The 1,153,433-nt window shown below is 41.8% G+C and overlaps 5 protein-coding genes and 1 pseudogene across 6 annotated transcripts; 3 read left to right on the top strand and 3 right to left on the bottom strand.

Moving 5' to 3' along the window:
• Nucleotides 1–1,197: 1,197 nt before the first annotated feature.
• On the bottom strand, nt 1,198–111,033 carry LOC124789874 (ER degradation-enhancing alpha-mannosidase-like protein 2). Its single transcript, XM_047257388.1, has 9 exons — nt 110,625–111,033; nt 110,416–110,526; nt 89,704–89,889; nt 83,540–83,783; nt 70,059–70,389; nt 37,143–37,234; nt 30,779–30,943; nt 19,064–19,253; nt 1,198–6,036 (listed from the first exon to the last, which is right to left on the bottom strand). Exons 1-9 carry the CDS (start codon nt 110,738–110,740, stop codon nt 5,093–5,095), a joined length of 2,379 nt encoding a protein of 792 aa, XP_047113344.1. The 5' UTR covers nt 110,741–111,033; the 3' UTR covers nt 1,198–5,092.
• An 88-nt stretch (nt 111,034–111,121) lies between these two features.
• LOC124788235 (translation initiation factor eIF-2B subunit epsilon) lies at nt 111,122–200,413 on the top strand. Its single transcript, XM_047255418.1, has 11 exons — nt 111,122–111,468; nt 111,552–111,676; nt 112,249–112,434; nt 112,518–112,692; nt 138,876–139,120; nt 142,475–142,597; nt 142,679–143,013; nt 183,596–183,799; nt 185,431–185,711; nt 185,819–185,971; nt 200,223–200,413. Exons 1-11 carry the CDS (start codon nt 111,346–111,348, stop codon nt 200,292–200,294), a joined length of 2,022 nt encoding a protein of 673 aa, XP_047111374.1. The 5' UTR covers nt 111,122–111,345; the 3' UTR covers nt 200,295–200,413.
• Nucleotides 200,414–202,693: 2,280 nt separating this feature from the next.
• Nucleotides 202,694–309,049, top strand: LOC124788305 (protein THEM6). Its single transcript, XM_047255536.1, has 3 exons — nt 202,694–202,943; nt 238,793–239,007; nt 308,680–309,049. Exons 1-3 carry the CDS (start codon nt 202,799–202,801, stop codon nt 308,923–308,925), a joined length of 606 nt encoding a protein of 201 aa, XP_047111492.1. The 5' UTR covers nt 202,694–202,798; the 3' UTR covers nt 308,926–309,049.
• An 82,832-nt stretch (nt 309,050–391,881) lies between these two features.
• LOC124787994 (tetraspanin-9) lies at nt 391,882–930,451 on the top strand. 2 transcript variants are annotated; one of them, XM_047255028.1, is made up of 9 exons: nt 391,882–392,067; nt 629,157–629,218; nt 711,626–711,668; nt 807,775–807,847; nt 892,397–892,588; nt 907,421–907,600; nt 907,756–907,864; nt 909,428–909,552; nt 928,744–930,450. In XM_047255028.1, the coding sequence occupies exons 4-9, from the start codon at nt 807,785–807,787 to the stop codon at nt 928,834–928,836; spliced, it is 762 nt and encodes a 253-aa protein (XP_047110984.1). In that variant the 5' UTR covers nt 391,882–392,067; nt 629,157–629,218; nt 711,626–711,668; nt 807,775–807,784; the 3' UTR covers nt 928,837–930,450. The 2 variants fall into 2 exon arrangements, with proteins under 2 accessions (XP_047110984.1, XP_047110985.1); XM_047255029.1 differs by lacking the exon at nt 629,157–629,218 and having other exon boundaries at nt 928,744–930,451.
• LOC124790434 lies at nt 887,373–887,490 on the bottom strand (annotated as a pseudogene).
• A 56,383-nt stretch (nt 930,452–986,834) lies between the features above and the next one.
• LOC124789815 lies at nt 986,835–1,106,168 on the bottom strand. Its single transcript, XM_047257297.1, has 5 exons — nt 1,106,092–1,106,168; nt 1,002,326–1,002,478; nt 993,785–993,922; nt 987,635–987,766; nt 986,835–987,485 (listed from the first exon to the last, which is right to left on the bottom strand). Exons 2-5 carry the CDS (start codon nt 1,002,476–1,002,478, stop codon nt 987,402–987,404), a joined length of 507 nt encoding a protein of 168 aa, XP_047113253.1. The 5' UTR covers nt 1,106,092–1,106,168; the 3' UTR covers nt 986,835–987,401.
• Nucleotides 1,106,169–1,153,433: the final 47,265 nt, after the last annotated feature.

Genomic DNA, 1,153,433 nt, shown 5'->3' with positions numbered 1-1,153,433 from the left:
CTAGAAAGAGTCTGAGCTTTCTCATAACGGGCAAAACAAAATCCAGCACAAGCAAAAGAATTTCTTTGGAACAGTTAAAGTAATTTTAAATTCACTTTTGAAGACTGGGAAGCTTAAACAGATAACAAATGTTCTTACTAAACACAACATGCTCACTACAGCAGAACAAGAAACAAGATTTACATATGAGTACGTCTTTGAATCAGAAGCCTACAAAATTTTCAAATGCAAAGAAGGGAATAATGTCTTACAGCCTTCATTGTCAACTGTAAAATTTTAGTTTTTATAAAAGATTTCCAGTTACCTAATGGTAGAATATCCATGTTCTCCTTCACATGCACAAATAAGGTATAAACAATAGTTAATGTCCATGAACCAAAAAACCAGGCCAATAAATCAAGCAGAGAAGAAACATGATCAAACAGTCCACAGATGTATTGCTGCTTCATAGTGTCCAACAGGCACAAACAAATAAATTTTGTGAAGAACTTGATGAATTTATCACCAAAATCCTAAAGAAACACACTATAATACTGCTCGGAAATTTTAATGTACAATTGGGCTGAAAGAAAAACATTCGGGCGCATTGTTGGGAACTACCCAGCTCACAAAACAATACACAAGAACAGCAAATAATAGAACTTTGCATAGCAACCAGCTTAATAATGAAATCTGCTGCTTTTAAGCATCTCCCCAGAAAACAGAAAATGCGAAGCTCTCCAAGACCCAATTTAAAGGCATTTCAAATAGGTCATGTTGCAACCTAACCGAAGACTCTGAAATATAACAGTGAAAAACTCAAACAAGGAAGCGACTTTAGCGACAAACTGGAAAACAAAAATCCAAAAAATTGGAAACAACTAACAATTTCTTGTTCAAACAGCAAAAGCAAAAAAAACTCTTCACCAACATCAAAAGAGTGCAGTGGAATTTGGAAGGAAATGAAGCAGTCACAAGAAAACAAAATGCATGGCAAAAATAGAATGAAGACAAGAATGTTGGAAACAGGACAAGATTCCTTGAAATGAGGAAAGAGCACCAAAACTGATTAGGAATACTAAGAGAATTTATGATAAAAACCAATTAAAACAAACAGATCATGATTTCAAAATGAAAAATACAACAACTTTCTAAAGTTTTTTTTAAAAAAAAAAAAAAAAAAAAAAAAAAAAAAAAAAAAAAGAAAGAAGACCTGAGCAAATATTCTCCATCAAATCTTTGCTTTAAAGAAAAAATGAGAAAAGAGCAAGTAAAAACCAAGAAAACTGATACATTTTTTCCCAGTATATTGAAAATTTACTCAGTTATAAATGTCGGAAATCAAGATTTAACTTTATGCAAGGAAAAGCTCAGTGCCCAGACTCATATCCCCAATGAAAGGGGAAATCAAAGAAAACATCAGATCTCTCAAAAATAATAAAGCACCTGGGGAGGACTCCATAATTGCAGAATTTTGGAAATATTCAAATAACAAATTTCTCGAAAACCTAACAGAAATTGTCCAAAATATTTGGTTAACAAAAGAGATTTCTGAAGACTGGAAGACTTCCTTGATCTACCCACTGCATAAAGCAGGTGATCAAACTGATGTGAACAGCTATAGAGACATTTGTCTCCTACCAGTTACCTACAAAACCTTTCAAAAGTGCTAAGGTAAAACAGCAACTCGACTCTGAAATTGCTTTGGTGGATATATCAATTGATTTTAGAAAGATCAGATCATGCTCAGAGCTGATTATCAACTTAAAGTCTTTAATAATTTATCTGAAAAGTAGATCTAAAAATTTCTTAATTGCTTTTATGATGACAGGAAAGTCGACGAATCAGCTGATAGGAAGTCACTGTTTGAAATACTCAAACTGTGCATTGATACTAAAACCACAGCTCCAATAAACAGATGCTCACAAACAACAATTCTAAAGTAAAATTTAGAGATGAAATTTCTAGAAGTTTTGAGAAAAAAACTGGAGTGAGGCAGGGAGATAGTCTCTCCTCACTGCTCTTTAATTGTGTTTTAGAAAAAGTCATAATGTAATGGAGAAAGTCATTATCAGAAAGCCAAATCAATGAGGCATCAGATTAAGTTACAAAAAAGACATCTCACAAATAGACTTTTTAGCATTTGTGGATGATCTAGCTAATTTTTTTGACTCAATGAAAACAGCCACTAGACAAATAGAATTGCTTAAAGAACAAACTGAAAAAGCAGGCTTACAAACCTCCTTTGTGGAAATCAAATTTATGGCTAACATTAAGGCAGTCCCAAACATAATGAAAACTAAATATGGAAAATTTGAGAGAACTAACACGTATCTCGGAGAAGTAGCTGAACAAGACATTTTCGAGAAAGAAGCCATTAAACCACGAGTTAATAAAATGAAAGCAGCATACCACTTTACCAAGGATGTATATAATAAGAAGTCAGTATCCATCAATGCTAAACCTTCATACAACTCTATATTAATTCGCCCATAAGCACTTTATGCAGCAGACTGTTTTTAACTCTGAACAAAAAGGCAATGATGGAAGCACTGGAAACCACAGAAAGAAAACTACTTGGGAAAATTTTGGGGCTAGTTAAAGAGAAAACACAACACAGAAGATGTCATAACAGTGAACTTTATGCATACCTTGAAAAAATTGCAGTTGTGGTTAAGAAATTAAGAGTAATTTTCTATGGCAACATACCTGGAACGAATCCCAACAGACTGGCTAAAAGACTGTTTACTTATTTTGGCAAATTAAAAATGGATAACACATTGTGCAAAGAAGTTGGAAGGGACAGGGACGAACTTCAAATTACTCCACAAGATATTGGAGGAACAACTGCCACTCAGACACAAATTACAGGACTCCAAAGGTTTCCATGAAAAATCCAAGAAGAAGACTGTAGTCACTTGGGCAGAAGAAAGAAGAGAGCAACACTGAGAAGTAATGAGAGAATTGTGGATGAAAAGAAAGAAGAGACAGCTGAAATAACTGTAGTCCATAGCAGCTCATACATAAAATAATAATAATAATAATAATAATAATAATAATAATAATAATAATATGAAGGTGACAATGCTGTGTGGCTCCCAGCCTGTTGCAAGCCTGTGATTGGTCTGGTGTGTCAAATTCATAGTTAATTTACTCAGTTTCTCTTTTGTCCTCAGATGACTGAGTAGGTCCTATTACAGACCTTTCCAATACACAGAAATGTGAGGGAGCTCCACATCAGTACCAAGAAAGACCTGTTAGTAGGCTATGGAGGTGGTCTAGAAGAAGAAGAAGAAGAAGAAGAAGAAAAAGAACAACCTGTGTTTAGCAAGACCAGCTTATTCCAGACATTTTCAGATATATTTCCTTAACGTAGTTCATACGGTTTTGGTCTAAATAAGGCAAGTACAGGGATATTATTTATGAAACAGCCAGTGTGGCTCTTCTACAGAATATGTATTACAGCAAAATCTTCTGTGTTCAAATAAGTTATTGATTGTTTTGACACTGCACAAATTTCACTGTCACTTACAGACAATAAGTTTTCAGCAGAGACTTCAGTATTAAACTGCAAACATTGTTAAAGGCTATACATTACTTGAAATTGTATGTTCAAACAGTTACCTTCGGCACAAAGAAATATATGTTGACATTATCAATTAAGCAACTGTCATTGCATCAATTAATTTTATAGGACAATAATTAACAATGTATGTACTATAAGAAAAGCAGCACAATACACACAGCTGTTGAATCAGCCCAAAAATATTTTTCCATGCCTAATGACTCTAAAATAGAAGAAAATTTCAAAAATTATATACGTAGGAAGGATTTATAAGGAAAATAGTAAACGACTAACAGGGGTAAGGTTTCCCTTGGTGATCAGAATTTCATCTGGTCACAGAAATATAATGGCTGTTGCATCCAGTAAGTGAAAGTGGCCACCATGTGCTGAACCTAAAAATGGGAATAATGGAAAAAAATTGCAAGCTTGCTCCATCAGCAAACATGTTTCTGCATTAAAAAGTGCAAAAGTGCAAGCTTTCCCTGTCTGCAAACATGTTTCTGCATTTCCTGCTTCTGCAACAGACCAACAATGTTCCTATTTCTGATATCTAAACAGCTGACACTGAAACTGTAACAGTATTTAGAACAATCAGACCCATATATATATAATGCACAAAAACTGTGATAAACTAAATTACTTATTTCAAGTATGTGTAGTACAAGAGTGAAAATGCAGTGAATACTGACAGTAGCATGCAAACTTCTATGAGACTGTTACTGTCTTTTCAATCATCCCTCATCATATTTCAGGAATTTGCAGCTAGTTAGCCTAACAAATGTTTCAGACTGTACACAAATGACTGTCGATTGTGAGTTACATTACTAGTAAAAATGCTGTAAGGTGAAAGGAATTGCAACTGTAAACAGAGTGATCAGCTGTACCATAGCCACATTAGGTAAACCGATAGTAAACGTAGTAGATGTTCTAATCTGCAGCAATGAAGAAACAGAAGAACAATTAATTCTATTGCCTTACTGTTATCTTTCTGTAAACAGTGATTTCTTACCAATTTCACCATATACCAAACATCCCAACATTCCTTGTACTCACTAGTTTATAATGAAGGTTATGGCATACTTTTCTTTATTGTAGTCATGTTTCAACAATATTGTTCCAGTAATTCCTCGGTCTATATATTTACACAAAATGCAAGAACCTTTATAAGTTCATGAGACTTTTTTATTTCATAGTTCATAACAGAATACTAATATCCTATGTAGGTCAACATTGTCTCAGTCTTACGAGAAAATGCAGTGGTTTATGTACTGTTTACTGACACGTTGTGTGGTCTTCATTTCTAGCCCTTGCTCTTTTCTTCCACTACAAACAAAATGAAACCACCACTGCTTCAGTAAAGTAACTGTACTCATAACAACAAAGATGGTTCACCTTTTCAATGGAAGTGCTAATATTCAGTGGAGCTTGCCTGTTCCACCATGAGAGAGAGAGAGAGAGAGAGAGAGAGAGATAGAGAGAGAATACCAACACTTGCAATCAAACAAGAATGCCTCATCTTATTGCCTAGAATGACACTTAACTTTTAGTTCATTCAGCTCCAAATATTTCACCAGACATAGAAATTCGCTGCACAAATGGTTGTGCTAGACATGAAAGGACCTCATAGTCACTTTCCCAAGAAATATTGCGAGGGTAATTTATTTCTGACCGCAGCCTCTCGAGCAGAATCTGAGGATCAAAGTCACGTTTCGGAGGGACACCTGGCAAAAGAAATTCTTTCAGAGCAGATGAGATATCAGATGAGAATATCTGTTTAACCTCTTTTACTCCATTCCAGGCTGGAACCATTTTAACACCTGCTTTCTCACTATCCACTACTCCCACTGGGCCACTCTGCACTACCTTTTTTGCTTTAGATGTGTCACGGACTGCATAGACATGATCATTATCATCTGCTCTATATTCTGGAACACTGTTATGGTTCTGAGTCGATTTATCTTCTTCAGATGATGAGGAGAATTCCAACCCTCCATTACTACTCATGTTTACAGTTCCTGTAGTTATACTAAAGTTATCAAAATTGTCTTGGTCAGAAATATTTACAGACTCAGAAGAATTATCAGGACTTATGTAAGACTCTGAAGACTTAGTTTCATTACTGTCTACTGTAATGTATTGTGTATCGGCATCATCTGTGATCACACCACCATTACCAGAACTTTGGTTAACTTCATTTAAACTTCCATCTAACACTGTATTAGTAGTGACCTCTTCATCATTTTTTGCCTCTGTCTGTTGATCATCATCAGTGTCAGAATTAGAATCTGTATTCTCTGTTGTAGACTGCTCTGTCTGTTGTGTAGAATTTTCAGCTTTTACATACGACTGATGTTTTTTCCTGAGGTTGCGAATTGTGGAGAGACGTTCACCACGGAAATTTCTGCTGTCTATATTGCTCAGCATCTGGCGGATATCAGATTCTCGATGACCGCTGCAGCAATGTAAAGCACCTGGATCAATAGGGTGAGCCTCTGTGAAGGAAAAAAATATGTTACTTGATTATCAGCAAAACAAAATGATAGAAGCTATTGTCAAGCACTTTTTTTGATGTATGTGGAAACTATTTCAGAGTGGTTACAGACCTACATTAACAAACTGCAGGTGCAAAATAGAGATTGATATCTGAAATTAAAAACTAGAATTACTGTAAATACACATTCTCAATTCTTTGCTCAGATATAGTGACTGATGCACTTAAGTATCAAAAGACTTGTGAAAGATTGATTCTTGTACAATACTGCAAAACCGCAATCTCTCCAATGAAGAGTTATTGTGATGGTCTTGCAATCTTATTCATTTTTCAGGGTATGTATTTCTGAAGAAAATCACAGAATTATCTTCATAAACAAATGATGATGTAATTTGCAATACCATTGCTGTGTAGGCCAAATGATAGTGAGGATGTAATGACACTAATGCTTAAACTTCCATGGAAAAAATTACATAACATGGCTGTTACTGCTATCCTGTGATGCATTTGGTGCCGCATCCTGGGGAGGAATTTGTAAGAGATGCAAAAGTCTTAACTATTTCACATCTTTGTTGTTATTACTCAAAACAGATAACAGGTTCCCATTCAAAACCACGGGCTGTCATCTCATTAATAAACTATCAACACTCTTCCAAAACATTCCATACCGGAAGAAAGCCAATGTGCACTCCGTGTGCATATCGAGGAAGTCATCCAAGATGTGGAAAGGGTCCTTCCGGATGCCATGAAGGGTAGAGGGTGCAGCCAACTGCAGGTGGTGGCTCATGTCGACACTAATGATGTGTGTTGCTATGGATCGGAAGAGATTCTCTCTGGTTTCCGGCGGCTATCTGAGTTGGTGAAGACTGCCAGTCCTGCTAGCAAGATGAAGGTAGAGCTCACCAGTTGCAGCATCATCGACAGGGCAGATTGCGGACCTGTGGTACAGAGCCGAGTGGAGGGTCTGAATCAGAGGCTCAGATGGTTCTACGACTGTGTAAGCTGCAGATTTCTCGACTTGTGCCATAGGGTGGTAGGGTTTCGGGTTCCGCTAAATGGGTCAGGTGTCCACTACACACAGGAGGCAGCTACACAGGTAGGTATAGGTTAGACAGTCTTGGGAAAGATCAAAAAGGGCTCCACGGCAAAGAAACGACAGGAATCGACCATGCAACAGTCGGTATTGTAGTTGTAGCTGTGTTGGAAACGTACCAGAGCTTCAAGTGCTGATAGAAAGCACTGAAGCTGAAATCGTTACAGGAACAGAAAGCTGGCTAAAGCCGGAGATAAATTGTGCCGAAATTTTTACAGAGGTGCAAACTGTGTTCAGAAAGGATAGATTAAATTAAGTAGGTGGTGGTGTGTGTGTGTGTGTGTGTGTGTGTGTGTGTGTGTGTCTGCTGGCAGTAGTTTATCTTGTAGTGAAGTTGAAATAGATAGTGCCTGTGAATTACTATGGGCAGAGGTTATACTCAACAGCTGTACCAAAATTTGGCTCCTTCTACTGACCCCCCCCTCCCCCTCCCCGACTCAGATGATATAATAGCTGAACGGTTCAAAGAAAACTTGAATCTCATTACAAATAAGTACCTCACTCATACAGTTATAATTGGTGGAGACTTCAATCTACCCCCGATTTGTTGGCGAAAATACATGTTCAAAGCCAGTGGTAGACAGAAAACATCTTCCGAAATTGTACTAAATGCTTTCTCTGAGAATTACTTCGAACAATTAGTTCACGAGCCCACACCAATTGCAAATGGTTGCGAAAACACACTTGACCTCTTAGCCACAAATAATCCTGATCTAATAGAGATCGTCATGATGGATACAGTGATTAGTGAACACAAGGTCATTGTAGTGAGGCTCAAAACCATATCAACCAAAACAACTAAAAATAAATGCAAAATATATCTATTTAAAACAGCAGATAAAAATTCACTTGATGCCTTCCTAAGAGTGTCTCCATTCCTTCCAAGCTAATTATGTAAGTGTAGACAACATATGGCTCAAATTCAAAGATACAGTATCGACAGCAGTAGACAGATTCATACCGCATAAGTTAATAAGAGACGGGACTGATCCACCTTGGTATACAAAACACGTCAGAACACTGTTGCAGAAGCAACAAAGAGGCATGCCAAATTCAGAAGAACGCAAAATCCCCAAGGCTGGCTAAGTTTTACAGAAGCTTGAAATTTAGTGTGGACGTCAATGCTTTCCACAATGAAATATTGTCTCAAAATATGGCAGAAAACCCAAAGAGATTCTAGTAGTACGTAAAGTACACCAGTGGCAAAAAAATAGTCAATACCGTCACTGCACGACAGCGATGGAAATGTTACCGATGATGGTGCCACTAAAGCAGAGTTACTACATACAATTTCCCATAATTCCTTCACAAAAGAAGATAAAGTAAATATTCCCAGAATTCGAAACAAGAACAGGTGTTAGCATGAGTGACATAAAAGTAGATATCTTAGGTTTTGCGAAACAACTCAAATCACTTAAGAATGGCAAGTCTTCCAGTCCAGATGGTATACCAATCAGGTTCCTCTCAGAGTATGCAGACACAATAGCACCTTTCTTAGCAATCATATACAACTGCTCCCTTGACGAGAGGTCTGTTCTTAAAGACTGGAAAGTAGCACAGGTCACACCAATATTCAAGAAAGGAAATAGGAGTAATCAATTGAATTACAGAGCCATATCAATGACCTCAATTTGCAGTAGGATTTTGGAGCATATACTGTACTTGAACATTATGAATCGCCTTGAAGAAAATGACATATCGATACATAACCAGCACAGATTCAGAAAATATTGTTCTTGTGCAACACAGCCAGCTCTTTATTCCCATGAAGTAATGAGTGCTGTCGACATCGGATCTCAGATCGATTCCATATTCCTAGATTTCCGGATGGCTTTTGATACCGTTCCTCACAAGCGATTATTAATCAAATTGTGTGCATATGGAGTAGTCTCAGTTGTGTGACTGGATTCAGGGTTTCCTCTCAGAGAGGTAACAGTATGTAGTGATAGATGGTAAATCATCAAGTAGAACAGAAGTGATATCTGGTGTTCTGCAAGGTAGTGTCATAGGCCTTCTGCTGTTCCTGATTTATACAAATGATCTAGGTGATAATCTGAGCAGCCCCCTTAGATTGTTTGCAGATGACACTGTCATTTACCATCTAGTAAAATCATCAGATGATCAATTCCAATTACAAAATGATCTAGAGAGAATTTCTGTATGGTGCGAAAAGTGGCAATTAGCACTAAACAAAGAAAAGTGTGAGGTTATCCACATGGGTACTAAAAGAAATCCGATAAATTTTGGGTATACAATAAATCGCACAAATCTAAGGGCTGTCAATTCGACTAAATACCTAGGAATTACAATTACAAGCAACTTAAATTGGAAAGACCACCCAGATAATATTGTGGGGAAGGCGAAACGAAGACTACACTTTTCTGGCAAAACACTTAGAAGATGCGACAAACACACTAAAGAGACATCGTACATTACACTTGTCTGTCCTCTGCTGGAATACTGCTGCCTGGTATGGGATTCTTACCAGGTAGGATTGACAGAGGACATCGAAAAAGTGCAAAGAAGGGCAGCTCGTTTCATGTTATCGCGCAATGGGGGTGAGAGTGTCACTGATATTATACACGAGTTGGGGTGGCAACCACTGAAACAAAGGCGCTTTTCTTTGCGGTGAGCTCTGTTTGCGAAATTTCAATCACCAACTTTCTCTTCCGAATGCATAAGTATTTTGTTGACACCCACCTACATAGGGGGAAATGATCATAATAATAAAATAAGAGAAATCAGAGCTCGAATGGAAAGATTTAAGTGTTCCTTTTTCCCACGTGCCATTCGAAAGTGGAATGGTACAGTAGTAGTATGAAAATGGTTTGATGAATCCTCTGCCAGGCACTTAAGTGTGAATTGCAGAGTAACCATGTAGATGTAGATGTAGGCGTTTGTACAAACACGGTTGGATTCTCATCAGAAGTCCAAACCATATGTCAAAAGGTAATGCCCAATCTTGTGGCAAGTTAACAGGACTCCTTCCTGCCTCAGTGTCTGGAAGAAAGACTGTCACCACTGAGTAGTTGATGTTAGATATCTACATCGACTGGCATATGGCCCTTTGTCTCAACAGAAAGTCACTGCATGTAAGGGGACATTGTAACTTGCCACTAAAACTATTTTAAATTTTTCTTTGCTTATTGTATTCACCAGCTTGCTGCCCTAAATTCCCGTATTTCTTGTTACCCAGCAGAATATCACATCCTTTTCTACAGATTGTAGGTGAAAAAGCGTGTTCTGGATGGTTTGGCCAGATATACTGAGCAGCATCCATGAAATCAGAATAGATGAGGAATTTATGTGCTCAAATACATATAATTTGCTCCACGTATGTCAAGACAGCGTGTTGCTCACCAATAGAAATGTTAAGCAAATTTGGTAATGGGTTCTTGAGAATATTAGTGGGGCAAACAACAGAGCAGCAAAGGAGACTGCCTTCACTTAGTGTCAACAATAAATTGTCAAATAATTGCAGCACTGCTGTACTCTCTTCAAAAACTTAATTTCATAAATAAATTCTGGCGTACTGTCTCCCTTATATTCCAGAAGATCTAAAGATTACCTGGGACCTCTTGAAAGACCAAAGTAGCAGTCTACACCAGCGACAGTAAGTGTGTTGCTGCACAGATCAGAAATGACACTTTCACTAATGGCCATTCAGAGAATGCCATTACAATGGGATGCAGTGCTGTTGGTGGTAACAGAAAATGTGGTAACACTGGGGATATTGGCTTGAGGGAAACCATATTCACATTCAAACCGGTCTGTCAGTATTTTCAAAAACACAATACTTGAAGCAGCACTCTGAGTCAGAGAGTGGAAATCGTTAAGAGACTGCTTTCAAATGGTATCACAGGCCTTATAAAGATTGAGAGAGACACCAAGAAACTCTTGCTTGCATTGGAAAGCTTCTAGGATATCCCCCCTTAAGCAAGGTCAAGTTATAAACTGTAGAATAGCCCTGAATTCAAAATTTAAGGTAACTTAGGAGTTATATGAAGATGGTATCTGTTCTTTCAGGCATGTCCAAAAGAACAGATACCATCGGTGGCCGTGCAGCTCTCTAGAGTGAAATGATAATTATATCAAGACCCTAAGCTGCCAACAGGCATTGATATACATCAATGTAGTGTGTGGACATTATGTTGGGAATGTGGGTCTCATGGGGAGTGTACTATCCTCTGTGCCGTCGGTGGCTCAGATGGATAGAGTGTCTGCCATGTAAGCAGGAGATCCCGGGTTCGAGTCACAGTCGGAGCACACATTTACAACTGTCCCTGGACATGTCCGAAAGAACAGATACCATCTTCATACAGTTAAGGCTAACCAGCCATTGAACCTCCTTCTGTGCGGATGCACACGCATTGCCCGAACTCTGATTGAACTCGGTAAGATTGTCTGCCACAAGTAACGAGTGCACTATCCTCTGTGCCCTTGGTGGCTCAGATGGATAAAGCATCTGCCATGTAAGCAGGAGATCCCGGGTTCAAGTCCCGGTCGGGGCGCACAGTTTCAACTGTCCCCGTCGATGTATATCAACGCCTGTCGGCAGCTTAGGGTCTTGATTTAATTATCATTTCAATTTAGGAGTTGTCTTGACTCAGAATCCAGGCAAAAATTTATACTGAGATTTTCTTCTATGCAGCTACTAATGACAACACAATGATAATCACTCAGCAAGTCCCTTCCTTTCCTGGTTTCAAGAGGGTATTGGTACTGCATCCCTCCAAGAGTTGGGGAAGTCACCTTCCTTCTCCCAAGTAAGTTGAACAGGATAAAAAGGATTTTTCCATCTGCCACTTTGAAGTGCAACATGCTGCCAGGATCCAAAGACAATGTTCAACCTTGGTCCCACAAAGATATGGGTGCATCGCAAATTTGCTCATTATGGGAATATTGTCTCAAATGCCCCTCTCAGTAACGGCTCTGTGCTGACAGACAGCTGGCAGTAGTGACAAGTCTACAAAAATATTCTGCCATTTTCTGTGCTATGTCTCTCTGGCTGATCTGAAGACAACTATTTCTCATTTCACTAATAGCTGAGCACCTCTAATTTCACCTAGAAATTATCCACACGGTTTACATACTAATGCTGACTTGATGGAATACTTTATAGAGTTCAGGGATTCACAACATGAATCTCATTTTGTTCTTCTTAATAATTCAGTGACATTTGGCTCCAGCTACCCACAATTCTGTGAAGTTCTCTACAGTTCATCAGTGTTCAAACCACTGTGAAGGTGCACCATTCAACAGATAGCAAGCGGCCTTTGTAGATGGCCTACAGAATTAATGCATCAGTGGCTTGGCGGATCATAGTGCCACATTCATAATGTGACAGACCCAATCTTGTATTCTGTCTCAATGCTCAAACATGCACAGTTGGCTATACAGCATTTGGTTAGTCTTGCTGAGCATCAGTTTAATTTCAAAGGCTTCCTTTGGGAAACTACTTTATCTGCAAGTTGTACCTAAATCAGGAGAGCAAACCAATGACGACTTTCCACTGAACAGTGTTAGCAAGGGCTGTAGTGCACTTCGAGAAAGAGTCTGTAAATAATGATTCCATGGTAGCACTGAACTGGGTATCTGTCTCACATTTAGAAGATGTGAGGTTATTGAGATCTGCTTGGACAGATGGGTGGTTTGAAGTGCCCACTTTCCACTTTAGGAGAAGGGGGAAGTGTCCAAGACCTGGATTGAATCCATGTTATGGATTAGAAATGGGGCTGGTGTGCCAGCCAGCCTGGAGACAGTTTTTAGGGCTCATCCACTGAGATAAACACTGGACTGGTTCTCATGTCCCACCCTAAATACACAATTCACAAACACTTTGAAATATGTTATCACATTTGACGATGGACTGTATCTGGTACCAAGCACCATGGGTTTTGAATCCATGCCAGATGGCACGGACCTCGATGACCACCGGAGATCACTGCAGCAGTCGTACCGCAAGCCGTGGCTGAACGCGCTCCTGGCCCTGAGTCTAACATGAGGGTGCCACTGTGGAGCATGTGGTCCCATACCCTGTCGTGTATTTAGTCAGCTGCATCTCACTCAGCGAGGCAGTCTGGTATTTGCATTGATTCAGTTGACGTCTCGCTTACAGACATCGTGTTTACATTGCGTGTGTTTACTTCCCGTTATGAATAGGCGTTGTTTTGATTTTGTGAGGTTGGCTCTTGTGACCCCATGGCTTAGTACTTTGTTGTTGATCTTGGTGTCTTGCTTGGTTGTCTGTTGTCGTGCTTGTCCTTTCATTCCCGTTCGTCAGTCGTTTGTTTGCAGGCCGCTCCCGTTGGTCCCACCGCGTTTTCGTTAGCGGCAGCCCCATGACAGTCCCTGATGCAGTTACAACAGTGTACACTAGATGGAGACAGATGGGGTACACACATTCATCCCAGGGGAGGAGTTGCCTTTGGGACTAGTGATCTCATTGTAATAATAGCATCTATACAAAAATGGTTGGTCCTCTGTGTAAGTGGAGACATACCATACCTGTCGCAATCCCGCACTGACTGGTTAAAGGGCACTAGAATGGATGGAATGTTATTGAAGAGAAGAGGCTTACAATAGCTCTCCCCTTGGGCCACTTTTTAGCAGAATGTCTTAGCATGTGAGGTTTGTTCAAATTTTCACAAAGGTAGAATCAATGTGACAGCTGTCTAGCAATGTCTGTGAGAGCATTTTGGTCTAAACAAGGAACATATTGTCACAATTCACTACTGCAGTGGCTTGTAATCTGATGTATTGGAGGAAAGGTAAGGAATTGTACGAGGGCTATCCACAAAGTACATTACGTTTTGGAATTAAAAATAAATAAAGTATTGGAATTTTTTTTATTATATACAGATGAAAGCCACACTTAAATAGTACTTTTCTACATAGTTGCCATTTAAATTAAGGCACTTATCGTAGTGATGGACGAGCTTGGAAATTCCTTCATCGTAAAATTCGGCCGCCTGCGCCTTCAACCACGTGGTTACCTCTTCTTTTGGGACGGAAAAGGTGTGATTTTTGTGGATTTCCTGGAAAGAGGCACTACAATAAACTCTGCACAACCTCAGAATAGCAATACAAAACAAGGGCAGGGGAAAGTTGGGCTCAAAGATCTTGCTGATTCACAACAACGCCTGGGCCCACACAGCAAATGCCACTCGTGAAGTTCTCAAATCTTTTAAGTGGGAGTTGTTTCCTCATCCGCCGTACAGTCCCGACCTGGCACCGAGCGACTTCCACTTATTCCCAGCAATGAAGAAGTGGTTGGCTATGCAGCGTTTTGATGACGACGCACAGCTTCAAGAAGAGGTAATCATGTGGTTGAAGGTGCAGGCGGCCGAATTTTGCGACGAAGGAATTTCCAAGTTCGTCCATCGCTATGATAAGCGCCTTAATTTAAAGGGCAACTATGTAGAAAAGTACTATTTAAGTGTAGCTTTCATCTGTATATAATAAAAAAATTTTCCAATACTTTATTTATTTTTAATTACAAAACGTAATGTACTTTGTGGATAGCCCTCGTATTTGCCTCTTCCACTGAAATCATTCTTTCCATGCGAGGCACTTACCAAGGGCCCACCAGTATCCTTCCCTAGACCTTCCAGTCAAGATGAAATAATGGCAAAATCTGGGGTATGCATAAGAAATTTCAATATCCGTATCTTCATTAGATGCTTCCTCTTGCGATCTATCAGATGCCAAAAGAAAAACACAATTTGATAGCTTTGACAGTATTCTTTTAGATATGGTATTCTTGTTTAAGTGTTTGCCTTTTGGAAATGGCAGAGCAGTTTGATTTTGTGAAAGAGTGACTATATTTTCTTTGTCATCCTGCGATATGGGTGCAGCAACAATATATTTGCCTCAGAATATGTTGTAAGTAACTTTTAATCTCCTACACTCTTTTATCTGTAATGTAAACTGTGCATCCTATACTCCCTGTAGAGTGGCTACAAGAACAACTTACATATACTGATGTAGCACCATATTCAGTGCCCAACTTGGGAGCTGATAAACTGCATGCTTCACATTAAGCTTGACCTTTACACACTATGATAGTATGCCACATAATTACTTCAAAAGGCTTATAGGATTGGGCATATAAGGATGAACCTTTGGGCTGCAAGGTATTTTGGTCACTTTAAATATAAAAGGTAAGTACAAAAGCAGCTATCTTCTCCAATTCTTTATTCTTCTGTTTCTTAACATCTGTCACTTCAGTTACACCACTTACTTTCCATTCCTGTAGTAGCTGTTTTGTGACAAGAAGTATTACACCCCTGCAGCTGTCTACACCTTTACTACAATTTTAGGAAAGAGAGCAGCTTGGTAGTGATAGCACTCTCTCCAAGCTTTTTTGGATTTAACATATTGTTCACTTGTGTAACTTCCACCGTTTCTACCAGTTGTGTATCATGCTGCACACTCTTGACCAATGTGAGAGAACCTTTAGGACTTTCCAGTGCTTTATGAATATAAAACAGTGGCATATTTTCATAGGTTCCATCACCATTTTTTCTTATGATAAAAGCATTATTCATCAGAGGTTATGGTTGGATAGGATTGTCTGGTATAACTGTCTGCTATGGCTGAGTGTGAATGGGCCAACTAAATTGCAGCAAAGGTTATCAGAATTACTAGACTGAGTGTGAATGGGCCACCTAAATTGCAGCAAACGTTATCAGAATTACTAGGCTCTGAAGAAGTATCACAAACAGCGAGGAAGAATAGTCAATCCCAACAGAACTTAACACTGAGGCTTTCTGCTACAATTTTGTCCCAACCTTGTGATCTGAGTAGTTCAACAACAATGATCCCTGCTGTCTGAGACATATAGTGTTTCACCGTCACACCAAATGGTGGTCTTTGAAGTATGCCCAAAGTTTATGGTGCCAAATGATACTGCTACTATTGACCAGACTTCAGCTCAGAATCCTCAGGTATGCCAAACACATACCCTGCCACAACTCACTGAGAATTTATAGTGACATCTCTGAGAATATAAAAAAATGTCAATTATTAGTCTGTACACATGAGCTCAGTTAAAAATATGCACATATATATACACTCAGAAACTATCATCAATATCTCCAATTTCTTTATACATTAAAAGCTTCTCTGTCCTATTAATGTCCTCTTTCTATGTATTTGTTTGTTCCTCTCTTTCTACTTATATGTTTGTAAGAAAAGAACTGTTCTACACACCACAGCCTGTCTTTTGAGGTACATAGAGATTATTATGTATTCATCCCATACAAGAAATGTTTGTAAAATTTGTACCTCCAGTTTGAAATACCGTGGATGTATAAATGCACTTACATGCCATGGATGTGAAACAAATCTTCCATTGTTCATGCATATGGGTTTAACTTTAACAATATTATAAAAAGGATAGATGCTACTCACCACATAGCGGAGATGCTGAGCCCACATAGGCACAACAAAAAGACTGTCAGAAAATGAGTTTTAAGCCAACAAGGCCTTAAATAGAACAGCCCCCCCCCCCCCCCACACACACACACACCTGCGCACACAAACGCAACTCACACACACGACTGCGGTTTCTGGCTGCTGAGGCCAGTCAGAGACTCGGGTTATGTGTGTGTGTGTGTGTGTGTGTGTGTGTGTGTGTGAGTTGAATTTGTGTGTGTGTGTTTTCTATCTCCAACAAAGACCTTGTTGGCTGAAAGCTCATTTTCTGACAGTCTTTTTGTTGTGCCTGTATGTGACTCAACATCTCCGCTACATTGTGAGTAGCAACTATCCGTTTCATAATACAGGGTGTACATAGAGTCCAGAAACACTTTCAATTATTTATTGCACAAGAACTAAACTTTGTACAGATATCACTCATATCGCATTTTGAAGAGAAACTCTGAAAGTTTTATTTTACAAACATTCGATATGCGAACCATGAGTGATCCATATGATCAATATGGTAATCGGACTTTATGTACGCCCTGTATTGTCACATTCCATCCTGGATTTTGTACTGTTGGGTTAACTTAAATCACGCAATGACACAAGCATAGCAGAAATGAACAGGAGAGCTGCACTACTGAATAGTATGAGATTTAGTATTGCGATCTGGTTTTTGAACAAGTAAGAAAAGCAACAAAAATTAAAAGAAGATGAAGTGATGTTGAGAGAGAAATAAACAAATTTTGGCAATAGGAAGCTATTTTGCTGTCCAATGCATACATAGGCACAGATTCAGTAGCACAGAGTTCACTCTGGATATGGACTCAAAATTCTGCATGATAATATGTACATGACAAAATTACCAGCTTGACAACTATCATCTTTTGTTGTCACTCATTCAATGTGGCAGTCACATGTTACATTTACCACGAAGATCCAGAAATGAGGGTGGTTAGCAGAATATGGATTTAAATGCAGATCCATACAGATGCAATCATGCAGGCTATTAAAGAAGGGAAGTGTCATGTCAACAGCATACTTAACCTACTGTTTTGATAGCTCAGTGCTACAACAACGATACAGAAAGGATTAATGTGGGGTGAAGCACTATCATGTAGTGCAAGTAATCCTTTTGCATCATAATTGTAGCAGCAAACCCAGGTAAACGTCAGAAGCAATTCTCTCTGGAACAGAAGTGCTCCTCAGACTTCAGAAAGAGGACACAGCATGAACACAACCCATTTCAAGAAATCATAGATGTGTACCACAATCACGAGGGTTTTCTGTGCCCAAAATATGTACAATGGGACAATTCACCTAGCGAGACTCATCAAACATGGCTTCACAATTAAATACCAACTTCTGTAAGAGTTATCATCTTCTAGTTACTTTGGAATTCTTTGCAAATGTGAAAATGAAGTTCATTGGCCTGATGAACCAACATCTGCAACAACTGAGATCAGTACTGTTACACATGAAGACATTTGCATATTATGTGCCAGACTGTTGGCTGAGGTATATAGAGTTCATAATTCATGCAGTTTATCAGAGATCCTGGTAGATGTTTTTCTTACAGGTTCCATCTTTTCAGGTCCCCATCTATCTGGTTGTCTTACAGTGCATGAGCAGTCAGTCCTATTGAATATGTTATGCCACGCATGAATTGCTTTGTGTTGAAGCTTCTGTTTAAAACAAGGATGAAAAATTCACACAAAGATTCTATGCTCCCCATGTACTGAAATTACTGAAACTTTGTGGTGCACCCTGCAAGATAGTAGCACAGGTTTTACAAATCAAAACTTGGAGACATTTCTCTCTTGTAGGGGTAGTGTCTGCATATTCTACAATTCTTATGACTAAACCTTAACTATATTTGGGAAATGGTTGTTAAACTGGAATACACAAAACCTGGATCTAAGTTCCATTTCAATGTAGTAACTATACACAGTTGAAGATTGTGCTATGACTCGAAGGCTACTGCCATTAACAAAGGGAAACTAATACAGAATAATTGTGAACCAGCATTGCTTGCAGTAAGGGGAAAGGTTGCTTTCTCTCTGTACTACCACTCCACAATTGTAAGCAATTGCTTTCTTTCATAACACGATACCGAGATTTTCCTCTAAAGTTAATACACATCAGGGAATTTTAATTAATTGTGCAGAGAACCTGCGCTTCAAAATGCTTGGAAATAGTAAAATAAGGATTTTATTGAAGATGGCTGTCACAATAGTATCCTACTGGGATAAGAAGTATGTTACACCACTGACTCTTTAGAAATTACATTAATTCACATTAACCTGCTCAAAACTGCTTTAACTGAAATAGAGCTAATTCATCTTTTTGTACATTCCATTCTGATACTAAGAACATTGATTATGCTTGTGAAATTCATGGCCAATTCCACAACTTAAGGTATTGGCCACTGACAGCCCATACAACACAAACAAATTAAAATACTTACTGCATATGCCATTCCAAACTACAATAATATTAATGAGTGTACCTGTGTTAAAAATGTAACCACCAGCTTCCAGGACACACTCTCCCCAAGCAGTCTGTACAATTGTTCCTTTGTCTCCTCTGTTATGTATGAAATTGTCTGGATCAAAAAGCAAATATAAATACTTGGTGGTTTCTGCAAGGAAAAAAGATTCCATTCTATCCTCCTTGCGGTGGTCTCTTACATCCTTTATCTGCAACATATGTTCATATTGTCTTTCAGCGATAGTAAAAGGTCAAATTATCAGCAAAAAGACAGATCACAGTATAGTCTCATTTCTAAAGTGTCCAGAGATTCTAAAAAATTAAAATGAGACCAAGTTGCAAATGAAGTAAAACTATATTAATAAACAATTGCCTTAGGAAAAATCAGCTGTTTGGAGCACACAGACATAAAAACAAAAATTATTAGTTATTTCAGTAAAAAGTTACACTTTTTACAAAGACAGTGAAGAATAAAATTCAACTACAATTGCAACAAAACAAATATGCGAGGAATAAGAATTACTAGTCTAAGAAGGACACACAAATCAACTACTTCATCAATCTGCACTTTCCGTGAGTTGGGTTCTCATACTTTGTAGCACTCTTAATTTTCTCTACTCACTTCCTCCTTTCTCTCAGTTTCTTCTGAGGAATTCTCAGCTGCCCTTTGCTCTGCACCTACCATGTGAATTCCTGAAGTTGTGATTAACTGCACTGTCATAGTTACAGATCCAACATCCCTAGCGATCATGACGACATTGTGAATGACTATGAGAGAGGCTTCAGTCAAATTTTGGACAATAATGAAGTTGTCAGGGAAACCTCTTGTAAGGCTGGCATTGCCTTGGAGGAGACTTCAAGGAAACTTGATAAATCTCTCCACATTTGCATGTCCACTCTTGACTCCAATGACCATAATCCAGAACTGATTGATGCGAATACGATCCCCATCAAATTCTTTGAGGATTTCCTTTACTGACCTGAACTCTACTACATTTTGGAACTCAGGGGCAATAGTGTGAGCCACATGACGACCAAAGCGATTTAAGGTAGAGAGTCGTGTCAATGCTATGCCTGTCTCTTCTCAGGGTCGGTGCTAATTGCCACTTCTGGATATAAAGATGAAATACCCTTCACAAAGCAATATCACTGGGGCAATTTATCCAGAATTTTGAACATCATACGCTCTAAGGCAGTCTTTCTGGAATGTCAATATATCTTTTTCCAGTACATCACACCAACTCAGAGCTTTTTTGGTGCTATATCTGATGTCCACTGTCTGAGGTTGCAACTGATTTATCTTTTAGTTAAGATCTATTTTGAAGGAACAAACTTCTGGTTTTACAAATTTTGTCATTAACTGTTTGACATTGGGTGTGTTATGGAGTACCTTAGGCAGACAGCGTCCAGGGCTGGAAGGAAAGCCAACATGCACTCAGTATGTCTGCTGGGGGGGGGGGGGGGGGGGGTTCATCCGAGATATGGAGGCAGCCTTGCCTGCGGCTACTGAGTGTGCAGGGTGGGGTTGTCTACAAGTTGTGGCTTACGTCGGCACCAATGACACCTGTCACATGGATTCTGAGGTGTCCTCAGTTCATACAGGTGGCTGGCGGAAGTGGTGCAGGCTGATAGCCTCATGTGGCTCGCAAGCAGAGTTAGCAATTTGCAGCATTGTTCTCGGCGTTGACTGGGGTCCTTTTGTTTGGAGCCCAAGTAGAGGGTCTCAACCGGGGAATTCATAGACTCTGTGACAGTCTTGGCACCACATTTCTAGACCAGCATCATCAATTGGGGATTTGTAGGACTCCCCTTGACAGGTCAGGGTGCACTACACAAAGGAAGCGCTACTCAAGTAGCAGAGTACTTCTGGAATGCATGAGGGTTTCTTACGTTAGACAGTAGTCTGAGGTGCTTTGATGAAAACTCACCAGTCGATATGCAGCAAGGGAAGTCAGATGAAATTCTGAATAAAGACACTTTGATTGTCAAAATGTTATCAGCAAACTGTCAAAGTATTCATAATGAAGCTCCAAAATTTACTGCCCTCCAAGGAAATTCTCACACTCAAATAATTCCTGGGACTGAGAGCTGGCTGAAACCCAAGGTGGAAAGCTCTGAGGTATTTAGCAAATCATGAAATATATATCAGAAAGACAGATTAGAGGCTATAGGTGGGGGAGTGTTCATTGCAGTTGACAAAAAATATTGTCCCTTTGAGGTCGAAGTTGAGTGTGATAGTAAAGTTACCTGGTCATATATAACAGGCTTAGGTGAAAACAAGTTAATTGTTGGGTGTTTTTATTGGCCAACTGATTCTGCTGTGACAGTTGTAGAGTAATTCAAAGAAAGTCTATGGTCAGTAGCAGATAAATACCTGGATCATGCAATACTAGTGGAGGTAACTTTAACCTACAGAGTATAGACTTGGATGTCTAGGGATTCATTGCAGAGGGTACAGACAGGCAAGTCAAGTACTTTTGAACAGTTTTCTGAAAACTGTCTTGAGCAGCTAGCTCAGCAACCCACACACAATGGAAACACCTCAGACCTTAAAACTGCAAACAGACCGGACCTTATTGAGGATGTCATCATAGAAATGAGAATTAGTGATCATGATATTATAACAACTATGACTATGAAAGTTAATAAATCAGTCAAAAAACTTAGGAGAGTGTTTCCGCTAGACAGAGGAGATAAGCAGTTGTTGCATCTCACTTACACAGTGAACTGACATCACTTATTTCCAGATGGAGAAAGAGAAATTATGGGTAAAGTTTAAGCAGACTGTATATTGTGGTCTGGATATTCATGTGCCTAGCAAGTGGATAAAGGATGGAAATGATCCAGTATGGTTTAATAACATAATTCAGAAAATGCTGAAGAAGCAGAGGCAGTTGCACTCTCTGTTCAAAAGGGAATGCAAGAATGATGACTAGCAGAAGTTAATAGAGATTCTTACAACTGTGAAAAGATCTATGCGCAAAGCACACAACAACTACCACCGTCACACCTTAGCAAAAGATCTGGCAGAGAACCCAAGAAAATTCTGGTCCTTTCTAAAATCGCTAAGTAGGTCTAAGGCTGTTCACTCCCTTGTTGACCAGTCGGATGTGGCACGTGAAGACAGCAGAAAGAGAGCTGAAGTTTTAAATTTCACATTCACGGACAGACTCTTATTGGATCACACAGTAATGAAGTTCCGACATACAGAAACAACTTAAAGATCTGAAAGCAAATAAATCACCAGGTCCACATGTAACCCCAGTTCTGTTTTACAAAGAGTACTCTATGGCATAGGCCCATTACCTAGCCTGAATTTATCAGGTATCTCTTCTCCAGACTTTGTGCTGGTCGGAAAAAAGTGCAGGTGACTCCAGTATATAAGAAAGCTAAAAGAATGGACCCACAAAATTATAGACCAATATCCCTAACTGAGGTTTGCTGCAGAATCCTTGAATATATTCTCAGTCTGAATATAAAAAACTTCCTCGAGACTGAGAAGCTTATGTCCACAAATCAGCACGGTTATAGACCACATCACTTGTGTGAAACTCAGCTTGCCCTTTCCTCATGTGATATACTGCAAACAATGGATGAAGGGCAGACAGACAGATTCCATATCTCTAGATTTCTGGAAAGCATATAACACAGTGACCCATTGTAGGCTGTTAATGAAGATACCAGTATATGGAGTAAGTTCACAGATATGTGAGTGACTTGAAGACTTCTTAAGTAACAGAACCCAGTATGTTGTCCTCATTCTTGAATGTTCATCAGAGGCAAGGGTATCATCAGGAGTGCCCCAGGGAAGTGTGATAGGACCGCTGTTCTCTATATACACAAATGATTTGACAGACAGAGTAAGATGCCAAAGTTGAGTGTCTGTAGGAAGATATAAGATGACTTAGACAAAATTTCTAGTTGGTATGATCAATGGCAGCTAGCTCTAAATGTGGATAAATGTAAGTCAATGCAATGAGTAGAAAGAATAAACCTGTAATGTTCGGATAAATTATTACTAGTATCTTGCTTGATACAGTCACGTCATTTAAATACACTATGTGATCAAAAGTATCTGGACACCCCCAAAAACACACATTTTTCACATCAGGTGCATTGTGCTGCCACTTACTGCCAGATACCAGATACTCCATATCAGCGTCCTCAGTAGTCATTCGACACAGAGAGAGAGAGCAGAATGGGGTGCTCTGCAGAGCTCACAGACTGAATGTGGTCAGGTGATTGGGTGTCACTTGTGTCATACACCTGTAAACGAGACTTCCACACTCCTAAACATCCCTAGGTTCAATGTTTCCGATGTGATAGTGAAGTGGAAATGTGATGGGACACATACAGCATAAAAGCGTACAGGTCGACCTCGTCTGCTGACTGACAGAGGCCACCGACAGTTGAAGAGGGTCGTAATATGTAACAGGCGGACATATATCCAGACCATCACACAGGAATTCCAAACTGCATCAGGATCCACTGCAAGTACTATGACAGTTAGGTGGGAGGTGAGAAAACTTTGATTTCATGGTTGAGTGGATGCTCATAAGCCACATCACGCCCATAAATGCCAAACGATGCCTCGCTTGCTGTAAGGAGCTTAAACATTGGACAACTGAGCATTGGAAAAATGTTGTGTGGAGTGATGAATCACGGTGCATAATGTAACGATCCGATGAATCACGGTGCATAATGTAACGATCCGATGACAGGGTGTGGGTATGGGAAATGCCTGGTGAACGTCATCTGCCCCAGCGTGTGTAGTGCCAACAGTAAAATTCGGAGGTGCTTGTGTTATGGTGTGTTCGTGTTTTTCCTGGAGGGGGCTTGCACCCCTTGTTGTTTTGCATGGCACTTTCACAGCACAGGCCTACATTGATGTTTTACGCACCTTCTTGCTTCCCACTGTGATGGCGATTGCATTTTTCAACACGATCAAGGACCTGTTCATAATGCACAGCCTGTGGTGGAGTGGTTATATGACAATAACATCCCTGTAATGGATTGGCCTGCACGGAGTCCTGAGCTGAATCCTACAGAACACCTTTGGGATGTTTTGGAACGCCGTATTCGGGCCAGGCCTCACTGACCAACATCGACACCTCTCGTCAGGGCAGCACTCTGTGGTACAGAAGGCACGCGGTCAACTTCGGTTTATTGGGAGGATTCTAGGAAAGTGTGGTTCATCTGTAAAGCAGACTGCATATAGGACACTGGTACAACCTATTCTTGAGTACTGCTCGAGTGTTTGGGATCTGTACTACATTGGATTGACGGAAGTCATCAAAGCAATTTAAAAGAAGGCTGATAGACCTGTTACTGATAGGTTTGAACAACATGTAAATATTCTTAACCTTTGTACTTCCTTTACACAGTTTTGAACAGCTTTTACTATTTGCCGAGTACAGGCTGACACCATTTTATTTTCCACTCATCAATGGGACAATACTTCTGCAGGAAAACAGATGTGCTTGGAGTATTGTTGAAATCAGCTTGGCAGGAGGGAACATTCCTTAATAGATTATATACAGTACTTGGAAACTGAACAAAGTTACAACCAACGGTAGTAAAACCTGTCCAACATTTTGTTATGGTTGGTCACACACTGTTTCATTTTCTCCCAGTACTACTCTCTTTTTACTGACCTTCAGCAGCTCAATGAAATTTTCAGCCCACCGGTCTAAAATCTGTTCTCCTCTTACAAAATTTCCTTCTTTAACTGTACAGGATAGAGTACATAGTTGAAAGCTTTCTTCAATTCCTGAACTCCCTTGCAGAATTTGCTTACTTCTTGGTCGTTATATCCTTCTTCTTCTAGCTCCATGATCCATTTCTTCTCTAATTCTCGTTTCTTTCTAGTACAAATTCTGTCTCCTCTTTCCTTTTCTTGATGAATTCTTCTGAATTATCTCTTGTTGCCCTGTCTGTCATTTTCTTTCTTGCCTCATTTCTTTCTGCCACTGTCGTTTTAGAATCTTCACCAAACTACCCTGCTCTTTTCACCCTTTCTTCTGTAACTAACACTACTACTGCAGTTTCTTGTGGAACATCTTGCATCATTCTCCACTTCCCTTCAATGTTATCCACAGCCCCACTTTGTTTAGCCTAAATTTCTTCTGCAGTTCTCTTTCATACTTTTCGGATACTCCTTTCTCTTTTAATTTGGAAACATTGTATCTTTGTGGGGCTTTTCTCTTTCCTCTGGATCTAAAGACAGCTATGCTTTATCTGTATTTCACGCTTACCATGTAATGATCCAAGATGAAGTCAGCCCCACTGCAACTATCAATGTCAAGGATGTCAGATGCATGTATCCTGTCAATTACCACATGATCAATTTGATTAAAAGTAGTGCTATCTGGCAAGCACCATGTGGTTTACACAATGTTCTTTTTTTGTAGCTACGTACTCCTCACCAACATTGCATTGCCCATGGAAAAGTCTGTAGCCTTCATCCATTTTCATTTGACATCTCACGCAGACTTACATTTCCTACAGTTCCTCTAAAGGCTTCTTCTTTTCCCACTATTGCACTGAAGTCACGTATCACTATTTTCACATCTTGCCCTGGTATACCTTCTAATTCCTGTTCCAGTAAACTATAAAACTCATCTTTCACTTCGTTTTTATCATCTTCTGTAGGTGCATACACACACATTAGAGCGATGTTGAAGAAGTGGACCACTACTCTCAAAGTGCACACTCTTTCACTTACAGGGTTAAAATTTGTGATTGCTTCTTCATACTTATTGTCTATAAGAAAGCCTGTGCCACCTATTATACCACTGACCCCTCCATTATACCATATTGTACAATCACCACTTCTTATGATACCATCTAATTTCTATCTGATCTCTTGGATTGCTGCTACTCTTATGCGGTATTTCTCCATCTCTTGTTTGAGTCCATGTAGAGCCCCTGGTTTGTTCAAAGTTCTTACATTCCAAGCAGAAAAGTATAAATCATTCTTCCGTTTACCATGTCCTATTCCTTGTATGGGTCATTCATCATTATCATCAGTCCAGCTGTTCCTGTCTGAGTTTTGTGGGATGTACCTGCCTCAAATTCTTCAACTAAACCTTTTGCAGCACTTTTTTAAAAACAAACTGAAGTGAGGTGCATGCTCAAAACCTGGCCCAACCCACTATCCCAAAAACATACAAGCAGACTAAACTCTATCACTACTGTTTAACATGCAGCTACAATATCTGGTAGCCGTTTAGTGAAAAACGGCTGTAGTCTGAACACAGTGTTTCAATTTACTTTTGATTTTTGGGTCTGCATTTTGGCGGCAAATTTACTGTCTGGAATACATATGGTATGAGATTAACAAGGCTGCTAATGTACTAAGAAGATTCGTGTCTCACAGCAGCCAATAGACACAACTGGACCTCTGCCTTTGTCACGGCATCCATCTGCACGTAATCTAGCATCATCAGCTGTTGTCCAGATGTTCCTGCCCTAGGTGCTTGATGCGACTGCCTCAGGATAGGACCTGGTTGCTGGGCCACCCTGCAATCACATGATGCACTCCATGCCTGCACCATAGCAGACTAAAAATAAAAGGAGACTAATTAGAAATACTACTTTTCTTCATTGAATTTGCTAAGCTTCTCAGAGAGAGACTAAAACATTGTTCTCATTCTCTGAAACACATGAGTTTAACTTCTAACACATTGCACATTTGATACACTATCATATATCAATTCACAAATAGAAGAAAGGAAGATTAGGGTTTAGTGGCCTGTTGATAATGAGTTTGTTACAGATGGAGCACTAGTCCAGGCTGCGGAAGGAAATCACCCGTTCCCTGTATAAAAAAGCAGACTGGAATTTGCCTTGCATAATTTATGGGAATCATGTTGTTGTTGTTGTTGTCTTCAGTCCTGAGACTTGTTTGATGGAGCTCTCCATACTACTCTATCCTGTGCAAGTTTCTTCATCTCCCAGTACCTACTGCAACCTACATCCTTCTGAATCTGCTTAGTGTATTCATCTCTTGGTCTCCCTCTACAATTTTTACCCTCCATGCTGCCCTCCAAAGCTAAATTGGTGATACCTTGATGCCTCAGAACATGTCCTACCAACCGATCCCATCTTCTAGTCAAGGTGTGCCACAAACTTCTCTTCTCCCCAATCTTATTCAATACCTCCTCATTAGTTATGTGATCTACCCATCTAATCTTCAGCATTCTTCTGTAGCACCACATTTCGAAAGCTTCTATTCTCTTCTTGTCCAAACTATTTATCGTCCATGTTTCACTTCCATACATGGCTACACTCCATACAAGTACTTTCAGAAACGACTTCCGGACACTTAAATCTGTACTCAATGTTAACAAATATTTCTTCTTCAGAAACACTTTCCTTGCCATTGCCAGTCTACATTTTATATCCTCTCTACTTCGACCATCATCAGTTATTTTGCTCCCCAAATAGCAAAACTCCTTTACTACTTTAAGTGTCTCATTTCCTAATCTAATTCCCTCAGCATCACCTGACTTAATTGAATTACATTCCATTATCCTCGTTTTGCTTTTGTTGATGTTCATCTTATATCCTTTTTTCAAGACACTGTCCTTCCATTCAACTGCTCTTCCATGTCCTTTGCTGTCTCTGACAGAATTACAATGTCATCAGCAAACCTCAAAGTTTTTATTTCTTCTCCATGGATTTTAATACCTACTCCGAATTTTTTTTTGTTTCCTTTACTGCTTGCTCAATATATAGATTGAATAACATCGGGGAGAGGCTACAACCCTGTCTCACTCCATTCCCAACTACTGCTTCTCAACTCTTATAACTGCCGTCTGGTTTCTGTACAAACTGTAAATAGCCTTTCGCTCCCTGTATCTGACCCCTGCCACCTTCAGAATTTGAAAGAGAGTATTCCAATCAACATTGTCGAAAGCTTTCTCTAAGTCTACAAGTGCTAGAAAGGTAGGTTTGCCTTTTCTTAATCTAGCTTCTAAAATAAGTCGTAGGGTCAGTATCGCCTCACGTGTTCCAATATTTCTATGGAATCCAAACTGATCTTCCCCGAAGTCGGCTTCTACTAGTTTTTTCCATTCGTCAGTAAAGTATTCGCGTTAGTATTTTGCAGCCATGACTTATTAAACTGATAGTTCGGTAATTTTCGCATCTGTCAACACCTGCTCTCTTTGGGATTGGAATTACTATATTCTTCTTGAAGTCTGAGGGTATTTCGCCTGTCTCATATATCTTGCTCACCAGATGGTAGAGTTTTGTCAGGACTGGCTCTCCCAAGGCTGTCAGTATTTCTAATGGAATGTTGTCTATTCCCGGGGCCTTGTTTCGACTCAGGTCTTTCAGTGCTCTGTCAAACTCTTCACACAGTATCGTATCACCCATTTCATCTTCATCTACATCCTCTTCCATTTCCATAATATTGTCCTCAAGAACATCGCCCTTGTATAGACCCTCTATATACTCCTTCCACCTTTCTGCTTTCACTTCTTTGCTTAGAACTGGGTTTCCATCTGAGCTCTCGATATTCATACAAGTGGTTCTCTTTTCTCCAAATGTCTCTTTAATTTTCCTGTAGGCAGTATCTATCTTACCCCTAGTGAGATATGCCTCTACACCTTTACATTTGTCGTCTAGCCATACCTGCTTAGCCATTTTGCGCTTCCTGTCAATCTCATTTTTGAGACGTTTGTATTTCTTTTTGCCTGCTTCATTTACTGCATTTTTATATTTTCTCCTTTCATCAATTAAATTAAATATTTCTTCCGTTACCCAAGGACTTCTAGTAGCCCACGTCTTTTTACCTACTTGATCCTCTGCTGCCTTCACTACTTCATCCCTCAAAGCTACCCATTCCTCTTCTACTGTATTTCTTTCCCCCATTCCTGTAAATTGTTCCCTTATGCTCTCCCCGAAACTCTGTACAACCTCTGGTTTGGTCAGTTTATCCAGGTCCCATGTCCTTAAATTCCCACCTTTTTGCAGTTTCTTCAGATTTAATCTACAGTTCATAACCAACAGATTGTGGTCAGAGTCCACATCTGCCCCTGGATATGTTTTACAATTTAAAACCTGGTTCCTAAATCTCTGTTTTACCATAATCTATCTGAAACCTGTCAGTATCTCCAGGCTTCTTCCATGTATACAATCTTCTTTTATGATTCTTGAACCAAGTGTTAGCTATGATTAAGTTGTGCTCTGTACAAAATTCTACCCAGGCTTCCTCTTTCATTTCTTACCCCCCATCCATATTCACCTGCTACGTTTCCTTCACTCCCTTTTCCTACTACCAAATTCCAGTCACCCATGACTATTAAATTTTCATCTCCCTTCACTATCTGAATAATTTCTTTTATTTCATCATACATTTCTTCAATTTCTTTGTCATCTGCAGAGCTAGTTGGCATATAAACTTGTACTACTGTAGTAGGCGTGGGCTTCGTGTCAATCTTGGCCGCAATACTGCGTTCACTATGCTGTTTGTAGTAGCTTACCCGCACTCTTACTTTTTTATTCATTATTAAACCTACTCCAGCATTACCCCTATTTGATTTTGTATTTATAACCCTGTATTTGCCTGATCAAATGTCTTGTTCCTCCTGCCACCGAACTTCACTAATTCCCACTATATCTAACTTTAACTTATCCATTTCCCTTTTTAAATTTTCTAACCTACCTGCCCGATTAAGGGATCTGACATTCTACGCTCCGATCCACAGAACGCCAGTTTTTTTTCTCCTGAAAATGACGTCCTCTTGAGTAGTCCCCGCCCGGAGATCCGAATGGGGGACTATTTTACATCCGGAATATTTTACCCAAGAGGAAGCCATCATCATTTAACCATACAGTAAAGCTTCATGCCCTCGGGAATCATGGAACATCTAAATCTGAATGGCTGAATGGGGATTTGAGCTGCTGTCCTCACAGATATGAATCCAATATCTTAACCATGTGTCACCTTTCTTAGTGTAAGCTCACACAGTATACTAGGAGATAAATATCAATAATATAGGTACCTATCTGGAACGAACACCTCTACAACAGCGACTTAGTGGAACAGATATCCGTAATACAGCAACATGGAACAAAACAATTAATCAACATAGACTTTTAGTAGAATCAAGATAACAGTAACATACAGAATGAACTTACAGATCTATTCTTTCAGTTTATACTGTTGTACCCTTCATATTTTAAGCAGTTTCTTATTAAGAACATACAATACAACATACTGAATGTTATTTAACTTTCATAATTCATCAAACATACGGTACACATTTTCTATGAAGTTAAGCTTCAGTACTATGTATGTTAACACAAACATCTAATTCCCTTTATATGCTTATTTACATTACCTACTTACCACAACCAGAGGAAACACAGCAGAACAGAATTTCCTTTCCCTGAAAAGCATTCTCTTCAACATAACGATTTTTGCACGCAAAAATATATTTTATAAGCAAATAAAAGTAAGTTTACGGTGTATGGGTGGTGATAGGAAACACAGTCATTGCATTCCTCAATCAGAAGAAAGATTGATGAGTTTGTGTGTAAACAAAGCTCAGAAACCACTGTAGTTAGAAACAAGAACTAACTTGTAATGCCTACCAAAACCTCACATCATATGGTTCCACTATGTATTGGAGCCTGTGAATGAATTTTGTGTCAAAGGTGTTCAAGCTATGTCTTGTGATGAGACTGGCACTACCAAATACAAATCTGCAAGTAACATAAGTACCGTAGCATATCCACATGGGGTCCTGGCACTGTGCTGAATGCTCCGAAGGATGTCTTTTCCTACTTCTATCAAATACGGATCACGTGTAGCTCTGTACAAATACATAACTGATTCCACAAGTTCAGGACGCAAAGGGTAACCTTCTCGATTTGTCCCAACCTCCCCCTGAAACATAAGTGAAATTCATTTAATAGTAAACTATCTATATTACAGCATGTTATATATTTTAAAAATTAACAAATGTTGTTAAATGCTGGACATACCAGGTGATCAAAAAGTCAGTATAAATTTGAAAACTGAATAAATCATGGAATAATGTAGATAGAGAGGTACAAATTGACACACATGATTGGAATGACATGGGGTTTTATTAGAACAAAAAAAAAAAAAAAAAAAAAAAATTTTACAAAAGTTCAAAAAATTTCCGACAGATAGCACTTCATCTGATCAGAATAGCAATAATTAGCGTAACAAAGTAAGACAATGATGTTCTTTACAGGAAGTGCTCAATATGTCCACCATCATTCCTCAACAATAGCTGTAGTCGAGGAATAATGTTGTGAACAGCACTGTAAAGCATGTCCGGAGTTATGGTGAGGCAATGGTGTCGGATGTTGTCTTTCAGCATCCCTAGAGATGTCGGTTGATCCCGATACACTTGCGACGTCAGGTAACCCCAAAGCCAATAATCGCACGGACTGAGGTCTGGGGACCTGGGAGGCCAAGTGTGACGAAAGTGGTGGCTGAGTACACGATCATCACCAAATGACGAGCGCAAGAGATCTTTCACGCATCTAGCAATATGGGGTGGTTCTAATAAAACCCCATGTCATTCCAAGCATGTGTGTCAATTTTTACCTCTCTATCTACATTATTCCATGGTTTATAACACTTTCAAACTTATACTGACTTTTTGATCACCAGGTACTCTGCTCATGTAGCAAATTGTCAAAAACATACTTAAAAGACAGGATCAAAGGCATCATTTAACAAAATTATTCTCTGAAAAACATGCTAAAGAAAGTCTACAATTTGTGTCAGTCATCTGAACATTCTCACAGACTACCCACCAATAATACATTATACACTGAGTACTTGATTTTCCTGAGCATTTGATTCTGTAGAAATTATTCACTTCATGGTTATGATTTTTGCAGAATACAGTAACAAGAATATGGTAAATATTATTACATTTTGGCACAGACATTCTCTAAATTGCAGATCAACAAATAACACAAATGTTAAAAAAAATCATGATAACCATTTTCAGATTGTAATTACTATGCACTCACATGATTATACAGGTACAAGGATTATACAGGGTGTTTCTGGAAAATAAGTTGAATAATCAGCAAAGAATAATTACTGAAAGTAAAAGTACAATGTTTAGTATTCTTCAAAATAGCACCCTGGAATGACAATACACTTTTTCTGGCAATTTTGCCAGTTCTGATAGGCTTCCTGGAACATGTTGGAGCGAACCTCCTTCAGACAGCTCATCATGGTGACTTTCAAGGCATCTACCATCCCAAAAAGATGACCCCTTAAGCTTCTCTTCATTTGAGGAAATAAAAAGAAGTATGCTGGTGCCAGATCAGGACTGTATGGTGGCTGGGGCAGTGTTGCCACACCTTGCCTGGCCAGGAACTCAGTAACAATCAAAGTGGTATAAGACAGCATATCATTGTGATGGAGTTACCAGTTTCCACTGATTTCCTTCCTGATGTAAAGCACCAAGTTTTGGAGTCTTTCAAGGACTTTCAAGTACAACTGGCTGTGATAAGTTCGTCCCTGTGACACAAACCCTGAGTGGACAATGCCTTTGGAACAAAAAACAATGATGAACATTGCCTTCACCTGGAATTTCGTCATCCTTGCCCTTTCTGGCTTCAGGAAAGCCTTTGTGTGCCACTCTGCACTCTGTATTTTTGATTTTGGGTCATATTCGAAAACCCATGTTTTATCCCCCGTTATCGCATTATCCAAAAAATTTAGGTAACTTTCTCAACACTCCGAAAGATCACACACATCTGTTAAACGACCAGTCTATTGTTCATCTGCGAGGACCTTTGGAACTATCTTCACACAGATATTCAGCGTGGCCAATTGTTCAGTAAGAATTTCATGAACTACAGTTTTCAGTACGTTATACTGTTTTGCTACAATTTGCACACTGAAGCATCAGCGTTGAGTCCAAAAATTCCTTCACTTTCCATATATTCTTGTCAACATGAGATGTGGACAGGCATCCACACCATTTTTCTATGTCTACATCTGTATCTAAATCAATACTCTGCAATTCATCCAATGGGCGCCTGGTAGAGTGTACCTTTTACCACTACTAGTCATCTCCTTTCCTGTTCCACTTGCAAATAGAATAAAGGAAAAACGATGGTCTACATGCCTCTGTGTAAGCCCTAGTTTCTTGTATATGGTCTTTTCATGGTCCTCATGGTAATTTGCAGGCAACAAAATTGTTCTACAGTTAGAGTCAAATGAAGGTTCTCTAAATTTTCTCAATAGTGTTCCTCGAAAAGAATGTAGCCTTCCCTCCAGGGATTCCCATTTAAATTCCCCAAGCATCTCTGTAACACTGGTGTGTTGTTCAAGCCTACCATTAATAAATATAGCAGCCCACCTCTGAATTACTTCAATGTCTTCCTTTAACCCTGTTCTTGAGTACTCAAAACAGGTCATACTAGGATCCTCTATGCAATCTCTTTTACAGATGACCCACACTTTCCTAGAATTCTCCCAATAAACTGAAGTCGACCATTTGCCTTTCCTACCACAATCATCAAATGCTTGTTCCATTTCACAGCACTTTGCAACATTCCGCTCAGACATTTAATCGATATGACTGTGTCAAGAAGGATACTACTAATGCTGTATCCAAACATTACGGGTTTGTCTTTCTTACTCATTCACATTAACTTACATTTTTCTACATTGAAAGCTAGCTGCCATTCACCACACAAACTAGAAATTTTGTCCAAGTAATCTTGTAGCCACTTCCATAAACTCGTACCTCCTTTAACAGCATGCAATGGGGTACTGTGTCAAATGCTTTCCTGAAGTCTAGAAATATGAAATCTGCCTGTTGCACTTCACCTATAGTTTGCAGTATATCATGTGAGAAAAGGGCAAGTTGAGTTTCACATGAGCAATGCTTTCTAAAACCTTGCTACTTCATGGACATAAGCTTCTTGGCCTGAAGAAAATTTTTTATATTCGAACTGAGAATATGACCACGGATTCTGCAACAAATCAATGTTAGGAATGTTTGTCTGTAATTTTGTGGGTCCATTCTTTTGCCTTTCTTACACACGGGAGTCATCTGCACATTTTTTCAGTCGCTTCAGACTATGAGCTGGGTGAGAGAGTCATGGTAATTACAAGCTAAGTAAGAGGCCAATGTCACAGAGTATTCTTTGAAAAACCGAACTGGGATTCCATCCGGATCTGGTGACCTACTTGTTTTTAACTCTTTCCATTGTTTCTGTATGGCAGGAATGCTTATTACTATGTCATCCATATAGGAGTCTGTCCAATGGTCAAATGACGGTATGTTTGTACAATTCTCCTGTGTGAACGATTTTTTCAATGTTAAATTTAAAGCTTCAGCTTTTGTTTTGGTATCTTCAACTGTCACACCAGACCGGTCAACAAGTGACTGGTTGGAAGCCTTCGAGCCCCTTGGTGATTTTACATAGGGCCAGAATTTTCTTGGTTTCCCTGCCAGGTCTTTTGCTAAAGGATGATGGATGGTAATAGTTGTATGCTTTGCGCATAGATCTTTTCACAGAGGCACGAAACTCTATTAACTTTATCTTGTCATCATTTGCGCATTCTCTTTTGAGCTGAGAGTAAACAGCCTCTGCTTCCTCAGCATTTTCCAAATCTCATTATTAAACCATGGTGAGTCTGTCTAAGTGAAATGCTAATAACTGCTTAACTGCTCTTTCTAGCAGAAACATTCTCCTAGCATTCTCAATTGATTTATCAACTTTCGCAAGCATAGTTGCTACAGCGACATCATGATTTCTATTCCTCATTTCTATATCGATGTTGTCAATACACTCTGCCCCATTTGTAGCTACAAGGTCTACGATATTTCCACTGCATGTGGACTGCTGAACTAGCTGCTCAAGATAGTTTTCAGAAAACTGTGTTCAAAACTAAGTTGCATGACTGTCTGTCTGTACCCCTGCAATGAATCCATAGACATCCCAGTCAATACTCGGTAGGTTAAAGTTGCCTTCAATAGTATTGCATGATCCAGGTATTTATGCGCTACTGACCACTGACTTTCTTTGAATTACTCTACAACTGTCACAATTGAAATGGGTGGCCGGTAAAAACATCCAACAATTAACTTGTTTTCACCTACATCTGTTTTACGTGACCAGATAACTTCACTGTCACACTCAACTTTGATCTCAATAGAGAGAATATTTTTGTCAAATGCAATGAACATTATCCCTCATATGGCCTCTAACCTGTCTTCCCGATATACGTTCCACAACTTGCTAAATATCTCAGAACTTTCCACTTCCGTTCAGCCTCTCGGTACTGAGAATAATTTGAGAGTGAGAACTTTCCTGGAGGGCAGTAAACTCAGGAACTTCGTTACGAATACTTCAACAATTTACTAACGAAATTTTGACAGTCAATGTGTCTTTATCCTGAACATGGTCTGACTTCCCTTGTTGTGCATCAACTGACGAGTCTTCATCAGAGTGCTTCAAACTACTGCCTAGCCTAAAAAAAACCACTACATGCACTTTAGAAGTACTCTGCTACCCAAGCAGCTGCTTCCTATGTGTAGTACACCCCTGCCCTAACAAGGGGAGTTCTACAAATTCCTAACCGATAATGCAGGTCTAGAAATTTGCATCTGAGTCCATCACAGACTCGACAAATCTCCTGCTTGAGACTCCCCAATTTGGCTGCAAACAAAAGGACCCTGAACAACTCTGGGAGCAATGCTGCAAATTTTGAGCTCTCTTTGCACTCCACATGAGGCCAGCAGCATTGACCACTTTTCCACCTGTATGAATTGAGTATGGCCTCAGAATCAATGCCACAGGTGTTGTTGGTGCCGGCGTGAGCCAAAAGTTGCAGACAACTGCACCCTGTGCACTTGAGAGCCACAGGCAAGGCTGCCTCAACATCTCGAATGAGGCCTCCCAGCAGACACAGTGAATGCACATTGGCTTTCTTTCCAGCCCTGAATGCTATCTGACTAAGGGGCTTGACAACACATCTAACATTGGAGCTCCTGATAACTAGTAAACCCTTCCTCCTTACGCCCGCTCAGGCCCTGATGAACAACTAGCCACCTATCCACTCATAGGATGAACGCATGAGGCCAGACAAACAGACTCCATATTGGCTCTCCGCCTTGAGAGACGTAAATGCATTATCCCCTGCCACTCACTCTGCTGAGAAGGCAGATCCACCGAGTTGGGTACGCTAGGAGGTGCCTCAGTAGCAGAGCCTGCGGCAAAACAAGTGACACCTGAGGTGTCCCATGCGACACGCCCGTTTCTCTGCCCACCATTACATGCTGAGGCAGCAGCCTGAAGGTGACTGACATTAGCCAAATGCGTATTCAACTGTTCACAAACTGTGGCCAGTTCCTTCTGCGTCCACTCACAGCATGCACACATCCTACCTATCCTAACAAGACAAACTGAAAATGTAAACTATAAAAGCAGACAAAATCCTAGATATGCAACTTGCTACCCTCCTGGTAAGTCACCAATGGACATTGATGCCTCAATGAGTTATGTACTGGCTGTTTAGAAGAAATGAAAACTGTATTACAAACTGCTCGAATTTACACTTACAAAATGTGAGTTTACATGTCCTAAATGGAAACATGCATGAAATTTGGAGGAAAAGATAATCACTTAACTTGATGACCTGTATATGTGTATACACTGAGAGCTTGAGCCCGACTGTTGTTCGTCATCGGCATCCTCTCTACCCTCCTGTAACATCTTGTGCGATCAGTAAGTCATGTTTTGGGACATCACACCATCCCCAAATGCTTGTTTAAGCATTGTGACGGTCTTTGAGCCTGTTTATCCTAACTTAACACAAAATTTAATGGCATGTTGCTGTTCAGTGAACTGTGGCATTTTGATCTCCCAATGTGTCACTTGAACACAGGTACACACTACAAGGAATCCACACTGGACAATGGCCAGCAGGTACCTGGCAAGGAAAGTGTTGCCTTCCCAAGAGCCTCCACCAGTCACAACACTGTAATCTTCCGGGTTGGCAGGAAACAATCATTCAACTTACTTTCTGGACACACCCAGTACATTATTAGAATTTAAAAAGGCTATACAAATACCTGGGGGATATTGTAAAATTCTGGTGTAAATCCATACTGCTTCCACACCTGGTGATAATTATGTAAGGACTTCATTCCTTTACTAACTTCACCTGGAAAGTACAATAATAGTATAACACCTGAAAAACAACATACACTGATCTTAATGTTGAAAGAACCAGCTTACTTCTTTATGCAACTATCCAGATTGGTTCAGTGACTGGTTTATTATCTTCTTATATGCTAATTGAAGCAAGTCATAGACTGAATTTTTCAATGTTATTGAGAAGGCTTTTTATACACAAAGTAAAAGTGTACTCAACTCACTGTGATACCTTAAAGGGCTCTGGTGTTACTACCAGCATATGGAAAAAAATGAGGATATGATGATAGAAGAGACCGACAATGTCAAACATAACAAATTCAGTTAGGAAGAGCAGACTAGCAGATTATAAAACTACTGAATTTCCAAAACAAATTATTATTTGGAATTCATATGTTGTTTGACACAGGAGACCTAAAGCAAACTGGCTTATTCCCATTCCACAAAGCCACATGATATCACATTTGAGGGACCTTCATATGCCAAACTAAAGTTTTTCAAATATAAAAATGTATGTTATGAATTCAAGAATGTCCTGCAGCAACCTGTTACAAGAACTGGTATACTAACTACTATGGTTGTTTCTTAATGACATTTAATGTATTATTCCCTGCCATGGTCAGGGTGGAGACAAGTGATGAATGAAAATGTTAAACTTCAAAGATATTTCATTTAAAAACTTTTAATAGTCCAAATCAGAATATTTTAACAATCGTCAATCACTAGTTTTAGCTGAGCAATGTTACAGAAATTGGTCATAAAGGGCAAAATAGTGTAAAGCACACTGGCTAATTTAACAACCCAGTTAGTATAATGAAAGCAGTTTCTAGATCGCAAGATTGGGGGAAACACATCATTTACACATCATTTTCAACACAGCACTTGCTTGTGTGCTAAAGTGATCACAGGACAGGAAAAGTTTTGCAACTGATGAGACATTATGTAAGTAATACCAAAAATACTTATATGAACCAGGTATTAAGAAACTTGACATAATGTGTCATTACACCAGTGTAAGTTTATGAAGACAGCAATGAGACACTGCACCCATTTCGACAGTACCGAGACCCTGTAAGCATTCCATTAACTGTTGTATATTTGCCTTCACTTACTTCCTGTTAAATTTGCCAGTGAGTTTTACATTTTTTTCCCCCCTTCACGTGCAATTTTCTGAAACATTTCAAATCTGAAGCTGGCTGACTGCTTAGCCAAACTCTGATCACTGATTGTTAAAATATTGTGAACTGGACTATTAAAGGATTTTAGATAAAAAATACTTAACATTTAAAATTTGTTGCAAATAACATTATTTTTTTCCAAAATACAATTTACTTCACAAATTCAATACTAGAAACAATAAAGTTATGTATAAAGACTTAAAAGTATTTAATTGGATAAAGAAGAAAAGAAAAAAGGTCAAATACTAATGAACAAATGTTGTCAGTACATTGACAGCAGCCAACAAAACTTAAGTTACTAACGGAAAACAATTATGTAAATTGAAGGAGGAGGAGGAGGGGTGGGGGGGGGGGGTGGGGGGGGGGGGAAGGAAAGGAAAGGAAAGGAGCAGACTGTTTGTAGCAGCTGCATCAAGACTTTGAGCAGGTGCAGCAGCAACAATGAGCAAAAATGTATGCTGGACCAGGATTTGAATCCGTGATCTCCTGCTTACGAGGCAGTTGTGTTAACCACTGCACCACCTGGACACATTGTCTACTGCAACTGCGTGGACTATCTCAGCATGCCTCTCAGCCGACCCACATTCCCACCAAGAGCCACCTATATGCAGTCACTATCCATGTCTTCCATGCTCGCTAATTAGCTCGGATGTAATTGTGCATCCACACTGAATGAGGTGGATTCATTGTCCATCGAGGCGAATCAATTATATGAATGGGTGATGTATGTTCTTTCAGGCATGTCTGAAAGAACACACACCATGCAGTCACATAATGAAGAACAGTTTTAGAACAACCTGAAGGGCTTATTGGTGACTAATTCCTTCTAATCTGCCACAGTTATTTAATAATATTACATGATGTAAATTCTATGTAATATTCAGTTTTTGCACATCTCAAAAACAGCAACAAGTTGAATTTGTAATTTTGTTTTCTTTGATAATGCCTGATTATAAAAGCTTGGGAACTGCTTTATATGCAGTAGTATATTGTACTTCACCATTGTATTATTCTGAAAACGAATTTCTAGTTTTTTCCCCCCTTCTTCTTCGTGTTGTCCACATCTTTGCAAGCAACTTCACTATCAATATGTTAATACCTGTATGTTAAATAAACACAAAATCTAAGCATATTAATTCCTATGTAAAATATGTTTTGTATACTGTATTTTCCTGACATTTTTTACTTACATGAGGATCTGCATATTATGTATCTATGGAACAAACAACATACATAATTTAAAATACATTGCCAATGTTTGTATTGAGGGACTATTCATCTTTTTCCAAACATCTCATTCAATTAACAAATGGAAGGAGTAAATATGGCTACTCATTGAATATTTGAGGCACTGAATCATCTAGTTAGTTACTTGTTCGATGTGTCAGATTCATGATACATGTTATAATGTGGAACATTTCAGAGGAACAAATTGTAGAGCTGAGACTTTTCTCAGCCTACAACGAGGTATGTAGAAGCAATGGCTTTAGCCCTGTCCAGCCAGCTGACAAAGAGTGTGTGTCTAAATAAAACTTAATTTACATTTCTGATCAAAGATTCAGACTGCTCCTAAAATTACGAATCTAATGATGTACGTCATGGGTTGCTAAGATTATTAATTCAAAAGTCAATGAAATTAACTGATACATAAATAAAATAAAATCAATTTTCCTCAGCAATCAGAAAGCACAGCGGGCTTGCCTAAACAGAAATACTGTGTTGTTGGGGGGTGGAGTAATTTTCTAGACCACAGAGTAATTATTAATAATAATTTCCAGGATGGGAAAACTCTGTAGAGGTTTCTGAACCATTACTTTGAATTTCAAGCCACAGTTACCTCGAAGTGCAAGGATATCAGACCTAACCACCTACAGACATGGCAACCGTGACAGAATTAGATAATTAGGTTTGTGTAATAGCAGATTTCGCAAAGCAGCTCTGTTTGAAAGTGTGTTCTCACTGGTTTTCTGTTAGTCACTCCTGGCTGAACATTAGTAGTGACTAGGATCATTCCATTCTCCCTTCACACAGTACTGTACACTGTTACTGTGATTTAATAACCTAGTTTAATGAGATAGAGATTTTTAGCTATTGCTACTAGCAACCAAAAGACAGTCATGAAAAGCAACTGAGAAGCCAGGCAGGCAGCCACCTGACAGAGAGGGAGAATGAGCACTCAGCTGGGCCAACAAACCTTCGCCTCCCACTGTTTTCGAGGAAGCAACTCCTGTGTCATGACTGGTTCTATTACCTGCATGGAAGAGGTACAGCGCCTGCCTTCCCTGACTCTCAACAGCCATGGGTGCATCCAGGGCTGACCACATGGCTGTGACCAGCAAACTGAACGACAACAATGTGCTGGCCCATGATGCCACCAACTTTGTGCCACCACCCATGATGCTGCCACCTCTGACATCACAGGCTATGGATCACTGCATGTTATCAATGGCGAATGTGGCGCAAGACCCTTTACTCGGCCAAATGCAGATGTAATCAACAACAAGAATAGTACCATTCTGTAAGCAGCTGTTGCCAGGGGCAATATACATGCTATATCAGGTTAGCAGATGATGAGTACTGACACAAAGTATGAATCTAGAAGCTAACTAACTGTGCTAAATGCAGAGTCAAGGGAGCAATTGTAAAGTTATGTGCTGAATAGAAAGGGGAATTACAGATGCGAAACATGAATTTAGAGACTAAATTTCAAGCAAAAATTTAAAATTGCCAGATTGTTTTAACTGAAAAGTTAGAAGCTGACAGTGAAAGAGTAAGAACTGAGGTAAATTCGAGGTTGGAACAGCATTCAAAATTCTTAGAAACAGTTAGTAATTCATTTGCGGAGGTCATCCAGGTTCACTGTGTCAAAGTATTGATGCAATCAGAAGCTCAGGTCCTAAGACTGAGGATAAAGAGCTAGCTGCCTCACAATGCACTAACAGAGTCAAGGAGACTATCAGAAGTCAACTCATAATAGAGTGCTATCAACAGCAAGTTCATGGGGGTAGATGAAAAATTTATTTCCACACATCTACATCTACATGATTACTCTGCAATTCAAATTTAAGTGCTTGGCAGAGGGTTCATCGAACCACAATCATACTACCTCTCTACCATTCTACTCCCGAACAGCGCGCGGGAAAAACGAACACCTAAACCTTTCTGTTAGAGCTCTGTTTCTCTTATTTTATTTTGTTGGTCATTCTTATCTATGTAGGTTGGGCTCAACAAAATATTTTCACATTTGGAAGAGAAAGCTGGTGACTGAAATTTTGTAAATAGATCTCGCCGCGACGAAAAACGTCTTTGCTTTAATGACTTCAATCCCAACTCGCGTATCATATCTGCCACACTCTCTCCCCTATTACGTGATAATACAAAACGAGCTGCCATTTTTGCACCCTTTCGATGTCCTCCGTCAATTCCACCTGGTAAGGATCCCACACCGCGCAGCAATATTCTAACAGAGGACGAACAAGTGTGGTGTAAGCTGTCTCTTTAGTGGACTTGTTGCATCTTCTAAGTGTCCTGCCAATGAAACGCAACCTTTGGCTCGCCTTCCCCACAGTATTATCTATGTGGTCTTTCCAACTGAAGTTGTTCGTAATTTTTACACCCAGGAACTTAGTTGAATTGACAGCCTTGAGAATTGTACTATTTATCGAGTAATGGAATTCCAACGGATTTCTTTTGGAACTCATGTGGATCACCTCACACTTTTCGTTATTTAGCGTCAACTGCCACCTGCCACACCATACAGCAATCTTTTCTAAATCGCTTTGCAACTGATACTGGTCTTCGGATGACCTTACTAGACGGTAAATTACAGCATCATCTGCGAATAACCTAAGAGAACTGCTCAGATTGTCACCCAGGTCATTGATATAGATCAGGAACAGCAGAGGCCCCAGGACACTTCCCTGGGGAACACCTGATATCACTTCAATTTTACTCGATGATTTGCCGTCTATTACTACGAACTGCGACCTTCCTGACAGGAAATCACGAATCCAGTCGCACAACTGAGACGATAGCCCATAGGCCCGCAGCTTGATTAGAAGTCGCTTGTGAGGAACGGTGTCAAAAGCTTTCCGGAAACCTAGAAATACGGAATCAACTTGAGATCCTCTGTCGATAGCGGCCATTACTTCGTGCGAATAAAGAGCTAGCTGCATTGCACAAGAACGATGTTTTCTGAAACCATGCTGATTACGTATCAATAGATCGTTCCCTTCGAGGTGATTCATAATGTTTGAATACAATATATGCTCCAAAACCCTACTGCAAACCGATGTCAATGATATAGGTCTGTAGTTCGATGGATTACCCCTACTACCCTTCTTAAACACTGGTGTGACCTGCGCAATTTTCCAATCTGTAGGTACAGATCTATCGGTGAGCGAGCGGTTGTATATGATTGCTAAGTAGAGAGCTATTGTATCAGCGTAATCTGAAAGAAACCTAATCGGTATACAATCTGGACCTGAAGACTTGCCTGTATCAAGTGATTTGAGTTGCTTCGCAACCCCTAAGGTATCTACTTCTAAGAAACTCATGCTAGCAGCTGTTCGTGTTTCAAATTCTGGAATATTCCATTCGTCTTCCCTGGTGAAGGAATTTCGGAAAACTGCGTTCAATAACTCCGCTTTAGCGGCACAGTCGTCGGTAACAGTACCATCGGCACTGCGCAGCGAAGGTATTGACTGCGTCTTGCCGCTTGTGTACTTTACACACGACCAGAATTTCATCGGATTTTCTACCAAATTTCGAGACAATGTTTCATTGTGGAACCTATTAAAGGCATCTCGCATTGAAGTCCGTGCCAAATTTCGCACGTCTGTAAATTTTAGCCAATCTTCGGGATTTCGCGTTCTTCTGAACTTCGCATGCTTTTTCCGTTACCTCTGCAACAGCGTTCAGACCTGTTTTGTGTACCATGGGGGAAGAGTTCCATCTCTTACCAATTTATGAGGTATGAATCTCTCAATTGCTGTTGCTACTATATCTTTGAATTTGAGCCACATCTCGTCTACATTTGCATAGTCAGTTCGGAAGGAATGGAGATTGTCTCTTAGGAAGGCTTCTAGTGACACTTTATCCACTTTTTTAAATAAAATTATTTTGTGTTTGTTTCTGGTGGATTTGGAAGAAAAGGTATTGAGCCTAGCTACAACGACCCTGTGATCTTTAATCCCTGTATCGGTCATGATGCTCTCTATTAGCTCTGGATTGTTTGTGGCTAAGAGGCCAAGTGTGTTTTCGCAACCATTTACAATTCGCGTGGGTTCGTGGACTAACTGCTCGAAATAATTTTCGGAGAAAGCATTTAGGACAATCTCGGAAATTTTTTTCTGCCTACCACAGGTTTTGAACAAGTATTTTTGCCAACATATCGAGGGAAGGTTGAAGTACCCACCAACTATAACCATATGAGTGGGGTATTTATTTGTTACAAGACTCAAATTTTCTTTGAACTGTTCAGCAACTATATCATCGGAGTCTGGGGGTCGGTAGAAGGAGCCAATTATTAACTTAGTTCGGCTGTTAAGTATAACCTCCACCCATACCAATTCGCACGGAGTATCCACTTCGACTTCACTACAAGTTAAACAACTACTGACAGATACAAACACTCCACCACCAATTCTGCCTAATCTATCTTTCCTGAACACCGGCTGAGACTGCGTAAAAATTTCTGCAGAACTTATTTCAGGCTTTAGCCAGCTTTCTGTACCTATAACGATTTCAGCTTCTGTGCTTTCTATTAGCACTTGAAGCTCAGGGACTTTCCCAGCACAACTACAACAATTTAAAACTACAATTCCGACTGTTCCTTGATCCAAGCATGTCCTGTATTTGCCATGCACCCTTTGAGATTGCAGCCCACCCCGTACTTTCCCGAGGCCTTCTGACCTAAAAAACCACCCAGTCCACGCCACACAGCCTCTGCTACCAGTGTAGCCGCCAGCTGAGTGTAGTGAACTCCTGACCTATTCAGCGGAATCCGAAACCCCACCACCCTATGGCGCAAGTCAAGGAATCTGCACCCAACACGGTTGCAAAATCGTCTGAGCCTCCGATTCAGACCCTCCACCCGGCTCTGCACCAAATGTCCACAGTCGGTTCTGTCAACAATGCTGCAGATGGTGAGCTCTGCCTTCATCTCATAAGCAAGACCAGCAGCCTTCACCAAATCAGATAGCCGCTGGAATCCAGAGAGAATTTCCTCAGATCCAAAGCGACACACATCATTAGTGCCGACATGTGCCACCACCTGCAGCTGGCTGCACCCTGTACTCTTCATGGCATCCGGAAAGACCCTCTCCACATCAGGAATGACTCCACCCGGAATGCACACTGGATTTCTTCCCCTCCTTAACCGCCATATCCTTAAGGGGCCTCATTACATGCCTAACATTGGAGCTCCCAACTACCAATAAGCCCACCCTCTGTGATTGCCCAGACCTTGAAGGCTGAGAATCATCTTCTGAAACAGGGCAGGCAGCTGCATCTGGCTCAGCCAGAGACAGTACCTGAAACCTGTTTGTCAGACACACCGGGGAGGCTTTCTGATCAGCCTCCGGGGATGTCTTTTGCTGCCTGCCATGCCTTGGAACGACCTCCCAATCAACCACAGGCGAGGGCTCAGCCCCACTGCGGGCAGCAACTGGGGCAACCACAGTGGCAGACCGATCTGGGGACAGACGGGACGAGGTTGAGATGCCCGTGTTACACAAGTCTGGCTCCCCACAGTGGTGCCCATTGGCAACAGCCTCAAGCTGTGCGACCAAAGTCAGTGCCGCCTGCAGCTGTGAGCGAAGGGATGCCAACTCAGCCCTCATCCGAACACAGCAATCACAGTCCCTGTCCATTGTAATCGATGTTGAACAACAGTTACTGAAACACGAGTCCGTGCCTAGATAACGCAAGGGAAACATGCAAAGAATGTATGAACTAACCTGTACAAATGCCTAACGACTGCACTACAATCTGCCTGAATTTACAATTATAGTAACTAAAACTCGAAATTACACCTCCTGTACGAAACTCACGTGCAATTTAAGTAAGAATCTATGAAGTAAACACAGAAAAGAAGCTATATACGTATCTTTCTGCGCTGTTGATGTGCACCAACTTGGAGCTCAGGCCACACTGGTCTCTGAGAGCCTACTGGACAGACTAGTGCCACTGACGTACCAAAACAAAACAAATGCCTAACGACTGCACTACAATCTGCCTGAATTTACAATTACAGTAACTAAAACTCGAAATTACCCCTCCTATACGAAACTCACACGCAATTTAAGTAAGAATCTACGAAGTAAAACACAGAAAAGAAGCTACATATGTATCTTTCTGCGCTGTCGATGTGCACCAACTGGGAGCTCAGGCCACACTGGTCTCTGAGAGCCTACTGGACAGACTAGTGCCACTGACGTACCAAAACAAAACAAATGCCTAACGACTGCACTACAATCTGCCTGAATTTACAATTACAGTAACTAAAACTCGAAATTACCCCTCCTATACGAAACTCACACGCAATTTAAGTAAGAATCTATGAAGTAAAACACAGAAAAGAAGCTATATATGTATCTTTCTGCGCTGTCGATGTGCACCAACTGGGAGCTCAGGCCACAAAAAAAGATTTGCATCATCTCAGTTCCGAGAGTTCCAGAACCTGTACAGAAAATTGGAATATAGATCAACATAAACATCATTTCCTCCCTTTTTATTCCTTATGGAAACCACACACTGTGTGTTGTATCACCATACAGTAAGGTCTTCACAGGTGGTGGTCCAGATTTCTGTACATGCCAGAACCTCTAACACCCAGTAGCACATCCTCTTGCATTGATGCGTACCGGTATTTGTCGTGGCATACTATCCACAAGTTTGCCAAGGCATTGTTGGTCCAGATTGTCCCACTCCTCAACGGTAATTCGGCGTAGACCTCTCAGAGTGTTTGGTGGGTCATGTCGTCCATAAATTGCCCTTTTCAATCTATCCCCTGCATGTTCAATAGGGTTCATGTCTGGAGAACATGCTGACCATTCTAGTCGAGTGATGTCGTTACCCGGAAGGAAGTCATTCACAAGATGTGCACAATGGGGGCACGAACTGTCATCCATGAAGATGAATGCCTTGCCAATATGCTACTGATATGGTTGCACTATCGATTGGAGGATGGCGTTCACAAATCGTATAGCCGTTACTGCGCCTTCCATGACCACCAGTGGCGTACGTTGGCCCCACAAAATGCCACCCCAAAGCAGCAGGGAGCCTCCACCTTGCTGCATTCGCTGGACAGTGTGTCCAAGGTGTTCAGCCTGACTGGGTTGCCTCCAAACACGTCTCCGACGATTGACTGGTTGAAGGCATATGCGACAATCATTGGTGAAGAGAACGTGATACCAATTCTGAATGGTCCATTCGGCATGTTGTTGGGCTCATCTGTACCACGCTGCAGGGTGTCGTGGTTGCAAAGATGGACTTTGCCATGGATGTCGGGAGTGAAGTTGTGCATCATGCAGCCTACTGCACACAGTTTGAGTTGTAGCACAATGACCTGTGGCTGCACTTAAAGCATTATTCAACATGGTGGTGTTGCTGTCAGGTATCCTCCGAGCCATAATCCGTAGGTAGCGGTCATTCACTGCAGTAGTAGCCCTTGGATGGCCTAAGTGAGGCATGTCATTGACAGTTGCTTTCTCTCTGTATCTGCTGCATGCTCTCCTCCATGTCGGAACAACATCATTTTGGTTCACTCGCCTGGACACTTCCCTTGTTGAGAGCCCTTCCTGGTACAAAAGTAACAATGCAGACGCAATCGAACCGTAGTATTGATTGCCTAGGCATGGTTGAACTATGGACAACATGAGCCTGGTGGAACGACTGGAAGTGATCGGCTGTTGGACCCCCTCCGTCTAATAGGTGCTCCTCATGCATGGTTGTTTTAAATCTTTAGGCGGGTTTAGAGACATCTCTGAACCGTCAAAGGGACTGTGTCGGTGACACAATATCCACAGTCAACGTCTATCTTCAGGAGTTCTGAGAACTGGGGTGATGCAAAACTTTTTTTGATGTGTGTATTAAGAAACAGCAAGACTGCCAACAGACCACATTTTAGTAGCTAGATGAGCAGGTAATGGAAACAAGAATGGTAATCTTGGGTCACACAGATCTTTTATGTGAGATTGAGACAAGGGTTAACAGGGCTGAGGGAAGACTTGAAGAGTTCAGAATGGGAGTAACACAGGAAATTGCTATAGCGGAGACATTTGCCTCAAAGTATGAGGTGTTTGGTAATGAATTAGAAAATAAGTTAGTCTGTAAAGTTTTGAACACTACGACATGCTGGAATGTCACAGAACTTGGTGCAGCCCCAGCATGCAAAGTCATTTCCAGCTGTCAGGGAGGCTGCAGCTAGTGGAAGCAGGGAAAGGCAGGGCAGTGTATCAGAAATAACATCGTCTTCCCCTACTCCCCTGCCACCCTCTGTGGTGTACATTATGCCACTGATCACTGTTTTACATCCTTGCAAAACATAGGGAATGCTAATGAAGGCATCTCTGGATGAGCTATTAATGAACCAGTGCAAAGTCAAGGTTATTAACAGAGCCACCATGGGGATAGGAACATGATATCTGCCTAGGATGAAATTAGGGAGGAAGCGCAAGTTCACTGCTGGTGGCATGCTCCACCACAACCTGCAACAGATATTACTGCAACCAGAGGGATAGTTACGATCTCCGAAATAAATACGGAAAAGTAATGCTTACAGGCTTTCACCGAATCAGTGTCTGCCAGACAGCAGCGAACCCGGTTGAACAATGCTTTTGCGAGGTAGGCACACTAGCCAGAATACTCTGTCCAGAGAAACATATGAGAGCTGTTGAATACTGTTTTAAGCAAGAAATCAAGCTCAGATGCACTTACTGCCTGTATTGTCCAAAGAACTCATTACAGCAGGATGCTCTAGACTGGCAAAATGGTGTCACTGAGGGAGAAACACAACCACTAGAACATTCTTAACAGAATTTTGTTTTAAGGTTTTGATCTTTGGACAAGAAATTTAAGATTTTTCTTTTGTAAAATTCAACTTAAGATGTGTACACTCAAAATCCTGGTGTCAGAGATGTTCACTCACAACTGAGCCCACAGAGTTGCCTGTTGCTGGCATTCGTACTAGGAGTTTAAAACAGAAGTTGAATGATTTTACCATAGTAGTTTGCTACCATAATGCTGAAGCAATGACAGCTGGCTGCTGGCTGGCACCTGCCAGTTTCCCAAGGAAGTGCCAAACAGTTGACTGAGATACCTGGAGGCTGTTTTGCCAAAGTAAGCTGAGTGCCAGTTATACAGATAAGAGATCTGCTGGACACCAAACCGGCACCAGCTGCACTTGAAGGAGACATGCTGGCTGCCAGGGAAGCTGCTCCCTCCCCCCCTCCCCCCCAATCGTCTTTGTCCCATGAGAACAACGCCTCCCGTGGCCTTTACTGCCTACTTTCCCTCCTCAGTAATGAAAATGTCAGTGAATGAGATGGGAAGGGAAACTTGCTGGGCAGGGCCAGTGATAACATTGTGACTGATTCTCTTTGACATCCAATGCAGCTAAGTGAATCTAAGTACAGAAAAGTTGAAAAGGGAAGTCTCCAGCCAAGTGATGGAAAATCTATTAACTGAAGTGTCATAAAAGTAATATTCTCTTTTCTTTTCATGAGCATCCTTCAGTGTAAGACAGTGGTACCAAGACCTGATTATAAAGTATTGAGAACAATTTATTCAATCAATAAAACATATTTTTCATTCAATTGTATTAAAATGGGGATTTCTACACGAAGACTGTGGATGAATCCCCCAAAGGAACAAAATTCCAAAACTGAAACTAGGTCTGTCTGAAGAAAATGATTCCTGTGTTGTAGCAAGGTATTTATTTGTCGCTTATTTAGCCTGACCAAATAAACAATAAATAAATAAATACCTTGATACAACACAGAAATCATTTTCTTCAAATTAACCCAGTTTCAATTTTGGAACTGTGTTCCTTCTGGGCGAATCCATCCAGTCCTCTTCTTCACAAATTATCACTATTTTAATACAGATGAATGGAGTATACATTTTACTAATCGAGTGAATTATTTTCAGTTCTTTATAATCAGTTCTTGGTCCAACTATATTATTCCAAAGGACATTTACCAAAAGAAAGAAAAGAAATTCTGTGACACACATCATCAGCAATCTTCTATACTTGAGAATCTAGTACTGGTATCCCTTTAGAACACATTTTTGGCTAGACTCGAAGTTTCGTTACATCGGTAAACAGTTTCAGTCAGTTCAATGGCCATCTTCAGACTTGTAAGGGTTTACAATGAAATGCAGGTAAACACATCAATAACCAAACCAAAACGGTTGTAATATAATTAAGTAGAGTATATAAATTACACAGTAATATCAATGCTGTTAAGTAATTAATGACATTTTTGTGTACAACACATACAAAATATCGTAATTTAAGGAACCTACCCATAATCCCAGAACTTGCAACATTTTAGATGTTGTATGGGGTACTGAGCCTCTCACATAGTGCAAAAAAATGGTGCAGAATCCCACGTGTATGATGATCTTAATATCTAATACATAATATCTATATCTAATATCTATAGCTAATAGATAATAACCATAAGCAATATAACACACCATCCTGCATGACATGGGAACCAGTTGAAATAATCCCACCGACAGAATCAGACAGACTAACTGTCATAGATCATTTAGACCTTAAGTCGTAGTTATTGTCACCAGATGGCAGTATAGTATTGCAATTTGTGTGTGATGTTATACCAACGCATATTCCATTATAAGTTAAATAAAATACACCAATTACCTAAAATCTATTACCCATTAGACTATATGCCATACATAATTTGCTATAAGAAAATGCCATGGGGCAGAGCAGGACTAGTACAAAAATGGATATAAACAAGCCGACATCCAATAATATGTTAAAATATATAAACTGCACAGACTTTTACAGTACAAGATTCAAATTAGTTTTATCAAATTTGTTACATGAAAACGCCATGAGGTCGAGCAATATCAGTGCAATAAGTTCATATAAACAACCTGTCTCTACCAGCCATATAGGCTAGAATACACTTAGTAAATAAGGCATTAGATTTTACAACCAATTTTACAACCAATTTTATGCACCACAAAGTCTACATTACATAAGTGTTACACTAAATTTAGTGTATGGTAACATTATAAAACACAACTTACCTTAAAATTATATTCTCCCATTAGTTTCGAGCAAATTGTGGAGAGTCCCTGATGGACAGCAAGCAGTTTGATATTTACATTATACTTATTTTATTGTGACACAGTAAAAATACCACATTTAAACAACCTGACATCCAGTAAATAGTTGGATAAGATCTTTTAGGAACTACTACATAACAGGACCTACTACATAAACAGGAGAGGTACATGATGATGTGTTATGAAACCAGAAATATATTTCTAAACACGTCTCTACCGGTTTTATGCCGGAAAAACAGTATATGTATCAGTGCTGTATATGCCAGAGGACGCTATGTCAGTACAGCAATAGATACTCTTACTTTTATTCTGTACTACCAAATAGAGTGTTTGAGATCCACGAGTATTACAACCTAGTAGCATGATGTTTACGTTATGTGCATGTTATGCTGTATTTATTTCATGGTAATATTGTAAAAAAACACAACTTCCCTTAAAAATTACACAATCCTATAGAGTTTAAAACAACATGTACAGGCTCCCTGATTGATAGCATCATTATGAGACCAGTAATACAAAGCTTGAGGTCTATGTTACGTAAATGTTACACTGTACTTGTTTCAAGGTGTCACTGTGAAAACAATGATGTTCCTTCAGAACTCTGTTGTCATACTCTTTAGTAAGCATATTTTTGTCATAAGCTACTGACTTACCTTACTTCCAACAGGTATAAGCAAAAGGTACATTTATAAAAGCCATTGTAAGCACATAAAACAGTAATATCATACAAAGTGTACCAGCTTAAGGTTGACTAAGAATACCTGTGAAAAACATGATATATAATTCAAGGTTCAAATGGCTCTAAGCACTATGGCACTTAACATCTGAGGTCATTAGCCCCCTAAAACTTAGAACTACTTAAACCTAACTAACCTAAGGACATCACACACATCCATGGCCGAAGCAGGATTCGAATCTGCGACCGTAGCAGCAGTGCAGTTCCAGACTGAAGTGCCTAGAACAGCTCGGCCACAGCGGCCGGCCATAACTCAAGGTCTATGTTAAAAAAATTCTTAGTAAATATTGAGGTGCTTATTACTATTATCATAATATTGCTTGTTGTCATCAGCAACCCAATATGCTTTGCTTTGAACTGAATGGGGGAGTGTATTTTCAAGGGAAGTTGTGTTTTATAATGTTACCAAGCAATAAATATAATGTAACACATATGTAACATAGACATCAAGCTACGTATTACAGTTCTCGCTACTGGCTGTAATCTTTATGGATCTTACGAGGTGTGATTGGAAAGTTTTAAGAATGGATACGCTACTGTTTAGTGGTTTGGCAGACAGGTACATGGAGGGTGGGGAGTGAGTCATTGCCTTGTCCTGGAATACCCTCTGACAGGAAACTGCGTTTCCTTTATTCAGTTCGTTGTGGCAGCTGTTTGAGTGTGGTCTGTTACAGCTTGTTGCTGGATTCTGTCTGCATGAAAATGGACATAAAAACGGAGCAACGAGTTTGTGTGAAATTTTGTTTTAAAACCAGGAAATCATCTTCCTAGACTTACGAACTATTAAAAACAGCTTTTGAAGATAACTGTACAAGCCAGTCAAATGTTTTTGTCTGGTTCAACAGATTTAAAAATGGCCATGAATCATTAGAAGATGAACCACGGTCTGGCCATCCTCCTACCTCAAAAATGAATGAAAATGTTGTGAAAGTTCATGACTTAGTGCACTCTGATCACAGACTTACAATTAGGGAGATGTCTGATGAACTAAATTTAAGTTTCTATGCAGTTCAGTCAATTTCAACTGAAGATCTGAACATGCGCAGAGTGTCCACAAAATTCATTCCAAAAGTGTTGTCAAGTGACCAGAGACAATACTGACTTGAAGTGTGCCAAGAACTGATTAATCGGACTGAAAATAACCCAGATTTGTTAAACAGGGGAATTACAGGTGACGAATCGTGGGTATATGGATATGATCCTGAAACCAAAGTGCAGTCTTCGCAATGGAACACTCCTGTGGTTCCACAACTGCCATATTCCCCTGATTTGGCCCCTGCAGACTTCTACCTGTTTCATAAACTCAAAAGTTTCACTGAATGGGAAGCGATTTGACTCGATTGAACACATCCAGGCAAACATGGAGAGCTTCCTTAACACACTTCAGGAAAAAAATCTTCCAGGAATGTCTCCAAAAGTGGAAACATCATTGGAGTCTGCGTGTTCAGTCAGAAGAGGACTACTTTGAATGAGATGCATCACAGTACCACCATTGTACAATTACACGCCCATTCTCAAAACTTTCTAATCACACCTCGTAGATACTCTGCCTGATAATACAGAATAAAAGTAAAGTGTCTATTGCTGTAGTGATTTCATCTCCTCTGGCACATAGCCAATAGAGATATGTATATGAGCTACAATACAAGGTTCGCAAGACTTAACCATGTATCTGTTCTGTTGTGTCATGTAATACTGAACGCAGGAGTAATACCTATTATTATTGTCAAAATGTATTCTGGCATACGGCTGATAGAGACAGGTGTTTTAGAAATATATTTCTGTAGGTTCGTAATACGTCTCTTGTAGCTGTCCTGTTCATGAAACATAATGTAGTAGCTCCCATCCATTTAATTACTGGATGTCAAGTTGTTTATATGAACTTATTGCATTGGTACTGCTAAGTCTCATGGAGTTTTCATGTAACAAATTTGATAAAACTAATTTGAATCTTGTACTGTAAGGATCTGTGCAGTTTATATATTTTAAGTATTTTAACATATTATTGGATGTCAGCTTGCTTGTAAATGCATTTTTTATACTAGTACTACTCTATCAGATGGCGTTTTCATATAGCAAATTTTAATAAATGGGCTCTAATATTGCAGCTTAATTATCTGTGCAGCTAATGCTTTAAGTACTTAAGCCTATGTAACAAGTTCCATTATGTTATGTTATCTACTGTTACATATGACACACAGTCTAATGGATACTAATAGATTTTAGGTAATTGGTGTATTTTATTTAACTTATAATGGAATATGCTGTGGTGTAACTTCATATGTTAAATTATTATACTGTACTGCCAGCTGGTGACATTAACATAAGGTCTAAATGATTTGCGGCAGTCAGTTTGCTCTTTTCCATCAGCAGAACAATTCAACTGGTTCCCACATCATGCACAATAGCATGTTGAATCGGTTATGGTTATTATTTCAGAAAGTGAAAGGTTATCTTACAAATGGGATTCTGCAACGCTTTTTGCATTATGTGAGAGGACTCAGTACTCTATACAATGTGTAACATATTGCAAGTTATGGGTAGGTAATGTATGTACAGAATAATGGTGTAATGTTAAAAGTATGTTTACACTGGGATACATGTATCACGACATGTATGAGCGACATGTCAATTTGACATGTCGCGATACATCACCTCATACAAATATTCACGGAACTTGTATGCGGACCCTCGAGTTCATACATATCGTATATACATTTTGTATATCACTTTTTGGCCATATTCGCGACATTTGAAGAACTCGCGCATGCACAGTACTATCATTTCCTGTCGTCTTGTCGCCTGCCGCTTATTTTGTCGCTCATATGCGTAGTACCAGGCTCGCGCGATTGCTAATGCCAACGTCTCACCCACGAATGTCGGCATTAGCATCCGTTGTCAACATTATCACGCGAGGCCGCCGGAATAATAGCAAAAAATTGACATACGTGCCAGATGCATGAAAAAATTATATATTCTATTACATACCCTGATATATATAAAACTTTTACCTTCACTTCTTCGGATAAAACTTGCACAATGGCCTCGCAAACACAAAGAATAATGTTACATATGGCACTTTTTGATATTCTATGCAGATACATTAACGTCGAAAAGGAATCCCTAGTGGCCAAAAAACGCAGTGTTACTGCCAACTAGCCGGCCAGGGTGGCTGAGCGGTTCTAGGCACTACAGTCTGGAACCGCGCGACCGCTACGGTCGCAGGTTCGAATCCTGCCTCGGGCATGGATGTGTGTGATGTCCTTAGGTTAGTTAGGTTTAAGTAGTTCTAAGTTCTAGGGGACTGATGACCTTAGATGTTAAGTCCCATGGTGTTCAGAGCCATTTGAACCATTTTTTGAACTGCCAACTGATCCTCTGGTGGAATCGCTTCCCAAAAGTTTGTGTTGGTTTTGGACACAAGAGGAGCCACAAGAGATAACAAACCGCAGAAATCCTCCATATTCATCCCAACATAATTTCTAAAATATGCGCCATCCTTTAGCGTTAATTCCTGAACGAGCATTGCATAGGTTCCGTGAGCAGCGCATTTGCGAAGAAACTCTCTCTGCCACCATCTACGCTTCCTCCGCCTTTTCTTCCTATCATCTTCCAAAAGAGCAAGTGTACCAGCACATAAAAATGTGAAATCTTCCAAATCTTCGTTGGAAGCCATCGCACAGTGATACAAATCAACCAGTGTAAACACACGCTCATACATGTATGAGGTTGATACTTGTCAACTCATACAAGTCGCGATACATGTCGCAAAGTTGCATATACATGTATCTCATACATGTGCCGATACAAATCGCAGTGTAAACGCACCTTAATGACGACTTTGGATCAGTTCCATAAATTATTATATTCTGTACATGTCATACACAAACATGTGATTAGCTACTTAACAGCACTGATATCACTGTATAAGTTATATACTCTATTTAATTGTATTACAGCATTTTTGGTTTTGACCTGTATTTTATTGTAAACCTTTACAGATCTGAAGATGGCAACTGAACTGTCAAACTGGTTACCTATGCAACAAAACTTGTGATCTAGACAATAAAGTGTTTAAAAAGGCTACTAGACTCTCAAAAGATTAATATTACGACACTTTATATAATACATAACACAACAGAATAGGTAGTCCTATAACGAGGACTATTTGCTGTAAATATTTTGAGTGCTGATATTTGTGTCCTGATGTGTATACAATTTTCCTTCGTGTGTGTACTTTTATCGCTTTTCATACTGCATACACCATGAAAGATTTTGTATCTTTAGTGATGACTGTCTATCTGGTCAGACCCCTTTGTGAGGGTGTTGGGGATCAGAGACTTTTCTCTGACCTCCAACAACACATGCAGTAACAATGACTGCAGCTCTGTCCAGCACCCTGACAAAGAAACAGTAGTGAAAAAAAATTAATTTATGTTTATGATCGCAGATTCAGACTGCTTGTAAAATTATGAATCTAATGATACAGATTGCACTTTGTTCAGATTATTACTTCAGAAGTCAATGAACTTAACTGATGTACACATGATACCAAACCAATTTTCCCCAGCAGTCAGAAACCATCATAGACTTGCCTAAACATGAAACTAGTGTTTCACTGGTAGTAGAGTAATTTTCAGACCACAGATTAATTACTGGCGAAATTCTCCAGAAGCTTACAAGCCACAGCCATTATTCTGAATTTCAAGCAACAGCTACCCTGAGGTGCAAGGATATCAAACCTACTGATCTTCGTGGAATTGGCTTGTTTCAGTCCCCAACTTCAATGCTGGGAGGTCAGGCTATCATGGGCTGGTTACATTGGCCACAAGGTCCTCTTTCCACCCACAGATGCCAACTGCGGTGCGGCATCTGCACTGGCAAAACAGACAAGATATGCTCGCCAATTGATTGCAGTTCTCAGTAGGAGCCACTTCATGAGAGCACTAGTGTGGGTGTCGCTGCCATTTTAAAATCTGTGTGCACGCTTCCTGTACTTGGTAGCAGCCATGAAATGAGGAGCTTGTGTTAGTACTGTCTTTGCTCAGTAATATGTTTGCATTTATTTTGCTCATTGTTCCGGTGTAACATCAAATGCTGGTACGTCGGCCTGGAACGATATGGCAGAGAAGGCTGTGAGACGTCAGCCAATAGAAAGCTGACTAGGATGACAATTACAGGAGTGACACCTATATGAAGAAAACATAAACACTGCTCCAGATAGCCTTGGCTGCACTAGAAGACAAGCCGTGATCCAAATGATTTAGCCGTGATTTGTAATCTATACTAATTGATTGATGGAATTTGTATATATCAAAGAACAGTGATTATTTGCATGTCACCAATTTCTTGCGATATCTCTTAGTAAAAAACCAAAGTTAAGTATTGTCAATCCAGCCCCATTAATAAGATTTGCTTGAATTGTTGTTTAGCTATCCGAGAAACCAGCTTCCTAGACATCCTATATTACACAAGTGGGCAGGCGTCCACACTCCTGATTTCTTAGCGATGGTTCTGATAGCATGTCAGTTGATAGGCAGGGCAAAGCTATTCACGTTTCCACGATACACAGTTTGTGCTGCCCCTACCCGGGCTTCATTCAATCCACCTCTCCTGCTGTTAGCCATTTCCGAATAATTAGCTAGTTTGCACTCCCCCTCCCCCCCCCCCCCTCTCTCCTCCCCCCCCCCCCCCTCTCTCTCTCTCTCTCTCTCTCTCTCTCTCTCTCTCTCTCTCTCTCTCTGTCTCTCTCTCTCTCTCTCTCTCTCTGAAAAAAGGGGTTGGATGAGTTCTTCGTACTTAGCATCAAGGGTTCAGAGATCCCCATTATTTTGCCTTGTCCTGCAGAAAGAAGTTTTCATGTCAGCTATTGCTTCAATTATGTGAGGATTAACTGCAAACAGAATCTCGCATTGTATGTGATTTATGGTCACTATATGTAAATTTTTACCAAGTTTGTCTGTCTTCTGGTCTGTAGCATTCTCTATTGGCTCAAGTCCTGAGCCACTATGGTTGAGTCAGCCAAAGGCTGGTAGGTGAGACTAATTGTTCCAGCTAATAAGTGCAGATACACTATGTGATCAAAAGTATCCGGACACCTGGCTGAAAATTACTTACAAATTTGTGGCACCCTCCATCGGTAATGTTGGAATTCAATATCGTGTTGGCCCACCCTTACTCTTGATGACAGCTTCCAACCTCGCAGGTATAAGCTCAATCAGGTGCTGGAAGGTTTCTTGGGGAATAACAGCCCATTCTTCAAGGAGTGCTGCACTGAGGAGAGGTATCATTGTCGGTCGGTGAAGCCTGCCACGAAGTCGGCGTTCCAAAACATCCCGAACATGTTCTACCAGGTTCAGGTCAGAACTCTGTGCAGGCCAGTCCATTACAGAGATGTTATTGTTGTGTAACCACTCTGCCACTGGCTGTGCATTGCGAACAGGTGGTAGATTGTGTTGAAAGATGCAATCCCTATCCCCGAATTGCTATTCAACAGTGGAAAGCAAGAAGGTGCTTAAAATATCAATGTAGGCCTGTGCTGTGGTAGCGCCACGCAAAACAACAAGGGGTGCAAGCCCCCTCCACGTAAAACATGACCACACCATAACACCGCCGCCTCCGAATTTTTCTGTTGACTACACATGCTGTCAGATGACACACACCAGGCGTTCGCCATACCCACACCCTGCCATCGGACTGCCACATTGTGTACCGTGATTTGTTACTCCACACATTTTTCCACTGTTTAACTGTCCAATGTTTACACTCCTTACACCAAGCGAGGTGTCATTTGGCATTTACCGGCTTGACGTGTGGCTTATGAGCAGCTGCTCGATCGTGAAATCCAAGTTTTCTCTCCTTCCGCCTAACTGTCATAATACTTGCAGTGGATCCTGATGCAGTTTGGAATTCCTGTGTGATGGTCTGGATAGATGTCTGCCTATTACAAATTACGATCCACTTCAACTGTCGGCGGCCTCTGTCAGTCAACAGACGAGGTCAGCCTGTACACTTTTGGCTGTACATGTCCCTTCACGTTTCCACTTCACTATCATATCGGAAACAGTGGACCTATGGATGTTTAGGATTGTGAAAATCTCACATATACACGTATGACAGAAGTGACACCCAATCACCTGACCATGTTAGAAGTCCGTGAGTTCTGCGGAGTGCCTGATTCTGGTCTCTCATGATGTCTAATGACTATTGAGGTCGCTGATATGGAATATCTGGCAGTAGGTGGCAGCACAATGCACCTAATATGAAAAATATGTTTTTGGGGGTGTCCAGATACTTTTTATCACATAGTGTATTTTGATTAATTCCACATCCATCCATTTATGACACTAGTATCGTAAATACCGCCTAAAAAAATCTCTAGACATATTACTATATTAAAGTGTCCCACTGGATTTTTCTATGTGTACATAAAGGCTAATGTCAAGAACTCTTGTAGGTGTTTTGATACAGTTTTCACAGACAGACAGATTACACACACTAACTTCCCTTGGGAATGCAAGACAAGTCACCTGGCTGCCGATACTTGGCGTTGCCTGCAAAGTCGGAGGATATATTTATCTGAAAAATTTTTTCTATGGCACAGGAGGAGTTGTTAAAGAGTAACATCTTTAATTCGCATTGAAAGATATGTCTGCTATCCATCAGATACTTTGTAGATGTATACTTCACCTCTTGCAGTGCCTAAGTTATATTCACTGAAGGTTAATGCATATCTTTTTCCTTCTAGTGTTGTATGTCTACTTGTGAATATCTCTGTCATTCACAAACTCAAAATGGATTGTTGATAACAAATTTCATAAGTGAAGAAATATACTGTGAGGCTGTGATTAATACCTCCACAGTGAATGAAACCATGAAAAATATGTTAACTTACTGACTTCTGTATCCGAAAGTTAGCGATTATTCTTATGACAAAAGTGGTTTTTCCATTTTAAGTTTCCATCATTATGCACACCTAAGGACTTAAAATTTTCTACCTTGTTTATTATTCTTGTTGGTATAGTTGGTTAATAGGTTGTGGGATATCTTGGACAGTACAAAACTGGATGACATGCATCAAATGCATACTGTTGTAATAATAATTCACCAGAGCTGCTTTATACTTCTATTTTACTTACTGCTACTGGTTTCAAGTGGAGACTCATTTTCAAGCTGTGCTTTTTCCAAAGGTTAAAGCTCATTCACCTGTGCGAAACCAGTCAGTCACTTTAACAAAACATTATTTACTATTTTCTCTGTTAACGGCTTTTTGCTCAGCTATAGAACAACGCTTGTACCATCTGCAAACAGAACTAATTTTGCCTGATGATTCAAATAAAATGGCAGATCATTACCATAAAACAAGAATAGTAGTGGGTCAATGATTGAGTCCTATGGGTCTCCCACTATAATACCTCACAACACAGATGATATGGCATCCCTCTTTGTATTACTTGAAAAGCCTAAAATAACTTTCTGCTTTTTTAAAAAAATAAGAATTAAACCAGACAAATATAGAACTATGAAATTCATAAATACCATACATATGTCACAGATTATTCAAACTGGCATTATTTCATCATCTAAAATTTTATTAAGTGTTCAGTAAATGTATAAACAGTTTTCTCATTAGAGTGGTCCTGCTGAAATCCAAAGTGTGATAATGTGGATATAACATTACTACATAGATGGGTGACAACCATGGAGTATGTTAACTTCTAAAAAACTTCAGAACATAATGTAAAGAGTGGCACTGGGCAGTAGTAATTGATATCTGTGAAGTAAGCCATCTTATAGAGAGCCCTAACAACAGCATATTTAAACGTCTGGCAAAACACCCCAAGTTAATGATGCACTGCACAAGTGATTAAGAATATTATATGGCCAATTTTTTTTCTGTCTTGTTAGAGGCATTATTCAATCTGTATGAGCTTTTACTTGTTAGACTCTTGATGATCTTCCTTACTTCAGAAGGGGAGGTGAGATTAATTTAATAAATCTGTACACATATAAACAAGGCAGAGTTCTGAAAGCATTTGTCAAAAGCTAGGAAAATGTTCTCAGATTTGTTTACATGACTACCAATGATTCGATGTCTCAATTGTTTAGTGAGTTATTAACTTTATTATTTGCTTAAAAATCTAACTTACTCAAAATTCTCTCTTACAGTTTTAATTCCATTAAGTCTTAAATACCAATTTTTAATCTGCAGGTACAAATGGACAACTTCTACTAAAGTATTTTCAGCAAAATTACAAACAGTGGAAGGAGTAAAATATAGCAGAGGCACCGACAATGCTTGGTTGAAGGCATATAAGAAAGATTACAGATATTGCTCAACTTTTGGACATTCCTGCATGGCTGCACTGTCTGGCAATGGGTCTTGTTGCTTTATGTACTCACCCAGTATGTCCTATTCACCCCTGACAGAAGTACACTTTATCCTATCAGAGACAGTGCTACCTGTAAAAGCAGTTTTGTCATACATCAACTCTGTTCTAACTTCTCCACAGCAACTGTCTCCCCAAACAAATGGCCGCCACGAAACTGTGGCAAAGAGCAGAGTTGACCACCTACTGGCAGAACACATTGCTATACTAGACTTCAAGGGCTGCCTCAAACTACATACTGTATGTATCCTATACCCCCACATTCTCCTCCTCCTCACTATACCTGGTTCTCGTAACTTCATAGAAGGGAATTGTCTTTACAATACATCCTTTGATCCTGCAATCCTTCCAGCTGCAATCTCTGTTAGTGCTAGTCCAATCCCTTTCTTCATGTCTCCACTTCATTTCATTAATCTTCCTGGGGCCTTTTTCTTCATCTGTTTCATGACCACCACCACCACCACCACTGACACTACCAGCCAACTAACTCACTCCTTCATGTGCTATATGGAATTTCTTCTGCATGCATCACAGAGGGATCGCCAGTGCCCCATTGTTGTCCTGTGTGTTTGCCTCACCCCTTACTGTCAGTCTCCGTTCTCTAAACCACCATTTTACCCTCCCTTGCAGTTTATTCTTCTTATCAACTCCATGCAACACTATCTTTCACCACATGAAGGGCGTCACAGCTAGAGCACTGCAGCCATGTGTGTATGGATTTATTATACTCTGAAAGAGGATATATCTTAAAGCTCAGCAATGTTTTTAATCTTGCTTATGTGCCTGTCAACTGCTCAAAATCTCAACTACACTATGAGTGGGTTACCCTAGATTCTTTCTAACTTGTATTCCACCCAGGACTTTTTAGTATCATATCAAACACATGACAAACATAATTAATTTTTTTTGCTACAAAAAGAGGTGTTGAAACCCACACCGGTGCATTTAAAAAGGTATTTCTTTATTTTTTTTAGGCTGGATAGTTTTCTGATGTGATTTCATGCATGTTGCTCTAGCTCCTGGAGGGCAAGGGTTTCAATATGGGAAATAGAATGCAGGATCCTTTTTCTTTGTGCCTGTCTGCGACGCAACACCTCTATTTGGAGAGTAGCAGTCTATCATATCATCTACAGTGGAACTTCAATTTTATGTTCTCTGATTTTGTGTGTTTCACAATTCTACACCATAAATTCCTAGCCCCTGTGAAAAAGCCATAAGATCAATGCTAAAAATTCTCCAATTTTACATTTCTTCCTAGTAAGGTTTGACTCGATTCTAAGTTCTTAATCGATGTCTCACCTGACTTTCTCTCGTTTTCTTCCAATTACATTTGATGTGACTGGACAAGTTATAAATGGCACAAAAGATGGGTGGTTCACACCACAGGTAGTGGCAGAGTTAAGGGAATATTTTAGGCTGTTATGGAGAGGGCACGCATGAGAGAGAAAATATTTATGTAATCCACGACCGCTGTTGCTTCACCGCACAATTATGATACAACTACTGCTAGGTTGCAGCGTCAATGGAACAACAAGACAGTCGACGCGAAATGTTCTGAACTGAGACAATGCTGGCCCAGCCACCACCTTTCCTTGTGCCCCCTATAACTCAGTCTCATCTTTTTGCATGTACTTCTGATATACTGTATTCAGCAACAATATCAATTGTCAACCTTTTAACTTAAAACACTAAGCCCCAAAGAATATGCTCAGTCATAATCGAGGAAACGTCGCCCATTTCTGGCTAGTGAACTCTTACTGGCTGGCGAATTGTTAAGTCACCCAGTAACTAGCACAGCCACCGCATCACAATAACACATGTAAAATGAGCTCGCCTACTGGAAGTGTGGAGAGGGGGAGAGGCCATTCAATGACAGGAGTGCAGGTAGGGGGTGAAAGCAGTTTTTGAAGGGTTGAAAACATACTTTTCATACAGGTGAAGTGCTATGACAGAGATGTCACCGAGAAATAGAACAAGGGTTTTGCAATAGCACATTTTAAAGACTTTGTTCAAATCTGACACAATACATTTGCAACAACTATATACACTACTCATGTATGTACTTTGCACCTTACACTGTAGATAATAAAGACTGGTTGCTGTGATAGGGGCATGAAGTGAAACCATTGCATCTGAGCTTTCTTTCAAATTTACTTTTTACACTTTTACAGAAATTCACTAAGCCAACTTCTAATAATCTTGTAACGTCAACTGGGAAAGCGAACTCATTTTTTTGTGTTTCTGTTTCTCTCATCAAACCTAAAATAACACTTTAAAAGTGTGAGCATATGAAGTGCAGCTCGTAAAAAAAGCATCAAACAATAACAGCAATGAAACTTCCTGGCAGATTAAAACTGTGTGTCCGACCGAGACTCGAACTCGGGACCTTTGCCTTTCGCGGGCACGTGCTCTACCATCTGAGCTACCGAAGCACGACTCACGCCCGGTACTCACAGCTTTACTTCTGCCAGTATCTCGTCTCCTACCTTCCAAACTTTACAGAAGCTCTCCTGCTCAAACTCTAAAGTTTGGAAGGTAGGAGACGAGATACTGGCAGAAGTAAAGCTGTGAGTACCGGGCGTGAGTCATGCTTCGGCAGCTCAGATGGTAGAGCACTTGCCCGCGAAAGGCAAAGGTCCCGAGTTCGAGTCTCGGTAGGGCACACAGTTTTAATAATCTGCCAGGAAGTTTCATATCAGCGCACACTCCGCTGCAGAGTGAAAATCTCATTCTGGAATAACAGCAATGTTGACTTAGTTTGTCACTAAGCAGATATCCGCATTTATGTATATGCTTTTCCACTAACTCGATGTGTGTTTTTGGTTTAATTCAACATGTTCATCACTTTTTGCTGGATGAGCACAAAGGATGATCTCTCAAAAATGCATATTTGAATGTATAATTTGTGGTTGAGCATTATTACAATTACCTTGTACCCAGACACTATTTTCAATTTTTTGACAAGTTTTTACTTGCTATTACACACCAGTGATTTTTCAATAAGTGATGAAATTCATTACCACAAATTATTGTACAAATATTGTGTTGTACATTTAATTTCCTTCACTCAGACAGATTTTATACAAACTATTGGAGAAGATTGCAATTTTTAATCACATATGCCAACTGCACTTTTTTTTGCTCATATTTTTGGGGGTTTTAACATTTTCTTCAATTCTGTTTCTTCCTCAATTTTCCGTTTTTTAAGGCTGGACTGCACCAAAATGTATAATAAGGGTTTCCCTGTATTGTTATTCCTTACTTGACTTTTCACTGTCATTTTTTGTTACATATTTTTTGGGTATAATACAGTGTGTCTCATAAACAGAATTGTATGTGGAATCTTGGCCTGAATTCACAGGAAAAATTTCCTGGTGTGCCTGTTCCCAATGATTAATGAAGAAATTTCAAGAGACAGGATCTGTGTTACACAAATGAAGCTCTAGAGAACCTAGTGTTTTAAGCGAAAATAAATTGGACAAGATAGGGGAAGCCTTTGAAAGAAGTCTGAGAAAATCTGCACCATTTGACGCTTCAGACTGGTATGTCAAGAGCATCTGAATTGAAACCATACAAAACAAAGGTAACGCACCAACTGAGGAACTCAGATACTGTTGCTCGATGTCACTATTGCACCTGGATTTTACAATTTGTGCACAATGGGGGAAGTTAATCCTGAGGGGATTTTTTTCTGATGAAGTATGGCTGCATTTGTCAGGGTACATAAATTTCCAGTACAATCGACATCGGAGCTCTGAAAATCCTCATGAATTACATCAACAACCTCTGCCTGATGTGAAAACAGGAGTGTGGTGGGGAATTAGTGCAAGACAAATTGCTGGACCAATCTTTTCCCACAAAACAATATAATCTGACAGATATGTGAACAATATACTGCACCCCCTTTTTTTTTTTGAGAACTAACACCTAACGTCACACACCCCCCCCCCCCCCCTCCCCCCATGAACCATGGACCATGGACCTTGCCGTTGGTGGGGAGGCTTGCGTGCCTCAGCGATACAGACAGCCGTACTGTAGGTGCAACCACAACGGAGAGGTATCTGTTGAAAGGCCAGACAAACGTGTGGTACCTGAAGAGGGGCAGCAGCCTTTTCAGTAGTTGCAGGGGCAGCAGTCTGGATGCTTGACTGATCTGGCCTTGTAACATTAACCAAAATGGCCTTGCTGTGCTGGTACTGTGAACAGCTGAAAGCAAGGGGAAACTACAGGTGTTAATTTTTCCCGAGGGCATGCAGTTTTACTGTATGGTTAAATGATGATGGTGTCCTCTTGGGTAAAATATTCCAGAGGTAAAATAGTCCCCCATTCAGATCTCCAGGTGGGGACTACTTAAAAGGATGTCATTATCAGGGGAAAGAAAACTGGCATTCTATGGATCGGAGCGTGGAATGTCAGATCCCTTAATCGGGCAGGTAGGTTAGAAAATTTAAAAAGGGAAATGGATAGGTTAAAGTTAGATATAGTGGAAATTAGTGAAGTTCGGTGGCAGGAGGAACAAAACTTTTGGTCACGTGAATAGAGGGTTATAAATACAATATCCAATAGGGGTACTGCAGGAGTCAGTTTAATAATGAAAAAAAAAAAAAAAAAAAAAAAATAGGAGTGCGGGTAAGTTACTACAAACACCATGGTGAACACATTATTGTGGCCAAGATAGACACGAAGCCCACGCCTACTACAGTAGTACAAGTTTATATGCCAACTAGCTCTGCAGATGACGAAGAAATTGAAGAAATGTATGATGAAATGAGGAAGCCGCCTGGTACAATTTTGCACAGAGCATAACTTAATCATAGCTAACACTTCGTTCAAGAATCATGAAAGAAGGTGGTAAACATGGAAGAAGCCTGGAGATACTAGAAGGTATCAGATAGATTATATAATGGTAAGACAGAGATTTAGGAATCAGGTTTTAAATTGTAAGACATTTCCTGGGGCAGATGTGGACTATGACAGCAAACTATTGGTTATGAACTGATTAAAACTGAAGAAACTGCAAAAAGGTGGGAATTTAAGGAGATGGGACCTGGATAAACTGACTAAACCAAAGGTTGTACAGAGTTTCGGGGAGAGCATAAGGGAACAATTGACAGGAATGGGGGAAAGAAATACAGTAGAAGAAGAATGGGTAGCTTTGAGGGATGAAATAGTGAAGGCAGCAGAGGATCGAGTAGGTAAAAAGATGGGGGCTAGTAGAAATCCTTGGGTAACAAAAGAAATATTGAATTTAATTGTTGAAAGCAGAAAATATAAAAATGCAATAAACAAAGCAGGCAAAAAGGAATACAAATGTCTCAAAAATGAGATCGACAGGAAGTGCAAAATGGCTAAGCAGGGATGGCTAGAGGACAAATGTAAGGATGTAGAGGCTTATGTCACTAGGGGTAAGATAGATACTGTTTACAGGAAAATTAAAGAGCCATTTGGCGAAAACAGAACCACTTGTATGAATATCAAGAGCTCAGATGGAAACCCAGTTCTAAGCAAAGAAGGGAAAGCAGAAAGGTTGAAGTAGTATATAGAGGGTCTATACAAGGGCGACGTTCTTGAGGACAATATTATGGAAATGGAAGAGGATGTAGATGAAGATGAAATGGGAGATATGATACTGCGTGAAGAGTTTGACAGAGCACTGAAAGACCTGAGTCAAAACAAGGCCCCAGGAGTAGACAACATTCCATTAGAACTACTGACAGCCTTGGGAGAGCCAGTCCTGACAAAACTCTACCATCTGGTGAGCAAAATTTATGAGACAGACAAAGTACCCTCAGACTTCAAGAAGAATATAACAATTCCAATCCCAAAGAAAGCAGGTGTTGACAGATGTGAAAATTACCGAACTATCAGCTTAATAAGTCACGGCTGCAAAATACTAATTCGAATTCTTTACTGACAAATGGAAAAACTGGCAGAAGCCGACTTCGGGGGAGAACAGTTTGGATTCCGTAGAAATATTGGAAAATGTGAGGCAATACTGACCCTATGACTAATCTTAGAAAATAGATTAAGGAAAGGCAAACCTACGTTTCTAGCATTTGTAGACTCAGAGAAAGCTTTTGACAATGTTGACTGGAATACTCTCTTTCAAATTCTAAAGGTGGCAGGGGTAAAATACAGGCAGCAAAAGGCTATTTACACTCTGTACAGAAACCAGATGGCAGATATAAGAGTTGAGGTGCATGAAAGGGAAGCAGTGGTTGGGAATGGAGTGAGACAGGGTTGTAGCCTCTCCCCGATATTATTCAATCTGTATATTGAGCAAGCAGTAAAGGAAACAAAAGAAAAATTTGGAGTAGATATTAAAATCCATGGAGAAGAAATAAAAACTTTGAGGTTTGCTGATGACTTTGTAATTCTGTCAGAGACAGCAAAGGACTTGGAAGAGCAGTTGAACGGAATGGACAGTGTCTTGAAAGTAGGATATAAGATGAACATCAACAAAAGCAAAATGAGGATAATGGAATGTAGTCGAATTAAATCGGGTGATGCTGAGGGAATTAGATTAGGAAATGAGACACTTAAAGTAGTAAATCAGTTTTGCTATTTGGGGAGCAAAAAACTGATTATGGTCGAAGTAGAGAGGATATAAAATGTAGACTGGCAATGGCAAGGAAAGTGTTTCTGAAGAAGAGAAATTTGTTAACATCGAATATAGATTTAAGTGTCAGGAAGTTGTTTCTGAAAGTATTTGTATGGAGTGTAGCCATGTATGGAAGTGAAACATGGACGATAAATAGTTCGGACAAGAAGAGAACAGAAGCTTTCGAAATGTGGTGCTACAAAACAATGCTGAAGATTAGATGGGTATATCACATAACTAATGAGGAGGTATTGAACAGAATTGGAGAGAAGAGAGATTTGTGGCACAAATTGACTAGAAGAAGGGATCGGTTGGTAGGACATATTCTGAGGCATCAAGGTATCACCAATTTAGTATTGGAGGGCAGCGTGGAGGGTAAAAATGATAGAGGGAGACCAAGAGATGAATACACTAAGCAGATTCAGGCGGATGTAGGTTGCAGTAGGTACTGGGAAATGAAGAAACTTGCACAGGATAGAGTAGCATGGAGAGCTGCATCAAACCAGTGTCTGGACTGAAGACCAACACAACAAGAACAACAACACCTAATGAAAAGATGTACGGTTATTTCATGCAGGACGATGCAAGACCACACATCGCCAATGCTTCTATGACAGCAATACGAAGTGTTTTTGATGGTAGGATAGTTGACTGGTCTTCTTGTCCTCCAGATCTTAATCAATATGATTTTTGTCTTTGGGGAATGTTAAAAGATAAGGTATATGCAACCAATCCCCACATGCTTGAAGAGTTGGAAGACCGGGTTTGGCTAGTCATTTCCCAGATTTCAGTAGCTAAAATTCATTTGAGTGTTTGCTAAAGTTCCAGGAGAAGTCAGGCTGCTCTAACCACAGAGGGAAAACACTTTGAGCACCTACTAAAAATAAAGGCAACCAGGGGAAGTGTGCACACAGCTGACTAGTGACAACAGAGAGTTGATTTATTCCATGTGTTCTGTAGGTTCATCTGTTTTTATGCACTCAACTCTAAAAAGAGCTTGTGGTTTACATTCACTGTCATCTTTATAATTTGGGCTCAAGGCAAGGGCAACCTCTGCTCTTTCCTCCAGAACCCTAGCTACCTTCGTAGATGTCATGCTCCACATCCCAGATGAGTAAAAAAAGGAGGGGGGGGGGGGGGGAGCTGTCTTCATATCAAATTCACTAACCACCAACAGCACTTCCATTTTGACACGTGCCAACCATTCCAAATTAAAAGATCCACCCCTATAGCCTTGGCTTCCAGGTGTGTCACATCTGCTGTGGACAACAGGACTTAGCCAAATATGCTGATAACCTGGCAAAAGCATTTACAGAGAGATCCAGCTAACCCTCGTTACTTAGAAGAACTCTTCTTGTCACCCAGCCTTTGAGACACTCAATCACAGCCTTCACTCCAGGCTTTGACTGCCTCCACTATGTCCTGAGATAAGGTATAACCTAATATAAATCAAACTCTCAATCACTCAAGAGTAATATTCTGTTGCTCAGCCAAATATGAAATAGTCTATTCCACCCTCCTTATGCCAAGCCTGCTTCCAATCCTGCACCACACGGCTCATTCCTCTGTCAGTGACCCATATGGAAGTATTGTCCTATTTACTAACCCACCATCACCTATTACTGCAGTCCAATCAAACATTTCCTATCCTATAAAACGTAGCTAATCAATCAAACATTTCCTATCCTGTAAAATGTAGCTATCTCATAAAAAGCAGCTATGTTATTACCAACTGTGTTGCTATCACTGTCCAGCTTTCTTAGTGCAAATAACAATGAACAACCTGTCTTTCTGTGGTTAACTGAAATCTTCAACGACCCAGTTGCTGAACATGCTGTATACTACAACACTACTTCAGTACCTGTGCTCTCTTGTTACTCGTCCATCATCGCCTGGTGCCAGCTCATCTGAACTATGTAGATAGGAACTGTCCCAACTGAATATCCTCTGTTCACACAATCTCTCTGATCTAAGGCTTTTCTAGTTCATTTCCACTTCATTACCCTTAATTCAATTTTTCTTTGTCCAAACCTTGTGCTTAACTTTCCTCAGTCCCCGTATTTCACTTTGAAAATAATAACCTCTGTTCTGTGATTTTAGGGCACCAAAACCTAACCCCTACAAAGTCCCACAGCATAACAATGTATGTCCAACACAACTTTGTGGAAATATGCAATCAACTCCCCAAACTGTCCCATCTAGAGTAACTGCAAAATATTGATTAACCTCCGGCCTCTCAGTTCATTACTACTCTTGTTAAAAATTGTTGGGTTTTTGCTTCAATTGTGGACATTTCCTATAGTTTTGTTCTCTTTAATGGACTGTAATTGCAACTATATCTATGGTGAAATCTCTTGGCATGATCTCTAATTACTAGTGTTCAAAACATTCACTGAGTACCAAATTATGCTTGAGTTACAGGACCACACCCACTCCCTAAGTGACAGCCAAACTAGGGGAGATGCTTATTGCTGATGCAGCCCCAACAAATTCTCTCATTAGATGGAAATATGCCACTTACTCAATGATGAGAAAATTACACTCATAACAGAGTGTGCTCTCAAACTGCTCTTGGAAAAAACACGCACACACAAAAATCAACCTACCAATGAGACTGAGCACTCCAGGCCAGTAAGCTTCAAGAGACTGGAAAACAGGCAGTGTCACCTGCCCCTTGGACATTGACACCCAAAGATGCCAGTCATCACGACTCAAATATTTATCAATAGCTGAACGCCCTTCTTGAAACATGCGCATCAACTCTGGTCTCTGCAATAATATAGCTCCCTTTGCAAGATATTCATAATAAGAATCCACTCCAGCACCTATCCCAGCATCTTGTGCAGTCCATTTACCAGTCTGCACATCAATATGATTTCCCACTAGGCCAATTGCAGAGCGATGATTATACAAAGCATGAAGTGCATTCATTGCCACCTGCAACAAACAATGTATACACTACATCAGTGTTAAGATATTCATAATAAGAATCCGCTCCAGCACCTACTATGACATGTTGTAGAATCCCCTTGTCAATCTGTAAATCAAGATGATTCCCCATTATGCCAATTGCACAGAAATGGTTATACAAAGCGTGAAGTGCATTCATTGCCACCTGCAACAAACAATGCACATTATATTAGTGTTACATGGGTAAGGTGCTGCTATACTACAAAAGGTGGTTAGCAGCAATTCATTAATCAGTACACGGCATCAGTCATTCCACGCCAAATTAACACAGGTGTCAATCCAACCACCACCAATTTTCATCATATTTGGTGTGTTCATTGCACATGACAAGAGAATGAAAAATGCCAAATTATAGAATTGCAGCACAAGTACAACCTAAGCAGTGGCCACAAAAAATTAGATAATTTTGTAAAGGCCTGGGAACAAACTTTCAAATAATATGCAATGTGGACATTCAAGCAATTTACACAATTAAGGCCAATGACCTTATTCTTTTGACATTAAATACCTCAAAGCATGTCACCTTCAAAATTCATGAAAAAATATATCTCAGGTTGGGATGATATTTGGCTCAACTTTTGCAACACTAAGATGAGGGGAGGGAGGATTTTATGTCTACCTCTTGCAATGAAGTCTTCTACCGGATTCCATAAATGTTTTAAATTTTTAAGTCAACTTAATCCAATTTCAGTGTTACTAGCAGATTGCTACTTACCATAAAGAAGACAGTTAAGTGTAGACAGATACAATTAAAAAGACACTTACATAATGCTTTGGGCCACAGTCTTCATCAGCAAAAGAGAAACATACCATTCCAGACCAAGCTGCCGGAGTTGTGGTCATGTGTGCATGGGTTTTGCTCGTTTGTGTAAATGCGTGGTGTGTGTCACTCTTTTGCTGATAAAGGCTGTGGCCGAAAGCTTTATGTGAATGTCTTTTAATTTTGTCTGTCTGAAACTTAACATATCTTCTTCAAGGTAAGTAGCAATATATCTTTTCCTACATTGTTGATATTCCTATCTGGAGTTTCCATTGTTTGATTTAGTCTTACTAGTAGATGTGACTCTTCGTAACGAATACCATTGAAGATTTTCAGGTTCAGGACACTAGTTACACATCAATATTTCTTTACAAGATATGTTGGGAACAGCAGTCGACAATAAGTAACAAAATTCGTAATTTTGTTAGGGGTATCCCACCCATGGTAGTACATGTTATTGAAAGTGCATTGATATTGCTAAGAGACTACTAAAGGGTATTTTCAGGTTCTTGATCCTACTTATACCTTAGTACTGCTTTAAAAACTCTCTCTTCAATATAAGTCAAAAACAATTAACAATTTTTTTCAAATTTTTTACGGGTGGGCGCAAAGTACCACTCCCCCACCCCCTCTTGATAACACGTTACTGCATCAAAATTACAAAGTACTGGAAAAGGCGTTAACTATTTAAATGGTAATGTGAAGATGCCAACAAAACATGCATGCAAAGCATGAAAAATAGGTTAAATTTACACAAACGAACAATGACAATGACACTTTCCTTGATGTTGATCTCATCCTCACCGAAGGTCAGCTACACACTTCTGTGCACATGAAACCTACTGACAAACAACAGTACGTACATTTTGACAGTTTCCATCCTTTCTGTGTCAAATGTTCCCTCCCACAGAGCCTTGGCAATTGAGGCAGAAGTATTTGTTGAGATGCAATATACCACCATTCTCACCTCAGCCTTCACTGGATGTAGTTTAAAAGCTGATTTTTGGGCTATCACATTCAATCCTGGTACTGCTGATTCCTCCAAAAAAACAACTTCAGAGCACACCACTGGTCACTCAGTATTATCCTGGTCTGGAATGTATTAATCAGCTACTTTGATAAGGCCATGACTTCCTAAGATCATGTCCTGAAATGAGATCCATTATGGCCGAGATTTTGCTCACTACACCTAGAGTAGCTTTTTGTCGCCCTCCCAATCTCTGCACTATCCCTGTCAGACCCTATGCTCCTTCTGCACCCATCTCCTCACCTTATGGCTCCTACCCTTGTGACTGGCCCCGCTGCAAGATCCGCCTTATGCACCCTCCTTCCACCACCTATTCCAGCCCTGTAACTGGCAAAACATATACTATCAAAGGGATAGTCACCAGCAAAATGACATGTCATATACCACCTGCTATGTATACACTGTTCAGCCTTTTACATCGGCATGACTACCACCCAGTTATCAGTCAGTATGAATGGGCATAGGCAGAAGAGGGCTTATACAGGCAACACACAATATCCTGCTGCAGAGCATGCTATACAACATGACAGCCATGATATCAGTGCCTGTTTCACCACATGCACCATCCGGATTCTTCTCCCAGACACCAGTTTTTCAGAACTCTGCAGTTGGGAACTAGCACTACAAAATGTCCTTGGTTCTCGCCACCCACCCGGCCTTAATTTACGCTAATTCCTCCTGTCTCAGTATTTCTTCACAGTAGCTACTCCTTTCTTCACTCCATTTTAGTGTTCTACATCTTTCATTTTCTGGCTTGTCTATTTTTTGCTGTCCACTCCCATCCCCCCCCCCCCCACCCCCCGCCCACACCTCTTCTGGGTGACTTTTCTGAACTGTACCACTTTTATTTAACATCTACAGTCCTTTTCCTACACCCCTCTTCTGTTCCCTTCAACTCTTCTGCCAGAAGAAAGAGCCACTGACTCCGAAAGCTTGTAAAAGTTAAATCCTTTTGTGTGTGTGTTCCCCTACTGCTGCTCGGTGAGTAGATTTTTCATCTATCCGTTTACATTATATTATCAATAATTGATTATTTTTGGTGAAAAGGATAGACTGCTACTCATCATATAGCGGAGATGCCGAGTCACAAACAGGCACAACAAAATGAGTATTAAACATGTAAGCTTTCGACGACCCCCCCCCCCCCCCCACACACACACACACACACACCTGCGCGCGCAAGCACACACATGAGCGCTGTGACTAGCTGCCGAGGCCAGAGTCTGGCCTCGGCAACAAGAGACAATGGTCATGTGTGTGTGTGTGTGTGTGTGTGTGTGTGTGTGTGTGTGCATGCTTTTTTTTTTGTCTATTTCAGAAGGAGGCCTTCTGGCCAAAAGCTTACATGTTTAGTAGTCATTTTGTTGTGCCTGTCTGTGACTCATTATCTTCGTTATATCATGAGTCCTTTTCATAATACTGTCAGTACACACAGGGTCATGTTTAGGGCAGTCAGGTATGGTAACAAATGAAATATGATCTATTCCACAGGTTTCTGGATACTTATAATATATAACACACAGATGTGGTCTGTGCATTGTTACAGTGATAAAAACTGCAGGATAAAAACATTATTATCTGCAAAATCACATATTACACTGTATCCATTGTCACAAAGTGTCACATTCAGATACTGTAGAAATTCAGATGATTGGATGCAGGAAGCCCTTTTTTTCTTTTTTAATTTGCCTGTTAGATTTTCCAAGATGTCTTTCACAGAAGACAGACACATGTCCACAGTCTGAATGTTATTTGATCAATTCCATTTTTGTCACACTTACATGCAGGGTGAAGGCACTGTGTGACTGGCAACAGATGAGGGAAGTATGTGTGCCCACATAAGCGGTGAACTAGCAGCATATGTCTGAACCAGATTCAGTAAAAGGTGTTATTTTAAGAGTTACGACTGGACATGAGCATTTGTAGTAAAGTTTTGCAAATTTTGAACCCTTGCATGACCAACAGCTTCAGACTAATTTGGATTGCTGAAAAAACTATTGCTTTAACTTAGAAACTTTGCATTCAACTAAGTTATTTGATAGCTGTATCTGTCTGTCATTATTTCACCTACCAGAAAAGGAAAGTTGCTACTCACCATATAGCGGAGATACTGAGTCGCGATATGCACAACAAAAAGATTCACACAATTATAGCTTTAGGCCATTAAGGCCTTTGTCAGCAGTAGACACACACACACACACACACACACACACACACACACACACAACTTGCACACACGTCTGTGGTCTCAGTTCTGTAAGACTGCAGATGTGTGTGTGTGTGTGTGTGTGTGTGTGTGTGTGTGTGTCTACTGCTGACAAAAGCCTTAATGGCCGAAAGCTATAACTGTGTGAATCTTTTTATTGTGCCTATCGCGACTCAGCATCTCCGCTATATGGTGAGTAGCAACTTTCCTTCTCTGGTATTGTTACATTCCATCCTGGGTTTTCCATTGTCTGATTATTTCACCTACATTATATTATAGGCAGTGGATGACAGGATGTGAGACTTTATGCACAGATTTGTGTTAAACATTGGATGAGAGAAGTCTCACTCAGACATACACTGTAGCCCAATACAATGACGTACTGTAAGAGCTTTTCACATCATTACACACTTAATTGCTGTTCACAGTAGACAAAAAAAGCTTGATCTAGAATTATTTTCAAATTACATAACAAATAATTAGGCTTCTGTCTTCACTACAATGATAAAAGACTACATTTTCATTACAGTTCTATACCTTGAGACAAATTAACCATACTCCAAAGCAACTGATGAGACATACTGTTTGGCAATATCAAAGCCACCTCATAGTAGTTTTCATACCAATGACATTATCATTACAAAGTACAGAAGCAATTAGATGTTGAGGAAGATGATATGCAATAACATGGCCTAAAATTTAAGTAAAGGAGAGTGATCTGGTGTTCATAATAAGAAAAATGGACAGACGTAAAGTAAAAATGATACTGTATGAGGTATAGCTGACAATGGTGGAAAGTTTAAAGGGCTTGTGGAGTATAATACAGTAAAATGGAAGAAATGAGTGATTGATAGATAAACAGGGTGTATACGCGGACAAAGAGAAAAAATTCCCGGATTTTCCCCAGATCTCCCTGTTAAAAATACATTTTCTCCCGGGTGAAAATACACTATTGCATGTTAAGTGACAGTATACTTTCCCTCGTAACTGTAAAACTTATCCTTTGATAGGATATGGTTTTATACAGCAGCGTAGAATTTCCCGGCAATTTAGAAAATGATACTCCGGGGGGAAAAAGATCTTTGATGTGCAGCAACATGTACGCTGCATATTTTCGTACTACGAAAGTATAAATTCGAATTCCCCAACAGGAAAAGTTAATGGTTTAAATTAATATACGTAGTGTTGCTACAAGAAAGCAAAGCTTTCGCAAATAATATTTGTCTCAAGATTAATAAGCTACAAGAGAGGCTAAGATTTCACTTATAATGTTCATCTGTTTAGCACATGTTACACTTTAATATACATCACACAAATACGCCAGTAAAATTTTTAATACCGACATAAATCTCTGATCTTCTGGGCTCGAATGTCTTCTAAATAGCTCTTCATCAAAGACTTGATTTTTAAAAGAGACCAAACACTCTGTGGTTTAACAAATCCATCGTACATTCTCGCAAATAGTTCATCTTGCGTAAAAGGAAATTTACTTTGAAAATAACACTTTCCTAACAACAATTCACAATATTTTCCTGTGACCTGTTAGAAATAGATTCATTTCAGCAGTTGTCAGAGAGCGCCAGATAAGAGACGTCATCGCGCTTGCGCAGCTACGGTAATGTAGGAAGCCCATATGTTCGTACGTGTAAAACATTAAAGGAGCTTACATTATGTCATAAAAGAAACAAGACATCAGAGGATACTCCAAGAACGTCAGAATTTTGTGAACCATACCAAAACGCATAGTTCACCTAACAGTGTACATTGGTATGTCCAGATTCTCAATGACGTAGGCCTCGACCAATTACGAAGCTTTTCAGTGCGGTTTCCGGGACATAAATTTTCTTGGAGTACCAGTACTGTATTATCTCATGTTTGGTTCTTTATTATGGCATAATGCCATACGTGCTAGAAGATGAAAATGTGCACCTGAAATGCAGTGAACAGTTTAAAACTAGCCAATAGTGTGGAATAAATTGACTGCCTCAGCAGGACAGCTTAATAAAAGCCAAATCTATATATCAAACCGACAAAAATAACTTCATTGTTCTGTAAGGCGGTTAATGCTTGACTGTCAGAAAGGTGGAAATAAAATAAAATCTGAAACGAGTAGCATAGTTTACCCTTCCATGATTATGTGAATGTATTTTAATTCACTTGATAGTTCCCAGCCACAGAAATCCGTCTTGTTTTCATTTGACGTGAGAATAGTAAATGAAAAGGAAACTGAAAAATCAGTAAATGTAAAAACGGGTCATGTAGAGACTACCCCCCCCCCCCCCTCCCCCCAACTATAATTCAGACTGCTCTTTTCAAAAATAAGTTCATTTTACAGTGCACGTCTTTCTGAAGAGTCTGATACATAAAAGATATATCTTCGAGGATATGTACGACACGTTATTTGGTCTTAAGTGTGCGGTGGGGAGCTACGCATCTTCAAACAACATTGTTATACCATCACTATATTTCGCTCTGTGGAACTCAAACGTGTATATTTTGTAATGGATGCCATCAAACCATTTCAGGACAGTGGAAATTAAAATGTCCTGTAGCGCCTCTCCTGCTCCCAGTCGGCTGGTTTGACATCTGCCCCCCCCCCCCCCTTTTTTTGTAAAAAAAACCCTCTCGCCATTAATACAGGATAGGATTATTTGTAACCAGGAGAACAAGAACTCTTCAGAAAAACTGGACTCATAAAATTAAATATAGGGCACCTAAAACCAGTAAGGACAAGAGACAGGCAAGACAGTACACATTTCTTCAATCCTTAGGTCCTAGCGATTTTTCTCTCTAATCTTGCTACAGTTTCACATGGCGTGCTTTCCTTTCTGTGAAAGGACTATTACCTTATCAAAGTTCGTCAAACGTTTTGCTACATGAAAAATGGAAATGTCGCTGTCTAATACTGAAAAAGCTGTTAATACAAATAGTATCCAAGACTGGTGCGGTTTCTCGAACTGATTATGTCTATTTTGTCACTGTGTGCTGGAGAAAACAAAATAGGCCTTTCTAAATATTTCAGCAATTGTAACACACACAAAATAAGTGAGACTGTTTTAGCAATAATGATCATTTTTATAATACGTCAGAATATAATTCACGAAGTACCAATATGAAATACCTATTTGGCCTACTACAAGCAAAAAGCTTTACGTTAGGAAACAGTTTCACATTTCATTCATATGCTCCAGTTTCTCATGCATGAGACCGAAAAGTAGTAGAACGAAATTTTTGTATAAATTTGAAATCGTCATATTCCTCCATAATTTGTGTGATGTCCCTGTTTCTTCTCCTTCCTTATTCTAACAAACGGTCTTGTCGTCACTAATTCTGTAACTATTCCTACCACTGTCAAAACTCATTCTCCAGTTAATTTCACTAACCCTGCCACAATCATTGGTTAAGTTATCCAGCGATTATTCATACAATGCGTTTTCCGCGCTACTCGCAGAATGGAACTCAAGTGGCTGCTAGCTGGGGACTACAACTGGCCCTGTCTCATGTAGCGATCTGGTCAAAAGATTTCTGTCAAAATTTCGCTTTCTTGGATACACCGAAAAGATAATACGTAATCTTTCTTACCTGTTAGTCGTTTATTTCCACTCTGGTAGTCTGAATCTATGGATTTCGCTAGTAATTATAACAATGCTGAACATTCGCAAACCGAAACAACCACATAAACAAGCAGCACTTGGCATTCACCGGTTCGGCTTTATTCCGCTCAGCTCGTGTAGCCCCGTCCCGTTTTGTCTGCAGGAAAGTTTATTTCTAGATGTGACGATGATTCCCTTGGCAGAGACATCAGGTACACTATCCACACATTCAAAAATCAACTTATAATTCATTCAGAAATCAACTTAGAATGTGTTCAAAAACCAGCAGGGGTGCGTTTCAAAATCATATGAATAATCGATAGACCGATGTGCGCTGGATGCTGGGTGCTTTATGAAACACGTTTTTTTTTTCTTCCTCAAGAATATGAATTTGCCCCTTCCCTCGTAATTGCCACCCAGTTCAGATACCCCAGTTTGCCCTCACTCCCCACTAGATCCGGGCCTGCTGCACATGCGTGAATCTGGCAGCTTGGGCGCCCCAGTAAAATTTTTCCGGGTATCATGTGGTTGGTTGCTGCTACTACTGCTTACACAACCAACAGCCACATTTCTGTAGCCAGAAGCGGGAGAAAGTACTACACATACACGACTCAACTGCGCGTGTGCATGAGCCCACTCGTAACTGATTAAATGAGTCTAATGAAAACAGTTTTGACGTCACGCTCATCGAAGGCAATTTGTTGTTATGAAGCATTGCATAGTCTTCCGAAAGCCTTTGACACATTTTGCTGTTGGCAGACACTTGTACGAGCACTGTGTTATTTTATAGGCCACATTTTCTTTGCAATTTAAGTTTTATTTTAGTTTTTTCTCTTGTTCATGTTTTAATGCTGCAGTATTATTCTGCAGTAGCGGGATACAGTAATATCCTTTGTTAGAGTAACAGTTCTTACCTCTGAAAATTACAAAAATTTAACGGAAAACTAAAACAACGAAAAATTCCAGGATTTTTCCTGAATGAAAACATTCCCAGGTTTTTCCCAGATCTCCCGGTTGTCCCGGGTCGTATACACCCTGATAAATGAACAGGCAAGACAAGCTGATTGTTTTATGTGAAGTGTGAGGTATGATATGGGGTAAAGAAGTCTCTTGGAAAAGTAACAATGTGATGTACTAATCATATTATATAATATATCAATTCTGTTGTATGTTGCAGAAATATATGTCATGAAGAAAAAGGGAAAAAAATAAGGTGTGTGCAAGTGAGATGAAGGTTTAGAGAAATGTGATGGTTCCAAAAACGGTAAAAATGAGATGTTGGTTGATTAAGGAGATACCATATGAGGATCCAATTTAAAAAAGGAGGAGAAAAGTAGAGTAAAACAGTATGGGCATATGAAGAGAGTGGATGAGACATGAATGCCTCTTAAGACGCACATGTTGAGATGAAAGGCAAGAGATACAAATGGCTAAAAAAAACTGAAAGAAAGGACGCAGAAGAGAGAAGATGACTTGGCCAGAGTAACAGTGGAGAGGAAAACTGGAGAATATGAAGAGGTTGTGTTCCAAGATTACAATGGTATTATTCTCTCTATTATGAAAGCTATTAGTTCCCTTACTTCCACAACTACAATAACTTTCTGTAATTATCTTTGCTGTCATTAAAGTACTTGCCTTTATGAAACTTCTTTAGCTAATGAAATTGCTTTTATTCTTCTGAAAATGTCCCTTCATTTTTTCTTTGAAATTTCTCTTTGTGCTTTTTTCCCCATGTTCTGTTGTTTCAGTTCATTTTTTGTTCACAAAACGGTGATTCTCAACAAGTGTTCTGAACACATCTCTGTCCTGTGTCATGCCACCTCCAATGCCAATTCCCTGAAGATCTCTACAGTTTCAAGCAGCCAACAGTTCTTAGATTTTGCTGAGATGAGAAGATGGAGACTTCTTTCAATCAGTATATCATTGTTCAGTATGAGAATGTGACCGAAAAATTTTAATCACCTTTAACTGTACGTGTCAGACATTTTCTCAATATGATGATATAATTCCAGGTATCTACTTTTCATTAAAAATTTCCTTATGTTTTATTTCTGCCAAGATAATACTGAACTCCCAATTTTTAGGTTTGATTGTCAGCACTGTCAAATACGCCAAATGAACTACATCACTAATATGCGTGGATGTCTAAATATACCAAAATCTTTTTTAACATTAGGCATGTTGCTATTTGTAGAATGAAAAAATACATTACCTATAAAAAAGATAGACTCAAAAGTGAAGCAATAAAATAAACACCAATACAAAATAATGACTAGAAGTTTTGTCTGATGAATAGTCAATTTTAAAGCCGCAGTACTGTTGCAAGAAGTTACACACACAAGTTTTCTCAAAAATTTAGTTATAATGCTGGCTGATCGCAGGAAAATGCTGGATCAACCATTTAAAGTTACATTTGCTCCTGTCATTAAAATTTCCTTTTACTACAATTTAGTTACTATTTATTCTACAATAAATTGAATAAATACGGACAGAACAGTTCATGGCTGTACTGTCAGTTCATACTGCCCAATGGGCACAATATTTTGGTGATACGACACATTGCTATATCAGGTGTGCTGACAAAAGAACCGGCAGTACACCCGTGGACTGTTCTATCAACAAACATGCAGGAAGAAACTGAAGAATACTGACTGGAACTGTAAATGAGGATTTCCAACTACAGAACAAAACAAACATTTTGAGTAAAACTGGCCACAACCAACCACAGGGGAAAGTCAATAAATAAATCACAAATGCTAGTTTATCTTATACCATGTTTAAATTACATGCACATATTTTTCCCAAGAGATAGTAGCACATGTATGCTTTGTTGTAGAGGCTGTGGGACATCGCATGGCAGCCAGTGCAAGATGCTGTATGAATGTACATGAGTAAAACAGTGTACAATCATGAGTTTTTGTGGGCTAAAGAACTGTCTGTAGAATAAGGGCATCATGAAATGCATCCTGCGTATGGTGGCTTATCTTCAAAAACTGTGTTCAGTTGGATCTAGGAGTTTAACAAGGAAAGGCAAACACCAGAGTTTGGGAGCATCCGTGTCATCCTGTGACTGTGGCAACTGAACCCACATTGCAATGTGTGGAACAGATCTTTTGTAATGAGCAGGGTGTTACAATCGATGATGTAGTGGGTGCTGTAGACTGTTCACATGGAACTGCTTTCATTGTCACACATAAGCAGTTTAAGTTTCATGAAGTTTGTGCATGGTGGATCCCCTTCAAGTTAACTGAAGAGCACAAAATGAACAGAATGGGTCTTGCAGCACCTTATTCAGTATTCTGAGGAAGGAGAGGACATCACAGCATGGACTGCTGCAGGTAATGAGTCTTGGGTTCACACTTTCAACCAGGATCCAAAATTGTCAACATTTAATCTCAAAAACAAAAAATCGAGACCATTCCATCAGCCCACAAGGTTATGCTCACCCTGTTTTGGGACGTCCAAGGGGTCATACTGATGAAATTCTCGCACCATGGCAAGACTGTGAATTCCATGTCATATTGCACCACTCCACAGGAGCTCCGACAGATCATCTGCCGCAAAATGACCTGGCCTCCTGACAAATGGAGTGATTCTTTTGGATGACATGCCCGCCCTCATGCAGCAAGACAAAAACAGGAGTTGTTTTGAACATTTCATTGGAAATGGCTAGAATATCTGCCCTACAGTCCTGGCTTATCCCACTGACTTTCATCTGTTTGAAACCCTAAAATCTCATTTGCATGACCAACATATTAAAACTGATGATGGCATAGCCAAAGAGGTTACATATTGTGACAGCAGTCAAAAACCTTCTTCCCTGCTGGTTATCAAGGACTTGTAAAGAGACAGAACATGTGTCTGAATGCAGAGGGTCTCTCTGTAGAAAAGGGAAATAAATTTCAGCTAGCGTTGTTACTCGAATCTAAGCCGCACTTTTTTTCCGGTTTTTGTAATCCAAAAAACCGCCTGCGGCTTAGAATCGAGTGCAAAGCAAGCGGGAGTTCTGAAAAATGTTGGTGGGTGCCGCCACAACTAACTTCTGCCGTCGAATATATGTAGCGCCACACAGGCATGCTTTGTAGGCACAAAGATAAATACTGGCACCAAAATCTCTGCGTCAGTAAATAAATTTTAAAAAAGTGGAAGACGAGCCTTTTTCCTCCGCCCAGAGTTTCGACCACTGCATTTTGGTACATTATCCAACAAAGTAAATACAAATTCTGTATTGTTGATCTTCGAATGTAGCAGCATTTCAATGTACTACGAAAATCCGACTGGCAAGACTGTTTGGGATGTTTGTCAATATGGCCAACTCTACGTTCTGAATTTTTTCCTACCTGTGAGAAGAGATGGTTGAATTGTGAATCACATGTGGTATTCTCTTCGCCATAAGATTAATACGAATATAAACATTTTGCCATGTATTGTTTCGTGTTTGAATTGTGAATCACTTGTAGTATTCTCTTCGCCATAAGATTAATACGAATATAAACATTTTGCCATGTATTGTTTCGTGTTTGCTACAATCTCATTTAAATCCTGTCCGCCTAATAAACTACGAAACTAGAGTGAGACAACAGCAAACGTGGAAGAATATACATATCATGTCATGTTTATATTCGTATTATTCTTATGCCTGATAGTGATAGAGTCAGAAATGAAGCACGGCAACTGACTAGATTTTTAAATCTAAGATGACTCTAATTTCTGTGCAGAATGTAATGAACTAAAGAGGCGCCTGCAAAGATTTTGGAACGGAGAAAAATTTTCGCTAAAATTTCGTTCTGAACATCATCTATCATACGCAGTCTGTTATTTGGTTCTTGTTGATCATTATCAAAGAAAGCAGTAGTGTAAGTAACAACAAATGTTTCGCTAATGAGACGACTCCTCTCTATTTTTTATTTGTAAGCGGCGGTAGCGCGCACAAAAGCAAGCCACGCCGCGAGCGGCGACAGGCCGTAAACACGCACTATCAGAATGCGACAAACAATGCATGACACAGTGCAGTAATGCATTTTCAGCTTGGAGTGACGTAAACACCTATAACAAAGAGAACGGCACTTATCAGATCAAAGAAAAATAAGCAATCAATTCAAACCAGACGAAGCACGTGAAAAAGGAAGGATATCCGTATAAATACGGACGGAGCACGTGACGCGTAGCAATGGCTACCTGGTAAACCGTAACTGCTAAGCTTACGACTCGAACCAAACTACTGCAGCTGTATCGTCATTCATTCGATCTAAATTGTGTCTCATATTACAACTAGACGAACTTCGTTTCGATTCGGAAGTGCAACCTAAAACTTTTCTCTCCCCTTGAATTTCGAGTCTCAAATTTCAGGTGCGGCTTAGATTCGGGAAAAATTTTTTTCCTTGATTTCGAGTCTCATTTTTCAGGTGCGGCTTAGATTCGAGTGCAGCTTAGATTCGAGTAAAAGCGGTAGTTATGTTGATTACTATTGCCTCTAGCCTGTTTTGTGACTTATTTATTGACTTACCCTAACATGTAGCAGCAGAGCATACCTCCTCAAACACTGGGTCACCTGTAAGCCTGGAAAGGGTCCCCATTTCAAGAATGAATGTGCCAACTCCAGCAGTACATGTGACACTTGTCTCACCAGGTGGCACTCCATAACGCAGATTCACTGTACCATATGGCATGCCAGTTGCTGTGTCAAAGGCAGCCAATAAGCGACGAGCCATATCCTCAGCCAGGTGCAGTAAAGGTCCATTGCAAGGCCAACCAGGCTCAACAGGAACTCCAGCCCTGAGAAGAAGTGATAGTTATCACAATTACATGTAGAAATACATACTTTCCTTAGTGACCTCCAGAAATAATACTTCACTACATTTACTAGGTGTTCATTGCAAATGTCAGGGGGGCTGACATTTTTAAATGAGCCAGTCAACGCGATTTTACATCCCCAAAACTATTCCTAACTGTTTTCAGATCCTTAAACTGGGACAATTCAGACGGAACATGTGTTAATAAAAAATATCTGGTCTTAGTAATTTTTGCCGATAGTGCAGATAAACTTCAACTGCAAATGGAAATACTTAAAAGAGTAATTTTCAAAGTAGCCCTAAAAATTAACTGTACAATGACTAAGGTAATGTATAATCAAAATACAGAAAAGGAAATATTGCATATTAACAATGAAGGCACAGAAAGAGTTTATGAATTTTTATATTTAGATCAGCTGAAGGCAACAACTGGATGGACAACAAACAATACAAACAGAAAAGTACAAATAGTCTGAATGTTTTAGGTATATTAAATAAAATTCTAAAAACTAAATTTTTGATGTATCTGACCTGGACAATTTACAGTAAGGTTCAGTTCGGTTCGGTTCGGTCCAGTCCAGTCCTAACATGGGCTGACACACACAAACACGCGGCTGATTTCAAAATAGTTCAGATGACGAGTAGTACAGCACATTAGTTGCTGCAGTTACTCTCTCGCAGGCTGTTTCAGTTTCAGATATCCTGTTAGCAGATGTTCATCGGCAGAGTTACACTATTCAAATGTTTGTTGTTGTTGTTGTTGTTGTTGTTGTGGTCTTCAGTCCTGAGACTGGTTTGATGCAGCTCTCCATGCTACTCTATCCTGTGCATGCTTCTTCATCTCCCAGTACTTACTGCAACCTATGTCCTTCTGAATCTGCTTAGTGTATTCATTTCTTGGTCTCCCTCTACGATTTTTACCCTCCACACTGCCCTCCAATGCCAAATTTGTGATCCCTTGATGCCTCAGAATATGTCATACCAACCGGTCCCTACTTCTTGTCAAGTTGTGCCACAAACTTCTCTTCTCCCCAATTCTATTCAATACCTCCTCATTAGTTATGTGATATACCCATCTAATCTTCAGCATTGTCCTGTAGCACCACATTTCGAAAGCTTCTATTCTCTTCTTGTCCGAACTATTTATCGTCCATGTTTCACTTCCATACATGGATACACTCCATACAAATACTTTCAGAAACAACTTCCTGACACTTAAATCTATATTCAATGTTAACAAATTTCTCTTCTTCAGAAACACTTTCTTTGCCATTGCCAGTCTACATTTTATATCCTCTCTACTTCGACCATCATCAGTTATTTTGCTCCCCAAATAGCAAAACTCCTTTACTACTTTAAGTGTCTCATTTCCTAATCTAATTCCCTCAGCATCACCCGACTTAATTCGACTACATTCCATTATCCTCGTTTTGCTTTTGTTGATGTTCATCTTATATCCTTCTTTCAAGACACTGTCCATTCCATTCAACTGCTCTTCCAAGTCCTTTGCTGTCTCTGACAGAATTACAATGTCATCGGCGAACCTCAAAGTTTTTATTTCTTCTCCATAGATTTTAATAACTACTCCGAATTTTTCTTTTGTTTCCTTTACTGCTTGCTCAATATACAGATTGAATAACATCGGGGATAGGCTACAACCCTGTCTCACTCCATTCCCAACCACTGCTTCCCTTTCATGCCCCTCGACCCTTATAACTGCCATCTGGTTTCTGTACAAATTGTAAATAGCCTTTTGCTCTCTGTATTTTACCCCTGCCACCTTTAGAATTTGAAAGAGAGTATTCCAGTCAACATTGTCAAAAGCTTTCTCTAAGTCTACAAATGCTAGAAACGTAGGTTTGCCTTTCCTTAATCTTTCTTCTAGGATAAGTCGTAAGGTCAGTATTGCCACACATGTTCTATTCACATAGAATTGAAAAATCAATTATATATGGATAATTTTTTAAGCATGCAAAGTTATCTGGATGAAATTAAAAGATGAAGAAAAATGGACTGAGCTATCTCAACGATTTGAACAGTACACAATGTTTCCTCACTGAATCACAGCTATCGATGGTAAACAAATCAAAACACAAAATCCAGAACATTCAATTTCCTTGTATTTCACTGTTAGTATTATTGGTGCTGTGTGACTGATTATTGTTTCATATATGAAAATTCACTGAAAAATCTTTTGATGTCCAGCACAGAACAACAGTGTTTTTATTACATTTATGACTCAGTGCCACCTCTATGTGGTGAGTAGCTTTTCATATTGTTGAAAAATCATTGTATCTACCAAAATTATGACCGTTAATGGAAAAACACCATATGGCATTCCCTTACGTGATTGTAGGCAGGGCTTAATTTTGGCCAGAGAAAGCTGGAATGGTTTTCCAGCACCTCCCAGAGATTTTTTTTAAAGTCTCTGGACCAAGTTGGCATTAGAGATTTAAAATAATACATGTGTATTAAATAGCAGCATAATTATTATTTGAACTGCGCCAGCAATGGTGAATGTGACAACAGGTGACCAGTGTGATGCAATGGGCAGGTGTGTGTGTGTGTGTGTGTGTGTGTGTGTGTGTGTGTGTGTGTGTGAGGGCGCGCGTGCGCAGCAACAATTTTAAAACTGGAAAGGAGGGGGGGGGGGGGGGGGGGGGTGTCTGAGAGGTGGCATGGGATTGTGTGGTTGAAGAGGTGCATTCCAACAACTAAAAACTAAAATTTTAGAAGTTAGGCATTGATTGTAGAAAACAGCAGACTTATGAAAAAAGATTGAACTTTCAGCTAAATATGTTGAGTGTACTTTTGGTACAACATGTAGTAAGTGCAGAATACTACACTGCCCAAGAGACATCAGTGTGGATTGTGCTCAACACATCGTAAAAGTGATTACAGTACTTCATAACTGTGTTCGATATAGAGAAGGATTTCTACACAAAGACAACTTGGAAAGATCTATCTCCCCAAAATGGCCTAACCACTTCATAAGCAGACAATATTCTGTCTAAATTAACCCACTACTTTTTCAATGAAGATGGACTCGAATGTACAGATTGTACCCTATGAACAAAAGTACATTTGTTACCAATGAAGTTTTTCTTACCCATATTTTCCCCTTTATCTTGAGTTATTCCCCTCACAGAAGGTGAAAACCAATTCTTCTCACATTCACTATCTAAAGATTTAAATTTTTTTGGTACCCTTCTGATGTCATATTCTATATGGCCTTTCTTTTCTAGTACATCAGTTAGTAGCTCAATGTTAATATCTCGCCTTCAGTTTCACTCATTTTTCTCAACACTCAACAAAGAAAAATAATAGTAACACACGGAAAATGTGTCTGGTCATGATGGAAATACATGGTCAACTGAGCAGCACATGGGCGCCACATACTTTTCTAACCCTGCGGCAAGGCGCGTTCATCTGCGTCTAGAGAATTTTTCCATGAACACTGCATTAATGTCATCAGCATTCATATGGTAAGTTGAAAGTTGAATGATAGATGGCTACATGTGTGATTTGAAAACATGACTTAAGATTTCCATCACTTGAACTTAGCCTAACAAAGTATTGAAGGCTCTGACGTACGGTGGTGAGACATACACGTCTAATACAAAAACCATTCAAAACCGGGGGTTTCCAAGTGAGCAGTGGAGAAATGCACATAGGGAACTATGAGATGAGAGAGGAAAATAAACAATAGGGTGGAGGGGAAGACATAAAAGAAATGCCTGCAATGAAGTGGGCGCGATATGTATCCATATGCAAATGGAAGGTGGATGGACGGAGGAAGTTCTTACTTGGATTTTAGGAGGTTAGAAAAACCCCCACACTACAATCTGAAGGTTGGTGGGTAGACAATGTTAGAAAATGTACAATAAAAAAGTCTATGTGTGGCCTTCACCCAGCAATGGATGCCAAACTGACAATTATATGTATTCCATGAAATGTTAAGGTGGACAGCTAACTTTTCAGTATATCCGACAATAATATCACTTTTCAGTTCAAAACTTTAAAACATACTCCACACTCATTATATCACCATTTAGAGTAGATAATCGATATTCTGCTTATTGCTACACTGTTAGTTTTTAGAACATGGTAAATGCAGTTAAAGTGTGACATGCTTTAGTTGGTAAAGCATGAATAATGTAAATGTTATGGAACAGCATGCTATTATTAGCTGAATTCCTTCCACTTGAATGTCAGTAATAAGGTGTGCCACAGTTGAGAAGCTGGCTTAAACAAATTATGAGTTGTTACTCTCTGTGTTCTGAGAATACTTGCTGGTAGATATGGAGGACTTCACTCTGTTCAAAGTATCTCATTATGTTTCAGTTCCAAACATGTTACAGACTTCAACAAAACACAATATCAATGATATTGGATGTTAGATTTGTGAATCAATTCTGTTGTCCTCCTCACAGACAGGAGGGATCTATGCTATTTTCCAATCACTGTGCTTGGTGTTGTTCCAGGGATTTATAGCATATTATAGTTAAAATGAGAGTTTACTCATATGCAGATTCTGTATAAAATATGACAGAAATCCCATCAGGCTCTGGAGCCTTGTTTAACTTTTGTGATTTCAGCAGTTTCTCGATGCCACTAACACTAATATCTGTTCTATCACTCATCTCTGCAGCAGTGTGAGAAGTTAAGTGGTTCACAGCATCAGTATCTACCTTGGCAAAGGTACATTCAAAACCTGAGTTCAGTATTTCTGATTTTGCTTTGCTACCCTTAATTTCAATTCCCATGTCATCCATGAGCGGCCGGACACTAACTTCAATGTCGCTGACAGCCTTTCAATATAGCCGGAATATTTTTGGATTTTCTGCAAGATCTTTCAATAATACTCTGCTATGATACTCACTGAAGACTCCACATGAGATCTTTCAATAATAATCTGCTAGGGCAGTCACTGAAGACTCCACATATGACCCTATTGACAGCTAGAACAGTTTCATTCAGTGTCTCTCTTTCTATGGCCATATGCTTTGTTTTACCCTGTTACACATAAACAATTGTTTCTCAGAAGGTTGTTTATAGTAATTATATATAGCATGGATCGTCCCTCCAATCATGAACTGTTCTACTAGATACACATATATCCAGTGTCTGCTCCACAATTCTTTTAAACTTAAGTCATATTTCTTCTACATTCTCCTGTCTGGAGATGTGACAACTGCCTCTTATCCAACTTAACACCACAGGAAAAGACTTCCTTACATTTAAATTTATATTAGATGCTAACAAATTGCCCATTTTCATATGTGTGTTTCACGTTATGGTCATTCCGTGTTTTATATACTCTTTACTTCAGCTCTCATCAGTTATTTTGCCACCCAAATGCCACAACTCATTTAGCACTTTTAGTGTGTCATTTCCTAATCTAAAATCCACAGTATCATCTGATTTCATTTGACTATATTCCATTACTATTGGGTGTTTCTTTTTTAGTTCATCTTATAACCTCTTTTCAAGATTATACATTGCAATCAACTCCTCTTTCAAGTTTTTTGCCATTTCTGAGTTACTATGCCTTGGCAAACTTCAAAATTTTAATTTATTCTTCCTGAAATCCAATCCCTTTTACAAATTACACCCTCTCTTACATGATCCCTATTTCATTTCGTGTTGCTAACACTGTACTCGCCTGACCAGAAATTCTATTTTTCATACCACAGCATTTAACTAATTTTCACTATACCTAACATGGACCTATCCATTTTTTCCCAAGTTCCCTAATCTACCTGTTTGGTTAAATTAACCACATTCCATGCTCTGAAATGTAAACTAGCAACTCAATTTATGCAGTTTATTACTGCTGAATGAACAACACACTGTTAACAATAACAACTTCAAAATTATTTTATATCTGCTGTACTACTTACCTATAAGATAGTAAGTGAGCACTTAACAATCCTCCTATAATGCGAATATTGGTTTCAAACACAGATACATTAATATTTGCATCAAAATTGGCATGAGTGGTGACTATGTTCACAACTCGCTGGAATTCTGTGTAGTTTCCCATAACAGCCAATGTATCAAGAGCATCAATCAGTGTCAATGAATAACTGCAACAGTGACACAAAGTTGAGTTTAGTATTAACAAACAACAAAAGAAAACAATTACAAGAATATTTGAAAGTTGCTGACAGATTAAAGCTGAGTACCTGAATGGGGCTCGAACGGCTCGAACATGAGACTTTTTCCTTTCAGGGCTAGTGCTCTAGCAACCCACAACCCACCTGCAAAGCTTCACTTACACCATACCTCTTCTCTAACCTTACAAACATCACAAGAAGTTGTTCTACACACTTTGTGGGGCTAGCACTCTTGGAAAAAAGGACACTTAACAGAATTTTAAGACAAGTGCTGTGCTTGTACCACTGTTGGCTAAAATGGAGTGCAAATCCTAAGATAATCAGTCTTTCCTATCAGCTAGTAAGATGTCATGTTGTTTCTGTGGTAGTCAGAAGACAGGCTAGATGCAGTTCTTCATGCTAGTCTAGCATATAAAAGCCTCTTTATCTCTGCGTAACTACTGCAACCTACATCCTTTTGTACCTGCTTACATTATCAAATTAAAGGTTCCTTGATGTCACAGAATGTGTGCTATCAACAGATTCCTTCTTTTACTCAAGTTGTGCCAAAAATGTTTTTTCTTCTGTTGATCACTCATGTTTCATTTCTGTACTAGGCTACTCCAAACAATTATTTTCTGAAAAGATTACCTAAATTAAGTTTATATGTTATAAACCATTTCTCCTTTTAGAAATGCTTTTCCTGCTATTGCCAGTCTGCATTTTTTATCCTCTGTACTTTGGCCGTCATCAGTTATGCTGCTGCCCAAATACAAGGGAAAAGGGGGGGGGGGACCCTCACCGGCTGCTTTGCATGTCCTATTTCCTAATCTAGTTCCTTTAGCATTATCTGATTTAATTAGAATACATTCCATTATGCTTGTTTTACTTTTCTTGATGCTCATCTTATAGCCTCTTTTCAATACATTATCACATCCATCCAAATGCTCTTCAAAGTCTTAGCCAACCCTGAGAGAACTGCAATTTCATTGTCAGACTTCAGATTTCTTCACCCTGAATTACAGGTAAAATTTGAGGCACACTAGAACGTTTACATAGTTATGGAATTTTTCGCTGCAGGAGGAAACTTTATCAACAGGTAATGCCTTTTTCTGGTTAAAGAAAGCATCACTAATTTTCAGTGCTTGCTTGACAAAAGAATTGCCATGGCCATGTAGTTTATTTAATGACAACTGCTTGTTATCTAGTACTTCCAACTTATCCAGCACTTCCACCCATTCTCCTCCCACTGACAAGCCATCCTCTTACTTAACAGCACAATGATAGCACACTAAGACATAATGCATCTAATTACAGAGCCTCATCACCTTTCTGCCATTGTTGTGTTTTTGTTTTATGTAGTCTTGGATATTTGCAATCTTTTCGTATGGTGTGTATTTTGTTTTTTTGCCTGTACAGTACTGACAGTCAGAATGACAGAAACATTCCGCTATAGTGACTTCTCATCCAGTCCATTGCCTCAATATTGCGTGCAGTTCTGCATCATAATCTGTTAGTACTGTGGGGAGGTAAAACATGAAGTCTTTCAAGGAAAACAATGTAGCAGTGTTGAGTATCACCCTGCTTACATTCAAGAATCTATATAATTATGAAATAGAATTAAAACTGAAGATGAAAAAGTTTTTTTGAGTAAAAGATATTTTTGCTTCTCATCAAGTCATGAAGTTTAAAATCACTCCTGGCCTCTGCAGTCACCAGGGCGACAATTTAATCCATCCCTTGCTCATCTCCATATGGTTCAAGAAAAACTGATAATCACTAAAATTTTGACAACACTCGCTACATACAATTCAGTACTGCCACAGAATTTTACAAGCCACTCAAATAAATAGAAATGAAAAGAAGGAATTGCTAAGGTTTTGTGATCACAGGTCTCACCATCTTAACTAGAAAACTCACACCTGGGGACTTATGAAGCACCTCAGTTTGATCAGATTTGCAGGTACACAGCTACTGCTAACTATCTTATTCTGTGTATTTAATTTCGCCAATCAGTTGTGGCATCATTCCTTGGAGAAATTCAACTTACACAGATACTATTTTCAGATTATAGAACCAAGTAAAATGATTTTTTTTCTGTTGAGAAACTATTCCTATTTCACTGAACAGTATCTGCAGACAAACTTATAAAACTAATATTTCAAGTTGTATTTTATAAGGAGAAGCAAATGAAAATGAGACAGACGGAAACAAGTAAGTAAACTGTTTATTATTTCAAAAGTAATTTCCGTTACTGTTAATACATTTATCCTACTGTGAGAGAAGATGGTCAATATTTTCATGGAAAAACCTTTGCGGCTGCCTATGGAACTGTGATTCTACATCCTTGTCTGAAGCAACTCGACAGCAACGAAAGTCTTTCTTCAGGCCTCAAACATGTGGAAATCGTGTGGAGAGAGACTGGGACCAAATGGAGGATGTTTTAAGGACTTTCCAGCAAAACTTCAGCAGCACAATAAAAACAAGAGGCACATCAGCTCCAGATAAGTCATAATGCCCTTTTTCTTTGATTGCAAGGGCGCACTGCTCACTGACTTCCGGGAACATAGCGTCTCAACTAATGCACGGGGGACACAGACCCTTTGCAAAAACTGAAGAGTGCCACCAAGTCAAAATGCCCACCAATGCCAACATAATTCTGTTGCAGGATAATGCTCATTCACATGCTGTCGAGGTCGTTTCAACAATGCTGCAGAAATTTTGTTATGTCCATGCAGTCGTGATCTCTCACCATGTGATTTCTGTTCTAACTCCACAACACTGTATTTTACTGTGTGAACAGTACACACACGTGGAAGGCAAGGTACAATACAATTAGTAATAACAAGTAGCCAGTGGAGCCTTGCACTCCAACCTATATAGTCATTAGTTCCAACAGAGGGTGCAGCCGGCAGGCTGCACTTACAACTGTTGTCATATTAACAGACTGGATGGCCTCTAGTGGCCAAATCAAGCACAAACTTCACACACAAACTAAGAAGTGGTGCACACACTAATTTGGTACTTACAGCACCCCTCTTCCTTTGTGAAGAAATGAGGACTGAGCTCATATCCATGTCCTCCGTGGTCAACATAGGTTGGTGAGTCATATGATGCACTGCCACAGATGCATAATATCAGAAGTAGTGTGATTATAGACACTACAGTGACTGCCCACCTGTGAGAGGCCACACGGTAGGACAGGTGACGCTGGCACAACTTCAATTTCCATGTCAAAGTACAGCCCCGGGGAAGGAGGTTGCAGTGAAGGCAGCAAAACAGGTGGCACTGGATGGGATGGAGGCAGCGGCAGAACAGGTGGTGCTGGGTGTGTTGAAGGTGGCAGTGGCGGAGGCATCAGCTGTGACAGTGTTGGAGCCAGAGTCCTGCTGTAACCCCCAACAGCTGAAGGGGGCACCTACAGCAGAGGAGACATCGGCAGTGGCGGGAGAGAAGGCGAGGGCACCGATTAGGATGTAGGAGATGGCCAGGTGGACAGAGGACATGGCAATGGTGGAGGCGCACCCCATACGCAGCTGCCCACATGAGATCACAGCTGGTTAAAGTGTCATGACACCCTCTCCTCAGCCATGTGGATGGTGCAGAGGCATCAGCCACAGGTACTCTCGATTACCGCTAGCACAGATTGTGGCCAGCAGCCAAACCTGCGAGCCAAAACAGCTGTACCAGACCGGAAGCATTGCAGCACTGCTGCTAGTGGATGGCCTAGTGTTGGCTGAAGTAGATGTAGCCGAGTCCAGGGTTGACAACCATGCATCAACTCTGCCGGACTCTTATTGCCAACAGCAGTGAACTTATAAGAACCGAGAGGCTGCTCAAGAGCTACTTCCAGTTACACATCCGAGAAACATTTTTTGATATGCGTCTTAAATGTTTGTACTAGTCATTCTGCTGCCCTGTACAAATGAGGGTGGAAAGGAGGTACCACGACACAGTAACACCACTTTTTTTTTAATTTTTTTTTTTTAATTACAAAAGTTGTTCATGTTCCTGAGATATGAACTGGGGGCCATATACTGTAATTAACACACACAGAAGACATTCCATTGCAAAAATTTTTGACAAAGCTGAAATTATTGCCACCGCAGAAGTATGTAGACAAGGCACCACATACAAACTTAGAATAAGCATCCATTACAACAAGCTAATAGAAGTTCAACAAAAATCCCACAAAATCTACATTAATTTGTTCCCAAGGCTGTTGAGGATCAGGCCATGGTGAAAAAGAATCATGGGAAGTTGCCTGATGGGTGGCACTGTGGGCATACTGCAACCACACACACTATTTCCCCATCGATACCTGGGCAAAAAACATGTCTGGCTGCTAATGATTTTGTAGTGACTCACCCTAGTGGTCCACAAGTAATAAGCACATAACCTCACACCACGTGGCAGATGGGACTACAACCCAGGGAGCTGAGGCCTCTGTAGCTAACAGCAGCACTCCACCCCAAAGAGAACAACAATTTTGTAATGCACAATAATTTCTCAAAGTATCAGAAACACAACTCGGAGGTTTGTCTGGCCAACCATGTTGCACAAAAGAAAAAACTTTACTTAAAACATCTAAATGGAAACAAAGTAGTTCCTCTTTATCAAAATCTGGATCCGAATAAATCGGCAAACACTATATGGTGTCGGTATTTGCACTTTATGCTGTAGGTTGAAAATGTATTTTGTAATTGTATTGTGACAGGAAAGGAGCCAACCACTGTATGCAATGTGTGGCTTTGTCCGACCAGAACACCAAAGGTTAAAAAGAGACACCAGTGGTTTGGGATCTGTGATCACGTGGAACTTACACCTGTACAGATTAGATTAGATTAATACTTGTTCCATAGATCATGAATATGACACTTTGTAATGATGTGGAACGTGTCAGGTTAATAAAAGATGTCTGTACAAGATATTACATTACACAAAATGTTGCATGACACTAATGTTTTTTTCCCCCTTAATTTATATCTAAAAATTCAGCCCATGAGTAGAAGGAGTTGTCATCTAGAAATTCTTTTAATTTATTTTTAAGTGTTAGCTGGCTATCTGTCAGGCTTTTGATGCTGTTTAGTAGGTGACCAAAGACTTTTGTGGCAGCATAATTTACCCCTTTCTGCGCCAAAGTCAGATTTAACCCTGCATAGCGAAGATCATCCTTTCTCCTGGTGTTATAGCTATGCACACTGCTATTACTTTTGAACTGGGCTGGATTATGAACAACAAATTTCATAAGTGAATACATATACTGTGAGGATCCCTAGATCCTTAAATAGATGTCTGCAGGATGACTGTGGGTGGGCTCCAGCAATTATTCTGATTACACGTTTTTGAGCAATGAATACTTTTCTACTCAACGATGAATTACCCCAAAATATGATGCCATACGAAAGCAGTGAATGAAAGTAGGCATAGTAAGCTAATTTACTGATTTTCTTATCATCAAAATTTGCAATAACCCTAATAGCATACGTAGCTGAACTCAGACGTTTCAGCAGACCATCTATGTGTTGCTTCCAGTTTAACCTCTCATAAATGGACACACCTAAAAATTTTGAAAATTCTACCTTAGCTACAGACTTCTGTTCAAAGTCTATATTTATTACTGGAGTTGTGCCATTTAGTGTACGGAACTGTATATACTGTGTTTTATCAAAATTTAGAGAGAGTCCATTTGCTGAGAACCACTGAATAATTTTGTGAAAAACATCCTTTACAATTACATCACTTAGTTCTTGGTTTTTGGATGTTATTACTATACTTGTATCATCAGCAAAAAGAACTAACTTTGCATCTTCATCAATGTGGAATGGTAAGTCGTTAATGTATATCAAGAACAGTAAAGGACCCCAGTTTGAGGAGTCAGCTGTTGTTTTGACATTACATGAACCACCTATTTCAACTTTCTGCATTCTTCCAGTTAAGTATGAATTAAACCATTTGTGCACTGCCCCCCTCAAACCATAATGATTTAGCTTATCTAAAAGAATTCCATGATTTACGCCTTTGAGAGATCACAAAAAATACCAATGGGTGATGTCCGGTTATTCAGAGCATTTAATATTTGATCAGTGAAAGCATATATAGCATTTTCTGTTGAAAAGCCTTTCTGAAAACCAAACTGACATTTTGTTACTACTACTCTTGAATACATTACTTTCTCAAAAATTTTTGATAGAGCTGTTAGAAGAGAGATTGGGCAGTAGTTGTTGACATCCGACGTATCCCCCTTTTTACGCAATGGTTTTACAATGGCATATTTCAGTCTATTGGGGCAAAAACACCCTGCTCCAAAGAGCTATTACATACGTGGCTGAGAATCCTACTTATCTGTGGGGAACAAGCTTTATGTACCTTGCTGGAAATGCCATCAATTCCGTAAGAGCTTTTACTTTTCAGTGAGTTTATTATTTTACTGATTTCAGAGGTAGAGGTTGGTGGAATTACAGTTGTTTCAAACTGCACAGTTATGGCCTCTTCTATTAGTAGCCTTGCCTCTTCTAGTGAAGATCTAGATCCTATTTTCTCCACAACATTTAAAAAATGATTATTGAAAATATTTTCAATTTCTGATTGTTTGTTAGTACACTTGTCGTTCAGTTTTATGGCACTAAAGTCTTCCTGTGCTCTTGGTTGCCCTGTTTCCCTTTCAATAATATTCCAAATTGCTTTAATTTTATTATCAGAGTTACTGATCTCAGACATGATACACATGCTTCTGGACTTTTTAATAACTTTTCTTAGTACTGCACAATAGTTTTTATAATATTGAACAATTTCGGGGTCAGTACTCCCTCTTGCTGTTAGATACAGAGAAACATGACATTTTTTGAGAGCATAGAGATCACCAAAGCTTCTTCCCCTATCTGAGAATATGTTTATGAGCAAGGGTGGTGCCAAGGCCACACTGAGATGTGTCTGTCACTAACGTGCTGGCACAGCTGGAAAGTGACTGAACATGGGGGCTGGTGCAGTTCAGATTTCAATTAGAATGCCCACTCACAAGCTGGGGGCACACCTTTTTTTTAAATAATGTATGGAGCAGTTGTGGCGCAATGGCAGTGTCTGGTAGTATGCAATGTTTCCTGAAACTGCCTGTAATTCCTTGATGGACGTGGAATGTTGCAATGTGGCAATAGCATCAATATGCTGGCGCAATGGCTTAATGCCTGCATGACACTTCAAAAGTCAAATAAATAATGGATGGTTGAAAAACTGTGTATTTTCCAAATTATACTTTAACCCTGCAGACTGTAAAATACAAAATGGAGGACGAAGACTCTTCCTTTGTAAAGGCACCGCAGTCTGGAACTGACGCAATAAGTTGCTCTAAAAAGTGTTGAAAAGTAGCTGGCATGCTTGCTATACCAAATGGCAAACCTGGTATTAATAAAGCCCAAATGGGGTATTGATAACTAAAAGATGTTTAGATTCCTCATTGAGTGGCAGCTGTAAATACACCTCTGTCAAGTCAATCTTTGAAAAATAATGGCCCCCTCAATAATTTTGCTAACAGCTTATCAGAGTGCAGAAAAGGATAGGTATCAATGACTGACTGCATTAATAGATTTGTTAAAATTGCCAAAGAGTCTTATTTACCAACAGCTTTTTTGACTATCACCAGTGGTGTTAACCATTCACTGGAAGAAATAGGTCAAATAACATCAAGGGATTGAAGACACTCTGATTCTCCTTTTACTTGATCCCATACAGTTATGGTACCAGGTGGGCCTGGAAAAAATGAGTGGACAGTCTGTTTCATAATAATACGAAGTTGAAATTCTGTTGTACAACTCAGTCCTGGAGAAAATTGAGAGGAAAATTCAGCACAGAGGACATCTTAATTGTTGATCTAGAACTTGATCAGAAACCAAATGCAGTTCATCATTAATAGAGAATACAAACAGTTTAAAAGCACCCAAACCAATAAGATTTTCAGTGTAAGCAATGTCCACAACTACGAATTTTAAAGAATGAACCACAGCCTTATAAGTCACAGGTACAGAAAACTGTCCAAGAATGGGAATCTGTTGTTTGTTATAACTCACCAGCCTCCGTGATACTGGAATCAGAGGTGGAGAACCCAAATCCACATAAGTCTGACAATTCAACAATGTTGCTGCATTCTCAATGGTTTGTTAAACACAGGTACTTCAGTGTATACCTTGCTTTGAGACACTGACACGACTGACACACTGTTCACATCCATGTTCATTTCATTTCCACTCATGTTTCTACAGAAGCAATGTGTTCTTTCTTTCTTTGAGTCATTAGTTTTCTGACTGGTTTGATGCGGCCCGCCATGAATTCCTCTCCTGCACCAAGCTCTTCATCTCAGAGTAGCACTTGCAGCCTCCGTCCTCAATTATTTGCTGAATGTATTCCAATCTCTGCCTTCCTCTATGGTTTTCAACATTTGCAGCTCCCTCTAGTACCATGGAAGTTATTCTCTGATGTCCTTTCATCCTGTTCTTTCTCCTTGTCAATGCTTCCCACATATTCCTACCCTCTCCAATTCTGCACAGAAACTCCTCATTCCTTACCTTATCAGTCCACCTAATTTTCAATATTCATCTGTAGCACCACGTCTCAAATGCTTCGATTCCTTTATGTTCCAGTTTTCCCACAGTCCATGTTTCACTACCATACAATACTATGCTCCAAATGTACATTCTCAGCAATTTCTTCCTCAAATCAAGGCCATGTTTGATACTTTTCATTGATATCCTTTCACCCTGGATTCTAATTACATTCCTGAACCTTCCTTTTATTTCCAACATTGCTTCTTCAGTGTACAAATTGTAGAGTAGTCCCGAAAGACTACAACCCTGGGTTACACCCTTCTTAATCCGAGCGCTTCGTTCTTGGTCATCCACTTTTATTATTCCCTCTTGGCTCTTGTACATATTGTATATTCCCCCCCCCCCCCCCCCCCCCCACCCTATCTCTCTCTCTCTCTGTCTGTCTGTCTGTCTGTCTCTAGCTTACCCCTATTTTTCCCAGAATTTCTTCCACCATTTTACAATGTGGAACGCTTTTTCCAGGCCGACAAATCCTATGAAAGTGTCTTGATTTTTCCCCTTAGTCTTGCTTCCATTTTCAACCACAATGTCAGAATTGCCTCTCTGGTGCCTTTACCTTTCCTAAAGCCAAATTGATCGTCATATAACTTATTCTCAATTTTCTTTTCTATTCTTCTGTAAATCATTCTTGTAGGCAACATGGATGCTTGAGCTGTTATGCTGATTGTGCAATAATTCTTGTACTTGTCAGCTCTTGCAGTCTTTGGAATGGTGTGGATGATGTTTTTCCGAAATTCAGATGGAATGTCCGCAGACTCATACATTCTATATGCCAATATGATTAGTTGTTTGTTGCCACTTCACCCCATGATTTTAGAAATTCTGATGCAATGTTATATACCCCTTCTATTCTTTTAAATCCTGATTCTAATACTGGATCCCCTGTCTCTTCTAAATTGACTCCAGTTTCTTCTTCTATCACATCAGACAAATCTTCCCCCTTATAAAGCCATTCAATGTATTCTTTCCATCTATCCACTACATTTAACAATGGAATTCCCATTGCATTCTTAACATTATCACCCTTGCTTTTAATTTCACCAAAGATTGTTTTAACATTCCTATATGCTGAATCAGTTCTTCCGACAATCATTTCTTTTTCGATTTCTTCACATATTTCATGCAACCATTTTACCTTAGCTTACCTGCACTTCCTATTTATTTCATTCCTCGGCAACATTTTTGCACTTTCTTCTATCATTGATAAACTGAAGTTTCTTCTGTTACCCATGGTTATTTTGCAGTTACCTTCTTTGTATGTTTTTCTTTCCAAATTCTGTGATTCCCTTTTCAGAGATGTCCAGTCCTCTTCAATTGTACTGCCTACTGCGCTAGTCCTTATTGCTGTATCTATATCTTTTGAGAATTTTAAACCTGTCTCATCATTCCTTAGTGCTTTTGTATCCCACTTCTTTGTGTAATGATTCTTCCCGACTAATCTCTTAAGCTTCAGCCTACTCTTCATCACTACTACATTGTGATCTGAGTCTATATCTGCTCCTGGGTACACCTTACAATACACTCTCTGATTTTGGAATCTCCGCCTGACCATGATGTAATCTAACTGAAATCTTTCCATATCATCCCGCCTTTTTCAAGTGTACGGTACCTCCTCCTCTTGTGATTCTTGAACATAGTATTTGCTGTTATTAGCTGAAATTTATTACACAACTCAATTAGTCTTTCTCCTCTCTCATTACTTGTTCCAATCCCAAATTCTCCTGTAACCTTTTCTTCTACTTCTTCCCCTACAACTGCATTCCAGTCCCCCATGACTATTAGATTTTCATCCCCCCTTACGTACTGTTTTACTCTTTTAATATCCTCATATATTTTCTCAATCTCTTCATCTTCAGCCTGAGGCATCTGCATGTATACCTGAACTAACGTTGTCAGTGTTGGTTTGCTGTCGATTCTGATAGGAACAACTCTATTGCTGAACTGTTCACAGTACCACACTCTCGTCCTACCTTCCTATTCATAATGGATCCTACTGCTGCTATGCCATTTTCTGCTGCTGTTGATATAACCCTATACTCATCTGACCAGAAATCCTTGTCTTCTTTCCATTTCACTTCACTGACCCCTACTATATATAGATTGAGCCTTTGCATTTCCCTTTCAGATTTTCTAACTTCCTTACCACATTCTGGCTTCTGACATTGCATGACTCAACTCATAGAACGTTATCCTTTCACTGGTTATTCAAATTTTTTCTCATGGCCACCTCCCCCTCGGCAGTCCCCTTATTACAGCACCAATTACATCTTTCCCAGTGCTTGGGAAACATGGTCCATTTGTGTTGAATGAAGCAGTATGGGCATGAAAGCAGCAGGGCATGAGGATGTTGATGTTGCGACTCAGACTACTATTGTTGTGAACGATGATGACCTATAATATGCTGAGATATCTGTTGGACTGCTGCAATAGCATCTACGTTCCCTTGAGAACTGACTGACGGCTGGGAGGGGTGAGAGGAACTGATTTCTAAAACTTTGTACCAGGCTTCTATCTGACTGGCTGCAGCCCGTGAAACTTCAGATAACTGAGTTATGTTCAATACTTCCATAAGTGTAGGATTCTCACAATGTAGACCTCACTCTCAAACTTCCCTTTTAACTTCCCTATCAGGAACAAAACATACGATTGTATCAAGAACCATTTAACCAGCACAGGATTCCTTAAGAACACTTGTCACAAAATTATGACAACAGCTAAGTCCATGTAGTACTTCTGTGTGTGCCCTGTACAACTGTTTTGGCCACTTTTGGCAGCAGCGAAACTCTACACGAATAGCAATAAAGTGAGTATGTTTACAGTGATAGGTAGAAAGTAACTCACACATCTGATCAAAAGAAAGACTTGAAGGTGGTTGTAAGGGGGCGAGCTGACACAATAACTGATACACATGAGGTAAAATCCATGACAAAAAAAGAGCCTTGCAAAAGTTCACGTCTATTACCCCAAATACCTAGAAATGTTGTTGCAGATATTTTTTGTAAGCATCCCAGTCTTCTGCTGCAATGTCATATGCTGGAAATGGTGATGCAGCAGGTTGTAAGCACTGCCTCCAAAGAAATTATACTGAAAAGACCAATGAGTAAACCGGAACATGTGGAATCAAATACCTTTCTTACCGACAAAAAGTGTTCTAACCCAAGAACACTGTACTTTATTGCTTGAACAGTACAAAAATATGAAAGCAAGGTACAATACAATCAGAAATACACAAGTGGCTGGCAGGGCTTTGTGCTCCAGCATATGTAGTAATTAGTTCCAACAGGGGGTGCAAACAGCAGGCTGCACACGCAAATGCTGTCACTTTAGCAGGCTGAGTGGCCTCTAGTGACCGAATTGAGCACAAACATTCACATGCAAACTATAAGTGGCACATACACTATATTGGTAGTTACAGGATTTACCATACTTTCGGAGTGTCGAAGAAAGACATTCGTGGTCATCAATTTCCTTCGGAGACGAGGTATACACTGGTTACAATTGTGGTTCCACAGACAACTGCGAACATTTTTCCATATTGATTGTCTTGTCTCAAAGTGGGATAAATCTATTAACAGTTACAGCAATCACTTTTGAAATAATAAATACACTCCTGGAAATTGAAATAAGAACACTGTGAATACATTGTCCCAGGAAGGGGAAACTTTATTGACACATTCCAGGGGTCAGATACATCACATGATCACACTGACAGAACCACAGGCACATAGACACAGGCAACAGAGCATGCACAATGTCGGCACTAGTACAGTGTATATCCACCTTTCGCAGCAATGCAGGCTGCTATTCTCCCATGGAGACGATCGTAGAGATGCTGGATGTAGTCCTGTGGAATGGCTTGCCATGCCATTTCCACCTGGCGCCTCAGTTGGACCAGCGTTCGTGCTGGACGTGCGGACCACATGGGACGACGCTTCATCCAGTCCCAAACATGCTCAATGGGGGACAGATCTGGAGATCTTGCTGGCCAGGGTAGTTGACTTACACCTTCTAGAGCACGTTGGGTGGCACGGGATACATGCGGACGTGCATTGTCCTGTTGGAACAGCAAGTTCCCTTGCCGGTCTAGGAATGGTAGAACGATGGGTTCGATGACGGTTTGGATGTACTGTGCACTATTCAGTGTCCCCTCGACGATCACCAGTGGTGTACGGCCAGTGTAGGAGATCGCTCCCCACACCATGATGCCGGGTGTTGGCCCCGTGTGCCTCGGTCGTATGCAGTCCTGATTGTGGCGCTCACCTGCACGGCGCCAAACACGCATACGACCATCATTGGCACCAAGGCAGAAGCGACTCTCATCGCTGAAGACGACACGTCTCCATTCGTCCCTCCATTCACGCCTGTCGCGACACCACTGGAGGCGGGCTGCACAATGTTGGGGTGTGAGTGGAAGACGGCCTAACGGTGTGCGGGACCGTAGCCCAGCTTCATGGAGACGGTTGCGAATGGTCCTCGCCGATACCCCAGGAGCAACAGTGTCCTTAATTTGCTGGGAAGTGGCGGTGCGATCCCCTACGGCACTGCGTAGGATTCTACGGTCTTGGCGTGCATCCGTGCGTTGCTGCGGTCCGGTCCCAGGTCGACGGGCACGTGCACCTTCCGCCGACCACTGGCGACAACATCGATGTACTGTGGAGACCTCACGCCCCACGTGTTGAGCAATTCGGCGGTACGTCCACCCGGCCTCCCGCATGCCCACTATACGCCCTCGCTCAAAGTCCGTCAACTGCACATACGGTTCACGTCCACGCTGTCGCGGCATGCTACCAGTGTTAAAGACTGCGATGGAGCTCCGTATGCCACGGCAAACTGGCTGACACTGACGGCGGCGGTGCACAAATGCTGCGCAGCTAGCGCCATTCGACGGCCAACACCGCGGTTCCTGGTGTGTCCGCTGTGCCGTGCGTGTGATCATTGCTTGTACAGCCCTCTCGCAGTGTCCAGAGCAAGTATGGTGGGTCTGACACACCGGTGTCAATGTGTTCTTTTTTCCATTTCCAGGAGTGTAGTTTTATTTACTTTTTTCCATCTGCCTTGTTTTGATTTGACTGACCCTTACAAATAAAGTTAGCACTTCAACACAAAAATATTTCACAATGTTACATCAAACAACGGAAAATCCAGGATGGAATGTAACAATATCGTGAAAAGGCAAGATGCCACTCACCATACAGCACACGTACCGAGTCGCAGATAGGCACAACAAAAAGACTCTCCCAAACATAGCTCTCGACCAGTAAGGCCTTTGTCAAAATTAGACGACAAACACACACATACACACTCACGCAAAGGCAACTCTTACACACACACGATTGCAGTCTCAGGCAACTGGAGCCACACTGCGAGCTGCAGCACCAGTGCATGGGAATGGCAACTGGGTGGGGGTAGCGAGGAGATGGGCAGTAGGGGTAGGGTTGGCAGACAGTGCCATGCTGTTGAGGAACACACAGGGACGACGTGGAAAGAGGGTGGGGCAGCTATGTGCACTCGGGAGGTTACACGGAGGGCAGTGGAGAGGTGGGGGGGGGGGGGGGGGGGAGGGGGAAGATAACAGAAAAGGAGAGAAGTAAAAAGACTGGGTGCAATGGAGGAATGAGGGCTGTGTAGTGCTGGAATGAGAACAGAGAAGGGGCTGGATGGGAGAGGACAATGACTAACCCGAGGCTGTAGGGTTACGTGAACATAGGATACATTGCAAGGAAAGTTCCCATTTGCACAATTCAGAAAGGCTGGTTATGGTGGGAGGATCCATATGGTACAGGCTGTGAAGCAGTCACTGAAACTAAGGATTTCATGTTTGTCAACGTGCTCAGCAACAGGGTGGTCCACTTGTTTCTTGGCCACAGATTGTTGGTGGCCATTCATGCGGACAGACAGCTTGTTGGTTGTTACACCCACATAGAATCTTGAACAGTGGTTGTAGCTTAGCTTGTAGATCACATGACTGGTTTCACAGGTAGCCCTGCCTTTGATGGGATAGGTGATGTTTGTGACCGGCTGTTACATGTTAAAATGTTACAGCATTTCACTGTCATTAATTGTTCCCTATCTACTCAACAATTTCATATTTACAGGGTGTTTCAAAAATGACCAGTATATTTGAAACGGCAATAAAAACTAAACGAGCAGCGATAGAAATACACCGTTTGTTGCAATATGCTTGGGACAACAGTACATTTTCAGGCGGACAAACTTTCGAAATTACAGTAGTTACAATTTTCAACAACAGATGGCGCTGCAAGTGATGTGAAAGATATAGAAGACAACGCAGTCTGTGGGTGCGCCATTCTGTACGTCGTCTTTCTGCTGTAAGCGTGTGCTGTTCACAACGTGCAAGTGTGCTGTAGACAATATGGTTTATTCCTTAGAACAGAGGATTTTTCTGGTGTTGGAATTCCACAACCTAGAACACAGTGTTGTTGCAACAAGACGAAGTTTTCAACGGAGGTTTAATGTAACCAAAGGACCGAAAAGCGATACAATAAATGATCTGTTTGAAAAATTTCAACGGACTGGGAACGTGACGGATGAACGTGCTGGAAAGGTAGGGCGACCGCGTACGGCAACCACAGAGGGCAACGCGCAGCTAGTGCAGCAGGTGATCCAACAGCGGCCTCGGGTTTCCATTCGCGGAGTTGCAGCTGTGGTCCAAATGACGCCAACGTCCACGTATCGTCTCATGCGCCAGAGTTTACACCTCTATCCATACAAAATTCAAACGCGGCAACCCCTCAGCGCCGCTACCATTGCTGCACGAGAGACATTCGCTAACGATATAGTGCACAGGATTGATGACGGCGATATGCATGTGGGCAGCATTTGGTTTACTGACGAAGCTTATTTTTACCTGGACGGCTTCGTCAATAAACAGAACTGGCGCATATGGGGAACCGAAAAGCCCCATGTTGCAGTCCCATCGTCCCTGCATCCTCAAAAAGTACTGGTCTGGGCCGCCATTTCTTCCAAAGGAATCATTGGCCCATTTTTCAGATCCGAAACGATTACTGCATCACGCTATCTGGACATTCTTCGTGAATTTGTGGCGGTACAAACTGCCTTAGACGACACTGCGAACACCTCGTGGTTTATGCAAGATGGTGCCCGGCCACATCGCACGGCCGACGTCTTTAATTTCCTAAATGAATATTTCGATGATCGTGTGATTGCTTTGGGCTATCCGAAACATACAGGAGGCGGCGTGGATTGGCCTCCCTATTCGCCAGACATGAACCCCTGTGACTTCTTTCTGTGGGGACACTTGAAAGACCAGGTGTACCGCCAGAATCCAGAAACAATTGAACAGCTGAAGCAGTACATCTCATCTGCATGTGAAGCCATTCCGCCAGACACATTGTCAAAGGTTTCGGGTAATTTCATTCAGAGACTACGCCATATTATTGCTACGCATGGTGGATATGTGGAAAATATCGTACTATAGAGTTTCCCAGACCGCAGCGCCATCTGTTGTTGAAAATTGTAACTACTGTAATTTCGAAAGTTTGTCTGCCTGAAAATGTACTGTTGTCCCAAGCATATTGCAACAAACGGTGTATTTCTATCGCTGCTCGTTTAGTTTTTATTGCCGTTTCAAATATACCGGTCATTTTTGAAACACCCTGTACCATGTCTTGCAACATCTTCTGATTCATTCATAATATAAATGTCTATTGTATTAAAAACTTGAGTTATTTAGCTTCACAGATTTATAGAATGGTTTATGTACTAAAAATTGCAATTCTGAGACTTTTCTGAAAGATCACATATAAAATGTGTAAGACAATTTTTTTTTCTGTAGTAGAAGAGTGGAACAGAATATTGCCATGAAAGCAACAGTTAAGTATAAAATGCATACAGATAATGAAAACATTATGACAGGAACTGCATAAACAAAGCAATCGTTATTAAGTCACAATCAATTTCTTTCGTAATAAAGCTCTATGGACAGAAGAGGGTTCAGAGCCACAAACGTAAGAAAAGTGGTACTGCCTATCACTGGAAACGTGTAATGCAGTTCAGTGAGTCTAACTTTACATTTCCTTCAACTAGTCTATAGCATGTATTTATGGATAACACCACAAACACAGAGAAAGTGTGTGTTTCAGAATATTTGTGCAACATGGGAGCCTAAGGGAGATTCTTTGGGTGTAGTGCGATAGTGTACTCCTTTGAAAACTTGGTTGTGGTGACAGGCTGATCTGTAGAGTCTCTGAAGGCATAGGTTGGGCTGGAAGGTGACAATTTGGTTGTGCGTTGGCAAAGCCGTGAATGAAAAATACAAGTCGCAGCAAAGACTGATTTTTAGCGTACTATGTTTGTGCTATATTTAATTAGTTTTTCATAATACAAACTAAAACTGCAAAATAAATTCAGAAAACCTATATTAGATGACTGACAAGTTTGTGGTGAGTATTATGATGCAAATTATGTACAAATATCGGGTCAATGGAGGCGTCCGATCCAACCTGTTGGCTTTGACCCATGACTTAAGGGTGTGTGATGTCATGAAGGCACGGAGTTTAGTTTATAAGTGTGTTGTGTTTGTAGATGTCGTCTTGTTGCGGATGGTGGTGTCCTCTGGTGGTGTGTGTATGGTCCGCATGTTATGTGGTGTATTGGGTTGATTTGGGTGTTGGTGCTTGAAGTGTGCGTTTTTCGGTCGTTACTGTTATAGAAGAATGGAAATTAGTTTCGGTGAGTTAAGAATTAAGTTTTCGTTATGTTTATGCTATTGTGTTGCCATTTGATGTTATTGGTTTGCTGTTTGTAGTGCGGTAAATAGTTTAGTTCAATTTGTCGCTTCTTTTGCTAGGTATGGATATGACTTCTAAGTTTAATGGTGAGAGTCTGCGGGCTGAAATGGGGGATGACATGTTGTCCATCATTAAGTTTCTGCAACTTTCTGGGCTTGTGACGGAGATAGTGAAATGCAGTGTATGCAAGCAGAATATGCGAGTTGGGAATTTGTTTTGGTTGTGTGTTTTCTCTCTCTCTCTCTCTCTCTCTCTCTCTCTCTCTCTCTGTGTGTGTGTGTGTGTGTGTGTGTGTGTGTGTGTGTGTGTGTGTGTGTGTGTGTGTTGGTGGTTGATGTTTTGGTATTGGCACTTGTGGTTGATTTATGTATGTATCTTAGGGGAAGTAATCTATTTCAATTGTTGACTTATATAGGTCAAGGGAAGTGTTAGATTCCAATGTGTCGTAGCTGTGTGTGCTTTGGTATTGTGAGCTGCCGGCGACCTATATAGGTCAAGGGAAGTGTCCAATTCCAATTTTTGTTGTTTTAGATGTTGATTTAGTGGTATTGACAGTTGTGGTGTGTTTATAATTTTTGGAATAGTTTGTTTTTACTTTGTGGTATTGGCAATTGCGGTTGAGCTAATTAGGTTAAGGGAAGTGGCCGATTCCTGGCAATATTGTAAGTGAAGCGGAATTTGGGAATTTTATAGTGTTTTTATGTCATCATTATGTGTGGTTTGGGATCATGGTGTGTGTCTGTTTGTGTTTATATTTAGTTTGTCCCTACCCAGAAACCCCCAAATTTCCGCACTGGTCCCGTTAGTTTGATTATATTTTTGGAGGGAAATGTCTTTGTTGGTTTTATATGTATTTTCGTGTTTGTTGTCGTGTTTGGGTATGTAATGACGTCATAGGTGCCATATTGGAGACGTTGAGAATGATCATTTCTGCCATACTGGTGATGTCATGGGTCAAAGCAGACGGGTGGAATCGGATGCTTCTGTAATCCCCATATATCATACATAAACTATGAAAAATGAAAGGGGGTCCACTACTTTACTTTTGATGATTCTTTAGTGGTTTTGGTATTCATATTATGGTTTTTCGGTGGATTACAGTAGAAGGGAAGATAACTGGTCACATTCTTTGACTGCACAGTTCCCTTTGGATGGAGAAACACAAGCAACCTCACTTACACAGAATGAAGGAAATGCAGGCTTCAAGGAAAGAACAGCTCACTGCTAAATTTAACAAGACTTAATGTGGTCCAAGATGGCCCCCACAAAATAATAATAATAATACTGTAGTAGTAGTAGTAGTAGTTGTAGTAGTAGTACCAAGTGAGTACATCTATCAATCTATTTGAATATCAGGGAAAACATTAGTAAATGTTTCACTAACAATTCTACCATGGAACAAGAGCCAAGGACAAACAAAAAATTAAAAAATAAAATAAAAACAAGGGATAAAGTTATATAATAAATTGCCCAATGAGATGAAAGTGATTACTAAAATACATCTAGGCTACTTAAAAACAACAGCTAAAACATAATGTAATAGTAATGCAAACTACACTGAGATTACTTTTATAATAGCGGTTAATAACAAAATGGGATAACTACAACACCCTGTCAGGTAATAGTTTTTCAAGCAAATGTGCAAAGATCTATAGTTCATAACAGTAATCTCACTTTTAAGCAGGGATGCATACTCAGTTTTTCAAATAGATTGAAGAGAGGGAATGGAAACACACACGTTCATGGACCTGGATTCACCAGCAGGTGTCCATAATGTGTGCAGTGCAAAACCATGTTTTTACCATAAGATCCTTGGGGCAGATTATGTATGATCAAAAAACATTAAACTGCAGAGAGCAACTGAATGAGACAGTGAAGTTGTTAAGACACTAACTTCATGTTAACAAAGACGAAGTTTTGGATAAAGAGGATATTCAATACTAGTTATCGACTTTGACCAGTGACGTAGGAAACAGCGACAAACACTGTAAACAATTTGGCGACTATAACGTGATGTCAGTGGTGATTTTTTCTAATAGGCTACACTACAGATCAGTGTATTAAAACAATCAGGTTTTTTGCTTTCACACTCCTTGGCTTTGCCAACTAATGTTATGTCACTCATCAAAGCTGATGACTGGCATCAAATATTCCTCTTGACCCAGAGTTTCCTCTATCCAAATGATGGAATATGAGATTTTAATGTCTTGTTGACAGTGCTGTTATTAGAGGCAGAGCACAAGCTCGGATTATGAAATTACGGGGAAGGTAAATGGCTATGTTCTCTTCAAAGGAATCATCTGGATGGTCAAACAATGATTGGAAGTTCAGTCCACCCATACTGATTAAGGTTTTCCTTAAGCTTTATATGGTAAATGCTGAGATGGTTCCTTCAGCAAGACCACACCTAAACGTCCTATCCACATTTAATATTCTGTGTGTTTGCATACTGGAACTTTATTGATGACTAATCAAATATTAACACTTATGAAAAGGATAGATTGCTACTTACTGGAAAAAAATTTCATTTGCAGACACATGCAACAAATGACGTGTGCCTTTCTGAAGAAGGCTTTGGTTGAAAGCTCAGCGTGTAACATTCTCTTTGTTGTGCCTGTCTGCAACTCAACATGTCATCTTTATGGTGATTAGCAAACTATCCTTTTTTATAACTATTGATATTCCGACCTAGAATTTCTACAGTTTGAAATCATATATCATTATGAGATGATCTCTGGATGAATGAAAACTTAAATAATAATAAAAATAAATAAATAAAACCACATGGTGACAAACTGAACATCAATTTGGAATAGTGGCCATTTTTCCATGTTTAAGAACTCATCCATATGTCATCCACGAGAGCAGAATAGGTCATCCAGTTAACAATTGATTTCTGCTGATATAGGGTCTACACTGAGACAATAATAAAGTAATTAATATATTGCAATCCTGAACCATCTACAGTTTTTGTAAGTTCCTTTCACGTCCGTTATTTACTTCCATATCAGTAGATTCATTATTCTTAGTGTATTTCTAACTAGTCACCGAGGTACCTAAATAATGGTTCTGTATGGAGTGAACTATCTACAAGCTATGAACCCAGATGAAAGAATGTAACACGAGGACGCAAAACGGTAATTATTTACCTGCCCCATGTGTCCATTCCATCGCAGCTGAGTGGGCGTAGTTCGTCATATGGGTATGCATACCGCAAATAACTGTCATAGGCATGTTGAAACATCTGTCGAACTTCCTCCCTGTATATGTATCATAAAAAAATTCGACGTCGTTACAAATTTAGCGAGTTCTAGATTAAAACACTACTTTTAAAACTTTAATGTTTGCAATCACTAACCGTAAAACTTCCAAATCCTTCTTCTCATATTTCCTCAAGGAAACTACACTATCCGCAGTTAGTAATATTGTGAAACATAAATATATGCCACTCACAATGTACATCACATGTGACATTTTAACAGTATTGGAGATGTTACGGTCCAAACAACCAACACATGTCTCACACGTTAGCACACACTGCTGTAAAGCAATATTTTACTGTACGATGTAGGTAGGAACAACAATCAAGCTACATTGTAATTCAGTAAGTATTGCGAACGCAAATTCAAGAGTTTCTATAATAGCTGTGCGTGGTTTCTGCTAATTGTGTAGAATCGCGTATCTCTTTAGCACAGTGTGACACTCGATGTAAATCACAGGTATATTTTGTTTAATATGATATGACTTTATGTTTTCCTACACGTACTGTACCGCTAAATAACAACTGACATACGAAGTTGGTGCACATTGCAGTTCCAGTCGATCTTTGGGGTCGACTGTCGTATGTTACGCTTCCGTTACTGTAAACATTACGAAGGAAACAGTGTTGACCGGCTGGGCGTGCTATGGATGTGTGTGTTGTTTCTGTTGTACGTAGAAAACATCGTTAAGGTTGTTAAAGCGTGCGTTCATGTTATTGTTGCATACTAATTAATGAATGCTGTATAGTGAAATTGTGATAATACTTGTACTACCAGGAAGGTAGGACTTTTATGTAGAGAAAACACTTTTATGCAAGCATGTCACAGAAGGGCCAGAAGAAGCCTTCAGAGGCATTGAAAAAGGAGGACATACTGCAGGCAGTGTTAATAACGGATGATTTCAGTGCAGCTTTTGAACCGATAACATTTTACAAACCAGCCGTAAGTGTTACCATATGGACTAGCATTAATGTAAATTGACATCTTTTGACAAATTAAAATAATGTTTAACCGTTTCTGTTTAGTCACTCCTACCATTGGTAAATACAACTCTCCTGGATTACACATTGGAGTTCTTAGCACTTGGTGGCGTTCAAGAAGTGATAGTTTTCTGTTGTTCTCATACAGATGAAATAAAAAACCATATAAAGTAAGTAAAAGTTGTGTAATAGTTTTTAAATAATATCACTGGAGAGGTAAGAGCCTACAGATCTGTCAACAAAGATGATGGGTGTCAACACCATTCACTGTAAAATTATATGCTGCAGAGAAAACAATTACATGCACCGAGGTAAAGTGGAGCCTCTGGTCCACTCTCATCCAGTCAGTCCCCATTCCCCCAAGCTTCCTTTACCCTCTGTTCATACACACCTAATTCCAGCGACTCACAAGGAGGGAGCAGCAACTTGTAAATAAAAGAGGGTCAACCCAAGCATCATGAAATTTTGCCTGAAGACGATGAATGTGGCACTTATCTAGTGTATGTCATGGCATTTCAACATTGTCACCTTGCCTTTTCATTGAGTGTAGGGCTTCCCAATATAGGGATGGATATAGAAATCGCTGCAAAGCATTTCCGTAATAGTTCGTTGGACTATTTGAAAATTGAATTTCAGCTGAAAGTAATTTTACATTTATGATCGATATTTGACTGTCACTCATACAAAGTGAATGAAAAATGTATTATGCTTCTTATTGATTACACTCATAAAACTGTTGCAGGAATAGCAAGTGGAATGACAGCCTGTCTCCCATAACTATATCAGTTATAATATCTGAAGGATGTAGATCACTGGGGGATGCAATGAGAGACTTGGATGCAAAAGGAGTAATAAGAAGTGACTTCATTCTCCTTTTTGGTACCACTGTGGCCAATCTCCATTTTCAACAAGCTTTGGAAATACATAGGTACAGCATATTATACAGTTCTAATGTCATTAGGTATCTCCTTCAAAAAAAACAAAAAATTAAAACAGGAAAATGTTGCTTAGGAAGTTTCAGAAGCAAGACAAAGGAGCAGTTATGACATTATTGTATAAAGAAGCCGGTCCAAAGCACAAGTCTCGCTCACGAGAAGATGAAACGGTAATTGCTGTTGATCACACTACCAGCAGAATTGTGTTCCACCAGAAGGTGGGACAGTTAAAAAGGATCAACTTCCCATTGGTAAGAACATGAAAGGCTCATATCCTCAACTTTTATAAAGTTTACAAGGTATCTGATCTTTTATTAATATATGTGTTCTACAGCTGAGAAGTATTACAATACTGGCTTAACAAAGTCACACTGAAAAGGTATGATCAAGTTAGGCATTACAGTCTTCAGTGGCTAGAGTGTGTTATTGGTTCCTCCTCTCCCCCCTCCTCCAGTCTGTGAAATCTTGGGTGTGGCAGTTCAAACTCATTGATTCATTCTGTAATTTCCTCCACAACCTGAAAGTGCCTTGTTGTGCTAGGGAGACAAGGCAGTCTTGTACCTAGAGCCATACATGTTTTTGGGGGGGGGGGGGGGGGAGAAATGTAGAGATATTAGTATTTTGTTACTCAGTTGGTTACAAGTTCTGTAAAGAGTTAGACAATCCATAGTTGGAGGGAACTTGGCAACCGTAAGAGAGGTGAAGGACTTTTCATGTTTTTTGTCTTCAGCACTTTTTGTGAGGTAAGCACTATCAATTTTTGCATTGTGTACCACACAACTTAGAATTTAATTATTAAGTGTTCATAAATTGTAGTTTTGGGTTGTCTAAGAATTTGAGGTTATTCCAATCATATTTGCATATTATTGTAAACATTTATAATGGGGTGAACCGTATAGCAGTGGTTGGAGCTAAAGAGAGCATAAGGGCATTGGTCACTGCCAGTCATCAACATGCATGATCTGCACTTAAGTAGATGCTGCCACATCTGTGTCGTGAGGCCTTGTGTATTGGTGCCCTGGGAGTGGCATGGCATTCTGGAAGCCACTCTAATTTGACCAGCTTCTGCATGACAACAGCTGCTTTGATCATTGCCTCTGTTCCAAAACATTTCTGCTTGACACACAAATGTGGACACTTCCATAAAATCAGCTGGCAGCAGCTAAATTTGAACATCTGCTACACCAGTTGTTATTGTCGAATAGCAGAGTGTCAATGTGGTGTCTGGTGTGTGTTAGAAAGCTCTGTGCTGATGTCACCTGGCCTCAAATCACTGTCACAGCATCAACATCTCAGCTCTCAGGCACTTTGCTGCCTTCATCAAACTATGACATGGGGGTCCAGCCATTCGCATCTCTGTTGAGGTACCAATGTAGGACCCCTTCACTCTGAGTCACTGGGGCAGAACACTGTCTGACATATTCATAGTGGACTGGCCACACAAAACTGGTATGCTATGGACCAGGTAATGCAAGCCTCCCCTTGACACAGTAGCCATAGTGGAGGCGCATCCTCAGTACTCTCACATATGGGGGTGGGTTGGAGATGCCGGGCCTGTGTATTTACCTTACTCGCCATAAATACCAGCAGCTTAGATGTCCAATGATGGTAAAAAAACAGCAATGAACAAGTTCTTGTATCTATGAACTGTCTTCTCCTGCTGCACCTGCATCCATCTTCTGCAGAGTATCGCCACTCACACCCAGCCATCCTAGAAACCCCATTATAATTGATGTCAGATGTGTGTCTTCTCCTCCTACCCCATAGTAATTAGTGTTACAAGAACTGCAGAATATGTCACAGGGTAACAACCTGTAGACAGCAACCACTTCCATGGTTCTATAGTAAGAGACATCCTACACAGCAGTATGTTTAAGTGCCAATTTTAGAGTTTTTTTCATTTTGTGTATGGGGGGGGGGGGGGGACCTGTATGGTTTTTTTTGCTAGTCTTTCTTTGTGCTTTTTATGTTATTTTGGTACACTGCATACTTGTGTTGCTATTAAGTAGCCAGTATTGATAAACAAGTTTTGGCTTAAGATGCAGTTCAGCATGTGATAAATCAAGTGGCTCAGTCCCAACCAGAAATAGGATGACTAAAAAAGAAAGGAGAACAGGTAACGGTCACATCCTTGAGCACCTATCCTTGACACTTAAACTGCTTTGTTGCTCACCCCATTTACGAGGAAATTGGGGAAAGATATGTTTGTGTTTCTTGACTGTTTAGGTACAGCTTTCAGGTTGGGAAATTGGAATAATGAACAATTAATGAGTGTAGCTAAATTGAAGTTAGTTGGAGATGGGAGGGCATGTGTGATGTACCATGAAAAATTAAGAGAAGCAAGGTCATTTGGAGTCTTGAGGGAAGGATTAATAGAGAAATATAGGAGGAAAAATACATCGAGATACTACTGTGAGCAGCGAAGGGGATGTTCTGGAAACATGAGGAATTGGTAGAAAGTTTTGTGGACTGCATTCACAAAATTAATATCTATACATTTGAACTCACTGAGGATGATAGTGCGAATAAGGCCATATTACAGAAGATGAAAAAAGAGCACGTGATCTGTTTTTACCGGGTGTGCTGCCAGAAATGTTATGTAAGGTTTGTAGGGAATTACAAAGACTCTAGGTGAAGCAGTAGAGACTGCAATAGCTCTTCCTGAAATTGATGTGGTCACCAAACAATAGGAAAAGAAAGTATTATTTAATACAGATATCAAATGTTTTAGATGTGGTTGTATTGATCATATGAAGACTAATTTCAGGGAACAGCAGTGTCATGTATGTAAATGTTTTGGACATTCTGAATGGAATTGTATGAACGAAAGTTTGCAGAGGTAGAGGTGGTGGTTACAAGTCAGACCTCATACCCTACCATTAAATGGTGCAGGGGCAATGTGTCCATTTCACAGTGCAGTGTAATGGTAACACAGGTCACTTCTGTGAAGAATCAGTGGCATACTTTTTTCTGCAGTCTCAGAGAGCTGAAACTACACTGCGAGCAGCAACACCAGCGCATGATGGGAGTGGCTGCTGGGTGGGGGTAAGGAGGAGGCTGGGGTGGGGAGGGGGAGGGATAGTATGGTGGCAGTGGCAGACAGTGAAGTGTTGCAGTTTAGACAGAGGACAGGAGAGAAGGTGCGGAGGGGGGAGGGGTAAGTAGCGGAAAGGAGAGAAATAAAAATAAATTAAAAGACTGGGTGTGTCGGTGAAATGATGGTTGTGTAGTGCTGGAATGGGAACAGGGAGGGGGCTGGATGGGTGAGGACAGTGACTAATGAAGGTTGAGGCTAAGAGAGTTATGGGAACGTAGGGTGTACTGCAGGGAAAGTTCCCACCTGCGCAATTCAGAAAAGCTGGTGTTGGTGGGAAGGATCCATATGGCACAGGCTGTGAAGCAGTTATTGAGATGAGGGGTATGATATTTGGCAGCGTGTTCAGCTACAGGGTGGTCCACTTGTTTTTTGGCCACAGTTAGTCGGTGGTTGTTCATGCGAACAGACAGCTTGTTGGTTGTCCTGCCTGCATAGAATGCAGCACAGTGGTTGCAGCTTAGCTTGTAAATCACATGACTGGTTTCACAGGTAGCCCTGCCTTTGATGGGATAGGTGATGTTAGTGACCGGACTGGAGTAGGTGGTGGTAGGAGGCCCCATTGTGGCCGGTTACTGTGCCCCCACTGAGAGAATCTCTGCTCTCGTAGATCAGCTCCTTCAACCTATTACCCGGAACCTGACCTCCTATGTAAAAGATACCAACCATTTCCTCGATCCACTCTCCACAGTTCCTTTCCCTTTACCACATGGTGCCCTGCTCACCACTATTGATGCCACCTCCCTGTACACTAATATTCCTAATGCCCATGACCTTACTGCTATCGAACACTACCTTTCCAGTCGCCCTATGGGTTCCAAACCAACAACCTCCTTTCTAGTCTCCATGATCAACTATATCCTCACCCACAATTACTTCTCCTTTGAAGGCATTACCTACAAACAAATCCACTTTACGACTGTGGGCACCCACATGGCACCATCCTATGCCAACCTGTTCATGGGCCATCTAGAGGAATCCTTCATAAAAACCCAGAATCCTAAACCCCTCACCTGGATCAGATTCATTGATGACATCTTTGCAATCGGGATTGAAGGTGAGGACACCTTATTCACATTACTCCAGAACCTCAACAACTTCTCCCCCATTTGCTTCACCTGGTCTTACTCAACCCAACAAGCCACCTTCCTAGATGTTGACCTCCACCTCAGAGATGACTACATCAGTACTTCCATCCATATCAAACCTACTAACCACCAGCAATACCTCCACTTCGACAGCTGCCACCCATTTCATACCAAAAAGTCCCTTCCGTACAGCCTAGCCACCGGTGGTTGTCGCATCTGAAGTGACAAGCAGTCTCTCTGTAAATATACCGAGGGTCTCACTGAAGCCTTCACTGACCGTAATTACCCTCCGATCCTTGTACAAAAACAAATCTGTCTTGCCTTATCTTTCCAGTCTCCCACCACCTCCCGAAGTCCCACAGTCCGGCCACAGAGAAGCACTCCCCTTGTAACTCAGTACCATCCACGACTGGAGCAACTGAATTACATTGTCCACTAGGGTTTCGATTACTGCTCATCGTGCCCTGAAATGAGAAATGTCCTACCCACTATCCTTCCCACTCCTCCTAACGTGGTATTCCACTGTCCACCGAACCTACACAATATACTCGTCCATCCTTGCACAACCCCTGCTCCCAATCCCTTACCTCATGGCTCATACCCCTGTAATAGACCCAGATGCAAGACCTGTCACATACATCCTCCTACCACCACCTACTCCAGTCTGGTCACTAACATCATCTATCCCATCAAAGGCAGGGCTACCTGTGAAACCAGTCATGTGATTTACAAGCTAAGCTGCAACCACTGTGCTGCATTCTATGTAGGCATGACAACCAACAAGCTGCCTGTCCGCATGAACGGCCACCGACTAACTCTGGCCAAAAAAACAAGTAGACCACCCTGTAGCTGAACACGCTGCCAAACATGATACCCCTCATCTCAATGACTGCTTCACAGCCTGTGCCATATGGATCCTTCCCATCAACACCAGCTTTTCTGAATTATGCAGGTACTAAGGCCTTAATGGCCGAAAACTATGATTGTATGAATGTTTTTATTGTGTCTATTGCGGCTCAACATCTCTGCTATATGGTGAGTTGCAGCTTTCCATCTCTCGTATTGAAAATTAATCTGGCCCACTGTAAGAGCTGTTCTGTCAGTTAACTTTTTCTTTAGTTGAGCCTTTGCCTGAGAATGAATAATTAGAAAACAGTGTATTTCAGTTCTTCAACTGCTTTGTAAATTTCGTGGAGCATGACATCCTGATTTCTCATGCAGTTTAAGTGTTCTGTTTTGAAGAAACTTGTATCCATGTGTGGGTAATACATATGAAAATAGCAGTGTGACCATCATTACTGAGAGACAAATTCTGCTCTTCCATGCAATAAAATGCACTTTTTTTTTTTTACTAGCTGTGCTCAACACCTCATTGTACAGTATTTTGATACCTTCTTTTGTTGGTGCATTACTGTACTGTTTCTCAGTGTGCAATGCATGTTTCCAGGTTATGGTAATGTTGTACAGATTCCAGTCATTTTTATAGCTCGGTTGTGAATGATTGACCCCATCTGAGTAACTGCATCTCTAATATAACCTTTTTCTTTATTATTCTGCCAGAAATTCGGTGCTCTCTCCACATCTCCCTTTCTCCTAGACAGATATTTTTGCCTCTTATGCTTTCAGCAAGTTATCTTCTCATCTCAATAATGCTTCATCATCTGTTATTAACTGCATTTTACCTATTAAGAGGGGTTTGTGCTTTCATTCCTGCTGCAATGTAGTGTCACCTGTGAGCGAGTATTGTACATTACATGGTATTGCACATGCAAAATTCATAATTTTATTAACCAAGACCGTAGTTGGTTCTTTGAATTTCTTGTTCAAGCAGAAACACATACTCGACACTTCTTTTCCTATTCAGTTGCAAGATTTGTGCCCGTATGAGCATGAAATTCACACAGGTTTTTTTGACACTAGTGGTAATGGCTGCCATTGCAGACAAATCATTTCAAGCATTGACTTTAACACTGTGTATAAAGAAGGAAAAGAAAACAAAATGCTGGCCCATGAAATGGTTGAAATTGAAAGACAAATATATCCATGAAAATCTGCTAAAGGAAATATTACTATCAGAACCTAATGATTATATCAGCTTTCTTTGAATGGACAGTTAGACTTGTAATAACTGAGTTACTTCGCCCTCACATTGGAAAAAAGGCATAAATATGCAAAAATTTATTGCGTTCTACTTGGTCATCTAATGACAGTTCATTAAAATATCACATCTTTGGAAGATATACCTTGTCCTGCTTGTATGTTGTGTGTACAGTATTGAGTTTCTTCTTAACCTCTTCCTGCTTAATATATGGCTGGGAAAGAACACCTGTACCATTTTGGTAATTGCTAATACTATTTTGTTTTTAATTCTTGCTTGCGGTTTCCGTGGATGTAGAAACTCAGGGTACAGTGAGATAAATTGTAGTTTTTATTTATTTTATTTATTTATTTATTTATTTTTTTGGTAAATTGTGCAGTGAAACATTAACACAAGCAATGTCTGCCATCGTGTCAGACCTGCTGTCAATCAAACTTTCTCTCAAGCACATCAAACGACACTGTACATGGTCAAATATTTGCAAATGTATTGTAGTAAAGTCTGGCAAACTAATTGTGTATGGAGTACTTTAGCTTCCCAAGCAGAATTTTATGACTGCTGCTGCTGTTGATGGTGATCAAGGGTTTGAAGAGACTAAATATCTAAGGTTTCTATTCAGTCCCAGGATGGAATCTGTGTACCCTGTGTTTCTGCATCTAGAGTTAATTCTGTGTCCAAGTGTGAGGACGTATTCTAAATGTTTTAATAATCTGAGGTGGAAAGTGGGTACCACTCTGATATTAGCTTTGTAAGGGAAACCACCTGAAAACTACATTCACCCTGGCTGGCTCACCAGCCCGTGTCATTAGTCCACAAGACAGATTCTGTCTGGTTCAGGTCACCTACCAAAAACGTGGAACCAGTGAACTAACATGCATAGCAATCTGGACGGGTACAACTTCGTGATTTACACAGTCAAAGACCTCGTCAAGATTACAGAAAATACCAACAGGGTAAATTTTTTCTCTACTCATACCAGAATTGAGTTCATGAGATCACATATTGTCTTATCTGTAGAGAAGCCTTCATGTAAGCTAGAGCCTTTGTTAAAAGGTTTCTACCAGAAAGACTTTTCAGTGTTCTGTTGGAAAATACTTTCTCAAAAATTTTTGAGACCATGGGAAGGAGGGAAATCTATTATAGTGGCCAGTTGTTTATCTCCCCATCTGTGTATTGTTCTTACTACTGCATACGTCGGTCTTTGAGGAAAGACACCTTGTTTCGTTGAGTGGATACAAAAGTAACTCATGCTTGCTGTTACAAGTCGGTGATTTTTGTGATCTCTCTAACAAATGAACTGGCAAAGCTGATGACTGCTGGTAAGAGTATGTATTACTTGTCTATATAAGTTCATTGAATCTGCTTTTGAAGGACCACTTTTTTCCATGCTTTCAGATACTGTTACAAAGAATTTATTGAATTTAGTAGCCGGTAATTTAAATTTCATACCACCTTTGTCACTGCTACTGTCATCTGAGAGGTCAATATTATTTGTCTTGCTGAGTTTATTCATTTCATTCCTAATAAAGCTCTAGACTGTCATTTGAACTGTTTGTGCATAGGACATGGTTTATGCCTTGTTGATGACATGCTGCACATTTTTGCAGTACTGCTTGGTGTGCATTTTTAAGCCTTGATTAGAATTAGTCCTTGTATTAAATAAAGCTCTCTTTTTCTTGTACAATATGTTTAGATCCAAGATGTTAGCCATCTTTTTTCCCCGACTTCCACTGTAAATGTCCCTGGTACAGTGTAAGGGAAATTTGTATTCATCACATTGTAAGAAGATTTTTGGGAACGAATTGAACTTTGCATCTATTGTGTGTCCTTGTTCTTCCCATTTTTCACCCTGTAAGTTCTATCTGACTGGTGTCACTAAATCAGCATTTATAATTGTATGAAAGTTTAACCCTCTGCAATTGCTTAATGAAGTTCGAAAACATTTACTGTTAGGGGCCTATAGACTGTCAGAACTGCTGTCTTGTATATTTCCAAGTCTACTACCAAATTACAGCATCCAGACAGCTGTTTAATGCTGTATTGACTGATGTCTATAACCTGGGACTTTATTTCACTTTTGGGTACAGCGCCACTGTGCCTTACATACATTTGTTCACTTCCTGTGACTTCCAGCTGGTGTTGTGTCATGCATATTATATCTGTAGAAATACCTTTAGGTTTTTCAGTATCCTGTACTGATATGAGAAACCCATGTTTCTTATTAAACAAGTGTCTTATGTTTGGATGGGAAAGTCCAAATGGAATATGAGTGTTAACGTCTTTACTGTCAAAGCTTACATTTTCTCATATCTCATTTATCATTGCAGCTGTGTTTATCTTTGCATGTGAACGAAGTCTTTGATGACAACACTGTTGTATTAAACATTCTCAGACTTCTTACTGCATCAGTTCAGGGTAGAATCTCGAGCTTTTGATGATTACCTTCGTTGCCTTTATCACCCTCAATTTTAAAAAGACACAACTTATTCAGTTCTGCACATCTAGAGATACTATACCAATGATACATGTAACACATGATGAGGAAGTGATAAAAGGGTGGAAACTTAAAAATTCTTAGGGGTCCTTATTGACGAGAATTTAAATTGGAAATAAACACATTTTGGAACTCCTAAAACAGCATAGTTTAGCCACATTTGGGTTTAGAATCACTGCAAATTTTGGGAGAGGCAAATCAGTAAGTTGACTTATTTTGCATATTTTCATTCAATAATGTTATGTGGAACTATGTCCTGGGTAATTCATCTTTAAGAAAGAAAGTCTTAATTGTGCAGAAACATGCTGTAAGAATAATATGTGGTGCTGACTGACGATCATCTGGTAGACATCTATTGAAAGACTTGGGCATTCTGACTACTGCTTCACAGTATTTATTCACTCATGAAATTTGTCATAAGTAATCCACTACAGTTCAAAAGGAACAATGAGGTACAAAATTACAATACCAGAAGGCAAATGACATTCATTACTCCATGTGGAGGTTGTCTTTTTGTCTATAGAGGAGGGGGGGGGGGGTGCACAATGCTGCAACAAACATTTTTATCACTTACCTAATGATATAAAATGTCTGACATACAGTGAAGAAAAATTTGATGAGAAACTGAGAAAATTTCTCCTTGACAACTCCTTCTATTCTGTAGAAGAATTTCTGTTACTGTAATGTGTAAAATATGGTCAGTAGGAATTACTAACTCACAAAAAACAATGACAACTTAGAAATGTTCAGAATGTAACCATACATAGATATTAATTTGTGATGTGAATATAAAATGACTCATACCACATCATTATGATCTGTCATGCAAAATGATCCATGGAACATGTAACTAACTAATATGTGGTGTGTGATCATCCCAGTCTGTTGAATGACTTGTGACATCCTGCACTTACACATTCATTGGAACACTTCAGACCAGGCTTGTTGTATTGCTCAATGAGTGACACAATCTTCACTTTTATGTGAGGAGCATTCTAAGTGATGTCTCTGATGTTATCCTCAATTGAATTGTGCTCCAATCTTGCTCAGAACATCCTCAGTAACCACTACACCATCTCTTTTACCAAGCTCTTTCTCCTGAGAGCCTATATCACAGGTGACATTGCTGAGCCCTGTACTTGCTCTTAAAAAAAAACTAGTTACTGTGTATTCATCACCTCGGAACATCTGTACAAGTTCAGACAATCCCCTCCCATGACTACTCCTTAGCAGAAGGACTATCTTGGTCTTTTTAACCCCCTGATTGCTCCTAACTTTACCTTGCATTTTTTTCCACAATTGTCCATTGTGAAGATTTTTTAAAATCACAATTATGCAGCTTCTGTGGCTTTATTTAATGAAAATGACTGACTTACGATACTGGCAGCAAAACCAAAGATGGTGGTACCACCTGTCAGCTTTGACTCATGATGTCATCAAGATGGTGGACACTGTTATTTCAAACTTACAGAATATGGCAACCGTGTCATCACTCATTACACGTGCGGATAGATTCAAATTATATGAAAAATATTTAATTGCAAAACTAACATGAAACTAGCTGGAGAATTGTGGGAATTTGGGGTTTTGGACAAGGACAAACTAAATATACGACAATCTTAATAATGTAAAAATACCAAAACAAATACTAACACAAAAAAAATCACACAAACAAAATCCTCAGGGGGGGGGGGGGGGGGGGGAGGGGGGCAGAACTGGTATCAGAAATTTCACTTCTTCACTTCACATATGTATCTGAAAGAAGGACATGGCACAACAAAACCTAAACTTAACTAATATTGAAAACCTAACCTCATCAATGTAGGTGGTAAAACAAATTTCATGCTACCTACAATCACAATACACACAGTTTGTTTTGGGTACCTTGTACTATAAAATATAGTTCTACTCTTCACTGTGGTAAGCACCAAGGATACCTGCTGATACCTCCTGGACTGTGAAGATGCTGCTGTGCCGCTTGCACCAAGCCCAGACTCCATTCCCATCACTTTCAATGCTTCTCAGCCCGTCTTAAATGCTAAGTCAGAAGGCATTACTATCATCTCTTTTACATCTTGACCCATGATTTCTTGTGAAAGCGGAAAACCATGATTATGTATTGAAATGTTGCAAGGTGTTATAGTTATTCCCTTTCATTACTATCCACTACTCTAATTAATTGTGTAGTGGGCATTACTTGTGAAGAACATTTTAGATACCTTTTTAAATAAATGTATTTCAGTAATATTTTTCATTTCATATGACCAATTTGTTGTACAATTTTGTCACCTGATACAAAATGCTGTTTTGAGAGTTTTGTTTGTTTTCCCTGCATAAATGTGATTCCAAACTGTGTTGTTCCATGAGTATGCATAGAAATTGTTTGTGAATTATACAATAATGTTTTCCCTGAGAGGTGCAACAAATTAGTAGATATATTCACTTGATGCAGTAAGGATGCTTAGCTTTTTTAACTAGATTTGTACAGTGAACCCAACCACTACTTCCAGTTATTATTCATACAATCCTTTTCTGCAGTTTAAAAACTGTGTCCATGTGTTGCACCTGCGATCCCCATGAAAAAATCCTATAGCTTAGAACTGAATCTACATATTTGTAGTATGTTACCATGAGACATTTGACTGTTGTAAACTTATGCTAGCACCCTGAGAGTACAATATGCTGAAGACATTTTTTTGCTATTATCTTTGTGTGTTCATTCCATGTTAGCTGACAATCAATGTCCACCCCTAAATATTTTGTTTATTACACTATGTATAGATTTATCATGTATGCTTAATGCAACAGAGTTGTTGCCCTTTGATTTTCTGAAATGCATACTACTTTTTTCTTTATGTTTAACATTAATTTATTGCATACTGCCCAGTCTTAAATATCCTTGAGGGTTTTATTTACTTTCTGTAACAGGATTTCTGGTATTTTATCAGTAACTATGATGTTACTGTTATCAGCAAAGAGAACTTTTTCTCCATGTTTTACTCTGTCTGGAAAATCTTTGATATATATTAAGAACAGAGTTGGACTCAATACATTACGCTGAGGAACACTTATATTTTTCTTGTCTGACAGTCTTCTTCATTAAAATTTTACCATCTACAGGCGTGGGAACAATATCCACCTTTTGCACCCTGTTCTCCAAATAATACTGGAACCATTCATTCACTATTCCTCTCACACTAAATGCTGCATTTTCTTATTAATTTAAAGCTGTGTTGTGGGAAACATCATAATTATGCTTGGTGTGCAAGTCATTGAGGGTACTATATATGTTTTAGGAAGATATTTCTGTAGCTTTCCCATGATACCATAGAAATAATCCTTTACAAAATTTGCTAATTCCTCAGGACTTTCTATTATTCTACCCTCTTTTTGGATTTGTGAGGTGTTATACTTGTGTCTGCCTTTTCCAGTTTCTTGTTTTATAACAGCCCACACTACTATATTTTATTTTCTGCATTATGCATTATTTTGTCATTCAATTATTTTTTGCAGCAAGCAGTGCCCTCCCGTATATTTTTATACTTATTATTATAATAGAGGGAAACATTCCACGCGGGAAAAATATATCTCTGCCCAAACTCTTTGTCTTTAAATATGTCTGCTTGTGTCTGTATATGTGTGGATGGATATGTGTGTGTGTGTGTGCGAGTGTATACCCGTCCTTTTTTCCCCCTAAGGTAAGTCTTTCCGCTCCCGAGATTGGAATGACTCCTTACCCTCTCCCTTAAAACCCACTTCCTTTCGTCTTTCCCTCTCCTTCCCTCTTTCCTGATGAGGCAACAGTTCGTTGCGAAAGCTTGAATTTTGTGTGTATGTATGTGTCTGTTTGTGTTTCTATCGACCTGCCAGCGCTTTTGTATGGTAAGTCACATCAAATATATTTATACTTATTATAGTACTCTAGAGACTGCAAAGAACTGAAAAAGTGTCTACGATGACCTTCTAATACCCGCAGATATCCATCCGTTTTCCCTAGCTGCTGCATTGGGAGTGGTTACTTTAGGAAATACATACTCAACAATCAAAGTCAGCTGACACACAATTTCAGCAGTCTAGTGATAGCAAAAAGAATATGTCATCAACACCATCTCTTGCATGACCAATCTAGGTTTCTCAAACCAAGAAGCACTCTGGATAGAACACCATATGATCCTCCACAGACAACACCTCTTATACTGGTGCCTGATCTGAGATTCAGCAACTTTGGTTAATCTCAAACATTCCCCAGAAATTTAACACTCCAAGCAATTAAACCAAATAACTGTAGGAATTTAATTGTTGTCATCATGTCATCCCCCATTGCCACATGCATGAACTCAATTTTCATACCTGCAAGTCACAAAAAATGAAACATAAATGTAAAGTTCGTGCCATAAAGAACATACTCCACTAATAATTCCAAACCTGAAAATGAAACTATCATTCAAAACTGTCAACATCAAAATAACTCGCTAACAAATCACGACAAACTCTTCCAATATTATTCTCAGAAACAGCACTCAAGAAATCCAGTGAATTACAAACAATTTAGAAACATAAACATCTACGTCTACATATTCGTCTACATTGATACTCCACAAGCCAACATACGGTGTGTGGCAGGGGGTACCGTGTGCCACTACTGGGCATTTCCTTTCCTGTCTCACTCACAAATAAAGCAAGGGAAAAATGACTGTCTGTATGTATGCCTCCATATAAGTCCTAGTTTCTCAAATCTTATCTTATGCGCAATGTTGGCAGTGTAAAATCATTCCACAGTCAGCTTCAAATGGCGGTTTTCTAAATTAACATAGTAGTGTTTTTCAAAAAGGACATAGCCTTCCCTCTAGAGATTCCCATATGAATTCAGAAAGCATCTCCTTACGACTTACATGTTGTTGGAACCTACTGGTAACAAATCTAGGAGCCCGCCTGGGGGTTCTTTAGATATCTATCTTGAATCTGACCTGATACGCATCCAAAATGCTTGAGCAGTACTCAAGAATAGGTTGCACCAGTGTCTAAAAGCAGTCTCCTTTACAGGTGAACCACTCTGTCCTAAAATTATTCCAATAAAACGAAGTTGAGCATTTACCTTCCCTACCACAGTTCTCACACACTCATTCCATTTAATATCATTTTGCAATGCTACTCACAGATATTTAAATGACTTGACTGTGTCAAGCAGGACACTAGTAATACTGCAATCAAACATTACAAGTTTGTTCTTTCCACTCATCCACACTCATTCACATCTATCCACATTTAGAGCTAGCTGCCATTCATCACACCAACTAGAAATTTTGACTAAGTCATCTTGTATCTTCCTACATTCACTCAATTTTGACACCTTACTGTACACCACAGCATCATCATCAAACAATCACAGATTTCTGCCCATCCTGTCCACCAAATCATTTATGTGTATAGGAAACAACAGCACTCCTGAGAATATCCTTGTCTCTGATGAACATTAACCATTGAGGACAACGTACTGGGTTCTATTACTTAAGAAGCCTCCGAGCCACTCGCTTATCCATGAACTCATTCCATAAGCTGCTACCTTCATTAACAGCCTGCTATGGGTCACCATATCAAATACTTCCCAGAAATGTAGAAATGTGGAATCTGTTTGTTGCCCTTCATCCATAGTTCGCAGTATATCATTGTTCTAATTTTGCAGGTCCTTTTTTTTACCCTTCTTATATATTGGAATCACCTGTTCTTTTTTCTAGTCCCTTGGGCCTTTTGCTGGGTGAGAGACACATGATAAACACAGGCTAGGTAAGGGGCCAATGCGGTGGAGTACTCTGTAAAACCGAATTTGGATTCCATCCGGATCTGGCGATATATTTGCTTTCAAATCTTTCAGTTGTTTCTCTACGTCAGGGATGCTTATTACCATTTCATACATACGGAAGTCTGTCCAATGGTCAAATGATGGTATACTTGAATGATTCTCCTGGGTGAATGACTTCTTAAACATGTAATTTAAAACTTCGGCCTATGTTTTGTTATCTTCAACTGTCACACTAGACTGGTCAACAAGTGATAGGATGGAAGCCTTGACCCACTTAGTAATTTTACATAGGACCAGAATTTTCTCGGGTTCTCTGCCAGATCTTTTCCTAAGGTATGACAGTGCTAATATCTGTATGCTTCATGCATAGATCTTTCCATGGACACATAAAACTCTATTAACTTTTGCTTGTCATCATTCGCACACTCTCCTTTTGAACCAGGAATGTAACAGCCTCTGCTTCCTGAGCATTTTCCAAATCTCATTGTTAAAGCATGGTGGGTCTTATCCATCCTTAATCCACTCACTAGGCACATAATACTCCAGACCATGATTCACAACCTGCTTAACCTTTGTCCATAATTTCTCTCTGTCCGTCTCACTGGAACTAAGTGATGTCAGTTCACCGCCTAAGTGAGATGCTAGCAACTGCTCTTTCTAACAGGAACACTTTCCTAGCCTTCCTACATGATTTATTAGCCTTTGCAACCATATTTGTTATAATGACATTATGATCACTGTTCCTCGTTTCCATACTGACTTTGTCAATAAGCTCTGGCCTATTTGTAGCTACAAGACGTAAGATATTTCCTTAGTGTGTGGGCTGCTGAGGTAGCTGCTCAAGACAATTTTCAGAAAATGTGTTCAAAAGTATTTAGCATGACTGTCTTGTCTGTACCCCTCACAGTGAATCCATAGACATCCCAGTCAATACTCAGTAGGTTAAAATCGCCTCCAAGTAGAATTGCATGATATGCATATTTCTGAACTACTGACTGTAAACTTTCTGCGAGTGACTCTCGAACTGTCACAGCAGAGTCAGGTTGGTGGTAAAGACATTCAACAATTAACTTATTTTCATCTATATCTGGTATACATGACCAGATAACTTCACTGTCAAACTCATCTTGGACCTCAATGAACACTCCGCCTCCTATAACATCTAATCTGTCTTTCCGATATACGTTCCATGACTCGCTAAATATCTCAGAACTTTCCACCTTAGGTTTCGGCCTGATCTCAGTCCTGAGAATAATTTGAGTGTGAGAGCTTTCCTGGAGGGCCGTAAATTTTGACATTTTACTGATGAAATTTTGATAGTTGATGTGCCTTTGCTTTGAATGCCACCTGACTTCCATTGCTGCATATCGACAGGCAAGTGTTCATCATAACACCTCAAACTACTGCCTAGCCAAAAAAAGTCTAATGTGCACTCCACAAGTACTCTGTTATCTGAGTAACTGCTTCCTTTGTGTAGTGTACCTCTGACCTTTGAAGGGAGTCTACAAAACCCCATACAACAGCGCAGGTCTAGAAATCTGCTGCCACGATCATCACAGAGTCAACAAAGCCTTTGGTTGGGACTCTCCACTCAGCTCCAAACCAAAGGATTCCGATCAACTGTGAGAACAATGGTGCAAATTGTGAGCGCTACTTGCACCCCACACAAGGTCAGCAGACTTCACCACCTCTGTCCGTTGCCTGTACGAACTGAGGATGCCTCAGAACCCAAGCAACAGTTGTCGTTGGTGCTGACGTGAGCCACAACTTGCAGATGACTGCACCCTGCATGCTCGATAGCCACAGGCAAGGCCGCCTCCACATCTCAGATGAGGCCCCCCTGGTAGACACACTGAGTGGACATTGGCTTTCTTTCCAGACCTGAACACTCTCTCCCTAAGGGGCTCCATAACACACCTAACGTTGAACTCCCAATAATTAGTAAACCGCTCCCCCGTATACCTGCTCAGACCCTGCTGAGGAGTGGCACCTGTCCTCTCTCAGGGTGGATGAGTGAGACCAGGCAACTACTCTCCACAATGGCCCTGTGCCTGAAGCGACACGAACGCAGTTACACCCACCCACATTAAAGGCCAGTGTCGCGCATTCCAACATACCCATTGCAAGCACAATCCATTTCAAACACACCACGCTACTGTGATGTCATACAACATAACACATCATGGGTCAAAGCAGGTGGGTGATACCGCAAATGTTGCTTGACCCATACCAGTAGATACTTATACAAAAGAAACTTGGGTATGTGTGTATTAGTGTATTAGCTACTTGTTAAGTTACCAAATATTTCCCTCAAAACATGATGTTTCCTGTATGTGATTTAATTGCCTTGCACTATTGTTGAGACTAAGATCAAGTTAAGTTGCATTAACTACACAATTTTGAAGAAAAGAAATATTTTATTCAAATATTGTAATGAAACCAGTTCCTTTGGATGGAGTCTTTATAGGATCAGTTTGTTGTTCATTCATCTGTCCGTCCGTCTGCCCAACAGTTATGACCCCTTTTTCTCAATAACTGGTTGATGTATCAAGTTGAAATTTATGTCACATGCAAAGGTCTGCTTGGCGTTGTAAAAATTTTAAGCTTCTAAGTCAGTGCAGTCAAAAGTTACAGGCATTCTTTGATACTGGCAAATTCACTCATCAGAACCTGTAGGGTACTTCCTGCTTACCTAGAATCATGAAATTTGGCAAGAAGCGAGGTTTCATAGGACATGCAAAAAACCTGGAAATTGTTAATTTGTAGTTATGGCACTTTTTTTCTTTTTGCAAACTTGCACTGCATTTATAATCCAACAAAAATCTCAGGAACTCCTATAGGAATTTTGATGTAGTTTTTAGTAATAGAAAGATTCACAAGGAAGGTTTGTGTATATAATTTACAAATATTTCATGCAAAAATCGAGCAGTGGAGAAAAGCCAGGATGGAATGTAAAAGTATTATGAAAAGGAAAGTTGCTACTCACCATATAGCAGAGATGCTGAGTCTCAGATAGACACAACAGAAAGACTGTCACAAACAAGCTTTTGGCCAGTAAGGCCTTCGTCAAATGATAGACACACACACACACACACACACACTCACACACACAGCTTCAGTTGCAAGAGACTGCAATCATATGTGTGTTAGCTGCATTTTTGTGTGTGTGTGTGTGTGTGTGTGTGTGTGTGTGTGTGTGTGTGTGTGTGTGTGTGTGTGTGTGGTCTATTTTTGACGAAGGCCATACTGGCCGAAAGCTTATTTGTGACAGTTTTTTATTGTGCCTATCTGCGACTCAGCATCTCTGTTATATGGTGAGTAGCAACTTTACTTTTCATAATAAAAATATTTAATGCTAATTGGTTGAGGTATGATGAAGTGAAGTCCCCTGCCTCTGTGAAAACAATGCCTTTACCATCTAGCAGTGCAAAAGCCACCACGCATTGTATGACAGAGGGAACATTGTAATGTTACTAATTATTTCCTTTCCTGTTCCACTCACAAATAGAGAAAGGGAAAAAACAACTGTTGGTATGCCTCTGTGCAAGCCCTACTTTATCTTATCTTACATTTGTGGTCCTTATGCGAAATGTTTGTGGTAGCAGTAGGAATGTTCTGCAGTAAGTTTCAAATGCCAATCCTCTAAATTTTCTCAATAGTGTTCCTCGAAAAGAACTTCATCTTCCCTTGAGATATTCCCATCTGTGTTGCAGAAGCACCTCCATAATACTTGCTTGTTGATTGAACTTACCAGTAACAAATCTAGCAGTCCACTTTTGAATTGCTTCAAGGTCTTCCTTTAATCCAAACTGGTGGGGATGCCAGACACTAGAGCAGTAACCAGGAATGGGTCGCACTAGTGTTCTGTATGCAGTCTCCTTTACAGATGAACTGCACTTTTCTAAAACTCTCCCAATAATCCTGAGTCAACCATTTTCCTTCAGCACTACAATCAATACATGCAGGTTGCATTTCATATTGCTTTGAAATGTTCGACTAGATATTTAATCGGTCTGACTGTGTCAGGTAGCCATAATACCGACCACCGATCGCACAAAGACAGTAATAGCATTGTAGATCCTTTAAAGTAAAATAATACTAGTAGTTGATGCAGGATTGCCCTTGCATTATTTGTGGAAAGCTCCTGAAATCCCTTAAAATATCCATTGAAGCATTCCACAGAACAATTAGACATTCATGTAACAACAATGTTGATGAACATCTTGTACCTTTGAAGACAACACTGATATGTCATGATTACTTATGTCTTGTCTGTCTCCTTTAAAGTGAAGTGAAACAATTTACAGCATTTTTACATTATCTCATCTCTACCCTGAAAAAGCCATCTTGCATTTTGTGACAAATGTTATTTCTGGCACCACTATAATTTCCGCCCTTCCCCATCTGATTTCCAGTCGGTATACAGGAAGAACAGCAATCAGTTAACTTCTGTATGAGCCTTGATTTCTCTAATTTTCTCATTGCAGTAATTTTGGAATAGAATAGAACAAAGTCATATGACATTTATATACAAACATTTAATTGAAACATTGGTGACTCGTCAATGAATAATTTTATGCCTACATAGCTATACAGCAAAAAAAAGAGACATTGAAAAAAAGCATATGAATGCACCCAGAAGCACATTACAGCATAAAAAGATAAATACGTGTTACATTTCTTCCTGTTTCTTAAAATGTTCCACAGTGGTTGAAATTTTTTCTTGTGAATTATTTTTCATGTTTCTATCTGTTGTTTATAAATATGGACACACATAAAAAGAACACTTACCTCCATAAAAATGGAACTAGTGTATACATGTGGACGCTTAGATGCATAGTTTACATACATACATATTTCATAAGTGTGGATACATAAAAAGAATATACCTTCCTTAAAATAGAACATATGCATACATGTAGGACACAATGTAGGAAAAAAACCAAATTAAATATCTCCTACTTGTGTTCCTCCTTTACAAAATAATCCATACTAGTAACATTTGCTTTTTAAATATTTTTCAATGTTTGGTCCTGTGGGTTCGAGCTTGCAGTCCTTGAACTTTGGCCATATTTTATTGCTAAGATTCAAAGCCATGTAATATGGAGTATTTTCAGATGTCAGTCTGTGGCAAGGTTACATGTAATCTTGTGTATGCCTTGTTTCATAATCATGGGAAAACAATTTCCTTCAAAAAGATGTGGGTTTTTTAGCCCAAAGAGAAGTGTTTCATATGCAAACAGAGAAGGCATTGTCAATAAATCAAGGCTTGCAGATAAAGGATTGCATGATTGCTTATTGTTTGTTCTAGTCATAGCTCAAGTAATTTTTTTCTCTAGTTTGAACACTCCCAGATGGTTTCCTTTTTCAACACTCCCCAGGGGTATTCTTGCTTGTGTTTCCTTCCAACTAGAGCAGGCTGTCTCACCCTTATGTTGTATAACTACCCTCTGTTTTCTATTTTTAAGATAGGACGAGAACCAACTTAAAGATATTTCATGGAAGTCTTAGGAATAACATTTGTGGAATTTGTGGAGCAGCTGCTTATGGTTTACCATAACAAATGCTTTAGTGAGGTCACAGAAGATACCAGAGACTCTCCTTATTTTTGAGGCATTTGCTTTCTTTAGTGATCAGCTCATTAACAGCGTGCACAGTTCTTTGCCCTTTCCTAAATCCAGGTTAAGAATAATGATATGTTTTTGGGTACATTTTTTTAATTGGTTATACACTATTCACTCAAGTATTTTAGAAAAAATTGAAAGTATTGATTCGGGGCAAAAATTTCCTTTCTCCTCTTGTCTGCCCTATTTGTGGATAGGTTAAACTTTTGCATGTTTCAGCCTGTCCGGAAAACAGTCCTCATCAAGTGATTGATGTATTATGTAAGAGAGTTGGGGTGCAATATTATTATGGCTTGCTTTTATTATTTTTGTTGGAATTTCATCCCAGCCCACAGATGTAAGATTTTTAAGGGATTTTATAATGTTAGCCACTTCTTAACAGGTTGTACAAGTTAACTTGAATTCTCCTGGTCTGTGCCACATTATATTGAGGTTTATGTTTGGAGCCAGGAGATAATCAATTTTGTTTGATTCTTCACATATATGTCTGGAGTTTGTAATCATTTCCCCATCAATTGCTAATTTAGGATTAAAAGCTTTGTTTTTCCCAGCATCTACTTCAATGTTAACAATTTGCTATACAGCTTTTGATTTATTTGTGGCATTTGATATACAAGGGTGGTTTGAAAAGTTCTCAGAATAGAATAGAAAAAAAGTACTTACATCACTGAATTTTTTTTATTTTTCAATGTAGTCTCCTTGTAAATTAAAGCACTTGGTCCAATGATGTTTCAATGAGTTGATCCCATCTCAAAAATGAATTTTCTCCAGGCCTGCAAAATAGTTGTCAACTGAGGCTACCAATTCTTCGTCTGAAGTGAATCTTCATCCACCAAGAAAAATTTTCAGTTTTTGGAAGAGGTGGAAGTCTGACAGACCCAAATCAGGTCAATAAGGCAGGTGTGGCAACAATTCATACCTTAGTTCATGTAATTTTGCCATGACGACGGCACTTGTGTGCGGGTACACATTGTCTTGATGGAAGGTGACTTTCTTCCTTGTTAAACCTTGCCTTTTTTCATGTATCATGTATCTTTTGTTGCAATTTGTCCAGGAGGTTAGCATAGTATTCTCCAGTAATTTTTTGCCCAGTGGGGAGATAATCTTTCTTTCTTTGGTGGCGGAGAATCTGCATGTTTCCATTGCTTTGACAGTTGTTTTGTCTCTGGGGTACAGTAGAGCGCACCCAAGTTTCATCTGTAGTCACAAACCAGAGCAAAAAAATCTTGTTCGTTTCTCCTAAAACAGGTCAAACACTGTTCTGATATGTCCATTATCATGTGTTTTTGATCCAGCGTAGAGTCAAAGCACCCATCTTGCAGATAATTTTTTCATTTCTAATTCTTCAGTTACAATGTCATATACCCTTTCAGATGACATCTGGCAAGCGTGAGCAATTTCAGGCTCTTTCAATATGCGATCTTCCATGGCCATTTTCTGCACTTGTGCAATGATTTGTGGAGTAGTGACACATCTTGGCCGACCACTGTGCAGATCATCATCTAAGCTCTCCTGATCAGATTTAAATTCATTTATCCACTTGGCAACAGTTGAATATGAAGGAGCAGAGTACGCAAGTGTATTCTGCAAATTGGCATGCATGTCCTTTGCTTTCATACCTTACTTTACGAAGTACTTAATCACTGCTCAAATCTCGATTTTTTTCCATCTTTGCAAATCACTATGTGGGAACAACAACAGAGCCACATCACTGTTCCAGCTCTCTTCCAAGAGCAGTGATGTGGCATGTGTTTACGGGCAACAGTCCAATTTATATCACGTGAACAACTCATGGAACTAGCACTGACCTCTCGTGATTCCAAGAACTTTTCAAACACCCTCATATATTTACTGTCTGCCATTTGTTTTGCCTCTTTAACTACCCTGGCAAATACTCTTTTGTATTTGTTTGCATACCTGACAAACTCTGCATCACAGTTGATCTTTGCTTCCATATGTAGTTTCCTCTTCCTAATGCTAGAGATCCTGATGCCTTCAGTTATCCATGAGTCCTTTTTACAGTTTTTGTCATGTGCTGTTATAAAGGGGGAGAATTCATTGAAAACACTCATGAATTCTGATAAAAAAGCATTGTAGTGTGTGTTCACTGAATACCGGTTGCTGAACGACCAGAAAGTTTCATTTAGTCTTGAGACAAATGTTTTCACATTTTATTGGCTGAAGTTAGTGACTCGTTTTAGACACAGTTTTATCTAAATTTGACAGTGAAGTAAAAAGAGCTGAATGATCAGATATCCCTGATTCTAAGATGAACATTTCTGTATCGCCATAGTTGATACTGCTCACTATATTATCTATACATGTTGCAGAAGATGCTGTTACTCTAGTGTACTCACTAAAGTTTAATGTTAGACCAGTTGTAGATCGCAAGTCCTTCAGAGAAATGGCAAACCTGTCATCAGCTCTTACCTATCTGTTGAAGTCAGAGCAAGTTATGATATTTTCACATAACTTTTTTACCTGCAACCTACTCAGCAAGGGTTCAGATTCGTCTAGAAATGTACATGCAGCTGAATATAATTAATACACCATATTCCAAAAATTCAATGCAGCAGCTTTCAAATATTAACTCCTTAATCAATCAGTTAAAAGTTTGACTTCAAACCTTAATGAGTCCTCCAGTAGAGTGCATGATCGCCCAAAACCATTTTTTCTACAAAAACTCACTGCTAAATTGTAACCTAAAAGTGAATTTATTAAGCATGTAACTTTTACAGAATTTGTGTTTTCCAGAAATACTTCTAGTTCATGCAACTTGTTCATCATTCCTACTGATAGACCACCTATATTAAGGTGCATTATGAAATTATTATGAACTAAATCAAACAGAGAATCATTCAGTTGGTCATCAAATGTGGCACCTGCATGGGTCTTTAATTCTAATTTGCATTCCGGTGTTATTTTGTTTCTTTTGAACTAAATTCCATTGGAACTGGTCCATTCTGTTCGTTTCCCTGTGAAGGAGCACCCGGCACAATATTAGTTTTATTTCTACTTTTATTGACGAGAGAAATCTCTTTAAGAATATTGCCTATGTTAGACGCATTACCATATTTGTTGATATGCATTCCATGATGCGTAAAACAGTTTCTTTCATAGTTAGTGTTGTATATCACCTTAATAATCACAAAATTGGCGCAGAATCTTTTCTGCTTCAAATTAGTTAGTGCAATTTCTTTGTTAAGGTACGGCCAGGCCGGTAGGTCATACTTTAGGGGCAAAGTTCTTATGATGACACTGGTGAAATGCAAGAACTGCAGCACTGTAAACAGCTTCTTTAATAAAGGCACTAGCTTCATTTCTGAAGACAATATTAGCCCCTCCTATGAGCACAACACAATCGGTCCTTGTGAGATCAGAACATTCTTCGTTAACACTCACCATTCTGCAGTCGAAATTTGCTCCAGGTTTTATGGTGCCAGAAACTTGAACACTGTCGTTCACATTGTTTATCAATAATTCCAGAATATTGCATGCATGACCACCGCAAGTGGACAGAAGTAATATGTTTCCTAAATATTCCTGAAATATACTTTCTTAGAATTTTAACCGTAAATTTCTCCATGATGTGGGCCTTTTCTCCACTACTGTCTGCAACTGGAGTATGATAAACATCTTTATAACACTCTTGTGCTTACTAAACAAACCAGCAATAAATTGCGTCACTCTTTATTTCATCTTTTCTATTAATCCCTGTAATAAGGATCTCAGACTGAGATATAATATACAGAGAAACAGTCAGCTTTTTTTTCTAAAAAAAAAAAGCCTCTACTTTTGTGGATGAATAATGTTTTATGAGGACTCTTCCACGAATCTCAGCCTCGCACCTGCTTTTCCCGCAGTTGCTTTTATGTGTCTCCATTCTCTTTAGTTTGCTACAGGAATGTGAGACGGACAAAATCATTTGAGCTATGGGGGGTTTTCAATAGAAGTGGGTAAAATTGCAAGAAAAATAATACAAAACTAGCTTGCAAGCTATTTTTAAGGAACTGGCACACTCTTCAAACGTACAGGAACTAATTCTCAAGTTCCTTTTGTATTATCTTTCCTCCAGCTTAAATTATTTGTATTGAAACCACAGCATGTCTTGACACTTCCTTTCACCATGGCTCAAATGGCTTGATACATCTCATGACAATGATGATGATGATGATGATATTTGGTCTGTGGGGTGCTCAACTGCATGGTTATCAGCAACCATACAAATTCCCAAGTTTTACACAGTCCAGTCTCGCCTCTGTCGCGAATGATGATGAAACGGTGTGGACAACCAGCCCCGAGTGGAGAAAATCCCTGACCTGCCTGGGAATCGAACCCGGAACCTTATGAGCCAGAGGCAGCAACGCTAGCTGTTATACCACAAGCAGTGGACATACATCTCATCAGACATTACTTCTGAAGTGTTATTACTTTTTAATTGTGTGCATTATTGACTCGTCTCATGAACCTTACAAATATTTAAGGAAATCTTTGATTTTTTGTGCAGTTCCAGCTCCATTGTTAATTACTATGCCAATTGTAATTTTAATTGATAAAATGGGATGTCTGCTAAACATAACACATTCTCTAATTTCTTAACATTTTTATTGTTTTTAATTCTTTCTCTTACCAAATTTACATTGTGTTTTCTAGAATCTCTTGTAAATATTTCCAAATAATGTTGTTTATTCACTATATTCTATCAGGTTACTTAGCTAAATAACTGCCTTCTTTATCTTAGTCTATGTTTTCTTCATTTTTCTCCATTTAGAAAACCAACAATGAGTTTCACATTTTTTCATCTATTTCCTGTAATTTGTTCCACTTTTTTGTTAGATCTATTATTAGGGGTTTTGGTAATGAAGAAGGGACAAAGAGCTTAAACAAATTCACCAACAGTTATCATGCTGCAGAACTGTGATGCATTTATGAACAGCAGAAAATAAAACAAATGGACACTATGGAATAACTGCAAGTTTTATGACCAAAACTTGAAAACTTCATATATCGGTACTTAGTTTCCAAACCTTGGTTCATGAGCCATCACCAACTTTTTGATATTGTTGCTGCCATCATCAAATTTCTATTATTGATAAATTTGACTTCCAATAATGATTTTTGAACTATTTTGTTGCAGTGTGTGTTTCTGACTTTTAAGAAAGAAGCAAAAGTTGTTTGCGTTTGACATTTGCATTATCTACTTTTTAGCCAGAGGGGAAAATTATAATTGGTGACTGGATCATGAGATGACACTATAATTTCTCCTGTAAAGAACCCCTTTTTTTCAGAACCAGATGAATGTAGCACATCTTTTCAGGATACTTAGGGTCAATGCAACCTACCAATACTGGATATTGACTTTGTCCTATAACATGATAGTAATATGGTTTGTGACGTCATATGTGCACAGCCAGGAAGAAAACAACACCAACAATATTTCTTTTGCGTTTGCATAGTGTTTTGGGTTGTGGGTTGCGTTGAGAGGCTGGTTTGTGGTGTAGCCTTGGGTATATGTAAGGTTAGAAAGTGACAGTTTGGTTGTAGGTTGGTTATACCAACGAATATGAATAAAAAATCTTAAGTGTGCTGACATACTTATCTGTACCATAGCCTGAAGTCTAGTTTAGGTTGACGATGTACATTTAGTTGGCACAGTCATATCAAACACTTGAATTGATCTGGTACTCAAGTGTTAAGAAATTATTTTTGTTTCCGCTGCTGATAATGGTGCAGGAATGTTCAAGGAACAATAATATTAGCAGATGCAATAGCAGTGTCACGATGTCAAACTGTGACAACCAGGAAGCCTTCAGTTATATACTTAAGCTTAGTCTACTTACACAGTATTTTATTCAGGACTTGGACATTAAACCTCATAGGCCCAACCAAACGGAAGACAAAAGAGCTACAATGGACTTTTCTGTGTTTACATCTACAAAATGTTTCTTAAATTGTGAGGTGCTTTAAGTGACAGAAAGGAAACCAAATGTATGATTAAAATTGTGCTTATTTGTGTTTGTGTGTATGGGAAAAGGGGGGGGGGGGGGAGACAACGTACACTAGTATAACAAGTACAGGAACTTAACTGCTCATAGTATCCGAAGAACACTTTGGACAAACAATGACCAGAAAATACATAGAATAAATCACTCAGTTGAGTAAAGCATCAAGGATTTCCTCTTCCATCAAACTGGAAAGGCTTACAGAATTAACTTTTTGTTTATTTTTTATTTCAGGAAACGTTTATGGATCATTCACAGGTGGAAGTTCTATATAACCTCCAAGACACACAAATCTGTATTTGCTCTCCTGCAGTCCCACCATTGTTTTCAGACAACTTTGATTTTCAAACACGTGATGACTTTGTACGTGGGTTGCTTATGAATGAAGAGATACTGTCAAGCACAATTTACTACCACAAACTGCAGGGGCCAGAATATGCCTCTCGGGTTAGCAACTGGCACATGTATCAAGCAGTCAGGTATGCAATAAAACTTATTATGTTACAACTATTGTCACATGATTGTTTTGAGTATTTTAAAATTCTTGTGTTTTTATTAAAAATTACTATTTAGCTGAAAGCACATCAACATTCATACAAAATGTAATGGAAATATTACTTTTAGCTTTAGGTAAAAAGAGAAGAGGGGTTTGGAGGTAAAGGAATGATCAGAGATTAAGACTGGCCTTTCAGTACACCCTGGCCAAGGGAAATACAGCAGAATGGTATAATATAAAATTACTAACAAAATCACAACAGAGGACATTTGAAAACTTGGGACAGTAGAAGTAGCTTCATCCTAGATAAAATCTACTTCATCAAAAGGGGTGCAAGCTGTATCAGGATCATTATTATATAGTAGCATATAGTATTCAACTGTTCAACTTTCGTTTTTGCCACAATGACAAGTAAGCTCCCAGTAAGAATGAACAGCTAGTACTCTCTTATCTACACCTATACTCTACAAGCCACCTTATGTTTTGTGGCAGAAGGTACTTCTTATAGCACTTTAATTCCCTCCCTTTTCCTGCTCTACATGTAAATGGTACATGGAAGCTGTTCCTTTTATTTTTCTTGTCACATATTCTTTTCTCATGCTTTTGTGAATTTTCTATTTTCTGTTTATTGTCTTTTCTATTCTTATATTTCTTTATTGTTTCCTTTTTCATGATGTTTCTTCATCCTTTTCTCATTTACATTTCTTTTCTCAGTCTTTCCTTAACATAACACTAACTCATCATTTCCCATCTCTGTTTCTTCCAACATCTTGATCTGCTACTGCTTGTTGCTTTTCTATTTTTACTTGATTGTAATATTACTTCTTTCTGTTGTTTCTGGCAAACATATTTTTTCTTCTTTCCACTTCCTTATGCCATATGTTGTTGTCATTTTTCATTTTCAGTGTGATATCTTTCCTTTTCCCCATGTTGTGGCAACTGGTATTAGATATTATAATTTGTATAGTTTTTCTGGTATTTTGACATCTAATGAAATGAGAAAAAACAATTATTTGTTTTTAATCATTCCATAATTTTGCTTGTAATATTTATATTTGGTGTTGGTGCATATGACAAAGTAACTCTTTTTATGTGTACTCTAGAGTCAGAAAGGAGAATCTTTTCGTCATTTGGCCAAAATTTCTTTTCTGATCATCAGTACCTGTTCACATTTATTTACACTGAAGATGAAAATTTTGATGATTTGCCTTTGTGTTAAAGTGAATTCAGGAAACTGAAACAGTCCCAACGTTGTAAGAAAGGTAAAAGGTCTGACTCATGACTTCATTGGAATTAAGGTTAACAGTTGATGATTGACATGAGTATTTTTACTGAACTAAACTAGTGAGAGATAGTTACATTTCAAATCACCATATTCCAAAGACAGTGCCAGTTATGAACCATGTTCTGTAACAGTGATGTCATCTTTTGAAATAGATGACTGGGATAGACGCAAAATGTAGAAGTATGTGATAAAACGATATAGTGGCAGTTTTATACCTGTTATCTCAAAAGGCCTATGAAGCACCAATGACTTCTGTAAAAATAAACAGTTATTGTTGCAAATTGAGTTGCACACATTTTCAGTATGCAAAATGCAGTTAACATTGAAACAATGGATTACAAGCAGAACCCAGTCCTCCTCCTCCTCCTCCTCCTCCTCCACCTCCACCTCCACCACCACCACAACTGCATCACCATCACAATACTTTTTTGTAGAAATGATTTTTTGAGAAGCCCAGCTTTATTAATGTAATTAATACTGTTCCACAGAGAAATAAAATTACAGAGATAGATTGAAAGGTCGGTGATGTTAAAATGCCAAAACTCTTTAAAAATCTGCGTTATTCTCCATAATAGTCTGTTAACTGAATACTTTTGTGCGGTACCTTGATCTGCACAAAATAGGATACTTTTGAAGTAATACAACATCGTTCACTGTGTTATACTTCCACCAAATCACTTTTTTAAGGCTTCAGTGAAAAAAAGTAGTCACAGAATTATAATCTCTGGAGAACAAACTTTGATAGGCAGCAGTTCATAGTGCAGTTATGTCAGTTTATATTATGATATTATCTATATCAACCACATACCATGACCTGATTGAATAATCATTGCCTTCTTTAGTGTTTGTAAGAGAAATTCTAATATTTTGATTAACCCTCATTCTCTTACTGAAAATAATTTATCCCCATTCTATAGACCACAATGTAGTGCTTGAAAAATTTACATTCATTGTATTTCAACATTTCCAGTGACTACTGGGTAATTCCGTACTATTCAGTTTTGGCTCATGCATTAGCAGTCATGGCACTCGCCTTGCTAGCAGCTTCCTGATACCAACCTTTTTCTTTTTTTTTTCCTTCTGTCGTATAAAATACGTATTTGCTTAAGATGATGTCTTGCTCTTTCATGGAAGTCTACTTGACAGTGATCCAACACACATGTGGGTTCTGTTGACCATCTCTTCAGTTTCTGTATCCACTGAATGTGGCTAGGCATCTAGCAAGACACGAGAATGAAATTAAGTAAAGTGCATTGGACCATCAGATGCAGTTGAACGGCATAACTTTAATACTCTCTCAGGCTTTATTTGTTTGCTTTATGCTGTAGAGGTAGTGGTCAATCTTCACTTGTAATTATCATCATATTACAGATTTTATATTTAATGTTATCAAAGAAAAGTGCATTTATTTACTTCACATATTCTTAAAAATTTCTAATGAAGTAAACAAATTTATCGGAGTATTCGTAAATAAACACAGTGTTACAGATAAAACAAAATATGTGAAATCAACAGAAAATGTGTGGAAGAGCAACAATATCAAAAGGATAGGCTGCCACTCATCACATGGGGGTGGTGCTTAGTGGCAGACAGGCACATTGAAAAGAGACTGCTAGATATTATTAAGAGAGAGTGTGTGTGTGTGTGTGTGTGTGTGTGTGTGTGTGTGGGCGCGCGTGCGCGCGCGCGCGCGCGCTCGCGCACACACATGTGCGCTCTGTTTACATTTACTGAAGGACTTATTCTGATAACTATTGATGTGTGGCAGCCTTTTTTTTTTCAATGTGCCTGTCTGCCACACAACACCTCTTCTTTGTGGTGACTGGCAGTCTATCTTTTCATATTGTTGTTCTATCTTTTCGTATTGTTGTTCTATCTTTTCATATTGTTGTTAATAAAATGTGCAATTTAGAGTCAGTATCATTTCGTCACTGACTTACTAAATGTCCCTCATACTTTCACTTTTATGTTTCTACAAATTAAGGAAAAAAATACTTAGAATAAAACATTTGAAGTAAGTAACAAAAAATTCATATGTACATGTTTTTCCAGCCATGATGTAATTCATCGATGGACGTACCCTCTGGTTCCTGATAGTCCATTCAGTAAACAACAGGAACCTTACATGTTTCTGCGGCACCATGTGTACCGTAAGAAAGATATTACATTAGGCATGTAAGTGTCTGTAACCACTAAATTACGTATTATTAAGTCCAGAATATGTTCATAAACTTGTCAAGGTTATGATGATTACAGGGGCTGCATTCTGGAAGAAGACGTTGTAATAGATGAGAAAACAAATGTAGGAGAAAAAACTTATATTACACAGTCTGTCATTGGTAAAAACTGTACAATTGGGAAGAATGTAGTTATGACCAATGCTTACATTTGGGACAATGTGATTATTGAAGATGGCTGTCTTGTCTCACATTCAGTAGTTGCAAATGATTCAGTATTAAAGAAGGGCTCAAAACTGGAAGAAGGCTGTATACTGGCACCAGGAGTTGTTGTTGAAGAGGAGTCTCATTTTAAAGGTGTAAACCTTGTAGCCAGCGCTGTGGTAGTAAAAGATGATTTTGGACATGATAAAGGTAAGAAAATTGTGAAAGTTTGTTAATTCTGTTCAAAATAGTTTTAACCTTATCTTGCTGCTGAGCTGATACGAGATAATGTAGAATGTATTTCAAGTTCATTGAGACTAGATATATGGTTACTTTTCCAGTTTTACCAAGGCTTTATTTATAATGTAATAGTGTAGAACAATCACAAATTATGTTACCACCAGGTAACAGATGAAGAAGACGTTGCTAACATAGCCATGTGGGAATTTCCACACATGGTGGTTGCAGACAAACAGTCAAGGTGGACCAGCTTGTGAGACAGTGCAGTATGGCCTAGGAAAACATGACAAAGAAATGTTTACCAAACTTTTGATGTCTGATGTTATTGACTGACGGAGAGCAAGCCACTTAACCACAATATTAATACAGTCTGACACAGTAATTCGCTTAAGACATTTTCACAAAACCTCATGAACATAACAGATACTGAAAGTTTGGTAAATGTTCAGTTGTCACATCTTCCCCTCTCTGACTTGCATCGTATTGTGTACTGGACCATGGCAGTAGGTTTAGTCAGCTACTGCTAGTGTACTGCATATTCACAAAGAAATCTACAAAGAGAAAAGAGAGAGAGAAAGCAGCATTATGAATGATAAGAGCTGGTTCAAATTAATATTCTGCAGTATTCAAGTTACTTAGATGTTCTGTGAATTATACAAGGGTCATCCAAAAATCAAGAAAACATAATTGCATGAAAAGCCATATTGGCCACAGATACAGCAATCTTTCAGCTATGTTACCCTCAGTTGCTCAGAGCTTTTATTCTCTGGGCACGGGATTTTTGACCCCAGGTTTCCTGAGCTGGGGACTGGTAAGCATTGCCAGTCCTCTTATCATGGAAGGCTCTGGTCCTGCTTCAGTGACCATCCAGTGGTGTGGCGGTGGAATATTGTGTGCCACAGGAAATGGGAATGTTGACTTAACCACCCTGATTGCGAGCATGGTAAAATCCTCAGTGCAAGGTGAGCTGCTTGCTGATGAGATGCATGGCTCTTGAGGTGGAATGGTCTTTAGTGGGCATCCCCTGAGGAAACTACTGCATCTTTATAATGCTTATTCAGCCAAGCGTGTCTCTGTCTTAGTGGACCATTATTTCCCTAGCTGTTCATGGGACCGAGATTGGCCCCTCAAAATTTTCATACTCTCCCAGCGGAATGGATAGGCCACCCAATCACACAAGAGGTCTCATGCGATGAGCCCTCCAGATTCTGAGTTTCTCCAGTGCAGTTCACTATTTAGTAAGAGAACGCATGCTGCAGGTCAGACTGTGGTTTTGATATTTAAAAGGAGAGAGTAAAGCTAGGAGACCATGTCCCCTTTTTACATTCAAAAGGATTTAGAAGGGATTGCAGGTACATTTAAATCTGTTAAATAGTTGTTCAGCGGGACACTGCTGGTCAAAACCTCAAGTTGGCAACAAGAGACAGATCTGCAGAAAGCCAAAAGCTTTGGGGAATGTGGCACTGAAACCAAGCTGTACACTACATTGAATTACAGCAAAGGTGTTGTGACAAGCAGGGATCTGGTGGACATTCCCAAAGACAAACTTAAAGCTGAAGGTATTGTTGACACTCAAAATATATTGGAAAGGGTGGATGGCGATCTGATCAAGTCAGATTTCTTTGTTCTTACTTTTGACAGCATGACACTAGGCAGGTTTCCTTTGCCCAAGTGTAAGAAGCCACTTGTGGCAAATGTGGTAAGGCTGCCCACGAAGGAGTCTTGTATTCATCTCCTTTGAAGTGTGTGAATTGCACTGGGAATCACCCTGGCTGGAGTAGGAACTGCAGTGTATATCTAGAAGAATTGAAGATACAAGAGTTTCAGACTACAAAGAGCATCCTGTATGGTGAGGACAAAAAGATGTATAAAGCCACTCTGTTCCCTCCCCTCCTCCCCGCAAACACACACACACACACACACACACACACACACACACACACACACACACACACACCCTACCTCCTCTGCTTTGGTTCTTAAACAGCTAGTTCAGGAAACCGAAGTCTCCCCAGGGAGAATATTAGAACTAGAGTCAAAGACAAAGAGTCAGCTGCTGATGGAGAAGGGAAGTAAGCAGTCTGGCAGTGTAGACTTCGCTCTCTCTGAAGTCTCTTATGATTTGACCTCGGAGCGAATAGTCCTTCATGTCAGCCTAGGGCACTCATCTCACACCAAGACTGAGCCTCAACCCCCTGTGGGTTTCCCTTCCTGGTGGAAAGACTGGCTGAAAGTTCTACCCTGATAAAAGGCTCCCATACTACATTGCAACATCAAAGGGTTCAGGACCCATGTGGAGGAACTGAAACTTCTTGCACAGGAATACCCCCTGTGCATGTGTTTTTTCAGGAAACACATTTTAAAGAATCTGATGCTCTGTATTACGGAGCTATACCAACCTGCAAGCAGTTGCAACTGAAGTTCATGTGTGTCATAGGATCACTGTCTGCTTTTAGTATCTACCTCCACAAAATGTGATAGATTTTGATGCTGTAACAGACCTTGTAGAACATGTCCCTTGACCATTTCTCATACAGGAAGACTTTAATGCCCACCATGTATTATGAGGCTTGACCTCTACTTGGCCTTGGTATCAGATTTTGGAGAGCCTCATGACATCTCACAAGCAGAGCATCCTCAGCACAGGCACTCCCACTCATTTCTGCGCTTCTACTTGGTCATCGTCAATTATCAACCTCACTTTCTGCTCTCTGACCATTGTGGACTCTGTTAAGTGAGAAGTCACTGATGATCTTCATTTCAGTGGCCAATTCCCACTCCAGTTTCACCTGCTGGATGGAGCTCTCCCGGAAAGGATGCAGCCATGATGAGTGATAAGCAGAGTTGACCGAACCCTATTCAGCCAGCTGGCTGTGTCTGAACACCGCAACAGTGTCCCGGAGTGAGGGAACTACATCACATGAGTGATCCACCACGCAGCTGACGACTCCATACCAAAGCCCTCAGGTCATCTTTGGAGGCAACCTATGCCTTGGTGGACTGATTAGTGCCATTCAGTAATCCAGGTCAGGCTGTGGCACTGCCATGGCTTAAGTGCTGCCCAGTGGTGGAAGATCTAACAGGCTTTCAAATGTCAAGGGCCAAGGCTCGATACATCATCCAGGAGAGCAAGAGAAGGGCATCACAAGCATACCTGGATTCTATAAATTGTTCCAGTTGTTCTACAAAAGTATGGGAAGCCATTCGGAGGATTTCCAGTAAACACAGTTGTTTCCTGGCAGTAGCGGTGCTGAAACAGAGGTATCTCCAAACAATGTCCAAAGAGATTGTCCAGATATGGCAGAGCATCTTGCAGCAACTACTGCCATTGGCAATGCCAGTCAGGATGCAGCATTTCACCACTAGTGCATGACTGTGGAGAGAGGCCAGTTGGTCTTCAAGTCCAACAATTCTGAGACATACAACTGCCCTTTCTCCATGTGTGCGGTCAATTCTGCAATGTCTGAGGTTCATGATATTGCATCTGGTCACTACCAAATCCAGTACAGCAAACTTTGACATTTGCCAGTGTCAAAGGCAATCCTCCTTAGATATTGTAATTGATGCAGCATGCAGGCCATTTTACCAGCTCATGGAGAGAGGTTGTTTGATACCTCTCCTCAAACCAGGTAAGGACCGAAGATGTCCCTTTAGTTAATGGAGCATCACCTTACTGACCTGCGTAGGGAAGACCCTGGAACAAATTGTTAACTGTTGTCTAGCCTGGATGTTAGAGGCCAGACAACTCCTTAGCTGCTCTCTACATGGATTTGGGAGCTTTTGATACATTGTCAACAGCCTGATCCTGCTAGAGATGGCTATCCAGCTGGCTTTTCTAACCAAACATCACTATATTGGTGTATTCTTTGACACCACTAGGGTGTATGACACAATTTGGAGACACAATATTCTATGGCAGGTCCACCAAAGGGGCTTCCATGGGCACCTCTCCAGCTTTATATGGTCCTTTCTGTCTTAACGACGACAGATACCCAGGGTGGGACTGACTTTTTGAAACCACCTGTACTTTAATATAGGTTAGGGTAGCAGGTATCCCATCCAACGGCCATTCAACCTTGTGGGCCCTTTTTTCCGAGTAATCAATTGAATTCTTTTTAATAATTTTGCATGATGTTCTAGAGCCTTGAAACTGACATTAGCACATATAGCGGTGCTGTAGTGTAGTGGTTAGCGTATGAACCTGAAGTGCGGAACTGCGGGTTCGAATCTCATTAAGTGCTTAATATTTTATTTTTAATTTTTAAATTGTTATCAAAATGACTGATCATCATTTTTATTCAATTAATTGATTTTAATGTAATTATTTTTTTTTAAATTGCTAATCCTGTGTCTCATTATTTTAATCATTGTATTAACTTTTTCATTTGCTCTTTTTTTTCTTCCTACCATTGCTTTCATTTTGAATCATTGTGTGCAAGATTTTAATTATTTTCATGTATTTATCACAGTATTTAAACATTCGAAAATGTTGACATATCAATTAAAAAACAAAAGACAAAATAATCTATTTACATTGGCTGTGCAGTGATGTCAAAAATGTATTTTTTTTGTGTGTGATGCACATTGTTTTGGATGCTAACCTTTGTACAAACATTTAAAACATAAATTCCTGTAACATTATTGACAAAATAACCCAAATGAAGATTTAAGTGAAAGAAGGGAGCAGAATGAGGGATAGAAATAACAAATGCAATAACATAAACAACAATATATAAGACAATCAAATGAAAGAAATTATATCGAAATTCATGCATCAGGTGCACAAAGATTCCAAATAAAAAGAGGATAGGAAGGAAAAATAAGAGTAAATGTAAAATTTAATATGATGATTATAATGAAGTGACAAAGGATTAGAAAATTAAAAAAATGCTTTTATACCAATTAATTGAATAAAAATAATGATCAAAGTCATTTTGATAACTATTTTAAAACAAAAATGAAAATTGCAGAGCACCTAGATTTGAACCTACAAACTTCAACACACAAGGCTCATATGCTAACCACTGTGCTGCAATGCCGCTGTATGAGGTAGTGTAAGGCTTTGCAACATAATGCAAAATTATTAAACTGTTTTTGTCTATTACGTGCAAATGAGGGCCCACCAGTGTGATTGGCTGCAGATTGTTATACCTTGCACCCTGATCTACATCACTGTACAAGTGGTATCAAAAACTCCATCCCATCTCTGGGGACTTCTCCTTGTAAGCTCTTTTTTAGGCTCGGAATTGGTGACAAGCTGTTAGCTTATTTTGAGCAGGGGAATGGGGTTCCTCAGGGCAGTTTTTTACGTGTTACCCTCTTTACTGTAGCCATAAACAGTATTACATCTATGCCGAGGGGTCCTGTACAGTGCTCCTTATTTGCAGATGATTTTATGATTTTTTGTTTCTCCTTCAGTATTGCAACAGTGACTCATCAGTTGCAACGGCCTTCTTATCTGAAGATTATTGACACTGTCCACTATGAGGGGACTAGGCTGGCTAAGGGTGCTTACAAGCCCTGCCCCATACCCAGTCTCTGTGCTGAGGCTAGTGAACTGCCACTTATCATCTGGCTGCAGCTCTTCATTGTACGTGAGGTATGTAAGTTCCTAAGTACTCCAAATTCACTGGCATGCCTTACCATTACTTGTCCAGCTGTGGAACGCCCCTTTACCAATCATCCATACCCAGTCTCTGTGCTGAGGCTAGTGAACTGCCACTTATCATCTGGCTGCAGCTCTTCATTGTACGTGAGGTATGCAAGTTCCTAAGTACTCCAAATTCACTGGCATGCCTTACCATTACTTGTCCAGCTGTGGAACGCCCCTTTACCAATCATCCATGGTCAATGAAGCTGTTTGGAATCGGCGCAAAGGGGGGAACTGGCGTCACTTGGTGTAGAGTAAGTTCAACCCCAAATCCATGATTTTAATCACCTGCCACCCTAGTTACTGCAGATGTCCAATGTGATTTTAGATTTAGTGCTGTACAGGTAAAGTTTTTAATACATTGTGTTATGACATTTTAACTGAGCACCACAACTCTGTACCCATATTTATGGATGGGTCTAAACAGGGGGACTCTGTCGGTTGCTCCGTTGTTCCCCCTGATCGTGTTTTAAGTTCCGATTGTCCGATGAGTTTATTGTATTTGATATGGAATTATACACTGTCTTGCGGGCACTGGAGCAAATGAGATGTGTTATGGGTGCTAAATGCTTTGTCTGTTCAGATTCCATGAGTGCCCTTCACTCTCTACAATACTTGTCCCAGTAGATAAGGTAATCTAGAATATCCAGGACACCCTCCTGCGACTGCAAAGGCTGGGGAAGGAGGTATATTTCTTCTGTGTGCCTGGGCACGTAGGTATCGTGTGGAACAGAAGAGTGGATGTAGTGGTCAAGTAGGCATGTTGAGATCCTCAGTTAATTCAGTGTGCCATCCCCCTGCATGCTATCGCCCACTGTTGAAGTGCAGAGCCATGCATCAGTGGGAAGAAGAGTGGCTGGAAGTGACAGACAGTGAGCTGTGTCTGGTAAAGGCCACATCACCATGGCGTACCTCCTTCCAGCCACACAAGTGGAATGAGGTCTTTCTTACCAGTCTTCTTATAGGCCGCAGCCCCATGGTGCATGGTTTCAAGATCTGTGAGAGGACCCTCCAATGTGTGGTGGTTGTGCCGTACATATCACTGTAAGCTTAATTTCATTAGATTGTGTTTTATTTTCAGACCAGAGTAGCAGATTTGCACTCAAAATAGAGTAACATTCAAACAAATTTGGTGAGAATTTTGAAGGCTTGAGTGACATATCCAGCTTCTTTCCTAAAAATTTTGGGAGGTTTTCTCAATGTGTTAACATGATGAGTGGCTCACGTATTTCCCTGTGCCATTACTTTAGCTCTTCTGTCATTTTACTTATGTTTTAATCCCAAGTATAGCACCTTTTATGATTTCTACCTTGTTTTACAGCATGTGAGGTGGAGTGATTGTGTAGGGCAACAGGAGTGAGAAGGGAGTGAGTGTTATTTTGTAGGTTTCACCCGACTGTGTGATAACCTTTTTACCCATTTTATGCACATTCATTTCTTTTAATATTTGTAGGGGTGCTGATAACCTTGCCATTGAGTGCCTGTGAACTCAAAAAACAATGAGTGCACGCACTTGCACACCCACCCACCCACACACACACACACACACACACACACACACACACACACACACAGCTATTTTTTGACTATTCATCATCAGAACTGAGACAGTGTCATATTGTGGAACCAACTTTTATATTCCTGTGTCAGAGAAGTCTGCTTTAGTCACAATATCATATAACAAGGATTACAATAACTGTGGAAAATGGCTTCTGAGCTCCATAATTATGGAACGACAGTTCTTCACAATGCACTGCCCCACCAGCTCCACGAGCTTGTCACTGCTGATGGACAGTAACCCACGGCCCTCTTCAATGCAGACTCTCTGACAACCTTCAGATAATTGTTTGCACCAGTGATGCACCATTTATGTACACTTTTACACACAATGGTTTGAGGGAGGAACAGTTGCTGGTAAACCTCCTTGTGAGCTCAAATCTCTCTAATTTTACCTTCATGGTGTTTTCACAACATATGCATATGGGGAAGCAATATTTTGCTGGACTCTTCTAGGAATGTATGGCATTGGTACTTTAACAGTAAACCACACAGTGATGCAGACTGCCCTTCTGCAGTGGCTGCCACAGGAGCATACTAAGTGAACCTGTAATGAAATGCATTGCTGTTCTTTGGATTTTATTTGTTTGCTCCATCAGTCTTATATGGTGTGGATCCCAGGCTGATCAGCAACATTCAAATATTGGGTCAAACAAGAGTTTTTTTTAAGCTACCTCTTTTTTGGGTGGACCTTATTTCCTGAGAATCATCCAATGAATCTTGATCGTAAATACATTACATTTGTTTATGTTGTGGGTCTGTTGCCAGTCCCTGCACTGAGTGATCGTCCTTTACAGGTGTTCCTGAATTTTGCTACAATTGTTTATTGTTGCAGGATCATCTGTGTAAAACCTTATGGCACTGGTGCCATTATCCACTAGGTCATGTATATGCAGGATGAACCAGAACTCCACCGACAAACTTTCAGTGCCAGTTGTTTGCTTTCAGTGTTTTGGGAGGAGGTAGTATGGACCAAAACAACAAAAAGTGGCCAGTAAACATGGGCTCTAAAATGTATACCTTAAGAGCTATGAACAAATGTTCAGTAGAAGAGATGTATTTCACAGTAGCAAAGATGAATAAGTGCTCATAGCTCTTGAGTTGTGCATTTAGGCCCCGTGTTTACTAGACATTCTTTCCTTATTTCAGTCCATCCTGTTACCTCCAAAAGTTTATTGGTGGAGTTCTGGTTCACCCTTTATATTGTGAAAAGTGAAGATAGAACAATACTCTCTTGGAATATGATTGAAGTTACTTTTACATCTGAAGATGTTCCCTGTTGAATGACATGCTGTGATCTGTTCACTAGAAACTCTTCAATCCAATCACACAGCTGATTTGATATTTGTTCACTCACACTTGTTCATCAGGTGGCAGTGCAGTACTGTATCAGATGCATTCTGGAAGTCGTGGAACACAGCATCAACCTGGGTGCCGGTATCTACTGCTTTCAGGGTCTTGTGGATGGATAGAGTGATTGTTGTTCTTTTTAATACATGTTGATTCCTACAGGAAAGATTGCTGGTCTTCAGAAATGTCATAATATGTGAGCATAAAAAGTCCAAAATTCTGCAACATACCTGCATCTGTTTGACAACCTTGATTGAAAACAGGAATGACCTGCACTTTTTTCCAATCACTGGGAATGCTTCACTCCTCCAGTCACCTGTGGTACAACGCTGCTAAAACAGGAGCAAGTTCTTTCACATATTACGTGTATAATTGTATTGCTATCCCTCTATTGAGCAATTTCAGTTGCTTTTCTAACCTATGGTCACTTATTTTGATATCTGTTTTCTGATGTTCATGCGGTGACGTAGAGGGGGAACTACAGTGTGATGTTCCTCAGTGAAAAAGTTTTGGAAAAAGAAGTTTAGTGTTTCTGCTTCCACTATATCATCCTCCGTTTTGCTGCTATTATGATCACAGAGTGTCTGAAATAAGTGCAGAGTGTCTGAAATAAGCAGAAATATCTTCCTGCCTTTCTGTTTACAGCTGTATTCAGTATGCTGTAATGGCCATCTGATCACTGTTTTATGATCACTGGTTCCTTGTTCTGCTCTTATTGAGATGTAAGTTTGGGCCTCTTGGTGACAGGAGCTCTGATAAATTACATTTCACCAGTTCATTCTTTGATTAGTTGATGAAGGCAATTTTCGGAAAAGGCATTTAGAAAAATTTCACATGATTCCCTGCCCCTTCTATCCACCTTAATAACTTGAGTCTCCCAGTCTGTAGCTGAATCTCCACCTAATGCTATAACATGACCAGGAAATTTAAGCAAAATATCCTCAGAGTTTCCTCTCGAATGTTCTACCAATACTTCTCCTGAGACAGGGGATCTATAAAAGCAGCTTATGACCATGTTTGAGCCACATTTTAACACATCTTCACCCAAATTACTTTACATTCAGAATTTATGCTGTGCTCACTAGATATTGTATTTTTTATGGTTATAAATATGCGTCCACCACTGGCATTCAGCTTATCTTTGTGATATACATTCCAGTCGGAATTTAGAATTTCATAGCTATTTCAATCTGGTTTTCAGAAAGGTGTCTGTCCCTAGTGCTGTGTGGGTAAGTTACAGTTTATAAGGAAGACTAGTTGTACAAAATTTCTATAGATACCCTTCTCCAGTTTGTCATGAGAGATGCTATGCTCTTTAATTAGTGGGGATAGTAGTACTTCCTGTCTGAAATCAGAATGCATCTTGTCAAACCTGTGTTGGGATTTATATATCCTCAAAGAACCACATGTGCATTCCACACACAGCCCACTACCCTAATAGCCAGTTCATGCATGTAGTGCACATCTGCCCTGTTAAGGGGGTCCTACAATTCTCCATCTTATAGCAGAGGTCGATAAACTGCATCAGATCAGAACAGAATCATCTGAGCCTCAGATTTAAGTGTTTCACTCAGCTCCAAACCACAGGACTGCAACTGGTTCTGGTAATTATGCTGCAAAATGTTATCTCTGCTTCCACCCCATGAGCAAGGCTAGCTGTCTTTGCCAAAACAGTCAGCCACTTTTAGGAACCAAGGGTGGCCTCCAATCCCAGGCAAAAGGTATCATCTGCACCCACATGAGTCATGATTTGCAGTTGGATGCACCCAATGCAGAGCCTGCTCCACATGTCGGACTTGAACCCTCCAGCAAGTATGCAGGGTGGATGCTGCCCATCTTTCCGAACCTGCCCACTCTTCCCCAATGAGCTCCATCGCCCTCCTAACATTGGAGCTCCCAGTAACAAGCAATCCCACCCTCTTTGTTTGATGATGAATTTTGATCAGTGCTACATTTTGTACATTAAGAAACTTTATTACAGGCCAGACCTAACAGTTGGCAGGAGAAAGAATAAAAGAATCACTGTTTTCAGCCACCACTGCAGTGCTGCTGACAACAGTGAAGACTTGTGTAGTCTTCATGTGATTCTGATGTTATATTTTGTCATGCTTGTGCTATAGTAATAGCTAATATGTTTACTTTTTTAAAAAAGTAGGAGAACTTAATTTCTGGATGACTCTCGTAACCCAAAGATTGCAGGGCAATCTTGAGTTTTCAAAAGAAAGTAGGTCTAATGTGTTACAAAAATGTATAACATCAGAAACTTCTTTTAAATTTGCGCTCATGCTCTAGGAGCAGCTTCTTTCTGTAGTAATTAAAATGTCATGCTTCTCAGGGTTGCACCCAGCTATTTCCTAAATTTTGAATAAAAATTGTCAGCAATATTAGCTGTAGACTTCCAGTGTAAGGATTCTGGACTGTTCTGCCAATGACCTTGTCAAAGAAGGGTTAGGAAAGAGGAGAGAGTTTCAGGGCAACTGCTTGCCCTAGAGGTGGGAAACTGCTACTTAAAGGTAGAAGAATCAGCAGTGATCAACAGGATAAGATGAAAGATAAAAGATTCCAGATTTCTCCCCTATTCAGTTCTCTGGAAGGGGTGCCAAGAGGGAGCTAACTATGAGAAAGAGGCTGAATGACCAATAAAAGGATAACACACTACAATTCAAATAGCAGAATATAAGAAGTTTGATTGTGGTAGGAGAGCTAGAAAATGTGAAAAGGGACATTCAAAGTTTCAGTCTAGATAGGTTTCCTAGAGGGCCTCAGTGAAGTGAAATGGAAAGAAGGTAAAGATTTTTGGTTAGAGGAATGTAGGATAATATCATCAACAACAGAAAACTGTGTAATGGGAGTATGATTAATTATGAATAGGTTGGTACGGCAGAAAGTGAGTTACTGTGAACAGTTCAGTGATATTGTTGTTCTCATCATAATCAGCAGCAAACAAATGCCAACAAGAATAGTTCCGGTATACAAACAGATGTCACAGGCAGAAGATGAAGACACAGGGGAAATGAACATGTAGTTGGGTATCAAAGGGAGATGATAATCTAATAATAATAGAGGAATGGAACATGGTAGGAGGAGGAGGACTAAAAGGCAGAGTTATGGGAGAATATGAGCCTGGTAGTAGGAATGAGAGTGGAGAAAGGCTAATTGGGTCCCGCAATAAATTTCATTAGTAACAATGAATACACTGTTCAAAAATCACAAGAGGAGGCAGTACACTTGGAGAAGGCCATAAGATACAGGAAGATCCCATCTGGACTACATCATAGTCAGACAGAGCTTCCAGAATTGTATATTGACTTGTACTGTGTACCAGTGGCAGATATAGACTCCGATCACAATTTAGTTATGACGAAAAGTAGATAGAAAATTAAGATAATCATCAAGAAGACTCAATGTGGAAAGTAATGGGATACTGAGATATTAAGTTATGATGAGATGCATTTGAAGTTCTATGAGGCTGTGTACTATGATAATGAAAACCAAACTAGGTGGTTGGAGAAGAATGGGAATCTCTAAAAAGGGCAAACACAGAATATGCACTGACTGACATAGATAAAAGGAAGGTAAAAGTAAAGAAGTGATTGTTTAAAGAAGTTCAAAATGTTAAAGGGAATTCAGGAATATGGAAATACAAATCATTTAGAAATAAAATGAATAGGAAATGCAGGGAAGCCAAGGCAAAATGATTATAGGAAAAAATGTGAAGAAATCAAAAAAGAAATGATTGTTGGACGGATTGATCCAGCATATAGAAAAGTCAAAACAACATTCATTGGATTTAAAAGTAAGGGCAGTATCATTAAGAATGCAATGTTAAATGCAGAGAGAGCAGATAGGTGGAAAGTGTACATTTAATACCTCTACTAGAGTGAGGACCTGTCAGATGGCATGATTGAGAAAGAACTGGGGTTGATACGGAAGGAGTAGGAGTGTCCTGTGTTAGAGTCAAGACTTCAGCAGAGCTTTGGAAGACTTGTGACCAAATAAGGCAGAAGGAATAGATAATATTTTTTGGCAATTGAAGCCACTGATTGTGGCTGCAGTTGCCAGAGACTGCAGTCATGTGTGTGTGAGTTGCATTTACATGAGAACATGTGTGTGTGTGTGTGTGTGTGTGTGTGTGTGTGTGTGTGTGTTTGTCATCTATTTTGGGTGAAGAAGGTCTTGCTGGCCGAAAGCTTGACAGTCTTTTTGTTGTCCCTATCTGCGACTCAGAATCTCGGCTATATGGTGAATGGCAACTTTCCTTTTCATAATTTTGTTACATTCTACCCTGGATTTTCCATTGTTTAACATTCCTTTGGGATTTCTAAAGTCCTTGGCACAAGTAACAACCAAAAGTCTTAAAGTTAGTGTGCAGAATCTACGAGTCTGTCAACGTACCATCAGACTTTCGGAAAAATATAATCCACACAGTCCCAAAGATAGAAGGGCAGAAAAGTGAGAGAACTGTTGCACAATAATCCAGTTGCTGACTGAAATAATATACAGAAAAATGGCAAAGAAATGTGGGAATCTGTTACATGATTAGCAGTTTGATGTTTGGAAAGAAAAAGGCATGGGAGAGGCACTTTTGACATTGCAGTTGATAATGAAAGCAAGATATAAGAAAAATCAAGAGAACGTTCATAGGATTTACCGAGCTGGAAAAGCATTTTACAATGTAAAATGGTATAATGTGTTCGAAATTGTAAGAAAAATTAGGAGTATGCTGTAGGAAAAGACAGATAATATACAGTATTTACAAGAACCAAGAGGAAACAAACTGCTCAGATTCATGAGGGTGTAAAGCTGGGATGTAGTCTTTCACCCTTGCTGTTCAGTCTGTGCATCAAAGAATCAACAACAACAATAGAAGAAAGATTCAAGAGTGGGATTAAAATTCAGAGTGAAAGAATATCAATGATTAAATTAACTGATGACATTACTATCCTTGGAAAAAGTGAAGAATAATTACAGGACCTGTGGAATGGAATGAACTTTCTAATGAGTAATGCTGTAGATGTTGACCCAGGGCAAAACAAAATGTTTCTTGCTGATTGAATTCCACTATGGAGCCAAGAGGGAGATGGGATAGGGTGCCTGTGTCGGCATGTTGGGAGGTGGGGACAAAGTGTATTTCATAATGGTACCCACTTACAAACAACAACCCAGTGCAGCATGTGCTACGCTTGACCTTAGAACGATGACCAAACAATGGAACCAAGGATTTGTGGCCAGTCAACAAGTGCAGTTTGCTGCTGTACAAATACATATGAATTTTCTTGATCCCATAAATGATTGCTAAAGCCTTTTCCTCATTTTATGAATAGTTGAGTTGCACCACAGCCAATGTTTTGCAGGCAAAGGTGATTGGCCATTTAGAACTATCTGATAACCCATGTGACAAAAACAGCCACAGTTCCATACTGGGATCCATTTGTCGTGAGTGTCGACTGAAGGCCAAGTGTGTTTGACATTAGACATTGTGCCACCTGGACCATCCTTAGATGACAAACATGTTGACGGGTGGCCGACCACATAAATTTGATGTCATTCTTGCACACCTGATTTAGGGGATGTGCAATTTGTGTCACTTGGGGAATAAAACTAACTTAGTGATTTTACCCAAGAACCACTGCAACTGTTGAAGGTTAGTGGGAGTCAGCATGTTAGTGATCAGCTCAGTGTGGTCGCATGTGGGTATGGTTGCTGCGTGATGAAGAATGTGTCCTGGGTGTTTGACGTTGGGGGGTGAAGAAACTGCAATTTTCCACCTGATAGCAAAAACCATTTACCTGGAGCCATTTGAAAAGGAATTTGAAACTCTTGGGGTGTTCTGCATGTGTTGGCCCCATAAAAATCACATTATCCAAGTAAGTAACAGAGTGAAGAATGCCTTGAATCAGTTGTTCTAAATACTTTTTTGGAAAACAGCAGATGCACTAGCAACCATAAACAGTGTGTGATTGTACCTATACAAGCTGAATTGCATATGTTAGACTAGCAACTGACAAGATGCATCAGTGAGGGCAGTTGCAGATATGCTTCCTTTACATCTGTCTGTGGAAAAGTAGTGGCCCATGGCCAGTTCAGTTAACAAATCCTTTGGGTGAGGCATGGGATAGAGATCAGCATTGGACTGGGGATTTATGGTGGACTTAAAATCACTGCAAATGCATTAAGACCCATTAGGTGTTTTAAGGATAACCATAGGTGTCACCCATTTGCTGGTTGAAACCAGAAAAACAACACCTTGGTCCCAAAAACATACAAGTTCCACTTAAACAACCTCTCCAACCACAAACAGTAGTGGGCAAGCTCTATAAAATTTTGGCACTGCTGAAGGTTTCATACGGATGTGAGCAGTAAAATTGCTTGCTCACCTGAGTGCCTTTTCAAAAATCTCTATGTACAAATTACACAGAGCATCAGCATTAGAAAAGGGCACAATTTGAGACACAAAATGACTTAGTCCACTACTTGGAGACCAAAACTGGTAAAGCATCTAAGTGAAAATGTTTGCAGCAGAGCAGTTTAGTGTATGTTCGATGTTTTTGTACTTAGCTGCCAGTAACAGTTCTTCAAGGAGAGGAATGACTTTTCGGCAGAAATATGTGACCTGACACTGGGCTCTTCGCAACTAAGGAGAGCCAAGCTACCAATCACATCCTCATTGATTCATGAGAAGGCAGTGCTGATGTATAGCTGGAATCTTGTAGGCCAACTGGAAAGCATCAGGTCCAACATAAGTTTTCACTGTGGTGGGGAAGCCGTCTGCTCTGCATCCATGATGACATGGGCTGATGTGCTGCCTACATACTGCAGTTGAGTGTACATCAAGTCCTCTGTTTGTTGACACACTGCTGTAAGGCGGCCCCACTTACTGCAGGCCCAACAGTGTGCTCTGCAGTGCAGACTGCTGTTTCTGGAGCACTGGCTGCCATATTCAGGGCGGGAATGGAGTTTCTTTGACTTGAATGAAGCATGTTGCAACGCAGAGGGCTTTTCTGACCTGCCTGATTAACATTACAAAAATGTCACTCCACGCTATGAGAGGGGGGGGGGGGCAGAATGATTGATGTACATAAGTCTCTATGTACTTAGGCATTTCTTGAGACGATGGCAATCCAAAAACTTGTGAACTTGGGTGAGGCATAAGAATCAGAGAAAAAAGATGATGAATTGAAACCATCAATTGATTTCTGTTTGCAATGGTGTCAAATTGTGTTTGATACTTGAAATTCATCAATGAAAGCATGCTGAGCATCAGAAGCAACCTTCAAAAATTTAGTGATTTTAAGCATTTCACCAAGACTGGGATCAGACATGGCCATAACTTTTCCGTGACCTCCCTGTCAGGGGCAAGGTGCACACTCACATCCTGAATCAGTGATTCCACGTATGAAACTTTACAGTTCTGAAACATAAAATTTCACTTACATGTGAGACCCTGCAAGTTGACAGCACATGCTGTGTAAGCCTGTCCATGTTGTTTATGACACTGATTAAACTGTAGCTTAGCTGCAATAAGGTGCGTCTGATGCCTGTAGTATTCAGGAGGAGGAGGAGGAGGAGATTAGTGTTTAACGTCCCGTCGACAACGAGGTCATTAGAGACGGAGCGCAAGCTCGGGTGAGGGAAGGATGGGGAAGGAAATCGGCCGTGCCCTTTCAAAGGAACCATCCCGGCATTTGCCTGAAGCGATTTAGGGAAATCACGGAAAACCTAAATCAGGATGGCCGGAGACGGGATTGAACCGTCGAGAGTGCATAGTTCATTCAGAGACGTATTGTTAGGGTTCAAGTAGAAACATAACTTTTGAACGACTTCATACAAACAACTGCCAGTAGATAAAGAACTCTACTGCTTAGAGGAAATGCTATAAGCAAGAAACTGCAGTTTAAAATACCAGAGATAAACCTTTCAGCTCTATAAGCCTCATCACAGCAGATGAACGGAGCAGGGGCGCAACCATGACCACCGACAGGTATTGTTCCTGCTGTTGAGACAAGAGCTGCAGGAGAGCAGCATGCTGTTGTTGATACTGCTGCTGTTGTTGATACTGCTGCTGTTGTTGTGACAGCAGTTGCTGGTGGAATTCTTCTTGTGCTTAAACTGTTCGGTAATTGTTGGAGCTGTTGTTGCCAAAGTTCTGGAAAATTGGGATCCTTAATAATGTCATCTGGTGTGAATTTGTCACCTAAAACACGTTAGGGTAAGATGTCATGACCATTTTTCTGTCCACTCCCAATACAAATGCTTAATCCATAAACAAAGCTAAGTTCGTCAAGAGCAGATCACTGAATGAAAGCTAATAATGAGAGCAAGAAAGTCAAAGTACAATGCAGGGCAAAATCCAATAAGTAGAAGAGTGTGAATGATGTGTATCTCATGCAAAGACTGTATTAGACTGAAGTACAGCTGACTGCCTGGCCCCCATTGCTGTGGGTGGGTTGGACCGTGTGCATGTCACGCACGCTCTCGGAGGCGATCATCATATGCAGTCTGTAGTGCCTCTGAGTGACTATCGATATTGGCTATTGGTGGGGATATTAAAATCACTCTAAAGAAAACTGTGTGATGATTGTATGGTTGTTTCAAATCTGTAATTTGTATAATTTGTCAATGGTAGGGGCAGAAGCAGTGATAGTGGGTGGATGCACAGAGCAGGTGTTATTTTAGGAATGTTTCAGGAGGACAAGGAATCATGTAATAGATATGATTGTCTGGAAATGTCATTGGCTTAACAAGGATGTTGCGAGGGTTAGGAGGGGGACAGAATGCGACAATGGGTACTTGGGGTGGGAGGTGATATCAGGAGAGAGGATGTCATTTCAAGGCATGATTTAGGATAGACATTTCAGAGTAATCTTTTGTGTCATTCAAGGCCTGGGTAGTATGATTGGCGAGAGGGAAATAAAGTTGACTAATATGACAATGAACAAGGTTTTTAGGCATCTTCCAGGTGGGCATTGGAAGAGTTCATGTTCAAAGGCTGGGTGGTCCTGAGTGGCAAGGGGGAAATGAAGTTGACTAATATGACAATGGAAAAGATTTTTGGGCATCTTTCAGATGGACATTTGGAATAGTTCATATTCAAAGGCTGAGAGCCAATAACTTCATCTTTGAGAACTAGACCAACAAAAGTAACGAGGTCCTTGGATATGGGAGTGACAATGGCCTCAATGAATGCCTTCCCTTATATTGCCTGCACAGAAACGAAATTTCTCAATTCCATATACCTGTAACTTAGTAGATTGGTAGGAGTTCTTTGATCATATATTTGTGGCCTGAACTTAGGCAAAAAATTGCAAAGAACAACTCCTTTACTTTCTTCAGCAAACCAACTCCTTTTACCAGCTGAAAATCATCTGGCCCTTCACTTAATCCTGTCCCTCTTTCCTGGGTGTCTACTCTGTAGACTACATCAGACAAACTAATGAGCAACAATATTTTTACTTTGACATTTGCTACCCATTCCACATCAGATGCTATCATTCATACAGCCTCAGTATCCATTGTCAATCTAACAAGCAGATGCCTTGATACCTTTACCAATAACCTCACTATGTCACCCTTCCACCCATATTTCACTGCTCTTGCTCATAAACAAATCTCCTCTAGCCCTTCAATCAGCATAGCTTCCATTTCAGAAACAACAGAAATCCCACCATTTTTACCAAGTGCCATCTAGACTTGAACCGATTACTCTTTCAGAGTTAAGACTTTCTTAAGTCAAACCCTCAAATGGGTTCATTTCTCCCCTTTAGCTTCCTCGCTACCCATTGTCAGCTTTGTTGACCTCTTAATCTCTGCTGCATACTTGTCAAACTAATCACCTTCCATAGCCCAAAATTCCTACTCCTTCAATGATTTCTACTGTAAAACTTGTCCAATGCATCCAGTGCATCCAATGTTTGGATTAAAAAAGGTGTAAGACAGAGATGTAGTCTTTTGCCTGTACTGTTTAATCTGTACATCGAAGAAGCAATGATGGAAATAAAAGAAAGGTAAACAGTGGAATTAAAATTCAGGGTGAAAGGATATCAGTGTTAAGATCTGCTGATGACAGTGCTATCCTCAGTGGTAGGGAAGAAGAATTACAGGATTTGCTGAACGGAATGAACAGTCTACCGAGTACAGAGTATGATTTGAGCGTAAATTGAAGAAAGATAAAAGTAATGAGAAGTAGCAGAAATGAGAACAGCGAGAAACATAGCATAAGGATTGATGGCCATGAAGTTGATGAAGTTAAGGAATTCTGCTACCTAAATAGCAAAATAACCAATGGCAGATGGAACAAGGAGGATTTCAAAAGCAGACTAGCACTGGCAAAAAGGGCATTCCTTGTCAAGAGAAGTCTGCTAGTATCAAACCTAGGCCTTCATTTGAGGGAGAAATTTCTAAGAGCACAGCATTGTATGGTAGTGAAACATGGACTGTGGGAAAACCAAAACAGAAGAGAATCGAAGCATTTGAGATGTGGTGCTACAGGCAAATGTCGAAAATTGGATGGATTGATAAGGTAAGGAATGATGAGGTTCTCCGCAGAGTTGGAGAGGAAAGGATTATGTCGGAAACACTGACAAGGAGAATGGACAAGATGATAGGACATCTGTTAAGACATCAGGGATTGGAATATATCCAGCAAATAATCGAGGATATAGGTTGCAGGAATACTCTGAATGAGGAGGTTGGCACAGGAGAGGAATTTGTGGTGGGCCGCATCAAACTAGTTGGAAGACTGATGACTCAAAAATAAAGGGAAAAAAAGGATCATTGTGAGACCTTGTCTCTGGTATCATTTAAGTCTCCAAGCATCCTTGTGTACAGGAACACGCATAGCATGCTTTACCGTATTTTTATGTGGCAGATTCTTTGCCAATGGGAGACTGCCCATTTAGTTCAAAATTAGTGTTTCATACAGTAGTATTTACCCATAAACCCCCACCCTCTATTCTTTAAATAATTGAACACTCATGTATAAAATGTAAAATCTCCCAGTGTGGTACAATGAAATAATTTTGCAGATACATTCAGTGGTATATGTGGGTACTGTCGCCAAAATGTGTTGTAAATAGAGCTAGTAGTAAAGAAGTAATACATTAAAACTTCAAGCATAGTGCTGCAGTTTAACCTTATTAACAGTGAAAATGTAGTAAGTGATAAACTTTTTTTCTTTCATCATGTTGTGCAGGGTTCCAGCAAGAAAAAGTTTCGTTAAGGTTTGAAATTACATATAATGTTTGTTAGAAGTTGCTGACTTGTCATTCCTGGATGAATACAGTCTGGTTAATTTGTGTGCCATGAATCATGTTGCTTGAAGACATATACACAGTTTCTAACTGTAATACTTGTCTTTTTATGTCCAATTTTTAATGTGATATTATAGCTATTAATGAGCATATCACAATAGCATTTGAAATTTTAAAGTATGGTTGATAATTGTATGGAATATTAAAAATCACATATTTGTTCCCCCTGGAAGCTATTAGGTAGATTGCTTGCAACTGGAACCATGTTTCAAGTTAACCATTTAGTAATATAGACTTTCAGACAACAAAGAACAGATATTTCAGAAATGCATGCAGTTTCAAAGGAGAAACTGTTAATTCTAGTTCTTTACAGATATCCCTGTTTGGATGATATTACTTTGCTGTGCAAACTTGGGACTGTTCTAACATCAAGTTTATTAAGTGTTAGCTTTCAATGTTTACTAACCAACTGTCAGATTCTCCTGAGAAGAACTGTTTCACAGCCTAATTTTGCAGGCATACTCCAAAATGCTGAAGAATGTTGTCAGAGAGGCCAAAGTTAGATGCACAACATATTAAGATCTCTTTTGTGGGAGAATTAAATTGTTAGTGATGCATCAGAGATGAGCAAAACACTTAATAATCACTTTATGTCAACAGTTAAAAGTTGAATTGAATTTTTTTTTTGTATGAACAAGAATTGAGATCTTTTAAAAGTTGGACATGTAAAAAATTATGTTACATGTTGTTACAGGAAACAAGCAGGGGAGAATTTGAATTACTTGTTTGTTTTCACTCATTTGGGCCATGTGTAAACCACACAGCTTGTGTGTCTGCTGTGCTGAACTGTCATCTGCCACTTCTGGTGTTCTTGGTGAACTTTTGTAGCTGTTTTGTTGTTAGTGCCTTAAGCTTTTCTGGTGGCCCAGTGTTCCTTCATTTTGCTGCTATAATCTATCTTGCATACCTCAGACAATTTCCGGGTCTGACTGTGGTTAGCTTCTGTAAGGAGTATTAGGAACAGTCTGAACTCAATAGCTAAATGATAGTCACTCCTGCTAGTTTCATGTATTGCCTAATATGAATTTCTGTAAGATATTTCTCAATTTGCTTGATCCATGGGAATCCAGTGGCTTTCCCCTTGCTGGCTACTCTGAAGATCTCATAGCACAGCCTATGGGGTATGGGGTCTGTCCTGTACAAGTAGCCATAGAAGGCTGTTTGCCTTCTTCTGATCACATCAGCGAGGTTTTCTTGGTGTTGTTGGAATTCAGTTTATATAGTTGTCTTCTATCTGGTAGGATCCTTGGTACCATCAACTTTCACAGGAATGTTGTTTCTTGTAATCTGAGGATCTTACTGGGGTTGTCTCAGTTAGGGACTGATGGTCTGACTACTCTATTTTGGTGTCTTAGTTTGACATTCATCAATAGATGTTTGGAGAGTTACTGTTTCACTGAGATTGTCTGAGATCCATTCTCTGAAGTACTTTACGGATTTGCTCCCTTGGTAGCAGTAGCTCTCTTTGTTCTAGGGGTGTCTTTAATGTCAGCAATATATTTGGTCTTTCTGACACTGATGAAGATACATGTTTTCTCTGTTATTAAATGCAAGGCTTTGAGCTGCATAGAAGTCTCTTGAATGTTGATTACCAGTAATGGTCAGCAAAAGCCAGGTGTGGGATCCATAGGTTGTCTTCTTTGATCCAATGTTTTCTAATAGAACTGGTCCCTTTCTCAATGATTTTTTCCAGGACACAGTTAAATTATTTACATGATTACCATCTCCTTACCTCATTTCTGCATTGATTGAGAAACTCTGTGGGAGTTGTCATCATATATAGTGGGTAAGACAAGTTTGTAAGCTCAAAGGGGGACATCAAATGATACTACATGTGACCCCCCACCCCCAGCCCCCACCCCCTTGGGTGGGGCGGGGGCAACTTTTAAATCTTAAATGGAAACTCCCATTTTTTATTGCAGATTCGGATTCTCTATAAAAAAGTAATCAAGTTTTGTCTGAAACATTTTTTCAAACTAATGACAGATGGCACTGAAATCGAGAAAAATTAAAATTGGGGAAGTACTCCGATTTATTTAGAATGATCCGAGAAAGATGCATCAAATCAATACAAAATGTGCACCAATTCTTTCAATACGCCAAATTAAGCTATTTTTTTATGTAATGTATCCTACCCGCCACAGTTTTTGATGGAGGAAGTTGGAATGGTATGAAAATCTTGTTAGGGAACTCTTCACAATTGCATTACTCACCTGACTGTGGCACTACCGTGGCCAAACTGCGAACTGTGGCTCAGTATAAAGGTCGGCGCAATGCGATCCGATGTCACTTAACTTTCAAATTGTGAACCGTAAACATTAACTGACGAAAGTAAATTATTCTTTTGCGAAACATGGCTCACTATCTTCGTACAGAGATTGTTGATATAATGTTAATTTTAGGTGAATACCATAACAATTACACTTTGCCTGCACAATTGTATGTGGGTCATTTCCCAAACAGATGACATCCAAGCAAAAACATTATTCGAAATTGCACTCAACAAGCTCGAAATGGGTACGTGCACCGTCCACCTTGTCATCGTGAATACAATGAAAATTACGCTCGTACCCTTACCGTTCTTGCCTGTGTTCAACTGGATCCCGAAATTAGTAGTCGTGCGATTCAGAGACAAACTGGAATACTGAAATCAATTGTTTTGAGGATTTTGAAGGCATATAAATATCATGTGTATCATATCTCACTGACACAGGCATTAACGCCGAAAGATATGCAAATACACATGCATTTCTGCGAATGGGCCTTGGAAATGATAAGAGGTGACAATGTTTTTTATTAGATACATTATGTTCACCAATGAAGCCGCACTCAAAAACAATGGTGAATTACATCATCTTGATTGTCATTATTGGTCCCCTGTTAATCCACACTGGCACAGACACATTGACAATCAATGCAAGTGTTCGTTAATGGTCTGGTGTGGAATCTTAAACGGTTACTTGATAGGACCGTATTTTTTTTTACCGAAATGTTACTGGGGAATCTTATTTACAGCTTCTCTGCGATGATTTGTTGGAGCTAATGGAGGATGTTGATTTAGAAACTAGGCAATGAATGCGGTTCCAACAGGACGGAGCAGCTCCCCATTATGCTAAAAATGTGTGGAACGTTTTAAATGTACGGTATCCTGGTCGGTGGATAGGACGCAGCGGACCAATTCAGTGGCCTCCACATTCACCAGACCTAACATCACCTGATTTTTTTCTTGTGGTGTTATTTAAAAATTATTGTTTATGAAAGACAGCCCACAACCAGAAACAATACGGAGCAATGCATTCGAAGAGCGTGTGCAGCCATACCACGGGATATGATGCTCAAAACTGTGGACAACTTTCCCAGACAATTGACTTTATGCATTGAAGCAAATGGGGATAATTTTGAACAATTTCCTCATGGCTAATTTCATTAATTAAGCACCCCAAATTGTGAGAGGCAAGGGGACTCACACTATTGGAGCACCCCATGGGAACATCATTCTACTACATCCATGTCATTGTTCCTGGGTAATACTAAAAGTACGATACAGTACATATAGTAAAAAAATAGCTTAATTTGGTGTAACGAAAGAATTGGTGCACATTTTTTATCAATTTGATGCATCTATCTCGGATTATTATAAATAAATCAGAGTGCTTCCCCAATTTTACTTTCTTCTCGATTTCAGCACTATCTGTCAATGGTTTAAAAAAATGTTTCACACAGAACTTGATTACTTTTTTATGGAGAATACGAATCTGCAATAAAAATGTGTACTTCCATTTAAGATTTAAAAGTTGCCCTGCCCCACCCAAGGGGGTGCAGGCTGGAGGTCACATGTCATGTAGTATCATTTGATGTCCCTCTTTGAGCTTACAAACTTGTCTTACCCACTATTGTTACCCGATGTATAGTTTTCGAGGTAATCTCATCCTAAACTTCAGATGGACCACCCTGTGTGTGTGTGTGTGTGTGTGTGTGTGTGTGTGTGTGTGTGTGTGTGTGCGTGCGTGCGTGTGTGTGTGTGTGTGAGTACAATTGTGTTCTTTTAGTATACCTGTGAAATGCCTCTTTCTGGTGTAGTCACTTTCCATTCATATTATAAAACATTTATAAAACAACTTTGTAAGAAGAAAGAGAGAGATAATGAAGACATTCTTTTTCCACTTCCCTTGCTAATACAGTTTACAATGGAATTTGTTTTAGAAGAAACAGGTGACTATGTAGACTATGCTATACTTTTTCTGTAAGTTAGAGCAGTGCAGAATTAGACAAGAAGTTCACTAACAGTTTACTTTGTATAAAGCAAATCTGTAGGGGAAAGCTATCCTTTAACATTAACAAACTGAGAATAAATTTGAAACTGAATTGAAGGACTGTTGGAGAAATCAGTGATAGTCTTTAGTGCTAAGTACAAATAGTTTCCATTGGGTAGGAACCATGGACCATGGACCTTGCCGTTGGTGGGGAGGCTTGCGTGCCTCAACGATACAGATAGTCGTACAGTAGGTACAACCACAACGGAGGGGTATCTGTTGAGAGGCCAGACAAACGTGTGGTTCCTGAAGAGGGGCAGCAGCCTTTTCAGTAGTTGCAGGGGCAACAGTCTGGATGATGACTGATCTGGTCCTGTAACACTAACCAAAATGGCCTTGCTGTTCTGGTACTGCAAACGCAGAAAGCAATGGGAAACTACAGTCGTAATTTTTCCTGAGGGCATGCAGCTTTACTGTATGATTAAATGATGATGGCATCCTCTTGGGTAAAATATTCCGGAGGTAAAGTAGTCCCCCATTCGGATCTCCGGGCGGGGACTACTCAAGAGGACGTCGTTATCAGGAGAAAGAAAACTGGTGCTCTACGGATCGGAGCGTGGAATGTCAGATCCCTTAATCGGGCAGGTAGGTTAGAAAATTTAAAAGGGGAAATGGATAGGTTAAAGTTAGATATAGTGGAAATTAGTGAAGTTTGGTGGCAGGAGGAACAAGACTTGTGGTCAGGTGAATACAGGGTTATAAATACAAAATCAAATAGGGGTAATGCAGGAGTAGGTTTAATAATGAATAGGAAAATAGTAGTACAGGTAAGCTACTACAAACAGCATAGTGAATGCATTATTGTGGCCAAGATAGACACGAAGCCCACGCCTACTACAGTAGTACAAGTTTATATGCCAACTAGCTCTGCAGATGATGATAAAATTGATGAAATGTATGATGAGATAAAAGAAATTATTCAGGTAGTGAAGGGAGACAAAAATTTAATAGTCAGTAGGAAAAGGGAGAGAAGGAAACATAGTAGGTGAATATGGATTGGGGCTAAGAAATGAAAGAGGAAGCCGCCTGGTAGAATTTTGTGCAGAGCATAACTTAATCATAGCCAACACTTGGTTCAAGAATCATGAAAAAAGGTTGTATACATGGAAGAACTCTAGAGATACTAAAAGGTATCAGATAGATTATATAATGGTAAGACAGAGATTTAGGAACCAGGTTTTAAATTGTAAGACATATCCAGGGGCAGATGTGGACTCTTGACCACAATCTATTGGTTACGAACTGTTGATTAAAACTGAAGAAACTGTAAAAAGGTGGGAATTTAAGGAGATGGGACCTGGATAAACTGACTAAACCAGAGGTTGTACAGAGTTTCAGGGAGAGCATAAAGGAACAATTGACAGGACTGGGGGAAAGAAATACAGTAGAAGAAGAATGGGTAGCTTTGAGGGATGAAATAGTGAAGGCAGCAGAGGATCAAATAGGTAAAAAGACGAGGGCTAGTAGAAATCCTTGGGTAACAGAAGAAATATTGAATTTAATTGATGAAAGGAGAAAATATAAAAATGCAGTAAATGAAGCAGGCAAAAAGGAATACAAACGTCTCAAAAATGAGATCGACAGGAAGTGCAAAATGGCTAGAGGACAAATGTAAGGATGTAGAGGCTTATCTCACTAGGGGTAAGATAGATACTGCTTACAGGAAAATTAAAGAGACCTTTGGAGAAAGGAGAACCACTTGCATGAATATCAAGAACTTTGATGGAAACCCAGTTCTAAGCAAAGAAGGGAAAGCAGAAAGGTGAAAGGAGTATATAGAGGGTCTATACAAGGGCGACGTACTTGAGGACAATATTATGGAAATGGAAGACGGGGTAGATGAAGATGAAATGGGAGATATGATACTGCATGAAGAGTTTGACAGAGCACTGAAAGACCTGAGTCGAAACAAGGCCCCCGGAGTAGACAACATTCCATCAGAACTACTGACAGCCTTGGGAGAGCCAGTCCGGACAAAACTCTACCATCTGGTGAGCAAGATGTATGAGACAGGCGAAATACCCTCAGACTTCAAGAAGAATATAATAATTCCAATCCCAAAGAAAGCAGGTGTTGACAGATGTGAAAATTACCGAACTATCAGTTTAATAAGCCACAGCTGCATAATACTAATGCGAATTCTTTACAGATGAATGGAAGAACTGATAGAAGCCGACCTCGGGAAGATCAGTTTGGATTCCGTAGAAATGTTGGAACACGTGAGGCAATACTGACCCTACGACTTATCTTAGAAAATAGATTAAGGAAAGGCAAACCAATGTTTCTAGCATTTGTAGACTTGGAGAAAGCTTTTGACAATGTTGATTGGAATACTCTCTTTCAAATTCTGAAGGTGGCAGGGGTAAAATACAGGGGGCGGAAGGCTATTTACGAAAGCAGGTGGCAGTTATAAGAGTCGAGGGGTATTAAAGGGAAGCAGTGGTTGGGAAGGGAGTGAGACAGGGTTGTAGCCTATCCCCGATGTTATTCAATCTGTATATTGATCAAGCAATAAAGGAAACAAAATAAAAGTTCGGAGTAGGTATTAAAATCCATGGAGAAGAAATAAAAACTTTGAGGTTCGCCAATGACATTGTAATTCTGTCAGAGACAGCAAACGCCTTGGAAGAGCAGTTGAACGGAATGGACAGTGTCTTGAAAGTAGGATATAAGATGAACATCAACAAAAGCAAAATGAGGATAATGGAATGTAGTCGAATTAAGTCGGGTGATGCTGAGGGAATTAGATTAGGAAATGAGACACTTAAAGTAGTAAAGGAGATTTGCTATTTGGGGAGCAAAATAACTGATATAAAATGTAGACTGGCAATGGCAAGGAAAGCGTTTCTGAAGAAGAAAAATTTGTTAACATCGAGTATAGATTTGAATGTCAGGAAGTCATTTCTGAAAGTATTTGTATGGAGTGTAGCCATGTATGGAAGTGAAATGTGGACAATAAATAGTTTAGACAAGAAGAGAATAGAAGCTTTCGAAATGTGGTGCTACAGAAGAATGCTGAAGATTAGATGGGTATATCACATAACTAATGAGGAGGTATTGAATAGAATTGGGGAGAAGAGGAGCTTGTGGCACAACTTGACTAGAAGAAGGGATCGGTTGGTAGGACATGTTCTGAGGCATCGAGGGATCACCAATTTAGTATTGGAGGGCAGCGCGGAGGGTAAAAATCGTAGAGGGAGACCAAGAGATGAATACACTAAGCAGATTCAGAAGGATGTAGGCTGCAGTAGGTACTGGGAGATGAAGAAGCTTGGACAGGATAGAGTAACATGGAGAGCTGCATCAAACCAGTCTCAGGACTGAAGACCACAACAACAACAACAACAACAACAACAACAGGTTTGAATTTCATGGTGTCCATTAGAAACATTATGGTAAAAATAATAAATGCCTGTTCATAGTTATGTCACAGTCTGACATGTCTCTTGATGTTTAATTAGTTGCTGATTGTAAAATATTGGAAAGTAGGTTTAACATAGAAAATAAGATGTTTTCAGAATTTCATTATCTATATGTAAGTGTCATTGCTAGTGGAACTCAAGCAGAAAAATAAGTGAAACCATGTCCAATGACCAAAATACTAACTTTCTATATAACTAGTAAAGTGATGCCGACATGATTCCACTGTACAACCAATATTCTTACTTAACTTTGTATGGTGTCTATTAAAGTGACACATGGTGGTTTTCAACTGTTAAAAATGTTTCCAGTGAAAAAAATTCCTCATTAAGACCAAGGAGCAAAATTGATAAGTTTAAGATTGTAATATTTTGCATTTGTATTTTCACACAAGGAGCATTCTACTGACCAAACAGAGAAGCAGGTGGTGCGAGCACCTCATATACTGGTTGTTGCTGTGCAATTCAACAGCTATGGACTGCATTAAGATCTTACTGAATTAATTGGGTTAGGTTGTTTTTTGGGTTTATTAATGGTTCATGAATTAGTTGGAACTCAGAGCAATAAGGAAGCTGCAAATAATTTTCTCTGTCTGAATCTTTAGAGGAATATAAAACAAGCACTGAAATATAAACACAATTTTATTTCAATAAAAAAAAAGAAAGTTTATCATAGATTTGGTTCTGGATGGAGATTTTTAGAATAGGAACTGAGTTGGTGGAACAGCTATGAAGAAAAAACGTCTGACCAGTAAGACAGTAAGAGGTATGTGGAGACAAAAAATAATTCAGAAACTGAGAGAGGAGCTCTAATTCATACATTTGTATTACACTTAGTAATAATATCAGTATTTAAGAATCTGGAGGATAGAAAGCTAGGAAGTTAGCAAATCAACCTGATGGAATAGTTGTTAGTGTTTCACACTGTGAGCACCTGCAAGTAGGAGAGGAAATTGATCATCTGCTAGAAATCTGTTTTGTAATGAAAATTTTGATGTTCATCAATTAAAAGAACACTAATCTACAGGTCTGGGAATTGATACTCAGACAGATGCTATTGCAAAATAGAATGGAATGTAAATGACCTTCAGTATCTGGATGGTTAATAAATGCCTTGTTATAATAAATAGTGATCACCCACCCAGATAGCGGTGCATGTTAATGCGCTGCGTCCGGGGCTTGGAGCTGCACCGGCCATGTATTAAACACACGTGATGGATTAATGACGTGGGTTGGCATACTAGTCAGACTGGATGTAGTTTTTAAGTAGTTTCTCAAATCCAACTAGATGAATACTGGGCTGATACCCAGGTCCTGCCTCAGTTGCGTGATTCATAAACAGTTAGAAAACTTTGCTCAAACACTATACATAGGCAGTTGGGGCACACATGTTCCATCACAAAGGTTAACAGCATGGTGACAGGAAGGGCATCCCACTACCTGTTAAACTGAACATGCCAAATCCATTCCTAACCGTACAGACAGTCAGGACTTTTCCTAGTCACAATATCTTTTTGCATTGAAACTTAATGCTGATTACTTTAAGTCTAATCTCCACTATTACTGTGACAAAAACATGAAAGCTTGTTTTCTTTGTGTATAATGTAACAGATATCTGTTCCAAATTTATTCATTTATAGAGGGAACGGAAACTCCAGGTAGGCATATCAACAATATAGAAAAGGATAGACTGCTATGTACCATAAAAGAGACACGTTAAGTTGCAGTAAAGCACAATTAAAAGACACTTACACAAAGCTTCCAGTCACAGCCTTCATCACTGCCTTCTGCTGATGAAGGCTGTGGCCTTAAGCTTTGTGCAAGCGTCTTTTCGTTGTGCCTGTCTGCAACTTAACATGTCTTCTTTACCATAAGTAGCACTCTTATCTTTTCCTACATTGTTCATTTATAGGCAGACTTCTAATAATCTTTAACAACTGCTTCCACAAGAAAACAGTTTTAGTGCAACACAAATAATACACCAAAAAAGGAGTCAAAATACATCCAAGGAAAAGGAAATTCTGTGAAGTGATTTGGACAAACAGAGAAGTAGACTGACTTTATATTACAAGGAATACTGATCTGTCTTAAGAAAAGTGATTAAAAATTTAAAAAAGGAACACTGTATAAAGTCTGAATTAATAATTCAGATAATAAAATACATCTAATGGGTAAAAGTTAAAAGAGAAATGTAGAAATAACTTAACTATTGTGAGGACTTTGCTACTAAGGAAAACAGCAAAACAATAAATAATAGCAGTCAGCTAGCTGATCTATTTATTAACCCCCCAGTGGCAGTAGCTCAGAAGATTGGCATGGTAGTTTTAAGTGATAAAGCAATAGAAAATACATGCAAGAAGTTGTGCCACATATCTACAGCTAAATCACAATTATTCCTCACTCTACCAAAAAAATTAAGAATGTAATTGCCTCTGTCAAACCCAAAGACACTCATGGAGGTGGTAGTATCTCAAGTAAATCACTGGAATCCTAGTCTTCACATATATGTAATGAATTCAGTCTCATATGCAACACATCACTATTAGAGGGCACATTTCCAGTCTGACTGAAACATGCTATTGTCATATTCCTTCACAAGAAAGGCAGTAAGACAGATACATGCCTGCCATCTCTCCCGATTTAGGTGGGAGAAACCCAATTTTCCACTTTTTTTGCAGACTGTTCTGTTGTTGCTCCTGATTTTTACTAATCATTGTTAGACCCAAGATATCTCAGTTTTAATCAATATATGTATTAAAGTTTATAGAAATGGGTAAGTGACATCACAGGGAAAGACTCGAGTCAGTTTTCTTGTGTTTACACAAAAATAAGCTGTAGCTTTTGTATCATTTATGTCTCCTGTTTCTCCCGATTTTTGAAGCTGAACCTCCTGGTTTTTTTGTTTTTGAAGGTTAGCAGGTACGCAGATATTAATATTTACCAGTCTCACTAATTACCTCCCTCGCAATGGTACTGGAAAAAGATTGAGCATGCAAGAATCATAAGACTCTTCTCTCAAAATAAGATAATTAGTAAGTCTCAAATTGGATTTCAAAAGGGCCTCCCCCCTGATCATGCCATTTTTCCAATTCATAAATTAGATAATATGAAATTTAAATTACAAAATATTGCCAGCTGGTATTTTCTGTGACTTTTCAAAAGGGATTTGATTGTGCAGTTCATAGTACACACTTAGAGAAGCTCAAATGTTATGGTATTACAGACCTTGGTTAAGAAACCCAGGGAATGTACACAATGAATCAGCATCTTCACAATGGAGAATAACCACTACACATGTATCACAGGGATTGATACTGGGCTCTTGTTGTACAGTATATGAATGAATTTCTATCGTATATCTAAGAAGCAGTAATAGTTTTCTCTGCTGATGATGTGAGCATTATAACCTTGCCTAATAATTAAAAAGGTAAATAATTTTTTTTTTAAATTAATAATTTGTCTCTGAAAATGGATGGGCTGCCATTGAACTTACATAAAACACAATATATGGAACCCAGTACCATTGCGCTCCTGATTGCAGCATTACAAATAACGCATGGGGGTAAATCAGTAAATACAGACCTTAAATATCTAACCGTGCAGCTTTTGTGTCTAGGATAATATCAGATATTGTAGACGAAAGTCCCAAAAAGTTGATGTACCTTTTGTTTTATTTGCTAATGTCTTATTGCATGATATTCTGGAATATCTAGTCAATTAGCAAGAAAGTGTTTGTTGCACAGAAGTGTTTAATAAGGATAATATGTGGTGTCCATCCTAGAACCTCTTGCAGAAATTTCTTTAAAAGTTGGGCTTACTGACAACTGCATCACAGTACATTTACTCCATATGGAGTTTGCTGCTTACAATCCGTCACAATTTGAAAACAAGAACATTCTTCTTCTTTTTCTTCTTCTTCCATTGGCACTACATCCCAGGATGGGACTTGGCCTCCTTGATGATTTTCTGCCATTCCTCTCTGGACTTCACTGTAGACCTCCAGTTACAGCAACCAACTCGGGCAGTGTCTACTCCAACCTCATCACTCCATCCCAACCTCGGTCATCCTCTTGCTCTTCCTCCTCCAGGTTCAATGCAGCAGTCTTTCCTTGCAGGATCTGTCTCAGCCCATCTCAATCTACACAACTTTATGAACTTGACCACGTCATCCTCCACATTGCAGTCATAAAGCTCATTATTCCTTCGCCGTCTCCAACTCCCATTTTCACACACAGGTCCAGACATTCTCCTCAGTATACTTCTTTCATGTGATCTCAGTCTACATTCACCCTGTTTTGTAATCATCCATGTTTCTGAACCATACTTATGTACTTGGTGTATCAGAATTTTATAGACTTGGTACTTAGTCTTTCATGATAGGAGCTTGGATATGAAAGGTTGCAGCATTCCAAAATAACATTGATTAGAAACACTTCAGTGGGCCACAATTTCAGTCAAAGTGCTGCCATTTGCTTCTGTCTTTGTGCCCGGATAAGTGAAACATTCCGCTCGCTCAAAAGTCATTCCATTGAGGGTTTTTGTGGGCTCTAAGGGTTGATTTGTACCATCATACATTTACTTGGTCTTTCGTTCATTAATTTTCAAGCCCATCTTTTCTGCCCTCAGTTTTAGAGTTGAGAAGGCATTTTGTAGGTCTCTAAATGTTCCACTCATTAGGTCCAAATCATCTGCATATCCTCCCAACAGTTGTACAGACTTATAGTAGATAGTAACTCTTGTTTGGATACCTGATTCACACACTACTTTTTCGAGTACCAAAGTGAAGAGTAGACAGAAAAGCCCTTCCCATTATCTTAGCCCAGTTTGTGTGGGAAACTGGGGTGATGGCCTAGGTTGCACTCACACAGTATACTTGGGGTGCCTTAGGATGACCTCAGTGAAATGCACCAACCTCTCAGGCACCCGAAATTCTCGCATTGCCTCATAAAGTTTAGCCCTATTTATTGCGTCATATGCAGATTTTAAATCAATGAAAAGATGATGCACACCAACATTAAATTCGTTGGTCTTTTTTACTATTTGCAGGAGAGTGAATATCTGATTCACCCAACTGACTACAAGAACATTAAAAATATAACACTAGTAGGAGAAATAACTTACACTGTCCATAACTAATGTAAACAACAAAATTGGCAGCATCAGTCATAAGATGTTTGAAAACATTAATTACAGCAAATCGATTTCACTCACTGTGTGACCATCTTCAGTGCAAATATTAAAGTCTTGAAGACTCATCTAATAAGAGCATATATTACAACTTCAGCATGTAATAAGAGCATGTATTACAACATAGCAGCTATTGAACAATTTGTTCAAAATTTATTTGTTAGCTGCTATATTCCTGTATATTGATGCCATATTGAAGATGTAATATTTGCACTTGTTACATTAGTCTTCAAGACTAATATTTGCACTGAAGATATCACACAGTGACTGAAATTGATTTTATTTAATGAATGATTCTAAACATCCTACGACTCGTGCTATCAATTTTGTTTTTTACAATACTAATATTGCAGTCATTGAGCACATGGTTCCCAATGGAATCCAACTATCCATAACTCATCTGTATTGTGGCAAAGAAAGGAGTGAGATATTCAGCCATAAAAATCTGTTCTCTCCCATGACATAAAGGCTCTAATAGATCATAAAATTAATTCCAAACACAAAATGAAATTGTATCTACCTGACAAGCTGCTCTATTCTAAGAAACTGTACTGTAATTGTAAAGCTTACTTCATAGTGAGAGGTTGCCATTATGGTGACAGAACATGCAAATAGTTACCTGACTAACTGTGCCTCCTTTCAGTGGGAAATCCAGGATAGAATAATTTTAAAGTTATGAAAAGGATAGATCACTACTCACCACATAGTGGTATGTCGAGTCACAGACAGGAACAACAAAATGATTTCACCATATGGTGAAGAGCAATCTATCCTTTTCATAATATGCCTACTTTCACTCTGTTACCTTATGTAATATTGTATCTTGGAGCATTTCTGTGCCCGGGAAATTTTTATACATTTTATAAATTTGAAGCTATTGTGTTATCTATCAATTAAAGGAGGCATAAAGGTTCTGATGAATCAAAGCAAAAACATGACAGAAATACTTCTTAATGCTTAAAATGTTACAACAATTTTAAACTTCCTCACTAAAATTATATAGTATAGTAATAGTATAAGCAGATAACATTTATGTGTTACTTCAGATACATAGTTGGGTACAGTTTCTGGGCATGCATATTGATAAGAACTAACAATGGAAACCATATACTCCTTTAGGCAGAAAAGTTCCAGGACAGGTTTTTTTTAAAAAATAGAAAATTGCACTTACCAAGTAGTGATCCTATCTCCTTTTGAAGTAGTCCCCTTCCCTATCTATACACAGCTGTTGATGTTTCTGGAGGTCTTGGAAGCAAGCAGGAAAATTTTCAACTGTGATACTTGTAAGCTAATTTATCACAGCCCATTGGACATCTGCGATATCTTGATGAAGCTTTCCTTTCAGTTGCCTTTCCAATTGCATAAACAAGAAAAAATCGAGCGATATGGGACTGCAATAACAGAATGTCTGGCCAGATACTCAGTAACAGATAAAGCAGTACAGGGTCTTGCATTGTCATGCAGCAAGAACCAGCCCTGAGAATGCCACAAATCAGGGCATTTACATCAAATTGCTTGTCACAAACATTTCAAGACCTTGATGTAAAGAGTTTGGTTTACTGACCTGGAGAAACACACTCATGATGAGCTGATCCTTCACTATCAAAGAAGGTGATCGACATTGTCTTTGTTCTTCATGGTTGTCGTTTGATATTTTTTTAGGCTGGTGATCCAGGACTACGCCATTCAGCACTTTGACACTTTGTGTGAGGTTCATGCTAGTAGCACCAATTTTCACCCCCAGCAATAATCCTTCACAGGAATGTGGGATCACATCTAGTTCTACTTAGTAGTTCAACTGACATTCTTTGTCTTTCATCTTTCTTTCTGTTTGTCTGTTAGTGTGCAAGGGCCAAGTTTTGCATTAAGTTTCTATTTCTGTACATACACATATCATTCAAATTGAGTTGTTCTGCTATCGCAAGCACAGTTACTTGATGATCTTCTTGCAATAACTGCCTAATGTGCTCGATGTCTGCATCAGTATGTGCTGTAGACAGGCGACCGGCTCTGTGATTAGCTTACACTGAATCCCTGCCTTCGTGAAATCTTTCGTGTCACTCAAAAACGTGGCTTCCTGAAAGTGCCTCACTTGCATGTGCCTGCTTAATCATTATGTTTTCCTGAGTGTAACACAGAATTTAATGTTCACTCTTTGCACACAACCAGCATCCGTTGTCTCTCCTAAGAAATGTGCCAAGAATCCAAACAGTGTGTTGGTAGCACAGCACTGCCATTTAGTCTGTTTGCACGGAAACATGACCAAGATTATCTCAAGGACATTTTTTTCCTTTTTAATATTACAAACTAAAAAAAAAAAAAAACTGCCCTGGAACTTCTTTGACAAAGGGAGTATGAAAGATAGTACATGTTTCCACATATGATAGTTAATTCTTTGATAAGCTAAGTCCCATAAAATTAGTGTGTTTGTGTATTTCTGTTCTTCAATATAGTACAGAATTGTATAAATAATAAAAATAATTACATGCTGGAAATAATTCCAATTTAGGAACACCAAGCCAATCAATAGATAAATAAAGGAAAGATGCCAGAAGATGATAGTGCTTCATTTCAAATAATTTCAGCTGGAGGTTAAGTAATACAAAAAGAACTTCCAAAATTATTTACTGTCAGTTGTTTCAAAAATGTGAGACAATTGCCTAGGGAGTGTAGATTTTGAGAAAGAGCTGTCTTGATTTCAACAAAACCTGTTCTTGGAGCCTTTGAGAAATCAGGCAGTGCTTCAACCAATGTTAGTATAATACAGAATATGTACATCTATATTGCAGCTTACATTAGACTGTAACGAGATTTTGAGAAATTCAGATTTCAAAGAGGATTAGGGCAATAGAGTCAATAACATTTTGAGTGCTCCAGCACCCCTACATGAAAATTTTCAGATCCTTAAACTGGAAAAATAAAGAGGTTATGTGTTAATGGAATATACTTGACCTTCCTTGATTTTACTGGCAACATTATGTGATTTGCTCCTAGTCCAGATAAACTTCAGCACATCGAAAGTAGATCTGAAATCAAGACTAGAATAAAGTATAATGAAGTTATCAAAAGGAAACTAGTGCAAATTAACAATGAAGTCATAGAACCAGTAGATTAGACTTTCTCTTTAGGGTAGTTGAAAATCTCAACTAGATAGACGTTACAAGAAAGTAGCAGAAAAATAAATGATGTGGAGTGTTTTTGGCAGTCTAAATAGGATTCAACACCAAGCTTCCAATGTGTTTGAAATGGACTTGCAATTTTTTTTTTTTTCATTCTCTGCCCAGAGGGGACACAGCGGGCTGTTTTAGGGCTTGCTATTTGCCCTTATCAGCCATGATGGACTTGTACGATTATTGACAGTTACCTATTTTGGTTTAGGCCTGGAGACATGAAATTTTAATGACAGAACCATTTACTGACTGAGGATTATGCACCAGAAAAATGAGTGGAGGGGGGGGGGGGACCAGACAAATAGATTGGGGAACTACATCACAGTATCATGTGTGAGGAGCATAGTTTTGACATTACTGTATTAATTACCTCAGATTATAGAGTCAAATACTTGTGAAAGTTAAAATTTGATGTTGGTTTGAGTTCACATTATGATCTAACATACAACTGTAGTTTGTCAAAAATGTTGATTGCAGCATATACTCCACTAAAGAATAGAAAAATGTCATTCTATATTGTAAGTAATTTGCAGACTGTTTACAGAATTCAGCTTTATTTGCCTTTGCAGTCCTATTTAGCTATCTAATAAGAATTGGAACATAATATATTTTCTCTACTGTTAGCATGGGAATCATATAATGCAGTTTCTACCTAATAACAGCCAAAAATTTAAAAACATATTTTTTCTGGTGGCTGTAATTATAAATGTGTCTGAGAAACAAGTAATTTAGTATATAGGATAGCCAACTGTGTTCTGTAAATTTCATGGTATAATGAAACCCAGTTTCTACTTAGATAACTTTTTTGTGTAATTTAGACTTATTATGTGCAAAATAAAATAACAGTATACTGTTGCTGACCTCCAGGATAAGCAAAAATGTCTAGAAAACATGGGCTCTAAAATGCACACCTTAGGATCTGTGTGCACTTTGTCATCTTTGCTACTTCAAAACACATTTCTTCTACTGAACAAGTGCTCATAGGTCTTAAGGTATGCATTTAGCTCGTGTTTACTAGACCTTTTTTGTTCTGAATGATCGTTGTGTAATATCCCTGAATATGTACTATTCCTCCTGAATCACCCTCTATAAATAATAGTTTGTTACATTTCACAAATCTGTTAAATTGAATGTACACTGAGAAAATGTTAAAATATAACAATACATACAGAAGACTGAAAATGGGAAAACAATATAGACAAGTGAGGTGCATTAATACATGAATGTTTTGTTTAACCAAAGGAGCATGTTCTGGAAATAAAGAGTAATTTGTAAAATACGTTCTATTGTACTCTTGCGGAATGAGAGAGGCATGTAGGAAAGATTTAGGTGGAGCTGCTCATCGAAGTAAACATTTAGATGGGAAGAACAGACAGTTTCGGAAAATGTCAGTAACTGGGTGAAGTTAGTTTAGATTTTGGGACGTATAATATCATGTTTAAACATTCAAAATCAAATGATAGCTGTAATCAATAGTTTATACATTTCAAGACTTCCAAAGGAATATATTTCTGGCCTATGATAGCCAAGGAGAGGACTTGTGATGAGTCTGCTTGGCAGCTGTCACCTTCACTTCCAGCATACCCAGAAAAGTTAGAACATACTCCTGTTCACTAGATAAATATAAAGATAATGCAGTACTGGACACCTCCAAGTTAGATACAATCAATGGAATGGGGAGAGATAAACATTCTATGTGTAATGTAAGCATTGAGCAATACTAAGAACTTGAATGTAATACCTCAGCTTGTGAGTTTTCTTTCTTCTTCAGAGCAAACAAGCACAAAGCACACACATACACAAACATCTACAGTGTCCTGTCTCTGTGAGCAGGCAGGTAACTTTATTCATTTCACTTTTGCCTATTACATATGTTTTGTTAAATAGTAGTCTGCGGTAGCCCTCACATAAAATAGTACACTTTTTTTTAAGTATACAAATGTATGCAGCTGTTAAAGTGCAGTGGAATTTCCTGGATTTGTTATAACTTCAGGATGGGTAAAACACATACATCACCTAACTTGGTGGTATACTTTTTGAACTTAGTGCAGGAAATTCAAAATATTCTGTGCAACAGTCACAGATAAAAAAAATCGTACCTTTGTTATAGACCTGTATTGCAGAAGGTTGTTATTTTACTTTATTTCTTTTTGTTCACAGTCTCCTAATTTCTTCAATAGAAAAAACTATTATTTTTGTTTAGTGAATTACACTGCTGAAATGAAAATGTTTTCATTTTGGAGAACTCTTTTGTGTTGCACATATATATGACAAGTCTGGACTTGAACCTAGACATCGACTAAATAGCAAGAAATAGTCATCATATGATCAATAACAATAAAAGAAATGATAAAATGTGCAGAGCACAAAATAGCATCGCATATTGAAAATCAGTATATGGTAAAACCTCAATGAATTGCAGTACATGCCTTTACATTATGTAACATTCAAGATACCTCCTATCCAGATCTAAAGCTACACTGTATTGGTTACTGCAAGAGTTTCACAGATCTACAAAGTCCCAGACATGCCCAGTGAATGCTTTGTCAAGTAAGTAGAGTAGAAGCAATGATATGCTATGTTGAAAAGACATCTTGTTAGTTCTTTGAAAAATGTGAATAGGAATTGCCCTGTTGAAACACATCCCTAGAAATGTGCTGAAGGAAAGATATACTTTCGGCTATAAATATGTGTTGCACTACTTTACAACAGCTATTGTTCCCTCTGATACCAATTGGCTTACCATTAATTAAGCTTGGTATACATCTGGTGTAATACTGGATAATGCACTGAGGAGAATGGCATATACCTCTATGACGTATTACATTCTTGGCTAAAAATTGGGTGTGACTCACAGGTAAAGACCAATCTATGTATTGATGGCGCCACCGATTGACAACTATTTGTCATCAGAGGTTAAGAAATAAATGTAAACAACACATCTGAGAAATGCAAGGAAGAAATGGTGGTTGAAGGTGGCACTTGTGTAGCAGTGTTGCAACATTTGGCATGCTCTTGTTGAATAAGGATCCATGATCTATCACTGATATTCTAATAATGATTCGTTTGTTGTCCTGTCCTGACAGCACATTTCATGGACAACATTTTGGGTTGTAATTTACAACAGTTCATGTTGGCTCTATTTTTCACACAGCAAACTGTATTCTTGCAATATTCTTTCAATATTCATAAGTAGATGTAGAAATGTTTTGGTGGTGGATTACCATAAGAGCCAGCCCAAACACATCAGTGTTGCTTGCATTCATTCCCTGTGTTACAACACACATCATTACTGTGATATTGTCCCATATGATTTGCAGTTTGGTAATACGAAATGAAGCGCCCTGCCGAGTGGTGGACTAAGGTTGTGATTGATTGGCACACTTGAAGTAACACTGTTTGTTTATTGGACATGATCTAAGTCGATACAGTTCAGTGACAAAAGTCCACACATGAAATAAAATGAAAATATCCTGCTGTGATGATTGAAGAATACAGCGGAATGACCTTCTGAGGCAATAAATAGCCAATGCCCTTAAGGACGAAGTGCCAGTCGTCAGTAGAGGCTGGGGGCTGTGGAAGTGATGTCTTCCAGAGAGGTGATTACGTGGTAGTGTCTGGGAGCCTGTGAAGGTGTGGGACAGCACTGTCCACAACGACTGCAGCAGCGACAGTCATTGTGGTCTGTAGCTTAGTCTTACAATGTGACCAGCAATCAGTCTGGAGGCCAAAGGTGAACGGGTTGTCAAGGGGCTTAGTGACCAAAGTACCTGCGCAGAGGTGGGATAATGCAGGGCTGTGCCTGGCCTGCAGAGCATGTCTACAGATGTGGTGGCTGAGTATGCAGGAGCTTAGCCCTGTGTATACAACACTACACTCTGCAGTCATAAAGTGCAAGAACATGGCATTGTTCAGACTTTGAAAATCTGCTGCTTGATATTCTTTGGTAGCAATGCAGAATAGTTATCTTCAGTGCAGTGTTTACCAATCCAAGTAGACAACGCTCAATATTCTGTGCTTTTGTGCAGCCCTTTTTATATATGCGCAATATATAGAGGACGCTGTTCAGCTGTGTTCTAGAATGTCAATATATCATCAGAATGAATCTTTCTCTCGGCATAGTATTTTGAAACTTCCTGGCTTATTGCAACTGTGCACTTGGATTGGGACTCCAACAAAGAAACTTACCTTCTATGACAGTGGTCTACCTGGCTGAGCTACCCAGGCATGACTGATGAACTGGCTGTCCTAACACTTTGAGGAGAAAGTATGGTAGGAAAAAAAATCCTAGCCACAAAATACTTGTAGAAACGAACAAAGCTATCAAGGTGGGATAGTTCACTCAGAGTTTTTTAATCAAAAGTAGTATTTGATGGTTGTACAGTTGGATGTCTCCAGATTAGAAAATCCTTTGTTGTTATATGTTTTTACCATCATTACATTTTGTGTCCATTGATATTTAACATTGTTGCAAATTTGTAATTAACCTTTCTAAATTATTCTAATCATGGCAGCTGTACAGGTGGAATTCATGTATGCACTTCTACGAGAACACCTACTTTCTGTTACTATTACTAAATAAATTTCATTGTTACAGTTGTGAAAGTCGAGAAGAAAGGAGAGAAGTCATATGTCATCCAACCGTCATATGATTCTGAGTCTGAAGAGGATGTTAGCAATCTACACGATTCTGGCTTCTACACAAAATCTGATGAAGAAGAATATGATGGTTACAGTGAAGAATCATCAGGGAGTGAGGAAATCTCGTATAGAGCGTCCCCTGTTCCAGATGACACAAGTTGTAAGTGTGTCATATGTATAGTTTTTGTAATAATGGGTTGTTTGCTGTATGTGTATGTATATAATTGCTGAGATTTACTTACCAATGTCATTAAAGTGTCAAAGTTGGTTACTGTGTGTTTTTCTTGTGTGTTTTTTTCCTGCCCCCATATACTGAGAAGTATGAAAAGAAAATTTCTTCTAATAAAGTAAACAGCTGAGATTGTAGGCTTGTTTGGTACCAGCACAATATACATATCTAATGGCAAAATAAAAGCAAAGCAATGTAGATGATTCACAAAATGAGGGTGAACTTCTACTCCCATATGACAGAAGAGCTGTAGTGAAAATGAAGACATTAGGTTTTTGAGACTGAGGGTAACTGGAAACCCACATGGAAAACATACGGCTATGAGGCAACAAAAACTGATTACAGCTTTCTATGCATAAGAATAATAATTGCAATCAATGGCTCTGATATACAATTTCTCTCTGTAAAGTAAAATAGTGTGCTACTCTGTCTCAGCTTAATGCACAACAGATATTTTTAGCAAGAACTTAGCCACTGCAGCTGTTGGTGCATTTTATTCAGAAAGTTAGGCAGAGGTCTGTTAAACTGATGTATAAATAAGAAATTTATATCCAAGCATATTTACTCCCTCTTGAGGGGAAAAAATCATGTGTTCGAAAGGATTTGTGGTATATTTTCGTTGAAAGAAAGAAGATCGGGGTACTTGGCAGTGTGCACTATTTTTACTGTTCTCTAAACAGAATGCTAGTAATTTAAAACAACCATATTCATTAGGCTAAATTGGTAGTGTCAAAGATATGTAAGTGATTTTCTTCTACGACTTTCATTGAATGGTTGATCGACATATAATTCACCCATTCATATTACTTACTGGAGTTTGTTAGGTACACTTTTAAAATTTGTACTGATTACATGTAATAAATATGCCCTGAATTCTATCTACATGCTTGAAACCTACATCAAAATAATGTCACACACACGTACACTACTAAAAATGACACTACTGCACTTTCCTTACAGCCTAAATCTTTCCAGTTGCCTTACTTGGCCAGTGTTTTATCTGAGTCTATTCTGGAGAAAGTTAGGTGATTCTAAAGAATATATCTGAGGATGGGTCTCAGCATATCTCACAAGAAAGGCTGAAACATTTGATTATATGCTTACAACTTCAAACAATCGGTTCTGTAAATTTCATGCTGTACAGTCCTTGTCTAAAGCATTTTCTAAATTAAAAAATCATGTTTCAACCTTCCTTCATAATATAACTATTAAAAAAAAGCCAAGCAGTATGACACCTGACTTTGGAACCATAGTTGAGTTGACTATGCAGTTCCATATGATGTCTTCCCCTATCTTCTGGACATGTGCTGTATGTTTTATGATCTGGGGGGGAAAGAGCAACTCCTACAACTCAATAACACAATTTTATGTCATAATTTTCATATGTTGGCAACTTGAATCTTTCTTTTAGTGTACATTATTCTGGGAATTACATTTTTCATTTGTGTTATGTTAATTATTTCATTAATAAACTTTATAATTAGTATCACTTTTTTATGTGAGACATATACAAATTGCTTGTTTATTTGAATTACTTTTCATGAAACATTTCTTATTTTCAGTGTTCTACAATGAAGTTCTGGATTCACTTACAAGGGGTTTTGATGACAAACTGCACTGTGATAATCTCATCCTTGAAATAAATTCTTCTCGATACGCATATAATGTCACCATGGATGAAGTTAATTATCATGTGGTGCGAGCTGTGTTGAACTTGTCAACAGAGTCTTCAGCTCAGGCTTATCTTACAGAGCTTCAGATGCATTTGAAGTACTTCATGCCCTTGTTTAAAAATTACTTGCGGAATGAGAGTGCACAGAAAGAATGTCTGAAGGCAATGGAGGTAACTCCCATTTTATTCATTCTTATTGTACATGTCATGTATTCTATCATTTTAAAATTAGAAGTATATTTTAAGTGTTATGTAAAATGTTTTCTTTTTCTTATTAGTACACAGCAGGCTGCAGAAGTGAAGTGCTGGAAGTGATTTTAAAAATTCTGAAATGGCTGTATGATGCCGATGTTCTTGATGAAGACATTATATTACAATGGTATAAGTCACCAGATGAAGCATCCACTGTCTCTGATGTTGTTAGGAAGAAAGTAAGTACAATTACATAGTGCTCTAAGCTCTCTCGTACACACTGTTGCTCCTCACATTCACTTAATTTTTCGCTAATTACTAGTGTTGCAAAAGTAGTTTACAGAGAAATTTTGTCTCATTTGTATCATGTGCTACAAATCTCAACTTTTTTTAATACATCCATTTAGTAAATTGTAGTTTAACATTTAAAATGCAGAAAGAGGGACCACAGATGAATATTTTCACCTGTGTGTGAAGCTTTATGTTCATCACTTACAATTCTCTAAATAGTTCTTCTTTGTGTTGGCTTTATTTTTCTTTGAAAACAAATGACATTTGAAATGCCCAGTGTAAGAGGAGGTCTAGATATTGTTCTGTTTGGAGTGTGTGATCTTAGTCATTGTAAAAAATGGAAATTTTCAAATAATATTTTAAATTTAAAATATGGGGTTTTGTGTTTTAACTATACAACAGCACCAACAACTGGTGACCTTGGTATGATCTAAACAAGGCACAGATATTATATGATAGTAAAATAGAACTCTGAAAAGCCTCATGTGTGGTTTTGTCAGGTCAAAGCACAATTCACTTTCACAGGCATAGAGAATGAAGCAACCAAATTCAGTTACTTATTAGAAAGTTAAAGCCCCAGTTTGTCAAAAATAAATGTGATCTCGTGAATAGTGATGATAGCAACAAATATTTGTTAACTAAAGAAGGACTGTGAATGACTTTTAAGGACAGTAACAAGTCAAATTAAGGGAAAAGTTAGCAAATTAGAAATTGCTGATATGAGACCCAGTCAGATGCTTCAGAAAATGAAAGGTTATGGAGCAACAAATGTTTCAGATAAAATTTTAAAGACACTCTGTCTCGGCAAACTTCCTGGTAGTGAACAAAATATTTCCAAAGAAAATGTGGACAAACTAGAACAAATGGCTGACCAGATGACGGACATGCAAAGCACTCAGGAAATTCAGTCAATTTCATTTGAAGTTCCCCTGTGGGGTGTGATTCTTCTATAGCAGTGAAAGATCTTCTGGTAAGGATCAAAGAGTACCAAAACAAAGACCGAAAATCCAGATCTAGGGAACGACATTATCACTCCTGGTGACGTTCTCATAGCAGAGACCACAGCAAGCTGAGATACAATAATCAGGAAAGTACTGCTATTGTTATTTTCATTATGATTCATATTGCAGAGCTGGGAAGTGTATCTGATCTTGCCAATGGAAAAGTGAGGAAAACTCCCATTGGCACACACAGTAGTGGCTGAGTGTTCTGCCACAGTAGTTATACCAGGCCGCCACTATCAGTTCTCTGTGAGAGATAAAACTTTAGGGTTACTTTTCCTGACTTATAGTGGTGCTGATGTTTCCAATATATCAGTGTGTCCCAAGGAGAAAGTTAAAGAGGCAGACTAAAAACTTTATGCTCCAACTGGATCTGAGATTACAACTTACGGAACAAAGTTATTGAGTCTTTATTTAGTTTTAAAGCACACTTTTGAGTGGCCTTTTATTTTAGCCAGCACAACAATAGGTGTAATTGGTGCAGACTTTCTTAATCACTTTGGCTTATTAATAGACTTGAAGAGAAAATTATTAGTTGACAATAATACTCAGTGACGTGGCTGCACTCCAGTGTACAGTTGATTGGTCTGATTCTGTTAGTTCACATGATGCTAGCTGTAAATACTCCGAATTGCATAAAAAATTTCGTGAACTGACAAGAACCACTCTTATGTTGGGAGAAATGAAGCATGATGTTAAACATTGTGCAACACCAGTGATCCTCCAGTGTACTCAAAAGCCTGCAGGTCAGATCCAAAAAACTAAATGTGGCTAAATGAGAATTCCAGTTTCTAATGAATCATTATATAGTTTTCCCTTCTAAATTTCAGTGGGCTAGTCTTCTGCACGTGGTAGAAAAGCCATATGGCCAGTTGAAAGTTTATGGAGACTACTGATCTCTTTTTGACTGCAACCTATCTGACTGCTATCCAGTTCCTCACGTAAACAGTGTAAATTCCATCCTTGTTGGCAAGAAACTATTCTCTAAAGTCAGTCTCCTAAAAGCATATTACCAAATCCCACTACCTGAAAAAGGAATAAGGAAACGAGTGCTGTGATCACACCCTTTGGACTTTATGAATTCAATATCATGCCATTTGGCCTCAGGAATGTACCCAGTACCTCTCAGAAATTTATTAATGAAGTTTTGAGAGATTTAGATTTCTGTTTTCCATATCCTAGATGACACACTGATAGATTTAACTCTACAGAAGAACACACTCAGCATTTAGCTATCCTGTTTGAACAATTGAGCAATGTTGGTTTAAGGACTAATGTTGGCACATATGTGTTTGGAGTTCCAGAAACTTTTTAGTTCATTTGGTTACTCCAGAATGTACCACACCAGGCCCAAACCAGTACAAGTGATAACTAATTTCAAATGCCCAGGGACTGTGTCAAGTTACATCATTTCCTTGGAATACTGAATTTATACTGAAGGCATTTAGAATGTTCTGCAGAACATCAAGCTGTCCTGAATGATTACTTGAAGAACATCAAGAAAAATGACAAAGTAAGCACTCAGTGGACAAAAGATGCAATGAAGGAGTTCAAAAAGTGCAAAATGGTTCTTGAAAATGCAGGCCATTTAACATTCCTGAATGTAAACAATGAACTTGTATTATTTGAAGATACTTCATTTTGCATCTGGTGCTGTGCTGCAACTAAAAGAAGAAGGAATGTGAAAAACAACTGGTTTCCCCTCCAGATTTCTCACCATTCCATTACAAATATTCAGCTTATGATAGAGAACTTGTCAGAATGTATATGGCAGTAAGGTATTTTAAATTCTTTCTTGAAGGGCATTAATTTCCATGTACATTGACCATGCTCCTTCGACACAAGCTTTTAAACAACAAAACAATAGAGCAATTTATATGCATTGCATTTCTTGTTCTTAGCTTTTTTTTTAATGCCAAAACATTCCCTACTTTCTGATATCCCTCGTAGATGCCAAGCATTAGTATGAAGATAGCAGATATTCGTGCGGGTGATGAAGAACTCAAGAAAGTTCGATCTAGTCCTCATACATCATTGAAGTTTAGACAGCATGAAACCCCATAAGATTCTTATGGGGCAATGTGTTGACAAGTAACTTTCATCCTTATTTTCCTTAGGAGTTTAGATACTCAGTATTTCAGCATTGCCACAGCATGATATGGCCTGGTATTAAGTCTTCTGTAAAATTACTCATGCCTTCATTTATTTGGTTAAACATCAAACAAGATATCCAAAAATGAACAAAATAATGCATAACATGCAAAAAGAGCAAAGTAGCTGGACATACTAAATCTGCTGTTGACTAGTTTCCAAGCACAAATGGACAATTTAAGGTGCTACAGATCGATCTGATTGGGGCACTGCCTCCCTCAACGAATTCGTATACTATTTAATGTGCACTGATCTGTTCAGTAAGTAGAAAGAAGTTATTCCATTACGTGATGTTTGAGTAGAAACAGTGACACAAGCATTTTATAACACCTGGATCACTAGATTTGTGGCACCTAACCAAATAGGGACTGACCAAGGAGCAAAGTTCCAGTAGGTGCTGTTCTGTGCATTAGCATAGATTTGTGGTACTACGTGCACACAAACTAAGCCATATCATTCACAATCAAATGGGAAAATGGAGAGATTCCATAGAACATTGAAGACAGCCATTAGGGCATGTGGTAAAAATAAATGGTGTGACTTAATTCCTACTATTCTCCTAGGACTTTGTTGCTGTGTGAGAGAAGAAAGTAAGTAAACAGCTGCTGAGATGCTGTATGGCAGAACTCTAATATTGCCTGGAGATTTCATTGTAATGTCAGAAAACAAACAAGAAATTGATCTTTCGGCAGTCACTTCTCCCTTATGCCAACATATGGATAAACTATGCCCTTCAGAATATTCCCAAAAGGTAAAGGAAATAGCATTTGTTAGTAATAATCTGCATAATATGACTCATGTATTTGTGAGGAATGACAAAGTTAAAGCTAAATTAGTGCATTCCTATAAAGCCCCCTGTGAAGTCCTGGAGCAAAGAAGAAAATATTTCATGTTAAAAGTTAAGGATGTGGCAACTAGCATCTCACTTGATAGAGTGAAACCTGCATTCATCTTTGTGAACTCAAAACGCTGTGGACATTCAGGAAAACCTACAGAGCACTTCACTTTTGAATGAGTTACCCATACCTTCAAGAGTCTCACCAAATTGTTACCTGAAGTGGTCAAGTTGTGAAATTCCCTGCAAAGTACAAGTAATTGACAATGGGAGGGGGGAGTGATGATTGTGTTCACAACCTACAATTCAGTAAATACACTCCTGGAAATTGAAATAAGAACACCGTGAATTCATTGTCCCAGGAAGGGGAAACTTTATTGACACATTCCTGGGGTCAGATACATCACATGATCACACTGACAGAACCACAGGCACAGAGACACAGGCAACAGAGCATGCACAATGTCGGCACTAGTGCAGTGTATATCCACCTTTCGCAGCAATGCAGGCTGCTATTCTCCCATGGAGACGATCGTAGAGTTGCTGGATGTAGTCCTGTGGAACGGCTTGCCATGCCATTTCCACCTGGCGCCTCAGTTGGACCAGCGTTCGTGCTGGACGTGCAGACCGCGTGAGACGACGCTTCATCCAGTCCCAAACATGCTCAATGGGGTACAGATCCGGAGATCTTGCTGGCCAGGGTAGTTGACTTACACCTTCTAGAGCACGTTGGGTGGCACGGGATACATGTGGACGTGCATTGTCCTGTTGGAACAGCAAGTTCCCTTGCCGGTCTAGGAATGGTAGAACGATGGGTTCGATGACGGTTTGGATGTACCGTGCACTATTCAGTGTCCCCTCGGCGATCACCAGTGGTGTACGGCCAGTGTAGGAGATCGCTCCCCACACCATGATGCCGGGTGTTGGCCCTGTGTGCCTTGGTCGTATGCAGTCCTGATTGTGGCGCTCACCTGCACGGCGCCAAACACGCATACGACCATCATTGGCACCAAGGCAGAAGCGACTCTCATCGCTGAAGACGACACGTCTCCATTCGTCCCTCCATTCACGCCTGTCGCGACACCACTGGAGGCGGGCTGCACGATGTTGGGGCGTGAGCGGAAGACGGCCTAACGGTGTGCGGGACCGTAGCCCAGCTTCATGGAGACGGTTGCGAATGGTCCTCGCCGATACCCCAGGAGCAACAGTGTCCCTAATTTGCTGGGAAGTGGCGGTGCGGTCCCCTACGGCACTGCGTAGGATCCTACGGTCTTGGCGTGCATCCGTGCGTCGTGCGGTCCGGTCCCAGGTCGACGGGCACGTGCACCTTCCGCCGACCACTGGCGACAACATCGATGTACTGTGGAGACCTCACGCCCCACGTGTTGAGCAATTCGGCGGTACGTCCACCCGGCCTCCCGCATGCCCACTATACGCCCTCGCTCAAAGTCCGTCAACTGCACATACGGTTCACGTCCACGCTGTCGCGGCATGCTACCAGTGTTAAAGACTGCGATGGAGCTCCGTATGCCACGGCAAACTGGCTGACACTGACGGCGGCGGTGCACAAATGCTGCGCAGCTAGCGCCATTCGACGGTCAACACCGCGGTTCCTGGTGTGTCTGCTGTGCCGTGCGTGTGATCATTGCTTGTACAGCCCTCTCGCAGTGTCCGGAGCAAGTATGGTGGGTCTGACACACCGGTGTCAATGTGTTCTTTTTTCCATTTCCAGGAGTGTAGTTTTTCTTTGTGTTGACTTTCTTTGAAAACAAATGACATTTGAAATGCACAGTGCAAAGGAGGTCTAGAAATCAATTGTTCTGTTTGGAGTGTGTGATCTTTATCTTTGTAAAAAAATGGAAATTTTAACATAATATTTTGTATTTAAAATATAGTGTTTTGTGTTTAATTGTGTAAAAGGACCAACATGCTCACTGGCACTTGAAACACTTGCACTGTTATTTTATCATTCATTTTACTCTCAAGGTATTTAATCTCCGAATGCCACATATTTAATAGAAATTGCAACCATCCTCTAAGCTAAGTGACTTTCTGCTGATGAGACTGTACATGAATTTCAACTATGGCTTAATCAGTTGATTAAAATGCATAAAAACAAAAGAGAATAATAGAGCTTAGCGTCTTACGTTATGTTTTCAATGAAATGCGGAGAAGTCAAATGTCTATTGCTTTTGAATGAATCAGTTCAATTGAAGAACATAGGATTAGGACAGCCTGTTTATTATAAGCAACAAATATGCATTTATAAAGTGATAGGATACCTGTATATCTGATGCTGCCGGCATCCAGAATGAAGAGCACTACTGTTAGGTGTTCCAGAAAAATACAGATATTCACCATATAATATAAAAAATGCCCTATACTTCAGAGTATAATATCAACCACATAATGAGGAAAAGAATAGGAATCACACCAAGTCTATTGCCCTTCCTCACTACCTGATGAATTTTACTGCACAAATAGTCATGGTCATGGAAAATATCAAACAGCAAATTCAGGGAAATATCAAACAATGAATAGATTAACCCTTCTAGCCATTAAAAAAGTGATCAGCAATTACAAAATGAGATTCCATGTGAATTTAGTAATGTTATTAGGACACTGAGTTATAAGAATGGTACACAGAACATCAGCAAGTTTCTCCAGCCACAAAAAACTGTGTTGGATGAATGCTGAATTTCTGTTGGCAGTTCAGTGAATTATGACAAAATTCAGATTCTGGTCCATCCACATATCTTTGGGCTTTGGTGGCCAAGAAATAATTGAAGATAATACATAACAAACAAGATTATTAACCAGAACAATACTTGCATTTATAGAATACGTCTCCTATTTTCACTCTCTTCATTGTGAGTGTTCAATGCTTGGCATTTTGATGCATACCATTAAACTAAATGATGAAACATCTGACTTACAACAATTTTGTGCGTGTTCGTACATATTACTCTTTTCATTGCAGCTTTGATGTATTCCTTGTGAAGTGGCTTAATTTTATATGTGACTGAAGCACTGCTGTATCAGCTACCTCATGTTTAAGACAAGTACCTTTAACTTTAGAGTGTAACTTTGAGAGAGATATTCTTCATGTCTGTAGGAGTAACTAACAGAAGAAGAAATAATAATCTCACAGAAGCATGCCTGAAAACTGATGGAACATTATATTCTCTGTCATGACTTCAGCAATCACACTGCTGGACACTGTCCAGAAGACCTCTCTGGGGCTCAACTGAAGCACTAATGTGTCATTGTGAGCTGCCATCTTGTGTTACAAAATATCACATCATGTAGGAAAAATCAGTTGACTGCCACCTCATCAGGAGGTGGTGGAATAATGTATGGTCACTGTGATAAACCCCCTCTCACTGACCATCAAGGAGCGACCATACAGTAGTGTAGTGTGTTCTTGAAATCTGTTTTTTGTTGCTACTGAAGCCTGAATGAATTACAGAAACATGGTATTGCTTAGAAATTCATTTCAGACACTACTATGAATTAATATTCGATAAGACAGTTTATTTGGACCAAATGATACCATTAACTCCCAATAATGAGTGCAAAATTGAGGGTGCAGCAGCTAATAATTATAAACTCAGTTGCGTATTAAGGCATTAGTAATTTTTTTGAACATTTTGTGGTGTGATATTCAGACATCTGCCCTAGGAAACCTGATGGAAAAATTGATCTCTGAACTTCAACTGTGTTTATTGCTCATTTGCACTCTTACTCGTTTGGCTTGGCACATGAAAGATGTCAGCCATTTATCTCTCTGAAATATGTCAGCCATAGTGATCATTTTCCTCCATAGTGATTATTTTCTTCTTGTCCTGTCCCTTCCTGACTGTCTACCTGTCATGATGGGCTCTCAAGAAAGCTGAATGCTCTCAACTTTTTACACTATTCAACAAGAGAAAATTGACATCATCCAACAGCAGGTCACAATTGTTATGACTATGGAATTATCAAAATTAGTTATAACACTGACACGTCCCAGAATATGCTCCCATGTAATATTATGGAATGAAAGGAAGCGAAGTTGACCAGATTTTTTATTTTTATATAACTTATGCCTGACAAAGTCAATATTGCAAATAGATATTTGTTTAGATATTTCAGTAAGTCTACAGTAAGTTCCTAAATGAATTTATTATTGAGTTAGAATTTAATGCAGTCAGCCTCTTCTATCTGCTCATCATTATATTTTAATTTTTTTTTTTAATGTGATTTAATACAACACTACAGCTATTTCTCACATCCTACTTTCCAAAGCTCCTTTCTTTCCAATCTTCTGTTTGCAAATTCTGCTCTGATTAGCACTTCTGACTCTCTCTGCCCTTGTTGGTTTCATGTATCCTCTTCCTGTACTAGTTGGACTCCACTCCACCATCTTCTTAGGCCATCCGTCCTCACCCAAACAGCATACATTTTGATGCCACCTCCTTTGTTTTGCTTCAGTTGTATCCAGTAAAGTGGTGTCACAGTACATTCTCATATGTATGTCTTCATTTTTATTTTATTCCATAGTGTTAACTTATAGGAACACCTCCAAAATCCCATCTTCATTGACAATAAGTTCTTCTTAATTCTTTCAGTCACTTCTGATCCATAGTTTGCTATACATTCTACAATAGTTTTAAATATCCTATTCTTTGTTTCTGTTTGTGCTCCACAAAGTTCCAATCAGTTGTTTGATTTGTCTAACTTGACAAATGCTGTTCCTAATTTTGCTTTTAATACATCTATCTATGTTAATAGTGACTCCCAAATGTTTATAATAAGAGTCCACAGATCTTACAACTCCAAAATATAATGCCAGGTCTTGATTCACTCATCCAATAACCAAATATTTGGTTTTCTCTAAATTAATCATTAAACCCATTCTTGATATTCTCTGTGCAACTTTCTAACCATGTTTTTCTTGATAGGACATCCCCAACTAGTTATGTATATTATTTGTGATTGATAACATTCACTACCATTATAATAAATTTTATTTTCCAATAAAAGGAAAACACAACCAGGTTTCAGGGCAACAATCCCATCTTCAAGTCCATAGATTGACCATACCAGTAAACTAACAGTAACTAGTTAAATAGTATGGACATCTCATGGATCTGAACATGAGATTGTTGTCATGAAACCTGACTGGGCCTTTTTTTGTTGGAAAATAAGACTTATTGCATCTGTAGCAGATGTTATCAGTAATGAATTTCTAACCGTGTAACTTGTGTAATCCACATACTCCACAAATATGACTTAGTCATCAGCAAAATGCAAAGTGAAGAGCTTGTCATCATTTAGTGACACACTTATATTATGACAGGAACGTTTGCATAATATTAAGTCAGAATTCAAAAATGTTTTAAATAATGATGATGTTGTTGTGCATCCCTGTTGTGACCCTTTGGCCACTGGAATCTCTTCAGATATCTTTCTATATACTTTAATTGTACAAGTTGTACCACTACATAAAGCTGTAACAGCATGTACATAATATAGCTCCTTTCTCTAACACTGCATTCCACAATTTACACATGGAAATGCCATCATAAGGGTTCTTAAAGCCAATGAAAAGCATATGGGTCTCTAAATTCCTGACCACTCTTTTTTTTTTTCATGAGCTGTTTTAGGTAAAATATACTGTATGTGCATGATCATGTGGCACAGAGCCCATTCTGTTCTTCTTTGTAGATGTATTTTTGTCTACGTATAATGTAGTCAGTTATAGATTTTCTCTATGGTGTAGCTTATGTCCATGTAAATTCACTACCAAACCCAACAATGCTTTGCTATTGCCAAATGCGTATGGGAATTGTATCTACATCCTAATCTCCTTCTCCCCACTCTTTCTGTCCTTCACTTACCTCCCACTCCCTGTGTTTATTTTCTACCCCTCCCCTGTCTGTTCATCTCCTGTTCCTCCCCCTCTTTCACCTTTTTGATTGTTGTTGCAACTGAAACCTTGACTGGGAAATGAAGTCAATTAAAATGAATGGGTGAACTGGTTGGGATCATTAATATAAGGGGCACAGGAGAGGCCCCTCCAGCTGCTGGATCTGTGGGGAGAGTAGCTTCAGTGACAGTATCCCTCATAGTTTTAATCTGTGAACAGTTAGGACTGTAGTGTTTCGGATGATTCAGATCTCATAGTAGTATTACAATCGTAACTCGATGTCATTCCAAGCATGTGTGTCAATTTGTACCTCTCTATCTACATTATTCTGTGATTTATTCAGTTTTCAAATTTATACTGACTTTTTGATCACCTGGTGTATACCATATAAAGAGAAACATTGTTAGCAATATCACTTTAAATTTATACACAATAATCTAATAAATGTTCAGACAGATATTAGCTACATATTTTTATTAGCTACATATTTTTAACATATGGTATATAAATACAAGGGCTATCCACAAAGTACATTATGTTTTCGAATTAAAAATAAATAAAGTATTGGAAATTTTTTTTATTATATACTGATGAAAGCCACACTTCAATACTACTTTTCTACATAGTTGCCATTTAAATTAAGGCACTTACCGTAGCGATAGACAAGCTTGGAAATTCCTTTGTCGTAAAATTCGGCCGCCTGCGCCTTCAACCACGTGGTTACCTCTTCTTGAAGCTTTGTGTCGTCATCAAAACGCTGCATAGCCAATCACTTCTTCATTGCTGGGAATAAGTGGAAGTCGCTCGGTGCCAGGTTGGGACTGTACGGCGGATGAGGAAATAACTCCCACTTAAAAGATTTGAGAACTTCACGAGTGGCATTTGCCGTGTGGGCCCGGGCGTTGTTGTGAATCAGCAAGATCTTTGAGCCCAACTTTCCCCTGCGCTTGTTTTGTATTGCCCTTCTGCGGTTGTGCAGAGTTTGGCAATACCTTTGAGAATTTATTGTAGTGCCTCTTTCCAGGAAATCGTATTTCTACTGGGTTACTCATTAACCACGTGGTTGAAGGCGCAGGCGGCTGAATTTTACGACGAAGGAATTTCCAAGCTCGTCCATCGCTACGATAAGTGCCTTAATTTAAATGGCAACTATGTAGAAAAGTAGTATTTAAGTGTGGCTTTCATCTGTATATAATTTTAAAAAATTCCAATAATTTATTTATTTTTAATTTCAAAACGTAATGTACTTTGTGGATAGCCCTCGTATATACCACACAAAAAGGGAAAAATAGTGAGAAAAACTCAAAATATTCCTGACCGATTTACTTAATATTTTTACATGGTACTGTAATCAACATTCAGACATTGTCTACATATTTTTAAAATATATATAGTATATAAAGACCTATATCTAAACAACTATAATATATAAAAATAAGTTGTCATTGAACATTGTTGCCAAAAATCTCAAGTAGTTGTTGATAGACTGACTTCACATTTTTACATGATACCCTAATAAATGTTTGGATGCACACTGGCTACACATTTTAAATATATGTTGTAGATAAAAGTATATATACTATGTAAATGGAAAATGTTTTTAGTAAAGTCTTAAGTTCTTGACCAATTTACTTCAAATTTTTACAAAGTACTCTCATAAACACTCTGACGGACATAGACTACCATATTTTTCAACACATAAGGTATATAAATTCAAAAATTTCTTGACAGATTTACTTCAGATTTGTACATTATACTCTAATAAAAGTCTGGATAGACACAGGCTACATATTTCATTCTGGATAGACACAGGCTACATATTTCATTAATATATGTTTATATAAGTATATGCAACACACAAAGGGAAACATAGTTAACACAAATCTTGAAAAGTTCTCAACCGTTTTACTTTAAATTATTACCCAGTACACTACGAACATGAAGATGGACATAAACTATCTGTTTTTTAAACAACAATATACATATTCTCTGCTATCTCCTTATATGTAATTTTAAACAAAAATTGTATTTACAACAATGCGCTGTTTTGTTTTCTTCATCACAGTCAGTTTCAATGGGACAGCTGTATTTACAGCTTATCGAGTTACGATTGTAATACTACTATGAGATCTGAATCATCTGAAACACTACAGTCTTAACTGTTCACAGATTAAAACTATGAGGGATACTGTCACTGATGCTACTCTCCCCACAGATCCAGCAGCTGGAGGGGTCTCTCCTGTGCCCCTTATATTAATGATCCCAACCAATTCACCCATTCATTTTAAGTGACTTTTCATTTCCCAGTCAAGGTTTCGCTTGCAACAACAATCAAAAAGGTCAAAGTGAGGGAGGAACAGGAAATGAACAGGCAGGGGAGGGGTAGAAAATAATAAAACCCCATGTCATTCCAAACATGTGTGTCAATTTTTACCTCTCTATGTACATTAGTCTGTGGTTTTCAAATTTATACTGACTGTGTATTTATATACCACGTATATTTGTAAGAAAGTAACATATGTCCGTCTGTACATTTAATAGAATATTTTATAAAAATTTTAATTAATTTCAGACTTTTCAAGATATTTTTTAAGACCCTCTTCAATTTATGTTGTGTGTAGATACTTATAAACCATACATATTTCAAAAAATGTTGCCTATTTCCATTTTTATGTTTATTTGAATATCATGTAAAAATTGGAAGTAAATCGGTCAAGAACTTATTGAGATTTTTGGTAACAACATTAAACTACAGTCTGTCTTAGTATAGTAGTTATGAGGTGTGTGAGAAAAGTAATGTGATTGATTTTTTTTATCTACCAAAATTTTTATTTCTTTCAAACAACAATATTATCTCCTTCAAAGTAGTTCAACCTGGCAGCTATACACCAGCGGAATCACTGTTCCCAGTCTTGGTAGCAGTGCTGTAAGCCTTACATGTTGGTCACATTCTGTGGAATGTTCTCCAGAGTCCCAAAATGATGCCCCTTCAAGAAATTTTTCAGTTTCTGGGAAAGAAAAAAGTCACAGGGACTTGGATCAGGTGAATTCATGACACATCATTCACTTGTCTGCAGTGTCTGGTCTCATTCAAGTAACACTTTGCCTGAGCCATTCAGGGACACCTTTGTAATACACTTGATTGACAATTGGTCCTGGAGGAACAAATTCTTCATGTACAATTCCCCTATTGTCCAAAAAGCAAATCGGCATTGTTTTGATCTTTGATTTGATTATTCCAGCTTTTTTCAATAGAGGAGATGTCTCAGTGTGCTACTTCTCACTTTGCCGTTTTGTCTTAGGGTCATATTCAATAAACCAGAATTCATCACCTTTGATCAAATGACTGAACCATTCATTGTCATTGGCAATCCTGTCAAGAGGATCAGTGCACATGTTTCTTCTATTGTCGTTCTGCTCAGTTGTGAGATTTTTTGGCACAGATCTTTCACATGTGCAAAACATCAGTCAGAATGTGATGTATGATGAAAGTGTTTAAGTATAACAAATCACCCATCATCTTTATTGTTAAATATTGGTCTGATCTCACAAGATTATGCACATGTTTGACGTTTTTGTTGGTTTTTGCAGTTGAGGGTCTCCGTGAGCAAGGCTCATGTCAACCTTTTTTTGCGGCCTTCCAAAAATGATTTGTGCCAATGAAAAACTTGTGCTCTCGATAAGGAATCTTCCCCATAGGCCTCTTTCAACACTTGCTAATTCCTTAGGCTTAACACAAAACTTGATAACATAACATTGATCTAAATTCTGCTGTTCCATTTTTGTAATACACAACTTCACTAATGGCACTCGTAAAATGGCTATACGGAGCAGAAACTTGGACTGAGCATATGGAAGGGATGAACATGCCAGTGTACACAAATAAAACAACACAGCGTTACCATATCACTCACAGTGTTGTCAAGTCTCATTACTTTTCTCACACACCTTGTAGATGGATATCTTTCTGCTTTAAATAACCATTTTAAATCCTTAGAAAATATTGCTGGCATACGTCTATATAAGTCGCTTAAAATTCTTTGAAACATATGCTCGGTGGAAACCTCCTACAAGTTGCAAACTGCACATAGTATGTGTAGTAATAGAATATATTTGTTACATTTTTCATTCATGTCATGACCACTGTACACATCACTTCAGTTCATGTCTTCATTCATGAAACAGTATAAATATTGGTGTAATATTGGGTTCCGGTGCAAAACTTATTGAAATTTTTATGAGAATTTACACATTTTGCTGTCTCTTCTATTTTTATATGATGCATTATGTTGCTGTTACAGGTTGAGCCATTTATTGATTGGCTTCTAGAGGCTGATGAAGAGACAAGCAGTGAAGATGAAGATGAAGACTGAACACTTGTAAAATTATAAAACATTACACAAAACCATTTGCTGTATTATTTATAAATCTTTTTCCTATCTGTTATCAAATAAAATTATAAGTACAGTGGTAATGTACTTTTAAATCTTTATTAGACATATTATTCAAAATGAACCACCTTTTGAGTGCATTTTTATTTTGCAATTACTTATTTTGTCTTGAGTTCTGGAGTGGGTTGAGACAATATTCTCCTTTGTTGAAAATGTTCTGCTTACAAATGGTTTTTGAGAAGCATGTCTTTGGATGCTCTTAAAAATGTGTTAATCACTTTCTTATTGTTACTGCGTAAATCAGTCTTGTCTGTAACAGTAAGCTGTAGTATAACCCAGTCAATGAGAACCAAAAAAGATTGAATGGGGGGAATATTTGTGTAGTCACAAATATTTGCACAGTGGTAGGAGAGAGTGCCATGTACAACATACTAAAAATCCCGACCAGTGGAATTTGGGGGGGGGAGGGGTTTAGGAGTGAGGATGGGGAGACGTTTAAAGGTCAATTTGTTATTTTCTTCTTGAATAACTGAAAAACCACAGCATCTAGCAAAAATGTTTCCTGGTATAAAATTATATAAAATTTCCTACAAAAAGGTTCTCTTCATTTTTCCTCTAGGACTAACAGTTTCCACATTGCAGGGGATGAAAAAATTGCAGTTTTTTAAAAATAGTGTGTTAATGGTATAAAATTAATGTTTATTGTCCAATGGATTGGAATAGATTGTATTCTAAGGTGTCATAGGATGGAGGGGCTGGGAATGGAGGTTAGAAGTGTGAGGGAAGGCATTTTGCCAGATCGTGATTGTATACTTCACACCTTCATAGGTCTGCAAACTGAATGGCAAGCTGCTGAGGCCATGCTCTCTCTACCATACTTAATCAAAGAAACTACAATGTGTTTCGCAAAGCTATACCAGTGCTTCTGCAGACACATGCTGGGGGTTGGGAAGCATATATTCCATTAAGGTATTAACATTACATGGAATACAGGTATGAGATAATAATGCAAGAAACACATGTGGGCGTAATCAGCATATACCTCTGCCAACTGTTCCACACTGCTAGAAGGGAATTGATTCATAGTCATCCCATATGGTAGGCAACTTTCCCCAGTACAAGTGCTGCTTGCTTTTCAGTTTACAGGCAGACTACCTCCCCAGCTTCTTCTATCCAGTTCTATTATGTGTGTAAACAAAGTAACTTCACTGAGCTCATGTTTATATAGTGGAGTTATTTTCAGTTTATTAATTCAGCGCTTAATTGCAGTTGTTCAGTCAGCAATTATGTAAGAAGCTCAACAGCTGGATCCACTATGAAGAGCTTGCACCATGTGTAACATGGTGCCAATATGTATCTGACAATGTCAATTTCGATGTCTCCTCTATCAAGGGCTGGAACTGGAATACCTTCCGACATCTGAAGAGGTCCAGGGGCTTAAAGTGACTCCCTCTGCCGCAGAAATAGGTCACCTAAGGTCTTACGGAACTTCAGGTATTTCAGCATAAGTCAAGCAATGCATTACAGCAAATTACTGTTCAAAGTCTGAACTAGAGCAGTCCCTTTTCATCAGACGTATGTACACCCACCTTGCAAGTTATACTGCGGATGTGTACTAAGTTGGTCCACACTCACAAAGGAAGAGTCTCAGATACAATGAAACAATATGGATGAAAACTGGTTGGTATGTAGAGGGGTCAGGTGTGACCTGCACTTTCTTCCAACCAATGGATACAGTTTGTTTTTTTTTTTTTTTTTTGTTAAAATGGGGGGACTAACTCAGTCGCAAATTGGGTATAGAGTCTAACAGGCATTCCATCAGGCCCTCGACCTTTGTTCATCAGTTTTACCGATTTCAGCTATTTCTAAAGGCCATTGACACTAATATCTGTTTCATTAATCTTTGCCAGGGTACTAGGATCAAGTTGGGGCATTACTTCTCGGTTTTCCTTTGTAAAGGAACATTTTTTAAAAGGTTAAGTATTTCTGCATTTTTTTTCTTTGCTATCCTCGATTTCTGTTCCTGCCTCGCCCATGAATGTCGTCTGGACAACAACTTTGATGACCAGTATTTCTTTTGGTTTTGTGAAAGATCTCGAGACAATACCCTGCTTCAGTAGTCACTGAACGCTTCATGCATTTGTCCCTTGATACGCGAACGCGTTTTGTACAGTTTTGTCTGTTTACATTCATTTACTTCGTTTTGCGCCTGTACAGGGCATGTCATTAAAGAATCGTCATTAACAGTTATTGCGCGAGCATTCTTTCGAACACCCGCCATCAACGTCTGCGAAGAAAACGCGTACATGTTTCCCTGGAAATGGAGTCTCTCTACTTTTAAAAGTCTCTGAGCAACCTGCTCCGTCGTCCCCGGGTGAGTGTTTGTTGCCTGATAGGTAGCGTCGGGTTCGCAGTGCAACGGAAGGCGCGCAGCAGGTCGCACGCATCCAGGCATACGCTGCGTGGTGTTGTCAACGGTAGAAGCAATGGCTTGCCTAGCAATCAGTTGTATCCTGCTCATGCTCTATGTACTCTTCGATGTCGGTTATTTCATACGTATTGCCGTCGTCATAGCGTTAGGGAGGCTATTTCAGCGGAAAGTGAAGGTGCTGGAGTCCACATCCACCTACGGTAAGTCAAGAACACTGATATTTGAGACACGACGTTTCAGTAACTATATGCATTTCCAGCGTTTCTGTGTTTCCTAGTTCGTGTAGACGGAATAGGCTTAAAGTTTAATCCAAGAAGAAAACTGGGTTCCTTGAAACATCTGTTCCATACCAGTTCTTGAAATTTATAAATATTACTGGAAAGGCGTTCAATGTTACTTGTGATGACTTTAATTTATTTTCTCCGTTTTTCCACTTCATAAAACTTCTGATACATCTATTTTTAATTATCAGCTATTGATCTATGCATTTTCCGTATTTTGTCGTCACAGAACTTTTCATGTGGTTTTGCGTTCAGTACTACAAAAGCTTGTTCTTCTAGCATGCTAATTAGGTCAGAAAAAATAAACGCTGTCTATTGCAGATTATTAGTCTTTTGGAGGTGCAATAAATACGAAGACGACGTCTTTTATAAAAGTTTACGTTTGAGAATGAAACTAAAACAAATCACGAGTAGGGGAGCGAGACTGACTGGAAGGATACGGTGTAAACTGTTCTGAAAAGGCTCGCTCTAGATTAAATGAGTTCATTACCAGCTTCGCATCATTTTATTTTATTTATTTTTTTTTCTAAATGACGCACAACAGCTCACTGCGGAAAACAAATATTCACGGAATTCTCTGTAGTTGAGACTTTTTATGAAAATGAACCGTGAACACTGAATAGCCTATGAAAGGATATGTGCTGCCAGCACTTATACTTAAACAGATTCGAACAACAATACAACCAGAGTAGAAGAGGTGAAACAAAATGATTAGACAAAGTTTAGTTACGGTAAAAAATATTCATATTTTAGTAAATACAAATCCTCATCTGGATTTCGAAAGAAATCCTTTTTCTGTTTCTTCATTTTCTATCTCACACTTCACAAAACGAAAAAAAAGTAGTGTCCTATGACTGTATTATCAACGAGTCACTGCTGGACTTGGCCAGCTCTTACAGATACCTGGGACTAACAGTTTGTAGGGAAACGGAATGATCACAGACTAAGGTTAATAGGGAGAATACTGGGGAAGTGCAATCAAGTCTACAAATCACTCGTGCGACCAGTTCTAGCATATTGCTCAATTGTGTGAGACCTGCACCAAATAGGACTAACTGGGTACATTGAATGTATACAGGGAAGGGCAGCACGAATGGTCACAGGTTTGTGTGATCTGTGGAAGAGAGTCACAGAGATACAGTCCGCACAGAATACCGTAGCCGGTAGATGGGCAGTCGGCAAGGCACACGTGGGAGAGCAGTAGTGGCGGAGGTTGTGAGCACGCGCTGCAGGGGAAATGCCGTTCTAACTGTAGCCTGGGCTCACATTTTTTGTAAATATTAAATGGGGCCCCTCCAGGCCCACACTTGCTGGTGACAAAAAAGATCTGCTGTCACCCCTGCTTTGGTTAGTATCTAAAAATATTTCCGCTGAAAATGCAACAAAGTAGCGATTTATTTTCACCTGTCGTCCTAACTATTTGTAACTTTCAGAGAAGCATCACGAGTGGCGAATTTTTGCGTAAAACTTACGCATTTTTCTTGTTGCCATATTAAAATTTGCCTCTTTTTGCCAAAACACAGTGGATTTTACACACAATTACCTCACTAAATGTTACGCAAATGCAGTTGCGAGAAAATTCTGAAACAGTGGTTTATTAAGTGAGGGAAACGAAGCTCAGTATCTTATTAAAAAACTCATTTTCATCACATAATGAACCTGTAATGCCTTCACGAATATTGTTCCAAAACCCATAGCATTTCTCGTTTGACCAGCTATCGATGGGCCCTAAAAATTACGTTCGTTCATCAAAAAAAAGTCTGTAGTTAGTGGAATAATGCGGCATATTATGAAGGCTTTTTTGTGGTAAGATCTTATGGGACCAAACTGCTTAGTCATCGGTCCCTAAGCTTACACAATATTTAATTTAGCTTAAGCTAACTAATGCTATGCACTACACACACACACATGCCCGAGGGTGGACTCGAACCTCTGAAGGGGGGAGCCGCGCGTACCGTGACAAGGCGGCGAAGACCACGCGGCGTGAAGTTTTCATAATAATACCGGGTGATCAAAAAGTCAGTATAAATTTGAAAACTTAATAAAGCATGGAATAATGTAGATAGAGAGGTAAAAATTGACACACATGCTTGGAATGACATGGGGTTTTATTAGAACAACAAAAAAAAAGTATTGCTAGACGCGTGAAAGATCTCTCGCGCACGTCCTTTGGTGATGATCGTGTGCTCAGCCGCCATTTTCGTCATGCTTGGCCTCCCAGGTCCCCAGACCTCACTCCGTGCGATTATTGGCTTCGGGGTTACCTGAAGTCGCAAGTGTATCGTGATCGGCCGACATCTCTAGGGATGCTGAAAGACAACATCCGACGCCAATGCTTCACCATAACTCCGGACATGCTTTACAGTGCTGTTCACAACATTATTCCTCGACTACAGCTATTGTTGAGGAATGATGGTGGACATTTTTAGCATTTCCTGTAAAGAACATCATCTTTGCTTTGTCTTACTTTGTTATGGTAATTATTGCTATTCTGATCAGATCAAGCGCCATGTGTCGGACATTTTTTGAACGTTTGTATCTTTTTTGTTCTAATATAACCCCATGTCATTACAAGCAGGTCCATCAATTTGTACCTCTCTATCTACATTATTCCGCGATTTATTCAGTTTTCAAATTTATACTGACTTTTTGATCACCCGGTATATAGCAAAATACTCTCCTTTTTGTGTGCTATCATTTGCCAAAATCTCTCAAACAGTTTATGAAATATGAGGAACATAGTGCATCTTTCACTCTGGCTTTATCGCTGGCGCGGCGCGATCGTAAATGAGTGTGCTACATCACGTGAATTTTCTCGAGATTGTTGACAGAGACCTCCAGTCAAGTCTAAAGAAAAATTCGATATGTTAGCTAAATTTCATATGCAGAAACACATTGTATAATATGTACCACCGTCCGTTGTGGCCGAGCGGTTCTAGGCGCTTCAGTCCGGAACCGCGCTGCTGCTACGGTGGCAGGTTCGAATCCTGCCTTGGGCATGGATTTGTGTGATGTCCTTAGGTTCGTTAGGTTTAAGTAGTTCTAAGTCTAGGGGACTGATGACCTCAGATGCTAAGTCCCATAGTGCTTGGGGCAATTTGAACCATTTTGTAGTATGTACCAAACACAAAATAACAGCGACCGCTACTTTTCATTGCAAACTTTCTCGATTTTTACGCTGTGTCTTACTTCCACATAAATATCACAACAACTATGACCTTTAACGAAATGATGGCTATGTCTTCATGTAGCTGACATACAGCCATAACTAACGCAGAAATGATTTTGTTAACCAAATAATACCTGTAAATTCATTTGAGTAAGACTGCAGGGCGTGCGCCTCTATTCTGCCATCGCAGCGCGTCGCTGATTGGTCAAACGCGGACAAAGAATGTACTGTCAGCCTCCCCTTCCGAACAAACGGCTGAACTCGCCCAGCGCTTCGGACGAAAATTGGTCACTGCTCATCGGCCACTGTATTTTGTTCTCACTTTACATACGGAACTGAATTGAGAGACTCTTGAAGATGGACGTAAATTGTTCAGAGAAAGTCTATTAGCAAAGTTTCAAGAACCGGCTTTATATGATGATTCTAGGAATACACTACAATCCCCTACGTACAGCTCACATATGGATCCTGAGGATAAGATTACAATAACTGCTCTGTGCACAGAGGCATTCAAATAACGATTCTTCCTGCACTCGATGAATGGAACGTAAAGAAACCCTAATAGCTCGTACAATGGGACATACCCTCCGCCATGCATCTCTTGGTGGTTTTCAGAGTACGGATGCAGATGCTGTCCTGCTTTGACAGTGACATTGCGACCCATCAGCCCAAGTGCAATCTCTTGGTGTTCTTTTGTTATTCATGGCCTGTCTGATTTCATGAAATGTTATTGTCGTTTCTGTAAGTATTGAGTCTCATTCTTCCGAATGTACATATCGTAAGTGGTTCGTAATGCTGTGAAGTTGGGAATACTGTGCCAGAAACATGAAAATTTGTTTTCTTACGGTAACAATCTACGTACAGTTGAAATAAGCGACTGACCCTCTGTTAAAATACACTACTGGCCATTAAAATTGCTACACCAAGAAGAAATGTAGATGATGAACGGGTATTCATTGGACAAATATATTATACTAGAACTGACATGTGATTACATTTTCACGCAATTTGGGTGCATAGATCCTGAGAAATCAGTACCCCGTAATAACGGCCTTGACACGCCTGGGCAATGAGTCAAACAGACCTTGGATGGCGTGTACAGGTACAGCTGCCCATGCAGCTTCGACACGATACCACAGTTCATCAAGAGTAGTGACTGGCGTATTGTGACGAGCCAGTTGCTCAGCCACCATTGACCAGACGTTTTCAATTGGTGAGAGATCTGGAGAATGTTCTGGCCAGGGCAGCAGTCTTCTAAGATAAGTCGTAAGGTCAGTATTGCCTCACGTGTTCCAGTATTTCTACGGAATCCAAACTGATCTTCCCCGAGGTCGGCTTCTACTAGTTTTTCCATTCGTCTGTAAAGAATTCGTGTTAGTATTTTGCAGCTGTGGCTTATTAAACTGATTGTTCGGTAATTCTCACATCTGTCAACACCTGCTTTCTTTGGGATTGGAATTATTATACACTCCTGGAAATTGAAATAAGAACACCGTGAATTCATTGTCCCAGGAAGGGGAAACTTTATTGACACAATCCTGGGGTCAGATACATCACATGATCACACTGACAGAACCACAGGCACATAGACACAGGCAACAGAGCATGCACAATGTCGGCACTAGTACAGTGTATATCCACCTTTCGCAGCAATGCAGGCTGCTATTCTCCCATGGAGACGATCGTAGAGATGCTGGATGTAGTCCTGTGGAACGGCTTGCCATGCCATTTCCACCTGGCGCCTCAGTTGGACCAGCGTTCGTGCTGGACGTGCAGACCGCGTGAGACGACGCTTCATCCAGTCCCAAACATGCTCAATGGGGTACAGATCCGGAGATCTTGCTGGCCAGGGTAGTTGACTTACACCTTCTAGAGCACGTTGGGTGGCACGGGATACATGCGGACGTGCATTGTCCTGTTGGAACAGCAAGTTCCCTTGCCGGTCTAGGAATGGTAGAACGATGGGTTCGATGACGGTTTGGATGTACCGTGCACTACTCAGTGTCCCCTCGACGATCACCAGTGGTATACGGCCACTGTAGGAGATCGCTCCCCGCACCATGATGCCGGGTGTTGGCCCTGTGTGCCTCGGTCGTATGCAGTCCTGATTGTGGCGCTCACCTGCACGGCGCCAAACACGCATACGACCATCATTGGCACCAAGGCAGAAGCGACTCTCATCGCTGAAGACGACACGTCTCTATTCGTCCCTCCATTCACGCCTGTCGCGACGCCACTGGAGGTGGGCTGCACGATGTTGGGGCGTGAGCGGAAGACGGCCTAACGGTGTGCGGGACCGTAGCCCAGCTTCATGGAGACGGTTGCGAATGGTCCTCGCCGATACCCCAGGAGCAACAGTGTCCCTAATTTGCTGGGAAGTGGCGGTGCGGTCCCCTACGGCACTGCGTAGGATCCTACGGTCTTGGCGTGCATCCGTGCGTCGCTGCGGTCCGGTCCCAGGTCGACGGGCACGTGCACCTTCCGCCGACCACTGGCGACAACATCGATGTACTGTGGAGACCTCACGCCCCACGTGTTGAGCAATTCGGCGGTACGTCCACCCGGCCTCCCGCATGCCCACTATACGCCCTCGCTCAAAGTCCGTCAACTGCACATACGGTTCACGTCCACGCTGTCGCGGCATGCTACCAGTGTTAAAGACTGCGATGGAGCTCCGTATGCCACGGCAAACTGGCTGACACTGACGGCGGCGGTGCACAAATGCTGCGCAGCTAGCGCCATTCGACGGCCAACACCGCGGTTCCTGGTGTGTCCGCTGTGCCGTGCGTGTGATCATTGCTTGTACAGCCCTCTCGCAGTGTCCAGAGCAAGTATGGTGGGTCTGACACACCGGTGTCAATGTGTTCTTTTTTCCATTTCCAGGAGTGTATTCTTCTTGAAGTCTGAGGGTATTTCGCCTGTTTCATACATCTTGCTCACCAGATGGTACAGTTTTGTCAGGACTGGCTCTCCCAAGGCCGTCAGTAGTTCCAATGGAATGTTGTCTACTCCGGGGGCCTTGTTTCGACTCAGGTCTTTCAGTGCTCTGTCAAACTCTTCACGCAGTATCGTATCTCCCATTTCATCTTCATCTACATCCTCTTCCATTTCCATAATATTGTCCTCAAGTACATCGCCCTTGTATAGACCCTCTATATACTCCTACCACCTGTCTGCTTTCCCTTCTTGGCTTAGAACTGGGTTTCCATCTGAGCTCTTGATGTTCATACAAGTGGTTCTCTTAACTCCAAAGGTCTCTTTAATTTTCCTGTAGGCAGTATCTATCTTACCCCTAGTGAGATAAGCTTCTACATCGTTACATTTGTCCTGTAGCCATCCCTGCTTAGCCATTTTGCACTTCCTGTCGATCTCATTTTTGAGACGTTTGTATTCCTTTTTGCTTGCTTCATTTACTGCATTTTTATATTTTCTCCTTTCATCAATTAAATTCAATATTTCTTCTGTTACCCAAGGATTTCTACTAGCCCTCGTCTTTTTACCTACTTGATCCTCTGCTGCCTTCACTACTTCATCCCTCAAAGCTATCCATTCTTCTTCTACTGTATTTCTTTCCCCCATTCCTGTCAATTGTTCCCTTATGCTCTCCCTGAAACTCTGTACAACCTCTGGTTTATCCAGTTTATCCAGGTCCCATCTCCTTAAATTCCCACCTTTTTGCAGTTTCTTCAGTTTTAATCTACAGGTCATAACCAATAAATTGTGGTCAGAGTCCACATCTGCCCCTGGAAATGTCTTACAGTTTAAAACCTGGTTCCTAAATCTCTGTCTTACCATTATATAATCTATCTGATACCTTTTAGTATCTCCAGGGTTCTTCCATGTATACAACCTTCTATCATGATTCTTAAACCAATGTTAGCTATGATTAAGTTGTGCTCTGTGCAAAATTCTACCAGGCGGCTTCCTCTTTCATTTCTTAGCCCCAATCCATATTCACCTACTACGTTTCCTTCTCTCCCTCTTCCTACACTCGAATTCCAGTCACCCATGACTATTAAATTTTCGTCTCCCTTCACTATCTGAATAATTTCTTTTATTTCATCATACATTTCTTCATTTTCTTCGTCATCTGCAGAGCTAGTTGGCATATAAACTTGTACTACTGTAGTAGGTGTGGGCTTCGTATCTATCTTGGCCACAATAATGCGTTCACTAAGCTGTTTGTAGTAGCTTACCCGCGTTCCTATTTTCCTATTCATTATTAAACCTACTCCTGCATTACCCCTATTTGACTTTGTGTTTATAAACCTGTAGTCACCTGACCAGAAGTCTTGTTCCTCCTGCCACCGAACTTCACTAATTCCCACTATATCTAACTTTAACCTATCCATTTCCCTTTTCAAATTTTCTAACCTACCTGCCCGATTAAGGGACCTGACATTCCACGCTCCGATCCGTAGAATGCCAGTTTTCTTTCTCCTGATAACGACATCCTCTTGAGTAGTCCCCGTCCGGAGATCCGAATGGGGGACTATTTTACCTCCGGAATATTTTACCCAAGAGGACGCCATCATCATTTAATCATACAGTAAAGCTGCATGCCCTCGGGAAAAATTACGGCCGTAGTTTCCCCTTGCTTTTAGCCGTTCGCAGTACCAGCACAGCAAGGCCGTTTTGGTTATTGTTACAAGGCCAGATCAGTCAATCATCCAGACTGTTGCCCTTGCAACTACTGAAAAGGCTGCTGCCCCTCTTCAGGAACCACACGTTTGTCTGGCCTCTCAACAGATACCCCTCCGTTGTGGTTGTACCTACGGTACGGCTATCTTTATCGCTGTGGCACGCAAGCCTCCCCACCAACGGCAAGATCCATGGTTCATGGGGGGTACCGGATAGTATTTCGTTATAAATAGCTGCGCCATTTGAAAAAATGTATGATGTTAGTACTAACACTGCCAGACAGGTCATCAATACATAGCATGAGCAGTAAGAGTCCCAAAACAATTACCTGGGTCATCCATCAATGACTCTGCATCCTCCGTACCAAGAAATTTAATAGTACAGCTACGTCTATGTACATACTCTGGAAGCCACCTTATGGTACACGGCCAAGGGTACTTTGTATCACATATAGTCATTTCCTTCCCTAATCTACCCGCAACAAGAGCGAGGGAGAAACGACTGCCTATATGTCTCCCTACGAGCCCTAAAATCTCTTATCTAATCTAGGTGCACCTTGCAGTGGTGGCAGTGAAATCGTTCTGCATTCACCTTCAAATGCCGATTCTCTAAATTTTCCCAATATTGTTCGTGAAAGGAACGTCGTCTTCCCTCCAGGGATTCCCATTTAAGTTCACGAAGCATCTCCGTAATACTGCTGTGTTGACTGAACATGCCGGTGACAAATGCAGCAGCAGCAGCACGCGTCTGGATTGTTTCTACGTCTTCCTGTAATCCGAGCTAGTGGGGATCCCCAATGTTCGAGCAGTACTCATGAATGAGTCGCAATAGGCGTTCTGCACGTGGTCTCCTTTACAGATGAGCTACTGTTTCCCAAAATTCTCACAATAAACCGGAGTCTACCATTCGCCTTCCCTACTACCACCCTTACGTGCTCCTTCCATTTCATATCACTTTGCTACTTAACGCCTAGCTACTTAATCGACGTGTCAGGCAGCATACTACTAATGCTGTATTCAAACAAAAAGGCATTCTATTTCTTATTCATTTGCGTTAACTTACATTTTCCTACATTTAGAGCAAGCTGACAATCGTCACACCAAATAGAAATTTCGTCTATCTTATATTCTACTACCAACACTCGACGACGAAATCTCCCCTGTCCATTAAATCATTTATGTATGAGGGCGTGCTTGAAAAGCGATGCCTCCGAATTTTTTATACGAAAACTTTTAAAGCCTTTCGAATAAGACAAATCTTATTAACATTCTACATCTTTATTCTTCATGTCTACATACGTGCAGCCCTCAGAGAGCACCAAATCGTTGCGTATAACATGGCAGTGTGTATTGTAACTATGTCGGTTGGTGAGAATCAGCGGGCGAGTTTCAAATTCGAAGTGTGTGTCCACACATGGAGCACTCACTCCTTCAGCATGACACTGGTCTCTCGTTGGGAGAAATATGTTAATCGCCAGGATGACTATCTCGAGAAATAAATACGTAGACATGAACGCTGCGACATCTACAACAGTCCAACACCATCTGCTCACTGTCATCGATCAGCCCCTCCTTACGGTCCCGAGCCGCGCCGGATTAGCCGAGCGGTCAGGGGCGCTTCAGTCATGGACTGTGCGGCTGGTCCCGGCGGAGGTTAGAGTCCTCCCTCGGGCATGGGTGTGTGTGTTCGTACTTAGGATAATTTAGGCCAAGTAGTGTGTAAGCTTGTGTAAGCTTAGGGACTGATGACCTTAGCAGTTAAGTCCCATAAGACTTCACACTAATTTGAACATTACGGTCCCGACTTGGTCGCATCACATTTTCAGATGTTACCAAATCTTAAAGAACATCCTTCGAGGACTTCACTTTGGTAGTGATGAAGCGGTGAAAGCAGCGGTGAGGTTGCGTCTCCGCCAACAAAGTCAAACATTCTACAGTAACGGTTTCAAGACACTGGTCTCTCGTTGGGAGAAATATGTTAATCGCCAGGATGACTATCTCGAGAAATAAATACGTAGACATGAAGAATAGATGCAGAATGTTAATAACGTTTGTTTATTTAAAATGCTTTAAGAGTCTTCACATAAAAATCGGAGGCATTACGTTTCAGTACGCCCACGTATAATGACAATCTGAGCAGCCGTCTTAAGTTATTTGAAGATGATGCTGACGTTTATGGTCTACTAAAGTCATCAGAACATCGAAACCAATTGCAAAACGATTCAGATGAGATATATGTACGGTGCTAAAAGTGGCAATTGAGCCTCGATAAATGAAAAGTGTGACGTCATCCATATGAGTGCTAAAAGGAATCCGCTAAAGTTCATGTTACACGATAAATCAGTCAAATCTAAAGGCAGTAAATTCAACTAAATACCTAGGAATTAAGTTACGAAGAACTTAAACTGGAAAGAAAACATAGAAAATGCTGTTGGGAAAGCGAACCTAAGAATGCTTTTTATTGGCACAACACATAGAAGATACACCAGATCCACTAAAGAGACTGCCTACACTGTGCTTGTCCGTCCGCTGTTGGGGAACTGCTGCACGGCGTGGCATCCTTACCAGACAAGATTAACGGAGTACTTCAAGACAGTTCAAAGAATAGCAGCACGTTTTGTATTATCGAGAAATAGTTGAGAGAGAGTTACTGACGTGATACAAGATTTACGTTGGACATCTTAAAACAGACATTTCTCATTGCGGCGGGATCTTCTCATGAAATCTCGATCACCAGGTTACTTCTCTGAATGCGAAAACATTTTGTTGACACTGACCTACTTAGGGAGAAGTGATCATCATAATAAAGTAATGGAAATCAGAGCTTGCATGGGAAGATACAGGTGTTCATTTTTTCCATGCGCTCTTCGAGGGTGAAATAAAAGAGAATTATTTATGAAGGCAGTTCGATGAACCCTCTGTCAGGCAGTTTTGTATGATTTACAGAATAGCCGCATAGATGTGGATGTAGATCAAAACGAGACAGATGAAAAAAGAGTAAGTAAACTGTTTATTACTTCAAAAGTAATTTCTATAACAGTTAATCCATTTATCCCACTGAGAGACAAGATGGTCAATGCCTTCATGGAAAAATGTTTGTGGCTGCCTATGGATCCATGACTGAACACAGGCATGCCCCTTTGCTACATCTGAACGAAATCACGTACCACAAATGTCTCTCTTCAGGGCCCCAAAAACATGGAAATCGCATGGGGAGATATCAAGATTGTATGGAGGGTGTGTAAGGGCTTGTGCAGCATATCGGAACAATCTGCTAACAAAATGCCCACCCACATGTTGCCAATGTTGTTCCTAGCAGGCTTCAGAAATTTCTCTGGGAAGCCTGTACACATCCTCCACACAGTCCCGATCCCTCCCCATGTGATTTCCACATTTTTGGAGTCCTGAAGTAAGAAACTCACAGCCGTCGATTTGCACGCCAGTAGTAGGGCAAAGAGAGTGTCGCCCCACTTTGCATTGTTGTCAAATTTATTCAAGATGATGGATCCAAGATGGCGGCGATAGATGTGGCATTGACATCATGGCAGGAAGTTCAAATTTTGGCGGGAAAGTAGGTCAATTGGGCTACCTCCACAAAGCTAAACCCTCCCCTCTCCTACCCCTCCACTCCAAGAAAATTACGGGAAGTTCAAATTTTGGCAGGAAAATAGGATAACTGGGCTATCTCAACTAACCTAAGCCATATGACCACCACCTCTTCCTTGGAATTGGCGGGAAAAGGACTTAGTCTATGCCGGATAGGATGGACATAAGTCTTTATTTTGTATGCACTGTTTAAAACAGTTTGAGTTGTCATTGGCAGCAGCTCCATCCAGTGTGTTCACCATGAGGTCTGCAGTCCAGTTGACCTAGTACACAGTACTACAACCAGAGAGCCCTATCGTCCCTCCCATGACGTGATCCAAGATGGCGGTCTGGGGAAAAATGGTGGGAAAAGGACTCGACCTGTGCTGGGCTGCTGGAGAGGAAGGAATGTACTTTTATTTATTATTTCAGTGGGAAGTACAAGCAATTTATTTATTTAGGGATGGATTTCACATAGTATAATTATTATGCTGATACAAAACACTCGCCCTGGCTTGCATGGGATCACGGGAAATAGCCTACAGACCTGCAAACTACTTGTAAGTCACAGAAATAATGCAGTACACTGATATACTGGTGCACAGACACGAAAACAACTTGTAAATTGTCAAAACATTGCATGTAGAACCATCTGCAAACAGACTCACTAATTGTAAACTGTTGAAATAATGCATTACAGTCTCAGACTGCAAACTACTCGTAAATCTCCAAAATAATGCAGTACACTCCTGTACAGACACGAAAACAACCATCAAATTGTCAAAATAATGCATTTATAACGCACTGTTAACAGGCTCACTCATTATAAACTGTCGAAATAATACATTACACAGCCCAGAGACATGTTCACAAAATGATGCAACAGACACATTCACTACATGTAAAAAGTCCAAAATAATGTATGTAAAATACTCTGCAAACACATTTGCAATGCTTAAACAGCTGAAAATAATACAGCGCACAAACACTCACTGCATAAAAAACACTTTTGAACTTTTGTTAAGAAATTGTACCACGATGTATCAGCGAACTGTTCCTTACTGAGGCCCCAAGGTGTGCATGCTGGCACGGTGTGCTCACATCGGTCCTAGCCTCTGGCCATGCACATGTTTACCTAACCACCATTGCTGGCATGATGATGGCCAGTGCCTTTGTACCTGCAGTCCAGTGAAGACCTAATTGCCGAGCGAATCACCATTGGACTTGCAGCTAAAAGGTTGTCAATGTTGTACTGACATCATGGGTCTATGTAAATAAGAGCCAAGTCTCCCTCTGGACGCACTATAGAAATGTTTTGCAATGCTTCCTAGAATAACACAGGATGCATTGTTCCTAGTGATCCTAATGGGACACCCCGTCCCACATGTGAGACGCATCGTGCCATGTGCACGTTTTTATCTGCCCAGTGTGGCTGACACAAAGACGCGAGATGTTTGCATAGCGTAGCTGCAATTTTCGGTGTCCTACAGCTACTGGGCTAGACATGTGCTGACGCCACACTGGCGGATGAGGGAGAGCATTATGCTAGAGATGGCTGGTCTGCTTCAACTTGTCTTTGAATATTTGAACAAAGAATACATCTCTTTACTCAGAATTTTCTGTAGATACTTTGCTCCCATATTGTTTGAACCAGTCTGTAGAGGCTCCTATGTCCCAGCACAAAGAATGTCTTGTTAATGAATGGAGCAATCTGATTGGCTCTTACTGAATTTACCCACCAAACTGCTGCTGGTGTGGAAACACTGTCGGCCATTTTTTTGTGCAGACGACACTTTCAGGAGCAAAACTATTTTGTACAGATTACCTTATTGTGCTGACAGTTAAACCCTACAAAAGTGGTCTACAGATCCTAAGATATGGAAAGACACTTCCTCAATTACACTTCTCTGCTGCTGACGATGGTAGCTTGAATATTTCAGCGTGAAACCAATCTCCACATACTACATCTATGTAGTAATCATACAATTTATATCCTGCGCCATACAAAATCGCCACTTCTGCATCTTGCATATAGCTGTCGACCACCAGACCCTCATACATATACCGTGAAGACAGACAGCATAAGCACCTGCACCGTATATACTCCTCGCAGCACCACTTATTTCCTACAAGGTCGAGCTGTCATCCACCGCAGCCGATGGTCACAAGTCATCCGCCCCTGCACACACACTGGCCTGACGCGTGACCAGACCGCCCTCAGTGGACCAAGGTCACTCTCTGAACTGTTGTACAAAGGCTGGGTCATCTCCCCTTGGCACAAAGGTGTTGCTGATTCTGGCCCCTACCTGCTGGCTTACCTGCTTTCTACACTCTAGACTCTGGGATTACAAGAACTTATGTATTTGCACATGGTTTGCCTGAATATCATACCATATTCGTGATACTTCTCGATATCAAGGACTTAGCAGTATGCTACCGATCACTGGCACACTATAATTCCGAAGATATAGACTGGAAATTATTTTCTAGAAACCCAAAACTTTAGCGAGGTGGAGCGAGCTGTAAACTACTGAGTAACTAGAAACTTATCCGGTGTGCGAAGACGTTTACGTCCAAACTCGGAAGAAATCGAGGAAACTGATATTTCCACTCACAAATAGCGATGTCGGTGAAATAACAGATTCCAAATCATCCTTATAATTTACAAAGTCAACTAAGGCGTTTCTCATGTCTAGAGAACCAGAAAACGTGTCTTCCACCCGTCTTTCACCCGCTAGATGCACACAACACATGCCACAATTGATGTTCTCTCAACTAAATAAAGACTGAAAATGAGCAGAAGCAGTCAACCGGACAATTTACATGGGAGGGCAAAATGGTCCAGCGCAAACACACGTCCATATTGAATGTTCTCAAATTTCCATGGAGAACACATGCGATCATGAAGGCTGCCCAACACATACTGAGTATTAGTTCGCTACTCAGCTGTCTAGACAACGACATGGTTAAGTCAGCTACATTCTTGCATCCCAACAGGCCTCTCCATTTGGACAGCTCCTACTGTTAGCTGGAAACATGAATCATCCCCGCCACAGGCCACCAGCACAGACACGATCGTCCTAGTAAACTGGTCACATACATATTTGATCACTATACTTAAAATTAAATACTACTATTGCAGTCTAATTGGACAGCATTTGACAATGAGCAAAGTACTGGAAATACCACCTGCTGATGGCTGTGGATTTGGAAATAGAAATAACTGTACCATTCTTATGACTTGATATACTTTTTCAAGGAAGAAAAGATCTTTCATTCCCTTTGTGGCTTTCGCAGTATACCATGTCAAATCCATACCTTCCCTTATGATAGAACATAGTCATTTCCTTTGCGCATATGGGACACCACACACACACACACACACTTTATAAGCCTGATGCTCAAGTCGAACCTATCACACACCCTCTACTACTAAGTATAATACTTCACCAATAACTCATTGCTGGTGATACGAAAAAATACTTAGGGATAATCAGCAATGGGTGGACATGTCTCATAAGTTTTTATTGCCAGTGGTATCACAGCGTCTTAGGAAGACAGACATAATGGTCTTACAAGCCGCCAGATGTTAAAAACACGATTGCAACGAATATGATACTGTCACAAGCAGTCTTCGTTCTACAGGTGCTCACAATTACCACTGACGATATGCAAGTTAAAAACTATACAGGCCTTATAAATCGGGGTTGGCATTACCTCTGAATGAAGTGGTTTTTCCACACAAATACCGCGACACTGAATATAGACAGTGATCACCGGAGTGTATATTAACAGACCGAACGTGCAGTTACACGTCACTGATGGTGTAAGCTCGTAATGAAGTCACTGAATTTAGAAAGTGATTTGAGTAAGGAATGCGGTATGAAGCCAGTATTTGCAATTCTCTAATGCCACCGCCATATATTCCTCCAGTATTTGTAACGCTTTCTGTCTCGATGCCACATCAGATTTTCTGCGATAAATCCACTGAGTTATAAGTGATAGTTGGTTGAGAAGGATCACAAACAGCAGATGGTGTGTTGCTTGAGGTCATAAGAAATGTTCACAGGATTTTCAGATCGCAAGTGCTATGCTTGCCAGTAGAAATGCTGCCTAAAACTAAAACTAAACTCCTCCCAAACAGGCCATGAAGGTCCAACAGTATCCACCGGCCACCATGTCATCCTCAGCCCATAGGCGTCACTGGATGCGGATACAGAAATGCAGTCTGCGATTTGGAATTAAATCTTTCCATTCAACCACATACCTGAATTGGATCCTATGGAGAACTCTTTTAATGATTACAGCCAAGAGTGAATCATATTTCCGGCACTCTTATATCTTGAAATGAGTCATCTTTATCGAGTCGGCCGGCCGCGGTGGTCTAGCGGTTCTAGGCGCGCAGTCCGGATCCGCGCGGCTGCTACGGTCGCAGGTTCGAATCCTGCCTCGGGCATGGATGTGTGGGATGTCCTTAGGTTAGTTAGGTTTAAGTAGTTCTAAGTTCTAGGGGACTGATGTCCACAGATGTTAAGTCCCATAGTGCTCAGAGCCATTTGAACCATTTATCGAGTCTATCTGCTGCAGTAAAATTCCAATGTGGTTTTAGGTAGTCCCTAAGCATCTTGCAACTGCCCCTCAAACTCTGATCTTCCATCCCTGCAGCTTTGTGCATGTGATAGTTCGTATTTTAAGTTGGAATTGAGTATAGGTTGGAGAAAGCTATATCCACCACATTCTGCAGTCCATGTAGAAACAGGCTAAGCTGAATTAGTACGACAGGACAATGTTTTGACCATTTGATGGAAATGGGAACATGTTTTTGTAGCTCTGCCAACCATGTATGATGTGTAAGGTGTACCGAAGAAAGACTGCTCCTGCAACACGAGGTAGTATAAAGACAATACGAACAGTTACGGTGGTGTTTCTTATCGGCAAATTAGGAAGACTCAATATCATACAGGTACTGAAGTCTGAAGCAGATCCGCATCCCTCAGGGTCCATTCATGTCTGTCACTCCAACATTCTATCATTGTTATTCTGTACCATCCAACAGAGTAAAATTACATACTATAAAACCTCCGCTAACTTCATCTGATAGAGAACTCGGTAAGATTTTTACCATATCTCCCTCTTCCTGTATATCGAAAACAAATACCGCCTGTGTGCTGGAATCGAGCATATGTGGCGATCCTGTTAAATATACAGGTATTGATCCATAGCACAGACCAGTGTAAAGTTTCATTGCCTGTGCTGTAGGAGGATGACTGTGTCCCACAGTCTATAATGTAAGTCGCAAGAGATGCTCTCTGTGACGAGTTGTCATTGTTTGGAATATTGTTTTTTTTTCTGCTGTAACACGCTTTTTTATACTGCCATATATTTTGTTTTTTCCTGCCACAACTTCGAGGTCTGTTTCACGTTCTAAACTGACATTAACATATTTTGATGCATTACCCCCTCACAGAACACTAGATGTCACCTTGTTCCAACACTTTGGAGAGTGACCTCGGTCCACTGAGTGTGCTCTGGTCATGCATCGGGCCAGTATGTATGCGGGGATGGATTAGCTGTGACCATCGGCTGCAGTGGATGACGGCTCGACCTCACGGGAAATATCTGGTGCTGCGAGGAGTATATATGGTGCAGGTGCTTGTGCTGTCTGCCTTCATGGTATATGTATGAGTGTATGGTGGTCGATAGCTATATGCAAGATGCAGAAGTGGCGATTTTGTATGGCACAGGATATGAATTGTGTGATTACTACATCGATGTGGTATGTGGAGATCGGTTTCACGCTGAAATATTCAAGCTGCTATTGTCAGTGGCAGAGAAGTGTAATTGAGGAAGTGTCTTTCCGTATTTGAGGATCTGTAGACCACTTTGCAGGATTTAACTGTCAATGCAATAAGGCGATCTGTAAAAACTGGTTTTATTGCTGTAAGTCTTGTCTGCACAAAAAAATGGTGGACAGTGTTCCCACACCAGCAGCAGCAGCAGTTTGAGGGGTAAATTCAGTAAGAGCTAATCAGATTGCTCCATTCATTCACAAGACATCCTTTGTGCTGGGACATAGGAGCGTCTACAGACTGGTTTGAACAAGATGGGAGCAAGGTAGCCCAATTGACCTTTTTCCCACCAAAATTTGAACTTCCCACCATGTCGTCGTTGCGACATTGCCACGTCTATCGCCGTCTACAGACTGGTTTGAACAAGATGGGAGCAAGGTAGCCCAATTGACCTTTTTCCCACCAAAATTTGAACTTCCCACCATGTCGTCGTTGCGACAATGCCACGTCTATCGCCGCCATCTTGGATCCGTCATCTTGAATAAATTTGGCAGTAGGGCAACGTGGGGCGTCGCATTCTTTGCCCTACTGCTCACGCCTGGGGTACAATTATCATTCCGTAGGCCACACAAACATTTTTCTATGAAAACACTGACTGACTTTCCGCTCTGTGGGATAAACGTATTAATAGTTATGGCGATTACTTTTGCAATAATAAAGAGTGTACTTACTGTTTTCCATCTGCTTCGTTTTCAAGTCACTGTCCTTTATATGTAGAGGATAAGGGTGGTCGTGCCACACTTCCCAGGGCATTCTTCACAATATCCTTGTTTCTGATTAACACACGTTGTGGAGGACTGCACATGGGTTCTAGTGCTTAAGAAGCCTTCTTACCACTTACTTACACGAGATACATGGGAATCTAAATCAGATGCTTGGACCTTCGTTAACAGTTTGCAATAGGACATCATGTCAAACAGCTTTCGGAAAATCTAGGAATATGGAATTGTGTTGCTCCTCATCCTTGGTTCACAGGCTATGTGAGAGAAGGGCAAGCTGAGTTTCATACGACGATGATTTCTGAATCCGTACTGTTTTGTGTACAGGAGCTTTTCCACCTCAAGGACATTTATTATACTCGAACTTAGAATATGTTCAAGAATTCTGTACCAAATCGATGTTAAGAACATTGATCTGTTATGTTGCAGGTCTGTTCCTTTATTTTTCTTATACACAGCGGTCATCTGCATATTTTTCCAGTCACTTGGGACTTCGAGCTGGGCGAGATATTCGCTATAAATGTAGCCTACGTGAGGGGCCAGTGCCGTAGACTACTCACTGTAAAACCGAATTGGGGTCCAATTACGACTTATTTGTTTTCAATTCTTTCAGTTGCTTATTTTCTTCTCTATGCCTGAGATGCCTATTAGTATGTCCTCCATACGGGAGTCTGTGCTATGGTCAAATGACGATATGTTTGTAAGATTCTTCTGCGTGAATCAGTTCTTAAACGCGAAATTTAAAACTTCAGCTTTCCTTTTGTTATCCGTTATTGCACACCAGGCTGGTCACTGAGTGACTTTGACCCGCTTAGCGATTATATGTAAGACCAGAATTCTCTCCGGTTCTCGGCAAGATCTTCTGCTAAAGTACAACGGAGGATGTTGTCTGCCTGTATTGATCGCTTTACAGACACACGAATTTCTACTAACTTTTGACTGTCGAAATATGCGCGCGATCGCTGGTTCAAGGTATTAGAGTAACTTTAGATAGAGAGATGTATGGGGGACTCTCAAGTGTAAAGACGTGTTGTATCTGATGTGGCTGTATATGTTACTCACTACGGGCAGTAATGATATTTTATTTGCAAGAGACAATAAATTAAGGTAAAGAAAGTGGTTTTGCTACCAATGCAATGCACATATTCGTAAATGATGATTGAGGCAATGTATAGCTCACATTCAGTGATTTTGTAAAGCTAATTGTTAATGTACAAGCAGTTTATTGAGTGTTAATTGTGAGCATTATTAATTTTCAAAGAGTCAAAATACGTCTTTTAAAATTGGTGCCATATTGTCACTTAGCACAGGTCAATACCAGTTCCCAGATCCATGTCGTTTTTGATTAACTGTTTTGCTCAAGAAATTATTGTCTAAGTCATAATCGATTTGATTAAAATGTATGCTAAGCAACAGCCTTGCACAATAGCTGTATGCTAACCATACAATTTAAAGTACTGACAGAGAGCAGTGCAAAGACTGTTACCATTGCGGAGATAAGGGTAAGAAATTTTCTTAATTTAGGGATAGCATTCATTAAGCACAGGGACCATTATTTTCAGACCTTTTTGTTTTGTTGGTTAGTGGACTCATTTTGCACTTGGATTGCAAGTGTTGGACATGGATCTGGAAAATGGTATTGTCTTGTGGTAAGTAACAATGTGGCACTAACTTTAAAACATGTATTTTGACTCTTTGAAAATTAATAATGCTCACAATTAATACACAATAAACTGATTATGCATTAACAAACAATTAGCTTTACAAAATATTGGATGTGAGTGCTATACAGTGTCTCAATCATCATTTATGAAAACGTGCATTCCATTGGTAACAAGACAGCTTTCTTTGCGTTAATTATTTCCAGTATGGTATCTCGCAAATAAAAAATCATTACTGCCCATAGCGAGTAAGCATATAAGCCAGCACACATAGGATATAACCTGCCTTTACACTTGAGAGTCCTCCACACAGCTCTCCATCTAGTCACTCTAACTTATTACACATAACACCTTGAGCCAGCGATCGCTATTGAGCAGCGACGTTACTACTCGATCGACACTACATTTGACCATCTCTGGTTCAATATAAAATTTTCTTAAAAAATTTTACTCTATGTGCATACCTTTCAATTGATTAGACTGTTCATTCCATGAAATACGCCCGGCAATCAATCTTCATTGTTACCGAAGATAGCAATGCCATCGCCTAATCTATCACTGATATCCTTTCACCCTGATTCAATGTATAGTTTAAACAGTAGGGCGAAAGGGTGCATCACTGTCTCACACAATTTTTAATCCGTACACGTCATCCTTGGTCTTCCATTCTTACTATTTCCTCTTGGTTCTTGTGCATATCGTATATTATCAATCTTTCCCCATAGATTACTTCAATTTTTCTGAGAATTTTGGACACCTTGCAGAAATTTACATTGTCTAATGCTACACTATGTGATCAAAAGTATCCGGACATCCCCAAAAACATACATATTTCATATTAGGGGCATTTTGCTGCCACCTACTGCCAGGTACTCCATATCAGCCACCTCAGTAGTCATTAGATGTCGTGAGAGAGCAGACTGTGGAACTCACGGACGTCGAACTTGGTCATGTGATTGGGTGTCACTTGTGTCATACGTCTGTGTGCGAGATTTCCACACTCATAAACATTCCTAGGTCCACTGTTTCCGATGTGATAGTGAAGTGGAACAGTGAAGGGACACGCACAGCACAAAAGTATACAGGCCGACCTCGTCTGTTGACTGACAGAGACCGCCGACAGTTGAAGAGGCTCGTAAAGTGTTAAAGGCAGACATCTGTCCAGACCATCACACAGGAATTCCAAACTGCATCAGGGTCCACTGCAAGTACTACGTCAGTTAGGTGGGAGGTGAGATAACTTGGATTTCATGGTCGAGCGGCTGCTCATAAGCCACACATCGCGCCGGTAAATGTCAAACGACGCCTCGCTTGGTCTAAGGAGCGTAAACATTGGACGATTGAACAGTAGAAAAACGTTGTGTGGACTTACGAGTCACTGTACACAATGTGGCAACCCGATGACAGGGTGTGGCTATGGCGAATGCCTGGTGAACGTCACCTGCCAGTGTGTGTAGCGCCAACAGTAAAAGTCGGAGGCGGTAGTGTTATGGTGTGGTCGTATTTTTCATGGAGAGGGCTTGCTCCCCTTGTTGTTTTGCGTGGCACATTCACAGCACAGGCCTACATTGATGTTTTAAGCACCTTCTTGCTTCCCACTGTTGAAGACCAATTCGAGATGGCGATTGCATCTTTCAACACGATCGAGCACCTGTTCATAGTGCATGGCCCGTGGCGGAGTGGCTACACGACAATAACGTCCCTGTAATGAACTGGCCTGCACAGAGTACTGACCTGAATCTATAGAACACCTTTGGGATGTTTTGGGACGCCGACTTCGTGTCAGGCCTCACCGGCCGACATCGATATCTCTCCTCAGTGCAGCACTCCGCGAAGAATGGGCTGCCATTCCCCAATAAACCTTTCAGCACCTAATTGAATTTATGCCATCGAGAGTGGAAGCTGTCATCAAGGCTGAGGGTGGGCCAACAACATACTGAATTCCAGCTTTACCGATGGAGGGTATCACGAACTTGTAAGTCATTTTCAGCCAGGTGTCCGGATAGTGTATTTCCAGGTCGATAAATCCTGTGAATCTGTCTTGATTGTTCTTAAATCATGCTTTCGTTATCAATAGCAACGTCAGAACTGCCTCTGGTGCCTCTACCTTTCCGAAAGTAATATATATATATATATGGAGATATTTATTCTACACACCGACTTGAATAGTCGCTTGGCATCGACTTCGATTTCTTCCCAAATCACGTCATCAGGCAAGTCCTTCCCGTCTTAGAGGCCTTGAATGTGCTGTTCCCACCTATCCGCTCTCTCCTCTGCGCTTAACAGTGAGATGCCCGTTGCATTCTTAATGTTGATGCTCTTGTTTTTAATTCCACTGAAGGTTGTTTTGACTTTTCCAAAAGCTGAATCACTCCTTCCGATGATCATTTCTTTTTCGATTTCTTTACATTTTTTTTCTGCAGTCATTTTGTCTTGGCTTTCCCGCACTTCGTATTTATTTCATTCCTAAGTGACTCGTACTTCTGTGTTCCTGAATTTCCGTGAATATTTTTGTACTTTCTACGTGACTTGCATTTCTTTGTTTCTGAATTTCCCTGAACATTTTTGTACTCCCTGTATTTCTTCCGTTACTGAAGTTGAAGGTTTCTTCAGTTACTTTCCTTGTGCCTATCTACGCCTAGCTTCTACGATTGTCTTTTTAGAGATGCCCACTCCTCTTCAGCTGAACTGCCTACTTGGTATTAATTATCACGGTAGCCCCAAAGAATTGTAAGCGCATCTAATCATTCCTCAGTACCTCAACATCCCATTTATTTGCACATTCATTCTTCTATACGAGTCTCTTAAACTATAGCGTACTCTTTGCCATTACTAAATTGTGATCCGAATGTGTACCTCCTCCTGGGTACGCTTAACGATCCGGTATGTTATTTTGATATCTTCTCTGACCTTACCGTAATCCAGCTGGAATCTTCCCCTATCTCCAAGTGTTTTGCAAGTATATCACGTCTTGTGATTTTTGAACAGTGTGTCCGCTGCTAATAGCTGAAATTTGTCGCATAACTCAGTTAATCTTTCTCCTCTCGCGATCCTATTACCAAACCCATAGCGTCCCGTAACTATTTCTATTCCTTCTCCTACTAACGCATTCCAATCCCAGTTGATCGTTAGATTTTCACCTAGCTTTACATGTTGAATGCTAAGTTCAGCTTCTTCATATCCTTTCCTATCTCTTCGTCTTCTGCTTGTGACATCGGTATGAATACCTCAACTATTGTTGGTGTTGGTTTGCTGTCGATTCTGATGAGAACAATCCTATGACTGAACTGTTCCCAGCAGCTCACTCTCTGCCCTACCTTCCGATTCATGACGAATTTTACACTTGTTTATAGCACTTTCTGATGCTGTTGATATTACCTGTATTCTTCTGACCAGGAATCCTTGTCTTAGTAGTTTACCAACGGAGAGACCATTATGGGATTTATTTGATTGCAGGTCACGTGTCCTGTGAATACACATTATGTGACTTTAATGTAGTGGTTTCCCTTGCCTTCTGCATTCTCATGTCGTTAATAATAGCTGATTCTTCAACATTTTAGTAGCAATTTCTCACCCTAAGTGTAAGAAAGTGCCCTGAAACTCTGTTCACTCCTCCATCCTCTTTGACAAGGCCGTTGACAAAACGAGGGAGACTCGTTATGTCAGGAGTTTTCGACCGCCAGTACTGATGGTTTTTATTTGAGATTTTAGGAGTGGGTGGTTTCGACCTGTGACTCAGGATGTTTTGCTTGCTAATGAAAGACGCTACACCTATACACCGGATCTAACCCTACCAATTCGAAAGCCATCGTCATAGCTGCAAAATTTCTCCAGTTCTCGCTTGGGTGAATCGCTTCCACGCATCGTTGTAAGGAATAATTTTTACTTTTCTTTCTGTTTCTCTGAAATCTCTGTGTAGCGAGTCGACGTTATGAAAGTCACAGCACAAGTTCGGAATGGCGGAATGGACAATGACTCGGAAGGAAACAGACCACGTCGTTTTCAAAGAAACCATCCGGATGGCTGCTTTATTCCGAATGAAAGTCCAGTCTCAAATCAGAACAGAAGGTACAGCTGAAAGGCACCATTAGACAAGGAACGATATCAAATGGATCACAGTGTCGTTAGATATTCGCGAACAAGATGCTGTATTTCAACGCTTGCTCAGATCTGAATGTGGTTTCAGTGCATAACCTAAAAGTGACTAACCGTAGGCTGAAATTCAAAAAATAACTAGGAAAAGCGGAGTGTTCAAGAAAATGGAATGAAGATACATTACATAATGAGAAGACACATTCGCAATCTAAACCAGGTTTGCTGAAAGGTGAATCTGACTTTACTTCTTCCCATTAGGCTCCAGTGTATTTCACATTGGACCATCTCATTACATCGTTTCTAGAGAAATGGACGGGTTGGTGGGACATGTGCTAAGACGTGTAGACCAAGTTAATCAGACGCTACAGGGGAAAGCTGTATGAGCATAAACTATACAAATGCTGACAGTGAAAACAGAAAAAATGGCAAAATTGTGATGTGTCGTTCATCAGAGACACAATTGTTACCTTCAGCAGTCGAACACGCAATTAATTCGTGCTCGGCGCTATCTGTTGATGGTCGACGGACATTGAAGTGAATGGAACATGAGCTATGGAAATGAGGAATTTTAATACTGCTGACGCTCGTTTCGTTTACAAACGGCGCGCTGTGATATTCCGCTGTCACTTCCACTTATTGTAGAACCTGTTTACGTCTCGGTGTGCACTGAGCGAGACAAGGTCGATTAACGCGGGTAAAAAGAGAGAGAGAAACTCGGAGCAGGTGCGAGTAGGGCTCGCGCTCTCAGTGTTCCGCACAAACTAAATTATGTGGTTATCACCCGCTCTGGGAGATGGCTGATCAGAAGTACAACATATGAAACATGTCTTAGAACAGTAAAGCATCACTTGATGAGCACAATTACAGACTCTCCTCTTGAAGTACAAGTACAACATTTACAAAAGTACAGTTCCATCTGAGACTTGAATAGCACTGGTCTCGTAAGTAGATGACGCTGACAGCTTTAACGAAGCTCACAAACTGGAGGCAGAGCGAGTCCACGCTCGCCTCTGTATAGACCTCCGTGTGACTGCGCTGCACTGTTGAGAGAGAGCGTGTCTTCAGAAACGCCTCCCATCCGTTGTTGCGGATTGCAGCGAGACACCGCTAATGTCTTTGATATTGATGCGCATTGCCGAGTTTGGTGTGGCACAGTGATCTTTGGACAATACCACGTTATGTACGTAGACAGTTCATCCATCCCAGGAATCGAGGATCTCAACGATTTTTGCCTGTTATTGACATTGATTGTGACAAAATACAGGTTCTGAGAATTCCAAGAGCTACGAGAATGTTTTAAGTTTGAAGTCGATTAACAAATTACAAAAAATATTTTTATGAGAATTAATTATAAATTAACATTGTCAAAATTGTTCCATTACTTTTACTGTGAAAGCTTACTTCCAGCCCAAATTCATGGTTGTTAGTCAACGGGAAGTACCCATAGGCTTTGATGAATCAGTCTGTGAGTATAAAAATTTGTGACATTAATAACCGTATCTTATGACTGCATTGACACAGAAGCTTCATTTTTTTTATACTGTAAAGAAACTTTGAGGTTCGCCGATGACATTGTAATTCTGTCAGAGACAGCAAAGGACTTGGAAGAGCAGTTGAACGGAATGGACAGTGTCTTGAAAGGAGGATATAAGATGAACATCAACAAAAGCAAAACGAGGATAATGGAATGTAGTCTAATTAAATCGGATGATGCTGAGGGAATTAGATTAGGAAATGAGACACTTAAAGTAGTAAAGGAGTTTTGCTATTTAGGGAGTAAAATAACCGATGATGGTCGAAGTAGAGAGGATATAAAATGTAGACTGGCAATGGCAAGGAAAGCGTTTCTCAAGAAGAGAAATTTGTTAACATCGAGTATAGATTTAAGTGTCAGGAAGTCGTTTCTGAAAGTATTTGTATGGAGTGTAGCCATGTATGGAAGTGGAACATGGACGATAACTAGTTTGGACAAGAAGAGAATAGAAGCTTTCGAAATGTGGTGGTACTGAAGAATGCTGAAGATAAGGTGGGTAGATCACGTAACTAATGAGGAGGTATTGAATAGGATTGGGGAGAAGAAAAGTTTGTGGCACAACTTGACTAGAAGAAGGGATCGGTTGGTAGGACATGTTTTGAGGCATCAAGGGATCACAAATTTAGCATTGGAGGGCAGCGTGGAGGGTAAAAATCGTAGAGGGAGACCAAGAGATGAATACACTAAGCAGATTCAGAAGGATGTAGGTTGCAGTAGGTATTGGGAGATGAAGAAGCTTGCACAGGATAGAGTAGCATGGAGAGCTGCATCAAACCAGTCTCAGGACTGAAGACCACAACAACAACAAAGAGACAGTAGTCCTTAGTATGTGGCAGAAATGTCAATGCGCTGCATCTATTCGTTCCTGAAAACAAGGGCTTTTAACTGTCAGACAAGCATACAGACAACAAAGTGGTCCTATAAGGGTTCCACCTTTACAGATTGAGGCACAGGACCATAAAAACGACTTGTGGTGCAGTATGAACAGTTTCTTAAGGCAACTGTGATTTTTAAATAGACTGAGGTCCAGGAAGGACAGGAAAGTTCACATAAACATAGGTCTCCAAATGTTTAGTTACGTTATGAGAGTTACAGCTAATAAAAAAATTTTGCTTGAAATTTCAACTTCGCTGATATGAAGCCATCGCAAAACTGTACGAGGCTAAAGTAAATCATGATTTCCATTTATTTTGTTGTTATTGGTCTGGTGAATCAATAAAACATGTCTCAGATTTGCATCTGCAGTAATTTCCAGAACATTCAGAGAAGCAAAGATTTTCATACAAGTAAATTTGTTTACTTTCCATTAAGAATGTAGAAACGTTTATGTCATTGTTGGCAACCGTCAGTGAGTTGTTTCAGTCGTTTCCTAACCTTGAAACGAGTTAGTTTTCTGTATTGTTCAGTGAAAGAACACAATACCAACAGTGTATTTAAGTGAAACCACATAGTAACTGTTGTAGTTTGTAGATTATTTATGAAATAGGGATGCCTTTCAAATTTACTACAGAGGAATACGCCGATATGGTGTTTATTTATGCCAAATGTGATGGTAATGCTACGGTTGCAGTCAACGAATATCGCGTGCAATATCCAGCTCGGAGGATTCGGAATGCACGAACAATTAGCGGAGTATCTCGAATGTTACGGGAGACTGGTTCTCTGCCTAGCGTTCATAATCAGTACGAGCGCTCGATACATGAAGACGATGATGAGGATATTATGTATGCTGTTCAGCGTGCCCGGCTACCAGTACACTACGTATCTCTCAACGATTAGGCATTTCGCAAGCTAAGGTATGATGTACAATAAAGTGCAATAATCTGTATCCGTACCATAAACAAAAAGTGCATGATTTACATCCGAGAGATCCTGTCCTTCGCTTGGAGTTGTGGAACTTGTTAAATACTAATCGGCAGTTACACAAATACATTTTATTTACTGATGAGGCACAGTTTACTCGAGATAGTATACACAATTTACGTAACGAGCTCTTATGGTCTGAAGCATACCCCCATGCAACACTGCAACGCTATTTCCAGCAGCGATGTAGCATAAATGTGTGTGTGGTATAATTTACACACACTTTATTGGACCATTCATTTTCTCATGACCTGTAACTGGCAAGACGTATTTACAATTCCTTCAAGAAGAAATGCTCCGGTTGCTCGAAGATGTTCCACTTGCTACGCGATTGCCATTGTAGTTTCAACATGACGGCGCGCCTCCACATTTCACCAACACCGTTACTACACATTTAAATGAATATTTTCCCCAGAGATGGATTGGTCGTGGTGCTACACGTCTGTAGCCACCCAGATCGGCCGAACTAACGCCAATGGATTTTTGTGTATGGGGATGGATGAAAGAGATAGTTTATGAGGACAAAGTCAATACAAGTGAGGCATTACTTGCTCACATTTTGAATGCAATAGACGAAATTAAGAACAACCCTGTGAAACTGAAACGAGCAACAAAATCTGTTCATACACGTGCAGCCAAATGCATTGAACTCGGTGAAGACATTTTTGAACATTTATTGTGAAACTGTATATACGCTGTACAACTTCCAACTTCCTTAACACAGAGCTTTGTTTTTTACCGTTTACCGTGAATTCACGTGTGCTATGGTATTCACAAAAGCAGACTATCTGACACATTCATACAGTTTCAGTTAACGTTATTACCAGCATTTTTCCAAAATTGGTATCATCTCATCCATTACATCTTTACTTTGTCCATGCAATATCACTGGAATATTCTGCGATGGCGCGTATGATGTAGGCCAGTACCGATCCGCGTCGTGCTGATTAGGACTCCCGTTGCACTTCAGCGAGTCATGGACTGGCTGGGTGCCTTCAACCGACAATAACAGCTCATTGTCCTGCTCCATCAAGCTGACCAGGTGCGCGACTGGATCCCAGGATGTTGCTGCTGTTTCGGGTCCTGACGGTCTGGGACATGTCGCTGTTGCAGACCACGACAGGCTGGAGGACGCATCCGCTGATGAGCAAAGAAGAAGAAAAACCGTTACGAGTGATACTCTTCCGCGGCTTCTTCGTATTCTTCGGATTACAACTTGATAATAAATTCAGTTGGGAGCAACATACTACCGAACTGCTAAAGCGCGTAAACAAGTCTATGTTTGCAATGCGAATGATGTCAGACATAGGAGATATAAATATAAAAAAAACTGGCATATTTTTCTTAGTTTCACTCCATTATGTCATATGGTATCATACTTTGGGGTAACTCCACAAATAGAGAAAAATTTTTTAGAGTACAGAAGCATATAATAAGAGTAATGAGTAGTGTAAATCTAAGAACATCATGTCGAAACCTATTCAAAGAATTGGGCATATTAACCACAGCTTCTCACTATATTTATTCCTTAATGAAGTTTGTTGTAAATAATACATCTCTTTTCCAGCTATCTGCTTAGTACATAGTAACAATACTAGGAATAAGAACAATATACATAAAGATTTAAAATCACTCACTCTTGCCCAGAAAGGAGTTCAGTATTCAGCAACGCATATTTTCAATAAGTTACCAGCAACCATTAGGAGTTTAGTTTCAGACAAGGCACAATTTAAACATAATTTAAAAGAATTTTTGGTGGCCAACTCCTTCTATTCCATCCATGAGTTTCTCAACAAGTGCAGTAGAACATTTTAATGAAAATTTATTATACTTTAATTTTTGACAATACTTGGTTGTAACAGCCAAGCAACTACCTACTGTGTCAATGATGGATGTATGGAAAGCAGATGTAAGTCTTAAGTCTGTACATAGTGGAAGTTTAATTTTAAATCTTGTACATAATCTGACTGTTCTTAACTGAGGATCACTGAAATGAATAATTTACTTTAATTTTTGACAATACTTGATTGTAATAGCCAAGAAACTAGCAAATGTCTGAATGATGGATTTAATGAAAGCAGATGTAAGCATTAAACCTGTAAATATCAGAAGTTTAAATTTAATTCATGTACATAATTTAACTGTTTATTGACTGAGGATCATTAAAATTAATGAAACTCAAGTTTTTCTAATTAAATTTTTGTAATGTGTTTATCTGAGATGTTCCACACCTAGGAGGATTCCCTCTTTTATGGGTCTATGGAATGAATAATTAATCTAATCTTATCTAATCATTCTATTGCTGCTGTGACTGGACGGTGCTGGACGATCTCGATTGGCCTTTCATTCTGAGCGACTGACTGAGGATGCAGAACTACTGGGCCCACCTTATATCCCCGTTGTGATCGGATGCTGCGTTCCTGTTCGCTACTGGTAATGTCAAGCGCCTCTGATGGTATGGTGTTAGGGGGTGCACTTGGGCTTTTCGTCCTGGAGGAGCAGAGTTAGAGTCCCGGAAAGGGCACCGATAATTTTAATTCCCCGCCAATTCCCGGGTGCGTGGTGCGGTGGGATGTCAGTACAGCCTTGGGACAAAGAAATTCCCACCAAAATTCGAAATTCCCGTCAATAAGGTAGGTTGGGGGAGGGGGAGGGTGTGGAGAGGGTTGGAGCCCACGTGCAGGCTGAGAAAAACACGTGATGTCATCCGAAGCAGGGGTCGTCGGGGCTGGGAGTGATTAATTGATCAATTTAATTACTTTGTATACCAATTTGATATCAAAATTGTGCCCTTGCCGCCATCTCCCTGCTACTTCGTCTAACTAACTTTATGTCTGGTGAATGAATTTAAAAAAAATGAGAATATGATTTGAAATACACTCCTGGAAATTGAAATAAGAACACCGTGAATTCATTGTCCCAGGAAGGGGAAACTTTATTGACACATTCCTGGGGTCAGATACATCACATGATCCGACTGACAGAACCACAGGCACATAGACACAGGTAACAGAGCATGCACAATGTCGGCACTAGTACAGTGTATATCCACCTTTCGCAGCAATGCAGGCTGCTATTCTCCCATGGAGACGATCGTAGAGTTGCTGGATGTAGTCCTGTGGAACGGCTTGCCATGCCATTTCCACCTGGCGCCTCAGTTGGACCAGCGTTCGTGCTGGACGTGCAGACCGCGTGAGACGACGCTTCATCCAGTCCCAAACATGCTCAATGGGGGACAGATCCGGAGATCTTGCTGGCCAGGGTAGTTGACGTACACCTTCTAGAGCACGTTGGGTGGCACGGGATACATGCGGACGTGCATTGTCCTGTTGGAACAGCAAGTTCCCTTGCCGGTCTAGGAATGGTAGAACGATGGGTTCGATGACGGTTTGGATGTACCGTGCACTATTCAGTGTCCCCTCGACGATCACAGTGGTGTACGGCCAGTGTAGGAGATCGCTCCCCACACCATGATGCCGGATGTTGGCCCTGTGTGCCTCGGTCGTATGCAGTCCAGATTGTGGCTCTCACCTGCACGGCGCCAAACACGCATACGACCATCATTGGCACCAAGGCAGAAGCGACTCTCATCGCTGAAGACGGCACGTCTCCATTCGTCCCTCCATTCACGCCTGTCGCGACACCACTGGAGGCGGGCTGCACGATGTTGGGGCGTGAGCGGAAGACGGCCTAACGGTGTGCGGGACCGTAGCCCAGCTTCATGGAGACGGTTGAGAATGGTCCTCGCCGATACCCCAGGAGCAACAGTGTCCCTAATTTGCTGGGAAGTGGCGGTGCGGTCCCCTACGGCACTGCGTAGGATCCTACGGTCTTGGCGTGCATCCGTGCGTCGCTGCGGTCCGGTCCCAGGTCGACGGGCACGTGCACCTTCCGCCGACCACTGGCGACAACATCGATGTACTGTGGAGACCTCACGCCCCATGTGTTGAGCAATTCGGCGGTACGTCCACCCGGCCTCCCGCATGCCCGCTATACACCCTCGCTCAAAGTCCGTTAACTGCACATACGGTTCACGTCCACGCTGTCGCGGCATGCTACCAGTGTTAAAGACTGCGATGGAGCTCCGTATGCCACGGCAAACTGGCTGACACTGACGGCGGCGGTGCACAAATGCTGCGCAGCTAGCGCCATTCGACGGCCAACACCGCGGTTCCTGGTGTGTCCGCTGTGCCGTGCCTGTGATCATTGATTGTACAGCCCTCTCGCAGTGTCCGGAGCAAGTATGGTGGGTCTGACACACCGGTGTCAATGTGTTCTTTTTTCCATTTCCAGGAGTGTAGTTTTCGGTGAAATTCCAGTAATGTATCTTGATTGATAATCAGCGACAGTTTTGGTGAAGCGATCCGATGTGTATGGTTTGCCGCGAAATTATTGCCATTGCATGAAATCTTCAGCAACGTCGACGAAATTTGTTTCCCGAGCGAGATTAACACGAAGAAATGTCATTGCGGCAAACCCGCTTTCACGCGATGCTCGTGGTGTTCAGAATTTCCATGCTTCGATTGTCACTACGATCAGTATCATCCAAGGGAATGCACCAATCTTCCTGAAGAATTAACATAAGAATAAACTGTAAGAATTAAGAACTGACATAAGAATGAAATACAACAATATGAGAATTTAAAAAGATTGCAATTTCTGAAAATAAATGTATGATATATATTGTGAAACCCAGTTTTAATTTTACAGTCAACATAACTCACTTGTATCCCCTAGCCGGACGGTGTGGCCGAGCGGTTCTAGCCGCTTCAGTCTGGAACTGCTCGACCGCTACGGTCGCAGGTTCGAATCCTGCTTCGGCCATGGATGTGTGTGATGTCCTTAGGTTAGTTAGGTTTAAGTAGTTCTAGGTTCTAGGGGACTGCTGACCTCATATGTTAAGTCCCATAGTGCTCAGAGCCATTTGAACCATTTTTTGTATCCCCTAACTTAGTAAGAAACATTCGTGTAGAAACCATCTAGGGACATGTGTATATAAATGAAAAAAAAAAATGAATATAGTAATCGGGTTTCGAACACGGGATGCAAAAAGTGAGACACCGCGACGCTAACCACTGTGCATCAGCTGGGTTGAGACTACCACCCTCTAGAAGGCATCTCAGTTACGTCCAAAACTTTGACGATCGTTTTCTCGGAAACGGTCGAGTATCTACAAATAAGCCGAGACACGTGGTCGCTTATTCTGACTCCTACTTAGCGAAGTTCCAGGGAAATCGGGTTACATCACGTGCCGTGTTCTCCTCGTTAGTCGGAGGTATGAAATTTGTCTTTGAAATCCAAACTTGTCCCAAATTGTGGTTCTAACTTAGCCTGTTAAATGAGTAAAATATCTCGTAAACGTTCATCACTCAGGTTGGGTCTGCACTTAAATTTTGTAAATTTCAGCAAAGAAAATGTTTTTTCACACGTGTAGGAAGTTCCAAATGCAGATAACAAACATCATGCAAAGCCTTTGATCTTGGGGTAATTTTCTTCTGGAAGAAAACCGAACAAGGGGTATTAAACTTGTTGTTCGTGGGGTCGGCAGTTTGAGGAGCAATGATTTCCATTTGCAGTGCTGCCCTTACGTCTTCCACTTGGCAAGAAAATGAGTTCCGGAAATTTAGGGTGTCCGTGGAAAAACATCTAACTCTAAGAACCTAGAATAGAATTCTTTCTTCGGATCATCAAGAAATTCCTTTGCAAACAAGAGTGGAAAACTTGAACCATGTTGACCATTCAACGAGTGGCAACTAGCGAAATGTGAGAAATTTCTTCTGTCTGATGTTGTGTTCAAAAAGTATCAGTTTTTGTCTGAAAACTTCAACACGTGTGTTAACGTTGCAAATAGTATTGTACTCCGTTTGAAGTTTTTCATTCAGTTCAATCAAATGGAGAGCAAAATCAGCCAAGAACGCTAGTTGCCTAGCCATTCTTTGTATTACAGGACTTCCAAAGGAGATATTTCAGTCTCTGTTCTCAGAGAAAAGACACTTGACATTATCTCTCACGGTCCGGTTTAACTCCCATCGCGGGCCGGGTGAGGCCGAGTACCGTATTTCGGAGACCCCTGATGCAGATAATATAATCTTGTGAAATGGCATGTATCGGTTCGACACACCCTCTATAACGATTGTGATAAATGTTTCACTAAAAATTTCTTTTAATTCGAGGCATATGCTGTATGTACCCTTCGTACCCTGCTTTTCAAATACACCGATGGAAGAAAAAATCGCAACACCAAGGAGGAGTGCTGCGACAGAAACGAAAGTTAGTAGGCATGGTTCTACATCTGAAAGATGATGTTCGCGCCAGTCACTGTGAGGATTCAAACGCCACATCACTGAATTTGAAGAAGTTCGGGTAATAGGGCTACCAGAAGCTGGATGTTACTTATGCGATATTGCAGAAAGACTTGGCAGGTATGTAGCCACTGTATGTGACTGCTGGCAGCGGTGGTCACGGGAATGTACGGTCGCAACAAGACAGTGCTCCGGATGGCCACGTGTCACTACCGAAAGGGAAGACCTTCGTGCTTTGCTTATTGCTCTGGAGCATCGTACTGCATCTGCAACAGCAATTTGAGCAGCAGTTGGCAACGTGTGACACAAAAAACTGTTACAAATCGTTTAATTCAAAGACAGCTCCAAAGCAGACACCCTGTAGCGTGTATTCCACTGACCCCAAACCAGTGCCATTTGCGACTTCAGTGGTCTCAAGGACAAGGTAGAGATCTTGTGTTTCCTGATGAAAGCTGGTTCTTCCTCGGTGCCAGTGATGGCTGTTTGTTGGTTAGCAGGAGGCCAGTTGAGGGCTTGCAACCAACTTGCCTGTGTGCTAGGCACATTAATCCTATACATGAAGTTATGATCTGGGCCCTGGGATGCGATTTCGTACGAGGAGTTCGTATGAGGGCAGGAACACTATCGTGGTTTGTCTCAGCATATCATCAGTAGGGAAGCCGAGCGAAACCTACTGTACTTCGACGTGAACCAGGCTGCAATTAAAGTCACTGATATACGTTTCGGGAGAAAGTTTTCACACGAAATGAAAGGTTGGAAATTTTGTCCTTAATTAATATACTCTGAAACTTAGGTGAACAAGTATCACTGCCAAGCCCGTGCTAGTCTTAACGCAGTCACTCACTATCCCTTTCACTCACGTTAGCAAGTTTATGGTGTTGCATTTCCCGAAAACGTAAAAGCTACAAAATACGTATTGTTTTTGGTTGAGAATGCTCGCCAAATATTAAGTCTGTCGGTACCTAGTGCAGTCACAGTTTTTAGCCACCGACCTGCTCAATACGCCACGCGGAATTTATGTCTTTTCTCGTCACAAAATTCACTTAAAAATTCCGAAATTTCTACACACACATCGGAATAATTATGCCGTCACTTTACAACACTTTTGATGTATGAAACACTTCTAGATCCGACAACTTATCATTTCCATCGGAACTACTATTACACACGTCCGAACTGTTTCATGGCTAGGCTCTGACTCCTCCCTAGAATACTCAAGTCTTCTCTACCTTCAGAGGAAGGCGCGCGAAGAATATTGCTTTACCATTGGTCAGTTACTCAACAGCCAATAGCAAAACAACACTCTCCCGCGTCAGTCCGCGCTTTTCATCAATAACCAATCGCAAAATAGTAAACCTAACGACTGCACTTTTTACCGACGTAATTATCTAATATGCTGAAGTTTTGTTTTTGCATAAAGTTATTTACTATTGTTACTTACACCTGAATTAACTTTCCCTTTACCATAAACTTACTTTACAAATCTATTCTAAAAAAATTCCTTTTGTCCACATCCATACTTCTTCGAAATGTTCCCACACTAAATCCCACTACATAACTCGTTAAACAATTATCTTCATATTAACCTTAAACCACGCTCACGCATCATTCATACTACTAAAACACATTTATAACATTTTACATACACAAAAAGACATAATAACACTTTATGAAAATACTAGAACAGTTTATGAAAAACATTCTATTACTTTAGTGCACTCTAGTGGGCGGAATCGAAACTAAATCAGTCCCCTATCCAATATTGTCCTCTATCGACTGATACATAAACTACGTGCGCGTCCAGTCTCGCGTCACCATCTGTCACCATCCAGCTCTGAGACACATCTCCCACTTAACCGCCTCTAAGGCAGGATCGGTATACGGCGCTACGCCTCACACTCCAGGGGAGGTTTTCCAACAGGATTACGCTCGCCCATATACCACTGTTGTAACCCAACATGCTCTACAGAGTGCCCTTGCCTTGTCCTGCTCGATCGTCAGATCTGTCTCCAATCGAGCATATGTGGGACATCATCTGACAAAAAGTAGAGCGTCATCCACAACACTAGCGTTAACCGTCTCTCTAGTGGCTGACAAAGTACGACAGGCATGGAACTCTATCCCACAAATGTATTCTCGAAATTTCATTACTTTACGTTAATTATTTGTTGGTGTTGGCGTTTTTTTCCGTCAGGGTATGATCAGGACTAATTATTGGCTATCCTGTTATTCCTAATTCCTCTTACCCCTTTTAGTAAATTCTTACGGTAAGAAGAATCTAAGACATTGGATAGATTTACAAATATGCCTGCGTTGTCCAGTAAGCAACGCTAATGACACGCTGCCCACAGGCATAGTGACGACCCAGGACGTGGACATCTTCCTGCGGTTCATGAACAATGCGCGCTACGTGCGCGAGCTGGACTTCGCGCGCTTCCACTTCTACGACCGCACGGGGCTCTACTCGGAGATCGTGCGGCGCAAGGGCCACGCGCTGCAGGGCGCCACCACGGTGCGCTACCGCCGCATCATGCCGCTGCTCACCGTCTACCGCATCGACACCAAGGTCAGTCATTTACCACCGTCCTATCCAACAAGCTAACACACTAAAATACCTTAGACTAACCTACGACCGACAACTAACGTGGAAACCTCAGCTACTAACCATTCAACAGAAAGCCCACAGCATACTAAAACTACTAACTGGCCAAACATTGGGACTATACTCTTTCACTATCCTTTTTACATACAAATCCCTGATCCATCCCATCCTTTGCTATGCAAATGTTACATGGGTATCCACCTCACCCAAATTTTATAAGTCCCTTCAGATCCTCGAACGCCATGCTTTCCGCGTCCGCCTACCTTCCCCCACAAGGATCCTTTACCAATTCATCTACTTTCCACCTCTGCTCACTCACATTGCCCTGAGTAACCTACACCATCTACAAACTCAACTCCAACAATCATATTGTTCCCCCCTCTCCTCTCCTCTCCCCTCCTCGCCAATCGTAGTGTGCTGCCGCGTCTCCACGCACACATCCCACCAACCCTCCATCTGCACACCTTTCACGTGCTATTCCAAAGAAATTTCAACCCACTCCTGAACCACGAGCTCCGCCCCGACATAAACCCATCCTTCCAACTCTGAAGCCACCCCACCCACTTCACCCCACTCTCTCGAATTCGATCCAAGTGTGCTGACGACTGCGCCATCTCGTTCGGTGGAGGCGTTGTGTGCACAGTGATGCGGCGGCTAAGAAAGCAGACGAAATTCGGGTATTATGAAACACCACTTACTTTTGTAATTATTTCTTCAAATCAAACTCATTATTTGCTCTCCAAAATACTTTACCATAAACATCAAACATGTATTGGAATTTCTCTTAATAAAATTATAACAGCCTACCACCGATTTTTTTAATAGTTGTTCTTCGAGGGTAATATCGAATAATCGGAAAATATGACAAAGCCCTGTAAAAATGGATTTGGGGAAAAACATATTTTATGTACAAAAAATACAATTTTGGGATTACTCTTAATTTAAATACTTTAAAGTATCACTTATCGGCACAGAAAAAAATTTTATTCGATAGCAAATCTGTTGAGTTTATCAACTTAACGTTCTGAAACTATTATTTGTCTATGCCAAAGAGGTGATTCGTTTTACATTCACCTATTTGCATGTCAAAAATCTAATCTTCGTTCTCAGCACCTGTGCGCTCACGGTGGGTTTTTTTGAATACCAAGTATTCCGTATTGTCTGACATGCCATCTTTCACATAACAACAAAAGCAACTGTATCCACTGCCAAAAATCGAGCGATATGTAACGTTCTACTCCTCTTTTGCTTAATAAACTGCATAGTTTTAATCGATTGTTCCATCTTCTTGAAAACTTAACTGCCGGCCGGTGTGACCGAGCGGTTCTAGGCGCTTCAGTTTGGAACCGCGCGACCGCTACGGTCGCAGGTTCGAATCCTGCCTCGGGCACGCGTGTGTGTGATGTCCTTAGGTTAGTTAGGTTTAAGTAGTTCTAAGTTCTAGAGGATTGATGACCTCAGATGTTAAGTCCCATAGAGCTCAAAGCCATATTGTCAAACTAAGAAAACAATATTTCTGCGCCACAGTTCACACGATATTTGGGGACGAACTGGCTCGTTACTGGCCATCACGGGAATATTTTGAAGTAGATCATTCGTCTCCTGTTTGGCAATATCAATCGACGGATGAGAAATCACGATATTCCATATTGCACAACTATTCCATAATACCTGCAGTTCATCCATGTAAGCGGAGCACAGACGAATGTGGAATTATTCCAGCGATGAAATAGGCGTTAAATGTGGAAATACAGTGGTATAAGCGACTTTGATAAAGGGTAGATTGTTATGGCCCGGCACCTGGTAACGATTATCTCGGAACGTCGAAACTGAGCGGCTATTCACTGGCTGCTGTCGTGAGCATCTACGGAAAGTAGTTGAAGGACGGTGAAGCCACGAACTGGCAAGGTGCTGGATGTCTACACGCATCACAGAGAACGTGGAAGTCGGCTGATCGGCCGCTCTCTAATGCAGGATAGGCGGTGATCGGCGACGGATCTGACAACAGAGTAAAGTGCTGGTGCAGGCACAAGTGTTCCGGAGCACACGGTTCAGGGCGCGTTGTTGAACGTGGTGCAACGTGGCTTGTTTTTTAAAACTGCAAGGTAAGCCTAGCAATTGTCACAATAATATCAGGATGACAGTCACTGACAACGTTGATATAATAAGTCCTTGGCATATCTGACACAGAGGTCGTAATCACGAAGTGCCCAGTCATTGTTGTGATATTAATTGAAACAAAATACTACAGAAAGGAATACATCCCACATGTAGGCAGAGTTGAAAGCACCCCACTGCCATTAAATACAAGTCTTCAGAGTGAAGCTTGAAGTAACCAAATTCCATAAAACGGCTTTAATGTCCCTAAACATTGTCTTGCAGTTGCAGCTTGACATCACCATAGTGTTGCAGTTGGGAGCTGAAATGACTGAAGAATCAGTCATTGGTGGAACCAACCACCCTTGCCAGCAGCTAAGTGCAGATCAGCCGAAAATTTTTCTGGGTCTGCAGTGCATTAGCTCAGGCTTTGCGGCAGGCCGGCGAACTCGATATTGATTTTCAGTGTGGAAGTCTGGCAGTTGAGGCTCCCAAATGTCGAGTGATTTCTGATCATACGTTAATTAAAAGAAAACTTCACATTGCCGCATTTTGTGTTTTTTTTTTCTAAACTCAGATTGGCTGGGCTCCAGATGTTCCGAGTGCTGACTGATAAAAATGCTCCTTAGAAAACACCAGTGCTCTTCCTCTAGCTGGTTAAACAATAACGTTCGTCCTTCATCCTCCACAGAAAAAAAGTCGCTTCACTCTCTCTCTTTATCTCGCTCTGAGATCAGTGAGGCGGTTTTCGTCGTTACTGTCCCGTTTCACTTTATAACCTGTAATTTATTTACGTTAGCCAATGCTGCTTGTTCTTAAATTGAGTCATCATTTGTATTTTCAGAGTCAATACATTCAACGGTGTCTCAAGTTTTCAAAGCCGGAAACTGCGGGACCCCAATGCATCTCTGAGATCCTTTTCTCTGGCATCCAGTGCTTCCTGGAGAAACAGCTTTCTACATTTGTGCAAAACAGTGCCTTCTGCTAAAAAGCCAGTCTTTCACTTCACTCCCAGGTTGTAAAATGTTTTTGCCAGGAGTTTACACGAATGCCGGACGTTTGCCACGCCGGACATTTGCCACGCCGGGCATTTGCCACACTTGCCCCTTCGCCAGGTAGCTTGAGTAGCGATCCCTCATGCAAGGGACGCCCTTCCCCGCACTACCTCTGTCCGCTTTCAAACCGCCGTCTCCACATCTTACTCGATACAACCAGTACGTAAGGTGTGGTGTCACCGCCAGACACCACACTTGCTAGGTGGTAGCCTTTAAATCGGCCGCGGTCCGTTAGTATACGTCGGACCCGCGTGTCGCCACTGTCAGTGATTGCAGACCGAGCGCCACCGCACGGCAGGTCTAGAGAGACTTACTAGCACTCGCCCAGTTGTAAAGCCGACTTTGCTAGGAAAGGTTCACTGACAATTACGCTCTCATTTGCCGAGACGATAGTTAGCATAGCCTTCAGCTACGTCATTTGCTACGACCTAGCAAGGCGCCATTACCAGTTAATATTGAGCTTATAAAACATGTACCGTCAAGAGCGATGTACACCACTTATGGATTAAAGTTAAGTATTACATCAACTACGTACTTTATTTGCTACTAAAAATTCCCTTAACTGTTCCAGACCTCACGCCAGTCTGCGTGAGCTTAAAAGCGTGCATTTCGGCCTCCTCTAGCAACACGGTGTTGGCTCTTCTGCCAACACTTCATAAGGGACCTTCTTCTTCGATATCTTGGCCAAATACAGAGCTTCTTTTCCGAAATTGAAATATTTATAACTTTTGGGAAACGAAAGCAATACCGACGATTATGTCAGTATGTAATTAGTTCTGCCAAGTATAAATATAGATTCCTCTTTCTGTACGGTAGCTTCCTTTAACGCTTACTGATTGCGATAGAAACAGTCCATCGGCATGGGAGCAACAAGAAAGGAACGATGAAACGAGAATACGAATGTACGCTAATCATTTCTTTTTGATCACTGCATTTGTGCCTACTTTAATTACTACAATTGTATACCCAAAAGACAATAGGGAAAGAATAAATGGGTTTGTGAATGTCTGAAAAGAAGAACGACATACTCCATATTAATTTACTCTCTAAAAACATTATTTAATAAAGTGTAGTGGGACAATGTTCAATACGTAACTGAAAATACGTTCACTAAATAGAGATAAGAGCATCTATGACTGACATGTCGTCTAAAGCCGACTTACAATTTTAAAATGTTAGAAATAAGGAAATGAAGTAATACAGAATGCTACGCTTGTAACGTACGTTGTTGTTCTACAATGTTTAGCTCTGGTATTTACAGGGTCACAGAGAAAGCATCTTAGGTTCTGGAGGGAAAAGCCGTAATTGTAATCATCTGAACTACAACAGAAACAAGCAGGACAACTTAAGGAAAAATAATGTAAGCACATAATCGACTTTGAAGCAGATAGTTCCTGTGACTTAGTATGGGCAGAGGCTATATTCGACAACCGGAATAAATTAATAACTGGCTCCTTTTTCCGACCCCCTGTCTCAGATGAAACTGTTGCTGAACAGTTCAAAGAAAAGAAAACTTGAGTCTCATCACAAATAGGTACCCTACTCATACATTTCTGGTTGGCAGTTAATTCAATCTACCTTCCGCATGTTGACAAAAATACATTTTCATACCCTATTGTAAATAGAAAACAACTTCCGTAATTGTTCTAAATGCTTTTTTAAAATTATTTTTAACAAGTTGACGAGGCCATTCAAATTGTAAAATAGTCAAAAAATTGAGAGAACCTTCCGTTATCAGAAGCTTCTGCATGAATCTAATTCCATCCACTGCTTACGTCCTCCGGTTTTACAACTGCCAGCACTGCACACATGCTGACGTGAAGTTCTAGAGGACTGATGACCACAGATGTTAAGTCCCATAGTGCTCAGAGCCATTTGAACCAATCTTAAGGCATTTGTCCGGAGTGTAGCTACGTATAGAACTGAAACATGGACGATAAACAGTTTAGACAAGAAGAGAAAAGAGGCTTTTGAAATATGCTACAGAAGAATGCTGAAGATTAGATGGGTAGATCGCATAACTAATGAGGAGATACTGAATATAACTGGAGAGAAAAGAAATTTGTGGCACAATTTGGTTAATGAAGCGATCTATTGTTAGGACACATTCTGGGACATCAAGGGGTCACTAATTTTGTTATTGGAGGAAAGGATGTGTGTTTGTGTGTGGCGGGGGCGGGGGGGGGGGAGAGGGGGGAGGGAACTGTTGTACTGAGAGATAAATACAGTGAGCAGATTCTGAGATTTGTAGTTTAGAGACGAAGAGGCATGCACAGATTAGAGTAGTATGGAGAGCTGCATCGAACCTGACTTCTGGCCGAAGAGCACAACAACGAGACACTGAATGACTCAAATTCTGTTTTTTTTTTTTAACTTTTACGAACTACCATACCTTGTAATTTGGAACAAAGAATCATCGTATTCATTGGTGCATTTGATATGCACGTCTTATTTCGCAAAACACCCATTTTTGGACTCAACATATGTTTTTTTCACCCATTCCTCTTATGTAGTTTTCTGGGCTGCTTCACGATGACTCTCCTGCACCGCCATATGATTTCAGTTCACGCTATATTGAAAACCATGCCTAGAGAAATTTTCCGGTAGCTTGTGGAAACAGCAGCTCACGGCGTAACTCAGTTTCATCCGGCTTGCAACTTGCTTTGGCGGCGCTGTATTTGAGTGTGAAAAAGCTGCTTTGGAACAGTTGGAGAGGTGCAGCCGACTGAAGTAGTCAAGGAAACTAAGTGTTGCCTAGCGCTGCATGCAGTGAATAACGAAATGGTGCTCCAACTTGCTGGAATTGCGTAATTAGTGAGTCTATCAAAAGTACAAGAACGAAGGAGTTAATGAACAGGGACGTTCGTCCCACTAACATAGAGGCTTGAAATCCGGCATTAAGTGCATTGATATGTAGTTGAACTTACGGCTGCCTAGAGTCGAAAACGTTGAGGCAACTGACGGAGTGTCGGTAGGGCCGGCTCTACGACATTCTTCCCCACACGTTATCATTTGCCGCCCCCTCCAAGCAGATGTTGGTTGCCTTTCTCATTCAGTATGTTTTATTCGCGTGTACTAAACATATTTTTCCTATTTATGCTATGCTTCTTGAGTGATATTCATTTTTATGGCCTTTTCGTGTGCCCATGTGATCCTCTGTATGCGCAAGTTGCATGTGCCACATTTTAAGGATTTTATTACTTCCGCTTCTTTGATTACAAACCTATCTGCTGATTGTAATAATAAAGAATTACGCTAGTAAAACTCAAATTTTCAAGTAAAATTCGTATTCTTTTATAATCAAGATACCAAGTAAATAAAAGTAAATAAAATAAACTATTATTCGATCCAGCAGTGGTTCAACTCTTGAAGAGACCATTGAAGCAACAGGCAGAGCATCGCCTATGTTCACAATATTTCTGTTTGGTGAAATAACATACCTGCAAGATTTTCCGAAGCTGGTAGAAGCCGACATACAGTAACAAAAACTTTCAAATCCTTTGCTTGTTTCTCGCTATCCTTCCTCTTGTGTTTTTCCTCGTTATGAAAACGGCAAAAATACAAAGTAACTTCATAAAAGTGCTGGAAAAGCAGATGCAGAACACCATATTTGTATGGAGCAAGAGAACTTTAGATCAACTGAACACTCTGAGCTGGAATCAAATGTTGCCGCAACGTTATTTGGATGTCATTGACGGCTATGGAGAGGAGGAGGGAAGAGCCATACCTGGATAAAGTCGAGATGGCGTTAGAAAATCCCTGACAGCTTGCAGCGTTGTTGCTAGTTTTCAGCTTCAAAGCGCAAAGAGCTGCAGATGAAAACAATAGCCGTGTATAGAGCTGCGACAACACTGTGGCGTTGCCATAGAGGCAATTATAAAATCGCGTTACGTTATTGGTTGAAGCAGGCACGCGGAACTGCCGCGCCCAGCCCACTGCAACTGTCAGGGAGGGATCAACTTGCGCTGTCACAGGCTGAGCGATTCTGCGTCCGTGAACAGTGCATCCGTCAGCAATGAGCACTAGCGAAGCGCTCGGTATTTTGCTGTGTATTTATTAGTGAAAGTGGCATGAGGCTTATAATAGCCAGTCACATGCATTGCACTCACGCCATAGATACACTGGCATGGTTCAAAAATGACTCTGAGCACTATGGGACTTAACATCTAAGGTCATCAGTCCCCTAGAACTTAGAACTACTTAAACCTAGCTAAGCTAAGGACATCACACACATCCGTGCCCGAGGTAGGATTCGAACCTTCGACCGTAGCGGTCGCGCGGTTCCAGACTGAAGCGCCTAGAACAGTTCGGCCACACCGGCGGGCACTGACGTGGAAAACTTATGTACGATAGTAATTTTCGCGTGATGGTCACTGCCGAGTAACATAGCTCGATGAAACTTGGGTCATACACAAGAAGAACTACTCCAGAGCAGTACAGAAGGCAACTGAGAGAAATAAGCAATGAGACGAACGAAAATGACACTTACAGGGTGCGGCGCTTAAATCCGCACAAATTTCAATTTGAATTTCCCGCCGTATAGTACTTCCGCCGGAGGTGGCGACTGGCGTTCTTCAAAGCCATAGGCATCTAGTAAACAGCCAGAACTTCAAAATCGCCGAGATATCACAGACAAGTGCGGAGCGCAACCGAAGAGCTGCGATTACCAAAAGTCGTCGCGTTGGGCGTTCGCCCACTGAAATAATTCCAGTCTTTTGGTACCCGAGATCAACGGTTTACGATATTGTGGCCAAGTATAATGCTTGGCAGAACTGTGGGGAAGGTTCTGCTAACCCGGCGAGGAAACCTCATTCGAGGAAATGCTTGTCACGAACTGCGGCAGTCATCAAAAAAGGCTCATGCGCTGATTTCGGAGGATCCGGGGCAATCGCTGAAGAAAATGGCGTCAGTATTGAATGTCAACGGGCGAACAATGCGTCGGATGGCAGAGGAGGACCACATATGAGCCATTTAGTCCAAAACTGGCTCTCGGATAGCGTTGACATGTTCTGGTCAGAGAAGTTCTGGTCCCCGAATAACCCGGATTTGAACCCCTTCGACTACTACGTTTGGAGCGTAGTCGAAAGAGTTAATAAGACGAGGCACCCTAATGTCGCATCTCTAAGCACCGCTATCGAAGCGACATTCACGAATATGGACAATGCTGTTTTAAAAAGTGCGTGCGATCGCTTCAGGAGAAGATTGGAGGCGGTCATTGCGACTGAATTTTGAATTTAGCCTCACCAGTTTGTGTAGTATTTTTTCTGCTTTGTCTGTCGTTAGCCTTATGTGTTCGTGGAAATTCAATTTTTCATCTATGTGTAGCCCAAGATAGGGCGTAATGCGTGCTCGTTTGATGTTTGCGTCCTCAATTTTAACCGAAGGATTCCTTTGGAGTGATCATTTCAGTAAAGTGTATGTTGTTTTGTTGGTGCTATGCCTACATTCACACCTTTAGATCCACATTCACTCAAATATCAAGCATTCTGCTAACAACTAGCTGAACCTCAAGTTCTAGCTGTCGCTGTGCTCTGGCACAGTTGAAGAAGATCAGATCTGAAAAGTCACGAAGACATCCTGTGGACAATGACTGCTGTTGCTACTGCTTTCGTAGCTCAGGCAAGAATGTCTGCTTCTCCTTATCTGTAAAAATAATAAAACCTACGGATAGCGAAAACAACCACACACAGAATTATAGTAACAGTTAGAGGTGGGCAGAGTAAATACTTATTGGTAATCTTCTTCTTCTCATCTGATTGCTGCTGCAGGTGGCGCTTCATACTGGGTAAAGTACGAACAGCAAAAAGCAGCGCTCTTGCAGTCGAGTTATAAAAGTTAAAATTGCTGGAGGGATGGGGGCCTAGCTTCCACTCAATTGGCTGCTTGCATGATGGCATCGATAAACGCTCCCACGATGAGTGGGTGGGGGCAGATGGATGGTTTATGGAGAGGGGTGGCCTTCACAGGGAGGGACATGATGATGTCATTGATTCCAGTAGCGTTGATGCTGATGTCATCAACTTCAGGAATGCTGATATCAGCTATTTTCCCAAAATTCTCACTGCCTTCTTACTAGCAGCAAGGAGTATGGAATGGAGATGAAAATAGGAAAGACAAAAGTCATGAGAATAAGCGAGAAGGTAGCCCCAGTTAACATATTCCTTAATGGAAGAAAGATAGAACAAGTAAAATCCTTTCTGTACCTGGGAAGTTTAAAGACATGGAGTGGAAGTTGCATAGAAGATACAAGGAGTAGAATGTCTATGGGGAACGGAGCATTTGGAAAGTTGGAGCAGCTGCTAACATATAGTAAAAATTCAATGGAGCGAAGGAAAAGATGAAATAAATGCTACGTGTGGATGGTAATGTTATACAGGAGCGAAACACAGAGAGTTTAAAAGAAAGAAGAAAGATATTTGGAATTTTTTTTAATGTGATTTTGGAGAAGAATGCTTAAGGTGAAGTGGTTTGCCAGACTTAAGATGGAAGAAGTAATGAACAAAATAAGGGAAGAAGAAAAAATCTTGGCTGGGACGTACACTGTGCAGGCATTTTCTGTAACAAAGAGCTGTAAAGGGAAAAGTGGAAGGAATGAGAGGTAGGATGTGAATTGGAATGATGGATGAAATTAGACGAGGATGAAGGAAGATGGTCAGAACAGGACGCAATGGGGAGCCTTGTGTTGAAACCTGTCATAAGACATGTACATTAAAGAAGAAGAAAATATGCCGAAAGTACTGGTTGTAGTCAGGCCACAGGTATAATGTTAATCTTGAAAGATACCACTACTTATACGTAAAGGGATTTTCATTTTCATTTGTATTCATTTTAAAAAATGTTTCATTTGTCCGGATTCAAGCACCTCACCCTCTATATTCAAAGACAATAATTACACTGAAGTCTCCGCGGTTTATGGTGATCCCCTGGACTTTAAAAAACGCAGGACATGATTTTTAACATGATGTGATAATGAGTGATCACCATGGGCAGCAACAGCATGTTCTGCAACGTGCTTCCATGTTACCCACAATGCTTGTAAGGATTTTTCTGTTTTTTATTATTTTTTTATTTTACACGTCTAGTTCCGTAGAACTTAATTGAGGAGCCAATCTCCATGTTCATGGAGCTTGTCAGTACATGAAATTACAACAGAAAAGTAATAATGGATAAAATGAAATGTTTATGAATCCTAAAAAGACGACAAGCTATAAGTATTTATAAATGCAGGCAACAATGCAACACAGGAATTAGCTTAATTCTTCAAGGAACTTCCCGACAGAACAGAAGGAGTGACTATGAGGGAACTTTCTCATTTAGATTTGAAAGCGCGTGGAGTGCTCTTGAAAATTCTTGAAAATGGATGCAGCAGAATACTGCGCGCCTTTCTGCACGAGTCAAGCAGGTGCGATCCAAATGCAGATTGGATCTCTGCCTACTATTAACTGAGTGAAAGCTGATAATTCTTGGGAATAAATTGATATTGTTAACAAGAAAGCCAACGACCTTGCTGTAGTGGCAACACCGGTCCCCGTCAGATCACCAACGTTAAGCGATATCGGGCTGTGCTAGCACTTGGATGGGTGACCATCCAGTCTGCCGAGCGCTGTTGGCAAGCGGAGTGCACCCAGTCCTTGTGAGGCAAGCTGAGGAGTTACTTGATTGAGAAGGAGCGGCTCCGGTCTCGTAAAGTGACATACGGCCGGGAGAGCGGTGTGCTGACCACATGCCCCTCCATATTCGTATCCAGTGACGCCTATGGGCTGAGGATGACCCGGCGGCCGGTCGGTCCCTCCCAAGGTCTGTTCTGATGGAGTTTTTAGTTAATAAGAAACGGCATTAAGGAATATGCCAACATCAGAATACTCAGACTCATAAACAGGGTCAACAAGCGGTTCGCGAATTTGCACCACTTATTGCCCGAACTGCCTGTTTCTGAGCCAAAAATACCCCTCGAGAATGGTAAGAGTTACCCAAAAATACAGTAACATACGTCATAAGCGAATGAAAATAAACAAAGTAGACTACTTTTCGTTTCGAACTTTCTTCAGATACTTTTCTAATAGTAAAAATGGCAGCATTAAGTCTTTGAACGAGATCCTGTACATGGGCTTTCTACGATAGTTTATTATCTATCTGAACTCCTAGAATTAACACTACATGAAGTGTGAAGAAGTTTGCTTGGCGTCAAATACTTAATTGTTTTTTTAGATACAGCACTTGTCATGTAAGTGTGTGTCTTTTACCTCATACATTTCCCAGCAGTCATCAAATGCAAAAGTCGACAGTCAGTCATTATATTAAGGGGACTAGTGCGTGAATACCAGGGGAAACCTTGAAAAAATTATCAGTTTTTCTAAATAGTGTAACTCAAAAAATAAGATTTGCAAGCCCATATAATGCTTACCATCTTTTAATACATATTTTGGGAATATTTTTATGTACGAACCACAGCTTTAGCTCTCACACTTTTTTAAAATTGAGTTTTTTTGTTGCAAGTGAAATAAACCATGCTAATTATATATGTACATCATAGGTAAACATTACTCAAAATACAAACAAAGTAGAAGGTTTCTTAACATTGTTATCTTTAAAGCAGACTATTGGAAAGGTGGTGTTGTCATAAACTGTAATACAAAAAATTTTTAACTATGATTATCAAAAATTTTGCAAACAAATTCATGGTTTTTCTTCAAAAAAGTCACAGGAGTAGTCTACTTTTCAGTTAAGGATGTTTTAAGACAGCATACAAAATTTTAGCTCTGTATCTTAAATAGTTTTTAGCCAAAATGTACCAGAACATGAAATACACTCCTGGAAATGGAAAAAAGAACACATTGACACCGGTGTGTCAGACCCACCATACTTGCTCCGGACACTGCGAGAGGGCTGTACAAGCAATGATCACACGCACGGCACAGCGGACACACCAGGAACCGCGGTGTTGGCCGTCGAATGGCGCTAGCTGCGCAGCATTTGTGCACCGCCGCCGTCAGTGTCAGCCAGTTTGCCATGGCATACGGAGCTCCATCGCAGTCTTTAACACTGGTAGCATGCCGCGACAGCGTGGACGTGAACCGTATGTGCAGTTGACGGACTTTGAGCGAGGGCGTATAGTGGGCATGCGGGAGGCCGGGTGGACGTACCGCCGAATTGCTCAACACGTGGGGCGTGAGGTCTCCACAGTACATCGATGTTGTCGCCAGTGGTCGGCGGAAGGTGCACGTGCCCGTCGACCTGGGACCGGACCGCAGCGACGCACGGATGCACGCCAAGACCGTAGGATCCTACGCAGTGCCGTAGGGGACCGCACCGCCACTTCCCAGCAAATTAGGGACACTGTTGCTCCTGGGGTATCGGCGAGGACCATTCGCAACCGTCTCCATGAAGCTGGGCTACGGTCCCGCACACCGTTAGGCCGTCTTCCGCTCACGCCCCAACATTGTGCAGCCCGCCTCCAGTGGTGTCGCGACAGGCGTGAATGGAGGGACGAATGGAGACGTGTCGTCTTCAGCGATGAGAGTCGCTTCTGCCTTGGTGCCAATGATGGTCGTATGCGTGTTTGGCGCCGTGCAGGTGAGCGCCACAATCAGGACTGCATACGACCGAGGCACACAGGGCCAACACCTGGCATCATGGTGTGGGGAGCGATCTCCTACACTGCCCGTACACCACTGGTGATCGTCGAGGGGACACTGAATAGTGCACGGTACATCCAAACCGTCATCGAACCCATCGTTCTACCATTCCTAGACCGGCAAGGGAACTTGCTGTTCCAACAGGACAATGCACGTCCGCATGTATCCCGTGCCACCCAACGTGCTCTACAAGGTGTAAGTCAACTACCCTGGCCAGCAAGATCTCCGGATCTGTCCCCCATTGAGCATGTTTGGGACTGGATGAAGCGTCGTCTCACGCGGTCTGCACGTCCAGCACGAACGCTGGTCCAACTGAGGCGCCAGGTGGAAATGGCATGGCAAGCCGTTCCACAGGACTACATCCAGCATCTCTACGATCGTCTCCATGGGAGAATAGTAGCCTGCATTGCTGCGAAATGTGGATATACACTGTACTAGTGCCGACATTGTGCATGCTCTGTTGCCTGTGTCTATGTGCCTGTGGTTCTGTCAGTGTGATCATGTGATGTATCTGACACCAGGAATGTGTCAATAAAGTTTCCCCTTCCTGGGACAATGAATTCACGGTGTTCTTATTACAATTTCCAGGAGTGTAATTTAACTTTCGGAAAATTCAAGTTAAAATTAAAACTTGCTTTTTCTATTAAACTTGCATGGCACTAATGCATCTCAGGTCCATATTCACCTTGTTTCCTGTGTTGTTCTTCCTCCCTTTTCTTTTTCACACTTCTTCTTCTTATTCTTGGTTGTTTGGTGGCTTCCAACACTGATTTTTCTACTTCGAAGTGTCTCTTTCTGTCAATGGCTGTTAGAGCTCTATGCATATTTAGTCCACCAGGCGCTCCCATCAGTTCCATAACATTAAGCTTTGACACTGCACAGAACAGCATTTGGAACACCTATTTTCAAAGTATTTAGTCTTATAGAACAGTTTTTGGTATCTGTTCCCATACACATTTGCTGTAACTTTCATTTGGATTTTGAGTCCTACCATGTAAACATTTTTCTAATAATCTTGTGTCACTAAGATCCCTATATATACGTTTTATAACTTCCATTGCAGCAAATGGCTAAGAATGTTTATGGTTGTAGGTCTCACCTTGAGTAACAGCCCTCTGGTAGCCACCCCATGAATCACTGCCAGGTGAGCGGAGTGCATGACATGGGTTGTCATCTGGGAGGACTGATGAAAGAAGGTAGCCCATACTGCCTTTTTATTCCCTCAACATCATTTTTATTTTGTCTTATGGCTTGTCCATAATAATACTGCAACATGTCTATTTCTTCCTCTGTAAGCTGACCACGTTCGCTAATGCACTTACCGTCAGCTAATGTCTTTCTCTTCAAATCACTCTTCAAGTTTCTCAGTTTTGTACCTAAACTTTTAGCCAAATACTGCAACATGTCTATTTCTTTGTCTGTAAGCTGACCACGTTCACTAATGTACTTACTGTCAGCTAATGTCTTTCTCTTCAAATCCCTCTTCAATTTTCTCAGTTTTGTACCTAACCTTTTCTGGACATGTCAATACATACATGTTTTTCAATTTTTGTGTCACATAAGGTTTGGATTGACAAACATTTTGGTACCGTTTCGAGTCTCCATCTCCTAGGTAGAATGTATACACCACACCATATTTCTCCACTGTCCTGTGAAATATCTTCACAACACCTTCAGATTCCATACCTCCAATATAACCACTAAATTAATCAAACATTTATGATTTTCAGTTCCACTATTACAGCCATGACCATACATTCCAAGTCAATGCATTTGCCTTTGTCCAAGGAGGCAGCTATCATTACACCGTTTAGTTAACTATGGCCTCTTCATTGCCGGGATGCATCCAGGGCTGCAGATACATGTATTGCTGTCATTCATGTCTACTCTTTCCTGAACAGCATATTTCGTACTATCATTTGCTACTTCTTCTAAAGTCTGTAGAATAATTTCATTGTATCTGTCAAACCTTGTATGGGATGTAAGTTCAAAGGACCACAGAAAATTTGAATTTGTACACTTCTGTACCCTTTGGCTGTACACCTCATAGCATAAGCAAGTTCAATATTTTTGTTATACACTCCTTGTTTAGTTACGCCACAAGTATAACCACATTCGCTTAAATCACAAAAATTGCAAACAATTTTGATTTTGATGGGCAACTTCTTGTAGCACATATCTCTCAACTACCTTCACACCACTATTGCCATATTATTTACATTGCAAATATTTACTTATTAGCTCAGATAGAGCAGAGTGTTCAACAATAACACAACCTGAATTAATAGTTGGCGTTCTATATTATCAGCATTAATACTGTCAATCCTATTGTCCAAAATATTTCAGTTTTAGCTTCGAAGACTTGGAGTAGCTGAAGCTGATTCAAGTGTTGTATCACGTTGTATTTCAGTATTAGCAGAGTTAATCCGTTTGGTGAACAGATTTCCATAACATTTACGTTGTTTGACACTTCGTTGCAAACAAAATATTCGCGCCAAAACAACACCAATGAATGACTAAACTCTCTGTATAAACAGAAGATAAGCAAATGTAAACTTTCGCAGGTTAGTCAACTTAAGGGACTAAAAAGTCATAAAACGAAACAAATGAGAGCAAAACATTATTTTTAACAGAGCTGACTGTGTGCCATGGGGATGTCTTGCTGTGTGCAGCCACTTTTAAATTCCTCTAATTTTGGTACTTTCTGTGGTCCATTTTCCTGGAAATAAACTTTTACTCGTTCAGAAAACTACAGAGAATTTTTTAAAGACAAAAATTAAAAAATCGATTTTTTGACAGTTATTCACGCACAAGTCCCCTTAAGCATACATCCTGGCCAGAGCCGCACCATAAACTTGAAAATAGTCGCTTGACATAAACTAGTCGTCTGAAAAAATAGATTACAATAGCTTTTAATGGTGTCACGATGCCAGTCTTTAAATACTTTGAAGTTGTGTAGCGATGTCTACAGAAAACAGTTATTCTTTACTTGTTCCAAACTGCAATTCATGTTTATTTCTGGTGATGATTCCCAAGTTCGACGTTGGATCTGTCTACATCAGAGCCGGCCACGGCGTGCCAAACGGCTCGCGTGCTTGGTATGTGAGCCGTTTGGCCTGTCTGCTTTTCTCGACCCTTCTCGTAAGTATTCGGTACTGCGTGACATTTCGTTTAGTATTGCGGTGCGGTATTTTTTGGTCGGCACAACCATCTTCAATTCGGCAGAATCGTGATGTCAGCGCTGTTTACGCCTCGCTATTTGTTCTTTGTATGAAGGGCATTCATAGGTCCACTGGCTGTTTGCACAAAAGGAGGCACTCGAGCGATCTATCGTCATGGGCTTTTAAAACTGAAGGGGAATGACAGAAGAGAGAGGCGAGAATTCTTAACATATATACACTACTGGCCATTAAAATTGCTTCACCAAGAAGAAATGCAGATGATAAACGGGTATTCATTGGACAAATATATTATACTAGAACTGATATCTGATTACATTTTCACGCATTTTGGGTGCATAGAGCCTGAGAAATCAGTACCCAGAACAACCACCTCTGGCGGCCGTAATAACGGTCTTGATACGCCTGGGCATTGAGTCAAACAGAGCTTGGATGACGTGTACAGGTACGCCCATGCAGCTTCAACACGATACCACAGTTCATCAAGAGTAGTGACTGGCGTATTGTGACGAGCCAGTTGCTCGGCCACCATTGACCAGACGTTTTCAATTGTTGAGAGATCTGGAGAATGTGCTGTCCAGGGCAGCAGTCGAACATTTTCTGTATCCAGAAGGGGCCGTACAGGACCTGCAACATGCGGCCGTGCATTATCCTACTGAAATGTAGTGTTTCACAGGGATCGAATGAAGGGTAGAGCCACGGGTCGTAACACATCAGAATTGTAACGTCCACTGTTCAGTGTGCCGTCAATGCGAACAAGAGGTGACCGAGACGTATAACCAATGGCACTCCAAACCATCACGCCGGGTGATACGCCAGTATGGCGATGACGAATACACGCTTCCAATGTGCGTTCACCACGATGTCGCCAAACACGGATGCGACCATCATGATGCTGTAAACAGAACCTGCATTCATCCGAAAAATTGACGTTTTGCCATTCGTGCACCCAGGTTCGTCGTTGAGTACACCATCGCAGGCGCTCCTGTCTGTGATGCAGCGTCAAGTGTAACCGCCGCCATGGTCTCCGAGCTGATAGTCCATGCTGCTGCAGACGTCGTTAGCAGAATATGGAATCGATGGGTTCAGGAGGGTAATACGAAACGCCGTGCTGGATCCCAACGGCCTCGTATCACTAGCAGTCGAGATGACAAGCATGTAACAGAGAGATCTGGAGAATGTGCTGTCCAGGGCAGCAGTCGAACATTTTCTGTATCCAGAAGGGGCCGTACAGGACCTGCAACATGCGGCCGTGCATTATCCTACTGAAATGTAGTGTTTCACAGGGATCGAATGAAGGGTAGAGCCACGGGTCGTAACACATCAGAATTGTAACGTCCACTGTTCAGTGTGCCGTCAATGCGAACAAGAGGTGACCGAGACGTATAACCAATGGCACTCCAAACCATCACGCCGGGTGATACGCCAGTATGGCGATGACGAATACACGCTTCCAATGTGCGTTCACCACGATGTCGCCAAACACGGATGCGACCATCATGATGCTGTAAACAGAACCTGCATTCATCCGAAAAATTGACGTTTTGCCATTCGTGCACCCAGGTTCGTCGTTGAGTACACCATCGCAGGCGCTCCTGTCTGTGATGCAGCGTCAAGTGTAACCGCCGCCATGGTCTCCGAGCTGATAGTCCATGCTGCTGCAGACGTCGTCGAACTGTTCGTGCAGATGGTTATTGTCTTGCAAACGTCCCCATCTGTTGACTCAGGGATCGAGACGTGGCTGCACGATCTGTTACATGCTTGTCATCTCGACTGCTAGTGATACGAGGCCGTTGGGATCCAGCACGGCGTTTCGTATTACCCTCCTGAACCCATCGATTCCATATTCTGCTAACAGTCATTGGATCTCGACCAACGCGAGCAGCAATGTCGCGATACGATAAACCGCAATCGCGATAGGCTACAATCCGACCTTTATCAAAGTCGGAAACGTGATGGTACGCATTTCTCCTCCATACACGTGTTATCACAACAACGTTTCACCAGGCAACGCCGGTCAACTGCTGTTTGTGTATGAGAAATCGGTTGGAAACTTTCCTCATGTCAGCATGTTGTAGGTGTCGCCACAGGCGCCAACCTTGTGTGAATGCTCTGAAAAGCTAGTCATTTGCATATCACAGCATCTTCTTCCTGTCGGCTAAATGTCGCGTCTGTAGCACGTCATCTTCGTGGTGTAGCAATTTTAATGGCGAGTAGTGTATTATACAGTCGCATATTCAATGAATTCTGCAAATTTTCTCTGAAGATACATTACAATACCGTGCAGAAAGACTTTAGAGATTTAGTTAAGAATGAAGGAGCGAAACGTTACAATGATGGCGAAATGGGATTCATTTTTTCGTATATCTAGAAGCAGTTTGTATTAAACTTAAAGGCATGAAACACGTGAAGGAACTGATGTTACGAATAGCAAAATGTCTGAAGTCGCACGCATTGTTTCACTGTCAGTTGCAACAGTTTTCGATGGAAGTGAACGGAAGAGTATGGTGACAATATTGCTTAAGTCGAGGGGCACGCCTGGAACGATTTTTCGAATTAAAACCGCTATTGTTGAATCTATGAAGGAAAAACGGCTTTACGAACGAAAATTAAAACATCCGGAATGGACTGCAGACCTCGCATTTCAAGTGGCCGTGACTGCACACTGCACGCAGTAATAAACTGCAAAGCGAGAAACAACTAATTTCTGATATGTTGGGGATGCGTTAAAAAGAAAATCTCGTTATGGAAGGGTCAAATTATGACAAAAAACTCGGTTCATTTCCCTCATTTTACTGGCATGAAGGGAAACGCGAGTTTGAAGAATTCATTGTCGCTCTGAAAGAATTGCAAAGACAGTTTACTAAACGTTTTGAGGACACTGCCAATCTTACATCTGTTTCTTATTTCAGCTGAAAGCGCCTCTGTAGTGAATGTGCAGATTGATCTGTAATGTAATTTCCGTCTCACAGACAAATCCTTCTACCTTGAAATTGTCCAGGACGTCTACATTGTTTTCCTCAGGTAGCGTCTCCACGTCTCCATAATTTGGTTACAAAAGTGCTACACTATTTTAATCAACATAAGTGTGTGAAAGATATTTTTTCGGTTATGAAGTCACGATTACACTGTAACCTGAGAGCGAAAATCTGTGGAATTGACTGCGTCTGTCCACAGGTCGACATTTTGTACCAGATAAAAGTTATATTTTGTCTTTTGCACGCCAAAAATAATGAAATAATACTGAAAATGTGTTTTGTTTGTGGTCTATGTTGTAGAGAAATGTGAAACATAAAACCAAGTCGTATGCAGTGCGACTGCATTGCCACTTAAACGTGGCGCGTTTACGGTTTCCCCGTCCTTCACGTTCAGACAACATGCCGTCGCGGTTGGGGATGTTTGCAGCTGGGCTGAGCGCTTTGTGACCATTCTGTCAGGGCATGGTTCGCGAGCTGAATTCTTGGTTGCCCCCGGTCTACAGCATTAAATGAGTAGATTACTTTTTGACGAAGTGAGTCGCAATTGCATGTTATCACATGGCAATAAGAGTGAATAATAGTGAATGATGAAGTGGATATTTTTATTTAAGCCAGAAGCACGACGATGTTTCCCAGCAGAGACCAGCATTTTCCAAGACGACAATGTCCCATTTACAAATCACAACGGGGTGGAGATCCCAGGCGGACTCGGCAGAGACACATACCTGGCGCCATGTGCCCACCGGCGGGTACAAGCTCCACTGTGTTTAATACAACATATTTTTGGACTGTGTGTGTTCGTAATACTGTCACAGTTACATACAGCTTGTTGAAACATGCATCGACGTGGCCTGTTAACATGTACTTGGGTCGGCGTGGTTTAGCTGTGGTCGCAGTTCAAGCTCCTTACAGTGCCTCTCGCTGTAGATTTCTTGCAGTCCACTGCAATCACCATCACCAATACAATAATTGCCATTGTCCCTGTTATCGCTATTAGTTATGTCCACAAACGCATCTTCTTCGTCAGACAACTTTGATAATGCTGGATCAACGACATCAAAATCTGATTCTTCCAACATCCCCAGTAATTCTTCAACAGTGTAACAAGTCGCTTTTCGACATTGACGCTGTCGTGCCGACCCACTGGATCCAACTGAGCTAAAACCATGTACGTCCGTATTATCATAACTCAAATCTGACTGCTCGTACAAAAATATAAATTAACAGTTAACTTTATAATGAATGTTGTGCGACTCTGAAATTCCGTAAGAATTAATAATAAAACCTCTGTTCAGGATAAAGTTTCAAATTAAAAAGAAAATCAAAACGTTGACCATGATTGTGTACTTGATTTCCTGTACGCTGGCGTCAGCAAAATCAAGTATTCCAAATTAATGCACAGTACCGCACTATACAAGGTATTAAGCACAATCGAGTGTGTGTCGGCTGGCGGCCTAGAAGGCAGTCAACGTGTTAAGCACTGTTTAACACCTGTGTCCAAGTATTGGGCAAAGAATACATTCAGAATATTCTAAGTCATTATCGCTAACGGTACCATGTTCCTGACAGCATCACGAATGCTTCAAATGCCTAATAATAGAGCATAATGAATTTGATGAAGACACAAGAAAGCTCATTTATGAAGGCCAAATTGTGAAAGAAATACACGAGAATTTACGAGATCAAGGGATACACCGAACTCTGGATCGTTTAAAGAAGTACGGCACGTGGAAAGGAATGAAGAGATATGTCGAGGAGTGCATCAGAATGTGTGACAAATGCCAACAAGATACACTCGTGGGGAAAAAAATCACAACACCACGAAGGAGTTATGCGACATAAACAAAAGTTGGTAGACGTGTTCTACAACTTAAAGATGACGTTTATTAAAATTTGGCGCCAGTCGCATAAGAGTGGCACTATTACCGCCACTATGGGGATGGAAATCTGGTTTTGTTTTTAATGCACACTATAAAGGTTGTGTTTGTTAATTACTTTTGAGATTGGACATGATGAGTTGATGTTAGTCAAGAATGCCTTGAAGGCGGTAAGTACGTCATTATCAGCACCTCAATGAGTTAGAATAGGGCCGTGTAATAAGGCTACGAGAAGCTGGATGTTCCTTTTGCAATATTGTAGAAAGGCTTGGCAGGAACGTAGCCACTGTACATGGTTGCTGACAGTAGTGGTCACGAGAGTGTACGATCACCAAAAGACGGCTCGCACAGCCACGTGGCACTACCGAGCAGCTGTTGGCACCACAGTGACACACCAAACTGTTACAAATCGCTTACTTCAAGGACAGCTGCGAGCCAGACGCCTTCTAGCGTGCATTCTGCTGACCCCAAACCACCCCCACAGCGATTTGCCACCTCAGTAGTGGTTCTCCCTCGGTGCCGTCGATGATGGCCGTTTCGTGGTTAGAAGGGGCCAGCTGAGGGCCTGCAAACAACCTGTCTGTGTGAGAGACACACTGCACCTACACGTGAAGTTATGATATGGGGTGCGATTCCGTATGAAGGCAGGGGCACTGTGATGGTTACCCCACGCATCCTGACTGCAAATTTGTACGTCAGTCTGGTGATTCGACCTTTTGTACTGCCATTCATGAAGAGCACTGCAGGAGGGTTTTCCCAACAGGACGATACTCCCCCATTTACCGCTGTTTTATCCCAACATGTTCTACAGAGTGCCGACATGTTGCCTTGGCGTGTTCAATCACCAGATGTGTCTCCCATCGTGCACCTATGGGACATCATGGGACGACAACTTAAGCGTCAGCCATCAAACAGCATTAACCGTCCCTATACTGACCGACCAAGTGGATGGTTCAAATGGCTCTGAGCACTATGGGACTTAACATCTGAGGTCATCAGCCCCCTAGAACTTAGAACTACTTAAACCTAACTAACCTAAGGACATCACACACATCCATGCCCGAGCAGGATTCGAACCTGCGACCGTAGCGGTCGCGCGGTTCCAGACTGAAGCGCCTAGAACCGCTCGGCCACTCCGGCCGGCCGACCTAGTGGAACAGGCATGGAACTCCAGCCCACAAACTGTCATGTGGCACCTGCACAACACAATACATGCACGTTTGCATGCTTGCTTTCAACATTCTAGTGGTTACACCGGTCAGTAATGTACCAACATTTCACTTTTCAATGGCTTATCTCGCACTTAAATTAATCTGCGGTCTTGCAACGTTGATGACTCAAATATGTTACCTACACAAATGTGTTTCCGAAATCTCATTACTCTACATTAACTTTTTTTTGCTGTTGCGATATTTTTCCGTTCGTTTAAATTTACCCAGAACAAGACAAAAATGCCATTAGTGATCACGGACACTACAGAAACCTTTTTTTGACAAATGTTGTATGTACATTGTTAGACGCAACATCAAAAGGCACCAGATAAAACTCAACATTTTATGACGGTTTGAGTACATTTATAGCAGCAGTCCCTCTAGAGAGGCAAGATGCTGACACCATTGCAAAAAATTCACAGGAGGAATGGTGTTACGGTATGTTATTCCAGAGTGGTACCTCAGCTGCAAAATCAAGGTTACATGTTCCATTGCCTTGTTACTCATTTCCGTTGAGGTGTCCTCATTTCTCTGATAGCCGAATGTACACCACTGGCCATTAACATTGCTACACCACGAAGATGACGCGCTGCAGACGCGAAATTTAACCGACAGGAAGAAGATGCTGTGATATGCAAATGATTAGCTTTTCAGAGTATTCACACAAGGCTGGCGCCGGTGGCGACACCTACAACGTGCTGACATGAGGAAAGTTTCCAACCGATTTTCATACACAAACAGCAGTTGACCGGCGTTGCCTTGTGAAACGTTGTTGTGATGCCTCGTGTAAGGAGGAGAAATGCGTACCATCACGTTTCCGACCTTGATAAAGGTCGGATTGTAGCCTATTGCGATTGCGGTTTATCGTATCGCGACATTGCTGCTCGCGTTGGTCGAGATCCAATGACTGTTAGCAGAATATGGAATCGTAAGGTAATGCGGAATGCCGTGCTAGATCTCAGCGGCCTCGTATCACTAGCAGTCGAGATGACAGGCATCTTATCCGCATGGCTGTAACGGATCGTGCAGCCACGTCTCGATCCCTGAGTCAACAGATGGGGACGTTTGCAAGACAAAAACCATCTGCACGAACAGTTCGACGACGTTTGCAGCAGCATGGACTATCAGCTCGGAGACCATGGCTGCGGTTACCCTTGACGCTGCATCACAGAGGCGAACGCCTGCGATGGTGTACTCAACGACGAACCTGGGTGCACGAATGGCAAAACGTCATTTTTTCGGATGAATCCAGGTTCTGTTTACAGCATCATGATGGTCGCATCCGTGTTTGGCGGCATCGTGGTGAACGCACATTGGAAGCGTGTATTCGTCATCGTCATACTGGCGTATCACCCAGCGTGATGGTATGGGGTGCCATTGGTTATACGTCTCGGTCTCCTCTTGTTCGCATTGACGGCACTTTGGACAGTGAACGTTACATTTCAGATGTGTTACGACCGGTGGCTCCACCCTTCATTCGATCCCTGCGAAACCCTACATTTCAGCAGGATAATGCACGGCCGCATGTTGCAGGTCCTGTACGGCCCCTTCTGGATACAGAAAATGTTCGACTGCTGCCCTGGACAGCACATTCTCCAGATCTCTCAACAATTGAAAACGTCTGGTCAATGGTGGCCGAGCAACTGGCTCGTCACAATACGCCAGTCACTACTCTTGATGAACTGTGGTATCGTGTTGAAGCTGCATGGGCGTACCTGTACACGTCATCCAAGCTCTGTTTGACTCAATGTCCAGGCGTATCAAGACCGTTATTATGGCCGCCAGAGGTGGTTGTTCTGGGTACTGATTTCTGAGGATCTATGCACCCAAATTGCGTGAAAATGTAATCAGATGTCAGTTCTAGTGTAATATATTTGTCCAATGAATACCCGTTCATCATCTGCATTTCTTCTTGGTGTAGCAATTTTAATGGCCAGTACTATATTTATATCGCATAGATGTCAATGGGAGACGGATATTTGAAGACTGCGTGTCATTTGTGGGGGGTCTAGGATTGGTGTGGCGCAGCGGCTTGTCGCACTAGAGTTGGTGAACCGGGCAGGTTCCGTGGAGTGTAGCGGTGCTGCAGGGTCCAGCAGCTGCTGGCCCATTCCCGCTACAGGTTGCGCTCGACAGCCAACGGCACCTGCCTAGTAGGTCACGCAGCAGACGCACTCTCCTTGTGCCTCTTACCTATACTGCTTCATTCCGCTACCGGTACCTGTTTCCTTCGTGTCGTTATTCCGTTTACGAATTCGCACATGACGAGGGTTCATTCGTTCTGGATTAAGCCATTTTTTTGATCCGTGTATTCTTAATACTAATAGAATATCGATCTGTGCTTAAGTATGTTAGATTTCATGTTTTCTAAAATTACAGAAAATTCAGGGGAAAAAACTACAAAATGTTTTGTGAAATTAGTTGTCTAAAAGTAGAAAATAAAATAGACTAGAAAAACATTTGACGCGTTCTTGAATGATGCTCGAAATCTTGTACTGCAAATGAGCTGCCTATTGAGAATTTAAAAGTTAATATTTAACTTAGAACCTTAAAATTTTAAAACGTCCTAGAGGATATTTGTGTGGCAGAATTTCTCTCAATGGTGTCTTTACGTCACTAACTTATGAGAATCTCAGCTGCTGTACATGTCTGCAGTCCTGATGTACACGTTGTTCCTGATATACATGACATTCGAGGAGGAATGACCAATATTCAGGGAGATGGCAGGAAAGATCATTCGAGGCAAAAAAACGTCTAACGAACATGGGGCTCTAAAATGTGTACCTTAAGAGCTATGAGCATTCCTTCATCTTCGATACGGCAAAACAAATCTCTTCTACTGTGAGTTCTTTATTTCCATATTTTCAGAGATAGTATTGTAGACCAAAACGAGCAAAAATTGTCTAGTAAACATGGGCTCTAAAATGCATATCTTACGAGTTATGAGCACTCGTTCAGTAGTAAGAGAGGTGTTTCTCAGCAGCGAAGAGGAACAAGTGCTAGTAGGTCTTAATGCACGCATTTTAGAGCCAATGGTTACTACTCAGTTTTTCTTGTTTTTTCCATACTACCACCTCTCAAAATATGGACTACTTTTTTTAAACATCCTGCAGAAATTCCTAAATCCAGAACCCTCATAAAGTGCCAACTCGTAAACGGAATAACGACATGAAAGAGACAGATACCGTTAGAGAAATGAGGCATTATAGATGGGAACCACACGGAGAGTATCTCTGTCGCCTGACCTACTAGGCAGCTGACCACATAGCCATTTAATCTAAGATCGGACTGAACGTTCGGTTTGCTAATCATATTAAAGTTGTTCTGACAGTTTTCATCTACTGATTGAGTATGGGTTATGTTTTTGAAGTGAAAGTGCAGAACCAGCCCATAATTTTCCTAAACGGATACGAATAACCGTCTAAAATTCAAACTCAAGGTGGCCGGAGTTCCACTGGTCGTCCGATCGTAGGGCACCTTCCTGTGCCTCGAGCTGGAGTGCTGCTCTTTAACTATACGAGCAGATGGCGTGTATGAAAAAAAAGGATAGAAGCAACACCACAAAAAATTTCATTTGTGGAAATCGAGTGGTCTCAAATCATCATCATCGTCAACAACAACATCTATTTGACATACTCTGCTGGATGAAAGCCGTGCCTTACAGTCTACTTAACAACAGACTGGAGACCCTGAAGCAGATGAAGTGACGCAATTCTGCTACCTTAGAAGGAAAATAACATACGACGGATTAAGCAAAGAGGGCATAAAAAGCAGACCAGCTCTGGCAAAGAGGGCATTCCTGGCCAGAAGAAATATACTCGTTTCCAACATTGCTATTAATTTGCCGAAGAATTTTCTGACAGTGTACTTTTGGAGCATTACGTTGTAAGGAAATGAATCATGGACTGTGGCAAAAACCGGAAAAAGAAGAGAGTCGAAGCGCCAGCCGCGGTGGCCGAGCGCTTCAATCCGTAACCGCGTGACTGCTAAGGTCGCAGGTTCGAATCCTGCTTCGGGCATGGATGTGTGTGATGTCCTTAGGTTAGTTAGGATTAAGTAGTTCTAAGTTCTAGGGAACTGATGACCTCAGATGTTAAGTCCCATAGTGCTCAGAGCTATTTGAACCATTTGAAGAGTCGAAGAATTTGAGATATGGTGCCACAGAAGGATTTTGAAAATTAGGTCGACTGTTAAGAAAAGAAATGAAGAGATTACGAGCAGAATAGGCGAGGAGAGGAACCTATGTAAAGCATTGACAAGAAGGAACATAATGGAAAGTATGTATGTGATTAAGACATGTAAAGGAATAACTTTCATGGTACTTGAGAGAGTCGTAAAAGTTAAAAATTGTAGGGGAAGAGAGACACTGGAATATTTCCAACAAATAATATGTTGGGTGCAAGTGGTAGTCTGCGATGAAGAGGTTAGCACAGGAGAGGAAGTCGTGGCGGGCCACATCAAAGAAGTGAGAAGACTGATTACTTCACTTTTACTTTTAGGCGATCAGGCCCAACGGAGCGCGTCCTGCTACAGGTTTCCTTCTCCACTGCCTTGTATCCATCGCCGCCATTCGCCATCCGTCCACATTTATCGCTGACTGTTGCAGGTCTTCAAGGAAGCCAGCCCTCCACCTCTTCCTTGGCCTTCAAAAAAAAAAAAAAAAAAAAAAAAATGGCTCTGAGCACTATGGGACTTAACTGCAGAGGTCATCAGTCCCCTAGAACTTAGAACTACTTAAACCTAACTAACCTAAGAACATCATACACATCCATGCCCGTGGCAGGATTCGAACCTGCGACGTAGCGGTCGCGCGGTTCCAGACTGAAGCTCGTAGAACCGCTCTGCCACTTCGGCTGGCCCTTGGTCTTCCTGTGAGGTCGAAAGCCAGAAGCTTCCGTGGCCAGCTGTCGTCTTCCATCCGAGCTACAGTCCAGCCCACTGCAGTCGTCACATCTTATGATCCTTGCTGTAGTGGCTTCTCGGTACAGTTCGTCTAGCTCATGGTTGTGTCCGATTCATCGTTCACCTGTGTTTGCGTCCGACACCAGACCAAAGATTTCCGCGGCAGTTTTTTCTCAAATACGAAAAGTTTATGAAAGTCCTGCTTTCGTATACCCCACGTTTCACAGTCATATAGTACCATGTGTTGGATCAGCGTTTTATATACATACACTCCATACACGGCTACAGTCCACACAAATACTTTCAGAAACGACTTTCTGACACTTAAATCTATACTCGATGTTAACAAATTTCTCTTCTTCAGAAACGCTTTCCTTTCTTGAACTGTGCCAAGAGAGACAATTGAACTGGAGCAGTTCTGCAGGGCTGTAGAAGGATCGGTTTCCTGCCTGCCTGCTGGCGTTGATCTCTATTTCGTATGACTTCTCCGTGAAAAGCGCTCCCAGCTATTTAAATTCGAGTTCTCTCTTGTACAACCGGTCTCCCACCAGCCGTGACTGTGGTTGTTCGGTATCCTAACCTCGTCGACGAGTTATAACGAGGTAATTCCCCTTGGCTTCGTTGACGAATAGCCCGAATTTGCTGTCAGCTATCTCTAGTATCCTGGTCATTTGTTTGAATTCTTCTTCAGAGCTGCTGATTAAGCAGGTATCATCTGCGTAGGCTAGATATGCCAGATTCTTCCTCTCAACTTGGATCCCTTCAAAGTTCTGTTTAAAAGCCTCACGTATGATATTCTCAGGGACAAAACTGAACAGGGTAGCAGATAAACCATCGTCTTGCCTGAGACCCATTACAATATAAAAGTCAACTGTTGGTTTTCTATCTTCACCTTACCACGTGTTTCACTCAGGAAGATCTTTATCAGGTTGATGATATTCTGTGGCACCATAAACTCTTTTAGAAAACTGAACAGGCCCTTGCGGTGTATGCAATCATAGGTCTTCTTGAAATCTACAAACAAAATGTGTAGTTCTTTACCGCTTTCTCTCAGGTCTACAGTGAGCTGTCGGAGAACGAAGAGAAGTGTCAGGTATACCCATCCATTGTGTCTTAACGGTTTTCCAGCTTCATTTACTCACCGGCTGTGTATGTGTATACGGGTATTGAACCGGAGACCTAGAAACGACGGAGAGGCTTTGTCCCGCCGTAGCCCTCAGTGGTCCACAACCTCACAGCAGGCTGCAGCAGTCCACCCACCCCACCACCGTCCCATACCGAACCCAGGGTTATTGTGCGGTTCGGCCGCCAGTGGACTTTTTTATTTCCAAAGTTTAGAACCCTGTTGAAAGGACAAAGATTTGCAAGAAACGGCGTTGGGAGCGGTGTATCAGTTGTGGAGGAGAGTATTTCGAAGGAGACCATGCACTATAATTATAAGTAAGTGTAGAAAAATATTGTGGACCAAGTTCCGGAATTTTTTGAACAGACCTCATAAGGAATATTAATACAGCTGAGATGGAATTATTTAATTTTTTCGAACATAAAGATATTTTCTTGAATTCATTGCATCAATACCTTCTGACTCTTTGACCAAATATTTAAATGGGCCCAAAGGAATGAAAGTCTAAACTGGTGTTCTTAAGCGCCAGATTATTGTCTACGCTATAACGCAGCCTCATCGGTTAGCGGAAGCATCGTGGGTTAGTGCATGGGTGGTTTTCTATTTATTATTCTCCGTCTAGCTAAGTCACAGGGTCGTAGAGCTGAAAAGAGTGTGTATTAAATGTTAATGGAAATGACAGAATTCATTATCCTTGATTCCCACTTTAATCCTAATGCCATGGCAATCTGTAGAGTGTTGTTATCCTACAAAGGCAAGATACGCTGATTGAATAAAATAGCAGTAAATTGCAAAATCAGACATATCTACAATTTTTTTGGAGTCGTCAGTCTTCTGACTGGTTTGATGCTGCCTACCACCAATGCCTCTCCTGCGCTAACCTCTTCGTCTCAGAGTAGCGCTTGCATCTTACATGTTCAGTTACTTGTTGCATGTATCCCAATTCTCTACCTTCCCCTATAGCTTTTACCCCCTACTGCTCACTACAGTACCATGGAAGTTACTTCCCGATGTCTTAACAGATGTTTGTCATCATGTCCTTTCTTGTCAGTATTTTCCATATGTGCCATTCCTCACCGATTCTGTAGAGACCCTCCTCTTTTCTTATCAGTCCACCTAATTTTCAACATTCTTCTATAGTATCACATGTCAAACCTTTTCATTCCCTTCTGTTCCTGCAGTCTACAATCACAAATAATGAATAGTCCCAAGACGTGTTATATTGCTTGAGTCAGACACTATGTGTCTGTTTCTCGTAATGTGTCTCTCCTTGGGACTAAATACACTCATGCATTTTCAAGCACTTTCGTCAAAATATGTGGCACTCTTAGACTTGTTCTTATATTTTATTTCATGTACTCTCCTTACGTATGTATGGAAAACGACGTACTGCGCAGTGAAGTGTACAGGCTTACAAAATGGAAAAGGCACACGTTATCCATTCACTTCAAGGGCTAGGCGAAACTACAACACCTAAGCTAATGTAGCAGCAGTTTTTACTTAAGTCCCGTGGTTTAGTAACTCAGGTCTTCAATAACGACAGCGGAATTTCCCGCGAGTAAATAGTAATTACCACGTAGCTCACTGGAACCATGACGGACAGAGTTCTTGTGTGGCTACAGCACTTCATTGCAACGTGAAATTTATTTTGAGCAACTTTTTGGTTCTATTTCATTCCAATGCTGTCTTTTATCAGTCGACCTCTCTCTCCAGTACCGCACATTTCGACAACAGCGTTTGTTTTATCTCGCGAAACGTTCTTGTTTGCGTTCGTGTGCAGTTTTACTGACGGATTCAAGAGGTTATTTGAAAAAATTTCAGAGTCGTAAGATGACGGCGCGAAAGCCTGTTAAACTCTTTGGTTTGCAGTGTGTTAGAGTGACATACACTGAAGCGCCAAAGAAACACTCTTCTGAGTTTAAACGCTTCCGTTGGCTGTCAGACTCCCCAGACATGAACATTATTGATCATAGCTGTGATGCCTTTGCAACGTGATATTAGGAAGAGATATCCACTCCCCCCTCCCGAACTCGCACGGATTTATGGACAGCGCTGCAGGATTCATGGTGTCAATTCTCTCCAGCACTACTTCAGACATTAGTCAAGTCTATGCCACGTCTTGTTGCAGTACTTCTGCGTGTTCGCTGGGGCCCTACACGACATTAGGAATGAGTGATTCCAGTTTTACTGGAAGTGGAAATGCGGTGTAACATACAAGTCTCAAAGGTGACCAAAGTAAATACAGTTCTGATCTGCAGAGGCCAGTGAACGTTGGGTTATTGTATACATCTGCAATTTCCGGCAGCCAGGACCTAATTCGAGCACAATTAGTGATCGACCTTGGATGGGGGGGGGGGGGGGGGAGGTAAAGACTTTTTCAGTGGTAGTGCACATACCCACAAACCACAGTGATGAATTACAGGAATTATCAGAGACGCCACAGGTTCGCCAAAGTACGAAAAGACGTTGGCAATCATTGATGCGTCACTGGTGTCAAGTGACAAAGTTCTCAGTAGAGCCTATGATTTGAATGTAGATAACTCGACGAAGAAGGTGAAGCACCGAGAAGGGCAGGATGAAACGAAACTTCACGGGTTGAAACGGTATGTGATGTTATTCCAGACATAATAATGTAGCCCGTTAACGCCAAATTTCGCCGCACGGTCATAACTGATATGTTCGTCGTTCGTACCACATTGATTTCCGCGGTTATTTCACGACGTGTTGCTTGTGTGCTAGCACTGACAACTTTACGCAAACGCCGCTGCTCTTTGTCGTTAAGTGAAGGCTGCCGGTGAGAAGTATACTCGCCACACTCTTGATCCTGTGGGTCTCGGATATTGAATACCCTAACAAAAAATTTTGACAGTATGAGCCCAGTTACCAGTATGAAGTTACACCCCATACTGCCTGGATGCATGCACTGATTCGGTTGGGAGTGATGTCATAAGGCCTTTGAATCGACTCTGGTGGCAAGATGCCCCTCAACTGTTGTAACTGGTCCTTGACATCATGGATACTAGAACTGGGACGGAGTTGACGTCCCAGCTAGTCCCACACATTTTCTGTCAGGATCTTGCTGACTACTGACATCACACAGACAGTTCATAGGGACATGAGCCGCCTGTAGACGATCATTGTCCTGTTGGAAAATGGCACCACGATACTGTCACATGAAAGGTCACACATGAGGGCGCAAGATGTCCGTGACGTGCCGTTGTGCCGTCAGAATTGCGTCAATCACTACCAGCCGTGACTGGAAGTCATACTTGATGGTTACCCACACCATGCCGCCAGGCGTAGCACCACTATGCCTAACCAAAAAATTGGAAGAAAAGACCTCTGCTCTGATCGCCTTCATACTCTGATGATGGTCATCCGAGGACGTGCAGAATTGCGATTCATTGCTGAGCACAGTGCGACGCCATTTATCAGCTGTCCATGCCTCCTGATCATGGGACCAATCCAGATGCAGCCATTTAGGTTGTGATGTTAACGGCAGCCTACCTACAGGACAGTAATTCCGAATTCAGGCTAGTACTAGTCTCTGCAGAGTGATGCGGAATGACAGAAGTGGTTGCAGGGAGTCCATTACTCGGATGGCAGCTCAGATGTGAAGCGATTGCGATGTGCTTGGTGCCATGATACGGCGATCCTTCCTTTTGGTTGTCAGAAGTGGTCAACAGAAACCTTAATGACGAGTACGGCTGCCCTCCCGTTTCCATCCAATCCAACATCAGGCCTGTGTCACATCTGAATGCTCACAAATCCGGGTAATACACGATTCGACCAGTTGGACAAACTGAGACCCCTTTTAAACTCTTTCAGGTGAAGATAACGTTGTCTCACACGAGCAACCGGCATCTCTGCGTCATTCACAGTGATCACTCAGCACTGGCGCCCCTTGTACACCCTACCAGGCTTGGTAACAACGCTAAACTCGAACAACATTAATGCAATCTGGACACCGTTCTGTCGCAGTGAACTGTACACACCAACCGATTGGTGCTTCACTTTTTTGTCAGGGGGTATTATCAGTAATATCAAAAGAAGAGAATGATAGAATTTGAGACGTGATGTTACAGTTGAATATTGTAAATTAGGTGGACAAATAAGGTAAGACACGAGGTGTATCTCCATAGAATCGGCGGGGAAAGCAGTATGTGGAAAAGACTTAAAAGAAGAAGGGACTGTACGATAGGATTAAGACATCAGAGAATAACTTCCATGGTACTAGAGAGAGCTGTAGAGAGTAAGAAATGTCGTGGAAGAAAATGTTGAAATACATCGAACAAGTAATTGAGTACGCTGGGTGTTAAGAGCGACTCTGGTTGGGAGGTGAAGTACCGAGGAAGGTGGTGCAGTGGTCAGTATACTGGACTAGCATTCGGGAGGACGACTATTCAAATACCCTTTCGGCCATCGAGATTTAGGTTTTTCGTGATTTTCCTAAATCACTCCAGGCAAATGCCGGGATGGTGCTTTCGATTTCCTTCCCAAGCCTTTCGCAATCCGAGTTGTGCTCCGTCTATAATGACCTCGTTGTCGACGAGCACAGGGGAGGAAGTCGTGACGGGCCGCATCAAACCAGTCAGGAGACTGGAACGTAACGAAAAAGACGTAAGCGTCTAACTGGATTTCTATATACTAAGGTGACAAGAGTTATGGGATACCTCCTAATATCGTGTTGGACCTCCTTCGGCCCGGTGTAGTGCAGCAACTCGACTGGCATGGATTCAACAAATTGTTGCAAGTACCCTGCAGAAATACTGTGCCTTCCCGTCTCTATAGCCGTCCATAATGGCGAAATTGTTACCGGTGCAAAATTTTGAGCTAGAGCTGCCTCGCAATTATGACCCATAAATGTTCGATAGGATTCATGTTGGGCGATCTAGGTGACCACATCATTCTGTCGGATGGTACAGAATGTTCTTCACACTACTCTCGAACAACTGTTGCCCAGTGACACGGTGCTTTGTCATCCACAAAAATTCCATCGTAGTTTGGGAACACGAAGACTACCAACGGCTGAAAATGGTCTTGATCTCCAAATAGCCAATCAGTTCAGTTGGGCCAGAGGACCCGTCCATTCCATGGAAACATAGCCCACACCATTATAGAGCCACCACCAGGTTGCACAATGCTTCGTTGACAACTTGGGCCCATGGCTTCGAGGGGTCTGCGCTACACTCGAAACCTACTATCGGCTCTTACCAACTGACATCGGGACTCATCTGACAGGCCACGGTTTTCCAGTCGTCTAGGGACCAACCGATATAGTCACGAGGCCAAGAGACACACTGCGGGCGACATCGTGCTGTTAGCAAAGGCAGTCGCGTCGGTCGTGTGCTGCCATAGTCCATTAACGCCAAATTTCGCCGCACTGTCCTAACGGATATGTTCGTAGTACGTCCCACATTGATTTCTGCGGTTATTTCACGCGGTGTTCCTTGTCTGCTAGCACTGACAACGCCGGTGCTCTTGGTCGTTAAGTGAAGGCCGTCGGTGACACTCTGGGTCACGGAATATTGAATTTCCTAACGATTTCCGAAAGGGAATGTCCCATGCGTCTTCTCCAACTACCATTTCGCGTTCGAAGTGTGGTAATTCCCTTCGCGCGACCATAATCACAAATGTCATCTGACTACAAATGACAGCTCCGCCAGTGAGCTGCCTTTTTATACCTTGTGTACGCGGTACTATCGCCATCTGTAACGTGCATATCGATATCCGATGACTCTAGTCGCCTCAGTGTATATCTTTAGTAAGTAAGTGCTGCAATCCGATTTTCTGTTTGTTGATGAATTCTCACAATAGCCTTACAGTTATCTTATGCTCTTCAGTGTATTGTAATTTTATGCGTTCTGTGACAGATTTGTTACTACCGTCTTAAAGAAAAATATGTTTACGATTTTTCGACTTATTCCTCATCCATGAGGGCCATTTCATTTAGAATCTGTGTAAGGGCCGAAGGCATATTTTTAAAAAAAATTATCCTTCATGTACTCTCGTTCCGTGACTTGTTCTACATCGTTGAAGATCTCACCATTACAGATCTATGAAACAAAAAGTATTAGTAATTACTATTAAAAACAGTCTTGACCACAATTTATTTAATAAGGTGACCGGTTTCGACCACTACTGTGGTCATCTTCTGACCTATAAGTTGTGTACAAAGCTCTAATTAGAGGGCTACATACATTAAACAGAATACATAAAGTTATAAAGCTATAAAACGTTGAATTACCATTGAGTAGGAACCTCTTTGTTGGAGAATCACTACTGGAGAAACCAGTGCACGTCTTACTATATATAATGGAGGCTCCACCCACTTCTGACTGCATGATGTCATTATTAACCAATGAGTTATAAGTCGAATTACAAATTTAAAATTTCTTAGTTAAAAGAACATTGTCAAGAATTAGAAATAAATACACACTAAACTTAGCTTATTAAACAGCTATTGTCAATTAAGAAGCGTTAAAAATATATAAATATGTAGGAAAATGAACTTCGGTTTGGCAGTAGATGGGTTGCCCTCTCGAGGCCTGTCAGTGAACCATTTGGAACCACTGGTTGCTATGGTGAAGTTAGACGCCGTTGCAAAGATGATGCAGCAGGCTTTCTTCACTGAAGTTGTTGTACAGTCGATAGTCGAACTAGTGGTTGCCATGGTGAGGACAAACACCAGTGCAAAGATGTGGCAGCAGGATTCTTTCCAACGAAGTTGTTGCGAAGTAGAATGGCAAAGACTGTGGCGTCAGACGATGTATTATTGAGTAGCAACTTGTCTTTATTGAAACGAAAAGAGTAAGCTACAATAATCTCTAGCTAACATGTATACTACATGCTGCCCAAATATGATACGAAGTAGTTGTCCGTATATATGAAATATTATCTATGAAGTTGATATGTAGATTACATGAGCCTTTTTTTTGATGCATTGCTATTCCTCTGTTTATATGCCAGTCATATAAGCAAATAAAAACGAAAGACTTTAAAATTATAAAATTATGAACCAGTGTCAAAAATAAAACGATGTGAATTAGCAATATGCAGTCTAAAAGCATAAAAGCAAAAATTCTAAACATATAGTCAATCATAAAATAATGTTTGGTAAAAGACAATTACAATGTGAAGCTAAAATATTTGATAAAAGTCTTTATAGTTAAAATATATATATATATATATATATATATATATATATTATTTAACCTTTTAAAACAAAGAACAGAAGAGTAAACATTCTAAAGCAGATCATCGAAAAGCTCAAAGAAATGTTTGTCTTTGAACTGAAGTTGTTCGTTTAAAACAGATAATGGATTACTTTTGTGAAGTGAAAAAATTTCAATTTCTTCTAAGGTATTTAGCAGTGGTCCTTTTGGCACAGTATGTAATATTTTCAAATTGCTAGAAATGCAACCTTCAGAATGATTGTATCCATCAAGATGTTGACCAAATATTGATTTTATGCGTGCAGTACCAGTAGTATGTTCTTTGAAACGTGTTAAAAAGTTACGGCCAGTTTGGCCAATATACTGTTTCTCACAGTCATTACATATTATTTTATAAACGCCTGACTTTTGGTATCTATTTGAGTCTCCAATTGTGTGTTTCAGTTTCATCTGTAGGGGGTTATTAGTTTTAAATGCTATTGTCACGCTTGTGTTCTTAAATAATTTATTTATTTTATCTGAGATAGGTCCCATATATGTCATTTGTGTAAATCTCTTCTTGGAATTTATAACAGCGTCATTTTTTTCTTTTAATTTTTGATATAACAGATCAACCTGGAGGGAATTATAATTGTTAGCAACTGCTATCTGTTTTAATGTATCAATTTCCTTTTGGATTTCGTCATGTTGGAGGGGTAATTTCAGTATCCTATGTATCATAGTTTTTAAAAATGCCATTTTGTATCTTAATGGATGGCATGATGTAGCATTTATTATTATGTCGGTTGATGTGGGTTTTCTATAAATAGAAATATTATGTTTTCCATTCTGATTTGTAATTGTGAGGTCAAGGAAATTAATACTATTGTTACTTTCGTGTTCTGCTGTAAATACAAGTTTTGGATGTAAATTATTTAAGTTGTTAGCAAAAGCATCAATTTCTTCCTTAGAGCCGTTATATAATAGCAGTGTGTCGTCAGCATATCTTTTGTAGTATATAATTTTATTTGTTATTTCTGGATTATTTTTGAAAAATTGGATTTCAACGTAGTTGACGAAGATATCTGCTATAGTGCTAGCCAGGGAATTCCCCATTGCAAGTCCATCTTCCCGTATGTATATTTTATTATTAAATGAAAAATAATTAAAATCTAGAGTAATTCTTAACAGTTCGATGAATTCTACTATTTCTTTGGGGCTAATGATTTTGTGATGTGTTAAGTTATCATTAATGATAGAGATAGTCTCTTGAATAGGTATATTCGTGTAAAGATTTGTGATGTCCAACGATGCGAACCTTGCGTTTTTTGGAATATCCACATCATAAATTAACTTAGTTAATTCGAAACTGTTTTTAATACTATAATTTTCATCATAAACGTAGAAGGATTTTAAGATTTGATTGAGCTTCTTGTTCAGGTTATAAGAGGGACTGTTGGTATTATTAACAATTGGACGAATTGGTAAATTTGGTTTGTGTAATTTGATTTGCGATCTCAACTTAGGTTGGTGCATAAGTTCGTAGCGTTTTTCGATAAGTGTAATAAACACAACAGACACATATAACAGACTTTAGTAATCAATAATGTATTCAGCTTCACTATTTACAACTGCCAACGCTGGGTTAACTTTTTGATTCCGCGACTATAGAAAACACGTGGTTTTGAGGCAAGAACCCGTCGAGCCATATTCGGAGAGCGTTTTCATCCGGAAAGGAAGTTCCTCGAAGGCTGTTCAATAGAGACCGGAAAAGCTGAAAATCTGAAGGTGCAAGATCAGGTGAATAAGGCGGATGCGGAATGACTTCCCGACCCAGCCCCCGTACAGTGTTTTTTTTTTTTTTTTGTCATTCTAGCAGAATGAGAGCGGGCGTTATCGTGAAGTAGCGTACTTTCATGCCGTCTTCTTGGTTGTTGTTCAAGAACTGCTACTGCAAGGCGCCTCAGTTGTTGACAATAAATATCAGCAGTAATGGTTACACCTCGGGGAAGCAATTCGAAGTTTAGAACACCGTCGCTGTTCGCCAGATACATAACATTGTCTTTTGTGAAAGCGCGCAGGTATTTTCACTGGGCGTTGCTGCTCTGTTTGGACTGAGCTATTCATTTACCTTCCTTATGTTAGCATCTAGACGCCATATTTCGTGACCAGTAACGATACAGGATAGAAATGGTCGGCGCTGTTTACGAGCCAGTTAATGACGAGCAAACAGAGATGCGCGTATGGCCACCAGCTGGGTTTTATGAATTTGACTCAGAGCATGCCGTACCCAAACTCCCGATTTTTGAACATTCTCCTTTGCATGCAAATGTCGCGCGATGGTGGGATGATCACAGTTTATCACATTTGCCAGTTCTCGAGTACACTCACGAGGATAGTTGTGGATTAATGCGTTTAAACGATCTTCGTCAAAACTCGAAGGCCTTACTGAACGTGGATGGTCACAATGTCAAAACGAGCCTCCTTATAACAAGACTGCTCTGTCCAGTGTCATTACCCCACACACGCCGCAAATGTTTCTGGCTGCCTTCGCTGCTGTCACCCCTCTACTGAACTCAAACAAAAGAGCATGTCGGAAATGTTCCGATTTGTCGACTTGGCACTCCATTATCTAGCGTCCACAGCTCCACTGACTATGGCACTCATTGTTTAGCGTCCTCAGCTCCACTTACTTTCTCCAAATGACAAAATGACAATACGTAAACTCAAGTAGCAACATGGAACTACAAATAAAAAATTGACAATCGATAAGTAAACCTATAGCAAATGGAGTATCAACATGAAATACAAAAACGCTACGAACTTTTGCACGGGACTGGAAGAAGGCCCAGGTCATAGCAATCTATTAAAAGGGTAGAAAATCGGATGCACATATTTACCGGCCAATTTCACTGACATCGATTTGTTGTAGAATCATGGAGCGTATTTTGTGTTCAGACATAATGACCTTTCTAGACTCTGAGAAGCTCGTCTGCAGGAACCAGCACGATTTTAGGAAACAGCGGCCATGCGACACACAGCTGGCCCTCTTTGTGTATGATATACAAGAGGCTCTAGATACCGGCTCCCAGGTTGATGCCATATTTCTCGACTTTCGAAAGGCGTTCGACTCAGTTCCGCACTGTCGCTTGCTACAAAAAGTGCACGCTTACGGTCTACCCAATGACATGTGTGGTTGGATAGAAAGTTTTCTAACAGACAGGGGGCAGTATGTCGTCCTGAACGGGGTTAACTTCCACAGAAACAAGTGTAACTTCAAGTGTGCCCCAGGGCAGCGTAATAGAAAAAAATGTTCAAATGTGTGTGAAATCTTATGGGACTTAACTGCTAAGGTCATCAGTCCCTAAGCTTACACACTACTTAACCTAAATTATCCTAAGGACAAACACACACACCCATGCCCGAGGGAGGACTCGAACCTCCGCCGGGACAAGCGGCACAGTCCATGACTGCAGCGCCTTAGACCGCTCGGCTAATCCCTCGCGGCCAGCGTAATAGGTCCCCTGCTTTTTACTATTTACATAAACGATCTGGTTGATGGTATTGACAGCGGCCCTAGACTGTTTGCCGATGGTGCTGTAGTATACAGGAAAGTAGTATCACACGAAAGTTGTGATCAAATCAATGAGGATTTGCAGGAAATAAATGCTTGATGTAATGACTGGCAGTTATCTCTCAACATTAGTAAGTGTAATCTACTGCGTATAACAAAGTGAAAATCCCCATTAATGTATGAGTACAAAATAAGTGATTAGTCTTTGGAAGCGGTAACATCAGTCAAGTATCTGGGAGTGACTACTCGAAATGATCTCAAATGGAATGATCAGATTACACAAGTAACGGGTAAGGCGAACTCTAGACTGCGGTTTATTGGTAGAATCCTGAAGCGATGCACTCCTTCAACAAAGGGAATAGCTTACAATACGTTAGTTCGTCCAGTCTTATTGTTCGTCTGTATGGGACCCTTACCAGTTGGGTCTGATTCAAGAGATTGAGAAGGTCCAAAGAAGAGCGGCAAGATTTGTGACTGGTACATTTAGCCATCGCGAGAGCGTTACAAATCTCATAGAAAGTTTGAAGTGGGACACACTTGCAGATAGACGACGCGCTAAACAGAAGGGGCTGCTCTCTAAATTCCGAAATCCAATCTTCACCGAGGATGTAGAGCATATATTATTGCACCAACTTTCAAATCGCGTAATGATCATCGTTCAAAGATAAGGGAAACAAGAGCTCATACTGAGGCGTTCAGACAGTCGTTTTTCCCTAGCGCGTTCCGCGAGTGGAACAGAGGGGGGGGGGGGGGGGGGAGGGATATGACTTTGCCCTCCGTCACACACCGCTTAGTGCCTAGCGGAGTATATATGTAGATGTAGATGTAGATGTAGAACCTAATACACCTAATCTAACAAAGAAGTTCCTGTATGGAGAATACGTGGTGATCGCTGTCTCCTGGCCGGCATAGGGCCTACAGGAAAGTTTCTAGGCGCGGGAGTTACAGTGGGACCTGGCTTCTCCTGAAAGGGAAGTGTGGCCCTTGCAGCCCCAAGTGTCTCACGTCAAGTACCTACGAAGATATAGCGACCTCCTACTTGCTGTCCAACTCACTGCCATGGTCGAACTTGATAAATACTATTAATTCTATGCGATTTAACTCGAGGTTAGCCGCTTCTAATGCTGATGATGGAAGAAAATGTTATCATGATTATGTGACCTGCAAGAGCCGAAGACTGATTCGCAGTCTACTCTACATAATTACTTTGGAATTCAGAATTAAGTGCCTGTCAAAGAGTTCATCTAACCATGTTTAAGCTACTTCTCTACAGTTCCAATCTCGAACAGCGCACGAGTAAAATGAACACACAAATCTTTCCGTGCAAGCTATCATTTCTCTTGTTTTATTATGACGATCACTTCTCCCTACGTAGGTGGGCGCCAATTGCCGCAGCAAAATAAGCCTTTGTTTTAATGTTTTCCACCCCAGTTCGTTTACCATATTCGTGACATTCTCTATTATTTTGCGATAGTACAAAGCGAGTTGCCCTTCTTTGAACTTTTTCGATGCCCTCTGTCAGTCGTATCTGATGCAGATCCCACACTGCACAGCAATACTCCAGAAGAGGGCGGACAACCGTAGTGTAGGCAGTCTCTCTAGCCGACCTGTTGCATTTTCTAAGTGTTCTGTCAATAAATCGCAATCTTTGGTTTGCTTTTCCCACAGCGTTATGTGATGGTTATAAGTTATTCGTAACTGTAATCCCTATGCATTTGGTTGAGTTTACAGCCTTCAGATTTGTGTGACTTATCGTGTAACCGAAATTTAGTGGATTCCTTTTAGTGCTCATATGGATGACTTCACACTTATCATTATTTAGGGTCAACTATCACTTTTTGCACCATATAGTGCACAGATGTCTTGTTTAAATCATTTTGTAATTCGTTTTGATCAACTGATGACTTTACAAGACGGTAAATGACAGCATCTTATGCAAAAAATTTGAGAGAAGTGCTCAGATTGGCGCCGGCCGGAGTGGCCGAGCGGTTCTAGGCGCTACAGTCTGGAACCGCGCGACCACTACGGTCGCAGGTTCGAATCCTGCCTCGGGCATGGATGTGTGATGTCCTTAGGTTAGTTAGGTTTAAGTAGTTCTAAGTTCTAGGGGACTGATGACCTCTGAAGTTAAGTCCCATAGTGCTCAGAGCCATTTTTTGCTCAGATTGTCTGCTAAACCGTTTATGTAGATCACGAACAGCAGAGCCTATATCATTTCCTGAAGGAACGCCAGGTATTACTTCTGTTTCACTCGATAACTTTCCTTCAGTTACTACGAATTGTGACTTTTCAGACAGGAAATCACGAATTCAGCCGCACAACGGAGACGTTAATCCGTAGGTATGCAGTTTAATATGTCACTTTTGGCGAACGGTGTCAAAAGCCTTCTGGGAATCTAAAAATATCGAATCAATTTGACGTTAGTTCGTCCAGTCTTAGAGTATTGTTCGTCTGTATGGGACCCTTACCAGTTGGGTCTGATTCCAGAGATTGAGAAGGTCCAAAGAAGAGCGGCAAGATTCATGACTGGTACATTTAGCCATCGCGAGAGCGTTACGAATCTCATAGAAAGTTTAAAGTGGGACACACTTGCAGATAGACGACGCGCTAAACAGAAGGGGCTGCTCTCTAAATTCCGAGATTCAATCTTCACCGGACGTTGTCCACACGCATTAATTCGTGAGAATAAAGAGCTAGTTGTGTTCATTTTTTGAATCAGTGAATCTTGATATCATAGAGACAATGTTGCCGCTATGCATTTTGCGTAAAATACAAATCTCTCTTCCATGTTTCCGGCTGCCATGGCATTAATAAATAGAAACTTGAAGTTCGGCGGGGACTAACATACTGTACGAAAAGAGTACACCAAGGGGAGAAACAAATTTTTACTTTGTCCATTTCATTTCCGCCGCCATCTATAGCAACACAGAAATAGCATTACACTGTGCAGTACTCTTTCCATTTTACCATTCGTTACAACTGCACATTGCCTTCATCAGTAATCAGTTGGACTTACTACAGAAAACTTCCTATCATCGTCAGAATGGTAATGATAGCAAAATACAATATCGTTTATTGACAGCCCTACAGAGGTGTATATTTATGCATTGTCGAGGCCGACCACAAAAAATGACACCTCTTCGCGCCCGTTTCGCCACTTTGGTGTTCCCGAGAGACTGACTCATAGCCTACCTCCGAACGGAAATTCGTATGTGTTTCCAAATGGTAACACACCATACTTGATTACCACGTTGTCTACAGCGCAAATTGACGAGATTACCTCATTGTCCGCAGCACACATTGACGAGTATGGGACGGAGTTTAATTTTTAAACGTATTGTCTTGTCAAGCCAGTTGGCCAGATGCAGTACCAATTGAAGTGTATTGGGAAAATGGTGTTTAGAAGATTAGACCTGACAGAAATACGGAGAGGGCAGTTTATGGGCGAGGATTAAGATTTGAATATCTGTCACTAATGTTCAGATTGCCGATAAACATTTTTGTAACAAGAGAAATGTTAGCGAGCTATGGTAGATTCTTCGCAAGTTGCTTAGATCAATTTGTCACAATGTAAATAGCTTGCAGTAACTTGAGTGTCTGGCGATTCAGTCTAAGCTGTCTCTTGCCATGTCTAGTTAATACTAATATTGTGTTGTTTCTTCTCTGAACCACCATGGATCTGTATTTTACAAGTATGAGGAATAACTGTTACGCACTAATTAGGAATTTAATCACTATTGTTGAAGACGTGTTGGTTAACCACGGGACATTGTGCAAAGAAGAGGTCGGAGAGAATGTTCGGCGAAGATTGTTAAATAGATGACAAGGAAATAAAACTGTACAATTTAAAAGCTCTTTTAGTTTGTACCAAGAAGTTGCAATGCTTGTAACTAAAGAATGAGGAACAATTTGTTGGAGAAGTATGTGTGTGTGTTTTTTTTGTATGTGCCGCAGCAGTAAGATCATATTTGAGAACTTGCGGAAATATGACACTGGGCTGTTCTTAGTACGAGTAATTATAGAAAGGCACATATCATCACCGATTGCATTTAACGCTTCTTCTGACTTGCCTGGGAGGTACCGCTGGCTGCTAATGTGATGTCGGACTTTATGCGGGTGAACAATGGTGCCTGTGTAAATAACTAGAGGTCATTCTCGCGACCTTCCAGTGGGATAGGCATTGTCCGGTACTGAAAGCCATAATAAGATGCATCTGTGAGAGGCTAACGACACGATCGTATCCGGACGCCTGTGAGAAATTCCGTTCGTTTGTTTCGATAGCATATTTCTCTATGATCTTTCACGCGGTGATGAGGATAGCGATAGAGTATCTGACTTTTTTCTGGAAATCGTTTTAAATGGTTAAGCATGTCAGTTTATGCTCTTAACATTCTTTTTTTTTGCCGGCCGAAGTGGCCGTGCGGTTAAAGGCGCTGCAGTCTGGAACCGCAAGACCGCTACGGTCGCAGGTTCGAATCCTGCCTCGGGCATGGATGTTTGTGATGTCCTTAGGTTAGTTAGGTTTAACTAGTTCTAAGTTCTAGGGGACTAATGACCTCAGCAGTTGAGTCCCATAGTGCTCAGAGCCATTTTTAGCCATTCTTTTTTCCTGTTGTTGTTGTTGTTGTGGTCTTCAGTCCTGAGACTGGTTTGATGCAGCTCTCCATGCTACTCTATCCTCTCCCAGTACCTACCGCAACCTACATCCTTCTGAATCTGCTTAGTGTATTCATCTCTTGGTCTCCCTCTACGATTTTTACCCTCCACGCTGCCCTCCAATACTAAATTGGTGATCCCTTGATGCCTCGGAACATGTCCTACCAACCGATCCCTTCTTCTGGTCAAGTTGTGCCACAAACTTCTCTTCTCCCCAATCCTATTCAATACTTCCTCATTAGTTATGTGATCTACCCATCTAATCTTCAGCATTCTTCTGTAGCACCACATTTCAAAAGCTTCTATTCTCTTCTTGTCCAAACTACTTATCGTCCATATTCCACTTCCATACATGGCTACACTCCATACAAATACTTTCAGAAATGACTTCCTGACACTTAAATCTATACTCGATGTTAATAAATTTCTCTTCTTCAGAAACACTTTCCTTGCCACTGCCAGTCTACATTTTATATCCTCTCTACTTCGACCATCATCAGTTATTTTGCTCCCCAAATAACAAAACTCATTTACTACTTTAAGTGTCTCATTTCCTAATCTAATTCCCTCACCATCACCCGACTTAATTCGACTACATTCCATTATCCTAGTTTTGCTTTTGTTGACGTTCATCTTACATACTCCTTTCAACACACTGTCCATTCCGTTCAACTGATCTTCCAAGTCCTTTGCCGTCTCTGACAGAATTACAATGTCATCGGCGAACCTCAAAGTTTTTGTTTCTTCTCCATGGATTTTAATACCTACTCCGAATTTTTCTTTTGTTTCCTTCACTGCTTGCTCAATATACAGATTGAATAACACCGGGGATAAGCTACAGCCCTGTCTCACTCCCTTCCCAACCACTGCTTCCCTTTCATGTCCCTCGATTCTTATAACTGCCACCTGGTTTCTGTACAATTTGTAAATAGCCTTTCGCTCCCTGTATTTTACCCCTGCCACCTCCAGAATTTGAAAGAGAGTATTCCAGTCAACATTGTCAAAAGCTTTCTCTAAGTCTACAAATGTTAGAAACGTAGGTTTGCCCTTCCTTAATCTAGCTTCTAAGATGAGTCGTAGGGTCAGTATTGCCTCACGTGTTCCAACATTTCTACGGAACCCAAACTGATCTTCCCCGAGGTCGGCTTCTACTAGTTTTTCCATTCTTCTGTAAAGAATTCGCGTTAGTATTTTGCAGCTGTGACTTATTAAACTGATATTTCGGTAATTTTCACATCTGTCAACACCTGCTTTCTTTGGGATTGGAATTATTATATTCTTCTTGAAGTCTGAGGGTATTTCGCCTGTTTCATACATCTTGCTCACCAGATGGTAGAGTTTTGTCAGGACTGGCTCTCCCAAGGCCGTCAATAGTTCCAATGGAATGTTGTCTACACCGGGGGCCTTGTTTCGACTCAGGTCTTTCAGTGCTCTGTCAAACTCTTCACGCAGTATCGTATCTCCCATTTCATCTTCATATACATCCTCTTCCATTTCCATAATATTGTCCTCAAGTACATCGCCCTTGTATAGACCTTCTATATACTCCTTCCACCTTTCTGCTTTCCCTTCTTTGCTTAGAACTGGGTTTCCATCTGAGCTCTTGATGTTCATGCAAGTGGTTCTGTTATCTCCAAAGGTCTCTTTAATCTTCCTGTAGGCAGTATCTATCTTACCCCTAGTGAGATAAGCCTCTACATCCTTACATTTGTCCTCTAGCCATCCCTGCTTAGCCATTTTGCACTTCCTGTCGATCTCATTTTTGAGACGTTTGTATTCCTTTTTGTCTGCTTCATTTACTGCATTTTTATATTTTCTCCTTTCATCAATTAAATTCAATATTTCTTCTGTTACCCAAGGATTTCTACTAGCCCTCGTCTTTTTACCTACTTCATCCTCTGCTGCCTTCACTACTTCATCCCTCAAAGCTACCCATTCTTCTTCTACTGTATTTCTTTCCCCCATTCCTGTCAATTGTTCCCTTATGCTCTCCCTGAAACACTGTACAACCTCTGGTTCTTTCAGTTTATCCAGGTTCCATCTCCTTAAATTCCCACCTTTTTGCAGTTTCTTCAGTTTTGATCTACAGGTCATAACCAATAGATTGTGGTCAGAGTCCACATCTGCCCCTGGAAATGTCTTACAATTTAAAACCTGGTTCCTAAATCTCTGTCCTACCATTATATAATCTATCTGATACCTTTTAGTATCTCCAGGGTTCTTCCATGTATACAGCCTTCTTTTATGATTCTTGAACCAAGTGTTAGCTATGATTAAGTTATGTTCTGTGCAAAATTCTACCAGGCGGCTTCCTCTATCATTTCTTAGCCCCAATCCATATTCACCTACTACATTTCCTTCTCTCCCTTTTCCTACTACTGAATTCCAGTCACCCATGACTTAAATTTTCGTCACCCTTAACTATCTGAATAATTTATTTTATTTCATCATACAATTCTTCAATTTCTTCGTCATCTGCAGAGCTAGTTGGCATATAAACTTGTACTACTGTAGTAGGCGTGGGCTTCGTATCTATCTTGGCCACAATAATGCGTTCACTATGCTGTTTGTAGTAGCTTACCCGCATTCCTATTGTCCTATTCATTATTAAACCTACTCCTGCATTACCCCTATTTGATTTTGTATTTATAACCCTGTAGTCACCTGACCAAAAGTCTTGTTCCTCCTGCCACCGAACTTCACTAATTCCCACTATATCTGACTTTGACCTATCCATTCCCTTTTTAAATTTTCTAACCTACCTGCCCGATTAAGGGATCTGACATTCCACGCTCCGATCCGTAGAACGCCAGTTTTCTTTCTCTTGATAACGACATCCTCTTGAGTAGTCCCCGCCCGGAGATCCGAATGGGGGACTATTTTACCTCCGGAATATTTTACCCAAGAGGACGCCATCATCATTTAACCATACAGTAAAGCTGCATGCCCTCGGGAATTTTTTTCTCCTAAGTACCGAAAAAAAGGACATGAAATCCAGATAATCTAAAAGCTCACAAGAACGCTCCATTTGACTCATCTGGTGCCTATAATGTTAATGACTAGCGCGCAGCTCTAACGGTCATAAACCTCATTCACAGTGATATTTTGTTTTGGAATTTACGTTTCGGGAAATGGTTTACAAATGGCGTGTAGTAACATATTATAAAAATACATCTATAAAAACTCCTGAAAAATTGTTTTTACGTATTCTAAAGAACGAGAAGATGCTTAAATTGTAGTTGCAACTCGTTCTTACAGATCCAAGTGAAAAAGTGGTCACTATATCTGTTTATTTCTGTGAGCATTATTTTGGTGTCAGTGAACACTCGATACGAACTTGTCGTTGCTTGTAGTTTAAGGTACCGTGCGCAACTTGTAATACAGTGTTTGCAAGGTTGATCCCCATTCGGATCAATTTTTTATTTTTTCCTTCCTCTTCGCTTAATACTACTGTCTTGTTCAGTAAGAGCTTTAAATGATACATCATCTTACAGTTTGTTACCTATTTTCATTTACATCGATCAACCAGAACATTATGAGCACCGCTTTACTGAGGATATAAACTCGCCCAGGCTATAGCAGCGTCACCTGGCGAAGAATGACAGCTAGTAAGATACACCCATGGTACATGTTTATCAGTGAGCGTACTGTCCGTGTGTAGAATGGGGAAGGCGCGACCTATGTGAGTTTGACCGAGGGCAGATTGTGATGGCTCGGAGGCTCGACACGAGCATTTCGGAACCTGCATGACCTGTCGGGTGATCGAAGAGTGCTGTGGTGAGTATCTTCAACACTTGACGAAACCAAGACGTCGTGGGGTCGGGCGGCCAACCCCATTACAGATATCGGGCGTGTTAGGCTGAGCAGACTGGTAAAACAGGACAGGCTGCGAACTGTTGCGGAATTAATATCAGACTTTAATGCTGAGAAGAGTATAAGAGTGTCTTTTGAAGAATGAAGAGTCCATAAACGCATCGACTTTCGAAAGCTTCGATTATCAGTCTTTTCAAAATTCCTTTCCATTGTTATTTTAATGCTGTAAATCCGTTTTCAGTGAGTGAATAACTAAACTGTTTGCAGAAAAAGTACGGAAAAACACAATTTTCGTCAACACTTCCATAACACACATACAGCTGCTTCTTCCTCCTAGCGCGTGACGTCGCCAGAGCTTCAGCCAGTAACAGAGCGATTTCGACAACGTGGCCAAATCTTGAAATTTAATGGTTTTTACTCTTTTATTAGATAACAATAACAGGTATCTTGTGAGAATGTTGACCGAAAATTTTATTTGTGTGTTGTAATCATTCAGAAAATCCGAACCATATTTTTAACACGGGAAAGCAGCCTATTTATGTCAAATTTTAGACAGTCTGCTCCATGGTTGGTACAGTATTCTGCAGCATACAGTGTACTGGACAAAAAATTTGCCCACGACCTTTTTCAAGCAAAACATGGTTTAGGGAAAACAAGTAAAGCCGTGAATGTGGATAGTAGGACAGATTTTAGAATTCTGTACTAATGTGAATTAGATATTTATTGTCTTTTCAATGTTACCAATACACATAAAAGTGTAATCTGTATCAGCATGCCGGCCGCGGTGGCCGTGCGGTTCTGGCGCTGCAGTCTGGAACCGCGGGGCTGCTACGGTCGCAGGTTCGAATCCTGCCTCGGGCATGGGTGTTTGTGATGTCCTTAGGTTAGTTAGGTTTAAGTAGTTCTAAGTTCTAGGGGACTTATGACCTAAGCTGTTGAGTCCCATAGTGCTCAGAGCCATTTTTGTATCAGCATGTAAACAGGGGATAGCATAATTGGAAACCTTTATAAAATAGCGGCTTCTGATTGCAGAGATAAGCTTTTTAGTTATCATCTGACGAAAAATAATTAGGACAGAGGAAATAATTTTCCTGGGTATTTCATAACAAGAAAGGACATCAGTTTAACAATAAATAATATGTATTGTTTGACATCTGCTTCGCTCTGCTACTGATATTTATCTGAGCCTTTTCATAGAACTGAGGTTGACTGTGTGTGTGTCGGGAGGTGAGATTGTGTGTGTGTGTGTGTGTGTGTGTGTGTGTGTGAGTACAGCCACCACGGTATCGCGGCTGAGTATAATGCATTAGCGGCGAAGGTCGATCAACCGACGTAACGGATTAGCCAGCTGGTAGCATGGCCAAGATACAGGAGACGCTCCAGCAGCAGGGCCACGTCCCGCTCACCTATGCCGTCACCTGACGCACAGGAGGACGTGTGCTGGTACCACCGGCGTTTCGGGGAATGTGCACAATGCTGCACCAAACCACGCGCGTTCCGAAATGCCAGCGGTAACTGAACGTAGGCACTTAGTCCGACTGCCGGCCAACATCACAAAGCCTATTCATCAGCTATCGACACTGCAGCTAACAGCAGACAATAGATCAACCATGAATTTTATTCTACATCAACACAAATGAATGTGCGTTTTTGAGAATTTTCGGAAGCTATCATTGTCCTTTGCATAATCTACGAGTAATGTGTAGAAAATCGGCGTTTGTGATTTACTTACAGAAGCAGATTTTCTAATAAACATATTATGTTACATCTAATTTTTCCTTAAAGAGGAGTAAACGTATATGTTGTGAGACTAGGTGTACTCACTTAATTACAACATAAAAACACACTGCAACTCATACAACTGCTTTACTACCAAAATAACGCCAAAGAACATCCATCATTGACAAAACATAGAAGAGAAAACGTAGGTCAGAGACTGCGCTAAAGATGATAATTACAAATGGCCATCACTCGCACATAGCATTACACTGCACGTAGCACTGCACTTCACCACTCCCCCCTTAGTGTCAACGGCACTTTGTGTTGAAACGGACATGTCGTCCGGACCGGGTGACGATGGGTTGTGCACAGGCTGCTGATGGTGAATTAGACGTCCGTTGAGGCTGACCTCTGATATGCAGTGGAGTGGCTGGAGCTTCGGTCATGTCCGTAGTATGTGTAGATGCATCCGTACCAGTGTAGGGAATGCGGAAAGCTGGTTTGAGCCTGTCGATGGAGACGGTGGTTAGTGTACCCATCACATGTACATTGACGGTCTTGTCCTCCCTACTGATGACACGATAACGACCGTCATAGGGTGGCTGCAGCGGCTTGCATACTGTGTCATGCCGTAAGAAGATATATTGGCAGTCCCGTAGCTCATCAAACACAAATGGGCAATGGGTCTGCTGATCCCTTGGAGCAAAGGGGCGTAGTTGCCGGATTTGTGTATGCAGCTTTTGTACAAAATCAGAAATGTCAGTGCCGTTATCTGGCGCATTAGTGAAGAACTCGCTGGGAAGTCCTATCGACTGGCCATAAACAAGTTCTGCAGTCGTGGCAGTAGGATAGAGAGTGCTTTGAACAAATATGGCTCAAACTGTCTTCCTTGGTCTGTTGTGATACGTAACGGCACTCCGAAATGGGCGATCCATCCCCTGAAGAATGCAGTCGCAACAGTTTCGGCAGTGATGTCAGTGATCGGGAAGCCCCTCGGGCCAAGGTCTAAAACAATCGATGGCTGTAAGACAGTAGGTGTATCCTTCTGATGGCGGGAGAGGTTTCTTTCCACTAACAATACGAGACTGGAATAGAAGGGAGAACTAATAGAGGTTCAAATGGCTCTGAGCACTATGGGACAACTTCTGAGGTCATCAGTCCCCTAGAACTTGCGGAGTATGGATGTGGATGTAGATGTAGAGGTCATACTCGGTCTAGGTGGATATGATCAAATCTCTGATTTGGAGGAACAAATGTGCCAAGAGGTGATCTAATGTGCCGGCTAACTTTATTCCGTTCACAGGCCACACATTGTCGCACATATTGCTTGCAATCTTTGTCCATGTGTGGCCAGACAAAAGCTCGCTTCACCATGTTGGTAATGTCTGTATGCCAGGGTGTGACAAGTTATGTAAAGAGGCGATTGCCTATTGGCGAAAGTCAATAGTCACAAAAGGTCTCGGTTTGTTGGTGGCGACATCACAATACAGCAGCACAGTAGACAGTGGCAGTGTAATACAGCAAAGTTGTAGGCCCGATGGTTGCGCCAACAAATCTCGGAGCTCACTATGATTGTTTCGCTATGGCGAGAGCTTCAAAATTAACTGCTTCAGTGAATGCTTCAATCCTGGAGAGTTCATCAGCTGGCACATTTAGTTCTCCTTCAACATGGACAATATTGGTGGTGAACTGTCCGATATAGTCGAGGTGTCACAGCTAATTTTGCGATGCCTTCTCAGGACGCTGGTGGAAAGCATGTGTTAGTGGCTTATAGTCTGTGATGAGAGTGAACTGCTGTCCTTCCAACATGTGACGAAATTTCTTAATAGCAGCATACATTCGCGATCATATGTGGACCAGTTCTGCTGAGATGGCGATAGCTCTGTACTGAAAAAGGCTAAGGGCTGCCAGTGCCCGTCTATTTGGTGTTGCAGTGCAGCACCGATTGCAGTTGCAAATGTGTCGACCATCAGGGCGAGAGGCGGCTGTGGAACTGGGTGCGCTAACAGTGTAACTTCTGCAATGGCAGTCTTCAGCTTGTTAAATGCCAACCCGGCTTCACTGTCCCACTGGAGTTTGTCTTTTGGCTTTGGTGAGCCTTGCAAAAACTTATTCAGCGGTGCAGCTAGGAAGGCATGATTGCGAACGAATCCATAGTAAAAACTGGTGATGCCAAGAAATCTACATAATACTTTAATCGTCGTAGGCTGGGGAAAATTCAGTATGGCGTCTACTTTCTCCTGTGGTGGCTGTATGCCTTGAGCGTTGATGGTGTAGCCTATGAACTGTACTTCAGCTGCTCCAAAAATGCACTTAGACGGGTTGATGAGCAGGCCATGTGCACGTAAACAAATAAAGATCTGTCGTAAGTGTGATAGGTGTTCTGCCTCTGAATTTTACATGACCAAAACGTCGTCAATATACACATAACAGAAGTCTAAGTCATGTATCACTTCATCCATGAACCGTTGAAAGGCCCAAGTTCAAAACTAATGTGACACGGCCATATGTTGTTATTGTTTAACTATTGACTGCGGAAAGGTGGCAGTCATCACATTTTCAACGTGGCAGACAGGCAAATGGAGAGACTGACATGTCACCACCTGTGTCTACCAAATACTGTAACTTAGTGCTACGTTCCGTGACAAACTGTCGACGGCTGCCGTCTGGAGAGCCAATGGTCATCATCACTGACTTTGTGCTAAGTTTCCCTGTTCACACGGCAGTTTACACTTGTGCACCTCGGAACCATACCGTTGGTGATACCAACAGAGTCTTGCTGATGAAGGTGAGCGGCTGTGATTACCTGGTGAGCAGTGGCAACGAGATCGGCGGCCAGTAGTCTGGGTCCGTAATGCAGTATCTGCAAGGTGAGCTCGGCAACCTGTGCTTGTAGCACGGCAAGAGTGTTATCTGCCTGAGGCTGTGAGTGAACTGCTATGCGGATGAATACATTTCCGTTATGCTATCTGCGATTTGCGCGAGTGCATCCAGATCGCTGGCACACATTGCCAATATTTTCTGCGAGTCGGGTGGCAGGCGCGATAGCCAAATATTCCACAAAATATCATCACTGACGGCGTTGTTCGTTAATGTACGCAGTCGGCGCAGTAGCTGCTATGGCATATGAACGCCTAGCTATTCTGTGCGAAGTAGCTTCTCCAACCTTTTCGTATCGGACTGTGAGAGCTGGGTTATCAGGGTCATCTTGATGGTTGTATAACGATCAGTATTCGGCGGTGACGCCAAAATATCTTGTACTTCTGTGACCATATCTTCACTGAGTGCAGCAACTACATAGCTGTAGTTTGTTTCGTCTAAGGTACGAAGTAAGATGGCGGCGCGTGTAGACGTACTAATAAACCGATCCGCGGAAAATTACGAGTTTTTAAATCCTGTGTGTGTAAAATGCAGTAAGAAGGTGAAATATGGTGTTAAATTATGTTCGTGGTCACAGAAATGGATCCATCGTCAAAGTTTAAATGTCTTAGAGGAAAAAAACATGACCTGTGACTGTGGAAATGTGCATTGTAACTATCGTCATATCGTGTGTTTACAAACGGAATGCGAAGAAGAATGCACGACTTCTTCATTAAAATATGATCTTATGTTAGCTAAACTATATGTAGAGAAGCTTGAATAAGTGATAGATAGTGTACAGAAGCTGGAAGAAGTGATAGACCATTCAAAGGGTAGTGAAACGGTAGTAAACGAACAAAACGGTAACTTTATTAGGCCTAAAAAGTTTTGTCGTGTTAATCGTAACGAAAACAACTTTCGTCTCCCACAAGCAAATAAGTTTGAATTTTTAACGTGTTATGACTATGAAATATGTGAAAAGAGCCAAAGAAAGGAAGTACTTTCATCAAATGCAGCGACCACAAATCATTTCAGTAGGCCTACGAAGTCCTATAATAACAAGAAAGGAAATACCAGAAAATACATGGAACATACTTATCGTGCAAACAAGATATCTACCAAAACAGGTAAGAAGAAAAAAGAAGATATTTTCATACTTTCAGACAGTCAGGGAAAGGGCTTAGCCGACATTCTGTGTAACATGCAAACTATATTCAAGGTTAGTGGAATGACGAAACCGGGTGCCCCTTTGCGCGAAGTTTTAAAAGACTGTGAACATTCTTTGAAGATGGGAAGCAACTGTCTAATAATAGGAGGTGCTAATGATGTTTATAGGAACGAGGGCAAACTCGCCACAAGAGCTCTAAGAAGTACATTACAGAAAATTACAGATGTTAACTTCTTCATTGCCAGTATCCCACAAAGACATGATCTTATAGAAGAATCCTGTGTCAACAAAGAAATCACCGTTACTAATAGGAAATTTGAGAAAATCTGCCGAAGCCTCCCAAATGCCACATATGTGGACGTACCATCCGCAGAGAGAAGTCATTTTACAAGGCATGGGCTTCACAGAAATAAACTCGGAAGATCATTCATTAGTCGAGAAATCAGAAATCCTTAATGCAGTGAAGGCAGTTAAGGACAAGAATAGACGACCATACCACTTCCACCACCAAACACAGCGACTGAAAATTTCCAACAAGAAAATGAAACTGAATCACTGACAACAGGTCCAGCACTAGAATCTCCACTTTCTTCAAAAACAGCTGAGATAAATGATTCAACTAGGACAGAAGTTTCCAAAGCAGCTTCAGGAGAAGCAGCTGCATACTACGCAACTGCATCATTAACAAGAAAAAAAAAACGCCTGATGTGCCAACAGCCAATGACCTTTCATCAGTATTGGCCGCTCCTCAGTCTTCAACAGTGAAAGACTTTTCACCAGCTTCACCATCATCAGCAGCAACAGAAGCAAACAGAAGAAGCACAAGAACAAGGAAACTTTCAACTCTGCAGGATTTTTGGTACCAGGCCTCAGTTACAAGACTAACATAAGGCAGATACCTTCAGATACACCAACTTCCAAGTCAAACCGGCAACAGACTCACCTCCACTGTCATCAACAGAAGAATAACCAAGCCACCAGCTCATCTAAAGGATTTTTTAGCATCAGGACTAAAGGGAGAGGCGCCACCAAGATAAGTGAAAACAAATGCCTAACAGTGTTTCACCAAAACATTCAAGCCATAAAGAACAAAGCACAACAGCTAGAAGTAGAATTGGAAAAATTTGATAGCCAAATTTTGTGTATCACTGAACACTGGTGCAAAGGGAAGGAAATTGAACACATTGCATTAGCCTCATTGGACCTTGCATGTTACTATAGCAGAATCTCAATGAATGGTGGAGGTTCATGTATCTATGTAAAAAAAGGTATGTCATTTAAAGTAAGATATGATCTTTTAGATCTAGGTGAGGACAAACATTTCGAACTTTCCGCTGTTGAAATAATAGGACCTGGCATAGCAAAACAATTAGTCATATTTTGTGTGTACCGCTCTCCCAGTGGAGACTTTGATATATTCTTCTCAAAACTGAATCAAAGCTTGGACAAGGTTTCTGGACCAAAAGCAAACGTAATTATCTGTGGTGACTTAAATATTAATATGATGAAGCCTGATAAGGCTAGCAACATATATGTGAATATTCTAAGCTGTTTGGAATATCCTCCCTTGTTAATTGTCCAACTAGAATAACGAAAGAATCCTCCTCATCTATAGATCATGTAGCTACAGATATTGATAGTAAAAAATGTCATATTGTTGTCCAAAACCTGGGCCTAGCAGACCACCTCTGCCAGATCTTAAAAACTAACATTCATGTAGAAACTCCTCCTAAACTTTGTACATACAAAAGAATGTTTTCCAAATCAGCCCTGCATCAGTTTAAATCCCAGCTAGAATATGAAGATTGGGGGAAGTCTATGCAGAAACCAATGCAAATCAGAAATTTATCAACTTCATGTCAATTTTTAAACTCAGATTTGAAGAGATGTTTCCCAAAACTCTTTATCAAATTAAAACTACAAAGAGAAATCAATGGGTGACTACAGGTATCAAAAAATCCTGAGAAACTCTTAGATATCTCAACTCCATAAAAAATAATCAATCTAACCCAGAAGTTCTGCAATCCTACAAAAAGGAAAATATACAGAAAGGTGTTGCTAGCCGCAAAAAAACTTTCAAACAACAAAATATTACTTGAAGCTGAAAACAAGAGCAAAGCAGCCTGGAACATCATCAAACAGGAAACATCTAACTCTGCTAAAAAGGACCTCAATTCACATATTAAAAACAAAGATGTAACAGTAGGTAACCCTAAAAAATTAGCTGATTTTGTAGACTCATATTTCAGTAGCATTGCAAAAAAATTACAGCAGAAATTTCTAGATACGTATGATTTACCTACTCAGAACCAGCCAACAAACTCAATGGTGCTCTTGCCAACTACAGAAAGGGAAGTGGCACTAGTAGTACACCAACTAAAAAATAAAACTTCAGTAGGACTTGATGAAATCCCAGTCTGCGTAATTAAAGATTGTATAGACTCCATAAAGGGCCCATTAACAGACATAATTAATGAATCTTTCGAATCTGGATACTTTCCGGAGTACCTAAAACAAGCAAAAGTTATACCTATCCTTAAAAATGGAGATGTGGAAAATGTAGAGAACTACAGGCCAGTCTCTATACTGTCTATCATTTCTAAAATAATAGAAATACTAGTCAAAAAGAGACTGCTAAATTACCTGAATAAATATAATCTTCTTTCCAATGACCAATTTGGTTTTAGGCCCGGAAAAGGCACACAATATGTTATAGCACAGTTCACTAAAGTAATTTTAGAAGCACTGGACAAAGGTGAAAATGTAAGTGGTATCTTTTTAGACTTGGCCAAGGCCTTTGATACAGTTGACCACAAAATCTTACTTCATAAATTGGGGCAAATAGGAATAAGAGGTGTGACAAAGAAGTGGTTCAAATCATACTTGGAAAACAGAGTTCAACGAGTTGAGATATCACAAGTTTCAAACAATTCCCTTATAAAACACCTGTCTGACCCAGAAAATGTGAATATAGGCGTCCCACAGGGAAGTGTATTAGGCCCAATATTGTTTCTTATATACATTAACGACTTCCCACAAAGTAATCAGACATGGCGAAAAAATACTTTTTGCTGATGACAGCAACATAGTAATAACAGGTGAAAATCCAACACAACTGTCAGAAAGAGCAAATGAGGTTCTCAATGATGTCCACAACTGGTCATTAAAAAATAAAGTAACCCTAAATGTAAAGAAAACTAACTATATTAACTTCCAATTGAACAAAAAACACAATGCCACTAGAATAAAAGTTAATAATAATGAATTAGAATGTGTAACAAGTACCAAATTCTTAGGGATGAATGTAGACAGCCAACTGAAATGGACAAACCATGTCAACATTTTGGCAAAGAAATTATCCACAGCATGCTATGCTCTTAGAATCCTTGCACTAGTATGCAATAATACCTGTCTTAAAATAACATATTACGGATATCTACACTCAGTCCTCAGCTATGGGATCATGTTTTGGGGAACAAGTGCCAGTAACATACAAACTGTGTTCAAAGTACAAAAAAGAGCCATAAGGATAATAACAAATAGCAACAACAGGGCCCACTGTCTAGACTTATTTAGAAAGCTAGGAATTCTAACTGTTTCTTGTGAGTATATCTTTCAGAACATAATGTTCATTAAGAAAAATCTCAACATGTACAACACAAACAGCCTAATACATGACCATGAAACAAGAGCTTGTCACCACCTCCATCTAGATAGAAAGAACAAGGCAAAGACGCAAAAAAATATATTTTACAATGGGATAAAACTGTACAACAAGTTACCACAAGAAATTAAAGAAATAAATGAGCCCCTTGCTTTCAGACAAAAGCTTAAAACCTTTTTAGTAAGTAAAAGTTGTTATACTGTAAAAGAATATTTCACATAGATGTAGATTATTAGCAACATATGACATTATCACCAAAATATTATGTCATTATAAATATGTGTATGACTAGTTATGAAAACTACACAAAATATGAGAAACCTGTTTAATTGTAAATGTGTGCTCATGTGTTGTAAGCTGACGACATCCATATAATATTTATTATTCCGCGGATGAATAAATAAATAAATAAATAAATGTGCACTAGCACAAATTGACTTTCTATTCGAGCAAACCAGTGCCGGTTTTACTGTCATGCGATTAATTACTTCGCCAGTAAGCACTTCTGCAGTTGGTGGTGGGTATCGTGAGTTACGGCGAAATGGAATACGGAAGATGCGCGACGCGGCTGACGCGGATGTTCGTATTTAACGCGACGTGGCACGATACGGAGGGTTAGTGATCGTCGAATTTCACGTTAATGATTGTCGGTTATCACGTTGGGGTCACCAATGTTGCGAGACTAGGTGTACTAACGTAATTGCTACATAAAACACACGGTAACACATACAACTGCTTTACTACCAAAATAATACCATCAGAGAGAAAACATAGAAGAGAAAACATAGGTCAGAGACTGCACGAAAGATAATAATTACAAATGGCAATCAGCCGATCACTCGCACATAGCATTACGCTGCATGTAACACTGCACTTCATATATACTATCTGCATTTATCTTAAATTAACTCCTTTTTCGAATTTGCTAGCAACTACAACATCAAAACGTTTTAAGAAACTTATAATTTTTACCACAGGTTTTTGTGTTGTCTTATCAGAAATCTCGTTCTGTGTATCTTGTTCAATTCTTATAGGGAATTAGCAACTTTTTAGCTCAACAGATTAAAACATAATTAGTGGGCTTAATTAAAATTTATTTGTTCACTGCCATGTTATACAATGAACCAGCCAAAATGCAGCCCCACTGTGAATGCTGTTCTCAAACATGAGATGAGTTGACTAACATTTGTAAGCAGCCGGGAATCGCCCTAACTACTATCAACCAATTGGCAGCTGCTGCGAATCAGTGTGCTTGAAGAGCTCCTGAGAGTTGTTTACTTCTGATTCCTGTACCAGAGGTACCTTGAGTATTGTCCTCTCCTTTGGATCCTGTTTCCTTTGCAGAAAGTACAAGATCTGTCATTACCCGTCCACTTGACTGCGAGTGGTGTGTCAATGGTAGATTTAGGTGTCCTGTACAGGGTGGATGGGGACCAGGGAGGACTCGTTATACCGAACCCCCTAACCAACAAGTTTGAGGTGCTGTCTTTCACTGACACTGAAACTGAGCCAGGGAACTCACTTCACTTGTTTTAGGGAAACCTGTTGTGTCCAGTGTCAGGAGGAGGCAAACGCAAAAGGTTAGTGGTCTATTAAACATCAGCAGTTCAAACGTAACTTGAATGATGGTACCCCTTAGGGAAATGGCAGAATGAGACAGGAAAGGGCATCAGATGCACTCAGTGTGTATGCCTGGAGACTTCCTTCAACATGTTAAAGAGGCTATTCCGGCAGTCATTGAGGGAACAGGGTGCAACCAACTGCAGATTGTGGCACATGTTGGAATAAATGATGCCTGTTGTCTGGGCTCCGAGGTCATTCTTGGGTCACTCCAGCGACTGATGGAGGAGGTTGTGAAGACTAGCCATGTACGTGGAGTTTCAATGAAGCTTACAGTTTGCAGCATTGTCCACAGAACTGATTATGGTCCTGAGTCGAGTAGAAGGACTGAACCGGAGCCTTTGAAGGTTCTGTGACAAGCTAGACTGTGATTTCCTGGATTTGAGCCAAAGGTTTGAGAACTGTAGGGTGCCCCTAAATAGGTCAGTGTGCACTACACATCAGAGACTGTTACTCAAGTAGTTGACTGTGTGTGGGGCGCACACAAGGATTTTTTAGATTAAGTTACTCTCCAACCTGTAGGAAACCTAGAATTATCAATGTAAGATAGAAAGAAATGCCTCCTACTGGTGAGAGTATTAAAATCCGAATGGTATACTACCGAAGCATTCACAACAAAGTACCAGAGTTTGAAGCACTAATGAAAGCAGTGAAGCTCATGTAATACTAGGTACAGAAAGCTGGTTGAAACCTGTAATTGATATCAGTGAGATATTTGGAGAAATTTTAAGTGTATATTGAAAGGATAGGCAAATGGGAAATGGAGGTGGTGTATTTGTCACAGTAGACAAGAAACTCAAATCCACCAAGGTAGAAATTGAAGCTGCATGTGAAATTGCTTAAGCAAGACTCAGTATCAGGGATGAGCATAAAATGATAACTGGCTCCTTTTATCACCCACAAGACTCATTTCCTTATGTAACCAAAAACTTCAGAGGAAACATCGGTTCACTTCTACGTTCCCCAGTTATACTGTAATCATCAGTGGAGACTTTAATCATCCAACAATTAATTGGAAAATTTCAGTTTTGTTAGTGGTGGGTGTGATAAAGCATCCTGTGAAACTTTACGAAATACCTTCTCTGAAAACCACCTAGAACAGATAGTTAGGAACCCCACTCTTGATGCAGATATGTGAGATTTAATAGCAACAAATAGCCCTGACCTCCTTGAGAATCTCCCAAGTCAAACTGGTATCAGTGACAATGACTCAGTCATGGCAGCAATGATTACCAACGTCAAAGGAGAACTAAAACAAGCAGAAAGATATGTATGTTCAGTAAACTAGATAAAAAATCAGATCTGTCATATCTCAATGAGGAACTTGAAACTTTCAGCACAGGGTAGGAGCTTGTGAGAAACTCTGGCTCAAGTTTAAAAGACTAGTTGGCCATGCACTGGATAGATACGTTCTCAGTGCAACAGTTCATAATGGGAGGGATCCTCCACAGTATACAGTCACTGTAAAGAAACTTCTAAAGAAACAAAGAGGACTGTATACTAGGTGTAAAACAATGAAATGTATTTGGCTGTCAAGAGATCAATGCATGTCTTCAATGATTACTGTAGCAGGATATTGTCAAATGATCTTTCACAGAACACAAACTCCGATCATATGTAAAGGCTATTAGTGGCACCAAAGTTAGTATCCAGTATCTAGCAAATGTGACAGGAGCTGAAATCGAGGGTAAAGCTGAAATACTTAGCTCTGTTTTCAAATGTTTCTTTACCCAGGAGAATTGCCTCAATTTAATCCTCATACCATTGAAAAGATGAATGAAATATGTATTAGTGTCAGTGGTGTTGAGAAACAGCTGAGATTGTTAAAAGTGAACAAAGCTCCAGGCCCAAATGGCATGGATTCTGAAAACACTGACCATGTGAAAGCCAACTTGCACTTTTCTCACATGACATACTGAAAGGTTGGGATCAAGGCAACCAGGTAGATGCAGTGTTTCTTGATTTCTGAAAATCATTTGATGCAGTACCATACCTACACTTACTGTCAAAAGGAAGATCATATGGGGTATCAAGTGAAATTTGTGACTGGATTGAGGGGGTTTTGGTAGGGAGTACACAGCATGTTATAATGGATGGAGAATCATCTTCAAATGTAGAAGTAACTTTGGCCCCTTGGAAGTGTGTTTGAACCCTTGCTGTTCATGTTGTATACTAATGTCCTTGCAGACAATATTAATGGTAAAATCAAGCTTTTAGCAGATATTGCAGTTATCTATAATGAAGAAATATCTGAAAGAAGCTGCATAAATATACTGTCAGATCTTGATAAGATTTCAACATTGTGTAGAGATTGGTAACTTGCTCTAAAAGTTCACAAATGTAAAATTGTGCACTTCGCAAAACAAAAGAAATGTGGTATCCTATAACTTTAATATTAATGAGTCGCTGTTGAAATCAACCAACTCATACAAATACCTGGGTGTAACCGTTTCTAGGGATATGAAATGGAGTAATCACATAGGTTCAGTTGAGGGTAAAGTAGGTGGTAGACTTTGGTTTATTGACAGAACAGTGGGAAGTGCAATCAGTCTACAAAGGACTGCGACTGGTTCTAGAATATTGCTCAAGTGTGCGGGACCCATACCAGATAGGACTAACAGCAGATATTGAACGTACACAGAGAAGGATAGCACGAATGGTCACAGATTTGTTTAATCCATGTGAGAGTGTCACAGAAATTCTGAAGGAACTGAAGTGAAAGTGTCTTGAAGATAGCTGTAAAGTATCCCAAGAAATTCTGTTAACAGAGTTTCAAGAATCAGCTTTAAATGATTACCCTAGTAATGTAGTAGAACCCTTTATGTATTTCTCACAGAGGGATCATGGGGATAAGATTAGAATAATTACTGCACTCACAAAGGCATTCAGACACTAATTTTTCCCATGTTCCATACATGAATGGAACAGGAAGCAGCCCTAATAACTGGTACAATGGGATATACCCTCGGCCATACACCTCACACTGTTTTGCAGAGTATAGACGGAGATGGAGATGATACTGTGATGTTTCAATGAATGTCATACTCAGCGTCCTTTCGTATATACAAAACTTCTTAAAATTTTAGATTTTAACAATTATTTTTGAAATATGAATGTTTTAGTTAGAGTACAAGGAAATGTCCTTAAAAGCATGTTAAATGTTGTTGATGTTCAAAATGTTTACATCTTGAATCATTGATTATGACATGTTACATTTTTTTCTGGAAACTACTATTTGAAAATTCTATATATTTTACCTAAAAATTGCATTAAATGAATGAATTTCTGTCTTAACTGTGTTTGAATCTGTTGAACTGACTGTAAAGAAACATTTATACACAAAGTTAGAATCTGATGAATTATATGATGAATTTTGTCTTTTGTAGGCCATTAAATTATTTAAGATGATGTTAAATGATTATTAATGCAGGTGTCAGAACAACATAATAAAAATTACAAATTATTATATACTTCATTAGAAGCATTTATCACCTGCTACTATATGAATTCATTATTGAATATTTCATTAACCACTGTGTCTTAAACTCTCTCACACAATTCACAGAAGCAAACTGGTATGACTACTATTTTCATTTTCCTCTTTTATGATTGCTTAGGAAGGAAATTCCAAATATTAGTGTACTGATTATCTTTAAGAAGTGAAAGAAACAAGACTACTGTGTCCCAATGCAATATTTTTTCACATTCAGTACAGGTTATATGTATTTGAATGAGCAGTTGAATGTAATGCAGAAATTGTTTGAATTTTTGTCTACAAAGTGACTTGGAATGACACTTTTCACAGCCCATTCAGGAAACTGGACACTAAAATTGAACTTGTGGGTGAATGCTGCCATTCATGGAAGCCACATGTCTTTACTGCAAGATTACAGCAACAACTGTGTCAAGTGGAGTACCGTGAAACTCATGGCTCAACCCTTTGTCCCTGATGATTTCCAAGAGTTGATGTGGATTTTCTTGAATCCTGCCTAGTTGTCAAAGATGGGGTGTCTAGGAAACCTGCTTCTTGGATTGCTAGACAACATTTCAAGCAAATCATATTAAAGAGTTTTATTACTAAATGAATCAATGACAGTACTTAACTTTGAAAAATACATAGCTGTGTTGCAAGTAAAGGGCAACATGCAATATAATCATTGTCCTTCAGTATAGTGATTCCAATACAAGTGAAGTGATACAGTGGATGCTTCTATCCAGGTCACTGGTCTTGATGCTTTCATAGAACTGGCAGAATTGGCCATGACCAGTAGGGAGTGGTGCTTATGTTCTCTTCACCTAGAGGCCGCTGCTGTCATGTTGTCATCCTAGAGAAGGGATGGCTAGCATGCAGTTGGCTGATGTCTCCATCACAGCCCTCTCTGCTCTATCATTCCTGACTGGCATTCCAGTGCTTGACTTTACACCAGAACATTCCTCCTCCCCCCCCCCCCCCCCCAAAGTGATAGACCCTCGTCGAATAAGGAGTTCAACTGTGGGAGGGGAGGTAGTATCATGGACCGGAGGGTGTGGCTGCAAGGGAGGTCAGGCTTCCAGTTGTACTCTGCCATCCGACCTTCGTTCTGGTGGAAATATACCCCAGAAAATGACCAGAAGGGTATGTGTCCGCCTCCTGAGGCCCATAAGATGTAGAGGATGGTGGCTGCAGCAGCATGGGTGGGTCCAGCTCCATTGGTAGGATCGAGGAGGTGAAGAATCCGTCTCCATGAGGTCATCCCACAGTGTCATACTGACACTCTCTGGCGGCTGCTGTGGCTGTGCTGTCCTTGGGATCCATGAATCTAGGGGAAGAGATACAGAAGGATCACAATGCACATGATAGTGGTGAATTTGGCTGTGATGTCGGTGTTGCAATCAGGCAGGGCCTGAAATGAGATACATGCATGTGCCAAGTCGATGAAGAATCTTGCCTCACACCCACAATCTGCTGCCACTAAAAACCCTGTAAAACACAATGTCATGTGGTGCGAAGCAATACTTGCATCCTTCCTTCAGTGCCGGATGCTGGGGAGGGTGGAGCAGATGGAGAAGTGTCTGATGGTGGCAGGTGTGAAGTAATTTCGCCGGTGATGGTTCATCTTGTGGATGCGAACGATAGGAGGTGAGAAACAATTGCAATGCTTGATCCATGATGTGTGCGTTGTGAAGTTTCTTCACCATTTGACTGTGAATGGATGGTACACTAGTTAGATGCTGTATACTATTGTGTTCACAGAATGTTTCAAACTCATTTGACATGAACTGTAGGCTGCTGTCTGACACTATGACTTCAGGCAAATGTTTGAGGTAAAAAATAGAGGACAACACTGGAAGTGTGCCACGTGATGTTGTCGAGTTCATTGACACAGCAAAAGGGAAGTTGCTATAAGAGTCTACCACAATCAACCAATGAGTGTTCCAGAACGGTCCTGCAAAGACTGTGTGCAAATGTTGCCATGGTGATTGTGACCTAGGCCAAACAGAGAATGTTTGTGGGGAAGCGGACTGATTTTCCATGTATGTATGTCACTGTGATCTGTTCTATTTGTGTGTCCATACCCTGCCAAGTACAGTGTCAACACACTAACTGTTTCATACAAACAATCCCTGTGTCCTTCATGAAGTGACTGCAATACTTCTTTTTACAAAGCATTGGGGATTGACACACATGACTGTCCACTGTCATTCTGAACAAGAATCATGTCTTGCTGTATAGCGAGGCTGTGCTGAGGTGCAAAGTATCGGCACACTACAGAGTTCTTTATGCTATACGATGAGTAAGGCCAAGATGCGTGAATGTATTTTAGCAAAATTTTCAAATCTGAATCAGTTTCCGTGGCTTGTGCAATTTTCCTATAGTTCAGAGGATATTATTGAAACAATTCAGAATCCAGAGCATTGATGTGACAACAAGATATGGCAGAAGTGAAAAAAGTCTGCATCAGGGCCAATCGGAAGAAGTGAAAGTGAGTCCGCATTACCATGTTGAGCTGTTGGACAATACACAATCTCTTACTGGCATTGACACAACAACAAAGCCCATCTTTGAAATTTTTGGGCAGTTCATACAGGAGCCTGTTTCATCAGATGAAACAAGGACTGGAGTAGCTTGTGATCTGTTATGAAACAGAATTTTCTGCCATAAAAATAGTGGTGCAATTTGATGGCACCATACACAATAGCCAATGCCTCTTTCTCTATTTGTGAATAGTTACACTGAGCTTTGGGCAACACTTTAGATGCAAAAGCAATAGGCCTGTCTTTATCACCAAAACTATGTGAAAACACTGCACCGATTCCGTAAGAGGGAATGTCAACTTGCAACACAACCAGTTTGTCAGGATCGAAGTGAACCAAGCATCAATCACTAAGCAGTGCATCTTTAAGTCTGAAAAGCTGCTTGGCACTCATCTGTCCAAACAAAGGGGACATTCTTGTGATGCAAGTGATGCAATGGAGCCACAATTTGTTCAGCATTCAGTATGAACCAAATATAATAGTTCAGTTTCCCCAAAACTGACTGCAATTCTGTGACATTGTGAGGAACTGGCAAGTCCCATATCGCTAACAAATGTGATTGAAGAGCATGTACATCTTGACTGTTTATGACATGACCAAGATACTGGAACTCAGGTTTAAAAAAAATCACACTTGTTCAGTTGACACTTTAGTCCTGCCTCAGATAACACACAAAACAAAGCATGCAAATTTGCTGTGTTCTTTAGGTGAACATCCTGCTACGACAATATCGTCCAAATAGTTTGAACAGTTTGGTACTTGAGCAGGCAGCTGTTCCAAATACCGTTGGAAAATGATGGATGTGGAAACACTGCCAAAAGGCAAATGCAAATATTTAACAAGCCTAAATGAGTGTTCATAACACACACTTTTTGATATTCTTCATCTAGTGGTATTTGAAGATATGTGTCTTTGCAAATCAATTTTTGAAAAGTAGCGACCAGTGCCTAATCTGTCCATGAGATCCTCTGGGCATGGCAATGAATAAGTATCAATCACAGTTTTCGGGTTGAGTGTAAACTTAAAGCCAACACAGAGCGAATGTGACCTGAAGGTCTGAGGAGTAAAACCAGTGGACATGCCCATTGACTAGCTGATATGGGTGCAATAGTTCTGCTATCTTGCAATTCTTTAAGTTCAGCAACTACTTTGTCCCGTAATGCAATGGGAACAGTTCTGGCCTAGCAAAATTTCAGCTGAGGATTGTCTTTCATAGTAATATGTGCAAAAAAATTGTTAGCCTTGCCTAAACATTCAGAAAAGAGTTCAGGGAATCCTTGCAGCAAGCTAGCTACTCTGTCTTTTGCATTAAATGCAGTCACTGTCAACATGTTATTCTGAATTTGAAAGCCAAACAATTCAAATGAATCAAGACCAAATATGTTCTCACAATAGCATGATTGTAGTACAGCGAAAGTGACAGTTCACATATGCAAGCAATACATGGCAGGCAAAGTACATTTTCCGAGAACAGGAATGTCTTGTCCATTGTAAGCCATCAGGTGTGTGCTAGTTTTAGACAGGCATGGGGTGCCTAACAGTTCATATGTGTTACAATTCAGCAATGTAACAGAGGAACCCATGTCCAACTGAAATTTCACACGTTTTCCACTAATATGCAATGGAACAAAAAAGCTTGTTGGACTGACGTAGCACTGACGAAACTGTTTGCTTGCTAGTTTTGCTGATGGCCGCAGCAGGCTTTGAATGCACTGCATAGATTACATGAGTCTTATGACTAGAATTTTGTGAGTGGACAGAATTCTTATGTTTGTTCCATTGCAAACATATGGATTGTACATGATCTTTCTGGCCATAAGCGTAACACAGTGCTTGTCTGGAAGGGCAGTCTTGGCGCTTGTGCCATGAATAGCACTGATGGTATGATGTAATTCTGTTCACCTGTTCAGAGAGCTGCTTATGCGGCATGGAGAACCGTTTACAAGGCATGGTGCGTGCAAGCTGCTGCACCCTACTGGGCCAATTGCTAGCAAGGGATGACTCAAGCCGACAAGTTTGTGGCTGCTCAAAATTTTCAGCCGACACAGCATCTGAACGATATTGATCTAGGATATGCACTACATGCTGAAATGATGGATTGGACTGTTTCAAAATCTGTTCTCTAAGTTTGGCATCCATTGCATTGTACACAATCAGATCATGCAACATAATATCTGAATATAAAGTACCACAAGCACATTTGAATTTGCATTTCCTCGTCATACCCTCCAAATCTTACTCACTCACAGTAAGTTTGTTCCGACCTTTTCTTGGAATTAAAGAATTGATACCTAACTGCTACCACATTCAGTTATTGGTCATAATAGTTAGTGAGCGAATCCACAAACTTATCATAGGAAAGTCCATTCAGAGTAGCGTTAGGGAACAGTTTCTAAATGAGATGAAACACTGCACTTTCTACCATTGACAATAAATGATGGAGCTGCACAGTACCTGGCAACTTGTAGCAATTACTTGGGCTTAAGACTGTTGCAACCACTTGAGTCGCTCCTCTTCTTTTTCATTAAACTGGTGAAAAGGTGGTATGGCAGTCGGAGCTACAAGTGCCTGCTGCAACATATTGATGGCTTGAGCGGTGAGTAGCTGCTGTATCATATTTAGTAGAGCTGTGATTTGTTGACTCTGAAACTGAAACATCTGTGTTAGCTGTGTTGCATCTATCTCTTGCAGCTGTGGCGCCTGAGCAGGGGGTAGGAGAGGTGGGTTTTTCATTTTGGAAGAGATAAATGCAAGAAACAGACAAGGCAAGCAATAAAAATAAGTACAAAAGCAAAGAAAATTTCTGCAATGCCCACCTGAAAACACTGATCAGCAAAAACACTAGAAGAGACACTATTAATGCAAGTAAACACACCTATGCAAAGAAAAGACAATGTAGAATCAAGGTGCCAGCAAACACCAAATAAAATTTCTGGCAGTTAGTTCAAGGTTCTTCTGAATACTCATCACCAACGTTGAATCCTGTCTAGTTGTCAAAGACATGATGTCTAGGAAACCTGCTTCTTGCATTGCTAGACAATTCAGGCAAATCTTTTTAAAGAGTTTAGTATGCAATGAATCAATGACAATATTTAACTTTGAGAAATACACAGATGTGCTGCAAGCAAAGGGCACAGTATTATGATTCCAATACAAGTGAAGTAATACAGTGGATGCTTCTATCCAGGTCGCTGGTCTTGACACTTCTGTAGAACTGTCAGAGCGGGCCATGAGCAGTTGGGTGTGGTGCTTATGTCCTCTTCACCTAGAGGCCACTGCTGTCATGTTGTCGTCCTAGAGAGGGGTCGGCTAGCATGCAATTGGCTGTCTCCTTCCCAGCCCTCTCCACTCTATCATTCCTGACTGGCATGCTGGCGCTTGACTTTACGCCAGAACAGATTTTAAGCATGATGTACTTATTTTATGGAGACTTTCATTTTTTTAAAAGCCAAATTAGAGAATGTCCTTGCAAATCTAGACCATTGTTGCCATGACGTTTATAATGGAATGACATACATCCACTAATTTCATCCATGCCTAGGTCTCAAGTACTAGCTACATAATGGAGTATTTGCTTAAGTCATACTACATCTTCTGTTGATTTCTTGATAGCACCATAATCAAAGAATTTTTTCTCAAGTCTGAGGAAATATGATGCTGGTTTCATAATGATCTTGAATTTGGCCTTCAGATCATCAACAAACTTTCTGGCATTCTGCTGCTTACATGTCATAGCTAACCCATCCTCTGCATAAAGAGCAACCAACAGTTTCTTGTCACCTTCTTCTTTGATATGTAAGAAAGGATCTTTATAACTTGCCTTGAAACCGGCTCACAAAAGAAATGCTCCAAAATGTGCACTCCAACATCTCAGAGCTTGCAGAAGCCCATACAAACTTCTCCTTAATTTGCAAACTGTGCCATCTTTATACCAATCTGGCTGTTGCACAAATAGTACTACTTGTAGTTTGCCATACAGTAAAGCTGTGGACACATAACTGTATGAGATGCTTCTTCTCGGCTGCAGAGATGTTCTCAGCTTAGCTACTGGACTGAAGGTTTCACTATAGTCTACATCATAGCAGTGATTAAAACCCATGAAGACAAATCTTGCTTTATATTTCTCAGTGCTTTAGAGTTTAATCTTTATACGAAAAACACACTTACAAGATATAGCTCTTGCTCATTTTGGTTGAATAGTTAATTCATATATATATATATATATATATATATATATATATATATATATATATATATATATATATATATATATATATATATATATATATATATATATATATATCTGCTTGTGTATACCCGTCCTTTTTTCCCCCTATGGTAAGTCTTTCCGCTCCCAGGATTGGAATGACTCCTTACCCTCTCCCTTAAAACCCACATCCTTTCGTCTTTCCCTCTCCTTCCCTCTTTCCTGATGAGGCAACAGTTTGTTGTGAAAGCTTGAATTTTGTGTGTATGTTTGTGTTTGTTTGTGTGTCTGTCGACCTGCCAGCACTTTCATTTGGTAAGTCACATCATCTTTGTTTTTAGATATATTTTTCCTACGTGGAATGTTTCCCTCTATTATAACCAGATCATATATATCCTTTCGTCTTTCCCTCTCCTTCCCTCTTTCCTGATGAGGCAACAGTTTGTTGTGAAAGCTTGAATTTTGTGTGTATGTATGTGTTTGTTTGGTCTCCATTTCTCATGGTTACAGCTGCACTGCAACAATGAAATTTTTTCAATGGAATTTAATGCAGCAACTTCTTTGGGCAAAGTTGGTTGAATGCCTGCCTTGTACAAGGTATTAAAGGGCTCTCAGACTTCAAACAACACAGTTTTGTTATTAGTTTGAAGCCAAGACTCCTCTGTTGATGACTTAAATTCACTATTAAGTTTCGGGGGGCGGGGGGAGCTTTCCTATTTCTTACTTTCTTACTGCTACATATCCCATATGAGTTTTTTACAGAGTTTTAAAAATTTTCACTATTTGCTGCTTTTTGACTAACTTGCCTGGGATTTATGGTGATTAGGTGGCTAAAGAAGACATCTGAATAGGTGTGACACGGGTGCAACATTTCTGCTGCTACCTTGGTTTCGTGGGCATTTTGAATGGGTGTAAGCAGTAGCGGAAGCACAGTGTTTTGTCTCCCATAGCACCATGTTGCAGTATGTTGGTTCAGGGATTTCAGGGCTGCAGATTGTAGATAAAAAATAATTAATTACATGACTTTATTTGTTGAGGTGATAATCAAAATTTTTTGAATACTCACTGTATATGTGGATTTAGGGCTCATATAACAGATGGTAGTAACATGATTCTTCTTGTGTTGGCAGCTGATCTACTGGGATGAGAAGAGCATCTACCTGGAACAGCAGTTTGTGACACCACGTGATGGCTTTGTGCGTGCTGTGGTGCTGAGCCGACAGAATGTGGTGGGCACTGACGCACGTGTCATGATGCGCGACCTGACACATTGCGATGCTCCGCCACCACCGCCGAAGGACCTGGAGCTGTGGTTGGAAGCTATGGATGCTTCTCGGACACGCCTAAGACCTGGAGATGCCTCCAAGAATGACTGAGTAGTCTCCTAGTGATGCTGCCACATATTTTGAGTTGGCGTTTTATTAACGTAACTACAACATATCACTGTATCAAAACTTCAAACATTTGTACCATGGACATTAATAAAGATTTGTATCAATATGATGTGTTTTATCATTATGGATCAAGACAAACCATAAGTCTGTTTTACAGCTGAACAGTGCAAAAGCTTGACTCAACAACGACACTGATTTTACACTATTTTTGCCTGACACTGTGCAAGTGAACATGAGTACAATGTGTTTCCTGAAAGATATGTTGCGTACTTCACAAACTTTTTGTGCTGCCAAATGACAGAAGGTGAACCTGTGATAAATTTGAAGGTTGATTTGAACATTAAAACACATGGGATGGTATTATTGGTGTTGGTATGCCTATGCCTCCTTTGATTATTGAGCTGACTTATCCTTTCAGTTATAGGGAGACCTATAGATTAATGTGGACTCCAAATCATGGTGCAATTCAGCAATTTTCACATTAACCAAGCTTTACCAGATAGAGTGAAAGTCAATCATTCAAAAGAGTCTCCATTTGTGTGTTTGTTTTCACAATGATGTGATGTGATTTTTATTTAAGCAATAAAAATGTTTGTTGCTAAAATAATCACCTTTTTCACCAACAGGAGGCACTTCAGTGAAATCAGTTGTTGTTTATATTGGCTTAATGCAACACACAGTTCTGTATGTTTACACATCCATTAAGTGAGTATTGCATCTTATCTATTAACAGACAATTTAGCACTAAGTCTGTAGGTAGAAAATGAGAGTACTGAAATAATAGATGACTTTTTACACAGCTCCCCCACCTTTCTCCCTCTTCCCTCATCCGGTACCCCCATTCCTGCCCCCTGCCCCCCCCCCCCCCCCCCACACACACACACACTTTCCATAGAAATTCAAGATAGTGGGTTCAGGTCAGGTGTCCTCACATCTGTATTTGTTCCTAAAGACTCTGGTTTTAAGTCCTGGAAAGGTGCATCTTTATAAATTTTTGTTATATACAACCATATTTTGTCTCTTTTTGTTTTGGTCAAGATGGTGGGGGTTGCTATTCTCATCACAGACTTAATAGTCTGAAGATCTAGGTCAAGGTCCACAGAAGACGTTTCACAACTTTTTCCTTTCATAAAAACTTTTACCACAAGACACAATACATACAAGGCAATCATAAACAGTCTGAAAAGCTGGTAAGGGTGTTGCAGGGTACACTGTGCAGAGAATTAATTGTTAAGAAAAAAATTCAATATTATGCACCATTTCTGAGTTAATTAGCATTGAAGTTAGCCAATCATGCCATTGTGCATGCCAATGCTAGCTGCCCACCAGATACATCAGTGTCAGTTATTCTCATAGTGTAGATAAAAATGCACTAGACTGCTCAGCCTTTGGCATGGGTTTGGTCCTTATTATTGTCCCATGCCCAATTTTTGTATCACTCTCTTGTTCAGTTTTATGAAACCAAACAAAGAACACATGGGGCTGCTTGATTTTGGGGCAACTATGGTCTGATTGGCTAATTTTAATGCTAATCAACTTGGAAATGGTGCAACCTACTAGTTTTTTTCTTAACAATTATTTCTCTCCACAGCCTACACTGCAATGCACTTACAAGCTTTTCACTCTGTTTCTGACCACCTTGTATAACTAGTGTGGTGTTACAGCTCAATCAACAGGATATTAGTTCATTGAGAGTTAATAATACCCAATCACTGCACTGTGTTATTTATAAGTTTGTTCAAATAAGTATATGTAATGAAGATGATGGTGAAGATTAAGGTAAGGTTTTTAATGAATAAGAAGAAAGATATATGACAATGAACAAATAAGTTATCATTTCTTTCAACAAATGCATCAAAATCCATAAACAAAAAATCTGTACTAATTTTTACGTGCACATGGGCACTGATGAGCCAAAACATTATAACATAAGCATGTTGGTCAACCTTAGAAACATAATACAGTACCGATCCTGCTTGGTATGGATTCAACAAGCCGTTGGTAGGCTTCGAGGAGTATGTGGCACCAGACACCCTACACACAGGTCATGCTAGTCCCACAAAGGAAATTTGATAACCAACACATCAGTGTGAGTTCCCTGTCATGCTCTTCAAGTCACTGTAGTATTTATCTGGCCCTGGATCATTATCCTACTGGAAGAAGCTATCTACGTCAGGAAAACATCAAGCATGTAGGGATGCAGGTGGCCCACAGTAAGGTTCATTGATGTAGTCCATGACTTCAATCTCTACCACAGATCAAATAGAACCAAAGGTCAGGGTCCCCATAGGATAACACTCCTTCTTCTGGTCTGTGTCTGTAGTGTGGTGCATGTTTTGAACAGCTGTTTCCTTTGTGATGGCACATTCAGAAGTAACTATGAACCTAGTATAGTCAAACACAAGGTCATCCTACCAGATGATACGTTTCCATTGTTCCATGGTCCATTCACAATGATCCCATGCATAATTGTTAATGTTGTTTGGTTAATACAAAAAAACATATGAGCTGTCTGCTGCATGTTGTACAATGTATGCTGAATGGTGTTCTCCAAAAACTTGTGTGTGCACCAGCATTAATATAAAGGTGCCACATTATAGATCTTGATACTAAAGCAAAAAAAGTTGAAGTAAAGGTAAGTAATGTTGCATATAGTGATGGTTACTGAAAAAAAGGTTAGTTTTTGTATAGTCCTTCAAGCTTGAGTAAAGGAAAAAAAAAGAAGAAATATGCTGTTTGGGGTAAAGTAATGTTTTAATCAAATAAGGGTTTGTCTATTATCTGAAGAAGGCTAAAGTTTTGTTACTGTGGAGTGATATGTAGTAGAGTCACTTTTTTGAAAGAAAAGGAAAGCAGTGGTTTTGATGTTTAGCTAATGAAGAAATATGTAATGAAGCAATGAGTTGATGAAATGTAAAGATGAACGTGAATAAATAAAATGAAATTAGATTTAGGAAGCAATGATGACTTGTTGAAAGTGAATGAAGTATGTGTATCAATGAGAGGATACTAAGCCATATGAGTTACATATGATTACTGGGTCCTCTTCTGTTTATGATTTATGTAGATGACATAAGATATCACACTCATAGTTCCAAAATAGTTCTGCACATGAATGATACATCTATTGTGCACGAGAAGGAATCATTTAATGAACTAGAGACCCACTGTAATAACATGACAAATAAACTGTTCAGTATTTTAGTGAAATCCACTTAAATGTAAACAGTAGTAATGCATATCTCATGGAGTTTAACAACAGTAATTTTAATGATGAAATTAAACTATACATAGGCAATGAATTAGTAAAAAAAAAGAGTTTAGTGTAAAATTCCTCAGTTTAATAATCAAAGCAATCTAAACTGGGACACACATGTTGACACTCTAGCATGTAAGTTGTCTAAAAATATATTTGCAATTAATATGATTAGCAAGTTCTGCAAAGACACTGTTGTCCTAAAGACTGCAAACCATGCTCTGTTTTCCTCTCATCTGAGTTATGGAATAGAAATTTGGGGAGCAACAATCAAAGCAAAACAAAATAAGCTATTACTACTTCAAAAAAGGACTATAAGAATCATCTGTGGAGCAAAATATAAGGAATCATGTTGTGGCTTGTTTCCAAAAACTGGTGTACTGACCAAAGTAAACATATACATTCTAAAAGCCATATTATTTGTTCCAATTTGTATCACTACAATACCAGAAATAAAGAAAAATTCTACATCAGCATCCACAGAACAGCACTCTATGAAAAGGGTCCACAATATGCAGCATTAAAGTTAGCCAGTTAAGTTATGACCCTACCCACAATGAAGCTTAAATTTCAGCTAAAGAAATTCCTGTTACAAAATCCATTTTGCACATTAGAAGAGTACCATACTTACATGCAAAATAAGAAGTGCTTCAAAAAAATATGTAAATAGTGTTAAGCAAACAATTTTATTTAACAACAAAAACAATCAATTATTGATAAAATGATTTAATTGAATAAATACAAATATCTACTCACTAAGCAGCGGCAGAATGCACACATAAGACTGTTGTGATTGGCAAGCTTTCAGAGCCAGTGGCTCCTTCTTCAGGCAGAAGGGTTGAAGGGAAAGGAAGAAGGGTGAAGGAAAAGGACTGGAGAGGTGTAGGAGAAGGGGTAGATTTTGGGAAAGTCACCCAGGACAGCAAGTCAGGGGAGACTTACCATACGGGATGAGAAGGAAAGACTGACTTTCCTTCTGATCCCATACATTAAGTCTCCCCTGACCCACAGTTCTGGGTAACTTTTCCAACATCTATCCCTTTTTCTAGACTTCTCCAGTCCTTTTTCTTCACCCTTCTTCCTTCCCCTTCAACCCTTCTGCCTGAAGAAGGAGCCACTGGCTCCAAAAGGTTGCCAGTCATAACAGTCTTTTATGTGTGTGTGCTGCCACTGCTTGGTGAGTAGTCTCTTTATCTATCCAATTAAAGAAACCAGTTTCTTTATAATTTAATCTCTTTGTTATACAATGACGTATCCAGAAGAATGAATTATTTTGCTATGAATCAAGAATTATAACCTGTTTTTATACATATGCAATGAAACATTTGATGTTGAGTAAAGTATTATTATTATTCATTATGTAGCAAAAGTGGGGGAAGTTTGGTAGGGACACTGTCTTTGTGGTAGTTCAGTTTTGCAATTGCACTTTAGTAACAAAGGTAACTGTGTATGCCATAACCACTGATATAAAAAATATAAAGCAGGTTATAATGGTACAAGATGACAAAAACCACTCAAAGATGAAAAATTTGGAAATTTTCATTCAGGGCACTGTGTATGGCAAAAAGCTGCTGAATGATAAATTGGAAAGTAGCAATGTAAATTTCTTTACAAAATTCTCTGTTATGGAATGCTTGTTTTATTAATATAAAGAGAATTCCTTTACCAAAAAACTCTTAAAAATACTGAATGACCATGAACTATGAAAGGTACCATGATGTAAATATACTTATATAGAAAGATTGTATTTTTATTGTTTGTATTTTTGTAGCAACTGCATTAAGTTTACCTAAGAAGTTACGAGCTTTTGGAATGTAACAGCTGAATTTGAAAGTGTTAAGTGATAAATGATTGACTGAACTGGCCTTGGAACATCAACCAAAATAGCTTTGCTGTGCTGATACAGCAAACAGCTTAAAGCAAGGGGAAACCACAGCTGTAATTTTTCCCGAGAGCATGCAACTCTACTGTATGGTTAAATGGTGATTGCATCCTCTTGGGTAAAATATTCTGGAGGTAAAATGGTCCCCCATTTCATTCTCCAGGTGGGGACTGCTCAGGAGGACATCAGTATCAGGAGACACAAAACTGGTGTCCTACAGATTGGAGCATGGAATGTCAGATCTCTTAATCAGGCAGGTAGAATAGAAAATTTAAGAAATGGATAGGCTGAAGTTAGATACTGTAGGAATTAGTGAAGTTAGGTGGCTGGAGGAACAGGACTTCTGGGCAGGTAAATACAGGGTCATACAAACAAATTCATATAGGGGTAATGCAGGATTAGGTTTAATAATGAATAAAAAAAATAGGAACACAGATAAGCTATTACAGACAGTATAGTCCATGCACTATTGTAACCAAGATAGACATGAAGAGTATACCTGCCACAGTAATAAAAGTTTATACGCCAACTAGCTTTGCAGATGATCAAGAGATTGAAGAAATGTGCGATGAGATAAAAGAAATTATTCAGATATTTAAGGGAGAGAAAAAAATTAATAGCCATGGGGGACTGGAATTTGATAGTAGGAAAAGCAAGGGAAGGAAAATTTGTAGGTGAATATGAACTGCGGTAAAGGAATGAAACAGGAAGCCATGTGGTAGAATTTTGCACAGAGCATAATTTAATCATAGCTAACACTTGGTTTAATAATCATGAAACAAGGTATTATACATGGAAGAGAACTGGAGACACAGGAAAGTTTCAGACTGAGTATATAATGGTTATATTGTATTGTATGTTAACTGGGGACCTGCAGCTGCAGTGGTCCACAACCCCACGACGACTGCCGCAGTCCACTTCACCCCTCCACCGCCTCAGACCGAACCACTCTTTCAGGGTTACTGTTTGTTTCAGGCCCTGGTGGACTCCCTCCCCCCCCCCCCCCCCCTCCCCAGGGAACACAGGGAACATCTGACACCATAGGGGTGTAACCACTATGTTTGTGTGGTAGGGTAATTGTGGTGTACTCGTACGTGGAGAACTCGTTTGCACAGCAATCGCTGACATAGTGTAGCTGAGGCGGAATAAAGTGAACCAGCCCACATTCGCTGAGGCAGATGGAAAACTGCCTAAAAACCATCCACAGACTGGCCGGCTCATCATATCTTGACACAAGTCTACCAGGCAGATTCGTGCTGGGGACCAGGCGGTCCTTCCCAATCCGGAAAGCCGTGCAATATAATGTTTAGTCAGAGATTTTGGAAACAGGTTTTAAATTGTAAGACATTTCAAGGGGCAGATTTGGACTCTGACCACAATTTATTGCTTATGAACTGTAGATTAAAACTGAAGAAACTGCAAAAAGGTAGGATGGGGCCTGGATAAACTGAAAGAACCAGAGATTGTGTAGAGTTTCAGAGGGGTCATTAGGGAACAACTGACAAGAACAGGGGAAGTGAATACAGTAGAAGAAGAATGAGTAGGTTTGAGAGATGAAATAGTGAAGGCAGCAGAGGATCAAGTGGGTAAAAAGACAAGGGCTGGTAGAAATCCTTATGTAATGCAAGAGATATTGAAAGGAGAAAAATATAAAAATGCAGTAAATGAAACAGGTGACAGTGAATACAAACGTCTAAAAAATGAGATCAGCAGGAAGTGCAAAATGGCGAAGCAGAAATGGCTAGAGGATAAATTTAAGGATTTATAAGCATATATACTAGGGGAAAGATAGATGCCACCTACAGGAATATTAAAGATACCTTTGGAGAAAAGAGAACCACCTGTATGAGTATCAAGAGCTCAGATGGAAAATCAGTCCTAAGCAAAGAAGGAAATTCAGAAAAGTGGAAGGGGTGTTTAGAGGGTCTAAACAAGGGAGATATACTTGAGGGCAATATTGTGGAAATGGAAGATGAGCTGGGAGAAATGATGTGTGAAGAATCTGACAGAGCACTGAAAGACCTAATTTGTAAGAAGGCTCTGGGAATAGACAACATTCGGTTAGAACTGCTGATAGCTTTGGGATAGCCAGCCATGACAAAACTCTTCCATCCAGTGAGCAAGATGTATGAGACAGGTGAAATACCTTCAGACTTCAAGAAGAATATAATAATACCAATTCCAAAGAAAGCAGGTGCTGACAGGTGTGAAAATTACTGAACTATCTGTTTAATAAGTCACGGTTGCAAAATACTACCATGAAATGTTTACAGACAAATGGAAAAACTGGTAGAAGCTGACCTCAGGGAAGATCAATTCAGACTCCGGAGAAATGTAAGAACATGGGAGGCAGTACTAACACCATGACTTCTCATAGAAGATAGGTTAAGGAAAGGTGGAGCGACGTTTATAGCATTTGAGGACTTAGAGAAAGCTTTTGACTATGTTAACTGCAACACTCTCTTTCAAGTTTTAAAGGTAGCAGGGGTAAAATACAGGGAGCAAAAGGCTATTTACAATTTGTATGGAAATCAGATGGCAGTTATAAGAGTCAAGAGGCAGGAAAGGGAAGCAATGGTTGGCAAGGGAGTGAGACAGATTTGTAGCTTATCCTTGATGTTATTCAATCAATATATTGAGCAAGCAGTAAAGGAAACAAAAGAAAAAATTGGAGTAGGAATTAAAGTCCAGGGAGAAGGTTTGCTGATGACATTATAATTCTGTTAGAGGTAGCAAAGAACCTGGAAGAGCAGTTGAACGGAATGGACAGTGTCTTGAAAGGAGGATATAAGATGAACTTCAACAAAAGCAAAATAAGAATAATAGAATGTAATTGAATTAAATCAGGTGATTCTGAGGGAATTACATTAGGAAATGAGACACTTGAAGTAGTAGATGAGTTTTGCAATTTGGACAGCAAAATAACTGCTGATGCTCGAAGTAGAGAGGATATAAAATGTTGACTGGTAATGGCATGAAATGCGCTTCTGAAGAAGGGAAATTTGTTAACGTCAAGTGTAGATTCAAGTGTCAGGAAGCCTTTCCTAAAAGTATTTGTATGAAGTGTGGCTATGAATGGAAGTGAAAAGTGGATGATAAACATTTTAGAAAAGAAGAGAATAGAATCTTTTGAAATGTGATATTACAGAAGAATGCTGAAGATTAGGTGGGTATATTATGTAACTTATGAGGAGGTGGTGGATAGAATTGTCAAGAAAAGAAATTTGTTGTACAACTTGAATAGAGGAAGGGATTGGTTGACAGGACACATCCTGAGGCATCAACGTATCACCAGTTTAGTGCTGGAGGAAAGTGTGGGAGGTAAAACTCATAGAGGAAGACCAAGAGATGAATACAGTAAGCAGATTCAGAAGTTACTCAGAGATGAAGAAGCTTTCACAGGCAACAACAACAATAAGTGATGGAGTTGTGTTTATTACAGTGATATGTGTGACAGACAAATACATATCCAGCAAAACTGTAATTAAGAACATCAGTGAGATTATATAAACATACAACTCACATAGTGTATATTCTGAAATAAATGAATATACCTGTACAGAGTTAAGTTTCAGTACATAACTTTGCTGGCACACTCAGAAAATAAACCTCATCACATTTAGATTAATATACATGTAACTTTGAAGTACCTGATGATGGCAGCAAGCTGCCAAAATGTGTCATACTTATAAATTTTAGTAAAAAGTGAATGAAGTAGAAATAATTATTTTATAAAAATGATAATTTTGTATTTACTGACTGTAACATGCAGTAGAGATCAGCTGTTTGAATGGAGTTGGACATTTATTGGCATTTATTGTACATTGGTACATTATTTTCCAGTATGTTAAATAATGTTGAGGTCAAATGATATGTGGAGAAACGATCACCAAAGTTCCATATCACTGGAACTCAATCAGCTTCTGCATTATGTTCATAAGAGGAACAATGTTGTTTCTTCACATTGCTGAGTTGTTAATACCTGCCAGGACACTTAACAAGTCAGATACAAGATTTGGCTGTATAGCAAATTAAGGTGGCATAAACACACAGTGAATTAATTAAGAAGCTCACTTCAACATGTTTTGATGTTAGAAGGGGCTCTCATGGCGATAACCTAGAAACATGGCTCTTAACTTGTTCTGCACTTTTTTCTTCCCTGTTTTTGTGTGGAGTTGTCATCTGGGATGATATACCTAAAGTATTTATTTCACAGAAGTGAACAGTTTAATATTTTGTATGGCCAATAGCAGTACGTCTTACAAGGGTCTTCCTAAAGATTTTGTAATCCTTCCGCTTCCTCATATATTTACTCCTTAATGGTTTTTCTTGTTGATGAGAAAAATCAGTTTTCATGTAGATTTGATCTTCAACTATGGGGTTCAAATGGAGCTGCAGATTTACATTTCTTTGTTCACAAACTGGCTTTCTGCTCCTTAGGCCATTTTCAGGTGACAACTGAATGTCACACACACATATACAATGATGTGTGACTTACACAGATATTATTTCACATAAGATACAAAAATGATGAAATGTAGTGTGTTTATACAAGAAATTATTACATTTTTTGTTATTCATGAAAGAATTGTATTCATCTTTTGTCTTTATTATTAGATAAATACTTTTGATACGCTTTTAAAAAAAGAAAAGAAATATGTAAAATTACACCACTTCTCTACAGAGGCCAACAGGAACCAGGTGCATCATCCCACACACTGACAAAATTTCAGATAACCTCATTAAGTACTTAAAAGCCTCACAACAACAGTTCAGCATTTGATAGTATCAACAGGAGTTGCCACATTCATCAGGAACTGTCATAAATTTAAGAACATAGACATTCATAAATTTTGCCTAGAACAGCATATGGAAGCATGTGCAACAGAATTAGAATTTCACAAAAAATCTTTCATAATATTAAGTGTATATCGAGCACCTGCAGGTAACTTTAATCTGTTTGTAAACCACCTTGAAGCTGTACTGGCCCATTTAACAACCAAAAACAAAGAAATAGTGGTTGCTGGTGATTTCAATGTAGATTTCCTTAAAGACTCTCCCAATAAGAACCTATTTGAGTTAGTAACACTATCATTCAACTTAATTCCCACAGTAAAGTTCCCCACTAGGATAACCACTTGCTCACAAACAGCCATTGATAATATCTTTATAGAAAAGTCAAATGAACAAAATTATATTACAAAACCAATAGTCAATGGCCTCTCAGACCATGACATGCAGTTCCTTCTGTTAAATGTTAATACTGAACAAGATATAAAATCTGTTAAATCTGAGCTCAAGAGGGTAATCAGTAAGCCAAAAGTTGATTATTTTAGGACACTCCTCAGAGACATTCACTGGACTGATGTTTACAGTGCTCATGGCATGAATGAAAAATATAACATTTTTGCTAATAAAGTGCTTACCTTATTTGAACACTGCTTTCCCCCAAAACTTACCAAGGTTAGAGCAAAGTCTACAAAGAAGCCATGGATTACTCGAGGAATAGGGGTATCTTGTAAAACAAAGAGAAAACTGTATCTGTCAATCCGAAACATTTCCAATGTTGATGCTATAGCACATTATAAGAAATACTGCAAAATATTAAAGACTGTAATACGGATGTCAAAGCAAATATATTACAAGGAAAAGATAGTCATATCAGATAACAAAATAAAGACAATATGGGATATAGTGAAGGAGGAGACCGGTAGAACCAGACATGAAGAGGAACAAATAGCATTAAGAGTAAATGATGCATTGGTGACAGATGTGTATAGTGTTGCAGAACTTTTTAACAAACATTTTATAACTGTTACTGAAAAGATGGGGTTGTCAGGTTCGGTAGATGCTGCTATGGATTACCTTAGACCAGACATTTCAAGTAACTTCCATAATATGAATTTGACCCTCACTACCCCAACAGAAATAATGTCCATCATAAAATCTTTAAAATCAAAAACATCTAGTGGGTATGATGAAATATCAACAAAGTTAATTAAAGAATGTGATTCTGAGCTAAGTAACATATTAAGCTATCTGTGTAACCAGTCGTTTATCAGTGGAATATTTCCCGAATGGCTGAAATATGCTGAAGTTAAGCCACTGTTTAAGAAGGGAGATAAAGAAATAGCATCAAATTTCCGTCCAATTTCACTGTTGCCAGCATTCTCAAAAATTTTCGAAAAAGTAATGTACAGTCGTCTTTATAACCATCTTATCTCAAATAACATACTGTCAAAGTCACAGTTTGGATTTCTAAAAGGTTCTGATATTGAGAAGGCTATCTACACTTACAGTGAAAATGTACTTAATTCATTAGACAAAAAATTGCAGGCAACTGGTATATTTTGTGATCTGTCAAAGGCATTTGACTGTGTAAATCACAATATCCTTTTAAGTAAACTAGAATATTATAGTGTAACAGGAAATGCTGCAAAATGGTTCAAATCTTATATCTCTGGCAGGAAACAATGGGTGTTATTAGGAAAGAGACATGTATCAAGCTATCAGGCATCATCCAACTGGGAACTAATTACATGTGGGGTCCCACAAGGTTCCATTTTGGGGCCCTTACTTTTTCTTGTGTATATCAATGACCTTTCATCAGTAACATTACCAGATGCCAAGTTTGTTTTGTTTGCTGATGATACAAACATTGCAATAAATAGCAAATCAAGTGTAGTCTTAGAAAGATCAGCCAATAAAATATTTGTAGACATTAATCACTGGTTCCTAGCCAATTCTTTGTCACTAAACTTTGAAAAAACACACTACATGCAGTTCAGAACTTGTAAGGGGTGTCCCAAGAGTATATGTCTAACATATGATGACAAGAAGATAGAAGAAGTGGACGGTGTTAAATTCTTGGGATTACAGCTTGATAATAAATTCAACTGGGAGGAGCACACCACAGAACTGCTGAAGCATCTTAACAAATCTCTGTTTGCAATGCGAATTTTGTCAGACATAGGGGATACAAAAATGAAAAAGCTGGCATACTATGCTTACTTTCATTCCATAATGTCATATGGGATTATTTTCTGGGGTAATTCATCAAGCCAAGCTAAAGTTTTCCGGGCACAAAAACGTGCAGTAAGAATTATATGTGGTGTGAACTCAAGAACATCCTGCAGAAGCCTGTTTAGGGAACTAGGGATACTAACTACAGCTTCCCAATATATTTATTCCTTAATGAAATTTGTCATTAAAAATATATCACTTTTTCAAACCAATAGCTCAATTCATGGAATCAATACTAGAAATAAGAATAATCTTCACAAGGATTTAAAGTCACTTAGTCTTGTACAAAAAGGTGTGCATTATTCAGGAACACACATTTTCAATAACTTGCCAGCAGCCATAAAAAGCTTAACAACCAATGAAATTCAGTTTAAGAGAAGCCTAAAGGATTTATTGGTGGCCAACTCCTTCTACTCCATTGATGAATTTCTGAGGAAAACCAACTGATTTGTATATAAGTACAACATATCTTCTGCACAATTTCAGTGCAGTAATGTGTTCACTGAAAATTTGTGTGTGTGTGTGTGTGTGTGTGTGTGTGTGTGTAAGTATAATCTAACTTCTGCACCATTTCAGTGCAGTAATGTGTTCATTGTAAATAAGTATTACAGTAGTTGTATTACATGTTTCTTACCTTATAAATTAATAAAAAACTTTTTTATTTTAAATTCAGTGCAATAGTATTTGTAAAATAACTCTTAGTGTTCATTAAAAAATGACGATCATTCCACTTGGGACCTGTGGAATGGTACATTAGCTTATTTGTTTTAGTTTAAATATTTGTCATGTATTGTTGTTTTTCTGACATGTTCCACATCCTGGAGGACCTCCTCACTACGGATCAATTGGAATGAAAGTAAATCTAATCTAATCTAATCTATCAAAAGTTTTACTGCAACCCTTGGCACAGATTGGTGTACATAATAAAATCACCTGCAAATGCTATGGAAAAGTAAGTATTAGTCATGTCAGGCAGAACAGCAGGCTGGCTTTTTTTCTAACTATGTCCTCAATTACTTGCTAGATGTATTCCAATCTCTGTTCCAGTCTCTGTCTTCAGTCATGGGTTATTTTGCTGTCTACAAAGTAGAATTCCTTAATTTCATCTACTTTGTGATCAACAATCCTGATATTAAGTATTTCACTATTCTCATTTCTGCTACTTTCTCACTACTTTTGTCTTTATTCAATTTACTCTCAATCAATATTTTGCACTCATTAGATTGTTCATACCATTCAGCAGATCCTGTAATTCTTCTTCACTTTCACTGTGGGTTGCAATGTCATCCATTGATATCCTTTCACCTTGAATTCTTATCTCACTCTTGAACATTTCTTTTATTTCCTTCATTGCTTCTTCAATGTAGAGATTGAATAGCAAGGATGAAAGATTACATCACTGTCATTCACACTTTTTAATCCGAGCTCTTTTTGCTTGGTCTTCCACTCTTATTGTCCCCTCTAAGGTTCTTGTACATATTGTATATTACCTGTCCTTCCCTATCTCTTGCCCCTATTTTTCTCAGAATTGTGAACATCTTGCACCATTTTTCATTGCCAATCTCTTTTTCCAGGTTGACAAATCCAACGAATATGTCTCAGTTTTTCTTCAGTCTTGCTTCCATTATCAACCACAATGTCAGAACTGTCTCTCTGGTGCCTTTGTGTTTCATAAAGCCAGACTTATCATCATCTAACAGATTCTCAAAGTTCTTTTCCCTTCTTCTGTATTTATTACTGTGCACAAATCAGTGGCAGATACAGAAAAATCTCAAGGAGGGGGCACTAAAGATATCTTGAGCTATCTTCACTTTTACCATAATAAAAAATAATCAAGTCACATATAAAGTTTAAGAAAGTGTTATTTAAACTGATTATACACATGTACAAGACAATGTCATTTTATGATATAAAAAAGTTACAGTTGTGGTACACTTCTTTAAATATGAATTCTCTGCACCTATTCTTCCTGGCAATTTGGTTAATTACATCATCAAATCATCAATAGGACAATCAATATCAGAGTGAGTGTACAACAGAGCTAAGCCATTAAGTTGATGCTGCTTCATTCTTGACCTCAGCTAGGTCTTTGTATGCCACTATGCTGAAAAACTTCTTTGTGCTGTAGCAATAGATGCAGGTATGTGTTAGCCCCACACGCGCCCCCCCCCCCCCCCCCCATATGTATTCGCCCCTGGCATGAATTGTGAAGCTGATTGTGCAGTGCTTCTCACACTTTTTGGGTCTTATTGTTGCCAGAATTGTTTGGATGATGTCTTCTGAAAGTCTGATGATACTTCGCCATTCTCATACATTCTACACACCAACATGAATAATCTTTTGTTGTCACTTCCCCCAGTGGCTTTAGAAATTCCAATGGAATATTATCTATTTCTTTTGCTTATTTTATCTTAAATTCTGATTCTAATATTGGATCCCCCATCTCTTCCCTATTGACCCCTGTTTCTCTCATGCCATCAGAAAGGACCTCTCCTCCATAGAGGTCCTCAATGTACACTCTCCACCTACACATTCTCTTCTCTGCATTTAACAGTGGAATTCCCATTGCACTCTTAAAGTTACTGCCCCTGCTTTCAATTTCACTGAAGCTTGTTTTGACTTTTATATATATTGGGCCAGTCCTTCAGACAAGCATTTCTTTTCTGTTTCTTCACATCTTTCATGCAGCCATTTCATCTTAGCTTCCCTGCACTTTTGATTTATGTCATTTCTAAATGCTTGTATCTCTGTATTTATGAATTATTTCACTGGGTGGGGACCTGTTACATTTCCCATCATGGGCTGCTCCTCGCAGTGTGGCCTCAGCAGTCAGGGACTGTGGATGTGTTGGTGCCTGCCCTACCCTCTCTTTACCTCATCTCTGTATGCTCCCAAAAGCAGCGCTTTACTCTCCCCCGCCCCTACTCTGCTATCCCTCCCCCTCCCCACTCCAGCCTCCTCCTTCCCCTACCAACCTGTTGGATTTCCCATCATGGGCTGCTCCTCGCAGTGTGGCCTCAGCAGTCAGAGACTGTGGTCATGATGTTTATTTATTTATTTATTTATTCATCTGTGGAACAATAAATATTGTATGGATGTTGTCAGATTACAACACATGAGCACACATTTACATTTACAATTAAACAGGTTTCTCATATTTTGTGTAGTTTTTATAACTAGTCATACACTTATTTATAATTACATAATATTTTGGTGATAATGTCATATGTTGCTAATAATCTACATCTATGTTAAATATTCTTTTACAGTATAACAACTTTTACTTACTAAAAAGGTTTTAAGCTTTTGTCTGAAAGTGAGGGGCTCATTTATTTCTTTAATTTCTTGTGGTAATTTGTTGTACAGTTTTATCTCATTGTAAAATATACTTTTTTGTGTCTTTGCCTTGTTCTTTCTATCTAGATGGAGGTGGTGACAAGCTTTTGTTTCATGGTCATGTATTAGGCTGTTTGTGTTGTACATGTTGAGATTTTTCTTAATGAACATTATGTTCTGAAAGATATACTCACAAGAAACAGTCAGAATTCCTAGTTTTCTAAATACGTCTAGACAGTGGGCCCTGTTGTTGCTATTTGTTATTATCCTTATGGCTCTTTTTTGTACTTTGAACACAGTTTGTATGTTACTGGCACTTGTTCCCCAAAACATGATCCCATAGCTGAGGACTGAGTGTAGATATCCGTAATATGTTATTTTAAGACAGGTATTATTGCATACTGGTGCAAGAATTCTAAGAGCATAGCATGCTGTGGATAATTTCTTTGCCAAAATGTTGACATGGTTTGTCCATTTCAGTTGGCTGTCTACATTCATCCCTAAGAATTTGGTACTTGTTACACATTCTAATTCATTATTATTAACTTTTATTCTAGTGGCATTGTGTTTTTTGTTCAATTGGAAGTTAATATAGTTAGTTTTCTTTACATTTAGGGTTACTTTATTTTTTAATGACCAGTTGTGGACATCATTGAGAGCCTCGTTTGCTCTTTCTGACAGTTGTGTTGGATTTTCACTTGTTATTACTATGTTGCTGTCATCAGCAAAAAGTATTTTTTCGCCATGTCTGATACTTTGTGGGAAGTCGTTAATGTATATAAGAAACAATATTGGGCCTAATACACTTCCCTGTGGGACGCCTATATTCACATTTTCTGGGTCAGACAGGTGTTTTATAAGGGAATTGTTTGAAACTTGTGATATCTCAACTCGTTCAACTTTGTTTTCCAAGTATGATTTGAACCACTTCTTTGTCACACCTCTTATTCCCATTTGCCCTAATTTATGAAGTAAGATTTTGTGGTCAACTGTATCAAAGGCCTTGGACAAGTCTAAAAGATACCACTTACATTTTCACCTTTGTCCAGTGCTTCTAAAATTACTTTAGTGAACTGTGCTATAACATATTGTGTGCCTTTTCTGGGCCTAAAACCAAATTGGTCATTGGAAAGAAGATTATATTTATTCAGGTAATTTAGCAGTCTCTTTTTGACTAGTATTTCTATTATTTTAGAAATGATAGACAGTATAGAGATCGGCCTGTAGTTCTCTACATTTTCCACATCTCCGTTTTTAAGGATAGGTATAACTTTTGCTTGTTTTAGGTACTCCGGAAAGTATCCAGATTCGAAAGATTCATTAATTATGTCTGTTAATGGGCCCTTTATGGAGTCTATACAATCTTTAATTATGCAGACTGGGATTTCATCAAGTCCTACTGAAGTTTTACTTTTTAGTTGGTGTACTACTAGTGCCACTTCCCTTTCTGTAGTTGGCAAGAGCACCATTGAGTTTGTTGGCTGGTTCTGAGTAGGTAAATCATACGTATCTGGAAATTTCTGCTGTAATTTTTTTGCAATACTATTGAAATATGAGTGTACAAAATCAACTAATTTTTTAGGGTTACCTACTGGTACATCTTTGTTTTTAATATGTGAATTGAGGTCCTTTTTAGCAGAGTTAGATGTTTCCTGTTTGACGATGTTCCAGGCTGCTTTGCTCTTGTTTTCAGCTTCAAGTAATATTTTGTTGTTTGAAAGTTTTTTTGCGGCTAGCAACACCTTTCTGTAAATTTTCCTGTACTTTTTGTAGGATTGCAGAACTTCTGGGTTAGATTGATTATTTTTTATGGAGTTGAGATATCTAAGAGTTTCTGAGGATTTTTTGATACCTGTAGTCACCCACTGATTTCTCTTTGTAGTTTTAATTTGATAAAGAGTTTTGGGAAACATCTCATCAAATCTGAGTTTAAAAATTGACATGAACTTGATAAATTTCTGATTTGCGTTGGTTTCTGCATAGACTTCCCTCCAATCTTCATATTCTAGCTGGGATTTAAACTGATGCAGGGCTGATTTGGAAAACATTCTTTTGTATGTACAAAGTTTAGGAGGAGTGTGTGAGTTGTGTTTGCGTGAGTGTGTGTGTGTATATTCTATCTCGGATGAAGGCCTTGTTGGCCAAAAATCTCGCTTTCTGACACTTTTTTTGTGCCTTTCTGTGACCCAGCATTTCCACTATATATTGAGTAGCAATTATCCTTTTCATTATATTGTTACATTCCATCCTGGATTTTCCATTGTTGGAATTTCACTGAACGTTTTTGTATTTACTTCTTCCATTGATCAGTTCCAATATTTCTTCTTGTTATCCATAGTTTCCCCACAGTTACCTTCCTTGTACCTAAGCTTTTCTTTCCAACTTCTGGGAGTGCTCTTATTAGATGTGTGCATTCCTCTTCATCCAAACTACCTACTGAGCTATTCATTACTGCAACATCTATAGGCTCAGAGAACTTCAAGCGTATCTCTTCATTCCTTAGTTCTTCTTAATCCCACTTTTTTGCATATTGATTCTTCCTGACTTGTCTCTTACGCATCAGCCTACTCTTTGTGATAGTAAATTGTAATCTGAGTCTATATCTACTCCTGGGTATGACTTACAATCCAATATCTGATTTCAAAATCTCTACCCGACCGTGATGTAATCTAGCTGAATTATTCCCTATCTTCTAGGCCTTTCCAATAATACCTCTGCCTCTTGTGATTCTTGAAAAGGGTATCCTCTATTGCTAGCTGAAATTTATTGGAGAACTCAATTAGTCTTTCTTGTCTCTCATTCCTTGTATCAAGTCCATATTCTCCCATAACCCTTTCTTCTATTCCTTCCTCTACAACCGCATTCTAATCCCCCATGACTATCACATTTTCACCTCTCTTTTCATACTGAATTACCCAGTCAGTATCCTCATATACTTTCTCTCTCTCTTTATCTTTTGTTTGTGACATTGACATGCATACCTCTACTATTTGGTTTGCTGTCGATTCTGATAAAAATAACCCTGACACTGAACTGTTCACAATAACTGACTCCTCACTACCTTCCTATTCACAATGAATCCTACTCCTGTTACACCATTTCTGCTGCTGCTGATATTACCCTACACTCATCTGACCAGAAATCCTCATCTCATTTCACTTCACTGACCCCCACTACATCTATATAGAACATTATCATTTTCCTTTTCAGATTTTCTAGCTTCCCCACCATGTTAAAGCTTCCAGCATACCACATTATGTCTTGTAGAATGTTACCCTTTCATTGATTATTTGATCTTTTCCTCATTGTCACCTTCTCCTTGGTAGTTCTGTCCCAGAGATCCAAATGGGGCACTAGTCCAGAATCTTTTGACAATGAGGAGATGAACATGAAACTTTTCAATTACAGGCCAAATGTCCTGTGGATACACATTATGTGTCTTTAATGCAGTGGTTTCCATTGCTTTCTGCTTCCTCATGCCATTGATCATTGCTGATTCTTCCATCTTTTAGGGGCAGTTTCCCACCCCAAGGGCAAGAGAGTGCTGTGACACACTATTCACTCCTCCCCTCTCTTTGACAAGACCATTGGCAGAATGAGGGTGACTTCTTATGCCAGAAGTTTTCAGCTGCAATTGCTGAAGAGTTCTGTTCATAATTTTGGGAGTGGCAGGGTGCAAACCTGGGACCGAGTATGTTTTGTTGTTAAAGATGCTACCCCTAGATGATCATTCTGTAATTTCATTTTGTTATGATATGGAAACAAAGAATGACAGTAGTGCTTTTAGTGGCCTGGTAGTGAACTGACAGTAGAGCAAATAGCCGGCTTCCTTACATAATGAGAACAATGGGCCCTTTAAGGTCAAACTGGGACTGTTCCACTAGTGATCTGATGGATAAACTCATAAACTCCATGAGCTATTCTCAGACAATACAGTTGTTTATAAGAGGACTGTAGTGAAATGCAGGAGACCTGTGAAAGATTGATGAGTGGTGCAAGAATTAGCAGTTGAGCGGTAACGTAAAGAAATATAATGTATTGCCTAATGTAGAATTACCACTGATTGTAGGAAAAGTAGATGCCTGGCTGATATTTGTGTCATTATTTAGTAGCACACAGCACAGCTAAAGTCCTGTTCCACTTTGCAGTTGGCACCAGGACTGGTGATGTGTTCCTGCCATGCTAGGGAGTGCTCAAAACATCAAAACAGCTGAATTTGGCACCACTGTGAGGCAAAGAATGGGCATGAGTGACAGCTGAAGGAAGTCTGGTGTGTGATAGTGAAGCAGCCACAACTTGGAGCCAGCGCTAGGGGCCTTGGGCGGCAGTGACAGGGCCACACTCCAAGAGTGACGTTGGTCCATGGAGAGTGTGCAGTCCAGTGTGGGCTTCATCCTGGAGTGGCTGGCTCCTGTAGCAGTCAATGAGCAGCCACACTGCCTGGCCCAGAACACCAGCTTATAAGAAGTGCAAGACCTGTGTTATGATATGGAAACAAAGAATGATAGTAGTGCTTTTAGTGGCCTGGTAGTGAACTTTGAATACAGGAAAATATGCTGCAAAAATCTGTATTTTGGCTTTGCAAAATACAAGCATTAGATGATAACATTTTTCATTTATGGTTCATGGTTGGGCCTCATCATCTGGTGGTAAAGTGTGCACTTTGTAATGGGACACATTCCTCCAAATTACTTTTCTTTCTAGAAACAGCCGATACCAGAAATATTTTCGAATCTTGTATAGGTGAACATTATTTCAGCTGTTTAACTAAATGAATTTAATTTGATTTTGTTTATGATGTATTATATTTCAGGCTAAAATGTATAAAAAGAAATTCATTTGTTTCAATCAATATGTACTATCTCTGTATATACAGTTAAAATTATTCTTCTTTTAGAAATATTTGAAATTACAAATTATCTGGCAGACTTAAAATTCTGATTATTAAATGCACAATCTAATGCTAATTATTAAATTTATTTCTGGATTAATTAACAAAAGCCGGCCGGGGTGGCCGAGCAGTTCTAGGTGCTACAGTCTGGAACCGTGTGACCGCTACGGTCGCAGGTTCGAATCCTGCCTCGGGCATGGACGTGTGCGATGTCCTTAGGTTAGTTAGGTTTAAGTAGTTCTAAGTTCTAGGGAACTGATGACCACAGATGTTAAGTCCCATAGTGCTCAGAGCCATTTGAACCATTAATTAACAAAATAATGATATAAGTTGATGATGATTCTTCTTTTGTCAAGAAAGTTCGTAAACTCTTTTGTTTTGTAAACTCTTTGGAATATTGTGAGTACCACAGAATGACTGAGGAGTAGTGGGCATGCCTCTGATAGAAATGGACAGGTTTTTCATTTTACGTATTTTTCATTTTTGCAATAATAATGTAATTTTTGGTTTTATGAAAATGGAGTGTGTGAAGTCAGTGTGCTAAAGTCAAAATTGCAGCCTCAAGGATCACTTGTAGATGTACATCAGTCAACAAAAAGAAAGTGACGATAAGCAAGAAAAAGTTTTTGTATACCTTACACCTCTTGAAGCTTTTGAAACTAATGAAGAGACTGAAAATTTACTGGTGATGTGTGGGAGGGTAAGATTACAATTGTGGGCATCACCCAGGGTCAGTTGACTGATAGCAAAGTCTTGTCTGTTGCAGAAGAAGAAAGGACAGTGATTTGTGTCAATTGCAGTTTATTTGAATCTCCAGTCACTCAAAGAAAGAAAACAAAGAACTGCCAAACAAAGTAGTATCAACAGTGATGAGATATAGGATGCAGCAGTGTTCATAGCATAATTTGACTTGTGTAGTTCAATGATGTACTGCAGGAATGCGCGCCAGCTCATGCCTCATTTGTGTACTAATGAGCTGCCATTTTGAGTGTGACAGTGATATGGAGTGGTGGAGTGCACAGCATCATGCTTTTGATGTTGAAAGTTATTTCAAGAATAATGATTTTGTTATTGCTACCCAGCATCTGTTTTGGCAACATTTCAACTTGGGACGTCGTGGGAAAGTTCCAGATAGATGGACAATTGAGATGGGTGCATGCATTTTGAACAACAGGTTCTGTTCACAATGGCAAACTGGGAAGAAGTGAAAGAACTGTGCAGACACCAGAAGCTGTAGAAAATGTTTGTGCTGCATTACTGCATAGCCCAAAAAGATCTGCTTGTCATCATGCACAAACCGTGCATATGTCTGATTGCTCATTCAGGAGAATATTGCACGAAGATGTCCATTTTCACTTATATAAGCTGCAGATTGTTCAGGAAATTAGGCCTCATGATTGGGTTTCACACAAAATATTCTTCTTAACCATGTGTGATTTCCTTCACTAAAATCCATAAATGTTGCACACCGTCCTGATGTCAGATGAAGCTCATTTTGAGTTATGTGATTCAGTGAATAAACAGAATATGCGTTATTGGAGTGATGTAAACCTGCATGAGCTGCACATCAAGCCCTTGCACAGTTCTCAGGTCACAGAGTGGTGTTGAGTTGCTTCCTTTGGGATTATTGGCCCTTACGTCTTTGAGGATGACAGCGTGTGGCTGTAACTGTTAACAGTGAATGCTACCTAAAGATGCTGCAAGACTTCATTCTCCCCAAATTAGGTATGGTTGATGTGGATGTGGAACAATTATGGTTTTAACAAGACAGAGTGACCTTGCATACAGCCAGAATTTGCATGGATTTCTTGCAACACACATTTCCCAGTAGAGAAATTTCATGTTTTGGTGACATTTCCTGGCTGCCTCACTCACTTGACCCTTCATATGCAGACTTTTTACTTTGGGGCTACCTGAAGCAAGAAGTGTTCCAAACACATTGTGCCACCATTCCTGAGTTGAAGGATCGCATGAGAACTGCCATTAGCCATGTTCCAGGGAATACGTTACACCAAGTTATGGAAAGCTTCCGATGCCGCCTAGATGAATGTGTTGTGTAGAGGGGGCATCATTTGACAGGAGTCATATTCAAAAATTAATCCACACAACGGACAGTGACTTACACATTAGTAAATGGCATACCTTCAACTATTAATTGACATAAGAGGTAATAAATAAATTACAGTTACTGCACGATGGTATGTTTTTAATATCCTACTATGAATGCTGCCACACCCTGTATTATTATCAATGATGGACCAAATGAATTGAAAGAGGACTTTACAACCACAATGATGGACATCAACAATTTTTTTTTGGACTTGTCGGATTGCTAGGAAAATGAATAGAGACAAGGGTAGTAGTGATCTAGATGTGAAAGCAGCAGAGCCCAGCCAGAACATGTTTGAACCAAGAGGAAGTGTAGTCAGCAAAGAAACAATGAAAACCGATATTTTGCAGTTGATTTTGGCAAAATTAGAGGAAATGAAGATGGATAACAATGGGAAATTTAGTGCAGTTAATGATCAGTTAAATGAAATAAAAACAGATAGCAATAGCATATTTAGTGCAGTTAATGATCAGTTAACTGAAATAAAAACAGATAACAACAGCAAATTCAATGCAGTTAACTGAAATAAGGATGGACAATGATAGTAAATTTACTTCACTTCAAGGACAATTAAATGACCAAAAAACTGAAAACAATAGTAAAATGAATTGGGTACAATACCAAATAGACCAAATTAGTAATCAGGTTTTGGAGCTAAAAAATGGGTTGTCAGATAGATTAAAAAGTGTGAATGAAAAAGTTGATGTCTTAGAAACTAAATTTATTGTTTCAGAAAATGAGATAGTTGCCCAATCTGCACAACAGGCAAAGAATGTTAATGACATCAGAGTTGAACAAAAGGCTGTTGCAGAAAAAAATGGAACAGAAATTTAGTAGTTTTGATCAAAAAATATTAAATGTTGAAAACAATATGCTAACTAATGTAAATGTTCTAGATCAAAAAATTTCACTAGTTCAGGAAAATTGTATACACAAAAATATTTATTCAAACAATGGTATTGCATGGTCCAACAACCCAATCAAAAGTTTTTCGTCAGACAATTTACATACAGTGGATTTTCCACACCACTGTAGAGATAGTTTAGTGTCAGGCATGAATGACAATCAAAAAATTAAGTTTGTTAAATGATATCTTGAAGGTGAAACTCTGCCTTGGGTAAATCTAAATGTATGTCAGTGGGAAACATATGAAATTTCCAAAAAAAAATTTAAATAAATTTTGGTAAGAAGCTGAACAGGGAAGAATTAAAAGTGAATTTTTGAATTGTCCTAATTATAGGAATAGGGATGGTACTCTGAAAGAAATTTGTAAGAACCAATGTAAGAAATTAACACACCTTGACAAACCATTTGATGAAATGACATTGATTGATGCACTCAAATGGAGATTACCAGAGAGGTTACAGTGGTATTTAGTGGACGAACCTGACGATTGTCTTGAAAAATTTTGATCATATGTTGACAGGCTGGATAGAGCAGTAGAAAGAAGCAGGTACCATAATAATGAAAATGATAGAGATTAAAATGGTAATAATTACAGAAACAGAGATAATGTTAAATTCTATCAGGGTTAAAATGGTAATAGAGACAGAAATTTTGGACATCACCAGAATAAAAATAATGGGGATAACCATGGTCAATTCAATAGAAGAAATAATCATAGAGATAACTATTTGGGAAATGGCAGTCCACCTCAATGAAGGTCCACAGTTTTTGTATGAGGAAACACAACAAGAAAAGGACCCCCAGTTGATACTAACATTTAGACAATAATAACAGTACTAATAATGTGGCACAGGTATCTGAAGTTGAACAGAAGAAATTTCAGATTTCTCATTTATGTCTTTTTCAAAAGTTTTGGGATACTATATTTAATTATAGTGATGTAGGTGCTAATCACAAACCAGAATGTGAAAGTAATGAGAATTTTGATATATATAGTGTGTACTAATGATTTCTTGTCTCAGTCAGAAAACAGCATGTGGTTATCACATTATGCTGGTCTGTAATAACACACTTTAAATATCATAAATGCACTTATTAGACATGAAGAAAGAAGAACAAAGCATGGCAGTACACCAGTTGAGTGCCAAGGGCGACAGAGAACAAAACAGTTCAAAGAGGTCAGATGAAAGATAGGGCGCTCTGTACCAGAGACACCCCTCCCCCCTCCCCCTCCCTGGCAGAGGGAAGCTTCATCACTCGGAATCGTAATTCTCATGCCAGCATGGTGGTTGTAGGTGGTGGCCGGCACGAGAAGCAGGCATGTCAGAAACTGCGCTGCAAGAGCCCCGTGCAGCAAACTGCTGCGTATGCGGAGAGGCATTGTTCGATGGCAGGTCAGCAGCATCTGGAGGTGGGGTGGCAGTGACAGAAGGCAGATCAGAAGCATCAGAAGACACATTGGAGAGTGACCACACTGGTTTCAGGCAATTAACAGACACGATTTGTGTTCGTCCATGTAGATGAATTACGAACGTGTTCACACCTCAACATAACACTTGGTGAGGCCCTGAATAAGGTGACTGCAAGGCTGCATGCATGGAGTCATTGTGCAGCATCACAAATTCACAAGATGCAAGGTCCTTGTGGATGAACACAGGCGGGATGGAATGAGGGTGACGCAGGGGGGTGCAGAGGTGTGCGACATGTGCACAAACCCATTCAACGAGAGCCAGAAGGTCCATAGTATTGGCTGATGGTGAGTCTTAAACAAACTCTGCTGGAAGGAGGAGGGGCTCACCATATAAAATCTCAGCGAGCAAGGCGTTCAAGTCTTCTTTATGTGCTGAGCGGATGCCCGGCAGGACCCAAGGGAGGGCCTTGGACAATAAGCTACCATGGCAAATAAGTGCGGCCTTGAGGGTGCGGCACCACCATTCAACCAGGCCGTTCACCTGTGTGTGGTAGGTCATGGTGTGGAATTTAGCAAGTGCTCAGTAACCAGCCTCATCGTGGCCCAAATTCCTGGGTGGGCCAAACCGTGCAAAACAGTAAAGACCCTGTGTTGAAGAGTGGTAGGGACCAGGGGGTGGGGAATGCCCATAGAGATGTCATTGACCCTTGTAGGACGTGGGGTTGGACATCTACATCTACGTCTACATCTACATTTATGCTCCACAAGCCACCCAATGGTGTGTGGCGGAGGGCACTTTACGTGCCACTGTCATTACCTCCCTTTTCTGTTCCAGTCGCGTATGGTTCGCGGGAAGAGCGACTGTCTGAAAGCCTCCATGCATGCTCGAATCTCTCTAATTTTACATTCGTGATCTCCTCGGGAGGTATAAGTAGGGGGAAGCAATATATTCGATACCTCATCCAGAAACGCACCCTCTCGAAACCTGGCGAGCAAGCTACACCGCGATGCAGAGTGCCTCTCTTGCAGAGTCTGCCACTTGAGTTTGCTTAACATCTCCGTAATGCTATCACAGTTACCAAATAACCCTGTGATGAAACGTGCCGCTCTTCTTTGGATCTTCTCTATCTCCTCCGTCATCCCGATCTGGTACAGATCCCACACTGATGAGCAATACTCAAGTATAGGTCGAACGAGTGTTTTGTAAGCCACCTCCTTTGTTGATGGACTACATTTTCTAAGGACTCTCCCAATGAATCACAACCTGGTACCCGCCTTACCAACAATTAATTTTATATGATCATTCAGAGAGCGATGACTCATTGTCCGAAATTAATCACTGTATATCATCATCTTAAGCCTGAAGTTAGGCAATCTCTTCCAAGTTCAGTGGTGTGGATAGCACGCAGATGCAGGATAGATAGTCTGTCACAACATTCTCCATGCTGCAGATATACCATGCGTCAGAAGAGTGCTGACAGGTGTAGTCCAAATGACGGACATGCCTCAGCAGAAGGTCCTTAGCTGGATTACAAATAGCGTCCATGAGAGGCTTGTGATCCGAGTAGATCATGAAAGGTCGCCCCTCGAGGTCACTGCGGAAGTGTTTAATCACCTCTTACACAGCGAGAAGCTCAAGATCAGAAGCCAACCAGTTACACTGGCTCTTAGTTAGTTTCTTGGAAAAGAAGTGGAGCAGTTGGGTTGAGTCGGTAGTGTGGTGTTGTAAAACAGCACCCACAGATGAGTCACTGGCAACAGCTGTGATCGAAACATATGCCTCAGGGTCAGCGTGGGCAAGTTAACGGCTTTGATGAGGGCAGTTTTAAGGTTACCAAATGCATCCAGCATGGGTTTTGTCCAGTCCAACTTCCATTTCCCCATGGTGTTTATGCTGGAAAGGGCGTCCGCGAGGGCCAATTGGATGGAGGCAGCCTGGGGAATATAGTGGTGGTAAAAGTTTGCCATATCCAGAAAAAGACGGAGCTGAGCGTTATCTTCAGGAAGAGGGATATCAAGTGTGGTTTCTACACGAGAACTCATTTATCAGAGGCCATCAGTAGAGACAGTATGGCCTATGAACGTAACAGATGTGGAACAGAGTTGAGATTTATCATTCTTGATCACCACACCATTGGCAGCGACGACCAAATGGACTGCATCAAGGTGAACTTGATGTTCCTCGGCAGAGGAGGAAAAGATCTGTATATCATCTAAGCAAGAGTAAGCAGAGGTAGCAAAATGGAATCAATTAACTGCTGCCACATCTGCAAAGCATTTTTCATTCTGTAAGGCATGTAACACTAAGCATATTAGAATGTGCTACCCTGTGCATAGAAATGTTCGATTCACAATTGTGGCACTTTGTAGGCACATCAAAACAAAGGTAATGATGTACATGAAGAAAAAACCACGATGTTTTTAACTCGAAGGTTGTCCACATTGTCATTAAACAGCATGCACTGTCAATGTTGTGGCCATTATTGTGCTGCCACACTAGACAGTGGCCATGTTGAGATGGTTAAGGTTAGGTGGCCACCAGTGAAGCCCGGCATAAATAATTGTTCACTTTTAACCAAACTCACGTTAGGTACACTTGACCACTCATGGTCACAAGCACAGTTAATAGGGTGCATGGCACTAGCACAGGACACTGGTAGATCAAGTGTGGTGAGAACAATATGGGCTGGCACACAAAGTTCATAAATGACGAAAACAAGCACAAAATAACTCATGATCACACATTGATGATGTCAGGGTCACCATTGTTGTTATCACATTATGTTGGTTGGTAATAATGCACTTTACATATTGTAAATGCTTTTAGCAGACACGAAGCAAGAAGAACAAAGTATGGCAGTACACAAGTTGTGTGTCGAGAGAGACAGAGAACAAAACAGTTCAAAGAGGTCAGAGTCAAAGATAGGGTGCTTCATGCCAGAGATGCCACAAGCATTATTGATGTATGTGAAACAGGTGATGACTGTATTGGATCTAAATGAGGTGATGTTTCTGATGAAGATGTGAATGAGAGTTGTGAAATAACCTGATAACTAAGTTGGTATTCTACCCTATCCATTTTACTATTGTTTTCAGTTTTTAGGTCATTTAATTGTACTTTAAGTGAAGTAAATTTGCTATCATTGTCCATCCTTATTTCAGTTAACTGCACTAAATTTGCTGATGTTGGTAAGTCTGAGACTGGTAGCTTATTGCAAATGAATGTAGGTGAGGTGTGTGACTTTGATGGTGATGAGACTTGTGTTGTTAATGATGTTATTGATGAAGTAGTTTTGGAAAAGTATGATGACAATGAGTATCAGGTATTTGTGGAGTTTAACGTCATTAACGTTTCAGTGTTAATTGTGAATACCGGTAAGGTAAATGATGAATGTGATGATATAAGTGAGAGTCATGGAATAACAGTCCAGTAAAAGCAGTTTTTCATTAATGTCATGCAAAGTAATGATCCAAACAGTAATGGTGCGTTATCTGTAAGCCTAGGAATAAAGGTGAAATCTTTTTGAAATTTGTTTGGGGCCAGATTGATGACAACATTGATAAATGTGCATTCTAGAATGAGTTAGCTGTGGTTAGTCAAAAATTGTCACCAAATTGGTGGAATGAAGTGGAAGAAGATCTAAGCAGGAAGTGTAATTTTGACAGTAATATATGTGATGTTCCTTTTGCAATAAGTGATTTTAGTTGTGCTATGGAACCCATTCAGTGTGTTCAATCTTTACCTGAAATGAGTAGCCAAAGTAATGCTATGATATCAGTAAAGTTGATAAAACCCTGCAAGGGCAGTGTGGATGTAGCTTTTGATGAAATTGAAGGTGATTCTTTACATGAAGTATCTAATAACAGAGTTGATGATTCAGATTTTGGATGTCCTTACATTAAGATTAAGACTGATCAGTGGGGAGGGAAATGTTTGATTGATGCAGGTAGCCCAATTTGTTGTATGTCTGAACAATTTAGAGAAAAGATCAAGTATAGTAAGAAATTTGTGGAAATGCCTGTTGTAGGTGTAAAGGTAAGAGGAGCTACAGGTAAGCAAAGCAAATTGGTAAAATGTCAAGTACAGTTAAAGTTTAGTATAGAGGACAAGACGTATGAACATACATGCTCAATGATCCTTGGTCTAGAAGAAAATATTCACTACATCTGTGGATTTATAAGACTATATATATATGTGTGTGTCTGTTTTATCTATTGCCTGAGTTAAAATCTATGATACACTATATAGTTGTGTTCTGTAATATATCTGTGCTTTAGAATTTGATGCATATATGCCATGAGACTAAATGAGTAGATCCTTTTACAATTTTGAAATGGAACAATGTGTATCATTTGTGCTGTAAAAATTAGGAACAGTATTTTAGTACATCTGTGCGTAACACCTTAGTAGTATATTCTTTTATATATTGCATTTAACTCTGATTATTAATGTTTTTAATTGCACCTGACATAAATCCCATATAATTGCCTTTGAAGAATGAATAGGGAGAGCATATATTGTGTCATGTGAGAAAGGTTTTGAAAAGTGCATTTAGTACATACAACAATGTTTCAGGATTTGATGTGAATGCTAGACATTAAGTTACCTGTCCACTGAAGTGTGTGATGAGAACTCTAGGGAGCAAACTGAAAGATGTGGGTGGATCCATTCCCCACACTGCTGTATGGCTGTACCCAGCTGGACCATCAACTTACAAGAGATCATAGATGCTGGGTAACGTACTCGAGTATTTGTCAACTACATTAGCGTTGTGACTGACAGTTTTGAATAGTTAGCCATAATGGTTAAAGACAGTGTTATTCTGCATAAATGCAAGTTTTTCCAAGTAGAAGGATTGACTTCAAATTACACTGTGTAATTTTCAATCAGTATGTAATTTTTCTAGCTAGGCTTTTATATACATAGGTTAGTTTGTATAGGTAATTAGCAAATAGTGTGGAAGATATTTACACATAATGACATCATAACAAGATGTGTACATGCCTGCTCTCATACACTGATTTTGGTCCTCAAGCTACTCAGTTATGTCATCATTCAAAGCTGTCTATGACTCTGTTTACATGTATTTATCCTGAGTATATTGTCTCTGATTGGAACTTGAGTTGTGGGCAGATTCATGCTTAATTCTGTTCTGGGTACCCCTGGTAATTGCAACTTTGTGTGTGTGTACTCAAGGAGAGCATATAACCATTGATTTTGACTGGGTGCTTATTACAGTTACTCTTTGCATATGATTGAACTTACTGATATGATTGTGAGTTTTATACATTTAGTTGTGTCGAAACACTTTTTGGTGGTTTGTACCCAGTGTGGTTTGGATTCATGAGTCGGTCCCCACATTGTAAACTTTGTTGTTGTTGTTGTGGTCTTCAGTCCAGAGACTTGTTTGATGCAGCTCTCCATGCTACTCTATCCTGTGCAAGCTTCTTCATCTCCCAGTACCTACTGCAGCCTACATCCTTCTGAATCTGCTTAGTGTATTCATCTCTTGGTCTCCCTCTACGATTTTTACCATCAACGCTGCCCTCTTGTACTAAATTGGTGATCCCTTGATGCCTTAGAACATGTCCTACCAACAGATACCTTCTTTTAGTCAAGTTGTGCCACCAACCCCTCTTCTCCCCAATTCTATTCAATAACTCCTAATTAGTTATGTGATCTACCCATCTAATCTTAAGCATTCTTCTGTAGCACCACATTTCAAAAGCTTCTATTCTCTTCTTGCCTAAACTATATATCGTCCATGTTTCACTTCCATACATGGCTACACTCCACACAAATACTTTCAGAAACGACTTCCTGACACTTAAATCAATACTCGATGTTAACAAATTTCTCTTCTTCAGAAACACTTTCCTTGCCATTGCCAGTCTACATTTTATATCCTCTCTGTTTCAACCATCATCGGTTATTTTGCTCCCCAAATAGCAAAACTCCTTTACTACTTTAAGTGTCTCATTTCCTAATCTAATTCCCTCAGCATCACCCAACTTAATTTGACTACATTTCATTATCCTCATTTTGCTTTTGTTGATGTTCATCTTATACCCTCCTTTCAAGACACTGTCCATTCCGTTCAACTGCTCTTTCAAGTCCTTTGCCGTCTCTGACAGAATTACAATGTCATCGGCGAATCTCATAGTTTTTATTTCTTCTCCGTGGATTTTAATACCTACACTGAACTTTTCTTTTGTTTCCTTTACTGCTTGCTCAATATACAGATTGAATAGCATCGGGGAGAGGCTACAACCCTGTCTCACTCCCTTTCCAACCACTGCTTCCGTTTAATGTCCCTTGACTCTTATAACTGCCATCTGGTTTCTGTACAAATTGTAAACAGCCTTTTGCTCCCTGTATTTTACCCCTGCCACCTTCAGAATTTGAAAGAGAATATTCCAGTCAATATTGTCAAAAGCTTTCTCTAAGTCTACAAATGCTGGAAATGTAGGTTTGCCTTTCCTTAATCTTTCTTCTAAGATAAGTTGTAGGGTCAGTATTGCCTCAAGTCTTCCAACATTTCTACAGAATCCAAACTGATCTTCTCCAAGGTCGGCTTCTACCAGTTTTTCCATTCATCTGTCTAGAATTCGCATTAGTATTTTGCAGCTGTGACTTATTAAACTGATAGTTCAGTAATTTTCACATCTGTCAACACCTGCTTTCTTTGGGATTGGAATTATTATATTCTTCTTGAAGTCTGAGGGAATTTCGCCTATCTCATACATCTTGCTCACCAGATGGTAGAGTTTTGTCAGGACTGGCTCTCCCAAGGCTGTCAGTAGTTCTAATGGAATGTTGTCTACTCCCGGGGCCTTGTTTCGACTTAGGTCTTTCAGTGCTCTGTCAAACTCTTCACGCAGTGTCATATCTCCCATTTCATCTTCATCTACATCCTCTTCCATTTCCATAATATTGTCCTCAAGAACATCGCCCCTGTATAGACCCTCTATATACTCCTTCCACCTTTCTGCTTTCCTTTCTTTGCTTAGAACTGGGTTTCCATCTGAGCTCTCGATATTTATGCAGGTGGTTCTCTTTTCTCCAAAGGTCTCTTTAATTTTCCTGTAGGCAGTATCTATCTTACCCCTAGTGAGATAAGCCTCTACATCCTTACATTTGTTCTCAAGCCATCCCTGCTTAGCCATTTTGCACTTGCTGTCGATCTCATTTTTGAGACGTTTGTATTCCTTTTTGCCTGCTTCACTTACTGCATTTTTGTATTTTCTCTTTTCATCAATTAAATTCAGTATCTCTTCTGCTACCCAAGGATTTCTACTAGCCCTCATCTTTTTACCTACTTGATCCTCTGCTGCCTTCACTATTTCATTCCTCAAAGCTATCCATTCTTCTTCTACTATATTTCTTTCCCCCCATTCCTGTCAATTGTTCTCTTATGCTCTCCCTGAGACTCTGTACAATCTCTGGTTCTTTCAGTTTATCCAGTTCCCATTTCCTTAAATTCCCACCTTTTTGCAGTTTCTTCAGTTATAATCTACAGTTCATAACCAATAGATTGTAGTCAGAGTCCACATCTGCCCTTGGAAATGTCTTACTATTTGAAACATGGTTCCTAAATCTCTGTCTTACCATTATATAATCTACCTCCAGGGTTCTTCCATGTATACAACCTTCTTTCACGATTCTTGAACCAAGTGTTGGCTACGATTAAGTTATTTATTTATTTATTTATTTAGTCATCCGTGGAACAATAAATATTGTATGGATGTCGTCAGTTTACAACACATGAGCACACATTTACATTTACAATTAAACAGGTTTCTCATATTTTGTGTAGTTTTTATAACTAGTCATACACTTATTTATAATTACATAATATTTTGGTGATAATGTCATATGTTGCTAATAATCTACATCTATGTTAAATATTCTTTTACAGTATAACAACTTTTACTTACTAAAAAGGTTTTAAGCTTTTGTCTGAAAGTGAGGGGCTCATTTATTTCTTTAATTTCTTGTGGTAATTTGTTATACAGTTTTATCCCATTATAAAATATACTTTTTTTGCATCTTTGCCTTGTTCTTTCTATCTAGATGGAGGTGGTGACAAGCTCTTGTTTCATGGTCATGTATTAGGCTGTTTGTGTTGTACATGTTGAGATTTTTCTTAATGAACATTATGTTCTGAAAGATGTACTCACAAGAAACAGTTAGAATGCCTAGCTTTCTAAATAATTCTAGACAGTGGGCCCTGTTGTTGCTGTTTGTTACTATCCTTACGGCTCTTTTTTGTACTTTGAACACAGTTTGTATGTTACTGGCACTTGTTCCCCAAAACATGATCCCATAGCTGAGGACTGAGTGTAGATATCAGTAATATGTTATTTTAAGACAGGTATTATTGCATACCGGTGCAAGGATTCTAAGAGCATGTGGATAATTTCTTTGCCAAAATGTTGACATGGTTTGTCCATTTCAGTTGGCTGTTTACATTTATCCCTAAGAATTTGGTACTTGTTACACATTCTAATTCATTATTATTAACTTTTATTCTAGTGGCAGTGTGTTTTTTGTTCAATTGGAAATTAATATAGTTAGTTTTCTTTACATTTAGGGTTACTTTATTTTTTAATGACCAGTTGTGGACATCATTGAGAGCCTCGTTTGCTCTTTCTGACAGTTGTGTTGGATTTTCACTTGTTATTACTATGTTGCTGTCATCAGCAAAAAGTATTTTTTCGCCATGTCTGATTACTTTGTGGGAAGTCGTTAATGTATATAAGAAACAATATTGGGCCTAATACACTTCCCTGTGGGACGCCTATATTCACATTTTCTGGGTCAGACAGGTGTTTTATAGGGGAATTGTTTGAAACTTGTGATATCTCAACTCGTTGAACTCTGTTTTCCAAGTATGATTTGAACCACTTCTTTGTCACACCTCTTATTCCTATTTGCCCTAATTTATGAAGTAAGATTTTGTGGTCAACTGTATCAAAGGCCTTGGACAACTCTAAACAGATACCACTTACATTTTCACCTTTGTCCAGTGCTTCTAAAATTACTTTAGTGAACTGTGCTATAGCATATTGTGTACCTTTTCTGGGCCTAAAACCAAATTGGTCATTGGAAAGAAGATTATATATATTCAGGTAATTTAGCAGTCTCTTTTTGACTAATATTTCTATTATTTTAGAAATGATAGACAGTATAGAGATCGGCCTGTAGTTCTCTACATTTTCCACATCTCCGTTTTTAAGGATAGGTATAACTTTTGCTTGTTTTAGGTACTCCGGAAAGTATCCAGATTCGAAAGATTCATTAATTATGTCTGTTAACGGGCCCTTTATGGAGTCTATACAATCATTAATTACACAGACTGGGATTTCATCAAGTCCTACTGAAGTTTTATTTTTTAGTTGGTGTACTACTAGTGCCACTTCCCTTTCTGTAGTTGGCAAGAGCACCACTGAGTTTGTTGGCTGGTTCTGAGTAGGTAAATCATACGTATCTGGAAATTTCTGCTGTAATTTTTTTGCAATCCTACTGAAATATGAGTTTACAAAATCAGCAAATTTTTTAGGGTTACCTACTGGCACATTTTTGTTTTTCATATTTGAATTGAGGTCCTTTTTAGCAGAGTTAGATGTTTCCTATTTGATGATGTTCCAGGCTGCTTTGCTCTTGTTTTCAGCTTCAAGTAATATTTTGTTGTTTGAAAGTTTTTTTGCGGCTAGCAACACCTTTCTGTATATTTTCCTGTACTTTTTGTAGAATTGCAGAACTTCTGGGTTAGATTGATTATTTTTTATGGAGTTGAGATATCTAAGAGTTTCTGAGGATTTTTTGATACCTGTAGTCACCCATTGATTTCTCTTTGTAGTTTTAATTTGATGAAGAGTTTTGGGAAACATCTCTTCAAATCTGAGTTTAAAAATTGACATGAACTTGATAAATTTCTGATTTGCATTGGTTTCTGCATAGACTTCCCCCAATCTTCATATTCTAGCTTGGATTTAAACTGATGCAGGGCTGATTTGGAAAACATTCTTTTGTATGTACAAAGTTTAGGAAGAGTTTCTACATGAATGTTAGTTTTTAAGATCTGGCAGAGGTGGTCTGCTAGGCCCAGGTTTTGGACAACAATATGACATTTTTTACTATCAATATCTGTAGCTACATGATCTATAGATGAGGAGGATTCTTTCGTTATTCTAGTTGGACAATTAACAAGGGAGGATATTCCATAACAACTTAGAATATTCACATATATGTTGCTAGCCTTATCAGGCTTCATCATATTAATGTTTAAGTCACCACAGATAATTACATTTGCTTTTGGTCCAGAAACCTTGTCTAAGCTTTGATTCAGTTTTGAGAAGAATATATCAAAGTCTCCACTGGGAGAGCGGTACACACAAAATATGACTAATTGTTTTGCTATGCCAGGTCCTATTATTTCAACAGCGGAAAGTTCGAAATGTTTGTCCTCACCTAGATCTAAAAGATCATATCTTACTTTAAATGACATACCTTTTTTTACATAGATACATGAACCTCCACCATTTATTGAGATTCTGCTATAGTAACCTGCAAGGTCAAATGAGGCTAATGCAATGTGTTCAATTTCCTTCCCTTTGCACCAGTGTTCAGTGATACACAAAATTTGGCTATCAAAATTTTCCAATTCTACTTCTAGCTGTTGTGCTTTGTTCTTTATGGCTTGAATGTTTTGGTGAAACACTGTTAGGCATTTGTTTTCACTTATCTTGGTGGCGCCTCTCCCTTTAGTCCTGATGCTAAAAAATCCTTTAGATGAGCTGGTGGCATGGTTATTCTTCTGTTGATGACAGTGGAGGTGAGTCTGTTGCCAGTTAGACTTGGAAGTTGGTGTATCTGAAGGTATCTGCCTTATGTTAGTCTTGTAACTGAGGCCGGGTACCAAAAATCCTTGTTGTAGATTCCTCTGCTTGCAAGCATTTACCTCTTTCCCTGTTATGTGCTGTTGTTCACTGCTTTGCCCAAGCAAAAATCCTGACTTCTCAAGGGTGGCTGCCTTCTTCTGGTGTGATGTCTGCTCCTATTACCACTGCTGCTGCTGTGTGCTGTTGCAGTGAATGCCAGTGATTCTGGTTGCTTCGTTATTGATGTTGGAACTACTGCTTCTGATGTTGCTGTGACTGCTAATGTTTCTGGTTGGTTGGTTTTTGATGCTGTAACTATTGCTTCTGTTGTTAGTTCTGCTGCTGCTAATGTTGGTTCAGTAGTAGGTTCCTCTGTTGCTACTGTTTTTTGGATGGTCCAATTGCGTGCTGCTCCTGTTTTTGCTGGTGTTTCTGCTATTGGAGATTTATACCATCCCAGTTCAGTGGCTGTCACTTTGTAAATGCATTTAATTGCTTCCCTTATTAAGTTTCCTAACCTGGCCTTTCCATTTCTGTTAAGGTGAAGCCCATGTTTCGTAAAACATTCTCTGTCAAGTGTGCTTGAGTCAATTAATTTCACATTGCTGAATAGCCTACAACTACTTTTAAGTTTCGCATTAATTCTGTGAATTTCCTTATTCACACATGACCATTTGGGTAAATCATGCCTGTGGGTAAAGTTCACCAGTAAAATGTTTGTATTTGACAGTACTAGCAAAAGACTCAAGAGCTGTTTATACATTTTCATAGCATTGTTTTTGTAAATGTCTTTAGCTCCTGCGCAGATTACAACACTGTCCTGCTTGTCATAGTTATATTTTACGATGTTTTTTGTCTCTTCTTTGAAACCAGCACCTGGTTTAACCATGCCTGTGACTGTCGTTGATTTACTATTTACTTGCAGTTCTTGAGAAATTCCTTTGGTGTGACTGTCTCCAAAGACATTGACTTTTGATTCTTTCTTCTTTGTCACACACGTCGGTTTGTGTTTATTTGTATTTTCACTTTGTTGCAAAATGTCGTATTTGTTTTTATCGCAAAATGTGACAGATTTTACGGAGTTTGTTATTCTTTTAGTGGACAAGGGATTACCTTTTAGCGACACTTTTATCCACTCGGACGTTGTTTCACTGTCTTGCATCACTTCACTAGCGTTTAGCATATCCTTATTGCAGGCATCACTACTATTCGACAGAACACTGGACCTGTTTTTATCTGTAATTATAATTTCATTTGCTGCCTTTGATGCCTGTCTATCGCTTCCTTTCTGCTTCTCATAACTCACCAGGTTGCTCTGTGCAAAATTCTACCAGGCGTCTTCCTCTTTCATTTCTTAGCCCCAATCCATATTCACCTACTACATTTCCTTCTCTTCCTTCTCCTACTGTCGAATTCCAGTCACCCATGACTATTAAATTTTTGTCTCCCTTCACTACCTGAATAATTTATTTTATCTCATCATACATTTCATCAATTTCTTCATCATCTGCAGAGCTAGTTGGCATATAAACATGAACTACTATAGAAGGCATGGGCTTCATGTCTATCTTGGCCACAATAATGCATTCACTATGCTGTTTCTAGTAGCTTACCCACACTCCTATTTTTTTATTCATTATTAAATCTACTCCTGCATTACCCTTATTTGATTTTGTATTTATAACCCTGTATTCACCTGACCAAAAGTCTTGTTCCTCCTGCCACGAAACTTCACTAATTCCCACTATATCTAACTTTAACCTATCCATTTCCCTTTTCCAATTTTCTAACCTACCTGCCCGATTAAGGGATCTGACATTCCATGCTCCGATCCATAGAACGCCAGTTTTCTTTCTCCTGATGACGTCCTCCTGAGTAGTGCTTGCCCGGAGATCCAAATGGGGGACTATTTTACCTCCGGAATATTTTATCCAAGAGGACACCATCATCAATTAATCATACAGTAAAGCTGCATACCCTCGGGAAAAATTACGGCTGTAGTTTCCCCTTGCTTTCAGCCGTTCGCAGTACCACAACAGCAAGGCCGTTTTGGTTAGTGTTACAGGGTCAGATCAGTCAATCATCCAGACTGTTGCCCCTGCAACTACTGAAAAGGCTGCTGCCCCTCTTCAGGAACCACACGTTTGTCTGGCCTCTCAACAGATACCCCTCCATTGTGGTTGCACCTATGGTATGGCTATCTGTGTCGTTGAGGCATGCGAGCCTCCCCACCAACGGCAAGGACCATGGTTCATGAGGGGGGGGGGGGGATCGTAAACTTAGAACCTAATATTTTTTCATTATTTTGCCCTTTATTGAATCAACATATCTTTAAATGTTGTGGTTCATGTAGTTGATTGATTTCTACTCGTGATTATATTCTTTCGGTCTGTATCCATCATTTTGAGTTTTTCGAGTTGGCTCACTTGTCGTACACCTAGGCACTGAAATTTTTCTCTTCTCTTTTGCAGATTTTGAGGGTTTGATTGTATGGATATAAACTTATAATTTATAATTCTAGTGATTTACCTTGTGTCTGTAATTATTTCTATAGTTTAGTGTTGCAATGTTGTAGTTTTGACCTTGTATCAATATTATCTTATGTTAGAATGTTCCACAGATCTGAAAATCTGAATGCCATATCCTGATATATGTATAGAGTATGACTTGTACAGCAGATATTTTTCTTATGTTTTCTTTAGTGTGTTATGTATCAGATTCTTCTATACATCTGTAATCTACCTTTTGGCATAATTTTGTACTCTGTTTGGCAAACCTTGAAACTGTCACAAAATATTGTTAACACACTGTTTTCAAATTTTGTGAGGGAGATATTGTAATTGGACACACTCCTCTAACATTACCTTTCCTTATAGAAAGAGCTGATACCAGGAATACTTTAGAATCTTGTATAGGTGAACATTATCTCAGCTGTCTAACTACTTGAAATTTCATTTGCTTTTGTATAGAATGTATTATATTTCAGTCTAAAATGTTTAAAAAGAAATTAATTTGTTTCAATAAATATTTGCTATTTCTGTATAGACAGTTAAAATTATTCTTCATTTAGAAATATTTGAAATTACAAACTATCTGGTGCACTTAAATTTCTGTTTATTAATTGCACAATATAATGCTAATTATTAAATTTATTTCTGGATTCATTTACAAAATGATGATATAACTTGATGATGATTCTTCTTTTGTCAAGAAAGTTTGTAAACTCTTTGGAATATTGTGAGTACCACAGAATGAGTGAGGAGTAGTGGGCATGCCTCTGATGGAAATTGACATATTTTTAATTTTAGAAATAATAATGTAATTTTTAGTTTTATGATGTGGATAAAATTTTTAAAAAAGTCATAGGAACAGAAAGTACTTCATCAATTATTATGTCAATTGGAACCCGCAAAGTCAAAATTGCAGCCTCAAGAATCTATTGCAGCCAACAACAAGAAAATGAACGCAAGTAAATTTTTTTTTTTTTTTGCATATCTTATGCCTCTCAAAGCTTTTGAAACTAATGAAGAGACTGAAAATTTACTGGTGATGTGTGGGAGGGTAAGATTATGACTTGAGAAATCTCAATAAAAACTTAGATTAACTTCTTGCAGATGGGGCTCACAGTCATGTAAAATTCTGTAAATCGTATCATGGTGGCCTTTTAACAGCAAAATTGTTTACATGGACCTTGCTGTTTTGCTGCCCTGGGCAAGAACTGAAAAATAATGTATCCTCTTTTTTACTATCTGTGATCTTCTAGATATCCTCCCCCCTCTCCATCTTCAAGACCAACATCCAAAGGCACAACAGTGCAAAACTTCTGTTACACTTTTAATCATTAAACCAAGATAACCAGATGCCTTCATTTTCTGGAGACAGCTCTCGATTTTCACGTTTTAGCCTCAGTTCCTTTAAAACTAATTGAGGACAAAAAATGTCCTCAGTTTCTTGCTTTTTTGTCATCAGTTTTTGAAATTTCCCAAAACATTTGAAATAGGAAAAATATGATTAACATTTTAAACTAGAACTTAAATAAATATACCAGTGGAATGAAATTTTTACATCAGTCAGATGGGGGGCAAGCCGAAGCATGAAACTAGGTCACCAGGATAATTGTGGTGGTATTTCATTTCCGTTTTCATGGAAATATTTTTAGAATGAGGAATAAATCTCGTCTTTCCAGCATATACTTTCTTGCAGTTAAATAAATAAATAACACCCTGTGCGCATTTTCTATTGAGAGTTCTACATCTTTTATTAGCTATCCTGGTGTCGCAGTGATCCAAGATGGGTCCAGGCTCGAATTCTGGTGAGGTATGGATGTTGTGTTTGTTTAAAGATGATCTCCAGAAGCAAAACAAAAAGAGGGTCTACAGGAAGTATGGTATCAAGTCACAAAATGATTGCAAGCCAATGCATGTGCCCCGCTCCAGTGCTTAACAGAGATGAATCAAGGTCATGTTTGTTTCCATTTCATACTCAGTAGTGGCTCCTTTCCTTTAGAAGTGGATAGAGGTAATGCATGTGCTTTTGTAAAAGTAAGTAAAGACTTATGACGAAACTGTTCTGTATCCTTTTGGAAACAATCCAGTGTTTTAATTCTATCCCTTTTTCTTTTTTGCTCCTCATTTTCTCAATTCTTCACTGTTTGAATTGAAATTAATTTTTCCTGCCCCTAAAATTTTGCAACCCTAGGCGCCACCTAGTCTTGTCTAAGGCTGCGTTCACACTGCCGGCCGGGCCGAGCAGAGCCTGGCCGGGCCGCCGCCCGCTTCGATATCAAACACATGGTTTTGAATTGCGGTGTTCACACTGGCGGCCGGGCCGCGCCGACACGGCGTGAGCCTCCCGGAGCCGAGCCGACGACATTCCGAGTGTTTAATATTGCCGGCGCGAGCCGACCGCAGGCGCGAGCCTGTGGAGCAGCACTACAGCTTCTGCAGTACTCGCATCACACGTCTCCCTTCTGCTTTCATCACAAGTGTGACTGCACATGTCTTTTATTTTAAGATGTTACCTCACATTTCACGATCAGTGAGGAAAAATTACGTTTATTATGATGATACATGCGAAATTACTTTTATTTCATTTATTTAATCTACCGTATTTACATGCATTTACAACAATAGCTTGCCAGCGATCGCGGCATTGCCGCCACTGAATAGTTCGCACTTACTTGTAAACGGAGACAGATATGAGTGTCACTGAGGGACGGAAATGTGTCCCTACCAGATGATAATGCATTGTAAAGTCATGCTGTGGCAGTTCCTTATCAGTGGAAATAGAACCACTGAGTCAAAGGGCATTATCTCAAAACTCTTCGCCTATCAATCTGTCTATCTTACAAGGTAATGAAAAGAATTCTGTGAGGTCATCAGTGGGCTCCTCATGATGAACCATCACCACTGCCAAGCGCTGCATCATGAAGAAAAAAGAAGAAAAAAGTTGGAAAATTCTGAAGGAGTATTTCTGCGATTCTTCGTTGAAGGCATAGCAAGACATTACCCAAAATGACGAAGCTAATTACTTCCTAATGATTCTCAGGAGTCCCATAAACTCTCTTCCCCTCAGAGGTTAGCGCTTGTGAAATTTAAAATACAAAAGCATGACTACAATTAACTGGAGGTAGCGAATGCTGTACAAAGTTCTACTGCAAACCAAAAAGTGTGTACTAACGAATCTTACCTTATCGTTATAAACAATTTTTCTTCTGCTGTTATACTTCTGCGAAAATTTGTGTTCTGTTTAGAAATTTTGTCTTGAATGTTCTGCAGCACATACTGAAATGTATTATGATTCATTCTGTAATTTGAATAAAATTTTTCAGGATAGTTTTTAAGTTCTTCATATAAAGAAAAAAACTCTCCTAAATGTCTGTCGCTATTCATAGGATGAATCCATAACCTCCTAGTTCTTCTGTACTTCAAAACTCGACGAGTTACTGCAGAGTCAAAACAATACCAATAAAAGAGTGAAGACATCGTTCTACACGACAGCACAGACTAGCTAAAGGCGAGCAACTGTTGATTGCAGCTGCGTTTTCTACTGACTTGCTTGTCAGCTGTCGAAGGGTGGAGATCTTTTTAAATTTATTTATTTGGCCTCCCGCCAGCCATTTAGCCAAAGAGTGGGGATTACCTTGACAGTGCAGCGCAGCCCGCCAAGGAAGGAAAAAAAAAACAATGAAACGCACATCTGTGCCGATCTACAGTAGTTTCATTAACTCTCCATTATTTTTTCTGTCAAAGTAGACAACGAGACTACAGAATTGCGCTTCAGTTATCTTTTAGTTCGAAATACGAAATGTACATCATACTAATTGTAGGATGTTGATGACAAATAATTGTTTGTCTTTTGTGATGCAACGTGTGGCCAATTATAAAAGCATAGCAGATGAATTGTCCAGTAACCGAGGGAAAAATTCTTATACATTTGGATTTATCTAGAGAATGAGACCATTAAAATAATAAGAGGGACCGGCACTAGGCCTGCGCTGATCACTAGTAATTAGTTTTTTTTCTGTGCTGCATTATATGACTACACTAAACCAAGCTGTAACCGCGCGAACTCCGTGGCTTGCGGACGCGGCACTGACGCCACTGAATAGCTCGCATTACTTGAGACCAGAGACAGATATCAGTATCATTATCATTTCAAAAACTTTTTGGTACTTTTAGCTACATTTCATTCCCAACAATGTATGGTCTAAAACGGATCCAACAGTAAGCTAACCGCTACATAACTTTTTCACTACAAATTTGTAAATCAAGTGCACAACGTTGACAAATAGCATCATTTCACAATGACTGTTAAGAAATATGGAAAGATAAATGATTAAATACGAAGCTAAGATGTTGCACTACCACGTGTACAAAAATCAGATTCTTTAGCCGCATACTTTCTTCAAAATCGGTTGGGAAGCGTTACGAAACTAAGAAATCACGCGAAACGAAAAGTAGACTTTTTCTTTTTTCACGACGTAAGTAACGCTTTTAAGGAAAAAATAAGTTAATAAAACGATGTGGCAAAGTCTTATATACCGGTAAGAATTTTTAAAACATGAAAATCGGAGAAGTGGTTTTTCCCCCATTTCGCCGTCCCAGCTCGGCGCGGCGCGCAATGTGAATGCACTACTCGTCGGCCTAAGCTGGCTGGCTAGGCACGAGCCGAGCCAGTACGCGTCAGCCCGGCTCGGCCCGGCCGGCAGTGTGAACGCAGCCTAATGGTAGAAACAGCCATGATCATTTATCAGTGAAGCCAAATATTGCAGTTTTGAACATGTGGCCATTATAAAATGGAAATAATTGTGCTTTAGCATTTGTCAAAACCTAAAAATCATCTGACATGATGTTCCATTGCATTCTGTTCCTGTTTATGACCTTCATGTGTATATTGGAGTCTTTAAATTGCATTGTAAATTGCAGTCTAAATGGGCAGTTGTTTAGTTTTTATTTGCACCCATATTACAGTACTGGGTGGGTGGATAATTCCACATTTGTTTATGTTTCATATAAAACAGTAGCTGGTTTCTTCACATGGTATTCTGTGGGCTCATGTGTATTTGTTAGTGCTTACAAATCCACTCATGAACTGCTTGATTTAATACATTGTAAATATTTTGCTCATATTCTATGTTATTTTTGTTAGGGTTAATTTTTCGTACTTTCCCACTTTTAATGGAGACCTCTGAAATTTTCATTGGAATGAGAGAATGTGTCTAGTACATTGATTTCTGCTGAAATATATTGTTTGTTGTACCTTTCAATAATGAGTAAACATGTTTGTATAACTACTGTAGTATTTTTAGCTTTTCCAAGTAAGAATACTATAGCGCTTAACACTACAAAGCATACTTATCTACATCTATGCCATACTCAGCAGTTGCAAGAAGCGGCACCATTCAAAGCAGAACTACATACTCATTCCATGACAATATGTTATAAAGCTGAGTACCAATTCTGACATGGAGTTCTCCATTAAATGTTAGAAAATATGGAAAACAGATCCAAACAAATAAACAGTAGAATAAAAGCAATATATTTACAATTCCTTTAAAATGAGCAGTTCACATATGGATTCACAAGCAGTAACAAACATACCTACATCCACAGAACATATCAAGAAAAAAATCAACTTCTGGTTTGTATGAAACAAAAACAAATATGGAATCATCTACTCTGGCTAGTATTATGGATGCGAGCATAAATCAAGCCGGACACAAGCAACACATTTTCAGTGCAATTCAGAGTGCAATAGACACAAGAAGTTCACAATCAGAAACAAAATGAAACCATCTTCTCTTTATTATTAAAAAGAAAAGACTCTAAATTACCCAGTAAGAAACCAAGATAATGGATTGATAAACTTGTGGTTCTCCAAGTGGCCTGGCAGTGAACCAAGGTCATGGTACGAGAAGTCCTATATGTGTTTCATTCCCATGCTGCATGGTCTCTGAGGATATGCCCAGGGAGATGAGTGGTGATCAACAAGCTGACAACACAAGTGAATGAACTGAGTGAACCCACATGTAAGGAGCATGGGCTGGGCAGTGTTATTTGGTGATATGCCAGTTGGTTGCAACAGCAGAGCCACAGAATCTGGTAGCGTGTGCCTTGAAAGATGAGTGGTGGCTGGCTATGGCAACCAGTGATAGTAGCCTCATTCTTATGACAACATAAGTATGACAGGGTAGCCACTGTTATCTTGGGGAATGGAAGAATGCAGTCAATTTGTGGAAAGCCATTGAAGAAGAACTCATTAAGGAATGTAATGTTATGCATATTTAGGCAAAGATTTAGCTGCCTGGAATTGGTATGGGGGGAGGGGTTTTGTTTTTGCTGCTAAGAGCTGGCTGTGTGGCCCTGCTGCTTAGGTGAGCCAGGTACAAACTTGAGCTGCATGGCCACATGTGGGTAAACCCTGACACGGGGACTTTTGATGACAGACGGTCACTTAAAATGGCGAACAATGTTCCAAGAAATCTTAAAGATGGCTGTTTTGGCTCTCTGAACTTTGACAATAAATCACAGTTGCATATTAAAGCAAATCTTAACACATCTGTGATCTGATATAAATGAGGTGCATCCAATGACAACAATATTTCAATATCTTTAAATACTAGAGAAGTTAATATCTTACAGTGACTAAACATTTACACAATGAAAAACTTTCAAATGCCTCATGCAATTTCAACAAATGATATCTCAGATGATAGCACTGCATGATAGCTAATATCCCTGAAAGTCACACATCTGTATCTATTTTATTTATTGATGAAGAATGTTTTTTTGTGTCTTTTCACTATGCAAATGTCTGTCAGAACATTGTATTCTCCATAACAATACAGCAAATGAATGCAGCATGAATATCTCATATCCTGTCATACTTATGTATTTGTTTAATGAATAATTTACTATTTTGTCAGTACCTTTACTTACATATTAATTACAACTGGTAATACAAAATAGATCAATCATTTGTGCTAGCTGACCCCACTGTAGTGGATTCAGGGTTGTTTTCTCCAGAGAATACACCAATATGTTGAGAACTATATTTTATTGCACGTCATGGCAGAACAACACATACGGAACTGAACTTTTACATGGCGGGAAGCAAAGAAGTCAGAGATGAAATACATTGCAAAGATGGTTTGTTGATATTCTGGTGACAAGTTCATCAACGCCACATAGCCCCCCCCCCCCCCCCCCCCCCCACAGTACGGAGTACTGTTGAGAGACTGGAAGAGGGGTAATTATGGCATCAGGTGGAGTTGTGCGAGGTAGACGAACGGTAGTAAGCTCGACGGAGTCCTCCGGTAGTGGTGTTGGAAGTCGTTGAGCTGCAAGGGTTGGCCAGTTGATGTGGAAATCATGGAAGTGAGCTGATCGTCATACAGGCCGTGTGTGTCAGGAGGAGGCGGGCCTGTATGGAGCAATCATGATGATGTCGGCCGAAGGTGTTGCGAATGCCCAGAGCATTTTGAGGTCGACGTCAGGCGGCAGAGGGAAACACTTAATTAAGTGGCATGGTATCACAGAATTATCACTGGGAACACTGGGAGGTGAGAAACACATGATAAATAGCAAATCATCCCTGACTATTATAGAAATTTCGTGGATGATGTCAGAGGGCACAGGGACTGTCACCTCGAGTGAGGGTGTGTTGACCAGGGGAGTGGGGGGCGGGTGGGGGGGGGGGGAGCATCAACACGGTGAGGCAGGCGAGAGTGGGTTTGTGCTCGATACAGGTAATGGTGAGCAGTTCATGGTTGTGGGTTGTGAGCTCAATCGAGAGAGTGTGGCTGGTGGGGAGCTCGGCAACGAGCTCGATGAGGAGTTCTGAGATGCACACGACGGTGAGTGATCGCTTGAGGCAGGGAGCAAAGGTGGAGTGTCGTGTGGTAGTAGGCAGAGTGGAGTGCTCGTGCCAGGTGATGGCGTAGATTCGGGATCGACATGAGCTGGTTTGAGTCTGTTCAGCGACACAGTGATGGGGAATTTTTTATCAGGATGTCAAACGTGTTCGTGGATCGTCAAAGCACTCAATAAGGGCCAGAGTATGGGGGCTGGAGAGGTGCTCAGACGGAGTCGTCCTGGAGCATGACAAAACTACAGTTGGAAACAGACGGGGGGGGGGGGGGGGGGGATCAGCAGTTTGGAGAAGTGGGTTTTTACACGTTCAGTGAACAAGGGTAGGGGTGAAAGTGAGTGACAGGAAGGAGGACAGACGAGGTCTCCGGGAAGGACCAGGGTTTGTCCATATACGTATTCTGCAACTGTCCCTTTGATGTCTTCCTTGTAGGTTGCACAAGTGCCGAGCAGTACAAGTGGCAGGGCCTCCATCCACCATAAGCAGTCATGGCAGTGGAGGGCTGCCTTGAGGGTGCGGTGCCAGTGCCCAACAAGGCCATTGCTTTGCAGATGGTAAGCAGTCGTGTGTATGCATCGGATTCCGCAGATATGGCAAATGCCATTGAACAGGTCCGACTCGAACTGATGGCCCTGGTCAGTGGTAATGACTGCGGGACAACGCGATACCCGCGACTCAATGAAAGAATGAGCGACAGTTTCTGTGGTAATGTAGGGAAGAGGGGTGGCTTTGACCCGACGAGTAGTATGATCAATGGTGGAAAGTATGTAGTGGAAACCATTGGAGTCGGGAAGAGGGCCCACAATGTCAATGTGCACGTTCTGAAATTGCCCAAGGGGAATAGGGAGAGAGGTGTGTTTGTGTACCTTGTTGCATTGACACGCAAGGCATTCGTGAGCCCACTGTTACGAGTCTTTATTGACGTTTCGCCAAACGAAGCGCTCCGTGACTAGGCGGGCTGAAGCTCGAATGCCAGGGTGAGCCAAGTTGTGAAGAGCATTGAAAATGACTCGATGGAGCGTGGTGGGGATAATGGGGCGGAGTGTGCCCATGCTGTCATCGCCAGAAATACCAGGAAAGGTTGTAAGAACAGGGCGCAGAGAAGAAGCTGGGTAGGAGATTAATTTCTGTGTATCTTTGTCAGAGGATTGGAGTTCAGGGAGAGCAGAAAGATCCATAAGGGAAGATACAGCATCGACAAGGGAAAGAAAATCAGCAACATTATTGTCGGCACCCTTTATGTGCCTGACATCAGGGGTGAATTGTGAAATGAAGTCGAAATAACGGAAGCGACGTGGGGGAGGGTCGGCCGGAGGGTTTATTATAGCAGCTGCCAAGGGTTTTTGGTCAGTGAGAACATAGAATGAGCGCCCCTCGATGTACGTTCAAAAATGTTTGATCGCCTCATACACAGCCAGCAGTCCCCGATCAAATGCGGAATATTTGCGTTGGGCATTGTTGAGCTTTCAGGAGAAAAACTGCAGGGGCGAGGTCTGGCCGTCAACTGCCTGGCTGAGAACAGCACCGATGGCAGTCACTGGCATCACTGTGCGATTGTGCAGGCTTTGGCGAGGAGTTTCTTGAGTTCTGAGAAAGAGTCTGTCATATCTGGTGTCCACTGCACAGGCTGGGTTCTGGAGGTGTTTCTTCCTGCCAAAGCATCAGTTAAGAGGGCTTGGATTTCCACGGGTTGGGGTAGGTGTTTTTGATAGTAGTTCACAGTGCCAAGAAAACGCCAAAGTTCTTTGAATGAAGAAGGTCTTGGTAGATCTAAGATGGACTGTACTTTCTCCAGTGGAGGTGGTATACCATCAGCCAATACCCAGAACCCATGGAAGGTGACAGCAGGCTGTTGCAGTTGTAGTTTGTCGGGGTTGGTTTCAATGCTTGCAGCTTTCAAGGTGTCTAGAATGGTCTGCGACAGAGGAGCTGAAGACAAGTATGTCGTCAAGGTAAGCAAAACAGAATATGAGGCTGAATAAAACCTCGTTAATAAAGCGTTGCCACGCCTGTGTGGCGTTTTTGAGTCCAAAAGGCATGAATCAGAATTGAAAGAGGTCTATGGGCATGGTGATTACTGTTTTTTCAATATCCTTGGGGGCCATTGGAATTTGGTAGTAAGCCCATTTACAGTCAATGACAGAAAAAACAGATGCGCCCGATAGCGTGCTGGTGAAGTCGGCAATGTTTGGTACAGGGTAGTTCTCCATTATAGTTCTCATATTCAAGTGACGGTAGTCCCCGCACATACACCAGGTTCCGTGTTTCTTGGGTGTCATTTGAATGGGAGTGGACCAGCAGCTGGCAGAGGGTTCGATGACACCGGCGTTTAAGAGCTCTGTGATTTGCTTTTTGAGATCACAAAGGCACTCGGGGCAAAGTCTCTGGGGTTTACTAGAGATGGGAGGACCCGGTGTGAGGCGCAATCTGTGCATTGTTCTGTTAGTAACCTCAGCGATGTTGCCTGATGCAAGGGGGGCTGTTTGTTTACTGCTCGCGTTGTGTGAGTCGGGTGGGGCAGGATTACTGCGTTCAGTGTAGGTCGGCTTTTCCAAAGGAAGCCGAGGTGGCAACGTGTCCTGGGAGTCAGCGTGACAAGATGGCCGCTGGCCCAGAGCGCAAATTCCGGAATCGTGAAAGTTTGGTTGGGTTCGTGAATCATTAGTCGGCACAGCGGCCTGTGGCAGCACGGTCTCGGTCGAAACATGTGAATTGCATTCAGGCGCGAGTGCACTGTCTGTGTAGTTCATCGAGTTCACACGGTGGTGCGCAGGAGCAGCGGTTTCACAGTTTGCAAGATTGTCCACTGGGGGGGCAGGCCAGGCTGAGGTGAGGTGCGGCGTGCGTGTGCAGTGGTACACATGTCAAAGTCAACAACTGTGGCGCGAGGAGGGTGTGACACTATGGGGCTGTCAGTACATGTGGTGACAGCAGTATGGGGGCCTAATTTACACACGGCTGTGTACGACATTGCGATGACAGCACAGTTGATATAGGTGATGGATGAGGAGCACACAGAAGTAGGATTGTCTGTACAGTCAATGCACTTACTAACCTTGATTTGTCCTTGTTGAAGTGTTTTTAATTTCTTGAGAGCGATGGAGAGCTTGAACTGCTTTTCATGGATCTGGCGGGTGAGCTCAAGATTTTCGTTGCATAGGCGAGTGACCTGTTCTTGCTCGATGAAGCACTTGTGTGTAATTTCTTGCAGCACAGTCAAAAGAGACGAGCATGTGTGCACTATTTGAGCATGAACAGATGCATCCAGGGAGCGAGGGCCTGACGGAGCACAGGGAAACTGAGTGTTTGTCAGGTGATGAAACGTGGTGTTGTGCACTATGTCCGGGGAAAGTTTGTGGTGGCACAAGAAATCAATGCCAATGATAGGTTCATCAATATCACAGACTAGGAAAGTCCACTCAAGCTTGCAGTTCAGAGAGAGTGTAACAGAGTGGGATGACAAACCAACGCACTGCAGTTTAGTGGAGTTGACGGCTTGTAGTGACGTGTGGTGGGAACGAATGTTCTCAGATGCTAGAGACATGGGCAGTAGGGACACATCAGCACCCATGTCAATGAGGAACAGTTGCCCAAAGACATGTCTTTGACATATAAGTGTCCACAAATGTTAGGTCATTCACGAACTGAGTGAAGCAGTGGGAGGTGCCTGTCTTGTGCGCAGGAGGCTGCACCTGAACCTACCTGCGACTGGCGTTTGGGAATCAGCAAGGCAGTCTACAGTTCCTTGCTGCATCACCGAAACGTGTGTGGAAGTAGCAGAAGGGGTAATGTGGATGTGCATCCTGCGGAGAGCCTGTAGCCAAGGGGGAGGATGAGGGTCCGTGCCTGCCAAAGAGTTGACTGCAGGAGGGGGCGAGGCTGTCGGCGGTGCTGGGGAGTGGTTACCGGTGTCCAAATTAATGTGGCATCCACGGCGTGCAAGGGGAGGGCAAAGCTGTTGGCGGGAGAGGGGTTCGGTTTGCCAGATGTGAAGCTGTAGTGCAGAATGAGCTCGGTCAGCGGTGCGGATAAATATGTCAGTTGCTTGATCTTCAAGGCAAGAGATGGCAGTTTGGACAGAAAGAGGAAGTTTTTTGATCCAGATTTACAAGAGCGTGTTATCGGGTATGGCCTGGTTGTTAACGAGGAGTAGGAGATGGCGCCACAGCTGTGATGGAGTTGAGTCGCCGAGTTGTTCCTCATAGATGAGCTGCTGGACCTTCTCAGTCAACGTCCATGTAACACATTCCAGTATCGTCCTCTTGAAAGAAGTGTATACGTCTACCTGAGAAGGTGTAGTGACTAAATCATGAATCAAGTCAGCATGGTCGTGGAGATTGTTCATGAGGCAAATATACTGTGAGTGGCCATCAAGCGAATAATATTGAAAGATCTGCTCGACTAAGGTGAATCAGAATTTGGGGTTCTTGACGGAGAACGCAGGCAGTTTCGGTAGATTTGCGAGTGGTGGCGGCCTGGAAGCAGCATGGGGGTGAAGTGTGGATGCAGATGTGAGATCCAAAGTGTGGGCGGCAGTAGCATTCTCGAGCCTTTGCGGCATGGTCGGGGAGCTCAATGGAGCTGTGAACTGGCCCTGCGGTAGAGTGAATGTGGCACATTGTGGTGGAGGACGATGTGTCACCTCGCGGAAGGCTGATGCGGATGAGGCACCAGTTTGTGCCAAAAACAAATGTGGAAGCTCAACAGGAGCCAGCACTGATGCGACAGGAGAGATGTGTTTCATGGAAGGTGATATTCCGTGGATGGCCAACGTGGAAGGGGCACCCGGCTGTGCCGAAAACGGTTGTGGAAGCTCGACTGGAGCTGGTGCGGAAGCAACAGGTGAGAAATAATTCATGAACTGTGGGCGCATGTTAACATGCTGATAGCTCAACAAGAGAGCTGAGCCGCAATCACCTGTGTGGCAGGGAGGCGGCGGAGGTGTGGGCTGAACCGTAGCACTGTGTGTATAGTGATGCCAAACATGGGGTGAGTGGTAAAGAGGTTCATTGTTCATAGTCACTCCACTCGAAATTGCGTTCAGATAAAGTGAGAGCTGTGGTACAGAGCACTGGGGTGTAGTAGTATAATGTAGGGTGTCGTTAGACCCACTACACCACTTGTTGTTCATGTTGCAGGCTGATGTGCAGGCTGAAGTTGGAAGACACATATTGATGTGGGACAAAAGTAGCAGCAAGCATGGTCAGAATCTGAGGTGAAAGGCCCTTAAGCCTGGCAGGGCCGACCATGTGGCTGTAGTTAACATGGGGTTGCACAGAGTAGGGCGTCAAGAATTGTTGCTCCGGCAGTGGAAAGTTGTCCAATGAAACATTAATGGAGTTCGACATTGGTACCGCACTGCATCAAGAGGCATAAGTAGTGGTGTCCTGGTTGGTGGAGGTAGGCACATGAGGTGGCTGGAACAAAGGCATTTGGTAACCAGAGTCATGCCTGTTCCTAACCTCACTTGTTGTTACAGGCTCGAAAATATCGAGCGACATCAGGGGAGCCGTCGAAGGAGAAACACCGTGTTGCAATCCTGGTGGGTGTACATCACCAGCAACATGGTGCATATTTGTCACAAAATCGAGCATTAGACATGGAGCTGAAGTCATTGTTTGAGCACTGTTGTGGTAAAACACACAAAAATAACCAGCGTGGTCGTCGGGGGCACTGTCGGAAAGCGGAAATGGATAACGAAGAAATTCAGGGTGGTTTTCTCCAGAGAATACACAAACCTGTTGAGAATTATATTTTATTGCACATCATGGCAGAACAACACATACGGAACTGAACTTTTACATGGTTGGAAGCAAAGAAGTCAGAGATGAAATACAATGCAAAGATGGTTTGTTTATGTATCGATATTTCTGGTGACGAGTTTATTGGCACCACACCACTATTAAAAGTAGTACTGAAGGATGCTTTGGTTAAGCATGCATAAATAATCATTTAAACAATATTCAGTGAGAAACATTAGCATACTAGTGCAAGAAAGCTGGCTTATTTATGTATGAACCAACCTTTATTTATGTTTACTGTAAATGATATGAGTGTGGCTGAATGGTCATAACATTTCTTTATTTAAATATCATTGTAATATATTAATTTAGTCCAGCAAGCACTCAAGTTCAATCATTTGTGTCTGTAGAACATAAGAACGATTTATTTTTGGTGGGGATGGTCTTCAGCCAATGCAAAAGAAGCCAGTAGAGGAATACTACAGGCGTGAAGTGGAGACTGAGACCTATTGAGTGAAGAGCTCAAGGGAACAATTCTGGGTGCTATTACTTTTGTGCTTGAAGGAGGCAGTCATGGCTATGGTAATGAATGGTATTAAATTGTGTTGGTGATTGATTTTGGACAGTGAACAGCCACTACTGAACTTTAACTTCTGAAGGGACTTTACATTTCAAGAGGTTTGAATTGGCACCACTGTAGGACTCTAAATTTCTATGATTGTGTTACGGAACTGAGGATAAATAGAGTATGACTTTCTACTTGTTATCTCGCATCTGTTCATTTGTTAATCATCATGTGGAACTCTGGACTGTTTTGAGCTGGTGAATATTTTGTGTATTGTGATAACAAAAATCGGACTTAGTTTTTGTGTATCTTTCATGACCATTTAGTCTGGGCAATTTTCTACAATTCTCTGAACAATCTCAACATAACTTTACTGCATTTGTCAAGGGTATTTTATGTCTGTATTTTAACTGAATATTGTAGGATCACTTCCCTTTTCATATGAGATGTCCTTTCTTAAATAAACATCATTCAACATAATTCTCTGTCATCTATATCAAGTACAGGCATTAGAATTGAACCTTTGTAATTAAATTCCTCTCTGAACTTTATTTGGTATTTCTGAGTATTTTTAACATATAATTCTAGGCAGTGGATAAAATATTTGATTTCAGGATCACAGCTACAGGTTATTATTTGCAGCGAGTTAGGTGCAGGGCATGAAAGCAGACATGCGAGCCCAACCCTATGACTTCATTGAGCTATTCCTTTTAAACAGAGCTGTTCATAGTCTGACCACCCACGGTGCAAGCAACATGTACTAAGTTGCACCTGGCTTGCTAATGTGGGGTGCTGTTTAAAAGAGCAACTACACAGCAGAAAACCATTAACAAAAAGGAAAGAAGATTGTATTTAATGTCACATCGATACTGAGCTCGTAATAGATGGAACACAAGCTTGGATTATGTCAAGGATGGGGAAGGAAATCAACCATGCCCTTTGGAAGGAAATAACCTGGCATTTGCCTGGAGTGATTTAGGGAAATCATGGAGGGCCAGAAGTGGGTTTGAATCATCATACTCTTGAATGCAAGTCTAGTGTGCTAATCACTGCACCACCTTGCTTGGTTAAAACCATTAGGCAGCATTTCAGGGAGCAACAGAGATGACAATATGGGCAGTGCAGATGAAGCTGCAACTTCACTTGACCAGAAGTGGGGCAGCTTGGTGTGGAGTCTGATCCTGGGCTACTGGCTATCATCAACTTATTGTCAACAGTCAGACACCGGTTCCTAATCTGAGTCAATGGATAATGCCTGATGTCTTGGCTCCAGCTATGACTGTGGTGGCTATGCACAAGTGAATACTACCAGAAGTGGGGCAACTTGGTGTGGAGTCTGATTCTAAGCTACTGGCTATCGTCAACTTATTGTCAACAGTCAGACACCAGTTCCTGATCTGAGACAATGGATGATGCTTGGTGTCTTGGCTCCAGCTAAGACCATGGTGGCTATGCACAAGTGAATACTACCAATGGCATTGCTTTTGAATGTAAGTGCACAGAAAGAGTGTCACGCCAGTGGTATTTGACAAGAACATTGGTTGTGCAGTCGCCTGTGGCATGACTGTGATCCAGCTTTAGGCAGTGCTAGCAGTTGTAGGTTTCAGGGTTTCCTGTTTACTATTGTCTTACTGTAGTGCCAGTACATTGTCAAGTTGTGCATGACTGAAATATGTTCAGTTTTGAAGGGTTCTGGGTTAAATTAAAAGGTGGCATCTAGCTCTTATATTACTGTTAAATATGTTTAACTGCTTAGCCTTTCCTGTATTTAGTCTGCTGGCCCACTGTTTTTGCATTTAGTGAACTAGTCTGTTCTCTCCATATTCCAGTATCTTGTAGGGCTTTATCTGTGCTGTTTAAATTCACTATTTCTTGCTACTTTTAGTTTTGATTTGCAGAATTAGCCTTAAACCTTGGGTGTCTTCTGTCATCTCTCAGATTAGATTATGTGCACTTTTCATTCCAATAGAACCATAATGAGAAGGTCCTCCAGGATGTAGAACATTTTAGAAAAACAAGAATACATGATACATATTTACAAAGAAAAACAAACATGTTAATGTACCTTCCACAGGCCCCAAGTGAAATGCTCTCCATGGATGCTGAATAACTGAAAAAGAACTCAAATATATTTTTGTTTATATGATAATAAATAATTTGACACAAAACATGTAAATGTTTAATAAATTGAGGTACATATGTTAATTGTTAGGCTATATGTAGCATCAAATAGAAAAATAATTTTACAGCACTTACTTACTATGATTGTATTACTGCACTGAATTTGTTCAGAAGTCAGATTGCAGTATTATTCATATTATTTAATATCATTAGTAATATGCACACCCCAGTTGGTTCTACTTAGAATTCATCAATGGAGTAGAAAGAGTTCATCACAAATAAGTCCTTTAAGCTCCTCTTAAGCTGCACTTTATTAGTGGTTAAACATTTTATGGCCACTGGTGTGCTTTGAGAGAAAATGTGTGTTCCTGAATAATCAATACCTTTCTGGCCCAAAGAAAGTGACTATACAGAGAGGTGACAAAAGTTGTGGGAAAACTCTTAATATCGTGTCAGAATCCCCCTTTGCCCAACATAGTACAACAACTCAATATGATGTGGACTCAACAAGTCATTGGAACTCCCCTGCAGAAATACTGAGCAATGTTACCTCTATAGCTGTCCATAATTGCGGAACTGTTGATACTGCAAGATTTTGCGCACAAACTGACCTCTTGATTATTTTGTGCATGAACTGACCTCTTGATTAAACTCAGGTTGAAAAAGTCATGGTATAGTGATATGCATGTGTACAGGTGGTGGTACTATCATGTACACAAGGTATAAAAGGCCATTGGCAGAACTGTCATTTGTACTCAGGTGATTCACGTGAAAAGGTTTCTGATGTGAATATGGTCACACAACAGGAATTAACAGACTTTGAAAGTGGAATGGTAGTTGGAGCTAGATGCATGGGACTTACCATTTCAGAAATCATTAGGGAATTCAGTATCCCAAGATCCACAGTGTCAAGTGTGCCGAGAATACTAAATTTCAGTCATTATCTCTCACCAGGGACAATGCAGTGACTGAAAACCTTCACTTAGCAATCTAGGGCAGCGACGTTTGCTTAGAGTTGTCAGTGATAGCAGACAAGGAACTCTGCATAAAATAACAGTAGAAATCCGTTAGGACAGTGCAGTGAAATTTGGAGCAAATGAGCTATCACAGCAGACGATTGATGAGAGTGCCTTTACTAACAGCACGACATTGCCTGCAGCACCTCTCCTGGGCTGGTGATCATATTGGTTGGACCCTAGATGACTGGAGAACTGTGGCCTTGTCAGATGAGTCACAATTTCCGTTGGTAACAGCTGATGTAGGGTTTAAATGTGGCACAAACCCCATGAAGTTATGGACCCAAGTTTTCAACAAGGCACTGTGCAAGCTGGTGGTGGCTCTGTAATGGTGTTGGCTGTGTTTACACAGAATGGAATGGGTCCTCTGGTCCAATTGAACCAATCATTGATTGGAAATGGTTATGTTAGGCTACATGGAGACCATTTGCAGCCATTCATGGACTTTATGTCCCCAAAAAATGATGGATTTTTTTATGAATGACAGTGCAACATGTCACTGGGACAAAATTGTTCATGATTGTTTTGAAGAAGATTCTGGACAATCCAAGCGAATGGTTTGGCAACCCAGATCACATGACATAAATCTTATCAAACATTTATGGGACATAACCGAGAGGTCAGTTTATGCAGAAAATCCTGCACTGGCAACACTTTTGCAATTATGGATGGCTATAGAGGCAGCATGGCCTAATATTTTTGCAGAGGACTTCCACAACTCATCAAGTCCATGCCACAAGTCTACAAAGAAGCCATGGATTACTCGAGGAATAGGGGTATCTTGTAAAACAAAAAGAAAACTGTATATGTCAATCCGAAACAGTTGCAATGTTGATGCTATAGCACATTACAAGAAATACTGCAAAATATTAAAGACTGTAATACGGACATCAAAGCAAATATATTACAAGGAAAAGATAGTCATATCATATAACAAAATAAAGACAATATGGGATATAGTGAAGGAGGAGACTGGTAGAACCAGACATGAAGAGGGGCAAATAGCATTAAGAGTAAATGATACATCGGTGACAGATGTGTATAGTGTTGCAGAAATTTTTAACAAACATTTCATAACTGTTACTGAAAAGATGGGGTTGTCAGGTTCTGTAGATGCTGCTATGGAATACCTCAGACCAGACATTTCAAGTAACTTCCATAATATGAATTTGACTCTCACTACCCCAGCAGAAATAATTTCCATCATAAAATCTTTAAAATAAAGAAAAAAAATCAGTGCAGTAATGTGTTGTGTGTGTGTGTGTGTGTGTGTGTGTGTGTGTGTGTGTGTGTGTGTGTGTGTCTCTGCACAATCTAACTTCTGCACCATTTCAGTGCAGTAATGTGTTCATTGTAAATAAGTATTATAGTAGTTGTATTATACATTTATTTCCTTATAAATAAATAAAAAAACTTTCTTATTTTAAATTCAGTGCATTAGTATTTGTAAAATGATTCTTTCATATAGTGTTCATTAAAAAATGATGATCATTCCACTTGGAACCTGTGGAATGGTACATTAGCTTATTTGTTTGAGTTGTAAATATTTGTGATGTATTGTTGTTTTTCTGACATGTTCTACATCTGGGAGGACCTCTTCACTATGGATCAATTGGAATGAAAGTAAATCTAATCTAATTCACATTGAGGTCCTGTGCTACACCAGGCAAAAGGAGGTCAGACATGATATTATGAGGTATTTCATGATTTTTGTCACCTCAGTGTATGCCCTATAACTATTTGATGATATTGATGTTGGGCGATGTGGGTAGCCAAATCAAACCAGTCATGAACAATTGTTGTGTAGATACATGGCAAATTGTTAATTGGGAACTTGAAGTCCATGAATGGCTGTAAAATGTCTCCAAGTAGCCAAACATGATCATTTTCCATCAATGAGTGGTTCAGGTAGGCTAGATGATCCAGGCCATTCCACGTACACTGGTGTCCAAAATTAAAGTAACAAATGGAAATTTTGCAAGGTTGCATTTATTTTGCCACAAAGCTGTATAAACAGGTGATAATAAAGTAGAAACATTGTAAAGAATACAGAATGAATTACTCACACATCCTGGCAACTGGTTAATGTGTCCACCACTGGCAGCAGTACAGACCTGACAATAATGGAGAGTGGTTGGTGGATGCTGACGTGATGCAACCTGTCTCCCTAGTGCATTCCAGACAAGCTCTATGGGACTCAAATTGGGAGAGAGAGCAGGTCATTCCATGCATGCAGTATCTTCCAATTCCAAGAAGACATCAACCACCCATGCTCTATGAGACTGAGCATTATTGTCCATCAATACAAAGACTGGGCATACACCACCTCACAACAACTGCACATGAGGTCCCAAGATTGGGTCACAAAACCTGACAGCAGTTAAATCTTACCGGTTCACCTGTACAATTTCATAAAGAGGTGTTCGAGTGGTCAACATAATCCCAGTCCACACCATTAAGGATCCTCCTTGATATTGGCCTCTTTCCACAATTTATGGGTTTCAAAATCATGTTCCGCGTTCCTTCCAGATGCAAATGCTTCAAAAATCTCTCTCCAGACCAAATTGAGACTCAACTGCGAAAAGAACATGGACCCACTCTTCCACCATCCAGGTGGCCTGTTGACGATTCCACTCTAGACGTTCCCTTCTGTGAAGACACATCAGAGATACATACACAGAAAATCTCCGACAATAAAGCCTACTCTGTCAAACCCTTTTGTACACTATTTGTCTCGATACAACATGTCCAGTGGGTGCTGTGAGACCAGATGCCAATTGCCTTGCAGTACTAAGGTAGTATTGTCATGCCCTTATGGCCAAATAACGGTTCTCTCTTCTTGATATCACACTTGGATGACCCTGGCCTGGTCTTCGGGATGCTGTTTTAGTCTCTATAAATCATCACCACATCCTAGAAACAACAGAATGAACATTAAGCCCGCATGCCATATCAGTTTGTCCTGCTTCCATTCTTCTTATGACTCTCCACTGCAGAGAGTCTGGTAGGCATCTTCTTTGTCCTGTACTGCACCATCTGTGACTGTATACACAGTTACTGTGAATGTGGAACTACCCATCACACACTACCCCATTTGAAATGTACCCTGAAGACATCACTGATGTGATTTCCCATTGACTGGAATGCTTTCTTCTGTGCAGAACATGATTATACAGACATCTGTTGACATTTTGTATGATTATTATATGGATGAGACACAATGCTCATAAATAGTGGGTTGTTGCTTTAATTTTAGACACCAGTGTAAACACAGAAAACACCATTATGGAGCCACCACCAGCTTGCACAGTGCCTTGTTGACCACCTGTGTCCATGACTTCATGGGGCCTGTGTCACACTCTAACCCTACCATCAGCTTTTACCAACTGAAATCAGGACTAATCTGACCAGGCCACGGTTTTCCAGTCATCTGGGATCCAACTGATATGGTCATGAATCCAGGAGATGTACCACAGGCAATGTCACACTGTTATCAAAGGAACTTGCTTCAGTTGTCTGCTGCCATAGCCAATGTCAACTTTTGTGACACGGTCCTAAAGGATACGTTTATTGTATGTCCCACATTGATTTCTGTGGTTATTTCATGCAGTCTTGCTTGCCTGCTAGTGCTGACAACTCTAAGCAAATGCTGCTATTCTTGGTCATTTAGTGAAGGCCAGCAGCCACTGTGTTTTCTGTGATGAGACGTGATACCTGATTCTCAACACAGTCTTGACACTGCGGACCTTGAAATTGTGAATTCCCTAAGAATTTCTGGAATGTAATGTCACATGCATCCACCATCAACTACCATTCCACATTCAAAGTTTGTTAATTCCCATCATACAACCATAATCATGTCAAAAACCTTTTCACGTGAATCACCTTAAGACAAATGATAGCTCCACCAATTCACTGCCCTTTTACATCTTGTGTACATCTGTATATATGCATATAACTATCCCATTACTTTGTCAACTCAGTGTAACTTTGTGGAGATTATTTTTTAGTACTGATTCGTTGAACTGAACTGTTGGTTTGAAAAAGAGATATATTTTAATGACAAATTTCATTTGTGTGTTATTTAGGAAATAGTGTTTCCTGAGCTTTTGCCAAACAACTTTGTTTTATTATTGTTCTTTTCCAGTTTGTACAGTTAATTAGTTGTTGGCAGGCTTACTGTTTTACAGTGTGCTCTCCATTTATTATTAAATCAACATTTAAGTATCAAGGTTTTTGTCATTCATATTACGTAAATCATATTGTTCATATTTTGTTTCTTGGAATTGAGCACAATTAATATTGTAGCTGATTTGCTCTGATTAGCCAGTTTGTATTATGAATAAATAAGATAGGAGTATACATTGGCAATTATTTACGCCACCACAACCTGCAACCCCTTACTGCTCGCACTGTATTCTGTGCCACAGATTTATTGGAAGAATCATAAGGAAACATAATTCATCCATGGAAGAAATGGCTTTCAAAATGCTTGTAAGACCACTTGTTGAGTATTGTTCAATTTAAATTAATTGAACAACAGCATCATCCAAACAGGCCATGAAGGTACTCACTGGCCGCCAAGTCATCCTCAGACCCTAGGCATCACTGGATGCAGATGCAGAAGAGTATGTAGTCAGCACACTGCTCTCCCAGCTGCCATCAGTTTCCTTGACCGGTGTCACTACTTCTCAGGCAAGTAGCTCCTCAGTTGGCCTCAAAAGGACTTGAGTGCACCCACTTGCCAACAGCAGTCAACAGACCTGGATGGTGACCCATCCAATTGTTAGCGAAGCCTGACAGCACTAACTTCGGTGATCTGACGGAAATCAGTGTTACAACTGTGGCAAGGCTGTTGGCTGAATTAATCAAAGAGATAAAGAAAATCCCACAAAGACTGCTTGCTGAGTATTGTTGATCAATTTAGGACCTTTATCAGTTTTAATTAATCGAACAACAGCACCATCCTAACAGGTCTTGATGGTACTGTCACACGATATTTACTAAGAGCAGAAACATTACAGAAGCTCCTAAAGGAGAAAAGTTTGCTGTTGAAATTTTGAGATTATACTTTCCAAGGAAAGATGAGAAACATCAGAGAAATTCAGAGCTTGTATACAGCCCTACTTACGGTAGCTCTTCCTATGAACCATTCACAACTGGAGCAGGGAAGAGGAGAAATGAGAGTGATATCACAGCTGCTGCACAGCTGATGGTGGCTTTCCAAGTGTATAGTACACACTATCTGATCTAAATCATCTGGACACCTGTTACTGAACATTAATATGGGATGTGTCCATCCTTCACTTTTATGATGGCTTGAACTCTACTGGAGACACTTTCCATGATATGTTTTTATATTGTGATATTCAGACCAGTTTTCAAATGTATGATTATTGCCATAACATGTTTTGGGACAATAAGGAAACCAGGTAAAACAATCCTCCTTATACAGGAAGACATATGAGGATTACAGACGTCCTGAGTTATAACCTGCTGTAAATTTTTTTATTTATGTCATTAAGCCTTGTCACAACCTAAAGACAAGTTTCAATTGTACATTGTTAACTCAAACCATAAAACTTAAAACATCATAAGCCAATGCATCCATTGCTCCTGAGGTACAGTTGCAAATTGAAAACTGCTGCAATCACCTATCAATGATGATATTTACATTCAGATTGCAGCATAGAGGTATCTTTAAGTTAAAATGGGCTAGGACCAGACAGGTATTTTTCAAATATTTTATGACAGACACTAATATTGTTGGTGCAGAGCATTAGGCTTTGGTAAATATCATTGTTGGTAGGTGACGGCAGCTGCTTTAAATTTACAATGGTACCTCGGGAACAGTGATCTACTGGCTTCTGATGTAGAAATGGCAGCCCATTCTCCTCCGAGAGTTGAAACCAGAGAAGATGGTGATGTTGGATGCTGGAGCCTCAAATAGACGTTCTAAATCATCCTGAAGGCGTCCCATTGGGTTCTGGTCCCAACCTTGGGCAAACCAATCCATTTTAGGAATGTTACTATCCTCAAACCATTGCCTCATAGATGCTGTTTTGTGAAAGAGCATTGTGATGCTCATGCAAACAGCAATTGTTAATGAACTGTTCCTCTACTGTACAATGCTGTAAAATTTGTTCATATCCTTCTGCATTTAGCGTTTTCTTAAGCCCAATGAGGGGATCACACCCTAACCACAAAAAAACTTCCAGATATTGTAACACCACCTCCTTCAAACTTCACTGTTGGCACTACACAGGATGCCAGGTAACATTCTCCAAACTTAAACCCTTCCTTTGGATTGCCACAGCATATAGCACTCCACACTGCTCGTTTCCAGTCATCTGCTGTCCAGTGACATCACTTTTTTCACCACCCCAAGCGTATTTTAGCATTGACTATGACAGTGTATGGCTTGTGAGATGGCACTAGGCCATTGTACTCCATTCACTGTGCTAGCTGGACTGCTCTTAGCAATTTGGAATTCACAAGTGATTTCTTGCACTGGTTTCATGTGATTTTTTACATCCACTCTCTGCAACACTCGATGATTCCTGTCCGTCAGTACAAGGGGTCTGCCTTGTCTTTGTTTAGTTGTGGTTGTTCCTTTGCATTTCCACTTCACAATCTCATCACCAACTGTCAACTTAGGTAGCTTTAGAAGGGTTGAAATTTCCGTGATAGATTTGTTACTAGGAGACCTCCATTGTCTAGCCCTATTCAAAGTCACTGATTTCTCCCTTTCTGTTGTTATTGTTTCTCTTCTGCCAACACAATACACCCCACTTGTTTTTATGCTGGTGAGTCCACTTCTAGTGATGTCTAGTGCTTGATTCCAAATTATGCAGTAGTGTCCAGATACTTTTGATTAGATAGTGTGCATGTAGGTGCAAGTGTAGATGCTACCTCTGTGTGGACATATCATGTCCATAGATGAATGGAGAGGCTATCACTACATGTTGCAACACAGTCTAATATTGATAGTGGATTGTCAGTTCTGCCTTAAATTTAATATACAACTCTTCACATCAGAGAGGTTCTCTGGTGTGTAGTCTGTGGCCTTGTGCTACTATAGGGAAGCCTAAAAAAGGCAAAATTTTGGCAACTTTTTCAATTTTTTCTATACTTTTTTCCCTTATGTCCCACAACAAAACGAACTTAGACCTTTCATGTAGAGCGTTAAATTTTCTACATTTTTTATCCTTTGGCATATTTTTAAACCACATATTTACCAAAATACAAAGCTTTAAACTTAAGGCAACATTTTAACAGTATTTGAGATGCTGCAAGGAGGACAAGTTTTAGCATTACAATTTTAATTGTAAAACTTATTTTTAGAAGGACAGTTGTTGGTGCCCTTTTGGCCATCATTTAATAATGTAAGAACCCCGTATCCCACATCCAGTCCCACCTTCCTTCGGTCGCGATCAGACCAAACCTGCACAAAACAGCATTTACCTGGTAAACTCCCAGATGTGGATGTCTTGGACAGATTCCTTCACTCTATCAGATTGACTGACTAATTAATTAAATTGATAACCTTTGTGTTGGACAGTTTTTCCTTGCTCCCTATTGGTGGATACCAGGATTGGAATATTTGGCAGGATTCAACAACAAATTCTACTGCAAGATGGAGTCCACTGCACTGTACTGAGAAGCACTAAACATGACACACTTGAACCATGATCCAGCCCATATCAGTAATTGTCAACACTAGATGTCAAAGATCATTAAAACACTCATACATCCCATACACTCATGTCCCGCCCCACACGCTGTGTGCCATTCCCCTCATATGCCACTGTTACCACCACAATAGATGCAGTCATGGATGCACATGTGTGCCAGAGTGTACTAGCACTGTCCATGGAGGTCATTCATGGACAACTGCATTAGTAGGAATTCAGATGTTATCAATACCACCAGCAAAAACAACCATCATTTGAATCTTCTTTCATGCAACACAGACATCTGATTCTATCCCTGCTCACCTAGCACACTAGTCACTTTGCTAGCCCCAGCTGCTGTAGGCAAGATCAGACAAATTGGTGCATTCTTTGTCCCTAACAACCTGTCACAGGCTAAGCTAATCCACAACTTCTGGTCACTGAGGCCTCATGACGATTTATGCCACCAGCCGTGGTGCACTGTAAAACCAACATCTGTGGCTTGGATGTATACAGCAGTTCCAATCAATTCCAACCCAACAATAGACCCCCCCCCCCAAGTTTATAAAATCCACTGTACCCAATCCAAGACAGTGATGTTGTTGACCATACACCTCAAATTTCTGACACGAAATATAGATTTCTAGCTTTTATCCAAGATATTTTTGAAGACAGAAGGAATTGGGGCATAGATACTTTTCACATCACTAAAGTAACATACTTGTTGTGAAAATCATATATCAGTATGGCATAGGATACATTTCCTCTCAGTATTCTCTCATCAGGTAGGAAAAAATCTATTCCAGTCAGCTTAACATCAGTTACGTCCTGCATCACATATTAGTGTTGGATACAATGGAGATGTCTTTTAATGATTACAGCCAATGGTGAATCATATTCGTTCCACTCCCATTTCTTGAAACAACTCACCTTTTTTGAATCTATCTGATATGGACCCCACACAGCAAAATTCCAGTATGGTTTTTTAGACAGTTCCTCTGCATCTGGTAATTGTTCCTCATTTTCTTTCCCATTCTCCCTGCAGCTTTATCCATGTCATCATTCCAGTTTAAGTCAGAAATGAACAGAAGTCAGAGAGCACTATACCTAAGACCTTCTGCATCCCATGGAGGAGCAGAGCGAGCTGAGTGAATGAGACAGGACTATGTTTTGACCACTCGGTGGAAATGGGAACATGTTGTCTTAGCTCTGCCAACTGTGTACAATATGTAATGGCAGCACCAAATGAAGATTTTTCCTGCAACAGAAGATAGCAGGAAAGAGTGTATGAGCAGTTGTGGGAACTGGAAGAAGGATGAGTATTCTGCTACTGCATTGTGGTGTGTCTCCAAACAGGTACTCTAGTTCAAAGAGATCTGCAACTCTCAGGGTGCATTCATGTCTGTCATCCATACATTCACTTTGTTCTTATTATTTTGTACCATACAACAGAGAAAAACTACAAACCATAAAAACTCCACTAATGTCACCCGGTAGAGAACTCGATAAGATTTTACATCTCTCTCTTCTGATATATCGAAAACAAAACACTAGAGGAAGTAAAGAGATCCCAGCTTGCTTCGTCACAGAAGGAGATCTGCATCTCTAAGGGTGCATTCATGTCTGCCACCCATGACAGAACTCTATAAGATTTTACCCCATCTCTCTCTTCTGATATATCGAAAACAAATACCATCTGTGTGTTGACATTGACTATTAGTGGTGATTTCATTAAATACACATGTATTGGTCCATTGGAGCAGGTGACTACCGATTGGAGTCGCTTCCATAGGCCAGTGTAAAGTTTCATTGCCTGTACTGTAGGAGGACCATATTCCACAGACTATCAGTCAGAAGAGAGGTTCCCTGTGTTGTTGTTTGATGCATTGTTTTTCTACTGTAACACATTGAAGCAGTTTATGACTACAGCTTTGTACACCACCATACATGTTGTTTTTCCACCATGACTTCGAGATCTGTGTCAGGTGCTGAACTGACATGAACATGTTTTGATCCACTGGCTTTCACAGAAAACTAGACATTGTGTAGTGTAAATTATGCTGCCACTGCTTTCACAACACAGGATGCATGAAATAAAAGGCAGAGGCTGTGTTTCTTGTTGACAAAAAATGTGGAAGACATCATGACATATGCAAACTGGAAGTTTTGTGGCATTGTGGAGTGTCTCCAAACAGCTACCCAAAGGCAATTGATGATCTCTACATTTAAACTAATTTTTCACATTGACATGATAGCATATGTCTTGGTGTTCTGATTCAGTTGATTCCTCATATTGCAGTCATGTACGTGATCAATGTTTTATGCAGACCATCCCCAGAATGTGTTGTTCCCACCAAGACTCTCTCTCCATCTCAAACAAGTGGCATGAGTCAATGATTATGTGGTAATCAACAGCATACCAGTTGACATATAGGATGGAATGGATACTGTCGATATGGGACAATATACGATGCTTGCTGTTTATGAAGTTCAAGTGCAATTACAGTTCAGAAATTATGATATGTTCACAACAGTCCTATAAAATGGTTGTTGGCTGCTGAAAATGCATACAAAGAAACAGTGACATCTTACGAGGAATTAAACACCATGATCAGTAGCCAGAGGAGATGTAACAGTCTTATCACAGCACATCACCATTCCTGGTAACCTTTCTCTTCCATGCAGAAGTCAAGATCCGATGTTAGGTTGTATTGCTCATGTGCAGGATAAGATTGTCATTTTGCCTTGACGCCACATCTCTAGAATGTGTATCTTTCTGCTATTTAGGTGTGTGTGTGTAGCCTCAACCTACTCTCCTCGTCCACAATTTCATTGATTTTGCTCAGTACTCATTTCATGTTATTTTACTCTAATTCTATGTATTCCTTCTCAGTCAGTTCCCACAATTTTATTAAGTTTTCGCAATTTTATATATTTCATTGTATTTCCCTCTATGTTTAGATATTTCACATCAATTTTTGTGATTATATTTCATTTTCCTCGATTTTACTGATTTTATGACATTCTTCATATTTTTTCCACAGTTTTCCATATGTATATTGTCATATCGCTGACATACCCATGTGCTGTTTGATTTTCTATGTGAATATTTGTGCATCTTATACATCAACCTACTAAAAAATCATGACTTGCCCTCTCCCTGATAATCCACATACATGCCTTTTGGATAGGACGAACATGAAAAGTATTGTAAGAGTTGCTTTGTACCTATAAGAAACTGAAGACTCTATTTATGCGCAAGATGCAGCAATGGAATGGAGTAGGTTGCATAAATCTTCGTTCATGTAGAGGAGAGTACCGAAACAGGTTATCCGTCGATGGACCTGTTTCATCACAGACGAATTGGAAGTTCTCTGATGGCTGTGGTATGGAGACGTTTGCTGTTAATGATTGCAGGTAACTAGTGCTCTAAATCAGACACAGAACATGGAATTGTATACGAGTCGAACGCAGGTTATACCACACAACTGATTCAGCCTGAGAGAATAATGGAAAAAGTGGTTAAATGCATGATAAACGGCCTGCAGCAACATCTCCCTCTCTCTAGAATGCATCATCAATCTACCATTAACTCAGACCTCGTTACAGCCCCATCTCAATCAATCACTCCATCCACTTTTTATCTTCCTTTAATGCAGGTGCAAGTTATTTTGGAGGCAGATGTTTCTCTTTCCTAGGAAAGCATCAACGACAGCAGTCAACTTGCATTTATCACTATTATGTCAACAGACTATCGTAGAATGGTGTTCAAAAAAGCCATACAGCAACTGTGAGGTATTTGTTATATGGCACTGCAAGGTTGTGACTGGTGGATAGCACAGAGAAGCTCATTGTAAATACTGTTTAGGTGTTTAAAACACCTAAACTGTCATGCACAGGATCAAACATGCAGTCCATTCTGTAGTGGTATATCGCAGTCCCACAACTGGTAATTCGACGGTCTTTAGCTAAGGACACTTTATAAAAATCTATAAGATGGTTGCCAGTAACTTTGTGGTCATACATGGGCTTGTGATCCAACATATGTAAATTTATTACTCTATATGTAGCGGTCATCCATGTTTAAACATTCTATTCCAGCCTTGTTATTGCTGCCAACGAAAAACGACTGTTTTCCCGGTTCCCAGCGGTTCCAAGTCATTTTTCTCATGTTCTTCTTACTGCCACATACTCGTACCCACGGACAAGAATTTTCCTGGAGCAAATAGAATAATGCAAGCATTCCCTCAAAAATGGTTCAAATGGCTCTGAGCACTATTGGACTTAACAGCTGAGATCATCAGTCCCCTAGAACTTAGAATTACTTAAACCTAACTAACCTAAGGCCATCACACACATCCATGCACAAGGCAGGATTCGAACCTGTGACCGTAGCGGTCACACAGTTCCAGACTGAAGCACCCAGAACCGCTCGGCCACTTCGGCCGGCTCAAGCATTCCCTCAATTTCCTCCGTATTTTGGCATATTTTCCCTCAATTTATACGTATTTCTTATCATCTTTCATGATTTTATCGATTTTATGTTACTTCTGCACTTGTAATTATGACATCACTTTTCACCATATATTCTAATATTTCTTGTAAATGTAGTACAGTTACCAACATGTAGCACAAATGCACTATTTTTCTGGCCAGGCAGCATAGTATAGCATTTTACTCGGATGCTTCCAGTCACCTCCAATCACATACTCTACAGTTTCAGTGTGTTTACTCAGTTTTGTGTACGTGTCTGTGCATGTGTCATGGATGGCTCCCAAGACTCAGAGTAGACCTGAGTTAGTGTTCAGGTGTGGATATGCCACGTGATATATCCAGAGCGATGTTCTGATGTCGATCCACAATACGCCACGTCCGGGATAAGATTTGAAGGTGGATCGGCTATGCATTATGTCCAGAGATGTGTTCTATGTCCGAAGGTGGATCCACCAGCAGGTGGACTGTGTTGTGGGAGCCATTTGTAACACATGCACAGGCACATACATACAGGAAGCAGAGTAAATACACTGCAACTGTAGAATATGTGGCTGGAGGTGACTGAATGCATTTCAATTAAGTCTTAGGATCTTTTACTAGATTGATGTATGAGAAGTTCAAATATTCTTGTAGAAAATCAAATAGCACATGAGTATGTCAGCAGTATGATCATACACATAAGGAAAACTATGGAAAAATATTAAAAAGTCATAAAATTGGTAAAATTCGAGGAAAATCTAGCGTAACCATGAAAAATGATGTGAAATACATAAAAATTGTGGAAAATATGATGAAACATATAAAATTGTGAAAACATAGTAAAATTATGGGAACTGAATGAGAACACATAAAAATAGAGAAAAATATCATGAAATGAGTACTGAGCAAAATCAATGAAATTGTGTGTTCTGGAGGAGGAGAGTAGACTGATGCTATATACACACATCTTAATAGTGGAAGGAAGGGACATTCTAGAGATGTGGCATCAAAGTGAAACTGCAATATTATCACTCACATGAGCAATACAACCAAACACCGGACCATGAATTCTTTGTGGTGGGGTGGTGGTGCGCTGTGATAAAACTTTTACATCTCCTCTGGCTACTGGGCGTGGTTTATTTCCTTGTAAGATGTCACTGTTTCTTCGTATGCATTTCCAGCTGCCAATGATTATTTTATAGGGCTGTTGTGAATATATCATAATTTCTGAACTGTAATTGGGCTTGAACTTTGTAAAAATCAAGCATCGTACACCCGTGGAAACCTACATAGTGTTCGTGTTACAGAGAACCAGTGTTTCCTTTGGTGTAAAAGGTAGTGGTTTTATCACTTTACAGTTTGTCACCATAGTTTATTGTAGGGAAACTTGCAAGAAGAATGAATGTCATGCACTGGAAATATATTTCTTACATTGGAATACTGACAGCATTGTATTCCATGTGACTAACAGGTCTGAAATCACTGGCTTTACCATTGTAGCGTGTTTAAGTGCAGGGCCATGTAGCCTTAGGAGTGCATGTGTTTATGTTCTACGATCATTTCTCCCTTACCAGTACTTTCTTGGTACTGACTCCAGACACTAGAACAACACTTTAGAATTGACAGTACAGCCATGTGGGATTAGCCAAGCGGTCTAAGGTGCTGCAGTCATGGACTGTGAGGCTGGTCCTGGCAGAGGTTCGAGTCCTCCCTCGGGCATGGGTGTGTGTCTTTGTCCTTAGGATAATTTAGGTTAAGTAGTGTGTAATCTTAGGGACTGATGACCTTAGCAGTTAAGTCCCATAATGTTTCACACACATTTGAACGTTTGACAGTGCATCTGATCTACATAAAATGCTTCATACTCTGTCCATCTGGAGCTCCATCATGCATAAAAGCACACGCTTATTCTTAAACGTCTGTTAAATTGTCACAACACTCTCATATCTACCATACACTGATAAGGGGTGCTAACCTCCTCGAATGTGAGCATCTGGGAAGATCTTGTGCACTTGGATGGGTGCCATCAATAAGATTGTTGTGGAACAGTCTTCACTGAACAGCAGCTATGGACTCAGCTCACTCTGTTCCTTCACAAGAGAAGGAATGTAGTCTACTACTTCTGGTCAGCTGCAAATTAAATCGGTGACCATGTTGCAGGGAGGGTTGGTCAAAGACAATTTATCCTAAGAATGCGAGAATGCTCTATGACTCCTGTCCCCATAGGAAAAGATGGACAATATAATTGTAAATTACGCACCGTGATGGAGGTGATCTGTCATGTCATTGGCCAGCATTGAAATTACGGAAAAGCTGGAAAAGTTGTTAAAATTGATCGCACTATCGCCTGAGGTGCTTATTGCACTATATTGTCCCATATCGACAATGTGTTTTCCATCCCATCTGTCCATTGGTACTCTGTTGATTACCACATAATGACTGGCTGATGCCACTTTTTTGAGATGGAGGGAGAGTCTTGGTGGGAACAACATCTTCTGGATATTATCTGCATGAAATACTAATTACATACATGACTGCAAAATGAAGAATGAACAGAATCACAACACAAAGACATACCTTAAGCGGGGTTGACTTTATGACTGCTGGGGTGACATTGTGACATGTGAACTTTATTGAGGAGTTTAAATATTGCACCATTTCTGTGCTTGCCAAGGGCTACGAGTGATTCCTTCAGATGCCTAGCAAGTGCTGCTATCTGTTGGTCATCACTTGCACTTCTACACGAACTGTCATGGCTTCAACAGTGGTTTATTTGAAACATGTGTTTTTCTTCCCAGGAAACCTGCTAACTTTGTATTGCACAATGTTCAACTCACTTGCTTGTGTTTCTACAGGTAATTATATTAATAACCATGTTTGTTGGTAATCATTTAATGTTTAAAGAACGTAAATATATTCTTTTGGTGTAAAGTTATACAGACATAACCAAAATTTCAAAGGTTGATGGGGTGTTTTTTTTCTAACATTTTATGTTTTTCCCAGTTTATTGTCCATTGAGCCAACTATATTAACAGTCCAGCATGCTGAGGAAATGTGTAAGAAGGATTGGGAGTCGTTCTTACCACAATTATACTGAGGAAACCCTGGCAGAAGCTGTCAAACAATTTTTGGAGAAACAGCTATCACTGAGAGAAGCTTCCTGCAGGTCAGTAACTTACTCATAAACGGAATTACTATGGAAAGATGTTATTACAATGCATAATATTAATTTATCTGTTCTTCTCACGTACAACATTCGTAAGAACACACTGTGGCTGAAAACAAAAGAGACCCGAAATGTTCCAGTTGCAACAGCAGTACCAGTGAGAGCACCAGGTGGTCAGCGAGTTTTTACAGACAATGAGGAAATGGAATTTGCAGTACATGTGGTTGCCATGTCTACATATGGATTTCCAATTACCTGTTTTGCTCTTCGGTTCATTGCTAAGAGCTATCTGGATAGGACAGGGTGAAAAGTACCTGCTTTTGGAAATAATTTTCCTGGCAGAGATTGGGCCGAATCTTTTATGAAATGTTACAAAGGTTTCATTTCATTAAGAACTGCCAAAAATATTACCTATTCAAGGGCTGCAACTGATGAAAATATAATTAATGATTTCTTTTCAAATCTTGAGAAGGACATTGCTGGTGTACCTCCAGAACAAATTTGGAACTATGATGAAACCAATCTCGTTGATGAGCCAGGAAACAAAAAGGTCATCACACGGCGAGGATGCAAGTATCCAGAGCAAATTCAAAACTCTTCAAAGGCTTCCACATCATTGATGTTTTGTGGGAATGCTGCAGGGAATCTAGCACATTTATATATTAATTATAGAGCAGAAAAGAGTTGGTCCACTTGGACTGAGAATGGACCAAATGAGTCTAGATATAATAGAACCAAATCTGGGTGGTTTGATCACCAGGTTTTTGAAGACTGGTTCATTTCTCTCATGTTGCCTATTTTGAAGAAACAAATGGGTGTCAAAGTATTGGTAGGAAATAATTTGAGCTCCCACATCAATTTGGAAGTGCTACATCATTGTGAGGACAACGAAATCAAATTTATAGTCCTCCCACCAAATACAACCCACCTTCTGCAACCTCTCGATGTAGCATTTATCCACCCTTTGAAAGGCCATTGGAGGGAAATACTTTCTTCGTGGAAGATGACAGCTTGTGGAAGCAGATGCTCAGTTGTTCCCAAAGATCAGTTTCCTGGTCTGTTAAAGTGGCTTGTGGATGCCATGGAATCGAATGTAGAAAAAAATCTGAAGTCTGGTTTCTGCAAAACAGGAATTTTTCCACTAAACAAACAAACAGTTTTGTCAAGACTTCCTAAAGCTAATCTAGAAAACAATATGGGTGATACGGCAGACCACACTGGAGAATCATTTCTTCAGGAGCTGCAGAAAAGAAGGCAAGAGGAGACAAAGCCAAGAGAAAAGAAAAGATGTAAGAAGTTACATGTTCCAGTGGGGAGGAGCATTGGAACAGCAGATGTTTTAAATGTGGAAAACAACCAAACTGAGGAAAACATGAAACTGATGCAAACAAATAAGGAAAGACGAGAATGAGGGAGAAAAGAAAGAAGAGTCAGTCAGGTGATGAAACTGATGTCAGTGAAACATTTTCTATACAGGAATCCGATGATACTGATTTGGACTTTCTACATGAACAGTTGTCTGATTCGGATGAAGACGACTTTTTTGATGAAACAGACTGCGTAAATCAAGAAACGTTTGCCACTGAAGAATTCAATAACACAGACTTTTCTGTTGGAAGTTATGTTGTTGTCAATTTTGATGATAATTTGTTCCCAGGGAAAGTCATAGAGAAAAAGGTTGGTGGTTACATTGTCTCTGTTATGGAGAGATCGAAGAAGAGTTGGAAATGGCCATCAAAGCCTGACGCCATTTTTTATGATGCAGAAGAAGATTTGTACAGCATAAACCCACCCAAACAAATAAGTGACAGAAGTTTATTTCAAGTGAATGGTGTAGATTAATAAGGCCAAGTTTATTGTCAAGTTGTTGAGCTGTAATGCCTGAAACAATAGGTATTAGTATTATCAAAGCCTAGCATTTAAAATTCATTTTTATAATTTTTTTATTTGTTCATGATTTTAAAATAAAGTTTTATGGGGTTAAATTGTGACAGTATTATGTCCCTATTAGTTTTAGTAGAAAAACCAGATTGTCACAAAGTCATCCCACATTGTGGGGTGACATTGTGACAGGTATTTTTAACTGTAATTAGGTCATACTTTAGTATTTAGTTTGTATGTTGTTATATAACCAAAGAGTGTAGTTACACATGGTAGTAAATATATCTGAGATTGAATCATTTTTATCTGGTTCACATGAATAAAAATAAAAAAAGTGTCCCAAAGTCACCCCCCCCCCCCCTTACAGTATGGTACTATGTCAATGTGAAAGATGAGCTTAAATGTAGAGGTCATCAATTACCTTTGGGTAGCTCTTTGGAGTCACTCTACAATGTGGCAAAACTTCCAGTTTGCATATGTCATGATGTCTTCCACATTTTTTGTCAACAAGAAACACAGCCTCTGCCTTTTATTTCATGCATCCTGTGTTGTGAAAGCAGTGGCTGCATAATTTACACTACACAATGTCTAGTTTTCTGTGAAAGCCAATGGATCAAACATGTTCATGTCAGTTCAGCACCTACACAGATCTCGAAGTCATGGTGGAAAAACAACATGTATGGTGGTGTACAAAGCTGTAGTCATATACTGCTTCAATGTGTTACAGTAGAAAAACAATGAATCAAACAACAACACAGGGAACCTCTCTTGTGACTGATAGTCTGTGGAATATGGTCCTCCTACAGTACAGGCAATGAAACTTTTCACCGGCCTATGGAAGCGACTCCAATCGGTAGCCACCTGCTCCAATGGACCAATACATGTGTATTTAATGAGATCACCACTAATAGTCAATGTCAACACACAGATGGTATTTGTTTTCGATATATCGGAAGAGAGAGATGGGGTAAAATCTTATCGAGTTCTGTCATGGGTGGCAGACATGAATGCACCCTTAGAGATGCAGATCTCCTTCTGTGACGAAGCAAGCTGGGATGTCTTTACTTCCTCTAGTGTTTGGCATCTGCCTCCTTAAATTCATTTTATTTTCATTTTTGCCTAATTACCATTAACAGCCATGAGTATAATCTGCATATCCATAAAAGAGAAAGGTTGGCCCTCAGCCTTAAGGAGTATAGTACCAGGTCTAATTTTGTGGTTAGTTTTATGTATGTAATTCATTTCCTAATTCTGACTATTCCTAGTTAATGTCTTTTGTTATAGGGTGGAATCAGTAATTGTTTCGTGACATAGACTCTTTTGTTGACTAACAAACAAATATAAATTCTGTATTAATTATAAACATTTGGAACTACTAAGATTCTTAAAGTATTTATTTGGCTCTATTCCAAAACATATTAGCAAAGCCAGCCCTTCATTAATTCCAAAATAATTAGCAGGTTTGTCAAAAGCATGGTTTGTGTAACTATATCTGTTAATTTCATTATTCAAACAAATAATGCGGCGTAACCTTTGTGAAAGAAGGAACTGTTTAAAGGAGGAAGTTTTCAATGTATTCTGTGAATTGAATGAGTTATGTTTTAATTTTAATTTCTGTAATTAAACAGCGAACAATGTATAGTTTCAGTGCCTATTATTGTGAGGGTATATAAAGGATGGATTTTTGTCTCTACATACTCAGTCCAAGGCTGATTTTCAGGGGGAAATTACGTACTGTTTCATGTAACAATGCATGAAATTAATGTTGGAATTAGTGTAACACAAATAGGCTGTGGGTTAAAACAGTGACAGTGTCTGTTCAATTTATTTGAGAATTAATGTCAATGTACTTTATTATTATGCAAGAACTGTGAACTGTGTGGTTAGGTATTTACTGCACATAGATGTTCTATAGCAAAATATTGTAGCAGTATGCTGATGTTTGCCTGTGAACTATTAATGAGGCTTATCAAAAGGTAACAAATAGTGAACTGGCCATATAACTGTGTAATATTAAGGGGGGGGGGGGGGTTACTAACAGTGAAAGTAAAGAACTGTGGAATGCAACTATGCAACTATCAGCTTGTCGGCTACATCATGTGCAGTATTCAGTGTTGAACCTCCGAACCTCATTTTGCAGCCAGTATAACAATGCAGTACGTCAACACCAAGGGCTGTCAACGAAGAAATAAAGCAGGAAACATCACACTTTGAACTACAGTACCTGTAAGTAGTTTGGAGACACACCACAATGCAGTGGCAGAAACCTCATCCTTCTTCCAGTTCCCATAACTGCTCGTACTGTCTTCCTGCTATCCTTTGTTGCAGGGGTAATCTTTGTTTGGTGCTGCCATTACATATTGTACACAGTTGGCAAAGCTAAGATAACGTGTTCCCATTTCCACCGAGTGGTCAAAACACAGTCCTGTTGCATTAACTCACCTCACTCTGCTTCTTCATGGGATGCAAAATATCTTAGGTATAGTGCTCTCTGACTTATGTTCAGTTGGGACTTAAACTGGAATGATCACATGGATAAGGCTTCAGGGAGGATGGGGCAGAGAATGAGGAACATTTGCCAGATGCAGAGGAACTGTCTAAATAATCACACTGGAATTTTGCCGTATGGGGTCCATAGAAGATAGATTCGAAAAAAGTGAGTTGTTTCAAGAAATGGGAGTGGAACGAATATGATTCACCAGTGGCTGTAATCATTAAAAGACATCTCTGTAGGATCCAATGCTAGTAAGTGGTTGAATGGATAGACTTGATTCCAAGTTGCATATAGCATTTGTGCCAGAAAGCATAACACTACCAGCAATTCTTGTGTGTTCCTGTGAAACTAAGACATCTTCTCATGCAGGATGACGGTAACATAGTAATTGTGATTGTGTTTTCAATAGTGTGGTTCTTAGGCGACATGTATGTTGCCGGCGGTAAAATCCTTCTGCAATTAGCTTAAAATGTCAGTTCTCAACAGTGTTCCCTGAAAAGAACATCATCTTTCCTGCAGGGGTTCCCATTTCATCTACCTGGTGAGTGTACTCTGACAGCTTAAAAAAAAAAAACTACTCGCCATGGAAAGTGATTCTCATGATCAGTTTAATTAATTTGCCTATCAGTTTGGTGTCAATAACGTGCAGCCCGGCAGGTGGAAGCGATGGCTAGGGTACCACGGATATGATTTGGGAGTGGCAATGGTAATAAGGCATTTTTTCGTTGTGGCGTTATCTTTTAATGACATTTCAATCTTCCACCTATACTGAGAGAGACAACCACTTTCACAACAAGCAACGATACTTAAGTGATGTGAAAATAGTGTTTGCCCCAATTTCCTCTGTCTTCGAGGATAACTTGTATAAAAGCTAGAAATCTATATTTCGCATGAGAAATTTGAGGTGTGTGGCCTACAACATCGGTGTCTCGTATTGCGTAAAGTGGATTTTTTAAACTGGGGGTCTATGGCGGGGTGGAATTGGTTAGAACTATTGTATACACCTGAGTTACAGCTGTTTGTTTTGCAGTGCACCGCAGGTGGCGGTGTTCGTTTCGCTGTCAGCAGAAGTGGTCAGGAACCTTCAGCAGCTGGAAGATGTGGCTTAGCTCAGCCTGTGACGGGTGGCTAGGTACAAAGAATGTGCCAACCTGTCCAATCTGGTCTATGGCAGCGGGAGCTAGCAATATGACCAATGTGCTGGGTGAGCGGGGATAATATTGGATGTGTGCGTTGCATGAGAAAAGATTCAAAATGACAGGTGTTTGCTCTGGACGTACCGATAACATTTGAATTCGTACCACTCCAATCATCTCCGGGTGCCTTCCATGACCGGGGTGGTGCACTCTGGCATACATGTGCATCCACAACTGCATCTGCGGCTATGGCGATAGTTTTCACCTACCTTTGAGCATTGGCGCTGGTGGCGTATGAGGTGATTGACACACAGCGTGTGGACCTCAGGACATGAGAGTGTGGGATGTGCGAGTGTTTCAGTGATCTCTGGCATCTAGCTTCGACAACTACTGCTTCAGATGTGTGAATTGTGTCGTCTTTAGTGCTTCTCAGTGCTTTGTAGTGGACTCCGTCTTGCCGGCCAGAGTGGCCGAGCGGTTCTAGGTGCTACAGTCTGGAACCGTGCGACCGCTACGGTCACAGGTTCGAATCCTGCCTCGGGCATGAATGTGCATTATGTTCGTAGGTTAGTTAGGTTTAAGTAGTTCTAAGTTCTAGGGGACTGATGGCCTCATAAGTTAAGTCCCATAGTGCTCAGAGCCATTTTTGACTCCGTCTTTCAGTGGTATTTGCTGTTGTCTCTATCCTATCACGCTGTATGCCATTCCTTCTTCCGAATGCAGTGGAGAGAACCAATTTAGAAAATCTATAGTGCTTTAAAAACCCAATCATGATGTCAAATTCCCGATTGATAGTGATCTATGACTTCTAGCCATGACAACTTATTACTAGAGACTGGATTGTAATTTAAGTGTGTCGTGTTTAGTGCTTTTCAATACATCACAGTAGACTACGTCTTGCAATGATATTTGTTGTTGTTACGTGGTAGACCCTTCCTCGTCCTTCTGAATGTAACAGAAAGAACCATTTTAGGAATTCTATAGTGCTTTAAAAAATCCAATTGCAAAGTCAAATTCCCGATTGATCAATTTGTTTCCGATAGTTGTATTGTGAACACGTATTTGTCCTGCCTCTCCCGCAAATAGTTTAGGTACGTAGCATGCAACTCAGCTGAAATCTGAAATTTTCATTACCTCCAACGTAATGGACTTTCTGCCCAATGACCTAACTGTGTCAGTATCCACCGACAGGAGGCAAGGGAAAACAAAGCACCTGTAGGATTTCGAAACCAGGATGTTGCAGGATCGAATCTAGCCAAATATTCCAATCCTAGTATCCACCAATAAGAAACAAAGAAAAACTGTCCGACATTTAGGGTATCGATTTAATTAATTAGTAAATCAACCTAATAGAGTGAGGGAATATTTCCAAGACATCCATTTACCAGGTAATCTCTGCTTTATTTACGGTTCAGTCGGACTGCGACCGACGCTGTGTGCATGCCCGGCAGTTGCTCGCGACACGACGTGGCCCCCTTGAGAAAGAGAAAGCATGCCTTTCAACAGGAATTTCCCAGGCATCAACACCAAAGGGTTGCCGCCACCTGGCGCTTCCAAGCCCCTTCGGCACGCCCGACTCCTGGGTGTCTGCGCACGGGTGGCGACAGGTGAGAGTGTCTCAGATATGTATAAGCGACCTGTGACAGTGTAATTACGTGTTTTATTACGCGATCAGAGTGAAAAAGCGCCGCAATTGTTTAAATATTCCGCGCACTGCGATCAATTTTCTGACAAATTCTTTAAATAAACAATATTCCAAACACCACATTGTACCCTGTTAACTGTTTAAATGAAGAGTATTGCATACACTGCAGTCAATTTCCCAACAAATTCTCTAAATAAATGAATAAAATATACATCAAACATTGCCTTGTGTCCCATAAGCTGTTTAAACAAACAATATTCGACACATTGTCTAAATTGTTTAACAATATTTCGTACATTGCAATCACTTTCCTGCTAAATTCGTTACATAAATAAATAAACTATATTCCATACACCACTTAGTACCTCACAAATTATTTAAATAAACAGTATTCCACACATTGCCTTGTCTACCAGAAATTGTTTAAGCAATATTCCATACACTGCAATCGATTTCCCACCAAATTCTTTAAATAAATAAATAAATTATATTCCATACATTGCCTTGTCTCCCATTAATTGTTTAAATAAACAATATTCAGTGCATTGTCTAAATTGTTTAAACAATGTTCCATACGCGACAAGAAATTTCCCGCCTACAGGTGGGGGAGGGAAGGGGGTGGGTTGGCGTGTTTCCCAGAGGGGAAGGGATTAATCAATTGATCGATTTAATTAATTAGTCAATCAAATTGATATCTAAAGTGTGCTTGAATTAGTGAGGGGAGTTCCCAGAGGGATGAGGAAGGTGGAGTGGGAGGGGTGGGGGTGACATGGAAACCGTTTAACCGTACAGTGGGTTAAGGACCTGTCAGTCAAAAGGACAGATTATCCCCAGGGGGCATAATCATCTTAGCAGAACAATAGGTTAAGGACATTTCAATCAGAAGGGAACAACTGATTTGCCCGTGAAAATATACGTGCCACTGAATGTAGGCAACCCATACTAACAAACTGGAGATGTCCCTGTTGCCCTACTACCACCGTCATGAGGACATGCTCTATGCTCGTGTCTTATCAGATTCCCAACCAGAATTTTACAGTACGACGAATAATGAAGTAGCCTTCAGCTGTGAATTTGTAAAATTCTTGAAGAAGCATTCTGTCTTCTAGGTTGACCATGCCCTGAAAGTACAATGTGCGCTCTCAGCATAGTTCAAATGACCTGCTGCGTGCAAGAAGGGGACCTTTTCTTTGGGACAGTGGACTTGTAGTCTCCAATATCCCATGTGTGTAGCTTTAATGAGGTTCTTTTTATAGCATACACCTGAGGAATTATTGAATCCATAGTGCTATATTGGGAGTACATTACAACGTGAAGCAGTCCCATTTCTAACAACAACCAAGTCTTTGGTGGAAGGTGGTGGAGGAGGGTGGAGGGTATCGACCTATAAGGGTCTCTCAAGGAAATATATCTATATTATATTAAAGTTGAGATCGGAATGATATTTCTTTTCATTCTTGAGATATTGGTTGTTATATCCGCGGACGGGTCGCTCGCGGCGTGTCCGAACTTTTCATGCGCTTCGGGAATCAAGTGGCCTTAAAAATCGTCGTATCTCATAAACGGTTCAAGATATCGAAACGACGATTTTTGGGAATGACAGCACGTAGAAGGGACTACTTTATCGTATGATTAACAATCGATAGGTTTTTGTAAACGCGTGAGCAGACGAAAACAAGACTCCCTATATATTACACCATGAGGTTTCGTCCAAATTTTCATAGCCAAACAAAGGGAGAGAAACAGGTAAACGGGGTATCAAAGTGACCAGCGTGAGGTTTAGTTTTGCATGAAAATATTTAACTGCTTGAAAGTAATCAGAGTAATTAACGAAAACTTAATTAATAACTATAGTAGGAAGGTGGGGGTTTCCGAGAAACAGTGTAAAGATGAAGTCAAAGCAGCCAGGAAATTTTGTGTTGAAAATACGGTTAAACTTGAGAACCAAATCGATCAGATTAAAAATGATTTAGAAACTGAGGTAGAAACCAAGTTTGTAGTAGTGATAGAGGAAAAAACGGTAAAAGTAAATGAAACTTTAGATTCAAAATTGGCTGAAATAGAGAAAAACGTGGAAGGAGTACAAAATCTAAAGCATAGAGAAAGTGACAGTGGGTCTGATTCTGACAGTAGTTGTAATGATGATAGCAATTATGAATCCAGTAGTGATGAGGATGACGCATTTGAATTTATAATTTATAATTGATAATGATGGAAACTCTAATATTTAGATATATTGGTTCATTTCATATGCAATAATGTATGGCCTTAAATGAACTATACGGGAAGTCCACGCAATCTGATTTTACCTCTGCAAATTCTTAAAAATTTTGTGCAGCCATGTACTCAACTTCGTGCCGCGAGGTAACTATGACGAATAACGTAAATAAATTCTGGCCTTTATCGTTTAAAAATATTAAGCAATAAGATGCATAAGAATCAAATTTTTTCACTGAGTAATTTTCTTAAAATCGGATGATAAGTATTTCATATCTGCCGTCGCGTCCACTCCACTGCTCTGCCGAGAAGACGCGTGGCTGTCGCTCTATGACGCGCGTGCTGCAGCGACAAGATTCTAACACGCTTGAATTCAAACGTCGCCAGTTGCAGCGGGAGACAGGCAGCGACACAGATGTCGCTCACGTAGGACACTTCCGTAACTACACCTGCGGTTGTGTTTTGTCGCTTGAAGCTGCCGCGCGCTGTCCGTCGCTTTTGCCGCTTACGTAGGACGCGGGCTAAGGGCATGAACTCGGCTGCGATTCATCGCGAAGTTGTTTCAGTTTATGGACAGGATGTAATATCAAGGCAGCTTATGACTAAATAGGTACGGAATTTCAACTGTGGAAATTCACGATGAAGAGAGAGGCGGAAGATCTCTGTTGTGACTGACGATGTAGTGCTGGAAATTGAAGGATATCTTCTCTCTGATCGCCGTTCGACAACCAACGACCTACATGCAGTTTGTCCAAACATTTCACGAACTGTTGTTCACGAAATCGTAACTGATCGATTAAATTATCGCAAGTTCTGAGCGCGATGAGTGCCCAAGATGCACACAAAATGAACGGAGGCAGTGCCGCTCGCGAATTTCTTGACCGTTGTGGGACTGAAGGCGAGGCTTTTCTCAACTCTGTAGTGACAGGAGATGAAATTTGGGCCTATTACAATGCTCCAGAGAGCAAACGATAATCAATGAAGTGGTGCTAGACTCATTATCCTTCAGCCAGAACACTCACAACTCAGCAAACAGTGAGGAAAATCATGGTGTCTGTTTTGGGACAGAAGACGGGTTCTGCTGGTTGATTTTTGGAAAGAGGTGAAGTAATAAATGCTGCAAGATGTTGTGAGGCCTTGAAGAACTTCGCAGAGCCATACAAAACAAACGGCGCGGGATGCTGACGGCGGGAGTCTGTCTCCATCATGACATCGTGCGTCTGCACAGCGCTGAATGTAATCTGGCTGCTGTCCATAGCCATGGAATGTGATGTTTCTGGTTTTTGTATCAATTTTGTATATGACAACAGCCGCTCGGATTCGGCTAATGTAATTTACCACCATGTGATGTGACAAGTGAGTATGCTTACCTCACAAATACTTTTCTATTATTAATATTTTGTTATGTATATAAAAATAACTTGTAACCGTTTATATACATTTTTAGGACCCACTCCATCTGAAGAAGATATTTTAGAAATATCTAAACTTAGGTCAAGGGCTAAATAAACCTTTGGTTTGCAACTGGTTGGTCGATTTTTTTCAAGCTCTTCAAATATAGAGGTCTATACAGTTGCTGTGTCGCAACCATATTCAAGATTTTGTTATAAAAAATGAACATTAATGGAACTTGTTCTCTTTTGAAATAATTGTATAACTGAAGTTTTAATGCTAAAACCTGCCCATTTTGCAGTTCTTTTGGATGTTTATGTAATTATGCCTTTTGTTTCGAGGTCTGTGTTTAGATAAGTATGTCGTGAAAAAATAGTTTAAGCAGTGAAAAATGTAGTAGCATGCAAGAGAAAAAATGTAGTAAAAAATACTGAAAAATTGTTTCTCGACTGCCCCCAAAATAACAGGGTTATCGAGGTCGAAAATTGTATTCTGCACTACGGACCATCTACGAGGGCATCAATAATTCCTCTGACTTTCGTAAGTGAAAACTCTTAAAGGTTTTTAGATAAAACAAACATTCTACTTCTTTATTCCTCATGCCTACATATTTAGGTCTCATCACAGTCATCCTGCGACGAACACATTTCTTTCAACGAGAGACCAGTTTGTTGACATTGTCACTGTGGAATGACTGGCTTCGTTAACGGAGCGACAACCTAACCTCTGCTGGCACCGCTTCATCACTATGAAAGTGGAGTCCTCTTAAGTGCTCTTGCAAGTTCTGGAAACATGAAAATCGGATGACGCCAAGTTGGGACTTTATGGAGGATGATCGATGACAGTGAAACCAGGGCGTCAGATGGTTGCAGATGTCGCAGCGCTCGTGCATGGTTTGCCATTGTCATGGTGAAAGAGAGGGTGCTCCATGTGTTGACGAACTCTTCGAATTCGTGCTTTCAGTTTTCTGAGGGATTACAGCACGCTATTTCCCACGCACCGACGTAGTTAACGATACACGCTACGATTCGGAGAGGAGAATAAGGACGGTGAATAATGTACGGTGTTCCTACTGCATCACACGGCTCCGAAGATTACCCCTTTCGCCTCACACGTAGCCAGAGATCGTCGTTTTATATACATCCGTGAAGATTGTGGGATATTCAGGAAATGAGACAAATTGTGAACGAAATCCCGGCGATTCGGCCAAGAAGTGTACTTTTATTGCCACCTGTGGTCCAAATAGTTCAGCAGGAAGCCGCTAGGAGAACGCATCGACTATTTTGCATTGTGCCCCTACAGATGGCAGCACAGCGCGCAGCAGATTGAGCCGTGCGCGTGGGCATCGGTGACAGCGTCATTCGTGCCCACACTCTCTGGGCGCTAACAGGACGCGCCTAAGTTCGAAACGAGTTTCGAAGGAGTGCCGGACAGGGATGGTCGAGTAAACAGTGTTTCGTCGTATTCAAACAGCGCGCCGTGCACCTCCGTCGGCCGCATCGCAGTGCCGCAATAGTCTCCCAGTGCCACCAAGGTTTGTGATTTTATTTTTTAATCACAAGCTGAATATTTTATTGATTTAGAAATGTCGAACTTAGTACTTGTGGAACAACTCATTCGTATGAACTGAATATATTTGACCAAGAAAACGAAATCTGACTGAGCAGAAGTGTGACGAAGAAGTGTCCGTTGATATTGTTATCTGCGCTTGTTATCAGAAGAGTGACACATGTGCGCCGAAATCGCTGATATGTTTGCGAGAGCACGAAGTTACGATACACAAACCGCTTCGATTTCACTGTGGTTTTTTCTTTTAAATTTTCTGAACTGTTTCGTTTTGCAATAACCCAAGTCATTACGCAAAGTAGTTCCGTGGATTTTACTTAAAGTCATCAGTTTGGTGACACGTCTAGACCATTCACAATATTGGAGAACATACGTGCTGTCAACAAGACTGGAACTAACTTACCGTTAGAGTTACTTCGAACTGAAGTCTCGATCATGAATCTTAATTTTGGCATTAGATAAGTTTAGAAATTATTCTTTTGTATTTCCTTCTATCAGCCACTTTTATTTCTTTTTCGTTTAGTTTAATATACTGCAACGCGTTTCGAGATGCTCTGCTTATCTTCAGGAATTTATACGCACGGAAAATCCTTAAGTTAAAAATAAACTGTCTTAAACTAAAACAACATAGAACTTTTTGTTTCAAAAGTTATTGAAAACAGCCACAAGTCGCACTTTGTATTTTTTATTGACCTGTTTCGTTCTTCAAATGAACAAGAACATCATCAGAATATACACTGTAAAAGATACAAATTGAGATAATCCGGAAAACTTACATTAATATTACGCAAAGTACATATTGTACTTCTACGTACATTTAAAGTTGGCCAACAGCACTAAAGATTGTTCCCTCTGCTGGCAATAGCTGCCCTAGGTATTTTTGTTTATTGTTATCTTTTAGTACGTCTGTTGGAGTGTTTGGAAGGGGGGTGGGAGGGGGCACTGCCCCGTCTCCCTCCAAATTCGCCAACAGCCACGCCAGCGGCGAACAATAAACAAAAAGTTCTATATTAATTTAGTTTATGACAATTTATTTTAACTGACGATTTTCTGTATCCATGAACGACTGAAGATGAGCAGAGCATGCTCGAAACGCTTTGCAGTATGTTAAACATAAAACAAGTAAAAGTGACTGGTAGCAGAAAATACTAATAAGTAATTGTTACACATAGTCACAGTTCCCAAACGAGCCAATATGGCCACAATTAACTAAGTGTAGGAACATTACTAAATGTGACTACATCCAATTAATGGACAGTCATACAAATGCGTCCTTCTAATAATTTAACTCTCAGCACGCGTTGATCTAGTACAAAGATACGTGCTTAGTCTCGAAAAACTCTGAAGGTATTGTCTCAGTTGTTACATGAAAGATACAAATCCACAAATGAAAAATCTGTTAAAGCATGTAATTCTGTCCACATACCGGCTGTTTGCATTTGTTGAACTCTTTAGCTTATGATACCCTGCACGCAATTGTCGGAAGATGAGAACCAAATGTCTTAACTAATTGAGTGAGATGATGATTTTTGCCTCGAAGTGGAAAACGACGCATTAATGATTGAAACGTGAGGAGGATGAAATCGTTGGTTATAGACCTGTCCGTAACGCAATTTCTCTATAGGATACCTGGTGCAATGTCGGCTGATGAATAGGTACATAGGTTGTAAGACATTAAGGCAAGCCAGCTGTGGCCGAGCGGTTCTAGGCGCTTCAGTCTGGAACCACGCGACCGCTACGGTCGGAGGTTCGAATCCTGCCTCGGGCATGGATGTATGTGATGTCCTTAGGTTAGTCAGGTTTAAGTAGTTCAAAGTTCAAGGGACTGATGACCTCAGAAGTTAAGTACCGTAGTGTTCAGAGCCATTAGAAGCATTAAGGCAAAAGACGGAAGATAAGGAAAATCTCTCTCGAGTAGGATTGTCATATTATATTCTTGTTAAAATCTAAGATGTGTACTTCATTAGTAAACACCCATATTGTGGCGAGATTTATTCTGGTAACAACCCATAGGCTGCAGCTAAGCCATTGACGGCGATATCCTTCTCCCCAGTGGTGTTAATCCAGCGAGTTCGGTAGCTTTGCGGAGTTGGAAAGCAGGAGAGACGTACTTGCAGTCTGAATACTTAAGTTTGGCTGGGGTGATTATCAGGAAAGTTAAAAATATCTCGTAAACTTCGGTCAAATGGCTCTGAACACTATGGGACATAACATTTGAGGTCATCAGTCCCCTAGAACTTAGAACAAATTAAACCTAAGGACATCACACCCATCCATTCCCGCGGCAGGATTCGAATCTGCGACCGTAGCGGTCGCGCGGTTCCGAACTGAAGCTCCTAGAACCGCTCGGCACCGCGGCCGGCCAAACTTCGGTCATTAGAGTTCGAGTATTAGCTTGACGGGAGAAGCAAATTGTCGCCCTCTATTTAAGGAAGCATCGTATTGTCTGCAGTGTTGTACCAAAGCAACATAAGACGAAAATCAGGATAAGCTGTGAGGTATTTGAAATTCGAAATTCCCGAATACTCTTAGAGTACACCACTAACCACTGTGCCACGTTACTCAAAAGTTGTATAGATTCGCAAAAGGAAACTTCTGATCTGATACGAATCGCTTGACAGTTTAAAATTGTATTCCGATTCCTGCTTCGAAGGATGAATGACGTTCAGCATCCAGCCTACAAGGTCATTTGGGACGGAGCACAAGCTCGGATTAGATGGACAAGGATGCGGAAGTTGTGTATCAGCCGTGTCCTTCCCAAAAGGATTTTCCGCACTAGTCTAATTATGGATGGCCGGACGGGGGTGCAAAAGTCCGTCCTTCCAGATGCGAGTGCCGTATGCTAACCACGGCACTACCTCGCGCAGCCTGTTATTTTGAACCGAATCTTCATTCGTGGACAAAAATTATGGAATGAAATCCCCTGCACATGTCTCATGAACTTACAGTTTCTCTCTCCCTCTCCCTCACCCCCCTCTCCCTCACCCCCTCTCCCTCACCCCCTCTCCCTCACCCCCTCTCCCTCACCCCCTCTCCCTCACCCCCCTCTCCCTCACCCCCTCTCTCTCTCTCTCTCTCTCTCTCTCTCTCTCTCTCTCTCTCTCTCTCTCTCTCTCTCTCCCCCCTCCCTTCTCTCTACTTTTTCCAAACGCTTCGGTGGCTCTGTAGCATGTGGTAAAGACCCGGGATTCGAGCCTCGTATACTAATTTGTAAGAAAATATCTCACAGAAGCTTACAAATCTGATAGATGAAAACATATTTTTGCCAGATTATTGTTGAAATGAAATGGTCATTAGCATGATTAACTCAGTTAAGAACTTGCACTAACGCTCATCTGCCTGATACCTCTGAAAGTGTCACACTATACGAGAAATCTCAATTTCTCTTCGTCTACACTTTTTTGTAATGGTACCAGTTCTATTGTGTACTGGTCGCTCAAAATATTGTCGCAATTGCTGCTGTTGCAGTTAGTCATACTTTCACACAGAGCGGCCTGCAGGAGCTTAAATTGTTTAGTTTTCTTTTATGAAGGTAATTTGCGTTTTAGTAAAACTTTCTGTGCTTTTCAAATGCCAAGTCGCTCTTTCGTGGGGATTCCGTTTCGAACTCTAGGGCCTCCCGGAAACTACCTTCTGAACCACCTCGGATTTCGGAAGAAAACATAAGTGTGCCATTCGAAGTAGGGCTGTGCCTAATGAGGCACTGTGGTGTTCACACCGACCCAGGGGTTGACAGCGGATTTGCTTCCTCGTCTACAAACACTCTTAGTAGAAAATATTCTGCCTCCGTAGCTGCGTGGTCAGCGTCTGCCATGCAAAGGACCCAGGTTCGAGAGAAGACTCAGTCTCGTGATGCCAGTTGAGCGACTTGACCTAATAGTAGTGGCTCCACGCTCTGGAAAGTGTGCAAAATGTCCGGGAGAGCAGTGTGCTGATCACATGACCCTTCATAGCGCATTTGTATGACGACGCAAGGCAGAAGGTGACACGGTGGTCGGTGGACATCCCTTGGACCTTCACGGCCTGGCTAGGAGCTCGTAGTAGAAGACAGGGAACAATTTTCTAAAAACTGTTGTACTGATAAATACTTCATTAGAACCGGTTTCAGCCCTCAGGCCATCATTAGGTATTGTGAGACTTTTGAAACAGATTGCATGTTGATAGGAACCTGTCGGTTCAAATAGCACGATGGATTTCATTCTACTTGATCAGCATCCAGATCTCTCATAGGGTTATCACCTACCGTGCGTTGACGAAGTGCAGTTATGATGTTTCAAAGTTTCCTTAATTGTTCTTCCTATCTACATCTACATTCATACTCCGCAAGACGCCTGACGGTGTGTGGCGGAGGGTACATTGAGTACCTCTATCGGTTCTCCCTTCTATTCCAGTCTCGTATTGTTCGTGGAAAGAAAGATTGTCGGTATGCCTCTGTGTGGGCACTAATCTCTCTGATTTTATCCTCACGGTCTCTTCGCGAGATATACGTAGGAGGGAGCAATATACTGCTTGACTCGCCGGTGAAGGTATGTTCTCGAAACTTCAACAAAAGCCCGTACCGAGCTACTGAGCGTCTCTCCTGCAAAGTCTTCCACTGGAGTTTATCCATCATCTCCGTAATGCTTTCGTGATTACTAAATGGTCCTCTGCTGCTCTCCGTTGGATCTTCTCTCTCTCTTCTATCAACCCTATCTGGTACGGATCCCACACTGGTGACCAATATTAAAGCAGTGGGCGAACAAGTGTACTGTAACCTACTTCCTTTGTTGTCGGATTGCATTTCCTTAGGCTTCTTCCAATGAATCTGTCTGGCATCCGCTTTACCGACGATCAACTTCATATGATGATTCCATTTTAAATCACTCCTAATGCCTACTCCCAGATAATTTATGGGATTAACTGCTTCCAGTTGCTGACCTGCTATATTGTAGCTAAATGATAAAGGATCTTTCTTTCTGTGTATTCGCAGCACATGACACTTGTCTACACTGAGATTCAATTGCCATTCCCTGCACCATGCGTCAATTCGTTGCAGATCCTCCTGCATTTCAGTACATTTTTCCATTGTTACAACCTCTCGGCATCATCCGCAAAGAGCCTCAGTAAACTTCCGATGTCATCCACCAGGTCATTTATGTATATTGTGAATAGCAACGGTCCTACGACACTCCCCTGCGGCACACCTGAGATCACTCTTACTTCGGAAGACTTCTCTCCATAGAGAATGACATGCTGCGTTCTGTTATCTAGGAACTCTTCAAGCCAATCACACAATTGGTTTGATAGTCCATATGCTATTACTTTGTTCACTAAACGACTGTGGAGAACTGTGTCGAACGTCTTACGGAAGTCAAGAAACACGACATCTACCTGGGAACCTGTGTCTATGGCCCTCTGAGTCTCGTGAATGAATAGCGCGAGCTGGGCTTCACACGATCGTCTTTTTCGAAACCCATGCTGATTCCTACAGAGTAGATTTCTAGTCTCCAGAAAAGTCATTATACTCGAACATAATACGTGTTCCAAAATCCGACAACTGATCGACGTTAGAGATGTAGGTCTATAGTTCTGCACATGTGTTCGACGTCCCTTCTTAAAAACGGGGATGATATGTGCCCTTTTCCAATCCTTTGGAACGTTACGCTCTTCTAGAGACCTACGGTACATCGCTGCAAGAAGCGGGTCAAGTTCCTTCGCGTACTCTGTGTGAAATCGAACTGGTATCCCATCAGGTTCAGCGGCCTTTCTTCTTTTGAGCGATTTTAATTGTTTCTCTATCCATCTGTCGTCTATTTAGGTATCTACAATTTTGTCACCTGTGAGACAATCTAGAGAGGGAACTACAGTGCAGTCTTCCTCTGTGAAACAGCTCTGGAAAAAGACATTTAGTATTTCGGCCTTTAGTCTGTCATCCTCTGTTTCAGTACCATTTTGGTCACAGAGCGTCTGGACATTTTGTTTTGATCCACCTACCGCTTTGCCATAAGACCAAAATTTCTTAGGATTTTCTGCCAAGTCAGTACACAGAACTTTACTTTCGAATTCATTGAACGCCTCTCGCATAGCCCTCCTCACACTACATTTCGCTTCGCGTAATTTTTGTTTGTCTGCAAGGCTTTGGCTATGTTTATGTTTGCTGTGAAGTTCCCTTTCCTTCCGCAGCAGTTTTCTAACTCGGTTGTTGTACCACGGTGGCCATCTCTTATGATCTTGCTTGGCACATACTGATCTAATGCATATTCTACGATGGTTTTGAACTTGGTCCACTGATCAACACTATCTGTATTTTGTGTTGAACCGTCAAGTACTCTGAAATCTGCTTTTTATCACTTTTGCTAAACAGAAAAATCTTCCTACCTTTTTTAATATTTCTATTTACGGCTGAAATCATCGATGCAGTAACCGCTTTATGATCGCTGATTCCCTGTTCTGCGTTAACTGTTTCAAATAGTTCGGGTCTGTTTGTCACCAGAAGGTCTAATATGTTATCGCCACGAGTCGGTTCTCTGTTTAGCTGCTCAAGGTAATTTTCAGATAAAGCACTTTAAAAAATTTGACTGGATTCTTTGTCCCTGCCACCCGTTATGAACGTTTGAGTCTCCCAGTCTATATCCGGCAAATTAAAATCTCCACCCAGAACTATAACATGGTCGGGAAATTTACTCGAAATATTTTCCAAATTTTCCGTCAGGTGCTCTGCCACAACAGCTGCTGAGCCAGGGGGCCTATACAGACATCCAATTACCATGTTTGAGCCTGCTTTAACCGTGACCTTCACACAAATTATTTCACATTTCGGATCTCCGTCAATTTCCTTCGATACTATTGTACTTTATATCGCTATAAACGCGCCTCCCCCTTCACTGTTCAGCCTGTCTCTGCGGTATACATTCCACGACACTAGTTTCTTAAAGGCTGTTTTAGTATATCAACGAGAATAGGAATTTTTAATTGAAACAGAGAGGCAGGCCTGTTGACTAATTCTGTTGTTGTTTATCACTATACATTTGGTGACTGGTTTTTGTATCTCGTTATGTGATCCATGTACGGTTATGAGTGAAATTTTATCCAAATTACATTACCATCAAAATTTATAATTCTGGTGACGATACGCGTTTCCCGGTTCCCGCCGTAATGTTTCCTGCCCGTATCGTTGACATTAAGGGTAACACCCAGTTCATTGTTTGAGCGCGATTTCTGAAAAGCTCACATTGCATAAATATTCAACAGGGCAGAGCAAGAACGTACAGCAAGACGGATTTTATTCTCCTGCGCTGCGCGTAAGGTAAAGAAAACCCGCGCATTACTCTAATTTGTGTCAGCGCTCATTAGTTTCTGGGCGACGTACGAAGTTTTCGAACAAGCAGCGTATCTACATCAACAGCTGCCAACAAACATGTAGCTAAATTACATTTCAGCACAGAAGCAGTGACACCACATATGCGCATATATACTCCATAGACCACCTTACGGTGTGTAGTGAAGAGTAACTTCGGGCATGATTGTCATTTCCCATCTTTCTTCTTTTGTTCGCGAAGGCTGCTCGAGAATAAAGATAGCCGGTGGCCCTTCAAGCGAGCTTTAATTTGTTTCGAAGCAGTTATTACATGCGTCCTATTTTAGTTTAAAGTCTTTGTGAAAACTACTGTAATTTGACATTACGTTCCACCAATAACATCAGTCATTTTCAGCTTCGATCTCGCGAAACAATCTCTGCCAAGGGCTCCGCTATATTTCCACAAGCAGATAATATAGAGGTCCCCATTCTCCTGTTCGCAGTAGAACTGTTGATATTTTTAAAAATATTGGGAGCCGGTGTAGCGATATTTAAAAACCATCATCATTGGCCATGATATAACGAAAAAATTATCGATATATCGACGTGCCGACCAAAAAATATATCGGCTGCACATTGTGAATATACTGCCATTTCTAGAGTTTTATTAATAGATATTCTGTACATCAACGAACTAGCAGCCTGCTTATCACACTAGAGCAAGATTTGAAAGGAAAACGATGCACCTTCCCGCGTGGCGATAACCACTATGCTAACAACGGTAACTGCAGGTAAGTGGTACAATAAAAGGTGTCCAATGGGTCCGTCGTTCATATAGGATTTGTCTGGAACACTTCAAGACGACGTTTCTGTTGTTTCATTTCAAATGGTTCAAATGGCTCTGAGCACTATTGGATTTAACATTTGAGGTCATCAGTTCCCTAGAACTTAGAACTACTTAGATCTAACTAACCTAAGGACATCACACACATCCATGCTCGAGGCAGGATTCGAACATGCGACCGTAGCGGTCGCGCGGTTCCAGACTGAAGCGCCTAGAACCTCTCGGCCAAACGGCCGGCTTTTATCGTTTCTCCAAATGTCTGTAACCTAGGTGTTGTAGTGTCAGAATTGTGTGGTGAAGCTAAATGTTGCAGTTTCTAGTAGCGCCGAGCGTAGATTACGACATCGTTTCCTCTCAGTTCTCCACCCACCGCAAAGACCAATCTTGTCAGTTAGATTTTTGTTCATCAGTTTCAGCAACTGTTTTTGAAGAATCATGATGTGATGAAATATCACACGAGTTATGTTAAAAATTATTTTTTAACGCAACTGGTGTGCTATTTCTTCACATCGGATATCTTGTTACTACATTTACACTGACACCCCTGAGCGCAATCGAACTTTCTCTTTGTGCCACCTATACTTGCTTCACACAGTCAAAAAGAGACTGATGAAAGCTGCTCAAAAATTAGTATGACTCCTTTACCCTGCTGAAGTAAAACTATGTTCACCTACAATTTCAAAACAACTTCAAATATTTGTCGAAAATTCCTAAAAAACTGTAATATAAAGTAAAAATATCAGCACTCGATATTGCGATATCAGTGTCGACATGTCGGTGAAAGATGTCACCGATACATGTCGATATTTCATGGGATTCTGTCGATATATAACGACATTTTATTGACACGCCTAGTTTGCAGCACTATATACGACCACAAGCAACATCGATCTTCCCTTTGGTCACAGTGTCGTCTGAATAAAGGAGACGATAGACAAATAGACAACTAACCTAAGGACATCACACACATCCATGCTCGAGGCAGGATTCGAACATGCGACCGTAGCGGTCGCGCGGTTCCAGACTGAAGCGCCAGAACCGCTCGGCCACAACGGCCGGCTTTTATCGTTTCTCCAAATGCCGGCAACCTAGGTGTTGTAGTGTCAGAATTGTGTGGTGAAGCTAAATGTTGCAGTTTCTAGTAGCGCCGAGCGTAGATTACGACATCGTTTCCTCTCATGTCTCCACCCACCGCAAAGACCAATCTTGTCAGTTAGATTTTTGTTCATCAGTTTCAGCAACTGTTTTTGAAGAATCATGATGTGATGAAATATCACACGAGTTATGTTAAAAATTATTTTTTAACGCAACTGGTGTGCTATTTCTTCACATCGGATATCTTGTTACTACATTTACACTGACACCCCTGAGCGCAATCGAACTTTTTCTTTGTGCCACCTATACTTGCTTCACACAGTCAAAAAGAGACTGATGAAAGCTGCTCAAAAATTAGTATGACTCCTTTACCCTGCTGAAGTAAAACTATGTTCACCTACAATTTCAAAACAACTTCAAATATTTGTCGAAAATTCCTAAAAAACTGTAATATAAAGTAAAAATATCAGCACTCGATATTGCGATATCAGTGTCGACATGTCGGTGAAAAATGTCACCGATACATGTCAATATTTCATGGGAATCTGTCGATATATAACGACATTTTATTGACACGCCTAGTTTGCAGCACTATATACGACCACAAGCAACATCGATCTTCCCTTTGGTCACAGTGTCGTCTGAATAAAGGAGACGATAGACAAATAGACAACTAACCTAAGGACATCACACACATCCATGCTCGAGACAGGATTCGAACATGCGACCGTAGCGGTCGCGCGGTTCCAGACTGAAGCGCCTAGAACCGCTCGGCCACAACGGCCGGTTTTTATCGTTTCTCCAAATGCCGGCAACCTAGGTGTTGTAGTGTCAGAATTGTGTGGTGAAGCTAAATGTTGCAGTTTTTAGTAGCGCCGAGCGTAGATTACGACATCGTTTCCTCTCATGTCTCCACCCACCGCAAAGACCAATCTTGTCAGTTAGATTTTTGTTCATCAGTTTCAGCAACTGTTTTTGAAGAATCATGATGTGATGAAATATCACACTAGTTATGTTAAAAATTATTTTTTAACGCAACTGGTGTGCTATTGCTTCACATCGGATATCTTGTTACTACATTTACACTGAAACCCCTGAGCGCAATCGAACTTTTTCTTTGTGCCACCTATACTTGCTTCACACAGTCAAAAAGAGACTGATGAAAGCTGCTCAAAAATTAGTATGACTCCTTTACCCTGCTGAAGTAAAACTATGTTCACCTACAATTTCAAAACAACTTCAAATATTTGTCGAAAATTCCTAAAAAACTGTAATATAAAGTAAAAATATCAGCACTCGATATTGCGATATCAGTGTCGACATGTCGGTGAAATATGTCACCGATACATGTCGATATTTCATGGGAATCTGTCGATATATAACGACATTTTATTGACACGCCTAGTTTGCAGCACTATATACGACCACAAACAACATCGATCTTCCCTTTGGTCACAGTGTCATCTGAATAAAGGAGACGATAGACAAATAGACAATACTATACTTATGTATCAGGTCACTGATAACGGAAACGTGAATGCGATCTCTTTCTTGAGAGACAATCACAATTTTTCTCTCTAAAAAGAGACTGGCAAGCTGGCAGTCAGACTTTAAGTCGCTTTTACGTTTCTCTCATGAGTAAACCTTTCACGATGTTACTTGATCGTTCACGATTCTCAAGTTATCTGTTTTGCGGACCTGAGTGTATACTACTGATTACTGATGGTGGTTCCGCTAATTTTCCGCTCATTGTGTTCGTAGTTCCTGCCGGCAGTTACGTCTGTTCCTATTAATATTATTGTTTGCATGGCCAGCTTCCACCGCAGCTGTTCTAGACAATTATTAATGGTTTCTCTCTGTTGAGCTTAATGCAGTTAAAGAGAATATTACACAAGATGTGTTTAGTTTTTATTTACAAAACATTTTCTGTGGTCATTGGCATAGGTATCCATATATTCAGAGTCTCTTAAAGAGACTGCTTACACTACACTTGTTCTCCCTTTTCTGGAATATTACTGTGCGGAATATCGCCTCACTTATGTGACTAGATTTGTGATTTCCTGTCAGAGGTCACAGTTCTTAGTAATAGATGGGAAGTCATCGAGTAAAACAGAAATCATTTCTGTCTTCCTCAACGTAGTGTTATAGGCTCTTTGCTGTTCCTTATCTGTATAAATGATTTGGGAGACAATCTGAGCAGCCGTCTTAGGCTGTTTGCAGATGACGCTGTCGTTTATCGACTAATAAAGTCTTCAGAAGATCAAAACAAATTGCGAAACGATTTAAAAAAGATATCTGAATGGTGCGAAAATTGGTAGTTGACCCTAAATAACAAAGTGTGAGATCATTCACATGGATCATTCACATGAGTGCTAAAAGGAACTCGTTAAACTTCGGTTACACGATAAATCAGTCTAATCTAAAAGCCGTAAATTCAACTAAATACCTAGGAACTACAATTACGTACAACTTACATGGGAAGGAACACATTGAAAATGTTGTGGGAAAGGCTAACCAAAGACTGCGTTTTATTGGCAGGACGCTTAGAAAATGTAACGTCTACTAAGGAGACTGCCTACATTACGCTTGTCCGTCCTCTCTTAGAATGCCACTGCGCGGTGTGATATCCTTACCAGATAGGACTGACGGAGTACATCGAAAAAGTTCAAAGAAGGGCAGCACGTTTTGTATAATCGCGAAATATGGGAGAGTGTGTCACTGAAGTGATACAGGATTGGTCTGGACATCATTAAAAGAAAGGCGTTTTTCGTTGCGACGGAATCTTGTCACGAAATTCCAATCACCAACTTTCTCCTCCGAATGAGAAAAGATTTTGTTGACACCTACATAGGGAGAAACGATGACCACGATAAGATAACGGAAATCAGAGCTCGCACGGAAAGATATAGGTGTTCTTTCTTTCCGCGCGCCATACGAGATTGGAATAATAGAGAACTGGGAAGGTGGTTCGATGAACCCTCTGCCAGGCACTTAAATGTGATTTGCAGAGTAGCCATGTAGATGTAGATGATGTGGGATCGGCGTCAGATGGTATACTGAAATTGTTCAAAGAAGGGCAGCTCGTTTTGTATTATTGCTAAATAGGGGAGAGAGTGCCACGGACATGATACGTGAATTGGGTGGCAATCATTAAAACAAAGGCGGTTTTCGTTGCAATAGGATGTTCTTGTGAAATTTTTATCACTAACTTTCTCCTCGGATTGCGAAATACTCTGTTGGCGCCCACCTGTACATGGAGAAATGATTATCATGTTGAAATAAGAGAAATCAGAGGTGAGACAGGAGGATTTAAGTGTTCGGTATTCCCGCGTGCCGTTCAAGAGTGGAGCGGTTGAGAAATAGCTTGAAGATGGTTCGATGAAACCTCTGCCAGGCACTTAATTGTGAATTGCAGAATAATCGCTTAGATGTATGAAGATGCCAGGCAGAAGGTTCAAAAATGGTTCAAATGGCTCTGAGCACTATGGGACTTAACTTCGGAGGTCATCAGTCCCCTAGACCTTAGAACTACTTAAACCTAACTAACCTAAGGACATCACACACATCCATGCCCGAGGCAGGATTCGAACCTGCGACCGTAGCAGGCAGAAGGCATATAAGTGGCGATAAGTGGCGATAATACTGCGGGGACGGTTTAAGAAGGCACTGATAAAGCAGGGTAGTGGGCGGATACAGACTACTGACGGATGAACTATATCACTATGACCATTGCCCATCGCGAGATCTGGTGGCGGTGTAGGGACGCGATGCGTTAAGAAAAAGTACACTCGTGTTCAGAAAAAAAAACAGAAAACCCAGAACAACTAGAGATAAGACGTTCATATTCACAGGATATCTACATTAGTATGTTCTGCAGAATCGATTAGCATTTGAACCACGTCGGCCAGCACATTTGAGGTCAACGTTGACGCCGCAGCACACCACCACCTACCGGTAAAATGTGTCTGCGGCTCTCGTTGTCGCTGTAAACCGAAGGTAATGGATCAGTGTGACTTGAGCAGACGTGCAGGATGCCTCGCAAACGTTTGCGCGACCCGTAGCGTCAAACCAGTTAGTTTGAAAGAGGGCGAGAATGTGATGCATCCATCCGGGCAGTTGCTGCTCGTGTGGGACGAAGTGTTCTGGCAGTGCAACGGGTGTGTTCAGAATGGTTCACGGAAGGCAGTACAACACGATGAAATAAGTCAGGTCGCTTCACTCAGACTACCCTCTACCCCCCCCCCCCCCCTCCCCACCTCACGGGAAGATAGACACCTCATCCGAATGGCATTGGCGCAACAGTGGAAAAGTGTTAAAACATCGTACACTATCAGGGATGAGGCGTCTCTAGTTCACTTCCCTGTCTAACTTTGACGAAATGTGCAGAAACATGCAAGACGGCAGTGGTGTATGGAACGACGTCACTGGGGACAGGAATGGCTTAAATAGTGTTTTCGTACGAATCCATGTTCTGTTTGTTTGAAAATGATGGCCGCATTTTGGTTCGCTGCAGACAGGTGAGCGGCATCACACTCACTGCATTCGCACAAGACATACAGCGCCAACTTAAGCCTTAAGTTGTGGGAGGCTATTGGGTACAACCATAAATATCAGCTTATTGATGTCCAGGGCCACGTGACCCACGTGAATGGAACTCTGCGACCCATAGCCACACCCTTCCTGCACAAAACGCTAGACGCCATTTTTCAGCAAGCCAATGCACGACTACATGTTGATGCACGGCTGCAGGTGTCTTCTAGGTGTCACAGGATGTCACTTTTGCCCTGGCCCACCAGATCACCGGACTTGTCGCCAATCGAAAATGTGTGGGATATGGTGAAACGACAGGTGCAGCGACGTGATCCAATGCCAACCATCACAGATGAACTTTGCACCAGGCAAATGCAGCATGGATGGCTATACCACAGGACGCCATTCGCGTCTTACACGCGTCAGTGCCCTCCCGCATGGAAAAAGTTACCAGAGCCCATGGCGGACCGTATGCCTACTAGGCAACAGGACTCCTGCTGAACCGAGGTGACTGAAATGCTAATCAATTATGCAGAACATATTAATGTGCATCACCTGTGAATATGAACGTCCTATCTCTAGTCGTTCAAGGTGTTCTGTGTTTTTCTTCGTGAGAAGAGTGTATACAGCTGGAGGAGAGCCGAGTGAGAAATCATTGTCAACATCATGGAACGCTATAAACTGCCAGTAATCCTACTGGTAATGTTTGGCAAGTAATGTTGATCATTTTTGGTTCCACAGATGGTTGATATTTATGATTAATGAGTCACCACAGCTGTACTGATGTACATTCTTGTGTCGCGACCGGTTTGGATCGCTGCAACTTCCGCAGGCTGATAAGTTGTGCCTATATCATGATTTATGTTTAGTTGAGTAATGTAACGTTAGAGGCAAAATCTCGTCTAATGTTATTGCCTGGAAAGTCAAGTGTACACAGTATGCAGTTATTGCTCGTCATCCTCCTAGCAGGCGATCGGCAGGATGTTTGTGATCATCATTGCGAGAATCTTGTCTAAATAATTTTGCAACTGGTTTTGACTATATGAAAGACTGTAAATGAAAGTATCATCTGCAAACACTCTAATAGAACTGCTTAGTGCCTCTCATACCGTTTATGTAGATTAGGAACAGCAGAGGGCATATAAGACTTCCTTGTGGAACGCCAAATACGAGTATTACTTTTGTTTTACTCGGTGACTTTCCGTCAGTTACTACGAACTGTCACCTTTCTGCCAGGTACTCACGAATCCAGTGGTACAACTGAAACGATATTCCACAGACACGCAATCTGATTAGAAATCTTTTGTGAGGAAAGATGTCAAAAGTATTGTGGAAATCTAGAAATAAGAAATCAATTTGACATCCCTTGTTGATAGCACTCATTACTTGGAGTACAGAGCTGGTTGCGTTTTACAAGAACGATATTTTCTGAATCCGTGCTGACTATCTCTGAATAAATCGTTTTGTTCGACGTAATTTACAATGTTCAAAAGCAGTGCATGTCCCAAAATCCTACTGCAGATCGAAGTTAGTGATACAGGTCTATAATCAGTGGATTAACAATTAGACCTCTTAAACTTGACATTGGCACAACTCGGCAACCTGATGATGTTCTAACGAACGAAACCGGCCGAGACACAATAAATGTACGTCAATGCAACTGTGGTCGTTCTCATTAATCATTAACATTACAAACAGTAAGGCTATGCAAAGTAGGTAATAAACCTAAATATTAACCTAACGCAATCCAGGTGATACAAAAAAGACTAGAGCCGGAACCTACTCTTATCTCGAGAGTAATTCTACCATGCAATTTATACTTATGAATCCTGGACAATAACGTAAATGTTAACGAGAAGAACAGTAAGGGTATGCGAAGTATACAACAAACCTTAATATTAACCTCGAGAAGGTCGCGGTGATGATACAAACTTACAAAAATACGTTAAAAATTGCCATACTTTCACTGCTGTATTTAATTTACTTATTCTTCGTTCTTATTAAATTTGCCTTGATTTTCATATTAAAAATTTCCGATAGCTTACGTCTAGTTACTCATGAAGGCAGGAAATTATTACTTTCATCGAAGAAGACAACTATTTTGAGTTTATTTTTCTACTGAAATTCATTTCTTTGATATGAAGTGACGAAGCTCACCGGAGAAGGCTTATTATGGAGAACGGTGTGAAAAATGAAGGAAAAAATGCCAGAAGATCACTTGCCCACGCAACGAAAGATCCCAGGTTCGAGTTCCGGGCCGGCATAAATTTTTAATGTGCTTGGAAGCTTCAAACCAACTCGGACTCAGCTACAGAGTAAAAATCCATTCTGGACACAACAAACATGGAAGACGCATAGGCAATACAGATGGTTACTCCACTAACAATACATTCGATGTAACGATTAGGCAAAGATTTTTCATCTGGAGAAACGGAAATATTTCATGGTTAAGCAGTAATCATGACTGATTTCAAAGAGGGAATTACGAGATTATTTTATTGCAGTTATGGAATATACAGTCGACACTTGGAGTAACATAAAGAGATTAAAAACTGAATTACTCAGTACTGATTTTTCACAATATATTGCGGACGTTAATACTTTGTATTTCAGATCTGAATTTTACTGCAGACTAGCGGGGAAACTCTGCGTTTCCATGTATGTATTTGTAGCTGTCCGTCCACGGCCGTACCACGCAGCATCTTGCCTTGTTCTTAACGTTTATGACGTCATATCCCCCTAACTACGTATCATACAACGACATAATTTTGTGGTACATTCAGCGGCATCTGTGGATACTGCCTGCGAAATTTATTGCGAATAGATTTGGCAGTACAGAAGTAATTAATTTAAACGTCATGCATGATGCTGCAGTTGTTCGTGACGTCATATCTCTTGAACTATGTGGCGTACAATGATATAATTTTGCACTTACATTCGGTGGTATATGTGAATACTGTTTGTAAAATGTGTCGCGAATACAGTTAGAGGTGAAGAAGTAATAAATTATAACGTGATGCCTCAAGCGGAACTTTTACTGCATGAACAGCGGAAAAGTGAGGAGCTGTGAGCGAGAAAAAATTTCGTGAAGGTTTGTTTGCTTGTTGTTAATCACTGAGTGCTCTCATCCTCAAATAAAGGATGAATAAAGACTGGGAATTCACACGTCAGGGGTTATGCTTCTTTTTCACGCCCACCCCTACCCCTTTGGTAGACAGGTAGTTGTTACCCTCACAGCGATGGTCACCTGGCAGTAAGTGATATATGTACTAAGATCGATTGAAATCGGTCCAGTGGTTTAGATGTGGAACATAAATACACACACGCATACATACATTCATCCATTTTTATAATATGTATGGATCAGCTTTACCGAAATCTCGTCTTAAAGCATGTTTCTCTCTTCTCCTATTTTCCAAGTATCCACTAACGCTGTTTCTCGCCCAAGATAAAAAGCAACTGGAAAGAATACAGCAAAAGAAGGAAAGGAAGACACTAATCGACCTCGCAATGTGGAGAAAATAAATAAACCGCTGGAGGCTTATAGGTGGTCTGTTGTTTTGCTGCGGCCAACTCGAAAATTCGATACTCACTTGCAGAGTACACGCAGCTGAAGGTCGACCTCGCTGTGTATACGACAGAGGAGAGGCGCGCGGGACGGTATCGTTCAGCGAAATTGGACTCGCGGCCTTGAATGGGAGCGCGCGTGCGTTAAGCGGAGCGACAGTTTCGGGTAACAGCACACTCCGGCAACGCGCGTCCACAAGCCAGAGGCGGCGCCCGAAACCGAACGTCAAGTCTGGTTTCAACGTGCAGCTAACGATGACGTTTGACATGACAGTGGCGTCGTGCACCGCTCTTCCCACATGCTCCTCTCGAAACTGTAGCGGCACTGTCTTCAGTATGGCGTTAACTGATATTATTCGGACGGACGCTAGTGTTGTCATTGAGGTTATGGCACGAGGTTTCCCGACGTCTAGCACTAAATACAGTCACATCATACACGAATTTATCCGCTACCGTCACCTCTTCAAATCTTGTGAGATCAGACACCATTCCCAGCGCTTCGACCACAAGTGGAATGTACCCTGGAAGTCTATTTAGTCAGTGTGTTCTGCACAACTGGCGATTCCGGTTGAATCTCCACTATCATGTCAAATCTTCGTCCCTTCAACTTCATTTTCAGCTTGGGAAAGAGAAAGAAATCGCACGAAGCCAAGTGGCGTGGTTACGATGGATGAGGAAGAACCGGCATGTTGTTTTTTGCCAAAAAAAACTAGTGCACAATGGAAGCTGTATGTGACCTCGCATTATTGTGGTAAAGGACTCAGTCATTCCTGCGCCACTTCTCTGGATGTTTCCTCCTCGCATCCTCCCTCAGCCACCGTCACGGTAGAATTCAGCTGTTGTAACCGCGACCGCAATGGTCGCGGGGTGGCCGAGAAAGCGCGGCGGGACCAAACGGAGAGCGGACCGCGAACAAACAAACAAACGAACGGAGAGGACGGACACGAAACGACGGACGATCGAGAGAGAATGTACAACGACAACACGCAAGGAGCAACGGAGTGACAGAGACAACCAAACGAATCCAAGACGTCCACTAGTAATGAAACCAAAGAATAAAAACGCTGTCTGTTTTTGAGTCGATGTGTCGAGACTCACGCAACGATTAGACTCGCTGACTGAGCTTTTTTTATTTCTTTATTGTTAGTTTCACACCTGATACAGGTAGGCCGGCAGCGACATACTACGCCGCTCTTTGGCCACAGATATGACTGATGATACAAAAGGAGACTACCGAAAAACAGACATGGTGGATATACAAACGTAGACATACAAAATTAAAACACACAGAGTCGTTCACGGGCGCAGCGTCCAAAATAAAAACGTTCGGAAACGTGGACACGCACAGAGATGACAGAGACGACACACGCGAACGATGGAGCACAAACGATGAAAAACTGGAACAGGAACACGACGACACACAAAAACGCTAGGTGATGATCTCCGGCGCGTGAAAGTTCACTATACGTGTACGAGCCCGGGGACCTGCCAAAAAGGGGAGAAGGAGGGGGAGGAAGGAGAGAGGAGGGTGTAGATGCCAGTGGCAGAGGAGATGGGAGAGGAGGAAAGAAGTTAGGGGGAGGTTGGGCAGTCCTGGGGGAGAGGAGGGAGAGAAAAAAACACAGGGGGTGGTTGGGGAGGATCAAAGTTGGTAGCAGGGGTAGATGGAGGGGAGGAGGGCATCGTCAGGGAGGGGGAGTTGGTGGAAGCCACCTTGGACGAGGGTATGGAGAGTGGAGAGATGGAGAGCAGGTAGGATGTGGGAATGCAGGTGCGGCAGCAGACGGGGGTGGGAGAGGATGGGAGAGACAAGTGGGTGAGGGGGATCAAGTTTGCGGGAGGTGGAGAGGATCCATACCCGTTCGTGGAAGAGGACTAGGTGTGGGAACGGATGAGGTCATATAGGATAGGGGATGGGAGGCGGAGCACATGGCGTTCTAGGATTTGAAGGGATTTGTAAAAGGTAGGAAGGGCAGAGAGCCCAGGGGGATGAGCGTAGCAGAGGATAGGGCGGATGAGGGATTCATAGTGGAGGTGTCCAGACCCCATGTGCGACCAGAAAGGAGCTTGGAGAGATGGAGGCGGGAGCGTGCCTTTGCTTGGATAGTCCGGAGATGGGGGGGGGGGGGGTGTCCAGGAGAGGCGACGGTCAAGGGTGACGCCAAGATACTTGAGGGTGGGAGTGAGGGTGATAATACGGCCATGAATGTTGATATAGAAGTCGAGGAGACGGAAGGAAGGGGTGGTTTTGCCTACAATGATCGCCTGGGTCTTGGAAGGATTGACCTTGAGCAACCACTGGTTACACCAAGTGGTGAACCAGTCAAGATGGGATTGGAGAAGGTGCTGGGAGCATTGCATGGTGGGGGCAAGGGCAAGGAAGGCGGTGCCATTGGCGTATTGGAGAAGGTGGACGGGGAGTGAAGGCGGCGGCATGTCCACCGTATACAGAAAGTATAGAAGAGGGGAGAGTACGGAACCTTGGGGCACACCGGTGGAGGGGTAGAAGGTGTAGGAATCCATGTTATGGATGGTGACATAGGAAGGACGTTGGGAAAGAAAGGGCCCGATCAGACAGACGTAGTTGATAGGAAGGGTGAAGGTTTGGAGCTTGAAGAGGAGACCGGAATGCCATATACGGTCGTAAGTACGTTAAAGGTCGAGGGAGAACAAGATGGCAGAGCGACAGGAGTAGAGCTGTTCAGAGAGGAGATGAATGAGGTGAAGGTCACCGGTAGAGAAGGACGGTCGAAAGACACACTGGGCAACGGGCGGAGATGCTGGTGAATGCCTCAGGTAAGGATGGATTCCAGGACCTTGCTGAAGACTGAGGTAAGGCTGATGGGTTTTTTGTTTTGTGTTTTGTCTCTTCTTCTTACTGGATTCTTGGGTCATTTCTATACTTGCGAAATCCCGCTGGGATGGGGGTAATACATGTTTTGTGCGTCAGTATGGCTACCGGCTTCAATCTAGGTGGCCGTGTTTATTGTTGGTGGGCAATTTTCCACGGCGACATTTGATGGTATTTGCGATTTTGCAATCACCGACGTGAGCGAACAGCGTTGCTGTATCAAGTTCTGTTTTAAACTCCGTAAAACAGTCCCAGAAAAGCACAAAATGTTAATGCGAGTACTGGTAATGAGCTTTACGACAGGCACAAACTCATGATTGGTTTAAACGTTTTAAAAATGACCGGACATTTGTTGTTGATTTGATGATGACGATGATGAACGTTCGGGATGACCATTTATCGGCATTACATCAGAAAATTTCAGAACTGTTCGGAATGGGAGTGTTAAAGATCGTAGGCAGACTATCTACGATGTCTCTTACATCGTTTGATTATAATATGACGCACGTCAGCTGATTGTCAGAAAAAGTGATCATGAGAAAGACGCTAAAGGACTGCTGCAAAATTCATGTTACGACTGCTGAGGGACGATCACGAAGAGCACCGCATGTATGAATGTCTACAGTGAACTGAAAGAATTGGTTCGAACTGACTCATTTTCTTTCTAAGGTCGTTAGAGGCGAAGAAAGTTGAGTTTATGGATATGACCCTGCAACTAAACAGAGAATGTCCACCTCGGCCAGAGGAAGACCGTCTAGTTCAGAGCTATATCAATCCTAATTGATATGTTTCTTCGATACTGATTGGATTATCCACAAGGTGTTTGTACACTGAGGTGACAAAAGTGGTTGACTAGCGATATGCGCGTATACAGATGGCGGTAGTATCACATACACAAGATATAAAAGGCCAGTGCATTGGCGTAGCTGTCTTTTGTACTCAGGTGATTCACGTGAAAAGGTTTCCAACCTGACTATTTTCACAAGACAGTAATAATTGACATGGAATGGTAGTTAAAGTTAGACGCATGGCACAGTCCATTTCGGAAATCGTTAGGGAGTTCGGTATTCCGAAATCTGCAGTGTCAAGAGTGTGCTGAGAATACCACATTTCAGGCATTATCCCTTACCACCCACACAGCAATGGCCGAAGGCTTTCACTTAACAACCGACAGAAGCAAATTTGCTTAGAATTGTCAGTGCTAGCAGACCATCAACACTGCTTGAAGTAACAGCATAAATCAATGTAAGACATACGGTGAACGTATACGTTAGGACAATGCTGCGAAACTTCGCATTAATGGACTATGGCAGCAGATGACAGACGCGAATACCTTTGCTAACAGCACTAAAATTCCTCCAGCACCTCTCCTGGGCTCGTGACCATATCGGTTGGACCCTAGACTGGAAAACTGTGCCCTCATCAGATGAGTACCGATTTCAACTGATAAGAGGTGATGGCGGGGTTCGAGTGTGGCGCAGACCCCACTAAACTATGGGCCCAAGTTGCCAACAAGACACTGTGCAATCTGGTTGTGGCTTCATAGCGGTGTAGGCTGTGTTTACATGGAATAGACTCGGCCCTTTGGTCCAAATGAACCAATCATTGACTGTAAATGGTTATAATCGATTACTTGGACACCATTTGCAGCCATTCATGTAATGTTCCCAAACGAAGGTGGAATTTTTGTGGACGACACTGCGCCATGTCACCGGGCCACAATTCTGGGCCAGTAGATTGACGAACATTCTGTCTGGACAATTAGAGCGAATGATTTGGCCATCTAGATCGTCTGACATGAATACCATCGAACATTTAACGGACATAATGGATAGGTCAGTGCAGGCACAAAATCCTGCGCTGCGCATTCGCAATTATGGACGGCTATAGAGGCAGCATGGTTCAATATTTCTGCAGAGCACATCCAAGGACTTGTTGAATCTATGCCACACCGAACTGCTGCACTATACCGGGCAGAAGAAGGTGCTACACGCAGTTAGGAGGTATCGCATGACTTGTCACCTCAGTGTGCCTCATGGATAGACGATTAATGGAGATCTGGTACCGCGCACTGCGGAATTTGAATCCCTGCCAGACGTCATGGACGTCGAAGACCCCTAGGGGTCTCTGCACCATCGAGCCGTAAGCTGTGGCGGCTCGCGCGTCCTGGCCCGCATTTAGTGTGAGGACACCACAGTGGAACACGTGGTTCCAGCGGCCAATAGCGGCACCCCCGATAGAGTATTTAAGCGCCTGCCTCTCGCTCAGCCAGGGAATGCCTACCGGGATACCCTCTTTACCCAGGTCGATAGCCACCCCCTCGCCTACCACCACCCTGATGATATTACCCATGCTGCCTCCTTTCTCCAGCAGACCTTGTCTGAGGCCGTGGAAGCCCACGTCCCCACCGTCGCCATCCACCCGCACCGTCCCGCTCTACCCTCGCAGGCCATCCTCCTCTTCCATGAATCCCGCCGTCTTACTGTGCCTTCCCTCACACGCGCGGCCGGGACACACTACTACGCCACTGGCAACTACAACGACACGTCAGAAACTTGCTCGCGGCTAAGAAACCCCGGGACTGGCGCCAGACATGCACCCGTCTTAATGCTACCCTACCTATCAACTCGTCCAAGTACTGGTCAGCCTTCCGCCGCCTTACCGGATCTAAACCCCCCCTACTGCCCTCTCCTTCATGATGACCGCCCCTTCCCTGACAACCTTAGTACGGCCAATCAGTTTCGCTCCTACCTCTCCGATATCTTCACCTTCCCTGACGATCCCCAGTTCGACCACTCCCTCTTCCCTGATGTCCGCGATCGAACTGACACCTCTGTCCCTCCACTCGCTCCTGGCTTCCAGTACTTGGACAACATTACACACAACGAACTCAATGCCCCCATCAAAACTCAGTATATCATCGTTGCACTCCGCACGAAACGCAACACCGCTCCCGGTCACGATCGTGTTACCTATCGCCATCTCCGTGAAGATCCCGCCTCCTTCCTATCCACCCTGGCCCGACTGTATAATGTGGTCTTGTCCACCGACTTCTACCCCCGACCTGTGGAAAACCTCCCGGATCCTGATGTTCCTCAGACCCGATAAACCATGTATTACCCCCATCCCAGCGGGATTTCGCAAGTATAGAAATGACCGAAGAATCCAGTAAGAAGGAGACAAAACACTTAGGGTTTACCAAAAACATTTTTTCCATTCTTGGCAGATGGCGCTGTAATCGACAACATTCAATTTTTCCGGTTTTTGCAGTTAAGAATGTACTTATTTAATTCTACTCTGTTTTCGATAAAAATTTAAAATTTCTGTTCTTAACGGTTGATATTAGTATTAAAATTTAATTTAGTTGCGTAAATTTTATTGTGCAGTAAAACTATTATATCTGGACATTTAAAAATCTGGTACATTAATATTTTTAACATAACATAGTTTTCTGTTGTCTTCAGGGTTGATTTGAGTGAATCCCCACACCATGAGCATGCCCCGGAAAAATCCTACTCCTCGAATCTTACCTTAAGAGCTACACATTTTAATGTGTCCTTCCACCCAACTGCCGCAATACAGCGTCATATACCACGAATGGAAAGAGTGTATCAACTAAATCCTAAGTATTTTTGGCTTATAAGCCGAAACTACAATAAAAAAGGCGGTTCCCATTTGAAAAAGAGGATGATCCCGTTGAGAGGGGGGTAGGGCGCGTTCTTAGCTTAGACAGATGTCCCCTTTGAAAATATTTACTTTTCATTTGGAAAATTTTTGTCCTACGGTGCGTATTTTGAGAAATATTTCGTTGTTCCAAGTTGAAACAAACACGCTATGTACCATGTTCAAAATGGTTCAAATGGCTCTGAGCACTATGGGACTTAACATCTGAGGTCATCAGGCCCCTAGAACTTAAAACCACTTAAACTAACTAACCTAAGGACATCACACACATCCATGCCCGAGGCAGGATTCGAACCTGCTATCGTAGCGGTCGCGCGGTTCCAGTCTAGAACCGCTCGGCCACTATGTACCATGTCCCCAAAAGTACAGTTTTAGAATTATTGTGTCATGTCTTAGATGCTATCTGCGATGCCATGAAGACACTTTGCCCTATAAATTAGTCAAGGGGATACGGAATCGGATTTTGTGTAAAAAATCGATTTTCGTTTTATTGACTTATTATATTCCGCCAAGTTTTCTCTTTAAAATGACGTATCATACATAGTTCTACCAGAATTATAACTATTTTATTTTTATAGATTTGTGAGATAGTTATACACGTCTCTCATGGCTGACCATAAACTTTTTGGCAGTACATTTATGTGACATGAATTCAAATATCCCGCTTTCCAGCGACTCTTTATACACTATTTGTCCGAAAATGTTTCCCTCTGGTTTCCTCAAGTTACTCTTTGACTTTGTGACGGGATTGTTTGTAAGCAGTGTGCTATATGAAAGTAGTTGTCAGGTTATTTCGTATTTAGTGCTTCATTTTTCGCAGTGAAAATGCCTAGAGCTAGAGCAAAATGTGTAAAAAGCGTGTGAACTGGCAAAAGAAAAGAAATGATTCATTAACAAAGCAAAGCAGTTCTTCATCATCAGTGTTGGAAAATGTGAGTCTACTTACTACTGGTTTGCCGAACGAATTTACTCCAAATGAAAACAGTGTTTCTCATAAAAAACTAAGAGATTTGGAAGAGAAATATAATTTACTTGATAAAGCGAAAGAATTTTTTGAACTCATTGATACGAGTATATTGTGCGAAGCTCTTGAAAACAGCATGTGCCGCAAAAAAATATCAAGGAAACGTTTCTCTGAAAGTAGAATCCTGTGTTGGCCTGGCTGCCCAGTTTAATTTAATATGCAGTGTTTGTAAGTATAGCTGTAAGTTTCCAAGTTCTGTTTCAGTAACTGTAAATAATGAATACAAGAAAACTGAACTTCGTAGTGTAAATATTAGGTTAGTTTATGGATTGCGAGTAACTGGTAAGGACAAAGCAGCTGGTGATATGCTATGTGGTGTTCTAAATCTTCCAAGTGTACCTTCAAAGTTTGGTGCTTACAACTACCTACTAGGATCTTCAGTTGAAAATGTAGCACAGAAGTCAATGCACTTAGCTATGGAAGAAGCAGTGAAAGAAAATGATGGCAGTCATGACCTCAAAGTAGCTTTTGATGGCACATGGAAAAAAGGGGTCACACCTCCAACAATGGTATTGTACCAGCAACTAGTGTTGACACTGGCAAGGTTATTGATGTTGCAATAATGTCTAAATACTGTAGATGCATAGACAGGCTGAAAAATGAACATAGTGATGACTGTGTTGTTAATTATTATGGTAGTAGTGGTGGCATGGAGGTTCCTGGGGTGAAAAAAATATTTCATCGCTCTTCAGTGTGGTATAATGTTCGCTGTGTCAAGTATCTGGGAGATTGTGACTCTAAAGCATTCAAAGAAGTTTTGGAAAGCAAACCACATGGGAACAGTATAAATATAAGCAAACTTGAATGTATAGGACATGTGCAGAAGTGAATGGGTGCCAGGCTGAGGATGTTAAAATCAGTTATGAAAGGGAAAAAACTGGATGATGGGAAAACCTTGCATGGCAAAGGAAGATTGACTGATTCCATAATAGACCACATTCAGAATTGCTATGGCCTTGCAATCAGGCAAAATACAGGCAATCTTGAAGAAATGAGGAAACCTATATGGGCTTTGTATTTCCACACCGCATCCACAGACGAGCATCCAGAACATGGTATGTGTCCCAAAGGTGAAAAGAGATGGTGTAAATACAATAGGGTACTAACAACTGGAGAGAAATACATTCACCATCACAGTCTACCATTAGCGATCATCATAAAGCCCATTTTCAGAGATCTGATGAAATGTCTTCATGGAAAAACGCAGAACCCCAACGAGTGCTTGAATAGTGTGATATGGCATCGTCTCCCAAAAACAGTGTTTGGCGGAATTAATATACTACATTCTGATGTGTATGATGCTGCGGCAACCTTCAATCTTTGGAATATAACTATATGCCAGGTCCTTCAAAAGTTGGGTTTGCTTGTTGGTTCCCGAACAGTACGTGCTATGTTGACTTTAAATCAGCACAGATTAAGGCACCTGACAATATAATCAAGACCTTAGTGAAAAAAGCAAGACAAGTGCAGAGGGGTGCCAAAAGAAGACGTGAAGATGATTATGAAGACGGTGAAGGGGGTATTAACTATGGATCCGGAATGTTTTAATCTTCTTTCTCCGTTTCCCGTACGTTTGCTTTTTACTTCTTCTAGGAACATTATCTCAGGTACTAGTGAACCTAGAAGTCTGAAATTTTTATGACTTAGTCACATGGGTTTCTTCTACACACTGAAACAAGACTTAGGGATGATGATCTAGTAAAAAGTGATGGAAAAAATGTACTTAAAAATAAATGTAAAATATCTCTGTAAGAAAATACTTTAACAATAAACTGTTGTTTCAGTGTTGTTATAACATATCAACGTACATACAGTAAAAATTTTCTCTCTCTGTCTCCAGTAGTTCGTGAGAAAATGTTCCCTATAGTAGGCATATTTCACCATTGCAGGGGTAGGCGATTCCGAATCCCCTTAAATAAGATGTGAATGGCACTGTAAATACTCTCTAAGAAGAAAAGAAAAAGAAAACGATGCATCACGAAGAAATTATCCGAATGGGACGGAAATCGATAGATTTGATGTATATGTACCGAAAAACAAATAGATTACTATTTCAATGAAACTGGACCGTTTATTCAAGAGAAAGAGCGTCACAACATGAGCAAGTCAATAACGCGTTGGTACACCTCTGGTCCTTAAGCAGGTAGTTATTCGGCTTTGCATTGATCGGTAGAGTTGTTGAATGTCCTCCTGAGTGATATCGTGCGTTAGATCGTCAAAATCCCTAGTTGGTTGGAAAGCCTTGCCCATAATGGTCCGAACGTTCTCGATTGAGGAGAGAACCGGAAAACTTGCTGGCCAAGGTAGGATTTGGCAAGCACAAAGACAAGAAGTAGAAAATCTCGTCGTGTAAGGGCCGGCGTTATCTTGCTGAAATGTAAGCCCAAGAAACAGAACGGGGAGTAGAATATCGTCGACGCACCGCTGTGGTATAATGGTGGCGTGGATGGCAACCAAAGGGGTCCTGCTATGAAAAGATATGACACCCCAGACCATGACTGCTGGTTGTCGGGCAGTATGGCGGACGACAGTCAGGTTGGTATTCCATCGCTGGCCGGAACATCTCCAGACATGTCTTCGGCCTGGAATCTCATTGAAAGGAGTGGAATAGTTTCAACGATGATTCCCACTTTGAACGGAACCCCTATGACCAGCAAGATATGTCTGGAGAGTTTTGGAAAATTGTGGTAAGTTCCGATGCGGCCAACCTGCTAAGGTCATAGGTCCCTTGGCTTACACATTACTTAATCTAACTTAAACTAACTTACACTTACGACAACACACACACACCCAAGCCCCAGGGAGGATTCGAACCTCCGACGGGGGGAGCCGCGCGAAAAGTGGCAGGGCGCCTTAGATCGCACGTCTACCCCGCACGGCATACGTCTGGAGACGTCCAGGATAGTACTGGGATACCAGCCTGACAATCGCCCCGACAACCAGCGGTGATGTTCTGAGGTGGCATTATTTTTCGTAGCAGGACCCCTTTGGTCGTTATCCGCGGGACCCTTACAGCACAGCGGTACGTCGACGATATTCTACGAAAAAAAAAAAAATAAAATAATGGCTCTGAGCACTATGAGACTTAACATCTGAGGTCATCAGTCCCCTAGAACTTAGAACTACTTAAACCTAACATCACACACATCCATGCCCGAGGCAGGATTCGACCCTGCGACCGTAGCGGACGCGCGGTTCCGGACTGAAGCGCCTAGAACCGCTCGGCCACACTGGCCGGCGGATATTCTACGACCCATTTTGTTACCCTTCGTGGCAAGCCATCCTGGGCTTACATTTCAGCAAGATAATGTCCGCCCGCACACGCGATAGTTTCTGACGCTTGTCTTCGTGCTTGCCAAACCCTTTCTTGGCCAGCAATGTCGCTGGATCTCTTGCCAATTGAGATCGTTTCAAGCATTATGGGCTCGGGATATTGACGATCTAACTCCGCAATTGGACGAAATCTGGCATAGTATCCTTCAGGAGGACATCCTACAACTCTGCGAATCAATGTAAAACCGAATAACTGCTTGCATAAGAGCCACAGGTGGTCCGACTCTTTATTGACTTGCTCAGTTTGTGAAGCTATTTCTCTTGAATAAATCATTCAAGTTTTGTGAAATTGTAAGCATTTGTCAGTCTGCACATGTTCTTCACTTCTACCGATTTCTGTCGCATTCGCGGTGAGTCGTTTGTTGTTTTACAGTTCAGTTGATTTGATATTCATGTTTCTTTATTACACGCTGCAGTCAAGTTCAAAGTATAGTACCTCCAGAAACCTTCTTACTTCCTGTTTTAATCATCAAATACACTTGGTGCCAAACATAAGTAATCTGGCTGGAAGAGGAGCCGCTATCACCGAAAATATTTACTGTTACGACATGGCTTGGTTTAACACAACTATACAACTTCGCTGCAGGTCCAAATTGCGTTAGACAACTGCACAGCATTAGCAACAATTTACAGTAATTTATTAAAAGAAAAAAACCATTACTTACGTTTAGCGTGAAGACAGAGAATGGCAGTAGTTCAGCGTTTACTTGCACTGACCTCTCCCTAACTCTGGTCTAGACCTGTGTCCAATGAACAATAGCTACGATCACTTATAGAATGTCTAGTCTGACTCTTACTGGTGGCGCACAGTGAGCTAACTTGCTTCAAAATCTGACAGAATAAGAACAGGAAAGGTTGCCCGTTCCGACATTATCCCCGCGAAATCTAGTGTAGATTACACTGGTGCATTCGTGTCCGATGCTGCGGTGTCATTCCAGTCTCATTCCAGTCTCAAGTCGCTGTGAAGCGCGCCGTGACAGTTGCCGGTAAACAGTGTATCGGACAACGACACATTTCTGGGTTATTGTTTGTGCGCTCTGGTTAACATTTGAAAGAAACACTGCCCAGTTCTTAGTATAAAAGAAGATGGGTAGCACTCGAGAGGACATGTTTGACATTTGTAACCGCTGTAATGGCGTGCATCGACTTAAAACTAAATTACTAAAGATAGTGTCTGAAATAATTGGCTAAAAAATTTCCTCTGTGTGGCTCGATTTCTGTAACTGGGTCTCCTACTACCTTAATGTTACAGTTAAGGAAATAAAGTGTGTTTGCGCGCGCGTTTTTAGGGCACAGTCATTTTTCTACCGTGCAGCGGTATCAGAGCAAAAATGGGTCCCTCATTATTACAGATATCTTATGAACTATTATCTGCACAAATAATGTCATTAGTATTTTCTACAGAACTCCTGAGGAGCTATTCATAAGCATCATAGTTTTGCAAATTACAATTTCTTCAACATTAAAATTTTCCAGAACACATGTATCACGAGCTCTGAAAAATGTCTTTCTCTGAAGTCCGGTTCGACCTCACCGGACTCGAAAAATTGTGCAATACGTCCAATGCCGTCATCAGTTTACATAGTTTTGATCCACGGATATGCCATAATCAAAGCTGCTCTGTTGCCGATCGATCGGCTATCCGAAGATGTGTAGGAAGCTCGGAATAACGATACCCGGCGTTACACTGTGATATTCGTGTGAGAACGACTCATCGGCTTTTGGCATCTTCTGATCCACTCACCCCAGATTCCAGAAAATGACAGTTGAAGGAGATAATCGGATGTCACCTGAGGTAAGAGATCTGCTTTTCAAACCATCTCCCTATGGACAACCCGACAGCGATCCTTCCGAAAGCGATGACACTGGCGACAAATGTGACTACGATTTCGACTGAAAAATGGAAGATGTTGAATAAAACATTTCAATACGGCAAATTCGATTTATGATTCCTTGTCAGCGACCTCAAAACAATTTATATCCGAAGCTTTACTCGAATCCACTGAATTTATAAATTCTAATTCGCCAAATTGGATCCGCCAGTTTGGATTTTGTAATGCCAACCCTGTATTCTGTGTCACATTTTAGAAGACCATCTTTCGTCTGGCATTCTTTTGACGAGGGAAACTTCCCGTGGTAAGATGGCCAGGTAGACAGTAGATAGCCCGTCGTAACTGAACACAGATCCACAGATAAAGCATGAAAACAGGTAGAAGCTGTACTGAACTGTGGAAAAATTGCAAAATAGAAACAGTGAAAATTCCGAGAAGAAGTAGTGCATTGTAGATCAGGCTGAAAGACCAGTGGGGTTGTGGTTTAGCCGGAACGGTAGCTCAGTGAGTTAGGTCAGATACCTGGCTGGTCCCCATAATAAAAAAAAAAAAAACTGAGTGAAAGGATCAACAACGAACTTCAATGGATGTCATGTGACGTCCGCTACGACCAAATACAACGAACAAAAAAGGCAAAGACAACGTGATCATAGTGTTGGACTGACAAGCGGGCGAGCCTTGTTCTAAATTCCCTCCTCGCTCAAGTCCTTTGTTTTTATTTTATTTTTCTACAGCATTGTGAAGTGAAGTGTCCGTCTGGTCATTGAAAAGTTTATTCTCTTTCTGTAGCCTTGGCAGTTGTCATATTATACACTGGTTATAGAATATGAGTCATGTGGTAAGAATAAGTTACCGTCGCACGTAAACTTGATGAACAGGGGAAGGAAATTGGCGTCACAAAAGTCAAAGTGACTATGACCTTTAGTGGTACGACCGAAAATGATGCCACTCGAGTGAAGCACAGGAATCTGGGTGTTCCCAAATACAACATTGGTGACGTCACTCGAAGGTGGCCAAGTGGCGTCAATTTAGGCGCAGGTGGAAACTCAGCTTATAGACAAAGCGAGCATATATTGTACAAACACGATCACATTTTGCCGCTTTGCAGGCTTCTCAGTTACTGCGTAACTTCCAAAAATGCTGACGAGACGAAGTCAGCTGTGTCTTCAGTAGCGTCGAGCTGATGCAGCCTTGTCATCAGCTGACGTCGACGTCTTTCTAACTCGCCAGTGCGAGGCGCGCTAGACGAGTCACGTGGTATCGCCCTCTGACAGATTCGGCGATAATCGTTTCAGCTGCTACTTTTAAATTGTTTGAGCCGACTGTACACATGACTACTGCTCGTAAGACTTAGTTTTCCCACCAAATGCTAGTGGCTGTATAGCTTGGTGCCTTCTGTTTACGCGTGTCAACTACTGCTTGAAAGTGACATTTCTTTCCGGGTCATCAGTCGTCGTTGTGTGCTAATCTCTTCGTCACAGAGCCCCACTTACATCCTATCTACCCCTTTGTTTCTTGGATTATTTCGCTTTCTGTCTCCGTCTCTAGTTTTACCCTCTACAGCTCTCCCTAGTACCACAGAAGTTATTCCCTAATGCCTTAACACATGTCCTATCATTCTGTATCTTCTTCCTGTCAGTGTTTTCTACATGTGCCTTTCGTCGCCGATTCATCCTAATTTTAAAGATCCTTCAATAGAATCACATTTCGAACGCTTTGCTCTTCTCTTCCGATTTTCCCACAGTCTGTGAGTCACTACCATAGAACGTTGTACTCCAGACGTACACTCTGCGATATCTCTGCTTCAAATGTTTGGTAGAAAGTCTTTCGTTGGACAGGAGTGCCTTCTGTGCCTGTGCTTGTCTGATTTTTATGTCCAGCTTCTTTCGTACGCCGTATATTCTTTCGTTTTCATGTTAGCAGAGTTTCTTCACTTCGTCTACTCCCGCCTCCCCCCCCTTTCCTCACAATTTTGATGTTTCTTTTGTGTAGATTTAATCATCTCTCTGGTACTCAGTAATACGGTGATTGGTAAAGAACAAAACAAAACGCTCGGTGGTAGAGGACATCACAGGCAGAATACGGACACAAATAGACAAGAACGAGTTAGAAATTCGGCATGTCCTTTTTGATGAAATCATTAAAACGTCCATCTAAAATAAACAGCGAAAACACTGAAAATGCCGTCCTTCGCAGATAAGCGTCCAGTGCCTGAATCCATGCATCTCACTCGGTTCTCCCATCGGAATCCAAGTATTTTCTGCAATGGGGAAGAAATGAGCAGTACAGATCGAGAACCCGCCTTCGTGTAAAGTCTCTTACTAAGATTGCTATTTTCCTCCCACTATGTGGAAATCTGATCAGGCTAATCGCATCAGTAATGTCGTGGATAGAAAGTGGCAAAAGTAATCTCAAGAGGATCTCAGCGTAATTATTTCATTACTTAGATAATGTCTGTTTTATACTTGTCTGCAGCTACCGTAGTTTTAGAAAAGTAGCGTAGTCGCTGTCACCCCACGGCCAGCAACGAAGAAAACTTAAGTTTTACTGCCCATCCATTAACAGACCAACAGCTGTGGCTCAAGTGACAGGGGCGCGTCCGTCGACCTTTTTAAATGTAAGAGGAAACAGTTAATGCCTTTCCACTTCGAAAATCGTAGCAACGAAAGTTGCATATACAATGTGTAAAGTTCTTATGTTTTCTGCTATTGTAAATGCACACATCAAAAAAAGTTTTGCATCACCCCGGTTCCCAGAATTCCTGAAGAGAGACGTTGACTGTGGATACTGTATCACAGACACAGTCCCTTTGACTGTGCAGAGATGTCGCTAAACCCGCACAAATATGTAAACAACCATGCATGAGAGCGCCTACTAGACAGAGGGGGTCCGACAGCCGATCAGTTCCAGTCATTCTACCAGGAAGGAGGTACACAGCTCGTGTTGTCTGTAGTTCAACCAGGCCTAGACGGTCAATACCGCGGTTCGATCGCGTCCACATTGTTACTTTGCGCCAGGAAGGGAACAAAGGGAAGTTTCCAGGCGTGGCGGAGTTAACCAAAGCGATGTTTTTTGGACATTTAGGAGATACAGAGAGACAGGAACTGTCGATGACATGTCTCGCTCATGCCGCCCAAGGGCTACTATTGCAGTGGATGACCGCGACCTACGGGTCAACGCCAACATGTTGAATAATGTTTTTCGTGCAGCCACAGGACGTCGTGTTACGACTCAAACTGTGCAAAATAGCCTGCATGATGCGCAATTTCACTCCCGACGTCCATGGCGAGGTCCACGACACCATGCAGCGCAGTACAGATGTGCCCAATAACTTGCCGAATGGACCGCTCAGGATTGGCATCACGATCTCTTCACCATGAGTGTCGCTTATGCCTTCAACCAGACAATCATCGGAGACGTGTTTGGAGGCAACCCGGTCAGGCTGAACGCCTTAGACACGCTGCTCTGCGAGTGCAGCAAGGTGGAAGTTCCCTGCTGTTTTGGGGTGGCTTCATGTGGGGCCGACGTACGCCGCTGGTGGTCATGAAAGGCGCCGTAGCGGTTGTACAATACGTGAATGCTATCCTCCGACCGAAAGTGCAACCATATCGGCAGCATATTGGCGAGGCATTCGTCTTCACGGACGACAATTCGCACCCCATCGTGCATATCTCGTGAATGACTTCCTTCAGGATAACGACATCGCTCGACTAGACTGGCCAGCATCTTCTCCCGACATGAACCCTACCGCGTATACCTGGGATAGATTGAAAAGGGCTGTTTATGGACGACGTGACCCACTAACCACTCTGAGGGATCCACGCCTAATCGCCATTGAGGAGTGGGACAATCTGGACCAACAGTGCCTTGATGAACTTGTGGACAGTATGCCACGACGAATACAGGCATGCATAAATGCAAGAGGACATGCTACTGGGTATTAGAGGTACCGGTGTGTACAGCAATCTGGACCACCACCTCCGAATGTCTCACTTTATGGTACTACAATATGCAATGTGTGGTTTTCATGAGCAATAAAAAGGGTGGAAATGATGTTTATATTGATCTCTATTCCAATTTTCTGTACAGGTTCCGGAACTCTCGGAACCGAGGTAAAGCAAAACTTTTTTTGATGTGTGTAGTTCACCTCTACTGTACTGCGACAAAGATGAATGTGCGCACTGCATGAGCAGTGTGTGTAGTTCACCTCTACTGTACTGCGACAAAGATGAATGTGCGCACTGCATGAGCAGTGAATATGATCCTTGACTCTGCGTTTAGTTTTATCCGTGGCTGCCTTGCTAGTCAGTCAGTTGTGCAGCGCTGGGGCATCTTATTTGACGCATTGTAGTGAGCTGTTGGGTTTTCCAGAGTGGGAAATCTATTTTCTGTGACTCTAGGAGAAACTATCTGGAATACTTTGTTGCAGAGATGAAAACTCATTTATAATTCTTTCTCTTTCTTTATATTGGTGGAGAAGATTTTGGAGGATATTAAAGGTAACGAAGGCATGCGCAAAAATGAAATGTTTGTCACAACTATTAATAATAGGAAATCTTTGTCCCTCATATAACTGATAACTTTCATGATTAGTGTTAATTCGATCTCTGTGTTTTTCATTATGTCAAATTATGCACTTAGTTGTGATGTTTGTAATTTCTGTAATGAGGGAATTTTGTAACTGTTAGTCTTCTTATTTTGTGTATTCTTTTTGTTAATAAACAGAGATTGCTTTCTCAAGAACGATTTTCTTTAGAGTAAAACCCACCTCCATGATTCATAGTAAAGTTGTGAAGACTTTGTCGTGTGTGCATTGCACGTTACGCGACACGAAGTCCAGATTTTTTTTTTCTGACACAAAAATTTAGAGTAGGTCATTTATCTTTAGCTGCTGATCTGCTGACTTGTACTTGCTTTCGAGAACATAAAGACAGCATGCTGAACGAGAGGTAATTCTTATTTCAGAACAGATCTCTCCTTGCATTCTTGAGCAAACAGTGGGTGGTTGCAATTGTCAGATGTCGTGCTAATAAGCAAATTAATTTTCTGTGAACAGTATTGATTGATTTTAACAGGTATTTTCTTCCGAGTACAGTGGTAATTTATTTTTGTGGATATCTCACGTCAAACATCACACTTCATATAACGCAACATTCATAATGCAATGCGGTACTAAGTTTTACTTACACAGTTTTCATTGAGCACACAATTAGTTTCTTTCGGCATTTGTTTATTTCGAATTTTGCATTTCATGACGTTTAAAGTTTTGTCACAATACTGTTCACAGGCGCAGCACATGGCCAACCAACAGTCAGTTTTGCTCAGCAATTGTAAATGATATCTAAAGTTTTTGAAATTATTATATTCAGTTTTCTCACATACAGACAATTCTTTATGAAAGGCCTAAAACTGTAGCCCTGAAGCTGCAGCGTGTTGTGTCCTGAAAAGAATGTTCTTGATTATTAAAACTGGGAACCCTTCTATGGTCTCTCCGAAGGCTAGATAGTGGTCTACAGGTTGTTTAGAAGTATTTGCATCAGATGTCTGGGGGCGATAGATCATGTCGTGGGGAACAACCTCTGTTAGATAAAAAACGTTCGCTGACATGTGCTGGCGACGCTATGCGTCCTTTAGTAGTTCCGGCCCTGATACGACGAGAGTTCACCGAACCGCCGGGATTTACTAACAAAGTGTGCTGCTCGCTACCTATCCCAGTAAGTTGATAGTGATTGTTTTGTTGATAATCTCTAGAATGAGTGTCTCTAAGAGGAGAAAGATATTTTAGAACCGAATCAGGAAGTTTAATTTTTGCTAGGTCTACCCCTTTTCATGTGGAGCAGATCACTGGCTTATAGGCAACACACAAGACAGATGCACGCTGTAGAGTGCCTACGCCCTGCAGCCAGTCTTCAACGACGGCTAGCGTCACCGGGAAGCGGCAGCGAAGCACCGAGGCGCTCGGTGCTGGTCGCTTTTCTTCGCTATAGGATTTCTTCCTGATTGCCTTCTGTGAGACTATTTTTCAGGAACATCGTGATCACCCATTTTTCTCGCTGCAACTGATTATCTGAGAACAACTGGAATTTGTTCTGGTGACTCGAAAACGTGAATGAGGTGGGTGGGGGAGGTGGAGAGAAAAAAATGTTTGCCTCACTTTTTTGTTTTGGTTCACCCTTTGTATTTCTTTGTACCTCTTGTGTCTCCCAGCGTCGGGAATTACTATAACTGTATGGGCAGCGGTGTCTCCGTCAGATTTGTTCTTAGGTCTGTGAGCCAGATGCCTGTGATGTCAGTGTTTTTAGACCAAGAGCTGTCTACAAAGTTTTCCTTGCGTCTTGGGTCCATAGTCTTCAAGTGGTTGAAGTACGAACTCTTGGGGTAAAGAGCATATCTCCTTTAGCAGTTGCCAATCTGTTCTGTCACACATTATCAAAGTTTGAGCCACTGTATTACTGTGGATCAAAATATTGTAAATTTCATGTTTTTGTGAGGACAAATATTTCAACGTAGTAAGGTACTCCAAAGTAATGTTCTGTCAGTTAATAAAGGTATTCCGGCTTCCATTACGTGATACGTTTCAGTGTACTCCAGCTTTGTCAGTCTTCACAGGCGCTGTGCATGAGGCATCAAACACCGACCTCGTATCCTTCCACTGGCCTAAAATTCGCTAAACGTTGTGTTTGTTCTGTTAGTTTCGTTTCTAAAAGCGCTGGTAGCTCTTCGTTCTGTAAGAACTCGTATTCAGTCCGAAGGCTGGTTTGCTGCAACTCCACATGGCAGTCCATACTGTGCAAAGCGTTTCATCTCTGCACGACTGCTGCCACCTACATTCATGAGAAACTTGTTATTGTATGAATTAGCATGATAAAAACTACTTTGAATACACGCGGGATTCTGAACGATGCTAAAGACGAGGTTCAGCGCACGTTGACTTCTGATACGACGTAGATAGGTTCGACAATGTAAAATGGCGCAAGATGTTCAAAATTTTCACAAAAATAAGTCTAAGTATATAGTATGTACAAAACCGAAGAAGGAACAATAAGAATGGAAGACAAAGTTCGAAGTGCTGGGGCTGAAGAGGGTAACACGACTTTCACTAAGGACAGCTCAGTGAAAGTGAAAAATTGAAGGATCTGTTGATTGCAATGATTAGTGTACTGAGCACGGAATACAAACCGAGAGTAAAGAGAAGAAAGACAAAAGCAACAAAGAGTAGCAGTAATGAGATTGATGAAGGTTGAGACAGAGCAATCTGATGATGATCATAACGACAGAAACCGATTATTGAACAAAATATAACAAATTATTCATCAAAGACTTCGTTTCAACGTATTCAGGAATGAGATTAATGATCAATTACCATCAAAACTGACAACTACGAAATGAAGAAAATCTGCCACCTTCGAAGCAAAGTAATCTACGATGGACAAGCAAGGGGGCAAAAGAAGTAGACTAGAACAGACGAAGAAGGTACTCCTGACCAAAATAAGTCTACTAGTATTAAATATTGGCACTAATTAGAGGAATTATATTTTTGTGGAGCACAACATTGTGTGGTTGTGAATCATGGACTCGGAAAACCGGAAAAGAGTAGAATTGAATCTTTTGGGATGTAATCTTACAGATAACCGTTGAAAATTAGTTAGTCTGGTAAGACAATAGATGACGATACTTTCCGCAGGAGAGGAAAGGAATTGCTGGAAGACACTGAAAAGAAGGGACAGGGTGACAGGACGAGTTAAGACATCAGGGAATAACTTTCTTGGTACTAGAGGGAGCTGTAGAGAGTAAAAACTAAAGGAGATGACAGGTCGGAAAGTACCGGGTGTCACTCCTAAGAGTCACCAAGCGCATTTTGTCTGATGTTTCGACAGGTACCTGCAATTTTATTTTTGAATTGCGTACCTGGAGTCAGTCCAAACAATTATTGCTCGTCACGTCTTTCATGCGACGCCCACTGATAACAGAAAGCGTCAGTTTCTCAAGCGGGTATTTTACGTGCGCATTCGGTACAGTGCTCTCAAATTAGTGTGCCCGATGTTCGTTTTTAGCGATATGTATTAACAGGGATAGTAAAACAAGAAGAATAAACAGCAGTCAGCGAGTACATGGGCAGTGCTATCAGTGCTGGAGTACTGATTATTCTTAGATTTTTACCGTCCCTGTTAATATATATCGATAAAACTAACATCGAACTAGACTAACCTGGGACCCCGTAAGGAATGCCACGGTGTTGTTACCGTCCACGATATGCAATAGTCTTACAAAATGGTAGCGAGGGGAAGAGTCACAGGTACAGTGCTGCCACAAGTATTGTCTGGTGTTCAACAAGCCCCAATCACCTAAACTGACTCCATATTGGAAACTGTGCCACTAGGTTGAATTTGTGGCGCCCTCTTTGCGAACGGTAGCACCCGTTATCACTACAGCTGTGTCGCCACTTTCGTTGCTTGTGTGGAGGCGGCTAAATAGGCAAAGAACGGCTGCCACATCAAGTTCAATGTGCTCGCATAGTCAGTTTGAGCTATCGCAGCTATTGCCGCTGTTGCCTCGTTGCGCTGCCGTACTTGTCCGCATAAGTACAGGTGACAAGACGCAGCGGTCGGCTCTGATAGGCCAGCGCACGTCCCGTCCACGCGCGGGTTTAAGCTTCCATTAATTGCAGCGCTGGCGCCAGTGACGTGGCGCCGCGTAGCCACTTGCTTAGCCAGAGACAGCTGCCGCGCCGCGCCACGCCACGCCGGCGTTTGTAAACACGGCTGATATACGGCCGGCCGTGATAACCCGCCTCTGGTGCGATACGGCGGCAAGGTGACCACACAGCAAGACAGGGGCCGCACTGTCTCCGCCGGCCCGCTTCTCACGCCAGACAGCGGCCACCTAGTTAACACGAGCGCCACACAGCCGACACACAGTCCGATGACTGCTCATAGGTCTTCATGTCACACGCGAGGTAATACGACGAGATATTTTGTAACATTAATACCCTTTTCAGTCTGTGACTCCAGCCTAATTGACTGACATTCAGATTCGTTGGCTTCGCCAAGTCAATACCAAACTGTCACCTTTCAACGCACACTGGACCTCGGACTACGCTACAGATCGGTGGGCCGTTACAACTAAGATTTCAGGTGGAACGGGGTGTCCAATACCACACTTAAACTTAATTCTTTAGCATGGTTAACTTTTGTATCGACAAAGATGCTGAAGCAAGTATAATTTTTGATAGACCGCTGTGTTTTTCTTAGTGCTACTTGAAAGCTATTGAAAAGTGATATAACGAATGATAATACCGCGGTTGAAACAGTACACAAGTATAAAATGAAAGTTTCAGTAACTGTTCGATCTTTTCCTGACAAGAAAAGATCACCAATGGTGACCTCATATCTTAAGGAGATAGAAGCACACTTATGTCAGTCCGAGCACTCGATCCCGCGCTGAAATTTGGGTCATAATTCAGGCAGTATGTAGTTGCGACTTTCTGAAAGTACCAGTTTTAAACTTAAGCGCGCACCGGTTCGTTGTCACTCGTTTGCTTCTGCCTTTGTCCCGTAGTTTTCGCAGGGTCGGCGTGGTTACGGTCAGATTTGGAATGGTTAATGGAAGGGTGGCCGAATGCCCTTCCTGTCACTATACCGGTTGGTTGTCACTAACTCCGCCTAATTCCTACCGCGGTGTACTGCACGGCTGAGTGGCAACGTAGTCGCGAGATGTTGAAGGCGAGGAGTGAAATCTTATTAGGGAACACACGTTAAAAGCAAAAAATAATAAGGAATATGAGTAAGTAACATGCCAACCTCATGCACACGTAAGTTCAATATAACAAAATATTCGTATTAATATTCTGCAGCTATGTATAGGATGGTCAGAAACAGTCTTAAAAGCTTGTAAAGGTATTGCAAGGCAAGTTGTGTTGAGAAATAACTGTTAACAAAAAAAAATTCGATATGTCACGCCCTTTCAGAGTTAATTAGCATTGAAGTTAAACAATCCGGCCCTTGATCGCGCAAATTCAAGCGGCCCGCCAGTACAATTGTCAGTTGTTCTCATAGCGTAGCTGACAGCGCACGAGGCTGCTCAGCCTTTGACTGTGGTTCGAAATTTACTACCATCCCATGACCAGTTTCTGTGTCGCTATCTTGTTCGGTTCTAGGAAAGCAAACGAAGAAAACGTTTGACGACACAGTCTCTGGCGGACGCTTGAATTTGTGCGCGCAAAGACCTGACCGGATAACTTTAATGCTCATTAACTCGTAAACGGCGCAAGGTATCGAATTTTTTTTCTTATTTCGCAGCACAAACTACCCTGAAACACCTTTACAAGCTTTTCAGACTGTTTCTGACCATCCTGTACACGCCTCAAAACCAAAATGAAGAAACTTAACGCACTGAGGAACTATCATGAAATGAAGTTAATGGTTTTCGATTTACATTGAAGAATAGCGCATCTTCTGGTTGTTAACCGTGGCAGCTTCAAAGTTCAAAGAAAATAACACACAACAGCGATGTTAATAATTAAACAGCACAACGCTACTTAACGACTCATTTTCGTTTCTTTCATTTACACTCCATTTCTGAATTGCAACATAAAAATATTTAAAGTAAAGAGATCTTTGGCACCAGCTACAGGTTCGAAACCGCGCACTTTGACACAATGGACAAAGCATATTGTCAATATCAAAACAGTATTTCACAAACCTCTTATTCACTGCACTGCACTGAAGCGGGGCGGTGGGAATGACAAACAACTGGTGCGCGAGAAAAGTTTAAAATCTGTACTTCCAGAAGGTCATAAATGCATACTGTCAGAATTAAGGCACAAATTTTCACGCGGGATCGATTACTGGGGCTGATATTTGGCAATTGTGCTTTTTTTTCTCCTAGCATGACGTCAATTTGATGTTTCTTCGTGAGAAGAGGCTTGAAACATCTCTATATTGGCCGCTTCGATCTTTACATTTCTGTTACTTTTTGCAAAGACAGTTACGGTAAACGTTGGTAGTCTTAGAATCATTACAGACCCCTTATAAGAATTATCGTCTAATGGAAAATGTAGAGCTTTCGATTAAAAAAAACGCTGTAGTAATAAAATTCTTCAGACAGAGTACTAACATTACAGAAGACTAATCACTCCCTGAGTATTACGACACGTCGTAACGCTTGCCCCTTTATCTTTTACTGTTATGAAGCATTAGGGTCACCTGACAGGTAACACTTCGAAATGGAATGTGTTTCTATGCCTAAGTAATCGGCATCCGATGGTTGATGTCCAAAGTTTCGACGATGAAATTCAGTTATGGTATAAATCTCCATACCAAGTTAAAATGTATTAATTTAATTATGGGTACAATTACATTAATTTTTGTCTGACCGGTGAAATACTTTTTTGTAACTTTTGTCAGTATTAGGATAGCTGATTCGATTGCTGCGTGCACGAGTAAGCGCTGCAAACTTGCTAGTAGTTGGTGTACGAGGGCGTGCTGAACGGTAATGCTTACGTTTTTTTGTGTGAAAACTTTTAAACCCTTTAAAGAAAACAAACGTTATTAACATTCTACGTCTTCATTTTCTGTGCCTACGTATTTCCAACCTTCTGCCGCTAGAGGGCTCCGAATTGTAGCGTGTACGTTGGCGGCATGTAACGTAACTATGTCGGTGCCTCAGAAATAGCGTGCTGTAATCGAGTTTCGAATTCTAAGCGTTCGTCCACACATGGGGGACTCTCTCCTTCAGCATGACCGTTCCATATTACTCACGACGAACACCTTCAAAGGCTTAACTTTGACAGTGGTGAAGCGGTGCAAGCAGAGGTGGTGATGTGGCTCCGTCAATAAAGTCAAACATTCTACGCCACGGTGACTATGTTAAGAAATAAATATGTAAAATGAAGAATAAATATGTAAAATGTTAATAATGTTTGTTTTTATTCAAAAAGCTCTAAGTTTGTATATAAAAAATTCAGAGGCTTTGCTTTTCAGCACACGCTCGTAGTTAGCAGACCACGTACATCCCAGTGAAGGGAAGGTAACTCACCCATTGTAATATGCCGAGTGGCACAGAATATTTGTTGTTTTGTGAAAACTACGTGTAAGTTTTTAGCTATTATGTTCAAGTTACCGGGTTAAGGGGCTTACATCGGACAATACCCGTAACAACATAGAGGATGAGTCATTAACTGTTGCCACCAAGAATAACTCCGGAAGTATGATAGCAGTTGAAAAGTTTGTGGGACAAGAGTTGCATGGGACAACGGGGGCCATAATATGACATTGGTTTTTTGTTGCTAGGTGGGGTCGCTCCAGACATATAAAAGTCAACTTTGTCTTTTTAAATTGGATGCTATAGCGTGGTACTTCTTTTCTGATAGCGGCTATCGAGACGAATCCAATGATGCGTAATAGTAAGGCATTTGAAGGTCAACGACGGTCACAAAAGTGTCATGAACATCCATTTACAGGAGATGTTCGAAGTGATGACCAATTGGTATGAATGCAGTGCTGCAATCTTCTTATCATGGATTGAGTGGTATTCCCTATCACTTCGGCACTTATCGAAGCACATTCTCTGACAATTCCCTCTCGCATATCTTCAGGTGTAGTTGGAACGTCTTTGTAAACAATGTTTTTTACGAATCCCCACAAGAAAAAAATCCAGAGGCTTCAAGCCGGCCACGACACATCTTCTCCGCGTCCAAGCCAACAAATTGGGAATTGTCTCTGCCACTCATTTCTAGCCATCAGCGAAAAATATGCTGGACACCCATCGTGTTGATACCAGATTATGTTCCTTGTCCCTAAAGGTATTTCTTCCAATAACAGACCTAATGTTTCTTGCAGGAATGTGGTGAAGTTCCTACCATTAAGTTTACTTCGTTGAAAGAGGGGCCTACAGCTCTGTCCTCCGGGATCCCACACCATACATTCACGGACCAAACTATTGCCGCAGCCAACATGGATTTTCAGTTGCCCAAAAACGCACGTTATGCAAGTTAACATTTCCATGGTTCGTGAATGTAGCCTTGTCAGTAAATAAAATCAAATTAATAAATGTGTTATACCTCTGAATCTAAGTTGAGCTCATCAGCAGAATTCAATGTAACGCATACAATCCGTACCAGTTAATTCTTCGTGGAGATCGATATGGTAAGGATGGTATTTATGGCAATGCAGAACAGGGGCAACGCTGCTCTGTCTCATGCCAAATTCTCCTGAGATTTGACGGGAACTGGCACAAGGATCTCGAACCACAGGGGCACGAGTCAAATTTCCGTTTCCTCGTTAGTAACTTCCTTTGCCGGATATGTTTCCGATGCGTTAAAGATCCAGTTGTTCTCAATTTATAAATGTACGACATGTAGGGTGAGTACGTTGAGGATATCTTTCAGCTAATAAGTATCTAGCTCTCACTGAATTTCGTTGGCATTCTCCTTAAATGAGGAGCATATCGACTTGTTCTTCGAAGGAATACGTCATTCACATTCGCTTGATTCGACTATATTGGTCTTACTGCATCTATTACTGTTGTATTGCGAAAGTGTCGAGTGGTGTTTACATGTAAATCGCACGTTAGATGGATACGCGGTATTCGGCGAATATTTACTATTTGCACGATATATGAGAGAGAATTGTCAGAGCATGTGCTTCAGTTAAGTGCCGCAGTGATAAGGAATACCTCTCAATCCATGATAAGAAGATTGCAGCACTGCATTGATACCAATGGTCATCACTTCCAACACCTTCTGTAAATGGATATTCGTGCCACCTTTCTGACCTTCGTTGACCTTCAAAGACATTACTGTTACACATCATTGGATTCGTCTCAATAGCCGCTATCAGAAAATAAGTACCAAACTATAGCATCCCATTTAAAAAAGACAAAGTTGACCTTCATAACAAAAACCAACGTCATATTATGGCCCCCATTGTCCCATGCAACATTTATCCCACAAACTTTTCAGCTACTTTCATACTTTCGGAATTATTCCGGGTGGCAATAGTTAATGATTCAAATGGCTCTGAGCGCTATGGGACTTAACTTCTGAGGTCATTAGTCCCATAGAACTTAGAACTACTCAAATCTAACTAACCTAAGGACATCACACACATCCATGCCTGAGGCAGGATTCGAACCTGCCACCTGCAATAGTTAATGACTCACCCTGTATATCACAGATGTGCATGTGATACTTGCTAACAGATCAGAAGAAGAAATAGCAAACAAGCTTCACCAGAACCGTATACAGGAACGTAATGTGGGACCACCGCTTCGGTACCAACGGTCGGCTACTGAGTACCAAGTAATTCCTGCGTAAGATTTCGTTTGTGGTGAGGGATGTATAACGTTATGTGAGGATTCTTCGTTCTTCGACGTATTTGTTTCTACAGATCCATCGCACTGACAGCGTAAAAATCACGCTCTCCGACAAGCGGTACTTTAAAACCAGCGTATTTTTGCATTTCGCTGTCCGTAAGCTAGCGGCTGACCAGTGTTACATCTTTACAAAGAAGCTGCGTTGGAGGTACGTAGGTGTATTCGCTAATTTGAGATTCATCAGTAGTTTGGCTGCAACGAAACGGCCAACGTGCGCCACCGAAGTAAAGTAGTCCATTTACTTGCTTGTGTACACAAGCAACAGCTGCGAATACGAGGCCGTTGCTGATGTCACACCAGACGTACGTGACGTGCAGCTCTGTTCAAAATCTCCTTAGCGACAAGTACTGAGATTCAACCAACCGAAAATTTCGTGCCTCGGATAGGGTAGGTGGAATAAAGCTGCGCAATTTTCAGTTTGTGGTCAATGAGGAGTACATTTTGCCACGATTTCAAATTGGTCGCAGTTTCGGTTGTTACCTATAACTCATCTAAATTCGAGAGTGGTCTGATTATTAATTACAGAGAAATTTACAAGCTAGCCAAAACAAAAATTGCGTTTTTTTTTTAAATGGATGACTACATAAGAAAAACACTTGAAATAACGTTTTTTGTAACACTGTTGCATTGTAGGCAATTTACCCAATACAATATTGAACATAGGTATAGTAGGGTAACCTGGAAGAGTCCAATTAATGAGGCTAAGCTATATAGGCACCTAGTAAATAGCATACTTTGTTAGGTCCTCTGATTCTTCCTTGAAGTCTCATATTACACCCCATATTGCATCATAATACAAAATAATTTATACAAGATACAATACATACTAAATTTCTAATTAACACACAGTATCTAAAGGGTTACAGAATAGAACAAGTACGCCACATTTACAACAAACATAACTGGAGAAAGTTCTAGGTGGCACATCTGTTTTATAGTGTCACAAACGGATGTGAATTTGCAGCCCATTTGATAACTCACTTAAAGCAACGACTAATCTAACTAGGATGCTAAGGTGACGTCAGAAAGACTACGGCGTAGGGTATTCGGCAGACACCCTTCAGTCGGCTACCCGTTCCCGCTCCCCTCCCTCGGAGAATACAATTGGCCCTCTGCAAGAAGACTCATGGCACGACGGCAGATAGACGCAGCTGAATCGAATAACATACAAAGACGTTAACTGCTGTTCAGTTCCTGCCAGACAAATGTTCGACTAGTGCGTCTACTTCTGCAAAAGCAATAATGACACGCCGAGTTAACGATTACTGAAACGTTGTTTGTAATTGAAACAATCTTGTTTATTCAGTAAGAAAAACTAAAGGTAACACAATTAAGATCAGACTTTCACATGGCTTAGAGTATCCTGTTTCCTGATGAAGTTAATCCAAAAGTAATGAGGACTGACATCAACGTGTATTTTCTAAGCTTTTCTCAGATATTGTAGGCTAAATGCATGATCCTTTTGGAGGTGGCTTGTCGTTGTTTTGGATCTGATTTACTCAGCCGGTACATGGGAAACTCCACGTTAACATGGATTCGGAACCTCGATGCGACATCGTTTTTACTCCTACACAAAAACTTGCCAGACGAGAAAATGCCGGAAGAGACAGAAAAAGGCCTTAGAATTAAATGGAGAACCAAATTATCATTATGCTGTCACATTCAGATAATGAAGCGGTCTAGCGTAACCTACACTATTTGATCAAAACTATGCAGAAGAGCCAAAGTCATGCGGTACTGAGCAATGGAAGTCCCGAGAGGCGGGCAATGTTGTGTTCTCAGTTGACATGCAATAACATAACAGCAGTGTGGCCCAGTGACTGGTAACAAATGCATCAGTGTCATTTCAACACTTCTAAAGCTGCCCAAAATCGACTGTTCTCGATGGTAATGCGAAGTGGAAACGAAGGCCAGGCAGATCTCATGTACTGACGAAAAGAGATCTTAGAGCATTGCAGAGGGTGGATGTAAAAATGGCATGGGTCGATACCTGGCATTCTTGTTGCTATGTTTCCCCTTTCCTTAGGTTTTACTTTATGTAGCATTTTCCTTCTTTTCCTGCTTTCTTTGAGTGTGTGCTTTTGTTTTCTTAGGTCTGTTCACATTCGTTCCTTTTAATGTGAGTCAGGGCGCTGATGACCTCGATGTTGAGCGCCCATAAGCCCCAACACCACCACCACCACCACCACCACCACCACTTGTACTATTGATCTGCAAATGTAATCATTTCATATATTCCATAAGCACTGTTGCAACAATAAACTTCCAAAAGGGTGTACTATTTTTTTCCGGCAGTGTATTTCTGTATCCAATGCTAAGTGGCGTTTGGTGGAGGGGGGGGGGGGGGGGTTGGTGTAAGGAGTGATGTAACTCAGCAGATAATGACTGGAAACGAAGATTTGGAGTGATGAATCACGCTATAGGCCTACCCAGTTTCAATAGAATGGAAGGATTTGGGAATGCATGAAGAACATTACCTGCTATCACGTGTATTGCCATTAGTGAGAAGAGGATTTGGTGTTGCCACATGGAGGTGTTTTTCGTGCTTTGGGTTGGTCTTCCCATTGTGCTTAAGAAAACGCTTAATGCGGGAGGACATGAACATATTTTACAGATCTATGTAACGCGTGCAGTAGTTGAGGGGAAAATTCGGAGACGATTATATCAGCATGGCAGTGCCCCCTGTCATAAAGCAGCATCTGTGAGACCACGGATTGTAGGCAATAACGTTCACGAAACGGTCTGGCCTGTGCAGTCTCGAGATGAACCCAATGGAACAGATTTGAGGAGGGTTACAACCTCGGTTTCGCATCAGACTCCAGCGTTCAACATCAATCCTCTCTGGTTTCGACACTTGAGGAAAAATGGGTATCATTCCACCTCAGACGTTCAGATACCTAACCGAAAGTATCTCCAGCAGAGATCGAGGCATCATAAAGGAGAAGGATGGATACATCCATATTAATGTCCACTGGTGGTTGTCGAGATCTTATTGAACATTTGTCCGCCCCGTCTGCTCTTTTCCTCTTAATCGTCAAGCCTCACCAATCATTTCCTGGCCGGGATATTGTTGCTGGCTGCCAGCTCTTGTGTAACAGATGTGAGGGAATGTCCTTTCCTCGATTTTTCGCCTGGAGTGAGGAACGGCAGCGCTACCTCTGATGAAAGAAAATTTCCGGCCGTGAGAAGCGGAGTGACGGCGGGGGCTGGCATCGGTGGGGCGTCATCCCCCGAGATTGCGGGGTGACGCATTCCTCGCGGAGCAACCAATATCGCGCCGCGGGGCCCGGGGAGCTTGGAGCGGGCTGCGGATGGGGTGTCGCCGGCTGACTCACCCCGGATTACGCTGCCGGCGTCATATCGCCTGCCGCCGGGCCAGAGGTCTACAGAGTGGCGGTCAGACATCTCCTCGCTGCAGGAGCATCGCGTCTTGTCACTCCCGGCAAGCACTGCTTCAGATTACGAGTGAAACTCATTACGTTTTAATTATCTGATCGAATAAGGAGAGAAAAGCAAACAAACTGCCATCTTGAAACTTGGTCTTAGTCCTCATCTAAACTCCACGACCGAAAAATGCAACCAGAAAGGGAGGAGGAAACGAAATGACATTTTACAAGCCGAGAGGGCATGTGAAGTTATTTCAGTGATTACAAAATCGGGTCATATTTACAAAGAACTTGGCAGTAGGGTACAACGTTCCAGACCCTGTCCCTGTGCCGCCCCTGCCCCTCCCCTCCGCTGGCCTGGATGGATGCACTCTTTCGTTTGGCAAGGGTATTCCCTCTTGAAGGAAGATGGCTCAGTGTACCGGACCAGTTTTGGATAGCGCCTTTTTTACCAAATGGCTCTGAGCACTATGCGACTTAACTTCTGAGGTCATCAGTCGCCTAGAACTTAGAACTAATTAAACCTAACTGACCTAAGGACATCACACACATCCATGCCCGAAGCAAGATTCGAACCTGCGACCGTAGCGGTCGCTCGGTTCCAGACTGCAGCGCCTAGAACCGCACGGCCACTCCGGCCGGCCTTTTTTTTACCATGCACGGAATACCATAACCACGGCGGCACTCGAATAGTTTACAAACTTACCCGCTTCGAAAATGCTTCCACCCTTGGACCGAAACCCTTTTCGACGTTAGATAATTTGGTCTGTTTCCGCGTAACAGCAACAAAAACACTATTTTCTACGTCCCCTGACACTCTTTATATACCCTCCACTGCTAGTATTTCCACCTGCTGTCTGTGAGTGGTTACTGCACGGTGACGTAACACACAGGTGGTGGTCACATTAATGTGACTGGGCCGCGTAGAACCAATACAGATGTACTCTCCCAGTTTGCTCCTCGCACCACTGCGAAAACGTGTGATGTTAGTGTTAGATGTAGTGACAAACAGCTACAATCGTTAAGAGCAATTCTCCAGGGTTTTTGGACAACTTGGTTGTGGAGATGAAGCAACGATTAGTTTCATTAATCAATTATTCAAAAACAGTCTTAATCGCAATTTATTATTATTGTACCGCCAACCGGTTTCAACCCGATGTAGGAGTCATAGTTTCCTGTCGTTATGTGGGCAGGAGCGACACCACCAGCAGTCGACCAATGGTGTAAACGCCCAGATGACCCCTTACATCGGGTTGAAACCGGTTGGCGGTATAATAATAATAAATTGCGATTATGACTGTTTTTGAATAATTAATTAATTCTCCAGGGCCTGCCAGATTCTGTATAGTCTTCTGATATGTGTTAACTACCATTTTAATCGTAGTACGCCACAGATTCTTCGACTGCTTGTATGATGTAACAAGCAGAGCGCTAACCTGCAAACCCGGGAGGTGGTCCAGACCCAGATCGAATCCACACGCTGGGTGCCGACCGTGCGTTGGTGCACAGCTAAGCTAACTGTGCTTTTCACATGGTTTTACCACTCTCGTTTAGCAAGTGTCGACCTGGTCCGCGAGTCACTCCGCAGAGCATGCTACACAAAACAAAAAACACGATACCGAATAGAACAGCATTCACACAGTTCACTGAGATGGCGCATTTCTCTTACGATAATGGACGGATGTGGCGTCAAGAATGGCATTCAACTACAGACTTAAATAAAAGAAATAAAAAAAACTGAGCACGAGGATGGCGTCCACATTAACAGTAAAGGACACGTATTGGCTCATTTCATCTTGAGTTGCCTATTTAAAATGACACACATGCTGAAATCGCTATTGTGAGATTAATAATGCAAGTAGGTCGAGGCTAAACAGATTCTCTTGTCTCTGACATATCACTAGCTGTTACCTGTGGGTGTGCTTGCATATAAGCTGTTGTCTTACGACGACGTTTCGAGAGTAACTTAGCTATTGTAGATGCAATAACATCAGCTGGCGTCACACGTCTGTCTGTTCCGGTAAGCGTAGCTTGTGATGTGCTCTCTGCTCCCCCCACTCCCACACTGTCCTAATACAAGTTCTGGGGCGTCGGCAGGAACACAAATCTATGCATCGTGCTACTGAAATAGGTATACATAATACAACTGGATATTACAAATTAAATTATTTTTAACATAGTTTATATACATTGATGTTAACATGTTTCATCCCCTGCTACAAGTTCCTAGTGGATGTTTTTTCTTTCTTTTTACATTCTTAAGTAGCCTATGTTCTTCCTCGAGGTTAAATATATCTCCAAACCAAATTTTATTGAAATCGGTTCAGCGGTTTAGTCGTGAAAACGCAACAGACGGGCCGTGCGGTTCTAGGCGCTACAGTCTGGAACCGAGTGACCGCTACGGTCGCAGGTTCGAATCCTGCCTCGGGCATGGATGTGTGTGTGATGTCCTTAGGTTAGTTAGGTTTAATTAGTTCTAAGTTCTAGGCGACTGATGACCTCAGAAGTTAAGTCGCATAGTGCTCAGAGCCATTTGAACCATTTTTGAACGCAACAGACGTACTATCGCATTTATATTAACTAGTATGGATAAAACTTTAAATTACAATATCTTTGTTTCCGTGACCCGATTTTCATGAAATAAAGGCTGTACGTTGACCGAGGGTACGATTGCATTACCTGTGAAAACCCCATGAAAATTCGTCTAGTAGTTCTGGAGGTTAGCGTGTTCAGACAGACAGACACGACAGTCTAAACAGTTTTATTGTTAGTATACACGTTACATCCAAGGTGTGGCGCAGGGAACAGTTCTGGTGTCAGTAAAAGGCTCATGAATGAATAAATGTTCAAACAGATAAGACAGAGGAAGATAGGAGTTTTATGTCCAATCGTCGACTACGAGGTAATCAGAGACGGCGCACAAACCGGTGTGGGACAAGATGAGAAAGGAAAGCGACTGTGTCTTCTCCCAAGGAACACGTGCCCTTAGCGCCAGGATTTCACTCGGAACAAGTCCCGCCCATTCACCCCCCTCCACGGCTATCCATAGTGTGAGGCCCTCCCCTAAACAGCCGCCAGTTCCACAAACTGGAAGCTACACCAAGGTCGTTATCGTCACAGTCCAACACATGTTACACTGGGATGAGATTCAGTAATGATAAGAAATTTAAGTTTCCCTGTATAGTAATATAATATGAATGTGCGTTATTAAGGAAATAAAAATATTTATAGAGAATTGAAAGCATCGCCAGCAATAGAAAACAAAAAACAATGTGTTGTTATTGAAGGGCAATAATGACAAATTTTCATTAACTAATTCACTTATTATAATACGTTTATTTGAGGGAAACAGCAGAGCAAATATACAGTGCGAAAACAGTGGTCTTGAATCTGTCATGTCGGTAATAAAGCCACAGATGCAGTCGACTAACTCAGCTGTCTAAAATCAACATTATATAGAAATAAGTGGAAATCGTTTTGTTTACGGTATGTAGGCCCTCATAGTAGCTCACGAAAATTAAAGAATATAAGAATGCCATAAAGTAGAAGTGCCTAATGAAAGCAGTAAGATATTTGCTTATATGCCATATTTCGTTAGTATTTGCAGGGGTAATGGGTGAATTTTAACTTGTAAATTATTCCAATGCCATACCTGCTCATTATAAACGAGATTACAAAGAATTGTGGCTGTTTCTGTGTGATTAGTGACCTATATGCTGTTGCAAACGTCTCAGGAAAATAATGTGTCGTTATTCATTGTCCTGTCTGTTTTTAACCAAAAGATTTATTAATTTCGTAAATATCATTCAAACCATTTTTTAAAAATAATAATGTGATGTGTATGTTTGTCACAGAGTAGTTATGGAGGAAATAAATGATGCGGTGTTTTACGGCTAAAACTTTTCAGCAAAACTATTCAGTGAATAGCACGAAAAAACAGCTTGGATCGATTTAGCAAGAACAAAGTAATTTCGATGCCCTCTGGAAGTGTAGTGAACATTAGTGCTTGTTTCACATATACTGTCTGAGTTCTGAAACTTAAGTGTCAAGTATACTGTGGTTCCTCTTTCTCCAAGCAAATTATTCTTTGAGGGTAAGTTTATCCTGTTTTAGCTTTGGGTGCTTTTTCTCACATATAAGTATGTTTCCTCATAGGCTGTTCATCTGAATACTGTGTTCCCGTGTTTAAAGAATTCAGCGCTAAATTGTTTTCTCTTATGTTTGCTGTGGAAGTACCTGGCACAGCTGAGGGCAATTGTGCACGTTTTTTTGTAACGTAACCTGGCAAAATTTAAGACCTAGCAAGATATTAATTTGACATTCACTCCAAGTGCAGCCGAACGCGGTAAACCACGTGGGTCAACTGAAACGATGCCCAGGCGCCGAACAAAGACCGCGGAAACCGGGAGTGAGTGGGGTGGGACTTGTTCCGGGTGAAATCCTAGCGCTAACGATTCCTCCAAGGAACAGTCGCGGCACTAGTAATAATCGATAGATCGAACAGAGGAATCATTACCAAAATGTTACGAAGGTCGGCTTTTGACTTCAAATTATTTATTTGTTCAATCCACTTCTGCGATTTCGGCAGTGTGGTCATTATCGAGTGTAAATAACTGATATTTAGCATATGTCAAAACCCAAAAATCATCTGACAAATATGCATGTGTTCGTCATATTCAGTCACTAATTTTTCTGTTAACATTTTTGCTGTACATCACATCACTACATGTGTACACTGTATGCGTGGCACCTGACCCAACTAACTATATGATAAAGACATAATCTTTTTATCAAATGAGTTTTAAGTTTTGGCAAGTGCTAAATCAGAATTACTTCCGCTTGACAAGATAACCATGATGTCATACACAAAATTTTGCATGACTGTGAACCCCCAGCTACGATAAGTTAATTTCGGAAAACGTAAATTTTGGTGGCAGATTGTAGTTGAGATTCTACTTAGGCCACCAAAATTTACGTTTACCGAAATTTATATCGTAACAATCGTCAGGCGCTTTTTCTCAACGTTTCAGCAGTTATCTGCAGTAGTTACGTTTTTGCAACGTGTAGCTGGAATCAGTCCTTCCAAGCCTTCCCATCACGGTCTTTCATGCTATGCCCAGTGTCGCCTGAAAGTGTCGGTTTGTTTCCTGTTACAAACAAAATTATTTTTAATGTGGAATTTTTCGTGTCCGACAGGTCGGTCCCAAATTAGCCTAGTGCGATATTTGTTTCTCGATATGTATTAACAGGAGGAGTAAAACAGGAAGAATAACCAATACTCGAACAGTGAATGACCAACGCTGCTGCATGGCGGTAGTAGTCAGTGATGGTCAGTCACTACTGGAGTGCTGGTTATTCTTCCTGTTTTCTGGACAACATTGTCCAAAAAATAAATTGAAATAACTCCAACCTCCAAGTCGCACCGAGGTTTTTGGGAAGCTTCCTTTGGTATGCCAATACCGGACATCCCCTCCAAAACATCCCCAGTTGTGATTTTCTCTGCCCCACTTTCTGTCAGCTGGAATATTTGGCTGAAAGGAACGAAGTGCTAAAGAAAGCTCCCTGCTTCCACAAGCTGGGCATCACTGGGTATCAAAGAACTAAAAATAAAAAAAACTGTTGTTGTGAACAAATATATGAGTAGATATGAAAATACAGGAGACCGGCTGCCATATACAGCCTGTTCCTGCTGGAAATAAGAGGGGGAAATTGCTGAATTTAATACCCTCATTCGTTGGGGCGATTTCGTGAGAAGTAGCGTATACTGTAAAGAACTCCGTGAGGGGTACTCTATAATGTCTCTCCTTAGGACATTGAAGAGAAGGCTGGCTAAAAGAAAAGACACGGGAGAATAATTTGATATCCCGAAGCTACATATTTGAAAAAGAATTACGGGACTCGTTGAATAGAATGAACAGTCTAATGAATACAAAGTATGGCTTGATAATAAACCAAAGAAGGGAAAAAAGGGGAATAGCAGGAATAAGATTAACAATAAACTTAGCATCAAAATTAGTGAAGCAGACGAAATTATGGAATTGTGCTAAATTGCAAGCAAAGCGATCATTGACGGATGAAGCAAGCGAAATATAAGAGCAGGTTAGTAGACGATAAGAGAGCATTCCTTGCTAAAATAATTCTACCAGACACATAGGACTTAATTTGAGGAAGAAGTTTCTGAGAATCTACATCTGGAGCAAAGCATTGCATGGATGTGAATCATGGACTATAGGAATACCAGAAAAAAAGAGGTTTGGTGTTACAAAAGAATGGTGAAGATTAAGTAGAATGATAAGATATGAGATCCTCTCCAGAATCGTTGTAGGAAAGAATATGTGGAAAACTCTGACTGCAATAAGAGGTAAGACGATAGGTTATGTGTTAACTTGCATGCGAAACGTTAGATAAAGTTTGTCACTGTCACCTAAAAAATTAAAACACGTGTGTACGGAATATCAGACGAGCTTTATGATTGGACTGAAGTTTCTTTCGTATAGAACACCGGAATGCCGGATTAGATGAAGAAACCGGAGTTAAAGTAGCTGGGATAAATATAAATAACCTTAGTTATGGAGATATCATACCGATGGCATAAAGTGAAAAAAGAGTTAAATATCCTGTTGCTGAAGGTACAGAAAGTTCGAAGGCTGGTCTAATGCTGAAGGTAAGGAAAACGAAAATTATGGCAACTACACTCGTCACTTTATGGCATATAGGAGGAGAAACACTGGAGGTAGTTACTGTGTTCAATTATCTCGGCACGCAGATTTCTGCTGATGGGGACTGCAGTAACTAAATCGAGAGACGCTTGTTACTTAGCAGGAAGGCAATCTGCATCCTTCACAATGTTTTTAAGAGGCATAACTTTAACAAGAAAATTCCGTATAGTAAGGGCTATGATTTTTCCAGTGGTGATGAGTAGATGAGAAATCTGGACCATGAGGAAGGTTGAACGGCGTAGAATAAAAACTTTTGGAGGAAGTTCCTTGGAGTTCCATGGGCCGCAAAGAAAAGAAGTAGGTCACTGTTACAGCAAACAAAACCAGATTTGTCCCGGGAAGGTGTGATACTAAAACAAAAATTGACGCACTATGGTCATGAGGAGACATGATTCGCTGAGAAAAACAATGCTGGGGAAGAAGCACAAGGAGAAGAGAGCTGCAAAGGTTGAGATGGATCGACGACATCACGAAAGTAATGGATTCCAACCTGAAAAATATTCGGTAGAAAGAACACTTCAGAAGAAACTGGCGTATTTTAGCTCATGGAGTCACGGAGAATTGCAGTTGAATAAATGGACAGGGTTAGCGAGAGAGGATTCAGAGTAACTGCTGGTCTACTCCAAGGCAGTCAAACAGGAGAATAATGTTCACAATATACAAGATACCTGATTTAAACTCTTTTCAAATTATGTGAGGTATCGAGCGCACACACGCCCCAATGAATCTTTTACCCACAAGGTGTGGGTGCGGGGAGAAGGGCCAGAGGCTATTGACTGTCGCTTTGGGGATGTCTTTCGTTCCATGATTTGGTACCAGCCTCTCAAGTAAGCCTTAGCATGAACCAGGGTGCTTATTTCAACACATAAATACATTCATCTTTCTTCTATGTCTTGTTGATGAGTATGCTACAGACAATCACGACTTCCATGACTACAGTAGTTACGTTCATCGGAACTGCACCCACACCAGTAGCTTCCCGGGCTTGACGATCACGTTGGCATCCTGTTGTTCCTTCACTGTCCGTCTAATTCATCTTAATTATGTAATTCTTGGAATATTCGGAGCAAAGAATGAAATGATCTAGGGGCGTTCCATATTGATTTCCACTTTCTTTTTTCCCATCATTCACGATGCATCATTTGATCCGTCATCACATTCAGAAGTATATAAAGTCCAAATCCCCATGATACAGGGATCAGCAGTTGACTTCCAAAGCAAAAGAATATAAATTATTGTGCATAAGGAGGAGGAATGCCCCGTTGTTGCATGATTACACGATAGTACAAATGTCAGTCATTGCAGTCATATCTAATAAATATCACGGGGTATTCATTCTGAGCTATTTAAAGCGGAAAGAACCCACAAGACCAACCCCAGGAAAGGGAGTCGCCAGACTGAGCTATATTAGAAGTAACCTGAGCATGTGTGATCCGTCTATGAAGGAGCGTAGCTCGTCAGTCTTGGATCGTTACCAAATAGGATTGACAGACGAAATAGAGAAGATCCAAAAGAGAACGTCATGTTTCGTCACAGGTCGTATAGTAAGCTCCTAAACGTCACGGAGATGCTCATCCAGCTCCAGTGACAGAGGTTACAGGAGTGGCGTGCTGTATCTCTGTAGGGTTTACTATTAAAATCCCGAAGCGTATTGGTCGACCACAATATTACTGCATGCGGGAGTGAGGCCGTTTCTGTCAGCTCGCGCCGGCCGCGGTGGTCTAGCGGTTCTAGGCGCTCAGTCCGGAGCCGCGCGACTGCTACGGTCGCAGGTTCGAATCCTGCCTCGGGCATGGATGTGTGTGATGTCCTTAGGTTAGTTAGGTTTAAGTAGTTCTAAGTTCTAGGGGACTTGACCTAAGATGTTGAGTCCCATAGTGCTCAGAGCCATTTGAACCATTTTTTGTCAGCTCGCGTGTTTACCTGTGCACTTCAAGCCCATCAGAATGTTCTCTGCTGTTCTAACAACCAGACAACTCGCTCGTGAAGCTTTCAGACTTCCATTGTACACTACAGTCGAACAAATGGTTATGGCTTTTGTTTACTGTCACGCCAGTGCGTGTTTCCAATAGCGGTCACGGGAGGCAAGTGCAATAAATCGTCATTGTGTGCTATGTTCCCAGAAGAGTCAACCACTAAACTGTTTCCTCCATCCAGTTTAGAGAGATTAAATTCACACTGAAGTTTACCAATTGTTCTCCCGCGGACCACTCGCTACAGGAGCATTGGGGGGGGGGGGGGGAGGAGGGGGGAGTGACTATGTACACTCCACCAAACAACATAAGGTGGCTTCCGGAGGATATATATGGTAACAGAAGGAGCCGTATTAGGCAAAAACTATAGGTTAAAAAGTGGATTGGAATACATCCAACACATTATAGAGGTTGTAAGCGCTACTCCGTGATGACGACCTGCCCCCCCCCCCCCCCTCCTACCTGCCACTCCCACCACTCCTTCCCTCCTCCCGGAAACCAAAGAAGATGGAATTTAGATGAATTGAAACGACTACTTCTGTATCAAGCGGCACCACGGTACTAAATCTGCAACGTATGGGGTCCAAAGGACCATTCGTTATCGTTTTAACAGTTTATTGTGCTAAAACTATAGTACTTTAACCGAGCGCAGCCTTTACCGTGTAGAGAGAAGCTGCTTTCACGCGTCGGAAGTGGCCGTCAGATTTCGCGACGAGAGGCGAGTCGTGTGTGGCCTTGCTGCGATGTTTACATCGGCTGCGACGGCTCGTCTCGCATACGCGACGCACGGCACGTGGCGGCAGACAGCTATCGCTGGCACCCATCAGATTAACGATACAAACACGTGACCGACATAGACAACGTACACCTCGTTGATAGGAGATGCGCGCCTTATGCTCCACTGCGTGTTGGAACGTACAGTGCTTACTTCCATGCAAAGAGCTTACGGAAATTCACGGTGTCGTTTATGCCAGTTTCATAAAAATTGGAACACTACGAAGGCGGAAAACACCAAACGTCGAATTGGCATGCTTGGATACGCAAATGATTACCATTTCAGTGCGGTCGCACAACGTAGGTACAAGTATCCCCACCTACATTCTGCATAGAAGGAACGATTATGAAGCGGGTTTCTCATCCAGTAATCATATTTGATTGTTTGTTGTTTGTGATCAGATTGTGTTACGCCTCGTGTAAGAAGCGGAAACGCCGACCGGCACCCGTGCTCGATAGGAGCAGCATCGTTGCTTATAGAGATTGATTTATCGTTTCGCGAGACTGCGCGCACGTATTGTCATGCGAATATGGAATTTAGGGGTTCATGAGGGTCATATTCAACGCCATGTACGAAATCAGCGGTCCAGGGTGACAAGCGCCCGAGAGGACAGACATGTCGTTCTTTCAACCATGCAGGATCGTACGAGGGATGCTCATAAAGTAACGTAATTAATTTTGGTTAGTTTCCTTTTATATTTCTGTAGTACCGGTAAACACGGAAATCTCAGCGTCACAGTTCCGTAGCATGCCGCTAGAAGCGCCAAACAAAATTACGCAGAATATTAATGAAGTGGAATATCGTGCGGTAATTAGATTTCTGCATTTAAAGAGGAACAACACTGCAACAGTCCATGAGGAATCTGGGTCGTGCTGTTAAGAGTTACCTCGATTCTGAAGGTTCTCCACTGTCGTCCTGGGCAACGCGTTCTGCAGACTTCACACTGAAAACCAATGGTCATGGGTTGCCGGGTGAATTGCACGCCACCATTAGCCAGTGTTTCTTGCGATAGTAAGGCTTTGACGAGAGAAAACAGTGTCCCACAGTGTGCGGGAATCATAATAGAGTAGTGCAAGAGCAAGGGAGAGTAGACACCAGAAAAAATGGTTATTTTGGCCGCTCCTGGAAACGTGTTTGGGTATACGAAGTGTTAAGGCGACTGCTTGCAGCAAGCCGGAAATCTGAGTTCGAATTGCAATGCAGCACAAATTTTCACTTGTTCTGATGCGGAACCATAATCGCAAACTGCTAGTGCATTCTTAAGAAAAATTTTGTAATACTAGTTAATGCTTAGCACTAGCAAAATACTGTTGTATATCTATATATATTTATGATATAATTCATGGCTAATTTGTGTTTCTGCTATTTCAGGTAAGCGACCATGGATGATAGTCACGACATTGCATTACGCGAACATAAGGGGATAACGCAGCAACGTCAATTGAAAGTAAGCTATTGTCAATCCACGGAAAAAACTTAACTAATATATTACGAGGTATTCAGAAGTTACGAAGTGGTGATTGCAGCACGCTCGACCAGCGACGTTCAGACAGTTCCTCAACCACCACAACTCATGAAAATACACGAGTTGTTGACGATCTTGTCCGAAATAAATGCTTGACCATGAGAGAGATCACTGAGAACATAGGTATGGCAAAAGAATTCATGTTGACTCTAATCTCATGATAGGTGTACAATAAAAAAAAGTACTCAGTTGGGTCCACACTTTTTGACAAGCGAAATGTTAAGAGTGATTAATTATGAATTACGTTGGAGACTATCTTCTGAAAATTTTCACAAGATATTGTGCTTAACTGTTTCATAGTCATAAAGTTTGATAAATGCCGCATAATTGGATAATACCCGGCGGCAAATGTGAAAATGTAACATAAGACATACCGTAGTGAACGCTGGAGTAGACGTTCTTTCATAGATGTTATTCTTTCATAGATGTTATTCTTTCATAGATGTTATTCTTTCATAGATGTTATTCTTTCATAGATGTTATTCTTTCATGGACGCTATTCTTTCATGGATGCTATTCTTTCATAATTTCTGCAATGCTATTTTTCGTGATTAGCATCGTCTGAAAGCGTTTTCCCTTTTCGTAGTGAAATGCCGCACATTACCACAAACTCACTATGCTATTCATTTTTTGTGGTCTTCCTCCAAGTAGGAAACATCTATATTGAAAGATATCGCTGTGTTTGTAATTGGACTAGACTATTATTGCGTAACTAATGATACTGAAGCACAGACTTCGTCCCCTGGGTCCCAAAGTGTCTGTTTTATTATTATTGCTATCATTAATTTTTCACGCAAGTTTGCAGTCATTTTGGTATATTTCTCGGTTTAACCGTCACATTTACAACTTACGGTATTTGTTGTTAATTAAATTATAAAGCGACTCATCGACATGGATGTCACGTGTTCTCACTCTAACTTACTTAATGAACAGAATTGTGAGAGCTCCAAAACTTGAAACAACGAAATATGACTGAGTCAAACGCCCTTCCTTCACTTTTGTGGACTTGTCATCTACGTCGTAACTCAGTTTATCTTCCGGGTTTATCCAGCTGATATTCCATAAGGAAGTGTGAAATGAACTTAGTATCCGGGAACAGACCATGAGTTATATTTCACAAACGTATCTCATGACACACTGCTTTTTACGCACTCTTCTGCACTTATTACAGCAGCTTATTTGTAATGGATTTAGATTTCATTTCTGTACAATTTACTTGACTCATTGTTTGGAGTTAGTATGCGTTTAAATTGTGCAGGCGCATGTCACCAGCCCCGCAGTGCTTTCGTATAGTTTCAGTGCATTGTGCAATGGTTTTCCTTTTCGACGAACACTATGTAGGGTAATGACTGAACAATTTTTAACAGTTGTTCTTAGCGCCGTGTAGTTGTTCAACTTTCATATCAGTTAATAATAAGCTATTTTTTCTGTTTGAATGAAATATCTGAAAATGAAAGAAACGATTACTTGCTTTTTTATTCCTTCTGTGATGCAGGTGATTTCACGCAAGCGATGATAGACCTTATTGTGTGGATGTAGAATTAATGTCCACATATGTCAACATTTAAATAAATTGTAGACAGATTGACGAAACGTGGTTTGGACACCATAATGTCGAAACACGGTGAGGTGTCAGGCGAAACGACATTGTTTGACATGGTAGGGAGTTTGTGAACGTTACAAATCAGAGACCATCTCGTTCACATCGATAGCAACCGTGGCTGTCAAGATATTCCGAGAGAGCGTTCGCAGAATGCTCCATGTTGTTTTTGACTTTGACCTGGCTAGCTAAAGATACTGAAATAACTAATGGAGTGATCAATGTCCACGATTAACATTCTACCGTAAAACCGGCCTTTTGGATATCACGCTCAGATGTTTACTACACGGCTGACTGGTTAGCCCCATCACATCAACATCTGCATCATACTCCGCAAACTAACAGTGAGTCGCGGAGGGAACTTCTGGTAACAAGTAACTGATCCCCACATCCCCTGTTCCACTTGTGAATGATTGTCGTTGAGCTTCTGCGTTAGATTTAATTCCTTGAAATTTCTCGACGTGGTCATTTCGCGAGATGTATATGGAAAGAAGGAAAATGTTGTCGGATTCTTCCCGGAAAGTGTTCTCTCGAAATTTCCATATTAAACCTCTCTGTGGAGCTCAGTGTCTGTCTTGTAATGTCTGCCACTAGAGTTAGTTGAGCATCTCTGTAACGCTATCGCGTCGAGTAAACTAACCTGCGACGAAACGTAAATCTATTCTTGGTAACCTCTCTGTCTCTTCCATCAGTCCTACGTGCTAAGGATCCCAGACTGATGAACAATACTCAAGAATCGATCGAACAAGAGAGAGAGAGAGAGAGAGAGAGAGAGAGAGAGAGAGAGAGAGAGAGAGATAGGGGGGGGGGGGATGTGAAGATGGGAAGAGAGTGGGGCGGGGGGGATTGTAAGATGTACGATGTATTCAATACCTGTACATATTAGCAATTGTGAAGTATTACCGGGTTTACTAGTTTATTTATACTGAGTTCTTTAGGACTAGTTTCGGCATCGCAGGCGCCTTCTGAAACTGTGACCGTTGACGGTGCCCGCTTCCAACTTGACAGCTTCGGCGATTTCATGAATAAACCCTTGAAATGTGGCTGTGACCCTAAACGTAGTCGCAAGGAGCAGGATATAAATAAGTAGGAAATAAAAACAATTAAGTGTAGGAGCGGAATCGTTATTTGCAAATCAAAAAATGTTTCCGGTTATGTAACAACGTCTTCGTTTTATAGACCTACGTATCGGCAACTCTTGTAAGTAGCCTTCATCAGTGGCGTACTTTAAGTACTTATTATTTACAGTAAAGAAGGCCACTTCGTAACAGTTGCCGAAACGTTGGACTATAAAACACGACGACACGGTCACGTACCGTAAATAGTTTACTGGCGCAATCACAGATGTTCCTCACCTTGCTAACAGCAGTACCGACACTTAGTTGCTATTTTCGTTGTTTGCTCTTTCACGCTGAGAGTAGTTATGGCGCAACGATGCACGTAGGTCGCTATTTCTAGAAATTCCCCGATAGTCTTTGGTGAAAGTGTGATTCACAATCGCGAGATTTATTACTCAGGAAATGAGACTTTTGACTCTACACAAAACGTCGCGTATCTGATTGTGCTCGACTGGGGCAAGCACTGCACAGTAATAATTGCACAAACGTCTGTGACCGACAGGGTCGTGTAAACTAATGACCGAAAAGCGCCATTGTGGACCGGAAAGGGGAGCTGTAAACTTTAACGAACTATCACCTGGCCGACTGTAAGAGCGCAGCTGAGATAGACTGGCGAGATGGCGGCAAGAGCCGGGAGGTGGGTGGTCGCTGACGTCGGGCTCGTGGAACGTTTTGTAAGATCAGTGCAGACGCGGGTCCAGGGTTCGCTTCTAGGGGAGGAGGTCACTGGATAACTGTTTGTTACTCTTCCCACCCCGTTCCCCCCGGCTGCTTTTTCTAAGGTGCCATAAGTGCCTATGAAATTAACAATAATAATAAAATGTTGAATATTATGATAATAAACTGCTTAATAACGAAAAATATATAAAAATGTATTGTACTGAATACGGATATGAACCAAATGTTGTATCACATATAATATTCAAAAACTGCCATTCAGAGATGTGGGGTATTACTATATGTCAAATCTGGTGATTTTTAATACCAGCTGAACTTTAGGCCGCAGACCTACAAGAACATAAGGAAGGGAAGAAGCCTGGGGTTTAACATCCCGTCAATAAAGAGGCCACTAGAGACGGAACAAGAACTGTTAAGGTATACAGTGTGTTTGATTATTATTATTATTATTATTATTATTATATTTTTGTTGTTGTTTTCAGTCTGAAGTCTGGTTTCATGCATCTCTCCACGCTATTCTATCCTGTGCAAGCCTCATCATCTCCGGGTCTCCATCTGCACTTATCACCCACACTTCTCTGCATTACCAAATTGATGATTCCCTGATGTCACGATGTGTCCCAGCGACCTATCCCTTCTTCTAGTCAGGTTGTGCCACAAATTTTTCTACCCAGTTAAATGCAATACCACCTCATTAGTTACGCGACTTATCATCTGCTCTCCAGCATTCCTCTATAGTACCACATTTCAAACGCTTCTCTTCTTGTCCGAAGTGCTTATTGTCCACGTTTCACTTTTCTGTAAGCCTATTCTCCAGACAAATGCCTATAGAAGAGACTTCCTAACACATAAATTTATATTCGATGTTAACAAATTTCTTTTCTTCAGAAGCACTTCTTTTGCTATTGCTATTCCACAGACTGCATCCTCTCTACTTCGACTATAGTATGTTATTTTGCTTCCCAAATAGCAAAACTCATGTACTGTTTTAAGTGTCTCGTTTCCCATTCTAATTCCCTCAACATCATCTGATTTTATTCGACTACAGTGCATTATCCTTGTTTTGATTTTGTTGATGTTCATCTTATATTTTCCTTTCAAGACACTGTTGATTCCCTTAAACTGCTGTTCCAAGTCATTTGCTGTCACTGACAGAATTACAATGTCGTCGCCAAACATCAAAGTGTTTATTTGTTTTCCTTGAACTTTAATTCCTTCTTCATATTTTACTCTGATTTCCTTTACTGCTTGCTCAATGTACCGATTGAATAACACTTGTGATAGGCTACAACCCTGCCTCACTCCCGTCTCAATCACAGCTTCCCTTTCATGCCCCTCGACTCATGTTTATGTATGAGTTGTAAATAGCTTACGCTCTCTGTATTTTATCCCTGCAACATTCAGAGTATCCAAGAGTATATTCCAGTTAATATTATCGTAAGCTTTCTCTAAGTTTAAAAATCTTATAAACGTAGGATTCTCTTTCCTTAACCTATCTTCCAAGATAATTGTCAATATTGCCTCGCGTGTTCAAACATTTCTCCGGAACCCAAACTGATCTTCTGCAGGGTCGTCTTCTACCAATTTTTCCATTCTTCTGTAAACAATTTGTGTCACTATTTTGCAACCATAACTTATTAAACTGATAGTTGGGTAACATTCACACCTGTCAGCCCCGGTTTTTTTCGGAATCGGAATCTTCTACGGTCTTCTTGAAGTCTGAGGGTATTTCCCTTGTCTTATACGTCTTTTGCACCATGTGGAACAGTTAAGTCATGGCTGGCTCTTCGAAGGATATGAGCAGTTCTGACGGAATGTCGGCTACTGCAGAGGCCTTTTTTCGGTTTAAATTCTAAAGCGGTCTGTCAAATTCCTCCCGAAGCGTTGCGTCTCTCATCTCAAATTCATTTACTTCCCTCTAACTTTTTGTAATATTGTCTTTAAGTTAATTCCCCTTGTACAGCCCCTCTATATATTCCTTCACCGGCCACAGTGACCGAGCGGTTCTAGGCGCTTCAGTCTGGAGCCACGCGGCTGCTAGGGTCGCAGGTTCGAATCCTGCCTCGGGCATGGATGTGTGTGATGTCTTTAGGTTAGTTAAGTTTAAGTGGTTCTAAGTTCTAGGGGACTTATGACGTCAGATGTTGAGTCCCATAGTGCTCAGAGCCATTTGAACCATTTATATTCCTTCCAGCTTTCGGCTTTCCGTTCTTTGCTTAGAACTGGTTTTCCATCTAAGGTCTTGACATTCATACAGCAGCTTCTCTTTTCTCCAAAGCCGTCTTTAACGCTCCTGTGGGGGTATCTATCTTTCCCCAAGTTACACATGTCTCAATAGGTTAGCCACTGTTGCTTAGCCAGTTTACTTCATGTCAATCTCATTTTTTGGACGTTTGTGTTCCCTTTCGCTTGCTTCATTTGCTGCATTTTCATGTTTCATCGTTTCATCAATCACATGTAGTATCTCCTGTGATATTCAAAGATTTTTACTAGGCCCTGTATTTCCACCTATTTGATTCTCCGTTGCGTTCACTATTTATTTTCTCAAAGCTACCCATTCGTCTTCTACTGTACTCCTTTCCCCTGTTTCAGTCAACCGTTGCCAAACGCACCGTCTAAAACTCTCAACAACCTCTGGTTCTTCAAAGTTATCCAGGTACAGACGAAAAGGGACAATGAAACAAGCAAATAATGCTAGTAAGCATACGTTCGGAAACCAGTGCTTTCCAGGATGTGACTTGTTACGACTAAGTGCATGAGAATGTGAGGATGAAAATGTAGCAAGTGCTCCACATGGCCACCGTTCACGTGAGGCCAGGCTGCAGTAAGACTCCTCATTGACACACGTACACGTTGCAAATCAGGGGCGTGTTCCGAATGCATTGACAATCATCCATAATACATTCCTAAAGTTCGTCGACAGTATCGACGAAATTTTCAAATATCCCCATAAAAATACGATTTCAAGGCGGAAGACCTGGAAGGCCATGGTGTTGGTGAGCCACGACCGATGTATTTAGATAAACGGAATGATGATAAAATTAACTAGAGCAGTTTTCCACTTTTTAATTTACGCCTCACTTGCAGTGTTTCAAAATAAACGTAGCCGGAAACTTTGACAGCATTATGACATTGACATGAATGAACTTGTGCGTACGCTGTATCGAGGAAATCATTTGTTCTTGGATCTATATTAGGGTTATTTGCTACTTTCATTGCCCTCTACTCGTTCCTTTCCTTTCTACCTAAAATAGTCTAACAGCCTGTATATTTTGCTAAAATGTTAATACTATGATCACCATAACCCCAAAACTGTGTATATTGTCATGCAAAATTTTACTTGTTTTTAGACAGAAAATAAAAGAAACCCAAAAACGACAGTGAAACTTCGAGAGGGAGAGAGCGAAGGTTGCTGTACCAGCTGCCATGAGAGGAGGACGAGGATTGGGTAAATCAAATCACGAATTCTCTGAAGCGAGGCCTGATGTTTTCGTCATGAATTGCAAGCTGCTATAACATACGTGGGTACGCAGGGACAACGTCAGTAGTTCCGTTATTTACGCCGCTCTGAACGGTGACAGAGGCACAGGGTGGCGGAATGCTTAGTTTTCCTACAGCACACTTAAGAAAAATGCTGGGTTGATGGGGATTGCAATAAAAAGGAACTGTTTTCATCGCTACCAATATGCTGTTAGATATATTTGTCATATCCGTGAGAATCTGTGGTGTCTTGGACAGCATATTCGGTTCGATTGCGTCTTGAGGCACAAAGAATTATTTCTTTCTGGAGACTACACGTAAGAAACATTTCAGTTGTGTGTGTCATGCTGTTGAGTCTCTTGTTCAGTTTCAAAAAAATGGTTCAAATGGTTCAAATGGCTCTGAGCACTATGGGACTTAACATCGATGGTCATCAGTCCCCTAGAACTTAGAACTACTTAAACCTAACTAACCTAAGGACAGCACACAACACCCAGCCATCACGAGGCAGAGAAAATCCCTGACCCCGCCGGCAATCGAACCCGGGCGTGGGAAGCGAGAACGCTACCGCACGACCACGAGATGCGGGCTGTTCAGTTTCATTTTAGATGAATAACTGAGACACAACTAGTTTTCTTGACAGTTTTCTTTGCCTCTGAGATATTTCGTGGAACGTTTGGAACGGTAATATAAAAGTAATACACGAATCTTCCTATTTGAAGACAATGTGTGTTACTATTTTACCTCCTAATATACATATCACAAGACAAACTGGAATACTATTTTGGCAATTCTAGCTGCCAAGAGTAAAAGGAAACTGATATACTAAACGTTTTAAATATTGTCTTCCTTCCTTATTTTGTTCTGTCCGTCTTTCTCCGTCTACTACTACTACTACTACTACCACCACCACCACCACCACCACCACCACCACCATCACCACCACTGCGTATTAGTGATACAGTTCTTTTTATTTACCTTTCCTGACAGTGAAGTACTTCACTTCATCTACTCTGTGGCTCCCAATTTCGGTTTTAATCTGTCATGATCTCGTTTCAGGTACTCCTTATAACTTTCGTCTTTCTTCTGTTAACTCTGAATCCATACTGCGTGTACATTAGTGTTCTTCTAGTCAACAGGTCCTTCTTCACTCTTAGTGTTGATAGCAATGGTATCAACTAATCTTACCGGTGATATAGTTTCACCCTGAATTGTAATCCCGCTCCTGACCCGTTCTTTTATTTCCGTAATTGCTTCTTCGATGTATAGATTGAAGAGTAGGGGCGAAATATTGCACCCTTGTCTTACAATCTTTCTAATTTGAGACCTTAATTCTTAGTCTTCCGTTATTATCTTCTTAGTTCTTGTACCTATTGTGTATGATTCCTATTTTCTTGAGAATTCCAAACACCTTGGATCATTCTGCTTTGTCAACCGCTTCTTCTTGGGCGACGAATCTTATGAACGTGTCCTGATTTTTCCCCAGTCTTGCTCTCATTATCATGCATAAAATCATAACTGTCTCTCTGGAGCCTCTGCCTTTCCTGAAACAACTCTTGTCGCCATCTAACAGATACGGAATTTTCTTGTTTATTCTTTTCTATATTTTTCTTGCCATACGAGAGCTGTTAAGCTGATAGTGCAATAGTTCTCGCATTTATCGGGCTTTGCTTTCTCCTGGATTGCGTACATGACGTTTTCCCGAATATCTTATAGCGTATAGAATCCACTGAGACTGTAGATGATCCATCTTGAATAGTCGTTTGATAGGCACGTCCCTCAGAGCTTTCATAAATTCCGAAGGAATGTTTTCTGTGACACCTGCCTTCTCTAATCGCAAGTCATCTGCAGCCCTGATAAATTCTAATACTAAAATCATACAAATTTCTTCTATCACTTCACCAAAGTCTTCCTTCTCCACGTAGAGGCCTTCAATGTACTCTTTCCACCTATCAGCCCTCTGCTCTTCTTTTAACAATGGATTTTCTCTTGCACACTTTATACTGTCGCTTTTGCTTTTTAATTTCAACGAAGATTGTTTTGACTTTTCTGTACGTCGAGTATGAACTTTGAACAGTATTCTTGTCCAGGAAGTTACTTGGAAATGGGGAAACAGGAAGGTCTGAAGTAAGAGTTGTCGAAACATTCAAAGGATACTCCGGTTTTGGCACCGTGTTACTTCTGTCTATAGCGACATCTGAATGAGCTTGTGGCTTCGAACATCCTTAAGTTCAGTGTGGATCTTACGGCTCCGGTAGATAGGATTTTGCATACCATCCAGAATCTCATTACAAGGATGGAATTTACTAACTGGAATAATAGTGGAAATAGAACATTGTTCTGAAAGCGTTTACGTCGAAAACTTAGGTGCAATTTTGACATAAGACAAAACCGTTCACTGCATCCCAATTTTTTTAAAATTTTGTCCTGATAAAGACCGTCTCAGCTAAAAAAATAAAATAATTCCAAACATCTCACGTAGGACTTACAATGTGCGAATATTAGAGGACCAATAGTACGTTACTGTCTGTCATTCAGTTCTGATTTGAGGGGTACACCGATGTTCCTGGAGACCCATCTGTTTCGTATAGAGAGATGATGTATTGGCTCTGAGCACTATGGGAATTAACATCTGAGGTCATCAGTTCCCTAGACGTAGAACTACTTAAACCTAACTAACATAAGGACATCACACATATCCATGCCCGAGGCAGGATTCGAACCTGCGACCGGAGCAGCAGCGTGGTTTCGGACTGAAGCGCCTAAAACCGCTTGACCACAACGGCCGGCTGTAAGTAACGTCTAGCAGGGAGATTCTTCTGTAGTTGCGGTCTGTTTTGGACTTATTCTTATTGAGTAGGTGGACGAGGGCCGTCTTCCATTCATCTGGGATTCTTTCGATTATCCAGATTTCTTCTAAGGTGTTTTGAAGAGAGTCTATGGCATTTTTGTTGACGTTTTTCCAAAGTTCAGCTGTAATTTGGTTTTCTCACGAGCCCTAACAATTTTTTGAGATTCGAAGCGACTGTCTGTAGCTCCTCGATGGAGGGTGGTTCAGAGTTAGGGTTGGTTGTTCTTGACGCCTTAAAATCCAATTTTTCTATGGGTTCTCCCCAGCTGAGGATGTTTCTAAAATTTTGCCAATATTGCAATTATTCGTGTTGTTGAGGGCAATAATTCCCTTTTTGTCTTAGAATTGTAGAGTCGGCGTGTTGTATTTGCCTTTTTTTTGTTTAGAATCTAGTAAAAGTGCCTTCTATTCTTTTTGATGAATTCTTCGTTGATCTGAAACAAGAGTTCGTCTTTTTCGACTCTTATTTCTTTTTAGATTTTGCTCACTAAAATTCTTACATTTAGGAAATTTTTTCTGTTGTGTTAGTTTTTCTGTGACTGCCACTGTTGTCGTGTTTTTCTTCTTAGTTCAAGGAGTCTGTCACATTCTTCTGTCCATCGGGCATATTTTTTGGCTTTGGTTATGGGAGCTAATTGTTCGGATTTACTTATTGGGCTGTTATTTTATCCCAGTTTTTCAGTTGCGATGGGAATCACCTTTGAGTTTATTACCTTTTCTTGACCTATTTTCTGCTTTTGGGGAACATTTTGAGTTTTACAAGTATTTTAGAAAGGCAGTGATCGGAATCTAGGTTGGCTCCTCTGAGGACTTTGACATTTTGTATATCTTTAAGGAACTTCAGTTTGATTGCCATGTGTTCGTTTCGGAATTCACGTAGATGTGGTTTTTGAGAGACCCAGGCTTTCTGTTTTTTTAGGTAGCTTTTAAAGGGTGTGGATTTCAGGAACATGTGGGCTTGGCATAGTTCTATCAGTCTGGTGGTATTCTGGTTAGGGCTGCTATGCGCTGGGTAGTTTCCAACAGTTTTCTTTGTACTTCTTCTCGTTCCCTACGGAAGCCCTAACAAATAGAATGCCCCCCCCAGGGGGTCCACAACTCTTTTGTGGATACGTGCGTGGCGAGCACGGGGCCCCGAGCCATTGCAGCCTTCTTTCCCTCCCGGGCTGCATTTCCTTTCCCTTCCCCTCCTTTCCCCTCCATACCCCTTTCCCCTCGCCCTCTCCTCTCCCTCTATTGGTGTCCTTGCTTATGTTGGCCCCCCGCTATCCTCCTGGTTCTGTTGGTTTTACACTCCGGCTTTGTTGCGTAATCATCTCCTCCTTTTGGCATTCCTTGGTCCCCTCTGGGGTTTGACCTCCATTCCAAAATTTATCTTCCGTAGTGTGAGCCATTTGGGGAAGAGCACCTTACCTAGTGTCTCCGACGTGTGCCCTCTTAGTACATTCCACCTTTTCTTTTACGTCGTTGTCTGATGCTAGGGTGCATAGCCAGCACAGTAGCCAGCCCGTGTGGTGGGGTCGCTATGTACCCTTTTGGTTGAGCCCCCTGAACACACAGGGATCACACTTCTGATACCTGAGCTGTGACCTCCTCATGCATGCCTTGGAGTGGTTGCTCATCATCCTGGAGCATCGGAACTCCCGGCAATGGCCGCCGTGCCAGACGGCCCTTGCTGTGGCTGGGTGGCGCCCGTGAGGAGAGCCCCTGATCGGAGTGGGTGGTATCAGGGCGGACGCTATGCAGATGAAACGCATACGGGTCCAAAACTCTGGCCGCTCTTTTGCGGCCGTCTCTCTGCGTGGTACTGATTCCTCAAGTGCTGCTTCTCTTGCCCCTTCGGCCTTCCCTTCCGTGGCTACCCCCTGGGAGGAGGGTCAGGCCCGTCGTCTAGGGGCAAAACCTTTCCCCCGTTATCTAGTTTGCACCAGGACTGATGGAGATACTTTCACCAGTGTCAAACCTTTATTCTTTGTGGAACACATTGAAGACAAGTTTGGCGAAGTGGACTCCCTGAGCAAGATGCGGTCGGGTTCGTTGCTAATAAAAACTGCTTCGGCTGCCCAATCTGCGGCCCTTCGTGCCTGTACCCATCTTGGCACAATACCCGTGTCCATTACCCCTCACCAGTCTCTAAATATGGTACAAGGTGTGATTTTTCACAGAGACCTCATCCTTCAAACTGATGAGGAACTTCGGGACAATCTCGGACGGCGGGGTGTTCACTTTGTTCGGCGTGTTCAGAAGGGTCCTAAAGATAATCGTATTGATACTGGTGCCTTTATCCTGGCCTTTGAAGGGGATACCCTTCCTGAGAAAGTTAAGATTATGGTCTATCGCTGTGATGTGAAGCCGTACATCCCTCCTCCTATGAGGTGTTTTAAGTGCTTGCGTTTTGGCCACATGTCTTCTCGCTGTTCCCAGGACCCTCTCTGTGGTGACTGTGGACGTCCACTCCATGAGGGGAGTCCCTGTGTTCCCTCTCCTGTATGTGTAAATTGTCATGGTAGTCATTCTCCACGTTCAGCAGATTGCCCAGTCTATAAGAAAGAAAAAAAGATACAGGAGTATAAGTCACTTGATCGTTTAAGCTACACAGAGGCCCGTAAGAAATATGCACGATTGCACCCTGTGTCCATGACATCTAGTTACGCCTTGGTTACATCTTCATCCCTTCCTCCCCCTTCCTTACCCCCATCCCGGACCCCTCTCCTTCCCCCCTCCCCTGCGGCTCCCACACCTTCTCCTCTGGGCGCTGCTCCCCCTCCCCAGCCGGAGAAGTGTCCCACTCCTTCGGCGTCTGCCGGTCAAGGGCGCGTCTCCCGGGATGCCCCTTCCCGGCACCTTCCAGGTCAAAGGTCTGCTGCAGCGCGGCGACCGCGAGAGCCGCGGTCTATCGGCCCCCAGGTCGCCCGGTCTCTTTCTGTTCCTGATCTTGCTGCAGCTGGCTCCATTATGCCACACAGCCCTCCTCGATCTCAGCCTGAAAAGAAGAAGAAACATAAATCCCGGGACAAAGAGCCTCTGGTGTCACCGGAGGTCCCTTCCCCGACTTCACAACCGGATTCTGACCTGTCGTTTATGGATGTCGCCCCCTCCTTGTCGGTGACGGGTGGGGACCCGGCGATATGACTGGATTTAGCGTGTTCAGCCCTCATTTAAACCATCGTTCTGTGGTTCTCCAATGGAATTGTAATGGATACTATCGTCACCTTCCGAAATTGAAATCCCTTCTTTCGTCCTACTCAGCAGCTTGTGTGGTTCTCCAGGAACCTCATTTTACTGATGCTCACTCACCGACCCTCCATGGGTTCCGTGTTTTCTGTCGAAATCGGGTCGGACCCTTGCGGGCTTCTGGTGGCGTTTGTACGTTGGTCCGTACAGACATTGCTAGCACGTGGATTCCTCTCCAAACTACATTGGAAGCGGTTGCTGTTAGGGTCCACTTAGACTCTGCAGTCACAGTATGCAATCTTTATCTCCCTCCTGACAGGACTCTTACACCTGCTGCCTTAACCACCCTTCTTCAGCAACTTCCTCCTCCCTTCCTCCTCCTTGGGGATTTTAATGCTCATCATCCTTTGTGGGGCAGTGCCTTTCCATCTAGACGAGGTCTTCTTATAGACCAATTTATTGCAGACCACGACCTGTGCCTTCTTAATGATGGCTCCCCTACTCATTACAGTGCTGGTCATGGTACCTTTTCTGCCATTGATCTTTCTCTTGCTTCTCCCTCTCTCCTCCCTTCATTACACTGGTCGCCACATGACGACCTTTGTGATAGTGACCATTTCCCGTTGATTATCACGCTCCCTTCCCGCTCCCCGATGGAGAGGTTACCTCGTTGGTCTTTCCACCGCGCCGATTGGCCTCTATATACTGCACAGGTCGAGTTTTCTCCCTCTTTGTCGGGTTGTATTGATGACGTCCTACGTGACGTGTCTGACGCGATTGTTCGCGCTGCTAACCTTGCTGTTCCGCGCTCATCTGGACAATTTCGTCGTCGGCAAGTCCCGTGGTGGAGTACGGCCATTGCCATTGCCATCCGTGATCGCCGTCGAGCTTTGCAACACTTTAAGAGGCACCCATCTGTAGCCAGCCTTTCTACCTTTAAGCGCCTTCGCGCTAAAGCCCGTTATTTAATCAAACAGAGTAAGCGGATATGTTGGGAACGATTCGTTTCTTCCCTTGGTTCCACTGTCCCTCTGTCACGGGTATGGGCTACACTTCGCTCTCTCCAAGGTTGCCATCGGCAGTCCACCCTCCCAGGCCTTCACCTCCCAGATGGCATTTGTACGGACCCATTAGTTCTCGCAGAACATCTTGCGACCCATTTTGCAGTGGCATCAGCGTCGGCCTCCTATCCAGCTGCTTTCCTTCATCAAAAACAGCAGGCTGAAGCTGTCACCTTATGTTTCACCACTTGTGAGTCAGAATCTTACAACGAACCTTTCACTGAATGGGAATTTCTTTCTGCTCTATCTTCTTCTCACGATACGGCCCCTGGCCCAGATTCCATTCATAACCAGCTGCTTCAACATCTCAGTGCTCCACAACGGCACCATCTTCTTCGGGTGTTTAACCGTATCTGGCTCCAGGGTGACTTCCCTTCTCAGTGGAGGGATAGCATTGTGGTTCCTGTCCTTAAGCCTGGTCAGAACCCCCTATCTGTTGACAGCTATCGGCCAATTAGTTTGACCAATGTTGTTTGTAAGTTACTTGAACGGCTGGTAGCCCGTCGGCTCACTTGGGTCCTCGAATCTCGGGATCTATTGTCCCCTTACCAGTGTGGCTTTCGAGAGGGACGATCTCCAATCGATCATTTACTTCGCTTGGAATCCGCAGTTCGGCAGGCTTTTTCCCAGCGCCGCCATTTGGTTGCAGTGTTTTTTGACCTTCGCAAGGCCTATGACACGGCCTGGCGCCATCACATCTTACTAACCCTTCATCAGTGGGGTCTTCGGGGCCCACTCCCGATTTTTATCCGCCAGTTCCTGATCCATCGGTCATTCAGAGTTCGAGTTGGTACTGCTTTTAGTTCTCCACGGACCCAGGAGACGGGCATCCCACAGGGTTCTGTCTTGAGTGTCCTTCTTTTCCTCATTGCTATCGATGGACTTGTGGCCTCTGTCGGTCCCTTGGTTGCCCCTGCCCTGTATGTGGATGATTTCTGCATTTGGGTTATTTCCTCCTCGATGCCATCTGCAGAACGGCAGCTCCAGGTGGCTATACGGCGTGCCTCTGCATGGACCCTTTCACACGGGTTTCAATTCTCTCCTTTAAAATCGCGGGTGGTCCACTTCTGTCGCCGTACTACGGTCCACCCTGATCCAGAGCTCTATCTCGCTGCACAAAGATTGCCTGTGGTTCCACAGTTTCGTTTCCTAGGTCTTCTTTTCGACAACAAGCTCACTTGGCTGCCCCATATCAGACTCCTGAAGGTAGGATGTTTCCGTAAACTCAATGTCCTTCGCTTCCTTGCCCACTCCTCTTGGGGTGCGGACCGTTCCCTCCTCCTCCGTCTTTATCGTGCTCTAGTTCTGTCACGTTTGGACTATGGTTGTCAAGTTTATGGTTCAGCTGCTCCTTCCACGCTGCACGTGCTGGATCCGGTCCACCATCGTGGTATCCGTTTGGCCACCGGTGCCTTCCCTACTAGCCCTGTTGATAGTCTCCTGGTTGAAGCTGGGATCCCCCCCCTTTCTGTTCGGCGGTCCCAGCTTCTGGTGTCTTATGCCCTTACTATCCGTTCTTCTCCCGCTCATCCTTCCTATTCTATTCTATTCCCAGACCATGGACGTCGCCCGCCTGACTCCCGCCCTCGGGCGGGTTTACCGGTTGGACTGCGCCTTGCGTCTCTTAACCGTGATTTTCGGCTTCCTTCTTTGTCCTGTCTTCCTCGCTCCCTCCCCTCCACCCCTCCTTGGTTAGTTCCTCGGCCTCGAATTCGGATGGATCTCCGCCACGGTCCGAAAGATTCCATCCCCCCGGTGGTGTTCCGTTCCTTTTTCCGCCAAATTTTATGGGAGTTTCGGGATGCTGTTGTTTTTTACACTGATGGCTCTAAATCTGCTGATCATGTTGGGTATGCCTTCACGTCCTTTGCTGGAACGGAAAATCATCTGCTGCCACCCTCATGTGGGGTGTTTACTGCGGAATTGATGGCAATTTCCCGGGCCCTTACCTTTATTAAACAATCCCAACAAAACCGCGTTTTGTTATGTACGGACTCGATGAGTGGCCTTCTTGCTATTGACCGGTGTTTTTCGCGCCATCCCTTGGTCTCTGCCATCCATGACCATCTCGCTGATCTTCACCGTGCTGCTTGTTCCATTGACTTCCTATGGGTCCCGGGCCATGTGGGTATCCCGGGTAATGAACTCGCTGATCGTTTGGCTGGGGGAGCAGTTACTTACCCCCCATTTTCTGTAACCCCTCCTGCAGCGGATTTACGGCTTCACATCAAATCCCACTTTGCACAGTCATGGGCCAATTCTTGGGAGGCTACTCCACTGTCTAATAAACTTCGTGCCATTAAGGTGAATCCAGGTCCATGGCGTTCTTCCTTTCGCCTCTCCCGCAAGGACTCGACCACACTGTGTCGTCTCCGCATTGGCCATACCAGGCTGACCCATGGTTTCCTTTTGCGTGATGAGCCACCCCCGCTATGTGGTTGTGGAGCCTTCCAGTCAGTGGCCCACATTTTGGTTGAATGCCCCCTTCTTTTGGCTCTGCGTGCTAAGTACAGACTCCCCCACACTTTACCTTTGATGTTGGCTGACGATTCCCGGATGGTCTCTCTGGTTCTAGGTTTCCTCCGGGAGAGTGGTTTTTATTCTCAGTTTTAAAGTTTTTAATCTCCCTCTGGTGTTGGGGCAGGGCGGTGAGTGTTTGGGTGTCTCCCACTGTGGGCAGTGTTCAGAGATTCCCGATTCACCTCCCTGACCGGAATCCTCTTTTCTTTCCCTTTTACTCTGTTTTTACCTCTTCTTTTTAAGGCTTGGTTAGTTTTTCTATTCCCATACGTACTTTCTGCATTATGGCAGTTGTTCCTTTTCAGTCACAGGTGGTCTTGCCTATGCTGCTTCAGCATAGTGTTGGGTTCGTTCTCTTGCCAACTTCCCTCATTTGTTTTTACTATTGACAACGTGACTGCCCTTTTACGTTTCCCCTTTTTCCGTTTTATTGTTCTGACTTTTCTGAGATGTCCCGTTAGCGGAATGGAGTCTATTTGAAACAAGGGACTGATGACCTTGCTGTTTGGTCCCTTTAACCTCAAACAACCAACCAACCAACCAAATAGAATGCCGTGTTTTTTCGGAATTTTATGCACATCATCTAGTTTGTCTCAAAAACGTTCCACCTTATTTCTAGAGTGCAGAATCTGTCGTAAGTTCCAGTGGGACCAAACTGCTGAGGTCATCGGTCCGTAGCGGTCGCGCGGTTCCAGACTGTAGTGCCTAGAACCGCTCCACCACTATGACCGGCGATGGTGTATTCTCGGAACAATGTGGAACCACTAATGAATGTAATTCAGTATAAAAAGCGTTCCGTTTTCATTGCTTTTGGAACGGTACTATTAAGATACGTTGCAACATCGGATGTAAGTGGCGTGTAGCAACAAGGAATTGTGTGCCTACACGGAAACATAAAAATTCCAGAGGAAATACAAATTAAGGAAATGGATGTCAGTACTTGTAATAGCGGAAAGAAATTTCTCGCAGGAAAAATATCCTGCAAATTGCCGTGTAGAGTGGGGAAGGCGGAGGGGGAGAAGTATAGTTACAGAAAGAATAAAGTTGCCCATTGCGACATAAGCTCGCAACGGTACTCTGGTTGGGCTGCGGGAGTACGCAAGAGAAATTGCAGGAAGCGCTTGCAGAGGTGACGAGTAAAAGGAAATGCGGCTATGATTGAGAGCGAGGTGCTTTCCCGCCTTTCGCCTGGAACTTCTTGCCAGCAGCTAACAACTGCTTTGTAAATTCACGCCCCACGTTGGGGTACGGGTGTCATCGCTGCTGATGTCTTGACACTAATCATCCTAGGTAGCGGCAGCGGCAGTTGCCCACCGCATAACATTTAACAGCAGCCAGCTGTAGTAGATGGTACAGCTCTCACGATCTTAGCCATTATTTTGAAAGAAAAGTGTGTGTACAGCTTCGTAGCGTGAAAAAGTATGTTTTCGCATTCAATGTTTTGTGTTCGCCATGCAGGAGCTCCTCAAGGTATATCTTCTATGGAATAAACAAACGGTCATAAAAGCTGCCGTGCGACACCGGTATCTTCTGCAACAGAAGGTTGTCCTTGGATGCAAGCTGCCAGTTTGCTGTTGTCTCTCGATCACGTGTTACACAGTTATCAATGTCCCACCCAACAACCCCACCCCAGGCATTTTAACACATGATTTTTTACGAAGTCACAGAAAAGAATGGCTATTTCAGACAACAGGAAACAATATGTAGCGAAGACTATTTGCAAAAACCATCCAGTGGGTCATCTTGTAGAAGACTGCTGCAGCTTTGACAGAATGCTGGTGTTTCTTTATAACTTCCTACTCTTATAGAATTAAGCGGCTTGATGTTTGCTATTGTTCGTGGTGGTAGTGGCGGGGGAAGTGAGGGGGTGAAACATAGTGCAAATACAGCACGTGAAATGTATTCGCATTTGCGAATATGGACAACCATCAGCTGTATAACGGAATGACGACTATGAAAATTTCCGCGAAGGAACAATGCTTCGTAATTTGGAATAACACAGGCACTGCAATATCGTAATTACCTGCCGACACCAGACAAGCGATTTAGAAGTCAACTGTCTCCCCTGATTTTCAAGTAAAATGTCTGCCCTGTACGGGAACATACACAGTGGATGACGAGTACAGGTTGTAGACACATGGTTGACGACATATGGAAGTTTGCCTCTGGCCGTGAGCCGTGCTCGGATAGCCAAATGGTAAGGCGACCGCTCGCGATAAGCGGGATATCCAGGTTCGAGTCCCAGTCCGGTACAGATTTTCATTGTCATTCCATCATGCCGGTGACGGTAGTCCATATCCGCAATTGCGAATACATTTAATGTATTTCATGACGGCTGTTGTCACTGCAAGCGTGTCTGAAGGACCATTACATTGTAATTCGGAATGACACAGGCATTGCAATACCGTATCGTGCCAATAAATAGCCTGTACCTACGGAATGGCAAAAATTTACCCAACGGCCCATGCAGCGAACTTATTACTGTTAACTGTCACATGCCATCATTCTGAGGCAATGCAAAGAGATTTGCGGATCTTGTACAGGACAGCGGCACACATGAGCTAGGTGTCATAAAATTCGTACTCCTTACTGTCCGAACGTCGGCGATGAAAATTTCGTCTACCACCAGATTTCAAACAAGCTACATCTGGAAAGCGCACCATTGCACTAACGTGAGTTAGGTACGATGATGAAAGTTATGATGGTCATAATCATAATAATGTAAAAAACCTATTAGAAAATGTAAAACACTTATTAGAAAATGTAAAACACTTATTAGAAAATGTAAAACACTTATTAGAAAATGTAAAACACTTATTAGAAAATGTAAAACACTTATTAGAAAATGTAAAACACTTATTAGAAAATGTAAAACACTTATTAGAACAAATAAAGTATCGATCACAAAGTATAAAACATTGGTCTCATTTCAACACTACATACCCCATGTAAGCACTGATTACCCTCTCTCCCAGCCTTTTCAGATTTTCACCTGACAGCAGCTATACAGGGTGGTCAGAAACAATATGGTAAGCTTGTAAGCGTAGGTTGTTCTCTGAAATAATTGTTCAGAAAAAAATTCGGTACATTGCACTCACTGTTTCCGAGTTATTGAGCACTGGCGGCACCCAATAACGCTCTGGCGCGTTCAAACTGACGCGGCCCGCTAGATGGTGTCGCCAAACGTGTTCTTCGTTTGTTTTCCTAAAACCGAACAAGAGAGCAATAGAAAAATTGGGTCAGTAGGAAGAATAGAAGCCGAGGTAAAGGCTCAGCAGTTCCGTGCGTTATCATATATGCTAAGAGAACAGCTGACTAGAATTGCATCTAGCAGGTCACTTGAATTTGCGCGTGCAACGGCCTGATTTGGCTAACATCAATGCCATTTAGCTCGGAAACGGCGCAACTTATCGAATTTTTTCTTTAGAATTAATTCTCACCATAACCTACACTGCAACACCCTAACTAGCTTTTCAAACTTTCCGACCACCCTGTAAAACGATACGGTACAGTCACTTATCACATCCACGCTATACCAGTATACATGTGATACACATTTGCTGGAGAAAGGCTACAGCAAACAACCTACATCACAATCGTACAGCACAGACGTTGGGGATGTCGCGTATTAGCCTATTAAGTAATTCATACAGTGAATCGTTCAGTGGATATAGTACTGGTCCTATTCACACTTTCAAGTGACATACACTAAGGAAAAGGATTGAATAGGTTTACATGCTCGAACCACGTCAAATCGCTAACAATTCTTAATAGACGCTGGGCGTATCCATTCGAGAGATACGAAGAAGTAATGTTGGCGCACCGCCGGCAACCAGATCGTTAGAGAGGGAACGAAAGCCAAACTGAAGAAGGGCGACGGTGTCCATAATCAAGAAACGATCCCAGAAGTCCCCTGAAGCAGTTCTGGGGAAACAACAGTGAATCTAATAATAAACGCGCGGAGAAACGAAGCCCTCTCCTCCTGAATACTTACATAACTACGAGGCCGTGTTGATAAATAAGCCTTCCGAATTTTTTATGTGAAGACTCTTAAAGCATTTTAAATAAAACGAACTTTTTAACATTCTACATCTTTATTCTTCATGTCTACATAATTATTTCTCAACATAGTCACCGTGGCGACAACCACATTTATCTTAACGAGAGACGGTTTTGTTGATATCGTCATTGTAGAATGTTTGACTTTGTTGAGAGAGCCACAATCTCACCTCTACTTGCACGGTTCAAACACTATCAAAGTGAAGTCCTCGAAGGTGACCTTAAGTTTTGGAAGCAGTTGAAAATCGGATGGGGCCAATTCGGGACGGTATGGAGGATGAAAAATTACAGCGAAACAAGGCGTCAGTTTGCTGCAAATGTCGCAGCGCTCGTGTTTTTTCTGGCGTTGTCATACTAAACGGGAGTGTGCTCCATGTGTGGACGAAGGCTTCGAATCAGTGATTTGTTTTCTGAGCCGCTTCTCACGCACCACCATAGTGAAGTTACACACAGCCATGTTACACGCTACAATTCGCAGCCCCCTAGCGGCAGAGGGTTTCAAGCTGCGTCAGCGAAGCGCGAAAGTCTAACAAGTAATATTTGCACGACATGTCTTTCGTCAACCGATATACTGAGAAAAGAATAAAAAATTAGGAGGCATTGCTTTTCAGCTCGCCCTCGTATATGAGGGGTGTCCCATATTTTTTACACTTTATTTCTTCCCATACGCAGCGGATTATCCATACTTGGCGCCTTTAATTTCTGAAGGCTTTCCTCGAATCACTTTTCTGGAGTCCGTTGCGACCACCGTACGACAGTTTCCTTTAAGCCCGATGACGTTCGCACAAAGGTTTCTTCGTAACTCCGAATTGGTGGTAATTAGATTGGTCCAAGTCAGGAGAGTACGGTGGGCGTGGCAGTATCTGGAACACCATTTCAGACATGTCAACCATTGTTTTCCGACTCATACAGGGACGATCGTTGTCGTGTTGCAAGACCACTTTTCGTGCCAGTGCACACTCTCCACACACTGCCGCCAATCGCCTTTGAATATCTGTCCACCTCCATATCTGAATGGTGGCTTCCTGCCCGTCTTCAACACGCACTCTTGGATATCCTTTTGCCAGCTTCTTTCCAACCATCGATCGACATAGCACATAAATTCTCGTTATGGTACCGTGACGTAAATTATTTTCTCGCAGTCCGCTACTTTCGGAGTGATCTCATGGCCATCCGCCCTCGCCATGCGAAGAACTTTTTTCATTTGTTTACATAGTTCGCCCCTCACAAACCTATTGACGTACAGCACCCAGAAGTTAACTGTGCGGGAGGGAGGGGGGGCGGGAACGGTTGGGAGTTGGTTTAGGTGTAGTTAGGATGGCAACACCTGAAGAGGAAGCAGTTTATTTTTGTTTGTTAGGATCGCAACTGGCGGCGTCTCGTAGGGCTAGTACTGTTATTTATGGTTTTTTAGGTACCCTTAATACACCAAAAAGTGTAACGTATAGAGGCACCGTGTTACAGAGCAGAGATGCGATCGGTACAGAGATGGAGTCCTGTTGTCTATTTTTGCGTCTCCATCTTCACATTTTCGAAAATATTGAGAGATTTTGTAGGAAAAAAGTCGGTAGAGTACTTGACAACGAAAGGGAAAAAAGAAAAGTGGTCTTCACGCAGTGCGGCAGAATGCCATGCTAGGAGCCCAGGTTCGATTGCTACCAGGGTTGGAGAGTTTCTCCGCTCGGAGACTAGGTGTTGTCTTAAGCATCATTTCATCCTCATCGACACGTAAGTTGCGGAAGTGGCGTCAACTAAAGAAAGTTGTGCCAGGAGCCCGGGCTCCCCGCAGGTTGGGCTACCGGCCAATCTACAAGCATTATCGTTATCCGCATGTTTACACCCTCATTCAAAATGGCTCTGAGCACTATGGGCCTTAACATCTGAGGTCATCAGTCCCCTCGAACTTAGAACTATTTAAACCTAACCAACCTAAGGAAATCACATACATCCATGCCCGAGGCAGGATTCGAACCTGGGACTGTAGCAGTCGCGCGGTTCCAGACTGAAGCGCCTACAACCGCTTGGCGACAGCGTCCGGCATACCCTCATTCCACAGAAACCACATCGTCCTTGATGATCACACTTCATGTTGTCGGCTTGCGGGATGACAGCAGCTGGGAAAGTGGGTTGTACTGTGCATCTCTAGTGATTGTCCTGCCAATTAGTCCAAAGTATTAAGTTATTGTAAAGATCAGTCGAATGACGCAACATGATGATTGGAAAAAAATTAAGTGTAAACCAACTTGGAACACCCCTCGTATGAACGAAACCTTTCCGTTTCATATTTTTTGCTTAGGATCGTTCTTGTCCTTTCACCGGCCAAAGAAATGGAGAGTGAGCGATAGTGTTTGCCACTGGGACGCGCAGCAGCGCGCGGCGAGTCCATCTAAGGCGGTCCTGTGTTCCATATACGGCCAGGCCAGCCACGGTCCAGGAGCCGCGGCAGCTGTGGCTGCAAGCGAGCCGTGGCGTGATAGCGCAGATAGCGGCCTAGTAGCGAGAGACGCGGCCTCTGCGTGTCTCCACCAGCTGTTCACTCACGCCACAGCTCCCCTCCCTTCGTAGCCTGACTCTCATTCACTTCCCTGTAACATCCAGACAGCGCTGTTGTTGTCTCGGCCAACGACCCTTTTGTTCGTCTCACAGGAGGCAAGAAAGGGTGGAGTTCTGTGACGTCACAATACGAAATTTCACGTTGCAGGGGTGTTCCCAAGCCCGAGAGATAGAATCAGACACATCAGACTTTTTCTTCGTAGAAAAGACGTGGCCAATGAAGTGCATGATTGCTTTCTACGTCTTAAGCAGAAGAGACACCATGTCGGTTTAATCTTTTGCAACTGAAACCAATATTTGGTGGTTTTTATATTGTAACTAACTTGTTGTGGACATATGCTTTCCAAGGCGCCGGGACATTGAGGGCATCTCCATAACCCGTCATTTATGGTAATACACTGACGGAAAAATGATGGCAACACCAAGGAGGAGTTGTGCAACATAAACGAAAGTTGGTAGGCGTGATTCTACATCTGAGAGATGATGTCAATTCCCATTTCGCACCAGTCATGTAAGATGGAGCTAGTAGCACCATTATAAAGATGCAAATCAGGTTTGCTTTAAGTAACGGTCTTGAGCGTTACTTACTTTTGAGATTGGACGTGGTGAGTTGATGTTAGCGAATAATGCGTTTAAGGCGACAAAGACGCCATTATCACCCCCTCATTGAGTTTCGACGAGGTCGACTGACAGTGTTACTACAAGCTTGATGTTCCTTCTGCGATATTGCCGAAAGACTTGGCAGGAATGTAGTCATTGTACACGCCTGCTGGCAACGGTGGTCACGACTATGTACGATCGCAAGGAGACCGGGCTCCGGATGGCCACGTGGCATTACCGAGAGGGAAGACCTCCGTGTTCGGCGTATGACTCTCGTGCATCGTACTGCATCTGCAGCAGCAATTTGAGTAGCAGTTGGCACCCCACTGACACAACGAACTGCTGGAAACCGAGCCAGACGCCCTGCAGTCTGCATTCCGCTAACCCCCAACCTCCGCCGTTTGAGACTTTAGTTGTGTCAAGCGACAGCTCATAGGAGGGCAGGGTGGAGGTCTGTTGTGTTCTCCGATGAAAACTGGTTCTGCCTCGGTGCCAGTGATGACCCTGTATTGGTTAGGAGGCCAGTCGCCGGCCGTTGTGGCCGGCGCTTCAGTCTGCAACCGCGCGACCGCTACGGTCGCAGGTTCGAATCCTGCCTCGGGCATGGTTGTGTGTGATGTCCTTAGGTTAGTTAGGTTTAAATAGTTCTAAGTTCTAGGGGACTGATGACCTCAGATGTTAAGTTCCATTGTGCTCAGAGTCATTTGATGAAGGCCAGTTGATGGTTTGCCACCAACACGTCTGCGTGCTCGACATACTGCATTTATGGTCTGTGGTGTGATTTCCTATGATAGCAGGAGCACTCTCGCGGTTATCCCACGCACCATAACTGCAAATTTGCACGTCAATCTGGTGATTCGACCTGTTGTGCTGCCATCCATGAGCAGCATTCCAGGGAATATTTTCCAACGGATAACGCTGGCCTACATACCGCTGTTGTAACCCAACATGCTCTACGGAATGTCGGCATGTTGCCTTGGCCTGTTCAGTCAACAGATCAGTCTCCAGTCGAACCCATGTGGGTCGTCATCGGACGAAGACTCCAGTGTCGTCAACAACCAGCGTTAACTGTCCCTTTATTGACTGACCAAATGCAACAGGCGAACTCAACTCTCACAAACTGACATACTGCACCTGTACAACAGAATGCATGCACGTCTGCGTGCTTGCAAGCAACATTCTGGCGGTTACGTTGGTTGTTAATGTGCCAACACTTCACATTTGCATTGGCTTATGTCGCGCTTTCATTAACCTACGAAACTGCAATCTTAATCAGTTGAATATGTTACCAGGAGAAATGTATTCCGAAACTTTCATTTACGTTAATTAGTTTCTGGTGTTACGATTTTTTTTTTCGTCAGTGTATTTGTCATAATAAAATGAAGGGAAACGTCATAAAGCTTTTCGTGCTATAAAAGTATACCGTTTCAAGTGAACTAATAACAAAAACGAGATGTTTTCTGTAGTATTTGTAATAAATCTCGGTTAATGAAATATCGGCATTGAATCTTCAGAACAATATAAGATCTACCACACAACTACATACACTGTCCAGTCACGTTAATGTGACCACCTGTCAAAATACTGAATAACCGCCTTTTTCAGCGCGGACGGCTGCGAGAGTGCAATGAGAGTCACTGAGATTCTGGAAGGTACCGACAGGGATGTGGAACCAATCCGGCACTAGTGTTGCGGCCAGCTGCGATAGGTTTCTCAGTCGAGGATCCATGGCGCATACAGCCCGATCGAAGTGGTCCCGCAGATTCTCGATTGGGTTTAAATCTGGGGAGTTTGATGGCTACTCATCCTGGTGCTCTTCCAACCACACACAAGCACCGCGAGTTGTGTGACGAGTAGCATTCTCCTGCTAGTAGATGCTATTGTGCTGAGAAAAAACAGACTGCATGTAGATGTGGACATGGTCATAAAGGATGGATGCGTACTTGGTTGTTGGTCCATTCTGCCTTCCAGAATGACGTGATCACCCAGGGAAAGGCACGAAAACATTGCCCAGAACACAATGCTCCCTTCACCTTCCTAAACCTTCCAACGATTGTTGCTTTCAAACGCTTCACGCTGTACACGCCAACGCCCGTGTGTCCGATGGAGTACTAGACGTGGTTGAGCTGAAAAGGCCACCTGTCGCCACTGAATGGACGTCCAGTTGCTGTACTTGAGTGTTAATTCCAGCCTTCGTAGCCGATATACACAAGTTAGCATGGGTGCATGAAGCAGGCGCCTATTACGGAGGCCCACACTCAGCAACGTTCGTTTAGGAGACGCTGTTGGCAGCCCTTGGTTCGCCTGGGCGATTAGTTGCTCAACAATTGGACGTCGATTCGCCCGTACATACGTCTGCAGCCGTCGTTCACCTCTGTCTTCCATGGCCCGTGGTGTATCACAGTTCCTCAACGCCCATTTTGGGTAGCACAATTTTACCATTGTCGGTATACTTTAATCACAGCTGCACGCGAACAGAATGAGATTCTCACTCTGCAGCGTAGTATGCGCTGATATGAAACTTCCTGGCAGATTAAAACTGTGTGCCCGACCGAGACTCGAACTCGGGACCTTTGCCTTTCGCGGGCAAGTGCTCTACCATCTGAGCTACCCAAGCGCGACTCACGACCCGTCATCACAGCTTCATTTCAGCCAGTACCTCGTCTCCCAACTTCACAGAAGCTCTTCGGTTCGCAGGAGACCTTCTGCGAAGTTTGGAAGGTAGGAGACGAGGTACTGGCGGAATTAAAGTTGTGAGGACGGGTCGTGAGTCGTGCTTGGATAGCTCAGATGGTAGAGCACTTGCCCGCGAAAGGCAAAGGTCCCGAGTTCGAGTCTCAGTCGGGCACACAGTTTTAATCTGCCAGGAAGTTTGTACGCGAACAGTTTAAAAACTTAACCGTTTCGGAAATGCTTCAACCCTTGCCCCGAAAGCCCTTTTGGACGCCAGATAAATTGGTTCCTTTCCGCATTACGACAGGACTGTTTTCTGTGTTCTCGAACGCTGTTTATATAACCTCCACTGTTAATGGTGCCACTTGCCATCTGTGAGTGCTTATTGCACGTTGACGTCGAACATAGGTGGTGGTCACATTGAAGTGACTGGAGCGTGTATAATAACTTCTGTCAACTGTATGGTGGTGAATGGAGGTGTATAATAACTTCTGTCAGTTGTAGAGTGGTGAATGCAGGTGCAGGTTATGTTCAGAAAGGCTGATATGCTTTGAAAAAATATTTTGTTGTTGACCTAAACGTTATCTAAAAGATTTCTTAGACTTTCTTATTCATTCAATAGACGAATATTCTGGAATATGAGATGCTGTTAATAAAAGCACTCTTTGATCAAGCGTCGCTCTGTTACATTTCGCGATTGTGCCAGGGAACAAGGACCAGTGAATTAAATTACTGCAGTCTACATCGCTGGCTGATCTCTCACCATTAACAAGGGAACCTCCCCATCGCACCCCCTCAGATTTAGTTATAAGTTGGCACAGTGGATAGGCCTTGAAAAACTGAACACAGATCAATAGAGAAAACAGGAAGAAGTTGTGTGGAACTATGAAAAAATAAGCAAAATATACAAACTGAGTAGTCCATGCGCAACATATGCAACATCAAGGATAGTGCGAGCTCAGGAGCGCCGTGGTCCCGTGGTTAGCGTGAGCAGCTGTGGAACGAAAGCTCCTTGGTTCAAGTCTTCCCTCGAGTGAAAAGTTTAATTTTTTATTTTCAGACAATTATCTGTTCGTCCGTCTGATGCGATCACTTTTTTGGGAGTGATTATCACATCCACAAGAAAACCTAAATCGGGCAAGGTAGAAGAATCATTTTACCCATTCGCTAAGTGTACAAGTTAGGTGGGGCATGTGACGCACATGCAGTCACCAGTGTCGTATAGAATATATCAGACGTGTTTTCCTGTGGAGGAATCGGTTGACCTATGACCTTGCGATCAAATGTTTTCGGTTCCCATTGGAGAGGCACGTCCTTTCGTCTACTAATCGCACGGTTTTGCGGTGCGGTCGCAAAACACAGACACTAAACTTATTACAGTGAACAGAGACGTCAATGAACGAACGGACAGGTCATAACTTTGCGAAAATAAAGAAATCGAACTTTTCTATCGAGGGAAGACTTGAACCAAGGACCTCTCGTTCCGCAGCTGCTCACGCTAACCACGGGACCACGGCGCTCTTGAGCTCACACTATCCTTAATGTTGCCTATCTTGCGGATGGACTACTCAGTTTGTATATTTTGCTTATTTTTTTATAGTTCCACACAACTTCTTCCTGTTTTCTCTATTGATCTGTCTTCAGTTTTTCAAGGCCTATCCACTGTGCCAACTTATAACTAAATCTGAGGGGGGTGCGATGGGGAGGTTCCCTTGTAAGTACAGTCCATTCTCCAGACATAATAACATGACTAAAATGTGAGCAAGGAAGCAAACGTGCTTTTGGATAGATGAAAAGAGGAGGAGTACATGGGTATAGTGTTAAAACACAGTTAACAGTGCGCTTTCTCGAGTATTTTCAGATGTGAAGTGCATTGGTCCTGAGTTGAAGATTCCAAAAGAATGCAAAGGAAATTTTTAAATGTGCTTAACAATTCGTTGTTCGACAAGTCTACAGTCTTCTGCGCAGATTTTCTCCGTTCACCTTCGATAAACTCTAACAAATAACATAGCCATTTCAAGTGCTTCCATTTTCATACACAGTCTTCGACATTTGAGTGCCAGATATACACAATTGCCGCTGGACAGCTCAAATGGCTCTGAGCACTATGGGACTTAACATCTATGGTCATCAGTCCCCTAGAACTTAGAACTACTTAAACCTAACTAACCTAAGGACAGCACACAACACCCAGCCATCACGAGGCAGAGAAAATCCCTGACCCCGCCGGGAATCGAACCCGGGAACCCGGGCGTGGGAAGCGAGAACGCTACCGCACGACCACGAGACGCGGGCGGCTGGACAGCGCGTTGGCCGCAAATCGTGTTGAGGAGCATGTTCCCTGAGATGTTCAAAGCTCGTTTCTGGGCGTGCACCAACCATGCTGAAATCCACATTTGACGTGCCTCATGACGTTGAAGTTCACAACTACTGTCGCTTGCTTTCTATCCTCTTTATTACACATAGCTCCCGCCCCCTGCATTATCAAAGATCACCACTACGCAGTATGCGATCGAAAGTATCTGGACAACTGCGTACGTGATGCGTATCTGACATCTGGACATAACACGAGGCGGATCCGCCACTGTAAAAGGAGGCTGGGATTTTATGTTGTTGGTAGAGAAGTAGTGACAGCAGAATGGGTTGGCCAGGAGAATGCAGTGACTTTGAACATGAATTAGACATTTGATGTTGCAGGCTTTCAAATAAAAAAAATGAAGTGTTGGTGGTGTGATGGCCCTCAACTACGCACCCTCTGACTGAGAGTTGAAATATTAAAAGTTTTGGCTGGTTTCGTTTTTTAGGGGCTGGGATACGTAGTTGCCGCATTACAAGCCAACTACTGCTGAGTCTACAGTATAAAATATGAATACACACATGGATCGAATGGTCGAATGTTCCTATCACTCGGCAATTGCGAATTATTGAACGTAATATAGACGTTTATAAATGAAAGATAACAATTATATAAAATCTGCAGGTACCATCTTAACGACTTTAAATGATGAGTACAATAGCAGAAGTACTTTTGAGAATGTGGTATATTTTTGCAAAACACTTACTGGTGTCGATGGTCCAGCAATTAAAGAAATATATATATATATATATGTAAGTTGAATAACAGGGAAAGAATAGACTCCTACTTCACGTAATTAGTTATGAACAACTACATAGCTCACGAGATATTCGCTTCTGGACGCATACTAAGTCTTCACTGCAGAAACCACAGATATCTCACAAGTGAGCACAATCAAATATTTCTATTCTCGCGACCAAGCGCATACTGCTCCACTCCAAGTCTTTCCTGCAACTGTCCAACGTACCTCCTCGTCCAGCACTCCACTGTCCTCTCTGGAGACAATGCTTCCCTCCAGCCTCCATACGTCGCTCTTAGTAACGAGCGCTGTGACTGGCTAGAGCACTCCGTACATGTTTCCAAGCCAATGTACACTCATAAACATATTAAAACACATACGAAATACTGGATTTACATTTAAGTAACTTGAAATTAAATAAATATTTCTACGGCTGGACCATAAACACGCTCTAACACACAATACATTAACAAATTAAATAAACATATATCAAAGGAATGGCAACGAAAGGTAGGCCAGTAGCCTAATGTCTCTGTGCTTTCTAAAATGCAGTAAATATTTAATGAATTTCTACATGAATAGTATATATCGGATATAAACAAAGACATAGATGAATAATTATATTTATAAGCATGCTGCTACCGTTTTTTAGTGTCACTGTGGAGTACTTATGGCCTGACGCGATTAGTAGTAATCGGCCACTTTGACCTCCAATAACTCTTGTACTATTAAAGTTACATGCCTGTAATTCATACCAATTTAGGTTTACACTAATAGCTTTCTAAAGACACGTGGATCGACGAAATTGGATGAAGCATTTGGATTTTGAAATTCTTTGCTTGGTGTTACTTGTATAATTTACTTTAAACTAATAAAGATATTGAAAATCTGATTGCACCATCAGATTCGTCGTGCAAATAATGGTAATGTACGTTTCTTTTTGAGGTATCGTGATTCATCTGGCTATTATTAATTTCTATACAAAATGTGAAATGTCTGCCATTAGGGTTTCACAAAGTCCGCTGTCTTTGGCACTCCCGGCGTGTCTCCCTCATCGACACAGCGTCACCATGGAATTCCCAGCCAAGGGGCTGGACCCTTCTTGCTTCGGCCAACACTCGTCACCACGGCACGAGCCATGGCACTTTTTTCCCTCTGCTCTTCAAATCGCTACCCTCACTCGCGTTTCGTCCACTATCTATCACCTGATGTACCGTGTTAATGCGTAGCCTTACCCAGACGCACGGATAACATCACAGCCTAGCATCCTGTGACCCACTTACTAGATAACTAACATGTTTACGGAGGTGACACTAGACCTTTTGGTTTGGTCACCACGTTGGTGCGGACGTGGAGGGGCCCCATCTCTAAAAACCCGGCACCACGTGGTCGGATTGCCGAGCGGCCCGCGCCCGCCGAGCGGCCCGTGCGGCCGCGCCAACTCCGAACTTAGAATACTTTCAGGGCGCCACAATTCGTCTGTTACCTCACAATATCACCTGAATAACGAATCTAACAGCAACATTTCAACCCTTCTAAAGCTTCCCAAGTGATGTGATTCTGAAATACAATCGAGAAAGAACAATCACAGCTAATCCAAGACCAGGTAGACCTCATGTACTGACGGACAGGGACCGCCGAGCTGTGTTGAGGGTGGTTGTAAAAAAAAAAAATAAAAAAAAATAAAGAACATGAAATCAGCAGGAGGAGGCACTCGTGAGTGCCAAAGTGCTACGTGCAATCCAGGTGGCACAATTTTCGTAGAGAGTTAAAAAGAATGGAGTGCGCCGGCTGTGCAGATCCTCGCCACACCTTTCTGTGCTGTGCCATGCTTGAGGTGGTGCAAAGAGCGAAGCCACTCGACACTGGAGCAATATGGAGTGACGGGTGACGCTGTACCCTGTGGCAATTCGGAGGAAGGGATTGAGTCAATCAGTGTGTAAGCCAACAGTGAAGTGCGCAGGAATTTTATTACATTATAGCGACCCCCCAGGGGGTCCACAACTCTTTTGTGGATACGTGCGTGGCGAGCACGGGGCCCCGAGCCATTGCAGCCTTCTTTCTCTCCCGGGCTGCATTTCCTTTCCCTTCCCCTCCTTTCCCCTCCATACCCCTTTCCCCTCGCCCTCTCCTCTCCCTCTATTGGTGTCCTTGCTTATGTTGGCCCCCGCTATCCTCCTGGTTCTGTTGGTTTTACACTCCGGCTTTGTTGCGTAATCATCTCCTCCTTTTGGCATTTCTTGGTCCCCCTCTGGGGTTTGACCTCCATTCCAAAATTTCTCTTCCGTAGTGTGAGCCATTTGGGGAAGAGCACCTTACCTAGTGTCTCCGACGTGTGCCCTCCTAGTACATTCCACCTTTTCTTTTACGTCGTTGTCTGATGCTAGGGTGCATAGCCAGCACGGTAGCCAGCCCGTGTGGTGGGGTCGCTATGTACCCTTTTGGTTGAGCCCCCTGAACACACAGGGATCACACTTCTGATACCTGAGCTGTGACCTCCTCATGCATGCCTTGGAGTGGTTGCTTGTCATCCTGGAGCATCGGAACTCCCGGCAATGGCCGCCGTGCCAGACGGCCCTTGCTGTGGCTGGGTGGCGCCCGTGAGGAGAGCCCCTGATCGGAGTGGGTGGTATCAGGGCGGACGCTATGCAGATGAAACGCATAAGGGTCCAAAACTCTGGCCGCTCTTCTGCGGCCGTCTCTCTGCGTGGTACTGATTCCTCAAGTGCTGCTTCTCTTGCCCCTTCGGCCTTCCCTTCCGTGGCTACCCCCTGGGAGGAGGATCAGGCCCGTCGTATAGGGGCAAAACCTTTCCCCCGTTATCTAGTTTGCACCAGGACTGATGGAGATACTTTCACCAGTGTCAAACCTTTATTCTTTGTGGAACACGTTGAAGACAAGTTCGGCGAAGTGGACTCCTTGAGCAAGATGCGGTCTGGCTCGTTGCTGATAAAAACTGCTTCGGCTGCCCAATCTGCGGCCCTTCGTGCCTGTACCCATCTTGGCACAATTCCCGTGTCCATTACCCCTCACCAGTCTCTAAATATGGTACAAGGTGTGATTTTTCACAGAGACCTCATCCTTCAAACTGATGAGGAACTTCGGGACAATCTCGGACGGCGGGGTGTTCACTTTGTTCGGCGTGTTCAGAAGGGTCCTAAAGATAATCGTATTGATACTGGTGCCTTTATCCTGGCCTTTGAAGGGGATACCCTTCCTGAGAAAGTTAAGATTATGGTCTATCGCTGTGATGTGAAGCCGTACATCCCACCTCCTATGCGGTGTTTTAAGTGCTAGCGTTTTGGCCACATGTCTTCTCGCTGTTCCCAGGGCCCTCTCTGTGGTGACTGTGGACGTCCACTCCATGAGGGGAGTCCCTGTGTTCCCCCTCCTGTATGTGTAAATTGTCATGGTAGTCATTCTCCACGTTCAGCAGCTTGCCCAGTCTATAAGAAAGAAAAAAAGATACAGGAGTATAAGTCCCTTGATCGTTTAAGCTACACAGAGGCCCGTAAGAAATATGCACGATTGCACCCTGTGTCCATGACATCTAGTTACGCCTTGGTTACATCTTCATCCCTTCCTCCCCCTTCCTTACCCCCATCCCGGACCCCTCTCCTTCCCCCCTCCCCTGCGGCTCCCACACCTTCTCCTCTGGGAGTTGCTCCCCCTCCCCAGCCGGAGAAGTGTCCCACTCCTTCGGCGTCTGCCGGTCAAGGGCGCCTCTCCCGGGATGCCCCTTCCCGGCACCTTCCAGGTCAAAGGTCTGCTGCAGCACGGCGACCTCGAGAGCCGCGGTCTATCGCCCCCAGGTCGCCCGGTCTCTTTCTGTTCCTGATCTTGCTGCAGCTGGCTCCATTATGCCACACAGCCCTCCTCGATCTCAGCCTGAAAAGAAGAAGAAGAAACATAAGTCCCGGGACAAAGAGCCTCTGGTGTCACCGGAGGTCCCTTCCCCGACTTCACAACCGGATTCTGACCTGTCGTTTATGGATGTCGCCCCCTCCTTGTCGGTGACGAGTGGGGACCCGGCGGTATGACTGGATTTAGCGTGTTCAGCCCTCATTTAAACCATCGTTCTGTGGTTCTCCAATGGAATTGTAATGGCTACTATCGTCACCTTCCGGAATTGAAATCCCTTCTTTCGTCCTACTCAGCAGCTTGTGTGGTTCTCCAGGAATCTCATTTTACTGATGCTCACTCACCGACCCTCCGTGGGTTCCGTGTTTTCTGTCGAAATCGGGTCGGACCCTTGCGGGCTTCTGGTGGCGTTTGTACGTTGGTCCGTACAGACATTGCTAGCACGTGGATTCCTCTCCAAACTACATTGGAAGCGGTTGCTGTTAGGGTCCACTTAGACTCTGCAGTCACAGTATGCAATCTTTATCTCCCTCCTGACAGGACTCTTACACCTGCTGCCTTAACCACCCTTCTTCAGCAACTTCCTCCTCCCTTCCTCCTCCTTGGGGATTTTAATGCTCATCATCCTTTGTGGGGCAGTGCCTTTCCATTTAGACGAGGTCTTCTTATAGACCAATTTATTGCAGACCACGACCTGTGCCTTCTTAATGATCGCTCCCCTACTCATTTCAGTGCTGGTCATGGTACCTTTTCTGCCATTGATCTTTCTCTTTCTTCTCCCTCTCTCCTCCCTTCATTACACTGGTCGCCACATGACGACCTTTGTGATAGTGACCATTTCCCGTTGATTATCACGCTCCCTTCCCGCTCCCCGATGGACAGGTTACCTCGTTGGTCTTTCCACCGCGCCGATTGGCCTCTATATACTGCACAGGTCGAGTTTTCTCCCTCTTTGTCGGGTTGTATTGATGACGTCCTACGTGACGTGTCTGACGCGATTGTTCGCGCTGCTAACCTTGCTGTCCCGCGCTCATCTGGACAATTTCGTCGTCGGCAAGTCCCGTGGTGGAGTACGGCCATTGCCATTGCCATCCGTGATCGCCGTCGAGCTTTGCAACACTTTAAGAGGCACCCATCCGTAGCCAGCCTCACTACCTTTAAACGCCTTCGCGCTAAAGCCCGTTATATAATCAAACAGAGCAAGCGGATATGTTGGGAACGATTCGTTTCTTCCCTTGGTTCCACTGTCCCTCTGTCACAGGTATGGGCTACACTTCGCTCTCTCCAAGGTTGCCATCGGCAGTCCACCCTCCCAGGCCTTCACCTCCCGGATGGCATTTGTACGGACCCATTAGTTCTCGCAGAACATCTTGCGACCCATTTTGCAGTGGCATCAGCGTCGGCCTCCTATCCAGCTGCTTTCCTTCATCAAAAACAGCAGGCTGAAGCTGTCACCTTATGTTTCACCACTTGTGAGTCAGAATCTTACAACGAACCTTTCACTGAATGGGAATTTCTTTCTGCTCTATCTTCTTCTCACGATACGGCCCCTGGCCCAGATTCCATTCATAACCAGCTGCTTCAACATCTCAGTGCTCCACAACGGCACCATCTTCTTCAGGTGTTTAACCGTATCTGGCTCCAGGGTGACTTCCCTTCTCAGTGGAGGGATAGCATTGTGGTTCCTGTCCTTAAGCCTGGTCAGAACCCCCTATCTGTTGACAGCTATCGGCCAATTAGTTTGACCAATGTTGGTTGTAAGTTACTTGAACGGCTGGTAGCCCGTCGGCTCACTTGGGTCCTCGAATCTCGGGATCTATTGTCCCCTTACCAGTGTGGCTTTCGAGAGGGACGATCTCCAATCGATCATTTACTTCGCTTGGAATCCGCAGTTCGGCAGGCTTTTTCCCAGCGCCGCCATTTGGTTGCAGTGTTTTTTGACCTTCGCAAGGCCTATGACACAGCCTGGCGCCATCACATCTTACTAACCCTTCATCAGTGGGGTCTTCGGGGCCCACTCCCGATTTTTATCCGCCAGTTCCTGATCCATCGGTCATTCAGAGTTCGAGTTGGTACTGCTTTTAGTTCTCCAAGGACCCAGGAGACGGGCATCCCACAGGGTTCTGTCTTGAGTGTCCTTCTTTTCCTCATTGCTATCGATGGACTTGTGGCCTCTGTCGGTCCCTTGGTCGCCCCTGCCCTGTATGTGGATGATTTCTGCATTTGGGTTAGTTCCTCCTCGATGCCATCTGCAGAACGGCAGCTCCAGGTGGCTATACGGCGTGCCTCTGCATGGACCCTCTCACACGGGTTTCAATTCTCTCCTTTAAAATCGCGGGTGGTCCACTTCTGTCGCCGTACTACGGTCCACCCTGATCCAGAGCTCTATCTCGCTGCACAAAGATTGCCTGTGGTTCCACAGTTTCGTTTCCTAGGTCTTCTTTTCGACAACAAGCTCACTTGGCTGCCCCATATCAGACTCCTGAAGGTAGGATGTTTCCGTAAACTCAATGTCCTTCGCTTCCTTGCCCACTCCTCTTGGGGTGCGGACCGTTCCCTCCTCCTCCGTCTTTATCGTGCTCTAGTTCTGTCACGTTTGGACTATGGTTGTCAAGTTTATGGTTCAGCTGCTCCTTCCACGCTGCACGTGCTGGATCCGGTCCACCATCGTGGTATCCGTTTGGCCACCGGTGCCTTCCCTACTAGCCCTGTTGATAGTCTCCTGGTTGAAGCTGGGATCCCCCCTCTTTCTGTTCGGCGGTCCCAGCTTCTGGTGTCTTATGCCCTTACTATCCGTTCTTCTCCCGCTCATCCTTCCTATTCTATCCTATTCCCAGACCATGGACGTCGCCCGCCTGACTCCCGCCCTCGGGCGGGTTTACCGGTTGGACTGCGCCTTGCGTCTCTTAACCGTGATTTTCGGCTTCCTTCTTTGTCCTGTCTTCCTCGCTCCCTCCCCTCCACCCCTCCTTGGTTAGTTCCTCGGCCTCGAATTCGGATGGATCTCCGCCGCGGTCCGAAAGATTCCATCCCCCCGGTGGTGTTCCGTTCCTTTTTCCGCCAAATTTTATGGGAGTTTCGGGATGCTGTTGTTTTTTACACTGATGGCTCTAAATCTGCTGATCATGTTGGGTATGCCTTCACGTCCTTTGTTGGAACGGAAAATCATCTACTGCCACCCTCATGTGGGGTGTTTACTGCGGAATTGATGGCAATTTCCCGGGCCCTTACCTTTATTAAACAATCCCAACAAAACCGCGTTTTGATATGTACGGACTCGATGAGTGGCCTTCTTGCTATTGACCGGTGTTTTTCGCGCCATCCCTTGGTCTCTGCCATCCATGACCATCTCGCTGATCTTCACCGTGCTGCTTGTTCCATTGACTTCCTATGGGTCCCGGGCCATGTGGGTATCCCGGGTAATGAGCTCGCTGATCGTTTGGCTGGGGGAGCAGTTACTTACCCCCCGTTTTCTGTAACCCCTCCTGCAGCGGATTTACGGCTTCACATCAAATCCCACTTTGCACAGTCATGGGCCAATTCTTGGGAGGTTACTCCACTGTCTAATAAACTTCGTGCCATTAAGGTGAATCCAGGCCCATGGCGTTCTTCCTTTCGCCTCTCCCGCAAGGACTCGACCACACTGTGTCGTTTCCGCATTGGCCATACCAGGCTGACCCATGGTTTCCTTTTGCGTGATGAGCCACCCCCGCTATGTGGTTGTGGAGCCTTCCAGTCAGTGGCCCACATTTTGGTTGAATGCCCCCTTCTTTTGGCTCTGCGTGCTAAGTACAGACTCCCCCACACTTTACCTTTGATGTTGGCTGACGATTCCCGGATGGTCTCTCTGGTTCTAGGTTTCCTCCGGGAGAGTGGTTTTTATTCTCAGTTTTAAAGTTTTTAATCTCCCTCTGGTGTTGGGGCAGGGCGGTGAGTGTTTGGGTGTCTCCCACTGTGGGCAGTGTTCAGAGATTCCCGATTCACCTCCCTGACCGGAATCCTCTTTTCTTTCCCTTTTACTCTGTTTTTACCTCTTCTTTTTAAGGCTTGGTTAGTTTTTCTATTCCCATACGTACTTTCTGCATTATGGCAGTTGTTCCTTTTCAGTCACAGGTGGTCTTGCCTATGCTGCTTCAGCATAGTGTTGGGTTCGTTCTCTTGCCAACTTCCCTCATTTGTTTTTACTATTGACAACGTGACTGCCCTTTTACGTTTCCCCTTTTTCCGTTTTATTGTTCTGACTTTTCTGAAATGTCCCGTTAGCAGAATGGAGTCTATTTGAAACAAGGGACTGATGACCTTGCTGTTTGGTCCCTTTAACCTCAAACAACCAACCAACCAACATTATAGCGATGTTTTAGTGGTTAGGAATATGCTAAATCCGAAAGGATATGAACACGTTTTACATCATTGTGTCCAGTGGACGAACAGTTCAGATAATCTGATAATTACACTATGTTATACGTGACATCACACACGTGCATGAAAATGAGGTCGAAATTAGCTGATCACACAATTTAAATAAAGTACGCTTACATTACAGACTACAACGGATCATTTTTTTTCTTTATAGATAAGGAAATAGGTGTAAATGATCTGAGAAATAAAAAGATACCAGGTAGAAGATGAAATATTATTGAGTACAAGGAAAGAGCATATGAGAAGAAATCAAAATTGTCAAGATGGTCTCTAGTTGGCTGTGAGTGTAGCAGCATTGCAGTGTATATTGACATCAAACAGCACGTGTGACGCAATGGTTTGTGGACAATAACATTCCTGGAGTGGACTGGTCGGCCCAGAGTCCAGAGCTAAACCCAGTGGAATCCGTTTCAGATGAATTAGTGTCGACTTCGCTCCAGATGCCAGTGTCCAAAATCACTACCTACTCTGCCTTCTCTGCCTTCTCTTCAGGGAGAATGGGATGTCATTCCTGCACACAGACACCTCGTTGAAAGTATCTCCAATAGAGTACAAGCCGTCATAAAGGCGAAAGGTGCACAGCCAGTATAAATGGTAACCAATATCACTTGTCACATGCTGGTAACTGCACTCGAAGTACCGCTGCTGCAGTTGTCAAGCTGCCGTACTTACTGTTACCAATATGTGACATGTGATGTTGTAACGTTTTTGATGTGAATTCAGTCCTTTTGCCATTACCGAATATGACGTCTTGTTTTCTTTGTGTAATGTAAGAGAATCTGATAATTACACTATATGTGACATCACACACATGCTTGAAAATACGGTCAAAATTAGCTAATCACACAATTTAAATAAAGTACGTTTACATTAAACATTACAACGGATCTTTTTTTCTTGGTAAATAAGGAAGTAGGTGTGAAATGATCTGAGAGATAAGAGACCAGGTAAAAATACGAAATATTATGGAGAACAAGGAAAGAGCATATTAGAAAAAATGAAAGGTGCGGCGACTCTTTGCGGTAATTGGGAGATTCGTGTTTTGAATTGTGGCCTAATATGTAAGCTTTCTATAAAAAAATTATCTATAAATGAAAATGCAGAATGTTCTATTTTTAAAAACAATTCTCCTCGTGTAATGTGTGCTTCAGATACCGTACGCATTTGCGGGGCAATACTGACTGTTGGTTGTCCCTGAGAACAGTGTCATGAAATAAAACTTTAAACTTAGTAAAATACTGAATTTGAAATAATGAAAACTAATTTGATTAAATTCCAGAGGTAACTGAGTACTCAGTGAAAACTATTTAACTGTAACTCAATACTGAAGTGCATTATAAAAATTTGCATGACACGAAGTGCTATTTCTGACTTGAAATGTCCACAGAAATAAAATACCGCTCTACTCATTAGAAAAATAACCGTTAATTGTAAATCCGCTTGCTTAGCACAACACATGATAATTCTGACTACGAACTGTTTCCTCATAAGAATGCAAAGTGAGATCTGCCTTGAAATAAAAGTAACTTACTTCATGTGCAGAATGTTTTCTGTCTGTTGTATTGATGTTCTTGCAAGAAAATTGAAATCAGCAGATGCAGCAGCTAAAGGGAAAAAAAAACTAGTTACTGCAAAATTTATTTTTTCCTTGCATTCGTGTTGTTTAAGGTGCAATGCACACACGAGAGAATATTCAGATCTTTACTAAGAATGATGGAGGATTTTACTTTAAATAAAGTCGTTATTGAAAAATTAAACTCTGATTTCTGTCAAGACACATTGTAAAGCATAAGAAGACCTTAACTATTACGAAATTCTCTCAATACAAAAATTAGACATTCCAACCAACTGTCTTCTTTGTGACATAATGAAAAGAAAGAGAACAAATTAAAACTAATTATGAATATTGTTAGTTATCTGAGGGACAAAGATTTCCTTTAGTTAAGAGTTCTCTCAAACAAACATTTAATTCTTCCGCATCCCTTGATTATATTGAAAAATTCCTCCAAGAAAACTTCTCCATCGATGGAATCAATAACATATGTTCCAAGTTTTCGTTTTCATAAAAAAGTATTCCAAATAATTTCCCTGACTCACAAATACCAAATCCCCTTCTCTAAAAACTCAATTGCTCGCTATTAAACCTCAAATAAGAGTGCCCCAGTGCTGTAGAATTAACAGGCGAGCAAGCGAACCACAGATAAACTGAAACACGGAGTCAGGGATCTTATTCACTACTCGTGCAGAGCGTTCATTCGCATTTGTCCCAGTACAGCAAAGGTGAATTATTAAAAATGGCAGAAAACTTACAACCTTCATTTGTCGTGACTCTTTCAGAGAGTTCTTTGCTACGTGAATATTATGAAATACTACAATCACAGTTAAGCTATTGAAAGAGGACCGGGTATCTGAATAAACATGATCTTCATTAATGATGGCTCAAATGACTGAGCACTATGCGACTTAACTTCTGAGGTCATCAGTCGCCTAGAACTTAGGACTAATTAAACCTAACTAACCTAAGGACATCACACACATCCATGCCCGAGGCAGGATTCGAACCTGCGACCGTAACGGTCGCTCGGTTCCGGACTGTAGCGCCTAGAACCGCACGGCCACTGCGGCCGGCTCATTAATGATGGCTCCAATGTCTGTGTTTATATCTTCACATTACAGTATCCGTCAGACATGTATGTATATGTATGTATGTATGTTTGTATGCATACATACATATATATCCATCCAAGTAGAAAACTGTGATAAGAGAGTAGTTCTGGGAGTATTGTATGATAACATGCTACTGAAAGGTACGGACCAGGTCGCCAGTGTGATTTGTTCAAGAATGCGAGGTCACTCAAAGTGATACCTTGTAGCAGAATCGTGGCAAACGGAATTCTCTTTTTCCGCCTACAACCTCATTGTTTTAACCACTGCAGGACCTTGTTTGGTAATACTAACGGGAAAATATTCTTGACGCTAGTGTACCAACTACGTTAAATGCTTAGTAGAGCTTTTGGGCGATTTCGAGGCATAAAAACGCAATGATTCACATTATGGGAAGAAGCCGAACTTGTGCCGCTCTGGGGAGAGATAGGAAGGGCGCTGTAGCGAGTCGCAGCCCCGGGTCCCGAGCAGGTGCGCGCCTAGCGACGAGCGGCGGCCATCAAGATGCGGAGGGCGCTCGCTGCGTGTCGTGGTGTGGCATCTTTATTGTCCGGCACGCACCATTCTTCACTGCCAGCTGGCGCTCCCAAGCCGGAGGGAACAGCTGCGCTAACTCTGGAAGGTTTACCTCTTCCGTTCACAGTGCCGCTCCGTCAGCCTATTGAATCGTTTCCTGCTGCCTAACAGAAACTCATAAATTTATATCCAAATGCAACGTACATTCAGAGCATAAACTATACAGCTCTGATTCCTTATCGGATTTATGGTAGTATACGCTCAGACTGTTTGAAAAAATGTGAAACCGCGTCCACACACTGATGCCAACGGTGTTGGTGCAGTTTGTGGACCGATGAAATAGCACTGGAAGAAACGTTGGCCCCAAAGCTGGTGCGCCTCCGTCGTTTGTCGGTATTTCGACCAAACACCGAAGGACGTTGGGCCAGTATCGATACGCCGACCACATATTGGTGCCAGCATTGTTTTCTGTCTTTGCCGTTTCGAAACCGATTTTCTTCGTTCGTCGTCGTCATGCTCACTTCCAACGTGAGTTTTTGCAAATGTCTCCAAAACGGCAGAGTAATAAAATTCGCGATCAAAACCGCAAATGCGCCGGCCGCGATCTGTGCGTCACACATATTTACGTCACTTCTATACGAATTCAACTGAATGTTAGCTCCAATGTATGGGCCGTGTTCCACAGTTGTTTGTTCTTATGGTCTTCAGTCCAGAGACTGGTTTGGTGTAGCTCTCCATGCTACTCTATCCTGTGCAAGCTCCATCATCTCCCAGTACCTACTGCAACCATCGTTCTGAATCTGCTTAGTGTATTCATCTCTTGGTCTCCCTCTACGATTTTTACACTCCATGCTGCCCTCCAATGCCAAATTTGTGATCGCTTGATGCCTCAGAATATCTTCTACTATCCGATCCCTTCTTCTAGTCAAGTTGTGCCACAAATTTCTGTTGTCTCCAATTCTATTCAATGCCTCCTCATTAGTTATGTGATCTTCCCATCTAATCTTCAGCATTCTTCTGTAGCACCACATTTCGAAATCTATTCTCTTCCCGTCTAAACTATTTATTGTCCACGATTCACTTCCATATATGGCTACACTCCATACAAATACTTTCAGAAACTACTTCCTGACACTTAAATCCATAGTCGATGTTAACAAATTTCTCTTCTTCAGAAACGCTTTCTTTGCCATTGCCAGTCTACATTTTATATCCTCTCTACTTCGATAACTGTAAGTTAATATATTTACGTAAAAATTGAAACTGCATTAATGCATTTCAACATAAGGCTATTTTAACAAACATTATCTTTAAAGCGAATTTGGTACGAAAGGAAAAGGGCCGACAAGGAGAGAGAGAGAGGGGTATTACTTGACAAGGATGAAAATTTGTCTGCGTACTACACTTAACGATCACAAACAAAATTATCTATGTCTGTTGATGAATATCAATTAATGATAACGCCCTTGTTACGTCTGTGAAGTAGTTCTCAATCCAAACGTAAGGCTGGCTAGATATCTCATTGGATCGCATTTTATTTTATTTATTTTATTTATTTATTTATTTTTTTTTTTTGAATAGCTATCACTGATGACTAGAGATCGGATTACATGCATTTGCTTGTTGCATATGCATTTGAATATTTGGCTCCTTTTCACCGGTTATTGTATATTTTAACTAAAAACTAGTGACGATGCATATTTGCGCTCTATGTTTACAATGTTTTCAAAATTTAGACGGGCGGTCTCTAGCACGATCTAGTTTTGATGTCTCACAGATTGACCGCGATCTAGAACTACGTGCAATCGTTACCCGAGAGGCCACTGCCTAGCGAAATCATTACAGAAGAGGAACAGTAACAGGCTTACAGAATCAATTCTCCTGCACCCACGCCCCCGGTTAATCCTTTCCGCTGTCATATCGTAGGTGCCGGCAACAGTTAAACTACGCAAGCTTTCTGTCGTACGTCCATTGTTTCAGTTTAGCTTTCTGTTTACTTGCACACAGTTGAACGGTTTATGACGTTTAGTGTGTAACCTGTTGTGCCCCATGCCGCCCGAAAAAAGAAACGTCGTTTCGTGGATAGCTGACCATCCTGGAACCTTTTTATATGACGGAATTGTTTTATTTTGTCGAGTTTGCAAGAAAAACGTTTCGTGCAATAGAAAAAAAAGTTTCAATAGACCAGCACGTCAAGACAAGTCTTCATGCCACAGGACTGCAGAAGAAAGGACCACGACAGTAACTTCTGACAACAGCAAGTTGCAATAGCAGCGATTTGTCCAAAGGTAACCGTAACCAAAAAAGTCTATTCAACATGGATCTGTGTGAAGTATGTATTGCAAGCAATATTCCTCTGCTCAAACTTATATACCTTATCCTCAAAGGCTTCCTGCGCAAATATAGCTTAAATCAAAATATACCAGATGAATCAGCATCGCGTAAAAATTATATACCGACAATTTACGTAAACGTTTTGGAAGAAATACACAGTGAATTTAAGGACAGATTTCAGTTGTCGAAACTAGACACTTGTGACCGTTACATTGTAAATTCAATTGTTGATGCTTTAAAAGAAGAGCCTTATTCTTCCTATTTAGCGGTCTGTGAAGAACTTGAAAAAGTAGAGAGTTCTACGAGTGCCAGATTTGTGAATGAGGAAAGTAGAAAAATATTTCCAGAATCATCTGCAGGTGAAAGTGTCTATGCTTATTTAAGATACTGCTCCCAATATGATCAAAGCAGGAAAAACCCTCAGAGTATTTTATCCCAATTTGCTTCATGTGACGTGCTTTGCTCATGGAGTACATCGCCTTGATGAAGAAATTTTTCTAGTGAACTCCTCATTGCCAGAGGTATTCCCAAGAAAACTTAAAGAAAAGTTTGAAAATATTTTAAACACTAAGCCAGACTTTGAACCCTTGTGGCAAAATGATAGATTTATTAATGGGACGGGCGAACTTTTACCAGAACCAGTAAGTGCCAACATAGCACCCAAATTCGAATACTGCCCAGTTACCTCATTTGATGTAGAACGGTCCTTTTCTGCTCATAAAAATGTTTTGAGTGATCAAAGACACAATCTTACTACCAAACATTTGAAACAGTACTTGGTTATTTATGTTTACAATAGCAGAAAAATGTAAAATAAATTGAAAAGATGCTTTGGTTCAATAGTATTAATTAAAAGTTAATGCTGTTCAAAATATTCATGATTGTATGTTGTTTTTTTAAATAAAGTATTAAGGCAAACAATCCTGTTGGAAAAGTATCCGCAACTGAGCGTTATAGCAGAGGTTGAAAATATCGCTTCAGTTGTAAATTTCTTTATTTTCACACAGGGAGTCCCTGTTCTGCGCTCAGAGGCAGCACATCGCTCGTGGTACATGCGGCGCTCGGGGATCACAGCACAGCTACGACACCTGAGGATGGGCATATAACAGTCCGAAGCCGGTCGTTTGAAAATAAAGAAATTTACAACTGAAGCGGAATTTTCAACCTCTGCTAAAATATTACGGAGTTTTTGAGCGTGACCCTCTGTGTGCGATATAACGCGAACTTGGTCCTGTACATATCGATTGATTCGCTGCGACTCACTCGCATCGCATCGCATCCGCTTGTTACCAACAATAGCAAAGAAGGAACAGTTCTTGAAACACGGTATGCGTTCCCATTTTCCAAATTTTTAGAAAATAATCCCAGAAAGGCCCCCTTCCCAACCTCTACGAAAAAGTATTCAGAAAATACCAGCGTCCTAAATGTACCGATTTGTTGCGTGACCGGCGCTCTTCCTCGTAATACATACGCACAGGTTCGACTTTGAGATATAATTCACGCAGTAACTACCACGTTTTTTTATTATTTGATCTTGCATATTTCGACACTTCTCACGCATTTTCAAACATTTTTCATACACATTTGCATGCATATATTAATGTTTTTAGGACGCATACAATCCGGTATCTATTGATGACAGCATTCATTGAACCGCTGTTTTCTTTGGGGGGTGGGGGGGGGGGGGTGGGAGCGCACTGGGAGTGTCTGCATGGGAAATAAGAAATAAGAATATTTTCTGGAGTTGTATACTCGGAACATTTTAGTATGAGAGAAAGATAGGTCAGAGCGATGGTTGGTTGGGATGGGGTGACCTAGCGGCGCGGCGCGGCGCGGCGCGGCGGACCCGCCTACTCGCTCCTCCGCCACTGATTGATAATAGGCAGCTGTAATTACATCCGTCACGGAAAATCGGATCTGGGTGATTTGTGGCGCCTGGGGGAGGGAGGACCTCCCATGCAGCAGAGCGATAAATTGCCAGTAGGTGACTCGCGAGGGTGACTCGTACTGCACCCGCCGCTGTGTGTTTTGTTTTTACGACCCAGTGAGTCAGCAGTTCACTAAGTTGTGAAGAGGAGGGGTGTCGTTTTTCTTCAGCTTTCACTGTTTCGCTCGGTTCGTCTTAGCCTGGTTCAAGTCTCTGTTGTGTATACTGTTACCATCCGAGCTAAGAGTATTTTCATTCTTTACTGCTCAGGACACAGCAGCAGTTACAGCGGGGCAGAGACTAACCAGCGTAGGTAACAGAATGTGGTTATCAGATGTCAAAAACGAGCCAGTCTGATTAGGGATCGTTTTATGGGCCATTCATCCTGAAATACATTACATGTACCTGTTGTATGTCTTTAATTTCTCTACTTTTACTATGTTGAATCCGACAAACCTCATTGGTGAGATGATAGAAAAACACAAAGAATAGTGATCGTAATAAGTGGCTGTGAAGATGCTGTGGTTGGCTAAAAATATGGAAACACAAAAACACATCACGTTGTAGGAGACAGCATTCAGTCGTCTCGGAATGGTTAAATAGAGATTCTGCTTGATTTTTAAGGGAATATTATACTACTCTGCCTACAAAATGGGGGCGAGTTCAGGTGGAGATGGGTAGCGATCACCCACCCTCCTGTACAAAGTAGTCCACGAAGGCTCAGTAATATCGAGATCTGTTCACTTGCGGCCAGGGGGGATGCGACACTTCATTTTAGTGCTCACGAAACCAGTTCTGGACAATGGCAGCTGTGTGAACAGGGGCCCTTTCGTCTTGTAACACACCATTATCGTTGGGGAGCAAATGCTACATCATGGGATGTACCTGGTCAACCAAAATGGTCGCCGGCCGGTGTGGCCGAGCGGTTCTAGGCGCTTCAGTCTGGAACCGCGCGACTGCTACGGTCACAGGTTCGAATCCTGCCTCGGGCATGGATGTGTGTGATGTCCTTAGGTTAGTTAGGTTCAAGTAGTTCTAAGTTCTAGGGGACTGATGACCTGAGATGTTAAGTCCCACAGTGCTCAGAGCCATTTGAACCAAAATGGTCACATAATCCTTAGCAGTAATGTTATCTTATAGAGTAACCGTGGGGCCAAGGAATGCCACGATATGGCTGCCCAAATCATCAGCAAACCCCCTCCATGTTTCACTCTTGGGATATAAACTCGGCCAGAGGTTGGAAACTGTGTAAAACAAGATTCATCTGACCAATGACTTCCTTCCATTGCTCCATATTCCAGGGTTTATGGCTTCGACACCACGTTTTCCTGCTAAGGGAATTTGCATCACTGATAAGTGCTTTTCGAATCCCAGTTCACCCTGCAATTTACTACTTCAGTAGTCCTTGTTTTGGTGCTGCCTGAGCTCGCGAGTACGACATTCAGTTATGCAATGACTTTTCCAGCTGTCGTCCTCTTGTTTTTCGGCACGATCTTCGTCAATAGTCTTCTGTCACATCACTCGACACACACTTCCGTCCGTAGTGTGTCGTAGCGGATGATTTCTCGATTTCCTTGTTTGCGGTACTGGTGGCTCTAGATCTTCCACCCTAATCGAGTCCATCAACATGAGGTGGCAAATATGAGGTAGCCACGGAGGTGGAAACGTGGGTTCTACTACGCAAAGACTGCTTGGTAGCTACAACAGGAAAACACAATTAATTAGCAGGAGTACAAAATAATAAAGTATTTATTACTTAACTTTGCTGTAGTCCATGATCAGTTGGTTGACAATGATAGAAGACGCGACTAGACTAAGGGTCTGTAGAATGACATAATTTACAAGTCACAAATCTTGCAATGACGAATTAATCTCTCGTAATCTTGAATGTCGCATCCGGTCAGTTTGAAGACTAACTTGGAACGGAGCTACAAAGACTTTATGGCAGCAACGACTGAGCTGCAGACGATGACTAACATCGGCGCTGGCTGACCACTGCGCGCGGCTACGAACTGTAGACTGGCACAACTGCACTGCTCTCCTGCTGCACATGAAGTGGTCTAGCGGCGCCTCGCGGCGAGCATTAGTACTGCGACTGGCTGTGTTCTCTTCGGCTAACACAGCCGTTCTTCTGTTCGGTTTATCGAGAGAATTGCATCCGGTGGACCGATCTCTCCGGCGGTGTGATCGTATGACTGACGAAATCACAGGTACAGTACTTCTGTACGGTGTGTGAAACACCAAACACTTTGGTCCCTTGGTTACGGAAGCACTCAGCATACGATCACCAACAATTTGCCCACGTTCGAAGACATTAAGGTCCGACATAACGCAATCACAACTACATAGAACACTATTGTGTTCACGACTGGCACTTGCAGCGTATTGAGGACATTTGCAGAGGTGCCGTTCGTGGTCACATTTTGCAGTGCAACTTGCAGACTTGGCTAGCATCTGCATTCATGTTTAAGCATGCATTTCATACGTTGTTTTCATGTTTTGTCCAACCACTGTACTTGTAGAGCGCGTCACCTTTCTTCTTGGTTGTCAGCAGACGCACGTACACTAAATGGCCAAAAGTTTTGGGGAGCCACTAGATTTGATATTAATAGCGAGCTGGTTGTCGGTTGCTGAAGCCTATGCAGCGCATCGTCATCGTATTGTACTGGTAAAAATAGTTTCTGGAATCCCCAAGTTCAAAGCAACGGCGGTGGCGATCGTTCCGCATGGCTCTGCGAAGGCGATGTGACATCCGTTTTCAAACACTTGTGGTCTTTCCGTGAGGCACTTTACACGTCTGGAAACATTTCCTGCGAGATCCAAGACGCTGTTGATCTCGGAAGCCCGAATTTTCGTTTGGTTTGCCACATGTTGTGAGCTATGCGTCCTGCGTTCAGAACCGGTTAACTCGCGAAATGCTACCGTGTTACCTGTAAGGGACTGCTTAGATATCCTGTCTATAGTCGTGCCAACCTTTAGGAGGTACTGGGCATACGCTGCATGAAGCCACAATATTCGGGCGTCATACATGACAAATCTTCAGACAGGACAATTCTACCTGTGACTTCGGCCATTCAGTTTATTTAAGAAAACTCCTCCGGAGTACTTGACATGTAGTAAAAATTGTATAAAAATTCTGACCCATACTCTTGGTTACTGTCAGGAATTCACTTTTTAACAACAGCACGTAGCAAATCTTATCACGAGTTGTCTAAAATATTTGTTGTTTCCTCCAGCTGCCTTCTGAACTATACCCTCATGATCTGTTTCTCGACCACTGTAAGTCAATGAAAAAACGACTGGTGCGTCAAAAGGTGTACAGTGAGAAATTCCCGAGGCTTAAAAAAAAGTTATCAGAAGTTCTTTTCATGTTTCACCAGTAACACTCTATAAAGATTCATCCTTACTTAAAAACTGCCCCTCTTTTTCTATGCTACAGTGAAGACAACAGAACACTGCAGCAACTCATGCATCGACAACATCGCGAATAATTAGCGTAGCACACAAAAAACGTATTTGAAAGGGGGAATCTTTTCCCAAATCGCGTCGTGCAAAATCTATACTAATAATGAAACTGTGAAACAGTCGAGTCTGTTTGTCTTTGAATACGTCAATCTCCAAAACTGTCAGACGAATTTTCATGGTGTTTTTCACGTAACTTTAGCATATTCTGGGGCACCGTACAGATTTTACTTCATCAAAATCGTATAACAAAGAAAATTTATCCGCACATATTATAAATATGTAAGTATGTTCCACCTCTCCTCCGAAACTACTGCACCGATTTCAGCCAAACTTGGTACACAAATCACTTACTGTTGGGGTAAGTATCACCTATCCATCAAATGAGTGACTCTGGAAGAGAAGTGTAGGCCAAGACGCGAGTATGCCCAGATTTCGTTCATCCAGCATTTGAGAACGAGAGCGCTTAGTCACTTGCGGCAGATTTTACACATAATTTCAAACCTTTACGAAAATTTATCTCGCTGACACCACCACCAACAGATTAATGAAAGGAAAATAGTTTATCGCTTACTAAATTTTTCGCTATTCATTATCGCATCAAGCATGACGTTCTAATTTATTACTTCTTTACTACGAACTGCATTCGCGACACATTTTCCAGACAGTGTTCACATATACCATTGAATGTACCTGCAAAACTATATCATTGTATGACAAGTATTCCTGCATATATATATATATATATATATATGTCATAAACACTGAGATGCGTGAAAAACTGTTGCGCAATGCATTTGTTTAATTTGATTATTACTAACTGCCTAAACCTATCTCGATAAAATTAGGTAATGAGATAGCTTGAACACTTAGGAAGAACACTAGCTACTTTGGAAAGTGTGTAGTAAAATATACTTACTGATTTTAAGAGTATTGCACGAATTAGGGAAAACTAGGCAACTTTTGAAATTGATCATATTTGTGAAAATTCTTATGTCAATTGATATGTGCTTACGTGATGCGATCAAGATAATGAATACAATGCATATGCAGTCTTAGATATGTTTAAGCCATGCGCAATGCATTTGTTTAATTTGTTTATTACTAACTGCCTAAACCTATCTCGATAAAATTATCTCTGTACCCTGGGGCGGAGAAGATTGGGGAGCACGTCATGAGCTACGCTTACGTGAACAGGCAGAAACATGAGGACAGCTGACGTTACTGAACGTAAAATAGCTTACTTACTCACCATAACTCATCCCAACAAAAGTAGTGATACAGGTAACAGCTAATCCGCAAATAAAAACAAAATCGTGACGGCCGCATCAACAGTTATTTTATAAACAACCTCGTTGTTTCTGCAGTCGAAGACGTTCACCAACCATTTCTAATAGAACAAATCAAAGTCACTGATTACTTTTTAAGTTTTTGCCTTTTCTGTGGCTAAGATATAGGTTATATTAGTGCGAAATTGGTGTTTCATTGTTTCAGTTAGCTAAGTCTCTTGCTCAAAGTTACTTGACCGCCCAGACGAGAACAGTGTGTTTAAATTACCTTTTGATGTCTCGAATTGTATAAACGAATTGGAGAAGTCTTTATCGCGTATCCAGTGGATGTCATAGCGGCAATGTCCACGACGGAAACGCATCCTTATTATTGACGCCACGTTCAAACAGCAAACCCAGGTCTTCTGTAGGGAGCAGGTTGTACGTTATAATATTGGCGACTTCTTTGCTATCATGTTTACTGACACCCTTCTTTCCATCTTCTACATGCTCGTTTTAAGTTTAAGAATATGTTCGGATGCATTATGAGAGGAAAATAGCCTTGTAGTCTGGAGTGAGGCTTCAAAATTGCATGTTATAAAGGTGATGGTTCAAATGGCTCTAAGTACTATGGGACTTAACATCTAAGGTCATCAGTCCCCTAGATTTAGAACTACTTAAACCTAACTAACATAAGGACATCACACACATCCATGGCCGAGGCAGGATTCGAACCTGCGACCGTAGCAGCCGCGTGTATAAAGGTTATATAAGCTTAGTTCAAGACATTAATCACAGGTTTCAAGTAATGTATCAGGAATCAATTATAACTAAGTTTGTTTGTTGTCTACGTTGGGTCATGAATAACAAGGAAAAACAAACCAAGTATTTCCGTGGCCGAGCGGTTCTAGGTGCTACGGTCTGGAACCGCGCGACCGCTACGGTCGCAGGTTCGAATCCTGCCTCGGGCATGGATGTGTGTGATGTCCTTAGGTTAGTTAGGTTTAAGTAGTTCTAAGTTCTAGGGGACTGATGACCTCAGATGTTAAGTCCCATAGTGCTCAGAGCCATTTGAACCAAGTATTTCCTTTGTTATTAACTTAAGACCAATGTTCTGTAGGAACACCGATGATTAACATGCAAAAGAAAGGACTTGACGAAGAAGCACTGTCTCGTTATAGTAGTATATTCTAATATGTATGAGCACGTTACTTATCATGCATTAAAGTAAAAGTGCTGACCTGAATCAGAATTCAATCATATTACTATCGTTTCACGTAGTTATTAGCATGCTTTGCTAAACTTGGCGGCACTTGAAAAATAAAGAAATTCCTGAGTTTGCACAGACCTGTGTTGGGAGACGCTATGTTCTCGTGCAGTAGCACATGTTCAATCATATTCAGTCTGTGTCCTCAGTTAATGGCCTTGCTCGCGCCAATAAGCTGCTTCTGGATGGATTAACGGATTGCCAAGTACGGTAGCGATGCAGGCTATCTAGAGTGTTTGGAACAATACAGATATTCTTGCATCCGGCTGACTTGGACAGTAAACTTCCGATGAGGTGCAGACCCTGCCCTGTCATACGCGTTCTGCTTGATGCAACCGCGAAGTAAACTGAGGCTCCTTCAGGAGCTAAAACTGTTGGAGCGCAGTACATGGGACCTATATCTGGCGCTGGTATACCCGTCCAAACCACACGTATTTACGGCATCGTCTTTGTAAAGCCTTCCAGGAAGGCTACTTGACTTTTACACGTTTGAGTATGAGCAGAACTGCAGTTAGCTATTTATTTTCTTTGCATTTCATTACGTGTGAAGTTATTGACGGATACAATTGTTCATATCCACATATTTAGCACTGTAAGATATCCTAGTCATATTTCAAAAGTAGATATGTTACCGTTTGATACCATCTGGATGTACCAGATGAGTTTGGAATTTTTACTAATTTGAATAAATACTCGTAACAGTTCCTAAACCAACAGTGATTTTCGTAATGAAGCCTTCGCCAAAGTGCACAGGCGTGCAGAACTTAAGGCCGAGAGTAACTTTCACATCAAGTGTCAGCATTGGACCGTACAGGAGAAAAACTGAAATAAAATTGTTATTCAAAGGCAGTAATTACACTCAAGTAAGCGTGATTGATGATGGTCCCCTTGACATTAGAAAACGCGGGACATAGTTCTTAATAGAGTTAATGATCACCACGGACGACAGTACATGCTCTGCAAACATCATCTCATGCTGGCCGCAAGTTCGGTAAGAAGTTCTTGTGGTAGGTCCATACGCGATTGACAACTGCTACATGGTCAGTAGTGCGTGTGATCGTGCTGTAAATACTTTTACCCAGTACACCTGTTCCATGGGATCTGAGTCAGGGAAACGGGCAGACCAGTCCACTTGCTGAATATCCACTCGTTCCAAGAGCTGCTCCATCTGTACAGTTCAGTGCGGTCTGACGCAGTCATCCATAAGAATGAATTCAGAAGCAAATGAATCTCTGTAAATACGTACACAGGCAAGAGGTACAGTGTAACAATAACGTTGAGTGCGGTGAGTGCACAATGTTCAAAGGTTTGGTAGTCAGTGCTGCCATGTAACTCAATCAGCTCCCAGACTATAACATGTGTACCACCAGTACCGCAAGTATCCTCGTACGGTTGGAGGTGCACGCAGGAACATTGACGAACATGACCGTTTTGGTGATCCAGGTGTTACGGTGTGCGAATGCGTATTGTTGCAGGGACATACTGACCCACAAATCTTTGTACACGGCAAAGTTGGAGGAGGAATATATCACCTTACCACAAGAATTCCTTACCTAACTTGTGACCAGCTTCTGAGCACGTTGCAGAATAGGCATTGCTGTCCGCAGTGATCGTTAATATTTGCGTCCTGCCTGTCGTAATGTCCAGAGGAGCATCATCAATCGCGACGAATTGCTTGTAACTGTCGTTGAATAAAAGTGTTATTGGGTTAGATAGAGCAGCAATCAGTCGTAGAATTAAGTTGCTTTAATATGGCATTTATAGTCACAACGCAGATCAGATTTCGACCTGTGTCAGGTCACTATCAATGCTAAAACAAATACAAGAGTATATATTACAATGTGATTTACAAAAGTTATAAGTCCATCACATCGTTGTCTTTTAATGTTAACATTACATACCAGTGCGGAATTGTAGCAGTTGTTCGTGCTCAAGTGAACGCTTACACAGTTCAACCATTACTGTCGTAAAATTATATGTTGGTTTCACAGTACACATCGGTTTTGCGTATGATGCCCTCTATGATCTGCGCCTGAAGTTTACAATTTTGACGACATTTTTTGTAATATTTATGTTGTATAGTAACTAAGAAGTAACATGAAATTATGAGTAAAACTATGTAAAATTACAATTCTTACTTTTTCTCATGTCTGTAATGTGCTGGATGTTTAAAATTACTACAGCACGTAACAGTGACAGTTCTCGCCTCATGGGCTAAAATTAATTATAAATCTGATATGGCTACGTAAAGTACGTTATAGGAAGTATTGCATATTTTGTCGTGTTGGGACCTGTCTTAACTTAATTAGTTGTTACTTGACAAAAGATATAACGTGAACTTTATTTACAGAATGCACTTTGTTGGTGCTAGTAGCGCTTGTAAGCATCATTTCAATATGTCGCACTTTGTGGCCGAGAAATAAGAACAATATGATAAAGCGTGATCTTTTGAAGACTTATTTTGAAAAATGACAGTTTTACGTATTAATTGTTGCTAATAGTTAGCATCATGAGTTTGTGTGTTATTCTAATGCAATGCTGCTCTGTCTAACCCACAGTCGTTGCGTGCACCCACCCCATGGAGGGCAACCTGAAAAGTGTTATTTCTGTTTTCCTCACAGTATATTTCTTTGAGTTACCCTCTGTGCCATACTGTAGCTGTTCTGTCTTCCTATGGTCCAACTTTCATCGAGCTATGTTACTTGGCAGTATCACTTCATACTTTCGTCCCTAAGGGCTGCACACTAGTCCATTTTCAAATCGGTTGTGATGTCTCTTGTTCCTAAAGTGGTGCAAATGGCTCTGAGCACTATGGGACTTAACATCTGAGGTCAGCAGTCCCCTAGAACTTAGAACTACTTAAACCTAACTAACCTAAGGAGATCACATACATCCATGCCCGAGGCAGGATTCGAACCTGCGACGGTAGCAGTCCCGCGGTTCCGGACTGAAGCGCCTAGAACCGCACGGTCACCGCGGCCGGCTATTGTTCCTAGTTTGTCTTTTCATTTGTTGCGGCTCCTTTTTCTGCCGGCTCACACTTATCGAACAGTAGCTGGTTTCAACAGTTGTTTCATTCTGGCTGCTTAGTGAACACTTGTCACCTACATTTACTAGTTTATCAGTCACCGATCCCATCTACAGGCGGGCATCACGTATCCTGCTTCTAGTGTACGTCTAGCTTATCTATACCAGTAGTTCAGTTATTCCTTACAAGTTATCATTTCGAGAAGCGTTTCACTCACAGTAAATTGGGTATTGTGAATACTTTTATATTTGCGATTTAAGAGTTACCAATTTTCTACCATAGCGTAGTTAAGTGTAAAAAAAAAAATGGCTCTGAGCACTATGGGACTTAACTTCTGAGGTCATCAGTCCCCTAGAACTTAGAACTACTTAAACCTAACTAACCTAAGGACATCACACACATCCATGGTCGAGGCAGGATTCGAACCTGCGACCGTAGCAGTCGCGCGGTTCCGGACTGAGCGCCTAGAACCGCTAGACCACCGCGGCCGGCTATATCCTCCTTTCAAGACACTGTCCATTCCGTTCAACTGCTCTCCAAACTCCTTTGCTGTCTCTGACAGAGTTACAATGTCACCGGCGAACTTCAGTTTTTATTTCTTCTCTCTGTACTTTTTCCCACTCCAAAATTTTCTTTGGCTTCCTTTACTGCTTGTTCATTGTACAGATTGGATAAGATTGCGGATAGTCGACAGCCCTGTCTCACTCCCTTCTGAACCATTGCTTCCCTTTCGTTCCCCTAGACTAAATGCTGTCTGGTTTCTGTACAAGCTATAAATACCCTTTTGCTCCCTTGAGAGGTGGCATGAGCCAAACTTTTTTTTTACTCCACTTGCAGGGTCGATTACAGTCAGTTCACGTTTCTTCGTAATCCATGTGCAACAGCAAAAGTCGGAGTTAGAAAAGGGGGGGGGGGGGGGCTTAGAGCATCATTTCCATATGAAGATTCTAGAAGAATTTAGTGTTAAATACACTGCTAGCCCCGGCACCTCGCACCCTGTATTTTACTCCTGCCCCTTCACAATTTCAAAGAGTATTCCAGTCAACATTGTCAAAAGCTTTCTCTGAGTTTACAAATCCTATAAACGTAGGTTTCCCTTTCCTTAACCTATCTTTTAAAATAAGTCGTAGAGTCAGTATGGCCCCTCGTGTTCCTCCATTTTTTCCGAAGTCTAAACTGAACTTCCACAAGGTCGGTTTCCACCAGTTTACAGAAGAATGGAGGTGTTACGGGAACTTATGTCGTGGACAAAGTGTAGCTAGACGCTGTCTTGATGGAGAATTCTGTACCCAAAATTAATTCACCTCCTCCTCCCTCGTCAGTATGTCAAATGGTTCAAATGGCTCTGAGCCATCAGACCCCTAGAACTTGGAACTACTTAAACCTAACTAACCTAAGGACATCACACACATCCATTCCCGAGGCAGGATTCGAACCTGCGACCGTAGCGGTGGCGCGGTTACAGACTGTAGCGCCTAGAACCACTCGGCCACCGCGGCCGGCGTTAGTATGTCCATCTTCCTTTCTTGCCCTTACCATCCTTAAGAGATGCGGTTCGTGATAAGTAAAATACACAAATCAATAAAAATATTTATCGATTTTTATGATATTGTGGTCTTCAGTCCGAAGACTTATTTGATTTACCTCTCCATGACAGTCTATCCCCTTCAACTATCTTCATCTGTGCATAACTACATCTACCTGAATCATCTTATTTTGGTATTTCTCTACAAATTTAACTCCCAACACTTAAATCAGTTACCAATTTGACGTGTACCTTATGCCTCAGGACGTTTTCTATCAACCAGTGCATTCTCTTATTCATGTCACAAAGCTCTTTCTCCCAGATTTCGTTCAGTACCTTCTCATCAGTAATCTGTTCTACCCACCTAATCTTCAACAATCTTATGTAGCACCACATTTCAGAAGCTTCTAATCTCTTTTTGTCTGAACTGTTTATCGTCCACATTTCAGTTTCGTAACAGTCTAAATTTATGACAAATAGCTTCAGAAAAGAATTCCTAACACTTCAATTTATATTAGATGATTTGAAATTCTCTTCTCCAGAAACATTTTCTTGCTGTTGCTTTTTATGTCCTTTCTACGTCAGCCATAGTTTGAAATTTTTTGCCCAATTAAGAAAACTCATCTATTTTTAGTATCTCATTTCCAAATCTAATTCGATCAAAATCACCTATTTTAATTCGTCTACATTTCATTACTCTTGATTTACTTTGGTTGATACTTGTCTTACAACCTCTTTCGTTCAACTGATCACTCCTTTGCTGTTTCATACATAATTAAATATCATCCGCAAAGGTGAAAGATTTTATTCATTGTCTTTGACCTTTAATTCGCTTTCCAAATTTCTCCTTGGTTTGACCCGTGTATAGATGGCGTAACGTTGAGGATAGGCTACAACCCTGTGTCACCCCCTTACAACTACTGCTTCTCTTTCATGCCCTTCTACTTATATGACTGTAGTCTGGTTTCTGCACAACTTCTAGTTAACGCTTCACTCATAAAATTTTGTCTCTTCGATCTTCAGGCCTTCAAAGAGCCCCAGAACGAATTTTTCTCTCTGCTGCGGAGTGTGCGCTGATATGAAACTTCGTGGTAGATTAAAACTGAGTTTGTTAATGCATAATCGTGTTCATTACAAGTGAAGGAATATGCATGTTAGTTATTGATGATTGGCCAAAGAAGAGCAGTATGATTGCTGTCAGACCTCCCACTCACTACTGGAGGAAGGAGTAGGGAGTTAAATTACACAGGCCAACGATTGAAAAACTTTTTTGCTGAAAATACCTTATTCTTAAGTTTTTTAGGTTGGGAAATCCAAATATGATACTTAAAAAAACTGTATCACCCACCATTTCTTCATATTTTGCAGTTAAATTTATTAAATTAAGCGATTTTAAAAGAATTTAACAGCTTTTATATAGTTAAAATAATATAAAGAGGAGGTGTAATGAATGTAGATGACGTTGGTAGCACTGCTGAAAAACATTTGATGGCAAAAAAGTCGATTCTATTTTTGTGTTAACAGATGGTGTTTTGTTTACTGTCAACCTAACCTAACCTCACTTTCCCGTTTCCTGTACATGTGCTCAGTACAATATCTAATCGTGGTTGTGAAAACTTTGCTGACAGTTTTTGTTATATTTGTGGTGAATTTGTGATAAAGAACACCAAGAAACATTACAGACTTTGTGAAAAAGGTTTATCTATCATACTTTGGATCTAAACTTGGTGATCAAGATAAATCTTGGGCACTGCATAAGATATGTTATATGTGTTGAAGATCTGAGAAAACGGTCCAAAAAGGAGAAAAAAAGCCTTTAGATTTGCTGTTCCTATGATATGGAGGGAGCCAAGAAATCATTCCAATGATTGCTCCTTGTGCAGTGTTGATATACTGGTCATAATTCGAAAAACCTTCCGTCCGCCATCTGACCAGTAGGGCATGGTGTAGATTTGCTGGTTCCTGAACCACCAGATGACTTAAATTCTATTCCAACAGAAGTATTTTCTGATGTACAATCTGATTTTAGATGAAGCAAATGATCATGAATCCCATTGTAATACTGAAAGTTTAGAGCCCAAATTGTTTACTCAGACCTGTCTTAACGATTTGGTTAGGGATCTGGGCTTAACGAAAGAAAAGATGATTTGCTTGGCTTTAGATTAAAAGAAAAGAACTTATTGGCAGTTCGAATCAGCATATACATTATAGAAAGAGAGAGTAGCAATTTTCCAAGTTTTTTCAATTTGAAGGAGATTTAGTGTACTGCTCAGACATTCCCAGTCTAATGAATGAGTAAATGAAGGCTGGAGGCTGTTTATTGATTGTAGATCCGAGAAACGTACTCCTACCACCTCTACATATAAAGTTAGGCCTACTGAAACAGTTTGTAAAGGCTTTGCCTAAAGATGGACTATGTTTTAAGTATCTCTGCCAAAAGTTTCCACACCCTTCAGAAATTAAACTAAAAGAAGGCGTCTTTGTCGGACCTGACATTAGAAAATTGATGTTTGATGTTAACTTTGAATCCAAACTGGCCTTAAATGAGAAAGAAGCATGGGTATCATTCAATCATGTCGTTACAAAGTTCTTAGGACATGAAAAGACCCAGAATATGTCTCTATTATAGCTACAATATTAAAGAAGTTTAAGACTTCAGGATGTTTAATGAGTCCGAAAGTTCACTTTTTGAACAGTCACCTTGATTACTTCCCGGACAGTATGGGAGATGTTAGCGAGGAGCAAGGAGAGCGTCTCCACCAGGACATTAAAGTGATGGTAAAACGCTACCAAGGCCCCTGGAACACCAACATGATGGGGGACTACTGTTGGTCACTTCACCGAGAATTTCAGCAAGTGACTCATTGTAGAAAAAGCTACGCAAGAAGCTTCAAAGAAAAAAAGAGAAAGAAAATACGAGAAAGAAAATACGAACCAATTCCAGCTGACAAGTGAAACCTCTATTAACGCACATCATTGGTTTAAGTAGCTTACTATAAATACAAACGATGCTTATGTTGTAACAAAGCGTTTCATTACTTTCCCCGTTCACCGTATAGCATAGGATTTTTTATACTGTGTACTAAGAAGCATATTGCTCAAAAGCTACAGGTGATAGAAAAAAAATAAACCTAAGGATAGATTTGGATTCAGCTCATAAAAATCTATAAAGATCAGCTATCAAAGTAAAAAAGTTTTTTAAAAAAATTTTCGTTGGCCTTTGTTATCAGTAAGGAAAATAGAACACGGCTGTGGCCGAGCGGTTCTAGGCGCTTTTGTCTGGTCGTAGGTTCGAATCCTGCCTCGGGCATGGCTGAGTGTGATGTCTTTAGTTTAGTTAGGTTTAAGTAGTTCTAAGTTCTAGGAGACTGATGACCTCCGATGATAAATCCCATAGTGCTCAGAGCCATTTGAACCATTTGGAAATAAAACGTGAGTAGTAGGGCGTAAGCTTCTGTTTATGGCTCTCAGAAAGGGTCCACAATGCCATGATGGCAAGCATCTCTCATCAAAGTACCTTTCATAGTGGATGAGTGGTGGTCCTGCTGGTGTTGGCAGAAGTACGCCTTACGTTGTTGGTAAACCATCGGAGACATTGGAATTCAGATAGTTCCCACACCAAGAGTGCGGCACCATTGTGACTCATTGCGCTAATGAACACCGTGACAGAAGCCTAACGGTACCCAAGAAATATTCAAGCTATACAGGTACTAAAAATATGCGACTCGACTGATACTGGCTTCTGCATTATTCAATCGAGATGCTTCCTTCTAGCCAGTCACGTGTTCCTCCAACGTTGTACTGTCGCAAGGCGTAAGAGCTACGGAGCAAGTTGCTCTATTCTGAGACTTCGATTACCCGTTAGTGTACACTGTACTGGTCTTGTGATAGGTGAAAAGTGTCGTGATGGTTAAGACACTGGACGTGTCACAAGGCCATGGGTTCAATTACGGGCATCCATATGTAGACTTTCCATTTAACTACTTGAGACAAAAGCCTCGATTATTCCTTCTCCTTCGTTCACCAACCCGAGCCTATTCTCCATATTCAGTGACGTCGTAGTCAATGAAAAGCTCAACCCCAATTTTTCTTCCTTTCTCTTGTTCATAGTAGCTGAGTTTTTGTGTTTCAGTAGTTTTCAGTGCTGTGTCGTCAGTAATGTCGCTGTTTGTCTGAGGTATCAGATGATGCTAACTTGTCAGTACTGCTATAGAGATGACGCAAATTTAAATACAAGGATTGTCTAGAAAGTAATTTCCGATCGGTCACGAAATGCAAACCACAGTGAAAATCAGAAATTTTTTATTTGCAGCAGTTAGCTACATCTTGTAGCCACTTCTCTCCGACTAAGACATCTGTCGTAACGTTGTATCAACTTTCCAATACCCTTGTCATAGAAGGCAGCCACCCGTCCTTTCTGCCAATTCTCTGCACAAGTCTGCAGCTCGTTGTCTGTGCCAAAATGTTGTCTTCATAGCCAGCGGTTCACGCGAGCAGAGACGAAAATTAGGAGGAGTCACATGCTGCATGGTGGGTGATTAAAGTGTTCCCATTGTAAACGCCATAGCAGCTTCTTCGTTGCCCCTGCAGTGTGCGGCTGAGAATATTGTCATGAAGAAGGAAATTCAAGACAGCTAAGTTAGGTGGGGTTGCACAAAATCAAGCGAAATCTCTCGGCAGGCACCCATTCTTGACTAGAGTCAATATTTTCTAGGTATCTTGTGCTCACCGTGCACACAGAACTGAAAAGTGTACCATGACGCGATCGGCGGGTATAGTAGACACACTGTCCAACACATCTATGCGAAGCTTCATCGGAGTTTCGCTGTGATTTCTATTTCGCGACCCATCGCAACTTACTTTCTGGAAACTAATTAGCCGAAACAAGTAGCAGAGATAGTTAGCACGTGATTTTTCCGAGCCGAGAAGTTAAGCTGTCGATGGGGTTTGTTTTTCACTAGGCATGCTCGCCACTGTGTAATTCTATGGCGCATGGAAATCCACGTAGTGAGCTATTATGTCTCTCTCTCTCTCTCTCTCTCTCTCTCTCTCTCTCTCTCTCTCTCTCCCCGAATACAATACATGTACATCTAACAAATAGATGATTCTATATAAATATACAGCAACCGTGCTGTTTATGTTCCGTTTATAAGTACAGGAATTTGAATACATTTTTGAATAAGGAATGTTGTTTTATATCTTTAGCTTCAAGACATAGGGCGAGTGAAATTGTTTCTTTCAGCTTCCGTCATTGAGTAAAGTCAGCCATAATGTGCATAAAAGTTCGTTTCCCAGAAAGGAAATGACAAGCTCTTTTGAAATTTCTAACAGCCTTGCTAGTGGGAGGCAGCAGTGGTTAAGGCTCGTGATTCACAGTGAGGAGTACAAGGGGGATTAAATGCCAGCACGATCATCAAGATTTACGTTTTCCTCAATCTTCAGCGTCGTACTCCCAAATTAAAGTGTAATGTCTTACTACTGCGCCGCCTCGCTCGATGGAATTATATACTAATTTTCTTTCTTTTAATGATCAGAATATTTGACGATGGGCAAAGAAGACAATAAACTCTAAGTTACAGTTACAAGATAATTGTTATGAATACATTTTTAAATCGTTTATTTTCCAACACAGTTGTGTTTTATTTCAACAAGAAGTCCCCAATTTCACGTCATAAGGAGTACTTTGAAGACATAGCGTTGTCGATGGACGATCCATCTACGAAGTGGGTTTCTCAGTGTGCGTGGGAGTAAACTAATGCTTCTTTTCTACGATCAGAAGTAGCCGATGACGGCAGAAATCGGTAATCTCTTTTTCAAGATACGAGGTCTGATCAACAATGACTGAGACTGAGTTTTTCACAGATATTTGTTGTTCGATTTCAATGTTTACATGATCTTTTTTAAAGAACTCCCCTCCCACTTGAATGCACTTTTTCTCATTCTTTGTTAAGTCCTTGAGAATCACCTCACTTTCCTTGATAACTTCTCCAGTGTTCTCAAATCTGATGCCTCGAAGCTTTGCCTTTAGTGATGAGAGTAAAAAAATTAAAAAATCTCAGGGTGCAAGACCCGAGCTATCCCTGCTTACCACAGACAAGTTAGCCTTCTTTGAAATCCTTGAACCATCTAAAGACTAGTGAACGATGTCGTGCATCTTCACCGTACACTTTCTGTAGCGTTCCGTAAATTTCAGTGACTATGTGGTTTAAGTGAACTCATTTTATTGCACCGTACAGCTCGTCCTGTGTCACCTCTGTTCTTTGGTATCCGGCATTACTGTCAACCTACCAATGCGAGAGTGCTACCGCCTATGGACATAATACACAAAAACTCGCTCTTTTCAATTATTCATGATAGAGGCAGGAAACTATCAGAGAAACTACTGTGAAAAAAATCAGCCTGCATTTGTTGATCATCCCTTGTATGTGCGATTGTGCCGGAAAATAAACCATTAAAAATAGTTTTTCAGTAACAACTGACGCCACCAGCACGTCTAAGTATCGTTATTGTGTGAATATGACTGGTTTGGTGGTGGTCTATTACGGCATAATGAGTCTCACATAAAAGTCTCTGGCTTGCACAGTGGTCTGGTCATTCTCAGTGTTCTAATGAACAGGTTGCTGTGTAGGAACTAATCGTGGTCAGTACCTCTTTACTAAACTGTGTGAGCACTCGACTAATGGAGTGAGCCAAATCAGACCAGTCAAGGTCCCTCCAGCACTTCCCTTCCCCTCGACACTACTAGTCAACTCCGTTTTGCACCACTAGTACTTTCATACACAAATACCATACAGGTGTTATACGGGACAGCCCGCTACCAGCAAGCGGTCATACTGAGACACAGCTGAGACCCGCGTCGACTTACTGCAAAGACCCCGAGAGCCCATTCACGAGTCTCTGCCCGCTGAGGGCGTTGCTATGGTGACTTCCGCCCCCGCCGGCGCCGCCCACGAGGTTGTGACGCCCACGCCCGGCAAGACGGCCGTAGTAAATCCCAGCGGTAACTCTGAACCCGTACGGCCACTGCCAGGCTAGCTGAAGACCGCGCAGAGCTTATGCACGGCTACACCAGCTACCCTGATTCATGCCGCGGGATTCCACACCTACTCAGCGGTAACCGGATGTGAACTAGCAATATCCTTACGTATCATCGGTGAAAATGCCTGACCTTTTTCGTGAATGTGTTCCCCGTCTCACTGCTAATTCCTCATCGAACTGGTAGAACCTGGTCTCATTACACTTGTCGATGAAGTCTTCAGCTATTTTTATCTTTGTTCCTTCTGATGGGCAGTCGGATGCTGAGGTACAGATAAAGAACGGATACTCGGGTTGTCTTTCTGTTGATAATGGTAACAGCGTTGAAATAACTTACGGGAACGCAGGCTGGTGACGTCATCGACAACCGCCGATATTTCGACAGGTCACCACCCTGCCATTTTTCAAGGCAAAATTGCAGCAAGTAAGTGTTATGCAAGGGAATTATCTTGGCACCGGTCATCCCATGGAATAAAAATGTTCAAATGTGTATGAAATCTTATGGGACTTAACTGCTTAGGTCATCAGTCCCTAAGCTTACACACTACTTAACCTAAATTATCCTACGGACAAACACACACACACATGCCCGAGGGAGGACTCGAACCCCCGCCGGGACCAGCCGCTCCTATGGAATATAATGCGGAGATTCTGACATGTCTTTCCAGCTAATGGGATACTGCCACTAAGGAAGCAGTTGAAATTAAATTAGCACGTAACCCCGTAACTGGAGATGGAGGTTTCTACTTAAATTCTATGTGGAATCCCGCTCTCTCCCTTGATAAAAAAAAAAGGAAAAGAAAACAGAGGAATGGAGTTAATGCTACCTCACCCGTTTAGTAATTTTCACTATCATTACCTTCTGACGTCGGTCATATTTGGCTGTGTGGTGGCGCTAGTGTTTACGGTGTGTATGCGTTTGTGTTTTATCTTTCTAGAATTAATATGCAAACCGAGATTTTAAATTCCCTTGCACAGCGCCTCCTTGCTGCAGTTTTGCCTTGCAAATGATAGGGTGGTCATCTGTCAAAATATCGGCGGCCGTCAACAATGTAAAACCGGATGCAGTCCGGTAAATTATCTGAACATTGTATATGTGGGAGAAACTAAGGTCTCAAGACTAACATTGCCCATTATCAGCAATTCTTCTGTAGGTAGCTACGCGGTCAGCGCGTCGGGTTGCTAACCAACGGGACTCGGGTTCGAACATTTTCTCCGCTCGGGGACTGGGTGTTCTGCTGTCCTTGCACTCGTGTCTTCAGAAATGGCATTCCACTGCTGAAATGGACGTTCCACGCTGAAAAGGACGTTTGGGCACTTCCCGAAAGACAATAAAAATGATTTCTAATGTCAAACTTACAGTAGCTTAATTTATGCCTAAATTTGTACCGCTAGCTTAACGTTGCCTGACGCTATGCTTCTTGACAAGAGACCTGAATGAGGCAAGTCGTGAATGTTCACTTCCCGACGTATACTACTGACGAAACATTCTTTGCACGGAGGTCGGGTGACTTGTTACTGACTGCCGGCTTCAGATTGTATTTAATTCTGTATATGGTTCCTAGCTTGGCGCAAAGCACTCATTCTGATGCAACGTAAACGGCTCGCCACTGTCGTTGCCTGTTAATTAAATAGCTTCTCACTTGACCCTGCAAGGGTTGTTCGATCTTCTCGTCCTGGAAAAATCAGATGTGTTTATTTCCCTAAAACGGGCAACAGCACTACCTGAACGATCGCCGACGAAGCTGTCGCATACGGGAGACTGTCGTCACTGGATTGGCGTTCTTCCTGTTTTTGCCTTTTCAGAATCCAAGTCAACATGGAGTTGTGAACAGACTCAATCTTCTTGTCTTCCCTGTTTAATGTGATATAATTTGTTGGATGCCTTCGGTATTCTTAGGTACGTTTTCAGATACTGCAAAATTTCTCGTCTTACTTCTTTCTTATTTTTCTCATAAGTTAGCACTTTTCTCTAGGCTTTTGTGTCTCCTTCCCCTGTCAGAATCTGTCTCCTGTTGTTCTTACGTACAGACATTGAGCAAGACTGATTCCGATATGCCAAGCACTGACATGTTATTTGGGGCCTGGAGTTTGATTTTAAAACTAATTGTAATTTTCTTCCTATTCGAAAATGTTCATGACAACTCGCTGCATGAGTCTAATATCGAAGGGGACACAGTCTGTGGAAGTTATATCAGCATTAGTAATCTGTCTTGCGAAGCTGTCTTCGGTTTGGAGGGCGTCCGATGGCACCTGCTATTGGTTTTTTAGTTTTGTCGATTGCTTAAAGAAATGACAACTGAATTGATGGTATTTCTATTTCTGTGTTCCAGGTACGTGACTGATGGACGGAAGCGTTTAGAGATGTTAGATTCAGACGCCAATCAAAAAGTAAGCAGCATTCATAGCTAACGTTAATAAAGATGCCAGAAAATTCCTTCTAGTGTTCTGCAACACAGGACTGACATTTGTTTACTGAACTATGTACATTAAATGGAAGCCTGGTTTATTCGTTTCACGTGTCTCAGATATTGCGAAGGCCAATACAATCTCTCAGCCCTTGTTATAGTCTGTTACCGAACAACGGATTCAAACCGTATTTAAGGCGTACGTATGTCAGTTCACAGTTTTCAGTGTTAGAGCAAATCTAATACTGTGATAATTAATTTCTCAATTCTTGTAACCAGCTCACTATTCTGATTAGATGGGCAGAGACCTTAATTTATTTCGGTCCTTCTTTTACCTAGCATTTGAAGTTGTCATCTGGAGTAAGGAAATGTTGCTTTTAAATTAAACCGAACATAAGTAGAGAAATAGAAAATAGAATGTGTAACATGCGTGCTGCTAGAGCGTGAGACTTTGTTAGACGTGTCTGTCTTCAAACGCTACAGCATCTTCATCATTAGCACTAGTATGTGAGCAAATTCCTGCTCCATTTACGTATGGAGCGAGTGAAACAGGACTGTCTATATGCCTTGTTGCGTGTCCTAATTTCTCTTATTTTCGTGACCCTGCGATCCTTAATCGATATATCCGATAGGGACATCAGAATCTCCGTGCCGTCTTCCTCGTGTAGCGGTGCTCTAAATTTATCCAGTCGTCTCGCGAAAACGTCACTATTCCCTAAGGTTCCTTCTTAATTTCCCCGAATATATATGTTACACTTTCGCATGGGCTTCGCCTGTGGCTTGCAGCATGAATGTAACGTGATATTTTAGGATGGCTGAGAACAGAAAAGGTTCAGGTATGATTTAGTCAGATCTCAACAATATTTACGTAATTCACATTATTACTATTTGGTTGCTCTATTTTTAAATCCCGATCCGGATCACTAATTTTTCAGTGTTTCAAACTACTTCACCTCCAAATGATATGAGAAGTCGCCAGAAACGCGTTCAAATTCAGCGTTAAACTGCAGGTCGCCATTGCCTTGTTGGATAGCTGGGATATGTTATGGATACGCTAGTCTCAGATCTTGCGGCCAGTTGGAAGACTTGCTCCATGCCACTCAGCCACAGGAAATTATTATGTTAGATCATCATCATCATCTTCTTCATCATTAGCCGTTTGATATCCGCTGCTGGATAAAGCATCCTCAGAACTTTTCCGTGTATAGCTGAGCGATACTCACCCATGGTGCTTCTGCCATCCACTCGCCCGGCTACATATCCCGCCCACCTGCGTTTCATTTCCATTACAATTGTAATTATGTCTCCCGCTCCAGTGTGTAACCTATTCCCGTTGTTTTTCCCCTTCTTCTTAGTAATTCCCAAAATGAATGTCTCCATTGTTTGCCGAGTAGCCCTCAACTCGTGAATTGTTTCCGCTTTTAATGTCCATGTCTCCCTGCCGTAATTGAAACCTGGCAAAGCATACAGGTTATAATTTTTTAAAATTAAATTCACTATGGAAAGATAGTAAAATAAGAGCAACAACTTTTTGGATTGAAAATTTTCAAACAAGAAATCGGAACACGCATTCGATACTTTTCGTAAACCAACGACAACACACGTAATTATCCATAACCAGTTATGCCACCCGGGAACAAACAAGCTCGCGTATTTTGATTCTATGATATACAGACTGCAGAAATTCTTCCAATCCATATGTGGCATACAGCAAACCAGTGCTTAACAGTATTGGTTAAAAACAATCTTGGTTGCAATTTTAGTTTTTTTTTTTAACTACGCGTTTCGCATTTTTTAGGCATCTTCAGGTTATCTTAATTTGATATTTCTTAGAAGAATCCTTTAGTCAGTGTAGCCAAAGGGCATCGTCGAATATATCAGGCCAACATCGCCTTCGTTAAACTCAGTAAAAACTTTTCTAGATGGACGCGAGTGGCAACAAGACCTGCATAACGCGTTCACGTTCACAGGAGCGAGTAACAGGATAAGATGGGGGCTCAGGTAGTAAGTTTGCTGAGTTTAACGAAGGCGATGTTGGCCTGGTATATTCGACGATGCCCTTTGGCTACACTGACTAAAGGATTCTTCTAAGAAATACCAAATTAAGATAACCTGAAGATGCCTAAAAAAGGCGAAACGCGTAGTTGAAAATTAAAAAACTAAAATTGCAACCAAGACTGTTTTTAACCAACAATATACAGACTGATCAGCCTACCACTGGAACAAGAAAAAAATTTAAAGAGAACTAAATGTTCTCCGAAACATGGCTATAAATAACAGTTATCCTGAAAACTTAGTGGACCCGCTATTCAAAAAGAAAACTAGTCAAACCCACGCCAAATCCGTAGGTGAAATAACCAGAGGCACAAACAAACAACAGAAAAACAAAGTTTTTGTATGTAGTGCTTCCGACAGCATCATTCGTTGTTTTAATGGCTCTGAGCACTATGGGACTTAACTTCTGAGGTCATCAGTTCCCTAGAACTTAGAACTACTTAAACCTAACTAACCTAAGGACATCACACACATCCATGCTCGAGGCAGGATTCGAACCTGCGACCGTAGCGGTCGCGTGGTTCCAGACTGTAGCGCCTTTAACCGCCTGGACACCACGGCTGGTGTTGTTTTAAGAACATAAAATTATATGCTAGCTACAGGAGCACTAACTATCTTCAACAATTACTAAGACATATCCCACGGAAATCAGAGGTTTTTGCAATCAGAAATCTACAAAATTAATTGTGTTGAATGCTCAAAATTTTGTATTGGATAGACAGGAAGGAAAGTTAGCACACGATGTAAAGAACTTGGGACAATAAACGACAATAGCCGATCCACCTTGGTTGCACACTTAAGACACCAACTTCAAAAAAGCTAAGATTGGCGAATCACTAAAAATATTACAAAAGTTACAGAAAACTAAAATCACGGATGTGATGGAAGAAACTGGAATTTACCTCCATCTAAAAATCGGAGTATTAAATGAACAAAAAGACCTGCGAAGTTGAAATTCCTAGATAATTTTTACCAGTTCTACGACGAAGTTTTATAGAACCATAGAATGTTCGATAATCGTTCTACTCATTAATAAATATGACTGTAATGCGACAGTTCACGCAACGACAAAGCAGGTCGTACAAGATTACTCGATTTTCATGGTTTTCGGTACTGTTTCGTTAGAGTACTCTGATACACTTTATATATAAGATCTTTGTAGGAACTATTGAAAAATGAAGAATGGCGTGTTCCCACAAGAACAGAACAGCTATTTACAAATTATTTAAAAAAAATCTAATACTATCATATTCAAACCAATGATGAACGATAGTTAAATATAATTGAATGATAGAGAACAAAAAATATACAGCTTGATTAACAAATTTCTGTAAAATAATTACTATCCTCTCAGTGTAGGTACGTTAAAAATATCGACCTTATAGATAAGAGCTTTGCAACAAATGTTCAAAAGTAACGTGCTCGTAAAATAGCGAAAAACTGTTTGTAATTTATCTTGTGACAATTATATGCAGTCGTAGGAGCAAGGACGTACGTGGCATAATACACCATCAAAGAACCGTCCAAACAATAAGTTATACTACTCCTAATATATCTTGGGACCAACATCCTTGCCGCAGTGGTAATACTGGTTCCCGTCAAATCACTGAAGTTAAGCGCTGTCGGGCTTGGCTAACGCCGGCCGCGGTGGCCGTGCGGTTCTAGGCGCTCCAGTCCGGAGCCGCGCTGCTGCTACGGTCGCAGGTTCGAATCCTGCCTCGGGCATGGGTGTGTGTGATGTCCTTAGGTTAGTTAGGTTTAAGTAGTTCTAAGTTCTAGGGGACTGATGACCACAGCAGTTAAGTCCCATAGTGCTCAGAGCCATTTGAACCAGAGCTTGGCTAACACTTGGATGGGTGACCGTACGGGCTGCCGAGTGCAGCTGGCAAGCGGGATGTACTCAGCCCTTGTAAGGTCAATTGAGGAACCTCTTGAATGAGAAGTAGCAACTCCGGTCACGAAAATTCTCAACGGCCATGAGAGAGGTGTGCTGACCACGTGTCCCTCCATATCTGCATCCAGTGACGCCTGTAGGCTTAGGATGACACGGCGGCCGGTCAGTTCCGCTGGGTCTTCCGAGCCCTGTCGGACGGAGTTAGTTAGATAGTGCATCTTGGGATATGACTTGTTCCTATGTTAAATTCACTGATACTAATGCATTCAGCACATAATGCTTCAGTTTTAGATACTTAAAAATGTCCTAAGGTCGAAATTGTACAATCATACATTAAAGAGAACGTCAGCTGAAGGCAACACGAAATCATTTAAAAAAATCATCGCAGTTGCAAAGCTTATCGCAATGAAAATTATATAAAATTTTAGTTTTATACACTTTGAAAACTTGGTTTCAAAAACTCACTCTAGTTCACCAAAAGTATTCCGCACCGTTTTTACTCTGTCTGTTTCTAATGCTGTGTCTGCAGTCATGATTATCGGCCCTTGACACCATAATAAATTCCGTTAGCAACTATTTTCCGGATTCGAAAAATCTACAAGTAAATGTCTGTTCTAAGACTATTTTCTTTGTCTCCGCGAACAAAACACGCTGAAAATGAATTTAGAGGTTTCTGACTAAATCGGAAACCGAAACATTTCATTCACAGACGCCATATTTGACCTAGTTAGTAAAACCTCTTCAGGCCGTGTAAACACAATAGCGAAAAACTGATTGTGAAATTCGGTTTTCGTCTTTCAGAAGTTGTCGCATATATAAGGCCTGACTGTGGAAGTGTGTGTACAACTGCGCGCAAGCAGCTCTGCCTTGTAGCTGCCAGCTGTGCATGCACTCGGCGGCCTTCGCTGTCATCTGCACGGCCGCTGAATAGCGTGTGGAGACGATTGCTTGCCAGCTGTTTGAATAGCTTAATTTTACATTGCTGCGTCTCTGGATTCACCTGTCGATATGAAATAGAAGTACTTGTAAATCTCAGTGGTTTGTTTGTTTGTGTTTGTGTGTGTGTGTGTGTGTGTGTGTGTGTGTGTGGTTTCATTACCTATTGCCACGAAAGCACATAACAGGGTCCAGCATCTGCAGTTACAACATTCGTACAAATAAGCGTAAAATGATAGAAAGAGGGATCCTTTACTGCATGATTATATGATAGCGGAACAAACACTGGTAGCAGTTACTTCTGTAAAATATCTGGGAGTATGCGTACGGAACGATATGAAGTGGAATGATCATATAACATTAATTGTTGGTAAGGCGGGTGCCAGGTTGAGATTCATTGGGAGAGTCATTGGAAAATGTAGTCCATCAACAAAGGACGTGGCTTACAAAACAATCGTTCGACCTATACTTGAGTATTGCTCATCAGTGTGGGATCCGTACCAGGTCGGGTTGACAGAGGAGATAGAGAAGATCCAAAGAAGAGCGCCGCGTTTCGTCACAGGGTTATTTCGTAAGCGTGATGGCGTTACAGAGATGTTTAGCAAACTCAAGTGGCAGACTCTGCAAGAGAGGCGCTCTGCATCGCGGTGTAGCTTGCTGTCCAGGTTTCGAGAGGGCGCGTTTCTGGATGAGGTATCGAATATATTGCTACCTCCAGAGATGATCACGAATGTAAAATTAGAGAGATTCGAGCGCGCACGGAGGCTTTCCGGCAGTCGTTCTTCCCGCGAACCATGCGCGACTGGAACAGGAAAGGGAGGTAATGACAGTGGCACGTAAAGTGCCATCCGCCACACACCGTTGGGTGGCTTGCGGAGTATAAATGTAGATGCAGATGTTGATAACTGCACGAATAAGTTTATTTTTTACAGTGTAATACCTTATTATTATTACTCTTTCTTTTCTCAGACGTTATGTCTGGTCAAAAATGGAAAGTGACGCGGACCTTGATCAAGCGTGACTTCCTTTTAACTGTACGGTATATGTTACATTGGATTTAGGAACTTTCGGGTAATTGAACATGTATCAATAATTACAGATTTCTGCAGTTGTATATATAAGTTTGGATGTAGTTGTATTGCGTTGATGTACTGGTGGATATTGTGTGGTATGACTCCTATAGTTGATAGTATAATTGGTATAATGTCAACTTTATCCTGATGCCACATGTCCTTGACTTCCTCAGCCAGTTGAATGTATTTTTCTATTTTTTCTCCTGTTTTCTTCAGTATATTTCTTGTATTGGGTATGGATATTTCGATTAGTTGGTGAATTTCTTCTTTTTATTGGTGAGTATGATGTCAGGTTAGTTATGTGGTGTTGTTTTATCTGTTATAATGGTTCTGTTCCAGTATAATTTGTATTCATCATTCTCCAGTACATTTTGTGGTGCATACCTGTATGTGGGAAAGTGTTGTTTTATTAGTTTATGTTGTATGGCAAGTTGTTGATGTATTATTTTTGCTACATTGTCATGTCTTCTGGGGTATTCTGTATTTGCTAGTACTGTACATCCGCTTGTGATGTGATCTACTGTTTCTATTTGTTGTTTGCAAAGTCTGCATTTATCTGTTGTGGTATTGGGATCTTTAATAATATGCTTGCTGTAATATCTGGTGTTTATTGTTTGATCCTGTATTGCAATCATGAATCCTTCCGTCTCACTGTATATATTGCCTTTTCTTAGCCATGTGTTGGATGCGTCTTGATCGATGTGTGGCTGTGTTGGATGATACGGGTGCTTGCCATGTAGTGCCTTCCCCTTCCAATTTACTTTCTTCGTATCTGTTGATGTTATGTGATCTAAAGGGTTGTAGAAGTGGTTATGAAATTGCAGTGGTGTAGCCGATGTATTTATATGAGTGATTGCTTTGTGTATTTTGCTAGTTTCTGCTCGTTCTAGAAAGAATTTTCTTAAATTGTCTACCTGTCCATAATGTAGGTTTTTTATGTCGATGAATCCACTTCCTCCTTTCTTTCTGCTTAATGTGAATCTTTCTGTTGTTGAATGTATGTGATGTATTCTATATTTGTGGCATTGTGAACGTGTAAGTGTATTTAGTGCTTCTAGGTCTGTGTTACTCCATTTCACTACTCCAAATGAGTAGGTCAATATTGGTATAGCCTAAGTATTTATAGCTTTTGTCTTGTTTCTTGCAGTCAATTCTGTTTTCAGTATTTTTGTTAGTTTTTGTCTATATTTTTCTTCTAGTTCTTCTTTAATATTTGTATTATCTATTTCTATTTTTTGTCTGTATCCTAGGTATTTATAGGCATCTGTTTTTTCCATCGCTTCTATGCAGTCCCTGTAGTTATCCAATATGTAATCTTCTTGTTTAGTGTGTTTTCCCTTGACTATGCTATTTTTCTTACATTTGTCTGTTCCAAAAGCCATATTTATATCATTGCTGAATACTTATGTAATCTTTAGTAGTTGGTTGAGTTGCTGATTTGTTGCTGCCAGTAGTTTTAGATCATCCATGTATAGCAAATGTGTCATTTTGTGTTGGTATGTTCCAGTAATATTGTATCCATAATTTGTATTATTTAGCATGTTGGATAGTGGATTCAGAGCAAGGCAGAACCAGAAAGGACTTAATGAGTCTCCTTGGTATATTCCACGCTTAATCTGTATTGGCTGTGATGTGATATTATCAAATTTGACGGATATTAAGTGTGGTTTTCCAATTTTTCATTACTGTGTTTAGGAACTGTATCAATTTAGGATCTACTTTGTATATTTCCAATATTTGTAGTAACCATAAGTGGGGTACACTATCAAAAGCTTTTTGGTAATCAATGTATGCGTAGTGTAACGACCTTTGTTTAGTTTTAGCTTGATATGTCACCTCTGCATCTATTATCAGTTGCTCTTTACATCCTCGTGCTCCTTTGCAGCAGCCTTTGTGTTCTTCATTTATAATTTTGTTCTGTGTTGTATGTGTCATTAATTTCTGTGTAATGACTGAAGTTAATATTTTGTAAATTGTTGGTAGGCATGTTATGGGGCGATATTTAGCTGGGTTTGCTGTGTCTGCTTGATCTTTAGGTTTCAGATAAGTTATTCCATGTGTAAGTGTATCAGGGAATATGTATGGGTCTGCAATGTAAATGTTAAATAATTTAGTTAAATGTGAATGTGTTGAGGTGAACTTCTTTAGCCAGAAATTTGCTATTTTATCATTTCCAGGGGATTTCCAATTGTGCATAGAATTAATTGCTCGGGTGACTTCATGTTACAAAATTATCACTTCAGGCATTTGTGGTATCATCTTGTATGCATCTGTTTCTGCTTGTATCCACCGTGCATGCCTGTTACGCTGTACCGGGTTTGACCATATGTTGCTCCAGAAGTGTTCCATGTCTGTTATGTTTGGTGGATTGTATGTGTGTGTTATCTATTGTTGGGTAAAATTTCTTTTGGTTTGTGTTGAATGTTTGGTTTTGTTTCCTTCTATTTTCACTTGTTTTGTATCTTCTAAGTCGTTTGGCCAATGCTTGTAATTTCTGCTTCTTTTCATCTAATTGCTCCATCGCTTCTTGTTGTGAGATTTTTTCCTAACCTTTTTCGTTTTTTTCTGACATTTCATTTCTTATAAATTGTGTTAGCTGTCCGATGTCTTTTCTCAGTTTTTCTATTCTGATCTGTAGCCTGTGTTGCCATGCTGGTTTTGTGGGTTTCTTCTGTGTGTTGGTTGGTTCTGATCTCTGCCTAGTGTGTATATTTAGTGTTGTGAGTGCTCCTACATAAACCAGTAGTTGTAACTCATCCATAGTTGTGTATTCATTTAGCCCGCATCTCGTGGTCGTGCGGTAGCGTTCTCGCTTCCCACGCCCGGGTTCCCGGGTTCGATTCCCGGCGGGGTCAGGAATTTTCTCTGCCTCGTGCTGGCTGGGTGTTGTGTGATGTCCTTAGGTTAGTTAGGTTTAAGTAGTTCTAAGTTCTAGGGGACTGATGACCATTGATGTCAAGTCCCATAGTGCTCAGAGCCATTTGAACCATTTTTTTGTATTCATTTATTTTGTTGTGTATGATTGTGTTGATAGTTGTTATTGTTGTTTCGACTTGTGGGTTATTTGGTGGTCTATGCAAGAATGGTCTAATGTCTGTATTTGTGTCTTTGTATTCTATATATGTCAACTGAAATTTTTCTTCTATATCTAACATGTGTGTCACTTCATGTTCTGTTTGTGCTTGTGCTGGTGGCTGTGTTAAGATTTCGTTTTCCTCTGGTTGTTTAATTGATGCGTGTTGTTCTTTGTTTGTTTGCCCTGGGATGTATGAGTCCATTACTGTATTTTCTTCTTCTTCTGATTGCACATTACTTTGTTCCAGTATTTGTTGTACTTGTTGTTTGATGTTTTCTAGTTCTGACTGGGATATCCTGTTATTTTTGATTATTACACGGATCTGATCAGCTAGTCGTTGTTCTGTTAAAAATTTTTATTCTGGGTATCTGGTAATAAATGTTGTGTATACTTGTGATCTGTATCCAGTTGTGTTGGTTCCTAAGTTTGTTGCTTGGTAATAACAGAACATGAGGTGTCTGTTAACTTCATCTGACCATCTCATCCTCTGTCTTTGTTTTCCTTCTAGGGTGGTTGCAGGAAGCATATCCTGCAAAACAACTCTATTTGGATTTAAATCATTTTCCGTGTGGCTAGCAGTGTTGTTACCATTGTGGGCGGGCATAGGGTTCAAGCGTCGTCCCCGACCATGACAGCGCTTGTCCGAGGCTTCATTAGTTCTGTCCTGAACAATTATTATTATTGTTGTTACTATTATTATTTCTGTAGACAGTCACCTCTTCAGGAATTAACATCGGTTCACAAGAAACGATCGTGTGAAACGCAGTCCACTGTGTTCGTCCATGGCACCCAGAAAGCAGTACATAACGTCTCTCAAGGCTTGTTTCTTGACTTCTGGAAGGCATTCGATACAGTTCCGCTCTGCTGCCTAATGAATGAAATACGAACGTACGTAATATCAGCAGACAATTTTCGCAGCTGCGAATATGAACCCCCCTTCGCCTGTATATTAGAATGACGACAGTGTAAATTTGTGCTGGACTGGGACTCGAACCTGGATTTCCCTCTTTCGAATGGTCGCCGTAACAGCTTCGGAGCCGGCGCGGTGGTCTCGCGGTTAAGGTGCTCAGTCCGGAACCGCGCGACTGCTACGGTCGCAGGTTCGAATCCTGCCTCGGGCATGGATGTGTGTGATGTCCTTAGGTTAGTTAGGTTTAAGTAGTTCTAAGTTCTAGGGGACTGATGACCACAGAAGTTAAGCCCCATAAAAAAATAAAAAAAAACTGCTTCGGATATCCGTACATGAATAACGGCCAGACCCGGTCTTTCATATGTCGTCGTCCACATGCATGCATATCCGAAGCAACATTGTACCATACTTCCTAATAACACAGGTACTACTATTTCATAGATAACAGACCAGCTGTGTGACTGCGTAGAAGAGTTTCTAGCAAACAGAACTACCATGTATTTCTCAGCGGAGAGAAATCTTCAGACGCAAAAGTAATTTCGGCTGTTTCCTGAGGGAGTGTTACAGGACCATTAACTTTCACATCAAATATAAATTACCTAGTAGATGACGGAAGTTCCATGAGGCTTTTCGCGGACAATTCTGTTTTATACAGAAAAGTTGCAGCGTTAGATAATTGTACTGAAGACCTACACAGGATCGACGCATGGCACAGGTGTTGGTAATTGATCCTCACCATAAACTAATGCGATGTATTGCGCGTAAATAGCACAAAGACCAGTTGTAGTATGACTGCAAGGTTGGTGAACAATCACTGGAAGCAGTGCGTCCATTATATACGCGTACGGAGCGATTTGAAGTAGAACACCACGCAAAATTACTGAGGGGAAGCGGACATTCATTAGAAAATAGTTCGGAAACGTAGTCCGCCCCGCAAAGGAGGTCGCTTACAAAACTCTCGTTCGACCAATATTTGAATATTGCTCTTCAGTCTGGGATCAGCACCAGACGGTATTGATAGAAGACAAAGATAAGGTCAAAAGAAGAGCAGTGCGTTTCGTTACAGGTTCATTTGGTTAGTACGAAGGCGTCACGGAAATACTCAGCCAAGCGCTGCGGGAGAGGCGATCTGCATCGCTGTGAGGTTTAGATCCGAGAGAGTACGTTCTTGTTAGAAGCACCCAAATGATACTTCGTCCTACGTAATATATCTCGTGAAAAGCTCACGAAGAAAAAACTGGAGGGATTCGAGCTGACAAGGAGGATAATCAACACTCGATCTTTCCCCGAACTGTTCACGACTGGAAAAGGAAAGTGGGGGGGGGGGGGGGGGGGGGAAGGAAGGAAGAGTGTCACATACAAAATACCCTTCAACACACACCGTAAGGTGGCTTGCAGAGAACAGATGAAGATAATGTGCGTTCGCTGGAATACGTTTTACTTTTCCTAATCAGTGACTAACAATATTCAGGTAATCATTTCACACCTGTAGAGTATATTTTAATAGGGGCTTCCGTCATCAGCGTATTATGCTACTGATCGTGAAAACTGGAACACATTCAGAAGAGATATATAGAACCGCTATGAATATTACGGCAATGAAAGGAGCGTAGGCTATGTAAATGACTACAGTCACGTAAGGACAGCATGTGCAGATGTAGGGTTGAGCACAATGGGTGAACACATTGGGTATCCACAGTCCTTGAGCTCTTTGACATCTAGGAAAACTGAAGCGTAGCGATAGTATGGCACGTCACACAGCGGTGAGGATTCAACTTATCCCGAAAATCTACCCATGGGCGGTACTCATTATTCCTGTTTTTTTATTTTATATCATAAATTGTACTAGAAAAAATTACACAGTGTCTTGGAGTCGATGTTGACGACGCAATGTAAACCGCTTGCAGCATTTGGCTTTAATCTGGAGAACACCGCTGGCTGTTCGAAACCAGTCATAGTATTGTGAGACGCTGACTGTTTGTGGAAAATGTAATACGTAGGACAAAAGTGACTGATTACAATACTAACCGCCTTCTCATCCACTTCTCGCTTAACTCTTCCAAAGGGCTGCAAATCTGTCTCGTGTAACTACTATTATACACCATCACATTACTAAGTAGAAATCCAGACAACACTAATGTATAATATCCTGTCTTTTTTTCCATGTTGTCACACCACATTTCAGTTCTCACACTGTTTCCATTACTCTATTTTTTATTCTTTTTTATATAGATCTTCAAGGTCTCTTACTTAATGAAATGAAACGAAGATTCGGATCGTGAGGGACGGAGATAAAATGTGGACCAGTGAAAGAAATTTACCATCTTCACATTTTCCTAAAATGATTACGGAATCCACGGAAAGCTTAAATCTCGATGTGACGGCAGGTAATCGAATCTCGCTCCTTCTGACTAAGAACCCATTTCAAATTACGGATGCGAGTACACACGTGTTCCACTCCTAATGTAGACACTCCTGATGTTTGAAAAGCCAGAAAATGGAAAGAGATATACGTCAAAGTTAGACGTATGTTAGAAAAATCATTACAATTGATTTCTGAGACAGTTCTGGAATTCGCGTATTTCATTATAGGTGTGTAAAGTTTCTTGTATTTTCTCACCTAGGCTTTTGCGCAGTGACTTTACTTACGCGCATGAGGAAAATTCTTCCGCCGTCTTTTTATAACGACGAGATTGTGCTTCTTTTTTGTTGGCAGTATCTGCTAGACATTAAAATAACTAACTTCTCAGCATTGCTTAATGAGAAGGACCAAACTTACTTTCCTTACATTTTCAACTATATTCTCACTATAAATATAGCTGCGATACATTACAATTGACGCATTGTCACTTCCGTGACATAATACCTTCTGTTCATAGTTCAGAAATTACTTTTGGTGAAGGATCTTCCCTAGCGCTCAAGGAAAAAAAACCTTAAAATAATGCAATTTATAGTTCATAATAATTCTTTCACAAGGATCGTTTATGCTCAAGGTACAGCAAACTTTATATTGTATAAAAGTAAAACGTAAAATTTTCTTATTTGGTTTTCTTTCACATCTGGGATCTTTATTTTTCGTTAGGATGAATTCCATAATTTTAAACGTCAGCTGCAGCAGGCGACGTACAGTCAAACGATACATTATACCAAGTTAATGGAAATGTTAGGAAATCATTGTATACGTGAACTACTGGTACATTAAAAACCAATGTAGGCGCCAGAATGTTGAATGCAAGCATGCAGACATGCATCCATTATGTCTTATAGGTGTCGGATGGTGGTTGGTGGGTTGGAGTTCCATGCCTGTTGCACCTAGTTGGACAATACGTGGACGGTTAATGCTGGTTGTGGATGACGCTGGAGTTGTTATACGATGATGTGGTATATGTGCTCTATTGTAGACAGATCTCGTGATGGAGCAGGCCAAGACAACACGTCGAAACTCTGTAGAGTCTGTTGGGTTACGCCGGCCGGTTCTAGGCGCTTCAGTCCGGAACCGCGCGACCGCTACGGTCGTAGGTTCGAATCCTGCCTCGGGCATGGATGTGTGTAATGTCCTTAGGTTAGTTAGGTTTAAGTAGTTCTAAGTTCTTGGGGACTGATGACCTCAGATGTTAACCTCAGATGTTTGAACCATTTGTTGGGTTACAACAGCGGTATGTAGACGATTGTTGTCCTGCTGGAAAACACCACTCAAACGATGTTGAGTGGCGGCACAACATGGCAAATCATGAGACTGACGTACAATTTTACAGTCAGGGTGCGTGGGATGTGCACAAGAGTGCTTCTGCTGTCATACGAAATCGCACCCCACACAGTGACTCCATGTATAGGTCCAGTGTGCCTAGCAAGCAGACAGGTCAGTTGCAGACCCTCAACTGGCCTCCTACTAACCGACACGCGGCCATCACTGGCACCGAGGCAGACCCAGCTTTCATCAGAAAACACAACAGATCTCCACCTTGCCTCCCAGTGGGCTCTCGCTTGATACCACTGAAATCGCAAATGGCGGTGGTTTGGAATCAGTGGAACGCACGCTACAGGGCGTCTGGCTTGGAACTATCCTTGATATACAGTGAGAGCCTATACTAAATGGATTTATTAGTATAAAGTTTGATTTTTATTTTTTCACTTGGTGTTCGTCAGTGTCTTCAGCCTGGCTGTAAGCTGCAGCGTCTCAGTCACGTTGGCCAGAACCGGATAGAACCACCCTGAAACTCACGTGTTGAACCATCAGCAGCTAAACTCAAGTGTTGCTGAGGAGGTAACGCTACCGAACTACGCGTCTTACTGTCTGACCGACCAATAGGGAGGCTTGGAAGTGGTCAAGTCGGGGTGGAACCGCGGCCGGCTCCTGGGAGCGGACACGCCGTTCGCTCTCTTCTGCTGGCAGCTTCTGTGACACCCCACCCGTCACTTAGCTGGTTTTGGCGTGTGTTCACCCCAACTAATTGACTAACAGTGAAACTTCCCCTTTTTTAACAATTATACACGACTGTCCTTAAACTGACACACAATATTTTGTTAGCGCAACGCAATCTGACTTTTAAAATTCCCTACAAAAGAATGGCCCTGACTAACATTAAACTATACCTTTCACAAATCACTTACCTCACAAAAATCTTCGCTGCTCAAGCTACTGCAATACAGCGAGCGCCACTACTGCCAGCTAAATAAAAGATTCAAACTATGGAAGGCACTAACTACTGATAGGGATAGTTAGCAAATCAAAGATATTAATAGAGAACAAACAATGTATTTACCTTGATATCATCATATATAAATATAGCAGTTCATGACAAATTTCAAAACTCCGCCATCTCTCTCCCCACATCCACCACTGCTGGCGGCTCACCTCCAACTGCGCAACGCTACGCGCTGTTCACAGCCAGCTGCCTAACACTACAATGGCAGACAACAATGTAAACTAGCCACAGACTGCACACAGCACAGCCAGTGATTTTCATATTGAGCGCTACGTAACGTTGCCAATAAGAAAACATAAACAGCCTACTTACATAGAGAAAACATAAACAGCCTACTTCCATAGCCCCCATGCTCCCCACAAAAAATTTTACAAATTTTTTTTGGGCAGTGGCCAATAATGATTTGATAAAATTTTTCATAATTACAATAACAAAGAAATCAAATGCACACACTTATTGATACAATGTTGGTCAAAAGCTAAAATTTTCTCACAGTCCATAAAGATAGTCCTAATCATTTATCATAATAGTAATTACATTTTTTTTCACAAAGTCTCATTAGTAAAAGAAATTGCACACAGAAGTAGAGGATTTCCATGCAGTCTTGAAGAAGTAGCGTTGTCCTTCCAACGGAAAGACAGTGCTGGCTCTTGACATGCTGACAGATAATGGGCCACAACAGAGCAAACCCACAGCAGAGTCATTCGACGTTTTGAAGAATATTGGTAGGTAGGTCATCACAGAGCAGACCCACTGTAGTCCTGGTAGAGATAGTGGTATTGGTGGGCCACCAGAGGTGCAGACCCACTGCAGTCCTTGTAGAAATAATGGTATTGGTGAGTCAGCAAAGGTGTAGACCCACTGTAGTCCTTGTAGAGATAATGGTATTGGTGGGTCATCAAAGATGCAGACCGACTGTAGTCCTTGTAGAGATGGCCAGCAGCCATCTGTTGTGACTGTGCAGGTGCACAATCACCATTGAAGAGTCTTGCGGATAATATAGCAAGTCCATAACCACCACTTGTGCACTCACAAAGTTTTTGGAATTGTCCTTAGAACCAGCAATGCTGTTATCCAGTCCTTGCTGAATTATTAACACACGTGCAAACACTAACAGTCCCTACTTCTCACATATTGTCCATATACTATGACCAACAGAAACGTGTGCAGTGAAATGTAACTTACAAGTTAATAATATGATGAACTGGTGACAATTACAATTTTATAACATAAGAATACAATTACAAAGGTACAAGATACATCATTAAAAACATAATAATACAGATAACATTTGTAGTAATACAGGCTTTACAAAAGAATCGAAATAACATATACATCAGTGTTACAAGAATTATAAGTACCTACATAAAGATCAGAATAGCTTTGGAAACAACAACTTCACACATGAGCATTAAAACAGAACAGAATTAATAATGTCTAACATCTTTACAAAGTAAATAACATATTATTAATGCAAATTATATTTGAGGGTAACAGTATTCCTCATCATAGTTCATGTAGCTGAGTATGAGAAAAATTCTACAACATAAGTCTTATGAGGTAAACATATAAAGACAGGAAGAGCATATGTACACAAGGGTACCCAAACACATAGTGGGATAACACAAAAGGAAAGGACAGGGTTTGTTTCATTGCAGTATTTTGCAAACAAAACTTTCTTTGCATCTTGGAGATCTCCCTTCATTCATCATTATTCCCAAAAGTCCTATCTAAGCCTGCCTTCTGTATTTTGTTCACATCCTCTGTCAAAAATAGTTTTTCTCCCTGCTTTCTGTATTCTGTTCACATCCTCTGTCAATAATAGTTTTTCTCCACTGTACAGTATCCTTTTTATTTTGCCAGACCATTTTCTGATAGCTTCTCAATGCATTTCTTATAAATTTATAATAGTTAGTTTCTTATATAGTCTACTCCTCTTAAGCTAACTTAAATCTACTGAGCTCAGATGCTAAACTAAGGGACGAGGCAATGCAGCAGCACATAACAAATTAACACAAACAGCAATGCAAAAAAAATGGAAAATTGCAAATCAAGCTACAGTAAATATAAATTACCAAGCAATGCAACATTACAACTAATATGAGCCAATGTGCAGTAACAAGAAAAATTTAACAGAGTAATACAAAGTTAAATTTAGCAGCACTATGCCTGGCAAACAGCAGTAACTTATACCTAAACATGAAATAGCTCAAGCAGAAAAAATATTGCAGTAAAAACAACAATGCAGATAAGGGAAATGTATATTCACATCTTAATGTCTATGTAATTAAAGTGGTGCACCACAACAACTTATTGTAAAAGAAATATTACCATGTACTTGAAAAGAAAATTATGTGTTACTGTTACTAGTTCCTTCTTATTGTTCTTTCCTTTCCAAGTGCTCCTTTTTTAAAGAATGTGGATCATAAAATTATTATTTAATAGATCTGTAGACAGAAAGTGTTCACATTAGCAAATGCATTTCATTTTATAAAAGCAATGCTGCAACATAGCTGGAAAACAGATGTCAAATGAAATAAGCAATTACGCAAACCAAAGCATAAAAATATCATTCAATAGTCATGTGGCATTTCGTAAGTCAGTAGCTCTCAACTCTCGTAGAAAGACACTTGTCATAATCAGGTGTGCAGATGTACGAATATTTCCCATCAATTCATAAGCATTTCAGTAATTAGCACAAAGTACGAGTAACCATATGTTTTCAGGTAATGAGCGTGTAATATTTGCGATGCTTTCTACAAAGGAACGTCAATAACCAGGATAATGGCCTCCCTTTTTTTTCTACCTGTGCCGCTGAAAGGCTAATGGCTTTTTTTTTCGGGCGGCTGTCGCCCAGGTGGGTGCCCGCGACGCATTACGTGCAGGTGGTCACTTAACTTTCTTACGGAAATATTTACGACAGCAGTTTCCGCTACAGTGACAGTCTCACATAAAAATGTTTCACAGGTCAAGAATTAGCGTTGCAAATCTGTAGAAAGAAAATCCTATAAATATAAGTGTCCAAATAAAATATTCGTCAGCATTGTGATACAGTCACGCATTTACGCACATTTCATAACTCTTAAAGTACGATTCTTGGTTTCCAACATACTTCTTATTCCTCATATACGGTAGCATCATCTTATTGATCATAAACATATCTCAACAGCATAGTACACATCGTCGTCGTAATAATAACATCACAACACCTCAGTCAAATCTCAAAAACGTCGTAGCTTTCTGCAATAATTTCAAAACCTAAAAAAAATTCTCTGCTCATTTCAATAGTATCATCTACCTCAAACGTACTTTAAAATCATGCTCCCTTACCAAATATATCATTCAAAGCTCTCATAGTATCACAATGATTCCGAAAAAATATGAACAGATCACACAGTACAGACAAAATACAATTTCGTAAGTGTGAAGTAATCCAACTCTGTAATTGCGTAAACATATGTCACTGATGTAATAAAAAAAGTTTATCTCTCAGTTACATGATCAGATAGCTCTGTAATTTGTGTGTTAGAGAAATATGGTACCGATGTGTAAAGTTGTATAAGCAAATACCATAATAGCTAGGGTTCCTTGTGGTTGCCACACGCACGGTACACAAAGTAAGCGTGTACCCCCCTGAGGATAAATGTAATTATACTCCCAGGTGTTACAGATTACAGCAATGGAATGAAATGTATCACGGAAAACTTTCTTTGTAATTCAAAAATCTTTAAAAATAAGTGTTTTAAGTATAAGATTAATCACTCAAATACGTGTACTGTAGCGCTAAATGTGCGTCTTGTTGCAACATAATCTGTGTAGAAGTGTCGTAGTTATCGTCCTCCGAAAGCTAAGTTCTGCAGAAGTCAATGTACTTACCTCATAATACACAAAAGTGAAATGCTTTGCGTATAAATGTCTTAGTTATTACGCTTATTGCTGTGATGAAGAAAGTACTGTACTGTAACGTATTGTTGTGCTACGGAAAAGGCAGTCTCACTGTAGCTATACTACAAAAGTTACTACTAAAACCTGTTTTACTTTCCAGAATAAAACAGAAAACTGTGCAGATATAAAACAGAAACACTGCAAAAGCAACATTGTAAATTTTCACTCATTAGTAGCGTCGTGATAAAACCGTGTAGTTGTCACATAAACTAACCACTGTGTCGTCTGGTATCTCACAGAAAGTACTTTAAACCCAGAATGTATTTTCAAGTAAACCAAAATGTTGCATTAAAATCTCATTAGCAGTACCAGATATAATGTTATTTTTCTCGGAGCCAGCCGGCGCACGTGTATGCCTGTGGTGCGAGTCATTGTCTGTCTCTTTGTTGCCGCGCGTCGTTACTGGGATTAGGATGCCTAACTTCCACAAATTCGCCTTGCCGAGAGGGCCCAGCTCTGTTTAAAAGCTCGCCAGTTCTGATGGAATTCAGGTCTGTCGTTTTGTCGGTAGTTTACACAGTTTCTTTCGTGTCGGTCAAGTGGTGGAGAATTTCTCCCTGAATCGTAACTGCGCGCTGAACTGTTGCATCTGAAATTATTCTGTCTCCCTTGATAATAATAGTTCTGATTACCATATTGTCTGTTTCTATGGTTATCTCTGTCATATTCATTACTACGGAAATGTGATCTTTCTCTGTAACTATTACTCTGCCAATGGTTGTCATATGGGTGGTGTCTATTTTGGTCACGATTTGCGTTGTAAGAATAGACCTGTCGTGTCAAGTTATTGTTTCTGTCGTCACGGAATTGTGACGGAAGTGACCTGTAGTGATGTTTTCCTGTTTTCGCATCCTGCGACTGTCTGTGTCAATTTCCAGTTCTTGTAACAGTCCCTGAAAAGCCTCAATGTCTTCTTTACAACGTCCTGCTAAAATAATATGTCGTAAATGTTCAGGCAATTTGAGTAACCAAATGCGGATGGGTTCTGAGGGGCTGTATGGGTTTGAAAGATACTGATTCTTATGCAACATGTCTTCAAAATATTTCACAAGACTGGAAAATTCAGATTGTTCGAAATGTTTCATCATTATGATGCCATGTTTCACTCGGTCTTGTGTGGCTTGAGACCAATATGCTGAGAGGAAGGCATGGTAAAACTCTCCTTCACTGTGGCAATCGTGAATTACCGATCGCATTCTTACAGCTGGTTCATTCTCCAAGTAGCCACACATAAATTCTAATCTGTGTTCTAACGACCAGTTGGGAGGAAAACAATGAGAGAATTGATGGAGCCATGCTTGTGGATGAATGTCGTTGCCAGAATTCTTAAATGTTTTGAATTTACGTGTAGTAATGAACAGCTTATAGTCAAAATCGTCATGTTGGCGAGTCGCATGTCGGTCATTGTTACTTCGTTTCGGTGGTTCCATCTCAAAAGCCAATGCGCCTTGCCAATTTCTTTTATAATTTCCGAAGTGTCCTGTGTTATTATTTTGTGGTTGTTCCGTATTTCTATGTCCCTCTTCCCGTATTGGAGCGCGAGTGTCCTCTGAAATACGTAATTCTTGTATTACCTGCGTCAACTGATCTTGTACTTCCCGGATTTCTCTTTTGTACTGTGTATTGATTTGATTTTGATTTTGTTTGAATTTTCTTATTTGTTCATACTCTTCTGTGTCAGTGAAGGCTACAGGTGTTGTGTTATTCAGATCATCATCTACCTTTGTAGATAAGTTAGTGAACTGATCTGAAAGTTCGGCTACTTTATCAGATAGTGAAATTATTTCCTCTGTATGTTTTTCTGAACCAAGTTTCACAGTATCTACTGTGTCCTTTAAGTTTTCCTGAGTTTTTGCAAGTTGCGTAACCGAATCGGTAGATGCAACTGAGTCAATTTTAGCTTGCAAGGTGTCGTGATTTTCATGAACAATGGTTTGCAGTTCTTTTATGGCTGCTTCGTGATTCTGTAATACATTTTCATGCCGCGAAAAAATAGGTTGAAAATGCTCACAAATTTGTGTTTTTACGTCATTACAGACTTTTTGACATTTCGATTCAATGTTATGTAACTCAGTAGTTAAATCTTCACGTGTTTTTTCAAGTGTGGTGTCTAACTTTTGAAGCTTTTGCTGTGTTTGTCTCTGGTTTTGTTCCATTGTGTCTAACTTTTGAAAATTTTGTCCCATTTGTTTCTGATTTTGTTCAAGTGTTGTGTCTAACTTTTGTAGCTTTTGTCCCATTTGTTGCATTAACTGTAACAACAATGCACTGGTGTCTGAAACATGTTCCTCAGTGCTTTTCGGCAGTGAATTTGCACCGGCAACATTCACATTTTGACAAGCGGAAAACGTGTCTTGACTCATTTGGGAAAACGGTGAGGACGCAAAACCTGAATCTACAGTATTTGTAAAATTGTGTCCTGTCATTTCGGATTCCTGAGGCGAGCTACTGCCGACCGATCGATCGATAATGCTTCCCTCTTCACTAATTGTTTCACTGTCCACGCCATTGTTTGCTGCCCGCTCCATTTCCCTATGCACAATTACCAAATTACTACTTTGAACATCAGTTAATTCATTACTCGGTGGCGCTAACACACTGCTTTCATTTTCACTGTCATTTCTCAGTTTACTTTGGAGCCTAGTATTACGTTTTTCACACGCCATTATTGTCACAGTATTTCACACGACAACACAGAAAAACACAATTTGAAGATCAAAAATAAGAGCACACATTAACATAGCACTGAAAATAATATCTAGTTAATTGCAGCTGCGAAATACTTGGTGCAAATCTACATGCATACCGCAACTGTTTTACTGTACAACAATGAAAGTCTGCAACTACAAAGGAGATTTTCTCTACAATTACGCGCTAGCAATAAACAAAATCTACACTAATTACACAAACTACAACAAAAAATCAGAAGATTCCAGTGAGGTATCCTTGGCTAAGGGTCGACATATGAAACTTCCCCTTTGAACAATTTATACACGACTGTCCTTGAACTGACACACAATATTTTGTTAGCGCAACGCAATCTGACTTTTAAAATTCCCTACAAAAGAATGGCCCTGACTAACATTAAACTATACCTTTCACAAATCACTTACCTCACAAAAATCTTCGCTGCTCAAGCTACTGCAATACAGCGAGCGCCACTACTGCCAGCTAAATAAAAGATTCAAACTATGGAAGGCACTAACTACTGATAGGGATAGTTAGCAAATCAAAGATATTAATAGAGAACAAACAATGTATTTACCTTGATATCATCATATATAAATATAGCAGTTCATGACAAATTTCAAAACTCCGCCATCTCTCTCCCCACATCCACCACTGCTGGCGGCTCACCTCCAACTGCGCAACGCTACGCGCTGTTCACAGCCAGCTGCCTAACACTACAATGGCAGACAACAATGTAAACTAGCCACAGACTGCACACAGCACAGCCAGTGATTTTCATATTGAGCGCTACGTAACGTTGCCAATAAGAAAACATAAACAGCCTACTTACATAGAGAAAACATAAACAGCCTACTTCCAACAGATCAACAGAGAGTGCAAAACTGCCGCAATATCGGATAAAGCAAAAAAGTAATATGGCCCTGTGACTCCTGATTGAGCTGCGGTGGCAGTGTTGACATTAATTTATTCAGAATTGATCACTTTTAATTAAAAATGGGTGCACATTGATGTTATATTCAGCTATTGAACACCAGATGCAAATGTTGAACATAAAATTAATTAAGAAAGTGATTTGGGATTTCAACTACTTGATTGAAAACAGATGCAGTCGATTAGCACAAATTTATTTTAGCTCCCGACCTTCAATCATCACATTACAAGACTCTATTCACTCCTAGCTATCTTGCTCAGTATATAGCTGAACCAAAACTTCCTATCTCCAAGCTCAATCGTTCCATTTGCTAGGTTCTAAACTGCAGAGATACTCACTCTTTCCCAGGTAAGCTGAGTAAAGAACGCCACGTCCGCACTCTAGGCAAGCTGGGAACGGAAGACGTCTACGGGGACTTCTCCCAGTCCACTCTTCACTTCGGTATCCCCTCCAGCAAAATCACATATGCCAATTGCAGCGCAAGTCGCGTTAATTATGCGTCGCTTCCCAGCGCTGACCAATGCCTGCTCTGGGAAGTGAACAAATTCCCACAAAATTTCCCTTCCTCTCAACTTCTTCTATGTAGCTCCTCCCAGGCCACCCATCAAGGTTAGCGTCTGCACAAACACCAATTTTTCGGGAATTCTGACTCCCAGGAGAGTACTTCAAATTCCTCGGTCCTACATTCCTATCGGAGGCCGGCGTATTTCATTCTGTCGCTCTTCATCTGATTTACTTCAGACTCTGTGGACCATGAATTCAGCGTGAAGTTGCTATAGTCACCAACACACATATTTTGACATCTGTTGACCGCTCCACCGTAGCTTTGCGTGGCTTTCTTGCACGTTTCCCTGAAAACGGGACGACAGACATTTATCAACAGGTGTAAAAGTTCTCCGTCTGCTTGTCGGTACACCAGCATGGGGTCGGGGTCAACCACCCATGATGTCACTCATCTTAAGGCGGCTGGAGGCCGCACCACATTACTGCTTTCTCAGAGCTTGAGCTGCCCTAAGCTGCCTATTGTCGCTTCCCTTCGCCGTTCCCCAGCCGGCCACGGTCAACTCTAAATACTTCCCTGGGGTAAACTAGCGTCCAGTAAATTGACTCGTTTCCACGAAGTTTTCATGTCATGTGAATTACTTTAAAACCGACATTAATTATTCCAATACGTCCATACTATACCCTCTACAAGATGCATTGTGCCTTGTCAGTCATTTTTTTCAGCCCTACTGTTCGCTCAACGTTAGTTACGTGATCTTTAATGACTTCATGTAAGGGGCATAGTTCTTGCCATCTTACACTTGCAATCCGATCAGACGCCCTCCTCACCTGCTCTCTTGGGCGGCTTTTCATTCTCGGCAGCTTCTCCAGGCCTGCTTTTCTTTACGGCATTAAAACTTCATACGGTTTCAACTATGTTTTATTCTTCGCCTCAACGGGTGCCTACTGGTTTCCCCTCCTGGCCAATACTGACGCGTTAACATTGACGAAACCGATTTGTAGCAGTTATTTTTGTCACTGTGATGGCAATTGCTGCTTAAATGGTGCTGCAGATGCAATACGATGCGCCACAGCCATACGCCGAACAAGATGGTCTCTCCTCTCGGTCCCCCCAGGGGGTCCACAACTCTTTTGTGGATACGAGCGTGGCGAGCACGGGCCCCGAGCCATTGCAGCCTTCTTCCTCTCCAGGGCTGCATTTCCTTTCCCTTCCTCTCATTTCCCCTCCTTGCTCCTTTCCCCCCGCCCTCTCCTCTCCCTCTTGGTGTCCTTGCTTATGTTGGCCCCACTATCCTCCTGGTTCTGTTGATTTTCCAATTCGGCTTTGTTGCATAATCATCTCCTCCTTTTGGCATTCCTTGGTCCCCTTCTGGAGTTTGACCTCCATTACAAAATTTCTCCTCCGTAGTGTGAGCCATTTGGGGAAGCAGTGTCTCCGACGTGTGCACTCCTAGTACATTCCACCTTTTCTTTCACGTCGTTGTCTGATACTAGGGTGCATAGCCAGCACGGTAGCCATCCTGTGTGGTGGGGTCGCTATGTACCCTTTTGGTTGAGCCCCCTGAACACACAGGGATCACACTTCTGATACCTGAGGTGTGACCTCCCCATGCATGCCTTGGAGTGGTTGCTCGTCATCCTGGGGCATCGGAACTCCCGGCAATGGCCGCCCTGCCAGACGGCCCTTGCTGTGGCTGGGTGGCGCCCGTGAGGAGAGCCCCTGATCGGAGTGGGTGGTATCAGGGCGGACGCTATGCAGATGAAACGCATACAGGTCCAAAACTCTGGCCGTTCTTCTGCGGCCGTCTCTCTGCGTGGAACTGATTCCTCAAGTGCTGCTTCTCTTGCCCCTTTGACCTTCCCTTCCATGGTTACCCCCTGGGAGGAGGGTCAGGCCCATCGTCTAGGGGCAAAACCTTTCCCCCGTTATCTAGTTTGCACCAGGAATGATGGAGATACTTTCACCAGTGTCAAACCTTTATTCTTTGTGGAACACATTGAAGACAAGTTTGGCGAAGTGGACTCCCTGAGCAAGATGCGGTCGGGTTCGTTGCTGATAAAAACTGCTTCAGCTGCCCAATCTGCGACCCTTCGTGCCTGTACCCATCTTGGCACAATTCCTGTGTACATTACCCCTCACCAGTCTCTACATATGGTACAAGATGTGATTTTTCACAGGGACCTCATCCTTCAAACTGATGAGGAACTTCGGGACAATCTCGGACGGCGGGGTGTTCACTTTGTTCGGCATGTTCAGAAGGGTCCTAAAGACAATTGTTTTGATACTGGTGCCTTTATCCTGACCTTTGAAGGGGATACCCTCCCTGAGAAAGTTAAGATTATGGTCTATCGCTGTGATGTGAAGCCGTACATCCCACCTCCTATGCGGTGTTTTAAATGCTTGCGTTTTGGCCACATGTCTTCTCGCTGTACCCAGGACCCTCTCTGTGGTGACTGTGGACGTCCACTCCATGAGGGGAGTCCCTGTGTTCCCCCTCCTGTATGTGTAAATTGTCATGGTAGTCATTCTCCACGTTCAGCAGATTGCCCAGTCTATAAGAAAGAAAAAAAGATACAGGAGTATAAGTCCATCGATCGTTTAACCTACACAGAGGCCCGTAAGGAATATGCACGACTGCACCCTGTGTACATGACGTTACGCCTTGGTTACATCTTCACCCCTTCCTCCCCCTTCCTTACCCCCATCCCGGACCCCTCTCCTCCCCCCCTCCCCTGCGGCTCCCACACCTTCTCCTATGGGCGCTGCTCCCCCTCCCCAGCCGGAGAAGTGTCCCACTCCTTCGGCGTCTGCCGGTCAAGGGCGCCTCTCCTGGGATGCCCCTTCCCAGCACCTTCCAGGCCAAAGGTCTGCTGCCGCGCGACGACCGCGAGAGCCGCGGTCTGTCTGCCCCCAGGTCGCCCGGTCTCTTTCTATTCCTGATCTTGCTGCAGCTGGCTCCTTTATGCCACACAGCCCTCCTCGATCTCAGCCTGAAAAGAAGAAGAAACATAAGTCCCGGGACATAGAGCCTCTGGTGTCACCGGAGGTCCCTTCCCCGACTTCACAACCGCATTCTGACCTGTCGTTCATTGGTGTCGCCCCCTCCTTGTCGGTGACGGGTGGGGACCCGGCGGTATGACTGGATTTAGCGTGTTCAGCCCCCATTTAGACCATCGTTCTGTGGTTCTCCAATGGAATTGTAATGGATACTATCGTCACCTTCCGGAATTGAAATCCCTTCTTTCGTCCTACTCTGCAGCTTGTGTGGTTCTCCAGGAATCTCATTTTACTGATGCTCACTCACCGACCCTCCGTGGGTTCCGTGTTTTCTGTCGAAATCGGGTGGGACCCTTGCGGGCTTCTGGTGGCGTTTGTACGTTGGTCCGTACAGACATTGCTAGCATGTGGATTCCTCTCCAAACTACATTGGAAGCGGTTGCTGTTAGAGTCCACTTAGACTCTGCAGTCACAGTTTGCAATCTTTATCTCCCTCCTGACAGGACTCTTACACCTGCTGCCTTAACCGCCCTTCTTCAGCAACTTCCTCCTCCCTTCCTCCTCCTTGGGGATTTTAATGCTCATCATCCTTTGTGGGGCAGTGCCTTTCCATCTAGACGAGGTCTTCTTATAGACCAATTTATTGCAGACCACGACCTGTGTCTTCTTAATGATGGCTCCCCTACTCATTTCAGTGCCGGTCATGGTACCTTTTCTGCCACTGATCTTTCTTTCTTCTCCCTTCATTACACTGGTCGCCACACGACGACCTTTGTGATAGTGACCATTTCCCGTTGATTATCACGCTCCCTTCCCGCTCCCCGATGGACAGGTTACCTCGTTGGCCTCTATACACTGCACAGGTCGAGTTTTCTCCCTCTTTGTCGGGTTGTATTGATGACTTCCTACGTGACGTGTCTGACGCGATTGTTCGCGCTGCTAGCCTTGCTGTCCCGCGCTCATCTGGACCATTTCGTCGCCGGCAAGTCCCGTGGTGGAGTACGGCCATTGCCATTGCCATCCGTGATCGCCTTCGAGCTTTGCAACACTTTAAGAGGCACCGATCCATAGCCAGTCTTACTACCTTTAAACGCCTCCGTGCTAAAGCCCGTTATTTAATCAAACAGAGTAAGTGGATATGTTGGGAACGATTCGTTTCTTCCCTTGGTTCTACTGTCCCTCTGTCATGGGTATGGGCTACACTTCGTTCTCTCCAAGGTTGCCATCGGCAGTCCACCCTCCCAGGCCTTCACCTCCCAGATGGCATTTGTACGGATCCATTAGTTCTTGCAGAACATCTTGCGACCCATTTTGCAGTGGCATCAGCGTCAGCCTCCTATCCAGCTGCTTTCCTTCATCAAAAACAGCTGGCTGAAGCTGTCACCTTATGTTTCACCCCTTGTGAGTCAGAATCTTACAACGAACCTTTTACTGAATGGGAATTTCTTTCTGCTCTATCTTCTTCTCATGATACGGCCCCTGGCCCAGATTCCATTCATTACCAACTGCTTCAACTTCTCAGCGTTCCACAAAGGCAAAATCTTCTTCGGGTGTTTCACCGTATCTGGCTCCAGGGTGACTTCCCTTCTCAGTGGAGGGATAGCATTGTGGTTCCTGTCCTTAAGCCTGGTAAGAACCCCCTATCTGTTGACAGCTATCGGCCAATTAGTTTGACCAATGTTGTTTGTAAGTTACTTGAACGGATGGTAACCCGTCGGCTCAATTGGGTCCTCGAATCTCGAGATCTATTGTCGCCTTACCAGTGTGGCTTTCGAGAGGGACGGTCTTCAATCGATCATTTACTTCGCCTGGAATCAGCAGTTCGGCAGGCTTTTTCCCAGCGCCGCCATTTGGTTGCAGTGTTTTTTGACCTTCGGAGGCCTATGACACGGCCTGGCGCCATCACATCTTACTTACCCTTCATCAGTGGGGTCTTCGGGGCCCACTCCCGATTTTTATCCGCCAGTTCCTGATCCATCGGTCATTCAGAGTTCGAGTTGGTACTGCTTTTAGTTCTCCACAGACCCAGGAGACGGGCATCCCACAGGGTTCTGTCTTGAGTGTCCTTCTTTTCCTCATTGCTATCGATGGACTTGTGGCCTCTGTCGGTCCCTTGGTCGCCCCTGCCTTTATGTGGATGATTTCTGCATTTGGGTTAGTTCCTCCTCGATGGAATCTGCAGAGCGGCAGCTCCAGGTAGCTATACGGCGTGCCTCTGCATGGACCCTCTCACACGGGTTTCAGTTATCTCCTTTAAAATCGCGAGTGGTCCACTTCTGTCGCCGTACTACGATCCACCCTGATCCAGAGCTCTATCTCACTGCACAACGATTGCCTGTGGTCCCACAGTTTCGTTTCCTGGGTCGTCTTTTTCGACAACAAGCTCACTTGGCTGCCCCATATCAGACTCCTGAAGGTAGAATGTTTCCGTAAACTCAATGTCCTTCGCTTCCTTGCCCACTCCTCTTGGGGTGCGGACCATTCCCTCCTCCTCCGTCTTTATCATGCTCTAGTTCTGTCTCGCTTGGACTATGGTTGTCAAGTTTATGGTTCGGCTGCTCCTTCCACACTGCACGTGCTGGATCCAGTCCACCATAGTGGTATCCGTTTGGCCACCGGTGCCTTCCTTACTAGCCCTGTTGATAGTCTTCTGGTTGAAGCTGGGACCCCCCCCCCCCCTTTCTGTTCGGCGGTCCCAGCTTCTGGTGTCTTACGCACTCACTATCCGTTCCTCTCCCACTCATCCTTCCTATTCTATCCTGTTCCCAGACCATGGACGTCGCCCACCCGACTCCCGCCCTCGGGCGGGTTTACCGGTTGGGCTGCGCCTTGCGTCTCTTTGCCGTGATTTTCAGCTTCCTTCTTTGTCCTGTCTTCCTCGCTCCCTCCCCTCCACCCCTCCTTGGTTAGTTCCTCGGCCTCGACTTCGGATGGATCTCCGCCGCGATCCGAAAGATTCCATCCCCCCGGTGGTGTTCCGTTCCTTTTTCCGCCAAATTTTATGGGAGTTTCGGGATGCTGTTGTTTTTTACACTGATGGCTCTAAATCTGCTGATCGTGTTGGGTATGCCTTCACGTCCTCTGTTGGAACGGAAAGTCATCTGCTGCCACCTACATGTGGGGTGTTTACTGCGGAATTGATGGCAATTTCCCAGGCCCTTACCTTTATTAAACAGTCCCAACACAACCGCGTTTTGTTATGCACGGACTCGATGAGTGGCCTTCTTGCTCTTGACCGGTGTTTTTCGAGCTATCCCTTGGTCTCTGCCACCCATGACCATCTCGCCGATATTCACCGTGCTGCTTGTTCCATTGACTTCCTTTGGGTCCCTGGCCATGTGGGTATCCCGGGTAATGAGCTCGCTGATCGTTTGGATGGGGGAGCAGTTACTTACCCCCCGTTTTCTGTAGCCCCTCCTGCAGCGGATTTACGGCTTCACATCAAATCCCGCTTCGCACAGTCATGGGCCAATTCTTGGGAGGCTACTCCACTGTCTAATAAACTTCGTGCAATTAAGGTGACACCAGGCCCGTGGCGTTCTTCCTTTCGCATCTCCCGAAAGGACTCGACCGCACTATGTCGTCTCCGCATTGGCCATACTCGGTTGACCCATGGTTTTCTTTTGCGTGATGAGCCACCCCCACTATGTGGTTGTGGAGCCTTCCAGTCGGTAGCCCACATATTGGTTGAATGCCCCCTTCTTTTGGCTCTGCGTGCTAAGTACAGGTCCCCCACACTTTACCTTTGATGTTGGCTGACGATTCCCGGATGGTCTCTCTGGTTCTCGGTTTCCTCCGGGAAAGTGGTTTTTATCCTCAGTTTTAAGGTTTTTAATCTCTCCCTGGTGTTGGGGCAGGGCGGTGAGTGTTCGGGTGTCTCCCACTGTAAGCAGTGTTCGAAGATTCCCGATTCCCCTTCCTGACCGAAATCCTCTTTTCTTCCCCTTTTACTCTGTTTTTACCCTTTTTTAAGGCTTGGTTAGTCTTTCTATTCCCATATGTACTTTCTACATTATAGCAGTTGTACCTTTTAAGTCACAGGTGGTCTTGCCTATGCTGCTTCAGCATAGTGTTGGGTTCGTTCTCTTGCCGACTTCCCTCATTTTGTTTTTTACCAATGACAACATGACTGCCATTTTACGTTTTTTCCCTTTTTCCGTTTTATTGTTCTGACTTTACTGAGTTGTCCCATTAGCGGAATGGCGCATATTTGAAACAAGGGACTGATGACCTTGCTGTTTGGTCCCTTAAACCTCAAACAACCAGCCAACCAATCTCCTCTTGGTAGTGCCACGTGGCCGTCCGGACCACGGTCATCTTGTGAGCGTACATCCTTGTGCCGCCGTTGCCAGCAATCACGTGCAGAGGCGACATTCCTGCCAAGTCTTTCTGCAATATCGCAGAATGAACATGCAGCTTCTCGTAGCAGTGAAGCACGACCTTGTTCAAACTGAGCGAGGTGTTGATGATGGCGTATTTGTCGCTTTAAAGGCACTGTTGACTAACGTCCAAGCTCAAAGATAACTAACGCTCACGGCAGTTACAGCGAGTATTTAAATCAAATCTGATTTTCATCCTCATAATGGTGCTACTAGCGCCACTCTTTATGCAACAGATGTGAAATTTGATTGGACAACATCTTCCAGATGTAGTCCTCAGCTCATGGTCACGCGGTCGCGTTCTTGTTTCCCAAGCACGGGATCCCGGGTTCGATTCCCGGCGGGGTCAGGGATTTTGACCTGCCTCGAGATGACTGGGTGTTTGTGTTGTCCTCATCATTTCATCATCAAACTAGCGAGACTGGACTGAGCAAATGTTGGGAAATTGTACGGGCGCTGATAACCGCTCAGTTGAGCGCCCCACAAACCAATCATCATCATCATCATCATCATCATCATCATCTTCCACATGTAGAAATACGCTCACCAACTTTCGTTTATCTCGCACAATTCCTTCTCGTGGCTGTTATTTTTTTCAGTCAGTGTAAAAACAAGCGGAAGAGAAAAAGGGTAGTGCTGCCGGATATACGTTTCACGTTTAGTAAATTTCCTAGCTGAATTCTTCTTCATCTGTCAGTTTACAATACACATGAGGAAAACCGCAGACGAGAGTTTTAAGAAACGGCCTATATACAGATGTCAGCAGACGAACTAAATTTGTCCCAGAGAGCTTCTGTCAGACACAATTGGTGGGCGGAATGAAAGCGTAGTGCTGGGCTTTTCTTGACTCGCCTGCAGCTGTCTCTGTCGTCTTGACACGGCGCTAAAATTAACGCAATCGAGGGCTGCAAGAGTCGATTGGGGAACTTCGGTCGCAGCCACCGCGAGCCGTCGCCGCCGGTTAATAGCCGTCCTTAAGAATAGCGAGCCAGCCGGCCCATTAAGGCTGCGGCCCGTGGCCCTCCATTATCCGCTAACAGGGATGGATGACCGCCGTCGAGTGGGCGGCCGCTCGTCGTTAGCTTGTCCCCGCTGCCCGCTGCTGTGCACACACGGTCCGTGACAAGGCCGAGACACGCCGCCAGTACAAGCAGTCCGTCGTGCAGCCGCCTCTACGGTGTTGTCGTTGGTGTCGTCACACTATTTTTTCCCTATCGTAGAATGAGGTCCGCAGAAACGCGTTCGGTTGAGCAAACGTAAAGTCCTGTGCGGCTGCCCCCACTGCTTCACACTTGTAGCAAGCACAGTGGAAAGTGGCGTCAAACCGACGTGACACTCGATGTGACATTCGGCATATTGGTTTCGTGGCGTTATGCTTTTCCGTATTATAACTTGCAGTATACTTTTTCAAGGCAATAGCGCACTGAAGATTTATCACAAACACCTCACCCTCGGTACGAATTCTTGTAATCAAATGGTAATTAATGGTGCTTTAAAAATAAAAGCCTTAGGGGTGTCTTAATACTAATAATAATGCGTATTGTCCACGGCAGTGTAGATAAAGTAGTCGACTTGGAGTATCGAAACAACTAGGTTCGCGTCTAGCTGTACTTTGATGCCACCGGTGTGGGCGAGCGGTTCTAGGCGCTACAGTCTGGAACTGCGCGACCGCTACGGTCGCAGGTTCGAATCCTGCCTCGGGCATGGATGTTTGTGATGTCCTTAGGTTAGTTAGGTTTAAGTAGTTCTATGTTCTAGGGGACTGATGACCTCAGCAGTTAAGTCCCATAGTGCTCAGAGCCATTTGAACCATTTTTTTGTACTTTCATATTTTTTTCATCTTCGCCTTTTGTAACAGAGTCTGGGATCAACAATCACATTGTATTCGTCTTTGTCCGAAGCTAACGTGCCATATTTGGTGATTTCCGTATTTACACTTGCATATTACGAAAATACGCAGTTTTAGCGATACCCCACACTAAAGATCTCTCCAAAGCGTGTCACTTTTTAGCTCGGTTTCAGGCGAGCGGTCTACCCGACGGGAGGCCCTCGTCACACACCATTATTATTATTATTATTATTATTATTATTGTGCTGAAGTGCCGGGAAATGTACGTAAACGTGAAATGTGTGGAGGTAGTGCACTGAACTCTGAACTGAAGTTAGACTTTAACATACAAGTGACAGTGTTTTTTTGCTTTTCAGCGGCATCTGTACATCTCCATAAATGAAAAAAAAAATTATAGCACTGGAGTGCTCAAGTTCTTCTGAACAGCAGTGAAGGATTTTCTGATTTTTTTTAAAATGTATATTCATTCTTTAATTTTGCACAAAGTGACAGCCGGCCGAAGTGGCCGTGCGGTTAAAGGCGCTGCAGTCTGAAACCGCAAGACCGCTACGGTCGCAGGTTCGAATCCTGTCTAGGGCATGGATGTTTGTGATGTCCTTAGGTTAGTTAGGTTTAACTAGTTCTAAGTTCTAGGGGACTAATGACCTCAGCAGTTGAGTCCCATAGTGCTCAGAGCCATTTGAACCATTTGAACAAAGTGACAGACAAGTTGTGAGCAACTATCAGTTTCTAATTACGTAACCACACAATAAAAATCATAGTTTCTAGTCCTTTCACACACTCTATCACTTCACACATTATTCTGCATCAGACTCACTTCGCTGGGTTGCTGATTGCAAATTTTAACGACTTACCAAACAACATTTGGAAAATACCATTTCCCATCTCGTGGAATTTGGTTTTCTTCTACTCCTTCGCCTTCTCCTTCAGTAGAGTTCATACCAACTTCTCCATTGTTCTTTTCAAGGGCATTCAGATCTTCAAGAAGTTGTGACAACTCTACACTTCCATACCCTCACTAAGGCGCCAGTGAACACACACACACACACACACACACACACACACACACACACACACACACACACAAAGGTTCAAATGGCTCTGAGCACTATGGGACTTAACTTCTGAGGTCATCAGTCCCCTAGAACTTAGAATTACTTAAACCTAACTAACCTAAGGACATCACACACATCCATGCCCGAGGCAGGATTCTAACCCGCGACCGCAGCGGTCGCGCGGTTCCAGACTGTAGCGCCTAGAACCGCTTGGCCACACCGGCCGGCCAGAGAACAAAAATTCTCTACAGTACCTAATTGATGTTATCTTTGTACGCACCTGTTCTGTGTCCCGTAGCTCATTAGTATTCCATACACAGAATCATACAGCCATTTACTAGTGGGGATATATAAAACTTCAAATGACAATGGAGATGGCAGGTTCTCAGTTACGAGCCAAGAAAAGCGAGCAATAGCCTCGCAAACTGCAATAAAATTGCCACTTGAAAATTCAGTGAGATGCTGCAAGAATCACGATAACCTCACCCCAGAGCCATGTTTCGGTTTGTGAAGGACTGAGCTGTCTTTCCCATGACGTTACCCCAGCGGCCTCGAGCTGCGTCTACACCATCTTGTGAGCAATCTTATGGTATGATCGAAATATTACAGTGGAATTAAAAATACAACGCAGTTTGATTATTCCACATGCGGAAACAACACTTAACCAAAAGACGGTACGGAACTCAAACCCAAAACACATATTCATTACGGAAAAGTGCTGTTGCGTAGCTGTGGTTGTTAAAGTTTTCTAGCGCTTGTAATCATCCTTTATGTGCCAATCGAGAGCTCACAACATCAATTTTGAATGTGTGACTCTTTGTGGAAGCAAAAAATGCGTCAGTGTTGACTTGCATGAGGTAAAAGTGCGTGTGGTCCTTTGACGCAATGAAGGAGTGTGTATAGGTTGAATGTCTTCATATTTATTTTAAAATTTGTACGTAAACGGTTGTGTTCTGCCCACTCGGATGATCTGTCTAAAATTAAGAAATAAAATATATTACAGAAAGATTTCACACTCCTCATTTGTTGTACCTATTTTGAGGACCATTCAAAGATGCGCAAACGTTTCCCTAATCTATTTCATTTCTTAGTTTTGGACAAATCATTTCACAAAAAATATGACCAATATTTTTCGAAAGTTTTAAAAATCTTCATTCTTTCGACTGTTTTATTCTGACCTTTTCTATGCTGTGCTAAGCATTTATTCTTTTCGTAACTGTAACTGTTACGCCCAGCTTCTTGTATGATGTTTCATATATTACACTCTTTTGTCTGCCCCTACTACAGTCTCCTTCTATTGGTTCTTGCAGCTCCAGGTTAACTACTTATGGAATTCTTCGTTGAAATCCCATCAACCTGAGTAATAATCTTTGGATGTCTTGCATTAACAGTCCTTTTTAGTACTTCATTTCTGATCTTATCTGCCCCCTTAATTTTTAACGTTCTTCTACAGCGCTACATTTCAAGTGCTTAAAATTTCGCTCCGATTTCCTGATGGTTCCCGCTTCACTTCGGCACTGAGCTGTGTCCTAGGCGTTGACTTCAATTCGCTGTAACACAACTTCCTCAAATTGAAAGACACTATGAGGCCTACCAGTTTCCTGTTGTACTGGTCTAACGGGTGCTCTTGCACGAAAATGGCCACCAGGTCTTTCAAATGTGATCTTCTCATTGGAAATCCTTCTGTGTACAGACGCGCTGCTGCTCGACTGTTGAATCGCGCCTCCTTATATGAGATGCATGTAATTTAATTCGGTGAGAGGGAAACTGTAAACATCAGTAAAAACTTTAATCTGAACACTACACAATGTAAATGTAAACACCATGCCGGGATTAGGCCTTAGGCCCGTTCCAACTGCTGCCCCCAGGGCAGTGCGAGGAGCGGTCTACAATGGTGGGACATGTGATCAGTCAGTATTTGGCCAATCTCTCTAGCCGTTATTACCAGTAAGTGAATCCTGATGTTGCCGCTACTTCTCTATTCAAGGAGCTTCTTATTTTGCCTCATGAGATTGAGTGAACCCCGTTCCCGACTTCCTTACATCATTAAAAAAATCTGAGAAAGTACCGGGAAACGAACATGAGTTCTTCCGCACCGAAGGCAGTGACGCGAATTTTTCTTCTTTTTTCCATTTGATTACGGAGCCGATTGCACCCAAATTAAACAATAATAATGAAACTGTTTATCCAGGGACGTGGACACTGGCAGCAGTAATGAAAATTTACCCCTCCGTTCAGTTGCAACATCCCGCGGTGTGTGAGACAGTGAAACCTATCAGAGTGATGGACCTACCCAGACTCCGCACACTCCCCTTAATACTCTATGCTAACTGCAAATTACGCAACGGAATCGCTATCTTGAAGTGCCCCAACATAGAATCATAAGGTGGGAAATTGCAATAATCCTACTGTATAACTATCCATCCATTCAGTAGAATAAATCAGTGAATTGAAGGAAACTATGTGTGCCTTCAAATAAAAATGCAAATGAAACATAAACAGATTCTTTATTGTATTAACCAGTTACAAAGTATCTGTATCAACATTCTACGAAAAAACAAAGTTAATTGCTGATGACAACTAACAAGAGGCAAGCGGAGGGATGACTACAGTTATCCTACAGTTGGAATCACAGACGATGGCGGTCGAGTTTAGGCGTGTCCTGCACACCTACGTCACGCATTCTCCGAAAGCCAATGAGCGTTCAATAGCATTGTGAGCACTCTGCTGTTAATGCCGAAGCTAACACGAGCATTAAACGTGATCGCAGCGAGTTGTTTGACGAATTTCTATTCCATTTGTTGCGAGTTGTCATCGCTGACGGTGGTGGTAAGTGATAAATTCCGCAGAAGCAAGCGAGAGACATAATTAGCAAAATTTACAATTTTTCCAAGCGGAAAGCACGCGCATGCGCTTACCGCAACTGTCGTTTGAAATCAACAATGCAATCCCCGTCTGTGCCTCGACATGCGCGAACAGTCTTCGTTCATGGATCGGACTCCAGCTGCACATTAAATCATTAATCCAGTACAACCGAACGATTAATTTAGAAACGCCAGTGGTCGGCTGAATACCACAACAAACGATACTAAGGCATGATTCGGGTTTAGCGGAGCTGCGGCAACGGTGAGCTTCCTATATGACATTAGACCCCATCTAGCGAGCCGTACTGCTTTGTACTGTCACGAATTTGCTGTGGCGATAAGTCGGGGGGCTGTGGTCGTAGTGCAGAATCAGAACCTCGTTGATCAGGACTCGGACACCTCCAGACACCACGGTGACATGTCTCTATCCACCATCTGACGCTGACTCTGACAAGACGAGCCTATCCTTGGCTCGATGTGGTGCAGTTTAGACAAAATTTGTCATTCCTGCGGTTCCTGTAAAAGAGAGAGAGATATATTACCACTCTTGATTGGTCCTAGCTGGTGTAACCTGAAAACGAGAAAGACACACTCTGTTGAGGGATTAGTAAAACTTAATCCCTCAGCAGGTCAGGCCAACGCGTGGTTGGACTGTGATGAGGTGGTTGGCCCAGTCCACGGATGAGCCGGTTGCGGGAGCGTCCCGTCTTCTCGTAGAACTTCCTGTCGAGGGCGCGAAACCTGTCTCGGAGAGGCAGGATCCCGGTGTCCTCGACGAGTTGGCGCGTCGAGAAGCGCCTGAGAAGATGCATAGCGGTCTTCAGGGCGCGGTTCTGTATCCGCTGCAGAGTCACAATGTGAGCATCTGCGGCTTTCCCCCAGACCACGGCCGCGTACTCTAACAGTGGGCGAACCAATGTTAGGTAAAGCGTGATGCCGTGTTGCGGTGACAATGACGACTGCGGGTTTAGCAGCGGATACAGGCCGCGAAGGCGTCCTATTGCTCTCCCTTTCACATCAGGGATGTGATGCTTCCAGGTGAGCCTGCGGTCCAGGGTAACCCATAGGTATTTCGCCGTCCCACTCCATGGGATAGGTTCTCCCAGGATTTCGACTGGCGTAGGCCCTGACGGCAGAAGTCTTCGGGTGAAGACGGCTTCTCTATCCACCATCAAACGAGCGTCTGCTTTTCTTTCACCACCTCCTTAAGTGACAGTTTGCACCAATCTCTCCGCAAATGCTACGCAGGAAAAATGTTACTCTTTTCTACCAATAGCGTTTCATGCCACGTTTAATAAATACCCAACCCACAATGTCGTCAGTCATGGGCCAGTCAGAGCACATCTTCCACGCTAGTTTATCTTAGAAATTCGCGTCTGATGTCAGCCAGCGATGGGCGAATGAGAGCGTAGTTTAACACTTCCGAATTTCCTGAGCCACATTACAAGACTTGTATTTTTTCTTCATAAACTGTGGTGTCCCAGCAAGCACTTGAAACTGTTGCCACCGGCCATCTCAAAAGGCGAGTCGTGCCACAGGCTTAACCCCGGCTTAGTAAAAAGGATCTGTAGGTTCCGTAAGCTTTCGTCGGTGGCCACTTGACACTCAAAGCTACCACAAAGCTCTGAGACCTGCGATACACCTGCCGCGTCCAGAGCAGCGTGCGAGCTGCGCATTATTTACGTATTCACAGACTGGAACTATTAGTCCCTTTACCGACGACCACTGAAATGTTATAAAATACCTCTCCCTGTAATATATCAGTGTCTTGAGAGTTAAGTAGATGCGACTAAAATGCCCTGCCGATCACCGGTCGTGACAAGGGACAGATAAATTTAGCATAAGTGGAAGGAGGCACGCCAGACGGCTTGTAAACTTTCACAGTAAGATGTAATTGTGTTGCAGAGCAAATTCCAATATCGTCATGTTGCATGGGAAGCAGTCAGAACGACTGCAAAAGTTAGCCTAACGGAATCTCAGCGAGAAATTCTTCATGGGCCTCTAGCGGGGAAGCAGCGCACCTGTGACACAAATTTGTGTACGTAGTTTATTTACACGTTTTATGGCAATATATCTGATACCAGCAAGGATCCGCTGGTTTACTCCTTATGGTTCAGTCATTCTTCGTAGTGTATCTTCGCGTTGACGTTAAGCAAGTCGTTGTTCTCGTGCTACTGTTATTAGTCGACCACATTATTGCTGCACTTGAGAGTAGCTGACTTCGGTCGACTTATCGTGAGTTTTTATCGTGATATTTCACAAGGACACGCTGAAACATTTAATACACTCCTGGAAATGGAAAAAAGAACAGATTGACACCGGTGTGTCAGACCCACCATACTTGCTCCGGACACTGCGAGAGGGCTGTACAAGCAATGATCACACGCACGGCACAGCGGACACACCAGGAACCGCGGTGTTGGCCGTCGAATGGCGCTAGCTGCGCAGCATTTGTGCACCGCCGCCGTCAGTGTCAGCCAGTTTGCCGTGGCATACGGAGCTCCATCGCAGTCTTTAACACTGGTAGCATGCCGCGACAGCGTGGACGTGAACCGTATGTGCAGTTGACGGACTTTGAGCGAGGGCGTATAGTGGGCATGCGGGAGGCCAGGTGGACGTACCGCCGAATTGCTCAACACGTGGGGCGTGAGGTCTCCACAGTACATCGATGTTGTCGCCAGTGGTCGGCGGAAGGTGCACGTGCCCGTCGACCTGGGACCGGACCGCAGCGACGCACGGATGCACGCCAAGACCGTAGGATCCTACGCAGTGCCGTAGGGGACCGCACCGCCACTTCCCAGCAAATTAGGGTATCGGCGAGGACCATTCGCAACCGTCTCCATGAAGCTGGGCTACGGTCCCGCACACCGTTAGGCCGTCTTCCGCTCACGCCCCAACATCGTGCAGCCCGCCTCCAGTGGTGTCGCGACAGGCGTGAATGGAGGGACGAATGGAGACGTGTCGTCTTCAGCGATGAGAGTCGCTTCTGCCTTGGTGCCAATGATGGTCGTATGCGTGTTTGGCGCCGTGCAGGTGAGCGCCACAATCAGGACTGCATACGACCGAGGCACACAGGGCCAACACCTGGCATCATGGTGTGGGGAGCGATCTCCTACACTGGCCGTACACCACTGGTGATCGTCGAGGGGACACTGAATAGTGCACGGTACATCCAAACCGTCATCGAACCCATCGTTCTACCATTCCTAGACCGGCAAGGGAACTTGCTGTTCCAACAGGACAATGCACGTCCGCATGTATCCCGTGCCACCCAACGTGCTCTAGAAGGTGTAAGTCAACTACCCTGGCCAGCAAGATCTCCGGATCTGTCCCCCATTGAGCATGTTTGGGACTGGATGAAGCGTCGTCTCACGCGGTCTGCACGTCCAGCACGAACGCTGGTCCAACTGAGGCGCCAGGTGGAAATGGCATGGCAAGCCGTTCCACAGGACTACATCCAGCATTTTCAACGATCGTCTCCATGGGAGAATAGCAGCCTGCATTGCTGCGAAAGGTGGATATACACTGTACTAGTGCCGACATTGTGCATGCTCTGTTGCCTGTGTCTATGTGCCTGTGGTTCTGTCAGTGTGATCATGTGATGTATCTGACCCCAGGATTGTGTCAATAAAGTTTCCCCTTCCTGGGACAATGAATTCACGGTGTTCTTATTTCAATTTCCAGGAGTGTAGTATATCCACAACTGTCTTGCAATCATTCACAGTGCGATGCGTTTTCCTGAGTCACCATTGTACTTCTTTAGTGCAACGTCACCCCATGATAACGTCAAGTGCAACAATATCGTGGTCGTGAAATGCTCCATCTTTGCACTGTATGTGATGAAGCCATATTCTGTGCCAAGTATGTAATCCAGTGCCTTCAGTAGGCCTTCTCTTCGTTACAGCTCACCATAGGGGTAATGTCGTCTGCAAACTCAAATATTGATAGATTATTCCCTTTGCACTTTCATTCGTCTTATAAAATCTTCTTTCACTTCCTTCATTATTTCGACCAAAAATTTGAACGGAAGTGGGGACAAGCTGCTCCCCTGCCGCACACCTGTCAGGACGTGAGCTTACCTTCCTTGACTTCCCAGTTTTGCTGCTCCACTTTTAAATTAAGTTCTTAATTTACTTTCGTTACGAGTAGCCCATCTCTAGAGTCCATCCACAAGCCCCACTAGGATTACAGCAACTGTCTCTTTTAAAATCGAGTAGTGCACATGCGAATTTCTCTTATCGGTCAAATATTTGAACGGAGCGAGAACACATTCCCTAGGAATCACGCAATGGATTTTTGTCCGAATTTTCATAGCGAAACAAGAAGTGGAAACTGAACAAATGGGGTATCAAATTGACCAACATGAGATCTAGTTTGCAAAAAATATTTACTTGCTTAAAAGTAACGACTGTAACTAGGAAACTAAACTAATTATACTATTATATTATTTGTTATATAAACTGATTCGCCTAGATGGGCAATGGATCCATCATCTTCAGTGCTGATGCACAAGTACGTCCGACCTCCTGCGGGAATATCGGAGTAGCGAAAGTAGAGGAAATAGACAGGCACTCCGGATAGGTGGCGCTCGATGAGGGTGTGCGTCGGCCGTGAGGTGTGCCGAAATAGTTCACGCAGTTGCAATAACACTGTGTCCCGGATGGCGTAGTGGTTGACCCACGTATCTAGGAAGCAGGAGAGCCCGGGTTCGAACTCTGGTGTAGTACACAGTTCCACTCGTCGCCGCTGATACCGCGAAATGTCTCGAAGCGGTTGACACAAGTAATCCCTTTCCTTTCCCCCCTTCCACCTTCAGTTTACATATAAGTAAAATAATACTAATCGATATACAAAAATATATTTCATGCTTTCTGAAAAAACTGAAATAAAGTTTCGAGAAAAGATAAAAATAATATCTCAAAGTAGGAAATAGGATGGATTAGAGAAACATATGCCGCGCCTTTGATGCTCGAAATCATGTACCGCAAATATCCTCTAGTACTCTTTAAAACACTAAGATTCACTGTTAAATATGGAACTTTAAATTCTCAATCTGCACCTCATATGCTGCACACGACTTCAATTCGAAGGTGTGTCAAATGTTTCTCCAGTCGGTTTTATTTCTTATTTTTAGACAACATTAGTTCACAAACATTTGATTTTTTGCTATTTTACTTTAGAATCCCAGTAATACGAAACCTGGCTACGGATAAAAGGGCTTTCAAAATTGTTCTTCTAGTATTTCGTAACAGTATCTTCCATGTCTCCAACTTCAGAAGCTTCTACGCTCGATTTGTCTTTCGCGTTCTGTGTAGCGCCCTGTAGCAAACATTCTGTTAAAAGGAACACAGCGCAGCGCCCTTGAGTCTCTTTCTCTCTGTGTATTCATTTGTTGCTCTCACATCGTAAGGAATGTACGTCAATGCACGCTAATAATATTACGTAGCGCTTGCTGTAATTAATTAAAAGTGCACACCTGTTTCCCTTTTGTTCAGAAACGCTGTACTCTCATCACTGACCTCAAACAGTCAGACAGTGCCAGAATGTAAGAGCAGATTTGGTTCAAATGGTTCAAATGGCTCTGAGCACTATGGGACTTAACATCTATGGTCACCAGTCCCCTAGAACTTAGAACTACTTAAACCTAACTAACCTAAGGACAGCACACAACACCCAGTCATCACGAGGCAGAGAAAATCCCTGACCCCGCCGGGAATCGAACCCGGGAACCCGGGCGTGGGAAGCGAGAACGCTACCGCACGGCAGATTTGGTACTAGTGTGAAAGACTACAATACGTAAGAGAATGAAAAGCGCACGGTATCATCAGAGGTTCCTAAAAGTCGTCTTCCCAATATTAGTTTGCTACATAAAGATAAAAAATCTCCACTCTGGTAGGTGTTCCTTTAGCAAAAAAAAAAAAAAAGACAGTCATTGCTTCCTCTACACAGAGAAAGTCATTTATGCAACATGCAGTACAAAACTGCGGGAATGGTAATTATTCGTAAACACAAGATATAGCCTGAAATAACTTCATAAGTCTGCACATAGCCAAAGCCTTTTCTTTCCTATCTTAACAATACTCGTAAAAAAGACTGTTTCACGTTTAAGCTGGTACGGGTACACATCGGAATGAAATAATAAATTTTGTTCGTTCCTTGTTGGTTACAGTAACAGCCAAACATCTTATGAAAGGGATTAAGGGGCTCCGGAACGCCCTATACTTGCAATGTTAAAATAACGCTTATAAATTACATCTTTCCTCACAAAGTATTTGAGGTAGGAAGTTGAACTTTTTACAGATTATTTATTGGAATGTGGGCTACAACTTAACACAGGGGTTTTACAAAATTTTAGTTCAGTTATTAAACATGATTTTTTTTCAATTGTAATGAAAATTCACAACATTTTTTTGCAATTTTTTATTTATATATTTAAAAATATACAGTTTTTTGGAAAAAGGCTGTGTTAAATTATGCAGAAGGTACTGTGTAACATTTACTGAAAGTTTGAAACAAATATGTTTGGAAGATCCTTAGAAAACATGTAATTAGTATGAGAAAATAAAAGTTTTGGGAATCGAGTGACAAAGATTGGATTAACTTTTTAGTGCATTCCAGGTCCATAGGATGGATTATCTTCATCCTCTGCAAACTCCTCCTCCAGCTTCCTCTTGTTCCTACTCCTGTTTACTCTTGCTTGTATTTCTAGACTCTTTACAGCACTGTCTGCAGCCCGAAGGCGTTCCTTGTCTAAAGCAAGCATCGCTCGTTGTTGTGTTCGTAGATTTTGCTACCATTTTCTTCAGTTGCAGTTACTGCAACACTGTTCCAAAAGGTGGTCATGTATGAACACGTATCACATTTCAGTTGTATTTCACTAGCAAGTCCTACGTGCTTTATTATGGAGAGTTCCAGACCAGCTTCACTACAGTGAATACATCTTACACAGTTTGAAAAAATTCCTTTGAGAACCGACATATCAAATATTTCATTCACATCCGATTCGCCCATAAAACATTCATAGTTTTCACTCATTGAACCAAGCTTCTTCTGTGAAGTATTTTCTTTCCCACTTTGACTGCTATGGGCAGGTGTACTTGAGAGGTTAGGTTCACTCACTTGGTTATCGTCTTTATTGTTTACAGTAATAACACATACCTTTGGCTTTCCAACATTTCTCCTTTTCTTAAAAGCCTTCAGAGGATTTCTAATAACTTTACTTTTACTCATTATTATACTTCAACAAAACAGAGACTCAAGAAACAGAATTAATTACGAATATTTTTGAGATAACGACAGAGTAAATAAATATGAAACAATCGACAATCACACCAGCGATATATATTGAACCATCACAGGTTAGCCACAACACATACTTTATCTCACATCACTAAAATGTACCTGATGAACACGGACGTTAATAATAACACCATTTGACAGCAGTTTAACAGCGCCACAGTAGGTCACGCCCATGTAGAACACATTTCAAAAAAAATTTAAAAATAGTTGTAGTCTTCGGAATTGAATAAATTATATATCTATTAAAAGGTAATAGTCTGCAGATTCAGAAAACGCAAAAAAGTAAAAATTGAACTTTTCATGATCTTGAGCCTTTCCGGAGCCCCTTAATCTTACAATTAAGAGAACTGGAACTTTTATTCTCAACGTAAAAGCAACAATATAAAAAGAAATATGATGCAGAACTGTTAACGAGGTTACAAAAGACTGTAAATGTTGTCCACGATATTACATCACAGATTCATTAACATATAAGAGTATGTTCTAAACAGCCTGTAGTAGGTACATAGTTTTCACCAGTAATCTGTGCTAAACTGTCTGCTGTTACGTTATCGTGAAATCAAAAGGTGAAACGAAATACCGCGAAGAAAGCGTCGGTCATGGAATTGCGGTCGACGTAATGACGCGGCTTTGTGAGCAACGACGTCATGATTGTGACTGTACCACCAACCGGTGCAGTAATTTCACAACGGAAGGTTTCAGCAAACACTGGTGTCATCGTCGAAAGCAGTGCTGGTGAAAGCGCTGGTCGTGTAACTTCCTTGTGGGTGTCGTTGAAGCACGAAGCGATGTGTTGTAGTCTGATACCAACCAGCTGTCGGGAAAGCACGTACATTGTCGGATCAGACGAGCCATTTCTTTATACAAGTGTTGTATCATAACGTAAGCGCACCGGACAATCACATTATACATGCCCACGAAACGCCATATTCATCCCGTGTATGGCCTTTGTTCAGGTATGCTGAAGCCTCTCGTTGATTAGAACCCATTTCTCACTCTGTTCCAAATAGTAATGGACATTTTCCAGAGAGGTGAGACTGTTTTAGCAGGTCAGTAGAAATATGGTGACAAGGGGACCAACAGACCCGTTAATCACGGATTTTGATGAGTCTTAAGTACGTTGTAGAAGGCCTGTCCTCGGTAGCTGATTAACGGCTTTTCGTGCGACGCCCCCTATTTTCCAACAAAATCGATGTTGGAATTTTACGCCCACTTCTGTATCCGTAACGTTAGTAATGTTTAGAGCAGGCACGCGTTACGGTTACCACGCTGGTAGTACGGATACAAATCCTAAACGTGTAATTTTTTCCCCACTTCCCCACTTCATCACATCGAGGGAAGATCGCATAAAACTACATTCTTTAATTGTGTGCCACTTTACCGCACCTGCTCTCACAGGAATGATCAAATACGCGTGGTTTGCCTAGAAGCTGGTAGAAGAAAGAACAATCTCTTTCAGTCGGTCCGAACTCTGTTTACTGATAACTCATCTGAAAAATCCATGTGCCTGAGACGAAATAGCTTTCATTAAACGTGCGTGGTGCTGTACGAATTTGTGTTTCGGTTGCTTCTGTGGGAAACATCAAACGGAATTCTGCTCTAGCAAAGCGAGCAATAGCGAGTACGATGAATCTGTAATCTATTCTGTAGCAAACGGAATACACAACTGATAAAAGTTTGTTATAATGACTGAGGGACTAAAAAATCGTAACACCAAAATACACTACTGGCCATTAAAATTGCTACACCAAGAAGAAATGCAGATGATAAACTGGTATTCATTGGACAAATATATTATATTAGAACTGACATTTGGGTGCATAGACCCTGAGAAATCAGTACCCAGAACAACCACCTCTGCACGTAATAACGGCCTTGATACGCCTGGGCATTGAGTCAAACAGAGCTTGGATGGCGTGTACAGGTACAGCTGCCCATGCTGCTTCAACACGATACCATAGTTCATCAAGAGTAGTGACTGGCGTATTGTGACGAGCCAGTTGCTCGGCCACCATTGACTAGACGTTTTCAGTTGGTAAGAGATCTGGAGAATGTGCTGGTCAGGGCAGCAGTCGAATATTTTCTGTATCCAGAAAGGCCCGTACAGGACATGCAACATGCGGTCGTGCATTATCCTGCTGAAATGTAGGGTTTCGCAGGGATACAATGAAAGGTAGAGCCGCGGGTCGTAACACATCTGAAATGTAACGTCCAGTGTTCAAAGTGCCGTCAGTGCGAACAAGAGGTGACACAGACGTGTAACCAGTGGCACCCCATACCATCACGCCGGGTGATACGCCAGTATGGCGATGACGAATACACGCTTCCAATGTGCGTTCACCTGATGTCGCCAAACACGTGTGCGACCATCATGATGCTGTAAAGAGAAACTGGATTCATCCGAAAAAATGACGTTTTGCCTTTCGTGCACTCAGGTTCGTCGTTGAGTACACCATCGCAATCGCTCCTGTCTGTGATGCAGCGTCAATGGTAACCGCAGCCATGCTCTCCGAGCTGAGAGTCCATGTTGCTGCAAACGTCGTCGAACTGTTCGTGCAGATGGTTGTTGTCTTGCAAACGTCCCCACCTGTTGACTCAGGGATCGAGACGTGGTTGCACGATCCGTTACAGCCATGCGGATAAGATGCCTGTCATCTCGACTGCTAGGATACGAGGCCGTTGGGATCGAGCACGGCGTTCCGTATTACCCTCCTGAACCGCCGATTCCATATTCTGCTAACAGTCGTTGGATCTCGACAAACGCGAGCAGCAATGTCGCGATAGGCTACAATCCGACCTTTATCAAAGTCGGTAACGTGATGGTACGCATTTCTCCTCCTTACACGAGGCTTGACAAGAACGTTTCACCAGGCAACGCCGGTCAACTGCTGCTTGTGTATGAGAATTCGGTTGGAAACTTTCCTCATGTCAGCACGTTGTAGGTGTCGCCACCGGCGCCAACTTTGTGAATGTTGTGAAAAGCTAATCATTTGCATATCTCAGCATCTTCTTCATGTCGGTTAAATTTCGCGTCTGTAGCACGTCATCTTCGTGGTGTAGCAACTTTAATGGCCAGTAGTGGATAATTAATGTAGAGTAATGAAATTTCGGGAATACCTTCGGCTAAGAGACATACGTAAGTGATTAAAATTGCAAGATCACAGGTTAATATAAGTGCGAGATAACCAATTGCAGATGCGAAATGCTGGTACATTAATAACCAGAGAAGGCGCCAGAATGTTAAATACAAACATCAAACGTGCGTGCACTGTGTTGTACAGTTAGGGGATGTCAGTTTGCAGGATGGAGTTCCACGCCTGCTGCACTTGGTCTGTCAATATCGGTACGATTAAAGCTGTTGTGGATGACGCTGGAGTTGTCGTCTGATTTTGGCCCATATGTCCTCTGTTCCTCTATTGGAGACTGCTTTGGTGATCGAGCAGGCCGAGGCAACCCTGTCAACAGTGTTCAGGAGATGCTGGGTTACTACAGCGGTATATGGACGAGTGGTATCCTATTGGATACTGTAGTTTGCTCGTGACCACCGCTGTCGCAATCATGTACAGTGGGTACATTCTTTCCAAGTCTCGCAGAAGAAACATGGAACTTCTCGTACCTCTGTTACACAAACTCGTTCGAACTTAGTGACGTGTTGATAACGGCGTCTTTGTCGCCTTAATGGCGACTAATATCAACTCACCACGTCCAATCTCGAAGGTAACTGACGCTCACTTCAATTACTGTGTGTATTCAAAGCAAACCTGATTTGCTTCCTCAAGGTGGCGGTACTAGCCCCGGTCTTAGGCGACGAACGAAATCTGAATAGACACAATCTTTCAGATTTATAAACAAGCCTGCCAGCTTCCATTTATGTCGTACAACTATTCCTTGGTGTTGCGAATTTTTTTCGTTAGTGTATTAATGAAATTACTACGACAAATGAATGTTTTTATTATTTAGCAACACGTATGCTACTTAATGATATTCCGTACAATGGAATTGAAAGAAAAAAGAGCCGCCTGCGTGGTAGCCACGAAACTTAGCCACTGCGTTCATTCGATTTGGAGAAATGTGACTAACGCCACCGGTATCGGCTGTGCTTATGCATGGTGTCCATAAATTATCTTTACAGCTTAAGACTTTAATACCTTTAAAACTGCATTAGGTATGAACAAATGGTTTTCAGCATGTGATAAAGTAACTCAGAAAGTTTTCTTTCCTCTTTCATACACCTCACTGTGTGTATACTTAGTGGCACAGATAATTCACGTACGGTTAGAGATCTCCACGGTTACACGGTGAACTGGGTTGCGAATGCATGCCTTGAAGTGCTGTAGGTCTGTAACCTTGGTTCGGTACACCAGATCCTTTACAAAACCCGTCAGGGAGAAGTATAGACGTGTGAGATCAGGGAATATTGGTCTGTACGAACCACGCCACACACTGAACTTTGTCCTGTGGCCTCTCCAAGTTCAATTTTGCCTCAAAATTGTCACCTGGAAGTTAAATAAACTTTACAAGTTACCTTATCGCATGTTGAAAACCATTTGCTAATATCGAGTATAGTTTTAAAGTTATTGAAATCGTAAGTCGTAAAGGTAATCTATGGACATCCTGTGTATCGATTTTCTCGGAAACTGGGTCCTAAAACCGCTAATCAGCTTCTCAGGACATGGTGCTCAAGAATATAGCTAAGATTTTCAAAATCCATCGTTAACAGGTTTGATGGTCCCCTTGTGAGTATTCGTCAAATCAATAACATATGCGTGTAAACTTACGAACACGGCTCTTATCTGTGGAGAGGGTAATGCACACAGCATACACATCATGAGGACTTAGAAGAAAGCTCAACTCGTAGTCACCGTGAAATTTGAAATTAACTGTCTCATATTCGTGGTACACTGAAAGAATGGGCAGAAGTCAGGGTAAGAAAAACAGCAGCAAAGCATGACAGAACCACGTCGGCATGAGCTGCGACCTCCGCATACAGTGCGTAAAACGCTTCACGCGGCTCCAGTGCTCTCGACGCCTTGCGTCGTTTGAAAAAGAGACGAAACGACGACGCAACACATTACTTGCCTGCAGTCGACTACTGGCCAGTTTTTGTGTTGAAGCCGGGCTTCCTTATCCGCCGCTGTGGGCAATGGCGTTCTGCGATTAATACACTCCAGATGTGAAGAGGACACAGTTTCCTTCAGTGTTCGATCGGCATTTTGTTGGCTTGCAACTGTGTTCATTGACAGCGGCAGTTGCATCCGGCTACGACTTTTTTACGATCACAGTTCTTACAACGTGTTACATAGTGACAATCCATTCGTTGTAGACAGGTTGTAAGTTCTGTATACACTACTGGTCATTAAACTTGCTACACCAAGAAGAAATGCAGATGATAAACGGGTATTCATTGGACAAATATATTATACTAGAACTGATATGCGATTACATTTTCACGAAATTTGGGTGCATAGATCCTGAGAAATCAGTACCCAGAACAACCACCTCTGGCCGTAATAACGGCCTTGATACGCCTGGGCATTGAGTCAAACAGAGCTTGGATGGCGTGTACAGGTACAGCTGCCCATGAGGTTTCAACACGATACCACAGTTCATTAAGAGTAGTGACTGGCGTATTGTGACGAGCCAGTTGCTCGGCGACCATTGACCAGACGTTTTCAATTGGTGAGATGTCTGAAGAACGTGCTGGCCAGGGCAGTAGTCGAACATTTTCTGTTTCCAGAAAGGCCCGTACAGGACATGCAACATGCGGTCGTGCATTATCCTGCTGAAATGTAGGGTTTCGCAGGGATCGAATGAAGGGTAGAGCCACGGGCCGTAACACATCTGAAATGTAATGTCCACTGTTCAAAGTGCCGTCAATGCGAACAAGAGGTGACGGACACGTGTGACGAATGGCAGCCCATACCATCACGCCGGGTGATACGCCAGTATGGCGATGACGAATGCCGCCAATCACGGATGAGACCATCATGATGCTGTAAACAGAACCTGGATTCGTCCGAAAAAATGACGTTTTGCCATTCGTGCACCCAGGTTCGTCGTTGAGTACACCATCGCAGGCGCTCCTGTGTAAGATGCAGCGTCAAGGGTAACCGCAGCCATGGTCTCCGAGCTGATAGTCCATGCTGCCGCAAACGTCGTCGTACTGTTCGTGCAGATGGTTGTTGTCTTGCAAACGTCCCCATCTGTTGACTCAGGGATCGAGAGGTGGCTGCACGATCCGTTACAGCTATGTGGATAAGATGCCTGTCATCTGGACTGCTAGTGATAAGAGGCCGTTGGGATCGAGCACGGCGTTCCGTATTACCTTTCTGAACTCATCGATTCCATATTCTGCTAACAGTCATTGGATCTCGACCAACACGAGCAGCACTGTCACGATACGATAAACCGCAATCACGATAGGCTGCAATCCGATCTTTATCAAAGTCGGAAACGTGATGGTACGCATTTCTCCTCCTTACATGAGGCATCACAAGAGAGTTTCACCAGGCAACGCAGGTCAGCTGCTGTTTGTGTATGAGAATTCGGTTGGAAACTTTCCTCATATCAGCACGTTCTAGGTGTCGCCATCGGCGCCAACCTTGTGTGAATGTTCTGAAAAGCTAATCATTTGCATATCACAGCATCTTCTTCCTGTCTGTTAAATTTCGCGCCTGTAGCACGTCGTCTTCGTGGTGTAGCAATTTTAATGGCCAGTATTGTATATACAAAGTTGTTATAGTTAAACTTAGGCTACTCGAGATGGCCTCCCATGAGGAACGAGTGATCGTAGGACAATGAAACTTTGTGGAAGCATTTTTAAGGACATGCGAAAAAACTAACCACTAAATCATTGAAAGAAACACATTTTAATTTCCACATGAGAGAGTAAAATTTGGTAACTGCGAGCCATGCATGCTTTACAAGTTACAAACGCTGCTCAGTGTGACGACCATCTGCACCCGCGTGAGCCTCAAACTGCACTGTAGATAACATTTCACAACTGTTCGCAGCATTTTCAGAACGGTGACCCATGAAATGTTTATCAGGAGTGAAACAGCTCGTACACTACTTAAAGATTGCACACTGCGACCAGTGTTCTCAGCCATGCCAACAGTAAAGTCTTCAACAACTTGTGGCGCAGTATGCATCTGGGAGAGGTCCCAGGACAAATTCCTAGATCGCTAATTAATTCAAACTTCCGAGACATGTTTATCAAGCCCGGTGCGGAAAGAGGACGTATCTTTATTCCTTTAATGCGTCAAAATCCTCGAAAAGCAGCAGCACTGTTGCTGTTGTTTTCATAAAAACAGTTTTTTGAGGAAAGCCCTGCTCACCTTCACTCGCCACCTAACGGCAAGTCAAGACACTAACACTACTAACAACGCAAATCCTGCAGTGCACTGTGTGAACATAATTTCTATAACGTTGGGTAACCATATGATAAATAGTTTTCAGTCTGCAAGGCCCCAAGTAGCGAAAGTTTAATTATATCCTTACGGTACGTCGACAAACCTATCAGCTTCATTCATAGTGTAGTCATGAGCTGTCAAAGCACGCTGGCTTCTTTCTGCCATTCTACCGTATATCACGTCGACCACAGTGCTTCAATAGGCATAGATATATTTCAGGCACAGCACCGAAGCGTACCATCCTGATAGTTTAGGGCTATCAAAGTCTCCGCTATCAATGTCCTTCCTTCCTAGGACCACATAAATAACTTACTAACCTAGGTGCAGATGGACTCACATTTTTTCACGCAGTCTGAACCACGTTGCAATTTCATTTGTCATTTATAGAACACATAGCTGGAGGTACAAGTTAAATTATCAATTGATGATCGTGGATCCAACAGCGAATTGTTGCCGGTTCTTTGGAGTTATCAGCCATGGAAAACCTCGCATGCCGTTTGTCATACTGTGAACTTTATTTTTCTATTTAAGACCCACTCAAGTTTTTTGCTGTTCATTTAAGATGTAAAGCAGTCACCTTAATTCTCTTGAAAAACATTGAGTCATTAACACCAAAATGAGATTACATACTAAAAATTGTTGGATTGTACTTCACCGATTTCAGTCCCCAGCTGATCTTCTGAAGCCTAAAGAAGAATATCTGGGAATTTACTTTTTAGACGCTACATTTGCCAAAATGCGTTAAACTTTCCGGACTAGTAAGGGAGACAGTTAGTTTGAATCACAACTGATCTCCTTACAATATTAGTTGCTATTCACCATACAAAGGAAATGCTGAGTCGCAGATAGGCACAACAAAAAGACTGTCACACATAAAGCTTCTGGCCAGTAAGGCCTTCGTCCAAAATAGACGACTGACACACACGCACACGCATACGCAAACGCAAACGTAACTCACTCATTGTGTGTGTGTGTGTGGTCTATTTTTGACGAAGAACTTACTGGCCGAAAGCTTTATTTGTGACTGTCTGTCCGTTGTGCCTATCTGCGACTCAGCATGTCCGCTACATGGTGAGTAGCAACTTTCCTTTTCACAATATTTTTTCATTCCATCCAGGATTTTCCATTGTTTAATTGACCTTATCTTTACTTAGCCCATGTCAATTGAATGTACCTTTGTAACTGGCGTTCAAACTTGTTTCCTCTGAGTACTCGTTGTTCAAGACAGAGACAGAAATAGAACATAAAAAAATTAAATGTCATTTCATAAGAGTTTTGATAGAGTATTGAATTTGTTCATTTGACGTTACCTCCGATATGAGCGTAGTGAACAGTTGAGTTATTTAACTTCCTGGAACTTTGGAAAAGACGTAAGTGGAAAAAAAAGAATATTTTTTTGGTGCAGTATCTAGAGAAGCCATACAGAAATTTTTACTTCTGCTCAGGTTAAGAGTGTAGCGAGCTGTCCATGGTGACGTAAATCGCGTCAAGGCTCATTCTAACTCATTACCTTCAAAAAATGTATATATTTTCACTTCACTATTGATATATAATCCTCATGCTATTGTGGCCATGCACCATTGAAGAGAAAATCAGTTTATAACACTTATTTATATTAACCACTCTACTGCACTGAAGATGTGCAGAGGTCAGATTTTACGTAACCGCCACGTTAGGTGACATTATTAACAATACATATATATTCACACTCACCATTGGTTGTGTTAACAGATTAGACAAGGGAGTCGGAGGTGACCACCAATAAATCGTTCAAACTCTTCAGAAACTGAACTTTATTAGTAATTAGACATTTTAAGTGTCTGGCAAGTTACTGAAAATATGTTCCTGTATAATATACACATTTCTAGGCCAAATAAATTGACGTTAAATCAGTTTTAAAACTTACTTTATTTCTATTATTTATTCCACGAATTCAGCTGTTGGTACAGTTATGGCTTTCATTGAATGTTAATAAAGTTAGGCGAACTGGACATACAAATATTTTACTTTTCTGTCGGCAAATAACGTGGTGTAAGGACGTCATTTTTATATTTTACGTTTGACTATGATCTTGTTACCCAAGATATAGAACCAGACGCATTTTTATTGTGCTCTTAAAACAATACAGTTTTTCTCTGACCTTGTCTCTTGTACAAGCGCAAGTTATTGCGTGATATGGTTATTACTACTACAGCCAGTTTTTATTAACCTGTGTCTAATGCTAGCATGATCTATGGATGGCTGCAGTGACAACTGAAACTAATCTAGCCACATATTTTAACTTCTATATATGTACGCGATATGGACAATTAAGGTTTTCATTCTAACCTATTGTGTATTCCAGGAGGCTTAAGAACATGCTGTGTACCGTCAAAGCAATTAAATATCGTTGTAATTTATTCAAGTTAGTGTTAAAGCTTTCCTAGTTTTAAGTTTCTTGTATTTAGACCTGTTCTGCCTACGTTTTGCGATGCGCAGCAGCTAAATGTCAGAAGTCAACATGTCTCTCATTAGCACCAATTTATCCGCGCTGCTCACGACGCTAAGTTAGCTCAATTAATTGCAGTGCTAGGAAATGCGGATGGAACTGCTCGCAGGAAAAGTTCACACAACGTACATAACTCTCTCTATCAAAGGATTCAGTATTCTCTTTCTTTCCGTCTGTTTTAACGTAACTTGAAGGGCTGGTGCAACGTAACTACAGATTTTCGAAACAGTATCCCTAGTTCATCTACCAATTACCTCAGTTACGGTGACAATATAGATTCGCCAACTTGCCAGAACGTCATAGTCAACTATGCGATGAAAGTAAGTTGCGGGTAACAGAAGTTCTTAGACTGTGCAAAAAGTGGGACATATCTACAGTGTGTAGATATTCCGGAGTACTATGCAAAGTCAGGAATCAAAAGTGTCGAGAAGATGAGAAAGCAACGCAACGTATGCTAGAGCATTCGGATGGAACTATTTTCATACGCCATATGCAATTTAATTGCATCACTATAACAAAACAACTGTTGGAACCACATTTGGAGACTTCGGTTAATATAAATTCTTAAATTATTGTCGTATTAAAACAATCTCATTTTCTCAAGTATTATCCTTGAAAGATGAATAGTTTGGATTGAGTATGCAGCTTGCGTCTAAAACGACTATTCGTTCTCGAATTTATTATTATTTTTATTATGACACTACGACTTAACGGAAATATATGGAGAAAAGCGATATCAAGCCATAATTGCAAATTCTGCAGACAATGACCCTCGGAAGACTGTCTGCGACGATTTTGCATTTTCTGTTTCGGAAAATAACAAAGTCCATTCAGTGATTCGATATTATTCTAAAAATTTTTATTGCAGTCCTTGCAGTAATACTTGTTTCGTTCATATCTCGAACATCTTCAGATCCACTGCTGTTGCAGAGTGATCCGCCAGTATTATGTGCTGTTTTCCTAATTTACCAGTGACAGGTTCCCCTGCCTAAAGAGTATCTCCAGCAGTTTAAAAAATACTGAAACAATCACTCACAAAACTGATTCTAAGACTTCAAATATCACATACCAGATGTCACAAAGAAAAACAAACTGTCGGCCGGAGTGGCCGAGCGGTTAAAGGCGCTACAGTCTGGAACCGCACGACCGCTGCGGTCGCAGGTTCGAATCCTGCCTCGGGCATGGATGTGTGTGATGTCCTTAGGTTAGTTAGGTTTAAGTAGTTCTAAGTTCTAGGGGACTTATGACCACAGCAGTTGAGTCCCATAGTGCTCAGAGCCATTTGAACCATTTGAAAAACAAACTATTGGAAAGAGGATCATGATGCGTTTCACAGACTTAACAATCCTCCATCGAAACATGCAATCAATAAAAAATAAAATACAGCTATTAAAAAGCTGAGCTCCAATCTTTGAACTGCGTAGTAGTTTGTATTACTGAGCACTGGTGTAGAGACACAGAAATCCAACATGTAGTATTAGCACTGTATGAAAAAGCAAACTCTTATTGCAGAACTACTTCAAGGGTGGAGGATCATGCAATGATATCAGAAAAGGAACACAGTTCAAATCAAGACATGACCTCAGTACAGTAAGTGAAGACAAACACTTCTAAATATCAGCTATTAAATTATCAGGGCTTGATATCACTAAGAAATTAATAATTTTGTATCTGTATACATCTTCCAGTGGTAATGTGGACACTTTTTCAATAAATTAACAGAAGTTCTAGATAAAGTCTCAAGTACAAACGTCAATATAATCCTGTGTGGGGACATTAACATCAACACTAATATCATTAACATCAACACTAATATCATTAATGAATCCAGCAGCACCCTCACAAAAATCCTTCAAAGTTTTGGCATGTCCCTATTGGTCAATAGTGCAACAAGGGTTACTACGATGACTGCATCAGTAATTGACCATGTGGCCACAAATATGGACAGGGAAAAATATGATATAGCTGTAAAAGATCTCGGACTATCAGACCATCGCTGTCAAATAGCAACAGTGAAGTCAGGCATCCAATCTTTCCCTAAACTACAAGCCTACAAACTGTATCTGTCAGAAATGAAAATAAAAATTTTTTCAAAAGAACTACAAAAACAATGTTTCGATGAAATGTATAAGGAAACCAACGTGAATATGAAATTCTCTAAATTCTCCACATTGTTTAAATTGAACTTTGAAAATGCATTTCCAAAAGTATGCATGTCTGTATCAACATCTCACAAAAACAGATGGATAACAACAAGTATTAAGAAGTCCTCCCAAACACTTAAACACCTCCGTTCCATATAAAAGTTTCGCAACGATCCAGAATTCTTAAATTTCTATCATAGATACAAAATATGTATAGGAAGGTGCTGACTGCTGCAAAAAAGTCATTTAATAACAAAAAGTATATAATGCAGAGAATAAAAGCAAAGCAGTCTGGGATGTTATAAAAAAGGAAACGGGGAGAGGCAAACAATCGCAGAATAACGTACTGCTAAGGGAGGGGAATAAAGTAAAAATGATCCACAGCACTTAGTAAACTACGTAAACGAGCATTTTTCAAGTATTGCAGAAAAGTTACAGCAAAAATTCCACCAAACAAATACAACACCTGTAAATAATATTGCACTAAATACAATGATATTACTTTCAACCACAGAGAATGAAGTCAGTAAAACAATTCAAAAACTAAAAAATAAAGAGTCAGTAGGCTTAGATGAAGTCCCACTGTGTGTACTGAAACAATGCAAGGGATTATACAAGACCCCTTAACAAAAATAATAAATGAATCCTTCACACCAGGGACATTTCCTGAGTAGTTAAAACATGCTAGAGTGGTACCTTTGCTTAAGGAAGGTAATGCAGAAGACATAGAAAATTACCAGCCCATTTCCCTGTTGTCAGCATTCTCAGAAATAATAGAAGCACTTATGAAAGACAGATTAATGAATTACCTGAATAAATACAATCTTTTAAGCAAATCACAGTTTGGTTTCTGAAGTGGCAAAAATATGGAGTCAGCCATAATAGAGTTCACAAAAGTTATACTTGATGCTCTTGATAAAGATGAGTGTGTCAGCAGCATAGTTTTGGATCTTTCTAAGGCGTTTGATACAGTCGACCACAAGATTCTGTTAAATAAATTAGAAGCATTAGGAATAAGAGGGGTAGCTAATGACAGGTTTCAATCACACCTAACAGATAGGGTACAAAGAACAGAGATAACAAATACTTCAAATAGATCTAAACGTGTAGTAAAACACTTATCAAAATACATTAACATAGGGGTTCAACAAGGTAGCATATTAGGTCCAATACTGTTCCTGATATACATCAATGACTTTCCCAGCAACGTTACTGATGGTGGAAGAATTCTCTTCGCTGATGACAGCAATATTATAGTCACTGAGAAAACAATAGAACTCATTGCTGAGAAAGCAAATGAAACTCTCAAGGAAGTTTATGATTGGTCAGTAAGCAATAAAGTGACATTGAACATAAAACTAATGCCATGAATTTCAGTTTGAAGAGGAAAAATGACAATGGTAAATTAAATGTAGATGGCACCTCTATAGACTGTGTAACAAAGGTAAAATTTCTAGGAATGAATATTGATTCTCAGTTGAAGTGGTGTGAACACACACAGGTACTTGCAAACAGAATGTCATCGGCATGTTATACCCTTAGAATCCTATCATCAGTGTGTAACATACACTGTCTTTTAGTTACAGATTATTCATATGTACACTCAATTCTTAGCTGTGGCATTCTTTTTTGGGGAACAAGCGCATTGAATATGAACACAATTTTCAAACTTCAGAAAAGAGCCATAAGAATAATAACCAAAATACTAGCCGAGCTCAATGTAAAGATTTGTTCAAAACACTGGGAATTTTAACTGGTCCACATGACATTTACCAGTCAGTTGTACATATCAAAAATAACATTGGTAATTACTGCTCAAACAGCTCTGTTCATGACCATAGACTCAACTTACATTTACCAAGAAAAAAGAAACATAAAACTCAAAACAGCATTTTGTACCAAGGAATAAAAGTGTACAATAAATTACCAAACGAGTTTAAAGAAATTGCAAAAGTACACTTATTTAAAAGGGCAGCTAAAAAGTACCTGTTATGCAATACATTTTATACATTGAATGATTACTTGGCTAAAACAGAGTCGAGGTTAGATAAAAAAAGTTATACAAATAAATAATAATAATAATAATAATAATATAAATAATATAATAATAATAATAATAATTATAAAACATCCAGCATTCCATATGACACCTTCGCTTAGTTTTTCTTCCTTCCTTTTTCATTTCTAGAAATACTTACCCCCAAGCTATGCATAGCACAATACTACAGGGTGTATACGACCCGGGAAATCAGGGAAAAACCCGGGAATTTTTTGATCCGGGAGAAAACCGGGAAAAACCCGGGAATTTTTTGGAATTCCGGGAATTTTTCATTGTTTTAGCTTTCAGTTAAATTTTTGTAGATTTGGCTGCAGAATTGATTCTCTAGCTAAGAATGTTATTGTATCCTGCTACTGGAGAATGATACTGCATTAATAAAATATAAACGAGAGGGAAAAAAATGAAACTTTCGTGGCAAAGGAAATGTGCAGTTTACAACAAAAAAACACCGTGCACGCACAAGCATCTGCAAATAGCAAAAATATGTCAAAGGCCGTAGGGCTTAGACTGTAATTCTTCGTAACAATAAACCGCTTGCTATGAGCATGACGTCACAACTGTTCACATTAGGTTCGTTTGACCAGTTGCCAGCGGTCTGTTGCGCATGCGCATTTGACTCGCGTATAAGCAGTACTTCTCCCGCTTCTCGCTACTCGAAGTTTAGCTGTTAGCTGTATCGGCAGTAGCAGCAAGCAGCCAGATGCAAACGAGAAAAATTTCTCTCGCGCGCCCTAGCTGCCAGATTCGCGCTTGCACAGAGTTGTCTGAGTTGTAGTGGGGAGGGGACTACTCTCCACGTGGCCCGTGTTTACGTTAAGTGATTTCGCTGCTTCTCTTCGTGTACAGCTCCCACGTCAAATGAAAACAAAACGGATTTCTGTGGCCGGGAGCTATCAAGTGAATTAAAATACATTCACATAATTACGGAGGACAAAAATATATTATTAATTTCCGTTTTCCGATTTTATTTTCTTTCCAAGTTAGTAGCAGTCAAGCTTTAATCGTCTTGCAGAACAATGAAGTTATTTTTGCAAGTTTGCTAAAGAAATTTGGCTTTATTAATCTTTCCGCTGAGGCAATCATTTTATATGAAACGACGTGTTTCGTTCTACAGTATTGGCTAGTTCTAATTGTTCGCAGAATTTCAAGTGCACGTTGTCATCTTTGCCATGTATGGCATTATGCCATAATAAAGAACCAAAAATGAGATCGTAGAGTACTGGTACACCAAGAAAATGCACATCCCAAAAACCACACTAAAAAGCTTAATATCAGATGGGACCTACTTCATTGTGAATCTGGAAAAGGCCAATTTGGGCATCAAGCCGAATTATGCATTTTAGTATGGTTTACGAAAATCCTATGCGCTTAGGAGTATCCTCTGATGCCCTGTTTCTTTTATTGTGTAATGTAAGCTCTCTTAGTGCTTTAAACACACGAACATGCGGGCTTCCTACACCACTGTAGTTGCACACGCTCAAGAATGCCAGTTTTCTGGCACACTCTGGCAACTGGCAACTGGTAAATCGAACCTATTTCTAACAGTCTCCGGATAGTATTGCGAACGGTGGTTAGAAAAGCGTTACTTTCAAAGTAAAGTTCTTTTTACGCAAGATGAATTATGTTACGTGTGAGAAAGTGGGATGGATATCTAAATCACAGAGCGTTCGAAACTGAACATTTTGGGGACCAGCCACTTACAAGAATTTCGAGCCGAAACGTTTGTCATGATTTTAAGTTTACTGGCACATTTGTGTGATGTATCTTAAAATATAACACACGCAAAAAAGATCAATATTACATGTGAAAGCTTAGCTTCTGTTGTAGAGTGTTAATCTTAGAGACCAATATTATATATGAAAGCTTAGCTTTTCTTGTAGATATACGATACTGTGTACATTAATGTAAACCGTTAACTTTTCCTCTTGTGTGTGCGCGCTATGTAACCAGTGATCTTGCTATCGGCAACTATAACACGTGTCCTATGCTCTGAATAGCTGCTGTCGCCGGCCGCGGTGGCCGTGAGGTTCTGGCGCTGCAGTCAGTAACCGCGGGACTGCTCCGGTCGCAGGTTCGAATCCTGCCTCGGGCATGGGTGTGTGTGATGTCCTTAGGTTAGTTAAGTTTAAGTAGTTCTAAGTTCTAGGGGACTTATGACATAAGATGTTGAGTCCCATAGTGCTCAGAGCCTATTAGAGCTGCTGTCATCGGCTGGCGAGATCTCGTGGCTTGAGATATGACTCGGTTACAAAAGGACATCGCAACCTCGGTTTCAACGCTCCGGAAACTAACGCGCTGTGTATGGTGCAATTCGAACGTATACTTTCGTAATACGAAAATATGCAGCGTATATGTTGCTGCAAACATCGAGTATAGATTTAAGTGTCAGGAAGTCATTTCTGAAAGTATTCGTATGGAGTGTAGCCATGTATGGAAGTGAAACATGGACGATAAATAGTTTGGACAAGAAGAGAATAGAAGCTTTTGAAATGTGGTGCTACAGAAGAATGCTGAAGATTAGATGGGTAGATCACATAACTAATGAGGAAGTATTGAATAGAATTGGGGAGAAGAGAAGTTTGTGGCACAACTTGACCAGAAGAAGGGATCGGTTGGTAGGACATGTTCTGAGGCATCAAGGGATCACCAATTTAGTATTGGAGGGCAGCGTGGAGGGTAAAAATCGTAGAGGGAGACCAAGAGATGAATACACTAAGCAGATTCAGAAGGATGTAGGTTGCAGTAGGTACTGGGAGATGAAAAAGCTTGCACAGGATAGAGTAGCATGGAGAGCTGCATCAAACCAGTCTCAGGACTGAAGACCACAACAACAACAACAACATGTTGCTGCAAATCAAAGGTCTTTCCAAAACTTCTCTCCTTTTTTTATTAAAAGTCTCTCCAAAACTTCTCTGTCCCGTCTTTTTTTTCCCAGCAAATTCTACGCGATTGTATAAAACTTTAACCATTCAAAGGATTGAAAAGTTTTACAGTTCCGAGGGAAAATCTACGGAAAACCTACTGTCACTTAGCACAGAAAAATTGTATTTTCGCCCGGGAAAAAGCATATTTTTTAAACGGGATATCCGGGAGAAATCCGGGAATAATCCGGGATTTTTTTCCTTGTCCCCGTATACACCCTGTACTAACACCTCTTCCTCTTTCTGAGCTCAACATCTCACTCATTATGGAGGAGCTGACTCAGTTTTTCAGGATAGCAAATGGGAAGAGTTGTGGTACAGAAAATGGCCCAGAGATCACGTGTGTGTGTGTGTGTGTGTGTGTGTGTGTGTGTGTGTGTGTAGTGTTATAAAACGATGTGTGTATAGTGTGTGCAGTGACTCATAGTGACATATGAGTGAACAGTGTGGCATAACATTATTTAATAAGTTATTTGTAAAAAAAAACTGTTGTATATCAGGAGTAAATCTAATGACTGTCTCTAACTAGAAGTCTGTAAATGTGTGTATATACTCACTCCGTCTTTAGACCACCGAGTGGCCTACCGGGACCATGCTACCGCAGTTTCATCCTCAGATGAGGATGCGGATAGGAGGAGCTTAGGGTTTTCACACCGCTCATATGTATATACGAATTAGCTTATTTTAAATTAATCTAAACTGGTAAGTACTTTGACATATTCTATATCCTTGTAATAAGAGATCTACAGATCAATAAAGCTACCACTATTACTGTTACTACTTATGAAAGCTACACATAGCACATGAAGTTGACAGGTTGCTCTGCAACTGCAATTGAGATGCAGATTGTCGAAACAGGAACGAAACCAGTGTCATTGTAAAGATAGCAGACTGCCATTAAAATATTAGAATAGTTGTCTCCACTTGTCATCGTATCCGGCTTTCATCCCACGATTCAGTAACACATGGCGTGAATAAAGAAACTGCAAACATTCCGTCCACTGTGATCAGACTGTTTCATTCCACGGGAGAAAACAGTCTTTCTCTGATCGTATCAGCGAAACATTCTTTGCGCAACGCAGAGAATTTTGCCATGTTTACATTTTCAGCAACGTCTTTACAAGTATGTGTAGGTCAACGTCGTATTCTTTTAGAATACCATCACCTAAATTTTGACATTTGATATCTGTTAGCTGTACGAGGCTTAGATTCTTTGTTATATATACTGTCGTTTGTAGGTTACTCTCAATGTTAGGAAGAGTTACCTAGACCCTTTTTAAATACCGCCCTCAAGAGTAAAAGAGTTAAATGGTGGGACATGTTTCACTCCAAAAAGGATGTCGTTTATGGAGATACAAAAGAAACAACGGTTCTGTCAAACCTAGTAATATACTTATTCCAAAACGTTTCTAAGAGTATGAAATGGGTCTATAATATTTTTATACTGTCATTTTTAACTAAATGTTAGTCTTAATTTAGAAAAAATGAAATATCGAAATTTGATCGAGAAGTAATCGAGAGATTGGGAGGAGTGTAAAAACACGTGGTGGCTAAGAGAAACGACAGAAGCTGATGGTGTCATGGCGATTATCATAAATAAAACTGACTGATGACCCAGTCATATAGCACATGATATATCTAAAAATTTAGTTAATTTCTTACAAGATTCCACACCATAAGGAGCGATTGAGACAACGATCTGATGAGAGGTGGGTAGATAACGCCAGGAAAGACGTAGGAACAAATAGTACACACAAAAATCAATGCCATAATTTGCATAAAAGTCTGAAACGGGACATCAGCCAGCTGCAGACGCAAGATAGCGGCGGCTGCTGATGCTGGCGTTGATGGTATCGATGGTGGTGCCGATGTTCAGTTAGGGTCGTACTAGAAATTCTAAATTATTCTCTGACAAATTTATGGTTTTCAAGACACGAAATAACATTTTCTCTTTTACTACGAATGGAGGTGGAGCATCGTTGATGGTTTACACGCCCACAGATCATAAATTGGCTAACCAATTACCTATGTGACATCTGTAGGAGGCACATTCTTTTAATTACTCGTCCCGACGCACATGCAAATAATATCGAGTCATACAATAATTTTCGAATGTCGCTCCGTGAATTCACTGTGTCATCTCTTCTGAAACATAGTCAGTGAATAAAATAATATTTTCACTCATCATAGATTTAATGAATGGCTCACATCATGTAGGTCTAATTCAATACAGTGTCACCCAATAACTGGTGATCATCGTAGTGGTCACCAAAAACCGAAAAACAGGCATATTAGATTTTATGTTCGGGTATCTTGAAGGGGGGGATGGGGACATGAAATTTTGGGATCTCTCTTTTTATATGGTCCTTCTATATTGCTGTCGACAAATGACCTACTTTTCCTGTTCTATCTTGGCAACAGCCTTCATAAATATGTAGAGGATTATTTACATCTGATTATACAGATCTTTTCCTAATTTGAGCGTTCTTCCCTTCCAATTTTGGAAGCATTTTTTTTAAGTTATCGATGCGAAGCATACGCGCTGTGGACGGATTAGTTTAAAGCAAAAAAAAAAAAAACACGGGAACGGAGTCGGTGCGTGGGCAGGTTTGCGAGCCTCACAGATTGATTATCTCGCCTGAATGCATGCAGCCCGTTCTGTGAGACTCCTTCAGTTTATATAAAATAGACGATTACCTTCGTCCCTAGCCTCCGATGAGCTTGATGCCGACAGAATATGAAGTGACGCTACGCATCACAGATAACGTACACTAGGTCATCTGGTACATTTTCTGTTAATAGGGCGGCGTCGGAGACGTAATGCATTAATAGACAGAATGGCGTTTAAATTACCAGATCAATATACAGCTTAAGCCAGCTAACAAGTCGCCGCAAATATAGCCAGAATCAATAAATGTACTGAGGTGCAGTTTCCGCCAAGCCATAGCGGAAGTCAGCCGGTGTGGCCGAGCGGTTCTAGGCGCTACAGTCTGGAACCGCGCGACCGCTACGGTCGCAGGTTCGAATCCTGCCTCGGGCATGCATGTGTGTGTGATGTCCTTAGGTTAGTTAGGTTTAAGTAGTTCTAAGTTCTAGGGAACTGATGACCACAGCAGTTAAGTCCCATAGTGCTCAGAGCCATTTCTGAACAATTGCGGAAAGTACGAGTATAGCCAGTTTTATGATGTATGCAAGTAATTTTTGTTTGAAGTTGCCGCATTATGACCCCAACTTTTTTATGTAAATATTATATAGTTTGTGAGTGGCATTTTAAAAAGCGTTCGGTGAAGACTTCAAAGACATAGCATGTCTGGAACCTAATCAAATCGTAACAAGATAACAGCGCCGCAAAACCCTCTCTAAAGCTCTTTCCAGTGCCACAGAAAGTACATATTTCCATTAAAGACAGACGGTGTCGTAATTCACCATCTGTAGAAGTTAAAACCTACTTGCGTATGTCTGAAAATTCGCCACGTTTTCTGCGAAAACTCAGTGAAAACCGGACTTAGATATATTTATTATTTCTGGAGGTGTTTGGGATTGCCTCATAGCGTTTCTTGCCGGATGCATGTATAATGCGTTTGTGATGCACGCGTTCCTTCTGTTAACAATATCGATTTAACTATCTTTTGTCACCATTCTTCTGAATGATTTAGTGCTCCCAATGCGAATTTCACTCCTCCTTTCTTCATAATCTAATAGGAATTACACAAAGTCTTCAATTATTTGATGTGTTGCAGTCTGTCATCACCTACAGCTTTTACCCTCTAAAGTTCAGTGTAGTACCATGGAAATTATACCTTGATGTTTTAACACATTTCCTCGGGCATGGATGTCTGTGTTGTCTTTAGCGTAAACTAGTTTAAGTTAGATTAAGTAATATGTAAGCTTAGGGACCGTTGACCTTAGCATTTTGGTTCCCTAAGACTTTACCACAAATTTCCATTTTCAACACACGTCATGTCATCCTGCCCGTTTTTCGTCTCACTGTTTTCCACATATTTCTTTCCTCTTCGATTCATGCGATCTGAGGTATCTTGTCACGGTCCGCCTCTCTCGGGCATGGGTGTGTATGTTGGAAAATGGGAAATTTGTGGTAAGATCTTATGGGACCAAATTCCTGAGGTCATCGGCCCCTAAGCTTACACACTACGTAATGGAACTTAAACTAACATATGTTAAGGACAACACACATACCCACTCCCAAGGGACGACTCGAACCTCCGACGGGGGGAGCCACGCGGTCCATCACTGGAAGCCTCAAACCGCGCGGCTAACAGCGCGGCTGTGTGTGTTGTTCAGAGCGTAAGTTAGTTTGACTTAGATCAAGTAATGTGTAAGCTTAGGGACCGATGACCTAAGCAGTTTGGTCCCTTAAGGTCTTACCACAAATTTACAATTTACATTTCTCTTCGATTCCGCAGACAACCTCCTCACATCTTATCACTCCACTTAATTTTCAGTATCCTTCTATAGCACCCTATCTCAAACTCTTCGATTCTACGAGGTTTTTTTTTTTCGCCCACACTGTCCGATCGGTCGCGAAGTTGGAACTACAGATAACATCCGATGAAGCTTTGCGAAGGCGGGTTGCACAGTGTCTCTAGTACGCCCGTCGATGGCGTCACCTGGAGGTTGTCAATTCTGAGCACGCACTGAGCACTTAAACATGTCTACAACTAGTCTCCCACAAAGTGTGAAGTGAATGTCGTCATTCGATTTCTTCGTGTAGGGGCCGGCAGAGCATCCACAATTCCATGACGAATGAGAAATGAGCGCGGTGAAACTTCGATGAGTGACAGCAAAGTGCGGCAATGGTGCAGGAACTTTCAAGGAGAACGTATAGACTTTCACGATGTAGGCGGCCAGGGAAGGAAGCGAACATCAACCAACGCTCTTGTTCCGTGACTGCATCATACGATTGGAGAAAATCGTTGTCCGCAGCTCGTGGTCGTGCGGTAGCGTTCTCGCTACCCGCGCCCGGGCAGGATTCGAACCTGCGACCGTAGCGGTTGCGCGGTTCCAGACTGAAGCGCCTAGAACCGCTCGGCCATCCCGGCCGGCTCTCTCTCTCTCTCTCTCTCTCTCTCTCTCTCTCTCTCTCTCTCTCTCTCTCTCTCTGTGTGTGTGTGTGTGTGTGTGTGTGTGTGTGTGTGTGTGTGTGTGTGTGTGTGTGTGTGTGTGTGTGTGTGTGTGTGTGTGTGCGTGTGCGCGTGCGTGTGCGCGCAAGCGCGCGCCCTGCTACTGACCAGTTTCCCAAGAGGTCGCCTCGCGCCTCGTCCGGCCAGTGACTGCAGCTGCTGGACAAGGGACAGCAGCGCACGCGACATCCGGCTGTGCCACTTGCCGCTGAGCCGTGGCAGACAAAACCTGGTAGCTAGCGGTTGGCTGCACTCTGCCTGTACCTGTCTCTGCTCACAAGGTCAAGCCGTGAAATCGCGGCGACACGTGCCGAGAACGACCGTCGCCAAGGACTGGGTCACCGAACCGCACTGTCACTCCAGTTCCTTCCGGAGCTGTGTGCTTATCGTGTTCACACACAATGTCCAGCATACCTCATTACGTCGGTTTTTTACAAACTCGTAGCTACCTTAAATTGAGATTACCCATTGCGCCTGTTGGGAAGCACTGCGGGAGTATATGAAATGAAATACGACGTTTAAAGAATGGCATCACCGAACCAGAACAGCAGACAAACATTATTCAGAACAGCAGACAAACATTAAAACCAGTAGGGAGCGAGCATGGGGTTAAACCAAACTGGTGAGTGGCGACGCTCCATCTCAGCATCTCAGACACCGACCAACGTTTAGGTAAGATATGACAAGCAGAGAGGTTTTACGGGCGGATGAAATAGATTCTATACACGAGCGTCTCAGGTCGAGTATTTTCTTTCGTAATACACCATTGTTCATATTCTTTGCTTCCTATTTCGTCTCGAAGTACATAGATGTGGCGATTCGAACTTGGGAACGTGTACACTGTTCAGGCATCCTCAGTTTCCGGAAATCCCTGAACATGCTACGAGCAATCCACGATATTGTCAAGGGCCCGTTCAATGCAAATACACTCCTGGAAATGTAAAAAAGAACACATTGACACCGGTGTGTCAGACCCACCATACTTGCTCCGGACACTGCGAGAGGGCTGTACAAGCAATGATCACACGCACGGCACAGCGGACACACCAGGAACCGCGGTGTTGGCCGTCGAATGGCGCTAGCTGCGCAGCATTTGTGCACCGCCGCCGTCAGTGTCAGCCAGTTTGCCGTGGCATACGGAGCTCCATCGCAGTCTTTAACACTGGTAGCATGCCGCGACAGCGTGGACGTGAACCGTATGTGCAGTTGACAGACTTTGAGCGAGGGCGTATAGTGGGCATGCGGGAGGCCGGGTGGACGTACCGCCGAATTGCTCAACATGTGGGGCGTGAGGTCTCCACAGTACATCGATGTTGTCGCCAGTGGTCGGCGGAAGGTGCACGTGCCCGTCGACCTGGGACCGGACCGCAGCGACGCACGGATGCACGCCAAGACCGTAGGATCCTACGCAGTGCCGTAGGGGACCGCACCGCCACTTCCCAGCAAATTAGGGACACTGTTGCTCCTGGGGTATCGGCGAGGACCATTCGCAACCGTCTCCATGAAGCTGGGCTACGGTCCAGCACACCGTTAGGCCATCTTCCGCTCACGCCCCAACATCGTGCAGCCCGCCTCCAGTGGTGTCGCGACAGGCGTGAATGGAGGGACGAATGGAGACATGTCGTCTTCAGCGATGAGAGTCGCTTCTGCCTTGGTGCCAATGATGGTCGTATGCGTGTTTGGCGCCGTGCAGGTGAGCGCCACAATCAGGACTGCATACGACTGAGGCACACAGGGCCAACACCCGGCATCATGGTGTGGGGAGCGATCTCCTACACTGGCCGTACACCACTGGTGATCGTCGAGGGGACACTGAATAGTGCACGGTACATCCAAACCGTCATCGAACCCATCGTTCTACCATTCCTAGACCGGCAAGGGAACTTGCTGTTCCGACAGGACAATGCACGTCCGCATGTATCCCTTGCCACCCAACGTGCTCTAGAAGGTGTAAGTCAACTACCCTGGCCAGTAAGTTCTCCGGATCTGTCCCCCATTGAGCATGTTTGGGACTGGATGAAGCGTCGTCTCACGCGGTCTGCACGTCCAGCACGAACGCTGGTCCAACTGAGGCGCCAGGTGGAAATGGCATGGCAAGCCGTTCCACAGGACTACATCCAGCATCTCTACGATCGTCTCCATGGGAGAATAGCAGCCTGCATTGCTGCGAAAGGTGGATATACACTGTACTAGTGCCGACATTGTGCATGCTCTGTTGCCTGTGTCTATGTGCCTGTGGTTCTGTCAGTGTGATCATGTGATGTATCTGACCCCAGGAATGTGTCAATAAAGTTTCACCTTCCTGGGACAATGAATTCACGGTGTTCTTATTTCAATTTCCAGGAGTGTATAACAACAACAGTTCGCTCGTGGAAGAAAATTTCTAAACCCTCTGCTTGAAGCGGCTTTGAAGATGATACTACTAATCTTTTGCAATTTGTGAAATAAATTTCAGATTGTGAAGTCATAGAGGAAGAAAAAAATCCGAGAGAGGTTATATTAGCTATCTCTATGAACCAGGATATGAACAGCGGAGTGACGTAAGCGTAGTGAAAAAAGTGTATTTTGTAGAGGAAAAGTGCGAAGAAGAAGCGGTCACAGAACCCTCTATCAAGCAATACGAGGTACTGAAGTCGTTGATCTATTATTAGAATACACAGACCAAAATTTATTTGACCCTACCGATGTTTTTATTCCCCGAAAAAATGAAAACGGTCTTCGAGGAAATTTGAATGAAAAACGGAAACACCAAAAAAATGTACAATTATTTCCTGAAAGCAAGCTGAAAGCAAGCTGAAAGCAAGTTTTACGAAATACGATGTGTTTTAAGTGTGGTTTTGTAAATAAGTTGTCAGTTTCCAGAAGAAACATGTATGTTTGGAAATATCCGTGTTTTTCGGTTATGCATGCGATAATCTGGATAAACACAATTTTCTATACTTTCGCGTATTTCAGAAAGAAAAATCTATAATCGGTGTTTCCGAGTCTTAATAGTGGCTTTCATTAGGGCCTGGTAAAGCAATGGCACCTGAATTTTTCAAGAACGTATTTCACTGTCGTCCATGGTGAAATTCCTCAATCTATCGCCATAACAAACTCCCGTACAAAAATAATAATCAAATTTCGTCAATAAAATCTAAAATAAATCGTGTATTCCTGTATCTAATTGGTGTCCATTAGTTTTAAGACATTACAAAAAAAATTTCATGACGATTTTCCATGTGCTATTAAACCCTTCCCTTGGAGGGAGGTAGAACTTCGTGGAAATTGTGAAAGAAGATACTGAACCGTCGTCTTACACAAAGGGTAAGGAAGGGCAGGGAGTAACTAACGTGTTTCACTCTTTGAGGCTCTACCAGGAATGCTACACGGAGCTGGCATCTTAGACAAGTCGAAAACGAATCATCAGAGCTTAGACGAATACACTGACCTGCCATCGCAGTCATTTGTCTTTAGGAGGGGTCATATGGTTCCTTTAACAAGCAGTCTTGTATGGTCATCCCTTAATGACAATCAATCTCAAAGCATTCTACGTGGCTCCAAATCCCAATTTTATGAAAAAGAAATTGAATTGGCGATCAACAGATAACTGGGAGAATCTGAAATATTTCCTACTCTTTGTATGAGGGATACATATGTTAAATATACTTACTGTTAGTGTTACTGGATGCCCGAGTGATGTTTAAATATAAAAGCTGCAAGTTTAGAAAAAAAATATGTACCATGAAACCTTACACAGTAACGCATATATTAATTACACAGTTGCTGGTCGGTGAGAGAATATCAATGAACAGTTACGAAGAAGAATCAGATAATGTTTTCCGTCAAATGTTAGCTTCCTCCATCCTCCTGAGTGGAAACGAATCTCTGTTCCAAAACAGTCAGTTGTACTTTATTCACTTTAGAGAAGCGGACATAACTAGTCGTTGCTTGAAGCCATCTGTACAAAATTTGCAACTACCTTCTTATAATCTTACACGTAGACCAGATTGCATGATTTCTGTTGCTGATATCGAAACTTTCCCCCCTTCTCAACTCTCAATTTCTTAACTGTCCCGGAAGATGCTTCATGCTTCTAGCCAATGTCTGACTATTCTTTTATTCTGAACGCGATGAACAGCAATTCTTATTTGACGGGTAGTATTTGAAAGTCCGCACTCCCTTTGCAGCAGTTAATTTATCATCTGTTTGTACCTTAAGTTATTTAAATCTGGCTGTTCTGTGATGAACTGCTGAAGTTCAGAAATAGATTGGAATTGGACACTGTCTAACTGTTCACCATGAATTTCTAGTTTTCATTTGTATATATTCTGAAGACTGCCGTTTAGTGAGGATAGTGTCTCACAGGGGTCGTAATAGAAGACCGCCCATACATAGAAAGTAAAATGACAGCTGCTCGCAGGCACCTGCTAAGATTGAAATCAAGGCCAAAAACTGCTACCGCAACCTTTCACTTTCACGAAACTTGTTGCAGTGACAGGAAACACTCGCCACAAGGACCCTGTTCTGGGAACAAGTAGGCTGGGTTTCCCCTTTCATAGCGATGCAAGCACGACGCATTGTAAGCACCAAAATGTAATAAGTACATAGTTACTTTTCGTGTTCCGTGGAACTTACTATTAAGAACAAACATTTTTGATTTATTGATGTTGAATGTAACAACAAGTTTAGTTACCAGTCACTGTTAATTTATTTCCGCAATGCCTATCTAAGTTTTTAAACCTCGATCCTCAGTTGAATATCTATGGCATGTATGTTTTGTTAAAACTTTGGAGTAACCTGACTCTAACAGAGCAAAAACGAACCAGTACTTCAGAACATGGTTCACAGCTCTATGGCGATTTTCACTAAAGGATGAACGGAAATGCAAATGTGGAAATAGTACAACCAAAATTAAATACCGTCAGTGGTCACATACTCCTTGTCGTGAAACATAATGTACACCGTCACACTTGAGGTAAAAAATTCTTTTGTGTCAAGTTTATTAAGCTATTAAGCTTAATACTTTGCACACACTTAAGTAATCAGGGTGAAACGATAGAAATGTTTACTGTTAGTGTGTTTGTTTGTGTTTTGGGGATATGTGATCGGTTTGCTGGATCGCGGGCCTAATGTGTGTGTGTGAGGGGGGGGAGGGGGGAGGGGGATGGAAGGGGGCAGAGTGGGATGGAGGAAAGAGTGTGTGGGGGGGTTTATTGGTGGGGCCTCAAAGGGAGGGGGGGAAGGGGAGGTCTGTGGATGAGAGAGAGAGAGAGAGAGAGAGAGAGAGAGAGAGAGAGAGAGAGAGAGAGGGGGGGGGGGGAGACAGACAGACAGACTCAGAGAGAGTTGGTGAAATGAGTGTCAACTTCTGTCACTTGTTTCAACTACTTCCGAATTCCAGCCTTCTGTCTCTGAATCTTCACAATGCTTTCAGACTTGCCCCAAAATCATATTTCGGTTTTGCTCTATGTTCTCTGCTCTTATGAGTTTATTGACGCCATCTTTGATCCCTCAATGTTTACAAAGTGTGCTGGTGTATGCGCTGTATCGTGACGGATAAAGGAGACTGTGACCACTGGAGGTATGTTATTTTAGTTATTCGTCTTTTTAATAGAGATCTCCACATAACTGTGAGCTATGTTCTGAGGTAGTAATTTGTTCTGCACTACTAGACCTTGCCAGAGGTTATTGTGAAGTCGCAACACAACACATCCATGCCATATTAATCCACATAAATCTACCTAATGATAGAGGTTTAACCCTTCGAGACACGTTGTGGAAATCAGAGCGACTGGTAACGATGAGCTTGTTGTTTCATTCGGTCTTACTATTATGACAAGAGTAGGTGGTGGAGTGGTTAAGGCACTGGATTCGCATTCGTGAGGAGGACAGCAGGGTTTGTGGTTTCTCTAAACGGTTTACAACAAATACTAGAATAGTTGTCTTGAAACTGACACCAAAGGTATTCTTCCCCAGACTTGTTTTCTGTCTCTAATGGTCACGCGTTCGATGCGTTGTGGAAATAAGAGCAACTGGTAACTCGTGGTTCTTATACACATAATGGCATCATATGTATCGAGAGATACATTATTCGTTAAAAAAATTAGGACTAATATATGGAAGTAATTGTTGTGATTTTATGCAATGGTTTGTGTTTTCAGGAGCATTTTCAGACCTTTTCAGCTTGAGTACAGTGTAATAAGGAACAAAATTGACTTCTTCCACTTAACCCAAACTGAAAACAGCTGAAGATGCCCGAAAACTGGTAATCAGCTGTATTACATCGAAACAGTGACTTCAATAAACCACCAGTTAGTTATTTACTTCATTAATATATATATATATATGCATTAATCAGATGAGATCTAATCTGGTCTCATGGCTATACAGGGAGCAGTCATGCCCATAGGCAACTGTTTATCATTACTAGACGATATTCCCACAAGTGGGACGAATTCTGAAGGAAAAAGAATTAGACTGTATATGAAACTCAAAAACGTTATAGAAATAAAAGTGCTTCTGAGGGAACATATTACTGTCTTTTTTCGGGTAATACACATGTAAAATGACAAAAGTCTTTAACGCTATAAATACTGTATGTTACATTATAAAACATGATTTCAGTATTTACAGTTCCGTAACCATAAAATCCAGTAGTAGACTTTAGCAGAGCTGTAGAAGACTTGCGATCAAATAAGGCAGAAGCGATAGATGAGATTCGAATTCCTAATGTCATTGGAACGGGGGGGGGGGGGGGGGGGGAAATTGGCAACCAAACGACTATTCAAGTCGATGTGTAGAATGTAAGTCTGGAGGCATACCATCACACTTTCGGGAAAACACCATTCTTTCTTCCTTCCGTAGGAAAATGTCCAAAGGAATATTGCATCATACTTCTTAATTTCGTATGTATTCGCCTATACCCGACCCTCGACTGTTAATAAATGTTAAATGTGTCCTTCCTGGACGGGAGTATGCGTGAGGTACGAGTGCAGGCTGTGACACATGGCCGACCACCTGTGAAAGTTTGGGTCTGGCCGTGACTCGTGCACGGATATCCGAAGCGGTTAAGGCGACCACTCGTGTAAAGCGGGAAATCCGATTTCGAGTCCCGGTCTGGCACAGATTTTCACCGTCTTCACTCCAATACGTAGCCGATGGACGTTCATATTCGAAACATCGAAACATTTCCTGTCATCATGCGATACCTGCACAGGGAGAGACTTGCATGCATGTCTGAAGGAATACTGCTTCGAACTTTACAGCCACAGTCAAACAGAGACACTGCAGCAGTGTAACTCACGTAGCTATTTGCGCTTGACAATGAGAGTGAATTATCAAAACACGTTGTGATTAGCATGAAAAAGTATGAAATTGTTCCAGTGTTTCATTATTTAAATCACGCTGAATTATATCGAGACGAAAATGTCGGTTGTAGGGAAGAGGAAAGGCAGTGAAATGAAACTGGTATAAGACAAGTGGATGATCCTCTGAGTTTGTGGAGAAGCGCATGAGCTACCGTGAAGCTGGCGCGGCGGTAATGTCAAGGGCGGGGAGGCGGCAGCCAGCGGCGCTGAGGGCGCGTCACGCGGCGTTATCTCACAGGCCGAGGCGCTCAGCTGGTCCGGTCAGGTCTGGCCCGCGCTTCCCGCTGACACACTTTCCCGGCGCCGCCCTTGACCTCGGCTGTCCGCAGCCGCCTCTGCCTACCCTAGCGAGCGGTATAAACGTTACTCGGCTGTAATCGCCAGTCGGACGTCGCGCTACACTCCACATCTGTCAGAGCAACGTCAATAGATGCAGTCTCCCTGTCTATATCCGTACTCAATCCTTCACGTAACTCCCATTCCAACACACAAGGATGACGTCTCGTTCCAGAAGTCAGCAACAGCACGGTAAAAATCTTTTATTTCTACGGCTACGTCTGCATGACTGCAATTCACGCTCAACTACTTGGCAGAGAACTCATTGAAGCATACTGAGTCTATTTCTCTACTCTACATCTACATTTATACTCCGCAAGCCACCCAACGGTGTGTAGCGGAGGACACTTTACGTGCCACAGTCATTACCTCCCTTTCCTGTTCCAGTCGCGTACGGTTCGCGGAAAGAACGACTGCCGGAAAGCCTCTGTGCGTGCTCGAATCTCTCTAATTTTACATTCGTCATCTCCTCGGGAGGTATAAGTAGGGGGAAGCAATATATTCGATACCTCATCCAGAAACGTACCCTCTCGAAACCTGGCGAGCAAGCTACACCGCGATGCAGAGCGCCTCTCTTGCGGAGTCTGCCACTTGAGTTTGCCAAACATCTCCGTAACGCTTGAAACACGTATGTAACATAGCAGCGATGGCGAGGCATTGTAGCATCTGTGACCAGAGAGTATGCGCTTGACCGCGCGAGTGTTGCGAGCGGTTCTCAGTCAGTCTGTCGTTGCGAGGCTGTCAGTTCAGTCGTTGCGAGTCTGTAGCTCTGTCTAGTGGAGAGCAGAACTCAGTCTGTAGTCGTCATGCTGAGCGGTCGGTCAGTAGTAGCAGCCCAGTGCGGTTGTGTGATGTAGGCGGTCGGCAACACTGGTCAAGATGAGGAATAAGGTATACTGTTAATTAATATAATCATTAGATAATGGAAAATTTTATTTATTGTAATGATTCTCCAACAAGTCTCCCAATAATAATTTTTTATTTCAAAAGCATTTTCTCAAAATTTTAATTTTTTATTGAACTCAAGATTTCGTTGCACTTCCCATTTCATTCCACTTCTGTTGAAGAAAAATTCCACTAAAAATCACAAAAAAAAGAGAATATTATTATTTGCAATGCAGTTCCTCCAAGCGGTGCGCAACAACAAGAGCAGATATGTGACATCCATTTATTCTGAGGTAAGACTTTAATTCTGATTGTTTTACACAGGGCCAAAGACCGATGTTTCGGTTTAATTGAATTTTCTTATCACTGAATAGACTTTAATTTTGTGAAGAATTTAGATTTGAGTCAGATTGCGTATTTCACATTTTTGTTGCCATTGTCAGTACATTTGATTGTGGGCAGGTTACGCCTAGAGCCATGTCCATCAGCATTTCTAATTAATATCGTCCTTTTTCTTTTAAAATTTGATTGTAGGGAGGTTACACTTGGCTCCCATTTCTATTAAGTATTGTCCATTTTCTTTCTTTTAAAATTCCGGTGGGGAGGTTACACTTGGCGACACCCAGTCCAGGATCGTATTTCGTTGAGAGTCTTTTGAACAACAGTCAGATATCTGCTCTTGTTTGCTTAGATATAATTAGGATTTAGCGCAACGCTTTTAATAATATTGTGACTTTCTCTCTACAGGTCAACGGCAGTTTGTTGCTTTGTTGTATTTGTGTTGCTTTTGCACTGTGTCGATTTGTTTTGTGAAAAATTTTGACTATTGTAAAAATGCCGCGAAAGACTGTGAATAGTGTATCGCGAAGTATTGTGAATGAAATTACCGACTTAAACAACCTGACCGATAGTAATTGTGATACGCAACGTAATGATGACAATCCTGCGTTCACTAACAATCAGTGCATTCCAACCATTAATGATGACTTTTACCTTAATGATGAACAAACGAACCCAATTGTCTCGTCTGTTAATTTGACGACAATTGATGACGCGAGACGCTCTATTGCAATGAGCGCTGCCGAGCTTAACACACCCGATTTAGAAAATTCAAATAACGTACAGACAAATTTTTCGAATGAAAATGGTCAGTGTACTGAAAATTCGACGGATTCATTTAACGCGACAATTGCAGGTATACAGTCAAACAGCACAGATCATGGAGTAGGTAATGTTAATTGGGATCAATATATGACATTTTTGCGGGAAAATTTCAAACAGCTTAATGAAAGATTTGACAAACTTATTGAACGGACCGGACAACAGAGTGAAAGTTTCGACAACCATTACAAACAACTTAAAGAACAGAACAAACAAGTTAGTGAGCAGATTACAGCTGTTACCGTGCAATGTCGGGACAGTAAAGAACAATTACGTGAGGATACTAAGACTTGTGCTAATAACAGTAATGAAAAAGTTGGCACTGTTACACAAGAATCAAGTAGCACACGTGTAGGCACGACAGAATTACATAAAGACGAGATTATTGCAGTCACTGAACAATGTTCAGCAAACGAAACACTGATACACGAAATTAATGCAGTCACTGAACAATGCCCTAAAAACGCAGTACAGATTTGCGACGAAGTTAATTTAGAGTCAGTGGAAGTTTCATACACTCCGAATACGGAAGTTGACGAGAAAAGTGAACGACACAATAACCAGATTGGCGAAAGTATTAAAGTAACAGAGTTGAAAACTATTTCAGTCACCAATACGTCACAGAATCCGCCACATTGCGAACATTGGTCAGAGTCACGCAGCGTGTATAATGTGAGCAATTTACAGCAACTACGCGAATTAAAATCCCAAAAGACACGCGACTTAAAATCTGAAAAGCTACGTAACTTGAAATCTGAAATGACACAGACAAACAGATACACTCACAAACCCAAACGTGTTTTCAAATTCAACGACGAGAACGTAGATTACGAGCAATTTTTATCCGCCAGAAAATGTAAAGAAAGTAATAATGACAGCGTACAGGCACACGATTTGCACTGTATACGACAATTTATCTTTGTACATTCACCGCTATTACCTGTAATGCAGAAACTAGCTTTGAATCAGATGCGACAATTTATTTTTGTATTTTCATCAGCATTGCCTATAATGAAGAAACTAGAATTAGCACGGATACAACAATTTGCCTTTGGAATTTTACCGCTATTGCCTGCAACGCAAAAGCTAAAATTGATTTGCAGTGCGTAATTGACCTCAGGGGATTCATTACGCTTTAATGAATATGTGCCGTAGCGAGCATAGGGCCCCGAGCTGTAGTAGTGCTGTTTCATCTTTAGTTTTCTGCACTGCTGCCTTCTCTTCTACTATCCTTTATATCTATCAAAACTGCTCTTTAACTATTGCTCTACGTAGGATTAAGAATATGTAATGAAAACCAGATATGACAAACTTTTACCGAATGTGACAGATATCAGTAGGCACTCCCGTAATGACAACTACCGCCGTAACTTTATTAACAGATAAAATCGTAATCATCAGTATGTACAAAATTTTCGGCAGTCGCAACCACATTTTTTAGTAACAATAGATGTTTTTCACCACAATAGCATGAAAGTCAGCCGCTTAGCATACCTAACCAACAATGCAGTTTACAAGGTCAACCAAACTTTAATGTTTCGCCGCGTGCACGTAAAGTCTCAGCTACAACAAACGATAACGCATGGCAGCAAAGAAATAACTACGTACAGACAACACTCTATTTCAACTCGTATCGCAATGCGCCGTATAGAAATTACTATCATGACAGACGTAAAAATAATGAGGACAATTTTCAGCGAACATCTAACAACAGTCGGTCATACCAACAGCAAAATCATCGGCAACAACATATTATGATGAATGAAACAGACAATAGGTGTCATCCATAGCGTAACACGTCAATAAGAAATAAAAGAACAGTTCGTATAGTGGATATGCCACAACATTCTCCCGTAAATAATAACACGTACGATAAATTTTAACCAGATACAGCACAGATTGCATATTACAGTAACGCAAACATTACTTTTGACACGCAGAATTTTGTTCACGTACATAAACCCGCTGCATATCGTTAAGAAAAAAGATGGCTCACTTCGCCTCGTACTTGATTCACGCCACATTAATGACATTATTATTAATGAAACAGATCGACCACAGACATTAGAGGAACTTCTACAGAAATTTCACGGTACAGCTATTTATTCTACACTAGATTTGAAATCGGGATTTTGGCAAATTCAACTTCATCCGAACTGCAGAAAATACACAGCTTTTCTCTGTTTCGGCGACTGTTATCAATTTTGCAAATTACCGTTCGGCTTAACTATTTCTTCTGCAGCTTTTATTCGCAGTTTGAACACCATACTTCCGACAGAACTAAAGGACAGAATTACGACGTACGTAGACGATATTCTTATCGCAGAAGCTAACTGGTCTGAACACAATCTGATTCTTGAACAACTGTTGCAAACTTTTCATGCACAAGGACTTACAGTTAACCTCAGTAAATCGCATTTTGGCAAAACTTCCATAAAATTTCTTGGACACGTAATTTCAGCAGAAGGCATTGCACCTGATCCAGAAAAACTTCAAGCTCTACGTGATATTACTGTTCCTACGACAAAGAAGCAATTACGCAGTTTTTTGGGCTTAATTAACTTTTTTCGTAAATTTATTTATCACTCTGCTTTAGACACACCCAGATTATGCCAATTAACAGGTAAAAACAGTATTTGGTCTTGGGATAAGCAAGCTCATTCTGAATTCATGAACCTGAAACATGCTTTGTTGAATGCTCCACTTTTATCGCACCCAGATCTTACTAGAAATTTTTCCATTGCCACCGACAGTTCCAATACCGCTTTAGGCGTACACATTTTTCAGGAAATTGAAGAAGATGGTTCAACAGTTATTAAAAACATCGCATTTGCAAGCCGCATTTTGTCACCCGCTGAACGAAATTATTCTGTGACAGAACTTGAAACATTATGTGTTGTATGGGCTTTTACGAGATTTAGGCACTTTCTTTATGGCAGACATACCACCGTCTACACAGACCACAGAGCGATACAATTTTTACTTTCGGCTAAATTCACACACGATAGATTAAGTAGATGGAAACTGTATTTACAGGAATTTAATTTTACAATAGTTCACATTCCCGGCACGCAAAATGTTGTAGCAGACGCACTATCGCGTTCTCTCGGCAACAATCAGCAAGACGTAGCAACCAACTTCTGTAAAACAAATTTCAGTGTCATGTACATTCAGCAAGTTGCATTTGAAAATTTTATTTCATCGTCATTGCAGGACATAGCACAAGAACAAAACAAAGACAATGTGTGGAAAGAAATTAAACAGCTTTGGCAAGATAAGAATAATGTTACGATTAGAAACCACTACACTGTACGCAATGACATTCTGTTTCGCCGCTCTCATCCTGACAGCAACATTTGGTTATTATGCATTCCTGACGAACTGGTTAACAAACTAATTTGGTACACTCATTTAAGTTACGCACATTACGGAGCACGAAAATGTTTTCTTATACTGAGACAGAACTGTTATTTTGCCAACATGGAGAAACGTATACGACGAGTTTTAGCGTCTTGTAAAATTTGCCAGAAAGCTAAATCAGACACCACTTCACATATTCCTCCATTATATCCCATTATACCTGTTAAATTAAGACATATGGCCGCAGTAGATATTTTTGGTCCGATTCCGAGAACTAACAGAGGTTTTTGCTACATCTTTGTCGCTGTTGAGCTCACTTCAAAATTTGTTACTTTCACTCCGTTACGCAAAGCTAATGCTAAAACTGTTTCAAATGCATTTGTAAAACATTTTCTATCTCATGTAGGGCATGTAATGAAAGTAATTTCTGACAATGGATCTCAATTCCGTAGTAGCGTATGGACACGCATGTTACGAGCCAGAAACATTTCTCCGATCTATATATCCAAGTACCACGCTTCTTCGAACCCTTGTGAAAGATTAATGAAAGAAATTGGTAAGCTGTGCCGAATATACTGCCACAAAAGACATATTGATTGGGATACACACATACTCTCATTCCAAGATGTAATTAATTCCATTCCAAATGAATCCACTATGCTATCTCCGACTGTTATACTGAAAAACGTTGAACCACCGAACAAAATTAAAGAATTAATAGAATTTCCCAAAAGTCGTCGCCTACGACACCACGAAATAATTGACATTGCGCGGAAGAACATCAAACGTGCCGCAGAGCGCCGGAGAAGACAGCAAAAACAGGTTTGTAAACGCCGAGACTTTCACGTTGGACAGAAAATATTAGTGCGTACACACTATTTATCCAGCAAATTAAAAGGTAAGTGCAGTAAATTTGAACTTCTATACGCAGGTCCATATCGGATTCGCAGCATCCCTCACCCCAATGTTGTACATGTCGAAACTTTGAGAACCAGAAAATCGAAAGGCAATCACCATATATCAAACATTAAACCGTTTATTGAGTGAAACCACTGTATGATTCAACACACTATGATGCCATTTACTAAAGCAATTATATTTATGTGACTACTTATTGATGATTATCGTATTTTTTCTTGGCAAGTGCCCGGCAAGGTAAGGTTAGCAGGTCGCTCTTCTTGTCGTTACACATCAGACCGTGCATATTTTTCCAGATGAATTTACACATTTATGACTATTTTTGCAATTATATTTATGTGACTACTTATTGATGATTATCGTGTTTTTTCTTGGCAAGTGCCCGGCAAGGTAAGGTTAGCAGGTCGCTTTTCTTGTCGTTACACATCAGACCGTGCACATTTTCCATTTTTTTGGTGTATGTGACTGTACTCCAGTTTTGTTTGTATGGACTATGAAATAGTTAAGATATAACACACACCAGTCGACTTTGACATTTTTTTTGCCTTATGACATCTCAACATCGTGACTGTTTCACATTTTTTTTGCTGCTGCATTGTATTATTCTGTGTATATCTTTGTTTTTGAACACTGTCAATGTTTTTGACATATTACGTTTTCTGTCATGCTATGCTGTAGGGTTAATTATGTTACCATAAACCAGTCATTATCTAGTGGGTATATGATTTAAATGCAGGACATTAATCTTTGTTCATCAATTTCAGAAAGGAATGATGATTCTAAGAAATAAATTTAACATAAATGGAATTTCACCTACGGAATAAACGAAAGGAGATGCAATAACTTTATGAGGAAGAGTAAATGGATCAGGATTAACAAGCATTAACAAGAATATACTATACTCATCGAAGAATAGCAGTCTTAACTAATTTTTTCTTTCAGAATACAAGGTGATTGATGCAGGCTGTCAGACTGCACTACACATCTTAGTTTTAGTGATGAAATATGCTAGAGATAAGGAATAGTTATGTAATGAGTAATGAAGTGATTTTTTGCAGATGATAGTGAATACTGATGAATAATGATGAAGGAAATGGTATTATGAATAATGAAGTTTTTCTTTACAGGTGATGATAATGGTGAAGTTATGATGATATGGATAATGAAGTTTTTTTTCTTTACAGATGAGGATAATGTTGAAGTAATGTATTTATGCTACGTAGTTATTTAAGTATTTGTTGCAGTTTGCTTTGACAGCAGGTGTTACATTGCATAGTAGGATGACTGAAAGTTTTGGAAAGGACAGCTATGGAACACATTTTTATACACACTTCACTGCCTGTTAATTCGAAGTTCACTACTTTTCAGCATAGTGTGCGTTTCTTCTTTCAGGTCAATAATCCGTTTTTGTATTTTTTTCCAGGAGAAGTTTTTCATGACACTTACTAAACCTGTTACTTATTATACCTGTTCTAGTACTTGCATTTTTATATTTTTTCCCATTTGTGTCTATCGTTTATAAATGTGATCACATGTACTGCCTTGTTACATAATCTTGCTACAGCTGACTCATGACGAATGACGTTACCTATCCTCATTTGCAGCAATAGGTCAAAAGCAAAAAGTATTATGCCTCAGCAATTAATTATCGATCCCAACGCAATGCATTGCTACCAAAAAAATGTATTACCAGTCCCACATAATGTCACTAGTTTATGATAATTCTGAATAATACTGATCAACTCTGAATAGCATGTCACTTGAGTAATGACCTCTTAATGAGGCTATATTCAAAATAATGCTTTGTCACTAGCTAATAACTGCCACTGTCTATTATAATGATACTACGTATAATGCCTGTGATTATTAATGATTTGCCTGTAATTAACTGAGTTTAATAATGACTTCGTAATAATCTGAATAATACTGAATGATGATTTTATTCAATACTTGCTGGCCACTGAGTGCCAATAATTAATGTCACTCCACGAATTGTTATTAATTATGCCATTGATTAGCTCTTGTTTCCAATGTTGATACTTTGTTGTTGGAAATGAATGTGACTGTTTCATAATGCTTTGTAATTAGGAAAAGACTAATGATTCTTAATAGATTGGAATGACACATAATTAATTAACTATGGTACTGTTTAATAATGCTTTGTAATTAATTAAGGCTAATAATTCTTACTATATTGAAATTACAAATGATCAATTAATTAACTGTAATTAGACAAATGATGAATTAACGACAAATGATTAATTAACGGTAATTAGACAAATGATTAATTAATTGTAATTAGACAAATGATTAATTAACGACAAATGATTAATTAACTGTAATTAGACAAATGATTAATTATCGACAAATGATTAATTAACTGTAATTAGACAAATGATTAATTAACTGTAATTAGACAAATGATTAATTAATGACAAATGATTAATTAACTGTAATTAGGAAAAGGCTAATGATTATTGGAATGACAAATGATTAATTAACTGTAATTAGGAGAAGGTTAATGATTCTTAATTATACTCTGTAACTGAAAAGAATGCGATTATTTCATAATGCTTTGTAACCAGGAAAAGAAGGCTACTGATTCTATGTACAACAATTAATGAACATTTTTCTGTAATACTACATACTTGGTACAGAAATGTTCAATAACTGGGCTATGAATGCCACAAACTACTAATTAAGTCTGTAATTGTCAATATTATGTGACTTGATGTCCTTCACCTCATAAGCTGACTACCCTGAATTACTGCAATGTCCATTTGTCCTGTTTATCCTAGTGATCATGGAGCACTATATTTGGTTTTGCACTAATTCTACGTTGGTGTGCCTTGTAAGAGTGTGGTGTTGACACGACATGCTGTCCACCACCGTGAGCAATGAAGACATTATTATGGTCCCACTGTTTGGTGTACCTAATGTACTGCCAAAATGAAAACATGGAACATTACTACGACAGTTCAGTGTCTTGGCTACACTGATAAATTCTGATGGGAAAAGAACTTCAAGTTGTGTCACTTGGTGTTGTACTTCTGTGGAAAGATATGGACTTTCAGAGCAGCTGTGTGCAATCTAAAGTGCTACAACCATGATGCAATCCTTCCCTTTCCTATCCTGATTCTTCCAATGCGAGTACGCTTATGTCACTTGTCAACATAATATTTTTTGCCAGTCTGTTTATTTGTTCTGCATATGCTAAAGAATTTTTTCAGTGCCTGTGCACTTTATTATCTGTCAAATAATTTGTATATACTTTTCTGATTTGCTACTATGTTTTGTACTCACACTTTGTCTTTGTCTGATATATTTTGTACTTAGTGCGTGTGCACAACATTTACTTTATGTACTACATCTAATTATTCTTGCCAGTCTGTTTATTTGTTCTGCATATGCTAAAGAATTTTTTCAGTGCCTGTGCACTTTGTTATCTGTCAAAAATTTTGTATATACATTTTTCTGATTTGCTACTATGTTTTGTATTCACATTTTGTCTTTGTCTGGTATATTTTGTACTTAGTGCGTGTGCACAACATTTAAATATTCTGTAAGTTGTAGAATTTTGTTAATTAAAGAAAAATTTTGCCGCGCTTGGCAAGTCCAAATGACTCACCATCGCTGCCAAATTTTTGCCCCCCCAGTGGAGGGTTATGAAACACGTATGTAACATAGCAGCGATGGCGAGGCATTGTAGCATCTGTGACCAGAGAGTATGCGCTTGACCGCGCGAGTGTTGCGAGCGGTTCTCAGTCAGTCTGTCGTTGCGAGGCTGTCAGTTCAGTCGTTGCGAGTCTGTAGCTCTGTCTAGTGGAGAGCAGAACTCAGTCTGTAGTCGTCATGCTGAGCGGTCGGTCAGTAGTAGCAGCCCAGTGCGGTTGTGTGATGTAGGCGGTCGGCAACACTGGTCAAGATGAGGAATAAGGTATACTGTTAATTAATATAATCATTAGATAATGGAAAATTTTATTTATTGTAATGATTCTCCAACAAGTCTCCCAATAATAATTTTTTATTTCAAAAGCATTTTCTCAAAATTTTAATTTTTTATTGAACTCAAGATTTCGTTGCACTTCCCATTTCATTCCACTTCTGTTGAAGAAAAATTCCACTAAAAATCACAAAAAAAAAGAGAATATTATTATTTGCAATGCAGTTCCTCCAAGCGGTGCGCAACAACAAGAGCAGATATGTGACATCCATTTATTCTGAGGTAAGACTTTAATTCTGATTGTTTTACACAGGGCCAAAGACCGATGTTTCGGTTTAATTGAATTTTCTTATCACTGAATAGACTTTAATTTTGTGAAGAATTTAGATTTGAGTCAGATTGCGTATTTCACATTTTTGTTGCCATTGTCAGTACATTTGATTGTGGGCAGGTTACGCCTAGAGCCATGTCCATCAGCATTTCTAATTAATATCGTCCTTTTTCTTTTAAAATTTGATTGTAGGGAGGTTACACTTGGCTCCCATTTCTATTAAGTATTGTCCATTTTCTTTCTTTTAAAATTCCGGTGGGGAGGTTACACGCTATCACGCTTATCAAATAACCATGTGACGAAACGCGCCGCTCTTCTTTGGATCTTCTCTATCTCCTCCGCCAACCCGATCTGGTACGGATCCCACACTGATGGGCAATACTCAAGTATACGTCGAACGAGTGTTTTGTAAGCCACCTACTTTGTTGATGGACTACATTTTCTAAGGACTCTCCCGATGAATCTCAACCTGGTGCCTGCCTTACCAACAGTTAATTTTATATGGTCATTCCACTTCAAATCGTTCCGCACGCATACTCCCAGGTAGTTTACAGAAGTAACTGCTAAGAGTGCTTGTTCCGCTATCATATAATCGTACAATAAAGGATTCTTCTTTCTATATATTCGCAATACATTACATTTGTCTATGTTAAGGGTCAGTTGCCACTCCCTGCACCAAGTGCCTATCCGCTGCAGATCTTCCTGCATTTCGCTACAATTTTCTAATGCTGCAACTTCTCTGTATACTACAGCATCATCCGCGAAAAGCCGCTTGGAACTCCCGACACTATCTACTAGGTCATTTATATAAATTGTGAAAAGCAATGGTCTCTTTTACGCTCTAACAGCGCGCGAGAAACGACACTTAGATCTTTCCGTGAGAGCTCTGATTTCTCCTATTTTATTACAATGATCATTTCTTCCCGTGTAGTGTGGCGTGAACTAAGTATGTCCACATTCGAAGGAGAAAGTTGGTGACTGAAATTTCGTGAAAAGATCGCACCGCAATGAGAACCGCCTTTTTTTAATGCGAAATAGCAATGCTTATGTTATCAACATGAACGATACAATTTTCTTTCGGACAAGGAAGCATGTATATTTGATAAATTACATCGTAATTCCTAATAACACAGGCTCTGCTATTTCGTATTTATTCGCCAATAACAGGACCTCTACTATCAATAAATTCGTCCTTCCTGGACAGGAATACACGTACCGTACGATACCAGGTTGTGACACAAGGATGACGGTCTACGCCCGTGATTCGTGGGCGGATAGCCGAAGCTGTTACGGCGACCGCTCGGTTTAAACGGGTAATCGGAGTTTGAGTCCAGGTCCGGCACAAATTTTCACTGTTGCCATTCCATTATACAGCTGATGGTTGTTCGTATTCGCAACTGCGAACGCATTTCATGTTTTTGTTTTAAAGATCGCTACTCGAACTCGTGTATCATTTCCTTGACACACACTCCCCTATTTAGCAGTATTGAGCTGCCATTCTTTGGGTTATTTTGATGTCCTCCGTCAAAGCTCTACAGTACGGATCCAATACCGCGCAGCAATACCCCAGAACGGGACGGACGAGCGTAGTGTAGGCTGTCTCCTCAGAAGATCTCTACAGTAAGACGCAGCCTTCAGTTCGCGTTCCCCACAACATTATCTATACGAAAAAATCTCATTCTTGATGGCTACTGAAGCTACTAAGAAACAACAGTGTACAAGAACAATATCGTCTTCAAATGTTAAATCTATCTACTGTTAATATTCTACTAAATACAAGGTTTTGCTTGCAACAATAAGATGTTATTTAAAAGAAATCTTTATCACTGAAGATAGCTGTCAACACCGTGATTCGTTTTGCATAGTTTGGGACTATAATACATAGTCCAAATATCGCTAATTGTAACTACACCAGTTAACCCTTCCACGGTTCTTAAAAGAGCCGAACTTCCACGGATAAAACGTCATACGGTGTTAACTATGTGTCAGACAGTCGTATCATTTTGTAGGTACATAGTTAGTGTATTTGGAGACTACCTGAAACATATGTTGTGAATAATATTCGTAGTAAAGAGGTAATAAATAAACCGCCATGGCTTATGCTAAAATTTTCCTGCATGAACAGCGAAGAATTAGTAAGCGACAAACGTTCTGCCTCTCATTATTTTGTGGAAGTCAGTAAAAAATTTTTTAAAAAGGTCTGAAAGAGTGTGTAAAGTTTACTGGAAGTCGCTAAGTGTTTTGATTCTCAAATACTGGATGAATAGTGTCTTGGTAGTTTACTCGCTGTGACTTATGCTGCCTCCTGACATATATTTATTTTCTATCTTTATTGCGTTAAACCTTTAAGATAAGATTATAGCTCTTAATGAGTAGATGAAGAAAGAATTCTAAATTTTTAAATTCGGTCATTAATTGTATGAAATAACGTAAAACAAATTTTTGTTGACCCTGAAATGTTGCAGCCGGGACTGGGGTTATAGTTTTACCTTTTAGCCATTGAGTAATATATAAGGAGCAGTCAAATGAAAACCGAACACCCGTCACAACGAGACTGTGGATTGGTTCCATTCGAAAGTAATCACCACAGGCATTAAGACATTTATCCCACTGAGAGATGAGACGATCGATTACTGTTTCGTAGAATGCGGTCGGAATCTAATAGCTCCACAACCGCATCCAATCTTCCATTCCCTCGACAGACTGAAACCACATCCACACATGTCTTTCTTCAAGTCGCCAATGATGTGGAACTCTCACGATGGAAAATCATGCCTGCACGGAGAATGTTGCAGTGTTTACCAACCAAATCGCTGAAGCAAAGGCTGTGTCCGCCTGCCAGTATGGGGGCGGGCGCTATCGTGCAACAGGATGGTTCTGTTTGACAGCATTCCTGGCCGTTTTGACATTGTGGCGCGTCACAGTTTCTGCAAAGTGTCTTCATAGCGCTGCGTAAGGGTAGTGGTTCCATGCTCGAGGAAATCAAAGAGAAAACGCCCCCTGCAGTCGAAGGAGGAGGTCGTCATGACCTTACCGGAAGTTGCGTGAACAGATTTGGATTTGAAACTTCCTGGCAGATTAAAACTGTGTGCCGGACCGAGAGTCGAACTCGGGACCTTTGTCTTTCGCGGGCAAGTGCTCTACAAACTGAGCTACCTAAGCACGACTCACGCCCCGTCGTCACAGCTTTAATTCCGCCAGTACCTCGTCTCCTACCTTCCAAACTTCGCAGAACAACTTGGACACACAAAAAGCAATGCCATTATTTGCATAAAAGTCTGAAACGGGACATCAGCCAGCGGTAGACGCAAGATAGCGGCGGCGCCTGCTGCTGCTGGCGATGATGATATTGATGGCGGTGCCGATGTTCAGTTAGGGTCGTACTAGAAACTCTAAAGTATTCTCTGACAAATTTATGGTGTTATTTCGTGTCTTGGAAACCATGTACGCTAAGAGACGACATTATGGTGTTACGGTAGCGCTTGTCGAGGACTTGATACTGCTCTTAAGTCCGAAGCTGGTTGCCGTTTAAATAGAAACAAACTTCTCTGCAATTTCGGTGGTTTTGTAGTATCGTTGAGTTACGGTAAGTGGCTGCCTACTGCCATCCATCATGCGGGAAGTGAGTAATTCTGTTTTATTTCTCTAGATCGCAAAGTTATACAATGATGTTTGGATTTCTCTCTCTCTCTCTCTCTCTCTCACACACACACACATATATATATATATATATATATATATATATATATATATATATATATATATATATAGGGTTAGCCGGCTCGGGTGGCCAAGAGGTTAAAGGCGGTACAGTCTGGAACCGCGCGATAGCTACGGTCGCAGGTTCGAATCCTGCCTCGGGCATGGATGTGTGTGATGTCCTTAGGTTAGTTAGGTTTAAGTAATTCTAAGTTCTAGGGGACTGAAGTCCCATAGTGCTCAGAGTCATTTGAACAATTTTTTGTATAGGGTCCCATCTTCAAAAATTCGTATGCATTCAAGCAGAAATCCAAAATGAACAAGCTTTATATCAATGAAAAGGGGAAGTTTCAAAGTTTTTGGCGGGCGGCGGCGGGCGAACGGGCGATTACGGTTTCAGAAGCGGCCGATAGAGTTCGCGCGACAATGGGGCCGTCATTCCGTTTCATTGTCAGTTGTGAGTGAGATGGCGACTGTGGAGCAAAAGGTTTTCTGCGTTCTTGAGTTCGCGAAAAGCGAGTCGCAAATTGCAGTGCAGCGGGCCTTTCGTACCAAATTCGGTATTCACCACCAACTCGCAAATGCAATAATCTTTGGTTTAAGCAATTAAAACAGACTGAGACTGTGTGCAAAGGAAAAGGCACAGGACGACCACGTGTGTCAGAGGATGATGTCCGACGGATTGAACCAAGTTCTACGCGCTGTCACAGTAAGTCTACCAATAGAGCCAGTCGAGAACTTGGAATACCCCAACCTACTGTGTGGGAAGTTCTGAGACGGCGTTTGCTGAACAAGCCCTACCGATTACAACTTGTGCAGGCTCTCAACCCCAATGACAAAGAGAAGCGTCTTGCATTTTGTGGTTATGAGCTAGCAAATATGGAGGATGACGCATTTCTACAGCCTGTAATTTTTAGCGATGAAGCGACGTTTCACCTTAATGGAAAAGCCAACAGACACGATGTTCACATATGGGGTTTGGAAAATCCACATTCACCAGTTCAAAATGGCTCTGAGCACTATGGGACTCAACTGCTGAGGTCATTAGTCCCCTAGAACTTAGAACTAGTTAAACCTAACTAACCTAAGGACATCACAAACATCCATTCCCGAGGCAGGATTCGAACCTGCGACCGTAGCGGTCTTGCGGTTCCAGACTGCAGCGCCGTTAACCGCACGGCCACTTCGGCCGGCGCATTCACCAGTGCAACACGAAAGAGACTCACCGAAGATCAACGTGTACAGTGCCGTATCACGTACGAAAGTTTATGGACCATTTTTCTTTGCGGAAAGAATTGTAACGGGAATCATGTACCTGGACATGTTGGAACAATGAGCTATGGAAGATTCCCAGGACTTCATTTTCCAAAGGATGGAGCTCCGCTTCATTGGCACCGTGATGTACGAGGCTTTTTGAATGACACTCTTCCTCAGAGCTTGATTCGGTCGCAGGGTATTTCTGGCCACCGAGATCTCCTGATCTCACACCCTGCGACTATTTCTTCTGGGGCTATATGAAGGAAGCTGTTTACGCCGCGCCTCTGCCAACAACTCAGACGATCTGTGGAATCGGATAACTGCTGTCGTGCACTCAGTAGCAGCAGATACACTTTTGCGTGTGTGGGACGAGTTTGGCTACCGCGTAGATGTTCAGTCAACGGCGGCCACATTGAACATTTATAACATTTATCACATTTCTAATTATTAAAAAATAATTAAAACTAATTAATTACAAATTATTAGAAATTATTAAATTTGTTAAGCGGATATAAATCATTATGAAAGAAAACTTTGAAACTTCCTCTTTTCATTGGTATAAAGCTTGTTCATTTTGGATTTGTACCTGAACAAATACGAAGTTTTGAAAATGGCTCTATCATTTAGAATAATCCTGTACAATGATGCAACCTGTCCAGAATTTTATGACTTACTACTTGGTTGTACAACATGTGACCGTAACTATAATTTTATGATCTGAAGATGATAGCTAGCACAATCGAAACCGGTCGTATGACTGCCACGTCACGTGTTGTACAATCAAGAAGTGAACCATGAAAATCGAAACAGCTTCCATCATTGTATATATACATACAGTTTAGAGCGGAATCAAAACAATTGCGCAACTCAGCATTTTTCACGTTAATTAACATAGTCAGGGTTGAAAGAAGTGATAAGGAAAGAATTCTAGGAGTTTCTAAAATAGAATGGATGCAGACACGTCGGGAGCCTTTGGAACTCGACGGAACGTCCCGCACTTCGTGTTTGATGTTGCGGATATACTGCCGGCGTTGCTGCGCCTCTCGTCCTGTCACGGGAGCGGCTGTATGCGCTACGGAGATCGCGAAAGAAATTCTCGCCTGTTCCTCGCGCTGGCACGTTCGCAGCATTTTGCAGAGTCGTGTCACGTTCTTCGGGGCGCGTGTCAGCTTCCACTTGTTCCCCAGCTCTGCGCGCGGCTCTAAGAAATTGAAGAAAGTACGAGAAATGTAAAATGTATTCGTGGGGAACAGTTCCGTGAGACAACGAGGACCGAAGTTGCTCTGTGATGAACTACTGTTAGGTACGTATATCCCGCTGCAGTGTGGTAAAATGTCAGTTTCAGCATGTGTAGACAATACATCCCTGATACACTGGTGTAGTGTTTCGGTGTACTGAATGGGAAGTTTTAGAACCGAGCGCTACAAATCTCAGGTTGATGGGAGTTTCAAAAAAAGCTTAAAAACTTGATTTCTATGTTCACTGTGTATAAGAACTCTGTTAAATGGGAAACTGAGATGAAAAAACTACATAGTGGAATAAGAACGAACTTCATTGCAGCAAGTATTAATCATATCACATAATGTCTCAACGTAAAAGATGTGTGAGCCCAAATGTCACTTCTGTATGGTCGGCAATAAGCTCTACATCTAGTTTGCTCACTGAGTCTGCACAAATTTGTTTTGATGTAGTTAGATCATTCAGTAACAAAAGCTAAATGAACGACAAAAGAAAAAAGGTTGTCAGCTCATATTCCAAGTGTCAGCAATGTAATAAAATTATATAAAAAATTGTATTTCACAGAATGGTTGCTGAAATCGGTTAATTGCACGTGACTATGACACAGCGCTAGTGTAAACTCCAATAATAACTGACAATGGACATAAATTCCTGAAACGCGTCGTCCTACGATCGAACAAACGTAACTGACGCCGCACTTTATTACCTAAATTAGAACGAAAATAGGCAGTAGTAAACTGTGACTAAAACAGATTTCAACGACTTAGAATGCAATATAAATAGGAAAAAGGCATGAAATGAAGAATGACTTAAATATTTTGCCGAAAATATCTGATAAAACGCACAGGAAGCTACAGAATAAGACCAAAAAGTTCATGTACCAGAATACGAGAAACATGAAGTGTCTCACGAAGACGTGACTATCAACAAACGGAAACTAGGAAGGTGGTGTTCGCAGTTTACATTAAAAGGCAAACTAATGTTTTATTTTCCAAGTATCGATGGTCGCTTGTGAAAGTAGCAAATGTATTGATTCCCAGAGATATTTTCTGCTGTCAGCAGCTTACGCTTGGTCAATGGGAAGTATTTTGTGTGTCGCCTACTGTGGAAGAGAGAAACTTGTTTTTACTAACACATTTTTCTTACGACGCTTTCTTGTCTGTCAGTCTTTTTGGTATAAATTTTGCAGCCGATTTTAAACAAATTACTGACGAATTAGAAACTTGAAATTTTAAACGTAGAACAGAACTGATGACAATGCAGTATTAATTCCCTTTCTTGTCTATCTGTTTGGTGCATGTCGGGCTGAGGTTGAAAACGGTTGCTAATGCCTGACATCTCAGCTGTCCTGCAGGATCGTTGTGTAGTGCTGGCAGTATTGGAACGCATTCCAGGCGGTACGCAAGTGGATGGCCATAGCTGAGCAGAGAAATAGAGATGGACGGAGAGAGTAGGAGGAAGATAGGTTTGCAACCTATGTGACCTATTCATACATGGGCAAAGCCACAAGTAAAAACCTAATATATAATCATTTGAATAAAAATATGACCTCATCCAGTTTTTTAAACTCATTTGAGAAATTTCAATCACAAAAGACTAAAAATCAGATAATAATTATGTAAATAAAAGTAAATTTTTAATATAACAAATTTTTAAATCAGATCAAAAAGTATAAAATGGTTTCTCCTGGACCCATACATGTTCCTGACACCATGCAGATAGTCCTGAAAATGTATGACTGCTAATTTCTAATAGTTATGACAATATTTATAGGATGAATGTGGGGAGCATGCAAAAGATAATAGTAAGGAGGTAAACTATTCAGGCATAAAAATCATGCATTTCATGTACCCCACATTTTTAGTTACAAATCGTACAAGTGCTTTCATACCTACAAAAAATTCACAATCACAGATTTTCAGGACTGTTATTTGTGGTTAGGAATCTGTATGGGGCTAAGAGAAATTATTTTATACTTTTTAAGCTGAGTTAAAAACATTTCATATTAGAAATTAATTTTTATGTAAATTATAATGTAGTAGTGTAACGATGATTTACTGTATCAGCCAGTGGTACTCCAGTTCCTTCGTAAAAGCTCTTGTTAGTTATGTGCACTATCATTAACAAACCGATGTTGTTCTATTAAGTGTCAGTGTACCTTAGTCTACCGAACTGAAGTAGGTGAATGTTACATCAAATTAACTGAAGAAATACGCTGAGTCCTTGCACTGCACTGTAGCTGAGTGTAACAGAAATTAAATCTCGAATTAACTAGTACTAGAAACTTGGTGTGCGAACCCGCCAGGGTAGCCGAAAGCACTGTGCTCTGCTTCCTGGACTCGGGTAGTTGTGCTGGGCCCGGATCGAATCCACCTGGCGGATTAACGACGAGGGTCGGTATGCCCGCCAGTCTGGATGTGGTTTTTAGGCGGTTTTCCACATCCCACTAGTGAATACTGGGTTGGTCCCCACTTTCCTCCTCAGTTGCACGACTCGCAGACATTTGAAACACGATCGCACTATTCCATGGCTTACACTAGACGCAGACAGCTGGGGTACACGAATTCCATCCCAGGGGTATCGGGCTGGCAGCAGGAAGGGCATCCGGCCACCCTCTGCAACTCCAGGCAGTGCTTTCTTCGCCGACAGGTAACAAACAGAGGAAAACACTACCGTGCTATGCAGTCAGTAAGCAACTCTTGATCATGGTTCACTAACATTTTTACCACACTGTTTTGCGCTAGTTTCTCACCGATCAGAGCACTTGTTGGCGAGAAGTTAGCAACGAAACGAGTTAAAAGTGAGCTCCAAAAGCAGTCTTGCCTTACACAACAAGATTTAAGAAAGGGACAGTAAGACTTATAGTAATTGCCTATTCCGGAGGCTTACATCACTTTATTGTTGAATTATGGAAGACATTTTGTACTCACTCGACAGTGGGTAAATTGTTTGTGCTCGTAAAGAGGATGCTTTCATAACCAAGGTGTTGTGTTTGACATTTCAAGAGGGACCGTTTAGAATATTTATATCTCATACCAGGAGTGCGGAAAACATCAGTTAAGTCACATCGCGGCCGAAAGTGTGTGTTGAGTGATAGTGACGAACGGTCATTGAAGAGGATGACAGCTGTAAAAGTCACTGCGGAACTGATTGTCGTGCTCACTAAACCTGTTAGCGCCAGAACAGTACCAAGGGAACTCCAGATGCTGGAAATGACAGTGCCATCTGGAATTCCAAAACCACTCGCCATTAATGCGAAATGTGGTAAGGGGAAAACGTGGTACCGAAGCCATAAAACCTAGACTTCAGCAATGGAAGAAAGTCATTTGGTTGGCTGAATTTTACTTCACGCGGTTTCCAACTTCTGGCTGAGTTACGTCTCAAGAGTGAAACATAGTGGTGGGGCAGGTGGTGCGGGGGGAGGGGGGCAGTTTCACGGTGATGATTCGAGCAGTCATGCCGTCATACCGCAATATTCAAAGGGCTCCTTGCTTAGCCTGTAAGGCCGCATTTCTGTCAGGGATTATGTGGCCATTCTTTCTGATCAAGTCGATTCCATGGTACAACGATTTCCCCCGTGGTGATGCTGTGTTCCAACACACAGCTCTCGTCGTCCAGGACGGGTTTTGTGAGCTCGAGGATGAGTTGTTGCGTCTCCCTTGGCCATCAGTCACCAGATCTCAATATTACACTCATGTTCAGAAAAAAAAACAGAACGCCTTGTTAGGACGTTCATATTTACTATGTGATGACACACATCCGCACACCTGGTTGAAAATGACTTACAAGTTCGTGGCGCCCTCCATCGGTAATGCTGGAATTCAATATGATGTTGGCCCACCCTTAGCCTCGATGACAGCTTCCACTCTCGCAGGTAGGTTTCTTGGGCAATGGCAGCCCATTCTTCACGGAATGCTGCACTGAGAAGAGGTACCGAAGTCGGTCGGTAAGGCCTGGCACGAAGTCTGCGCCCCAAAATATCCCAAAGGTGTTCTGTAGGATTCAGGTCAGGACTCTGTGCAGGCCACTTCGCCACAGGCCATGCATTATGAACAGGTGCTCGATCGTGTTAAAAAATGCAATCGCCGTCCCCGAATTGCTCTTCAACAGTGGGAAGCAAGAAGGTGCTTAAAACATCAATGTAGCTCTTTGCTGTGATAGTGCCACGCAAAAGAACAAGGGGTACAAGCCCCTCCATGAAAAACACGATCACACCATAACACCACCGCCTCCGAATTTTCCTGTTGGCACTACACACGCTGGCAGGTCACGTTCACCGGGCATTCGCCATACCCAAACCCTGTCATCGGATCACCACATTGTGTACCGTGATTCGTCACTCCAGACAATGTTTTCCCATGTTTACGCTCCTTACACCAAGCGAGGCGTCGTTTGGAATTTACTGGCGTGATGTGTGGCTTATGAGCAGCCGCTCAACCGTGAAATCCAAGTTTTCTCACCTCCCGCCTAACTGTGATAGTACTTGCAGTGGATCCTGATGCATTTTGGAATTTGTGTGTGACGGTCTGGATAGATGTCTGCCTATTACACATTACGACCCTCTTCAACTGTGGGCGGTCTCTGACAGTCAACAGATGAGGTCGGCCTGAGCGCTTTTGTGCTGTACGTGTCCCTTCACGTTTCCACTTTAGTATCACACCGGAAACAGTGGACCTAGGTATCTTTTGGAGTGTGGAAATCTCGCATACAGACTTATGACACAAGTGATACGCAATCACCTGACTGCGTTCGAAGTCCGTGAGTTCGGCGGAGCGCACCATTCTGCTCTCTCACAATGTCTAATGACTAATGACGTTGCTGATATGGAGTACCTGGCAGTAGCTGGCAGCACAATGCACCTAATATGGAAAACGTAAGTTCCGCATAAATGATTAGCATTTCAGTCACCTCGGTTCAGCATGTTTCCTGTTGCCTAATAGGCACAGCGTCCACCATGGGCCCTGATAACGTGTTCCACATGTGATGGCGTTGACGAGTACGAGGCGCAAAGGGCGTCCTGTGGTATAGCCATCCATGCTGCATTCACCTGGTACCAAAGTTCATCTGTGGCGGTTGGCACTGGGACACAGCGCTGTAACCGTCGTTTCACCATATCGCAAAAGTTTTCGATTGGCGACAAGTCTGGTGATCTGGCGGGCCAGAGAAAAAGACTGACACTAGAAGGCACGTGCTCGTGCAACGACATGTGGTCGTGCATTGTGTTGCTGCATAATGGCGTTTGGGCTGTTCTGCAGAAAGGTTATGGCTACGGGTCGCAGGATATCATTTACGTAGATCACACTGGTCACAGTGCCCTGGACACGCACCAACTGTGATTTGTCGTTGTACCCAATAGTGCCCCACATTATAAGGCCTCGAGTTGCCGCTCTATATCGTGTACGAATACTATGATGTCGCTATGTCGCCCCCCCCCCGTCAGCAGCGAACCAAAATGCGGCCATAATTTTCAAACACAACCTGGATTCGCCCGAAAACACTATCTGATGCTATTCCTGTTCCCAGTGACGTCTTTCCATACATTATTACCGCCTATTATGTTTCTACACATTCGTCAAAAGTAGGTAATAAATGGCGACGGGCTGTCACCTCTGGCAGTGTACGATCTGTTCCACTGGTGCGCCAGAGCTGAGGAGGACGCAGATCTGTCATCTGTCCCGTAGTGCCATTCGGATGAGATGTCGATCTTCTCGGAGAGTTGGGGGGGGGGGGGGGAGAGGGACGGGTGACTGGGGTGTGTTCTACGGCCTTCCGTGGGCCATTCCCCACATACCCGTTGCACTGCCAAACACTTCGTCCCCCATGATCAGAAATTTCGCGGATGGATGCATCATATTCTTCCATGCCAATAATGCGCCCTTTTTCAATCTCACTGATCTGACGGTACGATTCGCACATACGCCTGACAGGTACCTGCACGTATGCTCAAGTCACATCGATCCTTTACCTTCAGTTTGTAGGGACAACGACAGCCTCAGGAACATTTTACTTGTAGGTGGTATTGCGTCGCGATGTCGACGTTGACCTTTAACCCGCTGATCGACAAGATTCAAATGCTAATCATATCTGCAGAACAGTCTTATCTCTGGTCGTTCAAGACGTTATGTTTTTTTAATTTTTTTTTTAACGTGAATGTATTAAGCCTTTGGTCTACTTTGGAGAGGCTTGTGATCTCTGTCCACTTCTCACTTCTGTCATTGATATCCAGACATGCCACTATTTTTCAGGAGCAATGATGGAAGATTCCCTTGAAAACCATAAAGTGTCTGTATTTATCCATTCCGAGGCGACGGCAAGGTGTTCTGAATGCAAAACGTTTTTCCTACACTGTGTTTCTATATTTTTGTCAACACCAGCTTTAGGAGAACGAAAATCTGCTTTATAAAAAATGAATATCGGTTCCTAAAACAGAAATTTTGCGAAACTCTTTTCGCTCTATTCGTACGTGAGATCCTGTGGTCTGTTGTTGTGACTCGTTACAAAGTAAGGCATTTCGTTTCATTTCTTACACCGAATTATGTTTGTGATATGCTGAATAAATCTGCACGGCAGTGCAAATGTCGGCGGTATGCGGTATGTATCGCGTTCGGAAACTGGATCCATGCACTCGCAGTACTTGCTGCTGGTGAAAGTAATGGTCACTTTACTCTTCGCCCTGCACTTTGCATTCAGTACTGGTCAGTTCTGCCGCATGTACATTTTTCACTTCACTGTTAATTAGAAGTTAACAGTGATACACAGTAATAGGAAAGGCTTGTCAATGCAGTGGTAGAGCGACACAACGATGATGTACTGAGCTGTCCCCACAAAGACAGTGACGATGTCTCAGTACCTTTGCATCTGCAACTTTAGCAATTCTATCAGAAAACTTGTCTCAAATTCGTAAGAGCTCTGATTCGTCCCATATTTATGTACTACCTCATAGCATCAAAGGCCATGCCTTTGAAGCTTTAACAAGAAAGATCTGTCCCTTGATGTAAACGGATCCTGGCTTCCCGTACTGCAGCGAACGACCGTCGCAGGTAGCAAGAGGAGAACCGCACCGGAAATGATCGCGAATAAGCCTTCGGACGTTGGCGTTCCAGGTACATATAGTCTGCGGCCGCGAGCTCGGCTCCAGTTCACCACTGGCAATGGAGGGTGAAGCTTTGACAATGCCAGCCACTAGTGCTGGCGAAACGTCAGCAAAATCATCAGACGAACGTCGACCTAAGAACCCGAGACAGAAGCAAATACGCAGTTTGTAAATTGCGGATAAAAATTGACTTACCCTCGTAAAATGCAGTTCCTTTCTGCAGATAGACATAGGGCTACTTGACCGAGAGCTCACTTCTATCTCATTCTACGAGTTTCCTTCTTCGTTCTACAGTGTGCACTGTGGGTGCCACGTATTGGTAGATGTTTTGCTTCGGTTGTATATTTTTCAACTGGAACAACAGTTTTGCATTTTTTTGCTAATGATTCTGATGATGTAGTTGGAGGTCCAGGACTTTCTGATTAGTCCTGAAAATGATTGATTTAAGCATACTAACCCCAAATCGAGATCACAGTCTCTGAGTCGGCATCAGAAGAAATTCCAGAAGGCACGCCAGGTTTTTCTCTTCCTTTATACTGCGAGAGTACATCGTGTGAAACTGGAAATAAAACAACCTGTCGTAGCTAGTCATGTTGCCCTTATAGCAGCACGGTTTCAAAAGGAACCACCACAATATTTACGAAATAAATACATAAATTTAATTATTATTGCGATACACAGAGCATAAATTGTAACATGCCTTATAGGGACAAATTCAGTCACAAGTTGAAAACAAAGACAATAGTGCACCGCATATAAAAATGGCTCCTACGTTTACTTGTTTAACTGCTAAGATTCGGAACATATGAAGTAGTTCAAGCTGCTGCTGCTAGAGGGCAGCTCCTACTGGAGACATTAAGGGTGATTACACGTGTAACTACAGCGCCTATATCACGAAACGAGAAAATTCTCGGTGACTTCAAACGGATCCACATCGTCTAAAGGGCTTAACGTCCCCGTCCGACGCACTGATCACAATCAACAGAGCACATGCCATCACTTCATGGGACACTGCGGAGAGGTTTGGAATTTAATCCAGGACATTGGCGTGAAGTGAGATGTTTGGGAACTTCACGCCACCACCTCTCCTCCCCTTGTCGGCCGAACACTTGCAGTGAAAACTTCATCCACCAGTAGGATCCAAAATGGATTACTTCAGAATCGAACGCCACCTCACAGTCGTGCGTTAGGTGCATCGGGTGCAAAGGTGGGTAAGGCTGCCACTCGCCTCGCAGTACGTGAGCGTCTTCCCACCTGGCATCTCCACACTTTCCTCCTCTGTCTTTCCTCTTCACGCTCTGTTTCTGTTCCCGCAGCGCTCGACTCGCTTCTCCTACACGACTTATGGAATGGCGTCAACTCCACTTCTGGCTGGGAAATGTTGCGAAGTTGGCTTCGAGTCACTGTTGAATTCCACAGATGGACGTTCGATGCGTATTCATACACACGAGGTTTATGCTCGGTTTTCGTGTACGACATTTTCCCCTCTTCCTTGTTTCCCATACAATCACTCTAAAACAAAAGTACGCACCACGCAGGAATTATCCAAATGGGGCGGAAATCGGTAGGTGTGACGTACATGTACAGACAAACTTCAGAAAAATGGATGACTTATTCAAGAAAAAGAGCTTCATAAATTGAGCAAGTCAGTAACACGTTGGTCCACCTCTGGCGCTTATGCAAGCACTTACTCGGCTTGCTACTGCCTGACAAGAATTTTTGTATGTCCTCTTGATGCATTTCGTGGTATATTCTGCCTGACTGGTTCGTTAGATCGTCAAAACTGCGAGCTAGTTGGACGGCCCTGTCCATAATGCTCCAACCGTTCTGAACTGGAGAGACATCCAGCGGCCTTGCTGGCCAAGATACGGTTTGGAAAGCACTAAGAAAATCAGTAGAAACGTGTACGGACGGGCATTATTTTGCAGAAATGTACGCCCAGGATGGTTTGCCGTGAAGAGCAACAAAACAGGATGTAGAATATCGTCGACGTACCACTCTGCTGTAAGGGCACCGTGGATGGCAACTAGAGGGTTGGTTCAAATGGCACTGAGCACTATGGGACTTAACATCTGAGGTCATCAGTCCCCTAGAACTTAGTGCTCAAACCTAACTAACCTAAGGACATCACACACATCCATGCCCGAGGCAGGATTCGAACCTGCGACGGTACCGGTCGCGCGGTTCCAGACTAGCGCCTAGAAGCGCTTGGCCACTCTAGCCGGCGACAACTAAAGGGATTCAGCTATGAAATGAATTGGCATTGCATACCATCACGCCTGGTTATTGGGCCGTAAGGCGGGTGGCGGTTAGGTTTGTATAACACCACTGTCAGGGGTGTCTCCAGACACATCTTCGCTGGTCATTTTGGCTCAGTTATAAGCATGAATAATGGCTGAAGACAACTGTATTGCAGACACTGAAATTACAGGGTGCGATGAACAGTGAAAAGGTCTCTAGAGACGCTCCAGATCGCTGTAGGATACCAGTCTGTCACTCACCATACGGCCAGACAATCAGAAGTCTGGAGTGCCATTTCATTTCATAGCAGAACCTCTTTGGTTGTCATCCGCGGCACTCACAGCACTGCGGTACGTTGACGGTATTCTACGTCCCGTTTTGTAGCCCTCCATGGCAAGCCATCCTGGGTTTAGATTTAAAAGTCCGCAGCTCGTAGTCGTGCAGTAGCGTTCTCGCTTCCCGCGCCCAGGTTCCCGGGTTCGATTCCCGGCGGGGTCAGGGATTTTCTCTGCCTCGTGATGACTGGGTGTTGTGTGATGTCCTTAGGTTAGTTAGGTTTAAGTAGTTCTAAGTTCTAGGGGACTGATGACCGTAGATGTTAAGTCCCATAGTGATCAGAGCCATTTGAACCAGACGTGACACAATGATGGAAGGGGCTACGTGTTTCGACGAGTCCCCCCCCCCCCCCTCCCTTCCCCTTCCCCCATCCCCCAGTTACATAGTGAATGAAATTGACCCAGTTATTTATTTATCAACTTGGACTGCTGCAAGGAATGGTTAACCACCTGCAGCCATGTAACATGACCCGAGATCGGTGGTTGTAAAGATATACTAACGAGAAGAACAGGAGATGTAGTGTCACTCCTTGTCAGTTACAATCGTTCCCAAACCTGACACGAGCTGCCACTATCAGTGAAAGCAGGTCTGTCTTAATCAATCTCCAAACGAATATTGCGAAGGGATCTGTATACAGTGGACATGCAGAGGCGGGCAACTAGCAAAAGCGCTTTTCTCACAGCGCAGCGGCATGTGAAGCTGGACGTGGTCATTTCACCAAACAACACAAAGCTAAGCAGTAGCTGAATGGAGGCGTTCTGTGTAAGTAGCGATGAAAAAGTTTCCGTCTGAGGGCATTGCAGCAGCACACTGAAACTTCTATAATTTTTTTTTTTTTTACGTAAACTGAAATAACTGAGAAAGTGAAACTTCTACGTTTTTACTTAAATTGCTTAATCTAAATGAACCTTCTAAAACTGCTGAGTGAAGCTGACGTACTGTCACTTTATCGTTTAAACTCTGACCAACAGAATTTTCCCTGACAAACAGAGCTCAAACTTAATCTATTTCTTTATAATCGACAATATACAAACGTAACGCAATATGACTATTAATTAACACAGAGGGATGGCCCTGAATTAGAAGAAATCCTAACAATATCCCATACATTTCATAAGTCACTTACCTCACAAAAAATACAGCAAGTATACAGCCAGCTAAATAAAAAGATTCTAACTACTGTAGGCTCTAACTATTAATAGGCATGTGGTTAGTAAAAGCAAATATTTTGTTGCATATTTAGCATTTTTTACCTTAATCATGTGACATCCAGTTCCAAAAATTATATAATCGTCAATAGTTCCATTACTCACGTTTTACAATCCATGTCCAACTAATATTAAGTCTCCGTGACGGACAAGTGTCCTGACTGTCCGCTTACACTGCTTCTAGCGTCTATCACTGTTGACTATTAACTTCTAACTGCGAGTCAAACCAGCCACAGAGTCTCTTAGAATGGGCGCACAGCGCTGTGAGTGATATTAATGGAGATTATAGCGCTGCACAGCGCTACCAACATACAAACACATAAACAGGCTACTTAAAGTACTTGCAACGTAGCGCGTCTCCAATGCGGATATGTAAGCACTGACATGTAGGCAAAAGAGTCGTGTATTTGCGTATTTCCAACGTGCGTGCGGAAAGATGGACTACCGCCACGTCATTACCAAATGAGTCCAAATTGCACCAACGTGCTATTATTCTTTCCTTTACTGCCGAAGGGTAAACACAGGTAGAGATTTATTTGAGAGTGATGACTGTGTGGGGCAGCATGTCTGTCGAAAACACTAATCAAGTTCCGCGCTGACCGCTATTCGACACAAGAAGCCGGTGGCTCTAGGAGGCCAGCAGAAGTTACGTCAAGTAATAGGCACTCGAGCACCCGCCTTTGAGTCTTGATGTCTCCCCATGCGATTGTCACGTCTTTGCTCCCTTAAAAAAGGCCTCGAATGGTTGGACTGCTTCAGGGAGCAGGAGACGGCGTTGTACCAAACGGGTATCTTCAACCTGGTGTATCGGTGGGATGATTGCCTCAATGCTCAAAGCGATTTTACCTGCCTGGCTTACCGATTCTGGACTGTACGATCTTCGAGTGGAAACTTTCCGGTCCCCCCTTATACTATCTAATCATAAGTATCCGAACACCTCTGTGTAATGAGGAATTTACCACTAGTTGTCACGAGATAACCACCATCGTAAAAGGAGGCAGGGAGTATTGTTTTGTCAGTAAAGAAGCAGTAACAGCAGAATGAATAGGACGGGGGATCTCAGTGACTGCGTACGTGGATTATCCAAGCAGGTTGTTGGTGATGTGACTGTTATTTGGAACCGAGGAGGAACATCCATCGCTAAACCGAGGGAGATCTCGTGCACTGACGGTCAGTGCGAAGACTGATGGTATTAAATCGCTTGAAGTAAGCTGAAGGACTCTCTCGTGAATTCCCAAGCAATTCCAGGACTGACCGTGCCTAGCCAGTTAAAAGGAATAGGGTACAGTAGTGGAGCAGCTCCTCATAAGGCATCGTTTCTGTAGTCAGTGCTAAGCGACGCCACTGGACAGTGGATGACTGGAAGCGAGTGATTTGCTGTGAGGAACCACGCTATACACTTTTGTAATCAGACGGAAGGGTTTGGGTTTTCAAATGCATGTAGAACTTCACCTGTCAAATTTACTAACAGTGAAGTACGGAGAAGATGGTGTTAGAGTACTGGGATGTGGTCCTCTCGTCGCGCTTAAGAAAACGCTAAATGCGGAAGGATATGAACTTATTTTAAGCAGTGTGTATTGCTTACAGTAGAGGAGAAGTTTGAAGACGGTGATTGTACGAGCAAGACAACGCATCCTCTCATAAAACTGCATCTGTGAGACTATGGTTTGTGGTCAGTTAGCTACCTGAAACGGGCTACCCTATCCAGAGGCCAGATTTGAATCCGATGGTGCACTTTTGGGGTGCGCTAGAACTTTGTTCCAGACATCAGGGCCCAATATCTCTAGTTCTCTGATTTCGGCTCTTGAGGAAGAACGCAATGTAATTCCTCCACCGATATTGACCCTTCACTGAAAGGCTTCGCAGCGAAATTTCATAAAGGCAGACGATGGATGGTTCAAATGGTTCTGAGCACTATGGGACTTAACATTTCCATCATCTGCAAAACACTTTGTCATTCTTAAACTACACCATGGAATAACTATCACAGCAGTAGCTTGATCTGCTGCTAAAGAATTTAATTCTGCCCTCATGTTTTTAAACTGCTGTTCATAATGTACAGCTTCTTTAATTAATACGGCTTCAAAATGTTCTATGTTCTTAAGCACCTCTCTTTCACATTCTACTACTCTACCCGACAAATTGTCAACCGATTCAGTGATCCCTTCCTCAAGCGTATTTTGCCTCGGCGTATAATTCTTAACATCGCTACCCAGCTCGTCCATATCTTTTCCAACTTTTTCCGAAATCTTTTTCTACTGCTTCGTGTCTGCTGTGAACTACGCCAACCTCCTCAGAAATCTTGATCACATCTGTCTTTATACCTCCCAGTTTTGAATCAATCTATATCAGATCTAATTTTTTCCACCCAAACGTTCACGTTTTATGCTACTCTTGACTCCAAGTCTACAATTTTGATCGTAGTTCTGTTTTCACAGAATTTGTATCTGTTTTTTTCGTAAGCTAGCTCAGTATCCAACACTCCCGTACTAGACTGCATTGCTCTCATACTAGGTTGTACTTCTAGAAAAATTTGCATTAATTATGATTATGTACTGTCCGATATCTCGCTTTCCCTCTCTGATTTTCAACTGTCGGTCCCATTAGTAATATTGTCTCTGTCAGTATTACTACTTTCAGATTTTGGACTAACGGGCCTACTAACTGCAACTGAGCCACACATGCAGGGTGATTCGTTACTCTTTGGAAGCTGTAGTTTTATAAATATTAACACAATCGGCAAAAGTACTCAACTTGTCAGTGATGCCAGCTGCTTCTGCTATACTGGTGCAGCCGAATGTGCAGATACTGACTTTGCCCCCGCCAGTCTCCGCAGCTTTTGGCTGCTGCAGACTTGAAATCACGATTCTGTATAGCCTTCTTCTTCTTTTTCTTCTTCTTATTTCTTGAAGTCCGGTACCCAACTTCCCCACACCTAACGTTTGCTACCGTTTTTCATGCACTCAACTACTGGAAATCTTATACTCAGTCCTCACACAAACTGCTTATCGCAAAAGATTTGGTACCTGGATCACAAAATACTGTGAAGTGTTTGAATTACAGTTAAATTCTAAAGCGATTATATTCGTATCTTGGACGATAAAACCTCAGTTGCGATGGTTCAAATGGTTCGAATGGCTCTGAGCACTATGGGACTCAATTTCTAAGGTCATCAGTCCCCGAGAACTTAGTACTTAAACCTAACTAACCTAAGGACATCACACACATACATGCCCGAGGCAGGATTCGAACCTACGACCGTAGCGGTCTCGCGGTTCCAGACTGTAGAGTTGCGATGGTACCTAACTGTTTTCTGCTGGTGAGTTTCCATTGTACACAGCATCCCATACGAGCAAACTAGTTGTGTTTTGTGATACTCGTACTTCAGGTTCTTTGGCTATGCGCGATTCAGTTTAGTGGAGAACATCTCAGTGTAGTCATAGGATCGAGCCCTGCACGTCTGATTTCATGCCTCACATCTAACTCGGTGCAAATAATAACCTGTAGCTGTGATCCTGCAGTCAAAGAGCTGTAAGAAGCCACCTTCCTGCTTGTCTTGACACTCTGCCATTTTTTGTGGATCTCCGGCACAACGGCCGTGCAAGCAACGACCGTCCAGATTTCCAACTTTGCGATTTACCCATTTCTGGCGCCTCTGGTCGTCTTTGAACATGGACGTACCTTCCGGTCACCTAACCGGACATGCTGTGGCGCACCCTGAGCCCAGGGCCCGCTAGGGCTCAGCCGTACAACTGTTTCACCTTCCCTCATACCACTTCCAGCCGGTCAAATGGTTCGCGTACGTACTTTTAACGTTACATCTGGAAACGTTGGTTCCAATTTTGGCCATCAGGTGCACATCTGGCTCGGTACAGCGTCTCGTCGACGTCTCTGGTGCTCAAATTGAACAAATTGTGTAAGCGGCGGTCAGTAATAAAATAGAAATAATGCCTTTCTCGCTTGATTGACTTTTTTGTCCACATACCGTCCCTAAACCATTTCTTTCATTCACAGCGCCAGATTTGCACCCTGTGGCCAAAATTGGCACTAATTTTTTTTGTAGCATAAATCGGTTTTGCATTAAAGCGTTGCAACATTTATCAAGATTGGGTGTCATACGGTAATAACAGCCCACATTGGACCACTGCGTGCAGCTGCAATTTAATTATAACCACCTGGTACAACATACAGGGTGTTACAAAAAGGTACGGCTAAACTTTCAGGAAACATTGCTCACACACAAATAAAGAAAAAATGTTATGTGGACATGTGTCCGGAAACACTTAATTTCCATGTTAGAGCTCATTTTAGTTTCGTCAGTATGTACTGTACTTTCTCGATTCACCGCCATGATTTCATACGAGATACTATATCTGTGCTGCCAGAACATGTGCCTTTACAAGTACGACACAACATGTGGTTCATGCACGATGGAACTCCTGCAAATTTCAGTCGAAGTGCTCGTACGCTTCTCAACAACAGATTCGGTGACCGATGGATTGGTAGAGGCGGACCAATTCCATGGCCTCCACGCTCTCCTGACCTCAACCCTCTTGACTTTCATTTATGGGGGCATTTGAAAGCTCTTGTCTACGCAAGCCCGGTACCAAATGTAGAGTGTCTTCGTGCTCGTATTGTGGACGGCTGTGATACAATACGCCATTCTCCAGGACTGCATCAGCGCATCAGGGATTCTATGCGACGGAGGGTGGATGCATGTATCCTCGCTAACGGAGGACATTTTGAACATTTCCTGTAACAAAGTGTTTGAAGTCACACTGGTACGTTCTGTTGCTGTGTGTTTCCATTCCATGATTAATGTGATTTGAAGAGAAATAATAAAATGAGCTCTAACATGGAAAGTAAGCGTTTCTGGACACATGTCCAAATAACATATTTTCTTTCTTTGTGTGTGAGGAATGTTTCCTGAAAGTTTGGCCGTACCTTTTTGTAACACTCTGTATACATTATGCATCAAATAGTGTGGGAGAATGTATTAAATACATTGAAGATTGTATGTGCATTATATTCAGCACTTTTTATCATATCACATAGTTTATATCAACCGATAAAAGCACTTTCACAAATATCATAAAGATCAAAAGTCAAAGAGCAAACAGCTTTTTCAAAGAGAAAATATTTCTTCCTAATTGGTGTTATATCGTTCAGATCAGTATCTTGTGCTACACGCTTTCTAACGCAACATGTGTTCTTCTTCAGGATTCAAGCTATCTTTTTTCTGTGCTCAGATTTTGATGAAATAAAGGCTGTTCTGTGACCCATGCAGTGATAAAGCTACCTGTTAAAACTGCATGAAAATTCTAGTAGTTTTGGAGAAGAGTGTTCAAAATTAGTAATCGGCGGACAGGACTGTTCCACAGATTCATTATTACTACACATTTACTTATTTTTGGCCCTGTGCTTATCACTGCAGTGCTCCTCTCTTGATACAAAGAAATGATGGAAAAGCAAATCGTTTCATGGAAGTAACAGCAGTGGTTTCGATACGGCGGGTAGGTAAGAACATTACAGGTGCTAAACGCACCTTCTGAAATACTTCACCCATTGCGGGCACTAGCTTGTTTAGAGTTTGAAGTGTGGCCGGCGTACACTGGTTGCCTATCCTTAGCGTGCCGTGTTCCTTCACGGAAGCCAGAGCGGCTCAAGACGAACCGTGACGCCGGCGTGCGTCCACTTTCACTGTGAACGGCCGGCCGGCCAAGCGCGGACGACAAAGAAAGCCCTGACCGCTTGCTTCCTGCTGCCGTTGCGCACCGCTGACAATTACAGCGACTGCGAACGCTGGGATTAGCCGCGCCCCTCAACCTTCTCTGTCTTTATTCGTCTAGACGCGTTTGGCATCGTAAAATTGGCTGTTCCTTCCCAGGACCTGTACTGGTTTCTCCCATTAGCGTTACAAGCGCTTTCAGGTATGAGCTTGGGGCAGTAAACAGTGCAAGGCTGGCCGTAGAAGGAGGGAAAGCATACTCGGTAAGATTCTACATACTTGCTCATCTTCTTGCAGCAGGAACGATGTGACGCAGATGATACGAAGAAATGAGTAGGTCAGTACCTTTCTCAAGAAGAGTGGTCGAACAGAATCATATAACTACCGCTCTACACTGCAGATATAAGCCTGTTTTGAAATCGTTGTGTGTTAGCAAACTGTGATATTTCTGACTACTAGAGGGAACTATAGAGAAGGAAACTTTAAGGATAAGACTGGTATTGGAATTTATATGATGTTCACAAATTTCCGTTACAAGTTCTAGAGGGGAGTGAGTCCATAATATTTTCAATAGGACCGCGTGTGCAAAAACATACCGTTTCCGATCTACGGCTGTTTCAGTTCAGAGGAATTTATAACACTCCGTGCGAGTGTGACAGCAGTTATGTGGGGCAGTCTGTACGGAGTGTTACTGGTCACTGTGTTCAAAATCACCGTCAACTGAAGTTCAGGGAAAAAAATCAGCGCTGGCTGAGAACGGGCTGTAAAATAAAAACAAGGTTGCGTTCGAACATACGAGAATTCTAGCCCAAGCTTCGAGCTATTGGGACTCTGTGATCAGAGAAACAGTGGAAAGTAGACTATGTGATAGAAACTGTAATAAAAACACCGGCTATGCACTTGCAATGCATGGAAGCGTGAATTTCATAAAGGAGGAGCACAGAATAAGACTGTTCGAAGGTTATAGAGCATGCGAGTGATAGGGTTGCAACGCGGGATAGAGGGGGCAAACGTAGTCTATGAAAGTAGAGGCTGCCATCTCAGTACGCGCCTTTTTGTGATGTCATCATGACGCAATCCACTCGATTAGATGCCGTTCTTTGGAAATACAATTGCGTGTCTCGGCAGTTTCACGAGTCAGTTATAGCCCTAAGCGACAACGATGGAGGTAGTAATCGTAAACTTGGCATTTTATCTGAACTTGACGCAGCAAGTTCATTGAGGACTTTTTTCGAAGGACTTTGCCGCGAAAGACTTCGCAGGCATATACAATTACTGTTTGGAAAGAGTGAAACACCAAGACCGAGCAATGTGATCATAATGAAATTCATTCCACCGACTAGGGACATGACATTACACAAATAAGCATTACAGACCTGTGACAGTCCATTACGGAATAGCACCACCGCATGCTGCATCAAAACCGGTAGACGTCGTCGCAGGGGATCAAAGAACTCCTGAATATGCTGCTGGGGAATATTCTGCCACACGTTTTGTCGTCGCGTCCACAAAACATCAATTGTAGCTGCAGGAGGACCTGAACAAACAAATTGCCGACCGACCACATCTCAGACATGTTCGAGGGGTGACATGACATGTCAGGCGAAATGGCATGCCCAGAAAGCAGCAGTATCCGTCGTTGTTCGAAGGTGGCTTGCACATACCTCGCCGCATGCGGTTAGATGTAAACCTGATGAAATACCGGGTGATCAAAAAGTCAGTATAAATTTGAAAACTGAATAAATCACGGAATAATGTAGATAGAGAGGTACAAATTGACACACATGGTTGGTTCAAATGGCTCTGAGCACTATGGGACTTAACAGCTGAGGTCATCAGTCCCCTAGAACTTAGAACTACTTAAACCTAACTAACCTAAGGACATCACACACATCCATGCCGGAGGCAGGATTCGAACGTGCGACCGTAGCGGTCGCGCTGTTCTAGACTGAAGCGCCTAGAACCGCTCGGCCACCACGGCGGGTGCCACACATGCTTGGAATGACATGGGGTTTTATTAGAACAAAAAAAAAGATCAAAAATGTCCGGCAGATGGCGCTTCATCTGATCAGAATAGCAATAATTAGGATAACAAAGTAAGACAAAGCAAAGATGATGTTCTTTACAGGAAATGCTCAGTACGTCCACCATCATTCCTCAACAATAGCTGTAGTCGAGGAATAATGTTGTGAACAGCACTGTAAAGCATGTTCGCGTCGGATGTTGTCTTTCAGCATCCCTAGAGATGTCGGTCGATCACGATACACTTGTGACTTCGGGGAACCCCAAAACCAATAATCGTACGGACTGAGGTCTGGGGGCCTGGGAAGAATGACGAAAGTGGCGGCTGAGCACACGATCATCACCAAATGACGCGCGCAAGAGAGCTTTCGCGTGTCTAGCAATATATTTTTTTTTGTTCTAATAAAAAACCATGTCATTCCAAGAATGTGTGTCAATTTTTACCTCTCTATCTACATTATTCCGTGATTTATTCAGTTTTCAAATTTATACTGACTTATTGATCACCCGGTATTATGCACGTGGAGCGGCTTGCTGGAGGGACAGTGCCTCGGGCTGTAAAACCTCCCTCGTGTAGCGGTAGCTGTTCACATTATCCTCAAGACGTACGAGGCAATATTGCGTGCTATAGGGAATGGCGGCCCAAACCATCACACTTGGTGTTTGTTTTCTATGCCGGCCAACAATACAGACTGCTCAATTGCGTCCACCAAGGCGTCGTCGAACGCGTATGCGACCATCACTGCAGGACAGGCTGAATCAGGATCATCTGAAAGCACCGCATTTCGTCACTCAGTATGCCAATGTCGGCGTTCACGTGCCCGTTGCAGTCTACGGAGTTCGTGGCTTCTATACAGTGCATGCCGACGCAATGGCACGCGTGTCACCAGCCCAGCGCAAATAAGACGGCGTCGAACCGTCGACGCAGACATAGCCAGGCCCGTTGCAGTGCTCAAACGTCGCGCAAACACTGTGGACGAAGCTGTTCTGCCCGTCACGACCAAATGGACAAGATGGTAGACAACTCGCCCTGTGGTCACACGGTGTCGTCCAGTGCACTACTGGTGCTGTGCACGGTCCTCTTCTCTCCACTAGCTCCACACACATCTCACTGTTGGAGCAGCGTGCCCCTACAATCCTCAGTGTCACGGAACGACAGACCTGCCTGCCAGAGATCAATCATTCTGCCCCGTTCGAACGCATTCAGGTGCCGATATTCCACCTTGTGGTGTCGGGTAGGCGTACTTGGTTACCCGTTTCCACTTCGTATAACGGCTCCGCAACGAATGAGCGTTGCGTAACACTGACCTTCCGGTCACACAAAAGAGGACGGTGTTGGGCCTACGTGCATGCCACCTTTCTGTCATTTAAATCACTTATTATGGTTCGCCTGTTCTTAATATCCTCTTATCGTGGCATGTCATAGACCATTGCTTCTGAGTGTTCCACTTTTTACAAACAGTAGTGTAATAACTAAATCATTACTGAATTTAGCGCTAGGGATGTGATGATATCAATTAACTTTTAAATAAATTCGAACATTACTTTCAAGAAAGGGAGCCACCATACTGGGGACCCCTTTCCTTTCTTTATCGTTGTCTGGTAAGGTCGTGTTAAACATCATGTGGAGTACACATACATCGATTTTCTGTAATTTTTTGGATGATAAACGCACTATCAACAGCCTCTACTACTCAGGCACGATAGAGAACCAAGTTAAGCCCACGTTGAAGAGGAGATGTTGGAGATGGAAGAAGAAAGGCCTGTTTCTCCTTCAAGGCAACATTGTCTCATAAAGCACAACTAATGCTGGAAATTTTTAGCAAAGTGAGTTGGGAGCTCCTACCTCATCCTCCATACATCGCTGATAGTGTTCCTCCGCATTTTTAGCTGTTCAGTACAACGAAAGAATTCTTGTTTAGAACGGAGTTCAACAGCAATGAAGAGTTATAAAAAAAGCCACAACACTAGCTTAGAGATCAAAGTCTGTAATTCTCGACTGAAGCGACAAGAAGCTCATAGTACAATGGGTTGGAGGTTACGTTGATTTGATACACTGTTTTCACTGTTCACCTATTTGTCGGTTTAGTTATTGAATGACCCTCGTAGTAGGCATTTGTGATTTCAACGTTGGCTTCAGGATTCTGTTTAGCCTGCAAGGCAGCAGGGCTGCATCCCCCACAAATACAACGCCAATCCGCCTCGTGTAAGGCGGCGACCCCTGACGTGTTTTCATTCCCATCAGCCGCACGCGAGAAATGTCTTGTTGTATTGTGCGTGTAGTGCATGACGACGCTGATGTTTATGGTGACAACTGTGGTGGTACTAGAGAGAGAATTTTGTCATTCTGATCGCAAGTCTCCGTGTCGGGAGATGACGGACGCGACTACGAAGCTGTGTGGCAGGCCATGAAATATGACGGCCCTGAGCCGGCGCCATGCCGTCTCTCCGGCAGACCGCACCACGCAGCTGTGCTGGAGCCTCCAGCACGCGATAAACACAGATATATTGGCCGCTCTCCCCAGGGCCACGCTCGCTCCCGGTCACCGTAATTGAAGAGGGGCGGAAGGGAAGGGGTGGAGTGTTTGAGGGACGGTGAGCGAACGAGCGCTCCCCTCTGTCGATTTCTATTGGTCCCTTTTCCAGGGCACCCTGCGTTCTTCACTTCACAGGAGAGCGGGCAATTTTCTTTCATTACCAGACCACGAGGCGTGGCAGTGCTTCCTCCGATATTCCGAGCATTTTTCACCGCGTTACGTCTGAAAAGGAGAACGGAGTTCTGGAAGGCAGGAGGCACGCTGACGTCGATGTGAGAATGAAACATCATTTCATTTGAACCCTATTCATTACGAGAGAGAGTAGCAGTTACTTTATTTACAATCCGATGGGCCCGCTCTGTAAAAAATATCTCTGAGACATCATGTATGAAAAATCCAGATTTCTGCTTAAGTAGTTTAAAAATGTATTTATTGTGATGGATCCATTTAGCCTAGATTGCCATCTTCAGACTATCTGCGAAAGTTACATGAAATTTTTATTTTGTTATAATGTTGGTTAATCATATTTTCACATATACAAATTTTGTACTTACGTCCCTATATCTTGGCAGCTCGCAAAATCAAGGTTAATGATAACTAAATGAGGCAACACAAATTACGTGATAAAGTAAACAAGTAACGAACTGCTCAGAATATGGATGCTGTAACTCAGGCTAATATATTCCGAAAACACACGTTACATTTACTGCTTTTCGTGTTTCTCTAGCTGACATCAGATACCTCAGTTAATTCTGATTCAGTCCAGAAATCAATAAAAACCTTGTCCTGGCTCAGAATCAATTACATCAGTACGTAAGTATACATGGTAGAGAAGCAACTGCTTAGCAAAATCACCATCTCGAAGGCTTCACATTGCAGCATTGGCACCCAACACTCCACGGCTGGTGAAGTATTTTAGGCCCATTGTCGCCGCTCACGCAACCTTGCTGGATACTTTCATCTCCTCCAGATCCTCTGAATACTACGTGGGGTTACAATAAATATTTCTCTGCAAGATATTTTCCACAAACATTCGCTAGATGTACTTGGTTTGATCTTTGAGCAGTACTGATCGTTAAAAATATTCTATTTTGACGAGTTACTCGAGGGTTAAATGAAGTACTGACGGGCCTTCCAGGTGATCCGACGCACACCCCGCTAAAGTTAGTGATTTTAATCCGGACAGTAATTTGGCATCTAAGGTGAAGATACGAAATATTCCTGATCGCAGAAGAATAGAAGAGATGTACTGGTAGAACTGCGGTGATAAAGACGACGTGACTTGGTGGAACACTGCCCGCGAAAGAGAAGAATCTGTGTTCGAGTCTGAGTTCAATGTACACTTTTAATATATCAGTGAGTTTAGTCTAAAAAATATTCAAATGTGTGTGAAATCTTATGGGACTTAACTGCTAAGGTCATCAGTCCCTAAGCTTACACACTACTTAACCTAAATTATCCTAAGAACAAACACACACACACACCCATCCCCGCGGGAGGACTCGAACCTCCGCCTGGACCAGCCGCACAGTCCATGACTGCAGCGCCTTAGACCGCTCGGCTAAGTTTAGTCTAAAATAATGTTTCCAGTGCTCATTACGCAAACAGAAATGTTCTATTTGCATTGCTTGTAATGCAGAAAAAAGTGGAGATTGGTGATGGAACTTGAAAAGTACCTAGGTGGATACCCATTATCCGCCCTTACCATCTGACATACAGCCGGTCCCCATTATCACTGTGTGTTGTGCAGTGGTATAGTATTTAAACTAGGACCTCGCACTCAAGCTGAAGTCAACAGCTATCACCTCAACCTCCGTCCATTCTGAATAACTTGCTACCAGGGAAAGTATTTTTATCAATAGTTGTTTAACTAACCGTTTATTGTAAGAGGGAAAATATTATTAGTATTCGAGACATCCGAATAAAAGAGAAGTGCAGATGCAAGCCCCTACATTCCCATGAAATGTTCCTCAGTCGCGCAGTGTCTTGGGTGCACATCTTAGGAACGCTTGTACTCAAGGAGGAAGGGGGATGGCGTTCCATCTTTCTGCCATTATCTACTAATTACATAGATGGGTTCGCACTCTCACCTGCCTAATTGCAGCTTTCACTTTGTTGCAGAGACAGTGAGGACTTGGTCGTAGCAAGCACAGGAGACGCAGCTTGCCCAGCGAACACCTAAGGTTGGGGACACTTCTTAACATTATTGTACAGCAGTAAAAAGCGTTTTGTCTATGAATGCGCTAGTGAAATTCCGTGCAGACACTTATCGATTTTCAAATACAGAAATAATGAAGGTAGTTCTCCAACACTATGTAGCCCTTTGTAACATGTCGCAAGTAAGTTCCTTATACGAGAACTATTCGGAAAGAAAGGCCCGATCGGTTGTGAAATGAAAACCACAGTGAAAATCAAAAATGTTTTATTTGCAACAGTTTGCTACACCTTCCACCTACTTCTCTACATAGTCGTAAGGTTGTAGCAACTTTCCAATATTCTTGTCGTTGAAGACAGTCCCTTGTGCTTTTCGCCATTTCTCTACTCTGTCCTGCAGTTCGTCGTGTGTGTGCCAAAAAGTTGTTTTTATAGCCAGTGGTTCACGTGATCAAAGATGAACATCAGAGGGAGTCAATTCCGGGCTGCATGGTGGGTGATCAAACACTTCCCATCGAAAACGCTGTAGCGGCCTGCTCATTGCCCCTGCAGTATGCGGCCGAGAATCGTCATGGAGGAGGGCATGCATGACAGGGAAGTTACGTGCGGTTGCATGAAATCAGGCGAAACCTCGCGGCCTGTACTCATACTTGGCTCGAGACACTATTTATTAGTCTAGGCATCTTCACATACTCACTGTGTGCTCCGAACTGAAAAAAAGAGACATGACGTGATCAACAAGTATACTAGAGACACTGCCCAAGACATCTGTGCAAAGCTTCATCAGATTTTCACTGTCGTTTCCAATCCACGACCTATTGGACCTTAAATCGGAGCAGCCCATGCGCGTACACCTTGCAACGTATCACTTATGATCTTCTTGAAAGAGATATCTTTGAGCAGATACGGTTCGGCGAGCTTTCTTAATATTGTAACTTGCAGCCGTTGGAAGATGTACAATAAACGTGCTGAAAGAAGTCGGATCACTTGCCAGCGAGTAATTAAATAATTGCTATAGTAATCCATTCCTGACTGCTGCGTCGCCATAGAATTGGGCTGTTTTCTAATGGACAAGAGGAGATGCCTCTAGGAGGCAGGCATTATGACTAAACATGTGTTCCCTAGTGTTTAGTTGTTGCGCAGCGCATCGATCTGAGAAAAGGGTTTTAATAACTGACGAGTAATGTCGCTTTATTACAGGTCAATCGTGCGGAAGTTCCTATCGTGTTTTGTAACAGAATATGTGGGTGGGAATGTGCATCGTACTAACAACTACAGATAAGAGCCCTTGTTTATCTAATTTTGGCCGACTAATCCGCACTTTTTTTCCACTCTGCGTCAATAAAGGAAATTTCTAAATTTCTGCAATAAATGTAAATATTTGTTTTTTATCTGGATAATACCTTCAGAATCAGTAACTGCGGATAAATTTCGTATTGTATCACAGTGCAACAGCTACCAGTCACTAGAGCTCCCAGATTTCCTCGACGTGGTTAACAGGGCCGGTCCGGTTCGAAAACATTTTTCCTCACGGTCAGCTTATAATCTAGCACATCCCTCTCCTGCCCAATCCCCCCTTTCCCCTCGCAGACTTTCAGTCGTGGCAATTCGTTGTTAATTGTGATTCGCACTGTATACAAGTCTTGCACTAGGGCTACCCTCCCATCTTGGTGTGCCAAATGGCGGTTTGTCTCGCTTGGCACTTAAACCGGCCCTCTTGGTTAATGGTGGTCTATTGGGTATTCATCCGAGTTGTTGCTTCTGTTTTACGTGCAATATTTCGGCGATAAACCCAGTCATCATCTTCATGTGCTGCGAGTTTTTTTTATTATTTGTACGTGCTGTCTGGACTCCAACCAGTCTGGTTAACAAAAATTGTTCAAAGATAACAAATAGAATCGTCGAAATATGGAAATAAATCATTTTTGAAGTGACTATCAGATGGTTTGGCAACGGCCTTGCCGCAGTGGCTACACCGGTTCCCGTGAGATCACCGAAGTTAAGCGCCCACTTGGGTGGGTGACCATCCACGCCATGCGCCGTTGCCATTTTTCGGGTTGCACTCAGCCTCGTGATGCCAATTGAGGAGCTACTCGACCGAATAGTAGCGGCTTCGGTCCAGAATACCATCATAGCGACCGGGAGAGCGGTGTGCTGACTCCACGCTCCTCCTATCCGCATCCTCCTTTGAGGATGACACGGCGGTCGGATGGTCCCGGTAGGCCACTCGTGGCCTGGCGACGGAGTGCTTTTTTTAGCAGATGGTTTATCGTGACACAGTACGAAATCTCTGTGCTGTGATAGCAAAATTGTCAAAAGAAAATAATTTTTGAGACGATATAACGATTCATGTACTGTCATTCATAATACCCAACACAGTTACACAATGAGGAATATCATCTGGCATATACAGGATGCCAGTTCTTCACTGTCAAGATGCTGAAAAATCATTATGTGCCGTTTAAAGATTTCCCAGATAATATAATAATATGTTTTTGAGGTTCTCAGAGTTGTGTTGAAAGCTGTAGACACATAAGATGCAACGCATGCCTCACTTTCAAGAACCAGTCTAATGAACGGCTACGACAGCGCGAAAGCTAGGGAAAGAAACAGAATCTTCAGCAACCAAAGATTTATGGGGATTGTTTACTATTAAAACTCGCCTGAAAAATTATGTAGCACGTTGTTCGGATAGGTATTTCTTTTATAGGTAATTCCGTAGAAGACGTATGCCACTTTCCTTTCGGCACAGTGTGTAGGGTGCAGAACTCTCTTGAAGTGAGTCTAATTCGTTCTTGCTTCACCACATACTCTGCGGATCACTGCCACGCACAGAGAAAGGGATTAATCCAAATTGGTTGCAGCACTCCGGCCCTGAGCACACTTCCGGAGGAGTCTTCCGCCTGATCAACACCCCCCCCCCCCCCCTTCCGCCCTAGAGTATCTGCAGAAGGCAGACCATACCTCGGTCACGATTTTCCAAGGGTAACCTGTTGTTAGAGAAAATCTCATGTTTCCTCGGAGAAATGTGGACTGTTTTTCCATTTTGTTAAGTCGAATTGCGTGTTACAATTTTTTTTAAAAAAAAGGGGAAAGAATAACCACTAGGGTCTTAGAATATTACCTGTTAATTTAGTAGACACCCTGGAAGTATTGGTAGTGCACGTAGCAATCATTATACATACCCGTGACATTCAAATATGGTGAAATTGTCGTTAGAGAGCGGTTTCTGTCCCATTACACCATTAGTAAGCTGGTAGAAGAGACTTAAAGATACACGCATGTAAAATCTATTTCAACATACATTTTCCAAGACTGAAACCCATCGCGGCTCATCTTGAAACTTCAATTTAAAGCAATTCTGTCTTTTCATTAAAATTAATTTTTTTGTAATCATTGCTGGTTGCAACTGTGAACCTTGGTATTACTGTCCATCGACTATGTTTCAAATGCACGTGAAGTTGGCGGATCCTAATAAGTCATCCTGCGCTCAAGATGAAAAAAAGAACCTGCATGACTGGAGACAGCTCTTTCGAATTCAGATAATCAGTTTTTTAGTGTATGAACTCATAATAATGAAATTCATTTGGCAAATTTTTCAGTTAATATTGGGCCATTGAGGATGCTGGTTAACATTTTCGCACACTGAGAATATTTTTGAAATTTCGGAGTTCAGGAAAATTCGACTGCACTTACGTAAATAAACATGATTATCAAAAGAACGATGAGATTTGAATCACATTCTCGTAAATGGAAAAAACTGAAATCTTGCCCAGTTTGAGAACGTAGGCAATTTTTTCGAAAGAGATAGCGTTTCGACCTCCCACCACTCACTAACGAAGGTTTCTGTTTTTGACACTAGCTTCTAGTTAGCCTGGCAGGCCTTAAGCTAAATCCGAAGCAGAATAAAAAACCCCTGACAGCCAGTTATGTTGATTAGAAAAATCAGATGTGTGTCTTTTGCTACAGAACATGTATATATATTGTATATGAATGTTGCTTCTTTCTGTTCATGTGCAGTCTTCTCTATAATTTTAATATCAAACAGTTTGCGTGACTTACTCGTATGATTTCTTTGTAAGAGTCGTGCCCAATTGTTATCCTCGTCACCATGCCTAAGCCTAACTACATTATTCTTCATAGCTTCTGATTTTCTTTTTATGACTTGACATCATATTAAAAATAAATAACTACATAAATCAGCTACTCTGCGACAGGCTAGGTTAGGAACGGGAAGTAACATATCAACTTCACCTCTCTATGCTATTCTCTGAAAGTTACTGTTCTCAGTGCACATTTTCCGAACGAAGTGCTCTATTTTACTCATTCATTTTCATGCTGGGTACAGTGTGCAGTACAACATCCGTCCTGATATATTACATCACAGCTCAGTACTTGCACTTAATCGACGATGAAGGTAACAGAATTTTATTAACCTTCCGCATCATGCAGGCAGAAATACAGGCAAGCAGCATATAGTTATTTCATCAAAATAATTCATCAATTTATTTTTATTTTTTCGACCTACTGTCAATACTTTAATTTATGGTAGTCACTCTTTCGTCTGGTTTGCTGCAGTTTGCATCGATTTAATTCCTGCGTCAGTCTTCTCATTTGTGGTCGTATCTACTACAACTTCACCACCGACACTTTGATTACATCTCCAAATTTTGTCACTCCTTTTACTATTATTATTATTACAGAAGAATGTTGAAGATTAGGTGCATAGATCACGTAACTAATGAGGAGGTATTGAATAGGATTGGGGAGAAGAGAAGTTTGTGGCACAACTTGACTAGAAGAAGGGATCGGTTGGTAGGACATGTCCTGAGGCATCAAGGGATCACAAATTTAGCATTGGAGGGCAGCGTGGAGGGTAAAAATCGTAGAGCGAGACCAAGAGATGAATACACTAAGCAGATTCAGAAGGATGTAGGTTGCAGTAGGTACTGGGAGATGAAGGAGCTTGCACAGGATAGATTAACATCGAGAGCTGCATCAAACCAGTCTCAGGACTGAAGACCACAACAACAACATTATTATTATTATTGTGTATTCGCGTCAGAAATACAATATGTAGAAATTACCATTAAAAGCAAAAGAAGGGAGAATTGTTAACCTACATTGTTGTTGCCCAAAATCTTGCATCAATTGCGTTCAAAGTTACGGGCAGAAGATCTTCTGTTCAATATGCATGGCACAGTTGACGGACGAGTAGGTGTTCCATGGTGTGTTCTCTAGTCACAGTTGGTTGTATCCACAAACAAGTGGCATTTCTGGTTACTCCTGGATCTTCCAATTCCAGATCGAAGGCGTTTGAGCGACCTCTATACGGTCCAATTCTGCTCATGCCCAGGCGGGAGTTTTTCGAAGGAGGTAGTCAGATCGAGTTACTCTCAAGTCAAGAAGCCACAGTTGCTTCATGCAATTTTGTCATATGATGACATGATGGAGACCGTGGCTGTTGTTTGAAGACAAAATAGTTATATATATATATATATATATATATATATATATATATATATATATATTTTTTTTCTGGTGCGTGGTAGAAATCTTCTCAATGACAAAGCTAAAGTGTTCAGTGAGAACAATTTACGTGGTCAACAATAAGAATGCAGTGGGAATGCATTTACATCTGTTGGACGAATGTTACGGAAACGAACACTCCAAACCGTCATTTCATGTAAGTCACATACAACGAAAATCTGTAACGCAACGATCTGTGTGTGGCGTTTTTATAATTATTATATAATTTTATTTATATTTTAGGGCAATTAATCTGTAAAAAAACACACCACATGTCATAAAGAATGCGTGTAAACCGTCTGAGGATGAATCACAACGATTCGAAACCGGTAACGGTACCCTTTGAATAAAGGAACTAAAAGTAAATTTGTGGCTGGTTGCTGTCCTAACACCATCAACACAGTTGCTTCCTTGCTGTAGCAGCTGTTGAATTACCTCAGTGATCTATTTATCTGTTGACTGTACCTGCAAGGTCTCTCCTCACCTTTCTTTGTCTTTCTGATACACTTTCATTGATCAACCTGTGTGCTCACTGCCTTATTTTCCTCATTTCAAATGTTTCGTCTTTCTTTTCTCCTCGTTTCAATCCCACAGAATCTTGTGTGTCAAACGGGTGGCAGTGGATACACAGAAAGAAAGATTATGGGTGTTGCGTGGATTACTTATGAGGAATTAAGAGACAAAAAACGCGAGTAGCGACGGTGAAAAGAATGGTGGAATTAAATGAAGGGAGGCCCCTGTTATATTTTCAAGAACCCCTTCCAAGGTTAATGTGCTGCATGTTGTAATAGTTCCTTCAGTTCAAAATAAGGAAAGCAGATCACTTACGTAGGTATCAGGATAAAACAATTAATACCAACACTAGAACGCAAAATAATCTAATCGGATAGCTGTTGGTTATGTCTCAATACTGAATAGCGTGAAAAACTTTGAACGGTTACTTTGCAGACATCATGCGAGTTGAAGTGTGCTAACAGGTTTCAGTGTTGGTTCTTTTATTTCACGCCGTCTAAGGTCACGTCTAGACAGCAGTGAAGGGAATGTGACTGCACATTCTGGCGGACATGGTACTGTAGAACTGAACAACCTGCGTGAGACTGTAGGTGACGATGACGAGGCGTCAACGCTTTGTCTCTCAGGCACGATATAGTGCTGTCGTGATATAACACGGCATAAGCAGAGGTGAACAGTACACCCAGTCTACCTTCAAAGGAGGCCGATAGTTTAGGAGCCACCGAATACCTATGCACGGACTGCTTCCATGAAGCGGTTTCCTCAGTCATGGATCAACACCACATAAGGTTAAGGAAGGCTGCTCGGTGTCAAATACGTAACTATTTTTAGTCGCAGCATCTATGTCCCACATGTACGTCTATTATGGCGAAAAAGTCTCAGATGTGATGATACTGTGCTTGACGTCAAGGAACCTTCCTTAAACATGATGCCGTATTAATACATGACATGATTGCTTTACCGAAACTAATTTTCTGCGAATAAATATTCATTACTACAGATTTCGGTGTTCTCGTGTGCTTTCAATGTACTGAAGCCGTGCAGCACTGCCCACACAAAATACACTCCTGGAAATTGAAATAAGAACACCGTGAATTCATTGTCCCAGGAAGGGGAAACTTTATTGACACATTCCTGGGGTCAGATACATCACATGATCACACTGACAGAACCACAGGCACATAGACACAGGCAACAGAGCATGCACAATGTCGGCACTAGTACAGTGTATATCCACCTTTCGCAGCAATGCAGGCTGCTATTCTCCCATGGAGACGATCGTAGAGATGCTGGATGTAGTCCTGTGGAACGGTTTGCCATGCCATTTCCACCTGGCGCCTCAGTTGGACCAGCGTTCGTGCTGGACGTGCAGACCGCGTGAGACGACGCTTCATCCAGTCCCAAACATGCTCAATGGGGGACAGATCCGGAGATCTTGCTGGCCAGGGTAGTTGACTTACACCTTCTAGAGCACGTTGGGTGGCACAGGATACATGCGGACGTGCAGTGTCCTGTTGGAACAGCAAGTTCCCTTTCCGGTCTAGGAATGGTAGAACGATGGGTTCGATGACGGTTTGGATGTACCGTGCACTATTCAGTGTCCCCTCGACGATCACCAGTGGTGTACGGCCAGTGTAGGAGATCGCTCCCCACACCATGATGCCGGGTGTTGGCCCTGTGTGCCTCGGTCGTATGCAGTCCTGATTGTGGCGCTCACCTGCACAGCGCCAAACACGCATACGACCATCATTGGCACCCAGGCAGAAGCGACTCTCATCGCTGAAGACGACACGTCTCCATTCGTCCCTCCATTCACGCCTGTCGCGACACCACTGGAGGCGGGCTGCACGATGTTGGGGCGTGAGCGGAAGACGGCCTAACGGTGTGCGGGACCGTAGCCCAGCTTCATGGAGAAGGTTGCGAATGGTCCTCGCCGATACCCCAGGAGCAACAGTGTCCCTAATTTGCTGGGAAGTGGCGGTGCGGTCCCCTACGTCACTGCGTAGGATCCCACGGTCTTGGCGTGCATCCGTGCGTCGCTGCGGTCCGGTCCCAGGTCGACGGGCACGTGCACCTTCCGCCGACCACTGGCGACAACATCGATGTACTGTGGAGACCTCACGCCCCACGTGTTGAGCAATTCGGCGGTACGTCCACCCGGCCTCCCGCATGCCCACTATACGCCCTCGCTCAAAGTCCGTCAACTGGACATACGGTTCACGTCCACGCTGTCGCGGCATGCTACCAGTGTTAAAGACTGCGATGGGGCTCCGTATGCCACGGCAAACTGGCTGACACTGACGGCGGCGGTGCACAAATGCTGCGCAGCTAGCGCCATTCGACGGCCAACACCGCGGTTCCTGGTGTGTCCGCTGTGCCATGCGTGTGATCATTGCTTGTACAGCCCTCTCGCAGTGTCCGGAGCAAGTATGGTGGGTCTGACACACCGGTGTCAATGTGTTCTTTTTTCCATTTCCAGGAGTGTATTCTAGAGATTTCAATGTTGGTCATGAGTCTGGACGGGTACGATCAATACAAAATAGAGAAGACAGAAAGAAGAGCTGCGCCTTCCGTAGCGCGTTCGTCTAGCAAACGCGAATAGTCACGCAGATGCTCGTCCAACTCCAATGGCAGACGCTACAAGAGAGGTACTGTACATCACGCTTTTATAATTATAACCAATACATTTCTGTGATCTACATTCATAATGCGAAAACCCGTGCACATCAGATTAGGGAAACTCGAACTCACCCAGGAGATTAGCAACACACTTTCTTGCCGCCTACCATTCGCGACTTGAACAGCGGGTGGGAGAAGCGACGCTGGTACCCTCTACCACTATGTCTGGCTAGAGCTGGAATTTATCACAGTTTAGTTTCAGCAGCTGTCAGTGTAACAAACATACCACTAATCTGTACAGACGAAAGAACCAAAAAGAAGATGCTAAGTAGATATCACCACGACATCAAATTCCCATTTGGTAATGTACTGTATTTGTTACTCGCAGCTGCGCTCACTTGTTAGTAGTTTCGTTGTGGTGAGTAAGTGATCTACTATAGGTGTATAACATCAGCTGCCCTCACATGTCTGCCAGCAAGGGTAAGCATTGCTCATGATGGGCACCCTACTCTCCCCCTCCCCCCCTGCAGCGTCGTTGTCATGCAGTGCTTACAGGAGAGCATCAGCAGTTTGAAGAAATAAAGCCTATATGGTGTGCCTCAGTCTAAGATCAAGTTACCTGTGCAAACCCCACGAAAATACGTCTAGTATTTTTAGAGATCAGTCTTGTCCAACAGACAGACACGACAAAAAAAAAAATGCGTGTGAAATCTTATGGGACTTGACTGCTAAGGTCATCAGCCCCTAAGCTTACACACTACTTAACCTAAATTATCCTAAGGACAAACACACACACACACACACACACACACACACACACACACACACACACCCATGCCCGAGGGAGGACTCGAACCTCCTCCGGGATAAGCCGCACAGTCCATGACTGCAGCGCCTGAGACTGCTCGGCTAATCCCGCGCGGCGCACAGACACGACAGTTTTACAGATTTATTATTAGTATTGATGGATACGATATATAGTTCTCGAAAATGCCACTTTCTTCTTCATGTGTACCAAACCCCCCCACACACACACACATACACACAGAGGCTCTTGCCTGGAACGTAACCACAAAGTGCATTACAGTTACCGCAGATGTCTTCATTGTGTCAAAAGACCACTTGCAGTATGCCTTACATCGTGTGACTGCTTAAACATGGGAGCTAGCCACCCCCTCCAAGCGAGCCACTGAGTAAACTTATGGCTAATCTCGCTGTGGAATGAGATCGGTATAAAAATAAACTTGTAATTTCTTCACTTATGTTATTGCAAAAGCCACTGCATTTCTCACTTCCAAGGGAAATTAAATTCTCCCATTGAAAAAAATCTGTTGTCACTTGTATATCGTGGTAGGTTAGGAAGTTTCGCATATTGACGATGTTGCAGAATACCTTCCTCTTTGTGTGCTATCGTTTGACGAAAATTTGTTTCGATATCTCGAGGTGTTTCAGATACAAGAGACCGAGCGAGGTGGCGCAGTGGTTAGACACTGGACTCGCATTCGGAAGGACGACGGTTCAATCCCGCGTCCGGCCATACTGATTTGGGTTTTCCGTGATTTCCCTAAATCACTCCAGGCAAATGCCGGGATGGTTCCTCTGAAAGGGCACGGCCGACTTCCTTCCCCATCCTTCCCTAATCCGATGAGACCGATGACCACGCTGTCTGGTCTCCTTCCCCAAACCAACTAACCAGATACAAGAGACGCTATGAATATTTCTTTCTCGCATCATTTTGTCTGTGCATGAGCGAAATTTTTTCGTGACTGTAAACAGATATAGATCTTATTTAAAGTTGAAAGAAAAATTTAGTAGGTTAGCTACATTTTCTACACAATAGTGTTTGGTCTAACATGCATCACATGTTGTAAATCATAACGACCTCCGTTTTACTTTGCAAACTAAACATTTTCGTGCAGTCAGTTACTTAATTTCGTAATATCACAATAGCTATGGCCAGTAATGGAGTAATATGACCGTTAACCCATCAACGAAATGAGAGACAGTTCGTCGTGAAGCTTAAAGATGAGACTGAGATTTAAGAGGATTTTTTTTTAACGAACTCGTAACAGAAAGATTTCACGACGGGCGTATGACACTGTTTTGTCTCACAGGTTAGGCAGCGTCCTCTGTAAGACTTCGCCTTCAATGTTACGACGTCAGATGCCAACGGGATCGAGACTGGCCAGTGCAGGTAGCATTCAGAGAACTCTACAAGGAAATCAGCACCACGGCCATCACGGAGAACATACGAAATTCATCGCAGCGAAGCAGGCTAACTTGGGGGATGTCATGCGATCCAGGAAGTAAGCTTACAGCAAATCACACACCATATCAGACGGGCTTTAATTCGTGGCTTGACACACGGTTTTCATCTGTCAACGATAAGTACAGTATATATATAAAAGCAATATTGAACGAAGTGTATCTCTACCCCCTGCAAATTTTATTGGTATGCAGTCTGTTCGCTACATGTGCGAAGGCGGGCCGTTCATCCACCGCGATCGTCTGCTATTTTGGTACTCCAGCAAAGACCGCTACTGCAATACAGGATTATAGCGCTGTGTAACGTCGCGATGTGCTCCAGGCCCAGACCTGTCTGTGCCGTAGCAAGTCGTCTACAGGGGTCGGCGGGTGGGCTCCCACTTGTTGACGCTCGCTGTCAGTTTGTCAGCCCTGGTGTCGGTAATTCCCCTGGGAAAGCTAGACGCAAATGGCTGGCTTCCGGCTGGTCGCGTCCCGCAATTGGAGCCAATGAGGATGAACCTTCCCCACACGGGCCAACGTTCTGGCGCGCATCCGGCGCGAATAAACAGCGCCGACGCCCCACAAACCACACCACTCCGTTGGCAACCACTTGCCTTGCTCGCTGGGCCACGCCAATGCCAAGACGCTTACGTCACACCGAGCGAGAGAGTGCAGTAGTTGGGAGAAGCGAGGTAGAAGTTCGCTTCTTGAAGATAAATTTAGGCTTACTTCAACCACTAGAAGCGAATGCTGGGATGGCACCTCGCTCCTGACAGATTTCTTGTTCAGTCTTTTTCAAAGGAAGGTCGCACACACGAATTTTATCGACGTGATAAACTGTAGTTTTCCACCCTTTTTGGTTCGATGAAACAATATCGTAAATTTATGAAGAGCATGCATTACTGAATGTAAAATTTTCTGGTTTGATAGGCTGTCATGAAGCGGCCCAACAAACTGGAAGAGCTTACCGTCAGTGTCAACGGCCACGAAAAAATGGTTCAAATGGCTCTGAGCACTATGGGACTCAACTGCTGAGGTCATTAGTCCCCTAGAACTTAGAACTAGTTAAACCTAACTAACCTAAGGACATCACAAACATCCATGCCCGAGGCAGGATTCGAACCTGCGACGTAGCGGTCTTGCGGTTCCAGACTGCAGCGCCTTTAACCGCACGGCCACTTCGGAACGGCCACGAAAGCATGCACGCTTACGCAGTATGCATTACTGGTTTCCACTACTCATTGCAGTTAGAACGATTAATTTGGAGTGTAAAGATATCACACTTCGCTTCATTAAAGGCATACACTCGTCAAAACTATTTTTTGCCTTATTCTTAAGTAGTACAAAAATGCTACGGTCTTCAGTCCGAAGACTGATTTGATGCTTATGCAAGCCCTATCTGACAATGTTACAGTGTCATCGCCAAACATCAGTTTGTTGTTTCTTCTCACAGAGATATAATTTCTTTTCCGTCAGCAGCTCGTGATTTTGTGATTAGCGTTGCTGATTCTCGATCATGGAGGCCCAGGTTCCATTTCTGGGCGTGTCGGGGATTTAGCAGCTAGTGAGCTTGTGGTCAGCGTTGCTGACTATCGATCATGGGGCGCCGTGTTGGATTCCCAGCCGCGTCGGGGATTTTCCCCTTTTGGGAATCTGTGTGTGTGTGTGTGTGTGTGTGTGTGTGTCTGTGTGTGTGTGTGTGTGTGTGTGTGTGTGTGTATTGTCCTCATCGTTTTATCATCAACGCGCAAGTCACCGAAGAGGCGTCAAGTAAAGAGACTTGTATCAGGCGGCCGGAATTCCCGGAAGGAGTCTCCCGGCCAAAAATACCAGTAGCACATTCACCTCTCAGTTCCCTTTCAAATTCCTCCTCGGTTCGATCAATGTGCTGATTGAATAACTAGAAGGTAGGGAGGGAGAGGGTGCTTCATGCCCTCCATTCTTATAAATTGGTCTTGTTTCTGTGTAAGTGGCAGATACCCTTCCTCTCTTTGTATTTTACCCTGCTACTTTTAGAATTCGAGGAGTTACCCCAGTGATTAGTTTTAAAAGATTTCTCTGGAAGAATGTATTTTGGAAGAAACATTGAATCGCGCACCCACAAGAAGTTCATGGTAATGCGAACTAGAACGAGTTTTTTAGAAACTGCGACCAATATGAATATATTGCAAAGGCAAACAAATAACTTTCTTCACATACGCGAGTGTCCCAGGAGAAATGGTGAATATTCAGGGATATGACAAGAACGGTCATTCGAAGCAAAAATAATCTAGGAAAAATGGGCTGTAAAATGCATACCTTATGACCTATGAGCACTTCACTAGAAGAGATGCGTTTCACAGTAGCGGCGATGAAAAAGTGCTCATAGCTCTTGATGTATTATGAGCTTTAGGGTCCATGTTCACTCAAATTTTTTTTTCCTGTTTTCGTCCATACTACCACCTCTCAAAATACAGAAAGCAAAGAGCTTGCAGAGGAAGGGATTTGTTTCACAATATCGAAGATGAAGATTTCTCACAGATCTTAAAACGTGCATTTTAGAGAGCATGTTTACTAGACTATTTTGCTACGAATGTTCGTTCGTCTCACGTACCTGAATATTGAGCATTCCTCATGGAAGCCCTGTGTAAATCAAGTGGCTATAATGACAATAGATAATACGGAAATACAGTTTGTACATGCACTGTGGTAAGGCGGAGACATAATTGCTGTCATACATGGCTTACTAGAAACACAGTGAAGAGAGCTAAGAGAAACTCTGGAACAGAAGGACAAGTAAAATTGCTGTAAAGTTAACGTTCAAAATGGTTCAAATGGCTCTGAGCACTATGGGACTTAACAGCTGTGGTCATCAGGCCCCTAGAACTTAGAACTACTTAAAGCTAACTAACCTAAGGACATCAAACACATCCATGCCCGAGGCAGGATTCGAACCTGCGACCGTAGCAGTCGCGCGGTTCCGGACTGCGCGCCTAGAACCGCGAGACCACCGCGGCCGGCGTTAACGTTCGAGGAGGACTTCATCTTCCTGAGTGGAAGCATTTAAAACTCGGGATGTATTTATTAAAATGGAAACGAACTATCATAAAGTTTTATGAATGGATTAAAAGAAGAACCATCAGAATAACGGGCAGCAGAAACGACATTTAGGAGGAGGAAGAGGAGGAGGAGATTAGTGTCTAACGTTCAGTCGACAACGAGGTCATTAGAGACGGAACACAATCTCGGATTAGGGAAGGACGGAGAAGGAAATGGGCCACACTCTTTCAAAGGAACCATCCCATTATTAGCCCTATGCTATTTAGGGAAATCACGGAAAACCTAAATCTGGGTGGCTGGAATCGGGTTTGAACCGCCGTCCTTCCGTCCATTCGCCCGCTCCTCCGACATTTAGGTGCTGACATTCAGACTTCAAATCACAAAGTCCTGTTAAAGGAAAAATGAACCTACGCCGTTGTCGTTGTGTGTTCCATGACCGCTAAACTTTTTTCTGTTGATCTGGTAACATTTTTGTCTACGCCAGATTTCGTAATATTTATCTTTATTTTCGCTCTTCGTCTTCCCCCTACTGTTTCTTCATTATCTTTTGTACTATGAACTAGACAATATTGCTGATCATAACTATTTGTTAATATTTAGGTGATCAGTTTCTGGTCGTGGTGTTCAGTGTGGTCTGTGAAGACGGTTCTCTCTTATATCGTGTTGTATTCTTGGTACAGATCTTCAAATGACCTGGTTACACTGAGATGCGATTCTGATGCCTACTGTGGAACGAGCTTGGTGACGCAGTAGTTAAGGGGCTGGCCTCGTACCCGGTTACCCTGGGTTCTGTTACCGGTGTTCTGCGTAGCTCATAAGGAATACTTTCTTCGGACATCCAACACGGTAGTTCTCTGCCGCGACATTTACTTGCCTTTAAACTCTAACCTATATTCTTTCCTTCAGTTTTGCCGAATGATCTGATCCTGGTTATGGTCAACAGGTAATGTGAGAAAAGCCACGAGTAAGCTTAGAAGGATGAGAGTAGCCAAAAGGACAAGTTTTCTATCTTGGTGAACAAAGATTGAGTTCAGAATTAAGTAAGTGTACCACGTGAGTCTTATTTTATCGATGAGTTGTTTATCTTTTACCCTAGATTTTTTAGTGTCGCTTTGCAACACCGTGAACTCGAACACATGAGATCTGTCTTCATGCGCTGCAGTGAAATGTGGTGAACCCATAATAACTGCACCATTGACACAAGCTACTTCGTCACTTGACCGAAAGGAGTGTAGCCGTTTGTAACCCAGCGTGACATTTCGTAACGACTGACTCAATGTATTTCGTCGACAGCTTGCGTGCCTGCAGTAGTGTGATCAGTGTTATCAGGAGTGCTGTTATGTTTTACGAACTACGGACCAGCGTTTCGTTAACGTCTTCTGAGTAGTGAAACGAATCATCACGTCGATAACACGTCATGTCTTCTACGCCGATACAGCGCTGTAAATCCACAGAATTCCGTTTGTTTCACGGTGCTATCACCGTAGACGTTCTTAATCACTCTATCGTTTATTAAGAACTAATGTCAAAGGAAATCTGGAATGTCATGGTACTTGCGTGTCTTAAATAAAACACAATATCAGCAATAAATTGCTAAAACGCAATAGAAATGGAAGCAACAAAGAAGAGTCATAGGGTGTTCATTGTATCTATAATTGATAGTGAACTGTGTTTTAAATTGACACTGATGTGTAACCATTCGCTTTTTGAGTTTGGTGTGATTTATTTTGCCACTAGCCGAATACCTCGCTTTGCCGCGGTATGCAAATCTCCTCCTCCAGACTCTCCCTGTCCATCTCCTCCTCCCTCACCTATCTGTCTCCATCTCCTCCTTCCTCCTCTCTGTCTGTCTATTTTCTCCCTCCATCTTTGTACGTTATTACCCTCATCCAAATAATAGGGTGCTGGCCTTTACCTCAATAGTATTTCTTTCCAGACAATAAGTACAGTGTGCACCAAGTTTGAATGAAATCGATTCAGGGGTTTAGGAAAAGATTTTTATCCGAGACTTTGCCAGCACACGAACATGTCAGATACGTTACGTATATAACTCAGCACGTCGCTCTTCACGGAATAAAATGTACAGATTTAAATGTAAGTTCCGGAGTAGCTCCAGAAAAATAATAGAACCGTTACTGTTTACAATGTATATAAATGATCTACTAAAAAGCGTCGGAATCTTTTAAAGATTGATTGCAGAAGATGCGGTTGCCTATAAGAAAGCAGCAACGTCAGAAGACAGTATCGATTTGCAGAATGACCTGCGAATTTTTGATCAACGGTGCAGGCTGTCAGTTGACCCTGAACGTAAATAAATGTAACATATTGCGCATACGTAGGTTAAGAAATCCACCACTGTTCAGCTACACTACTGATGACAGACTGCTGGTAACAAGTGTCTACCGTAAAATATCTAGAAATAACCATCCAGGAAGTGGAATGACCACACAAAACAAATGGTAGGAAAAGATGATGTCAGACTGAGATTCAAAGGAAGGATCTTAGGGAAGTGGAACTCATTCGTGGAAGACGTGAATTACAAGACGCTTGTTCGACCGATTCTTGAGCGTTCTTCATAAGTCCGTGACCCTTAACAGGTATGAGTCTTAATAGAGATAGAGGAGATCCAACAAAGAGCGGTGTGCTTCGTCACGGGATCGTTTAGTTGTCACGAGAGCGTTATAGAGATTTTCGACAGACTCCAGTGGCAGACAATACAACAGAAGCATTGTGCATCGCGGAGAGGTTTACTGTTGAAATTCCGAGACAGCCCTTTCCGGGAAGAGTTGGGCAACATATTACTTCCCCCCACATACATCTCGCGAAATGACAACGACGAAAACATTAGAGAAATTAGAGGTAATAGAGGCGCTTACCGACAATCTTTCTTCGGACACGCCTTTCGCGAGTGGAACAGGGAAGGGGATCAGTTAGTGGTAGCAAGAGTACCCTCCGCCACACACCGTTGGCTGTCTTGCGGAGTATGACGTAGATGTAGATTCACCAGACGGCAGTTCGAACACACACCGTTAGATGACTTGCGGAATATGATGTACGTTTAACGAATTTCACACATATTTGTACGCATATTCAACCTACATCTGTAGTGAATTTCACCTTGAAGTTTCTTCTTGACGCAGCTTAATGTTTACGATGTCGTACAATGATATGTTTTTGCAGGTAAATTCAGTGGTAATGTGAATATTGCTTGTAAAATGGGTCGCGAGTAGAGTTATTAGTAAAGAAGTAATAAATTAAAACGTTAGACCTGATACGGCAGTTTTACTGAAGGAACAGCAAAAATGTAGTAAGCCATAAACTTTTCTTCCTTTCCTCTTTTGTGGGGGTGTGAGCGGGGAAAAAATCTCGTAAGGGCTTGAAATCATGTGTACAGCAAGTTGCAAGTCACTAAGTCCTCTCATTCTCAAATAGTGGATGAACACAGTCTGGCTGCTGGTGCATTGTGGCCTACATTCTTTTTTCCCCTCATCCCCACACCACCTTGGGTGGATTTTACCCCCAAAGTAGTTCTTTTCCAGACAGTAAGTGATGCGTGAACCAAGTGTTGTGGAAATCGAATCAATGGTTTAGGAGGAGATGCGGAACATACATACATACATTTTTATAATATGTATGAATTAACTAGTTTACGATCCACTGCTGGCAGGCCATCAGATGGACGCAGTTACTGTAAAACCAAGTGTGTATATATATATATATATATATATATATATATATATATATATATATATATATATTGTGTGTGTGTGTGTGTGTGTGTGTGTGTGTGTGTGTGAAGATAAGAAAAGGGAGAAGCTGAGTCCCGATGCCGGCGCATAGCCTACTCCACTTGGACAGCAGGAAAGGGACCGCCGAGTTTGACATTTACATCTGACAGGCGGACCATCATAAAGTGCCACATACTCTCACACTGAGACAAAGTAGCGGCGTTTGTAATGTAACGCTAAACATGAGTGCCGCGTCTGGCTACTAGGGACTAGAGGCCACACCTCTGCTTCCCTTGCCAGTCAAATACAGCCACTATCAGGATTCTAAGCGGCTACCTCCAAATCAAGCACCACCGTATCTGCCTACGTTAACGACCTCGTGTGCGGGGGATGTACCAGAGATGGAAACCTTTTCTGAACAATATCTCCATCTTTCTCTAATTTTACCGCCACAGTTATTACACGCGAGTTTCCTTAAAACGAAGTTATGGATTAACGCCTCGATGAGAGCTGGGCCTATATACAGGATGGTAGGTATGTAAGTGCAGATATTTCAGTTGGTGACTGAGGACAGGATGCCGTGCCCGCATCTCGTGGTCGTGCGGTAGCGTTCTCGCTTCCCACGCCCGGGTTCCCGGGTTCGATTCCCGGCGGGGTCAGGGATTTTCTCTGACTCGTGATGACTGGGTGTTGTGTGCTGTCCTTAGGTTAGTTAGGTTTAAGTAGTTCTAAGTTCTAGGGGACTGATGACCATAGATGTTAAGTCCCATAGTGCTCAGAGCCAAGCCACATTACATTAATATTTACTTCAATGCGTACTTATAATTATAGCGATTACGATTACTATGTTCTTAGGTTGGTTAATATCTCCAAGTACATGCGGTACAAGTGAGTCTTTGTTGTTTATTTTTCTCTCTGCAGCAAGTCAAATGGCTTGCGCAGCAAGTCAGATTTTGAAGGGCGTGCACGTGGACACGAAAAGGATGGTCTATAGTGATAGGCATAGTCTATTTCGCGGCACAGTTACGTCCCTGCAGAAAACATCAGGTGGTCAATTTTGTGATGAGTTTGTGGTAAGACTGTTAAATGCAGAGAGAAAAAAATCTACTAACTGACTGAGGTGGTACATATTATGATAACGATTATCAAAATATCTGCACCAGTACCAGTAAGACCCTGTAGGTGAGGTAGCTGAGAATTGCATCAATTGATAAATGAGATCACACATTTTGTACTGTGGAACCAATGGACAAAAATGGTTCAAATGGCTCTGAGCACTATGGGACTTAACATCTATGGTCATCAGTCCCCTAGAACTTAGAACTACTTAACCCTAACTAACCTAAGGACATCACACAACACCCAGTCATCACGAGGCAGAGAAAATCCCTGACCCCGCCGGGAATCGAACAACCAATGGACAAGACAGGGTGAGTTTTCGTTCTGAGCCGAGGTCCAACAGCAAAACTACTGTGACGGATACTTTTTTCAGGATCCTAAAATTACTCGCATTTCGAAAATTAATTAGAATTGTATATAAATTCAAGTGGATGGGTTCTTAAAGATAAATAAATAGCAAATTTATATCCGGAAAGAGAAGGGTAGAGTTTTTTATCGTACTTATTTAGAGCTGGCCTGACCTCTGTTAGCTGTATGCATGTGTACACACGAGGAAGAAGATTTAGCCATAGAAAACGAAAATGACGAACATAGTAAAATTGCAGGTAAATACGTGCACAATGTACAAAAACTGTGGAATTCACGTCTAAAAACAAGAGATCTAATAATGAAGCAGGGGAGGAAAACTACCCACTCTTGGACTTAATGTTCTTAAAGTGTGACAGGAGGCACTGTTTTCATTAAAGCAAACTCTGACATTCCCGGAGCATGCACATAGCCTTCTTGTCTGGCTCATGTGATTTTCAAAATACTCGTCGGCACTGTGTTCATTGTTCACTGTGGTTCACAGGAACATTTTCACGCTCTTTTTCAGCTATTCCAGATGTATGTAATAGTGCCATTTACATAGCGTATTGTGTCTCTAGTCGTGAACAAGAAAGAAGACGGCTGCCTCGTGCTTCGTTCTGCGCAGAGTGAGACGGAGAATATTTGGCGACTTCGCCAAAGTTTCTCTGTCTGTCTCCCACATCACACGATCCACCTCTCTCCTGTGTCACATGGCAACGCAAAGGTATCCTCCACGCGTTGGTAGTTTTTCCGCGTCTGATACCCTTTCGAAAAACTTAGATAGTCGGAAAAATATGGTTTTCGCTGTTAAAGATATACTTGTACTTTTCACCCAGGCCGAAACACTACAATGAACAAGTAGCCTCACCATTATAATGTTTTTTACAATGTTAGCAGGTTCTTTACGTCTCAATTTCCTGATAATTTCCTACCTTCTTAATGTTGCTGCACGTGTGTGCTGCCGTCCAACACATCTTTCAGGATCTGAAATCTCTTCCTCTCTCGTCTCCTGTTCCCTTACAAATACCGCTCTAACTTGATCTTATAACCTCCTCCTTCTTTCTTAATACACGTCTAGCTTATTTCCCTTCTTTTTATTACATTCTAAAATGGCTGTAAATTCAGGAACTATACGACAGTAAACTTCTAGATGTTGAAAGAAATCAACCAACCAGTTGCAAATAAAAATTTATTGGAACCCATGATCTTGGTTTCGACTGTTTTGAAACTGTCTTCTTCAGAGGGTGTAATGGACCTTGTTAAATCACATTCTGATAAAAGAACATTGAATAAAGCCAAAGGGCTCTTGTCCTACGAGCTATTAATCTTAAGAACCCAAATAATCACAGGCCATGACTTAAGACTGTACTGACATAGATTTTAGGTGGAAGATTAAATGGCAAGTGTAGTGGCTCATTGACATAAGGCATTTCACACCTGCAATCCTATGTTGCTGCAGTCTTAAGTCATCACTTGTAATTATTTGGGTTCTTAAGATGAATGTCTCCTACGACGGGAGGTATTTGGGTTTATTCATTGTGTTTTATCAGCTATTGACGCAGGAAGGTCTATTACAGCTTTTGAGGAAGAAAATTTTAAAAATGTCGACACATAGGTCAAGGGTTCCAGTGAATCATTATTGGCAAGTGATTGACTGACTTTTTTTTTTTCAGCCTCTCAGAGTTTACTACGTTCAGTAATAGACGTCGCTCTTCCTCCCCCTCCCCCCTCAGTTCCTCCTCATTTTTCACCTTATTTATCCAAGTTATTCTTTCCATGCTCCGTCATGTCCAGATGTCGAAAACCTCCATCCATGCTCTATCTTTCTCCGTCATTGTTCCTGTTTCACCACCACGCGGGAGGAAACTCCTTACAAAACATTATTACGATTACGATTTGCGAATAAGCCCATTAGGAGTACGCAAAGTACTTAGTTAGACATTTGTCTCCCATATTTCTGTCATACTCTTCTTGTTTACTTGCTTTCTCACTTCAGAACATATTGTTCATGTCATCTTCTTTGTTTTTCCCCCTTGGTTAACTTGCAATTTTGTAATTGAAGATTTCGCTGTTTTGGACATCTTCTGGTGTAAATCCTGCCAATTTCAGATCGGTCTTGATCTCGCCAATTCTTTTCATCGTGTCCGTTTTGGATTTACTCTTGTTGTCAAGAAACATTTTATTAGTTCCTTTGAATTTTTTCCCTTATTGACGGAGAAAACTTTCCTGTTCTTACAAAATGCCTCTTTCGCCACCGATATCATGGTTTTAAATGTCAGAGCTGCTCTTCCAGTTGCTTTCTGTCCTACTCCCTAGATATTCAAAGCTTTGTACAAGCTCTAATATTTCTCAACTGAACATTATCTTGGCCCTTTAATTTCCTCCTAGGACAATTTTTTTGTTTTCTGTGTAGTGCTTTGATTCTACAACTTTTTCCATCTTGACTAAATATTCTAAACGCGTCCCGAAAGGCACGCTATAGACACAGGGGGCAAGCACGCTACTAGCTAAAGCGGCGCTGGTCCCACTACTGCTTCATTCTGCGCATTGTCTCATCACCAGCATCGTTACGTGTAGTACAATAATTTGACGATTGTATTATATATATTTATTGCTGTTACAACTGACACTGAATGTATGGTACTAACAAGAGGAACTCCCCATCGCAACAGCCTCGGATTTAGCGGTAAGATGGCCCAGTGGGTAGCCCTTTAAAAGCTGAACACAGATCAAGAATGAAAACAGAGGAAGGTGTACTGAACTATAAACAGAAGCATAATAGAAACAGCGAACAGTCCAAATTTAACGAGCGCAATATTGAGCGAAGTTGTCACATACGCTGCAACAAATGAACCCAACAGTTTCACAATCACATCGTTCCTCTCTTGTCTGTCAAAACATATGTTTCAAACGTTTCTGAAGTTGCGCTTCGTTTCGAAAGTTTTGACTCTTGAATTCCTTTGCTATAACATATTTCACACCCGTGTATTTGTTTTTTCATTTCTGTGAGACGTCTATGTGGTACCTCGCCTACTCTCACTATTCATCGCGTTTACTTGCGACGGTAACGTATTCTTAACACATGACTCATTGAAAATTCCTAGCAGATTAAAACTGTGTGCCCGACCGAGACTCGAACTCGGGACCTTTGCCTTTCGCGGGCAAGTGCTCTACCATCTGAGCTACCGAAGCACGACTCACGCCCGGTCCTCACAGCTTTACTCATTCTGGGGACATGACTCATTCTCTGTAACCAATGTATAGCATGACTACTACCAAGACTACAGAAAGAGAACAAACATTTCAATGACCGGGCGGACAGTTCATAATGTTGTAAAAAAATAGGTAAATAATTGGAACGAGGGAGCTTCAAGACGGCTCGTTCGCTTTACAGTCCAACACCGTAACCACTTAACCACGACGCCGTTGATCGTTCAGGCTGCTCTAGATTGCACTTCTTATCCTTGGACCGTTCACTATTTCTATTTTGCTTCTTTTTTCACAGTTCAGTACACCTTCTTCCTGTTTTCACGCTTGATCTGTGTTCAGTTTCTGACGGGCTGTACGCTGGGTCCTCTTACCACTAAATCTGAGAGAGGGGGGGGGGGGGCGGGGGGGTCGTCGCTTGGAAGCATCTACAGTTAAAATCTGTAGCCTTATTAGCGGAAACATCAGGAAATAAAGAAAGCAAGAAGAGTGAAGTAGAAATGAGAGAGAAACTCACCAGCACAGAACGATCTGTCCCTATCCTGGGAGCAATGGAAACCATCAATATTGGAATTGCTCAAAATTGCTGATCACGCGGTTGTCTACCATTATGTTTATCCCTGTACTTAACTACTGCCAAATGACTCCGCGTGGCTCGGCAGAACGAGTCATCGTCTCTACCCGATCTTAGGATACCCGATGAGGTTTCCTCCTTATTGTTTCGCTGTTACTTTCTCGAGGTGGTTCTACTGCTATTGCTGTTCTTCTTGTATGCATACGCTCATCAGTTTTGGAAATTTGTGGTATGGTCTTATGGGACAAAACTGCTGAGGTCATCGGTCTCTAAGCTTACACACTACTTAATCTAACATATACTAACTTGAGGACGACACACACACACACACACACACACACACACACACACACACACACAAGCACACGCACACGCACACACACGAGGGAGGATGGGGGGAGCCGCGCGCCCTACGCTCCTCAATTCTTTGACATTGCTCAATGCTTCAGCATCGATATCCCTGTGTTCCCTGTCGTCCTATGAGTATTCTATTGGCAGGAGAATTGAGTAACTTCCACACTGCAATATCATGACCATTTCTGTTCAAATTCAAAATTCCCCGCCTTTTTAGGCTTTCTTTTGGGTTCGTGCATAAGTTAATAGCGTTTTTCCATAAGGTTCATTAAAACAACAGTTAGACATATCGGAGACTTTAGTCATCAATAATATATTCTCCCTCACTATTTAAGACCGTTCGCCAACGCTGGGTAACTTTTCGATTCCACGACTGTAGAAATCACGTGGTTTTGAGGCGAAGAACTCGTCATGCCTCGCTCGGAACGCATTTTCATCCGGAAAGGAAGCTGTTAGAATATTATTCGATAGAGAGCGGAAAAGGTGAAAATGAGGGTGCAAGGTCAGGTGAGTAATGTAGGTGAGGAATGACTTCCCAACCCGCCATATGTACAGTGTTTTCTGTCAGTCTAGCAGAATGCCGTCGGACATTATCGTGGAGCAGCGCCAGTCCACGCAGTGTTTCTGATCGTTTTTCTTAGACTGCGTCTGCAAGACGTCCCAGTTGTTGACAATAAATGTCAGCAGTGATGGATATACCACGGGCAAGCAAATCGTAGTACATCACACCATCGCTGTCCCATCACGTGCATAACATTATCTTTTGCGGATGCGCGCTGTTCTTTGTGCGTGGAATTGCTACTTTGTTTGTGTTCAACCACTCCTTTCTTTTCCTTCCGTTAGCATAAAGATACTATCAGTAACGATATATGATATGAATAGTCTGTTTTTTCACGAGCTGATTGATGACGAGCAAGCATATAAGACGACCCGCTGATTTTTGTGATCTTGGCTTAGAGCATACGGTTCCCATACATCCGATGTTTGAACGTTCCCCATTGCATGCAATTGTCACAAGACGGTGGAACGATCACAGTTCATCGGATTTGCCAGCTCTAGAGTACACTGACGTTGATCACCGTAGTTTAATGCGTTTAAACTATCTTCATCAAACCTCGAAGGTCTTCTTGAATGTGGAGAGTCACTAATGCCGAAACGATCCTCCTTATAACGAGAACTCCATTTTCTTGCCCTCCGCTGCTGTCCCCCCTCTGTTGAACTCCAACAGAAGAATATGTCGGAAATGTTCCGATTCCTCCTCTTGACATTCCATTTTCTAGCGTCGATAGCTCCACTCACTCTCTCCAGATGACTAAATGACAGAAACTAAAATCATATAGCAATAGTGAACTACAAATAAAAAAATTGCCGGTGATAATTAAACCCATACAGCCAGAATACCAACACGCAAAAGCAAAACGCTAACAAGATATGTACCATCCTAATATTTGATGTAAATTACATTGAAGCACCACATATTCATGCATCCCTCTTTCTCCGCAACAGCAGAGGGCTGTTGCCCCTATCACGATTCTATGTACTTGGACAGTGTAAAGACCATGTCTACTGTTGAAGTACAACATTCTCTTAATTGGGTCAACCAGACGGTCTTTCTTTGCCATCTGGGAAAAGTTAGACATGTCTACCAGTGATGCTGCCATTCATCTGGTCTAACTTGATAACGACTACCTTGATGAATGTGCATAATGACGTTAATTATTTCTTGTAATTGCAACTGCCATACCATCTCTCGTATGCAACATACGAGACGTTGTGCATTGCAGGATGGGCTAGTGGAAGCAAGTTTCCATCGTAATACCTGGCGCGTCGCAAAGGCGGCTTGCCCAGAGCTGAACAGGATGTGTGAGCGCAAGAAACCGAGAAAGCTCGTACGGAAAGCGTGAAGAAACGTGTTGCTTTGTGATAGCACATCTCCTCATGAATAACGCAACGTGCTCATTGCCTTTCGAAATTAGTCATTTGGTCTGGCACAGATTCATGCCCTTCTTGTGGAACTGTCCAGATAATGATGTAAGCGGCCGAAGTTCAGAATCTTGCTGTTCACGTTATTCAGAAAAAGGGCAATTAAGTCACTTGCCTGTCGGGAAGTAAAGGTGACAATGTCTACCTTAAATCACAGTTAATTCACCAGAGTAAATTGAACTTGAAATTAGTCCCTTTTATTTATTCATTTATTTAAACTTTTTGTCATTTTTTAAACTGGTTTCATGCGACCAGCCGTGACTTGTTATCTTGCGCAATTCTCTTCAACTTACACCTGACTTCAACTATTTGATGACGTATTCGAATCTCTGTCTTTCACTACAGTTTTCGCCGTCTACTCCATCTATTACCATGGATAAATTATTCCCTGATGCTGTAAGACATTGAACAGCTTGTTTTGTTGTAGGGCATTTGTGTGCGCGCACTAATGTGAGTAGACCATGTGCAATGCTCTTACCGTAACTTTCACATAACACTCAAGGGTATGGTGTATCGAAGCAGGACGCACGAAGGCAATGTTCGTTCCTTTGACTAAATAATAAGTAAGTTATTCTTGTAGTGAGTCACTGCGCACATGGAAAACGCTGACACAGTGAAATAAACCATTTCGGAATGTAAACGTAGAAATTGCAGGAGAGGCTGAAGGATCTTGAAATCTGAGTCAGTACTGAGATTAGCATTATTTATTTGCTCTAATGATCGACATGAATCACAATGATATTAACAGACGGAAAATTCCTATATAGCTAAAATTAGGTTACAAAATGTCGCCAACACAGTGAGAGATGCCGAGTAACTGTGGAAGACTGTCTGGAGCTAATATACTAGACGTCATTATCTGGGCAACTTGCGTAAGCGAAGTGAACATTATAACATGAAGCCATAATTATAATCAAAATGATCAACAGAAGTTGAGTAGGAAAGTAATGAACTGCAGAGAACACTGATCGCGCCCACAACCGCGCTGCTTACATCCTTCTAAACAGCTAGTGAGCACCGACCAGCACTGAACAGTGGCCGCAGATAATGTCGTCACCTTGACGGCCTAGAGCAGATATTTCTTCCTCAGATTAAGGCCAAAAGTTGATACTAATAGACTTCTTTTGGCCTGGAATGGTCTCTCTGCCGTTCCTAGTTTGCTTTTTATCTAATCATGACTGTGACCATTATGCGCTATTTTCCATCCAGGACAACAGAACTCATTCACTTCGTCTTCCACCTGGCATGCAGTTTTGATGGTTACATCGTTGCGAACAAAATGGTAGACATAGAAATAGATGACAGAGGGATAGAAAGACAACTAAAATCGCTGATAAGAGGAAAGGCCGCTGGATCTGATGGGATACCAGTTCGATTTTACACAGAGTACGCGAAGGAACTTGACCCCCCCCCCCTTCTTGCAGCGGTGTACCGTAGGTCTCTAGCAGAGCGTAGCGTTCCAAAGGATTGGAAAAGGCAACAGGTCATCCCCGTTTTCAAGAAGGGACGTCGAACACATGTGCAGAACTATAGACCTATATCTCTAACGTCGATCAGTTGTAGAATTTTGGAACACGTATTATGTTCGAGTGTAATGACTTTTCTGGAGACTAGAAATCTACTCTCTAGGAATCAGCATGGGTTTCGAAAAAGGCGATCGTGTGAAACCCAGCTCGCGATATTCGTCCACGAGACTCAGAGGGTCATAGACACGGGTTCCCAGGTAGATGCTGTGTTTCTTGTCTTCCGCAAGGCATTTGATACAGTTCCCCACAGTCGTTTAATGAACAAAATAAGAGCATATGGACTATCAGACCAATTGTGTGATTGGATTGAAGAGTTCCTGGATAACAGAACGCAGCATGTCATTCTCAATGGAGAGAAGTCTTCCGAAGTAAGAGCGATTTCAGGTGTGCCGCAGGGGAGTGTCGTAGGACCGTTGCTATTCACAATATATATAAATGACGTTGTAGATAACATGGGAAGTTCACTGAGGCTTTTTGCAGATGATGCTGTAGTATATCGATAGGTTGTAACAATGGAAAATTGTACTGAAATGCAGGTGGATCTGCAACGAATTGACGCATGATGCAGGGAAGGGCAATTGAATCTCAACGTAGACAAGTGTAATGTGCTGCGAATACATAGAAAGAAAGATCTTTTATCATTTTGCTACAATATAGCAGGTCAGCAACTGGAAGCAATTAATTCGATAAATTGTCTGTGCGGAAGCATTAGGAGCGATTTAAAATGGAATGACCATATAAAATTAATCGTCGGTAAAGCAGATGCCAGACTGAGATTCATTGGAAGAATCCTAAGGAAATGCAGTCCGAAAACAAAGGAAGTAGGTTACAGTACACTTGTTCGCCCACTGCTTGAATACTGCTAACCGGTGTCTGATCAGTACTAGATAGGGTTGATAGAAGAGCTAGAGAAAGTCCAACGGAGAGCAACGCGCTTCGTTACAGGATCATTTAGTAATCGTGAAAGCGTTACGGAGATGATAGATAAACTCCAGTGGAAGACTCTGCAAAGAGAGACGCTCAGTAGCTCGGCACGGGCTTTTGTTGAAGTTTCGAGAACATACCTTCACCGAAGAGTCAAGCAGTATATTTCTCCCTCCTACGTATATCTCGCGAAGAGACCATGACAATAAAATCAGACAGATTAGAGCCGACACAGAGGCATACCGACAATCTTTCTTTCCGCGAACAATACGAGACTGGAATAGAAGGGAGAACCGATAGAGGTACTCAACGTACCCTCCGCCACACGCCGTCAGGTGGCTTGCGGAGTATAGATGTAGATGTAGAATCTTATTTCTGCTACTCCTCATTATTTGAGTATTTCCTTGTCTTACTCTCAGTCAAGTATCTTTCGTTCATTAGACCATTCATTTTAATAGGTCTTATAATCCAAAAATTTTCACCTTTGGCCATCCGTCTTTCTCTTTAGCTTCCCTCTACTTTCTATTGACTTCATTCCTAAGTGACTTAAATTGCTGTAATCACTTTTCTTGATTTTTTTGTACTGCCTTCTCCCGGCGAACAACTGAAATCTGTTACCCAAGATTTTTTTCCCCCTAACTTCCATCTTGTGTGACTGACCTTTTGAAAGACATTCATTCCTCTTCAACTGAACTGCTTACTGATGTATTCATTATCGCAGTATCTACAGTCTCAGAGAACTTCAGCATCCCGCTACTTTCCGTATTGGTTCTTCCGTATTGGTGCAACCTACGCTTTATCAGCACTATATCGTGATTTCAGTCTACTCATGCTCCTGGGTACTCACCATCGACAAAAACTAAAATATGTAGTTACAAAAGTTATATGAACGGAGGTAATAAATATGCGGAAACTTTCATGGATATCTCAGATATTTAACTGCTATCAAAACGTACAGTCTTATGCTTCCATTTATTGCCTGTTTCATAGCTATCGTTTACGAATTAATTTCACAGCAGAGTACTTATTGTATTACCATGTATAGTGATACAATTCACATTAGAGTTTAATTTTTTATTCATATATACCTATTACACATATATTAAAAGGGGTTTTCCTCCGTTCACATGCGATATATATATATATATATATATATATATATATATATATATATATATATATATATATTCGCCTTTATGTTTGTTTTCGCTAATGAAATAGTAATAAAAGAAAAATGTATAATGTTGTTCATAAAATAAAAAATAACAAGTAAGTATGGCATAGTTCGACACTGAGCGTTTTTTAGAGCTACAGTTCTCCGTTTTACGAAAAATTGTTTGTATACATAACATGTTGTAACAGTCGTATTCCAACTAAATAGAATTTTTTCTCTGTGATTAGTGACCAGAAACCAAAATTAGTTTTTGTGGGATGACAAAGAACTTATGACGTAAATAGTACTAATATATCCGACAAAGCACTCGCGAGGAATGCAGAAAGCACACGCTAACGTTAAACTTCTAGCGTATCTGGAAGTTAATGTTTGCACGATATGTTTGGCTGCCGATAACCCGTATCACAGCGGTTTGGGTAGCAGTTGAAGAATGCAAATAAGGTCGTCTAGTGTTCGAATGAAAGCTAGTGACGACCAGAGGCTGCTTGGAGGAGAACAGTTACATACATCGTTTTCATGCGTCTGCAACCGTACTGCAATAAAAAAATTGTTTATGGAGTCTTTTATATTCTTTTCAAGAACAGTAGCCGAATTTCTGTTTTAGTAAAAGCTGTGTCTTATTGACTGAAAATAATACGCCTTTTTTATTCAGGAATTCAATTTAATGAGACAGCATCGACAATTTTCTTGTGCAAGAGCTTTCTACTCAAAAAAATGCTTCACAACTATTTTTTTTCTCTGGTGTGAGAGATATCTATGGATGTAAATATATCTTTCGTGTTGAGTAGACAACAAGGTTGGTGAATACCATGGCAAGCTGTCTGGTTCATAGGTACGAAACTACGACAGTAATTGCTACTGACGAATTTGCTTAAAAAGCCGTGTATATGACAAGCAGGACGGGTACAGATTTCAGAACGAGAAACGTTGAAAATAAGTGCAGACGTCTTTGCATCTTTTATTCACTAGTACTCGTAAAGCAATACCCAGTGATCATCTTTCTGTCTTCATTTACTTTATATTTACAAGTTAGTAACGTATTTCCGCTGAATGTTCCACAGTATTAAATTGCGTGGAAACAAAGTTAAAGTAGAACATTTCGCTGGCGTCAAGTACATCCAGATGTACAAAATATGGAATGTATACTGTATAAAGTTACTGGCTGGTGTGGTGTTGCGGTTTTGTTTTTGTTGCGTTGCGGGCTTGAGCATACATAGGGCCAATTACCACATGAAACTGGAATTTTCTGTATATACTTTTCTGATGGGTATTTTTGTTCTGTCGTTGCAACTACAAAAATGCGTATTTTTCTCACCATACACGCTTCGCTTTATTGAGTTAAAGTGTCATCACTGGTTCGTAATCAAATTATGTACATTTTGATTTGCTTTAAGATCGAAAAACAATTCGTTAACACTTTCAAAATAAATCAGAATCTAAATAACTTAGTTACAGACCACTGATGATGCTTTACCTCAATAAAGCGAAATGCGCCTGGTGAAAAAAACACGCATTTTTGTAGTTGCAACGACAGAACAAAAATACCTACAAGAATTGTAAAGCAACTATGGACAATATGGCCACACAAATGAATTTCTGTATATGCACCTAGGTGCAGTGTTTAATGACTGCAGTGCTTTGCATACAACTATTATCTTTCTATTTCAATTCAGGATATCTGCTGGGCGATACAATTAATTCTGGTGCTGTAACTATAATGTAAATGATCGCATAGGTAAATATTCTTGTACGTTACTGTGGTCTATACGAATGCTGCAACGCCATAAGAGTGCAGGGTAATACGGGAAGACCTGTAGAGGATCTAGGATCGGTGCAGGGACTGACAGTTGACAACGTAAATAAATTTAACGTTTTCCATATAAATGGGCGAAGAGGCCCGTTACTATTATATTACGGTATTTGTGATAAATCGTTGGATGTCGTAAACACCGTAAAATATGTGTAAGTAACCAAAAGTGCAATGCCGACGTAATCCTAATTGCAGTAAAAGCAAATGCTACGCAGAGATTCATAGGAAGAACCTAAGGAAATGTAATTCATCTACGAAAGAACTGGCTTACAAAATAATCGTTCGACCGAGTCTACAGAATTGCTTGTCGTTCTGGGACCCTTACCAAGATGGTTTAATAGAGAGAGTCAAGATTCAATGAAGAGCAGTGCGTGTCATCACAGATTCGTTTGATAAACGCAAAGTGTTATGGAGAAGCTTACTTTTCAAAATTCAATGAAGAGCAGTGCGTGTCATCACAGATTCGTTTGATAAAAGCAAAGTGTTATGGAGAGGCTTACTGTAAAAATTTAGAGACTCCGGCTGCGTATTACTTCCTCTTACACCCGCCTCGCGAAATGACCAAGACAAGAAAAAATTAGACAAATGCGGAAGCTTCTCCGACATCGTTTGCAAACGGAATAGGAACGGGGCAAAAGATATTGGCACCACATTGTCCTCCGCTCCCACACAGTAAGGTACGGTAGGGAATAAATGTAGATGTATAAAAGATTTTAAATTTTATACATAATTGCAGTCTAATTTATGTATCTTTTATTTTGTTATAGGAGATTCTAACAATGAACTTGGTTTCAAAACATGTCTAGTAAATGAAATAAAAGTATAAGTTGTAGCGAGAGCGCTGACGATGGTGTTGTTACTATACTGATTACGGCAGAAAAACATGGATCGAACAAAAATTTACGAGTTGTGTGTGCTAGGACACAAGGAGTGAAAGGGTATCTACGACTTTTACAGATACCAGACTGCAGTTATGAGAGCCGAAGGACATGAAATGGTAACAGGGTTTGAGGAAGAAGTGAGACAGGGTTGTAGCCTGCCCCCATGTTATTTACGCTGTACAAGGAGTAGTCAATAAAGGTAACCAACGAGAAATTTAGAAAGGGAATGAAAGTTCTCGGAGAAGAACTTGGTATATTTTGTCCAACGAAAAAGGAGCTGGTAGAGTAGTTGAACGGAATGGGTAGCGTCTTCCAACGAAAAAGGAGCTGGTAGAGTAGTTGAACGGAATGGGTAGCGTCTTAAAAAAGAGGGCGTAAGGTTAATACCAACGAAGGTAAAAGAAGGGTAAAGGAAACTAGTCGAACTGAAACCGTCGATAATGGTATAATTAGATTAGGAAATCCTACACTGGAACTAGGAGATGGGTTTTACTATTTAGGCAGAAAAATAACTGACGATGCCCTAAGAAAGGGTTTAAGATGAAGTCTGGCAATAATTTTATATCATCGAATATAAATTTGTGTTTGGAAGCCTTTTGTGAATGTATTTCAAAACGATAAACAGTTCAGAGAATAAAATAGCTTTTGAAGTGTGGTGCTGCAGAATAATGCTGAAGATTAGGTGGGTAGATTGTGAAATTTGCGCAGAGGTACTGAAACGAACTGAGGAGGAAAGTTTGGTGCTACAACTTAACTAAAGGATGGATCTGGTTGATGAGACATATCCAGAGACATCAAAGAGCCCTCACTTTGTTACTGGCAAGTGTTGGAGATAAAAACTGCAGAGGAAGCACAGGGCTTGACTATAGTAATTCGATCCAAGTAGATGTAGCCTACAGCAGTTATGAAAACACGAAGAGCCTTGCACAGGATTGACTAGAGTGGAGAGTTGCATCAAACCACTCTTCGATCTGAAGACCGCATCAGGAAACCGAGCGAGATGGCGCAGTTCAGCGCAATGGACTCGCTATTCGGGAGGACGACGGTTCTAATCCCCGTCTGGCAATCCAGACTTAGGTTTTCCGTGATTTTCCTAATCATTTCAGGCGAATGTCTAGATGATTCCTTTGAAAAAGTTACGGCCTACTTGCTTCCCCTTCCTTTCGTAATCCGAACTTGTGTGCTCCATCTCCAATGTCGACGGGCCATTATATACTTATTTTACTTTCTCTCTTGCTACACGTCAGTAACGTGTTAGGATCCTGTTAGTTCAGGAAATCCCACTCTTGTTATTATCCTTCATAGTTTTGTGTAATTACAATTCCTCTGGAAACTAGGCTGGAACTTCGTGGATGCAAGTACTGGGAGACTCATATAGCGAGCTGCTGGCGACAGTCTGCCGTACAGCACGGGAGCAGGCGGTCGGTGTAAGAGGAACCCTTGCCAGATGCGACCGCAGATAATCCTGGCTATCAAGGCGTCTCTCTATTCTGCTGCCCGGCTTAGGCCGCTAGCGCCATGCATCCAGCGCGGCTTCAAGGGATTTCTTATTCGATTAAAGCTATGCCTACCCACACTCCTTCCACTCAAGCCGCATCTCTCTCTCTCTCTCTCTCTCTCTCTCTCTCTTTCTCTTTCTGTGGTTTGACGCGGCCCCGGTACGGATCTCTCTCTTCCGCAGACCTGTTCATCTTAGAATAACACTTGCATCCTGCATCCTCAATTGTGAATCTTAGCGTCTCAGCGACTGTGCCATTAAATCTCGGGTGTGAAGCCACATAAATTGCGCCTCCTCTTCTAACATTTCGGCTATACATGAGGCATAAAATATGACACATACACATTTTTTATCCAATTCAGGATACGCATCAAGGGATCTCCGCTGACCGATTTTAAATTTCACATACAATTACAATGCAGATAACATATACAAGTTTTTGTGTACACACAAAACTCTCAACACGTTCGCTGCCACCGGCGCCCCAGCGCGCCCGGCCGATACTGGTGCACATGCCGTGGACGCGCCTGCGCGGCGAGAGACTCAGCTGTTGCGATGCACCACGGTTTAGTCGGGCACAGCCATTTGGTGTGGTTTATTGCGCAGGCACTCTAAGAACGTGTTGTTTTCAAATTTTACGGGTGCGATTCGCGTTTTTTCCCTACAGTTTTTCTCTGTTGTGGAACTGAAAATGGAAAACAATCGTGACAAGGCGGGCCCTTCAGAGCCTAAGAAACATAAAATACGGGGCACAATAAACGTACAAAAACTAACGGATGCGGAATTATTACGAATATTAGAAAAAGCGATTTGGAAACGGAATTGACCAGTGGGGAGGACGGATGGGAATCCAGTGAAGAATCTGGCGGAGCAGACTTTGCTTTAGATGAGACTGCAGAAATTGCCGTGAATCCAAGCGACAGGAAAAGGGCACAAGGAGTGGTAACGTAGCTGATACAACTGTTACATGGGAAAGCGAGCCAGTTGGAATGGTAAATTTCCCGTTTATAAAAACTGAGAGACTGCTAACTCAACCAACGAGAAACACTCACTCAGATTATTTTCGTCTTTTGCTGACGGACGAATTTCCATTGAAAGTTGTAGAAGAAACAAATCGAAACGCAATTGAATTATTCCTTTCTGTGGGAACCAAAGAGCAATCACGAATAAACTGTTGGAAAGATGTGATGGTTGGCGAATTGTTAGTGTTTTTGGGAATTTTCCTGCGCATAGGAAATGTAAAGATGAGGAAGTTGCAGGACTATTGGAAAAAGGACCTTTTATTCACGTGAAACGAATTGCTGATAGTATTTCACGAAATCGTTTTCTTCTAATACTACGTGCATTGCATTTTTTTTTTGAAAATCCAAATCTGGGCGAACCAAAACCATCCGACAGGTTGTATAAAATACGTCCAGTTATCAATTTTTTTCAATGAAAGGATGTGCTAAGTGTACTAGCCTGGACGGGAACTGTCACTGGACGAATCAATGATCCTTTGGTGTGGAAGATTACTTTTCCGCCAATACATCAAAAATAAAAAGCACAAATATGGCATAAAGCTATATATTTTGACAACTCCCACTGGAGTGGTCCTGAAATTCGCGGTATACACTGGCATGCTGGACGATTTAGGAGGAAGAGGCCATGCGCAAAAAATTGTTCTTCATTTACTGGATGAAAAGTTGAATGCTGGTCACCACGTGTGCATGGACAATTATTATAATAGCTTCGCATTGACTAAGTTGCTCCTAGATAAGAAGACTCACTGCACGAGAACTCTGAGAGCGAATAGGATGGATACACCCAAGGAAATACAGAAGGCAAAATTACGAAAAGGTGAAACCGTTGCCAGATTTGCGGAAGGAGTTACGACAGATAAGTGATGTGATAAGAGGGAAGTTTGCTACATATCTAATGCATTTAAAAATGAAATGGTTGAGGCTGAAAACAAAAGAAAGGGGAAGAAATCTAAGTCCTTGGTCATTGTAAACTAAAACAAATTTATGTCGGGAGTTGATCGGCACGATCAGATGTTGTCATATTAACTCTCGGAACGAAAAAACTTACGCTGGTACAAGACAGTTTCAGAAACTTAATGATGCTGACAAACGCCCATGCCCTGCACGATAAATATTCTGGCACAAAAATGCCCCTCCAAGAATTCAGATCAGTATTATAAGAACACTATTGCCACAAAAGCAGGTAGAACGGGCAGTCAGAAATCCGCAACATGTTGTGGTAAAACTAGAATCAACTGGAACATCAAAAACACCGGGAAAAAAGAGCAGATCATGCGCCAGCCGAGGACAACGAACACACGATCTAAGAGTGCCCAGATTGCCCAAATGATGCAGGGTATTGTTTGAATTATTGCGTTATTCACTCTCTCTAAAGGCAGATAGCATATTCGTTGTTCTTTCATTTCTCGACAGCTATGTGTAAGTACTATTCTTGAACTTTGTATTTATTTTATTTGTTTGAGTGTAATCGGTAAAGTTCTTGATTGTATCTTTTCTGAGATTTGACATACATTGTATTTCAGATGTTTCTTCAAGATCTTCCGTTTGTTCTTGAATGCTATTTCTATTATATTTTTTGTTCAATAAATATGTCGTTTGTCAGTAGGATGTTTCGTTTTATTTTTGAATATAAAATAAAAAAGTAGTACTCTAAACTGTCACAATTTTCAGGAGAAATAAACGAGACACACTAGCGCGTCCATGACCACCCTCTACAGAATGTGGCCTGATACGCCACTGACGCCTTAGTACGCCCCAAGAAAAATTTGATTCACGAGAGTAAATTGTATCTTTTACTTATAAAATAAATACATTTTATATTACTTTTAGCAATACACTTTGAGATTCTATTAAAAAAATAATTGGTTACGTTGCAACTGAAGCCCAATTACAGTGGCATCGAACGTGTTAATAAATTTCTACGTACGCTCTTTTCGTTGCACGAATGATATCCATGCGAGATTTCAACTCCACCCATGTTTTGGTCAACATTTCGTAAGGGATGGATGTTATGACGTCACTAACTCTGCACCGTGCCCTGCGAAGTCGTTGACTGGTGTTTGATAAAACTCGTCAGACGTAACCCGAAAGACAGGGATCCAGTCATGTTGTGTTCGCTGATTGTGGAGGCCAATTGATGGGATCACAACGCGAGGACCATCTTCCCGGAAACATTGTCAGCAAATAGTCACCACCATCTAATTCCTTCCCCCATGATATGGCGAACCATCTCATTGGAAAATTAAGTCCGGAATGTCCTGAATCTGTGGTGCAACAAATAACTGTGGCTTATCAACAGAAGTATTGGCTGTTATTGTCGTTTCATTGGAGAGAAAGGTCCTAGGATTTTATTGTGCATAAGACCACACAAGTAATGAGGAGAAATGAAAACAGCGATAAACAACATAAGAATAAGGGATCACGAAGTTTGCTACGTAGGAAGCAAAATAACCCGTGAAGGATGGAGCAAGGAGGACATAAAAAGCAGATAACCGCGGGCGAAAAGGGCATTTCTGGCCAAGAGAAGTCTGTTAATATGAAAAATAGATCTTAATTTGAGGAAGATTTAGAGAATGTACCTTTGGGACACAGCATTGTATGGCAGGTAGACATGGACCGTGAGAAAGCCGGAGCAGAACAGAACAGAATCGAAGCCTACGAGATGTGGTACTACGGAAGAATGTTGAAAATGAGATGGACTGATAAGGTAAGGAATGATAAGATTCTCTGCAGAATCGGTGAGGAAAGGGTAACAAAGAAGGAACAGGATAGTAGGACATCTGTTGAGACATCGTACTAGGAGGACCTGTAGGGGGTAAAAACTATAGAGGAAGGCACAGTTGGTATGCATTCAGCATTTAATTGAGAACACTAAACGTTCAACTTAGAACTGTCTCTGAAGCGAAATGTGACATGATCTGAGGAAAGCGCACGTTTCAGATAGTCGTCATCTTTCTCAATCCCAGCCAGCATGGCAACAGCAAAACTATATAGAGCACTGTAATCCGTTGTTTGGAGAGACTGCACGATCTGGAAGTTTGTGTAGAATCCGGTGCACTGATGTTTTCGGAATCTGCAACTCACGTGAGACACTGCGGACTGACTTCTTGGGACTTCTCACGAAGGTGTCTCTGACTGACTGAATTGTTTGCGCTCTAGGTCCAGACCTGCCTGTTCTAGGGAGATCACAGACGCTCCCTGTTTCCTTAAACTCCGCGTATCTCATCTTGATGCTTTTAACATCTGGTGGTTGTCTGTGGTATGCCGTCAGGAATTTTCTTTTAATTGTTTCTTGTGACTGTGTCCCGTGGCACCAGAGGACACATTGAGCTTTCTCGTGTTTTGAGTACACGTTATGTGTAGATGGTGTCCGATTCAAATGGTTCAAATGGCTCTGAGCACTATGGGACTCAACGTCTGAGGTCATTAGTCCCCTAGAACTTTCAACTAGTTAAACCTAACTAACCTAAGGACATCACACACATCCATGCCCGAGGCAGGATTCGAACCTGCGACCGTAGCGGTCTCGCGGTTCCAGACTGCAGCGCCTAGAACCGCACGGCAACTTCGGCCGGCGGTGTCCGATTCCGCTGTTGTTATGTCAATGGGCCTGTAGCAAATAAAGTAGCAGTAAATATGTATGTACCAAAATTTTGAATGTTACATGTAATTCAAGATAAAAAGTATTTGTCTATATGTTTTATTTTAAGCCTTAAGAATGTTTGTAATCAGGAAGGAATTCTGCGACACCCGTTACATCGTTCAGAGACTTGGTGAAAGAGGCACTTGACATTCGCGCGGTGACGAATCTAATTAATGCAGATAGCAGTTTTAATTTGGATAAATAAGAGTCTGGCGCTTTCTGTAGTAGACTTACAAAGATGTCTCTACAATGCCGCTGACAGTGGTACAGCGACATCTCAGCGTGAATCCACCGCGCAATCACAAACCTAATTCATGCATACTGTATTTCTTTGGTGCCGATTAACGTCCCTGGAGCCTGTGTGTCCGAGGTCGCATGCCCAGTGGTTCAAAATGGCTCTGAGCACTATGGGACTTAACTTCTGAGGTCATCAGTCCCCTAGAACTTTCAACTAGTTAAACCTAACTAACCGAGGGACATCACACACATCCATGCTGGATTCGAACTTGCGACCGTAGCGGTCGCGCGGTTCCAGACTGTAGCGCCTAGAAGCGCTCGGCCACCCCGGCAGGCCATGCCCAGTGGCTAGGTCCACTAGTTGAACAGGACGGAGCGCGACATGGAGTGTCTGTCTTTCGGCACACACTGAAGATAGCTGAACGACATATAGCCGAAATATTAGGAGAAGAAGAAGCGGAATTACGTTGTTGCACTCCCTAAATTTGTGGTATGTCCTCAATTATTTTTTGGACACGTTCCAGACTTTATCTCCCCCCACAGTTTTTACCTTCTATAGCTGTGGCTGGCATCCTGGAAGTTATTCCCTGGCGTCTTCACACATGTCCCTTCATTATGTCCCTTCTTGCCGTCACTGTTTCCCGTACACTCCTTTCTTCGCTGACTCTGCTAAGAACCTCATTCATTATCAGTCCACGTAAGTTTAAACATCCTTCTCTAGCACCCAGACTTCAAATGCTTCGGTCCTCTTCTTTTCCGTTTTTCCCACACAGTCCGTACAATGCTGTGCTTCATACATACATTCTCAGATAATTTCATCTTTAAGCTAAGGCAGACGTTTTATGCTAGTAGACCTCTTGAGAGGAAATCTGTCTTTTCCTGTGCTAGTCTGCATTTTGTGTCGTCCTTGCTTCGACCGCCATGTGTTATTTTGCTTCCGAGGTAGGAGAATTTCTTACATCTCCTTCGCGTTCATCAATTCTGATATTAAATTTATCGTTATTTTCGTTTCTGCTACTCCTCGTTACTTTCTTCTCGGTTTCTTCCTTTCACTCTCGATCCACATTCTGTACTCATTAGATTGTTCATACCATTCAACATATCCTGCATTTCTTCTTCATCTTTACTGAGGATAACAATGTCATTAATCCTAATCCCTCTCTTGAACATTTGTTTCCGTAATAGTTCCTACAGTCCATAGAACGAGTGGTAAGGGCGGAAGACTGCATTCGAATGAAACTTCCTGGCAGATTAAAACTGTGTGCCGGACCGAGACTCGAACTCGGGACCTTTGCCTTTCGCGGAGGAGGGGCTGTGAGGACGGGGCGTGAGTCGTGCTAGAGTAGCTCAGTTGGTTGAGCACTTGTCCGCGAAAGGCAAAAGTCCCGAGTTCGAGTCTCGGTCCGGAACACAGTTTTAATCTGCCAGTTTCATATCAGCGCACACTCCACTGCAGAGTGAAAATCTCATTCTGGACTGCATTCGTGTCTTACATACTTTCTATAGGCCTCTCTTGTTACCTGTGCACATTGTATTTAATCCGTCTTTTTCTGTAGCTTACTCCTATTTTTCTTAGGAGTTAGAACAAATGGTTCAAATGGCTCTGAGCACTATGGGACTTAACATCTATGGTCATCAGTCCCCTAGAACTTAGAACTACTTACACCTAACTAACCTAAGGACATCACACAACACCCAGTCATCACGAGGTACAGAAAATCCCTGGAAGTTAGAACAACTTGCACAATTTTGCATTGTCCAATGCTTCGTCTAGACGGAAAAATTCAAAGAACACGGTCTCCCTTCTATCGTCATAAGACAGAAACATAACACCAGGCTATACACACATTAGTCACCATCTCTCAACAAATACACACAAGATTCACGAGGAAAGAGGCCATTATGCGAGGGAGATGAAATCCTTTTCGATTATGAGGTTCCCAGCCTACAATGCCATATCGCATTTTATTAAATATTACATATCTTTGATCACTACATAAGCCATTTCCATAAATATCTATCGCATTTAATGGACATCCACTTTGCTGTTACAAAAAAAGGCAATTTTCAAATAGTCCACAAAGGCTGAACTCAATACGAAACCTTACACAAATCAGTGGATTGTAACTACACTTGTTGAACCCAGTGGTAGACAGATCTGTGCAGAATGTGTGATAAATAGCAATTATTCTTTCTGCGTAAGTTTCCTTAGCACTGGGCTTAACAGGTATTGTGTATAGATTTGCTGTCATTATTGCTAACAGTTTCAGCACATCAATTGGTTACTGTCTAGTGATGTTTCCCTGTTCATTATTTTCCAGTTGGATTTCGTACCTTCTATTGACTAATGTGCGGAGAAGACAGCACTTACTCTTTCTGTGTAATGCCGCTCGACTGTGTGATTTCTGTTTTGGACTTTGTACCTGAAGAAGGTTTACAAAGTTATACAGTGTGCCACGTACTTAACTGATAAAACTGTAACATAATACGTCTGTGAAGACGCCTGCCTGATATTACAATAATATCTCATTAATAAATGGCATGATTTGCAGCCTTAATGAATGATGAGACAGAGCACTATGACTTTGTTATTTCGGTGTTCATCATGAACATTCTCAGTTGCTGAGTTGAATAATTACATGGAAAGTACTGTGGAATCGGTCTAGGGCTAGTTAACGAATGTATTCAAACAACAATTGAAAACATTAGGTGGAGGAGGAGAGGGGACAGATTAAGAAAACCTCATCGTCCCCCAAGTATGCGGAATTTTTTGTGTTAACCCGACAGAGACGGCCATGTTTCTTTTTCTTTCCAACTTAATTTCTCTCAGCAGTTATACGAACTTGTTTCTCGCTCCACTAAAGTGATTGCGCTGCCACTTGCGAAAGCTGGTCTGGTGCACCCCTGCACCTGCCGTCTTGAAGCCGCTGTCTGGGCTTTCTCTGACCCTACCTCAACCTGCTCCACTCCCCACGCACTCTACCTACATCTGCCACTGTCCGGTGTCGGGGGGTTAGTAGTTTCATACACATCTCTGTAATACTAATATGGACTGCTTAAGAGTACAGTCTACTTCAGTGATTGCTGAGATGAAACAGTTTACGATTTCATGTCTAAAACAGGTAAATGCTGTTGCAGTCACGCAAGCTACTTTTTCGTTTCGCGCATGCAGTGAGGCGTCTGTATGATAATACCTTTATGTTGTTGCTTTTGATAACAAGTGGATCACTATATGCTGAAACACTCTTTACTCTTATAAAAACGATAAGGGAGTGTCTTGCTCGTTCTTTTAAAATCTGGAATTCCAGTGTGGAACTATGGTAAAGGGAGTGTGTGGCAAAACAATATTCAGAAGCATACTCTCATCTGTTCCATGTCTATTTCTTAATTTCTTTAAACAAATTGAAGGAAATTGCTTAGTTCTGCAATAAGGAAATCTTTAGCAATTCACGTAAAGTACTTATCACGCAGAAACCCGTGGAAGAACGTGACTCTCGTTTCTATTTGCAGTAATATCATCGCTTATCTTCTAGAGATTTCGGTTCAAGAACAAAACATTTATCCTGTTTTATTACAGATTTGACCTTCCTTGTATGAAAATTGAGACCAAATGGTCATTATCGAAATGATGGTTAGTGGTCTGCTGATAACCCTATAAATTGATCCTTGTAGCTCAATGAGAACATTCCCTGAGCAGCTGTCGGCAATACGAATTTCCAGTCTATTAAGGTTCTGAAATTTAGAAAAAGGAACTGCTAATTTATGCATATATGATCCATATTTTCTTCGTTGTTCTTATTTTTAAAATGAAAAATTTTATAGGAAAAGTTTCAGCGTACCTAGGTGTACGTGCAGAAGTGGAAGAAGTATTGATTTGGTCGTTGTGTAGATGCAACATCAAAATATAGAAATGATCAGAGGCTACATTTCCTGTTATTCTCTCTTTGACTACCTTGTATCATCATCTGAAGAAGAAAATCTGTGTAATACTTCCCTGTCTGAATCAGTAGTAGACAGGCTAATTTGCTGATAGACTTCACTGTTACTCTTTCATGACAAGCTCGGCTGTGTACACGTTGCTAAAATAGCAAAATAGCAGGGAGAGCTGGAAAGGGGATGGGGGGCATTGTTGCACAGTACTCGTGGTTTTAAATATGGTACCGGTAGTTGAAATAAAAATACACTGTTCGCTCGTGGCAGCATTACAAGAATCCATTAGTATAGAGACTGCAGCCCCTTATGATATGAATTAAGTGTGCAGTTATCTGTTGAATGGTTGTCGAAGAATGAAAAATACGAAGTAAACTTCTATTTAAACATTCTTAATAACGAGAGAGCAAGTAGTATTATATTCAGTAGTATATTCGTCACGAGAAATAATTGTAGGTTTTTCGCAAGCAGAATCACAAATTTCAGATGATCATTCTGCCAGGTATTTGGCTACAGTTACCCTCAAGTGTTAGAAACTTTGTCCATTCAAAACCCCGCAAGCAGTAGTTCTGTAAACAATTTGAGAGAATTTTTATTTTCAGCCTTGTTAACAAAACTCTGAACGTAATGTTGACAATAATAAGTACAGTTTACAGATGTTTGTATAAAATAATGAAACACGTAGTAGTTACAGTAAGACCACATTTTTTAAAACATCGTCAGGTATAACAAAGGGTTTCAAAGGGGCGTTTTAGTGTACTCTTTGAGTAAGTGCTCTACGTATGATATTGGGTTGTACAAAAGAAGTTTTTCTTTTTTTTCTTTCTAGCTATTGTGCTTTAATTTCACTCTTCAGTTAATCGGTGAACCATCCAGCTATATTACATGTCGTGGATTCCCGGCGCTGATTCCTGCGATCGGGTGGTCTAGGCGAGAACATTAGGTTCCTAACATTAACGTAGGGGCTATGCGAATTAGAAAGTATACAGTATACCAGTCCTACCCCTGCCGCCCCCCGTTCAAACGTCTGATGACTTTACGTATGAGTTATCGTGTTCAATAATTGACTTCAAGCATATGGGTGAGGAAAAGTTCAGAAAGGTTTGATATTATGTTTAAAGTTCGTTGGAAGTCGCTAAGTGCTCTCATTATTAAACACCAGCTGAGTGTGTGCGAGGTCATTTGCGCTCTGTTTCAAGCGAAAGCTACAGTAGTCTAAATAAATGTCATAATGGGGAACAATACTGATTAGGACAGCATTTTGAATTTTTAAGTTCAGCCAATAATAATACGACACACCGAAAATCAAATTTTTGTTGCTCCTGGAAGTTGCTAGACATGTAACCTCCAACGGTGACTACGTCCCTTATTAGACGTTTAGTAATACACAGTGGATGACACTGACGCGAGTGACTGTGTAGAGGTATCAAGCGGACGGCGCTGTGGAGCCCTCCAGTTCTTCCCGTTTGTAAAAGGAACACTCTGATTTGTTAGGTCTTTTTGTCTCTGCCAGATGCCTCCGTTAGCGACGATTCTTGCTAGAATGTGTATTGAGTGACAGAAGTGACCACGCAGTGGATGTAGCGCCATCTATTTGTGGGGAGTCACCGTCGCTCGGAACTGTGAAAGCTACTCTGCCTTGCAGATCTTCAGCAGGCAGGCAAAAACCTGCACCTGGATGCACAAGCCGAGTGAGTTGCCTGCTACGAGGCGGCGACTGGTATCAGCCGTCACGTAAGATATTTACGGTGTCTGCACATACAGAACGCTGAACTGCCTGCAGCTGCTCCAGCAAACCATTGACACAGTCAGTATTAGTGTTCATATCAATCTGTTCTTATTTTGTTCTTCGCACATCACGGCAGCAAAGAAGCAATAACCAACCATTCACAAACGGTCTGCTTTCATCACTCTAGTAGCATTTTTGATATCTCTGGTACTTAAATCTGATAACTACGAATGTGTTTCAGGTGAAAATTGTTTTTTGACCATTCTATCGAACCTCATATATTTATTTCCAAAATCTTTCATCTAGAAATTCTATTATTACATTCCCTTGCACCGATCACAGTTCCATCCTTGTGACACTAAGCTGATATTAACATTGCGTTCCACGATAAATAACTTGTTACCGAATTTTATTGCAAAAAAAGACAGTTCTGATGTTACTGATCAGACATACATCAATATCACGCACTTCTGTCTGAGTACACTCAAGGGCAATTGACTCTCAAACACCTATTTAGTAGCGTGTTGCATAACCTCTTGCTCTGATGACAACCACGACACATCGTGGAAAAGACTGATGGGATGTGGCGAGAATGCCTGGGAGCAGTGTTAATCCATGAACACTGATCTGCCTTTACTCAGGTGATCTCGCAAAGATTTGGGAGCGGGTTGCGACTGCACACACGCACTTTCAAGTGCGTCAGACAGTTCCGATGCGGTGGGTGGCCTGTTGTCTTCGTAAGAACACAATTTGCCAGTGGGGTGTTGTACACATCGACAATAGTTGACGAGGATGTCTTTAGAGCAACAATGGTCTCCCCCCCCCCCCCCCCCGGACTCATTGCGATTGTTCCTCACGATCCCAGCGCTTTTCAGAAAACGGAATGTTCTGCACTAAGGGGCTATGGTAACCAAATGAAGGCAGATTAGTCTGATGTCCATTTCAACACAGAGGGTATTAGAGAGGGTAACATAGACTTAAAGTAGCATTTTTTAACTTTCCTGTTGCTTAAAAAGTGAATGAGCAACTACAATTTAAAATAACAACCTTAAGATTACTATCTCGCTTCTTATACAAGCTCCACCCTCTGATTGCTTGCTCTCAAAGTGGAAATAAATCGATTTAATCATGTATGACATAGCAACTCCTGCCTGGAAATTGGCCACAAAGGCCGAATTTCATCAACTGTGAACATTCGTAGCACCCGTCACGCCCACTGCGTATGCTTCTTTTCAATCTAACGAATCTGCCATATATGATTAATGTTGTACTTTGTGGGAGACAATATTCGGCTAACATTGTTCTTAATTTAAAATCGCAAACTGGGGCACATTATCTGGTTAAGATGTTATCATGTGTGATAAATGGCTGCAGACCTGAGTGAAGAAATGAATGACATTTTACTGTTTAGTTCTACCAATGTAAGAAAGGATGTGGTGTAGTGAAACTATTTAAATTGAAAACAGGCATAAATTTTAAATGTTTTGTTGCCAGTAACTTATAAGTTGCTTATGCTACACACTATCATCTATGGAAACCACCGCTATCTATAGAGAACGACACGTAGAATGTTGCCATTATTACTGTCGATGTAGCATTATCTCGTTACGTTCAAATGTTCATTAAATGAAAATATGGCGTTTTTGTATGTGCATTGGCAAACAGCGCTTAAAACAACACACTCATTTTTGACTTCATGACTTCAGTCAATTCTGACAATCAATGCTGAACCTCGGGATAATAGAAAGATCATAAAACGCTGAAAATAATAAGTTTTATTTGGATTCATTTAATACATGTATAAAGTGACAGCGTTTCTTCTAGAATAAAATTTAGCCTCCTATATATCTTGAAGCATCGAGCGCTGTTTATAATAATATGTTGATGCCGGTTACTAATTCTGGTGTTAGAGTATTGACCTTATATGGTTTAAATGGCTCTGAGCACTATGGGACTTAACTCCTGAGGTCATCAGTCCCCTAGAACTTAGAACTACTTAAACCTAACTAACCTAAGGAAATCACACACATCCATGCCCGAGGCAGGATTCGAACCTGCGACCGTAGCTGTCGCGCGGTTCCAGACTGTAGCGCCTAGAATCGCTCGGCCACTCCGGCCGGCATTGACCTTATAGGAAGTGGCTCTGAATAAGAAGTTTACAAAACGCGCTTTAGAAAGCCCACGTTCTCTTGAGTTAGCTGACACTGTAAGAGTTTCTGTTACGTGAACTTCAGACTTTTCTGTAACACTGTTGTCATAAACAAGTTGATTAATGAGGCACATTCTGATTTGAAGACCACGGCGATGTTTCCGAGGATCACGTTACTGTTTTCTACTTTTCATTTGAGACAGCTGCCCGGTGTAGTATGAAACATTTAATACTGCACTCTTAATTTTTACTACACTACTTTCTGACAATCAATGTTGAAATTCAGTTTTCTGTTTTTTATATGAACCAAGTGATACTTTAAATTTCTTTGTAAATTTTTAATAAATTTGGCGATACCTCAGCTTTTCGACACTTTGAGAAATTACGTAAACACAACGAAAATAGTGTCCATGTTGTTACAGGATGAGACTCAAGTCACTATAAACACAAACAAACCCATGGTTTTCGAATGTTCCATGCACTCCGTTGGAATGTGCCGACCATGAGATATACTCCTTTGCAGTTGCAATCCAGCATAATAAATGGCCACATTGAGCTGGAGATCAATTACACTGGCTGAGTTTTGATTAATTTCCGTACCTTCCTGTCCTGTAACATTTCCCATTCCAGTTCCTTCGAAGAAGGAGAAACAGTGTGTAAACTCTTTGCGGATCACTAGAACTCCGGAAACCTAACATGGATATGATAAAGAACCACCTACTGCATGGCATGAGCGGGGAAAATGGTGTCGAATGCGCAAAAGCTTCACGATTGGACTATATAGAGAAGTAGCAGAATCAGTTTAACATCTCATGTCTCCAAGCTACCAACAAGAATAATACACTGACTAATGGAAAAGAAAAATGAGGGTATCTCAGATGACGTCTATGGATTTAGGAAAGGTAAAGGCACAGATACGCAATTCTGACATGAAGCTTAATAATGGAAGCTAGACTTAGGAAAAATAAAGGCTACTTCATAAGATTTGTCGACGTAGAAAAAACGTTAGACAGTGTGAAATGGTCCATGATATTCGAAAGTGTGAAGTCCGAGAAAAGTTTGTTGAATTAAAGGGAATGACGAATAACCCAACAAGCGCCCGTATGAAAATAAACATGGATGATTCGCTCGTAATATAAAAGGGCGTAAGACAGGGAAGGAGTATTTGTCACGTACTGTCTAGTCTCTACATCGAAGAAGCGATGACGGAAGTAATGGTTCAGGAGAGGGCTTAAAATTTACCTGTAAAATATATCATTCATAAGAGACGCTGACAACATTGCTGTCCTCAGTGAGCGCGAGGATGGAAGTGTCTAATGAGTACATACACTGAAAGTAAACCGAAGAAAGATGAGGATGAGTATACATGAAATTAGCGATACGCGTATCAAATTTCAGAACCGCTAGGTAGACGAAGTGAAGGAATTCTGCTACCCTGCAGACAAAACAGCACATGGCGGATGAAGCGAGGTGAACATAAAAAGTCGATTAGCCCTGGCAAGGAGATATTCCGGCCGAAATAAGTCGACTAGTATCATTGGCCGTAATAATGACGAAATTCCTAATAATGTTCGCTTAGAGCGGAACATTGTATGGAATTGTAGAGTGAACTGTGGGGAAACCGGAAGGGAAGAGACTGAAAGCGTTGGAGATGTAGCGCTATAGAAGGATACTGAAAAATGGGTGGACTGATAGAGGAAATGAGGAGATTCCGCGCAAAATCGACGAGATTGCCTATTTTTAGATTTACTGAAGGCTTTCGAAATCATACCTCGCAAGTGACTTCAAATGGCGTCTCAGTAGTGTGATTCTGTCAGAAAGGTCGCAGTTCGTAGTAATTGACGGAACGTCATCGAGTAAAAGAGAAGAAATACCCGGAGCAGTAAAACAGAAGAAATACCCGGAGTTGCCCAAGGGAGTGTTACAGGCACTCCGCTGTTTCTGATCTATATAAAAAAGATTTAGGAGGCAATCTCAGTAGTCCTCTTGTATTGCTTGCAGAAGATGCTGTGTTTTACCGTTTTTTAAAGTCGTCAGATGATCAAAATCAATTGCAAAATGATTTAGACGAAATATTAGTTTGGTACTAACTGACTTTAAATAATGAAAAATGTGAAGTCATCGACATGATATCAGTAGTTCTGCATACAGGCTGTCTGGATCTCAATGGTGAAAGTCAAACATTTGGCAAAGAATTATATTGTTGCTCGTACGACGGGTCTCGGAATTTATACGTCATCAGATGTCCTATAACTATTGCTACGTGTAGGTAGCCGGTAAAAGGCTAATCGGCCTGTAATTCTGCGGCATCCTGATGTCTTTGCCCTGTTTTAGAATCTCAACCACCTCTGCATGTTTCCATGCAGAGGGGAAGTTGCCGGTCTGAATAATTCGATTGAAAATCCCGGTGATGGGGCGAATGGCTGTTCGGGGGAGCTGAAGTAATATCGCGTTTTCTGGCTGGTCGCACCCACCGGCTTTCCTCGGGTTTAACTGCTTCAATTGTACCTCTACTTCCTCCTGTGAAGTCTTCGATATCTGCTACTGCTTCCTCCTCAAAGAAGACTGGGAGACGTTGCTGCACTAAACGTATGTGCTCCTCATCAATGGGGTCCTCTGCAGTGTGAAGTTTTCCGCAGAGACATCGGCCAGAGCACGGGTCTTGGCGTCAGGCTCGCAGATCACCTCACCCCCGAATTGTAGGGGAGGGGTTCTCTGACCTTTCCTTACTTCGTCATTTTCCAGGCTGACCCATCTTTTATCTGCAGGCTAGCTATTTTCCCATCCCATTCCCTATTTCTATGTCCCTGCACTGCCGCATTCAGCTCTCTCCTGAGCCTGTTGAGGAGGCGCTTATTGACTGAACTTCTAGTTACCTGCCATTAACGGAAGACTCTATTTTTATGGGCTATAGCGTCTGTTAGCTCTGGGTCGAGCTGGGGGTAGAAGTCTTTCATTCTTTGTGGGCCTCTGGGGAATGCAATTTCTACAGCCTGTATTGTAGCTGCATTGAATCTTCTGACAGCCTCATCAGTACCTATGTCTGCAGGGTCTGGGATGCCGTTGAGTGTGCCTTGCAGGCTCTCTCTAAACTGCTCGCAGTTGCCTCTGAAGTAGCTCACCTTTAACCTCCAGTTCGAATATTACCGGGAAGTGATCCGACGACAGCGCGTTTCGAGTCGTCGCAGTTGTGCGGTTGCCCACTCCCTTCAATAGAGTGATGTCGAGCACGTCGGGACGGCTGCCTTTTGCAGGGTAGGAGGTGGGGTCATATGGCCCCAGGGCGACTGCGTTGTGCTGTCGGACTACATTTAGCAGGCAACGTCCACTTGCATTGGTAGCTCTGGAGTTCCATTCGGCATATTTGGCATTGAGGTCACCCGCGATAAAGATTTTACCGCGGATGGACAACAATGCCACAAAGTCCGCTGGGTCCAGAAATTTACCTGGTGCTCGGTAGGCAGCTACGAATGTGGTTTCGCCTGAAGATATATACACTACTGGCCATTAAAATTGCTACACCAAGAAGAAATGCAGATGATAAACGGGTATTCATTGGACAAATATATTACTCTAGAACTAACATGTGATCACATTTTCACGCAATTTGGGTGCATAGATCCTGAGAAATCAGTACCCAGAACAACCGTAATAACGGCCTTGATACGCCTGGGCATTGAATCAAACAGAGCTTGGATGGCGTGTACAGGTACAGCTGCCCATCCAGCGTCAACACGATACCACAGTTCATCAAGAATAGTGACTGGCGTATTGTGACGAGCCAGTTGCTCGGCCACCATTGACCAGGTGTTTTCAATTGGTGAGAGATCTAAAGAATGTGCTGGCCAGGGCAGGAGTCGAACATTTTCTGTATCCAGAAAGGCCCATACAGGACCTGCAACATGCGGTCGAGCATTATCCTTCCGAAATGTAGGGTTTCGCAGGGATCGAATGAAGGGTAGAGCTGCGGGTCGTAACACATCTGAAATGTAACGCCCACTGTTCGAAGTGTCGTCTATGCGAACAAGAGGTGACCGAGACGTGTAACCAATGGCACCCCATATCATCACGCCGGGTGATACGCCAGTATGGCGATGACGAATACACACTTCCAATATGCCTTCACGGCGATGTCGCCAAACACAGATGCGACCATCATGGTGCTGTAAACAGAACCTGGATTCATCCGAAAAAACGACGTTTTGCCATTCGTGCACCCAGGTTCGTCGTTGAGTACACCATCGCATCGCAGGCGCTCCTGTCTCTGAAGCAGCGTCAAGGGTAACCGCAGCCATGGTCTCCGAACTGATAGTCCATGCTGCTGCAAACGTCCCCATCTGTTGACTCAGGGTTCGAGACGTGCCTGCACAATCCGTTACTACCATGCGGATAAGATGCCTGTCATCTCGACTGCTAGTGATAAGAGGCCGTTGGGATCCAGCACGGCGTTCCGTATTACCCTCCTGAACCCACCGATTCCATATTTTGCTAACAGTCATTGGATCTCGACCAACGCGAGCAGCAATGTCGCGATACGATAAACCGCAATCACGATAGGCTAAAATCCGACCTTTATCAAAGTCGGAAACGTGATGGTACGCATTTCTCCTCCTTTCACGAAGCATCACAACAACGTTTCACCAGGCAACGCCGGTCAACTGCTGTTTGTGTATGAGAAATCGCTTGCAAGCCTTCCTCATGTCAGCACGTTGTAGATGTCGCCACCGGCGCCAACCTTGTGTGAATGCTCTGGAAAGCTAATCATTTGCGTATCACAGCATTTTCTTCCTGTCGTTTAAATTTCGCGTCTGTAGCACGTCATCTTCGTGGTGTAGCAATTTTAATGGCCAGTAGTGCATATAGCAGTGCTTCCTCCATGGGTTAACCTATCTGTGCGGTGGCGTGTGTAATTCGCCGCGCGTACGTATATATCTGGCTTCAGTTTCGTTTCCTAAACTAGACATATGTCGATTGCCTTGTCTCAGAGAAACTGCCTGAATTCCCCACCTTTGGTACATATGTCGTTTGCGTTCCAGGCGCAAACTGTTAAACCACTGGTGGTGCTATTCATTGGTTGTTATCAGTTTCTGGTGGTTGTTGGGCCTTGTTGGCCGTCGTAAGCGCAGTTACTAGGAGCTGCGGTAGTGATTTCATCAGTTCAGCTACTGATGTCATTGGAAGACGCATCTCGCGAAGTTCTTCGGCGCTGTTTATCGGGGTGTTATTCGCATCATGTGAGTGTTCCGTGGCCGTCACCGGTTCGCTCTCGCTCGTGTTCGCTGCGCTCTCAGACGCGATGGCTCGCTCCCTCACGTTTCCCGCGTCGGTGCGCTTGCCTCCCGCGTGAGTTAGACCGAGCCGCCCCAAGAGCGACACCTAGAAGAAGTCAATATAAACGCAGATCCTGCTAGCCTCGGCTGCTCAGATCAACACCGGATCACGGATGTTAGTTATCGGTGATGCGTGTCAACGTGCATGAACAGTTCACATATCAAGGACTCTCAATTATATTGCATTTCGCCCCTCGTCTGCGACAACTACTTGTGAATCTCCAAGGTTAAGTATTGTCAATTGCTTTCTAGATTTAAAACTACTAATGTTATTTGTTTGAATTATTGTATAGCAAATAGTTCAAATGGCTCTGAGCACTATGAGACTTAACTTCTAAGGTCATCTGTCCCCTAGAACTTAGAACTACTTAAACCTAACTAACCTAAGGACATCACACACATCCATGCCCGAGGCAGGATTCGAACCTGCGACCGTAGTGGTCACGCGGTTCCAGGCTGTAGCGCCTAGAACCGTTCGGCCACTTCGGCCGGCTATTGTGTAGCATTCCAAGAACGGTGCATCCCGTAGGCACCCAATTAGCGACGAGTGGGAAAGACCCCATAAAAACAATGATCGTGTGCATTTTCCATGACTTTGTTAGATTTATATCACCCACATGAGTACTAAAAGGAATCCGATAAGTTTCGGTTAGACGATGTCATACAACTCTAAAGGCCGTGAATTCAAATAAATATTTAGGGATTACAATTACACGGAACTTACATTGGAACTATCACATAGATAAAGTTGTAATGAGAGCGAACCAAAAACTGCGGTTTATTGGTGGAACACACAGAAAATGCAAGAGATTTACTTAAGAACCTAACTACACTACACTTGTCCGCCCTCTTCTGCGCAGTGTGGGATCCGCAACAGATAGGATTGACGGAGGAAATCGAAAGAGTTCAAAGAAGGGCAGCTCGTTCTGTGTTATCGCGAAATGGGGGAGAGTCAGCCACGGCTATGACATGCCAATTGGGATGGCAGTCATTAAAACAAAGGCGTTTTTCGTTGCGACAGGATCTTCTCATTAAATTTCAATCAGCAGCTTCCTGCTCCGAATACGAAAATATTTTGTTGGCGCCCACCTATAAAGGGTTAAAGTATCATCATTATAAAATAAGAGAAATACGATCTCGAGCGGAAAGATTTAAGGGTTCCGTTTTTCCGCGCGTTGTTAGAGAGTGGAACAGCGGAGAAACAGCTTGAAAGTGGTTTAATAAACCCCATGCCAGGCACTTCATTGTGAATTGCAGAATATTCATGTATACGCAAAATAGGACCAATTGGAAAACATTGATGGCAGGATGATACTCCTGTTTAGACATCAAGGAATAACTTCTATAGTATCCGAGGGAGCTGTAGAGGGTAAAAACTATAGGTGAAGATAGATTAGTGTACATCCAATAAATAATTAAGGACGACGGATGCAAGTGCTACTCTGAGATGAGGAAGTTGGCGTAGGAGAGTAGTTCGTGGCGGGCCGCATCGTACCAGTCAGAAAACTGGTGACTCAAAAACCGTAGAGAAGTAGGGAACAAACGAAGACTCTACTTTTTTGTAGTATTGTGAATAAATGACTTAATGACGAGTCATCTTTCACTTTTCGAATAGTCAGCGTCGTTTCTGAGATATCACTACGTTTCACTGATAGTATTCAGTAAGAAAAAAAATAGCGAGCGAGACACTGCTGTAGTTAGCACAATGGACACGCATTCGATAGGAGACGGCTCAAATCCCCTTCACTCCAGGTAAATGCCTGGATGGTTCCTTTGAAAAGGTCACGGCCTGTTCGCTTCCCCATCCTTCCTTGAACCGAGCTGGTGCTCTCTCTAATGACCTCGATGTCGACCGGACACTAAAGACGAATCTTCTTTCCTACCTTCCTTCGGGAAAGAAAAATACTCTTACGCGGAGGTCTGCACACAATTGCCAAGGAGCTGTGTAAATCTAATCTGTTTATACCAAATGTGTTCGGCATCACCGTTTCAAGCACGATTTCTATTCAGTCGTTGGCGTAGGAAACTCCTCTCAGACATCGAAATGAAGAAACGTTATTATGAACATTCTCAACTCAAAACGCTTATTTTCGAATAATTACGTTTAGCTGAAGACCGTGTTTTAAGTAAGTATTTCAGAGCAGCGTAAATGTCTATAGCTTAAACGGAGAAAAAAATGTTACGTCGCTTTCAAAGAGGAATTATTTTACACTCGTATGTGTCCGGCCAAGGCCTCCCTACTACCAGCGGCAGTCGGCGGCCTTGGAGGACAAGAACGATTTACCGGTTTGCGATGCGGAAACGCCCTCTGGAGACAGCAGGTGAGCCACTGCACCACGCAGCATGCTCCGGGCATGAACCGAGGCACGGCCTCCGGAGAAAGCCACGACCGGCAGAGAAAGCGGCGTGACGGTCAGCCAGTGGGAGTATCCCAGAAAAGTATCGATACAGCCTTTTAATAAACAATCGTGATGTATACACAGTACTGAAGTACAGAAAACGACCACCTGTCACTTTCCAAATCTGCGCACAGACTGGAGTTTTAGCCGCACCGAACATTTTTGGCTTTGATCCATACGTCAACCTGATTTTGATCCAGCTGTAAGGTATGCATGTTGTTTTGGCCACTCTGTAAATTCTGTTTCTTTCGCAAGTATCGATATGCGTAGCTTACACAGAACAAAACGATGTAGCTGAGTAAACTTTGACTACTGCTACAATATCTTCGTGTTGCTACAGTGCCTCTGCTTGAGAGCGCTAGCAAAATTACAGGCTTTCTAAGTTGAACAACGTTGAACAGCAGACGTATTTTGAAGAATGGACAGGAAATTTTCTTTGTAGTGTGATATGAGATTGGTAGAATTGGAGTATGAATACTTTTTTGCAGCTGTAGAGAGAGAAGCTAATGAAATTATTTGTGAATTTTTCTGGAATGTTGAGAAACTGAGGTAAGCACGAAAGCGTGTAGCATTGTTTCGCGTTGTTGAAGCTCAGATAGCCGTTGTGTTAAATGGATTGCTCTGATAGGTAGGTGAGGCACCCATTGCTTAGAGATAGTTCTTAGTCAAGTATTTAAATGCTATTGTGAACATTAAGTTGATTTTTAAGGAATTACTTTGAATATCGTGTTTCATTTGAATTTTATAAGATGTAATTTCTTACCAGTTAAAATTCCGATCCGTCATTCAAAAATATTCAAATGTATGTGAATTCCTAAGGGACCAAACTGCTTTAGGTCATCGGTCCCTAGACTTACACACTACTTCAACTAACTTATGCTAAGAACAACACACACAGCCATGCCCGAGGGAGGACTCGAACCTCCGGCGGGAGGGGCCGCGCAATCCATGACATGACGCTTCAAACCGCGCGGCCACTCTTCGTGGCGACCCATCATTCAGTTTATTACGTACGTGCACTCATTGTACTTTGTAATAAGGAATTTTCAATAGTAGTTTTTGAAGTTGCTTTGCTGCTGTATGCTCTGCGCTGCTTCCGAGAAATCTGCAAAAATGTCAAGACAAGAGGTAAGTGAAAATACAGGTTAGGACGAGGAATTTCTTTGCGAGTTCTGTTGCCCATTTATTTCAAAAGTCAGATTAAATTCGGGGTAGCATTCTATTTTTATAGAAACACTTAACTTCAGTTTTTAGACAGTTTTGATCAAATCATACAGTCAGTGCAGTCAGAGATTTTCACAGCACACGAGTTTAAATCAGGATTTAAACGTTTTGTAGACAGTTTTAGTAAGATTCCTTCAGATAGAGAGAAGCAGTCAAGAGGTTATGTTATGCAGTGACGTACCGCCTTGCAACGGTTAATTAGTTGGACTGACAAATAATGTTGGGTACCATGTTCAGGGCTACTTTGTTCTCATGATTTTGTTACATGTCACCTGAGGATATTGTTTTCAGTGCCACGAAACTGGTCGTGATCTGATAATGAAACGATTAAATACAGCTGAAATGGTTTCGTAATCACCGAGATGATTACTCAAAACGGTGGTTTCCGTGTCTACAAGGTTTTCCAAATGTTTGTTTATTCCCATAATAAACTTTTCAAGCGTTTTATTGGTCATCTTCACATGGGGGATACAATACATGCTGCTAAAACCTGACATCATCTTAGGACGGACACACAGCGAACTGTGTTGTTCATTATCAATTTTAATGATCTTCATCGCAATGTAACATAAGAACAAACAGATGATAACCGGTTTCGGTTAACTAATCACCATTCTCATACTTACGTAATCAAACAAGAAAATTGACTTCCAGTCAGCGTAAAAACCTCATAACAGTTTTTAAAAACATTTAAGTTTTATAAAAAAAATTTACACAATAAAAACTTATCATGCTTGTATTAGAATATTGGTTCCTAGGCGCTTCAGTCTGGAACCGCGTGACCGCTACAGTCGCAGGTTCGAATCCTGCCTCGGGCATGGATGTGTGTGATGTCCTTAGGTTAGTTAGGTTTAAGTAGTTCTAAGTTCTAGGGGACTGATGACCACAGATGTTAAGTCCCATAGCGCTCAGAGCCATTTGAACCATTGATTCCTAATTAGTGTTGACCAACATGACGCCAGTACTATGCCTAACTTGTCAGTACTGAAAGACTGGCAACACCATACCTATTGCCGAATAACACCAGTAGGAGAATAATCTTTCTGATCGAACGACGGTTTTCAATCAAAATGTGAGAAATTTACTAAAGAAAAATACTTATAATAGATGAAGTTAAAAGGACGATGCAAGTGGAGATTCTCAATACACTATCTCCTGGTGGAATGCGAAAGGTAGTGCTATGTGTGCGTTTTCAGCTAATGGTCCACAATACTTTGGCGCCGTATAAATAATGTTTCCTTAAGGCACTAGTATAATTTATAAATTGATGCGAAGTGGCTGGCCGTGTTGGACCAGACCATGAGCTGACAACGATACCGCACCATATTCAATCACAAATCCACGAAGGAAAAGAAAGCATAGATAGTGAGTAATTCGGGATTTCTAATTACAAAACTTATTTGTAGAAGACTAGTATAGTCTCAGCAGAGTGACTTTATCTATATTTTTAACGTTTTCTTTGCTATATAATAATTACAAGTCACTCGACACTAAATGGCTGTCTTACAGTCATTAAATTACGTCTTGTATCGGCAGGGGATAAAGAAGAACAGAGACAATATAACAGCAGACTTTAGCATGATTCTAATCATCTTAGAAAGCGGTAATGATTCTACAACGCACGCTGGCACATAACTTCTTGCTTAAACATATTCTCTGACTAACATGTGGCGAAAAAAATGGCTCTGAGCACTATGAGACTTAACATCTGAGGTCATCAGTCCCCTAGAACTCAGAACTACTTAAACCTAACTAACCTAAGGATATCACACACATCCATGCCCGAGGCAGGATTCGAACCTGCGACCGTAGCGGTCGCGCGGTTCCAGACTGTAGCCCCTAGAACCGCTCGGCCACCACGGCCGGCCATGTGGCGAAATACGATTCATAAGCGTTAGACAGCCGGACACGGCAAATTATTATTAGGGTGTGCTACATCTTGACACAATTTTTGTGAATTTATGAATGCATGTCAGCTGTTATCCACACCTGTGCACGTAGTTTTGTTATTATGGATGATGGTGAGTAAGTAAGCTGTTGCATGTGCAATAACGTCAGCTGTCCTCGCGTATATGCCTGTTCGTAAATCGTGATGTGCACTTTGGTGTCCTCAGAAGCCAGAAGGGCGTACCAACATCTGTAGTTGACCACATGGCTTAATGATTTTATGATGTGACCAGCAAGAAATCGAGTATAATTTTATGCTTACAGTGCGTACAATCACAGGAGCGCACATGCACGCAGTTCAGAGAGATCGCACCCAGTGACATGTACACCATCCATCCAAAAAGTTCCGAGGTTGATTTTATTCCTGGCGGTTAAGCGACATCAGCGCAGTAACTACTGTAGCAGTTTGAACAAACAACTGTAAACAACAGATCTGCATTCGACCAATCACTTGTGAAGAAGCAGTATTTCAGTACCTTCGCAACACAATAAAAGGATCACATTTTCGATACCCCGTAATTATCTCCCACTGCGACGCATAAGGTTGAAGTTTGGCTCATAGTGGCCTACGACGTTCCTCTGTAATGGTGTAAAAGGCTGGCGCCCTACGTCATCCTCGGGCTCGGAGACGCTTCAAACAGAAAGGTATCGAAAAGGGCGAAAAAAAGGTCACATCTCAGAAATTCATTTGAGGCGTAAGGTAGGTTAATGAAGTCACATTGGACCAAATTTCACCAAATCTCTATCCAACGCCTTCGTGGACACACAATAGGAATATCGACATCCCACTAAGGGATCTTGAAGAGATGGCCTACCATCAGGCGCTAGAGCAGCCGCGAGGCTGACTGTCGAATTCTCTGACACATTTTTTTGGTGTCCAACAGAGGTCGTGGGTGTCAACAAGCGTCTTGTCGAACTGCTGGGGAAAGGGGTGGTCTTAGTAACCGTTTGCCGTTTTATTCTCGCACATTTTAATGTTGCATCCCACCCCTCCCCCAAGATTATGCCACAGAAGCGCACGAAACGAGTCATGGACTGTGCGGCTGGTCCCGGCGGAGGTTCGAGTCCTCCCTCGGGCATGGGTGTGTGTGTTTGTCCTTAGGATAATTTATGTTAAGTAGTGTGTAAGCTTAGGGACTGATGACTTTAGAAGTTGAGTCCCATAAGATTTCACACACATTTGAACATTTTTTTTGGCGCGAAACATGAGGGCTGAAAGAGTGCAAACATCTTTTGCTGCTTCGGATCACGTTCAAATTTCGTCGAATGATTTTGAGCGATCCCCGGTGGTTCCACCCTGTATACCAGCGTAAACACTGTGGTTGCACTAACTACATTCCAAAGGGATCAGATTGTAACCCCCCCCCCCCCCACTTATTGACCTTAATGAGAGTGAAAAATTAAACCGCGTGTACCTAATGGAAATTTGGGAAAAGCAATCGTCACCAAAGTTAATCTGTCGGTAAAGAGGGAGGAAAGGGTTACGTCTAAATGAAAGGAAAAATGTAAATGAAACTGGTGGAAATTAATTTTGAAAAAGGGTAAAGTTAATAAAGAAAGTAAATGTGCGGCCGTTACGTTAACAATAAACTAGCGGTAGTTAGATATTTGAGATTTGGGGAAAATTACGGTCGCCAGTCCTATGGACAATTACTATAGTAACTGAAAAAGAAAGGTTATTGCACATATAATTAGCACTAGAAGCGTGGCAACTGAAGGTTGACACGTGTAGTGTGAAAACTGAAAGTTTGTCAGAAGTAATAAATTTCGCTACGCTCTTACTTAATTTAGCAAAAGAATTAATAAAACCGGAAAATTGAAAGTTAATTTAGTGACTGAAATTAATAGTGAGTTTTGTTTCTGAAGCACTACGAAATTCAATAAAATAAGGTTAGTCTTGGGCTACCTCAAAAATCATTTCAAAAACTACTTGAATCTACGCAATTTAGAAATAAGAGATTTAACTTTGAACTTTAATTAAATGATTCTGGACAATTAACAATAGTAACATTTAGTACGTACCAAGCTGAGCTGCAGTCACAGGTAAGCTAAAATACGGTAACAAAACTCGCACTCTTAATTTGTGCTTGTGTAATCTAAATATTTTAGCCAGCTATGAATACCTTAACTGAACTTTGAAATTAAAGCAGTGAAATCGAATGATATTACTTTAATGCTGGCGTTTGAATTTCAACGACACTCGGGTTCATTCCGGAAAAGGAAGGTACCCTGCTTGGTAATGCAATTGGGACAATGAGCAACAAAGGTTAATGCTACGTTGCTGTAATTTTGTGATGCAACAATTTTAAAAGCTGAGGTCTGCCATACAGTTCTAAAACTTTACGTGCTTCCAGTCTTCCTTGTTGGTTGATTGAAGGTTTGAAACCGTCGATCGAGGGGTGGCGACAGTCGCTCATTATCGGCCGTCGCTGTTGCAGAAGCTGGATGTTGGCGCGCCTACTTCTCGGCACGGTCTCCAGCCGAAACGGGCTCTTGATGTGTGCCAGTTAACGCTCCCGTCCGCGACACCGTGTCAGAAACTACCATAGCAAGTCGAGCGCAATTACATGCTGCCAAACCCCGAAAGTGCGGCAACTCGCGGGAGCGTCACGCAACACACCTGCTCAACCGCATTACTCCAGCCTATGTCAGCTCGAACCTCTCCGCCACACGTCCACCAAAGGCGAAAGATTTTTATACCAAACTCCAGCGGGCTGTTCCCCATAACGTGGTAGAAAACAAGTACCCTACGGTTCACTGGCCAAGAGTGTGGAAAACGATACACCACAACTTTCTGTCATCCACAGTGCGTTCGAAGTGGTATCAGATCGCCAACAAAAAACATGCCACACGACAGCGACTTCACACTATTGGACTGGCAGACTCCCCTTATTGCCCAGATTGTCACCTTTTGGATACCGATGAACTTCGTTTTACTTGCGCATCATCGTCCGGAGTGTGGCGACTAACACAGAAGATATTGGCTTGTTACCTCCGGGTCACACCTGATATGATTGACCCTCAGACCCTACTCTGTCCCGATGAAACTTACTTTCCGGCTGCAAAATATCATGTGCTTACATGGTTCAAAGGACTTAACGTCGCCTACATCTTTAGCGACGGAGAGAAAGAGCAGCTTGATTACTGGTGGTTCCTACAAAATGCTCACAATGCCCTCGAACGCACACCGAAATACCGTACGCTTTTCGCAAATTATTTACGCAGCGTTTTCGTTAACCCCCCACTCAGCTGGGGAGTGCCAAACTGCGGTTAATGTTCTGTGCCGCATCACACTAACGGCTCAACGTTCTGCCTTGTCAGCCATGAGCAAAGGAAGAGACAAGCTGCTGCAAGGATACTGTTTTCCTTGAGGCACTAGCGAAGCAGAATGCCTCCGTTGCAGATGCCCTTCAAAGGCGCTATTGGAGATATCAGATAACGATGGCGAAGCTCCAAGTGGAATCAGTTACATTATTGAAGAACCTTTTAATTGGAATTACATCAGTGATTTATATTTTTATTTTTTGATTACTCTTTTATGCCACCTTTGTTGTTGTAACACTTAGTTACTAGAATTCTAATTTTTACACGTTCCCTAAATGTAATCATGTAAAAAAAAAAAAAAAAAATTGGCAAAGGATAGCCCTCATCTTGATTTCCCATATTTCCCCTGGTATATAGGCAGCTCTCTGGGGTGGGTTTACTCAGGAGCTAACACCTGAAGTGGATCAGATTTTTTGTTGTAGGATGAAAAGTGGCGGTGGCACTTAGGTTTTTTTAGTTCCATTTTTCTAAGGAGTTTTTTAAGGGAAAAAAGTGGTCAAAAAAGAAAAACAACAAAATAAAAAATAAAAAACAAAAAACGAAAAAAATAAAAAATAAAAGGGGAAAAATAAAAAATAAAAAAGGGGGTAGCGTCTAAAAAAAAAAGCCAGACTCTCTGCTCTGCCCGCGCTCCACGCGGCCGAGTTCACACTACCAAAGATCCTAAACACTTTGGTTCTCCACACGACCTATCGATGTATTCGTTCGATAGCATACTTTTCCCTAGGCCAGACCCAGCGTAAAAATACAAATAATATTTACAAAACAAACCAATTATACATCGACATAAATGCATATGTATACAAATAGTAAAACAATTGTAATATACAAAGACACAGGAACGTCATATCTTCAGGTAACAAAATAAGGAAAAAAATTTATAGTACAATAGATGGAAATAGGAGGATATGCATTTCCGGCGTTACAAGATCACATTCAATAGGGTTGCAGCCCTATGGTGTCCTTAGAGTTCATCCAGGGGGTGGCTACAGTATCGAACGTTGTCAAGAACGTCGTCCTATTGCTCATCGCTCTGTGAATGAAGTTTTCGACCGTGAAATGTGTGAGTATGAACGCCCCAACGGCAGGGGAACTTTCATTGACGCCCGTTATGCCACCTCCTGAGAGCTTTTTATGTCTCTTCTGATCGACGGCGGTGGAATGAAATGTTTTCCTCGGGCATATATGAGAGAACCGCGTGATTTCATCGTTCTGTTCCTCCGTCGCAGAGTCGTCAAAACAAGGGGTGAAATGTGGGTAAGAGGGGGTGTGACGATCTTCCCATCATGTGAAACATCCACGAAGGCTTGTGGTGAAATTTGGTGCCAATGTGACATTAGTAACACGTCTTAGACTTTACATGAACTTCTGAGCTGTGGCTATTTTTTCGCATGTGTCGACATCATACTATTTGAAGCGTCGCTGAGACCGAGAGTGACGTCTCAAGGCCCCACACTTTTGTACGAATATCAGAGGACGTTGTAGGCAACTTTTAGCCAAATTTCAAAATTATGAGTCGTGATAGGAGATAGTTACGTGGTTTCGAAAAAGTGATCCTTTAATTTTGTTGCTCTGTTTAGTAGACCGTCGGCAGTAGTCAAGACAAAATGGATGACAAAAATTCGTGTTACCAATACGAACCTACCACAAACGACAAAATATAGAAATTCGTAGGCAGGGTCAACGTATCTGTGACATAACCAACACGGAAGCCAGTGTGACGCTCGAGATGAAAAACATCGCAAAGGTCTTTCCTGGCAGTTTCACATGGTTGTATGAACATTCTGTGCTTTTTTTCCCCCGCTAAAGTGACGGCAGCCTGCAAAGAATACTCAAGCATTAAAGCACCATTTTAAATTGTCTCTATTTTTATTAGCTGATTTCGAAACTTCCGAACTGACGTGGCATGAGGTGAATAGCATAAGAATCTTTAATGAAATCTGTTGGGATTACCATCCTAATTGTAACTTCGTCTTGTCGCAAAGTATCGCCTGAAGATACGAATAGGCCACTAGTCGAAACTCAGTGACAAGAAGACGTCACGACTCGGCTGATAACCAGGGAAGATATCGACAGTGAAATTCTGCGAGAAAGCCTGCGTTCCCATACAGGATGAGAATCTGTTTAGGATGCCTCTTCAACAAATCCATGGCGCTTTGCTCCGTCCGATATAGGCAGTTGATGGAATCCTTACCGAGACCACGTTTCTTAGCAGCCCTCACTCCGTTCGACTTGCAATTTTTGCCGCACTACTGCCTCTGCAGCTCTTCCATCAGGGCCCGCCTGTGCCAACCAACACTGCTGCCAGAGGCGTCCGTCGCTCGGCATGTGGCCAGCGCACACCCAACCACGGCTGCTCCGCCAAGTCGCGCCCACTGCCTGCGCCGCCGTAAACTAAAACTACTGCTGACGTCATGTCTAGTGCTGATCCCATTTACGGTGTCCTTGTTTCACTTCTTTAGATTTCTTCATCGTACGTAAAATGGCATTAACTACTGAATATGATATAGCAGTATGGCATTCCATAGCGAGAAAATGGTTCGGGATGACCCACGAAGTCAATCCCAATAGGGTTCATTACCGTCATCAAGACGGAAGCAAAATTCTGTCGAATTTACTTTCCTGAGCCAAAACATTATGACCAATTGCTTTATTGTGTATTGGTCTACCTTTGGAACGGTATACAGCAGCGATCCTGCTTTGCAACGATCCTGCGGGGCACACTTCACGCAGTTCCCACAAATTACGGGCCAGTGATTTGTGGCCGCAGAGGTCCCGCACGATAGCATCCCAGACGTTTCCAGTTGCGTTCAGATGAGGCGCATTTGGTGGTCACAATATCAACGTGAGTTCGCTATCATGCTTGTCAAAACGTTGTAACGAAATTCTGGCCTTGTGACACGGATAGTTAGCCTGATGAAAGATACCATCACCGTCACGGACGACATCAATAAGAAAGGGTACAAATGGTTCAAATGGCTCTGAGCACTATGGGACTTAACTTCTGAGATCATCAGTCCCCTAGAACTTAGAACTACAGGGCTATTACAAATGATTGAAGCGATTTCATAAATTCACTGTATCTCCATTCATTGACATATGGTCACGACACACTACAGATACGTAGAAAAACTCATAAAGTTTTGTTCGGCTGAAGCCGCACTTCAGGTTTCTGCCGCCAGAGCGCTCTAGAGCGCAGTGAGACAAAATGGCGACAGGAGCCGAGAAAGCGTATGCACTCACATCAGTCAGTCATAACAGTGCAACGACACTTCAGGACGAAGTTCAACAGAGATCCACCAACTGCTAACTCCATTCGGCGATGGTATGCGCAGTTTAAAGCTCCTGGATGCCTCTGTAAGGGAAAATCAACGGGTCGGCCTGCAGTGAGCGAAGAAATGGTTGAACGCGTGCGGGCAAGTTTCACGCGTAGCCCGCGGTAGTCGACGAATAAAGCAAGCAGGGAGCTAAACGTACCACAGCCGACGGTTTGGAAAATCTTACGGAAAAGGCTAAAGCAGAAGCCTTATCGTTTACAATTGCTACAAGCCCTGACACCCGATGACAAAGTCAAACGCTTTGAATTTTCGGCGCGGTTGCTACAGCTCATGGAAGAGGATGCGTTCAGTGCGAAACTTGTTTTCAGTGATGAAGCAACATTTTTTCTTAATGGTGAAGTGAACAGACACAATGTGCGAATCTGGGCGGTAGAGAATCCTCACACATTCGTGCAGCAAATTCGCAATTCACCAAAAGTTAACGTGTTTTGTGCAGTCTCATGGTTTAAAGTTTACGGCCCCTTTTTCTTCTGCGAAGAAAACGTTACAGGACACGTGTATGTGGACATGCTGGAAAATTGGCTCATGCTACAACTGGAGACCGACAGCGCCGACTTCATCTTTCAACAGGATGGTGCTCCACCGCACTTCCATCATGATGTTCGGCATTTCTTAAACATGAGATTGGAAAACCGATGGATCGGTCGTGGTGGAGATCATGATCAGCAATTCATGTCATGGCCTCCACGCTCTCCCGACTTAACCCCATGAGATTTCTTTCTGTGGGGTTATGTGAAAGATTCAGTGTTTAAACCTCCTCTACCAAGAAACGTGCCAGAACTGCGAGCTCGCATCAATGATGCTTTCGAACTCATTGATGGGGACATGCTGCGCCGAGTGTGGGAGGAACTAGATTATCGGCTTGATGTCTGCCGAATCACTAAAGGGGCACATATCGAACATTTGTGAATGCCTAAAAAAACTTTTTGAGTTTTTGTATGTGTGTGCAAAGCATTGTGAAAATATCTCAAATAATAAAGTTATTGTAGAGCTGTGAAATCGCTTCAGTCATTTGTAATAACCCTGTACTTAAACCTAACTAACCTAAGGACATCACACACACCCATGCCCGAGGCAGGATTTGAACCTGCGACCGTAGTGGTCGCGCGGTTCCAGACTGTAGCGCCTAGAACCGCTCGGCCACTCCGGCCGGCTAGAAAGGGTACAGGTGGCCCGCAATAAAGTCTCTTAGTCCACAGGTGTCATGGTGCCTCCAGTTCCTAACACTCCTTCCAAGGGAGCCGATAGGGCTGCATCTGTGATGCAGAGCATGTTTCGAGCAGCTATTCCCCTGGATGCGTCGACTCCAGATACGACCATTGACAACAATGTGTGTAACAAGGAACGCGATTCATCGAAACAGGCGAAACGTTTCCATTGATCCACGGTCCATTCTCGGTGACGCTGTACTCACCACAGTCGTAATAACTGATATCTTCGGGCCAACAAGGGGACATTTAAGGGTCACCTGCTGCAGAACCACATGTTCAGCACTGGCACTGAACACGAGCACTGAACAGTGTATTCGAAATACTTACACTTGCATTAGCATTGTTCTGTCATCAAATCTTCCACACATCTCCAACTATCATGCTTTTCTCAGCGGGCTAACCTCAACGTTGTGACGAGGCGTGAATGTGGTGTCGCTGTTCTTTGAACGCTTGAAATAGATGGTCACGACAGTGGCACTGGAACAACCAACTAACTTCGCCGTTTCCGAGATACTAACTCCTAGGCGCTATGTCATAATCTGTTCTTCGTCAGAGTCGCTTATGTCAGTGGATTTCCCGATTTAAGACTCCTATATCGCTAGAATGATTCCCACACGCCTTTATTCGTTTAATACACGATCGATGAAAGGAGGAAGTACAAAAGTGTTCAGGGAAACTCAGGAATACAGAAATACCAGTCGCTGAGGAATGAAATGAATGGGAAGTGCAGGGAGCTAAGACGAAATGGCTGCAGGAAAAATTTGAAGAAATTGAAAAAGAAAGGATTGTCTCAAGGACAAACTAATCATACAGGAAAGTCAAAACAACTTTCGTTATCATGAAACGGAAGGGTGATAACATTAAGAGTGCAACGGGAATTCCACTGTTAAATACAGAGGAGAGAGCGGATAGGTGGAAAGAATACAATGAAAGCCTTTGTGAGGGGGAAGATTTGTCTGATATCATAGAAGAAGAAACAGCAGTCGATTTAGAAGAGATAGAGGATACAGTATTATAATCAGCTTTCAAGGACTTAAGATCAAATAAGGCAGAAGGAATAGATAACATTCCATCAAAATTTCTCAAATCATTGGGGGAAGTGGCAGCAAAACGACTATTCACTTTGGTGTGTAGAATGAATGAGTCTGGCGACATACCATCTGACTTTCGGAAGAGCATCATCCACACAATTCCGTAGACGGCAAGAGTTTACAAGTGCGAGAATTATCGCACAATCAGCTTAACAGCTCACGCATCCAAGTTGCTTACAAGAATAATATACAGAAGACTGGAAATGAAAATTGGGGATGCGCTATATGACGATCAGTTTGGCTTTAGGAAAGCTAAAGGCACGAGAGAGGCAATTCTGACGTTGCGGTTAATAATGGAAGCAAAAGTAAAGAAAAAGGCATTATGTGCCCACACTATTGAATCTCATGGTGGTCATCAGTGTGTAACCCCAACTCATCATCATTATGCAGGTGTCACATCCATAAAGTTACTTCGCTAGGTACAGAACGCAGACTACGTATGAAGCGCAATGGTCACTTTGTTTTTGCAGATGTAGACTAAAACTGCTCTTCCTTTGTAACTCAGTGTTCAGTTTTTAATGTTCTGTCGATTAAGTAGGATGCACTGAGACGTAATTTTGGATGTGTGAGTCATTTTCCTAAAGTTTTCTGCAATTGCAATACTTACATTTTTCCAAACGATGCACCCATCAGGATCAAATGGCGGCTAGAAAATGAGTGAATGTCATGGTGGGCGGCGATCGGATGACCATGAAACACAGATGTCGCTCCTCAACTAAAAAAAAAAAAAAAAAAAAAAAAAACTACCCGATATGAAGGGGTGACTCAATGCTGTTGTCAGTGTGATGGGCGGGCAGGAGGGAATATCTTTTATTTACGAAAAAAACGGCGAACGGTGCAGAAACTTCCCACTCTTGGTGTGTCGACTTCTTCGTACGAAGCTTGTTGGTGGAACTACTCGTTTGTATTGGGTACAACAAAGATGGTAGATATTTTTGGCTCTCTTCCAAATCTTCACATTCAACATATGTGGTTCCAACAGGATGCAGCCACCTTACATATGACTGTCTATGGTTACAGTGAAACGTTTGTTTTTGGGATTGCATAACTTCAAGGAATGCTTCAGACTTTCAGCTGTATATGAACTTCTACAGACACGCGACTGGTTTCGTCATGTCAAATCACATCTTCAGTTGCACATGTAGAAGGTAGGAAGCGTATAATCGACGTTATTATGAAAAACACAGATACCTATCCTAATAATGGATGCTCTATGACAGCCAGTATGAAATACTAACACGTCAGTGAAACATTGAAGCTCTGATAAGGGAAGGGCGTCATTGTTCAAATTGTCCAGCTGAAAAGCTGCCATGTTAAAAGCACATTTACCTACATTCAAAAGAGAAAACTGAGAGAACAAGAAAAGATAAAGTCTGCACCTAGCAAAACAGAAAGCCCGTGGTTAAGAAAATACTTCATACCAGGAAGCGGCGGACAACCCTAAAACCGCCTGGGCGTGCAGGCCATACTGCTAGTCGTTGTACTCATGTGTGTCGCGGTGGGCACTAGCGCCATCGCACACATAGGGGGAGGGGGGGAGGGGGAATTGCAAACATTATCATGAGTTTCCAAATATCATGCGAATGATTGAGGGCCTCGTATCAGGGCTTAAATGTTTTACTGACGTGTATTTCATGTTGATTGTCAGAGCATAGATTATTAGGGCAGGTATCTGTCTGTGTGTGTGTGTGTGTGTGTGTGTGTGTGTGTGTGTGTGTGTGTGTGTGTTTTCTTTTTTTATCGTAACATTATCTGTCTCGTAGATGTACATCTGATGACGTGGTTTGATGTCACGAAACTGGTTATGTGCCTGTAAAAGTTCATATACAGGTGTAAGTGGTTTGTTTCTGGAACATGGTGTAACCTCCCCACAAAAATTTCACTCACATTTAGCGCAACCTCAAAACAGAAAAATTCCTAAATCTCTCAACAGTAAAAAATTATAATTATGTCGTTCACATTCAGTGTAACGTCCCAACAAAAAAAATAAATTCAGTAACCTGGTAATAATACAATGAAACTAACCTCTCAATTAAATTGTCGCTCACTTACAACTTTTCAATAATTGACTGTGAATTTAACCTGGTATATTTTGGACGTCAGCAGTGCTGCATCATGGCCCTGAAAGATCATTCTGAATAAAAAAGAGAAAAATTCTTACCTCAATGAAGTCGCCGGATAACGCATATATATCTGCTCTTAAAATAATGTTTTCTGGCACAGCCCTGTGCAATGCTGGCCGATAGATTTGTCATTTATGAAAGGAAGCAACTGATTTTCCTTTTGCAACAATCGGGATGATCATGGATGAGAGAAATTAGTAAATTATTTAAATTGAAATGAATGGTTGTTAAAAAATTGCTTTTCATGAGAAAGATTATTATTACGTGATTTTTAAAACATTTACATGGGACTTGAGATGGCATTACTACATATGCGCGAGGCTGCTTTTTACCGTATACAATAATACTCAGGCTCCGACATCGCTGCACCGCGACCGGCCCAGCCAACACGATACACCAGACCAGACCAGAGCAGACTGCAGACTAGCAACAATTTACTGCTACAGCTACACAGTTCCTACTGCAGTCAACACTGCTCTCTGGTCCAAGATTCTCTTATACCTTGCATATCATAGGCAGCGCATGAGCAATACATCGAAATTACATCTGCTCGGACCTCTTACAATGGATTCTTTCAGCTGTTGTTCTCAACATAAAACAATTTTTCAGGGCCGCCATGATCACCAGAATTCCGGGATTACTTTTCATGGGTATACCTAAATAGCGTTGTGTACCTGACTAGGGTATCAAAACTTGCCCAGATGAACACTCACATTATATAAACTTTTGCCGACATCACGGAGAACACATTGAACCGTATTGTGCAACGTCTATTGAATCGACATGCTGAACGTGTACGGCGAAATGGACGGCAATTAAGTGACGTGACTTTTAAAAAGTTATGCCTAACGAAACTTCCATTCTTTCAGTATCAAATAATGTTTTGTTAAGTTTCCCTGATAATTTCAAATTTTTCGTTTTTCCGCGCCATCCTGCTGCGGCATGGGAGAACGTATCGATTACGCACTCCTGAAACCGTGAACAAAGAAGTGCAGAGCAGCACCTTTGGGAATCAGAGCCTCACGCCGAGGTGAGGTGGCCGGAGGTGTGACGGCTGGTGGCAAGAAGCGCAGACCGCAGGCAGCCGTCAGCCACGCGGCCACAGTGGCAGCAGGGAGCAGGGCGCCGCAGGAGGCTGCGGGAAACGCAAGACGGTCGTTACGCGCCGCGCCGCGCAGTGTCGCGCTCCGCTGACCCACTTTGTGGCGCCCCGGTACAAAGGCGGCCGGGGTGCTCCGGTCATAAAATACGTGTGAGAACCGCCTCCTACGTGGGCAGCCAGCTGCCGGTGCACGAGACCTTTTCCCAGGTGCCACTAACAGTCTTTCGGCACGCAGTGCGATATGGTGCGTTTTTCTCGCCGCTCAACGTTTCATCTCAGAGTAGCAATTACAATCTACGTCCTCAACCATTCGCTGGAGGTATTCGTCTACAGATTTTACCCTTTATAGCACCCTCTAATACCATGGAAGTTATTCCCTCATGTCGTACGTTGTCGTATCTTCCTGCCCCTTCCTTTTGTCAGTGTCTTCCATATATTCCTTTCCTCGACGATACTGCGGAGGATAGCCTCATTCCTCATGTTATCAGTCTATCTAAGTTTCAACATCCTTCTGTAGCACCACATCTCAAATGTTTCACTACAATACAATGCTGTGCTCCAGACGTACATTCTCGGAAATTTCTTCCTGAAATTAAGGCCGATATTTGATATTAGTAGCCGGCCGGAGTGGTCGAGCGGTTCTAGGCGCTACAGTCTGGAACCGCGCGACCGCTACGGTCGCAGGTTCGAATCCTGCCTCGGGCATAGATGTGTGTGATGTCTCTTACGTTGGTTAGGTTTAAATAGTTCTATGTTCTAGGGGACTGATGACCTCAGAAGTTAAGTTCCATAGTGCTCAGAGCCATTTGAACCAATCGATATTAGTAGATTTCTCTTGGCCGGGAATGCCCGCCCCTCTTTGCCAGTGCCAGACTGCTTTTGACTTCCTCCTAGCTCCGTCCGTCATTGGTTATTTTGCTACGTAGGTAGCCTGATATTCAGTTTATTGTCGTTCTCATTTCTGCTACTTCTCATTGCAAGTAGGCTGTTTATGTTTTTATCTTGGTAACGCCACGTAGAGCTCTTTATGAAAATCACTGACTGTGCTGTGTGCAGTCTGTGGCTGGTTGGACTCATTGTTGGAATATTCGCTTGTGTAGTGTTGGGCAGTTGGATGTGAACAGCGCATAGCGTTGGGCAGTTGGAGGTGAGCCGCCAGCAGTGGTGGATGTGGAGAGAGAGAGATGCCAGAGTTTTGAGAGGTCACTATAAGCGGACGACCTGGACGTGTGTCCGCCAGAAAAAGAAAATTTGTAAAGATGGATTCATTGAACATAATTAAGGTAAATACATTGTTTGTTCTCTATCAAAATCTTTCATTTGCTAACTATGCCTATCAGTAGTTAGTGCCTTCAGTTGTTAGAATCTTTTATTTAGCTGGCAGTTTTAGCGCTCGCTGTATTGCAGTAGTTCGAGTAACGAAGATTTTTGTGGGGTACGTCATTCATGAAAGGTATAGGTTATTGTTAGTCAGGGCTATTCTTTTGTAGAGATTATTGAAAATCGGATTGGTCAGATTGCATTGCACTAAAAATGTTGTGTGTCAGTTTAGTGATGATCATAATCAGTAAAGAGAGAAATGTCTGAGTACGTTCAGTTTTGCTCAGCTGTTTGAAAATCAAATAACGTAAGAGGTTTTCCAGCACTGTCATTTTTATATTTATCTTAGGGGACGTTTCATCTCACTTTCGTCTTTCTTCGATTTACTCTCAAATCATATTCTGTACTGATGAGACTGTTCATTCCATTCAGCAGATCATGTAATTCTTCTTCACTTTCACTCAGAACAGCAATGTCATCAGCAGATCGTATCATTGATACCCTTTCACCTTGCAGTTTAATTCCACTCCTGAACCTTCCTTTCATTTCCATCGATGCTTTTTCGATGTACAGATTGAACAGTAGGGGCGAAAGGCTGCATCTCTGTCTTACACCCTTTTTAATACGAGCAGTACGTTCTTGGTCGTCCACTCTTATTATTCTCTCTTGGCTCTTGTATATTACACATCTGTCCCTATAGCTTACACCTATTTTCCTCAGAATTTGAAACATCTTGCACCATTTCGCGTCGTCGGACACTTTTCCCAAGTCGACAAATCATATGAACGAGTCTTGATTTTCTTTCAGTCTTGCTTCCATTTTTATCCCCAAATTCAAAACTACCTCTCTGGTGTCTTTACCTTTCCTAAAACCACACTGATTGTTATTTAAAACATCCTCAACCTTTTCCAATATTCTGTACATTAATCTTGTCAGAAACGTGGATGCATGAGCTGTTAAGCTAACTGTGCAATAATTCTCGCAATTATCAGCACTTTCTATCTTCGGAATTGTGTGGATGATGTTTTTCCGGAAGTCTGATGGTATATCGCCAGTCTCATACATACTAGACACCGAAGGGAATGGTCGTTTTGTTGCCACTTCCCCATTAAAACAAAAACAGCGATACCTTTCGATTAAATATATCGTATAGGGTCATTCGTATTATGACGATATATAAAACAATATATCGAAGTTTTCAGAACACGATTGTTTTTCACAGTTGAATACGGAGCTGCTTCTTCAGCCTCATCCTTATCTTGTCCAGTTATCCTAGGAAGTATGTATGGTTATATGAGCTGAAGCAATTCTCAGTGACATGGGATGGCTGCATCCCATTCCTGACGCCACCCCTCCTCCCACGACGGAATTCGTGCACCCCCTTGTTTGCCTCTAGAGTAAGCACATATCTGAACATATGAGATCGTTTATGAAATGTTTGCATATCATGAAACGGAAGCGTGACGAGGGAATCAGACGGACCAGCACAGCGACCTTCGTTGCTAATTCACTGGACGGAAGATTTAACGCACTAGTCAAACCATGCCAGCACGATTCTGGCCTTGTGACACGGGCAGTTCTCCTGTTCAAAGACACCCGTCTGGTAAGACAGTGAGAAGGGATGCGGGGGTCCCATGATTATGTTCACGTAGTCCGCAGCTGTCAGTTTCCTAGCACTGTTCCATGGCACATCAGCTGATTGTCACCCAATGATGCTGTCGAACTGACTGGGTCTGCTTGCCAGACATAATCTTTACACTCAAGATACGTTATATATATTCTCTCTTAATAGCTAAAGTGTTGGTAATTATTTGTATTGCCTTCAGTTTTGCTGTAGTCTCGCTAAATGTATTTGACGCTGGGGTGAGGCTTATAGTTATTTGCAAACAACACACCTCAGTAACAGCAACTACTTTCGGCGGTTGTAGTTTCTCTTCCTGTTACACTTATGTTCGCCACCAATGATTATTTCATGAATACGATTCTTTTTTACGACAGACTTTCTTGTGCACGTTCTTACTTCGATTATCTTTCCTTCGCCTGCTCGCTCGATAAATATATTGACGCAGTTTTACTGTTCATTACTTCCGTTTTTCCAAATTATATTAAAGGGCGTTTGTACATTTATTTGTATATGGTTAATCTTTACCCGCTGCGTCGACCTTCACAGTGGTTTGCAAAGTACAGATGTAGGTATAGAGGAATCATTTTTACGAATTACGCACATATTTCGTTTGACCTGCTGATGTTGTAATCACTCTGGACTGTACACAATGGTGTGTGGTTATTTAAATCTTGAATTGGGCGCAAATTATGAACCATACATGTAACAAATGACGCGGGTAGATACAGAGTGCGAAGTTTGACATCCAGAAAGTGAGCCTCATCAGCTTATCAAATGGTACTATTTGGAACTAAACATGGTGCTCACACAGCCTCTTCAACACAGTTTGTATGTGTGAGCAAAGACAACACAATCATAACTTTCTGAAAGTAATAAAATGGCTCTGAGCACTATGGGACTTAACTTCTAAGGTCATCAGTCCCCTAGAACTTAGAACTACTTAAACCTAACTAACCTAAGGACATCACACACATCCATGCCCGAGGCAGGATTCGAACCTGCGACCGTAGCGGTCGCGCGGGTCCAGACTGCAGCGCCTAGAACCGCTCGGCCACCCTGGCCGGCTGAAAGTAATACCAAGATTCATCAAGATTCTATCTTTTAACTCCCTTAATATTTTATTTTTATTTTTTTGATTACCGCACTAGATTGGTTCAGTGATGATCATGTTATGGTTCACGAAACGAACGCCGCGCGGGGTAGCCGCGCAGGCCAGGCCGTCCTATCACGGTTCGCGCGGCTCCTCGCGTCGGAGGTTCGAGTCCTCCCTCGGCATGGGGGTGTCCTTAGCGAAAGTTAGATTAAGTAGTGTGTAAGCTTAGGGACCGATGAGATCAGCAGTTTGGTCCCATAAGATCCTACCACAAATTTCCAAAGAAACGAAACGAACGAGTGTTCATGAGCCATGTCTCGTGCCCTCTCAGGTGACAAAAAATTATTTAATGCAACAACAGACGGGTTTGTCCAGTCGGTGCATTGAATAAAAGAACGTAAATGTATCGAAGTGTCAACAAAATGTAAGTTCATTTCGATGTATCAATACTACACTTCAGTGTACAGTATGTCATCCATCCTTAGCGGTAATAATTGTTTTGTATTACAAAGGCTGCGACGTTTCTGTCACATATCGCTACGTAATTCATGGTTAATTTTATTTAGAGTGAACTCGGCGTATTTGATAGGAGAAAAGCATTGCCTTTTTATAAATGGGAAGGTGCTCTCGCGATATGGTTTCTGGATCCCCTTTGTCGGCAGGAGGCAGTCAGTGAATCTCATTAGGAAAGCGAAGGTCCGCTGGAAGCTGGGTACTTCTCAAGGAAGTAAGGCTATGGCGTCGTCCATGCTGTTGTCGACAGTGCCGGCTTCTCTACTAGGCCTGAGTGGAAGGCGCCGTGCAGTCACTACCATCCCCAGAGAATAGTTGCGCCCGATATTTTTGCCTATTCTGTTCAGACGTCAAAGGACGAGACACCGAGACACCACCCGACCACAGTGTGGGTCCGTTGCTTTCACATAGCAGAGCCTCCTCTATCTCTAAAGAAGTAAAGGTCTACGACCCCGTGACAGAACACTGCACACCATACAATAGCTTTAGTACCGCGTAATGAACGCTGGTGAGGCGTAGTAGAATTTTACTTGGTCCCTCTAACGCATGTTCTGCTAATTCATGTATCTACTTAGGTGAAAAAAGGGCTTCAAAATGGTTCAAATGGCTCTGAGCACTATGAGACTTAACTACTGTGGTCATCAGTCCCCTAGAACTTAGAACTACTTAAACCTAATTAACCTACGGACATCACACACATCCATGCCTGAGGCAGGATTCGAACCTGCGACCGTAGCAGTCGCGCGGTTCCTGACTGCGCGCCTAGAGCCGCTAGACCACCGCGGCCGGCAAAGGGCTTCATCTGACATCCAAAAGTATTCAGTGAAGACAGCACTTCATTGATTTTAGCCAACAGGTTCTCATAAAATTATACACGCAATACAGAATCATTAGGTTTTAGTTCTTAAACAATCTGTAGCTTGTAAGGATGAAGTTGAAGGCTATGGTGTACTCTTTGCACGCTCATACATCCGAGCGCCAATGATGACGCAGGTTTTTGCACCGAACGACGAGGCCTCCTTGCCACTGCAGCTTGCACAGAATCAATATTTTCTGGGGTATGTGGGTATGTGCAGACAATACACGCCCACTAGACTTTTTTTCCAAAAGCCGAACCAGCCCCTTCAAAGTTACGAAGGCACGTTTTGTCTGCGTGTGAAGAATAAACTTGTCCGTGGGCCGGACCTCTTGTTGTTGTTGTTGTTGTGGTCTTCAGTCCTGAGACTGGTTTGATGCAGCTCTCCATGCTACTCTATCCTGTGCAAGCCTCATCATCTCCCAATGCCTACTGCAGCTTACATCCTTCTGAATCTGCTTAGTGTATTCGTCTCTTGGTCTCCCTCTACGATTTTTACCCTCCACGCTGCCCTCCAGTACTAAATTGGTGATCCCTTGATGCCTCAGAACACGTCCTACCAACCGATGCCTTCTTCTAGTCAAGTTGTACCACAAACTCCTCTTCTCCCCAATCCTATTCAACACCTCCTCATTATTTATGTGATCTACCCATCCAATCTTCAGCATTCTTCTGTAACACCACATTTCGAAAGCTTCTATTCTCTTCTTGTCTAAAGTATTTATCGTCCATGTTTCACTTCCATACATGGCTACACTCTTACTGGTTACAAAACACTCCCTGCCAGTTGTCACACTGTCACCATAGTGTAATATGCACTCACAGTGACCGCATCATTCCATTGCATGTCCGTTACTGCTCGACAATTGTGCTGTTTCTTCCCACCCAATGAAAATCTGGCACGCTGGACGTCAGCAACCGAGAAGCATGATAATTAACTTAGAGATCCGTTTCAGTCGTATTAATTTTTATTCAAACAACGACCGGTTTCGGGATTTTAAAATCCCGTATTCAGGTGTATGAAATTATGAGTTTCGACCTCCGGCGTGACTTTCCATACAGTAGTAGTTGGCGTTCCTACCGTGAGACTGCCCGGCGGCAGTCTGTCTCCGCCAACATGCAATGAATGGAGCTCTAGCACTGACCTGGTCGATCGCTTTTTGTGTGTTACCAAAGGCAATTTCATACACCTGAAGATCGTATTTTAAAATCCCTAAACCGGTCGTGGAAGCAGATCTTTCTAAATTAAAGATTGAACATGTAGTAGGCTGCCGACAACAACTTCAAACCCTGTCCTAACTTTTTTGTTTCAATTACTTCTTCACTCTGTTAATTGTTCCAATTGTTCCAATGGTTCAAATGGCTCTAACAAGGGAACATCCCCATCGCACCCCCCTCAGATTTAGTTATAAGTTAGCACAGTGGATAGGCCTTGAAAAACTGAACACAGATCGATCGAGAAAACAGGAAGAAGTTGTGTGGAACTATGAAAAAATAAGCAAAATATACAAACTGGGTCGTCCATGTGTAATATAGGCAATATTAAGGGCAGTATGAGACGAGGAGCGCCTTGATCCCGTGGTTAGTGTGAACAGCTGCAGAACGAGAGGTCTTGGGTTCAAATCTTCCCTCGAACGAAAATTTTAACTTTTTATTTTCAGTTTATGTGAAAAACTCTTATGTTTTCATCACTTTTTTTGGAGTGATTATTACATCCACAAGAAAACCTAAATCGAGCAAGGTAGAAGAATCTTTTCACCCATTCGCCAAGTGTACTAGTTAGGTGGGTCGACTACATATTCTTGTCATGTGACGCACATGCTGTCACCAGTGTCGTATACAAAATATCAGACGTGTTTTCTTGTGGAGGAATCGGTTGACCTATGACCTTGCGATAAAATGTTTTCGGTTCCCATTGGAGAGGCACGTCCTTTCATAACTAATCACACGGTTTTGCGGTGCGGTCGCAAAACACAGACACCAAACTTATTACAGTGAACAGAGACGTCAATGAACGAACGGACAGATCATAACTTTGCGAAAATAAAGAAAGCAAAATTTTCAGTCGAGTGCAGGTTTGAACCAAGAACCTCTCGTCCCGCAGCTGTTCACGCTAACCACGGGACCACGGCGCTCCTCGCCTCACATTTCCCTTAATATTGCCTATCTTACGCATGGACGACCCAGTTTGTATATTTTGCTTAGTTTTTCATAGTTCCACACAATTTCTTCCTGTTTTCTCGATTGATCTATGTTCAGTTTTTCAAGGCCTATCCACTGTGCCAACTTATAACTAAATCTGAGGGGGGTGCGATGCGGATGTTCCCTTGTAAGCACTATGAGGCTTAACATCTGAGATCATCAGTCCCCTAGACTTTGAACTACTTAAACCGATCTAACCTACGGACATCACACACATCCATGCCCGAGGCAGGATTCGAACCTGCGACCGTAGCAGCAGCTCGGTTCCGGACTGAAGCGCCTAGAACCGCTCGTCCACAGCGGCCGGCTTGTTAATTGTTACTAGCGATGTGGGTGAGGCTTTCGCATATTTTAACCCACGTCAGTCACCTAGGGGATTTGACTGAAACTGACCTCAGGCAAAAATTCCATCGTTTACTCCTGGTACTGGTATAATTCTATTCCTGACTCCGCAAGCAATCTTGTGATTGGTAGTGGTGGCTCCGTTTTCTGCTTCTTTGACGAAGGTGCATAGAAGTAGTACCATCGTTATACATCTTTTTGAGTCTCACTACATAATAATAACAATAATAATAATAGTAATAATAATAAATTAGCATAACACTACAACTATCAATACAGCTGTTCAAATCACCTTCCTGATAGAGGCTGATGTGGTATAATCGGACACCGGCGTTGTTCCAGACAGGAAGATACTTACGCTGAAAACTGAATATAAAATTGTTGAGGCTTTCGGGGGTGCTTGTTGATTTATTGTCTATTGGCTTTTGTCTCGCGACCTTCGGCCGACGTTTAATGATATACTGACCTTTCTCCGTACGAGTGGCTGACATTGTCGGTCACCATCGATTTCTGGTAGCAATGCAGAGTGAATCTTTGATAATGTCAGCAACTCGTGCTGCCGAAAGGTCAGTAAATCATTAAACGTCGACCGAAGGTCCCTAGACGGAGGCTAATAGGCAGTAAGTCTTTTGTAGACTAGTTCGTCGTGATCTTGGAGAACGTAATTGGTTTAATTATCATTGTATGGTATCACCACCAAGTAAAATGAGTGGGGCAGTGGAGAACAGCAACAGCAACAACAATAGTAGTAGTAATGGTAGTAGTGGCGACATCAGGTTTATAACAGTCTCCACGATTTTAATTCCATCGTCTTATTTTGTGATTCAAGAAAGAGATCTGGGTCTTTTTTACTTGAATGAAATCCGTGAAGTCCCAGTCGGCAAGCAGTGTGTCTAGCTTGCCGATTTCTCACGTTATTTCAGACGTGTCTACCGCCGATGTTCAGTGTAGCATCACTTTTTTTGTGTATGACAGATGCCGTTGGCAAGGATTTTGATATATTCCAAACTTGTGGATGTCTAGTAGGTATTTTACGTTGCCCAGCTCCGTCGCTCTGGCCTCAGACGGGCCAGTCGAAACCGACCGACCGCCTTGTCTTCCTCATCAGTTGCGTCATTTGGATGTGGTTTGGAAGGGCGTGGGGTCAGAATACAAAAATTTTTGACTCGAGTAACTCCTCAATTTTTACGTTGCCCGGGAGCGAATTTATGTTGGGGGCAGTATGGCATTTTATGTCGCGAGTAATGCTTTCCGTTGAGGCCGATCCTGCCGACAGAATGTCATTTTACTTGTCTATATAACGCTGCAAAATGCAAAGCACGCTCAACATTTGCAGCCATTCCCATCTATACCACATAAATTATATATTGCGCTTCCATTTCTCTACAACTGTCTGACATGGCAATATAATTCTTTGTCTACAAGAGGAACGTCTCGAATAGTAGAACCTGTTGATAGCTTACGTCATCTGTTTGAACTGCACACGTTTCCACGTAATTTTCTGACTCCAGGAGAGCTGGCGCAATCACTTCCGCCGGCCGTTGTGGCCGAGCGGTTGTAGGCGCGTCAGTCCGGAATCACGCTGCTGCTACGGCCGCAGGTTCGAATCGGGCATGGCTGTGTGTGATGTCCTTAGGTTTAAGTAGTTATAAGTCTAGGGGACTGATGACCTCAGATGTTAAGTCCCATAGTGCTCAGAGCCATTTGAACCATTTTGAACTTCCACCCCCTCCCCCTTCCCTGTCAGCATGCTTTATGTTTTCAGGCCTACTCTACGGGATTTTATAACGAAATCCGATGCGTGCCTTCTACTTGGTGGAGGTCTTGGATCATGTTTCAGACAATGTGTCATTGAAGTATTTTAGAATCAATGATAACTCTTGCTGCTTGACATGTCCGGTCGGTCGCAGCAGTGACGATCAGATTTACCCCCTCGCACATTAAATATGATCACTGTAATGAATTGGTGGCATTGGTTTCACCTCACGTTGTAGTTCAAGCCTCAGTTATTTTTTTAGTTAATGTATTTTAATGGCCTTCGGTACATGCCCATACAGCCATATCAACAGTCTACCGTCAGACATGACAGTGGGAACGTAACTACAACACGACATCCAGTCCCCGAACGGGGAAAATCTGCGATCCGATCGGAAATCGAACACGGGCCCCTTCGGTTAGCAATCTGCCACGCATATCGCGCAGCTACCGTGGCGGACAGAGCATTTTTTTTTTCTTCTTGATCCACAAATGGAAAGGCTCGTCGACTACTCTTGGTTTCACCGTTGTTCAACCATTTTCCTTTGATGTTCACGATAGCAGCATACAGCCGACCAGCTTCATACTCGTTCTCAGGCATCGGATCATAATAATATGAACTTTGTCAGAAACATTTTCAGTGTTTCGGCCGGTATTGTCGCTAGAATCATCATAAAGTTTTGGCTAATCACTATGTGTTCATTATCAGTCTTTCCCATTTGTCCATAATTTGTTGAGAATAGGAATGCTACATTTTCCCACGTTGACCCAATGACGTCGTCAATTACGATTGCAGTGGGAACGGGACCATCGAGATAGCACAGTGGATAAAGGGAAACGTGTCACCTGGTCGGCTGAATCACGATTATTGTTACACCAGGTCGATGGTTGACTCTGGATAGCCGTTATCCAGGCGAAGGAATGCTCGAAACGAGTACAACACCGCGGACGGCGGCCGGTGGGGGCAGTAGTATGCTATGGAGAACGTTCACCTCGGATTCTACGGGACCAGTAGTAGTAATCGAAGGCACGGTGACAGCTTCGGACACTGTGAACATTACTGGGCATTATCAGCACCCGTTCATGTTTGATGTCTTCAAAACTGAACACAATCTCGACCGCAAAGAAACATCTATTTTGTGGTAACCGGTTTTGGTCAGATTTGACCATCTTCAGACCTTCATACCAAAATGGTATATTTTGTGGTAACCGGTTTCGGCCAGATTTGGCCATCTTCAGACCTTCATACCAAAATGGTATACGGTGTTGGTGAATGTAGAGAGTTATAACTACACGAACGTGAACCGCTGAGTTATAACACCGGCTCCATTCACCGCCACCGCCTACCATCGTGATATGGGGGTCTGAAGATGGTCAAAAATTGACCGAAATCGGTTGCTACAAAATAAATGTTTTTTCGATCCAGACTGTTTGTGTCTTTTTTAAAATAATTTATCCCATACCGCTGTACTCAATGAGAACTGTTCTCAAAAAAATACTTGACGCCTTCCCCTTCTTCCAGCAAGATAGCTGCTCATGTCCCAGACTGTTTGTGTCCTTTTTAAAATAATTTTTCCCATACCACTGTACTCAATGAGAATTGTTCTCAAAAAATACTTGATGCCTTCCCCTTCTTCCAGCAAGATAGCTGCTCATGTCCCAAATTGTGATGCAGTGGTTTGAGAAGCTTGAAAGTAAGCTTACATGTATGTCTTGGCCACTAAATTCGCCTGTCTGAACCCGATGAAACAAATTTGGGACGGTATCGGACGCCAACTCCGCCCCCACGACCCACGGGCCCGTAATTACCGGAAGTAAGTGACCATTGCGTAGACATCTGATGCCACATAAACCAGAAACTTACTAATGACTTGTCGAATCCGTGCTACGTCGAATCGCTGCTGTATTGCATTCCGAAGCTGGGCTAACACGCTATGGCCCAACATGCTATTAAGCAGGTGGTCCAAGTACTGTGACTGATGAATGCATAATTTGTAACGGTCGACTAGCCAAATAAATTTGACCTTCAGAGATCATCGAGTGTATTCGAAAAATTGTTCAAAGATACTGACAGCTTTGTCATCCACCCAAAATACAACCTCATTACTTTCTGCTACTAAGAATGTGACAGTATATAATGACGTTTTATGTTTCACTACCTGTACCAGGCCACGCGTTGCTGTGGCTCAGTTAGAACGAAAAGAGAGAGCGCGTCTCAATCTTCTCCTCCTCCTCCTCCTCCTCCACCTCCTCCTTTCTCTGTCCATATCCTACTCTGTCTTTGTCCATCTCCTCCTCCTTGCTTACCCTCTCTCTCTGTCCGTCACCTCCTCACCCTCTCTCTGTCCATCACATCCTCCCCCCTCTTCATCTCCTCCTGCCTCCTCTGTCCCTCTCCTCCTTTCCGCTCTCTATGTCAATTTCCTTCCACCCCTCTATCGATCTCCTCCTCTAGTCTCTCACTGACCTTTAGCCTTGTTTATTGTTATTGGAAATTCGGATTCTGTTGTCTCAATGTTTAGTACAGTGTAGTTTAAAAGCTGAGCTAAATCGGTCAAAAACTATTCAAGATGTTTGCTAACAACTTTTCCCCATATGTACATATTTACTACAGTAACGTGTAAAAAATTTGAAGTAAATTGGTCAAGAACTGGTAATAACGTTTCGCTTTTGTATATTACATATTTCTTTACATGGTTCAAATGGCTCTGAGCACTATGGGACTTAACTTCTAAGGTCATCAGTCCCCTAGAACTTAGAACTACTTAAACCTAACTAACCTAAGGACATCACACACATCCATGCCCGAGGTGGGATTCGAACCTGCGACCGTAGCGGCCGCGCGGTTCCAGACTGTAGCGCCTAGAACCTCTCGGGTATTTCTTTACATATTACATGTACTAAAAATAGGCATACGAAAACGCATACGTATTGGAATGCAACGTCGTGTCAGAATTTCAAGTCAATCGACAGAATTTTTCGAGCACAAACAAATGCAGGCTGAATTTTTATACGTAAAGCTCAGCTGCTCATAAACACAACATGGCACTGAAAAATATTTGTGGCAGAGTTACATGATGTGTGAAACAGTGGAATAAAAGTTCTTAAACACTAACGTGATTTCCAATCTAAGTTCTAGAATGTCTGATTAAAATCATCTTAATGTCTGCTTGTACCAGTCAATAAAGTTTCTTCCTGTTCCACCCGCTAATCGAATATGGGGGCTTGTTCACCTCTGTAGGAGATGCATTAGTCTACTTTTATCTTCATGGTCACTGCGGGATCAACTTCCTGAGGGCTGAAACACTTGTGCAGTTGCCAGCCTGAAAGATGGTCGATGGAATTTAATAGTGTGTTTTTCGCAAGAAATACCTCTTTCTTCTATTGCTTGCCGGGAGCACGGGGTTATCTGTCGTGGTGAGCTTTGCACCTCTCGCTCTCACTTCATACGTGGCAATGCCACAGCACATGGTAATACGGCTATCACGCTTCGCGTCAGAGAGGTTCAACTGTTTAAGTGGTTAAGGTAAACGGGATATATTTTTCGAGTCCATATTTCCATCAGTAAGATCAACGATATAATTTTCATGTAGCTATCTGTAAATAACGTTTCTCTAAGGCCTAGTTCTAGGTGTAATACTTTCCTTCGGGAAAACAGACCTTGGTGCTGTAATTACCATGCGGCGAAGCAGGTTTTTCTGCTACTTACTTAGGAGTCACTTTTCCAAGCTGAACCTGCATTCAGAAGTCTACCGTAACGCGAAAGAAAAAGGCAAAATCGTGACCAAGTATAGTTGGATTTAAGAATCGCTGCTTAGCCTCAACAGAATTAAGGTTAAAGATCTTTTTCTTCTTGCAGGTCCGCCATCTTCCTCTTTCCCGTCGCCGACGTTTACTTCAAGGTATGTACAATAATTTTTTAACAAACTTCCTGGAAAAAATAGCGATTTATAGCGTCTGAATATGTTACTGTTGCAGAACCTGAGAAGCACTCTAGTACAGGAGTACGTGCAATCAAATATGACATACTATTTAGTTTATATTACTAAAGTGATAATGTGCTTCTACAGTTCCTTCTCATTTTGTCCAAAAATTGCATTGATTACAAGTTAAAATTTAAATCATCTTTGCATCATGTATGTCACATATCTTTTATTCGCCTATGAATGAATGGTTGAATACTACTTTAGTATCAATTTTGACTTGTAATCTGTTTTTATTATTGGGAAGAGAGTGAGAGATAAAAATGCAGATGGAATTATAGGAGGAACTGCCTGTAATCCATAGGTGTTGCTACACGAAAAATGTTACTGATGATTCCACAACACTGGTGAAACACATTTGCTCAGACGAAAACGATTGCCGGCCGCGGTGGCCGTGCGGTTCTGGCGCTGCAGTCTGGAACCGCGGGACTGCAACGGTCGCAGGTTCGAATCCTGCCTCGGGCATGGGTGTGTGTGATGTGCTTAGGTTAGTTAGGTTTAAGCAGTTCTAAGTTCTAGGGGACTGATGACCTAAGATGTTAAATCTCCTAGTGCTCAGAGCCATTTGAACCGAAAACGATTATTGTAATAAGACCGGAAAATATTTGTAGTGAAAAACGTATATTATCGGTAACGCCAGAGAAACGGAAGAGAAGGAAGAAAAGCAGTAAGTTGGAATGACAATCGTGGATACAACGGTTTCACCAAATAAGATTTCAATTGCTTGCGACTGAGAGTTTTATAGGAAGAGATAACTATAGTATTTGGCAGTTAGGTATGCGATGTATTTCAAATGTCCGTCTCCACTACAAGTAAAGAAGTCGGAACAAGCTAAAGCACGTCTACGTAGATTCTGGCCTGTTTCGACGAATATAATTATTGAAGACACTGTCGACAACCAGCCTCGAAAATTGTTCGTCAGTAGAAAACTACGTGTCAAAGATAAGTTTAACGTCACAAGAATTAAGCGGCTTGAACTCTGAAGGAGAATGGATTGGGTGTGGTCTACTTTCAGGGCTCTGACAAATATAAACGCATGATTACGAGCTTAGAAAATTCAATCTGGCCAGGCACGGGAGACTCCTCAAAAAAATAAATATCTCCACTGACATAAGCTTATGCGACTCACATTGTTTTTTGTCGGGAAGTTGCTCAAGTTCTTGTTTGTGAGCGGAATCAGTGGATATCAGTCGGAGTCGCGCCAGATAGATGGCTGGTCCAGTCTGCTCTGGATGCAACGATGTGCGCGATGACTGCCATCTGCAGATGCTGCACATGCCTACACACAGCGTGGAAGCCACGCGATGACTGCTGCTGCCGCGCACGCACGCACACACACACACACACACACACACACCACACACACACACACACACACACACACACTGATCGCCATCGCCGCTTGGTAATGAAATGCACACATCTGTGAGCCTGTCAGCTTTCTGTTTGTCTCAGTAAACAGTTAATGGGGACAGTACAAGACGCCATCAAATAGACACTTTCGAAATTATTACCATTGTATCTATCATCCGTCCCCCCTCATTTCCGAAGACAAAAAGCTCCGATAAGAGAATAGCAGACGTGCCGCAGTAGCCTTCGATTACCCATACATCAGCAAGTGCAATCTCCAGAAATCAGCGAGACTGGAATCCAGAAACTCACCATGGAAACTTGGTAATAACCTCATCAAACCAAATTTCACCGCTGATCAGACATGGCGTGAAGAATGGGTCTCTTCAAATCCCACCTGCCTAGATTTACTTAAAAATCAATGCAGAGCTCGGTCTGTTAACAACTTACCAAGAAAGTAATGGCTATCATTAAAAAGATTTAGAACACGTCACGGAAAATGTAAATTCCAGTTTCATAAGTGGGGAAATGCTGAAAAAACATTCTGTGACAGTGGCAATGTGCCACAAACCATCCACAACTTAGATACGGAGGGTCCAACAAGAAGATTTGAATGAACAATGCAAAATGTACGCATTGGTACCGACGATGATATGAATCGGCAGCAAACACTGGACCGTGCCTTTTTAACTAACCAAAATGTTACCTACAGTGTGATCTGTAAATATTGTATGTAAGCTTTTGTTAAGATGTACATATGTCGAATGTGCTCTTATTTTGCCTCAAGAAATATGGGTGATATGTCACGTGTTCCGTATTATCCAGTCATCTACTCCGTAAGAAAGGCGGTAGACCTTGCAGAATTAAAGTTCCTGGCTCCCTTCTAAAATATCTTTCTTCGCTTAGAAACACGCGTTATTAAGGTGTTCTTGTTGAAAATGTGATAGGCAGTTTGCAGCACATCTGGTTAGTAGACCTTGCAAGTTTGGCGAAATCTCGTCGTCCCAGGGCTGGCAAATATTCAAGGACGCCCAGCGTCGCTGCGAAGCGTCAGCGAACATTTTATCTCTTATAAAGTTTTCCCCGCGATGTGATGTATCACCCCTAGACAATTGATGCAAATACTTGAAAAAATGGCTTTGAGCACTATGGGACTTGACATCTGAGGTCATCAGTCCCCTAGAACTTAGAACTACTTAAACTCACTAACCTAAGGACATCAACGTATCCATGCCCGAGGCAGAATTCGAACTTGCGACCGTAGCGGTCGCGTGGTTCCAGACTGAAGCGCCTAGAACCGCTCGGTCACAACGGCCGGCTCAAATACTTGAAAACATGTGTACAGGGTGATTCGTGTGCCCCTACAGATAGGTTTTACGCAACTCGCAATGCTTTCAAAACCCACTCACGAGATTTTCATATTCTCTCTCTCGCTACATGCAAAAAATTAGTCTTAAGAAGTTACCGGAACTTTTAGTAGGAAATTTAATGTAATTGTATTTTTTACTGGGAGGCGTTATCGCTGGAAGCCATGGTTTTCGAGTTATTCCAGAAAAACGCTTTTGACGGTCACTTTTGTACGTTTTCTTGGATAATTCGAAAAGGACGCTAGTGTAATCTTATCACAGTACAAAATTTAGCTACATTAAATTTCCTATAAAACGGTCTGTAGGACCAAGGGTTTGTGCACAGCGAGCGAGAGAAAACGAAAATACTGTTCGTGAAGACATTGCAATGTACAAAAAACCAGCTGAATCAACCTGTATAATGTTAACACATACAAAATTGCCCTTCCAACTGTTATTAATTATTAATGGAATGGGTATATTTGTAAAGGAGAAACGTAAACTCATTTGGTTTAGAGTTCAAAGTAAAGTATCAGTTTACATTGTAAAGAAAATTAACAACCAATATAGGTGCAGTCGACAATTGATCCCTTTTTGTCGAGCAGACGCACATATAAAGTGCCTACGTTGCACTCCTGTGACTAGCACACATCATCAAATTATTTTTACCAGTTGTCAATGCGGTACTGAAGTACGTTACTTTAATTGGTCCATCTGATTACCATTGCTTGTACATTAATGTGCTGTTTCTAATTAACAAGCTAAAGTTAGCTAACCAAACTGCAAAACAAGACATCAATCAAGGTCTAAATGATCTGACGAACGCTACCCTTAACAAAAAGTACTCTGCAGCAAAGATAGGCATGCTTAGATGCGGAGAAAATGCGGACTCTACAGCAATTAATTGTAGTAAGGTGACCATCTCCTCAGAGTCCTCTTATTTTTATTAAAACAGATGTGATTAATATTTAACATAACATTAATATGTGAATTTGGTCCCGGGGTATCCGCTCCCTTGATAAAATTCTTTGATTACAATAGAATCATGAATCGCTCAGAAAAGTAAAAGTTTTGTGATCGTCAGAGTATCGTGTGAGAAAGGCAGTTTTTGCTATTGTGGATCCATGCGTGAAGTTCACGAGATCGGAACTGACAGGGAAGTGGAGACGCCGTGCTAAGGGTACGTCATCGGGGCGGTTGAAAGGCGGCGATAACAACGACAAAGGGACGGAAGAAAGAAAGAAACAGAGAGAGAGAGAGAGAGAGAGAGAGAGAGAGAGAGAGGGGGTGGGGGGGCTGCAGAGGCGACAGACAATGGGGTGCGGATGCGATCGGGGCTGTTTGACCTTTTTTTTTTCCTTTTTCTTTTGAGTCATCAGTCTTCTGACTGGTTTGATGCAGCCCACCACGTATTCCTCTAGTACCATGGAAGTTATTCCCTGATGTCTTAACTGACATCATCCTGTCCCTCACCGATTCTGCAGAGAACTATCTCATTCCTTACCTTATTAGTCCTCCCGATTTTCAACATCCTTCTGTAGCATCACGTCTCAAATGCTTCTCTTCTCTTCTGCTCCGGTTTTCCAACAGTACGTGTTTCGCTGCCATACAATACTGTGCTCCAGACGTACATTCTCAGATGTTTCTTCCTGAAATTAAGGCCTATCTTTGATACTAGTAGATTCTCTTGGACAGAAATGTCTTATTTCCGGCCGGCCGGTGTGGCCGAGCAGTTCTCGGCGCTTCAGTCTGGAACCACGCGACCGCTACGGTCGCAGGTTCGAATCCTTCTCCCGGCATGGATGTGTGTGATGTCCTTAGGTTAGTTAGGTTTAAGTAGTTCTAAGTTCTAGGGGACGGATGACCTTAGATGTTAAGTCCCATAGTGCTCAGAGGCATTTGTCTTATTCCCAGTGCTAGTCTCATTATTATTTTCTTCATCTTCGGTTCGTCATAGGTTATTGTATTGCTAATTCTGATGTAAAATTTATCGCTGTTCTCATTTCTGTTACTTCTCATTAGTTCCCTCTTTCTCTGATTTACTCTCAATCCATATTTCATACTCATTTGACAGCTCGTTCCATTTAGCAGATCTTGCAATTCTTCTTCAGTTTCTACTGGGAATACAATGTCATCAGCAAATCTTATCACTGACATCGTTTCATGTTGCATTTTAATTCCACGCTTGAACTTTTCTTTTATTTCGTTCATTCCCTCTTAGATATACAGATTGTAGGGACGAAAGCCTGCGGCCCTGTAATACACCCTTTTTAATCCAAGCACTTCGTGCTTGGTCTTCCACTCTTATTATTCCCTCTTGTTTCTTCTACATAGTATAGGCTCATATTACCCATCTTACCCCTATTTTTCTCCTAATTTCGAATATTTTGCACCATTTTACATTATCGACTTGTTTTTCCAGGTCGAAAAATCCTATGAACGTGTCTTGATTCTTTTCAGTCTTGTTTTCATTATCAACCGCAATGTTAGAATTGCCTATCTGGTGCCTATACCTTGCCTAAAGCCAAACCCATCGTCGTTAAACACATTCTCAATTCTCTTGTCTATTCTTCTGTATATTATTCTTGTCAGCAACTTGGATGCATGTGCTGTTAAGCGGATCGTTCGATAATTCTCGCATTTGTTAGCTCTCGTAGCCTTTGGAATTGTGTGGATGATATTTTTCCGAAAGTCAGATGGTATATCACCAGACTCATACGCTCTATAAACCAACGTGAATAGTCGTTTTGTTGGAACTTCCCCCAATAATTTTAGAAATTCTGATCTATCCCTTACGCCTTATTTGATTGTATGTCTTCCAAAGCTCTTTAAAATTCTGATTCTAATACTAGATTCCTTATCTCTTCGACAACGACTCCTATTTTTTCTTTTATCAAGTCATGTCCTCCTCCCCATAGAGGCCCGTAATGAGTTCTCTCCACTTATCTGTTCTGTCCTTTGCATTTAACAGTGTTATTGCCATTGCACTCTTAACGTTGGCGTTCTAGCTTTGTTTGGGCAGAGGAGGATTTGATTTCTCTGTACACTGAGTCAGTCTTTCCGACTCATCTGGTTATCGATTTCTTCACATTTCTCATTCATAAGTAACTTGTATTTCTGTATTTCCGAATTTCCCTCAACATTTTTATTTTTTTATTTTTTGCTTCCTTCTTTCTTCGATCAACTGAACGGTTTCCGCTGTTATCCGTGGTTTCTTGACAGTTACGTTCTTTTGTTCGGACAGTTTTCTTTCCAACTTCTGTGACTGACCTTTTTAGAGATGCGCATTTCTCTTAAAGTGAACTGCCTATGAGGTGTGCCTTATCGCAGTAAGTATACCCTGAGCCTCGAAAACATTAACAATTGTGAAACTTATTCTGATGGTGCACAGCGTAACGTTGTTCACAAAGATGGTGCAGTTATGTATTAACGGTTGGAGCCGAGAATATGTGATTAATAATAATAGTGATGATTGGTTGCTTAAAAACGAATACTGTCATGGGCTTCTTATTTAGTATAATCATTTACCACGAATTTCACGACAAAAATTTAAAGTGGCGTCACCATCATGGTGAAACGTCCCCTTTGAACAATTATACAAGACTGTGCTGAAACTGACACACAATATTTTTTTTTTAGCACAACGCAATCTAACTTTCAATAACCCTACAAAAGAATGGCCCTGACTGACATTAACCTATACCTTTCACAAATCACTTACCTCACAAAAGTCTTCGTTACTCCAGCTACAGCAATACAGCGAGCGCCACTACTGCCAGCTAAATAAAAGATTCAAACTATGGAATGCACTAACTACTGATAGGCTTAGCAAATGAAAGATTCTCATAGAGAACAAACAATGTATTTACCTTGTCATAATATATATACCAGTTAATGACATCCAGTCCTACAAATTTCAAAACTCCGCCATCTCTCCCCCCACATCCACCACTGCTGGCGGCTCACCTCCAACTGCGCAACGCTACGCGCTGTTCACAGCCAACTGCCGCTGCCCAACACTACAATGGCAGACAACAATGCAAACTAGACACAGACTGCACACAGCACAGCCAGTGATTTTCATACAGAGCGCTCCGTAACGTTGCCAATAAGAAAACATAAACAGCCTACTTACATAGCCCCTATGCTCCCCACAAAAAATTTTACAAACTGTTTTGGGCAGTGGGCAATAATGATTTGATAAAATTTTTCATAATTACAATAACAAAGAAATCAAATGCACACACTTATTGATACAATGTTGGTCAAAAACTAAAATTTTCCCACAGTCCATAAAGACAGTCCTGATCGTTCATCCCAGTAAAATTGCAGTGTTTTTCGCAAAGTCTGAGCAGTAAAAGAAAATGCACACGGAAGTAGTGGATTTCCATGCAGTCTTGAAGAAGTAGTGTTGTCCTTCCAACGGAAAGACAGTGCTGACTCTTGACATGCAGACAGGTAATGGGCCACAACAGAGGAAACCCACAGCAGAGTCAGTCGAAGTTTTGAAGAATATTGTTAGGTAGGTCATCACAGAGCAGACCCATTGTAGTCCTGGTAGAGATTATGGTATTGGTGGGCCACCAGAGGCGCAGACCCACTGTAGTCCTGGTAGATATTGTGGTCTTGTTGGGCCACCAAAGATGCAGACCCACTGTAGTCCTTCTAGAGATAATGGTATTGGTGGGCCATCAAAGATGCAGACCCACTATAGTCCTTGTAGAAACGGCCAGAAGCCATCTATTGTGACTGTGCAGGTGCACAATCACCATCGAGGATTCTTGCGGAGAATATAGCAAGTCCATAAACCACCACTTGTGCACTCACAAAGTTTTTTTCTAATTGTTCTTAGAACCAGCAATGCTGTTATCCAGTCCCTTGCTGAATTATTAACACACGTGCAAATCTATCAGTCCCTACTTTTCACATATTGTCCATATACTATGACCAACAGAAATGTGTGCAGTGAAATGTAACTTACAAGGTACTTAATTTGATGAACTGGTGTCAATTACAATTTTATAACATGAGAATACAATTACAAAGGTACAAAATACATCATTAAAGAACATAGCAATACAGATAACATTTGTAGTAAAACAGGCTTTACAAAAGAATAGAAATAGACATATACATCAGTGTTACAGGAATTAAGACATAAGTAAATATATGAAAGATCAGATTAACTTTTGAAACATTAACTTCAGACATGAGCATTAAAACAAAACGGAATAAATAATGTCTAAACATCTTCTCAAAGTAAATAACATATTAATAATGCCAATTATATTTGAGGATAACAGTATTCCTCATCATAGTGAATGTAGCTTAGTATTAGATGAGAAAAAAATTCTATGAAACAGTACACAGAGACAGGAAGAAAACAAATACACAAGGGTACACAAACACATAGAGGGATAACACAATGGAAAGGACAGGGTTCGTTTTCAGTATAACATTTGGTACTGCAGTATTTTGCGAAGAAAACCTTTTTTGTTCTTGGAGATCTCCCTTCGTTCATCATTATTCCCAAAAATCCTATCTATACCTCCTTTCTGTATTCTAACCATATTTCTTTCAAAATAATTATGGCTCATCGTAAAATACTCGTTTTGGCCCAAATCGTTTTCATATAACTTCTCAATGCATTTCTTCCAATTTATCACAACTCGTTCTCACATATAGCCTACCCCATCTTAAGCTAACTTAAATCTACTGAGCTCAGATACTAAACTAAGGGATGAGGCAAATGCAGCAGCACAAAACAGTTAACACAAACAGCAATGACAAAATATTCAAATTTTCAAAGCAAGCATCAATATTACAACTAATACAAGGCAATGAGCAGCAAACAAGAAAAATAAATCAGTAGTAAAACTGGCTTAACAGAGTAATGCAAAGTGAAATTTAGTAGCACTACGCCTGGCAAACAGCAGCAGCAAATGAAATAACTTATACTTAAACATGACAAAGCTCAAGCTGGTACACTAAAGACAACAATGCAGATAAGGGAAATGTCTATTCAAATCTTAATGTCTATGTAATTAAAGTGGTGCACCACAAGAAGTTATTCTACCAAAAAAATTACCAAGTACTTGAAAAGAAAATTCCGTATGCAATTCCTGTGAAGGGAAATGTCTTTTTATGCTTCCTCATTTTTTTTAATAGATCATAAAATTATTTACTGGATCTGTAGGCATAAAATATTTATATTAGTACATCTGTTAAATTTTATTTTAACCAATGCTGCAGTGCAGCTAGAAACTAAATATTAAACAAAATAGGTGAAGCAGGGCGTGAAACGTCATTTACTAGCCATATGGCATTTCATGGAATTCGAGTGTAGGAAAAGGGAGAGAAGGAAACATAGTAGGTGAATATGGATTGGGGGACAGAAATGAAAGAGGAAGCCGCCTGGTAGAATTTTGCACAGAGCACAACATAATCATAACTAACACTTGGTTTAAGAATCATGAAAGAAGGTTGTATACATGGAAGAACCCTGGAGATACTAAAAGGTATCAGATAGATTATATAATGGTTAGACAGAGATTTAGGAACCAGGTTTAAATTGTAAGACATTTCCAGGAGCAGATGTAGACTCTGACCACAATCTATTGGTTATGACCTGTAGATTAAAACTGAAGAAACTGCAAAAAGGTGGGAATTTAAGGAGATGGGACCAGGATAAACTAAAAGAACCAGAGGTTGTACAGAGATTCAGGGAGAGCATAAGGGAGCAATTGACAGGAATGGGGGAAATAAATACAGTAGAAGAAGAATTGGTAGCTTTGAGGGATGAAGTAGTGAAGGCAGCAGAGGATCAAGTAGGTAACAAGACGAGGGCTAGTAGAAATCCTTGGGTAACAGAAGAAATATTGAATTTAATTGATGAAAGGAGAAAATATAAAAATGCAGTAAGTGAAACAGGCAAAAAGGAATACAAACGTCTCAAAAATGAGATTGACAGGAAGTGCAAAATGGCTAAGCAGGGATGGCTAGAGGACAAATGTAAGGATGTAGAGGCCTATCTCACTAGGGGTAAGATAGATACCGCCTACAGGAAAATTAAAGAGACCTTTGGAGATAAGAGAACGACTTGTATGAATATCAAGAGCTCAGATGGAAACCCAGTTCTAAGCAAAGAAGGGAAAGCAGAAAGGTGGAAGGAGTATATAGAGGGTCTATACAAGGGCGATGTACTTGAGGACAATATTATGGAAATGGAAGAGGATGTAGATGAAGATGAAATGGGAGATATGATACTGCGTGAAGAGTTTAACAGAGCACTGAAAGACCTGAGTCGAAACAAGGCCCCCTGGAGTAGACAATATTCCATTGGAACTACTGACGGCCGTGGGAGAGCCAGTCCTGACAAAACTCTACCATCTGGTGAGCAAGATGTATGAGACAGGCGAAATACCCTCAGACTTCAAGAAGAATATAATAATTCCAATCCCAAAGAAAGCAGGTGTTGACAGACGTGAAAATTACCGAACTATCAGCTTAATAAGTCACAGCTGCAAAATACTAACACGAATTCTTTACAGACGAATGGAAAAACTAGTAGAAGCCAACCTCGGGGAAGATCAGTTTGGATTCCGTAGAAACACTGGAACACGTGAGGCAATACTGACCTTACGACTTATCTTAGAAGAAAGATTAAGGAAAGGCAAACCTACATTTCTAGCATTTGTAGACTTAGAGAAAGCTTTTGACAATGTTGACTGGAATACTCTCTTTCAAATTCTAAAGGTGGCAGGGGTAAAATACAGGGAGCGAAAGGCTATTTACAATTTGTACAGAAACCAGATGGCAGTTATAAGAGTCGAGGGACATGAAAGGGAAGCAGTGGTTGGGAAGGGAGTAAGACAGGGTTGTAGCCTCTCCCCGATGTTGTTCAATCTGTATATTGAGCAAGCAGTAAAGGAAACAAAAGAAAAATTCGGAGTAGGTATTAAAATTCATGGAGAAGAAATAAAAACTTTGAGGTTCGCCGATGACATTGTAATTCTGTCAGAGACAGGAAAGGACTTGGAAGAGCAGTTGAATGGAATGGACAGTGTCTTGAAAGGAGGATATAAGATGAACATCATCAAAAGCAAAACAAGGATAATGGAATGTAGTCTAATTAAGTCTGGTGATGCTGAGGGAATTAGATTAGGAAATGAGGCACTTAAAGTAGTAAAGGAGTTTTGCTATTTGGGGAGCAAAATAACTGATGATGCTCGAAGTAGAGAGGATATAAAATGTAGGCTGGCAATGGCAAGGAAAGCGTTTCTGAAGAAGAGAAATTTGTTAACATCCAGTATTGATTTAAGTGTCAGGAAGTCATTTCTGAAAGTATTCGTATGGAGTGTAGCCATGTATGGAAGTGAAACATGGACGGTAAATAGTTTGGACAAGAAGAGAATAGAAGCTTTTGAAATGTGGTGCTACAGAAGAATGCTGAAGATTAGATGGGTAGATCACATAACTAATGAGGAAGTATTGAATAGGATTGGGGAGAAGAGAAGTTTGTGGCACAACTTGACCAGAAGAAGGGATCGGTTGGTAGGACATGTTCTGAGGCATCAAGGGATCACCAATTTAGTATTGGAGGGCAGCGTGGAGGGTAAAAATCGTAGAGGGAGACCAAGAGATGAATACACTAAGCAGATTCAAAAGGATGTAGGTTGCAGTAGGTACTGGGAGATGAAAAAGCTTGCACAGGATAGAGTAGCATGCAGAGCTGCATCAAACCAGTCTCAGGACTGAAGACCACAACAACAACAATGGCATTTCATAATGCAGTAAACAATCTTTCAACTAGCAAGACAATAAGACATAAAATGTTTCTCATCATTTCATTTCAGTAAATATCATAAATTAAGAACTCTATAGTGTAATCATGTTTTCAAGTTTGAGCGTGTCGTATTTACGATGCTTTCTACAAAGGAATGTCAATAGCGAGGATAATGGCCTCCCTTTTTTTTTCTTCTCCACCTGCGCCTCTGAAACGCACACACTAATGGCTTTTTTTTCAGACGTCTGTCACGCAGCTGGGTGCTTACAGAGACCTACCTTTCTTCCCGAAATATTTACAACAGCAGTTTCCGCTACAGTGACAGTCTCATATAAAAATAATTCACAGGGCAAGAATTTGAGTTACAAATCTGTAGAAACAAAATCCTATTGATATAACAGTGTCCAAAAAATTTTCGTTGGCATTGTAATACATTCACTCATTTACATGCATTTCATGACTCTTAAAGTACGATTCTTGGTTTCCAACAACCTTTTTCACAAACCAGAGTCCCTAACCACTACTTATTATTCCTTACTTTATTCGTCGACACTTCTCCAAAATTTCATCATAACAGATACGTAGCACAATCAAATAACTCATATAGCATCAGCTTACTGATCATAAACATACCGCAACAGCATAATACACATAGTCATCGTAATAATAACATCATAACACCTTAGTCAACTCTCAAAATCGTCGTTGCTTCCTCCAATAATTTAAAAACCTAAAAAAAAATTCTCTGCTCATTTCAATAGTGTCATCTACCTCAAATGTACTTCAAAAATTATGATCCCATACCAAACACATCATTCAAACCTCTCATAGTATCACAATGGTTCCGAAAAAATACGAACAGTTCACAAAGTACAGACAAAATACAATTTCATAAGTGTGAAGTTATCCAACTGTGTAATTGCGTAAACATGTGTCACTGATGTAGTAAAAGGAATGTTTGTTTCTCTGTCAAATAATCAGATAGCTGTGTAATTCTGTGTTAGAGAAATATGGTACCGATGTGTAAAGTTGTATAAGCAAATACCGTATTAGCTAGGGCTCCTTGTGCTTGCCACACACATGATACACAAAGTAAGCATGTACCCCCCTGAGGATTAATGTAATTGTACCCTCAGGTGTTACAGATTGTTGCAATGGAATGAAATGTATCACGGGAAAACTTCGTATCATTGTACTTCAAATATCTTTAAAAATAAATGTTTTAAGTACAAAATTAATCACTCAAATACGTGTCCTGTAGTGCTAAACGGTGCGTCTTGTTGTTAGATACACTCTGTGGAAGTGTCGTAGTTATCGTCCTCCGAAAGCTAAATTCTGCAGAAGTCAATGTACTTACCTCATCATAAACAAAAGTGAAATTCTTTGCGTATAGATATCGTAGTTATTACGTACCTTACCGTGATCAAGAAAGTACTATAATGTAACGTATTGTTGTGCTACAGAAAAGGCTGTCTCATTGTAGCTATACCACAAAAGTTACTACTAAAACATGTTTTACTTTCCAGAATAATACAGAAAAACTGTGCAGATATAAAACAGATACAGCGCAAAAGCAACATTGTAAATTGTCACTCATTAGTAGCGTCGTGATAAAATCGTGTAGCTGTCACATAAACTAACCACTGTGTCATCTGGTATCTCACAGAAAGTACTTTAAATGCCGGCTGAAGTGGCCGTGCGGTTAAAGGTGCTGCAGTCTGGAACCGCAAGACCGCTATGGTCGCAGGTTCGAATCCTGCCTTGGGCATGGATGTTTGTGATGTCCTTAGGTTAGTTAGGTTTAACTAGTTCTAAGTTCTAGGGGACTAATGACCTCAGCAGTTGAGTCCCATAGTGCTCAGAGCCAAAGTACTTTAAATCCAGAATGTATTTTCAAGTAAACCAAAATGTTGCATTAAAATCTCATTAGCAGTACTGGTAAATGTTCTAAGCATGTGAGCCTTATAGTCGTTACGTAATCGTGCAACTAACAAGCAAGAATGTACACATACAATAACACTGTGCTGTCTGTTCACAATAACAATGCATTCGTAATTTCTGTTTAAATAAGTTCTCTTGGTTCTTGATTGGATATTTAACTTCAAACAGTTTTGCATGTTAACAGTTTCTTAAGTCTGACAAAGCATACTAGAAATGTGAAGTGAAAAATTTTATGGCATAGACTAAGTTAAAAAGCAGATTATCTCTCAATAAATGGTTTTACATGTGAAATGTGGTGTAACCCTTTGCTCTTCCTAGTACGCAGAGTTTCAACTTTAACGCAATTATCATATGGTATACGTCGGTAAAGAATACTGGAATTTTTCTCAAGTTTAGCGTCTATGTTATTTTTCCCTGAGCCAGTGGGCGCACGTGGCTGCCTGCGGTGCGAGTCATTGTCTGTTTCTTCGTTGGCGCGCGTCGTTATTGGGATTTGGAGACCTAACTTCTACAAATTCACCTTGTCGAGAGGGCCCTGCTCTGTTTAAATCCCGCCAATTCTGATGCAATTCAGGTCTCTCGTTACGATCATATCGTTTGTCGTCATGTCGGTAGTTCCTGTAGTTTCTTTCTTGTCGGTTAAGTGGTGGAGAATTTCTCCCTGAATCGTAACTGTGCGCTGGACTGTTGCGTCTAAAGTTATTCTGTCTCCTGTAATAATAATTGTTTTGGTTCCCATATTGTCTGTTTCTCTGATTGTCTCTGTGATAGTCATTACGATGGAAATGCGATCTTTCTCTGTAATTATTTTTACTCTGCCAACGATTGTCATACGGGTGGTGTCTGTTTTGGTCACGATTTGTGTTGTGAGAATAGCCTTGTCGCATCCAGTTATTATTTCTTTCATCGCGGAAATGTGATGGATGTGACCTGTAATTGTTGTGCTCCTGTTTTCGCGTTCAGCGATTGTCAGTGTCAATTTCCAGTTCTTGTAAGAGCCCCTGAAAAGCTTCAATGTCGTCTTTGCAATGTACTGCCAAAATAATATGTCGTAAATGTTCAGGTAATTTGATTAAACAAATGCGGATGAGTTCTGAGGGGCTGTATGGGTTTGACAGGTACTGATTCTTGTGCAACATGTCTTCAAAATATTTGACAAGACTGGAAAATTCAGATTGTTCAAAGTGTTTCATCATCATGATGCTATGTTTTACTCGGTCTTGTGTAGCTTGAGACCAATATGCTGAGAGGAACGCATGGTAAAATTCTCCTTCACTGTGACAATCGTGAATGACCGATCGCATTCTTTCAGCTGGTTCATTCTCTAAGTAGCCACACATAAATTTTAATCTGTGCTCTAACGACCAGTTGGGAGGAAAACAATGAGAGAATTGATGGAGCCATGCTTGTGGATGAATGTCGTTGCCAGAATTCTTAAATGTTTTGAATTTATGTGTAGTAATGAACAGCTTATAGTCAAAATCATCATGTCGGCGAGTCACATGTCGGTCATTGTTACGTTGTTTCGGCGGTTCCATCTCAAAATTCGGTGTGCATTGCCAATTTCTTTCATAATTTCCGAAGTGTCCTGTGTTATTATTTTGTGGTTGTTCCGTATTTCTAAGTCCCTCTTCCCGTGTTGGAGCGCGAGTGTCCTCTGAAATATGTAATTTTTGTATTACTTGTGCCAACTGATCTTGTACTTCCTGGATTTCTCTTTTGTGTTGCGTATTAATTTTATTCTGATTTTGTTTGAATTTCTTAATTTGTTCATACTCTTCTATGTCAGTGATGGCTACAGGTCTTGTCATTCAGATCATCATCTACCTTTGTAGTTAAGTTAGTGAACTGATCTGAAAGTTCGGCTACTTTATCCATCAGTGAAATTATTTCCTGTGTGTTTTTCTGAACCAAGTTTCAGAGTGTCCATTTGTGTTGAAATCGTATCTACTGTGTCCTTTAAGTTTTCCTGAGTTTTTGCAAGTTGCATAACCGAATCGGTAGATGCAACTGAGTCAATTTTAGCTTGCAGGGTGTCGTGATTTTCATGAACAATAGTTTGCAGTTCTTTTATGGCTGCTTCGTGATTCTGTAATGCATTTTCATGACGCGAAAAAATAGGTTGGAAATGCTCACAAATTTGTGTTTTTACGTCATTACAGACTTTTTGACATTTCGATTCGATTTTATGTAACTCAGTAGTTAAATCTTCACGTGTTTGTTCAAGTGTGGTGTCTAACTTTTGAAGATTTTGTTCCATTGCGTCTAACTGTTGTGTTTGTCTCTGGTATTGTTCCATTGTGTCTAACTTTTGAAGCTTTTGCTGTGTTTGTCTCTGATTTTGTTCCATTGTGTCTAACTTTTGAAGCTTTTGTCCCATTTCTTGCATTAATTGTAATAACAATGCACTGGTGTCTGAAACATGTTCCTCAGTGCTTTTCGGCAGTGAATTTGCATCGGCAACATTCACATTTTGACAAGCAGAAAATGTGTCTTGACTTATCTGAGAAAACGGTGACGACGCAAAACCTGAATCTACAGTATTTGCAAAATTGTGTCCTGTCATTTCGGATTCCTGAGGCGAGCTGTTGCCGAGCGATCGATCGATAATGCTTCCTTGTTCACTAATTGTTTCATTGCCTACGCCATTGTTTGCCGCCCGCTCCATTTCCCCATGCACAATTACCAAGTTACTATGTTGAACATTAGTTAATTTATTACAGAGTGGTGCTAACACACTGCTTTCTTCTTCGCTGTCATTTCTCAGTTTACTTTGGAGCCTAGTGTTACGTTTTTCACACGCCATTATTGTCACAATATTTCACATGACAACACAGAAAAACACAATTTGAAGAGCAAAAATAGGGGAACACATTAACATAGTACTGAAAATAATATCTAGTTAATTGCAAGCGCAGCTGCGAAATACTTGCTGCAAATCTACATGCATGCCACCACTGTTTTATTGTACAACAATGAAAAACTACAACTACAAAGGAAATTCTCGCTATAATTACGCGCTAGCAATAAACAAAAGCTACACTAATTACACAAACTACTAAGAAAAAATCAGAAGATTCCAGTGAGGTATCCTCGGCTAAGGGTCGACATATGAAACGTCCCCTTTGAACAATTATACAAGACTGTGCTGAAACTGACATACAATATTTTTTTTTAGCGCAACGCAATCTGACTTTCAATAACCCTACAAAAGAATGACCCTGACTGACATTAACCTATACCTTTCACAAATCACTTACCTCACTAAAATCTTCGTTACTCCAGCTACAGCAATAAAGCGAGCGCCACTACTGCCAGCTAAATAAAAGATTCAAACTACGGAAGGCACTAACTACTGATAGGCTTAGCAAATGAAAGATTCTCATAGAGAACAAACAATGTATTTACCTTGTCATAATATATATACCAGTTAATGACATCCAGTCCTACAAATTTCAAAACTCCGCCATCTCTCCCCCCACATCCACCACTGCTGGCGGCTCACCTCCAACTACGCAACGCTACGCGCTGTTCACAGCCAACTGCCGCTGCCCAACACTACAATGGCAGACAACAATGCAAACTAGACACAGACTGCACACAGCACAGCCAGTGATTTTCATACAGAGCGCTACGTAACGTTGCCAATAAGAAAACATAAACAGCTTACTTACAATGGGAGCGAGGCAGATGATGATGATGATGATGATGATTGGTTTGCCCAATCTTTACTCAGTACAATCTCGCCACTTTCATGAATGATGATGAAATGATGAAGACAACACAAAAACAGCCAGTCTCCGGGTGGAGAAGATCCCTAACCTGGCCGGGAATCGATCCCGGGACCCCGTGATCCAAGGCAGCAACGCTGGCCACCAGACCACGAGCTGCGGATGAGGCACTTGCTTAGAGTTCGCCCTCATGATACGGGATAAGACAGAGCACGTTATTGGCATGGACCGGGAACAATCACTGCAGTTGTAGAGGATAGGTGATTACATACTTTCAACATGAGACACTGGGATGCCGTATTTGAGAATAAACACTGCTTGCCGCAAATTCCTTTACTAATTTTATGTCGTCGTATTGTAACAAATTAAAATTGTTGTGCTGCAAACAGTTGAGTGACATTGAAATGGGTATAAAAGTAGGAAATAGTTTTTAATAAAACTAAATATTCCATAGTATGCACTTGATTTTTGCGCCAGAATTTAAAAAAGACATAAAGAAATAAACAACTCGTGTTTTTCACAGCCAGCTTCTCATTCAGTAACTTCAATCGAGTTATACTGTAAAGATGTTGAGCAGTATACAAACAGGTGAGCTAAATCCTTTGGTCACGAACTCGTGTTGGAAAACTAAATTTCAGTCATTTTTTACACAAATGAAAAGAACGCCGAGTGAATAACGGATGATTTGACAAAATAGCAATAACAGTATTCATGATACACATATTGTTCCATGAAGAAAGATAATTGACAGATGGAAATAGAAAAAAAGCGAATAATTAAATAGCTACGGGAAGTGAGAATAGGAGCTGGAGGAAGAGGAAAGTTCGGTTTTAATGTCCCGGTAACGAAAGTAATTGGAGTCACGAACAATGGCAGTCGAGTTTAGGCTAGGTCTGCGCCTCTGCAATACGCATTCTGGGAACAACCATTGAGCGTTCAGTACTGTTCTCAGCCTGCTGCTGTGAATGTCGTTAGGCAATTTTTATTCCATTCATCACGTGTTGTCACGGCTGGTGGGGACGGTAAATGACAAATTCTGCACAACCAAGCGAGATAAGTAATTTGCAATGTACAGGTTTGCTTCAAGCGCAGATCAATTGTGTGCGCCTACCGCAACCGTCACAGCCCCCATCCGTTTCTTGAGCTGCGCGAACCACCATCGTTCGTGGACCGGAGTACAGGTAATGAAAAACTGTCCACAAGCAAAGATAGGGAAGTTATGATAACGGAAATCAGCCATGTCCTCTTTAAAGGAATCATCTCTGTGTATGCCGTAAGTAGTTTAGGGAAAACTAGTTAAGAGCAGATAGGGGTCTGAATTCCGCTCTTCCGGGATGCGGAACCAGTACCTCAAGCACTGCAGTGCCTCACTCGGTAAAAGACTTACGTTGTACTGTAATGGCTAAAACCGAAATAAATGAGATTATCAGATACATTCATTAAAGGAATCCATCTGCATTCATATAAAAGATGAAGAGGCCATATTGTCGAGATGTCACTTGGACAAATTTAGAGAATATCTCATCAAAATTGTGATTAACAACGGTCAAAGAGAAGGCGATATTTTTATTAAAGATATACTTACAGTTATAAAAATTCTAAAGATTTTGATCGTCACAACAGAAACTAATACTAATTACATGCTGATAGAGTACTTTCGCGAAGGGCGAGGATTTAGTATCGAATACCGTCCTGTCACATAGTTTTAATGTGTCACATTCGACCATTACTGTAAGTACTGTGCTTAATGTAAAGGTACTAATTCTTAGAAATACCGATAACGTCTTCTTTAATGTTGCAGGCCATCGTAGCAGCATTAGTAACGCAAAACGTGTATTCCATTTCACCGCCACGAGTAGTGACATTTAATTAAATCGGACACATGTTCGGCGTATTCCTGCAACATTCACTTCCAGTGTGCTTCAGCACGACTTAATTGCTACGGACGATTGGAGGACGTTGCTGAGCGACCTTGCCTTACAGTCACGCACTCACCAATGAGCTTCGATTGCAGTGTAAAATCACGCATTGCTGCCTTAGTCGTAATACTTCACCACTGCGTTTCTTTCGCCTATGTATGACATGTCAAGTCCACCAGCGATTCATGTTGAGTGTAACGAATATGTGTTTGCAATCCCATGGTGTGTTTATTACGTAAAGTGCACCAGCTGCTTGTCGGATTACTGCGCCTCACGAGACACGGCGGAGAGCCTCACAGTTTGTAATACTGCGTCGTTTTACTCACAAGTCGAATGTCAACGCACAAGCCTTTGTTAATGGCTTCGGCTAGGGATGGATGATTGTTTCCAGTCTTTACGGAGTTCTACAGATTATACAATGAAAATAATTACTGATCTTAATAGCTAACTGAGGCAATAAGACTAATGAACTCAAAACCAAATTACATCTATATATAAGTTAAAAATAAAATTACAAAACACACATAGTCTGCCCTCTAGATTATTGTTTAACATTAAATCTCAAAGTGCGAACTATTACATCAAAAAAGTGTTATATGAACAGAGTAATAAAAAAATGTTGTTGTTGTATTTGTAGTCTTCAGTCAGAAGACTAATTCGATGCAGCTCTCCACTCAAGCCTGTCCTGTAGAATCCTCTTCAACTCTGCATAATTACTGCTATCTACATCCGTTTGAACCTGAGTGTTGTAGTGAAGCCTCGTTCTTCCTATACGATTTTTACGCTATACACTTTCTTCTGTTACGAAATTTACGATTCCTTGAAGCCCCAGGATATTTTCTATCAAGCGATCCGTTCTTTTAGTAAATTTGTGCTATAATTATTTTTCCCAATTCGGGTCAGTACATCTTTATTTGTTATTCGATACGTCAATCTATCCACTGCCCTCTCCTGTGGCACCATATTTCAAATGTCTGTTGATCCACAAGAAGTGCTCATGTGGCCTGAAGATGGCATATTGGAATGACAAAACTGGTTGTCAAAATAAAATAATAACTTCTCAAGACGTACGGCTGTGTGGCGATTTTACTTCGTAAATATTTCAAATACTTCTATTCTCTTCTGATCTGATGAATTGTTTATTGCCTGCGTTTCACTTCGCCACAAGGCTACACTCGAGACACACATTTTCAAAAAGTTCTTCCTACACTTAAAATTATATTCGATGTTAACAAATTTCTGTTGGTCATAAACAGTTCTTTCTATTTGGTCCGCATTGTACTCTCTCTTCTATTAGGACCGTCAGTTGTTTTTCTGCGCAAATAATAAAACTCATCTACTACGATCAGTTCTCATTTTTTAATCTAATTCCCTTAGCATCGCGTGATTTAAGTCGATTAGATGCCATTACTCGTGCTGTATTTCTGCTGAGATCCGTTTTTTCAAGGCACTACTCATTCCGCTAAACTGATCTTTAAAGTCATTTGTCGTTTCTGATGGAATAACAGCGTCGGCAAACCTCAAGCATTTTATTTCTTCTCCCTGAACTTTAATTTTGTAAAAAATATTTCCCTCCCTGTATTTTATCTCTGCTAACTTCAGAATTTCGAAGAGTGTGTTCCAATCTAAATTGTGAAAAGCTCTCTCTGAATTTACAAGTGCCGTAAATGTAATTTCGTCTTTTTCTAGTCTTTGTTCTAAGGTAAGTAGTAAGCTTAATACTTCTTTTCCTGTTCCTGCTTTTTCCGGAATCCAAACTGAACTTCCCAGAGACCGGCTTGTTTCCATTGTTTTGTTCTTAGCAACCATGATTTATTGAACGTAGTTCTGTAATACTCACATCTGTCAAAACCTGCGTTCTTTAGAGTTGGATTTATTACATTCGTCTTGAAGTCTTACAGTATTTCGCCCGTCTCCTATGCCTTTGAAAATTGGGTGTTCAGAATTATTATTTGGAGAAGCCTTGACCTGCTCAAAATAAGGATCTCTGCTCGCCGTATCGTCGTCTCAGATATGTATTGGCGGTATCACAGCAGAAGGAATTTCATGGATTCGAACCGAGTGTTCAGTGCAAATTCTTTGGCTACCTAAGCAACTGTACGGACAAACTACTAGTTACACACTAACAGCTGACAAGTCCTATTGGTGTGCAGGTCCTGCCAGTGTAGTCTCGAACATACTGTAGCTTGAGATTAGAATAGGTTCAACTGACATTCAGTAGCATGAATGTCTTTTGAGTACTGAAAATGGAGAAAATATTTCCGACTCTCGAACTGTGTATATGGTTACTGTTGACAGTATTCGCAGTTCGGAGCAATCGCGATCACACGTGATACCCAGCGGCGCCCCAGAGCAAACTTCCGGTATGATGCTGGACAATGAACTCTGGGAGGTGACGTTCCCAACTATTGCGTCTCGCGTGTACTCAGACGTTACTGCATTCCAGAACTGAGGGACGTTTTGCTAGAACATCGATGTCTATACTGATAAACCCACTGTAGCTGCAAGAGTCTTCAGTTATGTTTCATCTTTCACTTGTACCAGCTTTCTGAGATTTAAAATTTCTTGTTTTCCCACTGTACCTGCTTCACTTTCATTTAATGCTCTGCCTCAAACGTAATTTTTAATACTTCTTCACTGCAGGATAAAGTTCGAGATATTAGCATATTCCATTGGTTTAAGAACTCGTTCTGAAGCAGGACTACTCTGATACTGTGCAGAAATTAGGTCATGCCAACAATTCTTGTAACTAATGAGCAGGAGTTAGTAAACAGGACAGAATGACAGAAATTTTCGGGTGTAATTATTGATGACAAATTGAACTGGAAGAAGCATATCACTGAGCTGCTGAAAGTATTAAGTTCAACTAAGTTTGTTCTTTGTATAATCGCTAATCTTGGAAACAGACGTATTACTCTCCTAATACATTTCGCATAATTTCTGAGTAACTCACCACTTAGAAAGAAAGTACGTATTGCACAAAAGAGAGTAGTAATAGTAAAATGTTGCGTTCATCTGTAGTTATTTGACCATTTGCCCAGGTACATAAAATGTCTGACATTCAGTAAAGAAGGTTTTAAATCTAGAGCAAAATAATTTTTTCCGGACAACCACTTCGAGCCCAAAGTTATATTTTTTATCTAGGAACTGGTAGAATAGAATGTCTAACTAATTCTCTCAGTTACATTACCTGTCTACACTCACCTCGTTTTTCTGTTTTATATGAAGATTAATCTCAGGAAGTCTTTGGAATTATTGTAGGGATGTTGATATGGTTTCACTGATCTGTAGAGTGATTTACCAGAAAGGCTTGTGGATATAATTTATTTCAGCTACACCACACAAATCATCCCGCCTTAAGTATTTACTGCAACCAGTGCGAAGCCGCAACGCGTCGCTGGCATTATACAGGGTGTTCAAGAAAAGTTTCGAATACTTTGAGAGGTGGTACCACTCATCGAAATAAGAAAAATAGGTCCAATAAACATGGATCCCCAAACGCATACTATCAAAGATAAACAAGTGTTTAAAGGAAGGCTGCGCGACGCTTGGTTGTGGATATTAGCACAGTCGTTGCACTGGCGCTCCGTCAAATGTGTCGGCAGGGTATTATAATGTCTTAGTCACGCCACCATTAAGTGATCTGCAGTCATTTATGTGGTTAGAGTCGTGTTGTAGACTGTGTAAATTTTCGTGGTGTTTGTGTGCTTTATTGTACAGTACTGTCAGCCCTTGGTACCTATCATGGTGTTTTCCCTTCTTCCAAACGCAGATTCACCTATGTGTTTGCTGTTATTGCACTGTTGGTTCGTACAAATAGTGAAGCATATTTACATTTTCGCTCTTCCACCACCTCTTAGCTATGGAAGCCTACTTCTCGACAAGTCAAATGGTGGATATGATACACTGCTATAGTTTAGGAAATGGACATAGCCTACGAGCCCATGCCCTCTACGCTGAAAACTGTCAACAGCACGGAGTGGCCTCTGCTAAGCTGTTTGGCAGACTTTTCCAGCGTACCCTTGCACCTCCGAAGACTGACAGTGGAAGACCTCGCAGAGTCCGCACGCCTTGTATGCAGGAGAGAGTGCTACGTTCGGTGGAAGAAACCCCTGGGACCAGTGTGCGACGATCAGCAGCAGCTGGAGGCGCGTCTCACTCTATTACCCAGAAGGGTGGTGGAGAGGGGGTACTTCACCAACAATTGCTGTACCCGTATCACCTACAACGCGTTTAGGCTCTAAAGCAACAAAATCAACAGGGAGACTGTGGTTTTGCCAATGGCTGTTGCGGAAACCTGTGCCGCAGATTCACCGTTCACATCCAAGCTTTTATTTGCCGATGAAGCAGGGTTCACAAGAGATGGTGTTATGAATTTCTGTAACCAGCATGTACGGGCAGATGTAAATCGCCAAGCAATTCAGGAAAGAGCGCATCAACACAGATTCACAATCAACGTATGGGAACGCGTACTTAGCGATAGATTAATAGGGCAATACGTGCCACGACAAAGGTTTACTGTGGCGCATTATTTGGACTTTCTCGTTACTGTATTTGCCTACCTTGCTGGAAGCTGTGTCACTGCAGCAACGAATATAAATTTCGTTCATGCTTGATGGCGCAGCAGCACACTTTCGTCACAATGTGCACGAACATCTGACACAGACATTTCAGAACTGCTGGACTGGTCTGGCGGGCCTCATACTTTGGCCTTCTCGTTCCCCAGACCTCAACCCCTAAACCTTTGGTTATGGGTACACTTGAAGGAACTGGTATACGCCACGCCAATCAACGTTATTCGGACACTACAGGGTCGCGTCTCAACGCGTACCAGCTGGTATGCTTCAAAGAGTGCGTCATTCCTTACCCCGGAGGACACAGGGTGGATTGTCATGAATGGAAGCGACGTTGAACACCTCCTGTAAGCATATCTTTATCGCAGAAAGTATGCATTTACGACTCATCTTTATTGGACTTATCTCAGGAAGTATGCATTTTCGGACCCATCTTTATTGGACTTGTATACATGTTTCCTTTTTTTTGTTTTTTGTTTTGTTTCGATGAGTACTACCACCTCTCGAAGTATTAGACACCTTTTTCTTAACATCCTGTATAAAATACATTCTTCCAGGGTAATTTGCCACATGCAGATGATGGCTGCCATCACATGATAATGGCAACATGTCCCGTTGTCAAATATGATGCCTAATCAACTATTTTCTCCGAGCGAACATCCGAGACGAATATGCTTTTTATACACACATCAAACATAGTTTTGCTTCACCCTGGTCCCAGATCGCCTGAAGATAGACGTTGACTGTGGATATTGTATCACAGACATTGTGGTGGTGGTGGTGGTGGTGGTGGTGGTGGTTGTTAGTGTTTAACGTCCCGTCGACAACGAGGTCATTAGAGACGGAGCGGAAGCTCGGGTTAGGGAAGGATTGGGAAGGAAATCGGCCGTGCCCTTTCAAAGGAACCATCCCGGCATTTGCCTGAAACAATTTAGGGAAATCACGGAAAACCTAAATCAGGATGGCCGGAGACGGGATTGAACCGTCGTCCTCCCGAATGCGAGTCCAGTGTGCTAACCACTGCGCCACCTCGCTCGGTGGATCACAGACATAGTCCCTTTGACTTTCAGAGATGTCACTAAACTCGCCCAAAGATGTAAACAATCATGCATGAGCAGCGCCTATTAGGAGGAGGGGGTCCGACAGCCGATCAGTTTCAGTCATCCAAAAGGAAGAAGGGATACGGCTCGTGTTGTCTGTGGTTCAACCATGCCTCGACGGTCCGTCAACATGCAAAGTGTCGAGGCGTCTCGGAGTGAACCAAATGAACCAAAGCGATGTTGTTCGGACATGGAGGAGATACAGAGAGACTGGAACTGTCTATGACATGTCTCGCTCAGGCAGCCCAAGGGCTATTACTGCAGTGGATGACCGTTACCTACGGATTATGTGTCGGAGGAACACTGACAGCAACGCCACCATGTTGAATAATGCTTTTCGTGCAGCCACAGGAGGTCGTGTTACGACTCAAACTGTGAGCTGAATGATATGCACTCCCGACGTCCATGGCGAGGTCCATCTTTGCAACCACGACACCATGCAGTGTGGTACAGATAGGCCCAACAACATGCCGAATGGACCGCTCAGGATTGGAATCACGTTCTCTTCACCGATGAGTTTCGCATATGCCTTCAACCAGACAATCGCCAGAAACGTGTTTGGAGGCAACCCGGTCGGGCTGAACGCCTTAGACACAAGGTGGTGGTTCCCTGCTGTTTTAAGGTGGCATTATGCGGGGTTAACGTACGCCGCTGGTGATCATAGAAGGCTGTACGATACGTGAATGCCATCCTCCGACCGATAGTGCAACCATATGGGCAGCATATTGGCGAGGCATTCTTCTTAATGGACGACAATTCGCGCCCCCATCATACATATCTTGTGAATGACTTCCTTCAGGATAAAGACATCGCTCGACTAGAGTGGCCAGCGTGTTCTACAGACATGAACCCTCTCGAACATGCCTGGGATAGATTGAAAAGGGCTGTTCATGGACGACGTGACCGACCAACTACTCTCAGGGATCTACGCAGAATCGCCGTTGAGGAGTAGGACAATCTGGACTAACAGTGCCTTGATGAACTTGTGGATAATATGCCACGACGAATACAGGCATGCATCAAAGCAAGAGGACGTGCTACTGGGTATTAGAGGTACCGGTGTGTACAGCAATCTGGACGACCACCTCTGGAGGTCTCGTATCCGAGACTGTACCCACGCAATCCCTGTAACGTGTCGCACGGGACGAATTATGCCCACAACTGCTTACAAGGAAACCTCCCCATCGCACCCCCCTCAGATTTAGTTACAAGTTGGCACAGTGGATAGGCCTAGAAAAACTGAACACAGATCAATCGAGAAAACAGGAAGAAGTTGTGTGGAGCCGGCCGCGGTGGTCTAGCGGTTCTAGGCGCGCAGTCCGGAACCGCGAGTGCTACGGTCGCGGGTTCGAATCCTGCCTCGGGCATGGATGTGTGTGATGTCCTTAGGTTAGTTAGGTTTAAGTAGTTCTAAGTTCTAGGGGACTGATGACCACAGCTGTTAAGTCCCATAGTGCTCAGAGCCATTTGAACCATTTTGAAGTTGTGTGGAACTATGAAAAAAATTAGTAAAATATACAAACTGAGTAGTCCATACGAACATGTGCAACATCAAGGACAGTGGGAGTTAAGGAGCGCCGTGGTCCCGTGGTTAGCGAGAGCAGCTACCGAACGAGAGGTCCTAGGTTCAAGTCTTCCCTCGAGTGAAAAGTTTAATTTTTTATTTTCAGTTTATGTGACAAACTCTTTTGTTTTCATCACTTTTTTGGGAGTGACTATCACATCCACAAGGAAACGTAAATCGGGCAAGGTAGAAGAATCTTTTTACCCATTCGCTAAGTGTACAAGTTAGGTGGGTCGACAACATATTCCTGTCATTTGACGCACATGCCGTCACCAGTGTCGTATAGAATATATCAGACGTATTTTCCTGTGGAGGAATCGGTTGACCTATGACCTTGCGACCAAATGTTTTCGGTTCCGATTGGAGAGGCACGCCCTTTCGTCTATTAATCGCACGGTTTTGCGGTGCGGTCGCAGAACACAGACACTAAACTTATTACAGTGAACAGATACGTCAATGAACGAACGGACAGATCCTAACTTTGCGAAAATAAAGAACGTAATATTCTCAGTCGAGGGAAGACTTGAACCAAGGACCTCTAGTTCCGCAGCTACTCACGCTAACCACGGGACCACGGCGCTCCTGAGCTCACATTTTCCTTGATGTTGCATATCTTTCACATAGACTACTCATTTTGTATATTTTGCTTATTTTTTTCGTAGTTCCACACAACTTCTTCCTGTCATCTCGATTGATCTGTGTTCAGTTTTTCAACGCCTATCCACTGTGCCAACTTATAACTAATTCTGAGGGGGTTGCGATGGGGAGGTTCCCTTGTTAGAAGAGGAAAGGCTCTGTTACACTTTTATAATAATCCCAGTAAGGTTTCCCGGTCTAACTTTGACCAGCGAGGAGGAATAAAATAATCACTACTCTCACACGAGTGACAAATGCACTGTAACAATGTACAGTGGTTGAACATAAGGCTGCCAACACGGCGAAAAATGCACGCTTCGGACATAAATGCAGATGCTAGACAAGCCTACAGGATGCACTGTTGTATTTGACCTCGAAGAACACCTATGCAATTTGCTCAGTACGTTGCAAGCGTCAGTCTTGGTCAGAACAGAGTTCTGTGTAATCGTGAGTGCATTATGTCGGTGATTGTGAATTGGAACGTGAGCAAACCGTTGGTGATCGTATGGATGGTGGTTCCGTAACCAAGATAGCGAAGTGTTTCCTGTTTCAGGAGGCATGTACCGCATACAGGGAAAGCAGGAAAGCAACATCCACTAAGTCACAGCGCGGACGAAATTGTGTGTTAAGTGATCTTTACGGACTGTCATTGAAGAGGTTTGGGACTATCAAGACTAATACAACTGCAGAAGTGGTTGCAGAACTGAATGTCTCACTCACGAAGCATATCGGCAGAGAAACAACACAAAGGAACTTAAAAAATCAGGGAATTTCATAACATCTCATCCGTGTTGGAAATGCCCGTGACAGGAAAACGTGGGGCTAAAGCCGTAAAACCTGAACTATGGAACAATGGAAGAATGTGATTTGGTCGGATGAATCTTGTTTCACACTGCTTCCAATTTCTTTCAGAGATGAGGTCCCAAGAGTGAAATATGGAAATGATTCGCTGGTAAACTGGTCAGCCATATCGTGGCATTCAGTGGGGTCCATGATTACTCTGCAACGTCACATTTCTGCCAAGGATTATATGATCATTTTGGCTAATCAGATGCACCCCACGATATAATGTTTGTTCCCCAATGGTGGCCGTGTATTCAAAGACAACAGGGGCCATGTTCGCACAGCTCGTATCGTCCACGGTTGGTTTCTGAACACAAGGAAGGACTGTCTCACCTTCTCTGGCAATCACAGTCACCAGATTTCAATATTATTGAACCTTTGTGGTTGCGTGGGAGTGAAGAGTGCGTGATATCTATCTATCTCTATCATCGTTACCTGAACTGCCACTGTTTTGCAGTCGGAATGGTGTAAGATTCCTTTGAAACGATACAGAACCTGTATTTATCTTTTCCGGAAAGATTGGAAGCTGTTTTGTAACCCAACGTTTTTGCAAGTCGTAATAGGATGGTGATATACTGTGCTTTTCGTGTTTGCATATTTTAATCCACCCCCTATACAGTCGACCCCAATTTCGAACCTCGATAAGTCGAATTTCTCGATAAATCGAACTCGTTGTCAGGCCCTTGAAATTATGATACATTCGATAAATCTAACCGATTGTCATGAGAGACTTGTAATTTGATGTTTTCACACGTCTTTGTTTTCTCAATAAAGCGCAAATTACTGCAGTACATGAAGCGGTTGTAGAAAATACTTCAAGGAAGTACCAGTGTTTGACTTTCGCAGAAAAGAAACAAGCTGTCGAGGGCGTGGAATTATGAGTGAATAAAAAGAAGGGTGTAGAGAAAAGTTTGGGGACTCCATCATCCAGGCTGCGGACAATTATGAAGTAGAAAGATAACACCACAAAAAGGCATCAAGAGCAGGGAAGAAACGGATCCAGCGAGATGAGTTCCCTCCTCTTCAAAAATAATTCCTGAAATGGCTGACTCAATGCAGAGGACAAGACATTTATTTCGGAGGTTATATGCTTAAAAAGAGGCTATGTCGTTCTGGGCATTGAAGGATTAGCCGCTAGTGAGTCGTGGCTCACTTACTTCAGAAAAAGACCTAACTTGTTTTTGTAGAGAAAATTCGATGATATAACTTCTTCAGCATATAAAAAAAATTAGATTTATGTTTTGTTTTGTATCTGCGGAAATCTGTATGTCTTTCACCTAAAAATAAGTAAAAAATTCACTTTTTTAAAATTTTAGAGTTCTAGTTTGTACCATCTGCTTCATTTTGTAAAGAAATACGTGGGACTTCAAAACTGTAGTATCCTTTTTCAACTTTTCGTGATTCCATCTTGCTCGGTGAAACTTTATTCAGTCGAACTCTCAATAGTTCGTTCTTAGGAATTTTGAATCATCGAGTTAACGAGAGTCTTTTGTAATTGCACTGAGAACTATGCGAGACTGGAAAACACGTTCCTCTAACAGACAACACACAGTATCCAACTAGTTCCTTGTATCTCTCTCAGAAATATGTACAAAAGCAAAATGGGTCAAAGGAGTATCAGAAATCAAAAACATGTGAAATTTCCACGGAAACAAATGAATTTCATTTATTAGCATGTTTTTATTAAGGTGCTTTCTTATCCGTCCTTTCGGTACAAATTTTTCAGTTATTTTTAAACCTACTTCCTGATGACCTACAATTTAAAATTTTAATGATAGCCGAGAACCGGATGACAGGGCAACACAAACTCGCTTTTTCATCTGGTGTGTGGCGTCGAATACTTTATGTACCACTACAGGTCCCTCCCTCCCTCCCTCCCTCCCCCTCCCCCCCTTCCTCCCCTTCCCCCTCCCCCCTCCCCCTCCCCCCCTTTTGTTCCTGTGGCGAATTGTTCGTGAGAACAAAAATTGTTGGCATGGGCGTCCGCAGAAATTCATTCAAGAGGTGACAAGGTTCCAAAAGTTCTATTTGATACATAGCTGATTTTGAGAACGTGTCGATCTCCGAGAAATAAATTTCACGGGAAGTACACGAAGCTTATTGTATCTTAAACGTTTGATAGTTATCCAGTGCAATTTTTTTTGAAAGTAGGTAACTGCTATTACCTTAAAGGTAAGAGTATCATCAATCATTCAATCTTTTTCATTATTAATATAAATATGGCTGTACAAAATCTTCGATAAAAAGAATCAAATTGGTCTGTAGAGCCAACTATTAACAGCCAAGTGCTCAACCAAAATTGTGTTAGTTATTGCGTAGGCATGGCAACTGGACCACAGAATCCATAACTTGATGACTTTTTGCCTTGGGTGGGGACCGCAGTCATGTTGAATCTTTTTCGAATCAGTTCCCATCATTTCATTGTATGTTTCAATATTCATCTATTTCATACCATAGCGATTTCAGATTTCTAGCCATTAAGTGCAAAGGTGAAGATTACAAAACGTCCAACATGTCTAAATGACATGTTACCGTCGAAATGTAATTTGTACTGAAGCATAAAGGTGACATCACAAAAAGGCATCAAGCGCAGGGAAGAAACGGATCCAGTGAGATAAGTTCCCACATCTTCCGAAATAATTACTGAAATATAAATTGTAATATTTCGACGATGACATTTCATTTACACATGCCGGACATTTTCTTGTGATTCACATTTGCACTTCATAATGCAAAAGTTATGCCACAACACTGGGTTATATGTTTACATTTATGACTGCGGTGACCCAGTCGCAACGATGAACTACAAAAATTTGGCTTCACGCAATGTCGTGCGAAGCTTCTATAATGCAGGCCAGTCTCTGTGATTGTGGTAACTGTATATATGACGCTGAATCGCAGCTTGCGTGGAAGTATACAGTAGCGTTTGGTTAGCGCTGTATATGAAACCTGGTGTTTCGTTAGTATCGTGGTGTGTGTGTGGGGGGGGGGGGGGGGGGGTTATTGCTATGGTCGTCATGTGTGATGAAATACGAAACAAAAGTGCGACACCCATGATCAGGGATCCAAACACATCAACAAAGATTGCCGAACCTGGAACTGGAACTGAACTGACCAATTGTTGTGGCAGTTTGGCAACGGCGAACAATACAGGCGTGACGTTGAGCTCTCTGATTGGAGGAAACCAACTCCAGCGCGTGAAGTGTCAACGATCAAGTAATTTTAATCGGACTTTAGTGCGAAAGGCAGGCTGCGCGCGTGCCCCTGACGAGGCGCTTATCAGGCATTGCATTTAGATACAGGCAAAGAGGCTAAATCGCGCTTTCGATTAAATATCAAAAGCGTGCGTCGCTCAAAAAGGGTATATCTTTTACATTCGTTCTTATACAAAGCTTGCGGAATGTTTTACAGTTACGTTTAGACCATCATCAAAATTTTAATTAAAATGTCAAATGTGTCCTCCATCGAACGCTCAACAAACATTCATTTCCAGAGGATAGTCAAACTCGTCCCATACTTCCCGCGAGAATATCTGAATTGATGTAATAGAGCGTCACAATTCCACTAAATCTGTTGAAAGGAGAGATACACAGGCGTCTTTCAACAGTGCACAAAAAACATACAAAAAAATCAGGCGAGCATGAAGTCCAAGGCTAAAATTGGAGATGCGTACACACTTTATAGATGATTCGTCCATCGCTGAGGTAGTGAAGAAATGCAGTGCGGTACCCTCGACGTAAATCGCGCCGTACGGATACAAGTACATTCTGCCTTTTTGCACTCATCTGGACCCGCTGCTGAGACCAAAGGCGCTGCTGTCTTTGATTATGTTGTAGGCGTATTTCGGTATGAATGTCATCTCCAGGTTATCTGTGAAACGTGCAAAGTTTGGTTCAAATGGCTCTGAGCACTATGGGACTCAACTGCTGAGGTCATTAGTCCCCTAGAACTGAGAACTAGTTAAACCTAACTAACCTAAGGACATCACAAACATCCACGCCCGAGGCAGGATTCGAACCTGCGACCGTAGCGGTCTTGCGGTTCCAGACTGCAGCGCCTTTAACCGCACGGCCACTTCGGCCGGCGCAAAGTTTGGTACAATATTTAAAATGCTTGAAGTAGATAACATAAAATCTGCATACCAGACACGACACGATCTTCGAACACTACTACGCTCCGGCCAAACAAAACCAGTAATACATTTAAATCAAGGAATATCTAAAATGTAACGTAAAATATGTGATAAATTCTGTATGGGTCAAACTGGATGGAATTTCAGTATTCGATACCGAAAACATATTAGAGACAGCGACAGTGAACCATCAATTTACTTCCTCTACTTGAAAACAGAATAACATACGACAGACAATACAGAACAAGCCGTCGAGTTTTACGCATTGCTCAAAAAGTTCCACTACAAAAGGTATTCTTGAAGAAATCGAAATATATCCATATACACGAAATTATACTAAAGAAACACAAACTTTACTTCCAAAATCTTACAGAAATTATGCTTCCAAACAAGAAAAGAATAGAAAAACAAAATCTACAAACATATCGGAGATCATGTTACTATGAAATTAATCATGACCATTAGAAAGCATGAATGTACGAAAACATCGGGAAATTGTCACAAACCTTGCGCACAACACTAACTGGAATAACCAATTCCATAAAAACCGATAGGAATACATTACATACAAGGGTTGAACCACATAAACACGAATCATACAAGCAATATAACATAGGTGACGAGAACAAAGATGTGACTAGAGAATACCAAAGAAGCAAACAGTTCGTAACCATTAATATCGCTGACTCAGCTGACAATACAGCTGTCACGAAAAGTCATCAAGAAATAAATTTTCATAATTCAACAACTACACACATAACCCCCCCCCCCCCCCCATGAACCATGGACCTTGCCGTTGGTGGGGAGGCTTGCGTGCCTCAGCGATACAGATAGCCGTACCGTAGGTACAACCACAACGGAGGGGTATCTGTTGAGAGGCCAGACAAACGTGTGGTTCCTGAAGAGGGGCAGCAGCCTTTTCAGTAGTTGCAAGGGCAACAGTCTGGATGATTGACTGATCTGGCCTTGTAACAATAACCAAAACGGCCTTGCTGTGCTGGTACTGCGAACGGCTGAAAGCAAGGGGAAACTACGGCCGTAATTTTTCCCGAGGGCATGCAGCTTTACTGTATGATTAAATGATGATGGCGTCCTCTTGGGTAAAATATTCCGGAGGTGAAATAGTCCCCCATTCGGATCTCCGGGCGGGGACTACTCAAGAGGATGTCGTTATCAGGAGAAAGAAAACTGGCGTTCTACGGATCGGAGCGTGGAATGTCAGATCCCTTAATCGGGCAGGTAGGTTAGAAAATTTAAAAAGGGAAATGGATAGGTTGAAGTTAGATATAGTGGGAATTAGTGAAGTTCGGTGGCAGGAGGAACAAGACTTCTGGCCGGCCGAAGTGGCCGTGCGGTTAAAGGCGCTGCAGTCTGGAACCGCAAGACCGCTACGGTCGCAGGTTCGAATCCTGCCTCGGGCATGGATGTTTGTGATGTCCTTAGGTTAGTTAGGTTTAACTAGTTCTAAGTTCTAGGGGACTAATGACCTCAGCAGTTGAGTCCCATAGTGCTCAGAGCCATTTGAACAAGACTTCTGGTCAGGTGACTACAGGGTTATAAACACAGTCAAATAGGGGTAATGCAGGAGTAGGTTTAATAATGAATAGGAAAATAGGAATGCGGGTAAGCTACTACAAACAGCATAGTGAACGCATTATTGTGGCCAAGATAGATACGAAGCCCACACCTACTACAGTAGTACAAGTTTATATGCCAACTAGCTCCGCAGATCACGAAGAAATTGAAGAAATGTATGATGAAATAGAAGAAATTATTCAGATAGTGAAGGGAGACGAAAATTTAATAGTCATGGGTGACTGGAATTCGAGTGTAGGAAAAGGGAGAGAAGTTTATATGCCAACTAGCTCCGCAGATCACGAAGAAATTGAAGAAATGTATGATGAAATAGAAGAAATTATTCAGATAGTGAAGGGAGACGAAAATTTAATAGTCATGGGTGACTGGAATTCGAGTGTAGGAAAAGGGAGAGAAGGAAACGTAGTAGGTGAATATGGATTGGGGCTAAGAAATGAAAGAGGAAGCCGCCTGATAGAATTTTGCACAGAGCACAACTTAATCATAGCTAACACTTGGTTTAAGAATCATGATAGAAGGTTGTATACATGGAAGAACCCTGGAGATACTAAAAGGTATCAGATAGATTATATAATGGTAAGACAGAGATTTAGGAACCAGGTTTTAAATTGTAAGACATTTCCAGGGGCAGATGTGGACTCTGACCACAATCTATTGGTTATGACCTGTAGATTAAAACTGAAGAAACTGCAAAAAGGTGGGAATTTAAGGAGATGGGACCTGGATAAACTGAAAGAACCAGAGGTTGTACAGAGTTTCAGGGAGAGCATAAGGGAACAATTGAAAGGAATGGGGGAAAGAAATACAGTAGAAGAAGAATGGGTAGCTCTGAGGGATGAAGTAGTGAAGGCAGCAGACGATCAAGTAGGTAAAAAGAAGAGGGGTAGTAGAAATCCTTGGGTAACAGAAGAAATATTGAATTTAATTGATGAAAGGAGAAAATATAAAAATGCAGTAAATGAAGCAGGCAAAAAGGAATACAAACGTCTCAAAAATGAGATCGACAGGAAGTGCAAAATGGCTAAGCAGGGATGGCTAGAGGACAAATGTAAGGATGTAGAGGCTTATCTCACTTGGGGTAAGATAGATACTGCCTACAGGAAAATTAAAGAGACCTTTGGAGATAAGAGAACCACATGTATGAACATCAAGAGCTCAGATGGAAACCCAGTTCTAAGCAAAGAAGGGAAAGCAGAAAGGTGGAAGGAGTATATAGAGGGTCTATACAAGGGCGATGCACTTGAGGACAATATTATGGAAATGGAAGGGGATGTAGATGAAGATGAAATGGGAGATATGATACTGCGTGAAGAGTTCGACAGAGCACTGAAGGACCGGAGTCGAAACAAGGCCCCCGGAGTAGACAACATTCCATTGGAACTACTGACGGCCTTGGGAGAGCCAGTTCTGACAAAACTCTACCATCTGGTGAGCAAGATGTATGAAACAGGCGAAATACCCTCAGACTTCAAGAAGAATATAATAATTCCAATCCCAAAGAAAGCAGGTGTTGACAGATGTGAAAATTACCGAACAATCAGTTTAATAAGCCACAGCTGCAAAGTACTAACACGAATTCTTTACAGACGAATGGAAAAACTAGTAGAAGCCGACCTCGGGGAAGATCTGTTTGGATTCCGTAGAAATACTGGAACACGTGAGGCAATACTGACCTTACGACTTATCTTAGAAGAAAGATTAAGGAAAGGCAAACCTACGTTTCTAGCATTTGTAGACTTAGAGAAAGCTTTTGACAATGTTGACTGGAATACTCTCTTTCAAATTCTAAAGGTGGCAGGGGTAAAATACAGGGAGCGAAAGGCTATTTACAACTTGTACAGAAACCAGATGGCAGTTATAAGAGTCGAGGGACATGAAAGGGAAGCAGTGGTTGGGAAGGGAGTAAGACAGAGTTGTAGCCTCTCCCCGATGTTATTCAATCTGTATATTGAGCAAGCAGTAAAGGAAACAAAAGAAAAATTTGGAGTAGGTATTAAAATCCATGGAGAAGAAATAAAAACTTTGAGGTTCGCCGATGACATTGTAATTCTGTCAGAGACAGCAAAGGACTTGGAAGAGCAGTTGAACGGAATGGATGGTGTCTTGAAGGGAGGATATAAGAAGAACATCAACAAAAGCAAAACGAGGATAATGGAATGTAGGCGAGTTAAGTCGGGTGATGCTGAGGGTATTAGATTAGGAAATGAGACACTTAAAGTAGTAAAGGAGTTTTGCTATTTGGGGAGCAAAATAACTAATGATGGAAGAAGTAGAGAGGATATAAAATGTAGACTGGCAATGGCAAGGAAAGCGTTTCTGAAGAAGAGAAATTTGTTAACATCAAGTATAGATTTAAGTGTCAGGAAGTTATTTCTGAAAGTATTTGTATGGAGTGTAGCCATGTATGGAAGTGAAACATGGACGGTAAATAGTTTGGACAAGAAGAGAATAGAAGCTTTTGAAATGTGGTGCTACAGAAGAATGCTGAAGATTAGATGGGTAGATCACATAACTAATGAGGAAGTATTGAATAGGATTGGGGAGAAGAGAAGTTTGTGGCACAACTTGACCAGAAGAAGGGATCGGTTGGTGGGACATATTCTGAGGCATCAAGGGATCACCAATTTAGTATTGGAGGGCAGCGTGGAGGGTAAAAATCGTAGGGGGAGACCAAGAGATGAATACACTAAGCAGATTCAGAAGGATGTAGGTTGCAGTAGGTACTGGGAGATGAAGAAGCTTGCACAGGATAGAGTAGCATGGAGAGCTGCATCAAACCAGTCTCAGGACTGAAGACCACAACAACAACACACACATAACTGCTGCAGTAAAAAGTTTAACATCTACTAAGGCTCCAGCAGCATCAAACGAGATAGTTTACGCAGTAATGGGTAATTTCCAAGAATGATTGCCTATCGAAATCGCGGGGTCCAAACGATATTTTTTAAGTGATTTATCTGAAAACTACCTTGAGCAGTTAAACAGAGAACCGACTCGTGGCGATAGCGTATTAGACCTTCTGGTGACAAACAGACCCGAACCATTTGAAACAGTTAACGCAGAACAGGGAATCAGCGATCATAAAGCGGTTACTGCATCGATGATTTCAACCGTAAATAGAAATATTAAAAAAGGTAGGACGATTTTTCTGTTTAGCAAAAGTGACAAAAAGCAGATTACAGAGTACCTGACGGCTCAACACGAAAGTTTTGTCTCAAGTACAGATAGTGTTGAGGATCAGTGGACAAAGTTCAAAACCATCGTACAATATGCGTTAGATGAGTATGTGCCAAGCAGGATCGTAAGAGTGGAAAGAGCCACCGTGGTACAACAACCGAGTTAGAAAACTGCTGCGGAAGCAAATGGAACTTCACAGCAAACATAAACATAGCCAAAGCCTTGCAGACAAACAAAAATTACGCGAAGCGAAATGTAGTGTGAGGAGGGCTATGCGAGAGGCGTTCAATGAATTCGAAAGTAAAGTTCTATGTACTGACTTGGCAGAAAATCCTAAGATATTTTGGTCTTATGTCAAAGCGGTAGGTGGATCAAAACAAAATGTCCAAACACTCTCTGACCAAAATGGTACTGAAACAGAGGATGACAGACTAAAGGACGAAATACTAAATGTCTTTTTCCAAAGCTGTTTCACAGAGGAAGACTGCACTGTAGTTCCTTCTCTAGATTGTCGCACAGATGACAAAATGGTAGATATCGAAATAGCGACAGAGGGATAGAGAAACAATTAATATCGCTCAAAAGAGGAAAGGCCGCTGGACCTGATGGGATACCAGTTCGATTTTACACAGAGTACGCGAAGGAACTTGCCCCCCTTCTTGCAGCAGTGTACCGTAGGTCTCTAGAAGAGCGTAGCGTTCCAAAGAATTGGAAAAGGGCACAGGTCATCCCCGTTTTCAAGAAGGGACGTCGAACACATGTGCAGAACTATAGACCTATATCTCTAACGTGGATCAGTTGTAGAATTTTTGAACACGTATTATGTTCGAGTATAATGACTTTTCTGGAGACTAGAAATCTACTCTGTAGGAATCAGCATGGGTTTCGAAAAAGACGGTCGTGTGAAACCCAGCTCGCGTTATTCGTCCACGAGACTCAGAGGGCCATAGACACGGTTTCACAGGTAGATGCCGTGTTTCTTGACTTCCGTAAGACGTTGGACACAGTTCTCCACAGTCGTTTAGTGAACAAAGTAAGAGCATATGGACTATCAGACCAATTGTGTGATTGGATTGAAGAGTTCCTAGATAACAGAACGCAACATGTCATTCTCAATGGTGAGAAGTCTTCCGAAGTAAGAGTGATTTCAGGTGTGCCGCAGGGGAGTGTCATAGGACCGTTGCTATTCACAATATACATGAATGACCTTGTGGATGACATCGGAAGTTCACTGAGGCTTTTTGCAGATGATGCAGTGGTGTATCGAGAGGTTGTAACAATGGAAAATTGTACTGAAATGCAGGAGGATCTGCAGTGAATTGACGCATGGTGCAGGGAATGGCAATTGAATCTCAATGTAGACAAGTGTAATGTGCTGCGAATACATAGAAAGATAGATCCCTTATCATTTAGCTACAAAATAGCAGGTCAGCAACTGGAAGCAGTTAATTCCATAAATTATCTGGGAGTACGCATTAGGAGTGATTTAAAATGGAATGATCATATAAAGTTGATCGTCGGTAAAGCAGATGCCAGACTGAGATTCATTGGAAGAATCCTAAGGAAATGCAATCCGAAAAAGAAGGAAGTAGGTTACAGTACACTTGTTCGCCCACTGCTTGAATACTGCTCAGCAGTGTGGGATCCGTACCAGATAGGGTTGATGGAAGAGATAGAGAAGATCCAACGGAGAGCAGCACGCTTCGTTACAGGATCATTTAGTAATCGCGAAAGCGTTACGGAGATGATAGATAAACTCCAGTGGAAGACTCTGCAGGAGAGACGCTCAGTAGCTCGGTACGGGATTTTGTTAAAGTTTCGAGAACATACCTTCACCGAAGAGTCAAGCACTATATTGCTCCCTCCTACGTATATCTCGCGAAGAGACCATGAGGACAAAATCAGAGAGATTAGAGCCTACACAGAAGCATACCGACAATCCTTCTTTTTTTTCACTAACAATACGAGAGTGGAATAGAAGGGAGAACCGATAGACGTACTCAGGGTACCCTCCGCCACACACCGTCAGGTGGCTTGCGTAGTATAGATGTAGATGTAGATACATATCGAAGGTGCGGTTGTAAATCGATCATGCGACTCTGGTGCCGGGCGCTGTGATCAATTATTTGTGATCGTAACTTTTATCTTCTTTCCATCGTTTCTTTAGTTGCTCGAAATTGCATACCTTCGCGAATTATTTGTGAGTTGCTTGGGGAACCTAGACGATTTCTGTCGATAGTGTGTGTGGTATCTGGTGTTCCTGACGTTTCTTCGGCGGATTCTCTCGTGGATATTAACTGGCAACTTAGAACTAGCTCCAAGGTGAACTTCTAGTGCAGAATTGTAAGTTGAAATTTACCTTATTTTTGTGTCTTATTCAAGTAGATGATCTAGTCTTGTCAAAATGAATGAATCGTTTTGAAACAATCTGTATTGTAGGTGCACACAAACAACTTTCACTTTCGAAACTTCCTGTCAGATCAAAATTGTGTGCCTCACTGGGACTTGAACCCGGGTCCTTTGTCTTTAGCTAGCATGCTTTCTACTGACTGACATATCCAAGCACGATTCACAACGTGCCCTCTGAGAATTCTTGTCTTATGCCTACACTTCATGTCAGAGTATCACTTGCACCCTACGTTCTCGATCATTTGTTGGCTGCGGCAGGCTTCGTCCTACTGTACGGTATTTACCCTCTACACCTCCCTCTAGTATCACGGATCATATTTCCTGCTTTATTTACACATGTGCTTTCATGCTGTCCCTTTCTCTTGTCAGAGTTTTCCACAAGTTCCTTTCTTTGCCTATTATGCGTAGAATTTCCTCGTATCTTACCTCATCAAATGGTTCGAATGGCTCTAAACACTATGGGATTTAACATCCGAGGTCATCAGTCCCCTAGACTTAGAACAACTTACACCTAACATCCTAAGGACATCACACACACATCCATGCCCGAGGCATGATTCTAACCTGCGACCGTAGCAGCAGCGCGGTTCCGCACTTTACCTCTTCATTCCAATTTTCAGTATCTTCCTGTAGCACCACATTCCAAACGCTTCGATTCTTCCCGTTTCCCGTTTTCTCACACTCTGATTCATTAGCACAGAATGCTGTGGTTAAAACGTAAATTCTCAGAAATTTCCTGCTCAGATCCTAAAGTCTACCTGTATAATAGTATAATTGTGGTTACCCTTATTGACAACAGCGCATGTAGATTTTATTAGTTTATGACGAAACATTTTTGTGAATATTCCACATTATCGATGACAGTGACATACCGAACCAACAATATGTTTATTATACGCATTTCACTATCCCAACTTAGCAAAATTTTTGTTGAAACCAGACGTGATCGCATGAATTCCACGAGGTATTATGTCAGTCTTTAAATTCCTGCGGCCGGCCGGTGTAGCCGAGCGGTTCTAGGCGCTTCAGTCCGGAACCGCGCTGCTGCTACGGTCGCAGGTTTGCATTCTGCCTCGGGCATGGATGTGTGTGATGTCCTTAGGTTAGTTAGGTTTAAATAATTCTAAGTCTAGGGGACTGATGACCTCAGATGTTTAGTGCCATAACGCTCATAGCCAAATTCCTGGGCTTCCGCATAATTTTCCTTTTCAGTAAACACAAGACTCCTCACTGTACATGTGAATACAGTTTTATAGAAGAAAAATGGGGCAGGAATTAGCCGTGTGCTTTTGAAATGAGCCATTTGCCTGCTCTGAGGAAATCGCCTGGATGGCAGAAAAGGAATTTGAATCTCGCTTCTCATTTATGCTAATCCAGTGCAGCAACACTTGCCGTTCTTCGCTCGGCTAAACAAAATAACGTTTTGCCCAGTAATGGATTGAACTTACAGAATATCACCCGCATAGTAGTCAGGATCGTTAAGGGTGTCGTAGGTAGTAAGCAGGTTCAGTCTCACTACTGCTATATAGTGGCCGGCAACGCATCGCGGAAGCGAGAGTCCGGTTCAAGGCTGGCCGCTGCCGCCTCGCACAACTCCGGTGACGCACATTATGCGTCACAGATGACACAATCAACCTTCGCGCAAATACCTGCAGCTATCCGGAATCTACTGCGGTCACTCTTCCATGTAGTAACTATAGATGGAGTCACGAACGATGGCGATCGAGTTTAGGCTTGGTTTGCCCATCTACGTCACGTGTTCTCCGACAGCCAATGACCGTTCAAAAGTGTTCTGAGCACTCTGCTGCGAATACCGTAGCTAATGCGAGCATTAAACATGATCGTAGCAAGTTATTTGGTAAATTTATATTCCATTTGTCGCGAGTTGTCATTGCTGATGGTGATGGTAAGTGATAATTCTGCATAAACAAGCGAGAGACATAATTTGCAGGATATATGCTGTGTTCAAACAGAAAGCACTCGCATGCGCTTATCGCAACTGTCGCTTGGGATCGCCAACAATGCAAGCCCCGTTTGTGTCTCGACATGGCGCGAACCGCCATCGTTCTGTTCTGACATTCGAGTGCCATTCTAAAACTAAACAACGAATTCATCTAAACAAGTGTGCAATTCTCTCTCCATCCTCACCATCGGGACATAGGGCTTCTAACCGTTGGTGCCAGTAGGACGCTAACAGCGAGCAGCACCGGTAGTTCACTGTTTATTTGTGTGTCTTCAGATGCAAAATAAGCGAGCTAGCCAAGTGTGAGGTTCGTAATGTATACTTTTACTGTCCGCCCTATCGAAATTTACAGACAGAGAAGCGTAGTGTATGGAACCGCGATGAATGAAGCCTCAGTTAGAAATTTGTGTACCGTGTTTAATGGCGGACAAACTGTAGTATAGCTAGAGAAGGCCGAAATGCACGCGTTAAACTCACGCAGGCTGGCGTGAGGTCTGAAACAGGATACGTAATGAATGCTATAAAGAAAAGTACGTAGCTGCTGGAATACTTAACTTTAATCCATCATTTGTATACATCGTTCTTGACGGTACTTTATAAAGAATATAAACTGTTAATGGCGCCTTGCTAGGTCGTAGCCATTGACTTAGCTGAAGGCTATTCTAACTATCTGCTCTGCAAATGAGCGAGTCTTCGTCCGTGTAGTCGCTAGCTACGTCGTCCGTACAACTGGGCGAGTGCTAGTAAGTCTCTCGAGACCTGCCGTGTGGTGGCGCTCGGTCTGCGATCACTGACAGTGGCGACACGCGGGTCCGACATGTACTAATGGACCGCGGCCGATTTAAAGCTACCACCTAGCAAGTGTGGTGTCTGGCGGTGACACCACATTCCTCCCCCGCAAATCGGCGAACGGTCGTGTTACAAGGCTTCCGCCCGCCGTGGGGAGGACCTCATGTTGACGTATGCGATGAGGTGGGGAGCCTAACAACAGGCGAGGCCGTGCCACCCGCGCCCTGCCATTCGGTCCGAGGGGAGCTAGGAAACGCCTGAAAACCTAGTCCAGGGTGCACGTCAACATGCGGTGTATGCGCCCTTAGAGATACAGGAGGGGCCGAAGGGTCGACCTCCATTTGGTCGGGGCACCCGACGGGCGAAGACGACATCTGGTCCGGAGCGATCGGGGGCGCGTGACCCAGGGAGGCGCCAGGCGGTTGCAGCGACGCATCCACTGCGGGCGGCGCCGGCGGGAGAACAGGCGACGGCGGCGGCGGCGGCGCGTCGCCATGGGGCAAAATGGAACGCAGCGTCGGTAACACCTGGGGATGAGGCGAGCCAGTAGATGGGTCCCCAGGGCGCTGACCGGACGGCACCGTCGCTGAAAGTAGACGGGGAGCGGCAGAACCCGTGCGACGACAGAGGCGCAGTTGATTGAGATGCCGACGCACCTCACCAGAGGCCCCCAAAACCAAATACATTGCGCGGCCGAGGCAGCGAAGAATGCGCCCTGCGAGCCAACGCCGTGAACCTCGATAGTTGCGATAGAATACAACGTCGCCTGGAGCAAAAGCAGGAGTCTGCCGCTGCACAGGAACCCGATGCGGCGGATGCAGCAAAGACATCAAGGTTCGATGAGGACGACCGTGGAGCAACTCAGCCGGCGAGCGACCATCTCGGGGCTGAGAGCGATACGAAGACAAAAAGAGCAACAACGCGTCCTCCCGAGAATGCGACTCTTTCAACTTCAACATCTGTGACTTGAAAGTCCGGACCAATCGTTCAGCGGCATCGTTTGACTGAGGCGAAAACGGCGCGGATGTCAGATGTTGAAAACCATTGGCCTTGCAGAATGACTGAAATTCTGCGGACATGAATTGTGGGCCATTGTCGGAAACAATAGTCTGTGGAAGACCTTCAATGCAAAAGATAGCAGACAACGCTTGGATGGTGGCAGATGACGACGTGGAAGACATCCGGACAACAAAAGGAAAATTACTGAATGAATCCACCACAACCAACCATCGAGCATTCCAACAAAATGGACCAGCAAAATCGATGTGTAAGCGTTGCCAAGGGGAAGTGGCTTTTGGCCGTGCAAAGAATTTCCACGGCGGTGCGGATTATTGTTCGGCACACGCCATGCAAGAAGAGCACATATTCGTAATCGCAGCATCGATTCCGAACCAAGTACAGTGCTGACGAGCAAGTTTTTTCGTTCGCACTATATCCCAATGTCCTTGGTGAAGAAGCCGTAAGACAGAGGACTGTAACGAATGTGGGACCACGACTCTGGACTTTCATGGCCACGTGATCCCATCCTCGTCGCCACTTGTACACTCCTGGAAATTGAAATAAGAACACCGTGAATTCATTGTCCCAGGAAGGGGAAACTTTATTGACACATTCCTGGGGTCAGATACATCACATGATCACACTGACAGAACCACAGGCACATAGACACAGGCAACAGAGCATGCACAATGTTGGCACCAGTACAGTGTATATCCACCTTTCGCAGCAATGCAGGCTGCTATTCTCCCATGGAGACGATCGTAGAGATGCTGGATGTAGTCCTGTGGAACGGCTTGCCATGCCATTTCCACCTGGCGCCTCAGTTGGACCAGCGTTCGTGCTGGACGTGCAGACCGCGTGAGACGACGCTTCATCCAGTCCCAAACATGCTCAATGGGGGACAGATCCGGAGATCTTGCTGGCCAGGGTAGTTGACTTACACCTTCTAGAGCACGTTGGGTGGCACGGGATACATGCGGACGTGCATTGTCCTGTTGGAACAGCAAGTTCCCTTGCCGGTCTAGGAATGGTAGAACGATGGGTTCGATGACGGTTTGGATGTACCGTGCACTATTCAGTGTCCCCTCGACGATCACCAGTGGTGTACGGCCAGTGTAGGAGATCGCTCCCCACACCATGATGCCGGGTGTTGGCCCTGTGTGCCTCGGTCGTATGCAGTCCTGATTGTGGCGCTCACCTGCACGGCGCCAAACACGCATACGACCATCATTGGCACCAAGGCAGAAGCGACTCTCATCGCTGAAGACGACACGTCTCCATTCGTCCCTCCATTCACGCCTGTCGCGACACCACTGGAGGCGGGCTGCACGATGTTGGGGCGTGAGCGGAAGACGGCCTAACGGTGTGCGGGACCGTAGCCCAGCTTCATGGAGACGGTTGCGAATGGTCCTCGCCGATACCCCAGGAGCAACAGTGTCCCTAATTTGCTGGGAAGTGGCGGTGCGGTCCCCTACGGCACTGCGTAGGATCCTACGGTCTTGGCGTGCATCCGTGCGTCGCTGCGGTCCGGTCCCAGGTCGACGGGCACGTGCACCTTCCGCCGATCACTGGCGAGAACATCGATGTACTGTGGAGACCTCACGCCCCACGTGTTGAGCAATTCGGCGGTACGTCCACCCGGCCTCCCGCATGCCCACTATACGCCCTCGCTCAAAGTCCGTCAACTGCACATACGGTTCACGTCCACGCTGTCGCGGCATGCTACCAGTGTTAAAGACTGCGATGGAGCTCCGTATGCCACGGCAAACTGGCTGACACTGACGGCGGCGGTGCACAAATGCTGCGCAGCTAGCGCCATTCGACGGCCAACACCGCGGTTCCTGGTGTGTCCGCTGTGCCGTGCGTGTGATCATTGCTTGTACAGCCCTCTCGCAGTGTCTGGAGCAAGTATGGTGGGTCTGACACACCGGTGTCAATGCGTTCTTTTTTCCATTTCCAGGAGTGTAGTATAGCTAGAGAAGGCCAAAATGCACGCGTTAAACTCGAGCAGGCTGGCGTGAGGTCTGAAACAGGATACGTAATGAATACTATAAAGAAAAGTACGTAGCTGCTGGAATACTTAACTTTAATCCATCATTTGTATACATCATTCTTGACGGTACTTTATAAAGAATATAAACTGTTAATGGCGCCTTGCTAGGTCGTAGCCATTGACTTAGCTGAAGGCTATTCTAACTATCTGCTCTGCAAATGAGCGAGTCTTCGTCCGTGTAGTCGCTAGCTACGTCGTCCGTACAACTGGGCGAGTGCTAGTAAGTCTCTCGAGACCTGCCGTGTGGTGGCGCTCGGTCTGCGATCACTGACAGTGGCGACACGCGGGTCCGACATGTACTAATGGACCGCGGCCGATTTAAAGCTACCACCTAGCAAGTGTGGTGTCTGGCGGTGACACCACACAAACGAATACGAGGACGTGCTGAAAAGTAAGAACTCCAAATGTTTAATATGAAAATTCTAAGACATTTTCGAATAAAGCAAACATTATTAACAATCTATATCATTATACGTGAAGTCTAGATATCTGAAGCTCTCTGCCACTAGAGGGTTAGTTGCAGTGTGTAACATAGCGGTGTGTAACGTCAGCATGTCGGTGCGTTAGAGTTTCAAATTCGAAGACTTCATCCACACACGCAAAATTGGAGACGCCACACACGAGCGCCGAGATATTTGCAACAATCCGGCGCCTTGTGTTAGCTATAATCGATCATCCACCATAGTCCATACAGTTCCGACTTGGTCCCATCCGATTTTCGTCTGTTTCCAAATTTTAAAGGACACCTTTTATGACATCATTTTTATAGTGATGATGCGGTATAAGTAGAGTTGAGGTTGTGACTACTTCAACAAAGTGAGACACTCTACATTGACGGTATTAACAAACTGGTCTCTCGTTCGTCGCCCGGGGACAACGTTGAGAAATAAATATGTAGACACGAAGAACAGAGATGTAGGACTTTAATAACGTTTGTTTTACATAGAAAACTATACCGGTTCTCACTCTCTCTGTTCGGAGGCATTACTTTTCGGCGCGCCCTCGTACATATAGTCGCTTGCTGATTTAATCTCAACTACTTCCTTCATAACACTATCCCAATAGCTGGACGTGCACACTAGCTGCATTCCCGTAGAATGTCTGAACATTTTTCACTCCAGGAGAAATTCAAGTTTCATGTGAGTTGAGCGGATCGAATAACTTCTGAAGAGGTACTCGATTCACTTCTTGATTTCTGTGACCACATTGTCAGTAGTTGCTTTAAAATTCCTGAGGGCGTTTTCATTTTGTCCTTGCAACTACAAGAAAATGCGTGATTCTTTTCTTTTTCCCTTTTTAACTAGACGCGTTTCGCTTTCTTGAGGTAATATATTATCAGTAGTCTATAGTTAAAGATATTTATAATTTGATTTAAGATCGAAAAACGGTTCTTTAACAATACGTTGCTTCTTACTTATGGTGATATCTACTTAGTGTCTCGCCTACGTCGGGAAGTGCCAATCTTTAGAGTTTCTCTCTGTTCGATGCTGATACTTGTAGTCTAGCTTTTAGTTGCTCTACAGAACTATGCATTTCGCACATTCTACACAGCACACTTTTTCGCACACCATTGTTTTTCTGCTTATTTTTATGCTTATAAGCATGTATTGTGGTTTGAGTTTCGTAGTGTTGCCAACATAACACTGCCACTAGCTTTTTTGTTAATTGTATGTGTGTAATAAAATTTGATTATGATGCCGTGTATTTATGTACATTGACATTTGACATATACAGAAAACCCACAAGTAATACTGTTTTAAATGCAACCTCAAACCACCGCCGAATCAGAAACAGGCTGCAACCAGATACATATTAAACAGACTGAACAGTATATCCCCAAACACTTCTGTTTACCAGAAAGAGCAAGCCATTATAAAACAGCATTAAAACGGACGCAAAGAAAGAATGGTAGGCAAACTAAACAGGATAATAAACACACGAGTAATGAAAAAAGTAACTAAACCACACCAACGCATACAACCTGCACTGCTACAAAAACAAATGGCGTACAATGACCTACCACACCAAATTCACATATAAAATAGGCACCATACTGAAGAAACAAGGCATAAACATTGCTTGCACAAAAAACATTTCAGTACAAAAACACATCCCAGAACTGAAATCAAAACGAGAGAGATACCAACAATCTGATAACTATCAGCTCATTTGCAGAGACTGTGAAAAAATATACACTGGAATGACTAGCAGGACATTCGACACAAGATATAAAGAACACGCGAGAGCATTTAAATACGGTACAAACCATTCAACATTCTCAGATCATCTAAAACAAGAATACCACAGACCAAGCAATATTGAAAAATATATTAACATCATAACAATCAGTAAAGACAGACACCTCCTCCTTTTCCAAGAAAATTTCCATATATTCAAAGCATTAACACAAAATAAACAGTTGCTTAATGACCAAATAAATACTGAGAAGCAGACACTATATAAAATAATTGATGAAATTACATGAAGAAGAGCCTTCTCCATCCTTTCACCCTTTCCCAACCAACCCTCCCCCCTTCCGATTTTATTGCACTTCTTGGTCCTCATCTTCCCCGCTACTATACATTACGTCCACTTCTCCCTGCCGCACAAAATAAATCACTACTTCACTATTCGTACACAGTATATAAGTACACAGTAACAAAATCAAATTGAATTACATACATGCAATTAACTAAAAAAATTAGTGGCAATGCGAAAAGTGTGCTGTGTAAAACGTGAGAAATGCATAGTTCTGCAAAGCAACTAACAATTACACTAAAAGTTGTTGTTGTTGTTGTTGTTGTTGTTGTTGTTGTTGTGGTCTTCAGTCCTGAGACTGGTTTGATGCAGCTCTCCATGCTACTCTATCCTGTGCAAGCTTCTTCATCTCCCAGTACCTACTGCAACCTACATCCTTCTGAATCTGCTTGGTGTGTTCATCTCTTGGTCTCCCTCTGATTTTTACCCTCTACGCTGCCCTACAATACTAAATTGGTGATCCCTTGATGCCTCAGAACATATCCTACCAACCGATCCCTTCTTCTAGTCAAGTTGTGCCACAAACTTCTCTTCTCCCCAATCCAACACCTCCTCATTAGTTATGTGATCTACCCATCTAATCTTCAGCATTCTTCTGTAGCACCACATTTCGAAAGCTTCAATTCTCTTCTTGTCTAAACTATTTATCGTCCATGTTTCACTTCCATACATAGCTACACTCCATACAAATACTTTCAGAAACGACTTCCTGACACTTAAATCTATACTCGATGTTAACAAATTTCTCATCTTCAGAAACGCTTTTCTTCCCATTGCCAGTCTACATTTTATATCCTCTCTACTTCGACCATCATCAGTTCTTTTGCTCCCCAAATAGCAAAGCTCCTTTACTACTTTAAGTGTCTCATTTCCTAATCTAATACCCTCAGCATCACCAGACTTAATTCGACGACATTCCATTATCCTCGTTTTGCTTTTGTTGATGTTCGTCTTATACCCTCTTTTCAAGACACTGTCCATTCCGTTCAACTGCTCTTCCAAGTCCTTTCCTGTCTCTGACAGAATTACAATGTCATCGGCGAACCTCAAAGTTTTTATTTCTTCTCCATGGATTTTAATACCTACTCCGAACTTTTCATTTGTTTCCTTCACTGCTTGCTCAATATACAGATTGAATAGCATCGGGTAGAGGCTACAAACCTGTCTCACTCCCTTCCCAACCACTGTTTCCCTTTCATGTCCCTCGACTATTATAACTGCCATCTGGTTTCTGTACAAATTGTAAATAGCCTTTCGCTCCCTGTATTTTACCCCTGCCACTTTTAGAATTTAAAAGAGAGTATTCCAGTCAACATTGTCAAAAGCTTTCTCTAAGTCTACAAATGCCAGAAACGTAGGTTTGCCTTTCCTTAATTTAGCTTCTAAGATAAGTCGTAGGGTCAGTATTGCCTAACGTGTTCCAATATTTCTACGGAATCCAAGCTGATCTTCCCCTAGGTCGGCTTCTACTAGTTTTTCCATTCGTCTGTAAAGAATTCGCGTTAGTATTTTGCAGCTGTGACTTATTAAACTGATAGTTCCGTAATTTTCACACCTGTCAACACCTGCTTTCTTTGGGATTGGAATTATTATATTCGTCTTGAAGTGTGAGGGTATTTCGCCTGTCTCATACATCTTGCTCACCAGATGGTAGAGTTTTGTCAGGACTGGCTCTCCCAATGCCGTCAGTAGTTCCAATGGAATGTTGCCTACTCCCGGGGCCTTGTTTCGACTCATGTCTCTCAGCGCTCTGTCAAACTCTTCACGCAGTATCATATCTTCCATTTCATCTTCATCTAGATCCTCTTCCATTTCCATAATATTGTCCTCAAGTAAATCGCCCTTGTATAGACCCTCTATATACTCCTTCCACCTTTCTGCTTTCCCTTCTTTGCTTAGAACTAAGTTTCCATCTGAGTGGTTCTCTTATCTCCAAAGGTCTCTTTAATTTTCCTGTAGGCAGTATCTATCTTACCCCAAGTGAGATAAGCCTCTACATCCTTACATTTATCCTCTAGCCATCCCTGCTTAGCTTTTTTGCACTTCGTGTCGATCTCATTTTTGAGACGTTTGTATTCCTTTTTGCCTGCTTCATTTACTGCATTTTTATATTTTCTCCTGTCATCTATTAAATTCAATATTTCTTCTGTTACCCAAAGATTTCTAATAGCCCTCTTCTTTTTACCTACTTGATCATCTGCTGCCTTCACTACTTCATCTCTCAAAGCTACCCATTCTTCTTCTACTGTGTTTCTTTCCCCCATTCCTGTCAATTGTTCCCTTATGCTCTCCTTGAAACTCCGTACAACCTCTGGTTTAGTCAATTTATCCAGGTCCCATCTCCTTAAATTCCCACCTTTTTGCAGTTTCTTCAGTTTTAATCTACAGTTCATAACCAATAGATTGTGGTCAGAGTCCACATTTGCCCCTGGAAACGTCTTACAATTTAAGACCTGGTTCCTAAATCTCTGTTTGACCATTATATAATCTATCTGAAATCTGTCAGTATCTCCAGGCTTCTTCCATGTATACAACCTTCTTTTATGATTCTTGAACCAAGTGTTAGCTATGATTAAGTTGTGCTCTGTGCAAAATTCTACCAGGCGGCTTCCTCTTTCATTTCTTAGCCCCCATCCATATTCACCTATTACGTTTCCTTCTCTCCCTTTTTCTACTACCGAATTCCAGTCACCCTACTACCGAATTCCAGTCACCCTACTACCGAATTCCAGTCACCCATGACTATTAAATTTTCGTCTCCCTTCACTATCTGAATAATTTCTTTTATTTCGTCATACATTTCTTCAATTCCTTCGTCATCTGCAGAGCTAGTTGGCATATAATCTTGTACTATTGTAGTAGGCGTGGGCTTCGTGTCTATCTTGGCCACAATAATGCGTTCACTATGCTGTTTGTAGTAGCTTACCCGCATTCCTATTTTTTTATTCATTATTAAACCTACTCCTGCATTACCCCTATTTGACTTTGTATTTATAATCCTGTATTCGCCTGACCAAAAGTATTGTTCCTCCTGCCACCGAACTTCACTAATTCCCACTATATCTAACTTTAACCTATCCATTTCCCTTTTTAAATTTTCTAACTTACCTGCCCGATTAAGGGATCTGACATTCCACGCTCCGATCCGTAGAATGCCGGTTTTCTTTCTCCTGAAAACAACGTCCTCCTGAGTAGTCCCCGCCCGGAGATCCGAATGGGGGACTATTTTACCTCCGGAATATTTTACCCAAGAGGACGCCATCATCATTTATCCATACAGTAAAGCTGCATGCCCTCGGGAAAAATTACGGCCGTAGTTTCCCCTTGGTTTCAGCCGTTCGCAGTACCAGCGCAGCAAGGCCGTTTTGATTAATGTTGCAAGGCCAGGTCAGTCAATCATCCAGACTGTTGCCCCTGCAACTACTGAAAAGGCTGCTGCCCCTCTTCAGGAACCACACGTTTGTCTGGCCTCTCAAAAGATACCCCTCCGTTGTGGTTGCACCTACGGTACGGCTATCTGTATCGCTGAGGCACGCAAGCCTCCCCACCAACGGCAAGGTCCATGGTTCATGGGGGGAGACTACAAGTATCAATGTCTAAAAAAGAAATTCCAAAGATGTGCTACCAGACGGCACTTTCCAATGTAGGAGAGAAACGAAGCGGATATCACCGTAATCAGGAAGCAACATATATTATTAACGAACTGTTTTTCGATCTAAAAAACAAATCAGATATATAAATATCTTTAATTACAGTCGTCAGTGAACCGAAACGCGTGTGCTAAAAAGAGAGAGAGAGAGAGAGAGAGAGAGAGAGAGAGAGAGAGAGAGAGAGAGAGCACGCATTTTCTTGTAGTTGCGACAGAATGACAATACCCTCAGTTTGTCGAAAAAAGAAATTTATGACACAACTTGACTAAAAGTAGGGATCGGGTGATGTACGAATGTACATCGTGAGCAGATATGGAGGTAAGTACGTATTGTGGGAGAGAGGCGGGCGGGAGTGAAAATTGAATATAGTAAGACGGATGAAATTGATGCAGGTTGTTGTAATAAAGCATACTTGAATATACAAGCACAGGACAAAAACTAGCGTGATGAGACAGATCAAACAAGACTTCGCACTGAGTATTACAATCACAAGGCTAGCTTTGGAACGAAGCTCCGAATCTCAGAAGATTCCAGAATTCGCGTCCTAATAATTTTCTTTGCGGCCGTCGTACGTTTGGGTACGTTGTGACCAGCTTTCTTAGACACAAATGGTATTGGTTTATCGTATGGCAGGTCCAAAAGCGGCCTGTCCCTTGGAGGCAGCCGTGTTCGGTCAGAGGCGGCAGGCGTCACCAGGGACGCACCAAGGCCGCAGGCGCCGCAGAGGAATGTAAAACGGCCGCATTTGCAATGGAACTGCCTGGCTCCGTCCACGCGCGCCGCAGATGTGGCAAGAACCGGCCCCCGAAGCGTCCACGTCTCAACACCTCCGACAGCCACAGTTCACTCTTTCCTAGTCCGTAACCTGCACCTTATCAGAAGGCAAATGACCGGGGGCTGGGGCTATCCGATCCGTATCTGGAAATGTTCGTAAAGAGAATGCCAAGGAAAGCTTGCCAAAGACATTGATAGTATGTCGAGGACTGGGGACAGACTTCATAACAATGTGCTCCGAGTAGGAAAACTTCGCAGATTGTAACACTGACGGTTCTTACAGAGTGGGCAAATCCCCAATAATGTTACTCCGTTGACAGGAATAAAGGTTGACCGTAATCGTGTGTAATGGAAGGAAATCGGACTATGTTTCACTACCAAGGAAAAAAATTGTAAAATTATATTTTGAGAGGGAGCAGTAGCTAAGATAACAGGGATCTAACCAACGATACTCAATTTATAAAGTGAAATTGTAGATGTGTAAATCAGACGGGCGCCAGCATAAATAGGCAAAGTGATTCCAAGTAAATATACTGTTGATGGATACGAAAGAGTAGCCCAATCTAGCAAGTATGAGTAGCACAGATATGAGACTTAAGATGTCTTGGCAACACGCTATCTCCCACTAATGGTGTATTGTCTGTTTTAAAGCATGGAAGCACTACACTGTAGCGTAAAATAGGGGAGAAGAGCAGCTAAATTGGACTGAGGTGGCACTAATGCTTTAAAATTGCAAGACATCAGTAGAGAAATGTTCATCTTGACATCGAGACATCAGCGAGAGCTCACTATAATGCTCTTCAAACCACTGTAGCACGGTTCTGGCTTCGAGACATGGACGATTATACGGCTGAAAGATGACATAGCCGTCGGGGAAGACATCAAGCGTGATGGGATGCAGGTGGTTCGCAGCTGTTACCGTGTCTTAGATTGCTACCCCAGATCCCATGCAAGACCAGAAGATTGTCTCCCGTAGCACAATACTGCTCCCACCAGCCAGCGTCCGTAGCGCTCTGCACGTTTCGAGCCGCCTTTCACCTCGGTGACGGTGTTTGTGGAAACGACCGTAGACTAGTGTAGCAAAAATGTGATTCAGCAGAAGAGCCGGCACGTTTCCATTGATCACTGGTCGAATCCCGATGGTCCCGTGCCCACAGCAATCGTAATTGACGATGTCGTTGGATGAAGTGTCTTGGACGTCCAACCATTTAGCGCCTAGTGGTAGTTTCATTGTCCTTCTATCTCTTTCCGTAGATGCTCACGACAGTAGCACGTGAACACCCGACCAGCTTTGCCGTTTTCGAGATACTCTTCACTGGCTTTGGATAATAGTATTCTGTCCTTTACAAAGTCGCTTATCTCAGTGGATTTCCCCATTTTCAGCCCATCCGTCTGCGCTTACGCTATTTTCATAGCTCGTCACGTGTCCTCGCGGTGGGCAGTGGTCAAATGACAAGGCAAAATATCAGTCTATATGGAAATATTAGCATGAAAACATTGCTACAGACCAGTAAAGTCCAGAATAGTTGTGTTGGCTTTCAAACTATAACGCGCTATAAATATTTCAAATAATCAACAGTGCATTCAGTTACTTAACTGAGCAAAGCTTTTGATTAGAATGAAAACTGAATAATCTAATTAGGCCTTTCTCTTAGCAATTATTCTTGTACAGTGCTTTCACTGAACATGTGGAAAATTTCATACAAAGATTAAACACTTGAGAAAATTATACCCTCGAAACTAAATAACACTTTTGCATCAGTAATGATTCTGTAATTTATTAGTAATCGAACACTTGGAATTATTTTATCACTAGGAATAGGAACCTGTCCAGGTAAGAGACTCAGGGGTAAATCAGATTTCTTAACACAAAGTTGAACATGAGTTACTTATTACTTGCACGTTCAGCAACTTAGTGGTCATTGCAAGTAAATAGAATACCACACTTCGCTGTAGTGTGGCTAGTGGCTGTGACGATCTTCTGCGGTGCTAGTACTTCATGTAAAATACCTCTCTAAATTATCTTCTTGGTGCCGAAATTTTATGATACAGAGCTAACCAATAAATGCTATGAACTAAGAGTCAATATACATCCGCATCCGAGGCTTAACTACTCCAATCTTGCTGGTATCCTGGCCTTCTTTAGTATTCAAGACGTTCATCGATTGGCGGCCGCTGTGGCCGAGCGGTTCTAGGCGCTTCAGTCTGGAACCGCGCGACCGCTACGGTCGCAGGTTCAAATCCTGCCTCGGGCATGGATGTTTGTGATATCCTTAGGTTAGTTAGGTTTAAGTAGTTCTAAATTCTAGGGGACTGCAGACCTCAGATGTTAAGTTCCATAATGCTCAGAGCCATTTGAACCATTTTTGAACGTTCATCGTTTACAAGCTAGCCGCCGACTCTCTCACAAAGAATTCGTACAATCATTTGCGCCAAATCACGACATATCTTCACTCCACACTACCGTGTTTCATTGCGAAGGGAGATGCGTCTGGGTTTTACGTGTGCATAAACCTGAGTACACTATGCATGAACCAGTCTTAAACACAACAGTTCAACATATTCACGTTATAAAATAATATTATTTTGAAAATTACATTCGCAAGCCGGCCGGTGTGGCCGTGCGGTTCTAGGCGCTGCAGTCTGGAACCGCGTGACCGCTACGGTCGCAGGTTCGAATCCTGCCTCGGGGATGGATGTGTGTGATGTCCTTAGGTTAGTTAGGTTTAAGTAGTTCTAAGTTGTAGGGGACTGATGACCATAGATGTTAAGTCCCATAGTGCTCAGAGCCATTTGAACCATTTGACATTCGCAAATCAATTATTGTTAAATAACATTACAGGAAATAAGAATAATTACGAGCTATTGAACCAAAGAACGTAGTAACATAGGTATTGCATTATATACTGACTGAAAAAGAATCGCAACACCAAAAAATAATTAATGTATAGTAATGAGATTTCGGGAATACGTTTCTCTAGGTAACGTATTTAAGTGATTAACACTGCAAGATGTCTCACATGTGCACGTATGGAACCAGATCTGGTGATCGAGTAGTGGAAGGTAAAGTGTCGACACAATGTAGGGCATATTGGGTTACAACAGCGGTATGTGGGCGATAGTTATCTTGTTAGAAAATCCCTCGTGAATGCTGTTAATAAATGGCAGCACACACGTCGAATCACAAATTTTCAGTCAGGGTATGTGGGATAACCTGTAGAATGCTCGTGCTCTCGTATGAAATCGCACCCCAGATCATAACTCGAGGTGGAGGTCCAGTGAGTCCAGCACGCAGCCAGGCTGACTGCAGGCTCCCAACTGCCCTCCTGCTAACCAACACACAGCCATTACTGGCACCGTGATATTTGAAGCAAATACCACCGATATCGCACATAAGTGTTAAAAGTTCTAACACGCCATCTTTGCTAGTGGCAAAAGCAGTACCACATTGACTAAGCAGTCACATTATAATTGTTGCAGGCGAAAGCTATGGTTACGCCGGCGCAGCAGGCTTTCGTTAAAATATGTTGATACATCAACTAACCCATTTCAGGAGTTTCTTCGTATATGACGGCTGACGTAATCTGGGAAACAAGATACCGATTTTCCAAGATTTTGAAAAGAGCTGGCAGCTATGGCCGAACCATGGTTCCGACATTGAAGTCGAAGAGGCTGTAGAACTTCAGTTATGTAAATTTTATCTGCTAAGGGGGTTAACTGTTTTAAAATTACACTATCAGGTTACCTGATGGCTAAGATGGAGAGCGGAGATATTGCGTGACTGTTGGGTGCTCCAATTCTTTTGGTGGACAGGGGCCTAAAGATTTATGTCGAAACTTCGGCAGGCCTTTGGTCAGATGGTCGTGCACGATCTGGATGCCCTGTCGAACGCGTAGGTCGACCTTCCTTCCACTAACCACCCAAAGAATCCCTGTAGCATCTTTTTAAGCAATTCAAGCAACCCGTCAGATACATTTAGCGTCAGTTCTCATTGTGTAAATGATAGCGCATGGCCGGCCGCTGGTGGCCGAGCGGTTCTCGGCGCTTCAGTCTGGAACCGCGCGACCGCTACGGTCGCAGGTTCGAATCCTGTCTCGGGCGTGGATGTGTGTGATGTCCTTAGGTTAGTTAGGTTTAAGTGGTTCTAAGTTCTAGAGGACTGATGACCTCAGATGTTAAGTCCCATAGTGCTCAGAGCCATTTTTTGATAGCGCGTGGAACAGCTCAGCCTTTGGCTCGCGTTCGATCCTTACTACCGTCCCATGTCCAACTATTGTAGCGCTCTCTTGTTCTGTCTTAGGAAACAAAACGAAGAACAGGTCTAGCGACACCATCTCTGGCGGGGCGCTTGACTTTCCTCACGCAACGACCTGATTGGCTCATTTCAATCCTAATTATCTTGGAAACAGTGCAACTGACGGAAATTTTTTCTTAACAGTAATTTCACAACGCAATCTATCCTGCAATACCCACTGGACTCGCATTTGGTAGAACGACGGTGAAACCCGCGCCCGACCAACCGATTTAGGTTTTCCGTGATTTCCATACATCGGTTCAGGCAAATGCCAGGTTGGTTCCTTTGAAAGGGCATGGCCGACATCCCTACCCATCCTTCCTTAATCCAAAGGGACCGATGACTTTGCTGTCTGGTCCTCTCTCCGTACGTCAACCAACCAACCTGCAACACCCTTACATGCTTTCCAGACCGTTTCTGACCACCCTGTATCATCCTAAGGCAGTTATTTCGGGGACCTTGTCTGAGGATGGCGAACTGCCAGTATTAGCCCAGCAGGACTAAGTGCCAGTATAATAGATAGATATGTTGTAGCTTAACCACTGTCACAGTAGCAGAATTGTTTAGTACAGTAGTAGCAGTGTTCACTATTGAACCATTACGAAATGGACCTTGCTGCATATTGAAAGTTAAAAAAAAGTTGGTGATTGTGCCTGGTTAGCTCAGTTGGTGAGAGTATTGCTCGAGAGCCCGTTAGTGCTGCTTATGTGTGTACTGATGAATTTGAGAACAACCTTCAGTCACCCGGATTGAACATAGCCGAAGTATAAGTGGTTTGATTTAGAGCAAAAGAGAATTTGCACATTTTCTTATACCAACGAACCTGTTTCGTGTACTCTTGTGTGGTGTCACCGCCAGACACCACACTTGCTAGGTGGTAGTTTTAAATCGGCCGCGGTCCATTAGTACATGTCGGACCCGCGTGTCGCCACCTTGTGATCGCAGACCGAGCGCCACCACAAGGCAGGTCTCGAGATACGGACTAGCACTCGCCCCAGTTGTACGGACGACGTAGCTAGCGATGCACACTGACGAAGCCTCGCTCACTTGCAGAGCAGATAGTTAGAATAGCCTTCAGCTAAGTCAATGGCTACGACCTAGCAAGACGCCATTAGTAACATTGCATGTATCTAAAGAGTCTCACTTGTATCGCCACAATCTCCAGATGTACCAAAAGGATGGATTAAAGTTAAGTATTCCAGAAGCTACGTACTTTCCTTTATAGCATTCATTACGTATCCTGTTTCAGACCTCACGCCATCGTGCTTTAGCTTAGCGCGTGCCTTTCGGCTTCCTCTCATTGTGTCTAGGCTGTCTTGTCTAGACACAACATCTTGCTTCCTCCTATAACAAAACCTTTGATGTTTATTGGTACGTAATTAGTGCTACCAAAAGTGGAGTTGCACGGAAGATGAATTTTTAGCTTAGTGCTTTTCATAGAGTTTATATTGAGTGTACAGATTTAGACAGTACAGTAAAGTGACAGTGGGCTCGAGGTCAGGAAGACGGCGGTTCAATTCTCTGTCTCGCCTCACAGATTCCGGTTTCCCGTAATTCAGCTGAATCACTTCAGACAACTCCCAGGTTGCTCCTTTTGAAAAGTAAAAGGTCTATTTTCGCACCCATCATCCTCCACGAGCACGAGGAAATTCTGCATCAACAGAGTACAGATTGATGAACTTCGTGGGCACAGCTAAACACAGGTGCTGTTATCTTGTTACTATTTCATCAAGGTCCACACTTACGTCGCTGAAGTCCTCTTCCAATGCTCTCTCAAATGTCAAAGAAAAAAAATTAGGAAATTGAACTTGAATAAAGCCACACACAGCCGTTCATTGATGATTTACTCACATGACCGGTTTCGCTGCATTAAAGCAGCATCTAGCACCTTCAGGTGATAAGTAGTGGTGTCACATAGAGTAGCACACGGAGGCGCCTTCCCCCGTCCCCTATCTACAAATCATCTGGAGATGCTGCTTTAACGCAGCGAAACTGGTCATGGGAATAATCATCAATTAACAGCTGTTTGCGGTTTTATTCAAGTTCAATTTACCATGAATTTCAATAGCTGTGGCTGTCTGTGTTACAAAGTTGTATGTGTCAAACAAAAATTAAAGGTTCACTCTAAAAAAAGTCGGCGTTGTTATTCGGCAGCTGTAAACGCTACAATTTAGTTCAGTAATTCAGAAAATTCACCACATTGACCGCTGTAACTGTGCAAGAACCACACTTAGATACAAAAATCTTTGATGAGAAATCGTGAATGGGATCCTTTCCTTCGAACCACAATTCAAAAGAAACAGGCAAGGTGATTTGTGAACGGCTGCCCAAGAAAAAGTTCTATTTAATTTCGTGGCCTCGGGTTTAACGATTAACGAAATTTTAAATAACGAACCATCAGTTAAAGGCAACTCAACACCTCTTTATTTTCAATATAAGTACACTAACGCCCATTAAAATTGCTACACCAAGAAGAAATGCAGATGATAGATGGGTAGTAATTGGACAAATATATTATACTAGAACTGACATGTGATTGCATTTTCACGCAATTTTGGTGCATAGATCCTGAGAAATCAGTACCCAGAACAACTATCTTTGGCCGTAATAACGGCCTTGATACGCCTGGGCATTGAGTCAAACAGAGCTTGGACGGCGTGTACAGGTACAGCTGCCCATGCAGCTTCAACACGATACCACAGTTCATCAAGAGTAGTGACTGGCGTATTGTGACGAGCCAGTTGCTCGGCCACCAGTGACCAGACGTTTTCAGTTGCTGAGAGATCTGGAGAATGTTCTGGCCAGGGCAGCAGTGGAACATTTTCTGTATCAAGAAAGGCCATAAAGGACCTGGAACATGCGGTCGTGCATTATCCTGCTGAAATGTAGGGTTTCGCAGGGATCGAATGAAGGGTAGAGCCACGGGTCGTAACACATCTGAACTGTAACGTCCACTGTTCAAAGTGCCGTCAATGCGAACAAGAGGTGACCGAGACGTGTAACCAATGGCACCCCATACCATCACGCCGGGTGATACGCCAGTATGGCGATGACGAATACAAGCTTCCAATGTGCGTTCTCCGCGATGTCGCCAAACACGGATGCGACCATCATGATGCTGTGAACAGAACCTGGATTCATCCGAAAAAATGACGTTTTGCCGTTCGTGCACCCAGGTTCGTCGTTGAGTACACCATCGCAGGGGCTCCTGTCTGTGATGCCGCGCCTAGGGTAACCGCAGCCATGCTCTCCGAGCTGATAGTCCATGCTGCTGCAAACGTCGTCGAATTGTTCGTGCAGATGGTTGTTGTCTTGCAAACGTCTCCATCTGTTGACTCAGGGACCGAGACGTGGCTGCACGATCCGTTACAGCCATGCGGATAAGATGCCTGTCATATCGACTGCTAGTGATACGAGGCCGTTGGGATCCAGTACGACGTTCCGTATTACCCTCCTGAACCCACCGATTCCATATTCTGCTAACAGTCATTGGATCGCGAGCAGCAATGTTGCGATACGATAAACCGCAATCGCGATAGGATACAATCCGACCTTTATCAAAGTCGGAAACATGATGGTGCGCATTTCTTCTTCTTACACACGAGGCATCACAACAACGTAGGAGTGGGACCATTTTGTTTGCACAGGAGGAAATTTGTGTGTTCTTCGTCGGAAGCGTGAACTGTAGCGTGAAACTCACTCCAGAAATCACTCCTCCTCTAATGGAACAAATCTGCAACTGTTTACTTTGTATCAATTCATTTTCGCCAATCGGTCATTTTGCCTTTTCAGTGAAACTTCGCAGTAGCAACATGCTGCATTCATCTCCCGTACTAGCATTATGTCACGATTATCCTTACACTCATGCATTCTTCAGTAAGAGACAAGAAGTCGACGAGTATGAAACAACTGCAGCACTACAATTCCCAGCTCGCCATACTTGCCGAATCGTCCCGTGTGAGGACTGTTTTTCGGTCCACTGTAATTTTACGTTAGTGCAGTTAATTGATTGAGGTGCTTCATAAAATATTTGGTAAATACACACATCAAAGAAAGTTTTGTACCACTTCGCTTCCAAGAGTTCCGGAACCTGCACAGAAAATTGGAATAGCGATCAACATTCTGTAAAATATCTGGGAGTATGCGTACGGAACGATTTGAAGTGGAATGATCATATAAAACTAATTGTTGGTAAGGCGGGTACCAGGTTGAGATTCATTGGGAGAGTGCTTAGAAAATGTAGTCCATCAACAAAGGAGGTGGCTTACAAAACACTCGTTCGACCTATACTTGAGTATTGCTCATCAGTGTGGGATCCGTACCAGGTCGGGTTGACGGAGGAGATAGAGAAGATCCAAAGAAGAGCGGCGCGTTTAGTCACTGGGTTATTTGGTAACCGTGATAGCGTTACGGAGATGTTTAATAAACTCAAGTGGCAGACTCTGCAAGAGAGGCGCTCTGCATCGCGGTGTAGCTTGCTCGCCAGGTTTCGAGAGGGTGCGTTTCTGGATGAGGTATCGAATATATTGCTTCACCCTACTTATACTTCCCGAGGAGATCACGAATGTAAAATTAGAGAGATTAGAGCGCGCACGGAGGCTTTCAGACAGTCGTTCTTCCCGCGAACCATACGCGACTGGAACAGGAAAGGGAGGTAATGACAGTGGCACGTAAAGTGCCCTCCGCCACACACCGTTGGGTGGCTTGCGGAGTATCAATGTAGATGTAGATGTAGATCATTTCCGCCCTTTTTATTGCTCATGTAAACCACACATTGCATGTTGTACCACCATACAGCGCGACCTTCAGAGGCCGTGGTCCAGACTGCTGTACACACTGGTACCTCCAATACCCAGTATTCGTCATGGCATACTATCCACAACTTCATCAAGGCACTGTTGGTCCAGATTGTCCCACTCCTCAGCGGCGATTCGGCGTAGATCCCTCAGAGTGGTTGGTGGGTCACGTCGTCCATAAACAGCCCTTTTCAATCTATCCCAGGTATGTTCGACAGGGTTCATGTGTCTGGAGAACATGCTGGCCGCTCTAGTCGGGCGATGTTGTTATCCTGAAGGAAGTCGCTCACAAGATGAGCACGATAGGGGCGCGAATTGCCGTCCATGAAGACGAATGCCTCGCCAATATGCTGCCGATATGGTTGCACTATAGGTCGGAGGATGGTATTCAGGTATCGTACAGCCGTTATGGCGCCTTCCATGACCGTTAGCGGCCTGCGTCGGCCCCCAAATAATGCCACCCCAAAACAGCAGGGAACCTCCACCTTGCTGCACTCGCTGGACGGTGTATCTAACGCGTTCAGCCTGACAGGGTTTCCTCCAAACACGTCTCCGACGATTGTCTGACGTCGGGAGTGAAATTGCGCGCCATTCAGCCTATTGCGCACAATTTGAGTCGTAACACGATGTCCTGTGACTGCATGAAAAGCATTATTCACCATGGTGGCATTGATGTCAGCGTTCCTCCGAGCCACAATCCGTAGGTAGCGGTCATCCACTGCAGTAGTAGATCTTGGGCGGCATGAGCGAGACATGTCATCGACAGTTCCTGTCTCCCTGTATCTCCTCCACGTCCGAACAACATCACTTCTGTTCATTCCGAGACGCCTGGACACTTCCTCTGTTGAGAGCCCTTCCTGGCACAAAGTAACAATGCAGACTCCCTCTGTCTAAAAGGCGCTGCTCATGCAAGGTTGTTTACATCTTTGGGTGGGTTTAGTGACATCTCTGAACAGTGAAAGGGAATGTGTCTGATACAATATCCACAATCAAAGTCTATCTTCAGGAGTCCTCGGAACCGAGGTGATGCAAAACTTTTTTTCATGTGCGTATCTTTGTCAATCTTCTATTCTCTTACAGCCCTAGTGCGAATGGACGTGTGCCAGCGGTCCGGCCATGATGCCCACCCCTGTCCCGATACCTGTAGTCCTATACCGGGAAAGTGTTGCTGCAGGTGGCAGGTGACCCTTCACAAACGCCTCCTGCCGCCAACTCTTACCGGAATCCTGTGGGCGGGGCGGATGGAACCTGCATTCCTGCCGAGGCCGTCCCCCCCCCCCCCCCCCCCCCCCTGCACAACCATTGTTCCGTCACATCGACGCACTACCGCCGGCTTCTGCTTAAGAGGACAGCTTCGACGCGGGCTGTAGTACCTGCGTCCTTCATAGCTAAACAGTACAACAACCAGTTCGTGACTGGTACCAGCTGGTACTCACAGCGGCACTGTGTACCGGCTCCTCACGTCATCTGAGCTGCTGGTCTGAAAACGGCCATGTAGACAGAAAACGGTTACCGGAATAAAAGTAAGTAATTTAATGCGATCGGGAACTTTTGTTCTTTAAACAGTTAAGTGTTGGACATGAAAGGGAAGCAGCAGTTGAGAAAGGAATGACAGGGTTGTATCCTACACCAATAGCCGGCCGCGGTGGTCTAGCGGTTCTAGGCGCTTCAGTCCGGAACCGCGCGACTGCTACGGTCGCAGGTTCGAATCCTGCCTCGGGCATGGATGTGTGTGATGTCTTTAGGTTAGTTAGGTTTAAGTAGTTCTAAGTTCTAGGGGACTGATGACCACAGATGTTAAGTCCCATAGTGCTCAGAGCCATTCCTACACCAATAGTATTCAGTCTGTATATTAAGCAAGCGATAAGGGTAGTCCAGGAGAAGTTTGGAAATGGAGTTAAAGGTCAGGGAGAACAACAGTTCAAGTCTTGCCGACGACATTGCAATCAATTTCTTTCCAAGACGGAAAATGACTTCTGAGTGTAACTGAACGGAACGATTAGCGTCTTCAAGGTATGTTATTACATCAACCCCAAGAAAACAACACTACTGGGATGCAGTCTAATTAAATAAGGCGATATTGAGCGAATTACATTAGAAAATTAAAAGTTTCGCTATTTGGGCTGAAGCTACCGTAATGGGATGGTTTTTCTGGGTATGTTGCAAGAATGATTCTATCCGCAACTACACCTTTTAGTTGAAAACTTTATTTGGCAACAACATAGAGTCCCTCCCCATTGGCATCTCTTTGTATGAGAGTGGTAGAACATCGAAGTCTCTGACCGTTGGATTGGTTGTAATGGGAAATGGGACAGAGTTTTCTCCTCTGGTCTCCACATTCACCTCACCTCACGTGACTTTTTCCCCCTTTTTTTTGCCACTATCTAATGACTAGAAGGTTTGGGACGGAGAACTGAAGACGCTGTTGCTTCCATGACTCCAAACGTGTTAAACAAAGTGTGGGAAGAATTGAATTTAAGGTGGATGTGTGCCGTATAAGTAAAAGCGCACATTTTGAAACTTGGTTAGTTTACCTTCAGTTTCATGTGTAATTTGTAATAAATAGTCTAAAAGAAACTATTACAATATTTAACCTAGTACATTCTTTTATGGACACTGATGCGTTGCACCTCTCTCTTTTCTTTTCTTTTACTTTACCTGCATAAATTTCCAGGAGGACAACACATCATGGTAAGATGGTGGAGCATCATCTATTAAACAGATACCGTTGCCTAACATGGATGGAGACTAACAGCAACATTGTTGGGAGACGAATGACCGAATCATTCGTACATCTCTTGCATGAGATGAATGCAAGATACATTAAAATGATCGGCCTTTAATCTCAGGGTCGCCGATTGTTCCGAGCAAACGCAATATGCGTTCGGACATTCGCAATAATCTGCCGCCTTCGCTGGATCCTGTCTGTAACAAACTATAGATAGCAAAAAACATGTAACTAACCACATTGGGATTAAGCAGATTTAAAATAATTACGAAAGCTCTAAACGTATACTTCATGTAATTACTTTAAGCCAGTAAACATTATAATTTATACACAACTTTCACAGCGTCTGCTCGCTACGACAGACTAAAGCCCGGTCCACACGCAACGATCTGTCTGCGCAGACATCGGCGCAGATATCTGTACATGCAAAAGATCGCTGCAAATGTGGTGTGTTCACACGACACAAACCCCAATCTACTACTCGTCCGCCATCTGTCGGTGTAGAAAAGAAATATCAGTGGCAAACGACTACGCTCCTTGTAAACGTCAAAAATTTAATTCAGTTATTTTGAAATATAGAAATGGAGGAAGTTCTGTTGTGGTCTGTGTTCGCAACTTGTGTTGCAAAAAACATGCAGACCAACCGCAGGAAACAGAGAAAGCGGTCAAAATGATGTAGACAGTGGCTGCTAAAGCGAAAGCAGTTTTCTCACGTACATTTAGTGCGAGAGTTGCAGGGCGAACCTGTTTTGTTTTACATTACTTCGTGTTCCATTTCCTGGCACACTGACACTCCAATTTCGTCTTCAATTGTACTCCTGCTTGGTCTTGGCGTTTCTTGATCACTAAGAAAGCCAAGCAGATCAAAATAGCATAACATTGGCTGGTATACTTGATCTACTCTTACACCAGACCTTCTAGATTTCTGAACTTTGGATAACTCTTTTCGGTAAACAGTTCGCTGACAGACTTAATTTACTTGACTTGCCTTCATGAACTCATCCTTCAGGAGAGCGTAAATAGCTTCAAATGTGTTGGGTATTATTTTACTCGACGCTTGTTTCGATATTGCAGCTGAAAATTCCAAATCCTTGAAGCTCCTTCCTGTTGCTAGGAATCTTAATGTTACCGCCAGCCATTCATGAGGAGAAATTGCCCTTCTCATACAAGTATTTTTTCTCATAATATGAGGGATTACAAGCTTTAAGAGATAATTATAAGTTTCGACATCCATACGCAAATAATTTCGCCAGTTCGCAACGAATTTTTTTTTTTATTACCGTTTCTCTGTTTGCCGAGGCGTCAACTGCCCGCAATTTTTCAATTAGAGCATTGTATGCTGCTGTCTTTTTGTCTCGGTCACTATATTCTTTACTTTTAATCTTCCACAAACATGGGTGGTTTCTATATATTTCAATGAATTCACTTACAAACTCTCGAGAACACTGACTAGTATCACCATTTTAATGCCCTGTGCGCACAAATACAAACACTAGACTGAGTAAACAGCTGTTTCGCGCCAGATTTGCGGCGATCTCCTGTACACACGCTCCAACTTGTCTGCGCAGATGTGGTCGAACCCACAGATTTGAGAGGTTTCGCTCAAACCTCCAACTCCAACTTCCAGGTTTGCACACACCTCAGCTTGGTGCAAATCTTCTGTCCACACGCAACGATCTGTCTGCGCAGATGTGATGAGCGCAGACATTTGCGCAGACAGATCGTTGCGTGTGGACGGGCCTTAACAGCGAAAGGCAAAAAAGAGTGAGTGAGATCGCGCTCTTACTCAAGAGAGAATTTTTCCCTGCTATGTTCCGTTTCAGTGTCGCTGATCATTGATAAATTTTCACTATGGTGAAGCAGAATACAATAGTTATCGTTATTACATTTTATTGAACAAATAGACATTGTGCGGGCCTCTTCTTCCTTACTTATACAGAAACTATTAAAGAAAAACTTATGCGCAGCAGACTGGTTCTTTCCAAACATGAATGAAAAAGTAACCCCTTAACACCGTGTATTAGAACGCTAATTATAATTATAAGCATCACATTTAGGAATTTCTATGAACATGTTAGTCAATGAGGTAGGGGTTGTCCAAAAGAAAGTTCTTCATCTCACTCTTAAACTCCATCACATTGTCAACATGACCTTCAATATGATCTGGTAGATTGTAAAACGGATGTGTATCCGTGTATCAGACTCCTTCCTGTACTAATGTTACCCCCTTGAAGTCTTTGCAGAGGTTGGTTCAGATCCTCGCATTCTCTTTATTATGTTCTACAAATTCTTATCTGTGTCTAGGCTTACAGTATTTCGCCAGTCCAGCTTTGTCTTCACCAAAAAAATTACTGTGTCTCACTAACCAGACCCTAACTTTAACTGGGACTAGCCGAACTTCGCTTTCCGTCTCTTCCTGCCGAAACTTCTCCGTTTCGGGCTGTATCTGTACCGAAAGAAGTGCCACGTGACAACATGGGCGCCCACCCCAGCTCCAGGGACCGCAGCCAGCGTCCGGCTGACGGCTGTGAATGGGAGGCCGCATTCCAGGGCGGCAGGTAGGTAGGCGCTCTGTGTGGGCACTCCCCACACACACGCCCAGGAGCGCACCTGGCAGGTGGCGACTGCGCCACCCACAAGCCGGTCGCCGCGCCGTGCCGAGTTCACACGGTCCAGGCGCCTAAAACCACAAAACACCTGCAGGCGTGGGCGCCCGTCTACAAAGTATCGCAGCCTGAAAGCAACAGTAGCTTTCATAACTATAGTACTGGAAAGGGAAATGACTTACTATATAAGTTTCAGCCTTAATGTATCACAGAAAGGAGCGTGAAGTATTCAGTGATAATACTAACCACTAACCATCTGATAAATCTATTAGGTGATCAAGTTACTTCCAAGCTGAAGTCATGTCTGTTTTACAAATACTTCTGCTCGGTAAGAGAATGTATGAATCTAATTGTGTGTGTGTGGGGGGGGGGGGGGGGGAGGGGCGGGGGGGGGGGAGAGAGAGAGAGAGAGAGAGAGAGAGAGAGAGAGAGAGGTGTCCCATTTATATCGACCATCCCCAATAACTTCCTATTTTGAACAAGTGTGTCAAGCAAATATGTTAATCGAATCAGTTATAGCGAGTTCGATTTTTAAATATTTTGTAAATAGGCAGAGGGGGAGTGTGGTGGGGCGAGAGCTGTCCTCCACTATCCGTCCTTTGTTAAAAAGAGATGGGGCTCCTCCACGCCCGCACCAAAGTGGTGTCCAGTTCTACTGTCACCTCCGTCAACATGTTAGTTATCTAATAGGTGGATCACAGGATGCTGGTCTCTGATGTTATCCGCGCGTGTGGGCAAGACTACGCATTAACACGGTCCATCAGGTGATAGATAGTGAACGAAACGCGAATGAGGGTAGCAATTTGAAGAGCAGAGGGAAAAAGGTGCCAAGGCTCTTGCCGTGGGAAACAAACCTCTGCGACAGTGGGTTGGGTAGTAAGAGCAGTACTAGCTGCGATAGTTCATGCAAGGTTGGGTTTGTTAGTATGGGTTTCATGCATCATTACCGTGGCAAGTGATGGCGATGTATCCGAGTTTGCTGCAGCCGCTGCATTCCTGGAACAATCAAGATCGTTATATAGTAGTGGGACATCGGCCATAGATCATCTCACTAATGGACGATGTTCTGAACGGAAAGAATGTCCAGCAAATTGAAGCAAAAGGTTCTAGCGCTGTGAGGTGTCGACCACAGCCACGTTCAGAAACTGCTATTATTTCTCTTTATAGCTTTTATCACAAACTTGACTCAGTGCTTACAAATACTGGAATCACACCCTTTATTCCTTCGGGAAGTACGCGAGAATACCGGAATTAGGTCACAGCTTCTAAATATGATTCAAGTGAGGTGGTTTTTGGAGGGGCGAAGGGGACATAGAAAAGCTCAACGCTTCTCTTAAAGATTAATTGGAAGCTACTGTCAGAAATTCTCATTCTCTGGATGTGAACAAAAGACTGCACCAGAGAAGCAAATAATACATAGAAGATGTGTTAAAATCCACTACATGCCATGCAGTAGCTAAACTGAAAAGCAACTATAAGAAATACTATATATCAATACTTACGTTTTTTATAATGAACGCTGACTTTCACAGCTGTCAAGTAGTTCTAACATCCAAAATACACGAAATTCATGTGCTTCGAAGGCGCGCCGTTTTGTTTCTTAAGTCTGTAACTCGATCACCTTAGTTCATGTATTGTTCATTAGGATGCGTCCTCGCCCGGGTTTGCTCATCTGTACGAAAAATATGCCTTTAATATTTATATGCCGGCCGCGGTGGTCTAGCTGTTCTATGCGCTCAGTCCGGAACCGCGCGACTGCTACGGTCGCAGGTTCGAATCCTGCCTCGGGAATGGATGTGTGTGGTGTCCTTAGGTTAGTTAGGTTTAAGTAGTTCTAAGTTCTAGGGGACTGATGACCACAGATGTTAAGTCCCATAGTGCTCAGAGCCATTTGAACCTTTTTTTTTTTTTTTTTTTTTTTTTTTGAATATTCATATTAACGGAAAAAAGGAAAGAGCAATATTCGATAAGTTCTTGTTCTTCTCGGATATGTCGTTAAATAGATACAGCCATCGTCACCGGATGGTGCTTCGCTGAGTATGATCCTATTATAGATGGTTTGCCGTTACCTGCCTCCTACGTCTGAAGCTCCGACATAGGTGGATTTATGTGAGCTGACACACATCTGTTTACGACTCTGAGGGAACCTGCGGTACTCTCTAGTAGAGGATGAAAGGAACAAAACACTGTTTTAGCACATGGCTTATTGTTTCGCGGATGTCTTTGATTTTTGATTGAAAAGATGAACGAAAAATAAAGGTAAAAGTAAAAAAAAGTCCGCAGTGTTCAAACATTCCTTTTCTTTTGCGTGACATCAGATGCATTTTGTAAACAGTGAAGTGACAAAGATGATATCTAGAAACCGATACGTACAAATAACATAACACTGTAGTGTTTTCACGATTTCTTTAAAAAGTCTCCCCCCCTCCCCCCCCCCCCCACTCCCACACACACCAAAGAATTCCTATTTTTGAGAATACTGTGCGTAACTTATTTCCAGAAGTTTGTTTGTGGTTAACGTATCTTGCACTTTCCGTGTACTCGGTGACCGTGCTGACACGCTCAAAGGACAAAAAGTTAAACAGTTCTAGAGAAATCATTACAAGTATCATTTAATGCCGTGTTATTTCCCCCCTACGCTTCACAACCGCCTGCGTTCGGTCAGGAAGGGAGTCACAAGTTTGTTTAGGCACGTCGCATCCAGGTTAAGCTACTTGCAGAGGATTTGATCGCGCAGTTCCACCAAATTGCAGGGATATTGATATCGGCGTTTTACCCCCCCCCCCCCCCCCCCCCCCCCCCGTGACCGCATCTCGTGGTCGTGCGGTAGCGTTCTCGCTTCCCACGCCTGGGTTCCCGGGTTCGATTCCCGGCGGGGTCAGGGATTTTCTCTGCCTCGTGATGGCTGGGTGTTGTGTGCTGTCCTTAGGTTAGTTAGGTTTAAGTAGTTCTAGGGGACTGATGACCATAGATGTTAAGTCCCATAGTGCTCAGAGCCATTTGAACCCTCCCGTTTCAACACGTCCCACATATCTTCAGTGATGTTCAAGTCAGATGATTTTGCAGAACAGTCGAGATGTAATAGGGTGGCGGAGTGGTCAGAAAACCAGTCAGATATTCTTCCAGCCCGATGAACTTTGCTGTTGTCTTGAAAAGGAGGAGTATCAATAGCACACTCATTATGCAGGTGTTCACTGGAAGGCAACAGATAAACATGTAGATGTTTAAATAAACATCCTGCTTCATGTTCGTGGTCACCTTTGTGAACGAGATCAATTCTGTGACAAGAAAAAACCACAAGACGGCACAGAACCGCTTCCAGCATGAACCTGACATTGCACACATTCAGGATGAAATGGCCTTTGGTTCACTTGACGACATGCATAATTTAAATAGAGGGAAAAACGTGATTCGTCACGCCAAATGACAGTCCGCCAGTCATTTACTGTCCACGATCGATGATTTCTAACCCTTGAAGACGCGCAGCTTTATGTTCCTGTGCGGGCAATGACCTCTTCCGAGGTGGCAGACTCCACATGTTCATTGCATGCAGTTCCTGTCGCAACATTGTCTCGCTAACAGGTTGGGATGGACGTTCATTCACTGCCTGTAGCAATTCCTGTCGGATTCAGAAACGATTTTGATTCACAAGCCGTGAAAAGCGTTGCCGATACCTCTGTCATGATCTTTTTCTGACCACAATTCTGACGTCGCGTTTTGTGGCAAAGTGTGTTGCACCACTGCTCGTAACCCCTTTGAACAGGTTCCGCGAAACACCAAAAAATCCAGCAACTTAACAAACTGCATGACCGTCGACACGGCCAAACACGGTTGCCCGTTTTTGCCACTCAATTACTTCCTTACATTTATCCATGTTTACGTAAAATGTCCTCTTGAAACATAAATGTATTACTGATAGCTACTGTCTTCTGCTCAGTTAGAGGTAGTGCGCTCATGGTTGAGCACGTGACTATCGCTGCGCCATCTGTAAAGGATTACCGGTTCAACTGTATGTGTTGGTGTGTTCAGCGGTGACTAATTGTTTGTCCGGTGAGCTTAGTAAATTAGTTTGAGTCATTCGCACCTTATGTATTAATAACATAAGATGAAATTTCGCAGTTAATCATATGTCTAAAGTTGTTTCATTTTCCGGGCTAAAATTTTCCTTCCGGGTTCAGAATTTTCAGACGAATTGAATTGTTTTCTGTGCTTTCAGTGATCTGGTCTATCTACACATCTCGTTTTTTCTAACAGTGAGGCTCTAAGCTGTTACATAAGAAAATATATTCCCTTTTTAACACCAATTTGTCAAGCTGCACACAAATATTTGTGAAGACACACAGAAGGAGTAAAGCTTAAAAGAGGCTTCTGGAGGCCACGAAGAGATACGGAATCTGTAATGCACCAAAAACTGCATTTGGTGCTACACAGGTAACTCGACGATGAGAGTATAAAGTGATTTGCATGCTAGAAGTTCTTGACCAGTTCGGTTGTTTGTGCTATGTCGCACTTGCGAGCTCTACTTGGTATTCCGACCGAAGCACAGAAAAACATCCGCAGCGTGGTACTCTGCCACTGCGTAAGGCCTGCTGTGAATAGAGGACTTTGCTGATTAGCAGACGTCTCAGTCTGAAAGCCGTTCCCTTCCAATCCATTGAGTTCAGTTCCGCTTGAGTCGCAGTCTCTTTGTCGTTTCTGTGCCGTCTGCACGCTTAGTTTGTTTCCATCTGCCGCTTGTAATCGTCGGCTTTCTATGGAATCGTCGAAGGCAGTTTACCAATTTCATTCCACCGTGTCGAAAATATTGCCTATTACAGAAATTTTCATCCAGCGCCGCAGATTAATTTTAGAGATGCACTGAGGGTAGTCTTATTCAGTTTGCTGTCTGCATAGACTTCCTACTTACTCATCTTTTCTCCAACATACAACGCGCCTCAGTTTTCCTCTCTTTTTGCTCTTCGCGCGGAGTGCTCATGGCAGATAACTGCCTATTTGAAAGAATGCATGTTATATGTAGCTGCTGGAAGGAATACAATCTGACTGAAGGAGCCTATATGACAGTGGTTTGTAATGCCTTAAGGAAACTGCAGGAAACTTAAATCAAGGTGGTCCATTCTGTTTCGAACGGGCAATACTCAGTACTACTACTCCAGTTAATAGGAAAACTTGCACTGACGTTACGACACTGTCAGTACAGTAATCCTGTTCCACAAGCAGAGGCTGGAATGCAAAAGTAGGTGAAAGATGGGAACAAAAAATAACGGACGAATTTGGTCCCTCTAGGGAGGGTGAAGGTTTAACGCGTATCCAGCACGAAATTCTGTTAATATTCACGTTTTTCGAGAACGCCTTGAGAAGGAAGTATATCTGGAAGATACCAGCAGATCGAAGAAGATGGTTACTAAATTTGCTAAAAAAAAATCAGGATTTAAGTTAACGACAACAAGAACTTTGCAAGTGCTGACATATGTATAGACCTGCTAATAAAATACTACACTAAATTAAAGACGTTAAAGAAACATCAGCTGACGTTTTTGGAGCTAGGTAAGCTTAAATAACCATAACTTGTCTCCTTTCGAACAACATGTGATAAAATATTTGTTCAGAAAATCAGGAATTTAGTGCCCTCCTTAAGAACGCGGTGCAGGAAAATATACCACAAATAAGTAAAAGTTAGATATGAATATTAGAAAATTTAAGAAGTTTAAAAAGATGGAACATACTTACCATTATCACATTATTAGCGAGTGTTAAAAATAAGAGTGAATTTAGACATATCGGATTGAATTTAATTGAAATATGAATGAAAGTAAATGGACATGCGTTGTTCTTGCTAAGTCTTGCTAATCCGGTATGGATAAGTAACTGACGACAATGAAGGTAAACACTGTTGCTTCCACCAAATAATGACTCATGAGATACCACGTGCACCAGCAGGAATAAAAATAAACAAAAAAAAATTGAAAAGCAAGGAAGAAACACCGTATACACGGTCTCCTTAGTGCGTTACGGGATTTCTAAAATGTTGGCTCCATTACTGTCCAGGGGCCAACCCACGCACCTGTCACATTAACTCTAAATAAATTCAGTCACAAATTCAGTACATCTAAGCAGGATAATTGCGGCGTTTTTATTTTTAACAAATCGAGGTTATTACAGAAAAACATGGTATTGCATCTCACAATTCACAGTCGTTTATTATTAAAATAACTGTCTGTGCGGTGGTTAAAATACACGAAAATTAGAGCTGCTTTACCACAAGTGTAAAGTGGAAGTTCCGTAATCCACACACGAAACGACTTACTGCTGCACATACGTCCTGTCTCTCCCAGATCTCAGCCCCGACTGCCATATGAATGCAAAGTGGCTGTCCCACACGAAAATGGCCACTGTTGTTTATAACGTCGCATTAACGTGAGTCAAGCTCGCATATTTCCGACTTCTGAAATCATACTTAAAACTATGAATTTAACGTTGTATTATACATGAATTAGGCCCCGAGTTTCATCAGCTTTCTAATGCGTAGTTTTTCTGTACCTGGTCATTCATGGTGTTCTTATCCATGTGGACGCTATTTTGCATCATTATGTTATCAATGAAAGTAAACAATTAAAATTACAGTCATGCACAATCATCCATAATTATATCCATTTGCGCCGCGGGGTTTGAAGCGTCATGTCACGGACTACGCGGCCCCTCCCGCCGGAGGTTCGAGTCCTCCCTCGGGCATGGTTAGCATAGGTTAGTTTAAGTTAGTTTAAGTAGTGTGTAAGTCTAGGGACCGATGACCTAAGCAGTTTGGTCCCTTAGGAATTCACATACATTTTGAACATGTCTATTTGCGAACGTTACTTTCACTTTTTCATGTTTTTTTGTTTGCGTGGAAATGCACTTTTTCATGTGCGGAATATACATTCCGGTCTGTAGTTTAAAGTACGCAATATTTACAAAAATATACCATAATAATTCGATAGTACGCACTGAGATCTATCTATAGACACAACGTTGGTATGAATCGCTTGAGAAGTTAGTGAGTTATTAATTTTTAAAGATTATTTTCTATTAGAAACATGTAACGTTAAGTAACTTGAAAGCTAGATCTTGTAGCGAGGACGTCTACACTCACGTACTCGTTTCACTTTTGTATTTGATTCCATGTTATTGACTTTTCTGTCACTGGTTTTGTTTAGTTTTTGTTGGAGTTTCCCCTGTTAAATGTTTTCTCTATTTAGTCAACTCTCTCCCAGACTTTGAAAAGGCCTACAACCATGTGTGGCATCCCGGTCTCCTGTTTAAACTCCAGACCTACACCCTTCCTATCAACTATTTCTGTCTGACTGCCTCTTTCCTCTTCCACCATCCCTCCTATTTTACTGTCCATAACACTGATTCCTGCACCCTCTACCTCTCTGCAAGTGTGTCCCAGGGCTCTGTCCTCTCCCCTCTCTACTACCTCCTGGACACAGCAGATATGCCAAACCCCCCTCCAGTCCACCTCCTGCAGTACGCCGATGACATCACCTTCCTTGCCCTCATTCCTACCCTCAATGGTCCCAACACCTTCTCCAGAAGCACCTTGACCTTTTTGCCACTTGGTGTGACTAGTGGCTCCTAAAAATCAATCCTTCCAAGACCCAGGCAATCATCATAGGTCGCACCACTCGCTAATTCTGGATCCTTGATTTTTTTCCTTACCATCTGCGCCCATCCTGTCCACCTCTCCCCCACCCTCACCTTGGACTCACCATTGACCGTCAGCTCACCTGGATACCTCATCTCCGCTCTATCCAATCCAAAGCCCACAACTGCTTCTGACTCCTTAAACTCCTCTCTTGCCAGACATGAGGGTTTAACCCCTCTACCATCCTCCACACCTACAAATCCTTGATCTGTCCCATCATTTGTTACGCCTGTCTCGCCTGGATATCCTGGATATCCATCCTCCCCCCCTCCCCAAATTCTATAAGTCCCTCCAGATCTTCGAGCGCCATGCCCTCTGCCTCGCCTTCCTTATATGCCTCCTGTCCCCCAAGTGGATTCTCTATGGCCTGATTCTGTTCCCCCCTCTGCCCCAGAACATATCAGAGTCCTCTACACATCTTGCAAACTTTATACTGCTCATTCCCTGATGGCTCCTCTTCTCTCCAACCACCGCCCACTGCTGCACCTTCACTGTTGTGTCCCACTCACCCTCCACCTCTACACCCTTGATCTCCTTTCCCAAGGTGCCTTCCATCAGTCCCCCTCCTGATGATGATGTCCTCTCTCCCTCCACTTACACCTCCTATCAACTCTGATCCTCACCTCCCCCTCCCTACCTCTCTCCTTCTCTGGACTCCCTCTTCCCCCCACTTCTATCCTGTTTTTCCCTGCCTACCCTCTCTCTGACTCAATTCTCTCCCACCGAGTCCTTTTGCTTTCCCCTCCTCTGCCTTTTCCCCACCCCTTCGTGTATTCATCTTGGCCCCCTCCTTTTGTGTGTTCAAAAATGGTTCAAGTGGCTCTGAGCACTATGGGACTTATCATCTGAGGTCATCAGTCCCCTAGAACTTAGAACAACTTAAACCTAACTAACCTAAGGACATCACACACATCCATGCCCGAGGCAGGATTCGAACCTGCGACCGTAGCGGTCGCGCGGTTCCAGACTGAAGCGCCTAGAACCGCTCGGCCACTACGGCCGGCCTTTTTGTGTGTCCTCTCCCTCCATTGGCTCCCCCATCTTTTGGTTTTTCCTCTCCTCCCACTTTTTTCCCCCTCATATGTCTGGTTCCTGCCCCCCCCTGCCACCCATTTGCCTTAGGCTGTGGTGTGTCATCTTCGTGTCTATAGTGCAGTGTTTATGTGAGTGTTCAGTGTTGTACGTCCCCTTTTTTAAGTGTTGAGAACAGAAACCATACTGTCGCTAGATGTGATTTTTTTATATCTCTCGTGGACGGAAACCAGACTGTCGCCGTGTTTTTAATTGTCTGTCTACTACTGTGCCTCTCTACTTACTGTGTGTCTTAATTAGCATCACCAGCCCTTTCTTTTTATATTTTAACTTCCACAAATTTCTGCCATTTAACAGTTTCAAAAAGTCAGCGTTTCATCGTCTGTTTTTATTGTTTGTTATCTTGTTATTATGTTTTTAACTCTTCTGTAGGCTGAAGAGCAGTATATTAAGGTGCTGCCAGCCCGCCCCCCACACCCCCCTCTGGGGGGATCAAAATTCGATAAAGAAGAAAAAGACACTAAACCTCCTCGTCCTCTCCCCATACCACATCTCCTCTTTTTCCCCCTTCCCTGTCGTTCCCCACCCCCTTTTCCATTCAAATTTATAGAGATCAATACCAGCTACCTCTCTCTCCTTGTCCCCCACAGCCACCCCTATCTCATCACCACCTCTAACCTCCCATCCTCATCATCACCACCACTCACTTATCTTCCTCCACAGCGACCTTTCTTTTCATCAACAATCTACCAATTCAGGGCAGGTCTTTTTCCAGTTTAAGTGAAAGTGTACAGTGCGCCGTTTCTAATGGCCAGTGTTTAGTATTTTCTAAGTGTCTTCTTTTTTGTTTTTTTTTTCTTCTTCTTCTTCTTCTTCAAGTGCTTAGTGCACTTCAAGTGGGTTTCAAAGGTTTCTAACTGTGCTCTGTCTACGTTATTATCACTGTTTCCTTGTTTTGTGTTTAGCATCTAAACTAGTGAATAATGTTGAGAGGCACCCACATGCCTTGCTCATACTGTGGCATCAAGCAGTCAGGCCTGCAAGATGAGTGGTCTGCCAAGCGAGTGGATTCATTCTTATTTATCGAGTAGCATGAACTCTAGTACTCACACTTAAGTTACAAGTTATCCTCCTATATGATTAATACGCAACGGAAACACGCATCTGACTATCAGTAATTTACAGAACTCTGACTGTACACTACGCTCTGGCAATACCACATTTTCTTTCTTTTTTATTTAACGGCTGAATATGAATGGCGCACACATTATAAATTCGGGACATTATGACAACATACAATTCGAAGGAAAAGTCCACCAATATTTTTCTTTTCACTATCTTATTTATTCCGATAAATTCTCTAACCTAAACACACAAATTCTATAACTTACAACAATAACACATGAGAAATTCCGCCCAGTGGGCATGGCTTAACATTGGTGAATCTCTATATTATGGTCTCGTAATTATTTAACGCTACAGTGCACTTTCTGGACAGGATGGTGGATCTTTTATTATTTCTCACACTTCGACTCTCACAATCATCATCACGAAACTTTCTTCCAGACCGAGCGGTACAGAAGGAACAAGCATAACCCACTAATCTTTTGAAACTACCTTGCTACTGTCCCATGCAAACCACACGTGCTTAAATTACATGACATACACTACACTACAACATGAAATGCTACACAGGGAATAGTCACAACATTATCACTTTCAGCTTTCCCACTTCAATTAATATTTATCCCAGTTTCACACGACACTGCCCCACTTCGTAATTCTACTTTCCTACTATGATCTCTGGAGATATATGCAAGTCTTCCTGTGCAATGCAAGCCAAGTGGCGTTGCTGGATAGACGGCCGACTCACCTTGCTTCTCTCTCAGAGTTTGAATCTAGCGTCACACGGAATCATATCACACAAAGTAATATTAAGAACATATTCATCACACACGCGAGTCCTCAACTGATACCATGGACGAGTACTTCTCTTTATCCCTTGTCTCATACACAGATTGAGACTCACACAGTACTCACCACGTGGAAGTACTCGTCTCTAATTTCAAGTCCTGCACACGCCATTTCTTAAATATTTCAACTTATGGTACACACGCTATTTCTTAAATATTTCAACTTATTGTACACAAGCTAGTAATTCAGCTTAACTTAAGCACACGGAAGTATTTCAACTTATTGCTACATGTGGTTTCATTGTGACCGTTGGTCACTTTCGAAGATTACTACAGTCCCATTAATATTACCTGCCTGACATTTAATTCTCCCCACAAAAGTTCCTGAAATAGAGAAATTATTATTTCAAACTACTCTTAAATATTCCACATGCATACCATGTCTCCACTCTTTTGTGTTTACGGAGCACAACTAAAACAGGTCTTAACAGCACAAGATCCAGCGGCAGAGTGCTGAAACATGGCCGTTCTCGAGGTCCTCTCCACCTCTGCTGAAGTGGGGGGAGCACCTTGCTACCGTATTGGTCAGCCACATTTCAGGCGCTCAAAGCTCAGGTAAATTTCATATCTTTGGTCCCACCAAAGGTGGCCAAAGGATCGTCTCAAAGATGATCATATATTCACATTCACTATCTGCGGTTAGCAGACGACCATACATTCATTAATTTCACAGATCTCACCAAACTGGAAGTAGGGATTTACTTTGTGGGAGTGCACATGTGATCAATTAAATAAATAAATTGTCATTCTTTCCCACACTGGTATCCGGCTTCGCTGTATTAATTGAAATTGAGTTATTTTACAAAAAAAAAGTGTTGTTCTGACAAAAATAATGAAGTATGTTGTACCTATTTTCAATGTCGGGCGGTACTGTACCCTTTCAATGTCTACTAGCTGAAGAGCGGGTTGACTGAACCATTGCCAGCACCCCTTGCCCTATAAAGGAAAAAACTAGGACACCAAACATCTAGTGCAAACATTGTGCAAGAGCTGGAGCTAATCAGTTGTAGACATGCGTATCCCAGGTAGGGCTCAGAATGGATGCCAAAGTGAAATAAAGTAATAAAACAAAAACGTAAGCAACAGTAGTTGCCATAAAACGCAGACGTAAAGGTATTTGAGCGTAGCCAGCCTATTAACCTGTATATAAAATACTTCATATTAGTGATAAAACAGGTTAGTACAAACGACATGTTGTCACTATGGATGGGAAGTTTAGGAACTAATCGCTGAAACAGGTGTAGTGAGGTTAACTGTTTTTTAGCGTCCTAGCAGGAAACCTGTTGGTGAAAACAAGCGTATCGACGGAAACGATGTTCATATTTCACTACAAATGGACTCAACAACGACGCTAAATATTTGGCCACCCAATAAGTAGATCATTTATGTTGCTCACAAACCTAAATGCCGAAATATCGATACACGAGTTTATAATATCCCGGATGCAGTCCTGAAAGAAGATGGAGTATTCGATCACCCGCCGCGAAAACTTCGAGAAATGTATTTGCAATGACTACTTCTCATGGATTTTAATTGTGCAGGAAGGGTTTAAGAAGTTGGGCATCCAGTCAGTTGCGTTCAAGTACAAGGTATACAAATCTTGTATAAATCGTTCCATCAACGGTTTATCCAAGACTGGGGGATACAGATGGCGTATCTGAGGAGCTTGTCATCTGTCTGGAGGTGGTCGCTACAGCCACAGTCAAGGATAGATTATAGGAAAGCAAGATAGGAGCATGTTCGCCGATCGGAATCCAGAAGCAGAGAGAACGCAGCGTGTCTGCCGTATCTCTTGGCTATACGCATCCAGGATCTCTACGGCTCCCCTCAACACACCTATTGATTAAACTTTACGACCGATGCTTTTCCAAGGCTTGAGAAGCGATAATATCGCGTGCTGGTGCCGTGGACATGCTGTGAACGGACTTCGCACCTACCAGCTCGAGTACAGCTGTAGCAATCGATAAATAAAACTTTAAAACGATTTTTCCCTTCAGACAGGTGACTATTGTATACTAAACAATTAACAACTAATGCTGTCAAGCTGAATTTTAGGGAAAAGTGACATCTGAAAATGGGAGTGTTATTGGTAGCTCCATTCGCTCAATTCTACATGCACTGAGGTGACAAAAGTCATGGGATAGCGATACGCACATATACTACAGATGGCCGTAGTATCGCATACGCAGCGTATAAAAGAGTGGTGCTTAGTGGAGCTGTCATTTGTTCTCAGGTGATTCATGTGAAAACGTGCCCGACGTGATTATGGCCGCACGACGGGAATGAAGACTTTGAATGTGGAATGGTAGTTGGAGATAGACCGATGGGACATTCCAATTTCGAAACCGTTAGGGAATTCAATATTCCGAGATTCACAGTGTCCAGACTGTGCTGAGAATACCAAATTTCAGGCATGACCTCTCACCAAGGACAACGCAATGGCCGACCGCCTTCACTCAACAACCGAGAGCAGCAGCGTTTGCGTAGAGTTGTCAGTGCTAACAGACAAGTAACACAGCGTGAAATAACGGCAAAAATCAACGCAGTACGTACGATGAACCTATCCGTTAGGACCGTGCGGCGAAATTTGGCGTTAATGGGCTATGGTAACAGATGACTGACTCTAGTGCCTTTGCTTACAGCACATTTCCCACAGTTCCTCTCCCGGGCTTGAGACCATATCGGTTGGACACTAGATCACTCGAAAATCGTGGCCTCGTCAGATGAGGCCCCACTTCAGTTGGTAAGAGCTCGAATCCATGGACCCAGGTTGTCAATAAAGCACTGTGCAAGCTGGTGGTGTCTCTATAGTGGTGTGGACTGTGTTCATGTGGAATGGACTGCGTCCTCTGGTCCGACTGAACCGATTATTGACTGGAAACGATTACGTTCGGCTACTTTGAGACCATTTGCAGCCCTTCATGGATTTGTTGTTCCCAAACAATCGATTTATTATGGACGACAATCCGCCATGTCACAGGGCCACAACTGTTCGCGATTGGACAGTTCGAGCGAATGGTTTGGCCAGTTCGTGCATAAAATCCTGCTCCGGCAACAATATCGCAATTATGGGTGTCTATAGAAGCAACAAGGTTCAACATTTCTGCAAGGGACTTCCAACGATTTGTTGAGTCCATGCCACTTTGAGCTGATGCACTACTCCCGGTATCCCATGACTTTTGTCGTCTCAGTGTAACTGAGCTCTGGTAGATTTACTTTAAGCTTTAGGTTTACCTTACGTTGTGCTTTGATTACATTACTCAATTCAGATTGGTTACATACTTCAATTACTCTCAAGCAAAAACAAAATTACTTAATGCAAAGAGCAAACATAAACAGAAACACAGACTTAATCAGAGAAGGACCACAGAAATAAACGCTCAGTCGCAGTGGTGTATACAGACTGCTCAGAGGAAGCAAATTTCAATTCAAAAATTATTACGCAGAAAATTTATAGAGTTCATTAAATATGGAAACTCATGAAATTAAATCATTTCAACACTACATTCAACCTATGATTGTACTTGCATAAGCAACTAGCTACAGGTCATAACTGAACGCAAACACCGGCCGCCTGACATCAGCTTTACACAACAGTTAACACCAGTATGGACAGGATTTTCTAAAACACAAACGAAGTAAGCAATTACCGCACATAAAACATTCCAATAAACCGCTGAGTTAATACGAAGCGGCCTTTAAAAGAAAACCACCAGATCTAGGGACTATATGCAACTTTTAACCAACAAATGAATAAATATGTAATTAATACCACTTAAACTTGATAAAACGCACAGATTGTACAAACATGCGTGGATTAGCAGGAGCGTAAAAATTCATCTATAAAACAAATGGAAACTTTAAACGATGCCAGCGAGTACAGCAATTAAAATTAACGGCTCAGATCTAAAATTTTAAATAGCTGCTCTAACTGCCGCTTTGTCCCCAAATTAATTACTAGTAGGCACAGTTGTGAATTAAATGAGCCATAATATGCTTAAAATTAACAACAGACAAAGCTGCGCGCGGTCTCGCACTGCTACTTTCCGATTGTAAAAGGAAAAATATTTTTTTTTTTGAAAATCAGTAACGTTGCACAAGCAGCACGACAGGGTGTCATTAGATTACACGGAAGCGAGTTCCTAGCAGTGCCTTACAATTAAAGCGTTACACGGACAATGTTCAAGGAGAGCATCATTTTCAGCCACTTATCTCACAGCGAGGGCAAGAGACACACAAAGCTGTCGCTACTCTGTTTTCAGAATGCAGCACTATAGCCTTCACAAATAGGTCCTTTTGAGCCAGTTACCCATCCAAAATGAGCACTCGATCCCCAAGACAACATTTAGCAGTCGCCTCCATTTATACAAACTGAATCCACCGAACTCCGCACACCGCAGTCGGCTCCATCATAAACTTGAACGAAAGCATTCGAGATTGACTAACGCTTTAGCTAAGGCACAAGGGGGAGCACTCTGACAGACGCCCTCCCACTCAGCCGCGTATGAACTTTTGTCGATGGCACGATTCGCCCGCCTTTCTACCATGCATCCACGAGGTGGAAGCAAATCTTTGGAACTGACTGCGGACCAGCTCAGTAATTAAAGACATAGATCTCAGCCGCGAAGTTTTGATGAACCTAAACTAACAGGCATATCAAAAATTAAATTACATGACTACCTTCCAGTAATTATTACTGATTAAATAATACAAATATTTAAGCAGAGCTCTCGGTACTTCATGTGCTATAAAAATCTAGAGTGGTTCTTCTGAAAAAGACACAGTCAATTTCCGACCCTACACTTCCCCTCTTCAGAGTGTGGGCTCCATCACTAATGAGCTCGACTTTGTCGGAACGTAAAACCCTCGTCTCCCTGTCTGTAGCCTCCAATTTGTGACGCTACCCCGACGCCGCAGAGGCCGTAAGTCTGCTTAAACTACAGCCACGCTGGTGGTATGGGTGCGGCCTAAACTGGCGCAGGGCTCGCCAGGTGGCCCTGCTGCAGAGCTAAGGGCCGCAGGTCTCGGGGGAGACGCCCTACCCTGCCCTGTTGTTCGTAACGAGCGCCGACGCCCCGCGCTAACTCAAACCGTACACTCTGGCCCGCTCGTTCCGGATACTTGCTGACCATCCTGTCTCCCATTCAAGCGAGCAGCTTCTTTCTTTACAAAGCATACATTGCCCGCCATCAAAACTGCAAACCACAGAACCTGGCAAGCAAAACAAAGTCATCATAGTATAGGAAAGACAACTGTTGTGAGACCTTAACTTTTCCCGGCGAATTGAATGTTCAAGTAACTTACGGGTTTGCTGCCGGGTGACGACGTCGACCACCACCGATACTTCGACAGGGGCACACCCTGCCATTCTGCCTTGAGAATGGCAGGGTGTGCTCCTGTCGAAATATCGGCGGTGGTCGACGTCGTCACCTGGCAGCAAACCCATAAGTTACTTGAACAAAACAACTGTTAGTTGGCATAAGGGACTAGTTCGCACATAACTTGCATTTTCTGCCACCGTGGAGCTAGATTGCTGTCATCGTACTAGCGGGAAGTGGTTGTAAAGATGCACCACCAACTGTAACCAGTCCGCTAGGAAACGTAACGAAGGAAGGACCACTCTCATCATTTTATGATCGTAATTTTTTCTTCTTCTGCTAAACCTGCAGTTCGAATTAAGGCGCTGCTTGTGGCGATTTTCGAAAGAGTGGTTAACTTTGGTTGCATGAATGTGCCATAATCATTTATTTCCGATGTATGCCATTGTGTGGTACCCATTTTGTTTTTGATATCCCTTAGGGACTAGTTGGCATAATTAGGCATGGGGTCAGCTACCACAGCTATATTATCGGGGCAGACCGACAGGGAACGTCCCGCAATCTCAAGAGCCTCTCGATCATCCTGAAAACATTTAAGGCTGCCTGCTCCTGAATAGGTAACATTTCCATCACACACTTTCACAGTGCATTAGTCTTCATCTACTGCATAACACTTAGGACCGCCAACACTAAATGGCTTTATGTTAAGTAGTAGTACAGATTATATTTGTCTAAACTAGTTTAATTACTTCAACAATTGATTTACGTGTTGAATTTTGAAGCCGCGTTTAGTTTTCGGTACCCTCATCTGGGACATCAGGCGTGTAATATCATTCAAACTATGTCAGGGTTTTCAACATTCATAGCATTATTTTATGCTTCGCATTTTATAATTTCAAATATGTCTGACGAATTTAAGAAACCGTTTCTCACTTAATCGTTATTTTCTTTACGAATAATTGACAATAATGATGTGCAGTATACTTCAGACTATATAAAACGAGTCATAACATAATTCTGTGGATAATAAGAGAAGCTTGATAGAGTGTGAGAGACATTGGACGCATGATGTCCCAGATAATGGTACTACCGAAAACTAAATAGGTCTTCAAAATTCGTCACGCAAAGAAATTGTTGCAGAAATTAAACTATTATAGATAAATACATATAATTTATACTCCTGCTTAACCTAATGTCATTCAGAGTTAGCACAAAAGACGTGATATAGATTAATAATTCACTCTGAAAGGATGGAACCGAAATGCTACCGGTTCGCGTGTAGGCTCCCTTAAATAACTTTGTTTTTGTTGAGTACCCTAGTACCCTGCGAAGCCTATCGAAATTGACGGCAACGAGATTCGCATGTCTACCACAGTCAGAAACGGGAAAACCTCTATATGCGCAGACGAAGATGATTCGATTTGGTACGACCAAAGTAAATTGTACCGAAATTGAATCCACCTGTTCAAATAAACGAACGACAGGCTCCTACATTGGTTGTTTAACTTAAAACATAGAGTTATATTTGAATGACTGTAGGTAGCTATAATAATAAGCATAACTTATTTTCCTTTGAGAACTCATTGTTTGTTCATACAGGTAAGTTCATACTGGTGTTTACAGATGTAGGCAGAGTTTAATTTTGTTCAAGGTATTTTTCCTTGCAATGAAGTTTTTTTTTTTTTAGTTTGAAGAATTTATTCTTTGAAACGGAATTTGTCCTAAGTTTTGAGAAAATAAAATGCTTTTGCTGTTACTTGCCCTGACATTCGTCTCCATACCAGGTTATGCCAACTCGCCCCTATGGGTATGCCAACTAATTTGCACGCGATGTTACTTGGCACAGTTGCAATGTTTTATGAAAAATTTTTTGAGCTTACCTAAATACGTATTTAGTTAATGGTTCCTACATGTTTTTTTTTAGTCAAGAAGAGAAGCTATCCGCCATATTCACTTGCATGTCAGTTGCTCAAAAAACAGAAAAATCAAAAACTAAAATCTATGCCAATTAGCTGCGTTGTCCCTTACTTCACGCTTGGAGATATGAATGATTAACATTTCAGAGCAGCCGTATAATGTAGATCAGACCAGTGCCAAGTATACGGTGTGTACTGGATATAAGTGCAGATACTTCTGTTGGCGGCTGAGGGCGGTGTACTGAACATCACATCACTATTTACGTAATTTGCAGACTAATAATTACAGCCGTTAAAAGTCGTGTGTTTTTAGGTTGGTTGGTGTCTGCAAGTAGACGTGGCAAGAGTAAGCCAATAATTGTTATATTCCTGTGGGCAGCAGGTCAGGTGTTGAAGTGTCGACGCGTGGGCGCAAAACTGTGACTCTGTACTGACAGGCATAGTCCACTTAGTGCTGCAGTACGACCATGTAGAAAACCTCAGGTAGTAAACATTGTGACGGGTTTATGGGAAGACAGTGGTTCAAATGGCTCTAAGCACTATGGGACTTAGCATCTGAGGTCATCAGTCGCCCTAGATTTAGATCTACTTAAACCTAACTAACCTAAGGACATCACACACATCCATGCCAGAGGCAGGATTCGAACCTGCGACCGTAGCAGCAGTGCGGTTCCAGACTGAAGCACCGAGAACCGCTCGGCCACAGCGGCCAGCTTGGGAAGACAATAACCAACACACTGATGTGTGTACTTAACAGAGGAAACACATATAAAATATCCTCACAACCTGTATACAAGGATTACACGGCGGTTATCACATTTCAGTGTTGGTTATTTGTGAGAAAATCGCGTTATATCTCGTGCAGGGAAAGGCATCTGCCGGCACGTATCGGAATTCGATAGTGGCAGAACAACGGCTTGTAGAGAGTGCGGTTTATCGTTCGGCAATGTCTGTCCTCGTGTTGGTCAGGATATCATGACTGCCATACGAATATAGAAGAGGTGGCATCTGGAGGACCCTACTCAGTGTCATGCAAGTTCTCAGCGGCTCCATGTCATTAGCGCCCAGAGGATAGACACACCGTTTGCTCGACAGTGCGAGATCATACAGCCACGTACCGTACTGTAAGATAGGAAATGAGCACAGGCAGTATGAAGACGTCTGGACAATAACGTGCCACCATGGTGACCGTTCTGCTTCCTTTAACGTGGCGATATGGAGATACGTGGGGACAGTGGTGCTCGCGACAGAACTATAAGCATTATTTCCGTTTATGGTTTACCGGCCGTGGTGGCCGAGCGGTTCTAGGCGCTTCAGTCCGGAGCTGCGCGACTGCTACGGTCGCGGGTTCGAATCCTGCCTCGGGCATGGATGTGTGAGATGTCCTTAGGTTAGTTAGGTTTAAGTTGTTCTAAGTTCTAGGGGGCTGATGACCTCAGATGTTAAGTCCCATAGTGTTCAGAGCCATTTGAACCATTTATGGTTTTAATGATCCTTCAGTGGAACGCTTTTTCATCGACAGATGAAAAGCAAAATAACTTTACACACAAAATAGACGGTCTAGTCACACTAATGTGACCACTGTTTCTGTTCGACGTCAACGTGCAATAACTACTCACAGACGGCAGGCAGTAGCACCAGGAGTGGCGGGTATGTGAAGCATGTCGGGGGACGCGGAAAACAGTGCAGTTGTTGTAATGCGTAAACGGAGCGATTTATCTGATGTCCAACGGGGCAAAATTATTGGCTTTCGAGCCAACAGTGGAAGCATTTCCAAAATGGCTAACACTGCAAACTGCTCATTTGCCGCCATGGTTATACTGTACCGCGGATGGCGAAATGGCGCCGTCCAAAAACAGTGCCGAGGCAGCTGTGTGCACCGGGAGCCATACATGACAGGGGTGAACGATGGCATTGGACATGTGTACGGCCAGTAGTGTTTCCTCAACAACCGTTCAGCAAATGTTGCTGTGTGTGGGGTAGAATGCTACACAGGTAGACTGTTCGTAAGAAAGAGTTATTTCCATTTAATACGTAATAATTGGGGCAATTGCCTGGCAACACGAACATCGACAATCAGGATAGACGTCCCTCTACCACCGTACGGTTTCGATGGCATTTCTTAGACATTCACCTTATAAAAGTAGCATTTCTAACTTCTCATTGGTGTAAATGTTTGCATGCTAAGTATGTTGAAGTAAGGATAACCTGAAGATGGACGAGACGCTTAATGCTAGTTCCAGTGCGGACAAGTAAACAGTCGAAAGGATTTATACGTAGAAACAAGTAGCTCGGCAAGAGCGTGTTCACAAAGTAGTAGCCGATTCCGACCGACCTGTCTTTCAACGCTAGTATATTTCTCGGATTATTTTGATAGAAGTTTCAGCTTCAAAATCAACAAACATTGTATCAGTGTAATCGTCTTTTCAAGCGCTTTCGGATGCCGTTAAAAATTACGTTATTCCCTTTTTAAAAAATCATATTTGCTTGAATATTTCTATCGATACACGAGTTAATAATCTTTCTTGCACACCGTAGTACGGTCTCCTTTGTATACGATCATGTGCCGAAAACCTCGTTTCCATATGTGGGACCGTTCGCGAAATAAAATTTATGTTATGTCTTACGTGACTCATCCTGTATATATAATCTGCCATCCATTAAGAGTTAAATCACCTTATCTCACAGTCACTATTCTGGTTCCAGTTCTATATTCCTATGGTGAGGCAGTATCCATCTCAGTATTTGACAAGTAACTTTATATCGACCGCTGAATTCAGCGGCATCTATATTACTTAATAGTTAACCCGGTGCACGGTGCATAATCTCAGCTGCAGGTTGCCTAAATAAAGGGTTCCAGGACAACAAATATTTCATTTCCAATATTTCGATTAATTGTTGACTGTGTTTAAAAAATATTAAAATGTTGTCATAACCTGCTGATTAAGACATATAATCTTACGTTAAATTTTAATACAATAAATCAGGCATCAAAATTAGAATAGTGTATCCGTCATGAGGCAGTGTAACTTACAGCGCGCGAAGTGTTTGAGAATGAGATTCAAATGGTTCAAATGGCTCTGAGGACTATGGTACTTAACTTCTGAGGTCATCAGTCCCCTAGAACATAGAACTACTTAAACCTAACTAACCTAAGGTCATCACACACATCTATACCCGAGGCAGGATTCGAACCTGCGACCGTAGTGGTCCCGCGGTTCCAGACTGTAGCGCCTAGAACCGCTCGTCCACCCCGGCCGGCTGAAAATGAGAGCAAACATTTTTGAAACCTATTCTTGCTGACATTCTTCCATAAAATGATGAAAAGGAAAAGTTTATTGCTGTCATCATTTTCGCTATTCGTGCAGTAAAGCTTCAGCATTAGGCATGACGTCTTAATTTATTACGTCTTTACTACTAAGTCTACTCATATCACATTTTGCAGACAGCGTCGAAATACACCACTGAGTATATCTGAAAGATAATATCGTTCTATGACACATAGTTCAAAAGATGCGTAGTCAAAACGTCCAAATGTGCGAAAAATTAGCTTTCATTAAAAAAAGAATGTTCCATTCTCTAGAAAATCTGGAGTTAGTGACAAGAAAGCTGAAACTGTGTGTCACTGTGCTGAATTTTTAAGGGTTGGCATCGTGTGCAGGTTGCTTTACCGGTGCTTTTATGCGTAATGTGTTGCTCCTGGTAGATTCAGGCAAGTCAATGGAGAAGAATTAACTACGGTCTAGATTTTTCACGTGAGTGGGTTTAGACACGAGTTCGGAGCTATGAGCAGCGATAAGAGCCTCGCAGTTGAACCAATACCAGCCGCTAGGTGGGAGCAACCAGCCCAGCCCAGCCCAGCCCAGGCGAGCAGGGTCGTCCGCGCCCCCCTCTCAGCCATAACGATCGCGTGCACGCAGGCCGTAACCAGAGCGCGAGGCACGGCTCTCGCCCGGTGGTCCTGTAGCAGGGTGCTGGACCACACACGGCCGCGGTCACTAACTGCAGAGCTTCCCACTTATTCACAGTCAAAGTTATGCAGGCGGTGCAGACCGAGTATTTCGAGAGGAGGAGCAGGCGGTAGGGAACGAAGGTTTCGAAACCTGCGAGGCCCTGTGTGAGCAATACTTGGGAGGCACATGTCTATAAAACTGATTATGTTTGTGCTTCGACTTTATATATTATTTTTATAGGTAATGCAGCCAATGCGTGATGTGTCCGCGGTGCATTTTCCCATGTGTGTCTACTGTCTCTATCTATATAGGCAAAATAATGTGAACACCTGAATATAATGAATTTCCTTGAGACAGAGAAGCTGCTGTCCATGCATCAGCACGGCTTTAGAAAGCGTCGCTCCTGCGAAACGCAACTCGCCCTTTTTTCACATGATATCTTGCGAACCATGGATGAAGGGTATCAAACGGATGCCATATTCCTTGACTTCCGGAAAGCGTTTGACTCGGTGCCCCACTGCGGACTCCTAACTAAGGTACGAGCATATGGGATTGGTTCCCAAATATGTGAGTGGCTCGAAGACTTCTTAAGTAACAGAACCCAGTACGTTGTCCTCGATGGTGAGTGTCCATTGGAGGTCAGGGTATCATCTGGAGTGCCCATTGGACGTGTGGTAGGTCCGCTGTTGTTTTCTATCTACATAAATGATCTTTTGGATAGGGTGGATAGCAATGTGCGGCTGTTTGCTGACGATGCTGTGGTGTACGGGAAGGTGTCGTCGTTGAGTGACTGTAGGAGGATACAAGATGACTTGGACAGGATTTGTGATTGGTGTAAAGAATGGAAGCTAACTCTAAATATAGATACATGTAAATTAATGCAGATGAATAGGAAAAAGAACCCCATAATGTTTGAATACTCCATTAGTAGTGTAGCGCTTGACACAGTCACGTCGGTTAAATATTTGGGTGTAACATTGCAGAGCGATATGAAGTAGGACAAGCATGTAATGGCAGTTGTGGGGAAGGCGGATAGTCGTCTTCGGTTCATTGGTAGAATTTTGGGAAGATGTGGTTCATCTGTAAAGGAGACCGCTTATAAAACACTAATACGACCTATTCTTGAGTACTGCTCGAGCGTTTGGGATCCCTATCAGGTCGGATTGAGGGAGGACATAGAAGCGATTCAGAGGGGGGCTGCTTGATTTGTTACTGGTAGGTTTTATCATCACGCTAGTGTTACGGAAATGCTTCAGGAACTCGGGTGGGAGTCTCTGGAGGAAAGGAGGCGTTCTTTTCGTGAATCGTAACTGAGGAAATTTGGAGAACCAGCATTTGAGGCTGACTGCAGTACAGTTTTACTGCCGCCAACTTACATTTCGCGGAAAGACCACAAAGACAAAGAGAGATTAGGGCTCGTACAGAGGCATATAAGCAGTCATTTTTCCCTCGTTCTCTTTGAGAGTGGAACTGGGAGAGAAGATGCAAGTTGTGGTACGAGGTACCCTCCGCCACGCACCGTATGGTCGATTGCGGAGTATGTACGTAGATGTAGATGTAGATGTATTTGGGAATGGTTTGTTAATAAGGAGTTGGGTCCCCATTTGCCTGTAATAAAGCTGCTATTCTTCTTGGAATACTGGCATATAATGATTGTATGGTCTCCAGTCTTCGATCAGAACCTCTTCTAACTGTCGTGACGAGGGAGGCGGAAATCTGCTCTCCGCTCCAATACCGCCCTCAAGGATTCGATAATGCTAATGGACTATGCTGGCCAGGGAAGACGCTGCAGTTCAGTTGCATACTTCTCATAACACGATAAGACTGTCCTGGCTGTGCTAATGGGTGCATTATCGTCCTGAAATATGACGTCGTGGTTGGGGAACAACATTTGAATCATGGAGTGCATCTGATCACTTCAAATTTTCACATAATCGTTGGCTGTGACACAGCCTCCGAGAGTAATGATGGGGCAAGCAGAATACCATGATATGGCTGCCCACACCATCACACTTCCACCTCCTGCTTAACCGTTGGAGTCAAGCAATCAGGTCTGCACGCTTCTTTTGGCGTTCTCCAGACGTAAACACGGCCCGACGTTGGAAAAAACGAAAACGATGACTCGTCGGAGAATTTGAAGTGTTTCCACTAATCAGCCACCCAGGATTTATGCTCACTACATCACGTTTTACGCTTGTTGTCGTCACTGATGGTTTCGGTATAGCAGCTCGTCCATGAATGTTTGCTTTATGGTCTTCTCGGCGGACAGTGTCGATGGATGCTTGGTCTCGAAGATGGCTATTGAGCTTTTCAGTGATTTTAACTCCCGTAGTTTTGTGTTGTTTTGACGCAATTCGTGTTAGCGTACGACTACCTCTGTCAGTTAGATTTGATTTGGGGGCACTGTTACGTTTACACGATGATGTCTTTCCATGTTTCTTGTTTCCTGTCATGACTGTTGAAACAGTTGCTCTTGAAACATTCAGTAAAGTGGCTGTCTTGGTCACTGATGCCCCAGCTAATCGGGCCCACACAATGTGCCCTCTTTGGAACTGTGTTAGGTATTTCATTGCACGCCGACTTCGGCCTCTGGCCGCAGATACGAAGTGTGCACTACTCGTACTCAACCTGCACTGATGCATAGTCCGTACTGAAGAGGCACAGTCCATCGCGACACGTGTCTTAGCTGAACTGTTGACCATCAAACACAACCATCCCATTACTGCCACTGTTCACATTATTTTGTTTGTCCTCTGTACGTTCATCTTAAGGTGTGTGTTTATGGAGATTTTGGTACCACGATCATCCTCTCCCCTTCCGCCCCCGTTTCCTGTCGCGTTGAGAAAAACTGTGCATGATAACAGCGACTGTCGGTGAGCTCCGATTCTTTTGATTTTTCCGTCGTGTTCATTTGTGACATTTATAGGGGAGGAAATCATATAAGTTTCCATTTGAGGGCATTGCTGCAGAGTATTTGCAACGTAGCGCGACTCTGACGCAGTTACATAATTACCGACATGTGGATAAGCGATTAGTGTAGCCTTCGCGTGTTGCCGGCGTGGATACGGTGAATGCCGATACAACTATGGCAGCGTTGCAAGGAAATGGGTCCAAATAAGACCAACGTGCTGTTGTTGTTGTTTTCTTAGCTGCCGAAGGACAAACACCGGTAGACATTCACCTTAGAGTGAATAACGTGTATGGAAGGATCTGCCAACAAGTTTCATATCAGCGCACACTCTGCTGTAGATCGAAAATCTCATTCTGGAAACATCGCACAAGCTGTAGCTAAGACATGTCTCCGTAATATTCTTTCTTCCAGGAGTGCTAGTTTTGCAATGTTCGTAGGAGAGCTTCTGTGAAGTTTGGAGGGTAGGAGACGAGGTACTGGCAGAAGTGGGGCTGTGAGGACGGGGCGTGAGTCGTGCTTGGATAGCTCAGATGGTAGAGCACTTACCCGCGAAAGGCAAAGGTCCCGAGTTCGAGTCTCGGTCCGGCACACAGTTTTAATCTGCCAGGAAGTTTCTTACACTATACACGTTCCCATTACACTCGACACTCTACAAAAACACATACGACACAATTCTGACATGTCCACAAGGAATGTGGCTCCACGTTCACGGAAGGAGAATGCATTTTGCCACAGGCGGCTGGACCTACACCGTGGGCTATCCCAGCCAACAATGGCATTTGAAGACAGCAGGAATATTTGAGAGAGCGAGGCAAAATTTTGTGCACCACTGCAACGCGTGTATTGACACTGGCGGGTGTCGCTTGTAGCACACCTACCTCCTTAGCTACGTGCGTGGAAAACCTAAAAACAATTATCAAAGTGTCCGTTATACCAGTCTAACGGTCGTTAGTGCGCAAGACGTGTTCGATCCGGGTGTAACTCACCACCTTGACTAGCAAGCTGGCATTCAACACGCAACGCACTACGTGCTCTCCACCGCGCTGCTGATCGCCCAGAAACGATCCAAACAATTCAGTTTGTTAGTACGGTACAGCACCCTCAAGCGGCAGATGGCTTGTACAGCTAGAGTACGCGAACTACATGCAGGTTCTCGAAAGGGAAAAGCGTAAACTACGATAGTACGGTGGAAAGTAATGTCTCCGAATATTTTATGTGAAAAATTTAAAGATTTTTAAATAAAACAAACTTTATTACCTTTCTACATCTTTATTCTTCGTGTCTACCTATTTATTTCTCGTCATAATCAGCCTTACGACAAACACATTCCTCCCAACGAGAGACCAGTTTGTTGATACAGCCAGTTTGTTGATACTGTCACTGTAGAAAGCGTGATTTTGTTGACAGAGCCGCGACCTCACCTCTGCTTGCAGTAGTTCATCGGTATCAAAGTGAAGTCCTCGAAAGCGTTCTTTAAGTTTTGGAAAGAGATGAAAATGGATGGGGTCAAGTCGGGACTGTATGGAGAATGATCGATGACAGTAAACCAAAGGCGTCTGATTGTTGCAGATCCCGCATCGCTCGAGTATGGTCTGCCGTTGTCAGGCTGAAGAATAGTCTGCTCCATACGTGGACGAACTCTTCGAATTCGAAACACTATTATACAGCACGCTGTTTTTTACGCACCGAAATAGTTGGGTTAAACAACCGCCATGTTATACGCTACAATTCGGAGCCTTCTAACGCAGAGGACTTCGTAGATATGAAGAAGAAATGTTTAGAATGTTAATAACGTTTGTTGATAATATTTGTTTCGTTCAAAAAGCTTTAACAGTTCTGAGACAGAAAATTCGGAGGCATTACTTTTCAGTACGCCCTCGTAGCTTTTCACTTTGCCGTCCACCCCCATAGCTGAGTGCTCAATGCGACAGAATGCCAGACGAAGGGCCCGGTTTCGATTCCTGGTGGAGCTGGATAACTTTACCGCTCGGCGACTTCATTTCACACCAGTCGACTCGAAAGACGCCAAAGTGACATTAACCAAAAAGATTTGCACCAGGCGAAGTCTACCCGACGGGAGGCCCTAGCCACACGCATATTTCATTTCATTTCACTTTGTCAAAGACATGTGTTAGCGCCTCTATGTGACAGTTATGATATCATTTGTCGTTGTGGATGAAAGGTTCTTCTTCAAATGCACCTATCAATACACCAAGTTCTTCCTACGTCCAAACAGCCATGATCCCTCTGTAATGAGGGCCATCCTTTATGCGACGTTGGTGTTACTGATACACATTCAACTGTGCTTTAGAATATCTGCCACTCTTGATATTGCTCTGCACATTCGGAAAGATTACACAATGTGTGTTTTCCACGCTTTGACGTCAGAGACTCGTTACGCTGCACGATGTCGTGCTATTCATGGCCCATAAGAGTCCGACATTAAGATATACAAGCAGGTCACTTGGTAACTCTGTAGCATTAGAGAGAAACTATTTTCAATAGTTCCCTAAATTTATTGCTGCTAGCCGTAAAACTTTTAATAGATCATATTGCTCTGGTAGCAAAATTAAGTATGTGCATCATCCAGGTAAACCGGCGTCTACACTACGTCTGAACTCTCTAACAGCAGAAACAAGAGCATCCTTCTGTTTGTTTGCCTGTCACCTTCTTCCACCTACACTATGACTGTTCCATAAAAACACGGGAGAACTGCCGGGTATCAGTAACTTCCTGCCACGATATTTCGGCGCAGAGTCTTCTGGCCATCTTCAGGTGAATGCCACTGTAGTAGTACTGGCGAGTACGCGCTGAACTCTGTTATTTAAAGCCTTCTGAGGTGACATTGCGCATGCGCTGCTCAGCGTGCGCCTTCATAACGGCTCCGTGCGCTGCGCCTCGCGCCCTCCACTGCGAAAGCCTGGCGTATCGGTGTCAGGTCGATTTCCATCTTTATGCAGATAACTACGTCGACTACGAAGTTTCTCTATAACAGGATTCCAAGCAGAGTTTAGCTGATAACCGCTATCTCGGTTGATGAGAGTCTCGTTGTCAGACAATCTTATCTCCACAGATTCATTGATAATCGAGCTCCAAAAGTTTGATGTATGGGCCAAAATTTTTGTGTCGTCGTAATTCATGGAATGGTCTGTGGAAATACAATGTTCGGCGATTGCGGACTTGGTGGGTTGGAGAAGGCGAGTATGCCGTTGGTGTTCCACAGTGCGTTCCTGCACAGTTCGTGTCGTTTTCCCTATATATGATCTGCCGCATTCACACGGAATTTTGTAAACACCTGGTTTACGCAGGCCCAGGTCGTCTTTAACGGATCCCACCAGTGATGAAATTTTGGAAGGAGGACGAAAGATGACTCTCACTTGATACTTTCTCAATATTCTGCCTATCTGTGAAGAAATATTCCCAATAAATGGTAGATAAACAGTCGACCTGAAAGCATCTTCCTCTTCCTTGTTCCGTCGTTTGTAGGTCTTCATCACTATGACTGCGGAAATTGAAGTAAGCAGAGACATAATGGCAAAAGTATGTTTCTCTGAACGATGGCAAAATGTAAATTTAAAAAAAAGTAATTAGCATATCAATCGCTGAACTAAAGGAAAGGCTTCTGTCCGCAAATAGCAAGCTGATATTGTACTTCTGCTATGAGTTTCATTCAAACCTTTTTCGTAAATGCAGTTTGTCAGTAAGAAACAAAACATTAATATCCGACTGTTAGTTCCTTACCTTAAATTTTCAGTTTTCCACCTCATTTTGAGTCTAAAGCTCAGGTGCCTCCTTTGCAGTAACATCACCAGCCGAGTACGTCTCTTTCTGCTGGTGAGGCGCTATAGTTTAATCTCCTATCGTCACTGACACGTCTGCGACTCCTCGTTATGCAGTTGTTAAGACACTTCAGCAGGAAAAGCGCTGAGATTCCTGCCCGCTCATCCAGATTCAGCCAGAATACTGGGCAGATCGTTAAACTGTTACACTACTTATTTCCTTACTATGTGGATTACCAGGTAAATACGGTTATTGATAGAGTTGATCAGCTGTAAGATTTCGTAAGAGTGATCCAAATCAGCCTGTCCATGGAAATTCTGTGCATATTAAAAGTGTCGGACTGGGACTCTAATCCGGAACCTTGGTTTCGTGGGCAATGTTGTTAGCGACCGAAACAAGTCTAGTCACGATTTACGCCCCACTCTCACAGCTTTATTTCTGATAGTACTTTTCTAAAACTTTCTCAACTTGCCCGACGTACTCCCGACAACCTTGCAAGACTAGCACTAACGGAAGAATTGTGACTAAGCCAATTATCCACAATATTATTTTTCAGACACATTTTTCCAAGATACTTCGAAGTTTGGAAGGCTGGTGATAAGCTACTGGTGGAAGTAAAACCATGAGCGTGGGTTGTGAATCCTGCTTGGATGATTCAGTCGGTAGGGCCCCTCCCCACGTAAGGCAAAGGTCCTTGTCCGGCACACAGTTTTAATCTCCCACGACGTTACGAATCAACATACACTCCGGTACAGAGTGAAAATTCATTCCGGATACTGAATTTTGTCCGTTATCATACTTCAATACTTGGAGGTTAATTTTTATGGTGTAATATTGCTATTTGTGACTAACGCTATTTTGTAGTAATAAAAAAAAGGAAGTGCACTATGTACCTAGACAGGATGCTAAACATCTGAATATTTCAGATTTGTTACCTGTACTGTGTCGTCAAAGAAATATTGAAATATTTACAAAGTCCAAATTATGATAATCGGAAAAAGTGAGTCAGCTTAAAAACGCATTGAAATGGAAAATGAAAATCTAGGAAATGTGTTAACACAAGTTGAGTAAAGTGAATAGGTTGCTGTTCTTCAGAAAGATGGTGCTTGTAGGAAACCCTTAAAAAAATTTTGCTGTGATGTTTAAAATTTTTTTTCATTTGTTGCAGGAACGCAAAAATGGGTCGCAGTGGATACACATGCGTGCGGCACGTGTTCTGCACACTGAATGTCATCATGTGGGTAAGTCACATGTTGTTTACATCAAAGTTCTATCGCTACCATATGTGGAGGCCGTGAAGTATTTAATTGCAACCAGGGCGAAACAGAAAGCATGAAAATACAGTCGGGCTGCCACATGCCAGTCAATATGAAAGCCTAAGAGACACTATATTCTAAATACATAAATTTTTAACCATATATTGTTTGCAGTGCCAGAGACGGTCTGAAGAGCAGGGTAGCTCATTAAACCTGTATCTGAATGAGGTCACGCAGTAGTGCTCATTACCAGTCTGATAAATTCCTGTACTGCTATCCTGGATTGTGTCTTAAATTATCCTATATTGTAAACGCGAAAATTTGTGTGTGAGTGTATTTGTACTCCTTGACGCTGAAACGGATGGACGAATCCGGAAGAAATTTGGAATGGAATAGCTTGTATCCTAAATTAACATATAAGCTAGTATATGTTATAGTCCAATACAGTTATTGATTTGAAGAATATAGTGCCAAATGTGGAACAGTAATTGCCCTTACAAAAAGCTATTTACTCTTTGACTTTTGAGTTGTATTTGTGAAAATGCCTTTATCGTTTAACATGCCCTACATAATACCATTCGAAGTAATGAATGCAATGCTTATACAATCCTCGGAGTGTTTAATACATACTTCCATACAAGCCCGTTGCATTTTAGCCGCTGAGGGTCTGGCCTGTCTTATTGCTTCTGAGACAACGGCGGTGTCATTGAAATGCTGTACGGAAGAGGGATGGAGGCTGGATCTGATTATCTGCTGATATCTGTTGGTAACAGGCACACACTTGAGGGCCGATGACCCTGTTTCGCGTACAAACATTACAAAATTTGCGCTACTTTTGTGATGGCGCACTGGCATTAACATTTCTTTATGAATAGCTGTTACTCAGGGGAGAGCTGCTAGTTTAAACAATTATTAGTAATTCGAACATGTTAGCGTTCTTCCTGAAATTGTGGTTATTCCGTTTCTATCAATTAATGAGTCTGAGAAACTGCCAGCAAGAATAAGCGTTTCTAGATGTTTACGCTTATGGACATTTGATAAAGCTTTTACCAAAGGAAAAACTTCTAATAAATACTGGGGCGGCTGTTATAGTCTGTCAGCGATAACAATCAGATATGACAGAAACGAAAATAATGGCCCGAGGCACATGATTTATCCAAAACTGGAAGATTGCCCCGTCGAAATAGAAAGACTAAATTAATTACAATCCATACCAGTGCAGTATTCTCGCATGCTGTCTAGTTTCGTCTGCTTGTTAGTGGAGATATGATCATCGGATAAAACACTATCTAAGAAACTACTTCCGAACAGCCCTTGAAGGACCAACGGTACCGACCAACCATCGTCTCATTTTCAGCACTTACACGTCACCGGACACGGATGTGGAGGGGATGTGGTCAGCGCATCGCTCTCCCGGCCGTTGTTAGTTTTCGAGACAGAAGCCGATATTTCTCTGTCAAGTAGCTCCTAAATTTGCCTCACAAGGGCTGAATGTACCCCGCTTGCCAACAGCACTTGGTAGGCCAGGACGGTCACCCATCCAAGTGCTAGACAACCCCAACAGCCCTTAACTTCGGTCCTCTAACTGGAACCACTGCCGCAAGGCCGTTGGCACAAAAACATCAGCTGCCTCCTTAAAAGAGCACACTGGTTGATTTGCAGTGGTGTAAATGATATTCTCTTCTCATCGATAATTTAAGTCCTGAAAGTGAAGTACCAGTCCTTTGTATGGAATCAGCGTAGTAGCAGGGGTCGATGTCGAGACCTGATAGTGGCAGAAAGGAGCTATCGTGTCTGGATGTGCTCATGAAGACACCGTGAATGGAGCTGTTCGATGTGTTCGTGTATCAAATCGGATTGTCCAACGTGTCTGTAATGAATGTTGTAAGACTAGCAGCATGAAACACGGCGTTACGAGCAGTGGTAGTAAACAGATCCTAGCCGACGAGTGTCACGCCTTGTCAATGACAATCGATTACAAACCCGACAGGTATTGTTGCCGGCAACGAATGCAGGTCCACATCGACCAGTTTCCTAGCAAACGTTTGGAAGGAAACCGTATGCTATGTTCACATGGAGCCGGGTATATAGCAGAAGGCCATTGCTCACTGCTGCCCATCTTCAATAGGCCAAAAAAAACGCGAGAACAACAACTGACTGCAGGCGTGTAGTGTGGCTCGACGCGTCGTGATTGTCCCTCTTTTTACATATGCAATGCGTCGAGTGCGCCTTCACCCGCCTAGTATGGGAGGTGTAGCTCAGACAGGAGGTGGTTCTGTTATGTTTTAAGCCGTTTTTTTCGTAACGTGACTTCCCCAGTGTTAGTAGTGCATGGAGCAGGGAGCGGGTACTAACAAAGGAAATTTGGCACAATTTAAGTAACAATCATCTATATGAATGTAAAAGAAGTAAACTTTTACAACCTTCAAACCGAACACACAGAAAGAAAAAAAAATCAAAATAATCTCTGTAGCAAACGCGTTGGGCAATACTTGATCACTCACTCACAGTCGGCGTCTACAAATTCAGTTACGAGAAACCACACTAGGAGCCCAATTTACGAGTTCTGCAGAGTTATACAATATACATGATTACACGAGATAACATTTAGCTGATTATTCACGATAATGAATATTCGTGCCGAAGATAATTACAGTCTAAACAATGCCCGGCACGCAATTTACCATGTAAATCACTATGCTTATTAAAAGTTCACAAAATAATTCATGCCAAAGGGAGACTGGGCTTGCGGCCCTAAACAGAACTATAAACTTCTGCAGAAGTAGACCCTAAAAGCAGCTTATCTAAAATAACAAGGTACGTATGTGAAAGGCGCCATTACTTTTTACTTCCCCAGAGCGAGGCCACAAGCCTTAATGGGTCTTTAGGGAATCATTCTCGTTTAACTGACTGCAACAAGTTCAAGCTCATCGGAATCACTAGGATCCAAGAACCGGGTGGTTAAAATTAAAAGTGCAGTTACTCACGGGGGGGGGGGGGGGGGGGGGGTGTTTCGGTGTAGGCTGTAGTTATCGTATGGCACCGAAACTTGGTAAAAGATACTGCGTTAATGCGGAACCGATTTACGCGGAAAAAATTAGCTTTAGTTTTTTGGAATGGCTCTGAGCACTATGGGACTTAACATCTATGGTCATCAGTCCCCTAGAACTACTTAAACGTAACTAACCTAAGCACATCACACAACATCCAGTCATCACGAGGCAGAGAAAATCGCTGACCTTGCCGGGAATCGAACCCGGGAACCCGGGCGTGGGAAGCGAGAACGCTACCGCACGACCACGAGCTGCGGACAGCTTCAATTTTGGACACCAAGTGTAAATCTCGCGCTGTACACTTTTTGTATGACATCCACGCTGTCATTTGACAAGTCATAACGTGAGTGAACAGTATGGCTATTGAGAAGGGAGACTGTGAGCTGCTAACGAAATTGTTTTATGTGAACGGCAGCATAGAGAGAAAAAATAAAATGAGTGTGTGGCATTGTTGGCCGGGAAGCCCCATCCGGGGAAGTTCGGCCAGCGAGTACAAGTCTTTATTTCGGTCGACGCCACATTGGGCGACTTGCGTGCCGGTGATGAGGATAACACAACATCCAGCTGTGTTATCCTCCCGGCCGGGAATCGAACCCGGGCCCGCTGCATGGGAGGCAAGCACGTTACCACTCAGCTAAGCAGGCGGACAGCATAGAGAGAATATCGCCGGTTGAAAACCCGAGGAGGGGTCCGATGTCATTAAACGTCTTAAGAAGATTATAATGAAATTCGAAAACACGGGTCAGCTTGGCTTGGCATCTGGAAGACGGAGTCCTTTCCCAGTGGAAGTTATTGACGAGGTTGCTGTTGTGATCGACGACGCAGCATGTGCGCCGGGGAAGTGCTGGTGCTCGGGCAATGTGACGAGGATTGTCCATCCCATGGTCAACGGTACAAAAAGTTCTTCGGTCTATTTTACACTGGTACCTTTACAAGATCTAGACTGTGCAGCAACTGAAGCCTCATGATCCGCAGCAACGTTCTGAATTTGCTCTTCGGTTTCTGGCACGGATCGACGTTGGTTACATTTGAACAGGCAATATTCTGTAGAGTGACGAGGCATATTTTACAGTATAGAGGGCAATGCGTACACAGAACTGTCGAATTTGGGGCAGTATTAAACCGCGTGTTGTGCACTAAGCGCCTTATGTGACTGTGTGGTGTGGATTCGCAAGCACCTTCATTCTCGGTCTGTTCATCTTTGAAGAAGATACACCAAGAGGGCCTGTCACGTATACAGTGACGTCTGCACTTTATCGAGACCTTCATGAAATATTTGCTAATCGCAGCCTTCAAATGGTTCAAATGGCTCTGAGCACTATGCGACTTAACATCTGAGGTCATCAGTCCCCTAGAACTTCGAACTGCCTAAACCTAGCTAACCTAAGGACATCACACACATCCATGCCCGAGGCATGCGGCCATAGCAGTGGCCCGGTTCCGGGTTGAAGAGCCTAGAACCGCTCGGTCACCGCAGCCGGCTCGCAGCCTTCCAGGAGAATGATCTCCAGAGGTTTTCCAGATGCATGGCCTGCAAGATCACCTGATCTGAATCGATGTGACTATTGGCTTTGGATGTATCTAAAAGAATGTGTTCATCTGGGACACGTTCTGTCTCTATGTGACCTGAAGTCCAGTATCCAGGAACACGTTGCTCACATTCTGCCGGAACTGTTGCCAGCAACTGTTGATCATGTCGTTTTACGGATGCAGCATCCTGTCTACGTCTGTGGTGCTGATATTGAATAAATAGTGTGAGCAGCGATTAATAATAAAATTGAACGTTATATCCCACTCACTTGTTTGTAGTTGGTGAACTGTTTATCACTTACTTGGCCTTTTCTGCCCAGGTCACGCTCCTAATCCCTTACATACTGAAACATTTATATACGCCTTTCTTGCATTCGCAGCGCCAGAGATGCACCTGGTGACCAAAATTGGAAATAATTTTTAACCAGCATATATCAGTTCCGCGTTAACACTTTAGAATATCTATCAAGTTTTGCTGTCATACGCTAATTACAGCACACTGGACCTCTGTGAGTAGCTGTAGTTTAATTATAACTGACTGGTATATTGGTGAAACACATGTAATGGTGTCGTTAAAAACATACGATCTTCATCAGTTGCCACGCAGCGTGCCCAACGTCTACCTACATGCCTCCGGAACTCGCAACTACGGGTGTGGAACTCGCTTGGCTGTAGATTCCAGTAGACTGGCCATGCGCCACACACGGAATGATAATGCTTCACCTTAGCCATCACCCCATCTCACATGGAGCGAATACAGCAGCTGCAATCCGCCCAAGAACAGGCTACTGCTCCAAAGGTGAGAGTCAACAGTACCATGCGACCAGACCAAGAGACCGTCTTGCGCAGGCGCGCTCAACGATAGGCAAGGCGCGTATTGGGATGTGGACGGCAAAGGCGAGGGCAAGACGGCACCAGCTTTTGTGACTGACAGGTGGGAATTGTGGCGCAGGGCTGGGCAGGGAGGGCATGACAGTGTTCGCTTCCGCCTGCGCCGCGCGGTGTCCGGGACACAGTGTACTGCGCGTGCGTCACTGCGGGGTGGTGTCTCAGAAGAACGACAACCAAGGCGAAGGTGTTGGAAATACTGATAGATGTGGGGAAGCTACGTCTCACACAGCGACTGCCGGCCGCGGTGGTCTAGCGGTTCTAGGCGCGCAGTCCGGAACCGCGCGACTGCTACGGTCGCAGGTTCGAATCCTGCCTCGGGCATGGATGTGTGTGATGTCCTTAGGTTAGGAGGGTTTAAGTAGTTCTAAGTTCTAGGGGACTGATGACCACAGATGTTAAGTCCCATAGTGCTCAGAGCCATTTAAACCATTTGAACACAGCGACTGCAAAATTGGACATTTCCTCGTCAATAAAGCACCTATGTAGTAAAGAACAACGAAAGGAAATGGAGAAACTTGGTGTTTCCAAGCTGATATAACATTCCATTGTGCAACGTCAGCAAAGGGTAAAAGAAAGAGCAACTGAACGCAAAAAAAAAAAAAAAAAATCTGAAGACTTAAAATTTGCCAGAGACCTACGCTACCATTTCTTCGTGTCCATCTACCAAACAACTAAAAATATGCCACCAACAATTTAACATTTCATCTACGGTAAAATATTAGAAGTGATTCCGTAAACTGAGGCATCGCTCCTGGTAATTCAGGTCTCCAACTCAGGAACTCGACCCACTTCGGGCTTCCGACGCAACAAGTGCTTCATATCCATGGTACTCGACGAAAGTCAGCGGTACGTTTTGGACACCTCTTCAGATCAGTAGACGTGCCTTCAAGTACGGCTGCTGGATCCTAAGTTCAGCTCATGAACAGTAACAATTTGCCTAATTAATTTTCCTGAGTAACATAAGTAATACTTGCTTATGTCTTTACTTAGTAAGAAATTTCGGTAAAGCTTACAGAAAGATAGCATGTTTTTCCTCATTTGCAGTTGGTTTTCGGGTTTTGCATCTTTCAGGAAATATAAATTTACGCACAAGCTCTTGAACTTCGAGGAAATGACGTCAGTCTAAGCGGAAGTAATTCGTGAACTGCTTATCAGAAAATTCTGAAACGGAAATTTGTGGTAAGGACTATGGGACCAAACTGCTGAGGTCATCGGTCCCTAGGCTTACGTACTACTTAATTTAACTAACTTACTCTAAGGACAACACACCCATACCCGAGGGTGGACTTGAATCTCCGAAGGGGGTTGCGGCGCGAACCGTTACAAGACGCCGTAGACCGCACGGCTACACCGCGTGGCAGAAAACTCTGATGTCAAAGTGAATTCGCCATGAGTGTTTCTCTTATATACGCTTTTCGATTCTGATTTTTTCGTTTGAAGTGTTATGTAATAACATCAGCATGTCTATTTCATTAGAATCCGACTCTGAACCAAGATTCATGAGTTCAGCCACGTCTTCACAAAGAAAGAAAGCAAACTGAATCTACAAGGAACGACTGCGCGACAGTGGTTGAACTGCCTTACAACACGCGCTCACAACGTGTCGCCAGGTATTCCCTTCGCTGCCCCGCCCAGCCCAGCCTTGCCCTTCCCTGCTCTGCCCCTCCCTTCGTCGGCTGTGTCACAATGTGCGCCATCCCCCACCACTGCACTTGCTGCTGGCCGGGACGCGGCGAATTCAGCGAGCAACTAATGGAGTTGCAATGTCTCTGGCGTAGCGTTTACCGATACCAACCGGTGCACAGCTCAACTTGAGCCCACCCCTTTGCCGTATTCTGAACGTTAATTAGTTTGTTTATTTCAACATCCTCGGTGTCCAAGTGTTCTTCTTCTAGGTCTGCATTATGAGTATTCTGCGAGATCCTCGTCTTTCAAGATGACAACAGTCCTTTTCACAGCTCTGCACGTGTACGATCGTCGTTTGACGAAGACTCTCGCACCCGATCATACCTCTTCTGGATCGCTAAATAATATGATCTTCATCCAAAACAATAAAGCGGGAAATGTCTGGGACTACTTGGGACAGCGCATAAAACGTCGCAGTCATACTTCTGTATTTTGGTTGCTCTACGCGACCTGATAGTCAGTGAGTGGCTTCAGGTGTGTACAGCTTACGTGAAGAAGCTGGTGGACTCTATGCCTCGGCTATTTGCAGCCATTATCAATGCTAGCGGCAATATTGCACAGTATCTGCGCGATATCTCATGGGGCGGCTAATTTTTTTATCCAGTTTACTAAGTTTGCAGCTGTTCTCCTCGAGTCACATAAATAGTTTTGAAGGGCGACTGAAAATGGTGGACAGTACTACAATTAGAATTTTCCATGACCAAAGAAGAAAAACATTGGGAAATGTATCCGGTAATCTTACGGGTACAAGTCCAATGGATTTCATTCAATGAGTGAGTGTGTTGGTCAAGGAATTGGTAGCGCTCTTCCTATCCGCCGTCCAAGGTGATGTGCAGTAAGGTATCTTTGGGAATGCACACTGAAATATGGAGTTGCACTTGAAGGCACATTGTGTTCGACGACTTGTAGTTGTATGTCAACCATATAATCAGGCAAACTGTTGCACAAGAACTCGCATATCGCCTGTAAGCACTGCGTGGAGTCATAAACGAGTGATCGCTAATAATGCTGATATCGACAATGACAGAGCATTCTCTGCTGGTACATAACTTCCTTTACTATCTGGGCTTTAAATATACCCAAACACGCTGGTTGTGGAAGCCTATATCATATATTTTGTAAAGATCGCCTCACCCCTGCACAGTACCAAGTCTGGAAAGTTTGGTATTTTTTCTAAGCTGCAATAGGAATCGCTGACGGAATGATGTTCTCTCAGAGAAGGCTAAGTGTAACGGGACTTACAAATGTCAAAAACAGCAGCACACCTATTACATCTGATACCTCGATCTAATATTACCTAACACAGTGCAGATAGGTACGTAATTTATCCCAAGTTATTGATGTCCACTCTGCCGGCCGGCGTGGCCGAGCGGTTCTAGGAGCTTCAGACTGGAACCGCGCGACCGCTGCGTCGCAGGTTCGAATCCTACCTCGGGCATGGATGTGTGTGATGTCCTTAGGTTAGTTAGGTTTAAGTAGTTCTAGGTTCTAGGGGACATATAACCTCAGATGTTAAATCTCCTAGTGCTCAGAGCCATTTGAACCATTTGATGTCCACTCTAGTGATCAATAATTGTACGAGGCCCCCAAACTAGATAACAAATCGAAGTATTTTTGGATCCAGTTTCGGAAAGGCTTAATGTATTGATACAGTACACTAGCCCTTCGAAACTTTTAGCGCCGCCAGCAAGATGCTACATTTGCTCACGACTCAGGGTTGGCGACCGGATTTTCTTCTTCTTTCTTCATTATTTCCAGCTCATGTGCGCGGTTGAACTTGTTAGCTTGGTCTGACAGCTTCATTTTGTTCTTCTCTCCCCAAAATATCTTCATGAATTCACTGTGGTGATAAATGCGTTTCTCTGTCCACTGTTTTTCAGTTTTTTATTTTCCTCTGCGAATGTGTGATTTGCAACTATGATTCAAAAGTTTTTTGCGTTCTCTGATGGTATCTTCTCGTGAGTCCTGCTTAACTTCTTCTAACCCAGTAGCTTTTAGCTTTTTGAAATTTAAGATATTCAGTAGTTTTTTTGTTAATCTAGTGTGGCACATTCCGCTCTACGGGTTTTGGGATACTAATATTTTATTACATCTTCCGTTAACCAGCAAAAGCCAGCCCGCGGCTACGAACATTTTTCAACTTCGTTTTTGTGTCATCAGTCATCTGACTGGTTTGAGGGGCCCGCCATTGCTTCCTCTCATGTACCAACCTCTTCATCGCATAATAATATTTACACCCAATGTAGTAATTATTATATATTGATACCGTCCCCTCTTCTTCTCAGTTTTTCACACACATTTATATCCACGACGATTCTGCTGAGAACTTCTCATTTCTCGTCGTATCGCTACAAATTCTTCTTTCTTTCTTTACTACTACTACTACTACTACTACTACTACTACTACTACTTACTGTTACAGTTACTACCACTGTTACTACCTCCACCCCTACCGCGACTACATTTGATCCACATTTAACTGCACAGGAGGTTCTTTAGGACAGGTTGGAGATATGCATTGATTGTACTCAATTCATTTAAATTTATAATACCGATGATACTCTCAATTAGCCGGCCGCCGTGACCGAGCCGTTCTAGCCGCTTCAGTCCGGAACCGTGCGGCTGCTACGGCCGCAGGTTCGAATCCTGCCTCGGGCATGGATGTGTGTGATGTCCTTAGGTTAGTTAGGTTTAGGTAGTTCTAAATCTAGGGGACTGATGACCTCAGATGTTAAGTCCCATAGTGTTCAGAGCCATTTGAACCATACTTTCAATTCGTAACTGTGATAACGTCCATAGCTCCTTTCCATCAATTAGAACTTCCAAAGTTTCAACAACTCAAATTCAAAACATGTGAAATATTTCTGTAATCAAAGCTTAAATTCGAGTTTCAATTAGTTCACTCTGTGGCTCTCTCACACACACTTTTCATGATTACTCCTTTAGAACACACACTTTAATTATGGAATTGATAAACGTAGATGTCACAAAATTCTTGCCTCTCTGTACTTTTCCGATTCATTACACGACTAATTTCAACGTGCACTTCGTTAGATGACATATGCGTCAGCGCCTCTGTCAGATATTTCATACAACTAAATAGTGGTGGCTCTGAGCACTATGGGACTTAACTTCTAAGGTCATGAGTCCCCTAGAACTTAGAACTACTTAAACCTAACTAACTTAAGGACATCACACACATCCATGCCCGAGGCAGAATTCGAACCTGCAACCGTAGCGATCGCGCGGTTCCAGACTGTAGCTCCTAGAACTAAATAGTGACAGAACTATATGTGTATTACAGACTCGTCATAACATGATGTGTCTGAGATATTTATGCACAGCCCCTGAGGCTGTTTCGACCTCTTAGAAATAACTGCAGTTATATCCGACGAAGAATGTTTGGATTTCTTTCCTTTGTGGTATCGTCCACTGGTAAATGCTCATAGAAACATATAAACATGACTTTTAACTCAAATAATCTTAAAGGTATTCCATACTGTCCTTTGTTGTCATAAATAATGGTCGCAGTGGAACACTCTCTCTGCAATCTGACAGCCTTTATACATATCGATGTTCTTTATTAAGACATACCATGGCGTGTTCCTTTAGGTTTGTCTGGAAACGGAGAAGTACAAATAATAGTACAGTTTTATAGATAAATTTCAATAACGATATTTCTCTCTAAATATTACATGCTGAAATGTATCTTTGAAACAGTACAATCTTATGAAAGTTCGAACCCACAGGCGACGCGTTTAGGAACAAATTTAAGAAACACACTTCCTAGCAACAGTCACAAATACTTTAGAATTAAACTAAGTATGCAGCAAATGTAATTAAATCAAAATCACACAAAAATATTTTCTATTTCTCCAATAATGTAGTTTGTCATTATTTTCTTTTAGCATTGACAGTGGTATCTCTGGTGAAGAACTGTGGTCGTGACAAAGATTGACAGCTTTTAACTTTATACTTAAATGTTATTAGGCTATTTTACATCTCCACGTACAAACTCAGTCTTCCGAAATTTTGTTCCATCCAAATTCATTGTCATAAGTTACTGAATACTTGGGCAGATATATGCCTCTCAATTAGTCGTGGGCTGAGTTATGGTGTAGGCTAGGGAACGTCGCTTCAACTGTGGCAAGCCAAATGGAGACCAAATAAGAGACACACATTCAACCTGGTATTCATCTCCTGATGATGAGAATGGTATAAATCTTCGAGAGCTGTGTCGATTCAAGTGTGACTCAGCTTAAGCAGCCAGATAATTTTATGCAATGAGTCCTCCCAGAAACACTTAGTGTACGAAGTTACCATCGACTTTGCTATTGTTTAGTTTCCTTTGCTTGTATCTCCTAAACAAGGATGAATTATAGATTCACAACGTAAGCGGAGGTATACTATCAGTGGCTCAGTTAAGAAGTATGATAATTTTTTTAACATTTATGTATTTGATTGCGATGAATAATTAAAGCTGCAATAGGCCATAATTTCGTTGTAGTGTTCAGAAATTGTTTTCGCAATAAGAAAAAGAAAACGCAGTGCGCCAATTTTTCCTTTGGGCGCCCGTGTTGCGGCCGTGACTTCGCGCCAGCTGCTTATCAACAAATTAGCCGACTGACAGCACACCAAGCAAAAGCGTCGTTGAGCTCACTGCGGATAAGCTAGTCAAACAATTCTCGCCATAGAGGTAATGAAAATAGATTGACCAATACGTCGTTTAAGCACGTCTTGCGCCGTCGTATGGCCGCAGGTACACTGCAAGGACATACGAAGTGCATTAAAGTTCTAAGGCCTCCGATTTTTTTTCTAATTAACTACTCACCCGAAATCGATGAAACTGGCGTTACTTCTCGATGTAATCGCCCTGCAGACGTACACATTTTTCACAACGCTGACGCCATGATTCCATGGCAGCGGCGAAGGCTTCTTTAGGAGTCTGTTTTGACCACTGGAAAATCGCTTAGGCAATAGAGCACGGCTGGTGAATGTGCGGCCACGGAGAGTGTCTTTCATTGTTGGAAAAAGCCAAAAGTCACTAGGAGACAGGTCAGGTGAGTAGGGAGCATGAAGAATCGCTTCAAAGTTGTTATCACGAAGAAACTGTTGTGTAACGTTAGCTCGATGTGCGGGTGCGTTGTCTTGGTGAAACAGCACACGCGCAGCCCTTCCCGGACGTTTTTGTTCCAGTACAGGAAGGAATTTGTTCTTCAAAACATTTTCGTAGGATGCACCTGTTAACCGTAGTGCCCTTTGGAACGCGATGGGTAAGGATTACACCCTCGCTGTCCCAGAACATGGACACCATCATTTTTTCAGCACTGGCGGTTACCCGAAATTTTTTTGGTGGCGGTGAATCTGTGTGCTTCCATTGAGCTGACTGGAGCTTTGTTTCTGGATTGAAAAATGGCATCCACGTCTCATCCATTGTCACAACCGACGAAAAGAAAGTCCCATTCATGCTATCGTTGTGCGTCAACATTGCTTGGCAACATGCCACACGGGCAGCCATGTGGTCATCCGTCAGCATTCGTGGCACCCACCTGGATGACACTTTTCGCGTTTTCAGGTCGTCATGCAGGATTGTGTGCACAGAACCCACAGAAATGCCAATTCTGGAGGCGATCTGTTCAACAGTCATTCGGCGATCCCCCAAAACAATTCTCTCCACTTTCTCAATCATGTCGTCAGACCGGCTTGTGCGAGCCCGAGGTTGTTTCGGTTTGTTGTCACACGATGTTCTGCCTTCTTTAAACTGTCGCACCCACGAGCGCACTTTCGACACATTCATAACTCCATCTCCACATGTCTCCTTCAACTGTCGATGAATTTCAATTGGTTTCACACCACGCAAATTCAGAAAACGAATGATTGCACGCTGTTCAAGTACGGAAAACGTCGCCATTTTAAGTATTTAAAACAGTTCTCATTCTCGCCGCTGGCGGTAAAATTCCATCTGCCGTACGGTGCTGCCAGCTCTGGGACGTATTGACAATGAACGCGGCCTCATTTTAAAACAATGTGCATGTTTCTATCTCTTTCCAGTCCGCAGAAAAAAAATCGGGGGCCTTAGAACTTGAATGCACCTCGCATATTAGCTGCTGCAGTGGAAATACTCGATAGGAGCTGACTCCACAATATTACCAACAATGTTTTGCGATATTTCGGGTAAAGAAGACTAAAATACATTGACAGTTATTATAGATGCGTTTGGTGTATTTTGATATAAATCTGGGAAGCTTCGAGAGGAGCCAATATCTGAGTTTTGAGTGAAGTATGGAAGGTAATCTCGTACAGATTTGCAGGTGTTGGAGTGCTTGGAAAACCATAGCGTGATAAGCACTAAAGGTAATAGTCAGTCAAATCTAGTATCAGATGTTACAAAAGAAGTGTTTTTATCACTGTGGGCTGTACTATTAAAAATTTCGACAGCTCTGGTTCCTAGAAGAGTCAACGATTATGTTACTTCCTCCTAAGTATATCGCGAGAAAAGACCATGAAGTTAAAATTACAGAGGCTTGAGCTCATACGGATGTTCACCAGCAATGGTTCTTCCCGCGAATCATTCGTGACTGGGACAGAAAAAATATAACAATGGTACACAAAATATCCTGCGCCACAAACCACAAGGTGCCTTACGGAGTGTAGATGTACGTATTAAGTAGAATCAAAAACTGAATACTCATCGTACCCGTCGACGTGACTTGATTTTAATGCATTGCTCTACTGTGAGTGTTAAGGTTCAAACGGCCCTAGGCACTATGGGACTTAGCATCTGAGGTCATCAGTCTCCTAGACTTAGAACTTCTTAAACCTATCTAACTTATCGACATCACACACATCCATCCCCGAGGCAGGATTCGAACCTGCGACCTTAGTAGCCGCGAGGTTCCAGACTGAAGCGCCTAGAACCGCTAGGCCACAGCGAGCGGCTGTGAGTGTATACAGAGGAATCTATCCAACAAGAATCGTTGATTCACCGAACCAACTACACCGTGACCTATGAATACTATGCCAACGGTTTGAAACTTCATTTTCAGTTTTCTAATTGAAAAAGTTCTCGTTCTTTGCAAATGTTAGTTTGTGTACTCGTTGTCTTGATATCCGTGGCGATTGATTATAGACTGTAGTTCTGTACTTGTCGATGAGACTTGTGTAAGAGGGTGCAAAAATTGCTGGAAAAGAAGATGACCTCTCCACAAAAATAGCAGAGATGCAGCTAGGTTGATTATCCCATTCAGGGTGCCGCATTACAATCAACAGTGTCACATACCGTCACTCTAGACGACACAGCTAAATTATTTAGCACGTAGCAATATAGAACTGTTAATACTATGCGCAAGCTACGCAATTCAAAGACTGCCGTCTTTTTCAAGCCATTCAGTCCCTTCTTGAGAATAGACGATTCTGTGCGTTTTTCGATAAGCGAAAAAAGTAAGTGGAGAAGTGAACGTAATAATCCAACTAATGGAATGTCCTGACATCGACATTATTCAATTTGTACACAAATGACCAAACAATTCTCTGTAACATGAAGCATCTCCTCTTCGTAGATGATCTTCTTCATTGCCGCAAAGGGCAAAAAATTTTGAACTTTTGAAGAGTGACTAATAGTACTTCTCTTTAACATGTCAAAGTGTTACAAACAAAATGCGTTAAGGCCGAATCATTTAAAACAGAAGTATGTGCACTTCACTTAAGATATAGACAGGCAAGACAGAGTGTCAAAGTATAATGTTACGGATAGTAGCTAGAACACACAGAGGTTCCTAAACAGAGGGTGCCGCAGTTAAAAGTAGCCCGCGTCCTCTTTGAATGCGAATGCAATATTTTGACGTCTGAAATAAACAGATAAAAGAGTGGACAGTTTTATGCAACAATCGATTATTAGCATTCTTCTGTCAGCATTTTAGTTTATTTCGTTAGTAATGTTACAGATATCACTTTGCGTAGTGGAGGCAAATGTGAAAACGGGTTCGATTAAGGAAACTAGAAAAATTTTCCGTGTAAAGTATCCAGATAGAAGATTACCAGCAAAGAGAGCAATACAAAGCTTGTATAAAAGTTGGCGCACCTACGAATCTGTGCAAAATGTAAAACGACAAGGAACTCCTTCAGGAATTCAGCACACTAGAAGTTACTGTAGACATTCGCCGAAGAGTTATTCAGAGCCCAAAGAAGTCTGAGCGTAAACTGGCCCAAAAGACGCACGTAAGTGGAAGGAGTTACTAACGGATAATGAAAAGTCTTAGTCTGGAATCGCGCTGCAGTTACGGTCGCAGGTTCGAATCCTGCCTCTGGCATGGATGTGTGTGATGTCCTTAGGTTAGTTACGTTTAAGTAGTTCTTAGTCTAGGGGACTGAGTACCTCAGATGTTAAGTCCCATAGTTCTCAGAGCTATCTGAACCATTTGAAAAGTCTTAATCTGAAGCCATATTGTTTAACGGTTGTACAGCAATTACGGGAGGGTGACAGACAGAAACGTGTATGGTTTCATCATGCAGTCATGTGAATTCTGAGAGCACGAGGTACTGGGCAACGGAAAACTCTAACAGAAAACTCTAACACTGTTTGTCAGCAACCATTCTATGATGAAAACATCGGCGTTTGATGCGGTGTAACAAGAACGCTCATCATTGGACAGATATTTTTTGACGTTCCCCTCAACACGGTTGCATATATGGAACTTTTTGCTACATTTTGTGCTCAACTCACTGTGAATGAAATACAATACTGCTTCTTTCAGCAATATGGGGTAATAACTACACGTCTAAGGTATCCATTGTGTCCATTATGTCTCACTGATGAACGAACGGTCAGTAAAAATTTGTGGCCGCCATGTTCGCCAGATCTAATAACATGTAATTTTTTCCCGTGGGGAAGCTTTAAGGGCAAGGCCTAGGAAACAAATCCACACACAATACAGAAACTAAAATACAACATCAGCCGTGAAGTTTCCGCCATCGATATCTGAACTTTAAGCCGGTTGTACCTGAATGTACTTAGATGTGCACAGCTATGTATTGATGTTGCAGGGGTTCACTTTCAACATCTTCTATAAATGTAGTTTTCACTGTAAATAAATGGTATGTCCATTTCAGCACTTCGTTTCTGTAATTTCACTGCATTACCTTTAAATTAAACTGCTCCACGTTGTATCTAGAAGTATTACTTGAAGCTCTTTGACTTACAAAAACCACTGTATTCAAACAGCTAAGAAAGTAGCAACGACGAATAATATTTTTAAGAAACTTATTTAGAGTTATTTGGGAGCAAATCCTACTGTTCTCTTAACAACTGGTAAAGGCTCTGTGGTTTTTCCATTGCTGAGTACGCCTACCCAGTCAGGAATCGCTCTGTCTATACGCGAATTAAACGCAGTTTAACAACTGGCTGTATGAAGGCTACACTTCTGCACAAACTGTATAGAGCATCGGATTATTTTCACCATTTATTCGACGATCAGCAATAGAATACAGCACATAGCTCAAACAGCTCTTCAATGAGATGTATGCAATGTGTCCTGGAGAAAGGAAGTTTCCAGTTAGATTAAAATCCATTCACAAACAATGTGGATATAGAATCTCACGAATGATGCCTCAACATAGAAATCGTGCCGATTGGTACCTATCTGAAATGACAAACTTGGAGGACCCTCAACAGATTACGAACGGGTGTTGTACCACTACAGACAAACCTATCAAGCTGTGAGTTATAAGGTGATACAATTTTCGCAATATTAGTGAGGTGCAGGCTATGGTGCACATATAAACCATTAAAAGTGCATCCTCGAAGACCTATGTCTGGGAAGCAAACAGTTATTGACATCTCCCATGGGTCGAAAATTGCAGAGGAGATGACAAGGCTCATATAACATGGGGGAAAATTCTTGTGTGTGTGTGTGTGTGTGTGTGTGTAACGAAGTTCATGGTAGTTAAAAGTTTTCGTAATTATATAATTTTGATCAGATGTTTACCGAATTCTCAAAATTCATATAATCTACGTGTAGTATAAGAACTATTGCGGCGAAAAATAAAATGAGTTGTAATTCAGTCGAAGAGCTTATTTGCGACAGGGCTGAGCTCTGATAAATAGTAGCATAACATGAATTTATTCCGTTTCTTGTCTGTCATTCAGTTAGTAATTTTCTAAACGCGTACGGCGTAACATTTGACTGTGGAGTCCTTCGTACAATCCGAGACAAATTAGTATTACAGCGTGGACAAGGATTAAACTGCAGAAAGCGGTACGATTCACGCTGAAGAAGATTAACTCAAGCAAGGTCACTAGCGACATTTACTAATCTCTGACACTGTTTGATAAGATACTTGCCAGGTTCGATATGACGAGATGCATTGATGAATTCAATTGTGAAACGATTGTAAAATCAAGTAAAATTTTTGAAGCAAGACACTTTGTTACCTTTAATTATACATTGCTTACAGCAAACGCCGGCTGTTAGTTGGATGGGGAATAGTTTAGCAGTGTGTTCGTGTTGAACCTATAGAACTACGACGGTTTACAGTCAAGATTACTGAAAGAAGACACATTAACTCAGCAGAACTAACTTTGGAAATGGTGAATAGAACAGAAGATGTAATCAAGCAAACAATTGTGTTAGTCTTAACGTGACGTAATTGTCAAAAGTATATGTAATTTGTGCCGTACCTCAAGGGAGAGATATACCAACAAATTTTAAGTTACGGAACCACAACTTCCTTCTTCATGAAGATTAGTAGAGGAAAACTATGATTAAAAATAAGAGTCGGGTTATTTATACACTACTGGCCATTAAAATTGCTGCATCACGAAGATGACGTGTTACAGACGCGAAATTTAACCGACAGGAAGAAGACGCTGTGATATGCGAATGATTAGCTTTTCAGAGCATCCATACAAGGTTGGCGCAGGTGGCGACACCTACAACGTGCTGACATGAGGAAAGTTTCCAACCGAATTCTCATACACAAACAGCAGTTGACCGGCGTTGCCTGGTGAAACGTTGTTGTCAAACCTCGTGTAAGGAGGAGAAATGCGTACAATCACGTTTCCGACAAGCGAAAAAATATCATTCGCACAACGCGTGTGTGTGTATGTTGAGTGATCGTGACAGACGGTCAATGAAGAGAATTGTGATGACAAATAACGGTACGACAGCTGCAAAAGTCAATACAGAACTGTGTGGCACTCACGGATCCTATCTGTATCAAAACAACACGAAGGGAGCTCCATAAGCAGTGAATTGTATTGAGAGCTCGAATTTCAAAACCACTCACAAGTGATGCAAATGAGCGTAAGCGGAATATATGGCGCCGAAGTCATAAAACCTTGACTATGAAGCAATAGAAGAATGTCATTTGATCAGATGAGTTTCATTTCACACTTTCCAACTTCTGGAAGGGTCCACGTCCCAGGAGTTAAACATGGGGGGGGGGGGGGGGAGATGGAGTTTCGGTAATGATTTCGACACTCACATTGTGGTATTCCATGGGCCCCATGCTTACTATGTAAGGTCGCATCACTGCCAAGGATTATGTTACCATTTTTGATGATTAGGTCCATCTCATGGTACGATGTCTGTTCACCAATAGTGATGCTGTGTTCCAAGACGGTAAGACCTTGTTCACACGGCTCGCATCGTCGAGGAGTGGGTTAGTGAGGAGGAATTTTCGCATCTCACTTGGTCACCACAGTCACCAGATCTCAATACTACTGAGCCTTTGCGGTATCCTTTTGAGAGAACGCGCTATCGTTATCCACTTCCACCATCTTTACCTGAACTTGCCACTATTTTTCAGGACGAATGGTGCAAGGTTCCCTTGAAAACCGTGCAGGGCCTGTATTTATCCTCCGAGACGACTGGAAGCTGTTTCGAATGACATCCGTGTTCCTACACCGTATTTAGCATGATAATGTGCTATGTTTTAGTGTTTACATATATTTGCACAACCCCTGCAGAAAGATGATTCACTGCTGTGGAAACTATATCCAGAGCGAGCTGGCGCTTGTTTGTTGAATTACGTTGCTTTCTTAAAATTAAGGGAGATGCAAAATCGAGAGGGTATTCCCTGAAAAAGTGTGTTGAAGGCACACAGTTAAGGATAACGCGTAATGGCAAGTTGTTTGCTGCACAGTAGTACAAGAACTTTATAATTAGGAAAATATTGAAACAGTAAAAAAAACGATCTATCGGAATTTGATAATCCCTTCCACAAAAATAAAGCTGTTGATAGGGGACAGCTGCCAAAGCTGTGGTTAGTGACAGAGCATATTCTATGTAAACTCATTCGGGATGTGCATTTGTATTCGAGACCATACCTGAGAAAACGCTGTTTGGTGTTGCGGAATATTCGTTTCATAGCGACTGGCGCAGTGCGCTTGGTGTCCCCAACGCGATGCAGACAGGCTGCATGGGATAAGAAATATTATCAGTAACGAGAAAGGTTTCCACATAGCACCTTAATTTGGAAGGGGCATTATCGTTATCGAAGAAGTTGTCTAGAGGAACTGCGTCTCTGAGAAGTCAGACATTTGGCTGCAGCATCCATCTCTGAACTTCTGGGCGTTAACGATATTTTACTGACTACCAACGAAAATGCTCATATAACACGCGTCACCACTTTTGATACTGTCACCAACTGGTCTCCTTCCAGTATCTATCTATGATTTGGTTGATTATCAGTTTTTCTTCGATAAAAACACACTCAGAATCATTTTGCCTGCTGGAGCGCGTTTAGTATTTCAGAGAGACGCCCATCCATCCATCCAGCCATTCACTATCCAGTCTTGATATTGCTGACACCCCGCTAGCCGAAAACCAGCTGCTTCCCTCCGATGCACAGTTTATAGCGAAACAACTCGCAAAACAGCTGTAGCCTGCAGACTTGTGTGGATATCTAGCAGTTAAGGTGTGGAGTCGTTATACATGGTCTATCTTGTAGTGGTATATGGCAAATATTTCCTGTGTCTTTGAGTCGTCAGTAAGTTATACGTATGACTCCTTGTGGTACATTCAGATAGTTAAGACTGTGGTATGTATCCGACCAACTTCACTGTGTCAGGACATTTTCCCCCGCCAAAGAGTCCAAATGGCGTTTCTTCGGCACTAATTTCTAATCTTGCGATGAGGCTACACTCTGTTCACAATGAAAGTGCAGACACATCTGAGATTTTAATCATTCCAAAGCACTGCTATTAGTTATCTTTCTGAATCCGCGCCTTTTCGAAGCAAGCATTACTCTTTCCCTGCACAGAAAGCACAGTTGCACGTTTGCTCATATTTTCTCTTCCCATTTACCTCTTTCTGCGATTGTGGAAAATTTTGGAAGGCTAAGGTAATAGACTGCAAAAAAAGGTGACTAGTATCATACGGAAGACGTACAGACATTAAAAAAAAGTTTGTGAGGATGCGGACTGAAAGAGAAAACCCGAGAGGGATAGTAAAGGCGGTGCTGTCATCAATTAAAACCGCATCGTGAAGGACGAAACAGTATCTCACCTTAATTGGTGTAGCCACATGGCTTGTGACTGTCCGTGTTAGAGTAAGGAAGAAAGCTGTTGTAACTGTGCTTCACTGTGTGTAGGAAACATAAATAAATAGACAGCTACTAAAACTCCTAGCAGTTCTCAAGGCAAGTGCGCCTGGCGCTTAGGCAACTCCCTATTCGTTGTGTTTTAATGGATGCCTACAGCTCGGGCTTAGAGACCAGTGCTTTTGCAATTTCAAATTTTCACGCTGTTTACATACAAATCATTTTTTTGTTCTCTTCTAATACTTACCTGGGTTTAGAGAAGTTGCTCGAACCAAGTATACAACGGTGGATAATGCGATATTACCACACTAGCAGGAAACTGAAACGACCGCAAATGGAGCAGGGGTTGAAAATAAAATGATTTAAAGGTTATGCAATCTGTGGTTCACAGATTGGTTTATTTCATGCTCATTTGTTTCACTGGTAGCGTCCCCCCTCGTATCCTAATTCAGACGGTCGCTGTAGATACTGGTACACGTCAGGAGTGCTTAATCTATCTGCCGCGAACAATATTCTCGTAACACTGTATCACCGAGTACAGCATTCAAAAAGATGCAGTGCTGGTTGTTAATCGGTTGCGTCAAATATATCTCATTTTGGTAGTTCGGAGAATGCTGAAAAATTGTGACTCATTTTGTTGGGAATAACGTTTACTCAATTAAAGCACACAGGCCCAGCTAGTTAACGAACGCTCTCATTCATTTCCTCTATTGCAAATTAATTTTTATATCAGTACTCTCATCCGCTCCTATATGTTCATGAAACAGCCTCCTTTACTGAATTATTTAAGGAAGGGTACTGTTAACAATCAGGTGGACTTTTAAATCCCTCCCCGGCCACCCCCATTTACGAAGTAAAAACCTTTTTTTGTCAGCCTGCTTGTCAGAAAACTGGGTGCTCAAATTATAAATATACTAAGCGCGTAGGCTTCCACGGGCATTATCGATTTAAATGAAATCATATTGGCCGATAGTATGCTTCAAAAGCCGAAGTTTCGGTCATTTTTGCGCGATACTCTTCAGGACGAATCAATTGCTGAATTCCAAGGATGGACTTCGCTGCTACATTGTCACATTCTGGGCAGTGCGAAGACAAGATGTCGAATTTCGCTTGTGGTACTCCATTAGGTGAATTGGCAGCTTTTAACCCATGCTAGTGTTTTCCTGCAGCAAGACGTCGGTGCCTTGTCTTGCGGATCTTGTTTACGTCGTTGAAGCCGAGTCACATGGAGCTGCTGGTTGGTGAACAGACGGGATCCACTAGACATTGTCGCTCTTCATACTGTTGGGGAACTTAATTATCGTAGTATCTTCCCTTATTTTCCGCTGATACATCGATAAAATGTTAGACCGGCGGTGTTTCAAGGGGTGCTCGACTATTCCTGATTTGTTGTAGCCCTATATATTTGTTTTCAAGTAATGGAGATTTAGTGGGCAGTACAGCCACGCAAGAATTGGTTGCGGTTTTGTCTCATTTCTTAAGGGGCTTTCTGCGTCCATTATCACTCTGTTTGTGATTTATAAGTCGACAGTGGCATCAGACAATGAACTTCAAATAGAACACTGGAATCGGATTCTGAGGAACGCAAGAGAAGTAGTTATAAGCTATACTCTCTCATTGCAAGCTGACTGATAAATGAGAAAGATAGTGTCTGCAGTTTTTCAATGTTATCATTAGTAATTAAAAGTGGAGTAGGTACAGATATATTGTCAAGTATGTTTTGTTTGCAGCAATGAATTATATTCCTATATTTCTCTGCAACTGCTATTACAGAACGTATTTTGTGTACATTTGAACGATGCTGTGTCGTGTCATAGTCAAATTCTTCAAACCGTTTAAATTGTTGTACGAGACGAATTATAGCCGGTCGGGGTGGCCGAGCGGTTCTAGGCGCTACAGTCTGGAACCGCGCGACCGCTACGGTTGCAGGTTCGAATCCTGCCTCGGGCATGGATGTGTGTGATGCCCTTAGGTTAGTTAGGTTTAAGTAGTTTTAAGTTCTAGGGGACTGATGACCTCAGAAGTTAAGTCCCATAGTGCTCAGAGTCATTTTGAACGAATTATAATACACAAATGACAATTGAAATATTTGCAAGCAACGCTGTTAGCGTAATTGACACTTAAACGAAAGGAAACCACTGCAAAAACAGTTATTGTGGAACACAGTAGAAAAATCACACTTCCTGACACTTCTCCTCTTCATAGCGCTGCTTTGTTCACATGCGGCCACCATTTGTGACCTATTATTATTATTATTAGCGAATGTCCCCATGGGAGAACGATAAGCAGGTGATTAACATTTCTTAATGTTCTTCTTATTTTCCCAGTATTTCTTCATTGCCTCCCCAAAGGCCTTCTTCCTTTCTTCGGTCCACTTTGGTCGGAAAGGTTTAGATTCCGTCTCTGGAGTAAACTTCCACTTGTCGATTTTTCTTCTGAATGTATCCCGGTCTGATGTGTTTGTTATGTCAATTTTTGCCTTTTTCAAATCCTTCTTAACTTCAGTTACCCAGGGTATTGTTGCCTTAAGTGATGTCATATAGTCCAATAGACGTTTAGTTAACCTGTTTCCAGGTAATCTGTCTATATGTCCATAAAACTTCATCCGCCTCTTCCTGATATCTGCCTCGATGTTTGATATTTTTTCGGTTGTCTCGGTAGTCTGCAGCCTGTATCCATCTTGTGTGTATCGTGGTCCTAGGATTTTTCTAATAATTTTTCTCTCTACTTTCTTAATTTCGTGTAAATCTAATTTTCTATTCAGGGAGAGTGTTTCACTTGCATATGTGACTGTTGGTTTGATGACTGTGTTGTAGTGTCTGATTTTAGTGCCTTTTGATAGACATTTCTTGTTATATATATTTTGAATAAGTCCGAATGCTTTCTTGATTTTCTGTAATCGGTTTTTTTGTGCTATTTTCTCAAGTCCTGTTGGTTCAATAACTTCACCGAGATACTTAAAGTGCTTGACTCTAGTTATTTCACCATACTTTGTTTTTAGTTTCGAAATATCTAATTTTGAGCAGATGAATTCTGTCTTCTCAAAGGAGATTTGCAGGCCAACCTTCTCAGCACATTCTTTAAGTGTCTCAATTTGTTTTACTGCTGTTTCTTCACTGTCAGTTATAATTGCCAAGTCATCTGCAAACGCTAAATAAGGGATGTTCAATTTTCCTTTACCTCTTCCTAGTTCAATTGGCTTCCAAAAGCTTTGTTTCCTTAGTGTTACTTCCCACTCTTTCATAACTTTGTCCAAAACTATATTGAATAATAGTGGTGAGATCCCATCTCCTTGTCTTACTCCTGTTTTAATTGAGAATGGTTCCGAAATTTCCCCTCTGAATTTAATTTTTGATTTGGTTTCTGTTAGTGTTTGTTCAATTAGTTTTCGGGTTTTAGTGTCTAGGCCTCGTTCTTCGAGAATGTGACATAGAGACTGTCTGTCTATGGAATCGTATGCCTTTTTGAAATCAACGAATGTCCAGATTATTGGTTTTGACCTGATTGCTTTAATCTTTAAAATAGTTTTAAGGTTGAATATCTGTTCCGGGCATGATCTATTAGGACGAAAGCCTGCTTGGTAGTCTGAAATTGTATGTTCTAGTTGTTCTTGTGCCCTCTTTAGGAGACATGCAGATAGAATTTTGTAGGTAACTGGTAAAAGTGAAATGCCTCTGTAGTTGTTTACGTCTGATCTCTCTCCCTTTTTGTGCAATGGGTGAATTAGTGCACACTTCCACTCCTCTGGGATATTTTCTGTCTGCCAAATTTCTTGGATGATGCTAGTGATCTCTTTTAACGAATTTGGACCAATCATCTTCTCCCGATGATTTATTATTTTTGAGTTTTCTAATGTGACTATAAATTTCTTCTTGAGATGGTGGTAGTGAAGTCTCATTCGTGTGTTCTGGTTGTAATCTGGGGAATCTTGTACTTGGTTGTGGGCAATTTAGGAGTTGTGAGAAATATTTAGCTAGTTCTTGGCAATTTTCTTTGTTAGTTAGTGCCAATTTTCCATTCTGTTTCCGGAAGCAGAGATTTTGTGGAGTGTATCCTTTGATTTGATTTGCGAATATTTTATAAAAATCTTGAGTGTTGTGGTTCTTAAAGTTTTCTTCAATTGTGTTTAGCTGTTCATTAAGGTATTTTCTTTTAGTTTGTCTAAGTATTTTAGCTGTTTGTTTTCTCACTTTGAAAAATGTTTGTTGTGTGGTTTCTGATTTGTCACAATTGTAATTTAAAAAGGCTTGTTGTCTCTCTTCTAATGCGTTATCACAATTCGAATTCCACCATGGATGCTTGGATATTTTCTTTAACGGAATCAAATCTCTTGCTTTCTGTATAATTTTCGTTCGGAAATCTTTCCAGTTGTTTGTTGGTTGTTTATCCCATGCTTCTGTAATTTCTGATTCCTTGATATTTTTCAAGTCAAATTTGGGAATTAGCGGTGATTTCCTTTGGCGTTTCCTTTTTGGAGTGAATTTAATTTTAACTCTGGTAAGGTAGTGGTCAGAATCTATATTTGCCCCTCTGCGGACTTGAACGTCGCGTATTTCTTTCTGGAAGTCATAGGAGATCGCAACATGGTCTATTTGAAATTCACCAAGCTGAAGGTTTGGTGATCTCCATGTTTTTTGTTTCTTGGGGTCTTTTCGAAGTGATGTTGTCACGATTTTTAGGTTGTTTTGCTGACATAACTCGATGAGTCTCATGCCGTTCTTGTTTGTGAATTTGTGTGCAGGGTAATTACCGACTGTTTTTTTATATTTCCTCTCTTTGCCAATTTGCGCGTTGAAATCCCCTAGAAGAATTTTTACATCCTCCTCTGGAATTTTGGACATTTCAGTTTCGAGTTTTTCCCAAAATTTTTCTGTCTTCTCCGGTTCTTTTTTGTTGGCAATGTTGGTAGGTGCATGAACATTAATAAATGTATATATTTTGTTGGTGTGCTTGATTCGCATGGTCATTAGTCTGTTACTGATTTGATTCATGTCTATAACAGAGTCAAGGGTGTCCTTATTTACAATAAAAGCCATGCCAAATATTGCAGCTCCTTTGCCAATTTTCTTGTCTGTTTTACTTTTAAAGATACGGTAATTGTTGTAGTCTATTGTTTCTGAATCAGTGAATCTGGTCTCTTGGAGAGCAAGGATTTGAATTTTCTGTTTGTTGAGTTCTGTTGTAAGATTATGAAGTTTGCCTGTCTGAATTAGTGTCTGAATGTTAAAAGTGCCAATAAATGTATGGGACTTTCGTGGACGTTTACTAGAGAACTCCGACTTTCTCTGTCGTACGAGCCCAAGCTCCCCAGAATCCGATAGCTTGGTTGTCGCCACAGGGCGAGTGGATTGGCCACCTGGGGTAATATTAATTTTACTTGTACGAATCATACTGCTTGTAATTAAGTTCCAGCTAATGCTGGGTAGTTAGAACCAGGGATTGTTAGTTCCTGGAGCTTGGTGTTCAGCCGCACCTCACATGGTGAACAGACGCTGGCCAGAGTACCGGTGGTTGCCACACAGACGTGTCTGGGCTTTTCAATATGCTTTATCTTGTTGATAATGCTTGCCTCTTCCGCCAGTTCCGCCGTACCGATGATCTTCATCTCCGTCTTCACTACCGTTGAGGTCTTCGCCGTATCCCTGGCAAGGGACCCTCACAAGGTACTATCACCCGGGCCAGGTGAACCAAGGTTTTTTTACGAGGTGTTACTCCTCCCCCTCCTCCTTTTACAACCGGGCTTGGGACCGGCTTAGGCGGAGTTATTTGTGACCTATATTATATGTATACATATAATTATACTGTTTCATATTATTTACGGACTACATATAATTTCCTGCTGTTCGTAATGTTATTAAATACGAGTCTGAGAACAGTAGAAACTTACATACCTCAGCAACACGTGACATTGTCAAATTGGAGCGCGCTATCTGTTTTGGAAAATATTTTTAACCACAATAGTCCTCATCGCATTTGCTGGATTTTTGACAGTTTACCTGTTCCAGCTCTTAACTATCATCATGAGAGTCAGTATCTTGTTACGTAAGTAGCACGTCAAATACTCTGTAGCGCCCTTCATGATCATTTAAAATCAGCTCATTTGGGCGCTAGTTGGCAATTCGACGAGGTACTCATACTTTGGTAACAAGATGTGATTAAAGGATTGGACCCGCAGTCTAAGGGCAACGTCTTTCACTAGGAATCGAAATTCCTGGATTCAGCATTCGAACTCAACACACCTTAAATTTTGAATAAGGATCATCACCAATGGCGGCCAACGAATTCCGGCAATAACCACTTTCGTTCTCCCCACTGCCTCGTCAAAGAAGACAGAGGAATGGACAATGATTCAGGGCATTCTTTTGCCCTTCAGATTGGAAACTGCACCTAAAATGCGGTTGAATCAGCAGTGATCAACGGCATGCAGAGACAATGGAAGCCACTGCATTAAAGAGGCATTAAACGTGTCATTAGTAATAGATTCCGCATTAGTCTCCATTTTGATCCCCGGGATGGGACGGCCAAGGAGAAGATGACCATCAGAGGAAGATAGAGTAACCAGCGATAGCCGGGACTTTGAATGTCAGAAGGTTGAACGTCGCTGGGAAGTCAGAAAATCTGAAAAGGTAAATCTAAATATAGCGGGTATCGTGAAGGAAAATGAAAGAAGACGAGGATTTCTGGTCAGAGAACACAGGGTAATATTACTAGCAGCACAAAATGATTTGACGGAGTGGGATTTATTATCAAAAAGATGGTAGATCAGAGAATGAGTTGTTACTAACAGCTAAGTGGAAGGATTGTTCTCATCAGAATCGACAGCAAATCAACACCGACAACAGTAGTTTATGTATACAGGGTATTCATTTTAATTGAAGACACTGAAATATCTCGAAAACCTGAAATATCTTGAAAACTACACATAGGATCAAAAAAAGTAATAATTCTAAATTTTTTGTCTCGGATGGTGACAGCCAACGATACCATACTTGACCCGTCACCGCATCTTGTGCGTAGGTGGTGGTGGTGGTGGTGGTGGTGGTGGTGGTGGTGGTGGTAGGGGAGGGGATTTTGAAATCTTCAATGGGAACCCCCGATTTTTTTATTGCAGATTACGGTTCTACGACAAAATCTACATACGTTTTGTCTGACGCGTTTTCGTTTCGCCGCAAATGGCGGCGTAATCGAAGGAATAGGAATGGGTATACAGTCGTAATTCACGAACTGGCACTCATTGCCCCTTGGGTAATCAATGGCACGTGGGACCCTATATCAATGCTGCGACGGTAGGACAGGCCATTATTTCACAACTTCTAATTGGAAACCCCATTCGCAACTTTGTATTCCTCCGATATAACAGGGGAATACTCGACGCAGCCGGCTGGAGTGGCCGTGCGGTTCTAGGCGCTACAGTCTTAGCCGCGTGACCGCTACGGTCGCAGGTTCGAATCCTGCTTCAGGCATGGATGTGTGTGATGTCCTTAGGTTAGTTGGGTTTAAGTAGTTCTAAGTTCTAGAGGACTGATGACCACAGATGTTAAGTCCCATAATGCTCAGAGCCAATGCTCGACGCGCCACTGTAGCCGTGTGGTGAACTACGACGTATCATAAAAAGCAGTACAATGCGATTGGAGCTCACGTATCGTGCAGACGTAGAACAGGAAGCGGCTCTAAACTTTACAATACGTGCGCAGTGTTTATTGCCTGAACGCCTACCTATCATTTGGATAACAGACACGCAAGTGGACGATGAATGTTACAACCACAGAGGAAAATATTGAAATTATCCACATTTATGGACAGTGTAGGAGAAATGTTGAGGCTGATGTTGCCTTGTATGCCGAGCGTTTTCCAGAGAAAGCTCGCTCTTGTTCGTTCTTTTACGAGGTTGTGAATGCCTTTATGTCTGATAGCAGCATACAGACCAGCAAAAGGAAACGAAACAAACGTGCTGCAGAAGAAGCTAAGGAAATAGTTGTACTGGCGGCAGTGCACCACAACCCACGGATAAGCTGCCGACAGTGACACCGCGATTCCGGTATGCCCGTAGGTGGTATTGTCACAATACTACATAACGGTCACTGCACCATGAACTTCATGGCACCTATTTTCAAAACCGGTTAGTATTCTGTGAATGGGCAAGTCAACAAATTCAAACCACCCCCACTTTCTTTGCCGAGGTATTATTTACCGATGAGTTTACATACACAAACCATGGTAGCGTAAGCTGGCGTATCACGCATTACTGAAGTGTAGACAATCCCCACTAGTTACGGCACGTCGACATCAAAGACCTTTGTCGGTTAACGTATGGTGCTCATCATGGGGAACAAACTCATTTTATCGACAGCATTTTGAATGGACGCAAATATTGAACAGGAACTACCGGTACTACTGAAGGATGTTGCAGTGGACGTTCAGCAATGTATGTGCTTTCAGCATGACGGTTGAGCAGCGCATTGCGCAATTGAAGCACGGGAGTTTATTAGATCGTGTTTACACTGGTCGGTGGATCGGCAGAGGTGGCCCTATTAATTGGCCCACTAGATCGCCGGATTTCTTTTAATGCGAATATTTAGAATATAAGGCGTATAGGCAAGTGCCAACAGGCCGTGAAGACATGGATGCCTGTCCTGACATTCACGCAAACATACTTTTGTCGTGTGTACGAGCGTTTGAAAAGATGATCACTAAGTGTATTGAAGCTTGGCAGTACTATGTTTGAACACTTACTCTAACTGGACAAGTAGAGTAGCCTTCGCGGCCACAGTGACGCGACGAATAGGAACGAAACGTTGCAAACGAGGTTTCCAATTAGAAATTGTGATATGTTTACCTGTCCTACGCTGGCAGCATGGACGTGGGGTTGGATCTTCAAGGACCATTGAGTAGTATGCCGTAAATTGCGATTGTGTACCCGTCTCTAGTCGTCCGATTACAGAGCCAGCTTCAGACAAAATGTGTGTAGATTTTGTAGGAGAATCGAAATCAGTAATAAGGAAATGGGGTTGAAACTACCTTGCAGATTAAAACTGTGTGCCGGACCGAGACTCTAACTTGGGACCTGCCAGGATGTTTCATATCAGCGCACACTCCGCTACAGAGTGAAAATTTCATTCTGGAAACATCCCCCAGGCTGCGGCTAAGCCATGTCTCCGCAATATCCTTTCTTCCAGGAGTGCTAGTTATGCAAAGTATGCAGGAGAACTTCTGCGAAATTTGGAAGGTAGGAGACTAGGTACTGGCAGAAGTAAAGCTGTGAGGACGAGCCGTGAGTCATGCTTTGGTAGCTCAGTTGGTAGAGGACTTGCCCGCGAGAGGCAAGGTCCCGAGTTCGAGCCTCGGTCCGGCATATAGTTTTATTATGACAGGAAGTTTCATATCAGCGCACACTACTCTACAGAGTGAAAATTTCATTCTAGAAACTGGGGTTCTTTGAAAATTTCAAAGTTCTCCTACCCCCTCCCCCTCCATCCACGCAGAGGGTGGGGTGGCGGATTGATTGCAGTGTCGTTGGATGTCACGCTCCGAGACAAACAAATTAGAATTATAACTTTTTTTATCCTATGTGTAATTTTCGAGATATTTCAATTTCTTCAATTAAATCGAATATGGCAGTATGATAGGACACGTGTAACATATCAGGTAATAATTTCCATCGTACTAGAGGGAGCTGCAGAGGAAGACAGAGATTTGAACACATCCAGCAAATAATTAATGAGGTAGGTTTCAATTGCCACTCGGAGAAGAAAAGGAGAGGAATTTGTGACGGGCCGCATCAACCAGTGAGAAGACTCAGATAAAAAAATTTGAAACCGGCGAACTGTCCGAACTCCAACAAATGCAATCAATACAGTTGTGATTAAAAAAGTATTTTGCGTACCTAGATTAGATTAGATTAGATTAGATTAGTTTTTCGTTCCGAAGATCCGTGCTGAGGAGATCCTCGTGGATGTGGAACACGTCATTTTTTTTGTTTAATCTGAAATAACAATACTAATAGTATGAATATGTACAATACATCAACTGTTTCTGTTAAAAAATTCTTCAATGGAGTAGAAGGAATTCGCCAAGAGTAAGTCTTCCAGGCTCCTTTTAAACTGATCTTTATTTGTAACTAAATTTTTTATGTTTGCTGGCAAATTATTGAAGATGACCGTTCCTGAGTAGTGGACCCCTTTTTGAACTAAAGTGCTCTTATGTCCTTGTGCAGATCACTCTTGTTCCTGGTACTGTATGTATGAACCGAGCTGTATGTTGGAGAAAGAGATATATTATGTAGGACAAATTTCATTAAGGAGTAAATATACTGAGAGGCAGTAATTAGTATACCCAGTTCTTTGAAGAGGTTTCTACAGGACGTCCGTGAATTTACTCCACAAATAATACGTATTACACGCTTTTGGCCTCTGAAAACTTTTTTTTGACTTGAAGAGTTACCCCAAAATATTATACCATATGACACTATGGAATGAAAGTAGGCAAAGCATGCAAGCTTTTTCATTTTTATGTCGCCTATGTCTGCTAACACTCGAATTGCAAATACAGATTTGATAAGGCGTTTCTGCAGTTCTGTGGTGTGCTCCTCCCAACTGAATTTATTATCAAGTTGTAATCCCAGTAATTTATGTGTCATCTGCAAATAAAACGAACTCTGCATCTGGCAGTGTAACTGATGAGAGAACATTAATGTACACAAGAAACAGCAATGGCCCTAAGATGGATCCTTGTGGGACTCCAAATGTAATTTCTTCCCATTCTGATGATAACTGATGACTTAATTCACTAGTCCCTTGCACTGACACCCTTTGTTTCCTGTTAGTGAGATACGACTTGAACCATTTTGCAGCACTGCCTGTGACACCATAGAATTCTAATTTATTTAAAAGGATGTTGTGGTTCACACAATCAAATGCCTTTGACAAATCACAGAAAATGCCTGCTGCTTGAAATTTGTTATTTAATGAATTAAGTACATTTTCACTGTTAAGTGAAGCCTTCAGAAATCCAAACAGTGTTCTTGATAATATGTTATTTGTGGTCAGATGGTTGAGAAGCTACCTGTACATTACTTTTTCTAAAATTTTTGAGAATGCTGCCAAAAGTGAAATGTGTCTGTAGTTTCATGGTATCTCTTTATCCCCTTTCTTGAATAGAAGGCTTAACATCTCCGTATTTTAGTCAGTCAGGAAATGTCCCAGTTATAATTGAATGGTTACACAAGCAACTTGGAATTATACTAAACTCACGAGAACATGCCTTAATTAACTTTGTTGCTATTTCATCGTAACCACTAGAATACTTTGTTTTTAAAGATTTTATTATGGAAGTTATTTCTTTTGGTGAAGTGAGTGACATATTCATGTACCTGAAGCTTTTTGTAAAGGCTAATTTCAGATATTCAAGGGCATTACTTACTGATCCTGACAATCCCTTTCTATCAGTAACGGATATAAAGTACTTGTTAAATAGATTTGCCACTGACTCACTGGTTGCTGCGTGCACCGTGCACCGTGCACCGTGCACCGTGCACTGCTCTTTGAAAGACCGCCCATCAGCGCATACAGAGGGGCTTTCTGCCGCGCGAGGCAATAAAGAGAGGAGCCAAAGTGGTGCGGCCAGTTGGCCAGACCCAGGAAGCGGCTCTAAAATATGGAGGGGAAAAAAGAGAAGGTCGCGCGCAGCCAGGGCATTCAAATGAATAACGGCAGTGTTCCCTGGCAGCGCTGCATTCTGGGCGAGGGCTCTCCTGGACCGTTAACGCAGATCCGTGTCGGCTGGGAAGATTGTGAGCGACACGTCATTGAAACGCAGATCGCGCTGTCATCTCGTTAAACAGACGGAAGTTTACGCTAGACGGACCACCAATGTCACGTCACGTAGCATTACTTTGGGAAATGTGAGGTTGTAATACACCTACCTACTTATAAAAACTCGAAATTTGGCTCTATGAAATTAAGAACAAACAAACATTACGTTCATTATGGGTTACTTGGTGTTCCTGACGAAGCTCATATGGTGAATTCTATAAGGGAGTTTAGAGTAAAAGTACGCAATCGAGCAAAAATGTGGATTTTACTTAATATTTTATTGTAATCTATGTATAAATCAATCTGTCCTGTAAGCTTCTACATATTAATTTGTAAGCTTCTACATATTAATTATAAAATATATACATTTTTGTTCTGGTAACAGACGCAACAAGCGTTAACTGCTTTCGGTTACTCACATAGGCAGAGAAGAGTACACATTGAGTAGGACAGTATTCAGCATTTGGAATTCTTCAGCAATGGTCATGGAGATGAGGTCCTACACAGTCATAATCCGTACAGTCTTTACTCCTTCGTTCTTTACGTTTATCGTACTGTATCCAGACGCCAACAAAATCATACCGGCACAGTTGGCAAATACATTTTTCGCGAATTTGTTGCCCTAGGCACTATTTTCAATTTTATTTTTGCAGTAAGTTTTTTTTCTTTTCTACAATATTCTGTTTTCTTCTCATTTCTTTTCATTTCCTCCTCCTCTTCCTCTTCCTCCTGCTTCTCCTCCACCACTCCCTCTTCTCATCCTAAAGCCGGTATCACACTTTCTTTGATCAAAAATTCGACATATTTCTTTGACAAAGATCTTTGAGTGACGCAAAAGGGGGTTTTACAGTCATCAAATACTTCGTCATAGTTCCTTTATTGCGCAGGCGCCAACGTCACGTGTCCACACGGACTTGAAGTAATGTTTATAAAACACTACACCAACCGGCAAACAGCTGTCGCGATTCTAGCGCTCCAAGCGGCTACGTTTCTCCATGCAGTAAACAGAAGACGAAAGTTTTCTTCGATCAAATATAAGGCGAGGCGCTAAACTTTAACAAAGAAAATTTGACCAACGACTAACTTTAACAAAGTTCTTGCTACACTACCAAATTTTTTTATGACAAAGAAAATTTGCCAAAGTAAATTTGATAGTGGAAAACCAACGTAGTCTTTCTGTTTCTGTTAGATAACATTCTTCACCGGTATCAGCTGACATGGAATTTCAGAAAGGGGCTTGCGGGCTTGAGGCACTGAACTGCAGCACTCTCCTGAGAGTCCCTGACCGGATTTCCTTCGCTGGATCACTGTCTCCAGTCGTGTTACCATAATGATCTGAACTGCAGTTCCCTGTCGTAGTGTTAGACGGGGAGAAGAAAAATCCTTCCCGAATAAATGTTGGGTTGACGATAATTTTTCCGTTACTTTAAATGCTTTTTCTTTTGCCTTCTCTACCATTGCTGCAGGAACTTCTGAATAAGTAGCCTCTGTGGTAAGTACTCTTGCCCGAAAGTTGACTAGCTGACAGATGTATCTTTATGTCGCACATTAGAATAGAAATCTGATACCGCATGGACAAGGGAAAAATACCATGTAGACCTAGCAGTTAGTCCGGCAATCGAAACCGCAGTGACTGTTTAGTCAAAATTGTTTTGGTTACAAGGTGAGTATGTTACTTTCAACCATAACAAGAATGCTTTCGCGGTTGAAGAATGGAGAAGCCAACGCGTGGTCTGTACGTCACTATGCGCTGCTACAATGGCTAACCAAAGCAAGTTTCCCGCCAAGTGCAGGCCACACAAAAAAGCATGAAATGCATATTCTTACACAATACATAGAAAATACTCTTACTGGAACTTCCTTAGAACAGAAAGAAAGAACTGGAAAAGCATTCGTACAAATATTTTAAAACACCGAGAGACCAAATTTGCTTTGTACCGGGAAGTCTTTACAGTTATATAAAGAAAATCAACTGCTCAAACAAACTTTACACTTTTTTTCACATACAAAGAGCAACGGAAAAGACCATATCCGGGTAAACAATAATTCTCTGATCATGGTAGTCACCAAAACAATGTTACCAAGCTAAATAATTAATGAATCTGCTTCCCCTCTTCTTCCCCCCCCCCCTCCTCCTCCTCCCCCAACACACAGACACATGAACTCATATTTATTTAAAAAAACACATTTACACGCAGCAGAATACACACACACACACACACACACACACACACACACACACACAAATGAAAAACATCACACACAACACAAAAAAGAGAGACAAACACACAACAACAGTTGATAGCACTAAACATCAAAAACACACATATGTTGATCACCAAATGGAAAGTGAAACATGCGAAGTGAGAACGCCATGAATCGGCCAGCTGGAGTATGAAAACGAACAAATACATCTCCAAGACGATATGTGTTAACAGCGCTGAAATCTTAAGTAACACCGAATGACACATTCACAATACGTAACTAGTGCTACAAAAGTTGCATCCAACCTAAAAAGCAAGAGAAAAACACGACAAAATGTAATATAGCAGCATATAATACGTTTATTGCATGTATAAAAGGAAACATGTACTTCAGACAACAGATAATGCTTCCCAAATAAAAGAAGCGAAATGCGTATGGCAATAAACAAACTGCCTTCATTTGGTTGCGTAGATGGTACATACCTCCACGAAGATATAAAGATGGTTATTTTTTACCGAAACCGATAGCCTGAAAACTTACAAATCATTGATTGGAATTAAAGTGTAAAAGATATTAACCTGTTAATAAAACATCAAAAGTGCCACAAAAGATATGACATAAAAATGAAGCTTAAGAAGTAACAGACGGGCGAAGAACATCAACAGACGTAAGCGAGATAGCGACAGATTATGAAAGAGAATGGGCTCCAAAGCATAAGATCTTGATACTGCCTCCGCTCCGTCTAGAAGACTCCTCCTACGTAGCTCTCGAGGTCTGCCACAGCGCTGCAGGCGACCTCTGTGCAACCACAGATGGACCTATACCATTTCTCGTTTATTTCCGATACTGTTCCGAGTTTGAAATTATTTGGTGAAATCTTTCTAGGGTGTTGCAATTATCACAAATAACGCATAAATATATTTGGGGATGGTTAATACTTGATGGTAGGGCTAATATGTTTAATAGGAAAAGTAAATAGAGTAATATGGGACCCTGAGGCACAAGCTATAGTGTCACAAAAAGACGCAGTTCCATTTTTCTCACGTGATTGCGTAAATCGACTTAACGCTGCTTACCACATAAAAAATGGTTCTGAGCACTATGGGACTTAACATCTGAGGTCATCAGTCCCCTAGACTTAGAACTACCTAAACCTAACTAACCTAAGGACATCACACATATCCATGCCCGAGGCAGGATTCGAATTTGCAACCGTAGCGGTCGCGTGGTTCCGGACTGAGGCGCCTAGAACCGCTCGGCCACTGCCGCCGGCTACCAAATAAATAAGCTGATGACCATAAAATGCATCACCATAAAGCAGGTATGCAACAAACGTCAAATTGGCATGAAGTGCCCTACATGAACGAATAGGTAGGAGTAACGCCAGCTACGGAACCATTTTCACACAAAAGGAATAAAATATGTTACACGGACATGTGTTTGGAAATGCCTTATTTTCAGTGTTAAAGCACATTTTCTACTTTACTTCGCAATTACATTAGTCATGGGAAAAGCACGGAATCAGAATGTAGCAGCGTTACATGAAACGTTTTCGTAACATCAAAACACTCTCTTGTTCGCGTTTGGTTAGAGTGCAGTGAGTTGTAATTCTTAGGATCAGCGCCAGTGTTTGTGTTTCCAATAGAACGAAGGTAATGTTGGTATGTGACTCACTCCATTGCTTGTGTTATTGATGTATGACTAACTTCATTACTACTCTAATATCAAGCACGTAGCATCAACTGCTTAGTGCCCATCACGGACTTGGGTTCCGGTACTGTACAATGGAAGCGTACTCAAACGCAGAGTTGGCAGATGTCCATTTGCTGTACGGATTAATGGACGGTAATTGCAATGACGATCAACGTTTGTCTCGGAAGAGATTCCCAGAACGACGGCGCCCCGACAGGAGGAAGCTTGAAGCATTTGGTCGTCGTCTTAGGGACCATGGGAAGTTCAGACCTACTGCTCGTGACTGGGGGATGCCTAGAACATCAAGGACACCTCAACGTCGTGCAGTTGGCGATAGACCTAATGTCAGCTTAAGGCAATGAATTACAACAAGTGATGTTGAACACATGCCTGCCTGGAGAGTGATAGATGAGAACCAATTGTATCCGTGCCACATAAAGCACGTGTAGGCACTATCGGCATCTGATTTTCCTGCATGAGTACATTTCTGCGAGTGGTTCATTCTACAGCGTGTGAACCCTCACTTAAGTCCAAACCTAATGATCATCGATGAGGCTTCGTTTCAACGAGATCCGATTGTAAATTTTCACGTGTTCAAGTCACGAGCAAAGACTTTCTGACAAAGTTTCGGCCAGCATTGTTGATGACTGTTTGTTAGAACCTTGTGTTCCTCCACCCAGACTCAATGGAGGAACTTATCTTATAGAAACAGAGGTCCAACACGGAAATAAAGCGTTTCCGGGTCCATATCTATAAAAATATCTTCGTCTTCCGCTAGTGAGAAATGTTGCCTGAGAGTTTAGTCACACCTTTTTCTTTTAACTGTATACGCAATTCACTTGCAGGCCTCTGGTCCTGCGCTTGAACATTAAAGTTTTGAGCGTGTAATGTGAGAGCAATCATTGCCCTCCATGTGAAATCAAATCAATGTAGGCCTAGTCATTTTGTTTATTTTATTTTACGTATATGTTTAGCCTTGGAGCACTATACGAATCAGGATAATACTAATCATAGAAACATGGGAAACAATAAGTAATGCGACATACAGCACTTTCAGTGAACCCTGAAACTTTGATTATGCATGGTGTTTTCAATGCGACAAATCAAACTTCTGTTGCATTCGTAAGCGGTGTTCGGTCATCACACAATTTCGCAGCGTACCAGGCATATCTACTGTTAGAATTACGTGGGAATGAAACTTATCTTGTGTGGAGGCTCGGAGAAGAATGAACGTACACAGATTTCGTTGGCCACTACCGTACAGGACCAACACCTGGCATAATTGTAAGTGTTAGCTTTGAGTACACACGACGACATCTGGCTCGCGTAGTCAGTAATCTGGAGGTCCGGCACTGCACTTCTAACACGTTAAGGCCAGTGGCTGTGCCCCGTCTTCGAAGTCTACTTGACGTTAATTTTCAACAAGATAACGCAAGGCTTCATGTTGCCAGTGCTGCCCTAACCTACCTCGGTACAGTGTGTGTTCGACGCTGGCCTGGTCAGCACGTTCTCCAGATGTTCCAGCCACTGAAAAGCTCTGGTGATGGGTTGTCGAGGGATTTTCACGCCACCCCTTGCCAGACATTATGGTTGACAAACTTTGGCACAGAGTGGAAGCGGTATGTGTCATCCAGGATCAGTTCGATCCCCAAACGGGTGAGAGCCGTTATTAGCGCAGCGGTGGCAGTTTTAGGCACTAAATTTCGCATACCCCCTGCTCCCCAAAAATAAACGACTAAGAATTTAACAAAAATATTTTTTGTTTAAGTGGTGTTGGACAGCTTTGATCAAGGTTAAAAATACAGAGCTGTACTACTTTGTTTTTACAAATACCATCGATTTCGGTCATGGAGCTGGCCGTCGTCGTGTCACAAAAAGGTATTCAGCAATGCAATGCAGAACTGCAATACCCAAAGAAACTCTTGAAATCTTCCATTTCTGTGTATAAAAGGAAATGGACTGACTGACTAATCATCGCCAGGCCCAAACCGCTAAGAACAGAATCACAAAATCTGGAGAGGGTGTTGATTTTATACTGTAGGCATCGTCTGAGAAGGGTCTATCCGAAGTTCTACCCCCTAACGAGGTGAAATAGGGGATGAAAATATAACGCTATTTAGGTTTTTAGAAGCTAGAACTACGAAAATTGCTATGTGGTTTATTGGTAAGAGTAAATGAATAACTGTTACAGCGTATCTGAAAATTTAACTCCTATGTGGGTGAAATAGTGGGTGAAAGTTTTATTTATTTATTTATTGGAAAATAAACCAGTATGAAAGACCCGCTAAATCATTTTTAAAGCTACATCTATGAAAATTAGTATTTTTCTTTTAAAGAAATATGTGTTAGGGGATGGAAGTTTCTACAGAAATATCACGACGGGATTAACAAAGAAGTCCGATTCCAGCTACGAGGATGGCTTTTTGGCCAGAAGTACATTCGAAAAATACCACGCTTTTATGAACTTAATTAGCGTGGAAAGTTTGGAAGACGTTTCAGGCTGTGAACGACATAAAAATTCGATTAAAGAAAAAAGAAGAAATCTGTGCAGACCATATACTCTACCCGATCGAAGCAGCATTCGCTACTTCTTAATAAATGGTTCAAATGGCTGTGAGCACTATGGGACTTATCATCTGAGGTCATCAGTCCCCTAGAACTTAGAACTTCTTAAACGTAACTAACCTAAGGACATCACACACATCCATGACAGAGGCAGGATTCGAACCTGCGACCGTAGCACTAGCGCGGTTCCGGACTGAAGCACCTAGAACCACTCGGCCATCACGGCCGGCACTTCTTAATAAATCTGACAATGTGTAACGGACGTGCTACCTAAACATGAAACACGCTTGTACCCATACTATTCCCTCAACCTGAACAAGCCTGTTTGAAGGGTATTGCGATTGGCCATACGTAGTTTTATACCCTTTCGTGAAACGAGGGTCGTCAGATTCATGAGGGAAGCACAGCTGTGTTTTATGTGATGCAATTTTTAAAACTCAATAAGGTATTATTCGTGTACTGTATATGTACAATGAATAAAACATCTTCACAAGTTATCCTTCCTGGTTTTGCAATTTTAGTGGCCAAAACTGTTATTAGGAAAAATAATGGGTAATTTTATACACCCATTGCCGCCGTGGATACACTGTTTCCCGTGAGATCACCGAAGTTAAGCGCTGTCGGGCGTGGCCGGCACTTGGATGGGTGACCATCCTGCAGCCATGCGCTGTTGCCATTTTTCGGGGTGCACTCAGCCTCGTGATGCCAATTGAGGAGCTACTCGACCGAACAGTAGCGGCTCCGGTCAAAGAAAACCATCATAACGACCGGGAGAGCAGTGTGCTGACCACACGCCCCTCCTATCCGCATCCTCAACCGAGGATTACACGGTGGTCGGATGGTCCAGATGGGCCACTTGTGGCCTGAAGACGGAGTGCTAGTGTAAGTGATACTCTGGATCATGAATGGAGCGCTTGCAGGGATTCAGTCATTAAGGCAGCAGAAGTAGTGCTAGGGAAAGAAGGAAAATAACCGAGGAATTCCTGGTTTGATGAAGAATGTAAGAGAATAAGTCAGGAGAAAAATCTGAAAGACAGGAAAATGCTTGATAAATCATAAACTCGTCTAGCGGTAAGAAATTATCAAGATAAAAGGAAAGAAGAGAAGAAACTGCGTCGGAGAAAGAAAAGGGAATGGGAAAGAAAGCAGACTGAAGAACTGGAGACGATTGGAGAAACAAATGATGTTAGAAAATTATATCAGAAAATTAATAGTGAAAGAAGAGCATTTAATCCGCGGATCAACCTGCTTAAAAGTAAAAGTGGGACACTACTAACCGATGATCAAGAGGTATTGGAGCGTTGGGTAGAGTATTTCAGTGAACTGTTGGATGCTTCAGTCTGCTATTGGAGATATCCCAGTCCCTCCAGAAGATGATGCCATAGTACCTCCCCCTTCCCAAGGAGAAGTGAACAAAGCAATTGCCCTATTGAACAACAATAAAGCACCAGGGACTGACAATATAACATCCGAACTATTGAAAGCTGGAGGAGATGATCTAAATCGTAGAATCTACAAGATTGCGTGCCTCATCTGGGAAAAGGAAGAGCTGCCAGAAGAATGGAATGTAGGGATAGTGTGTCTGGTGCATAAGAAAGCAATTCTATGTGAATGCAGCAACTACAGAGGCATAACACTCTTGAATACTATATATATAAAGTACTATCAAATATCCTGGCTAGTAGACTTACACCTATAGCAGAAGACATTATTGGAAGCTATCAATGCGGGTTCAGAACAGGAAAGTCAACTGTAAAACAGATATTTACTCTCCGACAAATAGTAGAAAAGACCAATGAATTTAATGTTGGCGTGCACCATCTTTTCATTGACTCTAAATCTGCATATGAACCAATAAACCGGTCTTAACTTTATGAGGCAATGCGGGAATTTCGAGTGGCTGGAAAATTGGAGCGTTTAATAGAGGTCACCCTTAAGTACCCCCAGTGTACCGTGCGAGTGCAGTCCAGGCTATCTATCACCTCAGTTTTTCCACTCGAACTGGGCTAAGGCAAGGAGATGGACTTCCCTGCCTACTTTTCAACCTGGCACTTAAAAAGGTGGTACGCGAATCGGGTATTTAGATAAGAGGTACTATCTACTATAAGTCTACGCAATTGCTGGGATATCTGCATTTACATATATACTCCGCTAGCCACCAAGCGGTGTGTAGCGGAGGGCACAATTCGCGCCAAAGTCATATCCCCCCCCCTCCCCTCTCTCTGTTCTACTCACGGATCGTACGAGGGAGAAACGAATGTCTGAACGCCTCAGTACGAGTTCTAATTTCCCTTATCTTTGAATGGTGACCATTGCGTGATTTGAAAGTTGGTGGTAATAATATATGCTCTACATCATCGGCGAAGATCGGATTTCGGAATTTAGTGAGCAGCCCCTTCCGTTTAGCGCGTCATCTATCTGCAAGTGTATCCCACTTCAAACTTTCTATGAGATCTGTAACGCTCTCGCCATGGATATATGTTCCAGTCACGAATCTTGCCGCTCTTCTTTGGACCTTTTCATCTCTTGAATGAGACCCAAGTGGTAAGGGTCTCATGCAGACGAACAGTACTCTAAGACTGGACGAACTAACGTATTGTAAGCAATTTCCTCTGTTGAAGGACTGCATCGCTTCAGGATTCTACCAATAAGCCACAGTCTATAGTTCGCCTTACCCGTTACTTGTGTAATCTGGTCATTCCATTTGAGATCATTTCGAACAGTCACACCCAGATACTTGACGGATGTTACCGCTTCCAAAGACCTGGCATTTATTTTGTACTCGTACATTAATGGGGTTTTTCGCCTTGTTATACGCAGTTACTAATATTGAGAGATAACAGCCAGTCATTACACCACGCATTTATTTTCTGCAAATCCTCATTGATTTGATCACAGCTTTCGTGTGATACTACTTCTGTAGACTACAGCATCATCGGCAAACAGTCTAATGCCGCTGTCAGTACCATCAACCAGATCGTTTATGTAAATTGTAAAAAGCAGCGGACCTATTACATTGCCCTCGGACACGCCTGAAGTTACGATTGTTCCTGTTGAAGTCACCCCATTCAGGACATACTGCTCTCTGTCTGTTAGAAAACTTTCTATCCAACCGCATATGTCATCGGATAGACCGTAAGCGCGCAATTTTTGGAGCAAGCGACAGTGCGGAACTGAGTCGAACGCCTTTCGAAAGTCGAGAAATATGGCATCAACTTGGGAGCCGGTATCTAGAGCCTGTTGTATATCATGCACAAAGAGGGCCAGCTGTGTCTCACATCACCGCTGTTTCCTAAAACCGTGCTGGTTTCGCAGATGAGCTTCTCAGAGTCTAGAAAGGTCATTATGTCTGAAAACAAAATATGTTCCTTGATTCTACAGCAAATCGATGTCAGTGAAATTGGGCAGTAATTATGTGCATCCGATTTTCTACCTTTTTATAGGGTAGATGATTTGGATTTAATGAGCAGAACACTTAGAGATCTATAAAGTGCATTTTCGGCTCTAAAACTGAGTGCAGAGATGTGCCTGAGAATTAATGAAGGAAAGACGAAGTATATGTATAATGCCACTAACCAACCCTTACAGGACCCCTGTGGGTGCGGGGATTAGAATAGGCCCGAGGTATTCCAGCCTGTCGTAAGAGGCGACTAAAAGGAGTCCCTCCTCCTCAAGGGGGTAGTTAGCGCCTGCGTCCGGAGACGGACGGTTCCACGACCTATATTTGCAGTCATTTTGGTTTTTCACTTCTTCTCGTTTCTTCCTTCCTTTGGTTGGTTCCTTACTTTGTTCTTCTCCATCTCACTGTCTTCCTTACTCTTTCCCTTGCCTTCTTCTCCTTGCCTTCTTCTCCTTGCCTTCTTCTCCTTGCCTTCTTCTCCTTGCCTTCTTCTCCTTGCCTTCTTCTCCTTGCCTTCTTTTCCTTGCCTTCTTTTCCTTGCCTTCTTCTCCTTGCCTTCTCTGGTCTCCGCTTCGGCGTTTGAGACAGTCTGTCCTCTCTCTCCCTCTCTCTCTCTCTTCTTTTTCCTCTTCTTCCTTCCTCCCTGTGCGCGCCTGAAGGCCGACCCACGCGTTCGCACGCGTAGCCGGTGACGGGGTAACGCGTTATTCTCCGCCCTGGGTAGACAAGTAAGGCACGCACGTACCCCCTGGTAAAGGCCAGGCTCAGGGAGGGGTGATTGCCTGAGCTGATACCTTCCGACCATGCCGATTGGTCCCTCCGTCTGTTTCTCGGGAGGTGTGACCTGAGGTGTAAACATTCACCTAAGGTGGGGAGTGCCCTCTGAGAGGGTCCCCACAAGGAAGGAGCGCGCCATCGGAGACGCTGGAAATCATGGGGGATTCCTCCGCAATGGATTTATCTTCTTCTTCTCTCTCGACTTCTGCCCATAAACGGAAACTTGACCAGCCACCGGTGACAAAAGTACTACCGCCTGCCCCACAGTTCCTCGTAGTTTCTCGATCTGAGGACGGCAAGGATTTTTCCTCTGTCAACCCTTTCGTTATCCAGAAGGGCGTAGATGCCATAGCCGGATCTGTCAAGTCGTGTACCAGGTTGCGTAATGGTACTTTGTTACTAGAAACTGAGAGCGCCTTTCAGGCACAAAAACTGCTTCGGGCCACACTCCTGTACACGTTCCCTGTCCGGGTAGAGTCTCACTGCACTTTGAATTCGTCTCGTGGTGTGGTATATACTCGATCACTCGACGGATTGACTGACGAGGAGATTGTCTTTCCTCGCTGAGCAGGGCGTGACGGCTGTCCATAGGGTCATGAAAAAGGTCAACAATGACCTTGTACCGACCCGGACACTTTTCTTGACCTTTGATAGTGTTCAGCTGCCGTCGCGTATCAAAGCGGGCTACGAGGTTATTTCTGTTCGCCCCTATGTCCCGACACCTACGCGCTGCTACCAGTGTCAGCGTTTTAATCACACTCGCCAGTCTTGTTCCAATGCGGCCAAATGTGTCACTTGTGGCAGGGATGCCCATGAGGGTGACTGTCCACCTCCGTCTCCTCGTTGTGTGAACTGTCAGGGTGACCATGCAGCGTCCTCCCGCGACTGTCCCATCTAAAAGGAAGAACGCTGTATACAGGAAATTCGGGTCAAAGAGAAAGTTTTCCACCTCGGCTGCTCGCAAGCTATTTGCTAGTAGGAAGCCCACGCTGCTCCCAGTGGGAAAATACAGTACTGTCCTCGCCTCTCCTCGGACTACCAGGGAGGTGGCGACGCAGACATGCGATCTGACCCTCAGCACCACGGTCGTCCGTTCGGCCAGTCCTAAGATCGCGCGGTCGACGTCTCCTCTTCCTCCCGTCACCCCTCAGACACAAGCACCTTCATCAGCTTCTGCCAAGACGAAGACCCAGAAGTCAGACGCACGGGCCTTCAAGAAGGAACCGTCCCGTGCAGACTTCCTACGTACCTCGAACTCCCAGCCGTCGACCAGTACTTCCACTAAACGACCTTCCAAGAAGGCTCATAGGAAGCACAGTTCTCCTTCTCCGCCACGGCGCATTTCTTCTCCTGCGCCATCCAGCGGTTGCCGCCCCAGGCCGTCATCCGTTTCGCCTGGCCGCACCGCTGGTAGCCGAACATCTGGCCGTCCACCGGCGGAGGAAGCTCCTCCTCCCGGCCATCTTAACGAGATGGCCGATGAACCTATAGAACCAATGGGCGATGACTGTCCGCCTACTGATAGCGGCGGCAGTGCTCGCTCGAAGCCAGGCCTTCAGCGGCCTTCGAGGTGACCCCTTCTTTCATCTTCCTTTTCTTCTCACCATGGCACTTATTCACTGGAATATTCGCAGCATTCGCTCCAACCGAGAGGACTTGCAGTTGCTGCTCCGCTTGCACCGTCCGCTCGTCGTAGCCCTCCAGGAAACGAAGTCATTCTCACTGCTGCTGAATATTCCATCCCTCACACTACTTCTTCTCCACGTCGCGTACCGGTCCCCTGGTGGACCACAGCATGTAGAGACGCTTTACGTGCTCGTCGACGTGCTTTACGTACCTTTAAACGCCACCCTACAGTGGCGAATTGTATCACTTATAAACGATTACGTGCGCAGTGCCGTCGTATTGTTAAAGAAAGCAAGAAAGCCAGCTGGGCTGCGTTCACAAGCACCTTCAACAGTTTTACTCCTTCTTCTGTTGTCTGGGGTAGCCTGCGCCGGCTATCTGGCACTAAGGTCCACTCACCAGTTTCTGGCTTGATGGTCGCGAATGACGTCCTTGTGACCCCTGAGGATGTCTCCAATGCCTTCGGCCGCTTTTTCGCAGAGGTTTCGAGCTCCGTTCATTACCACCCTGCCTTCCTCCCCCGAAAACAGGCAGAGGAGGCTAGGCCATCTAACTTCCGCTCCTCGAATAGTAAAAGCTATAATGCCCCTTTCACTATGCGGGAACTCGAAAATGCACTTGCCCGGTCACGGTCCTCCGCTCCAGGGCCTGATTCTACTCATATTCAGATGCTGAAGAACCTTTCTCCTGCGGGTAAAGGTTTCCTTCTTCGTACTTATAATCGCATCTGGATTGAGGGACATGTTGCCGCATGCTGGCGCGAGTCTAATGTTGTACCGATTCCTAAGCCGGGGAAGGACAAGTACTTGCCTTCCAGTTATCGACCGATCTCGCTTACCAGCTGTGTCTGTAAAGTGATGGAGCGAATGGTTAACTCTCGTTTGGTTTGGCTGCACGAATCTCGACGCCTACTTACCAATGTACAATGTGGGTTTCGTAGGCGCCGCTCTGCTGTTGACCATCTGGTTACCTTGTCGACCTTCATTATGAATAACTTCTTGCGGAAGCGCCCGACCGCGGCTGTGTTCTTTGATTTGGAGAAGGCTTACGACACCTGTTGGAGGGCGGGCATTCTCCACACCATGCATACATGGGGCCTTCGCGGTCGCCTCCCTCTTTTTATTCGTTCCTTTTTAATGGATCGACAGTTCAGGGTACGTGTGGGTTCTGTCCTGTCAGACACCTTTCGCCAGGAGAATGGGGTACCATAGGGCTCAGTTTTGAGCGTCGCTCTCTTCGCCATCGCGATCAATCCAATAACGGATTGCCTCCCAGCTGATGTATCAGGCTCCCTTTCCGTGGACGATTTTACCATCTATTGCAGCGCGCAGCGTACATGTTTCCTGGAGCGCTGTCTTCAGCGTTCCCTTGACCATCTTTACTCCTGGAGTGTCGCCAATGGCTTCCGTTTTTCTGCCGAGAAGACGGTCTGTATTAACTTCTGGCGCTACAAAGAGTTTCTCCCACCGTCCTTACGACTCGGTCCCGTTGCTCTCCCATTCGTGGAGACAACAACATTTTTAGGTCTTACACTTGACAGGAAACTTAGCTGGTCTCCACATGTGTCTTATTTGGCTGCCCGTTGTACCCGTTCTCTAAACGTCCTCCGTGTTCTCAGTGGTATGTCGTGGGGAGCGGATCGAACCGTCCTACTTCGCCTATATCGGTCGATCGTCCGCTCAAAGCTGGGTTATGGGAGCTTCGTATACTCTTCTGCACGGCCGTCCATCTTACGCCGCCTCAACTCCATACAACATCGGGGTTTACGTCTTGCGATCGGAGCGTTTTATACTAGTCCCGTCGAGAGTCTTCACGCTGAAGCCGGTGAATTGTCACTGACCTACTGGCGCGATACACTGCTTTGTCGGTATGCCTGTCGGCTACTGTCAATGCCCGACCACCCGTCTTATCGTTCCTTTTTTGACGACTCTCTCGATCGTCAATACGGGTTGTATGTCTCTGCCCTGTTACCCCCTGGAGTTCGCTTTCGTCGCCTCCTTCAACACCTTGATTTTTCACTCCCTGCAACCTTTCGAGTGGGCGAGAGCCACACGCCACCTTGGCTCCAGGCTCAGGTTAGCGTTCACCTTGACCTCAGCTCGCTCCCAAAGGAGGTTACCCCCGGTTCGGTATACCACTCGCGTTTTGTCGAACTTCGTTCGAAGTTCATTAATATGACCTTCATTTATACAGATGGCTCTAAGACCAATGACGGGGTCGGGTGTTCTTTTATTGTCGGGGCACAAAGTTTCAAATACCGGCTCCATGGCCATTGTTAGGTCTTCACAGCTGAGCTCTTTGCCCTCTACCAGGCTGTTCTTTATATCTGCCGCCACCGACATTCTGCTTATGTCATCTGCTCCGATTCCCTGAGAGCCATCCAGAGCCTCAGTGATCCGTATCCGGTTCGCCCTTTCGTGCACTGGATACAACGCTCTCTTCAGCAGCTGGTGGACGACGGTTCTCCGGTTAGCTTTATGTGGGTTAGCTTTATGTGGGTTCCTGGCCATGTTGGTATCCCTGGGAACGAAGCTGCAGATGCCGCGGCCAAGGCTGCGGTCCTCCAGCCTCGGACAGCTTCTTGTTGTGTCCCTTCATCAGATTGTAGCAGGGTCATTTGTCGGCGCATTTTATCGCTGTGGCATGCCGATTGGGCTGCACTTACGGACAACAAGCTTCGGGCCTTGAACCTCTTCCCGCGGCTTGGACGTCCTCCTCACGCCCTTCTCGGCGGGAGGAGGTAGTTTTGGCCCGGTTACGAATTGGACACTGCCGGTTCAGCCATCGCCATCTGCTGACGGCTGCGCCGGCGCCGTTCTGCCCATGTGCGCAATTGCTGACGGTCCGCCTCATTTTAACGTCCTGTCCGGATTTTACTACACTGCGTCTTGATCTTGGCCTGCCATGTACTCTCGATGCCATTTTAGCGGATGACCCAGGAGCAGCTGCTCGCGTTCTTCGTTTTATCAACTTGACAAACTTGTCTAAGGCCGTTTGATTATGCTGTTTTTTTAATCCTATGCCTGTCAATCTTTTACCGTGTTTTCCCTTTTAGTTGCTGTTTTAAACTTGTTCCTCGCAGTGCATTCCTAACGTAGTCTGGGCGCTAATGACCATTGAAGTTGTGCGCCCTAAAACCACAAAAAAAGCCCTTACAGCCCACAATAACCCTTGATGGAATGACATCTGAGCGAGTGGAATGTTTCACCTATCTGGGCTCAAAGAAGTAAATGGCACCACCTTTACTGAAATTATGAGTCGCATAAATGCTTCTAACCGATGGTACTTTGGAATGTTGCGACATTTTAAGTCCAAGCTTCTCTCACGAGGGAGTAAGTGCCGACTTTACAAAACGCTGATATGCCGAATACTTACTTATGGCTTAGAAACATGGACAATTGCAAAGTAAGATGAGAACAAACTGAGATCACATGAAAGAAGTATATTGAGCAGATTTTTTGACCTGTATATGAAAATGGGACCCGGAGAAGGCGAAAGAATGACTACTATAAGGAGGAGGATGTGGTCAAATTCATAAAGCTATGTAGACTGAGATGAGATGGACATGTAGTACGACTCGATGAGACAGATCCATGAAGGAAAGCCTGCTGCAGTGAACCTGGAGGAAGAAGAGCAAGAGGACGACCCAGGTTGAGATGGAGCGACGAGGACGCTGCCGAGTCGGTTGCCGTAACTGGAGGGTCACGGCAAAGTCCAGAGAGGAATGGCAGAAAATTATTGAGGAAGCCAAGTGCCACCCCGGGATGTAGTGCCAATGGAAAAAGAATTGATTATGTGATCAGGAAAATGGGGAAGGAAGGCGTTGATGTGCTGCATCCAATGTGTACAAGAATACGGGAGCTGGGGAGTAGCCGGAAGACTGATCGAAATCTCTCTTCATCCCCCTAAGGAAGAAAGGGTCGATTAGGAACAGTTACGACTAGGGAGCTATCGCTTTCATATGCTACATAAGCGGAATTTTGCTATATGTTCTGAAACAGCGTTTGAAGCTATGCATTCAGTCTCTCTCATCCACAGAATAAGCAAATTTTGTTGAAGGAAAAAGAACTCGCGAACAGATTCGATATACGACAAATAATGGAGTAATCGTAATGGTTTTGTGTTCCTCTATTTATCTGATTCCTTCACTATCAGAAAGCCTCTGAGTGCGTTATCAGGGAAAAGATGGAAGTTCTTGAAGAGTTCCGTGTCCCACCACACTTCATAGCACTGATCAGAACTCTGTACAATAATCACGTCGCAGCTCTGAAGACCAGTGCTGGCACGTCTGACAGAGTTGTTTTCCATCCCCCCCCCCCCCGTACGACTATACAGGATCCCTGCAGAACATGTTATTAGGAACGCTGTTGATGGTTTAAATAAAGGCATCTGAATTGCTAGAACAACTATAAATAGCCTCCGGTTTGCTAATGACATCGTGCTTTTACCTAGCAGCGAAGGTGAACTCGGTGAGCTATTAATAAAAGTAAAGGAGATAAGGATCAGACCTCAGTTTCAGCAAATCCAAACTTAGATCGAGGAGCACAGGTTTAACGCGCATGTCGATTAAAGGAACTGGAAGTCGTGCATTCTTTCATAAGTGTTGTGTCAACAATCTGCCACACGGAAAGCTGTGAGGGTAAGATAAGAAGACGCATCACGCTAGGGGAATGGCTGTGAAGCAGCTCACCAAGACCTGGCTGAACAGAACAGTAGCGAACACCATAAAGATATTGCTTGTTGAAACACTAAAATTTTACGTCGTCTTTTATGGTTGCTAAACATAGACTCTTAAGGCCAGAGACAAGCAGCGTGTTGACGAATTTTTACTTTGCTGCTGCAGCAGTGTGCTGCACATTAAATAGTCCGAAAAAAAGGTGAGCAACTGAATAACTCCAAGCGCCTTTCTTCTCACGTCAACCAAAGTTTCTCATGTTCTTTGGCCATATTGTCAGAAGAGATGGAGAAAATCTGAAGAAAATAATAACGGAATGGTGGATAGATCAAATAAAGACCTCTGGACTACCTCTGCAGCAGCTGGCCGGTGTGGCCGAGCGGTTTTAAGCGCTTCAGTCTGGAACCACGCGACCGCTACGGTCGCAGGTTCGAATCCTGCCTCGGGCATGGATGTGTGTGATGTCCTTAGGTTAGTTAGGTTTAAGTAGTTCTAAGTTCTAGGGGACTGATGACCTCAGAGGCTAAGTCCCATAGTACTCAGAACCATTTGAATTTGAACCTCTGCAGCAGGCTTCAACAGAAACTGGTAATCGTCCAGGTCACGCTTGATTCATGGGGTCGTGACGCCCAGCAGTGAGCACGATGACTTGTTTTGATGATGATAAATAGGCGAAGTTTGGAAAAATTCAACTAGCAGTGATTTAACAAAATTTAGATCCGTTTTCTCTAAGGCGACAGTGTAAAGCGATTTGCTGCTTCTTCCCAAATACGCACGATCGAAATCAGCTGTGCGAGTGTGTAAAGAGAACTAAGTACAGTTGTTCAGACGAGGAAAACACGGTAAGTGTCATAATCAGATTTCCCAGAAACTTCGCTCAGAGGAAGAGGGGTCAAAATAAGCCAACAAGTGACTCGATTCAAATGGCTCTGAGCACTATGGGACTCAACTGCTGAGGTCATTAGTCCCCTAGAACTTAGAACTACTTAAACCTAACTAACCTAAGGACATCACACACATCCATGCCCGAGGCAGGATTCGAACCTGCGACCGTAGCGGTCTCGCGGTTCCAGACTGCAGCGCCAGAACCGCGCGGCCACTTCGGCCGGCAACAAGTGACTCGACTCATCCGTAGATAGACGAGCGTTTCTGAGAAAAAGACTGTCACAGTTTCTGAGGTACACTACCTGCCTTTTAGCAGTGCCTAAGTAGTTCAAACGAAGGAGTGAAACAGAGATAGGCGTCGCGGATTCCTACTTTCACGTCCCGTGTTCGAAACCCGATTATTATCTTTTTATTTTTGTTTTTCATTTATCTACCCGTGCCCATACAAGATTACTACACGAATGTTTTTTAATGTATACCGAAATAGCGCTGTCCCTATTCGTCTGCTAGTTGTATGGTGAACGAAATAAAAAGAAAAGAAAAGACAATTAATGAAAGGAAAAGAAAATGATTTAAAAGTGTTTTCAGTGAAATTCCTGTGGTGTATCCTGATTCATAATCAACTGCAGTTTTCGGAGAAGTGATCCGTTTGCGTGGTTTGCCGCGAAATTATCATCAACGCGTGAAGTCTTCAGCAATGTTAACGATTCTTTGCCGAGTGAAATTCATACGAAGAGAGATCGCCGTGGCAAACCTGCTTTCGCGCCATGCTCGTATAGTTTGAAATTTCCTTGTTTCGACTCTTTCTAGGATCAGTATCATCCAACGGTACGCGCCAAATCTTCCTGAAGAATAAACATAAGAATAAATATAAGAATGAAGAGGTAAGAATAAAATATAAGATTACAACCCTTAAAATATGGTAACTCGTATATTATAAGATAAATGTATGACACTTATTGTGAAACAAAGCTGTAATTCTGCCCCCTTGTGTCCCTTAACTTGACAAGAAACGGTCGTGTAGTGACCTTTCACGGTCATGGGTAAGTGAAAAGGTAATAATCGGATTCCGAACACGGGACGCTAAAGTGTGTGTGATGCTAGCCACTGTGTCAACAGTCGGACTTGAGCTTCTCGGCCAGCTGGTGTGACCGAGCGTTTCTAAGCTCTTCAGTCTGGAACTGCGCGATTGCTACGGTCGCAGGTTCGAATCCTGCCTCGGACATGGATGTGTGTGATGTCCTTAGGTTAGTTAGGTTTAAGTAGTTCTAAGTTCTAGGGGACTGATGACCTCAGAGGCTAAGTCCCATAGTGCTCAGAGCCAGTTGAACCATTTTTTAAATTTTTTATTTTAGCTTCTCGCACACCAAAAGGCATCTAAGCTACATCGAAAACTTTGACGTCATTTTCTCAGTATCGGTCAAGTATCTATGGGAAGGCTGAAAAATTGACTCGCTTATTTTCACTCTTCTTCCACTGGCCAAAGTTTCCGGGAAACCAGGTTATGGCACTTGCCGTGTTCTCCTCGTGAGTGCATGGTGGTTTCCCGTGGCGCCGCCAGGAACACCGCGGCGGGAGGCGGGACGCAGAGCGGCACAGAGCCGCTTTGTACGGGCCGCTTCCCGGACAAGCAGGCCGGCAGTATTCCAGAGGCGCGCCGCTATGTCCAGCGCACGCCGCAAAAAGGCGCTCTCCTGCCGCCAGACCTGTTCCATTACCTCCGCGGCCGGCTTGTCTCGCCAGAGGACGTGGACAGCGGTCGCGGATGGCGAGCTGTCGGCTTCCAGCGCTTTGTCACGTCTAGCTGACGAGCCGCACCAGCCACACAATACGCCATTTGCGGTTGTGTACGGGCCGACGTCGATGGGCGAGTAGCTGCGGTGGCAATCTCTGTCACCAAAACAAAATACTGACAGAAGCTAAGGTTTAAGGTCACTTCGACGTCGTCGTCAGTCTAGGCGGAGCACTAACTTAACTTGTCAAGCGTAAGGAGAGCAATGAGCAATGGACTTTCTATAGTGCCGATATTTGCGTCCTTGAAATTGGTTTTATGGGCATTAGGCCGTGTTCCGAGGCATATTTCTGTAAATATGAGTATATCTGTAGTTAAACATATTTCAGTGCCCGGCGTTTCGTCTCCAAATGCTGGAGATGTCATCAGAGGCTACAGAGATTCGGACAGCAGTTTCAAACTTAAAAAAGCTAGCAAGTCGAACTGTTTATACATATCCACTAGCGGTCTGGTGACGTCATGAACCGATTGTGGCGTACTCCTGTCACCCCATGACATCTGCTGTTCATGTCGTCTCTGAACATCAACATGCAGCCTGCCATGTTGTCTTTCTCTGATCCCCAAGTCATGTGGCTATCCAAGGGATGAATTGGCTGATTATTTGTTTAGAAGAGCGATTAAAAAAAAGGGGTTCAAATGGCACTAAGCACTCTGGTACTTAACATCTGAGGTCATCAGTCCCCTAGAACTCAGAACTACTTAAACCTAACTAAACTAAGGACATCACACACTTCCATGCCCGAGGCAGCTTTCGAACCTGCGACCGCAGCAGCCGCATGGTTCCAGACTGAAGCGCCTAGAACCACTAGGTCACAACGACCGGCAGGAGCGATTACTCAGCCCCCGTTCCCAGGTCTGGAACATCATCAGGTGGGCTACTGTACCCTCCAATAAACTCCGTACTATCTAAGAGACTGCTGCAGCGTGGCACTACTCCTTCTATTCCTCTCGGAAAGAATCTGCTGTTGTATCGCCTCCACATCTGTCGTGCCAGACCATATTGTGGTTGTGGAGCCTTACTGACAGTTGCCGATATCCTGGTGGAATTTCCCCTCCTACTGGCTCTCCATGCTAAGTATCTGAATACTTCGTATCTTACATTCGTAAACGATTCAAGGACAGTTGAACTTGTTCTCTGTTCTCTTCATGACACTTTTTTCTTTCCCTCTCAGATGCAACGTGCAACGTGCAGATGCGGGGGTGGAGTGGTTGGGGTTGGGGGTTTCTCCTGCCTGCCATGTTCTGGGTCAAAGCGACCATCGAGCTTGCCAACTTTGCCCGCTGCCTCTGTCATCCCTCCTTCTCTCTGTTTCAATTGCTATTAAGAAAATTAGCTTCTTTTTCTGCCACACCATTTCCCGTGTTAGGAGTAGCGCACAACACATTAGTGAGTGCTGTCTTTTAACGCTGTGCTTGTGATGGAACTGGGGTGGAATGACTGTGGAAGGGCCTGCCTCCTTCGCATGCAGAGCCTCATGGAACGCCCATGTGCGAGCTTAACTGTTTCTCTCCTCTCGTTTTATTACTGACGGTCCAACTGCTGTCCATTACATTTTTAGACTTTTCCCTTTAAATTTTCTGGCCCTGTTGACTAAGAGGCATTCTTCATTCTGTAGCTGTTTCCGTCATTAATTGTGTCGGTGAGATCGGATGCAGTTGGGATTTCTCTCTCCGCAGCTGGACCCTGGGTACCGATCATTTATTTCTCCGTAAATCGTTTTTTCAGCTCTGGCGCCAGTTTTCCCTCCAGCGCCCCACGTTTACCAATCCTACGAACTTCCGTCATGCGAGCACATTCTGGTGGACGTCGTTATCTCTGGAAGAACGATCCAGTGACTGAGGGGTTAATGACCTTGCTTACCCAATTCAATCAACCAACTAGACCATTGCGTGGATACTTATAAACAGTTCGGCTTGCTGAGCTAGTTTTAAATTAAAAACTGCTATCCGAGTATTTATAACATCTGATGATATCTCTAGCATTTGGAGAAGAAACGTTAGCTGCAGAAATTTGCCTTGGACCACGAACTAATGCCCATAAAAGTAACTTAATCAATGGTCTTCCTCTTCATAGCATCGTGGTGGCTAACGTCAGGAACTGCACGAGACTGGCCACGGATGATGCTGTTGTGTACACGGGGGTCGCAACGCTAGAAAATTGTGGCGAAATGTAGAAAGACCAATAGAGGACCGACTCTTGATGAAGCGATTAACAATTGACACTTAAAATTAAGGAACGTAAGGTACTGAGCACAAGTGCGAGGAAATGTCCATTACATATGATTACACTATTCCTGAACAATCCCTGTAAACAGTTACACAGATATGTGAGAGATGCTTGCGGAGCGATTTAAAGTGGAACGACGACATCAAACTAATCCTAGGAGGGGCAGGCGCTATAACGTGATTCATCTCATGTAAAGACCGACAAGACAATGTAAGAGAAATTCGGGGTCGTACGGTGGCATCTAGATAGTCATAAACCATCGCTCCATCGCTTCTCGCACGCCAAAAGGCATCTAAGCTACATCGAAAACGACTACCAGTGGTACAAGGCTCCCTCCACCATGCCTCATGGTGGCTTACAGAGCATATACGTAGATGAAGATGTAAATTGGAAAAATCTTCAGTAAGTGTAGTTTCCTCAGGAGGAGATAGCTTGCAAAACCGTCGAGCGACACTTTAATACTGCTCCTTATCGAGTTAGACAGAGCTGAAAGAGAAGATCCTAAGAAGGCGGGTGTCAAAGCGCCACAGAGATGCTCACTCAACAGCAATGGCACAACAGAGGCATTGCGCAATATGTCGTGGTTTACTGTTAAAATTCTGAGAACGAACGTGCCTAGAAAAATCAAACAACAGGTTTTTCTAGTACATTCAGTGGAATACATGAATACCGTCTGCAAAATGTGTTGCGAGTAGAGTCCGTAGCGAAAAACTAACAAATTACGTCATGCCTGATGCGGAAGTAGTACTACATGAATAGCGAAATGTAGAAGGCTGTAAATTTTTTCCCTTTCATCGTTTTGTGGCGATATCACTGAGAAAATGTCTCGTAAAGATTAGAAATTATGTGTAAAGTTCGTTGCTAGCCATTATATGCTCTATTCTCAAAACCTGTATCAATATAGTCCAGCTATTTGCTCGTCGTGAGCTACGATTCTTTTTTCATACTCACTCCCACCACTTACAGAGGTAGGTAGTTTCTACACCCCCCTCCTCCTTGTGGTTGTTTCCAGACAACAAGTGCTATGTGTATCAAGTTTGGTTGAAATCGATCCAGTGGCTTACGTGGAGGCGTGGTACATACATACATACATACATACATACATACATACATACATAAACTTCTACAATACGTATGTCTGATAGTATGAGCTTGCTACTAGAAATGAAAGAGGAGAAAGACTTGAGTTCTGCAATTAATTTCAGCTAGTAATAGCAAATACTCTATTCAAGAATCACAAGAGGTGGTGGTATACTTGGAAAGGGCCAAGTGATACGGGAAGTTTTCAGTTAGATTACATCATGATCAGACAGAGAATCTGCAATCTGCTACTGAATTGTAAGATGTACCCGGGAGCAGATATAGACTCATATCTCAATGTGGTAGTGATGAAGAGTAGGCTGAAGTTTAAGAGGTTAGCAGGGAGAATCAGTACGCAAAGAAGTGGAATACGGAAGTTCTAAGGAATAACGAGATAAGCTTGAAGTTCTCTAAGGCTGTAGATACAGCAATAATGAATAGCTCAGTGGGCAGTACAGTTGAAGAGGGATGGACAGCTCTAAAAAGACCAAATACAGAAGTTGGAAAGAAAAACATAGATTGGGAGAAGGAAGTACAGAAATGTTCAGGGAAATTTGGGAATACAGAAGTACAAGTCACTTAAGAATGAAGTAAATGGAAAGTGCAGGGAAGCTAAGGCGAAATGGCTGAACAAAAGATGTGAAGAAATCGAAAAAGAAATGATTATCGGAAGGACTGACTCAGCATATAGAAAAGTCAGTATAACCTTCGGTGAAACTAAAAGCAAGTCTGGTAACATTGAGAGTACAACGGTTATTCCATTGTTAAGTGCATAGGAGTAAGCGGATAGCTGTAAAGAGTACATTGAAGTTATGTATGAGGGGGAAGACCTGTGTGATGACGTGACAGAACAAGAAACAGGAGTCGATACAGAAGAGATAGAGGAGCCAGTATTAGAATCGGAATTTAAAAGAGCTTTGGAAAACATAAGATCAAATAAGGCAGCCCATCGGGGGGGAAGTGATTATGAAACGACTGTTTACATTGGTGCATAGAATGTATGAGTCTGGCGACATACCATCTGATTTTCGGGAAAACATCGTCCACACAATTCCGAAGATTACAAGAGTTGAAAAGTGCGAGAATTATCTCACATAGCTTAACAGCTCGTGCATCCAAGTTGCTGATCACAATAATATACAGAAGAATGGAAAAGGGAATTGCGTATTTGCTATATAATGACTAATTTGGCTTTAGGAAAGGTAAGGGTATCAGAGCGGCAGTTCTGACGTTGCGGTTGATAATGAAAACAAGACTAAAGAATAATACAGTCTTTTTCATAGGGTTTGTCGTCCTCGAAAAAGTGTTCGATGTCAGATTGTTCAAGATGTTAGAAATTCTGAGAAAAAGACTGGTAATATACAAGAGCCAGGAGGGAAAAATAAGAGTGGAAGACCAAGAAAGATGTGCTCGGATGGAAAAGATTGTAAAACAGGGATGTAGCCTTTCTCCCCTACTGCTCAGTCTATACATGGAAAAAGCGATAACGGAAATAAAAGAAAGATTCAAGAGTGGAATTAAAATTCAGGGTGAACGGATATCAATGATGAGATTCACCGATGACATTGCTATTCTCAGTACAAGTGAACAAGAGTTACAGTATGGAATTAACAGTCTAATAAGTACAGAATATGGACTGAGATTACAAGGAGGAGGGATAGGGTGGCAGGATATCTGTTAAGAAATCACGGAATAACTTCGATGGTACTGGAGGGAGCTGTAGAGGGTAAAAACTGTAAAGGAAGATAGAGATACGAATGTATCCAGCAAATATTTGAGATCGTAGGTTGCAAGTGCTACTCTGAGACGAAGAGGTTGGCTCAGGAGAGGAATTTGTGGCGGGCCGCATGAGAAGACTGTTGTATTAAAGAGAGAGAGAAAAAAAAAGGATCAGTTCAAACGGCGACCCCGCTTGTTACCAGTCGAAGTAGAGGTGAGTAGCGGCGCAGCTAACAACTAGCACACTAAATAATAGGAGAAAACATGTGTACAGCTTGACTACAGCATACCTGCGTGTTACCTCCCGCACGAATGTCAGTTCGAAGCATTGCCGCCGGCAGCAACTCCAGCTCACCGAACGCCAGCTCATAGATTGCATACAGCTGCCGCAGCGGGCCACCTCGTTGGCGCTCGTACCCTGTTGTACCACCACCACACCAACAGCACTGCTTCGCGGGTAGTCTGCTCGATGCTTTGGGAACACAGTTGAGATCAGAAGCGGAGCAAGCGCGAGACTAATGTTGCATACTTTATAAATCAAGGCACCTCTGTCACATTAGTGCCAGTGGGCGTCCTTCGTTGCAGCTGTAGTTTCGCGAGTGTGGCGAGTGAGAGAAGTGTGTCATTTCGGTTGTTTCATACACGTCGACTTGTTCTCTCTTACTGAAGCACGCGGAAGTGTAAGACTAGAAATGACTTGTTGTTAGTATGGAAGATGACTACACGATTTTCCTGTTGTACAGTACCACTAAAAAGGCGAAATGATCGATTGTTGGGATCAGACGGCTTTTAACGAAGCTGTGCTTTGCGAGACTGTGGAGGGTGTAAGACGAAAATTAATTGATGCAAAGTCTTCAATTGCATCTCTCGATTAGAGGTGGTGTGATACGTGGAAAACGTTTCACACTGTAGTTCATGCTTCAGACAATAACACATTTAAATTTCGTCCATCGCAAACAAAGTGTTTGTCTTCCAATGTATTCCATCTCCACCATCATAAAATAAATGCGGTGTACCAAACGAAAACTGGGCTTAGAGCAATGTCACAACTAGATCCCTCCTATTACTAAATATACAGGAGTCTTGAAAACACGCACACATACAATTTCATTTAGACAGGTCGGACATCTTGTGACATTTCAACTTGCACTTGGGAATGTGTATAAAGCCGGGATCATAATTCTGCGAAATAAATGAAAAGAGAGAACTAAGACAATAAAAAATGAGAGAGAGGAAACAGGAAGAAGAACAGAGACCAAGAAGAAAGTTATTGTAAGTAATACATGGAGGTGGCGATAAATACTCCAAAACATTTAATGTTATTTCTTGTAATCTCAGTGGCTAGGGTACACCAGTTTCCTCTTCGTATTAGCTTCAGGAACCTCGTCGATCCAGAAGTAAGTAGAAGGTACTCACTACATGAGCGAAAATACCGGACACGTAGTAGTGGACTTTAATAGGTCGGAACTCCGGTCAGGTTAGCCCATTTCAGAGCTTTTTCTGCTCACATAGAATGCATTGTCAGTTGATGAAACAACCTCCGTCTCAGAAGTATCCTCTTCTGTACGCAGTACTACTGTACTTTATGCAAAAAGTTTTCTTATCCTTCCCTTTTAACGTTTTCTTAAGAGTAATAAGGGGACCACACCCTAACCATGAAAAACAAAAACAACCCCATTCTGTACCACCACCTCCTCCATAATTCGCAGTTGCGCTACGAAACATGTCAGATAATATTCTGTAGGATTTCGCCAAACTCAAACCCTACCATGTGTTATGGCATGATTTATCATTCCAAATCATTTGTTGTCAGTCATTCCCTGAACACTGGCGTCGTCCTTTACACCACCTGTAGCGCCACTTAGCAGTGAATACAGAAGTGAGTGGCTTATGAGGAGCTGCACGAACATTGTGCTCCATTTTTTTTACACTTCTTACGGACAGTCATTATGCTACCTGGACTGCTGGAAGCACTTTCGAACTCATGTGTGATTCCTTCAGCTAATTTCATACGATTTTTTACTGCCACCATCCGCAAGCCTCGATGGTACCTTCTCTGTTTAGAAGGGATGAAATGTCGTTGCTGGATTAGTTATTCAGATGACATCGAATGACTGCTCCACGTTCGACGTCATTGCATGCTACTGGCCGATACGTCCTACTGTTACTGCTTCGCTGCTGACAACATAGTACTCCCAGTCTGCGTCCATTCTGGCAAGTTCGCCTCTTGTGACATTTTTGGATCAGTTACGCATTACGAAGGGGTATGTGGATACTTTGCTCATATAGTTTACACGAAGTGAAGGGATTCTGCTACCACAGAAGCGCAGTAACACACGACGGGCAAGGACGACATGGAAAGCAGACCAATACAGGGAACGAGCGCATTCCTGGCCAAAAGTACCAGTATCGAACATAAGCGTTAACTGAACTGTGGGGAAATCTGGCAAAGAAGAGAATCAAAGCGTCTGTGATGTTGAAAAGTGAACTGATACAGTAAAGAGTGAGGTGGTTTTCCGCAGAATCGGAGAAGAGAGGAATATGTGGAAAATTATGAGAAGAAGAAAAGAAAGGATGATAGGACATGTGTTACTACATCGAGGAGTAATCTACATGGTGCTTGAGGGAGCTGTATAGGGTAAAACCTGTAGGAGAAGATAGAAACAGGAACATATCCAACAAATAATGAAGGACATTAGGTGCAAGGGTTACTTTGAGACGAAGAGGTTGGCATAGGAGAGGAATTAGTGGCGGGCCGCATCAAACCATTTGGATGGACAGATTACTGACAAGCCATTTCCCTTCCCCCCACCCCCACCACCACCACCACCACCACGACAAAAAGTAAGGTAAGAAAATCTGTCATGTCCTTTCAGAGAAACCATCTCAAATTTCCCCTTAAACAATCATCAACGATCTACGAAAGTTACGGCAACCCTGAATCGGGACGGTCGGACATGGCCACCCAAATTATAATTTAGTGTCCTAGCACTACACCATTTTTTAGTAACTTGCTAACAGAGTACCTTTAATGCTTGCTCTGGGGCATTCCTTCATGGAGTTCTCGTATGGCGGTTGTTTAAATCGGGCGAAATGTGAACCACAATTAGTTTTCCATCGTCTCTCGCCGGCGAACGATGCAGTGACCTATTGTCCAACGACCATTTGCATCTATTTGCCCGCCTACAGAACCCGGCACGTGGCCTTTCTCATTAGCAATTCAATTAAATTTTTAAGAATAATTTGAGGAACGCTCCACTGACGTGTGAGTTCAATTGTGCCGATCCTGATGACAAGCCCAATGTGCACCTGTGGATCTCTGTCGAATAAGAGCTGTACTTCTAGTACCTACGTACGACCTGTGTCTAGCAGATGCGGGCGACAGTTGAGAAGTCATTTATCGAGATAGCTGCCCGGAGTTTCCAATGTCCGATGGATACCATGACATTACCTGTCAGCAGGGCATTCGTTATTCGATCCTAAACTCGGTGGAGTCGGAGACTGTATTTAAGCAGGTAAGATTCAGCAAATCAGATTCGTTAAACATATAGTGTGTCCCTCCTAAGGGCGTCAGGTGCGTTTTGTCTCATGTTTCAGCAGATATTTGAAATTTTGTTTTTGCAGTGTGTAGCTGGAGTCAGCCCAAACAAATACTGCTCACCACGTCTTTCATGCGACTCCCAGTGTCGGCGGGGATCGTCCGTTTCTATCCTGTTACGAAAAAATAGCTTTTAAAACGGAATTTTACATCCCCATTGGATAGAGCGTTTCAAGGTCGGTCTAGTACGATGTTTGTTTTGTCCATATTTATTAACAGGGACAGTAAAACACGAATAATAGCCAGTACTCCACCAGCGACAGCTCTGTCCTGGCCCGCGTTGACTACTACTGCCATGCAACAGCACTGCTCAGTCGCTGCAGGATTCCTGTTTATTCTTTGTGTTGAACTGTCCCTGTTAATAAATATGGATACAACAAATATCGTACTAGACTGACCTGCAAACGCTCTATCCAATGGGCACGTAAAATTCCGTTTTAAAAACTACTTTGTTCGTAACGGGATAGAAACGGACGCTGTCCTTCGACACTGGGCGTTCCATAGAAGACGCGATGTGTTCGGGCATACGCCTAGTACACACTGTGAAAACGAAATTGCAAACATCTGCCGAAACATTAAAAGAAAATTCGCTTGACGACTGTTAGGAGGAACACTCGACGTATGGAAGATGGAGTTGACGGTACTAAGAACACTACGAAGTCCCCTTACAATTTGGGTCATTTGCATTCGTAGAGTGTCGGATATTAGGAGGCTGGACATAGCCTGGAACGTCTAGGTAAACGAAACGTGCAGTTCCAGAAAAGATTCAAATGGCTCTGAGCACTATGGGACTTAACATCTAAGGTCATCAGTCGCTTAGAACTTAGAACTACTAAAATCTAACTAACCTAAGGACAACATACGCATCCATGCCCGAGGCAGGATTCGAACCTGCGACCGTAGCGGTCGCGCGGTTCCGGACTGATGCGCCTAGAACCGCTCGGCCACTCCGGCCGGCCGTGCAGTACCAAACACATAATTACCAAAGTTAAATTCGCACATCCGTAGACATGAAATTGCCTACACAATTGGCCATTATAACTGAAATATCATTAAGGTCACATGTAACGAAATTCTAACTAGCTTGCTTCGAATTTCATTGCACAATTCACATTGCAAGTAGGGGTAACAAGATCTACTCTCTGTGTATAAGGAAAGATTACGCAATGGATATCTCAGTCAGAATTTGTATTTCATTATCAGTTGTTTGCAAGAGGATCGCTTAAGGCGTCGTCTAAAAAGGAGAAATGTCTACCAGTGGGTGTCGTATCTCGAAAGCAGCAGAGTCTTGCCCCACCGAGACTGCAGTTTTTCGTTCCACCATATCTCTGCTCCCGTTATTTCGGATTCCAGGACTATTATGCGTACGTGGAATCGATGGGTTAAGGAGAGTCATGCGAAACGCGAGGCAGGATATCGACCTAGCACTAGAGTTGACTGTACTGTACTATTTCTTCGGAGGTACAGGATAGTGCAGCCACGTCACTTATCTGCAGTCAGGAACTAGTCTTGTTTGCGGGAAGACAAGTTCAGATGACTCTATGCACTACGGGCCTTAACATCTGCGGTCATCAGTCCCCTAGACTTAGAACTACTTAAACCTAACTAACGTAAGGACATCACACACATCCATGCCCGAGGCACGATTCGAACCTGCGACCGTAGCAGCAGCGCGGTTCCGGACTGAAGGCCCTAAAACCGCTCGGTCACAGCGGCCGGCGGTAAGATAAGTCTCCACACAGACATTTATTTATTTATTCCAATTCATTGTAGCCTGTTACCTAAAATTTAAACAGAGGCAGTATTGACTCTAACACAAAAATGTGCAATATACGTTAACACTTAATTTTATCGTAAACTACACTGCCTCCTACATAATACTAGCCCCCCCCCCAACCTCTCCCCCCACGCGGACAGTGAGACGACGTCTGGAGAAACACAGACTGTCAGGACGGCAACCATTGTAGTGGCTTCCCCTGACGCGTCAGAAGAAAGACGCGCCGGCAGTGTTGCGTCCAACGACAAGAGCGGACGCAAGTCTGGCAGCCCGCTGCCTTTTCAGACGAGTCCCGGTTCTGCCTGCAGCGTCACAATGAACGTGTCCGTGTGTGGAGGCTCCGAAGACAACAGACATTTGAAGACTGCCTTCTTTATTATCTTAAACCTCCTGATGTTCGCTATGGCGTGCCAAGGTGTACGCAAAATTATCACTTCTCTTTCCGCACAGCCGGTAATTTGGACAGCACCCGTTAGCTGTCTCACGTGTTAAGACCTGCACGTTCTCCAGGTGTATCACCCGCTGAAAACATCTGGCCATGTCTTGCTGAGACATTAGCCTGCCACCCCTCGCTAACTACTATAACTGATGAGCTCTATCATAGCGATGAATTAGCATGGAATGACGTGCCCGTTTGGCTCATTTAAATTCATATCGACTCGAAGCTCAGCCAACTTAGAGCTATATTTAATGTCGGACCCTGTATAGTTACTTCATCTCTAATTTATTTTGTACGCTAGCGATATAATACATCATCTTCAGGTCCTAAACAACAAATACACAGCAGTATTAACAATAAGAGTTAAATAGAATAAGGATACTATCTGTAGAAACATGAAACAGTATTTGTCCCTAATCAGTGATACATGAGTAGGTTTGCAGTATGAAACCACCATATACCAAGGGTCCACAAGCTACGTTTATTATGTAGATATAAAAAAATGAGAAACCTCCAAAAGTGATTGAACAGTTGATAAAGTGTTTGTTCTAATTACGCCATCAAAGGGTTAAAATGACAAAATGAGTAAACTAAAAGATGGAAGAGTCGACTGACTACTAGTAGTTGCTAAACATAGGTAGAGATAATTTCAGAAACCTAAACGTGATACGACTAAAAGTACGCAATTGAAGCTGCTTATTCGCAGAGCAGTGTCAGATACCGAAAAGAGTGAAATGACCATATGTGTTATTGGTAGTGACAGTCCTCATACAGATACAGTGTCATGTTTATAGAATGCAATAGGTATAAGGTATGGTACAGACAGAAATAAACACAGTTTCATGAGCAAGATGATTGCCGTACTGGCATGAAATGCGGAAACAGAAATAAGTACCAACCGACCCTCTAAACACTCAAAAGTTGTGTAAAGGAAGAGACGTAAATGCACATATGCGTTGCAAAACCACGTAAACAACCGGCAAACTAGGACAATATCCACTTTCATGAACCACCGAAACTGGCCAGTCAGCCGGCCGCTGTGACCGAGCGCTCCTAGGCTCTTCAGTCCGGAACCGCACTGCTGCTACGATCGCAGGTTCGAATCGTGCCTCGGGCATGGATGTGTGTGATGTCCTTACGTTAGTTAGGTTTAAGTAGTTCTAAGTCTAAGGGACTGATGACGTCAGATGTTAAGGCCCATAGTGATCAGAGCCATTTGAAACTGGCCAGTCATAGCAAACTACAATGCGCGCAAGCATAGACCTCTGCACTTGCAAGCACAATGAGCAGGACTGCAAAGCAGGCAATCTCACGCTCCGCAGTGGTACGGTGGCTGCACGAGGGTGGTCTCTTTGTCTGATGACCAGTGCATTGTGTTGCTTTGACAGCCGCACGTAGGCGACACCGTTTGCGAGGGTGCGAAGAGCACAGGGGCTGGGCCAACAAGGAGAGGGGTCTCGTGCTCTTCTCGAATGAGAGCAAATTCAGTCTGAGTACGCTCATACGGCGAGAGGTGGGAGCACGCAATGCTCCCAGGAACAGTGTCGAACATGATCGTTAAAAGGTTGTCCAGATGGAGAGGCATAATATTGCATGGACGTACAGCACCAGCACCGACTCAAAGGAAGGCCTCGGCGCTTGTTCGTGACGTCACGTTAGCTAGGCACGGCGAACGCCAGGTCTGTTGCAGGCAGAAACGCCTGGGCGTGCTTATCACTATAAATCTCTTATTTTTGTACAAAATGTTTGGTATTAATTTGGATTCTGCTGTTTTATTTAGATGAAAGATTTTCTTACTATCGTAAAGCTACAAATGAAGATCATAGTTCTGTATTAATGAATCCTGTTGAAACAAACGTAGATCAACATGAGAAGATGCTTTGCCCATTTGCAAGGTTCGGAAATTTTACATTCAAGTAACTATATTTACTTGATCCATTTTGTTATCGAAACTTACCCCAACCCCCTTACAGTGAACTCGTTTCTTTTATTTTTTTATTTATTTTCGTTTGACATCGTCACTGGAAATATGAACTAATTTACATGTGTAAATGTCCAAATGTTGCCAGTCATTAGATTACAGTCGTTTTCAACGAAAGGAGTTCTAAACAGGAAACAAAATAGCTTCATACAACGAAAATACTGCTGAACTTTACTTTTTTAAACATGCACATTGGAAAAGATAAATATTTCCCTCCTGCAACTGAAAGGAGAAACTTTATAAGATAACAAAATTCTATTTGATAAAACATCTCTACTTTGCCTCTTCTTCTGTCCCCCACCCCCTTCCCCAACGTGTACAATCGCAAGATATTTCATTAACATTCAGTGCTCCTCGCCCCATAGCCAACCAAGATACCTAAAGAAGAGCACCAATATGTTAACAGTTTCTTGTAAAAGCAATCCAGTACAAACGTAACTTCCTCAGATTTACAAATAAGGTAAAGAAGCACGAATTCTGTTGCTGCTGGACCATGAAGTTGTTTTTGTATGTCAATCGTTAAAACAGGTGGAAAATTAAGTTCAGGTGTACACTATTTGTTAAGAAGTGTAATGAATTGCACAATTAATTGATTGCAGAAATCTCTCTGAACAATGTGTGTTGGTCAACTGCCGCCAATGATTTCACATTTTCCTGTGTCAGAGAGGGAGACACCACCATTATGAGTATGCTTGCAACAGACTTGGCGTTCGCCGTGCCTAGCTGTCGTGACGTCACGAACAAGCGCTGAGGCCTTCCTTTGAGTCGGTGTTGACAGCACACACTCGCTGGTCAACGCTACTATGACACTGTTCTCCTTCACCACGTGAGTCTTTTCAGTGGTGCATTCCGTCCTGACTTCATTTTTATGGATGATAATGCACCACTGCAACGATCAGCACATTTGAAGGAGCTCTTGGAACGAGAGGATCAGCGAATGGACTGGTGTGCCCGTTCCCCCGACTTAAATCCCATCGAGCACGCGTGTTATCTGTTGGGAAGTCGTATTTCAGCACGTCCACATGTACCAACGATACCAGCAGCTGTCACCCACGCTGCTGGAGGAACAGAAGGTCCTGCTACAAGACCTCCTTCTGTAGCCAGCGTGGGAGCACGGTGCAGAGCATTCCGTCCCGTCTGTGCTGATCACTCATCCTACTAAGAACCGTGTCCCGCCATTTGAAATACCCAGACCTTCATAAACCGCGATGACCTCAGCGTAATTTTTTTTGAATGGGAGTGTCATTTGTGTTCGTCTCGTTGCGTATTCCTTTGTTATCTTCTGTGGTATACTGTAACAGTTCTTCCTTGGTATGTTTCAAGTTTCATCAAGCTATGAGGTCAGTCAAATGAAAATCGAACACCCGTCACATCGGAATCATGGAACGGCCCCATTCAAAACTAATCGGAGCTCGCGGAAGACATTTATCTCACTGGGAGACAAGACCATCAATTCCTTTTTCTTAGAAAGCTGTCGGCCGCTGACGGATCCGCACTTGCACCCACTCAGCACTTTTTCGTCCGACTGAAACCGACGTCCACAGAGAACTTTCTTCAGGTCTCCAAAGATGTGAAAATCACACGGTGAAAGATCCAAATTGCTGAAGCGTAGCCTTCGTCTAATTGGCAGTATGGGCGAGGGCATTATCGTGCAACAGGATAATTCCGGCTGACGGCACTCCTGGGTCTTCTGATTTTATGGCGCGTCGCAGTTTCTGTGAAGTGTCTTCATAGCTCAGCGCTTAGATTATGATTCTACGTTTGAGGAACTCGACCAGCAGATGATCTCTACATTCGAAGGAAGAGATCGTCATAACCTTACCGGAACTTGTGTGAACAGCTTTAGATTTTTTTTTGCGAGGGAGATGAAGGATGTTTCCACTGTTAGCTTTGCCCTTTGCCCCAGAATGCCAGTCGGACGAAGATTACGCTTCAGCGATCGGGTTGGGAAACACTGCAACATCCTCTGTACAGCGCATCTTTCGTGACCTGAAGAAAGACGTGCGTAGATGTCGGTTTCAGTCGGACGAGGAAGTGCGAGAGTGGGTACTGTTGTGGAGCCGTCATCGGCCGACTGCGTTATAGGAAACAGAAATTGATCGTCTCGTCTTCCAGTGGGATAAATGTCTTTAAGCGTGTGGTGATTAATTTTGACTGGAACCATTCCATGCACCCACTGCGGTGGGTTTTCTGTTTTCATTTGACTGCCTCTGATATATTGTTTGGCAGTGACACATCATGTGAGATCTACTTTCGTCCATAAGTTTTACGCACCAGTGTATTCTGTGTATCTCTCAGAACCTCATTTCAGGAATGGAATCCCCTGACTAGAAAAAAATTTCTGCAACGTGGATTGTCAGGGATGGGGAGAGGGTAGAAAAAAAATGGCTGCATATTCTAATTTTCGCGGCTTTTCACCGCTAGTTGCAGAAATTTTATAGCTTGACCACGCAATAACACACTCGCTTTATGAAAGAGAGATAACCCAAGACTGTGGAACGCCTCCTGATTAAATAATAATTTCGAGAATAATAATTACGATGGAAGTTTGCTGGCGCCCCACAAGAGGTCCAACAATAGTGAGTTCACTTGGGAGCGTGTGTCTCGGCTAATTTACGCACAGTGACGTACACTCCAGACAGTCAGGCTTATGATTTTTTGTGTGTACGAAAAATCTGTAAAATATTATATTGGATTACTAGATGATAGTATTTCGATCCTTGAAGTTTTTACCACCTCTTCTTCTTTGAAGACAATGTTACAGCATCCAGCTTGCTCTTCAAGTGGCTCAAATGGCTCTGAGCACTATGGGACTTAACATCTGAGGTCATCAGTTTCCTAGAACTTAGAACTACTTAAACCTAACTAACCTAAGGACATCACACACATCCATGCCCGAGGTACGATTCGAACTTGCGACCGTAGCGGTCGATCGGTTCCAGACTGAAGCGCCTAGAACCGTTCGGCCACTTCGGCCGGCCTCGCTTGCTCTTCTTAAATTTCTTGCTTCTCCGAAGTATTACAGATACCGTTAACGCAGACACATAGATCAAGTGAAATAAGAAACTACTACTTGAAGCTGACATCGCACCATAGTAATTAATATGCTTCACATTATTAGGAACTAAACAGAAGTCCACGTTCTCTCTGTATCATGGATCGGAAAAACAGATAGTAAAAGAACGATGAAACATCCCATAGGTGTTTCTACAAACATAAGAAAATTGATGTTCATTTTTCTCGCTAGCTTCACAGGCTTGATTTCTGTGGGCAATCACGTTTTAATCTTCACCGTAAACTACAAGGTGTACAACTTTGCTACCGTCGTTTGCCGATAGGTGGCGACAACGGTAAGTTGCGGTCGAAAGAAACGGATCGCAGACGTCAGGCAGCTAGCTTGGACCTCGGTCAGCATAACCCCATTCAAACATTAGTCGATTTGTGTCTGCATCATAAAGTTCTTGATTGAACATGTCAGTTTATGAGCCTAATTCTCGTCATTTGCTGGACGTGTCACTGTTTTGTTTCACTATGAGGAAAACAGCGGCTGAGTCTCATCGAATGCTGTCAAACACCTATGGTAAGGACGCTATTAGTGAAAGAACGTGTAATGAGTGGTTTCAACTCTTCAAGGACGGTGATTTTAACGTCATAGACCGGCATGCTGATGGAAGAGAGAATGTTTTCGAAGATGCAAAATTAGAGACATTGCTGAGTGAAGACTCTCCTCAAACTCAAGAAGAATTGGCACGATTAGCGGGAGTGACAGAGCAAGCCATTTCAGAACGCCTCAACGCTATGGGGATGATTCAGAAAGAAGGAACTTGGTTCCTGCGTGAGCTGAAAAAAAGAGACGTTGAACGGCGTTTGTGTGTTTGTGAACAGTTGCTTCAGAGGCAAAAACGGAAGGGATTTCTGCATCGCATTATGACCAGAGAAGAAAATGGGTTCATTACGATAACCCTAAACGCAAAAACTCATGGGAATATCCCGGCCATGCTTCCACGTCGACGGCCAAACCGAATATTCACGGCTCCAAGATCATGCTCTGCATTTGGTGGGACCAGCTCTGCGTCGTGTACTGTGAGGTGTTAAAACCAAGTGAAACAATCACAGGTGCTGGTTATCGAACGCAATTAATGCGTCTGAGCAGAGCATTAAGAGACAAAGGGCCGCAACACAGCGAGAGGCACGATAAAGTGATTTTGCAGCACAACAATGCTCGACCCCACGTTGCAAAAGAGGTCAAAACGTACTCGGAAACTTTAAAACGGGAAGTCCTACCCCACCTGCCGTATTTTCCAGGCATTGGTCCCTCTGACTATCACCTGCTTAGATCAATGGCGCATGGCCTTGCTGACCAACACTTCCGATCTCATGAAGAAGTCACAAATTGGATCGATTCGTGGATCGCTTCAAATGATGAACAACTTTTTCGACGCGAGATTCGTACACTGCCCGAAAGATGGGAGAAAGTAGTGGTCAGCGATGGAAAATACTTTGAATGATATATGTGTAACCAATTTGTTTCATTAAAGCATCAAATGAAACTTTCCGTCCGCAGCTCATGGTCGTCCGGTAGCGTTCTCGCTTCCCGCGCCCGGGTTCCCGGGTTCGATTCCCGGCGGGGTCAGGGATTTTCTCTGCCTCGTGATGACTGGGTGTTGTGTAATGTCCTTAGGTTAGTTGCTGTTGGTTGCTGTTAGTTGCTGTTGGCCGCTCGGTGGGCCGCCAGGGCCCCATAGTGCTCAGAGCCATTTGAACCATTTTTTTGAAACTTTCCTGGTAGATGAAAACTGTGTGTCGGGCCGAGACTCGAACTCCGGATCTTTGCCTGCCAGGAAGTTTCATATCAGCGCACACTCCGCTGCAGAGTGAAAATCTCATTCTGAAAGCTTAAAATGTTGGGGAAAAAAACGGCGGAAGCAAAATCGTACACCTTATGCTTAGGCGAATGAATGGATAAAATGTAGGCAGAAAAATATGCATAAGTTCCAACACAAATGTGTAGAAGTCTCCCCGGGAACCATAGTGTGCAGAAAAAACCGGGCGACTATTTGAGACGGCAGCTAGCGTAGGCCGTGAGCGCGGCCATTAGCAGTGGCGGAATGCCGGGGGTCGCCTCTGCAAGAGGACGAGCCCGCTGCATGTTAAGCAGCGCGTGTGGCGACGCCGCCTGCGATATTAAAAAAGTGGACGGCGCATAAATCTAGTCTAGTCCGCGACCGCTGCGTACCTGCTGTTGGCCGCTCGGTGGGCCGCCAGGGACCTCCCAACGCTGTGGCGGCCAACTGGGAAAATAAATACTGCTTTACACAGTCTTCCGAACAATTTATCTGCGAAGGCAACAAATTTTCGCCACCTCTGCCCCTACCCCCTCCACCCCCTTCACGAACTCCATTAGAATTTACGCATGTCATCATTCTTGTTTACTTTTGTAATGCAAAGTTGGAGTGAGGAGGAGAGAAATAGATGCAAGAGTCCGTTAGTTACGGCTTGTAAAAATAAAAATAATAAATAACCATCCTCTCATCATTGCTATCCAGTCACATGAATGTAACCACCTGTTAAGACTGCAATCGAGGTGGTCCCAAACATTCTCGATAAGGTTTAAAACTGGAAAGTTTAGCGACCAGAGAAGCACGGTAAACACAGGTTCTCTTTGAGCTGTATCACACGTTGCTTTGTCCTGCTAGTATATGTCGTCGTGCCGTGGAAAAATAAAACTGCACATAGGGATGGACGTGGTTGCCAACAACTGATGGATTCTCTTGTTGATCAATTGCGCCTTCCAGAATGACGAGATCACCTAGGGAACACAACGAAAACATGCCCCAGATCCTCCTCGTCCGTCCTGCACCCTTTCGACCATTGTTAGAGGGTGTTCGATTTCTGTGCGATGGAGCATAAAACGTGATTCATCTCAGAAAGGCCATCTACCGCCACTCAATCGACGTACAGTTGCGGTATTGGCGTGCAGATTACAGCCTTCGTCGCCGATGAACAGCAGTCGGCATGCATGCATGCATGCATGGATCAGGTGCCTGCTGCGGAGGCCCATATGCATCAACGTTCTCTTGACGGTGGTTAAAAAGACACTTTCCACTTAGCCCCTTGGTTCATCTGGATAGTCCTTTGCTCGAACGATGCACGTCTATTCGCCCGTATAAATGTCCACTGCGTAGTTTACTCGTGTCATCTATGGCCAGTGATGCAGCTCAGTCGCATCGGCGCCGGTTTCGGATAGCGCCATTTTGCCATACGCGGTATACTTTAACCATAGCGGCATGTAAGTTTACAACCTTAGCGATCTCGGAAATGCTTCTTGGCCTGAAAGCCAACAATCCTGCCCTTTTGGTCTTCAGATAGATCGCTCTGTTTCCGCATTACGACGACGACTGCAATGCTCTCCACATCCCCCCAGCACTGATTATATACCTTCCACAGCTCACCTACTGTCTGTGTTACTGTACGCTGATGGCGAATTAAAGTCACATTAAAGTGACTGGACAGTTTATAACTAAGCACTACCCTAGAAGTGTAACGCTTTTGTACGAAGGACTGACAGGTTACTTCATTCTAAAAGATCGAATCTGCATCGAAATTTAGATTTTGTACACCACTGTGAACTGTATGGAGGAGGGTACTTGCTCTCACACATTAGGGCTTCGTTTCCTCCAGATCGCAATTTGAGCGCTGGAAAAATGCGTGTTTTTTCCCTTGTGCGCGCTGTAATTAGCATAATCTTCGCGTTCTCTTTCGGAGCGACACGTAGAGAGATACGTTGTTTAGTATTCCTTCTTTCTTTTCCTATTTTATTAAGATTCTTTTAGTGTTTTTCTTACAACATTTTTGTTTTTGATGACCGTACAGCCTTCGTTTCTGGTTTGCTAAGAGAAACATTAACAACAAATTTACATTGTCGAAGAAAGGAAGAAAGGGAACAAAAATCTCAATGTAAGTTAATAATATGCAGACGATATTGAACAGATGTTTGATTACCTTTTGGTTCTTATATGACGGCCCATCAAAAAGTTTCCGTTCGAAGACCGTAAAGTCCATAATCGGTACGCCAGACACGCAAAATCGGTTTTAGCACTGAAGCAATCATCATACCGACGCACCATGTTGAAGATACCAGTTTGGTAAATAATGTCCCCTACTGCGTGAAGAAGTCAGTAATTGCCTGCTGCATATCCTCGTCCGAGGAATCGTCCACCCTTCAATGCCGTTTTTAAGGAACCGAAGGCGAGATGATAGCATGAGGAGAGATCAGGACTAAGCGCAAATGCTAGAGTTTCTCCCACTTATGTTAGCCACCTGTGGACGTGCTTTATCATGGAGCAACAGCACCCCTTGGCACACCATTGCACAACTGTGGTTACCGGCACACATGCTACCGCATACACATTTTTCGTTCTCAGATGGATGTATTCTGGTATTTCTCCTTCGGCAGCCCAGAAAAGAATAACAAAACGTTGGCCCTGTTTAGAGGCATTGGAGACGACGTCGCCATATTTCACGTTTCCGTATTTACCGCACGCGAATGCCACTCTGATGCCTTCCCTACATCATGTCGGTTCCTACACACCGCCTTATATATCCGACTCGATATTAATAACTTCTTCTAAATATTAACAATTACCTATGTCAGCGTATCTCGTAAGCTTTTACCTAATGACGGATTATACACGGTCCAGCCACATTGTGACCACAGCCTGTGTTGAACGTCAACGTACAGTATCCACATTGCAAGTGACTACATTATCAATGGATATATAAAGCGTGTCAGGGCGGACGCAGTAAACAGTGCCGTCGTTGTCGTAATGCGGAAACCGAGCGATTTATCTGACGTCCAGAAGTGCATGATCATTGGCCTTCTACCAAGGGCGGAAGCATTTACGAAACCGCTAATTCTGTAAACTGTACGTGTGCCTTCATGGTTAAAATATACCGTGAATGGCAAAATGGTGCCATCCAAAACAGATGGGGAGGCAACTGAGATGCACCAAAGGGTGCATGACGGCTGCGGGCGAATATACATGCAACTGTTGAGCAACTGACCTCCCAGATTAACCAACGCATTACCAACATTGACTCCTCATCGATCATTCAGCGAACGTTGCTGCTTGTAGGCCTCTGCGCAGGATCTGGTTCATGAACCTATGCCGACTGCTGTTCATGGGTAACGGAGGTTGTAATTTACGCGCCATATCGCAACTGGACGTGCACTAAGTGGCTGCAGATGGCCTTTTCAGATGAATCATGTTTTACACTCCATCGAACGGATGGTCTTTGGTGTGTACGGCCCTGCAACAAGCGTCGGTAGGATCCAGGCCGGAGGAGGGAGCGTTATGGTCTGGAGAAAGTCTGGGGACGAAGAGTCCTTTTGGAAAATGGCTCTCTTGATATCAATTAGTCCTAACCTTCTGAGTCCTGTTTTCCAGTGTTTCATAGCATTTTCTGTGAATTGCCTGACGATGTTGCTGACCCCGATGGTTTCCAGGAATTTTATGCCTCAACTGTGTGACAGTGAGTCAGAGGCTTTTTTGTTTTCTATCTAGGTCGTATGTAGAGGTATTTTCTAGGTTTTACAGATTTCCAGTATCATTTTGTCTACCATGTATTGGTCTTTTGTGCCGCTCCTTCTTCGCTTGTTACCTTTTCGTTCTACTGGTATGACGTATTCTTCCAAAACGTCCTGAATTTTATCGGCTATGATCTCTGTCAGCAACTTGAACATGGTGGACAAGCATGTTATTGGCCTGTAATTTCCGGGTACTGCACCTCCTATACTAAATAAATTTTCGCAGCTATTATACATTCACTGATGTTACATATCTTAAACGTTGTGCTAAACAGTTCGGACGTTCTCACCCACAGACTGTTCAGGTATTAGGGCCAGAAGCCATGCTGTAAATGATTGCCAGTGGATGTCCAAGTCTTCGCTTCCTTCACTCATCACTGACCCATTTCCAGTGTTACCTCCAGCCGTTGCATTCTATCCTTAGAAAATTTGTTTTTAAGCTCATGTTGCACTTTTGTTGTAGTTCTTTTCAGTTTCCCAGAGGTCTTTGCTGGAACGAGTTGTTGCTTCTTCTTTTTTTTTTTTCAATTTCTGTTTCGGTTTTCTGATTCAGTATCCGGCAGAACAGCCCCTGATTGGATTGAAAATTTTGATTTTGTCTTTAATTGGTAATCTCGGCGTCGTATCTTTTGATTTTCTTGACTACTGTAGTTATTTATTACTTCATAATTTCTTTGGTGTTCTGTTCTTAAAGTTCCTTGCATCAGTTCTCAAGTTTTCAGCGCACTTTAGTTTTCCAATCGATTTTCTGGCGATATTTGATTCCAGTTGCCCCAGTTCTTCTCTTAATGTTACTACTGTACTGTGGGGGAGCTGGATAATTTATAAATTGTTATTTGGGCAGTTGCAAGGGCAGCAGTAAGGTCCTTCATCAGTGGAGCCAGTTGTTTCTGTGGAAAACTTTCAAAGTCGGAGCTGCTTCAGTTTTGCCTTACCTGACATATAGGCTGAAATGTTGTCTTTAGATTGTTAGGTGGTCTGTATCATAGAATAAACAAAAAAGATTTCTTTGGTGAGACAACGTTCATGGCGTGAAAACAAGCTTTTTATCCATTCTGATGCCACACATAGTAAGCTATACGAGATAGCTCAATATTATTATCACGGCTTCAGTTTAGTGTCATACCTCACTGCATTAATGATTCAACGCTACAGTGGTACCAGCTTAGCTGTGCGCATTGTAGCAAAATGTTTGTTGAGCCTGTAGCTCGATTGCACATGTATCAAAGATGGTAACTTCCGAGTAGAAATACTGCCGTGTTTTACAATTTTCAAAGAGTGAAACCTGAGTTACATTTCAACGTTTGTTCTGTAAATGGTATAGCAGTGTGAAAGCGGTGTCATCCTGTGTAAACGGGAGAGAATGGGATGTCCTAACTATTTCAACCGTATGTTTCAAAGCGTCTTTGAACATAGCTGTAAGACATCCTTGTTAAAACTTAAGGAGTGAGACGTCTGAATCGACACACACAACTATACACTAACATTTCTTCGCCGTCTGTAAGAGACATCTTCCGAGCTGAAACACTAGCAGCTGTGTAGAGAGCTCAAGGGGTTTCAACTTTTCAGGCTCATGATTCCTCACGCGATACTAAATGTATGTATTACTGTTACAGGTACTAGGCATACATTGATAGTCCTGTCACGAAGTTATTTTTACTCCATTTTTCAGCTTCGAGGCATTGCATTTACTCTGACGTGTTATCATTTTCACTGTAGATAATCGATTGTGCGAATTTCTACCTTTAAGCCAAGTATGCATCCACACTTTATTTAAATTAACTCTCTTTTGTTAAAATTATAATAATCATTATAAACTTATCTGGCTGACTTACGTTATTGTGCCCAGCAATGCAATGTCTTAACTAAAACGCTAGCCTCATGAAATTTTATTTCGTGATGTCCACACCGTAAAACGCGTTACTGCGCTACTGTCAACTTATCAGTTTGTCCAAAGTGACGTTTCCTCTTGTGTTTGATAAAGGGTTGATAACACTGCTTTTCCTGGTTCCACTGTGCATGCACATTGCCACAACTGCGCAGAATTCCATGCACATCGGCGGTCGCCTGTGACCGACGTAAATCTTTCACAGATATAAGAAATTCATATTTTTACTTGGTTGGCTTAAAAATCGTTGTAATTGCATACTTTGCCAAAGCTTTTCCAGTGTAATCCGGAAGCTTCTGGATAATAAATTAGGAACTATCTCAGTTGGCGACTGTTGTTCATTTTCTAGTTCTGGAAATCTTTCTTCTTGGGCGTAGTATTCGGTCTACTTCCTTATTAGGATAACCTTTTCCATTATGAACCGGCTGTAGTTAATGGAACTCTTCTTGTGAGTAAACCGGGTGGCTTTGAATAAACCGGTGAGTGAACGTGGAGGAAGCGCACCGGGTCATTTCATTGTGGAGCCATGGAGTCGGAGAGCGAAACAACTGTGGGAGGAAGAATGACTGGCAGTGAGAAACAGTAAGTTGCACTCAGTGAAGTCAGCCGTGGCGTACCTCGCACCTGTCACTCCGGCGGGGTGAGGTAATCCCGATCTGCCTCTGAATGGGACAATGTTCCGTAACAGATAGCTTTAATATCCCACCCCGGCAGCAGGAACTCCTCTAGAAAGTGATACCCGTGGCTTACAAACCGCTATGCGCCATATTTTTACCAAATGCTTTTCGTATTGTGATGAGAACACAGAAGTAAATTTAAGTAGGAATCTGTCCTGCGTTATAGCTGGTGACGAGGCAGGTGTGGTAAACCTTTAAAATTTTGTGTAGTGTTCGAATTCCAAGCTGAAGATTTTGGTGTGCTGCAGAGGGTCTGGTTTACCCTTTTTATGCCAGAGTACAACCAGCCACAGCCTTCTGATATACAATTTTTTTATTATTTCCATTAAATTTCTCTTTTTTCATCGAATGTTTTAGAACCACTAAAAAGCGTGATTTCCGTCTCCGTCCCTCGCTCCCCCCTCCCCCCCCCCTCTATCTATCTCTCTCTCTCTCTCTCTCTCTCTCTCTCTCTGTCTCTGTCTCTCTCTCTCAGTGTGCGTGCGCGCGCGCGCGCGCGCGCGCCCGTGTGTGTGTGTGTGTGTGTGTGTGTGTGTGTGTGTGTGTGTGTGTGTCGCCCCCATCATCAGAGTCTCAATTACACAACTTCTGTAGATACAGAGTACTTATCTTGTGGTTGTTGGTCGTCCAGGATTGCAGGGTAACGATTCCATTACATTGTAAATAATAAACAAAAACTTCGGGTAATCCACATTTATAATGTTCAGTAGAAAAACAAAAAACAGGAATACATAGCACTGAAACGATTCGTTGCCTCATTGTTGGTTCACTGACTCTAGGCTAAAACAGTACACATCTGAAAAAGCGTCTTTCCACTGCATTCGTCGATATAGTGCCAACACTGTCTTCACAACTGCCCATGGGCTCCCCTTCACTTGAGGCTGCTGCTTTTATGCCAGTTGCTTATGACGTCATACCTACTTAGTCGAACAAGATCTACGTCACAATCACGACGTGACTTATGAATCAAGTTTCATTTAATTCTAAGCTATTCTGATGGCCAATTATACAAATAATTCAGTGCATCCAAATGACGTTGGATAACCCTCACAAATTAAAAGTTCTATTAGCATGCTAATCGTGTTTATAATATACTAGCTTAGCGCCAGCTGCTTTGCCCGTGTGGACAGTATGGTCTGACTGGAATCTTTTTAAATCAAATTTTTGTATTGTTCACAAATTGAAACATCTTCTTCTAAATTTTTCTCCCTTATTGCGGCCATGTTCTTCCCCGAACGTACTTCGGACCAAAAAGCGATTCTGGTGGCTGGAGTCGGAGGTAGTCGTTAATCCTGCATTTAGAGTTCTTGTGGTGATATTTCCATGGAAACTTTCATCCCCTAACACACATTTCTTTAGAAGTCAAATACAAATTTTCGTGTTAAAACTTGTTTTAGCATAACGAAGTATTCTCATAAAAAATCTTCTTCCCCTATTTCACCCCCCTTAGGACTTGAGTTGCCAAAAAACATTGAACGACGTATTTTTCTTACTTCTTACTGAGAAGTCCAATACAAACACTCAGATTTAATTTCAAAAATGCCTTCGCAATGAAGTGTTTCCATAAAAACTTTCATCCCCTATTTCTAAAAACACTAAAACACGTATTTTCTTATTTCTAACCAAGAAGTAAAATTTTCGTCGATGAACGCCGGCACCTGTGGCCGAGCGGTTCTAGGCGCTTCAGTCCGGAACCGCGTGACTGCTACGGTCGCAGGTTCGAATCCTGCCTCGGGCATGGATGTGTGTGATGTCCTTAGGTTAGTTAGGTTTAAGTAGTTCTAAGTTTATGGGACTGATGACCTCAGATGTAAAGTCCCATAGTGCTCAGAGCCATTAGAACCATTCGCAGATGAAGCTTAATTGATGGTTTATCAGTAATGTAATAATAATTTATTTTAAAAAAACTTTCACCCTCTATTTCACCCCTTAATGGTCGAATTTCCAAAAATGCTGAAGCACATACTTTTCTATTTCTAACCGAGAAACCAAATGCCAACTTTCGTAGTTCTACCGTCAAAATTGCCTTAATAGCGACATGTTTTCAAAGAACCTTATGACTCCCATTTTACCTCTTAGTGTTGGAATTTCGAACAATCCATTCTTAAACGATACCTGCACTGTAAGGTCAACACCCTCTCCAAATTTCAAGTTTCTGTCGTTAGTGGTTTGGGGTAGGCAATGATGAGTCAGTGAATCAGTCAGGCCCTTAGGGGCCGAATTTCCGTAAACGATGAAAAACGTAATTTTTTAGTTCCGACTAAGAAGCCAAAAACAAATTTTCATACATTTAGTTTAAAAAATGCTTTCGTAATGAAAAATCTTCGTGAAATCTGAATTTTCAAAAAACACTGAAACGCGTTTTTTTTTTTTTAATTTCCAGCCGAGAAGAGAAATACAAATGTTCAGAGATTTAGTTTCCAAAATACTTTCGTAAGGAAATGTTTCTATAAAAACTTCATCCCCTGTTTTATAACCCTAACGGCTCATTTTCCAAAAACATGGAAATACGTATTTTTTATGTCCAACCAAGAAGTCAGATACCAGTTTTCGTAAATGTGACTTTAAAAATGCTTTAGTAGTTCTTTAATCATGATTTGTTTCAAAAAATTTCACCCTGCAGGGTTAAATTTCCCCAATTGCTGAAAAATGTTTTTCCTTATTGCTGCCCGAGAAATCAAATACCAATTAGTCCCTGCTTCAAAATTGAATTAATAGTGACATATTTTCAAAAACCCCTTCATCCCCTATTTCACCCTCTTAGGGGAGGAATTTCGAAAAATCACATCTTCAACAACTATGCCTACAGAATAAGGTCAACACCCTCTCCCAATATCAAGTTTCTATTCTTAGTGGTTTGGGCTGGGCAATGATTTGCCAGTTAGGACAACGCCTTTTGTACATGGAGATAGATTGTACAGGGATGAATGAGAATGGAAGGACAAAAAACACAAAGAAAAAGCCATTACAAAAATGTCAAAATAAAAATCAAACAATGTTGTCTTGATGTATGTCAAATGATTGTTTGGTCAGAGGGTTATGAAACTGAAATTGCATTTCGTGTAGCCGACGTACTATGAAAGTTAGCTATGTATTAACTGTTCCAAACTGATATTTGCAACATTGATCATGAATATTTCAGATTTGGGGGAAGGTATAAAGACGCAGTTTCAGCATTAGTTCACACATACCTAAGGTTTTAATAGCCTTTTAAAAGAGTTCAGTGTGTGCTCCATCTGTAAAAACTAAACTGAACTACTCCCGAACAAGCCATGTAGGCCTACCGGTACCGAGCGGCCGTCGTGTCATCCTCGGACCACAGGCGTCACTGGATGCGGATCTGGAGGGGCAAGTGACTTCTCAATAAAGTAGCTCCTCAGCTTGCCTCACAAGAGCTGAGGGCACCCCGCTTGCCAACAGTGCTCGACAGATCGTATGGTCACCCATCCCAGTGCTAGCCCAGCCCGACAGCTCTTTACTTCGGTGATCTGACGGGAACCGGTGTTACCACTGCGGCAAGGCTGTTGGCGCTCCATCTGTAGCACGCAGGATATCTGAGCGGTACTTCATTTCCTCTCAAGTCCAGCCTAGAATGTCCTCATTAACGTGTGTGTCTTCTGCTTTTAATGCGAACTCACTGCTTCTGCAGGTACCGCACTAGGGTTTGGTAGACAGCATATTTCACAAAACCCTAAGAAAAAAAATGTAATGGGGTTACGTCTGGAGACCTTGGGGATCAGGAAATGGATCCTCTGCCAGTCCAGCTACCCGGGAATGCCGTCCAACCATAGAATCCCAGTGAGGAGGGGCACCATCTTGCTGCACATGACATAGGTTTGCAGTTGTTCAACCTGTTAAAATTCACACTGTTCCAACATGTCCGGATAAACAGTTGAGACTGTCGACGCCTCTGCAAAGAAGAAGAAACAGACCACACAACAAATTTACCTCCTGACTAGTGTGCACAATTTCCGTTTGAAAGTGGGGAGTCCTGAATGTTCCAGATCTTCACATTAGTGTCGGTTTGCCTTCCTTGGCACACAAAATCAAGCTTCGTCCGTGAATCTCGCCTTTTTCAGATAATCTGGGTCATCGATGATGCAACTCAGAATCTATGTTGTAAATGCTTTTCGCTTTGGCCTTGCGTAAGGTTGAAGCGCGTCCAGCAGCTGCATCTTGTACGCATGAAGCTTCAGTCCCTTGAGTAGTACCCTGTTCACCACGTTTAGTGGTAGCTACAATTGTTGAGATGCTCGATTTGGTTGCTCTCCGTATAAATGCCTGTGGTATCTATTCCACATCTGCATCACTCTTTCTCGGACGCGTGGAACTCGTCCTCTTCATGTCACTTCCGGATCCCTTGAACCTCGTGTCTCACTCTCTGGTAGTCGGACGTGATAGTGTGCGTGTCTGGAAGTTCCGTTGGACCTGGATGCCATGTTTCGTCTCTATCGACCACACCACACACTGTGCCGTAGGTTGGAGGTGGCCATTCTCGTCAATAACTAACCTGAAAAAAAAAAAATTAGGTATGTATGAACATTATGCAGCAGATCGCATATTTCTACCCATCCCCATTTCTCAGATATTCGTGATCAAACTAATAAAGATAATTTTGGATACATCCTTGCCATTATCGATGTTTTAGTTACTTAATAGAAATTAAAACAATGTCTTTCAAGTAAAGCTAGTTGTCGGAATTGAGGTATTTTTACGTCTTACTTCGACTGAAATACCTTAATTTATTTTCTAAAAAAAGAATAAAGATTAAGGCGAACAGCATTCTGAAATCAGCCTTTCCAGGACTACGAGATTTTTAGAAATGAGGACCATCAGCCTCCTACAGGCACTGAAATAAATCGGTGGTGAAGGTTGAAGGTTTTTGCTGTACCGGGACTCGAACCCGAATGCTCGACCTCTCCAGAACGGTTGCTCCAGCCGTCTCGGCCAACTGGATTCGAGTAACGTCCGACCCAAATTCTCAACCTGTTACGCGTAAGTAGCGCCACTGCCCAATTATCTATATTGCTTGTGTCACTGTGCTAAGTCTCGCAGGGGTTCGGAAATTAAGGTGCATCCACAGAGAAAGTACCGAGAGCCATCCTCGCTCAGAGATACACAATGGTGGTCATGTGGACATGCGACAGTCAAGGCTTAGTTCATGGAAGCTATCCTCTATAAAACCTATTGACTTACTGTGAATGAGAGGAGGTTCCTATTTCCAATAGATGTTAGTAAAGCTAGTAAAGCTGGAGATAATTTGTGAAAGACAAACCAAATATGAAAACTTAACCACACGGAGAAAGGTGATAAAACAAAGACGACAAGTTCAGTATAGAAAGGATGCGGCGAGCAATGAGTATTGTGGACAGAAGGCGTTATGTAAGTAGTGCGGGAAAACCTGGGAATTTTGGTCGGACGGAGAGCGGTGCTGAACGAGCAGGTGCGATTAAAGCGACCGCCCTCGTCAAGCGGGTTCGAATTCCAGTACAGCACAAATTTTCTCTTGTCGCCGTTATTTCATTCCAGTGCCTTGCCAGAATTTATTTCGTCACAAATATGGAAAGAGATGGATAATTCCAAGCAGTTTTATGCACTGGCAGAAAAGTGTGATATATTACGTCGCAACCAACCATTATTTCGTAGCTTTTAGATTATGAGGAATAAAACAGTTTCCATCTGAAACAACCGATTTAAAATACACTACAGGAAAAAAAATTAATGTACCTTTTTATTGATGCAACAGTGCAGGTAGAGTGCATGAAATTATTATATTTTCAGATCATTAGCACAAGCGTCTGCGAGATACCGCGTATCGACCCACGCTGAAACACCCATATTAATACATAGTGTAACCTCCATGAGCAGCGCGGCGGGTGCTGACTCTGGCATCCAGTGGATCATAGAGATGTCGAATACTGTTCTAGGATACGTAATGAAACGCACGGTCGGCCTGTTGACGTAGGTCTGCAAGAGGTGTTGATTGACGAGTCACTTCTCTTCCCGTCATATCCTAAACATGCTCGGTTGGAGAGAAGTCCAGAGATCGCGCAGACCAAGAAGTTACTGCACGTCTTGCAGAGCATGTAGAGTTTCATGGACAGTGTGTGGGCGAACGTTATGCTGTTGGAACAACATATCACCTTCTTCTTGCAAAAACGGTAAAAGAACAGATCTGAAACAACATTGTGCACGTACTGAGCACTTGTTAGCGTCCACTCCAGAAGGACCAAAGGTGAACGCATCCCAGACCATAAGGCCTGGGATGGCGCTAGCGTGTCTTGGACGTGCGTACTCCAAGAGATAGTACTCACCAGATCTATGCTGTACACGCAAACGACCTTCACATATGTGCATGCAGAATACGCTTTCATCGCTTAAGACCAAGGCGCGCCATTCCACCTCCCAAGAGATCCTCTGACGGCACCAGTCGAGCCGTGCACGTCGAAACTGTGACGTGAGCGGAAGACGGGCTAGAGCTGTGCGTGCCCGTAGTCCCACTGCTAATAGCCGGCTTGCAGCAGTCCGTGCTGACACGTCTGGTCTCGCAAGACCTCTTCCCTGTGCTGTAGTAGCTGTACTATCTATCACTGTTGCCCTTACAATATAGGACGATCCTGGTGGGAGTTTATGCTGCGTGGAGATCGAGAAAGGGTGTGACAAATGTTCTGATATTACTGTTACCAGCATCGTTGCACAACTCTCGCAGCACACCCAACTTGGGTGACAATTCTCCGAAAGGACCATCCCGTCGCTTGGAAAGCCACAATTGGACGCCTTTCAAACTCGCTGACTTGGCTATGGGAAGCACGAGTGCGTCCCTGCGTCATGGTTGTCTGCTTGCTTTACACATATACACCACATTGAGACTTCAATGACTGTATGAATTCACTATTAGAAGGTAGACAGAGGGCGCTCTGGTAGCTATGCAAGTACACTATCTATTGGCGGACGATGCTGAAACCATTCTAAGTACATCCCAGGTGATATTTGCCGTCATCGGATGAAAATCGACGTCGTCTTTCCAGGTGTACTAATGTTTTCGATAGCGTTGATAAAGGCGTCGCAATCTCGGATGTATAAAAAGACAGAAGACTTAAATAAAATGTTTGACACTTGGTACATGTTTTAATGAGATTTTCAATTTTAAGTCATGTTGAAGTTTTATTAGTCTGCCATTTTCATCCACACTAGTCTCATCCAGTTTCAGTTGGGTGCTAAATACGAGTCGTGTTTTTTAACTAAGTACCGTTTTGAAATTAAAAAAGACGTGCTAAGATATCTCAATTTTATTTTTACATGAAAGCCTGTACCTTAATCTACGCACTGACTCCATTACAGTCTGATTCTTCGTTGTTTTACATTGTGTACCGAGTGTTTAAGATGCCTCCGATAATCGTGAGTCCTGCCGACTGTGAAGTGCGGGCTGTTACAACATTTCTTAGTGCTAAAGGCCTGAAAGCGATCGATATTCATCGTGAGATCTGTGCAGTTTACGGGGAAAACATTGTGTGATGGAATGGTAAGAAAGTGGGTGAGAGCATTTAAAGATGGCCACACAAATGTGCATGATGAACAACGGAGTGGACGTCCTTCGGTCGTTAATGAAAGTTTGGTGCAGGAAGTGGACAATAAGGTGAGAGAAAACAGACGCTTTACGATTTCCTCCTTGCGGGATGACTTTCCTAATGTTTCTCGTAGTGTTCTGTATGGCATTGTGACCCAGCACTTGAATTACCGAAAATTGTGCGCACGTTGGGTACCGAAAATGTTGACGGATGTGCACAAAAGCAAACGTTAGACAGTGCATTGACTTTCCTTGAGCGGTACTACAACGACGGTGACGATTTCTTAAGCCAAATCTTTACGGGCGATGAAACACGGGTGCCCTACGTCACACCAGAATCAAAGCAACAGTCCATTGAAGTTGAGCAAGGGCATAGTTTTGCTGCAAGACAATGCCCGTCCGCGTGTGCCGAATCAGACCAAAGATCTCATCACATATTTTCGATGGAAAACTCTAAATCATCCTCCGTACAGCCCCGATCTTGCGCCCAGACACTACCAACTGTTTCTGCACTTGAAGAAACACCTGGGCGGTCAGCGTCTTCAAGACGATGACGAAGTCAAAACAGTGGTGATGCAGTGGTTAACAAGTCACGCGCCAGACTTCTATGAGGAGGGTATTCAAAAACTGGTACAACTTTGACAAGTGCCTCAATATTGACGGAAATTATGTAGAAAAGTAGATTAAGGTTCAGGCTTTCATGTAAAAATAAAATTGTTGAGATATCTTAGCACGTCTTTTTTTAATTTCAAAACGGTACGTACTTAAAAAACACTCCTCGTACCTTGCTGTTGTGCACCCAAACTAATCCGTTATCATCATCAGCGCCGTGTTAAGTGTCTTCTAAGGCAGTGCACGAATGTTGCAGCTGTCGGGGTGCGGGCTGCTGGGCGTGGGCATCTGGCTGCGGCTGGCGTACGAGGGCTACACGACGCTGCTGCCGCAGTACGCGGCCGTCAGCGCCGACAGCATGCTCATCGCCGCAGGTGTCATCGTCTTCGTCATCGCCTTCTTCGGCTGCTGCGGCGCCTGGTTCCAGAGCCGCTGCATGCTCATCACGGTAAGCAGCCGCTGTGACGAGGTAGGAGGGCGCGCCCAGCAGCACAGCGGGATTGTGCTCGACCGCCAGTGAGAATTTCACTCTCGACGACTATAACAGAGTATTTTTGTTTCATACACACGGTACTCTGCAGCTCACACGAAACGCAGTAACTTATTTTTTGTGACAAAGAGTCGACATCAGTAGAGAAAGATTTCTTTTTGAAATTTGTTGTGCCGGACATTTTCTGGCAGTACAGTGCGCACAAAGTAACTTGGCCCGTACCTGTGCAGACGGGTGGTAGGGCAGGGGGCAGCGGTAGTGGTAATTGTGGGAGTACAGCTGCGTGTGCCCACGACATGGTAGGGGAGACGCAGTTTAACAGCAAGACGGTTAAGCCAATAGCTAGTCAGTCTGCAGACGGCTGTATTAAGATATTGTGCCAGTATTACCAACAATTCTTCAGCTCAGTAGTATCTGACTAGAATAACTGAGCATAAACAACTAAGATGACCATTTCTAATGGATGAAGCTCAGCAGGCAACAGCAGAGTATGTCGGACGCCCCTTCGAAACACAAGCGTGAACTAGCTCAGTGCTAAGAACGAGAATTCGTTTCCGCACAGGTGACAACAGGCTTGCGCCATCTCTGTCTAGCGTGCCAGCGACCATACTGTCAGAAAGTGCCATCTGCTGTGTGCCTAAAGAAAACAGTTTTATACAAATGAAGTAAAGTTACACCTACACCTGAAATTACCTTTTTAGATTAAATTTTGCTTCACATAAAAACAGAAAACAATTATGATGAACTGTTCTGGGCATACTTGTCACATTAATTTACTAAGCCGAGCATCCGACAATATCCACCGTTTTCTTTCTCAGGAAAGCACCCGACTGTCGAAGGAATCACACAGATGTAGTGGTGCCCAGTGCAACCATAGAGATAGAATATCTATGATGTGAGAACGTCGCGACGATTAACATCCCCGTACGGCACTCCCAGGAAACAGAAACACCGTTTATCCTTCCAGGAAATAGTGGCGGGTTGTTAAAAGTTCTCAAGAAAGCAGTGTCAACTGAAAATTCCCTCATCTCCCGGTAGTAATACGATGATTCAATTAAAACACCCGTGTCAGCTATTTAGCGTATCAAATTTATTCCTCCAAGCACCTAGTCTGCGTCCTTACAGTAATACACTCACACGAGAAGTGAACCGAGAGACGTGGCGCAGTGGTTAGCACACTGGACGACGGTTCAATCACGCGTCCGGCCATCCTGATTTAGGTTTCCCGTGATTTCCCTAAATCGCTGAAGGCAAATTCCGGGATGGTTCCTTTGAAAGGACACGGCCGACTTCCTTCCCCGTCTTTCCTTAATCCGATGAGACCGATGACCTCGCTGCCTGGTCTCCTCCCCCAAACAACCCAACCCCCAACCAGAAGTGAGTCGCTTCTTGTTTCATTCTTTCAAAATCGAAAATATTTTGTGATCGCTTTCTTGAATCGGCAGCACAGATAAAACTCAACAGAGCTACCTGGGCGACTGGGAAAAAAGTGCTAAACTAGGCCACTTCACGCCCCCTCCAAAGGGTACTATTACAACAGTTATCGAACAGACACAATTAAATTACGCTGTTACGACCACGGTTGCACCCGTGGTCTAGAGGTGGTGCCGGCACGGTAGCTCAGCGTGTTCGGTCAGAGCGTTAGCTGGCCACTGCAATTAAAAAAAAAAAAAAAAAAAAAAAAAAACTGAGTGAATGGATCAACAACGAACTTCAACGGGTGTCATGCGACGTTCGCCACGAAAAAATGTAATGAACAAAATCACATTAAAAAAAGAGTCTCTGATTGGTAATCAAAATGTCCTCATGGTTGGGTTCGAAACCTGCCACCGTTTAAATTTGGATTAATACACAGCGCTGGTGGCCGAAGGCTTCCGACATAACAAGTCAGCGGCCTTGTCAAAGAGGACGGTTTAGCGTACTCACTTGTCCTTGGGGTGCAAAACTGCTGCTAAAGGCGGAAGAATCAGCAATGATCAACGGCATGAGGATTCAGAAGGCAATGGAAACCACAGCTTTAAAGACACATAACGTGTATCACAGGACATGTCCCCTGTAATCGAAAAAGTGTCACGACGATATCTCCATTGGCAAAATATCCCGAAATAGTCCCCCATTCGGATCTTCCGGAAGGCGCTGCCAAGGGGGAGGTGACCATGAGAAAAAGATTCAATAATCAACGAAAGGATAACGTTCTACGTGTCGGGGTTGGAATGTCAAAAGTTTGAATGTGGTAGGGAAGCTAGAAAATCTGAAAAGGGAAATGCAGAGGCTCAATCTAGATACAATAGGGTGAGTGAAGCGAAATGGAAAGAGGACAAGGATTTCTGGTCAGATGACTATAGGATAACATCAACAGCAGCAGAAAATGGTACAACGGGAATAGGATTCAAATGTTCAAATGTCTGAGCACTATGGGACTCAACTGCTATGGTCATCAGTCCCCTAGAACTTAGAACCACTTAAACCTAACTAACCTAAGGACATCACACACACCCATGCCCGAGGCAGGATTCGAACCTGCTACCGCAGCAGCAGCGCGGCTCCGGACTGGAGCGCCTAGAACCGCACGGCCACCGCGGTAGGGCAAAGAATGTGTTACAGTGTAGTGATATGGTTGTTCTTGTCAGAATCGACAGCAAACCAACATCGACAACGATAGTTCAGGTATGCATCATACCGACTTCGTAAGCTGAAGAAAGTATAAAGGATATTGAAAGTATAATGCATTACTTAAAGGGAATTGAAAATCTTATCGTCATGGGCGGGGGGAGGGGGGGGGGCGGCTGGAACGCAGTTATTGAGGAAGGAGTAGAAGAAAAGGTCACAGGAGAATATGGGCTTGGGACAAGGAATGACAGAGGAAAAGACTCAATCACTTTCGTGATAAATTTCAGCTAGTAATAGCAAATACTCTGTTCAAGAATCACACGAGGAGGTGGTATGCTTCGGAAAGACCGGGTGATACGGGAAGATTTCAGACAGATTACACCATGGTCATACAGATATTCCGAAATCAGATACAGAATTGTAAAGCGTACCCAGGAGCAGATATAGACTCAGATCACAATGTAGTAGTAATGAAGAGTAGGCTGAAGTTAAGGAAATTAAATTCTTCATTTGTGTGGCCATAGTGTCCGTAGTTGCTTTATAATTCTTGAGGGTATTTTTGTTCTGTCGTTGCAACTACAAAAATGCGTGATTTTTTTTTTTTTCTTTTTCACCAGACGCGTTTCGCTTTATTGGGGTAAAGCATCACCAGTGGTCTCTAGTTATTTTCATTTTAATTTGCTTTTAGATCGAAAAACAGTTTGTTGAAGAATAACTTGATTTGTACGTACGGTGATTTTCAGTTGATTTCTCGCTTACATCAGGAAATGCCGTGTGCTAGCACTTCGTTGTTTTTCTGCATTAGATATTGATAATTTTGGTCTAATTTGTAGATGTTCTGCAGCGCTATGCATTTCTTATGTTTTTCACAACACACTTCTATGCACACCACTGCATTCTGTTTGTTTTTGTACATCAAGTATGTGTTGTGGTTTGTGTTTTTAGTGTTACCATCATGTTGACCTACAACATTTTTTTATTTTTTTCAATTATATATATATATATATATATATATATATATATATATATATATATATATATATATATAAACAAAGATGATGTGACTTACCAAACGAAAGCGCTGGCACGTCGATAGACACACAAACATACACACAAAATTCAAGCTTTCGCAACAAACTGTTGCCTCATCAGGAAAGAGGGAAGGAGAGGGAAAGACGAAAGGATGTGGGTTTTAAGGGAGAGGGTAAGGAGTCATTCCAATCCCGGGAGCGGAAAGACTTACCTTAGGGGGAAAAAGGGACGGTTATACACTCGCGCGCGCACACACACACACACACACACACACACACACACACACACACACACACACACACACACACATATATATATCCATCCACACGTATACAGACGCAAGCAGACATATTTAAAGACGTGGAATGTGTGTGTGTGTGTGTAATTGTATTTAATTATGTTTCTGTGTATTTACGTACTGCATAAGAGTAGAGAAGGAATAGCGATGGAAGAATTCTTTTTTTAAGGGGAGGGGGAAACCATGATGAGTGGACACAATTATGTAGCAGTGTGACGGAGAGTGGGTTAGAGAAGGTGAGAAGCGAGAAGTGAAATGAAACTGTGATGGAGGGGCGGGAGGTTGTGGGAGAGGAGGAGGGGGTGAAAAGATTGTAAAGGCTCTTTTCTTCATGTAATTTCATCAGTTATTGTATATGTGGAATCTATCAGCTCAGTTGCAGAGATTGCGAAAAGATATACGTTGGGATGCCTGGCGGGACATTCGACACAAGATATAAAGAACACATCAGAGCGCCGGCCGCGGTGGTCTCGCGGTTAAGGCGCTCAGTCCGGAGCCGCGCGACTGCTACGGTCGCAGGTTCGAATCCTGCCTCGGGCATGGATGTGTGTGATGTCCTTAGGTTAGTTAGGTTTAAGTAGTTCTAAGTTCTAGGGGACTGATGACCACAGAAGTTAAGTCCCATAGTGCTCAGAGCCATTTGAACACATCAGAGCATTTAAATACGCTACAAATCATTCAACATTTGCGGATCATCTTAAACAGGAATACCATAGGCCAATCAATATTGAAAACGACGTGAATATCATAAAAAAACAGTAAAAATAGACACCTCCTCCCTTTCCAAAAAAATTTCCACGTACAAAAACATTAACTCAAAATAAACAGTTGCTCAACGCCCAAATAAATATTGGAAACCAGACTCCTGATGAAATTATACGAAAAAGAAACGAGCCTCTTCCATCCTTCACCCCCTCCCACTCTCCCACAACCTCTCCCCCCCCACCCCCCTCGCAGTTTCATTTCACATCTCGCTCCTCACCTTCTCCTCTAACTCACACTCACATCACACTGCTATATACTTATGTCCTCTCATTATGGTTTCCCTCCTCCCCTAAAAAAAATCCGTCCATCGCTATTCCTTCTCTACTCTTATACAGTACGTAAATACACAGAACCATAATTAAATAGAATTACACACATACAATAATCTAATTAATAAAAATAAAAAATAAAAACATATTGTAGGTCAAAGACAAAGTAGTGGAAAGGTTATGTTGGGGTTGGGTTGTTCGGGGGAGGAGACCAAACAACGAGGACATCGGTCTCATCGGATTAGGTAAGGATGGGGAAAGAAATCGGCCGTGCTCTTTCAAAGGAACCATCTCGGCATTTACCTTAAGCGATTTAGGGAAATCACGGAAAACCTAAATTAAGGTGGATGGCCGGGCGCGGGATTGAACCGCCGTCCTCCCGAATGCGAGTCCAATATGCTAACCACTGCGACATCTCAGTCGGTAAAGGTTATGTTGGCAATACTACAAAACACAAACCACAACTCATACTTCAAGTACAAAAACAAACGGAATACAGTGGTACGCATAAACGTGTGTTGTGAGAAACATAAGAAATGCATAGTGCTGCAGAACATCTAAAAATTAGACCAAAATTATCAGTGCCTAACGCAGAAAAGGAACTATATGTTAGCAGACGGCTTTTCCAGATGTAAGCGAGAAATCAACCGAAAATCACCGTAAGTACAAATCAATTTATTCTTAACGAATTGTTTTTTGATCTAAAAGCAAATCAAAATGTAAATAACTTAATTACGGACCACTGATGATGCTTTACCTCAATAAAGCGAAACACGTCAGGTGAAAAAAGTCACGCCTTTTTGTAGTTGCTAAGACAGAACGAAAATACCCTTAAGAATTAGAGAGATTAATCCGGAAGAATCAATACGCAAAGAAGTGGGATACAGAAGTACTTCAAATGGTTCAAATGGCTTTGAGCACTGTGGGACTTAACATCTGAGGTTATCAGTCCCCTAGAACTTAGAACTACTTAAACCTAACTAACCTAAGGACATCACACACATCCATGCCCGACGTAGAATTCGAACCTGCGACCGTAGCGGTCGCAGAGTTCCAGACTGAAGCGCCTAGAACCGCTCGCCCACATCGGTCGGCTACAGAAGTACTACGAGATGACGAGACACGTTTGAAGGTCTCTAAGGCTATAGATACTGCAATAAGAAACAGCTCAGTAGGCAGTACAGTTGAAGAGGAATGGACATCTCTAAAAAGAGAAATCATAGAAGTTGGAAAGAAAAACATAGATACAAAGAAGGTAACCGCGAAGAAACCATGGGTAACAGAAGAAATACTTAAGTAGATCAATGAAAGAAGGAACTACAAAAATGTTCAGGGAAATTCAGGAATACAGAAATAAAAGTCGCTGAGGAATGAAATAAATAGAAAGCGCAGCGAAACTAAGGCGAAACGACTGCATGAAAAAGTGAAGAAATCGAAAAAGACCTGACTGTCGGAAAGACTGACTCAACATACAGGAAAGTCAAACGCAACCCTCGGTGACATTAAAAGCAAAAGTGATAACATTATGAGTGCAACGGGTATTCCACTATTAAATGCAGAGGAGAGAGCGGATAGGTGGAAAGAGTACATTGAAGGCCTCTATGAGGGGGAAGATTTGTCTGATGTGATAGAAGAAGAAGAAACAGGAGTCGATTTTGAAGAGTTAGAGGATCCAGTATGAGAATCAGAATTTAAGAGAGCTTTGCAGGACGTAATATCAAATAAGGCAGAATGGATAGATAACATTTCATCAGAATTTTTACAATGATCGCGAGAAGCGGCAACAAAACGAATATTTACGTTGGTGTGTGGAATGTGTGAGTCTGACGGCATACCATTTGACTTTCGCAAAAATTTCATCCACGCAAGTCCGAAGACTGCAAGAGCTGATAAGTGCGAGAATTATCACACAGTCAGCCTGACAGCTCATGCATCCAAGTTGCTGATAAGAATAATTTACAGAAGACTGGAAAAGTAAATTGAGGATGTGTTATGTGATGATTAGTTTCGCTTTAGAAAAGGTAAAGGAACCAGAGATGCAATTCTGACGTTGCGGGTGATAATGAAAGCAAGATTAAAGAAATATCAAGACAGTTCATAATATTTGTCGATCTGGAAAAGCTCTTGACAATCGAAATAAAAGAAAGCTTCAGGGAGTAGAATTAAAATTCAAAGTGAAAGGATATCAATGATACGATTCGCTAATGACATTGCTATACTGAGTGAAAGTGAAGAAGAATTACATGATATGCTGAAACGAATGAACAATCTAATGAGCACAGAATATGAATTGAGAGTAAATCGAAGAAAGACGAAAGTAACTGAGAAGTAGCAGAAATGAGAACAGCGAGAAACTTGACATCAGGATTGATAGTCAAGAAGTAGATGAAGTTAACGAATCCTGCCACCTAGGCAGCAAAATAACCAGTGACGGACGGAGCATGGAGGACATCAAAAGAAGACTAATCCTAGCAAAAAACGGCATTTCTGGCCAAGAGAAATCTACTAGTATCAAGCGTAGGCCTTACTCTGAGAAAGAAATTTCTGAGAACGTACGTCTGTAACACAGCATTGTATGGTAATGAAACATGGACTGTGGGAAAACCGGAACAGAATAGAATCGAAGCATTTGAGATGTGGTGCTACGGCTGAATGTTGGAAATCAGGTGGACTGATGTAAGGAATGAGGAGGTTCTGCGCAGAATCGGAGAGGAAAGGAATATGTGGAAAACACTGATGAGGTGAAGGGAGGGGATGATAGGACATCTGTTAAGACACGAGGGAATGACTTCCATGGTACCGGAGGGAGCTGTAGAGGAAGACAGAGATTGGAATACATCCAGCAAATAATTGAGGACGTAGGTTGCAAGTGCTACTCTGAGATGAAGAGGTTGGCACAGGAAAGGAATTCGTGGGGCGGGCCGCATCAAACCAGTGGGGAAAAAACCTGTGTAGTAGCAAAATTTGTGCTGGGCAGGATAGAGTGCCACGAGAAAAATACTAAAAATCCTTACCGAATGGCAGGAAGTGATGGGGGGGAGGGCATTTAAAGGTCACATTTTAATGTTGTTCTTGAATAACTCGAAAACCGCCGCTTGTCTCACCGCTGCTGGAATCTTAAGTTCAGATTTTTATTTATTGCAGAATTCTGGGACCGCTATAGAATTGGCTGAGGGTGCACTCGGCCTCGTATGGCCAACTGAGGAGCTACTCGAGCGATAAGTAGCGGTTCCAAGGTCTAGAAACCCGACGACGACCGGAACTGCGGTATGGCTGATCACATAGCCCTATATACAGCATCTCATGACTCCACTGGCAGAGGATCACACGGCGATCGGTCGGGTCCGGTTGGCCCACCGAGGGGCCAGAACGCGTAACTCTGCTTCTGCTTTGCCTAGAAGTGTCAGTCTATTATCCTGTTAATCCACATTTTAGGCAATGCTGGCATAACGTGGAAGACTGCAATGAGAATTTCACTGGCAATAGCAAACGCTGCACATTTTATGTTCGGTTGGTTTTCTTACTGCTCGCGGGAAATCTCGCCTGCTCCTTCGCCACACTGCATTTTTACGCTGACATAAATTCAAGACAGATGCGAACCTTCATAGAAAAGCGGTGAAACAGAGAGCCCAATCTTTTTTTCTATCGATTCCTCATACCCGCTCTTGCTGGGTACAGACCCTGTGTGTGAGGGTATTTGAGTTTTTCGTGACAGATCTTTGGATTCATCCCCAACGAACGCGACAATGTTAAACTGTTGTTGTTGTGGTCTGATGCAGCTCTCCAAGCTTTCCTTTCGTGTGCAAGCCGTCTCTGAACAACAATTTCAACCTACATTTTTGTGTATCTGCTTGCTGTATTCATCTCTTGGTCTCCCTCTACGATTTTTACCCATTGCATAGTTCCCTCCAGTACTAAATTGGTGATCCCTTGATGTCCCAGAATATGTCCTACCAACCGATCCCTTCTTCTAGTCAGGTTTCACTGTGAATTTACACACATCAAAAAAAGTATTGCATCACCTCTGTTCCCAGAACTCCTGAAGACAGACGTTGACTGTGGGTAGCAGGCCGCGGTGGTCTAGCGGTTCTAGGCGCTCAGTCCGGAACCGCGCGACTGCTACGGTCGCAGGTTCGAATCCTACCTCGGGCATGGATGTGTGTGATGTCCTTAGGTTAGTTAGGTTTAAGTAGTTCTAAGTTCTAGGGGACTTATGACCACAGATCTTAAGTCCCATAGTGCTCAGAGCCATTTGAACCATTTTGACTGTGAGTATTGTATCACAGACACAGTCCCTTTGACTGTTCAGAGATGTCACTAAACCTGCCCAAAGATGTAAACAACCATGTATGAGCAGTGCCTATTAGACGGTGGTGGTCCGACAGCCGATCAGTTCCAGTCACTCCACCAGGAAGGAGGTACACGGCTCGTGTTGTCTGTAGTTCAACCATGCCTAGACTGTCAATATCGCGGTTCGATCGCGTCCGCATTGTTACTTTGTGCCAGGAAGGACCCTCAACAAGGGAAGTGTCCAGGCGTCTCGGAATGAACAGAAGTGATGTTGTTCGGACATGGAGGAGATACAGGGAGACAGGAACTGTCGATGACATGTCTCGCTCATGCCGCCCAAGATCTACTACTGCAGTGGATGACCGCTACCTACGGATTGTGGCTCGGAGGAACGCTGACATCAATGCCACCATGGTGAATAATGCTTTTCATGCAGTCACAGGACATCGTGTTACGACTCAAATTGTGCGCAATAGGCTGAATGGCGCGCAATTTCACTCCCGACGTCAGACAATCGTCGGAGACGTGTTTGGAGGAAACCCTGTCAGGCTGAACGCGTTAGATACACCGTCCAGCGAGTGCAGCAAGGTGGAGGTTCCGTGCTGTTTTGGGGTGGCATTATGTGGGGCCGACGCAGGCCGCTAACGGTCATGGAAGGCGCCATAACGGCTGCACGATACGTAAATACCATCCTCCGACCGGTAGTGCAATCATATCGGCAGCATATTGGCGAGGCATTCGTCTTCATGGACGACAATTCGAGCTCCCATCGTGCACATCTTGTGAATGACTTCCTTCAGGATAACGACATCACCCGACTAGAGTGGCCAGCATGTTCTCCAGACATACGAACCCTGTCGAACATGCCTGGGATAGACTGAAAACGGCTGTTTATGGACGACGTGACCTACTCTCTGAATTCTACCCTGCTATCTTCAGAATTTCAAAGAGAGTACTCTAGTCGACATTGTCAAAAATGATATAAACGTAATTTCCTTTTCTTTAACCTGTGTTGTAAGAGAAGTCGTATGGTTAGTATTGCTTCGCATATTCCTGCATTTCTCCGGAATACAAACTGATCTTTCTCGAGCTGGGCATCTACCAGTTTTTCCATTCGTCTGTAAATAATGGGTGTTGGCATTTTGCTACCATGACTAATTAAATTGGTAGTTAGGTAATATTCATATCTGTCAACACCTGCTTTCTTTGGAAGTCAGATGGTATTTCACCTGTCTCATACATCTTGAACACCAGATGGAAGAGTTTTGTCATGGATGCCCCCCCCTCCCCCCCCCGCCACCCCCAAAGGCTAATTGCAGTTCTGACTGAATTTTCCATATTATAGTATTGGCGGCATTTGTATAATCATGTTTATTTCCACTCATTATCCAAGTGTGACATACCCTCACTTAAAGTTTGGGATGTAATCAGATACATCGAAATCGGGGTTAAGCAAGCTTTTATCCAGATATTGGTATTCATTTTCTTGAGTGCTTTGATGCACTGTTGCCCAGAGAAGGTTCACTGAAGTTCCATAACGGTGTACCTACTCCAATCTCTGCAGTATGTTCCCTCCTTAGAGCTGTGACATTGAGAGACGACAGTGTACTTAACGATTCACATCTAATAAACATCTCACTGCGTAAAAGTATCTCGTCTCCTACCTTCCAAACTTTACAGAAGCTCTCCTGCGAACCTTGCAGAACTAGCACTCCTGAAAGAAAGGATACTGCGGAGACATGGCTTAGCCACAGCCTGGGGGATGTTTCCAGAATGAGATTTTCACTCTGCAGCGGAGTGTGCGCTAACATGAAACTTCCTGGCAGATTAAAACTGTGTGCCCGACCGAGACTCAAACTCGGGACCTTTGCCTTTCGTAGGCAAGTGCTCTTGGTAGAGCACACAGTTTTAATCTGGCAGGAAGTTTCATATCAGCGCACACTCCGCTGCAGAATGAAAATCTCATTCTGGAAACATCCCCCAGGCTGTGGCTAAGCCATGTCTCCGCAGTATCCTTTCTTTCAGGAGTGCTAGTTCTGCAAGGTTCGCAGGAGAGCTTCTGTAAAGTTTGGAAGGTAGGAGACGAGATAATGGCAGAAGTAAAGTTGTGAGGACCGGGCGTGAGTCGTGCTTCGGTAGCTCAGGTGGTAGAGCACTTGCCCGCAAAAGGCAAAGGTCCTGAGTTCGAGTCTCGGTCGAGCACACAGTTTTAATCTGCCAGGAAGTTTCATATCAACGCAGACTCCGCTGCAGAGTGAAAATCTCATTCTGGAATCATCTCACTGCGTCTTTGTGGTTTGAAGAACTAGAGACCAGGGTCCCTGGCGTAGATACTGGCTTCTTGTAAAGAAGAGAATATGGCCGTTTTGGCAAGAAACCAGGGCGAACCGGCAATGCACGTAAAAATACAGTATGTTTCTAAAAGCTGAACTCGAATATGCGACTTTTCAGGAGCTCATGTCTCGGTTTCTATTGGATAGGGAGTCGAGTTTTTGCATAGCCCTTGGCCTTTCGACCATTGTATATATGTCGGAAGTACGGACATACTGTGGCTAACCTACACTATACGATCGAAATTTAAAATTTACACACTTCCTCCAAGAAAAATTGAGAAAATCGACTGGTTCTTTTGCATTGGGTGTGTTACGGGATGGGCCTTAGGCGACTCGCAAAAGTGTCATTTGTTCATGTGCGGTTTCTGAGCAAACCTCGATAAACCATGGTTTTTGGTTATGAAATATACCAGTTGTGGGGATGGCCGCTTCTATAACTTCTATTCGTGGCATATCGTTGAAATTTTTACATGTTCTTAAGCTGATGAACTCGTTTTAATATTATCATTCTTTACCGAGATCCAAAACTCAAAGTTATGAAGCTTATGCAAGTAACATGTGAAACGTAATACATGTTCTTAGACGTAAATGTAATTTTAACTGACACGGTGAACACATGGCAAGGATTCTAGGGTCATCACAAGGGTTCTGAGGTCAGCAAACTATGTTTTTAGTCAGCAATTTCTCACCAATAAAACTTTATAATGCGCTATCTCTGTATAATGGGCACTTCACGCCTATGCAAATTTGCCCGATGTAGTATTGCAGTGAAAAATGGGCTAGAAAGTGACTTAAACGCCTGAAAAAATTTAAAATGACTGCCAAAAGTTACGTCAAACTGGAGACTACAAATTCAGTAACACTGCGAATACCATTTTTACTCTTTCAAGATACAAATCATAAGCCGGGCGTTTTTGATTAGTTGCGACTGATGAATAAAGTATCCAGAAAAATGTAAAACAAACTGTTTTGTGTTAACCTTATACACTGACGGAAAAAGATCACAACACCAAGAAGGAGCTGTGCGACGTAAACGAAAGTAGGTAGACGAGTTTCTGCATCTGAAAGATGATGTCTATCCAAATTTCCTGCCAGTCGCGTAATAGTGGCGCTAGTAGCGCCACTATGAGGATAGAAGTCATGTTCGTTTGAAATATACGCTGTAATGGTCGTGAGTGTTCGTTACCTTTGAGATTGGACATGGTGAGCTGATCTTAGTCAAGAATGCCATTAAGGCGGCAAAGACGCCATTAGCAACAATCTCGCTGAGTTTGGAGAAGATCGTGTAACACGACTAAGAGAAGCTGGATGTTCATTCTGCGATACTGCAGAAAGACTTGGCAGGTATCTAGCCACTGTACATAACTGCTGGCAGGGGTGGTCATGGTAATGCACGGTCGCAAGAAGTTCGGGTTCCAAACGGTCACGTTATGGAAGACCGTAGTGTTTGGCGTACGACCCTGGTGGGTCGTACTGCATCTGCAGCAGCAATCTGAGCAACAATTGGCACCACAGTGACACAAAGAACTGTAACAAATAGATTACTTCCAGACAGCTCAGAACCTGACGCCCTGTAGCGTCGGTATGTTGCCTTGGCCTGCCTGAATACCAGATGTGTCGCCAGTCGAGCACATTTGGGACATCACCATCCAGCATCATCCACAAACAGTATTAATCGTCCCTTTATTGACCGACCAAGTACAACTGACTGGAACTCCATCCTTGGCACCTGTACAACAAGATGTATGCACGTTGGCAGGCCTGCATTCAAAATTCTGGCAGCTACACGGGTTATTAATGTACCAACATTTCACATTTGCAATAGCTTATCACAAGCTTAAATTAAACTGTGATAATTCAATATTAATCACTTTAATATTATGCAAATCTCACTCTTCTACCTTGATTAATTTTTTATGTTACAATTTTTTCTGTCGTTGTATTATGTATATTTCTTGTTGTTTGCATGTGTCAAAGTATGTAAATAAACTGTCAAAATTTTACTGACCTGTTGGACTCGTTTTATATAGGCTGCACACGTTGTTGTAGCAGGGAAAACAATGACAACAGTGGAAGAACGCACCTTTCGGAGGAGAAGGGAATATGCTCCTATTTAAAAGACTGTGGCAGAATAGTGAAGAACCATCTACCTCAATCCTCATTCCATCTTCCTCAACAAAAATTTTGTCATGCAAAAACATTCACACTTTTTTGCGCTGAAAAAGAGTAGCTGAGAGACAGTGACAATGGAAGAGAGAGGAGACAGTGCAAGAGGGAGAGACAGAGGAGACAGTGAGGGTGGGAGAGAGAAAGTGTCAACGAAACAGACAGAGATGAATGAGGGCGATGGCAGTGAGAGCTAAGGAGAGAGGAGGTATTGATGATATGTGAGAGACAGATGCATTAAAAGAGAAAGAGAGATGGATGGAGACAGAAGAGACAGTGAAAATGAATATGTTGAGACCATACATAGGTTTGGAAGGCCTGGTCCATCCCAGATCAGTGAACTGTAACACACAGGTTTAGATGAAGGCGCATTTTGGACTGAAATTTTAAACAGGTGGCTAAAGGAGAGAAAATAAGTTGGATGCCTCCTAGAATTTTAGACCTTCTGAAGTATGGTGGAAACAGTGACAGTGAGAAAGAAATAGGAAGGAGACAGTGTAAGTGGGAGGGAAGAGAGTAGCAATAGGATATACTGTAATCAGTGAGAGGAAAAGGAGATAATGGGCAGTGGAAGGAAGGTACTGAGTTTGAAAGCTTAACTACAAAGAGCGGCTGCATAAAATGGTTTCCGTGTTAAAAGAGCATGAATATGGCTGCATGCTATAAAATTCTTGGCGAGGAAGGTGGAATTAGAATAGTGGGGAACCAGCTGCTGCAGTCCTGTCAGTCTTTTAAAGAGGAACATATTTTTCTGGTGGTACACATATTGTTAATCAGTTATTTGTGATTCATCTAAAGATATTTGCTATTGCTTTTACATGGTGGACATGAATATGTTGTTAACATTTGATATTATGAAACCCACAGAGTCATTAGCCCAATAATGGTATGGAAATTTCTGAGGAGGTAGTAGAATCCACCATCGGCTCATTTACGTTTATTGCATATGATTATTATTGTTGAAATACGCTGTGTCCTTATGTTGAAATCACATTGCAGTATGCAAATGTTGTTCATTTCTTTGCAGTACTTCAGCCTGGTGATCTTCATGTTTGTGGTGGAGTTTGTGTTTGCGACACTTGCTTTTGTGTTCCGGGAACATCTCAGCCACAGTCTGAGGCAGGAATTACTTATTGGAATCCGTGACCATTACAATAGCACACCACCCAACAGCCTGGAGAAGATATGGGACCACATTCACAATGAGGTACAGTGGTAATGCTTAAATAATGCCCAAGGAGATATTTACATGAACCATTTTCTTTCCTTTTCTAATAGGAAAGTATTCTAAGTCTTTCAGATTTAACTTATTATGTGAAACACTTTTGTGAGTGATTATGGTTTAATGCTTTTTGTTGACAGTTCCATTGCTGTGGTGTGACAGGTTATGAAGACTGGTTTGACATTGGTGCATGGAGGGGTGAGAAATTTGTTCCTGACTCTTGCTGCCTGCCCCAAGTGAATATCACTGGTGAGTCTTTCCACAAAACCTCATTACTTTTCTCTTCATACTTAGGAATTACTTCAAACAGTTTGTTTACTGTGAAACTTTTACCATAAAAGCAACATCTTTGAAACACCACATCAGTAAGGTTCTGGAGAATACAGTGCTGTTTCTTTGACTAAGTACTTATTTTTTGCTTCTTTTTATACATGTGGTGGCAAGAAACAGCATTTTTTTTTACACCTAGGTTACAACAAAATCATAAGTTACTAAATATGTACCATGAATAGCTCATTGCTTAAATAAATTAGACAGAGGACTTCCCACATTACAAAATTTGAATCTCTACTGAAGATGCATTCATGGTGTTGTACAAAGTGGGGGCCATGTAAGGTGAGCAAATGGTACATCCACATATGAGAGTCTTCTAGCATTTCTTGCTTATATGTCATATGCCTTGTTACCCCAGAAATGAGGTTACAACACTTCTTACAACTGCACTCTATCTTATGTATTTAACGATGAAAACAATCAATTATAGATAAAATTATTTAATTGGATAGATAAAAAATCTACTCACCAAATGGCGACAGAACACACAACATAAGACTGTTGTGATTGGTAGCTTAAGGAGCCAGTGGCTCCTTCTTCAGGCATGAGGGTTGAAGGGGGAGGAAGAAAGGTGAAGGAAAAGGACTGGAGAGGTCTAGAAAAATGGGTAGATTTTGAGAAAGTCACCCAGAACTGCAGGTCAGGGGAGACTTACCATAGGGGGTGAGAAGGAAAGACTGAGGTTGGAATATTATTTGTACAGTCCAAGAAAAGAATACGTGAGTTAAAAAAAATAGTCTTTCAATGAAGAATGAAGAATACATGTCGGTTGACTCATAACTTTTGTAAGGTACAGGTCATTCCATTGTTTGTTGTTGCAAAAACAAAAAAATAAAATGAAATTCTTAACATAATCACCATGGAGAAATTGATTTCCATCTTTGCCTATAGGCCTATTGTTTAAAATATAAATTGAATGAAAATCTCTTACCTCTGAGTTAATTTTTGAGTTGGATTGTGGCGAGACACAATGGACAAAATGTGTCAAACAGAATTTCTGACAACATAAGTTGTAACTCAGGTTCTGCAGTTTTGCCACCTCATGTCTGAGTAGAAACATTTGCATTGTGAATTCATGTTGATGACTTCAGTTGAGATGCTGAGTAGCAGATAGGCACAACAAAAAGACTGTCACAAAATAAGCTTCCAGCCTACTAGCCTTTGTCAAAAATGGATGACAGATATGCACGCGCACACACATGTGTATCTGTAGCTCAGCATCTCCACTATATGGTGACTAGCAACTATCCTTTTCATAAAACTGTCACTTTTTCAAAAATGATTTTGAACTGGCCTTCCAGATATTGTACTGACCCTAAGTAATCTTCAGGAATTAATTTATGATTACTGTTTTTAAAGAAAAAAGGCTGTAGTTTAGCAGTGTAGTTATCAGAATACTGCATAAATCTTGCCAGGAAAAGGATTTTACTACATTGGATTGTTGCTAATTTTTCATGTACAATTGTTTTTCATTTTCAGATTGTGGACGGAATGGAACAGCAGATGTCTGGTATGACAAAGGATGTGCAGAGCAAGTGCAAATGTGGTTTGTAGAAAGACTACATCTTGTTGGAGTTATTGGACTTGTGGTTGCATTCTTCCAGGTAAATTACCCAAATGTTGGCATTCTGGAGTAGAATTTCACAAATAACGTTTAAAATGTTCTGTGGCATTGTAAAAGAGGTGGAAAAAAACAGAATTAATAATTACAGTTCTGTTGTTAGCTAATGAATGCAAACTATTTGTCTAAATTGACAGACTGTTCAATTAGGAAACGTAAAAGAGTGGAAATTTCAAGAATTGTCAGATCTGCTGACCCCCTTCCACCATAGCTGCTGAGCTGCTAACCCACATTCCCTCTCTTTTATTTATTAATTTTTTGTCTATTCTGGCCATATTAAATCCATAAGGTCCTCCCTTACATCTGAAAAGGCATTCTTTATATTTTCTGTAATATCTTTATGGAGTATACGTTATGAAAGGTGTTGCATTTAAGGGAAAATTGAATAGTTTAAAATAGCCATTACATACATGTAAAAATAGTGATTACTTTGCAGAAAAAACTAAAATAATTTAGTTAGGTGGATGTAAACTGTGTGCCCATGCAGCAGTGAATGGGAGAGAAAGAAAAATGTGGGAAAAAGTGGAAGTGAGAAGGAAAGAAAAATAATCAATTTGCTGATTGACAAAATGAAGGAGAAATAAGTGTAACTAGAAGTAAAAGTGACCATTTACTTCACTGTTTGACAGAGAGAAATGTCCATTATGTTCATTTCAAAGGAAATATTATATAATGACAAAAAGAATGCTTTCAGCATTTTCATAAATGGAACAGGCTACTGAATTCAGCATACTGGGCAGCATAGTTTGTTCCAGAGGCACACAGCAGCATGAGGCCAGAGATTGAGTATATTTTGGTTTTGTGGGTGGGTACAGTTAGGTTACTAGCTAAGTGAGGCTTTGTGCTGCAGTTATGATAAGATGTCTGGAAACTTATTGGTGATGTAAAGTTCTTGGAAGTTTGCACATGAAGAAACCAACAAAATAGACATCATGATACATAGTAGTCATGTACCTAGCTTGGCCAAATCTCTCTAACAGGGAGCGTGGGTCACTGTCATGGTCAAAAGAGTGGTTAGATTAGATTAGATTTACTTTCATTCCAATTAATCCATAGTGAGGAGGGCCTCCAGGATGTAAATCGTGTTAGAAAACAATAACACGTGACAAATATTTACAACTAAAGCAAATAAGCTAATGTATCTTCCACAGGTCCCAGGTGGAATGATCGTGATTTTTTTCAGAATATATAATGAACACTATATGAAAGGATCATTTTACAACACTCATTTACTAAGATCACATTAATGCACTGAATTTAAAATTAATTTTTTTTTGTTTACAAGGTAATAAACATATTATAGAACTACTACAATACTTATTGGAGTAGGAGGAGTTGGCCACCAATAAATCCTGTAGGCTTCTCTTAAACTGAATGTCATTGATTGTTAAGCTTTTTATGGCTGCTGAAAAGTTATTGAAAACGTGTGTTCCTGAATAATGCACACCTTTTTGTACAAGAGTTTGTGACTTTAAAGCCTTGTGAAGATTATTCTTATTTCTTGTATTGATTCTATGAACTGAGCTGTTGGTTTGAAAAAGTGATATATTTTTAATGACAAATTTCATTAAGTAATAAATATGTTGGGAAGCAGAAGTTAGTATCCCTAGTCCCAGAAACAGGCCTCTGCAAGATGTTCTTGAGTTTACACCACATAAAACTCTTATTGCCCTTTCTTGTATGCAGAAAACTTTGGCTTGGTTTGATGAATTACCCAAAAAAATAATCCATATGACATTATGGAGTGAAAGTAAGCATATTATGCCAGCTTTTTCATTTTTATATCCCCTATGGCTGACAGAATTCACATTGCAAATAGAGATTTGTTTAGGTGCTTCAGCAGTTCTGTGGTGTGCTCCTCCCAGTTGAATTTATCATCAAGCTGTAATCCCAAGAATTTAATACTGTCCACTTCTTCTATCTGTTTGTCATCATATGTTAGGCATATACTCATGGGACACCCCTTACAAGTTCTTAACTGCATGTAGTGGTTTTTTTTTTTTTTTTTCAATGTTTAGTGACAAAGAATTGGCTAGGAATCAGTGATTAATGTCCACAAATATTTTATTAGCTGGTCTTTCTAAGACTGCACTTGATTTGCTATTTATTGCAATGTTTGTATTATCGACAAACAAAACGAACTTGGCATATGGTAATGTTACTGGTGAAAGGTCGTTGATACACAGAAGAAAAAGTAAGGGCTCTAAGATAAAACCTTGTGGGACTCCACATGTAATTAGTTACCAATTGGATGATGTCTGATAGCCTAATACATGTCTCTTTCCTAATAACACCCTTTGTTTCCTGCCAGAGATATAAGATTTGAACCATTTTGCAGCATTTTCTGTTACGCCATAATATACTAATATTTTTTAAATGGGTAGTGTGATTTACACAGTCAAATGCCTTTGACAGGCCACAAAATATACCAGTTGCCTGCAATTTTTTGTCTAATGAATTGAGTACACTTTCGCTGTAACTGTAGGTAGCCTTCTCAATATCAGAACCCTTTAGAAATCCGAACTGTGACCTTATTTGTGATAAGATGTTGATAAAGCTGATTGAATATTACCTTTCCTAAAGTTTTTGATAATGCTGGCAAAAGTGAAATTGGAGAGAAATTTCACACTTTTCCTTTATCTCCCTTCTTAAATAGTGGCTTAACTTCAGCATATTTCAACCAGCCAAGAAATATTCCACTGATAAATGACTGGTTACTCAGATAGCTCAATATCTTACTTAACTCAGAATCACATTCTTTAATTAACTTCGTTGATATTTCATCATACCCACTAGGTGTTTCTGATTTTAAAGATTTTATGATGGACATTACTTCTGCTGGGGTAGAGAGGGTCAAATTCATATTATGGAAGTTACTTGAAATGTCTGGTCTGAGGTATTCCGTAGTAGCATCTACAGAACCTGACAACCCCATCTTTTCAGTAACAGTTATAAAATGTTTGTTAAACAGTTCTGCAACACTATACACATTTGTCACCAATGTATCATGTTTTGCTCCTCTTTAAGTCTGGTTCTACCGGTCTCCTCCTTCACAATATCCTATACTGTCATTGTTATCTAATGTGACTATCTTTTCCTTGTAATATATTTGCTTTGATGTCCATATTACAGTCTTTAATGTTTAGCAGTATTTCTTGCAATGTGCTATAGCATCAACATCAGAACTGTTTTGGATTGACAGATACAGTTTTCTTTTTGTTTTACAAGATACCTCTATTCCTTGAGTAATCCATGAGTTCTTTATAGACTTTGCTGTAACCTTGCTTAGTTTTGGGGGAAAAATAAGGTAAGCACTTTATTATCAAAAGTTTTATATTTTTCATTCATGCTATGAGTACTGTAAACATCACTCCAGTGAATGTCTCCAAGGAGTTTCCTAAAATAATCAATTTTTGGCTTATTGATTACCCTCTTGTGTTCAGATTTAACAGATCTTATATCCTGTTCAGTAATAACATTTATCCGAAGGAACTGCATGTTGTGGTCTGAGACGCCATTGACTATTGGTTTTGTAATATAATTTTGTTCATAGAACTTTTCTATAAAAGTATTATCAACGGCTGTTTGTGAGCAATTGTCTACCCTAGTTGGGAACTTTACAGTGGGAATTAAGTTCAATGATAGTGTTACTAACTCAAATAAGTTAGTATTGGGAGAGTCTTTAAGGAAATTCAGGTACAGCGCGCCGCGGAACTTGAATCCGCGCCAGACGATATGGACGTTGAACACCCATAGAGGTCTCTGCACCATCGTGCTGTAAGCTGTGGTGGCGCACGCCTCCTGGCCTGATTTTAGTGTGAGGGTGCCACAGTGGAACACGTGGTCCCAGCAGCCAATAGCGGTGCCCCCGATAGCGTACTTAAGTGCCTGCCTCTCGCTCAGCCAGCCAGTCTAATTTCGCGTACGTTGGTTTACACCTCTCATTGCGCCAGACAGCTTACTTCCTTGTTCTGTGTACGAGTGGACGTGTTTGTTTCCTTGTGACTCCATTGTTCGATCTTGTTGTATTCATTCTGTCCTTCGTTGGTTGTATCCATCCTCTCCCGTTGTGTTGTTGTTTCTGGGCCTCTCCGTGGGTTCTGACGCACTTTCTGTCATTGCTACTCCGCGACCATCCCGGTCACAGTTACAACAGAAATCTATATTGAAGTCACCAGCAACCACTATTTCTTTGTTTTTGGTTGTTAAATGGGGCAGTACAGCTTCAAGGTGGTTTACCAACAGATTAAAGTTACATGCAGGTACTCGATATACACTTAACATCATGAAGGATTTTTTATGAAATTCTACTTCTGTTGCATATGCTTCCATATGCTGTTCTAGGTAAAATTTATGAATGTCAATGTTCTTAAATTTATGACAGTTCCTGATGAATGTGGCAACTGCTCCTTCCTCCATTTATGCTTTACAAAAGTGAGATGCTAACCTAAATTCTGTAACACTTAAAAGTTCTATATCAGTCGTCACATAATGTTCAGAGAGGCAGATTATGTCAATTGGGTTTGAGGACTCGTATTCATCTACGCAGATAATTAATTCATTAATTTTATTTCTAGTCCTCAAATATTCTGATGCAATAAAGACAGCTGACATTTCACATTGACTGAGTTAAAATTTGGTAGAGTTGAAATTTCTGCTGATCATTGAAAATTCTTAACCAACAGCTGTTTATGTTCATTTAATAAGCTAGAATTATGTTTTTTGGTTTCTTTCTCAAACTAAAGGTTTGTCTCAATCCTAACCTTTCTTAAAACTTGGTCCATTCTGTCCTCCCTACCCTAAAAAAAGGTCTTCTCTGAATCTTATTACCACTGGTACTTTTATCACTCATGATAGTGCCTTCTCCCTTTAACTTTCGTGCTATTTTCCCCACTCAGTTTACCCTTCCCTTTCCTGTTGAGGTGAAGGCCATGCCTAGTATAATCTCACCTATTGAGAGAATCAACAGGAACCCCACCAATGTGTGACCTTGTACACGACATAAGCAGCCATTCTAACTCCAAATTAACTCTCCTGACAGAAGACTTCAAATGAGGTCAGTCGTGGCGTGTAAGAACAGATACAAACACAACACTGGTATGCTTCAGTGCTGATGCACTCTTTGCCAGGTCACACTCTGTACTGTACCCAGGATCTCTGTTAATACTATTACCTGTCCCACCCACTAAACCATGGTGTCTTCCTTAGTGAAATCTCTGCAAAGTGACCCTAAATTCTGTCACCTGCTCCAGACCAGCACTAGGTTTAAGAAATTGGTGACCTGGTATTCTGATCCTAGTTCATCCTGCAAAAGTTGGCCAACAACTTTTCCATGGGAACTACCGAACAACAACACTTTCTTTCTCTTTACAGATTTCCCTACATTCTTACGTTTTAATTTGCTGCTGAAAGTTTGTGTGCCCTTCTACACCTGCAACTGCTTGAGGCTCACCAGCTTCTAACTGAAGCAACAGGTTAAATCTATTTTCCACATTCACCAAAAAAGTGTCAGAGTGAGTTCTAGGCCTGGTTCTCCTGTTGCCTGTTGCCACTTCCCACCTCTTTTTACCCTTCTCCCTCCTGAACCTGTCAAGATCTCTCCTAGCCTGGTCTAACTCAGCCTGAAGGGCAGAAATTTTCCCCTCCTGTTCTAGTATCTTTCCATCTCTACTTCACATCCTACAAAACCACTGACGAGTCTCATTCACTTCCCTTACTCCCACACCACTACAGTCACCCACATGGAAAAAACTAGATCACCTGTCACAAGCTGCGACATAACAATTCTATGCAAGTCAAGTACTTTTAACTCATGATAAACGTAATAGCTTTTTTAAGAATAAGTCAGTAAAATTACAGATAAACACGAAAATATGATTCCACAAGTTTGGCGTATATGCAACTGTATGTAAACAAAAACAACAGTGCAAAGTTTCTGAAAGAACAAATTAAACTTAACACTACTCTCTGGAAATTTGAGTTAAATAATGTAGAGATACACTACAGTTGAATTGCTGGAGAGAGTAAAGAACAATTAAACAAAATTCTATAGATTTGCTGCAACAAAACGTAAACATAAAATATGACTACAACCTGACTATATGATCTTTTCGCGTTTTCTGCTATATTACCTAAGAAAAATTAAACCTTTAATGGTACACTTAAAAAGCACACTAAAACACCTTTTTACCTTGTAATCAGTACTTAACTAAATGTTTTTTTTTTTTAATTGGATTTCGATTCCCCCCCAACCCCCGAGAGGGCAGAGGGGGGGGGGGGGGGGGGGGGGGAATCGAAACTGAAACATGGAGAAAAAGATAGGAAAAAAATATAAAAACAAACAGTTGGTGATGCTGATTAAAACACATAGTAAATAGACAGGCACAATTAAAAAACACGGTGACAGTCTGGTTTCTGTTCTCACAAGATAAAAAACATAACTAGCGACAGTATGGTGGCTGTTCGCAACACTGACAGGGGATGCACAATACTGAGCACTCTGAAATGGCGGCAGATGGGGGGAAGGAACCTGGATCAATGAGGGGGAAAAGGGAGGAGGAGAGGAAAAGGAAAAAATGGGGGGAGTTAATGGAGGGAGGGGACATAGTAAAAGGGGGGGGGCTGAGTGGACACAAAGAGTGGGAAAGGCAGTGGAGGGGAGAACAAAAGGACTTTGGGGAGAGAAGGGAGTCAGAGAGAGGGTAGGCAGGGAAAAACAAGATGGAAGGAGGGGGAGAGGGAGCCTGGGAAAAGGACAGAGGAAGGGAGGGTGAGGTGAGGATCAGTTGATAGGAGGGATAAATAGAGGAAGAGAGGGCATCATCCAGGAGGGGGAGTTGATGGAAACCACCTTGGGAAAGGAGATGAAGGGTGTAGAGGTGGAGGGTAGGGGGGGGGGGAGACAGTGGTGAAGGTGCGGCAGAGGGCATGTGTTGGAGAGGAGAGGAGCAACCAGGGGATGAGGGGGATCAAGTCGGCGGGAGGTGTAGAGGATGCAGATATGTTCGAGTAAAAGGAGCAGATGGGGGAAAGGAATTGGGTCGTAGGGGATCCACATGGGGGATGGGAGGTGTATTCAGAAGGTTAGGTGGAGTGAATGGTACTCGAGGATCTGGAGGGACTTACACAATTTGCGGAGGGGGGTGGGGGGGTGGGGGGGGTGGATATCCAGGTGGGACTGGCATAACAGAGGATGGGATGGATTAAGGATTTGTAGGTGTGGAGCATGGTAGAGGGGTTCAGCCCCATGTCCGGCCAGAGAAGAGTTTTTAAGGAGTTGGAGGTGGGTGCAGGCTTTGGATTCGATAGAGCAGGTGAGGTGACAGTCAGTGGTGAGGCCAAGGTAGGTGAGGGTGGGGGAGAGACAGACAGGATGGGTGCAGATGGTAAGGGAAAAGTCAAGGAGCCAGAAGGAGTGAGTGGTATGACCTATGACGATTGCGTGGGTCTTGGAAGGACTGATTTTAAGGAGTCACAAGTTACACCATGCAGCAAAAAGGTCAAGGTGATACTGGAGAAGGTGCTGGGACCATTGTAGGATAGAAGTGAGGGCAAGGAAGACAGTGTCATCGCCATACTGCAGGAGGTGTACTGGAGGGGTGGGGGTTGGGGCATATCTGCCTTCTACAGGAGATAGAGGAGAGGGAAGAGGACAGAGCCCTGGGGCACACTCGCGGAGTGGTAGAAGGTGTGGGAATCTGCGTTATGGATGGTAACATAGGAGGGGTGGCAGGAGAGGAAGGAGACAATCAGACGGACATAGTTGATAGGAAGGGTGTAGGTCTGGAGTTTAAATAGGAGACTGGGATGCCAGACGTTGTAGGCTTTTTCGAGGTCAAGGGAGACAAAAATGGTGGAGTGACAGGAGTTAAGCTGGAGGAAGAGGATATGAGTGAGGCATAGGAGTTATTCATCAGCAGAGAAGGAAGGTCAAAAGCCACATTGTTTGTTGGGGAGGAGATGGTGTCGGTGGAGATGGTGATTGATGCATTGGGTAAGGATGGATTCCAAGAACTTGCTGAACACAGAGTTGAGACATTTAGGGCGATAGGAAGAGGCATCAAATGGAGAATTGTTGGATTTGGAGAACATCAGGATACAGCAGGTTTTCCACAGGTCAAGATAGAAGGATTACATTGTAGAGGGTGCCAAGGCTGCAAGGAAGGAGGGAGGGCAGTGTTTGAGATGGCGGTAGGTAACATTGTCATGGCCGGGAGCGGCGTTTAGTGCAGTGTGTGTGGCTGAAGTCCTGTGTAATGATTGGAGTATTAAGTTCAATTGGTGGTGTGTGGCCCGAGTACTGGAAACTAGGAGCAAGGGGAGGAACTGAGGTATCCGTATGGTCGATGATGTCAGGGAAGAGGGAATAATCAAATTGGGGATCATCTGGAATGAAAAGACATCGGATAGGTGGGAGGCAAAGTGGTTGGCCTTACTGAGATTGGTCAGGAAAGGGACAGCTATCAGGGAGGAGAGGGTATTATGAGGGAGGGCAGGTCCCAGTAAGGCAGTGGAAAGCAGACCAATACTTGAAAGAGTTGATTGGGAGCGTGGCATTGAGTTTTGTACATGTCTGTCACCAAGCATGGCATTTCTTCGCAGTAAGCATGTTGCGGGTGTGTCATTGTAATTGCCGGTAGCGGGGGAGTGTGTTGTGGTCATGAGTACAGAGAAAAGAGAGGTAGAGGCAGAGGGATTCACAAAGGTGAAGGATGGCCTGTGGAGGCAGGGCTGGGTGGTGAGGGTGGATGGCTTTGATAGGGATATCGGTGGCGACGGCGTCGGACAAGGTTTGGTGCAGGAAGGCAGCGGTGCAGGAGATGTCATCAGGAGATTGGAGGGCAATGTTGTGGCGTTCGACCTGGGTGTGTATGGAGTCCCGGTAGGCATCCCAGTTGGCGCGGGAGTAATCGTGGACAAGTTTAGGAGGGATGTCAGGGTGAGGAGCAGGGCAGGGATGGCAACCACCAGAGATAGTGAGGTGGAAGGGAGCATGGTCACTGCCGATGAGGTCAGGAATTAAATGTTGTTATAATCTAAAATGACTTATCTTTATGAGAACACCAAAACTTGTGCTAGTCTCTTGGTTGCAGGGCTGCCAACTGTGTGAGACATCATCCAAACAAACATTTTTAGTAAATTATAATCATCTGTTACTCCCATTATTCATGCTGTATTGGATTACAGGCCAACATTGATAGTTTGACAGAATGGGTGACTGAACAAGTTAAATTTCACATCCTGTGAAAATACGTTTTAAAAAATTCTGGGCATTATAGAAGCAAGTGGAGTAAATCCAGTGCATGGAAAGTTGCGCCCAAGTTCTTTATAATTTTCTGATGCCAATTTTTGTTTGTTTGTTAAAGATGATACAAACACTGTAATAAGTAGCAAATCAAGTGGGCCTATAGTCTTGATTAGGGTAAGATTAGTTAATGAAGTTCTCGTGGACATTAATAAGTGGTTCCTAGTCAATTCTTTACCACTAAACTTCAAAATTTGCCACCAGTATATGCCTAAAATATAACAAGCAGCCAGAACATGTTGACAGTATTAAATTCTTTAGATTACAGCTTGATAATAAATTCAACTGGGTGAAGCATACCACACTTACTTTTGTTGCATAATGTCGCATGGGACATATTTTGTAGGGTAACTGTTCAAGACAAGCCAAAGTGTCCTGGATCGAAAAACATAAGGATTATGAACACGGAATAAATTTTCAACTGCCAGTATTGCTAAAAATCATTAATTCATATAGATGACCAGTTTCAGCAATTCTTTATTGCCATCTTTTGATGTGCAAAACATGCTAGGATACAGTAACTAACATCACAGTATGCGTAATTATATTCAAGATTTGCAATACATGGTACAACAACACACTTATGTTTACATCAATACACAATCTTCTCCTCCAGTACTGTAAGTGGTGCTATACAATGCCTGTCCATGTAGGTTATCATGAGACCTACTAGAAGTCAGCATGTCAGTTGTAAAATATCAGCTAAGTACACACGTGTTATAATGCTGATTGCAAGTGCTCACATTTATCATCACTTCACAATTGACAGATCCCAGTGGAGACATTCTTAGCAATACAAAAGTACATCAGATGGTGCAGTGGTATTATGAAGTGATATTATCATCTCATATTAGATTAATGTTTGGATATACTATTAAATATAATTATGTATGTCTAAATTATTATCATTTAAATATGTCTGCTTGTGTCTGTATGTGTGGATGGATATGTGCGTGTGTGCGAGTGTATACCTGTCCTTTTTTCCCCCTAAGGTAAGTCTTTCCGCTCCCGGGATTGGAATGACTTCTACCCTCTCCCTTAAAGCCCACTTCCTTTCGTCTTCCCTTCTCCTTCCCTCTTTCCTGATGAGGCAACAGTTTGTTGCGAAAGCTTGAATTTTGTGTGTATGTTTGTGTTTGTTTGTGTGTCTATCGACCTGCCAGCGCTTTCGTTCGGTAAGTCACCTCATCTTTGTTTTTATATATAAATTATTATCATAATACACAAGCCAAATCAGTATTTTGCAGCTAAAAAAAACCTGTCTGTAAAATCATGTGGAAGATTCATACAACTTAATTTATACATAAACCCCTTTATACCATTTTAGAAATTTTTTTAAAAGCTTTCATAAGCATTCTGAATAATTCTTCGCCACGTTTTCCTTTATAAAAATCACAATTAACATGACAATCTATAATCACTTAAAAGCTCTCTATGTACAGCTGATGGTATCATATGTGGGTTGATTTTAATGCATCCAGGAATAGCTCAGTATCTACAGGCAGAGATATGATTCATAATCAAGAATACATTCAGAGCATATATACCAACAATGGAGCTATTTAATTTTTGTGCTTTTGTCATCAGTTATGATATTAACATTAGCTTACCCATGACAACACGTCAATCAAAGTCCAGGTGAAATATCATTACCTATTGCCTACGTACAATCTGATCACCTGATGTCTAGGTGAACACTTCTCCAGTGTTTAATATAACCAAAGTACAGTTGTTACACTATGTGGGGCTACAATTGCTCTTAAATTGAGTGCATGATTTAGCATACTAGCTCACTCTTACAAATGCCTGCTAGAACAAGTGTGTTGACATGGTATTCACCTTAGATGCCTAATGTCAAAAATGCCATCATGTAACAGAATATGGACAGTATCCAAATCATCATAATTTTAAAAACATTTTTATAACAATTCCTTAAGAAAAATTTGAATACAGAATTGCATTATCACACAGTTTTTGATTTTTTTTTACAGTTCTTAATAACAAATTACATGATATGAACCTGAAACTTTTTAAAAAAATCTTGTATATGTTTCATAATGCCATATGTGAGCTAATTTAATTACAGCTGTTACCACACATTTCAAATATGGAATTAATACATTATTACATTTTTCATCTGGAAAATACACTCTGTATCTATTTACCAATGGAGTTATAACTAATATTTTTGTTGGCAAATATGCTGTTTGAACTAGCTTGTATACAACAATATGTCATTTGATTATCTGCAATTTAGTCACCAGATGTTTAGGTGAAATCTCTTCCACATTTGATGTATCGTGGCACAATTAATTTATCGCATGGGATTACAATTGCTCCTAACTGAACCAGTGAACTATGTATTTTTCTCTTTTCATAAGGTGTAATGCATAAAAGAACTTACTTTCAACAACACTTTGTTCAATGTCTAGTAAACTCAGGATTACCCAACATCTAAGTACAAACTTGTCACCCAATATTTAGGTTAAATCTCTTTCACTGATGTAAAAATGTTTTTAAAATTACAATGATTTGGTCACTGGCTATATTCTGTTATATGATGGCTTTTTTGGCATTAGTCATCTACGGTGAATACCACATGAACACATTTGTTCTAGCACAGGTATATGTAAGAATGAGTTGGTAATGCTAAATCATGGGCTTAGTTTAAGAGTGACTTCAGTCCCAAGTGATGTAACAATTGCACATTGGTTATGTCAAACATTGGAAATGTGTTCACCTAGATATCAGGCAATCAGAGTGTACATAGGCAATAGGTGACAATATTTCACCTAACCATGTCCAAAGTGTTGTCATGAGTAAGCTCATGTTAACTTCATAATTGATGATAAAAGAACAAACATAAAATAGCTGCATTGTTGGTACATATGCTAAGCATGCACCTTCATTAAATATGATATCTGTGTCTGTAGATACTGAGCTATTCCTGCATGTATTAAAATCAGCCCACATATGATACCATCAGCTGTACATAGAGAGCCTTTAAGTGGTTATAGATTGTCATATTGACTGTGATTTTGTATAAAGAAAAATTTTGGTGAAGGACTGGTCAGAATTTTTATAAAAGTTTTTTTAAAAAGTTTTCTAAAATTATATAAAATGGCTAATGTATAAATTGTAGCCTTTCGCCCCTTCTGCTGGAAGAAGGAGCCACTTACTCTGAAAGCTTGCATATGTAAAAACATTTTTTGTCTATGTGTGTGTTCTCCTGCTGCCACTTGGTGAGTAGATTTTTTACCTATCCAGTTACATTATATGCATAAATTATGCTTTATGAATGTTGCACATGATTCTACAGACAGTTTTTATAAACTGAAAAATACTGATTAGGATTGTGTATTATGATGATAATTTTTATATGTGGAATAGTAGATACATTCTTTATTCTAACGTGAGATGATACTACCACCGCTCCATCTCATGTACTTACGTATCACTAAGAATGTTCACACTGGCATCTGTCAATTGTAAATTGGTGGTGAATGTGAGCATGTGTATTCAGCGTGACAAAATTTGTGTACCTAGCAGTTGTTTTAAAACTGACATGCCAACATCTAATACATCTCATGATACCAACATGGACTTTCTTTCTTTGTACAGCACCACTTACTGTACTGAAGGTGACGATTATGTAATGATATAAATATATGTATGTTGTTGTTCCATGTCTTGCAAATGTTGTATATAATTGTGTGTGCTGAAGGGCAGAAGGAAGAAGTAGTAAACCAGTTCATTCAGAAACTCAGAGATATTAAGTGGGACTGTATATATAACTGTCAAGTGGGAATAAATAAAACTGAAACTGCTTTTGAGAACTTCATTAAAATTTATTTAGATTTGTAGTATTCTTGTTCTCCTCTTATTAAAATCAATCATAAAATCCAGCCTATAAAGAGAACCATTAAGTGGTACACAGATGAACTTACCAATACAAGGGAAAATATGTTATCGTTGTACCACATGTATAAAAATTCTCTTAAAGATGGAATGGAGCAGAAAGATGAATTGTACAAAGCATATCTTGAATGTAAGAGAACCTACAGAACTAAGCTTAGAATTGCAAAAAGAACAGCATACGAAAGATACATTGAAGGGGCTCCTAATAAGTGCAAAGCTGCATGGATTGTTGTTGCAGAAGAGCATTGCAGGAATGATAAACATGGCATAGCTCTTTACCCAAATAAAGTCAATCATTTTTTCATGGACTCCGTAAGTGATATTAGGAACAAAATTGAAACAACCACCACTAATGCAAGTGATCTACCTAAGCAACAACAACCTGCAAACAATACCTTTAAATGGAGGACAATCACACCCACTGAGATTACAAAGGTAGTGGCGAAGTTCTCAAACTCCAAGAGCATGGACTACTCTTGGTTGTCCAATTACATAATTAAAAAAACAGTGCATATAATTAGTGAACCATTGGCCTTTCTGTTTAATAGGTGTCTAGTGTTTGGAATCTATCCTACAACTCTAAAAATATCGAAAGTTATCCCAGTGTATAAAAAGGGGACAAACATGATCTCAAAAATTACTGACCAGTTTCAATAGTTCCCATTTGCTGGAAAATATTTGAATCTCTTATTTATAACCAACTAAACTACTACTTTGAGTCACATAACTTACTCTCTAATAGTCATTTTGGCTTCCGCAAGGGAAGGAATACCACCACTGCTGTTCTTTCAATTGTGAATGAAGTAATAACAGCCTTCGAGAATAAAAATAAAGCCTCACTTCTTTTATGTGATTTAAGTAAGGCATTTGACTGCATTTCTCATGATATCTTACTAGCTAAACTCAAATTCTATGGCATACAAGACTCTGCATTGGCAGTAATTGAATCATACCTAAACAATAGGAAGCAGTTTGCCTCTGTCAGAAACAGAGACTCACAATTGCTAGAAGTTAAGACAGGAATCCCACAAGGTTCTGTCCTTGGGCCCTTCTTTTTTTATAATTGCAGTCAATGATTTACCCCATTGTATCCCCAATACTGTTATTTGTTATGCTGATGACACAACTTTGCTTGCTCAGCACGAGAACATATCAGTTCTGCAAGATATGATGCAAGATGGTCTGGAAGTGGCACTAAATTGGTTCTCATCAAATACACTGCTTTGCAATCCTGATAAAAACCAACAGATTATACTAGGATTGTCAGAAGAGGTAGAGGTGAAAGCAGTTAGAATTCTAGGAATTCACATAGACTCTAAGTTAACATGGGAAACACACATCAACCATACCTGCGCAAAATTTTCTCGAGTTATGTATTTAATGTGGAAACTGAGGAGCCTGGTGACAAAAGAATATTTAAGAGTTATTTATTTTGGACTCTTTCAGTCACATATAGAGTATGGACTGCTGATATGGGGACACTATCTTGACTTCACTGAAGTTCTAAAAATTCAGAAGAAAGTGATAAGGGCAATGAGCAATTCTGGTAGATCAGAGCACTGCCGGCCAATGTTCATTCAGCTGAAAATATTAACAGTTATTAATCTTTATATATACGCCTCAGCATTGTATGCAAAAAACAATATAGCAGATTTTGAAATGAGGGAAAACATACACCACCATAATACCAGAGGCAAAACAAAATTAGACATACCTAGGCACAGGCTGACAAGAACAGGGAATTCCCATCTAATCAATAGTCTAAAAATATTTAATAAACTTCCATTTTCCTCTTGGTCAGCTCACATAAGTAGCGTCAGGAGCAAGCTACTAAATTGGTTACTAATCAATCCTTTTTACAATATAGCAGAATTTATGAATATAAAATCAATCGACATTAATTTTTAAGGATTTCACTATGTGATGTCACTGAATGTATTTAACTTATGTTATGGTGTATGTTATCATCTATGGGCACTATTTGCAATGCTCATTTAGCTTTAAGGTACTATTCAAGGAAAATGTTGTATGATATCCATGTAAATTGCCTGTTCCACCTCAGGTGGTCAATGGTGAATAAAGAATCTGAATCTGTTATGTTAGTTGCTGTAGCCTACCATTTTTGGTCCCAATTTTTGGAGATCCAAAGATAGCAACAGAAAATTGTTGATTCTGGTAATCTATATGAATGAATGATTTTAGTGATCTTGGCAGATAAAAATTTATTCAGTGTACATAATACTACAAATTGCCTCCATGCTGACAATGTCAAAAGTGTACATATAAAAATTATTTGTAGTGTGAACTCAAGAACATCTTGCAAAGGCCTGTTTGTGGAACTAGGGGTAATAACTGCTGCATCCTGATCTATTTATTCCTCAATGAAATTTTTGTCATTAAAACTATGTTTTTCAAACAAACAGCTCAGTTTCTAGAATCAATACTACAAATAAGAATAATCTTCACAAACCTTTAGTCACTTACTCTTATCCAGAAAAGTGTCCATTATTCAGGAACACACATTTCCAATAACTACCCATCAGTCATACAAAGTTTGACCACTATTAATTTCAGTTTAACGGGAGCCTAAAAGAGTTACTGGTGCCAAGCATCTTCTACTTCTTGAATTTCTTAGTAGTACCAACCTATGTGTAAGTAATTACAAATAATATAAAAGAATTTTTTTACAAGTTACTCATTAACGGTCAAATGAAAATGTTTTTAAAATTTTTTTTGAGGAGACCATTTCATGTGGGGGGCTGTGGAAGCTACATTACCATATTTGTTTTTCTTTGTAGGTACTTATTGTGCATTCCTATTTTTCTGACATGTTCTAAATGCTGGAGGATCTCCTCACTATGGCTCTATTGGAATGGAGAGTACATATAATGTAATCAAATTTAATATTAAAATACAATTTGAGATTAGTAAGAGAGAAAAGCTATCAAAGTTCAGATCTCATGAACACCTAACAAGATAGTAAAGTTATTTGGGACTTCTTAACATTTGGTTTTAGCCTCAGATTTTGCATCCATCTGAGCAATGAAGATAGATCATCATTTATATGGACAGTGGAAGTATTGGTATATTCAGGTCTACTTCAGTAAAGCTGGAGGGCATCTGCGTTGGAATGGTATTTGTAGTCAGAAATGATATGTTATTCTAGAACAATGTGAATTATAGAAAATAGCTTCTGAAATATTTTTTAGACCGCTCCAATAAACTATCTGATATATTTAGCTGTAGAATTTTATTTCCAGTTTGGTGGAATCAAATGCTAGTAATCTCAGTATGTTTGGTTTCATGAATCTCTGCAGATTACTTGCAGTCATTTAACTCAATTAGAGCAGTGTTTGTGCTGTTCTGTTTACAAAACACATACATATTTTGTACAAGTAGAACTTTCTACACGTTTGTTCAATTGACTGTGTTCAGTGTATTCAAGGGTTTCAGATACAGTGCAGGCTGATTACTAATTACAAAGTGATTGTAAGTTTTCCATCTCAAAAATGTTTTACACTGCTTACTTTCCATGGAGTGGGCCATATCCCCCATTTTTGACTACCTCTCCATCCCTCTTTGACTAATCCACCTCTGCCTCTGCTCCTCCAACTCCATCCCTCCACCCCCACCTACTCCTCTCTGCCTCCACCTGCTAATACATTTTGGCCCCCTCCCTTGTTGTCATTGTGTGAGAATGCTGACATGATAGAAGAAGGATGTCCTGTTTATTTGTAAGTCATATAGGATCCATAATTACAATATGATTGACAGGAGTTCTAAGGAGTTGTGTACTAACAAGGCAGGAAGAAGATAGATAACACTTATTCACTATTTCTAAAATCATTTGGGAGAATGTGGAAACCTTATGATTATTAAAATTAGTGTGTAGAATATATGAGACTGGAGACAAACATTAGGACTTTTGGAAAAATATCATCCATGCAATTTCAAATTTATCAAAGGTAAATAACTGTGATAATAACCATACAGTTAGCTTAGCAGATCATGCATCCACGTTCCTGAGAAATGAAACACACACAAAATTGGAAAAGAAAATTGAGAACCCATTAAATGACTTGTTCTGTCCTTAGGAGAGGTAAAAGCCATAGAGAGGTAATTCTGGTGTTACACTTGATAATGTGAGCAAGATTTAATAAAAATAACACTTTCATAGGATTTGCTGATAAAGAAAAAACATTCAACAATGTAAAATAATGCAAATTTTTTTAAAGTTTCCTAAAAGTAGATAACAAATTAGGGGAAGATGGATATAAATACAGTACATAAGTAGGGTGCTAAGGCATACTTGAATCACTACCGAATGATATAAGACATGATTTTAAATGAATATTTTATTGCACAGAGTAAATTTACAAAGGTTCCACACCATTACAACCTCAAGAGTGCACTGTTAGTCTCTGCTTTTTCTGCCCCAAAGATCCTCTCTCTGGGACACAAGAGAGGTTTTGATGTCTTGGTATTCCCACACATACAAGAATTAAGAAGAAACAATAAAAATAGAAGAGTAAGGCAAAAGTGCTCACATTAAAAAAGAAGGAAGGAGGGGGGGGGGGGGGGGGTTGTAAGATACTCTCCTCAACTGTTCAACCTGCATGCCAAAGAAGCAATGATGAAATAAAAGAACAGGCCAGGAGTTGGATTAAAATTCAAGGTGAAAAATATCAATCACAGGATTTGCTTGAAGACATCACTGCCCTCTTTTAAGTGTAAAATTATTACAGGACCTGTTGAATGGGGTTCAGAATACAGATTGAGAGTAAACCACAGAAAGACAAAAGTAATGAGGAATAGTGGAAGTAAGATCAGTGACAAGCTTAACATCACACTATGGGAACACATATGAAGTGAAGGAATTCTTGAACCTCAGAACAAAATGCACAATGGATGAAGTAAGGATGGTATAAGAAAGAATAACACAGACAACTAGAACCTTTCTCCTCTTCTAAAGGAAGCCCACTAATATCAAAAGAAGACCTTAATTAGAGGAAGAAATTTATGAGAATGTACATCTGGTACACAGTATTGTATGAAAGTGAATCACGTACTGGTGGAAAAACAGAAAAGAGGAGAACATAATTATTTGAGATATGATGTTACAGAAGAATACTAAAAATTAAGTGGACTGATAAGATAAGAAATGAGAAGAACCGCTGCAGAATTTGCAAGAACAGGAATATGGGGGAAATATGACAAGAAGAAGGGGCAAGATGATATGACATATGTGATGAATATGGTGTGACTTCCACAGAGTTAAAGGAAGTTGTAGAATTCTTAAGATGTAAAGGAAGGCAGAGGTTGGAAAACATCAAACAAATAATCAATGATGTTTGGTGTATGTGCTGCTCAGGGGTGAAGAGGTTGGCAAGGAGGGGAAGTCATTGCAAACTGCATTAGATTTTCCAAAAGACTAATGAATAAAGAAATAATGCCATCTTTAATTCATTAAGTGATCAATATCATGGGTAAAATTGTTCTATTGACATTCTACTAAATCTCAGAAACTCCCTACATGGGAAAGGGCATCAAAAAGGTAACAGACATTTGTAGAAAGGTGGGTGACACTACTGGCCATACCTTAAGATGATAAAATGTGAAATAGGTTACACTTTAAAAAAGTGGAAGTAATATCAAACACAGCATGAGACAGTAAATGAATTCATGCATGGCAGATATTATGAAAGTGTACTCTACTTTGTTTTACTTTAGGGCTTACCTTAAACTGAGTTTGTGTTCTCATATGTCTACAAGCATTTATTGCCATAATGTTTTTTGTACAACTAATACTCTACAGATACAAATATTGTTGAACATACTAATCTTCTCCCCACAAAAATAGTTTCCATGAATACTACGACTCAATATTTCTAATTTTTAGTAGTGTACTTCATTATTTGATTTAATTCTGGTGAAAATCATGTTTCTTTGCAGTTATTTGGCCTGATTTCATCAATGCTCCTTTTCTGCACTGTGCGGCATAAGAGGTCTACTCATGCCTACAAAGCATATCACCCAAATTCATAGCATGTGAAGCAGCCAACATCATGTTTCTGAAATGTATCTGTGAGGTGATATTGTGGGATAAGAAACTGAATAGCAGAGTATACAGAAATGTTCTGTAAATGTGATGTGAAGAGTGATGAATTTCCAATAGATATGAGATAATCCTGGAAGTAATTAATTGTATGACTACAAATGATATTTTTATTTTTAAGAAAAAATCTTGATGCAACAGATTTTTTTAAAGAAAAAAACTTGATGCAAACACTATGCATAGAGCCACTCTATGTTCTTGAGTGTGAGCATATTGTTTGAGATTATACCAGTGTCTATGCTAGCATATTTTCAGTGCACCAAAAGCTATATTTCTTCCAGGGATGCAAAATGTGTATTAATTTCTGATCTGAGCTAGTACACACACACACACACACACACACACAAATTTCTTATCAGAAATTTATATGGTGCAAAATATTTTCATTCTTGGAAGATTGTTGCTACTGGCTCAAGAAATTTGATTACATGTAGTGACAGCAATTGACTGTTCGTAATGTGCAATGGTGTAACTGCATAGTCTGAGAAGTATTGTCTCAATTAATACAGGTACTGGCCTAAACTCATAATTATAGTTTTCAAGTTTTTTTGCCTACACATACCTAACAGGATTCCATTTGATCTAGAAGAATTTCAGTTGTGAACTGACATGACTTTCATTGAACTGACACAAAAAAATTTTGTCCTCTATTAAACAAATTTGAATCTCTTATTGAATGAGTAATACATTTTAATACACAATTTTCCTCTAGTATTTTAAGTTGTAATGGACTTCACTGTTTTGCATGCATTTATTCTGAGCTGGTGTTAAAATTTTCTTCCATCATCATTTGGTATTATTTATTTGCTAGTGAATCATCAAACTGATATGAAAATGTAATTCATTGAAAATATTTTCTCTGTAGTACCCACCAATGATAATTTACTATATTGACGTGTCTTTCTCACTAGATGTAAAGCTACAGAGCAAGAATTTGGCTCCAGGACAACCATTTTTAATCAAACCACTATTTAGGCATAAATGTAGATTGATATATTGCTAAATTTTGTATAGTGCTGAAAGAAATACCTAAATATTATTTCCTTTTTGAAAAGAAATTCTTCACTTCTGAATACAATTCAGTTATTCAATGGTAACTGATATTTTAGTGTTCAGTATGTGTAGTATTATTTATTAAATTGCATATATAATACAGGTTAAGATTTTTCACATAAAATAGCCTCTAATTTAACCTGCACTGGAAAGAAGTCAGCTTTTGATTTTCAAATATGTGTTTGCTTTCCAATACAGTCACAATGTTCCATGAAGAGTCTAGTTTATTGTAATGTGAAATAAACTATTTAAAACTTCTGTTTATATTAATAGGATACATTTTTGTTGAAATAAATAGTTCAGACTAGAATAAACAAATAAATAAATGAATGAATTCCTGTAAATAAGCTGTTTAAGAAAACATAATTAATTACCATTCCATATTTTTTTAAGACTATTGTACATAATTTGAAGGACAGGTATTATACTTATTTATGTTTATTGTATTCAGGCAATGACTAATGTTTTATTGTTAAAAGTGGATGCAAAATTTTGTATTAAAATAGTTTTTGAAAATGAAAATGTCTGTGATACTACATATTTTATGAAGTACACATTGAGCCCTATTCCTTTTATTTAAGGTTATGTTTATGCCTCGTATGCTGAACTGCCAAATGAATGGCTTACACTCTGCCTTTGAAAATATGTGTAGAAAATTTAACTTACTGTGGAACTGAATTAAGGATTTTCTGACACTGTGTCAACCAGAATGCAAGTTAATCTCTGGAAAATCAGGGAAAATGTAAGGTTGCAGCAGAGAGGAACTAAATAACATTTATTCAAATAGAATTTGGGATTGCAGTCTGTCATTGTGAACTTCATTCCATGATATTTCAACTGGACACTTGCCAGTCATCTTCAGGTGAGCCATAGAAGACTGACAAAGATGTTCTTCACTCCGCCTTATATAGCACACTGATAGTATTGCCACGCATGCGTCAGAGTCAGTGACAGAAGGACTACACCACCTAGCAGCAGTGCTGTTTCTGGTGGAACTGCAAGGATCAGCTGTCTTCAGCATTGCCACTTGCCGCAGTCATCAGAGTAATCTGGCGTCTCGGTGTCGAGCAAATCTCAGAGATGACGGGATTGCAAGCATTATTCAGATGGTAGCCACTGTCGTGGTTCATTAGATTTTCCAATGGATTTTTTGATAATGGAGTCCCAGAAAGATGTTCCTGTGGCCAAAATTAATGTTTGGTAATCTTCCATTGAATGTCTGTTTGGAGATACAATGTTCCGCAACTGCACACTTTCTGGGATGGCAAAGGCAATCACAACATTTCTGTTCTTCCACTGTGCATGTTGTTTGTCCTGTATAGGCTACACCACACTGGCAAGGTATTTTGTAAATTCCCACTTCCACGGTAACAAATTACCCTTCACTGATACCAGCTGGTCCAAAATCTTAGATGGTGGTTGGAAAATCATTTTCACCTGAAGATCATTAAGGATTCTTGTTATTTTCAAGGACATATTTTCAACAAAGGGAAGAAAAGCTAAGGACTTTGCTGATGAATTCTCCTCTTTATCTACTTCCTGGTTCTTGGTTTTAGCTGAGAATGCCCTGTTAATTTGTGGGGTTGAGTATCCATTGTCTCTGAACTCTGTCCTTAATTGTGCAAGCCCTTTAGGTACACTATCTGCTTTTGACAATGTATGAGCCCTGTGCACAAGGGTTTTAAGTACACTCATGGTTTTGGATGGGTGATGGCAACTTGAAGAGTGCAAGTACAAATCAGTGTGAGTGGGCTTATGGTCCCACAGTGCCATCACTCTTTCATCTAACCAAAACATCTAGGAATGAGAGGCAACCATCTTTCTCTAATTCCATTGTAAATCAAATGTTCTCATGAATTGAGTTACAATAATGAAAAAAATCCATTAACTTATCTTCTCCTTGGGGCCACACTACAAAAGTATCATCCATGTGTCTCCAAAAAAGAATTGGTTTAGAAACCATTGATTCAAGTGCTCTTTCCTCAAAATTCTCCATAAAAAAGTTAGCCACCATTGGAGATAAGAGTCTGCTCATGAGGACACCATCAGTCTGTTCAAAATATTCTTTATTAAACATAAAATACGTTGAGGAAAGAGCATGTCAAAACAAAGCAGTGATGTCTAACTGAAACTATTTACCAATCAGTGCCGAGGAATCAGCAACAGGTACCTTTGTAAAAAAGAGATGTTGTGGTCTTCAGTCCTGAGACGGTTTGATGCAGCTCTCCATGCTACTCTATCCTGTGCAAGCTTCTTCATCTCCCAGTACCTATTGCAGCCTACATCCTTCTGAATCTGCTTAGTGTATTCATCTCTTGGTCTCCCTCTACGATTTTTATACTCCACGCTGCCCTCCAATACTAAACTGGTGATCCCTTGATGCCTCAGAACATGTCCTACCAACCAATCCATTCTTATAGTCAAGTTGTGCCACAAACTTCTCTTCTCCCCAATCCTATTCAATACTTCCTCATTAGTTATGTGATCTGCCCATCTAATCTTCAGCATTCTTCTGTAGCACCACATTTCAAAAGCTTCTATTCTCTTCTTGTCGAAACTATTTATCGTCCATGTTTCACTTCCATACACTCCATACAAATACTTTCAGAAATGACTTCCTGACACTTAAACCTATACTCGATGTTAACAAATTTCTCTTCTTCAGAAATGCTTTCCTTGCCATTGCCAGTCTACATTTAATATCCTCTCTACTTCGACCATCATCAGTTATTTTACTCCCCAAATAGGAAAACTCCTTTACTACTTTAAGTGTCTCATTTCCTAATCTAATTCCCTCAGCATCACCCGACTTAATTCGACTTCATTCCATTATCCTCGTTTTGCTTTTGTTGATGTCATCTTATATCCTCCTTTCAAGACACTATCCATTCCATTCGACTGCTCTTCCAAGTCCTTTGCTGTTTCTGACAGAATTACAATGTCATTGGCGAACCTTAGTTTTTATTTCTTCTCCATGGATTTTAATACCTACTCCGAATTTTCCTTTTGTTTCCTTTCCTGCTTGCTCAATATACAGATTGAACAACATCGGGGAGAGGCTACAGCCCTGTCTCACTCCCTTCCCAACCACTGCTTCCCTTTGATGTCCCTCGACTCTCATAACTGCCATCTGATTTCCATACAAATTGTAAATAGCCTTTCGCTCCCTGTATTTTACCCCTGCCACCTTCAGATACTACATCAGAACCCACTAAAAGATCCAAACTACTTACATGGAGAGCCCCCAGTCTGTTGATAAAATCAGCAGAATTCTGTATATGATGTGGACATTCACCAACCGATGGTATCAGCAAGAAAGCAAGATGTTTGGCTAAATCATACGTGGGGGCATCAATACTATTCACTATAGGCCATAAAGGAAGACCTTCTTTTTGCACCTTACAAAGACCATACAGTCTTGGTGGTATGCTGCAATGTGATCTTAACATTTGTTCTTCAGATACATTCCCTTCTGATAGTAAATAGTATTAGTTACTCTGTTAGTGTGTTACCAATTTTTGCTGTTGTATTTTAGTTGAGTCACTTCTCAAGAATGATATTTTGGAATGAAAGAGGTTCCTATAGTTACTAAGGTGTGGTATAAAGGCATCCAGGAGGGAGATGACCATGGAAAATAAGTCTGCTCCCATTCACTGCAAGTCAACCATGTAACTATGTAATTCTCTGGTTTGTATCTCAGCCAAGATTCCAATGATGGCTAACACCAAAACATGTAAAAATGGATTAATAAATGAAAGAATACTGGTTTCTAGATTCCTCTGCACTACTATTTCCTTCATCTGAGATCAGTTCAGCAAAATGCAGACAACACAAATTATTTTATATTGACTATGAATTCCCTCATCCTCCCCCCTTCCCCCTCCCCCCCCCCCCCCCTCCTTCCTCCACCATCGCCGCCCTGCTGCCACCACCAAAAATGTTTCAAAGTACAGCTGAACAAAGTGTAACATGCAGAAGTAGATAGAAATTATGGAAATTATCTAAAAAGTTTGAATATAATGTTAAAGATAAGTCAGTGGTCATGGAATTGATTAAACAAATGTAATTGTTTATTTTTAGTGATAACAGTTGGAACGATGACATAAATAGCCTAATAGGTGAAGTAAACACCAAACTGCATTTCACTCTAGTGCACCTACGATATAACAGACACATATTTATGTAGCTAATCTGTCAGCAGTCCTTACCAAGACTGGTGGGCAGGAGAATAAAGGACCAGATAAACTTAATGAACTACAATGGAATATTCAGTTCCAGAGACACCATATGTCACATAAGACAGATTGTGAAGTTCCAATGGCCTTACTTCGAAAAGTAGTGTAGCAAAATACCCTGCATAAATTATGGCAAATTTTATAGCAGTGGTCATAAAGTTACAGCCCTAATCAACCTTTTGGGTGGCCCATGATTCTCAGCCATATTTTATAGTTATATGCATCTAGCAACTAACTCCTCAATTCAAAAACATCAGATTATGTTACGAGATTATTAAGAGTGTAGTTTTCCTGCTCTAAACAAAAATAGTTCAGGGAGAGGAATATTTTAAGATGCTCTTAATTTTTATTGATGTTAGTGAATTAAACAGTGAGATACATAAAGCTGGCTGCTTACCTCAGGAGCAAAGGGGGAAATAGGGAAGCCACTGCAGGGTTAGAGGATGTGAAAGGGGTCAATGTTTTGTTGTTTATCTTACAGTACTGACAACTCACAGGTTCATGCACCTCATACCAGTCATTTACCATGGTATAAATTTTGACATGGAAGTAACATGAATTAGTGAATGCACACTATGGGGATGCCTGTCTTCAAATGTGGTACTCCTTTGTAACAAGAAATATTAAATTTATTAATGCTGTCAATACAACACAGTAAGTAGGAGAAAACTCTCATTTAAGGCTTTTGATAAGTTTTTGTGATGGTCTCTCATATTCAATAGCATACTTAAATAGAAGTACCAGTGAAAAGGAAATTATTAATCAAAGTATTTCCATAAATAGTAAAACTGACAATACTTCATCACACAGCTATAATGTTAGAGTTGGTAGATCATTGAGTTGGCAATAATCTGACACCAACCTCACACAACACGAAGTGTTTTGAAAGTTGCCACCAAGTAGCAATCAGCACTTTGGGCCCCCGGCCAACATTTTGCATGTCTGCTGTAGAATAACAAAAGTGATCAGCAATTATAGAAGTAGAATTTAAAAGTTAACTTCAAACTATAGAAACGAAGGCCTATAAGTTCATCCCGTTCATTGTAGATGTTGATTGTAACTACAGTGGTAATGAAATTTACTTTGCACTTGATAGTTAAGCACATGTGTTGACTGTTACCTGACTGGGCCATCTGTATGCTGTCTACATATGTACTCTGCAAACCGCTGTGAAGTGCCCAGCATAAGGTATGTCCAATCTGTCCAAAAGTATCTGGACAATGCAGATTTGTAGATTTGGCCACTAGATATTACAAAGGGAGGTGGGGGGGGGGGTGGCAGGGGGGGAGGGGGACAACCATTTAAAAGTAGTGTCATGTTGTCAGCAGAGAAGCAGTAACAGCATAATGATTTGGTCAGGATAAAACGTAACCAGCTTTAGTGGTCACATTTTAATTACTTAAGTTTGTGATTGTTGAAGAGATGTTGAGGTGTGTAACTCAGCTTTAATATAGTCCCTCCACTTAAAATATCATCCAGGTTCCGTTTTATGTATTGGCAGGCACTTTGCGACATATTCACCAATAAACAACTTAATCAAAACACAGAAAAAATTTTTAAGATTTGTTTATTGCATCACAACACAGATAAAACTAACATGAGTTTAGTGCTCACAAAACTGATTCAAGACTGTGCACCATAGCAGCAGCAGCAGCAGCAGCAGCAGCAGCAGCCAGTCCTTTTATAACAGACAACAATTACATGATCACTTTGTGTTGTGGAAACTGAACATAATTGTACATTCTAAACATCCCACCCCCTTGGTGTAATTAACATTCTGACAATTAAAATCATAAAGTTTAAGTTTTATAACATTTTTTGTGAGCACAGTCTGACTTATAAATGTAGTTAGTATTTGATGGGTAACCACACTGTGAAGTCAATTAATAATTGTTGTTGCATAAAGTATAAGACAGAGGAATACTCATCTTGATTTTGCTGTAGAACTAGCAGCTCAGCTGATTAATAATGTGCTGAGATATGATTTATAAGAGGCCCAGGTCTGATGAGTTTCTGTGAAGAAAATAAAGTGTCATTTGTCATTGTATTTTGTAAAGGTTCTTCACAGCCAATAATACACTCCTCATTGTTAAAACATAGAACAGATTTATATATGATCACTACCAAAATAAACACTGGTTCTTTCCCATAAACAATGATTTAAAAAGAGTTAACATTTAGGTTATTCATTGTTTTGAGAGTATTCAGTTGATAAAATAAAAATTACAATCCATCTTACATGGAAGTAAGTTACAGAGTTGTCTTGCCACTTCTGTCTTCTACCAATCACTCCCACTTCTAACAGTTAAGTGTTCATTAGTCATGAAAACATTCAAGGGGCTGAGGACCCAGTGCACCGGCTTATATACAACTGTTTCCATATGGCACAGTACTTGCTGCACCACCTGTTCTGATGTGTGGTGGCCTCACTGTATAGGGTTATAACACTCCTTCCCCTTTAGGGAAAGCTGTGTAAACAATGCAGATGTCCATGTCTTCTTCAGAAGGGGACAACTGCTGGAGCAACTGTTGTACAGTCACAGGAGAGCAGAGTATGAAATGGACAGTCACAGTGCCTACTCCTCTGTGAAAGGCCGTAAAGGAGCAGCCGTGACAGAGGCACGCATTTGATGTCCACTTCTGGGCAGGCACTCAGTAATGGAGATGACAAGGAGGAGAAATAAGAGAAAGGCAGCTGCAGCAACATAGGCCATGGAGATGGAGGCAACCCAGCACTAGCTACTCTGCCCAGTGGTGGCGGCACCTGGAACGAAGATGGCCCAGGAGCCAAAGGGGTTTGAAACATGCTGCGGGGGCTAGTGCAGATGGTGGAGGTAGCTATGTAGGTGGCAGGGTCTCTGGCACATGGTCAGTCATGCATGGGCAGAGCTGGTCCTATTGTCAAGACACAAAGCCATCAAAGGTGTGCAAGTTACAGAGGAGGTGACCTTGGCAGTGATGGACAACTGCCAGTATCCACAGGATAGGGTCCCAGATGGCCAAGCTCCGATAAAACCACTGTGAGGTGAGCACTGGCTGGAGGTGGGCATTGGTTGAGTAGATGAACTGGATGTGGGGCTGGTAGCCATGAAGCAGCTCTGCTGGGCTATGGTCACCAACTGGAGTCAATCTCTATGAACTCCAGAAATTTTCAAGAGAATCCAAAAGAGAATTGTTTTTGTACGTTCATCCTTTTGGTAGGAAGTCTTTGGGACGATGGCCATTTACTATTGTGAGAAAATAAGATGCCTACAGCCATCCTTATGATTTTATTTATTTTGTTGCAACCAGTTCTGGCACTTCAATGCACCATTTTCAGGCTGTAGTTGATGCAGGAGGAGTTGATACAATCCCTTTATATATATATATATATATATCATCAGTGGCCAGCATAACTGGATATGCAGATAATCTGCAAACTTAGGTGTCAGCACTCTAGCCATCAACTGCCAACTCGAAAACTGCAGTTGATTGTTAGAATGCTGACATGCTGACACCTAAGTTTACAAATTATCTGTGCATGCAGTTATGCTGGCCACTGATCCAATATATATATATATATATATATATATATATATATATATATATATATATATAGGGATCATGTCAGCCCCTTCCACATCAACTACACCCTGAAGATGGCACATTGAAGTGCCAAAACTGTTTGCAACAAAATAAATAACATAAAGAAAGCTGTAAGCATCTTATTTCCTCACAATACTCAAGAGAAGGTTGCATGATATATTTTGTCATCTGAGTTTTGAAAGAAAGGGCTAGTTACTCTGCATCGCCGGTTGACTGATGAAATGGAGGGGATGTAATATGCTAAATGCCACTCCTTGTACAAATATCTTCAAAATCCTACAATACAAATTGTGGACCATTGTCTGTCACAAGCTCATGTGGAATCCTTAAAATGGGGTCATGACTGTAGATGGATGCGGATGGGCAATGAACCACATAAGGAAATTTTGAGAAAGTGTCAATTTCAACAGGGCAAAAGGAGTTAATGAATGGGGATGGGCCATGAGGAAAGATAGGCCCATGGTACTGCCTGATGGGTGGTGTACTCCTGGTAGTCTGGCACAAAATATGTGATCTCATTGTCAATACCTGGCCAAACCACATGGGGTGGTGGGCCAGCAATTTTTTATGAGAACCACCCCAGTGGCCCAGGTGGAGGAGGCACATGATATCCTGCCACAACATGGATGGGATCACAACCCTTGGCCCAACTCTTGAGTAGCCAATAGTAACAAACCATCAAGAACTGAGAGGCATTCATGGAGAGCATAATAATCATGCAAAGGATCCAACACTCAGCCTGGTGGTTTGTCTGGCCAGCCAAGGTGGACAAACTGAACAACTTGAGGTAAGATATAATGGCGATGACAGCCACTGAAATTTGAGAACTTGTAATGGGAATACCATTCACAGTGTTTTGGGCTTTGACATCTAAATGGAAACACAACAGTTCATTCTGATTAAATTCTGGGCCAGAATCAATGAGCAACCAGGAAAGAGCATCCGCATTAACATGTTGTACTGTGAGGTGTAAATGAATCTTGTAGTTATATTATGACAAGAACAGAGCCCAGTGCTGCAGACGAAGTCTGCTTGATCTGGAAGGACAAAAAAGAGAAAATGGAGGTTTACAATCTGAAAATTTAGAACCATAGAGGAAAACATGAATTTTTTTGAGGGCATACACAAAAGAAAGCTCTTCTTTTTCTATCTGGGAGTAATGCTGTTGCACTTGATTCGGGATTTTGGAAATGTATGCAGTAGGGAATGTAGACCCATCTGCATATTTGTGTGTGGGAATGGCTCCCAGGCCATACTAGGATGCGTCTGTGGCCAAAACAAGATGTTGACCTGGTTGGAAGGTAACCAAACAAGGTGCCGAGTGTAATTCTGACTTCAGTGGGGTAAAAACATGATCACAAGTGTGTGACCACTGAAAAGGAACACTATTTCATAAGAGAGCATGAAGGGTCTGAGCTACTGTGGCTGCATCATGAAGATATGCTATCTTTCTGAGAAAGGTATGCAAATCCTTGACACTGGTAGGATGAAGCAAAGCCTTAATGGCATCATCAAGCTGGCGTAATGGCTTTATGCCAGCATTTGAGACTTCAAAACCAAGAGAGATGATAGATGGCTGCAAAAATTTTATTTGTCCAAGATACATGTCAACCCAGCTGCCTGAAACACTGTGAAGAAAGCCTGAAGGTTCCACAAGTATTCATATTTTGAGGAACTGGAGACCACATAATCCAGGTAGTTAATGAACCCTGGTGCAGAGGCCATCAGTTGCTGCAAAAACTGTTAAAAAATATCAGGGGTGCTAGCTACTCCAAATGGCCAGCTTTGGTACTGGCATAACCCATTCGTTCTGAGGGTGTGTCTGGAATCATCATCCAAAGGCAGTGCAAGTAGGTTTCAGACAAGTCAATTCTGGAAAAATATTGGCCCCTGGAAAGCCAAGCTAAGAGTTCATCTTGATGGGGTAAGGGATCAATATCAGTAATAGACAGTGAATTTACAGACTTTTTAAAGTCACTATAGAGCTGAGGGAAGAGAGAATGGTGTCAGAGAGTTCATTAATCAGATGGTGTATCATCTATTATTGAACTGATGTCCCTATGGTACAGATTCCTTTAATTTAAAATTGATTTTTATATGATTTCATAAGACTGGGTATGAGCTTTAGCTCTACAAATCATGACTACAATTCTTATACAATTAGTAAGTTTAAATATTTTAGTATTCATAATGAAATTTTAAGAAGTATGTATTGATAACATGATGTCAATTATTTCTGTTAATTACTTTACAGTTACAATAAAACTTTTGGTCCTAACATGAATCGAGTGTCTTTGGAATGGGGTCTATCATTATTGCTACTTCTTTTTTGTATATTAATTCTACAAAGGACGATTTCAGGCAGTGTTTACATTTGGTTCAACACTTTTGATTTGTAGTACAATCTTTCTATAAATTGACCAGAACTGACTAATACTGCTTTAATTTAATCATAAATCAACTAGTTTTCACAAATATTGTTTGCTAGCAATGTTACAGTTTAAACTTCTGCACATGTATAACTTCACATAAACATTGTGTAATAGCATTGCAATCTCCAGTATGTGCGGAATCATGCTTTGCATTTTATACTGTCATATTCTGCTACATTTCAAGGAGAGCTCAGAGACTTTGAATGTGGACAAGTCATTGGATGTCACCTCAGTAAGAAACCCATCAGGCAGTTCAATTCTTTTAAAGCTGCCCAATTTGACTATAGTGTTGTGATTGTGAAGAGAAAAACAATCACAGCTAAACTAAGACCAGGCAGACCTCATGTACTGCCTGATAGGGGCCATTGAAAATTACAGAAGGTAGTTGTAAAAAATCACATAAAATCAGTGGAAGGAATCACTCATGAATTCCAAAGTGCTTCCAGCAGTCCAGCTAGCACAATTTCTTTGCATAGGACATTAAAAAGAATGGGATACAATGGCTGAGTAGCTCCCAAAAAACCACACGTTTCTATAGTTAATGCTAAGTGACCCTTGAGATGGTGTAAAGAGCAGCTCCACAGGACAGGGAATGACAGGAAATGAGTGATTCAGAGTACTGGATCACATTATATAGTTCAAGCAAAATGCAGTGGCCATTAGATGTGCAGTCAGCTGGGGAAGAGAGTAGCAGTGGTGGAGGTTGCACTCAGAGCACTGTAAGGGAAATGCAGGATGCTGTAGGGGAAGTGCCATTGTAAACTGAAGCCTACACTTAAATTTTTTGTAAATATTACGTGGAGTCCCTCCACGTCAACACTTGCATGGTGACCATCCAGTAAGATCCACTGTTGCCTCTGCTTCGGTTAGTATCTAAAAATATTCATCACAGGTGGGTAATGTGGAGTGATCTTTGCTTCTTGGCCCAGTCACCCATTTACATGTCCCATAATGGAGATAGTTGAAAAGAAGTGATCCTCCAGAAGAGTAGGGTAGAGGAAAAACAGTGCCACAATTTGAAGAGCTTTCAGAAAAAAATCTCCATTATAGTATAAGCTGGGAAATAGAGCAGGTAGCAGAAATTTCATTGACACTGCAATAGCTTTGTGATTCAGGATACGAATTGATTTATTAGTACTGTTAATGTGCATGCAGGAAGTATGGTGTTTCTGTTGAACCTGCAAATAGAAAATTTTTCATTAGGGGCTTAAACAAGGAGACAGTTGGAGGCAGTGTGAAACCAAACACTCATACTGAAAATGAGATATCACAGAATACATCCTTTGCTGTTAAAATGATAAAAAATTCAGCAAACAATCTTATGTACTACAATGCTCAAAATGCAAAATAAAGAGCATGTAGAACATCAGTCTTTTTTATTGACTGACCTTCTAGTTATTTGCTGTCTACAGAATAGAAAGGTTGGGATTCATCACCACCATGTGTCATCAGCATCACTGTCACACTACTCAATAACAAGTTCTTTCATTTTGTCTGCTAATTTTTCCTGATCTGTATATGTTTTCTCAACACCTTCCACATGTTTGCAAATTACTACCCATTCTTGTTCAGTAATGGAGGGAAATGTTTCCTCAGCTAGCTCCCATAAGTCCTCCAGCTTGAAAGTAATGTTCTTTGCAGCCACCAAGTTCTTTACCTGTGCCCATACCATATCTATAGCATGAAGTTCGGGATCGTAAGTAGGGAAATGGAGAACAGAATGACCATGCCAGAACTTTATCTGCAAGGCAAACCTTTCCTGGTTTGTTGCTTTCTATTAAGGCAAGCAACACAGTCTTTGTGTTTTCATGGTCAAATTGAATGTTACAAGAACTTAGCCAATATGAAAGCTCACCTTTCTTCTTTATGCATTGTAGGTGATTTTTCTTGCAGGATATTGTAATAGTTAGCATTGTCATGGGCAACAACCCAATGTTTCAGCAAGTTTGGTATCAGCTTATGTTCCAGCCACCTGATAAAAAAAATATTCATTCTGTCAAAGCGTGACACTGCTTTACGCATGTACTTCAGTCAGATAGTAAAAGATAAATCAGTTACCCTGAAGAATTTGTAGCATTCATTTCTTCATAATAATCTCCCATTTTAGTTCCCTGATTTCAAAATTAAAAGTGCATTTGACACAAAACCTAACTCTCCTCCTACAGTGAGTAACATTTCATAAACAAATTAAACTGATGGGATTTTCAGTCACTGCTTGGTAGGACATGTTTAAATTTAAAAGAAATTCTTACTTTTTTCTGTTCTACAGTATTGTTGACCAGAACAAAGTGAATGTTTCTTTTAACTTTAGACACATTAATACCTTACAGTCTGCAGAACTACATGTCCTTACCAGATAATTTTGTTATCTGCATGTACTATGAGACATTGTTCTTTTGAAATTTGCACTCTTACTTCTTCCATTGTGCCACCTGTCTACTCATTAGGTGTTGCATACAAACTTTTAATGTGTGTTTCTTTGACATATATGATTGATCTGTGCTATTCATAGTACTTTTTTTTATTTTATTTAAATACTCAGTAGCATATTTCTAAGCAGTTCACAAGTATCTTCTGATTATCTGTTGCTTGTGCCTACTGGTAAATGTCAGACATGTTGTGATGATGCAAGCCGGGATATTTTTACTTCCCCTCTTGTTTTGCCATGTGGCTCCTTAGAATTCATTTTTCACTTTCAACTAATTACCATTAGCATATGTGAATATAATCTGCATTTTCATAAAAGAGAAAGGTTGGCCCTCAGTTTTAAAGAATATAACACCAGATCTGGTGGTGTGCTTAGTTTTATGTATGAAATTGATTTTCTAAATTATTTTGACTATTCCTAGTTAGTATCTTTCGTTATAGGGTGAAATCAGTAAGTGTTTCATAACTTAAATTCTATTGTTGACTTATAAACAAATATAAATTCTGTGCTATTAATTGGAGGAGCAACTAATAGTATTCTTAAATGATCTATTTGGCTCTATTCAAAAACACGTTACCAATGCCAGCTCTTAGTTAATTCCAAAGTAATTTCCAGTTTTGTCAAAAGTATTGTCTGCATAATTATATATGTTAATTTCGTGGTTTAAACAAATAATTTGGCCTAACCCTTGTAGTAGAAGAAACTGTTAAAAGGAACAATTTTTTTGATTTATTCAGTTAATTTAATGAGTTAAGTTTTAATTGTAATTTCTTTAAATCTAACTTCGAACAATAGTTTCAGCACCTATTTTTGGTCCCGAGACAGTCAGTCCACAGCAGAGTTTCAGATGAGAAACCTGTATTGATTAGAACTACAACAATGCTTCAGCTTAACTGTGAAATAAATGTTACACAATTAGGCTGTGTGTTAAAACAATGACAGTGTCTGTTCCATACATACCTGATTATTCCAAAAGAACTGTGGACTACGTGGTTATGTTTTTACTGCTTGTAGATATTCAACAGTAAACTATTGAAGCAGTATGTGGATGTTCACCTGCAGCCTATTAATGAAGCTTATCGAATGTTAAACAATGGTGCACTGGCCTTATAACTGCATATTATTGGGGATTGTGATCAGTGAAAGTAAGGTACTGTGAAACACAAATGTGCGCCTGTCAGTTACATCATTTAAAGTAGTCAGTTTTGTACTTCCACACCCCATTTTCCAGCCGGTGTAGCAAAACAGTAAGTAGACACTGAGGATGATCAACAAAGAAATAAAGCAGGGAATGTTGTCACAATGTCAATTACACAAAATCATGCCAGTAATACAAGGACATAAAAACCGACATACCTGAAGCCTGGCTTGTGGAGTAGGTACTGTAATGGAGAAGTACTTCCCCTGAAAGAGGCATTTTCTCATGCTAAAAAGTGACTTTATTGTGGGATCCTGTCAGTCTGTAGCATGGAAATTGTGTATAGTCTCCACATAACTCGTTCATCAAAATCACCTACATGTAAAATTTTTGTCTCTTTATTTCTCTCTCTCTCTCTCTCTCTCTCTCTTTTTTTTTTTTTTTTTTTTTTTTTTTTTTTTTTTTTTTTTTTTTTTTTTTTTTTGGAGTAAGGAAACCCTCAGAACTACCAGCAGCCACTTTTTCTCCCTATTTCTTTACTACTTTTATTGTCTGAAGTGAAATACCAGTAGCAGCCTGAACTCTTTCTATGATACTTTTTAATGGGATTTTTATCCATTCTTACATCTCTCCCAATGTAAATTTAATTACATTGTACATTATCTCCCATTCTGGCTATGCAGAAATTTTCTTGCACTACAGTACCGAGATACCATGCTGTATATAGTGGTACGATCACCAGATGTGCACTGAATGATAGACGGCAGTGGACTGAGGTGGCCTCCTCTTCTGAACAAGCAAATTAACTGGCTCTGCACTTTGGATGAAAGTGCTTCATTGTGCATTGGTCGCTTTATCTTGCACATGCAATGGAAGGGTTTGTATTTGGCAATTTCCTGGAGAATGTTACTGAAGAATACTCAGTATTTTAGAACACTCAGTATGATGTCATTTATTGAAACTGAACTACACTTCTTAAACGATCACCACACACACACACACACACACACACACACACACACACACACACACATACACACACACACACACACACACACACACACACACAATTAACAAGTAGATGACCATTCATCAAGAGTGACGGTGAGGTCCGTCGGAGCTGGTCCTAGCTTGGCGAGGAACTGGCTGTACTGCTGCTGTGCTGGCCTTATAAAGCCAGCAGAGGCTGGTGGAGTACTCCAACTTTCCCTGTATCTGTGAGGTAACCTCTGCAGAAAAATGTTCGCGTTAGTCTCTAGCAAGTTCTGTTTATTTTGAAGAATTGTTTTCAGCAGAAGCCAAGGATGTCTTGTAAAACTCTAGCAAAAAGGCTTCTGAAGCTGATGTCATTGTAATTATGACTGGAACAAATGACATAGTGAAAAACAACAGCGCAAACTTAATAAAAGGTTTAAGAAGCACATTACCAAGTATCACATCAAAAAAAGTGTTTGTTGTCGATGTTCCATTTAGATATGATCTTACAAAACGATCCTGCTTAAATCGCGAGGTATTGGACGTAAACAAATGGCTATATCACCTGTGTTCGAAATTCAAAAATACCACAATCATTAAAGCTAGCGAGTTTGACAGGGAGTGCTATACATGACAAGGATTCCATCTCAACAACCAAGGAAGAAGATTAATCTCGAAACTGATTACCAAAACTGTGAGTAAAGAAATAGCCACCTTTACAGTAATACCGCTGGACCAGGGAAACCTGTAAAGCCTGCTGGTCTGTCTGGCAAAATATTAACAGATATGCTCCAGCAGGATCAAAATAACCTTCAAACCATTCACTTTGAGTCCAGGAAACTAGATGTATCCAAACGTTGTCAAAATGGGGCCTGGCTACCTGCAGTAGACTTACAAACAACTCAAGATATCAGCTGTATAGAAGTGCCCTTAAGAAGACAATCTGAACCCTCATCTTTACTGCCCAGGGTTAGCAAAAATAGTCTTCTGTTCTTCAATATTAATATACAGTCCTTAAGAAAGAAGTTGGAAGAATTGCGGTACTGGTTAGAAACGTCCAACTGTGGTATACTTAGTGTAAATGAGCACTGGCTATATTAATCAGAAATCGATCTCAATATTCCATTTGGTTACTTCTTAGCTGGTAGTTACTGCAGATCAACAATTGGACATGGGGGTGTTGCAATATATATTAAGAATGGACTAAATCTACAATACTTTACTATTGATGTTACAGACCTGTGTATAGACACCACCTTTGAGGCTGCATTTGTACATATACCTAAACATAATATTATTGTTGCATCTCTATATCGCACACAATCTTCTAGTGAATACGAATTTATTAAAAAAACTATTAGCCTTACTAACTAAGCCTAAATATAAATACCAAAGAATCTTAATTTTTGGTGATATTAATATGGATATCAGGGTACAGAGTCATATCATATTGGAATTCTTGGACAGCCTAAGAGCTTTTGATTGCTATTGTCTAAATGATAAGCCTACAAGATATAATGCATGCTTAGACAATATAGTAAGTAATATCCATGAAAATAATGTTGAAATTGGAGTAGTCAAGTTAGGCCTAGCTGACCATGATGGCCTATGGATTTACAGTTCCAGTCAGCATTCCAGATGAACAACACAAAACTGTTAGACCTATGAATGAATGCAACATAAGAGAGTTTAGAACTAGATTAAGGTCAGTTAACTGGAATGACATCTTATACAAAGATATGCGTGTGAATAACACAAGCAAATTATTTATAGAGGAAATTGCAAGAATATTTGCTGAGTGTTGTCCCAGATTAGTAAAAAGACAGAATAATAACCAAGCCCATAAACCACAGAGACTAAATAATTGGTTTACACCATACCTCAATAGCATCAGGATTATGCTTCTTATGTTTAAGGACAGATCTTATAACAGCAACGAGTACAAAGAGATGTACATTAGAATAAGAAAAATTTATAGATCTGAAATAAGTTTGACAAAATGTAGGGCAAATGATAACTATATTCTTAAATCCAGAAACAGCTGTAAAGCTGCCTGGGAAGTAATTAAAATTGAAATAAATAGACCAACAACTGAACTAGCTATACCCATAGCCTCAGATATCTTAAACTCACACTTTGTTAACTTCAGTTTACAACAAGATTTGTCTCCCCTCAATGCCAAGCTTGATGCTAAAACTCTTTTAGGTTCAGATAAGTATGTAATCCATAAATTCTGCTGGGAAACAGTAACTGAAAATGATGTTTACAAAGCAATAGGCAAACCAAGTAGTTCCAGGGCAGAGGACTTCTATGGTGTGTCAAACTTTGTCATAAAGAATATATCAAGTGATCTTCTGCCCCCTCTAACCACTCTCATTAACCGTATATTACAGCTAGGGATTTTCCCCAACTGTTTGAAAATAGCAGTAACTATTTCCATATTTAAGAAAGGAGATAAATCAAATGCAAGTAACTATCACCCTATCCCATCAATCCCAATAATATCTAAAATAATCGAAGGCTGTGTTCACCAACAAATGAATCACCATTTTGAGAGGAATAACTTGTTAAGTAACTCACAGTATGGATTCAGGTCTAAACTATCCACAGTTAAAGCAGTTGAAAATATTGTTAGTGATATATATGATGGCTTTGAAAATAAATTAATCTCCTGTGCTACTCTCCTAGACCTGAGTAAAGCATTTGACACTGTATCTCATAGTACTTTGATCATGAAATTAAGTCACTATGGCATGGAAGAGGACACCCTGAAATTATTAGAATCCTACTTAAGCAACAGAGTACAATTTGTTAGTGTAAATGGGCAGCTGTCAAACCCACAAACAATAAAAAGAGGTGTGCCACAGGGCTCCATACTTGGGCCCTTCCTGTTTGTAGTGTATGTTAATGATATGCCACAGTATTTACCCTGTAAAACAGTCCTCTATGCAGACAATGCAACTTTTATCAATTCAGGACAGACTCTTGAATCTGTGCGAGAAAAAAAAAAAATAATATTTGAAAAATCGGTTCATTGGTTTAGTGCAAACTCCTTATTCATAAATGAAACAAAAATTGAGGAAATATTCTTTAATTTGAAGGTATCAAACAAAGAAAATAAGTCCGTTAAGCTGCTAGGAATGATGATTGACCAGAAACTTAGCTGGGATAAACATATCACATACATCTGTTCTAAACTTGCACATGCTATGTTCCTACTTTATAAGCTTAGGAGTAATGTCAGCCAAAACTTACTGCTGCATTCATATTTTTCTTATATCCACCCCCATCTTTCATATGGTATTCTGCTCTGGGGAAATTCTCCCAATTCAATATCAATTTTCAGATGGCAAAAAAAAGCTCTTCGATGTATAGTGGGTTTCTCTCCTAGGGATACATGCAGGGAACATTTCAAAAAACTTAACATCATGACAGTTCCTTGTTTGTACATCTATTATTGCTTACTACAGGTAAAAGAAAACATAGCTCAATATCCCCTTAGGTCATCTGTCCACACCCACAATACAAGACGAAACCACACAATTGATCTGCCATACTCTAGACTGTCTAAGATACATAATAGTTATAAATATGTAGGCCTCGAACTGTTTAATATGCTCCCTAAAATTGTACAAACAGTATCTAAAAATAAATTTAAGACAACATTGGGTCAATGGCTCAAAGGTAAAGCATTTTACTCAGTTGATGAATTTAAAGATTGTAATATGGCAGATTTGCTGTTTTAACATAGAGAAAGGTACCTCTGCCTGTAGTAGGACCTAAATTTGTATCAATAGTTTAGGATAATGACATAGTATTATCAACATGTATATGATATGACATAGTGTCATCAACATGAATACTCCCTGCTTAATATAAATCTGTATAATGTTTTCCTTTTTATTGTAAAATTAATAATACATAAAATTCCAAATGTGTGCTATTGTACTACACTAAATTTCATATGATTTATATATACATTGTTATGAGAATATAACCATCTTTATACTGTAATTGTACTTATTGACAAAGCCCATTGTATGAGAAAATACTGAACGGCTAATAAAGATTCTTATTCTTATTCTTATTCTCTTGGTTGCACCTGCAAGTGCTTGTGTATGTTATATGGTATACAGGGGTGTATTGCGTGTAGTCTGCCTGGCAGGGGCCGTCTGTGGCAGACGTAACATACCTCCGTTCTGGGAAAGGGGGGGGGGGACCACGCGAAAGCGAAAGATTGATAGCTGCTACGTCGTGGAGATCTGTGGCTGAGGCTCTCTGGAGGAGGCTGTGGAGGCTGCCTCTTGGAGAATATGGTGCTGTATGTCCTTAGATGCGGACTGACTGGCGTACTGGTTGTGATGGCGGTATAGGTGGGACCAGTGGCATCGGTTCGTCTTCATCAGTGGCCATCGGCTGTTGGGGAGGCGCCAAAGAGGGGCCGGTCAGTTGGTCCGTCGGCTGCGGCTGCTGTGTTAGTGGTGTTGGTGGCAGCGACTGATGCCCTGAAACATCACCCACGCAATGATGAGATGGCATTAGTGAAGTGGTCTGTGTAGGTGGTCTGGAATGGGTGGTAGAGGTGGTGGTGGTCCGTGTCGTAGGGTGTAGCGCAGGTGGCGCAGGGTAGCGAGGATGCAATTGATTTCAATGGCGATGGACTATGTGGCCATCCAAGGTGACAGCAAAAAGTTGGCGACCCTGAGAATGCTGGATGATGGCAGGCAACCAACCGGCATTAGTGCCAAAACCTCGGGTCCAGACTAAGGAGCCAGGGAAGAATCGGGACTGTCCAGGAGGAATCTGAGTTCATGGAGAGGGCAAGAGAAGATGTAGGAGAGTCCAGGGTTGGCGGCCGTGGAGTGCTTCTGCTGGGCTTTTGTTCCATATCGGAGTGGCTCGATAGGAACTGAGGAATAGCGTCAGAGCATCTTCAAGGGAGTGGTCTTTGGTATATTTGAGCATTTGTGTCTTGAAAGTTCTCACCAGGCGTTCCACTTCCCCATTGGATTGGGGATGGAAGGGCGGGGTAAGAAGATGCTGGATGCCATTGTCGGTGCAAAAGGAGAGGAATTCCTGGCTTCGAAACTGTGGTCCATTGTACGTGACTATGGCTTTCAGTAACCCTTCCAAGCAAAATATATTTGCGAGGGCTGATAAGGTAACGTGCGTGGTGATTGCTGAGCACCGAAAGATGTATGGGAAATGAGAAAATGAATCCATGACTAGGAGCCATTGGTGGCCCAGAAATGCAAAGTGAAGGTGGATGTGTTCCCAGGGACCATTCGGCATAGGCCAGGGAAGGAATTTTTTTTGGGGGGGGGGGGGGATGGGGCAATTGTTGGTCACAGACGGTATAGCGCTGCACCATCTCTGTGATGTCAGACATGAGGCCGATCCAAAAAACATGCCTTCTTGCAAGGGATTTGGTGCGAACGATCCCCCAATGCCCTTGGTGAAGAATGTGGAGGATTGCCAGCTGCAGGGATCTCGGAACGATGACCCTCGGTTCTGCTGAATCTAAGCAAAGGAGGACTCCATCCACGACTGAAAGCTGGTCTTGGATGGAATAGTACAACCGGAGGTGGTGTTGATCCTGAGGAGGCAGCAAGGTTGGCCAACCATGCAGAATGTGGTGTCGAACGACTCGGAGGAGGGAATCTGCTGTGGTGGCTGCAGCTCCTTTGACAGCTGTAATGGGAAATGTCTTCAGGTCCTCTTGGATGGCATCATCAATCAGAAAAATGGGGAAGTCCAACTGCTCAAAAGCTGGGTCCAGTCCTTATGGTAGACGCGACATGGCATCCCCATTGGCGTGCTGGGAGATGGTATGGAAATACATGGTGTAGCGAAATTGGGATAGGAACAATGCCCAATGCTGGAGACATTGGGATGTTTTGGTCGGTAATCGTGTGGAAGGCGCAATTAAAGAGAGGAGCGGTTTGTGGTCAGTAATAAGGTGAAAGGACTTGCCATAGAGAAAGGGATAGAACTTGGAACAGGCAAAAACCATGGCAAGTGCTTCTTTCTTGATTTGGGAATATTTGATTTGTGCTGTGGAGAGAGCTTTTGAAATGTATGCTATGGGGCGCTCTGTGCCATCCTGCAATTTGTGAGACAGGACAGCACCCACACCATACTCAGAGGCGTCCATAGCAAGCATCAAAGGAAGATTTGGATCATAAGGCATGAGACATTCAGCGGATTGGAGCTGCTGTTTGAGGGTATGGAAGACGGTCTTGCAGACTGGGGTCCAACAGAATAGGACATTTATGAGGCAGAAGTGGTACAGGGGTGCTGCCACTTGAGCTGCAGAAGGAACGAATTTCCTGTAATAATACATTTTGCCCAAGAAGGATTTCAACTGATGAAGGTCCCAGGGACGGGGCAGGTTGTTAATGGCGTCGATGTAAGAGAAAGACGGAGAAATGCCATTCTGGGAAATGATGTGATCCAGATAGGAAATAGATTGTTGGAAAAATGAACATTTAGAAATATTACATTTCAGACCTGCAGTTCAGAGGCAGAGGAAGAGGAGGCAGACGTTGGCTATGTGCTCTTCGGAGGAGGACTCCGTGACGACTATGTTGTCTAAGTAATTTATACAGCTTGGGATACCAGTGAGAAGTTGTTCAAGGTATCTTTGAAAGATTGCAGAAGCACTGGCTAAACCAAACATGAGTCGGTTTAGTTGGAGAGGCCAAAAGGAGTATTTATAACAGTGTATTGTCGGGAGGAAAGATCAAGAGGAATTTGGAGATATGCTTCTGCTAGGTCGATTTTGGTAAAGTAGGAGCCCCCAGCCAATTTGCAAAAAAGATCTTCTGGTCATGGAAGGGGATAGTCGTCAACAAGAAGCTGTGGATCGACTGTAGACTTAAAGTCACCACAGAGGCAAAGGCGGCGGCCTGGCTTCTGCACGATGACTAAAGGTGTGGACCACAAGCTCAACCGCATGGGCTGGAGAACCCCTTCATCTTGAAGACGTTGGAGTTCTTTTTTGAGTGGCTGTTGTAGTGCCACTGGTACCTGGCATGCCCGGAAGTAGTGGGGCCAGGCAGCAGGATGGAGTGAGGCCTCAAAGTCCTTGGCACAGCCTATGCCCAGTGAAAACAGGTCCTGGAATTCATTACAGAGTGCATCAACTTCAGGAAAAGGAACGTGCTGAGACACTAGGTGAACACTGTCCACAACGGAAAATCCGAATAAGCAGAAGGTGTCCAGTCCGAATAAGTCTGCTGTGTAGGAATTGTTGACAACCAGAAACGTGACTGGACAGTGAACTGATTTGTACTTGACTTGAGCCGTGAATTGTCCTAGGAGAGCTATCTCTTGCTTATTGTACGCCAGTAGGTGCTTAGGGGCTGGAGAGAGGGGTGGTGAACCAATGTTGGCATATGAAGTATAATTAATCAAGGATACTTCTGCGCCAGTGTTCACTTGCAGATGCTGAGGCTTGTCATTGATAGTGACATCTATAAAAATTTTTGATGTTGAGGAGTTGTCTACCTGGTTGACGTCCATTGGGGTGTTGTTCAAGCCGTCTGGATTTGGCCTGGGCTGGCAGCGGCTGGAGGTGGTGGTTTTTGCGTGAGAAACGGACGCTAAATGGCTGTCCCTGCTGCAGTGTGTGCATTGCGTGCAGCAGTCTGGGCAATCTTCTCATATGTTGAATAGCAGGCGGGACAGGAGGGCAGGTGGAGATGATCCCCACAACAACGTTGCTGGTTGCTTTGTGGCTGCAGTGGTTTCTGGCTCCGGCTGGGATGGTGCAACTCGGCGTCTTGTTGTGGAGGTGGTCTCCGACCACGGTGGTGGTAGGAGCCTTGGATTGCTGCAACATCTTCGGTGTCCATCGTGGCATCGGCACGGATTGCTGCTACATCTGCCTAGGATGATCGGCGCCTGTAGAAATTTCGAACTTATAGGCTAGTTCAATGACCTGCTCGAGGGATGGGTCTTCTAACTTGAGGGCATCATGGTGGAAAGCGGCGTCTGGCGCTACCTGCATCAAGTGGTCATGCACCATGTCATCCACGTATGATTCCTTGGAAAGGTGTGTGTGAAACCTACATTTCCTGCTGAGACCTCGCAGCTTGGCGGCCCACTGGCGATAGGTTTGCTTGGGTTTCTTCCGGCATTGGTAGAACTCGATGCAGGCTGCAAGTACATGATATTGGCATTTGTAGTAGGCATTTAACATTGCACAGATGGCGGTAAAGGTGAGGGAGTCGGGATCCAGCAGCTGTAGTTTCATGAGCAGGACGTACATCTTCGATTGGTTCCATGACAAGAAAAATGCGCGCTGCCTGTTTTCTTGGGTGACTTGATGAATCGTGAAGCGGTGCCGGATATGTCATTCATACATTTCCCATTCTTCAACTTCATCGTTGAATGCTGGGAATGATGGTGGCGTGGCGGGGCAGTGGAGGCTTCGGATTTCGGCGATCAGTTGTGTCTGAGTATCCAAAAACTGGTGCAGAAGGCCTTGAAAGAATTGTTGCCATTCCGTAGGTGCTGCTGTCATAACCATGATGTTCATCAGTTCATTCCACTATAATTGTCACCACTGAAGAATACTCAGTATTGTAGAACACGCAGTATAATGTCATTTATTGAATCTGAACACACTTCTCGAACAATCACTAGACACACACATACACACACACACACACACACACACACACACACACACACACACACACACACACACACACACACACACACACAAGAAAACAATTAACATGTAGACGACCATTCATCAAGGGCATCGGTGAGGTCCGTCGGAGCTGGTCCTAGCTCAGTGAGGAACTGGCTGCACTGCTGCTGCGCTGGCCTTATAAAGCCAGCAGAGGTCGGCGGAATACTCCAACTTTCCCTGTATCTGTGAGGCGACCTCTGCAGAAAAATATTTGCATTAGTCTCTAGCAAGTTCTGTTTATTTTGAAGAATTGTTTTCCTCTTGGTTGCGCTTGCAAGTGCTTGTGTATGTTATATGGTACACAGGGGTGTATTGAGTGTAGTCTGCCTGGCAGGGGCCGTCTGTGGCAGACGTAACAGTTACCATGTGCAGTAATCTACAATGAAGTATGGGGGAGGTGGTGTTGTGGTATGGCAGTATTTTTTGTGATTAGATTGTATTCCCATCATTGCATTTTTAGAAAATGCTAAATGTGGAAGGATATCAATTCATTTTACAGCACTGTCTACTGCATACAGCAGAAGCTCAGTTGGGGGATGATGATTATTTGTAACAACATGAAAATGCATCCTTTCATAAAGCAGCCATGTTTTGTGGGCAGTAACATTACTAAAATGGGCTGGCCTGTCTAGGTTCCCAGCCTGAACCCAACAGAACACCTTTGGTTATAGCTGGACTGTCATCTTTGTTCTAGACTAGACATCTACATTTGGCATTTATGCTTGCTTATATTGCTCAGTACATGTAGCTCCGCAAAAGTCCAGCAGATGTCAGTAGAGTCACTTTGGATGAAGGGAGCATCTGCATTCAATTTACTTGATGCCTGTTTAAGCTCCCCATGTCTGAATGGCCTGATCATCTACTCTAGTTACCTGATCACTGCTCATTCACCTGCTGCATGATCATGAATTACAAATGTGAGCTGAAGGAGAGTGCAAAAGCGAAACCTGACTTGAAAGACTACATCCTGAGTTCAAAAATCAGTGGTTGTAGCAGTGTTTGGGAGAGATTTTAATTACTGACTGATAAGGGTGGAAACTGTCATCTACATATACTGTGCTATGTGATCTAATCTCTTTTTCCTACCGATTCACCACCACCCATATGAAGGTACATGTCTACAAAACACAACAAACAGTAAGTTCTGAAACATTGCTATCTGTAATAAAAGTTTTGGTGGCTGAAAAGTGCATAGAACTGAATCCCTAAAGCCTTCATTCAATTGCATTAATATTGGATGGATGATTTTTCACTCCATGTTAGGAGTTTGTAAACGTACATGCAGTATTGAGACATTTTAAAGTCTCCAGCATTTTCCATCATCCTATGACAGTAGCACATAAAACTGAAAGACAAGCTTTTGAAATACAGGCAAGTATGATGGCCAGCATTGGCTTGAGTGTATGCACGAATGCTTGTTCATGTAGGGAGTATGTGGAACAACAAATACTCAAAAAGATGTTGCCTACCATCTACTGTGCACTTTATTTATCAAGTTTAGGCACTTCAAAATGTAGTATTCATGACAACTCACTTTTCTGAGAAGGAAAAAAATCTAGGCACTTTACTGAGAACTACTCTGAGGAAAAATTATTTAACTTGTTAGGAGTAAGTCCCAGCATTATATTAAGATTTCATTTGTCACTGCCCAATGTACTAATATATACTCAATCCTTAAAGCATTTTGCACGTATTACAAATGTTTTGAATCCAGTCCTGAAACACATTATCGATGATCATTACTCAATAAATGAGACTGCAATCCACAACTTACACTGCCAAAGATACCATTCATTTCATGAAGAAAACTGGTGCTGTGATACATTACAGGTAAGACTGGAGCAGCAGCTTACTGGTTATGACAGCAGCACTGCAAAATAGCTTGTGATGGTTTTAGAACTGCAAAATGCCATTTTCAGGGTCACTGGTATTTTGAGATTAAAGTACAATAGTTGTATTTTTGTCCATTAACTGGAAACGCTATGAGTGATGAAAGAGTGCTGTCTCAGTCTCTCAGAGGAGAATGTCAAAATTCAGATGTTGCACAGAACAGTAATACTCCCTTTGCCATCTTTCCAGTTATCAAAAATTATATCTGTTCTTGATAGAAATGGGACATTAAATACTGTGTGTGAAAATCATGGTGAAATATCATTTCTAGGTAAGCTAGATAAAAATTATAATATGACTGTAATATCTTACTATGCTTTTGTGACGTCTGTACAGATACATTTTGGGCTGCTGAGAGAATGTCAGCTGCACTCATCAGCCGAAAAATGAAATATCTGTTTTTGGAATGACTAGAGTGCAAGCCTGTACAGTCTACTGATGAGGTTGAGTTGTACATAACCCAAATGCATAGTGGTAATGATGACAGTCTGCTTGAGAGAGGGAAGCATAACAGTAATCTCTTCCCTGAACTATCTAATTTAGCAAGAGGAATGTTTTATGTCTCAGCTTCAAATGTGAGTAGTGAAAGAAATTTCAGTTAAAAAGGAACCTTATCTGAGATACTCAAAGCAGACTTGATCCTAAACAAGTTAATGATATCTTGACAATTCATTGTAATTACAGTACTATTAGACAATATTTTGAACCTTTTTTTTCTGTTGGATTTCTAATTTCTTAGGTGCTGTGACAATATCTGCACTACATGGGGAATAACATTACAAGAATCACCTGTAAGTTCCTCTGTACTAGTTACAACAGATATACCCAAATCTTCAACACTATTGGTGGATTTTACTAGTAAGGCTGTTGATGCAACAATTACACTTTCATTCATCATTTCATGAACTACACTATTATTTTTACTCCTTGACTCAAATTTGTGAGATGTTGTGTAATTTGCTTTTGAGAAATTTTTAATATATTTTTGTTTTAAGCATTCCTTATTTCTTGATTATGATTCACTGGTTTAATAATTGCTTGTATCATTCATTTCAAATCTGAATATTTAATTTCCATACTCATTTTTAAAAGTTTTAACCACACACAAAATAAAATGAAGAAAATGAACAGTTTCTACTTAGCTTTCACACATTGACTCAAAGCCATTGTTGGTTAGGCCAGTTCCTTTATTGGCTGCTATAATTATCGTTCTTTGTTTGGAAAAACTGTTTTTGCTTCAGTTAACAGTATTACTATTTTCCTTGCTTTCCTGCAATGTGTATTTAATTTCAGTACATATCTATGTTTATTTCGATCTCAGCCATAGAGACAGCAAATTCTGATGTCCCCTTCCCCCACTCCCGCTTTTGCTCTTTTGACTTAAATAATGGAAGTAGCAAAATTCTCACTTAGCATGCATTTGAAATGTTAAATACATGTCAGTAAGAGCAAGTGGATGTAGAATGGTTAAAGTTCATTGTGTCTACTTAATTTAATAGTCAGGAAACTTGTTCACAATATAATAAAATCATTTACAAAACGAATTTACAGTACAGCATCTCATGCCCAATTCCATCTTGCCACTCAACAACAGCCAGAGTGACTCAGCTATTTGTTGATTATTCCAGCGATATAGAAACTTCACATACAAAGATATGCATATACTATTAGTGTAAATGAAGTTTCCTAACCAAAGAGATACAGTAAGTTAATATTCCCTAAACTAAGCATTTTTATCAATTTCATGTTTTCTTGAATATCACTGGAAAACAATAACAATGATTATGGCACTGAATGACAAGATTCATAACTCTAACTTATTGTGTATCATGCTCTTCTATACTTCACAAAAATGATGTATGTTGAGCAGTTCTATTACAGTGTCCAGATTCATTTGATTAGATAGTGTATGTTGCATTCTACCAAAGGAACTGCCTAGTTGCCATCTACCTGATATGTGACCTTTTACAAATGCTGGCATCATGTGACAGTTGACAAAGCAACATGTCCCTTTCGTTGGTTGTCAGGTGCATATTAACTTTAATTGCACTATAATGAGATTACTTCCTCACATGATAGTGAAAGACTCTCTATATAGAGGGAACTATGAAGATTGCACGAAATCAACTAGACACAGATATGGATGAGATATAACCAATAAAGTATATCAAAAGGCATATTAATTAAAAATTTTTGTACTTAAATCTGTTTCCATGTTTTATAAAATAAGGATCCATATTCAAGACCAAAACTGTATTTGTTTCTACATAGTTATTCACATATTAAAGGTACAGAAAAAAGTAGCTCCTGGCATTTTTGTCATTTCACATTGTAACTACTTGGTCCATATTGCTGTGGGAACATGTCACTATTTTCTGCTGAGCTCCATCCATTACTGGTTGTCACTGTGCTGCTAAAACTAAATGCAGCTTTTCTCCTTTTAACTTTTTCCTTTAGTTTTTGTGTTTTTATTTAACTTAAAATCTTGTACCTGCTACAAAATGTATTTTGTGGTTTTTTATATGTGTCTAAAGAAAGCTAAAAATATTTGAATTGTTACATACATTTTTTTTTTGCATTTTTCGTTTCTTTTCTTGTCTGCTCACCTGATATACCTAGCCTGAATCTTTAAGCCTGAATTGTAGCATTATCCATTACATCAGGGCTTCCCAACCTTTTCAGCTGGCAGACCCCTTCCTCAGTTGAAAATCCATGGCGGACCCCTAGTCAGTCAAGAGCGCAGTAACTTTAAATTTCAGAGCGAAACTCATGGGAACTGAAAGCTTCTTAATGCAAGTACCATTGTCCCAATGACCTCCTGACCTCCTCCCCCCCTCCCCCCCTCCCCTCCTGAAGAATCAATAGTCTTTGGTTTAGATGAATGAAAACAACTTGAATTTAACGATCCAATTTGAATTCCCACTGTATCCAGACACTTATTAGTGGATTTACTCACTTTGTTCAACACACCATAGCCTGATTAAAATTACTTGGTAATTGAAATTTCCCATATTGGAGCTGCCTTCTTCCTAGAGCAATCAACGTCATGTCCAAACTGTTGGCTGTTGACAAGCTGCCGCTTATGGTCTGTTCACTTCCACTGTTTGGCTACTGTTGTGTAAGGAGCATGCATATTTTGTAACAGTAGTGTGTGTGTGTGTGTGTGTGTGTGTGTGTGTGTGTGTGGTTTTTCACGAAATCTGAAGAAAAATGTTCCAATGTATGGACTTAACTGCTGAGGTCATCAGTCCCTAGTGTTACACACTACTAATCTGAGTTTAACTTCCGCTAAGGACAATGCACACACACACACACACACACACACACACACACACACACACACACACGCACACACACACACTCGAGGGAGGACTCGTACCTATGGCAGGAGTGGCCGCGCAATCCGCGCTGATATGGCGCCTTAGACCGCGCGGCCATTCTGCGCGGCTGTGAAGAAAAGAGGCAGACCCATGATTCGGGATACAAACACATCACGAAAGATAAGAGGCCAAGGAATTGCCTTTAAAGGACTATTGTGACAGATGTGGAATGTGTGGGAATACATTCACCCAGTTTACATGCATTTCCAAAACCGGATTTTGTAACCCGATGTCCCAGTTCTGCTTTTGGTTGTTCAGGTAAACACTTAAAAATCGATTCTGGAAATGTGCTTTTATAAAGCCGTTTTACAGTTCCACAATCAATGTTCATGCCCCTGTAAACAGCTCGGAAAGTCTAATTATTTTTACGTCTTTGCGTATCTACTGAGCGGCAGCTGTCAGTCCATAGCCGGGAGCTAGCAGGCAGTGTTGCAACAGTGTACTGTCAGTTGGTAGCTGGCAACTGGCAGGCGGCGTGGCAACAGTTTAGCCACAGCTGACAACTTCAACTACTATTTGGACACTATATCATGGCAGTCAGCCTTGACTGTAAACAAATTAGGAAAACAAACAGACTCTCTTATTTCTATATAAGAAGACAAAGCATTTCACAGAACGTAAGACTTTTTTTTCTCAAAGGAAACAATTCTGGTCGAGTAGGTTTACCTTTTACAAGGTGGCACATGAAAAGTCCTCATTTGTTTAAGCTTGCAGCCAGTTCCCACAATATAGTGTCAGGGTAATAGCAAGTAATTGTAATTGAATTATAGGCAGGCCATATTTTTAACTGAGAGGACAGAATATATTATAATGAAAAGAAATTAGCTTTAGAGATCATTTTAATTTTTGTAACAAAAATATCAATGCCAAGAGAATTCAATTAATAATTATATTGTAAATGATAGAAGACAGAAACAAAATTCCTACAGAGTTATAGTTCAGGTACATTCACTGAGCATCTACGAAGATAAATGCTTTCTTTTTTACTATATATGAGTCTGTAGGAATAATAATGGAATCCTGATGTGATGGTTGAGGGTGCTTCTGCTGACACAATTTTGAAAAGTTGGGTTCAATTCTTGACAACTGGAGACGGATATTTGGTTCCGCATCTAGACAGCTTTGGTACTTAGTTTTGTGGGCAGCATAGATCGGATATCCAGATTCATACATGTATGTTGTGGCAAACGGAAGAAGTACACATTTTGCCTTTTCAACAAGAGTGTAGTATTTCTTGTTATCCAAACAGATCCAAATGTGTGAGTAACCGTCAATGTCAAAACTTGATTTCAAGGTAGGGTCTGTGGCAATTTCTATCAACAACTAATACTCATTTGATGGTAGAATGTTCAGCTTTTTGGAAACAGTGAATGGGTTGACCACCCATTCATATTTCTGCAGCTGCTCATCTTCAGCTGTTGGGAAATAATGCTCCATCAATGGCATCAAGCTTCGGAGATGTTCCAGGATTTGATGAAACAAATTCTTCCCAAGCGCCAATGTTTTGTTTTTCAAAAAACTCCTTGAGAAGAGGAAAACACTCGACCTCCCCCTCCTCGACACTCTCTGCTCAAAAATTGATTTTCCTCTTGAATGCTCGAACTTTGTCGATAGCAGTGACCTTGGAGTGAAATACTCATTTCGCCCATTTTGGAGAAAATATCTGACAAATAGACAAGTATACACTGCCAATTTTCGTCATTAATAAGGTCTGCTAATTTGTTGTTATGCTCCAATAGGAAAGCTAATACCTCCAATCTTAATTCATACAACCAAGAGAGTGCATTCCCACATGAGAGCCACCTCACTTCTCTGCGGAGAAGCAGGGAATGATGAAAGCTTCCCATATCTTCACACAGTATTGTGAAAAGTCTTGACTTGAACGGCCTTGATTTTATGTTGTTAATGATTTGAATGGATTCATATAAAACTTTCTTGAACAAAACAGGAATTTGTTTCATAGCTAAAGCGTATCTGTGGAGAGCACAATGACTACTGCTGCAATTCTTGGTATTTTATTTTTGTTATTGCTCCGACTGTAGGACCCATCATAGCTTTTGCACCATCTGTGCACACATCTATGCAATTAGACCATGAAACTTTGTTAGTCCTTAAAAGATCATCCAATAGATGGAATATTTCAGCACCTGTTGTGTTGGCAGGTAGTGGTCTGCACACTAAGAGGTGGTTCTCAAAACATCCAGAATATTCGTAATGGACAAAAGCCAATAAAATTGCTTATCCTGCAATGTCAGTGGATTCATCTATCTGCAGAGATAATGAATTGTGTTGAATACAAGAAACAAGAGTGTCTTTCACATCATGTGATATGTAACAATGCATCTCTTGACAGTATTGTTTGATAATGGCACCGAAGATACAAGCTTTATTCCCTTTTCGTCTAGCATGCAAGAAACAGTATCATTAACACACAACTTTATGAGATTTTCTGCAATGGTATGAGCTTTGCCTGTTTCTGCCACTCGATAACTAACCAAGAAAGAAGCTTTTAATGAATTTTCATTAATTGTTTTTGCATGAGTTGTCATGCAATGCTGAGAAGCAGCTAGTTCCGCACTCTTCCTTTTGAAAAAATCGATGTCTTTAGCCTGGAAATCCAGGTGAGTACTTTCAAAATGATGGTGCAATTTGACTGGAACCATTAAACTGTTAGGAAGGACTCGCGCACAAATTACACACTGAGCTTTACCCTCCTTTGTCTCCATAAAGCCTATTTCTAAATAGCTTTCGTTGTACTTACACTCTTGGTTATCCCACTTACACAGGATATTGCAACCAATGGAGTACTTGCCGCATTTTCACATAATAAATCTGGCTGTGGAGCTCCTTGTGATTGTTCTTCCTTTGGTCATTCTCCCTCATCATTCATTTCAACTGGAAACTTCCTTTGTTGTGAAGGCGATGGAGAAACCGCATCCTTCTTCAATTATCCTGACTTCGGCCACCGATCCATGTTAGAAGTACGAAACTGGTCAAAAATCGACTTATGAAATAGGTAGTGCACTGACAAAGCAAGTTTAACATTTTTGCAAAACCGTCAGTCAGGCAAGTCACATTCTCTGGCACTAAACTGTGTATGCATTCTCACTTAGGAACCGAAAAGGCTGCTTGGGAATGCGACCTGAAGTAAAAGTACACGTTTTTCACATGAAAAAAAAAAAAAAAAAGATGAATTTGATTTTCACATTTTTATTCAATAATTTTACTCCTTATTTTACACGATTTGGTGAAAGGTGGCCGCGGACACCCTAGAAAGAGCCGGCGGACCCCTAAGGAGTCCGCGGACCACACATTGGGAAGTCCTGCATTACATAACTGTTACTCATCTACCTACAATAAACGTAGGAGAAGTGATTCACAAAATTTAATTGATGTTTATCTTATGTAGTATCCTAGAACATATTCTAAACTCATAAATAATGAGGTATGTGAGTACACTGACCTCCTCTATACCAAGCAGCGTGTATTCCAAGAACACTGATTATGTGAAAATTTTCACTTTCCTTGTAAGACATCTTGAAAGCCATGTATCAAGGAAATCTGATACAGTATTTATTAACTTATGTAAAGCATTGGACTCCATACCACACTAATGTATGAATATACGGTGTGTTAAATAGAATTTGCGACTGGACTGAGACTTTCTTGGTGTGCAGGATACAGCATGTTATCATGTATGGAGAACTGTTGGCAGAAGTGGAAGTAGCTTCTTGCATGCTGTAGAGAAGTGTGTTACAAACCTTGTTGGCCATACTGTGTATTAATGATCTGGTAGACTATTAGTAGCAAATTCTGATTTTTTGTAGGTGGTATAGTTATCTGCAGTGAAGTACTGTCTGACAAAAGCTGCAGAAATATTCAATCAGATCTTGATAAGATTTTAAATTTGCAGAAGTGGGATATTATGTGCTTCAAAAACAGAGAAAAATGTTGTGTCCTGTGACTATAATATCAATTCACAATGAGAATCAGTTAATATACAGAAATTTAACAATTTGTAGGTATATGAATTGAAACTGTCACATACACTCAGTCACAGGTAAGACAGGCAACAGATATTTGGTTGATTGACAGGATGCTGGGAAAATGCAGTCCATTTACAAAGGAGGCTGCTAACAAATCACATGTGCATCTTGTCCTAGAAAATTGCTGAAGTGTTTGGGGCCTGTACCAGATAGAGCTAACAAGGGAAGGCAGATGTATCAAAGGAGGGAAGCTCGAATTGTCACAGGTTTGTTTGAATCCTGGGACAGCATCACAGAAATACTGGAAAACCTCTATTGACAGACTTCTGAAGTAAGATGCCAATTATCCCACAGAAACCTCCAGAAGCTTCAATATCCATTGTTAACTAAAGAATCCAAAGACATTTTTCAGCTCCATCCATATCACTACTGCATGGATGATGAAGTCAAAATTAGACTGCTTAAATGTCTTCGAGTGTGCTCTAATTAGTCATTTTTCCTGCACTCCATATGTGACTGGAACAGGAAGAAACTCTAATATGTAGTGCCGTATTAATGACCCTTTGCCAAGAACTTCACTGGGTTTGGCACAGCATGTATATAGATGTAGATCTAGACCCCAAAAATAGGGGACAGACACTGACTTGAAATCAACAGAAATGTTACAGCTGCTACTCAAATTATTGGTTTTGCAAACCAGAGGTTATTGTGTTTATACATAATAGCAACCCACAGCATCAAACCAGGTCGTGGTGTTCCGATACAGTGATGGTGAATGCAGTCTGACGATGTTCATTCTCCTTGAAGCTTACGTGCATGAATACATCAAGTGTGATGCTGTACACAGAACTAGGACTCGTCTGAAAAGAAAGTGTGGTGCCACTCCTGCACACAGTTTTGTTATTGGATGCACCAATGTTGGAGTGCCCCTCTCTGTTATGTTCCAGAAGTTTGTTGCCTTTATTGTTGGGCATGTGATGCATGTCACAGACAGGTACTTTGAAAGCCTTAATGTCAAACATGATCACTGCAGAATAGGCCAACATTACCAATGTGGTCGAACACTAAAGGATTCTGCAGTACTGGCCAATGTGTTCAACATTACACTGAGGCCACCTTTTGAGCTGTATTGATGGCTGCAGGCAAAGACAACTTACTTGGTATCTCCAGTTACACTCAACCCAACAAATGTAATGCTAAGCCAGTCCTATCATTTGAATCATCCCCAGTGATCCAGGTGCAGAGAACTGTGGATTATCACTTCACATTGTCTGGCATCAGTTATTCAGAGTAGGATTTCTTTAACAAAGATTAATTGATGGTAGGCAGATAAGGAAGTAAGGAGTGCTGGAGAGGTCTATGAGGACAAGCAATTTTATTTAAAATATGACCAAATTTTCAGGCTATGGTGGGACAGAATGTACTTCATTCCACCAGATCATAATCTTTAAAAAAAGTAGATATTGACTCTGCAAATGTTCTTCTTTGGTGGCATTAAAGGTTATGTTGTCATCCAGGTAGTTTACTCAACTGGAGAACCTTCTGATGGGTTTCTTTAGCTAGCATTGATAAATGGCTGTTGATACTGCCTATTCCAAAGGGGAGATGGTTTTAGAAAGACAACCTAAACATCACTATGCTCATGACAAAATACTTACATACCTCTAAGGTGACTGAAATTAAGCAATTGCAAGATCAGTTTTGGAACAAATATTGCCCTCTAGCAAGTTTTCCTATCAACTGCTCTGGTCGAGATATGGCGTATGTGCTGACTATGGATCAAGCATTAACAGCAATTTTAAAATCTTTACATATATATAGTTTGTTGTTAATGGATCACACATTAACAGCAATTTTAAAATATTCAAATAATCATAATTTGTTGTTAATGGATCAAGCATTGACAAGTAAATTTAAAATCTTCGCATATGCATAGATTGTTGTTAATTTGTGAGTAACCACCATGGGAACCACCAACTATTGATGGTGGGCATACATTTCTCCACCCAACAGTGGAGCTCATGTATCCACTCCACCTGAGAAACTAGCAGTCTTCACCAGTACAGCCAACTATCTGGAAACGAACCAAGGATGGCCCCAGACCCCAGGCGGCAAGCTCATTTGTGCCAACATGACCTATAATCTGAAGATGGTGGCACCCAGTGCGTTTAATAGCTGCTACTAGAACCTCTTTCACATCTCATGCAAGACCACCTGACAAACATACTGTGTGCACACTGGCCTTTTTCTCTTATATGCCTGCTATTTTCCTCATGGGTTCCACTATCTACCTAAGACTAGAGCTACATTTAACCGGAAACATCCCTTCTGTGCTTATCTGGACTTGACAGGAACTGGAGGAATGAGAACTTCTAGAATTCTGGCCATGCTCTGATTTAAACGTGTGAGAATTCTCACTAACTTAAGGTACATCCTCATCCTCATCCTCATCCTCAAAGACCTTTTATATTTTATTACCACAAGATCTTATTTAAGTGTAGGAATATCTTCATCAGGAACAAACCCTATTAGAAGAAACTGCAAGAGAGATTTGATGTAAGATTGCATTCAGGTACTGTTGTCATGTCTGAAACAGTATGTGGGTGATATTCAGGGTGAGCAGTTATTATAGGTACAAACAAAAGGGGTGATTAGAAGCAAATAATCTCAGTAAAAATAGACCTGCAAACCAATGGTTTCCCTGATACAATGTATTGTGACTGAGTACATGCACAACTCAATACAGAGTCCCTGAGGATCCAAACCGCATGTACGCACTTGAAGATAAACACACTACAACAGGTGTTCCACATCAACATTGATCTTTTGAAGGCAACCTTCAGCACATTGTGACAAAGCAAGATGGATAATTTTAATTCCCCTCTTGTTTTGCTATCTGCCTCCTTAAATTTGTTTTGTTACTTTTAACTAATTACCATTAACATACATGAATATAATCTGAATTTTCATAAAAGAGAAAGGCTGGCCCTCAGTTTTGAAGAATTTAGTACCAGATCTAATTTTGTGCCCAGTTTTATGTATGTAATTGGTGTTATAATTTATTTTGACTATTCCTAGTTAGTATCTTTCATTATAGGGCAAAGTCAGTAATTGTTTCATAACTTAAATTCTATTCTTGACATATAAACAAATAGAAATTCTGCACTAATTATAAACATTTGGAAGACAAATTGCTAGTAATCTTAAAGTATCTATTTGGCTCTATTCGAAAATATGTTTGCAAAACTATATACTTTAATTAATTACAAAGTAATTAGTAGTTTGTTAAAAGTATTGTTTACATAGCTATATTTGTTAATTTCATCATTTAAACAGATAATTCAGCCTAACTCCTTTAGTAGAAGAAACTGTTAAAAGGAACGAATTTTTTGATGTATTCAGTTTGTGGTGTAGAGCGCCATAAATATCGATATTTGTTCTGTGCGTAAGTGTGCTATCTTTGAGGAGAGGGCTTTGGGCAGGATGTTGGACACTAACGGCAGTTAGCCTCCGGACTTGTGTCTGTGTAGAAGCTAAGTGTGAATAAATCTGTATCTGAGTGAATTCTAGTTGTTTACCTACAACTATTCCATATTCCCTCACTGGTGACCCTGTTTTTGTGTAATACGCGTCCGAGTTACCGCCCGAAGGTTATTTACGCCCCTACCACGTCGGGTTTCTCCGCGATCGCGAGGGCCTTTGTTCAGCTCCAGACAATGGCCTTTCAGCATTCAGCATTCACCGCCGCCCGGATTCCAGCAACATCTCTCCAGCACTCCTGCCGTCGTAGTGGACATGCGGCAAGAATCTTCAGAATCCTTCAGCCAGAACATGCAGTGGAATTCATCGAGTGCTGCCAGTTTCTTCCAACCGCCAACGGTTGTGGACTCTGGCTTTGTTAGCCTGGACCTTCCCACGTGTTCTCCACAGAGTGTTGGTCGGAACATTCCTACTCCTGTGTCGAACACACAATTCAATACAGTTCATGGCATCGAGCAAGGCTTTGCTACTTTGGAAAATCCAGTAGTAAATTCAAACTCGAATCAGTTCCCGCCACGTGTGTATCCTTCCACGCCGGCTAGTCAACAGGTGTTCAATGCTCGCCAAACAGCAAATATCACACCGAGTGTGCATCCTAGTGGATGTGTGTGGGATGCTTGTGTTGCTTCTAATCAAGTCAACAATTCTGTGCTGGACAGTAATTACTCCGGCATCTACAACCAGCCCCACCACTCATGGTCGAGTGAATACTGTGTGCATAACGGACATTCACCATCGTACTTAAGCACTTGTGGCTTCTCTCCGAGCTACTACGTCAATGAGAATGCACATTTTGACTACGATCCTCACACTGTTCGAGCGTCCGTCGCTTCTCAGCCGCCCCCCCCCCCCCCCCCCCGGCGTCAAGTGAATTTCGCGATTCCCGCATTATGGGAGGCCAATAATTCGGACTTGCAATCTTCTGCATGCTCTACTTCCGTCCGAAGTAATAGGCGCATCTCCGCAGTGACTGCAGTGCCCAATCTGCCAAAATTACCAGACTTCAAACCCGCTCACCCGGCGTTCTGGTTTAACCTGGTTGAGCAAACATTCAATGTTTGTGCTTTGGATGACGACGCATGCTCGCCTGCCTCATGAACCATTTTCACGACCGCATCGATTCAATTTACAATCTGGTCAAAGCACCCCCCCTAGCAGGGAAGTATGCTGTGGCGAAACAGACGATACTGGAGTGCGTCTCTAAAACCAGGAGAGAAAATGTGCGACAGCTCATCTACGAAGAGCGTCTCGGCGACAGGTCTCCGTCCCAGCTGTGGCGGTGCATCCGTCTTCTCATCGATGAGCAAGTTATGCCTGATGACACGCTCGCAGAAATCTGGACTGAAAAGCTGCCTTTGCCTGTCCAGACTGCAATCTCTGCATATGAAGATAGGCCAGTAAATGAATGTTTACGCGTGGCCGACAGAGCATACTCTGCCAGGCAACGTGAGCTCCGTGCACTGTATTCTGGACGTGAGCGCACTAAGACGCTTTCTCACGCCACGCCCTTGTCTGGTGCTGCTAATAACAAGTTTGTTAAACTAGCCGCCCTGCCTGCACCTTCAACTCCCTGCAATGATAGTGCATCGGCCTCTGTGGGAGGCTATGGGGCACATACTCCGTCACCTAGCAACTACCCACAGGAGCACAGGCCCGCCCAACCTTACTGTTTCTTCCACGCGAGATTCGGGGAGCAAGCTCGCAAATGCCAGTCACCATGTTCTTACCCAAACTCCAACCACAGGTAGGCTATGGTGCCACCTCCTGTGATGTAAACAATGGGCACCATCCCCCGTTGCTCTCCGTTTCGGACAATAACAGTAAGTGTGGTCGAGTCTATGTTCGCGATTTACGATCAGGTGTATGCTTTCTGGTAGACACTGGCGCAGACGTCTCTTTGCTGCCGGTTCGCCTAGCAACCAATAAAGTGCAATCACACAAAACAGTACTTTGTGCAGTGAACTTGTCTACCCTACAGTGTTCGGGTTCCACTTCGTATACAGTGAAACTTTCACCCGAGTGCAAGCTGGAGTGGACGTTTCTAGTGTCAACAATTGAAGAACCTATTCTCGGAATTGATTTTCTCAAGCACTATCAGTTGTCACTAGATATTGTGCAAAATACTGTGTTTTACCCCTCCCCGCCCCCCCCCCCCCCCCTTAACAAATATATTCCTTTCGCTTCGCCGAGTGACAGTTCTGCTAACACCAAACAGGTGAGCTGTGCTAAGAAGTGTGTAAACCTATCCTTGGAGCTGCGATCTTGGACCAACAAGTGGCTAGTGGAGTGCGCCAAGTCTTTGAATTTGCAGATGGAACGTACGGAAATGCTGCGGCATCTCCGCGGCATACACCACGAGTTGGCCTCCACACAACAACGCCTCGCGGCACTACAAGCAGACGACTCGTCGGCTACGGACAAGGTCAGTTCATGCCAATCTGGTGTTCCCGTGCCCGCGCACGTTAACGACAATGTTGTGAACTCTGTAAACTGTGTCAGCACCCCCTTTTGTAATGATAGTGTATGCCCGAGTGCTCATGCTCCTTGCGTTCCGAATGGACAATTAACTTGCCAAGCTCGTGGCAGTGAACTACGGCCATGCCAACTCGGGCCTACAGTGCTCGTAGTGGCACGGCCCGCCACCAACAAACAGTGTACCAACCTCGCCCATGTTAACATGCATGCGGCCTTTATGCAGCCTACGAGCGGTTGGCACACCTGTACTTCCGTGCCCTCAGCGCCACAGCTTTGCCCGTCCGCCACTGCCTGCTCTGCTTCACGGACATCTGATTGTCGTGCCGCGCCAGATATTGCAGTAGTCACTAATGGCACAGTTCATCGGTTACGTGTAACTGATGGGCCACCCATATCGCAATGCCCATGCCACCTCAAGCCGGAATTTATGAAAATTGCAAAAGAACAATTGGATGATCTGTTACAAAAGCGAATAATTGAACCTTCTTCTGGTTGCTGGGCTAGTCCTATCCTGTTTGACCAAAAGAAAGACTGTACTTGGCGTATGGTCAGAGACTGTAGGCGTTTAAATGCCCGCACCATCATTGATAAATATCAGGTCCCACACATTGCAGACTTCAACCATGCGCTCGCAGGTGCAAAGTACTTCTCTGTTTTGGACTGTAAGCAAGCATTTCATCAGATTTCTATGGCTCTGGAGGATATTGAAAAGACTGCCATAACCACTCCCTTCGTGCTGTTCCAATACAAATTTATGCCGTTTGATTTGAAAAATGCCCCCCAAACGTGGCAGCGTTTCATCAGTCAAACTTTATCCCATCTAGACTTTTATTTCGTATACATGGACGACATATTGGTTTTTGCTTCTACTTTGGAACAGAGTGAGGAGCGTGTTCAAGTAGTGACAGATATTTTAGCAGCCGCTGGTATTGAACTGAACAATAAAAAGACTCAATTGCACCAGTCATCTGTCACATTCCTAAGTTATGTTGTGTCATCGGACGGTCTGACACCACCGCAGGACAAGATCAAGCCTGTTCTCGAGATGCTATGCCCTCAGACCTATAGGGAATTACGCAGGTTCATTGGAACAGTTAATTATTACCGAAAACATTTGCCAGCCGCTTCGCTGGACCACAAACTTCTGGCACCCGCCAGGTACCATGGACACCAGACATGGACAAGGCATTTAACGAACTCAAACAGCTGTTGGCCTCCGCTGTCACTATTGCTCACCCACGTGCGGATGCCACAATGTTTATCACAACTGACGCTAGTGACAATGCTATCGGCGCAGTACTGAGTCAGACATACAACGATGTTACGACCCCCCTGCAGTTTTTCTCAAAAAAGCTAAACAACGCGCAGAAGAAATACTCAGCATTCGACAGAGAATTACTTGCAGTTTACGAGGCCATAAGACACTTCAGAACTGATGTTGAGGGACGAGATTTCTATGTGCTCACTGATCACAAGCCGTTGGTTCCTGCCATAAAAAATCCTGCGGCTGATCAGCCACCACCACGTTTTCGTCACATCGATTACATCTTGCAATTTACAAATGACATTCGCTACATCCGAGGAGCGGACAATGTGGTTGCTGATTTTCTCTCGCATGTTGGTGCTGTCACAACCTTAATTGACTTAACGGACCTACCTTGGTTGCAATTGACAGACCCCGATACCATGCAGTTAATTTCAGACCACAGCTCCTCTCTCCAACCGGTATGCTCTGCTTTCCCTGGCATATCTGACTTAGTGTGGTGTGATGAATTGATTGGTACATTGCAGCCATTCATTCCTAAGCCCCTTCAACGCCAGGTCTTTGACAAACTACACACATTAGCACACCCCAGTGTCAAAGCTTCCACCCGTCCGGTAGCTGAACGGTTTGTCTGGAGAGACATGCGCCGTGACTGTCAGTCTTGGGCAAGGGCATGCATGGTGTGTCAACAGAACAAAGTTTCCAGGCACACTTCTCCACCCCTTGGCTGTTTTGCCCAACCGCCAGGCCGGTTTCACCATGTTCATGTCGACCTCGTAGGCCCTTTACCCCCCTCCGAGGGTTTCCGTTACTTGTTTACAGCTATTGACAGGATGACTCGGTGGGCTGAGGCTGTGCCTATTCTGAACATTACCTCTGAGACAGTAAGTCGAGCATTCTTAGATTTGTGGATCTCTAGATTTGGCTCACCTGTTTACCTCACCACTGACCAGGGGCGACAATTCGAGTCTTCGGTTTTCTCTGACTTATGTAAAATGTGTGGTATTGTCAAAATTCATACTTCTGCATACCACCCCCAGAGCAATGGGCTTGTCGAGTGATGGCATCGCACCTTAAAGTCTGCCCTGCATAGTCATGACTCACTATGGACAGAGGCACTGCCCTTCTTGCTTCTTGGCCTTCATGCGACTTTCAAGGAAGACCTCAAGGGTTCCGTAGCCGAGTTTGTGTATGGCCAACCTCTGGTTTTGCATGGAGAATTAGTCACTACAACCCCACTTCCATGGCCCTCTGAACTCCCTTCACTTCTTGAGCGGGTGCACTTGCACTGCAGCAAATTTCAGCCGCCACCTCCGGCTGCTCATACACCTCCGCGCGTGTACGTACTGCGCATGCTAGACTCTTGTGAGTACGTGTTTCTCAGAGACGACTCAGTCAAAGCCCCACTTCAGTCACCTTACACAGGTCCTTGCAAGGTCATCAAACACTCTGAGAATAACATGGATCTCCTCATAAAAGACTCTGTAACCACAGTCTCACTCAACCGAGTGAAACCAGTTTTCATTGAGCCTCAGGTGAACCCCCCTGATGCTGCCCCTACTTCTCCCACTCCTGCTTCGAGCGACCATCCATCTTCCCACACCATGCATTTGGGTATTGATTCTCCACAGCGTGCTTCTCTGCCGAGCACTGCTCCTTCTTCGCGTTCATCTAATTCGAGTAGCCAATCTTTTCGGGGCTTCACTCCTCACAGCCCTCACAGTCGAACTGCCAACCACTCGGATTCTACCATTGTGTTACCATCTTCGTGTGACAGCTCTTTGTCATGCCGTTCAATCCACGCTGGCTCCTCGTTGCCTTCGGTCACGCTCCCTCGTATGTCAGCTGATCGTCCGAGGTCGTCTCCGGCGCAGTCCAGTGCACCTGCCACCCCCCTCTTAGCAGATTATTCCCCCTGGCATGGCTTTCCCACACCTGTCTGCCTCCCTACCATTGCTCGTACAGGTGCCATCCAAGAATTCACAACACATGTGCACCCTGATGACATACATAAATTATCTGTTGTCGTAGATGGCGATACGGTGTGTGTGGTACTCGCGTGTGACAATGTTGAGGAAGGAAGTGCAGAATCTCGTGTGGTGCGCTGCTTTAAAATGAGTAGAAGTGCTGCGTGTGGCAATTTGCGTGCCTTTGTTAGGCCGTCTGGCAAGGTGATTCTCCGCCTGCCGGCTGACGAAGTGCTACACCTCCACTCCAGGACGGGACATCATCTTCAGCTGCCGGCGTCGCTTGCTGACTTCACCGTCGACGTACTGGGTTTCACCCCCCGGTCTCCTACCAGTCGACCGCTTCCGCCTGACGCAGAAGAACTGTGCGTTACCTTCCTAAATTCTCCCCCCCCCCCCCCCATTCACAGGGACGTACTCCATACTGAGCGGGGAGGGGGGGGGGGCTATGTGGCATAGAGTGCCATAAATATCGATATTTGTTCTGTGCATAAGTGTGCTATCTTTGAGGAGAGGGCTTTGGACAGGATGTTGGACGCTAACGGCAGTTAGCCTCTGGACTTGTATCTGTGTAGAGCCTAAGTGTGAATAAATATGTATCTGAGTGAATTCTGGTTGTTTACCTACAGCTATTCCATATTCGCTCAAGTTAATTTAATGAGTTAAGTTTTAATTGTAATTTCTATAAATTAACGCCAGCCGCTGCGGCTGAGCGGTTCTAGGCGCTTAAGTCTGGAACCGCGCGACCGCTACGGTCACAGGTTCAAATCCTGCCTTGAGCATGGATGTTTGTGATGTCATTAGGTTTAAGTAGTTCTACGTTCTAGGGGACTGATGACCTCAGATGTTAAGTCCCATAGTGCTCAGAGCCATTTTTTTGTAAATTAAATTTTGAACAAAGTGTAGTTTCAGCACCTATTATTGCGAGGATATATAAGGGCCCAGTTTTTGGTCACGAGACAGTCAGTCCACAGCCGGGTTTCAGACAAGCAATGTGTGTTGATTAGAACTACAATGATGCTTCAACTTAACTGTGGAATAAGTGTTAAACAATTAGGCCACGTGTAAAAACAATGACAGTATCTGCTCCATACCTACCTTTCCATTCTTCAAGAACAGTGAACTTTGTGGTTAGGCTTTTACTACTCATAGATGTTCAACAGGAAAATATTGTAGCAGTATGTGGAGGTTTGCCTGAAAACTATTAATGAGGCTTATGGAAGGTTCAACAATTGTAAAAAAAAAGTTTTGTTTCTGGACCTACATGTATTAGTATTATTTGCTTGTTTCACTGTCCTTCACACACCTGTTTTGGTTGTATTTATAATAGTCAGGCACCCTGTATATGAGACCTGCCGCACAACTGCTGTAATACTGAGTTGGTTTTCCCCCACATTGAATGTTTTGACCCTATCTGATACTTCATGGCTGTTAATTTCACAGTAAGAAGACAAAAATTGCAAATTATTTCAAAACTGAGAATATCAGTCACACTGAGGATTTAATTTGTGAAGGTATATTATGAACATTATAAATACAAAACAAGACATTAATAGTTTGAGAGAAGATGTTAGGAGGTGTGATGAAAAGATAAAGACAGTAGTACATAACACTAATGAGAAATTAACATTGATGGGCAGTAAATGTGTAGAAGAGAGAAAGAAACTTTGTGATGACTGTTGTAGGAGGATGCAGGCTTCTGAAAAATAGTGTAAAGATCAAGTCAAAGCTGCCATGAAATTTTGCGCTGAAAAGACGGTTAAACAAAATTGATCACATTAGAAATGATTCAGAAACTGAGGTAGAAACCAAGTGTGCAGTATTGGCAGAAGAAAAACTGATAAAGTAAAGGAAAATGTAGATTCAAAATTGATGAAATGGAGATGAACATGGAAGAGGTACAAAATCTAAAGCATAGCATAAGTGAAAGTGTGTCTGAGTCTGACTGTAGCTGTAATGATGGTAGCAATGACAAATCAAGTAGTGATGAGAATGAGGTATTTGAATCTATAATTAATAATGAGGGCAATGTGTTAGGCAAAGAAAGGATTAATGAGGATTTGTTGTATGGACAAGATCACATGTTAAGTAAAAAGGAAGTGGGTCACACTGTAACAACAGCAAGTGTACAAGGTACACATGTTAAGTGTTAACCGGACGGTGGTAGTGATTTGAATGGCATTTCACAGACATTTTTTGAGTCTATTATGAACACAGAGGGTACAGTTGTGATGCATGTTTCTGGAATAAAAGTTATTGGTGCTGCTGGTAAGCTACCAAAGAGCGTGAAACAAGAGGTAATATTAACTGTGGAATTGGCAGGACTGCTGTTGGAGTGCAATTTGTCAGTAATCCGAAATCTTAGTATTGATATAATATTTGGGACTAATTTCTTGTGCAATTAGCAAGTAGGGGGTTCAACATTCTGTGTTGGATTCATTATGTGGTGATAATGCTTACACCAGCTGTCTTTCTCATTTTTCATGTTTCTTGAGGCAGTCAAACTCTTCTCCTATCCTATTCTACTTTCACGTAATTTTGTGGAGTAGCATACTACAGTATAGAAATATATTAGAAAAGTTTTCTATAGTGTTATCTATATATCTATTTCATGTTGTGTTAGTTATAAGTAATGGCTTCACAAGAGGATGGAAGACAGTAAATTGGTACCTTGGTTAAAGAATTTCTGTCAAAGAGGTAAGTTAAACAGAAAATGAAAGGTGTCCACATGTGTGGGGGATAATTAACATCTCGAATAATCAGCTCATGTGTGAAGTTAGTATGTGTAATTTGGTGCAGCAGCAGAGGCAATATGAAGTAAAAAAACCATCTTGGATACTAAGTTATTAACATTAATTGTGGTATAGTAAAAGTGCTTGTGTTCGGTACAATCAGTATGTGTGGGATAACTTACTGTCGGTGTCATGGTATAGCCAATTTCTAACATAAAGGAATTACAACTTTAAACATAGTTGCCTCGAGTAATGTGTGTGGAATGTATTAGCAAGATTTGTATGCATATCACCCTTCAGGCTAGAATCTCGAGCAAATTGATGGAATACAGTGAAATAATAGTTTTTCTGAATGATAATTTTGTCTGATCAGTAATGAGAGTTAAGTTCGCCTTAGCATAAGGATCTGTTACAGAGGAGTGTTTTTCAGTAGAGTCAATTTTGCATTAGATAAGCAGAGCAGGTGTTTATTTATTAGATAACAAAGCAATAATGAATTAATAAAATAATGAATAATGTTAGGATCTTAATGGTTAGGGAGCCTGTCTCTGCAGCAGGGATATTTTTTGAGAATGCACTCCACTAGTTAACTAAGTGAGAATGATAAGTAAGATAATGAAGCTGATTGACATGATTAATGAAAATGTAACTGAATACAAATGAATGAGATGTAATCATCTTGGTGATCTAATTTTGAACTAGGCAACAATGGGTACTGTTTATATTGTGCAATTCATGACACTGCAACTGGAATGAGAGATTAACTGAAAGAGCACTATTTACAAGCCATGTAATGCTGCATCATTTTATCTATAGGTTATCTGAAAACTTCTTTTTGTGTTCTGAGGAATTATGAGCTTGAAGTGGTAACACTGGGATGAAGAACAATAATTTTGCTGATTCACTGGTAACTGTGGTGCTAGACTGATGTGAATATTCTGACAGGTAAACTATTTGCTAACATTTTGTGACTTTGTGAGGATTTAATTTTCTGCTTGAATGAGAGTAGTACTCAGTGTGGAGAAATAGAGCAATGATTTGGTAAAACTTCCATCCCCTTAATTTTGATTTGAATAGTAATTAAGTTATGTAATGGTGACTTTATTCCTCTTTTTCATAATGTAATGATTAGTAAATCTATGGTACTGCACATCTTGAGTTTTTACTAGAGGCAATGCACATATTGAGTTTTTGCTATTTTGCAAATGGGAAAGAAACAAAAGTCTTCCAAGTTTAACCAGTTCCAGACAGTTATGACTTAGAGTAATGTTTTGTTGTGTAATGTGCACTTGATTTAAAAATTTTGTATAGTGACCACCTTTCATACTATAGTAAATTTTAGTGCTGATTATTGTAATCTATTTATTTATGATGCAATGACTACCATTTGCAGTTAGTGTTAAACATATTTGCTTATTTCAAGATTTTAAACATGGCTGCAGCAGCAACTGTTAAAATTCTTCACAATAAAGGATGGCAGCCAAAAACAGTTGCAGGATAGAATTTTTTTATTAAAATTCTTTACCAAGGTTTCGGTACATATACATATACCTTCATCAGAAGTAAAACTTCTAAAATTACATCATGCACTGGAGAATAATAAAACAATTATGCCAAAAGGCGTCGTCAATAATTAAAATATCATCTCCATTTGTACAACATGTGTAATGGGCACAGGATCAAAGCGAACAGTTTAACAATGTTACTTTGCCTATGAACTGTTGAACTCAACAGTTCATAGGCGAAGTAACATTGTTAAACTGTTCGCTTTGATCCTGTGCCCATTACACATGTTGTACAAATGGAGATGATATTTTAATTATTGACGACGCCTTTTGGCATAATTGTTTTATTATTCTCGAGTGCATGATGTAATTTTAGAAGTTTTACTTCTGATGAAGGTATATTTATATGTACCGAAACCTTGGTCAAGAATTTTAATAAAAAAATTCTATCCTGCAACTGTTTTTGGCTGCCATCCTTTATTGTGAAATATTTGCTTTTACTTAAGTTAGAAGAAAAAGTAAATGTCCTAAAGTAGGGTATTTTGTCTAATTTTTTCATGTACTGTGGCAAAGGAGAACCACCTCCAAGGGAACTGGTCGCAGTGCATTTCCTAACTAAATGCCACTTGGAGCTGTTAAAGGTGTGGACAACTTGGTGAGAAAATGTGTGAAAGCTCATTGAAAAACTGAAAGTGCCTGTGAAAATTACTAAAAAATGAGAAAGTGAAATTTTTATTGTCTAAACATGAACTACAATGCACAATGTAAGTTCACTTATTTGCTACCAACGAGGATTAATTTTGTTTAGCAAGACAGGACTTGTACAAAGTGTTATATGTTTTAAAATGTAATTTTTGCTTAACAAAAAATGACATAACTTATGATGAAGATGCGTAAATTTTATTAAAAGTATAACGTGTAGATATTTTGTAATATTGTATAATAATACACTGCATGTAATTATATTGCATGTGGATTTTTTTGTACGGCCAGTTCGCACAAGTTAAAATTTGAAAACACATATGTACTGCAGTTTTTGATAAGATTTTTTGTGTGTAGATTTTAAACCCAAGGCATCACTTGTGGTCGTTGAATTCAGTGAGGGTGTGATGTGACAAAGCAAGCCGGGATAATTTTAATTCCCCTCTTGTTTTGCTATCTGCCTCCTTAAATTTGTTTTGTTACTTTTAACTAATTACCATTAACATACATGAATGTAATCTGCATTTTCATAAAAGAGAAAGGCTGGTCCTCAGTTTTGAAGAATATAACACCAGATTTTATTTTGTGCCTAGTTTTATGTATGTAATTGGTGTTATAATTTATTTTGACTATTCCTAGTTAGTATCTTTCATTATAGGGCAAAATCAGTAGTTGTTTCATAACTTAAATTCTATTATTGACATATAAACAAAGAGAAATTCTGCACTAATTATAATCGTTTGGAAGGTGAATTGCTAGTACAGTAATCTTAAAGTATCTATTTGGCTCTATTTGAAAACATGTTAGCAAAGCTAGACTTTAATTAATTCCAAAGCACTTATCAGTTTGTCAGAAGTATTATTTATGTAACTGTATTTGTTAACTTCATCACTTAAACAAATAATTCAGCCTAACTCTTATAGTAGAAGAAACTGTTAAAAGGAATAAATTTTTCAATGTATTCAGTTAATTTAATGAGTTAAGTTTTAATTGTAATTTTGAACAATGTGTAGCTTCAGCACCTATTATTGTGAGGATATATAAGGGCCTGGTTTTTGGTCACGAGACAGTCAGTCCATGGCCGAGTTTCAGACGAGCAATGTGTGTTGATTCGAACTACAACAATGCTTCAACTTAACCATTGAACAAGTGTTAAACAATTAAGCTGTGTGTAAAACCAATGATAGTATCTGCTCCATATGTACCTTTCTGTTTTTCAAGTACTGTGAACTTTGTGGTTAGTCTTTTATTGCTCCTAGATGTTTAACCGGAAACTATTGTAGCAGTATGTGGAGGTTCACCTGCAAACTATTAATGAGGCTTATGGAAAGTTACATAATAGTTCACTGGCTGTATAAATGTGTATATGTGGGGTTGTGAAAAGTGAAAGTATGAGGTGCTGTTGGAAAATTTTAAGAGTGGGCTTGTAATTGTACAATGGTGATACTCACATGCTACTGTGATGTATCTTTTTCAAAATAGTCCCCTTCTGACTGAACGCACCAACTCCTACGGTGTTTCCACTTTTGGAAACATTACTGGAAATTTTTTTACCTGAAGTGTGTTAAGGACACTCGCCGTATTTGCCTGAATGTCTTTAATCTAGTCAAATCGCTTCCCTTTCAGTGAAAATTTCAGTTTAGGAAACAGGTAGAATTCTGCAGGGGCCAAATCAGGGGAATATGGCGGTTGTGGAAGTACAGGAATTTTGAATTTGCTCAAAAATTCAATGATGGAGAAGGCATGATGAGCTGGAGTATTGTCATGATGTAGCACCCAATCCTTGTCTTTCTACAATGCAGACCTTTTCCTCCGCACCTTTTCATGAAAATGCTGAAGGACACATTTGTAGTGTTCCTGGTTAATTGTCTGTCCTCTAGGAGTAAATTCACGTGCACAATACCAGTAGAATCGAAAGAAATCACCAACATTGTCTTCACCTTTGACCAACTATGCCATGCTTTTTTCAGTCGTGGTGAACCTGGAGGCTTCCACTGTGAAGACTGCACTTTGGTTTCAGGATCATATCCATATACCCACTATTAGTCACCTGTAATTACCCTCTTTAACAAATCTGGGTAATTTGTAGTCCGACTAATAAGTTCTTGGCACACTTCAAGTCAATATTGTCTCTGGTCACTTGACAACACTTTTGGAATGAATTTTGCGGACACTTGATGCATGTTCATATCTTCAGTTAAAATTGACAGAACTCCATAGAAACTTAAATTAAGTTCATCAGCCATTTGCCTAATTGTAAATCTATGATCAGAGTGCACTAAGTCACGAACTTTCACAACATTTTCATTCATTTTTTGAGGTGGAAGGATGGGCGGACCATGGTTCATCTTCAAATGATTTGTGGCCATTTTGAATCTGTTGAACCAGATCAAAACATTTGACTGGCTCAAACAATTATCTCCAAAAGCTGTTTTTAATAATTTAGAAATCTCAGAAGCTGATTTCTCAGTTTGTAAACAAAATTTCACACAAATTCGTTGCTTTGTTTATACGTCCATTTTCATGCAGGTAGAATCTGGCAACAAGGCCTAACAGACTTGCACTCAACCAGTTGCCACAATGAACTGAATAAAGGAAACACAGTATCCAGTCAGAGGACATTCATGGACGAGGCAATGACTCACTCCCCACACTCTGTGTATCTGCCCGCCAAACCAGTAAGCAGTAGCTGATCCGTTCTTAAGACTTTCCTATCACACCTCGTTAAACACAGTGAAATACAGCTGTGTATCTGACGGCTACATTATTTACAGTAGTCAGTGTCAAAGTTACAAACCCCATTTTTCAGCCAGTGTAGCAACACTGAGGACAACAAACAAAGAATTAAAAAGCAGGTGGAACCACAACAGGATCTCCTCATTGATGCCTGTACATGTTCATAAATCCTGGGCTTCTTCTGAGAGCAGTTACAGTCATTCAAAATTTGCTTCTGGAGTTCATCAATACTATTATCAGGGCAGGATTTAATCAAAGCCTTAAAATGTCCCCATACAAAAGGCTCCAACAGGTTCATGACTGATACACTTATTGTCAAAGGTCTGTACTATGTGTATTTCCAAAAAGCCACAAGAAAGTGTACTGTTGCACCATCAGAGAAGAAAAAATATACATACTTTCGCTATAAGGAATAAACAGTGTTGTAGCATTAGGATGATTTCTCTTGTGCATATGCCACATTGGGAAAAAAAGTTTGTTTCTGGACCTACATTTATTAGTATTATTTGCTTGTTTCACTGTCCTTTACACACCGATTTTGGTTGTATTTATAATAGTCAGACACCCTGTATATGAGACCTGTCACACAAGTTCTGTAATACTGAGTTGGTTTTCCCCTCACATTGAATGTTTTGAGCCTATCTGATACTATATGGCTGTTAATTTCACAGTAAGAAGACAACAACTGCAAATTATTGCAAAACTGAAAATAACAGTCATACTGAGGATGTAATTTGTGGAAATTTAGGGTTAAGAGATACAAAATAAGTGAATATTTCTGCAGTTCTAGCAATGGTACATGCTTTGAAGCTGAACAAGTACCATTGATAATTGCTGTAAACACTATTGTCTGACTGGAGTGGTTGGTATAGTGACAGATGCTGCACAGGGTTCTCAGCCCACTTTGGAGATGTAGAAATTTCTATTCTTTGGTGCTTTGCTTGATGCTTAAGATGTTACTGCCATAACTAATGTGAGCATTGTTTTTCAAGTCCTGAATAATTGTTGGCTATTTAGCATACACTTTGGACTATTAGTTACATGAAAAGTAGCAGCGTTTGTTATAAATCTGTATGAAAAGTAACAAAGTGCTGTGAACAGGACTCAACATTCGTGGAGATAAAATATATTCTTTGAAAAATGCCATTGTAATCAAGAAAATATTAAGCTACTAACAGTACATAAACAGCAGTAGTTAAATAAAACTGAGGAATCAGCAGCTTTTTCTCAAAGTAGAGGCTTTCTTCATAATGTGCCTAGTTGAATTTGGGTGGTATGAGTGTAAATAGTATTAAGCAGTATAGTATATTTGTAATACAGTGTACAGATTAAGTTTCTGTGAGTTTAATGTTACTTTAGCTCTGACTTGTTCTACATTCCTTGTTTTAATGTAAGACACAATTACTAGAGCAACCACAATGGACAAGAGTTTATTAATCCACATTCAAGCACACAAGCATAGAAACTTGCCCATGCAGATGCCAATGGCAATGTTTGAATGTAGCACACTGACAGCCATGCCCACTGCACATATTCAAGTATGATGTACAAGAACTATAGCATGCCTGAAGGTTCTTATTTTTGGGGCGATCTATGGTACATGATGCACAAAGATATGAATGAATCCTGAATCCTGACAAATCACTCATACAACCCATTCAAGGATGTTGCTCAAGTGTATGGAACACATACCAAATAGGACTAATACGGAACATTGAATGTATGCAGAGAAGGGCAGCATGAATGGTCACAGGTTTTTTTGAGCTGTGGGAGTTTGTCACAGAGATGCTGAAGAAACTGAACTGGCAGACTCTTTAAGATAGGCACAAACTATCCTGAGAAACTCTACTTATAAAGCAAGAATCATCTGTAAATAATGACTCTAGGAATGTATTACAACCTCATATGTATTCTCCCATAGAGACCATAAAGACAAGACTGGATTAATTACAGTATACATGGAGGCATTTAGGCAATCATTCTTCCTACATTTCATACATGAATGGAATGGGAAAACATCCTAATAACTGATACAGTGGGATGTACCCTCTGCCACACATCTTACAATGGTTTGCAGATTTAGATATGGATGTAGAAGTAGATAAGAAAGGTCACTAAACTGACCAGGGTTAGTCCTATGAAGATATTCCTCATGATACAGTAACTTTTACACTTTTAAATAGCTATTCTCATAGCTTATAAAAGACTTTAATAAATGACTGACAACATGTCAGTCACAAAATAAATGCTTTTATTAATGAAATGGAGTTTTACACTTTTCTTAAGTATAAACTCAAATTGTGTACTATGAACTCGAAGGCACATTTAAAGTCACCACTTGAGAGATAGAGGAACAGATGAAAGTACAATGGATGATATTCCCTTTCTATGCTGTGGTAAAAATAATTTGGTGGCACCTGGTGTAGTTGGGGCTTCATGATAGAATGCATTTTTTGGTGGCTTATAAAAGGGTAAGTCTTCTAGAAGATCAATTTATAAGAAAGTGGTGATACATATTTCCATTTAACATCCCTGGGATTAAATAATGTCCCACAAAGGAATTTCCTATGGTACTGCAACATACGTTTACACTTGTTGTATCTGATGAAGCCAGTGTAGATTTTCAGTTGCCCATTAGTACATGTTCATAAATTTACATTACTGTAGTTCATAAATGTTGCTTCATTGGTAAAGAGCACACATTGGAGAAAATGTAGTGTTATCTTCTAAGTGATGAGGAGAAATCCAGCAGAAGTCTATACAGCTTTCAAAATCACATCCTCCAAGTGCCTGATATAGAGACGGATGATAAGGGTGAAAATTACATTGATTCAAAATGTGGATGACACTCCTCCAGGTGATCCCACTTTCCTTGGCAATACATCTCTACCATTTGCCATAAAAAAGTAGCATTGCTGATGTCTCCTCACTGGTGTAAATGTCAGCATGCATGTAATACTGAAGCAGAAATGACCCCAGTTCCTGCTAATTCTGCATTGCAGACAAGTAAACAGTTGAAACGCTTGATACAATGATGTAGGCTGGCATGAGCATATATACAAGACAAGAGCTCATTCTGGTTGACTTGCCTTTCATATTCAGAATATTTCTCATATTTTTTTGTGAAAGTTTAAACTACAACATTAAAAAGCATTGTATCACTGTAATAGTCTTTTCGAGTGCTTTTGGATGCTGTTAGGAAAAATTAATCAATCTATTTAAAAAAAATAATACTTGCCTCAATATCCCAATAAATGCAATAGTTAAGAGTGTTTATCACACACCATACTATGTGCTCCTTAGCATAGTATCATTTGTCATAAGCGTCATTTCAATACCTCGAACTGTTCACAAAATAAAAGGGGTGTTACATCTTATGTGACTCACACTCCACCCTGTTTATACAAGGTGTATCATAATAACGCTGTAAATTCAGTAAATATGGGCTCTAAATTGCATATCTTAAGTGTTATGAGCATTTCTACATCTTTAACACTGTAAAAAAAAAAGTCGTATTCTGCTGGCTTTTTGCTTTCCACATTTTGAGAGGATATTGTATTGCAGACTAATAATTATAGAAATTACAATTAAGATGTTTTTAGGTGTGTTAGTACCTCCGAGTACATGCAGCAAGAGCAAGCCATTAATGCTTGTTTCCTCCTATGCAGCAGGTCAGATGTTTAAGTGTCACACACACACACACACACACAGAGTGATAATTAATAAAACCATCAAACTGCAGGGACAGATTTCTGACTAGAAATGGAGGAAAACAGGTCCTATGAACAAGTGTGCGGAAATGCATCAATGCCATGATAGTTGGCACTGATGAATGAAAGTTTCTCTGGGCAAGTGCTATTTGTTCCTTCAGTGTAACGGGCTGTGTAATTGATGCAGTGTACTGTAAGGAGCAGAATGGTGTAGTATTCATGTCAACAAGCCGATGTGGTATTTGTATATGCCTAAGCAGATGGAAATGGTCAAGAGGCAGCACGGCTATGCTATACTAAAACAAGTACCCCCACAGACACCAGCCACATAACATGATGTATGAAGCCCTTTTTGGCGTTTGTGCGACCATGGGTCATTTCAGACAGATGAATGTGCAGGGAGGTGACGGACTGTGTGTACACCACATTTGGAGGACCGGGTTCTGCCTCTTGACTGTTTCCATCTGCTTAGCCATACACAGACACCATCTTGGCTTACTCATGACATGAATACCAGACCATTCTGTTGCTTACAGTATGCTGCATCAATCACTGAGCCTAGAACACACAAGGAACACATGAGATGTGGTCAGAGGAGCTGTCATTCACGAGTGCCATCTACTGTGGCGACTATGCATTTCCAGACACATGTTCGTAGGACATTTTCTCCACCATCTACCATGCCAACAATGCAGTTCCAGACACATGTTCATGGGGCCTTTTTTCCTCTATTTCCAGTCAGGAATCCAATCCTGCAGTTTGTCAGTTTTGTTAATGTTCACCCTGTGTGGATACACTGATGAACCACAACATTATGACCACTTGCTTAATAGCTTGTTTGTCCATCTTCGGAATCAAGTACATCACTGATTCTGCATATCAAGGATCAGAAAGTTTGTTGATAGGTTTGTGGAGGTATGTGGCATTAGATGCCTATGCACAGGTTACGTAATTCATCTAAATAAAAGGCTGATGATTCGTGTACGTGGTAATGGCATCTGATAGTTACACAGACAGTTTCCATAGGACTTACTTTGAGTTCACTACAAAGCTCCTCAAACCACTGTAGCGTGGTTCTGGCTCCAAAACAGGGACAATTATACTGTTAAAAGATGACATTGCCATCAGGGAAGTCATCAGGCATGAAGGGATGCAGTTGGTTTGCAGCTGTTTCCAGGCGGCATGTATTCAATTACTACCACAGGTCCCATGCAAGCACAGGAGATTGTCTCCTATACCATATTATTGTTCCCACCAGCCTGCATCCATGATGTGCTGCACGTTTCGAGGTGCCATTCACCTCGATGAAGGGAGCTATGGCGACAAACAGTGACTTAGTGCAGTAAACATGTGGCTCACCTGAAGAGCCAACATGTTTCCATTGATCAGCAGTTGAATTCCTATAGTCCCAAGCCCACTGCAGTCATAACTGATGACATTATTGGGTCAACAGTGAACACATAGGGGTGGTCTAATGTGGAGCTCCATGTTCAATGATGTGTGATGTACAGTGTGCTCCAGAACACTTGTGCATGCTCCAGCATTGTGCTCCTCTGACACAGATGTCACAGATCACCATCTATCCTACTTTATAGAGCAGGCTAGTCTCTGAACCTTATGTTCTGTGAAGAGCCATGAACATCCAACCATTTAGCACTTAGTGGTAGTTACACTGTCTTCCTACCTCTCTCCATAGATGCTCACAACAGGAACAGGTGAATGTTTGATCAGCTTCACCAATTTTGAAGTACTCATTCACAGGCTCTGAGTAATAATAATCTGCCCTTTGTCAAAGTCACACATCTAAATGGATTTCTCCATTTGCAGCCCATATCTTTTTAGGGTGATACCCCATCCTTGTCTGCTCTGCTTACATACCTACCTAATAGCTGGTATGTCCACCTTTGGCATTGATAACAGTGGCAATGCATCATGACATGGAAGCAATGAGGCTTTGGTAGGTCACTAGAGGGAGCTGGCAGCACATCTGCATACATAAGCCACCTAATTCCTGTAAATTCTGGGGTGGGGGTGTGATGAGTTCTGACACCATGTTCAAGCACATCCCCTATGTTTTTGATCAGGTTCACATCTGATGAGTTGAGGGGCCAGCACATCAATTGGAACTCACTATTGTGTTCCTTAAATCCCTCCATTACATTTCTGGCATTGTGGCATGCTACATTATCTTGTTGAAAAACGCCACTGCAATCAGGAAACATTATGTCATGAAGGGATGTGTGTGCTCAGTAACCAGTGTACAATACTCTTTCACCCACATGGTGCCTTGCAGAAGCTCTAATGGACCCATGGATGCCCACTGGACCAATGTATGCCCATGCGAGCCACCGTCAGCTTGTCTCTGTCCTGCAGTACAGGTGTCAAGGAGCTGTTCCCCTAGAAGATGATGAATCCATTCCCTCCCATTAGCATGATGAAGAAGGTATTAGGATTCATCTGATCATGCAACAGCAGTATTCCTCTGCTCCAATGTCCAGTGCTGATGGTCAAATGCTCATTTCTGTCATAGTTACTGATGCCATTTGTTAACATTGGCACATGAGTGGGTCATTGGCTAAAGAGGCTTATCCACAGGAGTGTTTGGTGCACTGTGTAACCAGATATACTTGTATTCTGCCCACCATTAAAGTCTGATGTTAATTCCACCACAGTTTGCTGCCTGTCCTGTTTTACCAATATTCCCGGCCTACAACATCTGACATCTGTTCTGAGGAGTGGCAGCCCAACCTCATGATGCCTGGGTGTGGTTTCCCCTTGATTTTGCCACATGTTGAAGGCATTCACCACAGCACTCCTAAATACCCAACACGTTGTGCAGTTTCTGAGATGTGCATGCTGAGCCTCTGGGCCATCGCAATCTGCCCTCGGTCAAACCCAGATATATTGCATTCCTTTCCCATTCTACACATGGACAACACACTCACTGATATTACATTGCACAATGCATGTGTCTGATTAGCAGTCATACTTCACCAGGTGATCATTACGTCACCTGCATGGGTTTATGCCAATAGTAGGTCAGTGGCTGTAATGTTTTTGCTTATCAGTGTAGATAGTTACAACCTCTAATTTTCATGAACTTAGTTAACCATTTTACTGGTGCTGTTTGTCTTTTACAGTGTTAAGCCTGTTTCTCTGTTTGTTTTTCAAAATGTGGATACTCTGGGAGATATGCAGTTTTGGTCCTGCAGAGTTGTGTCTTGAAAAGAAATCTTAGTGAAATTGAGAAACAGTCATAATAAACTCAGGGAAAAGCGACACACAGTAAACACAGTGAGATGGCGGACAATATATTCTGTCAAGTAGAGAGTGAGTTTGCAGTCTCCATTACCATATTTTTAATTATTTCAGGAACTCAGTAATTAACAGAAGAAAATAAAAGCAGTCTCAGTGTTAAACAATTTTTTAATACTGTAAGTCATAAATATATTAAAACTACTATACATTGCATTTGTACATGAAATTTTAAAATTTAAATTGTAATGACATAAGTAACAACATTTGCAACTTGTTAGAAATTCTGTATAAATCACTGTTGGAATCATGATGTATACAATATAAACACAAAAGACAAACTCTTGATTCTCAGTCTTTTGTAATTGAACATTTTTTTGAGGAGTTATAGACAAAGCAAAAGAAGTAGGAAGATGACAGCAGTTACAAATGAGTAGCATGAAAACCATAATTCTGTCTCAGAGGACATACACTTGGAAACCACCTTTCCATTTCCCTCTGTACTATATGACTCGTCAACTTAATATTCTCAGGTAGTTACTCTTTCAGTCATTTGATTACACAAACATTCATTCAGTTTTTTTGTAACTGAAATGAAGGACCATATTTTACATCTGATAACATTTTCCCAAAAAGAATCATAATTCTAACATTTGTTTGTGCATGTATCTCTTACAGCTGTTTGTACAGATATGTTTCACATGACAGTATGATCAGTATATGATATGTGACATGACAGCCTTTGGTTAAATTATATATATTGTGAACTTTTTTTAGTGCATCAACAACAGATAAATGACACAATCTTATAGTCCTACAAGCTTTGTCCCAATTCCACTTAGTACAGTTGAAGCTTTTCTGGTGAATCCTTTCAACACATTCATTGGCACCTGTTAAAAAAGAAGTCTGTTAATTAAGTAAGTAACATAGATCCACAAAATAAATGTTTTATGTTACTGTTCCCCTATAAAAATTGTTTTTCTTATCAAGGAAATGTCCTTCTATAGTTTAGTGGAAATAGAACAATGAAAATACTTACATCAACTACAGATGCAAAGAAATTAGTAAGTGTCTCAGCTCCTCCTACCAAAGTTCTGCCAACTCTTGCAAATTTTTCACCGTCATTCCCATACTTTTCTTCTTCTGTTATGGTATCAACTATGGGTTGAGGCTGTAAGAAAGTTCAGAGTACTGTAATATTATTTTATGCCTTGCAGATAAATCTGATATGATTAAAAATTGTTTACTTAGCAAATAGCTCAAATATTTTTCATAATAAATTGAAGTCTAAGGGTGGAACAGGAAAGGGAGGTAATGACAGTGGCACGTGAAGTGCCCTCCGCCACACACCGTTGGGTGGCTTGCGGAGTAGAAATGTAGATGTAGGCTATCATCTATGCTATGCGAACAACTGACAACAATTATGTCTCAGCACAACCTACCCTGCTACACCCTAACAAGCTTTCCAGACTGTTTCCAACCACCCTGTATACTTCAGCCAGGATGATAAAATTGGCATGAAAACATTAATGTTTAAAATTTCTGGTTAAACATAACAAAAACAAAGTAAAACTAAATGAATATGTTAGGTGTTATCTAAAGCCATAATAGTGAGAACTAAATGAAACTGATTAAATATATTGGGTGGACACCAGTATTAAAAGTGCTGTTAAAGATTTACACTACTTCTAAGACAAAGTAAAAAATTATGAATTTGAATACAAATGACTTTATGATTCTGCTAATATCATCTTGTGAATTCCTCCATGGTATCTTTTTGGTGTCGTTGTGTTGGTTGGATGATAACAGCAAGCAGCATATATAGTCCAGCAGCGTCAATCAGTACAGCTCAGAGTGTTTAGTAAATGTCAGATTATTAGTCTCTTAGTTGAGGCTCACTTTCTGCTCATGTTTGCTTCCAAATACAAAATTTTGGGAAATAAAGTAAACATAATTGTTTTCTGCTGAAACTATGTGTTTACATTTCCCTACTACAACTGATAGATGATCATTTGGCATTGCATGCCTGTTTTTTTGTACCCACATCAATACTGAATAGGTAGAATACAGTGCTGTGGTCAGCAATGCCTATATAAGACAACAAGTGTCTGGGACAGTTGTTAGATCAGTTACTGCTGCTACAGTGGCAAGTTATCAAGATGTAAGTGAGTTAGAATGTGGTGTTGTTGTCAGTGCACGGGACAAAGCATCTCTGAGGTAACGATGAAGTGGGGATTTTCCCATACGACCATTTCATGAGTGTACTGCAAATATCAGGAATCCATTAAAACATCAAATCTCTGACATCACTGTAGCCAGAAAAAAATCCTGCAAGAACAGGACCAATGATGACTGAAGAGAATCGTTCAGTGTGACAGAAGTGCAACTGTTCTGCATTTCGCTGCAGAGTTCAATGCTGGGCCATCAACAAGTGTCAACAAGTGAACCACTCAATGAAATATCGTTGATATGGGCTTAGGGAGCTGAAGGCTCACTCATGTACCCTTGATGGCTGCATGACACTAAGCTTTACACCTCACCTGGACCCATCAACACTGACATTGGACTGTTGATGACAGGGAACATGTTGCCTGGTTGGACAAGTCTCATTTAAGGGTATTCAAATAACCTCATGAATCCATGGATGCAGCATGTCAGCAGGGGACTGTTCAGGCTGGTGGAGGCTCTGTAATGGTGCACAGTGTGTGTAATTGGAATGATATGGGACCTCTGACATATCTAAATATGACTCTGACAGGTGACATGTACATAAGCATCCTGTCTGATCACTTGAATCCATTCATGTCCATTGTGCATTCTGACCGACTTGGGCACTTCCAACAGGACAATGCGACTCCCGACACATGCAGAATTGCTACAGAGTGGCTCCAGGAGCACTCTTCCGAGTTCAAACACTTCCACTGGCCACCCAACCACCCAGATATGATTATTATTGAGCATATCTGGGCTGCCTTGCAATGTGCTGTTCAGAAGAGATCTCCACCCCCTCATACTCTTAAGGATTTATGGACAGCCCTACAGGACTCATGATGTCAGTTCTCTCCAGCACTACTTCAGACATTAGTCAGGTCTATGCCACATCATGTTGTGGCTTTTCTGCATTGTCCCAGTGGCCCCTAAATAATATTAGGTAAGAGTACTAGTTTCTTCGTCTCTTCCATGTACCATTTTACATATGTAGTTTTACTTATTGCTGTTCTTCATTAAGGTTGATTTGAACCCCAGTGTTTGCTTATGTTCTTCTAAAACAATACATTATACATAAATGTGTGTCTCTGTGCATATAACTTGAGCACTTGTAAACCTACCTCCTCAATATACATGGTGTAACAGTGATGATATAAATGTGAATGTATACTTTCCCAGCGCATACAGCTGGTGAAGAGTTTCCAGGCATCCAGCCAGGTGGTGGTGTCTTCAAACTGTGATGTTTGAATGAGTGACATACTCATCAGTCGACCCAGAAGGTGACAAATAGCACCAGAACTATTGTAAATTTGACAGATATGGTGCTAGATGCAGCCACAACATCTGTCCTCACTAAAGGGTTGAACTTTGCACCTGTACCATGGACCATACCAGAACAGGACATCATCAGCAGCATAAAGGCAGCAATTCAGGGCCTACCAAGCTGAGTAGATCCAAAGGGAGACCTGCAGGATCATTGACAAGTCACAGCTCCTGAAAGCCAACAGTACTGCGCGGGGATTATCCATGCGCTGAGGGATGATGCTGACACCAGGGTGCTTCCAGCAGACAAGGGAAATGCGATGGTGCTGATTTGCATGGTCAACTACCAACAGAAAATCTGCTCTCTGCTGCAAGACCCAGCCTACAGGAAACTCAACAAGGACCCTACCTCAATGATGACCAGGAAAACTGTGGTGCTACTGAAGGACTCAGATCTACCAGAGACAGTGAAGAAACAACTGTATCCCAGAGCACCAACGACACCGTGCCTGCATGGATTGCCCAAGATTCACAAAGAAGGGGTACCTCTATGGATGATTCTGGGCACTATCAACTCACACAGTTATGGACTGGCGACACTGTAAAACCACTGGAGGGACACTGCAGTCATCATGTGAAAAACTCTGCAGATTTCATGAGAATACTGAGGAACATCCGAATACAGAGAGATAACCTACTCGTGAGCTTCAACATCACATCCTTGTTCAGGAAAGTACCTATACAAGATGCCTTGGCACTCCTTAATCAGCACTTTGAGCCTGGAACAATGAAGCTCTTTGAATATGTGTTTATGACCACTTACTTCAAGTGCAATGGAGAGAATTATGAACAAGTGTATGGAGTGGCCATGGGATCTCCCCTTGCTCCAGGGATGACAAATCTTTATATGGAACATTTTGAGGAGGTGACCCTACAAACTGTTCACCTAAACCAAGGAACTTCTTCCGCTATGTCAATGATACTTTCATGATTTGATGGCACAGAAGGCAGGTACTGGAGGAGTTTATGGACCACATAAACAGCATACATGAGAATTTCATCTTAACAATGGAAGTAAAGGAGAATAGCTGTATTCCATTCCTGGAGATACTGATTAGGAAGAAGGCAGATGGCACGCTGGGCCATTCAGTATATAGAAAGAAGATGCACACAGACCTGTACCTCCATGCAACCAGCTGCCACCATCTGGCACAATGCCAGTCAGTACTGACGACTTTGGTACATAGGGCACGGGTCATTTGTGACAAAGAAAGCCTTTCAGATAAATTACACCACCTAAGAGAGGTATTTTTGAAAAATGGGTACAGTGAAACACAAATTGGTGGGGCCTTCAAGAAGAGACAGACTGACAAATTTCAGGAACAGGAAGAAGAAGAGGAAGATAACAAAAAACTCACCTTTCTGCCATATTTGGGGCCCCTGTCGGCCAAAATTGGGAGGCCACTGAGAAAATCAAACATAAATACTATCTTCCAACCACTGCCAAAGATGAAAGAGCTGCTGGGCTCAGCTAAAGACCCACTAAAACTCAACACACCTAGCATATATTGCATTGCCTGTGAATACATTGGACAAACGCAGTGCTGCATCTTGAAAAGGGGTGAGGAACGCATCAGACACATCCGACTTGGTCAGACAGAGAAATCTGCTACAGCTAAACATGGCATTAAAGAAAATCACACCTTTGATTTCAAGAACACCAGGCTGCTGTGCTGAGCTGGGAGCTATTGGGACAGCATCATTAAAGAATTGATAGAAATACGGGTCCACAAGAATCTTGTGAACAAGGATGAAGGTTATCAACTTAGCATGACCTGGAATGCAGCATTAGCCACAATATGCTGTGAACACACCAAGAACTATCCAGCTTGCAAGACGCGATCGGAATGCTCTGATGGAGACACAAATGGCACATCCGCTTCCCCCTCCACCCCACCCACCGGCTCCTCTGGATCCAGCCTCCCACAGCCAGGTGGTGGGGGGCACACCACAAGCATAATGGAACCAGCATCCACAAAGTTTTGGCACTTCGCCAGAAGATGATGTGTATGTTACTTGTTGAAACGTCGCAGTTTGAAGACATTGCCACCTGTCTGGAAGCCCGAGAACTCTTCACCAGTGATGATATACTTTGTATCAGAAGATTTTTGCTGAGGGGTTATGATTCACTATTATTTTTCTATGTTTCATTTACATTTCTTGAAAGATGGTAATTGTAAATTTTGTGTCATTCAAGACATCTGGTGATAGCTTAAGGCCAAAAACTGTCATTTTAGAAGCATAGAAAACAAATTATGATCTAGACTGGAAACTGTGATAGAGGTATGAGGAAATTATTTCTGCCTCTTACTCGACATTTGTCTCCTTTTGTTAGCATAGTATTCTTGAATGTGTGGAATCAGTTTTGACACTGCTGAGAATAAGGAATGTTTTTGAAGAAGGGTAATAGAAATAGATGAACCTAAATTTTTTAGAATATCTTCTCTGACTTTTCACCGATATGCAAACTCAAAACCTAAAACATTCTGTAAATTGAAAGTTGAGGGTAGAAAAGGAAAGGAACTAATTATATCAGCTGCATTGGGGCTTTATGTGGAATCAGCAGTTTTGAGCAAAAATGCATGCCTGACTGGGATAGGTGGTGCTAGATGGGATGGCCGGGGAAGATGTGAAAATAGTCCATGCATTATCTATAAATACTGTGATTGGGTGGCACAGTGGTTAATGCAACTGTCTAGTAAGCAAGAGATTGCAGGTTGAAGTCCCTGTCCAACACAAATTTTCACTCATTGCTGCTGATTCTCCATAAAGTTCCAACGCAGCTGATACCATTTCCTTCTCTTTCATTTCCTTTCTCTCTCCTCCACCTTCAGTTACAGCTGTAGGTCATCTTTCTGTTTTTCAGACATGTTCAAATGAACAGAAACCATGCATTAATATAATTAAACCATTCTACTCTTATTATTGGTACACTACGTTAACTGAAAGCATTCTGTTTCTGACAACTGCTTTTTTCCAAATTTAGGGTTAAACCCATTTATGGAAAATTGCTTAAAATTTCATTAAAAAAAATCTTCTATAATCTCTCAGGATTTATTGGCAAGATTGATTAATGGTATGCATTTAGGTGTTCAACTGACTTATTGATTTCCATTTATATGCACAATATTTTTACGACTGACCCAGTATTATTCCTCTGGTGCTGCAAGCTGTTGCTGTTTCAGGTGTTTGTTGCCTGATCTCCAACCAGCCAGTGAATATGCATACCAACACTGTTGCAGCACTTGATAACAAGACTCAGTTGATCTAAAAATATTGTGCATAAAAATGGGATCAACACCTCAGCTGAATACTCTTCTTTATAACTTTAACAATATACAGGCTTTCAGCCACATTGTATGATAGTGGTTTCAGTGTGAAGATTTGTACCTTTTTTTATATTATTATGAAGCACTTCTAAATGGTGCATGTTGACTGCACAAACACACCATAAATTCTGGAGTACAGATTTTGAACCTTCACTCTTGTCAATCAGCCTGATTCCTCACTGAAAGCCCTTTGCCACATTTTGTGTGTTTATAAGATTACCTAATAATTTCAAGACTTCCCAATAACTTCAATTTATTTTAACAAGAAAGGTATTTCATAAATTAGCTTTACTGTAAAAGTTGTTGATATATATTATATGTATGTATACCTTCAGTACATTGATAAGGAATGACTGAACTGCAGAAAACATTTTCTTGGACTGGCTGTCTGATTCAAACTTTGCCATCTCTGGATCTTGAGGTGCAAAATTCTTACCCAGAGATGTTAGTAGATCACCAACAATGCTCTGTAACATTAACATCCTCTTTACTAGGAAATCTGATATACTTCTATAACTAATCAAAATCATATACTGTATCTTAATTATTTTAGGCAGATAAATTACTATGTATGGTGAAACAGCACACTGCCCTTTAAAAAGCATATGTATTAATTCAGTTTAAGATAGTACGATCATATTATTGCTATTGAAACTGTGCTACCACAAATTCAGCTGGACAAGAATAACTACCCTGTATACAAGCAGGTTCTTCTGCATTATGTAATTCAATGATAAATTGTGTGTGTAACTCTTAACTACTCTAGTGAAATGCTCATACACTAGTGGGGTCTTGGAGTACCCCAATAAGAAAAACGAAACTGTAATTTAAGGAAATTTTATTTTTAATTGAAATTTTATCGCTGAATATTATAAACCTTTTTACATATTTGAGATATGATTACAAACAATTTTGGCACACTGAAAATCTGTGGTTGGGGCAAACATGTTTTCAGCATTTTTCACACACTATTTGGTTTTCTTATCCACACTTCTTGCGCACATGTAGCATCTTGCTTTCCTCATGGGTTCTGTCTCTGAAGATGTGGAGGTAAGAGGAGTACCAACAAGTTTAACAACGTCTCTCAGTTCACGAGAAATGGGTTGGACATCTCGGCATTGTATATGGGGCTTTACTAAATCCATTCCAAGCTTTTGTAGCTATTCTCTTCTTTTTATATTATTTGTTTTATCAAGTTGTTTGGTGCACTGAAGCAAGACAGCAGCATTGAGTCCTACTATGTTTAGAATGGCATAAAATACAGATACTGGCCATCTGCATGTTCGCCGTGATAACAAATAGTTGGCGCACATTTGGTCCAGTGCATCCACTCCTCCTTTTGTGGCATTGTAATCAATGATCATTTCAGGTTTTTTCTGTTGAGTACGAATTTTCTGATCGTGATGGATAGATGAAAGCAACACAACAGCTCGACCTTTCTGAGGAACATAAGAACAAATTGTCTTTCCTTCGTTATGCCCAAATAATGCAGATTCTACTGGGCGCTTTCTATTTGGTTTGAATTCTTCTGGGCTCTGCTGTTTATTTTGCTTTAGAGTGCCTAAGACAGTCAACTTTTTGGCTTCTAGTTGATCACAGAGTTCAAGTGACATGGACCAATTGTCTACTATCACATGTCTATTGCTTCCCTCAATTGGTGTTATTAATTTCAAAACATCCTGTGTTGGATTGATAATGTACTTTTATTTGTCCCTTTTCCTATGTAAACAAATGCATTGCATAAATAGAATGTTCGTGAGTCACAAAGGCACATAACTTTGAGGCTGTATTTGGCTGGCTTCTTGGGCATATACATGCGAAATTTGCACCTACCACGAAAGGGTACTAACATTTCATCGATTGTCACATACGCTCCTGGAGTATAATACTTTTGACATTTGTCTATAAAAAGTTCCCACACATCTCTAATATCTGCAAGTCTGTCATCAGCCTTCCTATCATCTCTTGTAGCAGCACAATCGAATCACAAACAAGACAAAATGAATAAAAATCTCTGAACGCTCATAGTGGCTCGAAACACATCATGACCAGTTCTACCATTAGCAAAAAGTCCAACAACATTTTTGTGATTGGATTTCATTACTCCAGATAAATAAAGCAGACCCAGAAATGCTCTCAGTTCTATTATATCTAGCGTCTTTATGAATGCTGGCTTAGGAGCTCTGTATTTGTTTGACATGTCATGTGTCTTGACATTTGTATTGGTGAGTATTAGTTGCAATAAATCTTCACTAATGAACAGTTCCCAAGCAGATAATATGTCAGTTGAATCAATCGTTCTTGCTTCACGTTTACCACCTGGAAGATGACTAACTATATTGTGAGCACGGGTACGAGTCGTAGGAGGAGCTTCTTTTGACCACTTGTAGCACCGCTTTTTTACAAAAAAATATATGTCAGCGGAAGGTCTAATACATGCCTCTTCATCTGATTCTTCACAGCTACTTTCTGATGTAGCTTCAGATGTGGAATCATGATCACTTAGTATAAATTCATCCTCATCTGCTGTGGTTTCCTCATCAGATTGCAAAAATGCAGGATCATTCACTATTCTTTCCAACTCATCATCTGCTAATGACTTCAATGATGTCATTCTGGAAAATAATGCATTCATACTCACATAACCTTAACAATTAATGATATCATGGAAAGTGTGCTGTTTTCGAAGTACTCTAAGATTTCAGTCGCGTAAAACACTAATTGAGATAGTCCAAAACAACTTATATTAATACTCTGGTGGAGTATTCTGAGACCACTTTTTCTTTATCTCACACAATAATACTGGAAACACCACATTCAACACTTCGCGTTAAAAGGAAGCACTTCACTGAGGATTACCAAGAACACAGGTGCCATCTGTTGTTCCATTCACATACTATGTATTGTATTCTATCATCTGGGGTTCTCCGGGACCCCACTAGAGCAGTTAAGGGGTAATGTACATATTTATATATTGAATTTATTATATATAGCTTGTATTTCATTATCTTATGTGACAAAATAATGTACATATGCATGTATAATGATGACATCCATACAAAGAAATTTGTTTATGGATGAATAAATAAATAAATAAGTAAATAAATAAACAATTGACAGTATTCCACTCTGGATGTGATCTAGATTGAAATGGAAACAAAAGCAAATTTCAGAATGCCATGATCACTTTAGCAGAGCATCCTTTGAAGTGTAGTGCATAAGATCCATAAACTGCAACATAGTTTGCCGAAACTTGTAATCTGAATTCTGAATACATGCTCTACTAAAGCAATCATGGCATTTTGAAATTAACTTATATTTTAATAATTACTCTGTTTCCATTTTCTGAGATCGTGACAAGGGAAACTAAAACATTTGGAGTTAAGTGTCAACAAATTAGGTTTTTTTTATATATATAAAAATAGAGGGAAACATTCCATATATGTCTGCTTGTGTCTGTATATGTGCGGATGGATATGTGTGTGTGTGCGAGTATATACCTGTCCTTTTTTCCCCCTAAGGTAAGTCTTTCCACTCCCGGGATTGGAATGACTCCTTACCCTCTCTCTTAAAACCCACATCCTTTCGTCTTTCCCTCTCCTTCGCTCTTTCCTGATGAAGCAACCGTGGGTTGCGAAAGCTTGAATTTTGTATGTGTGTTTGTGTTTGTTTGTGTGTCTATCAACATACCAACCCCTAATTTGTCCTGTCATATTCTTGAGACATATAGGCCTAAGTGATTTATAAAAGGTATTTGAGGATTAATTTCAAAAATTGAGATGTTTGTTGATAATATGCATGTATTGATATGGTAAGGAGAAGAGTGGAACTGGTTGCCATGTGGTTCACAGCAAACATCTTAATTCTGAAATCTTAATTCCCAGGATTGGAATGACTCCTTACCCTCTCCCTTAAAACCCACATCCTTTCATCTTTCCCTCTCCTTCCCTCTTTCTTGATGAAGCAACCGTGGATTGCGAAAGCTTGAATTTTGTGTGTGTGTTTGTGTTTGTTTGTGTGTCTATCAACATACCAACCCCTAATTTGTCCTCTCATATTCTTGAGACACATAGGCCTAAGTGATTTATGAAAGGTATTTGAGGATTAATTTCAAAAATTGAGGTGTTTGTTGATAATATGCATGTATTGATATGGTAAGGAGAAGAGTGGAACTGGTTGCCATGTGGTTCACAGCAAACATCTTAATTCTGAAATCTTAATTCCCAGGATTGGAATGACTCCTTGCCCTCTCCCTTAAAACCCACATCCTTTCATCTTTCCCTCTCCTTCCCTCTTTCCTGATGAAGCAACCGTGGGTTGCGAAAGCTTGAATTTTGTATGTGTGTTTGTGTTTGTTTGTGTGTCTATCAACATACCAACCCCTAATTTGTCCTGTCATATTCTTGAGACATATAGGCCTAAGTGATTTATAAAAGGTATTTGAGGATTAATTTCAAAAATTGAGATGTTTGTTGATAATATGCATGTATTGATATGGTAAGGAGAAGAGTGGAACTGGTTGCCATGTGGTTCACAGCAAACATCTTAATTCTGAAATCTTAATTCCCAGGATTGGAATGACTCCTTACCCTCTCCCTTAAAACCCACATCCTTTCATCTTTCCCTCTCCTTCCCTCTTTCCTGATGAAGCAACCGTGGATTGCGAAAGCTTGAATTTTGTGTGTGTGTTTGTGTTTGTTTGTGTGTCTATCAACATACCAACCCCTAATTTGTCCTCTCATATTCTTGAGACACATAGGCCTAAGTGATTTATGAAAGGTATTTGAGGATTAATTTCAAAAATTGAGGTGTTTGTTGATAATATGCATGTATTGATATGGTAAGGAGAAGAGTGGAACTGGTTGCCATGTGGTTCACAGCAAACATCTTAATTCTGAATCTTATAAGAGCTTATCTAATGCAATTGCAGACAAATAAAATTTACCTACAGATATCAGAAATAGAGAATAATAGGCATACTCTCAACGAAATTCTGTATGTAGAATTCCCGCACATTCAGGTGTATAACAAACTGAGGTGGCACCTGCGCTAGTGTAAATTTAATGAGAAGCTCAGTTCTTTTTTATTTACACTTAAATGTTCTGTCTGTTAACCTGAAAATAGAATTGCTAGCGTATTTAGTGTACTTTCAGCTGATACTGTCCTTTAGAATAACTCGTTAGAGCAATTCAACAAGGGGAAATACTATTTATTCTACAGAAGCATGCAGTAGTGACCAAGCCTCCTGCTGAAGTCTCTTCAGGAACTTGGGATTTGTACATTTGTATGTCAATATGTTTTACTCCTTAATGGTATTATGGGCAAATAATAAGAGTAAATTTAGAATGCATAATGATATTCACATTTAAAAATAATTTGGGTGTAGGCTTCTGTACCTTGCTAGGTGTAAGAACGGAATCTTATATTCTAGTGCAAAATTCCTTAACATGGTCCAATAAACACATGGTAGCAAATTGGAGCTCCTCAGACATAAAAAAATAAATTAAAAGAATATATTTTTAGGGACTTCTATAAGTTACCACAATTTTGGACTTGGGGATGTAAATCCTGATTAACGGTAAAGTTCATGTCAAATGCAGTTCTTCCTTCTCCATGGCGTATTTAGTACAGCAACCATGGGTAAAATTTTGAAAGGAAAACAGTCTTCATTGCAGTGGAGACAATATTTCTATTGACATGTTTTGCCCTTATAGTGCATCATCAGAATATCTATAACAAAAATAAAATAGTGTTCATCAAGGTATGGTCCTGTCCTGCAGAGCTATATTGGAAGTTAAAAGATTTCCTAGAGGGCTTACTGTAATATACTGCAAAATTTGCATTCACCACACCTGTAGGGACCTCCATATGTACCTACAATCCAGCTATTGAGAGCTATGGTGCAGGGATGCTCACAAGAAAATTGTTACTCTCACTGCAGTCCTTTCTTTAAATACACTGGAGTCAATTGAAAAAGCAGATCTGACTTAAGGTCACACTCACAGGTCTTGAAACCATATAGCATAATCTGTACAGTAATCAATAACTCATTCCAGTCAGAATTACAAGTTCACCTGCAAAGCATACTGTTCCTCTGTCAGTTGACAGCACATTGCATGGCTTCTTAACAATACTTCAGACCTACTGTCAGAAATTGATAAAATTTCCTATACTTACTGCAAATCTTTACTTTTAAAAAAGGAAGCATAAATCTGAATTCAAGTAATGGGGTTAATGTATGATGGCACTTTATGTCAGTATCTGTTATTTAGGGCAGGCAGTGCTGCCCTTCTTTGATGGTCAAGTAGCTGCCACATATGCTAACTTGGATTACACACTAAGCTGCTATGATGAAGTAAGTAACACATTATGTTTGGTGTTACTATTGTTATTATAACCATTTTACTGGTAACACTATTGTAGGTAAACACTCTTTATTTGTTTGTACAGCAGTATACTTTAGCATGTCCACACAACTGTGACAAATACAAAATTTCCAGTATATTACAGTAAGTTCCCTAGTAAATCTTTTAACTTCCAGTAGTGCTGTGCAGGATGGGATCATATCCTGATGAGTATTTTCTTTCATTTTTCTCTATGATGCTCAAGAAGGATGATATGTGTCAATAAAGGTGTTGTGCCAATGCAACCAAGACTGTTTTTTCTTTCATCATATCAAAAAGCAACTTTTCTAGTACATAAACCACTGATACCACATCCTGAAATTTGTGAAGTTAGAAAAATGCTTAACAGAAGTACTAGACAAAAACACTAGATGAGTAATATAAAAAAGGGCAATAGCTGATTCAAAAGAAACTTCTTTCCTACACACACGGAGAGACACAGAAGTAGGCTGAAATTTTTGCTTCAGCCTGTTTATGTATAACTTGACATATCACATTCCAAGAGCTGTCCTTCATGATAGGATTTATGGAATACCAACATTTTAATAAATCTGAAAAATTAAATAATGAAACAGAATGTCTGTCAGTACTTACCTACAGGATGTAAGATTTTATGCTGTGAATATATACACTAATTGACACATAAAAAGGATCAGTCTTTCCTTCTCATCCATCAGGTAAGTCTCCCATGACCTGGGGTTCTGGGTGACTTTTCCAAACTCTACCCTGTTTCCCAAACCTCACCAATCCTTTTCCTTCACCCTTCTTCTTTCTCCTTCAACCCTTCTGCCAGAAGAAGCCACTGGCTCTGAAAGCTCACATATGTAGTACCTTTTATATGTGTGTTCTCTTGCTGCTGCTTCACCAAGCAGATTTTTTATCTGTCCCATTACATTATATTTTCAAAAATTGATTATTTTTGTTGATATATTTCTATATTTTGGAATAGGTACTTTCTCCCTCAGGGAGAGAAGATTGATTGTTTGGGAAGTTTTGGAAAGACAGTTCATGTCACTCAGACCCAATTATCAGAATTACTATGCTGTTGTGAGTTCAAGGGAGACCATAAAGAGAAGGAGGTTAAAGATTATACTATGATAAGCCCTATGCCAACTTCAGACAAAAGATAATATAAGGACAGATTGGGAAGTAAGGATGGGGAGTTTGTTAATGAGGGTTAAGTCCAAGAATCAGCTAGATGTGAGAATATACCACCAACTGCCATCTTCCATCTTGCTCCAAACATTTGTAAAAACCTTGTCCAACCATATGTTATTCTTCCTAGTCTATCATCCCTACCTGAGGTCCCTACCCTGAAGTAATTCTAGCTGTTAAATCTGTCAAATGAACTGAACCACCAAAAACTCACTACAGCTTCCCTAGTGGTAAATACAACAACGTAAAAGGAAGAACAACGTGTGAAAATAAACATGTTATTTGCCAACTAATATGTATTCATTTCAGAGCTTTTCATATAGGAGTACTGACCACTGAACTGTTTGAGTGCCTGATGCAACACAGCAGATTTGTTTACCTTGAGGGCATCCAGCACTCAGATGCTGAGCATGTTCCACAGTATGATGCAAGAGACATTAGTGTCTGCTATATGGCATGAGTCATTCATATCCTCCTGAGCTCTGGAGATAGGAACTTGCACTCCAAAGTATCCTTGTATCTTGCAAGCCACCCACCCTCCAAAAATCCAACCTTAACCCACTCATTTATTTGTTTATATTTTTTCATTAACTGCATTTCCTTATTTATTTTTTCCTATATTTCTCTTCCCTTTCTCTTTTTTCTTCTTTGTATTTTGTTTTCATTTTTCCCTCTGTCTTCCTGGTTTTTCTCCATTTCCTTTTCTGCTTTTTTTTGGTTCTAAATGGCACTAAGTATTCCACTTCTCATTTATCTTTCCCTCAGTACATCTTTACTTCTCAAACTGTCCTATTATCTGAGCACTAAAGTTGGCACATTGCTTACCAGTGTACTGCCTTCTACTCCAAGCCACACTGACTTCTCCCATTTCATAATTGTCTCCCCTTATCCTCATAACAGGTGTGCATCTCTAATCCTAGGTTCTTAGTAGTTGGTGCCTATTTCAAAAAAATTCCATCTCATTCCTATTTCCTTCATGATGACACAGGAAACTGTTCCAAAAACTAGGAATAATTCTTTTATTTTCTCTTAAGCAGTACTGGAATTTTTACTCCTGAAGATAAATAACGGTATTATCTGTTTTGTCAGAGTTTTACACTTTCTTACAGTGAATTCTCAGTCAAATAAGGTAAACAACAAAGTAAGTGTTGTGTAGCATTGAAGATTCTATTAAGAAATAAGTTTTCATTCATGATATATTTTTTTGAAAACTGGTTTGTTAATATAAGAGGATGCAAGTCAAGAGGTAATATAATGAACATTTGAGTAATAATCTATTATATGCATCGACTTAGCACAGTTAGTTCTTACCTGGCTTCTTTTTATTTTGTTTTGTATCAGCTGTTGTTTTTGTTCATCAATTCTAGGTTCCAATGTGAGATCATTGTTTTGTATTGGAACTGATGACACAAAACAGAAGTAAATGCTCAGGCACAACACACAGACATGCATGTTACCCATCATCTGTAATAAAATGGAAATATGTCTTATAAATGATTTAATGAGTTAATATAGTTACATGTTCGAAATAAATGCATGGAATGTTTGGTAATTTTTTAGATTTATTGGCTCCTGAGAAAATTAACTGGAGTTGGTCATGCCATACAAATACCTGAGGTCAACACTGTAGTGGAATGTGAAATTAAATGAACACATTAGGGGTTTACACTGTTTGAACTTAAATAACTGAGGGGGTATTAAAGATAATGTGATCCACTTGTGTTTATTTGGTGCTCTCATGACTAGTGTGTGTAGCCATTCATTTATTTTTATTTTGTATATTTTCTGTTGCCAGTAATGGAATGTAGATAACAAGATGGCTGGAAACTTGTCCTTGGAGCAAAGAAATTGGATTTTAAAGTGTTACTAGAAATATGAAAACATGAAACTTGTGCAGTATTCTAGGCTGTGTCAAGCAAATGTTTTGTGCAGTCTGCTTTGTAGACAAACTGCATCTCACTAATATTCTACCAATGAACCACAGTCTGCTATTTGCTTTATTTTCTACTGAGCTTATTTGACCATTCCTTTTTATATCCCTCCAATTTCACCCAGGCATATCTATGAATTGATTGATTCTAATTGGAAACCATTAATACTGTAATCATAACATAAATTTTTTGTTTTGTGAACTGCACAGTTTTATGTTTCTGAGCATTTACAGTGAGTTGCCTATCCTTGCACCACCTCAAAATCTCATCAAGATGTGACTGAATATTTGTGCAATACTTTTCAGATAGCAGGTACCATTTCATTACAGAAAACTACATCATGTAGAGAAGTTTGATGTTACTATTAATGTTGGCTGCAAAGCCATTAATACCGAGCAAGATGGCACAGTGGTTAGCACACTGGACTCGCATTCGGGAGGACGATGGTTCAATCCCTCGTCCGGCCATCCTAATTTAGGTTTTCCGTGATTTCCCTAAATCGCTCCAGGCAAATGCCGGGATGGTTCCTTTGAAAGGTCACGGCTGACTTCCTTCCCCGTGCTTCCCTAATCCTATGAGACTGATGACCTCGCTGTTTGGTCTCTTCCCCCAAACAATCCAATCCAAAAGCCATTAATATACAACATGAACAGCAGTGGGTTTCCTCAGAGTTTTACCCAATTTTAAATTACTGTTATTGATGTACTGGTAGCTGATTTGGTGTGTTTAAAGACATCATGCTCCAAGAATGAAATATCCAGGAAATAAAGTAGTTATAGCGGTTCACCAATTATTTTTTGAAGGTAAATTACTTTGATTCCTAATAGGTAAGCATATTCTATTGGGGTATGCAAAGTCTATTTTAATTATTTCCTATGTCATATAAATGATGAAAAGGATGATAATAAATGAAATGAAATTTAAAAACAGTTGTAGATTGCAGAATGTTCTTTATTAACTTAAGAACAATGTGTTTCACCTGGATAGGGCATCATCAGGCTATGTTAAAAGTCAGAAATTTTCTACCAAAAATCATGCATCAAGAAGGCATGATACTGCATAAAATGTACTAAAAAGCAACCACATGGAAGTGAATACAAGTATAGAGACACAGAATACTATGTGAATAAGGACAGGCCTCTAGGACCATTGTAGTATACAGTTTTGTTTACAGTTTGCATGCAAGGTCCTGTTCCTTGCTGCTATGCCTGTCGTTGCCTACATGAGGTTGCCATTTAGCATCTTTTATGTAGTATCATGCCTTCTTGACGGATGATTTTTGGCAGAAAATTGCTGATTTTTAAACATAATCTGATGATGTCCTATCTGAGTGAGATGTGTCATTCTTAAGTTAATAAAGAACATTCTGCAACCTATGACGGTTTTTTAAATATTGACAATGGAATGTTGCTGTACCACACACTAATTTGGAATGGAATAATTTTTTAGTATAACTTGGTATATCATCTATTTAAGATTAAACCCATTGTATCTAATGAGTTAAAATTAAAGCAAGAAAAAATTCATACAAAGATTTTATTCCTATATGAATAATACTGAAAATTAAAAAGCTGAAATTGGAAGAGAAACAGAACTTACAATTTCAACAAATATAACTAATAAAGAATAGCACTGAGGCATACTTCTCAAAATTGACCAGGAAATGAATGTAAAGAAAAACTTTTTTAATTTTGATGCCGTCTGTAACACTGTTTCCTTATGAAGCTTCACATCTAATCATTTTAATGGATTTCTTGGATTATCTATGAGTCTTCTATTTTTATTTTGTTTTTTGTTTATTCGACTGAGACAATAAAAGCTTAATGAAGTGTTGGGAATTTGGGCTGGCTGAGGAGGATGTCCGGATGGCCGAGGTGGTTAAGGCAACCGTTCTAGAGAAGTGGAGCACCTGAGTTCAATTCCTGGTCCAGCAAAAATTTTCAATTGAATCAATGATTAATCTGAATGTCCTAATGTGGCCACCATCGGAAAAATTTCCCTGAAAGTTGCGAAGCAATTTTGTGATTGCTAAACCCACAGTATTCCATTGGCACTCAGCACTGCAAAATCTATTGTGCCACAGTCATTTCTAGAAATGCGTCAGAATTATTAAACAAATGATTAGTCAGTACACCAGATTCCAGGAGGAGGGAACTACCCCACTCCCTGCCCCATAGCAGACACCTGTGTAAACAAAAAGGGTCTCACCACACTTTCCGGGGGTACACCTGGAACTCCTTTTAAGTCTGTTGATGATTCTCCACTCAAAATAAAATGCTGCATTCTCTCCAACAAGATATCCTCAGTTGAGTTACATATTTCGCTAGGTACTGCCTGTGATTGTACTTTCAATGTACAGCCCCTTATTTGGGTGGGAAGCATGCCTGACTGCCATGCAGCAGGCCAGGATTCGATTCTCCGCTGGGTCAGAGATTTTCTCTGCTTGGGGACTGGGTGTTGTGTCGTCCTCATCATCATTTCATCATCATCGGCATGCAGATTGCCCAATGTGGCATCAACTGAAAAGATGCAACTTGATGGCCAAACTTTCCCAGATGGGGTGGGGACTCCTGGCCGTCAATGCCATATGATCATTTCATGTTCCAACATATTTTTGATAATAGGCACATATGTGGTTCTGAGTCAAATACCTCTAAGAGAAGTGGACACATACTGCTTCTATATGATTGCCTTGATCCATGGTTCTCAGGACGTCATGTGAGCAAGTGTGAGTTGGGTTTCACGTGATCAGTGTTTTTGGAATCCTTGCTGGGTGGCGTAAAGGAGATCATTTTGTTCGAAACACCTTGTTACGTATGAGCTCAGAATATGTTCTACAATTCGACAGAAAATGGATCAAGGATACTGGATGGTAGTTTGATGGATCACTTCTGCTGCCCTTCTTGTAGGTGAATGGGAACTGTGCATTGTTCCAATTACTGCGTATGGTTTCTCTTTTTGAGAGATCCACAATAAATTATGGTTTTGAGGGTTAAGTCAGTCGCCATTTCGATATAGAACCTGACAACACAGATTCCATCAGGTCTTGGAGCCTTGTTCAGTTTTAACGAGTTCAGCTGTTTCTCAACACTAATACGTAGCCTATCTACTCATCTTTGCTATGGTTGGAGAACTAAACTATCACTCCTCAGTCTTCTCTTGTAAAGGAACATTTGATAACGGGATTCAACATTTCTGCCTTTGCTTTTCTATCCCTGATTTCCTTTCCTGTCTCGGTCATGAGTGTCCGGAGGCTAATTTTAGTGCCACTAATAGTGCTTACATCTAACAGAAGTTATTGGGGTTTGTAAAAGTTCTTTCGATAATATACTACTTTTATAGTCATAGAAGGTTCCACGTGTTGTCCTCTTGACAGCCAAATAGAGGATGTTCCCAAAAAAACGTTACCTAGTCTAGCAAGTTAAATAGATGATAAAGGTTTTCCATGGTACACAAATAATATCAAGTACCATTGTAAGAAACAGCTCCTTCTACACAAAATGAACAAAGGAAACCAGAAAACCTCAGTTAGACAGATGTTATTGGAACATATTGGGTTTTTAGTTGCTCCAAGCGGAAGATGTGCTTTGATCTGTTCCATATTTTACAGGGCTGTTACAAATGATTGAAGCGATTTCATGAATTCACTGTAGCTCCATTCATTGGCATATGGTCACGACACACTACAGATACGTAGAAAAACTCATAAAGTTTTGTTCGGCTGAAGCCGCACTTCAAGTTTCTGCCGCCAGAGCGCTCGAGAGCGCAGTGAGACAAAATGGCGACAGGAGCCGAGAAAGTGTATGTCGTGCTTGAAATGCACTCACATCAGTCAGTCATAACAGTGCAACGACACTTCAGGACGAAGTTCAACAAAGATCCACCAACTGCTAACTCCATTCGGCGATGGTATGCACAGTTTAAAGCTTCTGGATGCCTCTGTAAGGGGAAATCAACGGGTCGGCCTGCAGTGAGCGAAGTAACGGTTGAACGCGTGCGGGCAAGTTTCACGCGTAGCTCGTGGAAGTCGACGAATAAAGCAAGCAGGGAGCTATTTTCATCTTTCAACAGGATGGTGCTCCGCCGCACTTCCATCATGATGTTCGGCATTTCTTAAACAGGAGATTGGAAAACCGATGGATCGGTCGTGGTGGAGATCATGATCAGCAATTCATGTCATGGCCTCCACGCTCTTCCGACTTAACGCCATGCGATTTCTTTCTGTGGGGTTATGTGAAAGATTCAGTGTTTAAACCTCCTCTACCAGAAACGTGCCAGAACTGCGAGCTCGCATCAACGATGCTTTCAAACTTATTGATGGAGCCATGCTGTGCTGAGTGTAGGAGGAACTTGATTATCGGCTTGATGTCTGCCGAATCACTAAAGGGGCACATATCGAACATTTGTGAATACCTAAAAAAACTTTTTGAGTTTTTGTATGTGTGTGCAAAGCATTGTGAAAATATCTCAAATAATAAAGTTATTGTAGAGCTGTGAAATCGCTTCAATCATTTGTAATAACCCTGTATATTGTTTTTGTTAGTGTCCAACTTCGTCATGCTAATGTAAAAGCTATCATAAAGCCTGCTAAGGACAAAATCCGTCGAACTTGCATGTTTTTTACTTAATGCTCGCTTATAAGCCGACTTCCAGTATTTTTAGTGTCTGAATAATGTCACGTGTTTCAGATAAATTCGACTTGAAAACGTAAATTCAAAAACTTCACGTAAAATTTAAGAATGTGCTTCTCCAGTTGATTTTATCTAAATTCCTGCGAATGTCGTAGCATATTGTGTATTTTCGTCCACTGAGAGCCGTGAAAAATGTATTTTGTGCTATAGCATCAGCTGTTATCAACATTTATGCCTTATTCAGTTTTAGCGGTAGTAGCTTATGCCTTTTCAAAGTAATGTTCATCCCGAATTGCACTGCACATCAACGTGAATAAAAGTATTATATGCGCAAACAAAGTTGAAGCTCAGCGCGGTGGCTAATGGGAGATACCATCATAAATGCATTTCCCATTACAGTCGCTCATACCAGCCACCGCACCGGGTGTCAACTTTGTTTGAGCGAATATTTATTACGTTTTTGAGAATTTTCGGAAGGTACAGACTAGAGCGTTGTGCATAACATATTTCTTATTAAATCGGCGTTTCTGATTAGTTACCGTAGCATGTATTATAACTAACATATCGTATTACGTATAGCTTTTCCTTTCAACAGAAACGTGTACTGTCAGCATTTATTCCAAATAAAGGCTATTTTAAAGATTGTTAGCGACTATTACCTCAAAAAAGTTTCAGGAAATTAGAAAAATTTTATTCAGGTTTTTCTGTAGAAATCTCGTCTTGTGTACTAATTGCTTCAATTCTTACAGAGAATTAGCAATACTTTTGGCATATAAGATCCAGGGATTAAAAGAAAATCAGCAGAGTTATTTCTAAAGTTATTTGTTCACTGTTCTGTAAAAAACTGCGTTGGCCACAATGCTATCCCACTATGAATGCTGTTCTCGAACATGGGATGAGTTAGTTCATGTTAGTAATGAGATGGAAATAGTCCTTACTACTGCCAAACGATTGGAAGTGCTGGAAATGGAGCTTTTGGGGGGACTCCCAAGAGTTGTGTGCCAGAGATATCAAATGTATCTCCTGTGGGTCCTGTCTATACGAAGCCCTCTACTCGTCCACTTACCTGGAGTGGCGTGTTAGTGGTGGGGCTAGGCGCCCTGCAGAAGGGAGACAAGGTTCAAAAATGGTTCAAATGGCTCTGAGCACTATGGAACTTAACATCTGATGTCATCAGCCCCCTAGAACTTAGAACTACTTAAACCTAACTAACCTAAGGACATCAAACACATCCATGCCCGAGGCAGTATTCGAACCTGCGACCATAGCGGTCGCGTGGTTCCAGACTAGCGGGGAGACAAGGCCCAGGGAGAATTCAGGATGTTAAAGCTCCCACTCATTTCCCTCATCAACATGTTCGAGGTACTGTCTTACTGTAACTGAGCCAGGGGAGGCAGACACAAAAGGGTAGGGGTCCATTAATAGTCGGCAGTACAAACATATGACGAGTAATGGTAGGCCTTAGGAAAACGGCACCAAGGGCTGGAAAGTAACACTGGGCGAAGAGTGTTTGTCTGTGGGACTCATCAACATATTGAAGAGGCTATTCCAGCAGCCACTGAGGGGAACAGCGTATAGTCATCTGCAGATTATGGCACACGTTGGAATAAACGGTGTTGGATGATCCCAGTGATTGGCAGAGAAGCCTGAAAACCCCAGCCTTGCTTACAGAGTTTCAATATACATAACATTAATAGGGAAAAGTTTGGGGGAAAATTTAAACCTACATCGAAAGGGTAGGTTAATGGTAAACAGGGGCAGTGTATTAGGCCAAGAAACTCAAATCCATCTAGAAAGAAACTGGGACAACATGTGAGATTGTCACCAAAATTGACCCCCTACCCCCGTTGCTTTTCAGTACTGTGCAAGGATTCGACCATAGACTTCGAAGGTTCTGTGAGAAACTAGGCTGCTACTTTCTGGACTTGTACCATAGGATTGAGAACTGTGAGGTCCCCCTAAATGTGGAAAATGCTCACTACACACCTCAGGCTGCTACGAGTTGACTGTTTGTGGGATGCTCTCAAGGTGTTTTTTTTTTTTTTTTTAAAAAAAAAAAAAAAAAGATTAGGTGACTCGCCATCCAGTTCAGATAACAACAGTTGTAGGGGACCTGGAAGTGCCAGTATAAGATAGAAATAAATGCTTCCTCCACACGATAATATTAAAGTCCTGGTGATCAACTGTCGAAACATTCGCAATAATGAGCCTAAGTACGAACCAACCCTAAAAAGCAGTACAGATCACATAATACTAGGTACAGAAGGCTGCTTAAAATATAACATTAATAGGGAAAAGTTTGGGGGAAAATTTAAACCTACATCGAAAGGGTAGGTTAATGGTAAACAGGGGCAGTGTATTAGGCTAAGAAACTCAAATCCAACTAGTAAGAAACTGGGACAACATGTGAGATTGTCTGGGAAAGACTCAGAATCAGTGATGGGCATAAACTTGTAATCGGATACTTCTATCGATCACCAGACTCGTCTCCAGATGTAACACGTAAACATAAGAGAAAAATTAAGCTCATTAACAAGCAAGTTCTCCACTCACACTGTAGTCTTCAGGGGACACATTAATAAGCCAATAATCAACTGAGAAATTTAATTTTGTAAGTGGTGGGTGCTGCAAAACATCCTGCGAAGTATTGCTAAATATTTTTTAATAGATCTTCTTAGAACAAACTGTTCGGAAGCTACGAATAAAAGCTATGTAGTGTGCTCAATCCTTTCGAAGTACAGGGATGTTTCCTGATTTGTATTTCAGCCTTTACAGCGCCTTTGAGTCCTAAATTTAAATGTAGACTGGATTCCTTTTTTCACATCATTCTATAAGCCATTCATGCCAGATGCTCTGTCATAGATTTGGTCGAAACATCTGTTCACATCTCGTCTGTGTGGTTATATTAACAGATGTTCATATCTTAGTGTAAATTGACCGTTTGGCCTGGGTAAAGCACGTAAATGATTCGCAGTTCTTTTTGATAGACTGATTTCCAAAAGGATCTTTTGTAATTTTAACACAGGCAAAGAATTCCCTTGACTGATCGATTTTAATAAATTTTCCACTTTTCCTTCCTATTTTATTTTTGGACTAATTTTTCCATATTTTTTTCTTTTCAGAGACACCTCATCTTTGTGGCGTAGTCCGGTCGTCCCAGCCTAGTTATGGCCCTTTTGTTTTCGCTGAATAGTTTCCTTAAATGTGCGGTGATTATTTTACGCATGTCCTCTTACAGCAAACAACATACAGGAATCAAAATAAATGTTTTATATCCCTTTAATGTCAATACTGGACATAACAGGAAACAAAACTGATTTTACATGAAATACATTCGCAGCTGTGGATATGGACAATCATCGGCTGTATAATGAAATGACCACAATGAAAATTATTGCCGGACGGGACCCGAACCCTGATTTCTTGCTTATGACTAGCGGTCGCCTTACCATCTGGCTATCCGAGCATGACTCGCGGCCAGACTCAAACCTCCATATGTCGTCAGCCATGTGTCTACAACCTGCACACGTACATCCATTATGTATATTCTCGCACAGGGGAGATATTTTACTTGAAAGTCGCTTGCCCGGTGTCGACGGTTAAATACGATGTTGCTTGCCTGTGTTATTCCAAATTACGAGCAAAGCTCTTTCGCACAAGCACGTATGCAAATTGATACAGAAACTGGCGATTTGCTAGTTGTGTAGAAAGATGTGAAGTGGTGCATTTGATGAAACGTAAAAAAATGTTGCATCATTTGTCAACAGGCGAGTCGTGAATAGAATCTGTCACATAATACATTATTGACGATTACAGTGTACTGTGTGTGTATATAAACACAGCCATTGTAGTCATCATCAGCAATGTATCCATGCCTGGACAGGCTTCATGATAAAATATTTTTCTCTCCCTGCCCGGGAATAACGAAATGTGTGAGCGTAATTGTGGACTCCGCGACGGATAGAAATTTAGATCGATCCTGGAGGCGTGCGTGGATAGCCTAAGTGGTTCAGGCGACCGCTCGCAATGAGCGGGAAATTCGAATTCGAGTCCCGGTCTGGCACAAATTTTCATGTGTCGAAAATAGCTGATGTCAGTCTGGATTCGGAAAATGCGAATCCATTTCTTAACATTCGTCACATAATACAAATGTTTGAGGAAACGAAGTGGAACATTCAGACTGACTCATTTGTAGGTAAAGCATACGATTGAACTTGCTCTGGAAAGTAACACAAACACACACACACACACACACACACACACACACACACACTCTACCACCACCACTAACAAGAATGGTGGTGCGAGGAGGGGTGGGGGATGGGGGAGAGGCGCTTACATTCCTCCTGGAATCTTGGTTACGGGCATTTTATCTAGTACAGAATTTCCTGCGATTCTGCCAAACCACAGATTAAGTATTAAAGAGCGTGACGTGAAATACTTTGGCTTTAGTAATCAAGATGTTACTTGGGTTTGCTAGTTCGTTCGAATGCTAGGGAGGAATTTCGTCTTTTTCTCGGCGTGGCGGCAGCTTTGTTTCTGTCTTGCAGTTCAAAGCTGACGCGAACGTTCGTAGAACTGAGCCGAAATAGTTTCCAATCTTTCTTGTATGACGGGCTGTAATGTTTCCAGTGATACGAAGGTTCATTCTGTCTCTTCGTGGTGTCGATCTATTCATCACTTCTTTTTATTTTGTTTATTTATTTTTGAGACATGTGATTCAATCTCATTATCGTTAATTCCTTTTTGGAGTAATTTTTATATAAATAAGACTTGTACGTGTGTTTTGTCAATCCAAACAAAAGAGCTGACGACATTTATTCCATTTACCTCACTGTGGAATGGTAATATTGTGAAGATTTATTTCACTTCATGAACTTACTAGCTTTGTCTGTTAGCTATGTCTTCAAAGTGCCCTGTGTTGAATCGTTGCAGTTTTATAAGTGTGGAGTTGTATCAGTACAAACAAAGAAGTTACCTGCTAGCGTTTATCTGAGGCAGACATTATGTAATGACATTGTACCTAAGTGAATAAATTGGTGTGTTTAAAGAAAAAGAAAGAATAACTAAGTTACCAGAATCACCGGTTTTCCACGTATAGTTTTAGGTTGGTGCGTAAGTTCGTAGCGTTATCGTTTTGCGTGTTCGGATTCCAGCTGCTATGGGTTTATTTATCGATTTTTTTTTTTATTTGTAGTTTACTGTTGCTATTTGAGTTTTCGCAGTGTCATTTTTTCATGTGGAGATAGTGAGTGGAGGTGTGGACGCTATAAACTGGAGTGCAAAATGGGGAAATCGGAATATTTCCGACATATTCTTCTGTTTAAGTTAAATATGGGGGTCATAGCAGCGTAGGGAACCAGAAACATTTGCGCCGTGTATGGGGATAATGATGTTGAACATTCATTGGTTAAAATTTCCAGGCTGAGAGGCCGTGGTGTATCTATAAAACTTCTTCTTCCTGACGTTCTGTGGACAACTATGATCAGCATCGCCCGAGGTGAGTCAACAACTGGGTGCTGGGCCTTGGAGGTCACGTTTATATAGAGTGCATAGAGGGCACCACCATACGTCAAGGGAGACGACTGTAAGTCTTTCACTGACTAACGTCATTGTTCTTGATTGAATGCATTCGATTGTCTCATTGTTGGTGCAAAGTCGACCGCCATATCTTGTCTAACTTCAAGCCTTCCTCTTTTCTATTAAAATTATTGTGGTGTTCCTGAACCTCTATAGCTCCCCTATACTCATGTGCATAATGAGATGTCCTGGCTAGCACGCTCATCTCATTAAATTTTATTTCATGATCACCATCTTTAAAAACATGTTCCGCTACAGCTGATTTGTCGGCATGTCCTAGTCGACAGTTCCTTCCGTGTCCGGTTAAGCGGGTATTAACACTTCTTTTCGTTGTTCCAATATAAATCTTCCCACAACTACAAGGAAAGTTATACACCCCAGGAGTTGCTAAGGGGTGTCATACGTCTGTCGCCGATCTTAAACACTCATTAACCTTCTTGGTGGGTCTAAAGATTGTTTCAACTTGAAACTTGGCCAGATCTCCCCCAATATGGTCCGTAATATTGCGAATAAATTGAAGAAGAACTTTTCCAGCTGACTGTTGTTGTTGCTGAATGTTGTCAGACACTTCTTCTGGGATGAAATGCTCGATCTATCTCTTTGTCAGCATATCCATTTATCTTATAAGCCTTTTGCAAACGATTTATTTTATCTTGCAAATTAACTGTCTCACAGATATTATTAGCTCTATCCACCAATGTTTTAATGACACCTTTCTTCTGTCTGGGATGATGGTCCCTATCTTTGTGGAGATAATGGTCAGTGTGTGTATCTTTTATATACAATTTATGCCCTAGACTCCCATCTGCCCGTTTAAATATAGATACATCCAAAAAATTTAGTTGTCCATTGCTCTCTTTCTCTGCAGTAAATTGTATCTTTGGATTAATACTATTTAGGTTCACCAAGAAAAAATACAATTCCTATTACTGTGATTCCATACCACAAAAGTGCCATCCAGATACTGATACCACTTCAAAGGGCTTTTACTGGCAGACTGCAGCGCCTGCTGTTCAAAAAATTCCATGAATAGATTAGCAACAGATTGTCTCAGAGGGCTGCCCACGGTCAATCCTTCGGTTTGTTTGTAAAACTCATTGTCAAACGGGAAATCAGTTGTGGACACGCAATGTCTAAATAGAGCTACTATATCAGTGGGAAACCTATCAGATATGTATGAAAGAGCTCCATCAATAGGAACCATGGTAAACAGGGCTACCACATCAAAACTAACAAGGATATCACCTGGGCTGACAGTATTCTCCTTCAGTTTTTCAATAAAGTGCACAGAATTTTTAATGTGATACATATCATTACCATATTTCTCTAACATACAAATTACACAGCTATCTGATCATTTAACTGAGAGAGACAAATATTTATTTTACTACATCAGTGACAGATGTTTACGTAATTACACAATTGGATAACTTCACACTTATGAAATTGTATTTTGTCTGTACTTTGTGAAATGTTCATTTTTTTTGGAACCATTGTGATATTACAAGAGCTTTGAATGATGTATTTGGTATGAGATCATGATTTTTAAGGTACGTTTGAGGTAGATGACACTATTGAAATGAGCAGAGAATATTTTTTAGGTTTTGAAATTATTGCAGAAAGCTACGACGTTTTTGAGATTTGACTGAGGTGTTATGATGTTATTATTACAATGACGATGTGTATTATGTTGTTGAGGAATGTTTATTATGCTACGTATTTCTCATGATGAAATATTGGAGAAGTGTCGATGAATATGTATATGTATAATGAGGTAAGGAATAATGAGTAGTGGTTAGGGACTCTGATTTGTGGAAAGGGATGTTGGAAACCAAGAATCGTACTTTAGAATTATGAAATGTGTGTACATGTGTGAATGTATCACAATGCCACTGAAAATTTTTTGGACACTGTTATATTCATAGGATTTTGTTTCTACACATTTGCAACGCAAATTCTCGACCTGTGAAATTTTTTGTATGAGACTGCCACTGTAGCAGAAACTGCTGTCGTAAATACTGTATTTCCGTAAGAAAGTTAAGTGACCACCTGCGCGTAATGCGTCGTGGGCACCCAGCTGTGTCAGACGCCTGGAGAAAAAGCCATTAGTGAGTGCCTTTTCAGAGGCACAGGTAGAAAAAAAAAGGGAGGCCATTCTCCTCGCTATTGACATTCCTTTGTAGGAAGCATCGCAAATATGACACACTCAAACATGAAAACATATGATTATACTGTGGAGCTCTTAATTTATGATATTTACTAAAATGCCTAATGAAACGATGAGAAACATTTCATGGCTATTGTCTTGCTAGTTGAGAGAAATGCCATATGGCTTGCTTTATGTATTTATTTACTCATTTTGTTTAATATCTAGTTTCTAGCTGCACTGTAGCATTGGTTAAAATAAAATTTAATATATGTACTAATATAAATATTTGATGCCTACAGATCCAGTAAATAATTTTATGATCTATTCAAAAAAACGAAGGAGCATAAGAAGACATTTCCCTTCACAGGAATTGCATATGGAATTTTCTTTTCAACTACTTGGTAATTTTTTGGTAGAATAACTTCTTGTGGTGCACCACTTTAATTACATAGACATTAAGACGTGAATATACATTTCCCTTGTCTGCATTGTTGTCTTTAATGTAATATTTTTTCTGCTTGAGCTTTGTCATGTTTAGATATAAGTTATTGCATTTGCTGCTGCTGTGTGCCAGGCAGAGTGCTACTGAATTTGACTTTGTATTACGCTGTTAAGCCAGTTTTACTACGGATTTATTTTTCTTGTTTGCTGCACAGTGCTTTATATTAGTTGTAATATTGCAATTGCTTTGCCAATTTGATTTTTTTGTCATTGCTGTTTGTGTTAATTGTTTTGTGCTGCTGCATTGCCTCGTCCCTTAGTTTAGCATCTGAGCTCAGTAGATTTAAGTTAGCTTAAGAGGGGTAGACTATATAAGAAACTAACTATGGTGAATTGGAAGAAATGCATTGAGAATCTATGAGAAAAAACACTGCTATTTTACTGTGATGAACGATCAGGACTGTCTTTATGGACTGTGAGAAAATTTTAGCTTTTGACCAACATTGTATCAATAAGTGTGTTCATTTGATTTCTTTGTCATCATAATTATGAAAAATTTTATCAAATCATTATTGGCCACTGCCCAAAACAATTTGTAAATTTTTTGTGGGGAGTATGGGGGCTATGCAAGTAGGCTGTTTATGTTTTCTTAATGGCAACGTTACGTAGCGCTCTGTATGAAAATCACTGGATGTGCTGTGTGCAGTCTGTGGCTAGTTTGCATTGTTGTCTGCCATTGTAGTGTGGGGCAGCGGCAGTTGGAGGTGAGCCGCCAGCAGTGGTGGATGTGGGGAGAGAAATGGCGGAGTTTTGAAATTTGTAAGACTGGATGTCATGAACTGCTATGTATATTATGATTTTTCAACACTGTTAAGGTAAATACATTGTTTGTTCTCTATTAAAATCTTTCATTTGCTAACTATGCCTATCAGTAGTTAGTGCATTCGGTAGTTTGAATCTTTTATTTAGCTGGCAGTAGTGGCCCTCGCTGTATTGCAGTAGCTCGAGTAACCAAGATTTTTGTGAGGTAAGCGATTTGTGAAACGTATAGGTTAATGTTAGTCAGGGCCATTCTTTTGTAGGGATTATTGAAAGTCAGATTGCGTTGCGCTAAAAATATTATGTGTCAGTTTAAGCACAGTCATGTATAATTTTTCTAAGGGGACGTTTCACCGTAACGCCTTCTTTTCTCCTTGAGGTAAACTACTGCTAGGTGGCTTAGCTTTACCTAGTATCCCGGCTGCTTCCATCCTTATCTCATCAGCAGAATGTGGTGATAATTGCCGAATCCCCGCCTCAGTATTAGCTATAATATCCTCCGTAGGAATCTTCGATGGAGTATTTGCAAAATTTCCTCCTTTCGAGAGAACAGAAACTTTTTCCTTAGATAATTCCCTTCCTAACAGATTAATAACAACACAGGCATCATCTGTAACTGGTGTTTCCTGTTTGCCCTTCTGTAAATTGTCGAACTCCTTCTTCTACCTATCCGAAGTCACTTCTGCACTTAGTTCCATAGATCTAAATGTTAGCCTGTCCACCTTATACCAATCACAAAACTGCATTCCATTGCTAATAAATAAATGAAGATTTATCAGTTGACTAGTTACCGCCAGTCCTCGACGTGTCTGATGAATCTGCTCTCGTAGCATCGCCACTTCCATGCTGGAGTAGATGCGGTTAGCTTGCGCCGAGTGGAACAGTCTTCTCACCTTCAAGAACTTCGGAACTGTCCCGGTGTCACAGCAACGTAGCAAAAAAGTGAGCGTACAAAATTGTTGTGCCTTGTTCTTACGTATACCCTCCAGTCATCATACCATAGCCTTCATATCCTCCCCGTAGAGGCGTCTAATCATAAAGCTTAGGATTTCACGGCCAGCATCTTCATTAGTTAAAACTCCCGGGCTGAGAGGCCGTAGTCTATCCATAAAACTTCTTCTTCCTGACGTTTTGTTGCCAACTGCGGTCAGCATCGTCCGAGGTGAGTCAACGACTGGCTGCTAGGCTTTAGAGGTCCCGTTCATATAGAGTGCATAGAGGGAGCCACCATACGTCACACAGGGCCGACTGGAAGTCTATCTCTGACTAACGTCATTATTCTCGATTGTAGGTAATCGATTGTTACTACGTTGGTGCAAAGTCGACAGCCATATCTTGTCCAACTTCAAGACTTCCTCTTTCTATTAAAATTATTGTGGTGTTTCTGTATGTCTATAGCTTCCCAAAACATACGTTTTTCTCGTTTTAAGGAGGATCGTTTTGATATTAGTGTCACTCCATGTCTAGGAAAACTTCGGGGACTGATGAAGATCATTTAAACGCATTATCTACAACGATCCACGTCAGCGTACTTGTAAACTGGCAGATGTGATGAACTGTTATCATTGCACCACTGTGCGACATTTGCATGCAATGGGGAAGGTTAAAAAATCGTATGTGTGGGTACCGCGTGCTTTAAAGCAAAATCACAAAAATCAGCGGTTGGCCAGCATCTCTGCTTACTCGTCATCAATTGGCTCTTGAACAACACGGACTATTCCTATGCTGTACTGTTACTGGAGACAACAAATGGCTTCTTTATGCTAACATAAGGAAAAAAAAGAATGATTGAGCCCAAAAAAGGCAGCAGCTCCCAGTACAAACACCGGCGCGCGTCCACAAAATATAATGTTATTCATCTAATGGGACAGCGGTGGCGTGGAATACTACGACCTGCTTCCCCGATGTGTAACCATCACTGCTAACATTTCTTGTCAACAACTGAGACGCCTTGCAGACGTAATGAAAGAACACCGGCCAAGAAGACTGCGTGAAGTGAGGCTACTTCACGATAACGCCCTCCCACATTTTGCTAGACTGATAAACAACGCTACACAGGAGTTGGTTAAGGAAGTCATTCCGCTCACACCTTACTCACCTGATGTTGCACCCTCAGTTTTTCATATTTTCCGCTCTCTATGGAGCAACCTTCGTTTCCGGAAAATGCGCTCCGAACATGGCTTGGCGAGTTCTTCGCCTCGAAACCACTGGTTTCTAGTCACGGAATCGTAAAGTTACCCTAGCGTTGGCAGAATTGTAAATAGTGAAGGAGAATTTATTATTGATGACTTAAGTCTCTGCTATGTGTATCCGTTGTGTTTATTAAACTTAAGGAAAAACGCTAAGAATTATGCACCAACCCAAATAAAAATTTAAATGAGTCCAGGAATGCTTACAATGAATTTTCGGTGAGATCTGCGATTATAAAAGGAAAGTAAAAGTTTCCTGTTCTCCAACAACTTTTAACACATTTCAGTACGCGTCATTTCGGCATAACATGCAGTTTAAAAATTAAACCTTGATTAGACTTTGTAGTCGAGAACAGTAGTAGAAGCGTTACAAGACCTGGCCTTAAAAACGTATTTTCGAGTGAGAAGCTGCTAGGCGCTGTTGCCTTTGCTCTGTTGTGACAGTTTGGCATTTTTATCGTCTGTAGCGTGAGAGCGTAAGATACTGGTGGAGCGATTAGCCCGTCATCTGATACTACTGTTGACTCCTGGATGATAAATGAGAGTGGTCGTGTATGTGTAAGCACCAAATTTCATTCTCCGGCTTCCGCCGATTTCATAATAACAAACACTACACAAGCACCTTTCACAGTCACCCACAACACAGAACTGTACATCCCACACACCACCTACAGATGGTGGGTTGGTACTAAGATATTTTTATGAATTCGACTGTCAGTAAACTCAGTCTTTAATTATATGGATTCTTTTGACTCGATAAAAGAAGGATCGAAGTCTAGGTACAGCATCAGATGCATGCAAGAAGAAGAAATATAGTTCTAATTCCGTCGCCTATGGCTCTCTATGGTCGTCTCACAACGCTTATACACGGTTATGTAACGAAGGGCTCCGTCAGATGTTCCGAGAACCTGTTTACTTTGCGAAATGCGCACCACTTTCTCTGGGTCGCGCTCCTCTGCGCACCAGAGGGACTCAGCGACTGGTTGTGTTGTGGTAGTATTACCAGGAACAAGAGTTTTATTTATATATCGTTTGGTGAGCTGAGTGTCGCCGGTAAGGCACTAGGATAGAAGGCTGCAGTAATCAAGTACTTTGCTTGCGCTGTTTGTTAAGTTACCGACCAACTGACGAGTAAGAGTCGAATGAAAATCGTAAATGAGTAACAAAAAAAGAAAAATGGTGGCGGCAGACTGCAAGCTGATGCATGCTCCTAACCATGCATAGGATGTTCCACAGGCCGCAGCGTCGTGCAGCTGTACAAACATTACTACGGGAGCGGTATAAAGACGGTCACTTCGCTAGCAATGAGCACAAAGTGTCGAAATGCAGTCTGTTATTACGTTTTGCATTGTAAAAGAGCAAAATGTGCTCTAGTGTACTGTGCGGCTGGTCCCGGCGGAGGTTCGAGTCCTCCTTCGGGCATGGGTGTGTGTGTTCGTCCTTCCGATAATTTAGGTTAAGTAGTGTGTAAGCTTAGGGACTGATGACCTTAGCAGTTAAGTCCCATAAGATTTCACAAACATTTGAACATTTTTTTGCTCTAGTGTATATTCTACAGTCGCATTCGTTGTCCTGTGTAATTCCATCGTAGACGTAACACCTGCAACAATTAACTGGCTGGAGTCGTTGGATATCCACCTATGATGGAAAATTGATGTCTCAACTTCTTTTAGCTATTGCCGGTTCTCCAGCTTTATTATTAGTTGCATGTACAAACATATACATGTATCTGCTTGTACTTATTCAGATCATTTTGTTTTATCTTGTAACAGCTTAACTGTATATACTCATAAAAAGTAATTCTGAAAGCTATACGCTAAATAAATAAATAAATAAATTGTAAAGTTTGAAACATTCTCCGCCAAATAAGGTTCAGATAGCAATGTATTTTTATCATTGATAAAAAATGGTTAACATGGCTCCAAACACTATGGGACTTAACATTTGAGGTCATCACTATACCAGACTTAGAACTACTTAAACTTAACTAACCTACGGACATCAGACACATCCATGCTAGAGGCAGGATTCGAACCTGCGATCGTAGCAGCAGCGCGGTTCCAGACTGAAGGGCCTAGAACCGCTTGGCCACAACGGCCGGCTTTATCATTGCAGCAAACTTGTGAATGCAAAGTTTGCAAATGATGTGATGTTCGTGGCAGTTGCTCCCCCTGTAGATCGGCTACATCGCATTGTAAGGTTAGAAACCACTGATGATGTTGAAATGAAGTGCTAGAGAACAGTCGAGTGACGCTGGATGGCATTGCAGCAACTGTAAATAAGTGCATTCCGTCTGCTTAGCTGGGTGGTAACATGCGCGCCTCCCATGCAAGCGGGCCAGAGTTCGATTCCCGGCCGGGTTGGACTCCGCGCGTGGGCTGGGCGTTGTGCTGTCCTTATCATCATTTCATTCTCATCACCGGCGCGCAAGTCGCCCAATGTGGCATCGAATGAAATAAGACTTGCACTTGGCGGCCGAATTTCCCCGACTGGGGCCTTACAGCCAACGATGCCATACGGTCATTTCCATTTTTTTGTGTGCAGAATTTAAGGACGAAAATAACTTTCGTATGCCGTGTCACTGCCAAGAAATATAGCTCGATGTTATTTAGACTTTACATAGAAAGAACTACCACAGTGTAGTACAGAATGTAACTGAAAGGCATATGCAATGAGACGAATAGAAGTGACACTTTTATTCAAAGAGCATAATTGCATTGAAGTCACCGCCATGTATGATGGTCCCATGGACATTATAAAGCTGGACACGGTTTTTAATAGGGTGTGTGATCACCACGGACAGCAATACATGCTCTGCAACGTGCTCCCATGCGGCCCACAATGTTGAGGGGTTCAATCGGATGAGTGTTCCATTCCTCCCCCAACTGTCGGATGGTCATGAGTGCACTTGGATAGGCTACAACACGTCTCCCCACCGCATCCTGCACGTGCTCGATAGGAGTTAAGTACGGGGAATGGGCACGCCGGTCCATTAGCCGAATATCATCTTGTTCCAAGAGCTCCTCCACCTGTGATGTCCGATGCGGTCGCGCATTGTCATCTTTAAAAATGGAAAAGGAGTGTCATGTCACAATAACGTTGACCAGTGAGTGTATTGTGTTCAATGATTTGCAGAATTATGCCTCCCTGCTCCATAACACGTTTGCCACCAAAATAATCATATTCGACAGTGTTCTTCCATGCGCTGCGTATTCCCACTTTTCTGCATTGAGTGTGCGTCCAGAATCGTTACTCAGACTGCATCTGCCCTCGTCCGAGAAGAACATGAGACCGCACTCCTGGTCGGTCCAGGCCACATAGTCTTGACACCACCGCAGACGGTGCCAAGATATCTGCTTGGTGCTAAAAGTGGCAATTAATCCTGAATAACAAAAGTGCGAGACTCCCCACATGAGTACTAAAAAATTCTGTTAAATTTCGGTTACACTGTTAATCACGGAACTTAAAGTCTATCGGTTTAACTAAATACCTACGGATTACAGTTACAAAGAATTTAACTGTCGTGGGAAAAGCGAACGAAAGACTGCGTTTTACTGGAAGAACTTTTAGAAGATGCGAAACTCTGCTAAGCAGACTGTCTACACTTCGCTTCTCTGTCATATTCTGGAGTACTGCTAGGCGGTATGAGATCCTTGTCACATACGACTGAAAGACGATAGTTCGAAGAAGAGCAGCTCATTTTCTTTTATCACGAAGGAAAGGAGAGAGCGTTACGGATATTATGAGCGAGATAGTGTGGCAATAACTGAAACGAAGTAGTTTTTCGTACGGCGAGACTCCCAGCAGCGGAGGGAGGAACGACCATAGTGATAGGAGAAATCAGATTTAGGTGTTCATATTTCTTACGTGCTGTTCGAGAGTGGAACGATAGAGAAATAGTCCGAAACTGTTTCAGTGAATCTCCTTTCAATTGCTTAAGTGTAAATTGCAGAGTAATCGTGTAGTTCTTGATGTATTGTTCTGAGTCTTGTGATTTCTAGGCTGTTTTTACAACTACAATTTCCGTGTACTTCAACTCTAATCGTTTGTATTCCTTTACCAACACCTGAGATATAGTAGATGCTGCATTCATACATTCCTTCTATTCCTTCTAGCCTTGTCAGAGTCCCACTATCATTACTTACACGAAAATTTTGCGCTCTTGTGCTGCAATATCACTTGTTGCGCCTTATTGCTAGGTACGTCCTCTTAATTTGATCTGTTTTCTTGTTACACTTTCGGACAACGGTTAAATTCAAAATATGTTCCTAAATAGTCTTGAGTTGCTTGAGTAGGATCTACTGAATTAGTCTGGCGCTCCTAATGGACGATATCAGATTAAATCCAAGTACGGTCAAACGGTCAAAAGTTATTACTCATGATCAATGACTTTTGTGATTTAACATTTACAATAACCGAGTAAACTATCCAAAAAGACAAAGAACCGGGAAAGGGGATACCATATATATTTGGAAGTGGGATGGAACTTGTCTTGTTTTTGCATCAAGGCTTATGGATAAAAATCCCACATTTATCCGAATTCCCATTTGTGATCGGTAGAAAAGGATTTCTATGTAAATAAATAAACATATAAATACATACACCACACAGACACACACACACACACACACACACACACACACACACACACACCACACACAGATATATATATATATATATATATAACTGTAACTAAGAAATTCTGGAAACAGCGCACTTCAATTGTATTCGAAATTCTATTTCACATATAGATACATATTCTTATGTAGATAAATATTTTAAATAATTTTGCTAAAAACACATAATTTGTCACTTTTCTTTGTTGTAATTTTTAATGATTTAAATAATGAAAACCGCACCAGTTGCTAATTTTTTTCTGCTTAGCTAAGAAGCAAAAATTAAATAACTGTTGCAGATTTCATTATTTAAATAATCAAAAATCATAATAATTGCTGGCTTTTTCGAAGCATTTAATATGATGAACGAAATATAATTTTTAAATTTAACAACAGAATCTCGTGCATTGTCAAGAATGTTGTTTGAATGAACTTCATTCGTAGCGTATTACGTGGTGAGTGACCACTACACGTGTTGCCTCGCTGTCTGAAAGGGAAAGACCTTATTTATGACGTGGTCGGTTCACGAAATGTGCACTAAAATCTTCAGTCATTGCTCTCGTCCTGTTTAGAGCAGAGCGTTTATACAGTACAGTATCTCAAGTGAAGTGACTGGCGATATAATGCCGAAAATAAAGTAAAATGTTCGGTCTCATTTGCAAAAATATGCTGCTGAATTTAGTGGCATCTTTACAAGTGATGGGAGAACTCTATTCCATCAAAAAAGTAAGAAATCAGTAAATGCAGACCAGCGATCTCAATACTTGCAGCATTTAACAGATAGTAAGCATAGAAAGGTCGCTTCAAGTAAAACTTCCAGACAAATTCTTTTAGCTGAAATAGCTTTCTCTTCACATATCCTAGCTTCAAAAAGGTTCGGGTGTGGTGTAGATTTTGCAACACTTTTCTTTCGCGTGATATTCCATTACATAAACTGAGAAGTCCACCGCTCATAAATTATTTTCCGAAATACACAAATTTCGAAACACCAGAGAAATCAACATTAGGAAAATTGTATGTGCCTGGCTGTTACGAAGAAATGTCAAGAAAGATCAGAGCAAAATACTCTAGCGGTATGAAAGTGTGGAATTTTATGGTAGGTATGCTAGAAAAAGAGACAATGGTTTCACAACGGTGTTTTCTATTAGCATGTAAAGAAATATCAGCATCGAATCTTGTAACAATGTCTCACTTATTCAATAGGGTGAAATTTGATAGTGTTTTACTTTTACTGGCGGATGCTGCTCCGCTTATGAAAAGAGGAGCTGAAGCCCTTTCTGTAAGCTTCCCACAAATGATGTACATAGCCAAAGAGTATATGAGCAGATACGTATATTATATACTAAAGTGGACAAATTGACCTCAAATGGCAAAAAGTTGTCTGTGAAAGCGCTAATAAGAATTTATTTGTTTGTAATATGCAAACAATTTTGAAAATTTCAAATCCGTGATTAATGAACGAAGTAAGGATAATGCTTCTTCAATTGAAATTCTTCAGAAATTATTCAACGACAATACACTAAAATATAAATTGTATTACATTTCTGCAAATTTGTTTTTTTTTTTTTTTTGTTTCACTCTATCAAAAAATTAGAAGCATCAACAAGTGTGTCAAGTGAGAAAGTTAATGAAGTGCATGACACTAAGAAAAAATTAAAGCACTCAAAGGTCCGAAATTGGAAGCTATTAAACAGCAGTTTCGAAGTGTGTCCGAGAAAAATAGTGGATTTTGTGCTATGTGTAAAATTATCAAGGTTTCGGAAGGGAAAGTAGACGTTGGAGAAATAGAAAATGTGTGGTAGTGACATTCCTTTGATGAAATATGCGAGACTATCATCACGCGATACCGAAAGGTCCTTCTCCCGGTATGTTGGATTGTTTCGAGACAATTGACACCGCTTTGTGATGGGAAACTTGGAGAAAGTTTTCATGATTCACTGCAACAGCAAGTTGTTTCAAACTTCAATGGCATCAGCATGACTGGTGAGCAATTTTTTAACGTAAGTATTTACAGTTTTTTAATATAGAAACAAAATATTTTGGCATTTTCACGTATATTTTTTTATATTTTTCCTACATAAAAAATTAGATGTACTGAAGATTTTTGGCACATAAAAATCCATTTCTTAGAGGTCAGCATACGAGGCGGTACAATCTATCTTCTTATTTTATTTCCGTGTCCGCCATCACACTGAGCTAGTGATACCTTATTCAACGTGCTTCACCGTAGATTCGAAGAAGTTCTTCAATTTCACTTCTGTCGCATTGTGCGTTTTAGTCACACGAGAACGTGTGTGTGGTGCAGAGCACAGATACTTCATTTTTCAAACATTTCATTTTCTTATTCACCCAAAAAGTCCACACCAAATAACCTTCTAGTTTTATGTGAAAGCCATCTTATCCTCACTTGCTAGGAATAAAGCACTACTTCCTTTTATAATCTGTTGGTTGTAAAACTGAAGGAGCATTCTGTTTTAACATTACACATGTTTCGCTTTCACACTACCATCGCAAGAAGCTTAGTCGAGTGACGAAATGGGAGCCGGTATTGTTCTTACGGAACTTTACCTTCACTGAGCAATGTAGTTGATTTTATTGCGCGCACACGTAAATTACTAGAACTTCTTTGTGCTTATAGGATATGGTATGTGCTAATTTTCGTAGAAGTCTAAACAGTGCTGCGATTCAAGCACAATTTTCACTGAAGCTAGGGAACCGAAAATGATAAAATCTTCTACAATCACCACACGGAGTCATCATTGATAATTTCTCTCAAACAGTAAGAAAGGAAAGACAGGTGATTTTAAAATAGGCTACTAAACACAAGAAAATCTGTTTTCCCAGTTATGGTTTCCAGACACACTGTTTCAATAACTGAACTTGCGTTTCAGAAGATGTTTACTGTTATTGTGTAGAATCTCGAATATTTCTTTCATTTCAGAAGCATGTATTGACTCTCTCCGTTAACGCATTTTCTCTTGTGTTTCCGCATTTTTGAAATGTGGAAATGTAGTCAGCACAAATAAATAACGTCCGTTTCGTGTTTCTTGCGACGTCCAGTGTCAATAGAAAACATCAGTTTATTCCTTTTTAAAAACTAAATATTAATCCAAATGGAATTTTTTGTGCCAATTTTCTTCCAAAATTTTATTGAACAAATTTCAAACAATTTAATTACCAAAACATAAAACAAAACTGAATTCATAAATTATTTACGTTGTAACACATTCACAATTCAGCTTGGAAATTACTGTGCAGCTCGTTTGCCTGTGTATACAGGACTTTATGCATTTTTCTCTGTAACTTCTGTTATTCTTCAGAACAAAGAACTTTCATTTAGCTTTCAAATTTGATTTTATGCTTTGTAAATCGTCGAAATCTTTTCAGTTCCTCTTCCATGTATGTCGGCTAGTCTACAATGACAATTTCTTTGCCTTTTATAGTTGTGAAACGCACCAACTTTCCTTTTAGCCAAATTATTGCATTATTTTTTGGTACAAGGATAAAACTTTTCTTCTGGCGTTCACGTGTGAATGGAGCGGTCCCAAATTTGTGTAGCGAAGTTTTAGTTTTAGCGATATGTGCCTTAGCATTCATCAGATCTCTAGATGTGTTTTCGCCACATTTTCCTTGTTCGACTCATTTCTTGTGCTAGCCTTGCCTGCTCCGTACTTTCCGTCTGTTATATGCCACAGTCGGCGCAAGAGTCCTGGTTATTTTCTGTGTTTTGCTGTCCCTGTTAATGTCGCAGTAATCTAATTTTTGGGGGCATAAAATTCCGCTTTAAAAGTATTTTGTTTGTAACGAGAAAGAAAAGGATGTTTTCCGCGGACAATGAGCGTTGCATGATGTAGGCGATGTTTAGAATTTGTTCGGGCTCAATGTTTGTACATATTTCCAAAAGAAAATTGCGAAAATCTGTTTTTGTACCAGTGAAATAGCGCCTGACGACCTTAAGTCCCGTATTACACGTCAAAGATCTTTGAAGATCTTTCATAAAAGCTAGAACCACATTCAAACTCATATTAAAGACTGATGAAAGTACCAGACTACACAGTTCAAGATTTTATAAAACATCTTTTGTTTAAGATACTTTGCAAACTACTTTTACAATGTAATATATGCCTTTGGAGAGACAACCAACTAAGTCTATATGGATTTTGAAAATTGGTTTCATTTTATGGTTGACTTTATTGTCATTGAGAATAGATTCGGGAATATCATTTTTAGTTCTAGGGACGCAGCAACAAGAATAGCTGATGTCACGGACTAACTACTGAGTTAAATGATAATAATAAGAAAACAGGCGTCCAAGAAAGTGAGCTAAGAAGATAGTGACTGTTAAATACTACATCATTAGATGCCACTCTACAAGCAAATCGAGCCACAGATTTTTCTCGTATTGCGTGACCTCTATGACTGTTCCTGTAAGTCTTTCTTCATTTCGTTATGTTCTTTTCCAGGGCATTGTGGAGTCAGTTGTTTCAAAAAGCGTTTGCTTAGATTAAATAATGGATCTTGTCGACCACTCGCCCATCTGGAAAGTTCTGTATCTGCGTGGCTGAATGGCTTTCTCGCCTCAGAGAGTGGTTCTTGGAGGTATGTCCTTGTGCCAGCTACCTGCGCCTTCTTAAACGGGAACGGGCGTTAACCGACCGACGAACGTACACGAAGCCATTGAACCGAAACCCGTTCCCATTTCATAGAAGTGAGATGACTAGAGACGTAGACACATCGGCAACTGCTTTCATCGCTGAGCGGGCGAGGGAAAGATTACGCGCTATCGGGTGGTACAAAGATCTAAGCTGTTAATTAAAATTGGGAGCGGAATTGACCTCAAGTCAGGCATCGCAAAGACACTATAGATTCGATACATCTTCCTTTGAAAAAGTTCTTACCCAGTACCATAACAATACATGGCAATACATCCTAATGAATATACACTGCTGACCATTGAAGCTGAAACACCACAAAGGATAGAAAATAACATTTTAATTCTGACGCGCATACACTGTAGAAGAATACATGATTAATCTTGTAGGTGATGTGGCTGTTACGGGCTGAGAACTTAAGCAGACAGAGCTTCCACTTCTGTCAATAAGAATGAATCCAAACCGGCTGAGCATCAAGCTGAACTGAGCACGGAAGAAATATATGGGTACAGCACTCCACATTGTTTCAACACTACAGCATAACTCAAAAAATAATAGCGGTTGGCTAGACAGGCGTGTATGTCTTCGTGACCAGATATTTCCAGTGGGTGATTTGGTATAAGGTGCCAGCTGTGATTTTAAGTTTGACAGCACGGAGAGATCTGATGGTACACAAGTGATCTAAATTTGTATTTTCGGTTGAAAATATGGGAAAATGTGACAGTAATAAACTTAACCACTAATTTCTATTGCCTTTTTAACACATCTACATGATGGTGTCACCGATGAAGGTGTCATTCATCATAAACACAGTGGTCTAACTGTGGTTAGTTAAATTATTACAGGTTTAATTTCTGCCCTGAAAACAAATAAAACAATTTCTTTAATCTAATTCAAAGGACACAAGCAGCTTAGTGTGGGCTTATGGAGACAAACACAGTATTCAGTCATATATATCTCTTAATCTAGCGCCTGATGCAGTGGAAAATGTCCGGGGATGCTTGAAGTAAAAGACTGAACTCAAAGTTTTGGATTTATTAACAGTTACTTTTGCTTGCTCTTGGTATCATGCAATGTTCTTAAATACCACTATCACTTACGAAATGAAGGCTTGAAAATAGCTTAACAGACTAAGTAATCAGCTTGGGAGGGTACCTCTGTGGGAACAAGGGAGAGGATGTTGTAAATTTGTTCTTGATCCAATATGCTGCAACAGTAATAAACGTTGTTGAGGGCAAAGAACAAGAGAGAAAGTTGCTATTGCTCATTCGCAGAGATTCGCAGTGCTGATAAACTTACAATTTATTTAACCGATTAGCACGGGACAAGAGCAGATCGAGAGAGAAATTATTGTTGGTTACAGTTGTTGGTGCAAGAGAACGACAAACTGGTCAACCTAAAACAGGGCGATGTAAGGAATTTAGCTTACGACAAACGCGACAAAGATTTCACCAATTTGGAAAGAGTCTGGCACACAGAATTGTGACTACTAACAAGCCCTGATCGGAACCTATCACTAGGCCAGCAAGCAGTTGCACTGCGTCGCACCGTCACTGCCTCGAGGTACAGCTGCTGCTCAACGTGGCCCCACCGGCCAACAGCATCTCACTGCGCCCACACTGCAGCTCGTCCCGTCTTTAACTGCCCACCGATCGCTCGTCAACACCTGCGTGAGGACGCACCTTTTGGCATACATTTCGGCCTAGCTTCCGGGCATAACACAACCGTCCAGTCGCCTCGAGTCAAAAGCGCGCCTTACGGATCCCTTGCTCGCCCGTTTTAACTGACAGATTTTCTAGAAAGATCTCGAGGCTTCTACTGCGAATTCCAGCAACCAAAGGAAACACACCCACGAATGTGGCGGGAAAGATCTTTCCCCTTACGCGCTCCAAGTCACGTACTCCAAGACAGAGAAGCCTGGGGCCCTCTGCCACCATTACTCTCCTTGCTCTTCGAGCCTCCCTCCTGTTGTTGTCCTGTGCAGTCCAACGGTCAAGCCCTCCGTTTCTAAGCTCGGAGAGAGCAGAAAATTCGCCTTAGCCCACAGCCAAACTAACAGAATGGATTTCATGCCAGAAAGGGAGAGTTCATGAAATAGAGGCTGCTGATGGTAAAGGGAAAGTTAGCATAAAATAAGGCACATACTCCACAGATCACTTCTTTTAGACTTTGGTGCGAAAGAAACATGATAAAGATGCCATAGAAAAAGAATAAAATACCGTATCTCATTCATACGATACACTTTGATGAAAAATGTACTCAAATTAACGTACGTCTTTCTCTTGAAAAGGTGCTATTCAGACTAACAGTCGAACACCCTTTAGATCGAGGTAGATCAGGACACAACTGACACCATGCAGTCTTGAGTTATCGTGTTGGAACATAAAGTCGCAGCAACTTCAAAGATAGGACATAGCCTCTTTCATTAAAACATCAGAAATGTATCGCCTGCCGTCCAAATAACCAAAGTTGATTATGCTGGGTACCTAATGGCATTCGACACCATTACGCCAGGTGCTGGAACCTCATGAACACGGCGAATGCAATCTGGCTACGTTCGTTCTCCTCGGAGCTTCCACACGCGGATACGTCCATCTCTTTGTGACATCGAAGAAACCCTTGAATGGCTGATTCAACAACAGACAGATTGGTGCCGTAGCGTTGTTCCAGCGTTTGACACAGATTTATTCTATGCAGGCGGTCTGTGACGTTAACGAATATCCGAGCATACGAAATAGGTTCTCAGATACGAGTGACTCGAACAGTTTTCAGTAAGAGAAGCCAGTACGTTGACATGGACGGCGAGTGTTCATCAGAAACAAGGGTACCGTCAAGAGTGGCCCAGGAAAGTGTGTTAAGCCAGCTGTTCTTCTCTATACATATAAACGATCTGACGGAAAGGGTGAGCAGCAATCCGCAAATGTTTGCTAATGACTACACTTACCCGTACGGGTAAGTGTCGTCGGTGAGCGAGTGAAGGAGGATGCGAGATGACTTGCATGGAATATCTGTTTCGTGTAATGAATGGCCAATTGCTCCATAATAATGCTGTGCAGCATGACAGAGTCATGTCAATTAAATATCTAGGTACGACGTTGCAAACTGATATGAAAAGGGACGATTACAAGTCGGCATCGGGGAAGTCGAACGATCGAGTTCGGTTTATCAGGAGAATTCTACGAAAGGGCAACTCATCTGTAACAGAGGCCACGTATATGACATTTACGCGATCCATTCTCGAATACTTCTTGAGTGCTTCGGATACCCAACAGGTCGGATTAAAGGAAGGCATCGAAGTAATCCAGACGTGTCCTTCTAGATTTGTTGTCGATAGGTTCGATCAACACGCGAGTGTTTCGGATATACAAAGTGAACTCACATGAGAATCCTCACAACGAAGAAGGCGCTCGTTTCGCGAAATAAATACTGAGAACGTTTAGAGAGCCGGCTTTCTCGACTGCAGGAAGATCCCACTGCCACCATCATACATGTCACATAAGGATCTACAAGACAACAGAACTCAGAGCTCGTTGGGAAAAAGACAGTCGCTTTTTCGTTGCTTCATTTGTGAGTGAAACATAATGGCTTGCTGAGTCTGTGTGTGAATGTAGACATTAATTCCTTGGCATACCGGCAAAAAAACTAAAAGAATCCGGATAAGTGAGATTAGTACTCACGCACCGAGGGGTACAATACAAACTTAATGAGTGATGTAATGTGAAACCTTGCTTCTTGTCATGATTCTAGGTCAACGGGAAGAACACTGTAGTTATTGATGAGTGAGTTTGCCAGTATCAAAATATGTGACATAAATGACAGTACAGGGTGAGTCACCTAACGTTACCGCTGGATATATTTCGTAAACCACATCAAATACTGACGAATCGATTCCACAGACCGAACGTGAGGAGAGCGGCTAGTGTAATTGGTTAATACAAACCATAAAAAAATCACGGAAGTATGTTTTTTAACACAAAGCTATGTTTTTTTAAATAGAACCCCGTTGGTTTTGTTAGCACATCTGAACATATAAACAAATACGTAATCAGTGCCGTTTGTTGCATTGTAAAATGTTAATTACATCCGGAGATATTGAAACCTAAAGTTGACGCTTGAGTACCACTCCTCCGCTGTTCGATCGTGTGTATCGGAGAGCACCGAATTACGTAGGGATCCAAAGGGAACGGTGATGGACCTTAGGTACAGAAGAGATAGGAACAGCACATTACGTCCACATGCTTTTTATTGGTCTTTTTCACTGACGCACATGTACATTACCATGAGGGGTGAGGTACACGTACACACGTGGTTTCCGTTTTCAATTACGGAGTGGAATAGAGTGTGTCCCGACATGTCAGGCCAATAGATGTTCAATGTGGTAGCCATCATTTGCTGCACACAATTGCAATCTCTGGCGTAATGAATGTCGTACACGCCGCAGTACATCTGGTGTAATGTCGCCGCAGGTTGCCACAATACGTTGTTTCATATCCTCTGGGGTTGTAGGCCCATCACGGTACAAATTCTCCTTTAACGTACCCCACAGAAAGAAGTCCAGAGGTGTAAGATCAGGAGAACGGGCTGGCCAATTTATGCGTCTTCCCCGTCCTATGAAACGCCCGTCGAACGTAATTCGGTGCTCTCCGATACACACGATCGATCAGCGGAGGAGTGATACTCAAGCATCAACTTTAGTTTACAATATCTCCGGATGTAATTAACATTTTACAATGCAACAAACGGCACTGATTACGTATATGTTTATATGTTCAGATGTGCTAACAAAACTAACGGGGTCCATTTAAAAAAATGTAGGTTTGTGTTAAAAAACATACTTCCGTGCATTTTTTTTATGGTTTGTATTACCCAATTACACTAGCCCCTCTCCTCACGTTCGGTCTGTGGAATCGATTCGTCAGTATTTGATGTGGTTTACGAAATATATCCAGCGGTAATGTTAGGTGACTCACCCTGTATATTTTGACTGCACTGACTTACAAGCACAATTTTTTACACCGCCAAGGGATCATAGGTCTCAATATGTGACATAAATTTCAGCTTGATACCCGTTCCTGAGAAAAACAGTTTTTGACAGTGAGTCAGACGAAGTGGGAGTAAGGGTTCCTGTTTTACCGATTGATGTACCTAACCCTTAAAGAGGACAACCATGTTGATTACGATGATTAATAATTTCCAACGCGCCCAACACTGTACTGATTGTGTAAAAAGCGCTCTGATTAACTTACTTTTTAGACAAAATGAAATGATCGTATCTCATTGTTGGCTGGGAGGCCCCACACGGGGAGATTCGGCCGCCGTATTGCAAGTCCTTTTTAGTTGACGCCACTTCGGCGACTTGCGAGTCAATCATGATGAAGGACACACAACATCACGTCATCACGAGGCAGAGAAAACCTGACCCCACCGGAAATCGAACCCGGGACCCCGTGCGCAGGAAGCGAGAACGCTACCGCCAGACCACGAGCTGCGGACATTATTTTCCTGGAACAAAGCACGGCGACATTTATGATTGTACAGCCTTCCCACATGTTTCCAAAGTTGTTTCGACTGAGCTGCACAAAAATTTTGTATTTCAGTGAGGTCGCTGCGGGAGACCGCCAGTCGATGTTTTTGTTCGGGAGTCGAGGCATGTGGGACAACAGCTGCAAAACATTCTGGTGAATGTCTTGAACACCTGGTTTAGTGGTCTTGCTCCGTTGCGATTTGTGATACGACAACGTTGACACACTACGGCCGCACGTCCAATACCTGAAACTACCTGCTCACAACTGACTGGTCGAATGTACATGTATTGTTTATAGGCGTTAGTCCAAGCAGCCACTGTAGTTTTAGTGTTGACGTCGCTTATACGCCAGGAATAAAATTTTTTGGTCGGACAGTGTTTGCACCGCTAGTCGCGTTTTACGTCAGAGACTGATGTGACGTAACCCTTACAGGCCATTTGGAACAAGGCACTTAGGCCAAGTAAAACTGGGGCAGACACCCTTCATCGCGTGACAGCCGCGGGCGACCGGAACCCCCCGTGTTGCTTGTAAATAAAGTGCAGCCCGACACGTCCCGGATGCGTGCGTACTCGCCGCTCCTTCGCTGAAAGAGGACATCGTGTCGGGAAGTCTTTTATGAAAGTATTTGTAAGGAGTGTAGCCATAAATGGAAGTGAAACATGGGCGCTAAATAGTTTAGACAATAAAAAATAGAAGCTTGTGAAACTCTGTGCAACAGAAGAATGCTGAAGATTAGATGGGTAGATCACATGATTAATATGGAGCTAGAGAATAGAATTGGGGAGAAAGAAATTTGTGGCGCAACCTGACTTAGAAGAAGGGATCGTTTGGTAGGACACATTCAGAGACATAAAGGGATCACCAATTTAATACTGGAGGAAAGCGTAGAGGACGGCGGGGAAGAAGTAAAAAATCGTAGAGGGAGAACTAGAGATGAATACAGTCAGCAGATTCAAAAAGATGAAGGTTGCAGTAGTTTCTCGGAGATGAATGCTCAGGTTAGAGTCACATGGACAGTTGCATCAGACCAGTCTTTGGACTGAATACGACCGCAACAACAACATAGGGGAAGACAGGTAATATGCAATATGAACAAATACCAAGAAGGAAGAATACGAGTGGGAGACCAAGAATGAAGTGCACTTATTAAAAAGGGCGCAAGACAGGGATATAGTCTTTGGCCCCTTCTGTTCAATCTATACTTCGAAGAAGCAATGATGGAAAAAAAAAGGTGAAAGGAGATCAATCTTAAGATTCGCTGATGACATTGCTATGCTCAGTGAAAGTGAACAACAACTATAGGACCTGTTGAATGGAATGAAAAGTCTAATAAGTGCAAAATATGGATTGACAGCGCGACCGCTACGGTCGCAGGTTCGAATCCTGCCTCGGGCATGGATGTGTGTGATGTTCTTAGGTTAGTTAGGTTTAACTAGTTCTAAGTTCCAGGGGACTGATGACCTCAGAAGCTAAAACCCATAGTGCTCAGAGCCATTTGAACCATAAATCGAAGAAAAACGAAAGTAATGAGAAGTAGCTGAAATGAGAACAGCGAGAAACTTAATGTCACAACTCGTGATTAGGAAGTTGATGACTTCTGCTACCTAGGTAGCAAAATTAGCCATCACGGACGTAGCAAGGAGGACATAAAAAACAGACTAAGGCTGCCAAAACGGCATTCCTGGCCAAGAGAAGGCTACTAGCTTCAAACGTAGGTCTTAATTTGAGGAAGAAATTTCTGAGATTGTACGTTTGGAGTACTGCATGACAGTGACACACGGACTGTGGGAAAACCGGAACATAAGAGAATGGAGGCATTTGAGATGTGGTGCTCCAGGAAGTGCTCCAGGAGGTTCGGTGGTCTGGGAATTTAAATTCTCACATCATCGTACCGTAGTACGACCTTATAGGAAGAACTACACGCTAGATTATATTTTTAAAATTAATCTTGACTAAATATCCACCCGTATTTATGGTATTTAATTTGTGTTTACAGATGGGTGCAAGCAGGGATATTTTGTCAGGCGCTTTGTCGTGTACCCCGACAATGTATTTAAGATAGGGCTCCCAGAGCAGTTTTCAGTTAATTACGCGCAATTGTTTGGTATCGTGGGGCCACTAAAACGGATGAGACGGCATCTTGGCAAGAAATGTCTCATCTGCTCTGATTCTGCTGGGTTCCAGGGCGCATAAGAGCCCGAGTAAACGAATTCGCTGCCAAGAAGGCTTTCACCCCTCACCTTCTGCTCGCTGTTTAGTTCATCTGCAGCAGTTGTAACACTCGTATTCCAGAAGAACGTGTGCTAATGGGAGGCTAAGTGGCCGGATGTGAGGTGTAATAAGCTGCTTCCAGGAAAACTTTTAGTGCGACCGTGGCTTGCCTCTTTGCTACCACGACGATCTGATGAAGTAAATCTTACAAGGTTTAAAGTGGGACATTGCCCATTGACAAATGGCTTTCCACGAGGCGCCCCCAGTGGGTCACAGATGTGGAACTCAGTTGCCGATACGAGATATTTTAAATGTTGTTGTTGTTGTGGTCTTCAGTCCTGAGACTGGTTTGATGCAGCTCTCCATGCTACTCTATCCTGTGCAAGCTTCTTCATCTCCCAGTACCTACTGCAGCCTACATCCTTCTGAATCTGCTTAGTGTATTCATCTCTTGGCCTCCCTCTACGATTTTTACCCTCCACGGTGCCCTCCAATGCTAAATTTGTGATCCCTTGATGCCTCAAAACATGTCCTACCAACCGATCCCTTCTTCTAGTCAAGTTGTGCCACAAACTTCTCTTCTCCCCAATCCTATTCAATACCTCCTCATTAGTTACGTGATCTACCTACCTTATCTTCACCATTCTTCTGTAGCACCACATTTCTAAAGCTTCTATTCTCTTCTTGTCCAAACTAGTTATCGTCCATGTTTCACTTCCATACATGGCTACACTCCATACAAATACTTTCAGAAACGACTTCCTGACACTTAAATCTATACTCGATGTTAACAAATTTCTCTTCTTGAGAAACACTTTCCTTGCCATTGCCAGTCTACATTTTATATCCTCTCTACTTCGACCATCATCGGTTATTTTACTCCCTAAATAGCAAAACTCCTTTACTTTTTAAATGAGTGTGTTTTATATGATGATGGGAGGACGATTCTGGGTCTCCCATAGGACCTGCCCTCTATTTAGACTGATGATGAGGCGAATGTGGTTTCTGTTTTAAGATATTGTGTGTGTTGTCAGGTCATCATTCAAAAATATAGGGTCTGAAATTTTAAGGTGTCTAAGAATAGATCGGTCACCCACACACATTAATCTGTCAGACACAGTAATCAGTCCCTTTCTTTTTTCCCAGTAATCTGTCGCCTTCTTAACTGTGTCTGCACTGGTATTTTATCACTGAGTTTACCTAGTTATTCTGCTGTGTTTTATACGAATTTCAGGTTTGTATTTTACGAATTTCACAATATCAGGGTTGCATTTTCAACATCTGTTTGAGGATACAACTCAGTTCGCAAATGTTTTTTATATATATATATATATATATATATATATATATATATATATATACACACTCCTGGAAATGGAAAAAAGAACACATTGACACCGGTGTGTCAGACCCACCATACTTGCTCCGGACACTGCGAGAGGGCTGTACAAACAATGATCACACGCACGGCACAGCGGACACACCAGGAACCGCGGTGTTGGCCGTCGAATGGCGCTAGCTGCGCAGCATTTGTGCACCGCCGCCGTCAGTGTCAGCCAGTTTGCCGTGGCATACGGAGCTCCATCGCAGTCTTTAACACTGGTAGCATGCCGCGATAGCGTGGACGTGAACCGTATGTGCAGTTGACGGACTTTGAGCGAGGGCGTATAGTGGGCATGCGGGAGGCCGGGTGGACGTACCGCCGAATTGCTCAACACGTGGGGCGTGAGGTGTCCACAGTACATCGATGTTGTCGCCAGTGGTCGGCGGAAGGTGCACGTGCCCGTCGACCTGGGACCGGACCGCAGCGACGCACGGATGCACGCCAAGACCGTAGGATCCTACGCAGTGCCGTAGGGGACCGCACCGCCACTTCCCAGCAAATTAGGGACACTGTTGCTCCTGGGGTATCGGCGAGGACCATTCGCAACCGTCTCCATGAAGCTGGGCTACGGTCCCGCACACCGTTAGGCCGTCTTCCGCTCACGCCCCAACATCGTGCAGCCCGCCTCCAGTGGTGTCGCGACAGGCGTGAATGGAGGGACAAATGGAGACGTGTCGTCTTCAGCGATGAGAGTCGCTTCTGCCTTGGTGCCAATGATGGTCGTATGCGTGTTTGGCGCCGTGCAGGTGAGCGCCACAATCAGGACTGCATACGACCGAGGCACACAGGGCCAACACCCGGCATCATGGTGTGGGGAGCGATCTCCTACACTGGCCGTACACCACTGGTGATCGTCGAGGGGACACTGAATAGTGCACGGTACATCCAAACCGTCATCGAACCCATCGTTCTACCATTCCTAGACCGGCAAGGGAACTTGCTGTTCCAACAGGACAATGCACGTCCGCATGTATCCCGTGCCACCCAACGTGCTCTAGAAGGTGTAAGTCAACTACCCTGGCCAGCAAGATCTCCGGATCTGTCCCCCATTGAGCATGTTTGGGACTGGATGAAGCGTCGTCTCACGCGGTCTGCACGTCCAGCACGAACGCTGGTCCAACTGAGGCGCCAGGTGGAAATGGCATGGCAAGCCGTTCCACAGGACTACATCCAGCATCTCTACGATCGTCTCCATGGGAGAATAGCAGCCTGCATTGCTGCGAAAGGTGGATATACACTGTACTAGTGCCGACATTGTGCATGCTCTGTTGCCTGTGTCTATGTGCCTGTGGTTCTGTCAGTGTGATCATGTGATGTATCTGATCCCAGGAATGTGTCAATAAAGTTTCCCCTTCCTGGGACAATGAATTCACGGTGTTCTTATTTCCATTTCCAGGAGTGTATATATAGATCTTATTGCTAATAGGTGACATACGCAAATTACTATGTAATGATCGAACATAGCTGTATATAATAAAGAAGTAATAGGTTTGCCGCTAACTTCTATCATTAAAGTTGACATCATTTGGAACTCTTCGTGATGACTTCTCTGTTTTCTCTGTTCTACACTGCTGTCTCCCTCAGCCATCCTGAAATTGTGACATAGTAACTGACTGACGAAATGTTGTCTTTGTGAATGGATTATTAACTGATTAATAACAGTAATTATGCTTATATCTGGATGCATTATGGAACACGAGACACTATCACAAATATCCTGAATGAAATTTTCACTCTGCAGCGGAGTGTGTGCTGAAATGAAACTTCCTGACCACCATCGCAGAGGCGTCAAAAGAAGAAGTGAAATGTCGGTAAGAGAGGTGTGACGACCTTCTCATCAAGTGACACATCCGCAGTGGTGTTGGACAGAGTTGTGGTGAAATTTGGTGCCAATGTGACGTCATTATCCCATCTTAAACCTCACACGACTTCTGAGCTGTGACATTTTTTTCGATTGTGTCGACACCTTGCCGTTTGAATCCCTGCCGCACGCGAGGATGAATTCGCATGGTGCCACACTTTTGCTCTATCACGGATGAACATTACAAGCACCTTTGGGCCAAATTTCAAGCTTCATATATATGTAAATTTCTCTGTTACTTCTATCGTATGTACGGGTAAATCTCAGAAACTACTGTAGGAATTTTGCTCCAGTTTTGACTGAAAGATAGTCTGTTTCACGAGGAAGGTTCGTGTCTAAAATTTATAAATATTTCATGGAAAGTGGATGGACTATTATGAATTAAATTCCGTCGCCGCTGTGAAAGGTATAGCTTTGCAATCTATCGGTACAGCCGCCGAAGCTCCTGACAGCTGCGAAACTTGAGCAGAATCCGCGTCGGGCCTGTGGTCTAGTGCGTACCTGACAACCGAAAGGCCGCCGGATCAAGTCCTGGTCGGAGCAGGACCAATTATGGTGAGGAATCGCCGTAATTTAAACGCGTTTCGGATTCCACGTTCAGTTGTAGCTCGCCTTTCCCCAGTTGGCTAAAAGGGTAGGGGGACACAAGCCGCTGAAGTGACGTCCATTTGAAAGATCTACACCAGGACATTGAGCCACACGAAATTATTATTACTAAAATCTATACAAATACGCATAAATTCTCTATACATGTTATAAATTAAAGTTTCCCACTGCGTTTTTCTGTCTGTATAAATTTGGATACGGCTGCTAGTTGCTATATGCATCTCTTCTCTTCTCTACGTATGCATTGATGAGCCAAAGCATTATGACCACCTGCTTAATAGCTTCTTTGTCCGTCTTTAGAACAAAATACATCACTGATTCCGCGTATCAGGATTCATCAGTTTGTTGGTAGGTTTGTGGAGGCAAGTGTCATTAGATTTCATCGCACAGGTCATGTAACACGCTTAAGTAACAGGCCGATGATTTGTGTATGCAATAATGGCGCCCGATAGCGACCCAATTGGTTTCCGTAGGACTTACGTCTGGCTAATTTGGTGGCCGAGACATCAACTTGATTTCGCTGTAATGCACCGTAGCACGGTTCTTGCTCCGAAATACGGACAGTTATGCTGCTGGAAGATCACATCGCCGTCGGGGAAGACATCAAGCATGAAGGGATGCAGGTCGTTCGCAGCTGTCAGGGTGTCTTCAATTATTACCACAGTTTCCATGCAAGCCCAGAAGAACGTCTCCCATAGCACAGTACTGCTCCCACAAGCCTCCGCCCTCAGCGCTCTGTACGTTTGGAGCAGCCTTTCACGTCGATGACGGCGTTTGTGGAGACGGCGATAGACCTAGCGTAGCAAAAATGTGATTTATCCGAACAGCCTACACGTTTCTTCTGATCGACGGTCGAATCCCGATGGTCCCGTGCCCACTGAAATCGTAACTGACGATGTCGTTAGGTCAACGTGTGAACACGTAGGGGTGATCAGCTGCTGAGCTCTACATTCAACAATTTACGATGAACGGCATGCTCCGAAATACAAATGCGTACAACAGCATTATGCTCTTTCGGCAGATATGCCACAGATCTTCGTCTATCCTACTTTACGGAACAGACAAGTATCCGAACGCCACGTTCTGTGAAGATTCGTGGATGTCCGACCATTTGGCGCCTAGTAGTAGTTTCACTGTCCTTGTCCCTCTTTCCGTAGATGCTCTCGACAGTTGCACTTGACATTCGACCAGCTTCGCCGTTTCCAAGATATTCGTTCACATGCTCTGCGTAACAATAACGTGCCCTTTCTCAAAGTCGCTTATCTCACTGGATTTCTTCATTTGCAGCCCATACCTTCTCTAGCGTGATCCCTCGTCCGTGTCTGCTCCGCTTACGTACCGCGTCACGTGCCTGCAACGCCGCCAGGAGGCATCCATTGTCGCGGTGGGCAGTGCTTATAATGTTTTGGTTTATCAGTGCATAAACTGGAGCCCTCCGCTCACTTCAGTTGGAATTTACGGGCTAATCCGAGGAACCAGTGTACTGTGGGGATGCTGATCCTCACAGCGGACTGGCGCGACCTCCCCGCCAAGTGAACGCCATCGGATGCACGGCTCGCATTGTTAGCAGGTTGCTGTTCGGTAGTCCGCTCACGCCTTAAGGCGCTGCACTACGTGCGGCAAACGGCGTTTGCTGCTGAAATTGTTTAATTTACAATATGAAAGTGATAATATTCCGTTATGTGACGTTCTTCTCCTACTTTTATTCATAACGCTACGCAGTGTCCCGGAAACAAAATTGCGGATACGGCTGACAAGTCGATTGGCAGTAGATACTCTGAGCAACCACTGCGAAGCCGGAGCGGAGCCCTAGTATTATTATTAGGGCCCGGATTTTAATGACAAGTCATACTTTTTTCTGAACTATAGGGTGAATTTATAACAATTTGCACACAAATCTAGGCATTTTAGTATCGAAAAATGTATTTTATATAAAAGTCATATTTCAACAAATTTTAGTAATAGGTCATATATATAACTTTTAATATAACAAGTCATATTTATGTCAAATTTTGCCAAAAATGCATATACCGTTTTTCTCGTGTCTTACGGGACACACGAATAACACAATGAATATGTTGCACACGACACAACATTTAACGTGCTATTATGAAAGATAAACAAATAAATTAGTACACAGCTTTATTTCTCAGGACTGTAGCAGAAAATCGGTGTGCCACATCAGTCGTTTTGCGAACATAAAACATTATTCGCAGAGTCGACAATACGCTCTCAGAGCCAAAAAAGGCGGCTTCTGCCGTAACAATCATCGCAGTCGCACAGGTGTTCCCAGTAACCAGTTTGAATACAGTCTTTGCCTTGTTAAACATGCCTAAAGCAAAGTGCACCGATAGCGTCAAGTTGCAAGGATATGTTCGACAATTTGGAGAGAAGTTCTGTAGTACTGATGGGAAAATATTATTTTGTAAACTGTGTGAAGTTAAAGTTAGTGCAGAAAAGTGATTTAATGTGCAACAACACTGTAATACCGCTAAACACAGCAGCTGTGTGAAACGAAGTACTGAAAATAACAGCAGGCAAACGCTGTTATTTGAACAGACAAGTCAATCGTCAACCGTGCAATCATTCTGCAAGGATTTATGTGATATGATGGTGTCCTGCAACATCCCATTGGAGAAACTGAAGAATCTACGCTTCAGACGGTTCTTGTAGAAGTACACAACACATCCAGTTCCAGATGAATCTGCACTGAGAAAGAACTATTTATCCGTATGCTACAGTGATGTGTTCAACAAAATACAAATTACTATTGCTGAGCAAAAGATCTGGCTGTCGATAGATGAAACTACGGATATTAGTGGGCGATATATTGCAAATGTTGTTGTTGGTGTTCTAAAAGTTGATGGCCCTGGAGATATGTTCCTACTAACGTGTGAAGCTCTCGGTAGAGTAAACAATTCGTCGATTGCTATTTTGTTTGACAACTCTCTGAAGCTACTGTCACCGGATGGTGTGAAAAGAGACAACGTTTTGCTGCTTGTAACAGATGATGCATCATATTTGGCTAAAGCAGCCAAAGGGCTTCAGATTCTCTATCCCAGTATGGTGTACGTCACTTGCATTGCACATGCATTGCACAGAGTTGCCGAAGAGGTGCGATCAAATTACCCTGACGTGGACAAATTAATTTCCTGTGGCAAGAAAATCTATTTGAAGGCTCCGCTACGGGTACAGAAATTCAACGCCCCTCCCACCTAAACCTGTTCTTACACGATTGCGTTCTTGGCTTAATGCTGCTGAGTATTACTGCACCAACTACACCCAAATAAAGACAATCTTTTGTGAGCTTGATAACGATGAATCAAGTGCTATCAAAATTGTGAAAGAAGTTTTTACAGATACATTGTCTCGAAACTTGGTATACATCAACGAGAATTTTTCAGTGATATCAAAAGCTATCAAACGACTGGAAGCTGTTGGAACTCAGCTATGGGAGGCCCTGAGTATTGTGCAACATGTGCAGAGTGAGTTGGCTCGATCTCGTGGTCACGTGGCTGACAAAGTGAACACCAATTGCAAAGTGTTCTACAACGGAATCCTGGATATTCTACACTGTGCAAAATTAGTGACAGTCTTTCAGAGAATGCCGCAACATTTGAAGATACTGAAACAAAGCTGAACTCCAGTGACCTGGCTGCTTTCAAATACGCTCCAGTGACGTCTTGTGAAGTGGAGAGGAGCTTTTCCAGGTACAAAACTATCCTCAGCGACAACCGTAGATCTTTGACAATAGAAAACCTGAAAATGCACCTTGTGATCCAGTGCAACTTTACAGATACTGAAGATTGACATACGGTATTACATATTGTGAAACGCTTTAAATACTATGTAGAAATAAAAACATCGTTTTACTGTTTCGATAGATATTTTCACTGTACTTCGTGTTTAGAAAATAAGACATTCAGACATTCAAAAAATAGGTGCAAATTAGCCGCAAACCCTACATAAAGAAAGAACTATACTTACAATATTTTGAGAAGTGAATTTTGTATTACTTTATGACGAATAAAAAATTAAATAAACAAACAAGAATGCTTTAAATAAACTTCTGTTAAGTTATATTTTATTTTTTAAGGTCATATTTATGTAAGTTTTAGGTCATAAATGCTTGCATATTTCACTGTTTTTTAGGTAATTAAAAACCGGTCCCTAATTATTATAAAATAGGGCTCAGAACAGCGGGCCCCACGAATACTATTCGGGTCGCTTGCGGCCCGCGGACCCCAGTTTGACGACCACTGTTCTACAGAGTGTCGACATGCTGCCTCGGCCTGCTCGATCAGCAGATCTGTCTCGAATCGAGCTCATATGGGACACCACCGGACGACAACTCCAGCGTCGTCGACAACCACTATTAACCGTCGCTATACTGACCGACCACGAGCTACAGGCATGGAACTACATCCAATAAACTGACATTCGGAACATGTGCGACACAATGCATGTACGTCTGCACGTTTGCATTCAACATTCTGGTGGTTTCATCGGTTATTAATGTACCAGTAAATACCTAGGCGTAACGCTGTAAAATGATATTGAATGGAATGAGCACCTCCCGCTGGCAGTCGGGAAGGTGAATGTCTGACTTCGGTTTACTGGGAGAATTTTAGGAAAGCGTAACACATCTGTGAAGGAGACAGGGTACAGAACGCTAGTGTGACCCGTTCTTGAGTAGTGTTCACGTGTTTGGGATCCCCACCACTTTGGATTAAAGGAAGACATCGAAGCAATTCAGAGGTGTGGTGCCACATTTGTAACTGATACGTTCGATCAACACGCAATTATTTCGCCAAAACTTCGTGAACTCAAAATGGGAATCTCTGTACTGAAGACGATGCTCTTTCCAAGAGGCATTATTGCACAAATTTAGAGAACCTGCATTTGAGGCCGACTGCAGAACCATCCTGCTGCCGCCAATGCACATTTCGCTTAAGGACCATCGAGATAAGATGCGAGAAATTACGGCTCGCACGGAGCCTTTTACACAGTCGTTTCTCCCTCGTTCTGTTTCCGAGTGGAACAGGAGTGGAAATGACCAGTAGTGGTACAAGATGCCCTCCACCGCAAGGTGGTTTGCGGAGTAATTATTTAGCTGTAGATGAAGATATTCGACGAACTCTCTGCCAGGCATTTAAGTTTGAATTGCAGACCAGTCATGCAGAGGTAGGTATATAGGTGATTTTCGAAGTGACACGTTTTCTGAACAGCCAAAATGCAAACTTTTACATTCAAGCTACGTCAAGTCATCCATCGCTGGGAAAGATCTCTCGTATTGAAGGGCTAATATTCATAGAATTGATAACACCATCTCCAACTTTCTGCATGATTTTTTTAGACGTGTTGATTAAAACTTTATAATTACCCTTCGTAAAATACACAAGAGTAACAGTGCAATTGGAGGTATGAAACGGAACAATCACGTAGGCTATATTGTAACGACTGCATCAGTACACTAACAGAATAATTTCTTTTTCTCACAATGATATTCCCTTGAAAGGGTTGGGCGACTGTTATCGGGGACACTGATTACAAATTGTAGCTACAATAAAATAGATTCTTTTACGCTTTTTGATACGCGTCTTTGTCTGACGAACGAAAAAAAAAAATTGGTCAAGTTAGCACAGTCTGAGACTGCCCTGTTCAGACTCTGTCTGGTTGTCCATTTATTTATTTATCTATTTATTTATTTTAATTTTGCTTGGTTAACATGGCTTGAATTTTTTATACGTAATTTACGATGTTCACCGTTGCTCTTGCTTGACAGAAATGATCTAACAAGGAAAGTGTGAGTAAAATCGGTGATTCGGTGTGATGTTTGCTTCCCTTGTAAGATATACTGCACTAATGGGGACCTCAAGAGTGCCAGTCAAAGATATTGACTGTAAAACACGTTTAGGACATATGACAGAATACAGCTAATTGTGTGGAAACGACGTTGCCCTTTCAGAGGATAAGATGCTTCTATAAGGACGTTCACGACATTCGCAAGGAGTGTCACACGGAATAATTTGACACGAAGCAGAATGTAGCAAAAAAGTTACAAAATATATTCTGTCAGACACTTGAAGAAGTACTTGAAACTTCCGTAGAAATCTTTTCGTTTAACAGCAAGAATCAATTTTCAAGATGGAATCTACGAGTAGTGTAGCCCTTTAAATATTGCTCTTTGCACCGCATGAAGTTAAAATCAGCCTATTAAGAACTCTCAAAGAGGTTTGAAGGTATGTGAGTACTCATTATTTCAACACTTCTTCCCAGCAAGGGGATGATATGTGATTTTTAGCAACCACATTTGCATTGCCCCTTTCAAGTTTGAACCTTGTTGTTGTGTAGTATGGCTCAAGGGTATTATGCACTTTTACTATAATGGGGGTAAAAGAAAGAAACAGACGAATATTTTACCAAATCTACGAACCTCAAGTGGAAGCAATAAAATTGGAAGACTAAGGAAGATGCACTGCATGACAAAGAAAGTGGAGCACTCAGTAGGGGCGGACGAAACGAAATGAAATTTCACGAGCTGACAGGGTATGTGATGTTATTTTGGTGATTACACAATCGACTAAAATTTACAAAGAACTTGGGCAATATGAGCCCACTTGTCAGTATGACGTTGCACCCGCTCTGACCCAGCAGCACGCATTGATTCGGCTGGGACGGCTGTCATAAGACCATTGTATCCTCTCCTAACTCCAGATGTTGTAACTCGTCCCTGATATTCTGGAGACTGGTCCTGTGACGAAGTTCACGCTATTTTTGGTCCCACACATGTTCTGTCAGGGCATATCTAGGGATCTTTCTGGCCACGCGAGTACCTCAACCTGACACAACTGATAGAGATAAGCGCCTAGTATGGAGAAGCATTAGCTTGTTGAAAAATGGTGCTGTGTTTCTGTGGCATGACAGGTAACATATGAGGAAGCAGGATGTCCGAGACATACCGTTACGCCCTCAGTTAATTACTACCACTCGTCACACCCGATGGCTTCCCACACCATGACGGCAGGAATAACACTGCTGTTTCTTTCCAAAACATTAGAATAATTGGACCTCCCCACAGGTCGCAGCCATACTTGTCGTCCGGGGTAGACCAGAATCGTGATTCAAAGCTGAGCACAATGCGACGCCATTCATCTGCAGTCCTTGCTTCCTCGTCAGGACTCTAGTCCAAACCTAGAAATTTGTGCTGTGGTGTTAACGGCAGTCGTTAATTCCCTAGTCCGTCGGATACTAGTCTCTGACCAATGCTTCGAGATGTCGCAGAATGTTACAAGGCGACCACTACTTGATGTCACATGACAGATGCAGATATGAAGGAGTTACGATGTGTTTGGTGGACGCTATGACGATCATGTCTTGTGATTGTCAGATGTGTACCACTGGAACCTTGACGGTGTTTCCATGCAGTCCAACACCAGGCTACCATCACATCCGGGTCTCCTACAAATCTGGATACCGAACTATTCGACCAGTCGACCAGATGGAGGCCCAGGTCGAAGATCCTTTCAGATTCTGTCAGATGTTGATAAGTCTGTCTCATACGAATACGCGGCCTCTCCACGCCCTCTAATGACCACTCACGACTGACGCTGTTCCTCCCCCCCCCCCCCCCCCTTACACGGGGAGATTACTGTTTGCGTTTAAAGGACCCCTAAACGACATAGATAAAACTGAGACAAATAATTTAATATAAGAGCATGGGGCCGCAAATATCGGGGAATACCCCAAAAGAGGATGATAAATGTTGAACATGTGATGCCACCAGATGAGGTACCTCGCCGCATTGGCAACGGCGTATTCTGTCGGTCTGTCACATCTAATTGTCCCAACCCAAGCCAAGCATTCACGTCGGTGCGTGAATTTCGGGCTTGAGGCTCAGGGTTCTGATCTTGCGTCTGGCAGGCAATACTTCTTTCTTTGCGTTAGAGAATTATGTGTTTACATTGAGGTACGATTTGTTGTTTTATTTTCCCATTCTCGCTGTCTCTGCTGTTTAATTGCAATACCGTACGACAATAACCTACCATACTGCGTCACACGTAAATAAATATAAGCTTCCGGTCCCACACACGTTCTATCAGGACATGTCTGCATCGCTACCAATAAATGACATATGTGTTGTTTATTAAATGAAGGCCGGCCGGGGTGGCCGAGTGGTTCTAGGTGCTACAGTCTGGAACCGCGCGACCGCTACGGCCGCAGGTTCGACCCTGCCTAGGGGCATGGATGCCTGCGATGTCCTTAGGTTAAATAGGTTTAAGTAATTCTAAGTTCGAAGGGACTGGTGACCTCAGAAGTTAAGTCCCACAGTGCTCAGAGCCAACTGAACAATTTTGAACTAAATAAAGTCCGTAAACAAAGAAAAAACGGAAAAAAGAAAAGAAGCACAATTTTAGAACAGATTTTTCTTGGTTACAGCAAGGACAATAATTTTTTTAAGATCTACGTTTACAACCGATCACATTTACAAAAGGTGTTCGAAAACAGTAGTCTAGCGGAGCGATGTGTAGCGCTTCCCCCTACCGGGAGGGTAGGATCGACAAACCTAATCGCTGCACATACGGCGACGCACTCATCTGTTGACACGGCATTTGCTGTCCCACGGGATTTTCATTAAGTTCGTTGTCTCAGCGCCATCTACGTCACTTTAGGGGTTCTTAAAAGCTAGTAAGAATCACGCTGTATACTTTACCAGGTCTGGTAACAGCACTAAACACGAACAGCACTTATGTAAGCTGCTGATCGTCCTTCCTGCCAAACAGCATTGAAACTCTAAACATTTATATGCCCAAGACGGTGAATCAATGTTCGAAGTTAGATTGACACCCGACCATGTCTTCAAGTTGCTTCACTTTTTTTTTCATTTTGGTCAAGCAGTGTAAATCTCACTTAGGGATCATGGGAATATTGCCAGTGAATTAGAGTACATACGGATGCATGACATTCAGGGGGTCCGATTGGAACAAGTGAGTGCTGCTCACTTTAGTGTCCACCAGTGATTCAGATTCTGCACCCAGCACTAGCATCGATAGGGAGAACGCGTTAGGGATGCTAGGGCTATGTACTGCGGTCGCAGCTTGCTCCCGTGTGGGCACAGCCGTTCCGCCTGTATGTCGCGTGGAACATATCGCCGACTATAGTGTGCCGGTAAATACCGCTGCCCGCCTCTTGCTATCCAGTCTCTTGTTAATCTTTAGTTACACATCATTGAACATTGCCTGTATTACATTTGCGATCTAAATTGCTCTCTGGAATACTGTACACGCATCACATGACTTTAAGACACTATGAGCTTGTCTTTGTGGATAGCCATTCACTTTCCGAACTCCAGCGCCATCGGCCTCAGGAACCACCTGTTTGTTCAATCAGTCTCTGCGCTATTGCCAGTGCGACTGATCATGAACTGTGTTCTGCTTCCGCAGAGTAGTATAGAAAACTCACTGTAGTGCACTCTCAAGGTCAGAGAGCACGTACACTCTATGGTTCTGCAAATCTAATAGTTTATATGTTGAAATGTACCTAATGGGTAGTATAACGTTGCAAAAGTAGTGGTCTCAAGATGAGTGGCACTTTAACCTGTTTTACAACAGGTTGTTGTGTATAAACAATACACCTGTGTTGCAAATTTGAGAAGCGTTGTGGGTTAACCGGGACTTCTTGCATCTGTGGACCAATATACTCTGGCGAATGTCAGTACTTACAGGGAGTTGACAAAACTTGTAAACACCACGAAAGCAAGACATTACCATGCCTAGTATTCGGTGTAGGAAAACCGTTGGCATTCACAACGGCTTCCAATCGTTTGCAAATGGATAAATAGAGGTCCTGTATGGTTTTCAAGGAAATCTTACACAATTCCTCCTGCAAAATAGTGGAAAGTTCAGATAACGATGATCGAGCTGGCGAGCGATCATGCAGCCTTCTCTCCAAAGTACAAAACAAAAGCTCATTAATATTAAGATCTGGTGAGTATCATGGCCAGGGGTGACGTGACAATTCATCTTCGTACTCAGCAAACCAGTCCTGGACGATGTTAGTTCTTTAGACAGGAGCGCTGTCTTCTTGGAACACATCAACAGCATTGATGAACAAACATTGTATCACGGGATGGACCTGATCATCATAAGTGGTCACATAAGACGTGACAGCCGGCCGGTGTGGCCGTGCGGTTAAAGGCGCTTCAGTCTGGAACCGCGTGACCGCTGCGGTCGCAGGTTCGAATCCTGCCTCGGGCATGGATGTGTGTGATGTCCTTAGGTTAGTTAGGTTTAATTAGTTCTAAGTTCTAGGCGACTGATGACCTCAGAAGTTAAGTCGCATAGTGCTCAGAGCCATTTGAACCATAAGACGTGACAGTAATTCGACCTTGCAGGGTACCCATGGGGCCCATGAATACCACGATATGGATGCCGAAATCATCACTGAAACCCCGCCATGTTTCACTCTTTGGACATAAATTCGCCAAGAAGTTGGAAAGTGTTTGCAACAAGACTCATCCGAAGAAATGACTTCCTTGCGTTGTTCCACAGTACAGTTTCTTTTTGCTTCGACACCCCTTTCTCCTGTTAGGGCATCTGCATTACTGATGAGTGGTTTTGGAATTCTACCTTGCCCTGCGATTCCGTGCTTCTGGAGCTCCCTTCGTGTGGTTTTGGTGCTGACAGGGTTCGAGAGGGTTACGGTCAGTTCTTCAGTTCTGCACTGACTTTCGCATGTCGTCTTAGTTTTCGTCACAATTCTCTTCAGTGTCCCTCCGTCACTATCACTCAACATACACTTTCGTCCGCGTTGTGACTTAGCGGATGATGTTTTCTCTGCTTTCTGTGGCATACGGCATAAATCTTCGATACGGTACCTATTGAAACACGAAACACTTCGGCTACCTTGGTTACGGAAGAACCCACCATACCATCTCCAACAATTTGCCCGCGTTCGAGTTCACTTAGCTCCGACATAGTGCACTCATACAGAACACTGTTCTGACACTTGCAACGTATTGTGGATATTGGACAAGCACAGTTTGTGGTCACATACAACATCGAAACTTATAAACTTCGGTAGCATCTCCATTTTTGTTCAAGTATGCATTTATCGTGGCGTTTAACAATATTTGTCCAACCCCTGTAGTTATTTCGGTCTTTCTCACTTACCAAACAACGCAAAATACTTTACACAAACTCTATTAAACCAAATCGGAGCCGGCCATTATGGCCGAGCGGTTCTAGGCGCTTCAGTCTGGGACCGACCGCTACGGTCGCAGGTTCGAATCCTGCCTCGGGCATGAATGTGTGTGATGTCCGTAGGTTAGTTAGGTTTAAGTAGTTCTAAGTTCTAGCTGACTGATGACCTCAGATGTTAAGGCCCATAGTGCTCAGAGCCATTTGAACCAACCAAATCGGAGACGAGATTCTCCAAAGACCAACCCCTAATATTCAGTGTTAATGAAGTGTCACGTTTGCTTCTCTAACGCATTTTATAAACGTAAATTTGTGTAAATGTGTACATTAGTTTGCCCTTCACCAAACATTTTCAGCTCATTATTAAGTTCTCTGTTTGCCTTTTAATGTATCACATGCAATATGCTATTATCCTTGTTCACCAAATCGTTACAGAAGAGCAAAGACTGTGGGTAGAATAAATTTTAAAATGTTGTGGGTTTACTGTTTGTGTAGCAGGGTTTAATTAAAGAGTGCTCATAGACAGTGGTTAATTTCTACAATTTCAGGTGCCGGAATACACACGCACAAGCACACGCACGCACACACACACACACACACACACACACACACACACACACACACACATACACACAAACTCACACTCACAGAGAGAGAGAGAGAGAGAGTACCTCGCCCAACGCCCCTCCTCATCGCTGGTCATCCACTGTTACATTCAGTGATGCTGGCGCAGCGGCAAATTGTGGATGCGTTGTAATTTAATATACGTGTACTATTTTAAATCTCCGGCGAAGACTTGTTCCAATGAGTTCATAAAACATTTCCTGGGGGGTTCCAGAACTCCATTCCGCCCCAAATTAAGCCCTACCAATAGGTCACATTTCCGTGAATGAGGTAACACATTCCTAGAACTGCTTTCTTCTGTAAAATTTAAACCAAGAAATTTCCACTGGAACGGAATGTACTCTGAAGTCACACGCAGGTACGTGAAATGTTGATTCAGAAAGCGTGTCTCTGTGCAGGAAGAACTCGCATCCGTAGCCTTATCGATGAAAACAGAGTTATTAACAACGCAACACTGGGATTCCACTCACGAGAACGGTGCTTTGTAATTCAATTTCTTATATAAAAGCACCTTACCGTTTCCCCGACATTTCTTTCAGAATACGAGGCTTTTTATCAATACTGGAAATGGTTCTGAACTCGAGAAGAAGGGCGTTTTTCAAAAAATTGCCCGAAAAACATAATTTTGATCCAGTGCCTCAGTGAGAAAGTTCCAGAGTAAAGCTCCAAAGGACCTGGGTTCTAATCGTAATCAGTGCTTGTGTTTTTAAATGTCAGTTATCACTTCGGGACAAATGCTGATTGTTGATATGAAACACGATGAATTTCATCGTGGTTTGTAGTCCACGTTGAATTGTAGGTCACCCAGAAACTGGCTGGTAAGTCACTTCAAAGGTCGGAGGAATGTCGTTCCACAGGGTGTCCCAAGAGGAATGGTCAATTTTCAGGGACACAACAGGAACGATAATTCAAAGCAATAGTAGTCTAGTAAACGTATGCTCTAAAATGCATACCTTAAGAGCTATGAGCACTCTATCATCTTCGATACTGTGAAACAAATCTCTTCTACTGCAAGCTTTTTGATATTGATATTTTGAACGGTAGTAGCATGGACCGAAACAAGAAAAAATGTCTAGTAAATATGGCCTCTAAAGTGCATACCGTACCTTAAGACCTCCATCCAGCCATCCTTATTTCGGTTTATCTGTCTCCAAAAAGAAACGACCGGTTTCCTTCCCCATTCTTTTCCTAGCCAAACGCATTCTCCATTTCTAATTATTTGGGGGACGTTAAGTCCCTTGCATAAATATTACTAGGGATAAGCCTTTGGATTTGCTTAGTGTTTATAATACTCATAATTTTACTGTAGTATACAGTGCAATAACGTGGTTTGGCTGTTTTTTGTTAATATAAGTTTTCGGAATTTTAAAGGTAATTCGCTAGGGCATTTCTAAGGAAGACTGATCAGATGAACTTTTTCTTCTCGATAATAATTCCAGCCACATGCACCACTTTACTAGTGTCTTGTAAAATATTTGTACAGGGTGTTTATAAATCAATATCAGGATTTTAACGCATTATAATATTTATTACATTAAACTTACAGTGATAAATGATATGTCAAATGAAAGAGCAACTAAAACAGTTTTACCAAGAACCTTATAAATGTTCACTGACATAGCGAAGTATGCGATTGGTTTTCACTGTACCCAAGCGCTGGATAGGCCGCAAGGGGCCCAATGACAGGGCTTGCTTTGCATGGCCTCCACGTTCATCCGACCTAACGCCATGCGATTTTTTCCTTCGGAGCTCCATCAAGGATCGCGTGTACCTGCCTCCGCTACCAGCAGGCCTTCCTGAATTAAGAAACCGGATAGAAGCAGCTGTTGCTATAATCACTGAAGACACACTTATCAACGTTTGGGAAGATCTCGGCTATAGACTTGATGTGGGCCGTGTGACAAACAGTGCTCACATTGAACATTTATAAGGTTCTTGGTAAAACTGTTCGAGTTGCTCTTTCATTTGACACATCACTTATAACTGTAAGATTAATATAATAAATATTATGAAGCGTTAAAACCCCGATATTAATTTATAAACACCCTATATTTCTTTTGTAGAGAATATATTCCTTCCCCGAATTCTATCAAGTACGCCCCTCGCGTTTCGTAGTATGCATTTTGGTTATCAATCAGTTTCGAAACGTGTAATTCCACAAGACTTTGTTTTATAGGTAATATGGAAAAAAATCACTTCTAGAATTATACACTCCTGGAAATGGAAAAAAGAACACATTGACACCGGTGTGTCAGACCCACCATACTTGCTCCGGACACTGCGAGAGGGCTGTACAAGCAATGATCACACGCACGGCACAGCGGACACACCAGGAACCGCGGTGTTGGCCGTCGAATGGCGCTAGCTGCGCAGCATTTGTGCACCGCCGCCGTCAGTGTCAGCCAGTTTGCCGTGGCATACGGAGCTCCATCGCAGTCTTTAACACTGATAGCATGCCGCGACAGCGTGGACGTGAACCGTATGTGCAGTTGACGGACTTTGAGCGAGGGCGTATAGTGGGCATGCGGGAGGCCGGGTGGACGTACCGCCGTATTGCTCAACACGTGGGGCGTGAGGTCTCCACAGTACATCGATGTTGTCGCCAGTGGTCGGCGGAAGGTGCACGTGCCCGTCGACCTGGGACCGGACCGCAGCGACGCACGGATGCACGCCAAGACCGTAGGATCCTACGCAGTGCCGTAGGGGACCGCACCGCCACTTCCCAGCAAATTAGGGACACTGTTGCTCCTGGGGTATCGGCGAGGACCATTCGCAACCGTCTCCATGAAGCTGGGCTACGGTCCCGCACACCGTTAGGCCGTCTTCCGCTCACGCCCCAACATCGTGCAGCCCGCCTCCAGTGGTGTCGCGACAGGCGTGAATGGAGGGACGAATGGAGACGTGTCGTCTTCAGCGATGAGAGTCGCTTCTGCCTTGGTGCCAATTATGGTCGAATGCGTGTTTGGCGCCGTGCAGGTGAGCGCCACAATCAGGACTGCATACGACCGAGGCACACAGGGCCAACACCCGGCATCATGGTGTGGGGAGCGATCTCCTACACTGGCCGTACACCACTGGTGATCGTCGAGGGGACACTGAATAGTGCACGGTACATCCAAACCGTCATCGAAGCCATCGTTCTACCATTCCTAGACCGGCAAGGGAACTTGCTGTTCCAACAGGACAATGCACGTCCGCATGTATCCCGTGCCACCCAACGTGCTCTAGAAGGTGTAAGTCAACTACCCTGGCCAGCAAGATCTCCGGATCTGTCCCCCACTGAGCATGTTTGGGACTGGATGAAGCGTCGTCTCACGCGGTCTGCACGTCCAGCACGAACGCTGGTCCAACTGAGGCGCCAGGTGGAAATGGCATGGCAAGGCGTTCCACAGGACTACATCCAGCATCTCTACGATCGTCTCCATGGGAGAATATCAGCCTGCATTGCTGCGAAAGGTGGATATACACTGTACTAGTGCCGACATTGTACATGCTCTGTTGCCTGTGTCTATGTGCCTGTGGTTCTGTCAGTGTGATCATGTGATGTATCTGACCCCAGGAATGTGTCAATAAAGTTTCCCCTTCCTGGGACAATGAATTCACGGTGTTCTTATTTCAATTTCCAGGAGTGTATGTTTCCATCCTCAATTTGTTTCTTCCTTGGAACCCACTAAAGTGTCCAGTTTTACACAGGAGAAAAATAAACTGCACACGGAATCCTGCGTCCGAAACCATCATCCATCGAGTCAACAGAGCACCGAATTCGTGAGAGACAAGGCCTTTGTACGCAGCAACTAGATCCATCTTCTCCACTGGCGATCGTGGCAATCAGTCGCGATCAGTGAAAACAAACAACTTTGCGAGACGTTATGCCTATGGTCCGACTGCGTGTATTTGGTGCCGTAGGGTTAGCGTAGTGGTAAGTGCCGGCGCCTATAACTGCGATGCTCCGTAACGTCATTGGATGACGTTTCCGGATACGGGCTGCTGTACTCGATTTTTCCTTAAGACACACTCTACAGCCCCTTGAAGGGTGTGTTAATATTTCTGGGACACCCAGTACACAAAAAAATCTTTCCCGTAGATTAATCCCAAGCTTTGCTAAAATGATTTCTTTTGATCGATCGAGGTAGCGCAGCGGTTAGCGCACTGGGCTCGCATTCAGGAGGATGCTGGTTCACACCCGCGTCCGGACATCCACATTCAGATTTACCATGATTTCCCTAAATCACTTAAGGCAAATGTCAGAATGGTTCCTTTGAAAGGGCACAGCTGATTTACTTCTCCGTCCTCCCCTAAGTCGAGCTTGTGCTCTTTCTTTAATGTCCTCGTTGTCGATGAGACGTCAATCACTAAACTCCTCCTCCTCCTCCTGGATTAATCTATCAAAATCTCTTAATGATTATTGGTGCAACAGTGCATATGGAGTACACGAAACGACTACATTTACAATTAAATAGCACAAAGGGTTCTGAGGTACCAGGTATCGACAAATACTGAAACATCCACATCAGTACTTGGTGTAGCTTCCATGGGCGGCAACTCAGGCGCTCACTCTGGCATCCAGTCAATCGTGCAGATGGCGAATACCGTCCTGGGATGCGTTATGCCACGCTTGCTCGACCTGTTCGCGTAGTCCCGTAAGAGTTGCTGGTTGACGAATCGTACGAGTCACTTCATATGCCATATGTGCTAGATTGGAGACAAGTCCGGAGATCGTGCTGAGCAGGAAAGTTGCTGCACGGCTTGCAGAGCACGTTGAGTTTCACAGACAGTGTGCGGGCAAGCGTTATCCTGTTGGAACAACGTATCACCTTCCTGTGGCTAGACTGGCAGAAGAACGGGTCTTACAACATTCTGCACGTCCCGAGCCCTGGTTAGCGTCCCCTCAAGAAAAAACAAAGCTTAACGAGAGTTTTAACTTATAGCACCACAGGTTCCAGCCTACGATTGGGCCATGGACGAAAGCACTCTACGAGACAGTGCTCACCAGGTCTACGTCGTACGGGCAAACGACCATCACTTGCGAACAGGCAGAGTCTGCTTTCATCGCTGAAGACTACGGCGCACCATTCCATTTTCCAAATGATCCTCTGCTGGCACCAGTCGAGCCGTGGATCTCGGTGGGGTGGCGTGAGTGGAAGACGGGCTAGAAGTGTTTGTTCCACTGCTGATGACTGGTTCGCAGTAGTTCGTGTTGACATGTCTGGGCTCACAAGCCCTCACCCCCTCTTACCCGTGCTCTGGTAGCTGTACGATCTGCCACTGCTGCTCTTACAACGATCCAGGCTAGCAGCTGTGCTGCTTGGACGTCCAGAACCTCGTCTACGGTTGTGAGAATGTTCAGGTAGCCAATGACACCAGAATCAGTGCACAACTGATGCAGCATGTCCAACTTGTGTGGTTATTCTCCAATAGGACCATCCGGCCACTTGGGGGGCCACAATTTTACCCGTTTCAACCTCGCTCAGCTGGCTGTAGGAAACACGAGTTCCTCTCTGCGGAGCCGGCCGCTGTGGCCGAGCGGCCGTAGGCGCTTCAGTCCGGAATCGAGCTGCTGCTACGGTCGCAGGTTCGAATCCTGCCTTGGGCATGGATGTGGGTGATGTCCTTAGGTTAGTTAGGTTTAAGTAGTTCTAAGTTCTAGGGGACTGATGACCTCAGATGTTAAGTCCCATACTGCTCAGAGCCATTTGAACCTCTCTGCGGCAAGTTGCCTGATTGTTTTACACGTTTTCACCACTGCCAGCGTTCTATCTGTGAACATTCCCTACTAAGGGGTAGTCACAGATGGCGCTCTGGTAGCTATTCCACTACGCCAACTGTTCGCGGACGACGCTGAAACCGTTATCATTACCGATCATCTTCTATCTCCCCACGTGGCAGGTGCCGTCATCGGATCAAAATTGACGTCGTCTTTCCAAGTGTACTATTTTTTTCCAGTAGTGTATTTATAAACTACACTCCTGGAAATTGAAATAAGAACACCGTGAATTCATTGTCCCAGGAAGGGGAAACTTTATTGACACATTCCTGGGGTCAGATACATCACATGATCACACTGATAGAACCACAGGCACATAGACACAGGCAACAGAGCGTGCACAATGTCGGCACTAGTACAGTGTATATCCACCTTTCGCAGCAATGCAGGCCGCTATTCTCCCATGGAGACGATCGTAGAGATGTTGGATGTAGTCCTGTGGAACGGCTTGCCATGCCATTTCCACCTGGCGCCTCAGTTGGACCAGCGTTCGTGCTGGACGTGCAGACCGCGTGAGACGACGCTTCATCCAGTCCCAAACATGCTCAATGGGGGACAGATCCGGAGATCTTGCTGGCCAGGGTAGTTGACTTACACCTTCTAGAGCACGTTGGGTGGCACGGGATACATGCGGACGTGCATTGTCCTGTTGGAACAGCAAGTTCCCTTGCCGGTCTAGGAATGGTAGAACGATGGGTTCGATGACGGTTTGGATGTACCGTGCACTATTCAGTGTCCCCTCGACGATCACCAGTGGTGTACGGCCAGTGTAGGAGATCGCTCCCCACACCATGATGCCAGGTGTTGGCCCTGTGTGCCTCGGTCGTATGCAGTCCTGATTGTGGCCCTCACCTGTACGGCGCCAAACACGCATACGACCATCATTGGCACCAAGGCAGAAGCGACTCTCATCTCTGAAGACGACACGTCTCCATTCGTCCCTCCATTCACGCCTGTCGCGACACCACTGGAGGCGGGCTGCACGATGTTGGGGCGTGAGCGGAAGACGGCCTAACGGTGTGCGGGACCGAAGCCCAGCTTCATGGAGACGGTTGCGAATGGTCCTCGCCGATACCCCAGGAGCAACAGTGTCCCTAATTTGCTGGGAAGTGGCGGTACGGTCCTCTACGGCACTGCGTAGGATCCTACAGTCTTGGCGTGCATCCGTGCGTCGCTGCGGTCCGGTCCCAGGTCGACGGGCACGTGCACCTTCCGCCGACCACTGGCGACAACATCGATGTACTGTGGAGACCTCACGCCCCACGTGTTGAGCAATTCGGCGGTACGTCCACCCGGCCTCCTGCATGCCCACTATACGCCCTCGCTCAAAGTCCGTCAACTGCACATACGGTTCACGTCCACGCTGTCGTGGCATGCTACCAGTGTTAAAGACTGCGATGGAGCTCCGTATGCCACGGCAAACTGGCTGACACTGACGGCGACGGTGCACAAATGCTGCGCAGCTAGCGCCATTCGACGGCCAACACCGCCGTTCCTGGTGTGTCCGCTGTGCCGTGCGTGTGATCATTGCTTGTACAGCCCTCTCGCAGTGTCCAGAGCAAGTATGGTGGATCTGACACACCGGTGTCAATGTGTTCTTTTTTCCATTTCCAGGAGTGTATTAGCTGTGGCCGGCCGGTGTGGCCGTGCGGTTAAAGGCTCTTCAGTCTGGAACCGCGTGACCGTTACGGTCGCAGGTTCGAATCCTGCCTCGGGCATGGATGTGTGTGATGTCCTTAGGTTAATTAGGTTTAATTAGTTCTAAGTTCTAGGCGACTGATGACCTCAGAAGTTAAGTCGCATAGTGCTCAGAGCCATTTGAACCATTAGCTGTGTCCGGCATGTGGAACAAAATATTTAAGAGACAATGATTTTAAAAGAAAATGATTGTTTCTGCATTAAATTAAATTTGAAAAACGGTATTACAGTGCTTTGGGATACGCAATATTTTTCGTCCTTCTGTCTTCTGCAAAAACAAATAAATTTTTCGGCTGTCCCACTCGTGAGGCAAATAAGGGACATTGCGCTTCATACATTCAAAGTATTTCAAGTTAACTAGTTACAGGAATGAAATACCATCAGGTCGTTTTCGGAGGTTTCTATACGTCACGCCTTTTCTTCCTCACCCCCTACAAGTAGCAGTAATTTTATACAGACAATGAGATATGTTTCTGTCAAATGTGGTTTAAATTTCTCTAGACGTTTCTGAATTATGCTTTTATGTTACGCTTTTCCACCCCAAATCCTTAACGAAGTGGTGCTAGGGTTGTCTCACCGTCACTGTAAATTTTTTCAGATAACAAGTGACATATGTGACAATCTTGGTAGAAATTCCTTCAGGCGTTACGGAGATATACTGATACGTCACTGTCTTTGCACCCACAGTCCTACAACCAACTCTAGGGATGGTTTTGTTATTAATATTGATATTGATAGTTATAGAATCTTTTTACATGTCACATCTTCTCAACCTCACTCCTACCCTTAGGAGTGGTTGGGGTATATCACTCGCCCCCCTCCCCAATATTTCTATGCCATAATCACACAAATAATAAGTCACGTGTATCCAAAAAATTTGATTGAATTGCTCTAGAGTCTCTGAGTTAATCCTCAAGTCAACCACTTATCACCCCCTCCCACGTAAGTGGTATGTTGTTCTTACTCCCACAAAGCCTTCGGGAATGCGCTCACAACAACTTATCAAAGTTTCAACATAATGGGATGAATGGCTTAGGGACACGTAGAAGACCGCTTTTATATTTTAGATGTACACAGACCTGCCTCGCCAGCTGTCTGTTAGCGAAAACCGTATCAAAATTCTAGTCTTACTCCATCAGCATCACCCGATTTAATTTGAAAGAAAGGAATAACCGATTAGAATTAAAAGGTTATAAGTAGAGGTAGAAGATAAAAATGCAGTTGAGATACTTCCTGTGTTGCAAAAGAGAGATAATAGTGAGTCTAAAAGTCCTCTCAAGTTCGTAGTCAGAGCCAGAACTCCTCTCTCCGATTACAGAGGGTACACAGCAAGTAAAGGTCAACTTGTCCATAGAGTAGCATATAAAGTTGTCCACTTGACAGTGTGTAATTCGAGCGGCAGGCTGTTGTCCGCTAATACGTAGAGAGGTGGTTACGGGGCTGTTCTGTACTTCGAATTGCGGAAGAAGTTAGCCTCTTGTTACGCAAGAGAGACGGCAGAGGAACCGACTGCTTCTTGGGGCTCTAATAATTGTAGAAGAGCGCTTCGGCAGGAATCGGCCACCGGAGCCGATAGAGATCTGCGAGTTGAGAGTCATCCGGAGCGGCGGCAGCGCGTGCTTTCGGACACGAAATCCACGCTACTTTCTACATAAGCGTGGGCGCTGGTACCTCATTCTGCCAGCTCCAACTTGCGTAAGACGCTGTCGCTCCCTCTGTTTTCGCACCTGCGTAAGGTGTGGTTTGCTAATCACAAGCCACAGAGAAGCGCCGGCTGTATGTATTATCTTCTGCTACACATCTCATGTAAGCGTAAGTGTTTTTAGAAACATATATGATATGGTTTCTCCATAAGTGGGTCGACAGCCATCAGATACTGGATAAATGAAGACAGATTTTCGCTGCCGAGCAAAGTTTGAGAGGTGAGAAAGAAACGCCGTAATTCGAGAGCCGTCTCAGAAAGCTTCCACGAAAGTGATGAGAACTTCGCTGCAAATTCAAACGTAGTCAAAGCTTCAGAGACAAACAAACAGTGAGCGAAGACCAAAATTACGATATTGCAGTGCCTGTGGACCGCATGCATGTCCAAAAGGAACAGGTACTGCAGCGACTGCAGCCGTTGTGAAATACATTAAATGTATTCGCAATTGCGAATGTGGACTACCATCATCTGCAGAATGAAATGACGACAGTGAAAATTAGCGAAAGAAGATCTACGCGTGAAGCGCTCAACGGATTCGAAAGTAAAATTCTGTCCACCAACTTGACAGAAACTTCTAAGAAGTTTAGGTATCCTGTTGCAGGGTTGTTATATGTAAACTTTAGCTACTTGAGCCAGTGTAGTCGGAAAACTCGTTTTTACCATATGGGTACCCGACTTTATAGGAATGATGTTCAGGCTGAGCGCTGCAGCATGACTTGCCGTGAGGCATGGATATTGGTACGGCCATGTAGGATTGAAACACAAGCATCAGCGTGCATTATAGCATTACTCGTAAAGCAGTTTTACCAGGACAGCAAGAATAGACCAGCTGCTCTTCACGAGTATCAACGCATTAAAAACACGATGTCGGCGTATTCCTCTGTCGTAAATTTGAAAGGCATTCCTATTTCATAAATAATCTACAAACTACAACAGTTACTATGTGGTTTCACTTAAATACACTGTTGCTATTATGTTCTTTCACTGAACACTACAGTAAACTAACTCGTTTCAAGGTTAGGAAACGACTAAAGCAACTAACGGTTTCCAACAATGACATAAATGTTTCTACATTCTTAATGGAAATTAAGCAAATTTACTTGTATAATAATCTTTGCTTCTCTGGATTTTCTGGAAAACTACTCCAGATACACGTCGAGAGTCACGAGACCAATAACAACAGAAGAAATGGAACTCGTACTTTAACCTCGTACAGTTTTGCGATGGCTTCGTATTAGCGAAATTGCTGAATTTCAGGCAAAATATTTTATTGGCCGTAACTCCGTAACTAAATATTTGCGGACTTATGTTAATAAAAACATTTTTTTAGTTTTACTTGTAGAATAACATATTAAAATATTTGCCTATGTTTGTGAGTCACTCTGTATGTAGAGATGCCGCAACGCAAAAAAATTTCAACGAAATGCAGGAAAAGTAGCAGAGGATCGACACTTGGTGCAGAGCTTGGCAGTTAATCCTCACCAACAGATGAGTGTAATGTATTGCGCACTGCGCGTAAGTAGGCAGAAAAGCCCATTATTGTTTGATTAAACGATTGCAGAACAATCAGTGGAAGCAATAACACATATAAAATATGCCCACGGAAGGATTTAAAGTGGAAAGACCAGATAAAGCTAAGCTAATCCCAGGTAAGACAAATGCCAAACTAATTCACTGGAAGAATCCTCAGAAAATGTGATCTCCACACGAAGCAGGTACCTTACAGGACACTCGTTCGACTAATAACTGAATATTGCCCATCAATCTAAAATCCTCAAGAGACAGGTTTAGTAGAGGAAATAGAGAAGATCAGAAGAAGTGCGCCGCATTTCGCTACAGGTTCATATAGGTAGCTCGAAAACGTCGTGAAGATGTTCAGTTAACTCTAGCGGCAGACGTTGAGCGAGAGACGTTCTGTATCATGGTCGGATTTACTTTTGAAGTTCCGAGAGCGTATGATTCTAGAAGAGTCAGCTGAAATACTGATTCTTTCACATATATCCCGCGAAAAGACCATGACTGAGAGATTCGAGGCCACATGGAGGCCTACAAACAATTGTTCTTCCCGCGAACGATTCGTGACCGGAACAGGAAAGGGGTATGTGATAATGGTACACAAAGTACCTTCCGTAGCTGGAGATGCTGCCTGTGCCAACGGCCTTGCCGCGGTGGTAACGCCGGTTTCCGTTACATCAGCGAAGTTAAGCGCTGTCGGGCTGGGCTAGCACTTGGGTGACCAACCAGTCTGTCGAGTGCTGTTGGCATGCGGGGTGCACTCAGCCCTTGTGAGGCAAACTGGGGAGATACTTGATCGAGAAGTAGCGGCTCCGGTCTGCGATTACTGACCTACGGCGGGGAGAGCGATGTGCTGATCACATGCCCCTCCATATTCACATCCGGTGACGATGGTTCAAATGGCTCTGAGCACTATGGGACTTAACATCTGTGATCAAAAGTCCCCTAGAACTTAGAACTGCTTAAACCTAACTAACCTAAGGACATCACACACATCCATGCCCCAGGCAGGATTCGAACCTGCGACCGTAGCGGTCGCGCGGTTCCACACTGAAGCGCCTAGAACCGCTCGGCCACACCGGCCGGCCACATCCGGTGACGCCTGTGGGCTGAGGATGCCAGGGGCTGTGGACGGCTGTGGACGGACGGAGTTTACACACACACGCACACAGATGCTGGCTGTAACTCTATTTAATAGTATTATTTAGTGTTGGCCAATTTCAACCCCATGATCATTATAAAAAAATTTGCTTGTAAGTGATCATACGTCTCTTGCCTCTATCAATATATCAAGTCAATGAAATACAAAATACTCGAAGGAATGCTGAGGCATGTTCCAGTCAGCGTTGCAGGAACCATGGCATGCTTACTGCTACTATTGAACAATTGTACATCTTAGTGCAAATGAGCTGATCACAGCGAGTCGTTATTAGTTTCCTTGCGGTAACACGTCTTCATACAGTCGTATGAAAATTGTTTTGATATAGGGCTACCGCCCGATATTATAGTAAGCAAACATTCTGACCTGGTATTTTCGCAAACTTTGCAAAATTAATTTCATTGGTCATACAAAAGGTCTCATCAATTAGATCGCATTGTAGTTTTTATTTTATTAGCCTTTATTTGAACTTTCAAAGTCTACACTGCCTGACAAAAAAAGTGAAGCACCCACAAGTCATGGCTAGATGTCAAGGTTATAACACAGCATCGGCTCGTATGTACGTAAATGATTAGAGCTGCAATTCTCTGTGAAATACAGGACGGTCATCAGAGTACATTAGTATTATCCGCGTTTAGTGTACTACATCCGGTAGGGTATCAAACCTGGCAGGGTACATAAGGGGTGAGAAAAGCGTCAAATAGTGTACGATCAATGTGAAGAACGGGGAGGTGCCACGTAATCGCGTGACACAGCATTATCAGCACTCGACGGAGTTAGAAAGTAGCCTCATGTGTGTCCACTGGGTCAGCTGGTTTATTCATGCAGTATCCAGAGGCCGGCCGGTGTGGCCGTGCGGTTCTAGGCGCTTCAGTCTGGAACCGCGTGACCGCTACGGTCGCAGGTTCGAATCCTGCCTCGGGCATGGATGTGTGTGATGTCCTTAGGTTAGTTAGGTTTAAGTAGTTCTAAGTTCTAGGGGACTGATGACCACAGATGTTAAGTCCCATTGTGCTCAGAGCCATTTGAACCAAGCCAGTGTCCAGAACTGTGGAGCATTGGATCTGACAGTGGTCCCGCGTTGGCCAGTATGTGAATGTGAGGGCAGGCGCGTCTGGCCACCACAAGGGAGAATCACCGTATCAGAAAACACGCCGACAAGTAATGGGCCCCCTGTAACATTTTAAGTCATCCCACACCACTGGTCAGAGACTAGCAGGAGCTATACAAGGGAAGTGCTGTACCATGCATAGGCTGCCGTCGTCGCCACAACATAAAAGAGTGTGGAGGTGACCAGGAAACATGTACTGCTATAAATGATGTCACATTGTGTTCAACGTTGAATTGGAGTTCATCACCGTCCTGGATAACCATGGCGAGTACAGTGGCAACGTGGGGAGAGGTCCAGTGCCTCCACCGAATTGGAGAGCCACAGCGATGTTACTCCTGGTGACTTTGTGTGGCGAGTTATCGGCTACGACTTCCGATTGTGGCTGGTAGTGACTGAGGAAACTCCAGCTTCACAACTTAACGTTATGGACGTCCCGCGTCATGTGTTATCTTTCACGCGACATTAACATGGTGCCATTTTTCAAAGCGACAATGCTCCTCGAAACTTGGCAGGTGTTTCTACATATTGTATAGTGATGTTGAGGTTCTCCCGTGACCAGCAAGATCCTCACATCTGTCCCCAATAGAACATGTGTGGTAACAGCTCCGACATCAACTCTGTCCTAGTGCTACTATCCAGTTATCAACGACCACTTACAGCTTACAGCTTACATCAGGAGATGATAATGTGGCCCAATGATTCCCAACCGATACATTCTTGCGTCCAGGCCGGAGAGGGTGCAACCTCGTACCGGTAAGTGGCCTCTTACTGACAAGTTCTTTGCAAATTTGACTCAATTTTGTAATCACTGAAATACCGTTACATACCGTCTCAACTCGTTAAGTACCATTTCGTTTCCATTTACTCTTTTGGATTATTCACTTATTTGCCAACCAGTGTATTTAGCCACAAATCAGTAACCAATGTTCAAAAATTTAGGTGACTAGGTTGGCAAGAATTTCAAAGCTAACATATTTAAAAAGTTAAAATCTAATATGCGCATGATGTAAAAGTACGAGCACATTTAAATCTCATACGCATACCTGAGGCACAGTTATAACTAGCTGACTTGGCTTTATAAGGCGGCAACATTGCCCAAGTTTTGAGAACGAAAACATGGTCCAGGTAGGCTGTATTCTTTTTATTATCTATGCGACTAGCTAATTTTAACCTCTTATTAAATTTCAAGTACCTATTTTAAGCTGGAAGGTTAAGATACGTGCTTGAAAATGACCAAAGGTTGAGAATGTCCAATCGCACAGGTAATAAAAAAGAATACATCCTATTTAGACCACATTTTCATTCACAAATCACGTTGATCCACAAAAATAAAATTTTAAATTGTCTAAGTCGTGTGGTCATCTAGCTCCTCCAACTGAGGGGTTGTTACTATCGGGAAAACAACAGACAGGAACTTAGTTACGAAGCACTAGCTCAGACAGATTAGCAAGAGGAACACAATTTGCTATGGCGTTGTTTAAGGAGCCATTCGAGCGTTCACCTGAAGAGATTCGGAGTACTGGAATTCTCAATCACTGAATAAAAATCCAGTGCAGTATTATTGCAAAATTTTGCTGACTGAATGCTCCAGAAATAAAGGGATAAAGAATTGCAACACGAAGTCACCAAGCCCTGCTATAATGTATATTTATTTACGGAGAACCAGTTTCAGTCAAGTGACCATCTTCAAGTCACAAACAGAATTAGATCAGATGAAATGATGGTTCCTTGCTGTCAGGTACAGAATTCAGTTACAACACCTGTCACTTGTATACGCATCTGTACTTTTGTTCATTTTCTATTAGTCACTGTTGTGCCCCACTATATTATCCCTTCCAGGTCGACTTCCCCTCCATCATAGTGGTGTTCAGCATAGAATACATCAAGGCAACACCAGGAACAAATTGATCTTCAGTGGTTGTTCACGGATTGCCTGCAGCGGTCAGACTACCTTTTAATACCACAGGTACCAATCAGACGCAACAATGACATTGTTACTCTTGCAGAGCTAACTCGCAAAGAGTGTGTGATCTCCAACTGCAGCAGACAATTGCACAGACTTGGTACAGCACTGTACGTGGTGACACGACACGTGGCCCAGCAGGACGGCTGGGACGTGGCAGTGGTATGTGTGGTGTCACCGCCAGACACCACACTTGGTAGTTGGTAGCCTTTAAATCGGCCGCGGTCCGTTAGTATATGTCGGACCCGCGTGTCGCCACTATCAGTCATTGCAGACCGAGCGCTGCCACACGGCAGGTCTAGAGATACTTCCTAGCACTCGCCCCAGTTGTACAGCCGACTTTGCTAGCGATGGTTCACTGACTACAGACGCTCTCATTTGCCGAGACGACAGATTAGCATAGCCTTCAGCTACGTCCTTTGCTACGACCTAGCAAGGCGCCATATTCAGTTAATATTCTGAACAGATAATATTGTGAATCATGTACCGTCAAGAGCGACGTTCATCATTAATGGATTAAAGTTAAGTATCAAACTAATTCCGTCCGCTTTCTGAATTCTAATTCCTTGTCATGATCCAGACCTCGCGTCAGTTTAGTTCCTCCCTCCTCACGCCAGCCTGCGTGAGCTAAAACGCGTGCATTTCGGCCTCCTCTAGTGACACGGTGTTGGCTCTTCTGCCAACACAACAGTATGGGTGTCCACCATCTACACTCATGGTAGTCCTTGTCCACGCTTGGGTAAATTAAAACAGTTAAAGAAATCATGAGCAAGTAAATGCATGTCTAGGCGCATAGAGAATTTTATTAGATTAATGGAGGTGGAAGCCGCAGCACGATCCGAGTAGTGGCTCACAAGGGGTTTAATGAAGCTGGTCATGAGTGAGCTAAGTGAGCAGGCGCTGCTACTGCCGCCGTTTGGGGGTGTTGGTCCAGAAACGCGAGTCATCGGTGCGCAGTTGAAGCCACAGCGTGTGGAAGATTCGAAGGCTGGCGGACGAGTACGAAATTTGTCCTAAACAAAAAATTCTGAGTACTTTGCAGAAACGGACACCCCTTTTTTATGAACGGTAGGACGAGTCGATAGTAATATAAAATGTAGGGCCTGAAAATGTTAAGGATTGTAATGGTTAGGAGAGACTTAAAATTTTTACAGATTTCTGCAAGCGTCTCACTTGGAGGTAAGGCGGAATGTATTCTAACATCAAAAACTTTCACAATTATTAAAGGTGTTAGGGTGATGTGATTTTCGTTCTGGTGGGGCAGAAGACAGGAGGACGAGACATTGTTCGAGAAGAACGCGGCTGGGGTATGAAGTGGGGCCGGCCGTTGTGACCGAGCGGTTCAAGGCGCTTCAGTCTTGAACCGCGCGACCGCTACGGTCGCAGGTTCGAATCCTGCCTCAGCCATGGATGTGTGTGAGGTCCTTAGGTTAGTTAGGTTTAAGTAGTTCTAATTTCTAGGGGACTGATGACCTTAGATGTTAAGTCCCACAGTGTTCAGAGCCATTTAAACCATTTATGAAGTGGGAGTGCGAATCGCGAGAGGGTTCCGCAGTTATGGCAAAATAGGCTTTGTCCGTGCATAGCTCATATAAGTAACATGACCATTAGTGAAGCAGCTTAGGAAACGCATTTGTTTGGTGCCTGTAAGTGTCTTTTGATTTTGCAATATGCACAGGCTTAGACGATGCCAGACAATGCGCGAAGCTTTCACCAGTGGTGACACCATTGCTATCATGCAATTCGTTGTCTGTACTGTTCCGCTGCGGCTGTCTCAGTATCGTGTAATTAGCGACGTTGATGACAGTTTGGTGGCGACAGAGGAAGATTTTAGTCATTCTATGTTCGTTGCAAAGTGTGCATTACCAAAACTATCCTGGTGATGCAGGGTATTAAGGCCCACATGGGAGGCACACAGTTTCAAATGGAGTTGACGGTAGGAGATTATTATTGTGCCTTCTGAGGCAAGAATTGGTCTTTTGTATCGGTAGTTTCGGACAGAGAGGCAAAAGTTACGCTCTCGAGAGCACAGTGAATTCTGACCGAAGCAAGGGCTATTTATGCCAGTGCTGTAAAAAATGTACACATACGACACTGGAGGACATTGGGCCTGTACAACATGCTATGAGTTTACCAGCTTCGTATGAGGTATATATGTGAGGATAACCACTTACCCAGAGTATTATTTTCAGAGTACTTTCGTACTCGGAAGTTATAGGCTGTGGTGCAACATGCAGTTAGCTGTCTTGTGAAAAGTCAGTTAATTCCGACAGATGCGGATGGTGCGATCGAACTTAAGATTTGCAGAAGAAAAGTCCAGTAAGCACTTGATCTGCGCAGCCCTGTTAGACCACAGCATCCTGATACAGGCAGTTGACGTGCTATAGAATGCTAGTTAGAGTTTGTACTGTTGTTATTTCCTCTCCTCACATGTGTTTTAATTTGGAATAGATGAGAAAGGTGACAATACAAAGTCACTTAAATTATGAGAGTGAAGATCAACAATGTTACACAGTCTTTGACGAGCAGTCTGCAGTAATCAGTCTTCAGCGGCCATTTTCAGTATGCAGCGAGTTCAGGCAACAGTCGACAGTCAGATTTTAGCTGCGAAGAATATTCCTTCCTGGCGTATTGTGTGCACATGTGATCGCTCAAAGCTTGTGGTTATAGCTTGATACCAGTGCTTACCAATTTTGATTGTATATTACAGCACTGAGGATGGTCACTAAGTGACCGAAAATCGATTTTGCTGACAATAAAACAACAAAAGACGGTCAATGCTGATTTTCCTTCCAATATTCCTCCCACTATTCTGACAGATACCGTCACCCAATTCACGAGTGAAGAGTCTGAGTCTTTTTGCATGGTCTATGGGGTCCAGCACCTCAGCAGCACGGTTTCATCCCAAACTGAAAGGGGTCGCCGAAAGCTTCCCAAAAATCTCAAGGCTCTCTATACGTTGGAGGATGTCTTATTAATGTTTCTATTTTCTTACAGAAGTGCACCTTATGAGTGAGCATCTAAGTAGAAGATGTTGAATGGTTGGAAGATGTGTTAACAGTGGTTTGTTGTCTGGGAAATGCAATGTACGTCGTATTTACAGGAGGGACCCATCCAAAAAACATGTCAGTCAACTCTAACCACGTGTCGAGTAGGTTCTTCTTTCCAGGAATTTTAGCCCTCTTTTAGATACAGGCACTGACAACACATCTTCTCTGGAGTGGGAACAGGGGCTTCAACTTCACAGCAGCCTAACAACGCCATCTCCCTGCCATCGCTTGAACCAATGGAAGCAGGTACCCATGGCGTCAGTGAGAAGGTGAGGATAGAGACGGACTCGTCCATCAAAAACGGTAGCAGCCCAACGAGAAGAGGTTTGTCCTCTCTCTCTCTTCAGGGAGGAGAGATGTTGTGTGCCACGCTCTACCCTTGCTGAGTAGGCCTTTCTTCCGTCGTAGCAGCGTTGTGCGAGGCCAGGAGGGTATGAGTTTCAGTGGTTATTCACACAGGCTGCCCATAGCGATCGCACTACAACCACACCGACCACATCCACCAATCAAATTCCATGATTGCATCTTTCCACTTGGAGAGCCAACGCACGTGGAGCGTGTGATCTTCACCAGCCATTGACAGCAGTCTGCTTGATGATATAACCCTCGGCCCAGCAGTTTGCTGGACAATCTTTGACGAGCATCTTCAATCTGCAGCGAGTTAAGGACACGATGTTCAGTCAGTTGTCTTTAACGTAGTCCGTCGGCAGAATTTATCTGGAGCTAGCATCCACCATGCTGGGTTACTCCATACCACAAACACCTCGCAAGTATTGGAACCGCCACAGCCCATACCGCATTGACTTAGCCTGTGGCAGGTGTATACTATTGGAAGTTATAGAACTCAGCGTTCAGTCTGTGCAGATTAAATGTGTAACCAGAGTTGGCTGTTAATGTGTTAAATGTAAATGTCGTGTGACTAGGGCCTCCCGTCGGGTAGACCGTTCGCCGGGTGCAAGTCTTTCGATTTGACACCACTTCGGCAACTTGCGCGTCGATGGGGATGAAATGATGATGATTAGGACAACACAACACCCAGTCCCTGAGCGGAGAAAGTCTCCGACCCAGCCCGGAATCGAACCCGGGCTCTTAGGATCGACATTCTGTCACGCTGACCACTCAGCTACTGGGGGCGGACTGTTAATGTGTTTATGAGTTACAATAAATAAGTGTTCTTTTACCTGGGCTAATTTATTTTCTGCACTGGTTACAGAACTGCAGTACCATCAGTAGTGTGACAGTTACAAAAGTCACTAAGTATGCGAAGTGCCAATTGTCATGTTCACCAAACTGCCTCACCAAGTCGTATCAGTAACTAAATGCACTGTTTAAAGTAAATATTTATGAAATAAGGCTTGCGATATTAGTTTAGTTATATGATGTAGAAACATTGTAATGTACAATGAGTGGAAGAACACTCTAACTGGAGCAAATTAATCGTCTTTGTGATACCAAGTATTACGAGTAGTGACTGACGATTGGCCAGTGATAATATCCGTATCAACTGGGAAATGCTGACGCCTCGTAAAACTGAGGTCGCTTGTAACGCTTGATAATACTTGCTAATATTCAATAGATGTGTAATAACGTAGTAAGTAATTTTTCGAAAAATTATTAGTTGCCAATATCGGGAAGATTTAAGCCATTTTTGCAGTGAGTGCTCCAAAAACCTAATTTCTCGACGATACAAAGGCTATCCCGAAAGTAAAGTCCGATACATCGCGTTGTGGGAACACAGTGAAAATCCAATGAAATTTTGCACAAAAGTTTTTGGCAATGTCTTTAGTTTGTCTGCCGAACACATCACGTCGCTGGTTTCAGTGTTGAGCACACAATGAGCACGTAAAGATGCCTACAACAGTACTGTCTCGCGCCAAATGTGAGTGACTGCTGTGAAGTTTCGTCTGATTTCGTGCAAGCTCACATAACATACCTGTCATACACTTCCTTCTTCATGACAGTTCTGCACTATGCAGGAGAAATGAGGACGCCTCTGCAGCGTTTTCGATTCGAAGTGTTTGATCACCCATCAAATAGCCCGGACTTGGCTCTATATGATGTTCATCTCTGGTCACATTAACCGCTTGCTATGAAGAAAACAATTTGGCACAGGTAACGAAATGCAGGGCGGTGTAGAGAAGTGGCGGAAAGCATTGACGACTGTTTGCTATGACGAGGGTATTGGAAAGCCGGAACGACAACTATGTAGAGAAGTAGCTGTAAGTTGAAGCAAATTGTTACAAGTAAAAGATTTTTGATTTTCACTATGGTTTCCCTTTCGTGACCGATCGGACCTTACTTTCCGAACAGCTCTCGTACTTTACTCCCTCCCACCGACACAGGCCACAGGATATCCAAAAAACAGTAACCATAATTTCCTCTAAAGATCATATTTGAATAAAACAATATAAAATATAAGGTTTTATCATCATTAAGCAGTGAAAGTATATCGATGAGAAGAAATGAAGCTCTCTTGGTGTCAGTGTAAAAAGCGTTAGCACTACGTTCAGTGAGACAATAACCTATTCGTTTATAGTTTGTATCTTATGGCATGAGAAAGACGTGAATAGGAAGTTATTTAGAGTAATGATCAGTTAATGCGAACTTCTCTCAATAAAAAGAGAGAACTGTTTCTCATTTTCTAGCTTCACTTACATCATAATCCTATGTATCTTTTAAGACGTAGTCACCATACCTGTTTCATCCGTAGTTTCAGTTAAACATTGTATTATTAAGACGTAGCAAAAAACAACTAAAATATTTATAAAACCATATACTATTTACCTTGAGAAAGAGAATACGAAACAGTTTCCTAATGCACATTGCTGTAGTGCGTTGGGTCTAATTCCTCGCAGACGCAACGGCTTCTGAGAGCCAGTTTAGAGGTGAGTGCACTACAGAATACCTAATGGGCTTGCGACATGCTGTAAACGTCTCTACAAATGAAAATAATCCATCTCTTTATCATATTCTCAGAAAAGTTACCATTTGCTTTTTCTGGGTAGTCTTCTACGATGCAGTGGAGCCATACTAATATGTAAAAAAATACATATACTAATATGTAAAAGAAACCTATTTTTCCCTGTTGCTTAGTGACTGCGGATGCAGGGTGGTAAAAAGAGACACAGTTATTGTACTACACGATGTACCATATTAGCTACAAGGGATGAACTGAAAATGTTGATTGCTGACTACTAACAAACAGGTTTTATGAAATTTTTACAAAAGGACATACACGACATGGAGCTGCGTGAATAATGTGAGCAATGCAGTTCATTTGGTCGCAGCATCAGCAGTAAGAGCCGGTGGCCACAGAAGTAACTTAAGAGACTGATGAAGTCCAGCAAATAGATGGAAGTAAGAGAGAGAACGTAACTTTGAATAAGAGTCACGCCTAACTGCCGCAGACGCTCATGTTTCACCGTCAAATGACTTCCGCGAGTGGCAGCACAGTGTACGCAGTTATAAAACACCTTACTGTGTGCCGCTCTGGGGAACTAGGAGAGATGCCAAGTACCGTCCAGATGAAGCTGTGAGCCGGTCATGAGCGTTACCTGGCTGGATCATTCGTTAAGAACACTGCAAGGCAAAGGCAAGAACTGACTTTGGGACCAACTGCAGTATGTATTTATAATCTACCACGAAGTTATATTTTTCACCCCTGTTTGTACATGGAAATCTTAGAGCGAGGTACTACTCGAAAAGGAAAATCAATCTCTGTCTTACCCTACAGTTTTTGCCCGCTGGAGCTCTCTCTAATACCATAGAAGTTATTCTCTGCTCTCTTAACGCGTATCATATCATTTTGTCCCTTCTTTTGTCAATATTTTTTACACGTTTCTTCTCTCGCTCATTATGTGTAGAACCTCCTCAAATTTTATTCTGTCAATCTACGTAATTTTCAGCATCCTCCAGTAACGATATCTAAAACGGTTCGATAGCCTTCTTTTCCGTTTTTCTCACTGTTCATGTATTACTTCCATACAGTGCTATGTTCCAGACGTACATTCTCAGGAATTTGTTCTTCATGTTAAGGCCTATATGTGAAACTGGCAGACGTCTGTTAGGGAGGATTGCTCTATTTGATTGTGCTAGATTGCATTTCATGTCCTAATTGTTTTGACCGTCATGTGTTTTTTGCTTCCTATGTAGCAAAATTCTTTCGTTTACTACGTTGTCTCCAATTTTCATGTTAGATTTAGCACAAAATCTCATTTCTGCTTTCGTCTTTCTTCGGTATGCACTCAGTTTGGTGGATCCTATAAATGTTTTGCACACTCGGTGGGGATAGAAATGTCATGAATATTCTTTGACAGTAAACTGTGATCCCACTCCGAAATTTTCTTTCAATTCCGTCATTGCTTCTTCGATGTGTAGATTTAACAGTAGGGGCAAAAGGCTATATTCATTTCTTGTATTATTTCTAAACCGAGCACTTCATTCTTTGTCTTCCATTCTTATTGGTTCTTGTACACTTTGTATGTTGCCAGCCTTTCCCTGTAACCATACTGTTTTTCTGTCAATTTCAAACATCCTATACGATTTTATGTTGTTGAACACTTTTTTCAGGTCGACATATCCGACGAATGTGTCTTGATTTCTCCCAAGTCTTTCCACCATTATGAAGTGCAACTTCAAAAATGTTTCTCTCGTGTCTTTACCTTCCAGAATGCCAAACTCATCGTCACCTAATAGATCTTCAATTTTCTTTCCTATGCTTCCGTAGATAATTCTTGTCAGTAACTTGGGTGCATGAGCTGTTAAGCCATTTGTTCGACAATACTCTCGTTTGTGCGCCCCTGATATTTTCGGGATTGTGTGGACGATATTATTCCAGAAGTATGCCTCAATTTTCTTACATTCTACAAACCAACTTACCACAATGGTCTTAGAAATTCCGGTTGAAAGTCGTCTGTCCTTTGTGGCTTCTTTGATCGCAAACCTTCCAAAATTATGGTTAGTACTTGTTCCTCTACGACACGTTGTCCTAGGTGTAACAATTTGGAAGGAAAATCCAGGTCTCCAGCGACGTGTACGCTGGCGCTGGCTCATCTGACAGTAAAACTGTGTGCCTTCTCGGAAATCGAAACCGGATCCTTTCTCCCGGAGGTGCTAGTGCTTCATCGTTAGAGAGTCGGAGGAACTGCAGGAGAAATGCACCGCCAGGCTGAAGCTGAGGGCTGTGGCTGTGAGGCGTACTCGAAGAAGCGACAGGTGCGTCAGATTTTAATGCCAGACTGTAAATTATCATACAGGTTTAACATGTGGTAGCGCAAAAGTTGGCACAGCGACAAATTGCTGTTTTTATCTCCAAATTACTCACTGATCGTCAATGCAGGAGCCAACGAGCCGAAATACAAATTAATAAATTGCTTCATTTCTGGAGGCAGTTACTTCCCGCCTTACGTGCACCGTTTAAGCCATCACGCATAGTAGCACGTCTACGTTACTTAGTAAAGCATTAGGAACGCCTGCTGCGCGTGTGAGTTTACTGGCCTTTTCTATGCCATCAGGTTTGTAGGCAAAAATTATTTGTGTCTTTTTAAGACAAAATTAGTAGCGTAATTTAGAAGAACTTAATCAATATGACCGTCTAAGTGGAAAAATGCCAACTTAATTTCAGACACATCGCTAAACAGGTGAATGAATGAATCTGTTTCGTAAAAGCTTAGTAACTGATACGCTAGATTATTATTACTGACAATTTTAATGTCTTAACACACTAATTTGTGTAAACAGGAGTGTGTTCATTACTCTACGATGGATTCCAGTCATAGCCGTCGTCAAATCGAAATAAAACTTGAAGCGCAGATACGATGTATCAAGTCAACAATGGTATTGCACATTACAGAGATGAGTGCCATACACTGACACATCACGGAGACGCACTGTACGGTTGTTGATTTGAGACATTACATCTTTACTTCAAATTTTAGTTTGATCTGACGATGGCCATCGACGAAACACATCATGGAGTAAAAAACCCATTCTTGCTTGTAATAATTATGTGTTTTAACTGCTAAAATTTATCACCAATGCCTATAAGAATCTCCTTTGCTGTGTGGTGAAATGTCAGTGTGGTTGTATCTCAGTCAGAGGCAAGATAAGCCCAAATTCACGATGCTATAGGTGAAGGTGATGCCGAGAGCAGTGAGCAAGGTGGAAAAGAATGCCGCCTCGAATACGCCAATGAAACATTTCAAGAAGTTCGCTGAAGTGTGGAGTCCTGTGGAAAATTTGCCTCGCAGGCACTTTCTCACGTCAGAAGTACCTGCGAGGCGAAAATGCGAGTAATAACGCTATTGTATCTGTAGTAACTCGTGCAGTCCAACCAACATTTGCAGCTAGGAGATAGGGGCAGAGATATATTTGCATCCGCAATTAAGTTCGCGGGATCACCACATGATGTTAGCGCTAGCGTAACAAGGTTTCTGTATAACAGTAGGTTATCCTTAATGAGTAAACACATGACTCTCTAGACATCTGTGGTGCGGACGTCTCTCTGATTATATTTTGTAGTGGTTTACGAAGATGTAAAAGATCAAGCTTCGAGCAGTGATTAAATACTCCGTAAAGAAAGATATGAAAGCAAAGCTCATATTCAGAAAACAATGCGGGTTCTGCTCGTTCATACTCAATGTTTCCAAGTGCACAAAGGATCTTAAATTCGGTAGCGTCGGCTTAGATGATGATATGCACAGTCCTCGCCCAAAAAGTGCCCCTACCCCAGAAATTATCGGGTAAGTGTATAAGACGGTCATGGAGGATCGCCGACAGAAAGTTCGAGAAATTTCTGAAGCTGTAGGGAAGTCATCTGAACGGACAGATTACATTTTAATAGCGGAATTGGATACGAGAAATTTATCTGCTATACGGATGCCGCGGCTCATAACGCAATATCAGAAATGAATGGGAATGAAAATGTCGGAACAATGTTTGCTCTGTTTTCAGAGCAACCAACAAGTTTTTTTTTCAGCGGTTTGTGACCTCAGATGAAACTCGGACCCACTTACGTTCCCAGAGAGAAAACAATAAAGAAGTGGAAAAATGATGATTCAACTCCATCAAAGAAAGCGAAGGCAATACGATCGGTCGGAAAAGCCATGGCCTCAATTTCCTGTCAAGCGATAGGGGTTTGCTGAAGATGATCTTCCCACTAGTCAAACAATTACGGGACAATACTATGATAACCTCCTGGACAAACTACAGCAAAGTATATGTGAAGAAAGCCAGTTTTAGCAAGGAAGAAAGTTTTCATCAAGACAATGCGAGCCCACACAAGTGTCATTGGTATAGCAAAAATACATGAACTAAATTACGAGTTGTTGCCACAACCACATTATTCACATGATTTGGCTCCATCAAACGTTCATCTCTCCCCCTCGGTGGATGGAGATTCTCTTCAAACGAAGAACTGACAGCTGAAGTTGACGGGTATTTTGCAGGCCTAAGAAGTCTAAATTTGGAGATGGGATGAAGCCATTGGAACATTGTTTGACCGAAAGAAATAGTGTACACTGAGACTACACTGCAAAGTAAAAAAAGTTTCACTTAGGTGTGTCATTTCCTTTTAAACTACCCTCCTGTTACATTCACAGAATTGTGATATCCTGTCCTCATATCTTATATCTGAAAATCAAAGGATGTCAAAGGCAATGACAAGGACTGATGTGAAAGTGTCATCCCAGATGCCAACGCCATCTGGTTTCTAGAATGAAAATGTTGTTCTAGTGACGAACTGTAAATGAAAAGGACGCACATTCATTGAATAATGCTCTACGAGTATAAGGATCAACATCCAACTCGTGCCTTATTCCAACTCTGTGGATGTTCCGTGTGTATTTTAAGAGTGACGTCTTTGGTCACGTTGTACACAGTCTCAACGTCTCGCAGCTGTCAGTGACCGCTCCGCTACGAGGTGAAAGTCTGCATCCACCGTCAGACCTTTGGCTTTGCTGTGTCATCCTATACAACAACTTTTCTTCTGTAACGTTGGAAAAACTCTATGAAGTCTGTAAGAAGAGGAAAACAAAACAAAGGATACCACGTTAAACTTTTCTTGATTTCTGTAACGCATTCTTTTAAATACAATAACAGAATGCTTTCAGTCAAGTCTGGAGATTAAATACTGGGACACGTTTTATGCATACTTTCCGTACGAAGTTAACCTGTGTAAGTGTTTCTCGATCGTTGATACTTCACTGATCGATATTTTAAGAAATAAAAACGATCGCAGGATATATTCAGTGACCGTATTTGTAAACTACGTTTCAGTAGCTGTTCGGTTCAGAATGAGAACTTGAAATAAAAAGTCGCGATGCATTTCCAAAACTTATCAAATTTTAGAAGTTATGTCATGTTCAACAAGCTCGAGAAAGAAGAACCGCAAAGAAGAAAATTGATCTACTATTCGCGACGAAAGTATTTGGTAGATACTAGTACAAATGTAGGACAATGTCTTGCGCAGTTTAGGCAGACAGTCTAGTTTTTTTAATCAACCGGTTTGATGCCCTCCGCCGCAAATTCCTCTACTGTACTAACCTATTCATCTCAGACAACGACCTGCAACTGCCGGCCGGAGTGGCCGAGCGGTTCTAGGCGCTTCAGTCTGGAACCCGCGATCGTTACGGTCGCTGGTTCGAATCTTGCCTCGGACATGGATGTGTGTGATGTCCTTAGGTTAGTTAGGTTTAAGTAGTTCTACGTTCGAGGGGACTGATGACCTCAGATGTTAAGTCCCATAGTGCTCAGAGCCATTTGAACCATTTGACTTGCAACCTAAGTCCTCAATTATCTGTTGAATGTATTCCTATCTCTGTCTTCCCTTTGCAGCTTTTATCCTCTACTGTTCACACTACTGCCATGGAAGTTATTCCCTGATGTCTTTACACATATCCCATCAACTTCTCTTCGATTCTGCCGAGTGTCCCTGCATTCGTTTGTTATCTTAACAGTAAATTCCATCTTCCTATAGCATCAAGTTTCAAACGCTTCGATTCTCTTCATTCCTGTCGTTCCCACAGTCCATGATTTACCACATATATGCTGTGCTCCACATTCTACAATTTTTTTCTTCAGTTTATTCTTTGCCAGAAATGCCCTCTTTACCTGTGCTAGTCTGCTTTTTATTTCCTCCTTGCTTCGTTCCTCATGTGTTATTTTGTTTGCAAGGTAGCAGAATTCCTCAACTTCGTCCACTTCAGGGTCACAATGTTTGATGTTAATTTATCACTGACCTCGTTTCTTCTGTTCGTTATTACTTCCGCCTTTCTTCGGTTTGCTGTCAGTACATGTTCAGTACTCATTACTATGTTCATTCCATTCAACAGGTCCTGTAATTACACAGGTCTGCGACATAAAAATTCTTTCAAATTTATCAAGTGATTTTATAGTGTTTACAACTCTGATTTTGGGAAAAATAGTGAAAAAATTCCATCACGTACAGTTATTTCACAAACTGTTTGTCTAGTTTTGGAGTTTTTAGATATTTCAGCACTCTAGTGAGTTTGAATTTTGGTTTTTATGATCTTCATAAACTGTTATTTAGCCGTTTTTATACGTAAAATAAAGAGTAATTAGGAGAAACCAGTAGTATTTTCTTGTCAGTGCCTGTCTGTCGCACTGCCCCTTCCGCCACCATCTCCAAGCAGTGAGCTTCTGCTATTAGCCTTCAGTTCACAGTACCTCTTCACTCTCTGCTGTTCACGTGTTCACTTGCTTTCTCTGTGAATGGGACAGTAGAGACAGAAAGAAACACTATATAAAGAAAGCTCGGCCCTTGAGAAAAACCTTACAGGTAGGGGTTAAAAATGTTGAGAGAAAAAGCCTTGTGGATCCCAAAAAAGTGTTACTTCCACCACTTCACATTAAGTTGGGGCTGATGAAACAATTTGTTAAGGCATTGCCAAAAGAAGGGGAGTGTTCCAGGTATCTTTTTGGACAGTTTCCTGGTTTATTCGAAGCAAAGCAAAAGGAAGCAATCTTTATCGGACCAGACATTAGAAAACTAATGACAGATCCCAACTTTGTGGACAAAATGGAAACAAAAGAAAAGGCAGCATGGATAACTTTTAAATTAGTTGTTACCGATTTCCTAGGAAACAAAAGAGATCCATACTACAAGACAATCGCCCCAGACATGCTCGACAACTTTAAGAAGCTGGGCTGTAACATGAGCATTAAAGTTCATTTTCTCCACTCACATCTTGACTACTTCCTTGCAAACCTTTGTGGTGTAAGTGAAGAGCAGGACGAAAGATTCCACAAAGACATCAAAGAAATGGAAGGAAGATATCAAGGAAGATGGAACGTCAACATGATAGCGGACTACTGCTGGATGATAAAAAGAGATGAACCTCAACGAGTCCACAGCCAGAAAAGCAATAAAAGAAGCTTAGATAGAAAGCAAAAGCGTTATTATAAGGACGCGTAAGCTTGAAGAGAAATGGAAGTGTACTGGAAATGTTGTTTAGAACGTGATTTATAAATAAAATAAAATTTTATGATGTTGAAAAAAATGTGATAAATTGCTTAAATTTTATTGTACCCAAAAATCCTTTTTTGTGAGAAAACCTTACGTGATAGAAAAAAATGGATTGCATTTTTGAAATCAGAGCTGAAAAGTACATAAAATTCTGTTATCAAATTTCAAACAACTTTCAAAAAATATTTTCTTGCAGACCTGCATTATTTTTAATTTTCGCTGAGGATGGCAATGTCAGCAGCGAATCTTATCACTATTATCGTTTCACCTTGAATTTCTGTCAAATTCTGGAACATTTGTTTCTGTCACTGCTTCTTCAATGAATAGACTGAAAAGTAGAGGTAAAAGACTACATCTGACCAATTCATTATTGGTCTTCTTATTGTTCTCTCTTGGATCTTGTACGTATTATATCCTACCCTTCCCTGCAGTTTACACCTATTTTTCAGAGAATTTCAAACATCTTCTACCACTTTACATTGACGAATACTTTTTCTAATTCGTCAAAGTCTACATTACGTGATCAAAACTATCTGGACACCTTTTGGTTTACTTTTATATTGCATTTGTCCCCACTTCGCCGTCACGACGGCTCGATCTCTGCTGGGAGCACCATCAATCATTTTTCTCAATGTTTGTGGAGGAATCGGAGCCCATTATTCCTCAAGAGCTGAAACCAGAGCAAGTAGTGATTTTGGTTGCTGGGATCTGGAGCGAAGTCGAGATTCTAACCCATCCCAAAGAAGGTGTTCCATTGGGTTCAGATCGGCTATCCGGCACACCAGTCCATTTTTTGGAATGTTAATGTCCACAAACCATTTCCTCACGGATGGTGCTTTACGACAGATTGCATTGTCATGCTGATACAACCATCCCCTCCGAGGTGTTTCTTTACAGTACACAGGACGCAATCAACGCCACCTAGGAACAAGGCCTCACATCGTGAGTCTAAGGAGCCTGTGACGTCACGGGTAGGGGTCTGAGAAGGTAGGTACCGACACACGTGATTCGAAGCGTTTCCATATTGTACATTGTGATGATCGTGAGTGGTTATTTGATCTTTAATCAGTTACAATGCCCCGAAGGTATTGTATGCCGAATTGCAGGGGCAATTACGATAATGGACCTAAAGTCAGTGTATTTTATTTTCCATCTGACGAGAATTTAAGACGAAAATGGTTATCGGCTGTTCACAGACAAGACTGGACACCGAGTAAGCATTCTGTTGTAAGTATCAGTGTGTTTGTTTGGTTAATGTGTCGTAGTTATTTGAAATGTAGTCCAGCTGAACAAAATACAGTAAACAGAAGAATGTATTTATAATCTCATACCTCATTAATTTTCGTTATATGTTTTAAAGAGAACTGTATGCTTGTTTTTAGATATGTGAACTGCATTTCAGCAAGGACGATATTTTCACCAGTACCAGCATGTATAACCCGAAAACTGGTACACTCTTAACAGCACCGTTGGATCGTCGACGCTTGAGAAAAGGTGAGTTACGAAACACGCTCTTAGTAAAGTACAGTGGCATAAGAACTATCTTTATTTCACTTGTATGCTGTGAGATCGGTTTCATGCTTCGTTATTAATTTTTCAGATGCTATCCCATCGAAGTTGCCTGGATGCCCATCTTACTTGTCGAGTCATCAAACTGCAGTACGAGAGGACCCAGAAATTCGTAGGGGGCGTTTAGAAAATCGTGCTCTTCGAATTGCTATCCAAGAAAATGTGGACACACATGCGAAAATGATTGATGCGATGTCGTTCGATAGTTTAGAACAACTGAAAACAAAGTTGAGCGAATGTGAAAAGCACAGTGACTGGGTAGTGATAAACAAATCTGACAGTGTGAGCCTAGTGTTACTAAAGCATAATCCAAGAATTTTTTGCCACGTAGTTATAAGCAGTGGTTTATTATTCAGTGTCTTCAATAATGATATTGAAGTGAAATGTATTGGAAACATGAAATTTCCCATGAAAGTAAACAACCTACAGGTGATAAGTGATGTTCTTAGGAACATTTATCTTCTGTATAATAGTTCTGAGGCTCCTGTAGATAAAATTTTGTCATTAATTGACCAGTTATTGCAAAATTTATTAGAAAAGTTGGCAGGAAACGAAACTAAAATTACATTTTTGAAGGAACAGATTTCATTTTTGAAGTGCAGTAGTTCAAATCAATTTAGGTATGATACTATATGATAATGTGGTCATTAGTACATTCTTTTAGCTCACATACTTAAAATTTTTTGAAGAACAATGATAGTTTTTCTATGCCTAGTCCTAACACCCTTTCAAGGCTTTGTAGCAAACTCTCAACAAATCCTGTCATTGAGCAACAGGGTGATCAGTTTATGAGCTACACCACAAATAAAGTAGGTACTTTATCCTCAGATGATAAAACTGTGCTCCTGTTGATGGATGAAATTCATCTGAAGTCTCAGCTTGATTACAAAGCTGGAAATGTTGTAGGATGTGCCTTCAACGCTGACAAATTTTTGTGTGCAACCAGTGCCTATGTTTTTATGGTTCAGAGCATTGAATCACCTTACAAGGATGTGGTATCTATTCTGCCAGTTCATACTATTCAGGGTGATGTTCTGTTCTCTTACATTAAAGCAGTCATTCTTAAATTAGAAGCAGTTTGATTTGAGGTGGTTGGTATAGTAGCAGACAATAATGCAATTAATAAGAAAGCAGTGTCTAAGTTTTCTACTCCTTCAGATGTGAAAATAAAGTATGATCACCCTGTACAGTCTTCTCCAAATCGCCCATTGTATTATTTTGTGGACACTGTCCATATTTTGAAGTGTATCTGCAATAACTGGTTTAACCAAAAGGAGCAGATCTTGTGTTTTCCTGACTTCAGTGACAGTTTGGAGGGAGGTTTGTCAACTGTTGGAGCACTGAAAGAATTGCACTTGATAGAAAAAGATGAACTACTGCAATATGGCCTTTCCTTAACTTTGAAGTCTCTATTTCCTAACTCAGTTGAGTGCCAAAATGTCAAGTTAGTGTTGTGTATTTTCAATGATACGACAGTTGTTGCTTTAGACACATTTGGTTCAAAGAAAGCAATTAGCAACTGGGAAAGTACTGCAACATTCATAAAAACAATAAATCGTTGGTGGGATACTGTAAATGTAAATGTAAATGAAATGATGAAACTACTGTTAAAAAAGTAACTGTGTACAAAAGATTGAAAAAATGTTAATTATACTGTGGTTGTATATTTTCACTGTTTGAGGCTTGGGAAGATGATGTGAAATAAATGTTTATTTCTATTTTCTGTTTTTATGTCATGCACAGTATCTCATACATGTTGTTGGTAAATGTTATATATTGGACCCCTTTTGCTCTCTTCGATATGGTGCAGCCATAAACATGAGAGTTTGCTACAGATTAATTATTCTCTGTGAAACCCCAATCTCATAGAATTAGGGGAATAGTCTTTTCTGTTTATCAGTAAATATATAATTAGTGCTGCTCCTGCTCTATTGTTGACAAGTTTTTGTATATACCTTTGTCCAGTCAGTAAATTAATTATTCTCACAAGGAGAACAATTCTATGCAATTTTATTTGATGACGTTTTTGGTGTTTGGAATAGCAGTGCTTTTTTTCCTCTTGGAGAACATTAAATAGTGAATAATAAAAGAATTTTATTGTCATTTAGCTATTGCAGCAATAGACAGTGAAATTTCTAATGTTTAAAAAGTATACAGCATGTATACAAAAATTACTTTACACAAATTAAAAAACAATATGTTACAACAGATTTCCATAAAGTAAAATATTCAAGGTAAAACGATTTGTGTATTACATCTTAAATTGAAATCATTAAGGAAATTACGGTACACTCACGGGGCAGTTATCACTGTGATATTTATACTCATACATTCAAGTGAGTAGGAAGGATTTACCGATAACCAACTGTACTACTTGTGCTTGAATAAATCAAATAAAGCTTCTACCAATTATAGAGGCAGTTTGTTAAACAGCTTCAAACTCACTACATTTCTGTTCTATGATTTAGATAATCTGCAGTAAGGTATGTGAATATGCCTACTATTTCTAGTTCTGGCATTACTGAAGATTGGGATGCCACTCATCTGCATTCACAAATGGCCCTATAGATGACGTTTTAAATTTTTACAACACTGTAATACCCATTGCCAATGATCAATGTACCAAATGACAAGTATTTTAATTAAAAGATGGGGATCAGTATGTGGATGGGTGAATATAAATGGATCAGTTTGTGCAGAAAAAAGTAATAACAGGTTCTTAAGCTATGTCATTACATGAAGCTGATGGGTGGTGTCCCATTCTTCAGTTAAACCCCAGTTCCATGAGAGTGTAAATGCTGCCTAAGCTGGTATTCTGGTAAGTTAGTCTTTGTATACAGTAGAACAGTGTAAATGTGCAAGTTTATAGCAGTTAATATTTTCAAGTTGATAAACAATGGCTTACAGTGTGCAAGTTTTTCAGAGTTTGTAATAATTCAAATGTGGGGTTCCCATGTCAATTTATAATACCGAATAACTTAACACTACCTAATCTTCTACTGGCAAATCTCTTAAACTAAGTAGTATGTAGAAGGTTCAGTGAAGTTTGCACTAGTTTCTGTACGTTAATGTTTTCTTAAGTATAAAACTGTAGATGACTGCAAAATGAGGTATCTGTCATACAAAAATAAAATTTGACATAGATACAAGTCTCTGAGTACCTACTTCGATTCATTGTCAGTCTTTCCAATTACAGTTCCTCATTTTCAATTAGATTATGTAAGGCGACTTACACGGTGAAAATAGTGCTGTCAGAGTTATGGAATTAGAAATTCGCATTTTCAAAAAGAGAGTGACGGAAATTACGAAAAAGTTTTTTCACTTTCGGAGCTACAGTTTACGAGATTTGAACAATTTAATTCTGAAATGAGAAGTTTTAATGTTTGTTTACATATTTACTTAAAAAACAATGCATAATTTACCAGGCAAGTGTTGAATGTTTTTATATACGTGACACTGCTGATTATAGAAATTCACAGTTGCAAAACGCGTGAGTGACGGGAATTACGAAAAAGTATTTTCACCTTTGGAGCTATAGCTTACTAAATTAAAACAATTTAATTCTCCAGTGAGAAGGATTAGCGTTTGTTTACAGATTTATGTATAAAACACTATGAGTAGTCTAACAGGAAAGTGTTTAATGTTTTCATATACGTGGCACAGAGCCTAACAAGCAGCTCGGCATTTCACACCCCTAGTCATGACGTCACGAGTCGCGCTGAGAGGCCTTGTTCCTAGGTGGCGTTGACGCAATGCTGTAAAACGTAATCATGTTCTTCGGCATTTACAAGTTACTTAAACGAATAAGGGGACTACACCATAACCACTAAAGACATCCCCAAACCGCAACACAACCTCCCCTGTACTTCACTTTTAGTACTACACTGCATTCGCCTAGCCCATATCTAAATCGTTCCATAAGATTGCCACGCGGTATAGCGTCATTCATAACTCCGAATCACTGATTTCCAGTCACTCACTTCCCATTGAGGTCACGCTTTACTCCTCAAGCGACGCTTGGCGTTGACTACAGAAATTTGTGGTCCATGAGGAGCTGCTCGACCAGTGCACCCCATAGCACTCTGGAACTCACGAGTGACTCCTTCCACTGATTTCGTTGCACCACACTCCGCAAAGCTAGACGGTCCTTCGCCCTCAGTTCATGAGATCTGCCTACTGTTGCTTTAGCTGTGGTTGTTCCTTCTCACCGAGCGAGGTGGCGCAGAGGTTAGACACTGGACTAGCATTCGGGAGGACGACGGTTCAATCCCGCGTCCGGCCATCCTGATTTAGCGTTGATGACAGCTTCCGTGATTTCCCTAAATCACTCCAGGCAAATGCCGGGATGGTTCCTCTAAAAGGGCACGGCCGACTTCCTTCCCCATCCTTCCCTAATCCGACGAGACCGATGACCTCGCTGTCTGATCTCCTTCCCCAAACAACCCAACCCAACTCTGTTCCTTCTCGTTTCCACGTCACAGTCACATCACCAACAGTCGATGAGGACAGTCTTAGAAGGGTTGTAAGGTCACTGGCGAATTTGTTAATCACGTGACATGCAGTGACTACTCCATGTTTGAAGTGACTGAGCTCTCTTGACCGAGACACTCTACTGTTATTGATTATGTACTGTAAACATAATACTCTCCGCTTCGTTTTACACTGTCCTGTCCACCTCTTGTGACACCTAGTGGCCAATTCCACAATACATAGGGTTGTCCGGATACTTTTGAACATATAGTGTGTGAAGGTGCCTTGATTTGACATCAGGACTGCCTCTCTCTGACGCCTTTACGTTTTCTAAAGCCACACTAATCGTCATCTGATAAGTTCTAGATTTTGTGTTCCATTCTTTTATATATTACACTTGTCAGCAACTTGTATGCATGAGACGTTAAGAAGATTGTGCCACTGTTCACGCACTTATCTGACCTTGCTTTCTTCGGCAGTGTGTGGATAATATTTATCTTGGAGTCTGATGGTATGTCTGCAGTCTCATACACTATGTGATTAAAAGAATCCGGACACCTGGCTGAAAATGACTTACAAGTTCCTGGCGCATTCCATCAATAATACTGGAATTCAATATGGTGTTGGCCCATCCTTAGTCTTGCTGACAGCTTCCACTCTCGCAGGCATACGTTGTCAGGTGCTGTAAGGTTTCTTGGGGAATGACAGCCCATTCTTCACGGAGTACTGCACTGAGGAGACATATCGATGTCGGTCGGTGAAGCCTGGCACGAAGTTGACGTTCCAAAACATCCCAAAGGTGTTCTATAGGATTCAGGTCGGGAGATAATTACTCCGACACAGGTCGTGCATTAAGAACAGGTGCTGGATCGTGTTGAAAGATGCAGTCATCATTGCCGAATTGCTCTTCAACAGTGGGAAGCAAGATGGTGCATAAAACATGAATGTAGGCCTGTGCTGTCATAGCGCCACGCAAAACATCAAGGGGTGCAAGCCCCCTCATGAGAAAGACGACCACACCATAACACCACCGCCTCCGAATTTTGTGTTGGCACTAAACACGCTGGCAGACGACGTCCACTGGGCATTCACCATACTCACACCCTGCCATCGAATCAACATATTGTGTACCGTGATTCGTCACTCCACCAGTGTTTTTCCACTGTTCAATCGTCCAATGGTTACGCTCCTTACACCAAGCGAGGCGTCGTTTGGCACTTACCGGAATGATGTGTGGCTTATGAGCAGCCGCTCAACCGTGAAATCCAATTTTTTTATCTCCTGCCTAACTGTCATAGTACTTGCATTGGATCCTGATGCAATTTGGAATTCCTGTGTGATGGTCTGGACAAATGTCTGCCTACTACACATTGGCACCCTCTTCAACTGTCGTCGTTCTCTGTCAGTAGACAGACAAGATCGGCCTGTACGCTTTTGTGCTGTACGTGTCCCTTCACGTTTCCACTTCACTCTCACATCGGAAACAGTGGACCTAGGGATGTTTAGGAGTGTGGAAATCTCGTTTACAGACGTACTACACAAGTGACTCTCAATCACCTGACCACGTTCGAAGTCCATGAGTTCCTCGGAGAGCCCCAGTCTGCTCTCTCTCGATGTGTAATGACTACTGAGGTCACCGATATGGAGTACCTGGCAGCAGTTGGCATACAATGTACCTTATATGAAAAGCGTATTTTTTTGGGGGTGTCCGGATACTTTTGATCACGTAGCGTAGATTCTCTCTACCAACATGAGTAGTCGTTTGATTGCCATTTCCCACAATAATTGTAGGATGTTATTCATTCCCATTGCCTTATTTGCAAGTCTACCAAAGCTCATTTAATGTCTGCCCTTTAACACTGGATACCCTACAACTTCCATTTCGATTCACATTCCTTCATCCATTAAGTCACCAGATAAGCCTTCCCTCTTGTGGAAGCCTTCAACGTATTTTGTCCACCTATCCGCGCTCTTCTTTGTGTTTAACAGTGGAACGCTTACTGCACTCTTAATGTTAATACCCCTGCTTTTAATTTCTCCGAGAGCTGTTTTGACTGTTCTGTTTGCTCTAGCGATCATATCTTTTTCTATTTCCTCACTTTTTTCCTGCGGCCATTTGGTCTTGGTTTCCCTGCACTTCCCATTTATTTCAATCGTAGGTGATTCATATTTCTGTATTCCGGCCTTTCCCTGTGTACTCTCTTCTTTCTTGGATCATCTGAAGTATTTCTCCTGTTTGAAGTCAATTATGATGAGAAAAGCCCTATCACCGAACTATTCAGAGCAACTCACTCTCTGCTCTACTATCCTATTCATAGCATATTGTACTGCCCTTATTCTACTTTCTGCTGCAGTCGAATTTACCTTACACTCATTTGATCAGAAATTCTTATCTTTCGATTTCATTTTACTGAGCCGCATCATATTTAGAGTCAGTTCTTCAATTTTCTTTTTCATATTTTCTAGCTTTCCTGTCATGTTCAAACTCCTGACATTCCACGCTCCGACCGACTCGCAGAATGTTATTCGGAGGGGTCTAATCCGGAATCTTTTGCCAACGGAGATATCATCATGACACTTTTCCAGTTACAGGTCACATGTTCTACGGATACATATTACAAGACTTTAGTACAGCCGTTTTCATTGCCTTATGCATCCTCAAGCCGTTGGTCACTGATCACTGTTCTGTCTTCTTGTGATAGTTTCCAATCCGAAGCGCAATAGGTTGTCATGATGCTTTGTCCGCTGCTCCGCTCTTTGATAATGTCGTTGTCAGAACGAGGGTGACTTCTAATGTTGGAAGTCTTCGGCTGACAGTGTTGTAGAATTTTTTTCAAAATTTATGCTGCAGCTAGGTTAGAGCCCGGGTCCCAGCCATATGCGCCGAAGCTCCTGGTTTATCATCAGAGAGGTGGCGTAGATGTCTTTCCCGCTACCGATCAGAAAATCTTCGCTACTGACCACCGATTTTGGTTCATTCAAGCATACGCTGTCCTACTTAGACTGGCTTAAATAGGGGGCTTCAGTCACAGCTCAACATTATGTTCGTAGCCCTTCAAGATGCCTGTCAGTTACGCCAATGAAATACTGTGGGAACTCGGTCGAGAATAATGTCTATGAGAAATGCTTGGTTGAAAGCAAATTGGAAGTTAGCATCTTTTATGGTCACAAAGAAAAGCACATAGTGGAAAAGAATGGAATATTTATAAACCAACCAAATGTAATATCTGCGAAAAGTGATTTCGTAAGTGACTGTGTCTGACTTCCTCTTCTGTTTCTGAACGATGAGAACGCTGCAACATTTCAAACGACGACGCAGTGAGAATCTGTTTCTGACGTGTATTCATTTTCGTCCATATATGGACATAAGTGATCCTTTCACTACAGCCGTTATTACTGAAGAGAGTGAGGAGTGTTAATTCAGGCTAGGAAATAATTAAAATAACAGTCGGACGATAAATTTGATATTTCAGTGTTGCTATTTAGTGTCTAGGATATTACACGGAAGAATAGAGAGAAATATTGAATAACAGGTAAAGATATTACAGAAGCAGTTCTGATGTAGCGCTTAGTGACGGAAGAACTAGTTATGGAATCAAAGATACGATAATGACGTTTCTGGATGCACAGCAGATGGAACTGTATCTGAAGACATCCAAGAACAATTGGGATAAAATGAAAGAAAAAAAGAAAGAAGCGAGTAATGCAAAGTTTCAGTTAACCTCCTCTTCTGTTTAAACTAAATGTCAAAGAAGGAATGAAATGCGTGAAGAAAACTTGAAAACAGGGATAAAGGTGCAAAGGGAAAAATTAGCAAACCTTGTCTTTCTTGACCAAGATATTGAGTAAAAATCTATTGAGTGAGAAAGGCTAGCTACTTAGAACAAAATATCGATTAAGCATTAAAAATTGAAGAGGCGTATTAAATGTAATAGAACAGTGAATAGCAACTGCTAAAACATTTAAATCGTGGAAGACGTACTGGAAGAAACGTAGGAATTTTCTGTGAAGGGAATGAGCAACGTGACGCTTTGGCTACAGACACGGCTGGAGATTGGGGAACAAACCTACATCTTTAATTTTTAATAAAGATATTCGCCAAACTGTAGTGCAAATTGAGAACTTATTTTGTATTTTCGCTACGTTTCGGCAATCCAATATGCTCTCTTCGGGCTCCATATGCACCTCTCAGAATTTATCGATATTGGCACACTGGGGCCATCTGTTTCTGGATGTCGTGAATTTTTAAGTGCTTCATTCGACGACTTGACTGTTGCAGTCAACTCACGTCATGAATTTCCAAGTGCTTCACTCGAGGACTTGACTGTTGCAGCACATGGGAATTCACGACATCCAGGAATAGATGACCCAGTATGCCATCATCGATAATTTTTGAGAGGTGCATATAATGTTCCAATCCGAGCATGTGTTCTGTTTCTAATGTCCTTTTGTTGTCGTTTCTTTTTGTTATCTAGAATGAGGAGAAAGTTATATCCAGTAGGAGAGTTTACTGGCAGCACGTATCACGTCGCAGCACAGCGATCTACGAAGGTAAAACGTGACCGTGAGAAAACCTGCGAAGAACATACTGGGAGCCTTTGGAATGTGGTACCAGAGAAAGAGCTTGAAAATAACTGAAAGTGACAAAAGAAATGAAGTGGCAATAAAAAGACAAAGTCTCAAAACTAGACGTAAGGTTTACGTTAGAGTCAGCGGTCATGTAAGAGTTCTGTCTATTTGCAAATATTTTTATTTTCCATATTTCACAAATCATCAGATTCTGACAGGATTTCATTTTATTGTCATGAATAAAATATATACTACTGATGATCTTGTGACTTTTGCATTTCTTCTTATTTCCGTGCTTGCTAAGAAAAAGTGGGAGGAATTCCACCTCAGCTTAGTGATATATTGCACCCCGGCGAGAATAGTGACACAAGTACCAAAACATGCACGAAAAATATAGGGAAATGAACTACCAACAATACTTATCCGTAATTAAAAGGAAGCTTGTACTACACTCAAAAAAAAAAAAAGAAAAAGAAAAAAACCGCACCACGAAGTAATTTTCGGAATGCAACGGAAATCAGTGAATGTGATGTAACAAACAACCGATTACAATTTCAGAAAAAACTTGATGATTTATTGAAGAGAAAGAGATTTAAAAATCAAGCAAGTCAATAGAGCGTTCGTCCTGTGGGAAATTCTGTCCAATAGACGCGTCATATGGTCAAAATGCTGAGCTGGCGTGAGGGTCCTGGTCATAATGCTCCAAACATTCTCAGTTGGGAAGAGATCCGGTGACCTAGCTGGCCAAGTTAATTTTTGGCAAACACATAGATAAGCAGTAGAAACTCTCGCCTAGTGGGGGCGGTCATTATCTTGGCGGAATGTAAGCCCAGGTTGACTCGCTATGAAGAGCAACAAAACAGGACGTAGAGTATCGTCCACTTACAGCTTTGCTGTAGGGTGCAACCAAAGAAGTCCCGCTATGAAAAGAAACAGCAGCCCAGAACATCCTTCCTGGTAGTCGGGCCTTATAGTGAGGAACTGTCAGGCATGATCCCATCTCTGGGGCGTCTCCAGACATCTCTTCGCTGGTCATCGAGGTTTTTTTTCGGAATAGGACTCATCACTGAAGGCAGTTCTACTTCAGTCACCGAGATTCCTCCAGTGTACGTGTTCAGTGCGCTGAAGAATGCGCCGTCTCGTACGGTGCCCTTTAAATGAGGGTCTTGTCAACATAACGTCAGCACTTGTTTGTTACTATTGGCAACGTAAGCATGTCACTGTGAGGATATACAGCACGTCATCTGACATCGTATTATCCACCACAATTTTCCATGATACTCTTCTTTCTATTGAGTTTTCATATCACGCGTTAGCAATAAGTACGGTTTCATTTTGATGGTCGGCAATGGCCGAAACTGGTAATGTGTAAAGTATAAACGAAAAATATTTGCGACCTTTACTGAACTACTGAAGTGAATTACACTGTGTAACATAAATGTTTATGAGCACAAGCAAAAGCTAATGGGGCATGTCTAAAGACACCCAGATATACACTATGTGATCAAACACATCCGGCCACCTCGTTGAAGATGACTTAGAAGTTCGTGGCGTCCTCCATCGGTAACGCTGGAATTCAATATGGTGTCGGCCCACCCACATCCTTGATGATAGCTTCCACTCTCACAGGCATACACTCAATCATGCGCTGGAAGGTTTCTTGGGGAATGGCAGCCCATTCTTCACGGAGTGCTACACTGAGGAGAGGTGTCGATGTCGATGAGGCCCGGCACGAAGTCGGCGTTCCAAAACATCCCAAAGGTGTTCTAGAGGATTCAGGTCAGGCCTCTGTGCAGGCCAATCCATTACAGGGATGTTATTGTCGTGTAACCACTCCGACACAGGCCGTGAATTATGAACAGGTGGTCGATCGTGTTGAAAGATGCAATAAATATCCCCGAGTTGCTCTACAACAGGGGAAGCAAGAAGGTGCTTAAAACATCAGTGTAGGCCTATGCTGTGATACTGACAAGCAAAACAACAAGGGTTGCAAGCCCTCTCCATGAAAAACACGACCTCACCATAACATCTCCGCCTCCGACTTTTATGTTGGCACTACACACGCTGGCAGATGACGTACACCGGGCATTTGCCATACCCAAACGCTGCCATCGGACCGCCACATTGTGTCGTGATTCGTCCTCCACACAACTTTTTTCCACTGTTCAGTCGTCCAATATTTACGCTTCTTACACCAAGCGAGGCGTCGTTTGGCATTTACCGCATGATGTGTGGCTTATGAGCAGCCACTCGACCATGAAATCCCAGTTTTCTCATCTCCCGCCTAACTGCCTTAGTACTTGCAGTGGATCCTAATGCAGTTTGGAATTCCTGTGTGATGGTCTGGATAGATGTCTATTAGACATTACGACTCTCTTCAACTATCGTCGGTCTCTGTCAATCAACAGACATGGTCGGCCTGTACGCTTTTTTGCTGTACGTGTCCCTTCACGTTTCCACTTCACTATCACATCGGAAGCAGTGGACTTAGGGATGTTTAGGAGTGTGAAAATCTCGCATACAGACGTATGACACAAGCGACACCCAATCGCTTGACCAAGTTCGAGGTCCGTGAGTTCCGCGGAGCGTCCCTTTCTGCTCTCTCACTATGTCTAATGACTACTGAGGTCGCTGATATGGAGTACCTCGCAGTAAGTGGCAGCAAAATGCACCTAATATGAAAAACGTATGTTTTTGGGGTGTCCGGATACTTTTGATCACATGGTGTAACAGTAACTGGTTTCACAACGAAAGGGACAGTAGAGATGAAAAAACTGTGTGAACAAACAAAGAATTGAATAGCTTGAGGTAGATTAGGTATGGAAAGCTAAAAAGATTTAAGGTGGACGTGAAGTAATAGAGGATGGTACTTAATAAACAAGGCAACTTTATTTTTTCCATAATTTTCAGATTCTTAGGGTATTAACTAGATTTAAATTTTTAGGATGAAGAGAAAAAAGAAACACGGCTTTGACATCTACGACGTTTTCATTTACTCACTAACTGATTTTCGTCATCCGAAGCCTGCATCATCGGGTGACAATTGACTCGCAAATGGATATAAAGCAATTCGAAAAATTTATCCAGCGTTATAACACTCTGTTGTCATCTGATAACAATCTAAGAATCCGAAAATAGTAACTGTCACATTATTTAAAGAATGAATTTATTTATTGTTATTACTACCTTACTACCGATAGAGATTTCAATTGATAATTTTAGAATGAAATTTGTTTGTCGCGAGTATGCACTAACATTTTTATTATTCAAAAATAAAATATAATTTAGTGGTTACTTGAGAGTCAAACCTAACAAGTTTTGGCACTAATCAATTTTAGATATCTAACCTCGTCCATTCCAGCCCCTATGTTGGAAAATGCATTGATCCAGCTCATGTCAAGAATACATAAGAGACAAGTCATTAACAAACCACACATACAAACACGCATGCACACACATACACACACACACACACACACACACACACGCACACACACACACAAACTCTCCCGCGCGCAACACACATTCGAAGATGCGCGCGTGTACAGTTAACTGTGAAGTCGGTGGCAGCGCCGTTCCACGCACAGTCCGTGTATCTGTCCAGATGCTGCATTCCTGAGGCCGTTACGGCCCGCAGCGTAGTTTGGCGACAACGACGACTTTCACTGGTTCTGACCGACCGGTCGCACGGCATTGGCACGCCACGCCTTCTGCTGTTCGAGAAACGTTACCCTCGCTTTGAGGGCGCAAGTTGTTTTCTGTCTGCGTAAGTAACACTTCGGCAAATCGATACACCTACGATTGTACCGTAATTATGTGTAATTCTGCTTAATTAAAACACAACACTGCTAGTGAAGTTCCGAGACAACGTAATAAGTGGGGCAGTCGTGACTGGACTGGCGCGTAACCTAATGAACAAGGCCAGACACTCCGCCACTGCGGGTTATTTGTGGATAGATTTGGACAGAAGATTAGGTTTTCACATCAAAACTAGGTAATCAGAGACGGGAGCAAACTAGGATTGGGGAAGAAGAGTAGGGAAGAAAATCGGTCGTATCATTATTAACAGGGAAAATCGCGGCATTTTCCTTAAACGATTTTGAGGAACCACGGAAAATCTGCATCTGGGAGGCTGAACGGGAATTTGAACCCATGATCTTTCGAACGCTACCTCATTGTGCTAACAATTCACCACCTTGCTCGCCTCATATATTTTGTGATTCAAACGGACGTCTTGCTCGTAACGTGACATCGTTAGGTGTGGCAAGGCCTGACTTAGAAAATACATTGACCAAAAAGATCACAACATCAAGAAGGAGGTGTGCGATATAAACGAAAGTCGGTAGGCGTGTTTCTCCATTTAAAAGATGATGTCCATCCAGATTTCGCTCCATCGCGTAAGAGTGACGCTAGTACTGCCATTATGAGGATACAAATCAGGTTTGCTTCAAATACACGCTGTAACGGTCTTGAGCGTTAGTTACATTGAGACTGGACATGGTGAGTTGATATTAGTCAAGAATGCCTTCAAGGCGACAAAGAAGCTATTATATACACCTCAATGAGCTCAAAAATGGTTGATGGCTCTGAGCACTATGGGTTCAAAAAATGGCTCTGAGCACTATGGGACTTAGGTCATCAGTCCCTTAGAACTTAGAACTACTTAAACCTAACTAACCTAAGGACATCACACACATCCATGCCCGAGGCAGGATTCGAGCCTGCGACCGTAGCGGTCGCGCGGTTCCAGACTGCAATGACTAGAACCGCTCGGCCACCACGACCGGCCTCACTGAGCTCGAGCGAGGTAGTGTTACAGGGCTGCCAGAAGATGGATGTCCCTTCTGCGATACTGCAGAAAAACTTGACAGGAATGCAGTAACTGTACTACGTGATTGCTGGCAGCGGTGGTCACGGGAATGCACGGGCGCAAGAAGACCGGGCTCCAGACGGAGAAGTGGCAAAGCCAAGACGGAAGACCATAGTGTTCGGCATATGTCCCTGGAGCACCGTACTGCGTTTACATCACCAATATGAGCGGCAGTTGTCACCACAATGACGGAATGTACTGCTACGAATCGGTTACTTCAAGGATAGATCCAAGACAGACGTCCTGTAGCGTGCATTCCACTAACCCCAAACTACCGCAATTCGCGACTTCAGTGGTGTGAAGCGGGAGCTCATTGAAGGGCAAAGTGGAGGTCTGTTGTGTTTTCTGATGAAAGCTGATTCTACTTCGGTGCCAGTGATGGCAATGTGTTGGTTAGAAAGAGGACAGCTGAGGGCCTGCAGCCAAAATGTCTGCGTGCTAGGCACATTGGACCTACAACTGGAGTTACGATTTGGGGTGCCATTTTTTACGGCAGCAGGAGCACTCTCGGGGCTATCCCACGCACTCTGACTGCAAATTTGTACGTCAGGCTGGTGATTCGGCCTGTTGTACTGCCATTCAGGAAAAGCATTCCAGGTGGTGTTTCCAACAGGATAACATTCGCTCATATAGATTTTCAGTGTCTCGATATCGCCCTCTCCAGTGCCGCATAGTGCGCTTCCGAATACCCTTACCCCACAAGGGCAATGACGAGGATACAAAAGGCCTGTTGAGGACGAGGCAAGGCTCGCGAAAAAGGTCACTGGAGCCATAGCGAGGTGATGCTAGTAGATTAGGTCGAAATTATAATATACAGTATGTGGGAGAAAAATATTTCGCGAGTAGTCTGGCATACACGAGTCTATAATCTTAAGAATAAAAAGGAAGTATCGTCGTTTCACTTTATCTGTTACGTGAAAGTAGTTACTACAAACAATTGCGGTTTAGTCTTGGTGAAAGATACGGACGTAACATCCCTCCCAATATTGTCTGCGAAGGGAGGTGAAGAGATTAAGCACTTGCCATCTGTTGACGTCTTTTTCTTTTGACTTTGTTAAACCTATTACTCTAGGGCGAAACAACGCTTTGGAACGTCCTATGCTTTGGATCGTCCCATGTACCCGAGTCAAGAAGCGAAATATCCCACGTATAGTCTCATTTTCTGTCACGTAGTCGTATCCTCTGACGATTTGGTGAGGTAAGTAAGAGAGGTATACACAGACGCTACATTTCGAATCTGTTTTATATTTAGAACGTGGAGCCACTTGCATAGCTTACAAGTCATACCTAATAGTAAGTTGTAATGAGTGGAAACATGTAAACCCCCCCTTCCCAGGACTCTTAAAACCGAAGAAACATCAGAAACCACATATTCACACAGAAAATTATTGTTAGAGACAGAAAAACACCTTTCACAGTCAACTTAAATCTATAGCGAGATATTACTGATGCTGTGAGACGTCAATCTCTTTGAAATAAATCAGGAACAAAGCTGTTGGACAGAATTTCTTTGCAGTATAGTGCGTGGGAAGGAAAGGAACTGTTCTATCCGTTTGGATCTGCGCAGAACCTCCGCTTTCCTTACCTTACCAGTCCATCTAATTTTCAACATTCGTCTGTAGCACCACATTTCAAACACTTCAAATCTCTTCTGTTCCACTTTTCCCACAGTCCATGGTTCACTACCACTCAATGCAGTGCTCCAAACGTACATTCTCATAAATTTCTTCCTCAAATTGAGGCCTACGTTTGATACTAGTAGACTTCTCTTGGCCAGGAATGCCTCTTTTGCTAGTGTTAGTCTGCTTTTGATGTCATTGACCGTCCATCATGACTATTTTGTTGCCTAGATAGCAGAATCCCTTAACTCCATCTACTTCGAGACCATTAATCCTGATATAAAATATACAGATGTTCTCATTTCTGCTACTTCTCGTTCTCGCATTTATTCTGTTTACTCTCAATCCACGGACGTCAGATAGTATATCGCCATACTCTAACATTCAACATATCGATGTTAATAGTCGTTTTGTTGCCACATCCTACAATGATTTTAGAAGTTATGATGAAATATTGTACTTCCTTCTTTCATCTATCAACTGAAGTATATCTTCTCTTACTCATGGTTTCTCCGCAGTTACCTTATTTGCACCAACGTTTTTCTTTCCAACTTTTGTAGTATCTGTTTTTCTCCAACTTCTGTGATTGCTATTTTTAAGGATGTCTATCCCTCTTCAGCTGAACTGCCTGCTGAGCTATTCCTTATCGCAGTATATATAGCCTTAGAGGACTTGAAGCGTATCTCTTTATTCGTTAGTACTTCTGCATCACACTTATTTGAGTATTGATTATTCCTGACTAATCTCTTAAACTTTAGCGTACTCTTCATCACTACTAAATTATAATCTGAGTCTCTATCTGCTCCTAGGTATGCTTTACAGTCCAGTATATGATTTCGGAATCTCTGAATGATCGTGATGTAATCTAACTGGAATTTTCCCACCCCTCCCGACCTTTTCCAAGTATATCTCCTCTTATTGTGATTCTTGGACAGAGTATACGCTATTACTACCTAAAATTTATTGCATAAGGCAATTAGTCTTTCTTCTCTCTCATTCCTAGTGCCAAGCCCATATCCTCGCGTAAGCCTTTCGTCTACTCTTTCCGTTACAACTGCATTCCAATTCTCCTTGCCTATTAGATTTTCATCTCCATTTACGTACCGTATTACTGTTTCAATATCCTCAAATACTTTCTCTATCTCTTGAGCTTCAGCTTGCGACGTCGGGATGTATACCTGAAGTATCGTTGTCGGTGTTGGTTTGCTGTCGATTCTGATAAGAACAATCTTATCACTGAACTGTTCACAGTAACACATTCTCTGCCCTACCTTCGTATTCATAATGAATCCTACTGTCATTATATCATTTTATGCTGCTTTCGATATTGCAAACTCCTGACATTCCACGCCCCGACTCGTAGAACGTTATCCTTGATTATTCAATTTTTTCGCAAGGTCGCCTCACATTTGGCAGCCCCCTTGCGGAAATCCGAATGGGAACTATTCGAGAAGTTTTTTCCAGTGGAGAGACCTTCATAACACTTTTTCAGTTACAGACTACATGTTCTGTGGATACATATTATGTGTCTTTTGTGCAGTAGTTTCCATTACCTTCTGCATCCTCAAACCGTTGATTATTGCTGATTCTTCCCTCTTTAGCGGCAGTCTTCCACCCAAAAGGCAAGAGAGTGCCCTGAAACTTTGTCCGTTCCTCCACCCTCATTTACAAAGCCGATGGAAGAATGAGGGTAGCTTCTTATACTGGAAGTCTTCTGCTGCTGATGCCGATAATTTTTATTTAAAATTGAAGGATTAGTTGGATTCCACGCCAAGACCGAAATCATTTTGGGTAGTATACCCCTAGACTACATGTGCTTGTCAACTGATGTACGTTTATTTTTGATGTGATAGTAATACGTGACGGGAAAATCGTTAATGAAGAGAATGCGATTCAAGACATGGTAGCAAATCAGATGAGAGAGTAGAAAAGGATGTTGAGCCCATACTAAGTCTCAAAAAATATGTTGGTATCAGTGCTGATTGTACGTAAACATATTAAATAGACATGCAGCAAGAGGAAATGAGTGCTTCCGATATAAATAATGCTCAGGTTAAACGTATAACGTATAAAGGTTAAACGTAGCGTAAAACATTGTATCTTGGGACGTAATTGAGATATCTATTCCTTTACGCTCCTACTCTCACGACCACGAGGGTTAGGTACGACTATATGCTTTTTTCCCCTGGAGATTGAATGTTATTCCAGCCAGAAACTGTAATTCACATAGTATCACAGGACGCCACTAGATCGCAGCTTCGTCCATTTTGCGATGTTGTTGTGCTTGGTTGTGCTGTGTCGTTGCGTGAGATGTAGTGGCTTCGTCTTATCTGTAGCAGTTGTGTTAGTTTATAATTCTGTAAAATTGCTTGGATTCACGTTGTGTCTGGATATCCCAAAGTATTTGCATATTTTTGAAATATCCGTTTTGCTTGGTTGTTGCACTTGTGCTGCTTGAAAATGACTCCACTATCACATTCGTGGGGATTAGGCGTTTTTGCATTCTTCCTTTATGAGATTAGTTGTGCACAACAAATTTTTTTTCGCATCCTTGCATTCTGATTAATGCAATATTATAATCTTCTATGGAAGTACCTGTATGTACTTCCAAATACAGTTAATTAAACACCACTGTCTCGAAAATATAAATGATGTAATGAATTGGAACAGCTTTAGAGAATCAGTGGACTTGAAGTTGCTTGATGGATCAAATATAGAAGTAATCAGTGAAGACGATTCTGAAACTTTGTTTGAGCCAGAGAACATTTCTGCATCGAGTTCCGATTCTGGAACAAATGAAATAGCAGTTGAAAATGTGTCAGAATCTTGAAGGAATAATAATCTAATGGTTCAAATGGCTCTGAGCACTATGCGACTCAACTTCTGAGGTCATCAGTCGCCTAGAACATAGAACTAATTAAACCTAACTAACCTAAGGACATCACACACATCCGTGCCCGAGGCAGGATTCGAATCTGCGACCGTAGCGGTCGCTCGGTTCCAGACTATAGCGCCTAGAACCGCACGGCCATTCCGGCCGGCGGAATAATAATCAACCAAAAGCAGAAACTCTCATAAAAGTTAATTCTCTACAAACTTATAGGGGGAAAAATGTGTCGAAGAAGAATTTATTTAAACGTAAGCATCACTAAGGACCGTTGGATTTTCTAGAATACAGGTACAATACACATTTTGTCTCTTGGTTAACTTGATATGTTTTGTTCTGTTTTCAAATCAATTTTCTTTTTAGTTTTCAGATTCTTAATTCTTTAAGATTGCTGAAGTACATACTAACCAGTGAAATGTGTGGAAGCATGAAAAAACCTCAGATGTTCATGAACTTAGGAAATTTATGGCTGTCAACCTGTGTATGGATTGCCTCTGATTTCCTCGATTGAGTTCGTACTGGAGCATTTTATATGGTTATACTTCAGTTTCAATAGTCATGTCAAGAGACAGATTTCTGGCACTCAGTAATGCTTTTCATGTGATTGCTGTTTGCTCTTCCCCAGATAATAATAATAAATTGTGGAAAGTACAGCCAGGTCTTGATGTAGTAAGAAATGCGTGATCGAGTCTTCCACGAGGCCATGCAACATACTCAATGGATGAACAAGTGATACCATTTACAGGTCACTGTCCACTGAGGCAGTCTGCAATAAACAGACCTCGACCAGTTAGATTAAAGAATTTTGTACTTACTACATCAGTTGGTCCTGTGTTAGACTTTGAAATATATCAAGGCGATTCAACTCCTCTACGAACTAAGGGGTTTGGATTAGGCCCTTCTGTGATATGAAGGTTGGCACAAACTTCATCTCAAGAAATCTTCGTCTACTCTGACAGATACTTCACGTCACTGACTTTATTGCAGCAATTGACTGAAATGAAGCTCTATGGAACTGGAACAGTTGTGGCCAACAGAATAAAGGGATTGCCTCTCTCCAAGATGGCACGTGGACAAAGCAACATGTTGCTCGGAACCATGATTTAGTAATTGTAGAGTGGAAACACTGCAACATATTATCCATGGCTTCAAACTGCTGTGGCTCTGCACCGACTGAGCCAAAACTGAAAACAAACATATTGAAGTCGATTGTCTTTCTGTGGTGCATAAATACGACCAAAAAGATAGTTGGAGTCGATGTTTGTGACCAGCTGATGAAACGCTATAGAAGTTGGTTCAGAAGTAAAAAATGGACATGGAAAGTAATTTTGCACTTTTTGGACCTCGCTGTGGTAAATGCATGGAACCAATACAAAAGAAGCATCAAAGGCGATAATATTCTAAGAAAAGAACAGAAAGATTTACTACACTTCAAATTAGAGGCAAGGGATAATTTTCAATACCAAATTATTTTATGTTTATACAAATATTATTTGATATTATTATATGTTCCCAGGTAGCAGAAGGACTGCTTGCGGTTCCACCTGCGGACAGAAGAGTCTTAAGTGACGTTGAGACTGAACAAGATGAAGACGAATTTCCTGTAGCAGAAAGGTCTAAATTCTTTAATCCACTTACTAAGCTTCCATGCAGTGATAAGTGTTATGATGGATATGAACATTTTCCAAGGCTGATGATATTCCAGCACCACATACTTGCAATTACGAGCCATGCAAAAGTCGCAGCAAAACGCGATGTGAAAAGAGTAATGTATAATTGTGCCTATCGGAGTACAATACATGTTTTATGGACTTTCATGTATCTCCCAACTAAAAATGAAGATGATTTTCATTTAAAACAGCTACAGAAAAAGTTAGTCTTCAAAGTTAAATAATGCACATTATTGCAAGTACAATAAATTTTGTGTTCTCTAAAGTATTTTGTATTAGTATTTACCTGACCCTCATGATCGTAACGGTGCCCCCGCACGTCGCCCCTGCCCGCAAGATTTTGAAATCGAGTATTTTTTTCTTATTTTTCTAGTAACATTTAAAGCTTAATGACGAAGAAAAAGCATTGGGAAATGAAATCACTTTTCAAAAATTCTTCATCTCGTAAAGGGTTATTGGTGGTTTTCTTCTACATGTGTGGTAACTCAACATGTTTTTTGTGTTAGATTGTAGATGATACTTCCGACATATCAGTGAAGGAACAGCTATCTATTTTTCTCAGATATTTTGATAAAATCTTCAAGTTTAAAAAGTTTTTATGGGCTTCTGTGAAGGAGCTTCAACAACTTCTAGGAGACTGTTTGAAGTCGTCGAGGATGTCATAACATGTTTATTCGTCGACATAAAATACTGTCGTAGTCAATGCTACGATACCACGAACAATGTAAGTGGACATTTAAAAGGATTATAAAGTAGGATTACTCTGTTGGAGTCGATAGCTGAATTTGTTCGTTGCTCCGCTATAGAACTGCAGGTTTTGATCAGCACACATTTGACCGATATCTGGCCGAGCGGTTCATCCAACTGACGAAAGAAACTGGTATAGGGTAGCGTATTAAATACAGGCCGGCCGGAGTGGCCGAGCGATTCTAGGCGCTACAGGCTGGAACCGCACGACCGCTACGGTCGCAGGTTCGAATTCTGCCTCGGGCATGGATGTGTGTGATGTCCTTAGGTTAGTTAGGTTTAAGTAGTTCTAAGTTCTAGCGGACTGATGACCTCAGAAGTTAAGTCCCATAGTGCTCAGAGCCATTTGAACCATTTGACCGATATCAAAAGCATCAGGTTGTGAATAAGTTCCAGAACCTTTGAGTCCTATCTTCGGTTGAGGGAATCTGCAGCAACATCAATTATTTCAAAAATATTTGTCTGTACATTTCCTCCGGCGGTTGGTGTGCATGAGAATGACTACATTTGTTGTAGCGCCTTGGTATCTTCCTTTTTCTAGGCCAAACTGGTTCATCAGTGGTTAGTTCCTCCACTTTCCCAATGGTTTCATTCCACAACTCAAAAAATATATCTCTTTGTGAAGCTAAAACTGCAGACAAAGTTCCCGCCAATGTTTCGATATCTCGGTATAAGAATGATTTCTTCTGGAAAGAAGAATGAAGTTGCTCAGTACTGACTGTCATGTCCTTTTAAAACGCAGTAGAAACGTTGTATCATCTCGTCAGCCAAAGAATTAAAAGATGGAAACTTCTGGTATCTTTTTGTACTTTAAAAAGCTTGGCCCAACACGTTCGAGACACCAGTCTGTAAAAGCCCTTTGTTATGCTTGCGTCTATTAGGCTACTTAAGGCTCCACAAAAAATAATTTGACATAGAAGTAAAGGGAAGAAAGACAGCAAGCTGTTGTTTTGAAAAAGCAGTTAGAGAATTGTGAATTAATTTTTCAGATAGTGCTGCAATCGAAGATTTGCAATTTAGACTCTGAAATTATGCAATCGGAAAATGTACGGCTTGATAAAGCGCGTTCTCTTGTTCAGATGCAGCTGATAATTTATCTTGCTATCGACACAATTTTTAAGAAGCAATGTCATTGGCTACATCTTTGGCAAAGAAATGGGACATTTTAATGACTGTTTTGACATCATTGTAGCCATGCAGAAGAGCAAAATTTAGGCTATGCGTAATGTTAATAATTATTTTTCCATAATGTGTAAATACTGCTTTCGACGAAGGGATTCACAGTGCATTCACAGTGCGTTCTTCAAAATGAATATGACAAGGATGTATCCAGTAAATTCTCTCACCAAAAAAGCTCTGAATAAAGAAATAGACTAATTAACATCGGTAGTTGATTAAAAAAACTATTAGTAATAGAGAATTCAATCGTAGCTATAGCGTTCCAGATTAATGCACAAAATACTACCTGTTTTTAACCTGTTTCCTCGGCTGAACACTTATTTTTGATGCTCATACTTATAAAGAACTATCTGTGGAATCCTGTGGCCCAAGAGAGGGTTAGTGAACTCAGCTTCCATAGTATCCAAAGTGATTTATTGATGCCAGTGAAATAATCAATACCTTCCATCACAGAAAGTGTGCCGTGTGGTCCAGTTTCTCTAGGGGCAAGGTGAGTACAGTGAGGTTTTACAAGAACAAATCAATCACACAATAGATAGAACTATAGGCCTATGCTTATTGATATTAACTGCCAATCACTATAATGTATTTAATTTTTAATAACATTTAACAGCATTAATAATTTTTGTTTATACTTTGAATATAGTAAACGAATGATCTCTGTTTATATTACATGGGATTTTACAGCATACTACATTAAAGTTCTATTTCTGCCTGCTGTAGTGAAAGTTACGTTAGTTAATGATAGGTTTTACATTTTATCTTAGGGGGTCGGGATTTTTGCAGGCGGGTCCGTATCGCGTACGTTACGCATCTGGGTCTGGTGTTTCGTCAAGTCCATTTGAGTCCGAGTTTGATCTCATTTCTGTTGCTTTTAAGTCAGTTGTGTTACTGACTGAGCTAGGGCAGTCTCAACATATGCTTATAGTACCGGCATATTTTACTTTATCACAGCACAGATCTTTATGACGCACGCATTGTTCATTTCAAAAAATATCAAGACTCCCCAGGAAACATACACTACATTCCGCCATTGATATGCACTCAAAGAAATTTTGGAAAGTCGCGTCTTTGGTGTGTGGGGCCCCTATACTTACACCGAGATTTCAGGCATAAATAATCAGAAAATTTTAATTTATAGAACATTTAATTTTACAATTATTTAACTGCTGTTTAAATACTTCTTGTTAGTTTTATTGTATTAAATAACGGTTACAGTATTTTACTTTTTATCACTTAAAAGCACATACTTTTGTGAGGTTTTTTGAACAGTACACATAGACGAAGTATTAGAGAATTGAAGTTTACGTTCTGAAAAATTCTAGTACCTCTGCAGAAAGTAAATGTTTACACAAAACTAAACTCCAGGGTTTAAACTTGCACGTAAAAATTGCACTACAAAAAGAATGTCTGAAAAATTGACGTTCAGTGGTGGGATCAACATTTATATTTACCACCACTCAGAAAACATTCGATTTTAATTAACACTATAAGTATTTTATTGGAGAAAAAGGAAGGTGCCAATCGCCATCGTCACGACGTTTTTTGAATGATCTTCTTTACGTTGCCAGAATTGTAATCACAGGCTACTGCAAAATCGTCTCTTTTTTCGCCTATTTCTTGATCTAAATTACTGATATCTTCCTGGCCCATCGTCTATAAATTTTATCAGTCTTAGGATAGATAAAATTTAGTTTCCTGTGAACATATTTTGTAGTATACTGAAAAAAGTGAACAAGTATAGTTCATGAGACGCCGTCAAGAAAGTCCCGAAGGGCAGCAACTACAAAGAAGGCGATAATGTAGCCAACGATGCAACATTGTAGTATTAGCGAGTTGGGGGGGGGGGGGGAGGGGATTGGGGTGGAGGTTAAGCATTCCGCCAGAATTGACCTTGGACAGCGTGTTCGAAAATTCTCTCTTGGTCTTAGAGACAAAACACCTCTCGTGTTAAGGTTTAGCTGCAGTCCTCAGACAGCAGAAATCAGAAAAAACTCGTGGCTTTCTGTCAAATAGCAAGTTTTCTTCGGCTTGCACTCGCCGACCTTTCAGATTCTACTCCACCGTAGAGATGTAATGCTTAAACTCCGTTGCTGAACGTAGCGAGCTGCCTAGACGTCGGCTATGTCAACAAAGAGCATTGTTGTCACATAAACCACTTTAGCGATATACTGTGCTCGCTAGTAGTCTGCTTGGACGACATGATTGAGTAGAAATGATACTGGGACAACAGCGTGCGTTTTATGTCGCAGATTGAGGAAAGGTTTCTTCTTGTAGGCAGAAGATGGGAACATGAGGGGTACAAGGACACCATAGGTTAATTCTTTAACCGTTTTTTCCGTTTGGTTTCTTTTTTTTCGGTCAATTTTTGTGCACTCTCTCTGTCTACGCCCTTGGCGGGAGCCTGTCTCGCCACGCAATGAGTACGACCTGGTAGCTCTATATGTATATCTAGAAAAGTAAACTATAATTTCTTGGCTGAGATCTCGAGGTGGACAAACAAAGTTGTAAACGGCCAGCAGATGTTATCCCAAAAGCCTGTAGAGGCAGTATGTCTGGAAGGAGACTGAACATCAGAGATTACTGCGCTGCAGGCAGACACTTGGGACAACAATGGGCACGGAGCGTTACTCACCTCTGCGGGGCGCGAGCGTCGTCGCGGTAGTCGTTGCTAGGCGACTGCGTTAGCGATGTATCCGGCGGCTGGCCGCTACGCCTACTGGCGCCGGGACGCGCGCCACGACGCCTCGGGGTCCGCCCCCACCTGCCGCCCCCCGCCCCCCGCCCCCCACCGACCGCCAGCTGCGGCGCGTGAAAGTCGCCTGCTGGAAGCGGCTGCAGCGAAAGTGCTGCCCGTCGCTGGGTATGCACTGTGCGCGCCAAGCCTCCGGTGCCTTCCTCAGACCTTCCAGTGGCTGCTTGCCAGCCTCCGCGGCGGTAAGTCGGAGCTCTGCCTCTTCGTTCCAAGTCAGTCAGTGTCTTATGCACGCTGTTTTATTAGGGTGCGACAGTCTGAAACCAGAAACCTGGTGCAAGCAAAAAAGCAAGAGTTTGTGCTGCCGAAGCTTGCAAAGCCGTACTGCACCTGATACCAACGACTCAAAGTACCCATTACTCAAAAGTTGGTGTGAATGAATAACCGCGCACGCGGTACTCGAGGACACTACGAAGTATGAGTTACGTGCAGTTATTCTGTTTTCTCGAAATTAAATTAAGCGGTGGATGAATGATGTGCATATGTTACGGTCACCAAATACACTGCTAGCCATTAAAATTTCTACACTACGAAGATGACGTGCTACAGACGCGAAATTTAACCGACAGAAAGAAGATGCTGTGATATGCAAATGATTAGCTTTTCAGAGCATTCACACAAAGTTGGCGCCCGTGGCGACACCTACAACGCTCTGACACGAGGAAAGATTCCAACCGACTTCTCATACGCAAACATCAGTTGACAGGCGTTGCCTGGTGAAAAGTTGTTGTGATGCCTCGTGTAAGGAGGAGAAATGCGTACCATCGCGTTGCCGACTTTGATAAAGGCCGGATTGTAGCCTATCGCGATTGCGGTTTATCGTATCGCCACATTGCTGCTTGCGTTGGTCAACATCCAATGATTGTTAGCAGAATATGGAATCGGTGGGTTCAGGAGGGTAATACGGAGCGCCGTGCTGGATCCCAACGGCCTCGTATCACTAGCGGTTGAGATGACAGGCATCTTATCTTCATGGCTGTAACGGATCGTGCAGCCACGTCTCGATCACTGAGTCAACAGATGGGGACGTTTGCAAGACACCAACCATCTGCACGAACAGTTCGACGACGTTTGTAGCAGCATGGACTATCAGCTCGAAGACCGTGGCTGCGGTCACCCTTGACGCTGCATCACAGACAGGAGCGCCTGCGATGGTGTACTCAACGACGAACCTGGCTGCACGAACGGCAAAACGTCATTTTTTCGGATGAATCCAGGTTCTGTTTACAGCATCATGATTGTCGCATCCATGTTTGGCGACATCGCGGTGAACGCACATTGGAAGCGTGTATTCGTCATCGCCATAGTGTCGTATCACCCTGCGTGATGGTATGGGGTGTCGTTGGTTACACGTCTCTGTCACCTCTTGTTCGCATTGACGGCACTTTAAACAGTGGACGTTACATTTCAGGTGTGTTACGACCCATGGCTCTACCCTTCATTCGATCCCTGCGAAACCCTACATTTCAGCAGGATAATGCACGACCGCATGTTGTGGGTCCTGTACGGGCCTTTCTGAATACAGAAAATGTTCGAAAGCTGCCCTGGCCAGCACATTCTCCATATTTCTCACTAATTGAAAACTTCTGGTCAATGGTGGCCGAGCAACTGGCTCGTCACAATACGCCAGTCACTATTCTTGATCAACTGTGGCATCGTATTGAAGCTGCATGGGCAGCTGTACCTGTACACGCCATCCAAGCTCTGTTTGACTCAATGCCCAGGCGTATCAAGGCCGTTATTACGGCCAGAGGTGGTTGTTCTGTGTACTGATTTCTGAGGATCTATGCACCCAAATTGCTTGAAAATGCAATCACATTGTAACACTACGCTACTGCGCACGATACTCTTTAAAGCCTGTACTATGGTAAGTTGACAGGCTTCACCTTATAAGACAGGATTTTGGTATATATGTTGACCGCGTGTACCTGAATGGAGGCAAAATTAGACTTTCACCCGCTCAGTAACAACAATGATACGTCAAGTAAGTCTGAAGTGCAACTACACGTTAGGACGGACAAGAAACAACACAGCAGATGCTACCAAATTGTTAATAATACAGTCGCCAGCCTAATTAGGCATTAACTGAGTTTCTTCCCAGTACAAGTTGATGTACGTTCATACAAAACAACACGTAATAACACTGCATAATATGGTAAATTTTTCAACCAGAAAATCTACTGAACTAATAATTTCACTTTCTGTACTAATATGGACAAGCCATAAATACACAACAATACACTACAATGTTTACTACAAACTTCGTACTGTCTATTGATCTGATTGAAATCGGGCATAGGTTACCCTAGAAACAGCACTTTCGAAACACACATACAATGTCAATTTTGAAAAAGGTAAAACACTAATAAATTTTGGTTTTATATTGACTTTAACTTTGCTGTTCAAATCAGTTCAGTACACTTCAGAATTTAAATGAATAGAAAAGAAAAGGGGTGGGGGACCCAGAAACTGTTATGATCACTGTACTGAAATTTTTGATTATCTAAATCGTTAAGCACTCAAGATTTCCAATATATGAGTTGCTACTCTTTTTGTCTTATTTCTTGCTCATTTAACTACCATTATTTTTGTCTCAAATTAATTAGCCTTCATTACTAAACCAATTTCAACATTATCTTCCAACTTTGTCAGACCTTCGTTGTTTACTTATATATTCATTAACAACAAAGTTCTTTAAACATCATTCTAACATAGATAGGTCTGCAGATAATTCTTATTAAGATAAACTTTAATCTTCATTTCGGGACACTCGGATTGCACAACATGTGGAAAGGACCCTGTCTAGGTTAGTGATGAGGATAATTAAATGATAGGACAGTTCTGGTAAAAGTTAAATTGTTATTGAACAGTAAGGAACAAAAGTAACACTGGTCCACACGAATACAGTACTAAAAGTTTCAACCTGTTCGTATCGATGCGGCGGTTGGCGGGCGGCGGGATGGCAAGGCGCAGAGCACACATACAATCACAGCTGTGGCTCTTGACGTATCGGCACTTTACTTCTTCTTAGCGTCGCAATACTTTTCCGTTTAGTGCCTATGTAATTTTGCCATGCTGTATAGTCGTCGGAAACGGCACATCCGAGGCTCAACGAAATCACGTTTTCCAGGAGAGCCTCCTCGATCCAGAACGTGTTTCTCAGACCGATGCCCAACTCCGACTACTACTGCTGAGTCCGTTATGCCGTGCCGCGCCCGTGTGCATTTTCCCGCGCTCGCCTGCCATCCACCTTTTACCGCTCCCCTACAGACAGGGTATTCACTCGAGGTTTTGCATTCTACATATCCTAATACATTGCCTACGTATGGACCAGGCGCACAATTACAACTTTAACATCTTACAACAGTTTCAACATTTCTTACATTTCCATTCTGTTATAATATTGCTTGCAATTTGACATAAACATTAATATTCACATCGAAAATTGTTTACAGTTTCTTTAACATAATGACATGAAAAGAAAAAAGAAATGAAATCAGAACATCGCTTACACTAATTTATCGAAAATCAGAAGAAAAAATTATTATATGTACAATAGTATAGCGTTGGTGTTGTTACAACATGTCAGTTCTAGTGTAATGTATTTGTCCAATGAATACCCGTTTATCATCTGCGTTTCTTCTTAGTGTAGCAATTTTAATGGCCAGTAGTGTATGTTAGGTAGCTAACAGCAGACTAAATGACAAGTCGAAACGATTTAGTCACTGAAATATTTTCTGTGAGTATTTGAGTGCAGAAAACTTTATTACCAAATTTATATCTTCCGAATGAAAGTGAAACAAAGGTAATGGAATGCAGCGGAAATTAATAATGTGATGTTGATAAAATTAGATTAGGAAACGAGCTAGTAAATGTAGTTGATGAGTTTGCTATGGGGGAGCAAAATAACTGTAAAGAGACACACGAAAGCAGAGATGGTGATTATAAGGAAGTACACCCTATTAACTTAATCGTTTTAGAAAATGAAAATTGTAAGGAGTATTCAAGTGGTGCACTGAAGTATGGAAACAACAAAACACAACACGTGACTGTATGTAATACGGACTAGAAGAATCCTTGCATTCGAAACAGGTTCCAGTCTTCTCGGAGTGAGTAAATACATGTTCAGTATGGTTTTTAAGGCAGTCTTATACAATTATCACCTCAAAACAGTGGCAGTTAGAGTGACGGTGATGCAAGTGGGCAGCGATCGGACACCCTTTTTTCCAAATTAGAACACGAAGGTTCAATAATAGTGAGATATGGCAACTGTGGTAACCAGGCAAAGCCAGTTCTGGGTCAGTGTGAGCTGCGTGAACAAGGGCTCTGTCCTCTTGGAGAACGGCATCACCACTGGTGAACAGAACTGATCAGCCAAAATGATCACATAGTCCTTGTCAGAATTGCGACCTTACGCATGGAATGACACGTTATAGCTGCCCAAGTCATCAGAGAACCCTCGTCATGTTTCACTGTCAGGACTTAAATTCGGCCAGAAGCTGGAAATAGTCTACAACAAGACTCATCCGGCAAAGTGACCATTGCTTCATAGTCTAGGTTTTCTGGCTTCAGCACCACGTTCTCCTGTTTCGAGCATTTACGTCATTGAGGAGTTTTGAAATTCTAGCTCTCCTTGCAATTTCTTGTTTAAGGAGGTCCGTTCGTGTAACCTTGGTGCTGACAGAGTTCGCGAGTACGACATTCCCTTATGCAGTGACTTCTGTCGTCCTCTTTATTTTTCATAAGAATCCTCTTCAACGACCATCCTCTCGATCTTTCAACACACGTTTTCGTCTCCGTTGTGACTTAGCGTATGACGTTTTCGGCTTTCCCTACTCGCGGAACAATGCATCCGCACGGTGCCTCTTGAAACAAGGAACGCTTTGGCTACTTTGTTTACGGAAATACTCATCATACAAGCACCCAGTTTGCCCACGTTCGACGTAGATTTGACATAATCCACTCGTAGCTACACAGAACACTGTGTAGACGCATTTACTCGAACTTGAAATATACGTATGTGGCGTTCCAAAAACAATGTTAAGAATTCAAACTGCTACGTTACATTATCATCACTGTAGGTTGCGACTGACGCCTGCGCGCGATTTTCAAAGAGCACGTAGCAATCTGCCCTGACTTACACGAAATAACTAAATTAATTCTACACCACCAAAATTACGCAGAAAGAGGGTAATGGTACACGCCGCAAGATGTATTCGTACTTCATTTTTCGATCCTTAGTACCACTGCGTGAACACAGCTGGCGATTGGAGAGCTGTGCGCCGACGTTGTGCGTCGCCACGCTAACTATCTCAAGTTCCGATGCTCTGACGGCCATGTACTGTAGAAGCCATATGGCCCACCGTCGGAGGACTCTGATTTATGGTCTTACGACTGATCACGGGCGATGCTTAGATACCCTATTAGATATAGAATCTACCCTCGACACACTTTATGTTACGCTGTACTATGAACAGTCACCACCCTGCCAATATTACGGCGGTCATTATGTCACCTTTCGTGCATATCCCAAACAGTCTCCCTTTGACTCGGTTCCTAGGGATACAACGATGGATCTACTTGCCGTCGTCATGTTGGTATCCAGGCGGGTTCTTCGAACAAGTCGCCTGGCCCTGGCAGCCTCCACTGGAGTTTTATCACATGTTTCGTCCCCTAGTGGCCCCGGTGTGGGAGCAAATTTGTCGGGACATTATGTCGCCTCTAGGGCAGATCCCAAACAGTCTCCTCGATTGTCTTCTCATTCCCATACACCTCGGCGTGCCTCACAGACATGCTATTACCGCCTCTTCACGTTTCCCAACAGCGACACAAAGATCCTTACCCGGCTTTTGACTGCACGGCGTAAACGAACGGCTGGGTACATGGTTTTCTCTGATGAAACTTCTTTGAGAGGTGCCAATACCACCCGCACTGCCCTCTTTCACTTACGGGACATTGTCGCTCTTGCTCATGCTCGTCATATATCTGGATTTTTGGCAGCTCTTGACCTCAGCCAGGCTTTCGATCGGATTGATCATGACTACCTGGAAGGGGTGCTCCGCAGTATGGGATACCCTGATACTACCGTCGACGTTGTAATGCGTATCTTCGTGGAGCTACGTCCCGTGTGCTCTACAATGGCCATCTCACGCCTCCCTTCTTGATTTGCAATTCGGCGCTTCAAAGCTGCCCATTCTCTGCACTGTTGTATGCTTTCTCCAACCATTGCTTCGCGGTCTCCATCAACGCCTGTCTGTGATGTCTCTCGCTAGCTAAATACTCAGCTGCACCACTTACGCGGACGATCTCATCATTGTTCTTCGTCAGGGTATCGTTGGTATGGGTTACCACCTACGGCGACGCTTCTGGTAGCTGCCTTAACGTCCGAAAAGCGAGAGCGATGGCTGTAGGTGCGGGGCTTCCTGTGGGCAGCGCTGCCCCATTGCGTGTAGCTGATACTGTCCGATGCTTAGGACTTGATTTCGCAAGTGATCTGCGGTGCACGATTGCCCTCAAATGCCGGCGGCTACTGTCCCAACTACGAGCTTGTCTCCTAGATAATCGTTTATGAGCTATCGATCTTCTGCAGTGGATACAATGTGTAAATGTATATTTCAGGTTCCCCATGTGGCACAGGCACTTCCTATTCCGTTCTCCACGGTCCACCGCGTGCTAGCAGTTTTGAGTCCATACGTTTTCCATGGAATGTTCTTCAAGATAAGGTACGACGAATCTCTAAACCTCCCACGGTGCAGGGACGGTTTAGGGCTGTATCATGTCCCTGACTGAGCGATAACACTTTTCGTCAGCTCAACTTCGACGCCGTTGTTCTACATACCTTACCAGCCAATTGCTGGGGGCCCTTGCACCACACTCTCTCTCAGCACTTATCCCGCCGCCCTTCCTTTACTGGCCGGCCGGTGTGGCCGTGCGGTTAAAGGCGCTTCAGTCTGGAACCGCGTGACCGCTACGGTCGCAGGTTCGAATCCTGCCTCGGGCATGGATGTGTGTGATGTCCTTAGGTTAGTTAGGTTTAATTAGAGCTAAGTTCTAGGCGACTGATGACCTCAGAAGTTGAGTCGCATAGTGCTCAGAGCCATTTGAACCATTTTGAACCTTCCTTTACTTCCGCCAGTTTTTCCTCTAACTGAGCTAAGTCTGTACTGCGGCACTGCCAACGCGCTTCACATCAACGAATGTGATCTACGGCTTTCTTCAGCAGCACAGGTCACCGAATTCCCACGTCGACGGGCTTGCTGTTTGGCTCTCCTTTGCACTGACGTCCAGTCTGCATGGTAACTTACTCTCAATGGGAAGCAAGCATGCCGGTCACACCTTCACTGGGTTTAACTTGCAGACACCCTGTTGTGAGTCGCCCTTAATGTTTTGAACAGAAAGGAGCATAGCCTTGTGTGAGGATCGGCGATAGGTGTGTGGTTCTTGGTGTGACTGATCCTGGCCCTAATTACCCATACAACTTCCCATGAGATATCTTCTCACCTGCTTCTCTGTCCGGACACTGGGTACTTTCCGCAAGCGAAGGCCAACTCTGTGAAGTGGATTTGTCGACACACAGTTCACTACTTGTTTGCTGACGGGGAGAAAAATAGTCTTGATTTTTGGCACTTTCTTAATGAACGCCATTGTGCAGTTGCCCTCAATCCCAAATGCAGATAATTTTTCTTCAGTTTCCTTTGTAGTGTCTTTCTTAACCCACCCAAGAGTTGGGGTATTACTCCAATGACAAGTTGTTCCACTCATTTTCCACTTTTAGAAAAGTTTATTCTCTGGTCATCAGAAGGTTCTTCTCCGCAAGACTAGGCATCGATCGTCTCACCGAATCTGGCGACTCTCCGCTCTCTCCTCCTCGCGCGCCAGTTTCCTGGTATTCCTGGTGGTATTAATAATAATTAAAAGAAGGGAAGGAATATAATAAATAAATAAATCATTGATGTTCTTCGCACCTCTACTTCACGTTCTCTACCTTGGTTCCTGGGCGGAGTGAAAGAGACATGGTGACCAGGATTCGGGCTGTTACTCCTGCCCGCTTTGCCCCCACCCCTCCCTTTGGCCTCTTTGATTAGCAATCAAGACATCCTCGGTCCCGGGTTCGAAAACCGCCATCTCTTAAATTTTGAATAATTATCAGCATTGACGGCCAAAGAGTTCGCATATAAGAAGTCACCCTTGTTCTACCAACTTTCTAATCAAAGAGGGCGGAGGAGCTGACAGAGCTCCAGGGCATTCTCTTACACCTGCAGCGGGAGACTGCCCCTAAGGGTGGAGGAATCAGCAATGATCAATAGCACGAGGACGCAGAAGACAATGCAAACCATTGCATTAAAGACACATAAAGTGTGTCCATATGAGATGTGACCTGTAATTGAAATAGTGTATTGATGATCTCTCCACTGGCAAAAGATTCCGGAATAGTTCCCATTCGGATCTCCGGGAGTTGACTGCAAGGAGGAAGTGACCATGAGGAACAGACTGAGTAACCAACGGAAGGATACCGTTCTACGAGTCTGGGCGTGCAATTCCAGAAGCTTCAATTTGGTAGGGAAGCTAGAAAATCTGAAAAAGGGAAATGCAAAGGCTCAATCTACATATAGTGGAGGGTTAGTGAAGCGAAATGGAAAGAAGATAAGGCTTTCTGGCCAGATGGGTGAAGGGTAATAACAACAGCAGCAGAAAATGGTATAACAGGAATAGGGTACGTTATGAATAGGAAGGAAGGACAGAGAGTGTGTTACTGGCACAGTTCAGTGATAGGGTTGTTCTCATCAGAATCGACAGCAAACCAACACTGACAGTGAGAGTTCAGATATACATGTCGACGCTCCAGTCTGTAACACCTCCGTTTATTTATCCCGACCTGATCTGATCGAATAGCAGCCCAATATTTTTTATTAATATGACTGTGTACCTAATGGGGCTGGTAAACGGCATTGACTGCTACGGAAGTTGTTACTTTTCAGTTCGTCCTGTTCAATACTGCAATAATGAAATGTCTGGTAACAAGAAAAACACCAACACAGTTTTACTAATTACGAACCTATATTCGTCTCAGAAACACAAAAAAAGGAGACAGCCACTGCCTTCGTCATACATATCTAATTACGGCTAATCCCAGCACAGGCTTCTTCATTTTCCATTATCGTCACACGCTAATCCATCACTGCATCCAACACTGCAACCCAACACTGCAATCCCGGCCCTAGAAATGTCACTGATCACTTTCGTAATAATACTTCTTCACCTTCCCGGTATTATTCTAATACAAAGGGGTCTAACCACGGCGATGGCGACTCCCTTCTCCGTTAAAGCCATGTATTTCAACAAAGACCTCCACACACCTCTACCCGCAACATGGCACTGGTGCAACTCCACACTCGCTCTCGCAACACGACACAATCGATTGTTCGCCCTATCGACCTGTGCCGAGTGCAAATTTACAGTAAGGGCCTACGGACCCCCTACAAGTCTCAAAAGTCTGCACTCGCGGATGTAGTCTTTCGCTCATACCGTTCAGTCTATGCATCGGAGAAGCAATGATGGAAATAAAAGAAAGGTTCAGGAGTGGAATTAAAATTCAAGGTGAAATGATATCAATGATAACATTCGTATATAACACTGCTATCCTCACTAAAAGTGAAGAAGAATTACACGATCTTCTGAATGGAATGAACAGTTTAATGGGTACAGAATATGGTTTGAGAGTAAACAGAAGAAAGACGAAAGTAACGAAAAGTATCAGAAACGAGAACAGCAAGAAATTTAAACATCAGGATTGATGGTCACGAAGTGGACGAAGTTAAGGAAAATTCCACTACCTAGGCGGCAAAATAATTAATAACGCTCGGAGCAAGGAGGACGTCAAAAGCAGACTAGCACTGGCAAAAAGGACATTCCTGGCCAAGAGAAATCTGCTAGTATCAAACATAGACCTTAAACTGAGGAAGAAATTTCTGAGAATGTACAGATAGACCACAGCATTATATGACAGTGAAACATGGATTGTGGGAAAACCGGAACAGAGGAGTATCGAAACACGTGAGATGTGGTGCTACAGACGAATGTCGAAAATTAGGTGGGCTCATAAGGTAAGGAATGATGTGGTTCTACACAAAATCGGAAAGGAAAGGAGTATGTGGAAAACACTGACAAGGAGAAGTTACAGGATGATAGGACATCTGTTAAGACATCAGGGAATAACTTCCATGGTACTAGATGGAGCAGTAGACGTTAAAGACTGTAGAAGAACACAGAGATTGGAATGCACCATCAAATAATTGAGGATGTATGATGCAGTGCTATTCTGAGATGAAGAGGTTGGCACGGGAGAGAAATTCACGGCATGCCGTATCAAACCAGTCAGAAGAGTGATGACTCAGAAAAATTGATGATGATTGCTGCTAGTGATCACCCTGAGTAACATGGGCCTGAAGATAGTGTGTCGCGGCATCGAAAGCGGTCGCGTATGAATAAAATCTCTATATACAGCTGAAGGCACTATCCTTGCTACATAAGAGAGTGACTACTTTATCTGAAATTAATAGATTTTAAGGAAGACTTAGACTCAATAGCAACATCGTCAGTACTATTAGCCTTAGAGAAACTCGGCATTGCTTCAATAAGTGTACTGAAGAATCTACATGTCAACGCTACAACTTTCATAACAGTTGACCAAGATAGTGGAAAATTGCGAACTAAAGACCGAATCAGGGAGGGAAATGCCATTTCTTGAAAACGTTTCCCAGTTGTCGAAGAAGTTTTCAGATCTCTAAAAAGCGAAAACTGAGGGCAAATGTGTGTTTATAAACATATGTAAATCGCCTAGTTTTTTCTGATGACATAATAATGTTGGCATCTAGTACAAATAAAAATCAACATAGAACGGAAAAACTAAATAGAACAAGGTATGTTGTACAATGAAACAATGAAGTGTGGAAACGCTTTCTTTTTGTGCCTGGGAAAGTCGAAGATTGGGTGATCAGCAAACTAAATAAACAGAAGCAACATAGAAATGCCACAGATTGATTCTGATAAGTTAAATTAAGTTTTCAAAACTAATTTCCGGTATTTCTGAAATGTAAAGTTTGAAATCAGTGTCTACTGCCGATTACCACTTGTGGCAGTAAAATATGGCGTTTCAGTGACAAGACCATTCATAAATTACCTCCTAAAATGGATGCGAACACCTACAGTGAACATTAGTATCGGATGCGTCCAATCTTCGCTTTTATGACGGCTTGAATTGTGCTGGAGACACTTTCATTAAAGTATCTGAATGTTAGTGGAGGAATGGCAACCCATTCTTCCTCAAGAGCCGAAACCAGAGAAAGTAGTGATGTTGGATACTGAGATCTGGAGCAAAGTCGATACTCGAACTCATATCAAGGGAGTTCCAATGGGTGCAGCACGGGACTCTTGGCAGGACAGCTAAAGTCGGGAATGTTACTGTCCACCAATTATTGCTTCTCGGTGCTGCTTTATGGCGTGGTGTATCGCCATATTGTTACGAACTCTTCCTGTAGCGCCCGCATCTCGTTGTCGTGCGGTAGCGTTCTCGCTTCCAACGCCCGGGTTCCCGGGTTCGATTCCCGGCGGGGTCAGGGATTTTCTCTGCCTCGTGATGGCTGGGTGTTGTGTGCTGTCCTTAGGTTGGTTAGGTTTAAGTAGTTCTAAGTCTAGGGGACTGATGACCATAGCTGTTAAGTCCCATAGTGCTCAGAGCCATTTGAACCGTTTTTTTCTTCCTGTAGTGTACGCAGAAGACAATATTGTAAGATTTGGTTCAAAATGGTTCAAATGACTCTGAGCACTATGGGACTTAACATCTGACGTTATCAGTCCCCTAGAACTTAGAACTACTTAAACCTAACTAACCTAAGGACATCACACACATCCATGCCCGAGGCAGGATTCGAACTTGCGACCGTAGCGGTCGCGCGGTTCCAGACTGAAGCGCCTGTAAACGCTCGGCCACATCGGCCGGCTCGGCATGGACACACTGTTTATTTGTTAGCAGAGAGCTTCAGCAAAAAAAAAAAAAAAAAAAAAAAGAAATTGATCTTACATCTTGTAACATGACGTCAAGCCAACAACCTTAAGAGACAGTTTCCATAAATCTCAATAGGCAAATGATACAAACGTGAGACTTAGACCTCAGATGATAGACAACATGAAACCTAGCCATCGATTGACGGATGATGTAAATCACAAGTAAAGTGTGATCTTTATTTTGAACCTTTTGTGTAGAATTTAAACCTTAAATGCATGTTTATATGGGACATAGACCTCGGGCGATGGTTAATGTCACCTCAATTACCAGATGACTAAATCGTGGTGTTAAAAATGTGAACTTAGATCTCGTGTTAGAGGTGACACGTCTTGAATAGCAGGTGACCCATACCTTGAGTTAATGCCTGTAAAAACGTAAGCCTTTATTGACAAGTGTCGTCAGACTATATGTGGAGGATTACAGTAAGAGGCAGGATTTCCAGCAATACATATGAATCTAGCATCTTAAATAGTAGATGATATAATTTCTGCGTAAGTAGTGGTAGAAGTCTTATGCTGAGGTTCTTACAACAATAGACAAGGACGCATACCAAAACAACCTCATACTGGGACTCGTACTGGACTCGTCTCTACAATACTGTCACACCTGCGTGGCGGATAAAAGAAGTTTATCCCAAAGATTAAATCTCCAAAACTACCTGCTGGTGTGAAAAACCATTAGCTACAGTGGTAGCCGAAGCTACAAGTTTTTGTAAAAGTCCATTGACATCCGTAACTTCTGACCTTCACGTGAGGTCGGAGAAAAGTAGCCCAAAGACGTCAAGGTGGACCAGTAGGCAACCGACCCAGGGTTACCAACATCCTGCATGACGCAACACCTGCAACAGGCACAGCAGGAAACATCAGTTCAAGACCTGACTACTGTTTGACGCTAGTGGAGTCCCTTGTTTTTCACAAAGCCTCGTACACTACACACCTAACAACAAAGTCGCAGAACACGAGTCGCGGAACAAGTTTCAGGGCTTTTCTGCGACATTTTTCTTTTGTTCCACAGCTGTCGCGATTCGAAAGTCAAAAGTCTCAGGTTCCCCATCGAAACGGGAAACATGCGGCAATGTAACGCTACGTACTGTAGTCTGTGCGGTTTACGAATCAGTTTCTACTTGCTGCCTTCGAGGCAACATTGAAAGTTACTGAAGATTTTCAGCCCGTTCCATTTCTTTCGGATGTGACATCTCGAGACTACAAAAACAGAAGCAAAAGCAAATATGCTCTGGAGAATTTTTCCGAAAATCACGAAATGACACAGCATGAGAAGGAAGAAAAAATACACAACTTAAAATCGCAATTCAGGAGAGAACATAAGGAGCTGTGCAAGTAAAACAGAGTTTGTTTCTTTTCCCAAAACGAGAAAATGCTTTAGTTACCACCTGTTTTTAGCCACTATCGCCACAGAAACGAGCAAAATATGCTACAAGATGATAGGTAACAGAGTATTAACCGTGCCCTACACGGGACTGACAGTCATTTCTGTGGTAATAGGTGTTTTACTGTAACATTTGTTGACGTCAATGTTCAGTATATACACAAGATGTTCCAAATCCTCAGTGTCAAAATTATATACATTTATATATACAGTCAAGTGCGAACAGGACTTGCGCTGTGAGGATTCCTTACAAACTTAATTTTTAGTATAGGCATCATCTATAGGTTTTGGTGATTGAGTTTGCGAGCATCAAAATATGACGTAAATGACCGTGTCTTTTGGCTGCGTTGACATAGGAGCTTAAGTGTTTTACACCATCAAGGTATGTACAGTCGTGCTCAAAAGTATCCGAACGACATGAATTGCATTTTGCTTGATTCGAATGCAGCCCACATAGCGCAGCTGTCCAGCAGGTCCTCTAATCGCCCCTCGGTACAGTCGTTTGACTATTGAAAATGGTTCCAACAAGTCACCACTAGAAAACACTGCTCTGTACCGCAATAACTCAAGATGTAAAGTAATACCAAGGTACTACAAATATCAGGGAACATCTTATCACAGATAAGACGGTTCTTAAGGCTTGTAAGCTCACATTTATTTCAATATGTGACATAGATGAAATGTTACCACTCTCATTATTACGTCAGATAGGTAATTCACGTAGTAAGTTCGTCGTATTCATTATTTCCTCTTCAAACTAACATACCGTACTTATTATTTAACACAAAATGGCATTAAAAATTCAAGTTATTCACGAGCAGCTAGTTGAGAATATGTATGAACTTCAAATGACACGACGAACCGTCTCGTTCTGCATATGGATTCAAACTCAGGTTATGTAGACTAAGCAAAGACTTCGTGACTGATGGAAACTAACAGTCATTCCTGACTAGGCATACAGAGAGTGATATACCTCGATTTTAGACAGTATCAGTTAGCAAATATCAACTTTAAATTACATAACGTAAACATTTTTAACGGACGCGAATTCCTACCCAGCTTCTATTGTCCTTGTTAACGAACTACGAGAGATGTTAAATATTGCTTCCTCACAAGTAACTTACTTGAAATGCCGTGAGGTAAAGCTTTGTGTTGGACAGGGATTCGAACCCAGAACCTAATTGGATTGTCATCGAAGCACAATCAACTGTGACATATCGGATTTTCTCGGCAGTAGCTAGATGTTTGAACTGAAATGACGAGACAAAACATTAATTTTTTCTATCCCAGGACTCCAACCTGGCACCTATCGCTGTTATATTCTAGAGAAAACGAACGTTAAAAATGTGTTTGTTACACGAGCAGCGACATGTGAGCATGTTTGAACTAGAAATAATATGACGAAGAGTTCCGTGCTGACTGGTAATCGAACCCCACACATAGCGTTGTTGACTGCACACAAAGAAACGTCGGCTACCGAATTTTTCTCCACCAGCAGCTCGGAATAACAGCCTTGAATTTACAATGATTTCACAAACAGTTCTGTGTCTCACACGGACTCAAAAACGTCAGATATCGTTAGTATTGACAACGAATGAAAATACATTAAAAATCAAAATTGTTACCCACCAGCAGGTAGGTGTTCTCATGCTAGAGCTTGATAATACATAATGAAAGCTTTAGTGCCGGGCCAGGATTCGAACCCTTTCACGCGCAATATGTGGAGATGTTGAGGAATCTGCAGTTTTGAACAAACACCAAATTGCAGTCGAGCTGTATTGTCACGAAGGGATCAAATTCCACGTTAAGGGCGGTCTGAGTTGCATTCCCAGTTCAGAACCAATTTTATCGACATACAGAAGCTCAAATAAAAGATGGAATAAGTGTTCTGTGACCCTACATAACGTTTGTTTCGTCACTAGAAATAAATAACTAGTAGAAGAAAGGTTAGTGGTGATAGAGTTTCTACGTGTCGCGACTCCTGACTTTATTATGGTTCAACCTAACGTCTACTTGGTAGAGAAGGAATATCATATTTAACATGAATGTCAGACCACAATGCCATTATACCTTCTTCACTTGGCGTAGGCAGAAGAGAACAGAATCTGTCTCTCCTTATCAAAAATCATCAGCAGAAGTTGGAATTGAACCCAGACCATAAGTATATATGAACCTAGCATCAATCCAAGACACCACCAAATTCTCTTCTCGATCACTCATTTTTCTATCATAACAATGTTGCGCCACACTGGATGAGAATTCTGACACACAGACTCCCTGTAGTGGTTTGCAGCATGTTTAGTACATTCATTTACTTGATTGACCGAATCGCCATGAACTAGCTGCCATGGCTACCCAGTGCATACATTCGACACTATTTTGCAATCGCCGAAATAAAATCAAGTAACTGACAGCTACACAGAACTGCCAATAGTGTAGGATGCACAAATTTAAATAGGAAGTGTTGCTTTCGACGTGAGATACTCTATTGGGCTGTCTGTTTGTTAAAAACGTCGTGCAGTGCAAAAGAAAAGCTGTAACTGTCTGTCTCTCAGAAGACTAGATCCGGCCATATGCATTATCTCACAGCACTGTCCAATGCGGAAGTTCTGGAGGCATTGTTCCTGAGTTCTAGAGCTGATGTAAGAAACACAGTTGACTAATTATTCTGTGCCATGTAATAACCAATTCATTTGAAAATTCAGAGGAGAAGAAACTAAAAATTATGCCCATTAAGACAAAGTAAAATGCAGATCTGCGCTTTTGCATCTTCCGATCTATACAAATAATGTATACTAATCAGTGTATTCATTGCTTTCGTAAGGTTCCCCTCTTGTTTAGTCTTCTAATGATGAACTGGATCAACACCCGTGAGTCTGATTTTTTCTTTGTATTCTTCCAACTACTATCTTTGTGTGTTATTGCTCGGTGTTCAAAAAGCAAAATATTATGCCTGCCCCCACGAGGTATTAGAACGAGGTTACAAGAAGGTTAACGAATTATAATCAAAATACACCGAGACGCCAATTTGTCTGTCATCATGGTGTTAAGTCGACAGAAATAATTGGATATTATTGCCTGTATCACGGGCATCTCGTTGTCGTCTTCTCTCACTGAGATTTTCATATTACCCTGAACATAAGACGCCGAGAGAAATGAGTATATTGTCCGTGACGAAACATTCCACATTCCATTCATCCTGATCCTTTCGTAACGTGCATCGGCAGCAGTGAGTGATAGGAAGTCTGTTGTGAGGTGACGAATAACATTGACAATGGTAGTAATAAAAAATCAGTAATCAAAGGTGTTCATTGCATTACAGACAATTGTTAAGGATTAACAAAACAGCCAAGAAAGACTGAGTGTTTAATTGTCGCACTGCATAGGTCTTCTTACCTCTTTGTTACTGAATTGTGTTCTGGTTGTTTGGAGAGAGAAAAGAAAGACACCTGTAGCCATACATATCGCCAGTACAACGAGATACTACCTATCAACTATCCTTGCTTTACATCACGAGACGAACATGGTGTCACCGAACTGATATTTGAAAAACATTTCTGTTTTCTCTCTCTCCCTCTCTTTATTTTTCTTTCTATTTTCTGAGGAAAGCATCGAGAAGCGCAAGTAGTAAGCAAGTAGGCATATAATCCATTTACAGTTACTTTCATCGGGATACATAATGCTAAAATATACATTTTAAGTGTATTATTGCGTAATTCCAATTATTGACAATCTATTCGTGAGCTTGGTCGCATTCAGTGGGCTGAAACCCGTCACAGAAGCAAGCAAAACACAAATATTTCTTACACCATGCGCAACACACAAACGAAAGAGAAGACAGCAATGGGATGCCAGTGATGCAGGCAATAATACCCAACTATTTCTACCGACTTAACACCATGACGACGGACAAATTGGCTTCTCAGTGAACTTTGATTGTAATTCGTTAGCCTTCTTGCGACCTCGTTCTAATACCTCGTGGGAGCAGGCATAATTTATTGCTTTTTGAACACCGAGCAGTAACACACAAAGATAGTAGATACAAGGATACAAAGAAACAATCAGACTCATGGGTGTGGATCCACGTCATCATTAGAAGACTAAACAAGAGAGAAACATTATGAAAGCAATGCATACGCTGATTTGTATACATTATTTGTATAGATATGAAGATGAAAATGCGCAGATCTGCACAGTGCCCGCATCTGCACTTTAGTTTCTGTCCACACCCGTGAGTCTGATTGCTTCATTGTATCCTCCCATCTACTAAAATTAGTTTTGAGAGCAACGTTAGCTACAGCGTTCGAAGTATTCATAGTATTATATACGTGTGTGTAAATGCCTTCCAATGCCCACTCAAGGAAGACAAGGATACACAGTCTAGCTACAGTATTATAAATACGCCTCAGTTTGTGGATGAATTCAGACTTAGGTTGATAATCATTTTGAATATTTAGCAGCACTGTACCCATTAGTGTTAAACTCGTTTTCAAACAATGATTCCCACAGCTACACGAACACCACTTGTGATACCTCTTAGACAAAATACTTATGCACTGCTATAAGACGAAAAGATCGACCTGTAACAAACTGTGGGAAGTTTGTTTTACAACCTTCGTACCTGGATAAAGAGCTTTTCCTATTTGAGATATCTGTGAACGTTGCTGCATAAGACGATTTAAGAAGAAACTAAATTCCTTCAGCTACGACAATGTTTAAAGAAATCGTCTTAACGGCACTAAATCGCTGTATGTGAATCGTTTACTGGCCGTACTCTGCCGCATTTCGCTGGTTGGAAGGCAAAAAACGTACTGACAAATTTCACACAAGGAAAAGGGGGACGAAATGTCTCCCACTGGAAGGTCCTGTTGTTGTATTTAAATGATTACAAAATCATCTAAAACGAACAGTGAGGCTGTCAGCATAAGCACATTGCTGTTGTCAGTATGATGTTGCACTGCCCAGGGGCTGTAATGATAAAAGGGCCGTTTAGGTCAGGCATATTGTAAACAGAAGTGGAAGAGAGAGCACTACTAAATTCCACAATCCGCATGCGTTGTATACACACAGAAATTACTGTTACAGTGTATTATTGTAGCCCAATGAGTGAATTGCATATTTTCCGGTGAAAAAGAGCACCGGCAAACAGTCTTCGCTACATTAGGGTACTTAAACTGGTGTCACTCTGAGCTAGAATTTATGGTCAGCGACCAAGTACAAGGTCAATGAGTTGGATGCGGGTTTTGCAACTGTGTAATACTTTCCTACGTTATAGAAGTGAATATTAAATTTGAACTAATAATGCGAAAATTTTGAACATGGATAGCTTACAATGAAAATCTTTCCGTTTATTGCAAAGGAAAACAATTGATTTTCTAAAACATTCTCTGCCATACACAACTTGAAACAGGTCACGTCGACAAAATCATGTGGAAGAACTGATAACGACGTATAACGGAAGGCAGTAAGATCCCTTGACTTTTGGTTTGGCAGTATTCGACAGCCAAAAAATGGTTCAAATGGCTCTGAGCACTATGGGACTCAACATCTTAGGTCATAAGTCCCCTAGAACTTAGAATTACTTAAACCTAACTAACCTAAGGACATCACACACACCCATGCCCGAGGCAGGATTCGAACCTGCGACCGTAGCAGTCGCGCGGTTCCGGACTGCAGCGCCAGAACCGCACGGCCACCGCGGCCGGCTATTCGACAGCCATTTCTAGGCGCAAGTAAATTAAGAAAGGCAGCTCGTTTTTGCTATAAAGTAATGTCTTCATCAATTACGTTAGTTTTAATGTAATCTGCGAGTAATTGCTGATGGTTGATATTAACATGAAAAGGACTCCGTAAACAGGGAAAGAACCTCTTCTTGGGCAACTACTTCTATAATGATCAAAAAGCATTAAATGATCTTCAAGCACATGTGTTCCAGCAACGGTATGAAGAAAATGATAGTAACAATGACGGTAATAATCGAATTATCCGGCAGCTTCACACTTCACAATGGATTTTCTCGAACTAAGAAATTTGCTGAATTAGTGAATATTTCAAAATGGCTTCACATCGAGGCTATGATGCCTAGAAGAGTCTTTACATCCTGCTGACATGAGAATAGCATAATCTCCACGTCAGAAGATTGCTTCTACTTAACCATTTAATAGACTCGCATTTTTTCCACGGTTACTAATTTTGTAAGCTCAGCACATCATCCGTTACAGCACAATCCTGGGTATGGGAAATGTGGTCAGAATGGTCTGGTAGAACGAACTATCACAGGCGCAATGCGCGGGTTCAGGCATTTACCTCTAAGAGGCACAAACAGATTTACTTTACCTCTGGTAACCTCAAGAGAAAGACGTTATAATCCAGAATCCCCATTAAACATCACGTTCCTTCATTACCAATTGGGCAGAGCCGGTTTACGTTGGGAAATGACATAGGCGGAAGTCATGGTAAACAGAAATACAGTCGCCAGTAAACTTACTTACATTAGAAAATTTTACTTTATTTGATGAAACGATAGCCATTTAAAGGAACAGGTCTCTTATTTTTCTTGTACTTGATTGAACTAGAGACGTTGAAAAATTTGGTGCTGGACTGTGATTCGAATTCGAATCCAATCTTTCGAGGATCTGAATCGCTCGGAACAGTATAGTTCAATCATTTCGTTCCTTTTCCCAAGACTGCAATCTTCTCTAGGTCTCCTCCAAAGATAAGTATGTGGGTCCGAATCCTGATCCAGTGCAAAAATATTCATAATTTCATTTCAAGCCCTATCACGTGCATACCAGTCTGCTAGTGAAAATTAACGTGCATTTTTAGTGTCTGTTCATGTGTTGCCAACAATCGAAATAGGTGTCGTTGTTACTGGTCAAACACGCACACATTTTACTGTTGGTGAGTAAGCAATTGTTACTTAAGCTATGTTCGCGGTTGATAAAGAAGGACGGTAGGTGTGCGTTTCGATTGTCGCTCAGGCACAAAAATTTGTATCCTTATTTTAGATTCAAACATCTAGCAGCTGGTAAGAAAAACCGATACGTAACATTTGATTTTACTTAGTTAACAATCCAATTGCGTGTTGGGTTCGTATCTCCGTCACAGAACTTCACATCATGCGCTTCATCTTTAAATGCATGAACACTTTGTTCCTTCTGAATGGAGGTGTATCACACATCTTTCGTGGTTAGTTAACAGGGACGAAAGGGTCTTTACAGGAGTCCCGGTTTATTACAAAACTGTCGTCTTTTATTTTCAAGTTTAGATTTGGTTACTGATATTGGCGAAAATTTCTGTAATTCGTGCCTCTTCATGACTAGTCAGCAATATGATATGATTAGATTAGATTAGATTAATACTTGCTCCATAGATCATGAATACGATATTTTGTAATGATGTGGAACGTGTCATTCTAATGAAATATTTCTTTACATACCATGAGTCAGTTTCATTGCAACAATTTTTTACTCTCTCTCTCATTCTTTTTTATTTTTATCTCTATCCCCCACTCTCTCTCTCTTCTCTCTCACTCACTCTCTCTCTCTCTCTCTCTCTCTCTCTCTCTCTCTCTCACACACACACACACACACACACACACAGCCTTTTTTTCATTTTTATTTGTTTGTTGTGCTCGCCTATCGGCGAGTCACCAAAACGTTCGCCAATGATTTTCTTAGTTTTGAGTACACTTAAGAAAGATACATAAAAACAACTATGAGTGTTACTGATTTATGAAGCTTAGTTTGCAGTCAGTTCTGAGTATTGTTAGTAACTACGATCCAGTCCCCAAACCCAGTTACAGAAATGTGAATCAGACGGATTACGTATTGCAGGCCTTAGCACCCGCGTCTTTGAGACGTCAGCTATGGTCACTTCCCAGCCCACTGTAGGATCACATCGGTTCGTCTTCTTCCTGCTAGTAATGTAAGTGAGATTTGGCAACAAGGCAAGGTATATTTGGCAACTCTGTGATCGACGAGTTATTTCCTGGTGTGCACGGAATTAAGCCTCAAAGTTCACTTGACTTTTCCTGTCATTTCCATTTAATAAACTGAGTTATTATTAACGCTTGAGCTGTAACAAAAGATTGTAAATTTACGGTTTTCAGCCCAGGAAAGTCGTTGCACGTGAAAATCGCATCTAATCTTGTCCTTTAAATAGCGGTTTCCGAGTTCTAGCCACCACTGGTACCGTAAGAGGAAACGTAGACGCATGCCTCCTCCCTAGCTCTGTGGAAACATGCTAACCTGTGAGAAAGCGTTTGTTATGGTTTGCGGTTCCGGTCTTGTTAACTGTAACGTTTTTATCCCTTCTGTGAAAGAGCTACAAGCAGTCAGATCACACATCGATCAGGAAATCGCAAGCAAATACTTTCAGCTCATAGTGCAATGGTGAAAAACTTTCAATGCTGCACAAAAGGTAACGCCTCTTTCCGCTGCTGACATGCAAATTTTGGGTTTCTACGAATACATAACTTTACTTATGAAATGCCACATTTGCATACCACTTGAGTATGACACAGCATACCAATCAAACACAGACCCAATCGAAATCTAAGTGATTAGTATTTTACTACTTCGTGCCGATAGAGGCGTGCTTGTGTACAGATACTCAGTTTTATTGAAACAGACTTTCGTCCTAAGGTTATCGTGGGTAGTTTTATTTCATTTCTTATAATACAAGGCACAATTTTCGTACGGTTTCTTTTAGTCTTGTTAAAACATTAGTTAGCATGAGAGAGAAATTAATGATCAACGATAATGTCGCAGAAGGTTTCCCTTTTTCCACATGCGACTATTTTGGGTTGTGAAGTGAAGGGAATTATGTTCAAAGTTCCATTAGATCGATAGCTTCAGCAGACAGCAGTATGGTGTTTTAAAAGATGTACCCAAACTCACGACGTCTTATCAACAGTGCGCGGCGCTTACTGTTACCCTACTAGCTGACACATAGCTACATCACCACCTGAGCTCAACAACAATGCCTCCAGAACTTGCGCATTGCACAGTGCTGTGAGATAATGCATATGGCCGGATCTAGACTTTTGAGAGACAGACAGTTGCAGCTTTTCTTTTGCACTGCACGACGTTTTTAATAAACAGATAGCGCAATAGAGTAGCTCAAGTCGAAAGCAACACTTCCTATTTAAATTTGTGCATCCTACACTGTTGGTAGTTCTGTGTAGCTGTCAGTTACTTGATTTTATTTCGGTGATTGCAAAATAGAGTCGAATGTATGCACTGGGTAGCCATGGCAGCTAGTTCATGGCGATTCAGTCAACCAAGTAAATGAATGTACTGAACATGCTGCAAACCACTACAGGGAGTATGTGTGTCAGAATTCTCATCCAGTGTGGCGCAACATTGTTATGATAGAAAAATGAGTGATCGAGAAGAGAATTTGGTGATGTCTTAGATTGATGATAGGTTCATATATACTTATGGTCCGGATTCAATTCCAACTTCTGCTGATGATTTTTGATAAGGAGAGACAGATTCTGTTCTCTTCTGGCTACGCCAAGTGAAGAAGGTATAATGGCATTGTGGTCTGACATTCATGTTAAATATGATATTCCTTCTCTACCAAGTAGACGTTAGGTTGAACCACAATAAAGTCAGGAGTCGCGACACGTAGAAACTCTATCACCAGTAACCCTTCTTATACTAGTTATTTATTTCTAGTGACGAAACAAACGTTATGTAGGGTCACAGAACACTTATTCCATCTTTTATTTGAGCTTCTGTATGTCGATAAAATTGGTTCTGAACTGGGAATGCAACTCAGACCGCCCTTAACGTGGAATTTGATCCCTTCGTGACAATACATCTCGACTGCAATTTGGTGTTTGTTCAAAACTGCAGATTCCTCAACATCTCCACATACTGCGCGTGAAAGGGTTCGAATCCTGGCCCGGCACTAAAGCTTTCATTATATAATATCAAGCTCTAGCATGAGAACACCTACCTGCTGGTGGGTAACAATTTTGATTTTTAATGTATTTTCATTCGTTGTCAAGACAACCGATATCTGACGTTTTTGAGTCCCTGTGAGGCACAGAACTGTTTGCGAAATTATTGTAAATTCAAGGCTGTTATTCCGAGCTGCTGGTGGAGAAAAATTCGGTAGCCGACGTTTCTTTGTGTGCAGTCAACAACGAAATGTGTGGGGTTCGATTACCAGTCAGTACGGAACTCTTCGTCATATTATTTCTAGTTCAAACATGCTCACATGTCGCTGCTCGTGTAACAAACACATTTTTAACGTTCGTTTTCTCTAGAATATAACAGCGATAGGTGCCAGGTTGGAGTCCTGGGAAAGAAAAAATTAATGTTTCGTCTCGTCATTTCAGTTCAAACATCTAGCTACTGCCGAGAAAATCCGATATGTCACAGTTGATTGTGCTTCCATGACAATCCAATTAGGTTCTGGGTTCGAATCCCTGTCCAACACAAAGCTTTACCTCACGGCATTTCAAGTAAGTTACTTGTGAAGAAGCAATATTTAACATCTCTCGTAGTTCGTTAACAAGGACAATAGATGCTGGGTAGGAATTCGCGTCCGTTAAAAATGTTTACGTTATGTAATTTGAAGTTGATATTTGCTAACTGATACTGTCTAAAATCGAGGTATATCACTCTCTGTATGCCTAGTCAGGAATGACTGTTAGTTTCCGTCAGTCACGTAGTCGTTGCTTAGTCTACATGACCTGAGTTTGAAGCCATATGCAGAACGAGACGGTTCGTCTTGTCATTTGAAGTTCATACATATTCTGAGCTAGCTGCTCGTGAATAACTTGAATAGCTACTCGTGAATAACTTGAATTTTAATGTCATTTTGTGTTAAATAATAACTACGGTATGTTATTTTGAAGAGGATATCATGAAGACGACGAACTTACTATGTGAATTACCTATCTGACGTAATAATGAGAGTGGTAACATTTCATCTATGTCACATATTGAAATAAATGTGAGCTTACAAGCCTTAAGAACCGTCTTATCTGTGATAAAATGTTCCCTGATATTTGTAGTACCTTGGTATTACTTTACATCTTGAGTTATTGCGATACAGAGCAGTGTTTTCTAGTGGTGACTTGTTGGAACCATTTTCAATAGTCAAACGACTGTACCAAAGAGCGATTAGAGGACCTGCTAGACAGCTGCGCTATGTGGGTTGCATGCAAATCAGACGAAATGCAATTCAGGTCGTTCGGATTCTTTTGAGCGCGACTGTACTGATTACTATTTTACATATATTTCAACTTGATAGATCTACCCGTCGCTGAGAAGAAAGGGTCTTAACAGACGGACAACAAAGTGATCCTTCAATGTTTTACTTTTTACCGTTCGAGGTACGGAACCCTACAAATGGTAGAGAATCATAAAGTGAGTATTTTATGAAAAGTGAGAAATGTTGGGAAATGGATATTCGAGGTAGTAGGAGGTACTGAATGAACAATACCTTTGAAGCAAAATTTTTTGACTGCTCATTTTCTGTATCGACGTTCGTGCCGCTACCTCTCAAAACAATACGCAGTGGATTGTGATGTTCCAGCCACGGTGGACTTCTTTTTTTGGTGGTTTCAGATAGAGATGATGGGGTATGATCGCTGACAGTGAGAAGAACTGAAGAGAAGTTGGTTGACATAGTTCCAGCTAACTTGTGTTGTACAACAAGCAACATGAATATAAGAGGGTGTGGCACTATTTTATACGCCGCTATGATGCACTGAGATTGGTGATCGTCTTTTATAACTGTTGTTGTGAGCATACGTTGTTGTTATTATTCATTCATTTCCATTCATACGCTCTTTGCCTTAAACTATACAAGTTGCATAATTTTGATCATAAATTTCGGAAAACTCTGCACACAAGACTCCCCTAATATTCATTCATTATTGTGGACGTATTGCCTCAGAAGTAGTTCATAATTACGAGAGATACTTTGTGTTAGAGCTGTTAAATGCGAATGGATGTTTTAATAGGCGATCATTTAAGTTCTAACATGGATGAAGCACAGGTAGAGCTCGATTAATTAGTATGTGCAGAGAAACTGCAATTTCCACACGACAGAATCGGTTGACCAAACACTAGTACGGCCATCAGTGATAGCTGACCTAACATATGGGATCCATTTCAGAGGATATTAAGCCGGGCTGTAGAAAGGAAAGTGAGCGAATCGTCGCAGCCACGTTTGAATTACTGACGAGAATAATAGAAATGATGAAGTACCTGGATAGGCAGCCGCACTAGAAGGCCGCATAATATCTCACTAAATACTTTGTACGTGTGGTGTTTGTTTTGGCGGTCATGTCCGGCAGAAAGGACACCAGTATTTTTGATACAGCAACCGTAGTTATTAGTACTTCAAGGGACGCATCAATGTCAGCTAGAAATGGTAACTACAAAAATTCAAAGGTGAAAGTTGAAAATTTTGTGCCGGACCGAGACTCGAACACATATTTCCAGATTTAAAAGAGCTGTCATCTTATTCGTTTTTTTTCCTTTTTATAAGGAAGTAGAATGGTCAGCTGCAGGCTGGTGGAGACAGGGTAGCCGGCCGCGGTGGGGTCGCGGTTAAGGCGCTCAGTCCGGAACCGCGCGACTGCTACGGTCGCAGGTTCGAATCCTGCCTCGGGCATGGATGTGTGTGATGTCCTTAGGTTAGTTAGGTTTAAGTAGTTCTAAGTTCTAGGGGACTGATGACCACAGAAGTTAAGTCCCATAGTGCTCAGAGCCATTTTTGAGAAAGGGTAGGCAGGGGTCGAAACCCGAGGGCTAGTCACGATGTCTCCCCCTTTCTCGTCGCTGAATCGCCCCCTGAATTTATTTTCGACTACGAAATATGGGATATCATTTTAATACAAATTGTTTCTGCCGTAGAGAAGACATTTTAAACAATTTAAATAACATGAAATCAGATCAACATGAAATAAAATTTAAGCTCACTTACTTCGTGTGTCAGTCTTCCAACAGACTGGTGAACTCAAACCATTCAAGAACAAATAATAAAAGGGAAATTGCTATAATTAACGATATCGACAAAATTCTACTCGCCATCCCACACACTCTTGCCACCTGCGGTCTGTGTTCATTGGTACCAAGTCGATAAGTATTTCACTTGTGTCAAGGTCCATTACAGGAGTCGTCCCCTCCTCGGTACTCGCCAGCTGAGGGAGGGGGCTGGGAGGGTTTTACGAAGACATTGCACAAATGATTTGCTAACAGTTGTTGATAGCGAGGAGTTCACTCAAGTGTTTCATGATTGTGCTAGATATACGAAAAATGGTCAAGAACCATCTTCTCATCATCTCGGAATAAATAGTAAATGTAATAAATGTACATGCGTTTCGCGGTTGGGAAGAAAGTATCCTCCAGGCACGGGAGGAGCGGGTCGAGGCACAAAGGCAGAAAGCGAGGATCTTCTGTACCAGCATCCAGACGTCAAACGCTGATCGACATGTTAAACCGGGTTCGTCAGTGTCCGGGAAGCAGCACTGGTGGCAGAGGGGAAGTCAGTCAGCGCAATAGCATTCAACCTGTGTCTCATCACATATTTCCGATTGACTACATGGTGTCACGTTGTTTATATGCTGTAGGAGGGAACGGCCGTTGGACTGCTCTCCACACTGCAGGCTGTAGCGTGGCAGGGCTTTTACTCTCGATCACATGACTAGGAATGGACCTCAGCAGTGAATGATAAATGTCTATCACCTTCAGAGCCCATGTGGTGGCGACATCGGGATTCAAGTAACTGTATTACAGCGTAAATGCCGAGATGTGGGAAAGAGAGGGAGTTATGTGGGCAATCATAACAGGTGACAGGGTGGAAGCTGGTACCCCATAAGCAAAGTATGTTGACAGGTCCACAGTTTCACCACTGTGCACAAGTATAAGGATGCAGCCCTCGTTTGTACATTTATAAGTCCCAGTCGGCCCTCACGCAGGGAGAGGGTGAGGATGTCGAAGTGAACTTTCAATAGGAATCCAGAAGTAAGATAATATGCAAACGTAGCCTTTATTCTGCATGACATCGCTGTCAGTAGCGGGAGAATCTGAGTCATGCGAATCAATGTGATAGCCGCATGAAGGTTAAGATACTCTGCACCGCCTGCAGTAGCTGTCTACAGTTTATAGTAGCTGTGCAACGCATTTCCTGTGTAAATATAATGCCAAAATATCTGTCGGAGGGGCACAATGCATCCATTCTGGAGTCCCATTCCAGCATGAAGTTGCTACCGACTGTCATGTGGTTTCTTGCCTCCAATCCGTATTACTTGACCTATTCAAGAATGGAGTGCACCTCATCACCTGACCGGTAGTAAAAGGTCATCAGCATAAGCTGTGCAGTGGAAACTGTGGGCCCTCAATGTAATACCCAAGAGTCTGCGTTTCAGACCTCCTACGGCTGAGTCCAGAATGATTAATAAATCTTGGAGAGAGGGCATCCTTATTGAACCAAATGCCAGATTGGCAAGGGTCCCTCCATATGTCCATTTACCAATACACGGGATGATGCTCCATGTAAGAGGCGCAAAACTACATTGAATAAGTCAGGTGGGAAGTCCATGCAGGCCAGAAATGACGTAAGAAACTTGTGGTACACTCTTGCGAAAGCGTGGTCAAAATCAACAGAGATCACAGCAGCTAGTAGGCAACGGGATATGACGAGACCTTTCAAATCCGTGTATTAGTCAGTGACCGTTTGCATCTTGATCTCTCCTTCTTGTGTCGTTCGTTCCAATGAGAAGATGAGTGGCAGGACCTTCTTTATGGGCGCTGCAAGGCTGGGCGAATTTAGCATTGTACTTGGTTCGTAGTCCTCGATCGTCTGACCTCTTGAAGGCTTGTGTATCAGGACGAGTAGTCCATCTACGAAGGCAGGTTTGCCGCAAAAACAGGAGGGATACTGTCTTTCTGTATATGGTGGTTCAACGTGGCATCAACAGAGGGCGAAGTGTCTGATAGGATTCCAGAGTGCCGGCCGCTAGTGGCAGTGCGGTTCTAGGCGCTTCCGTCTGGAACCGCGTGACCGCTACGGTCGCAGGTTAGAATCCTGCTTCGGGCATGGATGAGTGTGGTGTCCTTAGGTTAGTTAGATTTAAGTAGTTCTAAGTTCTAGGGGACTGATGACCTCAGATGTTAAGCCCCATAGTGCTCAGAGCCATTTGAACCATTTTTTGATTCCAGAGCAGTCAATCTGGCCCAGGTGATTTGTAAAGCGCAACCTTGTCTATCGCAGCCTCAGCGTCGTCCTGCGTAATCTCCGCTGCTCCGATGCTGCTGTGTTGTCGATGGTGGGTGATGTGTGTTTTAGAATGCCGTTATCGTACCCTTCCTCTGTATTCTCCTAATGCTTCCAGAATGTCAGCTAAGGTCTTCAAGGATCTGGCAGACTGAGGTCGTTGACTTTGACGGCAAACGAGCACGATGCAGTGCATAGATGAGATTTCGCCACTCGCTCGGTCTTGACTCCGTGACCGTACGACGACCCGTTCCAGTTTCCACCACGTACGGGACAATATTTTGTTTTTAATTCGGCGACTTGTCATATGTTGACCTGATGACAGCGGTTGGGATGCAAGTTCGTGAAGCACTGTGTAATAAATGTTCAAAGTATGACGATGCCACACAGCGATATCCTTGCCATATTATACTACTACCTTCTGGAATGCTTGTTTTGCACATTCCATCCACCACGCCAAAGTCGAAGGGTATCGCGGAAGACGTCGTTTGCAATACACCCAAGTGGCGGCGATAATCTAACGGCATGGAGGTGTGTTGCATTCATCTTTCAGATCTTATAGTTCCACCATATCTGTTGTTGCGGGAGGGTGACCATACATTGGTATGAGAAGGTAAGTGGCCATCGTTCGGCGTCCAACACTCCTGGCACAAGATCGTGTGAGACATAGATGCACCGGCTATTGTGACCGAGCGGTTCTAGGCGCTTCAGTTCGGAACCACGCTGCTGCTACGGTCGCAGGTTCGAATTCTGACTCGGGCATGGATGTGTGTGGTGTCCTTAGGTTAGTTATGTTTAAGTAGTTCTAGGTCTAGGGGGCTGATGACCTCAGATGTAAGTCCCATAGTCCTTAGAGTCATTTTTGAGACATAGATGCCACTAAGACGACTGGCAGAGTGCTGGTAGGATGTATATATGGCTGGAATGATCACCTTACACTTTCACCCAAGTATCGCTGAGAAATAGGTATGGCACCAATACCAAAGTTCTTGACAAGTCGAAAAATGTGGCACCTGGTCTTTAGGGTGGAGCACACAATTAAAAGCGCTGCGGAATAAACATTGATTGTAACGACCGAGAAACGGGAGGGAGATTTCCTCGGAGTGGAACTGCGATCCGTCGCGGCGTTTGTCGGTTCCTGATGGATCTTAAAAGTTAATAAGATGTGTGCCCAGCGCCGTGATCGTCAACTCCGTGGCTGAATGGAGGTAAGTCACATCTTCGGCTTCAATATCGTCATACACTAGTATCGCCATACCGCTGCCAGTCGGACCACCCAATCTCATATACATCTGATAACCACAGAAGCTAGAAGGGAGACACTAAGTGCAATTATTGCAATAAGGCAAAGTCAGTATCTGATACTAGAAGCATCTCTCACAGTGAAAGAATTGTTACTGTTGTTCCAATCGTAATGAGGTTAATTGTAGAGATATGACGAGTCTGTCATCGAACAATGGGTGCTAAGTTATTCATTAAGTCAGGTATGTCTATTGAGCATCAGGTTGCATCGTCATATCTGGTCAACCCCAGCACTTTGTCTGGAACCATTCCTAAAGTGCTGGTGGCACCAGCGTTGGCCCAGTCAGTGTAACTTGCGTGGCGTCATCGTCCTGCCCCCCATGCCGTTGAACACAGAGCGAGATCATCTTACACCATATCCTCAGGGAATGAGATGAGTGCTTACACTCTGGAATGTGGGGGGCAGTACTTTTCCGGCGTATCCATGTCTGATTGCTCAGCTGCGGGTATATACGAAACTTACTCAGTCCCATTCTGTGTTTCCAGTCTGCAGCCGGCGACAGCAGTCTGAATGGAACATCATCCTGGTGGATATGCTTTTGTATCCCGGCTGGAAGGCTGCGCGTGGGTAGGAGCAGGAGCAGGAAAAATACGTCAGTCCTGCACGTAAGTAAAAGTGGCTTACTGGAGCCTGAATATATATACAGAGGCATACATAACTTGACAGATGAGCACAGTCTTAAGCTGAAGCTAAGTGTCCCGGCCGTCTGCTCTTGATCAAAAGGGCAGAATCAGGAGCTGAGCTCGTAGATCTGTCCCACTCCGGCTAGAGTGCGCTTTCGTCGTAGTGCCAACTTTGGAACTTGTATTTACGGCGTGGTATCGTTGCTATCGATTCCACAGATGCAGTCTTTGGCCTTTGGTAGTTGATCCTCAAGCTGTTCTGAAGTTTCCCTGTACCATTCCTTATGGTACTTTGGGTATCGTTGCATTTGGGTGTGTTCTTTTAAGTCAGAAAAAAGCTCCGACTAATAACGCTCTGGCGCAAAGGCCGTAGTTGACACGATCAGCAAGTTTATCGCCATTCCATCGTCATTAACCCCGCCATGAGTCTACGGGGGTGGTGCTGCTGGAGCGGAATCCGCAACACGTAGAATGGGCGTTTCATCTTCCCAACGCATCAGAAGATGCTGCGTTGTATCATCAAGGAGTGTCAGACATCGTGATGAAGCATCAGCAGTCCTGAGGGCGGCAACGTGAGTCACGAGAAGCAAAGTTGGCTGCGAGTGCGGGACGATCTCTGTTGGTGATAGCTGCGTGATCCAGCGTTGGATGCATTTGGATCAGAGAGGCCTTCCCTTCCCACATAAATTACAGGTCATGGTTGCCTGTCGTAAATGACGATGGCACCGCAGCCGCTGATGTAGAATTATTAGAAAATATGTCACTTAAATTTAGTTTGAAGCCGATGGACTCGGTTCAGGACAGGATATGTTCAGAACTGTGACCATCTTTCTGCCACATGTCTACGCACAGTGCCGTAAGGGCGTAGTGCCGATTCGACGTCTTCCACTGCGTGTTCAAATGGAAATTCAAATATCCTGATCATGAAGAGTCCCAAACCAGAGTGATCAGTGTCCACAGTACCCACGATGCCATGAGCTTGGCAGAAATAGAGGTTATGTTTCGTTCCTCGAAGGATCCATTCACAGGTTGCGTCGTTGATGTTCCTTACATAGACTGCACTGCTCATGATGGGAAAATGTATGTCGATGATGATGGCCACCGGGATTTCGACCTCTTCTCGCAAAAATCTTTTGATTTCGAATGTGTTAGGATGCGTAAATTCATAAATTTGAGCGTCGATTTTCTGTATTGGTTCGCCATGCTGATGTGTATGCTTACATTGGCGGGCACAAAAGGGTGATTAGAGAGTAAACAACAGGAGTGCTCACTCCAAGGTGCAAACACAAACAGCACATCTTGCACTGTTGCCCTGCCAAAGGCACACACTTCGGCAATCCGAGCACGCTTCACACATGAAAAAATTTCCGACCTACTGCACACTACTCCACATCATGTCCATTTTACCTCATTTGCCCACAGCATTTCCTCTATTCTTGCATGAGGTTCGGACCCTCTGTATATCCATACTGAAAATGTCATAGCGGTCTAGCTCAGAGATATACAAAATATGTGTGGTGTCTGTTCAGTCAGAGATGTCTAACAGAGCTGAGACCACTGTTTTTGATGCAGTGGCTGTAAATATGAATATTTCGAGGGAGATACTGACTTCAGCCACAAATGGGCAATGAAATAATTCAACAGCGAAAGTTTATAATTTGCGCTGGGCCAGGACTCGAACCTGGATTTTCCATTTTACAGACACCACACGTATATAGCATATCTGTAAACTTCGCTGCTATGATTTCCTCAGTACGGATGCATAATAGGATCCAAACCTACAGCGAGAATACAGGAAAAGCTGAGAACAAATAAGCTAAAATGGACAGGGACGCTACTTAGTAATAAGCAATAGCTGATAATTTGTGTCAGCCGTGAAACGTGATCGATCAACCGAAGATATTAAGGTGACCATCCCTGAAGAGCAGGAAATGCGATTCGAGTCCCAGTCCACCACAAACTTTCAACTTTCGCTATTGAGTTATATCACTGCCCAATTTCGGCTGACGTCGGTACCTCCCTCGAAATCCACAACTAAAACCTAATATTAAAAACCTCGAAAACTCAGTTTCTAGGGCAGGATCTTCGAAAATTTTTCTTCTTGATATGAGTAACTTGCCACGACATTCGAGAAGCTAAATTCACATCATTAAAGCCTCATCAGTAACATAAACCCCCATTCTTCCCACACTTCCTCCGTGAACTCAAATATATGACATAAAAACAATTACCCTCCTGACATACTGTTTCAGTGTCTTGAACAATGGAACGAAGTGCATGTCAGCGAAATAGCGACATGGTTTTGTGAGAGAAGTTTCGACTGCAGATTTTATAATTTTAGGTTTCTGTGCCTCAGTCTGTAAAAACGGAACCCTTCTAAAATTGTTCTGTTTTCCGTCTCTCTGTCCGTCTGTTAATAACCATTTTCTCAGGAACGGTTATACGTATGAAGTGGAAATTAATGTCATGTATCAAAGTGGTGGTTTAATAAATGTAAGCTTCTAAGCCACGGCAACCAAAAGCTACGGCCATTTAGGTCACGTATTCTGATACTTGCAAACTCACTCATCAAATTTCTTGGAGGTATGTTCCATCTTTGCATCTAAACGAAAGGCAGTTTTTTCTTTCCTCTTTTACTATACATGTTTCGCTTCTTTTATTTATGAAGCTTCTTCAGTGTTCTGGAATACATGTGTCCTTTAATATATACAATAAATGTATTGTGTAGGAGCTACAAATATGTTGTTATGTTTTGTCAGTTTTTTTTTCTTGTCTTCCAGATTAGAAACAACTTTTATAGCACGAGTTACATGAGGTTAAGTTATCGCTTGGTGTTATATACGATTTCCAATGTTGCTAATCTATGTGTGTGAACCTGGAAATGTGTTAATTCTATCACCATACTCCAACTGCCCGATTTACGACTTTCTCCCACCCACATTTATTACAACTCATCACTTGCGCTTTTCATTGCGTGATTAACAAGTGTGTACAGCAGTCTTTACTGCTGTCAACTCTCACTGTGCGTTTATCTTTCGTCTTTTGTTTGTATTTGGCGTGTGGTTTGATATTTTTCGTTTGTTTTATGTGTGTGTGTGCATGTGTTTGTCTGTGTGAGTATTTTGTTATGTATAAATGTGTCGTTCTTTGTGAGAGAGTTTCGATTTTTTGGCTATTTTACTCTTTATGTGGACAGATATCTGTATGTTTGTGTGTGTGTGTGTGTGTGTGTGTGTGTGTGTGTGTGTGTATGTATGTCTGACAGAGACACAGAGAGAGTGAGAGAGAGAGAGAGAAACAGAAGGGAGAGGGGAAGATTCATTAATTATTTATTGTGTTTGTGTTTCAGATTCCTCTGTCTTAGTGACTAAAGCCAGTTACTCCTTATATTGATTTGCTCATTATTTGCTTTCTTTTTAATTGAAAGGGATATTTTTAAGTATTAGGGTAAGTGGGGAACGAGCGCAATTTTGATACCAGACTGATACACAAATTAATTAAACTGATCTATTATCTGCCCCCACCAACGCCCGCCCCCACTAACACCCCTGGAAGACGTCACAGTTGCCCATACCAGGATGACGTAATGGGTTTTCCTCAGCCCCGTCCCTCCTACCTCTCAACCGCCCTCCCTTCCCCTCCCTCACCTACCCTACTAGCCGGGATTTCGAATTTTGGCGGGAATTTCAAACTTTGGCGAGAGTTTCGAATTTTGGCGGGAATTTCGAATTTTGGTGGGGATTTCTTTGTTCCAGTGCTGTGATAACGTCCCACCCCACCCTATTCCCCCATCGGGAATTGGCGGGAAAGTCAAAATTACGGTGTCCTTTCTGGAACTCGAATCTGGTCCTTCTGGATGGACAGCCCAAGTGCACCCCCGCCCCCTCCCAATACATGGAAAATGTCCAGATGTAGGAGGAGAAGGTTATGTTAGCGCACTATTTTTGTTTTAGTTGGGAAACTGCAGTTAAGATCGCTCCTAATTATGTAATTAAGGATAAAGACCGGTCCTAATTACACAACTATCTTATATATGCACAGTGCTGCATAAGGAGTGCCTAAAATCGCAATACAGTTCAAAAATTGACATTACCATGCAACTGGTGTTACCCATTTGGGAAAAATTTCACGATACCACTCGAAACTAGTGGCAGAAATACTGAAACTCCACTCTTCACCTACAAGCTGATGGGAAAATGGCTGGAGCTGGAGTTACTATCTGTTTTTTTTTTGGTGGGGAATACATTCAACTAACAAGATGCTGGTGTTGGACTGAGAGGAGTTTAATAAGTGTATTACCTGTAAACATACAGCTGAGGACTGCATCTATCGCTGTTTGATGTCAGAGTTTTGTACAGAAGCCTACTCGACAGTCACTCTCCTGCCAACCGGCCGGTGTGGCCATGCGGTTTTAGGCGCTTCAGTCTGGAACCGCGTGACCGCTACGGTCGCAGGTTCGAATCCTGCCTCGGGCATGGATGTGCGTGATGTCCTTAGGTTAGTTAGGTTTAAGTAGTTCTAAGTTCTAGGGGACTGATGACCACAGATGTTAAGTCCCATAGTGCTCAGAGCCATTTGAACCATTTGAACTCTGCTGCCCAGATAATCGAAGCCAATACATGCTACTGTAACTGATGTAAAATACTTCAATGCTGTACATACGTACCGAAATTGTGTGAGAAAAACAGCACTAGCAATGAACAGGTCATAATGCGAAAAATGTACTGGGGAAAGTCGTCCCAGAAGATTACAGATGGGGTCCAGATGACTGGGCTTTCTCCTCGATGTACTACCGAGGACTAGTGGAATTACAGGTACTCCTACGTCCCCTCATCCCTCTACCTCCATCCATCCCTCTAACCCTGCACCTATGATGGGGACACAAGCCTTTCCAAACCGTCAGCTCCTACCGAACACCTCGCAGTTTTTGTATGGCCTAACGCCCTTCTGCAGGCAGACGAGTGGCACCCAGCCGACCTTGAGCCAATGGTCTTTCGCGAACACAAAAGGGTGTAAAGCCAACTAAACAATATGAGCTAAAAGAGGGCTGTCACAAGTGCATCTTGTTTGTTCGTTTAAAATGTAGCGGCAGCGCCCTGCCCACACACTGCCCCCTGGCAGGGGCACAGCTGCCTGCGGCAGACGCAGACCGTCCCCCACAAGTGCCAACCATTCTGAATGTGAAAACACCTCACTGTAACAATTGCATTCAACATCAATGCATCTCTAATAATCGAACATCTACTGAAAAGGAAAACACTATTAGGATGAAAATACATGTGCTCTTTCCACAAAAATAGTAGCAGTACATTTTAATTTAGGTTTATGATCAAAATCGGTATAGCTTTTCTGTACGACCAGATTGCAGAGGCCTATACACGTCCACCCCGAGTAAAATCGGGAAAAAATTTCCACTACTTTGCTGTGAAAACTACCGATCACCGCACAATGTCCTCATTATTTCGATACCGTCATTGGAGAAAAGAAACAGCGAGAATTTTAACTCCAAAGAAAAAACATCTAGGTTAAGCAACTTCTTTCAGCTTAATGGAGAAATTACATGACCTGACGCCGCATTTCGTGTTCAAACGAGTGTCTGTAGATAAACTGTGATGGACATGTGTGTTTCAAATATTTCAGACACGAAAAATAACGTTACAAAATACAGCCTCCCACACTGTTTGCTCACATGTTGAAAACAACACAATAATTTTAAGTTCAACAACAAGAAGCTATAATTCCAGAGGATATTGCGGTTTTGTAACTATGGCAGGTAGCATTTTACCAATGTGATGGTGTACCACACTGGTATTTACGAAATAAATCGTGAAAGCCTGTCTTGTAATAGAACCTCTTATAAGATTTTACCATGTCTACACCACTGGCCATTAAAGATGCTACACCACAAAGATGACGCGCTACAGACGCGAAATGTAACCGACAGGAAGAAGATGCTATGATATGCAAATGATTAGCTTTTCAGAGCATTCACACAAGGTTGGAGCCGGTGGAGACACCTACAACGTGCTGACATGAGGAAAGTTTCCAACCGATTTCTCGTACACAAACAGCAGTTGACCGGTTTTGCCTGGTGAAACGTTGTTCGAGATCCAATGACTGTTAGCAGAATATGGAATCGGTGGGTTCGGGAGGGTAATAAGGAACGCCGTGCTGGATCCCAAGGGCCTCGTATTACTAGCAGTCGAGATGACAGGCATCTTATCCGCATGGCTGTAACGGCTCGTGAAGCCACATCTCGATCCCTGAGTCAACAGATGGGGATGTTTGCAAGACAACAACCATCTGCACGAACAGTTCGAGACGTTTGCAGCAGCATGGACTATCAGCTCGGAGACCATGGCTGCGGTTACCCTTGACGCTGCATCACAGACAGGAGCGCCTGCGATGGTGTACTCAACGACGAACCTGGGTGCACGAATGGCAAAACGTCATTTTTTCGGATGAATCCAGGTTCTGTTTACAGCATCATGATGGTCGCATCCGTGTTTAACGACATCGCGGTGAACGCACATTAGAAGCGTGTATTCGTCATCGCCATAATGGCGTATCACCCGGCCTGATGGTATGGGATGCCACTGGTTACACGTCTCGGTCACCTCTTGTTCGTATTGACGGCTCTTTGAACAGTGGACGTTACATTTCAGGTGTGTTACGATACGTGGCTCTACCCTTCATTCGATCACTGCGAAACCCTACATTTCAGCAGGATAATGCACGACCGCATGTTGCAGGTCCTGTACGGGCCTTTCTGGATACAGAAAATCTTTGACTGCTGCCCTGGCCAGCACATTCTCCAGATCTCTCACCAATTGAAAACGCCTGGTCAATGGTGGCCTAGCAACTGGTTTGTCACAATACGCCAGTCACTACACTTGATGAACTGTGGTATCGTGTTGAAGCTGCATGGGCAGCTGTACCTGTACACGCCATCGAAGCTCTGTTTGACTCAATGCCCAGGCGTATCAAGGCCGTTATTACGGCCAGAGGTGGTTGTTCTGGGTGCTGATATCTCAGGATCTATGTACCCAAATTGCATGAAAATGTAATCACATGTCAGTTCTAGTATAATATATTTGCCCAATGATTACCCGTTTATCATCTGCATTTCTTCTTGGTGTAGCAATTTTAATGGCCAGTAGTGTACATCATCTTTTGCTACCGACCGTAGTGCTCACTCCCTGATAAGAAATAGCTGCTTCTTCGTGTGCATTTTCGTTCAGCAGGGTGTGAATAGTACCTCAGTGTATCGGCTATCGAAAATATTCATTTCAGTTTTTCCTCGCTCTTTTTCTTAGTGAGACATAACCGCATAAGCGTGACTGATGCGGGAAGTTTGAGGATACATACGTTTCCGTCTTAAAAAGAAGTATAAGTTCATTTAATATCCTAAGACACAGAAAAGCGGTCTCCATATTTCTTTCTAGTACGTTTACAAGCAGCTCGAGAGACGGCTTTACACTGACGATGCCTTCGTAGGACACCACAATAGTGTAGAAGGAACTATTTTGTTATTTTAAGGCTTGTCGCCATAGTGATTGGTGTAGGAAATTTGCGGGGTGGCTGTACGTCTGATGACGGACAGATATATCCAGCATTAGAGTATTAAGAGCATTGCAGTCCGCACAACTAATATTTCGGGAACCATAGGACTTCAAACAGTACAGCATTTTTAGGTGCAGAACTGTGTAACCATATGAGTGTGCGTTTATGCTCTATGATCACTTGTCTCAAGCCGGTACATGAAATCTTTCAAATTCCGTCTGTCTGGGTCTCCGACATGTATAAACAACACGTTCCTTCTTAACCGTCCATTATATCATGGCAACACACTCATCTGTAGAATACACCGATACAAGGTGCTGCCTTCCTCGACATTCGTGCATCTGGAGAGATCTTGTGCATTTGGATGGGTGTTGTGGGTGACAGTGGTGAGCAACAGTTTTCACTGAACAGCAGTCATGGACACAACTCGCCCTGTTCCTTCACGAGACATGGAATGTCGTGGGTGTAGCACCTCATACCTCAGGTCAACTGCAGATTACATTGCCGACCGTGTTGCAAGAAGGATTGGTCAAGGACAATACGGGAAGGATTTGTCAACCTCCGACTTCATCCTACGAGTGTGGCAATAATCTGTGATGCCCATCCACACAGGTAAAGATTACCACTCGTAATCGTAAATTCTGCAGTATGATCAATGCGCCGGAAATACGTAGCTAGCATAACTGCATCAGTATGGTACGCAGTCTGGTATGCTGTGGTGTACAGCGCGGACAGACGTACTGCACAGTCATCTGTCTGCATTCACAAACTGTTATATGGTACTTGCAAAGTAGTGGAGGGATGATTAAGCGATGATACAGCAATTGGAAAGCAATCTGCTGTGTCACTGGCTGGCTTTGAAATTATGGAACAACTGGTGAACGTGCTAAAATTGATCACACTATCAAATGTGGTGCGTATTACATCATCCGATATCAACGGTGTCTGTCCCAAACCAATCGTCCACTGGTATGCTGTTGATTACACATAATGATTGACTGAAACCACTTGGCTGAGATGGAGAGAGCCCTGATGGAACACCGAATATCTGCCACTTGTTGCTGTGGAGCCTGGATTTAAATGTAGTGGTCATCACCCTCAGACAGTTGTTTGGAAGCGTTCCTCTATGCTATAGGCTCGTCCTATATCCAAATATTGTGACGCCCTCCAAATTCTTTTTTTGTTTTTTCACCAATAAGACAACAGTACCTCTTTTTATTTCTGCTAACTTGCACATGTTGTGAACAGCATTCTCCACCAATGGTCAACACCAGTAATCATGTATAAGACTGCAAAATGAGGAAACAATGCTCTTCGAAAAGGAACACCGAGACATCTGCTACCCCGTCGTTGCGGAAGATGACATTAACTGTATAGGTCATCTCCTTTGGACAGCTGTTGGAAACGCTCTACAATGCTGCAAACTCTTCCAGTTTTTATATGTTGCGATGTCTTCCACATTTTTGTCGATGGAAAACATCGCCTCTGTGTTTTATTTCCACCATCCTGCTTGTTGTGGGAGCTGCATAGTTTACACCATGTGAGGTTCAGCTTTCTGAGACAACCTATGGATCTAAATGTGTTAATGTCAGTTTAGCAACTGACGCAGACCTCGAAGTGATGATAGGAAAACAAAGTGTATGGCGATGGACAAAGCAGTAGTCGTACACTGGTTCGATGTGTTACAGCTGAAAAAACAATGTATTAAGCTGATTATGAAGGAACAATACAGAAGCCCTCTATTGTGATTGATAGTCTGTGGCATATGGTCCTCCTTCCATACAGTTGACAGAACTTTGCGCAGATTTGTAGAAGTGACTTCGACGACTGGCTTCCAGCGCCAGTGGAGCAATATATGTATACGTAATATGTTCGATGTTAACATCCAGATGGTATTTGTTTCGGTATATCGGAAGACAGAGAGAGATGCAGTAAAATATTGTAGGAGTTTCTGTAATACGGAGTGGTATAACTCATTAAAGTTTGTATGCATATACACTCCTGGAAATGGAAAAAAGAACACATTGACACCGGTGTGTCAGACCAACCATAATTGCTCCGGACACTGCGAGAGGGCTGTACAAGCAATGATCACACGCACGGCACAGCGGACACACCAGGAACCGCGGTGTTGGCCGTCGAATGGCGCTAGCTGCGCAGCATTTGTGCACCGCCGCCGTCAGTGTCAGCCAGTTTGCCGTGGCATACGGAGCTCCATCGCAGTCTTTAACACTGGTAGCATGCCGCGACAGCGTGGACGTGAACCGTATGTGCAGTTGACGGACTTTGAGCGAGGGCGTATAGTGGGGATGCGGGAGGCCGGGTGGACATACCGCCGAATTGCTCAACAATGGGGCGTGAGGTCTCCACAGTACATCGATGTTGTCGCCAGTGGTCGGCGGAAGGTGCACGTGCCCGTCGACCTGGGACCGGACCGCAGCGACCCACGGATGCACGCCAAGACCGTAGGATCCTACGCAGTGCCGTAGGGGACCGCACCGCCACTTCCCAGCAAATTAGGGACACTGTTGCTCCTGGGGTATCGGCGAGGACCATTCGCAACCGTCTCCATGAAGCTGGGCTACGTTCCCGCACACCGTTAGGCCGTCTTCCGCTCACGCCCCAACATCGTGCAGCACGCCTCCAGTGGTGTCGCGACAGGCGTGAATGGAGGGACGAATGGAGACGTGTCGTCTTCAGCGATGAGAGTCGCTTCTGCCTTGGTGCCAATGATGGTCGTATGCGTGTTTGGCGCCGTGCAGGTGAGCGCCACAATCAGGACTGCATACGACCGAGGCACACAGGGCCAACACCCGGCATCATGGTGTGGGGAGCGATCTCCTACACTGGCCGTACACCGCTGGTGATCGTCGAGGGGACACCGAATAGTGCACGGTACATCCAAACCGTCATCGAACCCATCGTTCTACCATTCCTAGACCGACAAGGGAACTTGCTGTTCCAACAGGACAATGCACGTCCGCATGTATCCCGTGCCACCCAACGTACTCTAGAAGGTGTAAGTCAACTACCATGGCCAGCAAGATCTCCGGATCTGTCCCCCATTGAGCATGTTTGGGACTGGATGAAGCGTCGTCTCACGCGGTCTGCACGTCCAGCACGAACGCTGGTCCAACTGAGGCGCCAGGTGGAAATGGCATGGCAAGCCGTTCCACAGGACTACATCCAGCATCTCTACGATCGTCTCCATGGGAGAATAGCAGCCTGCATTGCTGCGAAAGGTGGATATACACTGTACTAGTGCCGACATTGTGCATGCTCTGTTGCCTGCGTCTATGTGCCTGTGGTTCTGTCAGTGTGATCATGTGATGTATCTGACCCCAGGAATGTGTCAATAAAGTTTCCCCTTCCTGGGACAATGAATTCACGGTGTTGTTATTTCAATTTCCAGGAGTGTAGTTATCTCAAAACTACATCGATTTTGCTGATAAAACTAACATTAATTGGATATATCTATTATTGTGGAATGAAGACTACATCTACAGCTACATCTGCATTTATACTCCGCAAGCCACCCAACGGTGTGTGGCGGAGGGCACTTTACGTGCCACTGTCATTACCTCCCTTTGCTATTCCAGTCGCGTATGAATCGCGGGAAGAACGACTGCCGGAAAGCCTCTAATTTTACATTCGTGATCTCCTCGGGAGGTATAAGTAGGGGGAAGCAATATATTCGATACCTCATCCAGAAATGCACCCTTTCGAAACCTGGACAGCAAGCTACACTGCGATGCAGAGTGCCTCTCTTGCAGAGTCTGCCACTTGAGTTTGCTAAACATCTCCGTAACGCTATCACGCTTACCAAATAACCCTGTGACTTAACGCGCCGCTCTTCTTTGGATTTTCTCTATCTCCTCTGTCAACCCGACCTGGTACGGATCCCACACTGATGAGCAATATTCAAGTATAAGTCGAACGAGTGTTTTGTAAGCCATCTCCTTTGTTGATGGACTACATTTTGTAAGGACTCTCCCAATGAATCTCAACCGGGCACCCGCCTTACCAACTATTAATTTTATATGATCATTCCACTTCAAATCGTTCCATATGCATACTCCCAGATATTTTACAGAAGTAACTGCTACCAGTGTTTGTTCCGCTATCATATAATCATACAATAAGGGATCCTTCTTTCTATGTATTCGCAATACATTATATTTGTCTATGTTAAGGGTCGGTTGCCACTCCCTGCACGAAGTGCCTATCCGCTGGAGATCTTCCTGCATTTCGCTGCAACTATCTAATGCTGCAACTTTTATGTATACTGCAGCATCATCCGCGAAAAGCCGCATGGAACTTCCGACACTATCTACTAGGTCATTTATATATATTGTGAAAAGCAATGGTCCCATAACACTCCCCTGTGGCACGCCAGAGGTTACTATAACGTCTGTAGACGTCTCTCCATTGAGAACAATGACTGTTTTTATTATTGTCACTACTGTGTGTTTTAAAATAGGTGTTCCTGAAAGTCCTATGTTACTTCATACTTCATAACCACTAATTGTAAAGTAGACACCACTTGAATTGTAGCTTGTTTTGGAACCTCAAAATCATGGTATTTTTTCCGACATGTGAATAGATTGTGTAAAACAGCCTGTGATAAAAAAACTATTTACAAAACTAGAATGCAGGAATTTTCTGCTATTCCAAATGATTGTTTGTTGTATGATAGAAACCTTACAGCCAGTTCGACTGAGGGAAGGTATGGAGCAAAAATTTCAAACGTAAGCATGCAGACGATAACTGGTTCCAATGTATTTGAAGAGACAGATATGTTAAATCTTATAGGAGGTTCTATTAAAAGATAGACTTCCACAATTTGTTTCATTAACGCCAGTGTGATACAGCATCACACTGGTAAAACGAGATCTGCCACAGTGACATAACAGCAATTTCCCCTTGAATTGTAGCTTCTTGTTGTTGAATGTAAAATGATTATGATTTTTCTGACATGTGAGCAAACAGCGTGAGAGGTCTTATTTTGTAATGTTATTTTTCGTGACTGAAATGTTTTTAACACACGTGTGCATGACAGTTTATTTACAGACACTCATTTGAACACAAGAGATGGTCTCAGGTCGTGTAATCTGTCCATCAACTGAAAGAAATTGCTTAACGCAGATGTTTCCTTTTGGAGTTTAAATTCGTGCTGTTTCTTTACTCCAATGATGGTTTCGAAATAAGTAGGATATTCTGTGGTTAGTTTTCACAGGAAAACAGTAGAAGTTTTTTTCTCCACGTTTTATGCAGAGTGGTTGCGTATAGACCTCTGAAATTTCATGAGCTGTGATCGGTAGCGTGTTATAGTCTTTTTCCACTTTGTTTGATGTCGCGAAATAATGAGATGGTAATTGTATAATTGTATCCTGCAGGTGAACGTAAAAGCTATACCGATTTTGCTCATAAAACTAAAAAAAAAAAAGAAAATGGACTGCAACTATTTTCGTGGAAAGAGGACATCTGTTATCTTCACGATTGTGTTTTCCTTTTTAATAGGTGCTCAATCATAAGAGATGTATTGACATGGAATACAGTTACTACAGTGCTGCGCTTTCACATTTAGAATTGCAAGCACTTGCAGGGCAGGGTGTTGGTATGCTCTAGGCAGCTCTACACTGACCAGGGAGCGGCGTGTGGGACGAGGCGGTGCTACTACATTTCAAACAAGGTGCACTTGGGTCTACCCTTATTCATCTCATATTGTTTAGTTGGATTTACATCATTTTGTGTTGACGAAGGACTGTTGTCTCAAAGCGATCTGGGTACCTTTCGGCCAGCCGTGGAAAGGCAGTAGGCCACAGAAAAACCACAAGGTATTCGGTAGCAGTTGACTGTTTGAAAATGGAGGGATGTGGGGAGAGCGATAGGGAGAGGGATGAGGGCAGGTAGGAGTACCTACAATTCCACTACTTCTCGGCCTTACATTGAGAAGAACCCGAGTTCAGCTGCCACCCATCTGCAATCTTTTGGAGTGATGGTTTTTCCCAGTACATTTGTTGCATTAGGACCCATTTATTAAGAGTGCTGGTTTTTTCACGACAATGTCAATGTGTAATTAGAAAAATTTGGAAATTTGTGGTAAGTTCCTATGGGACCAAACTGCTAAGGTCATTGGTCCCTAAGCTTACATACTAATTAATCTAACTTAAACTTACTTACACTAACGACAACACACACATCCATGCCCGAGGGTGGACTCGAACCTCCGACGGGGGTAGCCACGCGAGCTACGGCAAGGCGCCTTAGACAGCATGGCTGCCCCATGTGGCGTGTAATTAGAGCAGTGAAGCATTAGACATCAGTAGTGGTAGCGTGTATTGGTTTTGATTACCTGGTCTCTAGGGTGAAAGTCGAGCAGGCGTCTGTAGAGAACTCTGACTTCACACAGTGATAGGTACAGTACTCAGCTGTATATTTACAGGTAATGCACTTATTAAACTCCTCTCTGTCCAACACCAGTATCTTGTTGGTTGAACATATTTACCATCAAAAAATGGAGATAGTACCTCCAACTCCAGCCTTTTTCCCATCAGCTTGTAAGTGAAAGGTAGAGTTTCAGTATGTCTCTCACTTGTTTAGAGAGGTACTGCGAAATTTTTTACCAGAAGGATAACACCAGTTGTATGACATCGTCAGTTTTTGAACTGTATTGCGATTTTAAGCACCTCTTATATAGCACTTTGCATATAGTTGTGTGATTAGGGCCAATATTTATGATTAATTACATAATTAGGACCAATGTTTATTTCAGTTTCCCAACCAAAATAAGTAAAATCCACTAACCTAACCTTCCTCTCGAGCATGTGGACAGTTACCATGTGTTGTGTGGTGTACTTGGACTCTCCATCCAGAATGAACGGTGTTTCAAGTCCTGGAAAGGGCGTCATTATTTTCAATTTCCCGACTATTCTTGGGAAGGGGGGGGGGGCGTTGTGCGATATTATCATAGCGTTGGCACAAAAATTAATTTGCATATCAACTTGATATCAAAATTGTGCTTGTGCGCCCCTTTCCCAACTAGTTTCGTTCATGAATTTTTTCCTGTAATGTAAGGATTTTTTTGTGACTATGTACGCTAATAACTTTTATATCTCGTTCCTTTTTGGCTGTTTCATGTCTATGTTCTATCAAGTATTCAGCAAAGGTAGAATGGCTACTTTCATGCGTCCAGCTTCTTATATATTCTTTATATGTAGTTTTGAAATTCCTGCCTGGCATCCCAGATATAGTGATTCAGATTCTTATCATTCTAACTGGTATATACCTGCCCCTTGGTATTTATCTGGTTTGTCTGTTGTTGTTTGTAAATGTGACTGAAGTGTGTTTCTTATTCTGTGAGCAATGTGAAATCCCCATTTCTTTAGCATATTTGCTACACCGTGTTTTGATTTGTGTTTGTATGTTAACGAGTACCATTTCTTTTCATTAGTCATGTCATGAGCGTTTCTGTTTTGTGTTTTCGTGTGTGGTGTACTGTGTGTGGAGTTCTTTGGTGTTAGTGTTCCCTGCTTGTTTTCACTTTTCTTTAGTCGTGCTCTGATTGTTTTGTTGAGTCTTTCTAATATATGGGTGTTGTAATGATTTTTTGTGGCTATGAGTTGTGTTGTTTGTAATTCTTTCTCATAGTTTTCTTTGCGTAGGGGGATATTATTTTGTCTGTAATATGTGTCATATGGCCACTAATGTTTGATTTTGTGAGTGGTTGGATGAAGTATGTATAACTGTATCTGTGGCTATAGGCTTTCTGAAGATGTCAAAAGTGTGTTTATTGCTGTCTCTCTTTATTGTTATAACCAAGAAATGTTATATCTTTTGCATTTCTTTTTCCTTGGGAACCTGAATATATTTATGTATTACCTTTGAAGTCTGTATCAAGTTTATCTGTTTTCTCGATTGGTTCATCTACCATACAGATTATGTCACCCACAGTACCAGTAAACCATTCTGTCTCCTTCCTTTGTGATGACTGTATCGAAAATTGTGTCTTCATTGTGAAAGATGAATATGCTTGCCAATGTTCCTGATATTGCGGATCAGAAGTCCATCTTTTTGTAAGTAAAATGCCTTTTTATATTGGAAATAATTTTGGGATGTGGTTGCTTTAAGGGTTTTGGTTATTTCATTAGTAGTGTGTTGTATGTCAATAGATTTTCATCAGTTGTTTTATTATGTCCACCATAGGTATCGAGGCTACATGTTCTCTATGTCAAAAGAGATTTGTGATACTGTTTGTGGAATGTGTAAGTCTTTTATTTGCGTTATGAGTTCATTTGAATTTTTCACTGTTCTGCTGTTCTTCCTTTCATAGAGTTGCAATATGATTCTGTTCATGTGTTTTACCAGATGATAATATGATGCATTCATGAAATTATTAACTGTCCTCAACCTAATAAGGAGTTTGTCAATGTTGGGTTTGCTCCTGAGTGTTGGTTTTTTGGGTTCTTCTGTGTGATCTATTGTTTCGTTTGTCTGTGACTATATGTTTGATGTCTTTTTTATGTACGTCTGTAAATGTCCTGTTGGATCAGATATCAGTTGTGTGATATTGTTAGAGGAGAAAAAAAATCTTTGGTTTTTATCCATGTATCGTTTTATGTTGATGAGTGCTGTACTCTTCCCTTTATCAGCTCTTATCACTATGATACTGTTAGATTGTAGTGTTTCCTTTAAGTTCGTATAGGTGTTGTTTTGTGTTTGAAGTTTTCTGTTTTGCTCTTTGTTTGACATAGTGATTATATTGTTTATTTCTTTTTTCACAATTTCTTGTATTAGCCCAAAATTTACAATGCTATTTTCTTGTTTCTCTTCCTCTGTCAGCATGCTTTCTGTTTCTACAATCAGGTTTTCTATGCAGTGGTAGCCTGCTTTTGTACTACTACTGTGTTTGAGCCCATCTCTAATAGCTGTCAATTTTGTATCTGTGAGGTTTATTAGTTTTGGGTGAAATTTGTGGTGGCAGGTGTGTTGTACTTTTTCATGTTTTTCTCCCTGGCTATTTCTGTTAGTGAGTGTT

The sequence above is a fragment of the Schistocerca piceifrons genome, chromosome 3 (genome assembly GCF_021461385.2).
Source record: "Schistocerca piceifrons isolate TAMUIC-IGC-003096 chromosome 3, iqSchPice1.1, whole genome shotgun sequence".
NCBI classification, from domain to species: Eukaryota; Metazoa; Arthropoda; class Insecta; order Orthoptera; family Acrididae; genus Schistocerca; species Schistocerca piceifrons.
Note: the sequence above shows the minus strand (reverse complement) of the source record. Positions and strands in the feature narration are given on the sequence as shown.

Excerpts from the sequence above, each read along its gene's own strand:
- LOC124787994 (XM_047255029.1), top strand. The coding sequence starts at position 807,785 with ATGGGTCGCAGTGGATACACATGCGTGCGGCACGTGTTCTGCACACTG. Across the intron at positions 907,865-909,427 it reads GCCCCAAGTGAATATCACTG|ATTGTGGACGGAATGGAACA; the intron begins GTGAGTCTTTCC and ends TTTCATTTTCAG. Across the intron at positions 909,553-928,743 it reads TTGTGGTTGCATTCTTCCAG|TTATTTGGCCTGATTTCATC; the intron begins GTAAATTACCCA and ends GTTTCTTTGCAG.
- LOC124789815 (XM_047257297.1), bottom strand. The coding sequence starts at position 1,002,478 with ATGATGGGTAACATGCATGTCTGTGTGTTGTGCCTGAGCATTTACTTC. Across the intron at positions 987,767-993,784 it reads TCCTTATCAATGTACTGAAG|CCTCAACCCATAGTTGATAC; the intron begins GTATACATACAT and ends ACTTTCTTACAG. Across the intron at positions 987,486-987,634 it reads TCTTTGCATCTGTAGTTGAT|GTGCCAATGAATGTGTTGAA; the intron begins GTAAGTATTTTC and ends CTTTTTTAACAG.
- LOC124788235 (XM_047255418.1), top strand. The coding sequence starts at position 111,346 with ATGTCACAGAAGGGCCAGAAGAAGCCTTCAGAGGCATTGAAAAAGGAG. Across the intron at positions 112,693-138,875 it reads AAAGGATCAACTTCCCATTG|GAAACGTTTATGGATCATTC; the intron begins GTAAGAACATGA and ends TTTTTATTTCAG. Across the intron at positions 185,712-185,818 it reads AATGTCTGAAGGCAATGGAG|TACACAGCAGGCTGCAGAAG; the intron begins GTAACTCCCATT and ends TTTTCTTATTAG.
- LOC124788305 (XM_047255536.1), top strand. The coding sequence starts at position 202,799 with ATGGCTTGCCTAGCAATCAGTTGTATCCTGCTCATGCTCTATGTACTC. Across the intron at positions 202,944-238,792 it reads GGAGTCCACATCCACCTACG|GCATAGTGACGACCCAGGAC; the intron begins GTAAGTCAAGAA and ends CGCTGCCCACAG. Across the intron at positions 239,008-308,679 it reads TCTACCGCATCGACACCAAG|CTGATCTACTGGGATGAGAA; the intron begins GTCAGTCATTTA and ends TTGTGTTGGCAG.
- LOC124789874 (XM_047257388.1), bottom strand. The coding sequence starts at position 110,740 with ATGTCACATGTGATGTACATTGTGAGTGGCATATATTTATGTTTCACA. Across the intron at positions 70,390-83,539 it reads GTGACCCAGTGTTTGAGGAG|GTGGCAATGAATGCACTTCA; the intron begins GTATGCTCTGCT and ends TGTTTGTTGCAG. Across the intron at positions 19,254-30,778 it reads CCCCATGTGGATATGCTACG|ATAAAGGATGTAAGAGACCA; the intron begins GTACTTATGTTA and ends CATATGTTGCAG.